Source organism: Ochlerotatus camptorhynchus, unplaced genomic scaffold (assembly GCF_037179485.1).
Source record: "Ochlerotatus camptorhynchus isolate MF236.1 unplaced genomic scaffold, CSIRO-AGI_Acam_v1.1 ptg000336l, whole genome shotgun sequence".
NCBI lineage: Eukaryota > Metazoa > Arthropoda > Insecta > Diptera > Culicidae > Ochlerotatus > Ochlerotatus camptorhynchus.
The window spans coordinates 2445716-3599148 of NW_027040824.1; the positions used below are offsets into that span (position 1 = coordinate 2445716).

General features: G+C 39.2%; 12 protein-coding genes and 2 pseudogenes across 16 annotated transcripts; 6 read left to right on the plus strand and 8 right to left on the minus strand.

Annotated features, from left to right (window-relative positions):
- Positions 1 to 44717: 44717 nt before the first annotated feature.
- Positions 44718 to 46264, minus strand: LOC135708870 (melanization protease 1-like). Its single transcript, XM_065231044.1, has 5 exons — positions 46103 to 46264; positions 45904 to 46049; positions 45564 to 45850; positions 45198 to 45490; positions 44718 to 45133 (listed from the first exon to the last, which is right to left on the minus strand). The coding sequence occupies exons 1-5, from the start codon at positions 46173 to 46175 to the stop codon at positions 44826 to 44828; spliced, it is 1107 nt and encodes a 368-aa protein (XP_065087116.1). The 5' UTR covers positions 46176 to 46264; the 3' UTR covers positions 44718 to 44825.
- Positions 46265 to 270885: 224621 nt separating this feature from the next.
- Positions 270886 to 280916, plus strand: LOC135708832 (histone H3.3A). Its single transcript, XM_065230978.1, has 3 exons — positions 270886 to 270995; positions 279427 to 279735; positions 279869 to 280916. Exons 2-3 carry the CDS (start codon positions 279454 to 279456, stop codon positions 279995 to 279997), a joined length of 411 nt encoding a protein of 136 aa, XP_065087050.1. The 5' UTR covers positions 270886 to 270995; positions 279427 to 279453; the 3' UTR covers positions 279998 to 280916.
- A 4791-nt stretch (positions 280917 to 285707) lies between these two features.
- On the plus strand, positions 285708 to 286848 carry Mt2 (methyltransferase 2). Its single transcript, XM_065231045.1, has 2 exons — positions 285708 to 285840; positions 285899 to 286848. The coding sequence occupies exons 1-2, from the start codon at positions 285732 to 285734 to the stop codon at positions 286831 to 286833; spliced, it is 1044 nt and encodes a 347-aa protein (XP_065087117.1). The 5' UTR covers positions 285708 to 285731; the 3' UTR covers positions 286834 to 286848.
- Positions 286849 to 288691: 1843 nt separating this feature from the next.
- On the minus strand, positions 288692 to 290422 carry cathD (cathepsin D). The gene is made up of 4 exons (XM_065230979.1): positions 290313 to 290422; positions 289883 to 290012; positions 289692 to 289815; positions 288692 to 289623 (listed from the first exon to the last, which is right to left on the minus strand). The coding sequence occupies exons 1-4, from the start codon at positions 290375 to 290377 to the stop codon at positions 288779 to 288781; spliced, it is 1164 nt and encodes a 387-aa protein (XP_065087051.1). The 5' UTR covers positions 290378 to 290422; the 3' UTR covers positions 288692 to 288778.
- Positions 290423 to 296150: 5728 nt separating this feature from the next.
- f (forked) lies at positions 296151 to 767001 on the minus strand. Of its 4 annotated transcripts, XM_065230982.1 has the most exons (15): positions 766129 to 767001; positions 711971 to 712333; positions 711229 to 711854; positions 489429 to 489611; positions 427720 to 427903; positions 411971 to 412438; positions 411658 to 411904; positions 399547 to 399848; positions 399139 to 399490; positions 379297 to 379713; positions 331626 to 331950; positions 313898 to 314186; positions 298048 to 298302; positions 297425 to 297630; positions 296151 to 297350 (listed from the first exon to the last, which is right to left on the minus strand). In XM_065230982.1, the coding sequence occupies exons 2-15, from the start codon at positions 712010 to 712012 to the stop codon at positions 296906 to 296908; spliced, it is 4341 nt and encodes a 1446-aa protein (XP_065087054.1). In that variant the 5' UTR covers positions 712013 to 712333; positions 766129 to 767001; the 3' UTR covers positions 296151 to 296905. The 4 variants fall into 4 exon arrangements, with proteins under 4 accessions (XP_065087054.1, XP_065087055.1, XP_065087053.1 ...); XM_065230983.1 differs by lacking the exons at positions 711229 to 711854; positions 711971 to 712333; positions 766129 to 767001 and adding an exon at positions 624859 to 625066; XM_065230981.1 differs by lacking the exons at positions 711229 to 711854; positions 711971 to 712333; positions 766129 to 767001 and adding an exon at positions 500673 to 501839 and having other exon boundaries at positions 297425 to 297621.
- LOC135708855 (rhodopsin kinase GRK7-like) lies at positions 310453 to 312654 on the plus strand (annotated as a pseudogene).
- Positions 451956 to 452504, minus strand: LOC135708856 (uncharacterized). Its single transcript, XM_065231033.1, has one exon. The coding sequence runs from the start codon at positions 452496 to 452498 to the stop codon at positions 451956 to 451958; it is 543 nt and encodes a 180-aa protein (XP_065087105.1). The 5' UTR covers positions 452499 to 452504.
- Positions 572813 to 593327, plus strand: LOC135708857 (uncharacterized; annotated as a pseudogene).
- Positions 767002 to 806297: 39296 nt separating the features above from the next.
- LOC135708873 (uncharacterized) lies at positions 806298 to 810137 on the minus strand. The gene has a single exon (XM_065231046.1). The coding sequence runs from the start codon at positions 810135 to 810137 to the stop codon at positions 806298 to 806300; it is 3840 nt and encodes a 1279-aa protein (XP_065087118.1).
- An 11981-nt stretch (positions 810138 to 822118) lies between these two features.
- Positions 822119 to 904237, minus strand: LOC135708848 (uncharacterized). The gene is made up of 4 exons (XM_065231026.1): positions 903845 to 904237; positions 823009 to 823185; positions 822635 to 822952; positions 822119 to 822572 (listed from the first exon to the last, which is right to left on the minus strand). The coding sequence occupies exons 2-4, from the start codon at positions 823045 to 823047 to the stop codon at positions 822123 to 822125; spliced, it is 807 nt and encodes a 268-aa protein (XP_065087098.1). The 5' UTR covers positions 823048 to 823185; positions 903845 to 904237; the 3' UTR covers positions 822119 to 822122.
- Positions 904238 to 949034: 44797 nt separating this feature from the next.
- LOC135708835 (uncharacterized) lies at positions 949035 to 983891 on the plus strand. Of its 2 annotated transcripts, none has more exons than XM_065230984.1 (6): positions 949035 to 950146; positions 965818 to 967659; positions 982655 to 982821; positions 982886 to 983382; positions 983446 to 983542; positions 983614 to 983891. In XM_065230984.1, exons 1-6 carry the CDS (start codon positions 949238 to 949240, stop codon positions 983804 to 983806), a joined length of 3705 nt encoding a protein of 1234 aa, XP_065087056.1. In that variant the 5' UTR covers positions 949035 to 949237; the 3' UTR covers positions 983807 to 983891. The 2 variants fall into 2 exon arrangements, with proteins under 2 accessions (XP_065087056.1, XP_065087057.1); XM_065230985.1 differs by having other exon boundaries at positions 949037 to 950116.
- A 7125-nt stretch (positions 983892 to 991016) lies between these two features.
- LOC135708863 (uncharacterized) lies at positions 991017 to 1004131 on the plus strand. The gene is made up of 3 exons (XM_065231037.1): positions 991017 to 991051; positions 1003303 to 1003489; positions 1003550 to 1004131. Exons 1-3 carry the CDS (start codon positions 991017 to 991019, stop codon positions 1004129 to 1004131), a joined length of 804 nt encoding a protein of 267 aa, XP_065087109.1.
- Positions 1004132 to 1008872: 4741 nt separating this feature from the next.
- Positions 1008873 to 1086944, minus strand: LOC135708864 (putative nuclease HARBI1). Its single transcript, XM_065231038.1, has 6 exons — positions 1086878 to 1086944; positions 1011497 to 1011611; positions 1011232 to 1011369; positions 1009408 to 1009705; positions 1009206 to 1009350; positions 1008873 to 1009138 (listed from the first exon to the last, which is right to left on the minus strand). The coding sequence occupies exons 1-6, from the start codon at positions 1086942 to 1086944 to the stop codon at positions 1008873 to 1008875; spliced, it is 1029 nt and encodes a 342-aa protein (XP_065087110.1).
- A 3293-nt stretch (positions 1086945 to 1090237) lies between these two features.
- LOC135708865 (uncharacterized) lies at positions 1090238 to 1090960 on the minus strand. Its single transcript, XM_065231039.1, has one exon. It carries the CDS (start codon positions 1090958 to 1090960, stop codon positions 1090238 to 1090240), a length of 723 nt encoding a protein of 240 aa, XP_065087111.1.
- Between the last annotated feature and the right edge of the window lie 62473 nt (positions 1090961 to 1153433).

Below are 1153433 nucleotides of genomic sequence, written 5' to 3' on the forward strand. Positions count from 1 at the left end.
CTTTTGAATTTCGTGAAAGTTAAGTTTTCACTACAAATTGGACGTCGGGGTGAATGCCGTGTATTGGCTGAAACCTGGGACGGATTTAAATGTCTTCTCAAGTATCTTACTGAGAAGAAGCACAAATTTTTTACTTACGACACCAAAACTGAACGTGTGTTCAAGGTTGTCATGAAAGGACTGCCCAGTGGTGAATCCCTGGATCAGATCAAAGATGAACTGGCAAAATTACTTGGAGTTGTGCCACTCCAAGTGATCAAAATGAAAATGAAATCCCGTCCTGGCGATTCGCGCAACGGGATTTCTAATGATTTTTATTTAGTTCACTTCAAATCTAGTGAACTAAACAACCTTAAGGCCTTAGAAAAAGCTAGCCTTATGCTCCATGTCCGAGTGAAGTGGGAACACTTCAGGAAGACTAGAGGAAATTTCCAAAACCTCACTCAGTGCCGTAAGTGCCAGGGATGGGGTCACGGAACTAAAAATTGCTACATGCCAGCTAAATGCATGAATTGTGGTGATTCCTCTCACGCAAAGGACGACTGTCCTGTGAAGGAAGATCCTAAGAAATTTAAATGTTGAAATTGTGGTGAAAACCACAAATCCAATTTTTGGGAATGTAAGACTCGCAAAGCGATCCTACAATCTCGTTCTAACCGATAGGTAAGAAACGCTCCACGTTTCCGACCAGGTACAAATTCCTCTGCTGTTAACAACGGTCAGCGAGGAACAAATTCTACATTCGTACCCGTAGGTACAAATATCACCCCTGCTTCAAATTTTTCATCTGTACCAACTCCCCTCGCTGCTAACAATGTTCAGCGAGTTAATGGAGCTACCTATGCTGCTATTGCAGCGGGTAGAAATCAAAATACTAACCAAAGTAATTCTAACGGAAATTTTGACAATTTTGAATTAGGAAGCATTACTGCCCCTAAAATGGAATTTTTACAGAAATCATTAATTCTGATATGCTTAAATCTAACTCCATGTTTGATGCTATTCAAACTGGAGTAAAATTTGCAAATAATATTGTCATGACTTTAAAATTCAGTAATGGATTTTAAAGCATTAAATATTGTAAATTGGAATGCTCGATCTCTTAAAGATAATGAAGACGAGCTATTTAACTTTTTGAGAGTTCATAACGTGCATATTGCCGTTATAACTGAAACGTTCCTTAAACCTGACCATAAGGTTAAGAAGGACTCAAATTATTTAATTTATAGAAATGATCGTCTTGATGGACCCTGTGGTGGCGTTGCCATCATTGTTCATAGACGAATCAAACATAAAATTCTTTCTTTATTTGAAATCAAAGTTTTTGAAACTTTGGGAGTTTCTGTTGAAACAAAATTTGGACAACTTACGTTTATAACTGCCTATTTGCCATTCCAATGCGTTGGCCAGCAAAAGAATTTTCTTAAGGGTGACCTCCAGAAACTTACCCGTCATAGGTCTAAATTCTTCATTATTGGTGATTTTAATGCAAAACACCGCTCATGGAATAATGCTCAAAGCAATTCCAATGGTAATATTCTGTTTGATGATTGTTCTGCAGGTTATTACACTATTCAATATCCAAACAGCCCAAAATGTTTATCTTTTGCAAGAAATCCCTCAACTATTGATTTGGTCTTAACTGATTCATGTCAACTTTGTAGCCAATTGGTTACCCATGCTGACTTCGGTTCTGATCACCTTCCAGTAACTTTTGAAATTTCCCAAGAAATAATTTCTAATCCCAACAGCTCTACTTTCAATTACTATAGAGCTGATTGGGAGCAATATCGAACATTTTTGGAATATAACTTCGATCCAAACATTCCTTTGCAAACCAAAGATGAAATTAATTATGCTCTTGAATCTCTGACTACTTCTATAGTTGAAGCAAGAGCTGCCTCAGTACCAAAATGCGAGTTTAAATTCGATTCAATTATAATAGACGACGATCTTCAGCTCTTGATCCGTCTTAAAAATGTCCGTAGGAGACAATATCAAAGAACACGCGATCCTGCCATGAAGGTTATATGGCGGGATTTGCAAAAACAAATTAAAAAGCGATTCTCTGCCCTGAGGAACAAAACTTTTGAAAATAATATTTCTAAATTAGACCCTAGTTCCAAACCCTTTTGGAAACTCACAAAAATTTTGAAAAAACCTCAAAAGCCTATTCTAGCGCTTAAAGAAGGTGGTAAAATTTTGATCACAAATTTGGAAAAAGCTCAGAAACTTGCTATGAAATTCGAGAGTTCCCATAATTTCAGTTTGGATCTTACTAGTCCTATTGAGAATCAGGTTGCTCGGGATTTTCTGAATATTTTCTCTCGGGAAAATATTTTTGATGATTCCTGGGGGACTGATTTGGACGAAGTAAGGTCTATAACTAAAAAGTTTCAAAATATGAAAGCTCCAGGTGATGATGGAATTTTCTATATCCTCATCAAAAAACTCCCAGAGAGTACCTTGTCTTTCTTGGTAAAATTATTTAACTGTTTCCATTTGGCATACTTTCCTGATAAATGGAAAAATGCAAAAGTTGTTCCAATTTTGAAGCCGGATAAAAATCCAGCTGAAGCTTCTAGCTCCCGCTCAATAAGTTTGCTTTCTTCAATGAGTAAACTTTTTGAAAAGATTATTTTGAATAGAATGATGCTTCACATCAATACGAACTCAATTTTTGCAGATGAGCAGTTTGGATTTCGCCATGGGCATTCAACTACTCATCAACTCTTAAGAGTTACCAATTTAATTCGTTCAAACAAATCGGAAGGCCACTCAACTGGAGTTGCTCTTCTAGACATAGAAAAAGCATTCGACAGTGTTTGGCATGAAGGTTTGATTGCTAAATTGAAAAGGTTTAATTTTCCACTTTATATTATGAAATTAGTTCAAAATTATTTAACTGACAGAACTCTGCAGGTAAATTATCAAAATTCCAAATCTAATCGACTACCTGTTAGAGCAGGAGTTCCTCAGGGTAGCATTCTTGGGCCTATATTGTATAACATTTTCACTTCGGACCTCCCTGATTTGCCTCAGGGTTGCCACAAATCTTTGTTCGCTGATGACACAGGCATTTCCGCTAAAGGAAGAAGTCTTCGTGTTATTTGCAGCAGACTGCAGAAAAGTTTAGATATTTTCCCAAGTAACAATCTAAATGCTTGGAAGATTTATTCTTATTTTATCATTGTTTTATCATAGCATCCTTTGCAGCCTGTGGTTGTATTACGATTTTGTGTGCTTGTCATAAAATCAGGCCGTCAAGTCGAATATAAAACTGTTTTATGACTACTAAATTAAAACTCAGACTTCATAGTTTTTATGGTAGCTGCAAGGTGGCTCTATATCACTGATTATAACAGCAGAATAAAACCAAAACAAAACATACAATTATGTTTTATGGCATACTTTGTATGACCGATTTAAAATTTGAAGCAGTCTTAGACCTTCATCAAAACCTCATTACAACCATCATCTTTATCAGAGGCCTAAGATTTACAGATAAGAAATATACTAAAACAATAACAAAAAATACTCTGAAAATTGTTACCAATAAAAAAAAAACAAATCTATTGAGATACATGAAATGGAAACCCCTTCAGTGTTTTTAAAGTGTATCTACAGTTATGGGCTCCCTCATTCAACATAAGGCACAGTGTGGTGAATGAGCTTATAAAAATATTGAATAAGCGGCTTTCCGATACACTTCCGACAGATCCACGAACCCTTCTTAAAACAACGCAGACAGTTTCATTAAATCCAGTTGAAGATGGCCAGTATTTGCATCACGGCTTCACACCTTGTATTGTAAAAGTTTTTAAAAGATCCAATAAGCATTTCTTAAATCTTGATTACAAGAGAAAATAAGAGGATCGCTTGTAATGTTGACTTTTTGACAGGTTGCCATGGTTTTTGTTTTGTTTTGATTCGCTGTACCGAATAAAACCTGCAAGCTATTATAGAGCTTAGATATAACTTAACGTTTTCAATTCGGACTACGAAATGCTAAGATACAACCATTAGGTTTATGTTATGCTATAGAATTCCAATCTAGGAGAATATGTTATATTGAGGTATTTTTAAGGAGTAGCAAGTTATAACGAAAAAAATGTCACCGTATGAACAAATTTAACACAGTATGAATAATTACGCTTTAATTGATAGGCGATAAAACACTTTCACACATCTATGTATAATTAAATAATAAATGACTGGTTATTGCTCAACAGTAGTAACAGTTTTGTACTAAATGGATAATCTTTTAATGACTCTTTAATGCATGGTGCAAATGCAGACAAATTAAAAATATCCCTATTTTTTAGTATTCATATGGCGCACTGAATTTATGCTCCTATTTGGTATAATAATCACCACAAATATTGCACGGCATGCTGTGAAGCATATACAGATTAGTTTAAAATTGTAATAAAGTCGTCTTATTTTCAATACACAATAATATCAGGTATTATTACCAACTGACAAGGATCATGATTCCACATCAAACATCGAAAGAATAAAACCACAATAAAATATTTCTCAATATTAACTATCATCCAAAAACCCCAACTTAAAACCTTCAAGGTTGTCAAAATGTTTTGCGTATCATGTTTTATCAACTTCTTCAGGAGCGATTTATGCGGTTGTAATATAGTTTTATGGTAGTCATCAAAAGGTTGTTAAAACTTTCTGACCTGGAGGAGGTTTTATGTTTGCATTTTTAACAACCACGTGTAGAGTGTGATAAAACTAACATAAAACCTTTGCTCCTAAGGTAGTTCGCATATCAAGTTATAATGAATGCATTAAAACTGGGCCAATTGGCTATGACATGGCTGTATAGTGGTTCTCAGGAGGTTGTTAAAGCAATGTGGTCGTCAGTGAAGGTTTTATAATTTGGTTGTATCAACTGCTATAGAACTTCAATAAAACAACAATTGTTGCTTGGGTTCTCTTCTTATTTACAAAAATGGAAGATTTCTCCCAACGCTTCCAAAACTCAACTTATAATATTTCCACACAAGCCTAGAGCTTCGTTTTTGAAACCTAGTAGTAGTCACATAGTCACTATGAACGGAGTTCCAATTTCCTGGTCAAACCAAGTGAAATATCTTGGATTAATACTTGACCAAAAATTAACTTTTAAAGATCACATTGAGGGCATTCAAGCCAAATGTAACAAATATATAAAATGTTTGTATCCTCTTATGAACAGGAAATCCAAACTTTGCCTGACGAATAAACTTCTAATATTTAAACAAGTTTTTAGACCGGCCATGCTTTACGCTATGCCAATATGGTCTAGTTGTTGCACTACCAGGAAAAAATCACTTCAAAGGATTCAGAACAAAGTTCTGAAAATGATTTTGAAGTTGCCTCCCTGGTACAGTACTACCGAGGTACATAGAATTTCGAATGTTGAGACTTTAGAACAAATGTCCAACAAAATAATGAATAATTTCAGGCAAAAATCGTTGCAATCCTCAATTGCAACGATTAATTCCCTTTATACTTAGATAAGATTTAGTTTTAGTTTTTAGTTTTAAGATATCAATTGTTATACTGACATGCAGGTATAAAAAAAACCTGTTTAAAATACTTAATTGCCAAGACATGAACAATGTAAAAACACTTAAATATATATTTAATAACAATTAAGGCTGGTACGTTACTGCAGTAACTGGAGCACCTAGGTTAAAAATGAAATGTAATTTATTTTGATATTGCAACCAATAAAGAGTTAAAAAAAAAAAAAAAAAAAAAAAAAAAAAAAAAAAAAAAAAAAAAAAAAACCATCTTAGTGCTCTTCGGTGGTAGTTTAGTGTGGGGCGTCCTGTCAATTTGATAGTTTTGTGTTAAATGTGATGTGAGTATTTTGTTTTAAATTGAGATGATGATGATGCTGGTCTCATCTCTTACCCCTACAAAGGTTTGAGCTGGACGAGTAATCATTAAGATAGTTAAATATAAACATTTCAAGCAGGGTTGTAAACAAAAACAAAACAAACAATTACAGATATAAATTCCCTGTTAAATATGCTATTTGGATCAACCAAAAACATTCACAGGTGTAACCAGCTATCAAGAGTCCAAGTATAATCCTCGACAATACTTCCATATACACACACTTAGAAATACCTAATTTTACACGTGACGGAATCCATCTTTGACATACAGGATGAGACGGAAACAAACATGTCATGTAAAATTAAGTGCTCCGAGACTGAAAAGTTCGGTACTCGACGAAAAGTACGTTTGATTGAGCTGAGTTTTGCGTCTATTACGACTCAATTTTATGTCAAAAATGACGCTCGTATATGTCAGTCTCAGAGAACATAAATTTACATGAATTTTTTTAAGTGTGCACGTGACCTGGGATTTACACGTATAAGCGTCCGCAGGCATATATACAGGAAAACCTGTATTCCGCGCGCAAGACTCAAACCATTGTAGACTACTCAAAGTTATTTGATCAAGATACATTATTTCTACAGTGAGCATTAGACTGAAACAAAATTTGAAATTTTCGCTCCACAGTGCTTAAACGGTTCCAAATCGGGTCCGGATTATCCTCCCAAAATTTGAACTCCTTTAGTAAGAACCTGACTTGACACAAACCATTTGAAGTTTATATGAAAATTACTATAGGGAAACCATAAGTTCGGTTCATATCTATCTCAAAATTTACTAGTTCACTCTACTTCAAAAAATTATAACTGAGCTTGTTGAAAATTTTCTCAGCTACAACTTTGTTGAAGACTATTTTTCGATCAAATGTAAGGAACAAAAATTATTAATGATTCAAGTCACTGGTGTCTTATGATTATGCTCAATAAACTGTTCAGCAGGCAACATTGGTGTTTATGGCGCGTAGAATAGAGGACAAAAATCATGGCTACCATGTCACACTGCAGATTACAGTGTTGCCCACAATACAGTTGCTTAATCTTGCCATAAGATTATCAATCTCTTAAACAATTAATAACTATTTTATTTGACGTTTGGCTGAAATACAATTCCCTGCAAAGTTGTAGCTGTTAAAAATGCCCATAAGAATAGCAATAGAACATAAAACAGCAAAAAGGGTTATCTTCCATTTAATTTCACTTAAATAAATTTGGAATCCATGACATCCGATAAGTAAGAAACGATATTTCAAGCGAGTTATTAACAAAAGAGAAAATTGACGAAGATAATCGATCATCGTGTTTACGCCCTTATGCATGCTCACTATCGATTTATCAATTCATATAGAAATGCTGGAAATGCCCAAAACGCTAAAAAATATGTCAATTTTGTATCGACCCCTTCCAATTTGAATGAAACATTCCTCACATGTTTGCTGCTTTCAATGATTGCATTTTTCTTTTAAATATGGTTTTTTTTCCGCACAGTTACTTTAAAAAAAGGCGTATTAAAAAAAAGTTATTATATATTTTTTTTAAATTCATAACATGAATACAGGGCTGTCATCTGATCACTCAATGTACGCAATGTACTGAATTTCTGAAATAAACAAAGTGGGAATCAAGCAAACACAAAGTTTGCTTGTCTTTCACCCTGCGCAAGTGTAAAGCAACGGAGAAGAGAAGATAGACACACACCCAGAAATAACGAAAGCTCAATGTGTAGAAATCGCTCCGATGGCTCCGACGCAAGGAGTGCCACTCAGTGTAGGGTTGCAAATGGTAAACCCAACAAAAAGACAAAATTCTTCTTCGTTATGCTCTTTGTTTAAGAATTAGTTGGATAGTGAACCCTATTGAAATTATTCAGCTAGAATAGATTTGTATCTTTTTCTCCAATGCAACACTTTCGTTGCTTATCAACCTTATCAGCTAGAGTAGGTAACGCAGATGAGCCAAAGGGCCTATTGAAATCGTGTTCCTTCGGTTCTCTACACACTCTCTCTGATACTGATCGTATAGATCTATAAGATAGCCAGAAATCAAACAAGTCAGTCAAAAATATAGCTTCAAATCGAACGCATCTACCGTGTTATTCTTTCAAAATAACAGGCGAGCAATAAAAAGTCAAGTGACCGTGTTCAAACCCCCCAGTTTCACCGCGTAGTGTTAGTCGCAAATCCGAACACTCTTCTTCATCTCCTATGCATGCAGTCGTGGTAAGCAGAGTCTACGAATAATTCAAAGAAGAAATTAGCGCTTGTTGTATTATATTCGCTCCCTGTGCCGCACGGAGTGTACCGCTCATTGTGTGGATCGCTTTCTCACAGATTAGTTGGAAAAGAGTGTGCGGAGTAAATGGGAGAACCACACACTCTTTGTTGAGTGTTGTGAGATGCATGCACAAGGTTGCTTTGCTAACGCTCTGAGGTTGTGGTGTACCTTTAAACTTCCATTTCCTACAGTCCTTTCTGCTTAACTTAAAACAACAATGTTTGGTCATCGTTTCCAAAACCTACTTCCAAGCACACAATGTGCTTACCAGTAAACTTACTTATTTCCTCATGCCACCACACCAGAAGCCCACAACTAGGTCATAAGAACGTAAGCTACGACGGTCACTCATGCTCACGTAAGAATGTATGACAGAGCATGTGTAGAGAGAAAAAGAGAATCGTACGATAAGCTAGGCGTAAGCATTCTCTTGAAGTGTAGCTGAAGTACTAGAATGTAAGATATAAAATATGAGTGGAATAAACAACTAGTGTGATTCTTGATCAATTCTTGTGTATAGTCGTCACGTCCGAAACTCCAACTAATGGCTAATGGGGGCTAGCATAAGGTACTTTCCAGCCCTGCATGAAAACTATTGATCTGATCCAAATGACATCTGAGAAGAAGTTGTAGGTAGTTAAATTATCTGTAAGTATACTTAGTACCCTGTGTACACTTAAATAAAAAAAAAACTTAGTAAATTAACATCACCTTCCCTAGGCCACACACAGAGTTGGGACCTATCACAATCGCGATCGTCAAACAGCTGATGGTAGTAACGCTTTGTACATTCCTATCAATGTGCTCGTCGAAGCTCTCTCCATGATCATCCATCTAGTTGACGAAAGAAGTAAAAAGCAACTGGTGAATGTCGTCTTCGGTTGTGATCCATCAACGATCTGGTCATTCCCGACAATCATGACACTCATCTGTGCTCGTTTTGAAGCAGTTGCTATTTTGCTTGCATATGTGAGTGTCTTGGTGAGTGAGCCTAACAGCTTCCGTTCAATGTTGCCTGCTTTGTTTGTAACTCACACAGTCGCGCCTGCCGAGCCGAACTTGGAATGCGTAAGCATTGTTTTCATTTTCTTCTGTCGTTTCGTATTTCGTATTTTTTCGGCAGAAGTCTTCACTGTTTTCGTTGTGCTTTTCATCATCAGCAGCACGTTTTGCTTGTGAGCAGTGACCATTACTGGTGATTGTTGTTTGCCATGGCTGTACCTCTCACTGCGTGACAAAACGTTCTGTCAGCGATAGTCGGCTGATGCGTAGACGAGTGTCATGATAAAAGGTATGGCAGACGGCATGACATTATACTACGTTCAGACTATAGCTGAAATCAATAACGTAATAACAATATCAAGAAAGTCTATATAACCAGCTATATTCTGAATTAATATAAGCTTAAAGGTGAGCCAAACAAATAAAAGAAAAGGCAGGTTTTATCTGCCATTCATCTTTACAAACCACACTTGTCAATGAAAGGAAGCAAACTTTCAACACGCTAAGAATCGTTGGGTAATCGATTTGCATATACGGTAAGATAAAATACTCAAAATTAAGTTTAAATAAATTCAATGTAGTTCAAATTCTCTCATCTTTTAAGAATAGATATACTATAATCTAATTAAAGTTCATTTTCTGTTAACCATATTTAAGCCCAAAACGTAATAATTTTCAGTATCGTATTTGTTTCAAAGTTATATTTTTGTAAATAGTGTTACATAAAATAACTAAAGAAAAAGATATCGAAACATTTTTCAATATACACTGAATTCTTTTTTTACACGGTTTTTTACACGGTTTTACGCGATTTACACGGTACGTTTTTAACGATTTCTCGACAACGATACAACCTATCGACTTGATTCCAATCACATTATCCGTTTCAAGCTATAGGTAATTGAATGGCATACTTTAAAAAAATCACAATTTTTGATGTAAATACAGAAATTTTTAAAATATGTCTATATGGACCATAGCATGCTATAATTACAAATGGCATCAAAATCCAATTTTTTTAAAAACATCAAAATCTCGTAGGTTTTTTACACCGTTTTTTTACACGGTACGTATCCCCCGTGTAAAAAAAGACCTGAGTGTAGTTCATGTTAATAAAACACGCTGAGATTTAAAATATAAAATAATTCAATTTTCAGTTAAACCTACTAAACCGTATTTTTTCCCGGCTGTGTACTTTTAACTTATATTTGGATAAAAGCGAAGACACATATCAAGAAGACTAGCAACTCTTCCATTTTATCGTACGACCGCTAAGAGACTGGTACAATTGCGCCATCTGTCGCTCAAAGGTAAATGCTTCGAACGAATTTGATAGTAAAGATTACATCCTCAGCAGGAAGGTTTGGGTATTTGCTTGTTTTTCTATGCGTTGCTTCCACCTTCGCTCAAGTGCAGCGCTACTGTATCTGTCACTTGGATTCTGGCAAAGTTGCCAGTCTTCTTGATAAGATGTCTTTGTTGTCATTTTTACGGGCTTCGTTCGTACCATTATTGCTAGATCGTTAGGTAATTTTCACTAAATGGATTATTGATTAGTATTAAAGCCTGTCCATGTTAAATTTTGGACACTAGGATAATGTCGGGAAAAAAAAGTCTTCAAATAATGCAACAAAGCCGATTATTTAATTCAGTCCTACAATACTGTGGACTCCCGGTAATCTGAACGACACTTCATGCATATTGACGGGGTTCATTTTAAAAATGGCAAAGCACCAGGATTGGATAACGTTATCGCAGAGCTGATTAAATATGTAAACTCAAATACAACCACCGAGTTCAAAGAAGTTCTTCAACGGGTATGGGATGACAATGAGCTGCCAGCTCATTGGAATTAGTATTAGTTCCAATACCAAAATCAGCATATCCTAAGGATGAAAATGACTACCGCAGAATTTGTTTGACTAGCGCAGGATATAAAATGTATGCTCTCTGGATACTAAAAGAACTAATTCGATGCACAGACCCAATCGGCCATCATCAGGCAGCATTCTTACACGGGCGATCAACAGTGGACCATCTTTTAGTTGTAAAACGAGTGTTAGAAGAAAAGTGGAATGCGTTCGACAAAATTTCCTTCAAAGATCTCACAAGGATCTTGCAACAGAAAGGAGCTTCAAAAGGGTTAATAGCCAGAATTTTTGAAAGCGTCCGGGAGGAAAGTTACGAAACGCTTTGGGATGGACAAAAATCTGCACATAAAGCAAGGATGTCTGTTGTCACCGTATTGTTTGACTTAATCATGGAAGAGGTTCTCAGAAAGACGGAAGCAGATTTACATGGTTTCTTCGTGTTGGATCAGGTACACAATATTCGATACCCCATCATTCTAGTGTACGCGGACGACATTTTGATTGTAGTAAAGATCAGCTGAACATAATCCTTCCGGTGCTGAGGAAACATCTTGAGGAGGTAAACCTGTCATTAAATCCCATGAGAACCAAAATCGTTGTTAGAGCACCTAGAGGAGAAGCACTAACATCGTTAGTTGTTGCTGGTTGTACTTACATGGTTTCAAAGGAACTCAGCTACCTAGGAGTGACCATAACTGAAAGAATAAATCGCCTCAAAACTATTAAAGCACGCTGTAAGAAAGCCATTAAATCCTCTAAGGCTGTTATTGCATTCACGAAAGACAACAGGCCAAGTGCGGAGATTGGCATCTTACTGTATGACACCATCACGGCGAATGAGAACAACCCAAATTTGAGTTTTGTCAACTCATAATCGCCAAAAGTGCAGGAACTCAGCGATGAGTAAATTTGCCTCATGTTTTTCCAGGTTTTTCCAGGATTTTTCAGGGAAAAATTCCCAAATTTGAGCAAAGTAAAGATTGGATTCACTTGGTCTATTGGTTCTACTCCGAGACTGAATAAAATTTTCGTCAATTTCCAATTTTCAAGATTTTTTAGGTTTTTCACAGGAAACCATGAGACAAATTTACTGGCGAGCTGTTGTACTATGGACGGAGAAAGGCCAAATGGGAATCATAATCTACGAGAAAAAAACCAAAAAAATCGAGCCCTTCAAATGAAATTTTGGAGCCATATTATCAGAATGGAGGACAATCATCTGCTGAAACTAGCTGCTAAATATAAAAAGCATTATAGAAAGATAGAACGACCATCATTCACTTGGTTCGATATAATTCGACAACATTTTGAACGATTTTGGGATCTAAGTTTAGAAGAATGGGAGGATCTGGCCAGAGACAGAGAGAAAGTGACAAACAAAATCGAGGAGATGTATGATATTAATGAGTCAGTTGATTCCGATGAGCAGTAAGATTCGACGATTGAGGCATAGAATTATAATACTCTATCTCTTTATTCTCTTATTAATAAATTTTATTTTGATAATGATGGTAATACTTGATAGATTGGCTCCATTTTTAATTAAAAGTTACGTTTGCTCTGAACCCATCGATTCAGTTATTTTAAACTCAGTTGAAGCAAAATAATGAACGGGTGTATCAAAGGAAAAAAAAACTTTACTATATTAAAAGGTAAGCATATCATTGATTGCATTTATATAAATTATTTATCTCATGTTTATACTGCTTTATATTGTTGAAAAGAGCATCCTTATATCCCCTACTAACACGTCACCATGTTGCATTTCAAAATAGCGCCAAAAATCGATTGCTGGCCCTACACGCCATTCCGCTTATAAAAATACCCATATTGTGAGGTAGTTGACAGAATTTCTTATTTTTCTGTAACCAGAAGCCACCATCTTGGATATCAAAATGGTGACATTCATGAATTTTCGGTGGCGTCAGACATCAATTTCCAGTTCCTAAACGTCACTCCGATTCCAAAAATACCAATATTGTAAGGTATTTGACTGAATTTCCCAGTTTTTCTGTAACCGGAAGCCACCATCTTGGATTTAAAAATGGCGCCAGATATGAATTTCCGGTCCCTACACGTCACTCCGATTAAAAAAAATACACATATTGTGGGGTATTTGGCAGAATTTCCATGTTTTTCTGTTACCGGAAGTCGGCATCTTGGATTTCAATATGGCGTCAGACAGAGATTTTCGGTTCCTTCACGTCTCTCCGATTCCAGCAATACCCATATTGAGGATATTTTACAGTATTTCCCAGTTTCTCAAAATCGCAAAAAAAAACTCGTTATTTGGAATTTACTTCGTAAAAAGAGGGACGTAAATTGAATACTGCGTAAAAAAGACTTCTTAAACGGAGGTTTCAGTGCATATGATTTTTTGTTAATTTTTAAACTTGAAATTTTCCATGAAGATATATTTTTCATAATATTTTTAATGAATGGATGGAATAAAAATATTGAAGTTGGTTATTTTTGTTTTTTTTTTTTTTCCTTTGGTTTGTTTTTTCCGTCGATCATGTTTTCCGTGCTGAGCACCAATGCTACCGACGTGCCAGGAAGGCAGCTCCTACACCTGGACCCTACCTATCGACCCATCAACTCATGAACCGGGGACCAACGGCTTTACTTCCCATCCGAAGGAAGGCGTGATCAGAGATGTTATGCCTCAGAACATCCCGGCGGCGCCGACTGGGATTGAACCCAGGCCTGTTGGGGTGAGAGGTAATCACGCTTACCACTACACCACCGGCGCCGTTGGTTATTTTTTGTTGTTTTAGTTTAAATATCTTTAATTATGATTGTTTACCCAAAATTACTTAAAATATTTTACCGTGTCATTGTTTGTGATTTGGTGAAAACGATCGAATACGTTTTTGTTTAGTATTTTGCGAAATTAAAAATGGATGAATTTTAGCTCAAATTTGAATGATTGACCATAATAAACAATTATGCAAAGTTTCACTCAAATCGGAGTAGGTCGAGTCTGAATTATTTTTTTGCCTGGAAATCATACACATGAGCATTTTTGGAAAAATTGACACAAGGATTGCACTTCAATAGCCTAAGAAATGGTTTAACGCAACTTCCTCAAGAATCGAGTATCACTGCATTGCCACACAACATTGGAATGCAAAAATCGATTAGGATTTAGAAAGCTGCAAATTGATAACTGTGAAATTGATCATAGAACACTGAAGCTGCGAAGATTCTGTTGAAACGTAATAGTCATTAACAAGATGAAAAATTAAACAACAATTGCTTCCTAATAGAATGCGGCAATGCTTTCTAACAATTTTCCATATGAATATCTGCTAGGTTTAACATGAGACATTTATATATCCGTTTCAAAGATACTCCAAAAGCTCCATCAAACAAGTGGAAAATAGCAATGTATTTCGTACCCATTTTCCACTGACTGCATTCTAAACCTACAAATCTGCACTCCATCCAGTGGAAAACGACGGCACTTTTTCGGTTGCTTAAATCACTATCTACTACGGTTGCACGTTGCTGGTCATCCGTTGGGCAGATTACTCGCGCGCTGTGCATGTTTCTTCCTCAATCCACTTTGGCCTGGTAATTAACTTATTTGTCATCCCACTCAGACCGAACAACTGCGCATAGATGAACGAAAATCGGTAGATCGACTTTCCGAAAATGAGATTTAGAGACAGAAGAGTTAATTCCAAAATTGGTACCAACTCGCTCGCATTCCCCTTCCCTGGCCACTTTCGGTGAAACCTGGAAACAGACAGAGGTTTAATGCCATTAGCTACCGCTTAAAAATAGTTTTACTGCATTCCGTTTTCAATTTAGTGACACAGCTAGACGACTGTACAATGGGAAGTATTTCACGTTGCAAATGGCTGGTTAAGAGGTATTTGGTGTACTTACCAAGGGGCGGAAAATTATCTCTTTGTTCCTTTAATTGAGTCTGATATGGTGAAGAAGACAACATATTTTGCTCTCCAAAACATTTAGTATAAAGCAGGTTCAAGTTGAACATCTAGAGACGAGCCTCTATACCTCGCACGCTGAAACTGTTTGGCATCTATCATATCACTAGATAGATTTTTTTATGTTTACCTTAATTTTTATATGTTTGAATGATGTCTTTTAAATTGTATAATTATTGAGTGCTGATTTTCTTTTCCGTGAGCTTCTTTCTCGCCTGCAGCATCAAACCACCTTTTGATGCTGCAGGCGATTGCAATTGCCCCACCATTAATATATAAGATTTTTATTTCCACATTTTCAAAGTTATGATGAAAATATCTAGATTTCTTGATTTGAAGGTAAAATTGAAACCCTTTTATTGCGTCAATTCCTTTGAAATGGTGCCTGAAAACTGCACCACAAAGGTGGATGAAGGGACAAACTTCAATGAAATTTGTTGGTCACAAAATTGCACCACATTGGCGAATACAAAAAATTTCTGGTGTTTTTTCAATGTTGTTCATGGAGGGTTAAAAGAAAAGGGTTAATTTAAAGTTAAAAAAAATTCACCTTCGTGATGGTAAATCGAAGAAAAAGCTTTTTATTGAATATTTCTGGTGTAACAATATCATCAAGGTGGTGCGTGGAGGGACTAATCAAAATGAATAACTCTGGTTCTAAAATTGAATCGCGCTAAAAATTTGGAGGTGCACATTTAACTGAAAATTTCTGGTGGAAAGTTCGCAACACTGTGGTGAATGAAAAAGCAAGGTTTATTAATTTTTCTGGTGCATAATTTGCATCGTTCTGATGAATGCAAGCTTCATTGAAAATTTATGGTGGAAAATTTGCACCATTCTGCATGAAGAGGCAAAGCCTGAAAATTGAACCACAAAGGTGCATGGTAAAATAAACTTCACTGAAAATTTTTGGTGCCCCGTTCTGGTGAATGGAGGAGCATGCTCTATTGAAAATTTCTGGTGCGAAATTTGCATAGCTTTGATAAATGAAATGAACAGAAAATTTCTGGTGGAAAACTTGCACTAGCCTGGTAAATGAAGGCACAAGCTTTATTTAAAATTACGCCAAATTTAAAATTTCTGGTGGAAAATCTACACCGTTCTGGTGAACGGATGGGCAAGCTTTTCGGAAAATTTTTGGCCTGAAATTTGCTGAATAGAGAAACAAATTTTAATACTAATTTCAGGTGTAAAATTTGCACCATTCTGATGATTGAAGGAAAGCTGCTTTACTGAAAATTAATGATAAAAAATATGAAAATAGGGACAAGCTTTATTTGAAAATGTCTGGTGGAAAATGGAAAAAAAGAAATCGGCACATTAACGGTGGAAAATTTGCATCGTTCTGGTCAGTTCAAATTTTCTGGTGTAAAATTTTCTGGGGGCAAGTTTGTATTGAAAATTTCTGGTGTATGATTTGCAACATTCTGCTGCATGGCGGGGCAAGTTGAATTGAAAATTCCTGATCTAAAAATTGCACAGTTTGGTGTATGGATGGGCAACCTTTATTGAACATTTCTGATAAAAAAAACTACAACGTTTTGGTGAATGGAAAGACAAATTAAACTTGATTTCCAAGAAGAACGTAAAGGGTATTGAATTCTGAGGGCAGTTTCAAAAGAAAAGATTTCTGTTGAGGATTTCTTGAAAATTCTGCGAATAATTTCTAGTGAATCCTGCAGATAATTCCAAGATAATTTCGAAAAGAATACCGAGAGAATCAAATTTTGAATGAAATTCCAAAAGGATGTTGAGGAAAATTTCAAGGGAATTCCGAGGATAATTTCAAGCTAATTCTGGGAAGAATTTCTGGAGAATACAGAGGAAATTCTTCTGAAATATTAGTGGAATTTCAGTTCCAAAGTGTTCTGAGAAAAAAAAATCTAAAATATTCCGAGAAGAACCTCAAGGATATTGAATTCTTAGGACAGTTCCAAAATATTTCTGGCGAGAATTCTAAGAAAATTCTACGGATAATCTCTAATGCATCCTGCGGATAGTTCCAAAATAATTTCGAAAAGAATACCGAAAAAATCAAATTTTGAGTGAAATTCTAAAGGGGTTTTAACAAAATTTCAAGCGAATTCCGAGGATAATTTCTAGCTCATTTCAGGAAAAAAAATCTGAAACTCTAAAGGAATTTGAGTTCCAAGGTGTTCTGAAAAAAAAAAATCATGAAGAGATCTAAGCATGATTCCAGTGGACTTCTGAGAAGAATATCAAATAGTTCTTAGGAGAGTTCTAAAAAAATCCGCGAAGAACCTCAAGGATATTGAATTCTGAGGACAGTTCCAAAGGATTTCATTTTTCTCTAAACTTGATATTTAAGCGTAATTATTTATAATTTTGAAAACATATTTTCTTATGTAAAAGTGTCAAATTGATTCAAGCATATATCGGATAGTGTAGACTTCGTTAAGCAGATTTGTTTACCCCATTTTTGGGGATAGAAACAATTATAAATATAAAAACAAAATTTGAATTTATTCGTTTAGCTTCCTAGTAGTAATCGGTTTCGGCTTCGGTGTTACAGCTGCCAGACTAGACACCGGAAAAGGGCTCAAGATAGCCCACAACTGCGTAATACCGTTCCATATGCCGAGGAAATTCTGGATCCTCTCATGCCGTGGTCCAGCCTCAAGATCTTCTAGCTTTGGATCGGACCAAGCTAGCGACATTCGCATCATGTCGATCAGATTATCTTTCAGAGATGTCTAGCGTGCAAAATGTGGACGAGCATGTTTGTACCGTTTATGACGCCTTTTTCCTGACTGTTTGTCAATGAAGTTCAATGTGTAAGACTGCAAAGAAGTTTGCACTTATTGTTAGCTGATGATATATACAAAAATGAATAATAAAACGAATAACTGACCAATGTCTCAATGATCTCTGGAAAGTGATTCTATTTGTGAATTCAAGGATGTATTCGCTCCTCCATCGGATACTCCCAACGGATCTGATGTTCCATTTGACGCATTTCGCGCCAAATCGAATCGAGGCTGGTAACACTCTCTCAGATTTCAATGAAGTTTTCTGGATGTGTAGACTTTGACTAAATAAGCATACTAAGTTTTCCCAAAATTTATCTAGACTAACATTTGAGAAGGGCCAAAAAAAATTTGCCGATTTTTTTCAAAAAAATATTATGGAAAAATGACAACTCCTACAAAAATGTGTTGTATGGATGACTTTTATGAAATTGTCCACTATTGATATTGTCTACTATTGAGGCAAAATCCGATAATTCTATACAACTTAGCATTCTTAGCAAAAATTATCCATAAAGAATTAGGCATAAATAATGTTTATATAGAGATCTTCTTTCGTATCAACAACGATTTGGGAAGTCAACCTATCGCATCATGATTCTATGTGCCCTTCTGTTATTTATACCTAAACCATTAACATTATATACCTACCACTTCATTCTACCTATGAATACTATAAAACTAAGGTTGATTTCATACAAGCAGCAGTCAATCTGATATCGAAAGTTGTGAAGACAGTAAAGTAAGTTTTAGTAAAATAATTATCATGGGCCAAAGTAGTAAATTAAGGCTCAAAGGATTGAAATGCTGTGCAAATATAAATAATCCGAGATGCAACCGAAATAAGCTACGGGCCATATCGTCAACGATGGTAGGAAAAATACATTCTATGGGATATAACCACAAAATTGATGAAACGATGAGCATTTTTGAGTCATGCCGTAGCGTGATATCTCATAGTAGAAGCCCAGTTATGAAAAAACGCCGATCGGTTATAAATTAAGTAAATATTCAACTGTCAACTAGTTGGCAGCAACATAGTGATAATCCAGGTCCATCAACGAGTGGCCATCAATCCGTAGATGAGCTATATAAGAACAGTCATCCTGATGATTCTATAAACTTTTAACTACAACCTCCTAATTGCACTATTTTTTTTTCTTCTTCTTCTTTCCCTCAGATACGGTACCATCGGTTCCATCATTGGAGTCAGTTCCATCAGCAGATGATCTGCAACGCCCATACAATGTTGAGAAGTTTTATGGCTTTGTGAAAACGTTGAATTTATCTTCAATTTCATCAAGGAACATGAGGTGCATGGATTATCGTTCAAAAAAATCTCTAGAAATTACACACGCAGTGCGAAAAAATATACAGGGTGTTTGGTTCCGGGTTTTATATATTTTCAGGGTAGATAAGGCTCCAAAAGTTATGAAAAAATCCCCAAAAAAATGAGAATTTGCAGGTGATTGCAGTGTAGTTACCAATTTTCCAAGTCATAGACTTCAGATAACTACACTGCAATCACCTGCAATGCTCATTTCTGTTTGCAAACTTTGTAAACATATCAAACAGAAATGAATAAATAGTGTATTACTGAATTATAAGTGGGGATGGGTGGCATTCACTAGCCCGAGAATACCCTCCACATGCTAGCCTCTTCACCAACCATACATCAGTACACACTTATCGAGTCAGTAATTTTTACCGAGTTTATGAATTGCGGAACTATTCGGTAAAATTTAAAAAATTCAAAGTTGAGAAAATGTTTTACGAAAATTTACAGACTAACATCTGTTAACCTCGTGTAATGATGAAAAATAAAAAAAAAAACGATTTTATCCAATCTTTACGAATAACAGTCATTTGAATTTTAACCGAGTCAGTAATCCAAAAATCCAGTAAAAATACTAACTCCTATAAAAAAATCTAAGTGTGCATTCAGAAGCAGCGGAGCTCCACACTCCTCCATCGAAACAGCACCGCAGCTGAGCTGCGAGTGCTATGAAATAAAAAGGACATCGACTTATTACCACTACCTACTTCTCTCCCTTCCGCTCTCAGAATTCGACGATTCGGTGTCTCTCGTTGTGTTTTCTGCTGAGACTGAGCAATATTCGATACCACGAAACATCTCCGCAGTAATGTTTTCTTTCCGCGCAGGAGATGTGCGGTAATCAAAAGTTAAGAATGTAGCTAAACATTTACAATAACATTCTACCAAATTTTCATGTGCGTAGTCCACTGCAACAGCCGAACGAATAGGGTGACTATAGCGCATTTTAAGAAAACGTCACAAGTTTTAATGGCTGTTTTAAATCAATAATTACGAAGAAACCATAAAGCCTACAAGGTTACTACCAAAGGCACAAATCTAGGGAACTGCATGGAAAATGTTTTGTAGAACAACTAAATAAACAGAAATGAAAATTTTCAACTTAAAAACACTAAAATGTATGAAATTTCACCAGTTTTTTTTTTGGTACTTTCAACATACTTTTCAATTTTAATGTATGATAATTAACTTGAATCAAGTTCTTTTTCAGAGAGCACTGATAGCTTAGACTTTAATCTTTCATTTGATATGTTGAAATCAGAAAACTACATTAAGATTTAAAAAAATATAGCTAACCAAAGTTGGCAATACAAAAAAAAACATAAAATGTTGAATAACTCACTTAGCAGTCATTTCCGACCCTATGTTTCATGGGGATTTTTTCATAAGTTTAGGAGCCCTATCTACCCTGAAAATATGTAAAACCTGGAACCAAACATCCTGTATTTGGCCTAGATACAGCAGACATTAGCAAAGTAGAGGCATACGAAGAAATGATTGTGCAGCCAAAGGAAAAGTTCAATTCCCCTACAGCTGACAGAAAAGATCAGATAACAGTATTATCAGCATTGCCAAAGTCTTGGTCCGTAAATACAGTCGTAGCAGAATTCAACGCACCAACGTACATGGTGAGGCAGGTGAAGAGCCTTGTTAATGAGCAGGGTATTCGAAGCACGCCCAACAAAGAAGTGGGCATGGGATCAACGATGATACAAAAAATTATATAACTGGGCAGTTGAACAAACAGATAAAAACATCACAAAACTCCGTTTCGAGTACATATTCACTGAATAGTACATCAAAATGTCAGAAGAACTCGAAGAACTATATAATAGCACAAAGACAATATCTGGCACACAGAAATTCCACAGTTTTGTGCCTATAGCTGGTGGCAGAGTACCGGCAAAAAGGTATTCTAATTCAGAAGATAATATGTAACCTATATATTCTAATTCAGTCGGTAAATGCTGGGTAATACGCAATACAGATCCCATTGAGATCACTAGCCTCTTCCCAGAAACTCCTGTCCCTACCTCCCCGTGGTACCGGCCGGGAACTGTGAGCAACCTTAGGGAAGATCGGGTAACCCGGTGGGAACTTTGGTCATAAACTGACAGGGAGGTGGGGGGCTCACAACAGCGTCTGTTCCCCATGTTAGGGGCGGCTGATCTACGTCCGAGTGCCAGTGAAGGACTCTGAGCACAACTGTGCACCCTGGTCCTCCGGAAAGTTGGGGGGTTGGTGTCAGGCCCTGCGAGCCAGCCATAAAAAAAGCATTGCAGCTGAAAATCAGCAACAGAGGAATACGAACCGAGACCAACGGCAACGACCCCAGCGACGAAATAGGACTTGCGATTGGAAACTCGGCACGTGGAACTGTCGATATTTCAATTTTATCGGGAGCAACCGAATACTCGCCAATCTACTGAAGGACCGTGGATTCGGCATCGTAGCGCTGCAGGAGGTGTGTTGGACACGATCAATGGTGCGAACGTTTAGAGGTAATCATACCATCTACCAGAGTTGCGGCAACACACGTGAGCTGGGCACATATTTCATCGTGAAGGGCGAAATGCAGAAGCGCGTGATCGGTTGATGGCCGATCGACGAAAGAATGGGCCAATTCTTCAACTTGAGCATAATCAACGTGCACAGCCCTCACTCCGGAAGCACTAATGATGACAAGGACGCATTTTACGCGCAGCTCGACCGCGAGTACGATCACTACCCAAGCCACGACGTCAAGATCATCATAGGAGACCTAAACGCTCAGGTAGGCCAGGAGAAGGAATTCAGACCGACGATTGGAAAGTTCAGCGACCACCAGCTCATCGATTTCGCCGCCTCCAAGAACAAAACCATACGTAGCACCTTCTTCCAACACAGCCTCCCCTATCGTTACACCTGGAGATCACCACAGCAGACGGAATCGCAAATCGACCACGTTCTGATTCATGGACGGCACTTCTTCGACATTATCGACGTCAGAACCTATCGTGGCGCTAACATCGACTCTGACCACTACCTGGTGATGGTCAAACTGCGTCCAAAACTTTCCGTCATCAACAATGTACGGTACCGACGCCCGCCACGGTACAACCTAGAGTGACTGAAGTCACTGGATGTCGCCTTAGCATACGCGCAGAATCTCGAGGCAGCGTTGCCAGAGGAGGGCGAGCTCGATGTGCCCCCTCTAGAGGACTGCTGGAGTACAGTAAAAGCAGCCATCACCGACGCAGCCGAGAGCACCATCGGGTACATGGAAAGAAGTCGACGGAATGAATGGTTTGACGATGAGTGCATAGCAATTTTGGAGGAGAAGAACGCAGTGCGGGCGGTAATGCTGCAGCATGGAACCCGACAGAACGTGGAACGGTATAAACAGAAGCGGAAACAGCAGACCCGCATCTTTCGGAAGAAAAAACGCCGCCTGGAAGAAGCGGAGTGCGAGGAAATGGAACTGCTGTGCCGTTCCCAAGAAACACGGAAGTTCTACCAGAAGCTCAACGCATCCCGCAACGGCTTCGTGCCGCGAGCCGAAATGTCCAAGGATAAGGACGGGAGCCTCTTGACGGACGGACGAAAGGTGGAAGCAGCACTTCGATGCGCACCTGGATGGTGAGGACAACGTAGGCACGGGAGACCAGTGCAATGGAGAAAAGACTACGTCATTGCAGCAGAGGACGGAACTGACCCAACTCCCACGCTGAGGGAAGCTAAGGATGCCATTCAGCAGCTCAAAGGATGGTAAGGATGGTATCGCAGCCGAACTCATCAAGATGGGCCCAGAAAAGTTGGCCACATTCCTGCACCGGATGATAGTCAGGATCTGGGAAACAGAACAGCTACCGGAGGAGTGGAAGGAGGGGGTAATCTGCCCGATTCACAAGAAAGGCAACCATTTGGAATGTGAGAACTCCAGAGCGATCACCATTTTGAATGCCGCCTACAAAGTGCTATCCCAGATCATCTTCCGTCGTCTATCACCTAAAATGACCGAGTTCGTGGGAAGTTATCAAGCCGGCTTCATCGACGGCTGATCGACAACGGACCAGATCTTCACCGTACGGCAAATCCTCCAGAAATGCCGTGAATACCAGGTCCCAACGCATCATTTGTTCATCGACTTTAAGGCGGCATACGACAGTATCGACCGCACAGAGCTTTGGAAAATCATGGACGAGAACGGCTTTCCTGGGAAGCTGGTCAGACTGATCAAAGCAACGATGGACGGTGTGCAAAACTGCGTAAGGGTTTCGGGTGAACTATCCAGTTCATTCGAATCTCACCGGGGACTGCGACAAGGTGACGGACTCTCATGCCTACTCTTCAACATCGCTCTAGAAGGTGTAATGCGAGGAGCCGGGCTCAACAGCCGGGGTACGATTTTCACGAAATCCGGTCAATTTGTGTGCTTTGCGGACGACATGGACATTATCGCAAGAACATTTGGAACGGTGGCAGAACTATACACCTGCCTGAAACACGAAGCAGCAAAGGTCGGACTGGTGGTGAGTGCGTCAAAAACAAAGTACATACTAGTAGGCGGAACCAAACATGACAGGATTCGTCTAGGAAGTAATGTCACGATAGACGGGGATACTTTCGAGGTAGTGGAGGAATTCGTTTACCTTGGATCCTTAATGACGGCTGACAACAATTTGAGTCGTGAAATACGAAGGCGCATCATCAGTGGAAGTCGTACCTACTATGGGCTCCAGAAGAAACTACGGTCAAAAAAGATTCACCCCCGCACCAAATGTACCATGATGTTTATGTTGTGCTTGTTCTCCAAGCGATCTGCAATTTCACGAGGTTTTTCTATTATTTGCGGATGTCCAGGAACATGTTTCTAAGCTGCCACATGAATCAACCACTCTACAGCATTTAATCGTGAATGGAAGAAGGCTGGGCCCACACAAGGATCAGAATTTTTCAAACACAAAGGGCATGCATGAGTATCTCGGTTCTGTACTATGGTATTAGTAAAATGCAAAATGAACTACTTTCGGAGGTCTACGCTATCCAATATATGCTCCAAACGATTTGTTGGACTTTTTCACATTAGATATGATGTGTTCTATGCCTGAAATCTAGCAGCCAGTCTTTAATAGTGTTAATAAGTTAAACCTCATCAAAGGGACTCCTCCAGACCACGAATGAAAAATCACCGCTTAGTATCTTACATACACAATAACCGAATCACAGTTTGGAAATAATTCAATTATATAATGTATAATCAAATTGCATTCTTTTCCCAGGCTGTAATTTTTTTAGATGAGCTCAAGCCTGCTCTCAATTTTGTGTTATTTGAACCGCCTCCGAATCGGCAATGCAGAGACATTTTGTCTTGGTCCCAATCTCAAGTAGCTTTTGCTCTATTGAACAGCCGTCTGGATATCTTCCTCAATTTTGCCAGCTCGTCGTTCCACCAAGGAACATCCCTACGGATGATATATGTTGGATAGGGCAGCTAGCATGATATGATGATATCATTTTATTGATGACCGTATCAGATGCACTTTCTAGTTGCATGCGCGTCCTAATCTGTTTCTTCATTAATCGAATTGTTTTTCAATAAATGGAAACGATAGCGGTCCCAGTTAGTTTTTCTTGGGTTTCTATAGTTTTCTGAAATGTCTGGTCCAGCTTTATAATCAAACCTGATATGTTTGTGGTCTGACAACGATTCTTCATCAGAAACATGCCATTCCACAATATTTTCTGTTAAAAAGATGATGTCACTGCAGATCGTGGGATCGAGAACCTCTTGTCGAATAACATTTATAAATGTTGGAAAATTTCCTCTATTACATATGTCAATTTCGCTAGACGATATGTTATTCAGGAGATCCTCACCTCTTTTGTTAATATCAGTACTACTCCATATTGTGTGATGGGCATTTGAATCACACCCTATTATAAATTGGATCTGTTTTTTTTTTCAGTAGTTGACAAACTGCACAACCGAAGAAGGAGGGACTTCATCAACGTCTCCTGGAAAACAAGCTAAAGCAATGTATACCTCCGTTTTAACTCGGGTCGTAGGTTTGGACTGACTCCCGTCATACAATAATCTGCAATGATGTGAAGAGCAACCCAGTACCCTACCATTATTTACCCAGGGCTCCTGGATCAGACCCACGTCCAATTTTTCTTTGGTAAATCTTCTGCTGAGTACTGCCCTTCGCATGATGAGGATTCACTTGAATACATTTTATTAGACTCAGCAGCAGCAGTCTTTAATACTGTTAATAAGTTAAAGCTTATCAGTGGGATTCCCCCAGACCACGAATGAAAAATCACCGCTTAGTATCTTACATAAAGCCTTAACAATATCCGAATCACAGTTTGGAAATAATTCAATGGTATTCTTTTCAATTCTTTTCCCAGGCTGTCATGCTCTTAGACGAGCTCAAGCCTGCTCTCAATTTAGTGTTATTTGAACCCACCGCCTCCGACTCGGCAATGCAGTGCCTTAACTAACCCGGTTATATGAGTCCCATTATTAGTTTAAATACACTTTTAAACTGATAAAAAACTAGCAAAAAATTCGTCCCCTCACAAAAGGATCTACTTAATCCCCTTTTCCAAACTGACGACTACCCACTTGGTTCTTTCAAAATATTTTCAAAACAATCAAATTAATCCAGTTTGAATCTCTTGTCTCTCACAGGCTTAGCCTGCATTTAGACCGGATTTCGATAATTACAAATGCAAATATTTAATCCGTTCACTTTCAGGGCAATTTCTTAGTAAACTCCTACTTTTCGGGTTCTGTTATTTGTCACTTGAACCGAATTGCTGGCAGTGGCTACCCGCAGCGTTTGGGGTGACACCGAAGAAAAGGATGAATGCAGCAAATTTTCCTGCCTGGATTGGTTCAAGTGAAAGAGCTGGGAAGGATATTTATGCTTCGAATAAAAAGTACTCCGCCTTCGAGAAAACGAATGCTCATTTGAATCCCTATTCTTCTGGCAATTTTCATTTGCACTGTTCCTTTTCAATTTATAATTGTGTTAACCCTATCCTATTCTGAAGGAACACAGTAGGAAGCAGTGTGATCGTATTTCAATCAACCGAGAGCGTTTTACAGTGCCACCTTTGCTAAATCCTCTATCCTATATATTTAGTGAACTGCTTAAATTCCAAAGGATGGTGACATGCACTTTGTTAATTAGCCCATCCTGGGGATAACTTTGGTATCATTATAATCTCTGGATTTGGCTGTAGTAAAACGAACGAGTTGAACCCAAGCAAATTTGCATGTGCCATAGCAAACATTAACCGAGCGACCAAAGAAAGGGACCGATAGGGATTAACTCTTTTCAATTTCGGTCACCCGGAGGTAAGCGTGTTATAAAATCAAGGGCTTAAAGCCGGACACCCGGGTGTAAAGTGAGACTTAATAGAAAGAACAAATATTGTCACTCTGCATAGCTTTGGGCTACTTTAGCATTTAGTGTATACATTTCTGCCGCCAGTGCTTTGGTTTTTCGCCAGGTCGTCCTTTTGACAGGGTGCTGCCATTGTAAAAACTGACCAAACAGCGGGATACCGACATGAAGAATGGGCAGGAACGTACTTACGGCTTCACAACGAGGTCAGCTTGTGTCACAGAATAATGGAAAATTCGTAAAATGGTTGGTGTGATGTTTTATTGCAGAAAAGTTCCAAATGAATTCGATTACATCTTCAAATCTTAATTTACAGAATCTAGTAGAAAGTTAAACAAATATATTTCTGAACATCAGGGAAATATATCTTGCCTAGGCAATCAGCGGATAAGCTCAGCATCGATGTTAGAGAAAAAGAATGCTCTCACTTAGGTCGTAAATTTCCGATCCAACCGAAACACGCTAATGAACTGTCGTGTTCGTTGGTTCATGTTTGGTTTTTCTGAAATGGCGATACGTTCAGTATATCCTCAGACCTCAGATCTGAAGTGAAGTAACACACACGTTCGCCAGTAGCAATTGGTGGAAAAGTTAACCTGATTGAATGTCGTTTCATTTAATCTCTCATCTACTGGAAAGGTATGGAGCACTAGTCGTCGGTGCTGGCCGGTCACGCAGTGAAAGAATTGTACTGCATCAGCAGTACCTATCCGGTTCGTTTCATGTAGACGCGAGATGTACACTTTTGCAGACGACTATGTTCATCCAGACGACAGACCAACCATCAGAGAAGGAGCCAGTGAGCAGCCATTTGTTACTCAATTGCCTTTGATTCGAAAACGAATGTGTCTCGGATTTCAGAAAAGTGGTGGATGCACTTCAGATTGCGATGGATCCGCACTGACCGTGTAGATCCGTTCGCGGGACTTACGATTAGATTTATCGACGCACGTTCAAGGATGGTTAACGACTGATTGTTTACTAGAGTTATTTAGCACCTAGGATCATGGTGTTCGCTGACTGACGTGAAAGATTCGCACAGAAAATATGTTCACAAGAACGTGTGTAAAAAGGCACAGTGTCGGGTTTGTTCTTTGTCAGAAGTTGTGTACTACATTTGATTTTACGACACTCAATGCCACTCACATGCCACATCTCGAGTAATTGATGTTGCGTAAGGCTGCATTTCGAGATGGAGAATTATTGGATGAACGTGACCACTGATTCGTTGCATACGGTGGAAATAATGTTCCAATGATGCACAGAGGAGTAACTAGGACAAAAAGCTGGCCAAAGCTATTGACTAACCTTTTGAGTGATATTATGCATTGATGCAAAGGTTTTGAGTCAAATTGGAACAAACACAAACAAACTAAATTTTGGACCAACATTTTTCAAATTTGCTCTAAAATTATGGAAAGCATAAAGTTTTCAGGCTCGCGAATGCCGGTCTGGCCTAGCCCGAATGAGCACTAATGTGTCCATAATATCATGAAATGTAATTCACCCATAGATTATTTGATTGACAACTTTAACAATATTGTCAAATAATGCTTTAATTATTCCGAAAAACTTCCAAATGATATTTTCGTGAACACTTTGATGACCTGGATCTCCAAAACCTCATGAAATAATAAACCTGATTACATTTAAAGTGATTTCTTCAAATAAGGAGCCTAGATGTTGTATCAGTATGATCAAAACGATATACATATCTCAACAAAGACACATAAGCATGCAAAATGAGACAGTAAAAGTTTTTCATGTTATCTTGGTTCTACAGGTTCAACAAACTACTATACGATGTCCCAAAGTAGTATACAATTTCCTGATCAAATTTTTGATCCAGCAGAGTTTCGTTAAGCCCAATATCATTCTATACACAATAGCATTCTAAGCCCAATAGTATTCTATACCTATATAACGGTGTTAACAAAATTTATTCCATTCTCCAAATTATCCAAAAAGCTTCGTGGAGTCCCATATGCGCGATATGTATCTTTAATGAAAAAATATTAGGGGCTATCGAAGTATCCTCGGGATTGGGTCTTGATGTTCTACTGTGTCAACAAAGTTTTGTAAGATGTTCAGATTTATCATACAAATCCATGAAGCTCTGTGGGACGGCAGTTTGCATTGAGAATCGTTCGAAAACGGTTGTGTGATTTGCTCCGCTGGGGGCTTTTAATTTATTTATTTTTTAGCCCGGGCTGTCTTTGTGCTTGTGTGTACACACTAGAGTGTTTCAAAATAGGTCATATCTGGGATTTCAAACGCTACCCTCTGGAATGGTAGTTTTGGGGGTCAGAAACACCCTGCCAAAATTTTAAGTCATTTGGTTCACGGGAACCCCTCGCTCAAACGGCTTGAAGTTTGTATGGGGGAAAATCGACAAAATGTATGAGGGAGCGAGCCACTTTCACATTCGCGGCTCTAGGTGGCGCTGTAGTGTACAAAATGTAGCACCTTTGGAGTATTGGAAATATCTTGGCTGAAGACCGTATCTGAATCCGAGTTACCCCCGAAAAGTTATTAGCGTTTCAAACGAACACCACCTGCTTTACTTCTGGGGAGGGCCTAACGCGCTTGTGCAGTTTTTATTTTTACGAACAGGTATACGAATAGCAATGTTTGCATAGTTATAACTTTTTTGTTTAACCATGAAATTGGTTGAAATTTTCACAGTGAGTAGAAAAAAGTTCGAAATTATGGTCTACTAAAAATTGGAACAGATTGGCCAAGTGGTTCCGGTTTTATTCCGGGTTTCCGAGAGGTCATCGGGGGAGAAAAGGTACCAGTCGTCTACAACAAGGTGGTGCTGAAAATCCACAGCAACAGGCATCTATGGGTAGTGCTGATTAATATTTTAACAAAATCAGCCCATAACCTGGTTCTAAATACTGAGCGTCCACCGGAAGGCCTTCCGATGACCTGGATCAACCTTAATCTGGATTATTATGTATTTTGATCAAAGTAGGCCTTGATTATTCTCTGCAACTATATGAAATGTAGTAAATTAATGATTTTAGATATATAAGCGTTTCAATGGCTCCAAGTGGTCACCAGATGATCCGCCGGAAGATCCGAAACATCCGTAAAATTTAATGCTACATAAATTCGATCAAAGTAGGCCTTGATTTTTCTCTGCAACAATGAGAAATGTTGTAAAATGGTGATTTTTTATATGTTAGCTGTTCAATGGCTCCGAGTTATCACCAGATGGTCCGCTGGTAGATACGGAACATCCGTAAAATTGATTGCTGTGTAATTTTGATCAAAGTAGGCCTTGATTTTCCTCCGCAATTATATGGAATACAGTAAAATGGTGATTTCTGAAATATTAGCTGGTCATTGGCTCCAAATGGTCACCAGATGACCCACCGAAAGATCTGGAACATCCGTAAAATTGGTTGCCAAGTAATATTCATCAAAGTATGCCTTGATTTTTCATTGCAACTGTATATAATGTAGTAAAATTATGATTTTGTATATATTAGCTGTTCACTGGCTCCAAGTGGCTCGCCGAAAGATCCGGAACATCCGTAAAATGTATTGCTGCGTAAATTTGATTAAAGTAGGCCTTGATTTTGCTCTGCAACTACGTGAAATGTAGTAAAATTGTGATTTTTGTTATATTAGCGGTTCAATTGTTCCGGGGCCTCCCTTAGCTCAGTCGGTAAAGGCGCAGCTACAAAGCAAGACTATGCTGGAGGTGGCTGGGTTCGATTCCCGGTCTGGTCTAGGAATTTTTCGGATTGGAAAATTTCTCGACTTCCCTGGGCATAGAAGTATGATTGGACTTGCCACACAATTATACCAATGCAAAAATGGTACAGGCATCGAAAGCTCTCAATTAATAACTGTGGAAGTGCATTTAGAACACTAAGTTGAGAGCACGCAATAAGTTAATATGCAATATGCAATAAGCTTGAAATGCGAAGAAGAAGAAGAAGATCAATTGTTCCGAGTTGCCACGACATAACCTGCTGGAAGATCCGGAGAATCTGATAAATTTATTGCTGTGTAAATTTGATCAAAGTAGGCCTTGATTTTACTCTGCAACTATGTGGAGTGTAGTAAAATGGTGATTTTAGATACATTAGCTGTTCAATGGCTCTGAGTAGTCACCAGATGGTCCATGAGAAGATCCGGAACATCCGTAAAATTGATTTATGTGTAAATTTTATCAAAGCAGGCCTTGCTTGTTCTCTGCAACTAAATGGAATGTTGGGAAAATGGTGATTTTTTTATATATTCGCTGATCATTGGCTTCGAGTTATCACCAGGTGGTCCAGAAAATACGGAAAATCCGTAAAATTTATCGCTGCGTAAATTTGATCAAAGCAGGCCTTGATTTTGCTCTGCAACTATGTGAAATGAAGTAAAATGATAATCATAGATACACTAGCTGTTCAATGGCTCTGAGTAGACACCAGATGGTCCGTCATAAGATCTGGAACATTCGTAAAATTGATTTCTGTGTAAATTTGAACGAAGTAGGCCTTGATTTTTCTCGCGCCACATAACTCCAATCGAGGGATTGATTGGGTTTTTAAAGAAGCAACCTTAGATTTGGAGGTTAACAGTTGCACCTTGACGTTTCCATCCTTGTCCTGGCTTCGAATGTAGAGACATCCACCGTATGCCCTCTGCGACGCATCCAAAAAGCAATGGATCTTCACTTGTACAGCTTGAGGGAGGATTACGCAACGCGTTACCCTGACCTCATTGAGAATCGGTAGTTGCACGTAAAATTTTCTCCAGGACTCACCCACCGTTGAAGGCAATGACTGATCCCAATCTAGTCTCTTGCTGTTTTCATCCTTCAGTGTCCATAGTAGCTGCATGAAGATCTTTGCAGCTGTAATAGTAGCACCTATGAAGCCCAATGGATCGAACAGTGTAGCGATGATCGAGAGAACTTGACGTTTTGTGAAAACAGCTTCGGAATCATTTGATTGAATTCAAACTAAAAGCGGAAAACGTCGGAGTTTGGAAGCCAAGTCAACCCTAATGCCTTGACTGAAGGATCTGGGTTCAACCTTATACCCTCGGCAGTACGAATCGCAAGATTGCCGTCGGGTATTCCATGAAAGACCTCTGCACAATTGAATGCCCATTTTCTGAGCTGGAAACCACCGCTGCTCGTCATCTTGTCCAACTGAATCTGCAGCTCCTTGGCTTCTTCAACGCTGTCACAACCCGTGATCACGTCGTCCATGTATGTGTCTTCCGTAATCGCCTTGACTGCTAACGGATATCGTACTCCTTCATCCATTGCCAATTGGTTGAGTGTGCGAGTTGCGAGGAACGGAGCTGGTTTCGTTCCGTAAGTGACGGTGTTGAGCTCGTAAATGGCCAACTCCTCTGATGGTGAACGCCGCCAGAAGATGGATTGGAGTGGCCGATCCACAGAGAGAACGAATATCTGACGGAACATTATTTCCACGTCAGCAACAAGCATTATCTGCTTCGTACAGCAACGCAGGATGATGGATCGAAGGTCCTGCTGGATTACTGGCCCTACCAGTAATGCGTCGTTCAACGACAGTCCCGTAGATGTTTTGCATGAAGCGTCGAACACCACGCGGACCTTGGTGGTGGTGCTGGCCTCCTTCAACACCGGATGATGCGGAAGAAAGCAACGTTTGATCGAACCTTGATCCCCTTCGACCATCCGCATGTGCCCTAATTGCACGTACTCCTCCATAAATGCAACATACTGTTCCCGAAGATTAGCGTCCTTGGATAGTCTACGCTCGGTACTTTGAAAACGTCGGAATGCGATCTCCATAGACTCGCCCAACCTTGGTATGACGTTTTCGTCCTTGGGAAGGGAAACAGTATAGCGGCCGTCGACTTCACGCTGCACCGTACTCGCATACATTGATTCACAGCAGGTTTGATCAGAGGAATAAATGTTGGTCGATTCTATGTCCTGTATAGTCCAAAACCGGACAAGTAGTTCCTCCAAGCGATCCGTAATTGCCACATTGGCGTTGCATTGCAAACTGTGACTGTTATCGGCGAATCCTCCACTAACTACCCAACCAAAAACAGAATCTTTGAGTTCTGGTAGTCGCTCTCCTAACAAAATCTTCCTACCAGAATCGAAGAAGTTGAAGAATGCCTCTATCCCCAGGACGAGATCCACTCCTGTTGATACCCAGAATGACGGATCAGCAAGCTCGATTCATTCTGGGAGTGTCCATCTTCTGGTGTTTATTGTTGTGGTCGGTAGATTCACAGTGACCTTCGGCAGCTCTAAGAAGCTCATCTTGCGTGAGAAATCCGAAATGCGGGACCGTATTTCAGCCGACATCTGATGTTTGACTTTGGTAGCTGCCTGACCAATACCCAGAACCGAAATATCTACCCTTTGACGCGTGACCTTCAAGCGTTGACTAAGACGCTCGGAGATGAAATTGCATTCTGAGCCAGAATCCAGGAGAGCGCGAACAGGAATGCAATTGCCATCGTGTGCAAGCGAAAACTTCGACGAACATTGATGGGCTGCGCCTGCTACCAAGCTGTCAATAGCTGCCATGCTAGATACTTGCTGAGAAGCGGAACCAACAGCTGTTTGTGATGAGGAAGAGGATGAAGCTTCCAATGCTTCCTTGGATACGGTGCTGCTCTTGGTTGATCTCGTATTGGAGTTTCCTTCCGGCTTAAAGCAGACCAACGTATGATGTCGACCCTTGCAATGTCGACATGAATACTTCGACTGACAGTTCTTTGCTTGATGTCCCTGTCGAAAGCAGTTCCTGCACAACGAATGCGATCGAAGTAACAAATCCCTATCTGTCACCGACATTCGTTGGAATGAACCACACTGGAATAATGGATGGTTTCCAGAGCAGGCCACACAATGTCCTCCAAACGTCTGAGCCGTGTTGAAACTAGTCCTCACTGCAGTTGGTTTCTGCCTTGCAGGAAGTTGCGGATGGGATTGTTTGGATATCTCTATTGTCTTGGGGAGTAAGGACTCCAAGATGCGAACCCGTCGTTGAAGGAACTCCAAAAGTTCCTTGAGAGTGTCTTGTTCCTTAGTGGAAGAGGACTCTTCCCAACCTCGACGTGTGGATGGATCAAGACGAGACGTCAGAAGATTAACCAACAGGAGGTCCTTATAATCAATCAGCTGTACCACTTGGTCCAAAGTTTGCACAATTTTTTCGAACCCAGCTAGTAGATTGTGCAAATCGTTGGCAGACTCCTTGGATAAGGTTGGCAACTTGAGGAGGGATTGAATTTGGCGTTTCTTCAGCTGCTTACTGTTGTTATACCGCTTCAACAGCAAATCCCATGCAACTTGATAATTACCCGCAGTAATTGGCAACGAATCGATCAAAATTCTTGGTTCCCCTTGCAAGCAACCTCTCAGGTAATGCAGTTTCTCTAGTCTGGAAGATCGGTCTTCCAGTGGATCAAGGAAGTGAACAAATCCCGGAAACTTAACCATTCATCGATCTCGCCATTGAAAGTTTGTAGTTTAATCTGCGGAAGACGGACGTGATCGAGTGAAGTTGACGCGGATGATTCGCTACCACGAATAGATTGACTTAACGAAGTATGTTCCTGCCTCTCCCTAGCGTGATCAGTTAAAATAGACTTAGCAAGATAATAACAATCGCTAAACTCCTGTCTGTGCATCTCGAATTAATCATTTTCATCGTCGAAGTCGTCTTGTGATTTGATTTCGACGAGCGTAGCACCATATCTCTCCCAAAACTCGTCGATTTTCTCCAACCGTAGCGTGATCTGAGTAGCAGTCAAAGTTTAAGAACACAACGTAGGATAACTATTTTCGTGGTAAGCGCCTACAGGGCTATTTATGAAGGGTTAAAAGAAGGCTGTAAATTTAAGGTTGAAAAAATTCACCTTTGTGGTGGTAAATCGAAGAAAAAGCTGTTTATTGAATTTTTCTGGTGTAAAATTATCATCAAGGTCGAGGGGCTAATCAAAATTAATAACTCTGGTGGAAAAATGGATCACGCTAAAAATTTGGAGGTGCACATTTAATTTAAAATTTCTGGGGAAAAGTTTGCAACTCTGTGGTGAATGTAGAAGCAAGGTTTATTTATTTTTCTGGTGGATAATTTGCATCGTTCTGATGAATGCAAGCTTCATTGAAAATTTATGGTGGAAAATCTTCACCATTCTGGTGCATGATTGAATTGCCACCAGAAAATTGCACCACAAAGGTACATGGTGAAATAAACTTCACTGGCAATTTTTGGTGCACCGTTTTGGTGAATGGAGGACCATGCTGTATTGAAAAAAATGCATCGCTCTGATAAATGAAATGAACAGAACGTTTCTGGTGGAAAACTTCCACTGGTCTGGTAAATGAGGGTACAAGCTTTATTTAAATTAAGCTTTATTGAAAATTTCTGGTGGAAAATCTGCACCGTTCTGGTGAATGAATGGGCAAGCTTTTCGGAAAAATGTTGGTCTTAAATTTGCATGCTTCTGCTGAATAGAGAAACAAATTTTAATAATAATTTCTGGTGTAAAATTTGCACCATTCTGATGAGTGGTGGGAAGCTGCTTTACTGAAAATTTATGATGAAAAATCCGAAAAAAAAGGGGCAAGCTTTATTTGGTGGAAAACCTGCAACATTCTGATGATAGGAGAAGCCAGCTACACACTACAAAAAAGTCATGTAAATTTCAGTGCCTTGAGACCGACACATGCAAGCGGCCCTTTTGACATAAGAATCAGCTGAAAAGGACGAGAAATAAATTCAATCAAACGCACTTTTCGTCGAGTTGCATATGTTTCAGTTTCAGGACACTTAATTTTACATGCCATGTTTGTTTACGTTTCATGATTTACGTCAAAGCTGAATTACGTCTCGTGTAAAAATAATAATTTCTTAGTGTGTATATTGAAAATGTCTGATAGAAAAAGGAAAATCTGCCCGAATCAGAAGGTTGGAGAAGCAATTTTTATTGAACATTAACGCTGGAAAATTTACACCATTCTGGTCAATTGAAATTTTCTGGCTTAAAATTAACATTTAAATTTAATAATTGTAAATTTCTGGTGTTAGATTTGCAACAATCTGCTGCATGGAGGGGCAAGCTAAATTGAAAATTCCTGATGTATGCACAGTTCTGGTGAATGTAGAGGCAAGCTTTATTCAACATTTCTGGTTTTTGGTGAATGGACGGACAATTTAAACTTTACTTCCGAGAAGAACCTCAAGGGTATTGAATTCTGAGGACTGTTCCAAAAGAAAAGATTTCTGAGGATGATTCCATGATTATTCTGCGAATAATTTCTAGTGAATCCTGCAGATAGTTCCAAGGTAATTTCGAAAAGAATACCGAGATAATCAAATTTATAGTGAAATTCCAAAGGGATTTCAAGCAAAATTTTATGCGAATTCCAAGGATAATTTCTAGCTCATTTTGGGAAAAATTTCTGAAACTCTAAGTATAATTCCAGTGGACTTCTGAAATGAATTTCAAAAGAAGACTTAGGAGAGTTCTAAAGAATCCGAAAAGAACCTCAAGGATATTGAATTCTGATGATAGTTCCAAAAGATTTCTGGAGAGTATTCCAAAATTCTGCAAATAATTTCTGGTGAATCCTTCAGATAGTTTCAAGATAATTTCGAAAAGAATTCCGAGAAAATCAAATTTTGAGTGAAATTCCGATGATAATTTCTAGCTCATTCCGGGAAAAATTTCTGAAACTCTAAAAGAATTTCATTTCCAAGGTGTTCTGAGAAAAAATCATGAAGAGTTCTTAGTATAATTCCAGTGGACTTCTGAAATGAATTTCAAAAGAGCTCTTAGGAGAGTTTTAAAAAAATCCAAGAAGAACCTCAAGGATATTGAATTCTGAGGACAGTTTCAAAGGATATATAGGGAGTATTCCAAGAAAATTCTGTGGATAATTTTTAGTGAATCCTGCAGATGGTTCCAAGATAGTTCCGAAAAGAATACCGAGAAAATTAAATTTTGAGTGAAATTCCAAAGGGATTTGGTGGAAAATTTCTAGGGAGTACCGATAATTTCTTCTAATTTTCCGGAAATAATTCCTGGATAATACTGAGGAAATTCTTCTGAAACTCTAAGGGAATTTCGGTTCCAAGGTTTTCTAAGTAAAAGTCAAGAACAGTTCTAAAAATAATTTCAGAGGACTTCTGAGCAGAATTTTAATAGAGCTCATAGAGTTCTAAAAATTTCGAAAAGACCCTCAAGGAATTCTGAGGATGGACTTTTTTGCAACTGTAAAAAAATTAAAGACAGTTATTAGTTTGCCATTGAACCTTGGTCTATTGTTGTCTTACTAAGAATTCGTCTAAGAATCTTCTCTGAAAATTTCAAGTCATTTGTTACCGAGGTTAAAAAGTCACAGCTGTTTATGTGCGTTGCAATAAATTCGGGATTGTCCTTTGTATCATCTTTAAAACATGTTGAATATTCGGCATCATTTCGTGTCACCCCGACTGGCGGTACTTTGGGACAGGGTTGACATGCTAAATCCTTCGCACAAGTCGCAATTCCGTTAACAATCCTGTGCTCGCGTGTCAAAATAGTTTTTTGCACTTTTTCTAATCGTTACATATTTTTTAAACCTTTTTAATGATCTTGGCATTTAGGTCAAAAGTTGAAAAAAATAGACCTACAATTTTCGCTGTAAATGACCAAGTTCAACGTACTCGCAACGGTAATAGTAAAGTGTAACTACAACAGCATATAAGGGCTTACAAAACCTTGAAACAGTCAAAAATAACTGTAACGATGCCTTCAAAATATACAACAACGTTTTGCACAAAATTTCAGAGAGGTAACTGATTAAAAGATGACACCAGTACCTTGAAGAATATATTTTCTTTGGTTCATATTTTTAACCTGTAAAGAAGAGCATGACGCAAAATATTATTACAACGCTTCCTACAGGGTTCAGAAATTGGAAGAAAGTGACCGAGTTGATGGGCAATCGCAGTGATACCCATGTTGGTAGTATGGAAGCGTGGAAAAATTTCAAAACCAGGAAGGGTATCCACGAAGAACTGGACCACCAAAAAAAAGCCAGTACACAAGTAACCGTATTCAAAATGACATGATTACGTTGTTGCACAATGTAGTGTTGCAGAACATTGCGAAAACCTTACGAGGAAAACCAGTGGCAATAATTGTAGATGAGACGAGTGATTGTGGCCACCACGAGCAGTTGGTGATTGTCATTAGGTATATTTATAATGATGGGATTAAATTGCCCATTCCTTTGGCTGTCTGAAAGCAGTTTGCATTGAAGAAGATGAACCACTACCGGAGCAAAAAATAAACAAAGTTAACTAAATTGAACAGTAGGGAAACAGTGGTGGGTGAACAGCACCATCCATCACGCACTTTGGAGTAAAGGGTGTCCACGATGAAATTGCCACACACAAAATTGATTGGCAAAATTCGAGTTTTCATCCGATTGCCATCAAATTTTCAGGGATTGAGAAATAACTATTAAACTCATTTTACCATTTTACTCGTATTTTATTTACAGTCCATACGCAAATGCCCGCACCTTGGCCTTAACCCCGGCCATAAGATTCTGCACAACCTGTGAATCAACCGTTTTTTGCATGTAAACCCATACTTTCTTCAGTTCCTCGACTGTCTTCACTACCTTAGGTCGTTTAAAAAGGTGCTGCTTCATAATCGCCCAGTACTTCTCGATGGGGCGGAGCTCCGGAGTGTTGGGAGGGTTGAACATTTTCGGCACGAAATTGACCTTATTGTCCGCATACCACTTCAGCACGTCCTTGGAGTAGTGGCATGAGGCCAAATCCGGCCAGAAGATTGTTGGGACGTTGTGGGCCTTCAGGAGAGGAAGCATCCGCTTCTGGAGGCACTCTTTTATGTACACCTGTCCGTTCATCGTGTCCTGGGTCACGAAAGGTGCACTCCGCTTCCCGCACGTGCAGATGGCTTGCCAAACCAGGAATTTCTTCGCAAATTTGGACATCTTCTGAGTGCGGACATGCTCCGGAACGCTGAACTTATCCTTGGCCGTGAAAAACAGGTTGCCAGGGATCTGTTTGAAGCCGGCCTTCACATATGTTTCGTCGTCCATGATGCAGCATTCAACTTTCGTCAGCATGTTGAGGTACAACTTCCTGGCACGGGTTTTGGCGGACTTGTTCTGCTTCTCGTCGCGATTAGGGGCCTTTTGTACCTTGAACGTTCGAAGCCCAGCCTTAGTTTTGGCCTTCTGGACAAAACTTCGGCTTAGGTGCAGCTTCTTAGCCACATCCCTAACGGAGGCGTTCGGATTTCGGTTGAAGGCCCCAACTACGCGGTTGTGATTTTTGGTGTTGTACGGAATACTTTTTCCTTCACTTCTGGGCTTCCGATCGGTGGTCAACCGTTCCTCGAACCGCTTAATCACTCGCGACACCGTGGAATTCGCGATTCCCAACGTTTTAGCGATGGAACGATGCGAGAGATCCTTGTTCTCGTGATGAATGCGCAAGATTTTATCACGCACGAGCTGTTCTTTCGACTCCATTTCCGCGAGTTTTGATCACAGGACTTTAAAACTTACAGGATGTAAATAATGCACTATGAACTAAATCCACCCAAATTTTCATTAAATTCTACCCAACGGTTAAAAAGTTAGAGCAATTTCATAGTGTGGCAATTTCACCGTGGACACCCTTTACTCCCCATCCCCAGATTAAATGCACCATAGAAAAAAAAAATTGCCCCTCCTTAACAAGATTCCTGTGCACGCTCGTTGGATCCCGTTTCATGAGTTGATAGGTCGATAGGTAGCGTCCAAGTGTGGGAACTGCCTCCCTGGCGTCGATAGCATTGGTGCTCAACACGGAAAACAAGATCGAGGGAAAACAAATCAAAGAAAAAAAATATTGATCTTATACATTACTGACGGTAGTCACGGAGGGTCGTGTTTGATTATGTGGTTTGGTGATTTTGATGCGGTGAATTGACGCATAATCAGGGCGGTTCAGTGAAATGTAAAGGAGAAAACAGTCGTTTTAAAATGCAATAGAGTTTCAGTCGAGATATCTTAAAATATGTGCAATATTTGTACGTTGGTAGCTCAAAATAAAATAAAATGTGAAAGTTCTATGGATTTGGTTCCCGTCTTACGTAATTACCAAATTGAAACAACGAACGTCGCGTAAAACTCACGTAAAAATATTTTATGAAGGCATAAGCACTTTTTCGAAGTTTTTTTGCCTTCAGGTTTAAATGATAATCGGTTGTAGAGGCTTATTTTTGTGTAAAAGGCACCGTAGTCGAGCTTGAGTTTGAATAAATCCCAAGTCCTATCATATTATGGAGACTTACAGTAACATCGCTTTTTTATCGTGTGTTTTGTGAAACTTAACATCGTCATCAACGTCACCGTTGGGCGGGTTTTGAATGGTTGCAATAAAATTGCGATCGTAGCTTGTATGATGTGATATGAGGGGCTTGATGGCCTCTCAAGCAACACACATGTTCTATAGCAGCTATATAACCTTTATATGACTAGTTTTGGTTGTAAAGCAGTTTACTTAACATAATTCTATGAATCTCGGGCTTAGAGCGATCATATTTGCTTACTGAGTAGAACATCACGAGTTTAATCTCAAGGCCCTCCACATTCAATAGTCGTTAATCGCTTTATTTGTTGTTGTGAATACATTGGAATAACATCAAATCGATCATTGGTGTGTTGTAATAAAAGGAGCTCGTTTGCCTAGTGGCAAACGTTTTTGCTTACTGAGCAAAATATCGTGGGTTCAATCCCAAGCTCTTTCGCGTTACATATATGATCGGTAGGACATCAATTCAGCTTACCGTTCACCAAAACGAACCCTGCTGCTATCCCAACCCTCTTACCAAATTTCCCAGTGATTCCTCGTGGAATTGCAAAGATGTTTTCGGCTTTCATCAAAGCGAGTGTCACGTCAACATATTCGTACTTATTCCTTTCTTGATTGTATTGCCTAGGTTTAGATCACTAGTTTTTACACATTGAGGATGATTGCTAGTTTCAAGCGTCGTCTATTGGTTCTCTGTGTAATTACAGCTGATCTGAAAAAAAAATAGAGTAGCAACCGTGGGTGAGGCTATTCGTTCCATTAGGCCGGTAAAGCACTTCTCGTATTTTCTCTTGAAAATACGAGAACTGCTTAGTGCTTTATCCGTGTGTTCTTCGCATTGCTCAATTTTGGGCAATGAGAAGGCGGATTCACTTGCGAAGGTGGGCGCTATGGAAGGCGACATTTATGATCGACAGATCGCCTATAGTGAATTTTTCTCTATTTATCGTCAGCAGTCGATCGTTAGCTGGCAACATCAATGGAGTGAAGGGAGCTTGGGACGATGGCTACATTCAATTATCCCTAAGGTGTCGAAGTTTGCATGGTTCAAAGGGTTGGACTTGGGTCGAGACTTCATACGCGTGATGTCTCGTCTCATGTCCAATCACTATTGTCTAAACGCTCACTTGTTCCGTGTGGGGTTGGGAGACAGCAATCTCTGTGAATGTGGACAAGGTTACCAGGACGCTGATCACATCCTTTGGTCTTGTGCGGAGTATCGTGGAGTCTGATCACATTTTTATGATTCCCTTCAGGCTCGAGGTAGACAACCTAATGTTCCAGTTCGGGATATTTTGGCTAGACGCGATCTGGAGTTTATGAAACTCATATATGTATACTTTAAGGATATTAACCTTAGATTAACCTTGTGTTTAGTTTGTATTTTGTACGTGTGGGGTTTTTTTTTCAATGTTTGTTTTCAAGATGAATAGAAATAATTTCATGCTTCAGGATTAATTAAATAGTTGTATCGTAAACCACATTTCAAACCTCCTTCTTTCCTTTTCCCATCCAAAAAATTGTAAATCTCCACTAACCTCGAGACAACCGCGAGTACTCGGTCCAGTTCCTTGAACTTTAAATTTAAGACAGTAATAATGTATAACGCAAAAGATAACTCGGCTCTGTAAAGCTTATTCGCTTGAGCCTGTACAAATAAAGTAATTGTAAAAAAAAAACCGTGGGTGGTTAATAGAGTGATGCAAAATTTGAAATTTTCGCTCCACAATACTTAAACGATTCCAAATCGGATCCTGACTAACCCATCCTGAACCCATTTGGTGGGAAACTGAGGTGGCACAAACCATTTGAAGTTTTTATGGGAATTACTATGCTAAAACTAAGATTTTGGCTCGTGTCTATCTAATAATTCCCCATATCGATCTGTTTCAAAAGCTTTCAACTGTACTTGTAGGAAATTTTCCCAGCTACAACTTTGCTCAAGACCACTTTTTTTATTAAATGCAAGGATCGAAAGTTATCAATGGTTCAATCCGCTGATGTCTTATGATCATGCTCAATCAACTGCTCAGCAGGCAACATTGGTGTTTCAGGGGCGTTGAATAGGACACAAAAATCATGGCTACTATTTCACACTGCAAAATACAGTGTTGCCTACAGAGCAGCTGGTTGATCTTGTCATAAGTTTACCAATCTCTTAAATAATTAATAACTTTTTACTGTCTCGTTGTAACTTTGGGAGGATAATCAGAACCCGATTTGAAACCATTTAAGCACTGTGGAGCGAAAAAGTCAAATTTTGCATCAGTCTAGTGGTCAATCATATGCTCATTCTCATGCTAAAATCCATGAAACTCTGTGGGAACTAATCAAATCAATTACGTTAAGAAATGTACAACAATTAGAACTTTCGGGGTGGGAACGCAGCCCATAATTCCATCCTGTCTTCTACTGCTGCTGTATGCACCTGCCTTTTCGCTCTGCTTCGTCTGCTTGTATTCCGTCGGCCCCGTTGGGGATGCACCGTAGATGAGTAGATTCGTGCGACCACGACCACTACTATCTCGCTTCGCTGGCCATACACCCAGCTTTCCGGGCAACTGGTGAGTCTCCTTCTGATCTTCGTCCGAATGGCGGACGATTTCGTGTTCATGCACGCATGGGAAACATCTTCGACTTCTGCTGTCATGGAACCGTGAGCTGAATAGGTGAGTCAGTCGGTGTGTTGCTACCCGGCTCTCGTCCAAATGAAGAGTCTACCTGCTCCAATCATGTGTGCTTCCGTAAGGCTGGCATCGCTATCGTCACGACTGAAACGCTGGGGCCCTGGGGCCAATTGGGATAAGGTCCAGGCTCGCTCAACAACAAAGCACTGTACCTACTTCTTGTGAAGGCCTTCCTTGCTTGAATTTATTTCGGTCCGCTTTGACTGCTCCCCGCCGCACGACGTTTGTGGATTGCTTTCGGTTTGCGAGCGTCTACAGAAAAGGTGATGTAAGTCACTTTGCTGAATTCGATAATGTGCTGGCTACTAACCTTGCTGTTAGATGTGAGGTGGCTTTATGGATTGGCATAATAAATCTGTACATCATACCTGAGACGGGACTTGACAATCGGGTAGCGATTTCGAGCCAATTTTCTGTCAAATCCGAGCCAGTTGCTGATTGGTCGATTTGACAGTAGCAATCGTGGAATGTTGACGTCAATGGCGTTGTTAATTGTTTATATTTGTGAAACTAAAGTTGGAAAATAGGGTCCACGGTGTGCTTTAAGCGATGGATATTCTTGTTTGTTTATGGTTGTTTTTATTGTGTTAAGCAGAAATGATGTACAAGGTGCTAAACGGCAGTAGAAACTCCGAATCAAATTCATATTAAAAAAAAATCAATCTGCAATCCTGGCATCATTTTTCAACTCCGTCAAACACCATGCACTAATTTTCGACGGGCATTCATCAAAAACATTGAGAAGAGTGAGAAACTGGATTGTCAAGTCCCGTCCCGGCATCATACAAGACTTTTTTGAGTCTGTAGAACATAAAGATCTAGCGGAACCGGTGGTGAAGTGGTAAGCATGATTACCTCTGACCCCAGCATGCCTGGGTTCAATCCCAGTCGGCGCTGCCGGGATGTTCTGAGGCATAAAATCTCTAATCGCGCCTTCCTTCGGAAGTGAAGTAAAGCCGTTGGTCCCCGGTTCATGAGTTGATGGGTCAAAAGGTAGGGTCCAGCTCCTTTAACTTTAAATATAAGACATAAATAATGTATAACGAAAATGATAACTCGGCTCTGTAAAGTTTATTCGATTGAGCCTGTACAAATAAAGTAATCAATAAAAAAAAAAATTCTGGCAGCCATACCAGTGAGTCACCCTAACCTCAACCTACCAGTGCAACAGCTCTGAAAACGTTCACAAATTTCAAAATATTACTTAAGTTAATTACCTTGAAAGTAATTATTGCTAGATATCAATTTTTTTAAGTTGGTGCACAGGCTAAAAATGAGGTAACACAACTCCATTTGCTTCTGAAGCTTTTTGCTTTCGAACTTCGATTACTTAAAAAATCTACTTAGGTTTAGTCAAACTCAAGTTTTCTCTAGCAATGCTTCATTCAAGCCCCAAGGAATGTTTCATGCATCCTCAAAAATACATCCCTACCATGCCTTAGAAAATTTTCAACTTTATCAGACGACACCAAACAAACAAATGATAATAAAACAGCAAAAAAGGTTATCTTCCATTTAATTCCACTTAATTAATTTTGGTATCCATGACAGATACGTATTTCGACTACAATGTGCAGTCTTCATCAGTGTCATTCTCACTAAAGAACTTATCAAAATCTAACCCCCTTAAGTACTCATCCCCTAGGTAAAAAAAGTCAAGATCATATTTGAAATTCTTACTAATTTATTATGGCTAAAATTCATAAGTGTTTCTTATGGAATTCTTACGTTCTTTTGCCTGCGTGTAAGCTTCGTAAATTTTCATAGCTTTTCCTAGAAAGTCGACCAACCTTCTAAAAGTCCATAACATAGAATTATCTACCTTCATAGAAATCCGCATTGCAATGTGGAATAACAGCGGTGCCGGTGGTGTAGTGGTAAGCGTGATTACCTCTCACCCCAGCAGGCCTGGGTTCAATCCCAGTCGGCGCCGCCGAGATGTTGTGAGGTATAACAACTCTGATCACGCCTTCCTTCGGAAGGGAAGTAAAGCCGTTGGTCTCCGGTTCATGAGTTGATGGGTCGATAGGTAGGGTCCAGATGTGGGAGCTGCCTTCCTGGCGTCGGTAGCATTGGTGCTCAACACGGAAAACAAATCAAGGAAAAAAAAGTTGGAATTATGGTTGTTGTGTTTTTTGAAGGCTCACTCTTTTTGATCATTCGCGACACTCACAATTAACCTTCAATAAGTGAACTATCTTTTTCTTTTCTGTTAAAATATAAACTAACAAAATATGTCTAGCGAAGATCACTTCTCAAAAAAATCCCCGATGATGTCAATGGACGATATTCTCCAATATCCAATCCATGTAGAAGGTAATCCTAGTGTACACCGCTGGCAGTAATGTTCTTCCACATGGTGGCCCAAAGCTCACGACTCCAATGAGATAGTAATTTCCATTCAGCTGAATTTGCAGGGGACCTCCCGAATCTCCACCGCAGGTATCACGAATGCTATCCGTTGCAGATCTTGCACAAATGTGCATTCCATTCAGCACTACATTAAAATCACTTAAATCTTCTGCACATTCCATTAGGCTTATTATTATTAATTTTGCATACATCTTGAGTTGGCTTCTCGACGCTGCAATAATAGTTTGTCTCCTTTATTAACTCAATTGAAATTCATAGACCGTAAAATAACTTACCCATTTCAGTTTGTCCCCAACCAACCACGCTTACATTTTTATCGCTAAAAGAATTTTGCCTTAGCTCCGCCGATGAAGGCAAACATATTGGCAAAATATGGGTCGTATAGTTATCTGGAAGAGCTTCCGTCAACCTAAGCAATGCAATGTCATTTCTCTGGTTTCCGTATCTGGGATGAATAATTATTTTGCTGATGGTCGCGTTCACTACATCAGGATTGCAATCTTGGTCGTCATCTTCTTCGCAATCTGGGTTATTTCCAAGATCCCATTCACCAAGTCGAATTGTCAGTCTAAGTGCAGATAGGAAAATCTAAATTAGATCCGTACCCGTGTGTACTTACCTGAAATAAACAGCTCACTCACTCTTTTACTGTTACGTTTGCAACGCAATGAGCTGCCGTAATCACATATTTTGTGTTGATCAAAGACCCTCCGCATAGAATGCCTTGTTTTTTCCCTTGATTGTACTCTAAGGCTACTGTCCAACGGAACTGTTCCTTTTCGGTTTCTTCTCCGCCGATGATCCGCTGTGCAGCATTGTCAAGTCCACAATCCGTTTCATCTGGTAGAGTAGGCGGTGGTTCTACGATACTTTCGGTAGTTGTACTATCTTTCGCTGAGTTGCCTTCAACAGGTTTTTCACAACAGACCTAAAAATGGTATAAAATCCATAAATGAATTCGCCAATTAAAGAAAGCCTCACCTTTAGTGGTGCACAAATGTGAGCATGAAGGTAAAGATGTTCTGCTTTTGAAACTGCGGTACCATAAGCAATCTTTCGAAGCTCTGGACAACTATCTATGTGTACGCATCTCCCCTGTTGTGCCTTTCCAGTAAGACAGGCGTTATCTAAAAGAACGTTTTGCTCAACTTTATCATGCAATATTGTTTCAATTAGCTACCTGGTTCTGTGGATAATGCCATCCTTACTATCCCAATTGAGAACAAAAACAACCAACATTCAATCAAACTCATTGCTCATTTGAGTGACGATTTCAATATTAAACAAAACCAGCTACGCACGGAAAGCCTTGACCGATGATTAAACGAAAATCAAAGCGTCCGGTTAAATGCACGAGATAAAGCAAACTGACGCGATGACTTTGTCTGTCGTGGATTTCTGACGGTGATGCTGTGTTAGTCTGAGTGTTATTTATAGAGACAACCTTATAATATGGATTTGGTTACATTGGTTGATTCATGCTTCTTTGCTTTTATACGATTTTTCATGAATGAAGATTATAGCATCCATTTAAAAATTCGATCATCGTGCAGAAGTCCGGAAGTTGGAAGCATGAGCATGAGCATGATTGACCGCCCGCGGTTACTACTCCTTTATTGCCAGATCAGCTCTAATTACACAGAGAACTGACAGATGATGCAAGAGACTAACACACATCCTCAGTGTGAAAAACTGCTGATCTCAAACTTTATAATGAGCAATTCCAGCGCCAACCGCGTCCGAGTGCGGATCAATTAAGGTATGGGTAGGAATATGTTGACATGATACTCGCGTTGATGGAAGTCAAAAAGTACTCTGCACTACTTTGCAGGCGGGTAAGGGAACACCTTCTAATATTTCAGATTTATAAAACTGAGTTTTTACAGAAGTTCAGGGATGTCAAGAAAAATTCGTAGAAGTTAAGATATCGTCATTTGATTTCAGAGATGTTCGTAAAAGTTCAAGGAACTGCTGGATACTTTCTGGAAGTGCAGCTGAAATATGCAGCAGTGCAGAAAATTTTGTAAAAGCTCAGCGAACTTTGTCAATGTTCAAATAACTTCGCAAAACCTTAAAAATCTTCTTAGAAGTGCAGAATATTTTATAGAACTTCATAAAATTTCGTCGTATCGGGAAAGAAAACATGATTTATCATGTTTGCAAAATTGCAAGCATCAGAAGATTTGCTGCTATCTGCGTGGTTCGATTTTTTCTCCCGGACCAGAAATTTGTGGCATCGCTAGTGAAAATTTTAATTTCAGTTTATTTACGCGGTGATGAGAACGGCGCTCATCTATTGTTAGGGTTTTGCAATGTGCATTGCTGTTGTGCACGGAGTGACTTGAAAAAGAAAAGCAAAGAAAAGTGATAGGTTGTTGTGTGGTTGGAGTCGCTGGAGGAGGAATTGTTTAGGGATGACTAGAGAAAAATATGCGTGAAAGCATCGGGAATGCGCTCCCGGGTGAAGTGATTTGGTGAGTACGTTCCAGTTGAAGATTGTTGCAAGTGTATTTGTGGTGATGCAAATTATGATTTAGATAACGAATGGCTTCAAACATTTTGTGTATCCAAATAAAACATATTACATACTATATACGCACAGGGCATCGTCTGCTGACTATTGCCGTGGGTATATCGTGGGAGTCCCAGGTACCCGATTCAAGCTTTAGTTGGCGGCGGTGGCTCTTCTTGACCTTCTACCCCCTGAGTAGTTAGTGTGAATAAGGGCGTCTATGTGATGTTTTGCAGTACCTGTTGTGGACATCTAGTGCATCCTGTTCCCTTAACTTGTTGAGGACACCCTGTCTTGCTTCAAAAGTTACCCTTTTTGAAGTACTAGTTTTCACAACATAAAGGGCACCATTACGGAGTATGAGATTTGATCAAATTATTTGCAGCTCTACTTGTCCAACGCCCCCGGCTGGGTAAGGGATAGAGGAAGACACACACACACACACACAACTTCATAAAATTTCGTCGTATTTCAAATAACTTTGTAGAACTTCTTTAAACTTTGTAGAAATTTTACAATCTTAAGAAAAATTTAGAAAACTTGGAGAAATTCAAGAAACTTCGTTGAAGTTGAGAGATTTTTTTATAAAATCTATAAATGTAAAAGGAACTCGGTGATCCTTGTAAAGCTGCAGAGAGCTTCGCAGAAATTAAGGAAGCTTTGTAACAATTCGTGAAAAGTTCGTAGAAGTGGGATCTTCGTACATGTTTGGCTAACTTAGTAGGGAATAGACTGGCCCACACAAATAAAAGTTCTAATTTCCCACGGGCCAACCCCTAGTTTTGTGCCATTATGTGAGAAAACTATTCTCTAAAAATTTCAGCTCATTCGGATGTAATAAGAGCTGGTGATTTTAGTTTAAATTCTGTATGGGGAATTTGGATAAAATACACGAAAAAATGACTCTCCTACACTCTATCGATCATAAAAAAGTTTCCTTATTATCGATTTGATTCAGATTTTCAAAACTTGAAGTTCAAACAATGAGTAACAACTTTGCTGAAGATTGCATCATGAATCAAGTTAGTTTTACTGAGATATTCACTTTTGATTATATATAAGCATTTTGTATATGAAAATTTAAACCAAATACACTGAAACCTCCGTTTACGAAATCTTTTTTTACGCAGTATTCAATTTACGTCCCCCTTTTTGTAAAGTAAATCCCAAATAACGAGGTTTTTTTTAAGAAGTAAATCCCAAATAACGAGTTTCCTTTTTACGAAGTAAATTCCAAAGAACGAGTTTTTTTATGATTTTGGGAAACTGGGATATACTGTGAAGTACCACACTATATGGGTCTTGTTGGAATCGGAGTGACGTGTAGGGACTAGAAATACTCAGAGGGAGAGATAGGCGGAGAGAATGTTTTAAACCAAATGAACTGTCAAAATCTGAGTCAATCGAACATTCCCATTAGAATTTTTCCGAGGATTTCTTATTCTTACTCGATTAAATTTGAGAGTATTGCAATCGAACAGAAATTCAATCACCTTTATGTTTCGTGTGCTTCTCAAATACAACTAGTTTTTTGAATCAAAAACAATATTCTAACTCTATTGATTAATTTATATTAGTTGGTTAACTAATAGCACGAAGAAATGTGCAAAATATTACGATGCACGTAAATCGAATCAAAAGTAAAAGTCATGTGAAATGTTAGCTTCTAGCAAGGATTGCAAGATAATTTAGGTACAAATCCCTGCTGCCGAATTGTATTTTGTTTTCTCCGTCCATCTCTTCCTCCGAGTATTTCTAGTAGGGACTGGAAATCGATGTGTGACGCCATTTTGAAATCCAAGATGGCGGCTTCCGGTTACAGAAAAACTTGGAAATTCTGCCAAATACCCCCACAATATGGGTATGTTTGGAAACGGAGTGACGTTTAGGGACCGGAAATCTATGTCTGTCACCATTTTGAAATCCAAGATGGCGGCTTCCGGTTACAAAAAACTTGGACATTCTGCCAAATACCCCACAATATGGGTATTTTTGGAGTCAGGGTGATGTGCAGGGACCAGAAATCGATATCTGACGCCTTTTCAAAATCCAATATGGTAGCTCCCGGCACATAAAAACTTGGAAATTCTGTCATATACCCCACAATATAAGTATTTTTGGAATCGGAGTGACGTGTAGGGACTGGAAATCAATGTCTGACGCCATTTTGAAATCCAAGATGGTGACTTCCGGTTACATAAAAACTTGGAAATTCTACCAAATACCCCACAATAGGGGTATTTTTGGAATCTGAGTGACGTTTAGGGACCGGAAATCGATGTCTGACGCCATTTCGAAATCCAAGATGGCGGCTTTCGGTTACAGAAAAATTGGCAAATACCACCACGTCACCCCGATTCTTAAGATACCCATATTGTAGGTTATTAACCATTATTTTTATGTTTTATTATAACCGGAAGTCGCCACATTGAATTTTAAAATGGCGTCAGACATAGGTTTTGAGTCCTAATAAGTCACCCCGATTCCAAAAACCCATATTATGGGGTATTTGACAGTATTTTCCAGTGTTTCTGTAACCGGATGTCACCATCTTGGATTTCGAAATGGCGTCAGACATGGATTCCCGCGCTCGAATTTTGGAGAATTTTTTTGTGAGAGACTTGTATCTTGTATTGAGCCTTCAAAATTCTAAGCAATCATCTCTGAAGATGCCATATGTTTGATTCTCTTTCGACTCACCGTTTTTGGGTACCCATCAATCAATAAATACCCATGTAATTCCTAGGAAATCGAGACGATGGTTTTTAAACATTATTTAACTTCCGAAAGTTATTATTCGTTTTTTAACTTACTGAAGTTTCATCCAACATTCCCTGGAATTTTTTTTTTCTACCTTATCTTGGAAGCTTCTTCAGCCTTCGCTCGAATGATTCTTTCATCTTCTCCCACCAGTTTTTTCAGCTTTCCCAGAACTTCAAGTATGCTATCAGATTTTTATTGCGGATCCACACTAGCTGCAGGCACATTTAAAAAGTTCTGTAACTTCAGAAAAGTCCAGACTTTTGTGTAATTTTCGATAAATTAAAGACAGTTTCATTAACTTCTGTTAAAATTCGTAAACCATGGCATTTCAAAAAAGTCCAGCGGACTCCAGTGAACTTAAGGAAACATCATAAATATTTTGGAAACTTCAGGGAAATTAAATGGTTTTCAGGAACTTTAGTGAAGCTCAGAGAACATTGTAAAGGAGTTCCGAGAAACTCATGCAATTTCCGAAAACTTCAGCAATGTCCTGAGCAAGGTTGCAAAGACTCATTTCAGCTAAAACAATGTTTTTCTAAATTATGAAATAATTAGATGCCATGATCAAATTTTGAATTGGTAGGATACAAGAAGAGGTTGCAAAGAATGTGTTTGACATATTAAACCTGTTTATTTCACTTCATGAGAGTCACAATCAGCGATTTTTCACAAACTCACTCACTCACTCACTCACTCACTCAGCGATCAGCAAATCGCTGATTGTGACTCATAGAAAGCAAAATTTACAGGTTTTATGTTTCCAACGCATACTTTGTAACCTCTTCTTGTAAGTTACAAGTAAAACATACCATCATACCATCTTTTGGTTTAATTATTCCGAAAAACATTATTTTAGCTGAAATGAGTCTTTGCAACCTTGGTCCTGAGGGGTTCATGCAAATTTAGGAAACGTAAGGGAAGTTACATGAACATTAGAACATTGTTCTATGCTTTGTCAATAACTTTAAAAAATTTAAAAAATCGGGAAATCAGAGAACTTCAATGCTTATGTTACAATAAATTCAAGAAAATTGTTAAAGCACTTAAGAGATTTCATAATCTTCAAGAAAGTCCAGAGACTTTCAAAGATGATTAGAGATATTCCGGTAGTCTTATTATAATCAGGGAAGTTCCGAGCACTTCGAGGATGACCAGAGAACTCCTAAACAGCCCCTAATTTCAGGAAATTTATAAGAATTTTAAGGAATTTCGAGGAATTATGGAATATTCCAAAATGAGCTTCAGGAATGTTCTGAAAACTTCAGGGTAAATGCGGAGTCTTCAGGGATGTTTTATGAATATCAGGAAAATTTTCTGGATCATTAGAACATCCCCCAGGAATCTTTTTCTTCCGGAATCTGGCTTCCGACTTTCTTCCAATCTACCTAAGGAAGTTTCTGCCAGCGTCTCCAGGAATTTTTTTTTCGTCTTCTTCTGGAAGTTTGACCATAAGGCAAAGGTTTGTTTTTTGGTCGACTTCTATTAAGATGAACTAGCCTTCGGCTAAAAATCTCTTAAATAAAGAAATAAAAAAAAACTTTTGGATGGTTTTTCCGAGCTTCTTCTGGCTTCCCTGGAAATGGCTACTTCTGAAAAACTCATCCTCGAACTTCATCCAGGAGAGCTTCTATCGTCTTTCTCTTGATGTTTTTTCGGCTTCGCTCAGAAGCTTATTCAAACATTTCCCAGAGTTTTCTTCCGAAATTTTTCGATCATTGTACCAAAGCTAAAATGTTGCTTTGATTAACGGCTTTCTCAATCTTAAAACACTGCAACGACTTGTTACGTTTCTCCTTACCGGCCTTATAGAAACGGCTCTAACACTACCACACACTCGCTTTTCAGGGCAAATCTAGAGGAAACAATCGAGAAATTGGCACTTACCCGTACGTGAAGAACCTTACAATCATTTAGTAGGACTTCTTCTTCAAATTTACGAATGCCGAATATTGAGGTACATGCAAATTTATTATGCAACTACTACATTTACGGAGATGTTATATTTTAAACAAAACAAAAGAACGTGTGCGCATTTAAACAATGTTCGTTGGCTAGCTTTGGTGCGGCCGTCGTCGGGTGGACGCCTTTGCAGGTTCCTGACTGACTGTCGATCCGTAGGGAAACGTCGATCGTACCGGGGTGGATGAGAGAAATCTTGACACGTACCTTTACGAGCGATACCCCGATCGCTGCCGAGATGATGGAGAGTGAGCAGATGGATATCGCTGTCGTGGTGATGAAGAGCCACACGCTGATCGCCGCCGTGGTAGTGGGAGACACTGCCTCGATCGCCGTTGAGATGGTGGGGAGCGATCTGCCGATCGCCGTCGGGGTGCAATACACCTATCACTCGCCAACACGTGTTAACACCAATGCCTTCGGAATGGTGCGGTTGTCTGGGTTTCTTTACCTCTCGCCGGGATGACTGTCCAACGAGGTAGATTCATCCACGTGGGGATGGTTTGGGTACGGGATGGCGGGACCGTATGGTAACGGACGGTCTTGACTGGCTCGAACGGGAACACTAGATTTGTCCGTGTATCTTTTTGTGCACTTTTTGGAGTGGGTTTTCCGGGGGGAAATTCTATACTGTAATTTTATATCGGGCATACGACGACCGACCAACCTCTAACTACACCAGACCTGGGCTTCCGGTCGAGTCGGCGCGCTTTTCGGTCACTAAGGACACCACTCACTAAATAATTTCCCCTCAAACTATTCACACGAAGTGAAATAAATCAGATACACTGTACTTAATTGGATATAAAACGCCCGATAGTAACTTTTTCTGCTTTTCAGACTTCGTTCGAGAAACCGCGATCACCGTAAACTAGTGTTTTCTATCCTTGTCTTCACTACTAGTCCCGATCCGCATGTCCACATGCCTTATATACCTCCTTCGCTCTCGAACTTCTCCAGCATCTCACTCACTCAATCTCTCCAAATCTTGCAAATAGCCCATTTCCTTTTTCCGACAGATTCAGCAGACGCCAAGTTTGGAGGATCCCCATCGACAGTCTCTCGCCGATTCAGCTGATTCCGTAGCTCACTGATGTCGACGGTTAATATTTCCTCACTACTTTTGGGTTAATTTATTTTGAGAATGGTTCCGACGCCACTTTTGTTAGTAACTCTATCTAGAATGTGTAACCGAAATTAATAGTAAATATTTAAATGGGGCATCCACCGCCCTCTTTTATAAACAAAACTATTAATTTAGTTTGGGGTGTTAGTATGGGTTGATTTTCTTATTGATAGTGACATGCTACACTTTACACATTAAATAATAATTTGATATCACTATCACTATTCAGGGTATGCACTATATATATATTTGAACCACTCTCACGTCCATGGACGGTAACCTAACCATTACCCGAGCCTGGGACCCAAAGATTCCACGATCTGCTACATGGTTAGCATTGGAAACGTATCTCATACTCGGTCGGCGACAACACTCGCCTGTGTTTGGTAAACGACCATGGGTATCCATTTATTTGAAAGAAAAGTTGGAGGCAACAAAAAAATAATGTTTATTATTATTTTTGGGCTCATCACGTACCGATTGGAACCCGTTGGTTACAGACTACGATGTAATCTGCTCGACATTTCGGCCAAGAGTTGTGGCCTTTTTCAAGTGAAAATATTATTTGTCGTTATTGTCAATAGTTTAGTCGTTGTTGTGGCTGATTTTCCATATTTTGGTTTCATTTAATGATATTTAATTGAAAAAACTACTTTCTCACAATTTTGATCACCACTTGAGGACAACGATAATTTAAAAAAAAAATTAAAAAAAACTAACTGTTTTAAGATTGAGAAAGCCGTTAAACAATGCAATTCCCCTCAAGTCGCAGTCGTCATCATGGTTAAGATTTTCGTTTTCAGAAACGGAAGGAAGGCGTGATCAGAGATGTTATGCCTCAGAACATCCCGGCGGCGCCGACTGGGATTGAAACCAGGCCTGCTGGGATGAGAGGTAATCACGATTACCACTACACCACCGGCGCCGTTACGGTTGCTACTCTGTTATTACCAGATCAGCTGCAATTACACAGAGAACCAACAGATGATGTTTGGGACTAACATTCATCCTCAATGTGTAAAAACTAAAGATCTAATATTTAGCAATACCAGCGCCGGCCGTGTCCGAATGCAGGTCCAATAGGGAATGGGAAGGAATGTGTTGACGTGATACTCGCTGTGAAGGAAACCGAGAAATCCTCTGCGCTTCCACGAGAAGTCACTGGGATGTTGGATGTGGGGAAAGGTTTGCAGCAGCAAAGATCGTTTTTGGTAAACTATAAAATTAATTAAATAGTAAATACCGATAAATACGGATTTTTTTAATACCTTTGATACTAATAAGCTTTAAAACAATCTGGCAACAATGCTCTACCATAGAGGTAATTCTAAGACCAGAAGGTCCCGAAGAAAAGTGCTCAACTTTTTGGCTCAGCTCTGGTACTCTCTTCGGTCCCAAGCTAATCGATTCACCCCTCGAAACATAGGAAAATCCACTAACCCCTCATTTTATCTGTCAAACTTTCATAGCGAATCAAAACAAACATTGTGTAGTACTAGAATTTTGACTAGAATGGGTTACGTTAATCGTTTGCTTGGGACCAATCGGCTAGTCAAGTAGTGAACCAATTTAAAATCGTTAGTTTCCTCCGGTTGGCTCTACTGTTTAACCCGAGAATTATGTTTCTTCTCTAGTTTCGATTTACAGCGTAAGACATACTGGAGTAGACCCAATTCAATTGCTTAGAAAATGAACACAGATTTGTTACACACAGATGGCAGCACTTGACTGCCAAATGCAAGGTGCGTTGAAAGGAGTAGCTCTATGTTAGTGCAAATGGGTATATGAAACCAACGGTTACAACTTCGTGAACAACTTTTTGAAGCAGAATAGGAGCCGTATTGAAAAAAAAATCGTAGCACTGTTAAACAGCTTTACCAAACTTATCACTTTTAATTGATGTTCCTGATCGATTAGCAGCATGTGGCCATGAAAGGCCCAGATGTTAATGGTACTTCGTGAACAACTTTTCAAGCACTGATCACTTTTAAGGATGTTTCAGATCTTCTGATAACTTTTTGAAGCACATCAAATTTCTGATAAAACCTCGAGGTTATAAAATGAGTTTAATTAAATGGTATTTTTAAGCATGTTCTGGACAAGTTTCCAGACCTTCTAGGGGACCATCCTGTGACCATAAGCGGTTCGAATGCTGATTACACTTCGTAAAGAACTTTTCAAACACAAAAGTAACTGTTTTGAAAAAAAAATCGTAGAGTTGTAAACGAGTTTATCAAATTGAACACTTGATCTTCCGAGGGATCCTAATATGACCATTAGACTAATGCAAAATTTGAAAATTTCGCTCCACAGTGCTCAAACGGTTTCAAATCAGGTCCTGATTAGCCTCCCAAAATTTAAACTCATTTGGTAAGAAACTGACTTGGCACAAACTATTTAAAGTTTATATGGAAATTACTATGGGAAAACCAAACTTTGTGTTCATTGTCTTATACCCATTTTCCATATTAATTTTTCAAAAATTTCTATAACTATGCTGAATATCGTTTTTCAGCCAAATGTCAAATAAATTGTTATTAATTGTTTAAGAGATTGATAATCTTATGGCAAGATTAAGCTGAGAAAATTTGCTACAATCACTGTTATAATTTTTAAAGCATAGTGATGTGATGAATTGGTAGATAAATATGAACAAAAACATAAGTTTTTCCATAGTAATTCCCATATAAACTTGAAATGGTTTGTGCCAAGGCAGTTTCTTACTAAAGTAGTTCAGATTTTGGAAGGCTAAGAAGGACCTAATTTGGAACCGTTTAAGCACTGTGGAGCGAAAATTTCAAATTTTGCATCAGTCTAATGACCATGGAAGGTCCAAATGGTGATTGCATTTCGTAAATAACTTTTTGAAGCACTGCAGGTTAATTTCTGATAAAATCTTGAAGCCATAAAATGAGCTTAATTAAATGGTAATTTTTACGGATGTTCTGAACAAGTTTCAAGATCTTCTGGGGGACCATCATGTGGCCATGGGTGGTTCAAATGCTGATTGCACTTCGTAAACAACTTTTCAAACACAATAGGAAACATTTCGAAAAAAAAAAATCGTAGAGTTGTTAAACAAGTTTATCAAATTGTAAACTCACACACCACTGCGTCCTAGCAAGAAGTACGGTCGACCTGTTACGCGCTCCGTTAATTTGGAAGTTTTCTCGCTATTATCTGACGTAAATAATCATTTTTCTCGCTTAGTGATTCCTGGCATAATTCCCGATAAATTTATCAAAAAGTGAGTTTTTTTTCTGAGAAGAAAGTGTGTTTTCGGCATAATCGAAAATTGTTTTTGCGATTGGCAATTCGCCAATCATTTTGCGCACCATCGGTGCGTGGTCACGCATACCTGTGCACACGGAACATCGTCATCGAGTGTTAGCATCTGCCTCCCCATTCAAACCGCTCATCCATCATCGTGTGTGCAGCTGAGTGCCGAGCTTCATACAAGCACACATCAACGAAGACCGCCCGCACACGCGGATCGAAGATCATCAAAGCTGCGCGTCGCTCCGCTGCTGCTGTGTAAACGCTCGGTGATAGTAGTATAGGATTATCAGATAAGTTTTTGTTCTTGTTTCTTTCTTTCTCCCATCTATTGAATTTTAAGTTTGTGTTTCTTTTTTTTTTTTTTTTCCTTTGATTTATTTTCCGTCGATCTTGTTTTCCGTGCTGAGCACCAATGCTACCGACGCCAGAGAGGCAGCTCCTACACCTGGACCCTACCTATCGACCCATCAACTCATGAACCGGGGACCAACGGCTTTACTTCCCTTCCGAAGGAAGGCGTGATCAGAGATGTTATGCCTCAGAACATCCCGGCGGCGCCGACTGGGATTGAACCCAGGCCTGCTGGGGTGAGAGGTAATCACGCTTACCACTACACCACCGGCGCCGCTGGAGTTTGTGTTTCTGTGTTAGTATTTTTTTTTTTTTCGTGTATTGTGTCCGAGTAATTTTGATTATCGTTGCAGTGGAAGAGCATTTTTCGCTCCCACTAGTACGGCAAAATGGACATTTTGTCGGAAGACGAAATGGACGTTTTGTCGGAAGATGACACCACTTTGCCACGCGATAGCAAGAAGGGTCGAAAACGTCTGTCATCCCAGAAATCAGATGATGCCATCCCTGCTTCGTCATCTCAGTCTGGTAATGGACAGGGACAGATAAGCCCCCGATCGCGAGCCTACCCAGAAGACTCGACTGGCCCATGGGTTGTTTACTTTCAGCCCAAAAAGAAACCTTTGAATGTAATGCAAATTACTAATGATCTGACGAAGCGGTTCTCGGCCGTGACCGAAATCTCGAAGGTGAGGTACAATAAACTTCGCGTTGTCGTCTCTAACCTGAAACAAGCTAACGAGATTGCTGCCTCCCAGCTCTTTACACTCGAGTATAGAGTGTACATCCCAGCTCGTAATGTGGAGATCGAAGATGTGGTCACCGAAGCGAGTCTGACCCCCGAGATCTTGGCGAAGCAAGCGGTTGGCCGTTTCAAGAACCCCCTGCTTCCCACGGTTGAGATACTGGAAGTCCAGAAGCTGAACTCAGTATCTTTCAGCGAGGGTAAAAAGAGCTTTACCCCCACAGACTAGTTTCAGGTGACCTTTTCTGGTTCAGCCCTTCCTCACTACATCGAGTTGGGAAAACTTCGGCTACCTGTGCGTTTGTTTGTTCCTCGGGTCATGAATTGCCAAAACTGCAAACAGTTGGGACATACGGCCTCTCACTGTAGCAGCAAGGCACGCTGTTCCAAATGCGGGGAAAAGCACGAGGATGGCGCCTGCACAGTCACTGCACCAAAATGCGTGTACTGTAAGGGAACTCCTCATGGTCTCTCATCGTGCCCGGCGTACAAACAACGCGGGGAGAAACTAGAACGCTCTCTTAAGGAGCGTTCCAGGCAGTCTTTTGCAGCAATGCTAAAGACAGCCACACCATCAACCAACGACAAAAATCCCTTTGCTGTTTTGTCTGATGACGAGTCTGACTCTGACTTGGCTGAGGAGGGAGTTTCTTTCAGTTTTCCGGAAGGTTCTGCACGGAAACGAAAACGCATCCGTTCGCGGAAAGTTGCAGATAAGGAACCCCAAATCAGCTTGCCCAAATCAAGGAGTGATGGAAAAAAGGAAGTTTCAACTCCTCCTGGTTTCCGCAGAACTGACTATAACCAGAACTTTCCATCTCTCCCGGGGACATCAAAAACCCCTGATGGCCCATTTTTAAGAACAGAAGCCCCTTCTTCATCCGGGTTGTCCTCATTTGATAAAATTGTGGACGATATTCTCAAGTACCTCAATATTTCTGATCCTCTCAAAAGCATTGTTCTGGCAATGCTTCCTTCTGTGAAGACCCTCTTGAAGCAATTGACATTGAAGTGGCCCCTCATTGCAGCAATCATTTCCTTCGATGGATAATTTTCCAAACGAGGTCGGGGATTTGATCACTGTTCTACAGTGGAATTGTCGAAGTCTCATTCCTAAATTAGATTCTTTTATGTTTTTAGTTCACAATAATGATTGTGATGCATTTGCTGTTTGTGAAACTTGGCTCTCTTCAGATATCGATCTTCCATTTTATGATTTTAACATTATTCGACTGGATCGTGAGGATTCGCGTGGAGGAGGAGTACTTTTGGGGATCAAAAAGTGCCATTCCTTCTATAGAGTGAATTTTCCACAATTTCCAGGTATTGAAGTTGTCGCATGTCAGGCTATTATTAAAGGTAAGAGCCTTTGTATTGCTTCTGTTTATATTCCTCCTAGAGCCGTTGTTAATCGAAAACAACTTTCAGATATCTGTTCGGTACTTCCTGTTCCACGGTTGATTATGGGAGATTTTAATTCCCACGGTACAGGCTGGGGGGAACTGTATGATGACAACCGTTCTACTTTGATATATGACCTCTGCGACAGCTTTAATATGACAATTCTTAACAATGGAGAAGTAACACGTTTGGCTGGCCCATCCTCGAATGGAAGTAGATTAGACCTCACACTTTGCTCTAACTCATTATCGTTGGATTGCACGTGGAATGTGATCCAGGATCCCCACGGTAGTGATCACTTGCCGATCAAAGTTTCAGTTGCCAGTGGGTTCAATCCGTCGGAACCCGTTAACGTCACGTACGATCTTACCCGTAATATCGATTGGACAAAGTTCAAGAATGTGATAGAAGATGCCCTTACGTCGGTAGAAGGGCTTCAACCGTTGGAGGAATATAACTTCCTCTCCAATCTGATCTTGGACAGCGCGCTTCGAGCTCAAACTCGGCCGGTTCCAGGAACGTCTTTCCGTAGGAAACCTCCTTCCCCTTGGTGGGACCAGCAATGCACTGAGGTTTATCGTAAAAAGTCCGACGCGTTTAAGCTTTTCCGGAAACGTGGAACACCCGTACATTTCGAAGCGTACTCGGCTCTTGAACGCGAACTCAAGAGCCTCATCAAAGCCAAGAAACGCGGATACTGGCGGCAATTCGTGGACGGATTATCGCGCGAAACGTCGATGAATACGCTTTGGAATGCGGCGCGAAGGATGCGTAACCGGTCTTCACACAACGAGAGTGAGGAGTACTCGGATAGTTGGATTCTCAAGTTCGCGCGAAAAGTATGTCCTGATTCTGTGCCGGCACAGATGATTCCTCGTGAAACGACGAATTCGGTAGACGAGATCAGCCAGCATTTTTCAATGCTGGAGCTCTCACTCGCGCTCCTTTCGTGTGGCAATTCGGCTCCGGGGGCTGATAGAATCAAGTTCAACTTGTTGAAGAACCTCCCAGACGTCGCTAAGAGGCGCATGTTGAACTTGTTTTGTCAGTTCCTGGAGCTCAATATTGTTCCGGATGATTGGAGGCAAGTGAGAGTTATAGCCTTTAAAAAGCCTGGAAAACCCGCTTCAGATCATAACTCGTATCGTCCCATCGCGATGTTATCGTGCATTCGAAAATTGTTGGAGAAAATGATCCTTTTTCGCTTGGACAAATGGGTTGAGACGAACCACCTACTCTCAGATACTCAATTTGGATTCCGTAGGGGCAAGGGAACGAACGACTGTCTCGCGTTGCTGTCCACTGAAATTCAGTTGGCTTTTGCTAATAAAGAGCAAATGGCTTCTGTCTTCTTGGATATTAAGGGGGCTTTTGATTCAGTATCGGTTGAAGTCCTTTCAGACAAACTCCACGCTTGTGGCCTTTCTCCATTAATTAATAACTTTTTGTACAATTTGCTGTCAGAGAAACATATGAGCTTTTCTCATGGAAACTCTACAGCTTCACGATTTAGCTACATGGGCCTCCCCCAGGGCTCATGTTTAAGCCCCCTTCTGTATAATTTCTACGTCAGAAAAATTGACAATTGTCTAAGGGACAACTGCACGTTGAGACAACTTGCAGTTGACGGAGTAGTGTCTATGACAGGACCCAGAGAGGCCAACCTGCAAGGACCCTTACAGGATACCTTAGACAATTTGTCTACTTGGGCTATCCAGCTAGGTATCGAATTCTCCACGGAGAAAACTGAGTTGGTCGTTTTTTCTAGGAAGCATAGCCCAGCACAACCGAAGCTTCAACTTTTGGGTAAGCCGATCACTCATTCCATGTCTTTCAAATATCTTAAGGTCTGGTTCGATTCCAAATGCACCTGGAGATCCCACATTGAGTATCTGAAGCGGAAATGCCAACAAAGGATCAATTTTCTCCGAACAATTACCGGAACGTGGTAGGGAGCCCATCCGCAAGATCTTCTAACGTTGTACCGGACAACGATTTTATCGGTTTTAGAGTACGGTAGTTTTTGTTTCCAGTCGGCGGCTAAAACGCACATCATCAAACTGGAACGGATCCAGTATCGCTGTCTTCGTATCGCGTTAGGATGCATGCACTCAACTCATACGATGAGTCTCGAAGTGTTAGCGGGCATGTTGCCACTCTCTGATCGGTTTTCGGAATTATCCCTCAGGCTCCTCACCCGTTGTGAAATTATGAACCCACTGCAAACTTTGAGAAGCTTCTTGAGCTAAACCCTCAAACTCGTTTTATGTCATTGTACTACGTGTACATAACACAGGATGTCGGCCCTTCGCAGCATAATCCCTATCGTGTTTGCTTCTCCGACTTCGACAGTTCTGTTCATTTTGATTTATCAATGACGCAAGAGATTCGCGGAATCCCAGAGCATCATCGTTCCATGATTGCTCCGTCAATTTTCGCTGCAAAGTTTGGCCAAGTTGATTCCGCAAGATCGTTCTTCACAGATGGATCACTAATAGAGTCGTCCGCTGGTTTTGGTATTTTTAACGAATTTCATAGCGCCTCTCGAATGCTTCAAGCTCCTTGTTCCGTATATGTTGCTGAGCTGGCGGCAATACATTATACGCTAGAAACGATCGCCTCACTTGCACCAGATCATTATTTTATTTTTACGGATAGTCTCAGTTCTGTCGAGGCTATTCGCTCCATGAGGCCGGTAAAGCACTCCTCGTATTTTCTCATGAAAATACGAGAGCTTCTAAGTGCTTTATCTTTAAGATCTTTTGTCATCACCTTTGCATGGGTCCCATCTCATTGCTCGATTGCGGGCAATGAGAAGGCGGACTCGCTTGCAAAGGTGGGCGCTGTGGAAGGCGATATTTACGATCGACAAATCGCCTACGACAAATTTTTCTTCATTTATCGTCAACAGTCACTCGTCAGCTGGCAAAATAAATGGAGTGAAGGGAGTTTGGGACGATGGTTATATTCAATCATCCCTAAGGTGTCGAAGTGTCCTTGGTTTAAGGGGTTGGATGTGGGTCGAGACTTCATTCGTATGATGTCTCGCCTCATGTCCAATCACTACTCGTTAAACGCTCACTTGTTCCGTATTGAGCTGGGGGACAATAATCTCTGTGAATGTGGACAAGGTTACCAGGACGCAGATCACATTATTTGGTCATGTGCTGAGCACCGTGGAGTCAGATCCGAGTTGTACGATTCCCTTCGGGCTCGAGGTAGACAACCTAATGTTCCAGTTCGGGATATTTTGGCTAGACGCGATCTGGAGTTTATGCAACTCATATATGTTTTCTTGAAGAATATTAACCATAGATTGTAAGTTTGATTAACCTTGTGTTTAGTTTGTGTTTTGTATGTGTGTGTGTATTTTTTTTTGTAGATTTGTTTCTGTAATAATTGTATAATTACAGAGTTGATATAACGTCGATAGGATTAAGTATATGTTTTAGAAATAGTGACATTTTTGAATCATAAATCATATTCCAAATCTCCTTTTCCTTCTCCCGATCCAAACAATTGTCATCCACTAACCTCGAGAAGACCGCGAGTAATCGGTTCCAATCCTTTAATTTTAGATTTAAGACATTTATAATGTATAAAGAAAATGATAACTTGGCTCTGTAAAGTTTATTCGATTGAGCCTGTACAAATAAAGTAATTAACAAAAAAAAAAAAAAAAAAAATTGTAAACTTTTACGAATGTTCCGGATCTTCAGGAGGACCGACATGTGGCCATGGGAGGTCCAAATACTGGTTGCATATAATTTGAATCACAGTATTAAACTAATGAAAAAAAAATCGCGGAACATTAGAATGAGTTTCATGAATTAACCACCTTTACGGATGATCCCGATCTTCCTCACGACCAGTCTATCGCTCCCATATGGTCCAATAATGTTCGACAGTATCATATTGACCTAGCCATAGTTCAACGGCCAACTTTAGTGTTCACCCTGTGAGTAATTTAATTTCATAAATTACCATAATTACCAAATGGCATCCAGACGCCTGGAATGGCAAAATGGAGCATTTATCTTGTCACTCATGCAGGTAGATTGAGAATCTAAATAAAAATTATCATTTAATAGCAACAACAATCCTGCGATTGCAGCCCTTTTTTAAATATCGTCACCAAGAACCACCAGCACTGCTCGGCTACTCACTACTCTCGCTCATCCCTTCAGAAACTCTAGGCTAGAGTAGGTTCAGTATGAGTGGTTAGAGTCATCTTCGGGGAAATTGTTTCGATGATTTTTTTCCGACGATCTTCTCTATCAGTTTGGCAAGATTAGGCTTATGATTATACTTTGAAAAGATTTGAAATTTAAATTAATATAATCAAGGATAGATTCTTCATGGGGTGCATCGTATTGCATTGCAACTGAGTTATGGTAGATAAAACGAATGTAAGAGATAGTTGTAAAAATCGCAAGAAATCATCAGAACTGATGGTAATTTTTATGAATGTAACTGTTTGCAGTAGCACCACGCTTTTAAATATCTTGCCCTTTTTTTACGACAAAGACGAAAATGTGTAATGAAAAGTTATTGCCTGGCAGAATGCTCATAAGCGCTCGCATAATCAATTACAATCAAATTTGGCTCATTTGCAATATCAACTTGTATCAACCGTTTTACTACCTCGCGAATCTATTACCGCCATACAGCTCCGATAGGTTGAATGTTTATTAACATTTCCCAGAAATAACTCCTTTGTTTGTTCTAGAATCCAAATGCCATAAAAACGGGCAAGTACCTACTATTCCTCCACCCTTGTGTTGTCTTCCAACATCATCAAATCAAGAAAAACAACAGATTCGTAGTGCAATAAAACCGCTCAACCTCGCTCGGAGGAGATATTCCCCGAAAATATTGCACGCGTTTACAGCACCACAACCACCCGCTTTCTGAGCCCAGCGAATCGGTATACCTCTTTGAAGCTAGTTCCCAAATTTGAGACCACATTTTACCAGCAATGTTGCATTTCTTTTGCCGCCCGAATCAATAACCATTTGCTGAGGTCGGCTTTTTGTTATGCATTTATGGCGGCTGCCGTCGGAACTACTGGTGCAATAAAAGTCCTTTTCCATGCGATGTTTGCCGAAAGATGAGATGTTTGCTATGAGATTTTGACCAACCAACCAATGGATGTCGGCTTGGACGAATTTTATTGGAAAGTGAGAAAAGAAAACGATTCAATATAAATAGTGTTTGATTGTTTACATCGGAAGTCAACGGGTTTCGACTTTCACGACATTTGAACATTCACATTTGTAAATCTTAATCTGAACTGATCTCTTCCTTGGGAAAGTAAAACTATGGCAAAACTATGAAATTATGAATCTTTGAAGAAAAAAATATTGCCTTCCAAGAATCGCATTCAATGTGAACCAAAAATGAATTTTGTACCGGTTTACTTTTATTGCATGCAATTTACTGTTACAGAAAAATCTAAATCGGAGCAAAAACGCCGTAGAAGACAGTTACGAAAGACTGACCCAATGAGATCTATAATTGTTCAACCTTTCACTTTACTCAAGCGGATGTGAGAAAAAAATATATAGGTTCTGAGAGAGGACAGGGTTGATTGTGCCTTTCTTTATTGAGTGAACTGTTAACCTAATTTTCTGCTCACTCTTTGAACAGCAACAGTTACAGTTACAGTTGTAAATTATCGGGTTGCTTAAGCTGTTTGGTCTATATTAGTTTCTTAGAAGAAGAAACAATTCAGCTTGATTGTTTTGAAAATTGCTGCCTTTTGCACTTGTGTGAGGTCATTCCTGTAGATAATTATGATTAGGAAATACAGTGATCCCTCTTTGAAATTTACATTAAGATGACAAAAATCTTCAGTAACTGACTACGTAGGACTACTAGATTGTTTTTTTTTTTTTGCTTAATAATTTAATTAATAATTACAAAATTATTTATTCATACATTTTATTCTTAAACAAACAAACATTCCATTCGAAGTTTTGAAATTAGGGATTCCTTTGCCATTCAAAATTAGCTTCCAAACATGTCCACCAATGTTCTGGTGCCTCCTGAATAATGTTTATTTACAGTAAACGGAGGGAAAATTCAACTATTTAAAATGCATTTGTAGCGAACACCCCTCGTCGATGAGCACACCTCCAAATCAACCGTGCGGTACCAACTTAATGGTCGACAGTTGATAGAAGCAGTGATGCCATAATCCTCACTCAAATGATTTTGTTTCGCTCTCAAGGGCTCCCAATATCACGCATGATATTGGAATAAAATATCAAGCATGATATTGTTTTTACAAGCTCCTTTGATATTGCGAGACTATTCAGAACATGTAAAATTCCAGCCACGAGTTGACTTACCACAAAAATGATTCCTTTGTACATCGTATTCTTAGAAAGAGAAAGCATAGTTTGCTATCTTTCTTTACGCTTCACAGATGGCAGACACGAAGTTACTGCTGCCAGCAGTGATGGAAGTTTCGTTTCGTGTTCGGATGTACAGCAAAAATCTTGAAGCAAAACTCAACACAGTTTGGTGAGAATTGTAGCCGGAGAGTTTTGTTAGCATGATATCATAGCAACCGTATCACAGCTTGTAATATCATCTGCTGTTGTTTGCGTGTCGAATTTTTGGTCTACGATTCTCAAATGAGATTATGCACATTGGTGAGATTAGATCTTTTGATATTTTCACAACAGTGGATAGAAGTAGATCATGGGAAAAACAAAGGGAAACATTATAAAAGCCATCGAGACCACCGAACTGATGTGATATGTTATCAAAAAAATGCTTTCTAATTGTAATTCTAATGTAATTTTTTTATTCTACTCAAGCAGTGAGTTCAAAAATCAATTATTCTCTATGTGTGCTAATTTACATGCAATTTATGATTCTAGAAGTTGTTATTATAGCTTAAGCTGATTGCGCTGTGAATCGCCTTCGCTTGGCTAATCATTAATAGTTGGAAACACACGGTTTTATTGTAAACACACGGTGAATTTGTTAGCTAAGAGTTAATTATTCGAATAATTTATAAGTTGATTAAATTCAGGATTTCCAGAGTCTGGTGGAAATAGATTTTATTCCGGGTTGAAACAAAACGGCAGTAAATTACAAAACGAGCGTCAAACACATTGAAAGTTAAAGATTGTATACTAAATTACATTAATTTTCAGGAAACTTTAACGCAATACATTTTCAATTCATTCAAAATTTCCGAGCAGACCTTTCTATTCGTTGTATAAGCAACAGTTTTGAAGTTTCGTTTTCACTCGGATCAAGGGTATCTATAGCGATGCCACGTCGACCGCAAGCACTCAAAGAAGACAGTCTGGAACAGAGTTGTTCTCTATGTGGATTGCCGGATTCTAGCCAGTCAGCTGCGAAGAGTACCAACGGTAGTTTCACTTCTTCTGCGCTGGTGTGAGTGACGCCACATAACATATCAAGAACAACATGTGAAAAGGGCATGCAAGCTTTTTGTAAACAAACCTTCTTATGCCCTTATTATGTGGAACTTCATGCAAAATAGCTGATTAAAAGTTGACCCCTTTTTGTGTTGTCTCATTGGTATAACTGGCATCGTTGGACATCGATGTGTCAAAAGAAAAACACTCAGCGTTCATAACGACCAATGTCGAAAACGTAAACAATGGCTTATTTCGTAAATTTCTCGTAGTTCAAAGTCAATCAATGTAAGCCACCAATTCTATCGGATTGGAGGATAGGAGGACTCTCGCTCTATACAATCATCGTGATGGTTTTCTTGAGTGAGTTTTCATTCTCGAGAAACTCGCCGAAAAAGTAATTATCTACGTTTGCGGAATTGGCCCTTATGCTGGGTTTAGACTAGGCAAGTCAAATGATCAACTCAGTTGAATTCAATTGACTTGAAAAGTTGAGCCTGGTTCAAATTTTTTCAATTCAAGTGAGTTGATCAAGTCAGTTGAATGGCATGGTTTACACGGTCAATTCGCGTTCAAGTCAGTTGAATTCAACTGACTTGATCAATTGACTTGCCCTGTCTAAATTCAGCTATATGAAAGAAAAGCAGATATACGGTTGCATGCTCAGTTCTCGTCTCTTTTGTTCCTCCGCTGTTTAAAGGGTTGACGGAGTTTGCTGTTTACAGCTCATTTGATAATACGGCCATTCTTTTTTCGACTAGCTCTACAGGGGGTTTTCCAAAGGATATTTTCACCAGTATTTGAACGTCGATCAGAAATCAATCAAAAGCGTTGTAGCGAGAATAAAAATTTGTTTTCGGCACGTGTTTATTTTTCTAAAAATATTGGGAAAAATTATCCAAAAACCAAGAAAATCCGTTTTTTCCTTAGATTCCTGGGAAAATTTCCGTTTCAAAATATATTTTTTATATCATCATGAAAAAAAAATCGACCTTCAGCAAAACCTGAAAGTCGATATTTTGTGGTTTTTTGAGTCCAACTTTGTGCCATTATAACTTCTAAAAAATGTTTTTGCACGTGAATTTCCTTTAAAAAACTAGAAAAAAATGCAATTGTTTTAAATTTTTGATATATTTTCCAATATTTTAAGAGTAAGCAAAACGTAATTCCCCTTAAACAGTAATTTACCTATTAACAGATGCAATATTTCTACGTCTCTTCGACCTGGTTGAATTGTATTGGATTGATTACGGATATTATGTTAATGTAATGCAAACAATTCGAAGATTTTGCTGCTGCCCTCTGAACTTCAAAATGTATGCACTTAACTCCAAATTTACACAGTCGTATTTTTCCTTATATGACATATAATAAAAACAAAAAATTGATGCAATTAGTTCAAAAAAAATGTCCAAAGAAAAAATAGTACATACATTTTTATTCTAAGTTTACCACAGAGAAAAAAACATGAAAAAAAAATAATCCGCGCAAATTTAGAGTTAGAAGAAATGAACGCGTGGAGTTTCCCCACTTTTTTGGCCATAATTACAGAAAAACAATACGTTTTGGTATCAAAATTGGACTGTAAATAGTTGGGTGGCAGGTCATCGTATAAAAAAATTGCAAATAATGTCTTCTTCTTTAATGCAAACGTTAATATTTTGCTGTGTGCAGCAAGGTGATGAATTTGTTAAAGCTAGCTATATTATTATAAATAAAGAACGTAATTGGTTAGGGGAATACTAAGACATGAGTTCAGGAGTATTAAGAAGACATTATAAACCATGTTAGAATTATTTTAATAAAATTGACTTGATTGCCTTACTCATTTTACAACTGGTATAATCAATTTGACAGATTGATGTCCTTCTATACCACTTGAAATCACTGAAATGTTGTTAATTTTTGATGATCGAGTTCCACATATGTTATGTGGTGACGCCCTTGCTGATTACGATTGGAGCTGTCAGAGATGCCTTAGCGCCAGATTCCCTGCTCCAGTATCAACTGCGTTAATCTCGCTGCCACCAGTACATATACCAGCCGTTGAATCTGGAACGCAGCCACCAGTGCCACCTCCAGTCTCGCTTCCACCAGGAGGACCAAGTATGTCCTATGAAGTTCCCGTTTGTAAATGCCCCACAAGTCAAGCACTGTAATAGTGCGTACGATCCTAGGTATACTTATGGTCAGTCACGTGTACTTTCCGCAGACTGAACCAATCATGAGAACTGCTCCGTCCGTGCCAACCTCACCATTCAGCACACTCAACCAGTCAGCATCAGTAGTTCCCGGATTTTCCACGAGTGCATATTGTACGGTCTCCTCCCGATCCGGTTTTTCCAAACTCACAGTACCATTCTTCTCCGGTTCAAAACCTGCGAAGGTCTAGCAGACCACTTCAGACTGGTATCAGTTCCCAGTTTCAACCTTCACCTGTACAATTTCAGGATTTCGTAATGGAGATAATCTGCAAGCAACTGGATTCGAGAACGAATCAGCTTCACTCAACAGAAATCAAATTGCTGCTCGCCAAGCCGTATCTAAGGACCTCACGGAGTAGAACGGTGATCCGGAAAAGTGGCCGTTATTTATTGCTACATTCGACAGAACAACACATATTTGTGTCTAAAATCCGGAAGAAAATATGATGCGGTCACATTAATGACTCAAAGGCATGGCACTCGAAGCAGTGAGGTGTCAGCTGTTACACCCGAGGAACCTAGAAAACGTCTTGGCAACTCTCAAAATGTTGTTTGGTCGTCCGGAGATTATATTTCATTCCCTCATACATAAGATTCAGATCCTGCCAGCACCGAAAGCTGAGAAACTTGACACACCGGTCGACTTCGCAATTGCCGTGAGGAACATGATAGCGACAGTACAAAACTGTGATTTGGAAGAGCATCTCTGCAACATCTCTCTTCTACAAAGTTTTGTGGATCGCTTACCACCCATGATCCACCTCAACTGGGCAAGTCACCGCCAAGTTAAAGTGGAAAAACTGGCTGCACAATTTACCGGAGGCCGAATCCGTGCAGATTCCGCGGTGTTACCACATATCTTCTTCGCGTGGCAGTTAACGTACAGTAGAGTTGCATACGTTCGTGGATGCCAATGAAGTCGGGTACGCTGCAGAGTGTTATTTTCGGTTTATTGAAGGCGATGTAATCTCTTGTGCGTTAGTTGGATCAAAAAGTAGGGTTGCACCAACCAAGTTCATATCAATTCCCTGTCTCGAACTCCAGGCGGCGGTGATTGGCACCAGTTTAGAAAGGTGCGTTGAGCAAGGCCATTCGATCAAGTTTGACCGGCGAATTTTTTGGACAGGCGCCCGTGATGTACTATGTTGGTTTAAGTTGGATCACCGGAAATACTCCCAGTTTGCTGCCTTTTCAACCTTCACGTGTACAAAAGGAATGTTTTACCGCATTTCGACATCAGCTGCCGCTGGTTTGCGGGACTACTTTCCTTTCCTATCGATGCCAAGATCAGAGTGGTCGCAAGCATCGATTAACGAAGTAACAGTGGAAGAACTCCGTCCGCGATTGCTGCACCATCACGCCCAGATAGTGGGAGATATTCTACGTCCGAAAAACTATTCCCACTGGAGCCACCTACAACGGCTAACGGCCTTAGTGCAGCGGTTTCCCGTTAACATCAAAAGGAAACTTATTGGTGATAAACTTCTTCGAGCGTCGCTGACTAGCGATGAGCTAATAGCGGCTGAGAACTACCTGTATAAGCGCGCTCAATGGCAATGTTACTTGGATGAAATGACGACATTATCAGTTCAGCAGTCTGCAGGTACGCCGTCTGTTCCGTAAACCAGTTATTTGTTTAAGGTCAGCCCCTTTATCGATGATGCAGGTGTGATGCGTATACATAGTCGAATCGACGTTTGCGATTTTGTGGACGAGAAAACGCAATTTCCGATTGTTCTACCACGTCGCCATCTGCTAACTAAACTAGTGCTCCAGGACATCCATGAAACGAATCACCTTCAGTGCAACGAAACCATCGTCAATGAGGCTCAAAGGAAATTCAACATTCCAAGGCTATGAACAGAGTGCGACAGAGTCCGTCGAGAATTTCAACGTTGTAAAATCCGTCGAGCTAAACCTTAACCTCCCATTATGGCGAATCTCTCGAAAGAACGACTAACACCCTTTGTTCGCCTCTTCTCATATGTAATAATGTTGCGGAAATCCTGGAAAACGTCACAGATTCTTGTCAAGTATTTTTAGAATTGCTGGTTTTTTTTTAAATACTCCTGTAATCACCCACCGGGCAAGATAGTTCAACCCTGTAAAACCAATTGTTGTTGGCAGCACTGTTATCGTTGTCGATCTCAATTTCCCTAGAAACTGCTGGCAAAAGGCAGAGTAGTCGCAGTCAAGACTTCAAAAGACGGTCAGGTACGTTCAGCAACGGTTCAGACCGCATCCGGGATCTATGAGAGACCAGCGGTGGAATTGGCGGTGCTGGACATCGGGTAAATATCAGTATGCTGGACCAGGGTCCAGCTACAGGGAAGCTGTTGCGAACACCCCTCTTCGATGAGCACACCTCCAAATCAACCATGCGGTAGCAACTGAATGGTCGACAGTTGACAGAAGCAGATCATGGGAAAAACAAAGGGTAACATTATAAAAGCCATCGACACCACCGAACTGATGTGATAAAATATGCTTTCTAAATGTATTAGCTAAATTATCGTGTTTATTGACATAAGACCCTAAATTTGATTGCTTAAAAAAAACCTAAATTTGTTTGTCTACCTTAGCAATGAGTTGAAAAATTTATTATTCTCTCATTGAAGTGCTAATTTACATGCCCGCTAAACTGAATCTCATTTGAGTTTGTCCTTTATCTATGTTCAAACAAAAATCTATCAAATAGCGAACGCTGTAATTCAATACATTTAACGTCAATTATATTGTTTCATATTTACATATTCTTGTAAGCTTGAACTGATCTATCCTCTTTACACAAGGCATAGGGCTGTTCTTAAATTTACAAACATTATGGTACCATTTTTATAAATCTTTGTCCGGCTTTGTTTCGCTGATGTATGCCATGAAAGTTGCAAACCTACGTAACAAGCCATTACGTTACATTCGTGTAGTTTTCATTTCATAAGTAACGATGGCAGTCTCAAAACAGTAGGTGAAATAATAGTTGAAGACAAAAGCAAAGTTCCAGTTGGGACGTAAAAACTATGAATAATAAGAAGAGGTTATCGAAATTTCGATTTAAAGAATTATTTTTTTTAAGGCACCTCTACTTCCCTGGTGACAGAATTCCGAACTAAACTGTGCATCATCTAATAAGTCTTGTGCATCTAAACAACTCTGTCAAAGGTAACAAGTCAGTTCGTACACTGGTGAAGAATTTTTCAACTAAACTGGCCTCCATAAAATATAAATTATAAATAATAAATATGATCAACTTTGTCAAATGCAGTAACGATCTATCTAGTTGAGCATTCAAGTTAAAGCTAGTAATTATAAGTTAAATCGTATACTCACCAGGCCTGGTGTAGAACTGAGCTGTCCACTATACAATAGGTCATGTTCACAGCAATCTTCTATCTAGCCAAAATGTCGACTTAAGCAAGCCATTAGTAGCAACTAGTGGCACTAGTGATTAGTGATTTTCTTACAAGTGAGATACGATAGGTCTTGTCATTCAGAACTGAAGGCAGCAAGCTTCTATCGAGTCGTACTGTCAAGTTAAAGTAAGCAATAAGATGTAAAATTACTAGCAACACATGATTAGTGTTTTCTGACCTAAACTGTCCGTCATCCAATAGGTCTTATTCATCAGAACAACTTTGCCCAAGACCGATACTTTCTATCTAGTCGAAGTCACAACTTAAAACAATCATAATTGAAATTGTATACTAGCAATAAGAAGTTAAAAAGTATACTAGTGTGATGTTCACCATGCAATGAGTCTCTTTCACTTAAAAAACTTTCCCAAAGACAGAAACCTTCTCTGTAGTCAAGATGTCAAGTTAAGCAAATAATATAACGGGTGAAAACTAAAAAAAAAATGAGAATAGCTTAAACTCTCTCATACTAAACCACAAATGTTCACAAAAAAGTGACAGCTTATGGAAATCATTGTTCCCTGCGAGGGGGACGACTCTATCTACGATGCAGAAAAGGTTGTTTTTTGCTGTGGCTAGCTGCGCGCACGCTGAGTAGATAGAAAGAAGATTGATGACGATTCTGAAGATTTCCTACAAAAAGATGATGCGCGATGCAAGTAGATGCGAGAAATGAAAGAAGATTTTTAAAAGATTGATTCGCTAGTGTGAGATTTGTTGAGCATCTAGACTTGAGATTTAGATGTGTCGCCCCCCTCGGTTCCCTGGAGATAATTTTTTATTTTGTTTTTACATGCTCGTTTGAGTTCGAAATGGCATCAGAACAAGAAGCACTTCGTGAGCGCATTGGGAAGTTCTTCAAAACATACAAAAACCGTGGGAAAAAGTTTACGGAGGACAGTTTGGAAAAGGGGTAGTGAAAAACCAGCCAAAATAATGAACAAAAACAGGACTTCGATCGCTACAGAATACGTTCAACAACAAAGATTCGATAAGTCAGCGGGACGCCGCGAAAATCAACCTCACATCTGTAAAACGTTGAATAGGATAGGATACACTGATCAACAAAATTTCGAAGATGAAAACCCAATGCCGTTGGATGACAAGAAATTACTCAGGAAAATGTCTCATTTTGGATGATAAAAGTTACTTTCCTCTCTCAAAATCTCACATTCTCTGACGCCGGTGGTGTAGTGGTAAGCGGGACTGCTGTATCTCCCCAATGGCTCTGGGTTCAATGTCTGCCGAGGTCGGTGGGATTTTTCTGAGGCATAAAAATCTCTGATTACGTCTTCCTTCGGAAGGGTAGCAATGCCGTTAGTCCCGGTCCATGTGCCGTCAATAGATGGCAATCGATGTCCATCGGTGATTGACACAAGATTGCGGAGCAGAGACCGCCGTTAAATAAAGGAATGAATGAAAATCTCACATTCCTGGAAATGATCGATATTATTCAGATAATAGTTGTACAACATATCCTTTGGTGTTCGAGAAACCATGAACGAGTCAGGTCAACGGTGGTTTGGCAGTGGCGCATAGAAGTGGCGTGTGATCGAATATTTCTACACTAATCTCATATGAAAAGGGTACCCTAAGCTTTTGTTTTGTAATTGTTTCAGCGATATTGATTGATTTAAGTAAATTTTTCTTCCAAAATACCGTGAAGTTCTTCTGACTTCTCCCAGAAGCGCGTTCCAACTTCATCTGGAAAATATTTCAGACTTTCCCTTGATAGTTTTTCAGATATTTATTGAAAGATTATTCTGTCGTCCCTTGAAAGTTGTCTGACCTTCCCCACAAATTTCTATCGGCTTTTAAACGATATTTTTTTGTCGACCTACACCGGAAACCAGATTGCAATTTTTAAAACAAAAATTTAAACAAGAAAAATAATTTGAATGTATAGCCCTAGATGCAACTTTTACCCTATCGATTTAATGCTATTGGTTTGAGAATGCGTTGAAAGCATAGCTCTGATAGCAGCAATTCAAACAACATCATCCATTTCAGTGCCATCCCTCCTTGGATGCATTCACGGAAGTGCAATACCGTTTCCTGTGTGTGTTTATGGCTGGGCTTCTATCGTCAATATCGGCCGAGATTTCCCACAGACGCTTGCCCTTAGGGAAAATATGCCAAAGTATCAAGTCGTATTCGGGCAGTCAGTGACAATATGTCGCAATCCTAAAACGAAACGAAACAAAAAACCGACATACACCAAGAGCTTTTCCGATGATCTTTATTCGTCGCATCGCTTCTAGAGCACTCTTCATCATTTCCACATGATTAATTCACACACTTCCATTATTCTACCTATGGTTGCTCTCTTCTGGTCTGCGACAACTGCTGCTGCTGCTAAACAACCCCAGTCAAAACCGGAGGCAGGCCATAAGGGCCTCCGGATAACAAATCTGTCTTTTTCCCGGCTTTTCTCTGCCATTTGTTTTTGCTCCCCTTTCCCCCGTGCGTATTTGGCATTAGAATAGCGGGATCCTTGCTCTTCCAGTAGTCTGAGCTAAAACCGAGGTTTTTTTTTTCGGGATGCAATATTTTTTCTCTACCTTCCAGAACCCGCACTCTGCAATAAAGCGAGATTCCGTTGAGCTGCAAGTATCACCAGGATACGGAATGGATGATTGGGCTAGGGAAAAAAAAGGTATGCCACCAACCTAGAAGGAGGTGAAAAAGGCGTCCTCTTCTATAGCTTCACTTGAATACCTACAATGTGGGATAAGTTTTGGCCTTCGAGTGACCAACGGTCGGCAATCGGATGGGGAATAGATGGCATATCGCAAGAGAATCGGGTTGAATGATAGCACTAATTCCGGAGATCTTCTACATGATTGACAATCGAAACTATGGTGTTTATCCGTTGTTAGTTTGGTTTGGAGTGGTGGAAGTCTTTCCTAGCAAAAACTATCGTACGGGTAACATCAAAATGTACCTCGTAGCTTGGGTAGATCACCTTTTCGTGGTACTTTATGGGATGTAAGATCCACTACTGATAACTAGTATTGACTACTTCAAACTAGGGGAACAGATTTTTTTAGTAATCCAAGGCACACATCTTAGTCCTTGTTACTTTTTATGCCTTGTCGATAGTGAAATACTCGGCTTTGTTCACCGATGATGATCTTGAAACAAAGAAAAATGAGTTAGTTAGTCTTCATCTACGTGATTCCTGATCTTCTATTCGTTGTTTCCTAGGTTGAAGTGATTAAGACTAGGGTTCTGATGCATGGTCATTATCGGTGTCATTTCTTAATTTTCATTGCTAAGAAATCCAATTTTGACTGACAAAGGGACGAGCCTTTGGAGAGTGTTTCAACACTCCGAAAGGTATAAATAGCGGGACCTTTCAATTAGAGTCGAATCCGTGCGATAAATACAAGAATGACAACTGTAAAAAAATCGAATACTTCATCATTTCTCAATAGTGATGAAGTAATACAACATGCACTAATCTAAGGACACAGGATATACTACAATAAATCAAATTACTGGTCGCAGCGGTGTAAGGTCCCATACTGAGGAAAAAAAATTCAAAATGTACCCGCTTTCAATTGACAGTTTAGAAATCAAGAAATATTTTAGTTGAGGTCAGGAGTACCTTTTGGTATTACCAAATAAAGAAAGTAAAGCTGTTTCTGTCTCCTTGAAGCTTGAGAATCTAAACAAACCATAGCAGGTCTTTCGAAACAATAGACCATCTGATGCATATCTGCAAGATGCCTACTCAAGCGTCAATTTTGGATGTATAACGCAGACCATGGTTTAGACCAAGAGTGCTTTAAAACTTCGATAAAACTAGAGTAAACTTTTTATCCAATCTAAAATTTCAAAATTAGGATGATCTTCGATTAGGATTGGATCTAGCAACTTCAAGTACATAACCCACTTTGCCTACTACTTTATAAATTTTGTGCTAGTAATCTAGTTTGAGGAGTGTCATGCAGGATATCGATCTGAGTGGTTGCATTATTATAATAGTCCCAGACCCCGCCACATATCGTTGAATTATTAATTTTGCATTTTTTTTTTGTCTCGAGTTATTGGTGTAGTGCTACCGTAAAACGGCGTAAGTTGATGATTGGGGTGAAATTGATCACTGCACACTTAGAAATTATCGCTGACTTTGGTAATTTTAACCGGAACCTGAACAGCTGAACCGTTCGGTAAAATTAATGCAATTCAATCCAATTGCTTTTCAGCTACTTTGAAACTAAATCTCCACTAAAATGACAAGATTTGATCATTTAAGCAAGGTTGAACATGTTTTGAAATTATTTTCAAATTAAATAGCCTTTAAAATGAAGGTCAAAGTTTTACCGAACGTTCAGCTGTTCTGATTTCGGTAAAATTTACCGAACACGAAAACAAAATCTTAGTGAGTTCATCAGTAAATTTTCGTTTCTCAACAACTCAACTGAAGAAAATTTTTTTTTTTCAAAATAAGTTGTAATTGAACGTTTTTATCCAGCAATGAATTTGAATCATGGTTGCACCTAAAAATGCATCATGGTTGGACCCATTATATAAAGTACCATTTGTAAGCTTGGGAAGCCCACAGGGCCGAGTTATGTAAACCATTCGACTCAGTTTGACGACATCGGAAAATTTCTAGGTATCCGTGTCTGTATATTTGTGTATTTTTATGTGTGTGTAACACATGTAACGAAATAATCATGAAGACATGTTTTTTGGCAACCACTCAACCAAATTGGAAGCAACAGCCGTCAAATGAAAGGTATATATTATGGTCCCATTTTTTTGGAATCATTCAACCGGTTCCGAGAATATGACCGGAACATGCTCCGGTTTACATGGGCCATGACGTTAATTCTGACCTCAAACTAATAAACACACCTGGCCTTGTTTTTGACGTAGAACAACGTCTTTGTCGACTATACTGGGATGTGTGGTGAAATAGTGTTAGGTTTTGAACGCTTGTAACTTTGTCATTCAAAGATTAAATTAAAATCCAAATACACCAATCAATTGGATATTACATAAAAAATCTAATGAAATAAAAAATGTACAAATGATAATTTTATCTCTGTTTTTATGAAATAAACGTTTTTCCCAAACCCAGTCGCCATAATCGAGTACCACTTTTTTTTTCTTGATTTGTTTTCCGTCGATCTTGTTTTCCGTTCTGAGCACCAATGCTACCGACTCCAGGGAGGCAGCTCCCACACCTGGACCCTACCTTTCGACCCATCAACTCATGAACCGGGGACCAACGGCTTTACTTCCCTTCCGAAGGAAGGCGTGATCAGAGATATTATGCCTCAGAACATCCCGGCGGCGCCGACTGGGATTGAACCCAGGCCTACTGGGGTGAGAGGTAATCACGCTTACCACAGCGCTGCAATCGAAACTATGGTGTTTATTCGTTGTTAGTTTGGTTTAGACTGGTCTACGTTAATTTTTTACCCGTTTACTAACACTGCTCAGGGAGCCAAAACATTGGAATTTGAGGAAAAAAAATCCTTCACCATATTTTGTTGATGATTGACAGACTGTAAAACATATCTCTATACATGCAATTAGATCAACATCCGAAGGCCATCCTTTTTTTTTACATATTTTGCACAAAAGATACTTTCTGCCACGCCACATTCATAAGAAAACGGCGGAACATCCAGTCATTGGCGGGGCTTAGGAAGTATTTCTTGTGCAGAATATGTAAAGAAGGAGGGCCGTCGGATGTTAACCTAAATGCATATAGCGTGCATCATAGAGAAAAAAAAACTCTATCTACTGTTTCCAATTAGCGCATTTTCTCAAGAGCAGGGTTGACACATTTACAGATTATTCTGTATTTTACGGATTTTCTGGATCATTTCAGGACCAAGAATCTGTATATACAGGTTTTACAGATTTTTCTAAATTCCAAATAAATTTCCTCATTATTTTGATATATTAGTTAGATTTTCAACAAACACACATTTTTCATGTCCATATGCTTTTTTTTTTATTATTATTATATTCACTGTGTGTTGTTGGGTCATTCGTGACTTGTCCGGGGGTGAGATTTGAACTCGTGACTTTGGCGTGAGAGGTATGGATGTTAACCACTACGCCGGGGTTGCCCCCATGTCCATATGTTATTTTCATAGAAAAAACACGGCATACATTTAGACGCAGTGCAAAAATGACATAAATAGGTCCAACCAAAAACCATTACCGTACACCGGGGCAAATTGCAACGGTAGATGTATCTCTTAGCGAAAGTCAATAATCACTGAGATTATTTCTAATATAGTAGTTTGCGGTAGTACACCATGCCTCTCAAAGATAATTACAGTGAATATTCACTTCCGCTACATTAGAGATGAACTAGCCTAAGGCTAAAAATCTCTTTAATAAAGAATTAAAAAAAAAACTTCCGCTACACGTACCGTTTCAACTTGCCCCGGTGTACCTTAATTATGATGTTTAATATCAAAACATTGAACAGGTGGAGAACCTGTATACGAGCTTTTGCTCTGACTTTAAAATTCAATAACTAAATACCGCTAGTTTCCAATTAATATTGTACTAATCACCTACTTATTGGAAATTTTGAAACGTTTGAATTCAGAAAAGTATTCTATTTTGCATCATTCAACGAACTTGCTGTAATGATGATGGTGCATGATAACTTTAAGTTAGGGCTGTCCTCCAAATTGGAGAACAAAGAGGTGCTTAAACCCCGTATGATCGTTAAACCCCTTCCTCCCCTATTTCGCTGACCAAAATTTTGTGTAATGTTGAAAGTACCGTCTTCTGATTTATTTATTTATTTATTTAAATTCTGTCAGTACTTAACCATCAAATACATTAAATTTAAAAATATCATGTGTAATATGAACGCTGGTCCAATCGGATTATGCTAACATGAATTGTCACGAGTTTTAAACCAAAACCGAAAAGTTTAAATGCTTGAAAAAATTAATATGAAGTATAATAGTCAAAAATGCATGACAGACATCAATTTTGCATTGTTCTACGTCATACGGCAGTCGTGTCTAGGACACAACTCTTTAATTTTTTTTTCTTGATTTGTGTTCCGTCGATCTTGTTTTCCGTGCTGAGCACCAATGCTACCGACACCCAGTGCTGCAAAATATCAATATCAACCTACAAAATGCTGAATTTCACTAGCCACCTGATGTCAATATCAGTTCAAACAGTTACAATATCCATATCAGTCGCCTCAATGTCAGTACGCAAATGACATTGACATCGTGAAGCGACCACTGATATACAAAGATCTGCCGCAAATGTTTCTTATATACGCCAGCTAATCGAGTACCGATCTTCATAAAACTCATCAGTATTAAAACAATACAACGGTTACAAAAAAAAATTGATTTATTCAGATAAAATTAAGATTTTCAACTTTTGCTTAGTGATATTCATATGGCTAATAATATCATAGCCGTTCCGCCTGATATCATACTAATGTCAGTGTCGGAGGTGAAATTCAGTGCTAGACCAATATCTTACATCAATTGACATTGTTGACATCACGCAGCACTGGCGACGCCATGGAGGCAGTTCCCACACCTGGACCCTACCTATCGACCCATCAACTCATGAACCGGGAACCAACGGCTTTACTTAGGAAGGCATGATCAGAGATGTTATGCCTCAGAACATCCCGGCGGTGCCGACTGGGATTGAGCCCAGGCCTGCTGGGGTGAGAGGTAATCACGCTTCAATGCTCTCCATTTTGTGACTATGGTCAAAAACCATCATATGATACCTTAAATCATATGATATTTCATCTATTTCCTCTATGTATGCCTTATGTTTAAGAAAGTTGTGACGAGGAAAGTAATCAAAAAATCATTTTTTTTATGTTTGTTCCTAGCTAACTGCTAACGAGACGAGATAACATCCACAGATAAAAATCCTGAATTTTAATTGTTATGTAAACATTCATTCACGTAAACTTGTATTTCATTTCATGCAACCGAGCAACTTGTAAACAATGTTGTTGATAAAGATGGGCTTTTGTAGACAATATTTGCTACATTGCATGAAATATCTCAGAACTTTACATGGTTTATAATGTAAACTTATATGACATGTGACGCTCCATTTATTTGCATCATATTGAACAGAAATTTACACTACTTTTTCGAATTGTGTCGATTCAAATCTGCTGCGCGCGAAGGAAATTGTAAACAAACCGAAGCACACCTGGCGACCAATGCAGGAAACAGCTAGGTCCAACCATGATACATCTACCGTTGCAATTTGCCCCGGTGTACGGTAATGGTTTTTGGTTGGACCTATTTATGTCATTTTCGCACTGCGTCTAAATGTATGCCGTGTTTTTTCTTTGAAAATAACATATGGACATGGGGGCAACCCTGGCGTAGTGGTTAACATCCATACCTCTCACGCCAAAGTCACGAGTTCAAATCTCACCCCCGGACAAGTCACGAATGACCCAACAACACACAGTGAATATAATAATAATAAAAAAAAAGCATATGGACATGAAAAATGTATAATATATATCAAAATAATGAGGAAATTTATTTGGAATTTAGAAAAATCTGTAAAATCTGTATATACAGATTCTTGGTCCTGAAATGATCCAGAAAATCCGTAAAATACAGAATAATCTGTAAATGTGTCAACCCTGCTCTTGAGAAAATGCGCTAATTGGAAACAGTAGATAGAGTTTTTTTTCTCTATGATGCACGGTATATGCATTTAGGTTAACATCCGACGGCCCTCCTTCTTTACATATTCTGCACAAGAAATACTTCCTAAGCCCCGCCCCTGACTGGATGTTCCGCCGTTTCTTATGAATGTGGCGTGGCAGAAAGTATCTTTTGTGCAAAATATGTAAAAAAAGGATGGAAACTTACGATTTTAAATTGGCTCACTGCTTGACTAGCCTATTGGTCCCAAGCAAATCGATTAACGTACCATATTCTAGTTGAAATTCTAGTACTACACTATGTTTGTTTTGATTCGCTATGAAAGTTTGACAGATAAAATAAGAGGTTCGTGGATTTTCTAATGTTTCGAGGGGTGCATCAATTAGCTAGGGACCGAAGATAGTACCAGAGCTGAGCCAAAAAGTTGAGCACGTTTCTTCGGGACCTACTAGTCTTACTCAAGTAACACATAAAACATCTTTTTGAAAAATAATTAGAACGGCTTGTTCTATAAATGTATTATAAGTGATGTAGAAAACATCCCACGTTATATATGAGGTTTATAGATGTTTTCTTCATACTTCCTAGATTCAACATTTTCCAAAATAGTTTTATTTTGCTTTTATCTTTAAATGTTATTTAAACGTGCATCTTACTGTTTTAATACCACTATAAAACTTGTCGTATACAAAATCAATCTTAGTTGAATTTATAAAGTTCTTGAAGAGGTTCTGATCTTTCCAGATTGACGTAAACATTGACGGTGCCATTGAGCCGGACTGTCTCTTCACGCAGTGATTGACAGTTTCTTATAAGGTATTAGGTCATTTGTTATAAAGAAAGTTGAAAACACTTTTTTATTACATCTCATTAATTAATACCACACAGCAAAAAAATAATTTTGATATCACATCAAAGTGGATGCACTACAATCATGTCGAAAATTTCATGTAATTTTTATGACCACATAAATAAACAAATGCAGTAAAAGCAGCGTAATGTCAGTTCATGCATTGTATTAATGATAATTTTGTCCTTTTTAGCAAGTAATATTACACCATATTTTCGACATGATTGTAGTGCATCCACTTTGACGTGATATCAAAATTATTTTTTTGCTGTGCACTGAAAATGTGCAGGTTGTCTTATAAGGAGTTGAAAATACTTTAAAATAACATTCTGTCAATTAGATGTACGCTTTGCTGCTAACAAAACATCTTTATGACGGATCGAAAGCGTGTTGAACGCGGAAATAATTTTCATGCCATTGGCAAGAACATGATAGATACTTATAACAAACCTCTCATCAACCGGAATTTGTCTAGTTAGGAAGTAATAAGTCTACCACGCCAAGGACCTGTGATGGAATTCCATGCTCAGTTTTTTTTGTTTTTTTTTTTTTGTCGCTGGTATTTATGATGTTTCCAAAACATGTTATAAGACCAGTATTTAGTTGTATAAGCTCCGCGTCTTGCGCTTTTTAGGTTATATAAATGTATTAAATGACGTATTTTAAAGTATTATTGATTCTTTACGTAAGTCATTAATAAGTATTTTCAACTTCTTTATGACAAGCCGTGTTGCTTGGGTAGAGTTATCTCTATGATGATACTGCGTAGGTTCAGCCATGACACAAATATTAAATAGGACTTTTGTCAATGAATCAAACTTTTAGGTAAAATTAATGCATTAATAGTCTGCTAACATGAAGTATACAAGTTCAAGTAGTACTATATTGTGCTACTGAAGTCCTAGAATTGCATCACAAATGCATCAAATTAAGTTATCAATTCAGACAACAACGTAAACCTCTCTATCAATCTGATTCGAACACCAGCGAAGGGTGTACGACGTATGAACAGTGAAAATCCTAATTAAAAGCTTAGTCTGTCTGGGTGGCAGAACTCCGCATTAGAGGCACTACACTTCAATCGGTCAAATCCAAAAACTCATACAAAATGAAGAGAAGTGTCGCGTCCCATCCTCGTGGAGGCTCGTGCCGTGTTGTCAAGACCACACCGACATGCCATGCAAACTGGAGTCCGGACGGAAGTTGCATACCAACCGCGGCTGGCAGAAGACAGCCAAAGCAGTGCAGTGCAAAGCGAATTAAAATGTGGTCAACGATAGCGCTGGATTACAGAAACTCAACTGTCCGCAAATTTTAATCCAATTTGCAGATAGAAACCGCAGTCTAGTTTTTCGTGATTTGTTCCTCGCACCCTATTCCGAGCGGTGGCGGTGGTTTAGTCTACGTGGGGTTTCCAATGAAATAAAAACTGAAGAAGAACAGCAGCAACATTGTTTGCTAATTTAACCTTTGATTATCGAAAGACATTTTTAGTACCCATTCCATGATGACAGCGCACGGTTGCAGTCTATATGTGGTGCATGAAGCTCCAGTATTTCCTTTAGAGACAGTGGTATTCAGTGCGGACATTCCCAATTTCTCGTTTTAAAGATTATATTCAAGCAATTATTACAAAATTTAGCGTTCCTTTAAATGTTATTAAGAATATCTAAACATCAAAAAATATCGATCGATTGGTCACATCATGTTCTCTACTCACTTGTCTCAACATAATCGTCCACAGACTAGATACAACAAACGGCAACCAAATAAAAAAATAGTCCCAAACGATTTCAAAGCTGCCGCTTTCTGCACCACTGCCTATCGTTTCAGGACAGGTGACCAGACCGAAACTGAGCATCGTCCAAATCATCCAGAATGGATGAGTTGATTGCCATATTTTGGAGAAATATGCGGGATGCCTCACACCCGTTTTGCCAGAAACATAGGTTCCAAATTGCGCTTTGCGACGTCTATAGCTCCACCACCGACCGAGGATGTATTTTTCTGCAGACATCTACCGCAGGAGATTTGGGACTTGGTTACCGCATACCACCATGTGACCAACCGTGATTGGGTAACCGAAAAACTAACAGCGTCAATATTCAATAGACCATTTTTTCCTCTCTCATCAGAATACCACGAACAACTGATCGGCCGCGTGTTTGATTGTGCACACTCCTGAAACGATCCGTCGCGTTGTTTGCTTGGGGTGTTCTTTGGAAGTGGGTAGCAGATATGTACCGTAGGTCGGTAGGTATCTACCGTGAATTGTGGGGGCCCCTTTGATGAAGTGTACCTTTTTGTGTGCTTTTTTCTTGTTTGGGTGCCTCCGAGAGCATTGGTCAATTGGCGACACCCGAGGGTTGTGGAATAAAACGTTTTGGGACAACAACGTCGATAGAACTTTTGCCATCAACAGAGGAGGACTTTGCCGGGTGGAGCAACTGTGTCATCATCATTTCGAGTCCAGTTCTATGTGCGTGCGTGTGTGTATGTGCACTGGCTGTAGGAGCATGTCAATATCCGATTATCTGCAAGCCCGGCACAGTTGTTTACCGGATGGCCGAGTTGCGAGTTTGGATCCTGAATGAGATGCTAAGCCAGTGAATGTTATTATTATTAGTTCTTTGGAAATTATAAAAAAAAATCATGCACTTACAGTCATTTTTAACTCCTTCAGCAGTAACCCAACATCACTGTTATAGTCAAATATTTGGTTGTTTTAAACGGATATCTGATGTTTTTATCAAGTTGAAAATCATATTGGATCCTCTTTCGTATGGTTTAGCTGGTCATATCATATGGTGGTGCGTACGATTATTAATTAATTTAAAACTCATTGATTTGTACTTTCATATTTTTTCTAAGGTTTCAATTATAAAAATATCTAGTGGAATTCTCCATAGTCGAATAATAAATTGCATTGCTAAAAAAGCAATGCCACGGATACACTTGTACGACAAATTTGATTTTCTAGACTGTCAAAATTCATTCCTACTCTGTCTTGTTAAATTTCACGTTTAATTGAAATTTTTAAATGAGCATTCACCAAATGCAACACAGCCCAAGAAGCTATCCACACCTCGATTTCATGCAAATACAAAACATTGATTGGATTTCTTTTCAGTATATTTGCGGTTGCTGTAACGATTCTGGTGACAACTCACTGCTAATGGATCTTTCGCGTTGCCTTGGACTTCGACCCAGTTATTGTTAGAATTTAGAAAAAGTACTCCTGCACGAATTCCATAAATTTGGGTACACATTTTATGTACATGAAATTATGCACCTATATCTGCAAACCATTGTAAAGAAACAAAAATCGTTCACTTAAATTGAGAAAAGGAAAGTGTACATAAGGATGTGCCAACTAATCAACGCCCTACTCCCAACTGCTCTTTCAATCTGTATTGAGGTCCCCAACAACCATTCCAAATATGAACGAATTTGGTTACGATCTGGATTTGCAGGAGAATTTTAAATTATGTATAGGAAAATGCATAGGAATGGAAAAAACTGTTTGCTTGCTTAATGATAATTAAAAATTGCTCAGTTTTCACCAATCCTGGGACTAAAATTGAAAAAAAAAACTATTCAGATCAAATGTGTCAAAGACGGCAACTCAATTTTGTGCAAAAAAGATATTTTTTTTAAACTTTAGGCCATGTTTTTTCCATAAACTTGATTCGATTATTTTGTTTGTCAACGTCGACAAAGTTTTTGTAGCCCCAATGCTCGTTTTAAAAAACAAACAACCTTTTGAAATTAACAAACAAAACAGTTAATAAACTGAATAACCGACCAATCTTCTCCCAGCTGACCCTAATCTTGATCTGACATGTATCGATTATAAAAATTTACCTCAACGCATGTTGTCTTCAAAACTAAATCTTTTCTAATTCTTATCTACGGCTAACATTGCTGGTCGTGGACTTTTGGTGGTGACTTGGAGTAGTGGAGTGCCTATTTTTTGAATGATCGTTGTTTTAATATACTATTTTCTACACATTTTTAATTCAAATCCGAAAGGTTTTCACCCAAAAGTGAACACAGGATCTCGTAGTCTGAGATTGAATCTTCTAAGTGCCTTTCTTGAATAGTTGAAATCAACTTGTTCCGTTTTGCTTTAAAGTACGTTCCCAGAGACTCTGCTGCAACTCCGGTAGCTTTTTTAAAATGAAAACTTAGCAATTGTCGCCGTCTGAGAACGGGAACTCCATCAAGTGTCGTCTTTAGGGTTCCTTGATCAAATCGGAAGCGAACGTACACACCAAAAAATTCTGAATTTTACTGGCGATGTAAACATCCATGCATGCAAACATTCATATATGTAAACTTCCTTTTTACGTAAACTAGCAGCTTGCAAGAAATATTGCAAACAAAAGTGGACAGTTGCATGCAATATTGCATGACATGTCTCATAACTTTACACGATCTATAATCTAAATTTGATATATGACGCACCATTTATGTGCATCATAATAACGGAAATTTACACTACTTTTTTAGCTGTGTAGTATTGTGATTGTTCCAAAAACTCTACAGTTAACATACTGGGCTCGTCCCGCATTAGATTAGACATGAGCTCCTTCGCACATTCCTTCGATGAATGCTCCCAATACTCTTCCAATGTTCCGGCTCTCACGTTCCGATTTATTTTCGCTTCAGAAGTAGATGGTACTCACACATCAGGATCTTGATGGTACTCATACATTCATGTATGTGCTTCTGTTAATCATTGCATGCTTCCATACAACGATACTCTGACCGTTCCCGTAACCGTCATCATCGACAAAATTCAAACATGGGAACTTCCCTATGATTTGTTTACCTACTTCTTCTATAACGCACGCACTGATACGAGTATCAATCAACCTAAGCTGATCGACAACTGCATTGGACTTTGACAGCTGAATTGAGCGCGGAACAACCAGAGCCGGATTATTTTCACGAAAACTTTGAACGTCGAATAAACGTTTAAGCAAACCATCACTAATGTTTGCCCAGTTCACTTTGAAAGATCGAAATTTCATTCCAGTAGACGCATGCTTCTTCGTGTTCTTTTGTAATGCCGGATCCTCGGATGTAGAGAAGTGTTCTCCTGTTGTTCTTCAGATCCGTTGTGCTGTTGCTCGCAGAGTAGATTTTCTTCTGTGTTCTCTTGCTGAACTTCAGTAGGCTTGATTTCGATTTCATCAATCGAGTCCTCAGCGTAGGACATATTTTCGTCAAGATGGGAAGTCGGAACATCTTCTGACTGGTAGGTTTGATCTTCATAAGCCATGTTTGTCACTGTTCCTGCACTCAGTAAAGGTGTTTCTTAAGCATCTGCTAAAGCTGGTATTACAGTAACGGTATTGTGCAAATGGTTTGCTACTCGATGAATAAAAGAGTCAGCAGCGGACTGCTGCTGCAGAGGAACCGAATTGATAATGGTGACAGGAAATCCTGGAAGGAATACAATAAAATAACAAATATCAACAAATTAAAAATTATTTTTATGATAATGCATATCACTTGCTGCAGCATGTTATATATACCTGTATAATGATAGAATTATATTTTTTTGTTTCAGTTCAAGTCATCATACACTGATTAGAACATAATCTCATTCCATCTACCGAAAGCCATTCGATAGTTGGGGACCCACTTGGGATGGTTTTGAAGATGTTCACCTGTAGTTTTGCATGCAAAACAGTCAATAGATTGTATCCAAGTATCAATAATGAATAATTAATTATTTTTAACATTTACTGAAATCTAGTGGGGACAGATCTCAAGTAGGAAACACAAATCAGCAATGTTTTCACAGCCTTCACAACTGATCAACAAAACTTAAAAAAAGACTGCAATAAGGCTGTCCACGAGACAGTTAGCGATCAGCTGACTTTTTTGTTTACCAAGAACTTTTGACAGATCACAGTAGAACTGGCAGTTTAATCTCATATACATTTCTGCTTTGACTATGTTTACATTCAGCACCATTAACACCAGATCAATCACACACTCTAGATTTCTAGATGTCAGTTTCACTGAGAAACGTCTCTTGGATCACCTTATATATATTGAATAAGGTAAACCCAGCAGCTTCTTCGAAGTATAGATACTCATGAAATAGATGTGGGGATGTCAGCAGAAGTACATTGTATCCAAACAGACTGCCAAATGATATGGAAATAGTCTGCAAGTGAGGATAACAATAACAAACCAACATTTTTTGCTGGAACGAAAGAAACTTCGCTCTTGAAAATAAGATTACGCAAGTTTATTACGTTACGATTACGTTATAAATGTCAGAAAATTTGGTACAATTTGAAATTTTTCGAAAACTTACAAAGAAACATAACATTTACACAAACATGTGAAAAGGTCCAATAAGCCAAATGTAAACAATGACTTTAAACGCCGATTTTTCGCAGTCTCATGTAGGCGAAATGAATTTGGCAACCTCTTTTGCACAGTAAAACAAAGCTACTTAAATTTACCCAATTACGTAGTTGCTCGATTTTCACTGCTTCACTTCTAAAAACTAATTCGAGACTCATTACACAAAAATCAAATGGTCACAACTTTAAAGTTCGCCATTTTTAACTTAGGAAATATTGATATATATATCAGACCCATTTACCCAAAATCTGGGGCGATTCCACTCATCGGTGCAAAACCACTTTACTCATTTTTTGAGTAAACCTCAAACTGAGTCTGCACATTGTAGACGAAATTGACGCGTATCGGTCAAGGACAAATCAAGTGGAATTAAGGTATTCCAAGACGCCCACATTTATCAGTATTACATGATTATGATCAAAACAATTGATCAATATTTTTACACTTTCTACAGTTTCCAACCAAACGGGACTCGAACCGGTTGGCAAGAAAAATTACCATCGCCTATGTGACACGCGTGTCCACCACGATGCACCCCAGCGCAGATGCATCCTGTGCAAGCGGACATTCATATAATTGTACCCCAGCGTCCGCTGCTAGCAAGCGCGAGATTCCTGCACTGGGACTGAGAAAAATCGATTCGAAAAAAATTTCAATTAATATTGAGGCAAATATTTTGTGGTATCTATAAAAAATTTCTCTGACAGATTGCCAATAAATGTACAATCGCGTGAGTGCTCGGTTCGTCGTTAGCTTGATGAGTGCCCGCTGGTGGTGGCAGATTTGCGAAACCGTAGATTGCAACCGCTATTCCGAGAACCATTCATGTGCATGTCCCGTCCAACTGCCGACGGTCAGAAAGAATCGATTGTCGCCCTATTTGCCTTATTCGCTGTGTTCCCTCGCAAACCGACAGGAATGTTCACTTCACTCATTCCCAGGGTGCATTATATTGCAAGATGAACGGAAGTGGGTGGCGGTCGATGCTGCACGTCCTGTCGTGTGACGGGAGGCTTCATTTTGGTCCATTTATATTTTTCAATTTTCTGCATGCTTGTTAATTAAATTTTTCCCTCCATCGCTGAGGTTTCTTTTGTGTACGGTGTTTTTTTTTTGCCTGTGAACAGTTCCTCCTGTATAGAGTAAAAAGAAGAGGGCAATTTACACCAAAGGTTCCACCACGATGAACACGACATAAAGCCGAATTGGCAAGCCTTGGTGAGCTTGTCAATTACGGAACTAATCGAATAATATTGCATCACGATATTTTTCATTTAAGATGACTTCAGTGGTCCAGTTGTCCTAAGAAAGGAGGACTTAGCAAAATTGAAATGTCAAAATCTGCTCGGTTCATTATTCGATTCGTTATGGTCTGACCGGGATTCTTCAATAGAAACAATTGGCATCCTAATGTTGAGTGATTTTTTTACATAAATGACTTCAGGTTGAAAATTGAAACCTGCACTTTAACAACAATTTCTGGCTTTGATGGCTAAAAGCAAGCAGAAACCAAGACTTTGTCATTCTTTTCAATTCTACCTTACTCATGGAAGAACAATGCAAAACAATTCTCTTTCATGCATCATTATGACTTTTTGCAGGGTTCTGAAGATTAAAGATTCCTTGAGGTACAACAGATATTCATAGAACAAAAAAAAAGACATGCTATGGTAAGATCTAAATGAATCAGGATAAAATGTTAAATCAAAGCTGCACGCAAACCGCATGGCATAAATTTCATACACGAAAAACAAATGGCATGAACATAAAATGAAGCGATGGATTTCTTACATCAAATGTAATGAAAGTTCTTAAAATGGACTGTAGCGTTTAAGTAGATTTTTCCAAAGTGAATATTTTCTTATAAAACCTTCATCTTGCCAAGTGAATTTGGAGAACAAACTTTATTCGAAAATTTAGCAATCCTGCTCCGACCACCACTTTTCGCTTTGAGAAAACATAGGCATGCGGCTTATCAATACACGCTAATTTTTCAAACGCGAGTATGATGGAGTACCAGAAATCCCTCCTGGACGTAATCTGGTCACTGTGGCTAGCATTCAGCTCTTCCAAAATCTGGTTCCGAGGAACAGTAGTTGGTATTGAAATTTTACATTGTACCACATGGCAACACTACTACTGGATTGTACTAGAATTTTCACCAAATGTACTAGAATGTTTTGGTTCTATCTCTTTCACTCTACTCAAAACTGAAATGCATAAAAAATGACAACACGATACACTCTTTGCACACTGTCAAAGATCATTGCACACAAAATCAACTTTGTTCAAATCAAATCAAAACAAAAATACTTGCCCATCTGGTGGCTGATGGCTCAAGCTTCTAAGAAAATTCTTTCACATTATTTAAATTGATTTCTTCACCAGTTTGTCGTCTGTCACTTCGTTTGTGAGTGTCTGGTTTCAAATTCATGTTTGGAGCATGTCGGCTTTCAGTTTCTACCAAAAATCCATTTAGTTGTTGCTTGAATAATATTTAGTGTGCATATGTCGGAGCTGTTCTTTTAAAAGTTAGATCCCTCAGTTTGAAATTCAATTCCCTGGTAAGGGTGAATCATGTTGCTAGATTACAAAAAGTCTTTTCAAACGATCACTCTAATGGTCTCGGTACTCTTAAAAAGGATAACGGGAGTTTTACTTCTTATGTTGAAATGTTGCAAAAACGAGAAACAACATGCAGTAAGGACCATGAAGGGCTGTCCACAAGGAAGGGCTCTTTCCCGTTTGCTGTGGTCACTGGTAGCCGATGAACTACTATTACATCTTGAAGCGCAAGGATTTGAAATAATTGGTTTTGCCGATGACATAGTAATCATTATTCGTGGGAAATATGAACACGTTATCAGAGATAGGCTACATTATGCTCTTAATTTCACTATGGCATGGTGTAAAGATGAGGGGTTGTCCATAAACCCTCATAAGACTACTATTATACCATTTACACATAAAAGGAAAATAAAAATACCAGATTTGCACTTTCTCAAAAGGTTAAGTATTTGGGAGTAATTCTTGATAGCAAACTCAATTGGAACTTGCATTTGAATAAAATAATTAGTAAGGCTACAAATGCCCTATGGATAAGCAAAAAAACATTTGGTAATAAACGGGGACTGCATCCTAAAATTATCGATTGGATCTATAAGGCTATAATAAGACCCAGAATAACATATGCATCATTAGTTTGGTGACCAAAAACAAAAGTTAAATATGCTAAAAAAAACTCGAAAAGTTGCAAAGACTTGCTACAATTTCCATCACAGGAGCAATTCGTAGCACGCCCTCTAAAGCGCTAGATACAATGTAAAATCTTCTTCTCTTACATATATTTGTGCAGTTAGAAGCCGAAAGAAACACACTAAGGTTAAAAAGAACAAAACAGTTTTTTTAAGGGGACCTTAGGGGTCATCTCAGTATTTTGAAGGAATTTAAAATTAATTCTTTATTAACTCATGAAGACTGGATGAATAGACAGTATAACTTTGAAAGAGTATTCAACGTCACTGAACCTAGTCGCACTGAATGGGAATCAGGGGGACCTAATATTCAACCAGGATCAGAAATTTTCTACACTGATGGCTCCAAATTAAACAACAGAGTTTGCGCTGGGGTAACGGGTCAGTTAAGCTGCCCTAAAACATTGAGGTCAGTTACATGTTCTTCTAAACTGGTTTGGGAATGCATTCAATTACTACAGCAGGTGGCTACAAATAGTAAGATTAACATATTTTGGGTACCTGGGCACTGTGAGGTTGAAGGTAATGAAAAGTCAGATTTATTAGCAAGATTGGGATCATCAAAACCATTCCTAGGTCCAAAACCATTTTTCGGGGCCTCAGAATGTACCCTCAAAATGGAACTAAAAAACTGGGAAAAATCGATGGAAGATAAAATTTGGCAAAACACTAAAACAGCTCGAAAGTCCAAAAGATTTAAAGGGTGTCCACGATGAAATTGCCACACTATGAAATTGCTCTAACTTTTTAACCGTTGGGTAGAATTTAATGAAAATTTGGGTGGATTTAGTTCATAGTGCATTATTTACATCCTGCAAGTTTTAAAGTCCTGTGATCAAAACTCGCGGAAATGGAGTCGAAAGAACAGCTCGTGCGTGATAAAATCTTGCGCATTCATCACGAGAACAAGGATCTCTCGCATCGTTCCATCGCTAAAAAACGTTGGGAATCGCGAATTCCACGGTGTCGCGAGTGATTAAGCGGTTCGAGGAACGGTTGACCACCGATCGGAAGCCCAGAAGTGAAGGAAAAAGTATTCCGTACAACACCAAAAATCACAACCGCGTAGTTGGGGCCTTCAACCGAAATCCGAACGCCTCCGTTAGGGATGTGGCTAAGAAGCTGCACCTAAGCCGAAGTTTTGTCCAGAAGGCCAAAACTAAGGCTGGGCTTCGAACGTTCAAGGTACAAAAGGCCCCTAATCGCGACGAGAAGCAGAACAAGTCCGCCAAAACCCGTGCCAGGAAGTTGTACCTCAACATGCTGACGAAAGTTGAATGCTGCATCATGGACGACGAAACATATGTGAAGGCCGACTTCAAACAGATCCCCGGCAACCTGTTTTTCACGGCCAAGGATAAGTTCAGCGTTCCGGAGCATGTCCGCACTCAGAAGATGTCCAAATTTGCGAAGAAATTCCTGGTTTGGCAAGCCATCTGCACGTGCGGGAAGCGGAGTGCACCTTTCGTGACCCAGGACACGATGAACGGACAGGTGTACATAAAAGAGTGCCTTCAGAAGCGGCTGCTTCCTCTCTTCAAGGCCCACAACGTCCCAACAATCTTCTGGCCGGATTTGGCCTAATGCCACTACTCCAAGGACGTGCTGAAGTGGTATGCGGACAATAAGGTCAATTTCGTGCCGAAAATGTTCAACCCTCCCAACACTCCGGAGCTCCGCCCCATCGAGAAGTACTGGGCGATTATGAAGCAGCACCTTCTTAAACGACCTAAGGTAGTGAAGACAGTCGAGGAACTGAAGAAAGTATGGGTTTACATGCAAAAAACGGTTGATTCACAGGTTGTGCAGAATCTTATGGCCGGGGTTAAGGCCAAGGTGCGGGCATTTGCGTATGGACTGTAAATAAAATACGAGTAAAATGGTAAAATGAAGTTTAATAGTTATTTCTCAATCCCTGAAAATTTGATGGCAATCGGATGAAAACTCGAATTTTGCGAATCAATTTTGTGTGTGGCAATTTCATCGTGGACACCCTTTATATCACCTAACAAAGGAGGAACTAAAAGACTTCTTAGTCTCTCCAAAAAAGATCTATGTACTATTAGCGGCCTAGTTACGGGCCACTGTTCAAGTAAATATTATTTAAAACAGCTAGGCATATTGGAAGATGGATTCTGCAACCTAGAGAGTGAAAATTCGGAACATTTACTATGTAACTGTGCAGTACTTTTTCATAGAAGGAAAACATTTTTCGATAAGGGTTTAATGCAGCCCTCAGATGTATGGATGACTTCTCCCAGTAAGGTAATAAAGTTCATTCGCTCTATAATACCTTACTGGGACAACGCCTATAGTCAGCTAGTGGAAATCACTCAAACAAATAGTGATACAACACCCTGATGTGGCATACATTAAACCGGGGCCCGCCACAATAGATCAAATAACTGGTCGCAGTGGAAAAATGTACCCAACAAAGGAAAAAAAAGGCAAACCATCCATGAACTAATTATTATTATTTTTTATCAAAAGTGTAGCCAGGACATGAAATAGAGAATAGCTCAAATTTACCGATGTCTCGGAGTCCTGAATATTTCTTTCAAATACTGAATATTGAATTTGTTTTAAATTTTGTCTTTTGATAAGTTATTAGTTCGGGTCTTCGGAGGACGTTTAAAAAAATAATTTAAAATTACGAACTTACTCGACTGAAGGTTTGAACTAGAATGATTTATTATTCCAAAGCAAAAAGTTACAACGTGGTATCTACTAAAAAGTTTTATGAAAAACGCAAAGTACGCGAATTATTTGTTATATACTATCCATGTTTTGTCTTCTGCTGCTAACCGTCTCGTTGTCGCTGATGGATGATGGTCGCCTCGTGTAAAGGATGGGGAATACTAATATACAGAAATCAAGCTGAACATTGCATTAGGTCCTAAGGAACACTGACAGATTCTCTTCGTCGACTTTCTCTTTGCATCCCCACGGTCATGTAAAGACATTCCCAGGTATTTTCAGCACATAAATCGATAAAAGAAGCTTTTATTTAGCACACAATACGACAAACACATCAAGAAACGGTTCTGTGAATAAGTTATAAATGAAAGAAAAAGACGACGAGGAGAATCGATCAATGTTACTAAGGACCTAAGTTCAGCTTGAAATATGGTTATGCTGTTGGGATGCAGTTCTGCTATTGTTGTTGTTGTTGGTGTTGGTGCTGGAGTGTCTTATTCTTGCTGATATCGACTGGAGTTCCTGTCAATGGTGTCGTTACTGTTGCTCGGATTTGTTTAATTGCATTTAGGTTTGGGTTCTGGTATGTTTTCAGGAAAGTGCTGTACTTAACCGATGTACTCTACAAAATTACCTTTTAATTAATTAAATTAAAAAAAAATCTTTAGCATTCTTTAGAAATACCTTAAATTTTTCTTTAGCATTTCCTTGAAATTATTCTGTATTCCCACACCTCAAAATGGTGTCAAGATTGTCTTAAATGAATTATTTCAAAAATACCGTGAACCTCCGGTAATCTGACCGTTTTTAATCTAAACACTTTTCAATTCCACTAATCTGCATGCCATGCAAAAGAAAAATTGCTCAAACGTCATGAAGCACATGGAATAGAAGAGTAAAGTGGACTTGAACGATGCGAAACAGAACGCAGAATCAAAATAAATCGTCAAATAAGGTTACCAGTTACACGTTGTTCTGGTGCTCTTACATGGGGCTACTCTAGGTCCTGCCTGGGTATTGCGGGATCACTCAATATGCATGTAAACTGGGGGCCTGTGTGATCGGGAGCCATACATTGAGAAGCCACAAATGTAGTTAATCTTCTAATCTACAGTCATGTATTGTCATTTCATAGTAATTAACCATACTATTCCTTAACACATTATTAATTGTAAGCTCAATGAATGATGAAAGCTTAAAAACTAGCACCGTTTTGATTTGCAATAAAACAAACCTTGCCGAAACATGTATGTGAACAAACTTTATAAGAGATATGGGAGTTTGGACACTCCTGGATCAGAGCTATTGATTGAAATCAACTGAGGAAGGGGCAAAACAAAATTATGCTTGATAAAAAATTTCATTGGCTTGCAAATTACAATCGTTAAAGTCCGCAGTACGCAGAGTTTACTAGAAGTTTAAAGCTTTTTCGACGTAGGACTACGTCTTTGTGGACTATACTGGGGTGCAAATCCAAAAATTGTGTAACGAAATAGTATTAGGTTTTAAACGCTTATAACATGGCCATTTATTGATGGATTCAAATTCATTTCACACCCTTTGATTCAGAATTGTTGTAAGATTTGTTTGGCATAAAGATTAAAGTAATGTATAATTTTAGGCTGCAATCAACCAATCACGTGCTCGCTTGCTATGACTATCGAGAAAGCCGAAAGAGACGACCGGTTGCGAGGTTATAAAAGAGCTCATCTGTACGTTTAATATATTTAAGGGAACAGTTAGGATTTCTCCATTAGAAGATTTTAAAATATGAAATGTTCCCTAAAATTTATGAATTGAATTAGAGTAAACGCACCGGAATTGGCCATGTTCCTATTTTGGTCACCTTTTGACGATATTTTACGTTGTTTTCAATTTGTTGGTACAAATCATATTCATCGGTATACATAAACATTTCGACCACAAAATGCACAAATATTGTAATCGAATCGGTTTTCTGAGGTGTGGCCAAAATTGGAACCTATGGAGTTGTTTAGAAATGCTATATGACATGAAGTTTTAGTGTGATCGTTTATTAGCTAGATAATGGTCTTAGAAGAGGGTAGGTAGATAATTCCGTTAGAGTACGGCAGTATGAAAATTTAATAGAAGTTGAAAATGAGCGAAGTGCCATTAATGTGACAGTGCAAGTCAAACGCACACTCTTTGCCTAACACATGGCAACTAGTGGCTTTAGGTAGTGATTAAACGTCGCTATAACTATTCCACGGTCGCAGACAGTATTTGAGCAAAATCAAGCGCTTTGAAGACATACTTCAAATCTCCGCGTACACCGTACGGTTTAGGAAAAAAGTGTGTGATTGACTTGCACTGTCGCATTAATGGCCCTTCGCTCATTTTCAACTTCTATTCAATTTTCATACTGCCGCACTCTAACACAATTATCTACCTACCCTCTTCTAAGCTAATAAATTATCTCTAGCTAATAAATTATCACACTAAAGCTTCAATGTTAGATAGCATTTCCAACTAACTCTGAAAATCGCAAACTTTGCGTATGAAGTAACATAAAAACACTTTGATTAGAAAGTAACCTATGGCCAATTTTGGTGCACTTCCTCTAATAATTTTTTTTTTAACTGTGTCAATAAACAAGATTTTTTTTTTATTATAGTCACTTTAACGCTCTTGGATCATTCGTGACTTGTTCGGGGGTGAGGTTTGAACTCGTGACTTTGGCGTGAGAGGTATGGATGCTAACCACTACGCCGGGGTCGTCCCCAATAAACAAGATGAAATGTTCCATACAAATCACCGAAGTTTATGGAACATTTCACCTTCTTTATTGGCACATTTTATAATTTTTTTAAAGGAATTTTAGTTATTTCTAGGAAACATTTCATTACTTTTTAGTGACATTTTATCTTTAAAATTGCTCATTTCTCTTTTATGAAGAATATCTTAAACTCTACCGGTGCAATTTTGTTTATTTATCGTGCCACCACATTTTTTAATAGCAACAATAAGTGTAGTTTAATCTGTTGGGCAGTGAAAATATTATTTAAATTACTTGTAAAATTATGTTGTGTGCCACGATTGATTGATTGCAACTCGAGCCCAAGTGTAATTGTTAACAGGATAAGTTGGAGAACAGGTTGCAAAAGCTGTTCGTTCTCGTAAAATTTTCGACTGCCATGGCGTACTGAAAGGAAGAAATTGCTTTCCTATAGTAGCTATGGTGGTGAAATCGCCCTAATTCCAGCCTAATCTAGAATTTTTCCTCTATGCCCTGTGCATGCAGCGTCCGTTGACGGTGTTTAGGTAGCAATGGAATGTGACGAGTGTAAGTCGGTGGTAGTGGCGATCTTCTGTTAACCTGTAGTGATAAGTGCTCTCGTGTGTTCCACATGAGATGCACTACACTTACTAGGAGTACGACAAAGGTTGTCACGGACAATGTTAATCTTCTATACAAGTGTGACGATTGTGTGTCTAGTTGTGACGAGCCACGAGATCGAATCAGGCTAGAAATATTAAGGAAGAAGTGAACAGAATATCTCCTATTTTGGCCTCGACCACAGACATGCGAGACCTGATTGCTGCTCTAATTGATAACGCGTTGAAGACCGGTATGGAAGCTATCCGCATCAATGTAAATGGTACCCTAAATGAGGCCGTTGGCGGACTTGAAAAATTATTAAATGAGAGATTGGAAAATATGACTAGTTCCTTTGCGAGAATTATTGTGGACAAGAATTTAGCTGCAATGAAAAATATCAGTGGATCTGGGCTGGTTCCTTCTGAATCGTGTCAAATCCCCGATGGTAATAGTAGTAGTCATGACGAAGAGATTTCTACCGATGACGTAGTTTCGTAGATGCTTTGAAAAACGGACAAGGGGACGGCAAAAGTATGGATAGGAATAAAAATAAAGTTTAGTTAGTTTCCTTTACTATCGAGACTTTCAGCCGTGGGCGAAATAAAAATGAAATTGAAAATGATAAAAGTAAGATTGAAAGTAAAAAACCGAACAACCGTAAGGCTCGCCCGGTAATTGTGATAAGAACTCGAAATACTCGCAACTTTTTGAAAACTAAACTGGATCCAAAAACACACAAAATCAGTAATTGTAGAAACGGGCAAGATGGTTTGGTGTACAAAAAACTATATGATCAATAAAGATCAGCCTTCATTTCAATAAATAGCAACCAAGTTCCAGTAGTAATGTGAGTAAATTAGAGATTTTGTATTTGAATATTGCCGGATTACCTACAAGCTAGGAAGCATTACGTCCGATTGTAAAAGCAAATCGTCCACTTTTGGTTTTATTAGCAGAAACACATATTGTAGAAATATAAACTTTTGATCAGTATAGCATTCCGGGATATGAAGCTGCTGCTTTTTTGTGACATTCAAGGTACTCTGGCTGTGTTGCTATTTATGTCAAAGAATCAGTTCAATTCAATCTTTTCCACAACAAAGTTATTGATGGCAATTGGTTCTTAGGCATTACAGTTGAACGTGGCATGAAATTAGATAATTAAAGTGTAGTATAAGTATACAAGCGATCAAGAGTTAATGAACAATCAACAAAGTATCCTATAACACTAATTTTCAACAATATTAGGAATGCTCACGGACCCCCAACATTTGCCAGAAAACTTACTACTAACACAAGGTATCTTCCAAATAAGCTTCAAAATTGCATTTTTTTTTTCATCAAATTTTAAATTCAGTCTTCTATTTCCGTAATACGCTCGCGAGGCTCAAATCTTTGTAGACTGTTTTTTTTTTTTAAATCTACTACTATTAAATCAAATATTAAAAATTCATCATCACCATCGTGGTGAAAAGAAATAGTTTTTGCTGTGTTGCAATAATTATTAAAAAGTCGTTATGACAGCTATCCATATAAAATAATCCGTTAGAGCTAACTTCGTCAAGATACATAATTTGTCAATTCATAAAAAAATCACTGGATAACTGTACAAAAGACAGTTTTCACGTGTGAAATGCAGTGTCTTTTAAATTCTGTTAGTGTTGCTGAACGTTTGATATGTCTAGGCATCGAATTGAAAACATTTATTCCTTTAAAATATAATGAATTTTTTTAGGGACAAGTCAAGAAATGTGGTGTTCTTATTTGAACCGCGTTTCTAGCATTATATCTATGAAAGTCACTTCCTCTTTCAATTCGATCACACAAATATCGAGGCAGCAAACCGTTAACTACTTTAAAAATGAACACCATAGTCAAATATACAATTCTTTGCTTCATCGACAACCATTGTAAGGCATCTAGCGTCAAAGTTGAGGAAGTGAATCTATTACATCTCAAAATCAAACGTCAAACGTCAATCATCATCATCATCAATTACAACAGAGACGTTCTCATTTAATTGATTATGTGAAATTACCATAAATTTAGTTTTACTTGTATTCAATTTCAACTGCTTACACTTCAGCCATCTACTTAGAGAACGCAAATCTTCATTCAAGTGTAAAATGGCATCATCAAAATCCTTAGCTGCAATGAATAAAACAGTCATTAATATACATAATAAATATTAGGGGCCCTAATATACTTCCCTGGGGCACTCCAAGGTTATTCCCCACGGGACTGGAATCAGAATCATTAGAAACAGTCCATTGAGTTCGGGCTGACAAATTGCTTTTAAACCATTTATATGCAATACTCGTAATTCCAAAGCGCTTGATTGATCTTAACAATAAGGGCATAGAAATTGTTTCAAAAGCGCGTTTTAGATCCAAAAAAACAGAAACAATAGTATCTTTACACTCCAAGTTATTTTTCCACTTCGCTAATACCAAATTCAACGCGGTTTCACAAGACTGAATTTTGCTCAACTGATTGGTACACGTACACGTAGTGGTGTGCGTAGCCCCCCCCCCCCCCTATCTTATCTAAGGGGCTACCCCCTATGGCCTCCACATGCCAAATTTGGTTCCATTTGCTTGATTAGTTCTCGAGTTATGCAGAAATTTCTGTTTCATTTGCATGGTTTTGCAGCTCGATTTTGTTTGCAAACATGGTTAAATTGTTTATATTCAACTATCTTAAAGATCTCGTCCAGCTTAAACCTTTGTAGAGGTAAGAAGTGGAACCATCATCATCATCATGGACTAGACATTTGTGCATACGATTACGCTTACGATGCATACAATAGTCAAAATCTGGGAATAAATTTCACTCTAACTGCACGTGCCGTTAATCAAAAATTTACAAAGTATACTTGATAAATCAAAACAGAAATCTCTGCACACGAACATTTATTTTGTGATATCAAAAATGCACTTGGCTCTGTTTGTTAAATCAAACAAACCCGAGCAAAGAAGAAAAACGAGGAACATTTCAATAGTCAAATATAGAAATGCATATGAAATATTGAAGAGCACACAGCTTTTCCGTCAATTTTTAGAGTTGCTATGTTTGAAGTGGTGTCCAGACAAATCACAGGGACCAAATGGGGGCTGCGCTGGTGGTAGCCATCCCCAGAACTTTCCTTTTTGACGTGCTAAATTTGGAAACATTATCCGGTCAGTGCTGCTACACGCATACTGTTTTCCTGTCAGCTTGCAGAGAACCAAAAAAAAAAAAGAGAACGATGGAGGTTGAACAAAAAAAAATCAACAACACACAGACGGATCACAAAGGGATACCGAAAAGTTCAGTTTTCCACCACCGTCGATCCTCTGAGTTTGATGCGCTTGTCTCCACACACAACAACGCGCTTTACTCGTTTTTCCTCGTTCAACGCTACAACACGCGTTTTATCTTCCTCGAACCGGCATTCCAACGCGTGTACATAAAAAATATGAAATAATGTTATATTTGAATAAAAAAAAGCTCATCAAAAATTTGGTAAGCCATAATAAAATATTTGAACCATCGCTATCCATTCATTTTTCAATTTCCCTCCTCGTGCCGTCGGCATGGAGGCTCACTCCGCCGCCACAAAACGATGGGGAATAACGCAACTTTTCACTCCCAAAGCCACCCACCCGACCGACCAACGACCGACCGACCGACGGGAAGCCAACCATACCAGGAAGACAGAGTGCGGTGTTTCCAATTGCGAGAGAGCGGCTTCTGGTGATGCACCAAAATTGCATTTTTATTTTGCACCATCTCCGGTATGCTTACTTTCGGCCCCTCTACTGATGTTCCACCGCCAACAACAACCCAGCTCAACATACATTATGCATTATCCACCGAATACAACGGCAAGGCGGCCCCGAGTAGGTAGGCACAGGCACTGCAATGCTATATGGTGGATGTGTATAAATATGCGGATAAACATCCGCATCTGCCACCGATTGTGTGTATTTTCGTTCACGCGGATTGTACGAGTTGATGCCTCATCGCTTGACTCGGCGAGGATTGCTGGGGCTTTCGGTTGTTATTGTTCTTGAAAGCAGCGTGCGAAAGTGGAGCAATGAGGTATGCCACGGGCATCAGCAATTTTGGTTAGTCATTCTGGTGTTGCGTGCAGTCTAGTGATTAGTTGTTTATTAGGGGGTTGGATGTGATTTTTTTGGTTTTGAAACTATGCCATGAATTGAATTATGAAGCATCTATAGCTTCAAATGTAAAGCTGAAGTTGTAGGCTATGATTGTGTTTCGGGAAAATAGTCCTAATCAATCTTAATTTTTAACTTACTGTTGATTTGGCCACTATCACAGTTAATAATTGAGAATCTTCTATGCTATAAAATGCATGATGTCGACGCTATTAGCAATAGAGGTTCAAATACGATAGCCACTCTTGAAGGAGAGAAGGAGGAGTAGATGGATAAGCAAAAATGGTCACCACTAGGCCACCGAGAACCTTACATCGCAACAAACCATTATCAACGACGATGGTTCAAAGCCGGTGAAGTGAAGCTATTCAAATGGAATTATGTCCTAGGCAGAACTTGAGTATTTTTTTTTGTGTACCCGCATAGAGTATTCGTCATATATTTTTTTCCTCTATTCGGGACCTAACACCACTGCGACCAGTAATTGGATCTATTGTAGTATATCCCGTGTCCTTAGTTTAGTGCATGGCGTATTACTCCATCACTATTGAGAAATGATGAAGTATTCGATTTTTTTACAGTTGTCATTCTCGCATTTATCGCAAGGATCCAACTCTAATTGAAAGGTCCCGCTCTTTATACCCTTCGGAGTGTTGAAACACCCTCCAAAGGTGCGCCCCTCTGTCAGTCAAATTTGGATTTTTTAGCAACAAAATTAAGGAATGACACCGGTAATGACCATGCCTTCAGAACCCTAGTCTTAACCACTGCAAACTAGGGAACAACGAATGGAAGATTAGGAATCACATAGATGAAGACAACTAACTCATTTTTTCCTTGTTTAAAGATCATTTTCGGTGAACAAAGCCGAGTCTTGTCACTATCAAAAAGGCATAATTAGTAACAAGGACTAAGATGTGTTCCTTGGATTACTGGAAAGTCCTGTTCCCTTAGTTTGAAGTAGTCAGGACTTGGAATCGGTGGTAGATCTTACATCCCATTACGTACCACTAAAAGGTGATCTACCTACGTTACGGGGCTCGTCATATATTACGGAGAAACCTTTTTTTCCGAGATTTTTTCCTCGGTGTTCTGATCGAGTTCTACACTACCGATTATCTACGTTCACCTTTACCAAAAAAATCTATTTAACACAGGATCATCTGCTTAGTAAGTAAAAATGGTTACCACTAGGCCACCGAGCTCCTTACCTAACAACATATCATTACGAACAAAGATTTTTCAAGCTCGGTGACATGAAGCTATTGAAATGGTTTCGATTTGATACACTCTGTGATTATTCTTAGGAACAGATAAACGAAGGCAATGTGACAGTAAAAAATTGCTCATTAAGTTCGGCTTACATTTTTTTTTAAACTTACTTTTGTGCTGGTTGAGTCAGTTGCTAGAAAAAATGATCATCAGCATATTGTGAATAGAATTCAGCAGTTTTTTCTTATAAAAACCAGTAGCTAATGACCATGCTAATGACCATTTTCTTCTAGCAGAACTAGTGAACCAGCAAATTTGTAAACCATACCCTAATTAAATATCATGTAAATTTAGGAGCTCTGAGCGTCTCTTTTGACGGTATATTAAACACAACAGACGCATAAATGAGTTTACAAACATACTTTTCGTCAAGCAGCAAATTGTTTAGCCTCGGAGCACAGTTCAACAAAATGGATCCTGCCACGTCATATAGAATACAAACTTTGCACACCAAACGCCACTCAAGGGAGCTCATTTTGCAATTGACATTTCAACGCACGAACACTTAAGTGAGCTACTCGTTTATGCAAACCTCATCCCGCCCACCATGACATCCGTCAGTAAACATACCTCTGCGTCACAGCTCCACGATTGTCTCACGAAAGATGTTTTTGTTTGTGGGCAGTGGGAATTACATCTTGATTTACTTTACAAATGAGGTAAGGATGAGACCTACACACTTAGATTTTTTGCCGGCTCGGCATTTATTTTTACTGAGATCTCAGCAAAATTTATGTTTGTTAGCCGAGATCTCGGCAAAATTCCCGTTTGTCAACTGAATCTCGGCAAACTTTTCACTGAGATCCAGCAAAATAGATTGCCGAGCTGCTTGGTGGTGCCCATCTCATCAAAAAAAATCTAAGTATTTACACTACGTTATTTGTGATTTTACTAAAACTTAATCACTCTAAAAAGCTTTCGTTTCACCGCTTGTAGAGTGAGAGGGATACAACGTAAACTTTTTACTTTTTCCTTTACTGCAAAACATACTTACATACCACACCATTCAGGCTGATGCCTGCTTGCCTTTAGCTGTACATAGAAGTTGTTTCCATTCTACTCGATCCATGACTGCATGTTGCCAGCCACAGTATATGCAAAGATTCCGTAGGTCATGATCCATCCGGTCGATTCACTTTTCCCACTGTGTGCCTCTTCGTCGTGATCTAATCGGGACCTTTTCCAGAATAATTTTCACCATTTTTTCATGGGTGGTTCTGCAGATGGTGTGATTTCCCAGTTCTTTCTGCATCTCATGTTCGGATTTCCATCTGCACTCCACCGTGGATGATACGCAATACCTTCCGTTCAAAAACACCAAAGACACGCAGGTCCTTCACGAGAGGACCGTGAAGTCTCGTGACCGAGAGGACTACCAATTTTATCAGCGTTTTGTAGATATTCAACTTCATTTGGTGGCGAACTATATTCGACGTGCAATCATCTCCAATGAGACCAAATTCACGAACTCATCGACCACCTTAATTTCTTTTTTTTTCCTTGATTTTTTCCGTCGATCTTGTTTTCCGTGCTGAGCACCAATGCTACCGACGCCAGGAAGGTAGCTTCCACACCTGGACCCTACCTATCGACCCATCAACTCATGAACCGGGGACCAACGGCTTTACTTCCCATCCGAAGGAAGGCGTGATCAAAGATGTTATTGCCTCAGAACATCCCGGCGGCGCCGACTGGGATTGAACCCAGGCCTGCTGGGGTGAGAGGTATTCACGCTTACCACTACACCACCGGCACCGCTTAACCACCTTAATTTCATCGCTGGAAATTCGAACCCGTGGTGGGAGGCTAACCCAAGTAACACATGTTCATGGAATTATGATGAGTAAACTTCTTTACAACCAAAAACATACAAAGGTTATATAAACTGTTATATAACTTGTGTGTTATTTGGGAACATTCACCTTTCTTGAACCTCGTCCTCTCAAATATTTGTCTTCGATGTATCTTCAAGTCCGCATGTCTTCAGGATTAATAATAATAAACGTTTCCACCAGCGTCTCAGATGACCATGCCATGATGTTGATTTCATCGGCAAAGCCAAGAAGCTGGACGGACTTCCTGAAGATCGTACTACTCGTGTCTATTCCCGCTTTTCAAAGACATGGTCTGGCTGCAAAAAATCAGCTCTATCTCGGGATTGGTTTGACGTAAGGAAATAGTTAAGCAGTCAAATTGAAGCTCTGTTGTTGCACTTTCATAAAAAAAACACGATTTATTCAGCTTGGCTGTTGACTGATTGGAGTGATTGACCGGGATTGGTGAGGAAAGTGCAGCCAAGCAAAAATGAAAATGATTACGAAGAAAAGATAATCATACCTTGACCGGCTGTTAGAGATTATTTTCTTTGCATTCGTTTTGTCTCGAGCTATTGATGCACTGGCACTTGATAACAAATGTATGTTATCGACTTTTTTCCCTGTATGACCTCGATTGTACGAGACCTATTGTTCGGTTGGTGTGATGAGCCAGAGTTGCCCGAGTGTGGTAAATATTTGTAAAATATCAAATAAATACCAAAATAACACAACTTTCTTTAAGATTTTAGACTATATCAACCTTAAGGGGGGAAATACAAGTAAAAAAAAATTGTTTTTATCGATTTTTTATATTTTACTTTAAAAATTTAAAAAAAAAATGCTACGTGCACGAGGAAGAAGTGATCTATGGCCCCGGTATCGCCGACTAACCGTAAATTCCAGAAATCATGTTTTCACACAACCCAAAACTTTAAACGCGTTTTTCTCGAAACGGTGTTTTCCAAATTGGCGGGAAAGATTACTCAAAAAGTTCTCATCCAAATGACTTGAAACCAGGTGCATCTTAAAGGAAATAGATTTTTACTCATGATACTCACTGATATCTTGAAAAATATGACAATAAATAATGTTCAGGTCTGCCTAAAGTGGAAAAGAACAGTGAAAAATCAACTTTTTCATTCAGATATTTTTTTTTTTCTAAATTTTTAAACCGTTTTTTTTTTTAGGTTTTAGAGGTTTACATAGAACAAAAATCTTTTCTGAATTAGGTCCAATTGAGAAAAGAAAGTTTTGTCCATTTTTCAGGTCTCTAGAACGCCCGCCAATTACCAATCCCCACAGGAGGCGACCTCCTTCCGATGTGACCCCAAGAAGCCACAGATGTCACACACCAATGAAAAAAATCTCAAACGTAGAGGAAGATTTAAGCAATTCAATGCAAAAACCCCGAACGTTTGCGTTGTTTCATTTGCTCACAAAAAAAAATTCCGAAAATCGTCGAGTTTTGACGTGCTACTTGTATTTCCCCCCTTAAAGAGTTAATGTCTTTGGTCATTCGTGACTTATCCGGGGGGTGAGATTTGAACTCGTGACTTTAGCGTCAGAGGTATGGATTTTAACCACTTCGCCGAGGTCGCGCCCAGCGTCAGTTATTATAATAATATCTCAATTATTTTTGATATTGAACCTTTATTGACAGGCTCATCAATACCGCATTTAGGATGCCAGTTATGCAGTTATGGTACCTAAATATTGTATTCATAAGTTATTTTCTCCAGCTCGGAAAAAGTCCCAGTTCCCTGATGCTAGTCATCATACCTAAATTAGGTATACATAACTTTTCTCCTGCTCGTGATTCAGTTTGGTGCCTAGCTCTCCTCGCTGAAGAGTGTATGGTGCCATATTTTTCACTCGGGCCTTTTAATTCGGGACCGTCGATCATTGAATGGAACATCCGATTCCGCTCAAGAAAACAGTGCGTATTCTGAGGGTAGTTCTGGAGTGCACCCTGAGCTTCAACCAGCACTCCAGGACAGTGAAAGAAACCTCTGTCAGGACAATCTCCCGCCCGCACTGCCCCTGAAACTGAGAGATCCACCTTTGTGTCATCCGGACTGTTATCGACAGTCAGCTTTTCTACAGCCTCGAAATTATCAATTTAGCCACCAAAAAGCTCAACCACATCCTCGCTTCTGTAAACAATACCTACGTACGCCTCTTATCCAGCTTACTCCCCCCAGCTCCACGCCTGCAGACGAAACATGTGTGGAAATCCGAACCCTCCCTTCCGCTATCGATCTTCTGCAGCCATTGCTACGAAAGCCACTGCCCTAACCACTAAGACATCCGGGAACGATATGGTATTTTTCCTCAACGAGGGGAACAGAGCCCTCCACACTGCAGCCAACGTTGACCTCCCCCGGTTGCCAGAGTCAACTAGCAGGAAGAGAAGAGTTGAGAGTATTCCAAGCCGAGATAACTCCCCAAGTAACATTTCCAGTGGTGGCGGGGGGACACCCCTCACCATCCCAATCCAAAGGGGGAGTTTGGTAAAGAGAGATGATAAAACTGATTTGTACCTTCCTAAAAGTTGTCTAGCTCGCTTTCTACTTCTATATGCAATTTTCACACTGCCGTACTCTAAACGGAACTATCAATTCTATACTTTCATCTCCTCATCTATCGTATAAAAATTACCACTTTAGTCTGTTATTTGAAATTAGCATCTTCAACTAAAACATTTCTGGTTTTATGAGGGTTCTGTAGACCATGATTTAGACTTGTAGAAAGCTATAAAATCGCGTTAAAACTTGAAATGTTGCTTGGGTTTGCAGCGTTTAGGCGTTCTGTTACAGACCGTCTCAGGTTGGTTTATCCGGGGTGTGTTCATCGCTATACGGAGCGATCGTGGTTGCAGGCTGAGGATGGACTCGAAATGGCAGGACCGAACATTGCAACAAGTTAAAGTTCGGGAATTTCCCTTATTAGAGATTTGTATCGATTTTCTCCTTTAGTTTACTTAAATCTTTGGTTTTATAGTTGGGTTGGTTCCGATTCTACACATTTTAGTTTCATTTGTATACACTGTGATCTTGACATTTTTATCTAGAGGACGAGTACTTAAGAGGTTAGCTTTTGAAAAGTTCTTTACTGGGAATGACACTGATGACGAATGCACATTGTAGTCAAAATACGTATCTATCATGGATACCAAAATTAATTAAGTGGAATTTAATGGAAGATAACCTTTTTGCTGTTAAATTTAAAGCATTCCACTAACAACCCAATTTCATAACTTCATCATAATAACCAATCACGGGTTCAAATCCAGGAAATCGCTCTTTATTTTTTATGTTTGGATGGAATATTTATGCACTGCATAAATATAAGATTTATGATTAATTTGAGCCACTGATTATTTCATATTTACGTACATTGATTTTTGTTCCTAAAAAAAAATTGTGCGGATTGCTTCAAGTGGGTTACGACGGACCTTTTTAAGAAACTTTCAAGTTGCTAAGAAGTTCCGCAGGGAACTTTAAAGATACTTCAAAGTTGCTAAGAAGTTTCGCTGGGAACTTGTTCGGTTCTTTGTTGTGGCCATGTTTCCAGCCTTCGGTTCGCTATAAAGATTTTTTGTAGAAGCAGTAGAAGCGTCAACATGTTTTTTTAAAGTATTTTCAACTTTTTCAAAACAACCTGCACGCAAAAAAAAAACATATATTCGTGATCAAAGAATCATGATTTTGTGAACTGCTAGATCATCTGAATTCATGCCTTTGTTCCCGTAAACGTGATCACCTAATTCGGAGAATATTATCCCATATCCCTCAACATAGTTCACGCATTCATGAATATAGTTCAGTTCAACCAAAAAAATTGTAAATCATGACTTCGTGAACCATGAACTCATTTCGATCTTGCTACCGTGAACTTGGATCATGAACAGAGCTACAGCTGTGATTTTCAGTCATTGTTTGTGACCAGGTACGAGTTTATTTATATCTGCTAGATATGAACTGTTCCAGCGGTAGCGGTACAACCTACATTTCGTCTAGTTTCGGAGTGGACAGCGGAGCTGGCTCTAGTACAGGTGACTTGGTCGCTAGCTGGTTTGAAGAGTTATCTGTATGATTTCCCCCACGACTGACTTCGTCCTACAATATGGTGCATCCGCTTCTTCTTCTGTATCGATAACAACTTTAGCAGGTTCGTCGTCGTATTTTAGCAGTAGCCCTTTTTGGTGGTGCCTGTGTGTTATGCACATTTATATAACTTTTAATTAAACCTACAATGGTTGACATGGAGGATGATGAAATCGGGGATGAATGAAGAAACCATTTACAGAGCTCTACAAAACGTGGGATGTTTTCTGCAATACTTATATTATAATATAAATACAGCAATAATTTCAAATAATTTTTTTAAAAAGATGTTCCACTTGTTACTTGGGATGGAAGCCTGGCAGCTAAAATGGTTCCAGTCGCAGACCATTTTTCTGAAGACGATCAAGGAAACCGTACGACCTAGGGTGTACACCCACAAGTACATGGACCAGTGGATCATTTCAAGAGTCCGGACCGGCCACGTGAGGATTTCCTGCAATTTTGGTGGGACACCTTTCCACGAGGTTTGTCCAATTTGTAGCATCCCCGTGATGCGTGTCTTCCCGGAGATCCGAAGGCTACGCGAACCAAACGGACTCCCGGAGAACGTAAGGAATCTATTTGATAACAACTCGCGAACCCCCTAGCGCAGAGCGCAGCGATATCTTTCCTGAAGGATGCTCACCTGTGCAACCAAATCTAACTCTCTGAACGTTGGCCATGCTGATCGTATTCTCTTCACCTTTCTATTTGTTTCTGCCGTGGGGGTATCTCTCAATTAAGTTTTAATTAATCTTAATTAAGTCAATTTTTCCTTTACGAAAGTACACCATGAATAAAAATCGTGAAATTGTGAACATTGTTCCGCAAACTAAACGTAACGGCTGCGCTAAGTTTCAATGGGTACAAGCAAAGGAAACGTGAACTCTGTTCTGAAAATCATGATCTTGTTCTGTTAAACGTGAATAAAGTTCATGAGTTATGCTTAATATCGTGAACCTATTCTCGAAAATGGAAACATGGTTAATGAACTGTAAAACATCAACATTAAAATAATGTTCAATGTTTTGATTGCATTGTACAGCATGGAAGTGGAAGGAAACTGAAAACGATGGAAGACTTGGCTGGAACAACCGGACAATGCTGGTTTCACCCATACCCCAAATTGGCAACAAGCGGTTGGTGGACACACTTTCAGCTCATCAATTATGTGGATCTTGGGTCACCATGAACGCAGCTACCACCACCTTCATGATCATCATAACAAGCAACCAGCACTGATCACATCCCCACCGATGCTATTTCTAGAATCCTAACTAGCGGAAAACATACCCACCGCCTCTGACGCAATCTTCAAAGTTTTCTCCACAACTAGTGCCGCTTTCACGCCGCTTTTTCGCTTTGGAACAGGACGTTCACTGGTTCACCCTTTCCTTCGAGGTTTTCGGCCAGGGTGATGAACTCCACCACCATTCGGCGTGATTTTTTGTTCACGAATATCGGAACGGTTTTTTTTTTTGTGTGAGTAGGTTATGTTAATGTCAAATTGAAACCTCATTTTGAGACAGGCCCCAAGCCTGACCTTCTGCTATCAAACGTCACGAAATAAATCACGATAATAAAGAGAGAAGACAAAACAAACATTGGTGCTTTGCGTACCTGGAGATAAATATACTATAGATCGACTCCAATGTGGTCCACAGCCTCTTGTCCAATAACTTCTCTCCCTACATCCTCACGGTGCCGGGTGGGGTACGATTAATCATTGGAAATATCTGGTAGCCAACGCCGGTGGTATGCTATATGTATGTATGAATAGGGACTTCTCTCCCCAGAGGGCGCAGTTTATCTGAGAGTCTTTTCTCCACATTAGGTGCGGCTCAAATCAGCTTCTGTTCCTCATACTTCGGGCTGGATAATCATCGTGCTTGAGCCAGCGTGGGATTCCAAACAGAGCTGTGCACCTCCGTCCTCCGGCGAGACAGGGGGTTTCGGGAGGCCCCACAAACTGCCCTGAAATACAATCGTTGCAAATAATACAGTGATGGTTTCTATTTCAATCGCAGATCTTTTCAGATTGACATAATGTTTATTATTGTTGTGAGTGTCTACGTGGGGGAGGGAGTTTTCTAAAACCTCTTAAAATCGATCTAAGTAGTTAATGAACTGCCCCTATGGTATACGCTAAAGAAGCCCTACACTAACAATTGCAGTAGCATTAAAATACCACTAACAAGTTCCGTTTGGGACATATGTAGCCATGAATAAGAAGAAGAATTGTAAATGAGAAATAACATGGACAAGTAATGCTCAAATAAATTCATACCTGCACCTCTATTCCATACTAGGAGTCTTGCTCTCATGACAAACTTCATTCCTTCCAACTCACTTCATTCATTTATTCGCGTTTCTTCCTTGCATCATTTATAGAGGTTTATTATTATCATTGTTATGAAATGAAAAATGACGGTTTGTGGAATGTGATCAAGTGTCAAATTATGGGAAATATTTTCAATAAGCTATTTGTGCAATACCCCTCTCTGCCTTTGCCACTCTGGTGCTGGGGATGATGGTGGAAATTTTGGCGGTGCTTTATGGCGAAATAATGCAGTTGTTCTGCCTGCATTGGCGTTGGTAGCCAGAAAGCGGTGAAAATGATGATGATGATGATGCCTCGACACCTGGCGCGCGTTTTTGTAGTCATATTTTTTCACGCCTCAGCCACCAATTTGGCCACCAGGAAAAAATAAACCAAAAAGCGAATAAAATGTATTCGCCATTATGGTCTTTCCGATTGGGACGACGCACCAACTGCCTTCTCCACGGCTTCCAAAAAGCCAGAATATGCTTGGGTGTTTTTATCACAACCGAATTGATGTGACATTTAAATTAGTGCTTCGACACGTATGATTAATGGCATCCAACAGGAAGCGGCCAAATAAACATGTCAATTGCATTTTTTTTTGTTCAGTCTCGTCCTTCGGTACCGCCCCGGATAGCTTGTATTGAATTTATTGTATAATCTTATTGAAGAAAACATTTCCCCTTCTCTATCATGTCCCGACCACAACGAGTCTGAAAACATTTCCCACGGTAGATAGCACGCAAAAATCAATACGGTTTTTTCCTTAAAGCACTTGTTTTCAAATATTTAGAAGGCAATCGGTTGTCCATGAATGATTTCCAGTAACAAGATGAAAAGTGAGTTACATTGTACATAATCGAATCTATCTTCTATTGTTGGATTTTTCTTTGCTGGGTTCGTCTTTGGTGCTGCATTGCTCGGAATTGTGAGAATGCAAAAAATAGAAAGTCTGCTGCGAAGATATACGTCGCCTAGCACAAAGCCACCTGCAGCCGCAGGGACGATCGGTGGATTGAAATAGATAATAGCAGATCGGTAGGTACGTGGGAATGAACGTGTGCAATGTTGATTCTGTGGTTTTATTTCACTTCTCTTTGCTGGATAGACGGAGAAGAAAGTGTGATTAGTGTTTCCATTCCCGGGAACGATTTTGAGATTCACTATTCCCGCGAACACCATTTTCGTTTCCCGGGATTATGGAATTTACCGGGAAATTTAAATTTATTCATAAACTGCATTTGATTCAGTTTAACTTCTGTAAATCAATCATTAGCGTGAGATGTTGTTTGAATAGAATATTGACGGTGGTAACAGAAAAATATTTAAGAATAGCAACAAAAGTGCTCGTCTGTGTTCCTATAGGACAAACGCACCAATAGTGGAGGTACGTTAGTGCAATGTGTTCCTATAGTGGAGTCTTCACAAGCCACTATAGGAACACATTGCACTAACATACCTCCACGCCCCGCTACGTAGGTAGATCACCTTTTCGTGGTACGTTACGGGATGTACGATCTACCACCGATTCCTAGTCCTGACTACTTCAAACTAAGGGAACAGGATTTTTCAGTAATCATTTTCTTTATATATTGTTTATTGTCTGTGCTGGTACGTACGGACAATTATTAGCTTATCCTATGCAATCTTATCCAGTCTTTAGTGATATTAAAATCAAATTGTTCACAGACAGAACTAAAAGCTTTATGGCAGGAACTTTACGGGCTATTGAACCCATAACCTGTTCTGTGTCCGGGAATGACGATGAGAGTGGGATACCGTAGTTGTCAATGAGACGCTGAGTGTAACTTGCACGTGTCTTGAAAATGCAAGGGATCGTTCCCTGGGAGGTTGCGAAGTGCGAAGCGTATGAATAATCTTTGATCTCGCTCGATGCGGATGACCTGGTGGAACACGTGGTAAGGTACGCTAACTGGAACAGCATATTCCAGAATACTGCGAACCAGAGCACAAAATAGCGATTTAACGCGTACACATCAGTTAGGTGAGTGGTATTGCGGAGAATGAACCCCAGTACCGAGAAGGCTTTGGTTGTTACTGCAGAGATATGCTCTTTAAATCGAAGTTTTGAGTCCATTATCACACCCAAGTCCCGAATGCTCTGTGCACGTAGCCATGGGGGGGGGCTATGGGGCTGAAGCCCCCCCCCCCCCCCCAATTATTATAATCATGTGAAAAAAATCTGACCCAAGATAATAGATATCTGTTACCTGTACTGTACAGGTGATAGATATCCATTACCTGGGTAAGGTTTTTTTTTATTTTTCATATTATATTAAAATAATTCATGGACGAGGCTTCAGACCTATAGCCCCCTCTAAAATGAGACTCGGGCTGTACCTATATAGTGTGCATGAACAATTTATGTTTGCAGCGATTCTGTTAAAGATCATGGGACCATCGAGTTTTTATGATAGATCAGCCTCGTTTCACTTCCGTAGGAACTAGGGTGTAGACCCAATTTGTAGCCATCTAAACATAATCCGCACTGTACCCCTCTTTTTTAAGCAGGATTTCATAGAAAATAGAATGTTTCTACAACAAATGACTTCTTAATTTATTTACCTTTCCATATGTACCATTGGATTTAATTAAGAGTCACACATTTTTTTTATTTAGATTTAACTATTTAATTGTTCAAAATTCAAAATAAATTACTTTTCGTTTTAACCCAGGTACTCAAGCCACCTTATCTGCTGTAATTTTTATGATATAAATCTAAGTGATTTTACATTGTTCCTGCCTTAGAAATTCAGTATTTTAAACAGGTCTTCTAAACCTGCATGTCAGTATAACAATTCACATCAAAACTAAAAACTAAAACTATATCTTATCTATGTATAAAGGTAATTAATCGTTGCAATTGAAGATTGCAACGATTTTCCCTAAAATTATTAATTATTTTGTTGGACATTTCTAGATAGAGCTGGAATTAGGGCATAACATCTTTTGCAAACAATGGCTTCTCTCGATGATTTTTCGAAAGACATGGCTCTTCCTGGCAAATCAACGTTACCATCGAATAAGGGAAGACTTCCCCTACCCGATGGATAAGTTGATTTGTGTAGGGGTGTCTTGAGTTGCTAGAAATCGACGAGAGAATTCATTGTTTACAAAAGCTGTTACGCCCTAATTCCAGCTCTATCTAGATTTGTTCTAAAGTCTCAACATTCGAAATTCTATGTACTTCGGTAGTACTGTACCAGGGAGGCAATTTCAAAATCATCTTCAGAACTTTGTTCTTAATCCTTTGAAGTTCTTTTTTCCTGGTAGTGCAAGATCTAGACCATATCGGCACAGTATAAAGCAGGACCGGTCTAAAAACTTATTTAAATATTAGAAGTTTATTCTTTAGGCAAAGTATGCATTTTCTGTTTATAAAAGGATACAAACATCTTATATATTTATTACATCAATGTGATCTTTCAACACAACCACTTTCAATAGGATTACAATCTAAATATGTGGACCTCATATCGGCTCTTAATTATGCGAACAGTATAATACAGGTTTTTAAGGAGAGACGAGCTGACGCTGAAGCAAAATTTGCTGAAGTTTTTAATGCAACCTCAAAGCTGCATATGTCTGTTTTCGAATGCGCAGTTACGACTACATCCACGTGCATCCAAGCAAACAATACGTGCAAATCAATCAGTAGAAACACCAGAGGAATACTATCGAAGAGCAGTTTTCATTCCATGACTCGATGGATTGATCCAAAACATGATGGGACGTTTCACAAAAAATGATGACATCCTTCCGGTGTTCCAAATATTGTTGCCTGGTTTTAGAGATATTGGAGAGTCATCCCAACTTGACAAACTTAACTGCTATCTCTGTGATTTCACCAGCGTGGTTGCCAGAGTTGCGACCTATCACAATCACGATCGCCAAACAGTTGATGGTAGTAACGCTTTGTACATTCGTATCAATGTGCTCGTCGAAGCTGACCATCCATCAAGTTGACGAAAGAAGTAAAAAGCAACTGGTGAATGTCGTCTTCTGTTGTGATCCATCACCGATCTGGTCATTCCCGACAATCACGACACCTATCTGTGCTCGTTTTGAAGCAGTTGCTGCTTTGCTTGCTTATTTGAGTGTGTTGGTGAGTGAGCCCAACAGCTTCCGTTTCATGTTGCCTGCTTTGTTTGTAACTCACACAGTCGCACCTGCCGAGACGAACTTGGAATGCGTAGGCATTGTTTTCATTTTCTTCTGTCGCTTCGCTTAATCTCATCATCGTACTGCAGAATTCTTCACTGTTTTCGTGGTGCTTTTCATGATCAGCAGCGAGTGTAACGTTTTGCTTGTGAGCAGCGACCATTACTGGTGATTGTTGTTTGTCGTAGCTCTAACTCTCAGAGCGTGACAAAACGATCTGTCAGCGATAGTCGGTTGATGCGAAGACGAGTGTCTTGATATTTTGCATCACTGGCTGGTTGCGAGCTCTGGTGCCGGACATCCATAAATATTAACAAGAATTTTGAGGCATTTAGGCTGCTTGATAAATGTGACTCGACGTATTTTCCAACAATCAATGTTTTGTTAAAGATTTTGTTGACACTACCGGTCACTACAGCCAGTGTGGAAAGATCTTTCTCCACACTGAAACTAATGGGAAACCAGCGACTTTCGGGCTTGGCTATAATATCAATTAACTGCTAAAGAGTAAAGCTAGAAGATTACTTTTGTAATAACCAGGTATAATGTCCAGGATATGGCTCTACGTTGTGTTTAATTTGTTGCTCAGATTTTTGGACAGCAGTTTGGAGATCGGCAACTGATTCAAATGTAGTAAAAGAATACATTTCTCATTCACTATTTATTACCTCTTTCAGGCAGCACCCTGATCGGAAGTCAAATTCAAACTTAATCTAATTGCATTAAATATTTGCACTTATATAGCTAACTGGAACAATACAAAATATCACAGAATAACGATCAATTCAAAAACAAAACAAAAATACAGTGATGCTAAAACAAAAACTTAAAAACATACAGAATGATGAAGGCAACAATATTCGCTGTTCGTGTTTCGTGTGGATCACATTGCTACCACTGCATCGAGGGATGTTTTTTATTTACCGCCTTCATAAATTTAAATGAATTAGGATCCGGTGCCAGTGATTTTACGATTCAAAATCTTAAAATAATTATGTTTTAAAAAATATGTAACAATTTTTTGTCTTTCTTAACAGAATGCAAATCTTGATCATCATTACCAACAGAAAACAATTAAAACTATAAATATTTTCTTGAATTTCATACATTTGTTTAACTTTTCTCATAACTGCGTATTAAAGAGTTTGAAAAATTATTATTTTACATTCTGATGGTTCATTAAAAATTCCGATCAAAGATTAAAACGAATTAACAAAAAAAAAAAAAAAAAAAATATGACACATGATTTTGAACGATTTTGGTTAAGGTAAAAAAAACAGTGTATCAATCGATGTTCAGTTAGGCGCACATTTTATAAATCATTGAAGTTTTTATGTCATAAAATTAGCTCCCCCCGAAACCAAATGCTGGCTACGGGCCTGGACTCTGTACCCTTTCCAGCGTAGTAGTGTCGATATGGTAGTGGTGAATGATCGTCGACCAGCTTGGGCTAAACGTAATAACTTTGCAACACCATTGCAGCACCTCGTCGATATCGGTCTGCAGCGCAATATAGTCTAGTAAAAATGCGATAATTATGTATATTTTTAAGTCATCAGCATACAGCAATTTACCAGAAGCGATTCGAAGGCACAAGTCGTTGATGAACAGGACAAATATCAGAGGTCCCAGCACACTACCCTGTGGAACACCAGATGGTATGCTAAAGGTTCTGGAGCGTGAATAATTCACCTGTACAAACGCTTCCCGGCCCGTTAGGTAAGGAATTAACCAGTCCGTCACCCAATCTGGGAAACCCATATGTTTTAGCTTCACAGTCTCATAAACAGGTGGGACAGTGTCAAACGCTTTAGAAAAGTTAATTTATATAGAGTCCACCTGGTTTCGATTTTCGAACTGCCCACGTTGGTGAAGCACATCAAGTTGGTTGTCATGGACCGGTGAGGTATGAATCCTATGTTCTCTAGTTTGAAGTGGTTAAGACTAGGGTTCTGATGAATCGTCATAATCGGTGTAATTGCATAATTTTGTTGCTAAGAAATCCAATTTTGACTGACAAAGGGACGCGCCTTTGGAGGGTGCTCTCACTCTTCGAAGGGTATAATTAGCGGGATCTTTCAATTAGAATTGATTTTTTGCGATGATGGCAAGAATGACAACTGTATCAAAACCGAATAATTCATTATTTGTCAATAGTGATGGAGTAATACGACATGCACGAAAATGACGACACGAGATATACTACAATAGATCCAATTACTGGTCGCAGTGGTGTTATGTCCCGAACAGAAGAAGAAAAACGTACCTCCATTATTGGTGCGTTTACCATTACATAACTGTGCATTGTTATACGACTTATGGCTATCTGGAATAACCGTTCATACCTAACGACGGTGTCTCTGACACATAGGACATAATTTGACACAGGAACATAATTTTGAAAGCCTTCAAATTTTTCGATGATTTTTGATAATTAATTTGAATGTTTTCCAATCACGTCTTATTAGTCTTATGGAACGGACACAAACACAATCAAAATAGAACCAACTTTACTTTCATTTGATCTAGAAATGAACTTTACGGAACATACTTACTTACCTTACACAGTTCGAAAAAGTAGTTTAAATTTCTGTTTAATATGATGCACATAAGTGGAGCGAGATTGTTATCCGGCATTTTTAAAACGTGTCCCGCCCATCGTACTCGTCTAGCTTTCGCAACTTTCTGGATACAGGGTTTGCCATAGAGTTGCGCCAGCTCGTGGTTCATCCTTCGCCTCCATACACCGTTCTCACATACCCCGCCAAAGATGGTCCCTAAGCACTCGTCGTTCGAACACACCCAGTGCTTGCAGGTCCTCCTCGAGCATCGTCCACGTCTCGTGCCCGTAGAGAACTACCGGTCTTATCAGCGTCTTGTAGATGGTACATGTTGTACGTAGGTGCAGTTGACCCGTCCTCAGGGTCTTGTGGAGTCCGTAGTAAGCACGACTTCCGGCATTAATACGCCGACAAATTTCTCTGCTGCAGTTGTTATCCGACGTCACCAATGATCCGAAGTACACAAATTCCTCCACCACCTCGAACTCATCTCCGTCGATTGTCACGCTTCTGCCTATGCGAGCCTTATCCCGCTCGGTTCCTCCAGCTTATACATACTTTGTCTTCGACGTATTCACCTTTAATCCAACCTTCTCTGTTTCACGTTTCAGTCTGGTGTACTACTCCGCCACGGCCTGAAACGTTCTTCCTACGATGTCCACGTCGTCAGAGAAGCAGATGGACTTATTGAAGATCGTGCCCCGCATGTTAAAGCCCGCACGTTTCATAACACCTTCTACACATATAAAAATTCTGAATTTTAATTGTGATGTGAACATTCATTCACGTAGACTTGTATTTCATTTCATGCAACCGAGCAACTTGCAAAGAATGTTGTTTACAAAGATGTGCTTTTGTATACAATATTTGCTACATTGCATGAAATGTGTCAGAACTTTACATGATATATAATGTAAACGTATATGATATGTGACGCTCCATTTATGTGCATCATATTGAACAGAAATTTACTCTACTTTTTCGAACTGTGTAGCGCAGTGTTGAACAGGAGGCAGGAAAGACCATCGCCTTGTCGAAGTCCTTTGCGAGTTTCAAACGAGTCCTATAACGCACCCGATATCTTCACGCAGCCCTGTATACCATCCATCGTAGCCCTGATCAGTCTTCCCGGGAAAACCGTTCTCGTCCATAATCTTCCATAGCTCTTCACGGTCAATAGTATCATAAGCGGCCTTGAAATCGATGCATAGGTGGTGCATAGGGACTTGATATTCACGACACTTTTGGAGGATCTACCGCAACGTAAAGATTTGGTCCGTTGTCGATCGTCCGTCCACAAAACCGGCTTGATAACTTCCCAAACATCTGCTTCCTAGCGGCGATAAACGGCGAAAGATGATCTGGGAAAGCACTTTGTAAGCCGCGTTAAGAATAGTGATCGCTCGATAGTTCTCACATTCTAGTTTGTCGCCTTTTTTATATACTGGGCATATTACTCCGGTAGCTGTTCTGTATCCCAGATCCTGATTATCAGTCGGTGCAGACAAGTGTCCAACTTATCCGGGCCTATTTTGATAAGTTCCGCTCCGATACCATCTTTCCCAGCTGCTTTGTTGTCTTAAGCTGCCGGCATGTCTCCCTCATCCGCTGTACCGACGAAGCCATTCCTCCTGCCGCCTTGCTCTTCCGCCTTTGCGTCGTTCAGATGTTCATCGTAGCGCTGCTTCCACCTTTCAATCACCTCACGTTCGTCCGTTAAGATACCCCCTTCCGTATCCCGGCACATTTCGACTAGCGGCACAAAGCCTTGGCGGCATGCGTTGAGTTTCTTGTAGAACTAGCGTGTTTCTTGAGAACGATACAGCTGCTCGATTTCTACGCACTCCAGCTCTTCCAGGCGGCGCTTCTTATCCCGGAAAAGATGGGTTTGCTGTCTTCGCTTCTGTTTATATCGCTCCACATTATGGCGGGTTCCTTGCTGCAGCATTGCCGCCCGCTCTTCTCGGCCAAAACCGTCTGACACTCTTCGTCGAACCAATCGTTCCGTCGATTCCGCTCGACGAATCCAACGGCGCCTTTAGCAGCACTGTTAATGGCTGCTTTCACGTTGCTCCAGCAGTCCTCAAGGGGGGCTTCGGTGAGCTCTCCCTCATCCGGCAACGCTGCGTCGAGGCATTGCACGTACTCACTGAGTTCCCTAGTAGCACGTTTGCTACATATCGGTTGTAGAAACTTCTTTACGACTTATTTCAGTCATAAACAAGTTGCTGCAACTTTTCTTAACGGAAGTGTGCTAGTCAGGTTGCAACTTTGGGTAGCTTCAGTCGCTCCAGATTGTATCGTGGCGGGCGTCGGTACCGAATGTTGTTGGCAACGGAAAGTTTTTGGCGCACCTTGGTCCGAATCGATGACGTCGATAATGTCGATCAAAACGTAGTCGATTTGCGATTCTGTCTGCTGCGGTGATGTCCAGGTGTACCGATTAGCAATGGGTGATCTAGGATCGAAACACAAAAGATTGGTTCTTTTGGTTCGATTAATCAATTTTTTGAATCGATCTCAAACACGACAAAAATCGACTGGATCGGTCCTTTTCATTCGATTTTTATATCGATCCAAAAAAAATCAGTGCATTTTCATTTGCAATTCAATATTGATTTTTTTGTCTTCACCTTTGCACATCACTTGCCTTGAACATAAATTCTGCAAACAACCAGTGTGACAGTTCAGTAGACAAGAACGAGAATTGCATGGCTCAATTAGCTTTTTGGGATCCCTCTCAGATGAGTTTTGGGATATCTGAATTAAGTACTTTCCGTACTTACCTGCTTTTACACTCCGACCATCTAATCGTTTTGTTTCATATGTTAATTTCTCGTTTTTTAAATCGTTCATTTAATACCAATAAAACGAACATTATAACCTATTAAATCAAAATCACTCCCCTAATCAAGTATCCTGAGCAAAAACTCCCACATGTCAAATGAAATCAAAATAGTAATTTACTATATTCTCATCACGTAGGTATGTTACACTCACAACTTTTACTGCGTACGTACTACACAATTTATTTCTAAATGATATCAATCATCACAATAAATTACTATTATAAGTGAAATGTCAAAACAAGATAGCTTACGTAACAAAATATCGACTTTAGATTGAACTTGGCGTTAATCTTCACCAACTTTCTTATGATCCGTTATATTTGAAACATTTTTGCGCCATTTTGAAAAATGAATCGATCAAAAAGATCGATTCAAAATGATTGATTAAATCGGTGAATCGATTATTTAAAAAAAAAAAATGATTAGCTTAGATCGATTCTTGCCTCAAGATCGCCCAATGCTAGTACCGATATGGGAGGCTATTTATTCTGGAAGTAAGTACTACGGCCATGTTCTTAGAGGCGGCGAAATCGATAAGTCTAAGGCCGTTGGTGTTCGTTAGCTGGTGAGCGGTGAACTTTCCTATAACCGGTCAGAATTCCTCCTTCTGGCCGACCTGAGCGTTAAGATCTCCGATGACGATTTTTACGTCATGGCTTGGGCAGCTGTCGTATTCCCGTTCCAGCTGCGCGTAAAAAGCTTCTTTATCGTCATCGTCACTTGCTAAGTGAGGGCTGTGTACGTTGATTATGCTGACATTGAAGAAACGGCCTTTGATCCTCAACTTGCACATTCTGCTATAGATTAGCTACCACCCAATCACGCGCTTCTGCATTTTGCCCATCATGATGAAAGCTGTACCCAGCGCATGTGCATTGCTGCAGCTCTGGTAGATGGTATAACCATCCCTATACGTATGTACCGACGATCCCTTCCAGCAAACCTCCTGCAGCGCTACGATGGTGAATTTTCGGACCCTCAATAAATTGGAAAGAATGCGGGTACTTTCCAAGAAATTGAGAAACTTGCAGTTCCATGTTCCGAGTTTCCAATCATTAGTCCGTTTCCGTTGCTTGGGTCTATGCCGATTGTTCCGGTCCGTATTTACCGTATGCGTGATAATGTTTGCACCATTGAGCAATGTCAAAATTAAAAAAAAAAATCTCAAAAATTTCGTTTTCGAGTTTTTTTTATTTATTCAAAGGGGGGATGTTTCTCAGAGTCTTAAACTATGTTAATCATCGATCGAGTTTCCACTTGCTGCCTCCACACGCTTCCGGAATACACAGCAGGTTCTAATAATGTAGTCTCGATCCATTTCTCTCTAGGTACGGGACAATGTTTGTCTGAGGCTTGCTGTACTCGGGTGGCGTTTATAACAGACCTTGGCCTTGGTAATCCAGAGGATTAAGATCGGGGCTGAATGGCAGCCACAAATCCTTCGCCCTGAACGGAAGATGTTCCTGCAACCACTTCTGAGTGCGGTTCGAGGTGTGGCACGGAGCCCCATCTTGTTGAAATACAACATTTGGCTTCGGACCGTACTGTTCTTTGATCCACGGAAGAACATACTTACTTAAAATCCCGATGTAGACCTCCGTGTTGACCTTGTCGCCTTCTGGAATGAACACCGGGTCCATTTTTATGCCATCGGAAGCCACCAATCCAAACACCATAACGCTAGCAGGATGCTTGGTCAGATACACGTTCTTGTGCTCGTCGGCCACGTCTTTTACCGGAAGAGAACTAATATACCGGTCGGTTCTGGAATTTGATACCGGATCGACGGTAAACATGCTCTCGTCGGTGAACAGGATTACCGGATTTTTTCGTTTAAGGAAGTTCAAAATTTTCTTGCATCGTTCGACTTGTAGCTCCCGGATGCGGTTGGTAATCAAGTGAGTTTTTTTCCGTGCCCTCGACTTCGCCCCGCCGTGCCGTAAAGTCACTGATGCCGTGTTCCTTTGCCATTTTCCTTATTGAACGCACTGGATTCACCAGAATCTTTCTTTTGATAGCAGCGATAATCCTCGGAACCCGAGCTGACCTCGGACTACCTGTGGCTTCCTTCGCGGATAGTTGTCCTTTCTTTTCTCGGTCTAAAATCCTTTTGACGGTCCACCGGGACAGTCTCACGGCGATTGAAATGTCTTTTTGCGACATTTGCGCGTGGGACAAATCACGAATACGCTGCCACTTTGTCATGGTGCAACTGTCAAACTAAGTAAATCATTTTCTTTTATACACAGCCTACTACGGTATGAGCTATAGGTTACGTGCATGCAAAGAAAACCAAGGCATTGTATGCACAGGTGAAACGGGAACCTTATTTGTACGATGGTGCAAACATTATCACGCATACGGTGTATTGCTTGCTTCCTGTACTTTTGTTTTTTTACGGTTGGCTTGTAGGGTCTGCACCAACCTTCATTATCTCGCCGGGGGACCATCGTGCACAGCACTGTTTAGAGTCCCACGCTGGCACCAGGACGTTGATCAGCCACTCCTAACATGGAGAACAGACGCTGTTTTGTGCCGAACCTCTATGGTGAACAGACGCTCGAAGACTGCACTCTCCGGAGAGAGGAGTCCCCCCCTTCCCTGTCAGCATACGACCAAGGTCCCACCGGTTACTCCTATGGTTACTCGTACCCCAGCCGGCACCGCGGGGAGGTAGTACTGGACAAGAGGCTAAGGACCGCTAGTGGGGTCTATTTAATACCTGCAGATACGCAAAGTATCAATGGTACACATTGTCCAGCCGTTTACCAGCCTTTACGGAAGATGCTTTTCGAAACTCAGAATGATGTTTCAAAATGAACAAAAGCTAATCTCACCGAACAAATTTTACAATAATGTTTTTGAACTGCAACAAACTCACCTTGATCGATGTCCAATGGTGTGAACCCACACATTTTTAACCCAAACTGCGCCACCGCACTCACATGATCCAGAAATGGCAGAAAACGAACTGGAACCCCCCCTACGTATACAAAATGTATACATTCTGCATAAAGAAAACTAATGTCATGGAGAACAGATCCAGCATCATAGCTATAATCATTAACATATGGAATGAACCCAATAAGTATTGCAAGTTTTATCAAGGTTTCGAAGCAAATGTTGAGAAATCTCCTAATATATTTCTTTCAAATCAATCTTACTGCGACTTGAAGTGAAAATAAACTCAAATTTTAGTGAAAATCACTCAACCGGCATGTTTGCACAGTGGGATGAATGGTTGGAAACTTTTAATTTATTTTTGCATGAACTTCGGTGGCCGGGTGCTGTCAGTTCATTGTTTGTGTTTGCCTTAGTAGTTCTCCTACAGTTAAAGTGATTTCTCGTTCATTTTAATACTAAAAAAGCAGCTGGATGCTTGGTGGATTGAAGGCAAGTGTTTTTTTAAATTATTCTTTAATGTGCATTCTCCAAAATTTATTATGCTGTATCGATCCGTACAGGTTCTAATCAAAGAGCTCTGAGAATACCTGAAAGATAACATTGTTAGTTGGCTGAACAACCAGACAGGATCGATATTGGCCGAATTGATGGATGGCACAACTACTTCTCAATGTTCAATGTTGTATGGTTCCGTTGGCCGTTTTGATGTGCAGCATCAACTTGGCTGCATCTTTGAAGATCAACTGGAATCATTTGGACGAGACGGTCAACGTAGGTCAGTCAACGGGATGCTAATTTTGATCTTCAAAGATGCATCCAAGTTAAATATGCACATCAAAATGGCCAACGGAACCATACAACATTGAACATTGAGCAGTAGTGGTGCCATCCTTCCGCGATTTAGGATCTTGTTGCAAAATGTAGAGTTTTCTGAACTATGCCAAGAAGAGGGAGTGGTCTACCGGTACTGGAATTCTAAATTCTAATTGATTGGTTTTTGTATAAGTTTAGGTATAAATGTAATAAATTATATTTTCGTTTCCACAATTTCGTTTGTTCTTAAATTTTAGACAGGAAAACTATTTCTTTGCTAATATTCTGACCTCTGTTCACCTTCACCTATTTCGTTCTATAATCAAATAGGTTAGTTTCACCCATCGAAAATACGCAAATTTGAGTTTCTCCAGTTGGGTGAAAGTAACTTAAAATTGAGTATATATTTTTAGCTGAGTAGACCTATGTTTCATTCAAGGACCACTCCCAAATCTTCGAACCATTTGAATGAAATCTTTTACCATCAATGCATGGTTGCGCTACAATAGTGAATAATCGATTGATTTCTGTCTGTATTTGATGATTCCAGATACAAAAGCAAACGCTCACTCATTGTTCATCCGACCAATCACGATTTCTAAATATAGAATTCTAGCTTCCATTGAACAAAATGATAAAAAAGGAAACATGAAGTCCATCGCTTAGAAAAGCTAAAGTTCACAAAAGCGGACATAGAAAAGCTCCAATCACTTCTATTGGTAGGTATGTACCCTCAGCTTTGACGCCCAAAGACTACACACGGTGATTGTCCAAATTGAGGTGATGGCCGCCGGAACTCGCACTGTGATAACGATGATTTTTGCGGCACCAAAAACCCACACTCACTGATAACGTTGATGACCACCATCCATCGCAGTGGCAGATGCAGCTTACCTACCTACTACCCATACAAACGATTGCAAACCGACCAGTGTGTAGTGACAACCAGTACTGTGTACTGTCCGGGGCTGTGTATAATAGTGCACAATCAAATATTCCATCAGAATCCAGGCATCCACCAGTTTGGTCCGTGGTTGGTTGGAAGATCGTTTTGCGTTTTTTTTTGCGCTTCTCTACAGAGTTATTGTTTTTGTCGCAAAGTGCCGGAACGTTTCAAATCGATTGATCGCTATCATTTGCACTGCAATACTAGAATAGCATTGATATCCATCAGAAAAGAATCTAGATAAGCAGCAGGAAATCTCATCCAGGAATATGTTCCCAATAAATCTGTTTGTTGTGAAAATCCTCGTAGATGGGTTAATCTCCTCAAAGATGCTGACTGTCCAATAGTTTTGACCATTATTCATCATCACGCAAACGGTTACTGTGACTTTTAGTGCTCCACAGACGAACGATTCCGTTCGGGCATTTTGATTGTGTAGAGGGCGTTAATGTCACTATCCACCAGAACGGCGACCAAAAATATCCACCAAGCATTCCACTCAGAGATTTCCAATCCTTCTGTCCATATGTTTTCTTCGATTTTTGACGCGGAAGCTACATCAAACTTGAGTGAATTGTTTTACTACCGTACCAAAACGGCACAGGTCCTGACCGACGATTGGTTCCGAGAGAATGTTAGACCATTCAGTTTTTGCGTCCAAACAGGAAAAGGTTTTTTTCACCAAAGGAAAACTGCTTTCCGCGTGCAACCATCATTGTTTGGATTTCTGGAGGCTACGAAAATGTTTTCGAAGCTATGCTTTTTTTTCGGAGAAAACTACACGAAGTTATGCACTGACCGAGGAATGGTGGGTGGAAATTTTTGTAAGCAATGTGTGTTTTTTTATGTCAGCCAGAGAGCACAAGAAATGAATGATGACAAACCATAAATAAACCATGCAGTTTAGCTTTGCTGCATGCCTGGATGTTTGTTTTGTTGCAATGATGAGGGGCTCATCGAAGTACAGTTATAATACAGGTGGCAATATAATTTACTTTTTTAATTATATATTTTTTCAAGGCTCTAAGCTAAAATCTTGCCTAAGGCCAAGAGGAAGTTTAATATAGTTTAAAGCATCCAATGCACAGTGGGCCAAGATGGAAATTTTGCCAAACAAAATACAAACGGTTTTAACTTTAGTTTACGTCTTTTTAAAATGAACTAATGGAGTGTTTTTAAATTAGTTCATGTTAAAATTGCACGATGTTAAATTTATTCCAAAAATATTTTTTTAAATTTAAAACCACAAGCGTACATTTTTTCTACTGTGTCCGTCTTACCGGCATTCCCCAACAGGATTTAAACTTATGTCACGACATAAATATCATATCAATTATGTAAAATTGTACGTGGAATAATCATTAATCCATAGAGATTATTAGAAAAATACTGAAAATACAAACATACGTTATAGCAAATATTACAGTAATTTAAACTGAGGTCTTCTTCAATGCTAATCATACTGTTTTATTCGATTCGAAACATAAATCATGTTAAATATGTGTGTAGGTACATATTGCTTTTAATGCCTTGGAAAGGTATTTTAATGATTGGTGACAGCTATTCAAGCTTATCTGTGCTCTATTCTTCAGTTGAGAGAATTCGGAGCTCGGCGTTAGTTCATTGCACTGGATGATTGGATGTATTTAGTCGATTTTTGATGCACACTTAGAAATAACTAATTTTACACGTGACGGAATCCATCTTTGACATAAAAGATGAGACGTAAACAAACATGTCATGTAATATTACGTACCCCGAGACTGAAAAGTTCGTTTGATTGAGCTATATTTCGCGTCTGTTATGACTCTAATTTATGTCAAAATTGACGCTCGTATATGTCGCTCTAAGAGCACCTAAATTTACCTTAATTTTCTAAGTGTATGTACATTGCCAATTTCCAATTGTCGGGTTCAGCGCTGCTACTCAAAGCTGAGACGAATGATGGGACGAATGATGGGACGCCTCATGGAGGTTCTCCTTGTCTTCAGAACAGCTTCACAGCTGGAAATAACAGGGAAGTAGAACTAGATACAATGAGATGCAGCTCTCGCAGGACTTCTTCTGTCTTAATGAACTCGCTGACAAACTAGAAATCGTCTCCTGGGCCTGGTTTTGACCAGATCAGCAACCGATTGTAGATAAAAAAAAAACTCCACGGAAAAACAGGCGTCACGTTCGATCACACTGCACATGATCAACCTCAAGCATGGATTCACGGAAACAAAGTACAGGCTGACAAAAAACGATAAAAAGAACGATCTCACCAAGTCTGCAGCAAGACGCTATGGCACTTTTCAGCGTAGCAATCCCAATTGTAGATGTTCCACTTTTAGACAGGAACCAACATATACCATTCCGGTTCATCAGTCTGAAATTCCCCGAGTAATGTTCTCCTTTGATAGGTTCAGAGATCCGCCACACCTCCATCATAATATCGGGAAGTCACGAGTTCGTTTGAGGCTCCACTTTGGTTTCAAAGCCACTTGTAAAAATACACGCTGCCCGAGGCTCAGAAGCAGCCATTGCAGTACAGCCCTTATGAAGACGCACCACAAAGGAAATGTGGAACAGTCTAGACAAAAATCACAGCAGATCCATCCAATTTGAGTATCACTGCTCAGACTTCATGGTTCAAATTCACACTTCACAAACTTTAGGTCTCTATTTGCTTGACTTCTAGTTGTAGAGCCAAAGTCTTGATATCCTAAAAAAAAATCACGCGAGCAGCACCCAACCAAACACTAAGAAAAATTTATGTAAATTTAGGTGCTCTGAGACTGACATATACGAGCGTCAATTTTGACATAAAATTAAGTCATAATTGACGCAAAATTCAACTCAATCAAACGTACTTTCGAACTTTTCAGTATCGGAGCACTTAATTTTACATGACATGTTTGTTTACGTCTCATCCTTTATGTCAAATATGGATTCCGTCACGTGTAAGATTAGGTATTTCAAAGTGTGTAGAGAAAAAATAGGAACAGCAAAAATAAACGTCGGGGAACCTAAAATTGCAGTTTTTCACCAAAACATGCCTTTCGACGTCTATATCTTAATGGTTTTTCATCCTTCGCTATAGGCTATTTGCAGTCTTGAAATGGACCATTGCCCATAAAGGGTGTCCACGATGAAATTGCCACACACAAAATTGATTCGCAAAATTCGAGTTTTCATCCGATTGCCATCAAATTTTCAGGGATTGAGAAATAACTATTAAACTTCATTTTACCATTTTACTCGTATTTTATTTACAGTCCATACGCAAATGCCCACACCTTGGCCTTAACCCCGGCCATATAATTCTGCACAACCTGTGAATCAACCGTTTTTTTGCATGTAAACCCATACTTTCTTCAGTTCCTCGACTGTCTTCACTACCTTAGGTCGTTTAAGAAGGTGCTGCTTCATAATCGCCCAGTACTTCTCGATGGGGCGGAGCTCCGGAGTGTTGGGAGGGTTGAACATTTTCGGCACTAAATTGACCTTATTGTCCGCATACCACTTCAGCACGTCCTTGGAGTAGTGGCATGAGGCCAAATCCGGCCAGAAGATTGTTGGGACGTTGTGGGCCTTCAGGAGAGGAAGCAGCCGCTTCTGGAGGCACTCTTTTATGTACACCTGTCCGTTCATCGTGTCCTGGGTCACGAAAGGTGCACTCCGCTTCCCGCACGTGCAGATGGCTTACCAAACCAGGAATTTCTTCGCAAATTTGGACATCTTCTGAGTGAGGACATGCTCCGGAACGCTGAACTTATCCTTGGCCGTGAAAAACAGGTTGCCGGGGATCTGTTTGAAGTCGGCCTTCACATATGTTTTGTCGTCCATGATGCAGCATTCAACTTTCGTCAGCATGTTGAGGTACAACTTCCTGGCACGGGTTTTGGCGGACTTGTTCTGCTTCTCGTCGCGATTAGGGGCCTTTTGTACCTTGAACGTTCGAAGCCCAGCCTTAGTTTTGGCATCCTGGACAAAACTTCGGCTTAGGTGCAGCTTCTTAGCCACATCCCTAACGGAGGCGTTCGGATTTCGGTTGAAGGCCCCAACTACGCGGTTGTGATTTTTGGTGTTGTACGGAATACTTTTTCCTTCACTTCTGGGCTTCCGATCGGTGGTCAACCGTTCCTCGAACCGCTTAATCACTCGCGACACCGTGGAATTCGCGATTCCCAACGTTTTAGCGATGGAACGATGCGAGAGATCCTTGTTCTCGTGATCAATGCGCAAGATTTTATCACGCACGAGCTGTTCTTTCGACTCCATTTCTGCGAGTTTTGATCACAGGACTTTAAAACTTGCAGGATGTGAATAATGCACTATGAACTAAATCCACCCAAATTTTCATTAAATTCTACCCAACGGTTAAAAAGTTAGAGCAATTTCATAGTGTGGCAATTTCATCGTGGACACCCTTTATTCGTCTTTCACCGGCATGCTCTTGGGGAAATCTGTGGTAGGGGACAATTGCAGTTGCCATTGCATTGATAGGTTTTTATTCATTATAAAAATTGTAACACTATATCTATGTGTAGTATTGTAAGTAAATTTGTTCTCAAACAGAACTGTTCCTATGATAATCCGAAGAATTTGACAGCCCCTTGGCACTAGCTTCATTTTTTTTTTTCGACCTTTCAATCCTGGAATGCGAAAACTCGCCCCCTCCAAATCCGACACATCACTCATTCTATCAGTTCCTGTTTGTGTAGCTAAAAATTCAAACGCTTGCTACTGTTACCAGTTCCACTGCTAGCTGGTGAGTGTATGCATATAAAAATGTCAGCCAATTTTTTATTTATATTCATTATTAACCATATGTGACAAATGTATGCATGTATGGTTCTAGCTATTTCGGTGTTCTGCTTCCGATTGCCAGCAACAACACAGTATGCTCGCAGAGAGTAACTATATGATTGTAGTCCGTTTGGAATGGACTTGCAGCGGAAACTTTGCTTTGCTAAACTGGACCGGTGTCCGCGAACGCTAAAATAAAATGCTGAAATATTTATGATTGAACGTAGGGCAGCGACTGCCAACCCACTGTTCCCTACAGAGGTTTATTTTTTTTCCAGTCGCACATTAAATTGGCATGACCTCATTTTTTCCACTTCTTCTCTTCGACCAGATTTGTCAACGGGAACACAGAAAAAAAATATGTTCGCAAGCAGTACATCGGTTAGATTCGTCAAATGTCATTCCCGTATTCTAAACTATAGACTTCATAAAACATTCACGAATGGTGTTTGATCCTATGCAAGCGCCGACTAGCCCTACACCAGCAACATATACGCATACATATAGCTAAATATGCATAGAATTCAAAGTGGACTGAGCTGCCGAATAATGACAGGCGTTTGCACAAATGTGTCTGAACTGACGGAAGCTGATTTGTCTTCCTTCCTAACTATTTTTGTGTGAAGTGGATTGAGAGGGATTAGCATATGCTCCAGAAAACTGAGAAATCATGCTAACCATTATGAAAACAAACGGCTCTGTCTCGTGCTCTTGAGTAGCGCTGTTGAAGCACAGGATTTAGGAAGATTAAGGCTTTCTCAGAAAACACCTCCGATTTACGTGGAAGAAAAAGGAAGTGATCTTGTATGGAGACACTTGTAGATTGTTTTCTTGAGTAAAGTGGGATAAGGCAATTGGGATTTCTTCAGATGTGATGAAACGTGTCTAATTACTTTGTTTGATTGCAGTATGGCTTGCATAACTGAATTTTCTGAAAATCAAGGTGGCTTAGTTGAATTGACAATATTCAAACGCAGAACGGGGACAGTTTATCAAATGGTAGCTTTTCCCTACAAATAGGGTTTATTATTCATCGAGCTGAAGCATGATTCGTTAAGAAAATAAATGTCGCGATCAAACATGCGAGGTTGGCACTTGACCGATTAGTTTTTTGTTGTGTTGTTAGGTGTGTACTTAACATGATCATGATAGCCGTGGTTGAAGACTGACGGTAGTCACGGCGAGTCGTGGTGGGTTTGGTGGTTTTGACGACGAAATATGAAAGAGAAAACAGTCGTTTTAAAACGCAATAGAGTTCGGTCGAGATAGCTTAAAAGATGTGCAATATGTGTACACTGGTAAAATCGGCAAGCGTGAAGAAAGGGGTAAAAATGAGAAAGTTTTATGGATTCTGTTCCCATCTTACGTAAAGACCAAATCGAAACAACGAACGTTGCGTAAAAGTAGAATTTAATGAAACATAAACAAACACTTTTCCGTAGCTTTTTTGACTCTACACACTTAGAAATAACTAATTTTACACGTGATGGAATCCATCTTTGATATAAACGATGAGACGTAAACAAACATGTCATGTAATATTAAGTGCTCCGAGACTGAAAAATTCGTTGCTCGATGAAAAGTACGTTTGATTGAGCTGAATTTCGCGTCTGTTATGACTCAAATTTATGTCAAAATTGACGCTCGTATATGTCAGTCTCAGAGCACATAAATTTACATGATTTTTTCTAAGTGTGTAGGTTTAAAAAATCATCGGTAGTAGTGGCTTATCCTAGTGTAAAGGGCACCACCGTGGAGTTTGAGTTTGAATAAACCACAGGTTTCTTATATATTACTATTATATATTTAATGATAAATATTTAAAACAGGATCAAAACTCAACTGGACGAAGCAACGTAACATCATTTTCTCTGGTGTATGTTTAACGTTTATATGACGAACATGTGGCTTGGTACGTGGTACATCTTTACTACGATGGAAGTGATTCGTATATTTTTTTTTCTTTCTTTTCCGGCTTTATTCTAAATCTATTGATCTAGACTGAATACTTTCAGCCCATCGATAGTGGAATAGCGTAGGATCCACATTCTAAAGATTCCCTATTTTCTGCTTTTTTACAGGGTGGAGTTGTTGTTTGAACCATTTAGTTTATCAATTTAATTTATCTGTATAACAATTATTCACAATCATTCTTACAGGTTAATTCAAGAATAGTTTGATAATGATAAATCTTCCTAATATTCACATTTCAGTTATGACTCGATCCTGTCAGCCTCTCCGCGCATCAGACTGTTATTTTTCAGTAACTTCACATAATTGTGATTTCATATCTTTCTCCTTCAAGATGGATGTTTAAGATACACATACTTTGCTAGCTGACAAAATGGGGTCATTGCTGTATCATTATTCTCTTTTTTCAGCCTTCATTCAGACAGGATCTATTGACTTAAATTATTTAAGTTTTCTTCCAGCTCTTCGATAACGGAACATCATTAGATTTATACTGTAATGATTCACTCTTACAGCTTTCACCCTGGTGTTGTATGTTTGATTTGGTTTTCAGCTCTTTGGTGTTGCAATCTCGGGCGGTCAATTTTGCTCATGCTCATGCTCAAAGTTTATTTTCAACTTTTCGAAGAACGAAGGAACGTCTTCAGATTTATATTATAATGATCCACCATTTTGTTTAGGCTTCAGGCAAATCCAAGTATAATGTATGATAACACTGATTCATTTAAAACCATGGTTGTATCAAGGTGAATCCTGATCCAACGAACCCAACTTACTAACAAAATCTCCTTTGCTGTGTTTATTGTTGGGGTGCAGAGGTAAACACGGCCCACAAACAACAAAGGTCCCTCTAATATTCGTTCCCTACTCCCACGCGATTGCAAGGACGTGGCCGGCGCCGTTATTGATCTACAAAATATGGAGTCACTGAAACTTGTACAATGAGAATGGATGGTCACTCCCAGCCCCATTCAGTTGATTCATTGCACAATTTCACTGAAGTTCTTTACATTAAAATGAGCCTCATTTTGTAAAAACAATGATTAGGGTGGTCCGTATTTTAACCTAAATCAGAAAGCTAATCGAAAAAAGTTTGAGAACCGCTGAGTTAGGGTGTCCCTTAAAAATTCAGTTTTTTGTTCTAACGGTTTTGTTTCAAATGTTACTAATAAGTGATCTTCAGTTGAGTTATCGGCAATGTTACGACACACATGTTTTTTGAATAATATATTTGGGAATAATTTCAAATTCTAAAATTATGGATAATTTTAACCAACGATTTTTTTTATTTGAGTTTTAAATAATGATGACTTTTAGAAAAAAGTTATAACTTACATTTATGCAGAAAATTTTAAGTTGCTATGTTAATACGTTTCTTAGATACATATAATTTTAAAATTATGTATAGGTATTTTTAAAGAAAATTTACTCCTTTAAAAAAATGTTCTCACAGTTCAACCTAAAGTATTGCGTTTTTAGAAGCCGTATCATTAATAAAACTATCTATCCAACTCCAGTCCGCATCGTGCTTGTTTGCCGTACAGATCTCTTTGCTTTTTGCTAAAGGAAGTATAACTGCTACCTAAAGCTAACAAATTTAAACAGCACTTTTCAGTACTCAACCTGTAAAATTTCTAACTTGTCTGACTCTCATTCCTCTTCGATCCTTGTTTGGACCCTACCCGAGATAATCCTGCTTGGCCATCGAATTGGAAAATTACTCTTCGGTCCATCGGATTCTTACAGTAATCTGCTTGAAAATCGTTTTGAGGAAACGTTTTACTGTCGCCATGGTGCCTAAACGCAAAGAAAAGGGCAATCTCTTGATCCCCCTTCTGATGAAATTTATTTGAGCAATCATATTGATATGCTCACGGATGATGAGAATGATCCATCATCCAGGCAAAATTACACTAAACTTCCCCAGCTTAATGCCAAGAAGGAAAAGGTTTCCCCTATTGTGATTACCTTTTTCCAATTTTCATGCTCTTTGCACGGAAGTTTTCGTTAAACTCAAGTTTTCACTTCAAATTTACCGTCGGGGTAAATGTATTGGCTGAAACCTTTGACGGATTCAACCGTCTTCTAAAGTACCTTTCAAAGAATCCCTGGATCAGATTAAAGATGAATTGAAAACAAAATAAATTGAGTTGAGCCACTCAAAGTAATCTAAATGAAAATGAAAACCCATTCTAGTGATTCGCGCAATGCGATTTCTAATGATTTTTATTTGGTTCACTTCAAGTCTAGTGAATTAAACAAACTTAAGGCCTTATAAAAAGCTAGCTTATGTCCAAGTAAAGTGGGAACACTTCATGAAGACTGGGGAAATTTCGAAAACCTCACCCAATGCCGTAAGTGCCAAGGATGGGGTCACGGAACAAAAAATTGCAACATGCCAGCTAAATGCATGAATTGTGAAGATTCCTCTTACGACTGTCCAGTGAAGGAAGAACCTAAGAGATCAAATTGGGGTGAAAGCCACAAATCGAATTTTTGGGACTGTAAGACTCGCAAAGCGATCCTACAATCTCGTTCTAAGCGACAGGCGAACAAATTCTTTATTCGGAACCGTAGGTACAAATAGCTCCCCTGATTCAAATTTTTCATCTATTCCTGATGCAAACCAAGTTCAGCAAGTAAATGCTATGCTACAATTCTGCTATTGCAGCAGGTTGAAATCTAAATCAAAATTCTAGCCAACAAAATTCTAACGGAAGTTTTGATGATTTTGACTTAGGAAGCATTGCTGCTCCTAAAATGGAATTTTTACAGAAATAATTCATCAAAACGATTACTGCTATGCTAAAAACTAACTCCGTGGTGCTGGAAACGAACCAGCGTTCGACTGAAAGTCTCCTGTATAATGATAAAGAACTAACTAGCTCCATGGTTGATGCTATTCAAACTGGAGTTAAATTTGCCAACAATATCGTAATGACTTTGAAATTCAGAAATGGATTTTAAATAAGTAAATATTTAGAACTGGAATACTCGATCTATTAAAGATAATGAAGACGAGATATTTAACTTTTTGAGAGTTCATAACGTACATATCGCCGTTATAACTGAAACGTTCTTTTAACCTGACCATAAGGTTAAAAGGGACGCAAATTATTTCATTTATCGAAATGGTCGTCTTGATGAAGCCTGTGGTGGCGTTGTCATCATTGTTCACGAATCAAACATCAAATTCTTTCTTCATTTGAAACCAAAGTTTTCGAAACTTTGGGAGTTTCTGCTGAAACAAAATTTGAACAACTTACTACAGAAACTTACCCGTCAGAGGTCTAAATTCTTCATTATTGGTGATAAGAACGCAAAACACTGCTCATGGAATAATGCTCAACGAAATTCCAATGGTTATATTCTGTTTGATGATTGTTCTGCAGGTTATTAAACTATTCAATATTCAAATAGTTCAACTTGCTTTTCTTCAGAAAGAAATTCCTCAACTATTAATTTGGTCATAACTGATTCATGTCAACGTTGTAGTCAATTGGTTACCCATGCTGACTTCGGTTCTGATCACCTTCCAGTAACTTTTGAAACATCCCAAGAAATAATGTCTAATCGCATCAGCTTGAAAGTAGAGCTTACCATAGAGCTGATTGGGAGCAATATTCGAACATTCCAAACATTCCTTTGCAAACCAATGATGAAATTAATTATGCTCTTGAATCTCTGACTAATTCTATAGTTGAAGCAAGAGCTGTCTAAGAACCAAAATGCGAGGTAAAATTTGATTCAATTATAATAGACGCCGATCTTCAGCTTTTGTTCGGTCTGAAAAATTTCCTTAGGAGACAATATCTAAGAACACGCAATCCTGCCAAGAAAGTTATCTGCCCTGACGATCAATACTTTTGAAAATAATGTTTCGAATCTAGACCCAAATTCTAAGCCCTTCTGGAAGCTCACAAAGTTTTTGATCACAAATTCGGAAATAGCTCCGAAACTTGCTTAACAATTTGAGAGTTAAATAATTTCAGTTTGGGTCTTACTAGTCCTATTGAGAATCAGGTTATTCGGGATTATCAGAATATTTTACGTTTTATGAAATACTACAAGGCTGCTATAAAACAACATTCATAAAACTCTGGTCAAGACGGCTTTGCCTTTATTACATCCACCAAAACCTCATTAAGACAAGAATCTGTCTAGTTGGCATACCCCGAAGAAGGTTTTGAAGGGAATATTTTCGAGGCACTTCAAGATTGATTTGGTGCAAAAAGGTTATACGACAAAGTATTGAAAACCATTTGAAATCCTTATCAAACTACAATAAAAGTTATTTGATATCAATACTTGTGCCATTTGCCTTTGACGCTTGCTAACCGCACTGAAAGGAAAGCATCAATCAAGACGAAAAGGGATGCATAAATATCATCAGATATTGCCAAATTCATTGTTCATGAATTTTTCAAAAATCTTTTTAAATTTCCTCATCTAATAATAAAGAATTACCAAAATTGTCAAAGCAGTTCTCATTTTGTGGTATATTTTTAGATGATAGATTAAATGTAATGTGAAATGTGCTTCGAAAGATCAAACAAAATAAGTCCGCCTTCGGAAATCGTTGATTTTACTTATTATTTTTAACTTGGGAAACAATGTTTAGTTATGTTTATGTTTTATATCAAGCATTGCATCCAGCCGAGATAATTTAATGATTTTCGGAATCTCTATTAGTGCTCATTGATGAATACATGAGATTAAAGTTATTTTCATGGAAAAACATCTTGAAAAACGAAGGGAATAGAAAAAAACAAATGTAATAATAACAATATGGCGGTGGCATAAAAATTGCTTTTCCATAGGCCAATTGTGAAAAAGCTATTACAAAACGTTTTAATTTGGATTTAATGAAGATAATTTGCAGACTGAAGTGTATTTATCTGAGGCCATTTTGCTTGATCCTATTCCGTTTAGTTTTATGACGGCATTAATGGTGCCTGGAAAAAGTTAAACGTCAAAATTTGTTTACATTTCGATAGTTTTGATGCGCGATCATTGCACCGAGCTTCTACTCCTGCGTTGGATCAACAAGTTGCGTGGCATCCTCGATAAGGGCGATCATCCATTTGAAGCAGTTAATCAGGAAGTTTATCTGCATATCTTGGAAAAGGTGGAAGCTCAATGTTCCCAAAAAGTTTCCCTTCTCCCGGATGATCCGAGGAAGTTAATGTGCGCTTGCTTGGATTTTTGGAACAGTTGACCCTTTCACCGAATGAAGCTACTGCTATGGTCTGGAAGGCAGTCAGTTTCCAGTTTGGCACTGATACATGTTATTCGAATCATCATCGAAACGCGATTTCTGGAGAAGGTTGGTCTGTGTTTATTCAGATCGCGTCGCAAACGCCATTGACAATATTTTGGGTATTCCCATCAATTTTAAGCGTCTAATTTGACGGCTTCCAGTGCTTCGTGAACCACATTCACTCTTCTCCGTCAACTGTTCTGTCATTGTTGACAGGTTCATTCAGAGCTGCTAGTATTATTATTAGACTATCCTTTGTCATTTCCTTGTGAAACTTCGTTTAAAAGCTCCAATCGATCTATTTTTTCTCTGTCTCTAGGCGGATCCATGTTTTTAGTTTAATTTGTAAACAGTAGGGAGTTTTGTGATACACTTTATTGACACCAAAAAACAGCAATATATACTTTTTATTCCCGTTTGAAACCAAACGGTTTTATAATTGCTTTTATTATGATAAAATACCTTTATGGAGTATTTTGTCGTGGCATCCATAAAAAAATATCGAGCAGGTTTATGATTGACTAACTGAACAGTTTTATACAGGGATAGAGTGCTGATTTAAATTTATTTTTAAAACAAGACCCGTTTTGACTATATCGTCAGACTTTAAAAGGTTTTGAAAACAGCAAAATGCTAAAATACTGAACAAGCATGTGTTGCACTTTTAAATGTTGTATTCAAACTACAATAAATCAGTGTGAAAGCCAAAAGTCTGCTAAATTGTTACTTGGGTGAGGGACTGGTTTGGACGAAGTAAGATCTATAACTAAAAAGTTTCAAAATATGAAAGCTCCAGGTGATGATGGAATTTTCTACATCCTCATAAAAAAAACTCCTAAAGAGTACCTTGTCTTTCTTGGCAAAACTATTTAACAGATGTTTCCATTTGGCATACTTTCCTGATAAATGGAAAAATGCAAAAGTTGTTCCAATTTTATAAGCCGAATAAAAATGTATTTGAACCTTCTAGATACCGTCCAACAAGTTTGCTTTCTTCAATAAATAAACTTTTTGAAAAGACAATTTTGAATAGAATAATGTTTCACACCAAAACAAACTCAATTTTTGCCGATGAGCAGTTTGGATTTCGCCATGGACATTCAACTACTCATCAACTCTTAAGAGTTACCAATTTAATTCATTCAAACAAATCTGAAGGCTGTTCAACTGGAGTTGCTCTTTTAGACATAGAACAAGCATTCGACAGTGTTTGGCATGAAGGTTTGATTGCTAAATTGTAAAAGTTTAATTTTCCACTCTATAGTATGAAATTAGTTCAAAATTATTTAACTGACAGAACTCTGCAGGTAAATTATCAAAATTCCAAATCAGATCGACTACCTGTTAGAGCAGGAGTTCCTCAGGGTAGCATTCTTGGTCCTATATTGTATAACATTTTCACTTCGGACATCCCTGATTTGCCTCAGGGTTGCCACAAATCTTTGTTCGTCGATGACACAGGCATTTCAGCTAAAGGAAGAAGTCTTTGTGTTATTTGCAGTAGACTACAGAAAAGTTTAGATATTTCTCTTCTTAATTACAAAGATGGAAGAGTTCTCAAAACTCAACTTATAATATTTCCAAATAAGTCTAGAGCTTCCTTTTTGAAACCTAGTAGTAGTCACATAGTCACTATGAACGGAGTTCCAATTTCCTGGTCAAACCAAGTGAAATATCTTGAATTAGTACTTGGCCAAAAATTAACTTTTAAAGATCACATTGAGGGCATTCAAGCAAAATGTAACAAATAGGGGAAATGGCTCTAATGTTGCCCTGTGAATCTAAGATTGGGCCCGTCGTTCAAAATCTGCTATTTATCAATTTTATCTAGATGAACACGTCAATGCACAGTGGTCCAGAATGCAGATTTAGGTGGAATGATATGTTTTGAGCCTGAAATTGAAGTTTTAGACTAAAAGTATCTTCTACAAAGTTGTTTCTTATGGTTAGGCCCTCATTTTTTTGACAATGAATTCTAGGGTGGTTCTTATTATCATTAAAATAAAAAATCTTACTTTTTTGTTTGAATAAATTAAGGTATACATTTCTGGGCAAAGTTATAGCTGAGCTAATTTCAAGCAACTTTTTTGGAAACAATTTTTTTGTATCGCTTAAATTGGCCGGTTTAGAGTTGTTTTGCTCTAGTTTTCTTTTTTAAAATTTCTCAGCAAAGATGTCTTCAAATAACTTTTAGATCATTAGAAAGCGCAAATTTTTGCTACACAAAGCTTGTCAATATCTTTCGCCGATCAAGAGATATTGACGTATTTATACTAAAAATATGCGCTTTTCAAATGTTAATATTTCTGGTTGGGGCAAACAAAACAAAAGTTTTTTATGGCATTTGAAAGGGCGTATGTTATTCGCAATAAAATGAAAAAAATTGAGGCATGTTATTTTTTAAACTCGTATAAAATCAATTTGAATTTATTCATATTTTTTACTATATTTAAAACATTTGTCTTAAAGAGTTTTAAAAGTCTCTAGAAGATGACTTTCATGAGAAATTTCAAATAAAACAGCCAATTTAAGAGATACAAAAAAGTTGTTTCCAATAAAGTTGCTTGAAATTAGCTTAGCTATAACTTTGCCGAGAAATGTAATTTATTCAAACAATAAAGCTAGACTTGTTATTTTAATGATAATAATAACCACCCTAGAATTCATTGCCCTAAAACTGAGGGCCTAACTATAAGGAACAACTTTGTAAAAGAGACTTTTAGTCTAAAGTTTCAATTTCAGACTCAAAACATATCATTCCACCCAAATCTGCATTCTGGACCACTGTGCAATGGGACGGTACTAATAGATATTATTGGTCGCCATTGAAAATTTAGTTGTTTGTTGAATTTATGTATGGGCTCAAATTAGGGACATTTAGGCTAACATTACATCCATTTCCCCTATATAAAATGTTTGTATCCTCTCATAAACATGAAATCCAAACTTCTTCAGGTGAATAAACTTCTAATAGTCAAACAAGTATTTAGACCGGCCAAGCTTTACGCATTGGCGTTGCTAATCGGGGTGCCAAGGGGGCCAGACCCCTCCAGAATTATCTAGTTACCTTCTCCAGAATTACGGTGTTTTTATTTTTGACTCAGCGGTATTTTGTCAAACTTATTAAGTTCGATGTTACTGTTGAACAGCGTTTAATAAAATTTGACCAAAATCAACGATTTTTTTTTTAAATCCTTTATTTTGACTACGTCTCGTATGTTCTGAACTAGAAGAAGCAATTTGTGGATTTTTTCTTTAACTTCTGGGAACTTTTTAATACTTCAAGGACATCTTAAAACACCAGGGAACATTGTAGAAATTGAGGAAACTTAATCAAAATTCTGGGAACTTCATAGATCTTCAGAAAAATTCGTAGACACAAGGAACTTGGAAAAGTTCTGAAAACTGCCTAGAAGTGGAAAATTTATTTAAGTTTGAGGAGCTTCGTAGAAGTTAAGGGAACATTACTTTGTTCATTACTGAGGCTCCAACTATATAATTTCAGGGTTCTTTTTTGAAGCCTCATGGACTTGGAATTTCGCGAAACATCAACGAGAAACGTAGAAGTGTAGCAAACTTTATAGAAGTTTTTCGAATTTCGTAACATTTTGAGGAGCTGCTTAGAACTACATATAAGTGTAAGGAATGTTGAAAAAGTTTAAGGAATATTATAGAAGATCTAAAAATCGTTCAATACACTGCTAAGATCTTCAGTAATCCTCGCTTCAGTTGAGGGAACTTCGTTGCAGCTTGTCAGAGATCTTATTTCCATGAACGTATTGGAAGGTTTTGGGAACTTCGTTAAATTTCAAGGAACTTTCCATATGTTCAATTCGGGGAACGTTTTTAAAATTTAAAGGAGTTTTATAGATGTTTAGGAAACGTTGCATAAGTTACAGGATATTCTTTCAGACATCCTTGATAGGCAGCAGGAAGTGTTCAACAGATTTCCATATTTTTATTTCCTAGATTTGTTTTCCGTCGATCTTGTTTTCCGTGCTGAACATCAATGCTACCGACGCCAGGGAGGCAGCTCCCACACCTGGACCCTACCTATCGACTCATCAACTCATGAACTTCCCTTCCGAAGGAAGGCATGATCAGAGATGTTATGCCTCAGAACATCCCGGTGGTACCGACTGGGATTGAACCCAGGCCTGCTGGGGTGAGAGGTTATCACACTTACTGGCGTTAAAAGATCTCCATATAGACGAAGATATTAGTAAAGTTCTCTGATTATGTTTCCAAGACTTCAGGTTGATCAAGTTCTAAGGATCTCGAACTGTTTATAAATTAAATGTTCTTTCAAGACTGTAGGTTGTTCAGGAAGTATTAATAAGTTTTCCAGTTTTCCAGTAGTTAAATCTGATGGAATCTTGTATGATGAATCTATATTTTATGGACATGTTTGTACATTTTCCATAGGGAATACCCGTGCTTTGGTGATTAAGCTATATTGTCAAGAATTGGCACACCAGCAGCTGAATTCCAGGCATATTATTATTGTTTAACTTTATTAAAGCCTCATTGCCTTGGGCTGGTTCGCCTCCATAGATTCCAGGCATAAATTTCAACGAAGCAATTGACATTTCTGCATGTACCTTATACATATTTCTTTATTTTCGATGAAATTTATGCCCAGAATTCAGCTGCAGGAAAGTTTGAATGCATCAGTACTTTTGTAAAAAAATAATTCAACTATGATCTAGTTACAAACAGGGACACAATCATTCAAGATGCGAGTTCATTCCTTTCGATTAGAATTAATGTTAAATCTTGATTTTATATATTACTCCGCATGTTAGTTAGTCCGATGCATTGAATAAAAATTGTTCTGAATAAATGCTTTATCACTCTCATTTCATTTCAAATATCAGAATCATGACAAATCTCAATTTGATTTTTCATAATTGTTACCTGATGTTAAGATTTTTTTTAGCTGTTTAAATCATAATTTTTTCTTACTTCCTTATCTCGAAGAATTTTCCTCTCGAAAAATGCTGTAGTCTCAGAATCTACGTAAATTTACCAAGATCTTGAATACGAATTTTGAAGCCCAGGAGATTAAAAGCTTGTCTTAGCCTATGATATCATTCCTTTTTTTAATCCCTAAAATTTATTTTGAACAAAATTTCGTCGAATTTTTTTAGGCATATTTATTTTGTGGAGTTTATTTATTTATTAATTTATTTGATAAGGCTTAAACGAATTAACTTTACAGAGCCGTGAATTCTTGATCACAATACAATAGGTACATCTTAAAACTATAGTCAAAAGGTACAACACAATAAACACTTTATCTTCCGCTATCCAAAAAGCCTCCTCCCGCTTCCAGTGGTTTCATTATTTGGCAGTTACGCCATCGTGGGGCAAAGCGCTTCCCTTGCAGCAATGGACGCAAAACGTGGTCAACACTCACACACTCATCACGAAACGGTTGCTTTCCAAAGTCGACGACGCATCGACCGAAAGAACTGCTGATGAAGAACAATGAGGACGACCACGTAATGGTTGCTGCCGATAAAACAGACGATCGCGTGGCACACATCGAGAGTGGCCTGCTTTTGTCGACAACCGAGTGAACATTCCAAATTCTCATTTCATTTGTTTTTAATATTCATGTACTAGATTTTTTTATTAAATAACTGTCTATGAAGGATCTTGCAATTTTATCTTAGTTTTAGATTTATGACAATTGATACAATTTCTTAAACTTTTATTTACATTTATATTCGAAGAATTTATACTTACAATCTGTATCAAAGATAAATATCCTTTAAGTAATAAAATCTTGCAAATATATGGGTTTGGGATCTCAAAACTATTTATGTTCTAACAAAGTCAAAGTCAAAATGTTAAGAATTGTGCATGGACATTTTTCTTGAACATTTTCCTAAGTCCTAAATGAATGAAATTTATTCTGTGTTCACTTTACTTTGTTTCAAATTCAAACTCCAAAAGTTAATTTTGGTTCCTATGTCTGAGATTTAACTTACGATAAAATATTCAAAATCTTAAAAAAAAAACGCTACTTACAAAATTCATGAAATTACCTAACTCTGAACTTTTTCTTAAGTTTAAGATGCTTACATTTATGACATCCTATGAGATTTCATTACAAAAAGCATGAAAAAGGGATAGTTGCTTGTTCAAAATCAGTAAGCTCCCTCAGTCAAGCTCCCAATCGTTGTTATGAAATAAATATAATCAAACTTATTGTTTTACCATTATACTAATAGTAAGCCTAAATTTCATAATATTGTTCATCAAAAAAATGTACCCAAAAACAATTTTCCTTGACGCAATGTGATTGAATAACATCTTCGCGAGTTTTTGTTTAACCGTAGTTGTAACAATTTATTCCTTTTATACTTAGATAAGATTAAGTTTTAAGATGTCAATTGATATACTGACATGCAGGTTAAGAATACTAAATTGCAAAGGCAGGAACAATATAAAAACACTTAGATATATATCATAACAATTAAGGTTGTTAAGTCACTGTAGTAGCTGAAGGAACTAGATTAAAATTAAATGTAATTAAATTTGAATTTGGAGCAAATAAAACAATTCATCGCATATAAGTCGAAAATTTTCATTCTATTTTTTTCTTGATTTGTTTTCCGTCGATCTTGTTTTCCGTGCTGAGCATCAATGCTACCGACGCCTGGGAGGCAGCTCCCACACCTGGACCCTACCTATTGACCCATCAACTCATGAACCGGGGAACAACGGCTTTACTTCCCTTCCCAAGGAAGGCGTGATCAGAGATGTTATCCCTCAGAATATCCCGGTGGCGCCGACTGGGATTGAACCCAGGCCTGCTGGGGTGATAGGTAATCCCACTTACGACTACACCACCGGCGCCGCTTAAAAGCGCGCAATAACAACCAATAACACCGATAATGACCATGCATCAGAAAGCTAGTCTTAACCAGAGACGCGCGAAGACTGAAGCCAAAAGTTCCAATCGAACCGTCAAACGCGGTTCCAATCGAGCAATGTAAATAAACACGTGCGCTTCACGAAGAAAAGCGTGAAAAGTATTGAGATTGGGGTTGAATTTAATTGTTGAAGTTGGTCTTTATTAAGGATATTTTCAGCCAGACGCTGGTTAACTGTTGAGATTTAAATAATTATAATTAAGTTTACGTATTAAAAGTGAAATTGGACAGGGAATATTATTGTTATTCACCAGCGGACTTCTCGTTATGTTCTCACGAAATATTTGCTCCAGCATAACGAAATACATCTACACAGGCTCTGTAACAAAGATCAAGGCGTTTCCGGTGTAATTTTTCAAGATAGTAAAATTTGTGAAAAATTTCAAAAGAGATTTCACTCACACAGGTAGCAACAATCACATATTGAATAATTTTGTGCAACGCTCTCTATAGAATAAACCCTCTAATGTGGTATATTTGGTTTCACTCAGAGTTGTCAAAAATTTAGTCTTCAAATACTTCCATGGAAAATCGATACTACCGTTACGGTTAAAAGTATTCATTTTACTGAAGCAGACGAAGTCGCTCAAATTAAAAGTCACTTGAAGTAAACACGAAACTGCGTGTTGCCAAAACTTGCAGAAAAAGAAATTAGCTGGCAGTGCAACCAGATTTACTTATATGCTCTTCGCGCGTCTCTTATTTAACATCGTATCTGGTCTTAACCACTTAAAACTAAGCAAAGCAAATAAAATATTACGAATCACTTAGATGAAAAATAACTACCTAACTATTTTTTCCTTGTTTCAAGATCATCCTCGGTGGACAAATCCGAGTCTTGTCACTATCAAACAGGCATAAAAAGTAAAAAGGACTAAGGATGTGTTCCTTTGATTACAAAAACAATTATGTTCCCCTAGTTTGAAGTAGTTCGGACTAGGCTTCGGTGGTAGATCTTAATGCCACGAAGAAGTAATCTACCAGGAGCTACTGGGCATGACGAATATATCATTGCTCGAAGATGTTTTGCTGTTTTTTCATAACTGTAGAATAACAGCACGCATCACTTTAATTGAGCTACCACAAATTGTTTTATTAAGTAAATGTTAGCTCATTCTATAAATAACATTTTATTTTGATGATGAAACCTTAACAATAATACTTTGAAGATTCTATTCGAATATCATGGTTCTAGAAAAAAGATGATTGGTAACAAAAAAGATTTGAATACAGAAGAGAAAGAAACCCAGACTTTGTCTCGTCACTTTATTGTTTAGGTCCTACCTGATTCCGTGCGAATAGACTGATTGCCGGAATAAAACCAAGATGCAAATTTTCCCAATTGTGCCAACCCATAAAGTACGGGTTCTACATCCATCCGTTGCTTATTTTTCCCGTTTGCCAAACAGTAAATGCAACAGTTTGCATACAACATATTCTGCAACCCAGTGGCACAAAGCAGTACTCAGCAATCACGGTAACGATTTTGCACAGTAAACCGTTCATTTTGGCAAACTCTCGTATCTATTTTCGCAAAATTGCGTACCTTTCGTTTATAACTCTACCAATCCGCTCTTACCTTTACCAATCGAATCCCATCATATAACTTATTCTCTGGTGCTGTTTTATCACCCTGCATCAAAAAAGGGCAAAACTTGCCCACATCCCATCAACATCGAAAGGGAAACTTTCCAAAGTTTACAACTTTATTGCAAAGGATTTTTTCTTGCTACCTTCCAATTCTTTACCGGTTCATCATCCTTTCTAGATTTGAGGTTAGGTAATATTACTTTACAGCCATCCAGGGAGGATGTTTCTGCCTTGATTTGTCCTTTTTACCTTGCGGCCATAAAAAGTGGTAGAAAGTGTGGAATCGGTTTTTAACTGGAAGTAAAAATCATCGAAAATATTTGCTTATCATAAAAATCAACCCGGATGGCATAACATCTAATTGCTTGTGATGGTAATTTACCTTGGCATGGCTCTGAAGCATTTTCATCAATTTTTCAACTATTTTTAGGTAGCCGTTGAATCAGAAAATCAGATTTGTGATCCAATTTCAGGCCTCCAATCGCTGAGAGCTGATTTCCCACTTCCCTGAAATCTATTATCCATCAGCGCTGCTCGGTCTGTCTGCTGTGAATGAGACACTAAGGGCGATTTGTTTGAAGATTGCATTGAACCGACCTCCGGTTGAACGGAATGTGGTAGGTGTACGGTTACGACAGATGATGGTGAGGATAGAGAAAAAAAAATCAGAGCTCAATTTCACACTATCCTAATGAGTTTTGCTTGGGATACACCGGTTCAACACCTAGATTGGATAGTCGTGATAGGAGCTACTAGTTTTTTTTCTGTGCTCATTGGCAGGGATGAAATCGTACTGTAATGTTGTGATAGCTACACGAGTATTGACAATGATATTGATCGGCATGCAAGATGAATGGCTGCTCTCAGAGAACACAACAACTTGAAAATATTTGATCAAATGCATTAATTTCAAATTCAGTGATAAGGAGGAGATAACTGTTGGCATTTTTATTGGAGGAATGCGTTTATTTTCCCGTAAATAGTAACACCAAGAATATTATAAAATATAACAGTTTTAACTATTTATGGATACAAAAAAAAATTGATTTGTGTAAATTGCATATGATAATTTTCACAAAACTTTACCAAAACTAACTGAATCAATCTAGGATTTAGATTTATGTTATTTTATCTGTTTTGTATATCAAAGATTAGCATTTTCAATAGGAAAATTATAATTAAACGCTTCGATAGAAATTTAATGATCATTTTTATAGATGAAGCAACTTGAAGAAGCAAGCCATGCCAAATAGTTTATAATTAATAAACCATCCTTACGACCAAGCAGACGTGTTTCCCTGACTCTATCAGGTTACACGAGAAAAAAATCCGATTCAATTTTCATGAATAAAAAATCATGAAATGAAAAAGCTTGCAATCCCATGAAATCATAACAATGATTCATGATTGACATGGATGGAAATTCATGATTTCATAATGCAGCGGAATCATGGCCGCTATACACACTTAGAAATTATCACCGACTTCGGTAATTTTTACCGAAATCTGAACAGCTGAACTTTTCGGTAAAATTTATGCAATTCAATTCAATTGCTTTTCAGCTACTTTGAAACTAAATCTCCACTAAAATGACAAGATTTGATCATTTAAACAAGGTTGAAAATGTTTTGATATTATTTTCAAATTCAATAGCCTTTAAAATGAAGGTCAAAGTTTTACCGAACGTTCAGCTGTTCTGATTTCGGTAAAATTTACCGAAAACGAAACCAAAATCTTAGTGTGTACAAGCATTAAACATGTACTGATAGTCTAGTGGCCAAAGTATGCGTTTAATTATCGTAAGGTTCTTGGTTCGAATCCAGTCAGATGCTTTTTTTACATGTATGCTTTAAAAGCTAAAAGTTAAATTCATGAATTTAGGTCCTGATTTTAACTGAGATGATTTATGCTTTCAGGAATCTTGGGTGCGTTAGGCAAACATGGCTCATGATATCACTGTCGTGCTCGCGACGCTTACTCACCATCGTTGCAGAAACACGTCCGTTATTTTCAAACATAACCAACTGAATGATCTAGGATTGGGCGATCTTGGATCGATCTTTGGAAGATCGATCTTTTTCATCCCGATTTCCGATTTTTCTGATCGATTCTTTGTCCACGAAAAGATCGAAAAAAATCGATCTCTTCTTTCGATCTTTTACATCTGTTAGAGCACCACCCTAACAAGAAAATACTCGTGCTGATTTAGCATATAATTGAATTTCCGTCCTCTGTATCACACTACACATTCGATCATTATATACAGCAACACAGATTAGATAAGCTTATCACTGCTTTCGGCTATCGAAGCAGTGATCGATCGGAAAGGCCTTTTGCTAATCCGTTTTCACATATTGATTCTCCCAGCAGAGATCAGATCTCTGTGCTGGACCGACAGAGTCAGTCGAAATATACACCTCAATCCAAACGTACCTACATACACGTCGTCCGCTTCTATCTTACGATAACCGGGAGAGTGTAATAAATCTTGATTCGTATCGTTTTTGAACTGCGCGTTTTTTCCTATTGCTAACGGAAAGAAGTAGTTTTCGATTGCCACCGATTCTCGCGCCTTTGTCGACCCCGCTTAAACAACATCTTCAAAAAACAATATGTGTTAAATTTTTTAATTGTATTTATATCGAAAACATGATTTACTCTCACCCCAGACTGCGAGGTGAATTTAAGGAACATAACGTCAACATCAGCATCGCTTCCTACAATGGCGTCACTATTTGCGTTTCCGATATTTATGAATACTGCAACATTTGAAGGTTTTCGCTACCTCCCTCCTGTACTCATTGCTATTTACCGCCACGACAACATTAAATGTTAATTAAATTTCAATGAAATAAAAAACAATTTAAAAAATTTCTTGGAGTACCAACGTAAACAAGCGTATACATAGTCCGAAAGTGAGGATAACAGTAACAAATTAACATTTTTGGCTAGAGCGAAAGTGAGGATTGCAAACTAAGCACTTGAAAATGGGATTACGCATGTGTGCGAGTTATAAACGCGAGAAAGGTCAATTGAAATAAAAACCATAAGATCGATCTACCAAAGATTTCCAGTAGTCTTTTCTGTTCGAGCAAGTGCTCGACTCTCGATTTCGAACTAAGATCTGTGCGATATGTTTGAATATTCTGCATTGGAAGAGTTGCACACTTGTCTCATTTTATTCATATAATTCTGATATACACTCTAACCACTACAATCATGAATATTATTCATGGTGTATTTTCATAACATGAAAAACGCTATGTTCATGAACTCATGAGTCTTTTTTTCTCATTTCGGAATTGGATTTGTTCCCGTGTATGGGCCCAGGCGTTATCAAGTCTGCATTGGAAGATCGTGAGAGTAAAAAAACATTTTTTTGACGGAATTTGGTAGAATCTAAGAACTGAAAATGGAGAAAATCGGCGTTAAGAAATTGAACGATTCAAATTACTCGGACTGGAAGTTTGAAGTGGAGTTATTGCTGGTTAGAGAGCAGCTTTGGAAGTTTGTCGATCCCGGAGTATGGCCAGCGGCACAAGCACAAACCGAAAGGGTTTTAGGCAACGCAGCGGTGTTAACAGATTGGGGCTAAGGTGACGAGCGAGCGAGAGCTACGATTGGGCTTCTTGTAGAACCAACTTAGTACTGTTTGATCAAGAAAATGAAGTCTGCGAAGGAAGCTTGGGAATCCATCCAGTGGGTCCACGAGAAAAAAGGACGAACAAGTAAGACGACGATCCTGAAAAAGGTGATGCATATGGAGTATGTTGATGGTGAAGATATTGAAGTAGACACACTAAGAAAAATTTATGTGAATTTAGGTGCTCTGAGACTGACATATACGAGCGTCAATTTTGACATAAAATTGATTCAATGAATCAGTGATGGAAATCAAGCGAGCATGATCCGATTTCCAGTTTGTCGTGAACTGTACAGATCGTGATCTGTACAAACTACGACCAACGATTAGTCCTCTTCCACCTTGAAAATACGTTATTGCGTAGGCAACTCACAGATTGCAAATAGGGGAATTTACGTATTCTCGTCAATCTAAGCAGCGTCCGAACTTCTATTAGCGATTTCTCAGCGTCACACACATACATGACAGGTTTGTTTGTTAACATTTATCTGCTGCTTGCTGTGCTACCATTCCAATCGACAGAATTGATCAAAACGGGTTGAACATGTTTTTACAACGCTCCAAACTTCTCAAGTGAGAGTGACTATTGTCGGCAGTCTCTTTTTCTTCGGCACCCTTTCCATTTGAAATGCGTGTTAACCAGCTGTTCTATTATCGGCAACTCGAAATCAGCCGTATTTTGTAGTATGTATATTTCATTTAAAGAAAAATATGGTATAACAGGAATTCACAGTCGTAAAAATGTAATCAGATTGAAACTGAAAAGGTAAGGAATCGGCTTAATACATTCAGCGAAGAGTTTTGATGGGAAAATACAGTGAAATAAACGTTCCGATTTCGGTTGCCGAAAACAGTCAATGGGTGCCGAAGCCATAATTTACCCTACATTGTTAGACTGAGTCAAGCTCAGAGAAGTGAGTTACCCTTTTCGCTCATTACATCCACAAACCGCAACATGTGCTTATTTTACGAGACGAGAGTGAGTGTCTCTCTGTGAGTAGCATTCTTTGGCAGTTTGGGGTTACAGAGCAATAGCGAATTTGCTTATTCCCAGGTTGGTACCAGTTCCAACCCAGTGCAAACCCGAACTTTTTTTCAGCGCGAAAGTCGACCCGTGTCAGGTTATACACCCATATTCTTGTTTTCGTTCGAATTGTATTTTCCACACAGCAATGTCCAATAGTTGGGACGAGGCCGGCCGTAATTTATCACTTATTCTCAGATAGATTTTAGACCCAGAATCAGTGATGGAAAAGTTCGCGAAAACTCGCTATGAGTCACGAACTTTTCCCTTGGTGAACTTCATGAAATATCGCGAACTTTTCCAACACTGCCCAGAAGCAATGATTGGATGAAAAATTAAATTGGTTGAAAAATACTGTTATCGTCTTGCTCTCTTGAGATCTTGGTAACTCACTGTTCGAAATGCTCTCTGCGTATTAGTGTTAAGAGTCAGAGTTCATCGTTAGCTTATGATGATGCCAAAAAATCTTGTAGCAGGTGTGTGCGTATTCATTAATCGCTAGAAGCGATTTTTTGACATCACTGTTTGTACGCGATGAACGCTTCCAATAGGAAAACGAACGACGTCATCGAATGGCGCATCCTGATTGGCTGACGCAGCCGATGAAAGAGTATAAAAGTAAACAACATTGCATTTCATGTTTCATTCTGTATCCTGCATTTAACCATTGAAGAGGAAGCAGCGAATAAATAAGGGTAGAATTGAGAGCAGTGTCTCATTCTTTTCGTCCGAGAACGGAGATTTCCCGAGCATTCGTGCTTCGTCCAGTTCCTGTTCGTTCATCCACTGGTTGCATGTGGTGATCGATTCATTTTCCATAAGTTCCACTTAGTGAACACTTTTAAAAGAGTTGAACTTTCCTGTTCCCTGCTCATCGGAGCCTTGTGTTCGGCAGTTGCCGTGGTCCTTCGAGAGAGAGAGAGATTTACTTCGCTGGTGGCTGTAGTGGTTACAGCTGGCAGCTCAACGACTGATGGCTGAAGAGTTTTTTTTTTTCTTTGGTTTGTTTTTTCCGTCGATCTTGTTTTCCGTGCTGAGCACCAGTGCTACCGACGTGCCAGGAAGGCAGCTCCCACACCTGGACCCTACCTATCGACCCATCACATCAACTCATGAACCGGGGACCAACGGCTTTACTTCCCATCCGAAGGAAGGCGTGATCAGAGATCTTATGCCTCAGAACATCCCGGCGGCGCCGACTGGTATTGAACCCAGGCCTGCTGGGGTGAGAGGTAATCACGCTTACCACTACACCACCGGCGCCGTTCGGCTGAAGAGTTATCAGCGACCCATCGTTCCTACGCTGTCCGCTGTGGTGTGCGCAGCCAACGGTACATCGTCCCTTCGCTGGTAGCTGTGGTGTGCACAGCTGTCAGTGGCTCATCGTCCCACTACTGGTGGCTGTGAGGTGCACAGCTGTCGGTGGCTTGATCACGAGTTGTGTCGTGGTCCTTCGTTCGAGAGAGGCAGCCCGTCGCTGGTGGCTGTAGCGTGTACAGCCAACGGTGACTCTACGATCCATACGCTGGTGGCTGTGAAGTGCATAGCTGTCGGTGGCTCGATCACAAGGTAGGTTTTCGTCTGTTCTGTTGTGGTAAGGGCAATGATCTACCCCAAGAGAAATTGAGTACATAACACTGTTCATAACAGACGTGAAATTTAGCTCAATCAAACGTACTTTCGAACATTTCAGTCTCGGAGCACTTAATTTTACATGACATGTTTGTTTACGTCTCATCCTTTATGTTAAAGATGGATTCCGTCACGTGTAAGATTGGGTATTTATAAGTGTGTATGTCAGCCGGATGGAAAATTTGTTTGAGAAACTCGCGATCGCTGGTCAAGAGCTCGACAAGGATCTACCGGTGAATTTGATGCTCAGTAGTCCGGACGACGATTTGACCATGGAATTTGTTCGCGGCAAACTTGTGGATGAAGTAGCTCGGCGGAAATCCATGGGATGTTCGGAAGCAGCGCTTAGGATAGAGTATCATAAAAAAAAACAATTCTCTGTCACTTCTGTCAGAAGCCCGGACATAAGCAGCTAGATTGTCATCAGTGGATTAAGCATCAGAAAATCAAAGCGGTTAGTCTAAGTTCAACAAGATAAATGTATGTGTATGTATGTAAGGTAGCCACCATCCCTTCAAAGATCTTGTTTTGTATCCAACTCCACTTAATAGCAAGATCAATTTGAGCTACCGATCTGAATTCACAATATCGCTGTATCGATATTGTGAATTCAGATCGTCGATTATTCTTAAGTTCAACAATATAATTCGTATCAAAAGGCTAAAATTGGGGATGAAGGAAGTTCGGAATTTGCATTTGCGGCAAAGGCTGGTGATTGGTTCCCTTCGCAGTGGATAGTCAGGAGCTTCTTCCCATATGTGCAATGAGGAATCCAAGTTCGAGAAGATTAACCCGAGTGTCATTGTGGGAGTTACGTTTGCAAACGGTAAGAAGATTTTTTCGAAAGGAGTTGGAACGTGTAGACTAGAAACTACGGATGAAGATGGACGAACTCGAGTTTTAAAGTTGAGTGATGCATTGCTCATGCTGGATCTGGAGGTAAATTTGTTGTCTGAAATTAAGCTTACTGGAAAAGGTGCCAAGGTTGTGTGTGAGAAGAATTAATGCATCATCGAGAAAGAAGGACAAGTGGCTGCAACTGCGACACTGAGAACTGGATTATACTACGTCAAAAGTACTCAAAAAACTGTTCAGGCGATGCAGGTTAAACAATCTCCTGACTGCAATCACGAATGGCATCGGAAGCTAGGACATCGTGACAACGAAGCGATCCAAAAGCTGGAGAAATTAACTTTGGCCAGTGGAATTTGTATACGAGATTGTGGCGTGAAACACATTGTTTGCGACAGTTGTACTGAAGGCAAGATGAAAAGATGAAATCGAAGCGAAAGTCGAAAGCTGTTATGGATTTGGTGCACAGTGATATTTGCGGTTCGATGAATACGCACAAATCAGAAGCAGTGAATTTCTTCAAGCAGTTCGTTCACTACGCGGAGACAAGATTTGGGAAGAAACCAAAAATCATATATAGGGGAGATGGATGTAATGTCGGCATAAATGCCCCTAATTTGGGCCCATACATAAAATCAGCATTAGTACCATTAGTACCGTTCCAATGACGCGTTCATCTAGATAAAATGGATAAATAGCAGATTTTTACCGATGGGCCCAATGTTAGATCCAACATTAGAGCCATTTCCCCTAGATACTCTACAACAAAACGGAATAGCTGAACGCAAGAACCGTTCGTTGGTGGAAATGGCGCGGTGTATAGTGTTGGATCCAAACTACAAATTTTGGGCGGAAGCAGTTAACACGGATATTTGGGACGCCTGCACGTGCGTGCCAAAGGAGAAACGGCAAAGCTGCATCCAAGGTGGTAAAGATGTTGTTCGTTGGTTATTCTTCAAATCATAAAGGTTATTGAAGGATTGGACCAAGAACGCACAAACTGATGGTCAGCCGAGACGTCAAATTCGTTCCTGGTTCGAGCTTGAGCTTGCTTGAGCTTGATTGACCGCCCACGGTTGCTACTCTGTTACTGCCAGATCAGCTGTAATTACACAGAGAACCAATAGACGATGCTAGGGACTAGCAATCATCCTCAATGTGTAAAAACTCGTGATCTTAAATTAGGCAATACCAGCGCCGGCCGCGCCCGAACACAGGTCAAGAAAGGAATGGGAAGGATTGTGTTGACATGACACTCGCTTTGATGGAAGCCGAGAACACCTCTGCACTTCCACGAGGAATCACTGGGATGTTGGATAAGAGGGTTGGGTTTGCAGCAGGGTTCGTTTTGGTAAAAGATAAGCTGAATTGATGTCCTAACGATCATATAACGCGAAGGAGCTCGGGACTAAACCCACGGTCTTCTGCTCAGTAAGCAAAAACGTTTGCCACTAGGCAGACGAGCTCCTTTTTAATCACCGAGTTGCTGTTATTACCATGTAGTCATATTAACAAATAAAACGATTGACGAATCTTGAATGTGGATGGGCCTGAGATTAGACTCATGATGTTCTGCTCAGTAAGCAAAAACGGTTGCTCTAAGGCCACCGAGCCCCTCATATCACATAATACCGTTGCTCAAATTTGTGTATCCATTCAAACCCGGAACCAACGACAACAACGAGTTTCGCAAAATACACGATACACAAGCGATTTTACCATAAATTTTTTTGATATGTAAGGATCTGGGACCGCGTTTTTCTGCTCAGTAAGCAGGCCACTGAAACCGACGATCTTTGAAATACGAAAACTAAAAACTACGAAAAAGTACTAGGCCTTCATTAAGTTTCACTTTCACGCGACGTTCAATGACAGGGTCCTATCCAGGATTACATCTGAAAAATCCAAATCTGGCCAACGCCCACCCTAAACCTAAACCTGTTCTAATCCACCTGAAATGACTAACGAATGGAAGACTTTGACTACCCAGCCATGCAATAGTCTCATTCCGTGCCTTATGGCAACTTGATGATTCTATTGCGCTCATCTTTTGGCACCACCCAGGGGAGACTTGGTCCTGTACCCAATGCTTAACTTATCTCCATTCCACTCAGCTACTCGCAATTTCTTGTGATATAGTGGGCGGAATTTTATTATATGAGACAATTCAATGCAGACGTCTTTCCAAATTTGGCAGATCGACAGGTAATCGGTGAGTTACCACGATAGTTGCTATTCAACAACTCGACAACGTCCCATCGTCAACGCCTACTATGAGAATTTCCCATTGCAGACGCCAACGAAATGATGTCATCGAGCTATCGATCAACTACCCTGGTTATCGCCTGGTACCTTATAGCACGATGCTAGGAGGCGAACCGGAAGAATTGATGAGCTACCTCTCCCCCACATCAAATTCGTTCCTGGTTCGAATCGAAAAAAAACGAAAGCTTGATCGAATACCCTCTGCGAAAGATTCAAGCTACGATCCATGGGGAATGTGTTCCGGAAGACTAGGACGAAACCATCGACTCTTGCAGTGAATCGGAGGACAATTTTTAGAAGCTACAAGTAGCAGATTGCAGATGGATGTTGATGACATTATTGTAGGTGAAGAATACAATGATCTAGAGGAGGCGGTCGCAGTTGAAGGATACGGTATCAGACGGTCGATGTGAGAGAATAAGGGTCTTCCACCTTTGCTAATGGAGAAAATGCTACAGTTGCTACTATCGAGAGTGATCCACGATGTGTTGCACAAGCAATGAAGTGCCCGTACTGGAATGAATGGAAAGCTGCAAAGGACGAGGAAATTAAGTCACTGCAGGACAATAAAACTTGGCTGCTGACGAATTTGCCTGCCGACAAGCGCAATCGGATGCAAGTGGATTTACAAGAGGAAAGAAAATGAAAAAGGTGAGGTTGTGCGTTTTAAGGATCGATTGGTAGCACAAGGTTTTGCGCAGAAGTATGGAAGTGATTATGACGAGCTTTTTGCTCCAGTGGCCAAGCAAGTGACACTTAGGACCCTCTTGACGGTTGCTGGAATGTGGAATCTGCTCGTGAAACACATTGATGTGAAGACAGCCTACCTTTACAGTGAATTTTTATGAAAAATCCTCCCGGAATCGAGACCAACGATGGAAAAGTGTGCTATTTGAAGAAAAGTCTGTACGGACTCAAGCAGTCGGCAAGGATGTGGAACAGGAAGGAGATCGGATTTAACCCCTCAGACATGTGTCACGAGAATGGATAATAAAGTTTTATCCTCATCTATCTCGTTGCTGCATCAAGTCAGGAGGAATATGACAATATTTACTCGCATCTGGAGAAGAATTTCATGTTGATAATCCTGAACATTTTCTGGGTATGCAAGTGACTAGACATGGCTATACATTGAATCAAAGAATGAACATCAAGAAACTTACAATTCGTTTCCAAATGGAGGATGCCCGAACATCAAAAGTGCCGATGGAGCCTGGTTTTTACAGCAGAAGGAGGAGAGTGAAGAGCTGGAATCCAAGGATAATTTCCAAAGTTTGGTTAGAGGTCTGCTGTATCTCGCAGTCAAGACTCCACCAGACATTGCCATTTGTGCTTCCATTTTTGGCAGAAAAGTAAGTCATCCCACTGCAGCTGACTGGATAGAAGCAAAACGGGCTTTACGTTATCTTATCAGTACCAGTGATCTGAAGCTGCATTCGGAAGGAAGTAACGAAGAACTGATTGGTTTCGCAGATGAAAATTGCGTAGCATATTCCAGTACCGAGGCCGTGTACATGTTATTGGCTGAGTGCTGCCAGAAACTACTTTGGCTACAGAAACTACTAAAGGACTGTGGTTTGAAGCAACATCTCTCAATTACCGTACAAGAAGACAACCAAAGTTCAAACAGGTATGGTATGGTATTCAACGGCGGTATGACAGTATGCTAAAAAGGGCAGATCATGAAACACAAATTAGTCACAACACTGCAACATGAAAAAAGCACCAGATTTCGAAACCGTTGTTTTACTATCACGCGTCCGATCACGTCCGATAATTTACGACACAAAAAAACGACAGTAAATTGCAATTGAAAATTGCGACGAAACAACAGTAAACAGTGATTTGGGATGTGTTGCCACATGAGATTTTTTATCTTTTTTTATGATTTTCGGCCGTGGGCTGGTTCATCACTTTTTGTGTGGATCGTATAGGATCTTCTTTGAGCATCTCTGCTGAGAAACCTGCTGATTGACACCTGGAGCCTTGTAGAATTGTATGAGCCAGGTAGCTCCATATATATACTGAATTCAAGCTAATAGATCCACTAGTGCAACTTCGCATTTTTCAGGGGTCAATTGTCTGATACCGGAAAACATACATTAACAAAACTGCTTCCCCATGTTTGCAAACAAGGTGATGCAAATTTAATGCCTGTGGCACGTAGCAGCTCTAATAAACAAATATCATAAGCGAACAAACCCAAATAATCGAACTTTTCCACAAATGGTTTGTATGATACCCCAAATACGTCATTAAGAAAAATAACCATAACAAATTTATTATGTAGTGCAAGTGTCTATGATTTGTGGACGCTGGATCATATCACCTGGGGCCAAGAAGTTAACGCGAGTAATGTGTCACACGCTTGACGGATCATGCATTTTAAGAGATAAAAATATAAAAAAAAGATTTATCGAAACATGTGCTTCGTATTAAAATACAAAATGGAGCTCTGGAGAATATGATCAGCACATCCTAAAAACTAATCGGATATTGCTCAACTTGTCGACACATATAAATGCTAAACATGAACAAACGCACTACTTGAAATTTTGAAGTCATCCCTGAATCAAAACATTGACTGGTCTAAAAGGAAAAAAAAGACAATCCTGTGCGATGATCCGAGCAGCCCCGTGAACTCTATTCAGAGATCAGCATCCGTACGGGGCATCCGCAGAAACACACATCCACACACGATATACGCTTGCAGCATCCGCCAGAGTCAGAGCAAGTTTACCATTTCCCCCTTCTCAACTGCATCAGTCCTCGCATAAACGAATACTCCTTTTGCTAGTGTTTTCCGGTGACGACGTGTCGAAAAAAAGCGTGAGTGTGAATGAATGATAAATGTTGGGATATTGTATGATGTATGTAAATGTCTGGTTTAATTTATTTTCTGCGTACATCATGTTCACTGCTGCACTCGGGGCCCATCGTCGTTGACCGCCGCTGCTGCTGCTGTTGTATGTGTCCCCCATGCCATAGCCGTTATCATGACCGCGTCATCGTGTGGACGCCAGATTCAAGCTAGGAGAACCTACAACTTGTGGGAGCCTATTGAAACGCATCCCGTCACTCTTTCATCTCCCGATCTGCGGCCACATACTGCACATGATGGCGGTGACCATTCTCGGTGTCAGTGTGGCGAAAAACCTCGACGTCAGATTTTTCACACCACCAGACTACGGATGGATTGCTAGAGGCAGGAAGTTTTTATTTGGTAGTGATGGGAAAAGTTGGTTAGTGGGCATAATCCCCTACGGTACAGTGCAAGAATGTTGATTTCTGAATGGAGCTGGGATTGCGCAAAGCGTGCAATTTGGTTTCAGAATAACAGCGCTTAGTTAGTTAGCTTCAATTCTTATGTTTTTGTTCTTCATATTGCAGTAATTGTAATTTTTCAGTTCATATACCGTTTCTTCCGCTAAGTTGGCGTAGCTAGGGACTAACCCCCAGGTCTATACACCTAGCTTCCTTCGTTGGACTTGTCGACTCGTGTGATACTCTAGACTCACATGAGTGGTCTATTCCGGGTCCTCCCCTGGATAGGTGCAAATGTCCATCCAGGTTCTAGTACATTAACTTATCTCTGTGCATGGTTGGAGAATAGACTGGCCCACATTTATAGGGGAGAAATTATTGATCATTGTTTTCAACGGGCCAACCCTCCGATTTGTGCCATTAGGTGAGAAAACCACTTTTTGAAAATTTCAGCTCATTCGGATGCTACACGAGCTGGCGCTTTTGGTTTAAAGTGTATATAGGGATTTGGGTTGAAATGTATGGAGAAATAATATTCCTTCACTTTTTCGTGTATAGCACTGGTTTAGCAAACTCGATTATGCTCAGAGTTTCAGCACATGTAGCTCAAACTATAAGAAATCATCATACTAAAAATGTGGACGTCAATATATCGTGTTTTTTATAATTACTTTATTTGTACAGGCTCAATCGAATAAACTTTACAGAGCCGAGTTATCCTTTGCGTTATACATTATTACTGTCTTAAATTTAAAGTTAAAGGAACTGGACCGAGTACTGGCGGTTGTCTCGAGGTTAGTGGAGATTTACAATTTTTTGGATGGGAAAAGGGAAGAAGGAGGTTTGAAATGTGGTTTACGATACAACTATTTAATTAATCCTAAAGCATGAAATCATTTCTATTCATCTTGAAAACAAGCATTGAAACCCCCCCCCCCCCACGTACAAAATACAAACTAAACACAAGGTTAATCAAACTTACAATCTAAGGTTAATATCCTTAAAGTAAACATATATGAGTTTCATAAACTCCAGATCGCGTCTAGCCAAAATGTCCTGAACTGGAACATTAGGTTGTCTACCTTGAGCCCGAAGGGAATCATAAAAATGTCATCTGACTCCACGATACTCCGCACAAGACCAAAGGATGTGATCAGCGTCCTGGTAACCTTGTCCACATTCACAGAGATTGCTGTCTCCCAACCCCACACGGAACAAGTGAGCGTATAGACAATAGTGATTGGACATGAGACGAGACATCACGTGTATGAAGTCTCGACTCAAGTCCAACCCTTTGAACCATGCAAACATTGACACCTTAGGGATAATTGAATGTAGCCATCGTCCCAAGAATATATCGTATAGCAGTGATGCAGAGAAGGACAACGATCTCACAAATAGACACGACAATTGGACAGAAGAGTGAAGAAACAGCGAAAGTTGGTGAGATCGTTTTAAATTATTGCTCATATTTATACAAACATTGTTATACTTTTTTTTTTTTTTTCCTTTATTAGAGAGATTTTTAGCCTAAGGCTAGTTCATCTCTTACATTGTTATACTAAATACGCGCAAGAATTAAAAAAAAGGTTTTTTTCAATCTGGAATTGTGAATACATTTACATGCATCCAATTGATATATCGATGTGTTCATGCGGGGCTTAATGTATATGAAAGCAACCTCAGAATGTACGTATATGAACAGGCATGTACAGTAGAGCTATCACCTTCCATTGCCAGGGCTAAAACTGTTTGCATGTTACGTATAAATATAAAAATAGGTGCAAACAATTTTCTTCCATAAAAGCACTGCCGGCCAGTAGGAAATGGATTATAGACACACACAAACACTCACACATTTCCAAAACTTGGTTTGACACATAAAACTTGTCAATTTCGCTTGCAGAGTGTCAAAATCAGCGATTTTATGATTCGTGAGCGCGAAGCGAGTCGAAGCAACCCTGGGTGCAAATAAGAAAGAAAGAATCCAAATTTTATAAAAAAAATGATGATCTACCAATTTGAACTACAGGGTGATTCAGAATAACTGTCACCGATTTCACAAATATTCAATTCTCAATGGGTAAAATGGGTATATGTTCAAGTATTTTTGTTTTTAATGTGTACAAATATCAGCTTGTATTGATAGTAGGCTTTGAAATTTCATTCGTTTGTGATTTCAAGCAGCCGTTGACGTCATCATGAAGCATGGCATCAATCTGTAAAAAAATCGTGTGTTATCTTTTAGAAACTGAAATCTCTTCGAAAGAATGTGACATTTATTTTTGCATCATTATAGAGGTACAAAGGAACCATGCTTGGAAAATCCGTTCAATGTCAGAGCTTAAACGCATCACCAGGACTCAAAAAGTGCTGGAACTAAAGCATGCGTGCCAGCTGTGGTTAATTTGCATGACAAATGTGGCTGGTAATTAAGGTAAAGGGATAGAGATCTGAAATAAACTATGCTTAGTTGAAGGTTATATATGTAGAATATCTGGAATATAATGATATCAAAAATTCATGCAAGCGTTCAATCGTTATGACCATTTCTAAAAGGGACAGCTATTCCGAATCACCCTGTACATATACCAGCAAGTCAGTCAGTGTGACTGGGAGTATCCTATGGCTTACCTTCCCTACTAATATAATTCCTAAATTCCAAACACATTTATGAGGGGTCGTAGAGTTCTCTGGATCTCTCTTAAGTAAATGTTGAACTAACATACCTTTCCTACACTAATAAAAATTCAATGTTTATTGCCTTCTAGTCTTTTTCCATATTGAGCTGCGAAACAGTTCAATAGCCATTCTTATAGAAAATTTTCTCAGCTACAACTTTGCCCAAGATTGTTTCTATGTAAAACGAGACAGGAAAAAGGTATTAATTATTTAAGAGATTGGTAAACTTATGACATGATCAAGCAGCTGCTCTGTAAGCAACACTGTATTTTGCAGTGTGACATAGTAGCCATGATTTTTGTGTCCTATTCAACGCCCCAGAAACACCAATGTTGCCTGCTGAGCAGTTGATTGAGCATGATCATAAAACATCAGCGCATTGAACCATTGATAACTTTCGATCCTTGCATTTAATCAAAAAGTGGTCTACAGCAAAGTTCTAGCTGGGAAAATTTCTTACTAGTACAGTTGAATGCTTTTGAAGCAGGCTAATACAGTGAATTATCCGATAGACATGAACAAAAATATTGGTTTTACCATAGTAATTTCCATACAAATTTCAAATGGTTTGTGCCATCTCAGTTTCTCACCAAATGGGTTCAAATTTCGAGAGGTTAGTCAGCATCACTCTAATGTCCGCCAGCAAATCAAACTATCATTGAAATCGATAAATACAAATCACCTACTTTGTTGCAAATCACTTGATAACATTTGTTTCAAAGTTTCTAGAATTCAATAGGAGGATATATGAGCGGAGAGGGATCAAACAATTTATTAGTTTCCATTTGATTGCCGTAGCAAGCAGAACCTAAATTGAAAATCATGTCACCAAAAACCAAGCTCAAGTCGGATCTCATCACCGGTATTGCGAGGAAGCATTTGCCCAGAAACCGTTTGCCGTCGGAGTTGGTACTTTCGATTCAAGCATGAAACCCAACAACTTTCAATCGGAAAAAGGATTCAAGTTGTGGCTGCTAATGCTAATGCTAATGCTAATGCTAATGCTAATGCTAATGCTAATGCTAATGCTAATGCTAATGCTAATGCTAATGCTAATGCTAATGCTAATGCTAATGCTAATGCTAATGCTAATGCTAATGCTAATGCTAATGCTAATGCTAATGCTAATGCTAATGCTAATGCTAATGCTAATGCTAATGCTAATGCTAATGCTAATGCTAATGCTAATGCTAATGCTAATGCTAATGCTAATGCTAATGCTAATGCTAATGCTAATGCTAATGCTAATGCTAATGCTAATGCTAATGCTAATGCTAATGCTAATGCTAATGCTAATGCTAATGCTAATGCTAATGCTAATGCTAATGCTAATGCTAATGCTAATGCTAATGCTAATGCTAATGCTAATGCTAATGCTAATGCTAATGCTAATGCTAATGCTAATGCTAATGCTAATGCTAATGCTAATGCTAATGCTAATGCTAATGCTAATGCTAATGCTAATGCTAATGCTAATGCTAATGCTAATGCTAATGCTAATGCTAATGCTAATGCTAATGCTAATGCTAATGCTAATGCTAATGCTAATGCTAATGCTAATGCTAATGCTAATGCTAATGCTAATGCTAATGCTAATGCTAATGCTAATGCTAATGCTAATGCTAATGCTAATGCTAATGCTAATGCTAATGCTAATGCTAATGCTAATGCTAATGCTAATGCTAATGCTAATGCTAATGCTAATGCTAATGCTAATGCTAATGCTAATGCTAATGCTAATGCTAATGCTAATGCTAATGCTAATGCTAATGCTAATGCTAATGCTAATGCTAATGCTAATGCTAATGCTAATGCTAATGCTAATGCTAATGCTAATGCTAATGCTAATGCTAATGCTAATGCTAATGCTAATGCTAATGCTAATGCTAATGCTAATGCTAATGCTAATGCTAATGCTAATGCTAATGCTAATGCTAATGCTAATGCTAATGCTAATGCTAATGCTAATGCTAATGCTAATGCTAATGCTAATGCTAATGCTAATGCTAATGCTAATGCTAATGCTAATGCTAATGCTAATGCTAATGCTAATGCTAATGCTAATGCTAATGCTAATGCTAATGCTAATGCTAATGCTAATGCTAATGCTAATGCTAATGCTAATGCTAATGCTAATGCTAATGCTAATGCTAATGCTAATGCTAATGCTAATGCCAATGTAGCTCAAACTATAAGAAATAACTTTGCTGGATAAGCGGCGCCAGTGGTGTAGTGGTAAGCGTGATTACCTCTCAACCCAGCAGGCCTGAGTAGCCTGAGTTCTGAGACATTTCATGCAATGTAGCAAAAACCCATTATTGTAAACAACATTGTTTACAAGTTGCTCGGTTGCGTGAAATGAAATACAAGTTTACGTGAATAAATATTTACATCACTTTTAAAATTCAGAATTTTTATCTGTGTAACACGGGCTGGCGCTTTTGGTTCAATGTTTATATTAGGGATGTGGTTGAAATTTTCGTATGCAAAATTGCCATGCATTCAAAAGCAAATATCTCAATAAAACTAACTGGATTGGCATTTCCAGTCGATGGTGTGTTATAATGCAGTTCTTCTTTACCCAACTATTGTGTTGCTCCTCTCGTCATGACCAACGTGATCATCTCAGAGAGAAAGCAGTAGGGTGGTTGTTGCGTGCTGTACCATAATCAGCATTGTTGACGGCTACTCCCGCGTTGAGTTGTTACATTCGAGACGAGAGGAGCAACACAATAGTTGGGTAAAGAAGAACTGCATTAAAAACACACCATCGACTGGAAATGCTCTCGCAACGTGGGGCTTTAGGTAGTGATGAAAACGTCGCTAGAACTATTCCACAGCCGCAGTCAGTTTATGAGCAAAAAGAGGGACGCACATTTTTGCCTGTGGACTTGGAGACATACTCAAGTCCCCGCGTACATCGTACGGGCTAGGCAAAAATGTGCGTCTATCTTGAAAACTGTCGCTTTAATGGCCCTTCGCTCATTTTCAACTTCTATTCAATTTTCATACTGCCGTACTCTAACGGAACTATCCACCTACCCTCTTCTAAAAGATCATTCTCTAGCTAATAAATCATCACACTAAAGCTTCATGTTAGCATTTCCAACCAACTCTATATAAAAAAGTTGTTACTCATTGATTGAACTACAGGTTTTGAATATCTGAATCAAGTCGAGAATAAGCTAACTTTTGTATAATGTAGTGTAGTGTTGCCATTTTTTCATATATTTTCTCCAAATTCCTCATACAAAATTCAAACTAAAAGCGCCAGCTCATCTTATGACCAAATGAGTTCAAACTTTCAGAGAATTATTTTCTCACCTAAAGTAACAAATCTAGGGGTGGGCCCGTGGAAAATTTGAACTTTTGTTTTTGTGGGCCAGTCAACTGGAGAACCATTAAAACGGGGAATTGATAATTGATTTTCGTTTCTCAACTATCCTTTTTATATGATATTGTTATAAGATAATTTGTCTAATAAAGGGTGATACGGTCAAAATTTGGTCAATATCAACTTGACGTATATCTTTCAATTTTGCATTTAAAAAACCTGAACACCCCTCATTTTGAAGGTGTGTGTGTGTAGAATGTTGCTCCTATTTTGATTTTGGAATTCACTCTTCAGTTGTCAAAATGCCGTCCAAGCAAGAAGAGCAGCGTATCAAAATTTTGCTCGCGCATCGCGAAAATCCGAGCTACTCGCACGCAAAGTTGGCAAAATCGCTAAAAGTTGCCAAATCAACCGTTACAAATGTAATTAAAGTGTTTGGGGAACGTGTGTCGACAGCCAGGAAGTCTGGATCGGGGGGAAATCGAAAACCGGAAGCCGCTGAGACGACAAAGAGAGTTGCCGGTAGTTTCAAGCGAAACCCTAACCTCTCTCTCCGAGATGCCGCAAATAAGCTGGGTGTATCGTCTACAACCGTGCATCGAGCCAAAAAACGAACCGGACTATCGACTTACAAGAAGGTAGTGACTCCAAATCGCGATGATAAACAAAATACGACGGCCAAAGCGCGATCCCGGAGGCTGTACACGACGATGCTGACGAAGTTTGACTGCGTGGTAATGGACGACGAAACCAACGTCAAAGCCGACTACATGCAGCTTCCGGGACAGGAGTTTTATACGGCAAAAGGAAAGGGAAAGGTAGCAGATGTTTTCAAGCACATCAAACTGTCAAAGTTCGCAAAGAAATATCTGGTTTGGCAAGCCATCTGTACCTGTGGCTTGAAAAGCAGCATTTTCATAGCTTCCGGGACTGTCAACCAAGAAATTTACGTGAAAGAGTGTTTGAATAAACGTCTGCTGCCTTTCCTGAAGAAACACGGTTGTTCCGTACTGTTTTGGCCGGATTTGGCATCTTGCCATTACGGTAAAAAGGCCATGGTGTGGTACGCCGCCAACAACGTGCAGGTGGTTCCCAAGGACAAGAACCCTCCCAACACGCCAGAGCTCCGCCCAATTGAGAAATACTGGGCTATTGTCAAGCGGAACCTAAAGAAGACCAAAAAAACTGCTAAGGGCGAGCAGCAGTTCAAGGCAAACTGGCTTTCTGCGGCGAAGAAGGTGGACAAGGTGGCTGTACAAAATCTGATGGCAGGGGTCAAGCGTAAGGCCCGGCAATTCGGATTTGGAAAAGCGGAAGCCTAACTGAATATTTTTCTTGAATTTTATACTAATTGAACTTGAAAAAGAAATTTAATTTGATTTTTTAAATAAACGATTTCACCGATTTACACGCGTTTTCCCTTGACCAAATTTTGACTGTATCACCCTTTATTTCATTAAGTAGCTTATAATAAAAGTTTTAAATTTTTTTCACATGGGTGAAAACGCAAGGTGTTACCAAGCGAAAATCTTTTCACAATTTTCCTAAGGATGCTGCATTGCCCGAACTACATGACATTTTACTCTCACGTGGAGTCCAAGCACTTGCAACGAAAAAGTTATGCTCTAACCACAGGTTTTTCGGATTTCTGGAAGAAAGGATGCAGGGTAAGCAGTGTTTAAACTTACCAGAACTTGTTTCATAAAAAATAAAATTTGAAAAAAATTAATTGCTGTAAAAAATATTTAGAATATACTGCAAAAAAAGCTATTAATGTTACCCCTTTTTACGGTACATTTAATCTCATTTATACAAATTTTAGTAAAAAAATGAAAAAAAATGTTCATATGCACTATATTGGTCATACAAATACTGCTACCCCCCGGGCTATGCATTTTCGAAACAAAGAAAAGAAAGTGAACTCTCCGCAGAATCGTTTCATTTCGAGCAATATCGTTTTCGTGTAAGTCATTGTGTTTCTTGTCATCAAGTCACGATGAACATTCCTCCTTTCAAACATGACTTTTTTTTCCTTTAGTTTGTTTTTTCCGTCAATCTTGTTTTCCGTACTGAGCACCAATGCTACCGACGTGCCAGGAAGGCAGCTCCCACACCTGGACCCTACCTATCGACCCATCAACTCATGAACCGGGGACCAACGGCTTTACTTCCCATCCGAAGGAAGGCGTGATCAGAGATGTTATGCCTCAGAACATCCCGGCGGCGCCGACTGGGATTGAACCCAGGCCTGCTGGGGTGAGAGGTAATCACGCTTACCACTACACCACCGGCACCGTTAAACATGATTGACTATCGCTTGTTTCGTTCGTCAGGTGCTTCAGTTCATTTCATTTGAAGCAAAGACTTGTTTCAATTTACATAATGAATGACTCGAAAACTGCTTTCTTCGGTTTTTCTACTTTTACTTCAATTCGGATTGTCACGCATCGCGTCGTCAAACATCAAAATATAGTATCCGCACAATATCGGGTGCCGATAGGGATGGAAGCCGGTTTATATGTAACGGTTGTTCAATAAAAAAAATCAGTCATAGAGCTAGTGAAAAAAAAATTCAACGAATTCAGTATTTTTTTTTAAACATAATGTTTATTCTTCAAAAAACGTCAATGAATATTGGAGAAGGAGCCCTGTTAAGCCGTACGACGCAACTTAGTCGTGATGCTCTCACAAGAGCGCTGGACGGCACTGAAATCATTCTTATTTTTTTATTGAACACCCGTTAGTAATAATTGTGAAGTATCCTGCTATTTGTCACTTGTGTTTTTCATTAAATTATTCAACTTCACTTGTTGATGGTTTATGTTAGATTGATTTTATTGTTCATATTTAACTTAGCCTAAACTGGAGGTAATTTTTATTTTATTTTATATATCACCGTCTTCAACTAGTCGTACAGACTGAACTATTTTCTTATAAACTAAAGATTGCTTCTAATCCTATTTCTAAAAACATTTTTGGTCAAATTAAAATCAAATTCGTCACAAACAACATTGAACGAGCGAAGGCACGAATCGAACGGGTTGTTGTATCCGTAGTTTGTTCTGTGGTATGGAACTGCTAATAAAGGTGAGTTCCGAAACCGTCGGGGCATTTCAGTGTTCACTCGGCTGTCGACAAAAGCAGGCCACTCTCGATGTGTGCTACGCGATCGTCTGTTTTCTCGGCAGCAACCATTGTGTGGTCCTCCTCATTGTTCTTCATCAGCAGTTCTTTCGGTCGATGCGTCGTCAACTTTGGAAAGCAACCGTTTCGTGATGAGTGTGTGAGTGCTGACCACGTTTTGCGTCCATTGCTGCAATGGACGCGCTCTGACCCTCGTTGGCGTACAACAATTTGCCATACAATGAAACCACTGGAAGCGGCTCCAGTTCTGATGGAGGGGGCTTTTTGGATAGCGGAAGATAAAGTGTTTATTGTGTTGTACCTTTTGACTATAGTTTTAAGATGTATTGTATAGTGACCAAGAATCCTCGGCTCTGTAAAGTTAATTCGGTTGAGCCTTATCAAATAAATTAATAAACAAAAAAAAAAAAAGAAACCGTCGGGGAGGAATGTTTAGTGGCATCTGTGCGAGAAGTTCAGGACAATCAATAAATCCTCCGATGACATCAAAAATAAATAATCGCTGCATCGTAACTCGTCTGGTAGATAGTGGCTCCAATCCTATGAGCTTACATCGGTCAGAATAGGGAGGAAGATTAGACGGATCGTTTCAGGGAAGCTGTCTCAATGCAAAACGTACGAACCTTTTCTGTACCCGTTCAATGGTAAGAACATGAACTACATAGTAAGGGGCCCAAACTGGAGCAGCGTACTCCAGAATGCTACGAACCAACGAACAGTAGAGAGTTTTTAACGCGTAAATGTCGGTGAACTCGGACGCATGGCGACGGATGAATCCCAGCACAGAAAAAGCTTTGGCAGTCATAATTCCCACGTGTTCGTTGAACCTTAGTTTCGTATCGATGGTAACACCGAGGTCGCAGATGGACGAAACTCGTTCTAATTCCGCCGTTTCCATCCTGTATTGATGCAGAATGGGGCTATTGCAGCGACTGAAGGAAATAATTTTGCATTTCTTGTTGTTAACTCGCATGCCGTTATCGCTACACCATATCATCATTATGTATTTGCTAGCCAATCAGCGATCGATACATAGATCGACCAAGAGAGGGAGAGAAATGATAAAGAGAGAAACCGCGCTGCGGCTTTCCCACGTTAACATGTCGCATGGTGACAACGCCGCTTGGAAACAGACGTAGTGCATTGGCATTGGCAAATTGATTATGCAGTACCTCGACACTTATTGTAGGGTCGATGACTGGCGACAGCTAGGGAATTTCGACTCAGCAGTGGCGCAACAAATACGATCTGCTGGAAATGAACAGAATTCGATGACGTCTGTTATGCAGATGCCACATAATATATTATTTTATGTTAAACGAAAATTAAATTAACGAGATCGTTTTGGAGTCCAAGATGGCGGCCATCGGGGTCAGGAAAGTTCTCAAATACCCTACATTATGGGTATTTTCGGAACGAGGACGACGTGAAGGTGTCAAAAATCGATATCCGACGCCATTTTGAAATCCAAAATGTGATCGGGAACAACGCGTAGATGTCAAAAATCGATATCCGACTCTATGCTGGAATCCAATATGGCGGCCATCAGGATTCAGAAAGTGTCAAATACCCTACAATATGGGTATTTTCGGAACGGAAACGACGCGTAGATGCTGAAAATCGATATTCGATGCAATTTGCAGGCCATTTTAAACTTCTTCTGAAATCGGAAGCCATCTTGAAAATACATTTCAAGATGGCGTTGGACATTGATTTCTGGCTTCTAGATGTCACCCCGATTCCAAAAAAACCAAATTGATCGGTATTTGACAGTATTTCACAGTTTCTCTTTGCCAAAGCCGCCATCTTGGATTTAAAAACGGCGTAACATCAATTTCATTTATTCTGAAAATAAACATATTGTAGGATATTTGCCACTTTTCTGCAAATCAGAAGTCGCTGACTTGGATTACAAAATGGCGTCGGATATCGATTTCCGGTCTCTAAACGCCATCCCGATTCCAAAAATACCTAAGTTGATGGGTATTTGACAATATTTCCCATATGTTCTGAAATCTTAAGCCGCCATCTTGGATTTCTAACTGTATTTCAACTTTTTATTAAGTCAAAAACCGCCATCTTCGATTTCAAAATGGCGTCGGATATCGTTCTCTAGACATCATCTCGATTCCAAAAATAATTCTATTGATTTGACAGTATTTCTTATTAAACTGGAAGCCGCCATTTTGAATTTCAAAACGGTGTTGCATATCAATTTTCGATTAAAAAAATACCCATATTGATGGGTAAACAAACCACCTGACAATGATAAATTTGACATCCACGTGCACAGATCTATGCGCATACGTTTAAATGAACAATCAACAAAAGTCATAAAACTGCGTGAATTTGGATGGAACAGCTTCGCTTCAATGCAAAAGTAAGTTCATTTGACAAAGAAAGAAGAAATGAACACGAGTCCAGCCAAAACAAACAGCATGGAAACTGATCGAAAGTGGTTCTGTTGATGTTGACGGGGATCTGCTCGAAGAGACGACAGAATGGGTTTCAATTGAAAGTTATGGTTTACAGCTTCATCGTCACTTGTGGGGCCCCTGCTACTCACATTTCGTTGGCTCAACGGCAAGCGGTTTATCCGCCTCCTACATATCACTAATTTAAAAACCGTATTCCAATAACTCTAAATGAGATGCACGCTCTATACTCCAAGATTCAAATTCTATCAAATTCACCGTTATTTTAAACCTACCCATTGAGAATATTGATACATGATCACAAAATGGATGGAGCACGGACGTTCTATTTAACCTTCCTAATGCATTAGGAAAAAGTTACACATTGTGCATTAGGGTCAAAAAAGACCCAAATTGCAACTCACTCCCAAAAATCCATTTTTGAACCGATTCTTGATCTAGTGGCCTCAAAATAAAGCTGAAGGATCCTAAAATGGCATCCTTTCCATGATTTTTCCAATTTGGCCATTTAGGCTACCTGGCACCGGTTCCGATAGGGCTCAAAAAGGACATTTCCAAAAACTCATGTACTGGTACCGTCCGACGGCTCAAAATTTATGATTTTTCATCCAAAAGTAAAAAGAAATCATATCATGGACCAAAAGGTGAATATGGCCACATCCAGATACCCAGAACCGGTTCCGGTAGGGCTCAAAAAGGACATTTCCTAAATCACATGTACTGGTATCGTCCGACGGCTCAAAAATTATGATTTTTCATCCAGAAGTAAATAAACATCATGTCATGGACCAAAAGGTGAATATGGCCACATCCGGATACCCAGAATCGGTTCTGGCAGGGCCCCAATAAGGACAATTCCAAAACCTCATGTACTGGTACCGTCCGACGGCTCAAAATTTATGATTTTTCATCCAGAAGTAAATAGACATCATGTCATGGACCAACAGGTGAATATGGCCACATCCGGATACCCAAAATCGGTTCCGGCAGGGCCCTAAAAAGGAAAATTCCAAAACCTCATGTACTGGTACCGTCCGACGGCTCAAAATTTATGATTTTTCACCCAGAAGTAAATAGACATCATGTCATGGACCAAAAGGTGAATATGGCCACATCCGGATACCCAGAACCGGTTCCGGTAGGGCTCAAAGAGGACTTTTCCTAAACCTCGTGTACTGGTATCGTGCGACAGTTTAAAATTTATGATGTTTCATCCAGAAGTAAATAGACATCATGCCATGGACCGAAAGGTGGATCTGGCCACATCTGGATACCCAGAACCGGTTCCGGTAGGGCCCCAAAAAGGACAATTTCAAAACCTCATGTACTGGTACCGTCCGACGGCTCAAAATTTATGATTTTTCATCCAGAAGTAAATAAACATCATGTCATGGACCAAAAGGTGAATATGGCCACATCCGGATACCCAGAATCGGTTCTGGCAGGGCCCCAATAAGGACAATTCCAAAACCTCATGTACTGGTACCGTCCGACGGCTCAAAATTTATGATTTTTCATCCAGAAGTAAATAGACATCATGTCATGGACCAAAAGGTGAATATCGCCACATCCGGATACCCAGAACTGGTTCCGGTAGGGCTCAAAAAGGACATTTCCTAAATCACATGTACTGATATCGTCCGACGGCTCAAAATTTATGATTTTTCATCCAGAAGTAAATAGACATCATGCTTTGGACCAACAGGTGAATATGGCCACATCCGGATACCCAAAACCGGTTCCAGCAGGGCCCCAAAAAGGACAATTCCAAAACCTCATGTACTGGTACCGTCCGACGGCTCAAAATTTATGATTTTTCATCCAGAAGTAAATCGACATCATGTCATGGACCAAAAGGGGAATATGGTCACATCCAGATACCCAGAACCGGTTCCGGTAGAGCTCAAAAAGGACATTTCCTAAATCGCATGTACTGGTATCGTCCGACGGCTCAAAATTTATGATTTTTCATCCAGAAGTAAATAGACATCATGTGGCCAAAAGGTGAATATTGCTACATCCGGATACCAAAAACCGGTTCCGGCAGGGCCCCAAAAAGGACAATTCCTAAATCACATGTACTGGTATCGTCCGACGGCTCAAAATTTATGATGTTTCATCCAGAAGTTAATAGACATCATGTCATGGCCCAAAAGGTGAATATGGCCACACCCGGATACCCAGAACCGGTTCTGGTAGGGCTCAAAGAGGACTTTTCCTAATCCTCATTTACTGGTATCGTCCGACAGTTCAAAATTTATGATGTTTCATCCAGAAGTAAATATACATCATTTCATGGACCAAAAGGTGAATATGGCCACATCCGTATACCCAAAACCGGTTCCGGTAGGGCTCAAAAAGGAAAATTCAAAAACCTCATGTACTGGTACCGTCCGACGGCTCAAAATTTATGATTTTTCATCCAGAAGTATATAGACATCATACCATAGACCAAAAGGTGAATCTGGCAACATTCGGATACCCAGAACCGGTTCCGGTAGGGCTCAAAGAGGACTTTTCCTAAACCTCATTTTATTTGAAAAATAACACCTCACGTATGACATCCGCTTGGCCAATTGCCAAGTGGCATCGAAATCAAACATTAATTATTTGAAAAATTTATCGAAATTGATGAATCAATTTTTTTTATAAAAGCCAATTGGCTTATTGGGCAAGCAAACAACCCAATTAATCATTGGCACGGCTTACTACCATATCACCCAATGCATTTTATGGCTGTAGATAATCGGTAGTCACATATGAACTCAAATAACTTCTAATTTCATCAGAAAATGGGGAGAAACGGGTGAAATCGGGCACTTTCGGTAGTCTCTGCAAGACAAAACTAGCAGTATTCGTTTTCCCCAATTTTTGTACATTAGAACAGGATCTCACACCCTTTGAAACCAGCGATATGAAATAAGTGTGACTCTGGGTCAGTGTTTGCCCATTGTGCGCTGCCTCGTACTTTTGCTCCACTATAAGTAACTCTAGCATCCTACTGACTTATCATAAGTCTGATACTCCTAATACCATTTTCAATAAAAACACAACCATGTTCTGTGTACGCCTTCACTACTGAAATTATCTTATTGTTCACCTTCAAATTTGGTACAAATGTTATAATTTATCATCCCGAAACAAACTGTTACCTTTTCTTCGTAGACATGACCAATTTTTGTGAATGAAAAAAAAAAATAAATAAAAACAAGTGAGAAAAATAAAATGATTTTGATTTAACTTCACCTTGCAGGAACACTCTGGACATAATTTGTATAACTAAAACACATTTTATAACTTATTCTTATACGTTCCGATACGAGGCTTTTTTTTCTATATTATAGAGACTTTTAGCTATTTGTTGGTTCGTCTCTTAGGCCTCAAGCTGTAATGAGCAGGCTTTGTCTCAGTGGGTAATGTCAAGAAGAATCCTGGAAAACGAGAGTCAATCCGAAACACATTCTCTTTATTTCTACGAGACTTGTTTTTCTTTTATTTCAGGTAAATTTCATCATGAATGAAGATTTTGATTTTGGTTCATCAGATGACGAAATAGTTGATTCTGAACCTGAAAATGATTCAATTGAAAAATTTTCGGATTCTGATGACGAATTATCCATAAGTGATGAAGAAGATTCCTCGTGGACGTCTAAAGACGGAACTCGATGGGAACAAAATATTGTGAAGCCGGATTCCAAAGTTGGACGGAAGCGGTCTTATGAGATTTTGCGAACTCGCCCAGGAGTAACGAGCTATGCAACTGCTCATGTGAACAATGAAGTTCAAGCTTTTAAAGCTTCTTTCGATGATAGTCTCATCACTCTCGTCATCAGCCACGCCAACGAAAAGGGTTTTGAAAAATGTAGAGAAAATTGAAAAATCATAGATGCGGTGGAGTTCGATGCTTTTCTGGGTTTGCTTATATTGTCATCTATTTTCAAGTCAAACAAGGAGCCAGTTGAGACATTATGGCACGAGATGCTTTGACGACCGATCTTCCGGGCAACAATGTCAGCTCGCAGATTCAAAGACATTTTCGCTATGATCCGAACTGATGACAAAGCTGAACGATCTCGCGAGAAGAAAACCGCTATCAGAGAATTTTGGGATCTATGGAATGGTCAACAAGCGCTACTCTTCACACCGCATGAGAATATTACTATCGACGAGCAGCTTGTTTCATTGCCGTCGGACGGTACCAATACATGAGGTTTTGGAATGGTCCTTTTTGAGCCCTACCGGAACCGGTTCTGGGTATCCGGATGTAGCCATATTCACCTTTTTGTCCATGACATGATGTCTATTTACTTCTGGATGAAAAATCATAAATTTTGAGCCGTCGGACGGTACCAGTACATGAGGTTTTGAAATTGTCCTTTTTGGGGCCCTGCCGGAACCGGTTCTGGGTATCCGAATGTTGCCAGATCCACCTTTTGGTCCATGGCATGATGTCTATTTACTTCTGGATGAAACATCATAAATTTTGAACTGTCGGACGATACCAGTACATGAGGTTTAGGAAAAGTCCTCTTTGAGCCCTATCGGAACTGGTTCTGGGTATCCGGATGTAGCCATATTCACCTTTTGGTCCATGACATGATGTCTATTTACTTCTGGATGAAAAATCATAAATTTTGAGCCGTCGGACGATACCAGTACATGTGATTTAGGAATTGTCCTTTTTGGGGCCCTGCCGGAACCGGTTCTGGGTATCCAGATGTGGCCAGATCCACCTTTTGGTCCATGGCATGATGTCTATTTACTTCTGGATGAAACATCATAAATTTTGAACTGTCGGACGATACCAGTACATGAGGTTTAGGAAAAGTCCTCTTTGAGCCCTACCGGAACTGGTTCTGGGTATCTGGATGTAGCCATATTCACCTTTTGGTCCATGACATGATGTCTATTTACTTCTGGATGAAACATCATAAATTTTGAACTGTCGGACGATACCAGTACATGAGGTATAGGAAAAGTCCTCTTTGAGCCCTGCCGGAACTGGTTCTGGGTATCCGGATGTAGCCATATTCACCTTTTGGTCCATGACATGATGTCTATTTAATTCTGGATGAAAAATCATAAATTTTGAGCCGTCGGACGGTACCAGTACATGAGGTTTTGGAATTGTCCTTTTTGGGGCCCTGCCGGAACCGGTTCTGGGTATCTGAATGTTGCTAGATTCACCTTTTGGTTCATGGTATGATGTCTAGTTGCTTCTGGATGAAAAATCATAAATTTTGAGCCTTCGGACGGTACCAGTACATGAGGTTTTTGAATTGTCCCTACCGGAACTGGTTCTGGGTATCCGGATGTAGCCATATTCACCTTTTGGTCCATGACATGATGTCTATTTACTTCTGGATGAAAAATCATAAATTTTAAGCTGTCGGACGATACCAGTACATGTGATTTAGGAATTGTCCTTTTTGGGGCCCTGCCGGAACCGGTTCTGGGTATCCAGATGTGGCCAGATCCACCTTTTGGTCCATGGCATGATGTCGATTTACTTCTGGATGAAACATCATAAATTTTAAACTGTCGCACGATACCAGTACATGAGGTTTAGGAAAAGTCCTCTTTGAGCCCTACCTGAACCGATTCTGGGTATCCGGATGTGACCATATTCACCTTTTGGTCCATGACATGATGTCTATTTACTTCTGGATGAAAAATCATAAATTTTGAGCCGTCGGACGGTACCAGTACATGAGGTTTTGGAATTGTCCTTTTTGGGGCCCTGCCGGAACCGGTTCTGGGTATCCGAATGTTGCCAGATTCACCTTTTGGTTCATGGTATGATGTCTAGTTGCTTCTGGATGAAAAATCATAAATTTTGAGCCGTCGGACGGTACCAGTACATGAGGTGTTTGGAAATGTCCTTTTGTGCACTATCGGAACCGGTGCCAGGTAGCCTAAATGGCCAAATTGGAGAAATCCTGGAAAGGATGCCATTCTATAACCCTTTATCTTTCATTCGAGGCCAATAAATCAAGAATCGGTTCAAAAATGGGTTTTTGGGAGTGAATTTCAGTCTGGGTCTTTTTTGACCCTAATGCACAATGTGTCACTTTTTTTGTAGCGTCGCTCCTAGAGGTCGCTAAGAGCATCTTTTGACATCAAAATGTTTGTTTCCGAAAATTAGGGAAAGTCAGGAAATTTCAGGTCTCTATCATATTTCGTTACAAAATTACAGCTTTTTTAAAGTGACGCCGGGTCAAAAAAGACCCTAATGCACTAGGAAGGTTAAGGTACACCGGAGCAATTTGAAACGCGTGGGAAAATTGAAACGGTAGGTGTATCTCTTAGCGGAAGTGAATAATCGCTGAGATTATTTCTAATCTAGTAGTTTGCGGTAGTACACAATGCCTCTCACAAATAATTACAGTGAATATTCACTTCCACTAAGAGATACACGTGCCGTTTCAACTTACCTGCGCTTTTCAACTTACCCCGGTGTACCTTATTAGAGTATTAAACACTTATATAAAAAAAAATCACAGATTTGGCCAACTGTTTTCAATTTATTTCAATATCCTCTCTCAAAATCTGCAAATAAATTGTTCAAGTTTAGTAGTTGTAGAACTACATAAAAACTAACAACGGAACGACACACTCCTTCACTTAGCACACCCACCAGCAAAAAATGTACATTTTGATGATTCTAAAATATCGAAAAAAAATAAATATTAGTTCCAAAAAAATCAGTTTTTTTTCCTGTGATTTTTAAGACAATTTAACTGTAAAACATGTTGTCTCCATCTTAATGGTAAAAAGTTGGATTTAAAGCAGGCCTTATTATTTTGTTTTGAAAACATTTTTTTTTCTTCAAATAATGAAAAAGAAAGAAAAGCCTTTACAGAAAATTATCTTAGAACTACGGGAAAAATCAAATTTTCTTTAATTTTTGATTAACGCATTAACTGCAACCTCAGGAGTATTGCCAATCTGAACTACTGAATGATAGTTCCTGTCAGCTGATGATACATTGATCGAAGTATCGACTTGTACATGCTCTTCCCCAGCGGTTCCTCCGCATTCTAAAAAACCGAATCCCAGTGATCCTAGATTAGATGTAAAAGTATCACATTCCAAATCCTCAAGTTAAAACATAAGTGCAAATGCAAACTTGTAACCAACTCACGTTGATCAGGCTATCAGACAGTGGACATGTTCGCTCTGCTCCTAGTTCCCTTTTTTTCAAATTTACTCATTACTCAGTTAGTATTGAAACATCATAATGAAACATATTGTGATGGAACACGAGTGTGAGTTTTGCTAAAGCATTAAATATTTTTTAGTTTAGTTGAGTATGCTTTAATCAATCAATACGCGGAACTACACAATAAATTACATTCTATCGACCATTGAAGTGTCACTATTTCAAATATATACATAAATAATTCAAATAAATCTCATCTGAAAACTAAATACATCATATACATAATCTAAGACCCGGTCTCATAGGGATCCAATTTCTTAAACAATAGAGAAAACATTTATACTGATTGATTGCTAAAAGTAGAAAGTATACTCAAAAAAGATAAATATCGAGTTACAAAAATTCAGCATTTACTTCTTTAACTTCAGCGCAACTCAATCGAATTCGAAAAGAAGTGATGTCCAATCATGTCCAGTTTATGTTTCTCAAAATTGGCAGGTGCTGATTGCACATTCCCTTTGTAGTTCAAAGTTCCTAAAATGCCACATTACTTCACCACATGTGTCTCGTTACATTGACCACGATGGTTAGCCGAATTCGAATCCCGCTGTTTCCAGATTTTGCACATTCCCTTCACATACGTTGTAAAGCGATCTTTTTCGAACGCATGCAGCTCTTTTCCATGTAACAATACATCGGTCCAAATTTGACAAAGGAACCTTAAAACCAAATGGAATTACCATAAATATTGCTTTGTTCGAGAAAGAGAATTCAATTCGGAATCAATTCCGAACATCTAGAACAGAAGGTGTCGGTCCATGCATAGAAGCCATAATCGTTCCCAATTGATAATTTTCCGAAAGAGGAGAGAAATCAGTCGGCATGTCGTTCTGGAGTGATTAGAATTCCAGCAAATTCATACATGCTGTTCACGTTCGTCGGGGGCCACCTTTGTCTAGCTTCTCCGACAGTCAAAAAGGAAATCGCCTCATGTTGCGCCGAGCGACATTTACGTGATGTTCCGTCTGCCCTTTGGACTTCTTTTTTCTTCGGTTCTTGGCCATCATCGTTGCTGTTGTTTACAGTCAGTGTGAGCGATCCCAACCGAAAGTGTCGTCAGTTGGGTTAGGATTGTGGAAATCTTATGTCGGCACTGATTACGCAAGAAGACAACGGAGCCCCTGTCTGGAGATGCATGTGTGGTGAGGCTGCATTCTGATACCGAGAAAAATCGGAAAGATATCAGTGCAGAGCAAATCTTTCTGTGCGCTTGCCTTCTCTGTTGCTAGAACAATATACTTCACATTAACTTTGGAAATGTCTGGTAAATTGGTCGGGCGTGTGTTTTTTTTTATCTTCTGTCTCTACTGACCCAGGAGCAGAAGGTTCACACAGTAGGTTGCCTTTTTATGTAATAAGGAGTCAATATGGGATGTGGACCAACAGTAAGCATAAAAAAACTGCGGCAGATTGGTTAGCAAGGAACTCAAACAGTCGTAATGATCTAGCACTGATGAAGATTTCATGGAATATTAAGACACAAAGTGAGGCTTCCGATGAATGGAACAATTATGCCAAAAGGGTGCGCTAACCTACTCTTGAGATAGTAAGTTGATACTTGTTGGGATAATTATTTTCCTCTATCACAATATCAACTTCAACTTTTCTGTTGAAGTCGAGCAGCTTCGCACCATTCTCCAAGGCGGATCATCAAATGTGCCACAAGTGTTGGTTTGATTACTAAAATGAGCTCTGATGTAAATGGCAAGTTTTGCTATAATAAACACTCCTCATGGTTATTCGAGAAATTCACATCACTTAGGGTAAATGTCAGCTAAACTTACTTTCACTGTATTTTCCCATAAAAAAAACTTCGCTGAATGTATTAAAACGATTCCTTAGTCTTTCAGCTTCAATCTGGTTTCCCATTATGTCATATTTTTCTTTACATGAAATATTTGCACTACAAAATGCGGCTGATTTCAAGTTGCCGATAATAGAACATCCGGTTAACACGCAGTGTCAAAGAAAAAGAGGCTGCCGACAATATTCACACTTACCGGAGAAGTTTGAAGCGTTGTAAAAACGTTTTCAAACAGTTTTGGACAATTCTGTCGATTGGATAGAGAAGCAAGAAGCAGATAAATATAAACTAAGAAACACGTCATACACGCTTAGTTCAGTTCACCCATAAATAGGTAGTTGATTCACCCATATTTGGGTTTCTGATACAATACCTACAATATGGGTAAATAATACTGACAAAAATCGCTGAAATTTACTTACATTGTGAGTAAAGCGACTTAACCCAAACATGGGTAATTAAACTTTACCCATATTTGGATGAAAAACTTAACATTGTCAAAACCGTCAACTTTCGTAATCAAAATGCCGTAATTCGTAAGTAGCTTGGTGGAAATTCTACATTATTTGGAGAAGGAGGAGAAAGCTGGAGGAAACAAGCTTACCTCGCCGTGTCATCATCCAGCGTTTTCATTGGTGGCTGGTTAGTAATTTTTCGAAAGTAATAGTAATTCAATGTTTTTTTTTTTCAATTTTCCCTTCTAGGTTCTGTGCTGCTTCGTAAGACCCCCTTTGATAGGTAAGTATTTTGCATGATAGTTGATTGACCGATATTCACATTATTTTTTCCACTCACTGGAACTATTTGGCTGACTTTTAAAAGTTCCGAAACGGTCAAAAACTGCACTTTTGCGGCGAATAGTCTCGGTACCTTTGGCGTACTTATTCCTTGCTTTGTGAGGTACCGAGACGATTCGACGCAAAACCGCAATTATATGATCGTTTCCGCTTTTATAAAATCTTTGAAATAGTCCAGTTTGGTGGTACATGTTTAATATTTGCTACAAATAAAATACAATTTAAACAAAGCATTTTGATTTTTTATTTAATCCGTTAAAATTTCAGAAGAAAAAATGAAAATATTCACCCAAATATGAGTTAAATTCACCCAAAATCAATAATCCATAAATAGGTAAAAATTACCTACATTATTCGTAAGGTGCATGTACTCATATATGGGTAAATCAACTTTACCCATAAAATGGGTATGTGCACTTTTTCGCGATTATGGGTGTTCTTCACCCATATTTGGGTGAACTGAACTAAGCGTGTATAGGGGAAATGGCTCTAATGTTGGCCTATGAATCTAAGATTGGGCCCATCGCTAAAAATATGCTATTGATCAATTTTATCTAGGTTAACGCGTCATTGGGACGGTACTAATGGATATTTTTGGTTGCTATTGAAAATTCAGTCGATTGCTATGGGCCAAATTAGGGGCATTTAGGCCGACATTACATCCATTTCCCCTATGTGCGTGACGCGGACGCTGCATAGATTGACGAGAATACGTAAATTCCCGTACGTAGGAAATCAATTTGGCAAAGCATTTGTGACCAACATACCAACGTATGAAACAGGTCAAAATCTGTCCAAATCCACACGTAAACTTTTTTTTTTGGCACTGTTTATGGCAAAATAGTGAACTTTTCATGAAAATTAACGGCAAATAACTCACCAACACTAGGCGACCGTGCGTTCCAGCCTACCTGTGATTACCAACGTTGACCTCAGTCGGCCTAAAATTTTCAATCGTTTGCCTCTCTTTCTCCCATCGCTTCATCAGTCTTTCTTTCAAGCTTCGGTGAAGCGAACGAATGAAAGAGCGCTCGACTTTGATAGTTTCATCTCCTTAATGAAACACATCAACCAAGGTTTCATTACGTAAGGAAAATGGATGTAATGTCGGCCTAAATGCCTCTAATTTGGGCCCATACATAAGTTCAGCAATCGACTAAATTTTCAATAGCGACCAAAAATATCCATTAGTACCGTCCCAACGACGCGTTCATCTAGATAAAATTGATAAATAGCAGTCCAATCTTAGATCCATAGGCCAACATTACATCCATTTCCTCTATATGACAGAAAACTGAAAATATATATTCAAAGCATTTCTCACATGAGAACACTTGAAGATTACACGTACACATTGTAGTTTCATTTTTATACATGTGATCTTGACATTTTTACCTAGGGGATGAGTATTTAAGGGGGTTAGGTTTTTGATAAGTCTTTAGTGAGAATGACACTGATGAACACTGCACATTGTAGTCGAAATACGTATATGTCATGGATAACAAAATTATTTAAGTGGAATTAAATGGAAATAACCCTTTTTTGCTGTTTTATTTTAACTATGTGTTTTTAACCACATTAAATCTAAGACACTTTAAAATATAGCTGTATTTCTTGGAAATGAATGGTAGTGAATAAAATCGAAGACTACATTTCAAGAAGAGATACAACACCCCCATTTTCTCAAACGGCTGCTATGAGACAGGCAAAATCGCGTCATCTGCCACTCAAAGGTAAATGCTCCGACCGAATTGGATAGCAAAAGTTCCATCATCAGAAGAAAGGTTTGTGTATTTGCTCATTTTTCTAAACGTTGCTTCCACCTTCTCTCGAGCGCAGCGCTACTGTGCCTGTTGCTTGGATTCAGGCAAAGTTGCCAGTCTTCTTGATCTTGTTTGCGAAATTTTGCTTTTTGTGCCGTCCTTACCCAAGATTTTTCCACGTATAGAAATGCAAAAAACAAACTGCTTTGCTCAATACTTTTCAAACCGTCATGCTAACATCAGTAATAATCACAAGAAGATGGTGAAGTCTTCTTATTATTGCTTTGTTTTCCACTGAATCCTACCGCAAGTAATTTGACCTGAATTTGTTGAAAACTAATAAATTATCGTACAATCCAAAAACTTGGTGTGAAAAAATGTTTTGTCGGGACGTGAGTTTCAGCGTCGTCCCAACGATGGCTTTATCTTTTGTTTCTGGCACCTTATACGAATCGTTACCAAAAAGGAAAAGGTACATGTGCAATGCAATTGCATTTCAAGCGTTTCCTACGATGTCCTCAAAGATCAAGAGAAATCCGAAACAAGAGATAGGACAGAATTGAATTGGTTGCTCATTTTTTTTTAGGATGCAGCCTGCTGTCGGAAGGTTATTCTCCATCTTGTGTTGTCAAGTGGCAGAGAAGTGGTATACGCGTGGAAGGTAATAAAACTGTTTGAGACAACGACAACTTTATCGAAGAAATCGTCTGGTTGGTTTTGTGTAACCTTAAAGTCGCCATCAAACGGTAGTAAATACGGCAATAAATCTTGAACCAATCTAAAAATTATACGAAACATTATGGAATATAACACCCTAATGAAAATAAATTTTCCATCAAATCTTTCAAAATGTGTAAGATTCTGCTGTATTATTTTATAGAAAACTGCAAGGATACATTTGTAAAAGTTAATATAAAAAAGTTACTACATTCTTCAATATGCCCCTTCAATCATATCCCAAACATTTTATTTACTGAATTATATGAATATGAATATGAAATTTATAAATGTTTGCCTTTTCAATCAATCATTTTTTATTCATAAATGAATTGACGTACCTTGCAACAATAGCAACAATGCCCTCGTATTAAAAAAGGCATTTACGAGACCTTCACCAATTGAAAGAGGGTTTTTTTTTCTCGATATATTGAGACTACAACTGAAATGATTCATCGGGAATGGTTTTTGTTTTAATTTTATTCTAACAAATACACCGTGAATATATTCAGCGATCCTTTGGTTAAGGTAAACACTTTATCAACACAGCAAAAAAATAATTTTAATATAACATCCAAGAGGACGCATCTCAATCACGTTGAAAATCTCATGTAAATTTGTATGGCAACAAAAATAAACAAATGCAGTAAAAGCAGCGTAAAGTCAGTTCATGCACTGTATTAATGATAATGTTGTCCTTCTTGGCAAGTAATATTACCCCATATTTTTGACACGATTGAAGTGCATCCACTTTGATGTGATATCAAAATATTTTTTTTGCTGTGAATGAGTTAAATTCGTGGAAACATCCCTGTTATTGTCCATTGTTCGCTCTACAGTAATGAACCGATTTTGTCAGCCCCCTTTTTTATTTCTAATGTTTTACTATATCCATGCGCTTTTTCAGTTATTGTACGAAATTATTTGAAATTACACAGCAAACAATTAATTTTATTATCACATCAAAGTGGATGCACTTCAATCGTGTTAAAAATATGGTGTAATATTACTAGCCAAAAAGGACAAAATTATCGTAAATACAGTGCATGAACTGACATTACGTTGCTTTTACTGCATTTGTTTATTTTTGTGGCCATAAAAATTACATGAGATTTGCGACATGAATGAAGTGCATCCTCTTGGATGTAATATTAACATTAATTTTTTGCTGTTTATAGAAATATAAATATCGGGTCATCACTTTACATGACTTTCCATATCTCATGTAGAAAAACCTTCATCTTCTTGGCTGTGTTTATATCAGGGTATTTTACCACATACATTAAATATGGCAATTCAACTGCGTTGTTGTCTCATTTCATATTTTTAGGAGACATGTCATCTTTTAGAAGTTTCTTTTAGACGCTTGCCCGTTACTCTGTTCCTCTAACTAAAAAACTACAAGGGGCTGAATCAATAGCGGTGCAGCTTCTTCCTCCTTCTATGGATGCTAATGTGAGATGCAGCTCACTGCTTGCAGGCAGCCTTTGGTTGTAAACTGGAGAACACCACCACTCACCATGCGGTGATTGAATAAACACCGTTTGGTGAGACCGGTTGGAATTCAACTTTGAAATGCGTGTTAGGGAAATCGCTTTTCGCAGGCAATCGGTTATAATTTAAAGTATCATAGCAACAGTTACACTTTCGTGCAATTTTCAATAGTGACATTTTTAACAGATGCGTAGAAAAAAATCCTATCGATTGGCATATTAAGAATTAAAGTCCATCATCTCTGGATCAAAATCAAAACATCGCACCCCCAATGTTGCCTTGAAGTACATTGTATGTTAGATTTAAACATATCGAGATAGAGCTGGAATAAGGCGTAACAGCTTTTGTAAACAATGACTGCTCTCGATGATGTTTAGGAATTCAAAGCACGCCTACGCATACCGTCGGGTAGGCGAAGTCTTACCCTACCTGATGGTGATGTGGATTTGCGTGGGCGAGCCTTGACTTTCAAGATATCATCGAAAAAAGTCATTGTTTACTAAAACTGTTACGCCCTAATTCCAGCTCTATCTTGATATGGGAACTGACATCCGATTGATGACCTTGGCAAATGTCAAAAAAATACTTTTTTACAAATTTATGGTGGTCCTGAAAAGAACCGTTTTATCGTGATGGTTGAGTAATGCTGAGCTATTAGGGTGTTAAACACAGATGAGGCTGGTGAGCTGTATGTTGTTTGGAATGAGGCATGAATCGTGCTTGATAGATGGCCCACAGCGACTCACTGATTCCGATAAATAGCGGTGCAGCTTCTTCCTCTTTCTATGGATGCTCATGTAGACTGCAGCACGCTGCTTACAGGCAGCCTTTCGTTGCGTACTGGAAAACACCACCACTCACCACGCGGTAATCGAATAAACACCGTTTGGTGAGACCGGATGGAATTCAACTTTGAAATCCGTGTTAGGAAAATAGCTTTTCGCAGGCAATCGGGGATAATTTTTAATTATAAAATCAACAGTTGCACATTCATGCATAGTGAAATTTTGAAAAATGATTAATTTTAAATTTAACAGGTGTGTAGAAATATATCTGATCGATTGGTGATAAATTTATTGAAATTGGTCCAGGGACAGTTGAGCTATTAACGTTCAAAATCTTTCATAATTTTGTTACATGTTTCATTTTTGGTTTTCACAAAGTGTACCTCCCCCCCTCCATATAGAAATCACAGACGTAGTCCTACATAAAAAAAACACGGGCAGGACAGTAAATCAACGCGTCAAGAAAAATATGAAATGTTCCCTAAAATATATGACATGTGCCACTACAAAATCTGAAATGGACTAAAACAAATTAAATGTATCAATAAAAAAAGGGGAAATGTTCCATAAACTTATAACCGTTCGCGAAATTGCTTGAGGTATCAACATCACAGGCTCGAACGAAATCAACCAAATTTAGTACTCCGACTTACCCATCTACCGAACGAAGCGGAAACCAAAAAGAAAGGAATGCCTTCTCCTCTTGAGTGTAACGAATGAAAACGGAAACGTAACGTACACTCAAAGATAAATTAAATCAAAAAAGCTTAAAAAGTATGCAGATTCCCGCTTCACCTTTTTGAGTCCGAGCCATGATTACTTCGGCAGTAGTCATGCATGATTAAATTCGTAATAATCTTTCCAATATTAAATTTTAATCTTTTTTAATACTGATATAGAATCAAGAAAGAATAAAATTTCATCAAAAATTATTCTAATAGAATAAAAAAAGATTAAAATTTATTCAAAAGAGATAATCTTCAATCTAATTAAACTGGGAATAATATCAGATGCTTATTTTTTAGAAAGAGAGTATTAATTTTTCATCATTCGATATGATTAAACTGAGTTTAATGTCAAATTGATTCAATTTCAAGCAAAATGGGAATTGTTTAATTTATCAGTGTAGTGTGAGAGGATTTTATTTAGGGAGTAGCATTCAAAACGTATAGGAATTCATATTTTTAAACTAGTCTTTTCTATATTTAACAAAATTGTAACCAGCCAGCCTAACGAGTTTCCCGGGTATTAAGTGAGGTGGCTTATGCGCCACTTTTTTCGGAGACCACCTACCTGTTGACGGTTTGCCCGGGCGTTGAGATCCTCAGGGAAGGCTGGAATTACTTCCGAAAATAGGAAGGGAAACAAGTTGACTAACGCGAAGTCTCGGCAACGGCCTAATTGCGAATACGGCCTGAAAGCCGCGAAAAGGACCACATTCACGGAAAAATAGACGAGCTTAGATGAGAGCAGAAATTAAACCGATTTCTCATCACAGGGAGACCTGGCCGACCAAACGTCCGACCGTTCAAAACTCGGTAGCGATCTTGGTTGATATCGGGTAACCTCCCCAGTAAAATGAACAAAATGGAAATTACGACACTAATAACATGCAAACCTTTCAGTAACATTCTTTAACGATACTAATTCATATAGGCATATCTATCGGTGAAATTTTAGCTTCTCCCACATTTATTCCTCCTGCATATCTTCTAGCGACAACGACATTTGTTTCAACAGTTTAATTCGACAGTGAGAGAAGAGAGCACGCATTACCTGCTAATGAAGGTACACTCTCACACACTCTTTCTCGCCACGCACTATTTAGCACTCTACTATCTAACGCTTACACTCAACTAGAAAAAGTAAAGACTTAGTAAAAATTTACTGAAAGGCACTGCATGTTAAACGGTTTTCACCTTCACAATCACATCACTGCGCGAGGCTAATTACTGGATCACTCCTGCCTCTTCCACAAGCCAGAACGAAGTGATCGAACCAAGTCGCAATATCCTCAGATTGGGCGGGAGTATCAAATAATCTTCACTTCCAGATTTAAGTAGTTTCCCGAGAGAAACGAAGAAGTTTCTAAGTTCGATTTATTTTCACGAAACGTGCCAGGATAAATGGAAGTGGGGTTTCATTTATCGAACAAATTTGCCATAGCCCATCCTCATTCCCCTTCCATATCCGAAGTGAAACCAATGTTCGGCCGGGTCAAGAAAACGTGAATACGTTTTTGCTCACGGCAAGAAAAAAATACTCAAAATTAAGTTTAAAAAAACTCAACGTTGGGTTCTATCATTTGAGGTCTGCCGTTGAGTGAATCAGAAAATCGGCGTTGGTTAAAATTTACTCAACTATTGAGTAATAATAAATAAACTCAAATATAAGTTTATTTTCATTGAGGTTGCTCTTATGCGCCTTTAATCATTTCAGTTTTACAAGCGTTGATAGACGAGTGGTCAACACACGGGCCCCGTAATCTCAACGTCCATGGTTCGGTTCCAGTCTGCTCCGTTTTATTATTTTTTTGTCAACTTGGTCAACGATCAGGATTACTCAAAATTGAGTTTTCTTCTTTAACTTAATTTTACCTAGCCCCACGAAAGCCACGTGATGAGTGAAAGGAACTCAATTTTGGGTACTTTTTTCTTACCGTGATGGGGCAACGGTCAAGAGTTCGCGCGCAGTTTTTGCAAATCTGTAAAAGCTGTTCTCTTTAAGCGGCGAATTACATTTGCGCTATAGGCTTTAGGTAGGGAACTCATTTATACATTCTAGATGTACGTCGTACTCATGAACCGATTGAACGGAGTGAATTCTTATAACGTGTTTTCATTATTAGGCGGGTCTATAAAAGTTTATTTAATAGTAATTAATTATTTTTCAAGAAATGTAGCTACACTGAAACCTCCGTTTACGAAGTCTTTCTTACGCAGTATTAAATTTACGTCCCTCTTTGTACGAAGCAAATCCCGAATAACGAGTTTTCGTTTTACGAATTAAATTCCAAATAACGATTTTTTTTTTGCGATTTTGGGAATCTGGGAAGAATTTTGGAATTCCCCACAATATGGGTATCTTTGGAAACGAAGTGACGTGTAGGTACCGGAAATATACGTCTGACTCCATTTTGAAATCCAAGATGGCGGCATCCGGTTTATTAAAAACTGGAAAATACTGTCAATACCCCACAATATGAGTATTTTTGGAATCAGGGTGACATGTAGGAACTGAAAAGCTATGTCTGACCCCATTTTGATATCCAAGATGGCGGCATCGGGGTACAGAAAACCAAAAATACCCATATTCTGGGGTATTGATGGTATTTCCAGTTTTTCATGAACCGGATACCGCCATATTGGATTTCAAAATGGCGTCAGGCATGGATTTCCGGTTCGTACACGTAGCCCTGATTCCAAAAATGCCCATATTGTGGGTTATTTGACATTATTTTCCACGTTTTCTGAAACCGGATGCCGCCATCTTGGATTTCAAAATGTCGTCAAACATCGATTTCCGAACTCAACACGTCTCTCCGATTCCAAAAATACCAATATTGTGGGGTATTTGACAACATTTTCAAAAACCTCTTTTTACGAAGTAAATCCCAAATAACGAGTTTGCTTTTTACGCTCTAATTCGATTTACGAACCCCCGGTTTGGTTCGTAAATGTAGGTTCCAGTGTATAACAATTAACGTCATACATTCTCGTTACAACTTTCACCTAGGGACTAGTGTATGTGTGAGTGTGTTTACAGGAAAGGTATCCATGGCCATGATACAAACTCCAACATACCAGCGCAGGTTTTTTGATGCGAAGCGATGCAATGAGAGATGCGATGAGAGATGTGATGAGGGATGCGATGATGGTGGCTGTCGACCTTCCGATGATCTGAGGCGATGGCGGCGATCTCGGAATGACACCGATCTAGCTGCGGAAATGGTGTGCAGTGACGAAGGGTGACCTGTGTGCGGTATGGCCAAAGGAGGTAGGGAGGGAGGTGCGGCTGGACGGAAGGCTTCCGATTTTCTTTTGAAAGAGCTGAGCATCGACGGAGTCGAGCATTTTTCGGGAGATTTGGTCCGCAGAGGAGAGAGACCAACGTAGCGTACTATGATTCCGCTATGACCACCCGAGACGAAATGGATAACATCTGAACCGAAGTACGCAATTGGCTTCGTACTTCTGCGATTCCAGCTTTCGACGGAAATAACTAGCGACTTCACTACTTTCCGTTTGGCTACCTTCAAAAGGTGGGCCTTTGCAAGGCACACGGGTCTTTTCCAAATCCAACGGACCACGAGAAACCCAACGGTCTGGCGATGATGGATGCCCGCCGTAGTGGTTAGCATCCATAATACCTCTCACGACAAAGTCACGAGTTCAAACCTCACCCCTGGACAAGTCACGAATGACCCAAGAGCGATAAAGTGACTATAATAAAAAAAAAACTTTTTTGTACCAATTCACTAATCAAACTTAATTGAACAAACTTCGCGTATACGAATTTTACGGACATCCGTCCACTATACAAAAAAAGAAATGAACGTTTTAAGCATCACTATTTAAAATAAACTCACTCACTACTTTTACCTTCTATCGTGAAACTTTAACGAAAAAACTTTAACTCAAACGTTACTTGAGAACGTAAGTAAACTCACACACTAATGATCTCCAGCCGATTCACTTAGCGAAATGGACGAGTCAGAGTACCTTCTGCGAAGAAGAAAGTTACTAACGACATTCTTCTTTAGATATTAAAGTCATCTTTTTAAAACGATTCCTTTATTCAAAAATTGCGCCAAACTAATCGAATGGCGTAGTTTATCATGTCGCCCTCAGAAAGCATGCTCAATAAAAGAAACGAAGCGCTTTTTATAGCAAAATGTAGCTAAAGTTCTAACCAAGACAACTAACCATAAGTAAAGCGGAACCTCGACAGAGCATTTTATGGTACGCTCGAAAAATTTCACAACTGAACGTATTTTAAATGCAAAATGATTTTGTAGTAGTATGTAGTAGCGCCGGACACTCCCACCCGGCTGAGTTGGTCCGGCGTGCACTCCATCATCGACATTTTCGTCAGCACCGACCCATAAGGAGCTAAGTTCGGACCAATATCCGGTGGTGGCCAAAGTGGGCTCATCCGTCAACGAATTCCAAGCTTCGCGACGCAACTATCATCATGTCAGCTGGGATCAGTTCCAACACTGTGTCGACTCCACTGTCGACTACGATGTCCTTCCGGAGACGCCCGAAGACGTTGACCGGTGTCTGCATTCCATCGAGGAGGCGATATCCCGGGCCAGGGAACAACACGTGCCAGTAGCCAGACAGGTGAGCAATACTCTGAACCTTGACAGATCTACCAAAGACCTTATAAGACTCCGTAGCACGATCCGAAGGCAGTACCTACGCTCTGGTCTGCTTGTCCTTAAGACCCACTGTAATCGCCTAACAAAAACCATCCACGCTAAAATGGTGGACCTCAGAAATCAGGACTATGCTAACAGGATCCGCTCTCTCCCAGATTGTGCAAAGCCCTTTTGGAAACTAACCAAAAATCTTAAAAATAAGCCAAGGCACATTCCACCACTGACCCTACTTGATCGTTACGACGACCCAGTGCACTATGGGCAAAAATGGGTCCAAAATTACCCAAAATTCAATATCTCAACAGCACGCTAAATTCCGGCCATGAAAAATAACTTTTCCGAAGGGAAATTGTTCGGGGAATCGATTGCACGTGGTCCCATAGACCGGAGAGCCTTGCAGGTATGTGTTTTGGACCATTTTACCCCATTTCCCCCTACTTTTTGGAGGAAATGTATTTTTACAGCTCTATTTTTCGTAAAACATAAGCACTTTATGCATGGTTTGAGAATACTATGTCTTTAAACAACAGTTCATGAGATATTAGGGGAATACGGGGTACACTGTATAAAGGAGTAAGGGGTCAATGTGAAAATACAATCAATGTTTTTTAATACAAAATCAATTCTTTTAAATATCAAATTTTTTTCTGAAAAAAAAATTTAATTAACTTTCATTTGGTATTTTGAGTTCCGTCATCAGCCAAACAGTTCAAAAGTAATAATTTTTTGAAAAAAATCGATTTTTTTTTTGCCGCCCTTATATTAAATAGTCACCCTAATGACAAAATACAACATATGGGTCTAATATGTTGCGATAAGGAACAAAACTACCAATTTTTTACAAAATTCTGAGAACCACTATATCGTTTTGCTGTATACAGACAAAAAAAGTGAAAACTCTTTTAAAACAGATAGCAGTAAATTAAAACTTATTTAAACCCAATTAACCTTAAAATTTCGAAAAACAAATCTTATTGTTGCATGCAACCTTTGGGGTCATTCAAACAATCGCATCGTTCAACATTTATATGAATTAAAATAAATTTAGCGAGGGTTCACTTTCATCCCTTACTCCCTTATAAAGTGTACCCCGTATTCCCCTAATATCTCATGAACTGTTGTTTAAAGACATAGTATTCTAAAACCATGCATAAAGTGCTTATGTTTTACGAAAAATAAAGCTGTGAAAAAACATTTCCTCCAAAAAGTAGGTGAAAATGGGGTAAAATGGTCCAAAACACATACCTACAAGGCTCTCCGGTCTATGGGTCAGCTAAAGTCATACCCATCCGGAAACCTGGGAAGGATCCGTCCTCTCCTTCAAGTTATAGACCAACCATCCTTCTCTCAGGGTTATCAAAACTGTTCGAAAGAGCAGTCTACCACCGGCTCCTAGCATCTGCCGAAGAAAACAACTTGTTACTCGAGGAACAGTTTGGTTTTCGGAAAGGTCGTTCGACCGTCCACCAGCTGACTCGAGTGACAAACATTCTCAAACGGAACAAGTCTGTTTCGAAAACATCTGCCATGGCGTTGTTGGACGTTGAAAAAGCGTTCGACAATGTCTGGCATAATGGCCTGGTGTTCAAATTGCAGCACTACGGTCTTCCAATCTTCCTAGTGAAGACAATTAACAACTATCTATCGAACCTGACGTTCCGAGTCTCTCTGAATGGTATCACATCGGATGCTTTCAACATAAGTACTGGGGTTCCACAAGGAAGCATCCTTGGCCCCATTCTATTCAACCTGTTCACCTCCGATATGCCGGCTCTCCCTGATGGTGGATCGTTGTTTCTGTTCGCAGATGATACATCCATCGTCTGCAAGGGTAGGGTCTTCGAAGCTCTGACTGCCAAACTTCAGAGAGGCCTGGACGTCCTGTCTGAATATTTCAACAGCTGTTAGATCCGTATCAACGCGGCAAAGACCCAGGTCATCATCTTTCCACACTCTAAATCTCCCAGAATTGTTCCGTCAGAGAATAACAGGATCTGCCTGAACGGCACAGTGGTGGAATTGTCCAAAGAGGTCGTGTACCTCGGACTAACACTAGACAGCAAGCTTCTTTTCAGGGAGCACGTTGACAAAAACAAAACCAAGTGTAACATCTTGATAAGATCAATGTATCCACTCATCAACAGGAGGTCTACTCTATCCCTGGAAAATAAGCTTGCTGTCTACAAACAAATCATCCTTTCCGTAATAGAATACGGTATGCCAATCTGGAAGAGTTGCGCCAAAGGCCATCACCTTAAACTCCAACGGATCCAGAACAAGATCCTTAGGATGGTCCTAAACAGTCCCCCGTGGACTACAAATTCTGAGATCCACCTCTTAGTTGGAATTCAGACATTAGAAGAACGGAGACTCCGTCGGAGAGTATTCATCCTGGAAAGGTGCAGAGACGCCTGTCTGAGATCAAATCATCAGATCATACGTGATCTAGCATGTTAGGTTAAGTTATACTCGTAGTTAGGTAGGTTTTCACTTTTTCATTTCAAACAAAACACACCTCCAAAGGGGTATTCTGTAAACTAGTTGAAAAACGCAAATATTAAATTAGAATATCAAATAAAACAAAGATGAAGAGCCAGGTAGGCTAATCAATTAAAATGTTAAATCAATGTACCACATAATTGTAAGCAAATCTTATATCCCCGATTGGGTGTACGTCCATGGAAGTTGCATTATCCGCTTTACAAGGCTATCGAACATTCACGAATAAAACATCAACAACAACAAATTCTTGCACATCGGTAAGTTCATGCACATAGGCCAATGAAAACCGTAAAATCACATTATAAAACGTAACCTTCCGATAAAAAACTTTTTCAATTAAGACTAATTTTCCAGCCAGACAGTTTAATACCCGGTAAGCGTAGGGCTTGGCATAATGCAGGTGGGTAGTGGAGCATTCCAGAGCGAGAAAAAAAATATCACATCATTACCGACCCACAACGTGGCGGATAAACAGCACCTCGCTAGTGCATCCGAAGTGCTTGATTCGGTCCTCCTGGCTTCTGGTTTATCGGACATTTCGGTTCATAATAAGCTACCATAATGAAAAATCCTCCTACGTCTGGTTGATGATTGGAACACATTGGGGAGATAAAAAAAAATCAACGCCATTCCTCATACCTTCATCGGTTGACACAAAGGAAGGGGGATAACCTGCCAGCTTCCGACACAGATAATGTAGGATTGAATTTTGAATGGCCACACAAATAACCGATACACAACAAACATTACCGTAGAGTTTCTTTCCGTCATTGGGTATCGCTATTTGTTCGCACTTGACTAACAAGGGGATGTTCAAATGCGGTCAAAACGATTCCTAATTCTGATAAGTCTCTTTTAGAGGAAAATCGTAAGACTTTCAGTCAGCTTAAACACGACTGAATACATGACCGATGAGATCAACTCAAAATTGAGTAGTATTTGGCCCAATGCAATAAGTGGGGTTATTCAGTGGACGAGTAAAATTGTCCACAATTTTCCTCAAAAACCGGGTCGAATATCAGAAATATCGATAGTAAGTTTACTTAGTTTACGAGTACACTCATAGACAGAGTAAGATTTTCTCTATTTTCCTAATTTTGAGAAAATTCTCGGAAAAGTTTTACTCACTCAGGGGACTTAGGGGACGGGCCATGCGTGGCAGTTAATTTTAGCATTGGACAACGTAGTGGACCGATCTCCTGAGTAACTAGCACCGATACGAGGTGGAGCCTTCTGACTCAGTTCGAACAATTATTGTTTCTTCTCAAAACCACACATTTTTACAGAAAGAGTTATAGGGTAGAGAACTACTTCGGCCTAATCACCCATTTTGGGCCTATCGAGCAGAAAACTTCAAATAAATCCATTATTTCAGAGTTAACAAGTCAATTATGCGTTTGGTACGATACTTTAGTTAATAAGCTACGGAACGAAATCAATGAGAACGCGTGATATGAAGGTTTGCACCCATAATTCCCAAAAACAAAAGAAGTGCTCCGACCTAATCAATTTTTATCTTCATCCGATAGGCCGAAGTGAATTCATTGGCGTTTCAATGCGTTAGGCCGAGTTTATAATCCGTAGGCCGAGTTTGGCGTCAAGAAGCAGTGTTAGACTTTTGACAATATCTCAACGATTGGTTGCTCTTTATCGGAAAGGTAAATAAATTTGGAAGCCATCAGTAATAATAACATTCCGTTTGGTGCTAAACTACGCTAAATTAAGAAAGACTAAGTGCGGGTTGTGCTTAATAGGCCGAAAATGGGGTAGTTAACCCTACTGCTGGGATAGTATTGACCGATTTTCAGTGAAAAAGAAATCATTCATGAGCTTTGTCGTTCATTTTTATCCTGGAAATTGTTGTAAAATACTACAATTAAATAAATAAAGTTTTATTACGATATTTTTTACCCGTTTGAGTACCACTTCCCAGAGAGCCAAACAATTCAAATTTGAGAGAGATAATTCTCTCTCACGAGCAGTGTTCAGAAAAACTCAAAAACTCAAATCTCATGCATGAGTATTTTGATGATACACAGCAAAAAAATAATTTTGATATCACGTCAAAGTGGATGCACTACAATCAGGTCGAAAATATGGTGTAATATTACTTGCTAAAAAGGACAAAATTATCATTAATACAATGCATGAACTGACATTACGCTGCTTTTACTGCATTTGTTTATTTATGTGGTCATAAAAATTACATGAAATTTTCGACATGATTGTAGTGCATCCACTTTGATGTGATATCAAAATAATTTTTTTGCTGTGTATTAAATGATTTACCTCTCACAGCTACAAAATAGTGTAGCTGACCAGTGTTTCCATATTGTTCAGGGTAATCTCCTTTAAGTTCATTCAATGTTTAGAAAGAGTTAGTTCAAAGTTTAAGTAGTTCATGGAAAATGATTTAAAATTGCTTTCTAAAGAGTTAACCTATTTGAAAGATTTTGAATTCATGAACCTTGGTTTTTTAAAGTGGTTTGTATTATTTCTTCAAGCTAAAAAATTCAAAAATTCTAGTCCCAGTTGTAAAAAAACCCAATAGTTTCTTAAACCATTATGTGTACGTACACACCAAATTATAGTTTTGGTGTTCGTAAATTTTTTTACGGTTTTGATCTGTAAAATTTAATTTCTACTGAGTGATTTGTAAAATTGCTTAAATTTTCTTCTGACTTTCAAATAAATACAAATTTTCGGTAATTCCTATGAGAATATTACTGAAAATTTGCATTTATTTTACCGATGTACATTGTAAGCCATGAAATGTCATTTAATCTCAACTGTCCAGTAAAAGTTTTACCGACTGTCAGTGAAAAATTTATAAATACTGATGAAAAATGTAAAAAAATACAGGAGTTCAGTAATTATTACTGAACGCTTCAGTAAAAATCATGCCTGTCAAATCTTTGCCATTTTTGCATGTTAAGCGGTGTTTGGATTTCAGTGACAAATCCTTACAGAATATGGTGGACATTACCAGCACATCACGAATGGTAAATACTCTTTATTGATTAACAAAACTTTATAATGCATGCTCAAGAATTCCACTTATGACTTTTGTTACAGATTTTTTGAGGACACTGGCCATCATTCGCTTAAAGAATTCTAGTCCGAGGAGTAAAACGACAGTCCAACGCGGTCAAGGAAAACCCTCTTCATGATGTTATGGAATGGTATCAGTTAACATATTTTTTGTATTTATATAATTGCCGCAAAGATATTTTCTTTAAACAAAATTTATTTTGACAGGATGGCGGCCTGCCCCCATCCAAAGATGTCCCTATTTTACAATTTAATAGCGACATCTATGCAGACAACTGCGATGGCTACATCGTTTTCAAGAATTGGAGCAAGTGTATAAACGGTGATTAGGAATAATGCTTCCGGGTGTTAATTGAGTCGTATCCGGTGCTCAATGTTAGTTGTCGCCCGCCACAGTATTTTTCCACTTTGATGGGTATCGGAACACTGAAAACGACCGGTGACAGGATAGACAGATTGACGAGTAATAAAAATCAATCAAATTGCATTTAATAAAAGATATAAACAACAATTTATATTCTGCATGGTTTTTTAACGGACCAATTCCCTACATTTCACTGTATTTCAGTAAAAACTACCGAAAAAACTGTAATTTTTGGCAGTTTATGACGTTTATATTTTTACAATTTTTTATGTTAATTTTACCGAACTTCGGTATTGAGTAATGAGCTAGTCGGTATTTTTTGACAGTTGAGTGTACATTGCAAGTCTGCCGATCGTTCAGTAAACCAAACTTTTACCGAACTGATTACCGAATGTTCAGCTGTTTGAAAGTCAGTAAAATGTTTACCGACAACTGTAAAAAAAAATTGGTGTGTACTATGTAAAATATGAGGAATTTCGTCCCATTAATACAAATAGGGAACTTGACAATTTGCGATTTTGAGTTGGTTATACCTAAATATTCTTCTTGTCAATCTCTTCTTCTTCTTCTTCTTCTCATTACAAGCTTATTGCTTATCGCATATTAGCTTATTGCGTGCTCTCGACTTAGTGCTCTAGTTGCACTTCCACAGTTATTAATTGAGAGCTTTCGGTGCCTGTACCATTTTTGCATTAATATAATTATGTGGCAAGTACAATCATACTCTATGCTCAGGGAAGTCGAGAAATTTTCCAACCCGAAAAATTCCTAGACCGGAACGGGAATCGAACCCAGCCACCTCCAGCATGGTCTTGCTTGTAGCTGCACCTTTACCGACTGAGCTAAGGGAGGCCCCCTCTTGTCAATCTCTATAACTTATCAAAAGGTCGTAAAATTACGGTAACAAGTAGGTATCTCATTTTGGAACAACAATATTATGTGCTAAAACTAAGTTACTCGATATAATCTATTTTGTTTCTAAGCGATTTGACCACCAAACCTGCCTCAATCGAGTTGTCGAAAGGAAAGTGACGAATCTAAATTTGTCTTCACCCATACCACATTGTAAGTTCTATCGAGGTTTTAAGCCTACAGAACCCTCAAAAAATCAAATATGTTACTTGGTCAATTTGAACCTAAAGCCTAAGTTTCTGACAAAATGTTATGCTTCCGGCTTAAAACTTCGACTCCATTGATTTCAACTCAGTAGGGTAGAGAACTACTTCGGCCTAATCGCCCATTTTGGATCTATCGAGCAGAAAACTTCAAATAAATCCATGATTTCACAGTTAACAAATCAATTATGCGTTTGGTACGATACTTTGGTTAATAAGCTGTCGAACGAAGTCAATGAGAACGCGTGATATGAAGGTTTGCACTCATTATTTGCAAAAACAAAAGAAGCGAATCAATTTTTATCTTCATCCTATAGGCCGAAATGAATTCATTGGCGTTTCAATGGCGTTTCAATGCGTTAGGCCGAGTTTGGCGTAAAGAAGCAGTGTTACACTTTTGACAATATCTCAACGATTGGTTGCTCTTTATCAAACCTTACGGTACATACGGAAAGGTAAATAAATTTGGAAGCCATCAGTAATAATAAAATTCCGTGTGGTGCTAAACTGCGCTAGATTAAGAAAGACTAAGTGCGGGTTGTGCTAAATAGGCCGTAAATGGGGTAGTTAACCCTACTTGATCTCAGAACAAACCGTAACAGAAAGTTTTAGGGTTTTTGTGCTACAACTACACTCAAATCCATGTGAATTACACTTAGCTTTCCTGTGATCACATAGCAGCAAATCCCACCACAAAATCACATGAATATTATGAGGCCGATGAAATTAATATGAAAAATCATATAAAATTAATTTGATCGCATAAGTGTTATATGAAATTTAAATGAATTCCATTAATTTTGATTATGGTGAAAATCATGTGCGTTTCCAATGCATTGCAATATTGCAATGTTAGCTACATGTAAACTATTTTCAGTGTAGGTAACTAGATGGTTTTTATTTAAAATTCAATATTTGCTTCGTTATACTGCCGGTAATCGCAAGTCAGTTCCATTTGCATTTTTATCAATTTTGAGTTAGCATCATTATTCAGTTTATCTTTCTATGTATTTTTCAAATTGTTCCACAGCGAAAAGTAACCGCAAATCAGTCCCATTAGAAAAACATATGTTAGACAACACATCGCACCATGAGATTTGTCTCAAGACAGATTTTGTCCACTTTCCCTAGGGTATCTGGAACATGTTCGGTTGTGGCCAATATTTATTTATTTGTTTATTTATTTATTTATTTATTTATTTCGTCAAGCAAAGTAGACTACATTCAATGGTTACAATGTTTTACTTACATACTATGCATTATTTCTATAATGTTTTAGTTGGGTTTTAATTTCTTCTTTTTACATAGTGATTCTAATGACTTCACAGTGTAGATTATACTGTCGCATCATGCGATTGAAGGGGCCATTTTTTGCGTAATTTGTTCTGTGTGATTTTTCTGAGAATAATTTTCGTGTTCTTAGATGCCGACAGGGTGTATAGAGGTTTAATTGTAAAAGTATTTCTGATGGTTCTATGCGATGTGAAATAATGTGATTGATGAAGAAAAGCATTGCAAATTCGCGGCGTTCTTTGAGTGTTTGTAAGTTGATGAACATACAGCGTGCTTCATATGATGGAAGAGGAAATGCGGTCCAATTCATACGATAGTTCATATAGTTCATACGATACTCAGGCTTTATATATGGCTTTGAATTCTCATGTGATTTGATGTATCGCTTGAAGGATTTTGATCTAAAAAAAATATAGGGTTGTGTCCTAGACACGACCGCAGTATGACGTAGATCTACGCAAAATTGATGTATATCATGTATTTTTGCATATAACACTTTATTTTAAATTTTTCAAGTATTTCAATGTTGGTTCAAGTATTTTTCCTGGAATGTAATAAATTATGAAAATTGAAATGTGGGGTCCTAAACAAGCCGTTATATATTTTGGAGTAGCACCCCAGTATACGCCATGCATGTTGTGAAACAATTGTCAAAAAATACGTTAATTTTCTTCAGTACCATTTATTTGCTTCAGATCCCGGCCGAGTGTCGTAACCCGAGCAAAGTCGGATATCAAAATACTATCAAAATGATATCTAATTTTGTTTTTAAAATCATGTTAACAACAAATTTTGATATGCTATTTTTTTTTCGGTGAATTCATATGTTGATATTGTTTTGATATTTCGAAAAATATTATTTAAAACAAAATTTGATATTTTATAAAAAAAAACGCATCCACACTTATAACTGATTCAGGTTTCTTTAAAAACATCACAAAGACAATTGTGATTCTTACAGTGTTGTTTTACAACATTTATTGATATTGATCTGCCTGTGAATTGAATTTACAAATCGATATAAAATTGATTGCGTCCAGTTCGTCTGTAATACTTATACTAATACATTGTCGAATATTGCAATTTAACTTTCGTAGACTTAGTCGGCTTTTAGCTCATGTTTAAATATATTGTCATAAATTTTATTAATTATCAGTTCTCTGCCAATAAAATAAATATCGTCATTGTCGGTTAAAATTTGTTCGATGCGAAGAAATTTATCATTCATAATAATATAAGAGTCATCGTAGACTAATTTTTTACACAATTCGTGTGTCATATCCCTATATTGAATATAATTCTACTAGAATTTGTCATGAAAACGAAACTCTAAACTTAAAAACTTCACATCGTCTATTTCTATGCTATTAGATCTAATAAACTTCAATCGTTCGTCTTAAAATGTTATTTGTCTATAATGACAAAAGCGATTCATATATATATACTTTCTTGTAATGTGTACCACTGGATGATTTCCAGTTCCAGCACAGTTTCCAGTTCTGTACTTTAATATGGCACCATTCACACTTTATTGACAACATTATTTGATTTTGAATCTTGATATCAACCAAAACATTTCAAAACATTCAGATTACTAAATTTGATATCATGTTTACCGAAATTACTAACATCAAAACGCATACATGGATTTGTTATCAAGAAAACATAATTTGTTATCTTTTTAATATCCTTCATATACCATTTAGATCTCATTTTTGTTATGATTACTGTTAACTCGACCACACGGTAGACAAAATATGTTATCACGAACGTTTATATCAAAATATCAAACATAGATTTCATTTTGTTTTCATTCTCTGCTCGGGAAACCAATCAACAGCCGCTAAATGAATGGTATTATGGTCACAAAGAGCTCATATTTTTTGGAATCGGTCAACCGGTTCCGGAAATATGACCGGAGTTTGCTACGGTTTATGTGAGGCATGAGGCTACAAATATAACTTATCATGTAACACCTCAAATCACTGTAGATTTAAAAAAAACTAGTTCAATGGTAGTCTTTTGGGGGTCCAGTGCCACATTGGCCATACCTGGCCATGTTTCGATCCCCCCGAAGAAGTGGCTTGTTTCTGAATATGGTCAAAAGCCATTTGAATCACATTAAAATTCAACAACCAGTTCAATGACAGTTATTATGAATAGCCAGGATCCAATCAATTTCCGGAAACTTCCAGGAAAGTAGCCAATTTTAGACTTGGATCAAAATCCATTATACGATGCCTCAAATCACATGAGAATTCATTTACTTCCTCTATGCTCTGTTTAAGAAAAGGAAAACAGAAAATCATGTTGCTGCGTGCGAAGGAAATTGTAAACACACCTGTCGGCCAATGCAGGAAACAACTAGGTCCAGTCATGATACAAATATAAATTGGGAGATTTGTCATATATTTAAACTTTTGAATAAAATTAATGCATGATAGCATGAAGTTTACATCTTTAAGTAGTATTATACTCCTCTTGTGGACGTTCTAAAGTGAGCCATGGAGATGAGAAAATTACTAAAAATTGAACAATTTTTGAAAACATAATTAAACCGAAGTTATGTCAATCATTAAAACAAATATTTTTCGTTATAGTTATAAGCTTTTAGCAGAAGTTTCTTAGACTTTCTTGAACTAAATTAGCGCCGGTAAAAATAAGTCCAACATAATTCATTTTTGAATAGGTCCAACAAAAATCCATTACTCTACCTTACGTGTCGAACGAATGTGGTTCCAAAGGTTGTTATAAATTTATTTGAATTTCCTTATTCGAATTGAAGCACCTTCTCCAGCGTCCCAATACTATCAATCAGTAGATGGTGACGCATTACTTCTGACTGCTTTCATGTTGGCTTGATAACACCGAACTTTCTCTGCAGTGGTCTTCGGTCGTTTCAGAGAATCGTCTGCCTGGCTGTAAAACATATCTGGTACCTATATATATGCAATTAGATTAACGTCCGAAGTTCATCCTTTTTTACATATACGTCCGAAGCGGTAATGAACAGAGGCACGACAGCAGCGCTGTTTTATATTTTTTCAGGTTCAAGCAGAACGATGTGGTGTTCGATTATGACGACTGGGTTTGTGAAAAACGTTCATTTCATGAAAACAGTGTACATTTTTCAAAAGTTGTTTTAAAGAAAATTGGAAAAGTATTTATTTCCGCTGATTTGTTAAGTAATATCCTATCGATTCGCGTATTTGGATTTTAATTTCATCTATAAATGACATAGTTACAAGCGTTCAGAACCGAACACTATTTCACCACACACATTTTTTGATTGGCACCACAGTATAGTCGACAAAGACGTAGTTTTACGTCACAAGGGTTTACCACTTCCCCGGGGATACCCGAAACGTATCCGCGTATCCGGGTATGACCAACATGGTGCTGGTCACTCATCATGACTCTTATTGATCTTATTTTTGAATTCTCATGTGAATTGATTTATCGCATGGTGGGTTTGGCACGTTTATGAAAAGCTCTGGTCTGATGAAGACCCATACTCACCGGAACATGTTCCGGCCATTGCTCTGGAACCAGCGGAACAAATCCAGAAACACTCAATAACGTTCTATGGGACAATGATATCTTTCTACTATTCAATAATGTGCTAAACTAATGCAGCATCGTCATGGAATTGTGACTGACTTGCGGTTATTTTTCTCATTGGCGTTAAATGTAATCGCAAGTCAATCTCACTCAGATTTTGGCCATGAAATAAAAATTTCACGATATTTTCCCAATATTTTTTGGTAAACATAGATACATTCTATCACATTGTTCGTTTATTTTTAAATTCCTCCAAAATAAGTGTCAAATCAGAAAACTTGTAAAATCTTTGAACACCGTTTTCTCATTTCCAGTTTTTTACAGATGGGATTGACTTGTGATTATGCGCAGTATACCACCTGCAAAATGTTAAATTTGACCCTACCCAAAAAAGGATCGTTATGTGATATCAATGAAGCGTAAAAATGCGCTAATTTTTTAGCTATTTTGAACCTTAGGTCATCGTCTGGAAATCATGTGAAATTTTCACACTTGTTTTCTCGAAACTTCAAATCGTGAGTTACCAAGTTGTAGCATTAAGGTGACAATGTAGAGGTGCATATTAGAAAAAGAGACTTTATTTACAATTTCCAATTAGTGTATAATTACTCAGAAGTTTTACCTGTTTTTGGATTGAATTTATTGTAATTTAACCCCATCTATTGTTTTTACTTTAAATAAAGGCTACATTCTTATGTTTGAAATACATTTATTCTTAACCGTCCATCAGAGCAAATAAACAATCCTCTTATGAATCCGGTGGTCCATTAAAGTTTAATGATGACTTCAACTAAAATCAACTAATTGATTTATTTTACGCATGAGTCATACTGAGCAGCTTTTAAGGGAAAAGTGTATCTAATAGAAAAAAATTGCTGAACTATAAATAAAAGGTCAAACATTTAGTTTCATCATGGCCAATCAGCTGCCACGGGAACCATAATAGGCCAATTAATACTTAATAACATTTAGGACCTATTTCACAATCTACCCCTGTCCCTTGTAAACAAATTTCATCTAGTAATTGCAACGAATATACTATGTAAATATATCTAACGCCGTTATTGAGAATCGTTTTTGACCAGTACACTATTTAAAAAAATGATGAAACATCCCTATCATAAAATCCACTTCAAGGGGTCACGTTTCCCGTGCTGCAGCAATGGTGATCGCTGCAACATTTGCAGAAACTCATCCCACCAGCATCCTCCTCCCAACTCTCTCCGCAAAAACCAGTGAATCGCTCAAACCAAAGCACCAGAACGCGAATTTTCATCGTTTATTCATCAGTTTTCCGGCATTTCAGCCGCACTCATACACAACTTCACATCCACCAATTGCACTCGTCAGCAACAACATTATTGAAAATTCACATATGTTTATTTCTTTTCATTTCCAACCCAATAATAATGATGATCTCCCGGAAAAAAATATACGAGCTGCAAACATACACACGGCTGGTTGAAGTCCATTTTATCCTGGCGTAACTGCGTGGGCTTGTATTCCCCATTCAGGAGCACACAAAAAATTAAATTATGTGCCCCGCATGATTTGCATGTACTTTTCGGTATCTCAAACACATGGACTTCCGTGAAACATCACGATGAAAAAAAAAAATACATCGCGCACAATGCGGATACATCCGTGGGCACAGGATTATTGGTGGCTACTAATGGCCCCTTTGGGGATGAGTTTCCGAAATCTGCGTTACCAAAAAAAAAAAGGAAGCGCTCAATTCGGGCAGTCGAAAAATGAACCGAAAATCACATGCATATAAATTGCTATGCGTACTGTATCTCCTACCCTATGTATGTATGCACATGAAATTGAAATGCGAGAGAAAGTTAAAAGCGAAAGCAAAATGGGCCGACACCGCGCTCGAGTGCATAAAGATTAATAAAACAAATTACGTAATATCCGCTTATAAAGTTCTGGACACAACTGGCCACCGTGGAAGGAGGTTTAAAAGCTTTTCGTGATCCCCACATCTGCTGACGTGGAAGGATGCTGGAAATTTAGGATATTTTGATTTGAGCTTAATATCAATCAGAGTTAAAAGTGCGTGGTGAGACGTGAACTTAAAAGGAGTATGCGAAATGTTATGGGAGATCATTATGAATGTCTTTTATTTGTCCTTATCTGTACAAATAAAGGACATCCAAGCTACAAACGATTTGTAATACAGGGTGTAAACTTTCTCTTACAGTGCCTCGATTAATTTACAGCTTATTAGTAGCTAGAACAATGTTTCTTAAGAGTGGACAAATCGATCTTTTAACATTATTTTGGTAGCAGTTTTAGAGGAATCTTATCATTGACAATCATGAATAATGTGTTCAACATGAAGACATCCACATGAAGTCTTGTACTATTTAGAATACAACTCACTAAATACAATACAATACAATACCTCAAGTTACCTTTTTAAAACAAGATCCATTAATGATTAAAAAAAAACTCAATCTACAGAGAAAAAAAATTTCAAATAAATTGTTCATTATGCTGGTCTGTCGGTAATAACTAAAAATATATATATTTGGAGACCCTATTTTTACGTACATCGAAATATTGGTCAACAAATATAAAAAAGTGAGAGGTTGTATCCAAAATACGCTCGTAGATTTGATGAATGATTACGTTCTTGGTATCAATATTCGGCGACTGTGTTAGGGAAACCACTTTTTCCCATCACGGAAACGCCTCGTTTTCTGATGACAAAATTACGCATTTTCGTGCACAAAACGATACAAAGTTTATATGGAATATACATGTGCAATTTATTTTTATGAAAGTTCTATAACATGCCTACATAATCACTAAATAACATTTATCTTACGTCAAATCAATCCCGAGAAACACCTGGTTTTATGTGTCCGAATTCTAAGTGTAGTAGTTTGTGTGCCAAATATTCAGGTTTATGGGTAAAAAGTGATCAGCGGGGGGTTTTACGGTACTGTAATCTGGGGGCAAATTTATCACCGGTGTGAAATTGATCCTTGGGTTTGTTTTTTTCCGTCGATCTTGTTTTCCGCGCTGAGCACCACACCGAAAATAGTTTTCATGTAGCTTCCATTGCAAACGCACATGATTTTCATCCATAATCAATATTAATGGAATTCATCTGAATTTCACATAACATTTATGCGATCAAATTAATTTTATATGATTTTTCATATAAATTTCATCGTCCTCATAATATTCATGTGATTTTGTGGTGGGATTTGCAGCTATGTGATCACAGGAAAGCTATGTGACATTCACATGGATTTCATCCATTAGATATGTGATAAATTTTTTGAGTGCAATGCTACCGACGTGCCAGGAAGGTAGCTCCCACACCTAGACCCTACCTATCGACCCATCAACTTATGAACCGGGGACCAACGGCTTTACTTCCCATCCGAAGGAAGGCGTGATTAGAGATATTATGCCTCAGAACATCCCGGCGGCGCCGACTGGGATTGAACCCAGGCCTACTGGGGTGAGAGGTAATCACGCTTACCACTACACCACCGGCGCCGTTGTGAAATTGATCGAAATGCATTGCGTTTTCAGCTACCCGTAGAAAATTTTCAGCAATAGATCCCAAGAAAATTCTTTTGAGAGTGGTTTAGCAAGAGACTCTATGAATTTTTCTCATTAAAAAAAGTACTTTTTACTGCATAAATTTCAATTTTATTTTACTGCCAGAACAATATCATACATTCATACATACATACTAGCTTACAATATCATGATTCAAACAAACGTTTGTAGGGGTGCAACGCATAATTCTAATTTATTTATTTTTTTAAATTAGCTACATCTAGCTAGGATATTTACAATAAAGTTTGTCTTCAATCTGCAGATCACCGGAACTGATGCAACTAAAACGGAAACCTAAAATACTTTAAATCTGAAATCTAAGCTTGTTTGCCAAACAAAGCATCAAATTTTCTAGCTCAATCTCACCATTCTACCGTCACCAAAACTGATACGATCACTTGCGTTATTACTTCTTGAATTTCCTACGGACGTTGACATGGTTGCCTTATCCCTGAACCGAATCGAATACGATTACGTTGAGCTTCTTAAAGACGGATGCTCTTTTCTATAGTTGTAAGAAGAAACTCGAAAAGGAAATAGAGAAAATATCCTTTCGATAGTGATCTAGAAATTTTATAAAAAACTAAACAAGAACTGTTGATACTTTCTTTCCCGACACAAGCAGCTTCAAATTAGACACTGTGTTTGTCACATTGCACTTCTCCTGTTTGCTTCCCATTTTGATTATTAAATGAATTGAATAAGTCCCAATCTGCATAAGCTCATTTGCATACATTTTCTCCTCAACTAGTTTTTCATGAGAACATAACCATTACCCGCGTGTCGGTTCGCTATGGTGCTTAGCAGTCGCCCCTACGTCACAAAGCAGCCAGCGAACAAATGAATCTGGTGGCCATATTCCGTCCGCTGGCTGCCGGTTCACCCCATATTGCCTTTGGTGGCTTGCCCGGTGCTAGTCTTGTTGCTGTTTGCTGGTTGTAGTCTTATTACGGGACGCACTTTATTTTAATTGTAATATTAAGTATCAAATCTCATTCTCCCGGTGTTTTCTCTCTTGCTTCGGTACGCTTTGAATACATCTCAAACGGGGATTATACCGCGCAGCCTGTTGCGGAAGACCTCCATCCGTGTGGCTATGGGTCACAATTCATTTGACTTGAAATTGTACCAGGGAAGCGCGTCTATCTGCCGCCGAGAGCTCGGAAACACGGAACGGAGGGTATTATTATTTAAATGTCCCAGGATTTAATGTCCACGCAGTCTTGCTTCCTGCAACCGTTCACGCGGATGTTTTTGCTTTCTAGACAATTGGGCCCGCGTCTCACTGCTTGATGCCATTTTCATTATGGGCAACAAGGCCATTGTTAACAAATATTGCGCTAACACTCTCTGTAGACAACTAACGCCCTCATTCCAATTAGAGGAGACATTTACAATGTTCCTTGGCTTTTTGTGTGTTGGCTGTTCATGGCTCAAGTCGATTGCTGTGGATTAAAATGGAAATTAAGTGAACTACTGTACGATTGCTAAATTCCTGTTTTCCCCACTTCTGGCACTAGGTGCTTCAAATCCAATCGACGTTCTCAATTGGAAAATTCCTATGCCAAAATTCATCAGAGATTATCCACTTGATTATGATGATAATTTTGACACGTTACATCCAACGAATGAAAATGAGCATTAAAACATAATTTTCTTCAAACCTACAAAACTTTTTTCCAATGTAGCCTTCGAATTGTGGAGCAAAAACATTGATCGACCGGACTGATTGCATATTTGATAGAACCAGGAATTTTGATTTTATCAAAAGCAAATTCTCATAATTCCTCAATTTGACGATCATATGCTATTATTATATCTGATATCACTGTGAAAACAATCTAGAATTATTTTATAGTATACTAGCTTAAGAGCCCGGCTAAATGTGCATTGCGCTAATAAAGATATGCAGAAAATTATTTCTGTGTAGTTTACAGGATTTTTAAGTGCGTACTCATTTAATTCTTCTGCGCTTCATATGCTTCTTTTTTTTATTAATTTATTTGATAAGGCTCAACCAAATTAACTTTACAGAGGCGAGGATTCTTGTTTACTATACAATTCATCTTAAAACTATAGTCGAAAGGTACAACACAAACATTTTATCTTCCGCTATACAATAAGCCTCCTTCACCAGAACGGGAGCAGCTTCCAGTGGTTTCATTGTATTGCAGATTCGCCAACGGGGAGCAGAGCGCTTCAATTGCAACAATCGACCCAAAACGTGGTCAGCACTCACTCATTCATCACGAAACGGTTGCTTTCCAAAGTTGACGACGCATCGACTGAAAGAACTGCTGATGAAGAACAATGAGGAGGACCACACAATGGTTGCTACCGAGAAAACAGACGATCGCGTAACACACATTGAGAGTGGTCTGCTTCTGTCGTCAGCCAGTCACTTTTTTTACGCTTCTTGTTGCGATTGTTTTGCCGGTTTTCAACTTAGTGTTCTCATTCCTCGTTCTGCTAGCGAATGAGCAACATCAGGGTCTGTTGTCTCGTCACAAGGCATAGCTTTGAAAGTGTTTTTTTCACCGCGAAACGTTATTTTCCGGAAAAAGTTTTTGTGCCTCAGGTGACTCGCGCATTTCTGGAGGAAGCAGCCGATCCTGGCGAAGCCTACGGTCGGACTGTCCACCTTTAAAACCCGCTTCGACGATATCGAAATTCGGCATACGGCAAAACACACGGACGGTGTGTACAACTGGAAACAATAACCAGCAGAAGCAGTGAGCCACCGCACGGACGGTGTGTACGACCGGCATCTATTGTGGCAGAGCAGCAACAATATAAGCAGTAGAAACGGTAAGGGCAAATAGTAGCACGTATCTGTTTTTTTGTATACCCATTCCTCTGACTGTTTGCTTGTGAATCGTCTGTCTCTCCCCCAGTAAACGATTCCACATAGGGTGGTTCCTAAATCAAAAAAAGTAAAAATAAAATTAATTACTTGCTAACGAAAGTTTTAAATTTCGTATGGATGATGCACAGGGGGGCGTCAAGCCTCCCAATGATAAAGTTAGAAAGCGTCATTACCAGGCGTTTTCTGCTTCGCCTTGGGTTGTCTACTTTCGGCAGAAAGAGAAAGCCCTAAACTTCTTAGGGATTAAAAGAACGTTGACGCGTCGTTTTCCGGGGACCGAATTTCATCAGGTCAATCGGAACAAACTGCGTATAACTGCACTCACATATAAAGTCGCAAATGACATTGCTGACGACGAGGGTTATAATGAAGAGTATTACGTCTACATCCCATCTCGAGATGTGGAGATAGACGGCGTGGTCTCTGCAGTGAGCCTGACGTGTGATGACGTCATGGAAGGTATGGGGCGCCTTCAAAATGCTGCAACATCTACCGTGGACGTTCTGGGTTGCAGGATATTGTATTCAGCGACCACGGTAGATGGTCAAAAGACTTATTCCCCTTCAGGCTCACTACAGGTGTCTTTCGCTGGATCGGTTCTCCCAAAGTTTTTAGAAATTGAAAATGTTTTTTTCCCGGTGCGACTTTTTGTACCAAGGGTATATAATTGTACCAACTGCAAAAAGTTGGGACACACAGCTGCTTTTTGTGACAACAAGCCCCGTTGTGGCAAATGTAGCCAAAACCACATGGAGGGTGCTTGCCAACAGGAAGCAACTAAATGTGCTTACTGTGGCAAAGAACCTCTTCATGCTTTGCAGGACTGCCCCGCGTACAAGAAGCGTACCAATAATGTGAAGCGTTCAATAAAAGAACGCTCCAAGCTGACGTTTGCAGAAATGGTTAAGTTGCAAAATGGAACCTCTGCTTCGTTGGCATCAGCCGCTCAAAATGAAAACACTTTTGAGATTTTGTCTTCCGATGAACTGGACTCTGACATAGCAGATGAGAGTGAGTCTCCGGAGGTACACGCCCCTGGTAAAAGGAAGCCGACTAGCTCCCCGGGAGTGCGCCGGAAAAAAAATAAAACCACTCTCAAAAGCATGCAAAAATCTGAAGGTAGCGGGGATTCATTGAAAAAGCCGAACAAATCGGTAATTGCTGCTCCATCTGATCCTTGCTGCAGCTTTTCCACCCCGCCGCTACCTAATAAAGATAATCGTAAGAGATTACCAAAAGTAAACACCACGTCTACTCGCAATTCAAAGAAAACTCTCCCGTCCAAGCGAGGAAAGATTAAATTTAAGGACATTGTGGATAACTTTTTGAATGCCCTCGGCTTTCTCGACGAATCGCCACTTCGAGGGCTTATTGACCTGCTTGTTCCTATAGTCGGAAACTACTTCAAGCAATTGACTGCATCATGGCCCCTCATTGGTGAATTCATATCTTTCGATGGATAATTCGTCGAGTGAGGATCAAGATATGATCACTTTATTACAATGGAACTGTCGTAGTTTAATACCTAAATTAGACTCGTTCAAGTATTTGATTCACAATTCTGATTGTGATATATTTGCACTCTGTGAAACTTGGCTTTCTTCTGAAGATGAACTAAACTTCCACGATTTTAACATTATCCGCCTGGACCGAGATGATTCATATGGTGGCGTACTTTTGGGGATCAAAAAGTGCTACTCCTTCTATAAAATCTCAATCCCAATAATTTCAGGCATTGAAATTGTCGCTTGCCAAATAAATGTGAAGAACAAAGATCTTTGCATAGCTTCTGTATATGTCCCTCCAAGGACTTCCATAAACCGCCGTCAGCTTTGGAGTTCAGTTAATATCCTTCCATCTCCAGTTCTAATACTGGGCGATATGAACTCACACGGTAGTGGTTGGGGCGAATCATACGATGACAATAGAGCGGGTATTTTCTATGATTTGTGCGACGATTTCAACTTGACTATCTTGAACACTGGTGAAGCAACACGTATAGCAAACCCTCCTGCTCGAGAGAGCCGTCTTGATATTTCTTTGTGCTCTAACTCACTATCATTAGATTGTCTGTGGAAGGTTATCAATGATCCCCATGGTAGTGATCACTTGCCAATTATTATTTCAATCAAAAGTGGTCTTCTAAAAACAGATCAGTCAATTCAAGTTCCTTTTGACCTCACGAGGAACATTGATTGGCAAAAATTTGTATCGGCGGTAACTCTTGGTATTGATTCTACCGATCCTCTACCACCACTGGAAGAGTATCGTTTCTTTACCGAGCTAATCTACAAAAGCGCATTAGAAGCTCAGAAACGACGTGTTCCAAGTGCATCCCTCAAAAGAAGACCCGCCACCCCTGGCTGGGATGACGAATGCACAAAGTTGTATCTTGAGAAATCCAATGCCTTTAAAGATTATCGTAGACATGAAAGATCTGAGCTTTTTGAAAAGTATCTAAAACTTGAAAAAAAGCTTAAAAACTTACTAAAAGCAAAGAAACAAAACTACTGGCGTACTTTTATCGAGGGACTTTCTAGAGAAACCTCGATGACAACGCTTTGGAAAAAGGCTCGCTATATGCGAAACCGCTCATCTTCCAATGAGAGTGAAGAATACTCCTCCCAATGGATATTCGACTTCGCTAAAAAGGTTTGTCCAGATTCTGTTCCAGCACAACCAACTTTACGGGATACAGTCCGAAGTAACGGTTCTCTGGATGAACCATTCACAATACTGGAATTTTCAATGGCACTTCTTTCATCGAATAACTCTGCTCCGGGAAGCGATATGATCAAATTCGACCTTCTAAAAAACCTCCCCGATATCGCTAAAAGACGATTACTTAACCTATATAATTCATTTATGGAATTCAATATAGTTCCACCAGCATGGAGACAGGTTAAAGTAATAGCTATTCAAAAGCCTAGGAAACCAGCGTCTGATCACAATTCTTACCGTCCGATCTCTATGTTATCATGCCTGAGGAAATTATTAGAAAAAATGATCCTATTAAGACTTGACCATTGGGTTGAATCAAACAATCTACTTTCAAATACGCAATTTGGTTTCCGGAAGAGTAAAGGAACAAACGATTGTCTAGCGATGCTTTCATCTGATATTCAACTGGCCTTTGCGCACAAGGAGCAATTGGCTTCAGTCTTTTTGGATGTTAAGGGCGCATTTGATTCGGTTTCCATAGACATACTGTCAGACAATTTGCACAGTAGTGGATTACCCGGTATTTTGAATAATTTCTTGTATAATTTGCTGTCAGAAAAACAAATGACCTTCAAACTAGGTCAACTGACAATTTCTAGAATCAGCTACATGGGCTTACCCCAAGGTTCATGTTTAAGTCCCTTGCTTTATAATTTCTATGTCAAAGATATTGATAACTACTTAGATAATCTATGCACGCTTAGACAGCTTGCAGACGATGCCGTGGTTTCCACGAGAGGTCCACGTGCAGAAATCTTGCAAAGACCATTGCAAAATTCCCTAAATAATCTGTCTCTCTGGGCAAGAAATTTAGGGATCGAGTTTTCACCGCAAAAAACTGAATTGGTAGTGTTTACAAGGAAGCGGTTTCCAGCCCAACTGCGTCTAAATCTTTTGGGCATAGACATTACCCAATCTTTAACCTTCAAATACCTTGGAGTCTGGTTTGATTCAAAATGCACTTGGGGTACCCACATTACGTATTTGAAACAAAAGTGTCAACAAAGGATCAACTTTCTACGATCAATTTCCGGGACATGGTGGGGTGCTCACCCGGAAGACCTAATTAAACTATATAAAACGACTATTCTTTCAGTTCTTGAGTATGGCTCTTTTTGCTTCCTCTCGGCAAGAAAAACCCACCTAATTAAAATGGAACGCATTCAATATCGTTGTTTACGTATTGCCCTTGGCTGTATGCATTCAACACACAATATGAGCCTAGAGGTACTAGCGGGCGTAAAACCCCTGCAGAACCGTTTCTGGGAGCTCTCATTAAGAATATTGATTAAATGTAGTGTCAGTAACAACCTTGTGATTGAAAACTTCGAAGAAATGCTCGAATTGAGCATCCAGTCTAGATTCGTGCGAATCTATCTTAATTATATGTCATCGGATATTAGCCTTCCTTGCTATAACCCCTCTCGTGTATGCTTTACTAACTACAGTTCCCCCATTGGCTATGATCTCTCCATGAAACAGGCTATTCAAGGAGTTCCAGATCAACTTCGACCTATCTCAATTCCCCGCATTTTTGCTGAAAAGTACCAACAAGTCAATTGCAATAGAAGATTTTTCACTGATGGATCACGCATTGATGGATCCACTGGCTTCGGCGTCTTCAATGAATACTCAACCGCCTTTCGGAAACTTCAGGAACCTTGTTCCGTTTATGTTGCTGAGCTAGCAGCAATCAACTTCGCATTGGGGATGATTTCCGATATGCCCATAGACCATTACTTCATCTTCTCGGATAGTCTCAGTTCGATTGAGGCTATTCGGTCCATGAAACAAGGTAGGCACTCATCTTATTTCCTTTCAAAGGTAAGGGAACAGATGAGTTTGCTGGTCGAAAGATCATATATGATTACCTTTGTATGGGTCCCCTCACATTGCTCAATCCCAGGCAATGAGAAGGCAGACTCTCTCGCAAAGGTGGGCGCACAACAAGGCGAGATTTATGATAGAAGAATTTCACATGATGAATTTTTCCCATTAGTACGTCAGAGTTCTCTTTTAAGTTGGCAAAACGATTGGACAAATAATTCTCTTGGGCGGTGGTTACATTCCATTATTCCAAATGTTTCTTCGAGAGCGTGGTTCAAGGGTCTGGATATAAGTCGGGGATTCATTCGAGTGATGTCAAGACTTATGTCCAACCACTACTCGCTAGACGCACATCTCTATAGAATAAACCTCGTTGACAGCAATATATGTAGGTGCAGAACCGGTTATGATGACATCGATCACGCAGTTTGGTATTGCCCGGGTAATGACGCCTCCAGAGCACGACTATTGGATACCCTAGTGGCCCGAGGTAGACAACCCTTCCGTGAAGTAAGAGATGTATTGGGAACACGTGATCTTCCCTACATGCAAGCGATCTACGAATTCCTTTGTTTGTCTGATGTTAGAGTTTGATGTGACTATCCCCTCCTTTCCAAACAATTTCCCGCCATTGTGTCCCAGTCTTATTATCCTCCTGTTCCTGTGCTACTTGCCCCTGCCCAGCCAGGATTTGGTCAACCGTCCGAGAGTAGTATCTGAAGGAGGCTTCAGAAACCAGTTTCCTACCTAGATCCTTCCAATTGAAATTGTTACCTATTAACCTCGAGCCCGCCACGAGTAATTGGTACCCAATACTAACCTAGAAATACTGCTATTTAAAATGTAAATCAAACATTACTGATTTTGGCTCCGCAAAGTGTCACACACGACTGAGCCTAGTAAATAAACGAACTAGTTAAAAAAAAAAAAAAAAACTTAGTGTTCTAATGCACTTCCACAGTGATTAATCGAGATCTTTTTATGCATGAAACTGTAAAGCGTATTTTTAAGTACAATTGATAACAATTTTGACATGCTTCCATTTTGGCAACACAACAATTTGAAAAAATTGAACTTGAACTTGTCAATATTCGTAGGTGATTAAGGTTAGATTTCGCGTAGTGATCTATATGACATTTGACTATTTGCAGATGAGCGAAGTTTCAGTCCTGGGTGCCAAATTTGTTCAGTTGATATTTTTATCAGGGACAGTGAGGCAAGTTCTAACTGTGAGATCATCATCGATATTTATACGGTTATTGTTGAGAATTGACCATTTCCTCGGGGGTATCGGAACATTTTTTCAATACTATTTAACAATTGGCCACTTCCCGGGAACATATCTGAGAGGGTTAATCTGTCCGCGGACTGTCAATAAGGCCATTACCGGCCAAGTTTTGTAATATCATGAAGTTTGATAAGTCGCATGACGGGTTTTGGTTCTTGTTGATAATTTGACACTTCCCCGGGGGCATCGGAACTTTTCCGAAATGCCCAATGTGAATCATCATTAAAAGCCGCCATTATTGGTACAATTACATAATTTTAGTGAGTTAATATTATGTCCACCATGTAAATAATTATAACAGAACAGTATAGCTGAATGCTGACCCAGAGTGACCCTAACGGAAACCGGAAAAACTTCGGAGCCATGTATTGATCATAATTTTCCCTGACGGATTCAAAAACTTGAATAGATTCCCGACAATATGCAACTTGTTGTGCAGAAAATGATTGAGAATTATATTTTAAGAGCTAGAAATCTATGCAAATGTAGACGTCAGCCATGCAAAGGTTAAGCAGCTGCGTTGACAAAAATCTAGATCCCGCTCTAATGCAATTTTGGTATCTACTGAAAATAATGACCATATTCCTTGCCTTATCTTCAAGTTTTATGACTATTCTTATGCCAATCTTTTTTTTTCAAGTTATTGATTATTATTATATTTTAAAGGTTGTGCTTCATACGAAGTGCCCTAGTGTTTCGTCTATTGCAAGACCAGATTTTGTATATTTATCTCAAACCACCATAGACCATTGACTTCCGCAACACCGTCAAGTGTAAGTAAGAATTTGCGTGAAAGTGTATGGGTTGGTTGTTTGTGTAGGTGCACGCTTAGACCGAATCATTCTGAGGACTCGAGAGTGTGAGGCTCGAGCCTCGTTTATTTGCTGAAAGCGAAAACAGAGAGAGTAGATATTACAAGAGGAATAAAAAGAAAGCGATGTGACCTTCCCTTTCTTTTTAGGGATCATCCATAAATGATTTAGCATTTGAGGAGGGAGAGCCGCTATTAGTTGTTGTGATCGGCTATGTTAAATACGCTACGAGGTGGGACGGGGGGTTTAAAATTCGTCAATAATATGCTACGTCATTTATGGATGGCATTAGCATACAGTGACAGAGTACGTGGCACGGCGGTTAGAGCTGGATTCACATAGAACAGTATAGAATGGAATGCGAGAATTGGACTCTCGACTCTCCAAGTGTTGGTTGGAGCTCTTGGTTAGAGTGTAGATACGATGGTATGTACTTGGAGTTGCTTACTTTGTACGCTGACGTTTGAGCGTTCAGAGAAGTGTTTTAGGTTTGGAGAACTATGTTGGTGTTGGTGCGTTAGGGTCTCAGTTGCACAGTGCTGTCGTGATTTTGTAAACCATCATTTTTCAAACTTTTATTCTCATTTCTGTTACCTACTTCTAATTTCATGATCATTTAAATTAATTGTTGGTTGGTTTTATAATTACTTTTCCTTTTGTTCCTTATTCATACTTCTATTAAATAATATTTTGAAACCTAGACCCGGTTCTGCGCACAACTGTGTTAGCACTCAAAACCATAGGTCTATTTTGAACCGTTCAGGAAAGTCGACATTATATTGGTGGTGCACAGCTACGCGAGAGGGCAGCAAGTAGCAGGAATTCGTCATCAAATGTATTCTGCTGTTCTATAAACAGGTCTGAGTCATGAAATCTTATTATTTTATGTACTGAATTAAAAAAAAAACAAGTGGTGCAAATGATGATACATTTATTAAATCCACTTTTTCATTTAGGTTTTCAACCAGGCTGCATGTATATTTTCCCATAATTTTCATTGTTACAGGTATTTCATTTTCTGTAAATAATACAAACAAATGGATCATGGTGGTAAAAAACGATCCTTAAATGCTTGCTGTAAAACGAATTGGTTAGATCTTAGTCAAGTGATTAAAGCTTTCAATTGTGTTATCAAATTAAGTTCTGAATCAATCCCAAATTTTCTTAGTAATTTTCGAAGGCAAATCAATATGTGAACAAAGAAAGCCCTTGAGAGCTGGGCTGAACGCTGCTTTATTTGGAACTTCAGTTATTCCCTGACGATGATAGGATTGCATTTTCAAGTAAACTTAGTTGAACTAACTCGTTTGTGATCATCAATCTAATTATAAGCCAAGCATGCGTTGTTACATGATACCCAAATTATTAAAAAAAAGCTGTAGTTTTATCCGTCTTAATTGCAAAATTATCCGATAATACTTCTTTAGTGAATATTAATCCAGCATGTCGCCATCTATTTCTATTTATTCTAATTGTTAATAAACCACAATAAAATTTTGTAGACATATAGAGTTCAGAAGAACAGCAGAATCTATTGGATACCAGTATTACAAAAACAATGTGGAACCCATCGATTTATATCATTATAGTTTATTTTCAGGTTTTTGTTTATGCAACATCAATGGACGTTTACCATTATGATTTTCTATTTTAAGCTTACCTCATACATACATTATTCTGTCAGGAATATAAGGTTAATGGATGTAACGTCGGCCTAAATGCCCCTAATTTGGGCTCATACATAAATTCAGCAATCGACTAAGTTTTCTATTGCGACCAGGAATATCCATTGGGACCGTCCCAATGACGCGTTCATGTAGATAAAATTGATAAATAGCAGATTTTTTACTATGGGCCCAATCTTGGATCCATAGGCGAACATTAGAGCCATTTCCATATTTGTATTTTGTAATATTGAAATATTCGTTTCTCATAACACAGTTCAGTTTCGAATGCCTATGGATACGGTTGTGTTTTAAGTTTGTTCTCTGTTTTGTGCGTGCGTTCGCATTCATGTTGGTTCACTCGCAACTATTTCTGAAAAAAAAAAAAAAAATTAAGTGTGTTCGATCGAAAGTGTACCAAAAGTGCTCCTAAACGTGTTTCGCAGTTGGATGTGAAGAAATTCGTGCATTCCCGGTTTATTGTGGAAATTCCGTATCACAAAATTGCCCATCGATTCCTTTTTTTGCCGTCACCGGGTGCGAGTTTGAACACGGTCCAGTTGGCAAATTAGCAAGGCCAAGTGCAGATAATGTGTCCGTCGCGAGTTTTGGTGGTGATTCGGTGGTCGACGTTACCGTGAATCAGTAGTTTACGGCTTACAAAAGTGATCGGAGCTGGCGTCGCGAGTGATTGGTGATGGAAGTGGATGCAGTCCTTTTTTCCTCTGCTGAGATCCCTCTAGAGTGTATTTCGTTGTTGATGGGGTTTGCTCTGCTGTGTGATAACAGAAAGGCGAGAGTGCTGTTTTTAACACCGCTTGAAGAAGTAGCAGCAGCATATCTATTGGAGCTCTTCGAAATCATCGTGATGTCATGGATTCCTTTGCAACATATCGGGTGAGATCTTTCCTTTATTTTTCTAGTAATCCCATTTTATTGTTAGTCATGTTAATTATGCATCACACTTTACACTTTACATTTACATCCTTACATTATTAGTAATTAGAGATAAAAATATATATTTGCTTAATATAACCTTGAAATTTCAGTGTTACATCCACTTGATATTGTGAGCTGAGGAAACATAGAGCTGCATCTTATCAGAATATCAACTATTTTATCTACATAAATTTATATTCATTATTTCATATTTAATGTTTTGATATATTTCATATCTCCACTACATATATTTTCATTATATAAATAAATACTGGGTTGGGAGGGAGCATCAGGGTATCATTTGACCTGGGACTGGACGATGGAGTGGTATGACAACCGGAGTCTAGGAGGGAATAAACACTATCATTTTCTTTATCCTACCGATTCGATTGTGGCGGTGTGAATTCTACTTCAACAGTTCCAGTGAGATTGACGCGCCCTTCTTTACAAACCATCCTGTAGGAAGCTTAATAAGTATTGCGAATTGTGTTATTCGATTTGTTGGATCGTATCGTTGGAAGGAGATTCTTAAATTCCCGTGGATTTCGTGTAAGTGTCTCTGCTTACGGGTCCGCACCTCCGTTTTTGGCCCTTCATACAGCGATATTGTGAATTCAGATCGGTAGCTCAAATTGATCTTGCTATTAAGTGGAGCTGCATACAAGACAAGATCTTTGAAGGGATGGTGGCTACCTTACATACATTCTTATGCCAATCTTTTTTTTTTTGCGGATCTCAAGAATTCGATTGCAAAAAACGCCATCATCGGGCATAAATCGGGCCTGACACATTGAATTGACATTATAGTATACATTACAATCATCCAATATTTTACGCTTGGCCGTCCCTACGCTCCTCTTACTAAAAAAAACCTGGATGTATCAACCTTTGGTGAGATCTTACTGATTTAAATTTAATTTATGAATGATATGTTGGTCTGCGGAGACGAACCAGCGTTCGGCTGAAAGTTTCCTCAATAAAGATAACTAACTAACTAACTATGTTGGTCTGATGCCAAAATTTTCATGCGATACATTTTGGATCATGGAAGATTTTACCCACTCGGAAAATGTGGAAATATCTCTAATGTTGGCCTATGGATCTAAGATTGGGCCCATTGCTAAAAATCTACTATTAATCAATTTTATCTAGATGAACGCGTCATTGGGACGGCACCTATTGAAAATTTAGTCAATTGCTGCATTTATGTATGTGCCCAAATTAGGGGCACTTAGGCCGACATTACATCCATTTCCCCTACCTACTTGGATTGTGTAGCGATTTGATGTGATTCTAGTCTACGTCTGATATTGATCACTTTTCCGGTGGTACCAGCACATGTGTGGCTACCAAGCATGGGAAAATTATTACATTCGCGCGAGCACCACAGAAACAAAATAGCCATCCTCATACACTTAATCACGGCCTCCCTGTTCGGTAATTTATTTTTCAGTTTTCGAACTGTAAATCACAAAAATTACTGAGCATTCAGCTATTCTCAATAAAATTATTGATGATCAGTGGCAGTCTTAGCGACAAACTACTGAATGCGATAATAGTAAGTACCGTAATCTGGGGGCAAATTGATAACCGGGGTGGAATTAATCATCAGCGGCGTCGGCGGTGTAGGGTAAGCGTGATTATCTTTTACCCCAGCAAGCCTGGGTTCAATCCCAGTCGGCGCCGCCGAGATGTTCTGAGGCATAACATCTCTGATCACGCCTTTTTTCGGAAGGGAAGCAAAGCCGTTGGTCCCCGGTTCATGAGTTGATGGGTCTATAGGTAGGGTCCAGGTGTGGGAGTTGCCTCCCTGGCGTCGATAGCATTGGTACTAAGCACGGAAAACATGATCGACGGAATATAAATCAAGGAAGAAAAAAAGAAATTGATCATTATGCGTTGCACTTTTAATTGTCACGTATAATATTTGCGGTGATAGCTATCAAGCGAAATCTTAAAACTTTATCAGCAAGAGACTCCAATGATTGGCTTGATGTGTTTTTCAAAACAAATAATTTTTTTCCATAAATTTAAATTTTATAGAGGTGACGTTAAGTAGCATACAATATTAACATCCAATGAAACGGTTATAGGACTGCAACGATTGATGTAATTACCATTTAAGTAGCATTTTTTATATAATAATGAACAGTAGATTGTTTCAAAGATCAAGAAATCCATGGTTTTTCGCAAAATTTCCAACCGGCCATGTCGTCAACCATGAGGAAGCGTTGTGCGCTCAAGCTGAACTGTAGGTAAGGATTAGTTTAAAAAGCAAATTACCGTCTCTAAACAAATTACTTGATGTATCCGGAATAAATTGGCAAGAAGTACCGTAATGGCCCGAAATCCGGTAATGTATGAACATGAACATGAGCATGATTGAGCGCCCGTGGATGCAACTCCGTTATTGCCAGATTAGCTGTAATTACACAGAGAACCAATAGACGTTGCTTGGAACTAGAATATGCGGACGTGATACTCGCTTTCAGGGCTCTACAATTTCGAAGCTCTAAAATGAACTCGTGTTTTGTTTCTCTCATACATACGTGTTCGACGCTTCATTTCTATAACGCCTAGCTAGACTATCAGCAAGAAACGAAAATAAAAAAGAAGGACGCTTAGAAGGAAAGGCTGGCTGTGGAACTTCTCGTCGTTGCTTTGCTCATAGCTTTCAATGTAACTAACGTCGATTTTCTAGTTAAACGAACTTCATTATGGCTTTCAATCCCCTTTCACAACCCAAGCAACACACTTCCATCGAAATGAGTTGCGGCAACTTGATTGTGACTGGAATAAGTTGCACGAAAGTAACCACAATTCTTCAGTGATAAGTGTGCTGCTAGGGAAACACTCTATCACCGCTCTTTCAATTTGTTTAAAATGCGTTAGGTCCCGTTTTCGATCATTTTTTTTAGATAAATATATGGATGGAAGATAAATTAGAAATATGACGTGTAATCTTCAAGTGTTTTGACGTGAGAAATGCTTTAAATGTGTTATTTCATTTTCCGTCATATACGTCATGAAACCTCTGTTGATGTGTTTCATGAAAGAGAAAACTATCAAACTCGAGCGTTCTTTCGCTCATCCATTTCGACGAAGCTTGAAAGGAAGACCAATGGAGCGACGGGAGAAAGAGAGACAAGCGATTGAACATTTGTTTGTGCACGCCGACTGAGGTTCTAGAATGCTGCGAAGCTGTTCGACTTTAACAGAAAAAGAAAGCCAGCAGTCTCTTCGTCGCATCTATTTGGTCGATTGAAGCTGATATTGTGACGCCCTGCTCGCTTTAATGAAAGCCGAGAACACTTCTGCACTTCAACGAGAAATCACTGGGATGATGGATAAAGAGTTGAGATTGTAGTCGTCTTGGTAAACGATTTGCTGATGTGATGTTCTAACGATTAAATAGCGCGAAGGAGCGTGGGATTGAACAAACGGTCTTCTGCTCAGTTAGCAAAATCGGTCGCACCTAGGCCACCAAGCTCCTTATATCACAAACAATTACGATCCAGTTTCCGTTCAACTTGTTGAAATCCCGGCGGTGACCTCACCAACGACGACGACAACAACTGCTCTGGAGAAAGAGAAGCAATTGATATGGATTTCCGATCAACATGTCTTTCCTAAAACTCAAATATTACTTCTTTTACGTACCCGGCCCTCCAAACGAATTGCTTTGCGCTTTACATCATATTATGAAAGAAAGCCGATTTAAAGTATAACTCTAATAATGTGAAGAAGCTTGGGATTGAACCCATGATTTTCTGCTCAGCGATCAAAATTGGTCGCCACAAGACCACCGATCCCCTTATTTCACAAAACAATTACGACCAAGTTCTTGTTAAACCTTGACTTTAAATGATCCTAATTTTTTGTATTTGTGTGGTTTACATGTATTACTTATCAAGTGACACAGATGCGTCTTTTCAACTTAAGTTCTTGTTGAACTGCCTGTTAGTATGATAAAAACTTCACTTGAGAAGGATTGGTTAAAGATTCCGATCAATACGTCTTTCCTAAAATTCGTATATTATTTCTTTCGCGTTCTTTTTTACTCTATAATATGAAGGAGTTTGTGATTGAACCCAAAAAATTCTGCTCAATAAGCAAAATCGGTCGCCACCAGGCTACTAAGCTCCTCACAAAAAACTACGATCAAGTTCCCGTTGAACTTGCTGTTACTAGATTTCGGTCCCGGCGGCGACATCACAGACGACGACAACAACTGCTCTTGAGAAGGATTTGATATAGATTTTCAATCATTACGTCTTAAACAAGCTAGCCGAGCTCGAGACATTATTTGGAACATATTGAATTAAATTTAAACAAATAACTGGAAAGGATCTTATCAGAATGATCTGTAATTATCCGGCCTCCTAATGTTTCATAAACTTAAAATCAATCACTCTTCCATGTTCATAGATACATAGATACATACATATTGAAAAAAAAGTTAACTTTATCGCGTTGTTATTTCTATATAAAAAAAATACTGAACCAAGATCGGCTGGATTAAAAAATCGCAATCTAAGCCTTTATTAAGGAGATAAACGCGATTAAAAATTTCAAACCCCTAAACACTTCTCAAACCGTGATTTAGGCTTTAATTAATGAGATAAACGCGATTAAAGATGTCAAACCCTCATTTAAGGAGATAAACGCGGTTAAACTTTATTTTTGTATAGAAAACACGGCTCGAGAAAATGCAGATTTTCCATCATCGAAGGGTTAGGTTAGGTTTTCTTTATTAGCGAGACTTTCATCCAGAGGCTGGTTCATCTCTTATCATCGAAGGGCTGCAAATAAATTTTAAATGATAAAGTCAACCTGAACAAAGGCTAAAAAATAAGTGTTGAACATAAACTAAACTAAACATAATTTAATTCAATAGATCTAGGCTGATCTAAGACTGAAATAGTGAATCATTTTAATATAAATCCAAAGATTTTCCATCATCGAAGGGCTGAACCAATATAGCAATAATCCCAGCCTGAACGAATTCAATTGTTAAACGTCCAGACGCATAAGAATTCAAAAACAATATCTTTCAATGGTGGAAAAATTGCTAATGATCATAATGCAAATATATAAGAAAATGGCGACAAGTCAAAATTTTAACAATCGGTTATCTGTTAAAGTCATAGAAAAAACCATTCCAATATAGCAGACAACCTGCCAAATTGATGAAAAGTTGCCTTTTTACCCAACTTAACCTATATATAAGTATCAGACACGTTCCGAGAACCACGGGTACACTACAGGTAAGGGATAAGCGGTATGAAAATGCGAAATTAGGGTAATATACCCAAGCAATATTTTCAATTTAAACATGGCTTTGAAGAGGTTTATAAGACTTCAAATGGATTTGGAGACCATAATAAAACCGTAAATTTTGCTTAAGATAACGAAGTTTTGACATTAAGCCTATAAAAGCACTCCAATTTGGATTTTTTCAGCTTATTTATTGTTAGCTTATTTACTTTTTTTCTCCTCTGTTCAGGACATAAAACTACTGCGACCAGTAATATGATCTATTGTAGTATATTCCGTGTGCTTAATTTAGTGCATGTCGTATTACTTCATCACTATTGAGAAATGATGAAGTATTCGGTTTTGATTCAGTTGTCATTCTTGCCTTCATCGCAAGGAATCGATTCTAATTTTACGCTATTTATACCCTTCGGAGTGTTGAAACACCCTCCAAAGGCGCGCCCCTTTGTCAGTCAAAATTCGATTCCTTAGCAACAAAATTAAAGAATGACACCGATAGTGACCATGCATCAGAACCCTAGTCTTAACCACTTCAAACTAGGGAACAACGAATAGAAGATAAGGAATCACATAGATGAAGACTAACTAACTCATTTTTTCCTTGTTTCAAGATCATCCTGGGTCCAGGCAACCCGAGGACTTATCACTATCAACAAGTCATAAAAAGTAACCAGGACTAAGATGTGTTCCTTTGATTACTGAAAAATCCTGTTCCCCTTGTTTGAAGTAGTCAATACTAGGAATCGGTGGTAGATCTTACATCCCGTAACGTACCACGAAAAGGTGATCTACCCACGTTACGGGGCAGTTATTTACTTTAGAATTATCCGTAATCATAAATTTACCCGAGTAGCACACTTCCGTTAAGAAAAGTTGCAGCAACTTGTTTATGACTGAAATAAGTCGTAAAGAAGTTTCTACAAACGATATGTGACAAGCGTGCTACTAGGGTAGTATTGCCCCATTTTTTACGTTTTTTACAAGAGAGGCAGCTCAGAAATATCTTACAAAATCATGAAGAATACAGAACATGTTAGTGTTGGATGTTACTAAGGCCGTGATGGAACAGAAAAATCATTTGAAAAATATTACGTAGTACATGGTCCCTTACTACAGCTGCAAAACCCTTTACGTTTTGGTTGAATGCAACATATATTCAATTGTGCCGTTCTAGTTTACTGAGATTTGACGTGTTGATGCTGAATCCTATTTGGAATTAATGGAAAAATTAACAGGTTGCTTACACGCAAACCAAAAATCTATTACAATGAATGTTAGTTCCGTTTCCTATCATCCTCTGTTCATGAACATCGCAACGAATGTACGAAATTGACCATGCAGGCGATGTAATGGTTTTTTGTATTTTTATTTCGTGTTCTATCTACGCTTTCGACTATACCAGTAAGCTTGTAGAACGACGCACAATGTAGAACATTGTAGAACGACGCACACGCTTGCCTCGAATCTCTCCAGCAGAAAAAGCATAAGAAAGTCGAGTATGCGAGAAAATGAGCGCTTCATGTTTGCTTTTAGGCTATCCATATTCAGAAGCAGGGATTCATCATCAGAGGATGTTAGTGGAGACCGCATGAACCGAGGAACACCGTTGGTACTTGAGCGGGTCGGTTTTCATCTCTTTTTGCCAGTGGTGGCGGGGGGGACACACCCCTCACCGTCCCTCTCCAAAGGGGGAGTTTGGTAAAGAGAGATGAAAAAACCGATTTGTACCTTCCTTAAAAGTTGTCCTAGCTCGCTATTCTAATATCTATATGCAATCTTTACACTGCCGTACTCTAACGGAACTATCAACTCTATGCTTTCATCTACTCCATCTATCGTATAAAAAATTACCACTACAGCCTGTTATTTGAAATTAGCATCTTCAACTATGTTCTGTAGTTTGTTTTGTGTGAGTTGCAGCATTATTTAAATTAAGGGTATTATTAGGGTCTAACTAACTGCCTCTTTCGCTTGAGCCCACTCTAGAACCTACATTTCGTATTTAGATCTATAAGCGAACTGCTGGTCTGAGTTCCTCAGTCAGTCAAACATCACGTAATGTTGTGAACAACTTCAATGACAGTTATCCATCAGTGCTCTCATCTTATTTACAACAATCCAATGCCTACGAATGTGTGCCGAAGGTTTACCAAAGGTGTGCCGAAGGTTTACCGAAGGTGTGTCGAAGGTTTACCGAAGGTATGCCGATGGATGTGCCCAAGTTGTGCCGAATCTACTTTCGGCAAAATGTGCTGAGTGACTTACCCCTTGCCAGATTATGAAATTATCCTATACATACCATGTAACACTCAAAATAATTTGAGAACAAACTGCATCATGTGGCAAGATCGATACCAATATATACCAGACATTCCCCAAGGAATGGAGCAAAAAATCCGATAGTATGGCAGTTATATCGAGGCAGTTATATCGAGTGCTCACAAACTACGAAAAAATCATGTAAATTTCCATGTCCCGAGACCGACACATGCAAGCGGCCCAAATGACATAAGAATCAGTTGAAAGAAACGATAAAATCAATACAATCAACTGTACTTTTCGTCGAGTTGCGTATTTTTCGGTTTGGAAACACCTAATTTTACATGACATGTTTGTTTACGTTCCATAATTTACGTCAAAGATGGATTACGTCTCGTGTAAAAATAGTTATTTCTAAGAGTGCAGGACCACTTTGGCCAACCCTGGGTGGGTTCCAAATTCCTCAGGAAATATCAAATATCAAAGAAATTCAAAACTAAAATCGATGTTGGTCGTATTATTTAATAAATATCTTTACAAAGATCGACTATTCATTCATTCATCAAAACAACCTTAGATACAATTCCAATGCTGTTCCTAAGAGATACGATGGTGATTTCGGTATGTCAAATGGCGTTGTCAAAAACATGCCATAATCACCAATAACATATTTGTGTTTCATTTATGTTACCTTAATAAAACTCAAGTTGAAAATGCAATATTTTTACGATGACCTAACTGATACACCGATGCACACCGCCGCCGACGGCGGAAAAAGTCAAAGGCGTCACGCCGAGGCTAAAACTGCTTCTACGCCGCCGCCGCCACCGATTAAATGGCTGGCGCACAGGTCTAGTCTGAATGCTAGTTTGTGTAAACACATTATGTGCAATTTCGATCTTTTCGATAACGTACAAATCTCACGTGAATAAAAGTTGATCTTCCGCACACGTCAAAAAATAGATCTCGCGCGGTCGATATTATATTCCACATTCACTCAATCAAAAGCGTTTCTAATGACATTCTATACATTTTTCATCACATCATCCATTTTGTTGTACTTACACGCACAAAAGATAGCACTCCACGCAAAGTCAAGGTCATGCAGAAATGAACCAAATGCTGCAAATCTATACACTGCAAGAATAACCTTGATTACTATTGTTATAAAACAAAAGTATCACACTGGCAGGCACAATAGTCCGTACCCGAAGGGCACGCAATACAAAGAGCGAAGTTAAAATGCAATCAAAAGTACTTAAAGTAATTAATGCGTTTTGAAGTAATACTGACGGTAGTTAAAATTATCTATCCGTAATTAATGTAATTAAAAGTTTTTAAAATGTTAATAATGTACTTTAATTATGAAATTTCGACTGTAATTAATGGAGTTAAAAAGTAGTTGATGTTCTACATTGTGTAATTCCGGAGTGATTTGAGATTTGGGCGTAATTCTATTTGTAAACAAACAAGTCAATCGCCGATTTCTCGTGAATAAAAGCTCAATCTTATAATCAAGCTATACCAAATGATAGAGAAATCATACCTCTACCTTATAGTGTTATTAGTTTTCAAAATTGAGCTTTTATTCCCGAGAAATCGGCGATTGACGTGTTCGTTTACAAATACAATTACGCCCAAATCTCAAATCACTCCGGAATTAATGTAATTAAAGCTGTAGTTAATGGAATTAATTTAATTACAGCCGTTGCCTGCGTTGGAGTTAAAGGTTATTGCGTGCCCCTAGTCTGTACCAAGGCCTTCGTCATTATATGCGCCTCCCGCATACACCGCATATATACATAGCACAATCAATCAACCTCACTGCACAATAGATAAAGAAAATCGTGTGCGGATGGAAGGAGAAATTTAAAAACACGTCTACGCTGATCAACTACCGATCAAAGAATCCAAAGGCCCGAAATCCGGTAATGTAGTCCTTAAATCCGGACATTTTCAAAAGTTTATTATCACTGCCTAGTATGCTTAAAATAGTTGAAATAGCACATAATTTTCATTGCGGATTTTTAGTATAGTTCTTAATCAGTTACACATATGTATTATGATGCGAAGTAGGTAGACATAATATTTAATAAAATAGGGGAAATGTATGTAATGTTGGCCTAAGTGTCCCTAATTTGAGCCCATACATAAATTCAGCAATCGATTAAATTTTCAATAGCGCCCAAAAATATCCATTAGTACCGTCCCAATGACGCGTTCATCTAGATACAATTGATAAATAGCAGATTTTAAGCGATAGGCCCAATCTTAGATCCATAGGCCAACATTAGAGCCATTTCCCCTCCCTTAATTTTGTCCTATATTCATTAATGCATCTGCAGAATGAAAATCCTGAATTTAGTTGGTGGGCACCATCAATTTGATACAAGGTTAATAACTTTTATAGGATTTCAGTGGTAACAATCACGAAAAAAAATAGGGTTCGAAAAATACTGATACTTACCACTCTACTACGCGACTTGCGTGCACAAACCACTTCCAGCATGTAACAATTTTGAGGCGTATTAACAGCGTGACCACTAGTTTGGTTTCCATTTCTTACCCCTACTTAGGGCGGCATCTTTTGTATTTTCAATCATTCTATAAAGCATACGACGACGTTCCACCACACCGTCATCTTCGTTTTGTCAAGCCATCATTGTAATGCAAATTTGTTGCCGGTTTCATCGCTGTTGTTATTGAGAATGCGATTTCTGTTTTCTAGGGTTCTTGCTTGCGGCGCGGCTATAGCCTATTGTACTGATGCTTGCTCAAAGGATGAAGTTTTATGTGAGTGTTCCTATTAATAAAAGAGAAATATTATTCTTTGTCGCGAATCAAGCCATCAAATTTATTCAAGAAAACCAGACCTACGGTGTACCAGTCCTTTGTGCGGTCCAAGCATGTGTGTGTATTCGATTCAAAGGTCTACAATTATGCCATTCTGATGTACTTATTAAAGCTTATTGCATTGGTTTACACTGTGGGCATTTTTCGTTTCAATTGATACCGTATCATTAATTTTAAAATGCGAAAATACCGAAACACAGTTTTTATCATTTCCGTTTCTATCTTATTCTGCTAGTACAAAAAAAAATCTAAATTCAAATCCAGGAAGCAACGATAAGCTCATAATGTAATACGTTTACCCTCCATTATGTAGGGATTAACTTTTATCAAACACATCGGATCTTCTGGCCATTGATATGTGATATTTATTAGCTCACTATTACAGGGATCAAAACTTGCAAGGATACTCCTCGATTTTTGTTTGCGTCCCACGCCATTCATTCATGCAAAAGGTGGCTTCCTCGAACCGACATGCGAGACGACTGCAAGGGGATAGGTTAGTTACAGCTTTTTATACGTAATTTTTATCCTGGTCCTGATCGGTAAAATGATATATTTCCACTTTTCACTAATTCTTTTATTCTACCGATGGCATGACTACCGTTTTTTTTTGTCGTTTGCCTTCCATACAGGGTAGGCAAAAGCTATAGTTTTTTTTAGCAAAAAAGGCTACACACAAAAAGTGCAGAGAGGAAGCAAAATCATCCCAATAAACCTGGGTGAACCACTCTCTCTTACGCCGATCAATGGTGAAGTGAGTGGAAAAAGGTTGCCCACCGTTCGGCATAGCATTAAAAAAAAAGTACCAGGCAATGTGAGATTTTGTTTGGTTCCAGGCTCTTGTTGATATCGTTTTGCAAAATAAATACCCAACATTACGAGGGCTCTTTCACGCCCAACGTTCTCTGTGTGATTTTTCTGTGTATTACTTTTTCTGTCCTTCAAGCGTGCTCTGCTGTTACATGTGCTCGTCCTCAACCTCAACGCCAAACAGGAATTTTAGATTTCAAAGGATTGATAACAAATGAGTAGCTTGTGTGCTTCGATCCGGTTTGCGGGAAAGGTTGGTAATTCATCTGGAAATTTGAATTTTACATAGAACGGCTGTGATATTCAGATCGCTGCAACGCGTTGTATGATTGGGATAAGGGTTGTTTTAAATTATCCAGCATGTGTTACAAAACTTGTACAATATCCTAAATACATACCATTTCCTACTAACACAAATCAAGCTGAACATTGCATTAGGTCCTAATAATTGATCGATTCTATTCGTCGACTTTCTCTTTCGTTAATAACTTGAGCACATAACCGTTTCTTGTTACACAGCAAAAAATAACTTTAATATTACATCAAAGTGGATGCACTTCAATTTTTTCGAAAATACCTCAACCTCATGTGTTACGTCACAGCACTGTCTCGCGAAGTAGAAGAGAGGCGGCAAGTTGACGCGGTGTATGTTGACTTTGCGAAAGCCTTCGACACTGTACCGCACATTCTAGCCGTGGAAAAACTGAAGCACATAGGTTTTCCAGATTGGATTACAGAGTGGATACATTCGTACAAGTATACGAATACGGATTGTATTGCGATCGTACTGCATATGTTGCGGTCAACTCGACTCGATCCCGCACTTTCAAAATCACGTCTGGTGTACCCCAAGGAAGCGTTCTGGGACCATTAATATTCAACATTTTTATAAATGACCTGTGTCTGCTGCTTTCCTCGTTTAAGCTTTCATTAGTTGAAGACCTAAAAATGTATCGTGTCATAGCTTCTCTTCCGGATTGTATTGCCCTACAAGATGATATTGGTACTATACTGGTATGGTGTGGCGATAATGGCATGCGGGTCAATAACATGAAGTGCAAAGTTATTACCTTCGGTCGCAGCAATAACCCCATTCTTCATCAATACAGAATGGAAACTGCATCATTGGAACGTGTGTCGTCCATATGTGACCTTGGCGTTACCATCGATTCGAGGCTCAGATTCAACGAACACGTGAGCGTTACCACTTCCAAAGCTTTTTCTGTGCTGGGATTCATCCGTCGCCACGCTTCCGAGTTCACCGACATCCACACTTTAAAAACTCTCTATTGCTCGTTGGTTCGTAGCATTCTGGAGTACGCTGCTCCGATTTGGTCCCCTTATTATGTAGCTCATGTTCTCACGATTGAACGGGTGCAGAAAAGGTTCTTACGGTTTGCACTGAGACAACTTCCTTGGAACGATCCGACCAATCTTCCTCCTTATTCTGACCGATGCAAGCTCATAGGATTGGAACCACTATCTGTCAGACGAGTAACGATGCAGTGGCTATTTATTTTCGATGTCATTGGAGGATCTATAGATTGCCCTGAACTTCTCACACAGATCCCGCTCAACATTCCTCCTCGACGGTTTCGGAGCTCAGCTTTAATAGCAGTCCCATACCACAGAATAAACTACGGCTACAACAACCCTTTCGATTCGTGTCTTCGCTTGTTCAATGTTGTCTGTGACGAATTCGATTTTAACTTGACTAAAAACGTTTTTAGAAATAGGATTAGTAGTAATTTATAGTTTATAAGTAAAATTAGTTCAGCCTGTACGACTAGTCGAAGACGGTGATAAATAAATAAATAAATAAATAAATATTATTTCCCAAAAAGGACAAAATTATCTTTAATACAGTTCATGAACTGACATTACCCTACTTTTACAGCATTTGTTTATACATACACATACACATAAACACATAAGAGATATTCTACATGATTGAAGTGCATCCTCTTTGATGTAATATTAAATTTTATTTTTGCTGTGTGTGTTTGTCGTATTAGATGCTAGATAAAAGCTTCTTTTACTGATATGTGTGCTGAAAATACCAGGGAATGTCTTTACATAGTCGTGGGGATACATAGAGAAAGTCGACGAAGAGAATCTGTCAATGTTACTTAGAACCTAATGCAATGTTCAGCTCCCGTGACATCTATGAAGGTAGTATGGGTTCCCTGCACGTAGTGTTACCATTTGGTATCCTAAAGGAGGACATGTCCTTCTTTTTCAATAATTTGCATTTTTTCCAGTAACATATCCATAAAATTGTTTTCAAAGAGCGTTGTTTGCAGAGCTTTTTTTTTAAATTATGGCGCAACTTCAACTTATCTAGCAAATGCCATTCGATGGTGGTACTAAGAGTATACTGCAGCTGTCAACTATAGTCGCTATTTTTATGGTCTGGCGGATAGAATTTCGATCTATCAAACCAATTCAATATATTGTAGACCAACAATTGAAAAGGTGCTACCAACTTTTTAAACAAAAAGTTAATTTTTTTTTTCACGGGAATCGAAAAAAAAATACCAGCATCATAGGATAGGGGAAACATTTTCCAACCCAAAGATGTTGTCAGTTTGCGTAGGCGAGCCTTGAGTCACGAGAAAAGGGTTTCCGAAGTTTTGTTCGCAATAGCTGATGTGCTCTTTTCTGTTGTTGATCGTGATTTGCTCGATTAGTTCCGCTATTTGACAACTCAATCGGTTCCCGAGATGCTTTCCGCCAGACTATGAATTTAGCGACTATAATGTCAACTCCTCTTCTGTGAGGTGGAACACGGTGTTGTGCTGAACAATCCAGGGTTGTTTCTGTCCGTCTGGGGCCTCCCTTAGCTCAATCGGTAAACGTGCAGCTATAAAGCAAGACCATGCTGGAGGTGACTGGGCTCGATTCCCTGTCCGGTCTAGGAATTTTTCGGGTTGGAAAATTTCTCGACTTCCCTGGGCATAGAAGTATGATTGATATGAGATTGCCACACAATTATACCAATGCAAAAATGGTACAGGCATCGAAAGCTCTCAATTAATAACTGTGGAAGTGCATCTAGAACACTATGTTGAGAGCACGCAATAAGCAAATAGGCAATATGCAATAAGCTTTAAATGCGAAGAAGAAGAAGAAGAAGTTCTGTCGATCAACACTAATTAGATGAACTCGCGACCGGTTAATTAATTAACGACACTTTATTTGAGTGAACATGCAAACTATTTAATTACTAGCACTATATATATTCAATATAACTTAAATTACAACACGAATTAAAATTCCGCCGTGGGTCTCCACGCGTGCGATTTGGTGACCAGGTTGAGGTGGACTGGTTGCAGCTTCCGAAGATCACCGTAGATAGTCCGGTGCTTCGTTGATGCGATGATTTCCTCCGTCGATATCTGAGAGTGGGTGATATTCTCACCGCTCTTATCACTAGTCATCCTTATCACTCCTACAGCAATCGATGACGACGATGGTGATTATGACGATGATGATGGCTTCGCTGTCTCCAGAGTGAATGTTCCTGCGTGTGCTGAGAGAGAACTGATAGGATCGCAGGGCTAGATCGACGTATCGCTATGTGGTTCTTGTGCTGGTTTGGTGCTAGTCGTGTGGAGATGCCATGGTTGTAGTCGGATGGGTCACACTCCTCGACATTCTCACCAACCCAAGCTTTTCGACCGGTCTTTTTAAATAACCTGTGGCAGTTTTTAGGGTCACAACTCTGACCACACCGTCCTTACCTGGGTGGACTTCACAAATTCTTCCCATTCTCCATTTCGTGGGGGGTTGGTTATCGTCCTTTATGACTACCAACTTGCCTACATCGATTGGAAATGCTGGCTGCCACCGTTTAGCCCGAGCTTGAAGCTGGCAGAGGTATTCCCTGCGCCATCTCTTCCAAAAGTCTTGTAGTCTCCTTTACGTTAGTTGTAGGGAATCCAGACGGTTAACCGGCAGCTCTGCTAAACTGGGCAAGCAGGACCAAGTCAGCGGCCAAAAGTGGATCATGGCGTGACCATGACCAACACAATGAGGAATAAGACTTGGAAAATTATGCATGTAAACCCCCTCTCCCCTTAACAACAACCTCTCCACCTCCCTCCTCCGCGGCTACTGGTGTATCGCCAATCACCCTCAGCAAGTGGTATTTAGTTGAGCGGACGGCTGCCTCCCACAAACCTCTGAAATGAGGATCGCTCGGCGGAATAAAATGCCTCTGAATACCATCCTTGGCGCATTCCTTGGATACAGTGTCATTATGGTCGTGGCTCTTCAACAGTTTTAGCAATTTTTGCAATTCGTTTCGAGCGCCAACGAAATTAGTGCCGTTGTCTGAGTAAATATCTGTACAAAGACCTCTCCGGGACACGAATCGTCGTAAAGCCTGAAGGAATCGGTCAGTTGACAAATCTGACACGAGTTCCAAATGGCATTTGTGCAGAGGCATATGAATATAGCAACATATGCTTTAACTGCGGTGCGTCGAGGACCAGGCCGTAGATAAACTGGACCAAAGTAATCAACGCCAGTTGAAGAAAAAGGACGGGAGACGGTGACTCGTGCAGCTGGTAAATCACCCATTAATTGTTGAACGGTCAATGTTTTTGAGCGAACGCATTTCTGGCACTTAAGAACGATGTTCCTGACGACGCTTCTTCCACCCAACGGCCAAAATCGAAGTCAAATTACGCTTAACATCAGTTGAGGTCCCGCATGAAATAGACGCTCGTGGTAGTATTGCAGCAATAACCGGGTGAAAGGATGTCATGCTGGAAGAACGACGGGATGTTTAGTTTGTTCCGATTCCATAGAATGCTTCAGTCGTCCACCTAGCTTGAACAGTTGATCCTCGGAAAGAAACGGGTTAAACCAACGTAATGGTGAAACCCTCGGGACCATGCTTTCCTTTGTGAGATCCTCCAACTCCTTGCCGAAGACTTCCTTCAGCACTAGACGAACTAATGTATTTTCCGACTCCGTCAGCTCGGCGGTGGAAAGGAAAGCTGTGTTACTCCGTTGGGAGGACGGTGTTCGAAGTAGCTTCATCAAACGAAGCCAGTATGCGGTGCGACGAACGAGATCGGGGTAAGACGAAAATTTACTGATGTACTCATGGTTTAACTCTGCAAGTGTGGAAACGCATCCTGCGATAACCGCTCAACTTTTTTCCACGATCCATTTTTTTTTCTGAATTTTTACTTAAATTTGACATTTCGAAAATAAATTACAATGTTCGGAAATCTCTATGTTGTTGATCGTGCGATCTTCGAGAAGGTGTTTGTGAAAATTAATTCCAGGTCTGCCAGAAATAAGTCTGGCACAATAACAGGTTTATTTGAAAATTTTCTATCTGTCAAAGTAAAGTTAAAATTCATCAAATGGAACACAACTACACAATTTGAATCCAACATGCGTTCGATTTTGACGTTCGTTGGTTCTATGGGATTTTAGATATGCCAATTAACTATTAACTATTCAAATCGACGTATCTGATTTTGCAAACAATCACCTCAATCGAAGATTTGTGGCAACAACACCAGCTAGCAGGGGAAAGATTCCCCTACCTGATGATCGTGTTTGTTTGCGTGGTTGAGTTAGCAGTTAAGACAAATCGTCGATTGAAGATTTGAAAAATTGCTTACAAATACGTAAGCAGATACGCCGATTTGAAAGGTTACGCTTGATTTGTTTAGGCCGCTGCCTTACTGAGAGCAAACAGGCACGCCAAGCGAGACATCGAATGTAATGAGTAATATGAATAATAGGAATGCTTTTGTATAGAACACTAAGCACGCCTCTTCGCCCCCACTATGGCAGCGCCCTTAGAGTCATATACTGAATCAATGGTAACGTTAACAGGTTGCTTAGATGTTCTATGTTGGTTTCAATCAGCGAAGACATGTATCCTGATTTTTGTACATGATAAAAGAACTTTGGGAAGGGTTTAAGGCTGTAACGCTGTAGTTTTCATGCAAATCCGCTAGACGAGATCATTTCCAAGTATCAAAAATGAATCATGAAGGCTAGTTTGATGTATTTTTCAGAATTATAACGAGAAGATGAATTGAATTGGTAACAACTACAAGTTATGAACAATCTCAATTGAACCTTTGCAAATTATGAATTTTGCGGTAGCGCACATATTATTTAAAAGTTTGATGAAAACTTATTGTCCTCCTTTAATGTTAAGAAAAGGAACAATTCTCCTCCTTAATCTCCAAACCTCAAATGAAATGTCCTCCTTTTCAAGTTTTTGATATGGTAACCCTACCTGCACCTTCTTAAGACAAATTTTCCTGCCTATCCCGTGCGATTGTAAGGATGTGGCCAGGTGTATAATGCGATGCTTGTTTTGCAAATTTCGTTGTGTGGGAAAAACCACCAATCCCAAATGTTTTTTTACGGCAAGACACGACATTTTATGCAAAATGTATTGGTCGTCCATTAGTACAATGTTCACGATTTGTACAATCGCATATGCTATGCTATTATTGTATACCATTTTATTACAGGCACCAGTCAGTTCCAATATACTAAATTTGAAATATTTAATTCATCCCGTAAGTCAAAGGTTATATGTAATCACTTTTGCATTTATTGGTATTTGAGAACATTCGTCAGTGGCGATCTGATGGTACCCCATTATTATATCCTTTCTATGCCATGATTTAAGCCCGTTTTTTTTATCTCCATTGTACAAAATCCAATTACAAGCAATATTACGACTGACTGCGGAAATGAAAAGGCAGAAGTTAGAGGAAATAAAATTATCACCATGCATGTAAGCTTTCTATCTCTCTGACCGGTTGTCTCCAACCCCACACAACTTTCTCGTGTGGCCAGCAGCTGTGATAATGGTGTTATGAATGTAAAATAAGCTTCGCCCCTCTGGACTTCTCATATGTAAGCACGGGACAAAAAGAGTTTTTTTTTTCTATCATTTTCTAACGAGCAGCATCCAGGTTGAACGACAGAACTCCTCGCTCGATGAAGCCACTGTTGGATACTGGAGGATCAGGCTAACCAGACTTTGCTGGTCGACCGGAAGTGGGAATCCGGCCAGGGAAAAATGGTTTTAGCATTATTCAAATGGTGGGCAAAAGAGCGGCGGATGGCACCACGCTGGACGCTGGAAAATCATTACGTGTTATATGAATTCCGAGCATGCCTTAGCCTCGGGGGCGTTCCGGACCATTCTCTTTAGCGGACCACATCCCTACCGCATACACACGGTTATACGGCAGTGGCTGCGGTGTTGGTCGACGTAGAGGTTCTTCTATCCGTGGTCGTCACTTTCCCTCGTTCAGGAGGTAGGTCGGCAACAACGACGCAAAAGAGATAGGCCAGATGTAATATTACGTTGTAGGACAATTTGTCTGCCTCGGATCAACAAGTCTGTGCGATTCTCCAGTGCAACGGAAAACTTCCAAGATGAACATTCTTTCTGTGGGGTGGCACATTTGGCACGTTGTTTTCTGTGATGAGCTGTATTCCATGATAAATTAATGATGGTCCAAGGAATTCAAGGAGCAGTTTGAAAACACTGTGGTATGGTTTGTCACTTGCCTTGTACTAATTCTCGAATTTTTACTAGTATTACACAGAAAAAAAATAAATTTTAATATTACATCCAAGACGATGCACTTCAATCATGTCATTTTTATGGCCACAAAAATAAACAAATGCATTAAAAGCAGTGTAATGTCAGTTCATGCACTGTGTTAATGATAATGCTGTCCTTTTGGCTAGTAATATTACACCATAGTTTTGACACGATTTAAGTGCATCTACTTTGATGTGATATTATTATTTTTTTTTTACTGTACAGTATAAGACACTGAGTATTCAATACGAAGAAATACGCGTATCTGTCAAGAACAAGCAATTATGGTAGTGTAATTAAATGGAAATTACTAATTCTTCTCTCTTTCTTTATACAGGTATTCCACTTTAGACGCCCACATTCATCAGGATTTGTTTATATTGTCGAACAAAGTATGAGCAATACACAAGAGTACCTAAGGTTTTTCATAGGTTTGCTTCGAGAAAAATGATACTAAGTAGAATTTTAAGGATAAAATTCAGTCAAACCTTGTATCATCTTCTTCGTCTTCTTTCCTTTATTTAACTTCGGTCTCTGTTCCGCAATCTAGTGCCAATCACCGACGGACATCGATTGCCATCAATTGACGGCCATCGAGTGTGCAAGGAAGGCAGCTTCCACACCTGCGTAGGATATCGCACCCATTCAACCACACATGGGCCGGGACCAACGGCTTCACTTCCCTTCTAGAAGACTTGGCTTGAGATTTTTATGCCTCAGAAAAATCCCACCGACCTCGGGTGGGATTGAACCCAAACCCACTGGGGTGAGAAAGCAGTCACGCTTACCATGACACCACCGGCGCTGACCTCGTATCATCACTTTCCGTTTACAAATGCTCAATTCTCATCAGCCAGAAGCTGTGCTGATTTGAAAACAAACTTAATTCGATACTCTATTATCTATAGCGTACACACCACATACATTATGATCAGTGCCGTCACGTCCACATGTGCAACCTGTGCATGGCACAGGTGTAAATAATTACAAAAATGCGTTTAGATTTTTATAGATTTTATGGTCACAAGTGATCATGAATACACTGTCAGTCGCGCACGGAACCCCTTTGGATACGGTTGTGTTTGTTCTCTGTTTTGTGCGTGCGTCCGCTTTCATAGTTTTCGGCTGCATTTGCGGGTTTAGCGCTGGCACTCTGCCTCCCTGACGGTTATACGAGTGTGATTGGTGGTTTTCTCGCTTTCTGGGAAGTTTTAGAATCGAGAAAGAAAACGTGATGCATCATGTTTGCAAGCATCAGAAGATTTGGCGCTTGCTGCGTTGTTTGATTTTTTTTTCTCTCGGACCAGATATTTGTGGCATCGCGAGTGATAATGTGTCATTTCAGTTTATGTACGCGCTGCAAGGTGCGTGAAAGAGCTTGGCACGATCGGTGTTGATGTTGGTTCACTTGCAACTATTTTTGCAAAAAATAAAAAAAAATAAGTTTTTTCGAAATAAATTTATATTGAAAGTGTACCAAAAGTGCTTCTGAACGTGTTTCGCAGTTGGATGGTGAAATTCGCGGTTGTTTTCAGTGAAAATTCCGTATCACAAATTTTCTCACCGAGTTCCCTTTTTTTGCCGTTCGACGACATCGGGAATGCGCTCCGGGATACATTGATTTGGTGAGTACGTTCCAGTTGAGGATTGTTCTTGTACATTTCTCGATTGCATTTTCGAGGGGACGTGTCTGCTTTTGTGGGCAGTGCGTTTGATGGTCGGTTTGGTAGTATCCTTTTAAATATAATGTCTCATGTCCAAATAACCTCGATTTTCGGTCTATTGATTCAATACTTCAGTATTATATTTTCAAAACATACAATTATGCATTATGTCATTTCATGGCACATAAAAAAAGTGTGTGTATAAAACCCAATAATCTAGGTTATTTGTATTTTGTAAAACATCTTTATTTTTTATTATATTTTTCATTCTACTACATATTTTATATACATTATTACATGATTATATATAAATTCATAATGTAAATTACAGTAAATACTGGGAGGGGAGGGAGCATCAGGGCATCATTGAAGTTGTAACTGGACAATGGAGTGGAGTGCCAACCGGAGTCTAGGAGGGAATGTGTACTGTCATTTTAGATAGTTACATTCAAGGTTGCAAAGACTCATTTCAGCTGAAATAATGTTTTTCGGAATAATAAAACCAAAAGATGGTATGATGGCATGTTTTACTTGTAACTTACAAGAAGAGGTTACAAAGTATGCGTTGGAAACATAAAACCTGTAAATTTTGCTTTCTATGAGTCACAATCAGCGATTTGCTGATCGCTGAGTGAGTGAGTGAGTGAGTGAGTGAGTTTGTGAAAAATCGCTGATTGTGACTCTCATGAAGTGAAATAAACAGGTTTAATATGTCCAACACATTCTTTGCAACCTCTTCTTGTATCCTACCAATTCAAAATTTGATCATGGCATCTAATTATTTCATAATTAAGAAAAACATTGTTTTAGCTGAAATGAGTCTTTGCAACCTTGGTTACATTTCACTCCAACAGTTGCAATGAATTTGACGCGCTCTTCTTTAACAAACCATCCCGTGGAAAGCTTAACGTGTATTGCGAATTTCGTTATTCATTTTGTTGGATCATATTGTTGGAAGGAGATTCTCTTATTCCCGCGGGTTTCGCGTAAGTGCCTCTGCTTACGGACCCGTCCAACCCTTTTTGGCCCTTCATACAGCAGTATGTTGAATTCAGAATGATGACGGAATTTGATCTTGCTGTTGAGTGGAGCCGCATGCAGGGCAAGACCCAAGCTAGGATGGTGGCTACTTACATACATACATACACAAGTGATCATGAATACACTGTAGCGTTCCCAAGCGACGCAGGCAAGCGTCGAAGATGGCAGCGACTTGATGATGTAGAATGGTTAATCACCTCCTCCCAGCAATGGCCACGATCCACAATAGCCAGACACAATGTCCTTTCTTCTCCACACAACAGAGTAACACTCGCCTAAGTGCACACACTTAGAAAAATTAATGTAAATTTATGTGCTCTGAGACTGACATAAACGAGCGTCAATTTTGACATAAAATTGAGTCATAATAGAAGTGAAATTCAGCTCAATCAAACGTACTTCCGAACTTTTCAGTCTCGGAGCACTTAATTGTACATGATAAGTTTGTTTACGTCTCATTCTTTATGTCAAAGATGGATTCCGTCACGTGTAAGATTAGGTATTTCTAAGTGTGCACTGTCAAGCGCAATATTCTTGTCCCTCACAAAATACACGCACTTATTAATTACACACTAGCAGCAATAGTCATTATCTTCACCCAGTTCACCATCGTAGCAACAATCAATACAAAACTAACGATTTTAAATTGGCTCACCACTTTAGTAGCCTATTGGTCCCAAGCAAACGATTAACGTACCCTATTCTAGTCGAAATTCTAGTACTACGCAATGTTTGTTTGGATTCGCTATGAAAGTTTGACAGATAAAATGAGGGGTTATTGGTTTTTCCTATGTTTCGAGGGGTGAATCGATTAGCTTGGGACCGAAGAGAGTACCAGCAACAATCAATACGAAACTAACGATTTTAAATTGGCTCACCACTTTAGTAGCCTATTGGTCCCAAGCAAACGATTAACGTACCCTATTCTAGTTGAAATTCTATTACTACACTATGTTTGTTTTGATTCGCTATGAAAGTTTGACAGATAACATCAGGGGTGTGTGGATTCATGCAGAACATGCAGGGGTGAGTGAAATAGCTTGGGACTGCTTGGGACTGTTGTTCTGGTACTGAGTGAGCCAAAAATAATAATGATTTTCTTCAGGACCCAGTGGTCTTAGAGTTACCTCTATGGTACCAGAGCTGAGCCAAAAAGTTGAGCACGTTATTTCGAGACCTTCTAGTCTTAGAGTTACCTCTATGATCGTAGCGCGACCGATATCAATGATCGAATTATCACACTAAGGTTGCCGAATAGCACCCGTCTTGGTACTGTGTCCACGCGAAGCACACACAGCAGGATAGTGCTGATTGAATTTAATTAATTCCCACACTGAGGTTTACCGGACGTGGTACAAACCTTGTCGCACTATGGCACTTGTTTTTCGCCAATGTAATGGCAGCCCCGTTGACCCGCGTTTCCGGTCAGATTGGTCTCTTCCACACACCACCACGAGGCGCACTTCTCGGTCCAAATTGCCTTCGATCCGGCTCGAAGGACCAAATGATGGCGATACTCGCCTTGCCGTACTCGAAGGTCTTTCTTCACTAGCCAAGTGAACTAGCACCGAAAAATGCACTCTTTATAAGTGTTTCACCAATCACACAAAATTTGTCCAAGTCCCTTTTACGGGAGGACTTAGTTGTTCTAATGCGCCAATTCAGTCATCGAAGGACCAAAGAAAAATGAGACATAAAAACCGGCCGTACTGTGCTCTTCAACGTGTATATTGTTACTGGGTTATTTACAAATTGGGCAGATCCCTTATCTACCTATCCAAATGATGACCATCGACTATCGTCGTTAAAATATAGATTCTCTCCCTCAATGTGCTCACAAATTCAATTAAAACTACAATCCATGTCATTTGAAACTGTTGCTATCTACAAATTCAAAATTTTAATGTATTAACTCTAACAATCGGTAATTTTCAAATCAGCTTGAGTAACTGAAGTGAAAGAATCAAAATTAGAATAAAAATGGTCACTCAAAGTTCTACTGTGCTGGGAAATACGCGTTTATTCACTTTCGAATGGTCTTAAATTAAAGAAACCAGCTAATTTCTTCAGATGACTCGAATTGCTAGTACCATGCCAATTAATGTTAAAATCACCCGCAAGTACATTTAATTTACCAGAATCTAAAAACATCTCGAGCCAGTTTGGCGTCCAGATTTAATTTACGCTCCTTATTAGCTTTTAAACAATTAACGCATTTCAATACAGTTGACGTACACTTAGATGAGTTATGTTGTTTGCTGCATCTAGAGCATCGTTCGAAATTTGTGTAATCCATGCTCTTGAGCCCAAATTCTCCACATCTGAAGCAAGGTTGCAAATACTTATTTCAGCTAAAATAATGTTTTTCGGAATAATAAAACCAAAAGATGGTATGATGGTATGTTTTACTTGTAACACACAAGAAGAGGTTACAAAGTATGCGTTTGAAACATAAAACCTGTAAATTTTGCTTTCTATGAGTCACAATCAGCGATTTTCTGATCGCTGAGTGAGTGAGTGAGTGAGTGAGTGAGCGAGTGTGTGAAAAATCGCTGATTGTGACTCTCATGAAGTGAAATAAACAGGTTTAATATGTCAAACACATTCTTTGCAACCTCTTCTTGTATCCTACCAATTCAAAGTATGATCATGGCATCTAATTATTTCATAATTAAAAAAAAATGTTGTTTTAGCTGAAATGAGTATTTGCAACCTTGATCTGAAGCATCGCAAAAAGTTAATCGCGAGAACTATCGAGCACCGACCAAACCCTAAATTTACTACTGAGTCTCTTTGTCAGTTTCAATCACAACATTTAATTCGTTGTAAGTGAAGCGAGGATTTTCATACATAATTATAAGTTTGACGTCATGCTTCGAGTTTGTAAACCCGTCGGATACGGTTCACTTTTAAGTTTGCTCTCTGTTTTGTGCGTGCGTTCGCTTTGATTGTTTTCGGTTGCATTTGACTGATTAGCGCTGGCACTCTGCCTCCCGGACGGTTATGCGTGTGTGATTGTGGTGGTTTTCACGCTTTCTGGGAAGTTTTCAAATCTAGAAGGAAACGTGATTCATCGTGTTTGCAAGAATCAGAAGAGATGTCGCTATCTGCATACTTGCTTTATTTTCTTCGCGTGTGCTCCCGGACCAAAAATATGTGGCATAGTGAAGCGATCGATGCCTGAGTCGGAGGTGTTGGATTTTCTAATCGTTCTATGATGGTGTTGATGATCAGATGTACTCCAAGCACTAAAGGGTCTGCGCATTCTGCTGTGAATCCTGCGGTTTGCTTCCAATACAGTAATGCAGGCGAAAGAGTGATGAATGGTCTTAATGCTTCGGTGTGAAAACAAAACGCATGCTGGAGAGTAATGGCAAATATGATGCATGAATCAGCTTCGTCAACATGGAAAGACAGGCTTTTAGATTTTGTTTACATTTTCACATTACCTTTACTTTATATTGCCGAATATATTCCATTTCCTACTAACACAAATGTTCCGTCCCGTGACATTTATGAAGGTAGTATGGGTCCCCTGCACCTTCTTAAGTAGATGTTGGACTAATTTTCCTTTCTATCCCTTGCGATTCTGCGAAATATATTGGTTGACCGGTATACAGCCCTCCACGATTTGTGCAATCGCTTATTCTATGCTATGCTATGCTATGCTACAAGTGATCATGAATACACTATTTTATAGTATGGTTCAATTAAATCTTCGACCTTGGTTTGCTTGGTCTGCTTAATCCCTAATGCATTGAAGTATGTCGATATCACTACCATGACAAAACTCGTTAAATAGTGCACCTAAAAGCGACCTTTTTTGGGTGGCGGGTGGTAAGTTTATGAATGGTCAAATGCCTGATGTAAGCCAAGCAGACCATCTATCACCTCTTGAAACATACCACAAATTTTCCACAATACATGGCGATTTGCACCACTAGTTAGTTGTAATTGAAACTTTCGGCAGTCACGCGTCAACCGGGAGCAACACGGAAACAGCAGTCTGGTGCGCTTTGGACGTGTATCATACTTACAGGCCGGTTTGAATGTGTGAGTTTAAATTAGAATAACATTTGTGATGTATGGGTGCCTAAAGCGTGCATTTCTTGCTGTGCACTTGGATATCTGATAGAGCAGTTCACGGTCCCTAACCTCACTTTTTGGTTCGCACATTTTGTCTATGAGTCAAAGAGATCGCAACACATGGGAGCCAAAAAAAACCACCCAAAACTGTCAAAATTTACGGATGAGAGAAGAGTACAGCAAATCTTCGTACACTGACCTATTGCAGGCAAAGAGAATAAAGGAGAAAGAGAGCGCAAAAGCTCGCTCTCACTCTCTTGTCAGTTGTAAATCTCTCAATTACCGATGGTTGCGCTGGTGCGCCTGTCAAAACTTATGAGCTTCCCCTGGTTCATTCTGATAGTGTGGTTCTGAACAATAAAGAGTTGATTAATTCAAGTTTGTATAGTGTATGCCCCTCTTAACAGTGAAGCTATTATCGTAGCGATCGAATAGTTACATTGTACGTAACTCATAAGCGTATGTGTAAAAAGCAAGCACTTGAATAAACGATGCGAGCAGGGTCTCGCTCTCTTAGTGCATAGTCTGCAGGACAAACAACAAGTGTTTCTGTATATCGTATTCATCCTGGAAACCAAATTAACAATACCTTGTTAGACCGTTTTAGAATCTTCGTTATCATACATAAAAGTTTGCTACCCAGGAGACCTCATGAATTTTCTCTAGATTTTGACACTGTTTTGTATCAAAAAATGTTTTCGGAAGTTTTTGACGGATATTATTTATTACACTTCAGTCGAAAGAATTGCCTTCCTCCTACTTCGATTAGCGCGAAAAGAACCATTCAAGTTTTGTTTACAAAAGATGATAGGCCCTTTAAATGTTACGTTAGGTAATGATTAATATAGTTATTGAGAATATGTCCCTCGAATTCATGGAGCAATAAAAAAAAACTAATATGTGGTGGTAAACTATAACGAACAAAGTTTGGTGCACAGGTAAACATATGAGGCGCGCGAAGCCTCTGATAATGATGGTGGAACAAATTGGATATCTTAAGCATGCCCTTTAGTTAGAGAAAGAGAGCATGATTCAAATTTAACCGCGTAAAAGTATGTTCCACTAGTTTAGAATCTTTGACACTGAAATCACAATTTAGATTTTATTCAGGGATCTCATTGGCTCATGGTATCCATATGCAGTCCGATGGAATCTTGGTTGGAGAAAGAATGATTACCACAACATCCTTTGAGGAACACGGAAGTTTAATTGTTGCCCTTTAAAAGTTTCGCTACAAATAAGGCTTGTTGCGTTTTTCTTCAGTGTTCCAATAGCATGCATCAGTCTGCATAAGGTGGTAAATTCATTGGATCGCGCCACGGCAGGCTGCGCAAAGCCAACCTCAAAAATCTTTTCTGAATACGTTTATTCGGAGATTCTACACTAGCTCATATGGAGACCAGACCACAGATGCATTCTCAAGTATGGGCCGAACTAAAAAGCAATATAGTGCCTTCAAGCAGTGAGGGTCTTTGAAATCTCGTGCAATCTTCGAAATAAAAAAATCTGAAACTGGACTGTCCCAAAAATACAAAAAGTGTGATATAAGTGCACGGTTCTGTCAAATCGTTTTGATGTCTTCGAAGCACTTATTGCTTGCATCATAAGGAATAAGTGCACCCAAGACACCAAGACGATTAGACGTAGTTTTATCACACTTTTTAATAAGTGAAAACGCGCTTATTAGTCCATTTTGGTGTGAAACGTGCAATATCACCTGCAAAAAGATTAATGTCGCTAAATCGTAAAACTCGTCGAAAGTCTTTAATATACGTAATAAATAAAAGGGGCCCTAATACAGTTCACTGGGGCATTCCAAGGTTATTTCGCACGGGACTAGAAATAGAATCATTCAAAACAGTTCGTTGAGTTCTGTCAAATAAGTAGCTTTCAAACCATTTATATGCAGTAGGTACACGTAATTTGAAAGCGCGTTTCAGATCCAAAAAACAGCAACAATCGTATCTTTAATAAAGATTCTTAATGCTCCAAGTTGTCTTTCCACTTTGCAAACACCAAATTCAACACAGGTTCACAATAATGACCTTTCCAATATCCTGATTGTCCTGGTATCAACAAACAGTTACTATACAAATCCTCCAACAGCTGACCTTTAACAACAATGTTCTTTAATGTGTGCAACATGTTGATGGGACAACACTGTTCGGCCATAGAGGTAACTCTAAGACTAGTAGGTCCCGAAGAAACGTGCTCAACTTTTTGGCTCAGCTCTGGTGCTATCTTCGGTCCCAAGCTAATCGATTCACCCCTCGAAACATAGGAAAATCCACTAACCCCTCATTTTATCTCCCAAACTTTCATAGCGAATCAAAACAAATATTGTGTATACTAGAATTTTGACTAGAATGGGGTGCGTTAATCGATTTGCTTGGGACCAATAGGCTAGTCAAGTAGTGAGCCAATTTTTAAATTGTTAGTTTTGTATTGATTGTTGCTTCAACTTTAATCGTTCCAACAACCTTTTGAATAGGAACCACTAAGGATTCCTTGCAAATTTGATGCACTTGTGAAAAGCTTAAAATCGGCAACTACTATTGGAAAAGCTACGTCAAAACGACGTACAGGAGGCGCTGAGGTGTTTGTGATGATCATTCGCCAAAAGCTGTCAAACCGGGAAGAAATTTGCTAACAAACACAAAAGTTTTACGATTTTTTGTTAAATTTAAATGCATTAACTTGGTAAACTGCTTTATTCGCGTAGGAAATGTAGTGGGCTTCAACATGGTATGTATTTCTCCCCGTTTATATATGTGTTTGATGGTAAAAATATTATTTTTATTTCAGCTCAAATCGTCTCATATGGATGACCCGCATAATTGTGTTGTTCCGGGATGCAAAAACCGTAGTGGACCCGGATCTTCGACGCTGTTCTTTACCGTTCCAGCAAAAAATAATAAAGTGTTCAATAAGTGGTGCAATTTCATCGTCCTCAGCGGAGAACAGAAGGAGAAAATTTGCAAAAATCACTTCCGGGATAGTGATTTTATTACATGTAAGTTGTACCAGAGATTAACCGAATGTTGTTTTTTATCATGATGCTGTTTATATTGTAGATACGCGCCGCAAAGTAATCGACACTGCAGCCCCGTCACGGAATTTACCCGATTCACCGCCGTTCATCAAACAGAACGGTTATTGCTGCATTTCATCATGCCACAGTAAAGTGCTAAAAACCCTTCTGCCGTTTCCCTCTCGGAAAAATCTGCGTCCGCTTCATCAATGGAAAAAAGCTCTTCAAATGACGAAAGGTGATAGCACCGCTGGATTGAGAATTTGTCCTAAGCATTTTGAGCTAGATGATTTCGTCACAGGCAAGAACGCGTGAAGAAGCGTTTATTTATTCCATCGCTAATCAATATTATCTTTCAGTTAAATCATTTTATCTGAGGCCGCACGCTATACCCAGCCTTCATGTGAAGCGTCTGGTCAAATATCCTCGACGGCACGTTCGTGAAGTGCAAGATGTTCCCGGGCACCTGAGAGAGCATTCCTATTTCGAGAACTGGTTTAAACCTAGAAGTAATCGCATCTGTTCTGTCTTTGGATGTAGATTGCGAGCAGGAAATAATGTCCATCTGCATAGTTTTCCTAAGGACAAGGACAGGTACAAAGAATGGGAAAAAGTATTACGAAGTGGAAAAACACCGTCGTCAAATGCAAAAGTGTGCAGTAAGCATTTTGCTATATACGATTACGTTGCAGGTAAGTAAAATGTTTATACTTTTTATAGAAACGAGGACTAACTTTGTACTTCTTTAATCCATTACGTCAATTAAGATACTATAGCTAAAAGGAGTACATTTAAAAGACAGCGGTTCTGTTAATGGATTGCAAGCGAATTATTTTTTTTAATGTAAAAATACTAACATGACATCGACTAAATTCTTTAAAATACAAACTTGATGTATTCGTAGCTGGATCCCGATAGGAATCTAAATGAACATTGTAAAGGTTTTAAGGGGCTGTCCATAAGCGACATGAACAGTGAAAGTTATAAGATTGCAATACGCATTAGTGCAAAATTCCACTTAGAGCCTATGTCTGCACTTAACTCTTTCCCGCTCATGGTTACACTGATGCACCACGTCTTTTTTTAACATTTTATGCAAACCCTAATAAAATAAACGAATGATAACCCAAATGATTGAACTATTCCACAAATGGTTTGGATGATACCCGGAACACGTCGTTAAACAAAATAACCATAACAATTTTATAAGGGACGGCTTTATGAAAGTTCAACGGATTTTTGTGAAACTATCGTCACATGATATCAAGGGCAAATTTTCATTACGTCGAAAGTAACAAAGGTAAACAAAGTTGAGCTATCAGCCTATCAGTGTCAATCGATGCTCCTGCTATTTCTCTATATACTGTCCGAATATATGATCACATCCCATTTTTAAATTTATTTACCAGTCGAATTGCTCGACTGCGAATCACTTTCTCATCATCATCATGCATCAGTCTTATGCACATACAAGATTATTTTTCTTATAAGTTCAAATAGAGTGATTTTATGTTCTGTAATGTTCAATACGTCACTTATTATTCAACTTTGCATTGTAGATCATGTTACTGAATAATTTCAAATATCCATGTCAAATATTGTTGACGGTTTTAGAAATTATGGCTCATTATGGTATAACTGAAAATCTAATTATGACTAAAATCGAATATGTCATCAAGAAGTAACTTAAAGTGATATTGTTATTCTTCTGAGTGGTTTAAGATGAATGTTATTTCAACATATCTAACATTTCTCCAAATTTGTGGTGAGTTTGAAATTAAATTATCGATAATGTATTTGTAATCTGATTTTGTATTGAATCATTGAATCATAAAAAAATGCCAGTTCCGGAAGGTAACATTGTTTGTTCAAGGTCTCGATTTATTTGTCTGAATCATACAATTTTGATGTTTTTTTAATGTTCCAGATATAACCCCCCTTATAGTGTTTTCCATGTCATATAACTTAGGATCTTCAACATTTTTCTTTGTCTCGAAATGAATATCTACTCAATTATTCTTCCTTTAAAACATTTCTTTTTAAGAAACCAAACAATTTCTCTCTTTTTTCATGTTCATAGTCTTATTTTTATTCTTGGTCCTTCATCTCGTAAATTTAGGCTTACAAGGCTTACAATATCAAAAGTTTTCTGTAATCTGCATTAGAAATGGAACCAAACCTGAAATTTCATCAATTTTGGTGCACTGGAACTATTTTAAATAAGAATGATTACATTTGCAAAAATCAACTTATTAGCGCCCCTCGGTGTCACTTTGTTTGGGAGCGAGCTGTCAGTTTGTCAGTTTAGTGTCAAACAGTGATGTTATTATTTTGCTTTAAATATTGATTTAAAAATCGTTATGAAAGTGTGTGGATTCGAAAAAAAATATCGCTGTGCTCAGAAAACGAAGTTCTTTCAGATGATATATAAAAACTGATATATTTTTCAAAATTAAAGAACCCAATTCCGTTGGACTATTTCTCATAATTCGCTTGAGTAGAAACTGATCTAGCCTGAAAATCGTCATCTCAACATTTCCTCAGAGTGCGTGTATCTCACTAGCAACTTTACAATTGACTAACGCAGCAAATGCCTTTGGGAAGTTCATGTCGAAAGCTCATGTGTTCGTTTTTTTTCAGGATCCAAAAGCTTGAAGAAAACTGCAATCCCTTCGAAAAATTTACCGCAGCTCGCTGAATTAGATATCAGCATTAACAAATACACCGTACTCAGGAAATCTTTCCGAAAGAAAATATTGTCACTGCAACTAGAAGACGACGAAACTTCTTCTATCTTATCAGCAACATCCAGTAAAGGGGCTGTAGCGTCAATTGATGAGCTAAGCAGTTCGCTAAATCAAACTAAGATTTCTGATATGATTGATTGCTCTTCTAACCTTGCGGAAGCTGCAGACACGAATGCAAACAAGGATGAAAACAACAATGTTACCAGACAGTGCGCAACATGTGGGCAGGATAATGTACTGAAAACACACCACACGACTGTGGGTATCACTTATAGCTCGAATAGTAAAGATCCGATTTTATCGGATATGCTCCTCACAAATGAAGCGCTGAACACTTGGACTGGCATACCAACAAATGAACTATTGGAAGAAATTTGTTTGGCGGCCAAGAAACTGGAGGAATGGGTGTACCCACGGAAGTTTGCCATGAACTGTACAGATCGAGTCATACTAGTAATGGTTAAACTGAAACAAAATCTAAGTTTTGCAGCCATCGGAATATTATTTGGAATCCATGCAGCTACAGTAACCAATTATTTTTCGCATACCGTCCAGATCTTGAGCAGCGTTCTACAAACATTTGTGTATATGCCATCCAAAGAAGAAATTCGGAAGAATATTCCCCTATGCTTCAGAGGGTTCTCCAATGTTACGATTATCTTGGACTGTACAGAAGTTCCGTTGGGTACACTTAAATGTTTGAATTGCCGAATAGCAACTTATTCACAGTACAAAAGTAGAAGAACAGCTAAGTTCTTGATTGGAGTTACACCAGCAGGACTAATTTCGTACCGCAGCAAGGCTTATGCAGGAAAATCTTCAGATAAATATATTTTCAACGCGGAAAAGCTGATTGACCAACTTTATCCTCATATTGACGAAGTGATGGTGGACAAGGGTTTTATGATCGAAAATGAATTGTCTGCCAAAGGGATTAAACTGCATAGACCTCCATTTATGAAGAACAATCGACTATCACCTTCAGAGGCGTACTTGAACGAAGCCATAGCAAAAGCTCGAGTTCACGTAGAACGTATAATGCAACGAATCGAAACCTTTGCGATATTACAAGACACGTTCGATGTGTGTATGCTGGGTTACATCAACGATATAATGTCTATAATCTGTGGGATGGTCAATTTGACAAACCCGATCCTGCGTGACGATAAATTTTAAGCTATGCACACCAACGACTTTCTCATTCATCATAACAATAGTAGGCTGCAGAAGGAATACAACAACAATATAAGAGTATTTAAAAACAACAAAAATCGTAAGATATTTATATTTCAATAATTCAATGTTTTTTTTCTTATCCACAGGTATACTTTGATAGTATTGCGCATTTGTCACCAAATTGGACAAAAGTGTAACCGTTAACCTCAAATCGTTTTGTTGTCTTCGGTGCAGCAAGAAATAAGTGCTGCGAAAACAACAAAATGATTTGACTTAAGCGTGCACTTTTATTATACTCTTTGTATTTTTGGAGCTGATCAGTTTTAGCTGCAACCAACAAGTGCTACAGTGAATAACAATCGGACTCCAGATGTTAACCAAGATTCCATCCAAAATATTCTACGCTATGATGACTGAACTGCAATTAGTAACAACGCGGCAGAACGCGAAGGTATCGGACTTGAAATCAATTTCTCTGGATCAAATTAAAGGAGTAATCAAGGTGAGATCAACAATTTGGATTGCTAATCGATGTTTTGAATCGAATCTTCTTTCTAGAAATCACAATCAATCGTAAATCAAACCAACACTACGATATGTACTTGGCGCAGTACAAATCGATTTACTCCTCAGATGTCAACGCCACGTTTTGTTGATGGTCGTGGATGCTGGCGGTGAAAATCCTCAATAGTTGCAGATAATTGGTGGAACGTTGGGTGCTATATGCCCTGGAGAAAGCTCAATCAAAGGCGTACTATATGATTGCTTACAGTGCCATCTATCAACAAGGATGTGGAGAGGTTTAAAATGCATTCAACCAATGCATCTATAGTAGGTATCAAGGTAATGTCAGCTATTCACATTACGAATGTTTGTTCTGAATTAAATCTTTATTCTAGTAATTTAACGTGTCAATTGATCGCAAAGAGAGCCAGTACTCCGTGCAGATATCGGCGCTGTACAAATCAATTCTCTCCTTGCAAGACAACGTTGCTCTCTGTTCGTACTCACGGATGCAGACTTTCGGTGAGGATTCATGGTATTTGGTCCAGTGTATGACCAAGACATAGCCGATACGAACGCTGTAACGTTGGTCGGCTTCATCCTGATGGGATTTCAATTTGTCGAATAATCAGAGGCGGACTGAATCATTGCTGACTTTGTCATGTATCTACACCAATCGAAAAGCTACAGGACACTATGCTAGTATATCAGCCACGGAAATGAATTTTGAGTACAAGCCACAGTTCAATTACTAATCTACCGAAGATGAATATCGTATTTAAGATGTATTGTACAAATAAGTTGTTCAATAATTTTTAAACATTATTAATAGATTTTGAAACAAAAATTATATGCAAAAATCAAACAAATGTTTAGCGGTGGCTTTGTAGGTAAGTATGCGTAAATTAATAGTATAAGGAATAAAAATTTAAGCGTTTCGTTTTTTTTCACTTCAATAGGCCTGATGGAATCCCAATATATTTTGTTTGCACTGTGTGGGTTGTTTGGACAACATAGTATATGTTTTTTTTTTTTTTAAATTAATACATTTTATTTTGTTTCTTATTGAACATGAGCTTTCAATGTAACATAAATTCTCACTTGTCACTTGGTTTCAATTTACACGGACAAACACAAATCTTAAGTGCTGATTTGAGGTGTGTCGTGAGTAACCAAACTAGGCAACATACGTGTAAAATATAACCCCTTTAATACATTCACTACATTTTCAACGAATAATTTATCAAACTCAACTAAAATCAATAAAAAATCGTCTTCCAAGACAGAATATAGCACAAAATCACAACTTTGACAGTTTAGAACCCACATGTTTAATTGAACCTGACAGTAATATGAATGATTGTTGTTCAGCTTTAGTTGGCCAGTTGCTGGACAGCGTCTAACATATTTTTTAACGGTTGCGTTGTTCTCAATGTCTACTACTGTCCCTAATTCTCCTGCTACAGGGCATTTGATCTCAAGGATGACGTTGCCCAACGGGTCAACACCATCTGGTGATGCAGCAAACCAGTTTTCACCAGGCTTTACTACCAATCCACACTTTTTAATCAATGGATTACGCTTCCGCTTATAACATGCGTAGGCTTTTGGCTCATTATCCTTCCCATACTTAATGGCAGCAGTTTTAATACTCGACATGCTCCAATAGCGGCTGATTTTTCTGTCCCAGTTAGGTTCAGCGTTGAAAAGATACGTATATAATTGATAACACGAGCTGGCGGTGATCCGAATAGATCTCTGTATCCTCCAATAGTTGGTTGTCTGCTCTTGAGTATCTACTGCTATTTCTATGATTCGCTTCAAATCAGCCTCCACGTTTTCACAGTACCAGGTCTTCTCAACAACTGATTCAAATGGAGCTTCGGATATCAAAACATCCGAATATCCATTTAACAGAGATCTCAACTCATCTTTTGCACAGAATTCGTCTCCATTACCACGACATTGCACAGCTCGATTTGGATCTACTGAAGGAATGTTAAGATGCCTTCCCAACTGATGTTTACTGATGGCAGATTCTTTGGCCACTGTAAAAAGAAACAATATTGAACCCCATGAGCATATAATATTTTTTTTTCAGTTACCCTTTAAAATCCGGTGGAATGATTCCATCAGTATGTTATTTTCCATAGTCTTATCCGTAGGCATTATTTTCTTTGGGTGGTTCACACAGCAGAGGTCATCAGTCCGTTTTGCACCCCAAGGAGCTGTCCTTTCACTTTTTGTGATTCCCCATGCCTGAACTGTGTCGGTGCACGACAAATACGACGCGTTTCCCGATCTAAATATATTGAATATACTTTCAAATTATTGAGTTCTAGTAATTGCAGAAATGCAAAAATTACCGATTTAGCGTCAGCATAGACGCGATAATATGTTTGCAACGAGAAGTTCCTGCTTTGCAGGAGCAAATACACACCCACTTTGATACATCCGCTGATATGGTTAGACTCGTTTTGTGTGGAATTTGGCCAGGATGTGATGATTGCAGAACATAGCCACGGTAAGTTACAGCGCAATCTGCTTTTTCTGTATATCCTATACAGACAACGTGCCCTGCATCAAACACAGCGCAACCTTCACGAATTGGCCGGACACTATCTCCAACATAATCGAGAATATCAACTAACGTGATATTAACTCTAATATCGTCCCTACAGTCATCTGAAACTAATCCGGAAGTGAACTTTTGTAATTTGATAACAGCGCGTTTTCAAAACAATAAATTTATCACAAATTTGTATTATACCAACAAAGGAAATGCATCCATTTGCTTCAATCATGTTTTTCCTACCTGCATTTGCCATTTTTTACTTCAAATGAACTTTATTTAATTGAAAATAAATGATTTTGTAATTGCGTCCATTCACTCTCAAGAGGAATTCAAACGAACATCATCCATGTACTAGTTCATATTCCCACGCATAGAGTTCGCATGTGTTGTCATAGTTTTGCTGCAAGATGCCAATAAACCATCTGTTCGCGAGGTTCACGACCCCTTCAAAACATTGATTAATCAATGAAACACTGCCGACAAAATAATCATTAAATTTAAATGCAATTACTTGTTCTGACTGTTCTAATGTGCCATTAAAAATTATGGACCGTGATTTGAAATAACTAGGTTTCAATAGAGATTTAAAAATTTTCCATAACTCTTTGCTGTTGTTTTGATGCTGATCAATCTTCCTTTGAACATATTCACAACGAATTTTTTGTATCGATTGTGAATATTTATTACGTGCTATTGTGTACCTATTCAAATGATTATCACTATTAGAACAACAACACTTTTTGTGTTATTTGTCGCTCTTACGTTTAAGACTCAAAAGATCCAAATTGTAACAGTTGTTCAAATTTTTTATAGAAACAAACTTTTGCTGAACTAATTGATTGCTACACGTTTTTAAAGCGTTATTAAGAACAGCTGTAAATACTTCTAAATCCACGCTTCTCTCCAAAAGATTTGACACAGCCTGCTTCGAATATTTCCTCTAGCACTTTAATTTAACAAAGTCATCGGTATTATTGATATTAGCTAATTCATTAATCACTATAGTCTCATTATCGGTTATTTTCAAATCAATATCCGTAGCTGATCAAATATAATCAAAACTGGAATAAACGTGGTCATTAAAGTTCTGCTGTGCCTGGAAATACGCGTACATTCACCTACCGCTTGTCTTAAATTGAAAAAAATCGGCTAAATGCTTCAAATGTTTAGAATTAGAGTTATCACGCCTATTAAAATAAAAATCACTAGCAATTTAATTTACTAAAATCAACGGATGTCGCGAGCCAGTTCTCTAAAACTTAAAAAAACGCAGGTCACTAAAACTGGGAGAATGATACAACACCATAATTACCCATCTTCGTACTACACGGATAGCCTAAATTTATTACAATGCATGCTAGTTCCATTTCCTATCATCCTCTGTTCATGAACATCGCAGCGAATGTTAGAAGTTGACCTTGCAGACGATGCAATGATTTTTAACCTTTTTTATGCAGTGTTCTGGATATGCTTTCACCTATACAAGCAAGCATTTGCCTTGATTTTTATGAGCTCTCTTGTTTGTTTTTAGCCTATTCATATCCCGAAGCACAGGTCTGATGATCGCAACGTTCGTGATTCGAGTCTCCCAGTCGGCACTTTTCGACATGATAATTTCACTCACTAATAAACTCCACATTTTTCTTTCTCTATTTTCTTGCATTGGACTACAGCTCGGTATATCGCATCCTCGGTTTACGCGGTCTAACATCCTCTGATGATGAATCCCACATAATTTTAAGCAGATCTTACATCCCCCGGTTGAGTGTAGTTGCTTCAAAATCCGAGGTTGTACTTTCCTGACTATGTTTTCATGATTTTAGCACAGTAGCTTAAGATTTAAGAGCATCATAATTTTCAATCCGAATTCAATCCTTTAATCTATGAGTCGTAGTCAGAGTCATCGGCATAATTTCACCAACTCCGACTCCTTAGCCCGTGAAATTCCTTTCGAATTCAGCACCGATCATACAGTCCTGAATAGCCATTACATCTACTTTGCAGATGCTATAGGGTCATCATAAAATTGACCTAGGGGAAAGTCGGTAAAGACAGACACAGGAGAAAAGATGGATACAAGCTGCTTTGAATCAAAAATAAGCTTTATGGAATGAATTTAAAACAACAATTTTTTTTTATTTTTTTTTTTTTAGTTTATTTGATAAGGCTCAATTGAATTAACTCTACAGAGCCGAGGATTCTTGTTTAGTATACAATACAACTTAAAACTATAGTCAAAAGGTACAACACAATAAACACTTTATCTTCTGCTGTCCAATAAGTCTCCTCCATCAGAACGGGAGCAGCTTCCAGTGGTTTCATTGTATGGCAGTATCGCCAACGATGGACAGAGCGCTTCCATTGCGGCAATGGACGCAAAACGTGGTCAGCACTCACACACTCATCATGAAACGGTTGCTTTCCAAAGTCGAAGGCACATCGACCGAAAGAACTGCTGATGAAGAACAATATGAGGAGGACCACACAATGGTTGCTGCCGAGTAAACAGACGATTGCATGACACACATTGAGAGTGGCCTGTTTCTGTCGACATCCGAGTGAACACTGATACAACCTTTTAACATAAGCTAAATAAAGAGGTTTGTCCAAGTTAAAAGTTTTTATCGACTTTCCCCAATCCTAATAATAAATTAAAAATTATTCAAAATTATGGATGATTTTTTTGGACATCACAGCTTTGCTGCCTAAAAAATGATGAAATACATGCCCAGAATTCAGCATACTAGTAAATTGAGTTTGATGCGTCCCTACGAAATTAATTTAGATCACAGTATTAAAAAGTATTTCAGGATAAATCTCCACCTTATAAAGTATCAATATCGCATGAATTAGGCTTCAATAAATCCAACGGCAGATTAATCCGATTTAATACTAAATTACAAATGCCTTCACTACAACAATGCAGCTGCTGCACCCGGCGCTGTTTTCACTTCGTTAGATCCGGAAATAGCGTGGTTTATGCTGTTTCTTATGTGTTTCCAAATTGGAGATTATTTTATTCTTCCCTTTCCGCATTTGCACGCCTTCCCGATAGAAAGAAGACGGATTTCTATACGCTGATCGTGTCAACATTCGAAAACGTTACATTCCGGTTTGCCTCCAGGAAAAGGTTACATTTATTAAGACATTATTCGTTGGGCAACCATTCAACCTGGCGTTTTGTTTCCTTTATCCATTTTTGAAGGTGATATCGAGGAAGCGAAAATTGTTATAATAATCGTCTATAATAAATTCAAGAAACACATTATGGGTGAGCACACAAAACTTTACAGCTGAAGCCTTCCAAGCGTGTCGAGAAGGGTTTCTAATGAGGTATTACTAATTTGCTAATAATCAAGTGAATGGGTGAGTTTTTTTTTTCCTTTACCATCGAATGAAAGCGTAAGAAAATGATATCCCATAAGAAACAGCAAGGAATTATGAATGGTTTCACCCTTGGCTTTCCATTGAAAAGGTTTTGGTTTTGGCTGTAGGTTTTAAGGCGGTCCAGGAAAGAAATTGATATCTTAACCAAAAAGGGGTTAAACGAACAGTCGATTTTATGGTCAGCGCCATTTGAGGTGAAACCAGTTGTTCTGTCTTTCTGTGAGTGTTGCACCCTTTTGGCTCGCGAGAGTATCCGGTTTCTTTTAATAACAGATGTGGACAGTGCTTGCTACCCCAAAAAAAAAACAATGAAAAGGTTTAGCTCTGAGGAGAAGTTCTGGAAGAAAAGAAACCGGACATTGCCTATGTCCAATCTCATAAAATCGGAATAAATCATTTCAATATGATACACAAGAAAGCCGTTCGGGTCGTTTAGGAACCATTACCGCTTGAGTGCATCGATATAGGATGGAAAATGGTAGGAGGAGACGTGGCAGAAAATATTTGTCTAAATTGATCTAATCTGATTGCGGCTGGTGCAAATTTATAAAGATTAAGACAAGAAACGCATTGGTCCAAAGACTCAATGCTCTTGTGCGGTGTAGATATTTAAAACAAATCTTTATTTATGTAGGTAAGTTGTAAAACGGGGGGAAATTGATCACGACTGTGGTGTATTAGAAAACGCTTGCACAAAAAGACTAAAGGCCGGCGCACAATAGATACGTTTTCAGGTTTTTTGACAGTTAGCCCATGCATTATCTGTCAAAAAACCCGAAAACGCATCTATTGTGTGCCGGCCTTAAGGTTGTGAACCATTTGCCGAGATAAATTTAACTGAACTTGGAAACATTGACTTTACGTTTAATCCCGAAAGTTTAGAAATTACCCCAATTTGAGTAAGAACAAAGCAGTAGAAATCGTAAGTACCGTGAGACTTACAACTGCTAGTGGAGCTTGACCTGTAGCCCATTATTAGTTCTCCGAGATAGCATTTTGTTAGAGAAAACAAAGGTGATTGTTCTGTAGCGGTGGCACACAATAGCCAATTGTCCTTTTGATAAAACGTTTGGGGTGTGAAGACATTTTGGAAGGTTTCCAGTAAGTTCCACTAACGGTGGTAGCACGTACCGTTATCAGCACCCCTTGAGGACGTTTCGGATTTTGGTCAGCCCTCAACCGATCAAGCAACGATCATGCTATAAGCAGAAAGGTTGATTCTTTATTAAACGGAGTTATAACATAGAGGTAACTCTAAGACCACTGGGTCCCGAAGAAAATCATTATTATTTTTGGCTCACTCAGTACCAGAACAACGGTCCCAAGCAGTCCCAAGCTATTTCACTCACCCCTGCATGTTCTGCAAGAATCCACACACCCCTGATTTTATCTGTCAAACTTTCATAGCGAATCAAAACAAACATAGTGTAGTAATAGAATTTTGACTAGAATAGGGTACGTTAATCGTTTGCTTGGGACCAATAGGCTACTAAAGTGGTGAGCCAATTTAAAATCGTTAGTTTCGTATTGATTGTTGGTTGTAAGTCCCTTTCCCGAGGCAATTGGGTGTTTAACGGTATTGAGGTAAATACATATTCGTTATTTGCATTAAAAATGGAACCGAAATCCAAAATTTCATCAATTTTAGTACACTGGAACTATTTTAAATTAGCACGATTACATTAGCCAAAATCACCATCTTACTGCCCCTCGGTGGTACTTTGTATAGTCCTCTCCAGGCGGGTTTGTATTGGTGCGATTTGCGTGTGTTAGTGAGATGAAATTTTTTGTTACCTGTGAGATTTTTTTTTGCTGTAAGAACTGTCATTCTAAAGTAAAAATAAACAACAAAACGAAAACAAACCCTACGCTTGCATGGTAACAGTCAAATACCCTTTTATGAGTAAAAGTTAACCCATTTTTAATAAAAGTGGCTTTACTCATTAATGAGTAAATTATTTTAACAATAATGAGTTTCTGCTAACAGTAGCTAACAGTTAGTACTTAATTGGTATAATAAATCACTCATTAATTAGCAGTGTCACTTTTATTGACAATGGGTTCACTTTTACTTATAAATGGATGTTTGATTCTTACCGTGCACATGAGAGTATACGCTAGTATGTGTAAAATTAGATTATTAGTGTAGTGTTCGTGAGATCCTGCTTGGAGAACTCAATGGGAGCTAGTTGTCAACGAATAGATTAAGTGTCAGCGATCAAAAATTTAAATCTTGATTTAAAAATCGAGATGAATGTCTACGGGATCGATAAAAATATCTTTGTGCTCAGAAAACGAAGCTCTATCAGATGATGTATAAAAATTGGTATATTTTTCGAAATTAAACAACCCAATAGCGACATATATGACGGTGCGGGCTAGAAGGTAGCTAATTGACAAAGAAGAACTGGTGCAGGCTGGTTAGGAAATAAATAGGTCAGCAAAGGTCAAGCACTACCGGTGATACATTTAGAAGGTTCGGGTGAGTCCTCATTTTGTATACTTATTATAGGAAAAGTGAGGTTATAGATTTCCCTTTTGTTTTAACTGTGGGTTTCAACATGGCCTTCATAGGAATGGCTACCACTATTGAGCCTTACCGCAGGGGAATTTCCTTTGCGTAATGGATCGAACCCCACCCAACAAACAATTTGAGTTGATCAACAGCTGAATAAGCATTTTTTAGCTGAAAAAGCTTGTTTTTGCCTGAATAAGCTCTTATTCAACATTCAATGTTTGTTGGGCATTTTATTAATCTTGGGGGGGGGGGGGGCAGTAGTCTATAAAGAGTTAAAGCTACTTTACCCGAATACCAGTATTGCGAAAGTTAACTACAAGGACATGGTTGTCAAACTCAAGACAAGATTGGCCAAAACTGAATCTGAAATTATTTTTTTATTTTGGTTTACAATTAGTTTATCGTTATGTAACGAAAGATATAAAAATTACTCTTGCTGCTAGGAGGCCAACTTTTACATTGAAGGCAGAGGTTGCGTAGCGCTTGCGTAGGGTTTGATCCTTCAAAAGGTCGTCGTCCTGGCAAATTGCGTAGTCTGATATAAAAAAAGAATCTAAAAATCCGAAACTATAACCACAGACAAACAGACGTTACTCTTTGAAAAACTTGTTCTTGAAAACATAGTATCTCAAAACATATAACTTCAGTAACGACATCTCTCTGGCTTCTCGCGGAAAACAAGCTTGCTCGCTAACTCGTAAACAATATTGCATAAAAGTTCTATAGAATATATAGAAACGTCAAAGTGATCCGATGCCAGCGCTGCGGCGAGTAGTTCGCGAAACTGATAATATTCAAATCAACCGTTAAATGCATGAACGAAGACACACAATGAAGAGTTACGTCTGTTTGTCTGTGCTATAACATTGAAAATAGTGAACTTACCATTTGCAGGGCTGTTACAAGATTTTCTAAATTTGATCCGCGAAATCCGCGATTTCTCAAAAGAAATCCGCGACTTCAAATACTAATTCGCGACAAAAAAAACTGTTTCCATTGTCTCAAAATAGCATTTGTATACTACTACGTGGCATTTCAAGCTAATTGCTTATAGCATATTAGATTTTTGCCTAAGTGTTATTTGAATTACTTTCACATTTTAATTGAGAGCTTTCTATGCCTGTACCATCATATGCCCAAGGAAGTAGAGAAATTTTCCAAACCGAAAAATTAATAGACCGGACGGGAATAGAACTCAGTCGCCTCCAGCATGGACTTGCTTTGTAGCTGCGCCTTTACCGACTGAGATAAAGGAGTATCGGTTGTAACCTTTGAATTTAAAAAAAAGAATAACATTGTATCATCTTTAGTTATTTATGTATAGTATAAATTCTGAGTAATAAGGTGATCAAAGGGACGTTTCTCAGTGGAACTGACAGCTACAAATCAAGAGTGTGTAAGTGATCTGGTGTTAATGGTGCTAAACAGCAGTAATTCATATGAGAATAAACTGCCAGTTCTACTGTGATCTGTGATCTGTGATCTGTCAAAAGTTCTTGGTAAACAAAAAAGTCAGCTGATCGCAACTGTCTCGAGGACAGCCTTATAGTGAACATAATAAAACACCCTTACATTATAAGATTCTATTGAATAATACCGGCCTACATTTGATGAAACATTATAAAAAAAAATAATGCATTTTCATTTGAAATGCAAATTTTCTTGAAAATTAACCAGAGACGAATTTTGCTGTCCTAAATGTTGTAGTTAATTTGGCTCTAGTTTTCTCAAACATTGGTTCCATATTGTAGCTTAGGGTATTTCCGTTGATATCGCATATAGTTTTTATATAGTATGTGTAACATATTTTACAAACCTATTTAAAAGCAATTTTCGTATTTGTAACCTGTTTGAAAAAGTACTCATACCATCACTTATGAAATGTATTTCCGATATAGCCATCACAAATTCAATGTTGTATTCTTATTGCCTATAGGCATATATGTTGTTTTCTGATTATATACTCATTTCAAGAACTAAAATGTTGGAGTTTCACGCATTTTCTTCAACATTCATCGAGCATTATCAAAGTAACCCCAAATCAAAATACTGATGTTCGGTCACAAGTCTAAAAAAAATAGTGCAAATGCTTTAATTTCCGTTAAACAAATTACTAACGAATTAACTCTTGGATCCTCAGTACTTGTTTTAAAAATATAAAATTTGAAAAACATTCCTTGCCGTAAAAAATATTTAGAATATACTTTAAACAATTATCAATGTTACCCCGTTTTACGGTACTCCAAATCGTTCTGGGCCTCATAGCCTAGTCAGTAAAGGCACGGTATTACTAAGCCGGAGGCGGCGGGTTCGATTCCCGGTCCGGTCGAGGGAATCTTTCGGGCTGGAAATTTTCTCGACTTCCCTGGGAATACACACTTAGAAATTATTGCCGACTTCGGTAATTTTTACCAAAATCTGAACAGCTGAACTTTTCGGTAAAATTTATGCAATTCAATTCAATTGCTTTTCAGCTACTTTGAAACTAAATCTCCACTAAAATGACACGATTTGATCATTCAAACAAGGTTGAACATGTTTTTATATTATTTTCAAATTCAAAAGACTTTAAAATGAAGGTTAAAGTTTTACCGAACGTTCAGCTGTTCTGATTTCGGTAAAATTTACCGAACACGGAAACAAAATCTTAGTGTGTAGAGTATAATTGTGTTTGCCACACAATATACAAATTCATGCATTGGTATTGGCATCGAAAGCTCTCAATTAATAACTTTGAGGGTGCATTTAGAACACTAAGTTGAGAGCATGCAATAAGCTAATATGCACTAATCAATAAGCTTGAAATGCGAATAAGAAGAAGAAGAAATCGTTCTGGAGTTCAGATGATTTATTTAACTAGATCAACCATGACAGGGATGAAGTCTGTAGCATCAAAATATGTCCAAACAGATTCATAGTGTATATACCAGATATACCGTATACCAGATGATCTAGGTTCTCCAAATCGTCCTGCAATTCAGATGATTTGTTTTACTAGATCAACAAAGACTAGGATAATATCTGAAGTATCGAATATCGATTTGGAAATCCTAAAACATTTGGCATGATCCACATAGACACTGCAAATTTGTTTGAGCATATTTCGATACTACAGATATTGAATTAGTCTTGGGTGATCTAGTAGAAAAATAACCTGATCTACAGAATGATTTCAGAACCTATAACATCTTGTATACGTAGGTCGTATAGGTCGGGTACAATCCACATAGACACTTTGAATCTGTTTGGACATATTTCGATACTACAGACATTATTGCAGTCTTGGTTTATATAGTAGAACAAATCAACTGAACCCTAGGACGATTTGGAGAACCTAGAATATCCGGTATACATGGCAATTACTCGCTTATATACAATTCGTTTATGATTTGACAACGAAAAATGCTTTGTTCATATTGGAAAAAAAAGGAAAATGTCTCACATTGGACAGACCTCAAGGAATTTCCTTGTAAATCCGGTGTGACTTATGGAATTGAGATCATTTTTCGATTATTTACAGGGTGTTTGGTTTGAACCGGTAAAAAATGGAGAGCCAAATGAACAACAAAATTGATGACAGCAAAATAATCCGGGACGGAAAGGTTACAATGAATTCCACATTTTTTGTGACAGCACATCAGTCCCTTCGCGATTTTCGCAACATCATTTAATGTTTCCGCGATTTTCGCGACTGAAAGTTCAAATCCGCGACAAACCCGCGAAAATCGCGACATCCGCGCCTGTTGTAACAGCCCTGCATTTGGAATGTCATTTGCACTTGGATCACTTCGTAGATCCAGCAAATAATGACGGAATATCCATCGAAGAAAAGATGCTGAATGGGAAGAATCACCGAAGTTGCTACTTCTGAGCTGGATGTCATATTCACACCTTTAAGGCCCAAGCGCAATGACAGCGGAAGCGGAACGGCAGCGGCAGCGGAAAAGCCTGATCTGAATAAGCCAACTTGTCGGATTGAAAACTAGTTAGAACCAAATCGACTTTGGTTAGGCATCTTGAAGTCATTCACGCAGAAAAAACACTCAGGCGTAAATTAACAAAACATTTTGTTATTTTTTAATACGATATTTATGTTTGATTCAATTAATAAAAATGTTTTAAATAAATGCAGCACTCCATTTAAATCAAACTGATAAAATTTATTGAACAGCATGTGTCAAACTGCCAGTCTGTGTCGGCATGCATTTCATGAAGATCGTCACCACATCTTTTCAACTATGTTAATATTTCTAATTTATTTCATGTTATTTCTTTAAAAAGGGGGGAGGTAGCTCATCGATTCTTCCGGTTCGCCTCCTAGCATCGTGCTATAAGGTACCAGGCGATAACCAGGGTAGTTGATCGATAGCTCGATGACGTCATTTCGTTGGCGTCTGCTATGGGAAATTCTCATAGCAGGCGTTGACGATGGGACGTTGTCGAGTTGTTGAATAGCAACTATCGTGCTAACTCACCGATTACCTGTCGATCTGCCAAATTTGGAAAGACGTCTGCATTGAATTGTCTCATATAATAATATTCCGCCCACTATATCACACGAAATTGCGAGTAGTTGAGTGGAATGGAGATAAGTTAAGCATTGGGTACAGGACCAAGTCTCCCCTGGGTGGTGCCAGAAGATGAGCGCAATAGAATCATCAAGTTGCCATAAGGCACGGAATGAGACTATTGCATGGCTGGGTAGTCAAAGTCTTCCATTCGTTAGTCATTTCAGGTGGATTAGAACAGGTTTAGGTTTAGGGTGGGCGTTGGCCAGATTTGGATTTTTCAGATATAATCCTAAATAGGACCTAGATTATTTAATACACTAGTAACCTCAACTTCTGTCACAATGTTTCATTGTGACTAATCAACACTCAATGGGTAAAATATCAAATTTGCGGTAAATTTGAAAAAAAGGGAACTTGGAGTGTAGAGTGCACTGCCCACTGGACGATTCTGAAGCCTGACCAAGTGAGTGGGTTACGGGTTTATTTGATTGTACGTCATTTCCAAGTTATATATAGATACATTCATACCATTGGCATTTTGTATTTGAGATAAGAAAGAGACAGGATGCGGAGGGCCCGCTTAGGGGGAGCGTAACCCATGTTATGGCTTCCATTTATTAAATAGTTCAGATAGGCTGGAAATTATAGGTTCATGGTGAGAAAATGTACCATATGGTGCCCGTTCACTGATCAAAATTAGATTCAAATCGTCAGGCCCTGCCCTGGAATAAGGGAATTGACGATGATTTGTCAAGTTTCATTTTGCATTTGCATATAATTGTAAGTTTAGGTTTGCTTTTGTAATTGTAAGATAGATAGTTTGCCTCAATTGAAACATTGAGTTAAACATGACGAATCATACCTCTAAAATAGTAGTAGTTACAGTGCCGCATTATCTAGCTTTTGTTTTGTTTGTTTACATATAACTAATACTAATACCTCCTTGTTTTCTCTCTAATTTGTCTACTATGTCCCACCATCACGATGAGAGATGAGTTACCGTACATGGTACACGCTCATATACACTCCCAAAATAGTATGCCGCAAGTAAGTATATCACAGAGGCAACTAAAGATCCAGAAACAAAAACCGAAAACGCTGAACGGCAGATTGGTTTACAGTGGTCGACCAGGGTGTGTGCTGATAAATTACAAAATTACAATTAGGGTAGATGTACCAGTTATGGCTGTGCGTTCCTGTTGTGGTGTGTTCCAATCATTGCCTATGGAAATCCTATATGCCATGATTGGAACACATCATAGTAGGAGCGTATAGCCATGACTGGTACATCTACCCTACATCATTATTCCATACATCAGCTTGAATTACGTTGATCGATATTACATTTTTTTTGCTGTGCACTACACCACCGGAGCCAGCAAAGTTCAACAATCCATCGTTGCTTATGCCTTTGTTGTCGTTTGGAACCAGTTTTGCGAGGTAGGTGACGATTGTGCGTATTTCTCGCGTAAATTTTGAAAAGGGCCTAGCCTGAACAATACGTAAAGAGCAAATTGAAACATTGTACGTCGCGTGAATGTGGAACTTAATGAAGGCCTAAGTACTTTTTCGTAGTTTTTAGTTTTCGGATTTGAAAGATCGTCGGTTACAGTGGCCTACTTACTGAGCAGAAAAACGCGGTCCCAGGTCCTTACATATCAAAGAGATTTATAGTAAAATCGCTTGTGTATCGTGTATTTTGCGAAACTCGTTGTTGTCGTTGGTTCCGGGTTTGAATGGATACAAAAATTAGAGCAACGGTATTATGTGATATGAGGGGCTCGGTGGCCTTAGAGCAACCGTTTTTGCTTACTGAGCAGAACATCATGAGTCTAATCTCAGGCCCATCCACAATCAAGATTCGTCAATCGTTTTATTTGTTAATATGACTACATGGTAATAACAGCAACTCGGTGATTAAAAAGGTGCTCGTCTGCCTAGTGGCAAACGTTTTTGCTTACTGAGCAGAAGACCGTGGGTTTAGTCCCAAGCTCCTTCGCGTTATATGATCGTTAGGACATCAATTCAGCTTATCGTTTACCAAAACGAACCCTGCTGCAAACCCAACCCTCTTATCCAACATCCCAGTGATTCCTCGTGGAAGTGCAGAGGTGTTCTCGGCTTCCATCAAAGCGAGTGTCATGTCAACACAATCCTTCCCATTCCTTTCTTGACCTGTGTTCGGGCGCGGCCGGCGCTGGTATTGCCTAATTCAAGATCACCAGTTTTTACACATTGAGGATGATTGCTAGTCCCAAGCATCGTCTATTGGTTCTCTGTGTAATTACAGCTGATCTGGCAATAACAGAGTAGCAACCGTGGGCGGTCAATCAAGCTCAAGCTCAAGCTCAAGCTTTATTCCATGTTATTTCTTTAAAAAGAAGATCCAAGAGTTTGTTTCGTCAATTCCAAGCATACCGATAACTACTAAGCCTCAATCAATGGCAAATGTGTTTCAACCAGGAGAACCAGGTAGGTGGAAGGCGAAACTTTCAAAATAAGCATTTACGAATCTTCTATTATTTCACATTTCCAGATGCGGATAGCAACAAGCCGAGTTGTAGCAATCCAAATGCTGACGCCACGTCCTCCTATTCAGCAAGAGAACCTTCAAAAGTAAAGTAACATCATCGAAATTTAGGACAAGCCCAACTTCCATCAAGCAATCGGAGCTAAGACAAACAACGGCTATCGATGCCGATTAAAATTCCTCCACCGTTGAATATGTGTCCATCCAGATGAATTCCCAACTAACATTTTCAGCTTTGTAAGCCAATTTTTCCAGCGTTGTGCTGTAAAGTAGCTGAAAAGAAGCTGCAGATACAGCTACAAGCAAAATAGTTTTGGAGAGCGTTTACTCAACTTTCTCACAACCATTATTCAATTTGTCAGTCGCACTGAATAACATCAGCCAATAAAAGCTAATGTCACTTCTATACACACACTAATCAACTTTCAACTTGTAGCTGCAAAACAAAGCTAACAAAGTGAATATATTACTCATTTGATGGCTTCTACACAACCAACAACTCTTGCTGAATAACATAAACATCAAAAGTGCTTTTTCAACAACTAAACAACCTGTACTCAGCTTATAAACTGTAAAAAAATGGATTAAATGGAAGATAACCTTTTTTGCTGTTTTATTTAGCATTCCGCTAACAACCCAATTTCATTACTTCATTATGATGGCTACCAAGCCTTTGGGAATTTTCCTTATTAGATAGTTGTATAGATTTTTCTCCTTTAGCTTACTTAAATCTTTGGTTTTTATTAGTTAGGTAGGTTCCGATTCAACACATTGTAGTTTCATTTTTATACCTATGATCTTGACTTTTTTTTACCTAGGGGATGAGTACTTAAGGGGGTTAGATTTTGATAAGATCTTTAGTGGGAATGACACTGATGAAGACTGCACATTGTAGTCGAAATACGTATCTGTCATGGATACCAAAATTAATTAAGTGGAATTAAATGGAAGATAACCTTTTTTGCTGTTTTATTTAGCATTCCGCTAACAACCCAATTTCATTACTTCATTATAAACTGTGTTAGAGCAACTTCGGAAGCATTTTCACAGTCAACTACGTTTATTTTTAGACCTGCACACTTAGAAATTATCGCCGACTTCGGTTATTTTTACCGAAATCTGAACAGCTGAACTATTCGGTAAAATTTATGCAATTCAATTCAATTGCTTTTCAGCTACTTTGAAACAAAATATCCACTAAAATGATAAGATTTGATCATTTAAACAAGGTTGAACATGTTTTGAAATTCTTATCAAGTTCAATAGCCTGTCAAATGAAGTTCAAAGTTTCACCGAACGTTCAGCTGTTCTGATTTCGGTAAAATTTACCGAACACGAAAACAAAATCTTAGTGTGTGTGCAGTTTTACAGCTTTTACTCTGCTCTTTTATAACTAGTCGAGAAAAGTGATTCGTGTGCACTATTATAAAGCCTCTACTCAGCGATTTTGTTGTAGAAGGGAATGTTGATTTGTTTACACAAGTTCAAAGTGTTGGCGTAGCACAGTTGGTAGTGTCAAGGTTTGCCAATGAGGTCGTCTCGAGTTCGATTCCAGGTTCCGGTACAGGGTAAATAATTTGGCGATGATTTGTAACTAATTTCGATTAATTTGATTCACAGCAAAATAAACTCAATAAATTCCTTCATAAAAAAGCGTAAACAGTATTTAACCCGGCTTCAAGAGAAAGCTGTGTAGTGATTATTGGATAACCGGGAAAAGGTGGAATAAGCGCCTTTCAAGTTCACACACAACTAAACAGCAGGATAACAGCTGTATAGAAGCGTTAATGGATATGCAATAAGAGCTTCTCCCGACCGTTCCAACAGCCATAAGTAGCTGACTAAGTTCGCCAGATTTGCTTGTATAGAGGTTGAGTAAAGGTTTCCTCATATCGTATAACGTTTGAATACAGCTTGATAGTACGTTCAGACTATAGCTGATATCATGTAATATAGGCTATCTTGCAATGAGCACTCATACATAGGATTTCCAGTGAAAACTAGATGTATGAGTGCTCATTGCAAGACAGCCTATATTACATGATATAAGCCATAGTCTGTACGGGGTATGAGGCTGTATAAATGAAATGAGTAAAGCGTTTACATTGTGAAAATTGTTAGTTGGGTTATCCCCTATCAGGTAGTGGCCCTCACTATTCCTCCAAAATATGGCTCCACCAAACTTCCAGGAGCAAAATCATCCAATTTCCAACCACAACGTCTGGCTCAGTAGATTTAAGAGAACCATCTCTTGTTGAACCATCATCGTCACCATCAGCCACCATCGCTGCACTTACAGCAGTTGCACTCGCTTCCAGCAACACAAAAATTCAACATTAACACCAACAACATCAGAATCAACACCAGAATGGCTCTGGCTCTGGTGAATATGACGAATATGCCAACTTAATTAAGCGTACGTGACAAACAGTGCCTGCTCAATTGTCTCAATCGAACAAAGACTTCTCGTACTTCTTACTACTTTACATATTATTTGCAATATTTTTTCAATAAAGACAACCTGGGCATTGAAAATAAAAACGATTCTTAAATAATTAAAATGATGTTTCAAGACAACAAAAAACGTACATTGCTTAAAAAAATGCTTCAATTTGATCCAAGCAAACATTCTGTTTGAATCAATAATAACCGATGATCAATTCAATAAATTTTGTATAATTATTTCAACTCAATGTTTTTGTTGAATTACTCTGTCAATTTTATTGATCCATATTATATTCAAAATTTTGTTTAAAGTGAAACGAACTTTATTTGATTCACCTAGGTTTTTTTCTGCGTGTTTGTGACAACTGTCAAACTTTCCGTTTCCGTTCTGCTTCCGCCCATATTGCGTTTGGGCCTTAACGGAAAAGGCGGCAAATGAGATTTCAGTGCAGCCAGTAAAAACATCGATGAATGGGTATTTTTGACAGTTGTACAACTTTTGTTTTAAAACTATGCACTTTTAAAATCACGGGTCAAAAGTGAAACAAAAACGTTCAATTTGAAAAATTAACTTTTATTTCGAATATTTTCGTTGTTGAAACCGCGGTTGAAACAAGGAAATTAAGGACAATTTCAATTGAAACCTAGTAGTAGTCACATAGTCACTATGAACGGAGTTCCAATTGCCTGGTCAAACCAAGTGAAATATCTTGGATTAATACTTGACCAAAAATTAACTTTTATAGATCACATTGAGGGCATTCAAGCTAAATGTAACAAATATATTAAATGTTTGTATCCTCTTATAAACAGGAAATCCAAACTTTGCCTGACGAATAAACTTCTAATATTTAAACAAGTTTTTAGACCGACCATGCTTTACGCTGTGCCAATATGGTCTTGTTGTTGCACTACCAGGAAAAAAGCACTTCAAAGGATTCAGAACAAAGTTCTGAAAATGATTTTGAAGTTGCCTCCCTGGTACAGTACTACCGAAGTACATAGAATTTCGAATGTTGAGACTTTAGAACAAATGTCCAACAAAATAATTAATAATTTCAGGCAAAAATCGTTGCAATCCTCAATTGCAACGATTAATTCCCTTTATACTTAGATAAGATTTAGTTTTAGTTTTTAGTTTTAAGATATCAATTGTTATACTGACATGCAAGTTAAAAACCCTGTTTAAAATACTGAATTGCCAAGACATGAACAATGTAAAAACACTTAGATATATATCATAACAATTAAGGCTGGTACGTTACTGCAGTAACTGGAGCACCTAGGGTAAAATGAAATGTAATTTATTTTGAATTTGGAACAAATAAAGAGTTAAAAAAAAAAAAAAAAAGGACAATTTCAATTTAAAAATGCATTATTTTTATTGATACAATTTTTGTTGTTTGTGTGTACATACTCAAAATTGGGTAAAATAAACGTGGTTGCTTTTACCTAATAGGCTAATAGTGCACTAAGAGCTTTTTTTTATTATTTTAGGTACTTTTTCTTACCGTTACCGTGACGCGGTCAGAGGTATGGAAAAATTTCTAAAAACTGTAGGAACCCAACGCTGAGTACCAGCAGTTTTAAGAAATTTCTCCATACAACTGAGTAGAAGTGACTCTCACTCTGAGTTATTCTCAGTGGCCGTGTACGTTTTTGTGCTTTTGAGTAAAAACCACTCCATTTTGGCTGATTTCATTGATCGTGAACACTTACTTTATAGTCGTTATTGAGTATTTTGCGGTTACCGTGTAAACATCTCTGATATCTCGACCAATAATTGAAAAGTGCCGATCAGGTTGTTTAAACACAATTTCGTTATTTATTTCCTTGCCTTTATTAGGCCACTACACAATTTAATAGCATCAACGTGTAGGGAAAAGTGTTCTCTATCCGATGATGCTGTTGGTTTGCTTGAGCAGCCGACTTTTTGCGATGAAAGGGTGTACAAAGTTTTGCTTACAAACGCTGATAGACCTTTTTCAATTATTGGTGACGATATGACCCTCCGATTTCTTCCTGTACTGTGCTTTTCGAATATCACATTTTCGAAAGCTCTCGAAAGCTCATGAATGTTCGAAGACATGCCACACACACAAGTCAACACTTTCACATGCTCTGCCTGACTGGGTGAGAAAAGCGCGCGCTTGGTGTGCTGTATGCGAGGGAGTAAGATAGCAAGAATAACATTGCATATTCACTTCTATTGGAGTAAAAGAGCACGCCCTTTCTTCGATATGATTCAAATGCGATCGATTTTCCGTCTGCTGACGCTTTCAAAGTACAATTCCCAACAGAAAGCTCCGTTTCGTCATTAAGTAAAGTGAACGCTTTGGGAGAAGAAGTGTAAATTTCATCCGGATTACTAATTTGCAGAAAGGTAAGTTTTGAGTGATTTTTAGTGATTAAAATGTCGATTTGGATGTTAGTGATTTGATAGTGTAATTTGTAGTTGAAGTTTGAAGAAATGAGTGTTGGCAGAAAATATTCAATTGAAGCTGGAGTTTGAGGGGCACAAACCCAGGAAGAATTTGGACTAAGCTAGCATTTCTATGTTGGCTCCAAATCGGCTCCTCTTCAGTACTTCGCTACGACGCCATTTTGTTGCATTGTTTTCAATATTTTCTTGCTCTTTGGTGATCATTCTTGACTTTAGAATTTCTCATGCGTTGAAATGGGCTAAGTGATAGAAACTGTAAACAAGAGTGCGATTTAATTAAGCTCTTCCGATTAGTGATGCATTTTGATAAGAAGATAGGAATTTCCCACTCAGGAGCAAACGGAATAATGAAAATTGGGGCGAAGGCCGAGCCACACGATAGACACCGAAAGACCCCCTCGTTACTTTTTTTTTCTCGTTCCTTGTGATTGCTTTTACGGCCGTATGATGGTGGTAGTGGTGGTCGCGCGGCATGACTAGTAGACGACTTTGTCATCCCAACCCCAATGCTTCTCACCAGGTCAGTGGACTTGCGTGAAGTGGGAAGAAGATGGGAGTTTATTCGGCGGGAAAATGATTTTTGTTTTTATTATTTTTCCCATTTGGTGGCTGCTGGATCAGGTTATGTTTGCACTTGTGCCATAGAGGTTATTGATTTTTTTATGTCTTCAGCGCATGTCATAAGATGTGTTTATCTGGATAATGTACAGGAAGGGTAAATAATTCTATGCTGCTGGACGCATGTACCGATGGTAGAATATGGAATCTAGACAAGCAACATATGTTATGTTGGGGAATATTTACTCTTTCTGATCGTAATGTTTACCTAATTTGTTTTTGATTCAGTTCCAACCTGGATCGGGTATCAATATTGGGTCTGGGTGTTTAAAGCCTACCTTAGGTCGAGGGTAGTACTGGGTTGGAATTGAGGCCACATGTAACCCAAATGAAACATTTTCATACAAGCGTTCATACGAAAATCATTTCGTTTCGACTTCCCCAATGAGGCCTCTGGCTTTCAAGCCGAATGAAAAACAAACCTCGCGTAACTTTTCAATGGGTTCTAGGGCGGTTCAAATATAAAATCCTTAAGTTTTTCGATATTTTTAAACCCCTCATCCAGTGTGGCATTTTTCTCATACCTATTCAGGGTGTCCATCCTACCGGGAAATCTGGGATAAAACTAGACCTGTGCGCCGATCAAAATATTTTCGGCGGCGGCGTGATATGTTATTTTCTGCCGGCGGCGGCGGCGTGGCGGCGTCACGCCATTTGCTTTCGGCGGCGGCGGCGTGGCGGCGTGGGTCGGCGTGAGTTTATTCCAACTAATTTAGAAAAAAAAAATACTTTCCAAACCAATCGCACATGGACAAAAAATGCTACCCATATTTGATTTCAGATTACTGAAAATCTCTAAAACGTAAGTCACTCATAGTTTGAGTAAATTTTCCGACACTTTCATGGGGAAAACTTCTCGGATATGGGAAAAATTAAGAAAATTGTACACAGGTTAGAAGTGTACTAGAAGACAGATTAAAACCACAATCAGTTTTCCTCATATTCGAGAAGTTTTCCTCGGAAAAGCGTCGGAAAATTTACTCAATCTATGAGTGACCTAAGATTTCGCGAATTTGAGTAACCTGAACTCTCATGCTTCGTTAGTGTGGTGGCCAAAATCAAAAGAGGCTACTGCACAGAGGAAGCTAGCAAAACTTCAACGTCTAACATGCATTGCAATAATGGGTGCGGTGCGTAGCACCCCATCAAAAGCATTAGAAGCAATCCTCAATCTGCTGCCCTTGCATGAACATGTGCAACTAGAAGTGGAAAGAAGGGCTCTAAGGCTCAAAAGATCTAAAAAGGTAATGTCAGTTCATCTTGTTGGTCATCCAAGCATCTTACAATACTTCCAAAGAGGACCAGTGATGAGTATGAATGGAGACTGGGAAACCAGAGGACAACTATGAAATTCCCTTCAACGTATGTGAAACGGCACGTTTGGATTGGGAAATTGGTGGTCCTAACGTTCGTCAAGGCTCAATCATATTTTTCACAGATGGCTCAAAAATTGGAATACGAACAGATGCAGGAATCTTTGACCCCGGGACAAATATTTCAGTTGCGATGGGACATTTTCCAAAGGTGTTTCAAGCGAACCATACTGTGGAATATCATACCGTACGGTAAAAATGGAACTCAAATGCTGGGAAGAGCAAAGGGTGATGGCCAATTGCACATGCACAAACTGCAACCAGTCGAAAAGATTTATAACTCCTAATATAACATACACCAAAAAGCTCATAGAGCTCAATAAAAGAGCTCTTTGTATATACACTAGCCTAGTAACTGGGCACTGTCCTAGTAGATATCACATTAAGAACATTGGTCGGGTTCAGAGTGATATCTGTCGTTTCTGTAATTTGGAACGTGAAACCTCGGAACATCTGTTCTGCAGTTGTGGTGCATTACATAAGCGTAGATCCAAATTTCTTGGAAATATTGGCTTACAACCTAGTGATATTTAGTCTGCAAATCATAGAAATGTAGTTGATTTTATAAACCATATTATACCGGACTGGGAAAAGATGTGTCCAGGCAATTAGCTGTCTACTCGTTAAATAGTGGTCGATTTGCATGATACAAACAACAAATACGGGTACCACAAAAGTTCAAATAATGCACGGAGTGGTTTTTACTTCAATCCCCAACAAAAAAAAAATAAATAACTGAACTCAAATATGAGTAACTCTTACTCTATTTTGAGTCGTTATCATTGGCCGTGCATGCGGAATTTGTTTAGGAAAGTATGTCAAGTGCTGATTGGTGAAGTCGTATTGCAAAGTGTTACAACCCTTCTATTAAGTATAAGAAAAGTACGTTATGTATGGGTGGATGGTATTTAAAAGCAATCTGTTGCATTACGTAACATTTTAATGGGCCCTAGGAATTCTTTCATTTATTGAGCATTACACGTTTTTAATATGTTAATAGCGATAAATGATATGCTTATACTACTCTGATACATATTTGAATGTACACGCATTGTAGTCATACAACTTTTGGTTTATGTATTTGAAGCACAACTTGGACCTGTAAGAGATTAAAAAAAAGTTCAAATATCAACGTGTTGTTAGTAATATAGGGTGCACGATTAGAAAAAAAAAAACGATAACGTAACTTTGTTTACAGCAAATACGATTTTTATTTCGTTTTCATGTTCTCTATAGTATTCTCTTACAGTTAAACGTAGCTTCAGTCCAACAATTTTGGATACTTTTTCCCAGTTTTTCACAAACTTTGTAACGGAATCCGCTGCCTTTACATGTGTCCGCAAATATGCTTTGGTCAGGACCCAAAAAGTTTCGATTGGCCTGGCTTGGGGACAGTTTGGTGGATTCATCTCCTTGGGTACGAATTGGACTTTGTTGGCTTTATACCAGGCTATCGTGTCCTTGGAGTAATGAACCGACGCCAAATCTTGCCAAAACTGTACTGAGGCGTCGTGTTTGCGGATCATGGGTAACAGACGCTTGTTTGAACATTCACGCACTTAAACATCGGTTGTCATTGTCTCCGTTGTCACAAACGGTTTTGAAAGCATACCACACTCACAAATGGCTTGCCCATAGCATTTTTTCCGTTTTTTTTCGGAAAAAATCGACTTATCCGCGTCGTCAACACTTCGGCCATCACGAACGGTGTAGTATTATTATTATTTAACTTTATTAAGGAGGCTTTCAGCCTTGGGCTGGTTCGCCTCCAAAACGGTGTAGTACTGATCACTAGGAAGAGTTTTGTAATCAAATTTAACGTATGATTCTACGTCCATAATCTCGAACACCGATTTTCCGCACAGCAACTGGTCGTATAAACCTTTTTAACGTTTAATAGTCTTTCTCTATCTAGCATACATGGATGAATGAACGGTTTGTTTTCCCACTAATCTGTTTCCCTCTTGCTCGTACTCGTTCGATTTAAATGGTGTAGTAGTGTGCGCCAATTAAACGTCAAAAAGCTCTATAACTTCCGAGCAGGGTGATTATCAGATTTATCAGTAGTCCTATCGATTTTCGATATGACTACCGATTCACAGACAAAAGGTTAAAAACTACCGATTTTTCACTTTTCCTACCGAGAATCACAGATTTTTGGTAATCTTGAAAAATATTCATATTTATTTCGACGCGTTTAAAGCAGAAGAACTGAAAGACAGTTACACCCCCCCCCCCCCCTCCGCTCACAAAGGTTTCAAGTATCGGGAAAGCCTTCTTAAGACGGCCTACCGATAACTACCGATAAAAGTTTTGAGAAGCTACCGATAATGAAAAAAACAATCAGCCCTCGGTTTGACGAATGCGGCTTGTTTTTAGTTGCTTCATCACTATACTTCCGAATCGCGTTTCGAACGGCTCCGATGTTTACACCTTCCAATTTCACTAATTTACTCAGAGAAATGTTGGAGATTGGGCTGAAAGTCTCCATAATAATGATATTTAAAAGAAAATGGGTATAGTACACCATTTGTGCACGATCTGTTTGCGCTTTTCCAGAGAAATGCTTCGCATTGTCACGGAAATGTAAAGAACTGCAACTTGCGATACACGAAACTGTTGGTCGAAATGTAAACAATGATTCAGCGTGATAATCAGTTGTTTAAACGGCATCTGAAACAAGCAGGGGTGTTCGAAAGTCGTGCTTAGACATTCTGGGGCACCCTATATTCACTTATTCATCTTTATGTAAATCCGACCTGAATGATTCATTATTGTGTGCTAGATCGAGAAAGTGCGAACAAACGTCAAAAACCTAAATGATAATCGCTGCACTACACGCTAATTTCAACGCGTTCAAGATGCATTTTACCTAAAAGGTGCTTCGAATTTTTCATCGGCGTGACATAAATTTATTCGGCGGCGTGGAAGATTTTACTTCGGCGGCGCGCCGGCTTATTTTCATCGGCGGCGGCGGCGTATGAAAATCGTCGGCGGCGGCGGCGTGGCGCGGCGGCGCACAGGTCTAGATAAAACCAGGAAAACCCAAATCGCACCGTGAATGATCATAAATACTCATCCCAAGTAACAATTTTGGGTTTATCATAGTCTTGTGGGCCATAATTTGGTTTTGAAGACACATTTAAACCATTGTAAAACTTGCAATGTTACTTGGAATCAATCAATTTTGGGCAAATGGTGGTATTGTTATTTCTACCACGGTAGCTTAACTAGTATTTTTTTTTAGAATCTCTTGGACATTTTGGAAAACTAAACGATATAAAGGGGTTCACGAAGGTTTATGTGGTTTAACCATTCTATCATTAAGTTGAATCTTCGTATACCTTGTTGAGTCTGCATAACTTCAAGATCAGATATTCGGGATGGTTTGGATAATTCAACAATGCTATTTTTAATCATAATTTATAATTTTAAGTGATGTACAAAATGCTCAAAAATTCGGAGTGGGCAAGGAACAAGATTTCGATTAAACTATAAAATATCGTCAGGACAATTTCGAGAATGATAAATATTTTGCTAAGACATCTTTGTATTCCATTTATTATTAATTGTTATAGTTTTAAAATTTTCAACCATATTGCCAATAAACGACGTGCTTAAGAAAGTGATTTACGATATGATCAACAATTTTCGAAGTATGTAATAGACTTCGGAAATTTCGAATTATAAATGTGCCTAATTAGTTGGTCATTTTTCCCTCCCCTTGGCTAGTTTTTAACCTGGACGTTGGTGGGCGGGCCTAATCTTATGCTTCATAGTGGAGCGTTGAAGACGGTTGGTTTAGGTCCGGCATCGTTGGCTCATGTCGTGACAGAATAGCGTCATGAGCATGCGATGAGGATTACTGAGCTTCCCCTCTCTAGTGAACCCTACACGATTGCTTTTATTGACAATAATCGTATTGTCAATACATGCTATATTGACGTCAATATATCGAGATTGACAATATTTCTGAATTCACATAATCAATATTATTGTCAATAATTCCCCTTCGCGTCAATATATTGATGCGTGTGGGGTTTGCTTCTGATGAACCATTGCATAAAGTGGACCCTACACGATTGCTTTTATTTACAATAATCGTATTGTCAATACATTCAATATTGACGTCAATACATCGGTATTGACAATATTTCTTCACTCACATCATCAATATTACAGTCAATAATTCCCCTTCGCGTCAATATATTGATACGTGTGGGGTTCGCTTAAGAGAACCAAAGTTCTAGCCTGAAGTGATAGTATCACACTTGTTACTCCTTTATTTGAAAGCCGCGTTGTAGTACGCTTACGTATAGGCACTGACGTTGGGTGCGATACTGGTGGGTTTTGCCGCAAATCACTCTTATTTTATTTATTTTTACGCAGATAGATTTATTTGGGTTTGCAAGGGAATTATACTATTGAAATATTTCAGAAAGTGCCCAACGGTGCTCCTTCTATTTGCGTGACAAGCTTTCATTGTTGTTTTCATTGAAGCATTACTCAGGGAACAATGTTAAACACCACCATGGTATTGTAACTAATCTTATATATGCTTCATTTTGGTCCACTGTGGCGTGCTTCTATTGTGGCATATCCATACGTAATTTTGTGGGACGATATAGTGGAAACGTGTGAGCATAGTTGGAGCGTATACCTTATATAATTTAAAAATCAGCTAGGAAACTAATTTCAAAGTGAAGCATTTTAGTCACTTGAAGGTGTCACCTGGGTCGATCTAAGATATAATAAATATAGATCAAAGTCAAAGTCAAAATTACTTGAAACACGTTAAATTTTAGATTACATAGCAGTTTAGGTACTTGATAAAGCCTCCCTAATAAAGATAAATAATAATAATAATATTTAATAAAGCATGAGTTATGATTGATTAGGTAAATTAGAGATTTATTAAATTAGACTAATGAAATATCATAATCATCAAACGAACTTAAATAAGAAAATTTAGACAGCCTAATAACATTAAGCAGATTAACAAAAGAGTTAGGATGCGGGGGGTCCGCTTAGGGAGGCAACTAGCCTTTTCATATATTGTCTATTTATTTTGATGGTTGCTTTAAAATATCAATTTGGTATATATGTGAAAGGATGAATCAGTGGGAGATGGATTTTCGGTTTCATTACATTTTGCAACACAAATCTAGTACTATGTGTCATTTCCTTAAAACCCCCCAATAACCGGCCTCTTCAATCCCTTCCTTTTCCCATGGCGTTCAAGTGGTCCGCATAGACTATTCAGCCATTACCCTTCCTTTATCCTCGGCTTTGGATTGACTTGCGCTCCCATTGCCCCACCAAACGCTGCAAAATAAAAATGAAAATAAATGTGCCTAATTAGTTGGTCATTTTCAACCAACCCGTCAATTTCCGGCAAGCGCTTCCAATAATTTGATATTACGTACACGCAAAATTCAGCATATTTGTAACAGTAGTTCTGTGTCAAAATTTCAGCTCAATTGATCATAACAAAACAGTTGCAACATGCCAAAGATGGCTAGTTTGTATGAAAATCGGTCTATTGTGCTAATTTAAAGGCCACCACTGTAGATAGCAACATAAGCAATAATAGCTCTACTTCTACTAAATATGTTATTCGAAAATGGTTCTAATTTTGTGAACATCAACATTTTTCGGTTTTCTGCGCACGGAAAATAGGACACTCAAACAATGAGTAATTTTTTAATCAAATATAAGTAAATGTCACTAATATATGAGTGACATTTACTCATATTTGAGTTAAAATTTACTAATTCTACGAGTGAGCTACGTTTTTGCGAATTTCAGGGAGTGGAACCCAAATAAGCAGATAGATTTGCCGTGCATACAAGATAAAACGTAGTTACTTTTTTTTATTAGCCACATTTGTTGCGAAAATCAACCATGTTGGTAATCCATTGTTCACAAAAGCAGTTTCGCCCTGTTGAAATGTTGAAGGATTTTAATTTATTTTCAAAGCGTCAAATTTAAGTTAAAAAATCATACGAACAGCCTTAGCTTATGGACAATTCTTAACGAGTGAATGTTCCAATCATAGACAATAAGACATAACTCTCGGGGATCAGTAGTGCAGTCAATAATTTCCATTTAATTCCACTACATAACTTGCTTATCCTACGATACGCGTAGTTCGTCTACAATGTGCAGACTTCTCCAGTGTCTTGTACTAAAAGTCGAGTAGTAGAAGACACTAAAGAAGTCTGCTCGTTTTAGACGAAATAAGCGTATCGGTCAAGGATTACCAATTGAGGTAGCGGAATGAAAAGCAAATGACTAATCCTTCTCTCTTTATGCAAGTAGTATTCCACTATGGCCGCAAACATTCATCAGGACTTACCCAATTTTTTCAATCATTTCAGCTCTAAACCACACCCTATCGAACAACTATGGCTCGTACTAAGCAGACCGCTCGTAAGTCCACTGGAGGCAAGGCTCCGCGTAAGCAGTTGGCCACCAAGGCCGCCCGTAAGAGCGCCCCGTCGACCGGTGGTGTCAAGAAGCCCCATCGTTATCGCCCAGGTACTGTGGCTCTGCGAGAAATTCGTCGGTACCAGAAGTCCACTGAACTTCTCATCCGCAAGTTGCCCTTCCAGCGGTTGGTGCGTGAAATTGCACAGGATTTCAAGACCGATCTCCGTTTCCAATCGGCTGCCATCGGTGCTCTCCAGGTAAGCTTCCAAAGATTTTCCATTGATGGGTTTGTTCGTCTTTATTGCTGAGACATTCAGTCATCTGCTGGTTCGTCTCCCACCGTAAATAATGACTATCTAAAACGCCATGCTTTATCCATTATCCTCGCAGGAAGCCAGTGAGGCCTACCTAGTAGGTCTGTTCGAAGACACCAACTTGTGCGCGATCCACGCTAAGCGTGTCACAATTATGCCTAAGGATATTCAGCTGGCCCGCCGTATCCGAGGCGAACGTGCTTAAGCAGCAGGCATCTTTTGCTACTACTACTATAATTACTATAATGATCAACATCTCCCCCCTCCTTTGATATATGGTAATGATAATTCTGTATTTAAGGTTCAGAGCCACGAAATCACATCCATTGCATTATTCAAACCAACAACGGACAAATCTTTCACATTTAATTTAAATTTCGAAGAATCCGGATGGATGAGAACAGCAATGTTTACAAAGAGTACATTTTTTAAAGATTATTTTGCGTTTTTGTTTTATTATTTGTTTGATCTTAACCTCGTAAAAAGAGAAATTTAACGAAATGAAACTGATTATAGAATTAGTTCATGCATAAATGTGAAAGTAATAAAATCTTAAAAGGAACATCCACATAGCAGCTGGTAAGCAGTTTCGATACTCTGATGAATGCTCCACTAGACTAAAAATGAAACTGGAGTGTTTGTGCTTACGATGTGCTATCTGAATGTTCCTTTTGTAAAAAAAAAACTTAGGAGTATAAGGTAGTGTTTAAGGTACTGTGTGAAGAAACAAAACGCAATCAACGTTTTTTGGACTCTTCTGATCATTCGACTCAAACTCGTTTGAACCCGAAACTCGAAAGGCATAATTTTCGAAAATCAGCTCATGAACTGGAAAATTTAATTATGTACATCTTACTTCATGAAATGAATGCAAATACAAAAGAAAATAACTGAATATGCAATTTATTTTTTATTTAAATAGAAGGTTACTAAAACCGATGGGTGTGTACTCGTAGAAATTATCGTTTTTTTTTCTCCCATACGCGTATAATCAAAATAGTTTTTATTTAACCAAAATTATGCAACAGTTGCAATTAACACAAACCCACTTATTCTACGGAGGAAATTTGCAATTTGTCTTGAATGGAAGGTATTACAGAAGTTCAATAAATCAAACATCTAAATTAATACGCTATACTGAATTATGATGACATCCCTCCGGTATATGGGAGCTTGCCATTCTTAAGGACCTTGCCGAACGTGGGAGAGCTTAATCTCATGCTGTAGATCTGATTGAGATTTCGAAATTGAACGAAGACGTTTCCCTGATGAAAAAAAGATCTGAAAAGGGGAGTTTGGCGTCTCTCTCTTCTTCGCGAGTAAATTTGATGTCCTTGTGAACGTGTTGCGTATGGCCTCCAAATTTTTTGATAAATCTTCCCTTTTGACAATGCTAAAAATGTCATCCACGTACCTATACCAACACTTGGGCAACACATTCCTATCCTCCAGAGTATTTTCTAGGTTAGGTTGAACAATTCAAATAAAAATGGAGAAAGTGGATCACCGACAAACCGACATGAAACTGAAACTTAACTTTCACTCGAAAATCAATAACGGCCGATTCAATTGTGCAGCAATCCCCTCTGTCAATACCATAGATAAAAATAACTTTTCCAGAATAGATGTCGGTAGTGTGCTTTGAGCAGAAATTTCGTGGTAATTTCTATGGTCATTCATGTCGCTTTGTCGGTGAGTGGATTGCCCATTCTTCGATACATACACACTAAATCACGGTTTCCATGTTCGGTAATTTTTTTTACAGTTCTCGAACTGTAAATCACAAAAATTACCGAACATTCAGCTATTCTCAATAAAACTACTGATGGCCAGTATACTGTAGTAGCTATAGCTATTGCGACAAACTACTGAATACGGTAATAGCAAGCACTGAATTTACCGTAAAATTACAGCTTTACTGAAACTCAGTTAAATAGAGCACCGAGTTTTCAGTATTGAACGAAATTCCAAAATTGCTGATCACACCAGCAAATCAAATTACTTGCGCCATCTTCCTTCGTTCTACCTCGCTCACTTGACAACGGAAATATCCGCGTGAAAACAGCAAACCATTGTGAAAATAAATGAAACATCTGGAAGTCGATGCAGAAGTGCAGAAACTACCACAAGATTGGGCAGTTTCTACACTTCTGCATCGACTTCCAGATGTTTCATTTTGAAGCAAAACCATTCAATACAATTGCCTCATATAGAGCTCCAGACTTAGGCACGCAATCCAGCACACCGAGAGAGCCGCAATCCGGTCGAATCATCAGGAAGCGCTGACCGCTCAACCAGAACTAGTTCAGAGTCACTGCTACTCCGCCACTGTTAACCTCAGTTCCAGAATAAAAATCGTTCAAAATGCATCCAAAACTAATCATTAAGCAGTTAATTATTTTATTTATAAATTTACTGACTTATTTATCAAAATACCTACTGAAATAAAAATACTGATGAACTCGGTATAAAATGTAAACAAATAAATTACTGAAAAAGACAGCAATTATTTAACTGACTAAAACGGTAATTTCTGACATTTCAGACATTCTGCGATTTACGGACCCGCATAATCGTAAACAATAAAGGGATGATTCACAGTATCATTATGTACCATAAATAAGTATATATGTACATGACAGAACTTTGTTTTTCCAAGAATCCTCACGTTGCTTCTAAAAGGCTGATGGTTTCCTTTACTGGTAAACTCGGAAAAAGTTCTGTTACATTCTTTTTTTTTGCTTTATTATAGAGACTTTCAGCCTTTAGCTGGTTCGGAGAGGGAAAATAAATAAATTACATAGTGTTTGTTACAGAGTTTAAGAATCTCCAGGATCTCAGAGTTCTGTGTCGATTGTCCCTGCGCTTTGGTCAGATAGCGTATAGGACGTCGTTGTGCCAATTTGGTCGTGGCACATTTCGAGTATGATAGAGTGATTGCAGTTTGCTCAAAAGTGTCTGAGTAAAATGCAAGTAGGTATTTTCGATGATTACCCGTAGTTGTTACAGTGAAGATATACACCCATATTCTCGTTTATGTCTGGACGTGTTTGTCTTGCAGAAACATTTTTATTTGATTTTGTGTGGTGGATGGGTTTCGGGCGTGGACGGGCATATGGGTGATAATATTAAGTTAACGTTGAAAAATTGAGAAATGTTTCGCTTCAGTTTGAGAAGCACTTCACTTCGCAACCGATGAACCATTCTGACGGCCCACATTACCGTGCAAGCGCCGTGTGTTGGCAGGGTCCAATATTGGACAGTTTGATGTTTTTAAAGTACCATCATTTAAAACTGCATTTTGAGCTATACATTCTTAGATGTTTCTTAGAAGATTATCACGTTGGTGTACGCTGATTCAAAAAGGAAATGGTATTAACATTGAGCTGTCCATAGTTGGGCGTTGTTGAACATGTGGTACTTGCACAACATTTCATGTGAGTACCAAAGTAATTATATAAACACAAAATACCTTTTAATGTATGTTCAGAGTGAGAAAATGTCACTGAGATATGGTTAGTTGGGTATTCACATGCCTATTACTACACACAAACAGACGTATCTCTTCATTGTGTATCTTCGTTCACGCATTTAACGGTTGATTTGAATATTATCAGTTCCGCGAACTGCTCGCCGCAGCGCTGGCATCGGATCACTTTGACGTTTCTAAACATTCTGTAGAACGAGTTAGCGAGCAAGCTTGTTTTCCGCGAGAAGCCAGAGAGATGTCGTTACTGAGGTCCTATGTTTTGAGATACAATGTTTTCAAGAAAACTTTTTCAAAGATTTACGTCTGTTTGTCTGTGCTATGAATTTAAAAAACTAATCCTGGTTGTATATCTTTTTCGTTTGCATGTAACACTGTTTGATATTACTAACCGCACCGAGCCTTCATTCCGGGTGATGAGCGAACCTGAAGAAGAAGAAGATGACCCCTGCTCGGAACGAGTGTATTGTTGATGGACCTGGTCTACGATTCAAGATTGGTTTCTGTAATGATAAGTATCACGATCTTCATCGAAATGTAAGTATTATTGACAATAATCATAACAATCAACTCGTATATACAATGAAACACATATATAAAAAGGAAGGAACGGTCCAACAGGGGGCACCCGATTGAAGCGATTTCGACGGGGAGAGTGGGAATGCCAACTCCCTGTTGATAACATTTCGTGGATAAAGGGCGGACTTTTCTCCCCACTCATTGGGGCATCTTCCTCTTTGGGGGCTTGTCTTTTTGACCAATTGACTGATCAAGTTGCTGGAAGGAGATTCTTTATTGTTCCGTAGATGCGTATAGGCGACTTTGCCTATCGATCTACCCAATTCGGTTTTGGCCCTTGATACAGCGACATGTTGAGGACAATCAGAGGTTATTAAGCTTGATCAAGACAAACAGAGAAGAGAGCCCACTATGGCCCACTGCTGTCGGACTTATTTTCCGTGCTACAATGGGTGGTAAACCATTATCATCATCACTCAGAGTTCTGTGTTGATTGTTGTAACAGTAAGGAAGGTGAACGAAGTTGTGGTTAATTTCCGAGAGTGAGTCAATATCCGTAGTTTGCCGGGTTGTCGTCGTTGTTCTTCCGTTTGTCATGTCATTTAGAGAGCTGGTGTTGTCCAAGTGCCTTCGTTCGTCCGTTGTCGTGTCATTGTTCGTTGCGGTAGTTAAGGTAGTCGGGAAGTGATCTTTCCCTGTCTGGGTCATTGGATAATGCGTCTCTGATGCTGAGACCGATACCGTGTTGTTCTCGGAGGTTTTGATGTGCAGGGCAATTTATGATGAGATGATAAACTGACATTTTGGTTGAGCACCCCACACATTGTCCCATGCCAAAACAAATGCTTGAAGTTGATTTGCGAATTCCTGTGTGCTGTTAACTGGTCTTAGGCATATTTTGAAATATCTTTACTAGCCAAGCTTATGAGTTGGGGATCCTTCAGCCGAGATAATCTCCCTCATTTCGTTTCGTGGTTTGTGAATCTTTGGTAAACCTTTGATCCTAGGTAGAATAGGGTTTGAAACTTTCAATTGATTCGTAGTGTTGTTCTTCTTTCCTTTATTTAACGTCGGTCTCTGTTACGCAATCTAGTGCCAATCACCGACGGACATCGATTGCCATCCATTTACGGCAAATGAATGTGCAGGAAGGCAGCTTCCACACCTGCGTAGGATATCGCACCCATTCAACACACATGGGCGGGAGCAACGGCTTTACTTCCCTTCCGAAGGAAGACGTGACCAGAGATTTTTATGCCTCAGAAAAATCCCACCGACCTCGGCTGGGATTGTACCCAGACCCATTGTGGTGAGAAATCAGTCACGCTTACAAGTACACAAATCTTGATATCCGATCCAGGTTGAACTGAGTAAAAAAAAAACGCTATTAGAGATTTATGATAGTTCAACTCCTCCTCCCTCTCGGCACATATCCCTGATGATGACTTTCGATGATGAAGATTTTAAAATTTTGTTGGATTAGTAATCCAAAAAATAACGTAAACGCAATTACACAGCTAAAAAAGTTGTTGAATATTACATCGAAACTGCTGCAGCCAGGTCAATCCATCGGTTGTGTAATATCACATTGTACGATGTACATCGATTTTGCGAACAAAATTACATCCATTGATGTAATATTGTATATGCTTTTTGCTATTACATCATTATTTCATACATCAGCTTGAATTACGTTGATCGATATTACATTTTTTTTGCTGTGTAGTGACGTCACATTTGCTTGTATCGTACACTGGTTTCACTCACACAACTTAACCGACTGCTTCACCTCGGTAATCTAGTTCATTGACTTTCGACCACATTGACAGATCTCAACACGAGTATGCATGCGCTGCTTGTATGTTTATAAACAAAGTGATAACGGAACCAACATTTAAAAATAATTTTAGTTTCGCTTTGAAAAGTGTTTAAAATGAACCTCAACGAAGTCGTTGACGATAACCACCAGCATGCACCGGATCCGGAATATCGGGTTTTGGAACTTTTCAGTGGAATAGGAGGCATGCATTTTGCTATCGATCGTAAGTATTATTCTATTTTAAATAAAAACAATCAGATTTTCAACGCAATGTTTTGTAGGTTCTGGAAAACCCTATAAAGTGGTGGCAGCAATAGATATCAATCCGGTAGCCAATACAATCTACAACCATAACTTTGGTTCAGATAAGGCTAAAAACAGTAACATTCTTAGCTTGACTCCGGAACGCATTGAAAAGCTTGACGTAAACGTTATCCTCATGTCACCACCGTGTCAGCCTTTCTCTCGCAACGGCAGCTTCAAAGACGTTGACGACCGAAGAGCTGACCCATTCGTGCATCTGTGTGACCTTTTGGACAAGATTCCATCCGTACAATTCGTCTTACTGGAGAATGTGAAAGGATTCGAACGTTCTCAGGCATGTGAACTGTACAAAACACGACTCTCCGCTGCTGGATTCTTCTACAAAGAATACATCCTTTCTCCACACGATTTTGGCATTCCAAATACTCGTCACCGGTACTACTGTATAGCTAAACGAAACGAATTTAGCAATCCCACCAACGAACTTGTTACTAGTCCAAACTTGAAACACATTCAGTCAGCCAGAACAATCGGCGATCTTGTGGAACCAGAATCCGACAAACTAAGTCGGTATCTGCTAAAAGACGACATACTAAGAAAGAGATTAGCAATAATGGATATTTGCACACCAGATTCCATCAATTCGATGTGCTTTACGAAGGCATACACGCGCTACGCTGAAGGAACTGGTTCAGTGTATAGCCCTCTTCTAAGAACTGAATTTGATGCCATTTATAGGGAAGTTGAAAGTACAGACGACCCAGATAAGCAGATAATGTTGATGAGAAAGCTGAATGTACGATACTTTACTCCAACCGAAGTTGCCAGATTGATGTCGTTTCCTGAAGATTTCGATTTTCCTCCGCAAACAACCGATAAACAGTGCTATCAAGTTCTTGGTAACAGTATCAATGTGTTAGTTGTAAGTTCATTGTTCGACGAGCTGTATTAGATAAAGCGGTCGTTGTAAATGCTGTACATAAATGTATTGTATTGTTTTTCTATTACATCACCATTTGCTAGTAAACCCCTCTTCCTGAGGATGTATTTGCATCATATCACTTCCAAAGCAGGGTAAATCAGTGGGGAAGCTAACCGCCCGAAAAAATACTTTTTGATTTTTCTAAAGTATTGAAAAAAGATCGAAACTCCGGAGAACTTTGAGATTAGGGCTTAATTGCTCTTGTAAACAAACACGATAATCGCCAATTAAAGCTCAATCTAAAAAATTAACGGCCCAAACAGGTAGAGAAATGACTCCTCTATCATTTTCTATGGTTTGTTTGCGAGATTGAGTTTCAATTTACGAGAAATCGGCGATAGGCCGGAAATCTAAAAAACATTTAATAAACAGTTATTTCCTATTTTTCTAAAAAAAAACCCTGTGAAACCGGGTAAAAAACCGGAACCACTTGGACAATCTGTTCCAATTCTTAGTAGACCATAATTTCGGACATTTTTCTACTCACTATGAAAATTTCAGTCAGTTTTCAGGTGAAGCAAAAAAGTTACACCCATGCAAACATATATATTCGTATGCCTGTTCGTAAAAATAAAAAACTACAAGGGTTGTACGCAATGGTGGCGTAGGACTACGTGGTCTTATAAGATAAATTTTATTTATTAACTGCAGCAGCAGCTTGTGTTTTGTGTAGGAATTTGTAGAATTTGAGCGAGGTTGTCTCTGTTTATACTCTTTAGTATGACGCGATTGACATAGATGGCCCACAGTGACTCACGAAGAGCTACTCCCCTTTATTCTGCGCCGCGAGTGAGGTGAGGTGACTCGCTGTCACTAGTGAGGTGACACAAGTCACCGCGAGTGAGGTGACTTTCCGTACAAATCAAATGGAGAGTCACCTCACTAGTGACAGCGAGTCACCTAACCTCACTCGCGGCGCAGAATAAGGGGGACTGATTCCGATCAATAGCTGTGCGGCTTCTTCCTCCTTCTATAGATGGTCATGTAGGCTACAGCTCGCTGCTTGCAGGTATCCTTTCGTTGTGTGCTGGAGAATACCGCCACTCACCACGAGGTGATTGAATAAACACTTCAACTTTGAAATCTGTCTTAGGGAAATCGCTTTTCGCAGGCAATCAGTGATAATTTTAATCGTCAAAGCGACAGTTGCACATGCGTAGAAATATATCTAATCGATTGGTGATAAAATTATTGAAATTGGTCCAGGGGCAGCTGAGTTATTAACGTTCAAAATCTTTCATAATTTTGTTACATGTTCCATTTTCGGTGTTCACAAAGTGTACCCCCATATAGAAATCACAGACGTAATCCTACGTCAAAAAATCGCTTTAGGCCCTCCCCAAAAATGATGCAGGTGGTGTTGATTTGAAACGTTAATGTACACGAGATACACAGCGCTAGCTAGAGCCGCGAATTTGAAAGTGGCTCGCTCCCCCTACATTCTGCCAATTTTCCCCGTACAAACTTCAAGCCCTTTGAGCGAGGAGTTCCCGGGAACCAAATGACTTCAAATTTTGGCAGGGTGTTTCTGACCCCACAAACTACCAAAGGGGTAGCGTTTGAAAATCCAGGCTTTGACTTTCATCATATAAACACTGAAACACTCTAGTGACCAAACATGTAGCAAAATACGCTACCAGAAAGTAGCACACATTTGAAAATCGTATTAGCTGACGAGGTTATGTTGCCTAAAATGGGAAGGCACTGTACAGAGATTGGTCTTTTAGTGATGTTGATTAAAAAGAAACACAGTTTAGTTTTATTAATTCTTTATTCTCTTCAAATTTGCGCCAACCCTATCTTGAAAAAAAAATCTAATGCATTTGTGACACAAACTTGTCTTCAGCATAGCCTTGAAACATTGACTTCGGAACTAAGAAATTAAAGCAATCTTACCAATTCAATTGAAGTAAGTCTAGATAGCAGTGGCAAACCCAACACGATCGTTGCCCATATCAAATTCAGTGTAATACTTGCCAATGAAAACGTCTCCCAAAATCCATAGTGGGCCATTCGGTGGTGGAATATCGATCCCCATGAATCCAGACAAGCAAATGGTCTTACCCATCTGCGCTATACGAAGAATGTAGTCAGCACCTTCCAGTTCGAATGTCTTGCCTCCCAGAACAAACGAAATCTTTGGCAGTTTGGGAATCAGTGAGCAGTCTACCATGTACTCGCCATTGATAATAGGTGTACCGCCGATAGCCTTATTGATAGCAGTAACCTCCGAAACGGGACCAGCAATCAAACTAGTACCGGTATCAGCAATCGCTTCGCATCCATTGTTGCAGAATTCGTTATCTCCAACCTTCACCGAATCCATTTTGAATTGCCAGTATGCTTTACGATCGACTGGAAGGTACGTGAAGTCCCCGGTATATTTGTTTGAGTCTGAACCTCCGAAGATGATTTCACCTCCTTCAGCAGCGCTAGGATCACGGTTCAAGTAGAAGGAGAAGACTGGAGCGTCCACAAGTCCCTGGTTGAACATGTTGTAGAATACTGGAACGACTCCATCAACCGAAATCGAACTATAGCCCAATCCAAGGATTCCGTCAAACTTAGCAGCAACGAATACCAATCCAGGTTCATTGATGGCTTCGGCAAAAGTTTGTTTAGCAATAGAAACGCCACCAAGTCCAACAGTATCGGTTGATAGATAACCGGACAAGCTTCCTGAACCGTATTGAATATGGAAGGCAGTACCGTTCTTCTCAAATGTCGATGATTTCTTGGCATTATACTTGTTGTGCATCACTGCAAAAATGAAAGCAAACAGTAAACATTATTGTTATGAATGTACCAGACGATAACGGTTGACTCACGGCAAGCAATGTTGGTGAACGAACACTCCTTCGAGGGCACCCAAAGGTTAGATGAGCCCGTATCGAACACTACTTTGAAGCTCTGTGGCGGTGTTCCGATGGTGATAGCACCGAAGTACTGAGCCTGTGGATCATTGGTATAAAAATTAAAAATGATGCCTAGGCATATTTCCTTTCTATTTATAACTTACGTCCAGGTAGTTCGAAAGTGGTTCAGGAACCGGGCCAGATACAGCATTATATTTGAGACGCAATTGTTTGATCTCGGTGTCTACATTTCGAAAATGCTGACGCGCACTTTCGATTTTATGCAGCTGAACCCTAAATGTACAGAAAAGTAGATCAAAGAGATGGAAATGACAATTTATCAATTGAATCTGTGATTATGGCAAATCTACCGAGATAAAGATATGAAGAAAGCTCGCGTAGCATTTGAAAAGGGCCTATACATTTTTGTAAACAAAACTGGGAGAATATCCCCTACCCGGTGGTGTTGGTGATGCTTTAAGCTATGAATCATCAACACTTTGTCGCTTTTATAATCGCATTGGTAGCACTGTACTTTTTTAATACTATTTGGTATGACATGTATGTTAATCAGATTAAAATATGAAAACTTACCTAAGCAAGTCTGCTTGGGCTAGAACGACCAGGCAGACCAGGGCAATTATTGATTTAATTAGCATCTCGTCGGTCAGAGAGCAGTGATTCCGAATTGCAATCGCCAAACGCTAGTGAACAGAGAAACGTAAAATAATAAATACACTTAACAACTTTCAATGGAAAATGGACATTATCACTTCTCATACCAATACAACACACGTATAGCAGAAGAAAAAAACGATAAACATATATATATTTCGACAGTAATGCCTTCATTACAAACAAAATTAAACTAAGTACCTACACATACAGATCGAAAGGATAATCGTAGAAAATGTACCTGTTATTGAAGGGATCCTAGATTCTAGGAGAGCAGCAAAAAAAGGATCGATCCACTTGCTACGAACACTAGCCGCAGAATATTCTGAAAAAGAAACATGTACAAAGACGATGAGTCGGATTTTCCGAATTTGCTTGTTTTGGACTGTCAGCTATAGTGGATACACGCTATTTCAAAACTACCCATATTTGGGTACAATCCACCCAGATCGGTCAAAACTGAACCTACCCAAAAATGGGTAAACTGTGTTGGGAGTGACAAGTTGACAAATGAACAACGTCGATCGCAGATCACAGTTTACCCATTTTTGGTAGGTTCAGTTTTGACCCAGATTGGTGGATTCTAGTTTTGAAATAGCGTGTATACACTCAAAAAATATTCAAATCAGTACAGTATAAAAGCTATAGCTAAATCGCAACCCTCCCGACCGACACATATCACGGCGAATGAGAACGACTCAAATTTGAGTTTAGTTCACTCATAATCGCCAAAAGTGCAGGAACTCAGCGATGAGTTAATTTGCCTCATGTTTTCCCCGGATTTTCCAGGGAAAAATTCCCGAATTTGAGAAAAGTAAAGATTGGATTCACTCAGTCTATTGGTACTACTCCGAGACTGAATAAAATTTTCGTCAATTTCCTCATTTTCCGGCAGATTTTTGAGGTTTTCCACAGGAAACCATGAGACAAATTTTACTCATTGCTGAGTTCCTGCACTTTTGGCGATTATGAGTTAAACTCAAATTTGGGTTATTCTCATTCGCCGTGTAGCTAGGTATAAAGAGAGAGAATACGAACTTAGTATAAAAATCGATTATGCATCCAATGTATAATGTGCAAGTATGCGAATGATGTTTAATGGGGCTCTATTTGGCAAATCTATTATTGCTGTACTTTCGACTTTCTTGGATTTGTTATTGAAATGTAAGCAATTGTTAAATGCTCATCAGTTTTATTTTTAACATAAGTTACATAAAATTAAATTACAAATAAATTACATCATCTAAATTGAAAACCGCTTGACGCTTTCCGCCGTATTAACTCCAGCACCAACTTTTGCTAATCGACGAGGTTCTCATACTGCGTCCGTCCACTGAAAAGTCAAAAATCACTATCATACATAATCCTCCTGTCGGTAACCTGGATTTGATACGCACACTGCAGTTCTGCTACCATCGATGCCCTAAAGTACAACACCCTGAACCTCCAGCAGCTGCATGCTATCATCTTGCATCTGGGACGATTGATGAAGTTGAAACCAATGACTGGAGGGATTACTTCTTCAAAATCGAAGCTGGTGAATGGTTGATGATAAAAGGTTTAAAAGGCTTATATTTTTACGATCCAGAGTTCTTTGAGCTGCAACCGGCCGTTCGAGACACGATCATATAGTCCAGCGTTCACTTTTTTATGTACCATAAAGGGGTCCGTTGCTTGCTTAGTTCAGATGGTCCGAGTTCACTTACACAAAATCATCAACAAAACGATCACCGGGCGTGAGAATTTCTTGAAGCAAATCATCCAAACGTCCATCACGTTGTTGGAGATGTGTTCGGCTAGGCACACGGTGTATCGTCCTTCTCAAAGTGACCGATGTTCTGTATCAAGAATCAGAATGCGTTCTACTACAGTAAGCAGACGTCCTTGATGATGTCTTTAACATCTTCTACCCTGAAAATGGGAAGTTGGAGAGGGGAGAATAATTTCATTCGTGTGATGAGCATGATGGAAGCATTTAATTCGCTACAACTTCAAAACTGCAAGCAGTTATTCACCCATAGGTATTCTCGTTAAGGAATACCACAGGACGTGCCATGAACGAAGTTATGCATATGTTAAATTTAACATTTATATTTACTTACCTGCAATCATTCACGCGAACCACCAGTGCACCATTTGCACCATACTTCTGGACAACCTCTATTGCATCTGGGAAGTAATCTTTGCAATTGTTCCTTGTGCTTATCACCAGACAGTACCAGCCCGGTTCAGTTCAAATGCTTGAACAAATGCATATTGAACAGGTTCGTCGAATGAAAATTGTTTCGCATGAAATCTGCAGTAATTGGATTGTGGTTCTGGAAGAAGGACATCGAACTGGTTTCGAACCAATAGTCAAGCATATCTGTAACAAGTCATAGCTATAAATTTTCGATGTTATCGATGCGAATTCACAACAAAACCGGAGTACTTTTTCAGCTCACATCCCGCTTTTCACTTATGGTTTTTCGGAACTTACATCAGTAAATAAGATGTTGATATTCTGTTGTTAAATATTTGAACTCTTGTCAAAGACTAAATCAGCGGTATACACCCCTTATCAAATTTCTCGCTGTTATTCGGACTTAGTATAATTTTAAAATAAATTTTAATCAAATCAATGTATAAACATTGTTAATACATAAAATGAATAAATTTTAAACTTTCTTTGTTTACTTATATTTTTTAGTGTAGAGTTCTCTACCACACGGGTTTCACCAAAGATATCTAATTAACAAGATATCCCACTAATCAATTCCTCATACAAGGCATATAATTACCACCCGTATGTGATCGCAGTGCCATCTGTTGAGTGCACATTGAAACTGTTGTTCACCACCTGGGCTCAATAACTGACAGATGTCAGCATGATAGATGTCAATGCGAACGTTGATGATCAGCCGAGGAAAGAGGACGATATCATCCTCGAAGTCATCATCATTATATTGCGATAGCAAGATTCTTACTTCTTTGTGATTGTTCCGATTTTCAATCATTACCACTTTATACGCAACAGAAATACTTGATAAAACAATCACACATCCAAGCGCGCATCATGATGTGCTTGTTTTGCTTTCGAGCGAAAGAGTTTCCAATATACCACCGGTATCAGTAAGATGCAAATCTCTAATACTAATTGATGATTTGCGGAGCTGGTGCTCAAAAGAATCTTAATAAGCATAGAAGTAAACATGGGAAAAGCATTCACTCGCTCTAAAGAATTATTCCAACACCCCAGTCACTGGAAATGCAACGTATCGAAATCATTGCTAAGCGTAATAAAATATGCCGTCTTCTTTGGCCAACGCAGCACGCATTCTATTCAAAAATTACATTGGAATAATCATAACTTTCCTATTTTATAACGTAGGAAGTATTTGTCAACACCGGTGAAAGCAAACGCAAACGGAAGTAGCCGAAGCTGAATGAAGACGACGAGTGATGACACCGCTTGATAAGCGCTGTACCGTCCGCTCAGTTGAGTGGGTTCCTACATGTATAGATGTTGGTGTGCGTGTTTTCTTCCAACGCTGCAGTTCAACGTTGTCTCGTCACAAACCGTTTGGCGCTGTTATCTATCTCTAAAAAATCCAAAGAGTGAAGGGGGTCTGGTTTCACATATAGCTGAATACACGTACTCAACATCAAAACAACAAAACATATTATGGTACCGCTGACAACGTTGCAGATGTTCGGTACGCAGCAAACTTAAGCGATATGACAGCCATATCCACCCCAGCAGGCCTGGGTTTAATCCCAGTCGGTGCTGCCGGGATGTGATGTTCTGAGGCATAACATCTCTGATCACGCCTCCTTCGGAAGGGAAGTAAAGCCGGTGGTCCCCGGTTCATGAGTTAATGGGTCGATAGGTAGGTCATAATACATAAAAAAAATCCATTATCCTGATTTTTTTTTCAAGAAAAGGTTTCAAGACTTGGTTTTCTCAATCTTGAATCTTTTCTAACTTGAAATTATTCTTAAGTATTTTTAAGTGTGTCTTCAAACAGTTTTCTTGTTAGTTAATATTTACGATGTTTCATAATACTTTTTACTAAAGAGCCTGAATTTATAAAGAGACGACATCTTATCCATTTGACAAGTCTTCTGTTCGATTGGAATGACTTTTCCTACGACTTTGACAGACAATTGATTGTTCCAATTTTGACATGTCGCCTCTTTATAAATTTAGGCTCTTTACTTTTTACCAGCCGTATCCCGACCAACCATTTCGTTAATTTTCTTTAATTTTCTATACATCGATCTTCAAATCCATTCATAAGAAAATCGATAGCGATCGTCACCATTTCATGAATAATTGTAAAGATGCTAAAAGTTTATTAGTGAATCGTTTATAAAGATCTTTCTCAAAATATTGCTACCAATCGTTACCAATGTTAAAATATCGTTTGTGTTGCCAGATCAAAATATCGATTCCTGTTGTAAAATCAAAATATCGATACACAACTGCTGATTTTATTTGTGATTTTTTATCTGCATAATTTCTAGTTTCGATCCCATGCCATCTGGGGTGTACTGATTTCGTTGTTGGTTCCTAATCCTCGGGTCCACGGCTGCTGTTGATGAGCTTATCAACGACAGGCAAACACACATGTGGTGTGGTGTGTTAAAATTTCTGTAAATCTTTCATACATGAATTCAATATTTGTCATAATCATCAACCAGTCAGCCATGTAGGTGTAATAGAGGTCAAAAAGGTATCAATTTTCCTCATTGGGTTCCAAATACCGAGAATCCCACCACGCATGCTATCACGGGTTATTAAATATATAGACGTAAACTTGAAGAACTACAATGGTAAACATTTCCTGCGTCGCGGCCATCGGTCTTCTCGTTCATTTACCGGCAGATTGCTTCTCGGATTGCTTCTTCCGATGAAATGCCGAATATGTCGATAAATAATATAAACATTGCCATCTGTCACCTGGTGTGTTTCGAACTCTCTTTAACCAGCGATGCAAATCGATAACAAGGAGATTATAAATGTGCATCGATGGCAATCTTTGTTGTGCTTTGTCAAAGTTCAAAGTTACGATGATATCAGTATTTAAATATTTATTGATGAATATTTGTAACGAATACTAAAGTCCATGTGACATAAATCTTTATTTCTGTGTAAAGAACTTTGAAGAAGTTTCACGAACGGTTGGTCGGGATCTTAAATAAAAGCGAAGACAACATATCAAGAAGACTGGCAATTTTGATATGTTGTCTTCGATAAAAGGCAAAAAATTTAGGATAGCAATTATAAATGCAATGTATGCTTTTCTCTTGCTGTGTTGCGCGTTACACCAAAAGGAGGGGGTATTGGTAAATGTGTTGTGTTTGATTACATGGGGAAGGGGTGTAAATCCTCGTGTAAAACTGCCATTTTTTGCGTTACATAATTTGTGAACAGACCCTTATGCTTAGGCTGCCTCTGCGTCACACGAAATATGGAGCATACGGTGCGATTTGCGGAGAGTGTTCAACAGAGTTTCCACGCTCTTCGACGTTCATCTCACGCGTGAGAAGGGTATCTTGCCTTTTTCACCGGCAGGTGTAATCGATCATAAGATTAATGTATTTTGGTTGGTTGTTATGACAATGTTTAAATATTTTTTAATTTATTTTTTATTTGTATACGATCATTGTATTATTGGGACTACAACCAACCTGTTGATGTAAACATAACAACAATAGACAATAAACGGGTGCACTATGGCATATATTCGGATGTAAGAAAAAAAAACCCTGACCTAATTTGATAAACGTTTATTATAACTATTCAACGAAAATGAAATTTATGCCTATGCAGCTCTAAAATGGAATGTCGTTTTCTTCCCGTTACAATTTTATACGATGAATATTGCGTAGGTTGTGTGTGTGTGTAATACAAATTTTCTGCTAAATGATATCTCGATTCGTGAATATGGTGTACCTGCTTGTCCAAAAATAGTATCTATTGGTCGCTCAGACTGCAGATGTTAACAGATTTTTGGGGTGATTATACAAGCAATATTGAAACTAAAGAAACATATTAACGAGACAATTTGCATTGGCAGTTTTTCTTCTTCTTGATTTCTTAGTAAGTAGATCTAAATTTGTTAGTTTTGTTTAAGAGATTGATAAGAATAATCACATTACAGTTTCTTGTTTTTTTTTTCGAGGAGTTATACATTTCACAATTTTATACTTTCAGTGTTTCGTATATCAACATCTTCTCATTGTTCCTTTCTTTCGTCGCTACTTGGATTAAACAGTAACCTTACAATAATATTGCAACGAAATCTTTGATTTATGTTCACATATTAAGCCCGCCTGTTCATGTAGGTTTGTTTGATAAGCAGTATTCTAGTAATTAAATAGTGTCTTCGAAAGATAAAATTAGGTGATATCCGCAACTTTTTTTTTTTAACTGTATTAAGCTAAAATATATTATGTATTTATAGTGTATTGATAAACCTTTATACAACAAGCTACTACTAGGTGTTAGCAAAGTTTAGAAGTCAAGATTAGCCAATCAAGCTAAGGCGACTATTGGTTTTCCTTAGATGTGCTCGCCAGGGGATAATCTGTTCACTCTCATCGTCGTCATCGTTACCATTTTGGTTCGAGCTATGGTGATAGTAATCATTTTTGTTGTTGATATTCTCCATGGAGCTACGCGTGCTGTGATGATTGCTTCCGCTTCCGTTGATGTTAGTGCTGCTGCTATTGTTGCTATGGTTATTGTTTCCATTGGCATGGTGACCATTGCTATTTTCATTCTGGTGATTACTATTTCCGTTTTGTTGATTTTTATGGTTATTCTCTTTGTTGAAACGAGACCCGACGGAGTCTTCATGTTGTGAAGTGTAGCTTATGTTATCGATTGACATGGCTCGTTGGGACATGCGTGAGCGCCACGTGTCCGTGCGTCGTTGATTTTCCTCCACCCGAGGAGTGTAGATCGAGGATCTGTGAAATTTGAGAGAAGCATTAATTGACAATTACAGATGCTTTGACCCTGATTCAATATGATTTCCACATACTTGAGTTTACTTTCGGCCTCTTCCTTACGGGCCATCAGGTCACGTTTCCACTTGGGTATCGCTGAGAGGCGGCGATCTTCGGCCTCTCGGGCCAGCCTATCGTCAAAGTCTTTCTTCGCCTTTTCAGCTGCTTTTTTGGCAAGCATTTGGCGTTTCCAATCCGGAATAAGATTGCCCTGATGGTCACGGTCCGGTACCTGTAATAACTTATCAGTTGAATGATAAGCACAAAACGGGGCAGAAGGCAAGAGGGGCAACGTGGAAGAAAGAGAAAAATTGTTGCAAATGGTGAATGAAAGCTGCTTTGGTGCATGAAATGTGAATAATATTTATTGTGATTAAGAGTTTCATCCGGTATTTTGGGTATGGACAGTATTTTGTATGAAAATCAAATTGCAGCTATTTTCTAAGATCAGGTCTATTTTTTCATTTTATCATAAACAAGAAACAAAAATTTTGATTAATCAGGATATCTGACAACGCTGGTTTACGGGTCGGTTTTGATTTTGATTTTAATACAGAAATATGTACTGTCAATACCGAAAATACCGAATGTAACTCTTAGTTGTGGTGAACATCGTAGGACATGAGAATGTGGTGCATAATTGATTATAAACCACTACCTGGTCCACGTAATTTGCGGCGGTGAATTGTCGTGCAACTTCGGAATATACCTCCGTGGCCTGTTTGTCCTCCATCTTGGCTCGTTCGACTTTCATCTTTTTCACACCGGCGATATCTTTCGACATCTTCAGTTCGGCAATTAGGTCTGTCTTTTGCGAGAGGAACTGTTCATTGGTTGACGAAAGACACTGCATGCTCATGCTGCGTGTGGGTGCCGAAAACGTCTTGGACAGCATTTTGTCTGTTCGTCGAAGCTGCGGATAAGAGAAATAAAGATGTGATTATATTTGTTATGTCGTCTTCTTTCGAAATTTTGGGAATTGATTAGGGTGTTAACTTGTCAATTCCTATGGCCTGGTTTATTACAGAATCTATAATTTAACATTGACGATACAGGGGGCGACCCCGGCGTAGTGGTTAGCCAAAGTCACGAGTTCAAATCTCACCCCCGGACAAGTCACGAATGACCCAAGAGCGTTAAAATCACTATAATAAAAAAAAATGACAGTACAGAAAAAAAACTGATTTTGTCCTCCAATAGTGAGATCGGTCCCGTCTTACTAATTTAAATTGCATAACAAAAGTATAATTCCGCATACAGCAAGAGAATTCAGAAAAATGTTGAAGAATGCCTAGGTGGTCTGGTTATTCAATATCGAAAAAGGGACTGTCCACAAACTACACAGACGGGGGGTTTGAGCGATTCCCTAAAACAATGCAGAGCCGCAAATAAGCATACACAGCAAAAAAAGTTGTTGAATATTACATCGAAACTGCTGCAACCAGGTCAATCCATCGGTTGTGTAATATCACATTGTACGATGTACATCGATTTTGCGAACAAAATTACATCCATTGATGTAATATTGTATCTGCTTTTTGCTATTACATCATTATTTCATACATCAGCTTGAATTACGTTGATCGATATTACATTTTTTTTTGCTGTGTATAGAGGAAATGGATGTAATGTTGGCCTAAATGCCCCTAATTTGGGTCCATACATAAAATATCCATTAGTACCGTCCCAATGACGCGTTCATCTAGATAAAATTGATTTTTAGCGATGGGCCCTAGCTTAGATCCATACACACTTAGTAATTAATACCGACTTCGGTAATTTTTACCAAACTTTCAATAGCGTTTTAACGTTCGGTAAAACATTGACCGTCATTTCCAAAGCTTTTTCACTAAATTTGAATTTCAACACACTGTCAGCCTTGTTTAAATAAACGAGTCTTGCCATTGTGGTGAAGTTTCCCTTGTTTTGAAGCCTTAAAACCTATGAATTGCCATAGGACGAGGATATTTTTTTTATGATGAAGACCATAGTATTATTATTATTATTCGGTGTTTATTTTTATAATTGATGTGTTTTTCTGTCCTTTTTATATTGTTCCTTGTATTTTGAAAAGATATGGGGTTTTTACGCCTATTTGCGCAAATATTTGCCAAATAGGCTTTTCCCCATCAATCTTCATTTAGACAACAAAAGTTCGATGAAGAAAATAATAAATAAATAAATAAATAAATAAAAACAGTTCAGCTGTTGAAAGTACGGTCAAAATTACCGAAGTCGGTGATAATCTCTAAGTGTGTAGGCCAACATTGGAGCCATTTCCCCTATATTGAATAAATGCTGTATTACAGCGTATAATGCTGAATAATCCGGGTTGTCAAATTGTGTGCTGTAAAAAGCTCATAGAGATCGATTTCGCCGTTTACTTTGATCTGATTAATTTACTTATTAAAAGATTTATAAACGTCTTCTCGATTCAATACCAGAAGTTTGATCTAATAAAAAACGGAATAAGTGTAATTTGTATACATTGCCACTTGAATTCGAATGTTTTTAATTGATTTAATGGCATGCTTTATTAAACGTCTAATAAATTCAAAGTGTTTTATGTAACCTCATACGTGAAGTTTACGATTTTCAGAGTTGGTTGGAAATGCTATATAACATGAAGCTTTTGTGTGATAATTTATTAGCTAGAGAGAAGGGCCTGAAGAAAGTAGGTAGATAGCTCCGCTAGAGTACGGCAGTATGAAAATTGAATAGAAGTTGAGCCCTTCGCTCATTTTCAACTTCTATTCAATTTTCGTACTGCCGTACTCCAGCGGAGCTATCTACCTACTTTCTTCAGACCCTCCTCTCTAGCTAATAAATTATCACACTAAAGCTTCATGTTACATATAGCATTTCCTACCAACTCCGTCTAAAAAATATTTTCTAGCTCCACAATAAGATTTGTTTGCATTGCTTTACAATATTGCTGAATAAAGGTGAATACTGTCAGCATAATGGCTCTTACACAACTATGCGTTCATGTTTTAATCGCATGCTTTGTAAATGCTTTATAAACGACGAATTAGATTCATTATTCCACAAAACTGGTTCAGCTTAACAACAAGTCAAAATCCCCGTTGACGAATTGTTCTCTTGATACAATAATTGTTCTGTTCCCCTTTCGATTGAGGAAATGCAGCAAGTTGGGAATCTCCTTGTTTACATCCATTTATAGAGATTTTCACGCCTGGTTGTATTGGTGCGCCGTGTGAAACTGTGGTAGTGAACATCCGAGGAAAATACATAACAAACCGCTGTCAAACTCATTTTGACAAATCGAATTACATACGTTTTGAGGTTAGCCCGAGGAAAATAATAAACAACTTTACACGGCGATAGACCTCCGTTAGTGTGTGTGCGTTAAACATCACTAATCTCTATAGACCCCACACGCCTGTGTGCATATCGAGGCCCAAGACAGCTGGAAATTTCTCCTCATTACATCACCATAAGTATTCCCCTAGCACTAATGCTTTATCACTATCCGGAACATCTGATGAGAGGTCGTACCCGAGGCCGTACCATAGAGGTAACTCTAAGACCAAAAGGTTCCGAAGAAACGAGCTCAACATTTTGGCTCAGCTCTGATACTATCTTCGATCCCAAGCTTATCGATGCACCCCTCGAAACATAGGCAAATCCACGAACCCCTCATTTTATCTGTCAAATGTTCATAGCGAATCAAAACAAATATAGTGTAGTACTGGAATTTATACTAGAATGGGGTACGTTAATCGATTTGCTTGGGACCAATAGGCTAGTCAAGTAGTGAGCCAATTTAAAATCGTTAGTTTCGTATTGATTGTCGCCGTCGTCGTCGATTGATCTTCGACCCTGGGTGAACTCTGAGCTTCATGCCTCGAACAAAAAACTCATCAGGAACCTCTAAAAGTGCACGTGTCGTCAAATCAACCTCTCGCTTTAGTTTACTCCCCCGCAGTCTCGGGGAGTTTTTATTTACTTCTTCCATATTCCTGCCGCCACTCACTGCGAGGGCTGCCTAAACTCGCAAGGTAAGAGTATTTTAAATCCTCTAGTGAATTTGAAGAGTTTCATCAAGCCTGGTGTATATCGAGGCCCAAGACAGCTGGAAATTTCTCCTCATTACATCACCGTAAGTATTCCTCTAGCACATAGCTGATGAACATAGAATTTTCCTCCGCTATGCAATATGTAGCGATAATCTGAGTGAGATCCGCGTCCAGCGATTTCACAAAATTCGCAATTGTGTTGTGGTTGTGTCGACAACTACGAGCGAGCTGGAATTGATACAATTAAATTTCATAAAAAATCCAGTAATCCACCCTAAGAATAAATAAAATTGTTCCTAGGTTAGGGCTTTAAACCATAATTGATTTTTATTTATTTAATGCAAACAGAGTCGAAAAGATCATGTACATCATATGTAATTGTAATGACAACATAATTTGAGGTCTTCAAGTTATATTGAGGATTGGGTCTTGATAATTCATTAGAAAACCCTTTGAATTTGAGTGATCTGTCTTGACAAAAATATGCCATACACGATGTAATAAGTTCTCACATTGCTCTATAAACTCGAATGGTCCGTTGGAACGTCTTACAAGACTTCGATGAGGCTGTAGAGCAGGATTACAGGATTACAGGATTCCCCCGAATAGCGCAGTGGGTGCTACCGTCATCCACATGTCTCGGCTGTTCTCCATTCGCTTGAGCTGATGTTATGTAAGTGACTACCCTTATAAACGAGCACCATACACGAACGATACCACAAATCGTGCCACCGTGCCACACATTGTTGAGATGATAACCCGAATAGTTTGTTAGGCACTCCTTATGGTTATCGTTCATGCGGGTAGGGCAAACCATAAACTTGTCATCTACAGAAAATTTGCACATTTAGTTGGAAAACAACCGAGAAATTACGGTGAGTGGATGGCACAACCCACCTGCTATTCAGGGGATTCCTGTATATTCAAGAAAAAGTCTCATATTTTTTAAATGTGTTCTTAATGATGTCTTAATTCTAAAAAATATGATGACATAATACAATCGATACAACGTGACGGCTTCAGTGTGGCTGTAAAGCTTCTTGATATGAAATTGAGGCACTTGTGAGCACCTAACATATTTTTCGAATACAGGTCCATGAAGCTACATGGATTTGTATAATAAATCAGGATATCATACTAGACCTCATTTATCGTATATCTACGCTTCAGGATAATTTGGAGGGTTTAAAATACTTTGTCATTACAACCATTAATACTACATGCTATGAATGCAAACAATAAATTAGCCGGAACATGATAAAATTTCTCGTTGAGTCTATAGAATCTCACAATCTGAACTCCATGATGATTTGGAAAATGTTAGATATTTAATTAACACATCTATATGGCTCACATGATTAAATGACGTCCCATGTAGCTCCATGCATTCAAGTAAAAAGTCAGGACATCGTACAAGACTTTGGTTGAGCCTGTTGAACTTAAAGTCCATGTTCATGCTGGTTTAAAATGCGTGTTCAGTAACAGCCCCCTGCAGTTAACCTCCAGAATCTATCCAAGATCCACATTACATCAGATATAAACGGGATTCCACCAGGCTACTAAAAAAATCTGGACTTAAACATTAACACATTAAGCAAAACCTTAAATCACATGTGAAACCGGGTCGTTTCCATGGTAGTTACATTGACAGCCTAGGACCACATTGGCCACCCCTGTACACGTTAAAAATTTTCCCGGGAAATGGCCAGAGTCTCAAACCAAACCCCATCATGTGACATATCGAATTACAGGGAACTTCAAAACTAAATCATATTGTTTGTTCAATATCTTCACAAAGATCGAGCATTCATCCAAAGAAGCTTAGAACCTATGTCTTTGTCGGCGTGGTCTATAATATGTCACAATCATCAATAATATTTTTGTTTCATTTATGTGACCTTACTTAAATTCAAGTTGAAAATGCGATATTTGTACGGCCACCAAAGTGATACGCCGATGCACGCCGTCGCCGTCGACCAATGTCAGCGAGCCTAGAACCCTCCCAACACGCCAGAGCTCCGCCCAATTGAGAAATACTGGGCTATTGTCAAGCGGAACCTAAAGAAGACCGAAAAAAAAACTGCTAAGGGCGAGCAGCAGTTCAAGGCAAACTGGCTTTCTGCTGCGAAGAAGGTGGACAAGGTGGCTGTACAAAATCTGATGGCAGGGGTCAAGCGTAAGGCCCGGCAATTCGGATTTGGAAAAGCGGAAGCCTAACTGAATATTTTTCCTGAATTTTATACTAATTGAACTTGAAAAAGAAATTTAATTTGATTTTTTAAATAAACGATTTCACCGATTTACACGCGTTTTCCCTTGACCAAATTTTGACCGTATCACCCTTTACGCCAGCGCAGCTGATGAAATGACCGGCGCACAGGTCTAGTTCTGACAATATCTGGGTACAAATATCCGATTTCTTTACGTCTTTCAAACCATTATGGGGCATTTCATGATTTATAGTTGCAAAACTTCTTTAAAATTGGCATTAGGTATGCGAAATTTTACCCCATTGCTGAATCGAAGTTTTGCCTTGCAATGAGGCAAAAGTTCGTTTTGAACGCTCCTTTGAAAAAAAATCGTTCTAGCTACGAATGAACTGAAAATTCGTCAAAGCTTCGTAACACAAAGTTGTTAACCTTAAATTTGCGATCATATGTGGGAAATTAGCTTGATTCCAAATGCTTGGAGTTTTGAGGTATTTTAATTTTCAACTAAGGTAGAACTTTTGCCCCACCTAACTCTACTTTTTGACTCCTGCATGAATTACATTTCTACGAATCAGAACGGTTTCTACCCCAAAAGATCAACATCTACAACTATCGTCCAGATTTGCATCGTTTTGCATACGCAACATTGTTGCTGGTGCTCAGATAGACACTGATTTGAAATCAGCTTTCGATAGAGTTGACCACGGAATACTATTTGAACGTCTGGGGGAGAATTGGTGACTCTGCGGATCTTGTTAGCTGGTTTGTATCATACCTCATGGATCGTAACTTCACCGTTTATATCGGATTTGAATCTTCGAAACAGTTTTCAAACTTATCTGGCGTGCCACAATCATCAACGAGCTCGTACTGCCATCTGGCTGCCGTGTGTTTTACGCTGATGACGTCAAAATATACATGATCATTAAAGGTATCAAGAACTGCTATGCTCTACAACTGCTGTCGAATCTTTTTGCTGATTGGTGCACCCAGAACATGCTGACGTTGAACATCCATAAATGCAACATTATATCGTTTCATCGCAAGCTCAACCCGGTTACGTACGATTATTCAATTAATGGTCAATGGCTTGAGCGTGTTCTTCGAGATCTTGGCGTCATCCTGGATTCAGCGCTGACATTCCGATCGCACTACAGGGGTTAGTGGATTTTTCTATATTTCAAGGGGTGAATCGATTAGCTTGGGACCGAAGAGAGTACCAGAGCTGAGCCAAAAAGTTGAGCACGTTATTTCGGGACCTTCTAGTCTTAGAGTTACCTCTATGGTACAACCATAGAGGTAACTCTAAGACCAGAAGGTCTCGAAGAAACGAGCTCAAGTTTTTGGCAAGGCTCTGGTACACAGATAAAATTTCAAAGATTGTTTTTATGTGTCTCACACATAAATTTTCGCAATGTGATCAACAAATGATATCTATGTGTCGGACACATACTTAATATGTGTACACATAAAAGCCATGTGTAACCACACATACTATTCATTTGACTCATAAATTTCATGTGTGCTTTTGGGTGAATTCTGTTTATGTGTGGTCACATGAAAATCATGTGGAATTTCACATATAAATTCGTCAATAAAAATGTGTAGAATTTTATTAGTGTACTATCTTCGGTCCCAAGCTAATCGATTCACCCCTCGAAACATAGGCAAATCCACGAACCCCTCATTTTATCAGTCAAACTTTCATAGGGAATCAAAACAAACATAGTGTACTACTGTAATTTATACTAGAATGGGGTACGTTAATCTATTTGCTTGGGACCAATAGGCTAGTCAAGTAGTGAGCCAATTTAAAATCGTTAGGTTCCACCGGTTCCTACCACGATAATATATGTAGAGCCAACCGACAGCTGGGATTTATGTTCAAAATATCCTGCGAATTTTGGTTCCCAAATCAGTTCATTTTAAAATATTCTGCCGGGAAAAATTTGAATTATTAAATTTTATCATAATTTTCCATACATATAATAGGTTGTGGCTCTGAAGAACAGAATATTTCAAAACCAACCAATTTAGGAATGTTAGCAGCCAAACTAACATTTGGTGAAGAAAAATTGCATTAACATGAAAGGTGATCAATCTGCCACATCGAACACGCCGTGTGGTGCCCATACTAATCAACTTGGACTGCTAGGATCAATGCAATTCACAGAAATTTTGTGAGATATGCCCTACGAAACCTCCCGTGGCGAGATCCGTTGAACCACAAACGAAGTGACAGACGGAGTGGCTCGAAAACTTTGGTGACGAACCTGCTATTTATTGCAATTTTTCAGTTCCACATGGCAACACTACTACTGGATTGTACTAGCATTTTCACCAAATGTACTAGAATGTTTTGGTTCTATCTCTTTCACTCTACTCAAAACATAATGCATACAAATGCATAAAAAATAACAAAATGATACACTCTTTGCACACTGTCAAAGATCATTGCACACAAAATTAATTTTGTTCAAATCAAAACAAAAATACTAGCCCAGCTGGTGGCTGATGGCACAAACTTCTAAGAAAATTTCATAACAGCGAACCACATTATTTTATTTGATTTCTTCACCAGTTCGTCTGTCACTTCGTTTGTGGTTGGACCCGAGGGTGGCGACTCTATCTACGATGAAGGAAACTTTGTTTTTTGCTGTGGTTAGCTGCGCGCATGCTGAGTAGATAGTAAGAAGATTTATGACGATTCTGAAGACTTTAGACTGAAGAAGATTTAGAAGTGTCGTCCCCCTCGGTTGGACCTACCACAATATGGTGATCGATGCAGATTATTGGGACAGCAGATGCTTGAGCAGAGATGGAATGATGCCCAAATGGTGTTTGTTGCTAATAGTACGTTCAGACTACAGAGTTATAACATGTTATAGCGCTATCTTGATGGTGGTTTCTGTGTTGCAATTATTTGACAACCGTTATAACATGTTATAACTCTCCAGTCTGGACAGCGTTTAAAACTCTCACAGGAGAAATTGACGCACCGGTCCGGTAGATCGCACTCATTTTCCATGCTGTATGGAGTTGTCCAAAAATGAGTAAACTGGTTTTGCTCCGATGAGTGGAATCTACCCAGATTCTGGTTAAATGGTTCTGACATCATTTTTTCCTAAGTTCAAAATGGCGTACTTTGAAGTTGTGAACAGGCAATTTTTGCGCAGTGAGTTTAAAATTAGTTTTTGGAAGTGAAGCAGTTACGTAATGACCTGGATGACGAAAGCTATCAGCAGTTAATTGGTAAGGTATCCAACTCTAACAAATAGTTCTTTGGTATCAATAAATACAGAATAATCATCATGTTTTTTTAAATATTCTTCCGAGAGGGACGACTCTATCAACGACGCAGAAAAGATTGTGTTTTGCTGTGGCTAGCTGCACGTACTCTGAGTAGATAGAAGGAAGATTTTTCCTGTACAAAACAATTATGTATTTATGGAATTCATTCGTTTCTACCGAAATGGGTAAGGTTTACTCAGTTGACAAATGTCATAATCTGAGTAACCGTTACCCACTTTCCTCCATAGGCACGTTTACTCAAATTTGAGTAAAATCATGTTACTCATTTTTGAGTAACTTCCCTTTTGGCTGAGTCGAAAATCACTCATCGACTCAAAAATGAGTACACACTTAGATTTTTTTGCCGAGATGGGCACCACCGAGCAGCTCGGCATTTTATTTTGCTGGAAATTCAGCAAAAAATATGTTTGTTAGCTGAGATCTCGGCAAAATTCCAGTTTGTTAGCTGAATCTCGGCAAGTTTTTCACTGAGATCCAGCAAAATAAAATGCCGAGCTGCTCGGTGGTGCCCATCTCGGCGAAAAAATCTAAGTGTGTAGCATCGAAATAGCGTGTATGTCAACTTAACCTTTACGCCCCTGAACGATTGCTTCGCCAACGACTCTTTTTGCTCCTCGAGACCGAGAACTCCTTGTACCTGTTCGCTTCATGTCGGCTAGGTTTGACGAAGTATACATCATGTTCGATTTAAACTATACTATTGCAATATTTAAGCGTAGACTGACTGAATTGCATAGGGCCTCCCGTACACACCTACATTTTTTCGCCGAGATTCCAACAGCCGAGTAGTTCTGCAATTTATTTTTCTGAGATTCAGTAAAACAATTGCCGAGACTCAGCAAGCAAATATGATTTTGCTGAGATATCAGCTAACAAACAGATATTTTGCAGAGATATCAGCAAAAGTAAATGCCGAGGTAATCGGCTGTTGAAGATTTTACCGAGCTAGATTAAGTGTGTAGCTCAGTCAGTGAAGGCGCACTGACAAAGCATGCTGAAGGTGGCTGGGTTTGATTCTCGGTGCGGTTTAGGAATTTTTCGGGTTGGAAAATTTCTTGACTTCCCTGGGCATAGAGTATGATTGAACTTGCCACACAATTATACTAATGCAAAAATGAAACAGGCATCGAAAGCTCTCAATTAATAACTGAGGAAGTGCATCTAAAGCTACGATCAGACTAGCCGCATTCTCTGTACAATCCAGCACAGTTTATCTGGCTTCTAATGTAATCGGTTAACAGTTGTCTGCAAACAGTCAAAATATCTGTGACTGTCGAACTGTGTACAGTCAAACTGTAGTCAGAAGGCATTTGGTTGAGTGATCACAAGTTATGTGAAAATGAACGATTGCGGTGAAGCAGTGCTCCAAAATCTGCCAAGCGTAATCGTTTAACGGTGACCCATATGTGGTCGAATGTGGAAACTTTACATTGCATTACCGGCATTGTATCACTCAAATTGGAATTAAATTCTTTAAAATTGAATCTCTCTTCCGTTCACTGTCAACAATCAAGCTATCAAACTCGTAGATTGTCTTCCAATGTGATCACGACCTACAGAGTTTTCTCTGTCCACACAATGTAATCAGCACAGTGAAATGCTTAATTTAATTTTTAAGAGAATGAATGCAAAAATATTGTCTGTCGACAGTCAAATTTGAATGTGACAATCACTTCACTGTACACGGTAAGAAAAAAGTACCCTAAAGTAAGTTCTTTTCACCCATCTCGACACTATAGTGCAGGAACCCAAAAGTAAGTAAAGCGGTTCACATTAGTTTTCATTTACTTGTAAGCAATTCGTATGGAATTTCTAGTCGCTTTCTACCCAATAGTAAGTTAGTTGTACCCAAAAGTAGGTAAACATGGTTCCCGCACCCCTGTTGGGTGGTTTTGCTCCTCCGATTTTGACAATTTTAGAAGCAGAATAGGAGACAAACAATTTAAAAGTAGATGAAAGTGAACTGGTCATTGGGTACTTTTTTCTCACCGTGACGGTAGTGTGATCACGTTGCCAGATAAAATTTGTCTGGCAACGTGATCACACTACCATCACCATCATGTTCAACAGTCAAATATTGCCAAGTCGGTGGCAGACAAACTGACTAGTCTGATCGTAGCAAGCAATAAGCTAATATGCGATAAGCAATAAGCTTAAAATGCGAAGAAGAAGAAGAAGAAGAAATACTGAATTGCATTGATGGATCGAGCGACATTCGTTATTGTGGTAGGTGATAAATATTCCATTGCTCTTAAATAGTAAGGATTATGCTATCTGTATTTATTTTCTTTTGTTTTTTTTCGTTTCACCACGACGAGGATTGCTGGTGGATGTCCGATCGAGCTGATCGAATGATAAGTTTTGATGCTTTGACTACAGTTGATATTCATTGCCATATTTACTTTATGTTATGTTCACGGATGTGCTATTTTGTTATGTTTGCTTTATATTGTGAAAAAATATGGGGTTTTTACGCCATTTAAGTCACATTCATTAAGCCGACGAAAAAGTCAAATGAATAATGATAATAGGTACATTAATAAGCTTGAGAACAATCTGGTAACGCTGCCGCATTGTTCCTTTCATAAAGCATTTTGCAAGGGGTGGTCACTCTACGCACTTATTTTGCGCCAACATTTTTCTCAGTGTGCCTCAAGTGTGCCGCGCTGTACCGAGAGAGCCAGTCATCGGACTAACTTTGTTTGTGAATAACTGTATGTTTGGTAATCCGGTATTTTGCGAGAGAGGCGTCACATCTAAATCTCAATTAGGGTTTTTGATCTAATTCCGTCCTACTAAGCACAACCCGTGCTTTACGTCTCTTTTCTGAACCAATTTAAACGAAAAATAGAATATTTCTATCAAAACAAACTTCTAAATTTATTCACCTTTCCATACGTACCGTTATATTTGATAATGAGCCACAAATTGTTGAGATATTGTTTAAAATCTAATACTGCTTCTTGATTCTAAATTCGTTATACGAGTTTCAATTCCGTCCTAACGCATTGAAACGCCATTAGATTTTCTTCGTCCTACGGATAAACGTAGAAAAAGGGGGTTCACTAGGTGCGCTTCTTTTGTTTTGAGAACAATGAGCGTAAATATTCATACAATGCGATCTACCAGGTTTCATGTTGTAGCTAATGAACTAACGCATCGGAACAAACCTATTATTGATTTGTGCACGGTGAAATCATTGATATTATTGATCTTTTCTGATCGATAGAACGGAAATGGGCGATTACGACGAAGTAGCGCTCTACCCTATCACACTAGGTAATCAATCTACGAAAATTCTTCTTTCATTTCTCGCATCTAGTTGCATCGCGCATCATCTTTTTGCAGTAAATCTTTAGAATCGTCAATCTTCCTTCTATCTACTCAGCGTGCGCGCAGCTAGCCACACCAAAACAAAATCTTTCCTGCATCGTAGGTAGAGTCGTCCCCCTAGGAATTTTGGCAGTTCAAATGTTTTGTTTTGACATGTCAAGTCATACAATGGTCACGTTAACGCCAGATCAACAGAAACGACATTCGGCCGTTGGGATGCTTCAGATTCCGTGTGGACCACGTAGGTCGATCTATTCGGATGAGAAGTACGTCGGAGAAGCGATTCACTACGATGGCGATGTGATCGACATACTGTACACCATTTCGAATCAGACGCATCCCTGAGGGAGGAAGGTTTACTGCATCTGGGTAAGCCGGGATTCGGATTCATGAAGGTAAGCATCAGAATCTGACGTTGACGTTCAAAAGCGTGACCAGTGCGGTGGACAATTCGCTTAGGCAGGCCATCAAGAATACAGCTGCTGCGCAGTACTCGGATCGCAGTTCCGTCTTTCGTATGTAACAGTGAGATGAAGATTTCATCCACGGAGAGTATAGCAAGTGAAGCTGAGCTACCGAAACTCGGATAGGTTGCTGATGATGAACTGATGAAGTGTATCTGTTGACGCACGTGAAGCATCCGAACATTGTCAACATGTTTAATTGGTTCGAGAACGACAAGTTCTTCCTGGTTGTGATGGAAATCCACGGGTCCGGGATAGATCTGTTGGAGTTTATGGATAGTGACCCGTGATGACGAAGAAGCTGGGTTGTTGGGTCTCTCGATAGATTGCTAATGCGGTTGCTTTCCTGCACTCGTTGATATTTTTGAATCGAGAAATCAAAGACGAGAACGTTATCATCGATCACAATTTACACATCAAGCTGATTGACTTCGGATCGGCGACGGGAAGGGCAACTTTTTTCTACCTTCTATGGTAAGACCGAATATTGCAGTCCGGAAGTGTTGGTAGGCAACCGCTACTCCGGACAGGAACTGGAAATGTGGGCTCTCGGTGTGACATTTTACGTGTTGATGTTCTGCCGGAACCCATTCGTAGACGTTGTGGAAGTCCTGCAATCCGAACTGGTCATTTAACTGAAATCAACGAAGAATTTGAGTACGTGTTGCTTTCGCTGTTGGAAAAGAATCCCATAACCCGAATCACCATCCAGGAGCTACTGGAGTTACAAATCATCGCAGTTCAATTTTTTCCAAAATCGTATCCTGCGATCCGTACGAAAACAATATATAGAAGTGCTACGTAGAAGCGAACATCTGGTCCATCCAGACGGGACTGTCTACGTCGCCGCACGGCCTTTCGATGGTGGATAATGTCGATGGTGAAGATGACGATGAGCAGTCCACATGGATGGTTCGTTCATGGATCTCGACGAGATGCTGGACGATGATATTTTTCTAGATTGGTCTCTTCGGCAGAGAGATGAATATTCTTTCTACCGGTCTCACTAGTCTGCATCTGAGGGTACCGAACAGAACGTGCATCATTCTGGTCGATAGCGATCGGATTGGCCAACAATCAACAACAGGAGCATTATTACTACTGGAAGCCAATTCTAGATAGGGTTGGATAGGGCGTAACAGCTTTTGTAAACAATGACTTCTCTCGATGATTTTTAGAAAATCAAGGCTCGCCCAAGAGTTCCCTTACCCGATGGTTATGTTCGTTTGCATGGGCGTGCCTTGAAATCCTAGAAATCATGGAGAGAAGTAATTGTTTACAAAAGCTGTTACACCCTAATCCCAGCTTTATCTAGAATTGTGATACAGAAGATAGTGAGATACTGCTGATGGTGTTGGATGGTGCTGCTGACGATAAGGATGAGGATGCTGGTGGTGGTGGTGCTGCTGACGACCGGAAGGAAGACATCAGCACGATACGTTCAGTAGCAGCAGTTGCGTTGGTGGCGCCGCCAGCCCATACAATTCGCCGAGCAAAAGTACCCGTCAGAGGCGGCAGCAGCAACAACAGCGACCAAAGTGTGTTTGGGAAACGAATCACCCGGTCGTCGTCGTGATGTCGGCATCTTCCGTTGCTCCGGTTGTGGACCACGGCAGAGTGAGTTGAAGACTCCGGCGAACTTATCTGTTGCGTACACGATGATATCATTGGTTTGCATGGGCGGCTTTCGGTTTGTGAGGAAAGGGCTCACAACGTTTTATTTACAAAAGCTGCTAGGCCCTTTTCATTGTTGATCGAGAAATGTAAGTTTTCAAAGTGATATATACCTATAATCATAGGGGAAATGGCTCTAACATTGGCCTATGGATCTAAGATTGGGCCCATCGTTAAAAATTTGCTATTTATCAATTTTATCTAGATGAACGCATCATTGGGACCGTACTAATGGATATTTTTGGTCGCTATTGAAAAATTAGTCGATTGCTACAGGGCCTATAGGAGAAGAGCAACCTTATCTTCCAGCAGACGATCTGGACAGCAATTTCAACATTTAAAAAAAAAAACTACATATGCCAGCAACACTGACTGGGTGTGTCCTATGGCTTACCTTCCCTACTAACATAATTCCTAAATTCCCGAGAGTTCTCTGCATCTCTCTTAAGTAAATGTTGGACTAACATACCTTTCCTATCCCTACCAGTTGTAAGGACGTGGCCAGGACAATCCTTAACTGTTGGAGCGGGATATGTCTTTATCTGGGAGATAGTAATGATTTCCTACTTACTATCTGTCCAGTAATAGATATCCGTCTTGCTCTTAATAGTTTTGAATTCGTACCATCTACGATATTGTACAACTTGTTCGATGCTAATGCTAATGCTATTGAAAAATTAGTCGATTGCTGAATTTATGCATGGGCCCAAATTAGGGTCATTTGGGCCGACATTACATCCATTTCTCCTACTTTTCATTTGATTGCATCGTCGTTTTCCCTAGTCTATTAGTATAACCACAAACAAACAGACAGGTCCCATCACATACACATACTGATCGTTCATTGATTTTACGGTAGTTTAAATTTATTTGTTTTATTTTTGATGCTTGACTCGGCTGCAAACCGAATCAAATATCGCGAAAAATAATTGAATATATTATAGGGACAGTTGATAACCGGAATAACCTACTAGCCAAAATCGAGTTCTGTACGTTGAACCACAGAGAAGTTGGTTTTTTGCGAGTAAAATCGGTTGTCTCTAGTGGGTTATTTAGAGTTTCAACTGTGCCGATAATATTTTATAAAATATTTTGCTCCTCACAACTTATGTAAGTCTGGTTATCGTCACCTGACGTTTCGGTTTATTAGGATTCATTTTTTCGGACTGTATTATTAGTGTTGTATTGCCAGTTGTGTTGTAAACACTAATTATCAAGTAAAAATGGTCCTTAATACTTATGACAGATATACCAATTAGTATCGTTATACCCCTTTAATTCAGTACGTCGAATGCGGTTCTAGATTAAAGGAGTACAATGCACAGAGAGCATACGATGTTTGCGATCCATGCCTTAACAGAGAAACCAATATCTAGCCTCAAAACAAGTTTGTCCCAGTTGATAGGACCGTGTAACGGGTATAAATCATGATAGAGGGATAATAGTTCATACTGCATCAAGAACCAAAGACTTACCTGCACACTGTTCAAGTCTTGAATCGAAATAGCCGACAGTGGCTGTTGTTGCTTTCGTATCGTCCCCTGCGGTGGGGGTGGCGGTGGAATGCTGCCGTTGCTGCTTTTGTTCGTTCCGGTCTGACTGCCGTCTTTATTGGTGTTGGAATTATTTTTGTTGATAGTGCCGCCGTTGAGTGGGAAAAGCATCGGCGGCGCGGGTGGAGGTGGAGGTGGCTTTGGCGGTTCCGGTCCCGACTGTACCGTGATGGTTGCGTTCAATGGCATATAGTCTTCGGTGTCGGAAGATCTGGATCGGCCACGGGTTGGAGAAATCAGGATCAGGCAAACGCAAACGCGGTCGCACGCGTGGATCACGAGGCGAAGAGAAAAAGAAAAAAAGTGGAGATGTGTAATTAAAATCTTTGGAAATGCATTTACAGCCACAGAAAGCGAAATGAGGGAGAGAGGGAAAAGTAGAATCGAAAAAAGCGCAATATAAATATTTATAAATTATCACGGTCCAGATAGCAACATATTATTGGTTGGTGGAGCGGCGGCGGCTGTTTTTATAAGAGAAGCTAGTTATTTTCCTACATGTGCGTGTTCGGAAGAGTTATGCGTATGAACATTGAGAAGGAGAGCCCGTAAAAACATTTTGGTTTCTAAAACAGAAAGACCAGGAGAAAAGTAAACAACAGGAGGCAAAAGATAAATGCTAGTTCAAGACTGTACAGTGCCCGGCAATGGATTAAACACTCTCAGTAATAGCGAGATATTTTTTTGTTTTATTACTTAGATTTAGAGTCAAACATTAGATGACAACTACTTTATGTTTTAACCCCCGGGGCAAGATGACTTTTTGGCGTTAAAAATACCTTTTTAACCTCTTTTCGGAGATCTTTCAAAGAACATGTCTCAATGTCTGAACTAGAAATACTATATGATAAATCCATGAAAATATATTGAAAATATATTCAAAATTAGCAAAAAGTCATCTTGCCCCAGGGGTGTATCTAACCCCATATTACCCTACATGTTAATTTCAATGCTTATTATTTAAAATTGTTTAATTTCTTTCAAACGACAGTAAAATGATGCTACGTCAAGAGTGGAAAATTCTTCATTTTAATGAATTATTTTAGTATTAAATATTCAATATCCTCAATAACGATTTCAAATTTTGAGAATTAAAACGTTCATAACATTTAATCATTATAGGTTTCAAGATGTAATACTGTAGTATCCTAACTAGCGCAGCACCGAATACTCGTAGGCCATAGTATTTGACCGAATATTGAGTCTTAAGTTTGACATGATAAATGTCACCCAAAGATTTTGCTGGCCACTTGTTGGCTGAGAAAAGGTCGATTATCATCAAATATGTATATGTAAACACTGAATACCCAACTAACAATTACATGTTGAAGAAACGGCTTTAATGATTTCATATCACGGCATGCTGAATAATACTGGTACTATTTTCAATAAAGACTTCTGTTCAGGCTTTGTTCACACAAATCTGGAGAATTTAATCAACCACAGCATTTAACTGCTTGGTGTTGTGTAAGGTATAGTCGCTATATTTATAGTCTGGCAGATAGAATTTCGATCCATCAAAAAGCGGAACCAATTCCATCAAAAAAGCGGACCAACAATTGATAAGGTACTATCATCTTTTATAAACACAACGTTGATTATTCTTAACTCACTAATCGAACGCAAATTACCAGCATCACCGGATAGGGGAAACTTGTCCCAACCCAAAGATGGTGTTAGTTTGCGTAGGCCAGCCTTGAGTCACGAGAAAAGGGTTTCCGAAGTTTTGCTCGCAATAGCTGATGTACTCTTTTCTGTAGCTGGTCGTGATTTGCTATTTGACAGCTCAATTGGTTCCCGAAATTTTAGCCGCCAGACTATGAATATAGCAACTATAGTGTAAGGTATATCGAGATATATTAATTCGACTACACCACAATGTAACAAAGCTTATTCGATCAAATTTTACATTACTTAACGTATACATTGTTTACTTAAACGGTGATGCTTGATTCTTATGTGAAGTAGCAGTTAATGTGATACTGTACTTCATTTATCAAACTACCTACAAATTAATCTGGAATTAAGAGGTGGAGCAGGTTTTTTCTTTAATGATTGTGTTCTTTTTGTTAAAATGACGAAGAAGAACACGCACACACTGATAATGTATATTAGTAGATTTATCTTTGTCGGTGCACGGGAATCGAATAGCGTATACACCAAAATTTAGATTCTAGGTCCAGCAAAATTAATTGCTGAACTGGTTCCAGCAAAACCAAAATTTCACCGACCATCCAGCAATATGAAATAATTTGCTGGATACTCAGTAAATTGTATTCAATCTGTCAAATGAAACGTCAGTGCTTGAAAACTCAAATTCTCCCATAGAATGGTTGATTGCTGACTACAATATTTGCAGTAAATTTGCTACATTCTAGCATTATTTTTCTCATGAAAATGATGTTTTCTGATTCACCAACAAGTAAGTGTAACATTTTTAACGTTTAACCAAATAAAATATTTTTTTTTCACTTATCTTGCAGCTCGAAACAAAATCGCAACATGACTGGATCAGGGATGCGTTTACATATTTTATAGAAACTACTAACAGAATTGGTGTATCAAATACTTACATGATACCAAACATAACTAGCTTAGAATAAATAAAGATATTTTGAATGATTGTACTGCCGTTCTACGCATAACTGTCCCATGTTCTATGCAATCCTTATGCACCGTGGGACTCTTATGCGTATAACGGCAGTGTAGCACACCTTGAATTCCAAACCATAAAAAAATCATCCTTCCCGCTGTAAAATAATTGCTCCTCCTAATTCTGCTGGTTTTTCAGCAATATGCTGTCACTTTATTGACAGGCCATTTTACTGGTCATCCAGCGAAATTATTTTGCTGGACGGATTGCTGAACTTCCAGCTCGGCAAAATCCAGCAAAATTTTGCTGGTTTACGGCAACAAAAATTGGGTGTGTACCAACCGCTTGCCTTGCCATCTGAGCTAACCTAGCATATTGGCACAGAACAGAAGGGGAACTGAAAACAAATCGGTGAATCAAAAAGTGGTTCGTTTTTCTGCTCAACAAGCGATGTGTTGTGTTAGCGTTCCACACGGGCTTTCTATGTGCACTCCCACTATCATAGCATGCTTCCTATCTTAACTGCAGCAAGAAGATGCCTTCTACCGCTAGGTGCGCTAGTGTTCATAAATGATAAGTGGAGCCACTTTCTGATCCGAAATTCCACTCCTGTGCTTCTTTCCTTCTACTGCTGTCAGTTCTGAGTCGAGATGCTGAGTCACTTGGTTGGAAGAATTTACACTCGTTCGGCAATCTGTTTGTAGGTGAGGATGGCTATTTTGATTCTGTGGTGCTCGCGCGAGTGAATGAATTTTCCCATGCTTGATTACACGTGTTCAGTTTGTTACTAGATCAAGCATCAGCTATCGAATCAGAATGACAGTCAACGTTTATAAAGCATTTAATAAGAAAATTACTCAGATTAAAGCAAATAGTGGAATAAAAGCGCATCTATCGATCACAATAGGCTTTTATCTGCACATAATTTGACAGCAATTAAACAAAGCTCGGAAGTCTGACTTCTGACATTCGAACCTACATCTAACCTTACTTTCGACTTTTACGGGATGACTGTGTTGTTATTGTTAGAACTTTCGACAGTTCTTTAGCAATGCCACCCGTCGGAAATCAATTTATCAGCGGCATACACATAATTTTTATCCAAATGCACAATAGCACTATTATGTTCAGCGCTAGTCCGAACAATACGGAAAACGCGTGAAGCAAGTGGGGGAAGAGGTTAAAAAAGTAAGAAAAGTATCGATTGGCGTATTAAGAATTAAAATCCATCATCTCTGGATCAAAATCAGACCACTTTCATACCATGACGGACATTGGTTTTTGAAATTTCCCCCCCACTGTTGCCTTAAAAATACATGGTATGTTAGATTTATACTTATGGGAACTAATATCTGATTGATTACCTTGACAAGTCTCGCATCACTTTTCAAATAGACCAATATACATTGATCGATTCTCTTCATCGACTCTCTCTTTCGTTGATAACTTGGCTGCATTTAAATGTTGGGCTAATTTTTCTTCATAGTCTATTAAAAGAAACTATTACTAAGCGTATTAGACGATAATAACAGCTGAACATGTTTTTGAAGCCGAGTTATTTACGAAAGAGAGAGAGTCGATGAAGAGAATTGATCAATGCAGATTGTTCTTTTTGAAATGTAACGCGAGAAGTGTCCAGAAAATACTCTTTAATAAATTTATGGTGGTCCTGAAAATGACTGTTTTGTCGTGATGGTTGAGTAATGCTGAGCTATTAAGGTGTTCAACACAGATAAGGCAGGCGAGCTGTATGTTATATGGAATAGTGACGCGCTTGGCATAGATGGCCAACAACGGCTCATGACGAGCAACTGAAAACCGATCAGTAGCGGTGCAACTTCTTCCTCATTCTTCGGCGAATGGACCGCTCAGTGGGCTGCAGCTCGCGCTTGCGGGCAGCCTTTTGTCGTGTACTGGAGAGCAATCTACAACGCCATGCGCCGAAAGCAATGCTGTTGCTGCTGATGATGACCACTGGACACCACCAGTCACCACGTTCGGTGAGACCGGATTCGATTTTTAAATCTGTGTTAGGGAAAGCGTTTTTCGCAGTCAATCGGTAATAATTTTCATTATTATTGCAACATTCATGCAATTTTCAATAGTGATCTTTTGAAAATTGATAAAAAAGTTCATTTTAGCAGATTCGTAGATGAAATTCCAATCGATTGGCTTGTTTAGAATGCATATCCATCCGCTATTGACAGAGTTATAAGTGGTCAAAACCTGACCACTTTTCGTAACGCGGTTGATTTTGGTTTTTTTAAATTACACCCCCAATATGTTGCCGAAAGATGTAATCCTACGTCAAAAATTCGAAAAAGTTGTGGACTTCACAGTCCGATGATCTAGACTCGGAGGACCAAAGCTGGTGCTTCATTCAACGTAAACAAACGTTAAATGTTTGTCTACGTTCGAGGAATCACCATCTTTGGACTCCCTTCTTCTTTTAGAGTATCTTTTCACATAGCTGGTCACCCTAAAATGCTACGTCATATATGATCTTTCCTCACAAGTTTGTCAATATCTACTTAAAGAAATTACGCAATTAACTTTTTTTTTTAACTTCGCATCCAAGATGCCAAAGATGACAAAAATTACTGGGTTCAAGATAGAATTCCATTTAGTCAAAAGAAAATAGTCTAGGATCTTTAACTTGTTCCTTAGTTCCAATTTTGTTATTTATAAATTTGTCAGAAGTCATTATAAATTTGTTAGGTCCAGCATGTTTGGGATCTCGAAATTGTGAGTCCAACATCACGACAAATGTCTTGAAATTTTTGTTTCTAAATTCATTATTCTAAATTTCTTCTAAAATCGAGATTGAAAGAAGTATTCAAGAGCATGGGCATTTTAAGCAATAATATTTTTCTAAGTCTCTGGTCTTTAATTTATTCTGAAGTCCCATATCCAAATTCCATAAAATCTTTAATATATTTTCAAGTCCGGAATTCTTGAGTTAAATTTGCTGACAATTTTTCTACAAATTTTTGTGTGTGAGTCTTTGTTATTTGTCTAAGGGTGAATTCTTAAAGACTGTTTTTTTCTTCGGGTAGCCCAAAATCTTGAGCCATTCGTGTTGGAGCCAGGGCTTTAGAATCGGAATCGTAGTCAAAGCCCAAGAGATTTTCATGGACTAAGGAGTTGGCGTAATTATGCCAACTCCGACTCCGACTGCTAGATCAAAAGATTGAATTCAGATTGAATATAATGATATTAAAAAATCTTCAATTTATTGGCACGAGCAAAGGTTATTTATTCTACTGAAAATTATTGTCCCTTGATGATGCGCGTAGATGTTATTCTTTTTCATAACTGATGAATACACAATGTCAGATCTACGAGCATTATCATTGGAAAATTCACTCCAAAAGCTCTCACAACGGGATATTAAGTGAAGGTGCTTTCTGGTAGAGTCCTTTTAATTATAACACTTCGCAATTTCAAGAGCACAAATCTCAAGATTTACGAGGTTTATAAATCTGTAAATGTCAGACATTGCTTGCTTCTATGCAGCAAACAGCAATGTGGTTAACTTTTGGAGTCTGGGGTATATCATAACCATTAAATTAAAATATATCATTTAAACGTATAACTGAGAACACTTTGACAAAAATTTTCATATATTATAAAAACGTCGTTATCAAGAACATCCCGACAAATCCAGATTTTCTATTCTACAGCAGCCAGATTTTTCTAAAAATCCCTTGGCAATCTTGTGTAATATCATCATCATCATCTTCTTCTTCTAGTCGTCGGACTTGTCAAACTTTCACTGTTAAATGGCACAGCGTATGCACTATAACCACCGGTTGGAAACTAACGATTTTAAATTGGTTTACTACTTGACTAGCCTATTGGTCCCAAGCAAATCGATCAACGTGCCCCATTCTAGTCAACATTCTAGTACTACACTATGTTTGTTTTGATTCGTTATGAAAGTTTGACAGATAAAATGAGGGGTTCATGGATTTTCCTATGTTTCGAGGGGTGCATCGATTAGCTTGGGACCGAAGATAGTACTTCCATAGAGGTAACTCTAAGACCACTGGGTCCCGAAGAAAATCATTATTATTTTTGGCTCACTCAGTACCAGAACAACGGTCCCAAGCAGTCCCAAGCTATTTCACTCACCCCTGCATGTTCTGCATGAATCCACACACCCCTGATGTTATCTGTCAAACTTTCATAGCGAATCAAAACAAACATAGTGTAGTAATAGAATTTCAACTAGAATAGGGTACGTTAATCGTTTGCTTGGGACCAATAGGCTACTAAAGTGGTGAGCCAATTTAAAATCGTTAGTTTCGTATTGATTGTTGGTACTTCTATGCTATAACGCCAGTTTATTTTTATCACATGTTCGTCCTTATTTTATCGTGGGAACTTTTTGTTTATTTTTTTATCTGTTTTCGTGCCTATTCGTCATTTATTAGTGCATTTTTTTAGATGTGTTACTTAATTTCTTTTATCAATTTAACTATGTTTTTCAGAGTGTTTTTTTTTTTTTTCGAGTCAAAAGCATTTTGCATCGTAAAATATTTGTTCAGATCATATTTCTCTCCTTCCGCTAGTTATTTCACTCAAGTTGTTATCTGAAGGAGTGCGGTAAAAATCGATAGAACTGTTTCAAACACATCGTCGGTACTTGAGCGTGTCGGTGATCATCTCTTTTTGCCAGTGGTAACAGGGGAGGGGGGGGGGTTGGAACACCCCTCTCCAACGGGGGAGTTTGGTAAAGAGAGATGATCAAACCGATTTGTACCTTCATTCATAAATGTTATTCTTGCTCGCTTTCTACTCTCTATATAATCAATTTCACACTGCCGTACTCTAACGGAACTATCAAATCTAGAAGTACTCAGAGGGAGAGATAGGCGGAGAAAACAAAATACAATTCTACAGCAGGGATTTGTTCCTAAATTATCTTGCAACCCTTGCTAGAAGCTAGCATTTCAAATGACTTGTATTTTTGATTCGATTAAGGTGCAAAATAATAATTGATTGCATCGCAATATTTTGCACATTTCTTGGTGCCATTCGTTAACCGGCGAAGATCAATTAATCAATAGAGTTAGAATATTGTTTTTGATTCCAAAAACTAGTTGAATTTGCGAAGCACACAAAACATAAAGGTGATTGAATTTCTGTTCGATTGCAATACTCTCAAATTTATTCTAGTAAGAATAAGAAAAATTCTAATTGGAATGTTCGATTGGCTCAGATTATGACAGTTCATTTGGCTCAAAACATTCTCTCCGTTCATCTCTCCCTCTGAGTATTTCTAATCAACTCTATGCTTTCATCTCCTCATCTATCGTATAAAAATTACCACTCTAGTCTGTTATTTTAAATTAGCATCTTCAACTATAAATAAGTTATTTCTCCTGCTCGGGAAAGGTTTGCTACCGAATTTTGCGAATTACTATAGGAAATTTAAAAATTTCCGCAAGCATCTTTGGTTCAAGTTGTCCAAATGCTGTCACAATTAATTAATAAATATGTGGTTGCTTTAATTATAATCAAGAAGCACATTTTTGTTGTAACGAAATTAGTGCAGTAAAAAAAAACAGTTCACAAGTTGACCTATTTTACCATTTTTACTTTTATATCTCTCTATAGTTGTTACCTGGGACTGCGGACTGAATCGATTTAATTTTGCAAGCTTTACAAATTTTCTCAAGTAGCAAATACAAAGCTTCAGTTGAATCCCGCCAAAAACTCTGAACTAAGAGTACTAGAGTCCCCATGACTCCATCAAAAATGTTGTTTATATTCTTGTTTTGCCGGTTATTAAATTGCAACTCAGCTGAGCTAAGCTATCTTCACTGAGCCTTTTGGTTTCTGCTGTTGAGGCTATGTAAAATGTAATGCGTTTGGAGACAGTATGATTAATTTCTATGAGATGACAATACTTGATGTAGAAGAAGTATTTCTGTAAAAATCGCGTCATTGAAAATAACATTTACCAGCCCTGGTTTAACACAAAATATGTCTTTTCTTGATTCTGATCAAGCTATGTTCTCAATCGTGTATATTGCAACGAACCAGGCAAGCAATATATCATTATCCTTCTACTACTCCGGTATAGAGTCGGTGTATGATGAGTCACGCCTAGAGAAAAACAGTTTAACTCGCATCACGGTTTTCGAAAGATTCCCTTTTTTTCACATGGCAACAGAGGACTTCTACATCAACGTCAAATGACTTCTAGCCATAAATAAAAATAGCGGCTGTAGTAAATCATTATATCAGTGATTTTGTCAAATTATCTTAACAAAAAATAGTAGAAATTCTCATTACTGGTCATTACTAAACGTATCCCATGACAAGTTAATGCTCACTGCGTATTTATGCGATCATTTCTTCGATTATATTTTATATTTTTATATAGGGAAAAGTACTTAATTTTGAGTAGTTTTTCATCTCCGTGCAATGAGCAAGCACTCATGAGAACATGGGGTTTGACATTAACATTTCTCACTGATTTAGATGAAATTAAGCAAGCAACAGTATGTAATCAGTAGAGTGAATATGTGTCTAAAATTTTCTTGATACAAGAAAAAATATTATCAATAAATGAGCTAGTAATTGCGATGTTCACAACACTGTCATGTTCTGTCATGACAAACAAATCAGTGAGATGTTGAAGAAAATCTCTATCACCGTTTTCTCATCCAATGATTGTTACAGAAGTATTTTTGCAGAAATCGCGTGAGATTTTTCAATGAAAATAACATTTACCAGCCCTGGTTATGTCTTTTCTCGATTCTGATCAAGCTATGTCCTCAACCGTGTATATTGCAACAAACCAGGCATTCAATATATCATTATCCTTCTACTACTCCGGAGTAGTAGCAAGACTTGTGTCTTTATCATTGGTTACTTTATGTGTTTGGATTCGCCGGTAGCTTCTGAAAGTTCAGGTCCCGTTTGACAGTTCACATTGGCTCCCAGAAGACAAGCATATGGAGTGAGTCCGCGGTGCCCGTTTGTCATTATCAGAACAGTTTATTAAGCTAAAACGATGAGCAGTTCCACGCCAAATGACGAATCGACTAAACTCGACCATCTCCGATTTGCAAGAAACTTTGCATAATTGTTTATTATGTGCAATAATTTGCTGCAAAACTTTGGACATTTTGATTCTTGTAAATATTTTCAAAATGACGTCTAGGACAAAGTTGTAGAGTTAAATTTAGTGATTATGGGAAAAAAATATAAGGAGCATTATTATTATGTAGTTTTGAGTAAATTAAAACAAAAATAAATAAAAATTCTCAAATATTTCAAAATGTTCTTGTTGAAAATTTGAATTTGAAAATTGACAAAAATCGAAGAGCAAGAACTTGGATTTTTTTATATAGGGAATTTACGTGTTCTCGTCTATCTAAACAGCATACACGCCTTTTTAGCATGACGTATTTGTATGTATATGCTGCTTGCTTCTCTATCCATTCCTACCGACAGAATTGTTCAAAGCTGTTTTAAATCGTTTTTACAGCACTCTAAACTTCTCAGGTGAGTGTCAGCAGCCTCTTTTTCTTGGGCAACCATGCTCGGCATGCACAGTTGTACACACCAACTGCTCATTTGTTAATAACTGTTCACTCAGTTTTGAAATTTATTTTTCTTTAAATTAATAGATAGATTAGGATCACAGCTTACTATGTATATGCAAAGAGTAGGTAAATCTTAACATTTGAATCAATACCAATGAATACGTATCTATAACAAGTTTAAACTATATTCTATCTTCTGCTGCAAAAAGAACTATGTTTCTTCAACTGTGTGTAAAGTTATTAGCAAATGAGCAGTTTGTGACCAAAACTGTGTATGCCAAGCATGTTGGCAACCTTTCCATTTGAACTGTGTGTTAACCAGCTGTTGTATTTTCGGCAACTCTAAATCAGTTTTGTAGTGTACGTATTTCCTGTAATGAAAATATGACATAACATGATTTGCTCAGTCGTAAACTTAAAATTTTCTAAATCACAAATCTTTGGCATCATATTGCGACATCGCATTAGAAATTGGAACCGCATGCTTTCAAAAATTAAACTGCAGTGTCATTGCTGTATGTTTTGTGGCAGCTAAGATTTTGACTCTCGAAGAATCACTTCATAATTAAATGTATTAGAAATAAGACGTTTTACTTTTTCAGTAGTTAAACTATTATCAAATGTGTTTGACCCACGATGGACTCTAATCAACAATCAATTATTGACCTAATTGATACTTCAATTTGATCAGTGAATAACAGACACATGTCCAAAGTTTGTTGAAATATTTCACTGAAAACCAAGTTTTAAAAAACGTGTCTCTTTATATGTGTCCGGTTGTTGTCGGGTACACACGTTTTAAATTCAGACTTCACGAAAGAGCTTGCATTACATTTTATTATAGGGGAAATGACGGCTTCGGCATGACAGACTATTTTCGGCAACCCAAATTGAAACACTATTTTCACTGGATTTTCTTACGAAAACACTTCGCTGAATGCATGCAAACGATTCTTTATACTTTCAGCTTCAATTCGACTATATTTTTACCACTGAGAAAAAGCAATCTAGCAGGGTTTTCTTGAAATGAAACACACGCACTACAAATTGTAGCTGATTTCGAGTTGCCGATAATAGAACAGCAGATTTACATGCAGTTCAAATGGAACGGTTGCCGAAGAAAAACTGGTTGCCGACAATACTCGCTCTCACTAGAGAAGATTGGAGCTTTGTAAAAGCGTTTCAAAACAGTTTTTGACAATTCTTCCGACTGAAATTGTTAGAGCAGCTGGCAGCAAAAGATTGTAAACAAACCAATACTGCATATGTGTGCGTTCCATAGAGAAAAGGCTGTAGAAAGAAGGTCGCTGCTTAGGTTGCCGAGAATACGTAAGAGACTGCTTTCTCAACCCAATGGGTCTGGGTTCAATCCCAGCCGAGGTCGGTAGGATTTTTCTGAGGCTTCAAAATCTCTGGTCACGTCTTGCTTCGGAAGGGAAGTAAAACCGTTGGTCCCGGCCCATGTGTTTTGAATGGATGCGATTTATTACGCAAGTGTGGAAGCTGCCTTCCTGCACATTAGATTGCCGTCAATGGATAGCAATCGATGTCCGTCGGTGATTGGCACTAGATTGCGGAACAGAGACCGACGTTAAATAAAGAAATGAAGAATTCAGTGGCTTCGAGTGGTAACAGCCGGTGAGGATATATTGGATGTCACCGTCCTTCCCCATCCTTTCTGAATTTTATTAACTGCTGCAGTTATCATTCCCTGGTTGTTTGCCTCAACTCATCAACCAAGTGTCATTCGATAGTTGGAACAGTTTTGAAGCTGTCAAACTGTAGTAGTTCAAGCCAAACTGCAAACAATGAAACATCAAGACATAATCTTCTGATGAATTATTAATTTTTAGTTGGGATATTAGCTAATTAGATAAACATCACCGAGCGAATCTGGCTGAATTTGTGGTAGGGGACATATCATTTGACGTTTGGGTTGTGTCGTTTGACGTGTAAACGTTCAAATTTGATCGTTTACACGTCAAACGACGCAAGCCAAACTTCAAATCTTATGTTCCCTACCAGAAACTCAGCCAGATTGTGGCGGCTATAAGCGCTCGTTAAATGCTAGATTACATTTGTACACTCAACAAATTAGACGCATGACATTCATACGATCAGAACTATGAACCTCGTGAAAATCGTATAAAATTATTAATCTTGCATTTGCCAAGGAATACATGGTTTTTATATGCTAGTCACCATCATTTAACAAGTGTCAACAAGTTGTCATGTGTGTTAGGTGCGTTACTCCGGATTATAATCAGAAGATTTTCTTATAACTAACTTTTATATGATAATCCTATGAAATTTGAAAGAATATCTGGTGGTAAAAATCCATACGATGTCCAATTAATTTCTGTCGATTTATTGGCTCAGTGTATCAAGATAGAATGCAGATGATGCAAGAAATCGACCCTATAATTTGATGTCCTTTTCATTTATTTTGCGTGAAAGAACACAACCATGTCAAACCCTATTCACCACTAGATCACTATCACGAATAAGCATTAGTAATGCAAAATTTGAAATTTTTGCTCCATAATACTTAAACGATTCCAAATCGGATCCTGACTAACCTCTCAAAATTTGAACCCATTTTGTGAGAAACTGAGATGGCACAAACCATTTGAAGTTTGTATGGGAATTACTATGGTAAAACTAAGATTTGAGTTCATGTCTATCTGATAATTCACCATATCGGTCTGCTTCAAAGCTTTCAACTTTACTTGTAGGAAACTTTTCCAGCTACAACTTTGCTGAAGACCGTTTTTTGATTAAATGCAAGGATCGAAAGTTATCAATGGTTCAATTCGCTGATGTCTTATGATCATGCTCAATCAACTGCTCAGCAGGCATCATTGGTGTTTCTGGGGCGTTGAATAGGACACAAAAATCATGGCTACTATGTCACACTGCAAAATACAGTGTTGCCTACAGAGCAGCTGCTTGATCATGTCATAAGTTTACCAATCTCTTAAATAATTAATAACTTTTTCCTGTCTCGTTTTACATAGAAACGATCTTCAGCAAAGTTGTAGCTGAGAAAATTTTCTATGAGAATGGCTATCAAACTGTTTCGCAGCTTAATATGGAAAAAGACTAGAAGGCAATGAACAAAAAGTTGAGATTTCCTATAGTAATTTACATTAAACTTCAAATGACTTGTGCGAAGTCTGTTTCTAACCAAATGAGTTGTAACTTTGGGAGGCTAATCAGGACCCGATTTGAAACCATTTAAGCACTGTGGAGCGAAAAGTTCAAATTTTGCATCAGTCTAATAAGCATCCCAATATCAATGAACATCGCTACTTCGTTCTTAACTGACACAACTTATTAGTAGCTTCAAAAACTCTCCTTTTATTATACGCAACTGTGGGCAGTTGTAATGATGAACAACTTCAGCTCACTTTGGTGAATCGGATCTTTTGAACAGATCGTCAATGGATTGCACATTTTTAGCCACTCTTTGTTCTTTGACTATATGTTTTTTAGTATTACTTCTACGTGAAGTCAACGATTTACATAGTTGAAGATGCTAATTTCAAATAACAGACTGTAGTGGTAATTTTTATACGATATATGGAGTAGATGAAAGCATAGAGTTGATAGTTCCGTTAGAGTACGGCAGTGTGAAGATTGTATATAGATATTAGACAAGCGAGCTAGGACAACTTTTTAAGGAAGGTACAAATCGGTTTTTCATCTCTCTTTACCAAACTCCCCCTTTGGAGAGGGATGGTGATGGTGTGTGGTGTTCCCCCCCCCCGCCACCACTAGTCAAAGTACATAACTCTGGATGGGAGCATACCATCAATTACTGTCAATGGTCGAAAGGTACAGTAGCAGCACCTACCCCACCCGTGTCCCCTCGAGATCGTCAAGTCGACGATGACAGGAGCACATATCGTGGTAGGGGTAAACAATAGTTGCAATTTCCAAACCTACGACTGGATGCCTTCCTTCAAATAACAACTGAAGTGCGGTAAAAAATCGGTAGAACTGTTTCAAACACACAGTTGGTACATGAGCGGGTCGGTCTTCATCTCTTTTTGCCAGTGGTGGCGGGGGGGGGGACACCCCTCACCATCCCTCTCCAAAGGGGGAGTTTGGTAAAGAGAGATGAAAAAACCGATTTGTACCTTCCTTAAAAGTTGTCCTAGTTCGCTATTCTAATATCTATATACAATCTTCACACTGCCGTACTCTAACGGAACTATCAACTCTATGCTTTCATCTACTCCATATATCGTATAAAAATTACCACTACAGTCTGTTATTTGAAATTAGCATCTTCAACACTCTTTGTTGTTATGATTTTCATTGAACGAGAATAACCTCTCACTCTCATTTCACCGCGGAGACGAACCAGCCCAGGGCTGAAAGTCTCCTTAATAAAGATATAAAAAAAAACTCATGTAAGCCAACAGCCCCAAATAACACATAGAATTATGTTAAGTAAACAGCTATACGACCAAAACCAGCCAAACAAATGTTATATAAACTGTTATATAACATGTGTACTGCTTAGGGCGGTGAACGCTTTTTAGAAATATCTAAAGAAAATACACATCTTTCATTGTTGGGTACAAACGATATGGAAAGGGAATGTTTTGAATGGTGTGGCGCTTTCTTCTGATATTTTTGACAATGGATGGGTGCTATTTAACTGCATTTCCCGGGCGCTTAATAAGTTTTCAACTGTTTTACTTATTAGGTTATATCGTGCATTTTGGGGAGAATCTAGCAAAATGGACCATTTTTGAGGTCTGCATAGCATGAGTGGCATTCGATTCGCCTAATATTTGTTCAATATATAGATGCTATTAGAGTCCATTTACCAGGCACCAAATAAGACGTGGATTGTTTTATTATGTTCTTCTATGTATTTTGGGGAGGATTGGGCAAAATGGACAATTTTTTTAGGTCTACACAATATGAAATGTGTGGCATTCAATTCCGATTGTTTTTTTTACAATGAATGGATGCTATTTGAGTTTATTTTCTGAACGCCAAATAAGTTTTCAAACGCTTTAATAGCTTATAGGGGAATGTACGTATTCTCGGCAACCTAAGCAGCGACCTTCTTTCTACAGCCTTTTTCTCTAAGGAACGCACACATATGCAGTATTGGTTTGTTTACAATCTTTTGCTGCCAGCTGCTCTAACAATTTCAGTCGAAATAATTGTCAAAAACTGTTTTGAAACGCTTTTACAAAGCTCCAATCTTCTCTAGTGAGAGCGAGTATTGTCGGCAACCAGTTTTTCTTCGGCAACCGTTCCATTTGAACTGCATGTAAATCTGCTGTTCTATTATCGGCAACTTGAAATCAGCTACAATTTGTAGTGTGTGTGTGTTGCATTTCAAGAAAACCTTGCTAGATTGCTTTTTCTCAGTGGTAAAAATATAGTCAAATTGAAGCTGAAAGCATAATGAATCGTTTGCATGCATTCAGCGAAGTGTTTTCGAAAGAAAATCCAGTGAAAATAGTGTTTCATTTTGTGTTGCCGAAAATAGTCTATCATGCCGAAGCCGTCATTTCCCCTATCATTTGGGAAGAATCGAACAAAATCTACCATTTTTTTAGGTCTGCACCGTATGAAATAGGTGACATTTGATTCTTCTAATAATTTGAAAATATATAGGTACTATTTGAGTTCATTTTTCGGACGCAAAAGCCATGTATTTTTGGGAGAATCGGCCAAAATTTACCTCTTCCTGATACCTGCACAAGATGGAACCATCACCAATCGATTCCTTGTATTTTTTTACATTGGTATTGGTATCTTTTATGCCTTCAAACTAGCGTAATCTAATTAGGTACGATTATGAGCTCGTTTTTTCCCACTGTGCAACGTCTGATACTGGAAATTGCTAAAACTAGGTATCATAAATCCGGCATTTCTGAAAAAAAAAATTTCTATCCGCCTGGAATTTTTTTGATGAGCTTCTTCTTTCTATTCTGAAAACATTTTAAATTAAAATGGGATACTTTTTTGCCGTTGGGTATTTGAGAGTAAAAAAACGACATTGGAATGCTAGGACCTTTTCCGGTAGGTTTTAAACTATGTTCTCTATAAAATCGTGGGTGGGACAAAGCATTGACTGTCCCACCCAGGTATTTTTGTACGTAGGACATATCCAACCTATCCCACTTGCTCCTCGCGCTCCTGCTTGAATGAGATGGTCAAATGCCAATGCAAATGTTTTGAACTATTGACAATATTGGTTGCAGTTGTGAGGTGAGTTTAACTATCAAAATTTCTTCTGCGAACTTTTGATGATAATCAAATGATTTATTCAGAAGAATGTAGAATAAATCCAAGCTCGCATTTAAATACTATAAAAAGTTTGCTCATCTCATTTGTGTCAAAATGACTTAAGCAACTACGGTGGACTCTCCCGAACTCGTTGGAAATCCAGAAATTTCCAAAATTAGGCTCCCTAACTCGATGGGTCTTTCAATATCGAGTTAGGACGAGTTGACTGTATATACTTTTAAAAACAAACAAATGGTGTCATGCATGATGATTATGATGATCTGTTAGATGAGTTCTGCTCCTACCACAAACGATCCAGCTGACAGGTCTTAACTTACGGCTCCATGGATAATTTGATCACATACAATCTGGACCCGGCGAACGCTTCGTATATTTCCTTCCAATGGGACATATACGACCTATATAGGTCCTTCAACATCTGAATCCACACACAACTGTGTGACGCTGTCCCCTCCCAAACTAGTTTTTTTTTTCCTCTGCGCGTTCACTTATTTCTGTCGGGTACTGTAAGCACGCGATTCCACATGGATGCACGGAAGGAGATATTGTGGTGCAGGGAATTATGGTTGAAATTGTAATAAAAGCATTTAATAAAAGCTATAATTGAACCAATGCCAACCGAGCAGACACTCACACCATGGTAAATTCACTGGGCTTTTCTCGTTTCACTCTTCGCTCTCCCCCTCTCTCTCTCCCAAGTCGGCGGGGGTCTCAATAAATATGCTGGCTAATTTCACTTTATTGTCGGAGGCAATTTCCCCGAAACGACAAGGAAAAGGCAGATAGAGGCGGACACATTTGCACTACGCCGGACACTCGTACACGCTCGAGAAGAGAGGCACACTCAGTCACAATTTTCACGATTGAAATCACTCGAAAGCATGGCTCTTTGTCTTCGCTTTTGATAGACCATTCGTTCAATCGGGGGAAAAAGTTCAATCTGGTAACCGAAATTTCCGATGAAAGTTGAATTTTTTTTACACATGCAGTTTGCGGTCACCAGCACTGCGCCATCGCACGGTTCCAGTTTCATCAACTGGAAGAAGTAGAAGGTAATGTCACTTCTTCACTCTTTACAATCCTTTGGATGATGTAGAATTAGCACACTATAGAACCCACACGATTCATTTATACACTCTAAACCGCGCGCACCGTTGAACCGAAAGCAAGGACGGAACTAGAACTAGGACGATAACGCGTAGGTACTACTAACCTCTGGGAACCGGCATTGGACTTTTTATCGCTGATGCTCTTGAGATATTCGGACGGTTTGATCAGGTGGTTGGAATTGTCAGTGGATCCGTTCGGGAAGGCCGGCGGAACGAATGGCAGTACGAGTTGTTTATTCACCAGATTCGGACCGTGACTGGACGACGACAGAGCGGAGTTCGAGCGCGACTGATAGAGCTGTTGCTGGCCGTAGTACTGATCGTCGACTACTGCCTTGGCTGAGACGCTGGTCGGACTCGCGAGGGTGCTGCCGTTTCCGTTACTGCTGTTGCCATTGCTGCCAGTGATGAGTTTGGCTTTCTTGTTCGCTGTTGCGAATAGACGGACGAAAAAGAAAAAAAGGAAAAAAATTAAAGAAAAATTGAGTTAGTCTCGTTGCAAACAACTAATAATAAGAAGAAAAAGAACGGCAAGAAAGAAGTAGGTAAAATGTTATAGATTGCACGAAACTTTTAACTCGGTTTCGTGCACCGATCCCCCGGTCGAGGAAGTCGAAGTTGTGTGTTGAAGCGCGGCTGGGGTCTTATCGCAAACTTATCTCAACATCACAACAACAGAGATAGTTTGCGAGCGGGTGGTCGGTACGTAACCTGATGCTTAATTTGGAAAACCATTTCATTTGCGACATTTTTTTTTGTCTACGGTTGAGATGACCTAGGAATTTGCTCGCTGTTTGGCGAACTAAAATTGCAATCGTCTTCTCGGTGCTGGTCCTAGATCATTCGAGAGCAATCGGGCGTGAACCATGCAACACGTTGGAGCGGATGAGTTTCATGTTTGAATGCATTTTGTTTTATAATAAATAGTGGAAGTGCATGCAATAACTGAATGGGTTTTCATTGCGTGATTTTTACGTTTGATTTACTTTTGGGATGCTGTATATAACACTGTAACTGGACGTTTCAATATGAAGTATGTACGTTACAACAATTTGTATAATGAGTTCGTTCAATTTATAAAAATTGTGTATATTATGCAACAATTTTGTTATGCTATCTAACATTATAAACAATTTAATAGTTAAATAACATATCATTAAGTTCTCTACACAGGACTTAGGAGATCCCGTTGCTTCATATTTTCAGAACATTATACCATTCACTGCTGGACATCACAATAAACCCCCAGTTCTACTAACATTGTTGCAAAATAGAGGAGGGTTTTTTTTAACTCTACCTATCGACCCATCAACTCAGGAACCGGGGACCAACGGCTTTACTTCACATCGACTGATACTGAGTGGTTGCGGTACAAGCACATATCGTCGATAATAGACGATTGTTGTGTATCAGAGAACGCTTGCGCAAAAAGACTAGGGTGGGAAACGGATTCGAAACTCAAATGTCATTAGCCAAATACATCCGTAGACCATAGGTCCACCGTTGAATAATTGGCAATGCACCCGTGTACTGAATGGGAATTGTGGGTTCAAATCCCACCGGTGCCCTTAGATTTTTTCGCAAATTTTCTCACACACACGTCTCTTACCGATGATATGTGCTAACCTCTCAGAATGTTCAAGCTTTCTCATAAACAATTAAATTGACTACAAAGTCGCTAAACCGTAAATCAAAGTATTAGTTGAGTTCGTTTGTGATGAAAGAAACATTGGGGAAAAGCATTTCTTCCTCAAAATTTAAAAGCGCTGGTGTTAACAAGCTGTTGTTACTAATAGCCAATTCGTTTATTATTCAGTTCCAACGTGGATCGGGTAGCAAGATTGGGTCTGCTTGTTTTCTGCCAAACGTCAGTTTGTTCATTTTTTTTTTAAATCCAGTTCAGGGTGAGGTTCGCACTGACAAAAAATTAGGTTCGGCACTGAGTTGGAACTGGTTCCAACCCCTATAATAAACGAATTCGCTATAAGGCTTCCATTTGGTGAATTTTCACATAAATTCGACACTTCGAAAATAAATTAAAATTTCCAAAATCCCCTCTGTTGTTGATTGTCTGATTTTCAAAAAGGTGTTTGTAAAAATTGATTCCCTGTCGGTCAAAAATAAGACTGGTGCAATAGCAGGTTTATTTGAAAATTTTCCATCGGTCACATTTAAGTGAAAATTCACCAAATGGATTACAGCCTAAATATCTCACGACCACACATATCACGAACTGTCAAGTCAAGTGATAGCAAGCCGAACAATGCATTAGCTCCTAAGTAACATTGATAGATTATCTATGTAGATTTTTTCTTTACATACCCACGGCCATGCATAGGCACTTCTAGCTATTTTCAACACACAGTTTGATAAAAGAAGCTATTATCTAGCATCTAATACGGTAAACCCGGCAAGAAACGGTTTTGTAGCTAAGTTATTAACGAAGGAGAAAGTCGACGGAGAGAGTCAATCAATGTTACTTCGGACCCAATACATTGTTAGGCTTGATAGTTTTCCGAAGGGCCTACATGGCAAATAAATCTAACTCATATTTGAAACCCTTTCACACAAATTCGCAAAAACGTAGGTCACTAATAGAAAGAGTAAAATTTAAATCAAATATCACTCATATAACGTCACTCATATATGAGTCCATGTTACTCAATTGTGAGTGGCATTTACTCATATTTGATAAAAATTTATGCATTCTGTAAATAACCTACGGTTTTGCGAATCTGAGTGAACGGTACTCAAATATGAATTAGTTTCATTTGCCGTGAAGTTTGTTTTGACGGCAGGATTGACTGCACGCTATTTATAAACAACCCAAAAATGAGTAGGGTTTACTAATTGAGCAAACAAAGTTGGACCTGAGAAGATGACAAATGAACAACATCGTTCGGAATCAGGTCGATGTTTTCCAATTCATCATCTTGTTAGTCCTAACTTTGTTTACTCAATTTGAAGTACCCTAATTTTTACGGATATGAGTAGATCCTAATCAAATTTGGGTTGTTTAGAAATAGCGTGCGTACTAAATCGATCCGTCCTTTCACGCAAAAATTAACATTTTGTCTACGGGATTCTTCAGTGGAGGATAAGAAACGATCCACTATGTTTCACGAAATTCGACATTTGTGCGATATTGATTTATTAGGCTAGCATGTTAAAAAAGGTAAGTCCTTTTAATTCATGAAATAATTAGATTTTTTGATGACCACCGCAGTGTGGATTTTCGTTAGTGCAATAATACAGCAAGATCATGGCGCCTAAAAATCGAAAAATATGAAAATTTTAATTAAACGTTTTCTTTGAAATGAGCAATAAATGTTCGAAATTTGTCCCAAAACCAGGCAATTCATTTACGGATTACAATTTCACAGCAGATGTGGTATTAGTTTTTCATTACTATTGTGTACCCGTAAAAAAAGAATCGTAGAGGTAGTTCAATTAAGGGGGTATTCCCGATCTTTTTTTTCAAAAAATCAAATTTTTTTTTTCACGTTTTTTTGTACTTTAGACTATATACTTTCATCCCCCAAGCCGTTTTCCGATCAGCGAATTCGGTGTCCAGGCATAGCTGACTAATGGTAAGAACCCCCAAAATGGTTTTAACTTAAGTCAAAACTTTAAACGCGTTTTTCTCGAAACCACATTTTTTTTTATCGGGCGAAGATTTTTCTCAGAAACTATAAGAGATATTGACTTGAATCTTTGCGCATTTTGTTCCTTATTAAATTTTTTGGAGCTTCTCCCACTTTCAACCAAAAATATTAACATTTAACATTGTTTGAAGCACCTTAAAGCTGCAAAAAAGCGGGCTAAAAATCGCCTGTTTTTTTCATATGGCTGCCATTTTGTTAATTTGCAAGATTTTTTGCTGCCAACGGGAGAAGCTCCAGAGAATCTTATGCAGATTATTAATTTCATCACGAAATCTGTTTCAGAGGAAGCCGTTCCAGAGAAAAGTCTTCGCCCGTCCAGGCGTTTGCGGCGAACAGGGGTCTGTTTGCCGCCATTTTGTAACGTCAATAATGTCTTTTTTTATGTCGAAAAAAAATTATTTGTAAACTTTAATGTTCAATAAACAAGAATCCCAGAGAGTTAGGCGCATTACTATTCATTTTCCTTGAAAAAAAAATTAATTGAAAAACAGGCCGAAAAAAGGCAAAAGATTGGGAACACCCCCTTAAATGTTTTGTAACCATACAATAGAGTTTACAGTATTTATAATTGATCATACTCTCCACAACGATAAAATTACAATATAATTTATTGTTTCTACAATAGAATCTATGGTAAATGGAAAAATATACAATATAACTTGAGCCATTTACCATTAAATGTATTGTTGTTCTATTGTTGAAAACTCTTACTATATGGGACGTATTGTACATCTACTGTAATAACAATATGTTGAAATTTCGTGTACTATGTACGCACAATTAGATCGATTGTTGGCAACAGAATTGCTTGTAATGCTATTTTATTTTATAGTAATTGTATGGTTGTTTTTTCCGTTTATTATTGAATGAATGAGTTATTTGCTTGATAGGCCAAAGTGAGGTGCTAGGCTGACATTACATTCCGTAACCATATACAACCTATTTCGAATTTCTCTTCAATTATATGTCTTCAATTAATGAAAGAAGGTCTAAGTCAGGAAGTTGGCAGTTTTTACTCCTTTTTAGGATAAATTTAGAAGTAAAGCTCTCATTTTCACAGTCCTTGGATCGAAATAAAGTTTGTGCTTTTTCATGTTTGATCCCAGCGATATGGTTTTCTGGTCAAAAACTTAAAAAAAAATCAGGCTCCCTGGGTAGAATATTTCCAAATGAAAGGTAAAAAATTATATTTTAAAATGGCGAAGGATTCAGTGATGCTTATTTTTTTGTAATAATATTGAACTACCAACCACACTGTGAACCGTTTTGATCTAAGTAATTTTTAAATATTTTTTAACAAGGCCAATACAAAGTATCAATTTCGGATCTATTCGAACCTGTTTCATCAAAATCGGTGATGAACAGGCTAAAAATGGAACAAATATCAAATTCATTAGTTTGAAAAGGTTAAGTATGCAAAGTTTAAAAACACAAAATCAATCTTAACGGAAAACTTTCTAAAGAAAATTTACGAGTTAAAACCTTGATTTCTTTGTCATCATGGAAAAAAGGTGGGCTAAAAAATCACAAAAATAGACCTTTCGTTTAAAAAAAAGAACTTAGAAATAACTTGAAATTTTAAACAGTGCTTCCAGCCAAACGCAAAAATCATCATAAAAATTCAAGTAATATTAGAATCCGCAATCATAGTTTATTATACAACGCTAGCTCATAGTGATTGGTACTGGAATGTTTTGGCAGTTGTCTATTTTGAAAGTACTACTCTGAATGTTCGTGCAGTTTTAAAAAAGTTCAACCAGATGGAAAAAGAGAAAAGAAAATTGATCGTGCACACCAGCGTCGAAAATCTAAATGGTCAGGTCTACAAATACATTGCTGAATCGAACTTTTGCCCCATCGGTTCCTAAAAAATTGTTCTACATACGAAGGAATTGAAAATTCATCACAGCTCTGTTAGAGCCTTACAACTTGAATTAGGGATTCTGTGCATGGAGTTAGTTTGATTCCGAATGCTTGGAGTTTTGAGATATTTAATTTTTTTCAACTAAGGTCGAACTTCTACCCCGCCTTATTATATTGTGCTATTACTGAAACTCTCTAGTGGCTACTCAGTCTAATACAATGAAGCATTGATATGGCATGTTACGGACCCTATTGCGATTAAGATTAATATATTTCTGTATTTTCTGAAAGGTAGTATCTTTTTTTTCCTTGATTTATTTTCCGTCGATCTTGTTTTCCGTACTGAGTACCAATGCTACCGACGCCAGGGAAGCAGCTCCCACAAGTGGATCATACCTATCGACCCATCAACTCACAGACCGGGGACCAACGACAGTATCTTAGCCAAGGTTGTTAATCGATAACCGTCGATAACGTCTGCGTTAACGTCTGTAATGGAAATTTGCATTGCAGGCGTTATCGACGGTTATCAATAAACTGCTCTGACCTTAACCATCCAGTTTTAATATAATATACAATAATGATGGTTGTTTGTACGTTAAATAGATCAATGATTCACTTTCACTGAACGCGTTCATTTCAATGTTCCAGAAATTTATATCGTTCGAAATATATGTAATCATTAAATTAGATAATTTTGACCGCTAATTTTTATGAAGCTCTTCCTATGAGCACTGCCTCCTATTTCTGCATCACCGATTGTAGCATTTTGCAATCAGCTGGGTGGAACGTGCCTACAGATCCGATTCAAAAAAACAACTACCAACCACATCCCTCCTCACCAATACCATTATTCATCATCGACCTCGTGCTCCATTCGCGAAAATCGGAAATCAGAACGGAATAACTGGTTCTATCATTCATAAAATAAAAAAATATATAGATATTTTACATCAATTCAGTGCACGCTGAATAATTTCTCCAGTTCCGATTTCAATTCCAATTTGCATTGCCTAGCGCCTCGCCCCTGCGTCTGGTGGTCGTAAATTGGTGTGCCTTCTCCACCACTTTGATTAATTATACGACCAGCTTCATCACATCCGTAGCCTCTCACTGCGTCTCACTCTTCGACACCATTCCACCGTGCGTTTGACTCCATTTCTTCGGGGGAAAATTCCATCAGATTGAAAGAGGCTGGAAATGGAGCCACACTACAGAATAGTAAACGATTATCTGCAATAATGCATAAAGATGCAATTTCTAAGCGAGCATTGAATTTCTGCCTAAGTTTCCCATTGCATTATTCTGATACAAGTTAGTTAGCTTTTACTCTCTACAATATGTAAATATGTCTAGACAAGCTGTTCTCTTCGTGTTCAATGAAACTAATCAAACAGCATGATAAATTATCCATTTTAAATTGATTAATTCATAAGAAATGAAACAGTTGAAATGAAATCTAAGTTGATTACGATTTCCACGTTGCAATCAAAGCATTTCACCAAAAAGTGCTATTCGCATATAACCGAACAAAAATGGCCATTCACAACAAAAGACGAGCTTCATCATCAGTGCGTACTAATTCCAGAGTCGGTGGTAAGTGATGCAATCTACCCAAATAAGCATCGTGCGGCCAATTCACCCAGGTATGTTAATTTCCTTTTCTCTATTTGGGTTTATGCCATTTGCGGATGTAAAGCACACGTGTGCCTTTGGGTAGCAAAAGTTTACTTTATCGATCGCCCAGTAAAAATTTCTTTCTCAAAGTGCGTATTCACTGAAATGTGCCCAAAACCATCGCTGACGTCATCCTCGGAAATGCATCAGTGCTTCGAGGTTTTTTTTATTTCTTCCTTTCGCTGATGGTACCTACGTGACGTTACCGATCGAACATGCGAGATCATATGCGGTTTCACATAAGCCACTGAACCACTGAACGGCATAATTTGCATCCGCCGGCTCGGTCTCTTTGACGACATCTTTGTGATAATAGTAGGATTTACGTAACAGTCGGTTTAATCACCCTTTTTTTGACGAATACGATTCAATGATTTCATCATGGGTAATTTTTTGTTTTTTAGACATATTAGTACGGGAACGGGCTCTAATGTTAGTCTTTAAATCTAGAGATTTGACCCATTGCACAGTTGTTTAAAAAGGGATTCATTCATGCATTCATTGGAAAAGATGTATCTTAGCTAATTTCAAGCAACGTTGTGTGAAGAAACTTGAACTAACCAATTTAGAGTAATTTTCCTCAATTATGTTAGGGTGTCTCTAAAAAAAAACAGTTCTATTGGTCTATTTTCATTTAAATTTGATTTTTTTCGGCAAAGTTGTCTTCAGATAACTTTTAGAACTTTTCAAGAAATTGTTTTCTAACTTCAATCAAATCAATTAAGATTTGTTGTTTTTATAAAAGTATACTTTCTTGATAAAAAGAGATACCGCCGATATTTTTATAGCAGAATATGCATCTTACGATGTTTCAACAGTCTATTGAAGATGAGAAATTAGCATTTAAAAATTGCGAGGAAAAAAACCTTTGTTTTAATATTTAGACGTTTTCGTGAAGTTTACGCGATTAAAAATAGTACTTTTGGTACTTGCCAACAATTTTTCCCCCTTGATTCGATCTCCGTTGATCTTGTTTTCTGTATTGAGTACAAATGCTACCGACACCAGGGAGGCAGCTCCCACACCTGGACCCTACATATCGACCCTTCAACTCATGTAACTTGATATTTCAGCGCATGAACAAATTCTGTCGGATGGTCTTAAGGACAATAGCGCTGTTGATATGCACCGACATCTTTAGACGTAACTTCCTGGTGTCTTTGGGTACGTTTTTGAGCAGATAAATGGCCTTCCTTTGGTAAAATTAAGCTTCCGGTGGTTTTCCAGAATACCCGTTACAACCGTAAAAGTGGTGCTAGAGCTACAAATTTATTTTTAAAACGTCATATTAGAACGAATTCAGAACTTTAACCTAAACATGAACCTTGGAGGCCTAGGTCCCTCCGGAAGATCCGGAACAACTGTGAAAGTGGTCAATTCATTAAACTGGTCCTAGAACTCAACGGTTTTTTTCGAAGCCATTCACAAACGTCTAATTAGAATGAACTAATAGTTTTGACCGGATTATGAGCCGGCAACGTGGTGACCCTCCGGATGATTCGGAACGTAAGTGAATTCAATACATGAAACTGTTCCTAGGCGTCGTTTTAGAATTAATTCAGAGTTGTGACTAGAATATATATCGTGGGGGCCACAGATTGACCCTCCAGAAAAGCGGTCTGTTCACAAACTCACCAAAAGGTTCGGACAACCTTAAAAGTAGCCAATTCATTAAACTAGTCCTAGAGTTCGGCAGTATTGTTCGAAACCACTAACAGAAGTCTTATTAAAATTAATTAAGAGTTGTGGCTGGAATATGGAATCCCATATGCGACGTGTATTCTTATAGCACGGTTTGACCGCGGTATAGGAATCTTGTGGTACCCGTATTATAGGAATCTGGCATTATCGAATCGGCACTATAGGAATCTTTGTCGCTATAGGAGTCGGAGTCGGACGCATTTTTGAGCATGAAAAGTCAGAATCGGAGTCGAAGAAAAAGTACCGACTCCGACTGTTTAAAAAAAATAATTTGAAACCAAGTTTGGTCCACATGCAGCTTTTTGACTCACGACCGATTCGGTTGAGACCCAGCTATACTGATAATTTTGATCTAATCAGCCTACGCATACGATTAAAACGTGATGCTTGCAAAGTTCTTATTTTTTAATTTCAAGTTTAACGTTGGCATAATATAAAATTATTAATATTGTGTCCCATTTGAGTCGGAGTCGATCGATTTTCATCTGACTCGACATACCCTTATTATTAAGTCGACGATGACAGGAGCACATACCGTGGTAGAGGTAACAATAGCTGCAATATCCAAACCTACGACTGGATGCCTTCCTTCAAATAACAACTTGAGTGGGGTAAAAATCGATAGAACTGTTTCAAACACATCGTTGGTACATGAGCGAGTTGGCGATCATCACTTTTTGCCAGTGGTGGCGGGGAGGAATACCCCTCACCATCCCTCTCCGACAAGGAAGTTTAGTAAAGAGAGAGATGATCAAACCGATTTGTCCCTTCCTAAAGTTGTCCTTGCTCGCATGCTACTCTCTGTATGCAATTTTCACACTGCCGTACTCTAACGGACCTATCAACTCTATACTTTCATCTCCTCATCTATCGTATACAAATTACCACTTAAGCCTGTTGTTTGAAATAAGCATCTTCAACTATGGAAAAACTTGTTTGTACGCTACAATCGATTATAAGAACTGCCATTACATTTGTTGTAGAAAAATGCAAATGCCGTACGGAATCAACGTTTACAATCTGATATTCAAGCCATTTGCTTGGCAGGATGATAGAGGCATTTTTTATGATTGGTTCCGGGGATATTCCTATCTGTTCCATATATTTTGCACGTGACAGGTACGTCTCACCACTAGAAGAATTAATTTGCATTTTTTATAAGGAAGCATAATGTTTGAAACATCATTTTGGCTTGATATCATTTTTAATTGGGTTCTTCTGAAATTCCGTCAATCGTCCACAAACAGACTTGGAAAAAAGGTCGGAGGACAATATACTGAATAAAGCAAGTAGACAAACCAAATTATGACACAATTGTAGTAATTCAATTAAAATGCTCAAAAGTTATGAATCGCTCTTTAAGGTGAAACTTTATGCTTTTTCTTTGATACCGAATCCACACCCGTTCAAACCATACCCAAATTTGAAATGCACCAATAGCATTGCAAATTAGAAAAATGGGAAGTATTGAAATTTTGAACATATTCGTAAACACAATATTATTGTATAACTGCTGCCAGGCATGGAAAATCATTTGCATTCATTTCATACATTCATTTACATTCATTTGCCTCTAAATTTTTTCGTCAAAAGCATTCCGCAAAATGATGTATAGAGTTTTTGTAGGTTTTGTTATTAACTACAACTTTTGGTCATAACTCAAATCTGTATCTCTTATGCATCACGAACTAGAGCGGGCAGAACTTGTTACTGTTTTTCAGTGAATGTAAAATACATTCACTGAAAAATAGAAGTGGCTTCTGTTCGCTCTGGTTCGTTATGCATAAGAGATACGAATTTTAATTGTTTACAAAAGTTTTAGCTAATAACAAAACCTACAAAAGTTCTATAAATAATTTTGCATTTCATTTGTTTGCTGAGATTCAGCTAAGCATTATCCAACACTCAGCAATCAAATGTCACATTTGCTGAGATCTCAGTGAAATTTATTTTTGCCGAGCTCGGGAGTAAAGTGTGTAGGGTAATCCAAACAGGAAAACATAGAACTCCTGCCGAAGTACAGAGAAGTTCTACCGAAGTTCAGGGAAGTCTTGCCAAAGTTCAAGGAACTCCAGCTGAAGTTCATCAAAGTCCTGCCGAAGTTCAGAGAAATTCTGCTGAAGTTCAGGCAAGTTCTGCCGAAGTTCATGGAATTATCTAATTATCTTTAAAAATACCAAGATATAACAGAATACCTTCATCAAAAAGGCTGAAATTTTAACAGAATATCATGAATACTTGTGTAGCAACTTGTGGAAATCGAGGTTCAAGTGAGCGTTTAGACAATAGTGACAAAAGCCAGTTGATTGCTTAGGAAAACGAAATCTAATGCTTGGAATTGCGTTACAAAAAAAAATGGTTTGCATTGAAATAATGCATTTTACAGGTATGTTGTCTTCGAAGGAAATGTTGCTATCAATATTTTGAAACGATCTACGGGATCTTTCATACGAAATACTTGTGTAATTGATGAGCAAAGTTAGCGACCACTATGATTGTGGCCCTAAAATTGAACTTAGAAAATGGTTTTCAGAAAATTTAAACAATAAATCAATCTTGTAAAAAGATAGCAGATAGCAGGTTTAGTTCTTTAATTTAGCACTGAAGAGTTTTTTCGATTGAGCGCTGCGTTATTTTGTGAAAAATCGATCCACTTTCACCTTAAGTTGTCCTGAGCTAGTTCTGTTCCAGTTGAAGTATACAATTCTTAAACAGGAAGCTTTTTAAAGAATGATTTAAATTTAACGAATGCTACTTCATTTTAAAAATTAAAAGCAAAATTCGTTCAAAGAGATTTCGAATGCAAAGAGATTTCGTAGACACACATCTTAGAAATTCAACGATTGTTAATTTTTTAAATGCACGCTAAACATGCCTTTGATGAATTTTATATTTGAGTTGACTACTTTTTGCTTTACGTGTTCATATATGACTACGTCTCATGATTTAATGTATAAAATCGCAGATCATGGATAGTAACATACATTCTTCAGCAGATATAGGTCAGTTTCATGAAATGACCACTTTTATGGATGTTCCCGAGGACCACTCCATAAATCCAATATTTCATTCTTATATCTTTACAAAAAGTGTTTTGAAAATAGCAGGGCTCTAAAATCGGTTTCATGAATTGACCACATTTACGTGCCAGATTTTCCGGAGCATACCAGGGTCTATGCTAAAAGGTCATTCGTATTTCATACACAGCAAAAAAATAATTTTGATATCACATCAAGGTGGATGCACTTTAATCGTGTCAAAAATATGGAGTAATATTACTTGCCAAAAAGGAGAAAATTATCATCATACAGTGCATGAATTGACATTTTGCTGCTTTTACTGCAATTGTTTATTTTTGTGACCATAAAATTACATGACATTTTCGACATGATTGAAGTGCATCCTCTTGGATGTAATATTTTTTTTGCTGTGTAGTTTCATAGTATATTCGAAAAAATCACAGAATTCTAGGATCAGTTTCATAGATTGACCACTTTTAGGTTGATTCAGATTTTCCATAAACCAGAATCGTTCCAGAGTTTATGATTAGGTTGCAATATAAATGTCGTTCATTGCATTTCCGTGGCACTCATCTATCAGTTTCTGAAAAGACTGTTATTCCGGATTGCTGTCCCACAGTCTTGAGAATCACCCTGAGGCTCACCTGGTTCATATTCTGGTCACAACGGCGAATTAATTCAAATTCATATTTCGAAAACCCTGCGAGCTCTGAGGTCAGTCTCGTGAATTGAGATTTTTTACTAATGTTCCAGGTTTTCTGAATCTAAACTATAGAAATCTTTCCATTTATGCGGTGAGTGAGTGATGCCGTCTACCCACCACTATTTTTCGGCTGTCCTTCACCCAATTGAGCTGATTTTCTGTAGATAACTGGTTGACACTAATCACATACAAAAAAATGAAGGACAGCCGAGAAACAGCGGAACCAGTATCGCTGGTAGATCACCTTTTTGTGATGCGCTACTATGCTAAGATCTACTACCGAATTCTGATCCTGACAACTTCATACTAGTGGAACAGGATTTCTCAGTAATCAAAGGAACATATTTCAGTCCTTGTTACTATTTATGTCCTGTTAATAGTGACAAGACTCGAGTACCCGTTATGAATTTTTATGTTGTATATTTCAAATCAAAAATATTATGTATGTGCATAGTGTATGTACATATAATCCTTTTTAGCTTTGTCCTTCTCGTTTTCTTTTCTGTCTTCTCTTTTCAGAAAGCGAGTAATATCACTATAACCAGAAACCATAAAAGGTTAGGACAAGAGTTAGTGCTCATGTCCCAACCGTTAGATGAAAATGGAGCATCACTTATCCTTTCTAGCCTAGATGCTTCCAACAACAAAATAATCATATAATTACCAAAAAAAGAGGTTCAATGTTTTCTGAATAATCTGGCCCCGCAGAGTAGGCCTAGCCGTTTTGGCATGTGTGACGCATCTTCGATGTAAAGCATATATCAAATGGACAAGAAATATGATGGAGATATATCCATCATTTTCCAAGAGGCTTTCAATAACGGGCTGTGTTGGTGTTAGGTTAGATTAGATTAGATTAGATTAGATTATATTAGATTAGATTAGATTAGATTAGATTAGATTAGAATGACAGCCGAATAACAGACACGACGGTACCACCCACCGCACGAATGAAGCGATTACTATAGTCCAGTAACGAATGATCCGTAGAATCCAAACAGAGTCCACATTGTCATGATCAGTGTTCGGAAAATCGCACATCTCACGCTTAAGATTATTATTAGAAAACATTGAAGTGCATTAAAGATCCATGAAGGTACATTCTAAAACACGTATCAAATTTGAAATTCGCGAAGATTTCCCACTGGATACATTGAAGTGCCTACGAGTTATGCTTTGCGAAATTCATCTGCACAAAAATCACCGATAAGTTTGAAGGTTCAAAAATGCATTGCTTTATATTTTATTTTATTCATTTTCGGACATTGCCAGGTAGATGGGTAGCATAACACCCGAAACCAGTCGACAGAAAGGTTATTTTTAATCTGTTTTAACGTTTTTGGAATGATAAGTGTTGTGTCTTGCCTCACGTCGCGTTCTGTGAGTATTATTCATTGTTATTATTGTTGTAAAGTCTGGAACGCGCAAAAATTGGTCCACTTCAACTTGGTGTATTTTTGTTAAAAATGCATTTAAAAAACCTGAAATGCTGCATTTGGAAGTTGAGTGTATATACAATGGTTGCTATGATGAGTTTTCACCGTTTGCTCTCCAGTTTTCAAAATGACGTACAAGCAAGAGGAGCAGCGTGTCGAAATTTTGCTCGCGCAGCAAGAAAATCCGACGTTCTCACACGCCAAGTTGGCAAAATTGCTGGATGTGGCCAAATTGACCGTGACAAACGTTTTAAAAGTGTTCGGGGAGCGTCTGTCGACCGCCAGGAAGCCTGGAAGCGGCGGCAATCGTAGTCCAGACGTGGCAGCGACGACGAAGAAGGTGTCGGTGAAACATAAGCGGAATCCTATTCTCTCCATCCGGGACGTCGCTGGCAAGCTAAATGTCTCCCATACTACTGTGCAGTGGGCCAAGAAACGAGCCGGGTTATCAACGTATAAGAAGGTGTAGGTGGTGAACCGAGATTACAAACAAAACACGTCGGCAAAGCAGCGGTCCCGAAAGCTGTTTACAAATCTGCTCACAAAGTTCGACTGTGTCGTCATGGACGACGAAATTTATGTGAAGGTGGATTTCAAGCAGCTTCCGGGACAGGAGTTTTATACCGCAGGAAAAAGGAAGGTGGCTGAAATTTTCAAAACCATCAAACTATCGAAGTTCTGTAAAAATATCTCGACTGGCAGGCCATATGCACGTGTGGTCTAAAACGTGGCATTTTCATTACTACGGGAACCATTTATCAAGAGATCTACGTCCAGAAGTGCCTGGAAAAGCGGCTGCTACCATTCCTAAAGCAACATAATAGACCTGTGCTGTTCTGGCCGGACTTGGCGAGCTGCCACTATGGGAAAAAGGCAATCGAGTGGTACGATGCGAACAACGTGGTTGTGGTACCCAAAGACCACAACCCTCCCAACAGCCCAGAACTCCGCCCTATCGAACGGAATTGGGCCTTGATCAAACGGAATCTCAAAAAAAAAAAACTAATAAATCCATGGAAAACGAGCAGTAGTTTAAATCTAACTGGCGTTCGGCGGCGAATAAGGTCGATGAGACCACTGTGCAAATTTAATGCAAGGGGTTAACCGGAAGGCACGGCAGTTCAGATTTGGCAAACCAAAAGAATAAACGAACATTTTTTGTCCTTTAAATATTTGAATTGAACTTCCAAAAGAAAAATAATAAGATTTTTGTGATATGAATTTTGACTGAAAGAAACGATTTTTTTGTCGACCAATTTTTGCGCGTTCCAGTCTTTATTTGTATCAGTGGATGGACAACTAACAAAACATGCATAAACATGCCAAAAATTGAAGTTTGAGTGGTTTTCATGTGTTTTAAGCTGGAATTATTTTTTTGTGAGGAAAATGCATGATAATCTCAAGCGTGAGCCAGATTCGCATGCGAGTTTATTCTCTTGAGAGGGCTCAATAGATGAGATTTGAGAATGGTTTTCCTAACAATGGTTGTGAATAATTCTATCAACTGCTGTTGACAGACTCATGTTCGTCAGTTTGAAATCCTTTTAAGAATCAATTCATGTAATTCTTCCTGGCTTTTGACGCTAGTGTTTCGTCAGTTCCCGATTTATTGTTCTTTTAAGCACTTCCACAGTTATTGATTGATAGCTTTCGGAGGAAGCAAATCGCACCGGGAATCAAAACCACCGCTTTCGACTTGGCAATTCCGTGAGTTAACTGAGTCAGGCTTGCTCAATAGACTGATGCAAAATTTGACTTTTTCGCTCCACAATGCTTAAATGGTTTCAAATCGGGTCCTGATTAGCCTCCCAAAGTTACAACTGATTTGGTTAGAAACAGACTTCGCACAAGCCATTTGAAGTTTACATGTAAATTACTATGGGAAATCTCAACTTTTTGTTCATTGCCTTCTAGTCTTTTTCCATATTGAGCTGCGAAACAGTTCGATAACCATTATTAAAGAAAAATTTCTCAGCTACAACTTTGCTGAAGATCGTTTCTTTGTAAAACGAGACAGGAAAAAGTTATTAATTATTTAAGAGATTGGTAAACTTATGACATGATCAAGCAGCTGCTCTGTAGGCAACACTGTATTTTGCAGTGTGACATAGTAGCCATGATTTTTGTGTCCTATTCAACGCCCCAGAAACAGCAATGTTGCCTGCTGAGCAGTTGATTGAGCATGATGGTAAGACATCAGCGCATTGAACCATTGATAACTTCCGATCCTTGCATTTAATCAAAAAGTGGTCTTGGGCAAAGTTGTAGCTGGGAAAATTTCCTACAAGTACAGTTGAAAGTTTTTGAAGCAGACCAATATGGTGAATTATTAGATAGACATGAACAAAAATCTTGGTTTTACCATAGTAATTCCCATACAAACTTCAAATGGTTTGTGCCATCTCAGTTTCTCACCAAAGGGGTTCAAATTTTGAGAGGTTAGTCAGGATCCGATTTGGAATCGTTTAAGTATTGTGGAGCGAAAAAGTCAAATTTTGCATCAGTCTATTGCTCAATGACTGAAAATGAATATCCAGCTGCATTTGGTTTATTTCTTAATAATCATGGAATTAAATTTATATAACTGACGAAAATTGGGCTAGCATGGAATAATTGTAGAGATTCAGAGGCCACGTTAGGCTGGAGGGGTACACATTAGGCAGGCCTGAACTAAGCTATCTGAGGCCCCAGAATCCATTAATGGTGTTCCTACTATTGGAAACTTATAGTCATAATAGCCACTTTAACACATTTTAGGTCATTTGTGACTTGTCCGGGGATGAAATTTTAACTCTTGACCTTTAGCGTGAGAAGCATGAATGGAACTTTAACATAAGGATTTTTAAACCAGATCAGATCTTAATGCTCCATTTTATGGATAACCACATATTCCTTTCTATGGAGTGTCGAGTGGTTCTGCATGATTCCACGTTAATCTTCTCTCATAAGTTCTATGATAAAAAATTCCTGAGGCCCATCGTTGTGAAATAAAAATAAAAATTAACAATTTAAATCTTTTCTGCAAATGAATATGCAATGGTAGCGTGAAACTTTTGATAATTGATGCAATCAGCCAATGTTTTAGGTATTGTTACCTAATATGATTGTATTTTATGAGGTAAATCAAAAAAATCATCTCACGATGCATTTCAAACTAAAGCATCTCGAACAACAATCACCAAAATCATATCCTCCACACAACGACATCTATATTTACTCCGCAAGCAATCAAAAACGCTCCGCTCCTATTCAATCAAAACCACTTTTCTTTCTTTTCGATTGATAGTCTCTTTCGATTTAGCCGACAAATCTCAATGAGGAGGTACTTTAGCAAAAGATGAATTTAGATTTGTTGGCTCGTGTTCGACTTCCTGATGAAGCAGAAACAAAACCGGAATAATGAACACCCTCCCGGTTTCCGTTCCGATAAAAGAAATGACGCTCTGTTTTTCGAGTGTATGCCGAATAGATTTAGGTTGAGCTGGCAGTGCTCGAATGTTCAAACACTATGATTTGATTCAAAGGTTGCAGTTTTGATCATTTTCTGTTTCCGAAAATCTCCGCCCCAATTGCTCAAGAAGGTGGTTTGAATTGAGCACTAAAAGCAGTGCTTTTCGCTTCGACACCTTCCAAAATGGCAATTGACATACACACATGCGCAACTGGACGACGACCGATAAATTGAAAAATTTCCTTTGGCCGTGGAGGTTAGATAACAGTCCGAAAACGAAAAGTAATTTTTCATCGCAGACATTGACTTCGATTTGAAACCGCATCACACGTATGTTCACATCGCAAAGAGCATCCATCATGTGTGAGAGAAGATGATTAATTGCAAGATTCGTTACACCAAGTTTTTTTTTCTCTAAACGGAGAGGGAGGTCTTTCTAGCGCTTTCAGAGAGCACAAGTTCAAAATCAAGAAATCTAATTACCATCATCCCCGTCAGCGCAAGGGATGGTGGAAAAGTATTATGTGATTATAAATTGATAACTCGCAGGTAATTATGAAACCAGTTTGAAGTGTGTGTGAGAGAGAGAGGGCATAATTGTTGGAACCATTGGCTGTGATAGGTCGTTTACATTTGGGTTCGTATGCTGAGGAGTAGTGGAGCCGGCACAGGTATTGGCTATGTGATATCATCTTAATAACCGTTATCGAGATTAAGTCGCATATCACCAAAAGCATTTGCTACAGGGAAAGATAATAATAATATGATTGATGATGTTAAAATTTAAATTTAATGCATTTTTGATCACATCGTTAGAAACCAGAGTAAATTAGTAAACGATCAAAGTCAGTTGCTCAAGCAATCTCATGGGGCAACGAGATATTTTACAATGTCGTGGCAAAACAATCAGCTGGCTCTGAATATGAATCATGTCACCAAAAACTTTAAAATAAACACTCTTCCAGCTATTCTAGCTTCTACACGTGGGATACCAGAGGAAGAACATGACTGATCTAAATGCGATGGTTTCTTGTAGTTCTCCTTCTTTTATTTTACGCTTTTTACGCCTCTGTAGCGAGCGTTTTGCCGGCTCTCCACTTAGGGTTCTAGATGCAATTTCATAGTCATTAATTGATAGCTTTCTATGCCAACCAATGCATGTGTTTGTATATTGTGCGACAAGCACAATAATACTCAATGCCCAGGGAAGTCAAGAAAATTTCCAACCCGAAAGATTTCCCCGACCAGACAAGGAATCAAACCCGACGCCTCACGCTTGGTAATACCGTACCTTTACTATCTAAGCTACCTGAGGCCCATAGTTAACAGTAGTGAGCCAGTCGATTAAGTAGCTTGAATCGTTAAGCCAGTTGATCGACGTTAGAAGAATTACGCCGCTAGCGATGAAATTTTCTCAGCAGCCAAAACCACTGTGAAGGTTCGTTTCGCTGTCACCGTTTAGAAATGTCTCCAATTTTTAAGAAAACCACCAAACCATAATCATATTAATTTGCACGCATTTCACCGCCGAAAGGAAAAAGAGAAACTTTTATTTTCACCAAATTTTCCCCCTGCCGAAGCGGCTACCCTTGCAACGTATTCCAGTCAAATTCGTCGAAAAATTGTGCAATACCTCATTTGCTAGTTGTTGTTTGTCTTCTTTCGGAGCAGGGTTTTTTGGGTTGTGCTCCGTCTCTTCCTCAACGCCCGTTGCCGTCCTACCGGGTTTAATCGAAATCGAGATTATGAGTAGATTTTTGAATGGGTTTATGGCAGTTGGAACGAGTGGCGAGGAAAAAGCACAGCTGTTTGCTGCACCGATGACTAGTAATGTTGTTGTTTTACCACAGCGCTTCGCGAGCAGAGTATCTAGCCCAATACATGAAGCTCTCGTAGCCTCAAGTTGAATTGAAGCCATTTGAAGAAATAAAACAGCGCGCGCATATAATTGCTCCGAATCAGAAGGAGGAAAAATGAGTGGAAAAAAAACCTAACGGCTTATTCAAGAGTGGCTGTAAAATCGCTCGTGCAAGTGCTTCGACATATTTTCCCCCCAATCGGCCTGACGGTCGGTGCCGATGCGCGAATATTTTCGAGCGCTCGAGACCTCTCGGAAACGCTTTCATTCAATCGATGACTATCGCGTTGTCTACGGTGATTATCTTAGAAGGAAATAAATGGATACCGCCATTGGTTGGCGAGCAGCCAATTATAAATGACATTTTAATTGAGCGGGGAAGCATATAGGTTGCTTAGAGTTTCGTCAAATTTGTCAACACTTTTACTTTTTTGCTAACAAGTTGGAGTGGAAACCACATTGGTGACGCAACTAAGCTTTGGATTCACATTGAACGCCGTTTTCAAGTTTAAGCTGTTCGAAATTATGCTTTAGCTTCGAAAGGAAAAACCACCTGAAATTGAGAGTCTTAAGTTTTTAAATTGGCCTAAGCTTATTATGGTAGATAGGATGGATGAAGCCTCAGTTAGTAAACGCAAGGCGGCGGGTGCGAGGAAATCTTTCGGGTTGCACATTTTCTTGACTTCCCTGGACGTAGAGTATCATTGTGTAATTCATGCATTGGCATAGGAAGCTCTCAATTAATAACTGTGGAAGTGCATCTAGAACACTAAAAACAGCCAAAACAAGTAAAATAGTCGCTACAGAAGCGTAAAAGCCTAGAAGAAGAAGTTATTATCGAGGATCTTGGTTACTATTGAAAGTTTTGTGTGCCAAGTTTTCTGAAATTACCAAAGTATGATTATCAAATCTCACGTAACATTTGAAAAGGGCCTATCCTCGATTGGATGATCGATTCTCGTCATCGACTTTCTCTTTGGTTTACCACGGCTACATAAACGAATTTATCGCTAACCTCTTAGCATAGTTCGACAGAAGATGGTGTTAGCTTGCGTCTGAAACAACTTACTGAATGGGAAATTTATTTGCAGTCGGGTTATTCGCCAAAGAGAAAATCGATGAAGATAATCGATCAACAATGATAGGCCCTTTTCTCGTGTTGCACGAGAAAGGTTGTTCCTTCAATATGGCTCAATTCACTTAACGAAGCCATATTTTTTTCTCTGAAAATAGCTATAAATTAAGGCCAAAATTACGTCAATGTTTAAACACTTTCGAAAATTTTAAAACATCATTTGACGTATTTCAACCGTTACCGTTTTGAGCAGCATGTATTTAACTGTTTAAAAAAAAAAACATAGAAAACCTAGGTTTTTGTTCTAGTTACTCCTCTGTGCAGTGCTCATATTGAAACAGTTTCTATCCATACCTTGCTATTCGGGAGGTTGTTAGGACCACTCAGAGTTGGAAAATTCATTCTCAAATCTCATTCATTGAACTCTACTGAGATAATAAACTCGCATGCGAATCTACAAATCAATACTTCATAACATATGGGTCATATTCCAGCTCAAATGGGTACAGAATTTAAAAAAGTTGTGGTCAATGTCACCGATTTGAGCCAAACTTGGCCAAAACGCTTATTTTGGCATTCTGAGCTTTCAGCTTTCAGAAGAGATTACTCCACAACCAAATAAGCTATTCGTGATATTAGAACGTCAATTTAAAGTTTTTTTTTAATGTAGATTCTTAAAGATACACCCACATTTTGTTTTTGTTATAGTAACTACAGTTAATAGACTGACTATCGGGAGATATCAACATTGTCAAAAAATAGCCTATTTTCACCATGGGCGGGATTTTTCATTTCTTCATATTTTGGGTTCAAATGTTCACCACACTTTGGAAGACTGAAAGTGCAAATGATTTGGACAAATAGTTTTTGAGATATGACCAGATGAGTGAGTGGTAGTTTTGAGCTTTAATGGTGAAAAATCACCTTCGTTATTTCTGTCTTTTGGCATATCTATCTATTTACTTTACTAGGGTAACTGATGATGGTTGGACCTATTTAGGCCAGTTTCAAACGACGTCAATATTCATATCGTATTTTTTTTTATGAATTCAACATATTATTATGAAAAATGCGTGATTAGGGGAAAGATCTACCTTTCTTGTTTCTAATAATAACATAAAAAGTTAAATATTATGAACAAATGATTTTATAAAACGTTTTTATTCAGCAAAGAATTATGATGTTGGTTGGACCTATACTGATCTTGGTTGGACCTAAAAAATGATGATGGTTGGACATATTTTTGCAAATGCTAGTTTAGCCCATATTTGTTAAAAAACTTTGTTTAGAGCTTATTGGTATCATAAAAAAACTCTTTTTATACAGTTTTTATGAATTTGCTATTTAAAAAAATCAAGAAATTTGAGTTTAACTTCGTTTTTAAAAAAAGTTCACTTTCCACGCCTTAGCTATTCATCAGGGCTCATTTTCTCGGGAATCATTGACCCGATTTGGAATTTTTTTAACGTCAAACTATAGTTATTGTGGTCCCATTGTAAGTTATTGAATATTTTTGGAATCGGTCAACTGGTTCCAGAGATATGGCCGGAACAAGTTCCAGGGTATATGGAACATGAACCTAATTTTGACATGGAAGCAATAAAACCTATCATGCGACACTTCATATTACTTCCAAATTCGATAACAAGATCAATAACAAAATTGAGTGCCTTGGACCACATTGGCCACTTCCGGGCCTGTTCTGGGTGCCCCCGGGGAATTTAGGGGCTTAAAATGACAGAATATCAGAACTTAATTTCGGTTTTATAGTTTTTTTTTCTACTAGGAGTTTTTTTTTTTCGGAAATAAGTTCAATTTTTAGTTTGTTAACATTTTATTTCAAGTTAATTCACACACAGAAGGTGTATATGAAATGCTTAATGTAAATTCATATTAATAGATTCTTTCGGCGCTTCCGTGGTAGTTCGGAAATCGGTGGTTACCCTTTCAACCAACATGACGATGGAATTCCTCATTTAAATTTACGCCCAACTAGTGACGCAAGGTCTTTAGTAGCATCCAAGATCTTTTTGGCCGTCTTGGGACTGCCAGAAGCAGCGCACATACAAACCCAATTCGCTAGCTGGTTCTCCAAATCAACACTCAACACTATTTCCCTTTCATATTTCTTGCCGTGGCTTTCCTTAATTTTTGCGTCGTTTTCGGAATATTGTACCTTTTCTGTGCCTGATACGCGGTAAGTAATTTATTTCTTACTAAAAAAAGCCTCTTGAAGATTTTCGACCGTATAACTCTTTTCTTTAGCCATTTTTTCAATCGAAGAAACTGATCACTCGGAAAAAACGAAATCGAATTTCAAATCAGCTGCGCATGAAGGATGTAGACAAACCGAAGCGCACCTAGCGGCCGTCTTAGGAAACACATAGGTCCAACCATCATCATGCGTAGGTCCAACCATGATCATATTTATCTATTCGAATTTCGTCAATTATTCAAACATTTTAGTGAAACCAATGGATAAATGGCGTACTAACGTGTTGTTTACACCTTAACACTCCGAATACGATGCCTCCGAAAAACGTGTAACGGCAAGTTTGCAATGGCACAACTTAGCCATTTCTTAATGAATTTCAAAAATTGTGGTACCTTTAGAATTCCTAGGGTTTCTAGATGATTTTGATTGCAAAAAACTTGAAAATAAAGTCGTCTACTTTTTTAAAAAGCGAAAAGAGTTGTTACACGTTTTTTTGAAAGGTGTGTTTGTAGGGTTTTGCAAGTGGCGCAAGATCTGTAATTTAGATTAATGGGTACAAATGTTCACAATTAACCAGAACACAGTCATGGTTCCTATATATGGATCCTGGAGACAACGGAACGGTCCTCGAAAAATCCGGAACATCCGTAAAAATGGTTAATCCATGATCCTGATCCTAGAGCTCTGCGGTTTTTTTTTAAAACATTACACCCACTTTTACGGATGTTCCGGATCTTCCGGAGGACGGTCCCATGGCCATCCAGGTACATTTTATGTCACGATCCCAAATATTTGTTTATATCTGTAGACTTGCTAGCGTGATCTCACGTTGGCATCTTATTGCATGCACGCAGACAAAGCCCTTGCGCGCGGCGTCGTACAGCAAGTATCTGGGATACTGGAACGCTGGTGGCGCTGCTCAGCATCAATATATGATTTCGATACCTGAGACCTCCTACAAACGATAGGTTTACAGGCTGGGAGTTGCGAGTTGCAGAGAGGTGTACATTTCAATCCTCTCAGACTACCCTTGCTTGGAGGTTGCGCGCCCCCCACGGCCCACGAAGTGTGTTGTGTGCTGGTGGTGGCGGCGGCGCGCGAGTGCGGTGCGGTGGTTATCATCCGGCCGCGCGCTCATCATCATCATGGTGGTGAGCGCGCGCGTCCGTCAAGACGTGTGTGTGTTGTGTATGAGAAGAGAAGTCCCCATCATGGCCTTGGTTATAGGCCTTGGTGTGTGGACTTCTCTTTTCTGCATTAAGTCCCCTGGCGCCTAAAAGTATGCAATCAATAGTCAATAGTCAAACACTCAGGCGAGGCGAGAGAAGTCCCCATCAAGTTTGCCTTGGTTTGGTTTGGGTGGACTTCTCCTTTTTTGTCTTGTAACAATTCCTTTGCACACAAGAAGGTACGTGCGTACACTCACTACATCAAGCAAGGCCACAGGGGGAAGACAGGTAGGGTCCTTGGGTTTTGGGTGGACTTGTCTTTTTTTTTTCTTGTAACAATTCCTTTGCACACAAGAAGGTACGTGCGTACACTCACTACATCAAGCAAGTCCACAGGGGGAAGACAGGTACCCAGTCAGTCCGTAGGGTGAGCCATGGCGCAAGACCCGGGGTAGAGTGTACAGTCAGTCAGTCAGTAAGGCTCGTCGGCCAAACTGCTTCCTCTCGCCGGATTGCCGGGGCTACTTTTGGACCAAAAAGTACCTATAGGGAGGGTAGTATGAGCTGAGCTTCGAGTGGAAAAGCCGTACACGACGAATAGAGCTCTGCTTGCTTACTTACCCGGTCGCGGTCGTCGTCGCGCTGAGAGAAAAAGAAAGAGGGAGCAGGAGGAAGAAAGAGAGTGCTGCGTGCGCGATGGCCAATCACGGAGTAGCAACCATTGATTTGTGGAGTCAGTCTAAGCCGTCTAAGCATGTCTGATGCAGAGAAGCAACCTACTGATTTAATTTTCAGATCTGTATGACAAGGTTGCAAATACTCATTTCAGCTAAAAAAATGTTTTTTTTTTAAATTATGAAATATATTGGATAATCCAAAGCTATGTTGATCATTATAACATTAAATTTTGAATAACAAATGATAAGACAATCTTATTAAAATGTCGTAATAATACCTCTGACCAAGGAAAAATGATTTATATAATTTTCATAAAAGTTTACGATACAAATACTAATGAGGAAAGGAATTCCGCATTTCCTTTTCCTCTCCTTCCTCTTCTTCTCATTTCAGAAAGCGAGTAATGGCGCTATAACCATATGCCATATAAGGCTAGGACAAGAGTTAGTGCTCAGGTCCCAACCGCTAGAAGAAAATGGTAGCGAGCAAGGGCGCTATAACCTAGGCGAATACAGCATTCCCTCCGTATAGGCTACGTCCGCACACCGCTCTCTGTTGTCCTTCGACTGAGGTCGGCTGGATCAATTGAGGGATGGCAGTGGGTTGGCGGTGCCGTCCACGCTTGTACGGAGGGAGGACTGTACGCTCGAACACAAGGGGTAAATACCTGTGTTCCATCCCAGGAGATGGGACAACCAAGGAGTGTACATTAACTTTCTTAGCTCTGTCACTCTCAACGATTTATATAGCCTATTTTCAAATCCTGCATACGGAGCGGTTGGTACGGTATGTCTAACAATTAATTATTCAGAATGTTCAGAAAAAGCGATTAAGTCGCAATAGATATATGATATATTTATGATTAGAATCAACCATTTTAACACAACTCAAGATCTCAAACTTGTTAATAGCGTGAAATAGGTTAATTGCCTCTATTCGTATTCGCATGAGGGAATAATTTTGAGCTGAATCCAATATACCACAACAATTTGGTCAACATTTCCAGGATTGTTAATCGATAACCGCTCGATAACGTCTTAGTTAACGTCTGCAATAAAATTCACCATTGCAGACGTCAGCGCGGACATATTATCGACGGTGAACAATTAGCAACCCTGAAAATTTCCTACTTAAAACTCTAAGTAATATTTTATATTTTTCTCAAGCATAGTTCCCCTCCGGTTGAAAAAAACCAATCTAAACTAACTGATTTTTTAAATACTTTTATCCACTTTCGCTTCTTACCCCACTGAGAAAAGTTGTACGGAATGAATTGTTGACAGTCGATGATGGACAACACACAACCATAGTTATAGTTCGTTAGGATTTGTGGAAATTTACTTCTTGGCACACATATTATTCCTTAACAATTATGACCGCTAGCCAGAAGGCCAAACCGGACGTTTCCCAATGCAATGTGATACCTCGAACGGAACCGAAATAATGCTACCTCAGAAAAAGCGTGCTGGTACACATCTTCCCAAGTTAAACCCTGCATCGACATCAAGCTTCCATAGTTGCAATTGAAAAAAAAAAAAAATAAAAATAAACCGTTGCAAATTCGGTTTGCCTTTATTAGAAATGTACTCTACCACATTGCAAGACAGTAGGTACCTACATATGTACCGCTGTAAAGCCACTGGAAAAGAAGAGAGAGTCAATCACTAACGTGATTAGTGCCTAAACGAAATAGCGGTTGAATATGCATCACTAGAGCATGGATGGAGCACTGCCACACCAGCCAACAGCAGCAACATTGAATGGTTAAAAGATTTTATCACGATCATAAGCGAGCAAGGAACATCTCCCGGAGCTTAGGAACCAGGGTATAGTGAGCCGCAACGCAAGGGAAGGGTGCACCAATTTGCTGAAGGTAGGTACCTGCTTGGGCCGGGCGGTACTCAATTTAGCGGCCATTACTCTTTCTCCCAGATGTGGTTTCATCGGTAGGTGGAGGAGTGGGGTGCAACCGTGGCTGATGTACATATCATGGAATAGGGAAACATGTTTTCCACTTATTTGCGATCTGAGACGTGATGATAAGAAAAAGTGAAAAGCAAAAGAAGAAGAAAACTGGATTGAGTTCACTTCCCTTGTCGACTTTCCCGAGCTGACGCGATCTACAGCGGAAGTCGACTGTTTGTAAACACAGAAGCGACGTGATGATGTGGGATGATGATGCATGAGGCTTAATTGTGTAATTACACATGAGCTTTTTTTTTGTGTTACATGTACGTATGCAAAAACATGAATAAAATGGTATGGAAAAACTGTGACTTAGCCAACTTGAAGTTAGTCATTATGGACATGTCGAACTGTCATCATTGAATTACGATTTAATAGTGAATCAAATGGAAAAACTTAATTTAAGCTTGAACTTTAAGTTAGTCTAAATTAGCGATGCTGGTGAACTAGATCTTAGCGCAAATTGGTGATCATAATCACACCTAAATAATTAAAAAAAAACGCAACACACACCTGTACAGCCGTCAGACTCAGTCGTGGAAATGATGAAGGCTATAATTATTGCAGTTTTTTTTTTTGTTAATCGACACCAAACTGAAATTGAAATATAAGTCGATTTTCAACAACATTTTTTCAATGCTCAAATGGTTCACAGAAGGCTCTTATTGACGTCAGGCGACTTTTCTGCAAAAACTGGAAATACCACGATCGATAACTGTCAGAAAAAATACATATGCCAGAAAAAAGAAACATGAAGACATGATAGGTGTTGATTGTAATTGATGGTTGTAGACCGGCTCATCAGCTGTGATTACATGTTACAATGATTTTGGCAAAGATTTTTCATTTGCTCATTTTCCTCCCTGCGTAGGTTTTTTTTTTAGAGAATGTTCGTGTCGAGCTTTTTTTAAGTTTTCATTAACATTTTTATGGTGCAAGGTCAAGTGATCTACATGAATCCTGCGTTTGGGGTACGTATTAATTTAATTGGTAAAATTATGTCCACCAACGCAAACCAACAAAATGAACAAGAAGGGGAAATTCTCCTCTACTAGATTGTGTTCTAGGTTTGCGAATGTAGGTTTCGGTTCGCGACAAAATGGCTTTACAATGTTTGTTTAAAAAATAGAGTTGAGGCCTTTTCAATTCAGGGGAAACATGTCAGAGAAGACAACCAAGTCCAAAGGTCGAAACGTCGAACATAAAACATAGCAGCGTATTGATCCATCGTGTGACTGACAAGTCGTCAATTAAAATATTATTGCATTTGGGTTAAAAGCCAATCGTCGATTTTATGAATGAATCACAAGTGATACAGATTTGAGCTACGGACAACATTTGTAGCTAACATCAAAATCAACAAAAGCTTCATATATTATTTTACGGAATTCTGTTGATGAAAAAAGTTAGAGACAACTTAATGTAATTGAACGCACCAATTGAATTCAAATGATTTTTCATGTGCACTTGCAGCACATGTGCACAATCTTCTCGTAGCTCCACACTCACATTGCTGTCCAAAAACGAAAAGAATCAAACTCAACAGCTCCAGTGGCTACGAGCACGCTTGGCATACACAGTTTGGCTCACGAACTGCTCATTTGCTAATAACTTTGCACACAGTTGACAAAACATAGTTCTGTTTGAAGCAGTTGATAGAATAGAGTTTAAGCTTGTAATAGATACGTAAAAAACGTAGATTTTAATTCTAGTAATAAACTGTATTTGTTTTTGCGTTGCAAAAATGAAGTGAGAAATGCTCGCTGCACATCTCGGACTTTAAGTATAAAAATTCATTGGTGTTGATTCAAATGTTGAGATTTACATACTCTTTGCATGTCTATAGTAAATTATAATCCAAATCTATCAATTACTTCAAAGAAAAATAAATTTCAACAACTGAGTGAAAAGTTATTAACAAATGAGCAGTTGGTGTGTACAACTGTGCATACCAAGCATGGCTACGAGAGAGTCACGATTTGAAATCGATCACGGCAGTCTGAATATGATGCAATTTGTCTTCACGAGACCACAAAAGCGTACGGGCAGAGTTAGATAGGGTAGGGTTTACGGGTTTTGAATTCTGTCGAAGTAATTTGGTAACAGTTCTAAAAAGTAGTGTTATTTTCTGTTAAATAAGATGCACATAAATGTAGTGTTAATATCACAAACATTAACAATTTACAAATCTTGTAAAGTTATTCTACATGTCATGATATATTTCAAATATTATAAACAAACGTCCATCTTGCCAACACACTTGTTAGCAATATTTCTTTAAAGTGTATAGCTTTGTGAGAAATAAAATTCATGTTAACTCGCGTCTCTCGAAGATATTTTGTGGACAATTACACTAAAGATACTTAAACAGGAAGCTTGAATAGCCTGTAGTTAGGCAAATGTTCGGGGCTGCAGAGTAAAAGCTTGAGTCACGTCTCAAATGTTTGTAAGAATTCTTAAAAGTCTGATAGCGTTTATCAGCTTTAAATAAATATAATGAATATTTGAAACCTATGAAATCTGAATATTTGGGACCTCCCTTAGCTCAGTCGGTAAAGGCGCAGCTACAAAGCAAGACCATGCTGGAGGTGGCTGGGTTTGATTCCCGGTCCGGTCTAGGAATTTTTCGGGTTGGAAATTTCTCGACTTCCCTGGGCATAGAGTATGATTGTACTTGCCACACAAAAATGGTACAGGCATCGAAAGCTCTCAATTAATAACTGTGGAAGTGCATCAAGAACACTAAGTTGAGAGCACGCAATAAGCTAATATGCCATACGCAATAAACTTGAAATGCGAGGAAGAAGAAGAAGAAGAATATTTGAAAGATGCGACTGATGTATATTTAGAAGGGACTGTCTTGGGGATTTTCAACTCTTTCAGTCTTCCAAAAGCAGCAAAAACGTTGTATTGCCTCAACTCTCCGACGTTTTGGTGATATATTTCATCATCTCCAGGGATTTATATAATCATAACAATACAACGCTGTTGCTGCTTTTGGAAGATTGAAAGAGCTTAAAATTCCCAAGACAGTCCCTTAAATAAATATAAATAGAGCAAAATGCGCCAAAAAAAAAATTGCACTTCAACTGTAGTGGAAAATCGCGTAGATTTCGTTGTAGCATATCATATCGCATGCGGATTCAATAACAAAACCAAAGCCATCTCGCCATGCTTTCCTTATATAAAAAAAGTTTTTTTAAATTTCTTTAGTTTAGTTCTATTTGTCTAAATACTGTCAAAATTAATTTTGTTGTAAATTTGACAATATGTTTATTTCGGTAGCCTCAGCTTGTCAAGCATCAATTTCATTAGAAAAACATCAAGTTTTGACAATCGACCGCGTTACGAAATGTGGTTAAGATTTGACCACTTGTAGCTCTGCCAATAGAGGAGGAATTTTCAATCTTAACAAGCCGATCGATTGTAAATTTTTCTACGAATCTATATACATTTTCAAAATGTCGCTTTTAAAAATAATACAAATATTCAACTGTTTCAATGGTAATCAAAACTATCACCGATTGCCTGCAAAAAGCGCTTTCCCTAACACAGATTTCAAAATCAAATTCCATCCGGTCTCGCCGAACGGTGTTTATTCAATCACCGCGTGTGGTGAGTGGTGGTGTCCGGTCGTCATCAATAGCAGCAACAGCACATTTTTGTACTTTTTTGCACTTTGTACATTTTTCTCCAGTACACAACGAAAGCAGCTAGCTATCAAGGCTGCCCTCAAGAGCCCTCGATTCACCGAAGACGGAGGAAGAAGCCACACCGCTACTGATCGGATTCAGTTGCTTGTTGTGAGTTACTATGGGCTATCTATGCCAAGTGCGTCACCCTAGTTCCAAACAACAAACATACAGCTCGCCTGCCTCATCCGTGTTGACCGCCCTAATAGCTCAGCATTATGCAACCATCACGACAAAAGCACAATAAGTTATGGTTCTTTAAGAGTTAATTTTCATTGAACGTTTGCTCGCCTTGCTGCCAGCCACATCACTTCCAAAGCTCTTTGATAATGTACCCAGCAACCAAACGTTTGTGGTCAAATGCGGAACAGTATTGAACTGGTACATAAAAATTCTGGCAATGGCCGAATCCAAATGACCTTGTCAATTAACCAGAAATACTTCGAATTAAGGTAGGGTTTTCTCCAGGACGCTAGAAAAAAGAAAAAATCGTTGTTGATGGTTGATCGCAAATATCTCGCGATTGGAAAATTTTAGCAAAAAATTTCTCCAATCAATTGTCGTTTTTTTACTAGCTGAATCTGCCCGGCCCTGCTTGGTATTCAATATTAGCTTGAGTTTATGCGCCAATTCAAAAAAGCATGCTATCCCGCCCCAAAAACCCCTGCATACAAATTTTCACGCCGAGTGGTTCCGACCCTTGCTAATAAGGGTCAGACAGACAGACAGAAATTAATTCCCATGTAGGCGAATTGGCTCTAATATTGGCCTATGGATCTAAAATTGGGCCCATCGCTACACACTTAGAATTTTTTCAGGAGTCATCGATTTTATCTAGATGAATGCGTCATTGGGACGGTACTAATCGATATTTTTGGGTACTATTGAAAATAAAGTCGATTGCTGAATTTATGCATGGGCCCAAATTAGGGACATTTAGGCCGACATTACATCTATTTCCCCCTATATTGATTGAATAAACCCAAAATTCTGTGCATTTTGTGCACGAAAATGTGTAATTTTGTCTTCCGAAAACGAGGTGTTTCCGTGATGGGAAAAAGTGGCTTCCCTAACACAGTCGCCGAATATTGATACCGAGCACTGAGCATGTCAGACGGTACATATATAAACTACTTTTCGTAATCCTACATCAAAAATTCATTCGCTGCCAGACTATTGAGCAGTTCAGTCGATTTGAATTCTCTCTAGTTTCGTTCGTTCGTTCGCAAGTCGAATTAGCTCCGCGCTGTGTAGTGACGCTCTCGCTGACCCAGCCATGGGTAAGAAATCGCGCGGTAACGCGAGTGCCGGTTTACCGGGAAAACAGACTCTCCCAGGAGACGGCGCGACCACCGAGCCAGCCCAGAAGAAGCAGAAGAAAACCCCATTGCCCATCCCGACAGGCGTTGCGGACCCGCAGCCGGGGCCTCCCGGAACTAAACGACCCAGACCTGAAGACAGCAGCGCCACCGTATCAGCAGCAAAAAAGCTGCTGAGCAACAATCCGTTCTCCGCCCTGCAGAACGGAGTCCAGCCGCAGTCGGACCCTGAGACGGTGCCGAAAAAAGTTAAGTTGCCACCCTTCTATGTGAAGGGCTTCCCTCCCGGGCTATGGGAGCAGCTGGATTTCTACATTAAGCAGGGCCTTCGCTGCACCATTCAACGGTGCACGGAAGGCTACAAACTGATGGTCCCGGCCGAAAAACACTTCAACGCAGTTCAGGCCCTCTTGGACAGAATGAAGCTGGAGTACTTCTCCCACGACATCGAGGCCACCAAGCCGCTGAAAGTGGTGCTGCGCGGGCTCCACGACATGGACACCACCACCTTAATGGACGAGATTAAGGCGAACGGCCTCAAGCCGGTCGAAGTCCACAAGATGACCCGCAGCAAGGCCATCAAGTATCGTGACCAGCTCTACCTGGTCCATCTGGAGAAGAACTCCACAACCGTGAAGGATCTCCAGACGACACGCACACTGTTCCACATCGTAGTGAAGTGGGAGCGGTATAAACCCACCCACCGTGGCGTCACTCAGTGCTCGAACTGCCTATTGTTCGGGCACGGCACCAGGAATTGCCGCATGGCCAGCCGCTGCATCAAATGCGGCAAAAACCACAAGATCGACAACTGCGACAGCATCGAGGAAGCCACTCCCACATGCGCCAACTGCGGTGCCGCCCACAAGGCCACGAGTAAGGCCTGTCCGAAGCGGGCCGAATACGCCGAGATCCGGAAGAAGGCCTCGTCCAACAGCCAGCCCGGTCGCAAGAAGGTTCCAGAAAACAACGCGCAGAACTTTCCTCCGTTATCACCGGTCCAATCACGGCCAATTCCAGTGTTGCCGCCGCTCCCGCTCAACCAACAGTTGGCTGCCACTGCAGTACCCGGTCAAGCCTCCGGGCCATCGACGGATCCCCCTGCTCCGGGATTGGCCGGTACAACCGGTGAAGCTACAGACGATTCTCCGCTGTCAACGGATGAGATCTTCACACTGTTGGCCCAGGCCATCATCATCAAGCGCACCTGCGCAACAAGAACACAACAGCTCCAAGCTATCATCTCCTTCGTCGCTAATTATGGACCGTGAACCCATAAAGATCGCCAACTGGAACGCTCGCTCCGTAGGGGCGAAAAACATTGAGCTTGCAGACTTCCTCCGCAAGCACGACATCGACGTGGGCCTTCTCACCGAGACCCACCTCAAGACCGGTGACAGCTTCTGGCTGCCCGACCACAGCATTGTCCGGCTTGATCGCACCAGCTCCAGGGGGGGCGGTGTCGCGGTCATCATCAAGAAAGGCATCAAGTACTGCACCCTACCCCACTACCGCACTTCCAACATCGAGGCCGTCGGCGTTGAGGTGGAAACATCGACCGGAAACGTCCGGTTCATCGTTGTCTACTGCCCCCGGCAATGTACCGTTAGCAATGGTACAGCACAGCAGTTCAAGAACGACCTTGCCATCATAACCCACACCAATGCCCGCTTTGTAATCGGAGGGGACCTGAACGCCCGGCACGAGGCCTGGCGGAACTACCAGCAGAACCAGAACGGCCGCCTGCTATTCGACCATTCCCAGCATGGTCTCTATTCCGTCTGGTTTCCGGACGAACCAACCTTCACATCACCGACGGGCAACCCATCGACGCTGGACCTGTTCTTGGCAAACACCAGATTAGCCAAGCCGGTTGCCGTCAACGACCTGAGTTCGGACCACCAACCGGTGCTGACCGAGCTGGGCTACAACGTGGCCCCTGCACCGTGCCAGCGGAAGGACTACCATCGAGTCAACTGGGTCCAGTTTCGACGCGTGGTCGACCGCCACATCGACGACAACCCACCGCTCGACACAGTGGAGGACATCGACCGGGCCCTGGAGGGTCTCCATCAAGCCATATCCGTGGCTGACGAAGAGTGCGTTCGACGAGTTCCTGTGAGGGGTAAGTTTCAAGCAATTGATTCCCACACCAAACTTTTGATTCGGCTCAGAAATGTTCGTAGACGCCAGTTTCAGCGGACTGGGGATCTGCAGCGTAAATACGAAATGGTCGATCTGAATCGGCAGATCGCTTCCAGAATGGTCTCAATCCGGAACGAGAGTTTCGGGCGGCTCGTTCAGAACCTGGACGACCGTTCCAGACCATTCTGGAAGGTTGCCAAGGTGCTGAAGTCTCACCCCAAGCCCATTCCACCACTTAGAGTCAATGACGAACGGCTTATCACCAACGAAGAGAAGGCCAATGCAATTGGGGAGCACATTGCCCAGTCGCATTTGCTTGGCTCTACAATCCCAAGTCCACTCGAGAACCAGGTTGTGCAGTGCGTCCAGACGTTAGATGCCTCCCCTTGTGCCGTCCCTCCAGAAGAACGGATTACAGAGGAACAAATTTGCTCAGCGCTGAAACACAGTACGAACATGAAGGCTCCCGGGTTTGACGGAATATTCAACCTAGCGTTGAAAAATCTCAGCCCGAGGGTGCACTCGCTGCTAGCTGCCACCTTCAACAGATGCTTGGAGCTGCACTACTTTCCAAGCATCTGGAAGGTGGCAAAAATCATCCCGATCCGCAAACCTGAGAAAGACCCTTCACTACCGTCAAGCTACAGACCGATTAGCCTGCTCTCAGCGCTGAGCAAGCTGTTCGAAAAATTGATCCTCAGCCGACTAAACAAGTTTGTGGAGGAACATGACATTCTTCTTCCGGAACAGTTCGGGTTCCGCAAGGGGCATTCCACCAATCATCAGCTAGTGCGGGTGATCAATAACATCCGAAGTAACAAAGCTGTATCCAAGTCCACAGCCATGGCCTTGTTAGACGTCGAAAAGGCGTTTGACAATGTCTGGCACGACGGACTTATATACAAGCTTTGTAACTCCAACTTTCCACCATACCTTGTGAAAATCACCCGTAACTATCTCCAGCAAAGGTCGTTCAGGGTGTCGTTGAATAGTTCCCTTTCGGGACAATTTCCGATCCCAGCAGGTGTTCCGCAAGGGAGTCTGCTGGGACCACTGCTTTACAGCATCTACACGTCGGACATCCCTCCTCTAGGAGACGGTTGCGTGTTCTTTCTGTTTGCAGATGACACCGCGATAGCCGTCAAGGGTAGGATGCCTCGTGAAATTACGAACAAGCTCCAAAGATGCCTTGACACCTTTACTGATTATGCCACCACGTGGAAAATCAAAATCAACGCCTCGAAAACCCAAGCGATCATGTTCCTTCACAGACAATCATTAAAACTTAAACCGTCTCCCTCCTGTACCGTAATAATGGATGGTACAAGGGTCGAGTGGTCCACTGATGTTAATTATCTCGGGATGTTGTTCGATGAGAAGCTCCTGTTCCGCTCGCACATAGAGAAAACCCTAGTTAAGTGCTCCGCCTTGGTTAGGTGTTTGTATCCGCTCATTTGCCGCAGATCCCGCCTCTCAAGGCAAAACAAACTGGCTGTTTACAAACAGATCATAGCCCCCGCGATCTTCTATGCCGCCCCGGTGTGGGAATCGTGCGCTCAGACCCACAGGAACAAAATCCAGGTTGCACAGAATAGAGTGTTGAGGATGATCCTAGATCGTCCATTCGACACAAGAATAGCAGACCTCCATCAAGAGGCAGAAATTCCCAAAGTAGATTCCAAAATTGATGATATGACAACTAAATTTATTCAAAAATGCAATCTTTCTGAACATGCATTAATAAGCAATTTGTACATAGTAGGTTAAGTGTATATAGTAGAGTAGGTTAGTTTTAAGCTGTCAATAGTAGTATTAAGTAGTTTCTCTTCTTTCCTACATCAAATCTACGGTCGTGTCTTTGACACAACCCATGGGGACCCCATCCCGGCCAACCACCTATATTTGCACCGTAGCTCATTTTTTGATTTTGGCATTTTTGGACAATCTGACACTTTTGGGCATATTGATAGCGGTAAAACTGACGAAGGTACGACAAAACAAAACAGCTTACTTTTTCACAGTTGCATCGCAGTGCTGAATGCTAGAAAGAGTAGTCTTTTGCAGTCATTCTAACCCCTTTATTCAAAACATTGATGTGAGCTATGACGAAATTATTGATTGCTGCCCCCGTGATACGACATCCTACTTTTATTATGGTAACCACATATTCAAATTTGCATTTGAACCAAAGCTAAAGCGATATTAGAATTATAAAATTTTAGAATCTTCCATGATAATTCATAAATATTTCCATTAAATTTTAAAAGCTTTTAGAGCACCCCTAAATTTTCTTCTTGTTCTTCTTCTTCTTCTTCTTCTTCTTCTTCTTCTTCTTCTTCTTCTTCTTCTTCTTCTTCTTCTTCTTCTTTTTCTTCTTATTTTTTTTCTTTGATTTTTTTTTCCGTCGATCTTGTTTTTCGTGCTGAGCACCAATGCTACCGACGCCAGGAAGGCAGCTCCCACACCTGGACCCTACCTATCGACCCATCAACTCATGAACCGGGGACCAACGGCTTTACTTCCCTTCCGAAGGAAGACGTGATCTGTTATGCCTCAGAGCATCCCGGCGGCGCCGACTGGGATTGAACCCAGGCCTGCTGGGGTGAGAGGTAATCACGCTTACCACTACACCACCGGTGCCGCTCTTCTTCTTCTTAGATTTTCAAGCTAATTGCTAATCGGGTATTAGCTTATTGAGTGCTCTCAACTCAGTATTCTAGATGCACTTCCACAGTTATTAATTGAGAGCTATTCAAGGCAGAGCTGAATTGGGGCTTAACAGCCCTTGTAAACAGGGGCTTCATAGCCTAGTCAGTAAAGGATGGTATTACCAAGCCGGAGGCGGCGGGTTCGATTCCCGGTTCGATCAAGGGAATCTTTCGGGTTGTAAATTTTCTCATACAAATTCATACATTGGTATTGGCATGGAAAGCTCTAAATTAATAACTGTGGAAGTGCATTTAGAACACTATGTTGAGATCATACAATAAACTAATATGCGCTATGCAATAAGCTTGAAATGCTAATAAGAAGAAGAAAGCCTTTGTAAACAATGACTTCTCGCGTTTATTTCTAGGAATTCAAGGCACGCCTACACAAACAAACATATCCATCGAGTAGGGGAAGTCTTCCTCTACTCGATGGTGATGTAGATTAGCCAGGTAGAGCCCTAATTCCAGCTCTATCTAATATTTCTCTCGAGATATTTTACATCCCAAAAAATGCCTAGACCGAACCGGGAATCGAACCCAGTCACCAACTGAGCCAAGGCAGGTACAAAAAAACTTTCATCAACCTTTACTATTTTTTGTAAAGGTTCATTTTTGGTGTTATGAACCAAACTGGAGGGCCATGTTAACCATTTTTTTCCATAATAATGCACCCATTTAATTTTAAGCCGGTATAACGTATTGTTTGTCAGCAAAATCAAGATCTCTAGCGTGCGAAGAACCGAGGAGGGGTCAAGAGGGGCAAACTCAGTCTAGCATACTCTTGGACTGGTTAAAGTCGTGTGTTTCCATTTAAGGTGTCCCAAAGCCCAAAAACAGCTCTCAAATGAACAAAATTAATGTCCGTGTCAGTTTGAGAGTTGTTTATCACCCCTTTTGTGCAGTAATCAAGTCAAAACAATCTTGTGATATTACACTAAATCGTTTCTGAGATCGGGGACAGTGTTACAGATCTGTTTTGCTCCAGTTTCCCTGGCATTGGCAAATTATGCTGATATTATGAAGAATTTCATGATATCATATGCCTATCATTAATTAACTTAAGTATTTTTTTTACGAAAAATCGACCCTGTACCGATTGCAGTAGGTTCAGTTACCAGCTTTTATACCTTAATATGTAACTGTTTGCTGAGTATTTGAACATTTCAATGAAACGCACATGGTTGCAATGAATTAAACTCGATGTATGGAAATCGATTGGGACGAAAAACGATATGAAATGTTCGTTTTGTCTTAAAAGGGCCTTTCCCGATGAATTCAATCTATAAAACCTGGCGTAATCGATTTCATAGTCATTTCTACGTGTTGTTTTTCAACCGCACCTGTTTAAATTTGGGGCATCATGACTATCAACGTTTCAAGAAAATGTTCAAATATTCTACAAACAGTAACATTTACAAATTGGGCAACAAGACTTCTGTCTCCTGAAATTGATTCCACCTACTGATTTCTAGGCAGTTGCACAGTGGATCCAGGATGGGAATTTTGAAAAAAAGTAGTCCTTGATTTGTTTTCCGTCGATCTTGTTTCCCGTGCTGAGCACTATCGACGCCAGGGAGGCAGCTCTCACACCTGGACCCTACCTATCGACACATCAACTTATGAACCGGGGACCAACGGCTTTACTTCCCTTCCGAAGGAAGACGTATCAGAGATGTTATGCCTCTGAACATTCCGGCGGCGCCGACTGGGATTGAACCCAGGCCTGCTGGGGTGAGAGAGCTTACCACTACACCACCGGTGCCACTAAGAAAGTAGTCCTAGTACTTTTGTTTTAGGTTTAAGACGTTTGATGTCTTCGGTGAAGTTTTTGTACTTAGATTTTTTTTGTAGCAAATAAAAAGACCTCAGCCATTTATCAGTTATCGATGTCCTCAATGACCTTAATTTGCCATTGATCAACACTCATTTGCAGCAAGATCTTTTACCTCAACCCAACAAGCTCAAATAGGGAAAATGGATGTAATGTCGGCCTAAATGCCCCTAATTTGGGCCCATACATAAATTCAGCATACAACTAAATTTTCAATACCAACCAAAAATATCCATTAGTACCGTCCCAATGACGCGTTCATCTAGATAAAATTGATAAATAGCAGATTTTTAGCGATTGGTCCAATCTTAGATCCATAGGCCAACATAAGAGCCATTTCTCCTATATTGGAAGACCTCAAATCCGGCCCTGCTGATAGCGTCCTAAAATTAAATGATAGAACAGCCCTGTAAACGATTAAATGGCCTTAAACATGCTCAAATACCCATAAATCATTTAGAAATGCCAACATATTGAAAAAAGTAAGATTTATTTTTTCGCAAATTTTCAATCATTTGAAATTTATTTCTCCAGCAAAAAATTAAAACCAATAAGTTTTTAGTGTAGCTCAATTCTGATAAAGGATATTGAAACATGACCATGTCGTCAGGTCACAACCTATAGATTGAGGAACGCTGAATCAGGGTACCTATCGCAATGTACACTGGGCCAGACTGGTATTTTTGCCGGACAATAATCTTTTGACATCATGCTAATTCATGAATTTAGTTTTTATATGGAATGTTTAATTTATTCTATAGTGCAGTTCCAGTAGACTTTCTTTTTGTATCTTTATTAAGGAGACTTTAAGCCCTGAGCTGGTTCGTCTCCGGTCCAGTAGACTTTTGTTCAACCTCTACTCTCTAGATGGATAATACGGTACGGATAATGACGCCGCCATAGAGCGACTTTTGAATACTCTCGAGGCCCTATATTCCTATCAACTATCATATGACATGTGTGATTTCGTTCTAATTCCTCAATTTGGTGTAAATTAAACCATTTCTGATCAGAAATGTTATTACTAGGACATCGTTGCTTGCTATTTTCAGAATTCACACAAGCACAACATCAGCAGCTCTTATTATGAGAAAAACTAAAATACATACATTCGTGACGGTCTTCGGCGACAGTGTCGTATGACAGAGCCTGTCATATGACATTTTAGTTTGGTACTGTAATTTGATAGCTTGTTTTGCTAGGGTCGGAAGCAAAGGCAGTCGATTATCACTGAAAATATGTCGACTACGGTGACCACTTACAAGACTGTTCCTATCAGAGACGTGTTGGGAACCCGCGATCTCTGCTATATGCAGTCTATTTATGTGTTTCTGCAAATGTCTAGTATAAGAATTTATTTCCCTTGTCTTGCGTTTCTCTGTACTAGTTTCTGTTTGTCTTGTCCCCACGTATCGATGAGTGTCATCGTCGCCTACTGGTCACCATAACCGGTCGAACTCCAAACGAATCTAGAACCACACTACCGTTCATACTGGCGACAACGTTCTGATGAGACAACTAAACCCCACCCTCAAGCTCCTCCCCTAATCCTATTATTCGACAATGTACCCCTCTAATCTCGGGTAAGCCGCGAGCATTCGGCCCAACTCCTACTAGACATAGAAATAAGATAATTTTGATACAAACAATGAACAATGAATTATCGGCTCCTTAAAGCTACCGCGATTGAGCCTTCTAAATAAACGAACTAGAACAAACAAAATAGTGCAGTTCCAATAAAGATAGCGAAAAAAACATGAATTTTTGGATCGATCTCCGCCGATTTGTATGAAACTTCGCGTAATTGTTTGTTATGGATAATGATTCAATTCCTTGCCCTTTGGTTCAGTGAGGGATAAGGCGCGTTCTGCTAGGTTGGTCGAGGCAAATTTCGTGTATGAGTAAGTGATGACACTGGAAATTGTTACGTGGAATTCACTTTAAAAGAGCCTGAATGAAATGTGGTTCTCGCGAAGATCACTTGAAGATACGATTTGACGGGACATTGATACTAGTTGTATACACACTTAGAAAAAATCATGTAAATTTAGATGCTCTGAGAGTGACATATACACACTTAATCTTATATTTTTATCTCGGTAAAATAGATTGCTGAACTTAATCGGTAAAATACGATTTTTGCTGATTTCTCGTTAGAAATCATGTTTTTCACTGAATATCAGTATATACATTTAACGAGTTTTGGTTATATGAAAGCATTTACTGAAGTTCGGTAATGGTTTACCATGAATTTCGTTAAAATCTTGCTTCACCGACTTCGGTAATAAAAAGTGACGAACCTCGGCAATTGAAAGAGTAAGTATCTGTCAGTTGTGCACATTCATTGTCAGCTATTTTGTCAAAGAGTTAGTCGTCAGTTGCTTTGCTAAAAGTGTTGAGTGTGATTCAATGAAGTGTAAAACGGAGGAAATATTGCGGCAAATCGATGGTAGAGGAGAAACTTTAAGTCAAAAACTGCGTCAACTATTCTGTAAGTACTAAACCATTATTTGTTTTCAGATTTACAGATTTATAGAGATAGGAGATGGTTTACGCTGCTTTTCCTGCAAACAACTAGTTCTGGGACACGCTGATGGGTGAGTGGAAGAGTGAGAAAGAATGTGTCATTGCGCGAATAACTTGAATAAAGACTTGATCGCAGAATTTTCACTTATTTGGAATTATTATTATTATCATTATTATTATTATTATTATTATTATTATTGCAAATCTGAATAATCCAATTAATTTGAGTTGAAATTTCGACGATAGTCAGCAAAAGCTAAATCTTTTCATGAACGGTTTGCCGAAGGATTGGTAAAAGATTTATTCTTATTTTGAGGTATTTCGGTAAAATAAAAGCTGAACGCTCGGCATACAAGTACCGATGTTCTCGGTAAAATTTGACAGTTGAATAAAACTGAGAATTACCAAGCGTTCGGTATTCTATACTTTTACCGAGATCTTTAACGAAATTTCGGCTGTTGGATTCTCGGCAATTTATTTTGCCGGCCTCGGTGAAATAAACTAAGTGTGTACGAGCGTCAATTTTGACATAAATTTGAGTCATAGCAGACGCGAAATATAGCTCAATCAAACGTACTTTTTGTCAAGCAACGAACTTTTCAGTCTCGGAGCACTTAATTTTACACGAAATGATTGTTTACTTCTCATCTATTATGTCAAAGACGGATTCCGTCACGTGTAAAATTAGTTATTTCTAAGTGTGTAGAACATAAATAAATGTTTCCAGAAACTAGTTAAGATAGCATATTAAAATATATGTTAATTGATAGTCAACACATTTAGTATAGCATTTATAAACTTTATATCGTGTTAAATTTAAATGTTCCCTCGTTTCACATCCGTTGAACCATTCTGAACGGCCATCCCGTTGTGATTATACCACAGCATTACTGATAATGTAAACATCTATATCTTTTCTTGTACTATGGAGTCAACAAATTAAAAAGACAGAAAACTGCAAAATGGAGCACATGCGATACGACAATGGAGTGATGCTCATTAAGAAAATACCCGTTGCGAGATCTAGCGCACATTAAATTAACGCTAGATTTGGCATAAATTTACGCGATATTTCGTGTAAATTTAAGAGAAGTATCGCATAAATTAGCTATATGGTATGCAAGCTTGTAAACGATTTCGCTGTTTAGTATAGTATAGTATAGCTCAAAATTAAACGAAGGTACGCAACTAGGAACTCAATATCATCATACAAGGATAATGGACGACGAAATATTGAACACATCAGAAATAATATGGAATACTAGTAGCGACTAGCAATCCAATACGTTCGATTGGTTAGATGACAACTGAAAATATACCTCTTTTTATGTTCCAGACGAATATTGTCTTCTGAGCACAAACGCAACTTATGTACTTGTTTTGTTTTTTATTCCTCTAAATAAACATGTATAAGTGCAGGTTCGTATGCATGCAAGTCTAAAAATCTATACTAATACTTAGACATAAATATAAGTCTGCAACTGTTTCCTGTGCATAGCTTCAAATGCGTAGAAGAAGAACATGACAGTTACGTTCATGAGCAGGCATGGAAAATCATTTGCATTGATTTCGTGCATTCATTTACATTCATTTGCCTCTAACTTTTTTCTTCAACAGCATTCCGCAAAATGATGTGCAGAACTTTTGTAGGTTTTGTTGTTAACTACAACTTTTGGCAACAAGTTAAATCCGTATCTCTTATGCATGACGAACCAGAGCGAACAGAAGCCACTACTGTTTTTCAGTGAATGTATTTTACATTCACTGAAAAACAGTAACAAGTCCTGCCCTGTTCGTGATGCATAAGAGATACAGATTTGAGTTATGATCAAAAGTTGTAGCTAATAATAAAACCTATAAAAGCACTGCACATCATTTTGCGGAATGCTGTTGAAGAAAAAAGTTAGAGGCAAATGAACGTAAATGAATGTATGAAATGAATGCAAGTGATTTTCCATAAATTATGAACAGAAGTGAATAAATGAGCTAGTTATGATTTCATATAATAAGAATTCTCATTTCATTTTCCACCAGAGAAGCTTAAAACTTCAACTCACTCATCTGGTGATATATCAAAAACCTGCCCTTGGAAACACATCAAGAAGAAGAGTTTTCCAAAGAGTGGTGAAAATTTGAGCCCAAAATATTAAGAAATAAAAAATCCCGCCCATGGTGAAAAATATGCCATTTTTTGACAATTTGGATACCTACCGGTAATCAGCCCGTAGTTACTGCAACAAAAACAAAATGTGGGTACATGTATAATAATCCACATAAAAAAAACCTTCAAATTGACGTTCTAAGATCACGAATAGCTTATTTGGTTGTGAAGTAATCTCTTCTGAAAGTTGAAATTTTTAAAAATCTCGAAAATCCAGGATTGTAGCCACTTTAGAGCAAACTCAAAAAAGGCGTTTGTTCAGAATGCCAAAATAAGCATTTTTAACCAAGTTTTGCTTAAACTGGTGGCATCGCCCACAACTTTTTAAATTCTGTACTCACTGCAGTTGGAATGACCCATTTTTGATTTTTTTTTTTCTTGAAAATATTGTTGCACGGAAGCGGCATTTCTGATCGAAATGACGTCTGAGACAAAGTTTTAGGGAAAAAGTAATGTATTTCTGGGAAAAACAAACAATAAATGTTTTTTTTTTTTTTAAATTTAATTAATGTAAAACTCATAAAAGGATATGGAAAATGCAAACTTTTGGAATGTTCAAAATCATGGACACTAGTAAACTAACAAAAATTGCATAACAAGAACTTTTGGTAACATTTTAGAACATTTTGTTGGTTCGAATTTTTGTTTATTTTTTTCCCAGAAAATGATTTTAAATATTTCAAACATTGTTTTTCAAGTATGGAGCACATGAAAAAACGTTTTAACAAAAATCTCAAAAAATCGACCAAGACTTCTTCTTCTTCCAAGATTTTTATAAATTTTTAAGAGTCTACATGTTTGTATTTTTATGAGGTTTAAAAATAAAACAAAATCAGTTTAAGGTTAAAAGGTTTTTAGCATTTCTTCTGAATGTTAACTAAAAATATTTTTTTGTTTATTGCTCCTAGAAAAACATTTTGCTTCTTTATAACTTTGTCTCGGACGCCATTTCGATCAGAAGTGCCTTTTCCAAGCAATTTTAAAATTTTACAGATCCAAAATGGCCGTGAAGCATAACAAACAATTATGCAAAGTTTAATGCATGTTTAATGTTAATTCAAAGAAAATGCTGAGGAGGAGTTCTAAAAAAAATATATGAAAAATCTAAGAAATCAACATTTCAAGATTATATTGAGATGAAGTTCTCCGAAGTTCAGAGATGAATTCCAAGGGATAATGAAGCTGCTCGAAAGAAATCCTCAAACAAGATTCATGAGTCTCTTTTACGAGTACATGACGCTTGGCCCTTCTTCATTCAATTCCAATCGTGTTTGCCTCCAAGACTTTTAAAGTTCCTCTGTAAATTTTGATCTGACCATGTTGTAAGAAATCCATGGAATACCAGTTCTCCATCGGTCGATGGTTGTTCCCTTATTTTTTGCAAACAAGTACCACCATGTCAGTAACAATACCATGCTCCGTACACGTTGCAGAACTAGCTGCTATATTTTACGCAGTAGAGCTAATTGGCTCACTACCATCTGACCATTATTTCATTTTTACAGATAGTCTCAGCACCTTGGAGGCTATTCGTTCAATGAGGCCGATGAAGCACTCCTCGTGTTTCCTGCCTGAAATACGATCTAAACTGAGTGCTTTATCTAACTGCTCCTATACTATCACCTTAGTAGAAAGCGGACTCGCTAGCTAAGCTGGGCGCTATGGAAGGCGATATTTTTGAGCGACAAATCGCCTTCAACGAATTTTTCTCCATTGCTCGTCAGCAAGTCCTCATCAGTTGGCAACAAAAATGGAATGATGGTTACATTCTATTCTCCCTCAGGTGTCGATCATGCCGTGGTTCAAAGAGTTGAACATGAGCCGTGACTTTATACGTGTCATGTCAAGGCTCATGCCCAATCACTGCTCGTTAGATTCGCATTTATTTCGAATCGGGCTTGCAGGCAGCAATTTATTGTGTTGCTAGATCCGAGTTATCCGCATCTCTCAGTGGCCGAGAAAAACAACCTTTGCGGCCCGTTAGAGACATCTTGGCTAGCCGAGATCTCGAGTATTTAAATTTAATTTATGTGTTTTTAAAACGGATCGATCTGAGGATTTAGTAGTTAGTGTTATCTTGTGTTCTCCCAAGTTGTTAGCTCCCCATCGGTGTACCCCCATGTTTGTCTTTTTCATCAGTACGTCGCTTAGTTCGAGATCAAGAGCAAATTGCTCTCCAAACTCTGTGTTCTCGATCCCTTCCCTGACATCCAATTGTTACAATTTGTTACCTCTAACCTCGACATAGCCGCATGTAATCGGCCCCCGCTTTACTAACGTAAGTTTTAAGTAAGTTTGTTATCCAAACATTGAATATCGGCTCCGCAAAGCTACAGCAAATGAGCGTGGAAAAATAAACGCATTATAAAATAAAAGGAATTTGAAAGGCTTTCTATAGAGAAGAAATGAAATTTGGAATAGAATTCTGACGAAAATTCAATTGGAACCATAGGGAGAATAGCAGGTGAATTGCAAAAGAATTTAGATGAGAGTTCAAAAAGTATTGTAGACACGATTAAAAGGCTGTTCTGAGTATAATTTCAAAGAAGTACTGAGAAAGATTCAGAAAATAAACACACAAAAATTGTGAATAGATTTACATAGCAATCGTATAGGATAATTCAATAACAAAATTGAAGTAGAATTTAAAAGAAATTCTTACAGAAAGTTGGCAGAAAGTTCAGAAGAGAATTATCCTTAGGGATATCTGTTTTACCGGTTCGGTGGTCACTCTGTGATAGTACAAGCATAAGTTTTCTGATTAATTTTTTTTTTTTTCCTTTGGTTTGTTTTTTACGTCGATCTTGTTTTCCGTGCTGAGCACCAATGCTACCAACGTGCCAGGAAGGCAGCTCCCACACCTGGACCCTACCTATCGACCCATCAACTCATGAACCGGGGACCAACGACTTTACTTCCCCCATCCGAAGGAAGGCGTGATCAGAGATGTTATGCCTCAGAACATCCCGGCGGCGCCGACTGGGATTGAACCCAGGCCTGCTGGGGTGAGAGGAAATCACGCTTACCACTACACCACCGGCGCCGTTGAAGTTTTCTGATTAAGTCATTGAAAGCAGCACGCACGAGTCCATTCCGTATAGCATTTTAAATTTAGATAAACTTCTCAGAATATACTATTTACCGAAAGTAAAGCGTTTCGGCGGTATCTCTAACAATAACGCTGTTCGCCGTATCGACCACTGTGAGCTGGTGGTTGAGTGGTTGGGGGGGCTTTCCATTAACCACGCAGACAGTTTTAGGGTGTGGAGAAAGGACGGAGCAAATGCATAGAATCTGCGAAAGCGCTTTCGCCTAGCGGAGCTGGGTTAAAATCCTACTTCACTCATTTTTGAATGCGAGGGTGGTTTCTGATATTAAATCTATTTGGTTATTGATTTTTTTTTTCAAAATATCTTACAACAACAGGTGAGCAACATTGGAGAACAAATGTTTCACGCGAAATCAATACATACTACACCGAATCTCGCACAGCAATAAGTTTTACTGAGATCTCAGCAAAACATATTCCGAGACTCAGCAACCAAACGTCACTTTTTCTGAGATCTTGGCAAAATATATTTACCAGGAATTCGGCTGTGTAAATCTTGGCAAAAATTTACGAGAATCGGCAAATATAATTAAGTGTGTAAACTAGAAGATCAAATGTAGTAAAAGTATGTACAAATTGAAGACAAACCAACGATTCCTGAGATATGCGCTACGAAGAAATTTCTCTTCATTTTTATTTTTAGCTATATGACCTTAAGAATTAAGAACTCACTTTTAATTTGAAGTTAGTCAATCATTGGGGCTACATTGAGTCTGTTGATGTTGACAAATAAATAAATGATAAATAACTATTCCACGTCTTCTCCTTTCTTTACCTTTCCATTTATCTTAGAGTCATGATTCCATTCTAAACTTATCGTGTTGCACATTCCGCTAATCAATTTCACGGCAACTGGAAACGCAGTCTGAGATCATACAAATGCACATCCGAAATGCTCAGCAGGCCTCCAAATAATGACATTCGATCAATCAAAAAATCCCCATGCTCAAATTTTCCCAGGCATCCAAATCAAAATTCAAGTGAAAACCCAGTCAGTAGTCATACCTGTAGATAACGATAGCAGTCGAAAAAAAAAAACAATAATTTGATGGCATCTCAAGCATTTGCAAACAACATCTTGCAACACCGCACCATCTTGCCCACCTGTCGAGCAGCGAGTAATGGATTCACTTGATCGATTTGCATTCGCTGTTGATTTAAAACATTTGCTGCAGTCAGGCAGTAGGTACCTAGATAGTTCGGATTGGTTCCAGCAGTGTCCAGCGGGTTAGTTGTTTTGTTTTAGTCTACACTTAACAACGGAGGGAGGCCTCAGTGCGCATCATAATCAAGTCATTTATGGATGCAGGCTTTCCGCACCTTGCAGCTACCGTTCACAATGTACCGTGAGCCGTCGCCATTACTTCCACGGCCGTAAGGAAAGATTTAAATTTCACTTAAATTGCACTCTTCTTGCGCTCGCGGATAACACTTGCTTTTAATGAGCTTTCGCGAGACGTAGCGGTCTACACACGGTCTGCACAGCCATACAGGCTTTATCCTTTCACTTTCTCCGTGCCTGATCTGTTTGTGGCTTGTTTTTTCAGGCGGTTTTTCTTCACTTGGACCGAGCAATACTAAACACAACAATCTCACATTCAAATGACTCCCGAAGCCGACGAACGAAAGGTTCCTCGCGGTGTCTTTCCTGATTTGAAGCAAGGATTGTTTTTCACACCTTCACTTAATTTTTCATTCGCACGCTCGCTTCAACACACGCTTTTCACACTTTCCCCTTTTTGTTAACGCCCTAGAAGCTCACGAAAACTGCGTCAACGAAGAGAGTTCGACGATCGGACACTTACCTGAAATGATGGACATGCTTCGATTGTGGTTTCCACGGATTAGATCCGATGGCTTCAGGGTGGCCTCCTCGACCACTTCTAGACCGGAGTCAGAATCAGGACCTTCGCCGTTCTGCTGCATTTGCTGCTGCTGCGGTACTTGATTGTAGTAGTCATGCTGGGCGTTCTGCTGTTGACCCGAGGTGCCATTGGAGGCACCCGTGGTGTTGAAAATCATCGCGTTTTGTTGCGAACCGACGCCGCCGTTGTTCATATGCTTGTGGAGATAGAAATTATTACCGTTCGTCATCGAGCCGGACTTGGTCTGACTGCCGGGCCCGTAGTGAGTCGGCTGGGACGACGACGACGACGACGACGACGAAGACGCCGACGGTGCCTTCAACGGTGGTGGCAACGGTGGCGGTGGGGGTCCCATTTCTGCAACCGCACGATCGTACGAGAGAGTCATCGCGATGAAAACGAAAATTGAGAGAAGAAAAAGAAAACGGAAAATGAAAATGAGAGTAACAGATGCAAAAAAGATTTTCACTTGGTGCGCAAAACAAAAAAATATAACAAGTTGTTTGTAAATTATCCATCTCTTTTCGGATGGCGGATCGGATTGAAATATTTCGCTTCCTCTCATCCTCCTCAACAAAAAGGTACGAGAGATACCAGTGGTAGACCATGTTCACACCTTCATAGGAAAGGCACAGGTGTAGACAGGGCAACTAACTTAAGAGGTAATTGATTATTTAATGTATAGAAATGGGAGTCAAAAAATTCTCATTGTTCTCAAAACCTAGGTACAATATGGTATAATTCAGGTTGGATTAACATTTATCGGTGAGTTTGCTAGCTAAATCAACCTTTTACAGGACTGTATTGGATTAATTTCGCAAAATTTGTTTATATAACTGTAGTAATTCGAAGAGAAAATTGATGATTCTGAACGCTAGATTGGTTAGAGGTTCTTAAATCCAATTGTTGTTGTTGTACACATTCGATTTCTCTAGGGATCATACAATAATTAGGTAATTGAGATTTTCAAACCCTTCCTCCGTCTATTGTAAGAAGGAATATTTAATACAAGTCCCCCTCCCCTCTTAATAAATGGCCCGTATATGTTTTGTTCATGCTTACGGAAGATATTTCTGAAACCCCCTCCCTCCCATAGATTTTTTGACGTAGGACTACGTCTGTGATTTCTATATGGGGATACACTTTGTGAAAACCAAAAATGGAACATGTAGCAAAATTATGAAAGATTTTGAATGTTAATAACTCAGCTGCCCCTGGACCGATTTCAAGAATTTTATCACCAATCGATCAGAAATATTTCTACGCATGTTAAATTTAAGACTCACCATTCAAAATTGTACGAATATGCAACCAACCGGTGGAAAATAACAATTTTAAATTGGCTCACTATTTGACTAGCCTATTGGTCTCAAGTAAATCGAATAACGTACCCCATTCTAGTCGAAATTCTAGCACTATACTATGTTTGTTTTGATTCGCTTTGAAAATTTGGCAGATAAAATTAGGGGTTCGTGGATTTTCCTATGTTTCGAGGGGTGCATCGATTAGCTTGGGACCGAAGAGAGTACCAGAGCTGAGCCAAAAAGTTGAGCACGCTTCTTCGGGACCTTCAAGTCTTAGATTAACCTCTATGATACAACTGTTGCTTTGATAATTAAAATGATCACTGATTGCCTGCGAAAAGCGATTTCCCTAACACAGATTTCACAGTTGAATTTCATCCGGTCTCACCAAACGGTGTTTATGCAATCACCGCGTGGTGAGGGGTGGTGTTCTCCAATACACAACGAAAGGCTGTCTGCTAGCAGCGAGCTGCAGCCCACATTAGCATCCATAGAAGGAGGATGAAGCCGCATCGCTATTGATCGGGATCAGTTGCTCTTCGAGAGTTGCTGTGGGTCATCTATGTCAATCGTTTATACTAAAGAGTATAAACAGAGAGAACCCTGCTCAAATTCCTATTCCTACACATAACATAAGCTCCTGCTGCAGTTAACAAATAAGATTTATTATATAAGACCACGTATTCCTACGTCACCATTGCGTACAACCCCATAGGGCTGTCCCTTGTAGTTTTTCTTTATTTTAGTGAATTTTAGCCATTGTCTAGTTCTTTACTTTGCAGGAAAAATATCAGAGGTATAAGGCCTGTCATGGGAAAAAAACATAGTTGGAATTTACAGAGTTTTGGTTAGACTACATTTAAAATTTAGGAAACACAGAAGAACAAAGTAGACCATTGACGTTAAGTTAATTTATTTACTAATCCGAACAAGGCAGAGCTCCACCGTCGAAGGCGGTGCCGTCCAGTAGAGATGCCCCGACGGCCGAAAGGAAGGAATCAAACATTGAAAAATAATCCAGCGTCCTTCAGCAAGGAGATCAGGGTAGCCAGGTTCGAAGGTTCGTGGCCCAGTATGTCGCCGATATTCCCCGAAAGGCCGTAGTGTTGCCGCACGAGCTCATACTTTGGATACACGCAGAGGATATGCTCGACGGTGGCTGGAATATTACAGACGACGCAGGTCTTGCGGAAAACTCCTCCACCGAAATCGTGTGAGAGCCGGGTGTGACCTGTGCGAAGTCTGGAATGACTCGTTTCAGGTTCCCAGGGTCCTTCCATGGACGCGTGCTCTCCTTGATTTTCCTTAGAAGCGGTCCTTGGTTTGCCAACCATTCTTCTTGCCACCTAGCCTGCATGGAAGTTTCGACCCATCGCTTGATGTCCGGAAGGGGAACTTCATCGGTGTACCTGGCACCGGATGGTCCCGCCCCGGCCAGTTTGTCAGCGTTGGAGTTACCAGTCATTGCCACAATTCCCTGGAACCCCAGCAAATACTGCGTTCGGTGGGAAGGGGGGTGGCGGAGGTGTGCATTTCTGATGATCCTCTTAATCCACGGATGAGTGGGCATGTTGGATCGGTGAGCAGAAATTACGCTGTGTGAATCAGTGAGGATTAGGACTGGTCGGTCGGATGGTGTGATTGCTGCTTCGAAAATCGCCGCTGCCTCTGCAGAAAAAAAAAAAACAGAGCACTGTGGTGGTAGGCTCAAGCTCGTTGGCGAGATCTTTCCCGCAATGCCTATCCCAACTCCGTTGTGCGATTTTGACCCGTCCGTAAAACGGTGCGTATGCCTGGGGTACCCGGAGTTTAGCATCTCCACGACGGAAGGCCTGAGCGCCGCCGAGTTGTCTCCTGCCCTAAACCGGTCCTTAATTCGGCTTTCGATGATTGACGGTCTCGATTGCCAACTTTTTCCTCCCAGCCAGGTGCTCTTGGCTATTGGGGGGAGGTCGGTATTGGCTCCCTCGCCGGTCTACAATATTTTGACTAGAGACTTAGACAGACTTAGAAAAACATACATTTTTGCAAACTTTTGGATAAACATCAATCCATTTAAAATATGCAAAATTAGTTCCCTACCCGACCAAAGTCGGATATCAGAATACTATCAAAATCATTATGTTTTGATGTGCTATTTTTTAATTTCGTTTGAATTCATATTTTAATATTATTTGATGTTTCTATAAAATATAATTCAAAACAAAATTTGGTATTTTATGAATAGAACATTCACATTTATCCCTGAAATCTATTTTTTGCATTTTTTTTTCTATCGAGTCAATCGGGATGCTTGCTTTTTTTTATGAACATCACAAAGAAAATTATAATTTTTACAGTTATGTTTTACAATTTTTTTGATATTAATATACATACGAATGTAATTCACAAATCGATATAACTGATAGATATCGATAGAACTGATTGAAATATAGGTTTGTTTTTATTTTGAATAGATGAAAACTTATTAATAACATTTTTCGATTTTGAATCTTGATATCAACCGATAGATTTCAAAACATTCAGATTACTAAATTTGTTATCATGATATCAAAATAATAACTAATTAAGTTAATTTTTTTGTTTTCATACCATAGGTATAATAACATATTGATAACCTATTTTGTTTATTATTAACGAAATTACTAATATAAAAACCCATACACTACCGATCATAAGTTTAAGGACTCCCCCAAAAAACCATGCAAATATGTTTTGTTCAATGATCTCTCACGTTCAATTTTCGATCTCCAAAGGTTATTTAAATTGTATGAATGGTACAGCATAAGTGTTCTACTACTACTTTTATTTCAAAATTTGGCCAACCCAATTCTAAGAAAATCAATCACAATTCTTCAGAGTAAATTTTGAAAAATATTTTAACTTTGGGTAAACTTTTAGCACACAAAATTTTAAAATTATATTAAACAATTTGCCTAAGTTCCATTCAAAACCTTTAAAATGATCTAAAGAGAACGAAAATTAGACGCAACATGACAGAGATATGCACCTAACAAATTTGTTATGTTTTTTTGGGGTGTCCTTAAACTTATGATCGGGAGTGTACATGGATTTGTTATCAAGAAAACATGATTTGTTCTTTAAGAGTTATGATGGGAACTTACAATCAATTACTGTCATTGGTCGAAAGATACAGTAGCAGCACCTACCCTACCAGTGTCCCCTCGAGATCGTCAAGTCGACGATGACTGGAGCACATACCGTGGTAGAGGTAACAATAGCTTCAATTTCCAAACCTACCACTGGATGCCTTCCTTCAGATAACAGCTTGAGTGCGGTAAAAATCGGTAGAACTGTTTCAAACACATCTTTGGTACTTGAACGTGCCGGTGATCATCTCTTTTTGCCAGTGGTGGCGGGGGAATACCCCTCACCATCCCTCTCCAAAGGGGGGAGTTTGGTAAAGAGAGATGATCAAACCGATTTGTAACTTCATTCATAAAAATTGTCCTTGCTCGCTTTCTACTCTCTATACAAACAATTTCACACTGCCGTACTCTAACGGAACTATCAACTCTATACTTTCATCTCCTCATCTATTGTATAAAAATTACCACTCTAGTCTGTTATTTGAAATTAGCATCTTCAACTACATGATTTATTGTCTTTTAAATATCCTTTATATACCATTTAGATCTATGATTACTGTTAACTCGACCACACGGTAGGCAAAATATCAAATTTTGTTTTAATGTTGTTTTAATTTTCTGCTCGGGTAACGTTTCTCCTTCGAATGATATGCAAACATTTAGAATTTCAGCAAGAATTTTTAGACATAGTTATAGTAAGCCAGTTTCAGCGAGAATTGGTCACAATACATTTTGAAATCATCTGCCTATAATGATTGGCAGAAATTTATGCCACGATAATGGCCATTTTACATTAGTGATGGTTCAAAATGCTGATTAACTATAATTGGTGTAAACTAGAGAGTTTCTAGTATAAGAGAATAGCGGATTCAAAACAAACTGTCTTGGCAACCTTAGCCTAGGTGTTTTCTAGTAACACTGCCAATGCAATCCAGATAGGCGCTACTCGACTGGATCTGGCTTTGTCAGTTCGTTTCTCTCAAAACCAGCCAGTCCGCTCCTCTCTTATACTAGACCCTCTCTAGTGTAAACGGGACATTTTTTTGACATAAATTGATGAGTCAACATTAATCAACTGTGAAAAACTGTTTACATCGTGCTGATAACTTTTATTGTGAGCGACAAGCTTACAAACATTAAACTAACATAAACTTGACACTAAACAGTTGTTGTTACTTGTTTGCGACTTATGTCAGTCGCAATCAAGTTGCAGCATTTTATTGTGATGGAAGTGTGCTGTTTGGGTGGTTTTTTTATGTTTAAACATATGCTAGTTCACTAGTTCAACCAGCTCAACCGACTAGTAGTACAAATTTCAGTTGATCCTGAAATCTCATGCTTGTAGATGCTGACGCCCTGTTTACATTATACTGACTACTTTTCAATACACTAGCGCTAGCAAATCAGCACAGATGTAAACACCACATTAACAGTGGTGCTGGTACATCACTATTTTAGTACATTTTCAGCACACTAGCACCAGCTAGTGTGCTGAAAATGTACTAAAATAGTGATCAGCACCAGGGTTGTTCATGCCCGGTTTGCATACGTGCTGGTTCTGCACTGCTGCCAGCTCAAGCAACCAGCACGAATTTACGTTGCTCCTGAATCGACATGCACAGTTCGAAAAAGTAGTGTAAATTTCTGTTCAATATGATGCACATAAATGTAGCGTCACATATCATATACGTTTACATTATATATCATGTAAAGTTCTGACACATTTCATGCAATGTAGCAAATATTGTATACAAAAGCCCATCTTTGTGAACAACATTGTTTGCAAGTTGCTCGGTTGCGTGAAATGAAATACAAGTCTACGTGAATGAATGTTTACATCACAATTAAAATTCAGAATTTTTATCTGTGTGGTTAAAGATGCTGACACCTGATTACATTGTGCGGACCACTTTTTTAGTTCAGTTTAGTACACGCAAACCAAAAATCTATTACAATGAATGTTAGTTCCGTTTCCTATCATCCTCTGTTCATGAACATCGCAACGAATGTTAGAGATTGACCATGCAAGCGATGTAATGGCTTTTTGTCTTTTTTTATTTCATGTTCTATCTACGCTTTCGACTATACCAGTAAGCTTGTAAAACGACGCACATTGTAGAACATTGTATAACGACGCAAACACTTGCCTCGAATCTCTCCAGCAGAAAAAGCATACGAAGTCGAGTATGCGAGAAAATGAGCGCTTTATGTTTGATTTTAGGCTACATATATTCAGGAGCATGGAGAGAGCAGTGGAGAAAGCACAGGTCTGATAATCGCAACGTTCGTGGTTCGAGTCCAGTCGGCGATCTGTTTCCTATTTTTTTTTCGACATAACTAATTTCACTCACTAATACACTCTACATTTTTCGGTCTCCAATTTTCTTGCATTGGACCGCAGCCAGGTATATCGAATCCTCGGTTCATGCGGTCGCCACTAACATCCTCTGATGATGAATCCCACATAATTGTAAGCGAATCTTACATCCCCCGGTTGGGTGTACGAGCCGGATCAACCGTATAGCGAACCCTACCAGCGGACAAGTTGATTCGCGGTCAGTGTGATAGTCGACGACTGAACTTTCGTGGCACGTTCCCGTAACGTTGATGTCTGGCGCTGCAAGTGAATAACTGTCCGGGCAGCATATATTACTGTTTGCGAAAGATCGAAAGTTAATTAGCTTCGATCTCGTTAGTGTTGTTGGAATGTATTCGGCAGCAACTCATCTGCAGCTTTGCGTCCATCAGGCGAGATAGGCACGCCGGCTAGGCTTGGGTTTGCATTGTACTACAGCGGACAATAGGACGTTGGACAAAGGCATCAAGACGGCACGCCACGAAGCTTTGTGAGTACCCTAGTGTTTGAATTGAAATCGCATCGAGAATGCTGATAGTGCCGACAGGGTTCGTTTTGCGTTCATCCCGGTTGAGTTGTTGGTTGGTAGCTAGGTGCTCTGGTCCTCATTTTGGTTGGTGGTGAGCGTAGGTGAGGAGTTGAGTTGATCGAAACACGGCACCTATCGAAGCTTAGTGGAAAATGTCACCACGCTTGAGGATTTATATTGAATTGTCACCATGACTAATTTTAAACACATCGTGACAAACTTCTTAGCGAAAGAAACATCTTGAGGAATGGAAGCAACACGCGTAATGTATTTTGTTGTATGTAATTTCCAGGCAAATCAATTGCAAATTGAAATGTGCGTTGATACCCAAGCAGGAGAAAATAACTTAATAATATCAAATTCAGGTATGCTAACAGCATAACTGGCAACCTAAATATGGAATTGACAAGCCTGACATAATCCGAGCACGAAGATTTTAGGTAATAACATTTAAATTAGTTAGTGGATTGGTATTAGAACCTATTAGATTATCAAATTATGGTATGGGTTTGGGCTGTTGGTAATGATATTGATACTCTGTAGCACTGGCTAGAGCCACCTGATGTAAGCAAATAAATGCAAAAATAGGTATAAAAATTTCAATCTCAAATTGGTTAATGTGATTCTTAAAACACATTTGTTCAAAATTTACCAGTGCCTACAAGCAAACCAATGCCGAATAGCAGGAGGAAAATTTACAAGCTCAATTGTTGTTTGATATGATCGGTAGGCGGTGGCGGAGTGGCTGTTGTTATTGTATGAGTAAAACTTTGATAAAGAATAAAAAAGGACATGAAGTTTATTTCATGTGGAGAAGGGTAAAGTAAAAAGTTTATGTTGTGTCCTTCTCACTCTACAAGCAGTGAAACGAAAGCTTATTAGAGTGATTCAGTGTTAGTGAAATCACAAATAATGCAATGTATGCAGTGCGGTTTAGGAGTTAGGCTGTAAAGAGGAGCTTTCTGACGAGTGTCAAATTGGTGCTGGCCAAGTCGCAGCAGGTTTTCCTCGGCACGTTGACTTTGCTAGTATCTGTATGGTACCCAGTAGACTGATGCCAAATTTGACTTTTTCGCTCCACAGTGCTTAAATGGTTTCAAATCGTGTCCTGATTAGCCTCCCAAAGTTACAACTCATTTGGTTAGAAACAGACTTCGCACAAGCCATTTGAAGTTTACATGTAAATTACTATGGGAAATCTCAACTTTTTGTTTTTTTTTTGCCTTCTAGTCTTTTTCCATATTAAGCTGCGAAACAGTTCGATAGCCATTATTATAGAAAATTTTCTCAGCTACAACTTTGCTCAGGGTCGTTTCTGTGTAAAACGAGACAGGAAAAAGTTATTTATTATTTAAGAGATAGCTAAACTTATGACATGATCAAGCAGCTGCTCTGTAAGCAACTCTGTATTTTGCAGTGTGACATAGTAGCCATGATTTTTGTGTCCTATTCAATATTGTTGCCTGCTGAGCAGTTGATTGAGCATGATCATAAGACATCAGCGCATTGAACCATTGATAACTTTCGATCCTTGCATTTAATCAGAAAGTGGTCCGGAGCAAAGTTGTAACTGGGAAAATTTCCTACAAGTACATTTGAAAGTTTTTGAAGCAGATCGATATGGTGAATTATCAGATAGACATGAACAAAAATCTTGGTTTTACCATAGTAATTCCCATACAAACTTCAAATGGTTGGTGCCATCTCAGTTTCTCACCAAATAGGTTCAAATTTTGAGAGGTTAGTCAGAATCCGATTTGGAATCGTTTAAGTACTGTGGAGCGAAAATTTTAAATTTTGCATCACTCTAGTACCCAGTCTTATAAGCGGTCACAGTAGTTGACACATTTTCTATGATAATCGACTGCCTTTGCCTCCGACACTTGCAAAACAAGCTATCATAGTACAGTAACATGTCAATTGTCAGTGATAATGTAGTCAGTGACGAACATGTGCAGTTTTTCTTATCACCAAAATTTGAAAGGAAGCTCGCAGTTTCTTTTGATTTCTTTGTTGCTGCTGTAATTTTTAGTAGAATTAAAAATTTTGTAATTTACTACAACTATATAAATGACAATTAGTGCCTGTGTTTCGAATGAACCTTTTAATGCTAATCCAGGATCAAATAGTAATGTGTGCATGGAAGATTGCAAACAGTAGCTGATGTTATTTTAAGAATTATCTATGAGCAACAGGAGGTGAACCATACCCAAGTTGGGGATTGGGAGAGACCATCAGGGCACCCAATTGAAGTGATTTGGATGGGGAGAATGAAATTGTCAACTCCCTGTTGTTAACATTTCGTGGATAAAAGGCAGGCTCTTCTCCACTTTCTTTGGGGTATTCTTCTGTTAGACGGCTTGTATTTTGAAAAATTAGGCTGCTAAAAGGAGATTATTTACTTTCCCGTGGAGGCGTATAGGTGACTTTGCCTATCGATCCACTCCACTCGTTTTTGGCCCTTCATACAGTGACATGTTGAGGACAATCAGAAGTTATTAAGCTTGATCAATTCAAACAGTAAGGAAAGCGCACTGTTATTGGACTTAGTTTCCGTGCTATAATGAGTGTTAGACAGTTAGCATCATCATCATAAAATTATATAAAAGAAAGATTTTTTTATTATTATAGTCACTTTCACGCTCTAGAGTCATTCGTGACTTGTCCGGGGGTCAGATTTGAACTCGTGAATTTAGCGTGAGAGGTATGGATGCAAACCATTACGCCGAGGTCGCCGCCGAGAAAGAAACTTGTCATTGGTATGTGGATGATTCATGTTTTGTTTTCAAAATACTAAAGCTCGTTTGGTTGCTACAATACAACTGTTGCAAGTTTAGGGCAAATAGAAAAATTCGGCATAGCTTATCAAAACATCTGGGTAGGTTATTCGGTCCAACAATTATGTGATTAGCCAATGAAAGTTACCCCTGAGCATTCAATTGAATATATGTAATGCCTTAACCGAGTCAAATCTTTGTAAAACCTTTCTTGTCCATACAGAAATCGAGCCAAACCCGATAGCTACTTTAATTTTCTCTTCCTCTCTCTCGGAATGATCATCAAGCCACCATTTCTTTCCAACCTTTTGCAGCTGCATTCGGAACAATCAACGATCATTTTTGGGTGCATCAATTCGGATTCCGATGCCGGTGCGAAACCAAGCACGATATCATCAATTAAGACAATCATGTGGCACAAAAAGATTGTAATAAGATGATCATCGCGTCTTGTTTATGGGCTTTCTCACGGAGAGATGCTTTTTTTTTGCTAATGGGCTTAAACCAAACTTGAAGACTCGTAAGATTTTCGATGCAGTTTTTTTTTCTGAAAATTTGCGCTGATGGGGACTTGCAGTGTGTCAAAAATATATCATATTGCGTTGTTTCTTTTTTGGAATACCGAAAAATCAGCTGAAAACCGGCTATACATTTCGCACAAGTGCCATAATAGCCATCTTTTTGTTATTGCATGGAGTGTATTGCAAAAATTGTTTTATATAATACAATCAACTCTTCCTAACACGATATGGCTAGATAGACGGACTTGTAAGATAATTTTTTGTTTATTTTGGGCCCTAACAGGTTTATGTATAAAAATAAACTAGGAAGTACGTCGTTTAATGAGTGAGCTAGTTTTTAATAAAATTCTACCTAAAATTTCTATCTTTTATCTTCTGTGGATTAATGTTTTTTGCTTGTTACACGACAATTCAGGCTGGAAAGAGTGCGCAATGCTCATATATTATCTCAAGGACAGGGATAATAATCCAGTTTAGACAAATTTAATCATTCAGATAAAAAAGTATACGAGCTATCCATCCAAGTATATAACTCAATTGAATCATCGGGCAACATTCCAACATCGAACCAGCGAGTATCATAAACAATCCATATCTGTTGATCCAAATTACGTTTGGATGCATCTCGTACGATCCCAAAGAAAACAGCTCTAACATTCGGTAAGTAGTCACTAATGAATTACATTTCATTCGTTTGTCTATACCCCATCCGATCGTTCAAGTGTTATTGTTTGCTATTGTTGAACAAAACCAAAATAAGTGCGCCCAAAAAAAGTTCCTCCTTACTCACCCAAGATTTATATATAATAGCACAATAACTACGCCAGATTATGTGATCCAAAACAACCCGGGGCTCAATGAGAGTCACCTGGGGTCTCTACACAGCAGGAGCATTGGTGGCTTGATTTAACTTTGCATCGGAGTTTTACTCCCTTCTATAAAATTTAATAATCTATTACGATGCCATCCATCGAGACATCAGCGTCAGGTTGGTCTGCAAGAGTTGAAAAGTTGCTGATTGGGTTTTATTGTTTCACTTGTGCGGCCTCGCACCATTGATAGTTTGTGCACTTATGCCAGTATCGTCGTGGTTGGTTTGTATGTGAGTCGAGCGTCGATCTGTGATGTTGCTTGGGAACCAATGTTGAAGTTTGAATTTGTGGGTCACTGATTGATGGCTGACCAATGGCAATCTTTTTGATCCAGATATGTTCGGAAAACGCTATTATGGCGTAGTTTTCTGATTTGAACAACCTTTTATTACTCAACCCATTGAGGCTCTTCGTTGCAGCTGGGATGATATAGGGAGCAATTCTTATTTGTATAGAGCTGCCAATAGAGTAGGTAAGTTATAGCAGTAGTTTCTTCATACGTAGTATGAGACTACTATAAAGATTTGAAATGCATTAGTACTCGCATTCATTTATCGAATGGGGCGCAAAAATACTACAAAGGAAACAATTTCGAGCTCCTGAAGTCCACCTCCTTGATAATGTGTTTACAATGTTTATCTGAATCAAAAGGTTGTTATGCTTATTTGAAAAAGGGTTCTTTTCTTTTATTACGTTGAAATTACTTTGCGCTAGATGAAGAGCCTTGAATGGTGATTAATACACGGAGAGATACTGTTGTATGCGGCTGGAGTTTTAGTCGGTACTATTTTTTGGATTTTTCAAATCTAGTTTTTGGTAACAAAGATACCACTTGTGGTCAATATTCTTACTACTGAAAATCAGGCAGCTAGGAATTGCGCAAAGGAATACCAGCTCCATCCGCAAACAACGGTACCGCGACGACTGTATACTTTAATGGTCGTTTGCTATTCGATTTTGTTTTCATAAAATTCTTTAGCAATTAGGTTAGTTCATCACGGATTCCTTCTAGATGATAATCGATCAATTTTTTGTTCATCATACTCTGCTAACATTGGATCTTCGAGCACTTTCTTCTCCATTGTCGTCATCGCTTTCTTCGTTGTCGAGATATGATGATGCCATCACTTCTTACACCTGCTCCTGCTGCAAGACATATTCGTCTTGCTGACGCATTAATTCTAGCTCCATATTTCTTTTCATTTGAGTCACTGCATCTCTCGTGAAGCTCATCCCCACACCCCTCACGGCAGGTCTAGATACACTCTTTGTCACGCCACTCACCGTGGTCGTTTCTCACTCTCTGGATTCAACATCGATCCCAGGTTAGAGAGTTATGAGTTAGGGGCCTATTTTGTATTACGTTTTTACATCGGACCTCCCCGATTTGCCTCAGGGTTGCCACACATCTTTATTAGCCGATGACACAGGCATTTCCGCTAAAGGCAGAAGTCTTTGTGTTGTTAGCAGCAACCTAGTAGTATTCACATAGCTACTATAACAATTGGAATATCTTGGATTAGTACTTGACCTAAAATTAACTTTTAAAGATATCTTTGAGGGCATTCAAGCCAAATTTAACAAATATATCAAATGTTTGTATCCTCTTAAAAACAGGAAACCCAAACTTTACCTGAAGAATAAACTTCTAATATTCAAACAAGTTTTAGACCGGCCATGCTTTACGCTGTGCCAATATGGTCTAGTTGTTGGACTACCAGGAAAAAAGCACTTCAAAGGATTCAGCACAAAGCTCTGAAAATTATTTTGAAGTTGCCTCCCTTGTACAGTACTACCAACCGGTGGCAACTATCAATTTTAAATAAGCTCACTACTTGACTAGCCTATTGGTCCCAAGCAAATCGATTAACGTACCCCATTTTAGTCAAAATTCTAGCACTGCACTATGTTTTGATTCGCTATGAAAGTTTGGGATAAAATGGGACCGAAGAGAGTACCAGAGCTGAGCCAAAAAGTTGAGCATGTTTCTTCGGGACCTTCTGGTTTTAGAGTTACCTCTATGGTACTACATTCTGGACCTTCTGATCTTAAAGTTACCTCTTTGGTACTGCCATAGAGGTGGCTCTAAGACTAGAAGGTCTTGAAGAAACGTGTTCAACTTTTTGGCTCAGCTCTGGTATTATCTTCGGTCCCAAGCTAATCGATGCACCCCTCGAAACATAGGAAAATCCATGAACCCTTCATTTAATCTGTCAAACTTTCATAGCGAAGCAAAACAAAAATAGTATAGTACTAGAATTTCGACTTTAATGGGGCACGCTAATTGATTTGCTAGTCAATAGTCAAGTAGTGAAACAATTTTAAATCGTTAGTTTCCATCGGTTGGTACTAATGAGGTACATAGAATTTCGAATGTTGAGAGTTTAGATCAATTGTCCATCAACATAATCAGTAATTTCAGGCAAAATCGTTGCAATCCCCAATTAAAACGATTAATTTTCTTTATGTTTAGATAAGATTTAGTTTTAGTTTTTAGTTTTAAGATGCCAATTGGTTATATTGACATGCAGGTATAGAAAACCTTCCCACCTGAATTGCAAAAGCAGAAACAATGTAAAAACACTTAGATATATATATTAAAAATTAAGGCTGGTAAGTGTAGTAGCTGGAGCCAGGGTTCTTCATTGAACTCTCCGCAGAATCGCTTCCTTTCGAGCAATATCATTTTCGTCTAAGTCAATGTATTTCTTGTTATCAAGTCACGATGAGCATTCCTCCTTTCAAACATTACTTGGCTATGGCTTGTTTCGTTCGTCAAGATCATCAGTTCATTTCATCTGAAGCAAAGACTTGCATCAATTGACGCAATGAATGACTCGAAAACTGCTTCACTTGTTTTTTTTTCCACTTTCGCTTCAATCCGGGGCTTATTCAATTGTCACGTGTCGCGTCGTCTGGCATCAAAGTATAGTGTCCGGATAGCATCCGCACAATATCATTTGCCGATAGAGATGGCATCCAGATTATATGTAGTAATAATTACATTAAACGAAAATTAAATTAACGAGCCCATTCTAAAGTCCAAGATGGTGGCCATCGGGCTCAGGAAAAGACTCAGATTCCCTACAATATGGGTATTTTCGGAACGGGGACGACGCGTAGATGCAGAAAATAGATATTCGACGAACATTTCGGAAACCAAGATGAAGGCCATCGGGCTTCAGAATAGTGTCAAATACCTTAAGATATGGGTATTTTCAGAGCGGGGGAGGATGATACAATCAATATCCGACGCCATTTTGAAATCCAACATGGTGGCCATTGGTTTGAGGAAAAAAATGTCAAATATCCTGAGATATGGGTATTTTCGGACCGGTAACAACGCGTTGATGCCGAAATTCGGTAACCAACGCCATTTTGGAATCCAATATGACGGCCATCGGGTTTCAAAAAAGTGTCCAATGTCCTACAATATTGGTACTTTCGGAACGAGGATGACGCGTAGATACTGAAAATCAATATCCGACGCCATTTGTAGGGTTTTTGACACTGAATTCGGAAGCCGGCGCATATCTATCTATGGCTTTTAGATGTCACCTCGATCCCAAAAATACCCACATTGATCGGTGTTTGACAGTATTTCCCACTTTTTTTTTCTGAAATCGGAAGGATTTCAAAATGGCGTCAAATATCGATTTTTATTCTCTAGACGTCATCACAATTCTAAAAATATCCATATTGATGGGTATTTGACAGTATTTCCAATAATTTTTTAAGCTGGAAGCCACCATCTTCGATTTCAAAATGACGTTGCATATCTATTTCCAATCTGAGGCACAAAATCTCTGATCACGCTTTCCTTCGGAAGGGAAGTAAAGCCGTTGGTGCCCGGTTCATGAGTTGATGGGTCGATAGGTAGGGTCCAGGTGTGGAAGCTGCCTCCCTGGCGTCGGTAGAATTGGTGCTCAGCACGGAAAACAAGATCGACGGAAAACAAATCAAGGAAAAAAAAAATGTGTTATTTGAGGGCAGCGAGGGTAAATGCAATGGAAACATCAATAAGAGTCTACGGGAAACCGAAAGTTCTGATTCGTTTGCTTACAACCATCTGCTCTCCACTGCTCTTTCGGTGTGTATTGAGGTCCCCACAAGCAAAACACATTTCTCTTACATCCAATGTAAGGTTGCATTTATTAAATCCTCTGCATATGTTACATACAACAAATGTAATGGTAGTTCTTGCAATGAAGAAAGAATTTTGTGAATTCAGACGCGGATCCCACTCAAATGATCGCTACATATCGCATAGCGGAGGGAGAATTTATGTTCATCAAGTTTAAATCCTAAGTTCAATAGTGAGAGTGTACGACCTCTGATAGCTATCGAGCGTGTGGTTCGGGAGAAAATCGGCCTCGATATGCATACAGGTGTGCGGGATCCATACATGGATGTAAAAAAGGAGATTCCAAACTCACTACTATTCTATCAAGGGAACACAAATGTGTGTTTCCTTTGTAAGACGGAGGGGCATCGGGTGAATTCTTGCCCCAAACGGGTGGATCGAAAGCAGTCAGTACAGCAACGCAAGTAAGAAGAAATACAACCACGAAATGAGTATCAGCCCGTGCGCTGGCTGGTGTATGCATCGCCAAACGAGGAAGAGGTTCAGGTCTTGGAAGAAGAGATGGTGGTGATGGATGTGACGTCCCAGGACGCTGAGATGAACAGTGGAGAGGAAGCAAGCGCTGCTGAAAATAGCAGCCTCCTATTTTCAAGAGCATACATTATGTATTACTACTACACATACCGAGAAGGAGCGAATAAAGGACGAACAGGAGGCCAAGCGGTGGGTGCTGCTGAAAGAAAAACAATTGGAAGAAGTAAGGGAGTTGCGGGCTCGGATGGAAGCGGAAGCTAAACTCAATTTGGTCAAAATTAAGCTATTTTTCAATTTTTGTCAAGCAAATGAATAGTTTGGTTCCGTTCGATGTGCTTACAAAATTTAAAATTCTCCCGAAAATCTAAATCCTAACCAAATTCATTTAAATTTAGCACAGTTGCTGGGGATCTCAATACAGATCGAAAGAGCAGTGAGGAGCACGGGTTGTGATCCACCATACACACCTTACCGTTTGCCAAAACGAATCTTGCTGTAAGCTCACCCCTTTTATCCAACAACCCAGTGATTTCTCGTGGAAGTGCAAAGGATTTACCGGCTTCCAACAAAGTGAGTATTACGTCAACACATAAATATTTTGACCTGCATCCGGATGCGGACGGTGCTGGAATGGTCATTGATCATGACGGAGTAGCAACCCCAATAGCATTGTTGTGGTTATTTTGCCTAACTACATGTTCCGGTTATCATCCAAACCATTTGTGAAATAGTTCAATTATTTGGGTTACCATTCGTTTATGGTATTTTTATTAGGGAACCGCGGTCAATCACGCTCATACTCATGCTCAGAATCATGTAGAATCATTTGAAAAATAGCAAGGATTGCAATTTTTAAAGCTTCTGTGACTGTTCAAAGTCCATAACCCAAGTAACATAGCAAGTTTTATCGAGATTTTAAAGCATGCTACAAGTCTAAATCATGGTCTACAGAACTCTCATAAAACCAAAATTGTTACTTGGGAAGTGCATATTTTTCTACTTTTACTAGGTTTGTTACGCTACTATTCAAGCGTTTTGCCGGCTTTCAACTTAAAGTTCTTGATTTACTTCTTCAGTTGAGAGCTTTCTATTCCAACAAATGCATGAATTTGTATACTGTTTAGGTAGGACATGGCTTATCGACACAAATACCTCAGTTGGACAGTCTTCTAGTAGAAAATCGATGACAACAAATCAAGCAGACTGGTAACTTTACTACAATCTAAGCGACAGATACAATACCACTGCACTCGAGGAAAGGTGGAAGCAACGAATAACAAATGAGCAAAGAAACAAACCTCTCTTCTGAGGATGGAACCTTTGCTATCTAATTCGATCGGAGCATTTACCTTTGAGCGGCAGATAACGCGATTGTGCCTGTCTCATAGCGTTCGTATGAGAAAATGGGAGAGTTTGTAGTCTTCTTGGTATATTTTCTTCGAGAAAATAGAACTTTCGTTATATTTATGGCTAAACTTTAAATATTCCTTGGGTTAACTCTAAAGGATCTCAAGTGTTAATATCCTTGTGATATAAATCTCCAAAGGTCTTATGGGACATGCCTAGTGGCCTTAATTATGAGCTTTGGAAACGTTAAGGATCTTATGGATTAACTTCAGCCTCATAACTTCGATAAACATAACTTAATTGGTTTTATATAATAATATTTTATAGTTCAGTTTCAGTAGTTTGGAGTTAACCCTTAAATGTAAGTAGGATTATTGATCAATATTGATTACTTACGATACATGAATGAGTGAGTGACTATTGATTAAATTCAGAGAGGGTCTCTTCATAAACTACGCATACAGTTTTTGAGAAATTTTAGATTCCTCTTCCCCTGCGTTCAACATTTTTGAAAATTTGAGAATTTCCAAAAATATGTATGGACCGTAGAAACCCTGGAGCTGTGGTTAACTCGAGTGCTAGTTTGATTAGAAAAAAGTTAGTAAGTTAAACATCTTGGCTACATTTTAGACAATTAAATTGCGTCATCTCTAATATGTCTACGATTAGCAAATAATCAAAATTGATAAAATTGGACATTCACAAACATGCAAGTAAGTGACTTGAAAGCACCTTGGATCTTATTCCGTGAGAACAGTTAGCCAGGTGTGAGGAAACAACTAGCAAATTTGACCAAGATACACAAACTCAAAACTGATATATTTTGAAGAGTATGAACTGTTGGAAAAGAGATGGTTGCATAAACGACTAGGTATCTGCCCTGTACTATTCGATGTTTTGGCGTAAATGAGACATACATGACCAAATTCTATTTGTTATCTGACGAATTGGCTATTTGGTGCATTGAATAATATCAGATAGATTACATATGGAAAGTAGGAATGAATTTAAATGTTTCTACGATGTTTGGCCACGTTATTATCTGTTTATGGTACATCCGATGACATCTGACCACATTTACATCGATTCTGGGGATCCCAGAATCCAGTTCTATACGTCATCGTAATACTCGAGGCAAATGAATCATGTCAAATCATATCAGTATAATAAATGAGGTCAATTAAGCCTGTTTGAGATGATTCCTTTGTCATTAGTCCACATTGGCACCGATTCCCGTTGCTTCGGAAACCGATTTCGTGAATCTGGGAATACGGTACGGTTGGCTATATCATATTACCACATTTGCATCGGTTCCAGGGGTTCCAGAATCTGGTTCTATAGGCCTCGTAATATTCGTGGCAAAATAACCAGGGTAATAATGATAATCAATTTAGAAAATAACCATGTTGCATGTCAAATCATGTCAAACTGATAAGGTAAGATCATTGAAATCAGTTTATGGTGTATCCGATGACATATGACCATATTGGCATCGGTTCCTGGGGTTCCGGAATCTGTTACTTCAGGCCATAGTAAAATTGAACTGAAATAATAATGGAGCAAGTCAAATTATGCAAGCACGAATGCGATACAGAAAATGCACAAATCCTGGTATACAGTACTCGGTAGGGTTTTTTTTTTAATTTTTTTTTTTGGGTCGGAATCTGGTTCTATAGGTCATAGTAATATTCGAGGTAAAATAATCATGCTTCATGTCAAATCATGAAATAAATGGGCAATGAAAACTATTTGGTGAGGTCATTGAAAGTATACCATTTTAAATCCGTTCCGGAATCATGAAATACAGGTTGCATCATGATAGATTTTGATGTGAATGAAAGGTATGGACTGCTTCTTCGAGGACACAAAAAAAAAACGATGTAGCCGATGGGTTCAAGGTACTCAATATGACTCAAGATATCATAGTTCCAAAGTTCTTTTGATGTCAACATCAAAATCACAGAATTCTGAAGCTCTGCTTTTGACATCGCCTTTGAGTTACACTGTGCTAGATTAAGAAATACTAGGTGCGGGTTGTGCTTAATAGGCCGGAAATGGGGTAGTTAACCCTATCTAGCATTGAGTAGTGTTTCGATGTTCCACTTTGCTAACTGAGGAACGGTCTATGACCAAATTACTTCCAATGTAACAACATCTAACATTGGAGCAGACAACTACAACCCTTAAGTTTTCGAGTAAGTGAAATCGAAGACGTTCATGCTGAAGCTCGCGCAGAAAGCTTGGGTTTAAAAATATTTCATTTAAAGTGGAGAGCTCAAAATTCGATCAACGATCCGCCACGGAAAAAGCTTAGTTGTGATCGCGAAAGCACTCCTCGATGAACTTACCTTTATTTTCGTTTCCTTTCATCGACCCACTACGCTTCACCTGCTTACCGCCGATGGCATTGGCCTTACCGTTACCATTCACCACAGCGCCTCCATTCGGGAGAGAGTGGCGCTGAGCAAGTTTCGTTCGCTCGTGTGTATCTTCTGGTGAGCAAACACTTTCGTAAGCGTTATCATTTCGCGATGATGCTAGGCTTAACTCGTGGTTCGACTGATGATGGCTGGCATTTTTGTTAGCTTTGCTAAGGTTCGTCGTTTTGTAGTTCTTCGGAACATCGTATCGATGTTTGGTCTGCTGTTCGTACAGATTGTTTCGTTTGTTGATTAACATTTGTTCCTTGTTGCTTACGGTCTGAAAATATATTTTAGACATAAGTTATAGTCAACGTCTTAAGTAAATTAAACAACCTGATTAGTAAGCTGCATGATGATGTCGTTGCTACGGTTTGAGCTTGCACTGGCCGATCGACTGTGTGAACCGCTGTCCCGAGATCGGCTTCGGCCAGCACCAGCTCGCGTCTTTGTTCCATAGCGAGCCTCCTCTCGGACCAGATAGATGTCCTCGTAGTCGTGGTCATGCGTGGATTTGGAGTTGGATCGTTTTAGTTCGGGAGGCTTTCGTTCGACACCGGAATTGGAAGAAGACACGGATAGGTCTTCATCTGAACCACTTGCTGCCCCACTGCTGCTGGAGTGGACTTCGACTTGAACTGAAAGTATGAAAGACATGTTTTGTTGAATGCTTGAATTATATGTATAATAACATTCATTGATCATTGTAATACAATAATCATAAAATCAAACAACATGCTTGGCTTTATAAAATGATTCAGCTGTCATTTTCTGGACCCATATACAATTATAAAAAAGTACTGTACAATTCTTATGTGAGGTCAATGCTGGAATATTGCAGCATAGTTTGTTCACCTTTGTTAATGAACAATTAGAATCAGTATAAAAACTATTCTTATTATTTGCTCTTCATAAATTAGGTTGGATAAGATTAACACTTCCATCTTTTAAAGCTCTCTAATAAAAGAAAAAAAAAATCTTTTGAAGCAAGCTGCATACCCGAGCAAAGCGGAAGATCAAATTGAAATCAAAATTTGCTGTTTATGATGTAACTTATTTTGAATACTCCAGTTGATCTCATTCTGGTTGACTTAACGGTTAACACAGCAAAAATGAGAGCAAAATTTTACACTGTTGAAGCAAACGGAAAACTAATCCTGCTTTCAATGAAATCAATTTGATTACTGATTTTGCATTCGTAATGTTTGACTAAATACGGGCCTGAAGTAAATGGTTACCATTCATGTTTCTCAAGCTGAAAGACTTGGGCTCCAATCTCACCCCGGGAAAGTCACGAATGACCTAAAATGTGTCAAACAAATCAAATGAACAATAATCATTAGTTCAACGACAGATGAATTTGAATTAAATTTTAAACAAGACGTAAACAGCAATTTAGTTAAGCAAGTTAAGTTGCTTTCATTTAAAAAGTCTTGACTGCATAATGAAAGCACAATATGATATCAGACTTATGTCGTAACATTTGAAATCAAAATGAGTTTTCATTATGATAGGAACTGCACACTTTAATATCAATTTGCTTTCATTTTGTTAACCGACTTTGCTCGGGTACTCATCAACATTGAAACATTAAAAATGCGTCGTAATTTTTAAATGGTTTCATTTGTAAACTATATCGTTTCACATCAAATTGACTCAGTAGAACTCGTATCAAAATTACAGTTTTGCATACCTTCTTGGAAACTGTGAAATCGAAATATATTTATAACAACCCACCATTGTACAAATTATGGCTGCATATAATAAGAATGTTGACTTTACAATGTTTTTAAGCTTTTTTAGCGAGATTTTTAGCTCGTTGGCTAGTTCATCTCGTAGACTTTACAATGACAAAAACCAAATTAAATCAGAATTTTAATTACAGTCGTACACGTGCAAATAATGCATTATGCGTAATTTATTGAAAGCAATATTTAAATAAATAAATAAATATATAAATAAAAATAAGGTTACCGGTTGTTATAACCGCTGGAACCATAATTCGATCAATTCCACGATTTTTATACTTTTAGAATTTCATGATCTAGAAAAAAATAAGCCACACTACCGCACTAGCGTTTTTAACACCCAGCGTCATTTCATTATTTAAATCCTACACGCTAACCCTCAAGTACCCATTAATGAGTAAAAAAGTACGCATTTCGAAGAAAAGTGGCTTAATTCATGAAATGAGTAAAATCAACTTTACTCAAAAATCATTATAGGGCTCATGATCATCAATCATAAATACGTCAAAATTCAATTTAAAATGGATTAGGTTACTTTATTAAAGAGACTGGCTCGTCTCTGGAGATTCAATTTAAAATCATCAAACAAAACTCAACTTCTAATTATCAAACATATCGATTTCTTCATTCATAATAAAAAATTGTTTATTTAGTGGATGATGAAAATGTAACCAACAAACAAATTTCAGTCTGCATTGTCAGCTTTATATGATTCAAGGCACATAACACTCAATCGGTTAACCGATTATCTTGTTCTATGTTTCATAGTTTTGACGCTAACAATATCAACAAAATCTTTAATTTTTTTTTTAGTTGTGACAACGATGTGGTGCTACAGGTGCACCTTGCTCAGCCTTATACGCAACGTATCTTGTAAGTTGCTCGGCCAGGGAAGATTCTGTATCCTAGAAGTGCAATAAAAAGTTTAAAAAATATATTTGACGATTTATACTCCCAAGCTCCGCTTGTTTCTGCGTTTTTAAAAATGGCGTCACTTCGCACTGAATCAGTTAGGAATAATTTTTACTCATTTTTATTGCAGAACATGTTTTAAAAAAAGGGGAAAAAGTACACATTTTTCAATATTACGAAAATAATCATTTTTTGACATTTTAGAACCAGTTCAAAAAATGTGTACAAGATACTCACTTAATAAACACAATCGTTTTTTTCTGAAGTATAGCCAAAATAGGAACTTATGGCCAATAGTGGTGCACTTACCCTATACGTTTTATATGAAATTAAAGGAAGAAATAATACATTCTTCACAAGCATGCTTATTAATGGACAAGACAAGATTCAATCCTACACGGCCATTGAATCTCACACATATTTGAGTTACGTTCGTTCGCACAAACGTAGGTCACTCAAAGTCTGAGGAAAATTTTACTCAAATATGAATAACATTTACTCATATTTGAGTTAAAATTTACTCATTCTATGAGTGACCTACGTTTTTGCAAATTTGTGTGAACGCAACTCAAACTAGATTAAGGGTTCCTTTCCTTTACATTAATCAATTAATGTTTCTATTTTTTTTTTCTTCGCTAGAAATCGAGACGACATTGCCTCGCCCCCTTTCCGGAGAATCCCGTTCGGACTTTTTTTCTTTTGCTTTGTTTTTATCATACCGCCCCGTTACTGCTGCACATGACGCAAAATGCAGCATTCGAAACATGCAGGCGAAAATTATACGTTCATGTGTGTTCATTGCTTTTAGCTCAGTCTCCTTACAGCGTTGCGCACGTTCGAAAACGGTTTTTTGTAGATGATGCATGCGTTTGCTTCAAGTATGAGAAAAATGTTTCCTCGCCAGATGGTTTGAATTCACGAGATAAATTCTGATGCTATCGTTAATGGCATGCTATACACGGTCCCAGACATATACAGGATTGTGAGAAATACAATTTGAATTTGAAAAGTGTTAATTATACATGGTTACATGCATTAAACTTCCGTCAACCAGGATAGTAAAAGTGAAAGCTGGTGACCGAGCGGACAAAATATTTTATTAATAATTGTTATTCCTTTGGCTGGTCAGCTTGGTCACCAGCTTTTACCAAGGGCCCAAGACAGAGGCTAGGCACAAATACGCTAGGTATAGCCACGTAAGACATAATTACCGATAGTCGTTTTATTTCGCATTATTCAGAATCTTCGTAAGGTTTTCCCCTTTCTCCAAGTATCGATCGAATTGGGAAAACCCGTAGCCAGAATGGTTCTCGCCGATACTCATTCAAGTTCTCAAAGACAAACGAAAAGCACGGAAGAAAAAGCGCCGGAATGGTACTCCGGAGAACATTGCTTCTTACAAACAACTACTGGGAACGTTCAAAGAGTTACACAGAGAAGCGTATCAAGAATACATAACTGGGAGAATGGGATTCAAGAAAATCCGAAATCTGTTTGGAAGTTCGTGAATAGCAGACGTAAAAACATCGGAATTCCGGAAGTGATAAAATATGGAAACAAGACTTCTACCAATGGACAGGATTCCGCTGAACTTTTTGCGGAGTACTTCAAGGGTGTTTATCGGAACGATCATTCAAATGCAATCAACTCTCCAGTCAACGAAACCGCTGATTCGTTAATGTTATATCGTGAATAAATTTTTTTTCCTTGATTTGTTTTCCGTCGATCTTGTTTTCCGTGCTGAGCACCAATGCTACCGACGCCAGGGAGGCAGCTCTCACACCTGGACCCTACCTATCGATCCATCAACTCATGAACCGGGGACCAACGGCTTTACTTCCCTTTCGAAGGAAGGCGATTGAACCCAGGCCTGCTGGGGTAAGAGGTAATCAAGCTTACCACTACACCACCGACACCGCTGTCGTGAATAAGTCAGACAAGGTTTGTCGGATCTAGACTCAGGAAAGTCAGCAGGACCAGACAGATTTTCAAATAAGTTTTTGAAGGAATTCAAGGATGAGCTCGTCGAACCCCTGTCTATCTTTTTCAATTCATCGCATTGGTCTGGTTATTTCACGCCTCTATGGAAAATCCCGCACATAACTCTAACGTTCTGATGCTGAGAACTAATGGGGTGTATCAATTCAGTACACGATGCCAAAACTGTTCGAGCGCCTTGTCTACCTCCATATCAATGAGAGAATTTACGAGCGTGTTTCAACAACACAGCATGGGTTCTTCAATGGAAAGTCAGTCGTCACGGACCTGTGTGAATTCAGTTCCTTGGTCACGGATTACATATCCTAAGGGTACCAACTCGACTGTGTATATACGGACACGAGCAAGGCCTTTGATGTGGTAGGTATAGATAGTATAATGCGTGCTGTATCTGATTTCGGTATCAATGGAATGTTGTTTGAATGGATAAATACATATCTACAAGCCAGGATACAGTATGTCAGGGTGCTCAACAATACATCCAGCTCCTTTGGCGTCCATTCAGAAGTTCCGCAAGGAAGCCATCTGGGTCCATTTCTTTTTGTCATGGTTATGAATAAACTGCCCGCATTCATTACTAAGACAATAGTAGTCATCTACGCAGATGATGTAAAAAATTTCCTTAAGGTGAAAGTCACCAATGACTGCCAGCTGCTTCAACAGGCTTTGCACAACTTCGAAATATTGGTCGTTGAAAACGGACTTTGTGCGCCGTTATGACGTACACTAGAAGAGTACAACCGATAATGTTTGACTACAGGTTGGGACATTCGTCATTACATCGGGTAGAGAATGTTCGGGACTTGGGTGTGACGATGGATTAATCCTTACATTTAATGATCACGTCAACATAGTTGATAAGGAAGCGCTGCAACTCTGCTCTCACTCGACGTTCTGCCGAGAGTTCACTGATCGTTATGCCTAACTATCCTCATTAGCCTCGCTAGGTACAAACTCGAATTTGCGAGCGTGGTATGGCGAACACAGTATGCGATGCAAATTCATAGGCTAGAGGGAATTCAGGAAACATTTCCAGAAATTTGCCTTGAGAAACCTTGGATGGAGTTGAGAACACCAATACCTTTGCTGTCTGGTGTACCTCGACACAGTCAGTACGAGACACAAGACCGCCGACATAATATTCTTCTGCAGCATACTGAGCGGACGGACAAGGAGTCCGTTCCTCTACGATTGTGTACGATCCTCCGTTGAGGTCAAGAAACTACACGCAGCACGAGCTTACAAGCACGTGATAGACATGAAGAACATTAGGTATAAACAGGGTGGCCACTTGGCTCAAAGACTTCTCACTGAAATGGTTTGGGGGGGTCAGAAGCACCCTTCTTAAATATGAAGCCATTTGGTTCATGGGAAGGGGTTATTTAAAATCCTTAAAGTTTGTATAAGAAAAACCCCGAAAGTATATATATGGGAAAACTAGACACCTCGGCGCTTTTTGAAATCATGAAGTTTAATAGGTTCTTCAGGCCGGTGCCGGTGGTATAGTAGTAAGCGTGACTGCTTTCTCACTCCAATGGGTCTGGGTTCAATCCCAGCCGAGGTCGGTGGGATTTTTCTGAGGCATAAAAATCTCTGGTCACGTCTTCCTTCGGAAGGGAAGTAAAGCCGTTGGTGTTGAATGGGTGCGATATCCTACGCAGGTGTGGAAGCTGCCTTCTTGCATATTCGATTACCGTCAATGGATGGCAATCGATGTCCGTCGGTGATTGGCACTCGATTGCGGAACAGTGACCAACGTTAAATAAACGAATGAAGAAGGTGAATAGGTTCTTCAAAATGCCCTGGAGTTAAGATATTGAAATTCTATAGACTCAATGTGGTTTGATACGCACGGTTCGGATATATTCAACACATCATCAGAACTTTGTAACGCTTCATGTTAACATGCGCATGATATAATGGTAACAATAAGATATTTAATGCTCTCTAAACTATTCTGGAGCTAAGATCTTGAAATTGTACAGGTTCAATGAATTCTTGAACAATGTCCTGAAAATTATGTGCCATAAAACTCAAAAAAGCTTCTTGACAACATGCACATTTCAGAATGGTACCATTAAGATTTCATTCGTCTTCAAAATATTCTGTAGATAAAATCATGAAGATCTAAAGGCTTAATGAAGTATTGAACAATGTCTTGAAAATCTTTATGAGAGAGTATTTTAACGACATTCACATCATCAACTTATATATTTTAAGCTCTCCAAGCTATTGTGGAGACAAGATCTTGAAGTTTTTCAGGCTAAATGAAGTCTTGAACAATGTATATAACCATTATGAATCAATGAAGCTCAAGAGAGCCTCTTTAAAGATATGCACATCAAGGAATGGTATCAATAAGATTTTTAATACTTTCCAAACTATTCTGGAGTTTTAATCTAGAAGTTCTAGAAGTTCAATGAAAGTCTTGAATAATGTCCTGAACATCTTTATGAGTCCATGAAGATTACGAGAGACTTCGGCGAATGGATTTAGTTTCAGTGCATACCTGCGTCAGAGTAAAAGCTTATAGCGTGTTTATAGCATGGATTGGATAAACTCATATCTACTTAACTTGCTTAATTGGGTAAAGTGTTCACACCTCCATGATTTATTGGAATTCGAGAGTGTGCTGCCAGGCTATAGGCACTGAAAGATTTCGCATGCAAGGACTTTTTACTTAGTGCAGGAATTTAAAAGTTGTTGTTGGAAAAACTGTTTGAATTGAATTTTGTTTCTAGTGAAGAATTTAATAATTTTCAAAAATTATATTTTTGAGAAAAATCACTTAAATTTTTCATGTATTATTGGTGTTGGAAGAAATGCATTATATTTTTTTCAAGTTTCCCGTTCAAAGCATTGATTGATCAGCCGGTGTCGGAGCGAGGCCGGATAGTGGTTGATCTTAAGATGTTGGTCTATTATGCTGTTCAGCAATGACGGTGATAGGTTTGAACTGAGTTTCCGAATCCGACGAACGAAATTGATGGTCATGTTCATCTTTATGTGTAACGGGTGGCTGTAGAGGAAATCCTCTTGCTGAGCCGATGCCTTAAGCAATTTGATTATATGATGTCGTGATAAAACTGTTGAATGTTTTATATAGGTGAAATAGTTTGTGTGGGTGGCTATTGGACACAGACGAAAAAACGTGATGAATTCTAAACGTTAAAACGTTAGTTTTACGATAGATAACAAAGGAAATATGTCATTTACAAATGTTAATTGTTCAACATGGGGTAAATACATATAACTTTTCATGTTTCTATTTGAAAGGGCTATAATCAATATAACATAGATCATTTTTTTTTATAATTGGGTGTATTTTTTTTTATGAAAAGAAAACAGCATTTTTTTTGCGACACATGTGTACTACACATTTTTTTTAAATTTCTCGAAGATGCCTTTCATAAGAAAATTTAAATATAAAAATGTTTTTTAGGAGCACCCTAAGTAAATTCTAAAAGAATACTCTAAAATGTGAACGTCAAAAAAAGAAAAAAAAAACAATTCTTGGAATTTCATCAAAATAACTTAATTGGTTAGTGTAACTCTTTATTTTCAAAAATAATAAAGTTGATTCCAGAGTTGCTTCCACTCACTTGCTATGAAAGCAGATTTTCTGAATTTTGAAATAATTAGATGTTATAATGATATTTTGTACATGTGGGATATAAAAAGGGGTTGAAAGGCAAGTGTTTAACACATAAAAACCTGTCAGTTTCGCTTCCAAAGTGTTACAATCAGCGATTTTATTATTCGTAAGCGTTCACTCAGAGTGAGCGCTCGCGAGTCGTAAAATTGCTTATTGTGACTATCTGAAAGCGAATTTGACTGGTTTTATACACCAAACTCTTGCCTTTCAACCTCTTCTTGCATCTAACAAGTACAAAATATCAAAATAAATAACATCTAATGATTTCAAAATTCAGAAAATCATTTTTATAGGAAGTTAGTGGAAGCAAGCCTGGTTGGTTCATGAGAATCAACTTATTTGAGAACCATCTCTACACAAACCAAAAGAAAATACTTTTTAAGCTTAACAACTTCACCAAAGACGTCTTAATATTGAAACAGCAGTTCTAGCATATTTTGTGTACATTTGTCGTTAGGGTGGCTACCTAAAATCTATCTGTAACTTTATAATTTTAATTATATAAGGAAAATCATTTTCAAGAGACTGGTAGGTAGGAATATGTTGACGTGATATCCGCTATGTTGGAAGCCGAGAAATCCTTTGCACTTCCACGAAAAATCACTGGGATTTTGGATAAAAGAGTTGGGCTTGCAGTAGGATTCGTTTTGGTAAACGATATGCTGAATTGATATCCTAACGATCTTATAACGCGAAGGAGCTTGAAATTAAATCCAAGGTGTTCTGCTCAGTAAGCAAACACGTCTGCCACTAGGCAAACGAGCTCTTTGTATTGCAACAGTAATTAACAAGGCTTGAATGTGGAGCGGCCTGATAATAAACTCATGATGTTCTTCTCAGTAAGCAAAAGTGGTCGCTCTAAGGCCACCAAGCCCCTCATATCACATAATACCATCTATGATCGAGTTGTTGTCGTAACCATACAAATAACAAGATCCGAGTACCCGCGCGACCTTGTGCATAACATAATTTAATAAAACATCAAAATAGTATAATGAGAGAGAGAAGGATTAGTATTTTCCATTTAATTCCACTACTTTATTTGCTAATCCTTGACAGATACGCGTATTTCGTCTACAATGTGCAGACTTCTTCAGTGTCTTGTACTAATACTCGACTGAAGAAAAACATCGCATTTACCGAATATATATTAACATAGGTACATTTTCACTTAGAAACTACACACCAAAAAATTCTGAATTTTACTGGCGATGTAAACATCCATGCATGCAAACATTCATACATGTGAACTTCCTTTTCACGTAAACTAGCAGCTTGCAAGAAATGTTGCAAACAAAAGTGGACGAATATTGCATGACATGTCTCATAAATTTACACGATCTATAATCTAAAATTGTATGATATATGATGCTCCATTTATGTGCATCATAGTAACGGAAATTTACACTACTTTTTTTTAGCTGTGTAGGTAAACTTAAATTTAATTTTCTATAGGAACAGGTACTCCGCTGCTTACTCGTTGATGTGTCCTAGGTAGTAACTTGAAAAGCCATGTGTGTCCGTTTCCCCCTTCTTGTGTGAACTTTTCATGGCCAACTTGGAGACAATCCTGAAGGAGAAAGGACTATTACCAAACCGTTGGTGGAGGTTTGTTGACGATATCTTCAGCGTAGTTAAACGGGAAGCCCTTCCACAAATTTTAGATGAGATCAACAGAATTCACAAGGATATCAAATTCACTCACGAGGTAGAAAAAGACGGGAAACTCGCATTTCTCGATCTTCTAGTCATCAGGGAATCGTCATCATCTTCCTCGCTTGAATACGAAATTTACAGGAAACGAACAAGCACCAAAAGAGTTAACCCCTATACTTCCAACCATATGTTCCAGCAGAGAATGGCCGCCTTCAACCACATGATTCATCGAATGCAGACTCTTCCACTCAGCGATACAGGAAAGGTTAAGGAATTACAGTACATCTTCGAAACAGCAAGACTCAACGGATACAAGGAGACCACAATCCAGGCAATCATCGATAAAAAAGCGAGAATTCAACAAAGGAGATTATTTACAACCCTCACCGCAGCACCTGAATTATTGAAACGAGTGTCCGTTCCATTTGATCAAGATATTACTTGTAAGCTAAGACCACAGTTAAAACAATTCGGATTAGATTTAGTTTTCACCAGTAGACATAACAAGTTGAAATCATTGTTAGGATCCACTAAAGAGCCAGTTAATGTTTTAGGTAAAGCAGGTGTATATAAAATAAGCTGTAATCATTGTAACAAAGTATATGTAGGACAAACCAAGAGAACTTTAGCAACTAGATTCAAAGAACATATAGAACATATTTAAGGCCAAAAAGCAAGAGGAAAAAGGCCTAACATATGATTTCAAATCAAAGGTTGCAGAACACATCTTCACAGCCCATGTAACATTATTGGTTTTAAGAGAGTTCTGAAGACCATGATTTAGACTTGTAGCATGCTTTAAAACCTCGATAAAACTTGCAATGTTACTTGGGAGAGGACCACCAACTATCGACGGAGGACATCACGATTTTACGAACCGTATCTACACCATGGAAATTGGATGTTGCAGAAAGCCTCGAGATCAACAAACAACGTAATTTAACTTTACTCAACAGGGATCAAGAAAACGGACACACATGGCTTTTCAAGTTACTACCTAGGACACATCAACGAGTAAGCAGCGGAGTACCTGTTCCTATAGAAAATTAAATTTAAGTTTACCTAGTTTCTAAGTGAAAATGTGCCTTTGTTAATATATATTCGGTAAATGCGATGTTTTTCTTCAGTCGAGTATTAGTACAAGACACTGAAGAAGTCTGCACATTGTAGACGAAATACACGTATCTGTCAATGATAAGCAAATAAAGTTGTGGAATTAAATGGAAAATACTAATCCTTCTCTCTCTCTCATTATACAGGTATTCCACTAAGACGCCCACATTCATCAGGATCAAAATAGTACACTTAAAGTATCATAAGTGACTGAACAAATCACTAACAACTTTTCCAAACACAACGCAGCTAGCTGTGCGCCAAACCTTCATCCAAACACAACTAATTAAAATTACAAGAGTTTTAAGCAATTTTTTAGCTTTATAAACGACATTACTAATTCTTCTAATCATTATTCTAACTTAACCGAACAAAAGATCATGCACGGTCGAGGTTATATCGCTGGGCAGCAAATAGATTGTTTTTAACTGAAAAAAAAACTCACGAAATCCTACCATGATCCATGACGCATGTTTTTAGTATTTCATAAAAGAGTAATTTCCAATTATATATACTTTATTCAGTCAAATTGATTTTATGTGAGTTTATAAAATAACACATCGCTAATGCTTTCGTATCATTTACTTCAAGCTGTGTCCTTTCAAATCTTATCATTTGTGTGTATTTCCCCATGCTAAGTAATTTACATTTGAAAATGGCGTTTTTTTTTTTAATAAAAGTTACTTTATTCGGAAAAGCTGTGTATTTTAACAAGTCCTAAAAGTTTATTCGACTTATACAATTTACTACTACATTGGTCAGGTACACGCTATTTAAATTCAGAAAAATTTGCACCAACATGGGAACGTTCAGAAACAGCTTTGCTAAAGAACTTGTGTATTTATTTTCAAAAAAGTTAGTTTTCGAAAATCACTAAATTACGAAAACTTCACTAAAATCACCAACCGTCTAAATATCACAGCAAGAGCTCTAAGACTACTATTACTACTAAATTCACATTATAGAGTATTTTCACAGAATTGAAAAAAAAAATGACAATGAATAATTCAAAAAATGCTCATGGAAGCGCCAATAATATGTTTGTCATGGAAAGGCTTCATAAGTTTCACATTTTCTTTCGGCTCTTTGGTATTTTGTTGAAATACATATGATTTATAAATGTTTGTAATTCATCATTCAGTTTTTCAATTAGAAGGTCACAACTGTACGGAACATTGGACATATTTGTTGTCTATTGCAACTTTGGAATTTATTGATGCAATCCGACAGTTGATTTTTATTAGATTGACAAAATTATTCACTTTTATGAAAAATGTAAATAATTTATATGCCGTTTATATTTTCACCAAACATCAAAACTAAGCCTGTTCGTACACAATTTTCGTGCAATTTAATATCACTCACCTGTCATTGCTCTGGAGTTGACGTTCCGTTCGTCCTTGGTGCTGCTGAGGTCGGAATCGAACAAGTCCTTCACCCGATTGTAGATCACCTCCTGTGGATCGTGCAGGAAGAAGGATTCACCCGACACGCTACCACTGGGGCTCGGAGGCGTGGTCGAGCCGTGTCGCATCGGATTGATATAGACGCCGTCATTCGGTGGCACTGTTCCATAGTAACTGTCCGGAGACTGACGAGTGTACAAACCGTCCTAAAATTGAAAGTTTTTGCTGATAAAACCAAACTGAACCACTTTGAACGCAACACAATTTTTCACCTTGGTTTGCCTAATCGTTGGCGGATGTAGGTAGAATGGTTCCGAGTCTGAACTACCCGAGGACGACTTGGACATCATCGTATTATGGTTTGATGACGATTTGTTCTTATTGTAGTGATGGTGGCTACTTGAGTGCTTCTTCGATATCCGTTTCTGCTGCTGAGGCGTAACCGCTAGCTGTTGTTGCGATCCGTAAACATCCGAATGTCGTTGGGATTGTTTAAGTTGTTTCGATTCGACGTAGTCAGGTTCACGGTTTCCGTGCTGTACCAAAGCATTCAAGCACTCGACCTGTTGATTCTCTGCAGCGTCATTGATTGGACTTTTACCGTACTTGTCCAGAGACAGTTTGGCTCCGTGGCTCAGAAGCCACCGAACTGCGGTCAGATGCCCGCGGGAGGCAGCAAAGTGAAGTGGAGTAGCACCATCGCCGTCACGTAAATTTGGATCGACACCTTGATCTTCAACCTGCACGAGTAAATTGAAAAGAGGCCCGATATTAAATCAAAACTGTATTCAGCGCGATATTGACCAGCAGCGGCGAGTGTGGAAAAGCGTGTCTAATCCCGAGGTAAAACCTGCTGCAACTGAATCAAGACCTAATTTTCCGCAAGTTGCAGCAGCTCTCTTCGGGACCTAAGCTGCAGTAACCGTCGGAGAAGCATACGGACGGGAGCGAATGTGGAAGATAATGATCAAAAGAGAGCAGCGAAAGCGGACGGTGCATGTCGATTACGTCATGATAAACAAATTTCTTCTTGCTGGGATTGGAAAACTCTCTCAACAGCGACGTAGTGGATGGATGATATGATTGATCCCTTCCAAGCAGATTTTGATCATGCATTTGAAGAACTTTTCTTTTTGCTCATATTCATACAAAAAATACCTCTATAAGGCGTCATAGAAGTATCTCAATGAGCTTGTACAAGTAGGGTAGAATGGTGCAAAACGCACCATTTAAGCAAAATCGTCTGGCGTATGGAAGCTAAAATCAAGGAGAAAGTAATAGTGTATGGTTCATTACCATGTTTTCTACGATGATTTTTCATGATTTTTAAGGTATTTTATAAATCGGTTTTAAAAGGATAGTGGGGCAAAACGCTTGATTCATGGTGCAATATGCACCACAACATTGGGGCAAGACGCACGACAGCAGTGATTCATGAAGTAAAACTTCTAAAAAATATACGAAAGGTGAATTCGTTCCATTCTTTTGCGAAATATGCTGTCAAAACCTTAATTTGCAGTCGATGATTTTAACAACTGTGTCATTTTTGCACAAAATGCAATTTGTAAAAGGAATCAGTAGGTTAACATATGATTTGATCAGGAAACTTCCAGTTGAAAACAATCACAATCCGTTACCCGGAAAATGCATCTGAGGAAAAGTTATCGTTGTTATTCTGTAAGTGGGCATTTCACCCCAGGGGTGCATTATGGGATGTTCTCCCTTACCTGATGGTTGAACATTCCTCCCCTCTTTTCAAAACATTGAGCACACCTGTGTATTGTTCAAGTAGACATGCGCAAGTCCGAAGAACATTAACGAATGAATGAATCAGATCGTGGGCATACTAATCTCTCTATGCTAGCCAAAGAAGAGCCTGTTTTTGCTGTATCTTTGCAAATCGGCAGGAACTAGTGCAGAAGCTGAGACGATAAAGTGCTATCCGCTGTACAGTTAGCACTAAATTGCATTCACAGAAACAAATCAGCACAAGCATAGGTTTTGTGTAGCTATCGGAAAGTGGTGTAGTAAACATTGCTGACTGTTGTTATTCCGATCTTTCTGGCTCACATCGAAGCGGAGTAGAATCTACCCATCACGATGGATGGTGGGCTCACATTGGAGAACGGTACACTTTGTACCACCGAGCAGCCAGCCAACCAACTGACCAGCCGACCAGCTAACCTACAACAACAAAAACAATCCCAGAGCAACGGAGAGCCCAATCGGTTAAAAGTGTACGCATGTGCGGTGTTTGCGGTCCAGCTCTTCTTTTATCGTTTCAAAACAAGAAATAAATTATGTGCGGCTGGTAATTGCGATAAATACCATGCATATACGAGAAATTTTGCAATATACGAGAATGTTAACGATGAATGGGTAACATACGGCAATTTTCTGTTTGAAGAATCCATAGTGAAAATCATGATGGATGTCTGGTTGGAAATGTTTTGATTATTTGAATTTGAGCAATTGAGAGAGTTAGAGAGGAAAATACTATAGATGGTAAATGAGTTCCTTCGGTCTGCAAGTGTGAATAGGAATGACGTTCCTTCTCCCACGAGGCTGTTTCACGAGAACAATAGGTCTGTTCCCGTACTTGCTTTTTTGCCTTTTCGGTAGGTTGAGATATGAAAATCATATGCTGCAGAAAGTACGGAAACATATTTTTAAAATTTGCTGTACAGAATCTTACAGTAGATCTGGAATCATTGTGTTTGTTTAGCGAGAAAGGAAATATAATCATGGATATATTCGATTCAATATTTCGTGCACGAGCGCAGAAAACTTGGTATCTAAGAATCACTTTGCTAAGAATAATAATAATAAAACCTAAAGGCATCATACAGTACTAGCAGTGATTTTTTCGTCGCTCAAAAAGAGTTCAAGAAGTTGTAACTTTTTTTGTAGGGCATAGATCTAGTTTTCAGAATACTAAGCACATCTTTTACTTAACCTCTCTTTTTCAAACGGATTTTTATAAAAAAAAAGTGTTTCTGCTCCAAATGACTGCTGGGAATATCTTTTGTATTTTTTTTATAAAAAAAAATCAAAAGCCTCCAAAGGGATACATACGTTGGTCCACCCAACCAAAGATTTTTTATCGCTCTCATATATCATGACTAAGTGCTTCTAATCTTTGGGGGATCAAGTCTCCCCTAACTGAGTTTTCAACTCCAAGTAAAACGTTGTTCAAAATAAACACCATGATTATAATTGGTTCTACTTATTCACAGCTTTGAGATGAGACAATTTCATTCGTTTTGGATAAATATCCAAAAAGTTATTTAGAATTTTCATGCCTGACCAAAAAAAGTCTAAGGGAGTGCAAAAAATACTCCTCTGAAACATATGTATATACATTCCACAATCTTACGCAAATAACCCCATAACATTACCTTCCGTCTAGATGAAACTTTGTGGAAACTTATCTGAGAAAAAACTGCTCTGGATTTCGAGAAAACAGAGTGAATTAAGTGTGTTCAGTGTCTCCTACCATTTTATAAAGAATCTCAAAATGTTTACATGAATTTAGATGATAACTGTTCTTTGCGAGCAACGTTCCGAGCGCTTCGCCCATTTTAGGGTCGCAATATGAGTCCTACCCTGGGAGGGAGAAGCAGATAGCACACACGGAATTCATTGTATACTTGCTCTTCTTGTCATGAAAAATTGTGCCGTTGAAATCAAATCAAAACAGGCGTAGCGTGTTTTGCTTTGATCGTGTAGTGATTGTTTGAGATTGTTCAGTGTGCAGTGAGAAACTGTATTTTTCCGTTTGGTATTTTACTATGCCACTAGATCTTTTGACAAAACCTTGGCTAATGGTATCTTTCAATATTGATTTGTGTGTATGTTGAATGAATTAAAAAGAAACGGTGTCCCATTGAATAAAATAGCTGGAAACGACAGTTTGTCACAAATTACTTTACGCAAGATTTCAATACCGCCTTGTGCATTATTGTTCAACTGTACGAAAAGCATCATAAAATTGCTTGGCTACAAATGACAGTTCGTGACAGCAGCTGTCTGGCTGCATTCGACGTTCCATTTTTCTCTCTTCGCGACGCTCCCTCAGGTCCTACCGAGAGGACTATTCGCAATGTGGTGAAAAAGTTCTAGGAAACTGGTTCGGTGAACGCTCAACCACCACCCATACGTCAACGGAACGCAAGGTCTGCCGAGAATATCGCCACTATATGCGTCCAGGAGAACCCATGGCAGTCGATTCCGCGCCGCGCACAAGAACTGGGTCACTCGTAGGCTTCCACGTGGCGAATTCTGCGTCGAGACTTGGGTCTGCACCCATGCAAGATCCTATTTACCCAAGAGCTCAAGCTTAACGTTCATAGACAGCGCCGTGTGTTCGCTGAGTGGGTTTTGGAGCAGTTGGAAACAGACTACGAGGACCATTTATGGATGAACGGGTATGTGAACTAGCATTGGGCGATCTTGAAGCAAGAATCGATCTTAGTGAATCGATTTTTTTTTTAAAATAATCAATTCTCCTATTTAATCAATCATTTGGAATCGATCTTTTAAAATTGATCTTTTGAATCGATTCTTTTTTTCAAAACGGCACAAATTTTTTTTTACAAAATAACGGATCATAGAAAAGTTGGTGCAGATTATCGCCAAGTTCAGTCTAAAGATGATATAACGTTACATAAGCTATCCTTTTATGACACTTCAAGCTGAAAATTGCATTAGGTCCTAAGTCACATTGATCGATTCTTTTCATTGACTTTCTCTTTCGTTAATAACTTGGGTATAGAACCTTTTCTTGCCATGTTTGTCATATTACAAGATGGATAATAGCCTTTTTCAACGATCTGTGAGCTGAAAATAGCTGGGAATGTCTTAACATGGCCATGAGGATGCAAAGAGAAAGTTGCCAAAGAGAATCTGTCAATTTTACCTAGGACATAATGCAATGTTCAGCTTGATTTCACTTATAATAGTAATTTAGTGTGATGATTGATATCATTTAGAAATAAATTGTGTTGTACGTACGCAGAGTTGTGAGTGCAACATACATACATGATGAAAATATAGTAAATGGCTATTTTGATTACATTTCACATGTGGAAGTTTTTGCTCAGGATAATTGATTAGGTGAGTGATTTAACAGGTTATAATATTCATTTTATTGGTCATATTACGTGCTAGTTTTTGTATATAGTCTGTTAAAAGAAAGTATTATTAAGTGTATTGGGTAATAAGAACAGCTGACCATGTTATTGGAACCGAGTTATTAACTAAAGAGAGAGTCGATGAAGAGAATCGATCAATGTAGATTGGTCTATTTGAAAGGTGACGCAGGAATTGTCAAATTTGGGACAAGACCAATCCACACGAGGTCCACCAAGTGGCAATGCATCCCCAGAAAGTAACAGTTTGGTGTGCATTTTAGGCCCGAGGCGTCATCGTCCGTACTTCTTCAAAAACGACGCTGGCGAGGTCATCATCGCCAACGGATAGCGCTATAGGTCGATGATTACCGACATCTTCTGACGAAAGGTGGACGATATGGATGAACAAGACGGTGTAACGTACCACACAGCGCACGAAACAATATTCTGCATGAGCGATTTCCGGGCATGGTTGTTTCGCGCGGAGGCGATGTCAACTGGCCACCAAGATCGTGTGATTTAACTACGCTAGACTTATTCTTGTGGGGTTATGTTAAGTCGCAGGTCTATGCCAATAAGCCACAAACCACCGATGCCCTCAAAGCCAACATTACTCAAGCCATCCCACCCAAGCGACGCCGAGGTGGCCATTTCAACGATGTCATATTCCATACACAGGCCTTTCAATCGGAAAATAAATCTTGTCAATGTCACACAGTTTGTTTTATTCAACTTTAAAGATAGTAAGCGCTTAATGGAAAACCCTTTAGAATGCTCGTTGAAACAATCTCCAACACTCTTGGTCTGTAAGATTTTTCTCAGATCTCTGTCCGAACTGCCTTTAACTCTTTATCTGTACCTTGGGATCAATTTGACCCTAAATTCAAATTGCTGTATCTTAACGAAATTGCAATGGATATCTGATATTTAAAATGATTTGCAAAATAAATTGAGTGCACTTTTTGTTCGAATTATAAGACTATTTTGAAGGCGTGGGGGGGGGGGGGGGAGGGGGAGGATTAGTCATTGTAAAAATATACACATGACGCGGCTTATTTTGATGTTAGAGATGTTTATATATCAAGATCTCAACTATATAGGATGTTGCTTCCTTCTGCAAAGATATTTAAGAATAAAAGATCTTCAAAACTATAAAGAGTTTATGACATAATTTTCTCACTAGATGGGGCTTAAACGAAAAGCAAAGTTATCTTAAGGAACAGAAGAATTCTGTTCATAATTCACTCACCAGGCATTGCTAGTATGACATTGATTTTTCACTGTTTGCCCTAACTTAACATCTAGACTAGATAGAAGGTTCCCGTCTTTGGCAAAGTTGTTCAGATGAACTTAATCTTTTTGATGGTAAGGAGTTCAGTTCAGAACTAATTCACCAGGTGGTGCTAGTGTGACAATAATTTTACATTGTTAGCCACATATGGACGAGATATAAGGTTTCCGTCTTCAGCAAAGTTGTTCAGATGAACAAGACCTATAATAAAATAAAGAGTTCAGCACATAACTCACTCACCACTTACTCGTGTAATATTCATTTTGAATTAAGCTAAAAAGCTTAACATCTTGAAAAGGTAGAAGGCTTCCGTCTTGGGCAAAGTTGTTCATTTTCTATTGCAAACAGTATAGCTCAGAATTTACTAATCAGGTCGCACTGTTGCTTTACGTTGCTTCGAGTTTCTTCGTTTCACTTGACATCTCGCCTACACGGAACCAAAAAATTACCCAAAATTAAGTTCTTTTCACTCATCTCCCATGTTCCGTTCAATAAGCTAATTTTCAGTAAACCGCTTACAATATTGCTCCGTGAGCAGGATGTGATCCCTCCCGAAATTGCAGTGTAAGGGCTGCACCCGAGTGTTTCGTGTTTTGCTGTGTTGATTGCGCAAACCACTTGCTATATGTGCACATCCCAGTCCCGTTGGTCATCGTCCAGGAGGGATCTTACGCAGGTGAGCAGCGTGCGATTGGTCCGCTCAGCAGCGTTGCACATCGGTGTGTAAAAAGCGGTCCTCATGTGGATTACGTTGTATCTTTTGAGCAAAGTTTGAAATACCAGTGCGAGAAATTGCGATCCAGAGTCCGCAACTATGATCCTTGGCGTTGAAAACCGAAGAAACACGTATTGCTCCCAAAAATCAGACATCTTTTGGACTGAACGAAATGGTTCCGTGATGACGAATTTAGTTATCCAATCAACAATCACTAGGAGTACCGTATTCCCCTTTTTCGATCGTGTGAGAGGACCTACCCAATCGATTGATATCAGCTCCCATAATAACTGAGCAGGTTTGGGGTTTCCTAGTGTGGGTGTCAGCGTTGTATTGGGTGCTTTGCTGGCTTTGCATACGTCACAGGCTTGTACATATTTGCGGATGTCCGTTGCCAGTTGGGGCCAGTAGAAGTCTCGTTGAATGCGATGAAGTGTGCGATCGCACCCGAGGTGAGTTGCTGTAGGAATATCATGATATCGGTGTATGAGTTCCTGACGTAGATACGTAGGGATAACCTTCTTCCAACGATGACATTTGCCTCCTGTTTCGACCTTCATGAAGCAGTTTTTATATAGATTTTCTCCGATGATCCTGATGTCTGGAAAACTATCCGAATCCGATAGAACCTCCTCCATCAGCTTGTCGAACCACGGATGTGGAATCTGGAATGACATTTGAACTTCCTTTGCGATACTTTATATCGAAAGAGTACGCATTTATGCGAAGAAACCATCTAGCTAGTAGTGGTGTGGGATTTTTCATCGTCTTCAGGTAGGTTAAGCTTGAGTGATCGCAGAACATTGTGAAATGTTAGAGATGAACTAGCCTAAGGCTAAAAATCTCTTAAATAAAGAATTAAAAAAAAAAAAAACATTGTGAAATGCGTGCCTTCGAGGTATCCTCGGAATTTCTCGATAGACCGGATCACCGCAAGACACTCTCTCTGTGTCACTGATGAGAGTTTATGTGAGAAATAGGAATTTACTTTCTCGCCTCCCTCGTAGTGCTGCGTTAGCATTCCTCCTATGGCAACGTCACTTGCATCACAGGCAACTGCAAATGGCTTGGAATAGTTTGGAGTTGCCAATACTGGTGCCGAAATGAGGTGTGATTTGAGTGACTGGAAAGCTTTCTCACATTCCTCTGTCCATAAGAATTTTGTTTTTGCTTTCGTTAGTTCCGTTAGCGGGACGGCTGTTTGCGAAAAGTCTGAGCGTGTACATTTGACTACGGCAAAAATAATTACTTACTCGTGAGTATTTTCTACCAAAAATTAAGTTCAATTTACTCAAATTTGAGAATATCTCAGATACTCACTAGTAGCTTATTGAACGATAGTCATGAGAAAGTCGAATCTCTCGTTCCGTTGTTGACAACAACAAAAAGTGAGAGTGGAAGCAAAACTCAAAATAACCCTAAATTACGTAAAAAGAACTTAAATTTAGGGTATTTTTTTTCTCTGTGGTATAAGGTTTCTTTTTTTCAGCAAATTTTTTAATATGAGCCAAAACAATTAATCATAGAGATTGCTAGAGCTCAACTTTATTATAAATTTTTGCTTTTATTTAACATTTTAACTAATAAGAATATCGCTCTCTTCAGCAATCTTGATCAGAAAAATATAATCCATTAGTTCCCAACTCTGTTCAGAAAATTCCTGGCATTCACATTTAGAAAGAAATGCGCAATTCAATTTAAGCTGTTGTTTATTTAAAATAATTTCTCAAAAATAAGAAACGGTTTATATCAGTCACTTTTGTTCATCATAGGTCTTGTCCATCTGAACAACTTTACCGAAAACGGGAACCTTCTATATTCAAGATGTTAAGTTAGGGCAAACAATCAAAGTGAATGTCTCACTAGCGCTGCCTGGTGAGTGAATTATGAACAAGATTATTTACCTTAGGATAGGTCTTGTCCATTTGAACAACTTTGCTGAAGACAAGAACCATCCATATGAGCAGGATTTGTAGATAGCATTATGTAAGGTGTATTTAAGATGGCGCAACTTGATCATATGCGTTTTAGTGCCATCTAGTGAGTAAATTCTGTCATATAGAGGAAATGGATGTAATGTCGGCTCAAATGCCCCTAAATTGGGCCCATACATAAATTCAGCAATCGACTACATTTTCAATAGCGACCAAAAATATCCATTTGTACCGTTCATCTAGAGAAAATTGATAAATGGCATATTTTTAGCGATGGGCCCAATCTTAGATCCATAGGCCAACATAAGAGCCATTTCCTTTACTATCCATATTTTTGGAGTTTGTATTCCTGAATATTTTTGCACAAGGAAGCAATATCCTATGTGGTTGGGATCTCGTGATATAAAGGTCTCTAATACCCCGTACAGACTATGACTTATATCACGTAATATAGGCTGTCTTGCAATGATCACTCATACATAGGATTTGCAGTGAAAACTAGATGTATGAGTGCTCATTGCACGACAGCCTATATAACATGATATAAGCCATAGTCTGTACAGGGTATAACATCAAAATATACCTCTATGAGAGATCCACCACCATAAATAGACTCAGATAGTTTAAACTGGAAGTACTTTAAATTTATTTTACAATACATTTGAATTTAAAATCCGTTAAACCTTCGTTGAGATTTGGCAATTTGAATTTTTAGTCAAATTGACCCCAAGGTACAGACAGCGTAATCCACATTAGTTTAGTTTAAAAATCACGCAAAAGTTTGACGTAAAATCACAATATGCGAGCTTTACGTTGATTACAACCTTTTATAATGAGAGTAAAAGAGCCTCTTTAATAAATAAATCTAATCTAATTAGAGAAAATACCATTTTTAAATGCCAGTAAGCTATTAAATGATGACAAACATTACACTCTAAAATAAAAATGTGATGAACAAAATTAACTCAATTTGTATAATGGACTGAAATATGATCAGGTTTGGTTGGTCTAAATAAGTGAAGCAAAAATAAAAAGGTATAACTTAGAATCGGAAAGATATTTTTGATTGATTCAATTCAGTTCAATTCAATCATCTTATTATCAGAGCGTACAATTATTGAGTGCTTAGGCTGAGTGTGGAGACACTGCACTATTCAATCCATTGTTCTATGCAGACCGTTTGTACCAAACGGTAAAGGACGAGACAATGAAAGAGCCAACAAAACATTCAGTCACTCACGAACAAGCGACTCACACCGCTTGCCTTCGCTCACACAGCATGTAATTGAGGCATTTTTTTTATAGAAAATGTACGCTAAGTTTTTTAAAACAAGTAGGGTATACGTCCCTAACCTCGGTCTAATATGCAGCCATCGATTACGTTTTTAATCATAACTCATCAATGAATTTACCTGCAAACGATATTCTACTGCTAAATGGTATGCTTAGATATGCTTATCATGTCGTTTGCTATCAGAAACCACGAAAAGTTGAAAAACTTACTTTTTTTAAGACAATAACTCACGAGGGAAATGTATGTAATATGGGTCTATTGTCCCCAAATTGGGTCTATTTATGGATGCAACTTCGTCCTATCTTGTTTGATCCTCAAAAAAACGCTCTTGGTAACGTTTTCTGATGTATTTTTTTTTATCACTATCACTGTTAACTTAATGCTCTTCATTCCTCAAAACATTTCTTAGAGAAAATTTTACGAAAACTACATTAAATCACTCAATTTAAAAATTAAAAATTAAAAATTTCGCTTATCGTCTTTTGACCGCAGAATATCTAAATCAGAACATTGTGATGTTCATTATACAGGTTTGGCAGAAAAAATCTCCCTTCCTGTTCGTTCCTTATCATCCAAATGCAAAACAACATTGTTGACGTTACTCTTATTGCTATATGCTGTCAAATGAATTTCATGGGCCATAGTTAGGAACATAGAAAAGAAATGTGTCCCTAAAGTTGGGTCCATGTTTTACTTGTGAAAACGTTGTTAAACAATTAAAATAAACATAAAATATTCAAACAGCAACTGTAAGTTTTACGTCTAGTGTGTATTATCAGGTAATTCCAATCAATAAATGCCATAATCAGGCCATTTGATGATCGTCAGTCAACCTTCCCATCTTAACCTTATAAGTCATGGCGGCTAAAAACTCCGAACATTGTGATATTCTCAACCAGTTTTATTACTTACGAGAGCTGAAAATGTATTGAAATGTTGTGATATAAATTGATTTGTGTGTGGTACACATTTATCAACCATCAGTGATCAATATTTTCCTTATTTTTTGTGTAATATTCCTTAATTAATTATTTATTTGCGTGATAGGCCGAATGAAAGGACTAGACCCACATTACATACCGTAACCCTATTAGATACCATCACGGAAGAATAAACGTGCTGACTGAGCTAATGACTGAGTGTTCGGTTGTCAGTGACTCTTTTACCTCTCAATTATTCAGACTCTCACGGGGCAGTGAATGATGAGACAGATGGCAGTTCATAATGATATGCAAATGACTCATTGAATCTGACTGTTCTAAATCAGCGCGACATTAATCATATGTCAAATTGTAACTTATAACTTGGTTATACCATAGAGGTAACTCTAAGACCAGAAGCTTCCGAAGAAACGTGCTCAACTTTTTGGCTCAGCTCTGGTACTATCTTCGGTCCCAAGCTATTCGATGCACCCTTCGAAATATAGGAAAATCCACGAGCCTCCCATTGTATCTGTCAAACTTTCATAGCGAATCAAAACAAACATAGTGTGGTACTAGAATTTTTACTGGAATGGGGTACGTTATTCGATTTGTTTGGGACCGTTAGGATCGTTAGTTACCACTGGTTATACTATTGGGATACTACTCATTTTTGAGTGTTTTAAAACATTGAAATCAAAAACTGCATCAGTTTGGACCAGCCCTTCTTCATTGTATGCGCCCCTTGCATATACCGCACAATAGCGCACAATCAATCAACATCACTGCACAATAGATGAAGAAAACGCAGGAGAAACTTAAAAACACGTCTGCACTGGTCGACTACCGATCCGGTTCCTTCAATATAAACCTTTGTTAGATAGTCATTCTTAAAAATGGATTTCGAAGCTTTGCCCTTTCAACCTGTTGTGTCTCTCGACCTTTTGTCTTTTGACTTTTTGTCATAGATTCTGTATTAGTAATAAACCTGAATATTTTTAACCAGCATGTTCTATGCACAAACAAATACCTCAAACTCTAAATGGTTTGCTATTGTTTGTATTAAGTTTATAGTAGGAGGCAGGCCTGAACATACTCAATCCAGTTAAAATACTACTTTTCAAAATTATGAAACTATGAGATATTATAATAATAATGTGTATATGTGACGAGGTAAAATGTATGTATGACACATAAAACCTGTTAATTTCACTTCCAGAGTGTCACAATTAGCAATTAGCTACACAGCAAAAAATAAATTTTAATATTACATCCAAGAGGATGCACTTCAATCATGTCGAAAATCTCATGTAATTTTTATGGCCACAAAAATAAACATATGTAGTAAAAGCAGCATTACGTCAGTTCATGCACAGTATTTATGATAATTTTGTCCTTTTTGGCAAAAATATTACACCATATTTTTGACAAGATTGAAGTGCTATACATCAAAATAATTGTTTTACTGTGTACAACGAATAGTACTTACTCATGACGATTACTCATTACAGTTAAAATAGCTAATTGTGACCCTCTGAATACAAAATTGACTGCTTTTTAGTGTCATTCACAAACTTTACCTTCTCTTCATGCATCTCACATATACAAATTATTGTTATAATATCTCATAGTTTCATAATTTCGAAAAGTAGTATTTTAGCTGTAATGAATATGTTCAGGAGGTACTAGAAGCACACAGTACTAGAAACCACATTTGATTGTATTCATCACAATCACTCTCGATTACTTCATTCACCAACAAGCTCATGAAATACGGGAGTAAATGTCAGTGAAAATGTGTGGATTGGACATATGTTATTTTTATGAAAATTCAAACTCAAATCAATTTGAAAATGTATTGTGCGTAAACCTATGAATATCTTTGTATAACTTTTTATCTGGAAATGCTTTGCTTGCTCCTAAATTTGGATTTCACTACCACTGAAACTGTGTCATCTATTGCAATATGCCTCACTGAATCTTGTCCTAAAAATTGTGCTCGAAAAAAATGCAACACTTTCTTTTGTGCATAACTTTTTAATGCATGGGTAAAAATTGAAGAAATTTTGAGTAAAACTATTTTAGAGTGTAATGTTTACATCTACAAAATCGTCACAATCTGTAAAGTGGTTATCGAGATGGCTTCCAAGCAAAATGTGCTTCGACAAAAAATTATGTGAGCGGTCGTGGAAAATCCAGGCCAGTCCCACAGGTGGATCGAGAAATAGTTTGGAATCGGTAATTCGACCGGGTCCCGTGTGATAAAATCGTTCAAGAAGACCCAGACGGACCCAGCAGCGGAAGAAAAGCGAAGACGACCGACCCCATGAACGCAAGGAAGGTGAGGGATTACTTCAAGCGCAATCCGAACCTTTCGATTCGGGACGTGGCCAAGAAGGTCAATTCTTCCGCCTGGTACGTCCAGCATATAATAAAGTTAGAAAGGCGCCTAACCGAACCTATAAACAGAATGTGGTTTCCAAATCCCGCGCGAGGAAGCTGTACCGCGAGTGGTAGGTGCAGCCGAAATGCATCGTAATGGACGACGAGACGTGCATTAAAGCGGACGCCAAGCAGATCCCCGGCCGGGAGTTTTTCGTCGGAAAGCCCTGCCTGGATGTTCCGGAGAAGTTCCGGAAGAGGAAGGTCGTCAAGGCGATCTGTGGGTGCGGCAAATTCAACTAGCCGTACATAACGACCGGCACCATCAACGGCCAAATATATAAAGAAGAATGCCTCCAAAAGCGCCTGTTGTCCTTCCTCTGCTCTCACCAAGGTGACACTCTGTTTTCCCCGGATCTGGCATCGTTCCATTACGCGAAACCGGTGATGTAGTGGTACGAACCAACGATATTATTTTTTTGTGCTTAAAGAGGCAAATCCGTCAAAATCGCCAGAACTTCGCCAAATAGAAAAATTCTGCACAGAAAAATTTTTGCACATTCAAGCATGAAAACTTCCTTCTCACGTAAACTAGCAACTTGCAAGAAATGTTGCTGACAAAGATGGACATTTGCATACAATATATGGAATATTTCATGACATGTCTCATAAATTTACACGATTTATGATGTCACCTTGTATGATATATGACGTTCAATTTATGTGCATCTTAGTAAAGGAAATTTACACTACTTTTTTTAGCTGTGTGGGAGATTATGAAGGGCTAGCTCCGGAAAACAGGAAAGGTCTTCAAAAACGACAAGGATTTGAAGAAAGAATGGATGAAAGTGTGTAAGAAAGATGGCGCAAGTGTTGCACAGGATTTGATGGGTAGCGTTAAGCCCAAGGTGCAGGCATTTAGCCTAGGAGAAGAGGTTGAATAAGCCAACTTTTCAAAAACATAGCTAATATGTGATCATTTTTGTCTGTTGATTTTTTTTTCAAGTACAGTCTTTATTGCATGTATCGTTGATTTATTAGTATTAAAATGTGATTAAAAATGCTAATTTTCAATCCTGCGGTGAAGTTGATTGAGTTGGTTGCAGTGTAATGTTAGCATTTGTAGATACTTAATTTTGGTTCGTTGAAAAATAATCAAGTGAGAAGAATTCTGCAGAAAAAAATGTCTTCTTAGGTACAAAAAGTTTTGTCTGGTTGCAAAATTAGCTAAAAGATAATTAATATCAGTTTTTCATATAAACCAGAAATCTGTTTTAAGATTCAGATTCAGCAGCCCAAAATTAGGCAAAATAAGTAGTTTTGCCGAATACATTCCGAAATATCTAAGGGGCCTTCCTTAGCTCAGTAGGTAAAGGCGCAGCTACCAAGCAAGACCGTGCTCGGGGGGTGGCTGGGTTCGATTCCCGGTCCGGTTTAGGAATTTTCGGGTTGGAAATTTCTTGACTTCCCTGGGCATAGATATTGTACTTGTCACACAATTATACTAATGCGAAAATGAAACAGGCTTCGAAAGCTCTCAATTAATAACTGTGGAAGTGCGTCTACACATTTAATTTTTTCTAGCGAACTCGGCTATGCAAATCTCGGCAAAAAAAAGTTTCACTGAGATCTCAGCAAAAGTGACATTTGATTGCTGAGTCTCGGGTTTTGCTTAGTTGAATCTCAGCAAACAAATGAAATGTTCGCTGAGATCTCAGTAAAACTTTTGTTGCCGAGATTTGCACAGCCGAGCTCGGTAGAAAAAACTAAGTGTGTAGAACAGTAAGCTGAGAGCATACCATAAGCTAATATGCGATAAGCAATAAGCTTGACATACGAATAAGTAGAAGAAGAAGATACTGAAATATTAAAAAAGTTATTTAAAAACCATTTTACGATTTTTTTTCTTCGATAATAGAAAATTCAATGACGCAACGGTTTGATCAACTTTACTCCGTTTTACGCTAACTGTAAAAAAATCGATGAAAAAAAAAATAGTCTCATTGCTCCCTTTTACAGGCAGGCATACCACCCTTCCATCAAGTTGTATTACTCGTCGTATACCTTTAGCTTCAGAAACCACGATCTTGCTGATAAATGCACATTTCAAACGATTGAAGTGGAACTAAAAAATGCAACCTGTTATCGTCAATGATGGTTCAACATAGGGAACGATAAAAAAAAATGTCACCAACTACCAAGTTGGTCACCATATCCACTGCCGGATCAATGCTGGGAAGCAACATACCGCCAATTATTCGTTTCATCGGTTGTTGAAACAGGTTCCAACCACACTTCTTGATCAACACTACCGGTCAATAATATATACCCAAGCTAAATCAATTTTAATTACCATCCATTTCAAACAGTCCAGACATCCCATCTGGGAGGCCGCATGGATCGGAGCCATGCCATCGCGGGCACGAACATACAGTGATCCACCGGCTTCCAGGACTAGAAATTTCAGCACCTCAAGATGTCCTTCCTGAGCCGCTAAGTAGACCGGAGTTACGTCGTTGTCCATCTGGGTGTTGGCGCTGAAAATAAAAGCAGAAATTTGAGATTAGATTTATCGTGTCTTATGAGAAAGTCGATGGAAACAGAGTTTTCAATAAACCAGACTGTTGAAAAGTGAAAACCCATTTGAATGGGGTTCACCATCATAAATCATGTTCTAAACAAGACCTTGAATCGCATGTGCTTGTATACCCTGAGCGAAATCGGGAGAAAAATAGGTTACGGAGTCAAGACTGTGCTACCTGGTCCAACTGGATTCTTGACTTGTCTTTAGACGCCTCTATGGATGGGTATACAAAAACACATTCTCTTTCGCTAAGCGTGCTGAAAAAGTGGCACAACGGATGGGATGATGAATACTGTACCATTGAGCCTGAAGTGCAACAGAGCTGTGGGGAGTACCTCTTCTTTACGGGGGCAATGAATATATGGGCCTGGATGGTGCAAAAGTTGTTTTGTTTGTTACACTAGCCTGTACCAGGGTGTTACCTCGGATAGGTTTGCTGCTCAAGAGACCGACTAAAGTAGTTAATGGTGGACTGTTGAAGAGGATTGAAATGAGTTTAAATCTATCGTATGAGTGGTCGTATAAGTGATGGAAAAGTATAGAAAGTATGGTTTTGAAAACATCCTCAACGTATGCATTAAAAAATATTACTAACACAATTCAACGAAAATTTATGGGCGTGAAGGTTTTGTTTATTTAAGTAACATTTCATACATGTTTTATCAGAACATAAAAATTGATTACTTTTTAAAAAGGCATTTTCACACAAAAAAAAACTTAAAAACGTAGAACCTACAAAATTGTGTTCAAGGAATTATAGAAAAGTGTCTGCAATACAATTTAAAAAAAAAACATGAAAATATAAATATTTACAAACTAAGATCAAACTACTATGAAAATAAAAATCATTTGAGTCAAAATCCGGACGTTAGATTTGGTTTCCTTGGAACGAAATTTGGAACGCAGTGGTATTATGCACACCAATTTGATTGCCAATTAGAAAATGTTAAAATTTCCTCTCTACATTATAAAATTAGTTCAAAAATATTTAATTGACACAACTCTGCTGGTAAATTATCATAATTGTAAATCGGATCTACTCCTTGTCAGAGCTGGAGTTCCTCAGGATAGCATTCTTGGGCCGATTTTTTTTTTGAGTACCTTCCACTCTCCCCACGCAGAATTAAGCAAAAAACACAGCTGAGCATAACATGAATGATTATGAGTGCAGTCGTGTGGATGATTCCTCACTTATTATTTTTTCCATGCTGAGCCTTTTAGGATTGAATTCTGCTGAGTGAATGAATGAGAATTTTGCAGAAAGAATCACTTTTTATTTTCTTTAAACATACATTGACACATTTAAAGTGCTATTAATATGGAGGAAACTTCACGTAAACAGCGTAAAACTGTCACTTTCAAGCCGCAACTGACTTTGGTTTTTGAAATTGCATCCCCAATTTTGCTTTCAAAAACATGGTATGTTAGATTTAAACATATCTAGATAGAGCTGGAATTAGGCGTAACAACTTTTGTAAACAATGACTTCCCTTGATGATTTTCAGGTATTCAAGGCACGCCATTGCCCCACATTACCGTCGGTTATATTGTTACGCCCTAATTCCAGGTCTATCTTGATATGGGAACTGACCGTTTGATGACCTTGAAATATGTTCAAAATATGCTCTTTTACAAATTTATGGTGGTCCTGAAAAGGACCGTTTTGTTGTGATGGTTGTGTAATGCTGAGCTAGTAGGGTGTTAAACACAGATGAGGCTGGTGAGCTGCAAGTTGTTTGGAATGAGGATGACGCGCTTGGTATAGATGGCCCACAGCGACTCACGAAGAGCTACTGCTTCTGATCAATAGCGGTGCGGCTTCTTCCTCATTCTATGAATTCTCATGTGGGCTACAGCTCGCTGCTTGCAGGCAGTCTTTCGTTGTGTACTGGAGAACAATGTTCAACGCCACGTGCCGAAACCCCTGCTGCTGCTGATGCCGACGACCGGACACCCCAACACACGGTGATTGGAACTGAAACCGATCAGTGGTTGAGAGAACACCACCACACACCACGCGGTGATTGAATAAACACCGTGTGGTGAGACCGGTTGGAATTCAATTTTGAAATCTGTGTTAGAGAAATCGCTTTTCGCAGGCAATCGGTGATAATTTTAACTATCATAGCAACAGTGCAATTGATGCAATTTTCAATAGTGACTTCTGAAAATGATTAAATCTTAAATTTATCAGACGCGTAGAAATATTTGTGATCGATTGGTGATAAAATTATTGAAATTGATCATGGGGCAGCTGAGTTATTAACATTCAAAATCTTTCATAATTTTGTTACTTGTTCCATTTTCGGTTTTCACAAAGTGTACCCACATATAGAAATCACAGACGGAGTCCTACGTCATAAAGAAATTAAATATGAGAAAGATTAAATTAATAGTTCTGGTATTTGAGATCGTAAATAACACTTAATGTTAGATTTAAATGATGAACGATATGTTTGCATCTGTATATCTCTGGGTAGGTTGTTATATTTGGCTGGACCTATATAAGTTAACCGTTTGTTACCAAAGTTTGAATACGCACGTTATCGAGGGAGATGAGTAATTTACCTGGGGTTGTGCAATCGTGGCGTCACATTTATACTTAAATTATGGATACTTGCTGAATTATGTTGCACATTCTGAATTAAGAGCAATGTTTGTTCTTCACACATGCCTTGTATAGGCAATACTTTATGTGGGAAATCTGTGTACAACCGAACAGATGGAAACAGGAAAGGTAGATTATATATTATTTTAATTCATCGATTTTTTTAATACTTGCAGTCTTTTAAGTAGTAGAACATAAGCAGAACTTTTTGAGGAATGAAACAACTAACCCGTTTCAAAATTCCACACACAGATAAAGCTTTTCCCGCTAGTTCCTTAATATGCAGATCCCAAGACAAGGTACAATCTAGATGGATACCTAAATATTTAAATGACTCTACTTGCTCTATGACGTTAACACCCATTACAAAACTTAGAACAATTGGAAGGATTATGAATATTCCTGGAGAATGTGTAAGTCTTCATTCATGCTTGAAATAATCGCTTTTGGATCGACATTCGGATAAAATAAGGCTGTGTCAACTGCAAACAACCTCGGAGTACCAGCAAGGCGAGTTTTTCTAATATCGTTAATGTAAATGAAAAATAGGAAGGGCCCAATATTGCTCCCTTGGAGAACTCCTGTATTTATTTGTCTCAGGGAACTTAATTCTCCGTCATACGAAACAAATTGAGTTCTGCCTTTTGAGTAGCTTTGAACTATATCATTTGCAGCTCTTCTGATTCCACAACGATCTAACGTACGTAGTAAAATGTCGTGATTCAGAGTGTTGAATGACTTTTTTTAAAATCTAAGAATAAAGCTCCCACATATCTCTTGGAACCTGTTTCCTCCAGTATATGACCAACAAGTTCAGTTATAGCGACGGTAGTGCTGCTTCTGTTGCAAAATCCATATTGCATACTATAAAGTGCTCTAAGATTGTCTAAGAAACGAACTGTGTGATTTATCAATAATGTTTCGAATATTTTGTTGGAAACTGAGAGGGTCGATAAAGGTTGATAATTATCAGGTTTTGTTGAATCTCCTGAGTTGAATATTGGGATAACGTTCGCAGTTTTAAAGCAGTCTGGCTAGATACCTCTTTGAATCATTAGATTGAAATACGTGAAAGCGAAACAACATTTTTTAAATTATCTTTGCTGGGATATGATTAGGGCCAGGACTTTTATTAGTTTTTAATTCATTGATTAGCAGGACAACTTCATTTGCGGATGCGGGTTGTAGAAAAAATGAATTTGCAATCGGTTCTATGTATTGTAATGGGTTTGAATCCGTCAGAGTGATGTTTTCTGCTAATTTTGAACAAACTGTTGAAAAGTGTTCGTTAAATGCTTCGCAGATTAACTTACTATCAGTTATACAATTGTCATTTATTACCAGTTTTTTATTGTTCTGAGATTTGATGTATTGTGTTGATATTTTGCCATAATTTTGAGTGTGACGTATTGTTCAACAGACTTTCAAAGTAAGTTTTTTTGCTTGTATATTAGCTAATAGTTCCGCACAACGAGTGTTGTTAGCATCACGACGAGATTTTTTTTAAATAATTGTTTTTAATTTTAATTAATGTCCACAAATCAAGGCTCATCGACGAGCATTGTGTACATTTAACGTTTACATATTTTGTAATAATTTTGATGCAATCATTCAATATTGCGTTGTAGTTTGATAACATATTCTTCAAGCATGTGTTTACATCTTGTACAGGTCCAACGCCATCAATGTATCTTTTGAATTATTTGTTATTTTCCTTGATTTGTTTTCCGTCGATCTTGTTTTCCGTGCTGAGCACCAATGCTACCGACGCCAAGGAGGCTACTCCCACACCTGAACCCTACCTATCGACCCATCAACTCATGAACCGGGGGAGATGTTAAGCCTCAGAACATCCCGGCGACGCCGACTGTGATTGAACCCAGGCCTGCTGGGGTGAGAGGTAATCACGCTTACCACTACACTACTGGCTCGCTAGATCTGTTGAACTCGATTTGTAATATATCGTGGCTAATTACTTTTTTTGATAACTTTACCAAAAATCTAAAATCATGCAATGATCACTTAAATCGCTAAAAATTGTGTGATTTCTAAGGCGATTAGCATCGGCCATTTTACATATGGGCATGGCTTTTTGCAATCATATTCTATTTCTCGTCACGGTACGTACGTAGTCGAGTTTTGATATTCTGCACGAAAGTCTTGCTCACATGCAACTTGTTAGCCACATCTCGAACTGAGGCATTCGGTTTCCGTTTAAAGGCCCCAACCACGCGTTTGTGATCGCTCTCGTTGACTTGACGGCTTTTTTTTTCTTCACTTCCGATCAAGAGTCAGACGTTCTTCGAACCGTTTTATGATACCAGACACCGTGGAATTTGCGATTCCCAACTTTTTTTTTCCGATGGCACGATGCGACAGATCTTTATTCTCAAAGTAAGGGAGAACAGCCCATAATGCACCCCTGGGGTAAAATGCCCACTTATAGAAAAACAGCGATAAATTTTCCTCATATGCATTTTCCGAGTAACGGATTGTGTTTATTTTCAACTGGAGGTTTCACAAATAATTCTTGATCATAAAATCATATATTGACCTACTGATTTCTTTAAAAAATAGCATTTTGTGCAAAATATGACACAGTTGTTAAAATCGTTGACTACAAATTAAGCTTTTAACAGCAATTGAACGAATTTACTGGTCGTATATTTTTTAGATGTTTTACTTCATGAATCACAGTTCAACACTCTATTGAGACCCTATTTCTGATGTAACATAAAGGAATAATTATTTGAAATACCTCATCCCTTTGCATTATCTACTTGCAGGGGTTATGGCTTGTCTATCATACGGTGCATTTTACCCCAATGTTGTGGTGCGTCTTGGCCCAATGTTGTGGTGCATATTGCACCATGAATCAGGCGTTTTGCCCCACTATCATTTTGGAACCAATTTATAAAATATCTTTAAATCATGAAAATTCATCGCTTTGTAGTTCGAAATCACTCGATCTTCGTAGAAGACATGGTAATGAACCATACACCATTACTTTCTTCTTGATTTTAGCTTCCATACGCCAGCAATTGACGATTTTGCTTAACCGGTGCCTTTTGCACCATCCTACCCTACTCGTGCAAAACTTTTTTCCGCACGCACTGTTCTTTCAACGCCATTTTGAAAACTTTTACGCACCTGATGGAATCAACTCACTGGAGCAATTTGAATGTGTGTTGATTTTAAGGTGATACTCTAAGGAAGCCTTAGCGTGAAACTGCTAAAGCACAAATGTCAGCCTCCACAAAACATACAGCTCTGTAATTGCTACTCTCTGTTTGTTGTAGCGCAGCAACCAATGAGTAGCAATTACAGACCTGTATGTTTTGTGGAAGCTGACATTTGTGCTTTAGCAGTTTCACGCTAAGGCTTCCTTAGAGTATCACCTTAAACGCTACACCCTTTAATTCGACATTAATGTGATGGATGCCATTACTACAGACATTTTCAGCGATTTTATATTCAATGGTATCTCTAATATACATTACTAAGTCACCAAATGAGCTATCTCTACTTTAAAATATACTGTTATAACTTTTTATCTTATATAGCTCAGTATTTCTGGTTTTAATCCAGGTTTCTCCAAAGATAACTTAATCAATCGGGACCAGGAAGTCATGAAATGTATGCAAGCCGGCTACCCCGAACATTCCACTGTGAAACTCGTAATTGTTTCGGACATACCCTTGCATTCGGATATACCTAACATTATCACTTCAGACCTTCTTGATTTGCCTCAGGGTTTACACTAATCTTTGTTCGCCGATGACACAAGCATTTCCGCTAAAGGAAGAAAACTTTGTGTTATTTACAGCAGATTGCAAAAAAGTTTAGATATTTTCTCTTGTTATTTTCAAACTGGAATATTTCTCCCAACGCTTGCAAAACTCAAATTATAATGCACCTTGAATATGGAATCACCAAATTATGCATATTTATTTATATTTTTACATAGTTGAAGATGCTAATTAAAAAAAAAACGGACGGTAATTTTTATACGATATATGAGAAGATGAAAGTATAGAGTTGATAGTTCCGTTAAAGTACGACATTATGAAAATTGTATATAGATAGTTGAAAGAGAGCAAGGACAACTTTTTAGGAAGGTACAAATCGGATTGTGCCAGTGGTGCCTGGGGGAATACCCCTCACCATCCATCTCCAACAGGGGAGTGTGGCAAAGAGAGATGATCAAACCGATTTATACCTTCTTAAAAGTTGTCCTTGCTCGCTTTCTTCTCTCTATATATAATTTTCAAACTGCCGTACTTTAACAGAACTATCAACTCTATACTTTCATCTCTTCATATACATATCGTATAAAATTACCACTTTAGTCTGTTTTTTAAATTAGCTTATTCAATTATTTAAATCGTTGATTTCACGCAGAGGTACTGCAAAACATATAGTCGAAGTATATATTTACACATAATTTTAATATAAAACTCAAGAAATAGTGACGAATTTGTAATATTGGAAGTCCCTCATTGAAAAAGTTGTTTGCCTTTATGATCATCATACGACCCATCCACCATGGCATACGAGCGAATTTCGTCGACTGAAATCCAGAAAGAGAGCCGCTCTTAGGAAATTCACCAAGCACTGCACACAATCCCTTCAACGTCACTTTGTCAGGACCAATCACGAATACAAACGAGTTGGGAAACGGTGCTTTCATCAGTATCGACATGGATTTCAGAGAAAGCTTAAGTCACATCCCAAGCTGTTTTGGAAGTTTGTCAATGAACAACGTCATGAAGCTGGTCTGCCGTCGTCTATGATACATAATCGTAACGTGGCCTCATCTTCGCAAGATATCTGTCAGCAGTTCTCTGAAAAATTGGCTAAAGTGTCGTCACGAACGAGAGACTGAGTGACGACCATGCCCAACTGGCTGCCAGTTACGTACCACTCTCTGGCCAAACCATGAGCAGAATTGACATCAATCCCGAGATGTTTTCCAGGACTTCGCCGTACAATCCGGGTCCTGACGGAATTCCATCCGCATTTGGACAGTTTGCTGTCCCCGCTGCTGCACGTTTTTCAACGGTCCGTGAACGTCGGCGTTTTCCCATCCTGTTGGAAGCTAGTGCACATGTTTTCAATACACAAGAAGGGTAACAAACCGAACGTTGGCAACTACCGTGGCATCACTTCGCTTAGCGCTGTTACTAAATTGTTCGAACTCGTTGTTTTGGAACCGTTACTCGCTCACTGCAAGCCAAATATTAGTATCGATTATTACTGACTTATTTGTTGCCTTCGATAAATTGAATCACCGCATATCAATCGCAAAACTAGACAGGCTTGGTATCCACGGCTGCCTTTTGCAATGGTTTCAGTCGTACCTCACCGATCGCTATCTTACTGTTGTCATTGGTGATCCCGAGTCCCTTATGATCGCTGCTACGTCCGGCATACCCCAGGGTATTCACTGATTTTCCTAATTTACTTCAACGACGTGAATCTGGTAATTTAGGGACCACGATTATCTTACGCTCTTAAACTCTTAATTCGAATTCATTCAATTGAAGACTGTTGCTTCCTTCAACGTCAGCTGAATTATTTTGTTGATTGGTGTATTCTGAATCCTATGTTAGCCTGTCCAAATGCTCGGTTATCTCTTTTTCATGCAAGAAAATGAATATTATGTTCAAGTATGTTTTGTCAGGCACTGCAATTGAGCTAGCTATGAGCGTTAGCTATATTAAGGACCTAAGTTTGATTCTGGATACACAACTCTCTTCCAAGCAGCACATCTCGTATGCCGTCGACAAAGCTTCCAGAATTCTAGAGTTTATCTTCAGGATTTCCATAGACTTCACGGATATCTACTGCCTTACATCGTTGTACTGCTCCTTGTCATGCTCCATATTAGAATACTGCTCGGTTGGAGTCCCTGTCGGTCCAAAGAGATACAGCAAGGGCATTCCTAATTGTGGATAATTAGCAAGGACGCACCGATTGCCCTGTTCTCCTTGAGCAAATTGACATCAATGTTCAACCCCGAGCCCTACGGAATAATTCGATGCTGCGCCTGCCCATACAGCGAACTACTTATGGCATGTTCGGCGCAATCGGTGGTTTACAGAGACTCTTCAATAGGGTCTCCGCACTGTTTGACTTTGACCTGTTGATGTTTAGTCATAAATAAATAAATAGAATGTGGATGTACTTACACAAAAAGTTGCCCTTAATTGATCAAAACACTGAAAAATATGACAACAACATTTCAAAGGAATTTGGTTCTAAATATTTGGCTTACATATATAATAAATATAGTAATTGATTTTTTTATTTCTGCTATTAGATAACTATGAACTATGAACGATAAAAAAACTAATACATTTTTTGGATTGATTATTAATCATCAATTTTTAGAATTATATTTATTTATGTTCAAGTTATGCATGGTAATTTTTTGTGTAAATATATTGACATCACTAACAGTTGAAGGGAACAGTTTGGGACCGACGACTTTCGGGTCACAATAAATTGTTTGGTGGTAAGGCAAGTTGGAGGTTAACACACTGAAAAATTGTAAATATTTATCTTTCGTGTCGTCTAGGATTTCCCTGGTGCTCGAATGTCAAATAAATGTCTGTCTCCGCTTTGTATAGTGTTTGAGTGACGTTTATTATTCATTTCGTAGTTTAAGTGTGTACAATTAACTGTACATTTAAAAGATGGCACATGAAATGCCCACCGCAGACGGGGACCGTGGCTAGACCAGTTACCAGAGGCTTAGTTGGAGGTCCTTCTGACTTCTAAATAAAAAAAAACAGTATATTGTAGACCTCCTGGTTGGTATTCCGTATATCAACATATTTGTTTTGATTTTTGCTGAAACTAAATTCTAAACCTACGTAAAACTTACGAACTGGATATTAATTGTAAGGTAAATATTACTTAAAAAAAAAAAAAACACGTCTAAAATACTATTACGGTTAGAAAATTCAGTGCACCTAAAACTAAAACGTAAGTTCTTGCCGCGATAATCTCATGTTGACAAGTAACGTACGAAAAGAAAAATCATGCGAGCCAGTGGTGCAAAATAAAAATACAGCGAAAATGGTGAAAAGTGGTCGAGCGGACAGGAGTAAAAACAATAGTATTTCGCCAAGTCTGTGGCTGTCCGACTCATTGGTGCAAGCTCGCATGAATGACCACGAATAAGTTGTGCGCGCGTTTGGTACCACTCCCCGGACTCGGAACTATGGCCTTCGTTATATCTGGCCGTACCGACAAAGTGTTGTGATTCCCTAGTCAATTGTGGGAACAGTGCTGAAGCGAAGAAACTCCAGAAGAAGAAGAAGAAGAAGAAGAAGAAGAAGAAGAAGAAGAAGAAGAAGAAGAAGAAGAAGAAGAAGAAGAAGAAGAAGAAGAAGAAGAAGAAGCAGAAGAAGAAGAAGAAGAAGAAGAAGAAGAAGAAGAAGAAGAAGAAGAAGAAGAAGAAGAAGAAGAAGAAGAAGAAGAAGAAGAAGAAGAAGAAGAAGAAGAAGAAGAAGAAGAAGAAGAAATCGATGTGTTCCGGAGATTCAACGGTAGCAGTCAATTCCGATGTCCCAACATGTCGACCATCAAACGGCCGCAACGGTGAGCTCAAGAAATTGGTAAAATAAACGTAAAGGTTAGCCTAAAAGAAGAATCCCAGATTTCCTAATTATCTGGGTTTTATGTAATAAAAAAATGTCTGGACGTCCAAACCTTAACTGTATATGTGTTCAAATTAAGTTTTGTTAAGAAAATCTTGTTTTCCGCCATCTCATTGTAAATTCCGCATTCCCACCAAACATCGGGTTGAAAGTCTGTCCCATTGTAATTTCTCCTGGAGATCGATTATACGACCCTGAATGGCAAGGTATCAATCAAATAAATAACTATCAAGTTAGCTATGTTAAAGATGTCAAACAATTCATTATCTCTCAAATCTCCCAAATCTTCCAAATCTCTGAATTGTCATTGAAATTGTGTAATACTTTGTAAACTATAAGACACTAGTTTGTTCAAAAGTCCAGAATATTTTATAAAAATTGATTGATAAACAAAAGAAATTCAACGGTTTTAGTTACGGTTCAATTTTTTAGCTGGTTCTATTGTTCTGATCCTAACTGTATTCCCACATAAACCCTGATTTTGTTTTTTTGAAATCTGGTAATAGGGCATTTTGGACATAGCTCATAATCGATAAGAAACACCACACCGGTGCAAAATCAAACTTTTTTACTTTAGCGTTCTTGGACATAATTGTTCATCAAAATATATATATATATACAGTCATTCCATAGCAAAACCATATAGTATAGTATATATAGTATAAAGTAGTTTTGTATATAGTAGTTTTGTTCCTCATCGCAAAATATTAGACGCGTATTTTTGACGTAGAGCTACGTCTTTGTCGACTATACTGGGGTGCAAATCAAAAAATATGTTTGGTAAAATAGTGTTAGGTTTTGAACACTTGTAACTATGGCATTTATAGATGAAATTAAAATCCAAATACGCCAATCGATAGAATATTACTTGAAGAATCTGCTGAAATAAATACTTTTCAAATCAAAAAACTTTTGAAAAATGCGCAAGTGATAATTTTATCACTGTTTTTATGAACTAAACGTTTTACCCAAACCCAGTCATCATAAACGAATACCACTTGGTTGCACATAATTCTGCTTGAATCTGAAAAGATATAAAACAGTGCTGCTTTCCTGCCTCTGCTCATTATCGCTTCGGACGGCGTGGCACTAGGTCCTGCAACAAGCAGGCTAAAGGTGGATCACGGCGTGACCATGACCACCACAATGAGGAATTAGGCTTGGAAAATTATGTTTGTAATACTCCTACCACCCTTAACAACAACCTCTCTCTCTCCCCCCCCCCCCCCCCTTAACAACAACCTGAAAAAGACATGGACTTTGACGATCACTTTTTTCCGGGAAATAAATTTTAAGCAAACTACAATTATAAGTAAAAGCAAAATCCAAAATTTTAAACACAATTGCTTAAGAGGAAACATACATCCGACGATATTATGTTGGTAAATTACCAACAGCTGACTGTAAAACAGATCTGGTACATCTATATATGCAATTAGATTGACATTCAAAGTTCATCCTTTTTTCGATATTCTGCACAAAAGATACGTTCTGCCTCGCCCCATTCATAATAATAACTATAATAGTCAAAAATGCATGACAAACATTAATTTTGCGTGGTTCTACGTCATACTGCGGTTGTGTATAGGCCACAACCCTTTTTTTTTTGTTATTAGGGTGGTTCTAAAAATCATTTTTTGTAAAAAATTACTTTTTTTTCAGAAATTCATAACTTTTGACGAATTTAAAGATCAAAGCATCCTATGAAAGTTAGTTAAACATAATTTTTAGAAAATTTAAATGATATAAACAAATTGGGATTTTGTATTGAAGCATTGTTTTTGTATTATATGGTTTTTATGATTTGTAGTAAGAGGGCGCAATACGTTTTTATTTTCTTCCTTGAAAATTTAGGTACTTTTAAACAACATAAAAAAAATCAGCTATGTGTTTTAGTTTTTAAAGTTATCAACTTTTGTGTTTTCGCTCAATACTCCTATGCGATTTCAATTTATGTTGTTTGTTTATAACTGTTTATTATACCAGTAATCATTTACAAGCAATCTCTGATATGTACAACCAAAATAAGCAAAGCTAATTATCCCGGTAATCGTTCGCGTTACAATGTAAATCTAATGAAACACACTCAATTTGCTTTTTGTCAAAGGAATCTAAATGGAAGCAAACTTCTCTATAAGTACCCTTATCTGCAGAAATAAATTGATCAACGATTTACCTCTCAAGTTAGCTAGCACAAAACATCATCAATAGCTAGGTAAATCCAGTCGTGAGTGCTTCCTTCGAACGACTTTCGTATTTATTAGCCATCAATCTGTCACTGTCAATACTTTGACTGCCACTGAATGCTTCTGTGAAAAAACTGCACTGGTAATTATGCTCCCAAAGCGTCCATTTTTGTTGCGATGCTATCGCTGATTGTATGCCATAGATGGCGTGCCCCGCGATAGCCTTCTCTTGCACAATGCACAAATCCCGCATACGCGCATGTGACGATGAAAGCATGTGATAGTAGGTACCAGGCAGCATCATTACCCAGCGGCAGCAACCTATCGAGGAAATCCAGTAAAAACAAGTTTTTCGCTTACTTTACCTCCAGCAGCCACTATTTTGATGCCCAGCGACCGGACCTGGATATGTAACGATCGTGGTGGCAGGGAAAAAATGGGAGCTAATGCTGACAAGCAGATTGAGCTGTGCTTTCTCATTGAAAGGAAAAACATGCATTGCGTCGGTGGTTGGTTGGTGGATTTAGAACCGGGATCTTTTGCGCCTTTTACGGATACTGACCTTGCGGGCACGCGCACCCAGCCAGCAGAGCGGCCCAGTTTAGTTTTTCATTTGAAACGGTCAGATTAAATGTGTATTGCCTACACGATGGCTATCAGGGAAGCAGTGCATGCATATTTTTATGTTGTCCGTACACGGTGTTGGGTTTTGTATCGAAAGTGATCCACGGTGCGCCAACTCCGTGGAAATAGGTCGACTAGTTTTCTAGCTGGACGGCTGCCGGGATAAGTGAAATTTAAATAACGGCATTTCGACTCTTTAGGCGAAAAATGGTAATAAGCGTTCCTTTTTACTTGCAGAATTCGATGACTGAAGACAGTCTAATTTGTATTTGAATACACCTATGCTTGCGAAGGTAGCTCACTTTCGAAGCTGAAAATTAAGCATCTACGTTCAATCCAAATCAGGTTGAGGGACGTGATTACTTTCTAATCGTTTTGATTAATACCTTTTTATGGAACAGTTTCTCTGAGCGAGTTTTTTATAGCATATCATATACAATGTGAGAACTCCAAATATAGCACTTGACAATGATTTTGTAACACATCCACATTATAATCATTTTTTTTCTTAATTCGTCAATTGCGCAATAAACCGCATAGTCATAATTTTCAATTTCCCCCAAAACATAATTTCCTTCTCAAAATAGCAACCAAATTACGGAACGGACAAACGCTTATGTCAGACTTGTCAGATCTGTGTGTGGCGATCCTATTATTATGAAATACGTTTCTTTGGCCCATTATATCCGCCCAATCATTTTTGGTCGGAAAAACTACCTACTGCATGAACGCCCAAGTTTACACTTTTTGATGTATGGCCACTCTCGAGGTTGGTACTAGACAAATCGATTGAGAAACCGATCAGCGTGAAATAGGTACGTTTTAATTCACCATCACCTTCGGAAAGTCACACAACCTCAATGCACTGGCATGTACGGCTCGGTTCGGTGCTCTTGTTTTCCCTCCGAGTGAGTTTGAATGCAGTTGTAAAATTGTAGAGAAAAGGAAAACTGTCACGCTAGTTAAGCAAACCGAATATTAGAGCGCATTCAACTGTCTCTTCTGATGCCAAGAGCAGTCGAAACACAAACGCCAATTATCGTTATTAAATGGTGGGTTGTGTTTTCTCCTAATATCGTCACCCACTGCAGCCAGTGCAAAGCACGGACGACTCCACGAGCAAGTCAGTACCTCGTGTACATTGGCTGTCAATATAATTATAAGCTCCACATAACTTTTACTACAGAGATGCGGCTGCTAACCGCATAATGAAACGGGGTAATTGGATTCTCGAATGAAAGAAAAACATTGCAGTTCGATGATGGTTAGGTTTGGTGAAATCTGTGTTTCACGAAGGTACCTGAATTGTATGACCATGTTTTCGTAAATCTTCAGGATGCTTGTATCCAGAATGCCATCTAATCCATAATCTCGGAGGCTTCTTAAAAAATCACTCGACGGTCTCCAGCTTGATGGCCTTCACCAACATTCTTGTAGTGGCACGACCTCACTGTCACAAAACTGAGAAGCCTTGGCCTCTAACCGTGGATCATTCACTAGTTGAAGGCATATTTATCATCTAGGAGGGTCTTCGTTAAGGTCCGATGTGTGCAATATTCCACAATGAAGTCATGTAGCATCTGTTTTATTTATTAACGACGTGTGTTGTCGTGGTCATTAGTTCCTGTAAGCTGTTATATGTAGATGATTTGAAAAAAATACGTGGTCGATTCGATTTCTTTTAAATCCGTGTTGGGTATATTCATCACTGCGACCCCGTTTTAACCCTTTAACGCCCGAATTATTTCACATTCATGTGAATTATCCTAGAGCATTTTGCTTTAGTCTAAGAATTGTTTTAACAAAATTTAAATTTAAATATTTATAAAACACGGACGCTTGGGAGGGGAGGATGGCAAGAATTGGTGATTGTCTGGTAGGTGCTTAAAATGAATCTTATTCAGAGAGTGAGTCACAAACGATAAGTCAAAATAACGTTCCAGAAATTGGTAAAGTATCTCAATTTCTTCATCAACACAAGGATGTTCCGGATCTTTCTGTGGGCTATTACGTGGTCCCCTGGGTCCATATTCGAGTCATAATTCAGATGTTTCAGATCTTCTGGTGGACCATACCGTGGGCTCAGGAGCCATATTCAGGTCACACCTACGAGTTCATTCTGATAAGACGTCTATGAGTGGTTTCGAAAAAACTGCGGATCTCTAGGATCAGTTTCATTGATTTACCACTTTTAAGGATGTTTCAGATCTTCCGGTGGACCATTACGTGGTCCTCAGGGTTCATATTCCGGTCACAAATCTTAACTTATTCTGATAAGACGTCTATGAGTGGTTTCGAAAAAACTGCGGAGTTCTAGGATCAGTTTTATGAATTTACCAATGATCGCGCACGGATAGGACCCGATTTTTACGGTGTGTAACAAAAGGAAATATTGAAACGAGAACGATTATTTGACCGTCCTGCCATGGCGGAGGTATGAGAACTATAAACGTTTATTTATTGTAGCATAACAAGACAACTACAAAACAAGCAATGACAATGATACGGGAACAAGTGGTGACATCTATGGGTAGGTACAGTAGCTACTTTATGTTAAGGGTAGAGGCAGTAATAGTCGCCTGCACGGACAACCACTTATATGGATGTTTCAGATCTTCCAATGTACCATTACGTGGTCCCCAGGGTTCATATTCCAGTCCCAACTCTTAACTCATTCTGATAAGACGTCTATGCGTGGTTTCCAAAAAACACACGGAGCACTACGATCAGTTTCGTGAATTGGGGTTTCGAAAAAAAATACGGAGCTATCAGATCTGTTTCATGAGTTGACTACTTTTACGGATGTTCCGGGTCTTCCGGAGGACCAGACTTATGAATTTCCAGATGCAAAATTTTACCAAAAGGTGGTCATCTATCTTTTCGGAAGACACCAGGAAGTTATCTCTTTAAATTACCCTACAATAAGAGTTTGTCCCCAATTAGCTCTAATCCCATTTGGTACGTGTATTCGTTTAACGGCGGTTCCCATAGTGCAGTCCCTATTAACCGTATTATAGGAATATTGACTGTATTTTGATTTTGTCGAAGTCTCATTAGTTTTGTTTGTTTTTTGTCGATCTTGTTTTCCGTGCTGAGCACCAATGCTACCGACACCAGGGAGGCAGCTCCCACACCTGGACCCTACATATCGACCCATCAACTGATGAACCGGGGACCAACGGCTTTACTTCGGCGTGATCAGAGATGTTATGTCTCAGAACATCCCGGTGGCGCCGACTGGGATTAAAACCAGGCCTGCTGGGGTGTGAGGCAATCACGCTTACCACTACACCACCGGCACTGCTGAAATCCCATCATTTTCGTGTAAACGTTTTGCCAATGAAAAAAAAAAATCAAATGCACTAGACTTGCTGTATTCCCATCCTGGACCACGGTATATTTGAACGACCTCTAGACCTTCATCAATCTTCATCATCTTTTTCACAGGCTAATTTTTTGGGGTTACCAATCAAACTGGGAGGGGACGGCTTCGGCGTAGTGGTTAATATTCATACCTCTCACGCCAAAGCTACGAATTTCATCCTCAGACCAGTGTCTTAAAGCGGCTATAATAATAAAAAAAACATCAAACTGGAGGGTGACCTTAATGATTGCAAATAATGTCTGGTTGAAAGTAAATTTGGACGCAGCTTTCAACATAAAACCGCGCCACTAGTAGTTGGAGCCAGAAGCATGAATTGAATTATTTAAATTGCCCTGGTGTATAACTTTGAAACGCGTGGATAAATTTTGATGAAATTTTCACCAGTTATTCGTCTAAGTATAATAAACAAACTGTAAAAAGATTCTGACTGTGGCAACTAGGGACCCGGTGGTACATTGAAACGTTTGTTTGCATTTCTTTTAAACCAGACTTAATTTTTTAAGTGCCCTGAACTACATTGGACACACCGGGACATGTCCCGGCTACCCTTGGAGAAGTGGATACAATCTGACATCAAAGTACCTATGTCTCCACTAAGCTTACTTAGCACATCATATAACATGAGAGTTCAAAACCAAGATCATTGACTTTAATATTTAGCTCCTGTAGCCAGATTATAGAGCGGTTCCAGACGAATTCGCAAATCCATTAGTATTTTTTGATAGGACTGAAAATTTTCAGAAACGTTCCTCATTACCAAACATGCCATTTTGCATCTTCATATCACCATTTTATATCGAGTCTTAGTTTTGAAAAGGGCCTATAGAAAAAAAGGTAAAGCTAATGTTCAGAAAACTGTTACTCGAAAACAAAGTGTCCAATCCGGTTTGCACCTTTGGCAATGTTGTAGGGAACATCTGGAATTATTTAAACAAAAATTAACTTTACAAAAAAAATCCACAGTTTTTTTAATTTCAAATGAAAACTTAAAAATCGTTTTACTCATAAACGAATATTTTGTTTTTAGAGGACGATGAATGCCATTGCATAATAGGCCAAGATGGAGAAATGAAGACAGTTACGATTTTTGAAAAAAAAAACTTATTTTCAACATTTATCAAAAAATATCCAAAACTTCAATTATTTTCAAACTGTGCATCGAAATAAATTTGGTAAAGAATAAACAAAATTGAAATTTAAGACAAGCCCCATTAGAGGACCACTAGGGCTAACATCTTGAACATTTATCCTTGCATGAAAAAATAATAATATTGAAGTTAGTCCACGCGTAGCTATTTATTTTTTATTTTTGCTCGAATTTATCAGATTGAATTTGAATGGCATTTGTGGATGTGAACCGTATTAACCCACGGTAACATTTTGCACAGAATTTGAATCGATTTCCAGTCTTCCACGAAGTTGTTCTGCATAGTTTTCTCAATCAAAGTCAAATTTTGGTTTGGTCAAATTGAGAAATTTAAAAAAAAATCGTGGGTATTCAAGTCTACTTTTAGGAATTGACCAATTTCCCAGCGATTCCGGATATCCAAAGGACCTTTTTCTGGCCACCCGGTAGCAGAATTGATATGGAGATGGCATATATCTTCTATGCTTATGATTGTGTGCAATTTAGAAATAAAAATCGTGGATCTCTAGGTCTACTTTAAGGAACTGACCATTTTTCAAGTGATTTTGGATATTCAGAGAATCGTTTTGTGGTCACCCGGTATCAGAATCGATGTCCCTCTATGTTCATGATTTAATGCAATTTAGAGAAAATCGCGGATCTACAGGTCCACTTTCGTGAGGGGGAGAGGTAGCTCATGGGGGAGAGGTAGCTCATCGATTCTTCCGGTTCGCCTCCTAGCATCGTGCTATAAGGTACCAGGCGATAACCAGGGTAGTTGATCGATTGCTCGATGACGTCATTTCGTTGACGTCTGCCATGGGAAATTCTCATAGCAGGCGTTGACGATGGGACGTTGTCGAGTTGTTGAATAGCAACTATCGTGGTAACTCACCGATTACCTGTCGATCTGCCAAATTTGGAAAGACGTCTGCATTGAATTGTCTCATATAATAATATTCCGCCCACTATATCACGAGAAATTGCGAGTAGCTGAGTGGAATGGAGATAAGTTAAGCATTGGGTACAGGACCAAGTCTCCCCTGGGTGGTGCCAAAAGATGAGCGCAATAGAATCATCAAGTTGCCATAAGGCACGGAATGAGACTATTGCATGGCTGGGTAGTCAAAGTCTTCCATTCGTTAGTCATTTCAGGTGGATTAGAACAGGTTTAGATTTAGGGTGGGCGTTGGCCAGATTTGGATTTTTCAGATGTAATCCTGGATAGGACCCTGTCATTGAACGTCGCGTGAAAGTGGAACTTAATGAAGGCCTAAGTACTTTTTCGTAGTTTTTAGTTTTCGGATTTGAAAGATCGTCGGTTACAGTGGCCTGCTTACTGAACAGAAAAACGCGGTCCCAGGTTCTTACATATCAAAGAGATTTATGGCAAAATCGCTTGTGTATCGTGTATTTTGCGAAACTCGTTGTTGTCGTTGGTTCCGGGTTTGAATGGGTACACACATTTGAGCAACGGTATTATGTGATATGAGGGACTCGGTGGCCTTAGAGAAACCGTTTTTGCTTACTGAGCAGAACATCATGAGTCTAATCTCAGGCCCATCCACATTCAAGATTCGTCAATCGTTTTATTTGTTAATATGACTACATGGTAATAACAGTAACTCGGTGATTAAAAAGGTGCTCGTCTGCCTAGTGGCAAACGTTTTTGCTTACTGAGCAGAAGACCGTGGGCTTAGCCCCAAGCTCCTTCGCGTTATATGATCGTTAGGACATCAATTCAGCTTATCGTTTACCAAAACGAACCCTGCTGCAAACCCAACCCTCTTATCCAACATCCCAGTGATTCCTCGTGGAAGTGCAGAGGTGTTCTCGGTTTCCATCAAAGCGAGTGTCATGTCAACATAATCCTTCCCATTCCTTTCTTGACCTGTGTTCGGGCGCGGCCGGCGCTGGTATTGCCTAATTTTTTTTTTTTTTGTTTATTAATTTATTTGATAAGGCTCAACCGAATTAACTTTACAGAGCCGAGGATTCTTGGTCACTATACAATACATCTTAAAACTATAGTCAAAAGGTACAACACAATAAACACTTTATCTTCCGCTATCCAAAAAGCCTCCTCCATCAGAACTGGAGCCGCTTCCAGTGGTTTCATTGTATGGCAAATTGTTGTACGCCAACGAGGGTCAGAGCGCGTCCATTTCAGCAATGGACGCAAAACGTGGTCAGCACTCACACATTCATCACGAAACGGTTGCTTTCCAAAGTCGACGACGCATCGACCGAAAGAACTGCTGATGAAGAACAATGAGGAGGACCACACAATGGTTGCTGCCGAGAAAACAGACGATCGCGTAGCACACATCGAGAGTGGCCTGCTTTTGTCGACAGCCGAGTGAACACTCGACTGTTGCCTAATTTAAGATCACCAGTTTTTACACATTGCTTATCTGTGTAATTACAGCTGATCTGGCAGTAGCAGAGTAGCAACCGTGGGCGGTCAATCAAGCTCAAGCTCAAGCTCAAGCTCTACAGGTCTACTTTCATGAATTGACCATTTTCCATGTGATTCCGGATATCTAGAGGACCGTTTTTTGGCCACTCGGTAGCAGAATCGATATGGTGATAGAAAAAAAAAAATCGCGAATCTATAGGTCTTCTTTGAGGAATTGACCATTTTCTCGGTAAATCAAAATTCCCGTAGAGCCACCTCTGACGGGTTTTCTCGTTCCAACTAGGCAACCCCAAGTTCAGTCGTTCCCCTATCTGTTCCGTTCGATAGTAGATGGACATACCTTTCAAATAGCCACTTAATCTTAAAATTTGGTAACCACATTTCCGAGAACCCGTCATGTCAACATGAATCGATACGCATTTTGCTCGGGACTCTTCCGGGAATCTCCGTTCCGGTAGGCCAACCACAGTTCCAATCGGATTTCTTCCTGTTCCAAAGGAGATAGCGATAAAAAATAACGATTGATCAGTGCATCTTGAGTAGGAAAAAATAACTTATTAATACCAAATTCAGGTATGAAAAGAAAATAACTGGTAACCTAAATATGATATTAGTGAGGCTGACTTAAGAGGTAAAATGCCAAAAATATTACCTCAAAAATATTATACGAATAACGAACTAATAAAAAATTTAGTTATTACAATATAACAAACGGATAACAAACGCTTTTAATGATGCCAGAATACCATAGTTTGTTATTTTGAAGGTCTTCTAATACCAATTCAATAACTCTCCTAGGTGTTATTGTATACAAACTGATAGATCATATTTTGTTATTTTGGTATTCATTTGATATTTTACAAAATATTTCGATAACTGAATAATATCAAAACAAAGTTTTATACCACAAGTATACCAATATCTTAAGATTTTCATTTGTAATCGATTAGGTATCGGTTCCTGCTCGATATTGTGGAGAACCAGCCATTCAACCATGAATCGACACGCTAATTGCAGTTAATCGCTTAAACATATAAGCAAGTTTATGATCCATATCTTATCTCAATTGTCTCCATGATACGAGAAGAGGTCTTTAGAAATTTTCTCACCCTTAGAAGTTCTTTTCTGGCTGTTTCCGAACTCAACGCCAGAGGCAGAAATTCACCCTGCTCCCTTACATCTTACATATGAATCACTTGTCTTTAATCCCATTATATTGTTTCCCCTTGAGCACATGTTGAGACCCAGATCCACTAGAAAATTATTCCGGATAAAACGCATAACCAAACGCTAACTCTCGGCCAGATTCGTCCGTTTGGGATTCGTAAAAACTGCACTTTCACCACCAAAATTCTGTAAGTTAATTTCATCTCAATTGCAATAGCAGCAACATCACTTTACCAAAACTTCAGTAAAAGCTAATTTTTCGAGCTAATTAATGGGATTACAATGAAGACCTTCTTCTTCTTCTTCTTCTTCGTATTTGAAGCTTATTGTTTATTGCATAATAGCTTAATGTGACTCTCAGCTTATTGTTCTAGATGTAATTCTACAGTTATTATTAGAGAGCTTTCGAAGCTCTAACATTTTTACATTAGTATATTTGTGTGATAAGTACAATCATACTCTATGCCTAGGGAAATCGAGAAATTTTCCAACCCAAAAAAATCCTAGATCGGGCCGAGCTCTTGCTTGCTGCGCCTTTATCGACTGAGCTAAGGGCTCTACAATGAAGACCTAGACTACTCAATATAACCACTATATGCTATCAATGCAATGCTTGTCTACGTATATTTGAAATTTTATTCAATCATATAAGTGCTACTCTAAGCAATAAAAACATTTAATTTTCCTAAATTCTCATTTAGTTGATTATCTGAGTTAATCAGACTGTTAAGAATACAATAAGGAACAAGAACTACAAGTATTCAAGGTATTCAGAAAAAATCATCATTTTTATCTTTATTGGACACAGCTGGATCGAGCAGATGCACCGATGTACTCGAAGGTAACATTTTTTTCAGACGCAATTAGGCGTAACATTTATAAAGATAAAATTTCTGATCGATGTGATCAAGGGAAGTAAAACCGTTGGTCATGAGTTGATGGGTCGATAGGTAGGGTCCAGGTATGGGAGTAGTCTCCCTGGCTTGGCGTCGGTAGCATTGGTACTCAGTACGAAAAACAAGATCGACGGAAAACAAATAAAAGAAAAAAAAGACTAGAAATTTCTAGCTTCTACGGGAGCGGATTTTAATCATCCCTCAGGATCTCAGTTTGAATCAGGAATATGGCAACTGTGTGGGAGCTGCCCAGAATCATTTCAAAATAAAAATTGCCCAACTTGCAAAAATGCAACATCAAGCATTGAGCAACCACAAGTTCGCAGATCTATTTAAAACTTAAAATGAACAAACATCCTAAAACTACAGTAATTTATTTGGTTGTAGCTAGAGAACTCAGTGACAATTATTAATATTTTCTGTCATTAAGGAATATTTCCTTGAATTTGTATTAGAATCCTTGATTTTCCTGGTCCAAAAAAGCATTCCCCAATATTCCCTAATTTTCCGTGTAGTAGAAACCCTGATGGAGACAGGAACTTGTCTCCGGGAGGTGGATTAATCAGAGTATTTCAAGGAAAACTTTGGTCCACTACAGAGCAGAGAACAACTTTGGCATATGCGCCTATTTTCGTCAAATCGAGCAGAAACTTCAAATCTATCAACGATTCCGACGTGAACGTGCCAATCTATAAGAACGCATAATATGAATATTTACATCGATTCTTCTCAACGTAAAAGAAGTGCAACGCAAAAGAAGTGCTGCAAAATCTCGACAATACACGGTGATATTGACAATTCTGCTTTGGTCACTCATTTGAGCTAACAGTCAATTGACAATGACAATGCTGTCAGTGACGAACACGTGCAGATTATTTTATTAATTGAATTTGTAACGAAATTAAGTGACTTGAGCAAAACAATTATGTGTAGCCGTTAAAGTGAACAAGCATCTACGCCCTGAACTGATTGGATGATAATAAAGTGAATCAAAATGCATGAAATTACACTTTTTGTTACTAGTTGAATCTTTTTCATTGACGAAAAATAATGAGGCTTTGACGAAGATTTCAAGTCTGTCAGTGACTATGTGAAAAACAGTTTTAATATCGCGCGTAAGTCTGTCAATGACAAATCTCAGCACTGCCGCGAAACCGTTTTATCTGTCTTCATCCGTATGCCGAAGTGAATGCAATGACGTTTCAATATGTTTGTACGGAATTGAAACTCGTATGACGGAATTGGAATCAAGAAGCACTGTTAGATTTTTTTTAAAATAATAATGTATAATGTATGAAAAGTAGCACTGCATTCCATCGTGGATAACGCTTCACCAGTGGAGCGTTTTCTATCATAAATTGCAACGTAAAAGCATGTGCATTACAAAATTTTGATTGTTTTTCGCTTATGTTTGTTTTTTTTTTAAAAGACATTTTTATATAGGAAAAAAAAAAAGAATGAATTTTGTATTGAATCGCATAAATTTGAAACACGTCAAAGGTATGGCCTCGTTTTATCTCCGTCGAATGGAATTACAAAAATTAGGTGGCATTGAGTGAAATGATGTTAATTATCACCTCTATTTGCAATGATATCATTCGATATTTTTGCAGGGTACTTTGCTTTGTGATTTTCAATTATCGAAATATTGTATGGTAACAGACAACGGTTAACGTCTCATTACGATAGAATCGCGTGATATAATATATCTTGGACTTGTCTAGAGACCATTGTTATGAGTCAAACCACGAAGTGCAATTCTCAAGGAACAGAAGAAAAAGTAATAATATATACACATGGTTAAATATGCGCTTGCATTAATTGAAATCAATGACGGTGATGGAAAGAATGTTTTCCAAAGAGAACACGCCTCAAATGTTATGCATACTCCATGCTGCATTAATTGGATTTGAACAATATCCTATGCCTACCTTATAATGCTCATATCGGTTTTCTGTTCTCCATTCACTTCACTTTTCAACACCTCCACCGGGCAGTAGCCGTCGATCTCGTCCGGATCATCATCCATCGCCGGTGCTTGTTTGCCATTCTCCGAGCTCAATTTCAGCTTCTCCGAACAGTGGCTTCGCAGACTACCCCCGGAAGCAAAGGTACCGTTGCTTACTCCCACTTTGGTTCCCATTGTTACCACCGATTGTTGGTGCTGCTGTTTTCCATTGTTTAACTTTTCACACTTGCTATACGTTACACTTGAACTTACACCACCACCAGCAGCGCTGCCCTCGCCAATAATCTTCATTGCAACTCCCACGACACTTCCGGGACATGGGCTCCCAATCGAGCTGGGACTGAAGCTGCCACTGCTGCTGGTACCAACCGGAGTGGAAGTTTTTCCCTCGCGGACTTCGTTGCGAAGATATTCAAACTCCTCGTACGAATCCGAATCACTTTTACCCTTGTCAAACATGTCTTCGAGCTGTTTATTTTTCTTTTTTCGACGTGATAGCATACTCAGTAAACTATTAATTATTGCTATTTTGCTGATTCTCTTCAGTAATGAAAGCAGCTGATACTCGCGTAATGTTTTCCTCAATCTGTATTTCTTCTTAATTTTGAATCACTGATCACTTGCCTAAGCTGGGAAACGCATCGTTCGTGGATTTGAATCTGTTTGCGAATTAAAAAAAACACAGAAATTGAGACCAGATTCGATCTGCGGCTTCATTATGGCAAACGGAGTGCGCTGAACAGCTGACGGCAGCAGAGTGAGCCCTATCCGGTGCGAAATCTCCAAGCCTAATGACATTCCATCGAGGATCGAAATGTGCATGTTACATATGAAAGAATCTGCTAGGTGATGCTCGTCACCTGATGCATTAAATTCGTACCCGAATGGGACACACAGAGGCACGAAGAAATTAAACTGGCATAAGGAGAAAGTTTTAAACCCCAGCCTAGGGTAATTAGAGCTAGCAAGCATCGAAGCAGATTACAATTATTGCTATTATTATTTTGAGAGTGTTGTTTCAGGGGCGCTTTAAAATTTACTGCTAAATTTCAACGTTTTTCTACTCTTGTTTTTGCGTAAAGCGCCCTAGGCTTGCCATAATTAATTAGAGAAGGTAAGTAGAAGATGAGCTGCGGTCGCAATTCCACAGGCATACGATTTAATGTGGTATGCATTTCGAAATCTGGCAGCTTGCCGTTGAAGAGCATGCTGTATGACAGTTAATGTCTTGAATCAGTGGATTACTGAATTGAATGAAGTGTGAAAGGTGCTGACAGATTTCGCATATAGCGTGGGGTTTATTGTTGAGTAATTTTGCGTAACGGTTAAATGATCGTTTTAGTTGAACTGCGGTATGTAATCTATATGCAATAAGCAAACAAATAAAGTCATCACAGTAGTTATATTCAATAAAAAGGCAAATTATGTCCGCATTATGAATTTGAAATATTTTGCACAACATGATTAATGAAATATAATGTAAAATAAAATCAAATTACATTTACAAGATCAGCCAATTTAATCTATGTTACTTGAGCACCTACTTTCTACTCATTTTCGCACGATTGGTACATTTATCAAAAAGGTTTCGCTTGTACACGCAAAAAACGATATTTTCATGCACTGCTGGTGACATAGTAAAAATAAGTCAGCCATCTGATTGTGGTAAGAGTGTAAAGAATCAGTGTTTCTACATGAGAGAGAGATATTAGAAGCTGGTAAGATATGTTGGCTATGGGTAGAGTACAATGAAGCTACAATCATTTAACCCAATCAATGGCCCCGTAACGTGGGTAGATCACCTTTTCTTGGTACGTTACGGGATGTAAGATCTACCACCGATTCCTAGCCTTGACTACTTCAAACTAGGAGAACATGATTTTTCAATAATCAAAGGAATACATCTTAGTCCTTGATAGTGATAAGTCCTCGGGTTGCCTTGAAACAAGGTAAACATGAGTTAGTTAGTCTTCACATATGTGATTCCTAATATTCTATTCGTTGTTCCCTAGTTTCAAGTGGTTAAGACTAGGGTTCTGATACATGGTCATTATCGGTGTCATCGCTTATTTTTGTTACTAAGGAATCCAATTTTGACTGACAACGGGGCACGCCTTTTGAGGGTGTTCCAACACTCCGAAGGGTATAAATAGCGGAACCTTTCAATTAGAATCGATTCCTTGCGATGAAGGCAAGAATGACAACTGTATCAAAACCGAATACTTCACAATTTCTCAATAGTGATGGAGTAATACAATATGAAATAAACTAAGGACACGGCCGGGATATACTACAATAGATCAAATTACTGGTCGCAGTGGTGTTATGTTTCGAGCAGAGTAAAAAAAAACCAATCAATGAGGGTAACAAGCGAACACATACAGGAATCCGCCGAATAATGCAGTGAATGGTGCAGTCTAAAGTCTGCGTACAAGAGTCACGTCAATAGAAAAGCAGTATAACTCGCATCACAGTTTTCGAAAGAATCCGTTCCCTTTCTCTTGGCAACAGAGGACTTCTGCATCAACTTCAAATGACTTCTGGGGTGAAAAGAAAAAAATAGCGGCTTTAGTAAATCATTATCAGGGATTTTGTCGAATTATCATTATCAGGGATTTTGTCGAATTATATCAACAAATATTACAAATCCTCATTACCAAACATATCCCATGACAATTTAGAGCTCACTGCATCATTTCTTCGATTATATTTTATATTTCATTGCAATACCTTTCGTGGAGCTGCACGATAGGTAGCCGGTTTGACAGTCCAATAGGTAGACTTGGCTTCACTCTTGGCGTGACTCATTATACACTTCTAGTGTCGTCCACCTACAGCTAATTTTATATGTGATTAGGGTAAACCACAAACTTCATCAGAAAATCAGCTCCATTGGTTGCAAGACAGCCGAGAAATTGTGGTGGGTAGACGGCACCACCCAACGCGCTATTCGGGTAACAGCGTATCTTTTGCAATAAAATATTCAGTCATTTAACTAAATTAGTTTCTTGCCCATCTCACCTTCGAAAAGCATTGTCGAGCCTGAATTTAGTGTACAAAAAAATAACAAATGTTGTTATATTTTTTGTTTACGTACTTTTATTGAATTTGTACTTCGCTTTCGACAGCATGATACAGACTACACTGTATCTAACAAATTTAATATAGGAGAAATGGACGTAATGTCGGCCTAAATGCCCCTAAATCGATTAAATTTTCAAAAGCGACCCAAAATATCCATCCCAATGACGCGTTCATCTAGATAAAATAGACAAATAGCAGATTTTTAGCGATTGGCCCAATCTTAGATCCATAGGCCAACATTAGAGCCATTTCCCCTATTCCTTGAAATAGATAAGATATCTGCTTCATTATGGTAGTTTAATTTTAAATCATTTGCATCATCTAACATGATTGCAATGCAGGTCTTACTCGGTTATCCGCAATTGACAACAAATAACAGCATTATCAATCAAATCAGCATTATATCTTTTGTCTGAAGGTGGTATTACCATAGAAGTAACTTTAAGACCAGAAGGTACCGAAGAAACTGTCGGATTTCCCAGATTTCTCCATCTTTTCAATCTGTAAATTGATGCACACAACTGAACTGAACTGTTCTTGTTCACGTCTGTCTCAAAACTGATCAAATTATCCTCTCTCAGCTCTCAATTTCCATGGAAGCTTTCCCGTTTGCGATGCTTTAGCTACATGTTTCTCTCAGAGACGTACTCTAGCGCTTTTGAGAGATTAGTGCTTTCGCTTTATTTCTCCTTTTCACTCTCACACTCTCGCGTTTCTGAGAGCTAAGTGCTTTTGTTTTATTTATTTTATTCACATTCTGTTTGAGGTAGCAGGCTACTAGGCTACACACGTTTATTATTATCACATGCATTATTATATTTGAATACACTAGAACTATTATTACTTTTAATTTATTATCAACATATATTATCTACAGAAACCTGCTCAACTTTTTGGCTCAGCTCTGGTACTCTCTTCGGTCCCAAGCCAATCGATGCACCCCTCGAAACATAGGAAAATCCACGAACAAACAAAGTGTAGTACTAGAATTTCGACCAGAATGGGATACGTTAATCGATTTGCTTTGGAGCCAATAGTCAAGTAGTGAGACAATTTAAAATTGTTAGTTTCCACCGGTTGGCATTACCTACTAGCCTATTGGTCCCAAGCAAATCCAGTAACTTACCCCATTCTAGTCAAAATTCTAGTACTACACTATGTTTGTTTTGATTCGCTATGACAGATAAAATGAGGGGTTCGTGGATTTTCCTATGTTTCGACGGGTGCATCGATTAGCTTGGGACCGAAGAGAGTACTAGAGCTGAGCCAAAAAGTTGAGCACGTTTCTTCCGGACCTTCTAGTCTTAGAGTAACCTCTATGCTAGTAGTACGCTTGTCACATATCAATTGTAGAAACTTATATACGACTTATTTCAGTCATAAACAAGTTGCTATAACTTATTGTGATGAAACTGTGCTACTCGGGCGATTAGCTTGGGATCGAAGAGAGTACCAGAGTTGAGCCAAAAAGTTGAGGACGTTTCTTCGGGACCTTCTAGTCTTAGAGTTACCTCTATGGTATTACTTTGCGCGATTGATTATTATTCCTTAGCAAGAGTTCAAATTGTTATGCATCTACAACATGCCCTAGTAGCACGCTTGTCACAAATCGGTTGTAGCAACTTCTATACAACTTATATCAGTCATAAACAAGTTGCTGCAACTTATTGTGATGGAAATGTGCTACTCGGGTGAGCAAATGAAAGTTTGCATCGTTGTATATGAAAACATTAAAATATAACGAAGATTTTATTCACGATTTCATGCTTTAACCAATTAATTTCTAAATAATTCGGAAACGACAGGCTGTGGAGCTTTGGTGTCTAGAGAAGAGAAGCTCATTTTTTAAGATAAACAACTTTTCTTAAGACATGAAGTTTCTACAATATCACAGTTAAAAGTTAGATCGTTGGGAGCCGAGTTTCGAATCCCTTCGGATACGGTGGTGTTTTAATTTTGCTCTCGGTTTTGTGCGTGCGTTCATTACGTTGTTTTCGGCTGCTTTTGCCTGATTAGCGTTGGCATTCTGCCTTCCGGACGGTTACGTGAGTGATTGGTGGTTTTCTCGCTTTCTGGGAAGTCTTAGAATCGAGAAAGAAAACGTGATCCATCATGTTTGCAAGCATCATTGTTTGTTTTTTCTTCACTTGTGCTCCCGGAATAGAAATTTGAGGCATCGTGAGTGATAGTTTTTAATTTCAGTTTTGAATAGTTTTGTGTCAGCGAGTGCAAATTAATCTCCACGACTATCGACCGTCCTCAGAATTGCCCCCCCCCCCCCCAAGGGCATCAGTGTTTTTCTCACACATGGCTGGAGAAAATTGGATCATTCGGGGGAGACGGTTCTTTTTTGTTTGTTTAATTTTATTTTAAACAGGATTGGAATTTCAATTTAGGAGCTCGGCTAGCTTGGAGGCTGCCGCTTTGCTTACTGAGTATAAGATCGTGGGTTTACTCCCAAGCTCTTCGAGAACAAAACAATTACTATGTATGGTCGCATCGCCTGCTTAAGCGAATCTTGACCCATCTCCTACCAAACTATCCAGCTCCGTAGAAACTATGGGGGCGTCGGAGAGTCGCTGGCCTCCCGTTAAGTAGATGCTACATCAGCAATATCCTTGCTATCCCGTAACGGAGAAGATGGGCGTGGCCGGCAATGGTAATTGTCATGCTTTTCCTTTTCTGAACTTTGATTGGAGAACTATTCATTCCCAAATAGTTTTCCTTAAGCAATCAGAATAAGAACGTCAAAAGTTGATACATGACAGTTGCCAGTATGCAATCTACGAATTATTTCATTACACACGCAACGCACGCAACGTAATGCAACGCAAATCAGAGTTAAAGATTAGATCGTGGTGGCATCTTTGCCAACCATCTGTTTACACCAATAGATAGTTTTAGTTATAACTGAGAAACTTCTTCCGTGTACCAACCCTCGTAAATGTTTCGTTTACGAGATTTACTCCCTTGCAAACTAACAACACAATCTTGTTGGGGTAGTATTAGCCTTTCAGATGATGGTGTTTGTTTGCGTGCGAATGCTAAAAGTTTCGGTAAATTGACGTTTAAATCTTTGTTTACAATCTAAATACGTTCCTTTGAAATTGTAGCCGAGTTATAATAGCGATATATAAGCGATTCAGTAGGTTTGGGTGAAAAATAATTATGTTTTTTTATTACTTCATGCATGAAGTCAACGATCTACATAGTTGTAAATGCTTAACGTCAATATCAGGCTTAAAGTGGACATGTTATACGATAGATGAGGATATGAAAGTATAGAATTGGTATTACCGTTATAGTAAGGCAGTGTAGAAATTGTATATAGAAAGTAGAAAGTGAACAAAGAACAAATGTTGAGGAAGCTACAAATCGGGTCGAACATCCCCTTTATCAAACTCGTCACGAAATTCAATTGAATGTCCATCTGCATCCCTTTGGAATACAGCACTAAACTAACTTGGAAGTCCCTTAGTTTTAACTTGATGCTTTATCCTCAACTACCTTAGAATTCTCCTTAGTATTTATTTGAAATTCTCATCACAATTCCTTGCAAAGTCTGTTCCAGTTAGTATTTGGTCGCTTCTTTTTAATTACTGTAGCGCCTCTAGTTATCGTAGCAATAAACTATGGACAGCGTTTTGATCCAGGAGGATTGTTTATTTAGTAGTGAAAATTTCATCAGGATTCATATGCTTGTTCAAAACCCAAGTAACAATCCAAATGTTAATTGGTTTTATTCATGTTTTATGGTGGTTTTATCAAAGCATGGCTGAGTCTATGTGGTTTTATCATTGCTTTTTTCAAGTTAACTTAGTCTCATATCATTGATATTTCTGAAGAGTGCTTCAAGAATACTTGTAGAAGCCTCCATAAAACTCCATCTTTTGTATGTGTGATTGACCTTATGAACAGTTTTAAGAGACACTTCAACTCCCTATCAAGCCTTCTTTTTAAGCTTTCATAAAACTTGAGAACGGTTTTGAAAAAGTTTTATGGCATTCTTCTATAAATTTAATGTATTTTGAGAATGCTGGCATAAAACTTTCTTAAAACAAAAAGGTTGTAACCGAGAGTAAAAACTCTTGAGAAAGACTTTCCTAAAATACATAAACAAACTGTCAAAACTAATGGACGCCAACAGGTGGAAAAAAAATGAAAAATAGTGGATCTTACAAACGGAAATTGAGTAAAAACCTATCCAATATATTAACATGCCTTCATCTCAGCAAGCATCGATTTCAAAACAAGACGAACAGGTGCGAATAGGTAAACAAATACACAAGGAAACAAAGCCGGAGAACAATCCTTCCGATTCTCAAATGACAAACTCGATGACGAGCTATTTTCTAGTCTACTGCAATTTACATACCAAAAGGTTCTAGGGGGTATAAGAAATATTCCAAATTAAATTATTCATTGCAAATCACTTTACTTCTCAATACTTTATAAAACATTTAATTACATCGCGATGTTTTCATTGTACCGTTCTACATAAGTTGTGTTGTTTAGAATAATTAATAAAATCAAGATGGAGTTGGAATTAGCAACAACAATTGATTATAAGATCTTTTCATTTGAACGTTAACATTTGCAATGTTTGTGATAGAAGCACTGAACTTATGGCGATCTTACATAAAACTTATCTGTCTTGAATATCAATCACTAATTGTATTCAAGCCCAACTGATCTTATTCAAGAAAACAACAAGGTTAATTGAACTTATCACGCTCCTCCATAGTTCTGTGCAAGAAAGATTAGTCTTAACAGAATCTTGTTAGGGATTTATTTCAAACCATTGAAAATAATGGCGATTGCTTTTGACATTCTCGGAATGTAGCCATTGACACATAAATGACAATAATAATCATTCGATTTCAGTTATGTCAACTGATTATTACCGTTCCAAATAAGGTTCTGGATTTGACAAAGGAATCTGTAAAATCCCTTTCAAAATCATAAAAAATCTGCGTGTTTCAAATTTATCACTTTGCCAATAAAATTATTATTTTTAAATAAATCAATATTTAAGCAATATCGTCGAGGCGCGTTAGATTTTTCGAACTTTTGTATTGCGACGACGGTAAAATAAATATAGCATGGAAAACCGCTGAACTACAAGCTTGAAAATGATCGTCTTTGTTAATATGTCCATGACCAATTTTTATTCACATCGTTATAGGTAAAGGAATACCAAATAATCGAAGAATTTATAACTCGAACAGATTTTCCATCAAGAAACAAGCTACCTATCTAGCAAAAACTGGAACCTGTGAAACAAACTTATCACGTACTGGAAGCACTCTTGAAGAGAAAAACATAACACAATGACAACTTGTCTTAGTTTTATCAGAGGTTTAAAGAGATCTTGAATGCCAATATAAGCATGTATCGATAGGAATGTCAAGTTTTAAGCGAACCTTAAAAACTAGTCTTGAGAACCTTCTTTAGTATGAGCCTCCTTCGTCTTATGATGCGAGTTTGTTTTAGAGTAGCTTTGTAGAATAATTAGTTTTATGTTCAGTTTTATAGAACTTGTCTTGAATACTTCTTCAAGTGTACCATAAAATTCATTTTGTTACTTGGGAAGTTATCGAAGATGGAACGTGACGGACGTGAACAAATTCTGCACACTCACGTGCAAAATCAAACGTGGTCAGAAGGAATGATTGCAAAGGCTCTAAAATTTCCAAAATCGACTGTAAATACCATATACACTAACGCTGTATCGTGCAAAATTAAACAAACGTAGAAGTTGAACAGATGACCGAAAGCTACGAACCATAAGGGCAGTTCAAAAGAATCCTGGGATCTCCGGTCGTGATTTGGCGAAAAGGTTCAGTGTGGCACACTGTACAGTTCGGAGAAGGTTTACGGTTGTATCATGCCAGCAAACATTCCAACAGGACGCTGAAACAAACCTGGTTGCCAAAAACCGTGCAAGGAAGCTGTACGAGCAAGCTCTGACCAAGTATAACGGATGTATTTTGATGGACGGTGAAACTTACGTAAAAATGGACTTTGGACAAATCTCGGGCCAAAAATTTTACTTTGCTAAACGTAAGGGAGTTTCTCCAGATAAATTCAAATTTGTCTTTGCAGATAAATTCGCTCGCAAGTTGATGATTTGGCAAGGCATCTGCAGTTGCGGGTAGAAAACAAAGGTTTTTATCACTGGAGCTACTATGAATGGACAAATTTTCAAGAAGGAGTGTCTCCAGAACATAATTTTGCCGTTCATTCAAGCACACGAAGGTCCCGCAAAGTTCTGGCCTGACTTAGCCAGCTGCCATTACAGCCACGATGTCATAGAATGGTATAATCAGAATAATGTAGATTTTATTGAGAAAAGTATCCATCCACCAAATTGTCCAGATTTTCGTCCCATTGAAAATTTTTGGGAAATTATCAAGCACAAATTGAAGAAATGTGGCAAAACAATCAAAAAACCATCTGATTTGGAGAAGTGGTGGAAAAGGATGGTAGATGAGGTTGACAGTACTACTGTGCAAGGCATGATGAGAGGTATTACGCGAAAAGTTCAAAAATTCTTCCGAAAAGCTGACGAATAATTTTTGCTGTATTTTTCCCTTGAAGTTAAATAAAAATCCTACAAAATGATAACTTTTGCGTTTATGTATTTTATTTCCCCTTGGAAATAAACCTATTTATGACCTATTTTTTGCGGCACCCATTCGGAGGAGGTCCCCTTTGATAGCGAATAGCTACTTTTCTCATTTTCATCAAAAATGTTCAAATGATTTTGAGAATTTACAGCACTGACGGTAAGTTCCAACTCAGATTAATCCTGATGAATGTGGGCGTCTTAGTGGAATACCTGTATAATGAGAGAGAGAGAGAAGGATTAGTATTTTCCATTTAATTCCACTACTTTATTTGCTTATCCTTGACAGATACGCGTATTTCGTCTACAATGTGCAGACTTCTTCAGTGTCTTGTACTAATACTCGACTGAAGAAAAACATCGCATTTACCGAATATATATTAACACAGGTACATTTTCACTTAGTTTACCTAGTTTCTAAGTGAAAATGTACCTGTGTTAATATATATTCGGTAAATGCGATGTTTTTCTTCAGTCGAGTATTAGTACAAGACCTGGGATCTGCACATTGTAGACGAAATACGCGTATCTGACTAAGCAAATAAAGTAGTGGAATTAAATGGAAAATACTTATCCTTCTCTCTCTCATTAAACTCAGATTACTTTTCAATACTGGCCTTGATTGGAGGAACTGTAAAATGTTTGTTTCACCAGGTGAAAAAATCAGGAAAATTTCTGCGATACCGCACACGTGCTTAGCTCTAGATTTGGCGTGAATTCACACTATATTCAATGTAAATTTAAGTGCAATATCGCAGCAGTATTGAGTACAAGCTTGTAAACAATTTCGTTGTTTATGCCAACTCTAGCAAAATTTGAACCGAGAGGCGATTTTAAGCGATGGTTAAAATTCCTAATTTTTCCCTGCACCTTTTGAAAAATTCTTGTAAATTTCTGCGAGATATAGCGCACAAAAAAAAATAACGCTAGATTTGGCAAAATTTTCGCGATATTTCGTGTAAATTTAAGCGCAATATCGCATAAATCAACAATATTGTATGCAAGCTTGTAAACGATTTCGCTTTTTATGCCAAGTATAGCTCAAAATAAAACGAAGGGAGATTTTACGCGATAGTTAAAATTCAGATTTTTTTCTGTGTGTGATGATCGTTTTAATGAACACCGACATCGACATTACACACTTTAACAGAGATCCTGAGTTCGGTAAAAAAAAATTACCGTCTTAGATCGGTTATGCTAAAAATTTCAGATGTTTCGGTATTTACTCGCTTTATTGCTGAAAACTGTAAACGAAATGACCGAATTTCGGTAATTTCATTTTAATTTAACGAAAACGGTAAACATTTTTATCGGCAGGTCTGTAAATCAGCTTCATCACTGACTTCAGTGAAATATTTTACTGAAGTTTCGGTAAACAAAGCGTTCCATTACTGAGAACATTTAGAATTTGTTTAACTGTATTACTAGTTACCCGAGCAAAGTCAATTAACAAAATGAAAGCAAATCGATTTTAAATTTGCAGTTTCTATCACAATGAAAACTAATTTTGATTTTAATTGTCGCGAAATAGAGGAAATGCAGGTAATGTCGGCCTATTTAAGTATCCCTAATTTGGGCCCATACATGAATTCAGCAATTGACTAAATTTTCAATAGCATCCAAAAATATCCATTAAATAGTAACGTCCCAATAATGCGTTCATCTAGATAAAATTGATAAATAGTAGATTTTCAGCGATGGGCCCAATCTTAGATCCATAGGCCAACATTAGAGACATTTCCCCTAAGTCTGATTACATATTGTGCTTTCAGCTTTTTGAACGAAAGCAGCTTAACTTCAAGTTCTGCTGATAACATCTTGTTGAAAATTGAACTAATGATTATCGTTTAATTTTTTTTGTTGAATACATTTCAGGTCATTCGTGTCTACTCTGGGTCGAGATTTGAACTCAAGTCTTTCAGTGTGGGAAGCATGAATGCTAACCATTTACACCAGGTCCGTATTCTGTTAATTATTATGAATGCAAAATCAGTAATCAAATTGATTTAATTGAAAGCAGGATTAGTTTCTGTTTAGTTCAACAGTGTAACATTTTGCTCTCATTTTTGCAGTGTTAACTGTTAAGTTAAACAAAAGCGAGTATTCAAAATAAGTTACATCATAACAGCAAATTTTGATTTCAATTTGATCTCCAGCTTTAATTGGGTACACCGTTTGAAAAACTCATGTAAATTTCTGCGAGATATAGCGCACATAAAATTAACGCTAGATTTCACGTAAATTTACGCGATGTTTCAAGTAAATTTAAGCGCAATATCGCGTAAATGATCAATATTGTATGCAAGCTTGTAAAAGAATTCGTTGTTTATGCCAACTATAGCTCAAACTAAACGAAGGGAGATTTTACGCGATAGTTAAAATTCAGATTTTTTTCTGTGAGGCGCTCGATAGCGTTACGCACTTGTGCACTATGGGAAGGTCCCATACAAACATGTGGAAACAATATGTCTGTCATAAAAACTGATAGTTTGATACCCTAGATATATATTTGGGCATATTTTAACACTTAACTCTTCAGTAAGAGCGATAACCCATGAACACCCAGTGATCTAATTACATAACAGCATTTGTTTTGCATTTATCATTTCTTAACAGAAATTAGGAACGTCAATTATGTTTTCAATATCACTAGAATGATCCTTGGAATATCCTTAACATCTTGTTTTCAAATAGTGTGAGAATAATCCTTGGGCTACTCCTGGAAAAATCGCACATTGATTAGAGACCATTGGGCGTTAACGGGTTAAACTTTGCGTACCCAAGTTTTTTCATCTAAACAATGGGTATTTCTCCCATTCAATCATTTCTGGACCGATTTGGATCGAACAACTTCCAATTGATCAGAATTTGATTCCAGTTTTGATATCTGAAATTATTTTATAGATGGACTAGATTTGCAATCTATCAAGATGGTATACATGTTAAAACATTAAAATTTTAAATTAGGCGTTCTCACAATAGCGCAAGTTAGCGAAACCACCTATTAAAGCTACGCCTATGTACGCCTACATATATTATAGGACCTAACAGGAACTCTAAGAATTATTTTGTGAAAAAAAAATTCTCAATTGATTTGTTATCTGGGTGAGTAATTCCAACCTCACTATCGGAATACTGAGGAGTCAACCAATAAAATGGTGTACTGCAACTTTTATTTGGAACTGAATGCGATACGGAAAGTGATAGTTAAAAAATACGCTTATCATCTACGATTTTTAAATTCAACTTTGATAACTTGTTTCTTCTGCTAAATATCAAATCAGGCAATCTTGAGGTTATCTTAGCTAGAGTATCTGCTATGATATGTTATGCTATGACAGATTTTGAATTCTGAAAGATTATTGGGATTCAAAATCTGTGTACTGTTCAACAGCTTAACAAATTGAGCCATTCAAACTAACGGAATTATACGGTATCACGACATTCATGATCGGGATTTCATCAGAGGATAATTTCGGTTGGAGTTTATCCCCATAAATGTGGTGTAAAATATGCCGTTCTCTGCAGGGTTGCTTCCACTCACTTGCTATAAACAAATGGTTTTCGGAATTATAAATTCATTAGAAGTTATTATGATATTTTGTTCTTGTTACTTAAAAGAAGATGTTGTAAAGTATGTGTTTGATACATGTCCTCATGTCAGTTTCGCTTTCAGAGTGTATCAGCGATTTTATGATTCGTGAGCGTTCACTCAGAGTGAGCGCTCGTGCGTCGTAAAATCGTTGATTGTGACTATCTGAAAGCGAATTTGATTGATTTTATTTATCAAACACTTGGCTTTCAACCTATTATTGTATCTAACAAGTACAACATATCATCATAACATCTAATGATTCTAAAATTCGAAAAATATTTGTTTTATAGCAAGTGAGTAAAAGCAAGCCTGGTTCTCTGGAACTATTACTTTTTCAAGCTCATGCATTTTGAAAACAAATTTCTGGTTCAAGCTCACACTCTGTCAAAGCCAACTTTAAAATAACGGGTGGCAACTAAAATTTTGGAATTTTTTCGAGGCCTCTATGCTCAACAACAAACGAGCTCAGAGAGAAATAAGAGTGTGTATGTGTTAGCTCTCTCTCTCCTCTTTCTGCTAGTATTTTCTGTTTTGTTTATGCTTGCTCAGTTTTGCTCAAAATGCCGTCGAAACAAGATGTATTTCGCGAGCGCAAACTGCACAGAAATCTCGGCAAAAAGTATACGGTACAACATTTTAAAAGCGAAAATGTTGCGGCTTCGACTGTTTACCATATCCTAAGATCCCCAACAACTGCTCGCAAGCAAGGTAGTGGAAGACCAGCCAAAATTAGGGACGCAAAAATTTCCGAGAAAGGCATTTCTAAGCCATGGTTCAAGCCCTCTGGTTTGGCAATCAATCAATATGTGTACCAGAACGAATGTTTGAAGACAATTTTGATCCCGTTTCTACAAAAGCATCATGCTGATGGACAATACGTGTTTTGGCCAGATAAAGCGTCATCGCATTACGCCAAAAAAACACAATCGTTCCTGAATACCCATTCGATCCCATTTGTACCCAAAAACCACAACCCGACAAATCTGCCTCAGTGTCGCCCAATCGAAGATTTCTTCGGGGTTTTGAGCTCCTTGGTGTACAAAAATAACTGGAGAGACACGAACAGCAAACAGTTGATTGGTATAATCAAGAGCTGCATTCGCAAAGTTGACATGAAGGCCGTACAACGCTCCTGTTCCGACATCAAAAGGAAGCTTCGCCGAACATCCGATTACGGACCGTTTTCAAATGTTCACTAATTTTTTTTCAACAATGGACAATGTATCTTTAATTTCAATAAATCAGATCTTCTTCAAGTATGTTTGTCTTTTTTTTTGATAGCTTGAGAAAGAAATTCTAAAATTTTAGTTGCCACCCGTTATCTTGGTAATACTTAAAAAAAAGCTAATTTAAAATTTATGTAAATTTTAAATTTAAATTATTTAAAAAAAACTAGTGAAATTTTCGACATGATTGATAGAAATCAATACTAATACTGAATCAAAGCAGACAGCAAATCCTCAATAACCTTAAAAATCAGGCATTTCAAAACCAGTTAGGAATTTCAACGCCATTTATGCGGTTCATTGGCTATTTTGGCGTTTTCAAGGTAGGTTTTGCAAGTTCTATCATTAAATTGACGTCTACGACGATTCTGGCAAAACATGGTGATTGGCAGCTTAGCCCTTATTCGGTAGCTGCACCGAAAAATCCCATAGCTGTGCGTGAAATTTCATGGCCGCCATGTATTGTCAAAACGAATCAAAGGGATAATGTGTCATTGTTGTAATACTTTCAGGCCGTTATGATTGGAATGGTTTTCTGGCCGTTACGATATGTTCTGATGCCCGAATTCAGGCCAGCCGTCGCAGTGTCAGATGTGTCAGTGTTTTATATTATTTTGTTTGAATTTTAAAATAACATCTAGATTGGGTTTGACGAGAATGAGCACTCGATCTTGATCGGAGATTATGATACAATTCTTCTGAGGTGGTCATTTAAGGTGAATAACTTCTTTACCATTTTTTTCTACGGATGCTTAATTTTGCATCACAGTTGCAACCCCGTTACTGCCGATAAAGAATGGCATGCAAAGCAACTCGATGATAAGTGATCAGCTATAATGCTAGGCACTGGAAGGCCTTATGGCGACCGATTTTGCTTTCTGATCAGAAGCTGATGGGATGAGCGGCACATTATAGATTCATTTTTCGTATCGTTTGCATTCCTAACATGATCATATTACACGCTTAATATGGACCACGTATATGGAGTACACGTAGCTTATTTAATTTGCCATAATTGGTTCCAACATGGAATATTTTATAATCCTGACCGCCTATATATGTTACTAAGACTTCATTAACGTGTTTCCCAATGACAATTGAATCACTCCAGATCACCCTGATGAATATGATTTGAATCAACAATCTTAATTGAACTCGAGACCTCAAACTTGTAAACAACGTTAAATATCGTCAACACAAAATAGAGCATACAAGGTTTGGGCGGAATATAATTTTTTTTTCGGTACTACTTTTTTTCATGGATTTGCTGTATTTGAATTCATTGAAGTGGATAAATTACAGCGATCTTAAGCTTAATAATTTATTAAGATTCCGAAAAACTACTTTGATGCTGAGGCAGACCGGTGGAAGGGGCATTCATACCTCCCTGATTCCTGTTGGCTACGTCAATGCAGTGGTGGAAAATAAGTTTGTGGGATTTCTCAATGTATGTCGCAATTCGCAATCCATGAAACCTTGTCCGCCGTTATGTTATATTTTTCTGCGTGCCCCCTGATGAACCTGGCAAAACTAAAGGGGTTCGCAAGCTGGCCACAATTTTGATAAATGGATCGTATGGAAATCTTCAACCGTTAATCAGTATGTTCTCGAAGATTAACGAAATTAAAATGCCCGATAATTTCTACGAATTACGCTAGGCATCCACCTGGAATTGTATAAACTAGTGATTTGAAACCATAATTCTTAGATTTTCGCAGGGTAAAATGGATGTCTTATGAATGTGACCTTTTCTTGTCTTGTGAATCTGATCCGGAATAAACTCGTCGGGTCTTCTTTGGAAGTCCGCTGAAATAGCATATTCAAAGTCCTATGACAAAGTTCAGCTGCATTCCTCTGTAAGATAAAACGGCTAGCTATTATTAGTGTTCACGAAGAATTTTAGAACTTTGGGGTATGATACGTGCTACTGACATATTAATGTATTATCATGATCTGTAATCGGTCCAAATTCAAATGTGTGAAGAGAAGCATTGTGTTTAATGAGTCCCCATGTTTTTGTAGGACAACACATTATCAAATTAAGCTGTTTTAAAGACAGGTTGAAATAACCAAGCATAAATTACCGCAAGAGCTGCGTGTGTTCCACATGTGTCGAAAGACGAAATTTAATATTTAGCTCAACTCAAATTTATGCAGCATTTGAAACGGTGTGCTCCGAAAGCACTTTTTGCAATCTTCCAAACTACAAAATTATGTCTTGATCACCGCGATTATTTTGAAAGCACCCATGCCTTGCCCTTATTGCCGTGAAGTAAGTTTTCTATCATCGATCATTAATAATAATTCGCACCTCATTATTGGTCTACGTTGTCGAACGCGTTTGAAAAAAAAAACCTGTGCTGGCTTTTTTTTCAAGTTTTGCACAAACGGTCTATGCTTAGCTATGTATTTATGCATGTATCATCATCATGCTCGTCCAGGGTGATAAATAGGAAAAAGTTTTCCAGCTTATAACTCATCGTCCAAAAATACTGACTTGATGCCCTGCTTGTTTGGAGTACGCATCCGATATGTGAGTGTTAATTGTGATTATCGACGATTGCAATCGCTAACCGTGCGCCACTAAACGTTGCCTTCGAACCACGTTTGTGAGTGAGTGTGCAACGATTATTGTTACGTGTTACGAAAAATGGCGTAGGGTAGCCCAACGGTGCCTCATGTGGAGACGTCGTCGATCATTGCCGCCGCTGCATACGTTCTGCTCCGTGACGTGGTTTGATTGGACGACGTGCACCCAAGTAGACTGTTGCAGAAACAGGATTGGCAAAAGTGTTGCGTTTGCTCACTGCATTGGGTTCGGCCCGGGTCGGTTGCCAATACCGGCAATAATTTTTAATTACGCCAAGCCTTGCCACTTGTGGTGCACCAAATGATGACTGTTATTGTTTTCCGTTTGAAACAATGCGCCCAAAACAGGCGTTTGTCGAATGGGAGCTTCCTAGACGAGCGATGGCACAATGAAATCAGCTATGCTAGACGGCTCGTCTAGCTATGGAAAGTGCGTCCATGGGTTGCTTAACAATGTAGTTGGGCTTAGATGCAGCTTGTAAGGGTTGTTATGCGAAGATCTTTTTTTTTTGTTGTACCCATACACGACCGTTGAGGGATAGGGGAAACGGAGCACTGGTAATCGACATTGCACATGTTCGTGTGTGCATTCCAGCGTAAGCGTAGACAATGGAAGGTCCTTTTAAATGTGAAGCCAGTGTTTGTCTTCCCATTGTAAACTTTCACTGTTGCTTGATGTGTTGAATACTGGCATGTACAAGTCACATTTAACTGGTTTCATTTACATTCCTTTTGAAGTTGAAAAATCAATTAACGAAAATGTTTAATGCTTGTCAATAACAGGGTTGTGCGATAATTGCCCGTAAGTCACTTGCCAGAAAAACATTCGCCAGAGATAATTTGTCAGGATTGAAAATTCACCAAAAATCCATTTTCCAGAATGCAGTTTTGATCAGAAAATCATTTCCCGAATTGACCCATTTTAAGCAGTATGAGAGATTATTGAGCTTGCCATTAGGTTTGTTAGGTTGTACATTACGTACCTCTGAAGTGTATGTTTTAACCTTTCTTTTTTGTTAAATTTATGTTCAGGTTTGTGCTGTGCACTAGACTCACACGCACGCCAAAAGTGAAGTAGAATCTACTTAACAAATAATGGAATCGATTAAAAATCGTCAGAGTAAATATGCATTACAACCCTATAGCTGATCAGCAATAAGTATGGGGATAGAATTAATCGTTTCAAATTATCTTTTGTGTTCAGATAGTTAAAAATTTATGGGTATTGTTATTTACAACCGATAAATTTACTTCTGGCTGGAAGTAATTTGAAGATCAGTGATGCTGGTAAATTTAGAACTGTTTGCCCACTTAGAATAATTCTTGATGTCTTTGAGTACATGAATAAAAATAATGTTTATTTTCAAGAAACACCACCGTGGAAAGTCACCAGAAAGACTGTTGAAGGTGCATCAGAAGACGCATGTCGCGCCAACAAGTGGTAGGCAGCACCCTTTCAGATTGAAAACAGAAAAACTACTATGCAAAAGGCCGTTCAACAACTACGAATTTGCTCGAATTCATTAATTACTCCTTGAATGCAATGGATAACGGAAACCATGTAGAAGTTTTGTAAACAGATTTCAGCAAAGCGTTTGATCGAATTGACATACCCACGCTTCTCTTTAAACTTAAAAATGGGAATTCATTCCACACTCCTCAAATGACTGGAATCATATTTAACTAATAGCCATCAGATAGTAAAATACAAAGCAAAGACATCAAATCCCATTGATGTCACTTCGGGGGTTCCTCAAGGCTCCCATTTAGGACCACTTTTATTTATTCTACTCGTCAATGACATCTCTTACATGATTAAGAAATTGTAAGTTTTAATCTATGCTGACGAAATTAAACTTTTTTTAGAAATAAAAAAAAAGCCGAAGACATTAACACATTCTAAAAGGAAATACAGATATTCAATACTTGGTGTCACAAAAGCTTGCTACAATTAAATGTAAAAAATGTAACTCTGTTACCTTTAGTAGAAAACGAAATATACCCGATATAAGCATTACTTTAGGAAACCAGAAAGTAGATGTGTGATAGAGTCAGGGATCTAGGTGTTATCTTAGACTCAAAGCTTACTTTCTTCGATCATTATAACACAATTATTAACAGAGCTAACAACATGGTTGGTTTCATAAAACGTTTCTGCTACAATTTTCATGATCCGTATACGATAAAAACATTGTATATTGCTTATGTAAGGTCGATATTAGAATATTGCAGCATAGTTTTTCAATCACACACGAAGAAAGTTTCAAAAACAGTTTCTATTGTATGCACTCTGCAAGTTAGGTTGTACTGTATTTCCTCTGCCATCTTACACAGCTATGCATCGAGCTCATACATATCCAAACATTAAAAGAGCGTCGTGAATTTTCTATGATTTCATTCGTAAACGATATCGAATCACATCGCAATGATTCAATATTTAGAGCTATTGTCATCCTTAAATTTATAAACACCATCAAGGCATCTACGAAATAGAAATATATTGGCTACAAACCGCCATCGTACAAATTATGCCAAATCTGGTCCCTTGAACCAAATGATAGACACATACTATAAGCACTGCGATAACATTGACTTTACAATGACAAAAACAAAATTAAATCAACATTTCAGGCAACAATTGTAAAACGGTCTACACTGATTGACGATAAATAAAATAAATAATTTGTCAAAATAGCTTGAAACTGGAAAAATGGCTTCGGAAACATCAAGATAGCTTTAAAATCGTAAAAAAATAATCTAATATTGAAAACTTCAAATCATGAAATTGACTAGACTCTAAAACACACGGAAAATACGCTAAAAAAGCCCTAAAAACACCAAAACGCTAGAGACACATTTTTCGTCAAATTGACAACTGACAATGAAAATTTCAATCCTTTAAATTTGTCGAACCTCCAAGACCGAGCCACCACTTCTCTCAGGTCAAGCAGCTAGCCCCGCTGTCAACATGAGAACGTAGTGGTAAAAAAAAGTCATCAAAACTCTCTCTCACTACGATACTTGTAGGCACCCAAAAGAACATGTGGTGGTTGAGTGTGTTGCGAGAATGATGAATCACATCTCGCTTACTAGGGGAGTTGGACCGTCTCTATCACATCATTGCTTCGTAAGATTGATGAGGGGAGCAACAACTCTACGGTAGCATAGTGGTAGAGCGCCCGTCTACCGTACTGGGAGGTGTGGGTTCGATGCACACCTGTAGGCAATGGATTTTTTCACCAATTTCGCCACATATCTCACCACCCAAATACATGTTCTTGCCTTCTAGTATCTTTTCATAAAGTAAAACAATAGTTTGACTCAACCTTAGTCATTTACCCTTGCAATCAAACTGTTAATACATTTAAGAGCTCCACCAACACCTCGTGATAACCGCTATAAGATTGTCTTAAAGCTAGCTAAGTTTTTTTTTTTTTTTTTTAATTCTTTATTTAAGAGATTTTTAGCCTTAGGCTAGTTCATCTCTAAGCTAGCTAAGTGGACACCTCTTGATAAGGTTAAAGCATCCTTGATAATAACTATAAAGCTATTTTAAAAGACTGCGGCAGTGGTTGTTTACAATTTTTAAAAGTTGAAATTGAGTACTTATCACAGTTTTAAAATGGATGTTTCATATCCAACTAGTTTTATTGCGGCTGCTTATAAATCAGCATTGAGATTGATGGTTGATTTTAATGAGAGCAATTCAAATTGGCTTTATCAGACCCGAATAAACCCAAAAAGGGACTATAATACAAATAAAAAAGGGACTATAAAACAACAATAAACTTCTCTTCTTCTTCTTCGCATTTCAAGCTTATTGCATATCGCATATTAGCTTATTGCGTGCTCTCAACTTAGTGTTCTAGATGCACTTCCACAGTTATTAATTGAGAGCTTTCGATGCCTGTACCATTTCTGCATTAGTATAATTGTGTGGCAAGTACAATCATACTCTATGCCCAGGGAAGTTGAGAAATTTTCCAACCCGAAAAATTCCTAGACCGGACCGGGAATCGAACCCAGCCACCTCCAGCATGGTCTTGTTTTGTAGCTGCGCCTTTACCGACTGAGCTAAGGGAGGCCCCACAATACAACAACAATAAAACCTTTCATAAATCTATATAGCATTAGCATCAGTTGGTTTTATAATGTGATTGATTGGGGTTTTGTAGATAGCTTATAGTACTTTATATGACATACTTGTTATTACAATGTGTTTGACCGTCATAAAACCATTGAAAATTGTTGTGGCAGCAATAAAACCTTTATAAAATTTAGTAAAACCAAGTAGCTCTAGATTTGTTACTTGGACAATCTTATGACTTGCAAATTTCAGGAGAGGGGTTTGGTAAAGAGAGATGATAAAACCGATTTGTACCTTCCTAAAGATGTCCTAGCTCGCTTTCTACTCTCTATATGCAATTTTCACACTGCCGTACTCTAAACGGAACTATCAATTCTATACTTTCATCTCCTCATCTATCGTAGAAAAATTACCACCTTAGTCTGTTATTTGAAATTAGCATCTTCAACTATGTAAATCGTTCACTTCACGCAGAAGTAATACTAAACATATAGTCAAACTACGTTGAATGCTAGAAGGCTGGTTTGGTGAGCGGCTGGGAAAAACAAATTGATTTTTTTTTATTAATAACGTTGTGTAATATTATTCAATTTGGACATCAGGCTAAACAACTATGACGATGGTAAGAGACTTAATAAAAATATTCTTATTGAATACATATGCAGTTAATAATAATAACTGCATCAATTATTAATCGTCGTAAAACTGTAAACATTCATTACTAACGACATCTATGTGAAGTCGCCAACGAGTGATGTTGGTGAAAAAGCAACTTGACAACCTTCTGTCTTTTGATGAACTAACCCATCTGGCATTCCCGATTAATGTAGGCGTCTATAGTGGAATACCTGTATAATGAAAGAGCTAAGGATTAGTAACATCCATTTAATACCACTACCTTAATTGCTTATCCATGTCCAATGCGCGTATTTCGTTTACAATGTGCAGACTTTTTAAGTGTTCTCGACTCGAGTATTAGTACAAAACAATGTAGAAGCCTGCACATCGTATACTAAATACGCGTATCTGTCAAGGAAAAGCAATTAAGATAGTGGAATTAAATGAAAATAACCAATCGTTCTTTCTTACTTTATACATCTGGCATATCCACTTAAGTATCTCAAAAATGGTCTGACTAGTTTATAGATTAACATGAGAATTTTGCTGATAACAAAACAGTCTTCAGACCAAGAGCAGGTCGTTGCCATTTAATTTGACTTTATGAAATATGTGGTAAAGTGACCTTCTTGCTCATATCATTAAAAGTGTCGAAAACTGGGACGATTTAGGCTGATTTCTCCTAAATAGCAATTTTGCTGATGGACTATGACTGTGTGACTTCATCATGTTAATATCTTACATTACAGAATCTTCAAATGGCTGTCATTATTTGACTTTCACTGTCAATTTAAATTTTGAAGAGTACATATCTTGGTCACTATTCTTGAGCAGGAACAAATATCTCATTACCTTAAATTGGTATATATGTGCATGTCATAAGAGGTAAAATACCAAAGGATAATTATATGAGGTGGTTATTTTGGTATGCGGGAGTGGTTGAAAATTTTGTGACAAATAATGCTTTAGGTATAAGAAGAGACAAACAATGCTTTAGGTCACAGGAGAGAGAGGAGTACATTTTTGCTAATGCTATGTCCCAAGCAGGAACCGATAGCTCATCGATAACAAATGAATATCTTAATGTGGTATGATACCAGATTTTGGTATGCTTGTGGTATAAGTTATCGAAATATTTTGTAAAATATCAAATGAATACCAAAATAACAAAATGTGATCTTTCAGTTTTTAGACAATAACACCTAAAAAAGTTATTGAATTGGTACTAGAAGACCTTCAAAATAACAAACCATGGTATTCTGGCATTTTAAAAAGCGTCTGTTATCCGTATGTTATTGTAATTACTAAACTATTTATTAGTTGGTTATTCGTAGAATATTTTTTAGGTATTATTTTTGGTTTTTTACCTCTTATGTCAGCCTCACTAATACCATATTTAGGTTGCCGGTTATGCTATTTTCATACCTGATTTTGGTATTAATAAGTTATATTTTCCTGCTCGGGTTTATGCAATGAACTATCCATATTGATCATCAAATTCACTAACTAGGAATGAAAAACAATACAAAAATTTCGTCGGCCCATTTCAACGACATTAAATTATCTGATAATGGAAACTGTGAGAAGATAATTTTTAAAACTCAAGTATTGGCTTTCGATAGATTCCAAACCAAATTTATTAAAAATTAGCTCATCGTGAGAGAACATCATTCATCCTTAACTGTGATAAGAGCTCTTTCGGAACTGACACAATAGCTTCCCAATTTGCTTATTAACAAACACCTATTCGTGCCATAAAGCCCGAGTCCGCAACTCTAACCATTTAGGCTCACTCTGGTTGCGTCTCTTTCTCTCCGGATGCCTTCAAAGAACCCGATCAAAAACAGTACCATCCATATATACACAAACAACACACATACACAATATTCTCTTTTCCTGCTCAGCTTGTGCACCACATACAGTTTTGTTGCTTTTTCATCAAATCAGGGAATCTCCACTTTTTTTTACGATGCGCTGCTCAGTCGTTTTTTTCGGCCAAAACTGTCAAAAACTGTAAATCAGCACCGTTTTCTTCTGTTCCTTTAAAAACAGTTCTTCGCTGGAGCGCCACTTTGTTGACTTCGATCGTCTAGTTGCTTCTCTTCGTTGCCACTCTTCTTTAGCCTTCTTCGCTTAGCATACCGCGACTGGCCGCGATTGTAATAATTTATGTATTCACTTTTGATTTTCTACACTTTCAATGCTAGATCTACTCTGCGATAGAACACACACTGCACCGAGATTCTGCAACGAATCGGAACACAGACACCGGAGAAAGGATGCTTGCTGCAAGACTAATAGCCACTGAATAAGCACTCTGCCGAGTTCCAACCGAGTCAATCCCGTAGACTGTGGAGCTAGAAATCTGCACTGCAGCATGGACAAGTTTTTCCTGATCCAGTGCCGTAACGATAATTCTTGTCAGTGTGCCAAGCAGGTTTCCTTGCACATGCAACTAGATAAGTGGCATAGAGCATGGAGAAAAATCGAATGTAGGTGAAGTGCCAGTACGATCTATAAATTGCAGCGGCTGCGTCGGCCTTACTTTCCTCGAAAGATGCGTCGTTGTCGGTTCGATCTGCGCTACTTTTTGCCAATCAGGTTTGTCTTCTTTCACTAACGTTGTGTTACACATCTCGGATCGTTAACAGTGACACTCAGCTTGAAGGTCGGGATCCACTTCCCAGTGACGATCGGTGGCGGTTTCCTTATGGGAGAGCAAACTCCCTTTCGCGGCGAATACGACTCAAATCGGGACAGCAAAACATTGTTTCCAAATTCGGTACATCTTCACGGCGCGAGCATAACCTTCGTACTAAAGCCCGCCACTCCATTACGGTAGGTTAGTTTTGGGGTGGTGGTAAATAACCGTGAGGAGCCGAATGGTTTCCACCGCTGAACGTATATATCTACGTTGTGCCCGAGAACTGTATAGCGTGAGAGGCAAGGCATGGAAAAATGCGCAAAATATGCTCACACCATCGATCGGAATGACTCTGGCCCGGGGGTCTTAGGAAGCTCAGCAAACAAAACAAAAACGCGAGTTTTTTTTTATTATTATCATAGCTTTTGTTTTGCACTTTCTTCGCATCTAGTTGCGCTTCTTGATGAGTGGTTGGGAAGGGGAATCCAGTGGTTGATGGCTGAAAGGTATTGTTACCTGGTGGCTTGTAGTTGAGAGGTTGGAACCACGAAACCAGATGATTGAAAAGTGTTAATAACGGATAGGGGAAATGGCTCTAATGTTGGCCTATGGATCTAAAGATTGGGCCGATCGATAACAAAATTCCTGTTCTTCACTGTTTCTTTGAACAATGCGTCATCTGGACAATACAAAATATGATGTTGTGTTGCTAGTGAAAAGTTGTCTAATGCTTTCCTTCGAAATTTATGCTAAGAAAACTAGCCCTATAACTCAAAAGTATGTTAATCATGTCATAATTATGATAGAGTTGCTTCCGAAACTTAATACAGACACCTTTGACATCCACAGCAGGGAAGCTCACCGCTAGTGCTGCGAGCTGTCAACAACGTCAATTGATATTAGATATTGCTCAAGCACTGAGTATCACTTACGACACTGATATTCGTAGCAATCATGATATCGAGCGGTACGGCTTTGATATATGAACCCATATGAATATCACTGAGGAAAAGTTGAAAATATTACTTTTATCTCAACAAATGAAGTGTATTGTATAACCATTGCATTGTTTCAATAGTTCGGATGAGTTTTCTAAAAATCAGTAATCTATTAGCTGGCGTAAATGGGTAGGTCACATTAAGATGTCAATGTCAGTTGCATACTGACATTGAGGCGAGTGACATTGATATTGAAACTATGTGAGCTGATACTGATATCAAGTGGCTAGTGGAAATCATCATGTTGTAGGTACTTATATTGATATGTTGCAGCACTGCTAACCTCCCGGGAAAAAAAATACGTTATAAGTTGGTGAGCCAGTAATGGAGGTACTAAGACAATTTGTTTATTAAAAATAAATATACGATAAGTATATGATTTTTATTCGTGAATCTAAAGAATTCAATCTCTATTTTGCTTGAAAAATATTACATTGAGATTAAAAGGTATACGTTTTTCTAAAACTCGTCCTCCATTAATAGGAACACTGTTCCAGTTGTTATGGTAGTTCCTAACTTTGGTTCCAATAATAGTGGAACACATTGGTTTCTTATGGATTCTACTATTATAGGAATCTTAAGAAAAATTAATTGTTTTCCGTCATTTTGGGCTAATTTCTAGCTTCAAGTATGCAAATTTACTTTATTTTAGGAGAGTTACTTGAGAAAATTATATATCTGGTAATCCACCTTTGTTCTGGTATAAATCCTATACCGTTACTATATGTACACCACTCTTACTGGAACGCCTACCCTATGGGAAAAACATATCAAAAATATAAAAAAAAAACAGATTTTGACAAACAGCAAAAGATGATGTTTCGATTTGGATTAGAATCCAATTTTTTTCATGATGAGGCAAACAAATATTTTTACACCTCAAATACTAAATTGAGAGCACGCAATAAGCTAATATGCGATAAGCAATAAGCTTGTTAAACGATGAAGAAGAAGACCCAAAAAAATGCTGAAATGAACGCAGCACTGCATTAGCGCGATAAATTTTGCTATGTGAACAGAAGATCATCGACTGAATGCCAGGAGGCTGCTTCACATTGAGTGTTAGGGTCAAATAGCTTACTCGATGGGGTTTTTTCTTACTGTGCAGAAGATCAGGTTCAATCTCAAGCTGCTTATTATTAAAGAGTTGTTAATGTTACTATGCAATCAAAATCACAACACTGCACTGATACACTGCTTTTCCCACTAACACAAAAACCATCAAACGGAGTGAAGTTGTTCATTAAAAAATTAAGTTGATCACTACACCGATAAATTTTCGATTCTCAACAATCATTTTTCTAGATATTTTTTTTAGTATTTCATTAAGTAGTTTAAAATTGTACGTTTGCATTTTTCCACCTAACAAAGGATGAACTATATAACTATAATTGTTCAATTTTGTGGAAGTGATAAAATATGCATCTTTTAACTGTTCCCAGTTAAAAGAATTAACATTTATTCTGGTGCCATGTTCGCTGAAATAACTTATTTTACTAAATTTGAGGTTGCTTAATCTGCATCTGAAATTATATTTTGGTGAAGAACGATGTAGAATCATAAAAATTATTTTATGTGAAAATCTTTGTTAATTGTTTACATTGCGTATTTTTTACAGATTGTTTCGTAAACCATAACTTTAATTCAAATCTAAACACTAGATTCTTCTTCAGCAAACACACATTAAGAATGAATGTTATGTTCTGAATATTGCATTGTATAACAAAATTTATAACTACATTCGTACATTAGAAAAACAGGCAATTATAGGCAATAATTCATATGTTTGCAAAATTCGGTCATTTAGGGTATTATTTTTTTCAAAATGGCGTCTTTATCTTTTTATAATAAATTGTAGCACGAAAACGTCACTTCTGATCACAAGAAAGGTGATAAGACTTATATTGAAAACTATCGTGGAATCACATCGCTGTGTGCTAGTTCGAAGGTATTCGAGATTATTGTAAATGATGCTTTGTTTGCCAGCTGCCACCGCTACATTACCATTGAACAACACGGATTCTTCCCAAAACGATCTTTCTCAACGAATCTAGTTCAATTCCTCTCCACATGCCTGCGTAGCATGGATTCTGGTGCCCAATCGACGCTGTTTATACGGATCATAAAGCCGCGTTCGATCGTGTTGACCATGAGATACTACTAGTTATACTGAAAAAAAAAATGGGATGTCTCCTGCTTTGTCACTTGGATCAGTTCGTACCTATCCGAACAATCTCCGGAGTACCCCAAAGAAGCAATCTGGGGTCATAGCTATTCGTACTATTCATCAATGAAATCGAACTTACAAGCTGCAGAGGATGGAAAACTGCTTTGAAATGTGGTGTTTTCGTAATTTCATGACGGTTAGGTTAGGAAATGCAGTATCATTTCGTTCCATCCAAAGATCAAACCATTTGTTTTTGACTACCCTATCGCAGAACAGCCTCTATAACGAGTAACTCAAATACGAGACTTGGGTGTTATGCTTGATAGTGCTCTTACATTTCGAGTACACTATAGCGATGTAATATCTAAAGCGCATAGGCAGCTTGGATTCATATTCAAAATTTCTGCAGAGTTCTGGGATCCCCTCTGCCTACGATCCGTGTATTGCTCGCTGGCACGATCAATTTTGGAGTCAAGTGTGGTTGCCTGGTGCCCGTATCATGCCACTTGGATTGCTGATCGAATCAGTACAGAAAAAAAAAATCTTCGCACTCTCCCGTGGAATGATTCTTCCAACATAGCACTCTAAGAGGAACGTTGCCACCTTCTCGGACTAGAGACGCTAGAACGACGGCGCTCCATCGCTCAAGCGGTTTATTTTTTGCGTGCTTCCTACAAGTCTTGTTATTTTTCCTCCTATTTAAGTTTTGCACTGTTCCGATGGATATTCCCAGCCATTTGGCAATCTTACGTACACAGTTAGATTCTTCAGACAACAAAAGCTTAGCAAATTTCTTCTCTATCTGTAGGTTTGCAGCACCGCTTCTGGTTCTGGATCTTGTCAAATCTTCAACGGTATGGTGCTCTCCAAATTTTCTGATGATTTGATACACAGCAGATTTCGCTCTTTTCACAATTTTCGCAATATTTCTACAAGATGTATTGAGCAGTATTTTTGAATAATGAAAACTAGGGTTTCTTCGTCAATTCGTCCCATGTTCTAAAATCAAACCATTTAGGCAAAAAAAATATTTATGTTTTGTCAACAAACCTTTGTACACGGTGAAAAGAAATTCATCAAATTGGGGTAGAACGTTAGCTTTCGATAGTCACATGTACATATATGTCCGTTTTATAAAATGACCAGTCACCTACACCGTACCGTGCCAACCAGAAAGTGATTTGAAGGAACGAAATGGAAGGTCCTGCATCGGTAGACTTGGTGTTATTGATAATTGGAATGGCACTGGATTACACGATCATCTGAGTTAAAGTCAACGATGTCCGAATAGCACGCACCGCAGAACCTTTCAGATCATGTCACTATTTTGCTGCACCTATTAAGGTTTCATTTAGCTTAGACCGTACCATCACCGCTTCTGTTATAGAATTTATATGCATGCTCGAGCACATGAGGCACATTAGAAAATTATATCTGAAAATTTGTAACGTAATGGTTACAAAGTACAAGTGAAAGTGCCAAGCAGATAAAAATATTCCACCTGTTGAGTTAACATATCGTAGCATTCTGATACAAACTATTCAAAATACGTAACATCTCCCTTAGCTCAGTCGGTAAAGGCGCAGCTACAAAGCAAGACCATGCTGGAGGTGGCTGGGTTCGATTCCCGGTCCGGTCTAGGAATTTTTTGGGTTGGAAATTTTCTCGACTTCCCTGGGCATAGAAGTATGATTGGACTTGCCACACAATTATACCAATGCAAAAATGGTACAGACATCAAAAGCTCTCAATTAATAACTTTGGAAGTGCATCACTAAGTTGAGAGCACGCAATATGCAATAAGCTTGAAATGCGAAGAAGAAGAAGAAAAAGAAGTAGAGGTCTTCCCCTATCATTTGCGACCTCATTGAAAATAATCGGTCAGGGAGTCTAGAGCAACTTATTTTCGAAGTTTTTTTTCCTTAAGATCATTGGCTCTAGAATGCAGTTTGCAGCATCTACACATCTATCGACTTAAATTAGATAGGTATAGGGCTAGGAAAGAGAAGGTTAGTCATTGAAACAGGGAAGATAGGTTTACTTTTCCTCCTGAAATATTACAATAAGGCTGTCTACGAGATAGTTGCGATCAGCTGACTTTTTTGTTTACCAAAAACTTTTGACCGATCACAGTAGAACTGGCATCACAGTGGGACGAATAAAAAAAAAGTGGGACATGGCTATTTGTGACGAAACTATTGAGTAAAGACTTTTGTTGTCTTTTGGAATGTTTCTTTATTTTTTAAGTACTTTATTTAAGTAGTGAAAATTTTTGGTTAAGGAGGGTATACACTCAGATAAAAAAATTTACTTTTTTATGTCTTGTTAAATTTGATGAACACCTATGGAAACATTGAATATGAAGTCTTTTAAAGAAACTTTGTCAATAGTTTAAACTTTCTATCTTTAAAGTGGACGAAGTTATAGGGTGAAAATGAACTACAAACGGTAGTACCACCTTAAAAAATGTTTTTTTACCATAACTTTTTTCTTTGATTTTTTCCGTTTTTTAAATATTCTACAAAGTTGTGCTTATAAAATGCACATTTTTGCAGTAAATCGCTATCTCTTTGTTGAAAGGATCTACGCCAGTTTTTACAATTTTTCTACACTATCTTTAAGGGGGTATACTTTGCAGGTTAGCAGGTATTAGTAGCTAATGACAACGTCATTTCATTCAGCAACTTATACCCTACTGTTTTATATACAATTCATAGGGGGATCCAAGGGGATGCTTAATAAATTTTCAAAAAATGTACCTCAATGTTTTGTTACGTTTTGCTGTTTTCATGAAGATTTTCCTGTCTGAGATCAGCAACCCGTCTTCTCTTGCTGGCGAACAATCAGTTCATCGAAAGCTTTCTTTGTCTGAATATCTCGAGTAACCAATAAATTAGGAAGAAAATCAGGACATACTTTGTGTTTTATGCCTTAGGTTGTTGCTTTTGCGGGCAGACGCGTTGGTCGCCGGTAAGAGCTAGTAAGGGCTGTCAGCCGAATCAAGAGGTATTCGAAACAAAATTGATAAGAAATGTCCACTCAAATCGATTTAATTCAGTTGAACAAATAAGAGATGAACTAGCCCCAGGCTAAAAATCTCTATAATAAAGACTAAAAAAAAAAAAATAAAAAAAAAAAAAAAGTTGAACAAATTTCAAAACTACAATATACGTGCCAGATTTGGAAATAATATTTTTAGAATCTGGAAGTGTGTTTATGATACCATTATTCATTTGATAAAGGTAGAGTGACCAGGTGGGGCTTATTGTAAGTGAAAGTGACCTCGGAGTGGTCGTGAATTACCTTCTAACTCCCGGACTAAACCTGCTTTAATTTAAGGGTAATAAAAAGCAGTTTTTTTTTCCATAATAACACTGCCAGACAGTGGGGATTAAGTTGTACACACACACGCATACTTTGTGTTTTATGCCTTAAGAACACTAATTTGCAAAAACTAACCGAAAAATCGATTTGCCAAAGTAAACCACGTTATCTATCGGACATTGACGAAAGTTTGGAAACATCACACCGAGGTCACACCATTTGGTGCATAAGAATGTCGTAGACAAAAAATGCACATTATAGGCCGCGCTATAGGCAATTTTGTTTACACCCCTGAGCGGGAAGCGAATGGCAGGATACATGCACTGGTGCCATCTACCCGGTTTATGTTTAATTCAATCTTGTTTTACCGTTTTAATTGGAACGTTTATGCTCCGAAAATGGTCCTGTTAGTTATATTTGATAAGTTTTTTAAAATTATTCACCGATACATACTCATTCCACTCATTTGCTTGTTTAAATCAGAGTTGATAATAGAAGAGTTACGCAGAGTGAAGCTTGCAACACTGATGCCGATATGGGCATTTTTTTTTCATTTCGGCAACCTGATTGATTACACCTCGGATGACTTCACCTGGGCTGTAAAAGTTTCCTCTATTGTCCAGATTTGTGCAAACAATACTTCCCACGCAACAGAGTCAGTTTGTCTACTATGCTCGATAGGTAGACGGTTCGACAGTTCGATAGGTAGAATTTGGTTTCCGTCTGCGTAACTCTTCTATTATCAACTCTGGTTTAGATTAACTTATGTTCATTGTTAGAGACAATACATCTGGCAACGCTTGTTCAATGATTAGTTTACGTTCGCTAGCAATGAAGTGCAGTCGAAGTTATTTTATTGGTGTTTCACCAAGAGAGTTGAAAAGCAGTTATTACTAATGTATTTTATTTAAATTACGTGAAATTGTAAATTGCTACAAGTAAGTTAATGTAGTAAAAGTGTTTTACCCAAGAAATCTTCGATGTAAAATCAGAAAACACTTGCTTTGAATTTTCGCATGGCTAATGTGCATTGGCGTAGCTAATAGGGGTGCCAGGCCCCCTCCAGAATTATCTAAGCCCCCTCCAGAATTATCTAGACCCCCTCCTGATAAATTGTATAGCTCCGCCAATGCTAATGAGTGAATGTATGTGTATAGTAATGATGATGATTGATGCCTATTTCAAACAGAAGACGAATTTCAATTGAGTGATGGTATGTTACCTTCCCTCTGGAATAGAAACGGTTTGTGCAAACGCAAATTAAATGTCGGTCATAGTAACCAAGCATTTCGCTTACCTCATCTTCCAGAACTTCGAGCTCTGCAGCCTTAATATTAATCGTAGCACATGAGATGAGGCACAAGTGATGAGGCACACGTGATGAGGCACAAGTGATGAGGCACAAGTGATGAGGCACAAGTGATGAGGCACAAGTGATGAGGCACAAGTGATGAGGCACAAGTGATGAGGCACAAGTGATGAGGCACAAGTGATGAGGCACAAGTGATGAGGCACAAGTGATGAGGCACAAGTGATGAGGCAAAAGTGATGAGGCACTTGAGATCAGCGTGAGCCTCGAGCCTGCCAAGATTTTCGAGTGTTGCAGTGTTTGTTTTTTGCGTGTCTCTTTCTCGTTCGGCGCATGTTGTTTTCGTTTTGTTAACCCTTTGCCTGTATATTGGGATCAATATCACCACAGGCATTTTTTTAAAATCTTGATTATTCACCCGAACGATTTTTTCTCTGACATTTTTGCATGCTAAAGTCTTTTTGATATGCCTGCCTCTTAGTTGAGACATATTTTCGATTATTTAATACTCGTTTTGAAAGATTTTCGCAATGAACTTAGCTTTATTTTAGAGTTACATACAAAGGGTTAAGAGCACCGACGAACCGACGTGACAGCTCACACAATCTACTTTCAAATTCGTGCCCAACATGCCATATTTAAAATACGTTAAACACTACCGACATCTACTCATCCGATCCCGTCATACCATGAGCAAGGACACGAAGGTTTGCGTCTCACCTCGTTTGACAGATCTGATCGCCCGTTTGAAAGTTCGAATCGCTCGTTTGACAATTCGAATTGTGGACAAACGAAATTCTCCTATGGCATGTCGGTTCGTCGGTGTTAAGAGTCTCGGTAGCACATTTTTGTACACACGAGGAAAATGTAACTCTGAGTGAGATCTATACATATTTGCAGTTTTGTTTCGTCTTACGCACATACTAAGATTAGTTTACAGATACAGATATCTGAGAAAAATTCACAGATATTTGTGAAAAATTACAGGAAATCTGCGAAACTGTTTGCCGAACGTTCAGCTGTTGAGATTTCGGTAAAATTTTACAGATTTCTGTAAAAATTTCTAAGTGTGCAGATTACTGTTTTATGAATAGTTTCACAGAATTTTGAAAGCGAGAGTTTTCCATATTTAGTTAAGAGTAAGAAACGTTATCCCACCAGAGAGCGACTTTTGAAAACCCTCGAAGCCCAAGGAAGACAACCCTATGTTCCTATAAGAGACGTGTTGGCAACCCGTGATATCTGCTTTATGTAGTGGATTTATGTGTTTCTGCAAATGTCTATATGTATGTATGTATGTAAGGTAGCCACCATCCCTTCAAGACTTGTCTTGTATGCAGCTCCACTCAATAGCAAGATCAATTTGAGCTACCGATCTGAATTCACTATATCGCTGTATGAAGGGCCAAAAACGGAAGGGCGGACCCGTAAGCAGAGACACTTACGCGAAATCCGCGGGAATTTAAGAATCTCCTTCCAACGATACGCTCCAACAAATCGAATAACACAATTCGCAATACTTATTAAGCTTCCTACTGGATGGTTTGTTAAGAAGGGCGCGTCAATCGCCCTGAAACTGTTGAAGTAGAATTCACACCACCACAATCGAATCGGTAGGATAAAGAAAATGATAGTGTTTATTCCCTCCTAGACTCCGGCTGTCAATCATACCATCGTCCAGTTTCAGTTTGAATGATACCCTGATGCTCCCTCCCAACCCAGTATTTATTTATATAATGAAAATATATGCAATGGATGTGTTTCTGCAAATGTCTAGTATAAAAAATGAATTCCTTTGTCTTTTGTTTCTCTTTATTAGTTTTTGTATGTCTTGTCCATCCGTCTAGTCCATCGCATCGTCGCCATAGCCAGTCGAACTCCAGACGAAGCTAGAATCGCACTACCGTTCATACTGGCGACAACACTCTAATGAGACAACAAAACCCCACCCAAGCTCCTCCCCTGATCCTATCCTTCAATAATGTATAATGTATATGTATAGCAATAAGTTAATTTTGTTACAACCAATGAACAATGAATTATCGGCTCCGTAAAGCTAAAGCGATTGAGCCTTACAAATAAACGAACTCGATAAAAAAGAACATTATCAGAAAACGATCCTCTTGGCAATATCTGCCTTCACAATAATTCTTCGTATTCGCGGTACTCCTAGATACCCTAAGAACTTTTGGAAACTCCCAAAACTTTGGAATACCCTGGGGTTATTGAAACCTTCTAGGACCTTTTTGTTGCGAGTACATTTCCTAGAGCTTCTCGCAGCAGAACTCTAGAACCCCTTCAACATCTGAAACTGTCGGGACGTAGGGAATTTGAAACTTTAAAAACATTGTGCAACGTCGTACCATTTTGGAGTTAGGACCAACAACCCAATAGTCGTTCACGTGTAAATTTTCATGACTGAAAATCGTTTTTCCTGTTTTTCTTTGCAATTTTTCTCCACCATGAAAATTGTTGAGAAAATCCTTATCCAGATTCTTCTTCTTCTTCTGCTTTTGCTTCTTCTTCTTCTTCTTCTTCTTCTTCTTCTTCTTCTTCTTCTTCTTCTTCTTCTTCTTCTTCTTCTTCTTCTTCTTCTTCTTCTTCTCATTTCAAGCTTATTACATATTGCATATTAGCTTATTACGTGCTCTCAACTTAGTGTTCTAGATGCACTTACACAGGTATTAATTGAGAGCTTTAGATGCCTATACCATTTTTGCATTAGTATAATTGTGTGGTAAGTACAATCAGAGAAGTCGAAACATTCCTAGACCGGACCGTTAATCAAACCCACCCACCTCCAGCCTTGTAGCTGCGCCTTTACCGACTGAGCTAAGAGAGGCCGTGCATTTATATTTTGAATGAATTACTGAGATAATTTCCTTTTCAAAAATAAACTATAAATCTTTGGTTTAGGATACGCAAACATGTCGGATGATAAAAATTAAAAAAAATGCCCTAAATGTCTAGTGCTAATGCCCTCTATTATTCGGCTAAACATCCGGGTTTGGTTAATCTGATACTGGTCACTCATTATGATGACATACGATCTATTTTGTACTCTTGTCTTACCGGATGTATTTGACGATATAATTGGCCTATAATTTCGAACTATTTCACCCATTATCTCACTTTTCAGCAGATGCATTATTTATGTGTTATATTAAGAGTACTCAAAATTAAAAATATTTGTACTTTTGAGCAAATTATCAAAAAATCAAAGCTGTACGAAAATCAACATGTGCAGCTGAAAACAGCCTGCTGTTCGCTGTGAGTCATTCAAACAGTTTAGATCAACTCTCATCACCAGCCAAATACTGAACGGTGAATTACTCTGAATATTTCTTTCGACTTATGATCTCCTCGCAACACAATGTTTTCGTTCGCTTCTGTTGAGAAACAAACACCATTCCTCAATAAAAGCCCCCAAGAAAAGCTCACCTTACTTACTGTTAAAGCGAAAGCTTCACTTAAATGATTAACCTTTTCTCAGCATCTACCTCTCCCATACTATGTTCGGATCATAAGACGTATCCAACTTCTCGATCGGCGCCTCCTAACGGTAGTCGTCTAGTTTCGGTTCATCATCGGAGGAAAGCAAATCAAAATTTCATTATTTTAGCACTATTATTCCCTTCAAATGCCTATGATAATAGCATCGTTCGAATCGAAATATTATCTTCCGATAATTCGATTAACGCCATTACCAGAACTGGTGGAAGCCAGTAACAATGAGACTTAGCTGGTAGTGCTATAAAATTGGTATAATCTAATCGAATAGCTACAGTGTTAATAATTGCTTAACATCGAACAAATCCGCTTGCTTGCACATCCAGGAACTGAAGCGGGCGGAATGATATAATTATCTACCAACTACTTATGCGAACGAATGGCACTGCACGTATGGAAAACCCATCGAAGCCTTTATTAGTTAGTGAGCAACTGTGCGTGCATCTCTCGCTGCTTTAGGAAAGAAGCTCCGATCAATCTTTTACTTCCTGACTTCCGTCCTTCCACTGCACTGCTGGTTAGTCAGGTAAAACCTATGAAAAACCTATCGCTTGCATGTGCAGTGCATGCACTTTTCATTTCATTTGCCAACCATAGGACCGTTAATGCAAGTAGCGGTGAAGGAGCTGTTGTTGGCTTACTGATCATTATATTAATTGGCCATAGTGTGTTGTATTTATTGTTTATGTGCTGCACGCATGGCTCGTGGTACTGGGTGGGCACAAAGGTATCATGAACTTTTCCGACGGCATGGAATCGCCTTTATTGACGTTCCTTGTAACTGGTGCAACCAACAATTAAACGGCACAAAGAAAGCTTTTTTAATTGAAAGACCGTGGCTGGGACCCCCTCCTTGAAGAAGCGAAAGCTATTTGATATTATAAAACTTAAAACTGACCATAGAATCGTTTGGAATTGTACTGAATCCGTGATACGTATTAAGATGTATCAAAAGTTCTAACAAACCATACATAACCCTCAAGCTGATCCTACTTCTCAAATCCAATTGCCACAAGGTTTCCAATTTCCTTTCGCCCTCAAATGGTAATCAATTTTCCAACAACTCCAATTTGGGTTATGGTACCACCACCAACAACAACAACAGCTCATGGTGAGCTGCAATCAACGCACCAGGGCAGTTTTCAATCAACGATCTGCTCAGATATTAATCTCTTGCATAATGACCTCGATGTTAATCTTTTTGTCGCACATAAACCTTTGGCTCATGGTGTCGATATGTATCTACTGATTGACCGAGTTACTTGATTATCTGAGGCCAACGGTTAGCAATCTAAAAGCAAAATCAATCAATTCAGTGCAGATTTTCAACTCAGGGACATCAATTAAAGCGGAGATGCAAAATTCGGCTCCAGGTGAAATCAATAGTTTTCTGCCTTTTGAGTTACATGTTTGTTTTTCTAACATGATTCAGGTCGATCAACTTCAACACATTGAAGACTGCGGGTAAAACCAGAAAAAAAAATACTACATATACGTATCATGAGATGTTTGTTGATTTTTCCCAAATGATTGGGGTTTGTTGCTTTTCGGTGAAATTATCTAGGTAATTATAGTGCGTTTCGTGTATGCGGCGATTCAAGGTTCCCACCTCGTGTAACTAACATCGATAGCGAAATCAATCTCAAACTTACCTGATGTCGGGCGCCGCTTCCACCAGAAGTCGCACACAGTCGAGGCAACCACGGGCGGCCGCGTAGTGGAGCGCCAGGGCTCCACCCGCCGGCCGTTCCATCGGTGGCATCATCTGTGCATGGGACGAGTCCAGATGTGACAGGTATCTGGACTCGTTATACCCGGAGCACCCCACTGTCACCCTGCAAAAGAGAGAAGAAACGTGTATGTTAGTTAGGATCATTGGGAACATAAACATTTGAAGCGGCGAGGATTTATCCAATTATGTGCACTTTCTAACAAATGTGAGATTAACCCATGCGTATTTAATGCTTCCATTCCGTCATTTCTTGTCCGATTCAGATGAAACAACTTTCAATTGATCAGAAATTTATTTAGGGGGTTGTTTAAATATAAAAACTGCGTGGAGAAAACATTATTTTTTAAACCGTTTTGAACTGATGACATTTTCAAAATGTAACCAAAATTACTCACAACTTTTGAAAAGTCTTAAACAATAAGCAATTCCCGATAAATTGCTATCTAAAGCTTGGGTACGCAAAGGTTAAATTATTAGTGAGGATTGCTCTTTTTTGTTTTACGGTCTGACATCGTCACAGAATGAATGAGACTAAATTGTATACCTTTCTAAAGCACAGCAGGCCTAACTTTTACTTCTAATAGAAAGATAGGTAGAAATAAGTGTATCCTTGAAGACTAGCTGCGTGTAATTTTGTGAGAATATTCTGTTGAGACCATGATTAAGGCTTGTAGAATGCTTTAAAACCTCCATAAAACTTGCAATGTTACTTGGGCGTAGTCACGTGTTGTCTGCAGTCAATATTTTATTTTATGTTTTCCAGTAATTATCGAAAATAATAGCTATTCAATACTACATAATTCAGCCATATATAGAAGTATAAAAAAAGTAGTAAAATGTTTCCATTTTATTTTAAACAGGATTACCGCTTTTGCTTACTGAGTAGAAAACCGTGGGATTATTCCCAAGCTCCTTCAAAACAAAACAATTACTATGGTCACATCGCTTGCTTTAGCGGATCCTGACCCATCTCTTACCCAACTATCCAACTCCGTAGCATCTATGGGGGCATCTGTGAGTCGCTGGCCTTCCGTTAAGTACATGTTACATCAACAATATCCTTTATTTCCCCGTAACGGAGAACATGGGCCTGGCCTGCAATGGTAATGGTCATCCTTTTCCTATTCTGAATTCTGATTGGAGAGCTATTCATTCCCAAATAGTTTTCTTTAAGCAATTAGAATAACAAAGTTAAAGAAGATACATGACAGTTGCCAGTATGCAACCTACGAATTACTCCGTTACAAATGCAACGCAACGCAACACCAGGCCTAACTTTTACTTTTTCTTGGCTAGCAGAACTGTTGTCGTAAAATTTGAGCTTAATAGTCGCTTTTTTTCATTTGGCATGACATATATGGATACATACAATATCAAAATGGCGCAAACGTTATCAAAATCGTGGCGTCAAGAAACATTCGACCATTTATTTTCGTACATTATACCATTACCAAAAGTATAATGAGTGACATATCTAAATCTATATAGGGGAAATGGATGTAATGTCGGCCTAAATGCCCCTAATTTGGGCCCATACATAAACTCCGCAATCGACTAAATTTTCAATATCCATTTGCACCGTCCCAATGACGCGTTCATCTAGATAAAATTGATAAATATCACATTTTTAGCGATGGGCCCAATCTTAGATCCATAGATCAACATTAGAGCCATTTCCCATATATATTCATAATCGTCAACTGGAACAAGGTGATATGACCGGGTGTTTGCCATAGAGAATTTAATTTTTCTTGATCATATGGATTTTTCAGGCAATCTCAAATTCTCTTAAAGACCGGAACGCGCAAAAATTGGTCGACAAAAAATCGTTTCTTTCAGTCAAAATTCATACCACAAAAATCTTCTTATTTTAAGCCAACGCAATGTTGACTTTATTTCTGACATGGACAATGAAAGCATTTTACTTCCAGTCGTTGGGGAAAATGAAACACTCCATTTCATTTTTGACAAAATTGCAAATTTAGGACTTAATCAAATTAACCATGTGAAAATCAACAAAATTGTTATTTAGACCTTTTATTAACAAATACTTATGAAGATTTCTGTGTGACTGAATCGTTAAGTCCCATATGGAGAAATGAAATGTTTCACACAGCAATAGAATATTCTTTATTCGTTCACATAAATGAAAGAAACCAACGACTGCGAATTTGATGAAATCTTTGATTACAATTCAGCAAATTATGATAACATTAGAAATAGATTGAACATTGTCGATTGACAAGCAATATTAAGAACTGCAGGAAATGTTGAATGTGCAGTTGACGTATTCTACAATGTGTTGATTGAAATAATACTTGAAGAAGTGCCAACTAAAAGAAGAAGACGTCAGAGTCATGCAAAACATCCGGTTTGGTACAACAGGGAACTGTAAAATTTAAAAAATCAAAAGCAAAAAGCGCATAAATTTTATAAAAAATATAATAGTGAAGAAACTTTGGCATACTATTTAGACATTTGCGATCAGTTAAATTTAGCCGTGAATATGGCATTTGAGGAGTACAATTTAAAAACTGAACTTGAAATAAAATCTTGTCCTAGGAACTGCTTCAATTATGTGAAAACCAAATTAAAATCTGATAATTTTCCATCAAAGATGCATTTGGACGATAGGGTAGGTGAGAACTCGGATGATATATGCAATTTGTTTGCAAATTTCTTCCAAGAAATCTATACTACGTTTTCAGAAAAGGACCGTGACCGTGAATATTTTGAATCTTATCCAGAATTTTCAAGTGACATCAGCGTAAGTCAAATCAAGGTTCATGATATCTTAAAGGGTTTAAACAATTTAGATGCATCTAAAGGTCCTGGCCCTGACGGTGTTCCGCCAGTTTTTATGAAAGCTTTAGCAACTGAACTTACTGCTCCATTATTTTGGATTTTCAATATGTCACTGGAATCCGGAAACTTCCCTAAAATATGGAAAAACTCGTTTTTAGTGCCTATCTTTAAATCGGGCAAAAAATCCGACATACGTAATTATCGTGGTATAGCTATAATCTCTTGCATTCCGAAACTTTTCGAGGCGATTGTGAATGAAAAACTCTTTCTTCAAATTAAAAACAGAATAACTACTATGCAACATGGCTTCTTTAAAGGCCGTTCAACAACTACGAATTTGCTCGAATTAGTTAATTATTCCTTGAATGCAATGGATAACGGAAACCATGTAGAAGTGTTGTATACAGATTTCAGCAAAGCGTTTGATCGAATTGACATACCCATGCTTCTTTTTAAACTTCAAAAAATGGGAATTCATTACGCACTCCTCAAGTGGCTTGAATCATATTTAACTGACCGCCATTAAATAGTAAAATACAAAGGAAAGACATCAAATCCCGTTGATGTTACTTCTGGAGTTCCTCAAGGCTCCCATTTAGGACCGCTTTTATTTATTCTCTTCGTCAATGACATATATTTCATTATTAAGAAATTGAAAGTTTTAATCTATGCTGACGACATTAAACTTTTTTTGCAAATAAAAGATGCCAAAGACATCATCACATTCAAAGAGGAAATACAGATATTCCATACTTGGTGCCAAAAAAGCCTGCTACAATTAAATATAAAAAATGTAACTCAATTACCATTAGTAGAAAACGAACCCTACCCGATATAACAATCACTTTAGGAAACAATATCGTAGAAAAGTGTGATAGAGTCAGGGATCTAGGTGTTATTTTGGACTCAAAACTTACTTTCACCGATCATTATAACACAATTATTAACAGAGCTAACAACATGCTTGGTTTCATAAAACGTTTCTGCTACAATTTTCACGATCCGTATACGATGAAACATTGTACATTGCTTATGTAAGGTCGATATTAGAATATTGCAGCATAGTTTGGTCTCCTTTTTCAATCACACACGAAGAAAGAATAGAGTCCGTTCAAAAGCAGTTTCTATTGTATGCACTCCGCAAGTTAGGTTGAACTGTATTTCCTCTGCCATCTTACACAGCTCGGTGTATGCTCATAAATATCCAAACATTAAAAGAGCGTCGTAAATTTGCTATGATTTCTTTCGTAAACGATATCGTATCACATCGCATTGATTCTATAGAACTATTGTCATCCTTAAATTTATATACACCATAGGCATTTACGAAATAGAAATATATTTGCTACAAATCGTCATCGTACGAATTATGCCAAATTTGGACCCTTGAACCAAATGATGGATACATATAATAAGCACTGCGATAACATTGACTTTACAATGACAAAAACCAAATTAAAGCAATATTTTAATTCCTCGCATAACGTCAGCTAGAAGTAATGTTTTAACTTGTTCTCAAGACATATTATAAAAAAATATAAACAAAGACAAAATTGTAAACATAGCTCTTAAGACAACAATTGTAAAACGGTCTACACTGATTGACGACAAATAAATAAATAAATTTTGGTAGTTCAATTCATATAAAGGGTGATACGGTCAAAATTTGGTCAAGGGAAAACGCGTGTAAATCGGTGAAATCGTTTATTTAAAAAATCAAATTAAATTTCTTTTTCAAGTTCAATTAGTATAAAATTCAGGAAAAATATTCAGTTAGGCTTCCGCTTTTCCAAATCCGAATTGCCGGGCCTTACGCTTGACCCCTGCCATCAGATTTTGTACAGCCACCTTGTCCACCTTCTTCGCCGCAGAAAGCCAGTTTGCCTTGAACTGCTGCTCGCCCTTAGCAGTTTTTTTGGTCTTCTTTAGGTTCCGCTTGACAATAGCCCAGTATTTCTCAATTGGGCGGAGCTCTGGCGTGTTGGGAGGGTTCTTGTCCTTGGGAACCACCTGCACGTTGTTGGCGGCGTACCACTCCATGGCCTTTTTACCGTAATGGCAAGATGCCAAATCCGGCCAAAACAGTACGGAACAACCGTGTTTCTTCAGGAAAGGCAGCAGACGTTTATTCAAACACTCTTTCACGTAAATTTCTTGGTTGACAGTCCCGGAAGCTATGAAAATGCTGCTTTTCAAGCCACAGGTACAGATGGCTTGCCAAACCAGATATTTCTTTGCGAACTTTGACAGTTTCATGTGCTTGAAAACATCTGCTACCTTTCCCCTTCCTTTTGCCGTATAAAACTCCTGTCCCGGAAGCTGCTTGTAGTCGGCTTTGACGTAGGTTTCGTCGTCCATTACCACGCAGTCAAACTTCGTCAGCATCGTCGTGTACAGCCTCCGGGATCGCGCTTTGGCCGTCGTATTTTGTTTATCATCGCGATTTGGAGTCACTACCTTCTTGTAAGTCGATAGTCCGGCTCGTTTTTTGGCTCGATGCACGGTTGTAGACGATACACCCAGCTTATTTGCGGCATCTCGGAGAGAGAGGTTAGGGTTTCGCTTGAAACTACCGGCAACTCTCTTTGTCGTCTCAGCGGCTTCCGGTTTTCGATTTCCCCCCGATCCAGACTTCCTGGCTGTCGACAAACGTTCCCCAAACACTTTAATTACATTTGTAACGGTTGATTTGGCAACTTTTAGCGATTTTGCCAACTTTGCGTGCGAGTAGCTCGGATTTTCGCGATGCGCGAGCAAAATTTTGATACGCTGCTCTTCTTGCTTGGACGGCATTTTGACAACTGAAGAGTGAATTCCAAAATCAAAATAGGAGCAACATTGTACACGCACACACCTTCAAAATGAGGGGTGTTCAGGTTTTTTAAATGCAAAATTGAAAGAAATACGTCAAGTTGATATTGACCAAATTTTGACCGTATCACCCTTTATCTAAAGGAAAAAATGTTCGTTTATTATTTTGGTCTGCCAAATCCGAACTGCCGTGCCTTCCGCTTAACCCCTTCCATTAATTTTTGCACAGTGGTCTCATCGACCTTATTCGCCGCCGAACGCCAGTTAGATTTAAACTGCTACTCGTTTTCCATGGATTTATTAGTTTTTTTGAGATTCCGTTTGACCAAGGCCCATTACCGTTCGATAGGGCGAAGTTCTGGGCTGTTGGGAGGGTTGTGGTCTTTGGGTACCACAACCGAGTTGTTCGCATCGTACCACTCGATTGCCTTTTTCCCATAGTGGCAGCTCGCCAAGTACGGCCAGAACAGCACAGGTCTATTATGTTGCTTTAGGAATGATAGCAGCCAGTCCTGACCGTAGATCTCTTGATTGATGGTTACCGTAGTAATGAAAATGCCGCTTTTGAAGCCACACGTATTTTTTCGGGAACAATTTTAGAACTTATTGTTAAAGGCCAGCTGTTAGAGTATTTAAATAGTAATAGTTTGGTGATACCAGAACAATCAGGATATCGGGAAGGTCATTCTTGTGAAACTGCGTTGAATTTGGTATTATCGAAGTGAAAAATCAACTTGAAGTGTAAATATACGATTATTGCTATTTTTTCCTTGATGCTAAACGCACTTTTGAAACAATTTCTAGGCCCTTATTGTTAAGATAAATCAAGCGCTTTGGAACTACGAGTACTGCATATAAATGGTTTGAATGCTATTTGTCTGACAGAACTCAACGGACTGTTTTTAATGATTCTGTTTCCAGAACCATGGGGAATAACCTAGGAGTGTCCCAGGAAAGTGTATTAGGGCCCCTGTTATTTATTATGTATATTAATGACTTGCGACGTGTTTTACGATTTTGCGACATAAATGTTTTTGCAGATGATACTGTGTTAGTGGTTGCAGCTAAGGATTTACAAGTTGCCGTCTCTCACTTGAATGAAGATTTGCAGTATCTAAGTAGATGGTTGAAGTGCAAGAAGTTAAAATTGAATAAAAATAAAACTTAATTTATGGTAATCTCGCGGAATCGATTAAATGAGAACATCTCTGTTGTAATTGATGATGAGACTATTTATCGCGTTCGGGAGATTAAATATCTTGGCGTGATTATTGATGACAAACTTAAGTGCAACTCTCACATTGACAATGTCATCAAGAAAATTGCCAAGAAGTATAGAATTCTATGTCGACTGAAAAACGATTTAACTCTTGCCAGTAAAATACAGCTATACAATTCAATCATCTCTCCTCGACTAGATTTTTGCTTTTCGATTTTATTTCTGGCCAATGCAACACAAATATCGAGATTACAGCGCTTCCAGAATAAAATAATGCGTTTGATATTAATATGTAAAAGATTCACTTCCTCAACTTTGACACCTTACAATGGTTGTCGGTGAAGCAAAGAATTGTATATTTGACTATGGTGTTCATTTTTAAAGTAGTTAACGGTTTGCTGCTTCGATATTTGTGTGATCGAATTGAAAGAGGAAGTGACTTTCATAAATATAATACTAGAAACGCGGTTGAAATAAGAACACCACATTTCTTGACTAGTGCTTCACAAAAATCATTATATTTTAAAGGAATAAATGTTTTCAATTCGATGCCTAGATATATAAAATGTTCAGCAACACTTACAGAATTTAAAAGACACTGCATTTCACACGTTAAAACTGTCTTTTGAACAGTTATCTAGTGATTTTTTTATGAATTGACAAATTATGTATCTTGACGAAGTTATCTCTAACGGATTATTTTATAGGGATAGCTGTCATAACGACTTTTTAATAATTATTGTAGCACTACAAAAACTATTTTTGTTATGATGGATTTTTAATATTTGATTTAATAGTAGTAGATTAATAAAAAAAAATCTACAAAGGTTTGAGCCTCGTTCGCGTATTACGGATATAGAGGCCTGAATTTAACATAGGATAAAAAAAAAAAAATGCAATTTTGAAGCTTATTTGGAAGATACCTTGAGTTAATAGTAAGTATTCTGGCAAATGTCGGGGGTTCGTAAGCATTCCTGACATTGCTGAAAATTATGAAAGCATCAGACTGCGGGGTTGCTAGTGTAATAGGATGCTTTGTTGATTGTTCATTACCTCTTGATCGCTTGCAATATTTATGAATAATTTAGGTGGACAAAAAGGCAAAGAGGTGGACGCCTGAGCTTTTCCACATTTATATCGTTGTGAAGCAACTGTAAACTCTAGAGGGAATTGATATCTGTAGCTGTAACCAGTTCGATTTTGTTTGCTAACCTGGTTAAAATGTCATATTTAATTATCTTAAAGATAAATCGTCCAGCTCAAACCTTTGTAGGGGTAAAAGGTGGGACCATCATCATCATCCTCATCATTGGTTGGTCAACTTTTAGTAACATGTTACAAAACACATACACATTTTTAGTAACATGGTACAAAACGCGGTTGCACTCTGCTGCACCAAAGTTTCAAGAAACATAATGTTTTATGAAACTCTTATTCAACAGACATAAGTTAGATTTGTTACTCAAGTGTTTCATACAACATCATACCAAGCTGAGTGTAACATGTTTGCTCCTCCCATTTGATGCATGATTTGAGAGGTCATCCAAGTAGTATATTGAAACTATTGAGTTTCATTATTAAGACCTAAAGTAAATCAAGTAAGAAACTTGAAAAAGTTTCGTATCAAGATAAATTTATTGTATCCTTTAAGGGATCTCTGGGCAACTTAAATAAATAAAAAAAATTGACCATGTTTTCTGTGTTGCTTGAATCCTTACATAGGGGGTGGTATGCTAAATGGAGGATTATAATACAATCCGAGAATAACTCCAGGAAAACTTCAAAGGAACTCGGTAAAGAATATCAGGAGAGTTCCCCAAACATTTTGAGGAGGAATCAAAGGATATTGTGAGGAGAACTGTACATTAATTCTTAGGAAACATTCAATGAGAGTAGGGAATGATTGAGCTTCATTGAAATTAATTCAATGAAAATTACGAGAATTATTGCAAAGGGTTTCTTATTGCCAAGAATTTAATGGTAATTCCGAGGAAAATTTAAAGAAAATTTGATTTGGAGACTAGTTTCATCGTTTTGAGGAATATTTCAAGGGAATTCGGAGATCTTTTCCAAAGATTTTCCGATTATATTTTTAGAGAATTCTTTGTGTTTATAGTTTTAATCTCTTCAGAAGTAAATTGTGCATTGATGGCTATGAGGACCCAATGGAGAACAAAAATTAGACGCAAAATGACTGAGATATGAACAATTTACGTGTTTTTTTTGTGTGACCATAAACTTATGATCGGGAGTGTAGAAATTGACATTGTCCCAGCCGAGTTGATCTATTGCATCGAATAATATGAACTTCGTATGATTGGAAGATTCTATAACAAACTCCTATTGGTATTTGATGCGTATAGACTCTTTGCATTTGTTTTGACATGTTCGTTGCTAAGGACATCGTGCCCTGGTTGATCTTGTTGATAAAATTTCCTAAACTCTTGAATGACTAAGACTGTTCATGATATTGGATCAAGAAGGATGAAATTAAATTTTATGAAAAAGTTTCATGTGTTTTTTTTTTTTTTTTTTTTTTTTTAATTATAGTCACTTTAACGCTCTTGGGTCATTCGTGACTTGTCCGGGGTGAGATTTGAACTCGTGACTTTGGCGTGAGAGGTATGAATGCTAACCACTACGCCGGGGTCGCCCCCCAATGATCATTCAGTGACAGTGACGTAACCAGCATTTCTGTATGGTGGAGTTTGAAAAAATGACGTAATTAAAAAAATATATATATATATTTTATATTCAAGCACAAGAGACATCCTGGCAATCAATTTCAACGAATATCACCAAATGCTGTAGAAGCTATTTAGATTGATTACACATAATTTCCGGAAAAATTATTAATTTAACATTCCCGGGAAATTAACTCTGTGAAGAACTATCAATAACATAAAAGACATTTAAAATGGATGCTGATGAAAACTTTTTGGGGAGAGGAAGCGGACAATATCCCAACATCTAAGACGGAATATATCTTCGGTGCACGTTGGAAGAAACGTTCACAAAAAGATTAGAGAAACTTCCAGAAGAAGTCGGCAGACATTTCTCGGGGCATGTCAGCAGGACCTCGCGGTGAACTCAGAAAGAGATTTCAGGATAAATCGTCAGAATTGGCCAATGTCAGTCGGAAGAAACTTCCAAATCAAGTCTAGAAAACCCAGAATTAACTTCCAGCAGAAGTTGCAGGACTCATTTTAGTGGAAGTCGTAAAAAACTCCCCAAAAAAACTAAAATAAATTTCCAGGAGTGGCCTTAATATTCTTTTAAGGGAATATAGAAAATAAACTAACAGGATAAGTTGGAGAATCATCCAGAGGAGGTTAAAAAAAAATTCATATGGATATCAGAAGAATCTATCAAAGGAAATCAGAAGAACTTTCCTTGTAGGAACAGGTAGAAGAAACTCCTGATAAGTCTGGTTAAGTCGGATGACACTTCCTGTAGTAGTTGGGTTTAACATCTGAAACAAGTTGACTTCCAGAGAAAACTTTTGGGAGGAATTCAATGGGTCTTCCAGGGTGAATCAAAATATTAAAATAAAATTGTTAAATTTACTTCAGGAAATTAAGTTGTCGGAAGTTCATTTCTTTCGGCAGAAATCATTCCATGGGGTGCTTGTTATAATGAATTAAATTCTGAAAATTGGAATTCCAAAATCTCCGGGATTTAATTAAATAAATCTTCCCTCTATTTTGATACTTCTAAAAAAAAAATCATCGAGGATCTTGAACACAAAAACATTCCAACGATATTTTTCATGCAATAGTATTGAACAAAAAGTGGTCCATAGCAAAAATCGCTAAAATCGACTTTCATTCTGTCCAAATGTAAAAGTGGAAAAATTGACCCACAGTTTGTATGAAAAGATAATCTTATAACTAATGAATACCTAATTATGAACTGATACCAAAATTTGGTTTAACCAGCAGATAAAATACCAAAGTATAATACCAAAACATTACATTTAAAATACTTTGTAAATAACAAAAGTTGATATTTTGATACCAAAAGAATACCTGTGTGGTATTGTTTTGGTATTGCATAATCATAATTTGGTATAGGAATAGTATTGTGGGAACATTTTTTTGGTATTACTTTTTGGTATTTTAAGAGGTCAGGCCCATTCCGATTAAAGAAATCGAGATATTCGTTCCTGCTCGGGAGGCTACCTAGAGCAGTGACGGACGTTATTTTGTTTTCTCGAAATATAAAGCAACGGGCGCTTACTGTTCGGTAGGCGTTATACCTGTCCGTCTCGCGTCACGCTTTAAATCGCTACCAGCCCACTGCAATGCGCCCGATGGGTATGCAACCTACCTTTTGCTTCTACATTTCCTACACATTTGTACTATCATCTTATCACTTTCGATCTGTTTCGGTGCGAATGGCGTTATGCGTTTGGTTGGGTTAAGCTTTTTAACGGCGTTCATATTTTTGCAGAAAACATGCTTTTCGATCTCTTTCAGCCCGGCCGAGGTTGCATCTTCGCCGGTGCTGGTGGCTCCCGAACCGGGTGGCTCCACCGTCTTTGCTTGCTTTTGCCTGTCGGAGGCGGCTTTGGCTTCTTCTTTGGCAATCTTTTCCTTAAAGTTTTCATTATGTCGCTGACTAAAGTAACCCAAGTGACGGGATTTATGTTCCTGCACGGCAATCACCGCCAGGCGGGTTATGTGACTTTGTACAATTTTTCCTCCAACGGCGGTGGATGTGGGTTTGATTTCAAATCGTCGTGGCTGGATCTTTGGCGGGAGCACTTCGTAGTTCTTTTGACGCATCTCGATCGAAAGCATAATTTTTATGCGTTTGACTCGTTTGGAATATTTAAGGTTCTCTTTGAGATGCTTTTTTACTTGTTTGGATTCGATTTTGTGCAGACGGTCGAGAATTTTCTTATCTTTTCTGCCAGACCATCGTTTGGTTGAATGAAAGGAGGCTTGAGTTAGTATGTTCTGATTTGGATTCGACCTACGCCACGGAACAAGATCAAAATTTGGGCTGGAATCTCCGCTCCATGGATAGTTGTTTGTTTCCGAATCCGAGTATCGAAGGATCCAATCACCGTTGAGCACGTCTTTCGATTTTGGAATAATATCCAACGTTTTTACCCTAGGAAACCTTACACGGTGATTGCGAACGCTAATCGCATCATAGTTGGACTCGATCTCTTTCACCAGTCTGCTGCAGTCATAAATGCTTTGAATTTCATTAATTCGCAGCGAGGACAGAATGGAACCGTCACGCACGAACGACGACCCAACCGGTGGTTGCTCGTTGAAGCAATTCTGGAACAAGGTTTTCACAAACTGAAAATAGTTTTGCATTTTTGTCCTACGACAATTCCCAGCTATCCAAAATCTTCAGCATTTTGATCGGTAGTACCAAGGCTTCATTTTGATTCTTTTTCACTCGTACAGGTAACATTGTTTGAACACCAAAACACAAACGCAACCGATTGAGGAGTTATCGAATTTCTCCCACCTCCTTCCTGGCACCCGGAAAATTTTCACCATCTAACTTATTTTTTCTTTTTATTTTTTGCGTCGGCCAATTATTCAAACCAACCACTCATAACCAATTACCATGCCCTCACACGAAAAAAAACAGAGCCCTATTCGCGGCTGGTACGATTTCCGCTCCACACGTGACGCCTGGTTATTTGGATGGATCACGAAAGCCCTTGCCGAAACTACCGAATTTGAAATATCGCGCGCACACGCTGTCCAATTGGACAATAGTCCCATTCGTAGACCGGCTCGGGTTCGTTGTCTATGGCGAGAAAGTAAACAACGTACTAACTGCGAACAGAAATTTGTTGAGCGGCAAACCCGAACATCAAGCAAGCCAGCCATAGGCACTGACTGCGGTAGACTTGTACCTAACAACAACACATGCACACGTCGTGCTCGTCCACGGACGCAAAAATACACAAAACATCGACGACCGCGACGGCGTCGAACGCGAGCCTACAAGTCAGTCGTCAGTCGGTGGCATGGGTCCACAAAACGCACTCAGCAACAATGCAGAACAACTGGAGCCATGTGGCTCGCGAGCATGGCACGTCTTTGTTTGCGTGCAGCGATGGCTGTTTGGAAGTTGGAAAAGCCGAGAGGAAAAATGCCGAAGCACAAGTCAGACATCAACGATGGTGCGAGGGTGGCTCATTGTGTTGGTTTTTCGAGAGGAGGCTACCAATAATGGACCAATTGAGTGATTCACATACAAGTGCGACGTTATCAAAGGTTTGTAACGGCGTAAGGTCACTTTGAGGTCCCTGTGCAAACATACATACATGTGCCCAAATGGGCATTTTTTACTCAGAGTTATATTTCACAAATTAGAATAATTTGTTAAGACGATTACAAGTTGTATACACAAAACCAGAGTAAGTTAGCGTCTCTTCTGATTACCGCAAATAGAGATTAGTAGACGTAGAAAAACTCTATACTTTAATAATTCTCGATTACTTTTTCAAAGGGACGTAATTGATTTTGTAAACAAAGATTCAAACGCCAATATGTCGAATCTCTTAGCACTCCCGAGCAAACTAACACCACTTTCAGTAAGGCTAATGTTTCTCCTTCAAGATGGTGATATTAGTTTTCGTGGAAGTGCTAACCCCAATAAGGAAAAATACAATATCAGAACGAAAACCCAAATGATAGAACTATTCACCAAGTTGTTTGGATAGTACCCTGAAAACGTAGTTAAGTAAAATAACCATACAAATTCGATTAGGAAGAGTTTCGACGAATTGCCGTTTGAATCTTTATTTACAAAAGCAGATAGGCCCTTTTGAAAAAGTAACCGAGAATAACACAACAATTAACATAAATTTTAAGAACCACATGTATGCTTATTTGGCTTTACTACATCTCCACAGAGTCCTTACGCCAGCTCTCAACTTACCTTTCTTTGAGCATTGCTACAGTTGTTAATTGAGAGCTTTCTAAGCCTGTACCATTTTTGTATTAGTATTATTGTGTGGCAAGTACAATCATACTCTATGGAACCCAGTGGCCTCCACATGGCTGTTCAATCTCACTCATAAGAGGTCCCTACACGATTGCTTATATTGTCTGTCAATACATTCTATATTGCCGTCAATACATCGATTTTGACAATAATTCTGTATCCACATCATCGGTATTATTATCAATAATTCCCCTTCGCGTCAATATACTGATAAGTGTGGGGTTTGCAGAGAGAAATTTCTAAACTCTTAAGTCACTCAGAGCAGAGTAACCTACGTTTTTAAAAATTTCACTTTCATGTGAGTAGAAGTTACTCTCTCTCTGAGTGAGATTGAACGGTCATGCAGCATGGTCTTGGTTTATAACTGTTTAGCTGTGCCTTTGCTATTGAAGGAGCTAAGAGAGGTCCGTTTCGCGTGTATATGTTTCAAAAGTGTTTGTTGGAAAAAATCACCTGTTTTTATCCTGCACTCAAAATAATCGACACGTTGAAACTACGTGAAAAATAACGTAAGCTCTCTATTTTTCCACTCACTCGTCACTCTTCAGTTTTACGTGACTCACGTGGAATGTATGTGATACCCCTTGAATATCGAAGGGATTTCCGATTAAGCACACATACTTAATCAATTCAATTCACGTGATTTTCACATACACTGTTTCTATGTGTGTTTCACGTAAACCTTATGTGATTTCCACATCTGAAAAAAAGAGTTCTGCATTCTGAGTGGTGCAAAGTATGGCGGCATCCTGATGTGCATATGTCCGTTTTTTTGTACAATAATTGCAAGATGTTAGTATAAATCTTGATTATTTCTAATGATTATCAAACATACATTGGCTGATTTATTGTTCAATAGAAAGACGGCAAGCGATCTGGCAGTGAAAAGAAAATTCGTTCTATTCCATTGCTCGTATCACCAGGCTTATTTGGGATCCATATCGGATATCAATAAAACATTTCTGTTGTTGTGTTTTTTTGGACTATGTGCATTAATAAATAAAGAAATATTATTAGATTTCTATGCAGAATTGATTTTATCTTATAAGAAAATCTTTTGTAAACAACTTTAAAAAATGTGATACTGAAATCCACCAGTGAATGCCATCGACAAATTCATGTAACTTCTACGTGATAATCCAGTGACGTTTGGGCTCAATAAAATGAGTGCCACTACATGACAATCACGTAGCTCTTACGTGAAAAGTATGATGGAAAATATCTACGCATGTTTTCACGTAGCACTGACGTGAACATTATTTTGAGTGTGCCTCATAATAACTTAGACTAGAAAGGAAATATTTATTTTTATTTTTTTATTCAGGCCTGGAGGGACAAGTGCCACATGCCATAAAATTCACTCCGCTTTTTCGAAGATAAACAAAGAGTGCCTGTTTGCAGGTATCTACGTCTCATTGCACGCAATGGCCAAACAGCGCCCCAAGGGAAGTGATCAACATCACTCAACAAATCAAACCTCATTGACTGTCAATACCTAGCTCATTCGTGACAATATTGAGTTTCCATGACTACGTTGGTCATATTCGAACTGGAAACTGATTTATGTAAATGATAAAATCAAAACGCAACACATCAAATCGTGTAAATAAGCTTCCAACAGCTCAAGGGGTATAGAGAAACGAACTTGCATGGACCTCGGATTTTTGTGTTTAGGAAACACAAGATGCAGAAGGTTTGAAAATATTACATAGGGGTCATTCCAGCACAAGTGGGTACAGAATTTAAAAAAGTTAGGGTTTTGAGCCAAACTTGGTCGAAACGCTTATTTTGGCATTCTGAACAAACGTCTTTTTTTATTATTTTACTCAAAAGTTCCTCGATCCTTCTCGGCTACAACCCTGAATTTTCGAGATTTTTAAAAATGTCATTTCTCAGAAGAGATTACTCCACAATCAAATAAGCTATTCGTGATCTTAGAACGTCAATTTAAAGGTATTTTAATGTAAGTTCTCATAGGTGTACCAACATTTTGTTTTTATTATAGTAACTACAGTAAACAAACTGATTACCAGCAGGTATCAAAATTGTCAAAAAATGGCCTATTTTCACCATGGGCGGGATTTTTTATTTCTTAATATTTTGGGCTCAAATTCTCACCACACTTTGGAAAACTCTTCTATTAGATGTGCTTTTAAGGACAAATGATTTGGACATATAGTTTTCGAGATATGACCAGATGATTGAGTGATAGTTTAATATTTTTCTTGAATTCCTTCACGCTGATGGCACAATAATATTTTTATGTTATTTTCACATGTTCTGGGCAGGATTCTCATTACATGAAATCATAACTTGCTCATCCCGTCCCACAGCTGTCTACAGCAGCAGTCGATTTTTTATTTCGTTGTGAACCACACGATAGCCTGTTTTCGAGACTCGCTATTATATAGTTGCTCTTTGTTCGTTGCTAGCAGTTCGGTGCCTTTTGTTGCTACGGTGCAAGATGTGTGAAGTAAAAAACACCATCAAGTTTAGCTTCAGCCATTGTGATGCCAAACCAAACATCGGAGAGATAGTAAATTTCGCCAAAGCACTCGACGCGGATCCGGCTGAAATGGAAGCTGTTTATCGCATTGGTGAGGAAAGGGGAGTCTTCATGAAGTTCAAATCAGAGGAAGCGATGCTCCATGCTCTGACATTCAATTCGGAGGATTTAATCTTCCATTATGCGAATGGAACGACGGCAAAGGTACGCATGTCGCATGCTGGTGAATTCATTCAGTATGTGCGTGTGTATGACTTGCCACCAGAGGTACCCGACAACGAGCTGGATAAAGTGCTGGGGAAATATGGGAAAATTAAACGCATCATCCGGGAGAAATTTCCAACTGATCTGTGTTTTGAGGTATATACAGGGATACGCGGTGTATATATGGATGTGAAGAAGGAAATCCCCACGTCATTACATTTCTTCAATCGCAAAGGAAATATTTTTTATGATGGCAACAAAGACAAATGTTTTCTGTGCAAGGCGGACGGACACCGGAAGCTTTCCTGTCCCAAGCGGAAGGCTCGGAAGGAACCGGAGAAGCAACTGAAGGAAAAAGGAAAGCAAAGCGAAAGAAAACAAAACAGCAGCAGTACGTATGCTGGTGTAGTGGTGGAAGGTGCGTCGTTTGTCATTAGCGATCAGGAAACGGATACGGGGTTGGAGATGTTGAATGCAGATAACGAAATGGACGTGACTACCCCGACGACCGACGAGAGTAGCGGAGAGCATGCAACGGGAAACGATGTCCAGAAACAGCAGCAGCGATCACGATTCGGGTTCAATGAAAATGAGGAACAAATTCGGGAAAGAAAGAAGTTGCGTGCACGGGAGAAGATCGCTCTGTCGCCGCTTCGATCGCCACCCAGAAAAATCATATGATAAAATATATTTGTACATATTTTTTTTGTATTTTGAGTACCATAATTGGTATTCTATGTTACTCGGCTCCGCTAAGTTATTTTTATAACATTTGAGCCTGCCAAATAAACGAAATGAAAAAAAAAATAACTTGCTCATTTATTTACTTCTGCCCATAATTTAATTGTAGACCTAAAAGTGAAAAATACGTTCCTATAGGATACAGCCAAAACGTTGTGCTTTAGAAATGCGATGAAATCAGATAGATTACTAAACGGCGCCGGTGGTGTAGTGGTACGCGTGATTACCTCTCACCCCAGCAGGCCTGGGTTCAATCCCAGTCGGCGCCGCCGGGATGTTCTGAGGCATTACATCTCTGATCACGCCTTCTTTCGGATGGGAAGTAAAGCCGTTGGTCCCCGGTTCATGAGTTGATGGGTCGATAGGTAGGGTCCAGGTGTGGGAGCTGCCATCCTTGCACGTCTGTAGCATTGGTGCTCAGCACGGAAAACAAGATCGACGGAAAAATCAAACCAAAGATAGATTACTGGAATGAACCATAGGCAAAAATAAAAAAAAAGGAGTTTGTTCAACTAGAAGCAGAACACATTAAATAAAGAGTCTGTCGATGCAGCATTCGACCATCATGTAAACCGACGTTTCCAAAATGAGCGCGGCGGCAATGAGCTGTCAACCAGGGATGCCAAATATACAGACATGTCTGTATTTATGGGGGAGTTGACCACTCCGCAAAAAATAATTACGTTTTGATTTTTTTTTGTCGATTTTGCTGAAGGTCCAATTTTTTTTCGTGAAGAGATAGAAAAAATATTTTTGCATGAAATTTTTGACCAAAATCTAAGAAAGAGACTGATTTTCTTGGATTTTTGATAATTTTTCCCAATATTTTTAGAAAAATAAGAACGTGCCTAAAATATTTTTTTATTTCCGGGCCGGTAAATTTCCCCTTATGCAGACATTTGATCATGCATACAGACAACTCTATCGATTGGAATGGAGCAGCAAGCAGCAGACAAATGTAAATAAACTAACACTGCATATGTGTGCGTTACGTCGGGAAATATATCATTTAGAATTGTTTTTTTTTTTTGTAATTTAAAGCCCTTTTTTAACATTTGTATTCTTCTTTTGGCTATATATTGAATATAAAAATGCCCACTCAATGGCGGTTGTCGATCAAACGATTTTTATCTCGACTTTTGTTAAATACTGCTGAAGTATACTTGAAGTAAAAAATCTCTTATTTTTTATTATTATCTGATTTGCACTTTTAAATAAAAGATATCCAAATTTATATCAATGAAGTGAGATCCTTTTCTTTTAGTTCAACAACATACATGAAACAACAAGTGATTAAAAAACATTCGGAAGCAAGCAACAACTTGAACGAAATGATGCATCTCTCTGTCTCTTTAGAAGATCAAACAGAAACAGCTCATTACGTGCTCAAGTCTTGTTGTAGGCATCATCCAAATTAATTATAATTATTGAAATCTTATCGAATAATAAGCATTTCGCGAATACGCCTCATTCAAAAAGAGCGCTTGGCTCGTTTGGACGCCCACATGAAGTGAAACGAAAACCTGTTTTGTGATGCAAAAAAGAAGTTGCACCATCAGTGGATGATCCCATGGTTGACGAGCGGTGGAGACATCTACTGCCATAGTGATTGTATTTGGTGAGCTTGTTCCAGTTAAACACAATCCGTTTGATTCCTGGCGGGATAACTTCGAACGCGCGTGATCTAATTTGTGGTTTTAGTTAAAGCATAAGAAAAGCGATACTATCGGTAAGGTGTGCACTCGAATGCAAAAACAAAGTTGAGTCTTGTGGGTGAAAAGACATTACGATTTATCCCAGGCTACTATTGTAGAAAATATTAGCTGGTAGATCTTGGGCGGAGCGCATGATCCAGTTTGGGATTCATGAACGATTGCTTTCGAGAATGTAATTACATTTAAATAGCATGTTTGACAAGGGCTTAAACAATCGTCACGTCGGTTATAGCTTGTAAATTGAAACATTGAATGTCACGTGAAAGTGGAACTTAATGAAGGCCTAAGTGCTTTTTCGCAGCTTGTAGTTTTCGGATTTGCAAGATCGTCAATTCCAGTAGCTTGTTTGGTGAGCAAAAAAACGCGGAGCCACGTCCTTTCATATTAAAGAGATTTATGGTCAAATTACTTGTTTATCGTGTATTTTACGAAGCATGTCGTCGTCGTCGGTGCCGGATTTGAATCAATCCTCTACCAAGAAAGAGGATTGCTGAAGCCGCCAGCATTGATGGTGTCAGCACTGTAGCCTATAGTTTTTATGTTTTGTTTATACGTGTTTTAACAACACGTTTGCGCTAAAATGTATGAATTATCGTTCATAAAATGTGAATTTTTCATGATTATCATGCCTAATTTAAAAAATAGTACAATAAACATTTGTTTCCTAAATGTAAGAATGTGTTGAACATATACTCGTTATTATATTGCAGCGCAACAAATCGAACCAAAGAGCTAAAAACTGTTTGTGGATGACGTTTGAATAGTAACAACAACTTGATTAACGGTATGATGTGATATGAAGGGCTCGGTGGCCTTAGAGCGACCTTTTTTGCTTGCTGAGCAGAACATCATGAGTCTAATCTTAAGTCCATCCACATTCAATATTCGTCAATCGTTTTACCTTTGTTTATATGCCTACATGGTAATAACAACAACTCGATTATTAAAAAGGAGCTCGTTTGCCTAGTGGCAAACGATTTTGCTTACTGAGAAGAAGACTGTGGGTTCAATCCCAAGCTCCTTCGTATTATATGATCGTTAGGACACCAATTCAGCTTATCGTTTACCAAAACGAACCATGCTGCAAACCCGACCCTCACAGTGAAGAAAGAAAAAAAACTCCAGGAGATCTTCGTAAAATAATTCCATAATTAAATTATGAGGAGATATGTAAAGAATTTGTGAGAAGCGCAAATTAATTCTAAGGAGACTTTCAATGACATGATTGAAAAGGAAATCTGAAATTAATTCAATGAAATTTCTGATGATGTTTTCAAAGGGCTTCTTACTGAGGCGAATTTCAAGGTAATTGCGAGGAAAGTTCAAACAAAATTGAATTTGGGAGATAGTTCCATATTCATTTTGCAGAATATTTCAAAAAAATTATGAGAAGTATTCTAAGTATATTCCTGACATTTTTTTGAATAATTCAGAGAAGCGTTCCAAGTGAATTTCTAGAATAATTCCATGAGAGTTTCGTGAGAATACAAAGCGAATACTGATGAGAACTCCAAGTGTACATGAGAAATCTCCGTTAAATATGGAATGTGCTACTTTTAGGTCTTCAAAACTACACGAAAGTTCCAAAATTTTCCGTATGTTAATGAAACTGCCTTGAAATTCTTTTTTTTTTTTTGAAAAACTAGCCTGATGCTCAGAATACTTCTCATCAAATTTTTGAACTTCCCTGAACTTTTTCGGACTTCCTAAAGTTTCCTCAATTGTTTTAGTGATCATGGATCTACTCTAAAGTTAGGGGGAATCTCTGGCAACTCTGTTCGCTTATTGTGCAAGTTTAGTATCATCGGCTCTCAAATTTTTCGGAAATTCACTATAAAAGTGCCTCCTATATTTGTGAGTGATTAGTGCAAACATCAAGAAAGTGCTAAGGATTAAAACTTTGTACGTGAGTAGACAGAGTTTTGCAAAATATCTACTTAAATAAGTAGTTTTTATTCACTCCCAGTGGCTCATCGGGAGAAACAATACATGTGTGTAGTGTGTGGAATAAATAAAGCCCATCTTGCATACAAGTTATGCTAACCTTTATGCAAAAAGTGAGGTTAGGTGAACAATAACAAATCACAACATTGATTTATAGTGATAAAAATTGAGTGGTGAATACAATAAAAGTCCCACAAGTGAAGTTATTTATAGTTTTTGTCAGGCTGTCGCTTTCGACACGGTCAACTTTGTGTAGATTAATCCCACCACTTGTTACCGTTCAATAAACAACCCACAGCTGGACGGCTTTTGACATCGCTTTGTAATTTTACTGTCTGGTTCACTTCCATTGACCATCGAGTGTGCCGGGGTATCGAACAAGTGAAAACAAAACACTCACAATATCGGTAGCGTGTATGCGCCACACACAAGGCAAAAAATGCAAACGATGGGGGAGAGTGGGGACAAACGACTCTTGCGGGAAAATAAATAAATAAATTGGTTTTATATTTTCTTGTTTTGTTTTGTGTGTCAAGATTATTTTATAAATATTAATTACTATTTTATTGAAAAAATTTAAACAACATTTCAATTATTATGGCTAAATCTATATGAATTGCTTCCTTGAAAAACAAAAATTTGTTTTTAAGGCTTAGCATCGTAAACTTGTTTTCTTTTTCTTTTTTTTTGTGTTCTTAGCAACAGTATGAGTGGATTAGAGATGGAAAATAATAGAGAAGGCGAAGTAGAGGAATTGCGACTTCAAAGCAAATCCATCGAGGATGTTCTTTCGTGTTCTTCGTCCATCCTAAACACTGATAATGATGGTACTGGTAAGGATGATGACTACGATGATGACGACGACTACGAAGATGGCATCAATGTAACCCTATTGTCATCCCCACCATCAACAATACTCTCCAAGAAACCGGAGGAGACGTTCAATGCCTCTTTTCATAAGAAAGAGGGAACAAAAGGGAAAAAACTAAGTGGAGCTGGTCAAAAACGTTACAAAAAACTGTTGGAAAGTGGGCATAGTCGAGCAGAAGCTTTCAGTTTGGCTAAAAACCCACTTACACCATCAGATCCATACAAACGACCGCGAAACTCGGACCTGAATGGGTCAAATACAAGTGGCAATCCAACACCCGCTAAAATTGCTCGGCAGAACTGGGGTACTCGTAAACCTCCAGTCAAGAATAGTTCGGTTCAAAACCGTATTGATGCGTTTCGATCAGAACACTCAGAACCTTCTAGAGGTAAAGAGGGTAAAGTCAACCCATCCTACAGCGATGTTGCGAAGTATGTGAAGCTGGGTGTGCTCCCAAAAGGATACCCGAATATGGAGCTTACAACAACTCAATTAATTGCTACGCAAAAAGCAATTTTAGCTAAAGTAGCAGGTCAACGAAAAGCACCATTGAAACCAAAATTTGGCGATTGTGTTTTCAAATCGGGCTATTTAGTCATAGTCTGTAAAAATAAAGAAACTGCAGACTGGCTAAAAAGCATTATTTCTACAGTAACTCCCTGGTCAGGAGCAGAGCTGTTAGCAGTGGATGAAAAGGAAATCCCGCGTCCTGAAATACTCATTGGTTTCTTCCCTTGGAGTTCAGAGGACAAAAATGAAGAAATTCTGACTCTCCTAGAAAGTCAAAACGATGGGTTGGCTGTTGATGCATGGAGGATACTGCAGCGCAACGTAAAAAACCAACATGTTGAACTAGTTTTCACTGTCGACGGAGGATCCTTGAACTCCATCAAAAACAGTAAATTCATCCTTGATTTCAAGTTTGGAAATGCCAACATAAGGAAAAAGTTCCAGAAGAGAAATCTACATGATGGTAGTGAAAGACCAGGGCAAAGGGATGATGGTGAATCTCAAAAGACCCACGTAGGCACTGGCGATGACAAGATGATCGTAGATCAAATTGACGAAATCCCAGGACCAAGTGGTGTCGAGAGCAAAAAAACAAACCGTAATGCTCCTGGCTACACTACAAATACAGTCGGTGACAAAAGAAAAGAAAAGAATACACCACAAAAACAAGGATTGAAGCCAGGATACAAAATTACTAGGATCCAAGCAGAAAACAATCCAAATAAGGGGAACCGCAAAACCAATGTTGGGGAAGAACTAAATCCCTATGCGAGCGGTGAACAACAACAACTTCAACAACAATAAAATCAAATTTGTTCAAGTGAACCTTCACCATGCAAAGGGAGCAACTGCTGTACTTTGTAAAAGGTTCACAGAGAGAAAACTGGACATTGCCCTTATCCAGGAGCCATGGACAAATAAAAGTAGGATATTAGGAGTTCCTACAAAATCTTGTAAGTTAATTTACGATGAAGGGCAATTAGCTCCAAGAGCTGCAATTTTAGTAAATGGAAGAGTAAATTTAGTTCCTATTACAGAATTTATAAAAAGAGACATTGTTGCGGTCCTGATGGAGGTTCCAACAACTCACGGGAAAACGGAAATATATATTGCTTCAGCATACTTTCCAGGAGACCTGGGAGATGTACCTCCACCAGAAGTAGCGGCGTTTGTTTCATACTGCAAGAAACAAAATAAGGCATTTATAATTGGATGTGATGCAAATGCTCATCACACAATATGGGCTAGCACGGACATCAATACCAGAGGTGAGTACCTTTTAGATTATATTTCCAACAATGATATAGATATATGTAACAGAGGAGATGCTCCAACATTTATAAATGCAATTAGACAAGAAGTTCTTGATCTGACTTTGTGTAGTCCAATAATCTCAGACAAAATCAAAAATTGGCATGTGTCAGACGAAATATCTTTGTCTGATCACAAGCAAATATTATTTGAATATGAGGCTGGTCAACAGCTCACACAAACTTTTAGAGATCCTAGGAAAACAGACTGGGAGCTATATAATTCAGAGCTAATGGCAGGAAGAGACACGATAGCAATTAACTTAAACACTTGTGAAGAACTTGAGAATAGTTCTAAACAACTTTCAAATTTGATCCAACATGCCTTTTATGAGAGTTGCATCGAAAAGGAACGCTCTACAAACAGGGATGTACCTTGGTGGAACAACAGGCTACAGAAACTTCGTAAAAAAGCCCGGAAGCTTTTCAATAGGGCTAAACGAACACAACAGTGGGAACAATATAAGGAATCCCTCACCGCCTATAATAAGGAAATACGGAGATCAAAGAGGATACACTGGAGGCATACATGTGAGAACATTGAAAATACTCCAGCAACTGCTAGGTTGCAGAAAATACTCGCTAAAGATCATTCCAATGGTCTGGGCACTTTGAAAAAAGAGGATGGCTCTTTTACTACTTCTACAAATGAAACGTTAGAGTTGATGATGAGAACGCATTTTCCATGTTCTATTATTAATTCAAACGAAGACCAAAACGTGACGACAACAGCAATTGGTATCGATGAAACCAGGACGGATATTCATGAAATATTGAATGAAACGACTGAGTTAGACAGAACAAGAGCTGATGCTTGCACTTTGGCCAACAAAATCTTTACTGAAAGAAAAGTTGAATGGGCGATTGACTCCTTTGAACCTTTCAAGTCACCAGGTAGGGATGGAATTTTTCCTGTACTACTACAGAAGGGAAAAGCGGTTGTAATGCCTATTCTAACAAAGATATTTCGAACAAGCTTAATATTAAGCTATATACCGGCAGTGTGGCGACAAGTGCGGGTTATTTTTATTCCCAAGGCTAATAAAAAGGATAAAACTTCACCAAAATCCTTCAGGCCAATAAGTTTATCGTCTATTTTGCTAAAAATAATGGAAAAAATAATAGATGAACACATAAAGTCATCATATTTAGCCACAAATCCTCTGAGCAAATATCAATTTGCATACCAGGAAGGTAAGTCATCAGTAACAGCACTCCATACGGTTGTTACAAAACTAGAAAGTTCTTTTGAAGCAAAAGAAATTTCACTTGCTGCATTCCTTGACATTGAAGGTGCATTCGATAATTCATCTCACGATTCAATGACTACAGCTATGATGAAACATGGTTTCGATCAAAGCATTGTAAATTGGATCAATGAAATGTTATCAAAAAGAGAAATATCAGCAAACCTTGGAAGCTCACTAATCAGTGTAAGAGCAACCAAAGGATGCCCGCAAGGAGGCGTGTTATCACCTCTATTGTGGTCTTTAATAGTTGATGATCTTCTCAAAAATTTAATAGCCAATGGCTTCGAAATAATTGGCTTCGCAGATGATATAGTCATAATTGTACGTGGCAAATATGATTGTATTATCGCTAACAGAATGCAAATTGCTTTAAATTTTGTCTCATCGTGGTGTGATAGGGAAGGATTAAACATAAATCCTTCTAAAACTACTATCGTGCCATTTACCCGAAGGAAGAAATTTTCATTAGACAACATAAGATTGAAAGGCACACTTTTGGAACTTTCTAATGCTGTCAAATATCTTGGAGTAATCCTTGATAGTAAACTTAATTGGAATATGCACCTAGAGCAGGCAATAAACAAAGCTACTAATGCTCTATGGATATGCAAAAGAACATTCGGTAAACAGTGGGGACTGAAACCGAAAATGATCCATTGGATTTACTCGGCAATTGTGAAACCCAGGATTACTTATGGTGCATTGGTCTGGTGGCCAAAAACAAAAGAGAGTGTTGTTCAGAGAAAGTTAGAAAAACTCCAAAGGTTAGCAACTCTCTCAATAACAGGTGCAATGAGAAGTACACCATCGAAGGCCTTGGATGCTTTGCTTTATATGCTACCATTGCATCAATTTGTACAATTAGAAGCCGAAAAGTGTGCTCTAAGGATTACAAGGTCAGTGAAACTCTTTGAAGGAGACCTTAGAGGACATCTTACGATTCTAAAAACTGTTAGTATCAACTCTCTAGTAAGGAACAACGAAGACTGGATGGAGAAAAGATACAACTTCAATCGACTTTTTCGAGTAGTTGACCCTGGGCGTAATTCATGGCAATTTGGTGGCCCGGTTCTTCGTCCAGGATCGATTGTTTTTTATACAGATGGTTCAAGATTGAACAATCAAGTGGGAGCAGGAGTAACTGGCCCAGGGATAGAAATATCGGTTCCTATGGGCAGATGGCCAACTGTGTTCCAAGCTGAAATCCAAGCAATTTTAGAGTGTTCCGTTATATGTTTGCGTAGAAACTTTAAGAGTTCAAATATATGCGTCATGTCCGACAGTCAAGCTGCTCTAAATGCTTTAAAGTCGGCGACATGTACATCAAAACTTGTCTGGGAGTGTGTTCAATCACTTCAAAAATTGTCTTGTCATAATCAAGTCAACTTATATTGGGTTCCTGGTCATTGCGGGATTGAGGGAAATGAAAGAGCTGATGCACTAGCAAGACTCGGATCTTCTCATAAGTTCATCGGGCCAGAGCCCTTTTGTGGCTTATCGGCTGCATCTCTTAGAATGGAGCTAAAAGCGTGGGAATCTTCAAAAGTGGAGGAAAACTGGAAGAACACTTCCATTGCTAGGCAGTCGAAGCGATTTATTAATCCAAACATTTCTGTGACCCACAAAATCCTGGAACTTTCTAAGAAAGATCTTAGTATATATGCAGGTCTTATAACAGGTCATTGTCCGAGCCGTTATCACTTGAAGCTGATTGGAAAACTTCAAGATGATGTGTGTCGCTTCTGTGGCATAGAAAAGGAAGACTCGGAACATTTGCTATGCCACTGTCCGGCAATTTTCAATAAAAGGCGTAAGTTCTTCGACAAGGGGCTGATAGAACCCTTTGACATTTGGAGAACAACTCCCAGTACGGCAGTGCACTTTATTCGAAGTATAATGCCGTGCTGGGATAATGCTATTAGTCAAACGATGGCGATCACTCCTAATAATAGTGATACGGCATCTTGATATAGCTAAAGAAAAAAAAATGGGGAATATATCACAATAGATCAGAAAAATGGTCGCAGTGATGAAAATACCCGACAAGGAAAAAAAAAAAAAAAGAGGGCCTAGCGTAATTGTTAACATCCATACCTCTGATGCCAAAGTCACGAGTTAAAATCTTACCTCCGTACAAGCCACGAATGACCCAAGAGCGTTAAAGTGACTATAATAGTAAAAAATACTCCTCTAAAATTTTAACAATTGCAAAAGTTCTCAAAACTTCTTTAAAATTAATGTAATTTTTCAAATGTTAATGGAATTGCTCTAAGGTTTTCTGTTATTTCCTGAGCTCTCGAAACATATCTAAAGCTCTTATGAAGCTTGTTGTACTGCCCTACATTTAATGTAACTATCCTAAAAAAGTTTAAGCTTCCGTGAACTTATAATTTTCTTAACATCTCTGAAGCTCGGAAAATCTGGGACCTTCATTCAACAGAGCATTAAACAAAATGCAGCTAGGAAAATGTTCATCGAACATAGATACAGCCATTTAAAAACGCAAGTTTAGAAAGGTTGGGCAGGCCTGGTCTAGACTTTGCTGAAATTATTATAACTGCCCTGAAGATTTCTGAATTTCTTTAAAGTTCTCTAGACTGCCCTGAGTTTTTTTATAACAACTCGCAATTTTACTGAAATTAATTGAATTGTCTTGAAGTTTCCACAACTTTCCTAAAATTTTATAAACTTTATAAACGCTCACGGAACTTTGCCTTAAATCACTAATTTTCCCTGAACTTATTTGGACATCCCATAATAATTTCTCATAATTTCTTGACGCTTCTGAAGTTTTCGGTACCATCATATAGTTTTCTGAATATCACATAATTTCAGGAAAATCCATGCAAAGCTACTGAAGTTAATGGAATTCATATATGAGCAAAAATATCGACCATTTTGAATATCACAGAAAAGTTCATTTTTTTTAAATCATTGTTTCCTTTTTTAGTGGCGCCGGTGGTGTAGTGGTAAGCGAGATTACCTCTCACACTAGCAGGCCTGGGATAAAATCCCAGTTGGTGCCGCCGGGAAGTTCGGAGGCATAACATCTCTGATCACGCCTCTCTTTGGAAGGGAAGTAAAGCCGTTGGTCCCCGGTTCATGAGTTGATGGGTCGATAGGTAGGGTCCAGGTGTGGGAGTTGCCTCCCTGGCGTCGGTAGAATTGGTGCTCAGCACGAAATAGAAGATAGCATAGCATAGCATAGCATAGCATAACATAAACCAGGTTGCACAATGTCGTAGGTGGTACGAGCTCCAAACTGATGTTATGGAGGAGACCCACCTTCATCCGTTGCTGTTAGATAGTAATTTGTGATTAATTACTACCTCTTAAATAAAGGATGTGTCTCCCTCTAACAGACCAGAGCTGTCCTTGCCACGTCCTTGCATCTGGTGGGGATGGGAGAGGAATGTTAGTCCGACACTTACTTGAGAGATGCAGAGAACTCTACGACCCCTCATAAGTGTCACGGGAAGGGTGGAATTTCGTTAGTAGGGAGGGAAGCCATAGGATACGCCCTGCCGGCGTTGCTGGCAATTATATAAAGTATTTAATATATAAAACCTGTAAATCATTTATCCGTTTACCGTTGTTGCTGCCCATTACCTACACCCATTATTCTAAACAGTCTTTACAGAATTAACAGAAACAGAATTAGTAAAATTTGGTACTGAAACATTTTTTTATACTTTCAGAATCGATTTCTGCGTACAATTTTACAAAAAATTAATTGCAATATTTAAGAAAATTAAAAGTTTGCCTAAAAGCTATTATTGTATAATTGTTGTTAATTTTTTCCGTGTTGAGTATATTCATTACTGCGACCAAAACTTTGATCTATTGTGATATTCCCCGATTTTTAATTGCTTTATCAGTTATGTCCTATCACTATTTTGTGAAGCAACGGACATAGACTGACCAAAAGCATTTTCCCAGCCTGGTATTAAATTTCGAATGAAATGTACTACTTGACTGCATAGCAAATATTAAAGGGTTCTGCCAGCCCCTTAGCCAGGAAAATACGCCTTTTTTTGAAGATTGCTGCACAAGAGCATAGCAGATGTTCAGAGCCTTCCTTTTCTATGCCACAAAATCGACACATATCCTCTTGAAGTTTTCCTATTAACTTCAAATGATATTTACATGGACAATGTCCTGTTATCAAACCAGTAGAGACACTGAGATCTTTCTTTGATAATTCAAGCTAGTCATCGTCTACACTTTCTTTTTTTTTACGATTTCTTGATCTCCATTTTAAGAGAACAAACAGAAACTCCACAAAATGGTTCTGGCCCTATGAATTGCTGAGATGATCCTAGCCTGGCTAACGTGTCGGCTTTTTCATTCCCTTCAATTCCACAGTGGCCAGGAACCCAATATAGGTTTACTTGGTTTTGATAGGCCAATTTCTGAAGTGATATTGCACATTCCCATACGAGTTTTGTTGCTTGACTATCACACATAATGCAGATATTCGAATGTTTATAATTTCTGCGCAAGCATATTGTAGAGCATTCAAGAATTGCTTGAATTTCTGCTTGGAACACGGTTCGCCTGTAACCCAGATGTTGAGGTTTCTATCTCTGGACCAGTTACCGCTGCTCCCACACGATTGTTCAATCTTGAACCGTCTGTATAAAAAAAAAAAACAGTTGAACATGGTCTGATGTTTGGTCCCCCACTTTCCCAAACATTACAATCAAATTTTGCTGCATTGTATAAACGATCGAAATTATATTTTTTCTCCATCCAGTCTTCATTTTTTAATACGAGAGAATAAATATCAAACATTTTTAAAATATTTTGTTCGTTGAACCCTTAAAGCACTCCTTTCAGCTTCTAATTGGATAAATTGATGCAACGGAAGCAGATAAAGTTAGAGCATCTAATGCCATACTCGGTGTGCTGTTCATCGCACCAGTTATTGAGAGAGTAGCTAGTCTTTGCAGTCTCCCCAGCTTCTTCTGGGCCGATTTTACATTAGTTTTCGGCCACCAAACCAATGATGATTTTAGGCTGCATCTCCTACCAAAAGTTTTCTTACTTATCCAAGAGCATTTATTGCCTTATTAACATCCTGCTCTATATGCGAATTCCAGTTAAGTTTACTGTCAAGAATGACTCCCAGATACTTGACCGTTCGTGAAAGTTCTAAAGAAGTTTCTATAAATTTTAAGTTATTTATAGAAAATTTTCATTTCCGTGTGAACGGTACAATAGTGGTCTTAGAAGGGTTTATATTCAACCCTTCTTTATTAGTGCACCACGATGAAACATAATTTAAATGCGTTTGGATTATATTTGAAATGACATTATCAAATTTTCCTCTTAATATTATGACTATGTCATCTGCAAAGCCAATTATTTCAAAGCCCTTTAATTTATTAGTTTCCACCGTGAAAATTTCAAAGGAGATCGCATTTTTCCTATGCATTTTAATGAAAAAAATGAAAAAAATATTGAAGAGTGTATATTTTTTGTTATTTAAGTTTTAATCATTGTTTTGAATTTTTTACACCCAAAATTACTTGAATTTTTTTCCGTGTATATTTTTTCTGAAATGCAATTATTATCTCTTGCAACTTTGTTTCGGACGTCATTTCGGATGGAAGTGAATTTTTCTAATTATGATTTGTTGAAATGTATGGAATAAGTCATTTTGAAGTGTGAATGATTGACCACAACAAACAAATATGCAAAGTTTCATGGACATCGGAGAAGGTCGAGTCTAAAATGTTTTGTTGGTTTTCTATTTGGTCTGCAAATTTTCGTTGATTGATGAATGATTGTAGGACAAAAAAAAAAACAACAACAAAATCACTCTAAAATTGCGTTTATATCATTTTGGCTTTAGGTTCTTCATGTACTTGTATGATGAATATCAATACTTTTCTGTCCGCAATCAAAGCAGAAGGCACTCCGTCACTGGCGATAGCTCGAAAAACAACCATCAAAAGTCAACCTATACTGTGTGCATAATTACCGGAGAGTGTGCTCCCTCAATCGTTACGATTGGTGGATGTGTTGAATTAGTCATGATCATATGAGCCCCACGCCGTCATTCGTGTTCATTCATTCATCCGCTTATTCGTCCGTTTGATGTCGCTTTATCCATCTGTTTGTTTTTTAGAGTACAATTCTCCACAAAGAACTACAGCAGGTGACTTGACAAGGGAAATTTTTTGGAACGGTTCATACGGAACTGGCGAGAATTGTGTTTATTTTATAGGGCTAGTGTTGTATCTTAGTTTTAGTAAAATTACAATCCCTTCACCCTACTTTTTACGTCTTTACTTCAGGGCCACAGTTCTTCTTCGTGCGAACCAACTCCAGAGAATCAAACACCTGTTTTGCATGGAAAACAATAGTAATTGCACTGAGCCAATTGAATAGCACTCCACATGTGCTCAGGCGGGGCGTCCTATAAACGCAATACATACTTTGTAGTTGTTGTCTGTTTTGTTTTCGCTCTCCCGATAGTAGGTAAGTTGTTATGAGGATATTGACCTTCGATTGACTGCCACTGGCTGGTGGCTCGCATGCTTCCGGTGTGAGCAATTCCCACCCGCATTGCATTACATACACTCATCGCAAAAAAAAGTCACGCCATCGCCCGTGGGAAGAGAACGGTTCTTGGTGTTCAACAGGCATGCTTAACTTTCATGTGAAACTACACCGACTGCAGGTGCTAATCAAAGCGCATAATGATTCAATCTGATCTCATACCAATTCGACACGTTCTAACGGATCATAATTGCTGTGACCTATTTACTCGGGGAGAGATTTACTGAATTTGAAGCGAGACCTGATTGCATTAAATTTAGCTCTATAAGCAAACTTGAAAGAAGGCTAAATGGCATTGCATTGACGAGGACCCCGAAAGAACTCAAGCGGCTAATTCTATCGCTTAATGAAGAACTTCCTCTACCACTTAATGAAGTGATCTACACGCGCGCGCCCGCGCTATTGCAGACGCTTTAATTGCCGAATGGAATGGGAGCTTCAAGAAAAAGTAATTAAAAGAACAAATGTGACGGGCTTACGACGTCACACATCGAAGGGTGTGAAACAAAACAGAAAAGAATAAGGTTAAACATTTCACCTTATGTTTTATTGTGAGTTGAAAAGGGTGAAAAAAATAAACGAGCAATTGAATGAAGGTCTGCATTGTTTTCCGGTTCTTCAGGACAGGTTGACTTTAGGATGGAAGCAATCATGCGGAAATTTTGCCAAACTTTTGCATCGTCTCTTTTGGTCTTGTTTTTTTTTTTTTACATAGCGTTACGAGCGTTTTGTTGGCCTTATTGAAGGTGTGATCGCTTCCAATGCTTTCAAAACACACCTCATAATGTTCTCACATAAAAATAGAACTTTCTTTTTGAACCCCCACTTAACTAGAAGTGTGCTCCTATTTCCTGGTCAAGTCAAGTCTTACACTTGAGCACAAGTTAACATTTAAAGATGACATTGAGGACAGCTTTGCCAAATGTTGTCTCCTTCTTCTTTTTCTTCTTTTTCTTTTTCTTCTTCGTCTTCTTCTTCTTCTTCTTCTTCTTCTTCTTCTTCGTCTTCTTCTTCTTCTTCTTCTTCTTCTTCTTCTTCTTCTTCTTCTTCTTCTTCTTCTTCTTCTTCTTCTTCTTCTTCTTCTTCTTCTTCTTCTTCTTCTTCTTCTTCTTCTCGGCTTTGACGTTCTTACACGAGCTTTTACCAGCAAACTTAGAAATACCTATCTTACACGTGACGGAATCCATCTTTGACATAAAGGATGAGACGTAAACAAACATGTCATGTAAAATTAAGTGCTCGGAGCCTGAAAAGTTCAAAAGTACGTTTGATTCAGCGTTATGACTCAATTTTATGTCGAAATTGACGCTCGTATATGTCAGTCTCAGAGGACCTAAATTTACATTACAGTGTTAGATTTTAAACAATATCTCTACAATTTGTGACTCTTTATCAAATCCAACGGTACGGACGGAAAGGTGAATAAATTTAAAAGTCTTTTTGGGAGAAATTTTCCATTTTTTGTTCAACCCCGTTAAAAAAAAAGGAGGTAAAACGTGGATTGTGCTTAGTAGGACGGAAATTAGATCAAAAACCCTATCTTCTTATAAACAGAAAAAGCAATTAGAAGATGGGCCATTGTTGTAAATAAAGGAGGGGGGAGGGGGCTGCCCGTCCAACCTGGATCTGGCACACCCCAGAGAAATTACGAAATAAATATTAGAGCAATAATTTTGCATTGCATGGATGAATTGCGTCCATATTTTCAGAAATAAACTCTGCAACGACTTTGAATTTCTTAATAAATTTGACTTTTTACACAAACGTCTTATATAATGATTTATTTTGAAAATATTTGTGACTTTAAAAAAAAATCAGAAAACTTTATTGAAATCACATTGAAAATCCACGGATATCTATAAAACTTACACGAAGTTTTCTTTACTTGTACCAAGTTTATTTAATTCAATTCTATGAACTCCAATAATGCTCCCTGACCTTCTTCCCAATCCATTGCACTTATACCTAAGTTTCTATGAAATTCCCTAAGTTTGTGGACAGGTTTGCGAATTGCTGGAAAGTTGCGTCCACTTCTACGAAGTTTTCTGCACTGATACGATTTGTTTATAGCTTACACTACAACTACAACTAAATTTTTACCAAGATTGCTGTACTTGTAAATAATTCCTATGTCTCATTCACAGTTTCCGGAAATTTGACCAAGATCTCAGAACATCATGTTTGTTGGCGAAGGCGTTACAAGAGTCAATACTCCCGTTGCTAGTTCCCACAGGGACACGTGAACCATTCGGTAACAGGCGATAGGTTGACAGAATGGTTAGAAGTTTAGTGTTGATAAAAGGAATGTCAGCGAGGATGAATCGCAAAACTGATCTATTGAATGCAGAAGAAAAAAAAACTTGCTATTCATCAGTACGAACAGTTTGATTTGAGAATATATGTGGTAGTTTGAATGCATCTTGGAGGACATAAAGGTGCTAGAATAGTGACAATTTCCATCAAAACTTCACGTTGTTGATAATGGCACGAAGTGGAAGGGAGTTCGTGATTTGCATCCATCCAATCGATGGTTTGCAGGTCCAGAATTTATCTACAAACCTGAAGACCGGTGTCCGCAGCAGAAGGAGATATCTGAAGAATTGCGTGCAGTTCACGTCTATAGGGAAATCGTTGACACGAGCTTCATCGATTGCAGTTGATTCTCGAAATGGGACCGCCTATTACGTGCTACTACGTACGTCTACCGTTTTGTGGGAAGATGTCGTGGATTCGAGGGTGAAATGAGAGTACCGGCTGTCAATTTGGACCAAGATGACTTCAAGCAAGCAAGCTGTTAATTCTTGAAATTAATTTATTTTTATTGAAACTTGTTAATGTTACTGTGCGAGGATGAATTAGCATGAAACATAGTTCATTGGATTGATTATAACTGGAATTGTATTGAGTAATAATTCTATAGTAACGTTGAAAGCTTCCGGTATTTTGAGGTATCATTGTATTTGTATAGTATTGGGTATTAAATCAAGAATTATTTAGAATAAAGAACTCACTAGTAAACCAAAACTCTACCTAACAATGTCTATAAGAAAGAAGGTCTCATCAGTAATTCACTGAATCCTCGTAAAGTCGGTCGAAGTAAAAAGTAAAAAGTTTAAGTAGCACAAGCGTTATGGCGAATAGCGCAAGCGGAAGAATTGAACATGAGACTACTACTTTGAAGAAAAATTCAGACAGGAATAAGGGCTGTTCTTTAAGGAAAGTAGAAACCTGTTTCTCAAAGGAAAATATTTATTTTCGAACAAATTCATAAGTTTACTTTATATAAATGAAAATCAACATACAAATGACCGATTTCACGTGATTTTGAATGTTCACTTCTCATTTCTGAAGAACGCTCGGATTTTTCTCTTGATACCGTCCATTAGATTCTGCACAACTTTCTCTTCTTAACTTTTCGTTGTGCTGCAGACCAAATTTTCTTGAAGCAGTTAACAGAGCTTGCTTCTCGTTCATCTTTATTAAGATTCCGTTGACTATTGCGCTCAGTATCTCTCGATAGGACGCAGTTCAGGGCAGCTTGGAGGATTTTGGAATTTTTCAGTAAAATCGACTTTTTCCTTCTTGAGCATCTCTAACGTAGCAGAAACATAGTGAGCAGATGCCAGATCCGGTAGATGGGTAGAAGCCATCTTTTGATGCATTCTTTTCTGTAATTTTCACCATTGATTGTGCCCGTTGTGAAATACGAAGAACAAGCCACAGGAGCAAATGGCTTCTACACCAAAACCTTTTTTCCCAATTTTTCGGTTCGGATGTATCACAAATCATCAGGCACATCTGTCCTCTGCTCAGCGTTGAAAAATTTCGGCTCGGGATCCAATTTGACGTACGTCTCGTCGTCTATCAAAATGCACCAGGCTTTTGAAGGAGAACGTCATACAAGTTCCATGACCGTATTTTCGAAGAAACTTTCTGTGAATCAATCCTTTTGGGTGATTTTTGCTTCTTGTAGGTTCAGATATTGTTACGTTTTTTGATATTCAGTTCCGACGCTAATGTCCAATTTTTTGGTAATTTCACGAATGAAACACGGTTTATGCGATTTCAAAAGGTGTACTACTGCAAGTTACTTTTTCTGGTACGATGCCCTCTTTTTGCGCCCAGATTTCAGTAAATCTTCAAGAGAACACGTTTCTTCAAACTTCTTAACAATCTTGAACACTGTAGATTTACTGCACTGCACGCTTTTTGCCAATTCTCGAAACGACAACTTTTCGGAAAACCATTTGTGCAAAATTAATCTGTGCTGATCCGACCCATCGTTCGAAATTTCTCACTTAATTTTTATTTTTCAGATGTGTTGCCAAAATAAACAATGTTTTTACACACTGAGCGAAAACTCAAAATGTTTCGTTACGGTTTAACCCTAAACCTTTGATAAAAAGGTGCCCACTTTCTTTAATGAACAGTCCTCAGTGATGCTTTGAGAAGACTAGTCCCATACGAAAGCTTTCTCTGTTTATCGACGAATGCGATCGTATAGGTGCCTCACCATACGCTACGTACAACGCGAAGTATCCAGGGATCTTGCCGAAGAATCATCGTTTCACTGAGCTACTCATCGATTGGTACCACAGGACATACGGTCATCGAAACGGAGAGACCGTTGTCAATGAGATCAGGCAGAAGTATTGTTCGGGAGTGAACCCAACAATTCAACCCTGGATTCTGTTGGTCACTCAAAGTAAATCACAACACACCCCCCCCCCCTTCCTTTCACTCACCTCACCCACTTTATCATCATCACGAACTCTACACTGTGGACTATGGCTACAGTACAGTGTGAGAGTATGGAGGCAATAGAGAGGGAATGTTGGCGAAGGCGTTACAAGCGTCTATTCTCCCGTTGCTTGTTCCCACAGGAATTTAGGAGAAAAACAAATGTGCGATTCATCAGTGCGAACAGTTCAATATAATTTCCTAATTGATTTGAGAATATATGTGGTAGTTTTAATTCTGTTACTTACATTTTTTGTTTAAAATTCTTAAAAGTTTCAGTGAGTTAATTGTATTACATTACTTAGAAGTATTTAGTAGATATGCCAAATATTACATCGATTTATAACCAAAATTTTTTTTAATTGGGTTAAAGCTTATTACTATACGCAAGTAACTTTTAAATTAAAATCCAATAGCTAATTGAAAATAGACTCACCAATAGGAATACCAGGAAACACGGCAGAAGAAGTTTTCCAGAAGTAGAGAACTGTACTGAGGTCACTGGAATTGTAAGATCCACTTAAATTTAACAGCGCTATCCTAAAGAATAAATTGGAATTGCGAAAAGAACAGTGAGTGTTCTATTTTGTTCGTGACAACAATGTTGACTTTCTAAAATATTCCCATCTACAAAATTCCTTCAATTCCTTGCTCATCAAAGAAGTTTTGCAAAGTTTCTCGATTTCCTATTCAATTCGCTCAAATTGTATAAAGTTTGCTGAACTACTATAAGTTCACTGCCCTTCTATGAAGTTTCCTGAACTTTTAAGATTTTCGTTTATTTTCTGTTCCCTGAAGTTCTATAAAAATATTGATATCCTTTTAAAATTCTTAAACAATTATAATGTAATTTTTTAAAGACGTGCGAAAGACTAAAGAAGGTCCCAGAATTTTGATAGAGTTTCCTGCAATAAAACAAAGTTTCATTAACTTCATTGAAATTTACCAAACTTGTACATGTTCGCTACTTTTACGAAGATTAAAAAAAATATCGATGCTCCCCGAATTTATATTAGATCCCAAGAATTTCTATTATATCACTTGAACATCTCAAAAACCACTTAAGTTTAAAGAAACTCAATGAAGGAAAAGAAAAATGCCAAAACTTTAACGAGCTTCCCCAAATTTCTACAATTTTCTATAAAGATTGACTAACATTCCTTTCCCATCTCCACCAGATGCAAGGACGTGGCAAGGACAGCTCTGGTCTAATAGAGGGAGACTCATCCTGTATCTAAGAGGTAGTGGTTAACCACAAATTACTATCTAACAGCAACGGATGAAGGTAGGTCTCCTTCTTAACAACAGTTTGGAGCTCGTACCACCTACGACATTGTGCAACCTGCTTTATACTATGCTATTTCTATAAATATTGATGAAGTTCTACTACATAATTTGCATTTCTACGGGGTTCACTGAAGTTTAACTACCCACTTAGAAATAACTAATTTTACACGTGACGGAATCCATCTTTGGCATAAAATATGAGACGTAAACAAACATGTCATGTAATATTAAGTGCTCCGAGACTGAAAAGTTCATTGCTCGACGAAAAGTACGTTTGATTAAGCTTTATTTAGCGTCTGTTATGACTCAAATTTATGTCAAAATTGACGCTCGTATATGTCACTCTCAGAGCACTTAAATTTACATGAATTTTTCCAAGTGTGTTAGTACACTGTATTTGTATGAAATTTGCTGAGTTTTTACACTCCTATAACTCATATGTTGAACTTCTAGAAAATCTTCAGAACTTCTACACAGTTCATGTTGTTGTAAAAAGCTTTCAACGTGGTATGAAATTTCTTGAAGTTAAATAACATTCCCTAAACTTTTAAAAAGTTTTCCAACAATGAACGAAGTTCTCTGAAAACGATCTCTTAAGTCATAGTTTCTACGAATTTTAAATGATTTCTAAGACGGTCCCTGAACTTCTGCAAAAACTCAGTTTAATAAATTTGAAAAAGTGTACCTCTTCGCCAAACGTAATTTTAAAATGTAGAAGAGAAGATTTTTTTCAGTGCTCACTCGGCTGTCGACAGGGGAAAACCACTCCAAATGTGTGTCACGCGATCGTCTGTTTACTTGGCAGCAACCATTGTGTGGCCCTCCTCATTGCCCTTCATCAGCAGTTCTTTCTGTCCATGCGTTATCGACTTTGGAAAGCAACCGTTTTGTGATGAATGTGTGAGTGCTGACCACGTTTTGCGTCTACTGCTACAATGGAAGCGCTCTGACCTCTGTTGGCGAATCTGCCATACAATGAAACCACTGGAAGTGGCTCCCGTTCTGGTGGAGGAGGCTTATTAGATAGCGGAAGATAAAATACTTATTGTGTTGTACCTTTTGACTATAGTTTTAAGATGTATTGTATAGTGAACAAAAATCCTCGGTTCTGTAAAGTTCATTCGGTTGAACCTTATCAAAAAATTAATAAACAAAATAAAGAGAAGAATTCTGTTAACTTTGAGTTGTTTTTTTTTTCCGTACTGAGCAGCGTTTCCGATTTAACGATATTTGTACCGATTATCGAACTTGATACCGGTATACAGAAAAGGTTCATCAGAACACCGATTTTAGAGATGTTATACCGATTAATTCCGATTTTTGTAATAATAAAAATGATTATTGTTTGCTGTTATCTTTTATGTAACCAACAAAGTCTATCAGAATCTTCATATTTTTTTTATTTTCTCAAGTTCCCTTGGAAGTTTCTTTCAACTAACCTTGGAGTTTCTTCCCCTCACCCAGGAAATTATTTTCCGATTCCTCCCGGAAAGTTATTTTCACTTCGGAAGCTTCTTCTGGCTTCGCTTGAAAGGTTCTTCCGACTTCTCCCGCCAGTTTTTCTCGACATCCTCCGGAATATTGTGTGCTACCTTTCCCCAGAAGATTCTTCCGATTTCCACCGGAATTTTTTTTCGGCATCCCACAGAAAACTCTTTCTTCCGCATTTTTCCCCAACTTCTCCTATAAGTTTCTTATGACTGTCCCAAAAAGTCTCTGGCTTCCGATTTTCCCGATGTTCTTTAGAAGTTTCTTCCAAACCACATCAGGAAGTTTTTTCTGTCTTCTCCAGAAAGTTCCTTTAAACTTCTGCCAGAAGTATGTATCGAATCCTTTCTGATCAACTATTATATTTCAACTATATGCCAACTATTGCTCAAAATTTTATGCGACAGTTAAATTAAGAACTTGTTTCATTGTAGCAATGACAACGGCTTGCATACTGGATCTCCTATTCCCAGGGTATAAATTCCTAGTATTTAGCATACAAGGAAGTTCATATGGGGAAAGATTCAATGCAGCAGGTCAAAGCACCGTACTACTAACGCAAATTCCAAAATAGACCGAAAAGTAAAAGAAATTCACGGAATCTACACGGAGCTGCTTGTTAGATTTTTGCACATCTCCGCATCAATGCTACCAAAGCCAGGGCAGCTCCTGACCTATCGATTCATCAACTCAAGAACCGGGGACCAACGGTTTTCTTCCCTTCTGAATCGGAGATTTTATGCCTCTGAAAATCTCGGCGGCGCCGACTGGGATTGAACACAGGCCCTTTGGGTGAGAGGCAATCACGCTTATCACTATACCACCGGCGCTGCTCAAACTTCGCGGATTGTTGTTCATCATCACCTGTGCTGATTGCAATTTCGAAGAAAGTAATTTTCACATCCTCTGAGAACAACTTGCACTAAATATTTAATTATTTAGAAACAATGATTTTACCAGTCATGTTGAAAACTCAAAGCTTTAGAAATTAACACAATGTTGGCGACGTGCATGATGCAATATTCCCTTATTTTAGCCGTAATCAATAATAGTATTTAAATAAATCAAAACCTTTTCTTGATTAGTTTGTTGATTTAAATTAAATTTCAGCACAATTCCACAAATTGTATAACGAGTCCGCAGTACAAGCACCTCACGATTTTTATGCAACCTAACCAAGCTTGAAAGTGTTAAGCCATTTCCGTGCGTGTATAATTACGTACCCTTAGAGGTATTTTGTAATCGTCGTCGCTTGTCACGAGTCGCCGACATGCCGTCAGGAGACACTTTTCTGTGCGCTTTTTCGTTTCGCTACGGTGCAACTTGCTAAGTACCCCTCTGCAGTACCCTACTCATACCTAGTTGTTTCCGCTTTCCACAGCGACCTTCAGAAGTAGGTACAATAGAAACGCACCACAGACAGTCATAAATGATGACCTCGGTTGAGTACTTTGATTTTATTGATTGGCCTTTGGTTTGAACTTCAATTGATCCCTCGTCCCAATGGAATACTTCCGACGGATTTCTTCGGAAAAACTAACCATCCTCGGAAAGTGAAGGGCTTCTCCAAAGCCATGAAGGCTCTTCAACCCAACAACGTCCAATCTAATAACCGCGTCATGGAACCACGACGCATATGACCAACGCCGCTAGGTGGTCTGCTTTTCGCGAGCCTCCATCCGCATCATCATTGCAGGGCTCCATTATAGACTGCTCATAATTAGTCCCGCCATCACCACCGCCGCTTGTTTCTTGATGATCATTATGATCCACGCCACGGTTGTGATATGCCTATAGATCGGGTGACTTGCGTATCAGTTTACAGTAGTGGCGCTAATGGCCATCATTTGCAGGCTCGAACTGAAAGGGAAAACCATACGAATGTGATTTGTGTTTCATAATCACTAAATAAAAATCAAAACGAGTGCACACTTGCTATGCTAAAGGGAAGCACTATGCCTATGTTCCTTTCTCCACCTCGTGGAACCCCGAGGGCGTTTGATGTTTTGGACACGTTTTGCGGTTTACCGGCCGTAGAGTAATTAAATGCTGCAGTGTAACATTGCAGCCGGTAAGTGTAATCCATTGGCTATCTTTGTGAAACATATACAAGAAATATACTACAATGAACAAAATGAGACTGTATCATTGTAGGATCAGAGAGTATTTTTTGTTTGACTCGTGTAATTGACGGTGATTGTGATAGGTCTTGTAATCGAACTTAATGCTCAATTGTAATTTGATAAGCTACTGGAATCCAGAGACATCACTCAAATATGATAAAGCTCATTTCCAGTGCCTATCTTTCAATCTGGTAAACAATATGACGAGCGTTATGATCGTGAAATAGCCATTATCTTCAACATTCCTCAACATTTCGGGGCCATCATCAATATAATTATACAACATGTCTTTAAAGGGCGTTTTACCGCTACAAATTTACTTGAGTTTATTGACTATTCAGTTAATGCAATGGGTGATGAATGATAAACACCATAGAAGCTCATTATGTAGGCTTTAGCAAGGAATTTGGGTTGTATTGACATACCAATGCTTCTCTTTATAATTCAAACATTAGGAAATGATCGAGGACTTCTAAATGAATCATTTAGACAGGCCAATATGGGAGATATTTTTGCCATTTTTTCAACGATTTGTGCCATTAGCTGAGAAAACCACTCTTTGAAAATTTCAGCTCATTCGGATGCAATACGATCTGACACTTTTGGTTTAAAGTTTATATGGAGATTTTAATTTAAATGTATGGAGAAATTACATTCTTTTACTCTTTTGTGCATAGAACTGGTTCAGTAAACTCGATAAACCTCAGAATTTCAGAACATGTAGCTTAAATGTTAGTATTGTGGAAATATTTCTTCTTGAATCTATATGTGCATTTTTTCATATATTGTAACAAAATACAGGCAGTATTGTGCCACATATCAACTAGTTTACCACTAAAAATTAAAAGTTCATATTTTCCATGGGTCCACATTCAGACTGTAGGTGCTATAACCACTCTCTCAATGTTTAAGATGTTTTTGATGTAACACGGGCTATTGCTTTTGATTTAATGTTTATATTGTGGATTAGGTTGAAATTTTCATACACAAAATGCGTATACACATTCAAAAGCAAATATGTCATTAAAACTAACTCTAGTGATGTTGCAGTTTTCAGCAAAGTGCAAGTGGGGGTGGTTCGTTATGGTGGAACAAAAGTCCCAGGATCTGTCTCTGATACGATGTCCTATTGGGCTGTAATCCAGCGCATGCTTGCAGATTTCTATACCACCCCTTCGTAGTGTGTGTTGCCAACCCACCTTCAATTAAAGGGTGTCCCACATCAAATTGCATCACGGAAAAAAAAACGCTGTAGAAAATTACCCATTGGGTATTTTTTCTTGAAAATTTGAGAAGTAGTTTAAAGTGTATTTTTACACTTTATTTTTATCGTTGTCAGTTTTTCGAACGTTGGAAAAAATGACGTCACCCGAAAAGCAACTTTGCAAATTGATTTTGCCTAAGCACCTGGAAAATCCTCAACTCTCTCATCGGGTCATCGAAAAACAACTCGGAATCGTGCAGTCAACGGTGAGTTGTGTGATTAAACGTTACTACGAAACTCTGAGCATCGAACGAAAGAAGAAATGCGGTCAGAATGGATGTTCTATTAGTGATCAGGATCACAACCGTGTCATGAAAGCTTTTAAGCGGAATCCCAATGTTTCGGTCAGGGATGTGACCAAAAAGTTGAATCTGTCCAAGTCGTCGTTCAGAGAGCCAAGGACCGGGAGAGAAGGCTCCAAATCGTCACGAACGGCAAGCCTCATTGTCTCATCATGGATGATGAGACTAACGCAAGGCGGACTTCCAGCACCTTCTAGGGCTACTGTTCTTCACCGGCCAGCACAAGTTTGATGTTTCGGAGGAAGAAAGGAAGCAGAAACTTTCAAAGCTTGCCAATAAATACGTGATTTGGCAAGCGATCTGCTCATGTGGCAAACGGAGTGCGCCGATCGGGAGTACCGGGACTGTAAACGGGGAGATCTACCTCAAGGAGTGTATACAGAAGCGTCTGCTTCCTCTGTTGAAGCAACCCGAGGGCCCTACGATCTTCTGGTCGGATGTAGATTCAAATGTTGTCCTGGAGTGGTAGGAAGCTTACGGGGCCACTTTCGTACCCAAGGACATGAACCCCCCCAACACACCGGAACTAAGGCCCATTGAAAAATACTGGGCTATTATGAAGCAGGCACTAGGAGATCAAATCTGAGGAAGACATGAAGAAAAAGTGGGTTTCTGTACAGAAGAAGCTGCAGCCAGATGTCAACTAGGTAATTTTCTACAGTGTTTTTTCCGTGATGCAATTTGATGTGGGACACCCTTTACAGTCAAAGATATCGACGATTGACCTCTGAATTCGAGATCCAGTTGGGAGGCTACCAGACAAGCTTTTGGGTGTTTTCCACTGATACGCATCATCATTGGCGTAGCTAGAAAATTTATCTGGAGAAGGCCTAAACTACGGTTAAATAAAAAAAAACTCACGAAGATGCTATTCAATCAAATTGCGTCAAGGCAACTTGAATTTAGGTACATTGGTTTTTACGCTGCTATTATTTTAATGGTGAAACAATAAATTTATTATATTTATTTCATAACAACGGCTGGGACCTCGATTGGGAGCCTTAAAAGCTTACTGATTTTGAACAAGCAATGATCTTTTGTTCATGCTTTTTGTAATGAAATCACATAGCGTCTGGATGTCATAATTCCATGAATTTTGTAACGAGCTTTTTTATTTTGTTAAATCTCAGACATAGGAACAACAATTAAATTATAATTGGAAACATGGTAATGTGCACACAGAATAAAGTTTATAAATTTAGGACTTAGGGAAATGTGCAATATGTTCATGCCGAATTCTTAACATTCTGAGTGTTAGAACAAAAATAGTTTTGAGATCCCAAAACCATATGTTTTCAAGATTTTACAACTAATATAATAATTATCTCTTATACAGTTTGTAAGTATAATTTCTTTTAACACAAATGTAGTCTTGAAAGAACATTGCATTTTTAAACAGTTGGAGATCCTCAGAACTGAATCAACTGATCAACCTGAAGTCTTGGAAAAAATCCAGAGAACTTGACTAATATCTTCGTTTATATGGAGATCTTTTTAATATTTTCTGCTGTCTAGGAAGGATGTCACAAAGAATATCCTATAACTTATGTAACGTTTGCTGAACATCTACAAAACTTTACAAAGTTTTACAAAATTTCCTCAACCTCTACGAAGTTCCCTGAATTTCTTCCATGTTCCATATTGTTCAATCTCTCTTAATTCTTCGAAGATCTCTGAACATCTTTGCACTTCTGGAAAGACACCTATCATCTACAAATATTCTTGAACATCTGGAAAGTTCCTTGAAATGTAACGAAGTTCCCAAAACCTCCAAGAAGTTCATGGAGCTTTGTTGAAGTAAGATTACTGACAAACTGCAACGAAACTCCCTTAACTGAAGCGTGGATCCCTGAAGTTATCAGTTGTTTATTTGAACTATTTTTAGATCTTCTGCAAAATTCCCTGTACTTTTTTTTAAATTCCTTACACATGCAGTTTAACGCAGCACCTCAAAATGCTACGAAATTCACAAAACTTCTAAAAAAATTGCTGCACTTCTACGCTTCTCGTTGATTTTCTGTGAAGTTCCACGAACGAAATTTGTTGAATTTGTACGTAATTTCCGCTTCAAAAAAGTGCCCTGAAATTATATAGAGGTTCCCGATCAAAAATGAACTTCTCTGAAATAAAATAATGTTCCACTTCTACGCAGTTTTCGGAACTTATCCAAGTTCCTTGTTTCTACTAATTTTAGGATCAGTTTCATGAATTGACCACTTTAAGGATGTTTCGGATCAACCGGCGAACACTCCCGTGGTCCACAGAGTACATATTCCGGTCTTAAATCTGAGTTCATTCTGATAAGACGTCTACCAGTGGTTTTTCCTTATTGAAGAGTTGTATAGATTCTTCTCCATTGATTTACTTAAATCTTTAGTTAGGTAGGTTCCGTTTAATTTTTTACCTGTGATTTTGACTTTTTTTTATCTAGGGGATGAGTACTTAAGGGGGTTATATTTTGATTAGTTCTTTAGTGGGAATGACACTGGTGAAGACTGCACATTGAAGTCGAAATACGTATCGGTCATGGATACCAACATTAATAAAATAGAATTAAATGGAACTAATGGAAGACACGTTTTTTGCAGTTTTATTTAAACTTGCATGTTGACAGTTCAATATCGACTGCAGCTCAAGTATTACATAGGATAGGCATATACCTTACGGTTAGTGACATATACCCTATTTTGTTTTAGAAGTATTTAGTACACATAATTACTGTTCAGTTTATAAAACGAGCATCAAAAATTGTCTTTAGCTTTTGAATGTTTCATTGTATTCGTATTGTTTCTTCGGGAAATTGAGAAATGCTTGAATTAAACGCATAGCTTCAGAATAAAAAATCAAAGTAAGGGTTTGAAAAAAAAAATTTGCAAAATACCATAAAACCAATATTTCGATCTTCCATCTTAGAGCTAACCACGAATGTACGCAGATCGATGAGACCCACATTGCAAGCAGCTCTTTCTACTTCATCTGTATTGACGACTTATTCCGAAGAAAAAAAAATCTGAAGTGGCGGGAAAAAAGATCACAAGATTTGAGTGACTCCGAATCGCCCAGAAATACGGATGATGGAATATTCGATGATTTTTGCTTGGAGTTCACAAAGCTCCAAAAACTCTCGGAATGTCTACGTAAATTGGTCGAGAAACGTAGGACATACGACTTGTATAGGGTCGAATTAAGCTTAAGATAGGCATTGTAAGCGCGGTGAAAGTTGCCTTTCGTTTCAGAGGTTCGATGCCGACGAAGTTTACGTTGTTTCAGTTTTATTGCATTTCAAAAGCCGCAGGATTTTTTTTTTTAACTTTATTAGAAAGCCGCAGGAGAAGAGAACTTCAAATAGAATATATAGGCGGTTATTGTCTTGAAGTGGTATCGGTGAGGCAGTTTCGAATTATGTTGAATAATTGTGCTGCCATATCGTTAATGTTATTTATTGCCAGAGTACTGTTCCAATCACAGTTTAACAGGAATCGTTGAGCATGACGAAATCGATAACACCTACGTCAAAGCACGATCCGCTTACCGCGAATACAGACAGAGACACTGACTTGTTCCAGATTACAGCCATTACTAGTCTTAATCTCAACGGATTTTTAAACGCTGTAAACGGCAATAAGGACTCATCTAAAATTTGCTTTGTGACTATTACGAGCACTGCGATCGCAACGAAATACATCAGTCCCAAAAAGTTGCAGCAAGTTGATGCTGTCATGAAGACCCGTTTCTAAATTTCTACTAAGTTTCCTTAATTTCTACGACGCTTTCTGTACTTCTTAGATTCTGGTATTGATTAAATATCGATATAATATAATTTTGCTTATTTTAGTCCAGAATATTGCTTATTTTAGTCCAGAATATAAAAAAGTCATTCACTCGGCTGTCGACAGAAGCAGACCACTCTTGATGTGTGTCACGCGGTCGTCTGTTTACTCGACAGCAACCATTGTTATTCATTGTTATTCATCAATGTTCTTTCGGTCGATGCGTCGTCGATTTTGGAAAGCAACCGTTTCTTGATGAGTGTGTGAGTGCTGACCGCGTTTTGCGTCCATTGTTGCATTGGAAGTGCTCTGCCACTCTGCCCTCCGTTGGCAATACTGCCATACAATGAAACCACTGGGAGCGGCTGATGGAGCAGGCTTTTTGGATAGTGGAAGATAAAGTGTTTATTGTGCTGTACCATTTGGCTATAGTTTTAGGATGTTTTGTGTGAACAAAAACTCTCGGCTCTGTAAAGTTAATTCGATTTAGTATTATCAAATAAATTAATAAACAATAACAACAACATTGTCATCTGTATTGCTTTGGCTGTAGAAATTCAATTGTTATCCGATGTTGATGAAACTGATTGCAAATGAAAGCTATGGGGTAAAGCTCTACTCTGTCATACTTGCCTATTTCCGTTTATCGAGTAGAAGAATATTTGCACCCATTGTCCTCAAAAACAAATGAGTCTCTCTTAGAGAATCACTTTTCCTACACAGAAAAAAATATCTGAATTTTATCTGTCGCGTAACATCTCCTCTCGTTTAATTTTGAGGCATGAATATCGAAATTGCTTACAAGTTTGTATACAATATTGCTAGTTTATGTGATACTGTGCTTAAATTCACATGAAATATCGTGTAAAATTACGCCAAAGCTAGCGTTAATAACGTGCGCGATATATAATTATGGGTTTCTTTTCATTTCACTGTTTAAAAAAAAAACTTTTCATCACTGTTTCACTAATTTTGTAATTAATTACACTTAAATCAAAACACAAAGTATAACTTCACAATACGTATGTCTTTTCACTATGTCTACCTAAACTGGACTGACGGATTAATTTAGTAAAATGAATGGTGCCCAGCGATCGATGGTCAATTAGCTGCTACATTAGGAGTCCACGTCCGTTCCCATTCGTTCTTTCATCGTCGTTGATAGCGATGCAGTTGTTCTGCTGGGTCAGGAGAACTGCGTCCGGCATATTATATTTTTGGGTCAGGAGAACCGCGTCCGTTCCAACGGCTTTACTTCTCTTCCGAAGGAAGGGGCGTAATCAGAAATTTTTTTATGCCTCAGAAAATCCCGGTGGCTCCAACTGGGATTGAACCCACGCCTTTTGGGTGAGAGGCAATCACGCTTACCACTACACCACCGGCGCCACTATAATTTGTTTTTTTTTTATATTTTTACTTGAAAATTTAGTTTTTTTTTTTTCAAGTTATCAAGTTTTGTGTTTTCGCTCAATACTCCTAAGCAACTAGACTACCATGCGTCTCCATTGATTTATAGCGACTTCAACATGGTCGCATTATCTATACTTATATCAATTTCTGATCCTAGACTACCAAACGAAATCATTTTTGAAAAAAAAAAATCGTTTTTTTTTGGACCACTGCAACCACTTTGATGTGATATTAAAATTAATTTTTTGCTATGTTCATCTACTTTCATTTGCTTTGGTGTGGGCTGGATTGGATCATTTGAGTAGCTACCTTAAGACGGTTCCAAACAAACAAAAAATGATTTTTTTAACGAACTTTAGTGGTCTCAGCAACCTAAATAGCATGGTATGGATATAAATTAATTTACTCTAATGGTTCCCTTATGTGGGGGTTAGTGCCATTCTGTAATTGTGTTTTGGTAATCATGCTAAAACGCTGCATATTGATGGTTTTGATGTCTTTTTGGTATTACAACATCTGCATTCAATATTGGTGGGCCATTTCTCATAGTGGGTCGCAACCAACAAAACTTGGAGAACCGCTGTCATGAACCAAATATTTTCAAATCATTTCCTTTTTTAAGGGAATTTCAGGTCCATATCATTACAAATAACAAATCCGATCGATTGAAAATGTAGAACCTTTTACAAAATATGTACCTTTAATGTAGTTTCAATAGCAAAAAATAAATTTTGATGAAGTCTCCGATTCTGCACTACACATTTTGTAAAATAGTATGTCAAGAACACAGAGAATTTGTTCAGTTGTGAAGTAATCTCTATTTATTGATATTAGTTCAAACAATCTCAAAAATCCAGAGCGAGCCAATCAGTTTAGAGAAAAACACAAAAAAGCTATTTCTCAGAATATCAAAATATGTATTTTGGCAAAGTTTTGTTGAAATATGTGACATTGACCTCAATTTCCAGAAATGACGTTAACACTTGTGCTAGAATGACTCATTCACAATACTTTTGTTGACAGCCGTGAAATCAAAAGCTATCAAAGAAGTAACTGTTTTAATTTTCGAAAAATTATGGTAATGCAAATGTATCCCGTAACGTGGGTAGATCACCTATTCGTGGTACGTTATGGGATGTAAGATCTACCACCGATTCCTAGTCCTGACTACTTCAAACTATGAGAACAGGATTTTTCTGTAATCAAAGGAACACAACTTAGTCCTTGTTACTTTTTATGCCTTGTTGATAGTGATAAGACTCGGCTTTGTCCACCGAGGATGATCTTGAAACAAGGAAAAAATGAGTTAGTTAGTCTTCATCTATGTGATTCCTAATCTTCTTTTCATTGTTCCCTAGTTTCAAGTGGTTAAGACTAGGGTTCTGATGCAAGGTCATTATGGGTGTCATAGCTAGTTTTTGTTGCTAAGGAATCGAATTTTGACTGACAAAGGGGCGCGCCTTCGGAGGGTGTTCAACTCCGAAGGGTATACATAGTGGGACATTTCAATTAGAAGCGGATCCTTGCGATAAATGCAAGAATGGCAACTGTGAAGAAATCGAATACTTCATCATTTTTCAATGGTGATGGAGTAATACGACATGCACTAAACTAAGGACACGGTTTATACTACAATAGATCAAATTACTGGTCGCAGTGGTGTTAGGTCCCGAACAGAGGAAGAAAAGGGAGTTCAATTTTAAAAATTACATAATACGGCGTTAAGAATCATTTCGTGTAATATTAAGGTACACAAATTTAATGAAATTCACGTATACATGTTTGTTACAACTTGCGTACCCTAAACGCAGTTCGATAGAGAGACAGCTAATGTAGCGATTTGTCGTTAATTACCAGTACAAGCAGTTTATTTCATTTGTGTTTAAAGGTATAGCTGATCTAATCGGGAATCGAACCCGATCCTCCCAACATTGTATGTTTTGCCAACCGTATTGCTTTGCTTGCTCTGCTATCGGGGGCTCCATTTTTTGCATACATGAAATTAACAAATTATCTTTCCGAAGCACACTACAATAAATAACGATCATATTTGCATTTCCATGTAACCATCTACCATAACAAGCTTTCCACAATAGACAGCAATCATCGAATCAAAATTATTGGATTAATTACAGTCCTTTCCTTTTCCAACCAGCCATCTATCCACCATTCAACCAACCCAGTCAAGGCCGCGTGTGACTGCCCCAAACGCGCAGTCATATGGAGTTAATGATCGCCGTCACCAATATACTGCGATTTGATTTTCGTTTTTTGTTTTGTCATGGTAATTTGACAAACATGCATGCAAACGTAGCCATTATGCCCGAAAAAAAAAGTTCCCTAAAACAAAACAGCGCGCTTCGAAAAACGAGTCAGTTTCCTTCCTCCCCGGTCCGGTGGCAGCTTTCCAAATTGAAGGTCGATCCGGCAGTTGCGCTTTGATTTTTCCATTCGAGAGAACCCGCGCAAATGGCATAGCTTGGAGACAAGTTCAACGCTATTGCGCCGTGAGGAAGGGTTGTAAAACAGAATAGTGTCAATGTTCCTGATGTGTGGCGGTCGTTGGATTGTGTCATGGTAGAAACTCCTCATGAGGGGAGTACCTATGTTCGATTCGGTTCATCGGTCAGTTCGACAACGTCCGCTTCGTAATTGATGTAATACCGTGAATCAGCGGCCTTTTGAAAGGGATAGTGAAGATGGTTGTCATAGGTACGTACGCTGGATGAATCTGTTCATTATCACGGTGACTTTTCATCTGATTGGAGTTTGAAACTATCGGAGCGAACCAAATTACAGGCTGATCAAGTACGCGATGACAATAATGGTTGATGTGCCTGCGGAAGCCAGCTATTGAAGTGATTTTATATTTTGTCGGTTGGTAGATGGTATGGTACATACAGGCTTTGGTGGAATACGTGACTAATATGTAATTTGGTTTGACCCATGACTCTGTGCTAGACAACAAAATATAGCTAAATGTAATTACAATTGGGGCCTCCCTTAGCTCAGTCGGTAAAGGCGCAGCTACAAAGCATGCTGGAGGTGGCTGGGTTCGATTCCTGGTTTGGTCTAGGAATTTTTCGGGTTGGAAAATTTCTCGACTTCCCTGGGCATAGAAGTATTATTTGGACTTGCCACACAATTATACCAATGCAAAAATGGTACAGGCATCGAAAGCTCTCAATTAATAACTGTGGAAGTGCATCTAGAACACTAAGTTGAGAGCACGCAATAAGCTAATATGCGATATGCAATAAGCTTGAAATTCGAAGAAGAAGAAGAATTACACAAATAGCTTTACAGTAGAACACAAAATTCTACAGTGGTTGAGATGTTAAACGGAGATGGTACGGAGATCGGGAAGTTGACATATTTAAAAATAGGACTGCATAACATTTTCTTCAGCTGATTCTATAAGATCTGCAGCTGCAGAGCCATATAGTATGATTTGGGCTGCTACAAGATTTATAAATGCGAAATTGGATAGGCTGACGTAAAATTTCAGTTGGGTATAATAGCCATAACAAAATTAATCATATTGAAGACTCTAGACCTACCCAGGTATCAATTTAGGTTTATTTTATTTATTCGTCAATCAATCAAATAGTACATATTGACATTAGGACTTATGTTCTATGACTTCGCAGGGTTCTGAAATATATTTTTAATTCTGTTGAGGTCATATTTAAGTCAATCATTTCACAATGATGATTATAAACAGTCATCATCTGTTTTACCGGTCCAAATTTAGCGTAATTGGTACGATGGCGCTATATGGCGAACAAGTGTCGTAATTTTCGGGAAGGTGCATGCAAATTTAACTTGACAATATATCAGCTGTGTCAATGCGTTGCGAAATCATACTGTTTAATAAAGAAATCTTTGCGTAATCCCGACGTCCTTTCAATGTTTGAATGATAATGAACAAGCAACGTGTTTCATATGACGGGAGAGGAATTGCCGTACAACCTAACTTACGTAGTGCATATAATAAAAACTGCTTTTGGATTGACTCTATCCGTTCATCACGCTTTTTCATATAAGGTGACCAAACAATGCTACAATATTCTAATATTGACCTCACATAAGCAACGTAAAGTGATTTTATTGTATAAGGATCTCTAAAGTGGAGACCGAAACGTTTTATATTATATTCCTAAATCGATTTAAAATAATTTGAAATTTCCAATACCATCTATATAATGAATGTTTTTTTTCTAGGGGAATGACACATCTAAATCTCAATCCGTAAAAGCTCAAAAATCTCACGCTAGAGAATAAATTTTCAAACTTTTTTTTTCGTTCAAGCATGTAAAAATCCAGGAGGTTTAAGTTAGTTTATAATAATACGGCCAAGTTGTCTGAAATTCTGCCACCCACCACACGAGCACACGGCAGCACACGACCCACCGGTGAGTTGCGACTCATAGATTGAGAAACGCTGCTTTATACAATAAAATTACCTAAAATCCGTTATAACTTTTGAATACCTAAGCTACTATATTACTCAATCACTACTTTACATTGAACATTATGTTATGAAATCTATTACTAAATTGCACCCAATTTAGTCAGTCTAGTGTTTGTACTGTCTTTATGGGTTTTTCCAGGCCTTTCTGAATATACATTTTGCTCTGGTTTGTGCTTCTATGTTAAAATGGATTATTTTCAGAGCGATCTATTTTTTGATATATTTAAGAGCCACCCTAAGGTTTCGATTTTGTCTTCAGCAACGATACAGAAAAGATGCCATTAATATTTTCAACTTTACATGATAATTGAAATAAAAAAAAATACATATCAGTTTTTTTTTAGAACCACCCTAAAAACAAAGATGTTTTAAAGAAAAATTTAAATGCAAATGAGGATACAGGAGAACCGCATAACTTTAAAAATATGTTGATTACGATTTTAAACAACACATTTTATTACGACCGGTTTTTATATGTGCACTAGGCGATAGTTTTCTCATGAATTATGTAAAAATAAATAATCAATTTTAACAGAGATTACCTGCTGGAAGGGTCAACATTAAATATATGCACTAAAACATAAATCATTCTGGCATTATCAGTTCGAAAAACACAATTTTCCAGGCGCCAAAAAAAGTCTTCGGCCCGTTAAAACAACGATTAGCGATTATTCATATGTAAACACACCTGAATCCATCAAATAAATTAAAGATATTTTCATATTGGGATAATCAATAATTAGTGCAGAAAACATAACATTATCAACGCAACATCATGGAAAGAACTCGGGTGGACCATTTCTTCCCCGGATCAAGTATCTCCATCCTCCCCTTAATTATGCATTGGTGTTCGCTCTCCCCTCTCAGAGCAAGACGTACTTAATGGATCGCCCTTATAGATAAATCAAAAAAAAATATTTGATCGCTTGCCAAGATTTTAAAATTGTAACATGTGATTTCTCCAACAAACGATTCAAGTAGCAACCATAGCCAAACTTTTACTAAACTACATTTTCAAAACAATTTATTTCAAACGGAATATTTGATCACCAGATCATCGTTTGAAGTCACCCAGTTGAATAACAAAACGATGTGCTGCTGCTTCTCCGCCTACAACAGTTACCTTTAAGTTAGATGTAACATACGTAGTCTTGAGCAAAATGTACCCAACACTAACGATGTTTCGTGAATAACTTTCCACGCCATAGAGCCGAAACAGCTCTAAATGAATACGCCTAATGGGTAGGCAACCGATCGTACATTATGAGGTTGGCTTTATGGTGCTTCAAGATCGACGTACAGTAGCGAATTATGGGGTGGTGTTACGTACGTTATGACTATAGTATGAAGTACCGTGCGTCCCCATGCCTAATGATATACGCACGAAGAAGCAGAGTGCTAAGAAGGAGCAGAGTAGGTAATTGATTGTACAGTAATCCCTCCATTTGTGCGGTGGGTGGTACTTCCCTTCAACCAATTGTGCAGATTTTTTGTAGATAACTAGTTTATGGTTGACACTAATCACATTTAAAATTTCAGCGTAGTTGGTTACAGCCGAGAAGCAGCGGTGGGTGGACGGTACCACTCACCGCATAAATGGAAGATTTACGTTATTTCTGACTGTTCATAAGCTACGCAGACCATTTTTGAGAGGTTTTCAACCCCCTTCTCTCTGTATAAACTCGACTATTGAACAATTTTTTGAAATTTGCATGGACCGTAAACACTCGACTTCAGAATTTCATATACAGGAATCCCCCGAAGAGTACAGTGGGTTCAAACAGGAGCCTTAAAATGACGGGAAAAGTACTTTCTTTCAAATGGTGAAGGTTTCGGGAATGCCGTTTTTTTGTATTAATGTTATTCTAACAGACACCGTACCTCAGAAGAAAGTGGGTGATCCCGTCCACTCACCGCTTTTTGTCGGTTGTCTCCTAATTAATTAAGCGGATTTGCGGTAGGTGACTAGTCCATGGTTGGCACTAATCACATAAAAAAAAAATTAGCTCACCTGGTTAAAAGACTGTTGAGAAATAGCGATGGGTGCGTGGACGGCATCACCCAGTTTGGTCTTCTGAGACACGGTGTCGGGCAGAGTATTTTCATTAATTAAAAAAACTCGGCATTCCTGAAACCTTCACTATTTCCAAGAGGGTACTTTTTCCGTCATTTTAAAACTACTTATGAAATATTTAAGGTTTCTGGAATGTCGATATCAAACAAATACACCGTGAGGGTTTTTTGGAATCAACAAATGGGTGAAGGTTTCGAATGTGTAGTAAGTAGGGTAGAACGGTGCAAAACGCACCATTTAAGCAAAATCGTCAATTGCTTGCTTATGGAAGCTATCATCAAGGAGAAAATGATTGATTATGGTTCATCATAATGTTTTTTTTTCGAAGACCGAGTGATTTCGAACTCCAAAGCGGTGATTTTTCATTATTTTAAAGGCATTTTTTTAAAATCAATTCAAAAATCGCCTGATTCGTGATACATGCAATATGTACCACAACATTGGGATAAAATGCACCGCTTGATAAAGACAAATCATAGCCGGTATGTGCATAATACAAAGGCATTTCAAATGATTATTGCTTTATTTTACGTCAGAGATAAGGTTTCAATACAGTGTTAAACTGTTATTCATAAAGTAGAGCATCTAAAAAATATATGAAAAGTTAATTTGTTCCATTGTTTTTTTGCGATGTATGCTGTTAAAACAATGACTGTAGTCGATGAGTTCAACAACTGTGTCATGTTTAGCACAAAATTCAATTTATTTTAAAGAATCAGTATGTCAATATATTAATTAATGATCAGGAACAATTTGTGAAACCATCCAATGAAAACAAGCACAATCCGTTTCCCGGAAATAGCATCTTAGGAAAAATTATCGATGTTTTTCTACAAATGGACATTTTACTTTCAATCAAAGTGTGTTGTTTGTTGCTTCATACGTGAAGTTTAAGATTTTCAGTATTGGGAGGAAATGATAGAATAATATCAACACGAAGCTTTAGTGAGATAATTCATAAGCTACAGAGTTCTGAAGTGTATAGATTGATAGTTCCGCTAGAGTAAGGCAGTGTAACAATTGAACTGAAGTTGAAATTGAGCGAAGGGCTATTAATGCTCAGAAAAAAATAAATTTTAATATTACATCCAAGAGGATGCACATCAATCATGTTCGAAAATCTCATTTAATTTTTATGGGCACAAAAATAAACTAATGCAGTAAAAGCAGCGTAATGTCAGTTCATGCACCGATGATAAATTTGTCCTTTTTGGCATATAATATTACACCATATTCACCATAATCAAACGTGCACTCCTTTACCTAACTCATACATTGATGGATGAGGGAATTTACGGTACGCCCTCAAATCCACAGGCGAAAGCGTCCGCGTTTGACTTACTCATATACTGTCTGTCACTCAATCTTCATGTTGATATTAAAGGGTGATACGGTCAAAATTTGGTCAATATCAACTTGACGTATTTCTTTCAATTTGCATTTAAAAAACCTGAACACCCCTCATTTTGAAGGTGTGTGTGTGTAGAATGTTGCTCCTATTTTGATTTTGGAATTCACTCTTCAGTTGTCAAAATGCCGTCCAAGCAAGAAGAGCAGCGTATCAAAATTTTGCTCGCGCATCGCGAAAATCCGAGCTACTCGCACGCAAAGTTGGCAAAATCGCTAAAAGTTGCCAAATCAACCGTTACAAATGTAATTAAAGTGTTTGGGGAACGTTTGTCGACAGCCAGGAAGTCTGGATCGGGGGGAAATCGAAAACCGGAAGCCGCTGAGACGACAAAGAGAGTTGCCGGTAGTTTCAAGCGAAACCCTAACCTCTCTCTCCGAGATGCCGCAAATAAGCTGGGTGTATCGTCTACAACCGTGCATCGAGCCAAAAAACGAGCCGGACTATCGACTTACAAGAAGGTAGTGACTCCAAATCGCGATGATAAACAAAATACGACGGCCAAAGCGCGAACCCGGAGGCTGTACACGACGATGCTGACGAAGTTTGACTGCGTGGTAATGGACGACGAAACCTACGTCAAAGCCGACTACAAGCAGCTTCCGGGACAGGAGTTTTATACGGCAAAAGGAAGGGGAAAGGTAGCAGATGTTTTCAAGCACATGAAACTGTCAAAGTTCGCAAAGAAAAGAAATATCTGGTTTGGCAAGCCATCTGTACCTGTGGCTTGAAAAGCAGCATTTTCATAGCTTCCGGGACTGTCAACCAAGAAATTTACGTGAAAGAGTGTTTGAATAAACGTCTGCTGCCTTTCCTGAAGAAACACGGTTGTTCCGTACTGTTTTGGCCGGATTTGGCATCTTGCCATTACGGTAAAAAGGCCATGGAGTGGTACGCCGCCAACAACGTGCAGGTGGTTCCCAAGGACAAGAACCCTCCCAACACGCCAGAGCTCCGCCCAATTGAGAAATACTGGGCTATTGTCAAGCGGAACCTAAAGAAGACCAAAAAAACTGCTAAGGGCGAGCAGCAGTTCAAGGCAAACTGGCTTTCTGCGGCGAAGAAGGTGGACAAGGTGGCTGTACAAAATCTGATGGCAGGGGTCAAGCGTAAGGCCCGGCAATTCGGATTTGGAAAAGCGGAAGCCTAACTGAATATTTTTCCTGAATTGTATACTAATTGAACTTAAAAAAGAAATTTAATTTGATTTTTTAAATAAACGATTTCACCGATTTACACGCGTTTTCCCTTGACCAAATTTTGACCGTATCACCCTTTAGTATAGCATTTCCTCCCAACTTTGAAACTCATGTATGAAGTAACAACACACTTTGATTGAATGTCAAAAATGCAAGGAAGTAAACGTCAACAATGCTGATGATGGTACAGCACCCTACTGCTTCTCTCTGAGACTACGGTCAGGACAAGACAAGCAAAACAATAGTTGGGTTTAGGGATTAGGTAGTGATAAACGACGCTAGAACTATTCCAAAGCCACGACCGTATATGACCAAGTCAAAAGCGGACATACCGCAAATACCCTTATCCATCAATGTATGAGTTAGGTTAAGGAGTGTGCGTTTGATAAGTATTGTCGCATTAATGGCCCTTCGCTCAATTTCACAGAAAAAATCTGAATTTTAACTATCGCGTAAAATCTCCCTTCGTTTAATTTTGAGCTATACTTGGCATAAACAGCGAAATCGTTTACAAGCTTGCATTGTTAATTTATGCTATATTGCGCTTAAATTTACATGAAATATCGCGTAAATTTATGCCAAATCTAGCGTTAATTTTATGTGCGCTATATCTCGCTGAAATTTACTTGAATTTTTCAAACGGTGTAGCGGAACTATCAATCTATCCACTTCAGAACTCTCCAACTAATAAATGATCGCACTAAAGCTTCATGGTCATATTGGTATAGCATTACCTCCAAACTCTGAGGATTTTAGTCCAGGGTTGCATTATGGGCTGTTCTCTCCTACCTTAAAATTGATTTGTGTTGAATCTACGTGTCGCACTGTAGTAAATTTCAAGCTGTGTAAACTTCTGATTCTAATTTTTAGGTTCGTCGTCTTACATACCACAGCCAATACTTTCCACCAAAGAACGCGTTACCCACACGCGTTTTTTTTTCTTCTTATACTGGATCGACATGCATTCCGTATAATGAAAAGCGAACGAAGATTTCATCCTAATGACTTATTCGGCCTAATGACATTTGTCTTCATGGCGTTCGACGTAATGTCTTTCTCGTACACCTACGGTTGCCAAAAAGCTTTAATAAGGCATGGAAAATCATTCATATTTATTTGGTGCATTAATTTACATTAATTTTCCTCTAACTTGTTTCATCATCAGAATTGTGTAAAATATTGTATGAACCTTTTGGAAGGTTTTTATATTTGCTTTTGTGAATAACTCAAATCCGTATCCCTTATGCTTGTTGAATCAGAGTGAATATTTAGAACCCACCATCAGGCATAGCAAATTATTTCCATTAATTTCATGCATTCCTTTGCATTCGTCTGTCTTTAACTTTTTTCATCAACATTATTCCGTAAAATAGTATATAAACTTATATAGGTTTTGATATTAACTACAATTGTTGTCAACAACTCAAATCTATATCTTTTATTAATGATGAACCAAAGGAAACAGAACCCACCATTATTTTTCAGTGATTGTAAATTACATTCACTGAAAAATCATAACAAGTTCTTCCCGCTCTAGTTTGTCATGCATAAGATGTACAGATTTAAATTGGTTGATGAGTATTTTAGTAGAATAATTGTATACCTCTTCTAGACATAGACTTGAAGAAAAAGCACTGCTTCTATTCATTATAAACGTGTATAGGTAGTGTGCAAATATGTGTGTTGTGTTTTCAGGTATGTTATTTGTCGTTAGGAATATTATATAGGTAGTCGGTAGTACATAGTGCGGAAGCAATGCTCCCTAATAAAGAAAACTTAACTTAACTTAGTATATAGTACAGGTACGCGCGTTTTGTTTTTTGATGTACGTAATTTATCGTTTGGGCTAGTTGACTCCGTGTTGCAGGTAATAGTCTAAAATGCCAGGAATATCCTTTTCCATTGTTCTTATTCAGTAAATTTGCTTGTCTTTGTTTGTACATTTCTAAACTTTCAGCCAGGTCAAGTTTTCAAGGGCTTACAATATGTCGTACAATTGTTATGTCCTCCTTTGTCAATTGATGTGTGTCAGTAAATTCGTGTTTAGCCACTTTGGGTTTGAAGTGGTAATGAATACCTTTTTCCGTGTCTTTAGTAGCTTTTGTCACTTCTGCTAAATGTTGTTTAAATCTTGTTGGTAAAGTTCTTTTTGTCTGCCCTATGTATATATTGTCACACTGGGAGCAGGATGTTTTGTTAACTTGTTCCCAAATCGTTAACTGGGTCTTTAGTGTTTCCTAATCTCGTTTTTAGTTGATTGTTTCTGCTGGTGAAAACAATGTCAATGCCAAATTTTCTCAGTTTATTTCGTAATGGTCTGGTTAAATTATGGTCGTAATCTACAGACACTCGTCGTAGGTTATCAGTTATTGGTGTTAATGTAGTCAATGATCTTTTGTATTCGTTGTTTCTGTTTTTTTTCAATTATAGCCGGGATGGTTTTTCTTGGGTATCCGTTTAGTCTAGCTGTCTCAAATATATAGCCTAACTCGTTTTTCTATCCTGTTACACTAAGGGGTAAAGTCTCTAGTCTATGGATCATATGGTGAAAAGCAACCGCTTTATGTTCGTTAGGATGGTTGGAAGTGTTTGGTATAACTCATATCGTATTTGTACAGATTTAAGCTGTGCACAAAAGTTTTAGCTACTATCAAAATCTACAAAAGCTTCATTCATAATTTTACGGAATTCTGATGATGGATAAAGTTAGAAGCAAATGACTGTAAATGAACTCTCGAAATGAATGTAAATGATTTGCCATGCCTGCCCACCATTGTTTTTTTTCAGTGAATGTTAATTTAATTCTCTGAAAAACAATAACAAGTTTTTCCCGCTCTAGTTCGTCATGCGTTAGAGATACAGATTTGAGTTATTGTAACTTATATTAAAACCTACAAAAGCTTCTAACATAATTCTACGAAATTCTGTTGATGAAAATAGTTAGAGGCAAATTAATGTAAATGAATGCACGAGATGAATGAAAATTATTTTCCATTGCTGGCTATAAAGGATGATACGGTCAAAATTTGGTCAAGGGAAAACGCGTGTAAATCGGTGAAATCGTTTATTTAAAAAATCAAATTAAATTTCTTTTTCAAGTTCAATTAGTATAAAATTCAGGAAAAATATTCAGTTAGGCTTCCACTTTTCCAAATCCGAATTGCCGGGCCTTACGCTTGACCCCTGCCATCAGATTTTGTACAGCCACCTTGTCCACCTTCTTCGCCGCAGAAAGCCAGTTTGCCTTGAACTGCTGCTCGCCCTTAGCAGTTTTTTTGGTCTTCTTTAGGTTCCGCTTGACAATAGCCCAGTATTTCTCAATTGGGCGGAGCTCTGGCGTGTTGGGAGGGTTCTTGTCCTTGGGAACCACCTGCACGTTGTTGGCGGCGTACCACTCCATGGCCTTTTTACCGTAATGGCAAGATGCCAAATCCGGCCAAAACAGTACGGAACAACCGTGTTTCTTCAGGAAAGGCAGCAGACGTTTATTCAAACACTCTTTCACGTAAATTTCTTGGTTGACAGTCCCGGAAGCTATGAAAATGCTGCTTTTCAAGCCACAGGTACAGATGGCTTGCCAAACCAGATATTTCTTTGCGAACTTTGACAGTTTCATGTGCTTGAAAACATCTACTACCTTTCCCCTTCCTTTTGCCGTATAAAACTCCTGTCCCGGAAGCTGCTTGTTGTCGGCTTTGACGTAGGTTTCGTCGTCCATTACCACGCAGTCAAACTTCGTCAGCATCGTCGTGTACAGCCTCCAGGATCGCGCTTTGGCCGTCGTATTTTGTTTATCATCGCGATTTGGAGTCACTACCTTCTTGTAAGTCGATAGTCCGGCTCGTTTTTTGGCTCGATGCACGGTTGTAGACGATACACCCAGCTTATTTGCGGCATCTCGGAGAGAGAGAGGTTAGGGTTTCGCTTGAAACTACCGGCAACTCTCTTTGTCGTCTCAGCGGCTTCCGGTTTTCGATTTCCCCCCGATCCAGACTTCCTGGCTGTCGACAAACGTTCCCCAAACACTTTAATTACATTTGTAACGGTTGATTTGGCAACTTTTAGCGATTTTGCCAACTTTGCGTGCGAGTAGCTCGGATTTTCGCGATGCGCGAGCAAAATTTTGATACGCTGCTCTTCTTGCTTGGACGGCATTTTGACAACTGAAGAGTGAATTCCAAAATCAAAATAGGAGCAACATTTTACACACACACACCTTCAAAATGAGGGGTGTTCCGGTTTTTTAAATGCAAAATTGAAAGAAATACGTCAAGTTGATATTGACCAAATTTTGACCGTATCACCCTTTAATCCCACTTGAAAAACACATTTCGAGCTATTGCCTCTTTGACAATGTAAGTTTTATCAAAATTTTAAAGTATTCTACGAGTTTCAATCATGGTCTACAGAACCCTCATAAAACCCAAATTGTTACATGATAATTGAATTTCATTCCAGCCGACATTTGGTAAAGGAGCTTTGACAAAAAAAGAATAAATTTTGCAATAATTTTTTTGTTTTTAATTCCCCTGTAATATTAATGAGCTTCATTTAATATTCTCGTCACTATTTCAGGTCCACCCAGAACTTGCCTGTATTGAGTAAATAATGTAGAACTTACCAAGTGGGGTGAAAAGTAACCTCCTTGACCGCCAGAATGCGCTGCTACTGCAAAAAAGGTTATGGTGCCTTGTATTCCGTTCATATTTAGGCAGACATGCCAAATTTCAGTGCGATACTGTCTTTAGTTTTGTTTTGACAGCTCATTGTTGTTGACGTGTTTGGCATCATGTTTGAGTATGGATAAAAACGATTTTCGTTCTCTCATAAAAGATTATTTTTTTGAAAGGCAAAACGGCGAAGGAAACAAAAGAAAAGTTGAATAAATATTATGGGGCTAATGCTCCGTTAGATTACACCGTCAAATATTGGTTTTGAGAGTTTCGTGGTGGCCGCAACTCCACTATCGATCAAGTCCGCAGCGGCAGGTACTCAGATGCGGTTACAGAGGACAATGTCAAAAAAATACATGAAATGGTGTTGGCTGATCGGAAAGAGAAGGTGCGTGAACTAGCAGATACCACAAAGATTAGTACTGAGCGCACATGCCATATTTTGGGCGAGATTCTGCATATGAAAAAGTAATCCTGCCGCTGGGTGCCACGCAAGCTCACTCCTGACCAAAAACACGAACGCGAGAGCACTTCGAAAGAGTGTTTAGACTTGCTGATGCGGAATCGGGCGGACTTTTAGCGTCGATTGGTAACTGTTGATGAAACTTGGATCCACTATTACACCCCAGAGAACAGAATGAGTGCCCGTCAATGGACTGAAGCCTGCACGAGTGCTCCGAAGCGGCCGAGGGAGACTCGATGGGTCGGAAAGGTTTTCTGGGATTGTCATGGCATACTCTTCGTGGACTACCTCTAAAAAGGAAAAACCATCAACAGTGAGTATTACTGTGCATTATTGGAACGATTGAACGTCGAAATCGCTGCTAAACGTCCTCACATGAAGCGATTTTTTTTTTTGCAAGACAATGCGCCGGCGCACACAAGCATCGCAACCACGGCTAAAATCAATGACTTACGCCTCCAATTGCTTCGGCATTCACCGTATTCGCCCTCAAACTATTATCTCTTCCCAATCCTCAAAAGATGGCTCATCAACAAAAAATTCAACTCACGTGAGGAAATCATCGACCCCGCGGAGGAGCAGACCTTCCGGAAAATTACTTTTCGGACGGGATCATGAAGTTGAAAAATCGCTGGAATAAGTGTATCGAGCTTAAAGGGGACTATATTGAATGAAATAAAAAAATCATTCCCAAGCAGGGTTACTTTTTACCCCACGTAGTAATATAGTGTAGTTTGAGGTTGATGCTAGGTAAATATGAAATAAAGCTATTAAATATTACACGAGAAAGGCACTTGTCACCGGTAGGTAGATAAGTCATAGTTTTTGTAATCATTTTAATAAATGTGACGGTCACGTTGATTAGAAAGACCAGCTGTGGCATAACACGCTTCTTCTTCTATCGGCTTAGAACATCCTCTACTGAAGCAGCTGCAGACACCGTTTTCCTTTTGATTGCCCAATGACTTATTTTTTAAATTAAATCCTATCGAAATTCCTGTATCATCATTAAAAAAAAGTCAAGACCAATGCTTTCTTTTCATTTCTATTATCCCGCATTTTTTGATTTTTTTTCCATTGCGGCACTAACTGTCTACATAAAAACAAACGCGAAAATTCCTTCGATTCCAAAATGCGTTCAAGCGCATCATCTTGTAGCTGCTTTTTTGGCGGGGAACAAAACCATGATTGCCTACCCACCAGTGTTTGATTTGCGAAATGTAGTAATAGAAGAAAAGCAAGAAAATCCCCAGTTACATAATTTATGTACTCTCTCTGTATGGGTGTGTGTCTGTCTGTCTGCCTGGCTGGAAAAGTCCGCCGATGTGAATCTTCAACCGTTGGCGTTGCTTCTGTCGGTCATTGAGCAGATAGAAATGTGGCGAAAATTGAATTTATCATTGCCGCCAGGTGACGGGACTTGTACGTTTTCGGCGCAAGACGATCGAGAGGTATTTTTTTGGAAGTTCAGATGCTGTTGCCTTGCTAGTTGCTTCGATCTGTGAGACTGATTTGGTATTATTGTGTCTGTCGGCGATACGCAGCAACAAAGCAAGATAGCTGTTGTGTAACGGAATTAAGCGCTTCTGTGGGTAGGATTTTAACTGTGTTTGATGGTGTTTAAGAGGGAAGGGGAACCTTTAAAAACTGATTGCCGAACGTTGTACCAGGAAAACTAAGCGAGCGGAAAATTATTGACCTGTAGCGACACAACTTGGGAAATTGTGTCTGGTTGAGGATTGGCTGAAGCGTTTATGCAACATTCATTGATGTGCAATTTCTTCGGATCGCTTGATGTTGATCGTTCAATCGTACTAAATTAACAATCAATAAAAAATAAACGGCTAATCCAGCTTTTGTTTACAGTTGGCAGAAATCATGCAAAAGTATGCCGAATAGACGGGTAAGTTATGGTTTACGTATTCTATGATGTCAGTTGAACGCTTCGGTAATAGGTGTATGGACAGTGATAGGCATTCAATTGTGTATGAATTAAGTAAGAATGAAGACAGGATGAGTACGCATGTAATATTTTTGGTTTTACGAGGGTTCTGTAGACCATAAGATAGACTTGTAGATTGCTTTAAAACTTTAATAAAATTTGAAATGCTGCTTTGGTTACTTAATTTGGTGGAACGGGTAGAAAATTTAAAAAAAAAATGTTTTGACTAACATTCTGTGAAATTTCAAATTTTTTTTCTTAATCCACGTAATCTTTAAACGTGTATGCTAAACATGTTAATTTTAGGCATATAATTTAGTTAAAACTTAGAAAATATTTTTAAATCAATTTCCAACAATCGGCATTGTGTTTATTCTTCATCTCATTATTCTTATTTTTTCTCCTTTAAGACTATTACGATTTACATAGAACTTAGTGTGATTTGATCACTTCCACAGTTATTGATTGATGACCTTTTAGGCATGAAACTTTGAAACAAATTAGACACAATCATTTGTTTGTAGCTTTTTAGCGTGTTGGTTAAAAATGCTAGAATTTTGCCTGTAACTAGCTAACAGTGAAATGTTGACAGAGTTTCATCACAATCGTTCAAGTGGTAACAGTGATGGCGTCGGAACAGAAGCGCAGGCAAATTTGTGTACTCACTTCGAAAATCCGCGTCACATGCATGAATTGGAAACACAGATGCCGGGACAGGAGTTTCACGTCGCCAAATCCAGGTTGGCCGTTCCTGAGACCGTCCGGAAGAAGAAGCTGTCAAAATTTACAAAAAAACCCTATGCCTTCCTTCCTGAAGTCTCACGGAGGTCAGACGTTGTTTTGGTCCGATTTGGCATCTTGCCATTAAGCCCGACCAATCTTAGACTGGTACAAAAACAACAATGCCGGACACGCCGGAGCTTCACCCAATCGAGAAATATTGAGCTATCATGAAAGCAAAACTTCACAAAACCCCGAAGGTGTTGGAAAATGAACTGGATTTGAAGAAAGAGTGGTTGAAACTGCCGAAACAAGTTGGCTCCACCATTGCCCAAAATTTAATGAGCACTGTCAAGGTAGAGATACGGGTACATATTTGGATATACTTAATTTCCTGAAAGGTTGCAGTGAATCGGACACAACAGAATTTTTGGCGACCATTTTTGTGTGTCTAATTTTTTAGGAATACAGTCTTTACTACTTTGTACTCATACTGAATGTGGGCGTCTTAGTGGAAGGTCCGCTTTGAGAAGCGTTGAAGAACGTTTGTGTGTTTTTGCTCCGCTGCGTACTTTTATTTTTTTAGAGCTCGGGCTATCTTTGTGCTGGCGTGTAGTTTTTCGGTGCTTGCATTTAAATAGTTTTGTGTTCCGGGCGCGATAATTTGATTTATAATGGTTTGTGCTTAGGTGCCTGGTGTGCTCTCGCTGTTCTTTGTTGCCGGTGTGACTCGACCGCACTGATCTATTATTAGGCTTTTGCGCTGTGCATTGCTTTTGTGCACAGAGTGACTTGAAAAATAAAAGTGATATTCAGTTATAGTAGAATCCAAGAGAAATTTATGCGTCACTAGTGGTGGGAAATAGTACCAGTCGATGGTGATAAATTTATGACAGCAGGTTCAAATTCCAGAGTTTGAATGATAAATTATTGAAAAAAAAAGTTCAAATAGTGAGATACGATTATTTTTATGAATGATACATGTAGTAAATTTGTCGAATAATGCAATATTATGTAAATTTTCATTGCACTGTGATTGAAAGTTAATGAAAATGCGTTTTTTGATGCACCGATATTATTTAGGTTATGTTGTGTATGACTACAGATTTCCATCCCGAAATTGACGTCCATGTCTGCTGGATATACTGGATTATGTTGGGACTCCATGCGACCTATACGGGAAGGACTAGCGGTTTTAGAGACCGAGCATATTGTGTGCCTGGGCTACACCAGTAGAATGGGTTTGTGCTGCAAAATTCCCATCCCGGGGAGCGGCCACTTGAAATTAATCTCAAATTACCCCACGACAAAAAACTTTGCAACTTATTTTATACTTATTCGCTCTGTTCCTGTAAACAGTGGTAACCTTTCTCCACTAAGCGAATTTGTTGCTCCCCGACTTCGAAACCCGAAAAAGTTGAAATTTGTTCTCGTTGCATCCCGGGATAATGCAACGATCTTGCAACAGCAATGAAAATGTTAAGCGGTGGAGCTTAACGTTTAAAAAAATCAACTATTTTCCTGATTGCAACCAGTGATATCATTGAAGTCATTTGCCATTTTGAAGAAGGCTTCTTTTCCTACAATTTTACAAGCTTTTTGATCACTAAAAACGTACAAAACAAGGCAAATATCCAATTTAAAAAGCGAAAATTCTTATATGAGTCACGTTTGACAGATGTTCTACATTTTTATCACCGCTATGACAATAGCGCCACGGGTGGCCGGTGGTTGGAATGGATCAATGAATTGTGCGGTTGAAATCGCTGGAGGAGGAACTGTTTTAAAAAGGATTAGATAAAAATAAGCATCGGGAATGCCCTCCAAGATATATTGATTTGGGGAGTACGTTCCAGTTAAAGTTTGTTTTTGTATAATGCGTTTATTTTTCCTGGCTCATTTTCTGTAGCTTTGCAGAGCCGATTGTTCTTATACATTTCTCGATTGCATTTTCGAGGGGACGTGTCTGCATTTATGGGCAGTGCGTTTGATATATGATGGTCTCTTCGGGGGAGTAATCGAGATTTATTTTCATCGTTCCCATTTGTCAGAGGAATGACTTCGATCGCATGAAGCATGTTCCTTGAGTCTACGAATAATCCACCATGATTTTTTATTTCATGTTGAAGCATGATTCGTTAAGAAAATAAAGGTCGCAATCGAACATGCAAGCTTGGCACTTGACCGATTAGTGTTTGTTGTGTTGTTAGGTGCATCTTTAACATGATCATGAGGGCCGTGGTTGAAGACTGGTGGTAGTCTCGGCGGGTCGTGTTTGATTGTGGGGTTTGGTGGTTTTAACGACGAAATATGAAGGAGAAAACAGTTGTTTTAAAACGCAATAGAGTCGAGGTAACTTAAAACATATGCAATATGTGTACGCTGGTAAAATCGGCAAGCGTGAAGAAAAGGGCAGGGTAGCCCAAAAATGTGAAAGTTTTATGGATTCTGTTCCCGTCTTACGTAAGGACCAAATCGAAAAAAAAAACGATCGTCGCGTAAAAGTAAAATTGAATTAAGGCATAAGCGCTGTTGAGTATAAAACTTCGGAAAGGGTGTATTTGTGCCCAAGCCTCGTTACATTACTGAGTTGATCTATTCAGGCCTATATTGAAAAAAATCGTGAAGGTGCCGGACAAAGGTGTTATATCCTAGACAAATGATAAGTTACAAATTTGCTGTTGTCGTCGTCGTAGGCGCCGTCGTATTCGCAGTCGTAGTCGCCGTAGGTAGTAAGGGCAAGAGGGGCATAGTGAACAGGTGGGACATAGTGAGCATCCCGTGCACTAGCTTGGACTTCCAGCCGTTCGGAACAAATTGGTCAGTGGTAGGATCAATATCATAATGATATTGGACCTACTACCAGTTGATTTGTTTCATGCAGCTAGAGATCCAGAGCCAAAGTATAACCATTAGCCGCTGAAACAATATGATATATCGCGTATCTCTGTTGTTCATTACATACCAAGGGAAAACTTAATCATTTTTTGTCGTGGAGTTTTGTGGTTGTGAGATGCTCGATAACCCTGGAGGGATCGGTTTTGCTTAATGAGCAGAATATCATGGGTTTAATCCCAAGCTCTCTCACAACAGAATAAACCACCATCGTTTGGTTTCGAGAGCATAAAGCGCAGTTAATAACCAAAAGTTGCTGCTTTCAGAGATGTCGCTTCATTTGAATAACTTTTCGTTGAGTCGGTCGTAGATTATAGTAATGTAAGGGGTACGGTGGCCTAACAGCGACCGTTTTGCTTACTGAGCAGAAAATCGTGGGTTAAAACCCAAGCCTCTCTACATTACTGAGTTGATAGGGTCGCGTCAGTTGCTTAACAGGTTTTAAAAGATCGCATCACTTTCCAATGTGAATCCAGATCTAATGGGAAGGGTCCCACTAACAAAAACGTCCTTTCCGCGACAACCGTGGAGATGCAGAGGTATACTGGATTTCAAGCAGCTCCCAGGTCAAGAGTTTACACGGCTACCGCAAAAGGAAAGGTTGGCACATACTTAATCTAGTAAAATCTCCAACACCCGATTACCTCGGCATTTACTTTTGCTGATATATCTGCAAAATATCTGTTTGGCAGCTGATATCTCAGCAAAATGATATTTGTTAGCTGAATATCGGCAAAATAAATTGCAAAACTACTCGGCTGTTGGAATTTCAGCGAAAAAAAATTAAGTGTGCAGGCAATTTGCACCTGTGGCCTGAAAATCGAATTTTTAGTGACAACTGGCATTGTCAATAAAAATATTTATACAAATAAACTTTTGCAAAAACGATTGTTGCCTTTTTTTGAAGAAATACAGCTGTTTTGGCCAGACCTCGCTTCCTATCACTACGGGCAAATGGCTCAGGATGGTTATACCACCAAAAACGTGCATGTCGTACCTAAAGATAAAAACCCTCCAAACTCGCCGGAGCTGCACCTAATTGAAAAATATTAGGCAATCGTTAACTGGAACCTCAAGAAAACTCAGAAAACAGAAGAAAATTAGAAACAGTTCAAAACAAATTGACGTTCAGCATCAAATAATCTTATGCAAGGTAAAAGTGTGGAAAATTGGAAGCCTAAATAAATAATGTTATTTTATCTTGTAGTCATTGAACTTCAAAAAGAAATAAAGTTTGATCATTTATACAATAACATAAACAGTGTGCACTTCATCATGACTGACCAATTTTTGACCGTTCCACTCTTTATGCAGAGAATGCAATAAATCCAATTTGATTTGCGTGTACGTACCGTTAGATTTGATAAAGAGTAACAAATTGTTGAGATGTTATTCAAAATCTACCACAACTTCTTTATTCCAATTACGTCATACGAGTTTCAATGCCCACCGCACACATTGAAAAGTAATTGGGTTCACGTCGGCATACGGATGAATGCTGAACATTGATTCGCTAGAAACGTTTATTTTGTTTTTGAGATTAACGGTTGTATTATGCATTCTCATACACTTTGTTTTGTAGTTTTTAAACTAAACTATCGAACCAAAAGTGTGATTGATTCGTTCGCGTGGAAATCATTTATATATTTGATGTTTTTGCTCGATGTAACAGCAATAAGCGCTTATTGCAAAGTAGTTATTGACGTAGAAATACGTCTGTGATTTCTATATGGAGGTACACTTTGTGAAAACCAAAAATGGACCATGTAACAAAATTATGAAAGATTTTGAACGTTAATAACTCAACTGCCCCTGGACCAAATTCAATATTTTTTTCACTAATCGATCAGAAATATTTCTACGCATCAAATTTAAGAATTTATCATTTATCAAAATGACACTACTGAAAATTGCGTGAATGTGCAACTCTTGCTATGATAATTAAAATTATCACCGATTGCCTGCAAAAAGCGATTTCCCTAACACAGATTTCAAAGTTGAATTCCATCCGGTCTCACCGAACGGTGTTTATTCTCCAGTACACAACGAAAGACTGCCTGCAAGCAGCGAGCTGCAGCCCACATGAGCATGCATAGAAGGAGAAAGAAGCCGCACCGCTACTGATCGGAATCAGTAGCTCTTCGTGAGTTGCTGTGGGCCATCTTTGTCAAGCGCGTCATACTAAAGAGTATAAACAGAGAGAACCCCTCTAAAATTCCTATTCCTACACAAAATACCAGCTCCTACTGCAGTTAACAAAAAAAGATTTATTACATAAGACCACGTAGTCCATTGCTTACAACCCCATAGGGCTGTCCCTTGTAGTTGTTTTATTTTAGTCACTTTAACGCTTTTGGGTCATTCGTTACTTGTCCGGGGGTGAGGTTTGAACTCGTGACTTTGGTCAGAGAGGTATGGACACTAACAACTACGCGGAGGTCGCCCCCACCGAATTAGTTCTCTACCCTATGCCATAATATGATCGTTAGTGACAGTGACAAATTTTTATTAGTTAATACGAATCACATTGAAGGAGACATGTACATTTGCCTTCGGGACTTTTCAGTGAAGTGTAAAGGTAAAGAAACTATCCGCTATGTCCGAAACTGACATTTTATTATGGGATTTTCCTACATGAGTGAACAGTTGCAGACTCGTTGTCAAGGCAAATTGTTTCACCAATACATGTATATCTAACATGACGTTTTATAACTGTCATTTTTGACTTCCATCGTCGATTTCTCACAATCGATCATTCAATCAAGCAAAAGAATATCAACATCGGATAGATGAAACAATCTCCTATCTATTGGTAATAGTGATGATGATTGAATTGTCAATTTCGAGGTATACCTGCATAAAGTCACCATATAAATTTCGTAGGCTATAATTAAAACCACGTCTCAAAATGACGTCCCTAATGTTTGGCCCATAGTTTAAAAGTGCAAATTGCATTAAATCTTTTGAATTAGCGATACAAGTGAAAACTGTGGTATTGATTTATTTGGCTTGCATGTTACAAAAAAAATTAGTCCTTTAAATTCATGAAATTATCAGGTTTTTTAAAGACCACCGCAGTATGGATTTTTGTTAGTGCAATGGCGCCTAGAAATTGATAAATATGACAATTCCACTCTTCTTTGTCTTTAAAAAAGAGCAATAAATGTACCAAATTTGTCCCAAAATAGGCAATTCTTGAACGGATTACAATTTCACAGCAAATTTGGTATTAGTTTTAATTATTATTCTGTATTTTGCTGAATTAATTAGTCATTTGCTTGATAGGCCGAAGTTAGGGGGTAGGCTGTCATTACGTTCCGCTACTCAAATATGAATAAACCTAGGTTAAGAACTCTAATAAATTATAAAATGATTTAAAACTAAAGCTTTCCCCGTAATGTTAATTTTGGTTGGCTAGATTTTTCACATTTTGGTACCAAATTTACTTCAGGTTGGACTGCCTGGGAAAACAGTCTCCGCACTCACGGGTCAGGATCGGTGGAGGAAATCTGAAATGGAAAGTTCCTCCAGTGATGATAAATGTGAGTGAGGTTGTTGTGTTTCGGTAGGACGACGATTATCACCAACGGCCTTAAGCGACGTTTGAAGTGTCCTCTGTCTGTGAGGATCTCAATCCTTCGTGAGATTTCAGTCGGCTGAACTAAATTTCAGCCTCTTCCATACAGGGTGAGGAATAATTATCCGTTTTTAATGATTTAGTCGAAAGTTTATTGCTTGCGTATTGAATGACAAAATATTTATGGGAAATGTAGGTACACCAACATAATTTATGACATTCCCAACATTTTCTCAAAATGTGCTCCATTACACGTACACAAGCCGTCAACCTCTTAGGGAAATTATCGACGATGAACGTTAGTTCCTCCACAGATATTGCATCTTATACTTTTGTCAAACTTGCTTTCAGATGATCTAAAGATATGTGTGACTTAGTACAAGCTCTGAACTCAAGAATAGACCAGACGGAATAGTCAATTGGATTTAAATCAGGAGAGTTTGTCAAATATCTACGAAAAAGTTTGCTACAAAGCTCCAGCGTCTTTTTCGCTCCATGCGATGATGCCCAATCCTGTTGAAATGTCCAATCGTTGTTACCGAAATGCGTACGTGCCCAAGGTGGAACTGTGTCCGTCAGCAGCTTTTGGTAGACTATTTGGATGATTTTGACGCCTTTTTCGATACATATTAAGGGAGTTTTACCGGAAGCCGTAGCTCCCGCCCAAACCATCGCCGAAGCTGGATGATGTGATTTGGCAACATTCGTACGGTTAGAAGAACCCTTTGGCAATAGCTGGCGATCGTTTTGGTTGTTGGGGTATTGCTCAACAGTGAAAATCTTCTCATCGTTGAATAAAATCGTGCGATGCCGTCCATTGCCGAAATCCTTGGATAAAATAATAAAATAAAATAATATAAATAAAATCTTGGATTTTTGGTACCGATTCCTTTTCATCCTGTCATTTAGGTAATGGTTCTTCAAAAATTTATAAGAATGCAATCCTAAATCCTTGCGTAGAATAGTTCGTACTGACTTTGGGTCGATTTTCAATGATTCCTCCAATTTTCGGATAGACCGTCTAGTTAGAATCTCGATTAATCCTAAGAAGTATGTTCCGGTTCTGAGGGGTCCTCGCACTTCTTTTTCTGTTTCTTCTTGAACGGTCCTCCAAATTTCCGAATTCATGGTACCATTTTATAGCATTGCGAACTGTTTGCGAAGGCATTTGCAATGTTTTTGCAATTCATGCCGGACGAATTCCTTGTTTATAAAGCTTAATTACCCGAGGGGCACGCAATACAAAGAACCGGTGCGTTGAAGTTAAAATGCAATCAAAAGTACTTAAAGTAATTAATGCGTTTTGAAGTAGTACTGACGGTAATTAAAATTATCTATTCGTAATTAATGTATCAAAAATGTAATTAATGTACTTTAATTACAAAATTTCAACTGTAATTGATGGAGTTGAAAAGTAGTTAATGTTCTACATTGTGTAATTAATGAAATTAATAACGTTCTAGAAACAGGAGACGTATTTAGTGGTGGAAATCTCGCAGTTTGTGAGTCATGCGTTACATTTTCTGAAAAGCAATTATTGTGATATTTGTTGTTGGTTTTTGAAAAATAGTTTACTTCACCACTGGCTATATATTTTTAGATTTATTGGTACATGCCAAAATTAATCAATGAAACACCTTACTGAAAAATGCTGAAGAAAGCAATTTCGCAGATAGTCAAGATATTGCATTCTTTATTTTTCGATTTATATTATTGAAAGGCTTTGGATACCGCGTATTGGCAAAATTTTGAACCAATATACTCGTAGTTCGATAGGTAGTGGCTATCTGAATAACTTGTCATAAAACAACAATTTCCCTGCTGGTCATGATCTTGAGGTTTAACACACTTTCAAATTTCACATGCATGCTAGCGCCACTTAGAAGCAGAACTGTTTTTTCTCTGTTCGGGACCTAACACCACTGCGATCAGTAATTTGATCTATTGTAGTATATCCCGTGTACTTAGTTTAGTGCATGTCGTATTACTTCATCACTATTGAGAAATGATGAAGTATTCGATTTTTTTACAGTTGTAATTCTTGCATTTATCGCAAGGATCCGACTCTAATTGAAAGGTCCCGCTATTTATACCATTCGGAGTGTTGAAATACCCTCCAAAGGCGCAAGGAAAGGACTAAGATGTGTTCCTTGGATTACTGAAAAATCCTGTTCCCCTAGTTTGAAGTAGTCAGGACTAGGAATTGGTGGCAGATCTTACATCCCGTAACGTACCACGAAAAGGTGATCTACCCATGTTATGGGCAGAACTTATCTCCTTACCATTTGAATGGGTTTGACTATCTGAACAATTTTGCTGAGGACAGCAACTTCCCAGATAGTCAAGATTTTGAAATGAGCAGTTGCAGGCCAAATTGCGAAAAAATAAACAAACTTTAGACGCATCTTCGGAATATTGTTCGTTATGGATTACAAACCAAGTTCAAGCCGGATTCCGTCATTTTGATTCTCATCTAATTTTCCAGAATGGCATATTTGATATTGTTTATAAATCATAGCACGAAAATGGCTCATCTAATCAAAATGACTTCTGAGGCAAATTTGTAAAAAACTGGATTGTATTTTCAGAAAAAAACACATTTTAGACACAAAGTGATTGAAAAAAAAAACTATTTAAAATTTCAATATCAAAAAGGTACATTTTAAAGATTTTTAATCTTCTGTCTATTTAAAAGAATATTTGAAATTTTCTGAAATAAACCTAATGGGCACTTTAAAATTGACTTGAATCGTATATTGCAACAAATTACAGGCAGCTAAAAATAAAAGTTCATATTTTCCACAGGCCAACATCCAGGCTCGTGTCTTTTGGTGCGAGAACTACTATCTGAATGTTTCAGCTCTTTTTGACGTTACACGGAGTGCGCTTTTGGTTTAATGTTCATATAGGAGATTTGGTTGAAATTTTCTTATACAAAATGCTCATATACACTCAAAAGCGAATATATCAATAAAACTAACTTGATTCATGATGCAATCGTCAGCAAAATTGTTACTCATTAACCGAACTACACACTTATAAATACCTAATCTTACACGTGACGGAATCCATCTTTGACATAAAGGATGAGACGTAAACAAACAATGTTATGTAAAAGTGCTCCGAGACTGAAAAGCTTGGTACTTGACGAAAAATGTGTTTGATTGAGCTGAATTTCACGTCTATTATGTCTGAATTTTATGTCATAATTGACGCTCGTACATGTCAGTCTCAGAGCACCTAAATTAACTAATTTTTCTAAGTGTGTACAAGTTTTGAAAATCTGAATCAAATCGAGAATAAGGGATCTTTTTAAAATCGTGTCATGTTTTCATGTATTTTATCCAAATTCCCCATACAAAATTCAAACTAAAAGCGCCAGCTCATCATACAACCAAATGAGCTTACACTTTCTGAGAATGCTTTTCTCACCTAAAAGCACAAATCTAGTGTCGAGCATTGAGATGCAGTTTGCAGACTTGATACTCTAAGAGTTGATGTTGCCACAATGGTGAAAAAGAAAGAGGTGCGGTATACGAGGAGCTAGACTCCGAGAAGTGTTTGATAATGTCTTAAATTCCAGACTGGTATTTGAACGCAATTTTCACAGCAGAAAAATTATTTTAATATCATATCAAAGAGGATGCACTTCAATCGTGTCAAAAATATGAGGTAATATTACTTGCCAAAAAGGACAAAATTATCATTAATACAGTACATGAACTGGCATTACGCTGCTTCTACTGCATTTATTTATTTTTGTGGCTTGGATGTAATATTAAAATCTATTTTTTGCTGTCTTCATTGATGTCTCAATGACCAATTGACTCTACTCTATCCCAGAGTCGCAAATGTGCAACAAATATAAAACTAAAACCTTAATGAAACCCCATCAACTTCTCAAACAAAGCCCAACTCAAATGTATCCCCAATTTAATTGTCACTGAAACACAATCATTCTCCAACGCTCAACCTCACCATCAAACGACATATCTTATCATCACAGCAAAGACCTCATATCTTAAAGCTTCGAAATCGAGGTCTTTCCCAACCAGCAATTCTCCATGCTCCAGATCCCAAATGTGCAAACGATAATACCGTCGAATTATCAACCAACTACCGAAAACAACCAACCCCAAAACCAATTGCCCGTGTGTGAATGTATTTTAACGCTGGTGATTTCCACCTTCTCTCTATCTGTCTCGAGGTGATATGGGTACATACATTGGTAGGCTTGGCACATTTTCCCTTGAGCCGTCTCACTTTATGGGCTCACTTGATGAACCATGGAGAGGTTTTATTTAGACGAGACCGAGAGTACACTTTAAGTGCAGCTTCCAAAATAACTCCACATATCAAAAATTTCACGATATAATAAAGCGTCTGAGATAGAGGATATATATATATATTCAGAGAAAGGGTGGTACAGCCGTCCGTCGACGCCGGTTAGCCGGCAGACTTGTGGTGGTAAAAATCTACACTCGTAGGAATAATATCCGTCACGGCATACACTCACGAAGAAACCTGGGTGTAATGAATTTTTGGGAGAAAGTTTTTTTTTCGCTAGGCATTTGCTCTTGGTTATGTTGTTTTGGTTTGTTTTCCTCCATTCATGTGGTGTCTATATCAATTAAATAGTCTCATTTTAATGACCCAGGCGCAGGTTTCGCTTCTGGCTAATGAATAAGTGTCTTGGACTTTTTTTTCTGCGGGGTGAGCTACGTATATGGTTCTTTTTTATAGCATGTTGCATTCATCTTAAGGTTTGAGAAGTATGTTAATGATATCTTCGGGTGGACAGATCGAGTATCTATTGGATATTATAATAGAGTCAATTTTGGTCAAGGTCGGTAAAGCCGAATAATAAATGAAAAAGTTATGTAAATATCGATGCAACGAGTTCCATGTTTCGGTTTCGGAACAGTTAATTTTACATGGTTTGTGTGTTTATATTCCTTGATTTACATCAAATATGATTTACATTGCACAGAGAGGAAAGATAGCAGAAAAATGCTCTATGATTTTTGTTTATTATTCAAAGATCATAACGGTGTGGTATCATTTCAAATTGGGCTGATTTTGCATCGTGCATAATCGCTCGAAATACTTGTTGTAGTTTTCTTGCCTCTGCTTGCCGTTGACATATTTGTATCTGTTTGTAACAAATCTGCATTGATCAAAAGGGTATTGAAGTATTTATTCCATATTATATCCGTTGATTCTGCTAAATTAAGGATTCGTTCAAGTTCCTCCATTTAAATGTTTATTCGATTATTTTACAAAATATCATGGTAAGAAATTCTGTCATATTATGTGATGAAATCTATTGAGCATTAGTGACACATATGTATGGAAGCTTTAAGTGGAAAAGTTGGCTGCGATTATTTATGATTTTTCGAGATCTTGTAACTTAAAAAGATTGACTCAAAATAGATCGATCTTAGTTGTAGATGCTCACCGTCAAATATCAGGCATATCATATCAGTGGACATTTTATACGATATGGAGATGAAAGTATAGAATTGGAGATCGAAGTAGGCCGTGCTGCGAAAATGACGTGTTTTTGTTTTGCTGCGTCGTTTTCGTTCTAGTGAAAATGTTATAATTTACAATTTAATTTTTTTAAAGTGTTAATTTGAAAGTACAGAAGTGGTGCCGACTGTTCTTACCTACGCGTAGTTACGCTCAGCTAAGTTTATTTTCCTTTTCGTTCTTCTGACCTCGATAGGAAATATCCATCTGATTCAAGACGATCATTTCAAAACTTACTAAATAGGCGTCAATCAAGTATTGCACTACTGCTTGATTGAAAGTTTCAGTACATTATCAATTGTGTATATTTGCATCGATAATGTATTGGAGTGGGGCTTATCATGTGTAAAAGTGGCTTCGGAATGCTTGCGTTCTTGAAATGGGCTATTGTAGCTGCGGTAGAGCTGTCACCTTCTAACTCCCGGGTTCAAGCTTCTTGCATTCATAAGAAATGATTGCAGGCAGATTTTATCCATAATGCCACTGCCAGAGACCAAGGGCGAATCTTCAATCCAATCTACGATTCCACATACCATTAATAAAATTTTACACATTAGAATCTCCTATCGATCAGAATGAATTGTGCATATGTTTAGGATCAACAAACATTTTCAGGCGCAAAGGAGCAACAGGATCGAGCTGATAACGTTTCTTAATTCCAAAATCTGAAGACTGTTTTGAATAATATGTTTAGGTAATGGGCAGCAACAACGGACAGATAAACTACTTATAGCTTCTTTTTATTAAATGCTTGATATAACGATTGCCACCAACGCCGGCTGGGCGTATCCTATGACTTATCCTCCCTACTAACAAAAACTCACCCTTCCCGTGACACTTATGAGGGATCATAGAGTTCTCTGCATCTCTTTGAAGTAAGTTTCGGACTAACATTCCTAACATTCCTGTTGGAGGGAGACACATCCTTTATCTAAGAGGTAGTAATTTATCACAAATAACTATCTAAGAATTGATAGTTCCGTTAGAGTACGGCAGTGTGAAAATTGTATATACAAAGTAGAAAGCGAGCAAAGGACCGTTTTGAGGTACGAATCGGGTCGAACATCCCCTTAATCAAACTCATCCGTTGATGAGGGATGGTGAGAGGTGCTCCCCCCATTAACATTTTAATATCGTAAACCATCGGGCAAAAATGACCATCAAACATACATTTTCAAGTAGCGTACTAATGAGAATGATTTGCGAACGACACTTTTGGACCATTGTGAAATGTGATTCCATGCCAAGGATGCCGTTTGCCCAGATTTCTTTACCAATTTCAGGCAGCGGACGGCCCCGGCGTGGTAGTTAACAGCCGTACCGCTCATGCTAAAGTCACGAGTTCAAATCTCATCTTAGATCACGAATGACCCAAGAGTGGTTAAGTGACTAGGGTAGGTTTATCAGTTAGGGCTATACTTTCCTATGATGGTGTGTTTCAATTGGAATAGTCGAAAAAATCAAGAATCACCAGCATTCACTATGAAATGAATTTTTCATCCATAGTGAACTTTGATGAATTTTAGTGATTTTTTCAGCCCTGCATGAAACTATAAATCGATCGGCTTCCCGGGTTGTGATAGGTTAATATATATATGACGAACTTCAACCCCACAACTTCATAATCATAGCATTGCAGGAGCTATGCTGGACATGGCAAAAGGTATGGAAAAGCGGGAATCGAGCGGTCACGTTCTACCAGAGCGGTGGCAACACCAATGAGCTGGGAACCGGCTTTGTACTGCTGGGTAAGATGTGCCAATGCGTAATTGAATGGCAGCCGACCAACGCAAGGATTTGCAAGCTGAGGCTTAAGTGCCATTTCTTCAACTACAGCATCAACAACATGTACTGCCCACACGAAGGGAGACCCGACGACGGGAAAGAAGCATTTTACGACGGCTGTTTGCGGCGAGACATCAACATCGTCTTCGGCGACATGAACGCTCAGGTAGGACGGGAAGCAATGTACAGACTGGCAATCGGGCAAACAGCATGCATTCCGTATCGAACGGCCAACGATGCGTGAACTTTGCAGCCTTCCATGGTATGGTAATCCGAAGTATCTTTTTTCCCCCGCAAAGATATCCACAAAGCCACCAGAGAAAACCTAACCTATCAAGTTCTAATCGACGGTAAATTCTTCATCGACATTATCAACGTCCGCAAGTATCGCAGTGCGAACATAGTTTCGGACCAGTTGCAGTATGCATGCGCTCAAAATTCTCAACGATGCATAACACCCGTCGAAGCCGAATGCCGCGACCCAACATTGAGTACTTACGGGACACTGGACTACCTGAGCGGGAAGCTGCACTACCCACGGAAGAGCAGCTTGGTGCAGCTTCTCTTGAAGATGGCTGGAGGAACATCCGTTCCGCCATAGGTAGTACTGCTGTAGCGGCAATAGGTACTGCGATCCCGAACCGAAGAAATGACTGGTTTGACGGCGAATACACGGCGAATAGACGGCGAAGAGAGCGTGCTGCTCTCGAGAATACTGCAACACCTCACGAGATTGAATGTGGAGCGATAGAGACAAGGACGGAACAGACAGACAAGTCCTTCGGTTTTTCGATGGAAGAAGCGCCACTAGGAAGACCGAGAGCGCTAGAAAGTTCTACGTGAAGCTAAATAATTAGAGAAAAAGCCTAGTTCCGCTAGCCGATATGTGCAAGGAATTGGACGGTAACCTTCTCACGAACGAGTGTGAGGTGGTTGAGAAGTAGAAGCAGTACTGGTGAGCGCCGCCAACAAGGTACTCTCCCAAATTCTTTGCCGCTGCCTGTCACCATTTGCAAGAGAGTTCGTGGAGCAATACCAGGCGGGATTCATGCATGCTCGCGCTATCACGGACCAAATTTCGTGATTCGGTATCATTTGTTCATCGATTTCAAACCGGCATACGACACAATCGATCGAGATCAGCTATGGCAGATTATGCACGGGTACGGATTTCCGGATAAACTGACGCGATTGGTCAAGGCGACGATGGATCAAGTTATGTGAGTTGTTCTAGTATCGGGAACACTCTCGAGTCCCTTTGAATCTCGAAGGGGGTTACACATCGCGTCAGAAGATGTGATAAAAAGAGCTGGAATAGATACAAGTGGCACGATATTGAGGAAATCCATCCAGCTTCTTGGCTTTGCCGATGACATCGTCATCATGGCACGAAACTTTGAGCCGATGGCAGAAACGTACATCAGGCTGAAGCTAGGCGGATTGGACTTGCCATCAAAGCATCGAGACGAAATACATGAGAGAAAGAGGTTCTAGGGAAGACAATGATATCAGATTGACGATGACGAAATCGAGGTGGGCGACGAGCTCGTATATTTGGGCTCAGTGGTGACCGCCAAAAATGATACCAGCAGAAAAATTCAAAGACGCATTATGGCAGGGAATCATGCCTACTTTGGACTCCGGAGGATGCTCTGGTCTAATACAATTCGCTGCCGCCGCACGAAGTTGACTGTCTACAAAACGCTGATTAAACCGGTGGTTTCCTCTACAGCCACGAGACCTGGACTATGCACGTGGAGGACCAGCGTGTCCTTGGTGTTTTCGAACGGAAGGTGTTGGAGGCGAATGAACAACGAATTGCACCAGCTGCTGGGAGAACCATCCATCGTCCACATTGCAAAAATTAGGCGACTACGGTGAGCTGGGCACATTGTTAGTATCCCAGACGATTACCCAGTGAAAATAGTTCTCGAAAGCTTGAAGAAGAGTCGCACAGCGAGCACGGTGAATCGACCAAGTAGAAGGCGACCTGCGGACCCTTCGCAGACTTCGACGTGTGGCCATGGTATGACTGGTAAGGTACGTAATGTTATGAACGTATAGCCATAACTGGTTTTTGGGAATGCGTTGTGTGCTGTTTGATTTGTATACGATCTGAAGCCAAGTGCACACATTTCCAAAGTCTCAGAAAACCCTAAATACGATTTTTATGTCTTCTGTCTTTATGGTGAATTATTAAGAGAATCCTGGCTTTATAAGTAATTTTGATAATAACTCTAGGGGAGGTCTGAGATAAATTTACCGGTAGTTCTGAAAATTACATGACGATTGTGAAAAGGACTGCAGGTCCAATTCTAATGAGTATTTCAAATAAGCTTTTAGAAGAATTCAGGGAAGAGAATTTCAAGGGAGTAACGCAACACAGTAACGCGCAATACGAGAAAAGGACCTATCATTGTTGATCGATTCTCTTCATCGATTTTCTCTTTCGCAAATGAATTTACAATTGAATGTGTGTTTTAAGGGGCAAGCTAACATCATCTTCTGTCAAACTGTGCTGCGAGCTTAGCGAGAAATTAGTTTATGTTGCCGTGGTAAACCAAAGCAAAAGTTGATGAAGACAATAGATCAACGAGGATAGGCCCTTTTCAAATGTTACGCGAGAGTTGTGAGCAGAGTCCCAAAAAAAGTCCGAGATGAATTCCCACGGCATAGAATTATGATTATATTCTGGGAAGAATTCCAAAGACAGTATGGAGATAATTTCAAGTGAATTCTTGAAAGAGTTCCACGCAAGGCACACACTTAGAAATAACTACCTTCACACGAGACGTAATCCATATTGGACGTGAATCATAGAACGTAAACAAACATTTCATGTAAAATTAAGTGTCCTCAAACCGAAAAATAAGCAACGAGACGAAGAGAACGTTTGATTGAATTGATCTTCACGTTTTTTTTCAACTGATTCTTATGTCAAAAGGCCCGCTTAAATGTGTCGGTCTCAGGGAACAGAAATTTACATGACTTTTTAGTAGTGTACAGTCAAACCTACTGATTTGCGACTCACCTACCGATTCATAGACTAATTTATCACCGAGGTTTAGTAATAGAAGAAATTGGTACAATTAACAAACCTTAAGATTTTTAAGGAATTCATAAACCAGCTCCTATAAAAATGTTGATTTTGGACATATTCAATCAAACACACCTCCCACTCCCTGCTACGCTGGGTCTGGAACAACAACATTAATTTATAAAAATCATTATCGCTGAAACACCCACCGAACGAAATTTCAGATGCTCATCTATAATTTGAGGCTAGTTTCAAAATTTTATATCGGGGGTTGTTCGCATATGCGAGCAGAGACACCTATACGTCAGTGGGCATCATCGATCATCAATCTCGCCATCAAACTACCACTCCCCGTTCATCGATTATGGGATCGACCGTGCAGCAGAACTGTGCGTTTATTGACGTTTGTGCAGTTCCGACTGTTCCTTCTCTTTCTTCCGTTAACTGACAGCTATATAAGGAACCGCCGCAGCATAAATAAACCTCTTTGGTTGTTCTACCATCATATAGACGGAGCCCTTATCATCAGTGCCGAGTGGCTGAGACGACAAAAATTGGACAGTGAGAATTTCATAAAGTACAAAGTGAAATTGAAATAAATTTAAGTAAAGTTAATTAGTTTAAAGTTAATTAGTTTAAAGTTAATGAAAATAAATTGAACTGTGAATTAAGAAGAAATAAGTGAAGATCCTCCGAAATAATTATCTCAATCCGCTGTGGTTATCGACATTGGTCCTTCGAGCCGGATTAGCGTGAACTCCGCTTGTCCGCCAGCCCGGAATCTTCATTGGACCCGCTGTATCGACGCCAGTCACGTGTCAAGGAGGTTAGCTGTTCTAGAACATTCATACAAGGCATTCGAATTGCCTTTACAAGGTAATTACCTTTCCAAATCCAATACCCCTGCTCTTTTGAGCTACGCGGTCTTCCGCTTTGCAGATCCGTTCTCTTCTTCATTTTCGCCATCGTTACGTCTACGATGTCTACGGAACGACGAATTAAAGGCCTCAAGACGCGCCTGAAGAGCCTGCTGACGTCATTCAACCTGATCAAAATGTTCGTGGACGAATACAACGAAGAAACGGATGCCTGTCAAGTCCCGGTGCGTTTGGAGCACCTGGTGAAGCTCTGGAAGGAGGTTAACGCGGTGCAAGTGGATCTGGAAACGGTGGATGAGGCCGCTGTAGACCAGTACCTGAAAGTCCGTACTGATTTTGAGTCAACCTACTACCGTGTGAAGGGGTTCTTACTTTCGGTCAATAAATCACCTGCTTTGGTACAGTCACCTAGCCCTCGTTCAAATGCGCAACCGACGTGAAGCTACCTGTTTTCTCTGGTCAACTCGATAGCTGGTTGAACTTCCACGACCTATTTGTCTCACTCGTCCACTCGTCGCACGAACTATCCAATATACAAAAATTCTATTACTTGCGGTCTTCCTTATCCGGAGATGCCCTCAAGCTTATACAAACCATCACGATCAGCGCTGACAATTACCAGGTCGCCTGGAAGTTGTTGACAGAACATTATCAGAACTCTGCAAGACTGAAACAGTCGTACGTAGATTCGCTCTTTGAATTTCCCTCGCTGAAAAGGGAATCAGCGACGGAGTTACACTCACTCGTTGAGAAGTTCGAAGCAAATGTGAGAGTACTGAAACAGTTGGGAGAAAGGACCGAATTCTGGGACATACTTCTGATACGAATGCTCAGCATAAGGCTCGACAACACCACTCGACGTGATTGGGAAGAATTCTCATCGACGAAGAATCAGATCACCTTCACCGACCTAACGGCTTTCATTCAACGAAGAGTCACGGTTCTACAGTCGATCAACAAGACAACTGAACCTCCTCCATCAACTTACACAAAGAAGCCTGTTCAGCGTCCCGTCACCAGCCATGGAGCCAGCCAGCAGAACTATCGCAAGTGTCTCGTCTGTTCCGATCATCATCCTTTGTATCAATGCGCAGTTTTCTCGAAAATGTCGGTAGAAGATAAGGAAAAAGATGTCCGTCGCCACCAACTATGCCGCAATTGTTTACGAAAGGGCCACCAAGCGCGTGACTGCCCCTCCTCCAGTACTTGCCGCAAGTGTAGAAATCGCCACCATACTCAACTCTGCCCCACCGAAGCTCCAGTCGCTGTGAACTCCAGGACTGCCGACGCCGCTCAACCGAAAGTTTCTTCTATCCCTGTATGCGAAGAACAACCGAGAAGCTCTGCCTCAGCCGTTACTGAACCCGTAAGCTGTTCGTCTTCTACATTGAAGGAGAAAAGCGTCCTGCTCGCAACTGCCGTGGTCGTCCTTGTCGACGACAATGGAACCAACCACGTCGCCAGAGCACTCCTCGATTCGGGAAGTGAGTGCTGCTTTATGACTGAATCTCTCGCCCAGCAGATGAAGGCCAAACGCACCAAGATCCACGTTCCGATTGCTGGTATCGGACAATCCTCAACGTATGCTCGTCACAAACTCCAATCTACTATTCGTTCACGCACCTGTGATTATTCTACCGCTGTGGAATTCTTGATCCTCCCGAAGGTTACAGTAAACCTGCCGTCAGCATCTGTAGACACCTCTTCCTGGGAAATCCCCCCGGGAATTCAGCTTGCAGACCCGTCGTTCTACGATAAAAGACCCGTCCAACTCGTATTGGGGGCAGAAATCTTCTTTGACCTCTTCAAAGTGTCCGGTCGGATTGAGCTTGGTGAGTCTCTACCGAATCTGGTCAATTCTGTCCTAGGCTGGGTTGTATCTGGAAAGACAACCGATACCCGTTCGACAAATCCCGTCATCGCTAACGTCGCAACAGTCACCGATCTTCATCGCTTAATGGAAAGATTTTGGACCATCGAAGAAGATAACGCCAGTACCTGCTACTCTGTGGAAGAATCTGCATGCGAAGAGCACTTTCGTCGGACAGTCTCTAGAACTCCCGAAGGTCGCTATGTCGTATCTCTACCAATAAAGGAAGATGTTCTCTCCAATCTCGGTGACAATCGTCGCACAGCTATTCGTCGCTTTCGTCTACTACAAGGTCAGCTCGCTAAGAACGACGAACTAGGCAACCAGTACCGAGCGTTCATGGACGAGTACTTTCAGCTAGGCCATATGGAGCTAGTACCAGACTACCAATCGCAACATCCTTCCTACCATTTGCCTCATCATGCCGTAATACGAGCAGACAGTACGACCACTAAGGTACGCGTGGTTTTCGACGCGTCTTGTCGCACATCGAATGGGCCATCCTTAAACGACGCACTCATGGTCGGACCCATAGTGCAAGAAGAACTAAGGTCGATAACAATGCGATCCAGAATCCGCCCTATTCTGCTCAACGCTGACGTGAAACAGATGTATCGACAGATCTTAACAGACCAACGTAGCAACAACCTACAGCACATCGTATGGAGCCCATCGCCTGATTCCCCTCTGCAGACATATGAATTAAAAACCGTTACTTACGGTACCGCCAGCGCACCATTTCTTGCCACACGCGTGCTCCAGCAACTGGCGGACGACGAGCAGCACGATTTTCCAGAAGCTGCCGGTATTCTTCGAAAAGATTTCTACGTGGACGATTTATTTTCCGGAGCGGACACAGTACAAGAAGCTATCACACTACGAAAGCAGTTGGAATCTCTTCTCGGCAGGGGAGGATTCGAACTGCGGAAATGGGCCTCAAACGAAGAAGCCGTTCTAGAAGATGTTCCGCAAGACAACCGTGCCCTAAAGACGTCCGTGGATCTAGACCGTGATCAGTGCATTAAAAGTCTAGGATTGTACTGGGAACCAACGACCGACCATCTCCGATACAAGATTGATTCACCAACGACCGATAACACCCCACTCACCAAACGCATTGCTCTTTCCCAAATAGCTCGCCTTTTTGACCCACTTGGCCTGGTGGGACCCGTCATCACAACAGCGAAGCTGTTTATGCAAGCTTTGTGGACTCTAAAGACCAACGATGGACTGATTTGGGGTTGGGATCAAGAACTCCCAACGCCCATCAAGGAACGATGGCTCGACTACATGGCTCAACTACCGCTACTGAACGCACTCCGCATCGAACGTTTCATTCTCTGCCCAAAACCTTCTTCTATTCAGCTGCACTTTTTCTCTGATGCATCGGAGAATGCATATGGAGCCTGTTGCTACATCCGATCCTCCAACTCCACCGGCGAAACCAAAACTGCACTGTTAACCGCAAAATCGAAAGTTGCTCCGTTAAAGCAACAGAGTATTCCTCGTCTCGAGCTCTGCGGAGCTCTCCTTGCTGCTCAGCTTTACGAGAAAGTGGCTGCATCGTTGAAACTCGCAACCGATACGTACTTCTGGGTGGATTCAACTATAGTTATCTGTTGGCTCAATTCTACACCATCGACATGGACTACCTTCGTTGCAAACCGCGTCTCGAAGATTCAACTTGCGACACAAAATTGTAGTTGGAATCACGTAGCGGGGCAGCAGAATCCAGCCGACCACATCTCTCGAGGATTACCAGCAGAAGATCTCCTACACGACGCACTTTGGTGGAAGGGACCTCAATGGTTGGCACTCGACAAAGAATGTTGGCCAATCCAGCAACCAATCAACACAGCAGACCATAAAAGCATCCCAGACACACGAAAGTTATGCGCAACAGCTGTTCCAGTCACCGACAATCCATCATTTATCGATCTGTTTGTCACCAAATTCTCCAACTACAACAAATTGCTACGAGTGACTGCTTACTGCCGTCGATTTCTGCAGCACTGTCAACGAAAATCGAGACCAACTACTACTACCATCACCGTCGAAGAAAAACAGCAAGCAGAAGTACAACTGATTCGCCTTGTGCAACAACAAACTTTCGCCGCCGAATGGAAAAATCTTCAGCAGTCCCAACCTGTATCAGCAAAATCTCGCATCCGTTGGTTTTACCCCTTTCTATCGACCGATCAGCTGATCCGCATCGGAGGCAGATTGAAACACGCACAACAACCTTATGACACCAAGCACCAGATTTTACTACCGTCCTCTCATCCCCTATCGACTTTGCTCATTCGCCATCTCCACGAAATCAACTTACACGCCGCACCGCAACTGCTGCTCAATGTTCTCCGACTGCGGTATTGGGTCACGGGGGCCAGAAGCCTTGCCAGAATGATCGTCCAACACTGCGTGATTTGCGTCAAAGCTCGCCCTAAGCTCGTTCAACAATTTATGGCCGAACTTCCCGTCGAACGAATCACCGCTACCCGGCCATTCACCATAACAGGAATCGATTATTGGGGCCCAATTTTGCTAAAACCACTCCATCGTCGAGCAGCACCAGGCAAGGCATACGTCGCGGTCTTTGTATGTTTCTCTACGAAGGCTGTCCATCTAGAGCTTGTGGGAGACCTAAGCACCACCAAATTCATCCAGGCCCTTCGGCGCTTCGTCGCACGTCGTGGGCTGTGTGCCGAAATCTTCAGCGACAACGGGAGAAATTTTGTAGGTGCCAACAACGAACTACAGCATCTTGTCCGAAGCAATGAGCATCACCGATCAATCACCGAAGAATGCGCCAACAACGGGATACGATGGCGTTTTAATCCTCCCAAAGCCTCACACTTTGGAGGTTTGTGGGAGGCAGCTATTCAGTCCGCTCAAAAACACTTCGTTCGAGCTGCGGGAACAATGAAATTGGGTATGGAAGACATGCAAACTCTGCTAGCACAGATCGAGTGTTGCCTTAACTCGAGACCGTTAGTACCTCTCAGCGATGATCCCACCGACTTCGAGCCCCTCAGTCCAGGACATCTCCTCACTGGATCGTCTCTGAAGGCCGTTCCAGATACTGATGTCACCACCATTCCATTCAATCGCCTGAGACACTTCCAACAGCTTCAGAAACTACTGCAACAATTTTGGCAGCGATGGCATATCGAGTATCTCTGCACTCTTCAAAGTCGCTCCAAATGGATAAATCCTCCAGTACACATCCAAACGGGCCAGCTTGTGCTTCTGAAGGAGGACAACGTAGCACCTATCCAGTGGCCTACTGCTCGGATCGTCGATTTGCATCCAGGGAAGGACGGCATTACTCGCGTCGTCACATTGAAAACACCAACAGGACAGTATACTCGACCGGTTTCGAAAATCGCCATTCTGCCAATTCCTCCTTCTGATATCCAGCGAACAACATCAAATGAAGCAGAAATCCATCCACAAACGTTTCCAACGAAGAGCACCTGAAATAAACAATTACAAGACAAGGGACAACAATCAATGCAAAACACCACCGCCAACGCAAGCATCAATTGACGTTTCTCATCACAACATCGAGTTGATCGACAATCGACGTGGGGACAGCATCATCATCTTGTACATCGATTAAACAGTCAGAATGCGATCTTCGAAGGGGCCAGTATGTTCGCATATGCGAGCAGAGACACCTATACGTCAGTGGGCATCATCGATCATCAATCTCGCCATCAAACTACCACTCCCCGTTCATCGATTATGGGATCGACCGTGCAGCAGAACTGTGCGTTTATTGACGTTTGTGCAGTTCCGACTGTTCCTTCTCTTTCTTCCGTTAACTGACAGCTATATAAGGAACCGCCGCAGCATAAATAAACCTCTTTGGTTGTTCTACCATCATATAGACGGAGCCCTTATCATCAGTGCCGAGTGGTTGAGACGACAAAAATTGGACAGTGAGAATTTCATAAAGTACAAAGTGAAATTGAAATAAATTTAAGTAAAGTTAATTAGTTTAAAGTTAATTAGTTTAAAGTTAATGAAAATAAATTGAACTGTGAATTAAGAAGAAATAAGTGAAGATCCTCCGAAATAATTATCTCAATCCGCTGTGGTTATCGACAGGGGTCTTTTTCAAAAACATTTTTGGGCTTAAATGAACCCAAAAATTTATTTTTGGACGTGATTTACACTAAAAAAAATCGAAAAAATTAAAAACTGATCTAGACCTCCCTATATAACATTTCGATACTAGTCTCATATGAAAGGGGCGAGCCTAAGATTTCGTTTGGTAGGTGTTTCGACTATACTGTTTTTTTTAATAATAAGATTTTCTTTCAGAGACACCGTGAAGAGAAGATGGCCTATCGATATCTGCCGGTAAAGATTTTTGATCACTCTTGTTGGATGAAAATTCCCGGATAATTCAAAGGGTATTGAATTCTACAAATAATTCCTTTTCCGAATACTGAGGAAAGTTTCATGTGGATTCTGAGAGGGCATTTCGTTATATGAATTTCTTGAGAATTTGAATGGAAATTCAATTTGAAATCTGTAGGGAATCCCATGGAAATATTTAGATGAGAAGCACAGGATATTTTTTGCAGAATATTAAGGAATTTCTACGATTCATTACAATTGGAATGATATTAAAACAACAACAAAATCAGCAGACTTGTTAAACATTCGAAGGGAATCTTCGGGATAATTCAAAGTTTATTTTTTAGGACTTCTGACAAGAAGTCTCAAAGGGATAATTTTCTAAGAAAATGCTTGAGTTCCGACATTTCTGACATAGAAACTAGTGGTAATGAGGTAGCCATTCAGCTGTATAACCTCAAAGCCACCTTGAACGGTTTCATGCAAGCCGAGATCGAGACGTCGAATAAAGTGCCACCGAGGCTTATCTTATGGATAGATTCGAGCTCGAGACGTCGTATTTTCATATCAAGGGATTCCTGCTCGCCGTGAATTAATTGTCAGTTATGTCGGATATTTTGATCAACGGTTGAACTTCCATGAACATGAGCTGATGAGCATCGAGAAAAGGCTTTACATTCGCTTGTTACTTTCTGGGAATGCTTTGTGACTGCCAGAATCCTGTACAACCCAAAATGCACCGCAGGGCAAAACGCCCGATGCTATTTTTCATAGCGTTCGCGTTTTTAGTTCATAAATTTGACAAGCCACAGAGCTAGTTTACTACTTCAATTAGCTTTTTGGCACAAAAAAAAAACAGAATTAAGAGTGGATGTAAGCCCAAATCGGGCGTTTTGCCTGGAGTGCATTTGTCCCCTGTTTTACCCTACGTCTAACGCAGTCATTATTCGAATGAGTAAGGGTTATATGGCTGAGGATCTCCGTAGTCGAGCATTTGCCGCAAATAAAAGGTCACCATCATATTCAGCTTTGCCAAGGTTCCTCTGCATGAAAGTCATCGCCTCGTCTCAATCGAAGGATAATTTAGGGCAACAGTATACCGAAAAACCATCAGCTTCTGTGTCAGCTGCACTTTCGCTGGACGTGGACAAATACAAAGTGTACTTCTTTCCTCAAAATTTGTTCAAAAATCATCACCAATCGATTCAGCAGAGTTTTTCCTTCAAGATGAGTTATAATATGTTACCCAGCCGAGATATTGAATTTAGTTGTGCTTTGGCTTATTATTGCCCACTGTGAACTGTAGTAATCGATGGATTACCAAGGTGCAGCAATCAGTTGAGTTGTGTGATCGAAACCCCTGTACGATACAAGCAATTAGTGAGGTCACTAATTGCGTTTACATTGATATTTTGATTTACTAAATTTCACGATCTGCTTTACCTCTCTCTGTACCTCATTGATCGTAGTCGCCGGTAACGGAACGGAACACGCTGCTAGAGCTATCTGCTAGACTTCCGCAATGAGTGTTGCTTCGCTACCGAATCCTTTTCGCAATTCGTCAAAGCCCAGTGTAAACATACCCAACTTTCCATCAACGAAATAGCCACGAAATAGTTAGTCTTCAAATTTCTTTTGAAGATCTGCTTGTCTGTCTGTGAATACTCAATCATCGTTGAGGTTCTCGTGCTGCTGATGGTCTCAATCGATTTACCCTCAGCCATTTTCGAGGCATATTCTTGACTAGTCTCGCATCTGATGGACCAGCCTCAGACTGAAATTCATGTTTATAAGGTGTTTAAAAAACAACAACCAGCACATCCTGCGTTCTGCCAAACTTGTCCAATCGATCTTATTTTAGATGCCCCAGTTTTCATTGAGCTTTTCAACGATTTTGGTGGAATAGAACTCGATCCTGGTTTGAAAACTGTGTTGAAAATATCGGTACCATCGCTGCTACAGTAATCAATTTTAACATGAAGAAATTCTGGTCCATCGTAGAAGATCGCTTTGCTACTCTGTGGAGGAAACTGCGTGTGAAGCGAGGTGTGAACTATCGGCACTATCGTCGAATCGTGTTTCGAACTTCCGAAGGTTGCTGCGCCGTCTCTCCGCCAGTGGAGGAAGATATTCAGGTCAACCTACTCGTCACTTTGGTTTTTTGCCATGTGATATATTTCTCAGAACGATGAGCTTTGTCCACAATACTGATAGTTCATGGGATAGAATCTACAGCAATAGATCACATCGCTTGTAACATTTTTAGTTTTTTTTTTAAATTATTTACTATCGGGCCTTATTACGGGTGTCACTTCACGGTGAAAACAAAGTGAAGTGACCAGTTGTCACTCACGGTGAAGTGATTGCCGTGTAAATCAAATGGGAATCACTTCACCGTGAGTGATAATTTGTCATAATTTGTCACAGACGACCCAGCGGCGGGCTGGAAGTGGAAGAAAATCAAAGACAGCTGACCTTGTGAAGGCCCGGAAGGTGTTGGATTATTTCAAGCGTAATCCTTTCGATTCGCGACGCGGCTCTGAAGGCAAAGTGTTCCACCTGGTTCGTTCAGCAAACCATGAAACGAACTGGGCTTCGTGTATTCAAGATCCGGAAGGCACCGAACCAGCGTGATCAACAAAACACGGTGGCCAAATCCCGCGCAAGGAAGCTGTATCGAGAGTGGTTAACGAAACCGATGTGTGTGGTTATGGATGACGAAACCTACATCAAGGCAGACGCAAAGCAGATACCGGGGCTGGAGTTCTACGTTGCCAAATTACGGTTTGATGTTCCGGAAGACATAAGGAAGAAGAAAGTGGACAAATTCGCCAAAAAAACCGCCAACCCCCCAAATTCACCAGAGATTCGTCCGGTGGAAAGATTTTGGGCCATAATGAAGGCCAAAGTTCGAAAATCGTCCAAGGTGTTTAAGAACGAGCTGGAGTTGAAGAAAGAATGGATGAAAGTGACCAAAAAGGTCGGCTCCACCATTGCACAAAATGTAATGAGGGGTCTTAAGGGAAAGGTGCGGGCTTTCAGCGATGGAAAGGAAATTGAATAAAGTAATTATGCCGAAACATAAGCCATATGTATTAGTTCATTCCCTGAAAGTTTCAAAAAAATCCGACTTAAAATAAATTTTTTGGCGAACACTTTTGTCTGGTGCATTTTTTTCGAGTACAGGCCTTATGGAAAAATAATGAGGTATTCGTTTTCGATGCAGATAAATCATACATATTTGCTTTTTTCACAAGAAGCCTCATTCAATAGTGAAGTTTCGCAATATTCGAAGCGTTCTAGGACCTTTCCCAAGACGCGACCTCTCATCAATCAAAATAGATCTTACATGAATCCTCATTAAATTGTGATGTTCCGCATCATTTGAAAAACTCTAGGATCTTATCAAGTATGCACCTTCTCGCCATCAAAATAGGTCTTCTTAATGAGAAAAATATGCGATGATACTGATATTTGACCATGCATCGGAACCCTGGTCCGAACCTTTTATTGATCCAATCTCAATCCGAGGTTCATAACCGTCCACAAAAAGAGCTTCAAGCCAGAGTTCGATGTGGTAGATCTTACATCCCGTAACTTACCATGTTATGGGGCACTATGCTTTATGCTATTCCCTATTGATTTTAAATTAAATAGTCTGCTGCCATTTGAGCAACTAAGTAGAATCAAATTAAAAATGATATTAGTGAAATTCATAAATTCCTCATTGTTATTAACGAGAAAAAATTATCATACTTTCAACTTAATTATATTTTCAAGGGTGGCGATAATTTTTCAAAACATGGTTTCGTACGACACTGTCACAACTAAAAATAAAAATGTTCGAAATTTTCACTATGTTTTTGATTTTTGACTTAGATGTTATGCCTTAACTCCTTTGTTTTGCCAATAAAACACTAGAGAATTGTTTAAGATCTTGAAGAAAATGATATCAGAATGCGGAAGAATTATTTAAAAAAAAAATCAGAACAGTAAACTTCGCAATAGTTCAAGGCACATATAGGAAATCTTTCAAATCATTCTAATGGTCAGAAACCATGCCCCGTATTCTGATTAGCTACAGGAAATGGATCTGAATTTATAAATTTCTGTCTAAACTTCTGTCATTTTTTTTCCATTGAATCATCATCATTTTTTAGACATAAAGAATACAAAATTTGTTCAAAGTCACGGCGGGCGGATTTTTTGCATCAGCAAAAAAAAAACATGAAAATTATATTGTAATCTAAATCGTCAAATCACAAGCAACCTTCAACCGGCAGCTGCAACTTTCTTCTTTTGTCGTGTGAAATTTGAAGCTTCAACACAATAGAGCACGTTTGCCGCTTTTGGATGAAGCTCCCGTGTCTATCGATGTGCCTGTCCGTTGCCATGGCGGCAAAGCCACTCATCTTCATCATCATCATCATCACCATCACGTGCTTGCTGACGTTTAGTGTAAATTATGTTTTGCCAAATCATCACTTAACCTATCTCTCTGGCTGTTGCTTTTTGCTTTTCCCATCACCGGTCTTCACTGGGCTTTCAACTTCAAATGTCTACCAACTGGCAGCAACGATTGCATCCCATAAAATAATTATGGAGCATGTGGTTTAGTGGAGGGGAACTTACTCTTGAAGAGAAAGGATTCCCCGATGTAGACGAAAGACGAAGGCACACCTGTGCAAAGCAAAGAGTTCACCACTGACCCATTTGCTTGGTGAGACTTCATTTATCAACACAATTGACCTTGAAGTATTCAAATGATGGGCGGTTCTTCGAGAACCATATGGAATTCCGTTTAACAACTCCGAATCGGGTAATTAGGTTGATTGATCCGTCGATTGTACGTTGTATGCGTTGGATAATAACAAAATCAGACTCACGTTCATTGGAAAAAAGCGTATAATAGTTCAGCGAGTGGTAAACATACCTGAAAAGAGAATAAGAGAAAAACATCGTTAATTAGTGTTGATTAGGTAGATAAAATACCGAAAATCTGTAATGCAGCAGTTATTCTAATCATATTTCATTGTCTGCAGAAATATACAAATTGATGTTAACATTTCCAGAGATCTTGATGAAAATCTTTCGGTCTTCGTCCGTCGTTGCGAGAAAAATGCAAACCAGCCATTCATTCACAGCCTTCCCCGATAAGCGAGATAAGCCGGACAGCTCAATCAGCGAGCAGCGGACCTCGTCCAAAACCGTTCATTGCACTGAAAGCAACTGTGTAATCGAACTGAATCAGGTAGGGAAGGCATGGAAAAACATTATCTTTCGCAGATTTGACCATCACACGACCATGGTTTTGCAACAGAAGGCAGCTTAAGCTTGTAGGTACTACCTTGTTTCGCTCTTGGATGTGGTTTTATTTGTTACGGTTGTGCTGATTCTGATTACTCGTGCACAGTTTTCCGTCGAGGGGAAGCAAAATTGAAATCAGCTTCAGAGAACAGAAAAGTTTGCCATCCGAGAAGAGGGAAAAAACTTACAAACCTTACCGTTGTTCGATCGGTTGTTATTTCTTATCGTAAGATGTGTAAAAGAAACACGGTTGCAAAATTTGCGAAACATAACTGCATTGCGCAAAAAATCAGAGATTATGTTTTGTGTATGACGTAAAGTTGGCATTGACCATATTTCATACAAGTTTTACCAGTGAGCACTGTGCACAGTGAGCATAGTAGCCTGGATTGAATAGCCCTATTCTTCGTACCAACTGCACCAATGTTGCCTGCTCACTCTGGGTTTTGATAAAGATCGTAGCGCACTACCCATGCATCCGAGAGGAGGTGTCTTCGGCAAAATTTTTCAGGTGTATAAGGGCTATCTTTTGACATAATTAGTTAAGTTCCATGTCACCGTGATAGCGGAAATGCTTCACCAAACCCGAGCGTCTGTTCACCATAGAGCTGCAGCTCAAAACGGCGTCTCTTCTCCATGTTAGGAGTGGCTGATCACCGTCCTAGTGTCAGCGTGGGACTCTAAACTGAGATGTGCACGATAATTCTCTGGCGAGACAGGGGGTTGGGGCAGGCCCAACAAGTTGCCCTGAAAAAAAAATATAAAGTTGCAAATACCGAAGAAAGAAAGTCAGATCGGAACAATCGGCGGAACATGGTTCTGTGGCCATGGATCGAGTAGAGTGGAGACGGCTTTTTTGGACAGCAGAGGACATCAAGGCCTTAGCCTAATTGGTAAGGCAAGTAAGTCAAGATCACGCCGTTCAGATGGCGCAATACATTTTTTATTGAAAATGTTGTTTGTTTGATGATGGTGATGGTCCCACCTCTTACCCCTACAAATGTTTGAGCTGGAAGATTTATCTTTAAGATAATTTAATATTACATTCTAACCAGATTATCAAACAAAAACGAATTGGTTAAAGTTACAGATATAAAATCTCTTGAATTTACAGTTGCTTTACAGCGATATAAATGTAAAAAAATCTTATACATCCACCTCTTAGTTTGCCTTTTTGTCCACCTAAAAAATGTATACCCCCGACTTTCAATCTACTAGGAAACTTATTTCTAACTCCAGATACCTTCCAAATAAGCTTCATATTTGCATTTTGCAGTCCTCTAGTATATCCGTAATACGTGCGCGAGGCTTAAACCTTTGTAGACTACTCAAAATTATTTTTTATAAACTACTGAACAAATATAATCAAAATTGGAATAAACGAGGTCAATTCAAGTTCTACTGTGCCTGGAAATAGGCGTATATTCATCTACCGTTTGTTTTAAATCGAAAAAAAAAAACAGTTAAAGGCTTCAAATGATTCGAATTATAATTATCACGCCAATTAATATTAAAATCACCAGTATATTTAATTTACTAGAATCAAGGAATATCTTGCACCAGTTCTCTAAAACTTCATCAAAACGCTGGCCACTAGAACTGGGATAATGATACAAAACACCATAATTACCTATCTTCATGCCACGCACAACTGTAATGCCCAAGAACCAGTTATCACCAATAACTTCGTTGATAATAGCAACACTGCCAGTGTGTCTAGAACACGATAAACAAGCAGCAACAATATATCCCGTAATACTTCTTCAATTTTTACAATATCAGTTTCAGCTAACTAAAAGTAGTCATTGTTCCTCATCAATCTGACCGTACGTAGTTTGTTGACAACTCCGTAATATTAAAAAAAATCGGATTGATTCACATTCCTGGAACTTGGGTGCTATTTATTGAAACGCTAGCTGTTAATGTTGGATAATTAACCCCCCCCCCCCTCCCACAAACAGTTTACGTACTTAATGAATTGAAAAAAAAACTATTGAGCACCGAGCCTACATTTTCCTTTTTCGCTCATATTATGTGAAACAAACATTTATACGTATCTACATCGACTTCAGTTACCCAACACTAAGCTTGTTATAAGTGAAGCGTGGATTTTCAAACATGTTGACAACTTTTACATCTTTTATTGCGATGTCTTGATTTCGACGTTTTTGGTAGTCAATGAAGACGTCGGAGGAATACTGATCACTTATGTTCACTATTTTCAATCTTGGCACCGAAGTGAAAACAGCAGCACTATTGTTTTCACCCAGTTTGCTTTCAATACAATTTTTCGCATCATTTAAATTAGCTCCTGTTGCAAATTCAACAATAATGGAGCCATCTTTAGCCTTCCTAAAATTATTGATTTTGTGTGTTTTTGGATCCAACTGTGTTTTCAAAAACTTACGAGTGTCTTCGCAAGCTTGATTGGACTCTTTCGGATTAATCACAATGACCGGACGAATCTGACTATTAATTGATTTGTTACTGATACTGATTTTATTACTTGTACTAGCTCGACTACATTTGTTTACAACATCCACAAAACTCGCATTATCTTCAAAATCATCATCGTCATTATCATTATTTTGGAATTTACGTTTTTTTTGCGCCTGGTATTTTGGTCCGATTCCGACTGAATCGTCCAAACTAATTTTTCAAGAAGATCTTTTTTATGTTCATTTCCTTCCCGCTTTTTAAGGTAATTCTTCTAAGTGTTCAAAAATGGCTGTCATGATGGCTGATAAGCTATATCACTTCAAGTTTTCTAGATCATAAATATCGCAAACGAGGAGTTCTAGTTTCATTGTTGTGTGTTTTACGGGAGCTGATATTTGCGCACTTGAAATTTCGAGGTTATAGTAAGGTCAATCAAAGATAAGGATTCCACCAAGGGGTATTCAACTCTGCACACCCTAATCTGTGTCGCAAGTTTTAGCTGTGCCGATAGCTATGCCAAGCACTGTACCAAGCGCTGTGCCGAACGTGCCAAAGTAGGCGTGAAGTGTACCACTCAAGGTGTCAATATCCCATGAGTTTGGCAACCCTGAAGTTATAATGACTTTTGTGATTGTATTTACATTTTCAATTTGAACGTAAGTGAAGCGGGCAGTAAAAGAGCAACTGGAAGCCATCTAACTAATACGGTATTGATGCAAATTCGACCCGTCCAAAAGAAACGTGTGCAGAAACGAAGGTATAACGGTGGACGAAATTTCCTCCAGCGAAAGTTCAATCCCACCCTATAAACAACATCCTCGAACCAATTCATCTAACCGACTCAGAAGTACGTGACCCAAGACAATAACCTGTCATTTATAATGATGTCTCCTGCCACCACCCAATTACACAAGATCACGCTCGTATGCAGTGGTAGTGCCTTCCGCAATGTACTGCACCCAACCGGGGAATGTAAGATTCGCTTACAATTATGTGGGATTCATCCTCATAGGATGTTAGTGGAGACCGCATGAACCGAGGATGCGATATACCTAGCTGCGGTCCAATGCAAGAAAAAGCAAACACGAAGCGCTAATTTCCTCTCATACTCGACTTCGTATGCTTTTTCTGCTAGAGAGATTCGAGGCAAGTGTGTGCGTCGTTTTACAATGTTATAAATAAAAAGCTTACTGGTAGTCGAAAGCGTAGATGGAAAACGAAATAAAAAAGACAAAAACCATTAAATCGCCTGCAAGGTCAACTTCTAACATTCGCTGCGATTTTCATGAACAGAGGATGATAGGAAATCGAACTAACATTCATTGTAATAAATTTTTGGTTTGCGTGTACCAACGAAAACCAATGGTCAATGTATCACCGATGAAAACCATCAAATAGGGGAAATGTATGTAATGTCGGCCTGAATGCCCCTAATTAGGGCCCATACATAAATTTAGCAATCGACTAAATTTTCAATAGCGTCCAAAAATATCCATTAGTACTGTCTCAATGACGCATTCATCTGGATAAAATGGATAAATAGCTTGATAAAATGATTTTTAGCAATGGGCCCAATCTTAGATCCAAAGGCCAACATTAGAGCCATTTCCCCTATCGCCCACTCCAGATCAGTCATACTTCGGATATGGTTTGTGATCTAGATAAGCTTCGCATCTGCAGTTCTACCTTGACCCTGTGGTTGTTGTTGCTCATGAGCACACCCATGGGTTCTTGCCGACCAGCAAGTTGCTTAGTGTCGTCATGCGGGAACCACTGATTCTACCGAAACCCTTTCTACCGCGACTTTAATTTATGATATTGAGTACTGGCTTTACAAGGAAGGAAGGAAAGAAGGATAAATCTCTTAAAATTGTTAAAATAATTTTTTAATGAAATTTTAGAACAAGCTGCGTTTACTGTGCAAAAAATAATAAGATCATGAAAGCTCCAAAGAACTGCTTATGTTAAAAAGGTTGGCTACCAATTACATACTAAAAAGCTTATCTCTAAGAGAATAATGAATACATCGACCATATAAAATTTCAGTTTTAAACAGTATAGAATTGACCAAAAATTCCCATATTAATAATGTCAAAAAAACCAAATCAGGTTATCGGGTTTTGGCTATCAAAACAAACAGACAGCATGCTTACAGTATAAATCTGAAAACTGACAGCATATTGTATTCAAATGCGTGGTAATATTTTTCAATCCGGCATTTTCCGGATTAACAGGGTCCAGAATTTCAAGTCGTCCAGCTGTCGAGTGTCGGATAAGCAGGGGAATAGTATAGTAAATTTCAGCTATTGGAAATCTCTTTTCAAGTTTTCGACCAAACAGCATTCGGCCAAACGACCCATTCGGCCAATCGGCATTGGGCCAAATGGAATTCGGCCAAACGGAATTCAGTTAAATTACCGGACACCGTTTGTCTTACGGGCCAATGCTACCTTGTTTCAACTTGTTTGTAAACTCTTCCGAGGACGTCAAAATGTCACAGCCTAATGAAAATGAGATATTCTAAAAATTTGGTCAATTCCACGAAAAAACCGTTTTTATAAGTTTTTACGTTTGAAAAGTGCAATGATAAAGTTTTAAAAAAATCTAGGAAATGTTTACTTGAATGATATCTCGAGAAATACCTAGAATACCTTTTTCATTCGATGATTATATGGCGCAATTTGCCAAATAATGAAAAAATCATGGATACCGTAATGCACCAAGATCCGGACACTTTTAAAAGTTAATGATCAAAGCCTACCATGCTCAAATCAGCACGTAAAGTTAATTAAAAATAAAATGTCCGGATTAACCGACGGCCCAGTATTTGGTGCATTACAGTACTTGTGTGTACCATAAAAGGGGCAAAAACGGGCAGCTCAATTTCTGCTAACATGTTCCTCAATGCTTTCTAATTGTTATTCTGAAAAGAACTAGACCAAGGCTTTTTTGATACACGATGTAGAAAATAACTGAAAATGTCATCAAAAAACCAGATTTGATACGTTTGATACGATGTTGTCTCTTCTTGATATTCCAAAATTATCAGGCTAGTCTTAGGACGAGGTGAACATAGTAATTCTATGTTAACTTCAAACTTCAAACACCCGGTGATAAGGATCTACATTAGAATAGACTGAGTGGGGTGGAGCAAAATTGATCGATGATCAAGCTCTCGTGAGATTCATCCTCAAATAATAAACAAAACAAAATGTCTAGCTGATTTAGATTTATTCTGACAAGCAGCAGTATTTGACTAATATTGTCAATATATGTTTTGGGTTTTTACGGCAAAAAAAAAAAAACTAAAAGGGACAGCCCTATGGGGTTGTACGCAATGGTGACGTAGGACTACGTGGTCTTATATAATAAATCTTATTTGTTAACTGCAGCAGGAGATTGTGTTTTGCGTAGGAATAGGAATTTGAGCGGGGTTCTCTCTGGTTATACTCTTTAGTATGACGTGCTTGAAATAGATGGCCCACAGCGACTCACGAAGAGCTACTGATTCCGATCAATAGCAGTGCGGCTTCTTCCTCCTTCTATGGATGCTCATGTGGGCTGCAGCTCGCTGCTTGCAGGCAGCCTTTCGTTGTGTACTGGAGAACACCACCACTCACCATGCGGTGATTAAATAAACTCCGTTTGGTGAGACCGGCTGGAATACAACTTTGAAATCTGTATTAGGGAAATCGCTTTTCGCAGGCAATCGGTGATAATTTTACTTATCATTGCAACAGTTCCACATTCGTGCAATTTTTAATAGTGACATTTTGAAAAATGATAAAGTCTTATATTTAGATGCGTAGGAATATTTCTGATCGATTGGTGATAAAATTATTGAAATTGGTACAGGGGAAGCTGAGTTATTAACGTTCAAAATCTTTCATAATTTTGTTACATGTTCCATGTTCGGTTTTCACAAAGTGTACCACCATATAGAAATCACAGATGTAGTCCTACGTCAAAAAAAATTAAAGGGTTGTGTCTTAGACATGACCGCAGTATGACGTAGAACTACGCAAAATTGAGGTATGTCATGTATTTTTGACTATTATATTTTATCTTAAATTTTTCAAGTATTTCAATGTTTCGATTATGATTCAATGTTGGTTCAATTATTTTTCCTGGAATGTAATATGTTATGAATATTTAAACAAGCCGTTATTTAATTTTGGAGTAGCACCCCAGTATAGTCCATGCATGTTGTGAGATAAAACCATAAAAAAATTACCAAAAAATACGTTAATTTTTTTCAGTAGCTCCACCATTAGTTTTAAATTAGGTCTCTGTAGCAGAGAAGATTGAAGGTTGCATTTTATGATAACACAACAGGCAGTCATCAGAAGAATCAGAAGACGGTACTTTCAATATTGAACAAAATGTTGGTTCATATGTCAGCGTTTATATGTTTTGGATAGATAATTCCCACGTTTCGAACTAGTTGCACCCAGTCTCCATCGACCCCATCGCGGGTTGTCAAGCAGTGATCCCCCTCTAGGGGTGTTTTCATCTGTGCTTATTTGCTAGCGCTAGATTACTAGCCAACTAGCACATGCTGGTAGACTCTAATGCCCTGCTTACATTATGCTGGCTACTTTTTTACACAGTACTAGTAAATCCGCATAGATGTAAACACCACATTAACTGCTGACTTGCTTCTGCTTGCTTCAGGACCCAATGCCACGCCATCCGAAGCGGTAATGAGCAGAAGCACGACAGCAGCGCTGTTTTACATCTTTTCAGGTTCAAACAGAACGATGTGCAGCCAAATAGTACTCGATTATGATGACTGGGTTTGGGGAATACGTTTATTTCAGAAAACAGAGATAAAATTATCATTTGCGAATTTTTCAAAAGTGTTCAAAATTTGAAAACTATTTGTTTCAGCAGATTCGTAAAGTAATATCCTATCGATGGGCGTATTTGGATTTTAATTTCATTTATGAACGACAAAGTTATAAACGTTCAAAACCTAACACTATTTCACCATACATATTTTTTGATTTGCACCCCAGTATAGTCGACAAAGACGTAGTTCTACGTCAAAATAATGTTCATACAACGGAAAGCTCATCCCGGGAAAGCTACGAGTATTCGGCCCAACTCCTACTAAACATAGAAATTAGTGAATTTTTTTACAAACAATGAACAATGAATTATCGTCTCCGTAAATCTAACGTAACTGAGTCTTCCAAATAAACGAACTAGATAAAAAAAATCAATACATGAGCTTGTATTTGTAAATTTAACAACACTGTCACGTTCGTCATGTCAAAGAAATTGATTAAATTTCAAAGAAAATTTCTATTATCGTTTTCTCATCCGGTGATAGTGACTTAAGAACCTCTACTAAAATCGAGAGATCATTCATTGAAATGGACAACTAGACATGGTCAAAACATTGAGTTTTATGTTGCACTGGATTTAAAATCCTCAAAATGAACGTTTTGACTCACTTGAACTTTTACCCCACCTTGCTTAAGTATTGATGCGGACATTTGTCAGAGGACCACACACAACAATTCTTATTTCAATTCACTCTATTAGCTGGTACACCCGAATCAAGGCGGATAATCAAAGGTGCCGCAGAAGGAAGCACTGTTAGTTTGTTTACTAAAATGAACTCTAACGATTGTATATGGCAAGTTTTGATATAATCAATCCTCCTCGTGTTTATTCGCGAAGTTCTCTTCTCTTCGTTTGTGACCAGCATACACCTTCCGGTCGTATGAAACAGGTCCAAATCTGTCCAAATCCTATTTTTTTTGTTTGGCACCGTTTATGGCAAAACACTGAACTTTTCATGAAAATTAACGGCAAATAACTCACCAACACTAGCGGACCGTGAGTTCCAGCTCACCTACAGTCGACTTTGCCAACCGCGCTTCTCCGGTGTCGGTCCACTGTAATTAGTTTTTTGTTTGTAATCGAGTTTGTAATAACAGGGGTTTATTCTTAGCTTTCTATCCCTAAATTTGTGTTGTGTGCATTTCTCCCCTTGAAAATGGAGCCAGAACTTACTGGTTCGTTTATCGATGCTTCGAGAGACTATATATACACGGGGTCAGATGGAAAGTTTTTCCCATATGTTGCACCTTCGGTTTATGATTTACCTTAGGAGCAATGAGAAGTCCATCATGTTCCAGTCGCATGCAGGGCGTACTTAACTGTTTTGTCCGGTCTGCGCGCCAGATTCAGAACACTTCAGAAAACGCTTCCACGGTGAACAACTCATCCGTGCTGACACGTGTATTCCAATCCTTATTACGAGCTGTACTCAAATGTGGACAGAATCATTGCTACAGAAAACACGCAACTGTGTGCTGCGTACAAAACCGTGGCCAGACGAAAGGTACCCAAATCGTTCAAAATAAAGCTATTGATGAATCTGTTCCCGGCGGCTCACCGGCTGCCAAACAAGAAGTACACTAGCACAGCCCAAGTAACAATTTTGGTTTTATAAGGGTTCTGTAGACCATGATTTAGACTTGTAGCATGCTTTAAAACCTCCATAAAACTTGCAATGTTACTTGGGAGGGGATCTCTACGAAAGCATGAACGAAAAATACTTCGAGATTTGTGTCAAGTACATGGACTTGTCGGAAGCCGGAGGTAGTCAGCTGCTGAACTTCGATATCCTGATCGACCGAACGCCGATCGGAGAGAGACAAGTCAGTCAAAAGACTGTTCCTTTCCGCGCAATGAAATCCAACAATGAACCTATGGTGATCAATCTCACAAGCATTCGGACAAAGAGCTCTGTGCTGTGAACGATTCTGACGATGAGCGAGCATCGATTGTCTCAGGTGGGATGAATCGGCGTACGAATTGGTCAAGTGGATCTGTAAGTAATCCCTAATACATTTCGTATGGTTATTTTGCTTAACGATGTGTTCAGGGTATCATCCAAACCATTTATATAATAGTTCTACCATTTGGGTTATCGTTCCGTTATGATATTTTTTTTATTAGGGATATTACCATTGCTAGCATGTTTCAAGTGTCATCTGGAGAGGTTACCGGAGATCATTCCATAGTGCCATCGTCTCAGTCTGAATCATCGCAATTGACGGAACTGCCCAGCTCGGTGAACATAAGCTCTCAATCTGTTGCTCAATCGGTAGCAGCTGAAATTACGATCGGCGACTGTTCTGAGTGGACAGCCATATATTTCCAGCAATCGCGTGCTATCCACCGACAGTCACCGAAGGCGGACGATCACCAACAAGCGGGCCCAAGCAATGTCAAGCGCCGACGAGTACGTCCGCGAGGACATTTATGACGTGTGAATCCGACTCCTCAGGAGGTTCTAGAAAACCCCATTGGCCGTCTGCCGCGACTCGACGGTGGTTAAGTTCGTTCCTGTGTTCTACACATTCTTAAATATTTATATTTGTACAAGGGGCTATTCTAACATTAATGAGAAAACGTAGAATAATCAGAAACCCGCCTTGCACCCGACTGCTGAATCGGATGTAGTACTTTTACCACGCCAACAAGAATAGACCTAACGGTCTAACGGTGCCATACGTGGTAACGATTGAACGTACAGCAGCTAAATCTGCCCTGCATTCTATTTCCCCCATTTTTTCACTGATTATACTAGAGATCATTTAACTACCAGCTGTATCTTGATGTAGAACACCTTTACCTTTGCATTATATGCAAAGCAAAAAATCTATGGCCCTGTCCATATACCACGTGGACATTAGGGGAGAGGGATGGTAAATGTCCACGCTCCATGCAAATTTTCAAAAAAAAAAAATACGAATGATTGTCCACGGAGGGCACGGGCGGGGGAGGGGGGACGTGCTAATAAGTCTAAAAAACTGTCCACGTGATATGTGGACAGCCCCTATTATTAGTTTTGCTCCACTAGACTCACTCAAGTGTTGGTGCCGATACGTAAGATTCATTTGTATTAACTTTTCTTATGCTCTGCTTGACCACAAGATAGCCGGAGGGTTTTCTATGTACATTATTTTAAAGATAATTGATAGTTTTTGCTTCAACTCACTATTCGTAATTGTGCTGAAGTTGTTAGGCTCATCTTCGTACGTAAGGGTGAGTTGCTGTTTTCCAGAAGGATATCGTGACGGAATGGAATTTTCTAGCGTGCGGTGGTGGTGGCTCTTTAATGAGAAGAAAACAATGTACTTTCACGTCATTCGAATATGATGTGGATGCATTGAATGTATTCCTGGAAGAGAAACTCACGGGCAAACCACATGCAGCTATTGACCGTTAATTATTCCAAGGAAAAAAGATGAAAAATTGAAATTGACAACCGCAAAACAAGCAAAGAAATAATCATCTTATTATGGAAGTGCTTTTGCTTTCGTTGAAGGAACACGTCACTATCATTTCACAGTCGTTGAACATGACCGAATTTTAACATATGCGTATCACCCCGGTCTTAAAACACAAATCTTGTTAAGGAAAATCTGGGTCAACTTTACAAATGCTAGGGTACGGGGAAACTGATAATGATGCGGTAGGCACCTTTTACTTTCTTAAGGTGGATTCGCATCCATAACAGTTCACGATCTGATTGTTTTGGAGATGCCAGTGGTGGGCCAGGATGCATATCTCAGTAGATTATAGTCAGTAGATTTGAAGCAGGGTCCGTCAGTATTATAAAATCAGTAATGTGAAAGGCAAGAAAAACTGTCCCATTACATCTGTGTTTATCAACATTCCGTGACGTAACCAAATTGTGTCGATTCCAAACAAAGATCATGTTTCTTCATCCATTAACTACCCCTGTGATGATTATACCAGTATCTAATCGCTACAAGAGTTTTCACCCTAAACGGACATCCCACCGGGTTTCGATTGGTGCAAAATCAAGTATTTTCTCATTCCAATCAATTGACGTTAAAATTATGAACAAGCCCCTAGGTAACGCTAAATGCCACTTGTAGCAATCCTGCTGATAACTCATACCGCTAATCATAGCCATGCATAAAATCATAATCATCGTCATGGTACAAAACAAGCCGATCGTCATCTGTCGTATATTACTCGAGGTAAAAAAAGGAAGCTCAAACCTGATCGGACTGAAATTACCATACTTGAATTGAATTGCTCTTGGTTCACGTTTAATCATCGATTTTTCTCTACAAAAAGTGAAAACGCAACTCGAGGCGTTCCAAGTTTACGTGCTGTGCGGTGGGGTGCGATGCGACAGCGGACAGGTTTAAACGTTTTGGATAGGTCTTTGGACTGACTTGGGGGCATCTGACATCACACGTCAAGCTAGCCATTCGTCAGCAGTCACCTTCTTCGAGAAGAGGGAAAACTCATCGCATTGCACCTAGGAACTTGGGTGACTTGCCAGCCGTCGTCGCCATCATCGGCGGTTGTTATGGGCTAATATTGATCGACTTGAGTGAGAGTTTCACTTGGCCAATTTCCTTTGCGAACCTAAACATCAAAGTACATAGCCGTGGCCACTTCACAAGGATTTGGCGTCTGGGTGACGAGTCGCCTTGCTCGTTACCTCAAGAGGGCTCGGCAAAGTCTTCAATGAAAATGAAAGTAAAGAATTGTTTTGGTTGCTCTGTCATGTGATGCTCGAAAAACACGTAAAAGGAATCAGTGGCGTGAGAAGGTTTATTTTGTTTCGAAGGGGCAGAGACGATTGTCTCGTTTTTAATATGTTTTGGGAATAAACAATAAACTTCTTCTTCTTCGCATTTCAGGCTTATTGCTCATCACATATTAGTTTATTGCAGGCTCAAAACTTAGTGTTCTAGAAGCACCTTTACAGTTATTAATTGAGAGCTTTCGATCCTTGTACCATTTTTGCATTAGTATAATTGTGTGGCAAGCATGTACAATCATACTCTATGCCCAGGGAAGTCGAGAAATTTTCCAACTCGGAAAATTCCTAGACCGGACCGGGAATCGTACCCAGCCACCTCCAGTATTGCACCTGCACCTTTACCGACTGAGCTAAAGGAGGCCCCAAAAACTTAAAGCAAACTGAAATTGATGCCATAAGCATACAATACTGATACCTTTCGGAAACAATCAGGGGTGAGATCAAACCCTCCTTAGAGCACCAGCACCAATGCGTTGCTAAAGCTATTTTAGCAACCTCCACCATAACGCAGTAACCGTACTGGGGGTTGCTTTTCAAGTGCGGGAAATAACAGTCTGCCTCTCGGTGAACAGCGGGTTGACAAATACAGCAGCGCGATAGCAACCGGCCCAAGCGTTGCTATCTATGAAATGTTGGTTTGGTTTTTAATTTGAACATTTTGATATATGAATAAATTTGGGGAAAAATGTGTGGAAAATTAGTAAAAAAGGATCTAGATTTTTTAAATCAACTTGTTGTTATACTACATGAATAAATTTGGATTTAAAACCAGTAGGTGCACTCTGGTGGCCATGGAACGGTCCTTCAATAGATCCGGAACATCCGAAAAGGGGGCCAATTCGTAGAAAAGATCCAAGAGCTCCGTATTTTTAAAATCTCTTATTTTGATGCTGGATTAATTAATTTGGATCTGGGACCAGCATGCAAACTCTCCTGGCCACAATTCGGTCTTTCAGGAGGTCTGGACCATGCGTAAAAGTGATAAAAAAGATTCAAGAACTTCACGATTCACTTATTCTGAAGCGAGGGGGCGACTCTATCTAAGATGCAGGAAATGTTTTGCTTTTCTGTTGTGAGATGCACTCGCGCTGAATAGATAGAAACATGATTGATTATGATTTTTAGGATTTCCTGCAAAAAAGTGGAGAGCGATGCGAGTAGATGGGCTTAGAAGCAAGAGATGAAAAAGATTTTCCGTAGATTGATTGGCTAGTGTGAGATTTTTCGACCATTTAAAATCTAGATTTAGATGTGAAACGGTTGGTTTTGTTTTCGCTGGCGCTGATTTCATCTGTTTTTCGCATTTTTTTTTAATTGTATCAAATCAAACAAATATTAGTTTTTTTTCGTGTGGATAAGTGTAAATTAAGATCTATCACGTCTTAAGAAGTTTTTTTTAGTGATATTGTAATTAACGTGAACAATCTGGAACAAGAATTTGTTTCGAATAGCTGTGTGTCGCGTCGGTCGGTTTTTCATTTCGTTTGTTTTTGGTGCTTTGCCTCCCTCCCAAGAAGAGATTTACCGGGTATTTTTTTTTCTTTTCTTGGTGCTGGCGTTCTGCCTTCCGGAGGATGCACGCGAATGAGGTGTCAAGCAAAAATTCGGTGCAAATGGAAAACTTCAAATGTGATTCAAAATGTCGTGTTGGGTTGTAAAAACCACGCGGAAGATTTTTTCGATTACCGCGAGTGAACAAACCGGTCCTTTTTCGGAGGCAGAATTTGGTGAGATCCATCTGATTTATAATCAATCATAAATGCATATTTCCATATATTACTAAATACGCGCCAGATTTCGAAACATCACATTTCGAAATCTGGAAGTGTGTTTGCAGTACCATTATTCATATGATAATGGTAGTGTTTACACGCGGGGCTTATTGTATGTGAGAGTAACCTCGGAATGGACGTGAATTACCAGGCATTCTGAAATGGGTTGCTGGATCTGCAGTAGAGCTGTCGCTTTCTAACTCCCGGACTAAACTTGCTTTAAATTATTACATCAAGGATTGTTGTAAGCAAATTTCTTCCATAGTACCACTGCCGGCCAGTGGGGGTTAGATTGAATACACATACACAGACACATACACATCACATGAACTTAAGTTTACTTTAATTGATTATAATTCAAATTGAAAAGACATAGAGGTTTTGGGCCTACGGGAGAAGAGGTAGTACAATTATTTTCACTCCCGCGAGTTTTCCTCTCAATCAATAGAAGAAAAAAAAGATAAAACACAACATATTTCCTTCCTTTTAATTAGCTACGGGTGTGACAACGATGGCGAGTTCACTATGTTATATTTTCATTTTATTTTATTTCAGCAACCTTATCTTTCAGCAGATGATCCGGACAGCAATTTCAACATTAATAAAAAAAAACTACATATGCCAGCAACACTGACTGGGTGTATCCTATGGCTTACCTTCCCTACTAACATAATTCCTAAATTCCCGAGACATTTATGAGGGGTCGTAGAGTTCTCTGCATCTCTCTTAAGTAAATGTTGGACTAACATACCTTTCCTATCCCTACCAGTTGTAAGGACGTGGCCAGGACAATCCTTAACTGTTGGAGCGGGATGTTTCTTTATCTGGGAGATAGTATTTATTTTCTACTTACTATCTGTCCAGTTACAGAAATCCGTCTTGCTCTTAATAGTTTTGAATTCGTACCACCTACGATATTGTGCAACTTGTTCGATGCTAATGCTAATGCTAATGCTAAATGGACAATTGTCTACGCAGGGGGAGGTGAAGGGGGTTCCCCAAGTCACAAAGTTGAAAAATTGAGGAGTGCCCATTTATATAACCTTTGTATGATTGGTTTTGGTTGTATAGCAGTTTAATCAACATAATTCTATGAATTTGTGTTACTTGGGACGTTTTTCGGCAACATATTGGGGGTGCAAGTTCAAAAATCTAAATCAACCGCGTTACGAAAGTGGTTTTGACCACTTATAATTATGTCAATAGCTGACCACTTATAATTATGTCAATAGCACTTTTAATTAAGTCAATAACTGAGTTGCAATGGTGATCAAAATTATCACCGATTGCCTACAAAAAGCGCTTTCCTTATCACAGATTTCGAAATCGGATTCCGTCTGGTCTCGGTGAACGTTGCTTATTCAATCACCAATCATCAACGCTTTCGGCGCGTGGCGTTGAACATTGTTCTCCAGTACACAACGAAAGGCTGCCCGCAAGCAGCGAGCTGCACCCCACATGAGCGTTCATTCACCGAAGAAGGAGAAAGAAGCCGCACCACTTCTGATCGGATTTAGTAGCTCTTCGTGAGTCGCTGTGGGCCATCTATGCCAAGCGCGTATTTGTATTTGTATTTGAACCTACATCACCCTCGTTCCAAACAACATACAGCTCGCCACCCTCATCTGTGTTGAACACCCTAATAGTTCAGCATTACTCAACCATCACGACAAAACGGCCCTTTTCGGGACCAACATAAATTTGTTAAAGAGTATTTTCTGGACATTTGTCGAGGTCATCAATCGGATGTCAGTTCCCATAAGTTTAAACCTAATAAACCATGTATTTTAAGGCGACATTGGGGGTGCAATTTGAAAAACCAAAGTCGGTCGTGGCATGAATGTGGACTGATTTTGATTCTGAGATAGGTTGTAGGTGGGTGGTGATAATATGGTGAGATCCGTTATAGGGGGTGGGTGTTTTCTAAAAATGACATTTTCCGCGTTACGTAATATTTAAGCGGGACCCAAGGAGGAAATAACCCAAGTAACAATTTTGGTTTTATGAGGGTTCTGTAGACCATGATTTAGACTTGTAGAATGCTATAAAACCGCGATAAAACCTGCAATGTTACTTGGGAATATTGTAGTCTCACTGAACATTTGGTCAACAATTGTTCGGTACGAGTTAGAAGGTTCAACCTCCTACCGTTGGAAATAATACTGATGCTAGTTCCTTAGCTTCAGTACGACGTCTTTCTTAAATTAAAGCTCTTCCCACACCTAACCGATATCTTCCGATCGACTGTCAACAAATGAGAGAGCGAGAAAATAGCCAGTCGGGATGATATCGGTTAGGTGCGGATTGTGCTTAATGCAAAAAAAGCTCGTTGAAGAGGTGAGTCTCCTTCCAACGCAACGCTGTTTGTCAAGGTGATCCAGTCATCACGTCGTTCGTGGCGAGAAAGCCCACCTGCGATTATGTTCTGCACGACGGTAGAGAGAAAGAGGGAAAGATTCCAGCTTTCATCACTGACTTGCTCCTGCTTGTTGCTGGTACCACTTACCACGCCGTCCAAAGCGAAAATGAACGGAGGCACGACAGCAGCGCTGCTTTATAACTTTTCAAGTTCAAGCAGAACGATGTGCAACCAAGTGGTGCTCGATTATGACGACTGGGTTTGGGGAAAACGTTTATTTCATGAAAACAGTGATAAAATTATAACTTTTTATTTAAACATTAAAAAAAATGAATAAGGACTACGTCTGTGATTTCTATACGGGGGTATACTTTGTGAAAACCAAAACTGGAACATGTAACGAAATTATGAAAGATTTTTAATATTAATAACTCAGCTGCCCCTGGACCAATTACAATAATTGTAACACCAGTCGATCAGAAATATTTCTACGCATCAATAACAATGCTTCCGACTGATGATTCTCAACAAGAAACTATTGAAAAAGGTAATGTCAAGCATTTTCCAATGTACAAATAAATAGTGAGCGCTGCTGTCTAACCTCAAGTCATTTTCGTTTCGGATGGCGTGGTGAGCAGGCAGCAGAAGCAGCAATAGCAGCAGTAGGAAGGGGTGGCAGGTTAGGCAGTCCACTCTTCTATCAAACAAGCAACAATGACTGGTCGTGGCAAAGGAGGAAAAGGTCTTGGTAAAGAAGGTGCCAAGCGTCATCGCAAGGTTCTTTAACCGTGATAACGAGTTGTGCTGAAGGTGTTCCTGGAAAATGAGATCCGTGATGCTGCCACCTACACTGAACGCACCAAGCGTAAGCGGTCATGGATGCCGTCTACGCTTTGAAGCAACAGACGCACTCTGTACGGTTTTAGAGGTTAAATCATCACCAAGCTTATTACAGTAAAGAGTTGGAATATAATTTATCTGTGCCTGTTTGTCCATATTCAGATCACACGCTCCCAAAGACCACACAAAATGCTCTCCAGAGTTGTAATCTTGTAACCAAACTTGGAAGCATGGGTGCACTTGATTTTGATCGACTTTCTGTTTCGTTAAAAACTCGTTCATTGCCCTTTGCTTTCAAGGTATTGACATTGGCAAAATACGCAAAAGGAGAGTGTCGCTACTTGATAGCAAACTACTCATGATGGGAGCAGTCTGTGTGTTAAACAAGCTAAGATCTTCATGACGAACTTCCTCGTCTGTGCCAAGCGTGCCTGTGCTTGCTTTCTGCAGGATCAAGTGCTACGCCGTCCGAAGCGGTAATGAGCAGAGGCATGACAGCAGCGCTGTTTTATATTTTTTCAGGTTCGATTATGACGACTGGGTTAGGAAAAATCGTTGTTTTCATGAAAACAGAGATAACATTATCATTTGAACATTTTTCAAATATTGTTTGTGGAAAATTGAAAAAAAAAAATATTTATTTCAACAGATTTGTAATGTGATATCCTATCGATTGTCGTATTTGGATTTTATTTTCATCTATAAATGACAAAGTTACAAGCGTTCAAAACCTAACACTATTTCACCACACATATTTTTTGATTTACACCCCAATATAGCCGACAAACAAGTAGTTCTACGTCAAAAATAGAAATATTTGCACATCTGTATTTCCTCCTCAGACATGCTTGTATGTACACATTCAGGTATGGCTACAATTTCCGCTTGAAACACTGCACTATGGGCAAAAATGGGTCCAAAATTACCCAAAATTCAATATCTCAACAGCACGCTGAATTCCGGCCATGAAAAACGCATCGTTCAACATTTTTATGAATTATCTTAAATTTAGCGAGGGTTCACTTTTACCCCTTACTCCCCTATAAAGTGTACCCCGTATTCCCCTAATATCTCATGAACTGTTGTTTAAAGACATAGTATTCTAAAACCATGCATAAAGTGCTTATGTTTTACGAAAAATAGAGCTGTAAAAAAATATTTCCTCCAAAAAGTAGGGCAAATGGGGTAAAATGGTCCAAAACACATACCTACAAGGCTCTCCGGTTCATGGGATCACGTGCAATCGATTCCCCGGACGATTTCCCTTCGGAAAAGTCGTTTTTCATGGCCGGAATTCAGCGTGCTGTTGAGATATTGAATTTTGGGAAATTTTGGACCCATTTTTGCCCCTAATGCAATGTTGGATAATGTCCCATCGCAACTGAAATATTTGTCCCGGGGCCAAAGATTCGTATTGCAATTTTTGAGCCATATGTGAAACATATGATTGAGCCTGGACGAACGTTAGGACCACCAGTTTCCTAATCCGAACGTGCCGTTTCACATACGTTGAAGGGATTTCCATAGTTGTCCTCTGGTTTCATTCAGTCTCCATTCATACTCATCACTGGGCCTCTTTGTAAGTATTGTAAGATGCTTAGATGACCAACAAGACTTTTTTTTAGATCTCTTGAGCCTTAGATTGCATCAAATTATAGTCTAGGATATAACGAAGACGTCTGCAGAACATTAGGAATGGTTTATTAAAAAGTTGTATACAGCACCGCCCTAGTGACAGAGCACCGAACTACATTTATGTCACCAAATGATGGCCAATGTACTAACGATCAACTTTGCTAAAAACACCAAACGTCAATAATGTACTCTTCTCTAACCACAGTGCCAGGTCTGCACACACCCGGTCGTATGGCCAGTTGTTGTTGTAGCAGATCTAGGGAAAATGTGGAAGATACGGTAGAAGCAAAATTACTGCACATCCTCTTGAAGCTAAGCAACATGCGTGTGTGTGTGTCTGTGGCATGATATGCGAGACTCTGCGTTGCGATTGTATAAGAAAGCTAACTGCAGGAAATGGGCATTTCTGCACGGGGAAAATATTTTGATGGTTGTATTCGGCCAATGAGAGTAACTTAGTAACTGAGTCGAATTCAACTCAAAATTGCAAAAAGTTTGATTACTCAGTGAGTGACTAAAAGCTTCCACATTTATCCGGGAAAAAACTGCTTAATATGAGGAAAACCAACCAAAATGTAACTCAGTCCGGAAGTATACTAATATACTCGATTTTCCTCATATTCAAGAAGATTTTCTGTAAAAACGAAGAACATTTTTCTCATTCACCGCACTCAACCACACTTTTTTGCCATTTTGAATCAAATTCGACTCAATTTTGGGTTACTCTCATTGGTCGCGTAGGGGCAGGTTGCCGACCAGTGAGCAATTTTGAGCAGCATTATTTTCCAATAACTTTAACAATGCCGTTAATTGAGTTATTTGATGATTGATTTTTTTTTCCGGATGCCATATGAACGAAATCAATTGCACTGGGCAGAAACCGGCTCCCTGCGTAGCGAAATGAAAGTGAATTGATTTTGAATCGATGGGAAATTAAAGGGTTTATTGTTTTAAGTGCTAGTTTAGGGTGTTTTGCTTTTCAGGTGAATGAAAACCCAGGTAATTGTAGATAATAAGGGTTTTACTAGGTTGCTGGTGAAATTGGTATTGCAATTGAAAATAAAAAATGGCATTCATAACAGTCATGATCAACGTTGAAAGTGAGTACTATGCCATTACACACCAATTTTGGTAAAAAAGGTCAATTAAATTGTGCATTAGCTAATTTTCAGTTGGGTCAGTGTCCAACTGGATATGACAAATGATAAATGGTATCGTACTTCTTCTTCAAGCAGATCGAGAATCGAACCCACCACCCTTGGAATGGTGAACCGTGCCGTTACTCACCTAGTTAAGCGAGGCCCCCTTGATTAATGATCATTGCAAGCAAATTGGAGTGTTCAATTTTCCTACATGCTCTTCAAATACGGACATCTCCACTGAGTCATGTTCGCACCAATAATGATAGTTGCAGCTTGCAACATTCCTGTGAGTAATAAAAATGTTTCCAGTTTTGTAGATTTCTCTTTCCGTCCGGCTTGGAAGCAGTTTGAATCGCCCGGCTCTGGCTGTTGTTGTGGTGCAGAAGCTTCATCATCAACATAAAATTATTGTGTGTGGGGACTGCGTCACAAATTTTCCTTTCTCTAAGCCACTAAGATGAGATGAATCGAGATTTGCACAAACCACAACTGGTTCGCTAGGTTATGGCTAGCCAGCACTAGTTTTTTATTCCACCAATCATGTGGAAAGAAATCACTTACACTTTCTGACCAATAAAATGGAAACATAGACAGCGTAATAAAAAAAAAAATCGGGAAGTTGATCCATCGAACTATAGGGTGTCCCAGAATGTCTAAGCACGATTTAAAAAAACGATAACGTAACTCTGGTCAGGGCCCAAACAGTTTCGATTGGCCTGAAACTTTGGTGGATTCATCTCCTTGGGTACGAATTGGACCTTGATGGCTTTATATCAGGCTACCGTGTCCTTGGAGTAATGAACCGACGCCAAATCCGACCAAAACAGTACTGAGGCGTCGTGTTTGCGGATCATGGGTAACAGACGCTTGTTTAAACACTCTAGCGCGTATACATCGGTTGTCATTGTATCGGTTTGGAAAACATACCACACTCACAAATGGCTTGCCAAACTACACACACATAGAAATTACTAATTTTACACCAGACGTAATTCAGCTTTGACGTAAATCATGGAACGTAAACAAACAAACATGGTAAAATTAAGTGTCCTGAAACTGAAACACATGCAACTCGACGAAAAGCGCGTTTGATTGAATTAATTTTCTCGCCCTTTTCAACTGATTTTTATGTCAAAAGGGCCGCTAGCATGTGTCGGTCTCAGGGCACTGAAATTTACATGTCTTTTTCGTAGTGTGTAGCCTTTTTCCCCGATTTTTCGGAAGAAATCGATTAATCCGCGTCGTCAACACTTCTGCCATCATGAACAGTACAGTACTGATCACCAGGTAGAGTTTTGTAATCAAATTTAACGTATGATTTATCGTATCACGCATACCGATTTTGCGCCCAGCAATTGGTCTTATAACTTCCGAGCCCTCAGTTTGACGGATGCAGCTTGTTCTTCATTCCGTTTTAGCTTCTTTTGCTTCTTATACGTCTTTAGACCCATTCTTGCCTTGGCCCGCTGAACGTTACTCTTCGAGGATCTCACTTTTTTAGCCACGTCTCGAACCGAAGCACTTTTCTTGCGAATGAAAGCTGGCAAAATTTTCCGGTCCAGATTTCAGTCAACAGGGTTCGGTTTACGTCTAGATTTGTGCTTGTCCTGGAAAGTTTCTTAATCACCAAGCTTTCGAATCGCGTTTCGAACGGCTCCGATGCTTACACCTTCCAATTTCGCTAATTGACTCACATAAATGTTGGGGATAGTACACCATTTGTGTACGATCTGTTTGCGCTTTTCCGGATAAATGCTTCGCATTTTCACGGAAACGTAAAAAATCAACACTTGCGATACACGAAACTGTTGGTCGAAATGTAAACAATGATTCAGTGTGATAATCAGCTGTTTAAACGTCATCTGAAACAAGCAGGGGTGTTCCAAAGTTGTGCTTAGACATTCTGGGACACTCTATAGTTTAGCAAGCATGGAAGATGCTATTATACATGTATTTTTGAGCGGCGCCGGGGGTGTAGTGGTAAGCGTGATTACCTCTCACCCCAGCAGGCCTGGGTTCAATCCCAGTCAGCACCGCCGGGATGTTCTGAGGCATAACATCTCTGATCACGCCTTCCTTTGAAGGGAAGTAAAGCCGTTGGTTCCCGTTTCATGAGTTGATGGGTCGAAAGGAGAGTCCAGGTGTGGGAGTTGCCTCCCTGGCGTCGGTAGCATTAATGCTCAGCACGGAATTCGACGGAAAGCAAATCAAGGAAAAAATGCTCATTCCAACATTCAATTCTCTTAAGGAAGATGCAAATCGGACGTAGCATCTCAGGGTAAACAGTCATGTGGGAAAAAAGCTACAAAGAGGAGGGGTCCAAAGTTGGTGCTTCATCAAACGTAACATGGCTGTTCGCCGTTAAATGCTACGTAATTTATGCTTCTTCCCTTACAGTAGCAACGATTGAAGCTGGTTTTATACAATATCATTATTTTTAAATAAAATCAATCATACACGAGCTGTGCCTGGAACAACTGGAAGGCATAAGATGTTCATATCTGTAAATAGAGCTACCAGTTCTTAACGGTTGGTTACTAAAGGTACTTCACTGGATAGCAACATAGGCCTTTCCTGTTGTAAATGAACGTCCTATCAAGCTTAGACTGCACGAAAAGCCTTGTATGTTTGATACGTCCGAGATTTACATAGCAAATTGTCCTGAACATGTACAGTACTGGGCATAAGTATATAACATCTGCTGCCTTGTAAAACATGTAATAAATATTTTTTCCGTATTTGGCAGTGCTTCCCAATTTTTTCTAAAATTTTAAACCGCCATCTTGGATTTCAATATGGCGCTGGATATCGATTTTTGGTCTCTAGAGGTCATCCCGATTGCGAAAGTATGCATATTGAAGGGTATTTGGCAGTATTTACCACTTTTTCTGAAACCGGAAGCCATCATCTTGGATTCCAAAATGGCGTCGGACATCGATTTTCGGAAGCTTCCAGTCGTGTCCGTTCCAACAACACCCATCACTAGAAATCACTTAGATACTTGCAAACACGAAGTTCAGCGTCAAGAATCAAGCTACTTCGAGTCAGAGGTGAAATCCCGTCAAATCAACACAATTCCAGTTGTTTCAATCTTGTTATGTCTCGTATGCAAAGTGACATGCATTTACTAGAAAACGACCAGCGGCAGTTTTGTCGCGACAGAATGAAAGAATTAAGAAAGATATCACAAATTCAGGCAAACTAGCGCCGCGTAGTGAGAAAATTCCGAACTTCTGTCTTGATCCACTGAGCTGATAAAGTCTTGATCCACTGAACAACTTCGCCAAAGAAAGCAACTTCCTAGATGGCAAGGATTTCAAGATATCACACAAACAAGGATATCACAAATTCATGTACACTAGCACCGCTGAGTGAGAAAATTCCGAACTTATGTCCTCAACCCTCAGATCTTGATCCACTGAACAACTTCGCCGAAAAAAGCAACTTCCTAGATGGCAAGGATTTCAAAATATCACACAAACAATGATTTCACAGATTCATGTACACTAGCGCCGCGTAGTAAGAAAATTCCGATCCTCTGTCTACCAATGATAAGGTCTTGATCCACTGAGCAACTTAGCCGAAGAAAGTAATTCAATAAGGTCTTGATCCACTGGAAAACTTCCCCAAGAAAGCAACTTCCTAGATGGCAAGGATTTAAAGATATCACACAAACAAGCTTATCACAAATGCATTACACTAGCGCCGCGTTGTGAGAAAATTCCGTACTTCTTTCTACCAATGATAAGGTCTTGATCCACTGAAAAACTTCACCCAAAAAAGCAACTTCCTAGATGGCAAGGATTTCAAGATATCACACAAACAAGGATATCACAAATTCATGTACACTAGCGCCGCGTAGTGAGAAAATCCTTAACTTCTGTCCACCAACAATAAGGTCTTGATCCACTAGATGACAATGATTTCAAGATATCACGAAAACAAGGGCATTAAGTTCTTGATCCACTGAACAACTTTGCCCAAGATAGTAACCTATATGTCCAGGATCGCGAGATATTCCATGTTGGTCCCTATTAAGTCAAATTCCATATACTACGTATACTCCATTTATGCGAATTCGATTTACGCGGTACGTATTACTCGCGCTCTTCGGGGAGAGAGTGTATGTTGCACTGCAAATGACGCAGCAGTCCGCCCGTTTAGGATCCCTTGCTTTTAAGAATTTGCAAACACCTAAGGCATTGTGCTTTTTCCGCGTCAGAGGGAAGTTTTTTTTTTTAAATCGTCAAATACCGCCCTTATCTGTAGCTGATTCGTGAAATTTTAAATTAATAGCAAGAATTGTATTAATTCATATTTTGCTCGCCACTTTTGTGTCTCAGCTGCAGCAAAACACTGTAGTCAAAAGTCTGTATGAGTTTCAAAAAATATGTCTGTATTTATCTGTACACTAGAAAAAATCTCCGCATTGCTGATTGCGTATTTTCCACATGTATTTTTGCTATAAAATTGCTCGTCACACACTAAACTGAATAAATAAACATTTTTGTACTTAAAAGAGTGCGTTTCTGTGTTTTTTTTTTAATTTTTATTCCTAGAACAAAAAATACGAAGTCAAAACTTAAGAAGCATTTTGCTGTTGAAAATCACGAGATTTAAAAAAAAAATATCCCATTCAAGGTCCATGTACCGAACAATCGGAATGAACTGAAAACTTAAAAAAGTAACAAATGAAAAAATATCGAACATACACACCAAATTTGAGATTTAGATTTCGGTAAAATGCATTGCTGGAACATGGATGCTTTACTGAAAGACAGCAAACGATATTTTTACCGAAAAATACAGCTAACATAAACGGTTTGCTGGACACACAGTAATTAACAGTCAAACTTTTAGCGTCACAGTCACAAGTACGGACGAAACCACCGTCTACATCGGAGGAGGAGGAAATAACTAAAATTATGTTGGTAAATACACTGGTTATATCTAATAAAATATATATGGCAAAGAGCCTGGTGATCATGTTGGTGATTCTATATTATTTGTGTATTTGTATCAACAATCTTCTTGAGAAGCTACGTGCTCCTAGTAAGAAAAATATCGATTTACTGAGTCGATTCAGCAAAATGCTGGTAAATGACAGAATTTTTGATTGCTCAAAAAATCAGTAAAAATGAAATCTGAAATCTTTACTGATTTTCAGTAAAATGTTGTCATTTTGACAGAAGTTGGAATTGCTGCAAGATACAGCAGCATTATTTTGCTGGAATAATAAGTTAATAAGTACCATGAAATCATGTAAAAATGTGTTCAGTAAAAATGCACATGCAGCTTTTCCGATGATATATGGTACAATTACACTTCAAAATGGCGCAAAGCGGTGCATACTAAGGAGCATTTTCAAATGCTTAATGTACAGTTTTCTCTATTTTAGGGAGCGTACTTTAAATATTTACTGAGCATTTTAAGATTTTTAACGTATTTTGATCAATCATTTAAGGAGCAATCCGATCTATTTTAAGGAGATTTTTTTTACATATTAAGGATAATTTCATCTGTTTTATTGAGCAAAAGTAGGGCTGCCTTTATAATGGTTGATTCATACACAACTAGTTTTATTGCGGCTACTTATAAATCAACATTGGTATTTGTTGGCGGGTTTTATGAGAGTCATTTTAATTGACTTTATCGGACACTATAAAGCAATCATAAAACTTTGCATAAATCAAAATTGCATTAGCATCAGATATATTATGTATTATATTTTTATAGTTAGCTTATAGTATTTTGTATTATTTACTATTTATGAAAATGTGTATAACCATCATACAACTATTGGAAATTGTTGTTGCTGCAATAAAATCTTTATAAAATTCAAATAAAACCAAGCACCTCTATATTTGTTATTTGGGATCAGCCATTCTTGACATGCACAATTGAACACACCAACTGCTCAATTGTTAATAACTTTTAACACAGTGGTGGAAATCCGTTTTTCTTTAAAGTAATTGATATATTAGGATCATAATTTACTATGAACATGCACAGAGTAGGTAAATTTTACAATTTGAATCAACACAAATACATTTTTATACTTAAAGTCCGAGATGTGCAGCGAGCTTTTCTCACTTCACACACTTAGAAAAAATCATGTAAATTTAGGTGCTCTGAGACTGGCATATACGAGCGTCAATTTTGACATAAAATTGAGTCATAACAGACGTGAAACTGAACTCAATCAAACGTAGTTTTCGTCGAGTAACGAACTTTTCAGTCTCGGAGCACTTAATTTTACATGGAATATTTGTTTACGTCTGATCCTTTATGTCAAAAATGGATTCCGTCACGTGTAAAATTAGTTATTTCTAAGTGTGCATGTTTACAACGCAATAACAAATACAGCTTATTAACTCCATTCTATCTACTGCTTCAAAAAGAACTATGTTTCGTCAACTGTGTGCAAAGTTATTAGCAAATGAGCATTTCATTTGAAGTTTATATGGAAACTACTATGGGAAACCATAATTTCGCTTCATATATACCTCAAAATTCACCACTTCACTCTGTTTTAGAAAATGATAGCTGCGCTTGTTGAAAATTTTCTCAGATACGACTTTTTTCAATACCACTTTTCGATCAAATGTAAGGAACAAAAGTTATTAATGATACAAGACAGTGATGTCTTATGATTATGCTCCATCAACTGTTCAGCAGGCAACATTGGTGTTTCTGGCGAGAAGAATAGAGGACAAAAATTATGGCTACTATGTCACACTGTAGAATACAGTGTTGCCCACAATACAGTTGCATAATCATGCCATAAGATTATCAATCTCTTAAATAATTAATAATTATTTAGTACAAGTCCCCGGCAAGGTGTCAGATAACCTTAGTTTCACGTTCCTACTTGCAAATAGTAGATGTCGCCACACGACGTAAACAAAGAAATTGTCCTTCATTGCCGCAACAGTATTTCTCTATGGAAAACCAATTTTGATTTTTCACCAGACAAGAATGCCATATGAAAAGAGCTTATTTATAATTGTCGTGGGGAAATGAAATAAATCCATACAAATTTAATTTACTTTGGTTTCTTCAGTTATTTTTTGATCTTGAATTTGATCCTTCAGATCATTGCTTGGAGCATAGTTGTGCAATGAAGGCTTGTCCTGAGCCCGTAAAATAAAAATGATTACTTTCCCGTATTCATCTTATTGGTGAACTGCTGAAATTGAAAATAAGTCAAATAGCATGATGTATTACATAGTTAGCTTAATGCATTTAAGGCCTTCGAAAGACTCACAAAGTTCACCACTGTACTTTTTTAAGCTAGTACCTCAAATAGTACATTTTGCAGTACTAGCTGCCTATACAGTATTTCACAGCGACATCACGGTCTCTAATGGAGCATTTTTTTACATTGGTTACTTTGATTTGTAAGGACTTGACAGTCAGATTATCAAATTTGTCGGATTAGCGGGGAGATACTGTAATAAGAACGCTCTTACTCGCTGCAAAACCATTATTTTTTTTGTTCATCATCGATGATAACAGAAAAAGTATCAAAATCACCGATAGTATCCTCGCTAAATTCTCATTTGTTTCCATTAATTCGATGACAATCACATATTTTCTTTTTTCAAATCATATGTTTAAACTTTTGGTTCTATTCTGCTCAAAGACACGCGAGACTACAAAAAAAAAAAGTTTCATAAACTGATTATGAATTGAAAACCCAAAACGACATTTCTCGCTGACATCACTGGACTTCCTATGTCACTAAGGGGCTGTTCATTAACTACGTAGACGTATTTTTAGGATTCTTGACCCCCGTCCCCCTGCATAGACAATTGTCCATACAAAAAAATTTAAATTTGTATGAGCCGTGGATAATTGTCAACTCACCCCCCCCCCCCCCCCCCGGCTTCTAAACCATCTACGTAGTTTATGAACAGTCGCTAATGTTAATTTTGACGTCAGACGCGCGTTCCGGTTTGGTGGGCGCGCGACAATGATGAGCTTGGATTTTGTTTATTGTACATTATTTCCCCATTCGCCCTATTCAGATAATCCTTCTGAATCTTTTGAATTTGACAGAACCACCAGCACCAAATTGTCGGGGTACACTGGCAATATACTGGAGTTGTCTAGCTGCTCCCGGGTTGATTTAGTATGACGCTTGGCTGATATTCGATCTTCTGCAAAGTTCAAGCTGAGAAAATTTCACATAAGAATAGTAATAGAACACGGTAAAAGTATAATATGGAAAAAGGCTAGAAGGTTTCTCATCAAATGAGTTTAAACTTTCGGAGGCTAATCAGGACCCGATTTGGAACCGTTTGAGCGCTGTGGAGCGAACATTTCAAGTTTTGCATCAGTCTACTGTGTATGCCAAGCATGGGATCAGCTCTGCCACAAATCAGGATGATTGGCAAATAAGTAAATCACAAATCCAGTGCGAAGAACATTCCATTTATTAGATATTCACTAGTCAACACGGGGCGTAGTGGTTGGCATACATGTCTCTCATGCTAAAGATCACAACTTCAAATCTCAATTATTAAAGGCACGAATGTGCTAAAGTATTGTAGACTGTTTAAAAACATTGTTTTCTATCCGAAAACTACTTCCAACCCAGTGTAAAATCAAACTATATGTCAGTATGACCCTCAAAATGAGGTAGATTTTGCTGACGTTTGTCAGAAAATTGGATCAAAAACAAATTCGGTATATGTGTCAAGTAAGGGCATAATTAAGTGAAGAGGGATTTTTTTTACAGACACGATTATTATCAATCCGTTTCTCCTACATTTTCCAAAACTATCCAGTTATAAGGTATCTCAATACAAATCGAAGTAGCAGTGTGGAACAGGTGTATGTAATCCGCTTTGCAAACTTGACCCTACCTTAAAGGTACCCTCTCACTTTCAATAGCATACTTAATATTTAATCAGAATTTTATGACTTCCAGAAAATAAAAGAAAATGCTATGTAGGGGAAATGGCTCTAATGTAGGCCTATGGATCTAAGATTTGGCTCATCGCTAAAAATCTGTCTTTTATCGAGATGAAAGCGTCATTGAGACGGTACTTATGGATATTTTTGGTCACTATTGAACATTTAGGCCGCCATTGCATCCATTTCCCCTATTTAGTCAAAATGTTCTACTATAGCTCTTAAAGTGAGGTCTTCAATTGTAACTCGATTTGCTATTGTAGCACAATTTTAATGCCTTAATGAATATGAATGATATGCCTATCGGCATACCTACTAATAAGTGATAACATACTAACTAGTTGTTGATGATGCGCGCACAAATTCCAATAGCATTCCGGTAGTAATTCTACTTACAATGCAGGCACCGTTTCGGTTAGTTTAATTTTGAAACCAATAGTCCTATCATCGATACTTAATATTCAATACCGCTCGACCGTTCCGAAAGTTGAATATAGTCACTCCCAATCGCGAGGTGTTACCTGAGCATAAATAATATCCGCCAGTTTAGGGCAATACAATGGTTTCGTTTTGTATATCTGCCGCGAATCGAAACTTTCAATTAGGCGCGTCCACTCTCACACGGTTGAGCCATAAATGGCTATTAGAAACTGATAATTATCATTTTATTTAGCCGAGTTGACCACCAGCAGTCGTTTCCATAAGGCCGCCGTACACACGCACCCTGCGACTAGCCGTGGAAACAAGTTTCAATCGAACGATTTCGACAGTGTTTCCTTCCGATACCCACATTAAAAGGTGCACAAACACGATTTTCCCTAGCGCGGAGTGTGTGCTGTCATGCTGCAATTTCGTGCCTTTAGGAGCGAATGGTACGAAACGGATGCAAATCAGTTCACAATTTCCTCCATCGCCGCATGTCGTTGCCCTCGTGACGATTTTTTATGATCCGTCTAATCCGTCAAAACACCACCAGCGGATGACAAGTTTCGCTGTTTATTGCAACCATCATAGGAAGATTAGAATTGAAAATCAATAATAGATGTTCGGTGGATGATTCTGCTATGCCGTAACGTAATAGGAAGACAGGAAAGCCCTGCGGAAAATGAAAGTGAAAACTACCCTAACCGGGTACAGGTTGAAACATCTTGGACCACACGTTGAGGTTCCTCCGATGCGATGGTGGTGTGGTCACAGACAGTCTATTTATTATGCATGAACGTCTTGTCACATGCATTAAGTCATCGTGGCATCGCAATTAGTATCGTTACAAGACAAGATAATTCATGCGCTAGGTCGAGGATCGTTCGTGTTCGTTGTGGTCATGCAGATAGGACTTGCTTTCCAGCTGTTAGCAGTAAGCGACGAACCTTCTTTTTTAGTTCAGCAGCATGGCTAGCCTTAGCACATTCGATCATCATCGTTGAACAGTTGCGCTAGCTGAGAGAGGAGAAATTTTTACCGCCCGAAGCGTAAAAAGTAAAAACCAGACAGACGAAATGATTCGCTAAGCGGTGGGTTTGGAATGGATTCAAAAGCCGGTGAGATAGTCTTTTCTTTATCGTCGCATCTTTTTCCGCCAAGCCTTCGTTTTGCTTCTGCAACAAAGTACAGTTTCGGCTGGTGGATGACAATTTGCCTCGGGGAATGGATTAGCAGGTGTATTTGAATACAAGTGATGGGCTTGGAGGCTGTTATTTGTAGTATACCATTACACATAAAAACCTGATAACTGAACATTTGCAAACCCCGTTTCACAGATAAAAGAAGCGAAGCCGTAGACGCTGGTGGATGGAAGTAATTTCGGTTTCATTCAAATATCCAAAAGATTTATGCAAAGATTTATTTTATATGGAACGTACCTACCGCAAAAGGCCGTAATTCAGCGCTAAATAAAAATAGTGTAACAATCGGGGAATCAAATCTTTTGAATTAAACTCCACAGGAATCCAACCAGAAGCAGAACAGCTATTCAATATGGGAGAGTGGACAAACCTCAAGTAGCATTTCAAGCATTCTACAAGCAATTTTTACTTGGGACCTGATCCCGTATTTTAATTTTGGATACATCTCTGAGCGAAAAAAATATTATGCTATTCTTGTACAGGCTCTTAGAGGAATATCTTTTGTTCCTTTACAATTACTCTAAAAACTCCAAAATGATATACCATTTCTCAAAAGTTCGTTCTTTTAAATATATCTTAAAAAGTAAAAGGCAGAAAAAACTTGATCTCTTTTTGATGACATGCATTTGTGCCAGTTATTTATGCCAGATATTTTTAAATAATCTCGAGCCTCTGACATAATATATACATTCCTAAAAGTACGATTTTTCTAAAATTTGCCAAAAAACGCAGATTTAAAAAATTGAGGGTTACTTGATCCCTTTTTTATTATGTGCATTTTATCATCAAGTTTTACACACATTCCGAGATGGAACATTCAGGGGCTTCAAGTATCCCCAAACAGAGTTTTATTTTTATTTACACTCATATCTCAAGATTAAGTGTGTCTTATCCTTGGGGGATCAAGTCTTTCCTAACAGAGTTTTCAACTTCAAATTAAAACTGAACAGAAGACCTAAATAACAACCGAAATTCCATGATTATAATTGATTCTGCCCCGTAACGTGGGTAGATCACCTTTTCGTGGTACGTTACGGGATGTAAGATCTACCACCAATTCCTTGTCCTGACTACTTCATACTTGGGGAACAGGATTTTTTCAGTAATCAAAGGAACACATCTAAGCCCTTCTTAATTTGTATGCCTTGTTGATAATGACAAGACTCGGCTTGAAACAAGGAAAAAAATAGTTAGTTAGTCTTCATCTTTGTGATTCCTAATCTTCTATTCGTTGTTCTCTATTTTGTTGCTGATGAATCCAATTCTGACTGACAAAGGGGCACGCCTTTGGAGGGTGCTCTCACTCTTCGAAGGGTATAAATAGCGAGACCTTTCAATTAGAATCGATTCCATGCGATGAAGGCAAGAATGACAACTGTATAAAAAACGGAATACTTAATTATTTCTCAATAGTGATGGAGTAATAGGATTTGCACTAAACTAAGGACACGGAATATACTACAATAGATCAAATTACTTGTCGCAGTGGTGCTATGTCCCGAACAGAGGAAAAAAATGATGCATTAGATGCTTTGAGATGGGACATTTTATACGTTTTGATTGAATATCCAAAAAGTTATAAAAAATTTTCTTGCTGTACACTTAGAAAAATTCTTGTCAAGTTAGGTGTTCTTGGAATTTTGTCATTAAAATAAGTCTTAATTTAACATGACATGTTTGTTTACGTATCAACTTTTATGTCAAAGATGGGTTCCATCACGTGTAAAATTGGTTATTTCTAAGCATGTTTTCAAATGCTCATTCCAGCTAAAATACTATATAATTATTTCCCATTTCATTTTTTTTTTATTTTAGTTGAAATGAGCATTTGCAAGCTTATTTCTAAGTGTTTGTAAGATTAATATAATCTTACAGAGTGAAATCATAGGAACCGCTCTTAGAAATATAAACGATTCACAAACTGAAACAAATCTCAATATATCATTACCTTTTTTCTAGACGAAACTTTGTGATTACTTGCTCAAAAAAAACCCTTTAAGATTTCAAGAAAACAGGGGGGTATCAAGTGCCCCCAGGGATCAAGTGTGTTCAGTTTCACCTATACTTGTAAGTCATGCGTTCCCAAGTGTAGATTCTTCTTCTCAGTGAAACTGGGATTTAGGAGGAGTTGTTTTACATTTTTTAAGCAACCAGGCTTAACTGATACAAGGAGGATACAATTCAACTGATTATCGATACAAAGACGAGAATTCTACATGTAGGAGCAGTTCCAGAACAAACACCTAACAAAATTAATGTTTTACTCGACCTTCTCCAATTTGCATGAAACTTTGTATCAGGCTTGTAATTCCTCATTACAGCTAAAATGTTATTATTCGGAATTATGAAACTATGACACACACTTAGTTTTTTTCTTCCGAATTCGGCTGTGCAAAACTCGGCAAAAATAAGTTTCACTGAGATCTCATCAAAATTGATATTTTGCTGAGTCTAGGATAATGCTTAGCTGGATCTCGGCAAAAAAATGAAATTCTCGGCGAGCTCGGTAGAAAAAACTAAGTTGTAGGGTTACGGTATGTAATGTGGGTCTAGTCCTTTCATTCGGCCTATCACGCAAATAAATAATTAATTAAGGAATATTACACAAAAAATAAGGAAAATATTGATCACTGATGATTGATAAATGTGTACCACACACAAATCAATTTATATCACAACATTTCAATACATTTTCAGCTCTCGTAAGTAATAAAACTGGTTGAGAATATCACTCTGTTCGGAGTTTTTAGCCGCCATGACTTCTAAGGTTAAGATGGGAAGGTTGCACTGACGATCATCAAATGGCCTGATTATGGCATTTATTGAATGGAATTACCTGATAATACACACTAGACGTAAAACTCACAGTTACTGTTTGAATATTTTATGTTTATTTTAATTGTTTAACAACGTTTTCACAAGTAAATCATGGACCCAACTTTAGGGACACATTTCTTTTCTATGTTCCTAACTTTGGCCCATGAAATTCATTTGACAGCATATAGCAATAAGAGTAACGTCAACAATGTGGTTTGCATTTGGATGATAAGGAACGAACAGGAAGGGAGATTTTTTCTGCCAAATCTGTATAATGAACATCACAATGTTTTGATTTAGATATTCTGCGGTCGAAAGACGATAAGCGAAATTTTTAATTTTTAATTTTTAACTTGAGTGATTTAATGTAGTTTTCGTAAAATTTTCTCTAAGAAATGTTTTGAGGAATGAAGAGTATTAAGTTAACAGTGATAGTGATAAAAAAAAATACATAAGAAAACGTTACCAAGAGCGTTTTTTTTGAGAATCAAACAGGATAGGACGAAGTTGCATCCATAAATAGACCCAATTTGGGGACAATAGACCGATATTACATACATTTCCCTGGTGAGTTTTTGTCTTAAAAAAAAGTAAGTTTTTCAACTTTTTGCGGTTCCTGATAGCAAACGACATGATAAGCATATCTAAGCATACCATTTAGCAGTAGAATATCGTTTGCAGGTAAATTAATTGATGAGTTATGATTAAAAACGTAATCTATGGCTGCATATTAGACCGAGGTTAGGGACGTATACCCTATATTATAACGATATTTTGTATTTGTAACATGCAGAAAGAGCTGGTAAAGTTTGTGTATGATATTCTATAGAACTATCACTCACTGCAGCAAGACAACTGTCGGTAGACTGTGAACTATACTCGCAGTTCCACTTGATCAAGTTTAATATCCTCTAATTGTATAAAGAGAGAGAGAAAGATTAGTAATTTCCATTTAATTCCACTACCTTATTTGCTTAACTTTGACAGATACGCGTATTTCGTCTACAATGTACAGACTTCTTCAGTGTCTTGTACTAATACTCGACTGAAGTCGAAGTGAAGTGAGTCGAGTATTAGTACAAGACGCTGAAGAAGTCTGCACATTGTAGACGAAATACGCGTATCTGTCAAAATTAAGCAAATAAGGTAGTGGAATTAAATGGAAATTACTAATCTTTCTCTCTCTTTCTTTATACAGGTATTCCACTAAGACGCCCACATTCATCAGGATTGTATTGTACTCAACATGCCATTGTATTTTGGCCAAAAACGATTCGGTGAATCCGTGGGTAACATCGCCCATGTGCAACCACGGGATAAATGAGAATCTTCTTCCAACAACAGGATCATACAACCGGTCGAAAAACAGGCCATCCAACAGGAGGATGACCCAATGAGTGAGAAGAAGAGCACGCCCTCTTTTCACGAAATGTTAAAGACAGGGAGTTGGAATTTCCACTCTCTCCATCCAGTTCGCTCCAATCGGGTGTTCAAAAGTTCAGAGAAAAATAATGGAAAGATCTCACACGATATGTTTGCAACAGAATCCATGACATCACGATGATTTAGAAGAGTTCCCATAGATATGCGGCCGCTACTTCTTCAACCGGTGTTAAAAACAGCACTTCGTTCCTCACACAGCATTAACCACGAAACACACTCTAGCTGCACCGACTAGAGGGACCTCAGCAGAGAAAAAAAAGTACTACGTCCATTTTCCATCACCAATCATTCGCGACACAACGGTTATTTCACAAATCAGATTATAAAGTTTGAAACGCGCAAAAATTGGTCAAATTCAAATTGGTGTATTTCTGTTAAAAATGCATAAAAAACCTGAAATGCTGCATTTGGAAGTTGAGTGTATATACAATGGTTGCTATGATGAGTTTTCACCGTTTGCTCTCCAGTTTTCAAAATGACGTCCAATCAAGAGGAGCAGCGTGTCAAAATTTTGCTCGCGCAGCAAGAGAATCCGACGTTCTCACACGCCAAGTTGGCAAAATTGCTGGATGTGGCCAAATCGACCGTGACAAACGTTTTAAAAGTGTTCGAGGATCCTGGAAGCGGCGGCAATCGTAATCCGGACGTGGCAGCAACGACGAAGAAGGTGGCGGTGAAATATAAGCGGAATCTTAACCTCTCCATCCGGGACGTCACTGGCAAGCTCAATGTCTCCCATACTACTGTGCAAAGGGTCAAGAAACGAGGAGTTGTTGACGTTTAAGAAGGTGAAGGTGGCGAACCGAGATTACAAACAAAACACGTCGGCAAAGCAGCGGTCCCGGAAGCTGTATACGAATCTGCTCACAAAGTTCGACTGCATCGTCATGGATGACGAAACTTATGTAAAGGCGGATTTCAAGCAGCTCCCGGGAATTTCATACCGCATACGGGAACCATCAATCAAGAGATCTATTTCCAGTGCCTAGAAAAGCGGCTGCTACCATTCCTAAAGCAACATAATAGACCTGTGCTGTTCTGGCCGGACTTGGCGAGCTGCCACTATGGGAAAAAGGCAATCGAGTGGTACGATGCGAACAACGTGGTTGTGGTACCCAAAGACCACAACCCTCCCAACAGCCCAGAACTCCGCCCTATCGAACGGTATTGGGCCTTGGCCAAACGGAATCTAAAAAAAACTAATAAATCCATGGAAAACGAGCAGCAGTTTAAATCTAACTAGCGATCGGCGGCGAATAAGGTCAATGAGACCACTGACTGTGCAAAATTTAATGGAAGGGGTTAAGCGGTAGGCACGGCAGTTTGGATTTGGCAAACCAAAAGAATAAGCGAACATTTTATCCTTTAAATATACGAATTGAACTACCAAAAAAAAAATAAGAAGATTGTTGTGATATGAATTTTGACTGAAAGAAAAGATTTTTTGTCGACCAATTGTTGTGCGTTCCAGTCTTTACTCACGATCCTGACATATATAACACATCATCCAAGCTTTGGAAAGTTTAATGATAACATGCTCATCTTAACAATACAACATTTAATGATCTACGAACTATTCTAGGATCGTGAAGTTCTACAGGCTCAATGTAGTTTTGAACAATGTCCGATAAATCTGTTTGAGTCCGTCAAGTTCAAGAGAGCCTCTTGATAACATGCACATCATGAATTGGTATTAAAAAGATTTTTAAAACTTTTCAAAGTTTTCTGGAGCTAAGATCTTGAAGTTATACAGACTCAATGAAAATCTTGAACAATGTCCTGAAAATATGTATGAGTCCATGGAGCTCAAGAGACCCTCTTGACAACATGTACATCATCGAATGGTATCAATAAGATATTTAATACTTTCCAAACCTTTCTGAAGTTATGATTTTGAAGTTCTACTGATTCAGTTAATTATTAAACAATGTTTTAGTCGGCCGAGTATAAAAGGGTCGAATATTCGACGTATTAAAGCATGGCCAATTTGATTTGGGTCTATTTCGGATTAGAATTAACGGATTTGAAAACGGTTTTCACTCAAGTGCATACTTTTACCTTCAGTTTCCTCTTCATAATTGCCCAGTACTTTTCAATGGGTTTGAACTGGGAACAATTGGGTGGATTGAGGGTTTTCGGAACAAACTGAACTCAGTTGTCATTGTTACATTGTTGTACTTCCCGGCTGTAGTGACAACTCGCAAGATCTGGCCAAAATGTCACCATCAATTCGCTTCTGGAGACATAAGGTTTTGTAAACCTCCGAGTTCATCATTCTCTCAGTGACGAAAACCTTTGTCTTCAGGCCAAGCCGCAGCTGCAAATTTCCTTTCCAGATCATATATTTGCGTGCCAATTTATCCGCAGCAACAAATTTGATTCTGCTAGGGAAACCTCCTCGAGCCTTCGCCTTGAAAAATGTTGGTCCTGGAAGCTGTCCGAAGTCAGTCTTTACATAGGATTCAGCTTCCATAAGTATGCACCCACCGGACTTGGTCAGCAGGTTGTCATACAGCTTTCGGGCACGGGTTCTAGTTACGGTATTCTGCTAGAGTGATCGATTTGGTTGCCTACTGGCGCGGTATGCCTGTACGCCTTTGCGGTAACGAATTCGCTGCACTGTACTACGGACGCACCTCACGAACTTTTCATGGAGTTGACGGTTGGCAGGTCCACTCCGGCGTCGTTTACTTTGAGTCTTCTAATTCATCGTCAAGGTTTCCCTGTACGTTTTGAGCATGCGTCATACGGTGTTTCTAGGAAAATTCAACTCTTTAGCCAGCTTGGACGCGGACCACGATGGAATTTCCAGGTAACTGTGCATGAATTTTTTTTCTACGCTCCTCTTGCATGGTAACTTCAAAACAAGAGCGTACTAACTGAAAAAATACACTTTTATTGAAGTAATGAAATTAGGTTGTTAGCGGAATGCTTGGATAAAACAGCAAACAAGGTATTTCCTTTTAATTCTTCTTTATTAATTTTGGTATCCATGACAGATACGTATTAAGACTAAAATGTGCAGTCTTCATCAGTGTCATTTCCACTAAAAACTTATCAAAACCAAGTACTCATCCCTTAGGTAAAAATGTCAAGATCACAGGTTATTGTTGTCAAAAGCTTCCGAAAACGTACACTAGGAGCGCTTCAACTTCAATACCATTACCGTACGCTCGCACCATACGTTTAACTCCACTCATTAGGTTCTATACAACATCTGGCTGCAGCTTCTTCTGTACGGAAACCCATTTTTTCTTCATTTATTCCTCAGATTTAATCTCCTTGGGATGCTTCCGTAGTGCCTGGTTCATAATAGTATTTTTCGATGGGCCTTAGTACCAGTGCGCTGGGGGGTTCATGTACTTGGGTACGAAAGTAACCCCGTTGGCTTCGTACCACTCCGGGACATTTGAATAGTGGCACGAAGCTAGATCCGGCCAGAAGATCGTAGGGCCCTCGTGCTACTTCAACAGAGGAAGCAGACGCTTCTGTAGACACTCCTTGGGGTAGATCTCCCCGTTTACAATCCCGGTAGTCACGAACCGCGCACTCCGTTTGCCACATGAGCAGATCGCTTGCCAAATCACGTATTTATGGGCAAACTTTAAAAGTTTCTTCTGGGCGGTTTGCCGGAAGTTTGCCTTGACGTAAGTCTCATCATCCATGATGAGACAATGAGGCTTCGTCAGCATCTGGGTGTACAGTTTCCGGGCCTGTGACTTTTCCGCCGTATTTTGCCGTTCGTCACGATTTGGAGCCTTCTGCACTTTGTACGTAAGCAGTCCCTCCCGGTCCTTGGCTCTCTGAACGAAAGACTTGGACATATTCAACTTTTTGGCCACATCCCTGATCGAAGCATTGGAATTCCGCTTAAACGCTTTCACGACACGCTTGTGATCCTGATCACTAATAGAACATCCATGTTGACCCCATTTCTCCTTCCGTTCGATGCTCAGAGTTTCGTAGTACCGTTTAATCACACAACTCACCGTTGACTGCACGATTCCGAGTTGTTTTCCGATGTCCCGATGAGAGATTTGAGGATTTTCCTGGTGCTTGCTCAAAATCAATTCGCGACGTTGCTTTTCGGGTGACGCCATTTTTTCCAGCTTTCGAAACAACTGACAGCGATAAAAATACAGTGTAAACAATACACTCTAAACTACTTCTACCAAAATTTTCAAGAGTAAATACCCAATGGGTAATTTTCTACAGCGTTTTTTTCCGTGATGCAATTTAATGTGGGATGCCCTTTAATAAGCAAAAAAGTTTGTTCCATTACTAAGTGGGCCATGATTTACTAACAAAAATGACCCCCTTTCACACCGTTCAGGTGACCATAAGTTCGGTTGCGCAATTAATCGCAGCCACAACCTTATTTAGGCATCCTAAGGATATTAGGGTTAGGGTTTTCCCGAATGTAAATTGTGATAATTTTTTTGTGTAAAAAATAAGGCCCAATTTTTTTTTTATCAGTCAATGTTTTATACTTTTAGACTGCCAAGGGCGCATTAAATCCTCACTACACCTCTGCTCTCAACTGAACAACTGAAGATGGGATAGAGGACCATGCATTAAGTACGTCACGTAAAATTGAGAGAAAACCTATTCCTAATGCAATGCCAGTCACACATTTGTAAACCCCCCTCTTCCCCTACAGCGTGACGTACTTTCATAACAGATGTTATAACGCAAAGAGTACACTCCGGAGATTTTGGAAATTATAAATTGTTATGCTCTCATTCCCACTCTAAGGAATGGAAATTTGTTTTATATTAACAATAAAAGAACAAACTATGCCAAAAATGGACCTTTAAGAATAATGATGTCTTGCTATAACGCATATTGCGAAACAATTGATGTAATAATGAATATAAGTACACTTAAAAAAGTTTCTTTTTGAGATTAGCCAAACATTGATAAATAAGATATAAATGTTAAGCATTCATTGTAACTGAAATGGTCTAAGATTGGTTGGCGACAAATTAATAAATAATGGTGAAAATGGTCAACATGACGAGATAGTACATAAAATAGTTTGGTTAATCTCTAAGAGATCATCCATAAATGACGTAGCATATTGTTGACAAATTGTATGTCTCCCCTTCGACTCATTCGTAGCGTATTTTGCTACACCTAATACACCAACACCTTCCGTATGCTTAAAAACTCAAGAGTAGCTCCCACAAAACATACAATAATGAAACTGGAACTCCACGTTTGCTGGAACACAACTAACAGGGAGTTCCCATTTCATTACGGTATGTTTTGAGGGAACTGGCATGTGAGTTCTTGAAGATTCAAGTACCGGCTTCTTTTCTTTCCTTATTAATAATTTGTGAAAAAAATAATGGTAAAGTTTTTAGAGAATATACTGAGATGTAAAGCACACATGATGAGCAGGATACGTGTTAACGAGAAATTGGAGCATATTACCCTAGCAGCACACTTGACACTCAACCATTGCACCCAAGTAACAATTTTGGTTTTATGAGGGTTCTGTAGACCATGATTTGGACTTGTAGAATGCTGTAAAACCTCTATAATGCTTGCAGTGTTACTTGGGCAACTTATTCCAGTCACAAACAAGTTGCAGCAACTTATTTCGATGGAAGTGTACTGCTTGAGTGCCCATTATACTACGGGTACAAGGTACACACAATTCTCGGCTGATGACGTATTAGCTATCAAAATTAAAAAAACGGTACCCCGGGGAAAATTTAAACGGTTTTTTCAAAGTTGAACTTTGAGGCTATGTGGAAATCATAAAGTAACATGAACTGGATGTTTTAGCACCAAATTTTCTGTAATCATGACAAAATACTAAACTATAGTTTAGATCCAAAAAAAAACCTTATTTTTTATGAGGATACAACTTTGGTGTGTGTGTTGTTTCATCTTGCTCCATACAGTGGGGTAAATTGAAACAAACACATATTACTTCAGTTTCACGACGAAAATTTTCATCTATTTTCTTCTAAAAATGTAGATGCGTATATTAAATCACCGTTCGTGGAGTTTATTAACCAATTCATTTCCCATCAGAAATATAAGTATCCTCCGATGATCGCTTTGGGTAGTTCATTCCATGCATAAATATAACCATGAAATGATAATGGCATTACCGTAAAACGGGGTATCTTTGATAATGAGGGTAGCTATAATAATAGAATGTGACTAACTGGACACTTTGATTCCATTTTGTAGCTTAAAGTATAGATTGAATCATATCATTAGAGTTTTTATGTAGTAAGGTACACCGGGGCAAGTTGAAACGAGGGGGAAATTGAAACGGTACGTGTATCTCTTAGCGGACGTGAATTATCACTGTAATTATTTTCAAAGGTATTGTGTAGTGTATTGTGATTAGAAATGATTTCAGTGAGCAGCTTCAAAGGTCTATGAAGGTTGATTCAAACATTTAGAATCTTTTTATATTAAGTAGTGTTTAACATCTATTTCCAAATTCTAGTGGAAATCTTAACTAATCATGTAAGATCCCCCCCCCCCATTCCCCCAGCCTACCACACTGCTATCCACTGGATGTTAATTATTGTCAAATTGTTGAATGTAAAGCACTTTCCACTTTCTAAACCCATCGGGCTCCCTCTCCGGCCAATTAGTCTGGTCTTACTGATAGTCACCACACCGACCGACCGCTCGGAGGGACTCAACAACGCATCGATTCAACACATCACACCGATATAATACACCCCAAAAACTTACCGATTTAATTAACCTGCTGGGAGAAAAAAGTACTCCGCCTTTGGGTCCGCGCTGATCGGCGATTCAGGGACCCCTAGCAGTGCAGTCTCCGGCTGGGCTGTTGTGTATGTCGTTCCGGTCTACTTAAAGCAGTGTGAGGCGAAATGGGCCAATGGGATGCGTTTTCTCGTGTGAGTGCGTCAGTGTGGGTGTGTGCGTGTGTAATATGAACGTTGTGTCAGAGGAGTAGGTACTGCTCGTCGAAGATAGACCCAAACGCACACTCTATGAACACTGACCCTCTTCTAAAATGCACTCTGTTTGGATCACCTATCACACAAATTTGGGAAAATTGCAAAACTTTTTCTGCCAATCGGAAGGTGATTTCTCTTGTTGCGGTCACTAGCTTAATATTTATTATTTTTGACTTAACATTTGCGCAGAGACTCCTCTTCACGCTTCACTTTTTCATGAAATTTTCTCGTCGCTGACTATGTGTGGTATCAATTCCGGTTGTTCGCCTCTCTCTACCAACTGAAATTAAATTTTGTGTGATTTTCACCAAACTTCTTTGTTTTCCTTTTTGTTTTGCTTTGGTTAAATATACTTTTCAACTTTTGAACACTTGACGGTTTGTTGCTTCACTTGTTTCTTTATGGTTTCGGGTATTTTTCTCTTCTCTTCTATATTTTGATGCGATTCCCACTCTGACCGGTAGAGCCTCGTTATTTTTGCGATTCACTAATCCTATTTTTGGTTTGTATCCGTATACTGGCGACTGCCGTTACAAACCATTGCTTAAGCACTGCAAAGCACGAACAAAAACGGCGCTGAAGAAGCAGCTCTTGAAAGGGTCGTTCTCACGTTGACTAGCCCAATTATTTTCCATTCACAACCGGTGCCACTTAGGGTTTCACTTTTCCTGTCATGCAACCTGCATTGGCCGCCCTCACATGGGCGTCACACTGTTTCGAATCACTAGTCAAAACACTATAGGTCACGCTATTGGTTTGTTGAAAAAATCAGAACTTTATCCACAGCACGCGCATCTAAGCGGACCTGTCCGATAAAACTCACATGAAGCAGCGTAAAAAGCTAACTGTTAATCAAAATCGATTAAAACCTCACCGAAACGCCGAAACTCCACCGTACTGCGTTGAAGAGAAAGAGGTAGCAGCAACAACAGAAAAAGTTAAAACTCATAAGCCAACTTTCTTCTTGCCATTACTGATAATCTTATTGAACCTCTGCTGCGCAAGTCCACTACACTATACACTTCACACGACGTGATCGACGGTTGGAGTCTCGGTGTGCTCGGCACAAGAGCGAAAAATACAAACCGAAATTGGGCTCAGAGCATTGCGTGAGGGGCCAAACCCCTTGGAGCCCAAGCTTTGCGCAAGAAGAAACAACACACCAGGGAAAAAGCTAACGAAAACAAAAGCATTCAGACCGTAACCGCTGCAGCGAACAACGTAAAAAATACACACACTTTGGTTCACGGTATCGAAGCACCGCGAACCAGCGATTTGGAATGGATTTCTGAACGGAGCCGCGCGGCGCGATCTTCAGCGAGAGCTTCGACGGTACCGAGGTGCTGACTAAACGAATGCCAAAACGCGATTGTTCGCATGTGCACGGTCACTGCCATGCGATGCTGCTACCTGTTTCTCCGCGGTGGATCGGACGTCGTCTTTGGCGTCGTCGCCGCGTGGTTCATGTTCTGCCATTGGCAGAGCAGATTTCACTCTCTCCGCGCTCTCGAAGAAAATCCATAGAGGAGAAGAAAACCATTCCGGCGAGATTGGCTAGCCGGAAGATGCGATCGCTGACGGATGATGGCAGGTTGGTGGCGCGCAATCTTTAGCGCAGGCTTTCTCTCGGAGAGTGCACGTGCGAATGTTACACGGTGGTTGCGAACATTTTGAACTGGATAGAATCGATCAAGGAAATTTTTTGGGAGAGTGAGGATTGGGCGATCTTGGATCGATATTTTTGATCTCGGTTTTCGATTTTTAGGATGGATTCTTTATTAATTAGAAAATCGTACAAAAACGATCTTCGAAGAAGCAAACGAAGTAATTGTTGTGCATCGAATAACTGATTTCCTTTCACCGCAAACTTAAATTTAATGAACATACCCCCAAAATTAGCATCAGCATAGTCGCTCCTAATTTTGCCTATATATGGCCTCTATTATTATTATGCATTATGACAGATAGGTTGACAACAGGGTTACGTTCAATTATTTCGCATAAAAAGATGAATTTTATCATAAAGTTCTATCCAGTTAAAATCCGGCATCACTTATTGTGTTGCAGCGGCACAGAAAGTGACCGCTGCAAGAATTATTTTACAGCGGTTTATTTACCTAGGCGCCCACTTTCTGTGGTTAAATTTCACGGTGTTTCGTGCAGTGAGTCAAAAATTATTGCAGATGGAAGCCGAGAGGAGAGAAAAAATTCTGCACACCCACGTTGATAATCCAACGTGGTCTACAATAAAAATCGCAAAAACGTTGAAAATCGCCAAATCAACCGTGTATGATGTGCTCAAACGTTACAGGGAGCAAAATAGCGTGGATCGAGTGCCTCAAGGTAAGCGTCGTAGTGGAACATATGACCGCAAGCTGAACCAGAAGGTGTTGAGAACCGTCAGAGCAAACCCTGGACTATCAGATAATGAAATCGCACAAAAATACGCTGCTGCTCGCAGTACCGTTCGAAGAATTCGTTTGCGAGCAGGATATCGTTCTTATCGAGCCAGCAAGCAACCAAACAGAACGTAGAAGCAAAGTTTCGTCACCAAAACTTTTACCAGCAGGTTTTGACGAAGTACCAAGGATGCCTGCTCATCGACGATGAAACCTACGTCAAAATGGATTTCGGACAGCTTCCTGGCCAAAAATTCTACATAACGACGGCACGACGAGATGTTCCTGCGAAGTTTAGGTTTGCTTTTATGCACAAATTTGCCAAAAAACTGATGATTTGGCAAGGAATATACAGCTGCGGAGCATATACCAAAGTGTTCGTGACGAATAAAACGATGGACTCGAAGCTGTACAAGGAAGAATGCCTCAAAAACCACGTACTACCTTTCATTAAAGCCCATAAAGGTCCCGTGAAGTTTTGACCAGATTTGGCGAGTTGCCACTACAACCGGGAAGTCATCCAGTGGTACCGCGATAATAACGTAGATTTCATCGATAAAAACATAAATCCACCCAACTGGCCTCAGTTCCGGCCCATCGAGAGATTTTGGGCAATAATGAAGCTTAAGCAAGCTTAAGAAAAGTAGAAAAACGTCTCGGGACGTGATTCAGATGACCAAAATGTGGAACAAATGTGCCAAGGAAGTTGACTCCGGAGGTGTGCAGCGTTTGATGGGAGGAATGAAGAAGAAAATGCAAATTTTCATTAGAAACGAAGAGAAATGATTTATATTGGTATTTTTTTTCCTAAAAGTACAGTGAATTACCTTTGTTTTGATGTATTAACCTTATTTGTACGTCAATCCGTTACCGAGATACATATGATTTTATTATTCCGGATTCTACATAAAGGGTGTCCACGATGAAATTGCCACACTATGAAATTGCTCTAACTTTTTGACCGTTGGGTAGAATTTAATAAAAATTTAGATGGATTTAGTTCATAGTACATTATTTACATCCTGCAAGTTTTAAAGTCCTGTGATCAAAACTCGCGGAAATGGAGTCGAAAGAACAGCTCGTGCGTGATAAAATCTTGCGCATTCATCACGAGAACAAGGATCTCTCGCATCGTTCCATCGCTAAAACGTTGGAAATCGCGAATTCCACGGTGTCGCGAGTGATTAAGCGGTTCGAGGAACGGTTGACCACCGATCGGAAGCCCAGAAGTGAAGGAAAAAGTATTCCGTACTACACCAAAAATCACAACCGCGTAGTTGGGGCCTTCAACCGAAATCCGAACGCCTCCGTTAGGGATGTGGCTAAGAAGCTGCACCTAAGCCGAAGTTTTGTCAAGAAGGCCAAAACTAAGGCTAGGCTTCGAACGTTCAAGGTACAAAAGGCCCCTAATCGCGACGAGAAGCAGAACAACTCCGCCAAAACCCGTGCCAGGAAGTTGTACCTCAACATGCTGACGAAAGTTGAATGCTGCATCATGGACGACGAAACATATGTGAAGGCCGACTTCAAACAGATCCCCGGCAACCTGTTTTTCACGGCCAAGGATAAGTTCAGCGTTCCGGAGCATGTCCGCACTCAGAAGATGTCCAAATTTGCGAAGAAATTCCTGGTTTGGCAAGCCATCTGCACGTGCGGGAAGCGGAGTGCACCTTTCGTGACCCAGGACACGATGAACGGACAGGTGTACATAAAAGAGTGCCTCCAGAAGCGGCTGCTTCCTCTCCTGAAGGCCCACAACTTCCCAACAATCTTCTGGCCGGATTTGGCCTCATGCCACTACTCCAAGGACGTGCTGAAGTGGTATACGGACAATAAGGTCAATTTCGTGGCGAAAATGTTCAACCCTCCCAACACTCCGGAGCTCCGCCCCATCGAGAAGTACTGGGCGATTATGAAGCAGCACCTTCTCAAACGACCTAAGGTAGTGAAGACAGTCGAGGAACTGAAGAAAGTATGGGTTTACATGCAAAAAACGGTTGATTCACAGGTTGTGCAGAATCTTATGGCCGGGGTTAAGGCCAAGGTGCGGGCATTTGCGTATGGACTGTAAATAAAATACGAGTAAATGGTAAAATGAAGTTTAATAGTTATTTCTCAATCCCTGAAAATTTGATGGCAATCGGATGAAAACTCGAATTTTGCGAATCAATTTTGTGTGTGGCAATTTCATCGTGGACACCCTTTAGACATAGCTTTAATAAAAATGTTAATTGTAGCTTTATATGCTTCGGAGATAAGGATAACAGGAAGTAGTGCTTTGATCTTCCCAAAAATTGGAGGTCCTAAAAGTTAGACTAAAATAAAGATCTCTTCCAAATTTGGACCAAATCGGAACAGGTCAACTTCACTTGCTTCGGGCACTTGGCGCGAAATGACCCATATGTATTTCCTATCTTTGAGACTTTATATATGTGACACTTGCTTGTTTCACCAAAACTAGCTGGGATAAAATTATTGTGTGCCCTATAAACCGTATTTGTTTGGCAAAAAAGTAAGAGGTTGTATCCAAGACACGACCGTAGATTTGGTGTAGGACTACGTGCTCGGTATCTGTACTCGACGACTGTGTTAGGGAAACTAATTTTCCCATCACGGAAACTCCTCGTTTTCTGATGACAAAATTATGTTTGCTCGTGTACCTTGACCTATTGAAAATTAATAAAGTGTTAATTTTAACATATTCGTAGAAAAATTTCGAATCGATTGCCTTGTTTAGAATTAAAATCCATCCGCAATTGATCCTACGTCAAAAAAGTAATAATTTTACATCATTCCAACGTGAAACTGGAAATTAAATGTAAAAAAGATAATAATAATTTTGACAGTATTTCGTTTTAATCTATAGTAAAGATTGTACTCGAAAAAATGCAACACTTTCTTTTGCGTATAACATTTTATTGCTTAGGTAAAAATTGATGAAATTTTCATAGAACTAGTTAAGAGTGTAATGTTTACATGTGCAAAATCTCGTTACAATCTATCAAGTGGTTATCGAGATGGCTTCCAAGCAAGAAGTGCTTCGACAAACAATTATGGCAGGTGGATCGCGAAACAGTTTGGAATTGACATGTCGACCGTGTCCCGTGTGGTGCAAACGTTCAAGGAGACCCAGACGACCCAGTGGCGAACTGACAGCGGAAGAAAAGCGAAGACGACAGACTCCGTGAACGCAAGGAAGGTGAGGGATTACTTCAAGTGCAATCCGAACCTTTCGATTCGGTATGTGACCAAGAAGGTCAATTCTTACGTCTGGATCGTCCAGCAGACAATGAGGCAGTCCGGCTTTCATGTCTTCAAGGTAAGGAAGGTGCCTAACCGAACCGATACGTCGGGCCAAATCCCGCACCAGCAAGCTGTACCGCCAGTGGTTGGTGTAGCCAAAATGCATCGTAATCTAGGATGTTCCGAGGAAGTTCGGGAAGAAGAAGGTCGAAAAATATGCCAAGAAGTACTAACAAAGTTAATCTGCATGGCGAATGAGGTGAAGTGACTCGAGTCACTCGTGTCACCCGATTCCAGCTGGCGAGTGAGGTGAGAAAAGTCACTTGGAATGAACCCGATGAATTCTCACCTTATTGTCACAGTCGTACTGAAGTGACGATTTTAAGTGACAAGAGTCGTAACCTCCGCTGCAGTCGACTGGATGGAAACCGTTGGAGTAAGCGATGGTTGCGGTTTTCGGTAATTTATTACTTCTAAATTTGTTTCAATCAACTTTTTGATTGTTTCCAGCCAATAATTTCTTCTCCGCAATAAGGGTATTTTTGGAGTTGGGGTGACGTGTAGGGACCGGATATCGATATCTGAGGCCATTTTAAAATTCAATATGGCGGCTTCCGGTTAGAAAAAATCTTGGAAATTCTGCCAAATACCCCAAAAAACTGGTATTTTTGGAGTCGGGGTGACGTGTAGGGACAGAAAATCGATATCTGAGGCCATTTTGAAATTCAAGATGGGCCTTCCGGTTGGAGAAAATCTTGAAAATTCCGCCAAAAAGCCCTCAATATGGGTATTTTTGGAATTGGGGTGACCGTAGGGCCAATGTTCGAGCGTGGGCTCTAACTGCCGGCCACCGGAGGTTTTTCTACCCGTTGTTTCAAACAACGGAGCCACAACGAAATTTCACTGCAGTAGCAGCTGATCTTCACAGTGCTATCTCTAAATGCACTATAACCACTTTCCCGACTTTATGGATTCGGACACACGTATTTACGAAACAGTCCGTAGGATAACTCACGCACTAGGACCGACGGAACTTCCCGGTTTGGTCACAAACCCTGGATCGTTTCAGATGTGAACGAGGAAATTATTTTTAGATTGTCCTGCACTCACTTGATTACCCTTAGACGATCGAGCGGACAAAGAAAACACGGGATAGATACCAAACGCTCCTGCTGTATATTTGCATGGTAGGGACCGGAAAACCATGTTTGACGCCATTTTGAATTCAATATGGCGGCCTTCGGTTAGAGAAAAAAATTGAAATTCTGCCAAAAAGCCCTCAATATGGGTATATTTAAAATCAGGGTGACATGTAGGGCCCTGAAACCCTTGTATGACACCATTTTGAATTCAATATGGCAGCTTCCGGCTAGAAAAAAACTGAGAAATACTGCCAAATTACCCACAATATTAGTATTGTTGGAATCAAGGTGAAGTGTTGTATCGGAAATTGATGTCTAAAGCGTTTTTAAAATTCAAGATGGCGGCTTCCGGTTGAAGAAAAACTTTGAAATCCTGTCAAATACCCCTCAATATGGGCATTTTTGGAGTCGGGGTGACGTGTAGGGACCAAAAAACCACGTCTGGCGTCTTTCTGAAATTTAATATGGCGGCTTCCGGTTAGAGAAAAACTGGGAAATACTGTGAAATTACCCACAATATTGGTATTTCTGGAATTTTGGTGACGTGTTGTACCGAAAATAAATGTCTGACGCTTCTTTGAAATTTAAGATGGTGGCTTCCGGTTGGAGAAAAACTTGTAAATTCTGTTAAATACCCCTCAATAAGGGTATTTTTGGAATCCAGGTGACGTGTAGGGACCGGAAAACCATGTCTTCCGGTTGGTGAAAAACTTGACTTAATATAACTTGAGTCCGGAAATCTATATCTGACGCCTTTTTGGAATCCAAATGGCGGTTTCCAGATAGAGACAAATATAAAAATACTGTCAAATATCCCTCAATATGGGTATTTTTGGAATTGTGTTGATGTGTAGAGACCGGAAATTCATGTCGGACGCTTTGTTGAAATCCACGATGGTGGGTTCTGGTAGAAGAAAAACTTGGAAACACTGTCAAATACACCACAATATGGGTATGTTTGGAATCGAGGTGATGTGTAGAGCCCGGAAAGCAATGTCTGAGGCCTTTTTGAAATCCAATATGGTGGCTTCCGAATACAGAAAAAATAGAAAAAAAAATACGGATGGGTTTTCCGTTCTTACACGTCACTCCGATTCCAAAAATACCCATATTAACCCCTCAATTGGACAGAATTTCCAAGTCTTTCTCGAACACAAAGCCAATTCAAAATGTCTCTACACATCACGACAATTGCAAAAAATACCCATATTTAGGGGTATTTGAAAGTATTTTTTTATTTTTCTGTAACTGGAAGCCACCATCTTGAATTTCAAAAAAGGCGTGAGACATCGATTTCCATTTGACAGAGTATCCCAGTTTTTATTTAACCAGAAGCCGCTTGGATAACAAAATTGCACCGGGCTTGGATTTCCGGTCGATATACGTCACCCCGTTTCCAAAAATACCCATAGTAAGGGGTATTTGACAGAATTTCAAAATTTTTCTCCAACCGGAAGCCGCCATATTGAATTTAAAAACAGCCTTAGACATCGATGTTCGGTCCCTACACGTCACCAAGATTCCAAAAATACCCATATTGTGGCTAATTTGGCAGTATATCTCAGTTTTTTCTCTAACTGAAAGCCACCATATTGAATTCAAAATGGTGTCAGACATGGGTTTCAAGTCTCTACACGTTACCATGATTCCAAAAATACCCATATTGAGAGGAATTTGACAGAATTTCTTCAAAGAGAGAGACCACGCTTACCACTACACCACCGGCGCCGCTAATGATCATTTTTGTCTGTTGCATTTTTTTTTTCGATTACAGTCTGTATGAGGAGACGCAATCCATCAGTTGGGCTCAGCCGGTTTATGTCATGAGCCAAATGTGAAATGTTGTTCGTGGACTAAATTAGGTTCTTGTTTCAAATTATTTTTTCATAAAAGTCGGATTTGGAGTAGGAGTCGGTACTTTTTCTTTATCTCCGACTACGACTCCGACTCCTTATGCTTAAAAATATGTTCGACTCTGACTGTAGTAAATGATCCACATTTTTGCTAAAATTCTTGTTATTTTCAAAATGGCTCCTTGAAATGGAAACGGCATTTCTGGTTGAAATGACGTCAGAGACAAGAGAAAAAATGTCTTTCTGGGAATAATAAACGAAACATATTTTTATTTACTTTAAGACCAATAAACAAAAAAAAACAAAAAATTAAAAAATCCAAATGAGAGAATTTACGTATTCTCGTCAATACAAGCAGCGTTCGCGCTTCTACTGGCATTTACTCAGCGTCACGCACACATATGACATGTTTCTCTACCTACATGTATCTGCTGCTTGCTTCTCTATCCATTCCAATCGACAGAATTGTCCAAAACTGTTTGAAAACGTTTTTACAACGCTCAAAACTTCTCAGGTGAGAGTGACTATTGTCGGCAGCCTCTTTTTCTTCGGCAGCCTGCGTATTAACCAGCTGTTTTCCTTATCGGAAAAACAAAATCAGCCGCATTTTGTAGTGCACATATTTCATTTTTACTCAGTCGTAAAACTGAAACCAGATTGATGCTGACAGATTAAATAATCGTGTGAATACATTGACTGAAGTGTTTTAATAGCAAAATATTTTTAGAAAAATAAAAACGTACCGAAAATATTTTTTTATTTTCGGGCCGGTGAGCTTCCCCTTAACGTTTAAATTTTACCTTTTAAACAGTCAATGTTTACCGAAACCGACATTTACCCTATCTCGACTTTTTAAGTTTTTTTTTTCAAACTGAAATCCTTTGGAATGTTTAAAACCAAATCTGAAAACAAAAAAAAAATTGATAAATTTTTTTACTTTTTTTTTAAATTGAATATGTCTCAACTATTGTTTTCTGGGCAGTGATGGCTTACTCATTAGCAAATTGATATTTTCCGCTCTCATACGCTTTCAATAGCATGCGTGATATTAGAACATAATAGGGGTATTCACAAAGCGCATCGTAAACGTATACACCGTCGTAAATGCGTAAACGTTCATCACACTTCAATGGACCCTGATATTTTTACGACAGTGTATATGTTAACGATGCGCCTAGTGAATACCCCTAATTTCGTGATGAATGTGTGAGTGCTGCAACGTTTTGCGTCCATTGTTGCAATGGAAGTGCTCTGCTCCCCGTTGGCGAATCTGCAATACAATGAAACCACTGGAAGCTGCTCCCGTTCTGGTGGAGGAGGTTTATTGTAAAGCGGAAGATAAAATGTTTGTGTTGTACCTTTCGACTATAGATTTAAGATGAATTGTATAGTAAACAAGAATCATCGCCTCTGTAAAGTTAATTTGGTTGAGCCTTATCAAATAAATTAATAATCATAATAAAAAAAAAAGTTAAATCGACTCAAAAATGATTCCGTTGCACCTCGTTTTCAGAGAAAGAGAAGGTATAATAATGCCTATCTCTTTTTCTCTTCGAAGCGACTGAATACGAAGCGACTGCTGCCAGCCGTTATCGATGTTTCGGTTGCGTTCAGGTGTAAAGCAAAAATCATGATACTCAATCTCACCACAGTTTGGTGAGATTTGCAGCTGGTGAGTTTTGATAGCTTGATATACTGAACAGCGTAAATTTCCGTTCTTATTATTTTTCCAACATCCCGGCTTCTCGCACAAACTACGGCGCTAATGAGCCGTTAACTAGCATGTGCAAGATTTACATCAAATGTTATAAATGCTTTGATTTTAATATCTCCCGTGTTAGGCTTAAGAATCTGTTTTATAATGTACTTTTAACTTCCTGACGGTTTCTGTTTTCTGTATTTAAATTAAGTTAATTATGCTATCATTAATATCTTTTTATAAGTTTAGGACTTAGTTCAAGCAAATGTATCTGTAGGATTTCAAGTTATCTGTTGGTACTGAAATGATGAGGTTTTGCTATACCCTTCAAATAAATAAATAAATAAATCTCCTCGCTGGAAATCCAAGGCAAAGCAGCGATATCATGGCTTGCAATATCAACCACAGTTGTTTGCATTTTGATTTTTGTCTACAAAAAACAAGCGTGATCTTGTTGCTTGGTGAGATTTGATATTTCGATTTCCCAACACTGTTTCAGAGTATGAATTACAAGAAAAAACGTTTAACAAAAAGTTAAAAAAGAAATAACCAATTTTAGTTCTGGTTTTCCGATTGTTGTCAATTTTTAAGTGACCATAATCTAAAGTATTTTTAAAGTTTTCATTTCTCAAGAGCATTTTATGAAAAATAAATAAAAAAAAAACGGCAAGGACATTGTGAGTTAATTAGCATTTCAAAGTTTTTTTTTAATTTTAACTATAAATTGCCAGAAACATTTTTTTTTTATATTTATGCCCAAGAAAACATAATTTGTCTCTACAACTTTGTCTCAGCCGTCATTTCGATCAGAAATCCATTTACCGTGCAACAATTTTTTGAAACAACCTAAAGGGCGCCATTTTGAAAATGTTACAAAATCTTAAATGACTGAATTTTAGCAAAAATGTGAATCATTGCCTCTGACTAACAATTATGCAAAGTTTCATGCAAATTGGAGAAGGGCAAGTTTTTTTTCGATTCGTCATTTGGTGTGGAACTACTCTTTATTTAAACTGAAGAACCCTATAATACGTCTATCAAGTATCACGAACTTCCTCTAACACTGATCACTATATATTAGGGTGGGTCAACGTTATATGAAAAACGCAAACTTTACCTCATCAAGCGCGAACAACCCTTTTTTGGCTTCATTTGGGGTCCCAAACAACTGTGCAAAATTTAGGGAAGATTGGTTGTAACCCGACTTGTTTGAGATGCTACGGCAAAGGTAGGAGGTGTATCATTAAATGCCATGCTACTCAAAGGACCGGACATGTTGGTCCCCTGCCGGCGGTGTTCTGTGGATTCCTGGAGCGCCCGGTGGCAGTTAACGGAGATTTAAGGCAAATTTTTCATCAGTTCAAGATTCGACTACAAGATGTACACAGTCAGAGATTCCGCTTCCGTAAGGATCCGCCTCGGCCTGTTAAGACGTTCGTGATGGACTTTGGAAGTTTTGGTGTTACGTGCTCTCCGTGTCAAGCGCAGTTTATTAAGAACCTGAACGCGAAAGAGCACGCATCAGATTATCCTCAGGCAGTGAATGCAATCTTGAAGAAGACGACTATTTAGATAGCTTCGACACGGAACAGAAAGTAATCAAGGTTGCACTTGAGGTGAAGGAGCTGCTTGCCTGTGGTGCATTCGAGATTCGGAATTGGCACTCGAACTCATCTACACTTTTGGAACGGGTCGGGGAACCAAAACAGCAGCAATCTGAAGTGATAACCATCGACACGGAGAACCACGCGGAGTGAATTATTGACCTTCTTTGGCTACCTGAACAGGATATTCAGGCTTTCGCTACTGATGTGCAGCTTATTACGATGCGTCATGAGTGTTTTCGATTCACAAGGTATTTTGTCGCATATTACGATCCAGGGACGAATAATTTTCCAAGACACGTGGCGCAGCCAAATCAACTGGGTCGAAGAGGTGGCGGAAGCAATTCAAACACGCTGGCGCTCACGCTTTTCCAAAGGGTAGGCCATATCCGACTTTCGACTACTTTCCAAGATTCTCTGCCGATGATGTAGGTTCTGTGTAGTTACACGTTTTCACGGATGCGAGTGAGGAAGCATACACTACCACCGTTTTTTTCCGAACTGTCATACATTACAAGGTGTACTGCACATTAGTGATGGCTAAAGCGAAAGTGGCACCACTGCACAGTGGTCCAGAATGCAGATTTAGATGGAAGGATAAGTTTTGAGCCTGAAATTGAAATTTTAGTCAAAAAGTGCATTCTACAAAGTTGTTCCTTATAGCTAGGCTCTTATTTTTATGACAATTGATTCTAGGGTAGATCTTATTATCATTGGAATCAAAAATTTAACTTTTTTGTTTGAAAAAAAAATAAGGTATACATTCTTTGGGCTCATTTCAAGCAATTTTGTCAAGTGAAACTTTTTTGTATCTCATGAATTGACAAACTTCGAGCAATGTTCTTGAATTGAGTTAGGGTATCTCTAAAAAAAAACAGTTTTTTATCAAGTTTTCCTATTTCAAATTTCTCATCAAAGGTGTCTTAAAATAACTTTTAGATCTTAAGAATGCACAAATTTTGCTGCACAGAGCTTGTTGATATCTTTCGCCAGTCAAGAGTTATTGAAGTTTTTGTACTAAAAATATGCCCTTTCAAATGTCAATATCTCTGGTTGGGGCAAACAAAAACAAAATTTACGGCATTTGCAAGTGCGTATGTTATTCTCAATAATATGAAATAATAGAGGTATGTTATTTTTTTAACTAGTATAAAATCAATTTGAATTTATTCATATGTTTAATTGGGTATATTTTTTATTAGAAGAGATACATTAGATAGACATTCGTCTTGAAAAGCTTTAAAAGTCTCTAGAAGATGAAATACATAAGACATTTGAAATAAAAAAGTTCGTGCTAACAAATTATATTTTTTCAGGAACACCCTAAGTCAACTCCGAAAAATTACTCTAATACGAGAACGTTAAGCGATAGAAATAAATTATCTTCGACAAAGTTGTTTAATTTATCTCAGCTATACTGCCCATAAAAGCATAACTGTCCCATATGAATAGGAAATCAAGCAAAGATGGGACAATTATGCGAGTATCGGCAGTATAACTTTGCCAAAAAATGTGTACCTTAATTTTTCAAGCAAAAAAGTTTTGGCATAGAAAAGACTTTTAATCCCTTGCACACCGATCCACCATGTGATGGCTGAATGGATCTTTACGCAAAACGCACAGCTACTTGGAGTGCAGGAGCAGGTTCCTTTGTCTGGAATATACAATATGGACAATAAGAACTACCAATTAGAAATAATTTCAATTTCAGGCTCAAAACTTACTCTTCCAGCTAAATCTGCTTTCTGGACCACTGTGCACTGAAGGTAGTATCGATAACTCGTCTGGAGCCTATGGGTGCGTTATTGGGAGTAAGGTTGGCAAAGACAGTTGGAGAGTACCACACGTTCCCCGTCCAACGTCGTATCTTCTGGACGGATTCAGAGGCAACGTTTTGTTGGATCCAGTCACCCCATCACCGATACCGACAATTCGTGGCCTTCAGAGTGTGAGAGATCCTGGACAAGACGGAAGCAGCAGAGTGATCGGCCGCCGTAGATCCACGAAGCAGCTGCCAATCACCGGTTGCTTGTCGAATGAAGAACTACATAAAGTGGAGACCAGTCTCTGGGTTATAACACAGGCGACATCCTATCCGAACGAAATAGCGGTGCTGAGACAGGGAATCCAAAGAAGCATTTCGAGAAGACAAGCTCGATTACAAGCTGTCTCCTTTCTTGGACCATCTGGGTGTAATGCGAGTTGATAATAGCATCGGAGCAGTCCCTTACGCCACGCATAACTTCAAGTTCGCTATCCATCTGTTGACCACGGTATCACCGCAAGTATCTACACGCCATCCTGGAGACCGTGCACAGAGAAGTTCGCCAGCGTTTTAATGTTTCCAGCCTGCCTGCATTAGTTCTTCGAATAGAAAAAGAATGTCAAGCGTGCAAAATCACCATGGCGGCACCAACTACACCAAGGATGGCTGCTCGGCTTGCAGCCACAGTTCACCCGATATCCTATGTTGGGTTGGATTACCGTATGCGTGATAATGTTTGCACCATCGTACAAATAAGGTTCCCGTTTCACCTGTGCATATAATGCCTTGGAAGTCGTCCACTTGGAAGTCGTCCACTCGCTATCTACGGAGTCTTGTAAGACGTCGGTTCGTAGGACTGTCGAGATTCATTCCGATAATGGAACCAACTTTCTGCGAGCCAGCCGTGAACTACGAGGGGAGATTTAAGCCACAGGGAAACAACTACAAGAGACGTTCACGAACTCGGCTACTGGGAACGTCTCGTATGATCGGTCGAAGGTAGCCCATACGAACTGAACTATGACTAGACAACTCGTGGACCAGTTCTGAGGGCGATGGGTCATGGAATACTTTCCAAACGAACCAAGTGGTTTAGTGAAGCGGAAGCGGTGGTAATAGTAAACGAGAACCAGCGCAACGGGTAGACCAGAGGACGTGTCCTGTCGATTATAAACACATCATAACACATTTTTATTCTGACTTACAGCAATGGTATGTGTGTTTGTGGGTATGATGGGCCGGCCGGCTGCTGCTGCGGAAGAGCGTGGTGGGACGTCGTAGATTTGCGAACGGTTGTTGGTCATGTGGGCCTCCCTTAGCTCAGTCGGTAAAGGCGTAGCTACAAAGCAAGACCATGCTGGAGGTGGCTGGGTTCGATTCCCGGTTCGGTCTAGGCATTTTTCGGGTTGGAAAATTTTTCGACTTCCCTGGGCATAGAAGTATGATTGGACTTGCCACACAATTATACCAATGCAAAAATGGTACAGGCATCGAAAGCTCTTAATTAACAACTGTGGAAGTGCATCTAGAACACTAAGTTGAGAGCACGCAATAAGCTAATATGCGATATGCAATAAGCTTGAAATGCGAAGAAGAAGAAAGAAGAATGTTGGTCATGCGGACCGAAAAGCACCTGATCGGCTACGTTCGTTGATCTGCTGGCTGGATACGACGGCGTCAGTACCCCTGGCCTAACCTCTGCGGACGGAGGGCACGTGGGCTGTGGGTCTATCCGTGAACGTGCGATCACAATGGACCTTTCGCTGGTCGAGGTTTGGGTTTGGCTACGCACCTCGCACGGGACTTTTATTCCAGGTCAGGCCTTAGCTAACCGGTAACGGAACGACTTCAACCGGAATACAATGGGTCCTGGTTGGGTGAGGGAAATATCAAAGGGGGCAGGTGTTACCATAGAGCACTACTGGTTATGGGTTCCGAGGTCCATAATCGTTTTATGGGTGATTAGGCCTACCTGGTTCAACTTTCTCCAATTTAACAATATAAATTGAGATTATAGTCACTTTTCCACTTCACTATGCACAACTGGTCTAGTTTCGAGATGTTTCTCATTTGAGGTGTTACTTGGAAAAGAACATTTCATCACTAATAGGACCACCAGTAGCCTCTCCCTTTCAGATATACCATTTTTCATCGTAGTCCATTGTCTCCTCTGTGGTAATGCATTTAGCTCTGCATCAGCTTTTCCCAAGGGTATCGGTTTTCATGTAGTGTAGTGTAACAAATTGTGTAAACAATAAACACTTAGCAACAATAAAAATTTTACAATTGAACTACTTTTTGACTGACAAACAAGGGATATTATGTCCCAACGGTAACAACAAGAGTGTGTGTTACAAGACTTATCCTGTTTTTAGTATCTCCATTTCAGCTGAAGCAGTGATCTTGTAGTTTTGTGGTGAGTTTCAATAACAAATTAAAAAATGGGAAAACATCCTATACGACTGTTATCAGGTTTCCAATTTATCCGGAGATCAAACCCATCATTGATGGTGGAATCGGCTACTTGAGTTTCGCATAATGAGAGCCAAACAGCAACAACAATAGCCATTGCGGTTAGATGTATATTAATTGTGGTAGCGCGCACGGGAAAGCTCGTTTGTTTCGATTGCGGAAATCACGCATAATCACTCGACTATGCAGGAGGTATTAACTGCAATCGGAAGCTCCCATTGAGCGCCTGCGGCATCAGAGGGGAGAAATTGCGTATGATTTTCTTAAATCGCTTAAAAATTTGCTTAATTTATGACGGTTAATATGATTAAATGAGCACCAGAGCCACCGGCTGGTGCGGAAGATTGCAACAAGGAAAATGTTTCCACCCTCCAAGGTTTCATGGTGTGAAAATTGGTACGGCACGTAGAGGTGGGTAAAATGTAACCAACTGACAAAAAATGGCTCCTCATTGAACACATGTTATTTGCATATTTATGCGTAGCTTTTCACACCTTGTCATAATTTCATGTCGTTGGAAGAGGGCAGTAAGAGGAAATTCCAAACAAAACACTATCACTAGTATTATATGTGCATAATTTACAGGGAATCATAGTACATGTCGGAATCAATTATCCGCAGTTGACTTTTTCACTTCCAACGCCGACCATTCAATGATACAAAGTACTATCACCATCTTCCACCACCAGAAGACAATCTCCAATCTATTGGTAATGGAAATTTGAATGGTTGTTTGCGAGAAATCAACGTTGGAAGTAAGGAGGATCGACTGCGGATAACCGAGTCCGGCCTATATTGCCTTCGATGCTGCACTCTTCAGAATATGATTATTTACTTGTGTTTTAATGCTGGCTCAGATTGAATGATTTTCATTATTTGACACAACAATGATGTATGAATCAAGACATATTTATAATTGTGACCTAATCACATAACATAAACCCTACATAAAACAAATGCAAATAGCTCATTACCTTCATAGATGTCATGTATAGACATCAGTAGTAGTAGTAATAAATTGTGCCCGATTAGAAAACTCAATTCGGTATCATAAATAATAAGGTAGATTTTAAATCGAAATACACCATCAAAAGAGGCGATCTGCCCACGTTATGCGATTCGAACTGTGTTCACGAAAAACTACTGACGTAACAAAGTGGCATAGTTTTCAAAGTACAATTAAAATCGTTATCAACAGCAAAGCACAACCACTCACCTTCCATTTGAAACATCTCTCATATCTTAACCCCAACTAAAGTACTGCCAAACCATTCAAGTGTTTAATACCAAATGAAAGAAAAGTCGAACCAGATGGGAAATCCATTCACCTTGGATCATTTTTAGGAACAGATGCTCTCGGCTGTACAATGGATGGACAATGAACTTTTCTACCAACCGTATTCGATTTAGCGGTAGTACAGGTACGTCACAAGACGTTAAAAAATATCGTTTGATGGTCACAACGAAACAGATAATAACAAAAACTAGAAACAATTACACGTTCCACACAAACAAGAAACACTGAGACGAAATATGATATTAAAAAAAAAAACTTGAACAATTTCATAATTCGATGCGAGAAACAACAAAAATGATAAACGGTCGATGAAACACAAACATAACGGTGAGAAAATGAGTTCGATACCGAGGAAGCAACATTCGCGGGAAAATCGCAGTGCTGCAGCAGAGCATCGAGAAAGATGAAAAAAGAAATCTTTTAGATTCACTTTCCTTAGACCTGGGGAGGCTGTGGGCCTCCATACGAATGCGTTCACACAGCTGGTCTTCTTTTTGTTGCTTAACTTGGGCATCGATAGACGAAAACAAAAGCAAGTAAGTAATGATTCCTCCCTACCAGGTAATGACCGCTTGCTCGCGGATGCTGCCGGTGTGGTGCCACCGAACGAGATTGAACCGCATCCAAGCCAACGCAACGCATTGCCTGTCGAAAGGGAAAAGACGGGCAGCCATGATTGGGTTTTGGCGGAGAGTGGTTCTTCGAACGTGCAGGTGGGTGCAGTGTAACAATTTAATTGATTGGCGATCGAACTTGGTTTTTCCTTTCAATGTCAGAAAACATCCGCTTTTTAACAGCTAGTCGTAGGTAGACGTTGTATTCGATAACAAGAGCGTGTACAACAATGGGAGCTGGTTGTTTAGAGAACGGTTCATTTTGGACTGACCTTAACCAATTATTGGCGCGTGCTTGGTAGTCGGATTCTAGCGTGATGTGAGTGAGCTTTAGAAAAACATGTTCCGTTGAAATGGGGGGTGGGGGGAACCTCCTCTATCAACAACCATGTTGTTCGTGGGTTGGATCTACACCCAACAATTGAACATCGTTTTTGTGATAATACAGATTCACACACTAGCACTTTACAGTGTTTGTTCTAAACTAGTTGTTCTTTGAGTCCTTCCTTAGTTGTTAATTGATAGCTTTCAATGCATTTACCGTTGTGTACTCATTTATTGTAAGACAAACACAACGAAGCCTTTTTTTTATATTTTTTGATTTGTTTTCCGTCGATCTTGTTTTCCGTGCTGAGCACCAATGCTACCGACGCCAGAGAGGCAGCTCCCACACTTGGACCTTATCTGTCGACCCATCAACTCATAGATTTATTTCCCTTGGAGTGAGATGCAATCATGCACAGCTAAAAAAAAGTAGTGTAAATTTCCGTTACTATGATGCACATAAATGGAGCGTCATAAATCATACAAATTTACATTATATATCGTGTAAATTTATGAGACTTGTCATGCAATATTCCATATATTGTATGCAACTTTCCACCTTTGTTTGCAACATTTCTTGCAAGCTGCTAGTTTACGTGAAAAGGAAGTTTACATGCATGAATGTTTGCATGCATGGATGTTTACATCACCAGTAAAATTCAGATTTTTTTAGTGTGTGGTTACCACTACACAACGATGCGCTTCGTCCAGGAAAATCACAAATTTTTCTTTTATCACTCGATGCTCGCACCAGTCGAGGAGGGAGGGGATATAACAAATAAACAAAAAAAAACATTCAAAATTCGTTTAACATCACATCTTAACCGTATATTTCAAACGTTTACATTACTTCGCTTTAGTCTTATACTTCTTTGAAGCCGTGATTTTTGACACTAATGCATAACAGGAGCCACAAATGTTTGCTTTATTTTGTGTAACAATCGGGTTATCAACAAGACATTTCATGCATGAGTTTTGGCATCCTTTCAAGGAAGAACATTGGTAATAATGTAAATCAATAGAATCAAAGCAACTGATTTTTGGGTTTTGATAAATTCCGGATAAATCATCATGCGGAATACCACAAACGTAATAATTTTTTTTTTAAACTTTCTGTTTTTGATAGTTCCTCCTTATTCAAATATAACATGGCAGAACAGGAAACCCAAATTGATATGAAAATACCTACTTTGATAATTTAAAAACTGGGTGTGCTTCAATAAATCTAACTAGACGTATGGATTCAGGAACGCCTTGTTCAACAAAATCCAAGCGAAATATTCAAAGGAAGTAGCCAAAATCCATCTTGGCTGAACATAAAAACCAAATTTTAACAGAAAAAAAACCCGTATGGATCTACCGGGCAGATGAATAGAACCTTTGTTACATTGTTTTTGATATTATCCATAGATAAACGAGGCCTTAGTGGATATTTTTATTTTTATTGGTCTATGTTTCTGCACTGCTTAATTGAACAGGAATTGCTAGTTTGAATTGGAGTCCAAATCATAATTCAATCAATTGATTTATGTTTCCTAACATGACAATAATTTTGAGATATAATTGTGGCTTATCTATGTGAAGCTGATATAAGATTTACGTAGTGCAAAGTGTATATAAATCACTTTCTTCTTCTTAATCTGCTTTATTGTGCTCTGCATACTTTAAGCACAGTTATTATTTACAATCTTATTATATTGCAACAATATTTGAAACGTAAACCAATAAAGTTTAATAATCAATCAGCCCAATTTTCCAGTATTATCATTAACACACGTAAATCGTGCGAAAAAGTAAACTTTGGATCATTTCAAATCATAGAATGTACCAATTTCTACTGTGTATCGTATTCTGACATCCTTGACAACAGTTCGGAAGAGGGGTAGTTAAAAACCAGCCAAAATAATGAACGAAAAAGGTTTTCGATCGCTACACAATACGTTCAACAACAAATATTCGATAAGTCAGTTGGATGCCGCAAAAAAATTAAAGTGCACGCACCCCTACCCCACGTTGAAAAGGATAGGAATAGTTTGTCAAAAGAAATCAAGAGTTACTTTCCTCTCTCAAAATCTCACATTCCTGGAAATGATCAGTATTATTCAAATAATAGTTGTACAACATCTCCAAATGTGAAGAGATGAACTAGCCTCAGGCTAAAAATCTCTAAAATAAAGAAAAAAAAAAAAAAAAATCTCCAAATGTAAGATTCAAGTTCAAACACTGGTTTGAACAGAAAGCCATATAAAGAGGAATTTTTAAGCCATGGTTCAAGCCTAGCGGTTTGGCTATCAACCAAGAAGTGTACCAAAAGCAATGTTTGAAGAAAATATTGATTCCATTTCTTCAAAAATATCACGCAGACGGAAACTACGTGTTCTCGCGTAAAAGTAGTTATTTCTAAACGTGTAGCCCAATTGAAGTTTTTTTTTTTTTGTATGAGTTCGTTGCAGTGATGCCACACATATAGATTTATCTGTAATCATACAGATTTATTCAATATTTTGATACAGATAACTGAATATATAAGGGTATTACATTATTTTTTATGTTTATTAATTACGATAAATAATCATTTTTTTCCTTTAAGCAACTTGAATTCAATCCGAGCATCAAACGCAAATTTCTTTTTCACTAAATAAATATTATTATTTTAGCCTCGAATAAACTTGGAACCTTTCGAATGTACTTATGATGTTCAGATGATCTGATTTCTCGTTGTAAGTGATATTAGTTTCCCTTTCTTTTTGTTTAATTAACCATGTCACATGGTTACAGATATGAAGGTTAATTAAACATATGTTTTGTCAAATCTGTACACAAGCCATTTTAGAAAACCCACAAAGTGGTTGATTACAGTTTGTGAGTCGAAGAGTCAACTTGATATTTTTATATTTGAAAAGCGTAATTACAGAGATAAAGATTGTTGCATGAAATTCGACTAAACTTCTAGCAAAAGTTCTGTGTTATGTCCAATGTCCAGATAAAGGTTTTCGTAATCCCAGACTTAAAAAAACAATTTCTTTGAAATTCGGAAAGTTAATTCATTAGGGAAATTTTCTGCCGGCTACAGATTTGTCTCTCATAATTGGTTTTGTATTTTAAGACTGTAGAAGAGCTACAAAACACATCAAGACTTAGTATTTCAAGATTTTTGAAATAGAAAAATTCTTTAGATAGCAAACTTTAACCATTTTTCATGATTCTAAACATAGAACAAACAACAAACTCCTTCTGAACTATGATTTTGCTCAACGGCAATTTACGTAACTCCGCACTGAGACCATAATACGGAAATTTTACAGATTTTGGCAGCCAGATACAGATTATAAAGATTTTTTGCGATGAAAATACTCGCGCAACGCGAGAAAAGGGCCTATCATTTTTGATCGATTCTCTTCATCGATTTTCTCTTTCGCGAAAAACCCGACTGCAAATAAATTTCCCATTCAGTGTGTTGATTCAGGCACAAGCTAATATCATCTTCTTCTGTCGAACTGTCCTGCGAGCTTAGCGAGAAATTCGTTTATGTTGCCGTGGTAAACCAAAAAGAAAGTCGATGGAGAAAATCGATCAACGAGAACAGGCCATTTTCGAATGTTACCCGAGAATACAGATTTTAATTCGAAAAAAAAGTGGAATCACTGCCTAAGGCAGCTACGATTCCAGATTTCTTTCACGATGTTCCAGTTCATTCTTTTGTAAGAATGAGGGTGATGCATAGACCAAAATTTTAATCGCTAGTTACACTATCCTCCTTGTGAATATATTGACATGTGTAACGTCCGCTTTAGATGTTTATATGTTTCAAGAGCAAATTTTCATTAAGTCGAATGTAACAAAGGTAAACAAAGTCGAGCTATCAGTGTCAATCGATGCTCCTGCTATTACATTATATACTGTCCGAATATAGGATCACATACCATTTTTAAAGTTATTTACCAGTCTAATTGCTTTTTGACGTAATCACCTTCCGATCAAAATAGTTTTCGATGTTACTTAAGTCACCCGATTTCTATGAAGATGCCGTTTGCCTTAAGGCCATCGTTCGGACATTTTGAGCCGTTAGTCTGTGATTTGGGTGGTTTTCCAGGAAACGTCCCGAAAATCCTGTGAAGGAAAGCGAATATCGGGAAACAAATTCCGTCCGATTGTAGCCAAGGATTTTGTTTTCCTAGTGGGGTAAAATTTGGGTGGAAAAGTGCATTCAACTTCAAGTGGTGTGCTTTTTCCGGGAAAGTGGCATTTCCACCCAAAGAGAATATGCACGTGAGTGTATATGTGCGCGCAAGGAAATGCAATCTTGCGCCTATGTTTTCCCGGGAATTTCCCAAGAAAGTATACCATATTTTTATACCAGGACATTCTGCAGACTATGCACAACATGATGGTATACATAAACATATGATTTTCGAAAATTTGTAGCATGGTTTTTCAATTTCCAAACCATGCGCCAAACATTCTCGCTGTAAATTCGTCACGGACATAGTAAAGAAGCAATAAGCAATTACGCATTTGTTTTACCACGTTGCCACATTTTCTTGTTCGTAGGTCCACGAGTCCTTTTTCGCTAGTTCGCTCATCATATCAAATTGATCAGGAATTCTTCCGAATGTCAAAAATTATATTGAAGACCTACGACGGATCCGAAATTGAAATTGAGATCTCCATATATTCTTTCATCATATCAAACTGAACAGGAGTTCTTCAAAATCTTATCTTATCTATCGAAGACCTACGACTTATCGGGAATTGAAATCGAATCCTGCATATTCCCTCATCACATCAAATTGATCATTAATTCTTCCGAATAATCAGAAATTATATATAAAACGTATGACTTATCGGAAATTGAAAATGAGTTCTCCATATATTCCACCAACACATCAAATTGATCATAAATCCTTCTGTAGACATTCGGGCAGTTAGAATATATTTCATAATACAAGGATGGTCAAAAATTCTTCCAAACTATCAGAAATTATATGGAAACCCTTCGATTGATTGTAAATTGAAATCAAATTCTCCATTAATTCCTTGATCATATCATATTGGAATTATCAGGAACTATTCCGAATAATAAGAAATTATATCGGAAAATGAAATCGAGATCTCCATATGTTCCCTCATCACATAAAATTGATCAGGACTTCTTCCAAATTATCAGAATTAATATCGAACACGTATGACTAATAGGAAATTGAAATTGAGTTCTCCATATATTCCATCAACATATCAAATTAATCAGAAATCCTTCTGAAGAACTTCGGGCAGTTCGAATGTATTTCAAAATACAAGGATGATCAGGAATTATTTCGAAATTTCACCGAATTATCAGAAGTTATATGGAAACCCTATGACTGATTGGAAATTGAAATCGATTTCACCATAATGTGTACCCTATGTACCATATCAAAGTGTTCAGAAATTCTTCCGGATTATCAGAAATTATATTGAAGGTCTTCGACTAATAGAACAATTGCAACCAAGTTTCCATATATATCTCAATCAAATCAGGTTGATCAGGAATTCGTTCGAATTATCAGAAATTATAAAAAAAAACTTCCTGATCAGAAGTTAAAATCGAGTTGTCCTTATGCCCTTACCATATTAAATTGATCAGGAATTCTTTCGTGTGACCAAAAATTGTATCGAATACCTACGAATGGTGGGTAATTGAAATCGAGTTTTATCAGGACATCTTCCAAATTATCAGAAATTATATCGAAGACCTACGACTGATCGGAAATTGAAATCGAATGATCCATATACACCCTAGCAAAGTGATAATGAATTCTTCCGAATTATCAGATATCATATTCAGGGCCTTCGACTTATAGAAGAATTGCCATCGATTTTTCCATATAGGTATATCTTTATCATATCAGGTTGATCGGCTATACTTCCGAATTATCAGAAATTATATCGAACACATACGGCTAATTGGAAATTAAATTTGAGTTCCCCAAATATTCCCTCATCATATCAGATTTATAAGGAATTCTTCCGAATCAGCAGAAATTATAAAAAAGACCAATTACTGATCGGAAATTGAATTCGAGGTCTTTGAATATTTCCTCATCATATCAAAGTGATCAGGAATTCTTCCGGATTATCAGAAATTATATTGAAGGTCTTCGACTAATAGAACAATTGCAACCAAGTTTCCATATATATCTCAATCAAATCAGGTTGATCAGGAATTCTTTCGAATTATCAGAAATTATTTAAAAAAAGACTATTTCTGACCAGATATTGAAATCGAGTTCTCCTTATTCCATGACCATATCAAATTGACAAGGAATTCTTCCGAATTATCATACATTATATCGAAGGCTTACGACTGATCGGAAATCCAAATCGAGTTTTCCATATATTCCTTCATCATATCAAAGTGATCAGGAATTCTTCCGAATTATCATATATTATACCGAAGGCCTTCGATTAAAAGAAGAATTGAAATCGAGCTCTCCATATATATCCTTTTTCCATCAAATTGAATAGAAATTGTCAGTTGGTCAGTAAGAATGTATTTACAAAATGTAATAATGATCAGGAATCATATAGAAGACTTTCAAATAATCAAAAATTTGTTTTAAACCCTTTGAATACTATCCAACAATGTCAGTTTGATAAATAATTCATTCGAATTATCATAAATGATACGAAGACCTACGATCGGAGATTGAAATCGAGCTCTCCATATATTCCCTGGTCATATCAGAGTGATCGGGAGTCCTTCTTATTATCTTTGGTCTGTAAGAATGTATTTTCAAAATTTAGTATTGATCAGGAGCCATGTAGACGATCTTCAAATGATCTTGAAATAAAACCATTTGAATATTCTTACATCATATGAGATTGGTTAGGAATTCTTCCGAATTATAAGAAATTATTTCGAGGACTTCCAACTTATAGAAAAATTTATATTGTGTTCTCCATATATTCGCTTCTCATATCAAGTCATCTTCCGAAGATCTTCGGTCAGTTAGAATGTATTTTCAAAATATAAAGATGGTTAGTCGAAGTCTTTCAAATGATCTTAAATTGAAATTCAATCTTTTGAATATTATCGTCCCATATGAGGTTGATCAGTAATTCCTCCAATTTATCAGAATTTATATCGAAGACTTACGACTTACAGGAAATTGAAATCGATTTTCCATATATTCGCTCATCATATCAAAGTGATCAGTAATTATTATGATGATCGTCGGTCAGATAGAATGTAGCAAAACTTCGAATATTCAAAGGATTTTATTTCAATTTCTGACCGTTTACAGATCTTCGACATGATTCCTGTTCAACGCTATGGTATGAAAATACGTTCTTATTGACTGAAGATCTTCAGAAGAATTGCTGATATATTTGTTATAAAAGGGGCGCTGGTGGTGTAGTGGTAAGCGTGATTCCCAAAAGGCCTGGGTTCAATCCAAGTCGGCACCACCGGGGTTTTCTGAGGAATAGAATTTCTTATCACACCGTTAAACCGTTGGTCCCCAGTCCATGAGTTGATGGGCTCAGGTGTGGAAACTATCTCCCTGGTGCCGGTAGCATTGGTACTCAGTACGCAAAAGAAAATCGACGGAAACAAACCAAGGATTTTTTTATATGATAAAGAAATATATGGAGAACTCGATTTCAATTTTTTTATAAGTCCAAGGTCTTCGATATAATTTTTGATAGTTCGAAAGTATTCCTAATCAACCTCATATGATGAGAGAATATTCAATGGAATTATTTTTAATGTTTAATCATGTGATTCTTATATTTTGAAATGCATTCTTACTGACCGAAGATCTTCATAAGAATTTTTAATAATTTCGATTTGATAAGGAAATATTATATCAATTTATCAATTTATTAATTTAGTTAGTCGTTAATCAAAAGCGTAGATTACATTATAATATCATTACTTATGATCTATGATTTCGCAGTGCTTGGAATTATTTTTCATTTTTAGCGGTGACATATTTAGGACTATCATTTCACAGTTTTCATTATATATAGATATCATCTGACTTATCGGTCCATATTTCGCTTAGCTAGTGCGGTGGCGATGTACCGCGAACAAATGGATATTACGCAATTTTCGAAACGGTGCATAAAAATTAAGTCTTGATAATAAATAACCTGAGTCAATGCGTTGCGAAGCTATATTGTTTACAAAAAAGACCAAGAGACGATGCTCTTTCAATACCTGAATGTTGATTAACAAGCAACATGCTTCATAAGATGGGAGAAGAAATGCTGTCCATCCCAATTAACTCATATAATAAAAACTACTTTTGGATTGACTCTATTCGTTCAATTGTGTAATTGTTTTAGTGTGTAAAGTGGAAACCAAAACGCGTTATAAAATAAAATTGCTTTATAAAATAAATATGAATTGCCTGCTCTAAGAATTATTGTGTTATAATGATCCACAATTGCTTATTTAGAATCTAGAAAAACACGTAAATCTTTTATTTTATATATTATTTATTTTATCAAACAAACTTTTACAACACCACGTCTAAAAAAACATGTACTTCATCAGCATGAATAAGCAGTTTGAGCTTTTTCAAAATAAGAGAGATATCGTTAACGTACAAAATGAAAAGAAGAGGTTCGAAGTGCGAGCCCTGAGGAACTCTTGACAGGACTTGAAATGAATTAGATTTTTTTCTCGCAGTATCTTACAATTTTCTGACGGTCCGTTCCCAAGTATCACTTGCAAAATCGTTCTTGACAAATAAAACAAATCCCAGCTGTGAATAAGTTCTATATTAATTGCTTGCAAAACGTCTTGTTTTATACCCGTTGTATTGTTTTTGTGAAGTATTCAACCTTTCTGACATGCTGTTTATCTTGAAGTTATAATTCGGTATTGAATGTCTCAATTATCGGTTTACAACATATTTATAAAAAAACTTGGTGAAAACTTGCTAGCCTTATAAACAACATCTTTTCGTATGTCAGTTTTAGAAACGTGAGCAAATATGAATACATCTTAAATATAACGCACGTCTCTTGCCGATGATATGTGCTAACCTCTCAGTATCTTCTAACTGTCGCATATAACACATAAAAATTGACTTTCAGTCGCGCTAACCTAAATTAAATATAACTTATTTAAAATATGAAAGTAATAAGTTATATTTCAGTGGTACACATGACTAGCAATTTTCATCAAATACCATCAGTTATAAATGTGTTATAAACAGGTAATTAAGAGTTGCAATACCGAATTATAACTTCATTATATGATACAAGTAATGTTCTTGTTTTTCGAATACATTTCATTCATGTTTTATCATCCCAAGTATGGTGTGTAGAAGAGAAACGTAAGATAACTAAAAATAAGTTAACATTCTATTTTTTCCCAAAAAAAAAAGATGTTTGCAAAAATTGGGAATTTTATGAAGAATATGGTGTACAATTCTATTAACATATCAAGCTTTTTCTAAAGAGCCCATGAGTTTTTTGAAAGTAGAATGTAAAGATTCTCCAAAAAATTGCATCTGCATTGGGAGTATGAGATCTCATTTTATGCCCTTTTTTCACACAATTAAATACCCCAGAATAATAACTTTTGTTAGTTGATGATGGAAACATAAAAAAAAATTCATTCGTTGGAAGGATGAAATTTATTTGCAACATGCCCAAATTAGTAGGTTGCGTTTTAATTATAATTAAGTTGCGCTAGCCAATTATATTTACCATAACATATGTGTTTTATATAGACATCACCTCTTGCGCTTTTATCGTGTGACTAGACAAAGTAAAAAATCTTGAAAGCGATTCTGCTGATTTTTACTTGATTTATTCGGTTTAGTCCTAAGAAAACATTTTTTTTTTAAATAAACTGCAATGTCTCATTTACACCAATGACTGCGAGCAGAATGCTCTCATTTTCTGAATCAGAAATGAATGAAATCAGCATGCGTTGATTGAAAATGCCATAGATATGAATTTTAATTTCAGGAGGAAATTAAGATACTATTTATTCGGCTATTTGGAAGAATATTTCAATAGAAATATTACAATCATAATCTGTGGCGAATATAAAAGTTTCACCTGCTATATTTGTTGTCACCCACACACGCTCAAATTCTTTAGATTAAGATTGGATAATGACTTCCTAATTATTTTTTTTATGAAATTGCGATGCACTATTCATGTGATTGAAATTCTTACAATAAACCAGAATTACAATAAAAAGTGTTTCGGAGAAAAAATTTCTGATCAGCCGTAAGGCTTCTATATAATTTCTGATGATTCGAAAGAATTTTACATGATGGGAGAATTTGGAATAATTCCTGATCATTCTTATATGGTGGGATACTATTCAAACGATGTAGATTCAATTTTTGGTCATTTGAAGGTCTCGACATTATTCCTGAGATCCTTATATTTTGAAATACATTCTAACTGAAAAGATCTTCAGATGAATTTATGATCAATTTGACATGATAAGAAAATATACGGAGAACTCGATACCAATTTCTGATCAGCCGTAAAGCTTCCAACTAACTTCTGATAATTCGGAAGAATTTCGAAATATTTCCTGACTATCGTTGTATTTTGAAATACATTCTAACTGCCCGAAGATCTTCAGAAGGATTTCTGATCAATTTGATATGTTGATGGAATATATGGAGAACTCAATTTCAATTTCCCGTCAGTCGTAGGTCTTCGATGTAATTTCTTATAATTCGGGAGAATTCCTGATCAATTGATGTGATGATGGAATATATGGAGAACTCGATTTCAATTTCCAATCAGTGGCAATTTCTGATAATTCGTAAACAATTCTGATCAATATGATATGATGAGGGAATTAATGGAGAATGCGATTTCAATTTCCAATCAGTCGTAGGGATTCCATATAACCTCTGATAATTTGAAAGAATTTCAAAATAATTCCTGACCATCCTTGTATTTTTAAAATCAGTCTAACTTCCCGAATGTCTTCAGAAGGATTTCTGATCAATTTGATATATTGATGGAATCTATGGAGAACTCAATTTCAATTTCCGATTAGTCATACGTGTTAGGTATAATTTCTGATAATTCGAAAGAATTCCTGATCAATTTGATGTGATGAATGTACGGAGAATTGATTTCAAATTCCGATCAGTCGTAGATTTTTGATTTAATTTCTGATAATTCGGAAGAATTCCTGATCACTTTGATATGATGAGGAAATATTCAAAGACCTCGAATTCAATTTCCGATCAGTAATTGGTCTTTTTTTATAATTTCTGCTGATTCGGAAGAATTCCTTATAAATCTGATATGATGAGGGAATATTTGGGGAACTCAATTTTAATTTCCAATTAGCCGTATGTGTTCGATATAATTTCTGATATTTCGGAAGTACAGCCGATCAACCTGATATGATAAAGATATACCTATATGGAAAAATCGATGACAATTCTTCTATAAGTCGAAGGCCCTGAATATGATTTCTGATAATTCGGAAGAATTCATTATCACTTTGCTAGGGTGTATATGGATCATTCGATTTCAATGTCCGATCAGTCGTAGGTCTTCGATATAATTTCTGATAATTTGGAAGATGTCCTGATAAAACTCGATTTCAATTACCCACCATTCGTAGGTATTCGATACAATTTTTGGTCACACGAAAGAATTCCTGATCAATTTAATATGGTAAGGGCATAAGGACAACTCGATTTTAACTTCTGATCAGGAAGTTTTTTTTTATAATTTCTGATAATTCGAACGAATTCCTGATCAACCTGATTTGATTGAGATATATATGGAAACTTGGTTGCAATTGTTCTATTAGTCGAAGACCTTCAATATAATTTCTGATAATCCGGAAGAATTCCTGATCACTTTGATATGATGAGGAAATATTCAAAGACCTCGAATTCAATTTCCGATCAGTAATTGGTCTTTTTTATAATTTCTGCTGATTCGGAAGAATTCCTTATAAATCTGATATGATGAGGGAATATTTGGGGAACTCAAATTTAATTTCCAATTAGCCGTATGTGTTCGATATAATTTCTGATAATTCGGAAGTATAGCCGATCAACCTGATATGATAAAGATATACCTATATGGAAAAATCGATGGCAATTCTTCTATAAGTCGAAGGCCCTGAATATGATATCTGATAATTCGGAAGAATTCATTATCACTTTGCTAGGGTGTATATGGATCATTCGATTTCAATTTCCGATCAGTCGTAGGTCTTCGATATAATTTCTGATAATTTGGAAGATGTCCTGATAAAACTCGATTTCAATTACCCACCATTCGTAGGTATTCGATACAATTTTTGGTCACACGAAAGAATTCCTGATCAATTTAATATGGTAAGGGCATAAGGACAACTCGATTTTAACTTCTGATCAGGAAGTTTTTTTTTATAATTTCTGATAATTCGAACGAATTCCTGATCAACCTGATTTGATTGAGATATATATGGAAACTTGGTTGCAATTGTTCTATTAGTCGAAGACCTTCAATATAATTTCTGATAATCCGGAAGAATTTCTGAACACTTTGATATGGTACATAGGGTACACATTATGGTGAAATCGATTTCAATTTCCAATCAGTCATAGGGTTTCCATATAACTTCTGATAATTCGGTGAAATTTCGAAATAATTCCTGATCATCCTTGTATTTTGAAATACATTCGAACTGCCCGAAGTTCTTCAGAAGGATTTCTGATTAATTTGATATGTTGATGGAATATATGGAGAACTCAATTTCAATTTCCTATTAGTCATACGTGTTCGATATTAATTCTGATAATTTGGAAGAAGTCCTGATCAATTTTATGTGATGAGGGAACATATGGAGATCTCGATTTCATTTTCCGATATAATTTCTTATTATTCGGAATAATTCCTGATAATTCCAATATGATATGATCAAGGAATTAATGGAGAATTTGATTTCAATTTACAATCAATCGAAGGGTTTCCATATAATTTCTGATAGTTTGGAAGAATTTTTGACCATCCTTGTATTATGAAATATATTCTAACTGCCCGAATGTCTACAGAAGGATTTATGATCAATTTGATGTGTTGGTGGAATATATGGAGAACTCATTTTCAATTTCCGATAAGTCATACGTTTTATATATAATTTCTGATTATTCGGAAGAATTAATGATCAATTTGATGTGATGAGGGAATATGCAGGATTCGATTTCAATTCCCGATAAGTCGTAGGTCTTCGATAGATAAGATAAGATTTTGAAGAACTCCTGTTCAGTTTGATATGATGAAAGAATATATGGAGATCTCAATTTCAATTTCGGATCCGTCGTAGGTCTTCGATATAATTTTTGACATTCGGAAGAATTCCTGATCAATTTGATATGATGAGCGAACTAGCGAAAAAGGACTCGTGGACCTACGAACAAGAAAATGTGGCAACGTGGTAAAACAAATGCGTAATTGCTTATTGTTTCTTTACTATGTCCGTGACGAATTTACAGCGAGAATGTTTGGCGCATGGTTTGGAAATTGAAAAACCATGCTACAAATTTTCGAAAATCATATGTTTATGTATACCATCATTTTGTGCATAGTCTGCAGAATGTCCTGGTATAAAAATATGGTATACTTTCTTGGGAAATTCCCGGGAAAACATAGGCGCAAGATTGCATTTCCTTGCGCGCACATATACACTCACGTGCATATTCTCTTTGGGTGGAAATGCCACTTTCCCGGAAAAAGCACACCACTTGAAGTTGAATGCACTTTTCCACCCAAATTTTACCCCACTAGGAAAACAAAATCCTTGGCTACAATCGGACGGAATTTGTTTCCCGATATTCGCTTTCCTTCACAGGATTTTCGGGACGTTTCCTGGAAAACCACCCAAATCACAGACAAACGGCTCAAAATGTCCGAACGATGGCCTTAAGTAACAGCACTGAGAAACCCGTGAAAAGTGTACTTTCGTCGTTTCGCTTTCTCATTATTAAAGTGAATAAATCGAACTGTTTGTTGCTAAGATGATTTCGGTGGTCCTAAAATGATGAATGGGCTGCACGTAAGGAGACGTAATTGATAATTCTCCCGAATATCCTGGTAAATACACTTTGACTTAAGTAACAATAGGGGCCACCAAACGACGTATAATAACTTTTGACTCAAAAACCAGTATTTCTTAGCATGAAAGCTAGCGATTTGCATTTGTATGATTAAAACCCGGCTAAATATGTTAAACATTGCTATCACTATGAGATTATTGTGTTGGAATAGGAATAACTTTTCGGTCATCAAAACAAAACTTTATTTTTCTCGGATCGGTGCGAATGTTACTTACGACATAATGAAAATTTGCTCTTGGTTTAGATGTATGGGCAGAAACAGCGCAGGGTGCAAGTTATTTCTAAACAACCCAAATTTGAGTAAGATCTACTCATATTCACCAAAATTGGATAAACAAAGTTGGGACTGACAAGATGACGAATGAACACCTGAATCCGAATGTTAACTTGTTATCTTGTCAGCTACAATCTTGTGTGCTCATTTTTTTTCCTTTGATTTGTTTTCCGTCGATCTTGTTTTCCGTGCTGAGCACCAATGCTACCGACGCCAGGGAGGCAGCTCCCACACCTGGACCCTATCTATCGACTCATCAGCTCAGAAAAAAATCCGGAATATAATAACAGTGACGATTGGATTTTCTCGGTCTATTGGTACTACTACTTTTTTTTCCTTTGATTTGTTTTAGGTCGATCTTGTTTTCCGTGCTGAGCACCAATGCTACCGACGCCAGAGAGGCAGCTCCCACACCTGGACCCTACCTATCGACCCATCAACTCATGAACCGGGGACCAACGGCTTTACTTCCCTTCCGAAGTAATCGTGATCAGAGATGTTATGCCTCAGAGCATCCCGGCGACGCCGACTGGGATTGAGCCCAGGCCTGCTGGGGTGAGAGGTAATCACGCTTACCACTACACCACCAGCGCCGCTAGGTACTACTACTAGACTGAGTAAAATTTTCGTAAATTTTTCTCATTTTCCAGCAGTTCATTGAGGTTTTAATACATAGGGATAATTTACTCATCACTGAGTTACTGCACTTTTTGCGATTAAGAATAAACTGAATTATAATTTGGGTTGATATCATCGGCCGTGCACAAATTTAAAGGGACCAAATTCAACTGGTCTTATTATGATACATTGTACACATGAAAACTCTTGGCATCCGCACAATATAAATACGTACGATTTCTTCTTCAGAGGATAACGCCCAAACTAAACATTAATCCTTCCGCTGACTTAAAAAAAAAAAACGGGGTTATATAACACGCACGTATCAACCGTATTGATCGGATAAGCCATCTCGGATAAGCTTTCCTAGATGAAACGCGTCCACAAACGCACATACAGACATCAGCAAATTTCATCTTGCTGGGTCGTTTTTTCATATTCAATTTGATTCTACGACGACGTAATCAAACTGTCGAGCAAGATCGAGCCGAGTTCTATCAATTGGAAATGTTTTACACAGGTGAGATAGCTTGTGTGGATGGCTCTTGGTCACAGACGGTAAGTGAAATCCGATGTTATACCTATCTTACCGTAGTAACAAAGGTAATACGTAATTTTGTCAATTTAAACCTTAATTTAGCAAGGTCCATTCTATAAAGCGCAAGCATAACGTTGATACCGTACATCCAACTTAGCAAAAAAGGAAACCCAAATTTCTAAAAATATGCTGCTCGTATTACAAACCCGGTTCAACAACCTTCACGTATGGATTCAGCAAGGTCTTTTTCTTCTTCTTCTTCTTCTTCTTCTTCTTCTTCTTCTTCTTCTTCTTCTTCTTCTTCTTCTTCTTCTTCTTCGCATTTCAAGCTTATTGCATATCGCATATTAGCTTATTGCCTGCTCTCAACTTAGTGTTCTAGTTGCACTTCCACAGTTATTAATTGAGAGCTTTCGATGCCTGTACCATTTTTGCATTGGTATAATTGTGTGGCAAGTCCAATCATACTTTTATGCCCAGGGAAGTCGAGAAATTTTCCAACCCGAAAAATGCCTAGACCGGACCGGGAATTGAACCCAGCCACCTCCAGCAAGGTCTTGCTTTGTAGCTGCGCCTTTACCGACTGAGCTAAGGGAGGCCCCTTCAGCAAGGTCCATTCCATAAAATACAAGCTTATCTTTCAAATATATGAGCCGAAATGCAATTTGGCAGAACCGAAAAACCAAATTTCTATGAAAATACGCAGTCCTATAAAATCCATGCCTATTTTTCAACAGGGCTAAGCAGAATATCATAATTTCTATGTAAATATTTTTTTTTTTTAGAATTCAAACCCAGTTTCCTGAAAAAATATGCATATTTCAAAAAATGTACCATGACGTATACATTCTGCAAGTTTCTTTTCTATAAAATCTAAGCCTATTTTTTCAAAGGACGGAGCCAAAAACCAACTGGGCTGAACAAGAAACCCGAACTTCCATCAGAATACGTATTTTTGTGAATTTAAACTCGGTTTTCACAAAAAATAAAAATTCATCCCTAACGTATGTATTCAGTAAGGTCCATTCTATAAAATCCAAGTAAATTTGTTAAAGATCGGAGCCGAAATTCAACTTAACACCTCTCACCCCAGCAGGCCTGGTTCAATCCCAGTCGGCGCTGCCGGGATGTTCTGAGGCATGAGTTGATGAGTCGATAGGTAGGGTCCAGGTGTAGGATCTGCCTCCCTGGCGTAGGTAGCATGGGTGCTCAGCACAGAAAACAAATCAAGGGAAAAAAAAGAAAAATAAAGATGAGTACATCAGCATTAACCAGTCTACTGTCGGTTCGGAAGATCCTGCTCCAAGTGGTTGAAATCAAGCCAACCAGAATGCCGATATATGTAAGTTGCTAAATGTTACCCGTGGATCAGCCGAACCAGAACGCACTGTCTGCACGCAAAAAAAAAACCGTTCCGGTATTCGTGAACAACAAATCACGAAAGCATGAACTGCTAGTTCGTTTGGATTCAAGACTTAGTTCCCGTAAACGTGATCGAGTAAGTAACATTTTCATGAAATAAATCCCAAATCCATGAACTTAAGTCACGCCTGTTCAGCGCGACCATCGATTTCATAACGCTACAGAAAACACAAAATAAAAGCATGATTTCGTGATCCATGAACCCATAAGTGTGATTTTCGTTCCTGAAATCGTGAACTTGGATCACATGCAATGCTGCAGCTATCATTTTCAGCTGTTGTTGATTTTATCCTTATAGAATGCTCGGATCCGTCGAGAATCGTGTCTCGATTAATAGTGAGTGCGCTGAGCCGTATCATCAGAATGGTGGTCCGGCACAATGGCAGTTCTTTCTCCCGCCGCTCCGATGGAAGTCGAAGGTGGTGTTGATTTTTGAGCTGAAAACTCGGCTGAAAGTGTGTTCATTCCATCTGCCGGACAGATACCTGCGGCAAGTTTGGGATGCGAGTTAAACCTGCATCAAGGCTTCCGTTGTTTTCATTCCACTTCCTCACTCCATTTAAAATATTGGTAATCATAATGAAGTTGACATTTTACAGTCCATGAACCATGTTCCCGTTTTCGAGAACAAGGTTCACGATATCAATCACAACGCATGAACATAAATCACGTTTGCCAAAACTAGATCATGATTTTTCGAACATAGTTCACGATTCTATGACTTTTGTTGCCTTTGCAGGCGTAACGTTTATTTTGTGGGACAATGTTTACGATTTCATGATTTTTATTCATGGTGTACTTTCGTAAACGAAAAATTTACTTGTTCCGAAAATCGTGGCTGGAGGTTGACGAATTTCGGAACGGATTTTTTCCCGTGTGTTGCCTCATGGATGCCCCAAAGCCTCTCATGCCAGTCACGCTTGCCCGTTCCTGTCTTTGTAGTCGTTCTGGCCCTGTGGTTGAGAATGGTGGCGGGCTCTTTAAAGCGCTCAGTTCAGGCAAGTTACCGAACGATCGCATCAATTCTCCGCCTGATTTCTTTATGAGCTTTAGCACCACACATCGCATTCCCAATCACATTACCAATTCTGGATGTCACGAACGTAGCCTTCAATACTCATGTAATGACGTCGCAATGCCTGTTGTTCAAGATGTTTTGCCTGTCAATGCTTTCGCTGCTCACCATCCAGAACCGGGACGCACCAATTTTAGCTGAATGGAAGCCCCTAATCCTTTCATCACAGTCGAGTCCAACCTGCCAGCGACCTTCAGCCATCCCGGCCCTGTGTTTAATTTTGGAGAAGGGGTTTTCCAAGCTGCTTGAGCAGGCAAGTACAATCAAGTTTTGAACACTATCCGCACCGATAACCTTCATTAGCGTAGTACCATCACATCCAATGCAACACAGTTTCCGACACCAATACTCTCGGAACGCACAGTATTTTGGAAGCCTCCAAGCCCTCTTTCACAGTCGTGACCATCCAGCCTGCGTTTAACAGCCATCTGGGTCCTGTGATAGGTTATGGTGAGGGGGTATTCCAGCTTGTGCAATAAGGCAATTCATCTATCGGTAGTCAGCCCTCGCCATTAGCCGAACACCGTACTTCTGCGCTTCAATCTGGATAACCTGGCGAACTGCTGATTTATTATCAAAACGTTCGAGGGTTACGTACGAAGATTGATGATTTTTTCTGGCTGCCCTATAGCGCAACTATGATCCAGTGTTGCTAACCGAAACGTGGCTTGACGATCGAATCAATTCATCGAAACTTTTCAGCAGCTTATTCACAGTATTTTGCAATGGTCACAACCGTTTAAACAGCACTAAATCTCGTGGAGGTGGTGTTCTCATAACTAGCTGTTGCAAAACGCTTAAATTGCTGTCTTGACTCTACACCGATTACTGCTTCGCTTGAGCAAATGTGGGTTAAGATCAAAACTGCGTGCAGAACAGTTAGCGGGGGCGTTATTTACTTACCAACGGACCGCAAATATGGCTTAAACTGCATTGAAAACCATGTCAACTCAATTGGCGCAGTACTATCTCGATTGGAGAACAATGACTTGCCTCTGCTACTCAGTGATTACAATCAATCTGGCTTGATTTGGTATACTGACACGAATAATCAGCTGCCAACTGCTGATGTTCTTCATTCAAGTATATCTGCATCATGTAGCACTCTACTTGATGGTTTTAACTTACATGGCCTAGCGCAGCTGAACACCATTTTAAATAGGAATGCTCGACTGCTTGACCTTGTACTGGCGAACGGGCTCCGGGAGAAGCCATGCTCGGTATCTGAAACCACAGAACCTTTGATAAGTCTTGATGCCATCCCGCATTGGAAACATCCATCATCCTTCATGCTCCCATCAGTGTTTAACCCACCGAAGATATGCTAGGTCTAGATTTCCACAAGGGCCTCCCTTAGCTCAGTCGGTAAAGGCGCAGCTACAAAGCAAAACCATGCTGATGCCGATTCCTGGTTCGGTCTAGGAATTTTTCGGGTTGGAAAATTTCTCGACTTCCCTGGGCAATAGAGTATGATTGCACTTGCCACACAATTATACTAATGCAGGAATGGTACAGGCATCGAAAGCTCTCAATTAATAACTGTAGAAGTGCATCTAGAACACTAAGTTGAGAGCAGGCAATAAGCTAATATGCGATATGCAATATGCTTGAAATGCGAAGAGAAGAAGAAGAAAAGAAGAAGATTTCCGGAAAGAAACTTTCTTACACTGAGTCAAGCGCTTGAACAAGTTGTTTCTCAAATGCTTGAGTAACTACCAAGCGTCGATGAGGCTGTCGAAAATTTCATTGGGATTGTCAACCGCCTTATCACTAATTGTGTACCACTACGAAGACCTCCTTTACAACCCGCATGGTCATATGCTCGACTCCATCACCTCAAACGACTGAGATCAGCAGCCCTTCGAAAATACTGTCAAACATGCAACTCTTTAACAAACTGACGGTTTTCTCAAGCTAGCAACAACAATCTGAAGTACAATCGGCTTCTCTATAAACGTTATACCAGGTGAATGCAGCACAACCTTCACATCAACCCCAAACAGTTTTGGTCGTTTGTCAACACTAAGAGACACGAAGTTGGCCTTCCTATGGAAATCTCTCTTGGAATGAAGAATGACTCCATTCGAGAAATATAATCTTCTGACGGAACATTTCAGGCACGATTTCAACGACACAACTGCCTCAGCGGATCAAGTGAACGAGGCTACCAGAGACACGCCTAGTGATGTGTTGATGTGTTTCATTTCGACATCTTCGAGATATCCGAGGAGCTAGTCGAGTATGCCATTAACAAGATAAAACATTCGACTGCCGCTGATCCTGATGGGATTCCCGCTTGTACCCTGAAGAAATGTTAATGTGTTAATGACGCCTTATTTTCAAGTTGTTGTTGCTATATTTCTCCGGACCAGCATAAGTTCTACCCTGAGAGATCCGTCTCTACAAATCTAGCGCCATTCGTATCCTCTTGTCTTCGGAATATGGTTTGCTTTCGCGAGAGTGACGTTTATTGGATCCGTTTCTTTGCACGGGTGTGTTTTTTGTAACCAGCGGTGTGTAAGTGTGCTTGTGATTTTCATTGCCTACCGGGAGGCTGGTTCACCGTGTTCGGATGTCACGCTTTCGGTGTGTAATTCTATCTATAGAGTTTGAACACGGTCCGGTTGGTTAATGAGCCGGGGAAAGTGCTGATAATGTGTCCGCCGCGAGTTTTGGTGGTGATTCGGTGGCCGACGTTGCCGTGAATCAGCGAGTTTATGGCTTGCAAAAGTGCTCGTCTGCTGGTCTCTCGCCAGGGTTGGAGATTTTGAGCAAGCTGATGGATGCCTCGCTGGATATGCCCAAGACTGGAAGGGTGGTAGCTGGTGGCCGTGAATGGATCCTGGGGAAAGCACTAGACGCGAGCCTCCTCCCTGATGACCATGACAATTCAAGAAAATTTGTTTTCGTTGAAGGAAGTATTACAACAAATTACATATTTTTGCAAACCGTGGCAAATAGCAGACATGAAGCTCAAATGGAGGTGCCGGACAAAGGTATATCCTAGACAAATGGTAAGCTACAAATTTGCTGTTGTCGTCGTCGTAGGCGCCGTTGTATTCGCTGTAGTAGTCGCTGTCGTAATCGCCGTCGTAGCTCCGTAGGCAGTATCGTTAGTATATTTAAAATTAACCATCAGCAGAGTTGCGATCTATCACAATCACCATAATCAGACAGCTGATGGTAGTAACGCTTTGTACATTCCTATCAATGTGCTCGTCGAAGCTCTCTCCATGATCATCCATCAAGTTGACGAAAGAAGTAAAAAGCAACTGGTGAATGTCGTCTTTTGTTGTGATCCATCACCGATCTGGTCATTCCTGACAATCACGACACTCATCTGTGCTCGTTTTGAAGCAGTTGCTGCTTTGCTTACTTATGTGAGTGAGCCCAACAGCTTCCGTTTAATGTTGCCTGCTTTGTTTAAAACACTCGCGCCTGCCGAGACGAAATTGTTTTCATTTTCTTCTGTCGTTTCGCTTTTTCTCATGATCGTACTGCAGAAGTCTGCACTGTTTTCGTTGTGCTTTTCATTATCAGCAGCGAGTTTAACGTTTTGCTTGTGAGCAGCGACCATTACTGGTGATTGTTGTTTGCCATGGCTCTAACTCTCACTGCGTGACAAAACGATTTGTCAGCGATAGTCGGTTGATGCGAAGACGAGTGTCACGTGAGTGTCACGTAAGTGTCGTGATATTTTGCATCACTGACCATCAGCCGCTGAAACTATATGAATTATCGCGTATTTTTGTTGTTCATTACATACCAAGCGAAATTCGAGAACGTAATTTCATTTGAATAGCTTGTTTAATCAGGGCTTAAACAATCGTCACGTCGGTCATAGCTTGTTATGATTGCCTGAACAATGCGTAAAGAGCAACTCTAAACATTGAACGTAGCGTGAACATGGAACTTAATGAGGGCCTAAGTAGGGTAGTTGTTCCAGTAATAGTGGTGTACCTATATTTGTGGTATGTGAGTTGTGCCTGAATAGTGAGAGAAACCCGGATAAGATTATGTTTCATCGGTAGCTCTACTAAAATAAAGCAGATTTGCATATTTAAAACTAAAAATTTTCCCAAAATTGCGAAAAACAATTAATTTTCCTTAAGATTTTGACTCCTTTGCACCGGTAGTGTGCCTATAATAGTGGAATCGTCCGCAAGGAAGCAAAAAGCACACAAGGCGTATAAAAAGTTTAAAACGTCACAAAATTTAGAAAAATACGTTGAAATTTGCGGAGCACTTGAGGCAGAAATATCGTCAGCATATGAGAATTACAATTCAAGAGTAGAGAAAAATATAAAATCAGATCCCAAAACGTTCTTTAACTTCGCGAACGAAAAAATGAAGTCATGTACATTCCCATCACGCATGCAGTTTGAAGAGTGTGATAGCACTGATAGTGAGGATATTTGTAACCTATTTGCTCGTTTTTTCCAAAACACATATAAGAAATCCAGTAATGCTCTCGATTTGAACTATTTTTCTTACCTACATGAAGGGGAAAATGACGTATCAGTTAAAAATATCACTGTTAAAGAAATTTTTATGACTTTTGAAAGTCTCGATGCTGGCAAAGGACCTGGTCCTGATGAAATACCTCCATTTTTATTGAAAAAATAGCAACAAGTTTTGTTAAACCATTGTTTTGGCTTTACAATTTATCTCTCAAAACAGGTGATTTTCCAAAAATTTGGAAGAAATCATTTTTAGTTCCAATATTTAAATCTGGCAAACGGTCAGATATTAAAAACTATAGAGGTATTGCAATTATGTCATGCATTCCTAAAATGTTTGAAGCAATTGTTAACCAGAAAATATTTAACCAGGTTAAGCATCGCATTTCAAATAATCAACATGGTTTTTTTAAAGGTCGGTCAACGTCTACTAATCTGTTGGAATTTGTAAACTTTTCTATTGAAGCAATGGATAGAGGTAATACGGTTGAAACCTTATACACTGACTTTAGTAAGGCCTTTGACAGAGTAGACATTCCCTTACTTCTTTTTAAATTAAAACGTTTAGGTATGACAAGTACACTTTTAAAATGGATTGGATCATACTTGACAGAAAGAACACAGATGGTCCGCTTTAAAGGAAAAATATCTTCGCCAGTTAATGTTACCTCGGGAGTTCCACAGGGATCTCATTTAGGTCCTTTATTATTTATTTTATTTGTGGATGACGTGAAGTTTGTGTTAAATCGTTTAAATGTGCTCATATATGCTGACGATATGAAACTGTACATGGAAATCTTTGACAATTCTGATTTGCTACATTTTAAAAATGAAATTGATGTTTTCTACAACTGGTGCGTTAAAAGTCTGCTGGATATTAATGTTAAAAAATGCAATATTATATCATATTCCAGAAAAAACACTACTCTAGATTTTACATGTACTCTAGGAAACCAGCTGGTTGTAAGGTGCGATAAAATTAGGGACTTAGGAGTAATTCTTGACTCGAAGTTGACATTTGTAGATCATGTGAATACCACAATTCACAAAGCAAATAATATGTTGGGATTCATAAAAAGATTTAGTTATCATTTTAAAGACCCATATACCATCAAAACACTTTATATAGCTTACGTGAGATCAATTCTCGAATACTGCAGTGTGGTTTGGGCTCCATACCATGAAACTTATATAAATCGTATGGAATCAGTTCAAAAACAGTTTTTGTTATTTGCTCTTAGGAAACTAGGCTGGACCTCTTTTCCCCTTCCTTCTTATGAGTCCCGTTGCATGTTGATAAACATTGAAACACTTTAGAAACGAAGAGAAATTTCCATGATTTCCTTTGTCAATGATATTATCTCACAACGCGTAAATTCAGAAAAAATATTAGCAAGATTAAATTTTTACGTACCATCACGCATGTTAAGAACTCGAAATGTATTTCAACTGTCACCTCACAGAACGAATTATGGTAAAAATGGACCAATTAATAGAATGATGAGAGTGTATAATAATTATTGTGAGCATATAGATCTAACGATGTCTAAAGATACAGTAAGGAGAACACTAACTGCTAGGATTTCATCTCGTTAAGTTTAAAACAATTTTTATTTTTTAGATATTTGTATATGCAGTTTACATTTGCTGACAATTTCAAATAAAACGTATGTTTTAAAATAGCATGTAAGGCAACAGCACTATTGTAAAACGGTCTACACTGATTGACGACAAATAAATAAATAAATCCATAAGAAAGCAATGCGTTCCACTATTATAGGAACCAAAGTTAGCAACTTCCACTACTACTGGAACAGTGTTCCTATTAATGGGGGACAAGTTTTCGGAAAATATATTCAATTTAATTACGATGTAATATTTTTCAAGCAAAATAGAAATTGAAAGCTATAGATTGACATCTAAAAATTGTGTGTACATCGTTTATTTATTGTTCAATAAATAAATTGTCTAAGCTCCTCCACCTATGGCTCGCCCACCCTACTCTTTCGTAGCTTTTAGCTTGCTTACTGAGCAGAAAAACGCGGTCCCAGGTCCTTTCATATTAAAAATGTATGGTTTATCGTGTATTTTGCAAAACTTTCCGTTGTCGTCGGTGCCAGGTTTGAATAGTTATAACAACTTGAGTAACGGTATAATTTGATATGAGGGGCTCGGTGACCTAAGAGCAACCGTTTTTGCTTACTGAGCAGAACATCATGAGTCTAATCATAAGCCCATCCACATTCAAGATTCTTCAATCGTTTTATTTGTTAACATGACTACATGGTAATAACAGCAACTCGATGATTAAAAAGAAGCTCATCTGCCTAGTGGCAAACGTTTTTGCTTACTGAGCAGAATACCGTGAGTTCAATCCCAAGCTCCTTCGCGTTATTTGATCGTTAGGACATCAATTCAGCTTATCGTTTACCAAAACGAACCCAGCTGCAAACCCAACCCTATTACTCAATATCCCAGTGATTCCTCGTGCAAGTGGACGTCAACACATTCCTATGCCTTCCTTTCTTGACCTGTTTACGGGCGCGGCTAGCGCTGCTATTGCCTAGTTTGAGATCACCAGTTTTTACACATTGGGGTTGATTGCTAGTCCCAAGCATGGTCTATTGGTTCTCTGTGTAATTACAGCTGGTCTGGTAATATAAAAGTAGCAACCGTGGGCGGTAAATCATGCGCATACTCTACTGCTGTCAGTTCTGAGTCGACCTGCAGAGTCACTTGATGGATGAATTTACATACACTCATTCAGCAATCTGTTTGTAGGTGAGGATGACTATTTTGATTCTGTGATGCTCGCGCGAGTGAATGAATTTTTCCATGCTTGCTTACGGGTCCGTTACACCATTTTTGACCCTTCATACAGGAGTATGATGAGCATGATAAAAAAAATCAAATCTTGATCAAGTAATGCAGTACGAACAGTCCATTGCTATGTGCAGATGCCTTGCTACAATAGGTGGTAGTCTATCATCATCATCATCAACGCAAGTGTATAACATTTCCCAAAGTAAATGTTACGCTAGAAGTGATTTTCAATTCCTCAGATTCATGTGAATAGGTATTACTTAAGCCCAATAGGTATGTCCATTGAAGATGGAATACGCGTTGGTGGATATACATTTTATCTTAGTGTAATTAAATTGCTAAGACGTGCTCGTTTGGGCTCTTAATGAAATAGAATCACATTTTTTAGTCACACTGAAATAGTGATGATATGCAAACAGATTAGTTCAGCATTAATCAACAGTGATAAAGCAATACGACTGAACTGTCTTACTTATTCAAACTTATGAAACTTGTTCGGCCATGTAACGGAAAAATTTGAATTTTAATGGCCTTATTTGTGTTTTTTTCAAATTATTATGTCGAAACTAGACTATATTTTGATCCAAACTAAAACAAAACACTGGATAGAAAAACCAATATTATTCGTAAGCATTACGTATTTTGAACATGGAAACTTTGATTTACCACAGAGCTGCAATAAATCAAAAGCATCCAATTATTTTGCGTAAATCAGAGCGTCTCAAATCAATTCGATTTGCATTCATTTTCTACTTACTTAAGCTAAACCTCCCTCATAGCAGATGTTACTTCAACTACTAAATATCCGAAGCCCCAAAATAGATGACTCCATCAAAAATAAAATGCAAAAAAAAAAAAAAAAAAACTTAACGAACATAGAAATAAACCACTTCGTCTAACCCGGAGGAGGAAAACAATTAATGAGTACGATCAGAGACCATTGCAACGTTGAAGATGAAAGTGCGCATTTTCTTAACTATCACTTGTATTGTTATTCAAATCGTCGACCAACGACGGGGTAGAAACGGAAAGCACAATTCCAAACTACCAAACCGGCACAAAGTAAGTGAAAATCAAAAGTGCTCTTAATCTGACGATTCACCACTAGTGAACCTAGTGTGCTTCATCTTTCCTGGTATCGTGCTCATAACTCACCAATAGTGGTGCCATTACGAGAGCGCACATCTTCCTTAGTGCAAGCTTATAGCTCAGTAGCACACAACAATTAGAGACAATATTTTAGTGAAGTAAAAAAAAAAATGAAGAAGACGACTCTAACTGTTAGATAGCAACCACCTTCAAGCAATAGCCAAAAATAAGGCTTCAATTTCGCATCAATTATCTTCCGCTGATAGTGAAATGCTGCTTTGAAGTGTGATGATGCGTAATTGTTGTGCTTTTGCCACTGAAGATGATACCCTCGTTATTCGAAAGCATTACTTTCGACAAAGCGACGATAAATTCTCATCGTTGGTAAAAACAGGAAAATTATACATATTTTCCGCCGACGATGGTTTCGTAACAGCAATTATCGCCATTATATTCGACCCAATCTTGATTGGAAAAATGAACGGAGCATAATCTAATAACATTTTGATGCTGCTCATGGAAAAAATACGAAAAATATACACAACATGCTTCATTTGAGCATATTCAAAGGGGTGCTTAAAAATATGCAAAAGTCTATATCGGCCATGCGGATAACGGTGTCACCACTCATATAAGCATATTGTGTATGCCGCGGAATGAGGGTTCGGTTCCCGCTCCAGTCTAGTGTTAATAATTCAGTCGGTGTAACCGCTTGTGTCAACTGTTTAACAGTAACATTTTGAAAGAGTAGTGCTGTAACATCACAATTAATTAAAAAGCAGATTATAATTTAAAATAAAACCGTGATCAATTTTAAATTCCAAAATCATCTGAAAAATAAAATTAATTCGACACAGTTTAATTATGCAACACAGATCCGTCAAGCGTCTCTAAGTGTTAGAAAATATGAATTATGGCCAAGTATCAATTACAGCTAATTAAAAACAAAGGAAACTCATCATTCGTAACTGTCACAGTGCTCGGATCATCTTCTCCCCAAATACAATATTTATCAGTCACTCTAGCCTTGCCCCACTTTTTCCGCCCACGCAGAGCCGTTTTAAATTGCACCAATTTTCAAATTGTTATTTTTCGTTTTCTTTTTAGTCCACTGAACGCTCGCTTTTCGATTCGGAAGCAAATTTACCTACAACGACGGGCCCCCCTCGAAATAGAAAAAAACATGAGAGGGGGACACCGCATGTAGCCTTCTCATGGCCACCCATCACCGCTGCCGTCTCCCCTAGGCGGTAGATGAGCCAACGGCCGGCGCTCGCAGATTTCCACCCTTCGATTTCGTGCCAGAGTGTACTTTTCCAATCTTGACGAAATTAAGTGCAGGCACCTGTCTGCGCCAGCGCCAGCGCTAGATTTTGACACCATTTTTCGTAATTAGGTTGGTTGGTGGTTTTGGCGTTTAGGGGAGAATGGTATACAACGCACCCCCTGGGCAGAACGCACCAGCTGACTTTCATTTGTGTTTTTCATGGCTTTTACGTAACTTTTTTGTTGTCTTATAAAGCAGCACTTCTAGCGTAGCATCTGAACTCAAAATCCTGCATGATAAATCCTAGAATTGGATTAAAAATTCCAAGAAAAACTCAAAATGAAATGAAAAAGTGCGTCTTACCCTGGGGGTGCGTTATGTACTGTTCTCCCCTACATCTATTGGTGTTTCTCTTTTTCGCGCTCACTTTGTTGCAAGCTATAGCTTTTCGCAGTTCGCAATGCGTACCGCAGATCAGTGCGGACAAATGGTAGGTTTGTTTTTCTTGGCGAAGCTTTGCTCATGTGTGCACACGATGTCTTGGGCACAGGCAACTCATGATGGCTTTGTAAATTTGATTTTGTTTCTTTCGTCTGCTCCATGTATCGAGATGGACTGCTCTGGCCATGTCGAGAGATAAACGATTTCACACATTTTTCTTCCTTTGGGTAGTAGTAGCTGGTGATGCTCGGAATCACAGTGGGTAAAGTATTCGGAAAAAGTAGTGAACATTCAGCACAACAATACAATTTTTGTAACAACTTTATTTGTGCAGGCTCAATCGAATAAACTTTACAGAGCCGAGTTGTCATTTTCGTTATACATTATTACAGTGTTATATTTAAAGTTAAAGGAACTAGACCGAATACTCGCGGTTGTCTCGAGGTTAGTGGAGATTTACAATATTTTGGATGGGAAAAGGGAGAAGCAGATTTGAAATGTGATCTATGATACAAATATTTAATTGATCCTAACACGTGAACTTATTTCTATTCATGAGAAAATGCGTGGAGTGCTTTACCGGCCTCATGGAGCGAATTGTATCGACAGAACTTCACTGGCGTGCACAGGATGGGGCAATTGCCCCTCATTTAATAAATAAGATTTTTATTTCCACATTTACAAAATTATGATATAAAATAACTTGATTTCTTGATAACTTGATTTGAAGGAAAAATAACTTCATTTCATACAATAAGAGCACTAAAACCTTTTATTGCATGAAGGGACAAACTTCAATGAATTTTTTTGGTAAAAAAATTGCACCACAGTGGTGCATACAAAAAAAATCTACCGTAATTTTTTTTTAATGTTGTTCATGGAGGGTTTAAAGAAGAGGATAAATTCAAGTTTGAAAAAACTCACCTTCGTGATGGTAGATCGAAGAAAAAGCTTTATATTGAATATTTCTGGTGTAAAAATATCATTAAGGTGGTGCATGGAGGGACTAATCAAAATGAAAATTGGAAAAGTTGAATCACGCTAAAAATTTGGAGGTGCACATTTAACTGAAAATGTCTGGTGGAAAGTTCGCTACACTGTGGTGAATGTAGAAGCAAGGTTTATTCATTTTTCTGGAGCATAATTTGCACCGTTCTGATGAATGCAAGTTTCATTGAAAATTTATGGTGGAAAATTTGCAGCATTCTGGTGCATGAAGAGCCAAAGCCTGAAAATTGCATCACAAAGGTGCATTGTGAAACAAACTTTACTGACAATTTTTGATGCATCGTTCTGGTGAATGGAGGAGCATGATTTATTGAAAATTTCTGGTGCAAAATTGAAATGAACGGAAAATTTCTGGAGAAAAACTTGCACTGGTTTGGCAAATGAAGGCACAAGCTTTATTTAAAATTAAGCTATATTGAAAAATTCTGGTGGAAAATCTGCACCATTCTGGTGAACGGATGAGCAAGCTTTTTGGAAACATTTTGGTCTTAAATTTGCATCCTTGTGCTGAATAGAGAAACAATAATAAAATAATTTGGAGGGAAGCTGCTGGTGGCTGAAAATTTATGATGAAAAATCTAAAAATAGGGGCAAGCTTTATTTGATGGAAAACCTGCAACATTCTGATGATTGGAAAAGCAAGCTATATTGAAAATGTCTGGTGGAAAAAAATGGAAAAAGGAAATCTGCACCAATCCGAAGATTGGAGAAGCAATTTTTATTGAACATTAACGGTGGTAAATTTGCATCGTTCTGATCAATTGAAATTTTCTGGTCGCAAGTTTGTATTGAAAATTTCTGATGTAAGATTTGCAACAATCTGCTGCATGATGTGAAAATTGCACAGTTCTGGTGAATGGAGGTGCAAGCTTTATTGAACATTTATGGTAGAAAAACTACAACGATTTGGTGAATGTGCGGACAACTTAAACTTGATTTCCGAGAAGAACCTCAAGGGTATTGAATTCTGAGGACAGTTCTAAAAGAAAAGATTTCTGGGGATGATTCCATGAAAATTCTGCGAACAATTTCTAGTGAATCCTGCAGATAGTTCCAAGATAATTTCGAAAAGAATACCGAGAGAATAAAATTTTGAATGAAATTCCAAAGGGATGTTGAGAAAAATTTCTTTGGAGTTCCGAGGATAATTTCAAGCTCATTCTGGGAAGACTTTCTGGAGAATACAGAGGAATTCTTATGAAACTTTAGGTGAATTTTAGTTCCAAGGTGAAAAAAAAAAAGTTCTAAAATATTCCAAGAAGAATCTCAAGGATATTGAATTCTTATGACAGTTCCAAAATATTTCTGGGGAGAATTCAAAGAAAATTCTGCAGATAATTTTTAGTGCATTTTGCAGTTAGCTCCAAGACAATTTCGATAAGAATACCGAGAACATCCAATTTTGAGTGTAATTTCTAAGGGATTTTAAGCAAAATTTCAATCGAATTCCGAGGATAATTTCTAGCTCATTCAATTCCAATGTGTTCTGAGAAAAAATCATGAAGAGTTCTAAATATAATTCCAGTGGAATTCTGAGAAGAATTTCAAAAGAGCTCTTCCCAAGTAACACACAATACATCTTTCTGAAAAAGAATTAGAACGACTTGTTGTATTAATGTATTATAAGTGATGCATAAAACATCCCATGTTTTATATGAGGTTTAAAGATGTTTTCTTCATACTTCAACATTTTCCAAAATAGTTTTCTTTTGCTTTTAACTTTAAATGTTATTTAAACGTGCATCTTACTGTTTTAAAACCACTGTAAAACTTGTCGTATGCAAAATAAATCTTAGTTGAATTTATAAAGCTCTTGAAGAGATTCTGCACTTTCCAGAATGACGTGGACATTGACGGCGCCATTGAGCCGGACTGACACTTCACGCAGTCATTGACAGTTTATTATGAGGTTTTCGGAGGTTTGTTATAAAGAAAATATAAAACACCCTTTTATGACATCTCATAAATTAATGCAACTGAAAAGGTACAGGATTTGTTATAAGAAGTTGAAAATACATTTAAATAACACTCTGGCAATTGAATGTATGCATTGCTGCTTACAAAACTTCTTTATGACGGATCGAAGCAGGCGTGTTGCACAAGAATATAATTGTCATGCCATTGGCAAGAACATGATAGATACATATTAATAACCTTTTATCACATTTTTATTACATATTTATTACACAGTGATGGTAATCAATATCAGAAATCTTTGGTTCTTTCCCATTTCAAGACTTTATAAATCCTGCTGAATTATAATAAACTCCAATGTACTGCACAAGTGAAAACATGTTTATGAAATCAAATGAAGTAAATATCACCTCGCACAGACCTCAATAATTGTCCATTTTGAATGATTTTCCAAAAAAATTACTACACGCAAACCAAAAATGTATTACATTAAATAGTTGCATTTCACATCATCCTCCGCAGCAAATACCGCAGCGAATAATTTTTATAATTTTCATGTCATGTTTCATTTATGCTTGTGATTACCTCTCACCCCAGCAGGCCTGGGTTCAATCCCTGTCGGCACCGCTGAGATTTTCTGAGGCATAACATCTCTGATCACGCCTTCTGAAGGGAAGAAAATCCGTTGGTCTCCGGTTCATACATTGATGGGTCGATAGGTAGGATCCAGGTGTGCGAGCTGCCTCCCTGGCGTCGGTAGTATTGGTGCTCAGCACGGAAAACAAGATCGACGGCAAACAAATTAAGGGAAAAACCAAGCTGTTTGTTTATAACATTGTAGAACGAAGCACACACTTGTTTCGATTCTCTCCAATTTCCGTTCAGCAGAGAAAAAAAAACATACGAAATCAACTAATCGTACACTATGAACGCATGTTATTCGCTTTTAGCCTATCTTTGTTTCGAAGCATGGAGAGAGCAGTGGATAAAGCACAGGTCTGATAATCGCAACATTCGTGATTTGAGTCCAGTAGGCATTAATTTCTCTCACTTATACACTCCAGAAATTTTGGTCTCCGAATTTCTTGCATTGAAACGCAGCTCGGTATATCTCATCCTCCGATCATGTGGTCTCCACTAACATCCTGCTATGATGAATCCCACATAACTTTATGCAAATCTTGCTTCTCCCGATAGACTCATTGCAAAGACAACAAATCAAGAAGACTGGCAACTCTTCCATTTTTTCATACGAACGCTATGAGAAAGGTACAATTGCGTCATCTGCCGCTCAAAGGTAATTGCTTCGATCGAATTTCCCAACAAACAATTCAAAGTCACAAATAAGCATAAATATTGAATAAATGCTGTATAACAGTGTACAATGCTGAATAAAACAGGATGTCGAATTATGTGCTGAAAAAGCTCATTGAGATCGATAGATGCACATTTATTCCACTGTTTGCTCTGATCTGATTAATTTACTTATTAAAAGCTGCAAAAGTGTTAAATGTCTTCCCAATTCAACGCCAGAAGTTTGATCTAATAACAAACTGAAAAAGTGTAATTTGTACATACAGTGACACTTTTATTCGTCTGTTTTCAATTGATTTAATAACATGCTTTATTAGACGTCTAATAAATGTTTTCCAGCTTCTTTATTAGATTTCATTGCATTACTTAACAATATTGCTGAATAAAGGTGAATACAGTCAGCATAATAGCTATTATACCACTATGCGTCCATGTTGTAATCACATGATTTGTAAATGCTTTATAAACGACGTATTAGATACTTTATAGGACAACACTGATTCAGTTTGACAACAAGCCGAAATCAGTAGAGTAGTGGTTACCGTTTCCGCTTTTCAATTAGAAGGTCGTGAGTTCAATCCCAAGCTCAACCCTTTTTTTATTTGTGTTCTACATCTAATTAATTTAAATAGTTATCATCGATCACATGACTCACGATAATGAATGCATTTATCTAGTTTAAAAAATAACCGAGCATTCCTTTCTTGGGATTGAAATGGTGAAGAGGTACCATTGTCTCATGTTAAACAACGATGAATGAATTAATCATTCCCACAAGGCCTTGATGGAGCTAGGGTTGCGATCGGGAGTGCTGATAGGTATTTACTTTCAAGCGAGCTTTTATTGATTATTAAGTTGCCCATATGATGATTTCTAGGATAGCTCAGATGACAAGGCAAACGGCTGGTGATCGGAAGGTACATGGTTCGAATCCCATACAACGACATGTATAAGTATTTAATAAATTTACTAATATCTGTGTGGTGCGCGAGCCACGTCAGAAATAATGAATACAATTACACTTAAGAAACACACACCCTTCTCTGTCCCCGTCCCTCTTATTTTCGGATTAATTTTCCCAAAGTTGAATAATCGTTTAATAAATGTATAATAATGTATAATTAAGCGTTACTTCACATGAGAATCAAGCGTATACAGATGCTAACTGTTTTAAGGAAATAGTGATGTCTAATAAACGCTGCATAATCAAAAAATGTATCCTATGAACTCTGTTACAACTCATATAAGTCGAATAAAAGCTTCTCGACATACCTTATACAACACCAGTAGTTCAATGTTGTGGTTGAATAAATTCTCCAGATTTGTGTGAACAAAGCCTGAACAGAAGTTATTATTAAAAATAGTACAAGTACTATTAAGCATGCAGTTGAATAAAACGGCCCAGAAGTCGTTTCTTCAATAGACGATTGTTTGTTGGGTTGATAGCAAAGAGTACATCCTCAGAAGGGAGGTTTGTGTATTTGCTCATATTTCTATGCGTTGCTTCCTCCTTTGCTCGAGCGCAGCGCTACTGAGCAATTCTCTACAGATTGACAATTTTTTTTAATTTTTTTTTTAATTTGTCGGCTCTGATTTTGATGAAAATTTGCACAGTTGTTCTTTTTTAGTAAAGATGCCAATTTGTGTCATCAGTTCTTTAAATTGAATCACGAAAACTTTTCTTACAGGGCCTGTGTAAAAATAATACTAATGAGTTTAAAAATATATATTGCTGAAACGGTTTGTTGGATTGATTTGATGTCTTCAGCAAAGTTGTAGATATTATTTTTGTAATAATGTTAAAAATATACACTGTTTCAATGAAAAAAATTATATTTGTTATTAAAAAAGTTAATTTATCAAAAAGAACATTTTAAAAAAAAATCGTTTTAAGCCTCATTGCAGCTCATAATGTTTGCTACAAACTGGCTAAGTTTGGTGATAGTAAACTCAAAAACAAAAAAAGTTTTGAAAAAAACCGTGTATATTTTTCAAGAATCGCATTTTAATTTTGCACAACTTTCCCCAAGACACAATAGCAATCAAGCAAGCCGTTCTTGCGATAAAGGTATGTTTATTTCATTAGTGTTTTTCTGCACAGGCCCTATTGAAAAATTAGGATTCATTACATCTGATACCATGAAAAGGTATCGTTACTAACAAAACTAAAAAATTAATTTGATGAATATTGAGCTAGAACTAAATAAAAGTGATATGATGCAGCAATTCCATTTCATTTATTCATTGTCTTCAATTTTGCATAGTTGAATCAGTGATCTTAACGGTAATAAGTCAAATACTCAACACTGTAGTAGTGAACACCAAAAACATCTGTCTGTACCTAATGTAGAAATTGTACCTATCGATCTGATACTTAAATGAGTTTGAATGGTTAAAACAAGCAGGTGATCACAAAGATTGCTTTTTACCGCATACATCTTAAAAAGTTATCATAGGGAATAAGTGTAACACCATTTGGTCAAAAGGTAAGCATAACCTTCAGTTGTATTTCAATGAAATTATTTTTAAAGATTATTATTTTTAATTTTGTTTAATACAGGAAGCAACATGAGTGAACGAGCATGTTTTATCAGGTGCATTCGGCCGTTCGAGGAAGTCAAGTGCTCGAAAGAGCTGAGGAATATTACGAATATTACCATCCAGAAATTAAAATCGATTGAATATTCTGAAGCATCAGGATTGAATACTGGTTTTCGCATTTGCACGTCCTGCCGTCTTCGTGTTGATAAACAAGCTCTTTCATCTCAAACGAGGAACAGTATGTTGCCGGAAGCTCAAAGATGCCAACTACAGTGATAATACCTGTCGTACCGAGCTATGAAAGCCTTACAACTGTACCACCAATGACATCAGTTACTTCAGTTCAATCGTACCAAGAATTCACTCAACCAGTCAACATCGAGATATTCAACCGAGGCATTGCAGGAATCCAGGCATCACCGATAGACGTGGGAAAACCCAACTACATCCACTACCCCGAAAAGAAGCACCGTGAAATCAACGAAGGTATTAGAAAGAATCTTTTCAACTTCGAGCCTGAGGCTGACGAAGTGAATGAACTCAAAGAAGTTTTAGAAAACATGAAGGACAAGTTTTCCAATGCATCCACTGCAAGAAGTGAAACATTATTAATTTTATCGTTATTGCCTTATTCATGGTCAACACAAAAAGTTATGGATCAATTTAATGCTAGTAGATATATTGCAACAGAGGCTAAGTTGATAAAGGAAGGTCATTCGTCAAAAACCGCAAAATATGGCACAGCCTTAAGTGATGAAACTAAATTGGCAGTCATAATTTTTTTTGAAGATGATGATATAAGCCGGGCAATGCCTGGTCAAAAAGATTATGTGTCTGTGCAGAAAGAAGGAAAACGACAAGCCATTCAAAAAAGATTACTAATGATGACTTTGAAAGAAGCTTATAAACGATTCAATGAAATTCACTGCAATGTAAAAATTGGATTCTCTTCATTTACAAAACTCCGTCCTAAGCAATGTAAACTTTTAACCAGCTCTGGAACCCACAATGTTTGCGTGTGCACAACGGATGAAAACATCAATCTAATTTTACACAGTTTGAAAAAAACTTAACCATTTAAATGATGTAAAAACGTTCACTGACAGCCTACTTTGTGAAAACAAGGCAACATATTGCTATCAACGGTGTTGTGAAGATTGTCCAGACTCTTCCGCATTAGAAAACACAGTGGGCTACCACGGATAGATGTGATTTAGAAACTATTGTAAAGCCTGCAGACGAGTTTGTTTCATTTTTCTGCTTGAAATTGACAAGTTTGATACCACATGATTTTATAAAAACACAGCAATCTAATTTTTTGAAAACTACACGAAATAATTTGCAAGCAGGTGAATTTTCAGTTACTTGCGATTTTTCCGAAAACTACAGCTTTGTGTTACAGGATGAAGTTCAGTCTCATCACTGGAATGTCCAACAAGCTACCATTCATCCATTTGTTATATATTTTAGAGAAAATATGCAAGTTAAACATTTAAGTTTTATTATAATTTCTGAAGAGTTAAGGCATGACTCAGTGGCTGTTAACTTATTTATTTTTAAAATCATAAGTTTTCTACACATTAACAAGATTTATTGTATGTCCGATCGAGCCGCGTCACAGTACAAGAACCAGAAAAATTTTGCTAGCCTTTGTAAATTTAAATCAAAGTATGGAATTGAAGCCGAATGGCATTTCTTTGCAACATCACATGGGAAAGGTCCTTGTGACTCTATTGAAGGTACAATAAAACGCATGGCTACTAGAGCAAGCTTGGCCAAAGAACGTGAACATCCAATAAAAAAATGCAAGAGAGCTTTATAATTGGGCAAATAATCGAATAGAAGAATTTAGTTTTGCCACAACAGAGGAATACGAAAGTATGACTTCACACCTCAACGAGCAATATAATAATGCAAAAATAATTCAAGGAACTCAAAAGCTTCATTCTATTATCCCTGTTTCAGAAAATAAAATTAAAGCTAAACGTTACTCAAACTGTAATGATAATGATGCCAAAATATTCGATGTATTTAAGAAGAGATGTAAAAAAAATAGAAAGTAAGTGTATTACAATGAAAATAAATTATGTACATCTGTCCATAAGGTTTCCGAATAAAAAAAAGTAAAAAAGAGCAGAAAAACGTATTTTGTGGATTTAAGTTGAGATTTTAAAATAAAAAAGTAGTCGGGATTCGCTATTACAAATTGTAATAGCGAACACCGACTACTTTTCCGATAGGGCCTGTGTAGAAAAGCGCTTATAAAATAAATATTTTAATACATTGCAAAAACGGCTTGCTTGATTGCTATGGTGTCTTCGGGAAAGTTGTGAAAAATTAAAATTGGCGAATTGACGTACCGTTTCGACCCGTTTTGCCTTCGAGACTTTTCAGTGTTAAAAAAAAAACTCATCCGCTATATTTCTCAAAACGCTCGAAACTGACATTTAATTGTGGGATTTTCCTACAGGAGTAAAGAGTTGCGGACTTGTCGTCTACCCAAATGGTTTCACCAAGGCAAACATACTTTTGAACATAAAAACCAATAAATGATCCATAAAATATTGGAAAACGTTCCATAAAAAACATCCAAATGATCCATAAAACTTCGGAGAAAATCCTTGAAAAAGTGTGAATGAACCATAAAAAATATCAATATGATCCATATTTAATGTAAAATTTAGCAACACAATTGTAAAAATGTACCGCTAAATTTCTAAGCAATGAGCATTGAAATTGTACGAATTACCCATAAACATATTGCAATTGATCCATAATACATTCAGCAGTGAACCTTAAACTAAAGAAAGTGATCCATAGAAAATCATGTTTGCGCACCTAAAAATATAGCCATGTTCGGATTAATGAAAGCAACTTCCTCAGAGCAGTCTCGTTTTGGACAGCTTGAAGCTGAAATAAGTTTTATTAAACTAATTTAAAATCTAAACCAATCTTAATGCTTATAATAAAACCTATTTAAGCTTCAAGCTGTCCAAAACGAGACTGCTCTGAGGAAGTTGCTTTCATTAATCCGAACATTCTTGAAGAACAACATCGGATATAACCTCAAAATGTCAGAGGGATCAACACCACCGTTGAGCGAAGAACAGAACAGCGATATAAACTGTGCGCTTTGTGAAGGCCATGACCACGTAGATGATGTGATGTCTGCAATGTCTGGACCCATTATAGTTGTGCTGGTAAGACAACAGCTGGGTAAATCATGTATATAGCGTTTAGGAACAAATTGTAGGTTACCAGATTTTAGGATCAAATTGTAGTATCTAGATTAAGCAAATAAAGGGTTATTAAATTCAATATTTGCACGAATTCCACCTCCAACTAACCTACTTCAGTAGCTACATAGAGGTAACTCTAAGACCAGAAGGTCCCGAAGAAATGTCCTCAACTTTTTGGCTAAGCTCTGGTACTATCTTCGGTCCCAAGCTTATCGTTACACCCCTATAAAACACGAACCCCTCATTTTACCTGTCAAACTTTCATAGCGAATCAAAACAAACATTGTGTAGTACTAGAATTTTGACTAGCATGGGGTACGTTAATCGATTTGCTTGGGACCAATAGGCAAGTCAAGTAGTGAGCCAATTTAAAATCGTTAGTTTCGTATTGATTTTTGGTAGCTAGCTCACTACAAATAACTATAATTTAATTAAACCATAGGTATATTAACAAATTTAGGCAATTAAAATAATTTAGCTGTAAAACGTTTTTTAGATGGTTTGGAATTGTATCTTCTTTTGCTCTTTTTTTCTCGTTCATACTCCGACCTATCTAAGGTTTGGTTCAACGGAACTGTGAGTTCACAGTTCCGTTGAACCAAACCTGACGTCTGTCATTTCTGACAGCGACCGTTACCGTAGCTCTCTGAATCTCCCACAGGGTTGTCACTGGGTTTGGCGGTACAGGGTTATCCCGATATTCCGAACAGCGATGATCCATAAATTAGACGTATATTATTCACGTTTTGGACACTGTATTATTAATTTTGATCCATAAACCATGAAAAATTGCTCCATTACTGCTTAACTACTTAGATTTACTGTCCTGCCGTGTTTTTAGGTAGATGTGCGAGAGATGGTCAAGCGTCTAGAATTAGCTTCCAAAAGAAGCTTCTATAATAATCTTCTTAAGAAAAAATGAAAAAGAAATGTTAATTTTATGGATCATACCTAGGGTAGATGTTCCAGTTGTTGGTAGACGTGCTAATTTTGGTGTGTTCTATTTATAGTCTATATCGAGGGGGGCGACACATCCAAATCTCAATTCTAGATGCTCAACAGATCTACCACTAGCGAATCAATCTTCGAAAAATATTCTTTCATTTCTCGCATCTACTTGCATCGCGCCTCATCTTTTTACAGGAAATCTTCAGAATCGTCATCAATCTTCTTTCTATCTACTCAGCGTGAGCGCAACTAGCCGAAACAAAACACAATTTTTCCTGCATCGTAGCTAGAGTCGCTCCCCTCGGTCTATAAACATATGTTTTTTAATTTGATCAAACCTTGGAAAATTGCTACATTACTGCGTAGCTACTCAGGTTTACTGTTCTACCCGTGTTTTTTTTTGTCAGAAGAGCAGAACGATGGGCGAGCGTCTAGAATAAGCTTGTTAGTTTCTAAATGAAGCTTCCATAGGAAGCTTTTTAAGAATATTATTGTACAATCTTCTTTTGGAAGCTAATTCTAGACGCTTGCCCGTCGCTTCGCACATCTACCTTAAATACACGGGCAGGACAGTAAATATAAGTAGATAAGCAGTGGAGCAATTTTTCAAGGTTTATGGATCAAAATTTAAAAAAAATAGTGTCCTAAACATGAATAATATACGTCTAATTTATGGATCATGCCTATATTTTTAAGTGTGCAAACTTGATTTTTTATGGATCACTTTCATTAGTTTAAGGTTCATTGCTGAATGTTTTATGGATCAATTGCAATATGTTTATGGGTCATTCGTACAATTCCAATGCTCATTATTTAGAAATTTAGTGGTACATTTTTACAATTGTGTTGCTAAATTTCACATAAAATATTGATAATATTGATATTTTTTATGGATCATCCACACTTTTTAAGGGATTTTCTCCGAAGTTTTATGGATCATTTGGATGTTTTTAATGGAACGGTTTTCAATATTTTATGGATCGTTTTATCAATTCTAAAGGTGCAAACTTAGGGCTGCCGTTTCACCAATACCAATATAAAGTCATCATATAAATTTCGTAGGCTCTAATAAAAAAAAAACACGTATCAAAATGACGTACCTAAAGTTCGGCCCATGGTTTAAGTGCAAATTTCGTTGAATCTTATTCATTAACAATACAAGTGAATACTGTGATGCTGATTTATTAGACTTCAATGTTACAAATAGGTAAGTCCTTTCATTCATGAAATTATCATGTTTTTTGCTGACCAGAGCAGTGTAGATTTTCGTTAGTGGAATAATACGGCAAGATCATGGCGGCTAGAAATCAAAAAATATATTAAAATTTCACTCTACTTTTTGTTCAGAAAAGAGCAATAAATGCACTAAATTTGTCCCAAAACCAGGCAATTCATTTACGGATTATAATTTTACAGCAGATGTGGTGTTAGTTTTTTCATAACTAGTATGTATTATGCTGAATAAATTAGTTATTTGCTTGATAGGACGAAGGCTTAACATTACATCCCGTAAAGACAATATCTGGCACATAGAAATTTCACAGTTGTGTGCCTATAACTTGAGCTTGAGCTTGATTGACCGCCCACGGTTGCTTCTCTGTTACTGCCAGATCAGCTGTAATTACACAAAGAACCAATAGACGATGCTTGGGACTAGCAATCATCCTCAATGTGTAAAAACTGGTGATCTTAAATTAGGCAATACCAGCGCCGGCCGCGCCCGAACACAGGTCAAGAAAGGAATGGGAAGGATTGTGTTGACATGACACTCGCTTTGATGGAAGCCGAGAACACCTCTGCACTTCCACGAGGAATCACTGGGATGTTGGATAAAAGGGTTGGGTTTGCAGCAGGGTTCGTTTTGGTAAACGATAAGCTGAATTGATGTCCTAACGATCATATAACGCGAAGGAGCTTGGGACTAAACCCACCGTCTTCTGCTCAGTAAGCAAAAACGTTTGCCACTAGGCAGACGAGCACCTTTTTAATCACCGAGTTGCTGTTATTACCATGTAGTCATATTAACAAATAAAACGATTGACGAATCTTGAATGTGGATGGGCCTGAGATTAGACTCATGATGTTCTGCGCAGTAAGCAAAAACGGTTGCTCTAAGGCCACCGAGCCCCTCATATCAAATTATACCATTGCTCAAATTTGTGTATCCATTCAAACCCGGAACCAACGACAACGAGTTTCGCAAAATACACTATACACAAGCGATTTTACCATAAATCTCTTTAATATGTAAGGACCTGGGACCGCGTTTTTCTGCTCAGTATGCAGGCCACTGTAACCGACGATCTTTCAAATCCGAAAACTAAAAACTACGAAAAAGTACTTAGGCCTTCATTAAGTTCCACTTTCACGCGACGTTCAATGACAGGGTCCTATCCAGGATTACATCTGAAAAATCCAAATCTGGCCAACGCCCACCCTAAACCTAAACCTGTTCTAATCCACCTGAAATGACTAACGAATGGAAGCCTTTGACTGCCCAGCCATGCAATAGTCTCATTCCGTGCCTTATGGCAACTTGATGATTCTATTGCGCTCATCTTTTGGCACCACCAAGGGGAGACTTGCTCCTGTACCCAATGCTTAACTTATCTCCATTCCACTCAGCTACTCGCAAGTTCTTGTGATATAGTGGGCGGAATATTATTATATGAGACAATTCAATGCAGACGTCTTTCCAAATTTGGCAGATCGACAGGTAATCGGTGAGTTACCACGATAGTTGCTATTCAACAACTCGACAACGTCCCATCGTCAACGTCTGCTATAAGAATTTCCCATTGCAGACGCCAACGAAATGACGTCATCGAGCTATCGACCAACTACCCTGGTTATCGCCTGGTACCTTATAGCACGATGCTAGGAGGTGAACCGGAAGAAGCTACCTCTCCCCCATTTCACAGTTTTGTGCCTATAACTGGTGAAAAAATAGCGGCAAAAAGGTATTCTAATTCAGAAGATGAACCATAAATATTTAACTTGATTGGAAAAAGGAAACAAATAGCAGATATGAAAATAGACTTAAAACATTGAAAATATATAAATAAATGATGCATGAAAAACCTTGTCTTTTTTCTCTCACATATTATCCGATTTTGCCTCAGTAGTAGACAACAGAATAAAGAATGATATTTTTTTTTTGACAAGGTCTACATTAGACTGAAGCAAAATTTGAAATTTGTGTTCAAACGGTTTCAAATCGGGTCCTGATTAGCCTCCGAAGGTTTAAACTCATTTGATAAGTAACTGATTTGGCACAAACCATTTGAAGTTTATATGGAAATTACTATGGGAAAACAAAACTGTTTGTTCATTGTTCATTGTTTTACATTTTGTACTGTTAACAAATTCTATTGTTGTTCTTATGGGGATTTTTATCAGCTACAATTTTGCAGAAAATAATTTTTCAGTCAAACGTCAAATTAAATAGTTATTAATTGTTTAAGAGATTGATAATCTTATGACAAGATTAAGCAACTGTATTGTGGGCAACACTGTATTCTGCAGTGTGACATATTAGCCATGATTTTTGTCCTCTATTCTACGCGCCATAAACACCAATGTAGCCTGCTTAACAGTTGAATGAGCATAATCATAAGACATCAGTGACTTGAATCATTATTAATTTTTGTTCCTTACATTTGACCGAAAAGTGGTCTTCAACCAAGTTGTAGCTGAGAAAATTTTCAACAAGCTCAGCTATTATTTTCTAAAGTAAAGTGAACTGGTGAATTTTGAGATTGATATGAACCGAAATTATGGTTTCTCCATAGTAATTCCCATATAAACTTCAAATGGCTTGTGCCAAGTCAGTTTCTCACTAAAAAAGTTCAAATTTTGGGAGGCTAATCAGGGCCCAATTTGGAACTATTTGAACACTGTGGAGCGAAAATTTCAAATTTTGCATCAGTCTAGTCTACATGTCCAAAAAGTTTTATTGAACTCTGAGAGGGTGCCGCCAATTCCGAATACGATTTCCGAATATGATATGAAATTCTCGATTAATCAAAGTGGACTTAAGTGCTGATTGACTGACAAAATTGTATCACAAATTGAGCTTCATTGGATTCTAAGATGATTTTGAGCTTCACTGGTTTAGTTTTGTGGGAAAATGGCAAATTTAAAAAAATCAGTTCAGACATGAAAAAGCTTTTGTGAGAAATTTTTTTTCCTTAAAAGTGCCCATCTCGCGATGTTTGGACGGTTGTTAGTAAACATAATTACCTATCTTGAGACAAAGTTTCATCCAAATCAAACATGGCCATTTTTTTTTAAATCGACTTCAAATTTTAAAGTTTAGTTTAGATACATTTTGGAAAAACTAAGTATATGCAAAGTGGCTTATTTAGTCAAGGTCCACACATCCAGAAAGTTTAATTGAAATCTGAGAGGGTGCTGCCAGCTCCGAATACGATTTGGTGCGAAATGCGTCTTTTACTCAGTTCTACACAAGATGATACCCTCTCCATTAGATTCCCCTGACATTTTTACAACCATTTAGATCATTCAGATTTCAGACAGATCATTTAAGATAGCTGCCAAACTCAAAAACCGTCAAAATGTAACCATATTAGGAAAATCTGGCAAAATAGGCAATTGCTGATGTCTGTGTAGGGTTGGACACACATGGAATAAGTGTTAAAACAAGTGTGATTAGTGTATGATAATTCAAAATTTCTCTGGTAAATCTGGCAAAATTGGCCACTCCTTGAAAGTTTCTTGTTTGCGTGAAAAGAAAAATAATTACACCAGTAATATTCGGAAATCGAAATCGCCAACATATCTCATTTGAAAATAAACATGTTGACCATATTATTGACAATTTGCCCACTATTTTTCCCCAACTGCAGCGACTAATGTCCATTTCTGAGCGATCCATGTTTCAACCGCACACATGGGTGAATCACGTAACTGCATTGATATCATCGTTGCTGCACTGTTCGGTAGTGTCAGTAATAATCATTCATGTCTTTTCACGAACCAACATTGCCATACTGTTGCACTTGGAATGTGTCAGCTAAAGAAAAGAAACATAGGTATTTCAACAAATTGCCATCTCGTGGGGTAGAAGAAAATTTCAACGCCAAATTCAGTAGGACATGGCTGGACAATGACCAAATTTTTCAGATTTTCCATTGGCTTGTGTTTTTTTTTCACTTGCATTGATATGGGTATAACTTGAACAGTGCACACGAATGTGTGTTGAAATTTCTCACTAGCCGTGGAGGCATCTCGCTCGTCCGAAGAAGCCAACGATCCATCGAAATTGCTTAAATGAATCCAATCGACAACACGCGCTATATATACGAGAGCAGCGAAAAATGGCTTATCATGATAATCAGCTATTAATCTGTGCGGTTTTGTCGTCGTCGTCGTTGTCGGTTGGCGAAACTTTGCCACAATCATAACAAACACGGCTTTCCAAAATGCTCCTTCCATCAGCCGTAAGCTCCAGGAATCTACATCTAATGCATTATAGATGGTTGCAATATACAGTGAAGGCGTGTTCGTGGGTTTTCGTTATTAGGATTTGTTGAGCTTTGCTAACGAGCTGACAATTGGAGCAAGCAGACGATTGTGGAGAGAAGCGCGATTAAGGATTAGATACGATATGAAATGGATATCTTGAAATGGAATTATGACCATCTTAAGCATTATGCTACATTTTTATTGGCTCTATACACCCATAGAAAATGTTTTGTAATTTAAGCTTGGGAAGTAATTATTATTTTAGCGTTGAATGTCAAAAGCCCTAATGCACCTTTCAAATGTGATAATGACCAACAGAGTTCAAGATTCCTATGGCTGAGCAATGCTTACAAAGTGCAGAAATTGATTTTCATTCACGCCTAACCTAAATCGAGATGGTTCGCTAATAGCAGTCGGCGATGGCACAATACCGCTGATGATAATAAAAACAATGGTTCTGCTTTTGAAGATTTACCCAATGTGGCAAACAGTCTAAGTGCACACATATTTTGGTTGTTTTGCGAAATGGTGCTGGGTTGATTTTTCCTAGCCCCGAAGTGCACGCACAGAGGCAGTAAGGTACAGTTTGCTTTTCTCATTGCTTACATTAACATAAACACGGCAGCTGTAAGCCAAAGGTAAATAATTGCTAGCCTGCACAGATCTATGGCAAACTTATGCAAAACGGTCGGCAGCTGCTGTCAGAGGAAGACAATTTGTAACTGTTTGAAATCCATCCACAATCAAAGCCAGTTGCGTCTGAGTAATATTGAGATTAGTGACATAAATCATTGCTATGATTTCCTCGATTTGCGACTGTGGTTCAAATTTAGAATAGTTTTGATTTGAAAACTCATTGATGTATTTATTGTTGGCTCAAGTCCTTCCGAGCACCGGTGCACAACTCGACACATTTAGATGTTTACGATTCATTAACTTGTAGAGTACATTGCTCGTCGTTTGTTGGCCGTTCAAGTCACTCATAAATTTGCAGTCTCCGCGTACCGTTTGGCCAGGCGTCGCGTCATCGTGCAAAGTGAAAACACCCGCTGCCCGATGCCTCCAAGAGAGACCGAAACGGAACCGCTCCATACAAACCAGTAGCACAACTTGTTCTGTTTTCGCTTTTCTCACCTACTATCTGAAGCACCCTCCGGCCAACAACAAACATAGTCCACCCTTCCGTCCTTCCTTCCTTGCTTCCTTCTTTCCGACTCTTTTCCAGTGCTAATGGCACGCGTGAGCCGATTTTCACCATCGTGAGTTTCCATCGCGTAAGAGGCTTTCATTACAGTGGACGAGAGGACGTCACCGCAATGTGAATAGTGGTATGATTTAGTTGTTGCATGTCACTTTTCCACTCGTACGGCTATTCTTCACAACTTGCAACAAATAAAAAGGCATTAACATCTACTCGCTCTGGTACCGGTTTATCACCATACATCAATGTAATTGTTGCACTTTTTAGTTTACGACAGTGGAACAGTCACGCCAAGCAGTAACTATTGGGGAGCTAGCAAGAGGACGGACGTTCAAAGGACTTGGCGCTTCGAGCGATTTTTTCCAGAGATGTGAAAGCGATTGACAACTTCTTTGTTTGGAATGACCAAGTTTCTCGAAGTTTTCCGAAGATTGACCATTAGTAGAGAGTTTATGTACCTACACTTTGTTACATCTTACACATCTCAGTGCAATAGTTACGAGCAGCTGGTTTGAATTTCTTTACATCATCATGAGTAGTTTTGTTTTATGTAAGCATCTGTTGCCATACCGATTTATCTGATTATCTGAATATTCAATGATGGAAAGAAATGAAATAAAGTAGCATTTAATTAATGACTTATTACTTCTCTTCGGGATGTTATGCCTGGTTCTGTCAGGATGAAAGGTCAAAGCAAAAATAGACGAATTATGGTTTTCCTTCTTTTCGGTTTAGGTATCTATATTAAACAGAACAAACGTTTACAATTTAATGTTAAAGCACTAGACGGAGATCTAAGGATGGTTTGTTCACACATCAATAGGGTATTTTTGGAATCGGGGTGACAGCTAAAGATCGAACATCGATATGCGACGTTATTTTAAAATACAAGATGGCGCTTCCGTTTTCAGAAAACGTGGGAAATACTTACCCATCAATATGGGTATTTTTTAATCGGGGTGATGTCTAGAGGCCGGAAATTTATATCCGACGCCACTTTGAAATACAAGATGGTGAATTTAAGAAAAAGTGGGAAATACTGACGCCGACCCATCAATATAAGTATTTTTGGAATCAATGTAACGTTTAGAGATCAAAACTCGATATGCGACGCCATTGAAAATTCAAGATGGTGGCTTCAGATTAAAAAAATAATGGTGGATGTACTGTGGAAATACTGATGCCGAAACATCAATATGTTTATTTTTTTTAATCGGGGTGACGTCTAGAGATTAGAAATAGATATCCGACATCATTTTGAAATCCAAGATGGTGACTTCCGGTTTATGACAATGAGGGAAATACTCAATCTGGTCTATACCAGGTTGGGAAATACTGTCAAATACCCATCAATATGGGTACTTTTGGAATCGGGATGACGTCTAGCGAATGAAAATCGATATTCGACACCAGTTTTTAATCCAAGGCCACCTTAGATTTCAAAATGAAATCAGACATCGATTTTCAGCACCTTAGCGTCGTCCCTGTTCCGAAAAAAAAACATGTTTTAGGGTATTTCAGATTTGAGCACGATGGCCACCATCTTGGCCTTCGGAATGGCCTCGTTAATTTAATTTTCACTTAATATAAAATAACTATTTATTACTTCATATAATCCAGAGGCCATCCCTAGAGAGTCGAGTTTCGAACGCCTTTGGATACGGTTGTGTTTTAAGTTTGTTCTTTGTTTTGTGCGTGCATTCGCTTTCATAGTTTTCGGCTGCATTTGCCGGATTAGCGCTGGCACTCTGCCTCCCGGACGGTTATACGTGTGTGAGTGGTGGTTTTCTCGCTCTCCGAGAAGTTTTAGAATCGAGAAAGAAAACATGATTCATCATGTTTGCAAGCAACAGAAGATTTGACGCTATCTGCGTTGTTTGATTTTTTCTCCCGGTCCATAAATTTGTGGTATCGCGAGCGATAATTTTAATTTTAGTTTATTTACGCGGTGATGATGTTGGTTCACTCGCAACTATTTTTGAAAAAAAATTAAGTGTTTTCGAACGAAAGTGTACCAAAAGTGCTTCTGAACGTGTTTCATAGTTGGGTGTGGTGAAATTCGTGCATTCCCGGTTGATTTTGGAAATCCGTATCACAAAATTGCCCACCGATTCCTTTTTTTTTGTCGTTCGACGACGACGGGTGTGCTTTCGCGAGAGTGACGTTTCTTTGATCCGTTTCTTTGCACGGGTGTGTTTTTTTTTGTAACTAGCGTAAGTGTGCCTGCGATTTGCATTGAGTGTCGGAGATTGTAAGTAATCTGAAGGATGCCTCGCTGGATACGCCCAAAACTGGACGGGCAGTAGCTGGTGGCCATGAACGGTTCCTGGGGAAAGTACTAGATGCGACCCTCTTCCCAGATGACCATGGCAATACAGGAAGTATTACAACAAAGGTAATTGCTATTAGATATTTTGCAAACAGTGACAGATAGCGTACATGAAGAACCAGTGGAGGTGCCGGGCAAAGGAGTTTATCCTAGACAAATGGTATGTTACAAATTCGCTGTTGTCGTTGTCGTAGGCGCTGTCGTAGTCGCTGTCGTAATCGCCGTCATAGTCGTAGGCAGTACCGTAAGTATATTTCAAATTAACCACCAACCGCTGAAAATATGAATCATCGCGTATTTCTGTTGTTCATTACATGCCAAGTGAAATTCGAGAACGTAATTTCATTTGAATAGCTTGTTTTACCAGGTCTTAAACAATCATCACGTCGGTCATAGCTTGTTATGATTGCCTGAACCATGCGTAAAGAGAAAATCGAAACATTTAACGTCGCGTGAAAGTGGATCTTAATGAAGCCCTCTTTCGTAGTTTTTAGTTTAAGGATTTCAAAGATCGTCGGTTGCAGTGGCTTGCTTACTGAGCAGAAAAACGCGGTCCCAGGTCCTTTCATATTAAAATGTATGGTAAGATTGCTTGTTTATCGTGTATTTTGTAAAACTTTTCGTTGTCGTCGGTACCGTGTTTGAATAGTTATAAAAACTTGAGTAACGCTCTAATGTGATATGAGGGGCTCAGTGACCTTAGAACAACCGGTTTTTCTTACTGAGCAGAACATCATGAGTCTAATCTCAAGCCCATCCACATTCAAGATTCGTCAATCGTTTTATTTTTTAACATGACTACATGGTAATAACAGCAACTCGATCATTAAAAAGGAACTCATCTGTCTAGTGGCAAACGTTTTTGTTTACTGAGCAGAAGACCGTGGGTTCAATTCCAAGCTCCTTTGCATTATATGATTTTTAGGACATCAATTCAGCTTATCGTTTACCAAAACGAACCCTGCTGCAAACCCAACCCTATTATTCAATATCCCAGTGATTCCTCGTGGAAGTGCAGAGGTGTTCTCGGCTTCCATCAAAACGAGTATCACGTCAACACATTCCTACCCCGTCTTTTCTTGACCTCTGTTCGGGCGCGGCCGGCGCTGGTATTGTCTAGTTTGAGATCACCAGTTTTTACACATTGAGGATGATTGCTAGTCCCAAGCATGGTCTATTGGTTCCCTGTGTTATTACAGCTGGGCTGGCAATAACAGAGTAGCAACCGTGGGCGGTCAATCATGCTCATGCTCATAATCCAAATGCCATCCCTATCGACAACTGATATTGTGTGGATACTATTCGGATACTATACGGGTACTATATTTTGATGCCTGACGACGCGACGCGGGACAAGTCGAATGAGTTCTTTGTTCCGAAAACGCCGAACCCTGATTCCCACTATCTGTAACTCCTGGTTTACGTAACTCATAACAGCAATTTAATCATCCACTGCTGTATAGGAGTTACTAAACAGTATCTCCACGCCAAATTGCGAATCTGTTGGACCAGTACTGGACCTCAGTCACATCTCGGAGAATCACCTTTCACTGTGGCAAAAATCACAAAACTTCGTGCAGCAGATATGGAATAAATGGTCCTCCCATCCCTGATCTCCATAACATCTCCGTTGACACAATAGTTCTCGTGAACGAGGACAATCTTCCACCGATTAAATGGAAACTAGATCGAGTAGTAGATGTTCACGCGGGTAATGCCCGTGTAGTGACCGTGAAAACGAAGGACTGTCTGCTCCGGAGAGCTATCTCAAAGATTCCCATTCGGGACAATCCCTGCTTGATTGTCCCGAATGGGAATCTTTGAGATAGTGCTAATGGAGATGGAGTTTCAACTCTCCTCGGAAGTGGACCTTGAAACTCCTTCGCTTCTGTGCTTGGGCGTGCTACCGTTCACGATTCGAACAAGCAATAAAAATCAAGATCGACCAAAGAAGGAAACAGGGAACAGCCCAGTTTTTCCTAGGTAAATTAAAATTGGTATGTGTCCTGCCGAAGCCAGGACTAGGAATTACTGCACGCTAAATTGCACCTTCAATACTTTCTGCATTTCTTGATATGATTACCGAGTATTGCCAACGAAATCGCTTGCGAGATTATGCTTAGTGACTCTTGTAATGTTCTGATTTTGATGGATGTTTCTCGTTCAGTATACATCTGCTATAAAAAAATAATGTATTGATTACAACTATTATGTGGTTGTCAAAGACTGTAACGCATGAAGAAGATATAAAAAATTAAAGTGGCCATAGCAAAGTCTCAAACTAAACACAAGTGCTTTTACAGTCTATATAAAGAAATATCTCTTTAAAGTTCTCTCATATTAAGTGATACCCCGTTGGTACCTCTCCCCTCGGTTGTTTGTCCCCCGCTGGATTTTACAACTCTATCATGGTGTAATCCCCGGGACGCACAACCCTAAGCACTTTGGAAGCCCCTTTTCTACCCGTCTCAGTTGAGAGCCGTCGAAGTCATCTCGGACCTGTGAACGGAGTCGGAGAAGGTGTCTTCCAGCCTGCTGTTCCAGGCAAGTACTTAAGCAGCGACAGTATTTCCATCCCTCATGCGCCTCTGGTTTTCAATGATCCAACGCTACAACTCCCTGCCAGAGAAAATTTGGACTCAGATGAACGTCTCAATATCTACTACAAGAACGTTAGAAGCTTACGCACTAAGATTGACGACTTCTTCCTTACCGCTCTGGATTCTTGCTACGATGTCATCGTCCTCAATGAGACATGGCTTAATGACCGCATTTTGTCAACGCAACTATTTGGCAGCTCGTACACTGTTTTTCGCAATCATTTAAACAGCACCAAATCCAGGGGTGGTGGCGTTCTTATCGCCGTGTCGTCACACTTGAGTTGCTGTTTAGATCCTACACCTGTCTGTGATACTCTTGAACAGTTGTGGATCAAGATTAAAACTCTCATCGGTAACGCTAGCATCGGGGTGTTCTACTTGCCACCAGATCGGAGAGCAAATGTAGCTGACATCAGTAACCACGTTAACTCTATTGGAGCAATTCTCTCGAATCTTGAAGTTTCGGATATCGCAATTCATTTTGTAAACTAAAATCAATCCAATCTGGTTTGGTCTGATTCACTGAATGATCTTCCGGTCATAGATGTTCAGCAATCGTATCTCTCTGCACCTAGTTTAATTTTGTTGGATGGGTTCAGTCTGCATGGTTTAACGCAAATTAATCCAGTTCCTAATCAAAATGGTCGTATTCTTGACTTTGTGTTAGCTACTGAAAATGTCGTACGTGAAAGTGCTGTTTCGAATGCTGTGGAACCATTAATCAACCTCGATCGGAATCATCCTGCTCTTGAGGTCACTGTTCAGCTATTGCTCCCTACAATATTCGAGGATATGGTTGATCTGCAAATCTTGGACTTTAACCGTGTTGATTACACAGTATTGTGTGAGGAAATCCGTGGTATTGAAAGGTGGGCTCTTGAAATGGCTGCCTGTGTGCACGATGCAGTGGTTTATTTCAACGGAAAGGTGAATCAAGCCATCATCAGCAGTGTTTCTCTTCGCCGACCTGCTCCAAAGCCGCCGTAGTCCAATTCGCGTTTACGTCGGCTGAAATGAATAAGATTACATGCTCTATGAAATTTCTGCCGTTCTCGTTGCCCTGTTTTAAAGCACATATTCACGCAAGTGAGTAACAGGTATCGACTGAACAACCGATTTCTTTACAAGCGATACGTCATTCGGATGCAGAACAGGCTTCGTAGGAACCCGAAGCGGTTTTGGTCTTTCCTTTGGATTGCCTGTGGAGATACGTCTCAAAAACATGTGCACTAGTGTGGGACATCTCTGCCCTGGGTGGGCGGAACCAGTCCGCCTGCCCCTGGTGGAGCTCTGTCTTATTCTGGACACAGCGAACTGTCAAGCAGCAACTCTAGTCAGACACAAGCCTACCACTTGTTTGATATCAGTGAGTTGGAAGACTTGAGCTGTCCCTCCGAGGACGTAACCACCAGCAGACACCCCGTTCCTGCTCTACCAGTACCCATCAACTTTATCCTCCAGTGGAACGTGTTTCCTGAACAACCTCGGCGACTTGGATATGCTTTGCCACAGCAATCCACCCTGGGTGATAGCTCTCCAAGAAGTTAACAAAGTAACGGTAGACCAGATGGATCGTTCGCTAGCCGGAAAATACGCCTGTATCCTCAAAAGAAGTAGCAATTTTCGCCACTCCGTAGCCATCTTTGTTCTAAGGAGCATACCTTTTAACGAGATTGATCTGGGAACTGATCTTCCAATAGTTGCTGTTCAATTGGAGAAGCCAGCAAACATTTCGATTGCCTGTGCATACCTGCCATGTGGGAGAACGTTGCTACAAAATCTGTCAAATCTGTCAAAAATCACCGGCGTTTTCAGCAAGCTACCCGAACCAAGGATGTTTGTCGGAGACCTCAATAGGCATCATCCAACTTGGGGCTGTTCTCGTCCGGATCCTAGAGGAAGCATCCTAATGGACCTAATCGATCAGGAAGACATGGCGGTGCTCAACCATGGAAACCCAACATTCTTCAACGGACGTCACGCCACGGCTATCGTCGTCTCTTCGATCAGCCGTTCCATAGCAGGAAAAGTCACGTGGTGCACCAATGCGGATTTGTACGGAAGTGATCACTACCCAATTCAAATGCAGCTTTCGTCAGCCACGCCCCAGAAGTCACTAAAAAGCCTCGCTGGCGGTATGACGAGGCTAACTGGGATGGGTATCAGGGGACAATTATGTCCCTGATCCTCGAACGCAATCCGTTAACCATCACGGATTTTTCTATGTTGGTATTAGATGCTGCATCAGCTACCATACCAAATACCAGTTGCCTACCTGGACGAAAATCCCTCCGTTGGTGGAGTGAAGACCCCAAAAAAGCCGTTAAAGCCCACCGGAAAGCTCTACGGAAACTCAGGCGAACCCCGAGAGATGACCCGAACAGGGAAGAGCTACTACCGTGCACTGCATATTCAATGCAGAAAAGAAGTGAGAAGTGCGAAGCTAAACTGTTGGTCTGGTTTCCTTAAAAGCATCAACGCCTCCCAGTCCTCTGCCGATCTCTGGAGCAGAGTTAATGTTCTCAGCGGTAAACGGCATTCAACGCCATTACATGTACAAGCTAACGGAGTTACCATCTCCGAACCGGCAGCCGTCGCCGAAGAACTCGAAGGGTATTTCGCAGAAATTTCGGCCATCTCCGGTTACGATAGCCACTTTCAGCGGTTGGCAAAACCTACCCGTGCATCAGTCGCTGAGTTCAGCATCCCGCCTGACATGGACAACCTCGAGATCAACGAGCTTTTTTCCTGGGAGGATCTCCAGTACGCACTAAGCCGCAGCAACGCCAAATCTGCGGCACCTGACAATCTCGGGTATCCACTTTTTAAAAAGCTGCCCCTCGAGGGCAAGTGTTGCATGCTTGAGATACTCAATCAACTCTGGGTCTCGGATACCTACCCGACGCTGTGGAAGGAGAGTCTCGTCGTGCCCATCCCGAAGGCAAACGAAAAAGACATGGACTCATCTAAGCTCCAGCCGATCACTCTCACATCCTGCATGGCCAAGGTATTCGAAAGGATGGTGAACCGTCGACTCAAGATGTCCCTTGAGACCAACAGCCTACTCGACCACCGACAACATGCCTTTCGACAAGGTTTCGGTACGTCCACGTACTTTGCCACTCTGGGGGACGTCCTTAAGGAAGCTTACGACCAGGAACACCACGTTGAAATCATCTCATTAGACATCTCCAAGGCCTTCAACCGAACGTGGACGCCAGCCGTCCTGGAAAAACTTAGAAATTGGGGCTTGAAGGGGCATATGTTGTATTCCATACGAAACTTCTTGACCGACCGGTCATTCCGTGTATTGGTGGGGAACACGCAGTCGAAAAGTTTCAGCGAGGAGACCGGAGTCCCTCAAGGCTCCGTTATCGCAGTCACAATGAACGGGGTATTTGACCGGCTACCTGGGCGCATTTACACATTTGTTTAAGCTGACGATGTGCTGATTGTGGCCACCGGTCCCACACAGATCCGAACCATACGGCAAGCGCAAGCAGCAGTCTCTGCCGTCGTCAAATGGACCGACTCGATGGGTTTCCAGCTGTCCGCCAGGAAGAGCATCCGATGTCACGTATGTCCGTCCCATCACAGAGTCAATAGCACCCCAATTACGATCCACGACCAAGCCATTCCAACCAGGAAAACAGTTCGCGTCCTCGGCGTACCGATCGACCGAACGTTCTCCTTCGACCAGCATTTCCAAAAGGTCAAAAAGGACTGCCGCAGTAGACTCAACCTAATTAAAACGATCTCTCGGCCTCACCGATCCAACAACCGCAATGTTCGGTTCTGGGTGGCGCGAGCTTTACGCTTGCTTAACGGAACGGAAATTACTTGTATCGCCTCCGAGAAGCTGGGATCACATCACAAACGAAGTGACAGACGGAGCGGCTCGAAAACTTTGGTGACTAACCTGCTATTTCAATTTTTCAGTGTACCACATGGCAACACCACTACTACTGGATTGTACCACATGGAAACACTACTACTGGATTGTATTAGCATTTTCACCAAATGTATTAGAATGTTTTGGTTCTATCTCTTTCACTCTACTCAAAACTGAAATGCATAAAAAAAATTACAAAATGATACACTCTTTGCACACTGTCAAATAATCATTGTACACAAAATCAATTTTGTTCAAATCAAAACAAAAAAACTAACCCATCTGGTGGATGATGGCACAAGCTTCCAAGAAAATTCTATTACAGTGAACCACATTATTTTAATGGATTTCTTCGCCAGTTAGTCGTCTGTCTCTTCGTTTGTGGATCACATTGCGCATCTCGAAACGAAAAACTTTTTCATATAAGCGCTTGTACATAAAGTGTTTCGTTTCGAGATGCGCAATTTGGCCCCTGATTAGAACCCTAGCACCGGTCTACAACAGCTAGATCCGCATCATAGCTGGTCTCCTGCCATCCACTCCAGCATACGCCGCATGCATCGAAGCGGGTCTTCTTCCTTTCCGGTTCTGCTTAAACGGAGATATTGCTACAAAAGCCGCCGCCTTTTCCGCCAAGACCTCCGGAAACAATATGATCTTTCTCTTCGACTAGGGGAACAGAGTCCTCCGCACGGCCGCCGACATCGACCTCCCCCCAGTGGCCAAAGTCAATTGGCATGGAGAGAAAAGTTGGCACTCTTCACGAATCCAATTGGACAATCGGATCAAGAACCGCTTCAAAGCAGGGAATGATTTTGCGCAGATCAGTCGCCGAGTTACTTGGGTCCAACTATGCCGACCACGTACATCGGTATACCGACGGCTTCCGATCGATAAACGGAGTAGGTATCGGGATTTTTGGAGACGGTATAGCTGAAAGCAGCAGTCTTCCTCCACAATGCCCGGTTTTCTCGGTCGAGGCTGCAGCGATCTTCCGTGCCGCTACGACGCCAGCCAACAAACCGATACTCATCTTAACCGACTCACACAGCGTCTTTCAAGCGATCACCTCGGACGCACCAAAACACCCATGGATTCAGGCGATTATCAAATACGCCCCACCGAACACCGTGTACACATGGATTCCCGGACACTGCGGAGTGCCAGGTAACGAGTCTGCTGATCACCTTTCCGGAGCCGGGACATCAGGTCCCAGACCCACTGACAAGGTACCCATACAGGACGTCAGACGGTGGATCATGCGGACCATTCGAACGGCATGGGAGGCCGAGTGGTTCCGCAACTGAACTGCCTTCATCCGCAAAGTCAAAGGGTCAACTGAAGCATGGAGCGAACTGGACAACCTGAGGGATCGTGATTTCGCGGCTTCGGACCGGGCACACCAAACTCTACAATAGCTATGGTGGCGTGCCATTCCGCAGAAGCTGCATCATCTGCGGGGTACCCTACACCGTCGAACACATCCTGTGCAACTGCCCGGATTTTCAAAATCTTCGGGAGTCGCTCTGCCTAACTTCCAGCATCAGGGATCTGCTCGGGAATGATACTCCGGCCGCGGCAGCACTAGTAACCTTCTTAAAAGAAGCCAAAATCTACCACTTGGTATAGCTGAAATTTCTTTCGGCCGTCGGGACATCTCAGCTGGATGGATTTCCCCTATTGAACCCATGCCAGCTGAGCTCTGTTTTGTTTGGATTATTCGTTTATTGCTTGTTTTGAATCATGTTGTTTTCTGTTGTTCCTTTGTTTCACTATTTTATATATTTTTATTTTTTTTTTCCATATAAGTTAAAGCCACATCTTGCTGGACCTTATTAATGAATCATTACAAACTGGACATGTGCCACAAATTTGGAAGGAATCCTTAGTGGTCCCTATTCAAAAAGTTGCTGGAACGATTAAAGCCGAAGAGTTTCGTCCCATCAACATGTTGCACACATTAGAGAAAATTTTAGAACTTGTTGTTAAAGGCCAGCTGTTGGAGTATTTAAATAGTAATAGTTTGTTGATACCAGAACAATCGGGATATCGGGAAGGTCATTCTTGTGAAACCGCGTTGAATTTGGTATTAGCGAAGTGGAAAAATAACTTGGAGTGTAAAGATACGATTGTTGCTGTTTTTTTGGATCTTAAACGCGCTTTTGAAACAATTTCTAGGCCCTTATTGTTAAGATCAATCAAGCGCTTTGGAATTACGAGTACTGCATATAAATGGTTTGAAAGCTATTTGTCTGACAGAACTCAACGGACTGTTTTTAATGATTCTGTTTCCAGTCCCGTGGGGAATAACCTTGGAGTGCCCCAGGGAAGTGTATTAGGGCCCCTGTTATTTATTATGTATATTAATGACTTGCGACGTGTTTTACGATTTTGCGACATTAATCTTTTTGCAGATGATACTGTGTTATTCATTGCAGCTAAGGATTTAGATGATGCCGTTTTACACTTGAATGAAGATTTGCGTTCTCTAAGTAGATGGTTGAAGTATAAGCAGTTAAAATTGAATACAAGTAAAACTAAATTTATGGTAATTTCGCGAAATCGAGTAAATGAGAACGTCTCTGTTGTAATTGATGATGAGACTATTGATCGCGTTCGGGAGATTAAATATCTTGGCGTGATTATTGATGACACACTTAAGTTCAACTCTCACATTGACAATGTCATCAAGAAAATTGCCAAGAAGTATGGAATTCTATGTCGACTGAAAAACGATTTAACTATTGCCAGTAAAATACAGCTATACAAATCAATCATCTCTCCTCATCTTGACTTTTGCCCTTCCATTTTATTTCTGGCCAATGCAACACAAATATCGAGATTACAGCGCTTGCAGAATAAAATAATGCGTTTGATTTTGAGATGTAATAGATTCACTTCCTCAACTTTGATGTTAGACGCCTTACAATGGTTGTCGGTGAAGCAAAGAATTGTATATTTGACTATGGTGTTCATTTTTAAAGTAGTTAACGGTTTGCTGCCTCGATATTTGTGTGATCGAATTGAAAGAGGAAGTGACTTTCATAGATATAATACTAGAAACGCGGTTGAAATAAGAACACCACATTTCTTGACTTGTGCTTCACAAAATTCATTATATTATAAAGGAATAAATGTTTTCAATTCGATGCCTAGACATATCAAACGTTTAGCAACACTTACAGAATTTAAAAGACACTGCATTTCACACGTTAAAACTGTCTTTTGAACAGTTATCCAGTGATTTTTTTATGAATTGACAAATTATGTATCTTGACGAAGTTATCTCTAACGGATTATTTTATATGGATAGCTGTCATAACGACTTTTTAATAATTATTGTAGCACTGCAAAAACTATTTCTGTTCGCCACGAGGGTGATGATGGATTTTTAATATATGATTTTATAGTAGATTAATTTAAAAAAAAAAAAGTAGTCTACAAAGGTTTGAGCCTCGCGCGCGTATTACGGATATAGAGGACTGAATTTAACATTTGATAAAAAAAAATGCAATTTTGAAGCTTATTTGGAAGATACTTTGAGTTAGTAGTAAGTTTTCTGGCAAATGTTGGGGGTTCGTGAGCATTCCTGACATTGCTGAAAATTATGATAGCATCAAATTGCGGGGTTACTAGTGTAATAGGATGCTTTGTTGATTGTTCATTAACTCTTGATTGCTTGTAATACTTATGAATATTTTAGGTGGACAAAAAGGCGAACTAAGAGGTGGACGCCTGAGCTTTTCCACATTTATATCGCTGTGAAGCAACTGTAAACTTTAGAGGGAATCTATATCTGTAACTGAAACCAGTTCGATTTTGTTTGCCAACCTGGTTAAAATGTCATATTCAATTATCTTAAAGATAAATCGTCCAGCTCAAACCTTTGTAGGGGTAAGAGGTGGGACCATCATCATCTAAAGAGCCAGCAACCAAAGTTATTTAAAAAAATGTTAATATACCATGTAGTCAGAAGTTACTCACTCTGAGGCCTCTCCTTTCTCCGGAGATGAACTAGCCATAGGCTAAAAATCTCTTTAATAAAGATTAAAAAAAAATGTGTACTAGTACGCTACAAGGAAAATGCTATCTTTTCGCGGAACACTTCAAGGCTGCTTTCAATAACTCAATGGCATCGGACTCGCAAATAGTTGCTGATCTCGATGGTAGTCCAAGGGATGCAATTGAATTCAGTACCTTCGAAATCTCAACGCGTCATGTTGAAGCAGCCATAGACAAATTGAAACCTTCATACTTGTTTATTGAAAAGATGTGCAGATGCTCTTGTCTACCCATTGACTGTTTTATTCAATGCTTCCTTAGAGCAACCTAAATTCCCCACTTGTTTCCTGTCCACAAGAAAGGTGATAAGGCTGATATTGAAAACTATCGTGGAATCACATCGCTGTGTGCTAGTTCGAAGGTGTTCGAGATCATTGTAAATGACGCTTTGTTTTCCAACTGCCAACGCTACATTTCCATTGAACAACACGGATTCTTCCCAAAACGGTCTTTCTCGACGAATCTAGTTCAATTTCTCTCCACATGCCTGCGTAGCATGGATTCTAGTGCCCAAGTCGACGTTGTTTATACGAATCTTAAAGCCGCGTTCGATCGTGTTGGCCATGGGATACTACTAGCTAGACTGAAAAAAAAATGGCATTTCTCCTGCTTTTGTCACTTGGTTCGGATCGAACCTAACTAGTCGCACGCTGTGTATAAAAATTGGATCCAAACAATCTGAGACATTTTCCAACTCCTTTGGAGTACCCCAAGGAAGCAACGTCCTGAATGAACTATCTCCACGTCCTCAAGGTGGTTTGTTTAAAAGGACGTTAATAAATGGAAGCCAAGGAAGCAATCTGGGGCCATTGGTATTCGTACTATTCGTCAATGAAATCGAACTTATGCTGCCACCTGGATGCCGAATGTTTTACGCGGACGATGTCAAGATCTACATGATAATTATGAGTCTACTAGATTGTTTCGAGCTGCAGATGATGGTAAACTGCTTTGAAATGTGTTGTTCTCGTAATTTCATGACGGTAAGGTTTAGAAATGCAGTATCATTTCGTTCCATCGAAAGATCAAACCTTTTGTTTTTGACTACGCTATCGCAGAACAGCCTCTACAACGAGTAACTCAAATGCGAGACTTGGGTGTTATGCTAGATATTGCTCTTACATTTCCAGTACACTATAGCTATGTAATCACTAAAGCGAATAGGCAGCTTGGATTCATATTCAAAATTTCTGCAGAGTTCCGGGATCCACTCTGCCTACGATCCCTGTATTTCTCGCTGGTACGATCAATTTTGCCAGTTGAAATCAGTGCAGAAAAAAATCGTGCGATACGCACTTCACACTCTCGCGTGGAATGATCTTTCCAACTTACCACCCTATGAGGAACGTTACCATCTTCTCGGACTAGAGGCGCTAGAACGACGACGCTTCATCACTTAAGCGGGGTTTGTGGCGGAAATGCTGCAAGGAGAAACTGATGCCCCGAATATCCTGATCTAAATTAATTTGTACGCACCAGAGAGGAGGTTCGCGAAATGTTCAATATGGACAACATGACTCCATTAGATTTATATGTAGTGCTTTTAACGATGTTTTGGAATTGTTTGACTTCAACTTGACCATAATAACCTTTCAACAACGACTCTCTTTAAGGCGATAGCTTTTTGTAATACTCTAATTTAGAAAGTTTCTTATTTTTTGTAATGTTCTAGTCTTGTGTATAAATTTAACTGTTCATTAAGACCACAAACGAATCAGAAGAATGATACCGGAAATGGAACGAAGCGCCCAGCAAGAAACGAATCCTGGTGTAAGACAGGCGATTCTCGAAGACATAGCATTTCTGAAGGACCAGAAAGATGGCCAACGACGCGTAGGTTCCATTGCTGGCATCGATGGGGTTCTTGCTACCAAAATGCAGAAGAAGGTGGCAACAGTGAAGCGTAAAGAAGAGAGGCAAAAGCTCCTGGCAGAACGTCGAAGAAAAGGTGAAAATAAGTTGACAACTGGTAATATTCAGTTTCTTTGCTTGATTACAGTGCAGTAAATTTATTTCATTATAGCCGACTTCGTAGAACTCGACCTATCCGATGATGAACCTGACGATGCAGACAAGCGTGTGGAGCATCGCTCACGACGAGGAATTCAAAATGTTGTAACCCCAGAATTATCCCAGGCTCTTGGTGCAGCAAAAGTCAGCACAGATTCTGCCACAGTTATTCTGGCAGCAGCTGCAAAATCGTTTGGGGTTGATCTAGGGAATACTAACATCAACCGTTCCACTATGCATCGATTGCGTGAGAAATACCGGTCTGAACCGTCCTTGAAATTGATGGAGAATTTCAGTCCCGATGAAATCCTTACAGTTCACTGGGACGGTAAAGTGGTGAGTTCTTTGATAGGGAAGAAACTGGTCGATCGCCAAGCAGTACTTGTGACAGGAAAAAGCACGACACAGCTTCTTGGCGTTTCATTTGTTGAAAGAGGGACAGTAAAAGCCATCGGAGAAGCTGTTGTGGAATTGATTAAAGCTTGGAACTTAACTGATCGAATTAAAGCTATGTCCTTTGACACCACCAGTGTCAATAAAGGTATTTATGATATATTTTTAACTTTATTTCCACACTAGGTCAGTTGCTTAAGTCGCTACTTTCCTTTTTTGCTACTTAATGATTTTCAAACACGGTTACTAATTAAAGGCTGGAAGAACGGTGCAGCTTCGTGGATAGAGCGCCAACTTGAAGCGAACCTTCTATGGCTACCCTGTAGGGACCATATTTTAGAGCTAGCCCTAGAAAGTGTCTTCCATACCATCATGGGGCCGACAAGCGGACCCGACATTATTATATTCAAACAATTTCAAAGCCACTGGAAGTCAATAGATAAGGAAAAATACGAAGTTCCACTGACATCCGAATTACCAATTTTTTGAGAAATCGCATAACTCAAATTGCAAGTTTCACGGAACACAACATCATTGTGAGTATTTTATCTAAACTCATATGATAAGAAAATGTTATTATTTTAATGATATTTCGTAGCTTGGACAGCCGAGGGATGATTCCCGTGAGCTTCTGGAACTTACAATCATTTTTTTGGACAAAGTTCCTCCAAGAGGATTTTATTTCCGTGCACCGGGACCTGTGCAAACTGCGCGCTGGATGGCACGTTTTTTTTTTTTTTTTTTCCTTTATTAGAGAGATTTTTAGCCATAGGCTAGTTCATCTCTTACTGGATGGCACGGGCTATCTACAGTCTAAAGATGTATCTCTTCAGGGCGCAGTTTCATCTCCACAAAGACCCGGCCGGATTGCTTGTAGTATGCGCTTTCATAGTTGGAGTGTATGTGGAAGTGTGGTTTCGCTGCATCTGCTCCTCGCCTCGATCTCAAGTTTATAGCGGATCTTAAGGAGTTCGAAAGTTTCAATCCAGATGCTGCTGGTGCTGCGCAAAGAAAATTTTCAGGCCATTTCTGGTATCTAAGTGAAGAACTAATTGATCTCTCTGTGTTTGACACTGGCTTATCTTCCGAAGACGAGAGAAGCTTGTCCAATCCATTCGAACAAGGCAATTCAATGATGATCCGACAAAGAAACGGAATATTCTTCTCACTGAGTTGAGTACAATTTCGCTGGACCAGCTGGCAACTACCAATACTGTGAAATTTTTAAGAGTATTGGGGATTGATATCAGCTTCTTCGATGAACCAGTAAGTGAATGGAGTACTAATAAGGAATACCAAAAAGGAGAGGAAATCGTTACTCGGCTTCAAGTGGTAAACGACCACGCAGAGAGAGCAATCAAATTGATGCAGGATTATAACAGAAATGTGACAAAAAAAAAGAAAAAGACTTCCAGAATCTGCTGTTAAATGTGGAAGATTTGCGGAAGAAACTTCCAAATAAACAAAAGACAACACTACAAAACTTTGTTAATAAGTAAAATTAATTAATTGGATTGTCTTCATTACTTTGCTTTAATCCACTTTTGAAATAACGACTTTATTGAACCAAAACATATCGCTTAAAAACTACACAAAAATAATTATTATGCATATACACTATGTTTTGAAAAAGTTGCTTACACCAAATGAGATCAATCTGACGTTCCATGATCTGTTTGAGGAATACCCACAAACGATGTATTTTTACCTATAACGCATACACTACGGAAGCGTGCTTGCCGTGGCATGGGGGGTCTCGTACACTACCATTCATTTAGAGCCGATGAGCGACCTCAAAACGTTAACGTACGAAATTCAAATTTTTATATGATTGTTTTCTAACCAAAACGAACATTTTAAAAGGTTTAATTTACAAATTGGTCGAATTTCAGAAAATAAGGGACGGCCTAGCGGACGTTGACAAGATATAAAAAAAAAAATATTTTTTACTAATTCTATGATATATGAAAATACTTTTGTACCAATACATTAAACCTACAAAATTATCTTTTGAAGGTTCTGTACGAAAGAAATGATTTTTGTGTGGAATTCTTCGTAATGTTCGAAGGCGATTTTTAAGAATACGATTTTTTTTTATTAACTATTGATTGATAATGAAGGTCACGTCGTGATGGAAGTTAGCTCAAACCGCTGGTGGGGTGCTTACCGGATGTGCACGAACGCAGACTTCTCAAAGTGACAGCTCATAACGAGAAAATTTGAGGGGTGCTCCATTTCTGGGAGTAGGCCAGTGTGCACAATGTTGCAGCTCTGGAAAATGTTGTCTATCCACTACATACTGTTGTGACTACCACTACAGTTCTTTTTTTTTTTTTTTGTTAATTACTTTATTTGTACAGGCTCATTCGAATAAACTTTACAGAGCCAAGTTATCATTTTCTTTATACATTATAAATGTCTTAAATCTAAAATTAAAGGATTGGAACCGATTACTCGCGGTCTTCTCGAGGTTAGTGGATGACAATTGTTTGGATCGGGAGAGGGAAAAGGAGATTTGGAATATGATTTATGATTAAAAAATTTCACTATTTCTAAAACAAATACTTAATCCTATCGACGTTATATCAACTCTGTAATTATACAATTATAACAGAAACAAATCTACAAAAAAAAATACACACACACATACAAAACACAAACTAAACACAAGGTTAATCAAACTTACAATCTATGGTTAATATTCTTCAAGAAAACATATATGAGTTGCATAAACTCCAGATCGCGTCTAGCCAAAATATCCCGAACTGGAACATTAGGTTGTCTACCTCGAGCCCGAAGGGAATCGTACAACTCGGATCTGACTCAACGGTGCTGAGCACATGACCAAATAATGTGATCTGCGTCCTGGTAACCTTGTCCACATTCACAGAGATTACTGTCCCCCAGCTCAACACGGAACAAGTGAGCGTTTAAAGAGTAGTGATTGGACATGAGGCGAGACATCATACGAATGAAGTCTCGACCCACATCCAACCCCTTGAACCAAGGACACTTCGACACCTTAGGGATGATTGAATATAACCATCGTCCCAAACTCCCTTCACTCCATTTATTTTGCCAGCTGGCGAGGGACTGTTGACGATAAATGAAGAAAAATTCGTCGTAGGCGATTTGTCGATCGTAAATATCGCCTTCCATAGCGCCCACCTTTGCAAGCGAGTCCGCCTTCTCATTGCCCGGAATCGAGCAATGAGATGGGACCCATGCAAAGGTGATGACAAAAGATCTTAAAGATAAAGCACTTAGAAGCTCTCGTATTTTCATGAGAAAATACGAGGAGTGCTTTACCGGCCTCATGGAGCGAATAGCCTCGACAGAACTGAGACTATCCGTAAAAATAAAATAATGATCTGGTGCAAGTGAGGCGATCGTTTCTAGCGTACAATGTATTGCCGCCAGCTCAGCAACATATACGGAACAAGGAGCTTGAAGCATTCGAGAGGCGCTATGAAATTCGTTATAAATACCAAAACCAGCGGACGCCTCTATTAGTGATCCATCTGTGAAGAACGACCTTGCGGAATCAACTTGGCCAAACTTTGCAGCGAAAATTGACGGAGCAATCATGGAACGATGATGCTCTGGGATTCCGCGAATCTCTTGCGTCATTGATAAATCAAAATGAACAGAACTGTCGAAGTCGGAGAAGCAAACACGATAGGGATTATGCTGCCAAGGGCTGACATCCTGTGTTATGTACACGTAGTACAATGACATAAAACGAGTTTGAGGGTTTAGCTCAAGAAGCTTCTCAAAGTTTGCAATCACCAGTGGGTTCATAATTTCACAACGGGTGAGGAGCCTGAGGGATAATTCCGAAAACCGATCAGAGAGTGGCAACATGCCCGCTAACACTTCGAGACTCATCGTATGAGTCGAGTGCATGCATCCTAACGCGATACGAAGACAGCGATACTGGATCCGTTCCAGTTTGATGATGTGCGTTTTAGCCGCCGACTGGAAGCAAAAACTACCGTACTCTAAAACCGATAAAATCGTTGTCCGGTACAACGTTAGAAGATCTTGCGGCTGGGCTCCCCACCACGTTCCGGTAATTGTTCGGAGAAAATTGATCCTTTGTTGGCATTTCCGCTTCAGATACTCAATGTGGGATCTCCAGGTGCATTTTGAATCGAACCAGACTCCAAGATATTTGAAGGACATAGAATGAGTGATCGGTTTACCCAAAAGTTGAAGCTTTGGTTGTGCTGGGCTATGCTTCCTAGAAAAAACGACCAACTCAGTTTTCTCCGTGGAGAATTCGATACCTAGCTGGATAGCCCAAGTAGACAAATTGTCTAAGGTATCCTGTAAGGGTCCTTGCAGGTCGGCCTCTCTGGGTCCTGTCATAGACACTACTCCGTCATCTGCAAGTTGTCTCAACGTGCAGTTGTCCCTTAGACAATTGTCAATTTCTCTGACGTAGAAATTATACAGAAGGGGGCTTAAACATGAGCCCTACCACTACAGTTCTTGTAAGTACTTAAAACGTAAGAAATTCTTCGTCACATTTTTTTATATATGAGTAACTCAAAATTGAGTGGAATTTGTCTAAAAGTTGCAAAAAGTGGGATTAATCAGGGAATGAGTTAAATTTTCCTCGATTTTCCAGGGAAAATTTCTTGACTTTGAGGATAAAGGAGAGATATTTCACTAAGTCTATTAGGGACTTGCAAGTCGCTAAACCGTAAATCAAAAAGTAATTGATGATACTCATCACTACGGCCCGGTGGTCGAAGGTGAGGCCGGCAGCTCAACTGTTGCATTTCATACTGTACTGGAAATACTTCAGCATGTAAGGATGCCCAACAAAAATGAGCTGAGTTTGTTCACATCGACTGATACTGAGTGGTTGCGGTACAAGAACATATCGTCGATAATAGACGATTGTTGTGTATTAGAGAACGCTGGCGCAAAAAGGCCAGGGTGTAGACCATATAGGTCCACCGTTGCAATGCACCCGTGTACTGAATGGGAATTGTGGGTTCGAATCACACCGGTGCCCTTAGATTTGTTCGCAAATTTTCTCACACACACGTCTCTTGCCGATGATATATGCTTACCTCCGGAGAACTTCGAGAAGAGGGCGTAATTGCTTTTGTAAACAATCACTTCATTTGACGATTTCTTGCGAATTAAAGCTCAATTTCAAAAACCAACAACACAAACAGGAAGATGAATCATCTATCATTTAATTCATTTGGTATAGTTTTTTCACGAGATTGTTCTTTTATTCGCGAGAAAACAGTGATTGATATGTTTGTTTATGAAAGCAATTACTCCCAAATCTCAAAGTTCTCCGGACCTCTCAGTATGTTCAAACTTTCTCACAAACAATTAAATGTTCTGCAAGTCGCTAAACCGTAAGCAGTGCGCAAAACAGTCAGGTTCTTTGATTCATTTTGATATGAATATGAACTGCCATTTGCCTCATCATTCACTGCTTCGTGAGAGTCTGAATGATTGAGAGGTAAACGAGTCACTGACAGCCGAGCACTCAGTCAGTAGCTCTGTCAACCCGTTTATTCTGAAGTGATGGTACTCAACATTTGTTTTGAAGGACTGAGCGTACATTTTCTATGGCAAAATGACTCAATTACATGCTGTGTGAGCGAAGGCAAGCGGTGTGCGTCGCCTGCTCGTGAGTGACTGAATGTTTTTGTTGGCTCTTTCATTGCGTCGTCCTTTACCGTTTGGTACAAACGGTCTGCACTGAGAAATGGATTGAATAGTGCAGTGCTTTCACATTCAGCCTAGGCAGTCAATAATTTTACGCTCTGACCGTAAGTCTTTTAGTATACTTCTAGACTGAGTAAAACTGTATCTCATTTTCAAGTAGTTTTCCCAGGAAAAGTAAGAACAATTTTAAACATTCACTGAGTACCCTTTTTTTGAAATTTTTAAATGTATTTGACTCAGTTATTGACAGTGATGTCATGGTAGTTAGCACGGATGATCCTCCAGAGGGTAATGAGTTATTGAAAATTTGCATTAATTTGCATTACTTCTAAAAAAGAGTACAACCGGTAATTGTTAGTGGGTACACGGTTCCAAATTTATCATAACACTGGTTACCGAGTTACCCTCATCGGCAGTGTAAGTATGCCTTGAAAACATAACCATTTTATTGATTACTCTTAATTTTTGCAATAACGGCACAATAGTTGAATATAAGTGATAGGGAAATTGATGTAATGTCGACCTAAATGCCCCTAATTTGGGCCCATACATAAATTCAGCAAACGACTAAATTTTCAATAGTGACAAAAATATCCATTAGTACTGTCCCAATGACGCGTTCATCTAGATGAAATGGATAAATAGTAGATTTTTAGCGATGGGCCCAATATTATAGGCTAACATTAAAGCCATTTCCGCTATGCAATTCGAGAAAATATTTACTCAGTCGATGAGAAACCTTTGTTGTAGCGAAAGTGTGTAAACATAATTCAAATTTGAAGAAACTCTACGACCGTGCTGAAAACTGAAGCAAAATTTGTTACCCGTGTTTCAATGCATTCAGCAAAGCTCTACTCGTTTGAAATCAGAATGAAAAGCTTTCATGTTCAAAACTTCAAGCTTCACCCCACACTGCACTGAACGTAAAACAAGTCATCGCCACCACCTTAAAAAGCTTCACATTTTGCGAAGCTTTCGTCTACTTACCCATGCTTTGGCAAACACACGCAGCCAGTGTCAATTTCGCCTACCGTACTGCCATCGCCGCTACACTTCGAGCCGCAGCCAGATTTCTCGCAGTTATTGCAGTTGCTAAAACTGAACGAAGAGGTACAAAGCGTACAAAATGAATCCAACTGCGATACCAGCCCACCGGCAAAGCACTCTTCCAAGCTGTAGTGGTTCATGATAATTCCATCGTCATCGTCTTCATCGTCCTCCTCAGCCGATCCGCCTTCGCCCAACAGTCGTCGGCAGTGTTCATCATTGCTGTGCTGCGAAATAGACTTCAACAGGTGGTAATGATCACCGTCGCCGGAGTAGTGCGAGCAGCTCGTCATCGTCAGCGTGTCGCGATCATCCGAGGAAAATTCAAAACTAGCACTTTCCACGCCCCAATCACGGAACGATTTGCTCCGTTTGCCCTCCAGCAGTGGGTTCGTCTTGAACAGGTTGGTATAGTTCGACGGTGAGAACCGAACATTGTCTAGCTTGTTGACCATCGACATGTTCTCGTTGAAGTGAATTATGTTGACGTCGTTGTACTTTTTCATAAAATCCGCCGAGTAGCCAGCCGACATGTCTTTGAGGGACTTTTTCGACTTGGGGCTCACCTGAAATAAGAATAATATAAAGAAGAATAAACAGTTTTACTAAAACTTAAATTTGCAAATTTTAAGAATCATAGCCGCCTTATAATTTCAACTGTACAACAGAAATTTTCATTTACCTTGATCAGATCCAGGAGGCACATTTTTATATCGTCGAACATTGCTGTTTCTTTGGTGATGGTGAAGCTTCATGAAATATGAACTGCGATCAACTGGGATAAGTAATCTATGACGAGACGAAATGTGCACTTATTTCAGAGCCACAGATGAAGCAATTTGTCACATTTCACAGTTTTCGTTGCCGCTGATGCTGCCACTTCTGCCGGTTGTTCCAAGTTCCGATGTGATTCGCTCTCTCACGCCCGACAGCTGACATTGCTATTATTGTTGATGTCGATGATGTTGTTGTTGGCTGTAAGGGCGTTATTCCACTTACTTCTCGCAGATCGAGGCATTACGAAGGTGTTTTCAAGTTCTTTCACCTATAAAGAGCGGGAAGAAAGAAAAACATAAAAGAAATTTAAATTTTCTTTTCCTTTATTCATTAATTCGTTTAAGTTTAATGAAAGGCATACGCGACCGTAATGAGGCAGGAGGCGAAGTTCGTGATCGTTAATTTGGAAGGTTTATTGGTAAACGGATCGTCAAAAGTTTGGATACAAAAGTAGTACCAGCCGGATGGAGCAGTCGGAAATAAGTCGAACGATTTCTGGCGTGGACCATACAGTAATAAATAAGAATAGCTTTCTGTACTTGAATTATATAATTGAAAGAAGCATGAAATTACTTAAGGTGGAATTAACTTTGGTGTATTTTCAAAAATTTGAAATTCAGGTTTTTCTGACGCATCAATTCAGATTGCGTAAAGCAGTCGTCATCTGGTCTAAAATGACAAGAGAAATTTCATGACTGGTTTTGCAATCTGAAATTAGTGTCCTGGAAAAAAACTGGTTATGACATTTTCGAATGATTTCAGTGTATTGGGCCCTTTAAGTGCGTTTTTAACTGGAATGCCACGTGTATTTAGAAAAAAATATTCAGTGAGATGGACGAAATGACTTCACATTTATTAAGCACTACTTTTCAAATTTGCTTGTGGGTGAATCTGATCAATAGTTCAGATTTATAAAACTGAGTCTTTACAGAAGATCAGCAGACGTGGGCACATGAAGCGCTAACCGCTAAATCATACTTTCAGAAATGATTCATTTTTCAAACGGTTATAATTTCAGATTGAAACGGATTTTTGTGAACGAGTAACTATGATAGCAGGCTGTTCAACAGTGGTAATGATGTTTCATGTTCAGGTTTGTGTTTTTAATAACCCCAAGTGTAATTTTGCGGTTACCGGATCAGCGGATTCACGTTTTAACCATTAAATCACCCCTGATGAATGTGGGCGTCTTAGTGGAATACGTGTATAAAGAGAGAAATAAGAATTAGTACTTTCCATTTAATGTCACTACCTTAATTGATCCTTGACAGATACGCGTATTTCGTCTACAATATGCAGACTTCTTCAGTGTCTTGTACTAGTACTCAACTGAAGAAAACATCTCATGTTACCGAATATATATTAACCCAGGTATCTTTTCACTTAGAAGCTAGGTAAACTTAAATTTAATTTCCTGTAGGAGCAGGTACTCCGCTGCTTACTCGTTGATGTATCCTAGGTACTAACTTGAGCATCTAGAGCAGGCAATACACAAAGCTACTTATGCTCTATGGATATGCAAAAGAACATTCGGTAAACAGTGGGGACTGAAACCGAAAATGATCCATTGGATTTACTCGGCAATTGTGAAACCCAGGATTACTTATGGTGTATTGGTCTGGTGGCCAAAAACAAAAGAGAGTGTTGCTCAGAGAAAGTTAGAAAAACTCTCTCAATAACAGGTGCAATGAGAAGTACACCATCGAAGGCATTGGATGCTTTGCTTTATATGCTACCATTGCATCAATTTGTACAATTAGAAGCCGAAAAGTGTGCTCTAAGGATTAAAAGGTCAGTGAAACTCTTTGAATGAGACCTTAGAGGACATCTTAGGATTCTAAAAACTATTAGTATCAACTCTCTAGCAAGGAACAACGAAGACTGGATGGAGAAAAGATATAATTTCAATCGACTTTTTCAAGTAGTTTACCCTGAGCGTAATTCATGGCAATTTGGTGGCCCGGTTCTTCATCCAGGATCGATTGTTTTTTATACAGATGGTTCAACATTGAACAATCAAGTGGGAGCAGGAGTAACTGGCCCAGGGATAGACATATTGGTTCCTATGGGCAGATGGCCGACTGTGTTCCAAGCTGAAATCCAAGCAATTTTAGAGTGTTCCATTATATGTTTTCGTAGAAACAATAAGAGTTCAAATATATGCGTCATGTCCGACAGTCAAGCTGCTCTAAATGCTTTAAAGTCGGCGACATGTACATCAAAACTTGTCTGGGAGTGTGTTCAATCACTTCAAAAATTGTCTTGTCAACTTATATTGGGTTCCTGGTCATTGCGGGATTGAGGGAAATGAAAGAGCTGATGCATTAACAAGACTCGGATCTTCTCATAAGTTCATCGGGCCAGAGCCCTTTTGTGGCTTATCGGCTGCATCTCTTAAAATGGAGCTAAAAGCGTGGGAATCTTCAAAAGTGGAGGAAAACTGGAAGAACACTTCTATTGCTAGGCAGTCGAAGCGATTCATTAATCCAAACATTTCTGTGACCCACAAAATCCTGGAACTTTCTAAGAAAGATCTTAGTACAGGGTGCCCATTCAAATTTCTTTTATCAATTTCCGGTTTTTTCCCGGTTATTAAAAAACAAAACTCTACCTTAAACAAAAAAGACGTTCAAAAATAACCCTTTAGAGATAATGATGAAATTTTGTCAGCAGAATTTCTCTACAATATGCAGGGCTGGTAGTGGGTATTTTATACAATAGTATTGACTACAATAACGAAAAAAATTGAAAAATAGTGACTCTAAAATAGTGACATTTATTGATCGGAAAGATATTAAAGATATGGAAAAATCTCAATCTTCAAAAGAGTTGTAAGATTCTGGTCTACATTTTAGAGATATTGGACGTTTTTTTTAATGCTGGTACTTAGTAATTCGTGATCTTCAATTCAAACAAAACAAGAAAGCATAGTATAATTTACTATATGTTAGAATGTAAGTTCACAGTTCGAGAAAAATTTAATGTTTCTAAAGTATAGAAGAGATATCATGATTTTAAACATAGAATTTACCTAAAATCTGGGATTGGAAATTTGTTGATTCCGGACTTGTAGAATATACAATTTGATGGGCTTGGAAAAGATCTTCTGAAAAAAGAAGATTCTACTAAATGATTTTTCGATGTTTGCCGATACTAAAGCTTCCGGCCTTCAAAGATTTATCGAAATTCAGCACTTTGAAAAAAATCTCTTGCGCTTGGAAAGTTTTCAAGACCATTTTTCAACATCTAAGGCTTGGAAAACTTTCAAGATGACGAAGAGATATCGGAACCAAACTTTATTTTTTTCGAAACTTTTTTTCGGTTTTTTTTTTCCAGTTGTCTAACCTACTTTTCTCAGTTTAATTGAAACAATTAAATATGGTAAAATACCCCAAGTCCCATCACAATACAATTATACAACCCAAATCCTTACTTTAAGCATAGATTATTATTTCGCTTAACTGTTGACCCTAAAGAATGAATGCAGTATGTAATATGTAGTAAGGTCAAAATATGTTATTCTCAATTGGGGATTGGAATTGAGAAGAGAAATGCAAGGAAATTCCAATGATGATTTTTTAAATAATCTTAACAGAATCTTAACAGGATTCCAAGAGGATAATTTGAGAATGCTTAGCAAAATTTCAAAGAAAGTATTTTTTTATTTATAGTAATTTTTACACTCTCGGATCATTCGTGCTTTATCAGGGTGAGATTTAAACTCATGATTTTGGATTGACAGGTATGAATTCAGATCTTTTTGTTTTACAGACTAACCTCGGTATTCAAAGGTTTCATAACCTTGGTATCAGGTTAGCACAAAGTGCAGAAATTAATGTTTAATTTATCTCTAGACCGATCATCTCATGACTTCTATTTCGTTGATTGTGTCCGGTGTCAAACATTTCCATGTCAAGCATGATCAGAGGAGTTTGAGCTGGCATGAATCTGCTAATCTATCTATCTTCGTAACAGAATATGCCTTTATACTAGAACTACTTCACCCGGAAAACTGTAGCAAAAGAATTCAAGCAATGGCACCATATGCATTCCAATGACTTCCATATTCTTTCCTTTATTTAACATCGGTCTCTGTTCTGTGGGGCCTCATAGCCTAGTCAGTAAAGGCACGGTATTACCAAGCCGGAGGCGGCGGGTTCGATTCCCGGTCCGGTCGAGGGAATCTTTCGGGTTGGAAATTTTCTCGACTTCCCTGGGCATAGAGTATCATTGTGCTTGCCACACAATATACAAATTCATGCATTGGTATTGGCATCGAAAGCTCTCAATTAATAACTGTGGAAGTGCATTTAGAACACTAAGTTGAGAGCACGCAATTAGCTAATATGCGCTAAGCAATAAGCTTGAAATGCGAATAAGAAGAAGAAGAAGAAGAAGAAGAAGTCTGTTCCGCAATCTAGTGTCAATCACCGACGGACATCGATTGCCATCCCCATTGACGGCAATCGGGAAGGAAGGCAGCTTCCACACCTGTGTAGGATATCGCACCCATTCAACACACATGGGCCGGGACCAACGGCTTTACTTCCCTTCCGAAGGAAGACGTGACCAGAGATTTTTATGCCTCAGAAAAATCCCACCAACCTCGGCTGGGATTGAACCCAGACACATCGAGGTGTTAGAAAGCAGTCACGCTTACCACTACACCACTACACCACGGCGCCCGGCAATGACTTCCATATGAAATTCTATAAATTTAGCTATCATAGTAGGAACAACGACAAAGCACCGCTTGATCCGGGCGCGAACAGATTGCGAGTGAGAGAAAAGATAAATAAGAAAGTTGTAAGCAAGATAATATAATGGTGTGTGTGTGTGTGCTATAAAGTTGATTGATTCCAAGTAACATTACAAGTTTAAAGGTTTAAAGGATTCTTCAAGTCCAAATTATGGCCTACAAGACTAATATTAAATCAAAATTGTTACTTGGGATGAGTATATATGATCTTTCCCGGTGCAATTTGGGTTTTCCCGCATTTTTCCCGGTAAATCCGAATTCCCGGTTTTTTCCCGGATTTCTCGATTTTCCCGGTTGGATGGACACCATGTAAGTATATATGCAAGTCTTATACCAAGTCATTGTCCGAGCCGTTATCACTTGAAGCTGATTGGAAAACTTCAAGATGATGTATGTCGCTTCTGTGGCATAGAAAAGGAAGACTCGGAACATTTGCTATGCCACTGTCCAGAAATTTTCAATAAAGGCGTAAGTTCTTCGACAAGGGGCTGATAGAACCCTTTGACATTTGGAGAACAACTCCCAGTACGGCAGTCCCGTGCTGGGATAATGCTATTAGTCAAACGATGGTGATCACTCCTAATAATAGTGATACGGCATCTTGATATAGCTAAAGAAAAAAAAAAATAGGAAATATATCACAATAGATCAGAAAAATGGTCGCAGTGATGAAAATACCCGACAAGGAAAAAAAAACGAGAAGAGCTTTTAAGCCATTAAAAAAAAGCATTAAGTTAAGAAAGTCAAATAAGTAAAAATTGAGACTGAAAGTGTGTGTCCGTTTTATAACTTGAACAGCCTTTAATGAAACGGAGAAAAGGTCAATTTCCAAAAAGACTGCAGACGTCTCTTAGCATTCAGTGAAAGCCGGAAATAATTAAATAACTTAATGGATGAAATAATAAATAAGCCAACACTATTAGTTTGTCAACTGTCTACAGTTGTTTGCTCCCACATAATTTGCATTTAAATTATCCTGACAAAATCGTATGCAAAATCGACCCCTTGTTACTTTCAATTTCAACTTTTCCTTTTGCATTTCCTCCAGTTGATTCGCTGTTATTTTTTTTTCCTCAATCATCATCAGGTATTGATATCGATCCTCGCTTGGATGGCAGCGACACAGTCAGCATCGGTTAAATTAGCAGCTACAATTCACAGCGCAGTTTAAGCATGGTTGTTTGGCTTACACTGCACAGTCATGTTTCAACAACAGGATATGCGTTCGGATGTAAGTTTTTGTCTGTTGTTATAGATCTTTTAAACAGCCACGATACAACACAGCACGTCGCGCTCAATAAACACCTAGGTGCTTATATTGGCGTACAATTATTTGATTTTGCACTGCTTACACACTTGCCCAATAATTATCCTGTTTAACTCAAGCTGGCTCGCGGAAAAGTATTGCACTTGTGGTGTAAAATAAGGCATTTTACGTTTAAATTAAGTATAATAAGTTTAGAGAAAATATCACGTTATTTATTAATAATTTAATAGAAGACATTCTAAATGTATATATGCACTATAAAGAAGATGCAATGCTCAAAGGATATAATGTGTATACACATTTCGAAAAAGTAGTGTAAATTTCTGTTCAATATGATGCACATAAATGGAGCGTCACATATCATATAAGTTTACATTATAAATCATGTAAAGTTCTGAGACATTTCATGCAATGTAGCAAATATTGTATATAAAAGCCCATCTTTGTAAACAACATTGTTTACAAGTTGCTCGGTTGTGTGAAATGAAATACAAGTTTACGTGGATCAATGTATACATCACTATTAAAATTCAGATTTTTTTAAATATATGTTCAAGTATTTTTGTTTTAAAGTGTGTAAAAATATCATCTTGTATTGAGAGTTGGATTTGAAATTTAATTCGTTTGCGATTTCAAGCAGCCATGGACGTGATAATGAAGAATGTCAAAATCTGTATAAAATCGTGTTTTATCTTAAAAAAACAGTAATCTCTTCGAAAAGAATGAAACATTTATTTTTCTGAAGTAATGAAATTGGGTTGTTAGCGGAATGCTTTAATAAAACAGCAAAAAAAGGTTATCTTCCATTTAATTCCACTTAATTAATTTTGGTATCCATGACAGATACGTATTTCGACTACAATGTGCAGTCTTCATCAGTGTCATTCCCACTAAAGAACTTATCAAAATCTAACCCCCTTAAGTACTCATCCCCTAGGTATAAAAGTCAAGATCACAGGTATATAAATGAAACTACAATGTGTTGAATCGGAACCTACCTAACTAATTAAAACCAAAGATTTAAGTAAGCTAAAGGAGAAAAATCTATTCAACTCTCTAATAAGGAAAATCCCAAAGGCTTGGTAGCCATCATAATGAAGTAATGAAATTGGGTTGTTAGCGGAATGCTTTAATAAAACAGCAAAAAAAGGTTATCTTCCATTTAATTCCACTTAATTAATTTTGGTATCCATGACAGATACGTATTTCGACTACAATGTGCAGTCTTCATCAGTGTCATTCCCACTAAAGAACTTATCAAAATCTAACCCCCTTAAGTACTCATCCCCTAGGTATAAAAGTCAAGATCACAGGTATATAAATGAAACTACAATGTGTTGAATCGGAACCTACCTAACTAATTAAAACCAAAGATTTAAGTAAGCTAAAGGAGAAAAATCTATTCAACTCTCTAATAAGGAAAATCCCAAAGGCTTGGTAGCCATCATAATGAAGTAATGAAATTGGGTTGTTAGCGGAATGCTTTAATAAAACAGCAAAAAAAGGTTATCTTCCATTATCTACCCAAAGGCTTGGTAGCCATCATATGATCATTATGATGGCTACCAAGCCTTTGGGATTTTCCTTATTAGAGAGTTGAATAGATTTTTCTCCTTTAGCTTACTTAAATCTTTGGGTTTTAATTAGTTAGGTAGGTTCCGATTCAACACATTGTAGTTTCATTTATATACCTGTGATCTTGACTTTTATACCTAGGGGATGAGTACTTAAGGGGGTTAGATTTTGATAAGTTCTTTAGTGGGAATGACACTGATGAAGACTGCACATTGTAGTCGAAATACGTATCTGTCATGGATACCAAAATTAATTAAGTGGAATTAAATGGAAGATAACCTTTTTTTGCTGTTTTATTAAAGCATTCCGCTAACAAGAGAGTTGAATAGATTTTTCTCCTTTAGCTTACTTAAATCTTTGGTTTTAATTAGTTAGGTAGGTTCCGATTCAACACATTGTAGTTTCATTTATATACCTGTGATCTTGACTTTTATACCTAGGGGATGAGTACTTAAGGGGGTTAGATTTTGATAAGTTCTTTAGTGGGAATGACACTGATGAAGACTGCACATTGTAGTCGAAATACGTATCTGTCATGGATACCAAAATTAATTAAGTGGAATTAAATGGAAGATAACCTTTTTTTTGCTGTTTTATTAAAGCATTCCGCTAACAACCCAATTTCATTACTTCATTATGATGGCTACCAAGCCTTTGGGATTTTCCTTATTAGAGAGTTGAATAGATTTTTCTCCTTTAGCTTACTTAAATCTTTGGTTTTAATTAGTTAGGTAGGTTCCGATTCAACACATTGTAGTTTCATTTATATACCTGTGATCTTGACTTTTATACCTAGGGGATGAGTACTTAAGGGGGTTAGATTTTGATAAGTTCTTTAGTGGGAATGACACTGATGAAGACTGCACATTGTAGTCGAAATACGTATCTGTCATGGATACCAAAATTAATTAAGTGGAATTAAATGGAAGATAACCTTTTTTTGCTGTTTTATTAAAGCATTCCGCTAACAACCCAATTTCATTACTTCATTATGATGGCTACCAAGCCTTTGGGATTTTCCTTATTAGAGAGTTGAATAGATTTTTCTCCTTTAGCTTACTTAAATCTTTGGTTTTAATTAGTTAGGTAGGTTCCGATTCAACACATTGTAGTTTCATTTATATACCTGTGATCTTGACTTTTATACCTAGGGATGAGTACTTAAGGGGGTTAGATTTTGATAAGTTCTTTAGTGGGAATGACACTGATGAAGACTGCACATTGTAGTCGAAATACGTATCTGTCATGGATACCAAAATTAATTAAGTGGAATTAAATGGAAGATAACCTTTTTTTGCTGTTTTATTAAAGCATTCCGCTAACAACCCAATTTCATTACTTCATTATGATGGCTACCAAGCCTTTGGGATTTTCCTTATTAGAGAGTTGAATAGATTTTTCTCCTTTAGCTTACTTAAATCTTTGGTTTTAATTAGTTAGGTAGGTTCCGATTCAACACATTGTAGTTTCATTTATATACCTGTGATCTTGACTTTTATACCTAGGGGATGAGTACTTAAGGGGGTTAGATTTTGATAAGTTCTTTAGTGGGAATGACACTGATGAAGACTGCACATTGTAGTCGAAATACGTATCTGTCATGGATACCAAAATTAATTAAGTGGAATTAAATGGAAGATAACCTTTTTTTGCTGTTTTATTAAAGCATTCCGCTAACAACCCAATTTCATTACTTCATTATGATGGCTACCAAGCCTTTGGGATTTTCCTTATTAGAGAGTTGAATAGATTTTTCTCCTTTAGCTTACTTAAATCTTTGGTTTTAATTAGTTAGGTAGGTTCCGATTCAACACATTGTAGTTTCATTTATATACCTGTGATCTTGACTTTTATACCTAGGGGATGAGTACTTAAGGGGGTTAGATTTTGATAAGTTCTTTAGTGGGAATGACACTGATGAAGACTGCACATTGTAGTCGAAATACGTATCTGTCATGGATACCAAAATTAATTAAGTGGAATTAAATGGAAGATAACCTTTTTTTGCTGTTTTATTAAAGCATTCCGCTAACAACCCAATTTCATTACTTCATTATGATGGCTACCAAGCCTTTGGGATTTTCCTTATTAGAGAGTTGAATAGATTTTTCTCCTTTAGCTTACTTAAATCTTTGGTTTTAATTAGTTAGGTAGGTTCCGATTCAACACATTGTAGTTTCATTTATATACCTGTGATCTTGACTTTTATACCTAGGGGATGAGTACTTAAGGGGGTTAGATTTTGATAAGTTCTTTAGTGGGAATGACACTGATGAAGACTGCACATTGTAGTCGAAATACGTATCTGTCATGGATACCAAAATTAATTAAGTGGAATTAAATGGAAGATAACCTTTTTTTGCTGTTTTATTAAAGCATTCCGCTAACAACCCAATTTCATTACTTCATTATGATGGCTACCAAGCCTTTGGGATTTTCCTTATTAGAGAGTTGAATAGATTTTTCTCCTTTAGCTTACTTAAATCTTTGGTTTTAATTAGTTAGGTAGGTTCCGATTCAACACATTGTAGTTTCATTTATATACCTGTGATCTTGACTTTTATACCTAGGGGATGAGTACTTAAGGGGGTTAGATTTTGATAAGTTCTTTAGTGGGAATGACACTGATGAAGACTGCACATTGTAGTCGAAATACGTATCTGTCATGGATACCAAAATTAATTAAGTGGAATTAAATGGAAGATAACCTTTTTTTGCTGTTTTATTAAAGCATTCCGCTAACAACCCAATTTCATTACTTCATTATGATGGCTACCAAGCCTTTGGGATTTTCCTTATTAGAGAGTTGAATAGATTTTTCTCCTTTAGCTTACTTAAATCTTTGGTTTTAATTAGTTAGGTAGGTTCCGATTCAACACATTGTAGTTTCATTTATATACCTGTGATCTTGACTTTTATACCTAGGGGATGAGTACTTAAGGGGGTTAGATTTTGATAAGTTCTTTAGTGGGAATGACACTGATGAAGACTGCACATTGTAGTCGAAATACGTATCTGTCATGGATACCAAAATTAATTAAGTGGAATTAAATGGAAGATAACCTTTTTTTGCTGTTTTATTAAAGCATTCCGCTAACAACCCAATTTCATTACTTCATTATGATGGCTACCAAGCCTTTGGGATTTTCCTTATTAGAGAGTTGAATAGATTTTTCTCCTTTAGCTTACTTAAATCTTTGGTTTTAATTAGTTAGGTAGGTTCCGATTCAACACATTGTAGTTTCATTTATATACCTGTGATCTTGACTTTTATACCTAGGGGATGAGTACTTAAGGGGGTTAGATTTTGATAAGTTCTTTAGTGGGAATGACACTGATGAAGACTGCACATTGTAGTCGAAATACGTATCTGTCATGGATACCAAAATTAATTAAGTGGAATTAAATGGAAGATAACCTTTTTTTGCTGTTTTATTAAAGCATTCCGCTAACAACCCAATTTCATTACTTCATTATGATGGCTACCAAGCCTTTGGGATTTTCCTTATTAGAGAGTTGAATAGATTTTTCTCCTTTAGCTTACTTAAATCTTTGGTTTTAATTAGTTAGGTAGGTTCCGATTCAACACATTGTAGTTTCATTTATATACCTGTGATCTTGACTTTTATACCTAGGGGATGAGTACTTAAGGGGGTTAGATTTTGATAAGTTCTTTAGTGGGAATGACACTGATGAAGACTGCACATTGTAGTCGAAATACGTATCTGTCATGGATACCAAAATTAATTAAGTGGAATTAAATGGAAGATAACCTTTTTTTGCTGTTTTATTAAAGCATTCCGCTAACAACCCAATTTCATTACTTCATTATGATGGCTACCAAGCCTTTGGGATTTTCCTTATTAGAGAGTTGAATAGATTTTTCTCCTTTAGCTTACTTAAATCTTTGGTTTTAATTAGTTAGGTAGGTTCCGATTCAACACATTGTAGTTTCATTTATATACCTGTGATCTTGACTTTTATACCTAGGGGATGAGTACTTAAGGGGGTTAGATTTTGATAAGTTCTTTAGTGGGAATGACACTGATGAAGACTGCACATTGTAGTCGAAATACGTATCTGTCATGGATACCAAAATTAATTAAGTGGAATTAAATGGAAGATAACCTTTTTTTGCTGTTTTATTAAAGCATTCCGCTAACAACCCAATTTCATTACTTCATTATGATGGCTACCAAGCCTTTGGGATTTTCCTTATTAGAGAGTTGAATAGATTTTTCTCCTTTAGCTTACTTAAATCTTTGGTTTTAATTAGTTAGGTAGGTTCCGATTCAACACATTGTAGTTTCATTTATATACCTGTGATCTTGACTTTTATACCTAGGGGATGAGTACTTAAGGGGGTTAGATTTTGATAAGTTCTTTAGTGGGAATGACACTGATGAAGACTGCACATTGTAGTCGAAATACGTATCTGTCATGGATACCAAAATTAATTAAGTGGAATTAAATGGAAGATAACCTTTTTTTGCTGTTTTATTTATTTTTCGCATAATAAACTATGCTTGGAAAATCCGTTCAATATCAGAACGCATCGTCAGGACTACGAAAGTGCTGTAACTAAAACATACGTGCTAGCTGTGGTGCCTTTTTTTGACAAATTTATCTGGTAATTAACAGTAAATGGAGAGAAATTTGAATTAAAGTATGCGTAGGGCGAACACGAAATTATTGCAACAGTTACTTTATATTTATTACTACTAGGCGGAAATTAACCAAACTTGGCATAGTTTCTCTTTGAAGTGCATTCCTTTAAATTTTGTTATTGTCTGTTTCGATGCGGCTAAGAGGGAAGTGAGTCAAGTGAAGACGCGAGAAAAAATGCTGTACGCTCACATGGAAAATTCTGAGCTGTCCCATCGTGTTTTAGGAAAAAAAAACTGCATATCAATCATTCAATCGTATCAAGAGTTTTAAACAGATTCAAGGACCAGTTGAGATTGGATCACAAGCACGGAGCAGGAAGGAAACCGGGAGCAGCATATAGAAAGGCGTAGGGAAAGGTGAAAGGTAATTTCACCCGAAATCCCAACATTTCAACAAGTGATGTTGCCAAATAGATCGGTGTTTCGCAAAGTTACGCGCAGAAGCTGGCAAAGGCAAAAGCTGGATTACATGCATTCAAGGTTCAAAACTTCCAAAACCGCGATGAACGCCAGCAAACTGTTGCCAAAATCCACGCAAAGAAGCGTGGAGAAATTTTGACCAGATACAGTTGCTGTAAGATTGATAATGAAACATACGTCAAAGCTGACTTCCAACAAATACCTGGACAGGAGTTTCACACCAGAAAAGATAAGTTCCAAGTGACTGATCGGCCTCCCTTAGCTCAGTCGGTAAAGGCGCAGCTACAAATCAAGACCATAACGGCGCCGGTGGTGTAGTGGTAAGCGTGATTACCTCTCCCCCCAGCAGGCCTGGGTTCAATCCCAGTCGGCGCCGCCGGGATGTTCTGAGGCATAACATCTTTGATCACGCCTTCCTTCGGATGGGAAGTAAAGCCGTTGGTCCCCGGTTCATGAGTTGATGAGTCGATAGGTAGGGTCCAGGTGTGGGAGCTGCCTTCCTGGCACGTCGGTAGTATTGGTGCTCAGCACGGAAAACAAGATTGACGGAAAAAAACAAACCAAGGAAAAAAAATCAAGACCATGCTGGAGGTGGCTGGATTCGATTCCTGGTCTAGTCTAGGAATTTTTTGGGTGAGAAGATTTCTCGCGCATATAGGGTATAATTGTACTTGCCACACAATTATACTAATGCAAAAATGATATAGACATCGAAAGCTCTCAATTAATAACTGTGGAAGTGCATCTAAAACACTAAGTTGAGAGCACGCAATAAGCTAATATACGATATGCTTGAAATGTGAAGAAGAAGAAGAAGAAGAAGAAGTGAATGATCGTTTAAAGAAAAAGAAAATGTCGAAATTTGCATCAAAATACCATATTTGGCAGGTTATCTACACCCACATTGATTCAAGAGGACATCTAGATCTCAACTTGAGGACATTTTGTAGACCTTAAGATATTACATGACTTCAAAAACATCTTGAAGCTATCAATTCATACCCATAATATCATAAATCAAGACAAAAATGCATAAAAAGCACGAAAATATTTTTGGCCACCTTCTTGTATGGAGATTCCCCACTGTGCAAGGTTCGACTGGGATTGAACCCAGGCTCTTTGAAGTTAGAGGCAGTGACACTTTTCACTACACCATCGGCGTCGCTATGGTACAGGCTTAGAAAGCTTAATTAACTTACAAAAGATGGTCTTTGTCACTTACAAGTGGATGCATCATACAAAAGAAAATAACCACTTGCATGAGGGTGATAAGGAAGAAGCCAGCGCGCCGCATATCATCGCACCATTTATGCGTAGGAACATGAATAATTCGAAAAAAAACTGAGCTGCCGTTTAAAGTAACAAGACCAAAACAGTCCAAAACCGACAGCTACTTTTAAGACAAAACAGAGTGGAAAGAAAATCGTTTGAGTGGAAAACCGACTAGGAAATTAATTAAACTCGAACATTGTTTTTTTTTTCTACGCAGCCTATGTCCGCCATAGTGCACATATCTGTTTAGTAATGATTTGCGTACTTGCTTTCTTTAATCGTTTGGTCGATGTTGTTTTAAGATGGTATTTGTTTTTTTACGTGAATTTGCTTCAGTGATATTTTATATATTGCTACTGTAGCAAAATGTTGCTTTAGCGAAAATAATGACTCATGCGTAAAGAAGAAAATATTCAAAATTTCCAAATATCGCTGACATACTACGAATGCCTTCTTGACATTTAATTTTAAAACATGACTCTGATGGGTTGCTGTTCTGGCCTATGATCAAACTGTCTAGATGATAGAAAGTTTCACAACTATCTGATGAATGTCACACTTCTTCTGTTGTTTTGGGACGGGCCCGACACGCTATAGGTCACGAGTTCAAATCTCATCCCGGACAAGTCACGAGTGACCTAACGTTTGTATTGTGTTAATGTGTTGAAGTGAAAAAAAAATTAAAGGTTGTGTCCTAAACACGACCGCAGTATGACGTAGAACCAAACAAAATTGATGTTTTTCATGCATTTTTGACTATTATACTTTATCTTACAATTTTCAAGTATTTCAATGTTTCGGTTATGGTTCACTCAAAACAATTAAAACATTTTTCTTGACAAATATATTAATATTTGTCAGAACAGAAGTACACATGAAATTTATACGCAAATGAATAGTATGTGTGGTCACGCATGGTTTTTACATGTACATATATTAAGTATGTGGCCAACACATAGATATTGATTTGTTGATCACGTTGCAACAATTAATGTGTGGAACACATAAAAACTCCAGAACAAGATCCTTAGGATGATTCTAAACAGTCCTCCACGGACCCGAAATTCTGAGGTTCACCGCCTGGCTGGCCTTCAGCCTCTCGAAGAGCGACGAACGGTCTCCTTGGAAAGGTTCAGAGACACCTGTCTGAGATCAGATCTTCAGATCATACGTGATCTGGCACGTTAGTTAAGTTAGACTCGTAGTTAGGTAGGTTATCAAATTTTTCAATTAAAACAAAACACACCCCCCAAGGGGTATTCTGTTAACTAGATGAAATACGCAAATACTAAATTAGAATATGCAATGAACAAAGATGAAAAGCCAAATAGGCTAATCAATAATCAACAGAAATAAACGAAATTTTACTACTACAACTTTTACAGTCAGTGGTGTGTAATTCACCAACATAATATCATCGAATATGTCTTTCAAGCAATTTTTTTTTCAAATTTGAAAGTTTTGGTGCGGGAAGAAATTAAGGGAAAACTTATGTTTTTACTAATAACTGTAATTTGTTTAAAATCTATTTCCCGGAAAAAAAGTGATCGTCAAAGTCCATGTCTTTTTCGGGTTATTGTTGAGGGGGGGGGGGGGGGAGTTGTTGTGAAAGGTGAGGAGGTTTACAAACATGGCTTTTCCTCATTGTGTCGCATTCCTCATTTCACGCCGTGATCCACCTTTAGCCACTGACTTGGTCCTGCTTGCCGTCCGAGGCGACAATGAGTAAAAGCAGTTTTTTTAGTTTAAATGATCTTTATTTTAGTTTAACTTGGACGATTACCATATAAATTTTTACTAAGTGATTTAATTGCTTTCTTCATCTTTAGGTATGGGCAAAATTCAAAATTTGTTTTACAGAATTAGTCCTAGACTTAGTATACGGTCGACCACCTTGGTGGGATTGGTTTGTTTTGTTTTTAGAATTTGAAGAGAAACTACTTAATACTACTATTTACAGCTTAAAACTAACCTACTCTACTATATACACTTAACCTACTATGTACAAATTGCTTATTAATGCATGTTCAGAAAGATTGCATTTTTGAATAAATTTAGTTTTCATATCATCAATTTTGGAATCTACTTTGGGAATTTCTGCCTCTTGATGGAGGTCTGCTATTCTTGTGTCGAATGGACGATCTAGGATCATCCTCAACACTCTATTCTGTGCAACCTGGATTTTGTTCCTGTGGGTCTGAGCGCACGATTCCCACACCGGGGCGGCATAGAAGATCGCGGGGGCTATGATCTGTTTGTAAACAGCCAGTTTGTTTTGCCTTGAGAGGCGGGATCTGCGGCAAATGAGCGGATACAAACACCTAACCAAGGCGGAGCACTTAACTAGGGTTTTCTCTATGTGCGAGCGGAACAGGAGCTTCTCATCGAACAACATCCCGAGATAAGTAACATCAGTGGACCACTCGACCCTTGTACCATCCATTATTACGGTACAGGAGGGAGACGGTTTAAGTTTTGGTGATTGTCTGTGGAGGAACATGATCGCTTGGGTTTTCGAGGCGTTGATTTTGATTTTCCACGTGGTGGCATAATCAGTAAAGGTGTCAAGGCATCGTTGGAGCTTGTTCGTAATTTCACGAGGCATCCTACCCTTGACGGCTATCGCGGTGTCATCTGCAAACAGAAAGAACACGCAACCGTCTCCTAGAGGAGGGATGTCCGACATGTAGATGCTGTAAAGCAGTGGTCCCAGCAGACTCCCTTGCGGAACACCTGCTGGGATCGGAAATTGTCCCGAAAGGGAACTATTCAACGACACCCTGAACGACCTTTGCTGTAGATAGTTACGGGTGATTTTCACAAGGTATGGTGGAAAGTTGGAGTTACAAAGCTTGTATATAAGTCCGTCGTGCCAGACATTGTCAAACGCCTTTTCGACGTCTAACAAGGCCATGGCTGTGGACTTGGATACAGCTTTGTTACTTCGGATGTTATTCATCACCCGCACTAGCTGATGATTGGTGGAATGCCCCTTGCGGAACCCGAACTGTTCCGGAAGAAGAATGTCATGTTCCTCCACAAACTTGTTTAGTCGGCTGAAGAGCGATCGGTCTGTAGCTTGACGGTAGTGAAGGGTCTTTCCCAGGTTTGCGGATCGGGATGATTTTTGCCACCTTCCAGATGCTTGGAAAGTAGTGCAGCTCCAAGCATCTGTTGAGGATGGCAGCCAGCAGCGAGTGCACCCTCGCGCTGAGATTTTTCAACTCTAGGTTGAATATTCCGTCAAACCCGGGAGCCTTCATGTTCGTACTGTGTTTCAGCGCTGAGCAAATTTGTTCCTCTGTAATCCGTTCTTCTGGAGGGACGGCACAAGGGGAGGCATCTAACGTCTGGACGCACTGCACAACCTGGTTCTCGAGTGGACTTGGGATTGTAGAGCCAAGCAAATGCGACTGGGCAATGTGCTCCCCAATTGCATTGGCCTTCTCTTCGTTGGTGATAAGCCGTTCGTCATTGACTCTAAGTGGTGGAATGGGCTTGGGGTGAGACTTCAGCACCTTGGCAACCTTCCAGAATGGTCTGGAACGGTCGTCCAGGTTCTGAACGAGCCGCCCGAAACTCTCGTTCCGGATTGAGACCATTCTGGAAGCGATCTGCCGATTCAGATCGACCATTTCGTATTTACGCTGCTGATCCCCAGTCCGCTGAAACTGGCGTCTACGAACATTTCTGAGCCGAATCAAAAGTTTGGTGTGGGAATCAATTGCTTGAAACTTACCCCTCACAGGAACTCGTCGAACGCACTCTTCGTCAGCCACGGATATGGCTTGATGGAGACCCTCCAGGGCCCGGTCGATGTCCTCCACTGTGTCGAGCGGTGGGTTGTCGTCGATGTGGCGGTCGACCACGCGTCGAAACTGGACCCAGTTGACTCGATGGTAGTCCTTCCGCTGGCACGGTGCAGGGGCCACGTTGTAGCCCAGCTCGGTCAGCACCGGTTGGTGGTCCGAACTCAGGTCGTTGACGGCAACCGGCTTGGCTAATCTGGTGTTTGCCAAGAACAGGTCCAGCGTCGATGGGTTGCCCGTCGGTGATGTGAAGGTTGGTTCGTCCGGAAACCAGACGGAATAGAGACCATGCTGGGAATGGTCGAATAGCAGGCGGCCGTTCTGGTTCTGCTGGTAGTTCCGCCAGGCCTCGTGCCGGGCGTTCAGGTCCCCTCCGATTACAAAGCGGGCATTGGTGTGGGTTATGATGGCAAGGTCGTTCTTGAACTGCTGTGCTGTACCATTGCTAACGGTACATTGCCGGGGGCAGTAGACAACGATGAACCGGACGTTTCCGGTCGATGTTTCCACCTCAACGCCGACGGCCTCGATGATGGAAGTGCGGTAGTGGGGTAGGGTGCAGTACTTGATGCCTTTCTTGATGATGACCGCGACACCGCCCCCCCCTGGAGCTGGTGCGATCAAGCCGGACAATGCTGTGGTCGGGCAGCCAGAAGCTGTCACCGGTCTTGAGGTGGGTCTCGGTGAGAAGGCCCACGTCGATGTCGTGCTTGCGGAGGAAGTCTGCAAGCTCAATGTTTTTCGCCCCTACGGAGCGAGCGTTCCAGTTGGCGATCTTTATGGGTTCACGGTCCATAATTAGCGACGAAGGAGATGATAGCTTGGAGCTGTTGTGTTCTTGTTGCGCAGGTGCGCTTGATGATGATGGCCTGGGCCAACAGTGTGACGATCTCATCCGTTGACAGCGGAGAATCGTCTGTAGCTTCACCGGTTGTACCGGCCAATCCCGGAGCAGGGGGAACCGTCGATGGCCCGGAGGCTTGACCGGGTACTGCAGCGGCAGCCAAATGTTGGTTGAGCGGGAGCGGCGGCAACACTGGAATTGGCCGTGATTGGACCGGTGATAACGGAGGAAAGTTCTGCGCGTTGTTTTCTGGAACCTTCTTGCGACCGGGCTGGCTGTTGGACGAGGCCTTCTTCCGGATCTCGGCGTATTCGGCCCGCTTCGGACATGCCTTACTCGTGGCCTTGTGGGCGGCACCGCAGTTGGCGCATGTGGGAGTGGCTTCCTCGATGCTGTCGCAGTTGTCGATCTTGTGGTTTTTGCCGCATTTGATGCAGCGGCTGGCCATGCGGCAATTCCTGGTGCCGTGCCCGAACAATAGGCAGTTCGAGCACTGAGTGACGCCACGGTGGGTGGGTTTATACCGCTCCCACTTCACTACGATGTGGAACAGTGTGCGTGTCGTCTGGAGATCCTTCACGGTTGTGGAGTTCTTCTCCAGATGAACCAGGTAGAGCTGGTCACGATACTTGATGGCCTTGCTGCGGGTCATCTTGTGGACTTCGACCGGCTTGAGGCCGTTCGCCTTAATCTCGTCCATTAAGGTGGTGGTGCCCATGTCGTGGAGCCCGCGCAGCACCACTTTCAGCGGCTTGGTGGCCTCGATGTCGTGGGAGAAGTACTCCAGCTTCATTCTGTCCAAGAGGGCCTGAACTGCGTTGAAGTGTTTTTCGGCCGGGACCATCAGTTTGTAGCCTTCCGTGCACCGTTGAATGGTGCAGCGAAGGCCCTGCTTAATGTAGAAATCCAGCTGCTCCCATAGCCCGGGAGGGAAGCCCTTCACATAGAAGGGTGGCAACTTAACTTTTTTCGGCACCGTCTCAGGGTCCGACTGCGGCTGGGCTCCGTTCTGCAGGGCGGAGAACGGATTGTTGCTCAGCAGCTTTTTTGCTGCTGATACGGTGGTGCTGCTGTCTTCAGGTCTGGGTCGTTTAGTTCCGGGAGGCCCCGGCTGCGGATCCGCAACGCCTGTCGGGATGGGCAATGGGGTTTTCTTCTGCTTCTTCTGGGCTGGCTCGGTGGTCGCGCCGTCTCCTGGGAGAGTCTGTTTTCCCGGTAAACCGGCACTCGCGTTACCGCGCGATTTCTTACCCATGGCTGGGTCAGCGAGAGCGTCACTACACAACGCGGAGCTAATTCGACTTGCGAACGAACGAACGAAACTAGAGAGAATTCAAATCGACTGAACTGCTCAACAGTCTGGCAGCGAATGAGCAATATATGATGAGTAAAAGCACGACAGCAGCGCTGTTTTATATCTTTTCATGTTCAAGCAGAACGATGTGCAACCGAACCTGACAGGATTTCCCGTCGTTTTTTCTATGAATGGGCGGAGCAGAAAGTTTCTTTTGTGCAGAATATGTAAAATAGGATGGACTTTGGATGTTAATATAATTGCATAAATAGAGGTACCAGATATGTTTTACAGTCAGTTGTTGGTTATCCATGGAGTGTATTTATTTATTTATTTATTTATTTATTTATTTATTTCGTCAACCTACGTAGACTAGTACAACTAATACAGTTTTGTTTTCTTAAATATATATTTATATAAAAAAAAGTAGTGTCAGCTTTCTTGTCTTTTCTTTTATGAGTTGTTATTTCTTATGGAATAAAAATATCGCTTTAGTTTATGCCGAGACATTGTAAAATCAATGGTTTCGCAGTGTTTATTGTAAGAGGCCATCATGCGGTTTAATGGCCCATATTTTGCATAATTTGTGCGATGATGTTTTATGGCAAATACATTTCGATTTCGGAGTTGCCGAGTAGGTGCATGGAAATTTAATTTTGATAAAAGTTCTGTTGAGTCAATTCGCTGTGAAACGATATCATTTACAAATGAAACCATTGCATATTCACGACGCTCTTTTAATGTTTGTATGTTTATAAGCATGCAGCGTGCTTCATATGATGGAAGAGGAAATGAAGTCCAACCTAATTTACGAAGAGCGTATAATAGAAATTGTTTTTGTACTGATTCTAATCTTTCTTCGTGCGTGATTGAAAATGGAGACCATACATGTATGTATCCTGTTAAGCAATTGTTTTTTGAAAATGTTGGCTCTGCATGTAAAAAATTAATTGTTTAAATTTGCTTAAAATTTATTTCCCGGAAAAAAATTATCGTCAAAGTCCATGTATTTTTCGGGTTATTGTTAAAGGGGGAGGGGAGAGGTGGTTAACGGGGAGGGGGTTTTACATGCACGTTTTTTCAAGTGTCATTCCTCATTGTGGTGGACACGCCGTGATCCACCTTTAGCCGCTGACTTAGTCTTACTTGCTGCAGAACCTAGTGCCACGCCGTCTGAAGCGGGAATAAGCAGAGGCAGGAGAGCAGCGCTAATTTATATATTTTCATGTTCAAGCAGAATGATGTGTAACCAAGTGGTATTCGTTTATGACGACTGGGTTTGGGAAAAAGGCTTATTTCATGAAAACAGTGATATAATTATGATTTGTGCATTTTCAATAGTTTAATTACAAAAAAAAATTGTAAAAATATTTATGTCAGCAGGTTTGTAATGTAATATCCTGTCGATTGGCGTATTTGGATTTTAATTTTATTTATAAATGGCAAAGTTACAAGCGTTCAAAACCTAACACTCCTTCACCACACATATTTTTTGATTTGCACCCCAGTATAGTCGACAAAGACGTAGTTCTACGTCAAAAAACAAAAATACAAGAAAAAATGTCTCCTGTTTTGTAAAACAAAATTGGTGTTGAATTTTCGAGTGTTATGCTAAATAGTAAAGATTTTAATCAAGCATTGCAGCTGGAAACAGTCAAAACAATGAAGCTACCTATCATATCAATTTTCATAGCTTAAACAGAAGCAACAATTCCTTAACAATTAGCTATCTGAACTAACGGCACCGATGGTGTAGTGGTAAGCGTGATTACCTCTCACCCCAGCAGGCCTGGTTTCAATCCCAGTCGGCGCCGCCGGGATGTTCTGAGGCATAACATCTCTGATCACGCCTTCCTTCGGATGGGAAGTAAAGCCGTTGGTCCCCGGTTCATGAGTTGATGGGTCGATAGGTAGGGTCCAGGTGTGGGAGCTGCCTTCCTGGCACGTCGGTAGCATTGGTGCTCAGCACGGAAAACAAGATCGACGGAAAAAACAAACCAAAGGAAAAAAAAAAAAATTAGCTATCTGAACTAGACCTGTGCGCCGCCGCCCACAATTTTCATACGCCGCCGCCGCCGATGAAATTGAGCTGGCGCGCCGCCGCAGTAAAATTGTTCGCGCCGCCTAATAAATGTATGTTACGCCGATGAAAATTCCGTAACATCTTTTCGGTCAAATGCATCTTGAACGCGTTGAAATTAGATCTTGCGTGCACGCTCGTTCGTGTCTACTAAAAATTGAGTGAAAACCCACCCAATTTAATTGAAACCAGATCTACTCTAAATTGAGTAACATAGCCAGAACTGAATTTGGACTAAAACGGCTAGGTAATTGTTGATGAGTTATTTCTACTCATTCCCATACATTCAAAATAGCAGCAAAGATGCTCAAAGCTGACTCTATGCTATCCGCTCAAATGTTCCATCAACTATTCTGTAATATCTGGGACATCGCGACTTTTCCGGCCGACTGGATGCAGGGCGTCTTAGTGAAGGTCTCAAAGAAGGGGGATCTGACTGTGTGCGACAATTGGTGAGGCATCATGTTACTGTGTATTGTTCTCAAACTTCAGTGCAAAGTTATCCTGAATCGGATACAGGATTCTGTGACGGAAGATCTTGTGCGGACCATATTGTCACGCTCCGCATCATCCTGGAGCAGGTCAATGAATTCCAAGAGTCCCTTTATTTGGTATTAATTGACTACGAAAAAGCTTTCGACCGACTCAATCACGAGAATCTGTGGGGCGCCCTGAGATGCAAGGGAGTCCCGGATAAAATCGTCAACCTCATCGAAGCGCAGTATCAGGCTTTCACGTGCAGAGTTCTGCATAACAGAGCCTTGTCTGACCCTATCTCTGGTGTGAGACAAGGATGTATACTATCACCGCTACTGTTCCTCATCGTAATCGACGAGATCATAGTGGGTGCAGTTGACCGTGTACCGAATCGTGGGCTGTTTTGGCAGCCTATCATCATGGAGCATCTCAACGACTTCGATTTGGCCGATGATGTTGCAATGGCGCTTTGATATGCAGAGTAAGCTCAATGACCTAGGCGAACGCTCCTCTGCGGCGGGTCTCATCATCAAAGTCAACAAGACCAAATCGCTGGATGTCAACACGGGCAACCCTTATAACTTTACGGTAGCGGGGCAACCAGTGCACAGTGGTGCCAACCCAACTAACAATTTTCGCAATGTAAACGCTTTACTCATTTAATTTATACAGCCTCAAGCTGTATTCAAATGTTATACGATATGAGGAAACATTTACTCAACCTCTATATTTAATGACTTCAAAGACTTGATGTCTATTCCGTTTTTTTCAAACGCTTCAAGTTTTATGGTGAAACGAAACATTTTACTTCGAATACATATACGCGCCTTCTGAAAATTAACAAATTGATGTCACTACTCTGTAGTGTTAAATTAAAAAAAAAGTAATTTTCGCAAAATCAATTTAATTCATTCTATTAGAAAAAATACAGCTGTAATAAGTATTTCATATTTTTATGTTAATATGGTGTGAAACATGAATAAATTGAAAAAAAAAACTTATTATATTTATTTCCGGAGGATTGCATATGGCTGTCAGTGTTACCAACAGCATACTGATTACATTGCGGGTCAGAATTTTCAGTACAATAATATTTCTCTCTAGATGTGGGTGTGTTTGTGTCGGTGATTAATTTTTGGTTTCATTCGATTCCGATCGGTTAGACTTTAGCATGAAGATGAGTTCTTAAAACTCAAAATTATGGTCAAAACAAATTTAATCATCAACGGGATGGTCAGTGCTCACCCTACATAATGTGCCCAGGTGCTTTTTCGGCACTCTAATGTGAAGTTCTCACTATTGTGAGACGATTACCGAAAAGATGTTCTGACAGGCTGGTAGAAGCCGCACCGTCGTTATATCAGTGGGTGCCCAAAAAACACCTACCAGCACCCTATTTCATTAATAGTCCAACCCTAAGCCACAAACCTAAATTCTAATCAACACATCAAATTTAAAATAAATACTTTCTTAGCAATAACTAAGGGCTAAAGTGCTTGTGTAGCTTTTCTCTTAAACCAATTCAGCTTTTTTTTTATTCAGTACCAATATTTCATTTTAATTTTCATTTTGAGCTGATTGGAAGCATATTAAACGCAAAACTGCTGAAAAACCAGGGAAGTGGCATCTCTCTGTCTACTAATAACAATAGGGAGCATAACCGCGAACCTACCCTTGGGCCTAGCTTTGATTGATTCGTTTTCACTTTTTTATGCTGCCTACGAAAATATGTTGGCGTACCAGTCCCATGTGAAAATCTAATTTGAAGAAATATTTTGTGGACCTAGGGTGGGTGAGCCAGTACTCCTACCCTATACATACGGATTCCGAAGAACTCGTATGACTGCCAGCAATATGAAACAACAATTCAATTCCAAATAAAGATACCAGCTACCTGCTGTGTAGCATCAACTTCCGGTTAGTACAAAAATGCATGATTTTTTACCCTTTGATCAATCATAATATTACAGGTGCACACACTATCCAATAATTAGTGTAACTTCAAACCTCCTGGATTCAAACTACTAGTTTATACCGCTCTGGCTGACCGAATATAGTAGCTTTACATAGACTAAATTTATCATTTTTGATCAGACTGAGTGACACCAGCTGTGGACGTGTAAATCCGTCGATTACACAAACCGTAAGATTTCAAGCCATCACTCACTCATGTTGAAAAAATAGCTTGTGCTTATAATGCAAAGCCTTGAATCGAAATTCCTATAAAGTACAAATCAAAGCCTTCACTTGAACAACATTATACCATAAGCAAATAGAGTCGACTTCTTTGAGTTCTTTAATATCCTGCACCTATAACAAATCAAAACGCTCTCACATAATCATTGTCCAGTGCATAATTCTTAATTGATTTATTATTTCAATGTTTGGAATATTTATGTTCATAAATTTTCCAACATTAACATTTCTCATCATAGCAACATAAATTTGGCCAGTAGTGTACGTTTCATCCAGATATAATCCTACTCACTGAACTGTTGCAAAAATGTTAAATAGTACGTTACAACAATGTAGCTATTTTTCAAGACATCATGAAAAGTTAACAACAAGTAATTTTTACGTTACAGATGAGTGGAAATTAAAATTAAATATTCTCATTAAACTGCAACAACACCGCAACGGTTTGTTAACATATCTGCACCATTGGATATTATCGATGATATCCATGTTCCAGTAATGTTGAAAATAAGTAGCAAATGCGTAGTTTGAACAATCATATGAATTAGTTGAGTATGCGCGTGCTTTAAACGTCACTTGTCAGTAGTAATGCAGCATCGAGTTGTAGCGGCATCGTTTTGGCATTAGGAGCCAATAGTTCTGGTATCAGCTCAAAATCGGCATCAAAATTTGCAACAGCTCCAGCAACAATCGATCCAACGTCGTCTCAAGATTCTCACCGTTCTTTTTGGCGCTTTGGAACACCCTCTCAACTGACCATGGCCACGCCAGCCGCTGTTGGTGGAAAAATTGTCGGAGCCGCTGTAACATCACCTCCGCCGGCGTTCAATTTTTCCGCTGATTAGGATGCTGCTAGCGGGGGACCTACCGCATTTCTGCTGCTGATCTTATAGCTGCAATGGGGAATCTCTTAGGAATGCCCAACGGAACCGCTGGTATTTTGCATAGGAACTGGAGGGGGTGAAACTGTGTCACTGAGACCCGGATTGAAAAGATTCTTTATTATTGGGGCTCAAATAAATTTCGACTTTGCTTCTGTGGCCATCGTTTTTGTCTAAGTTCGCATTGTCGTTAGTCACCATCGTCCTCCATCGTCCGTAATCCTATCGTCCTCGTCGTGTTTTACAACATCACAATTATATGAAATATTTGAAAACTTATAGATTCATAACGCTTAATTGGAACAAGATTGCAAATAGGTTCATCAACACATCTTGGTTCGTAAACTTTTTAGTAACATCTCTAAACAGTTACTCAATAGATACAAAATACATATCATTCACACTATGTTGCACCAAAGTATCAAGAAACATAATGTTTTAAGGAACTTTTATGCAACAAATACAACGATACAACAAATACAACAAATACAATGATATTTCAAAAATCTTTGCATAACATGCCAAGCATGTACAAATATTGTAGAAAAAGTTACAGATACAAAATTGATTTTAACGATGTCTCCACAAAAACAACCTTTATATCCCAGCAGTTATAAGAACTAGAAAATTATAGTCTTCAGCAAAGTTGTTCACAGTAATGTTCTCTACAGCTTTGCCCAGCACAATTATTTCGTATCTCATCATAATAAAAAAAAATAAATCTTGCATCTCACTTTAAGGTAGATTAATCTTTAATTTTCTTTTACCATAAGAAGGAGTGTTGTAACTCGAGAAACTTCTCAGAAGACACCTAGTGCCTTTAATCAACCATTTCAGCGTAAATAAAAAAGCGCATGTTTTGATACCCTTGGCACCACTGTTCGACTGGAGAAGGTCGAAAGTTTCCAATATATTGGCAGCCAAATAGCGTCGGACGGCGGGACCAAGCGCGACATAGGTGCACAAATCAAAAAGGCTAGGGCTTCCTTTGCGAGTTTACGAAACGTATGGAGATCAAACCAGATAAATCACCGCATCAAAATCCGATGTTTCAACTCGAACGTGAAATCTGTGTGTGTTGTTATACGCCAGCGAGACGTGGTGTGTATCAGCGGAGAACACTCAGAAGCTACATGTCTGCATTAAAGGGGTAGTCCACTCTGGAAATTTCAAAAAATCTTTTTTTTTTTTCTTAAAAATACTTTGGAATGTCTACTTTGACATAGACTTGACCGCAAGTCCGCAAGTGACATCGTTCCAAAGTTATAGGCCGATTAGTGGATTCGTGTCCAGACGCTCCAAGCGCGCTCAGGTGAGCGCTCGGAGTACCCGCCCGTTACCGGCGAAACGGCGTGTCTTAGTAGTTCCAACTGCTGCTGCGATTATCTCTAAACGATGTTTTCAAAATTAGCGGGCGCTGTATTTTAGAAACGGCTCATTCAATTTAAACGGTGATTGAATTTTCGAGTTAAGTACCTTTTTTTATAGTCTTGTACGTAGCCGATTTTCAAAAGAATCAAAAATGGATTTTTGGTGCGAGCTTTTATCTCCAATTTTAGGGTACAAAAACGGACTGTTTTTTTTTCAATATGTCGCCAAATTTTTATTTTTCAACCAAATCAAAAACGACTACGTACAAGACTGGGTCATCTATCAGAGAATAACCACAAAAAAATCGTTGTTCCAGCTCCAGTGGTGTGACCACCAGACGTCCCGCCCCGCGACGACTCAGACGGGAAGTCTCCTGGGGAACCTGGTGCAGCGGCTACAGGAGACATCCAATCGCGCCAAAAAAATCTCGATTAAAGAGGACATTTCAATTGACAAAACCATGCATTCCTTTTTTTAATTGATCGTTATTTACCCTCAAAAAAACTCCTATTCCTATGAAAATGACCTATTTTCCATGGCGCCAGAGTGGACTACCCCCTTAACCGATGTCTGCGGTATATAATTCGTGCCTGGTGGCCTCACAACTGACAACTCACCCGAATGTCTTGTTCTATCCTCGATGTCATCTGAAGCCGATAGCAACAGAAATTCGAGATCGAAAGTGGAGGTGGGTCGGCCACACCCTTCGACGGGGCGGAAACGAAATCTGAAGGCAAGCGCAGCAGAGGCAGACTCAAGAACTCATGGCGGCGGAGTTGAGTTGATAGGAATCTGACCTGGGCCCAGGTCAAGACAAAAGCGAACAGCCGCCCAGGCCGGAAGTCTTTCGCGTTGGCCCTTTGCACATCCGGTGGTGTACATGACCCTTAAGTAAGTATCCTTGGTTGGCAGCCTTGGTTCCCAAGGTATTGTGTGTGCCCACCACCAGCACGCCAAGATAACGAGTTTTTAACATAGCTGAGCTGACCGTATCTGCACATCGGTCAGGCATCCACTCTAACAATGTGGATAAAACAATCTTCATTCATGACAATTACAGCATTTGCAAAAATAGAGTTTTGCAGTAAGCAGTGGCTACTACGTAATGCAACAGATTGTTTTTATAAACTATCCACCCCTACATAACGTACTTTTCTAATACTTAATAATAGGGTTGTAACACTTTGCCATATGACTCCACCCCCTGCAATTTTAACAAGCACTTGACATACCTTTCTAAACCAATTCCGCTTGCACGGCCAATGAAAACGCTCAAAATTGAGTAAGAGTTACTCATATTTGAGTTCAGGTTACTCAAATTCGCGAAAACGTAGGTCACTCATATAATGAGTAAATTTTTCGACGCTTTTCCGAGGAAAACTTCTCGAAGACGAGGAAAACTTATTGTGGTTTTAGTATGCCTACTTGCAACCGGTGGAAACTAACGATTTTAAATTGGCTCACTACTTGACTAACCTATTGATCCCAAGTAAATCTATAAGCGTACTCCATTTCAGTCTAAATTCTAGTACTACACTATGTTTGTTTTGATTCGCTTTCAAAATCATTAAAAATAAACTCACGCCGACCAACGCCGCCACGTCGCCGCCGTCGGCAGAAAACAACACATCACGCCGCCGCCGAAAATATATTGATCGGCACACAGGTCTAATCTGAATATATGGGTAGGTACATGATTTTCGTTATTTTAAAATGCCATTGACGTTGATTTGGAACTAGCATAATGTCGTCCTATATATATTCTATAGCTTGGATCTGAGAAAAACACTATTATTGTTTAGAATCATTTCTGCTTATTGGAGGTATTATACAGTACAATTAATTAATGCATTCCATAAAACAATATCTTGAAGTGAAAACTACAAAAACTGCTACAGTGGCGCCAGTCTCTCACCCCAGCAGGCGTGGGTTCAATCCCAGTCGGCGCCGTCGGGATGTTCTGAGGCATAACATCTCTGATCACGCCTTCCTTAGGAAGGGAAGTAAAGCCGTATCATTCGAAGTATTGCGGATGTTTTCGTTCAGTGTAGCTGTCAGTGAAAGGCATTCAGTTGGGCAGCCTGTCAGTGTTACCAGATATACCGATTTATCGGTATTTATACCGATTTTCGAACTAATAACTATAAATTAGGGGCATTTAGGCCGACATTACATCCATTTCCCCTATCGTGTAAATATATGCCAAATCTAGCGTTAATTTTATGTGCGCTATAATTCACAGAAATTCACATGAATTTTTCAAATGGTGTATCATTCATTTCGTAGAAAAAACTCACAGTTCGCCGATCTTTAGGAGTAGTTTCACAACTTCAGAGAAATTCGTAAATCTTCAGATAATTTTTTAAAACTTCAGCGAAGTTCAAATATTTTCAGATAATTTGTAGAGCTTTGGGGAATTTTAAACAATTTATGATAAATCTGCTGAACTTTATGGAAATCCAAGGATCCACAAAGAAATTTACAGAACTTTAGAGAAGTTCGGAGATCTACTGAGAAATTTATTGAACTTCAGGGCAGTTCGTAGATCTTTAGAGCAGAAAACTTTGCAGAATTTTAAATACATTTTAGGAACTTCAGAAAAGTTCTGAGGGTAAATCGCAAATCGGCTGAAAAATCTGCAGATGTTTACATAAACTATCAGAATTTTATTGCGGTTCCTAGGATTGTAAGAGAAATTTACAGAATTTCAGGTAAGTTCGCTGATCTTTAGAGATATTTGCACGACTTCAGAAAAATAAGTAAAGATTCAGAAAACTTCCGGAAAGCTAAAAAATTTCTAGATAATCTTTTAATTCTTTAGGAAATTATGTAGATGTTCTGAGATATTTGCAAATATTCACTGAATTACGAAAATCTACAGAGAAAATTACAGAACTTTCAAGAAGTTTGTAGATTATTAGAAAATTTGTGAATATTAGAGATAATTGTTGATTGTTAAGGATCTTAAATCATCAGGGATTCAGGAACTTTGTAGATTTTTAGAAAAATTTGCAGAACTTCTGAAGAACACACAGAACTTCAAAGAAATCTGTACAACTACCGAGAAATTTGCAGATCTTCAGGAAAGTTTGTTGATCTTTAAGTATATATTACCGAAGAACAGAAACAAAACTTCAGGGACGTCCGAAAGGTCTTCAAAGAAATATGCAGAATTGAGTACTTAACAGAAATTTTCCCCACTAGCTTGTCGAAAGTTTGTATCGACATCCTGGCTTCCCTTCATATCGCAGCTCTTGAAGGACAAAGATGAGCCAGATCCCGGCCGGTGTTCCTCCTGAGTAACCATTTCCTACTCCACAAAGTTCACTTTCTCCTTCTTATTTTATTAAAAATAATAAAAGCAAATACGCCTGAAGAAGCTAGAGCAATTTTCCGGTAATTAATGATGGAAGTAAAGGGTGATACGGTCAAAATTTGGTCAAGGGAAAACGCGTGTAAATCGGTGAAATCGTTTATTTAAAAAATCAAATTAAATTTCTTTTTCAAGTTCAATTAGTATAAAAGTCAGGAAAAATATTCAGTTAGGCTTCCGCTTTTCCAAATCCGAATTGCCGGGCCTTACGCTTGACCCCTGCCATCAGATTTTGTACAGCCACCTTGTCCACCTTCTTCGCCGCAGAAAGCCAGTTTGCCTTGAACTGCTGCTCGCCCTTAGCAGTTTTTTTGGTCTTCTTTAGGTTCCGCTTGACAATAGCCCAGTATTTCTCAATTGGGTGGAGCTCTGGCGTGTTGGGAGGGTTCTTGTCCTTGGGAACCACCTGCACGTTGTTGGCGGCGTACCACTCCATGGCCTTTTTACCGTAATGGCAAGATGCCAAATCCGGCCAAAACAGTACGGAACAACCGTGTTTCTTCAGGAAAGGCAGCAGACGTTTATTCAAACACTCTTTCACGTAAATTTCTTGGTTGACAGTCCCGGAAGCTATGAAAATGCTGCTTTTCAAGCCACAGGTACAGATGGCTTGCCAAACCAGATATTTCTTTGCGAACTTTGACAGTTTCATGTGCTTGAAAACATCTGCTACCTTTCCCCTTCCTTTTGCCGTATAAAACTCCTGTCCTGGAAGCTGCTTGTAGTCGGCTTTGACGTAGGTTTCGTCGTCCATTACCACGCAGTCAAACTTCGTCAGCATCGTCGTGTACAGCCTCCGGGATCGCGCTTTGGCCGTCGTATTGTGTTTATCATCGCGATTTGGAGTCACTACCTTCTTGTAAGTCGATAGTCCGGCTCGTTTTTTGGCTCGATGCACGGTTGTAGACGATACACCCAGCTTATTTGCGGCATCTCGGAGAGAGAGGTTAGGGTTTCGCTTAAAACTACCGGCAACTCTCTTTGTCGTCTCAGCGGCTTCCGGTTTTCGATTTCCCCCCGATCCAGACTTCCTGGCTGTCGACAAACGTTCCCCAAACACTTTAATTACATTTGTAACGGTTGATTTGGCAACTTTTAGCGATTTTGCCAACTTTGCGTGCGAGTAGCTCGGATTTTCGCGATGCGCGAGCAAAATTTTGATACGCTGCTCTTCTTGCTTGGACGGCATTTTGACAACTGAAGAGTGGATTCCAAAATCAAAATAGGAGCAACATTCTACACACACACACCTTCAAAATGAGGGGTGTTCAGGTTTTTTAAATGCAAAATTGAAAGAAATACGTCAAGTTGATATTGACCAAATTTTGACCGTATCACCCTTTATTTACTTTTGATTCCGGATACAGTTTTGTTTTGAAATCTAAATTGACAGTTCTTTCGACATGTGCAAGCAGTGTGAACACCAGCAAACAGGGGGTTCGACAAAGTGTGTCGAAAGTAAATTCGAGCAGATTTTCCATTATGGCGGCGGTCAAAATCTGACCAAGAAATCAGATAGTCTAAACGGAACTTAAGCCTTAGGCGGCGGCATCGATTCCCAGTTCGGTAGAGGGAGTCATTCGGGTTGGAATTTTCTCGACTTCCCTCCCCCAATTTGGAACGGGCAACAATGAATTATATCTCAAGCATCAGGCATAATTCTCAAGGCATAATCGAGTCCGGTTATGTACGCCAATTATTGAAAAAACAATTGGTAAAACAGTACTATGAAACACTGCCTTTACTGACAGTAAATTGTATGAAGGAATAATTGTGAGTTAATTACAATAGCGTAGACAGGTTCAATACACAATTATGAAAAGCTAGTCACGTAATCTTTGGACCAAATTCATAAGATAGCTGTCATCTAAAACGAAGAGGGTCGTGCATGAACTGGAAATACTCAGAAAACATTTTTTTTTTTAATTATCTACCACCAATATGAAAAGAAATATCCTAAGTCGAATATCTATATGTTCCCTATTCTATCTAATATTTTTATAATTTCAAACACCCTCTAAATGCGTACGTAATTATTGGATGTACCATAATTGTCCTTCTTTTGATCCCGGAATTCAGTTCAATACCAAAAAGCTTAGCATTGAACATAACTCTTTACAGTTATAGCTAGGCAGCGATGACGTAGTCGCTTTTAGTGACAACATACTGCAGTTTACTACATTTGCAATACGTGATTAAATATTGATATGCATCCATAAATACTCGCAAAGGTCGAAAAACCTGTCACCAACAGTTTGCATAAGCATGCGTTCATTTCATTAGCCATATCCGCCTGATTTGATGCTTGAGTCGAGAAAATAGACCATTCTCATTGATATGTAAATTATGGTTATAACGTTGATGGGGTGTTCGATCTGCGTGAACTGGGCGAAGCATAGAAATCGTTACTTCATACAAATATAACACCGTGGTTTTAACCTTTGGTCAAGAGAAAGAACACTAGAAAACAAAGAAAATATTTTCTTAAAAACAGCATTTAATAACATTTTTACAGTTTGTTGGATCATAATTTGAATAGGTGCTCTACATTTGTATGACGTGACTCAAAATTTGAACCTTTTGTTCAATCGCCTCATGCAGTGTTCTTTCATCCTATTAGCAGAGATAGTCTGAATTGTTCGAGCTAATGCTCTTTGCAAAGCCCAATCAAACGGAAACGACCCCAGTGCTGCACCCAAAATTAAATGTTTATGGTCCAAACTGTGTCTGAACTGCTTGGCGGTGCTTAACCTTTATTTTAAATTGCGCAAATCGAAAGTGTGTGTGTGTGTGTGTGTGTGAGTTTGTGGGGAAGCGCGGAAACGGGCTCGATCGTTTTGGATCTCATAGCTCCCTCAATGTGTTGGATGTTGTCTGCATATCTTCTCCCATTAACCAATTATATTCCACCTTTAGGCAAATACGCACAACAATGAGTACAAAAAAGCAGAGAAAACAATCATTACTGCTCGTTTATTTATTATCGCACCTCCAGGCGAGTTGATGTGCCGATTGCGGTAATCTAGACGCGTTCGGTTTGGCGGTGCTTTTCGGGAAGTAAAGAAAAGGTGAGAATGTTGAAAGTGTGAGCTGAAATTATTTCATTTAGTTGCCAACACGTGGTCTTAATGAGGATTTGCCTCAACATTTTGTAGAAAGAGAAAAGTTTGCTCCAATTTTAAAATGATTCTTGTTAATGGCAATTTTCTTGGCAATTATATAGAATCTCACGGCTATGCGCCTCTATGACTATGTCATCGATCTTTTGCACTTGAAAGTAAATTGAAAACATATTGCCTTGGTGATATGAAGTAATCAACATAGTATTATGCGGCTTCAACAAATTATGGGAATCATGAAAGGTTGATATTTATCTCAATGATTTTTTTTTTCTGAGGAAGCAGCGGAAAAGAAAACATACGCCGAAAGGTTTATTTTATTTAATGTTTGTTTAGACACGCAATCATGCCACTGTTTTCCCACGACCACCAGTGTACCTTTGGGGTACTTCAACACAACCTTTTACTCATAACAGTACTCATCGTAGGTTGAAAAAGATATAATGCATGGGTTTATTCGCAAAGAGGTTGAATTAAATGCGTCATGAAGGAAAGTTTAAGATTTCAACGTACGCAACTATTTCTTCATCTGGTAAGTGCTAGGTACCTAACTCTACGCCGTCAAATGAGTTTGAAACGGAGAAATAAAAATTGTTGGGATCGACTAGCAGACTCTAATGTGGGGTTTGTTACTTGGGTGCTTCTTCGCTGTATGAATGATACATAAACTGGAATGAGCTGATCAGTTTGAAGTTTGACATTTGAATATTAGTTAAAAGTGGTTTTGTAACCATGTAGTTCGTTTCCGTTTTATGTCTAACTACATAATGAGCAATAGGGTGGGTCAAATTTGTAAGGCTTATCACAATCCTCTGTTCCCCGCTGATCTTTCGATCTGTATTGAGGTTTACAAAAACTGTGCTAAATTTGAACAATCTTGTTTTGCGGGAGGGCCTTAAATTTGGTATATGAAAATATATTCAGTTGCTTGTAAAAAAAATTCAAAGATTTCTAAATTATTACCAAATTTGCGACATTGATTGGGAAAACGATACACAACAATATAAAGAGAGAGAGAAAGATGAGTAATTTCCATTTAATTCCACTACCTTATTTGCTTATCCTTGACAGATACGCGTATTTCGTCTACAATGTGCAGACTTATTCAGTGTCTTGTACTAACACTCGACAAGACACTGAAGAAGTCTGCACATTGTAGACGAAATACGCGTATCTGTCAAGGATAAGCAAATAAGGTAGTGGAATTAAATAGAATTACTAATCTTTCTCTCTCTCTCTCTCTCTCTCTCTCTCTCTCTCTCTTTATACACTAAAAAAACTCACATTCATCAGGATATAGAACAACTTTGTCGAAGACCGCAAGGCCTAGTGCTCCGCACATACCTACAAGATTGTATATTGTACGTCTGTAGGTATGCACGGTGCTCTTGGTCTAGCATAGAATAGCATAGCATTAGCCAGGTTGCACAATATCGTAGCTCCAAACTGTTGTTAAGAAGGAGACCCACCCACCCAGTCCAACACTTACATAAAAGAGATGCAGAGAACTCTACGACCCCTCATAAGTGTCATGGGAAGGGTGGATTTTTGTTAGTAGGGAGGGTAAGCCATAGGATACGCCCAGCCGGCGTTGCTGGCAATCGTTAAATCAAGCATTTAATAAATAGAAGCTGTCCGTTGTTGCTACCCATTACCTAAACATATCATTCAAAACAGTCTTCAGATTTTGGAATTAAGAAACGTTATCAGCTCGATCCTGTTGCTCCTTGGCGAAAATATTGGTTGATCCTAAACATATGCACAATTCATTCTGATCGATAGGAGGTTCTCATGTGTAAAAGGTTATTAATAGTATGTGGAATCGTAGATTAGAATGATGATTCGCCCTTGGCCTAACTCCCACTGTCTGGCAGTGGCGTTATGGATAAAATCTGCCTGCAATCATTTCTAATGGATGTAAGAAGCTTGAACCCGGGAGTTAGAAGGTGACAGCTCTACCGCAGCTACAATAGCCCATTTCAAGAACGCATGCATTCCGATGCCACTTTCACACATGATAAGCCCCGCTCCAATACATTATCGATGCAAATATACACCATTGATAATGTACTGAAACTTTCAATCATGCAGTAGTGCAATGTTTTGAATTAGATGGATATTTCCTATCGATGACAGAGGAACAAAAAGGTAAATAAACTTAGCTGAGCGTAACTACGCGTAAGTTAGAACAGTCGGCACCACATGCAACGGATAAGAATTTGAAAATTTTCACTTAATGCACTTTTCAACATCACTTTTGTACTTTCAAATTAACACTTTTTAAAATGAAATTGTAAATTTATAACATTTTCTCTAGAACGAAAACGCTGCAGCAAAACAAAAACACGTCATTTTTGCAGCGCGGCCTACTTCGATCTCCAAGCACGGTGCTCTTGGTCTAGTAAAAATTTAGTAACTTTTTGCACAGAAGTTGAATTAATTTTTGATCTCTTACAAAGTTGTTCTGCATAGTTTTCCCAATCTAAGGACCTAGATTGGTAAAAATTGAGTAATTTTTGAATTTTTGAAAAGCAACTGAACAGTTTTGCTCTAGTTCCCATACATTTAAAGGGCGAACACGACATTATTGCAACACTTTTAATTTGCTCTAAAATTTCACGTATTTATCAGATAAAAATTTGTAGGGTGGTTCTATACATGTATTTAGTTCAGTATACAAATATTGGATCAATTTTATGGGATTGTCCATCCGCATATAATTTGCATCCTTTACTTTATCCTTAGTCTTTTCGAGTTTCCGCTTCATCATGACCCAATAGGTTTCGATTGGGTGTAGTTCTGGATAGTTCGATGGATGCATGTCCTTGGGGACAAAATGCACCAAAGAAGCCTCATATCACTCCAGCACGCTTTTAGAATAGTGATATGAAGTTAAGTCTAGCCAAAACAATGGTTTTTCATTTTAGTAAATTTCACCATTGGTTTGATGGTGCTCTTTGGGACGGTGTAGATAGCCTGCCAAATAAGGTATTTTGATGCAAATTTCGAAATTTTCATTTTCTTGAAACGATCATCCACTTTCAATGTATCTTTTCTGGTGTAAAACTCCTGTCCTAGTATTTGTTGGAAGTCAGCTTTGACGTATGTTTTATCATACATCACACAGAAACTGTATCTGGTCAATATTTCCGTGTAGAGCTTCCTTGCGCGGGTTTTTGCAACAATTTGCTGGCGTTCATCGTGGTTTGGCATGTTTTGAACCTTGAATGTATGTAATGCAGCTCTTTCCTTGACCTTCTGCACGTAACTTTGCGAAACACAGACCTTTTTTTGGCAACATCACGTGTTGAAATGTTGAGTTTTCGGGTGAAATTACCCTTCAACTTTCCCTCCGCCTTCCTACATGCTGCTCCCGGTTTCCTTCCTACTCCGTGCTTGTAATTCAATGTCAATCGGTCCTTGAACCTGTTTATAACTGTTGATACAGTTTAATAATTGATATACAGTATTTTTCATAAAGCACGAGGGGACAGCTCCGGATTTTCCATGTGATCGTACACAATTTCTTCACGCGTCTTCACTTAACTCACTCCCACCTTAGCCGCATCGAAACAGCCAATAACGCAATTTACAAGATGTAAACAATACACTTCAAGGAGAAATTATGCAAAGATTGATTAATTTCCACCTAGTAGAAATGAAGATACTGCCAGTTGTAAGTGTTGCAATAATTTTGTGTTCACCCTAAAGGCTAGATTAGGATAGGTTACTTTTTTGAAGAAAGTTTCAGCCATTATCTGTGGTTCGCAGCGGTCAAAAAATCACTTCTCGCGATCAATGAACACGCACACACCTGCTTGAAGATTTTTTGGCATCATCATAAGCTAACAATGAACTCTGACTTCTAACACTAATACGCAGGAGCATTTCGAACAGTGAGTTACCAAGATCTCAAGAGAGCAAGACGATAACAAAATCATTGCTGTGTGCAGTCACGGTACATTACTTATACTACACAACGCTTGTTATGAGTGCACGCTTCAAACTAAAGATCTCAATGCGTACAGCTGAGTACAAGAAGTTGTTCGGATTATGTACAACTGATGAACAACCGTGATTAGATCATGATCATTGCCATAATGATCATGATTTTTTTTTTGCTTTTTCAGTCTGTGAATTATGAAAGACCGGAAAGACGCATGTATTCGCGTTGACGGCATTGGTCCTTTCGGTGGAGTGAAAAAGAAAGGAACAGTTCACCGTGTTGACAGAACTATCAGGTGAGGTGCAAGGAAACTAGTCGAATCTTTCATTCTCATCGCCTTTTAATACAGCAACAGACGTTACGTCACGTCTGTTGCTGCATTCGAAACCAAGAGAACGAAAGAGTCGACTTGTTTGCATCCTCCTCACCTATAGAAACCGCACATCGCTCCGTTTCAGCCTTCGTGTTAAAAGTTAGGGTAGCATGGTTCAAAACGCACCCCTGGGGTAAAATGGCCCTGCGCTGTTTTTCATAGCTTTCCGATTGTCAATTCGTTGATTTAACAATCAGCATTGCTAGTTCAGTGCTTGGACTAACATTCTAGCACTAGCAATCTCCAGAATTAGTAATGGGAAAGCAACGAAAACCCGCACGGGGCCATTTTACCCCGGGGGTGCATTATGGACTGTTCTCAACTACCGATGGTCAGCCCCTATCTGCTGATGATTGCTTATAGCGAATTTGTTTATTTATACCGTTCCAACCTGGATTGGGTATCATGTTAGGATCGGCTTGTTTCCTAGCAAACGTCAGTTTGATCCGAGGGGGGCGACACATCTAAATCTCAATTCTAGATGCTCAACATATCTCACACTAGCGAATCAATCTTCGAAAAATTTCTTTCATTTCTCACATCTACTTGCATCGCACATCATCTTTTTGCAAGAAATCTTCAGAATCGTCATCAATCTTCTTTCCATCTACTCAGCGCACGCGCAGCTAACCACAGCAAAATACAATTTTTCCTACATCGTAGATAGAGTCGCCCCCCTCGGTTTGATCGAATGTTTTTATAACCTGGCACGGGTTGACTTTCACGCTGACAAAAAGTTAGGGTTTGCACGGGGTTGGAACTGGTTCCAACCTGGGAATAAACAAATTTGCTATTGCTCTGTAACCTCAAACTGCCAAAGAATGCAACTCACAGAGCGACACTCACTCTCGTCTCGTGAAATAAGCACATGTTGCGATTTGTGGATAATATGAGCGAAAAAGGTAACTCACTTCTCTGAGCTTGACTCAGTCTAACAATGTATTTGTTATCTGTGAGTTGCCTATGCAATAACGTATAACCCTGAAAATGGTGGAAGAGAACTAATTGTTGGTCGTAGTTTGTACATATCACGATCTGTACAGTTTACGACAAACTGGAAATCGAATCCTGCTCGCTTGATTTCCATCACTGGGGGTTCGTCTCTATCCTAAAAGGTGTATTCGATAAAAATGGCACACCGAAAATCTTCTGTAACTTTTGAACCGTATGAGTAGAAAACCTGAAAATTTGAGTAAATCTTATTCATAGTGTATTGTTAACATCAGTCAAGTTTCATAGTTACTCATACAGTAGTTCCAGTGATTTCGTCGAAACAAGAAATTGTCCATGCAATAATTTTGTGCGCTTACAATCAAAATCCAGTAGCGTCCCTCCGATGGATCGCTAAAAAGCTTGGAATTGCTAATACAACTGTGTCTCGTAAGATAAAAACCTTCAAGGGAAGTCTGAGCGCCCGAAAGAAGGAAGGGAGTGGTCGTAAAAGTGGTCCAATGGACAGTAAAATGGCCAAGAAAGTGGCGCAACAGTTCAAGAACCGTCCAAACATGTCAATTCGAGATGTTACTAAAAAGTTCAAGGTGTCAGTCGGTTTTGTGCAGAAACCCAAGAAGCGTGCTTGGTTACATGTTTAAAAATTTCATAAAGCCCCAAACTGGGATGATAAGCAAAACATCACTGCGAAAACCCGCGCCCGGAATCTTTACACGAAGTTGCTCACCAAATCGTGTTGCATCGTGATGGATGACGAAACTTACGTCAATGCCGACGTCCGTCAACTTCCTGGTCAAGAATATTTCGTTGTGACGAAGTGACAGCAAAATTAATTGTCTAACTGTAAAATTTGCTGCAACGGATCAGCAACGTGGGCCTTTGGAGTTTGAGAGAAAGTATAAAAATCATTGCCCCTCCGTGCTCCTCCCCCTGTATCTCCCAGCTTCGACAGCGCTTTCACATTTTATTCAGCCATACCACCGTGGGTACTGCAAATAGGTGACCCTTCTCAAAAAAGTTCTAAATCTAGCTAATAGTTAATAATGTTGGTAAAATCATCAATCAAACGATAGTCATGCGCTCTCAATATCAGGCGAGATATTGGAGCAGTGTATCCAAGCTTGATATTAATTTTACAAGCTCCATTGATATTGCGAGTCTATTCACAACATGCAAGAATCAAGCTAGTACAAATGCACACTTTCTTAGAAAGAGAAAGTATAGTTTGCTATCTCTCTTCTCACGTGTGAGTTCTTTTTACCTAATTTTGAGTTGAGCCTCTCACTTGCACTCGTTATTTTTGTCAAAAAGGAACGAGAGATTCGATCCAACGATATATTTCAGCCCAATAAGTTACTTTTGAGTAAATTGCATATTCTCAAATTAACGCGAATTAAACTTACTTTTGGGTCAAATATACTGAAGCCGGCTCCGGTGGTGTAGTGGTAAGCGTGACTGCTTTCTAACACCCCAATGGGTCTGGGTTCAATCCCCAGCCGAGGTCGGTGGGATTTTTCTGAGGCATAAAAATCTCTGGTCACGCCTTCCTTCGGAAGGGAAGTAAGCCGTTGGTCCCGACCATGTGTGTTGAGTGGGTGCAATATCCTACGCAGGTGTGGAAGCTGCCTTCCTGCACATTCGGTTGCCGTCAATGGATGGAATACGATGTCCGTCGGTGATTGGCACTAGATTGCGGAACAGAGACCGACGTTAAATAAAGGAAAAAAAAAATATACTTAAGATTAAGTATATTTTTCCTTGTGTTAAATGAAAACTACTATATGCGATTTACCCAAATTTAGGTTATTAGGCTGAGCCCGGGAATTGAGGGGAAAGTACTTAATTTTGGGTAGTGTTTCATCTCCGTGTACTATTCACCGATGGCAGACACAAAGCTACTACTGCCAGCAGTGACGGTAGTTTCGGGTCGCGTTCGAATGTAAATCGAAAATCATGAAACTTGAATTCATCACGGTTTGGTTCGAATTGTAGCTGGTGAGTTTTGTTAGCTTGATATTCGTAGCTACAATATCACGGCTTGTAATTTCATCCGCAGTTGAATGCTTGTTTATATTCGTCTAAGAAAATCAAGCGTGATCTTGAGAATTGGATATATTTGATTTTTTTTTTTAAATATTTTCTCAACACTGCTTGCTATAATGAATCCTTCTTTGATATTTTAAGAAAGTTTTATCCAAAACCATAGTTTCACAACCGTTTTTGAGCATCAGGTACATAGGCGTAGACAAAGCGGGGCCCTGATTTAGCAACATTAAAGCGTTTGGTCAAAAGGCGTTCGCCTATTGGAATTCCTCCATAGTTAACAAAAATTTCGAACCCCCCCTTGTTCGAAACCTGGTACGCCCTAGATGGAGTATAAATAAAAACATAAATTGCCAGTATGATACCACATCTTCATTACATTTCTGTTCCTATCATCTCAGACCGTCTATTAGCATTGATCAGCCTGCAACAAGCCAACATAATCATCATCTGTTAACCCTCTCTAAATTATCATTTCACAAAGTACGAATGATTCCCATCACAACACGAAAACAGTAATTTCAATTTTAGCCCGAATTAACATAAACCCATTGAGCAATTATCTAAGTCTTTCATTTTACTCTCAGCGCAGCGCAAAAGGTTTCGTTTAATCTCCTCGGATTCAAAACGAACCCAACCAAACCGAAGGCGGCTACAATAATAACAACAAACGTCAGCAGGCATTAGCTACATCAATCATCCAATTTCCGATCACCGAGTTTTCTTGTTTATGCTTCAATTTTATGCCTTAATACACTTAGGCCAGAATTCATACTCCAATTAATTCCAATGATCGGCTGTAAACCATGGAGCGGCGATTGGCAGGTGGCCTGGAATTGGCAACGGGCGGCAACTGGGAAGGCACAACACGAAAACCCAAGCCGTGAATCAATGTGGGCCGGATGGAACTGTATGGTTCGTAGTTGTAGTATGTAGGCACTCCACAATTACTGCTTGTCAAATCGTAGGTACCAACTGGCTGGGCTGTCTGGGCTTTACCGCTATTGCTATTGTAGTTGAGGTGGGTGGAAGGCGGTTTTCAAGAGATCGGAAAATCTTTCCAAGTTCAATGTGTTTCTGTTTTATTTTTTCAACTGCTCCGAGGGAAATGATTTTGAGTAAAAGTGAGAATGGTTTTGCGGTTAAGTGAAATTGTTTGCGGTTTTGATCGGATTAGTGCGGTAGCTCAAGTAAAATCCGGACCAACTTTATTTCGCTAAATCTAAATTTAAGCTATATTTTGGATTCGTACATTGTAGACAGGTTTTCTTTTGCGCAACTAGCGACAGTTAGTTTCTGTAAACATCGAGGCATGCTTCTACGAGTGGCTTATTTCACAGCATACAATAATTTTAACGGTTAGTAAACGGCAGTACAACAGCCCAGCAGTCACATGATTTATAGCTGTCGTCAGCACACATTTGTGTTTATTTAGACTGCTGATGGCAAACCCAACCCATTTTGTTTTCCTGTGCAAAACGGAACAGTTGAAGATTGTTATCACTACTGTGATGATTATGCTGGGGTGAAATAATGGGCTTTTATTCCAGCGAAGAGTTTATGCTTTTTTTCAAATGCTCATGTATCTCTGCAGTTGGTACACATGTTTCATGAAATGTGCTCTAAACACCAACCAAGAAGAACATTGAGAGAATCAAAACAAAATAAAATAAGAACATCAGCAGCAAGCACTTTCATAGAACAAACATGCTTAAGGTTCGATACCATGAGCACAGACAAACAGACGTAACCCTTCATTGTGTATCTTCGTTCATGCATTTAACGGTTGATTTGAATATTATCAGTTCCGCGAACTACTCGCCGCAGCGCTGGCATCAGATCACTTTGATGTTTCTATACATTCTATAGAACTGTTATGCAATATTGTTTACGAGTTAGCGAGCAAGCTTGTTTTCCGCGAGAAGCCAGAGAGATGTCGTTACTGAGGTTATATGTTTTGAGATACTATGTTTTCAAGAACAAGTTTTTCAAAGAGTTACGTCTGTGTGTCTGTGCCATGAGTGTTAGGGTAGAACGCTTTCAAGGTGAATGTTTATTTCTCATTTCAGTCGTTCATATATGGTATACTAGTCAACAATATAGTCGTGTAAGTCATGAGAATCAGAATTCTATCGCACTCTAATCAAAATCGATAAGCTGGTATTTAAGTTATTTTGTGATGATTTATGAAGAGTGCATTGGAGTTACTACACGGGGTTATTATGTATAAGAATAAGATTACATAAAAATATATATATTTTACTTAAATCTTATCAACACTATTCATAGGGTAGCGTAAAGGTTGAGTAAAAAAAGCCGTAGAGGTTTGCTTACATACCGGTTGAAATGGAATGAACTGTCTGCAGTTTGACTCTAGAAGGAATCTATTATCTAAACCAAGCCATGGTCAGTATTCATATTTGATTTAAATAGTTCTGAAATAACTACATATATTATTTATGATACACGCAAACCAAAAATTCATTACAATGAATGTTAGTTCCACTTCCTATCATCCTCTGTTCATGAACATCGCAACGAATGTTATAAGTTGACCTTGCAGACGATGCAATGATTTTTAATCTTTTTTTATTTTTGGACCGCAGCTCGGTATATCGCATCCTCCGTACATGCGGTCTCCACTAACATCCTCCGATGATGAATCCCTCATAATTGTAAGCGAATCTTACATCCCCCGGTTGGGTGTACCAACTGCAATGTAGGTATTTTGGGTTACTTATTCAATGGCAATTAATTCATGAAAAACAATGAAAGAATGTCACGCAATCGAAAAGAGCACTTTTTAGTCGTTTTCCCTAAAGTATTTTGGAAAGAGCTACCTACATGTACATTATTAAGTGGAACTACACAGTTCAGACAAATAGTGTAAATTTATGTCAGTGTGATGCACATAAATGGAGCGGCATATATTATAAATCACGTAAATTTGAGACATGTCATGATATATTCCTTAAATTGTATGCAACCGTCCATCTTTGTAAGCAAAATTTCTTGCAAGGGACCATTCAATAATTACGTAAGCATTTAGGGGGGAGAGGAGGGTTGTCAAATTTCTTACGATACCAAAAATGGTGGGGTTGTGTACAAGACACGACCGCAGGGTTGACGTAGACTACGTTAAGCTGTGTAGTGAAATTCTCGCATTTTTTCTAGATATTGATTTAAAATACAGTAGAAGTAACCTATGATTTCGGTCCTATGTACATATTTTGGATTTCCTACTTAGTAAAACTTGGTTAAATTCAGGACCTCATAAAAATGCGAATACATATTCTATTTCATTTGGTTCCTAAATTACAATCAGATATGAGTAAGGCTTTCTTCAGGTGATTCATTGAAGCGTCCAACAATGACCGTCATGACTGATATTCCCTATCACTTCAAGATTTCTAGGACATAAATCTTCGACGGTTGTGACATCACTCATGAAATTGAAACTCCTTGTGTTTGGACTGCAACAAACGTGAAGTTCCAGTTTCTTTGTTATAAGATTTGTGAGAGCTGATACCTGTACTCTTGAAATTTTTTTGTCGTAATGAGATTTCCTCAGCGATTCAACTTCAAAACGCTAAAAATAAATGCACACACAAAAACGGATTGCACAATTTTGCATCAATGTTATGCAACATTTCATAGTTGATCGAGATGATATCAATTAGCCATAAATCCCTCCAATAAGTTCTCGGTACATCTTTTATCTACCGATTGAACAAATAAAAAAATACTAAGGCTGTGTTCCATTTGGAAAATTTTCACTTAGATTTGACACTTCGAAAATAAATTAAGATGTTCGAAAATCCCTCTGTTGTACATCAGCCGATTATCGAGAAAGCATCTGTCAAATTGATTCCTTGTCTGTCAGAAATAAGTCTGCTGGAATAGCAGGTTTATGTGAAAATTTTCCATCCGTCAAATTTAAGTAAAAATTCACCAGATGGAACACAGCCTTAATAACTTGAGCACAGGATCGTTTCTTGTTGTGTTTGTCGTATTTAGCTCAAACCGATGCCACGTTGATGGAGTTTTTTGCACGTCTACTATACGTGGTGTTGAATCTCTAGCATCTATTTTGGGACCCGACCAAGTTATATTCTTGAGTCAAGATGATAAAGCGAAAGTTCCGATAGGTCTCACTGTAGCGAATAAACAAGCGCTGCTCATGATGCACTTGGAATATCGAGTTAAACTGCCAGATCACGATTGGGCTATAGCGCCTAAGCATAAATTAACTCCATCGGTATATAGTACCATGGTTGTTAAAGAGCAGGGTCTTGGTTCACCTGATGCAATCTCCTATTCAGGACCAACGTATATTGCAGTTAAAAGCCAAAAACACTCAGCATCAAATGCTAACACGCATTCCAAAGATTTCAATACACTTCTTGAGATGGACGTTTTTAAACAGCATGTCAAGAATAGTGCTGGTTTGGTGAAACCTGTTGTGGTTGTTTCAGTGGACGGAGGACCGGACGAGAATCCCAGGTGGGTTTGTTCAATATTTAATATGTTGATGAAAATATTGAAGTGATCTTTTCAATTATAAGTATCCAAAGGTGATTCTTTTCGCTATTAAACATTTCCTAGACCACGATCTTGATGCGATGTTTGTGGTGACGAATGCTCCCGGTAGAAGTGCGTTTAATCGAGTTGAACGACGGATGGCCCCTTTGAGCGCTCAGTTGGCTGGGTTAATTCTACCAAGTGACGCATACGGAACCCACCTTAACGGAAAGGGTGTGACTCAAGACGCTGATCTTGAGTTGAAAAACTTCAAAGCTGCAGGAGACGTTCTTTCAAGTGTATGGAGCTCTTTAGTTATTGATGGTTATGAGGTCGTCGCGGAATACAAGGAAGGAAATAGTGAACCAGCCTTGCCATCACAACCTGATCCACAATGGTAAAGTGTACATTAGACTGATGCAAAATTTGAAATTTTTGCTCCACAGTACTCAAACGGTTCCAAATTGGGCCCTGATTAGGCTCTTAAAATTTGAACTCATTTAGTGAGAAACTGACTTGGCACAAACCATTAGAAGTTTATATGAGAATTACTATGGAGAAACCATAATTTCGGTTCTAATCTATCTCAAAATTCACCAGTTCACTCTATTTAAGAAAATAATAGCTGAGCTTATTGAAAATTTTCTCAGCTACAACTTTGTTGAAGACAAATGTAAGGAACAAAAGTTATTAATGATTCAAGTCACTGATGTCTTATGATTATGCTCAATCAACTGTTCAGCAGGCAACATTGGTGTTTAGGCGTGTAGAATAGAGGACAAAAATCATGGCTACTATGTCACACTGCAGAATACAGTGTTGCACATAATACAGTTGTTTAATCTTGCCATAAGATTATCAATCTCTTAAACAATTAATAACTATTTAATTTGATGTTTGGCTGAAAAACTATGTTCAGTAAAGTTGTAGCTGTTAAAAATTCCCATAAGAATAGCAATAGAATTTGTTAACAGTACAATATGTAAAAAGGCTAGAAGACAATGAACAAAAAGTTTTGTTTTCCCATAGTAATTTCCAAATAAACTTAAAATGGTTTGTGCCAAGTCAGTTTCTTATCAAATGAGTTTAAACTTTCGGAGGCTAATCAGGGCCCGATTTGAAACCGTTTGAACATTGTGGAGCGAAATTTTCAAATTTTGCATCAGTCTAGTGTACATGTCCGCAAATCACAATATGCTCTACAAATTGTTAAGTGCATTGACCCATCGTGCTGCAAACCGATGCGTAGTAATATCTTGAATATCCTCCCTAAACGATTCCTGCCTCCACCATGTCCGTTACGACAAACATCTGATGGCCTAAAAGTTCCTGATTTGAACGAAGTTAAGAAGACGGATCTTTTCTTACCACTATTTCAGAATATATCTCTAGATATTCCTCGCCCTATGCCTCCTCAAACGGACATGATGCCTTAAGATATGTTTTGTCGATCCATCACAGCTGAACTACCTGGACGAATCTTTGCGACATGTGGGTTGTATTATGCGTCTAAGAAAAGTATGGATATTCATTCAAAGGCACTCCATGGCAAAGTTCGTAAAACGAAAAATACGAAGGAACGATTAACTCGAATTAAAGGCAGACGAGGAAATGAAGTATTGTGCTTGCTTCAGGACGAGAAAACTGGAGCTCAAGACGTGGAGTGGATTGATGTTAACGATATTGATGGGGGAGCGACATCTGAGATTACCGAATTTCCTGAAGGATTAGGCGATGCTGAAATTCATCCAGCACGCGTGTTTGCGAAGAATGAATTTACTGACGAGTAATAATCATTTTGTTTTTGATTGGTTTTAACCTGATACTGTTTAGTTTTAACCTGTTGATCTGTGAAGTTCTTTTTGCCTTTTAAATGGTTGTTTAAATAAAAAAAAGTGTTGTTTTGATCACCAAAAAAGCCGATTCTTTCGAAATACCGATATAAGAAAAAAACAAAGTTGGTAAGATCTTACAGGGGGGGAGGGGTGGTATTGAAAAATCTTACAATGTCTTACAAGGGGGGGAGGTGGGGTCTGAAATATTGGAAATCATGCTTACGTAAATATTGAATGGCCCCCAAGTTACTAGTTTACGTTAAAAGGAAGTTTACATGCATGGATGTTTACACCGTCCATAACATTCAGATTTTTTTTCTGTGTAGTATCGTCCAATTTAAGCGTGAACTATTGTGGCAAAACCCACCATAATGTGTGATCCTATCACTGCGACACTCTCTTGGTCTCTCATGCTGGCCTACAGCATGAGATTAAGCTCTCCCACCTTCGGTAAGGTGCTTAAGAAGTTAAACCTATTCGCCCCCACTGACGACACGTTGTTACAAGTCGCCGCCACCGATGATACCGCCGCCGAAATAATTTTTAATAAGCTGACGATGTAAAGGTTTTATTATGCTTCTAAATTTTACCAAAAAGTATTTACTGCTAACTGCACCATATTGGAAAATAAAGCAAGCATGTTAAACTTTAAGACCCATAAGAAATCAGAAACAATATATTTCATTGGTGGAAAATGTGCCAAGGACCAAAATGGAATTAATTGAAGAGGCTCATGTTTCCAAGTAAGTTCAATCGAGCAGACGAGAGCTGTCAAATGCAAATTCAGTCTTTTTAGCTATTAAAGACACATTCCGGAAACCAGGGGTATAGAGGAAATGGCTCTAATATTGGCCTATGGATCTAAGATTAGGCCCATCGCTGATCTGATATTTATCAATTTTATCTAGATCTGATATTTATAAATTTCATCTAGATGAACGCGTCACTGGGACGGTACTAATGGATATTTTTGGTCGATATTGAAAATTTAGTCGATTGCTGAATTTATGTATGGGCTGACATTAGGGGCATTTGGGCCGACATTACATCCATTTCCCCTAAAGACTGCAACGCGCAAAAATTGGTCGACAAAAAATCGTTTCTTTCAGTCAAAATTCATACCTCAAATCATATCATATATTTAAAGGAAAAAATGTTTGTTCATTCTTTTGGTTTGCCAAATCCTAACTGCCGTGCCTTCCGTTTAACCTCTAACACTAAATTTTGCACAGTGGTCTCATCGACCTTATTCGCCGCCGAACGCCAGTTAGATTAAAACTGCTGCTCGTTTGCCATGGATTCATTAGTTTTTTTGAGATTCCGTTTGACCAAGGCCCAATACCGTACGATAGGGCGGAGCTCTTGACTGTTGGGAGGGTTGTGGTCTTTGGGTACCACAACCACGTTGTTTGCATCGTACCACTAGATTGCCTTTTTCCCATAATGGCAGCTCGCCAAGTCCGGCCAGAATAGCACAGGTCTATTATGTTGCTTTAGGAATGGCAGCAGCCGCTTTTCCAGGCACCCTAGGATTTTTTTTTTTCCTTTGGTTTGTTTTTTCCGTCGATCTTGTTTTCCGTGCTGAGCACCAATGCTGCCGACGTGCCAGGAAAGCAGCTCCCACACCTGGACCCTACCTATCGACCCATCAACTCATGAACCGGGGACCAACGGCTTTACTTCCCATCCGAAGGAAGGCGTTATCAGAGATGTTATGCCTCAGAACATCCCGGCGGTGCCGACTGGGATTGAACCCAGGCCTGCTGGGGTGAGAAGAGGTAATCACGCTTACCACTACACCACCGGCGCCGTTGGGCACTCTGGGATGTAGATCTCTTTTTAGACCACACCTGCATATGGTCTACCTAACGAGATATTTTTTCGGGAACTTCGATAGTTTAATGGTTTTGAAAATTTCAGCCACCTTCCCTTTTCCTGATGCGGAATAAAACTCCTGTCCCGGAAGCTGCTTGAAATCCGCCTTCACATAAGTTTAGTCGTCCATGACGACACAGTCGAACTTTGTGAGCAGATTCGTATACAGCTTTCGGGACCGCTGCTTTGCCGACGTGTTATGTTTGTAATCTCGGTTCGCCACCTTCACCTTCTTAAACGTCAACAACCCGGCTCGTTTCTTGGCCCACTGCACAGTAGTATATGGGAGACATTGAGCTTCCCAACGACGTCCCGGACGGAGAGGTTAGGATTCCGCTTATATTTCACCGCCACCTTCTTCGTCGTTGCTGCCACGTCCGAATTACGATTGCCGCCGCTTCCAGGCTTCTTGGCGGTCGACAGACGCTTTTTGAACACTTTTAAAACGTTTGTCACGGTCGATTTGGCCACATCCAGCAATTTTGCCAACTTGGCTTGCTGCACGAGCAAAATTTTGACACGCTACTCCTCTTGCTTGGACGTCATTTTAAAAACTGGAGAGCAAACGGTGAAAACTCATCATAGCAACCATTGTATATACACTCAACTTCCAAATGCAGCATTTCAGGTTTTTTAACGAATTTTTAATAGAAATACACCAATTTGAAGTTGACCAATTTTTGCGCGTTCCAGACTTAAGCTGAAGCGTCGACGGTCGGAATTGGGGCTACGATCATCCACAAGTACCCCGATGGTAAGATGAAGGTTGCATGCTTCACGGGCACTTACTTCAGCCGGACGCTGGGCCCTCATTCTACTTTCCTACTACTTTTCGATTGAATATGTCGCAACGGACAAGTTTGGTAATGCTGATGTTCTGTCATGTCTTTTTGACCAGCATGTCAAACCCGAAGAAGATTTCATCGTGACGTGCACTACCCTGGAGGAAGACCTGAGATCCGTAGCCAACAGTACGGTTAGCCGTCTACCCCTAAGTTTCCGTACGGTGGAGCGAGCAATAACAAGTTCGGATACCGTGCTTCGAAAAGTGTACCGCTTTGTCGGAGAACAAGGATTGGGATAAACATACTACGCTACTACGACCGTCAAGAATCACTATCAACAGTCAAAGGCTGCATCATGTTCAGCTAAAAATTGTTTATCCCAGCACTGTACAGGAAGCGGTGCTAGAATCAACTCCACAAAGGAGTACAGCGGATGAAACCGATCGCGAGGAGTTTTGTATATTGGCCTGGTCTCAATGAGGAAATTGTCAGCTACGTTAGCGCCTGAGGCGGTTGTTTATATGCAGCAAAAGCAGCACCATAACTATGGCCAAAAACTACAGTTCCCTGGTAGAGAGTTCACGTCGATTACGGTGGTGGGAGTGAGGGTTAGTTCTATCTGGCCATCGTGGATGCATAAAGTAATTGGCCGGAGATTTTCCCTACCAAGCCCATTACCGCTAGAGCCACCATCAACCTGCTTCGTAGCGTGTTCGTCAACAAGAGAATGCCAAAGGTCGTTGTGTCGGATAATGGTAGACAATTTACTGAGTACCTATTGAGTTCAAAGAATTCTGCATCGAAAACGGAATTCAGAACTTGACAACATTCGCAATCAAACCCAAATGCACCAAATGGCAGATCACCAGCAGAGCTGATGTATGGATCTATCTCCTCGAGGAGGGGAACAGAATCCTCCGTACAGCAGCCAATACCGACCTCCCCCAAATAGCCAAGAGCGACTGGCTGGAAGGAAAAAGTGGACAATCGAGACCGTTAAACATCGAAAGCCGAATTAAGGGCCAGTTTAGGGCAGGAGACAACTCGGCGGCGCTGAGACATTCCGTCGCGAAGATGCTAAACTCCGGGTATCCCAGGCATACGCACCGTTTTACGGACGGGTCCAAATCGCACAACGGATTAGGGATAGGCATTGCGGGAAAACTCTCGCCAACGAGCTTGAGCCTACCACCACAATGCTCTGTTTTTTTCTGCAAAAGCAGCGGCGATTTTCGAAGCAGCAATCACACCGGTCGGAGTCCTAATCCTCACTGATTTACATAGCGTAATTTCTGCTCTCCGGTTGTTACATATTCGAGATTTTACCGACGAAATGCGCCAACAATCATCGAAATTACCCTATACTTCGAGATCAATAAAAACTAGATCACCAATCATCAACTCTTCTTGTCGCACTATGTCACTAAAGCAACCGATAGGAAATGTTATAAGCTTCGGACATTAAAATTTTAAGGACTCCAGAAAGGCACGTTCCAGACCATCGAACAAGAGGTCAAATTCGTCAAAAGTGCGACGACTCACTTCTTCAACTACACTTCTTCGATCGAGACGTAGACGCTAAACCTGCAAATTGGTCCATCTTCGTATGTACCTTTGAGACCTGAACCAACAATAAGTCAAAGCCGCCAAGTGTGACAGTCAGTGCTTGAAAGTGCCCTTCGAAGGCTGTGACGTGCAAGTTGAGAAAGAAAGAGAGAGCGTCAATACGGTAGGACGGATTCTAGCCGTGCGACAAACGTCGCGTAACAGTGCGACGTCGGCTGTTCGAGCTACATTGCTAATTGAATCTTTCCTTAATGAAATTGAATTCACTTTGCATTTAGTCCATCGGATGCTAGTGCACCTTTCAATTTGTGAGTGGCTAGCCGGCCTGAGTAAAAGTTTGAGCGAGAGCAGTGTGGTACTACACTTTGAACCACTGTTCTCTTCCGCAATATCGATGCCTATAATTAGCACGGTAAATTGGCTATGTTTGCCGATATCTTAACGACATTAGGTCAAGATCCAACAATTATCCAGTCTTAATCGGAGATTGTTACACGGTCCAACATGCCCACTCATCCGTGGATTCAGGAGATCATCAGACATGCCCCCCAACACAGAATTCGCTTGGGTTCCGTGCATTGTAGTATCACTGGCAAGGGTTGATGCATATATTATGTCACGCTTTAGAGGGGGGAGGGGGTCTAAGATTTTGTGACAAGCAATGCATGGGCCCCAACTCTGACGCTGACAGACTAGCCGGGCGGGACCATCTGGTGCCAGGTACACCGATGAAGTTCACTCTTCCGGACATCAAGCGATGTGTCGAAACTTCCAGGCAGGCTAGGTGGCAAGAAGAATGGTTGGCAAACCAAGCACCGCTATGGAAAATCAAGGAGACCACGCGTCCTTGGAAGGACCTTGGGAGCCTGAAGGAGCAACGAGTCATCTTCAGGCTTCGCACAGGTCACACCCGGCTCTCACACGATTTCGGCGCAGGAGTTTTCCGCAAGACCTGCGTCGTCTGTAATATTCCAGCCACCGTCGAGCATATCCTCTGCGTGTGTCCAAAGCACGTGCTCGTGCGGCAACACTACGGCCTTTCGGAGAATATCGGCGACATACTGGGCGACGAACCTTCGATCCTGGCTACCCTAATCTCCTTCCTGAAGAACGCTGGATTGTTTTTCAATGTTTGATTCCTTTCTTTTGGCCGTCGGGGCATCTCTACTGGACGAGGACACCGCCTTCCACGGTGGAGCTCTGCCGTGTTCAGATTAGTCAATTAGTTAACTCAATGTCAATGGTCTAGTTTGTTCTTCTGTGTTTCCCAAATTTTCAATGTCGGCCAACCAAAACTCTGTAAATTCCAACTGTGTTTTTTTTTTTCTAAAGGCAGGCCTTATACCTCTGATATTTTTCCTGCAAAGTGAAGAACTAGTCAATGGCTAAAATGCAACTAACATCATCATCAACGACTGCATCGATCGGTTTCCAGTCAGCAGTCGAGACTTCGTCGGTGATTCAAGGCCCTCATCGATCTTTTCGTGTCAGAAGGCTGCCGCAGTGGTTTAGCTCCTACCAAAGGATTTAAGGAGGGAGATGTTTAAGTCAACTGGCCACTCTACCGGGAACAACCACTGGGGTCTCTGCTGGCAATTGCGGTTCCACGTCAACCGTCCGGTCGTGCCCCTAGACACAGACTCTACTACTAGACTAGATAATTGGGGGCTGTTCATAAACTACGTAGACAGATTTTTTGGGATTCTTGACCCCCCTCCCCCTGCGTAGACAATTGTCCATACAAAAAATTTAAAGCTTGTACGGGCCGTGGATAATTTTCAACTCCCCCCCCCTAAATTGTCTACGTAGTTTATGAACAGCCCCTTGTTAGTTTGTATTGTTTAACACATTTTCGATCATTCGTGACATGTCCGGGGTGAGATTTGAACTCAAATCTTTCAGCGTGAGAAGCATGAATGCTAACCATTTACCCCACACACTACGAAAATGTCGTGTAAATTTCGGTTCCCTGAGACCGACACATGTAAGCGGCCCTTTTTACATAAGAATCAGTTTTAAGAAACGAGAAAATCAATTCAATCAAACGTACTCTTCGTCGAGCTGTTTATGTTGCGGTTTGAGAACACTTAATTTTACATGAAATGTTTGTTTACGTTCCATGATTTACGTCCAATATAGACTGCGTCTCATGTAAAATTAGTTATTTCTAAGTGTGCAGACCCCTTACCACTTGAATATTATGAATGCGTTTGGCTGAGCAGTGTAAAATGTAACTCAAATTTTTACTGTGTTAACCGTTAATCCTCACAAAACGAGATCAAAAAGAGGTACATCATAACAGCAAATTTTGATTTCAATTTGGTCTCCAGCTTTGCTCGGGAACCTAACCATTGTGAGAAACAGCATTATTTTCATGAATTTTGCATTTCTGGATTGCATTAAGGGCAGTAAAGGGGGAGGGGGTTGGTGAATGTCCACGGAAGGGTCTAGAACCTCTCAAAACTGTTCACGTGAAATGTGGACGCTCCTTACATATATTCATCGTTAATTCGAATTTCAATTAATTAAATTCCCAGACACTATGCACTGAAACAGTTTCATAATAAGAAACATGTGCTATAGCAGGTCTGACTTTCTTCAGCGTTCCATTTATTGGCAGCTGTAAACATGGATAAACCAGTTTTGCCAAAATAAATCGATTTGTTGGTCAAAACCACATCGAATCACACCGATGCCAATAAAGCAACACAATCAAATTTTAAAATAAGACCACCACACTGAACACGAATACCCCACAGCTTACCAGTCTTTTGTCACACCTAATTTGTTTTCGATTTTGATTTCCCCGGCCGGTGCACTGTTGGTCTGTTGGTTAGATCGATGGTTAGAATCCACAAAAAGCTGATCAATCTCCGCTCGGCATCCGCGAACTTATTCCAGGGGTTGTGATCGATTTTCTCCGGATACCACTACAATGTAAGCACGTCTTGCAGATTTTCTTATTATTTCCTTTCACACACTCAGCAGAGAAAGAACAAACTTTCGTCACACTTGATTTTCGGTAATTTTCTACGATTCTGCTGGTATTATTTTCCAAGGCATAACAGTATCACAATAATGGGAAAATGCCCAAATCGTTTACACTGCACATCAACCAGGCCAGTCAGTAGCCCTAATGTGGCTATGAATGGATCTTCTTTCCAACCCGCAGGTATATATTTCTTTGGATTCAATGAACTTTTCTTCACTATCACACACTGGAAAACATTAGGCACATTCCATCACTCTTCCATATCGTCACGCAATCACACGAATAAAAGTCGTGAAAATGATAAAGGAATTCCTCTGATGAATCATTCACCCACACACGATCCCCAACGATGCTATGATAGTAGCAATAATAACAACACCACTGAAGACGCTGTAGCACCGAAAGTTCACATCCGTCACGTAATTAAACAATTGATGTCGAGAGAAACAAAAACTACTCGAAACACAGATCATGATCCTAATCGCGTGTGATCGAGATGAGCGCAAAAGGTGGAAAAAATATACAAAAAATCTCACTTCCGAAGCGATTATAGCTCTTATTTAGACGCAGAACCGACAGAACTTGAAAATGGAAAAGAAAACAATGCACGCGAAAAGAACCGGCACCGCGGGCACGGAGAAATGGCCAAGAGCTCGAACGAGACGAGGACGCGATGTTGACGATCGCGCGAGACGGAACACAATAGCCGCGCGTGGCGGTGCAGTTGTAAACAAAAGCGAAGTCTGACTGATTCGAATGCAACTCTCCTCGCTCGCGCCGTCGGTCGTCGTGCTCTTTCTCTTCTGGATTCCGGTTGGCAGCTCAAGACCTTTAGCAACCAAGTAGAAAGCTTCGTGCTTCGTGTTCATTTTGCCTTACAAACAGTGGAAATGAACAGAGCAGAGCAGAGCTTTTGATGATGAATTTGTTAAGCTTATAAGAGATCTGAAGGAAGTATCGAAGTAGGGTTAACTACCCCATTTCCGGCCTATTAAGCACAACCCGTACTTAGTCTTTCTTAATCTAGCGCAGTTTAGCACCAAACGGAATGTTATTATTACTGATGGCTTCCAAATTTATTTACCTTTCCGTACGTACCGTAAGATTTGATAAAGAGAAACCAATCGTTGAGATATTGTCAAAAGTCTAACACTGCTTCTTGACGGCAAACTCGGCCTACGGATTCTAAACTCGGCCTAACGCATTGAAACGCCATTGAATTCACTTCGGCCTATAGGATGAAGATAAAAATTGATTCGGTCGGAGCGCTTCTTTCGTTTTTGGGAATAATTGTTGCAAACCTTCATATCACGCGTTCTCATCGACTTCGTTCGGAAGCTTATTAACTAAAGTATCGTACCAAATGCATAATTGACTTGTTGACTCTGAAATTATGGATTTATTTGAGGTTTTCTGCTCGATAGGCCCAAAATGGGCGCTTAGGCCGAAGTAGTTCTCTACCCTACATTGTCGGTAGCTGCGGAGTCACCTTGCAATATTGGAAATGTCCCGGCCCATGTGTGCTGAATGGGAGCGATACCTTACGCAGGTGTGGAAGCTGCACATTCGATTGCCGCCAATGGATGGCAATCGATGTCCGTCGGTGATTGGAACTAGATTGCGGAACAGAGAACGACGTTAAATAAAGGAAAGAAGAAGAAGAAGAATATTGGAAATTGATATGAATGGCTCACTGATATGAATGCCTGAGAAACATAATGATAAATGAAAAATTGATTTTCATAAGTTTACTACCATGGGGGAACAAAATCGGTACAAGGAACGAAATTCGAACACCACATACAAAAAGTAGACGTTTGGTTTGAGATGTACGGATTTCGATTCATTTCTTAGTTGTACGGATTTCGGTCCCGGACGGTATCAATGCTGTATGCGTCGTCTATTATTGTACACGAAACGAAAATCAATTATTTTATTCATGTGTTTCACTTATACATTTTTGCCAAAACATCAGCCTTATACATTCCATAAGACAAACCACATAGGTCCTATTTGAATGCATAGAAGGTATGTGTGACCGCTTATACATTTCATTTGACACATGATCTTCATTAACTTTTTGCAAGGCGTCTGTTTATTAGTTGACTTATACATTTTATGAATAATCAGCTATAGAAATTTGCCCAAAAGTATAAGGAGATTTCTATCCGTGTATATTGTATTTTCAAATGATTTGCTGAAGTGTCATGAGTAAGTTCCGTGAATAAACCAATTTAAATCATCTTTCCAAGGCAATTGATTTTACTGAAGAGGTTGTGACCGATTACCGAACACTCTTTCATAAAAGTTAAAGCCTTAGTTTTCTCCCTTTGTTGTTAGACTGAATGAAGAAGGTAACTAGAGACTAGTTATTCGATGTGATGCTGTTTCGAGTTTCACTGCAACGTTCACACTATTTTGAGGCGTTGTTCGTGATCTGCGGAAAAAATGTTTTGTAGATTTGCGATCATTGTTGGTTTAGTTTCTAATCCACATCTATGTTGTTTTATGTGTAGAAGAAGATGGGATAAAATAGGCAGCTTTAAATGTTGGATCAATTTCACTTATTTTCTTATTCGGCATTTCAAATTCAAAATCGGCTTTAGTTATTGGGCTCAGTTGCCTTTAAAATAACGTTTGCAAAATAAAATAGTCCAGAAATAAGTTTTAAATAGTTTTTCAAAAGAGTACAGAGAAAAATAGCTTGACAGCTTAAAACGAAATTACGACTTCAAAATTGCTAGAACAAAACGAAATTTTGCATTTAAAACAATCATGCATAGGGTTTTTGATCTAATTTCCGTCCTACTAAGGACATCCCGCACTTTACCACGCTTTTTGGAAAGGGTTTGAACAAAACATGGAATGTTTTCATCAAAGATAACTTCTAAATTTATCCACCTTTCCATACGTACCGTTGGATTTGATAAAGAGTCAAACAATGTTGAGATATTATTAAAAATCTAACACTGCTTCTTGCTTCTAAATTCGTCCTACGCGTTTCAATTCCGTCCAAACGCATTGAAACGCCATTAGATTTTCTTCGTCCTACGGATAAACGGAGAAAAAGGGGATGCGCTAGGAGCGCTTCTTTCGTTTTGAGAACAATGAGCGTAAATATGCATACAATGCGCTCTAATAGGATTTATGTTGTAGCTAATGAACTAACACATCGGAACAAACGTATTATTGTTTTTTGCATTGTGAAATCATTGATATTATTGATGATTTCTGCTCGATAGAACGGAAATGGGCGATTACGACGAAGTAGCGCTCTTCCCTATCAATCAATCACAATCAGATTTTACTTATTTATTTATTTATTTATTTATTTATTCGTCAATCAATCAAATCGTAGACTACATATTAATATCAGGACTTATATTCTATGACTTCGCAAGGTTCTGAAATAAATTTTTAATTCTGTTGAGGGCATATTTAAGTCAATCATTTCACAATGATGATTATAATCAATCATCACCTGATTTACCAGTCCAAATTTAGCGTAATTGGTCCGATGGTGATCTACTGCGAACAAGTGTCGATTACGTAATTGTCATAACTTTCATATAAAGTGACACAACAACGCTACAATATTCTAATATTGACCTCACTTAAGCAACGTAAAGTGATTTTATTGTATAAGGATCTTTAAAGTGGAGACCGAAACGTTCTATAAAATTAATCATATTGCCTGATCTATGTATTATTGTGTTATAATGGTCCACAAATGTCAAATTAAACTCTAGAATAACACCTAAATCTATTACATTTTCAGATTTTTGAACATTTTCATTACCTACACAGCAAAAAAATAATTTTGATATCACGCCAAAGTGGATGCACTACAATCATGTCGAAAATATGGTGTAATATTACTTGCTAAAAAGGATAAAATTATCATTAATACAATGCATGAACTGACATTACGCTGCTTTTACTGCATTTGTTTATTTATGTGGTCATAAAAATTATATGAAATTTTCGACTTGATTGTAGTGCATCCACTTTGATGTGATATCAAAATTATTTTTTTGCTGTGTAATGTAATACGAAGATTTTGTTTGTTTAGTTTTCTACTGTTCGTCATAAGATTACATTTTTTAATATTTAGTTTCAATAATCTTTTATTACACCATCTGTAAAAAACATGTATTTCATTCCGAAACACATACATATCGTTATATAAGTACTCTGATATATATAGATTTTTTTTAAATAAGAGAGACGCCATTAATGTACACAATTTGAACTCGTTTGGTTTGGAAACTGATTTTGCAACAACTATTTGAAGTTTATGTTACAACTAATATGGGAAAATCAAACTTTTGTTCATATTTAATTAACAATACATGGAAAGCTTTTAACTACAGTCATACCTCGATATAAAGCAACCTCGATATAACGTAACTCGATATAACGTAACTTCCACCTCGATATAACGTAACTTTATTTTAAGTATAAAAATTTAAAAATATCAACTCACAATCGATTATTAACGTTACAAATCCATTTTAAATTATTTTCTACATATCAGGCATAACATTTGATAACGGCACAAAAGCATTTGTAAACAAATTTTCTAAGTTTAGGGGGCGACCCGGCGTAGTGGTTAACATCCATACCTCTCACGCCAAAGTCACGAGTTCAAATCTCACCCCCGGACAAGTCACGAATGATCCAAGAGTGTTAAAGTGACTATAATAAAAAAAAATCTAAGGCCCTTTCTACGCGAACCAAAGTACGCCCACGCAAACCAACAACATCATCGGATAGGGGCAGCTATCACCTTTCCGAAAGTGGTATTGGTTTGCAAAGGCGTACTTTGGTTCGCGTGTAAAGTCCCTTAGAAAGTTTGTTTACAAATGCTTTTGTGCCGTTATCAAATGTTATGCCTGATATTATTATTAAATTTTTCATATAACGCTGGGTTGAATAAACATCATTTTTATCCGAGAGAGAGAGGAGCCAGCTCAATGACGGATGGTTTGTTTTCTTTGTATTCTTTTTTTTCTCCCCTACCCAATCGTGTTGTTGGTTTGCAAAGGCAAGCCTGGGTCCGCACGAAAAAAGTTGTTTTCAAAAGGATGATAGCCCCATTTCTAATGTTTCGCATAGTTTGCAGTGACAGTTCATGACTGGATCTCGTTGACGTTTGCGTGATCGATAGCAAAGCTGTCTCCTCTCTCTCAGATTTTTATTATTTCAGTAATCGCTTTTTCAAAACTACCCCCAAATTTGGGTAGAATCTACCGTGATTAGTCAAAACTGAACCTACCCAAAAATGGGTAAGCTGTGTTGGGAATGACAAGTTGACAAATGGACAACAGTGGCATGAATCCGACCGACGTAGTTCATTTGTTAACTTGTCACTCCCAACACAGTTTACCCATTTTTGGGTAGGTTCAGTTTTGACCGATCAGGGTGAATTGTACCCAAATTTGGGTAGTTTTCAAATAGCGTGTATGTATTTCATGTTTTCAGCAGCACTGTATTTATTTAGAATTTGTAAATCTTCAAAAAATTCTGCACACACTGTTCTATCTGACATTTTGTATATTGCTGCGGATACGTACCAGGAGGAAAAGTCTTCGAAAATAAAATAAAAATGACTCGTTCACCGTGCATAAAAGTGCAAAAGAAAAAACGTGCGTGTTTATTGTTAACCGAAAAGGTAAAGATAATACAAGAGCTTGAAAATGGAGTGCCTGTAAGGGATATCATGAAGAAGCACAGAATTGGGTTTACTTCTACCATTTACAGCATAAAATATGCCAAGAACAAAATTCTCACGAAATTCGAGGAACAGCAAGGAACTCTTGGTAAGACACACAATACATGGTATATATGTACATAGATTAAATCCAAGTCGAACTACACCATTTACAGTTAACCGCCAGCGCTTCAAACAAGCTCAACACCCAAAGGTGGATGAAGCTCTATACATTTGGTTTCTCCAGAAACGACAACTGCATGTTCCGGTAAGTCAAGAGATGCTTCAAATGCAGGGAAAGAAGTTTTTCAACCAAATGGTTGGAGAAGGAGACTTCGGAAGCCGCGGTTACATTGCAAAGTTCATAAAAAGATACGGTATTCACCTGCTGAAACTAAGTGAGGAAAAATTATCCAGTAATGTGGCAGTTATTGATCAATACACAGCCAATTTCGCAGCAGAAATGCGGAATAAAAATCTGTATCCGTGTCAGATTTTCAATGCTGACGAAAGTGAGTTGTTTTTTGAAAGCACCCCACCAAAAACTTACGTTGACAAAGATGCAAAATCTGCACCCGGGCGCAAAGTCATCAAGGAAAGGGTTACATTCATGCCATGCAGTAATATGGATGGTACGGTAAAGCTTCCTCTGATGATAATTGGGAAATCGCAAAATCCACGCGCGTTAAAGAACATTCAAGATCTACCAGCATATTACAGAGCATCCAAGAATGCATGGATGACAAGAACTCTGTACAAAGAATGGTTTTTCGACCAGTTTGTCACATAAGTCTCTGAGTTTCTGAAAGCATCTGGATATCCGATTACAGCTGCTCTTATATTGGATAAGAGCATTTTAATGCAGATGAGCTGAAAACCGAAGATGGATCGATTTTTACTGTATTTTTGCCACCCAACACCACTGCAATCGTACAACCCATGGATCAAAATATTATCCAGATGATAAAGACACGTTACAGAAATCAAATGATGCGAGAAATTCAGGCTCGTGGAGAAGATTTCGGCGAATGTGTGAAGAAGATTAACAGCAAGGATGCCATCTTTTGGGTTGCTCATGCATGGGAGCAAGTTCCTGCAAAAGCGATTCACAAATCATGCTCTACAATCCTCGAGAAATTGAGGATAAGGATGATGTACCACTATCTTTTGTTAGACAACAATTGCTGGATATTGCGGAGAAAATCACATTGTCAGAGGTTATTGACGAGGAAGATGCTGAATACGCAACGTTGGAAGATGATGAAATCATCGCAAGCGTCATGAACCCTAGTCAAGATGTGGACAATTTCTATGCCGGAGACGATTCAACGCAACCAACGCTGGATGGTACTTTACAATCTATGACTTGTGACGAGAGTGAATACAACTCAATCGTATCCGATGAGGCAGCATTAAACGGTTTTGATGTGGTCATCAGATACGCAGAGGATAATGGTTGGCCACTAAATAGCCAGTTTACATTGCGTGAGATGCGTTCAAAAGTTGTTGACAAATTGATGAATACACAAAATTGAGAAATTACTCTTTTTGCTCAAGGAAAACCATGAACACTTGTTGATCAAATAAATAATTCTAAAATTTCAAATTCGATACTTAATTTCCTCAATTTATAGTTTCTTGACGAAGGACTATGTCTTTCTTTATTATACTGGGGTGTTTTCAAACGCATATTTCTCCTAAGCATTATTGTAAAATATGTCATGCAATTTGCCATTCGCCGGAGGCTTAATCCAGCAGTTTTGTGGCATATAGTACGAATAGTGAAAATAGTTAAACAACTAAGAAATTTTATCTAAAATTTTTAGCATCAAAATTTCCCGTTATCACGCCCAACGCTCGTAGCACCCAGTGGAAACTAAAGATTTTAAATTGACTCACTACTTGACTAGCCTATTGGTCTCAAGCAAACGATTAACGTACCCCATTCTATTCAAAATTCTAGTACTAGTACACTATGTTTGTTTCGATTTGCTATGAAAATTTGACAGACAACATGAAGGGTTTGTGGAATTTCCTATGTTTCGAGGGGTGAATCGATTAGCTTGGGACCGAAGATAGTACCTGAGCTGAGGCAAAAAGTTGAGCACGTTTCTTCGGGACCTTGTGGTCGTAGAGCTACCTCTATGCTCGTAGGTAGTTAAACAAGGACCGAAACATTTCTGACATTACGTTTATTTCCATTGATTATGCTTTTGACGTATGTATATGTATTTCTTTATTATATTGGGGATCACATTACGAAATACGAAATGGGCAAATGGGATGCAACGAAAAGTTTATAAATGGAGAAATAAACCAATACATACTGGGAAATATTTCATTCGACGGAGAAAACATCTTGCAATTTTGACGTAGGACAACGCATGTGATTTCTATATGGGGTACACTTTGTGTAAAAACCCAAAATGGAACAAGTAACAAAATTTTGAAAGATTTTGAACAGTTATAACTCTGTCCATATCGGATGGATTTTAATTCTAAACAAGCCAATCGATTGGAAAGTCAACCACAAATCTGTTAAAATGAACACTTTATCAATTGTAAATCGGTCACAATTGAAAATTGCACGAATGTGCAACTGTTGCTATCATAATATAAATTATCACCGATTGCCTGCGAAAAGCGCTTTCCCTAAAACAGATTTAAAAATTGATTTCACTCCGGTCTTGCCAAACGGTGTTTATCCAATCACTGCGTGTGGTGAGTGGTGGTGTTCGTTCGTCATCAGCAGCAGCAGCAGCAGCAGTGCTTTCGGCGCTTGTCGTTCTCCAGTACATGATGAAAGCCTGCCCGCATGCAACTAGCTGCATGCTCTTTATTCAGCCCTCGATTCTACGAAGAAAGAGGACAAAGCCACACCGCTACTGATCGGATTCTATATCTATGCCAAGTGCATCGCTCTCGTTCCAAACAACATACAACTCGAAAGCTTTATCTGTATTGAACACCCTAATAGTAGCTCAGCATTACTCAACCACTACGACAAAACGTTCCTTTTCAGGACCACCATAAATTTTTTAAAGAGTATTTTTCTGGACATTTCTCAAGGTCATTAATCGGATATCAGTTCTCATAAGTTTCAATCTAACATACCATATATTTTTAAGACAACATTGGGGGTCTAATTACAAAAAAACCAAAGTTGGTCGCGGCATGAAAGTGGTTTGATTTTGATCCAGAGATAATGGATTTTAAATCTATAGGAAATTTTTCTACAAATGTGAATAAGACCACAGACAAACAGACGTAACTCTTCATTGTGTATCTTCGTTCATGCATTTAACGGTTGATTTGAATATTATCAGTTCCGCGAACTACTCGCCGCAGCGCTGGCATCGGATCACTTTGACGTTTCTATATATTCTATAGAACTTTTATGCAATATTGTTTACGAGTTAGCGATCAAGCTTGTTTTCTGCGAGAAGCCAGATAGATGTCGCTACTGAGGTTATATGTTTTAAGATACTATGTTTTCATGAACAAGTTTTTCAAAGAGTTACGTCTGTTTGTCTGTGATAAGACTATCAATTTACAACAGGTCACTATTGAAAATTGCACGAATGTGCAACCGTTGCGAAGGCGATCAAAATTATCACAGATTGCCTGCAAAAAGCGCTTTCCTTAATACAGATTTAAAAATCGAATTCCCTCCTGTCTCGCCGAACGGTGTTTACTCAATCACCGTGCGTGGTGAATGGTGGTGTCCGATCGTCATCAGCAGCAGCAGTGCTTTCGGCGCGTGGCGTTTTCCAGTACATAATGAAAGGCTGCCCGCAAGCAGCTAGCTATCAAAGCTGCCCACAAGAGCCCTGGATTCACCGAAGAAAGAGGAAGAAGCCGCACCGCTACTGATCGGATTCAGTTGCGCGTCGAGAGCCGCTGTGCGCCATCTATGCCAAGTGCGTTTTTTTTTATCTAGTTCGTTTATTTGGAAGGCTCAATCGCGTTAGCTTTACGGAGCCGATAATTCATTGTTCACTGTGTGTTACAATATTCACTTAATTCTATGTCTAGTAGGAGTTGGGCCGATTACTCGCGGCTTACTCGAGGTTAGAAGGGTACATTTTCAAAGGATAGGATCAGGGGAGGAGCTTGGGGTAGGGTTTCGTTGTCTCATCAGAGCGTTGTCGCCAGTATGAACGGTAGTGCTGTTCTAGCTTCGTCCGGAGTTGGACCGGCTATGGTGGGTGACCAGTGGGCGACGTTGTGACTCATCGAGACGGGGGGACAAGACAAACAAAAACTAATAAAGAGAGACAAAAGACAAAAGGAATTAAATTCTTATACTAGACATTTGAAGAAAAACATTAACGGACTGCATATAGCAGAGATCACGGGTTGCCAACACGTCTCTGATAGGAACATAGGGTTGTCTTCCTTGGGCCTTAATGCCAAGTGCGTTAATCTCCTTCCAAACAACATACAGCTCCTCAGCTTCATCAGTGTTGAACACCCCAATAGTAGCTCAGCATTACTCAATCATCACGACAAAACGGTTCTTTTCTGGACCACCATAAATTTGTAAAAAAGCTCCTTCTGCAGTTAACAAATAACATTTTTCATAAAAGACCACGTAGTCCTACGTCACCATTGCGTACAACCCCATTGGGCTGTCCCTTGTACTTTTTTGATGTATGTATAGTGCAAATAGTGAAAATAGAGCAATTGAACAATTAAGAAATTTAACAAATAAAATATGAATATGTCGCGTACTAATTAGAATCGTGAACTGATGGGATGAATCTATATTCTCTCGCACGGACATTACAAACTAACACTTCTTCCTTGTGTGGCACGTTTCATTAGGCACCTAGATTCGCCTCAATGCACTAACAATGCATGAATTTGTATATTGTGTGGCAAGCACAATGATTCTCTATGCCCAGGGAAGTCGAGAAAATTTTCAACCAGGAAGATTCCCTCGACCGGACCGGGAATCGAACTCACCGCCTCTGGCTTGGTAATACCGTGCCTTTACTGACTAGTCTATGAGACCCCGGTAGAAAACTCATCGGTAATATTAAAACAATGCAGCGGTTGTACTAAAAAGTTGATTTGCTTTTTTTCCTTCATTTGTTTTCCGTCGATCTTGTTTTCCTTACTGAATACCAGTGCTACCGACGCCAGGGAGCCAGCTCCCACACCTGGAACTTACCCTATTGACCCATCAACTCATGGACCGGAGACCAACGGCTTTACTTCCCTTCCGAAGGAAGGCGTGATCAGAGATTTTATGCCTCAGAAATACCCCACAGGCACCAACTGGGATTGAAGCTTTTGGGGTGAGAGGCAATCACGTTTACCACCAAACCACCGGTGCCGCAGTTCATTCACTGTTGGTATCGATTCCATTTTCACACAAACGGCACCATTTGAAATATTTAAAGAGTTTTAAGGATATAGATTTTAAAGAACTAAAAGAACTTAGCACAAAAACAAGTGTACTGACCAATCGCGGTCCTACATCAACCTTCCGTTCGTGCCCCTAGGCACAGACTCTAGTACTTTTTTTTTTTTTTCAAATCTTTCATGTTAGCTTTGGGAACTTATCTAATAAAATGAGGGAAAATTATAAAAGAAAGGTTTTGTAAACCTCTTAGATGACTAGAAAAAAAATTGGGTCATCTTTGGGTTACAATAAATAATTCTCGATTTAAATTTTTTATTTTTTTTTGCTTCGATATAACGTAACTAGATATAACGTAAGGTTGCTTTATATCGAGGTATGACTGTATACAACTTTGAAATCTTGTAGATATTTTTTTTAAATCGAAGTATCGAAAATCAGTAATCATGAGCAAAAGCTAGTACTAAGAAACAATTTAGAGGGGTAGCGGATAATAGTGATTTTGATCGGAATGGAAGTTAAAGTTGGATAGATCTTAACTTCGATAAAATATAATTCGCTAATTGAAAGTAATAGTTTCCAAGCCCCATACACTATTTTGTTATGAAACAAAATCGTTTGTTTGATTTATGACTACATTCCTTTGTTTTTTGGTACTGATTTTATTTCAATATCGAATAATTCAAAAAATTTATATGAATTTTTCGAGTATATACAAAAAGTACGAAAAATTCGTATACTAAAAAAATACGTGCATTGTACGAACATAATACAGAAAGCAACCAAAATTAAAAAAAATAAAAATAAATTGTAAATCTGGATGTGGTTGCAACACTCCACTATAAAGCATGAAATTAAGCCCGCCCATCAACAGCAAGGTGCAAAACTAGCCAAGGGGAGGGGATTTTTCAAAACCACTCATTGGCGTCTTATCAGAATGAATTTGGAGTTATCACCAGAAAATTGACCCTGAGACCAGTGCACAATGGTACCAAAGCCGTATTTAGGAAGACAATAATATTAGCGCCCAAACCATCAGTTTTAGGTATAGGGTTTTGGATCTAATTTCCGTACTACTAAGCACAACCCGCGCTTTACCTTCCTTTTTTAACGGGTTTGAACAAAAAATGGAATACTTATGTCAAAGATGACTTCTAAATTTATTCACCGTTCCATACATACCATTGGATTTTATAAACAGTCACAAATTGTTGAGATATTGTTTAAAATCTAATACTGCTTTCTGATTCTAAATTCGTTCTATGAGTTTCAATTCCGTCCTAACGCATTGAAACACAATTAGATTTTCTTCGTCCTACGGATAAACGTAGAAAAAGGGGATTAGCTAGGAGCGCTTCTTTTGTTTTGAGAACAATGAGCGTAGATATTCATATAATGCACTCTAACAGGATTTATGTTGTAGCTAATGAACTAACGCATCGGAATAAACTTATTATTGATTTGTGCACTGTGAAACCATTGATATTATTGATATTTTCTGATCGATAGAACGGAAATGGGCGATTACGACGAAGTAGCGCTCTACCCTATGGTGTCTTCGGGAAAGTTTCTTCGTATTTTTTGGCCGATATATTTATGTAAGGTAAATAAGGGTGGTCTATAAAATTGGTGAATTGAAAATACAAACTTTTTTATTATTTGAGATAGACCAATGCAGTGTTCTAAGTAACAATCAATTTGCTGCAGACATCAAATTTCTATCTCTTATGGCTCGAGAATTATAAATATTTTAAACAACCAGGTAAGGGTGGCCCGTAAAAAATTGGCTAAATATCTTTTCATATGTTTATTTCTCGTAAAAACTTTGTTCTTGATACTATTAGAACTATTTATGATGCATAGTTTTACTCCAGCGGCTAAGTTGTTATCTTCTTTATTTAAAAAGTTATGGCTAGTTTTTTTTTTTGAAAAATATTACTTTTTTTTTAATTTAATTACATACTTTAAACAAAAACCGCTCTCACAGTTTTTTTCACCAAAAATTAAGTAAAACACAATCTTTGAATAGAATCAAAAGTTTGAAAATCGGTTTGCTCCATTTAGAGATATTGACAGTTGAGAAGAACAATGTTTTCGAAGAAGGAGGAGGAGGAGGAGGAGGAGGAGGAGGAGGAGGAGGAGGAGGAGGAGGAGGAGGAGGAGGAGGAGGAGGAGGAGGAGGAGGAGGAGGAGGAGGAGGAGGAGGAGGAGGAGGAGGAGGAGGAGGAGGAGGAGGAGGAGGAGGAGGAGGAGGAGGAGGAGGAGGAGGAGGAGGAGGAGGAGGAGGAGGAGGAGGAGGAGGAGGAGGAGGAGGAGGAGGAGGAGGAGGAGGAGGAGGAGGAGGAGGAGGAGGAGGAGGAGGAGGAGGAGGAGGAGGAGGAATCGCCATTTATGGCTGGACATCAATTAACGTCGACGCCATCGGAGGGATCACCATCGTTGCAGTGCATCATTTGTGTGCCGAGTCGTCCTGGTCCATCACAGGTAAATTAACAAGATAAGTCCGCTTTCGCAGTGCGAAAATTAAATTGTTTCTTTTTATTTGCAGCTAATCACATCTAAGCTAATTCCATCGATTGTAATCGTCAGGAAGAGGAGGAGGAGCAGTGCGTGCATATTGTTTCCTGAGTCGTCCTGGTCTTCATCACAGGTAAGTGACACGTCATGTACTTTTGTGGGGCATCCATTTGCGTCACTGTGTTCCGGAGAATTCTATGATTTAAGTCGTCGTCGCCGCCACCTCCGCTTCCATAATGAAGACATAACTTAACATTCTTTCTGGAAGCGTATTAAGTGACAGCGGTGGCGATTCAGCCCCCCACAGCCCACCCTTTCTCAACCCATCGAAGCCTTATTCCTAACTTTAACCCTCCGTTACTCGTGCTGTTGTACTTGGTACAACACATGAGTTTTCCATTGCCATTTTGTTACTGAGTAATCAATCGATCTGGAACCAACGAGTATTCCTTAAAAAAATTATTTTGAACTAAGCAAGCTAAACTTTGATTAAAGTTAACCCCGAAAAATGCGGATAATAGAGAAAACGTAAATGGAAACCGCATAAACGGTATGCATAATACGTAGGGTTTGACTTAATTGGTTACAACATGGAATATTTTGAGATCCTGACCAGATAGCAAGTTACTGTCGTCGACAAAGTTGTTCAAGAGGTCAAAGCCTATTTTTTGGTGAACAATAGTTCAGAATTTTCTCACTACGCGGTGCTAGTATACATGAGAGATTCTCGCATATAAAATATCTCTAGATCCTGACCAGATAGAAAGTTACTGTCTTGGGCAAAGTTGTTCTAGATATCATAACCTTTACGCTGGTGGACAGTAGTTCAGAATTTTTTCATTACGTAGCGCTAGTAAACATGTGACATTCTCACATGTGACATATATCTAGATCCTGACCAGATAGAAAGTTACTGTCTTCGACAAAGTTGTTCAGGAGGTCAAAGCCTGTGTAATGGTGCACAATAATTCAGAATTTTCTCACTAAGCGGCGCTAGTATACACGTGAAATTCTCATAAAAAATATCTTAAAATCCTGGCCAGATAGAAAGTTACTGTCTTCGGCAACGTCGTTCACGAGGTCAATGCCTTTTCGGTGGTGGACAGTAGTTCAGAGTTTTCTCACTTCGTGGCGCTACTAATAGTATACATGATAAATTATCGCATATAAAATATCTCTAGATCCTGACAAGCTAGAAAGCAAGGTTGTTCAGGAAGTCAAGATCTTTTCGTTGGTGGACTAGTTCAGAATTTTCTCACTACGCGGTACCAGTATATACGTGCAATTCTCGCATATATAATAGCTCGAGTTCTTGACCAGCTAGAAAGTTACTGTCTTCGGCAAACTTATGCAGGGGGTCAAGACTTTTCGGATAGTAGATAGTAGTTCAGAATTTTCTCACCACATGGCGTTAGTATACATGTATACTCGCAAATGCTATATTTCGAGATCCTGACCAGATAGAAAGTTATTGTATTCGACAAAGTTATTCAGCAGGTCAAAGCCTATTGCTTGTGCAAATTAGTTCTGAATTTTCTCACTAATTGGCGCTAGTATACACGTTACATTCTCTCATATAAAATATTTCGAGATCCTGACCAGATATAAAGTTACCGTCTTAGGCAAAGTTGTTCAGGGGATCAAGACTGGTGGACAGTAATCCAGAATTTTTCACCTCATGGCGCTAGTTATGCACGTGCAATTCTCGCATATGATATATCTCAAGACCTGCTAAAAAGTTACTGTCATCGACAAAGTTTTTCAGGTGATCAAACCTGGTAAACAGTACATAAAAAAAATCAATCTGAAATCTCGACATCCAGGACACTTTTCCTGTCTTGGCTGTCTTTGGTAAGATTATGTATTCATTTTAACTCTTATTTATCACATTATTCTAGCTGTTCAAGTCTTAATTTACTTTAACGCATTTTTGAATATTCTGGCATAACATTTGAAAAGGGGCTTTAAAACATTTGAAAGCGGATTGTAAAACAAACTATAGGACTTTTACGTTCGAACCGAAGTACGCCCACGCAAACCAATAGCACTATCAGAAAGGGGCGAATTTCTCCTGCCCGATGGTGCTGTTGGTTTGCATGGCGTATTTCAGTTCGCGCGTAAAGGCCTACCAACTTTGTTTACAAAAGTTTATAGGCCCATTTTAAATGTTACGCAAAAATTTAAAAGCATTTTTTTTTTCGACGTATTTATTTATTTTCTCTTTCTTTTGCTATTTTTCATAAAATGACGCGAGCTTTTTGTAATCTAAAATGATCCGTCGAAAAAACTGCTTTTGAATTTTGAAGAAATATGTCAAAATAAATTGAACCTTAATAGTTATCGTGTAATTTATGCTAGATCGGTAGCAACATAATCTATGGTGTATTGCATATTTTCTTTTTCTTTTCATTTTTTCTAGATCGAGGTGATTTAACCGTTTTTTATGTACATGCGGAGAACACCGTTCTCACAAACGGCTGCATAGACATAGTTATGGCAGTTCAACAACTGCTAACTATTTATTATGTGTATTTTTTCCAATATCATTTTATTGCATTTTAGTGCCATCTGGCGCTGTACGTATAAATACGTGATATTTTAGTGCTGACAATAAAGAACCACATTTTCAAACTACTTATTTATATTTTCTTTAAAAAAATTCGAATTCGCTTGCCCAAATCCATTATTTATTTGCATGACTGCTTTTTTACGTTCTTTTGGAATACGTCCGTTTGGATTACGTCTGTTTGAATTACGTTGGTTTGCTTTACGTTGAATAACCGTACGTTCATTTTATAACACCTTGAGAAATTTCCGGTTGCGTCTTTTTTTTTTGTATCATAAAAGAGATGTAATATGGCACATTCTTTTCAACTTGGTTGAAGTGCATCCATTAAGATGTGATATTAATTTTTATTTTTTACTGTGCAGCTTACAAAATCAACCACATTTGTTTGCTTGTTGATTTTTGTCCACGAAAATCAAGCGTGATTTTGGTCATTGGTGCGATTTGATTTTTTGATATTTCCTCAACACTGCCTGCCATCATGTAATGCGAGAGCCTAAGATGCTTCACCATATCCAAAAATACGTTCCTTTCTACTTAATTTTATTTATCAAATCCATACAGACCGTAATACTTCTATTTTCAGTATTTAAGCCTTCAGTGAGCTGCATAAGTAGCAGCACAATCTCTGTTGGGGCAAATAAAATTAATTAATTTTTAACCGGTTTTTTTTAATACCCACCAACCAGCATGGTTAAAATAACATTCACTCAACGAACAACGATTCTCTCTGATGATGACTTGAACGAAATCATACGCGAGGAACCGTTAGGTGGGTTGGTACCAGCGTTTTCACATCACCTCATTAAAGTGTGACACATTTAAATTTTCGTCTCCTGGTTCGCTTTGGGTTCTTCACCCGTCGTCAATCTGCATGAAAGCAAACAAACACTAAGTACATTCAAAGAGAACATAGCAAAACGCAGTGAAATATGAAAATATTGTTTTATATAGCCACCATCTATATAAAAAGACAAACATGATGAATGACTGATGGCTCCGAATTAGGTTTCTCGTAAAACGATCTGCTAGGGGAAGCAAGCCCATATATAGTGGCCCTATGTATAGTTAACTACCCGAAAACGTGGGACAAACATTTTAACGAGCTGCGAAGTTAATACTTATAAAAACCCTAATCGCATGACATTCGGAAGCTCACAGCATGACAGATCTGTAACACCTCGCCATCCTGTTGAAGCGTTTTCGGCATCATTGTGATGGAAAAATGTAAACTGTTCCTATTCACAACATACCTAAACTATACGGTAGTATCGCATTGGTAAAATGTGAGATTTCCGACATCCAATGAATGACTTGAAACGCCGACGGCCAAAATGCTTGAAGCAGGGGTTGGTCAGTTATATCAGAAGAAGAGAAACTACGATCCAGCAATTTAATCTCATAACAGGAAACAGTCAAATTTGTCTTAGACGCTGTCCATAAACTGGGTCGAGCTTGTGTTGCCGGGGCAGGTTCTGTTGTTATGTTTTGATCTGATGTATAAAAATGCTTCATCACCTGTGCACGAGGTTACCGGATCTGCATCACGTGGTGCTGTTTGAATGTTTGAAGCAATTAGGAAAGGCTATGGCGTTTGCACCGTGCGGTGCCGAACAATAATTGTTTGTTCCATCTGAGGTGCAATTGTTGCCGATTGAAAGATGAATAAATGCTGACAAAAGCATACTCAAACCATTGTTTACAATGCTTAAGTGTGTTCGCCTTCTTCACTGAATGAGGAACATTGTTTGGTAGGATGAAAGACGAAAAGGTTTGCTGTTGACAGACAGCTTTCAACCTGTGGCAAGCATGAACGGATTTACATATGCTAAGAGAGTGTCTTTTTGAGATGGGCATCACAAAACTTCCAGTTCAGTGGGTGAGTCAAACGATATACTTTCATTCCAGTTTATTTTTTTTCTTTTGAAGATGAAACGACTCCGAAAGTGATAATAACTGTTTTTGCTAAATTTGCGTTCGGTGGTTTGATTTTGTTGTCATTATCAGGAATGGGATTAGAATTATGAAATGGTCTTCCTTTGAATAAGACCAACTAAATTGGTAAGACCTGGTATAGGGCCCTTAGCACGAATTTTTCACAGTGAAAGTTGGAATTTAGTATTTTCTGGTATATGGACAATTGAGAATAATTTAAGACCTCTGTGCGAGAAAAAGCATTGAAGACATTAAAAATTATTAGCTTGACAATTTGATCAAGGTTCTCGGTTTTGTTTAATTTGAAAATTGTACTGTTTGAAAAAATGAATATGTCGGTGTGCCATTTAGACATTCCGTCAAAGACAAAAAAGTTAGACCTCTATCTAAGAAATATCAATAATCATTCCAAACATAGTTCAGAGTTTAAGATCAGTTATTTGGAGTGCTCAATATTCTGGGACTTTGTAACCGTTCGCGAAGAATGCTCGAGGTTCAAGTGAAACTCGGTGGCTTAAGCGCCACTCCCTTTACGAGAGACCACCGGTCGTGTTTTCTTTGCCCGACTTAGAGACTGATCCTCAGAGGACCACCCGAACGGTATGATTAAAAACCTTACCTCAATGAAATTCAAAACTTTAACGGAAAAATAATCTTTATAGAAAGTACACCTTTATCCGATCCATTTAACATCAGGGAAACCCACAATCTCAAAGAAGTCCACAACTTATAGTCCCAATTTTCATTAGACCTAACGAACTAAGCTAAGCCGAATGTGTCTGATGCGAATCCAAGACGAGCCCAAGAACTCAATGGCGAGCGAGTCAGCTAAAAAACCGTGACAGAAAAATAAGTAACTCAACAAAAAAACTTCAAATTTCAATCTATATTCACATTCATTCGGGTTGGACAAGCAAACTATTCATGGCCATGAAAAGAATGTACGGACATACCTGTGCAGGTTTTTTCGATGCGATGCGATGCGATGCGATGCGATGCGATGCGATGCGATGCGATGCGATGCGATGCGATTCGATGCGATGCGATGCGATGCGATGCGATGCGATGCGATGTGATGCGATGATGGCGACGGATGAATCGGTGATGGCGACGGATGGAGCGGTAATGGCGGCCGGTGACCTTACCAAGGTCCTGGCGATGGCGACTGTCGACCTTCCGACGACCTGTGATGATGGCGGCGGTCTCGGAATGGTGCCGATCAAGCTGCGGAAATGACGTGCAGCGACGAAAAGTGACCGTGTGCGGTATGGCCGAAATTATAGGTGCGGAGGTAGTGGCGGCTGGACGGAAGGCTTCCGATTTGCTTTCTAGAGAGCTGAGCATCGACGGGGTCGAGCATTTCCAGGGAGATTCGCTCCGCGGAAGAGAGAGACCAACGTACCGTCACACGGCTTCGCGTATTATGTTTCCGCTATGACCGCCCGAGATGAAATGTAATCTTCTCCTCTTTGGTTAAAATCCGAACCGAGGTACGCAATTGGCTTCGTACTTCTGCGGTCCGAGCTCTCGAATATCACGGTCCCCGGGGTTGTTACGTAATGGGGACTATACCAACGGCTTTTGGTGACCCTTGGGGAAAATTTCGCTTAACAAAACTAGTGACTTCACGACACTCCGTGTATCTACCTACAAGAGGCGGGCCTTTTCAATGCACCTGGTTCTTGTCCAAATCCAACGGACGGAAATGGTGGCCAAGTTGACGCCACGACAAACCAGACGGTCCGGCGATGATGGAAGCCGAACTCGTCGAAAATTCCAGCCCGTACAAAAAAGCTTGTTGAACGAGCTGTCCAACGCGAAATCACAAAATTACTCATCTAATATTTAAATTTGCAAAATTAATTAACAATTACCTCTTTGTATTTAGACACACTATCTACAGAGTGGTTTGAAACGCGAAATAAAGGATGATACGGTCAAAATTTGGTCAAGGGAAAACGCGTGTAAATCGGTGAAATCGTTTATTTAAAAAATCAAATTAAATTTCTTTTTCAAGTTCAATTAGTATAAAATTCAGGAAAAATATTCAGTTAGGCTTCCGCTTTTCCAAATCCGAATTGCCGGGCCTTACGCTTGACCCCTGCCATCAGATTTTGTACAGCCGGCTTGTCCACCTTCTTCGCCGCAGAAAGCCAGTTTGCCTTGAATTGCTGCTCGCCCTTAGCAGTTTTTTGGTCTTCTTTAGGTTCCGCTTGACAATAGCCCAGTATTTCTCAATTGGCTGTAGCTCTGGCGTGTTGGGAGGGTTCTTGTCCTTGCGAACCACCTGCACGTTGTTGGCGGCGTACCACTCCATGGCCTTTTTACCGTAATGACAAGATGCCAAATCCGGCCAAAACAGTACGGAACAACCGTGTTTCTTCAGGAAAGGCAGCAGACGTTTATTCAAACACTCTTTCACGTAAATTTCTTGGTTGACAGTCCCGGAAGCTATGAAAATGCTGCTTTTCAAGCCACAGGTACAGATGGCTTGCCAAACCGAACTTTGACAGTTTCATGTGCTTGAAAACATCTGCTACCTTTCCCCTTCCTTTTGCCGTATAAAACTCCTGTCCCGGAAGCTGCTTGTAGTCGGCTTTGACGTAGGTTTCGTCGTCCATTACCATGCAGTCAAACTTCGTCAGCATCGTAGTGTACAGCCTCCGGGATCGCGCTTTGGCCGTCGTATTTTGTTTATCATCGCGATTTGGAGTCACTACCTTCTTGTAAGTCGATAGTCCGACTCGTTTTTTGGCTCGATGCACGGTTGTAGACGATACACCCAGCTTATTTGCGGCATCTCGGAGAGAGAGGTTAGGGTTTCGCTTGAAACTACCGGCAACTCTCTTTGTCGTCTCAGCGGCTTCCGGTTTTCGATTTCCCCCCGATCCAGACTTCCTGGCTGTCGACAAACGTTCCCCAAACACTTTAATTACATTTGTAACGGTTGATTTGGCAACTTTTAGCGATTTTGCCAACTTTGCGTGCGAGTAGCTCGGATTTTCGCGATGCGCGAGCAAAATTTTGATACGCTGCTCTTCTTGCTTGGATGGCATTTTGACAACTGAAGAGTGAATTCCAAAATCAAAATAGGAGCAACATTCTACACACACACACCTTCAAAATGAGGGGTGTTCAGGTTTTTTAAATGCAAAATTGAAAGAAATACGTCAAGTTGATATTGACCAAATTTTGACCGTATCACCCTTTACTTGCTACCGGCAAGAAAAATCTAAATGCACAAAAAGAGCTATCGAATTAATTAACTGACTCGAACACTTCTTTTAAATCAATCACCTTTATCTTTTTGATCGAATTTCACTGTGTTCACACTTGACTGACGAACTTAAAAACTGCGACAAACACCACTGCTTTCCAGCCGATTTGTTAGCGAAATGGCAGAGACTAGAATTTCTTTTTCCGAAGAAACCACAGAATTTCTTAAAGATAAAAGGATCGGATATGGCATGAAAAATCAATGTTCGGCTTGACCATTTTACTCAGGTGTTCATTTGAATCCTATCTTCCCAATCTATAAACAAAAGATACATCTGCTAGCTTGCTATTAAAGCTTCATATCTACAAGCTCAGTTTTATCTTGCCATAAAAATCCCGACAAATGTACGTATCACGAAGCTTTTTGCTACATGGCATTGGAAACGAATCACTTTTTTTGCATTGAAATTCTTAATTAATTACAAGATTCAAATACTAACCATAGTTATTCCAAACTAAACTAAAAATTGAAATGAAATAAACGCACGACATTACAACTTTAATAAGATTTAGGCGTTAAACACATTTTAAGATCTCATATTTAAAGGAATCTCCGATCATATTTTTAGCTCATCCTTTTATTTTGACGTAGAACTACGTCTTTGTCGACTATACTGGGGTGCAAATCAAAAAAATTGTGCTGAAATAGTGTTTTGAACGCTTGTAACTTTGTCGTTTATAGATGAAAATAAAATCCAAATACGATAGGATATTTTATTACAAATCTGCTGAAATAAATATTTTTTTCAATTATCCTAAAAAAAAACATTTTAAAAATGTACAAATGATAATTTTATCTCTGTTTTCATGAAATAAACGATTTTCCCTAAACCAGTCGTCATAATCGAGAACCATTTGGTTGTACACCGTTCTGCTTGAACCTAAAAAGATATGTCTCTGCTCATTACCGCTTCGGACGGCGCGGCACTTTGCCCTGTAACAAGCAGGACCAAGTCAGCGGCTAAAGGTGGACGACGTGATCACTTTTCACAATTAGGAATGAGCCTTGGGTCCCGTTTCACTAAACCGGTGATAATTGGCAAATCAAAGTTGGCACTCGTGGAGAATAGACGAACTATGAAACTGATGATGGTTTTAAAAATTTTCCACGGAGAGCTATACGAGTGCAATCTTAAAATGCTTTTATTTTAAAAATGGAGCATTGTATTTAAATCTGGTTGTTGCTACAGTTGTAGAGAAGCTGAAATCTATGCATACACCTAAAAATCTGAAAAGAAATTATTTTTTGTATATTATATATCTATTGAGTAGTCCTTAAGTTTCCTACTAACGTAGCACTAACCAGATTTAAATAAAATGCTCCATTTACAAAAAAAAAGCCATTTTAAAATTGAACTCGTATACCTCACCGTGTAAAATTTTGAAACCATCATCACTTTCATAGCTCATCTATTCTCCACGAGTGCCAACTTTGATTTGCCAATAGACTTCTCTGCCATCGTTAGTATTAGCACAAACGAAGTGACAGACGGAGTGTACCACATGGCAATACCACTACTACTGGAATGTACCACATGGCAACACTGCTACCAACAATCAATACGAAACTAACGATTTTAAATTGGCTCACCACTTTAGTAGCCTATTGGTCCCAAGCAAACGATTACCGGACCCTATTCTAGTCGAAATTCTAGTACTACGCAATGTTTGTTTTGATTCGCTATGAAAGTTTGACAGATAAAATGAGGGGTTATTGGTTTTTCCTATGTTTCGAGGGGTGAATCGATTAGCTTGGGACCGAAGAGAGTACCAGAGCTGAGCCAAAAAGTTGAGCACGTTATTTCGGAACCTTCTAGTCTTAGAGTTACCTCTACTACTGGATTGAACTAGCATTTTCACCAAATGTACTAGAATGTTTTGGTTCTATCTCTTTCACTCTACTCAAAACTGAAATGCATAAAAAAATGACAAAATGATACACTCTTTGCACACTGTCAAAGAATCATTGTACACAAAATCAACTTTGTGCAAAACCAAAACAAAAATACTATCCCATCTGGTGGATGATGGCACAAGCTTCTAAGAAAATTCTATTACAGCGAACCACATTATTTTAATTGATTTCTTCGCCAGTTAGTCGTCTGTCACTTCGTTTGTGGTATTAGTGAACAGTTTCCTTACACGGTAACCGCAAAATACTCAATAATGACTACAAAGTAGGCATTTTCGAGGGAGACTGGGACTACCCATTAAATGAGTAAAAATATTACCCATTTATGAGTATTTGTTATTCAAAAATGAATACTTACTACTTGTTTTTGTAGTTGTAATTACTCATAAATGGGTACAATTTTACTCATTTAATGGGTAGTCCCAGTTTCCCTCGACAATGCTTACTTTGTAGTCATTATTGGGTATTTTGCGGTTACCGTGTAATGCATGCATTTTACTGGTAGAAAATAAAAAAATAAAACAGACCGCTGCCAAGTCGTACACTTTGTCAGCTGATTTTGTGGTTGAAAATAATAAACAAATCGATTTTACATGGCTACACTAGATAGGTTGTATTAGTGAGATCTTGCGTCGAGAAGTCAGTGAGAAAATAATGAGAGATAAAGGGAGAGTGGAAAAAAAACGGAAGAGCGAAATAAAGGTAAACCTTATTGGCAAATCAAAGTTGGCACTAGTGGAGAATAGAAGAACTATGAGAGTGATGATGGTTTCAAAATTTTCGACGGAAAGGTATATGAGTGCAATGTTAAAATGCTTTTATATTGCAAATGGATCATTTTATTTAAATCTGCTTGATGCTACGTTAGGAGAAAACTTTGGGACTACTCAATAGACATATAATATAGTAAAAATAATTTCTTTTCAGATTTTTAGGTGTGTAAATCGATTTCAGCTTTTCTACCACTGTAGCAGCACAAACGAAGTGACAGACGGAGTGGCTCGAAATTTGATATGACGCACTTACATTTGAAATTTTCGAGTGTACCTCACGGCAACACTATCTACGCATACGTACTAGCTTAAAGTAGTTGATGATATTGATTGTACCCACCTGTTATCTCTTTTTCTCTAACGAAAATTGAAAGGGAGAGCCTGTTGTCAGACAGCATGACATTATGTTGCTTTCGTTGTTATCTGGGCCAACATTATCAGGGGTGAATACTTCGGGTTAACATTTGCTTATAAGTAAACGATGTTGAGCAGTCAATGACTCGCGCTTATTGGCGGCAATTGTTGCTACACAGAAAAACAAAACTACCCACCGCTTGGGTTTTTTAAACTCAAATTTGAGTTATTTGACCTCTGCCCGTTTCATTTCCTCTCGCTATTTGTTGTCAAAAATAAAACGAAAGATTCGACAAAACCGTCTAGTTCCGTACGAGAAGCCAAAATTGAGTAATATGCGATATACCCAAATTTGAGTTAATTGAACTTAATTTTGGGTAGAAAAAATTGAAAATAACTTAGCGATGGGTAATTTTTTTTTGCCGTCCTTAAATGCAAACTACTTTGAGCCGGTTTACCCAAATTTGGCTTATCGTACGGAACATGGGAGATGAGTGAAAAGAACTTAATTTTGGGTTGTTTTGAATTTCTGTGTACAGATTTCATCAGTCCGTGCTTCTAACCAAAGCCAAAGTCATCCGCGACCGAGAAGACATCGACGATTATTTCAAAAGAAAAATAGTTAGTTTTGAAATTTAAATTTCTTTTGTTTTATTTGGTTTTCCTTCTACTAATTATTTATTTTAGTCGACACACTGTTCTTTCCGTCGCGTAGTTCTATTTTAATGCTACTGTAATGTAATCCATCAGGGCTATCGAGCAGCTAAATGTGTTCCAACATGTCGCTCCAGTTGATGATACTGAAGTCATCCAGAGGACGGCGCGTGGTGGCGTGACACTTTAGCAACTCCGTATAATCGCATTTGGAAACGCCTTTTCCGGATCCCGTAAAATAGGCCTATCCAAGCGACAATTCTTGGCATCGATGCGAATTATGTATTTTAGGTAAACCACACAGCTTCTTCTTCATCGCTTCCCTTCTGGCATAAAGGGAGGATCTCATGGATCAGCATTGAGTCATAAGCAGGTCTTTGTGGGGAATGGTATTTGATGCCTTATGGGGAAATTTATTCGATCGCTTCGAAAGTTATTCATGGCACCTGGGAAACCTTGAGTCAATAAAACGCTTGGTACGGTATTTTATTTAAAAAGATATTGAAACAAGTAAATAAGTATGTGTGATATTAATGTTTATACCCGCTATTCTCAAAAACAAAAGCGTTCTGGTGGAATCCATTTTTTTCTTTATTCGATAGGCCAAAGTGCAGCACCATTGAATATAAATGCGTTCAGAAGCAGTGTTAGATTTTAAAAATATCTCAACAATTTGCTAATATTTTGCCAATCTACCGCTACGAATGAAAAGTCAAATAAATTTAAAAGTGATCTTCGATACAAACATATTTGTTAAAACACTTTCGTAAAAGAAAGGTTAAGAGTGGGTTGCGCTTAGTATAACGGAAATGTGATATTTAACACTTGAATAAATTATATTTTAATATTTGCTGGGAAATCCATTCCAAAAAATGTGAAAATATGATCATCTACTTAGAAATGTCCAGACTTCCCGCATATGTCGAACATTTTCAAAATGGCTGAAAGTTATATGTTTAACTCTCCGAGCCCCACACCTATATCATACTTTTCACTATTTGTGTAATATCTTCGGTAAATTTTATTGTATTTTTTATGTTGTTATCTTGTTGGAAAGGGTATATTTATGTTAAGTTTTGATAGTTTGATTGAGCATAGCACAATTTTTTTTGGTTTTTCAGTTTTTGTCGAGTCGGTAGACATGTCGTTTCAGCAAGTTGAAGTAGATCGGTTTCTCAATGTGATTGGTGAGGCGGAAGGAAACAAGTTAGCTCTTTCACTATCACGACGTTCTTATGTATAATCTAGTGTGACGTAACGTTGGACCATGCGTAACAACACCGTGAGAACGAAAGAGTCGACTACATTCCTTCTGCCGCACCTATAGTAACGCACACGGTTCCCGCGCTGACTGTTCCTTACTTTCTCACTCTAATCAAAATTTCCTTCGATGAGTGAGAAAACAGCACCCCGTCAACGCGAGCAAGAACTCGTGTTGCCAGATCATTGCACACAAAAGCAACTTGAATTAATTCAAAACGAAAATACTAGCTAACCTGGCGGTGAGGGGCGGAAGGTGGACTAAAATTCTATTACAGATAACCACATTATTTTAATTAAATTCTTCGGAGTAAGTCGTCTGTCACTTTATTTGTGGTAGCAGCAACCAGATTTAAATAAAATGCTCCATTTGCAAAATAAAAGCATTCTAGGATTGCACTCGTATACCTCACCGTGTAAAATTTTGAAACCATCATCACTTTCATAGTTCTTCTATTCTCCACGAGTGCCAACTTTGATTTGCCAATTGGATCTCGTGGATAATAGAAGAACTATGAAAGTTTTTTTTTTCTTGATTTGTTTTTCGTCGATCTTGTTTTCCGTGCTGAGCACCAATGCTACCGACGCCAGTGTACCTCAATGAGGTACAGAGAGAGGTGTCGTGACCTGACCGAGGTTTCCAGCCTCAGCCATGTCTGAACAAACAGCATCCCGTTAATCAGGTACAACACCTTCACAAATCAGTGATGCTGCTTCGCTTCCATTACTGCTGCTGCTGATGTCCTTCGCTGCCAAAGTTAGTTACAAGAATGTCGTCAACGAGCTTACATAGCTCATATTTATACCCTCCAAATTTTCTCCTCTTTATCCAGCACTGCTTGCTTTGCCAGTTATTCCCCTCACATCTATCATGCTTCACGCTAATTTAGTTCAACTTAAATGGAGTGTATCATTACTTGACACAACTCTCAAGTTTTTATATATTTATTTTAATATTATATTTCACACCAACTATATCCACCACATTCTTCCCCTCCTGTACTCTAGAGTAAATTTGCAAACTTATTTTGTTTTTGCTAACTTATACAACCAAAACAGTATTCAAGCATATTGTTTTTATTAATTATTATTATAAAATTCCTCATATCTACATTAACTACAACAATGACATCAATTTCAACTTTTACCATTATCTTCAGTACTATCATCATCATTAATTTCAATACTATCATAAATTTCCAAAACGCAATAAACATCAACATAAAACGAACTACAGCATAGAGATAAAGTTGAACATAACCGTGTTCATGAAAATTTACAATCACTTCAAACTTGCAATAATTAACATATTGCACATTGCCTGCAAATGCAACTTAACGGTTAACTTATTACTGTCATCATCAGTATTATTTTCCCTTGGACAACTGACAACTTCCAGAATTAGCTACATGGGCCTGCCCCAAGGCTCATGTCTCAGCCCTCTTCTTTATAACTTTTACGTCAAAGATATCGACAACTGTTTGGCAGAACAATGCACGCTAAGACAACTTGCAGATGACGGTGTGGTTTCCGTAAGAGGTCCACATGCCGTGGACTTGCAAGGACCATTGCAAAATTCCTTAGATAACTTGTCTTCTTGGGCTATGAATCTAGGGATCGAATTCTCGCCGCAGAAAACTGAACTGGTAGTGTTTACTCGAAAGCGGTACCCAGCCCAAATGCATCTTAATCTTTTGGGCAGAAACATTACTCAATCATTGTCTTTCAAGTACCTTGGGGTCTGGTTTGATTCAAAGTGCACTTGGAATGCCCATATTACGTATTTGAAGCAAAAATGTCAGCAGAGGATCAACTTTCTCCGTTCAATTTGCGGCACATGGTGGGGTGCTCATCCGGGAGACCTCATAACGCTTTATAAAACAACTATTCTCTCTGTTCTAGAGTACGGCTCTTTCTGCTTTCTCTCGGCAAGAAAAAGTCACCTAATAAAATTGGAACGAATTCAATATCGTTGTCTGCGTATTGCTCTAGGCTGTATGCACTCAACGCATAACATGAGTCTCGAGGTTCTGGCAGGAGTAACACCCCTCCAGAACCGTTTCTGGGAGCTCTCTCTCAGAATACTAATCAAATGCGGAGTGCCGAACACACTTATAATTGCTAATTTTGAAGAAATTCTTGGGTTGAACACACAATCTCGATTTATGAGAATCTACCACCACTACATATCATCAGATATGTGTCTTCCTTGTTATACTCCAGACCGTGTTCACTTCACCAATCGCAGTTCCTCAATTGAATATGATCTGACCATGAAACAAGCAACTCATGGGATTCCCGATCAACTTCGACCTATTATTATCCCACGTATTTTTACTGAAAAGTACCAACAAGTCAATTGCATGAAAAGATATTTTACAGACGGGTCCCGTCTCAATGGATCTACTGGCTTCGGTGTCTTCAATGAAAACTCTAGCGCCTTCCGCAAACTTCAGGAACCTTGTTCCGTTTTTGTTGCTGAGCTGGCAGCAATCAACTTCGCATTGGGGATGATTTCCAATATGCCCACAGACCATTACTTCATCTTCTCGGATAGTCTCAGTTCGATTGAGGCTATTCGGTCGATGAAACAAGGTAGGCACTCATCTTATTTCCTTTCAAAGGTAAGGGAGCAGATGTGTGTGCTGGTCGAAAGATCATATATGATTACCTTTGTATGGGTCCCCTCACATTGCTCAATCCCAGGCAATGAGAAGGCGGACTCTCTCGCAAAGGTGGGCGCGCAGGAAGGCGAATTGTATGACAGGCAAATTTCACACGATGAATTTTACCATTTAGTGCGTCAGAGTACCTTTTCGAGTTGGCAAACCGATTGGGACACTGGAAATCTTGGACGGTGGTTACATTCAATTATTCCTAATGTTTCTTCGAGAGCGTGGTTTAAAGGCTTGGGCTTAAGTCGTGACTTCATTCGCGTGATGAGTAGACTTATGTCCAACCACTACTCGCTAGATGCTCATCTCAATAGAATAAACCTCGTGGACAGCAACATCTGTCGGTGTGGAAACGGTTACGATGACATCGAACACGCAGTTTGGCAATGTACGGATAATGACGCCGCCAGAGAGCGACTTTTGAATACCCTCTAGGCCCAAGGAAGACAACCCTATGTTCCTATCAGAGACGTGTTGGCAACCCGTGATCTCTGCTATATGCAGTCCGTTTATGTTTTTCTTCAAATGTCTAGTATAAGAATTTAATTCCTTTTGTCTTTTGTCTCTCTTTATTAGTTTTTGTTTGTTTTGTCCCCGCGTCTCGATGAGTCTCATCGTCGCCCACTGGTCACCCACCATAGCCGGTCGAACTCCGGACGAAGGTAGAACAGCACTACCGTTCATACTGGCGACAACGCTCTGATGAGACAACGAAACCCTACCCCAAGCTCCTCCCCTGATCCTATCCTTCGAAAATGTACCCTTCTAACCTCGAGTAAGCCGCGAGTAATCGGCCCAACTCCTACTAGACATAGAATTAAGTGAATTTTGTTACACACAGTGAACAATGAATTATCGGCTCCGTAAAGCTAACGCGATTGAGCCTCCCAAATAAACGAACTAGATAAAAAAAAATCATCAGTATTACTATCGTTAAAAAAATGGCATGTCGTAAACATAAGAGTGTTTATCATTAACTTTAGTTTCATCATCAACTTCAAAATTATCATTAACTTTATCATTGCTGTCATCTACAACACAAACATCAGCGTCAACATATGCATGAATTTCAACATTCACATAAATTCAATCATGATAATTAACTTTAACATTGCATCTATTTCAAATGCGTAATCAATTTAAACAGTATCTTTAATATCATCATTACATGTAATATAATAGTCAGTTTGTATATCCCATTAAGTTTAACGTTCCTATCACCTTCTATTACGCCATCAATCTCAACATCATCATACAGCCCAATTCGTCCAAATCATTATCATTGCCAATCGACTTCAACGTTGACTCTGACCTAAAATTACATCCTCTCGTCATAAGTTAAATAAAAAAGATGTTCAATCGAATCTTTAACATTTGCAGAGAATCTCCAGTAAAATACTTTAAATTTGTCAATGCACACTGTGTTAATTTTTTTAATATACAGCACACTGGAACTTTGACAGCTGTAGAAGAACTCTGTGATAGCGGATGGAATTTTTTTTTTTCATATGATTCACAATGCTAATATGCCCTTCAATATAACTTCGTTTGCATTAACCAGGTCAATCAATTCATCAACCACAATTCAATTTTCACAATTACAACTATCATTACCGTCATCTTCAATATTGCCAACATCTTTTAAATCTTTATCAAATTCAATGTTACCATTCATTCCTATATTGTTTAACTTCAACAACACTATCATTTTCAATACTATATTTTTTTTAAATTTATATCCGTATATTTGAACATACATTTCAATTGCCACATCCTCACCAACTTTAACATTGCAATAAACTTATATAAAACCACCAACTTCAACATCATTTTACAAATCACTAACCCCTCATCCGTTCTCATTTGTTTTGTTTTCGACATTTAGCTCAATCGATTCCACAACTTTATCGGATATCAGCTACAGTAGCTTCGAGTTTTAGTTAGTCAAAAATGTCACTTCATGACCGCTCATCATCACGTTTGAGTTGTGTATTGACAACTGAACCCTCACGCTCAATTCTATCATTCACTATTATCATAAAGGGTAACTCTAAGACGAGAAGGTTCCGAAGAAACGTGCTCAACTTTTTTGCCTTAGCTCTGGTATTCTCTTCGCCCAAGTAACATTGCAAGCTTTATAGAGGTTCTATAGCATTCTATAAGTCTGCACGATTGTTTACAGAACACTCATAAAGCCAAAATTGTTGCTTGTTAGTTTCCATCGGTTGCTATTATTCCCTCATTCTATTTTTATTAACCTAATCATCATTATGGCTACCATCTTTAACATTGAAATTAACTTCAACTTTAGAATGACCACATCAACAAAGCCGTCAACTTTAACCTCGACAACATATTAAAAAAAATCGCTATCTTTACTTCAACGTTGCCAAAACTCCAACATTAGAACCATTTTCAATTAATCAGTCGACTTTAAAATATATCTCTACTTTCATCGTTAATTTCAATATCAAAAAACTTAAATTTTGCCATCAAAATAATGATCACTTTCATTGTCGATATTAGCTTCAACTCTGCACTTTAACATTTTCATAAACTTCATCTCCATTTTTTTACATTAACTGTAAAATTGTCTTCAATTTTAACGTAGCTATCACAATCATTATCATCAACATTGTCATGATCACACTTCATCATCAACATTGCCATCAACATTCTATGTTCCGATGTAACGGCCTACTTCCATCAGGATGCCTACCGGACTTTCACTGCGCTAATTATGAGAAATTTGTTTTTATTTTCACCTCCCAATTCTTCCAATCAGGGAAAATTTATTGTTCATGTTTGATTTGCTATCGTCCACCGGCCTACTCCACTGCTTATGATATCAGGGAGCCTACCGAAGACATCATCTCCTCTACATAAAGAGGGTTAGTTTCTTTTTTTTATAAATCTCCCGGCTTACTCCACTGTCCTTCCGTCAGGGAGCCTACCGGGAACATTTTCATTATCAATCTATTTTTTTAATCTCCCGGCCTACTCCACTGCCCTTTCGTCAGGGAGCCTACCGGGGAGATTTTCATTATTATCAATCTATTTTTTTTTAGTCTGCCGGCCTACTCGACTGCCCATTCTGTCAGAGAGCCTACCGGAGACGTTTTCCAATCCACCGCCCTTCCGACGCGATTTTTTCTTTACTCGGTCTTATCTCCCGGCCTACTCCTTAGGAGCCTACCGGGAAACATTTCTACTACTCCGCCCTTCCGTCGGAGAGTAGTTTTTATTCCACTATACTTACTTTTTCACTAAATTGTAGCTAGCACCTAGCAATCTACCAACTGCGCCATTGTCGTGACCTGACCGAGGTTTCCAGCCTCAGCCATGTCTGAACAAACAGCATCCCGTTAATCAGGTACAACACCTTCACAAATCAGTGATGCTGCTTCGCTTCCATTACTGCTGCTGCTGATGTCCTTCGCTGCCAAAGTTAGTTACAAGAATATCGTCAACGAGCTTACATAGCTCATATTTATACCCTCCAAATTTTCTCCTCTTTATCCAGCACTGCTTGCTTTGCCAGTTATTCCCCTCACATCTATCATGCTTCACGCTAATTTAGTTCAACTTAAATGGAGTGTATCATTACTTGACACAACTCTCAAGTTTTTATATATTTATTTTAATATTATATTTCACACCAACTATATCCACCACAAGAGGTAAAGCAGATCGTGAAATATAGTTGAATTAGTAATCCAAAAAAACAACGGAAACGCAATTAGTGACGTCACTAATTGCTTGTATCGTACAGGGGTTTTACTCACACAACTAAACCGACTGCTTCACCTCGGTAATCCACCTCATTGAGTGTACCTATGCTCTGAGTGTACCTACGTACAGCTACGTACCACTCTTTTTTTTAGATGTGGAGATCATATAAGCTTTATCTGAAACGTACATAGACACAGTGTTATGTAAAAATCGCGTACATTGCGTTGATTATGTACAGGGTGCGTGACGAATTTTTGCAGTAAATTTCAAATAGTAATTTCTCATGCTTGTGCATCATGATTTAGATATATTTGGCAGCACTGGAGAGCTTCTACTGTTAGGTGTAAGATTTAAACAAACAATGTTGAGTAAACGTAAAGATGTCGAAACAAGAGAGCAATCTGTCAGCCGTTGTCGTTTGTTGCGCGCCGGAGTATGCATGAAAGAAATAATTTGGTCGGTAAATGTGTCTGAAAGAACAGTGTATAATATTAAAAAAGGCTTGAGAAAGTGATGAGACGGAGCACCTGCTCATACTGCTAATAAAGCACAGAAATGGCTTACGGAAAATATTTCGTAAATTTGGGAGGAAGAAATTTGGCCCCCAAGCAGTCCCGATATCAATCCGTTGGATTATTTTGTATAGGGCGTCGTCCAACGGGATAACAATAGAACCCCTCACACCACACTTAAGTCGCTAAAAGCTAAAATCAAGGCAGTGATGACATCTATAGATCGAAACATTTTAAAACGTGCATACTGCAGTTTCCGGAAGCGTCTAACTACAGTCGTCGAAAGGGAAGGCAATTTTTTGAATAAATTTACTTACAACTTCCATATGTTGCGAAAGAAAATAAATCGCACAAAATTCATTGCTCGAATAACTAACTGGTGTATTTTTTCTCAAATATGCCATTTACTGCAAAAATTCGTCACGCACCCTGTAGATGTGTTAAAAAGGAGCTCTCTGTGAAATTCAAGGAACATCACATACATTCTACTTGAGCCACGTAAAACTGAGATGAGAGGTTCAACGTGTAGATTATTTTGAGTGTAAACTATCGTCCCAAACGTAAGATTGATTCATTCACGTCGAAATAATGTATATATTTAATGGTGCCGGTGTTTTTTTTTTCTTTTGTTTGTTTTTTCCGTCGATCTTGTTTTCCGTGCTGAGCACCAATGCTACCGACGTGCCAGGAAGGCAGCTCCCACACCTGGACCCTACCTATCGACCCATCAACTCATGAACCGGGGACCAACGGCTTTACTTCCCATCCGAAGGAAGGCGTGATCAGAGATGTTATGCCTCAGAACAACCCGGCGGCGCCGACTGGGATTGAACCCAGGCCTGCTGGGGTGAGAGGTTATCACGCTTACCACTACACCACCGGCGGTTGATGCCTATGTCGAAATACACTTAATTCTGTTTTTACGCGATTTTCATTTTTTTTTCGATTTTACCCGATGCTTTGTTAAAACAACTTGATTTTTTTTTTATTTAACGTGATTCTTTTAAATAAGTTACATTACATTTGGGTCCAATATGAGATCAAACGATCAAAAAGGTGAAAAATATCGCGTGAAAAAAAAAATTGAATGTATTGCTTATGTCTATCACATGTGTAAAGCGACCCTACACGATTGCTTTTATAGATGATAATCGTATTGTCATTACATTCTATAGAGATTTTCACGTCCGGTTGTATTGGTGCGATATGTAAGAGCGTGTTAGTGAATATCCGAGGAAAATACATAAGGGGCTGTTCATAAGCTACGTAGACAGTTTAGGGGGGGGGGGGGGGGTTGACAAGTATCCACGGCCCATACAAATTTTAAAATTTTTGTATGGACAATTGTCTACGCAGGGGGAGGGGGGGGGTCAAGAATCCCAAAAAACTGTCTACGTAGTTTATGAACAGCCCCTAACAAATCGATGTCAAACTCATTTTGACAGATTTACTTTCATACATTTTTCAGGTTAGCCAGAGGAAAATAATAAACAACTTTACACGGCGTTGCCCCCGCTAGTGTGCGTCCGTTAAACGTCACTAATCTCTATATTGACGTCAATACATAGATATTGACATTTTTTCTGTATTCACATCATCAATTGACAATAATAATTCCCCTTCGCGTCCATATATGTATTGATACATGTGAGGTTCACTTATCGTAGGCCCATTTGAACCTTACACGGCATTCAACTCCAATTTGATTTCCGTTCACTGATGTATGCAATGGTGCCAGTGGGCCTACCGCCTGTTGTATTCAGCGATCATTCAGCAGATCGAAGTACTTATGCTCGTGTAAAACCGGTTGCATACTTGCATGAGGAATTCACACACTTAAAATTTTTCACTTAGAGTCTATTAAGAACGCACAGAATATTGTCCCAATTACAAAATACTGATTTTTAGCTGAATATCACATAGCATACGAAATTCTATATGAGCAATCATATAGACTTCATTGGACACATTACGTTCATGTGATTTAGTGGTGTAAATTCCCTGAAAGTTATGTGAAATTTACATGGATATCTTCCACTGGTTATGTGATTTATTTTATGAGTGCAGTCTACCAAGCTACAAATATAGTTTCAAGTAGGGTTGGTTCACAAATATACCTCATAGGGTAGAGCGCTACTTCGTCGTAATAGCCCATTTTCGTTCTATCGATCAAAAAAATCAATAATATCAATGATTTCACCGTGCACAAATCAATAATAGGTTTGTTCCGATACGTTACTTCATTAGCTAACATAAATCCTATTACAGCGCATTGTATAAATATTTACGCTGATTGTCCTAAAAACAAAAGAAGCTCTCCCAGCCAATTTCCTTTTTCTACGTTTATCGGTACGACAAAGAAAATCTAATGGCGTTTCAATGCGTTTGGACGGAATAGGAACTCGTAGGACGAATTTAGAATCAAGAAGTAGTATTAGATTTTAAACAATATCTCAATAATGTGTGACTCTTTATCAAATCCAACGGTACGTATGGAAAATTGAATAAATTTAGAAGTCTGTTTTGACAGAAATATTCCACTTATTGATTAAACTCGTTCAGAAAAGAGACTAAAATTAGATCAAAAACCCTATGCTAAATGAGAATGCACGAACACATCTTCTTCTTCTTATTCGCATTTCAAGCTTAATGCTTACTGCATATTAGCTTATTGCGTGCTCTCAACTTAGTATTTTACTAAATGCACTCCCACAGTTATTAATTGACAGCTTTCGATGCCAATACCACTGCATGAATTTGTATATTGTCTGGTAGGCTCTCTATGTCCAGGGAAGTCGAGAAAATTTTCAACCCGAAAGATTCCCTCGACCGGCTTGGTAATACCGTGCTTTTACTGACTAGGCTATGAGGCCCCGACATGTACAAACCCATGTGTATAACAATTTGGAGGTTTTCACGTATGCGATGCATAACAAATTATTTGGGATCGGTATAGGATGCAGTTAAGGGAATCAAGGTATTTTCCGTCGATCTGGTTTTCCGTGCTCAGCAAGAATGCTAACGACGACAGAGAGGCAGCTCCCAAACCTGAACCCTACCTATCGACCCATCAACTCATGAACCGGGGACCAATGGCTTTACTTCCCATCTGAAGGAAGGTGCGATCAGAGATGTTATGTCTCAGTTTAAAAAAAAAACATGACAAATCAATAATCAATGAACTCTTTATATAAATTCGTTAACAATGTTATAAACATTGCACTGATTATTATCATTGTATTACACTCACTATTAAGCTGTTTATATTAATATATCGAATCATTTATATTTATAGGTAAGGGAACCCTTTAAAGGAACTTAGTTCCACTGGGAACATCCCAACATTATTAACTTTGTTTGTTTTACAGATAGTTCATCACACCCCTCCAAATTATTAGCATATGTTACTTGTTCTTCTAATTTTTAATTAAAAACATAACGAGGAGTTCATTACCAGGGGGCTCTTGATGAGAGCTCTTCGGTGTGGGAGTGAGTTGGTGGGCCCTAAAAAGACGTTTTGGTTATGGTAGTGTCGGGCACAAAAAGTTTCAGTGCCCCAATCGAAATGACAGGGAGGCTGCTCCACCGAAGAAAACGGCGCATAAAGTTTAGACTAGGCAAGTCAAATGATTCAACTTTTTCAACTTATTTAAATTCAAGTGAGTTGATCAAGTCAGTTGAATGGCATGGTTTAAACGTTCAATTCGCGTTGAATTTAACTGACTTGATCAGTTGACTTGCCCTGTCTAAACCCAGCTTAAGGCAAACGTCGGTACGAAGACGGTTTCTTTCGTTGAGGCGGATGCTCTTGAGAATGTCGCGTTTGATTCTAGTGCCGATTCGAAGTGGTTCTTAGACAGTGCATTGCAGTGGTGCTCCGAGCCGAAAGCATTGAAAAGTTGGATAAGCCGGTAGTGATCCAAACAGCTAAAAGCAGTACCAATTTGCTTGCTCGGTACAAAGGTCGTGTTGTTGGTCAGGCTCTAGTTTGTGGGGAGAAGATCCAAATTATCATGGAGGATGTTTTGTTTACACCGGAGCTGTTACTAAATATTTTGTCGCTCAGACGGCTTGAGACAACAGGAAGGAAAGTTGTGCGAGAAAGGAAAAATGAAATAGCGTGTGGAAAAGAGGCTGGCTAGCATCGCTGGTGTAGTGGTAAGCCTGACAGCTTCTCACCCCAATGGGTCTGGGTTCAATCCCAGTCGATGTCGGTTGAATTTTCTGAGCCATATAAAACTCTGGTCTTGTTTTCCTTCGGAAGGGAAGTAAGGCCGGTGGTCCTGGTCCATGTGCGTTAATGGGTGCATTATACTACGCAGATGTGGAAGCTGCCTTCCTGCACATTAGACTGATGCAAAATTTGAAATTTTCGCTCCACAGTGCCTAAACGGTTCAAAATTGGGTCCTGCTTAGCCTCCCAACATTTGAACTACTTTAGTAAGAGACTGACTTGGCACAAACCATTTCAAGTTTACATGGGAATTACTATGGGAAAACTTATGTTTTTGTTCATATCTATCTAACAATTCACCACATCACTATGCTTTTAAAAATGAAAGCAGTAATTATAGCAAATTTTCTCAGGCACAACTTTGTTGAAAACCACTTTTCAATCAAATGTAAGGAACAAAAGTGATTAATGATTCAAGTCACTGATGTCTTATGATTATGCTCATTTAACTGTTCAGCAGGCAACATTGGTGTTTCTGGTGCGAAGAATAGAGCACAAATATCATGGCTACTATGTCACACTGCAGAATACAGTGTTGCCCACAGAACAGCTGCTTAATCATGCCATAAGATTATCAATCTTTTAAACAATTAATAACAATTTAATTTGACATTTGGCTGAAAAACAATATTCCGAAAAGTAGGAGCTTAGAAAATTTCCCGTAAGAATAGTTATAGAAATTTTCAAAAAGCAATATGGAAAATGGGTAGAAGACAATGAACAAAAAGTTTGGTTTTCACATAGTAATTTCCATACAAACTTCAAATAATTTGTGCCAAGTCAGTTTCATATCAAATGAGTTTAAATTTTGGGAGGCTAATAATCGTTTGAGCACAGTGGAGCGAAAATTTCAAATTTTGCATCAGTCTACTGCACATTCAATTGTCGTCAATGGATGGCTTCTGATGTCAGTCGGTTTGGACTAGAACAGAGATCGACGTTAAATAAATGAATTTAGAAGAAGATTATCAGAGACTGCTTTAGAATCTGACAAAGTTGTCTATCTTCATGCTACGATAATTTCGTTTGGATCGAGGTGTTGACCTAGTCGCTGATGTCGTGACTGGACCGAGGTTTCCAGCCTCGGTCACGGTTTCACGAATCTACTGCTCCCTTGGTTGCTTATGACATAGTTAAGTACACAAAAAAATTAAGATCGGGACTGTTTGTTTTGATTTTGTCAGGAAAATTTCCGGCTGGGACCACGGGAGTGAACGTAGAACGATAAAAGGAATACAGTTGTCCAATAATATATTATTCCGAATTTGGTTTTTGATTAAGTTTCAACCTGGATCATTCAAATTCGATCTGAATTCGTTCCAACTAGAGTCTAAGAGTCACGCCGAGAGTGAATCCAAGTCTACATATTGAACTGTCAAACCGGCCACCTATCGTGCAAAGTAAACAAATTCGAAAGCTCCACAAAAGGTATTGCCATAAAATATAAAATACAATCGAAGAAATAATCATAAACACGCAGTGAGCTTTGAATTGTCATCGGATATGTTTGGTATTGATCAGTAATGAGAATTTGTAATATTTTTAGTTAAGATAATTCGCCAAAATCACTTGTATAATGATGTACTACATCCGCTAACTTGCTTACTCGCCAGAAGATTTGAAGTTGATGCAGAAGTCCTCTTTTAACAAGTTTCGAAAACCGTTATGCGAGTTCCATTGTGTTTCTCTTATACATAGACTCTAGTTCCAACGTAGTTTCTGTATCATGCATGTGTTTAGTGGTTATGACAAGTAGGCATGTGACACATGCCTACTTGTCATGACCACTAAAGAACAATAATTGATAGAGCTGGAATTAGGGCGTAAAAACTTTTGTAAACAATGCATTCTCTCGATAACTTCTCGAAACTCAAGGCACGCCCACGTAAACCATCATAACCAACGGTAAGGGGAAGTCTTCCTCTACCAGATGGTGACGTTGATTTGAGTGAGCGAGCCTTGGTTTTCTAGAGATCATCGAGAGAAGTCATTGTTTACAAAAGCTTTTACGCCCTAATTCCAGCTCTATCTAGAATTCTATACTTTTTGTTAGCACGCGAAAAAAAAAAAAAGATATTTAAGGCATTTTAAATCGTCTTCTGTGCAAAAATTACATAAACAATGCCTGGAAAAAAAAGTTTAAAGATTTGACAAAATGTTACAATTTAACGATTTTTCTCAATTTTGATGTGCCCAAAGTAAGTGAAGGCCCTGGCATAGTAATTGACATGGATACCTCTCACGTCAAAGTTACGAGTTCAAATCTCATCCCGGACAAGACACGAATGACCCTAAAGTGTTTAAGTGACTATAATAAAAAAAGATTTGTTAAATGTTTTCAATATTTCTAAATTATGCAGTTTTCATAAGCTTTTTTATTAACCCAACAAAGCTTCATCAACAAATTCCTATATTTCAATTACTTGTCTGTTTTATAATACATCATATTACATCATATCATCAGTTCAATAAATATTGATCAGTAAAATTTCCAGCTTTCAGGAAAATCTTCTCTGGTGTTGAAGCAGTCCCCAGAGGTATCCAATCGTCGGGTAATCCAGCATCCCTACGGGCCGACCGTAAGGCGTTGCGCAGAGCAAACAACACCACAACCGACAAAACTAGCGGTGGCTCACTGGTCGTCTTCGCTCTTAGTACTCCACACGGATTGGAACTTCCCTTGAGGAAGTTGATCCGAAAGTCAACTGGAATATCATTTGCTCCGAAAATCTTGTAGTTCCAAGTGCGATTTGTCAATAGCTGGCCATTAGTATCATTGTAGATTAACTCTTCAGCCAAATAATATCCTAAGCCCATAGTTATTGCTCCCTCAATCTGACCCAGGTCGATGCCGGGACTCATGCTTTCGCCAGTGTCTTGCTGCACATCCATCCGCCGAATCAGAATGTTCCCGGTAAGAATGTCGATTTCCACTTCAGTACAGCATAAACTCCACAAGTAGTACGGTTTTACGTCCGTTGCTTTGAACATAAAATTCACAGTAAGGTCAACGCTATCTGCAGAGCATAACTGTATCAGTTGTAGCCAAGTAGCTTGTGGAAATTTCTCCCGAATAGGTTTCATTCTTTCTAGCAAAGTCTTACAAGCTTCACTTGAGGCATAGCATACCGACTCACTAGAGACGCTACCGCCAGAAGGATCAACATTCGCCGAAGTCCAGCTGGTGGAAGGTTTCACGCACACCATTTCCAGCGAAATTCCCAGGGTGGAAGCAATTACTTGAGCCACCTTGGTATTGACTCCTTGACCCATTTCAATCCCTCCATGGGTCACCACCACTGTACCATCGCCTTGATAGATTGATACAAGAGCGTTAAATATGCCATGGTAAGTATGGAGATATTTTTCCGGAATCCAAGCAATGCCTCGCTTCTTCCAGCGATTGTTAGCGTTGAACAAGTCGACTGATCGTTTGCGGGATTCGTATTCAACGCTTTTTAGAAAGTCTGGTATGAGTGAACGCATCCTACTATCCTTAGGCATGTTTGCAAATCGAACTTCCAACGGATCTTTGCCCGTAGCATGAGCAATATTTTCGATGATCGTTTCAACGGTAGCGATGGACTCAGTGGTGCCCGGTGCCCGGCACCACGTATTTTTGGGTACATCGGTCTTCACCATCTTTCCAATAATCTTCCACGCTTTACTCTCGTAGCAATTTGGAAAGAACAGTATAAATGTGTTTGCGATAGGTTCGTTAAACGATATACCAGAGTCATGGGCAAAGTAATTGGAAAGTTTAATAATTCTTCCGTTTTGGTCAACGTGGACTTGGTAATCACTGATGCAACCGTATCGCTTTCCAGTGATTTCCATGTTTGCCTCCATGGTCAGAGGGAAGCGAACTGGACGATTCGTTAGATGTGCAGCTAGAGCTGCACCGCATGCTGTCAGTCCAGATCGAGAAACTTTAGAACCGAAACTTCCACCCAACCTTCTAACGTAGATGTCAACGTGGTTTTGAGGAATCTTCAACATTTGCGCAATCGCGACTTGGTTTACACCCATCCATTGAGTTGCAGGATACACCTCCATTCCGTTCTCTTTCGGTACACAAATGCAGGTTTGATTTTCCAAGGGGAAATGTGCTTGACCTGCCAGCTCCACTCTTCCTTTGATATACTGCGTATCCCGAATATCAGCGGTACTGAACTCTTCTCCGACCATTTCAGCAGTCTCACTACATCGATGTCCTTCTGAAGCATTATTTATAGCTTCTTCCAATGTTGGGTAAATCTCTCGATCAAGCAATTGTTCGTATCTTATTTCAACCCACTTAACTGCATTATTTGCTATCTCAAACGTTTCTGCAACGATTATCCCTACTGGTTGTCCATAAAACCGTACTTCACCGCTGCAGAGAATTTCTTCTACTTCGGGAAATCCCAAAACTTGTGGGGTGAAGCTATTCGCCCCAGGAATATCACTGGCCGTGAAGAATCCAACCACCCCAGACATCTTCAGAGCTTCCGATGGATCAATCCGGGCTATTTTGGAATTGAGTACAGTAGCCCCAACGAAAGCAGCAAACAGTTCACCGGGGAATGGTGGGATGTCGTTGATGTACTCGGCTTCACCGGAACACTGAGCTATGCCTTCTAGTTTTGGGACATCCTTCGTGAGCGGCCAATATTTTTCGTACGTATCGAAGGAATGCTGGCCGGAAGAAAGCGGGCGCTCCAGCAGTATTTGACCGGATTTGTATTGTGGTTTAATTTGGGTCTGAGGGGCAATGTTCAGTACAAATTTGTAGAATAAGGAAATCGCAAGGTTCTTCCTGTATTCGGCAGATGCTTCAGGAAGTACCCAATCTGGTTTCAACTCACATTTCAAAGTTTCTATGGCAGCTTGCAGTGTGTCATTGTTGAATAGATTTTTGCCTTCCAAGAAACGTTCTGTTTGCTCAGCATGAACGAATGTCGGGCTAATGTTTCCAAAACAGATTTGTGCAGATTTGATGATACTTTTTGTGTTGTCGAATAGCAGCAAAAATGCAGCATTCGTGTATGCTTTAGCGTTCTGTGCCCGTGCCATGATCTTGTACGATTTAAAAACGTAAACATGGGGATCCAAAGCAGGTAAGGTGACTGATCTTATTATTTTGTTCTGAGCGTTGGACATTACGAATTCTTCAGGACTTACAGTGACTGCTTGATTTGCTGGGTCAACTACTGATAACTCTGCACGGACAGTCTCCAAGAGAAGAAAGATATCAGAAGGAAAGTCATGGTGTTGATTTTTCAAACTCAAGTTCCCTGCAATGCTTGCAACATTTCGAACTAATGGGTTTGCTACTAAGTCAACGTGCTCTGCCAATTCCTTGCAGTAGCTGAATAATGGATTCATAGCAGCAGCTTCTTGTAAAATTTGCATGAACTTCGAAAGGGAAATATTCCCTCCCACCGAAACGGTGGTGTCATTCAGGGAGACTTCGTGTAGCTCCTCCACCGAGTTGCAATCTATAAACACCTGTAGATTCTCACATCTTCGATACACTCCATGAGCCGTATCCCCACACACTAGCATATACGGTCGCTCTCCAATCTGATTCAGAATATGCAGGACTTCTTGCAATCTGTAAACCTTGTGCCACTCTTTTCCGTCTTCAAACAAAATCTTGATCTGTTTTTTCTCATCTTTTATCCTACACTTTCCAGCACAAGTTCTCCCACTACCAGGACAAATCTTCACAAAGTCTTCAATATCTGCACACACTTCTTCCGTTTGCGTTGCCATGGATTTGAATGCATCCAATATCGGCCTATACCCGGTACAACGGCATAGATTACCACCGAGTGCATTCTCCACATCTTCCACTGAAACCTTCCCTCCCTTCGACTTCATCAGACTGTACATCGTCATCACCATTCCGGGAGAGCACATTCCACACTGAGACCCATTGTACTGAGCCAGTCGCTCCTGCAGCGGGTGGTATCCGTCTTTCCTGTTTCCAATTCCTTCGATCGTTGTAATTTCCAGTCCATGGCACGCAAATAACAAAAACAGGCACGAGTTAACTGCGATCGAGACCTTCTCTCCGGTGATGGGATCACGGCGTTCGACGTATACAGTACAAGCTCCACAGCCACCTTCCAAGCACATGAATTTCGTTCCACGGAGTAGGACATTGTTACGGATGAACGTGTTCAAAGATGTGTCTACTGGGCAGGTCTTGGAGTTGATGGTGTAAGGTTTTCCGTTAATGGTAAAGGTAACTCGATCCAAGACTTCGGCGCAGACTGATTCGCCCCATAAATAGTGATTCAATGTCGAAAGCATGGCGTGAACTAATCTTGGCAACGGTTCAATCGTTATATTTTATATTTTTTTTTCATATGATGTTGTGGCAGAGTAGAGACAGGTTAATGAAAATATAAAAATATTTATGTTTGGCGAACGTGAAATGCACGCAAACATTCTGTCATATGTGGTCAGTTTAACTTACGGTAAATTGAAGCTTACAATGAGAGGAACAGGTACGAGTGTCGCAGTTCTCTGTGCTCTACAGAACTAGTGTACCGTCAACTCTACAAGACTCGATATTCCATAATGTAATTTTTGACGTAGGGCTACGTCTGTAATTTCTAAAGTGGGGGTCACATTAAAAAAAAATCAAAATTCAGACATGGGACGAAAAATCCCAAACACGGACGCAACGATTGAGCGCAAATAGAACACTCGACACATTGCGCATGCTCACATGAGGTTGCATCCAGTTGCTATCTTTTTTGATTAAAAAGTTAATGGAGATTTTCTTCGAAAAAACTGTTCTTCTCAATTGTCATTATCTCTAAATGGAGCAAACCGATTTTCAAACGTTTGATTTCATTTCAAAGATGGTGTTTTAATTAATTTTTAGGAAAAAAACTGTGAGAGCGTTCTTTGTTTAAAGAATTTAATTTAATTTAAAATAAAGTCATAGTTTTCAATAAAAACTAGCCACAACTTTTTAAAGGGTGATACGGTCAAAATTTGGTCAATATCAACTTGACGTATTTCTTTCAATTTTGCATTTAAAAAACCTGAACACCCCTCATTTTGAAGGTGTGTGTGTGTAGAATGTTGCTCCTATTTTAATTTTGGAATTCACTCTTCATTTGTCAAAATGCCGTCCAAGCAAGAAGAGCAGCGTATCAAAATTTTGCTCGCGCATCGCGAAAATCCGAGCTACTCGCACGCAAAGTTGGCAAAATCGCTAAAAGTTGCCAAATCAACCGTTACAAATGTAATTAAAGTGTTTGGGGAACGTTTGTCGACAGCCAGGAAGTCTGGATCGGGGGGAAATCGAAAACCGGAAGCCGCTGAGACGACAAAGAGAGTTGCCGGTAGTTTCAAGCGAAACCCTAACCTCTCTCTCCGAGATGCCGCAAATAAGCTGGGTGTATCGTCTACAACCGTGCATCGAGCCAAAAAACGAGCTGGACTATCGACTTACAAGAAGTTAGTGACTCCAAATCGCGATGATAAACAAAATACGACGGCCAAAGCGCGATCCCGGAGGCTGTACACGACGATGCTGACGAAGTTTGACTGCGTGGTAATGGACGACGAAACCTACGTCAAAGCCGACTACAAGCAGCTTTCGGGACAGGAGTTTTATACGGCAAAAGGAAGGGGAAAGGTAGCAGATGTTTTCAAGCACATGAAACTGTCAAAGTTCGCAAAGAAATATCTGGTTTGCAAGCCATCTGTACCTGTGGCTTGAAAAGCAGCATTTTCATAGCTTCCGGGACTGTCAACCAAGAAATTTACGTGAAAGAGTGTTTGAATAAACGTCTGCTGCCTTTCCTGAAGAAACACGGTTGTTCCGTACTGTTTTGGCCGGATTTGGCATCTTGCCATTACGGTAAAAAGGCCATGGAGTGGTACGCCGCCAACAACGTGCAGGTGGTTCCCAAGGACAAGAACCCTCCCAACACGCCAGAGCTCCGCCCAATTGAGAAATACTGGGCTATTGTCAAGCGGAACCTAAAAAAGACCAAAAAAAACTGCTAAGGGCGAGCAGCAGTTCTAGGCAAACTGGCTTTCTGCGGCGAAGAAGGTGGACAAGGTGGCTGTACAAAATCTGATGGCAGGGGTCAAGCGTAAGGCCCGGCAATTCGGATTTGGAAAAGCGGAAGCCTAACTGAATATTTTACCTTATACTAATTGAACTTGAAAAAGAAATTTAATTTGATTTTTTAAATAAACGATTTCACCGATTTACACGCGTTTTCCCTTGACCAAATTTTGACCGTATCACCCTTTAAATAAAGGCGATAACAACTTGGACACAAGGTTCAATGTATGTATGTATGTATGTATGTATGTATGCCAATCACAACTCCGAATTCATATTTATAATTATTTTTTTTTTCATAGTGCGTTTATTTTTCCAGGCTCATTTGCCCTAGCTTTGCGGAGCCGATATTCAATGTTTAGGTTACAAAATTTCTTAAAACTTACGTTAGTAAAGCGGGGGCCGATTACTCGCGGCTATCTCGAGGTTAGGGGTGACAAATTGTAACAAATGGATGGCAGGGTAGGGATTGAGAACACAAGGTTTGGAGAGCAATGTGCTCTTGATCTTGAACTAAGCGACCAACTGATGCAAAAGACAAACATGGGGGTACACCGATGGGCATCTAACAACTTGGGGGAACACAAGATGAGACTAACTACTAAATCCTCAGATCTATCCGTTTTAAAAACACATAAATTAAATTGCAATAGTCGAGATCTCGGCTCGCCAAGATGTCTCTAACGGGCCGCATAGGTTGTTTTCCTCGGGCCCTGAGGGATGCGGATAACTCGGATCTAGCAACACAATGGAGGGTGCATGACCAAAGCACGTGGTCGATATCGTGATAGCCACTACCACAAGCGCACAAATTGCTGTCTGCGAGCCCGATTCGGAAGAAATGCTAGTCTAACGAGTAGTGATAAAGACATGAGCCTTGACATGACACGTATAAAGTCACGGCTCATGTCCAATCCTTTGAACCATGGCTTGTTCGACACCTGTGGGAGAATAGAATGTAACCTTCTTCCCAGATCACTCTCATTCCATTTTTGTTGCCAGTTGGTGAGGACGTGCTGAAGGGTAATTGAAAAAAATTCCGCAAAGGCGATTTGTCGCCCACCTTAGCTAGTGAGTCCGCTTTCTCATTACCCGGAATTGAGCAATGAGATGGGACATAAACTAAGGTGATAGTATAGGAGCAGTTAGATAAAGTACTCAATTTAGCTCGGATTTCGGTCAGGAAATACGAGGAGTGCTTCATCGGCCTCATTGATCGAATAGCCTCCAACGAGCTAAGGCTATCAGTAAAAATAAAATAGTGATGAGATGGTAGTGAGGCAATTTGCTCTACTGCGTAAAATATGGCTGCTAGTTCCGCAACATATACGGAACAGGGTTTTTGCAGTTGATATGAGGCGCTATGAAATTCGTTGAATACTCCAAATCCAGTGGAAGCGTTTATAGTTGACCCATCTGTGAAAAAAACTCTTATTGTTACTAACATGGTGGTACTTGTTTGCAAAAATTAAGGGAACAACCATCAACCGATGGTGATCTGGTATTCCACGGATTTCTTGCAACATGGTCAGATCAAAATTTACAGAGGAACTATAAAAGTCTTGGAGGCAAACACGAGAGGAATTGAATGAAGAAGGGCCAATCTCCAGCGTCATGTACTCGTAATAGAGACTCATGAATCTTGTTTGAGGATTTCTGTCGAGCAGCTTCTCAAAGTTTTCTATTACCAATGGGTTCATTACTTCACAACGGATAAGAAACCAGAAGGACAGTTCCGCGAAACGATCTGTCAGTGGGAGAACACCCGCGAGCACTTCGAGGCTCATCGTATGCGTCGAGTGCATACAGCCAAGCGCGATTCGGAGGCAACGGTATTGAACCCGTTGCAGCTTCAGGATATGTGTTTTCGCCGCGGATTGAAAACAGAAGCTACCGTACTCTAGGACCGACAAGATGGTTGTTCGATACAACCTGATCAGATCTTCCGGGTGTGCTCCCCACCAAGTTCCGGTAATTGTACGAAGAAAATTGATTCTTTGTTGGCATTTTTGTTTCACATACGCAATATGTTTTCCCCATGTGCTTTTGGAATCGAACCAGACACCTAAATACTTGAAAGATATACTTTGAGTGGTTGTTCTACCCTTTAGTTGAAGCTGTAACTGTGCAGGATGATGCTTCCTAGAAAAAACAACCAACTCAGTTTTCTCCGGAGAGAATTCGATACCCAGCTTCATAGCCCAAGTAGACAAATTGTCTAAGGTATCTTGCAATGGTCCTTGCAGGTCCGGTGCACTTGGCCCTATAACGGACACAACCCCGTCATCTGCAAGCTGCCTTAGCGAGCAATTTTCATCAAGACAACCATCAATGTCTTTTACATAAAAATTATAAAGAAGGGGGCTTAAACATGAGCCCTGGGGGAGACCTATGTAACTAATTAGTGAAGTTGTCGAGTTTCCATGAGAAAAGCTCATATATTTCTCAGACAACAAGTTGCTCAAATAGTTGTTCATAATTGGTGAAAGCCCACTACCGTGGAGTTTATCCGAAAGGATATCGATACAAACAGAATCAAAAGCCCCCTTAATGTCCAAGAAAACTGAACCCATTTGCTGTTTTTGCGCATAGGCCAGTTGAATTTCAGTTGAAAGCAACGCAAGACAGTCGCTCGTTCCTTTGCCTCTCCGAAATCCAAATTGCGTATCTGAAAGTAAACCATTCGACTCGACCCATTTGTCTAGACGAAAAAGAATCATTTGCTCCAACAATTTCCGTATACATGACAGCATCGCGATGGGACGGTACGAGTTATAATCCGACGCGGGTTTACCGGGTTTTCGAATGGCGATAACTCTCACTTGCCTCCAGTCATCCGGAACAATGTTGTGCTCCAGAAATTGATTGAATAAGCTTAACAAGCGTCTCTTCGTGACGTCTGGGAGATTTTTGAGCAAGTTGAACTTGATTCTATCCATTCCTGGAGCTGAGTTGTTACATGAAAGGAGAGCAAGTGAGAATTCCACCATCGAAAAGGGGAATCTTTTTCGTTATTACCCGACGGACGATCACGAACGTTGGTATGGACCGGTACCGAATCCGGGCAAATTTTCCGCGCGAAGCTGAAAATCCATCTGTCCGAGTACTCCTTGTCTTCATTAATCGGTGATGACGCGTTTCGCATTCTCCTGCCGACATTGCCGACGAGTGTTCTCATGGAAGTCTCTCGCGACAAACCATCGACCGCTCGAAATCCCCGACCTTACCGTGTTTGCGGAAGCGTTTAAACGCGGTGTACTTCTCGCTGTTCGCGTCGGTGCAATCCTTATCCCACCACGGGGTGGGAGGTCGCTTGCGGACGGAAACACCCGGAACACGTTTCGTCTGTGCTCGCAGCGCACAATCGATGATGACACGCGCGAGAAAGGAGTACTCGTCCAGCGGAGGAAGTACGTCAACCGATTGACTGGCATTAAGAACCGCGGTCGCGAATTTTCGCCAGTCAATGTTTTTCGTAAGATCGTACGCGATGTCGACCGAACGAGTAGAAGATTAACTATTGGCAATAGACATTTTGATTTGCAAATGGTCACTACCGTAGGGATTTTGGATTACTTTCCACGAGTAATCCAACGATAGTGAACTCGAGCAAAGTGAGAGGTCTAATCTGCTTATTTTAGCTGGAGGTTTGGCTACTCGTGTTGCTTCCCTGGTGTTCAGAATTGTCATTTTGAAGAAGTCGCACATGTCGTATATCAAGGTTGAGCGGTTGTCGTCGTACAGTTCCCCCCAGCCTGTACCGTGAGAGTTAAAATCTCCCAAGATCAACCGTGGCTCCGGCATAGCCGTGCAGATATCCGCGAAACTTTGACGAGAGATCGCGGTTTTCGGTGGATGATATATTGAGACAATACTGAGGCATTTGCCTCGAATATTAACCTGACATGCACCTACTTCAATGCCTGACACCGAAGGCAGATCGATACTGTAGAAGGAATGGAGCTTGTTGATCCCCAGAAGCACCTCTCCATACGAATCTGCGCGATCAAGGCGAATAATGTTGAAATCGTGGAAAGCAAGATCGTTGTCTGAAGAGAGCCATGTTTCACAAAGGGCAAATGCATCAGAAAGTGAGTTGTTAACTAAAAATTTAAATGTGTCAAGTTTTGGCATAAGACTTCTAGAGTTCCACTGAAGAACAGAGATCATATCCCCGACCTCATTCGGAGAATTATCATTCGAAGGATATTTTCGATGCAAGGAAGGACCACCTAGAAGCTAGTTGCTTCAAAACGAGTTCTCACCATTGGCAGCACTAAATTAATAATGCTCCTCGTTGAGTCAGAGATATTGAATATACTGAAGAAGCTATCCACAATATAAGAAAACGTGAACATGGGGGCATGTTCTTGCTGATTATTCAACTGATTTTCTGGCCGAAAAACTGGGACATGGATGATCCTGGAAGTGACGGAAAGTTCTTGTCATAATTTCAAGGTTTAAAACCCGGTGGAATGGGTTTCGGTGAATTTCCGTTACCTCTTGATTTTTCCAAGGTGCAAGCGTGGTCCGTACGAGTGGCCTTACGAGGCTTTTCGGTGTTGTGTTTTTTTTGCTCGTTTTCTCGTATTGCCTTTAAAAACAAACGGACTACCCTCACCGACCTCTGAGTCAGAGTCTAGACCATCAACTGGCAAAATGGAGAACGTGTTAATGCTTTTTGGTGTGGTCTGAGAAGATGGAGCGGTATTCTTCAAGAGTTCTGCTATAGTTCTCTTGGAGCGAGCTTGCAGAGACCGCTTAATTTTGTCTCCCTGCTGTTTATACCTCGGGCAGTTAGTCAGGGTATGCAGGCTCTCCTTGCAGTACACGCATTTTGGTGGAGCACCGCAAGGGCTCTCTTGATGTTGCTCGCCACACTGATCGCAGCGTGGTTTGTTCGAGCAGTAGTCCGATTTGTGACCAAGTTGTTTACATTTCGAGCAGTTCATTACCTGAGGTACAAACAGGCGTACAGGCAGCCGAACCTTGCCAATAGCGACGTCGTGAGGTAACGCTGAACCCGAAAAGGTCACACGAAACGAGTTTGACAAGGAATAAGTTTTTTTGGAGCCTACTACGGATACTGACTGCATTTGAAGGCAGTCCAATATCTTCACCTTCGGTAGAGCACGGCTTTTAAAGATTCCAAAGGTATCGGGACCTATGAAATCATCACTAGTCAAACTCGCTTCAGTGACCACTCCTTCAATTTCTATCTCACTACTGGGTATGTAGACTCGGTATTCCAATGAAAAAAGCTCGCACGCAACAATTTGGTTAGCCTGCTTCCGGTCATCAACGGTAACACACAGTTTTCTTGGTGTTACCTTGAAAATAACGGTAACGGCCGAAAATGTGTTGTTAGATCCTTAGAGATCCTTGTTTTTGTTTGGGCCGGAAAAAAACAACCCATGGGCCCAGGGTGCCTTCCATTCATTTTGACTAAAAAAATGTTTTATGAAATTATGGAATAATAAGATCATCATAATTTTGTATATGTAAGTAATAAAAAAAGATTGTAAAGTTTGTGTTTCACACATCAAACCTGCAAAGTTAGCTTTGACAGAGTCACAATGAACGTTTTTCTGATCTCCTCTTCGCGAGCGAAGAGTGGGTGAGATAAATTACAAAATCGCTTATTGCGACTCTCATGTAGCAAAATTGGCAGGTATTTTGTGTCAAACACAAACTTAACAATCTTTTCTTGTTATTCACATAATCAAAATATTTTCATAATATCTTATCATTCCATAATTTCTTAAAACATTTTTTTAGTCAAAATGAATGGAAGGCACCCTGCATGGGCCTTTCGAGGCTTCTGGGTAAGCAGAGGTTTTCGGGGGCAATGGTGTGAGGGGTGCAGGTGGACGAGGAGGAGATGGTGGGGGAGAGGGTTGTGGGCGATACCTTTTCTTGGGATATGCTCCAGTATTTTTGCTGGAGAGCGAGTCAACTGGAACGTCAAGGGTTTCCATTTCCACAACTTCCTCGAGACTTTCGTGTGAGGTGGAATTAAGAGTTTCGTCGTCTGAGATGGAAAGCGACCATCCCCCGCCTTTATCATTTTCATCCATTGCGGTTAAATATCGCCGCAATGGTGTTTTTGGTAAATATGATATTTATAAGATGTCAATGAGTGGATTTGAAAAAAAAAAATTAAAGGCTTGTGTCCTAGACGACCTACGACCGCAGTATGAAGTAGAACTACGTCAAATTGATGTATGTCATGCATGTTTGACTATTATTTCAATGTTACGGTTATGGTTCAAAACTCGCGACAATTCATGTAAGCATAATCATACCACAGTTCGTCTTACGCATGAGATAATGTATTTAAATTTAATGTAATGGTTAAGAATTGACAGAATTTTCCCTTCCTAACTACATTGGGTTAGGGGTATGAAGATCATACGGGGTTTAAGCACCTCTTTGTTCTCCAATTTGAATGACAACCCTAACATAAAATTATCATGCATCATCATTATGTACTTTACAGCCTTCATAGAATGATGCAAACTAGAATACTGTGACTTTTCTCAAATCAAACGTTTGGTTTCCAATTAGTAGGAGCTAAGTACTACGTTAATTGAAAATTAGGGGGATTCAGTTACTGAATTTCAAAGTCAGAGCAAAAGCTCGTATACAGGTTCTCCACCTGTTCATTGTTTTGATAGTAAGCATCATAGTTAAGGTACATCGGGGCAAGTTGAAACGGTCCGTGTATCTCAGTTAATATTCACTGTAATTATTTTTGAGAGGCATTGTGTACTACCGCAAACTGCTATATTAGAAATAATTTCAGTATTTATTCACTTCCGCTAAGCGATACATCTACCGTTTCAACTTCCACACGTGCGTGATGCCCGGTCTCGTGCACGGTTTATGCATTTATGTTAACATCTGACGTCGCTCCTTCTTTACATCTTCTGCGCAAAAGATACATCCGAAGTCTCTCCTTTTCTACATATTCTGCACAAAAAATACTTACTAAGCCCCGCCCCTGACAGGATTTCCCGCCGTTTTTTTTGTGAATGAGGCGGGGCAGAAAGTATCTTTTGTGCAGAATTTGTATAAAAGGATGGACTTTGGATGTGTATGGAGGTACCAGTTTGCATGAGGTTTGCATGAATTACTTTTCCACATTTCGTATTAGGGGTTGTTCATTAACTACTTAGACAGTCCAGCTTTCTGCAGGACCCAGTGCCACACCGTCCGAAGCGGTAATGAGCAGAGGCACGACAGCACACGCTCGCCTGATTTTACTCTAAAGTGAGTAACTTTGACTCAGTTTCGTATTTGTATGCTAAATGTCAAAAACTGAGTAACATTAATTTAACAAAGTGAGTAACATTTACTCTAATTAAATAAATATGGATCTTTACTGTTTTGAGTAAGATCAAATGTAATAAACGTCCGGAAATTTTGAAGTCCTGGGCTGAAAGCAAATTCCCCGAGAAATTCCCACAAAGTGTTCAAAGAGTGAAAGTTTCAGCGTCCTGTGAAACTTTTCTGGACTAGTGTGAGAAGCAGTTGGTGTGTTTCCGGAGATAAACTTTATTTCAGCCCAAATTTACACAGGTTACGATTTCTGAACTTCTGCAACAACTTTTGTTTGTGAACTTCAGAATCCCAAGCTCGATCCAAAGGAAAGTTCACTATGAGAGAATTGCAAGTAAGCTTTATGAGAAATATATTCAAAAAGAATTTAATTTTCAGAAAAAAAATGCTGAGAAACTGATCCGTAAGTTGTGCCAGAAAGCCGCTTAGTCCATTTTGAGATGATCAATGTGTTACATCCATGGTTACATCCCGGAATGGAAATAGCACCTGGAAATGATAACATGCTAGCTGCAGTGGCCCTCGGTAGAATCGCTTAATAAGCAGAATTATTATCAATTTGTTGATTAAAGTTTATAAAATTTGTTTTTTTTTTAAATAATTCTGTTGTGATAAAATAAATCGTTTTTATTATGCTGCAAAAAAGTTTCGATCAAATAACTTCCTGTCAAAATATAATATTTACAAAACTGAATAACCTTTACTCAGTTGTGCTAATTTTGCGAAAACCGAAACTGAGTAAGTGCTACTTAGATTTTGACAAATTCATACGATACTCAAAAGTGAGTAAACATGGGGTTACCCAATTTAGAGTAGTTCCACTTTTACCGAAAGTGAGTGGAATTTTACTCACTTTAGAGTAAATTTGAACAAGCGTGCAGCACTGTTTTATATATTTCCACACCCAACCGGTGGATGTAAGATTCGCTTACAATTATGTGGGATTCATCATCAGAGGATGTTAGTGGAGACAGCATTAACCGAGGATGCGATATACCTACCTAGCTGCGGTCCAATGCAAGAAAATTGGAGACCGAAAAATGTGAGGTAAATTAGTTATGTCGAAAAAAATTGGATACAGACTGCCGGGCTGGACTCAAACCACGAACGTTGTGATTATCAGACCTGTGCTTTCTCCACTGCTCTCTCCATGCTTCTGAATATGGATAGCCTAAAAGCAAATATGAAGCGCTCATTTTCTCGCATACTCAACTTCGTATGATTTTTCTGCTGGAGAGATTGGCAAGTGTGTGCGTCGTTCTACAAGCTTACTGGTATAGTCGAAAGCGTAGATAGATCACAAAATAAAAAAGACAAAAAAAAAACATTACATCGCCTGCACGGTCTTCCAGATCTTCTAGTGGACCATCCCGTGTCCTCAGTGTCCATATCCCGGACACAATCCCGAATCCATTCTGAAGAGGTATTTATGAATGGTTACATAAAAAAAAAACGATCATCACGAAGATAATTTAATGAAGTGGTCCGAATCTTCTAGAGTCTAAACCCAGCTTTAGACTAGGCAAGTCACTTGACCAACTCAGTTGAATTCAATTGGCTTGAAAAGTTGAGCCTGGTTCAACTTTTTTTCAATTCAAGTGTGTTGATCAAGTCACGTGCCTTACTCGTTCAATTCGCGTTCAAGTCAGTTGATTTCAACTGACTTCATCAATTAACTTGCCCTGTCTAAACCCAGCTTAACACAAATATTGTCAGAGCTGCAGCGAAAGTGGAAAGAGGAGCAACGATCTAGAAACACCGGTCTTGGGGCCTCACGGGGGCGGTGTTGGGCAGAGTCAATGTTATAATAAGAGTCCCGCCAAGAGTGAAGCCAGAAGTACCAACCGAACTGTCAAGTGGGGCACCAAACACGCAAAGTAAATAAACATTATTGTTCCCATAGCCAGTAAACTACTCGTATGGCATTCATTACTGACATTATTTTAGTAATTTTAGGTGAAAAACATTACTTCAGTTTATTTAGTACATTGCGGTATTTATAACTTATACCAAGCACTTGTTGGAACGTTTCACAGGTTCTATAATTTTTTTGTCTCCTATAAACTCCGTAATCGACATGAAATGTTTAACTTCTGAGTGAAAGTCATCCGATGCGTCCGATGATAACGCAAAAAATCTGGTTGCCGTTTACTCGGACGGAAAATAAATCACAAACAGTTCTGATTGTTCGCAGCATTTTTTTATGACGGAGCTCTTATTATATGGTGTTGGGGAGTCTGGGTGTTGCTTTGAAGAGTCATGGCGAATAAGAAATTTTGGTGGGTTACAACCCCAATTACGGGGCATCTGCAGTATTGTTGCTTTGACCTCGCGCACAAATAACGTAGCGCATGGAGGGGGGAGGGGGGTTTAATGGTAAATGTTACGTTACAGAATAAACAAAAAAACCGGGGGTTTGAGTGAGATAGCGATATCTAATTTTTGGGGGGAGTCTTGCCAAGCATTACTTATTGTGACATAGAGTACACACTTAGAAATACTTAATCTTACACGTGACCGAATCCATATTTGACATAAAGGATGAGACGTAAACAAACATGTAATGTAAAATTAAGTGCTCCGAAACTGAAAAGTTCAAAATTACGTTTGATTGAGCTGAATTTTGCGTCTATTGTGACTTAATTTTATGTCAAAACTGACGTATATGTCAGTCTAAGAGCACCTAAGTATACATTAATTTTTTTAAGTGTGTAGGTAATTTGTGTATAGCACCTTTTGAGCAATTGCTCTATGGCTTTTGAAAGTTTCCCCGTATCATCGGTAAAACAAATCTCATTCCACACTTGAGGTCCGGGAGGAATGTAAGCCTATTCAATGAATGAAACGTAAAACACAAATCATCTTTATTGTACTTTAATTGGAATTTTCTGCGATTTTTTCAGCTGCAATTTGTCCAACCCAATCGAGGCCAGTTGGACAATGTTTGCCGAGCAAAACTCGAGCAAATTACGCCGCGCCTGAATTTGCACGTACGTTTGTTCCGATTCGACACCCCTCAGAATGCGTTGTGCAACTTCATGTTCGGTCAAATTTAAGTTGAGTGTCAGTTTTGGCTGCTGCAGTTGTTTTTGTTGTTGATAGTTGCTGAAAACTGTGGTGAACCGAATGTTTTCTGGTCCCCTTATACTGTGATTGGGTAACGAAGCCGTCTGTGAACGGAAAATGCTTTGTACGAGATCATCATAGTCTGGTTGGCTGTCTATGGCTGCCTTGGCATTACTGGGGGTGTGTTTGATTGAAACAATCCTTCCTCTCTCTTGTTGTAGCATACAAGGGACGAAACACGTGAGAAGCTGAAAAAGAGTTCGAATTCATATTGTTTATTGTTAGGGTCCAATTCAATGAACAAACTTACGTTGACAAATCCTAAAATATCGTTTGAAGTTTGGCTGACGAAATGGGTGGTCTCCTGATCAGTACTATGCAAGCCAGTACCACTCTCTTGATGGATCACCAGTTCAATCGTTCCAAATTGTTTTTCTAATTTCTCTGCCAGGTCACAAACTTGCTTTCTGTTGGTGAGATTACAATCAAATAAGCTTATCGACTCATGCTGCCGACGAGTTGCATCCTTTTGTTCATCGTAAGAGGAAAGTAACGCCACTTGACATTTGTGCGTCTCGATCAGCTGTTCGCACAGGGCTTGCGATAGTGGTGAGGATCCATTGGTGATCTAGGAAAAGGAGTTATTTTTTTTATGTAAATCGAAATCTTGGGATTGATAAATACCAAAACGTTTCGTTTATATAGAACCGATTGGCTGGACATTCTCTTGAAGAATAATGAACCAATTATAAATGCTATTGCGATTCCTATTCCATAAAGTTCCGCTCAAAGCCTTGGAGATGCGATTCTTACGTCAAGGAGGGCATTTTTTTTGCAGATGAAGCTGATGGCATACCTTTCCTGTGAAATAGATGAAATAAATTGCTGTGAGTGATGAAGTACTGATGCTCATAAGGTTATTGTGTTGATGCTGTAAAATGTCATTATCCGGAAACTTTTAAAATCTGGTATTCAATACCTATCATGCTCAAAATACTACATACATGTTATCATGGCCTTATAGTGTCTTTTGGAATCAACGCACACATTTATGATGTTGCGAAATAGATGAAATAATTTATTTAAAATTAAATGTCCGGGTCTAACGAACCGTCTGGGTATTCGAGGCATTACGGTATTCTGAAGCTAAAGTGATTTCAAGTACCAACCGTGTACACTCAGAAAATATTCAAATCTATACTTACATAATACTTCAATAAACGAAACAATACGAACTTAGTATGAAAATGGTTTATACAGTGCAATGTTTAAAGTCGCGATAATGATAGGATGTATACAAGCTGTTTATTGGTGAGTATGCGTTTTTTTTAATTCTGAAAACTGATTTAACTGAATTTGAAAAAGTTAACAAAGTCTTCTCAAATACTGGAGATACATGGCCCACACAGATAACATACACGGTTAGAAAAAAGTACCCAAAATTAAGTTCTTTTCACTCATCTCGGCACTATAGTGCAGGAACCCAAAAGTAGGTAAAGCGGGTCAAAGTAAATTTCATTTACTTGTGTGCAATTCGTATGGAATTTTCCACTGGCTTTTTAACCAAAAGTAAGTTAGTTGTACCCAACAGTAGGTAAATATGATTAAACTCAACGTTGGGTTCCCACACTTTACTACCCCTGTTGAGTGGTTTTGTTCCTCCGTTTTTGACAACATTAGAAGGAGGAAAGGAGACAAACTAGTCAAAAGTAGGTAAAAGTGAACTTTCCGTTGGGTACTTTTTTCTTACCGTGTACATCTTATTGATTCTCGTAATCCACCTGGTTTCATTGTTGTCATCTTGTCTAATCCTTTTAATTTAAAGGGTGATACGGTCAAAATTTGGTCAAGGGAAAACGCGTGTAAATCGGTGAAATCGTTTATTTAAAAAATCAAATTAAATTTCTTTTTTCAAGTTCAATTAGTATAAAATTCAGGAAAAATATTCAGTTAGGCTTCCGCTTTTCCAAATCCGAATTGCCGAGCCTTACGCTTGACCCCTGCCATCAGATTTTGTACACCTTGTCCACCTTCTTCGCCGCAGAAAGCCAGTTTGCCTTGAACTGCTGCTCGCCCTTAGCAGTTTTTTTGGTCTTCTTTAGGTTCCGCTTGACAATAGCCCAGTATTTCTCAATTGGGCGGAGCTCTGGCGTGTTGGGAGGGTTCTTGTCCTTGGGAACCACCTGCACGTTGTTGGCGGCGTACCACTCCATGGCCTTTTTACCGTAATGGCAAGATGCCAAATCCGGCCAAAACAGTACGGAACAACCGTGTTTCTTCAGGAAAGGCAGCAGACGTTTATTCAAACACTCTTTCACGTAAATTTCTTGGTTGACAGTCCCGGAAGCTATGAAAATGCTGATTTTCAAGCCACAGGTACAGATGGCTTGCCAAACCAGATATTTCTTTGCGAACTTTGACAGTTTCATGTGCTTGAAAACATCTGCTACCTTTCCCCTTCCTTTTGCCGTATAAAACTCCTGTCCCGGAAGCTGCTTGTAGTCGGCTTTGACGTAGGTTTCGTCGTCCATTACCACGCAGTCAAACTTCGTCAGCATCGTGGTGTACAGCCTCCGGGATCGCGCTTTGGCCGTCGTATTTTGTTTATCATCGCGATTTGGAGTCACTACCTTCTTGTAAGTCGATAGTCCGGCTCGTTTTTTGGCTCGATGCACGGTTGTAGACGATGCACGGTTGTAGACGATACACCCAGCTTATTTGCGGCATCTCGGAGAGAGAGGTTAGGGTTTCGCTTGAAACTACCGGCAACTCTCTTTGTCGTCTCAGCGGCTTCCGGTTTTCGATTTCCCCCCGATCCAGACTTCCTGGCTGTCGACAAACGTTCCCCAAACACTTTAATTACATTTGTAACGGTTGATTTGGCAACTTTTAGCGATTTTGCCAACTTTGCGTGCGAGTAGCTCGGATTTTCGCGATGCGCGAGCAAAATTTTGATACGCTGCTCTTCTTGCTTGGACGGCATTTTGACAACTGAAGAGTGAATTCCAAAATCAAAATAGGAGCAACATTCTACACACACACACCTTCAAAATGAGGGGTGTTCAGGTTTTTTAAATGCAAAATTGAAAGAAATACGTCAAGTTGATATTGACCAAATTTTGACCGTATCACCCTTTAAATGCAAAAATTTGTTCGTTATTTGCCATCGGGAAGGCTTTCAGTTGTAGCTCCTCGAACACAATTAATTATATGATTTGAGTAGTAGCTATACTGAAGATCCGAGAGATGTCGCCCCTTCAGTGGTAGGAAAATCATTTTTGCAGTATGGAGAATATCAGAAAATCCACGATTTGTGACTAAACATGCTTTCACAGAAGGAAACAAATAAACGAGTGTTTACCTTATCACCATAATATTGTACTCGTGCAATTTTCGTGCATCTCAAACTGCTCATAAAGACGATAATGAATAAAAACTGAAAATTTTCATGCATTTCCAAATGGTTTCCTACCATTCCTATACATTCGAAAGTGACTGGCCCTCTGGATGTGAATGATGTCAAAAACAACAAAACATGATTAATTCAGCGGGGCTGATTATCATAGAAGTGCAGACTGTACTCGGAAATTGTGACATACAGAAATGGTCGCCAAAAATTAATTTCAAGTCAGATTTCCTTAAAACTTTCCGGAAATAAACTGAAACATTATAGTTACGTTTCTATTTCATTGCTTTATTGGATCTCCGCTCTATAACCGAATGCCCGCACCATGTCCTTGACACCAATCAAAGGGTTTTGAGCAATGGTGGGGCCGACTTCTTTTGATACTTCTACCCACTGTTTCTTCAAAACCAGCTCATTCTCCAGCAACTTAAGTATTTTACGAAGTCTGGCCCATCATGACGCCCAAATCTTCTCAATCGTACGAAGTTCTGGCGAGTTCGGTGGGTTGATGTCTTTTGGTACAAAAACAACACTGTTGTCTCTGTACCAGTCTAGCACCGGCCGCGCGTAGTGGCAGGATGCTAAATCCAGCCAAAACAGCGTCTCCCCTACATGAGACCGCAGAAAGGGTAAGAAGCGTGGCACTCGTCCCGGTTGATTTTCCCGTTGATGGTACCCGTCGTAATGTACGGCTGTCTCATCTTGCCACACCCACAGATGGCCTGCCAAACCAAGAACTTGTTGGCGAATTTGTCCACCTTTTTCTTTCCTACCTCCTCAGGAACGGCCGACCGTGATGTGGCTATGGAAATATGCCGTAGGTCGGACCGAAGAATGAAATGAACTTGTTTCATCGACGGTCAAGAATAGAATGAAAATTTTATTGAAATCAATTAAACACGCTCTTAGCAAGTAATTCATGGCTTCCTGTAGTCTTCAGTCGCTCCATTTTCAACACTCCTCCTCGACGGTTGTACTCCAACTGCCTCGTGGAATCTCTCCAATTTCATGTTGGCTAATGGTTTCGTCAACATATCCGCCACCATGCTATCGGTTGGGCAAGATTGCACCGAGATCTTGCCCTCCTCCTTCATCTGGCGGACGAAATGATATTTCGCGTCGATGTGCTTTGATCGGTTGTTGATTTTTCTTGATTCCAATTGCTTGATGCACGACTGGTTGTCTTCGTGCATTTGGATCGGTTTCGTCATGACAACGGAGAAATCTTGCAACAGCTGAACTTTTTGCAACACTCAGCGAGTGCCACGAACTCAGCTTCTGTGCTGCTCAAAGCAACACATGTCTGCTTCCGGGATGCCCAGTGGATTGGACCACCACCAAACATTACCAGAAATCCAGGATTCGACTTCCAGGTTTTCACATCGCCGGCCCAGTCAGCGTCGACGTAAACCTCCATGACAGCTCCTCCTGATCCAAATACAAGTTCGTGGTCGTTGGTGAACTTGAGGTATCGATGTATCCGTTACGCTTCCGTCCAATCCGCTTGTGATGGGCAGCTCACCGATCTTCCAAGAATCGAGTGTTTACCACACCAAACCACCAACCAAACTTGAGTACTGGTAATTGGTCGGCAGTCGCTCGTTCTCCTCCTTTTGTTGCAGGTGGCCAGGTTCCAAAGGAAACTTCGATGACTTTGCGTCAGTCAACCCAAAACGCTCCAACATCTTCTGGATGTAAGTCCGCTGGTTGAGAGAAAACTCCTTCTCGTTGCGTCGCACTTGGATGTCCAGGAAATGGTGAATGTCTCCCAACGATGTTGCCGTAAAGCTTCGGTTAAGGGCTGCGATGAACTCGTTGTACTCCTCTTCGGTGTGGCAAGCGATGACCATATCGTCCACGTAGATGATTAAATACGTGAATTGCTTGCCTCGACGTCGCACGTACAAACATGGATCATTTGCTGACTGTTCTTGTGACAGTTTCTTGTTCCAAACATGTTCCGCTTGTTTGAGGCCGTACAAGTTTTTCTGCAACAGACATACCGCATCCACACCACCAGCTTCGTAACCTGGCGATTGTCGCATGAAAAGCGTTTCGTCCAGATCGCCGTAGAAATAGGCGGTCTTGACGTCCGAATGTTTCACCAGCATGTTCCGTTCACTGGCAATCGTCAGCAGTGTCCTAAATGTTACCTGCCGCACCACTGGGGCGAACACTTCGTCAAAGTCCGTTCCATACTTCTGGGAAAAACCTTGCTTAACCAGACGCGCCTTGTACCGCACAATGTTGCCGTCCTCATCGAGTTTGCGCTTGAATATCCATTTACTGCCTACTGCTTTGTGGTCTGCGGGCAGTTTCGCTAGCTTCCAGGTACCATGTTTCTTCAACGATTTGATCTCTGCAGTATCGCTTTCGTATCCGTTGCCCTCATCGATGCCGTAGCATGTTGAGTCATAGGACGAGGTATCTGACTCACACTCCTCCTGAACCGACTCGTCATCATCGGATTCTTCTTCATCTTCTGAAGTTTCCTGCGATACTTCAGACTCGTATTCCACAATACTCGGTGACGTTGAACCCTCGATTTCGATATCATCCTCCATTTCAACGAATCGAACATCACGGCTGATTACGACCTTGTTCGTTGCTTTATCGATGAACCGGACCGCCTTGTGACACTCGGAATAACCGAAGAATGTTAACTTCTCCGCCTTCGGTGCCAGCTTGCTTCGCTTCTCAGCAGGAACGTGAACGAAAGCAGTGCAACCAAAAATATGCAATCCGGTTTCTTCCCAAACCAATGCTCGCAAGATGTTTTCTCGATGGACCGTGATGGAAGTCTATTCTGCAGGTGCACGGTCGTGTTGACCACTTCCGCCCAGAACTGGTAACCCATCTTTGCGTCGATCAGCATGCACCTAGCCATTTCGACTATCGACCGGTTTTTCCTTTCCGCGACTCCGTTTTGCTCCGGTGCATATCCCGCCGTATACTGGGGCGCTATTCCATTCTCTCTGTAGAATCGTCCCAAACGCTTCGATTTGTATTCGCCTCCCTGGTCCGAAACCGTTGGATTTCTTCCGAATCGATTGTGCACCATACGTAATCGTCTATTATTTCCACAGCTTCCGACTTTCGCTTGAGGAAATACACCATGGTGTATCGACTGAAATCGTCGATCATCGTAAGGAAATATTGTGCACCGCTAAGCGATAGCGTGTTCATTGGACCGCACATATCCATGTGCACTATATCCAGGATCCTTGCTGATTGTCGATCGAGTTTTCTTGGGAACGGTAGTCGAGTTAGCTTGTCTTCGACACAGCACTCACATGTCTTGAACACTTCACACATGTGGATGGTCACGCCCGTCGCCAAATTCTCACGCACAGCTCGCTGAATTGCTCCGGGATCACGATGACCTAACTTCCGATGCCAATGGTGGACGCAGTCCTTTTTGTGATGTGACGCATTCATACCGCGCTCTTCCGAAAACTTCAACTGGTACAGTCCGCCAATTTTCTTCGCAAAGGCTGGATCACGCAACCACGGCAACCAGAGAAAACAACCTCTGCTCCCTTGGCAAACAATTTTCCAACAGAAATCAGGCCAGCGTGATGGAAATCCCCGAGCTTGGCTTCAGCTCATCGAAAAACGGACGGTTGCAGCAAATGTGGTACGTTGCTCCAGAATCGACGATCCACACCTTCGATTTATTTTCGGTCGTAGTAGCCATAAACGCAAACGGGGTCGCCTTTGTAATCACAAACGAAGTGACAGACGACTAACTGGCGAAGAAATCAATTAAAATAATGTGGTTCGCTGTAATAGAATTTTCTTAGAAGCTTGTGCCATCATCCACCAGATGGGATACTATTTTTGTTTTGATTTTGCACAAAGTGGATTTTGTGTACAATGATTCTTTGACAGTGTGCAAAGAGTATATCATTTTGTCATTTTTTTATGCATTTCAGTTTTGAGTAGAGTGAAAGAGATAGAACCAAAACATTCTAGTACATTTGGTGAAAATGCTAGTTCAATCCAGTAGTAGTGTTGCCATGTGGTACACTCCAGTAATAGTGGTGTTGCCATGTGGTACACTGAAAAATTGCAATAGCAGGTTAGTCACCAAAGTTTTCAACCCGCTCCGTCTGTCACTTCGTTTGTGTTTATAATCTTTGCTTTTGAACCTTGACTTTTCTTCGGCTTCGAATTGCTGCTTGCTCTTCCGTCACCAGCTCTTAGCGCTGGGCATTCTCGCTTCATGTGTTCGGGTTTATGACAGTTGTGGCTTGCAACCTTCTTGTCGCCACCAGCACGCATAATGGACTCCCTACGATGACATTTTTCAGCACGCTTCTGGCCGGCGCCGGTGGTGTAGTGGTAAGCGTGACTGCTTTCTAACACCCCAATGGGTCTGGGTTCAATCCCAGCCGAGGTCGGTGGGATTTTTCTGAGGCATAAAAATCTCTGGTCACGTCTTCCTTCGGAAGGGAAGTAAAGCTGTTGGTCGCAGCCCATGTGTCTTTGAATGGGTGCGATATCCTACGCAGGTGTGGAAGCTGCCTTCCGTCAATGGATGGCAATCGATGTCCGTCGGTGATTGGCACTAGATTGCGGAACAGAGACCGACGTTAAATAAAAGAATGAAGCACGCTTCTGTGCTTCATCCAGCAATTTACGTTTCACCAGTTCCATGGTGCGCTCCTCGTCGGAACGGCTTTCCAACGCAGTAGTGAGGGTATCGAAAGAGTTAGGCATACTCTTCAATATCATCGCCACTTTCAGGCTGGATTCGAGATCCTGACCCGCGTTCACGAGGCTCCCGTCCCCGTCGCCGTTGTACTCAGCATTGCACAGCTTTTTCACGTACGAGACACGAGTGGACACCGTCGTCTTCTGCTGATGCTTCTTCAACTCGTTCCAGGTCTCCATGGCGGTCTTGCAGTTCCGGATCAGCGGTTGCTGACTGTCGTCTACGAGCAAAACGATCTCCTTCTTTCCACGCGTTCGTTAGAGGTTCAGGGGTGGCCTTCGTAACGTGCTTCCAGAGATTTTCTCTTACCACCTTGAATTGCCAACATTCGTATCCGCCACTCTTCAGCTTTTCCAGACCGAACTTGCTTCCGTCCATACCGGGAACGAGAAAAAATCTTGATTATACGGTAAAAAAAAAACTTTCGCTTGAATAGCTTCTTGAATTTTTTTCACAAAGGCCCATAATCTATGGGAATATGCCGTAGGTCGGACCGAAGAATGAAATGAACTTGTTTCATCGTCGGTCAAGAACAGAATGAAAATTTTATTGAATCCAATTAAACACACTCTTAGCAACTAATTCATGGCTTGCTGGAGTCTTCAGTCGCTTCATCTTCAACAGTGGCAACGTGAAACTCCTGCCCCGGCAACTGCTTTGTGTCCACCTTGATGTAAGTCTCGTCGTCCATCACGACGCACCTTCGTTTCGTCAGCCACTCCCGGTACAGCTTGCTGGCGGGGGTTTTGGCCACCGTATTTTGTTTGTCGTCCCGGTTCGGTGCCTTCCGGACGTGGATGCCGGCACGTGTCATTGTGTTTTGGACAAACCAGATGGAATCATCCGCTTTCTTCGTCGCATCGCTGATCGAAAGATTTGGCCTATGCTTGAACAGACTCATGCGTTCCTGGCCTTCACCGGGCTGCCCGCCGATGAGTTGACGGTAACCTTTAATGACTTCACCACCCAGAAAATCGTCGAATGATGGATTCCCAGGTGTTTCCCGATCCATATGCCGGACAAAGTTGGATTAACCACGACGGCACACAAGATTTGGTGGATCTGCCCTTGCTTCGATGCCATCTCGATAACCACTTGACAGATTGTGATGAAATTCTGCCAGTGTAAACATTACACTCTTACACACTTAAACAGAGACCCTGAGTTCGGTAAATAAAATTACCGTCTTAGATCGGTAATCCTAAAAATTACAGATGTTTCGGTATTTTCTCGCTATATTGCTGAAAACTGTAAATAAAATTACCGAATTTCGGTGATTTCATTGCAATTCAACGAAAACGGTAAAAAAAATTACCGGCAGATCTGTAAATCAGCTTAATCACTGACTTCGGTAAAATATTTTACTGAAGTTTCGGTAAACAAAGCGTTCCATTACCGAATTCGGTAGCTTTCACAGCGAGAAACGTCAAATCCGCCGTAATGTGTTTTCGACCTTTAAAAAAAAGTGTGTAAGTGGAAACTGTTATGAAAAACAAAAAGTGAAATGATGGAGGCTTTTATGGACCAGCTGCAACGCATAAAGATGAGCAAATCGTAGATATTTTCCGTAAGTAATGGTATTTCGTTATCTAAATAAACACCCATTGTTACAGATGGCCGATGTTGTTGCTTGTTTTTTCTGTCGGTCGCAAGTACCAGGCTATGTTACCGGACTGCACCGACATATTAACCATATAAGAAGAGAAATTTTATACCGGCAGCAATTTTCAACATTAATACATTGACCACAACTGGAGCCAAATATTTGCATGGATTGCAGTGACCGCCAGCGCTATGAGTAAGTTTTGGGTTTTTAGATTTGCGAAAAGCATATCCGTAAGAATAAAATAAAATAAAGGATAAGGAAAAAATATTTAATTCAATTGATAAAACCAAGAAAATACCTTGAAACAATATTTAGCGAATTACAGTTGAGTCGGTAACCTTTTGAAAAACTACAGATCTTTCGGTAAATTTAATTTTCCATATCGACTCCAAAATTACAGTTCTCCGGTAAAGTCGATTACAAATCATGCTTATTTTTTCGGTAAACGTTACCGATCGTTCGGTAAATTTGACAGCTAATTTTTCTGATTCAGTTTACAGATTTTTCGGTAAGGTTCTCGATTACCGAAAACATTACCGACCGTTCAGCTGTTGAGAATTCGGTAAATGAATTACCGAAGTCGGTAATTTTTTCTAAGTGTGTAGACTTTTCGTATCATATGTTTATCTGTATAGCAAACATCAACGATTACTATTTTGCTAGATTATGATATCATTGACCTGTGATTTTATACAACCAACCATAGGAGGTATCCATATTCCTAACGTACCGTAAGCGATAAATGGGATTAACTAGAGTCGAGAGAGATACGCTAATTGTTATTTTTTAAAGACTATCAGCAAAGCCTACTCATGATGAGATTTTAAATCTGAAAAGCGTCAAGCATGATAGTAGTATAATAATAAATCAATAAAATCAAAATCCCTAAATTTTTATGTCAGTGATTGACGGATGATGATTAATATAATTATAGTAGTATATGTATACCTACGTCATAACATGGCTAAATGACGACAAAAATAACGGCATTCAAGTTGATCCAAATACTTGATATACTTGATTACCACCATTATGCACACACTGTTTGGCAGCACATTCCATGGGTCCATGGGCGATGCTGTAGCAGCTCAAGTTATTCACAGCCTGTTCATTGCTCCAGTTTCCGCCCAAACCGGTGGGGCTTGGATCTGGTGAGCAAAACTTGTTGTGACTCAGTGCACAGTTCAAATTTCAAGCAATAACATAATCAACATTGAAGACCTTGACTTACATTCCACCCTTCCGTCCGTTCTCACTTGTTCATTCAATCATTCATCCGTCCGAGATGTAGGAGGATACAATCTACCGGTGTACCGGCGTTTGCCAACCGTGTTGTATAAAAGTGTTTAAGGAAATTGTAATTATACATATTTTATTCGATTTCATAAAGAATTTCAACCGGTGATCAGTCACATTTCAAATACATTTCACAGACTCTAACTATGCTGAATTTTCTGAATCCACTAAAAGCAGTTTACATTTTCGGCTGCATCGCACACGTTGATATTCGGATTGAATTTCGTTCCCAGAGGACACTGATACTCGTGAGCGATATCTTTAACGCAGATGAAGTACCGGGTGCAATCGGTCGGATGCGCAATAAAGGCCGGGGCCGCCGGATTGAAATCATCGGGACACTGCACAATTTGTAAGTTGCGACCCTTTCCGGACTGAATGCAAGTATTCGTTTTGGAATCATATGTCAATTCATTGGAACACTTTTTGAAAACTGTCACTCCATTCGGGCAGGCTATGTACAGCGTTGTTGAGCTGGGGAGTGGAACTTTAAGTGTTCTTTCCATTGAGCACGGTAAACTAGCGTGTGTGGAAGCTAATCCAAGTAAGATAAGCGGCAGCAGATATTCTAGATTAGGGTGAAAAATAGTGATTAACTGGATCACATTTTTGTGATTACTCATAACTACTTACTCATCATTACTGTTTGTTTGTATACGGAATTTAGGGAACCAGTTAGACTTCTGCGAAACGACTGATGGAACATTTTTGCTTTTCATAATATTTATACAAGACTAGATGGTGTCAATTTTACTACTACTCGTATGTCTAAGATAACGATAAACGATAAAATTATAGATATGAAATCAATGAGGTTCAAGCCAGCTTTTTGGTTAAAGATAAGTAATCACCCGGAATACCTAAACGGAAAATGCAAGATTCTTATACAGTTTTGTTCAAAATACAGGGGTACTGGTAGTTCATATTCAATCCAAAAAAGGGTGATAGAGGATCTCGAACCATGCACAAAATTGTGCTACACTGTACCTTAATTCCTGTTTATAACGGAGATATCCAAGTTTTAATAGTTTTGTTCCAGTACTTGCTTTTCCTATTGTTGTTGAAAAAGTCGATTGAATTCATGTCGATGTTATCCATTTGTCAACTTGTCAATCCGAACATAGTTTACCCATTTACCCATCACTATAAATAAACTCCAACATTCGATTCACTTTTAAATATAGCTGATTCCTCGGCTGATTCATAACGTCATTGACTTCATTCTCATTTTTTAGGCTCGTCTGATGTGCGTGTAGGCTCGTGTATACTTAGCAGCAAATGAATTGACAAACACATCTAATTTTCATGAAAAATCCTTCCGTACCAATCGCCATCGACTTCTTTCTACTGCAGCATCGAAAAAGTAGATGCCATCGAACAGTAAGAAACGGTAGGAAACGGAATCCTGCAAATCTACACTGAACAAGAAAATCATATGTAAATAGTGTTGAAGCGTTGAAGCTAAACGACATTTTGGCTGTGTCGCCCCCCTCGGCAGAAACATTTGATTTCCAGAAGTAGTTCCTGCAGCTTTTCTGCAAGAAGTTCCGATGAACTTTGGAAAGTCCCAGACATTACAGAGATGTTCCGAAAACTGGAAAAAAATCATGATCTACAGGGAAGTTACATAAATTCCTGGATGATTCCCGGGACATTAGGCAAGTTCCAAAAACTTAAGGGAAATCCAGAGAAGCTCAGGGAAGTTAAGAGATTTTGAAGAACGAAGTGAGGAAATAAGCCCAACATAAAAAAAGTAAAGGGTTGTGTCCTAGACACGACCGCAGTATGACGTAGAACCACACAAAATTGATGTTTTTCATGCATTTTTGACTATTATACTTTATCTTAAAATTTTCAAGTATTTCAATGTTTCGGTTATGGTTGACTCAAAACAATTTACACATTTTTCTTGACAAATCTAGATAAACATTTCAAAAGGTCCTATCTGCATTGATCGATTCTCTTCATCGACTTTTGTTGATCACGTTGCAAAAACTCATGTGTGGGACACATAAAAACAATATTTGAAATTTTGTTAGTGTTCAATGTTGGTTCAAGTATTTTTCCTGGAATGTAATAAATAATGAAAGTTCAAATGTATGGTCCTAAACAAGCCGTTACATATTTTGGTGTAGACACTGCACAGTGGTACAGAATGCAGATTTAGGTGGAATGATATGTTTTGAGCCTGAAATTGAAACTTTAGACTAAAAGTCTCTTCTACAAAGTTGTTCCTTATAGTTAGGCCCTCATTTTTATGATAATGAATTCTAGGGTGGTTCCTATTATCATTAAAATCAAAAATCTAACTTTTTTGTTTGAATAAATTAAGGTATACATTTTTCGGCAAAGTTATAGCTGAGCTAATTTCAAGCAACTTTGTTGAAAATAACTTTTTTGTATCTCCTAAATTGGCCGATTTAGAGCTATTTTCTTGAATTGAGTTAGGGTGGCTCTTAAAAAAACAGTTTTTTTTGCTCTATTTTTCTTATTTCGAATTTCTCAGCAAAGGTGTCTTGAGATAACTTTTAGATCTTAAGAAGGCGCAAATTTTTGCTGCACAAAGCTTGTCAATATCTTTCGCCGATCAAGAGTTATTGACGTTTTGCACTTTTCAAATGTTAATATCTCTGTTTGGGGCAAACAAAAAAAAAATGGAGGTATGTTATTTTTTAAACTCGTATAAAATCAATTTGAATTTATTCATATTTTTTATTATATTTGAGTATATCTTTTTTATTAGAAGAGATACAGGCAACAAATTCAGGTATAAAACATTCGTCTTAAAGAGTTTTAAAAGTCTCTAGATGATAACTTTCATGAGAATTTTCAAATAAAAAAGTTATTGCTAAAAAACTATTTTTTTTCCAGGAACACCCTAAGTCAACTCCGAAAAATTACTCTAAAATGAGAACGTTAAGAGATAGAAAAAAATTTTCTTCGACAAAGTTGCTTGCAAGTAACTTAACTACAACTTTTTTCAACAACACATGTTTATATTTTGTAAAACAAAAAAGTTAGTTTTAAAAATTCCCTGGTCCTCAACCCTGACGTTTGCAAACACCAAAAGAAGGAAATTTTCAAGAACAAAAACTTCTTCGAAGACACTAAATGTCTAAATATTGAAACAAATGTACTAGCACATTTTATATAAATTTGTCATTAGAGTGGTCCTATGAAATCCATCTTTTGCCAATAACTTTTTTATTTGAAATTTATCATGAAAGGCATCTTCTAGAGACTTTTAAAACTTTTTAAGACGAATGTTTTATAGCCGGATTTGTTGCCTGTATATCTTCTAATAAAAAAGATATAGGGGAATTTACGTATTCTCGTCAATCTAAGCAGCGTCTGCACTTCTACTAGCATTTTCTCAGCGTCACGCATATATATGATGTGTCTGTTTGTTTACATTCATGTGCTGCTTGCTTCTCTATCCATTCCAATCGACAGAATTTTTCAAAACGTTTTGAAAGCGTTTTTACAACGCTCCAAACTTCTCAGGTGAGTGTGACTATTGTCAGCAGTCTCTTTTTCTTCGGCAACCTTCCCATTAGAACTGCGTGTTAACCAGCTGTTCTATTATCGGCAACTCGAAATCAACCTCATTTTGTAGTGCGTATGCTTTATTTGAAGAAAAATGTAGCATTACTGGATTGCTCGATCGTTCAAATATAATCAGATTGAAGCTGAAAGGCTAAACAATCGTTTGGACACATTCAGGGAAGTTTGTTGATGGGAAAACATAGTGAAATTAACATTTAAATTTTGGTTGCCGAAAACAGTCAATGCGTGCCGAAGCCAACATTTACCCTACTCAAATATAGTAAAAAATATGAATAAATTCAAATTGATTTTATACGAGTTTAAAAAAATAACATACCTCAAATTTTTTCATATTATTGAGAATAACATACGCCCTTTCAAATGCTTCAAAAAAACTTTTTTTTTTGTTTGCCCCAAACAGAGATATTAACATTTGAAAAGTGTATATTTTTAGTATAAAAACGTCAATAACTCTTGATCGGCGAAAGATATTGACAAGCTTTGTGCAGCAAAAATTTGCGCATTCTTAAGATCTAATCAGATCAGATCAGATCACTTTTGCTGAGAAATTCGAAATAAGAAAAATAGAGCAAAAAAACTGTTTTTTTAAGAGCCACCCTAACTCAATTCAAGAAAATAGCTCTAAATCGGCCAATTTAAGAGATACAAAAAATTTATTTTGAACAAAGTTGCTTGAAATTAGCTCAGCTATAACTTTGCCGAAGAATGTATACCTTAATTTATTCAAACAAAAAAGTTAGTTTTTTGATTTTAATGATAATAGGAACCACCCTAGAATTCATTGTCATAAAAATGAGGGCCTAACTATAAGGAACAACTTTGTAGAAGAGACTTTTAGTCTAAAGTTCCAATTTCAGGCTCAAAACATATCATTCCACCTAAATCTGCATTCTGGACCACTGTGCACTGGTAACTATTTGAATTTCCATTATATGCAATTAAGTTTTAAAATCAACTCTTTTAATTTTATTTGTGGCCCTTAAAAGGGCCGTTTGATGTTGTGGTTCCGAAAGAATTATCATAAACAAAAGAATTATTTTCATCTATAAATGACAAAGTTACAAGCTTTCAAAACCTAACACTACTTCACCACACATATTTTTTGACTTGCACGCCAGTATAGTCGACAAAGACGTAGTTCTACGTCAAAATTATCCCACATTGAAGGCGTTTTCACAATGTTTACGTGGTGATAGTCTAGAATTGCGATACATTGGGATTGGGATAAGATGGAGCAACCATGTGGAAGGAAACCTACGAAGCATTTCGCAGTAACATATGATAATTCGTTTCTTGAAGTGTTCCACTTCAAATTGCATTACGGAAAGAAGTAGTTTAGAGTGTATCGTTTACACTGTATTTTTATCGCTGTCAGATTTTCAATAGTTTTAAAAAATGGCGTCACCCGAATAGCAACGTCACGAATTGATTTTGCGCAAGCATCTGGAAAATGCTCAACTCTCTCATCGGGACATCGGAAAACAACTCGGATTTCTGCAGTCAACGGTGAGTCGTGTGATAAAACGTTACTTCTAAACTCTGAGCATCGAACGGAAGGAGAAATGCGGTCAGAATGGATGTTCCATTAGTGATCAGGATGACAAGCGTGTCGTGAAAGCGTTTAAGCGGAATCTCAATGCTTTGGTCAGGGATGTGGCCAAAAAGTTGAATATATCCAAGTCTTTCGTTCAGAAGGCCAAGCACCTGAAGGGACTGCATACGTACAAAGTGCAGAAGGCTCCAAATCGTGACCAACGACAAAATACGGTGAGAAAGTCACGGGCTCGGAAACTGTACACCCGGATGCTGACGAAGCCTCATTGTCTCATCATGGATGATGAGACTTACGTCAAGGCGGACTTCCGGCAGCTTCCGGGGCTACTGTTCTTCACCGCCCAGCACAAGTTTGATGTTCCGGAGGAAGTAAGGAAGCAGAAACTTTCAAAGTTTTCCAAGAAATGCATGATTTGGAGTGCGCCGTTCGTTACTACCGGGACTGTAAACGGAGAGATCTACCTCAAGGAGTGTCTACAGAAGCGTCTGCTTCCTCTGTTGAAGCAACACGAGGGCCCTACGATCTTCTGGCTGGATCTAGCTTCGTGCCACTATTAAAATGTTGAGGAAGGAATAGGAAGCCAACGGGGTCACTTTTGTATCCAAGGACATGAACCCCCCCCCCCCCCCCCCCCACACCAGAACTAAGGCCCGTCGAAAAATACTGGGCTATTATGAAGCAAGCACTATGGAAGCATACCAAGGATGTCAAATCTGAGGAAGACATGAAGAAAAAGTTTCCGTACAGAAGAAGCTGCAGCCAGATGTTGTACAGAACCTAATGAGTTGAGTTAAGCGTAAGGTGCGAGCGTACGGTTATGGTATTGAAGTTGAATGAAATAAATATGCCAAAAGCTTACTAATGGGTTATATTCTATTGTGTGAAAGTTTCAAAAAGTTCGGTCAACTAAGTAATTTTCTACAGCGTTTTTTTCCGTGATGAAATTTGATGTGGGACACCCTTTACGGACCATTCACGTTGGTGAAGATTGCGATCAGCATTGAACTGTTTGCTATAATGTTTACGTTCGGTGAATTTTTTAACTGAAGATGAGTTGTACAAACTAGTTATCAACATATTAGCTGAACCCAAGAGGTCAAGGATTTATAGCATTATATATGTCCAAATCATGGGCACTTACAAGGCTGTGATAAAACCAAAATTTCTATTTGAGAAATCGGTTTTTTTCCAAATGTGTAAATAATCCTCAGAATATTTATTTCAATGATGACCACCAACTGCTCAAGATGTAGTGCCGCCGGTGGTGTAGTGGTAAGCGTTATTGTCTCTCACCCCAGCAGGCCTTTGTTCAATCCCAGTCGGCGCCGCCGGGATGTTCTGAGGCATAACATCTCTGATCACGCCTTCCTTCGGATGGGAAGTAAAGCCGTTGGTCCCCGGTTCATGAGTTGATGGGTCGATAGGTAGGGTCCAGGTGTGTGGGAGCTACTTTCCTGGCGTTGGTAGCATTGGTGCTCAGCACGGAAAACAAGATCGACGGAACAAAATCAAGGAAAAAACAACTGCTCAAGATAGATTAAAATGAGTGAAAAACAAATTGTGGAATGCTATTAACCAGACTTAATTGATTTCTGGTTAAGAATATTGATGTAAATTGATATCAACACTTCTATTTACAATTTCTCAATTATTAGAAGCCGTAAACAGATGTAGTTTATTAGCAGCTTGAAAATTTTTTAAGGAAAATTGATTGCTGCAAGTACCTATTTTTATTTCGTGTGTGACAAAATTTAAAAAATGGAATTCAAGTTATAGGGGGTCTCGAAATAAAAAATAGACCAGGGGTCTCAAGGTAGAGGTGTGCGCCGCTGACACAATTTTATCGGTACGCCGATTGTTCAGAAATCATCAAGCCGGCGGTCTACGATTTCCCACGCCGACGGTAATTTTTTTTTTACAGTGGTGGTCCTCTATATCTGTAATATGCGCGCATAGCTCGAACAGTTGTCTACTCAAAATTGGTTTGTTTTCATTAAAATACTACTCAAGTTAAAAAAAAAAAACTTCAAAGCCATCATCACAATAGGGGCGAACATGAAAATTCTATAGAGTGCTACACAAACTTCTTAAAAGTTCTATAGACTTCTCGGAAGTTCTGTGGTCTTTTCGGAAGCAAACAAAATTTCGTTAAGGCAGGGAAATCGCTCGTATGTTCTACGTATTCATTCGTTGTTTTCTTGTTATGTAGCCAGTTTAGTAAGAGAATTATAGTGTGTTAGTGTTATAACTTTATCGTTGGAAGGAATAAATCATGTCAAACAAATTTAAGGTTCAATTTACTTTGATGGATTTTTTAAAAATTAAAAAGCAGTTTTTTTCGACGCATTATTTTAGATAGCAAAAAGCTCGCGTCATTTTGTGTAAAATATCAAAAGGAATCGACTAGTGCGAGCTTTTTACAATCTGAAATAATACGTCAGAAAAAAACTGGTTTTGAAATTTTCCAAAAAGCATCAAAGTAAATTGAACTTTAAAGAGACAGACTCGACTCGAACCGTTTACGTTTGTCAGACCTGTGCTTTATCCTCCGCTTTATCTTTGCTGCCGAAAATGGTGAGGCTAAATACAAACAAGAAGTGCTCATAGACAGGCATCGAAAATCATTTACATTCATTTCATGCATTCATTTACATTCATTTGCCTCTAACTTTTTTCATCAACAGAATCCCGCAAAATGATGTATGGAATTTTTGTAGGTTTTGTTATTAGCTACAACTTTTTCCAACAATTCAAATCCGTATCTCTTATTCATGACGAACCAGAGCGAATAGAAGCCACTACTGTTTTTAAGTGAATGTATTTTACATTCACTGAAAAACAGTAATAAGTTCTGCCCGTTCTAATTCGTGATGCATAAGAGATACAGACTTAAGTTACAGGCAAAATTTGCAGCCAATTATAACAAAACCTACAAAAGTTCCATACATCATTTTGCGGGATACTGTTGATGAAAAAAGTTAGAGGCAAATGAATGTAAATGAATGCATGAAATGAATGTAAATGATTTTCCATGCCTGCTCATAGAATAGAACGATAACTTGATTTCGTTTAAGCTGGGTTTACACAGGACAAGTCAATTGATCAAGTCAGTTGAATTCAACTGACTTGAACACGAATTGAACGTGTAAACGATGCCATTCAACTGACTTGATCAACTCACTTGAATTGAAAAAAGTTGAACCAGGCTCAACTTTTCAAGCCAATTGAATTCAACTGAGTTGATCATTTGACTTGCCTAATCGAAACCCAGCTTTACTTTTTCTGCGGCTTGCTTGTATTGGTAAAAACGAAAATATTTCAAGTTAAAAAGCATGCTATCTCCAACATCACAACATCAACACAGGGAAGACAAGAAGAGCAGTTGTTGGCTGGATAGTACGAAGTTGAACTCGTATATTATACGAATAAAGCGTAATAGGGGAGAGGACTACTTCAGCCTAATCGCCCATTCTGGGCCTATCGAGCAGAAAACATCAAATATATCTATGATTGTACGTATGTTTAGTTCAAAAGCTACCAAACGCAATCAGTAAGAAAACGTGATATAATTGTGTATACTCATTATTCTCGAAAACTAAAGAAGCACTCCGATAGAATCCAATGACATTTATATAAGGTCCGGGCCAACAGGCAGCTAGCTGGTGTTAGAAGCAAACATATTGTAAACATTGCTGAGCACTCAAGTGACGACGTCACTCTACCATAACATTCCATACTGCGAACAGTGAGATTTACGTCACTGCCAACAGCTGTTTCGTATAAAAAGATAAACATTGCAATGAAATACGAACACCACTAAACATTTGCACATTTCACTAACAACAATAAGCCTGTTGACCCGGACCTTATATAAATGACATTGGATAGAATCAACTTTTTTCTCTTTTCGATAGGCCGAAATGCAGCGCCATTGAATTTCAATGTCTGAGGCCAAATTTCGTACCCTTAGGCTGAGTTTACTGTCAAGAAGGGGTGTTACATTTTCAACAATATCTCAACAATTTGTTACTCTTCATGAAATCTAGTAATACCTATGGAAAGGTGAATATATTTATGAGCTACCCATAGTGGAAACATTCAATAAAAATTCCGTTTGAAAAAGAGGGATTAAGTGCGGAATGCGCTTAATAGGCTCTAAACCCTATTCTTTTTTCTCTAGATGACAGGCATAACGAATGTTTCCAATTAGTTCAAGGAACTTTTCTCTTTTTTTATTCCAAATTGTCGAGTTTTCGAGAAAATTACAACTTAGCCATTTTTAACCAAACCTGTGCATTTTGGAAGTGAACAAATGTTTAAAATAGCATTGATGTTAAAATGTTGTGAGTTTAATCGAATTAGACTCATTTCAATTTGCTCATGTTAGTAGATCTAACAAATTAAAACAATTAAACAAATTAAACTGTGGGATGTAAATCTTTATATTGACCGTGCATATTCGTTGTTCAATTTGTACAAAAAATTCTAATGTGTGTGTATACAATCCATCGCCCACTGAACCTGCAGTGTTTTTATGGAAGAAACCTGTCTGCATCTATCCTGTATCATAGGTGCAAACATTTTTAGCCCTGGAGATGGAAGGTGACAGCTCTATTGTACATACAGTGACCCATTTCAAAAATGCCTGTTACTACACGTACATTCTGAGGTCTCCTTCATATACAATAAGCCCCGCACGAACACATCGATGGATCAATTGGATACATGTAATGCATTCACACTTCCAGAATAAAAAAAAAAACTTTTTTTTTTTGATCTGGCGTGTATTTAGTTGTAACAATTTGAAATTTATGTGAATAACACATTTAAATGTCAGTAAACTTAGCTGATCTGTTCAACGGCCAACCAAAAAGGCGGATCTCCATCGCATCTTGTATCCGACGGCTTTTTCCCCTTTTTCAAATCAATATATCCGGGAGCACATTCCCGATGCTTACTTTTCTCTCGCAAACCCGTCGTCGTCGAACGGCAAAAAAAAAGGGAACTCGGTGAGCAATTTTGTAATACGTAATTTTCACTGAAAACAACCGCTAATTCACGAATTTCACCACACCCAACCGCGAAACACGTTCAGAAGCACTTTTGGTACACTTTCAATATCAATTTCGAAAATACTTAATTTTTTTTCAAAAATTGTTGCAAGTGAATTAATATCAACACCGATCGTGTGGAGCTCTTTCACGCACCTTGCAGCGCGGAAATAAACATAAATTAAACATTATCACTCGCGATACCACTAATTTCTAATCCGGGAGAAAAAAATCAAACAACGCAGAGCTACATCTCTTCTGATGCTTGCAAACAAACATGATGAATCATGTTTTCTAACCGTCCGGGAGGCAGAGTGCCAGCGCTAGTCCGGCAAATGCAGCCGAAAACGATGAAAGCTTTTTTTTAAAACTTTATTATAGAGATTTTTAGCCATAGAAACGATGAAAGCGAATGCACGCACAAAACAGAGAACAAACTTAAAACACAACCGTATCCAAAGGCGTTCGAAACTGCACTCAATTTGCACAAAAAATTCTAATGGGCGCAAAAAAATGCCACGCCGATTCACGCCCCCGCCGCCGCCGCCTATAAGTGCGATTAGCGTGACGCCACCGCCGCCGAGCATTACCCCACCCGCCACCGCCGACCTTTTTTTAAATGGGCGCACATCTCTACTCCAAGGTTGGTTAAGACCGATATGCGGTAAAAGAGGTGAGGAGAAAGGAAACTAGTGGACTCTTTCGTTCTCGCGTCGTCTTATGCAGCAACAGACGTGACGTCACGTCTGCTGTTGCATAAGAACACCGTCAGAATGAAAGAGTCCACTAGTTTCCTTTCTCCTCACCTCTTATACCCCACATCGGGTTAAGACGGCCCTTGTTCCGAGAGTCCCAATAAAAAGACGGTAAGTTCAGAGAATAAAAAAAAAAAACAGGAACACCACAGAATATTAATGAAAATTAGGAAAATCGTGACATCTTAAGGGAAGTTCCGATGACATCTAGTATATTTTGACAACATATAAACACATATGGTAAGGTAAATAAGACCAAAAATCCTACATAATATACACATTAAAATTTGACCATCGAACTAAGATAAGGATGTAAAAATGAAATAAGGATGACAACCACTGCTGTAGATGATCAAAAAATAGCCAAGGATCCACCGAAAACTTGATCATAGAAATGAAAGAATCTTATCAGTTTTCCCACCGTTGCTAGTTTCAGTACCTTCAGTAATAAAACACAGCAGATGCAAACTGCCATACCTACAATAATGCACTAGATTAAATGCAGGGCCTTTCGATAAATACAATGTCTCCGTTTACCAAACCATTGATTAACCCTACTGACCATCACGAAGAGGACCTCGTTCACCTGTATCTAGCAATCCGCAACAACAACAACAACAAAAAAAACATCAATTACGCCAATCGACATCGACCAGTTCAGGACAAAAGAAGTCAAAGACTGTTTTCGTTTAGTTACACCAACCCGATCGTTCAACTCAGTCCTCTGGAGAGAGTCACGTTTGCTTGGCCGATCGATGGACGGTGAATTCGAATAAACTGCACCGTCATGATTGGAGATGTGCAGCTCAGAATTTTATATTTATTGCAACTATTACTCGGAGTTCATCTTGTCTTGATCGGTTCGCTAACCTACATTTGAGCTAGCACCCAGGCGGTGCCGATGAATGGGCAGGCAGTCGACCTCTTGTGCTCTTTTGCAAATGCAATTTGTTACCCGCAGGGATGGCGATAGGTACCTGCCTATTGCATTGTAATTTCTTCAAGTGAACTCTGATAGACGTCCTACATGGCGACAAGCTTGAGAGGTGAAAATAATATACATGCACTTTCATCACCGCGCACCGTTTGCAGATGCCAACAGTGTCAGTGGTAGGCGTAGTGTTTCTGTAATTTATTATGCAGCTTGATCGTTTGCTTGAGGGTGACGGGGATACTAATGTTGCTTTAAACTTCAAATGGGAGTTAATGTAATATTGCTGCAGTGGTGACACACAAAGGATCAAACACAACTATGTTTACTTTAGGTCATATATAAAGCAGCAATGTTTCAGAATGCTTTAGCTATAAATTGTAGTTGCATACTTCCCTTGGTTTTTTGTTCGCACCCAAATCGAAGACCTTCCATTCGCTTGACTTTATTGACGCGTTGTAAATTAAAAAAAAAAAAAAAAAATCTGCCTTCACGTTTAACCGCGACATTGGCATTGGATTGCAATGAAAGTTGGAAAAGTACCAACACAACTGAACTTCTCACCTTCCTTATCTAGAGTGGATGACGCTTACCTTGCCGCAGGGAGCAGCGAAAGTTGTCCAGACGAAAATGAATCAGGAGATTGTTGCGATTTGGAAGGTAAACCTAGAAGGCCAATTTCAGGTTGCTAAATTTAGTTTAATTGCAAAGACATTTAAAACAAAACAACTGAACTTATTTTGGGCGATTGTATACTGTAAGTAACGAGTGTGAGATCCATCGGCAGCAATACAGGCAAATTGGTTCAGTTTGAAGTGAGCGATTCAAAATTGGATCGATCAGGAGACCTAATTACACAGCAGATGGAAACCGGGTTTTTTTTTTTTATTATTATAGTCATTTTAACACTCTTGGGTTATTCGTGCCTTGTCTGGAGGTGAGATTTGAACTCGTGACTTTGGCGTAAGAGGCATGGATGTTAACCACTACACCGGGGTCACCCCCTGGTGGAAACCGGTAAGATTCTGGCATATAAAGCAAAATCTTCAGTATAGTGGGCAAAGTTTTGAGATTTTTCGGAATTTATTTGTCACAGGAATTTTCATAAGCTCTTTAAGGAAGGAAGTATGGGAAACGCATAATGTTCTAATATGTCAACATTAGAGAACAATTATTAATTATGTTACTTCAAAGATTGAACAATTATTGACTGTTTCTCATACATGTTTCCATATAAACATAAAAAAAGTCCTTAAAACCAAATCTATGCAAGCACTGTTCATAAGCACATTTTTTACCATGTAAATTTAATACTAGTTGGAAATGTTCCCATATCAAGTTGAATGTGCAACTTCTCTCGGATATTTGAGATCATTTATCATAATACATTTGACTCAAATTATAAGTACAAACACTTAGACAAGTGTCGGACCTTTTCCAAGCTAGTATTTGCTGCAAAGCAGACACATTTATCGTACATAACTACATAAAATTACTGTACAATGCAGAGACATCTCGAGATTAGGATATAATGAGTGAAATTTAAATTGTAATTCGCGTTCACTGTAACAAAGTTTCAAACAACGTTCAAAATGTTTTATCGCTTCAGTCCTAAAGCAAAGCATTTACTTGACTCTAGGGTTGGTTTCTCATTCGATTACTGTGCGGCAGCATATGAGTTTGTTACAGATACGGTATGACAACTAATTTCCACTTTCTATAGCAAGTGAAAAGTCGGGTATAACAGGTACCTACTTTACTGACCACATGTTGCAATGCTTAGAGCTGCACATATGAGCACGTGCGTATATTACGTCATACATCGGAACGTTTCCAACGGTATCATAACATCTAGCTCGTTATGGTGGGTTGGTGAGGGAGGCTCGTACTCTAATGCATCAAGTGTAGATCAACTTTTTCACCAAGCTGTGGAGTGATTTTATCAGATAATTTGAAATGAAGTTAACTACCACGAGGGGGTACAATTAAGAAATGGAATGCAGATACGTCGTGTGCATGTTGGGAAATGTAAAACTTCTTGGATTAATGTGAGTTGAGTTGTGTTTTGAAACGCTTGATAAAAAATAAGATCTTCAACTTAAAAGCATTACAAAGGCGTAATACCATATGTTGAGGAACATGCTTCAATTAGACAATTTAGAGATGATTTTCAACATAAAGTTATCGTTATCGCGTTAATCAAGGCCGTTAGAGTTGTATTAGTAGTATGTTCTTTCCGCAGCTAGTACCAATTAATAAACGAGCTGCTTCATCCGATTTCTGAAACTTCAAATGACTCTACAAAAATTCGAACGTGAGTTGCTCAATTACTATAGAGCGAAATATCGGATCGGTCTATAAACGATCCGATGTGGAAACAATGATTATGCAAGAATGGAAAGTCTGATTCACCTGAATTTTTTTCAGATGTTTTTTTATGCGATAAGATTGTTAAATAGAATGATAATCAGAAGTTTCTTAAACGCTATAAAATGTCTATGCACGGAGCCCATTTCCGTTGGCTGCGACAAAAACAATGAAAACTGTTTTTCCGTCTACTCCTTTGCTTCTTTGCTTTGATTGATGTGAAAACATTTAATTTTCCTAAATGATTTCAGAAATGGGATTTGAATTCGAGTGATGTTCAGGGGCAACTAATAGTGCATGCGGTATAATGTACATTTCAGACATTTTTATCCATCAAGTGCCACGGTATTGTTTTAGTCAAATCTTGACACAGAGGACTGATATACTAGTGGCGCAAACGTCTTGAAGGTGGATTTTTTTCCTTTTACGAAACTCATTGTAATAATTTAAATGATTTTCAATTTTGGATCTTGTTGCACTATTCTCTTCGTAACTAAATTTCTGGAATGTTTGTAGAAAACAATGTTGGTCTTATTCTGCATCAAATATGCACTTTGTGAAAACCGAAAATGGAACATGAAACAAAATTATGAAAGATTTTGAACATTAATAACTCAGCTGCCCCTGGATCAATTTCAATAATTTTATCACCAATCGATCATAAATATGTCTACGCAATGCTTTTAACTGATGATTTTCAACAAGAAACTATTGCAAAAGTGGTAATGTCAAGCATTATCCAAAGTACAAATAAAAAATGATGATTTTTTCACTGTTTTCATGAAATAAACGTTGTTCCCCAACGCAGTCGTCATAATCGAGCACCAGTTGGTTGCACATCATTCTGCTTTAACCTGAAAAGATATAAAACAACGCTGCTGTCTAGCCTCAACTCTTTTTTTTTTTAACTCTTTATTTGTTCCAAATTCAAAATAAATTACATTTCATTTTAACCTAGGTGCTCCAGTTACTGCAGTAACGTACCAGCCTTAATTGTTATGATATATATCTAAGTGTTTTTACATTGTTCATGTCTTGGCAATTCAGTATTTTAAACAGGTTTTTTAACCTGCATGTCAGTATAACAATTGATATCTTAAAACTAAAAACTAAAACTAAATCTTATCTAAGTATAAAGGGAATTAATCGTTGCAATTGAGGATTGCAACGATTTTTGCCTGAAATTATTAATTATTTTGTCGGACACTTGTGCTAAAGTCTCAACATTCGAAATTCTATGTACTTCGGTTGTACTGTACCAGGGAGGCAACTTCAAAATCATTTTCAGAACTTTGTTCTGAATCCTTTGAAGTGCTTTTTTCCTGGTAGTGCAACAACTTGACCATATTGACACAGCGTAAAGCATGGCCGGTCTAAAAACTTGTTTAAATATTAGAAGTTTATTCGTCAGGCAAAGTTTGGATTTCCTGTTTATAAGAGGATACAACCATTTTATATATTTGTTACATTTGGCTTGAATGCCCTCAATGTGATCTTTAAAAGTTAATTTTTGGTCAAGTATTAATCCAAGATATTTCACTTGGTTTGACCAGGAAATTGGAACTCCGTTCATAGTGACTATGTGACTACTACTAGGTTTCAAAAACGAAGCTCTAGGCTTATGTGGAAATATTATAAGTTGAGTTTTGGAAGCGTTGGGAGAAATCTTCCATTTTTGTAAATAAGAAGAGAAAATATCTAAACTTTTCTGCAGTCTGCTGCAAATAACACGAAGACTTCTTCCTTTAACGGAAATGCCTGTGTCATCAGCGAACAAAGATTTGTGGCAACCCTGAGGCAAATCAGGGAGGTCCGAAGTGAAAATGTTATACAATATAGGCCCAAGAATGCTACCCTGAGGAACTCCTGCCCTAACAGGTAGTCGATTAGATTTGGAATTTTGATAATTTACTTGAAGAGTTCTGTCAGTTAAATAATTTTGAACTAATTTCATAATATAAAGTGGAAAATTAAACTTTTTCAATTTAGCAATCAAACCTTCATGCCAAATACTGTCGAATGCTTTTTCTTTGTCTAGAAGAACAACTCCAGTTGAGTGGCCTTTAGATTCAACGAATTAAATTGGTAACTCTTAAGAGTTGATGAGTAGTTGAATGCCCATGGCGAAATCCAAACTGCTCATCTGCAAAAATTGAGTTTGTATTGATGTGAAGCATCATTCTATTCAAAATTATCTTTTCAAAAAGTTTACTTATTGAAGCAAACTTATTGGACGGTAGCTAGAAGCTTCAGCTGGATTTTTATCCGGCTTCAAAATTGGAACAACTTTTGCTTTTTTCCATTTATCAGGAAAGTATGCCAAATGGAAACATCTGTTAAATAATTTTACCAAGAAAGACAAGGTACTCTCTGGGAGTTTTTTGATGAGGATATAGAAAATTCCATCATCACCTGGAGCTTTCATATTTTGAAAAATTTTAGTTATAGACCTTACTTCGTCCAAATCAGTCCCCCAGGAATCATCAAAAATATTTTCCCGAGAGAAAATATTCAGAAAATCCCGAGCAACCTGATTCTCAATAGGACTAGTAAGACGCAAACTGAAATTATGGGAACTCTCGAATTGCTTAGCAAGTTTCTGAGCTTTTTCCAAATTTGTGATCAAAATTTTACCACCTTCTTTAAGCGCTGGAATAGGCTTTTGAGGTTTTTTCAAAGTTTTTGTGAGTTTCCAAAAGGGTTTGGAACTCGGGTCTAATTTAGAAATATTATTTCAAAAGTTTTGTTCCTCAGGACAGAGAATCGCTTTTTAATTTTTTTTTGCAAATCCCGCCAGATAACTTTCATGGCAGGATCGCGTGTTCTTTGATATTGTCTCCTACGGACATTTTTAAGACGGATCAAGAGCTGAAGATCATCGTCTATTATAATTGAATCGAATTTAACCTCGCATTTTGGTACTGAGGCAGCTCTTGCTTCAACTATAGAAGTAGTCAGAGATTCAAGAGCATAATTAATTTCATCTTTGGTTTGCAAAGGAATGTTTGGATCGAAGTTATATTCCATAAATGTTCGATACTGCTCCCAATCAGCTCTATGGTAATTGAAAGTAGAGCTGTTGAGATTAAAAATTATTTCTTGGGATATTTCAAAAGTTACTGGAAGGTGATCAGAACCGAAGTCAGCATGGGTAACCAATTGGCTACAAAGTTGACATGAATCAGTTAAGACCAAATCAATAGTGGAGGGATTTCTTGCAGAAGAAAAGCATGTTGGGCTGTTTGGATATTGAATAGTGTAATAACCTGCAGAACAATCATCAAACAGAATATTACCATTGGAATTGAATTTAGACCTATGACGGGTAAGTTTCTGGAGGTCACCCTTGAGAAAATTCTTTTGCTGGCCTACGCATTGGAATGGCAAATAGGCAGCTATAAACGTAAATTGTCCAAATTTTGTATCAACAGAAACTCCCAAAGTTTCCAAAACTTTAGTATCAAATGAAGAAAGAATTTTATGTTTGATTCGTCTATGAATAATGATGGCAACGCCACCACAGGGTCCATCAAGACGATCATTTCTATAAATCAAGTAATTTGCGTCCTTCTTAACCTTATGGGCAGGTTTAAGGAACGTTTCAGTTATAACGACAATATGCACGTTATGAACTCTCAAAAAGTTAAATAGCTCGTCTTCATTATCTTTAAGAGATCGAGCATTCCAATTTACAATATTTAATGCTTTAAAATCCATTACTGAATTTTAAAGTCATGACAATATTATTAGCTAATTTTACTCCAGTTTGAATAGCATCAAAAATGGAGTTAGATTTAAGCATATCAGAAATCATGTCAATTAATGATTTCTGTAAAAATTCCATTTTAGGAGCAGTAATGCTTCCTAAGTCAAAATTGTCAAAATTTCCGTTAGAACGTTGGTTAGTATTTTGATTTCTACCCGCTGCAATAGCAGCATAGGTAGCTCCATTAACTCGCTGAACATTGTTAGCAGCGAGGGGAGTAGGTACAGATGAAACATTTGAAGCAGGAGTGATATTTGTACCTACGGGTACGAATGTAGAATTTGTTCCTCGCTGACCGTTGTTAACAGCAGAGGAATTTGTACCTGGTCGGAAACGTGGAGCGTTTCCTACCTGTCGGTTAGAACGAGATTGTAGGATCGCTTTGCGAGTCTTACATTCCCAAAAATTGGATTTGTGGTTTTCACCACAATTTGAACATTTAAATTTCTTAGGATCTTCCTTCACAGGACAGTCGTCCTTTGCGTGAGAGGAATCACCACAATTCATGCATTTAGCTGGCATGTAGCAATTTTTAGTTCCGTGACCCCATCCCTGGCACTTACGGCACTGAGTGAGGTTTTGGAAATTTCCTCCAGTCTTCCTGAAGTGTTCCCACTTCACTCGGACATGGAGCATAAGGCTAGCTTTTTCTAAGGCCTTAAGGTTGTTTAGTTCACTAGACTTGAAGTGAACTAAATAAAAATCATTAGAAATCCCGTTGCGCGAATCGCCAGGACGGGATTTCAATTTCATTTTGATTACTTGGAGCGGCACAACTCCAAGTAATTTTGCCAGTTCATCTTTGATCTGATCCAGAGATTCACCACTGGGCAGTCCTTTCATGACAACCTTGAACACACGTTCAGTTTTGGTGTCGTAAGTAAAAAAATTGTGCTTCTTCTCAGTAAGATACTTGAGAAGACATTTAAATCCGTCCAAGGTTTCAGCCAATACACGGCATTCACCCCGACGTCCAAGTGAAAACTTAACTTTCACGAAATTCAAAAGTTCCATGCGAAGAGCATGGAAATCGGTAGTGGTTATTACAATAGGGGGAATCTTTTCCTTCTTGGCATTAAGCCGGGAAAGTTTACTAGAATTTTTCTTGGATGATGGATCATTCTCATCATCCGTGAGCAAATCAAATTGATTACTCAAATTAATTTCTTCAGAAGGGGGGTCAAGAGTTTGCCCTTTTCTTTTGCGTTTAGGCGCCATGGCGGCAGTAAATTTTTTATCCAAATCGACTTCCAAGCAGATTACTATAAGAATCTATAGGATCGAAGAGGAATTTTCCAAATCGATATCCAAGAAGGATTACCTCGGGTAGGGTCCAAACAAGGATCGAAGAGGAATAAGAGGAGTTTAACAAGGTAGAAAATTTTTACAGGTTGAGCACTGAAAAGTGCGATTATGCGATTATCCAAATCGACTTCCAAGCAGATTACTACAAGAATCTGAAGGATCGAAGAGGAATTTTCCAAATCGATATCCAAGAAGGATTACCTCGGGTAGGGTCCAAACAAGGATCGAAGAGGAATAAGAGGAGTTGAACAAGGTAGAAATTTTTTACAGGTTGAGCACTGAAAAGTGCTGTTTAAATTTGTTGTAGCTTTAGGTAGTAGTAACACTTCCTTAAGCAAAAAGCAAATAGATCCGCACGGCAAGAGAGCACGATGCGGACTCGGCCTACCAGTAAGTTAATTTTACTTAACGCTGGCTTATTTGGGACTGATTGACAAATTATGTATTGACAAATTATGTATCTTCACAAAGTTGTCTCTAACGGATTATTTTAAATGGCTCGCTGTCATATCGACTTTTCAATAATTATTGTAGCACTTTAGAAACTATTTCTGTTCGGCACGATGGAGATGATGGATTTTTAATATTTGATGTAATAGTAGTAGATTCAAAAAAAGTAGTCTACAAAGCCTCGCGCGCGTATAACGGTGATAGAATACTGCATTTAAAATTTAATAAAAAAAAATTTAATTTTGAAGCTTATTTGGAAGATACCTAGAGTAAGTAGTAAGTTTTCTGCCAAATATCGGGGGTTCGTGAGCATTCCTGATATTTTTGAAAATTATGATAGCATCTGATTGCGGGGTTGCTAGTGTAATGGGATGCTTTGTTGATTGTTAATTAACTCTTGATCGCTTGCAATACTTATGAGGTTGACAAAAAGGCGAACTAAAACGTGGACGCCTGAGCTTTTCCATATTTATATCGCTGTGAAGCAACTGTAAACTCTAGAGGAAATTTATATCTGTAGCTGTAACCAGTTTGATTTTGTTAGTTATCCTGGTTAAAATGTCATATTTAATTATCTTAAAGATAAATCGTTCAAGATAACTCTGCAACTCTTTACTCTCGTAGGAAAAATGTCACTCTTTGCGTTAAAGGACGGGTCGAAACGGTACACACGCTATTTCTAAACAGATACCTAGAGGAAAGGTCGGCTTCGGCAGCACCTTACCTATTATCGTCAGGGGGTAAACAAAGTTCTAGAGCACTCAAATTTGGACAAAAGATGCTCTGAAACACAAAATATCCACATGCCGAAATTGAGCTCTTAAGGACATTGTTTACCCCCTGACGATAATAGTTTAAGGTATTGCTGAAGCCAACATTTTCCCTACCATAAACTAACGACGACCGGAAGGGTAAAACCATTATGCATAATATTTTGCATGATTCTACAAACACGCTGTAAAGTACATAATGATGATACATGCTATTTTTTTTTATTAAGGTTGTCCTCCAAATTGGAGAACAGAGATGATTAAATCACCCCACATGATCGTTATACCTTCCACACCTACTTTGCTGACATATGTATGAACCAAAATTTTGACCAATATTGAAAGTACCGTCTTTTGGTAAGGAAAACACAACTTTAGAGGCCATTTTTTTTTTTAATAATTTCCATGAAACAATACTCCAGAAATCAAAAAGTTAGTGCTTTTAATAATAAGTTCAACTGCTAGAAGGGCAATATATAACAAATGATGGCGTCTGTCAAAATCAGGGTTGTTAACTGGGCCTCATATAACCTTGTCGGTTAAGGAACGGTATTACCAACTACTGGATACTTATGATTTTAAATTGGCTCACTACTTGACTAGCCTATTGGTCCCAAGCAAATCGATTAACGTTCCCATTTCCGAGGAACTTCGAGATTAGGGCGTAATTGCTTTTGTAAATAAAAACTTTATTTGACGATTTCTCGCGAATTAAAGCTCAATCTAAAAAACTAACAACACAAACAGGTAGATGAATGGTTCCTCTATCAAATGGTATAGTTTGTTCACTAGATTGTTTTTTTTTTTATTCGCGAGAAATTAGCGATTGACATGTTTGTTTACACAAGCAATTATGCTCAAATCTCAAAGTTCTCCGGAATTATAGTCAAAATTCTAGTACTACATCATGTTTGTTTTGATTTGCTATGAAAGTTTGACAGATAAAATGAGGTTTTCGTGGATTCTCCTACACCGTAAGAAAAAAGTACCCAACGGCCAGTTCAGTTTTACCTACTTTTGACTAGTTTGTCTCCTTTTCTCCTTCTAATGTTGTCAAAAACGGAGGAGCAAAACCACCCAACAGGGGTAGTAAAGTGTGGGAACCCAACGTTGAGTATAATCATATTTACCTACTGTTGGGTACAACTAACTTACTTTTGGTTAAAGAGCCAGTGGAAAATTCCATATGAACTGCACACAAGTAAATGAAAATTACTTTGACCCGCTTTACCTAATTTTGGGTTCCTGCACTATAGTGCCGAGATGAGTGAAAAGAACTTAATTTTGGGTACTTTTTTTCTAACCGAGTATGTTTTGAGGGCTGCATCGATTATCTTGGAACCGAAGAGAGTACCAGAGCAGAACCAAAAAGTTGAGCACGTTCTGGTCTTAGAATTACCTCTATGGTATTACCAAGCCAGAGGCGGCTAGTTCGATTCTTGCAGGGTGTCGACTGCCTGGAAAATAAGGGAAATCCACTTTAGTAGTGGAAAATCAGCGAATCTTAGGGAATTTCTTTAAAAATCAAAGAAAAAATAGTAAATCCTCTCTGAAAAGTAATGCTGATCTCGCTAGTCTCATACAACTTCATTACTCGATGTAGTCTTAGGGTGTTTGTAAATTAATAAAATCTTCAGTAGAATTGTGAGCTTGTGAGTGCTTTAATTAATTATTTCAATTGCTTAAACAAACAACATAGTTTTCTCCAGCTGCACATGAATTGTATACAAATTAAAGATGTACTACTGTAAGAACTGTCAAAATCCTATGAATTTACACGCTAGTGTTCGTGAGATTCTGCTTGGCGAACTGAATTTTGATGATTTTAGGCCGTCCCTGTGTTGAAGTGGGATCCAGACATTAATTTACATGAGTAGAGCTTGACATTGTTGTTTGTTGCAAAATTCATGCAAATTCATGGATTAGCGCTTTTCTGGGTGGTGCTGTGTTTAGTTCGGTCCAACAAAAATTAAACCACTGAAAATGGGGTAGAGCGTCTTTGTGTAAACGCAAGAATGGCAAAAAATTAAGAGTTATATTTCTGAATACTTGGAGTTATAGTTCCTCATAATGTGCTTAAGAGGCCGATTCGGAGATTCGGACATTAAGCTATCCAAATAACATTTAGAATTATGATCCTGCTGGATGGACGAACTTTTGATTGCTTGAAGTAGCAGATTATGGTTAAATATTTAACTCAGGGTCACATGTACCAAACTTTCTAATTTTGTGAAAGCACAACTCTGAATATCAAATTTTTGATTATACTGACGAACTTAGTAATAATCTGACTAATAATGCGCCAAAGCCCTGTATTAGTCGTATGTTGCCTATATATAACAAAAGCAATCCAAATTAGCGGGTTATTGATTACCTCCTAAGTAACAATTTGGGTTTTATGAGGGTATTGTAGACCTTAATTTAGACTTTAGTGCTTTAAAAGCTCAATAAAACTTACAATGTTACTTGAGCTGGGATGTGCAATACGTAACAAAGAAAAAAAAACACGAGGCAATAATTTTGCATCGATCTGTTTTACACACAGATCGATGCAAAATTATTGCCTCACACAAGCTTTATTTGTGTAAAACGAAAACAATCATTTTGCAATTGATCCTCAAAATCATCCACACCAAGATGAAGACAAATATTAATAATATCAACAACACAGGCAGTGGCGCCGATGATGTAGTGGTAAGCGTGATTGCCTCTCACCCCAGCAGGCCTGGGTTCAATCCTAGTCGGCGCCGCCAGGATTTCTGAGGCATAACATCTTTGATCACGTCTTCCTTCGAAACGGAAGTAAAGCCGTTGGTCCCGGGTTCATGAGTTGATGGGTCGATAGGTAGGGTCCAGGTATGGGAGCTGCCTCCCTGGCTGGCGTTGGTAGCATTGGTGCTCAGCACGGAAAACAAGATCGACGTTACTCAAATGTTGCCTTGATCAAGAGAATCTTTTTATGTCAACATTCAAATTCATGCAGATAGATGGTCTATCTGTTAAGGTTGTCTTCATTTTTAGCAAAGTTGAGTGTAGAAAGAATGGTGTTTATCAGCACTGATTGTTAGAATGTTATTTCAAAGGGATATTATGTTCTAGAAGTATTACTTACTCACACATAATTATATTTATAAGGTATATAAATATTCGAATTTCGTCAAAAAATTACAAAGTTACAGCTTTTTGATTTTTATATTCATATTTCGAATATAAGATATTTTATGCCAAACATAAAAATGCCAGAATGTTGTTTTAGTTTGGAATATTTTGTTCTAAAAGCGTTTAGTATTTATTTACTAGATTTGAGCTTGATCATAAAACAAAAAGCTATTCAAATAAAACAATCGAGTTATACCTGTAAGAATTGTCCACGTTTTATTCAACCAAAACACTTTATAACATAAGAAGCCTGAGCAGTTCCACCATAGAGGTAACTCTAAGACCACTGGGTCCCGAAGAAAATCATTATTATTTTTGGCTCACTCAGTACCAGAACAACGGTCCCAAGCAGTCCCAAGCTATTTCACTCACCCCTGCATGTTCTGCATGAATCCACACACCCCTGATGTTATCTGTCAAACTTTCATAGCGAATCAAAACAAACATAGTGTAGTAATAGAATTTCAACTAGAATAGGGTACGTTAATCGTTTGCTTGGGACCAATAGGCTACTAAAGTGGTGAGCCAATTTAAAATCGTTAGTTTCGTATTGATTGTTAGTTCCACGCCAAATTATGAATCGATTTTATGTTTACCTCTCCGAATTCCATAAAACTTCGTATAATTGTTAACTAGGGGTAATTAAGCAAGTTTGTGCTGGAATCCGGCCAGTTTGAATCACGCTTAATTTTTCAAAATGACCTTTTTTATACATTTGAATGAATAATAGCAAAGAAAAACGGCTCATCTAATCAAAATGACGTCTGAGATAAAAGTGGAGTGCCTTCTTAGAAAAAGTACAAAGGATTAAAAAATCACAAATTACATTTTTAAGATTTTTAAACTAACACACACATCGTAAATGCTGTTCGGTATTTCTTTTTACTGGGCTTGAACAGTAAATGGAAATTCTGTTTCATGCTGTGGAATTACTGACATTCAGTAAATATTAGCTGAATATCAGTAACATTCTAGGGGCATCCCACTCTTAGCTTTAGATTTCTATCGATGTACTGGGAATATTTATGAATACTTAAGAAATATCTAGCGATAGTTTGTTTGCTCGGTTGCTATAGACTATAGACACATTGCATTTGTTTATTCATCTGACGTATGGATTCAAATCCTATTTGAATACGATATTAACATTTATTTTATTGTTACCGAACGATAACAGTTTTTTTGTTGCGTATAGTTGTGAGACGATAGGGAATGAAACAGTGTTCAGTTTGCTCAGAAATTAAACGGTGGCCAGGGTAGTCGACAGTCAGTCATCTATGCGTTTCGTGACGGGTGGTGCTTGGACTACCACAATAACGCATAACGAAAGGGAGTTGGTGGTAGATGAGCTAGGATTAAGAGGAGAGAAGGTCAGTGAGTCTGAAGCTGTGGAACAAAGTGCATCTGGTCAAGTTTGGTTGGGGTTCAGAGACGTGAGTCTAACAACGTGCACACGCCACCGGAAACTTGTGCCTTTCGGAGTTCGACATTTCAACCTCTGGGACAGTTAACGTCCGTGGTCTCCCGGGCTCGGGGATCTATACGTAAGTTTACATTACCACCGCCGATGGACACGAAGATAGGTAGCTTGACATCGACAGGGACTGGTTTCTATATTGCGGTGGCCTTTTGAAACCTCCATCGTTCGTGGCCTCCCACGTGTAGAGCACCCTACATTCAGCCATCATCCCAGCCACCGGCACCCTTTAGTACCGGTAATCTGCCACCGATAGCGGTCATAGGGTCTTCGGCGCTATCTGTGTACTCCCACGTGTCAGCACATTGGATCAATAAAACCATTAAATTAATGCCTATATGGGACCCTTTTTGCCAGGCGTTTCATAATTCCGAAAATTCCGGAGCAAAAAAGGCCTTTGGTGCCCTTATGGGATGGCGTAGAATCAACCGGGGTTAAACAGTTGTGGGTTTCAATATTAACAACATTACCTGCACGCCACTTGCCATATCCAGCGTGATTCGTTGATCCAGTCCCAGGAGGAAACCATACTGATGGCCATTGTAACCTTTTGACTATTGCTCGCAAATGACTATCGTATTATAAGTATAGTTTTCACCAAGGTTTTCACCCACTAGGATCTTGATCTTGATGACTACGGAAATTTAAGCTGATGGAAGCTGAATCGGAAGTTATGAGGGTTTTAAAACCATCCACATCATACCTGTGGCATCCGGAGAGCCGAGTCTCATAGCTTCCTTAGGTGGTATGAATGGTGGAATGGTCGCAGAAATGAACAACATTTCAACGGACTTCACCTCATACGATGCCTTTCTACTTGAAGCACATAAAAGTCTCCTATTTGGACAAGTTCAAAACTAAAAGTCCGTTCAGAACAAAATTGCATCATTCAATGCACGTAATATTTTTCTTACATACGCTTACTTTGAACATTCCCAAATGGATGTTAGTGTCCTACAGGTCGATTGAAGAAAATCTATCGAGAAACCTATTATTTTACCCTAAAGGAACCGATAGAGTTGGAACCATTGAGTTAGGGAGCATGCATTAAGTACTTCTAGCGAAAATGAGAGAAAATTGACCCCCCCCCTTCTCATTCGTCACGTTGTTCCTATATCTAATGCTAGCTTGTCACACACTTGTAAACCTCCCTCTCCCTTAAGACCGTGACGCGTGGATGCTCCCTTAGAGGATTGAACTAGGTAGCTTCTAGTGGCTAGTTATATTGATTTTGCGTCAAAGATTATAATGAGGAGATTTTGGATCTTACTCTTAAAAAAACATATTGTTATTTTTTTAATTATTGCAAACTGTAGATTCGATGGTGCGGTAAAGTATGATTAATCTGAGAAATGTTTAGTAGTCTTGAGAATAAACAAAATAAAAAATATTCACTGAGTTCAAGAAAAACATACAGTCTTCCACAAATATGGAACACTTTTATAAAATAAATACACTGGACTGACTGTACCGTTCTTAAGTGTTCTTTAACTGTTGGGGACTGCACATATTTAAAGTTCCATTGTTCCACAACCGTTTTCTAGCATTCTGATGTTGGAGAAAACGGATCAGAAAGACTTGCTGCACTTCATTTTCATATTTTGGATCACTTAAAAACATACATTTAGTTACATAATTTCGTAGGCAGATTGTAATACGTATCCTTTAGAATGAATCCACACTAAATTTCAAATAAACTCATTTTTTACTTTAAAAAATGATCAGATCACGCGACAACAAAATACACCAAACATAGCACTAGTAACCGGTCAAACAACAAACGTTTCTACGATGGAAATAAAACCTAGGTTTAAAATACTTAAAAATACTTAGGAATACTTACGAGATAATTAAACATATTCAATAAATATCGGAACAAAAGTTTAGAGTGGGATGCCCCTAGGTAATATTTATAACAAAATGCCGTACACAAATTATAAATTTGCTGAGAAAGCCGTATAGTACTGAATTTCCTCTATTGTAAAATCAGTAAAAAATATTTACTGCACCAAAAGTAATCATTGGTTTATTACAATTCGTTCACCAAAGCCGTCATTTCAGCTAGAGTGATAATCTGAAGTTCAATGCATTCTAGCGTCAGTACAAATGGATATTAGCATAGAGCAGCTGAGTAAGATCATGAAACAATATTTTTATTTTTTACTAGATCGACTTTTCGATAGCAATGCATAACCATCAGACTCGAATACTTAACGTGCAATATAAATTATGCAAAGATGCATGCCGGGTATGCCGTTGTACCATGAACGATGATCACTATTCCTATACAAACAAACCTCGGAATTCTCCTATTTTCGATGCAAATCAATGTCTGGTTTAATGCTTATTATCGCAATAATTTGTTTAATCGTTATACCAAAGACCAACATGCATAACTCTTCACATAGTGTTAATCGTTAATCGTTCGTTTAACGGTTGGTTTGAATTTTTGTTAGTTGGTAGTGTAGGCACCGGCTATGCGCAGTAGTCATCTGCTATGAAATTTGACGTTTTAACACTACCACTGTCTGTAAAACGCAGTGCCCTCCAAAGTGTGATCAACAGATGGCGATAGTGTTTTATGAACGATGTATCACAATTGGTAATAGTCGCAGAGTTATGTCTGTTTGTCTGTGGTTATACCTAATACGGTTCTTATAAATGTTTGAGAATTTTTGCCAAGAATAACTTTATTCGATAAGATTCTCTCATAGAAAACCATACGTTGGCTTTTTTATTGAGAATACGAATACTTGGACAAAACAGGTAAAAAATGCAGTTTACGCATATCGAGCAAGTTGAATTATTTTTATTGAGAAGTTTTTGAATTGAAAACCAAATAAGGATTATAGGAAGGAATCTCGATTCAAAGTTTTGAGAGCTATACAAAATCTAAGGTTTTTATGTAAAAACCGTGAAAAATCCCAACTTGCACTAATCTTCGCAAGATGAAACAAGTTCCATTCGAATCCTGAGATTTTTTCCTGTAAGAAATAAGGTTGATATACTGCAAATTCTAATCCTTGATGGTTATCTGGGTATGTTTTATCATGATTGCTTGAATGCTTTTGCTTCATTTATTCATCAAAAAACAAATGTCCGAGCAGCTAAATCAATTTATATCGTAGTAAACTCCTTAAAATTTCTTAAAATTAATGTGCTGAAAATTAAACAACGACATCACGAGCTTTACTCATCCTTTCCCTTTTCACCAAGAGTTACCTAACTGTTCAACGCAATGCGTACTTCTAGTTTATGTTTCTCTTAGATGCCAGAGACAAAGCAAATTCACAGTTTCATAATTTGCAATATTGCCACAAAATCGAGCACGCTTCACATTCACATTATTTTTTTTCACCATGGGTCCAGTAGAGGTTTGCTCATTAGCGGGAATTTCCAATTTTACGTATCTCAGCAAGTGATCTCAACAAACACAACGGAGCGCCAATGTCAAGTCGGTAAATATTTACTGGTTTACACATTTGTCTTTCCTAAGAAAGCCATCAACGGCAACATCAGGTGCCGGTAGCTTCAACGCGAATCAGCTGTTTCACGCACCCTAAATTGACCTTGAAATTGTTCTATAGACGGCTAAATGCACCAAGAAACTCCTTGACAGGGGTTAATTACACCTATCAAACTGAATTTGCTACTTGAGAGTAGAGTGTAGACGTTCCAATCGAATGCATCTGGTTTATTATAGCGGTACCACATCGGATGATGTGTTAATTTTCCAGTAGTGTCCACTAAGCAATTACAACATATGTATGTGCATACGCCGTTGGTCTACTTGAAAAGTTGGGGTAATGACCCTACGGGTACATAGAAGCGTACGAATTGATGAAATAAATAAATGTTCACTATATGTACGTTCATTCCATTAGTAAAGTAAAATGAGAAACTACTTGCAACAGAGATCTGATCAAGATCGATTTGGGCACTTCATTGCAGTGATGACTGCAAGTAAAAAATAAACAAAACCTGCCACTTCTGATCCCGTGGATTTTGGCAATGAAACCAGCCGTCTAACCTAAATCGACAAAATTAGACGATTAATCAACTTTACGGCCAGCAACCTTCGTTTGCTGTTCATAACGAAGAAAGCGAGCCTTGATGATGTTATGTAGTTGTAGCAAAAATTAAGTGAATGCAATTGTCAGATTTTAAATCGGTTTCTATCTTAGGAGTAGTATGAAAAAAATCCAAGTTAGTCATTTAATGCGTGTACTGAGGTTTAAGTCGCACAGCATACATGCAGCGCAACCGTTCATCAAATATTAGGCTCTGACAAAATAAGTTACATTTCATATTACACTGCCGCTATTTGCATAACAGTCTCATGTAGATAGGAAATCCACAAGACATAGGACTGCGAATAGTGGCAGTATAGGCGACACCGTTTTTCATTCAAAGCGGTTCTCACTCATTGCAACAATTACAATGTTTTGCATCTAGCATCTAAACAATCGTACCGGAAAATATATCCAACATGCAACTTATTCATGATAACGTGCTGCTTATTTCCATACCCATAATCCCAGCAGATGCGATGTTGGTCTTAATCGAAGCAAAACTCAACTTTGTTCAACGGAGTGGAGTGACTTGCTGCTACTGTGCATCAGCATCACGATTGAATTAGCAGCAACCGTTGAGAGCAAAAGAACAGAGCCGGCAGCGAGTATTGTTTTGGTCATAGCTCCACGTGTGTTTGCTATTCTAGACTAAACACGGACCGCGCAGGTACGTCAAGCGCTCGCGTAAATATTTAATGTTACAACTTCCCTTCGCGGAATCACGGAACTGTTTTCCATGTGCAAAAGGTGTCTTTAAATGATATCTGCTGCATCATGCAAAAATCGTATCCGTTTTCGGATGAATGAGGAAGCCAAGGTTGTAGTTTAGGTTTGCATATGATGAAGTGAAACGTAACAGGCTGGTCTGACGGTAGAGAGTACACATGTCTTGTTTGTGTGTTTTTTTTTTCATGAAGGAACATAAAACGTCATTACAGCTCAGGAAATTGAGCAAATTAGGTCATCTCATAAACATTGAACCCACATGATTCGACTAATTAAGCAAAAATGTGATGATCTAGACTAAATGATGTTGACGATAATTGTATGCACGGTCACAACAGTTGTCTCGACCCGTGAAAACATGATCGCTTAAGATTTGAGAGGGAAAACTTAATATTGGGTATGTGGTATCTTCGAGAAAGCTTCTTGGAATTCAAAGATCTGTCCTTTGGCGTTTTCTGGTTACTCAATAGGAGGAACTATTGAGCAAAATCCATTTAGAAAGATCCCGCCTTTGGAAGGGTGTTTTATTTGAATAGGGCCTTTCTAATGGTGGGTATTTCCGTTCAGAATTTGCTCACTAGGAGGCACTACCCAGCAAAATATTGTTTTGATTTTTATACTAATCCTGACCATATGGTAAGCTTTCAGCTTTAGGGCCTATTTAGCAAAGTTCTTCAGTTTAGTTAGACATTTAAAATAGTATATAGCTTAGGTAAATGCAAAATGTATCGCTGGGTGCCGCTAGCAAGCAAAATATTGTTTTGTCTAATTTTTAATGGTTCAGATAATATAAGAAGTTCCGGTTTTCGGCATAGTTGACCACTAGGGCAACTAAGGCGCTTATGAGGAAATTATTGATTTGTCTCATTTCTTATGATCCTGACCGGTCGCAGCTTTTCTTGGAAAACAATTTCGCAGAAAGACGTGTATTCCGGAATGATGCATTGCATTGATTTTTTACTCGGAATTATACAATTTCACGGAAAATAATGTTGGAATTGATACGGTTTATTAAAAAAAAACCCGTAAGTTTGATTTCTCTACTACTGACTGCTTAGTGCCGCTCTAATAAGCGCTACGCTGTTCTTTTGAATTACTATGCAAGTATTATGGATTCAATATTAAAAAACTGATTATTAATGCAGATATCTGTGCTTTCATTCTAATTGAAAAAACATTTAACTAACAACAAATCTTTAGACTTTATGTAGAGAAGAATAGTACGATAATATGTGATTGATATTGATATCAGATTGATATTGATAGCTCAGTCGATAAAAGCACAGCTAAAAAGCAAGATCATCCCAACAAACAATTTGTGCTGATTAAAGCTGAATAAGCAATTTTTTAGCTGAAGAAACATATTTTTGCCTGAATAAGCTCTTATTCTACTACCAATGTTTGTTGGAATGCTCATTCGGTCTAGGAATTTTTCGGGTTGGAAAATTTCTCGACTTCCCTGGGTATGATTGTACTTGTCATACAATTATACTAATGCAAAAATGGTACAGGCATCGAAAGCTCCCAATTAATAAATGTGGAAGTGCTTCTAGAACACTCAGTAGAGAGCACGCAATAAGCTTATATGCGAAAAGCAATAAGCTTGAAATGCGAAGAAGAAGAAGAAGAAATATGTGGAATATTGTGGCTTCAGCACTAAATAAATTAAAGTTCGGAAGTCTGACTTCCGAACCTTCTTCCAACCTTACTCCAACCTTTACGGAAATCATGATTATAAATGTGTTGTTGTTATTGCTGGAATATCAATTCAACAGAGACAAACCAAATATTATAAATTAACAATATGGTCCACTCTTCTATTATCCCCAAAGCCACTGTAAATTGAGTGCTTAGCAGTTGATAGCTCAATATCAACAAGGCTATCGAAAACAACTTACAGTTGAGTAAAATTTTACTTAGAATTGAAAAAGCCTACACACTACGAAAAAGTCATGTAAATTTCGGTTCCCTGAGACCGACACATGTAAGCGGTCCTTTTGACATAAGAATCAGTTGAAAGAAACGAGAATATCAATTCAATCAAACGTTCTCTTCGTCGAGTTGCTTATGTTTCGGTTTGAGAACACTTAATTTTACATGAAATGTTTGTTTACGTTCTATGAGTTTCGTCCAATATGGATTGTGTATCGTGTAAAAGTAGTTATTTCTAAGTGGATAGAAAAAGATAATCCTACTCAATTGAGAGTTGAATTTATGGACCATGTACCGCCAACATCTGTAGGTCTGTTCCCGTATTTGTTTTTTTGCTTTTTCTGTAGTTTGCTGAAGCTGTCCGTAAGTTGCTGTAATAACATCAATTGGTACAGCAAGTCCGAGAACATGTTTTTGCATTTTGTAATACAGAAACCTGGAGTGTTTTTTGAATAGGTCATATGTAACAAACGTACACAAATTCACATTTTAATGATACCAGACACTACTACTAGTGTAAAAGGATGCTTTGTTGATTGTTCATTAACTCTTGATCGCTTGTAATACTTATGAATATTTTAGGTGGACAAAAAGGCGAACTAAGAGGTGCTTTTCACATTTATCGCTGTGAGGCAACTGTAAACTCTAGAGAGAATTTATATCTGTAACTGTAACTAGATCGATTTAGTTTGCTAACCTGGTTAAAATGTTATATTTAATCATCTTATCGTTCAGCTCAAACCTTTGTAGGGGTAAAGACCGGCGCACAATGCATACGTTTTAGGGTTTTTTTGGCAGATAATGCATGAGCTAACTGTCAAAAAACCTGAAAACGTATCCATTATGCGCCGGCCTTAGGAAGTGGGACCATCATCATCATTTACTCTGCTTACTCTCCGTAAAGGCAAAATTTGGGTCCGCTATCTCAATCCTGTTTCATTTACCCATAAAAAAAAACTATTTGTCGTATGTGCCATTCGATCCAAACATAGCTCAGTGATACATACGACACATTACTTATAGTGTAAATCGTCGTGACTGTGTGAAACTTTTTACAGAAGCGTAAAAACTGTACATACGACCTGTTTTTTATCCTAATGAAAGATGAAATTTTGCAAATCTTCAATGGAAAATTGTTGTGGGAGGTCTATCAAATCATAGCCACGCTTTCCGTGAGATATTACTAATTATAATAAAATATTAAACCGGTAAAATGCTCACGGCCAAATGTAACACCACGGCATGCAAAAGGTTGTATTGTATTGATTGGCTTAACAAAGTTTTTTTTAGCAGAAACGCTATAAATACTTTACTCAGTCAAAAGCTGCACTCCTAAGGTGTTAGTTTATGGGAATTTTGAAAGAATTATCAATCTCTTTGAAAATAGAAACAATTTTCGGTTCACCAAAACAAAGCACCTCGTTTCTCTAATTGACAAAAATGTAACATGTGACCCAATAAAAAGGCCTCCATAATATTACAGAAAATTAAGTACGGAAACAGACCTAATTTATATGTTAACTCTAGACTAACATGTGAAATGGGTAGAATTCCAAAATCACCTTTCGAGAAAAACCACTTCCGATTTTGATTTCCAAACAAATAATCACATTTAACGACTTCCTATTTCCTGGATGATTTTATTAGCTTGTCCTATAGTTAAAAGTTTAATCTAACATCATGCATAACTAAAAACTTAAAAAAGTATTTCTTGTAAAATTGAGAAGACCTTATAATTTCATATATGTTGTTTTTTGCCCCCAGATCATCAACGCTTTGAACTGCCAACACTGGTGATACGCCGTGGAAATACATCCTCGGAAATTTTAGTTTGCACGCAATTTCAAAACTACCCAAATTTGGGAAGAATCCACCCAGATCGATCAAAACTGAACCTACCCAAAAATGGGTAAACTATGTTGGGAGTGACAAGCTGACAAATGGAAAACATCGACATGAATCCGATCGACTCGGTTAGTTTTGAAATAGCGTGCGTAGTTCCGCTTTTTTTGCTCTTCCTTTTGTTCGTTGTTTATACGTGATATATCAATCGGATGCATTTCAAATAAATCGGGCGTGACTAGATACTACAGAAGCAGTACGATTTGCAAATTAAAACATTATAATTCATAAATTTGGTGCAAGGAGAAACAACCAGATGCATCATAGAGTTGATCATTGGAAAAACGCCATGTAAATGGAAACATTTTTGATGATTTGAAATTATATTTTCTTCTACTGTTTCGTGTTTATTGACTATTTTGTAAACTGTTCTCCATATAGGGGAATTTACGTATTCTCGGCAACCTAAGCAGCGACCTTCTTTCTTTAGCCTTTTTCTCTAAGGAACGCACACATATGCAGTATTGGTTTGTTTACAATCTTTTGCTGCCAGCTGCTCTAACAATTTCAGTCGAAAGAATTGTCAAAAACTGTCTTGAAACGCTTTTACAAAGCTCCAATCTTCTCTAGTGAGAGCGAGTATTGTCGGCAACCAGTTTTTCTTCGGCAACCGTTCCATTTGAACTGCATGTAAATCTGCTGTTCTATTATCGGCAACTCGAAATCAGCTACAATTTGTAGTGCGTGTGTTTCATTTCAAGAAAACCCTGCTAGATTGCTTTTTCTCAGTGGTAAAAATATAGTCAAATTGAAGCTGAAAGCATAAAGAATCGTTTGCATCCATTCAGCGAAGTGTTTTCGTAAGAAAATCCAGTGAAAATAGTGTTTCAATTTGTGTTGCCGAAAATAGTCTGTCATGCCGAAGCCGTCATTTCCCCTATGTGACAAAATATAATTTGTTTACATTTTGGCTTTTCCGCCCTTGACAAATGTTAGTCTAGAACTCATCATCTAAACCCCAGCTTCTTAATCTATGGGTCGCGCACCACCGTGGGAATTTTGTCTTTTTCAAGTCGATTCAATGTCAATATGTTTTTAAGTTTCAGGTAATCATCAGGTAATCACACATACACAGAGGTGCGAGAAGTGGATGGGACAGGTGGGACATGTCCTACGCACAAAAAGAAACCCGCGTGGAACAGTGAAAGCTTTGTCCCACCCAACGATTTTATAGAGAACATTTTTTAAAAACCTGAATTAATGCTCCAATGTTGAAATCTGACCCTTCTTACTAATAGAAATTCTGACTAACGTGCTCATACGATGAGAAAAGATAGATGAACTGTAATTTAAGGTAACGCATAATGGATTTTGGTCTGTAGCTAGAAACTGGGGCAGGGGTCCCCGGAACATGGCCGGATGTGGGCAGTATAGTCCTGTGATTTGATTATTACAACCATCGAACTGGTTTTTGAATTATTATGTCATTTGATGGGTTTTATTTATTTCAGGCCGCATTTAGTTTCATGGCACTGACAAACTATAAAATGTTGTGGCCATACATCTCCGAAACCAGTTCACCAGTTCAAAAATATTCAAAAAGTGCTATAAAACCATTGTATCTTGTCACACCCACGTCATTGAAGATGGACGCACCTCTGCACATACATCATCATATTATATACCATATACACCATCTGTATTCAAAACTGATGGGATGGGAGCTTTTTAAATTTCAAACAAAGGAAGATTAAGAAACGCTGGTCTCAACTATATAGATCGTTTTATGTATTGATTTAATTTTTAGAAAAAAATGATGTCGATCGTTTTGCACAGTATCAGGATGTTCCAACTGAAAAGAAGGCCCTTCCAGTATTTATTTCATCCGGATTACTGCTACAAACAGATAAACAGGTTTTTAAGAACAGTAAATTTCAGCTAAGTCATATTTCGGTTTACTAAATTTGAGGGAAGTGGATGCCTGGACAAAATTCAGCCGCAACCCGACCCTCAGCAAGAGTAGGGTTAAATACCCCATTTCCGGCCTATGAAGCACAACCCGCCCATAATTTTTTTTAAATCTAGCGCAGTTTAGCACCAAACGGAATGTTATTATTACTGATGGCTTCCAAATTTATTTACCTTTCCGTATGTACCGTAATATTTGATAAAGAGAAACCAATCGTTGAGATATTGTCAAAAGTCTAATACTGCTTCTTGACGCCAAACGCGACCTACGGATTCTAAACTCGGCCTAACGCATTGAAACGCCATTGAAACGCCAATGAATTCACAGCAAAAAATAAATTTTAATATATCATCCAAGAGGATGCACTTCAATCATGTCGAAAATCTCATGTAATTTTTATGGCCACACAAATAAACAAATGCAGTAAAAGCAACGTAATGTCAGCACATGCACTGTATTAATGATAATTTTCCCCTTTTTGGCAAGTAATATTACACCATATTTTCGACACGATTGAAGTGCATCCACTTTGATGTGATATTAAAATTAATTTTTTGCTGTTTTCACTTCGGCCTATCGGATGAAGATAAAAATTGATTCAGTCGGAGCGCTTCTTTTGTTTTTGGGAATAATGGGTGCAAACCTTCATATCATGCGTTCTCATTGACTTCGTTCCGTAGCTTATTAACTAAAGTATCGTACCAAGTTTTCTGCTCGATAGGCCCAAAATGGGCGATTAGGCCGAAGTAGTTCTCTACCCTAGTCTCCTTTGTTCTTTGCACGCAACTTTCTCGTTTTTTTGTTTTGACATATCAGTTCCAACATTTCAAAGGGACGTAATTGCTTTTGTAAACAATGACTTCAAAATTACAATGCCAGCTGGTAGAAGAAAGTTTCTTCTACCTGCTGGTGTCATTATTTTTCATGAGTGAGCTTTTATTCGCGAGATATCGACGGCTAAAGTCATTGTTTACAAATGCAATTACGCCCCTTTGATATGTTGGCACTCATATGATGGAGAAAGCTAGTAACTAGAGCAACGTCTGAAAAGAACCTATTTGCCAAATGTAAACAATGACATACATTTCCCGTGATTCCTCATTCTGGAAAACCGACACCAGCATATGAGAGAAAGTTTGCTCTATCAGTTGATAGGTGTGAAATGATTGTGTAAAAGTAGTTATTTCTAAGTGTGTGTAGAGGTCAGAAATAGATGATTGATGCCATTTTAGAATCACAAAAAAAAACCGAATATTGCCATCATGGATTTTAAAATCATCATCATCCTTTTCCGGCCTCTATATGTACTGAGTTATTGCATTATAAGCACTCAGTTTTACAAAAAGTGTATACGCTGAACCATTTAAAAGGGTGTATTTGATAAAAATGGCACACACACACACAATTACTCACCAAAATTAAACCGATTATCGCATTTTCTTGAAATTTTCAGGGAATGAAAAACTACGAATGAGTTATGATTTACAACATTTGTTTTATTCAATTTCTATTAAATGGTGTCTCCGGTCCCAAATACCAACACCTTCCTTTTCACTCCACCCATCAAATTTTGTACAATCGATTTTCCCAGTGTTTTTGTTGTTTTTACCCAAATTTTCTACTGTTTTAATAGTTTTGGGATGTTTGCGAAGTTTCGTCTTCATAGTTGTCCAGAATTTTTCAATTGGGCGAAGTTCCGGTGAATTTGATGGGATCATATCTTTTGGCACAAAATTGACTCCGTTGACTCATAGCACGTTTCGCAGGCAGGCGCAGTGGCAGGATGCTAGATCAGGCCAAAAAAGAGTTGATCCTTTGTGCTTCCTTATGAATGGCAAGAGACGCTTCTTAAGGCACTCTTCCGTGTAAATCGCATCGTTGATTGTTCCGGAAGTGATGAAGGGAGCACTTATTTCATCTCATCCGCAAATCGCCTGCCAGATCAGGAACTTCTTTGCAAATTTCGATAATTTCTTCTTTTGAACATCCTCTGGAACATCGAACTTAGATTTGGCAACGAAATATTCTTGCCCAGGAAATTGAAGGAAGTCGGCCTTGACGTAAGTTTCGTCATCCATCACGATGCAACACGATTCGGCAAGCAACTTCGAGTAAAGTTTCCGGGTTTTCGCAGTGATGTTTTGATTTTCATTCATGCTGTTCCTTCCTTCGGGCACTCAGACGCTCCCAGGGGTTCTTATCTTACACGACACACTTGTATTTTCACGGACAATTTTTTGTGTCGTCGACATGAATGGAACTACTGTATGAATAACTATGAAACTTGACGGATGTTAACAATACACTATGAATAAGATTTACTCAAATTTTCAAGTTTTTACTCACACTGTTCAAAACTTAAATAAGATTTTCGGTGACCATTTTTATCGAATCCATCCTTTATATGAACTTATTCTGTTGGGCATTTGAAAGTTTTTCTAAAACCGACGACTAACATCTTGAATTCCAAAATGGTGTCGGACATCGATTTCCGGTAGATTCAGTCGTCCCCGTTTCAAAAATACCCAACATGTAGTTAAACAGGAAGCTTACTTGTACACTAGCACCGCGTAGTGAGAAAGTGTCTATCTATCCGCTCACATGCGCCAACTTAGGGGGTGGAAGGGTTGTGGGCGAGGCACTTCTGGCTCCCCAATAATTTTTAGATTCCCATATAAACTCAGTGGTGCAACCATGGCTTCAACAACATCACTTTTTACGTGTAGTTACATGTGAACCTGAAAACATCAAAGTTCCTAAACCCCCTCCCCCCATAACCACAACTATGCATCAGATAAGCCTACAATAAAATTCTTGAACACAGATGGTTTGTATTTCAAGACACAGCTTATACATCTAGTAAACATGCAAACCAACCGAAAGGCATTGGACACCAGAATAACTTTCCAGAAGACTGCAACTTTTTTTTCCTTGATTTGTTTTCCATCGATCTTGTTTACCTTGCTGAGCCAATGCTACCGACGCCAGGGAGGCAGCTCCCACACCTGGACTCTACCTATCGATCCATCAACTCATGAACCGGGGACCAACGGCTTTACTTCCCTTCCAAAGGAAGGCGTGATCAGAGATGTTATGCCTCAGAACATCCCGGCGGCGCCGACTGGGATTGAACCCAGGCCTGCTGGGGTGAGAGATAATCACGCTTACCACTATACCACCGGCGCTGCTTTTAAAGACTGCAACTTGTAGTTAATCAATATCTCACAAAAATCTTATGCATTTCATGTACGCTAGCGTCTCGTAGTTGAAGAATTCTTAACTAATCTGTCCCCCGTACGAAAGGTCTTGGCCTCTAGAACATCTTTACCGAAGACGCCAACTTTTAAGCTAAAATCTCGAGACACTGCAGCTAAACTACAGAAAATTTACATGCACACTATCGCCACGTAGTGAGGAAAATTGGAACTACTATGCCCAACATGCCCAAGCAACACACATGTTCTATAACAGTTTATATAACCTTTGTAGGACTGGTTTTAGGTATATAGCAGTTTACTCAACATAATTCTATGAATTTGTGTTGCTTGGGTGCAGAAGGTCTTGACCTACTGAATAACTTTCCCCGAGATAGTTACCTTCTATATGGCCAGGATCATGAGATATTTCCATTGGCGTAGGTGGAAAATTTATCTTAAGGGGGCCTATGACGGGCCTGTTGCATTTTTTTTTTGCTAAGCGTCTCAAATTTAAGAAAATTCTCAGAGTTTGGTAATTCCATGAATTTTGTAACTAGCTTTTTTTAGTTTTTCCGTGTTTGTAATTAATGTATTAAAAAAATACACACAAAAAGCATGGATTTTTTATGTGTTCAGCTATTGAAACTATCCTGCAGCTGAATTCCAGACATAAATTTCATCGAAGAGAAAGAAATTTATAAGTTTATGCCCGGAATTCAGCTGCTGGAGTGCTAACTATTGACAATATAGCTAAATCACCAAGGCATGGGTCTTCTCTACAGATAATGTACAAACATGTCCATAAAATCTAGATTCATCATTCAACATTCCAATTAGCTAGAAAATTTTGAATACTTCCTGGACAACCTGCAATTTTGAAACAGTTGGAGGTCCTCAGAACTTGATCAACCTGAAGTCTTGGAAATAAATCCAGAGAACTTTACTTATATCTTTGTTTATATGGAGAGCTTTTGAATATTTCCTGCTGTCTAGGACGGATGTGTGAAAGAATATCCTGTAACTTATGCAACGTTTCCTGAACATCTACAAAACTCCATTAAGTTCCTCAACTTCTACGAAATTTCATCAACTCCTACGAAATTCCCTGAATTTATTCCAAATGCCATATTTTTTTTCCATCTACCTTAATTCTGCAAAAATCTCTGAACAGCTTTGCACTTCTGAAAAGACACCTATCATCTACAAATATTCTTGAATATCTAGAAAGTTCCTTGAAATTTAACGAAGTTCCCAAAACCTCCTTGAAGTTCATGGTGCTTTTTTGAAGTAATATCTCTAACAATCTGAATCATGAATTCCTTAAGTTCTTAGAAGTTTATTGAATTATTGAAAAAATTGAAGTTTATTTATTAAATAATATCATTAACCAAATTCCCTGAAATTTTTCAAAATTTCTTACATAAATGTGGAGTTTAACGCAGCTACTCAAATGGCAAAACTTCTACAAAGTTTGCTGCACTTCTATGTTTCGCGTTGATTTTCCACGAAGTTCCACGAACGAAATTTCTTGAATTTGTACGTAACTTCCTCAAATATTCCAAGGCTTCATAAGGCTTCAAAAAAGTGCCCTGATATTACATAAAGGTTCTCGATCAATAATGAGCTTCCCTGAAATAAAATAATGTTCCCTTTACTTATACGAAGTTCCTAGAAATTGAATAAATTTTTCACTTCTACGCAGTTTTCAGAACTTTTCCATGTTCCTTGTTTCTACGATTTATTCATAAGATGTATGAAGTTCCCAGAATGTCTGCTAAGTTTCCTCATTTTCTACGATGTTCCCTGAATTTCTAAGAAGTCTTTGAAGTTTTACAAAGTCTCCAGAAGTTAAAGAAAAATCCTTGGGCCCATGGCCAATTGGTAGAGCCTGAAGGCGCCTTATTATGCCATCGATTAAATACCGATATAATATAATTTCCAGAACATAAGAAAAGTAGTCAACATATAGGACGTTAAAAAACTTTGTTTGTGCTGTTAAATAGTAACATCGAACTTGGCAAGCTTGATAAAATACCGGTGCGTAAAAAAACGTCAACCATTGGGGGGGGGTTTACCAAAAATTAAATTGGTCATAACATGTTTAAATTACCAAATTTTTTTTTTTTTATTTTCTAGTTGAACCTTGCATTCTGATGCTGTTTATGGAAAAACAAAAAATGATAAAAATAGTCTATGTACCACTTTCAGTCGCAATGGTTCATATTCATCTGTCAATTTACCCTAATACTAATCGTAATTTTTTAGCATTTCTATCTTTCTCGATATGCTGTAAAGCTGATGATTTTGTAATTGTCATAGCAACAACTAATGTTGGAAAAATATCAAAAAATTAAATCTAACCAAAGACTAAGATCACACTTGATTTTAGAAGGCTAAAATCCACAATCAAACAACTGCAGTTGATATTGCAAACTGTTTTATCGCGGCACGGAATATCAAGCAAACACAACTCACCAGCTGCAAATCTCACCAAACTGTGGTGAGATTGAGTTTCACGATTTTTGCTTTACACCCGAACGCAACCCAAAGATCTATAACGGCTGGCAGCAACCGCTTTGTGTCTGCCATGGGTGAAGAGAAAAATGAGATAGCATTATTATACCTTCTCTTTCCTAGAAAACGAGGTGCTACGGAATCATTTTTGCGTCGATTCAACTCTCAGCTTCAAATTTACACGTTGTGAATAGTCTCGCAGTCGCAATATCAAAGGAGCTTGTAAAATCAATATCAAGCATGATATTTTGCACCAATATCACGCGTGATATTGAGAGCGTATGAGAGCGGAAAAATATAAATTTTGTAATGGTTATGCCATTACTGACAACAAAATATTAATTTTTTCAGCATTTCCACATGTGCCGTATGCGTGATAATGTTTGCACCATTCATGAAGGGGATAAAGTGAATACGGAGGTATATATCGGCATTCTTAGTAAGTATGTCCTTCCGTAGATTACTGAGCTATATGAACCGGTGCCAAATGTTGTATTTTAGCAAGGCGGGGCACCATGCTACACCTCGAACCGTACGCAGAATTGGCTGACGGAACATCAGCCTTTCTGGTAGAAATATATGTGACCGCCATTCAGCTCAGATCTTAACCCCTTGGGTTATTCAGTGTGGCGCGTCATGAAGGCCAAGGCCTGTGCCAAGCGCCACTCCAGTGCAGCAAGCCTCAAAAAACATAGACCGTGCCTGGAGAAATATGGATCCGGACTATATTATTAAAATCTTTCGAGCATTTCGGAGGTGTGTTGAGGCCGTAATTGCAGCAAATGGAAATTCTATCGATGATTGACATAGGTTTAAGTTCTTACAAACATAACCTTTTTGAATAATTTTTTTTTTCCACTTCGAAAATTTTCCGCTTTTTTTTTTGCTTTTGCAGTGTTTAATGGTGCAAACATTATCACGCATACTGTAGAAGAAAAGTTAGAGGGATAGAAGTGATTTTTGGAACTATTTTATTGTAGTTCCTACACAAATTTCATACACAGCAAAAAATAATTTTAATATCACATCAAAGTGGATGCACTTCATTCGTGTCAAAAATATGGTGTAATGTTATTTAGAGCATTCAAGATCAAGATCATTGTTATTTTCTGTTTTTGCTTGTATGTTTACATTTGACAGCTCCCGTGACAAGTAGGATATTCTGGAATGCAAATAGAAAATTGTAAGTTTAGAGTGAATGCTACAATACACCCATTATTAAATAGTTAAGCCATTAAACAATCAACAGGCCGTCTTACACCCCACTGCATACCTTACCACCGACGAACCAACGTAACAGGTTATAGAAGCTACTTTCAAAATCTTGCCCAAGACGCCATATTTAAAATACGTTAAACACTACCACCATCTACTCATCCGATCTCGACATATCATGAGCAAGGACACGAACATACGTTATATTTATATTGGTTGGACAGATCAAATCACTCATTTGACAGATCGAATTGCGGACAAACGAAATGCTCCAGTGTCATGTCGGATCGTCGGTGGCCTTACCTTGAATACTCCTACAGCCCCTCCTATAGTCAAAAATGTGAAAGTGCATCGTTCCCCCATACATTTTGACAATTTTGCCCACACAAACAAGCACAGAGGCCCCTCAACTCTTCCCACTGTCCATGAATAAACTGCTATTCTGCCATCCATGTTAAATCGCCAAAAACAGCATAACTTGGTACGTATGTTCACCCGGTGATAAAAGATTAATGAAAACTGATGTGGTGGAATGCCAAATCGAAATGGTTAATATGCCATATAAATGTAAACTTGGGAATCATTATTTTTTGTGCAGGTGGAGTGTTTGAAATTCCAGACTAGATTGTTTTCCATACATCGCACTCACCGCACCATTTTCGGGAAAGCAATATAATTATAAGCACAGCTAGAATCAACGAACGACCAACGCTGACGCACGTTGCTGAGATGCCAGAATGGATCGTAAAAATCGAGGAGATATATGGTTCATTCACTCAGTGGAACAACGGAACTGTAAAGTTAAAAAATAAGCAATAAACATTGGTAGAATTAGATCTCTTTGAAGAATTATATGGTCGATAATAATAAATGGCCAATTCTAGATAATTTGCCGGTTCTGATCCACACCTTCTCTTGGTCTAACTACAAACCAGAGCTTGCAAATGAAGCTATAAAAAATCGGACGAGTAATAGCTCCGTCTTCCCTATTGCAGATTTTATTGATACCTACAATTAGTTTCCTGTAATTACGATAATTTATTTTATTGGGAAGGATGAATTAATTGTATTAGCCATGCGACTTTCAAACTTTGCAGAGAATACTCAGCTGCTCGAGCTTGAACCCTGACCACCATCAAAGTTGCACTTGTGACATCACGAAACAAAAAAAAAATGTTGAGAAAGCTCTCGCGCTCGCGCTGCACCGAAGCGCAACAATTACCTTTTGTTTCGATTTGTTTACATTTTTATTGCTGTCTACATATCATTCATAAACAGTTTCACACAGCACCGTGAAAATCCCCAGCTACTTGAACCTTTTCCGCAACCATTGCACTTGAAGCCGAGACTCAACATGTGTAACCGTATACACGTTAAAGCAAACGAAAAATGAACCGCATCTTGTTTCCTTTGATTGTACAATTTTGCATACGTTGACACTGGGACGGCGTTTGCTGACCAGCAGTGACAACTTCCAGTTCAAACAATCTTGCCTGTTATCATAGGCCTATTGTAGTTGTTCCATTTATCCGTGGTAATTGCATTCTATATTTTCATACTGCACACCCTTACATAATCTGTGTCAAGTTTGTGACCATCATTGGATCGTAACACGGGGCTCATGTGATCCAACCCATTATCTATGTCTATCAACAGGCACACATAGTGATATTGCGTGCTCATACATGCTCAGTCTGATCGGCAGTAAGCAATGAGGGATACGTTAGGCCATCGTCCGTCCGAATGATCCAAAGCCAGCGGTAAACGATTTATGAATAATGATAAAACGATTAGAAGCAGTTTTATGCATGAGATCTGTTCAGCCCACAACACACAGGTTAGCTCAAACTGGAGAACTTGTTGACGGTACGAAAAATCGTTTCAATATTTTTGTTTTCAATTAATGCTAAATTGTATAAAGACTTAATTCAATAATCACAAGACGAGGCGACGACAAAAGTATTAATCAAATTTGCAAATATTTACGATCTATGAGTTGAAGCACGAACCAATTTTAACACCTCCGCTTACCTCATCATCCGAAAAAGAAAACGCTGTTAACATCTTGGTTCGGAAAACAGTCGCCAGGTTGATCTGTAAATTTTGCTGCGGAACATTAAGTGAAGTTAGTTGTTTCAATGTTTGACTGTTTTCTTTGCGGTCCATGCTTTTTAATGGACTTAATTGAAATTCCGAGGTAGAGGGTGATACGGTCAAAATTTGGTCAATATCAACTTGACGTATTTCTTTCAATTTTGCATTTAAAAAACCTGAACACCCCTCATTTTGAAGGTGTGTGTGTGTAGAATGTTGCTCCTATTTTGATTTTGGAATTCACTCTTCAGTTGTCAAAATGCCGTCCAAGCAAGAAGAGCAGCGTATCAAAATTTTGCTCGCGCATCGCGAAAATCCGAGCTACTCGCACGCAAAGTTGGCAAAATCGCTAAAAGTTGCCAAATCAACCGTTACAAATGTAATTAAAGTGTTTGGGGAACGTTTGTCGACAGCCAGGAAGTCTGGATCGGGGGGAAATCGAATACCGGAAGCCGCTGAGACGACATAGAGAGTTGCCGGTAGTTTCAAGCGAAACCCTAACCTCTCTCTCCGAGATGCCGCAAATAAGCTGGGTGTATCGTCTACAACCGTGCATCGAGCCAAAAAACGAGCCGGACTCTCGACTTACAAGAAGGTAGTGACTCCAAATCGCGATGATAAACAAAATACGACGGCCAAAGCGTGATCCCGGAGGCTGTACACGACGATGCTGACGAAGTTTGACTGCGTGGTAATGGACGACGAAACCTACGTCAAAGCCGACTACAAGCAGCTTCCGGGACAGGAGTTTTATACGGCAAAAGGAAGGGGAAAGGTAGCAGATGTTTTCAAGCACATGAAACTGTCAAAGTTCGCAAAGAAATATCTGGTTTGGCAAGCCATCTGTACCTGTGGCTTGAAAAGCAGCATTTTCATAGCTTCCGGGACTGTCAACCAAGAAATTTACGTGAAAGAGTGTTTGAATAAACGTCTGCTGCCTTTCCTGAAGAAACACGATTGTTCCGTACTGTTTTGGCCGGATTTGGCATCTTGCCATTACGGTAAAAAGGCCATGGAGTGGTACGCCGCCAACAACGTGCAGGTGGTTCCCAAGGACAAGAACCCTCCCAACACGCCAGAGCTCCGCCCAATTGAGAAATACTGGGCTATTGTCAAGCGGAACCTAAAGAAGACCAAAAAAAATGCTAAGGGCGAGCAGCAGTTCAAGGCAAACTGGCTTTCTGCGGCGAAGAAGGTGGACAAGGTGGCTGTACAAAATCTGATGGCAGGGGTCAAGCGTAAGGCCCGGCAATTCGGATTTGGAAAAGCGGAAGCCTAACTGAATATTTTTCCTGAATTTTATACTAATTGAACTTGAAAAAGAAATTTAATTTGATTTTTTAAATGAACGATTTCACCGATTTACACGCGTTTTCCCTTGACCAAATTTTGACCGTATCACCCTTTAACGCTAAACGTTGGGCATCATTGCAGTGGAACCATGCACTGCCAATACATTCTTTGCACTTTGGTGACCATTACGATCTAGGTTGAAGATGTACTTAACATTACCAAAGACAATGGGGTCAAGCAGCGTATTGGTAACATTGAGCAGCACAACTTTCTAGGACATTACATTGTTTGACTTTCTTAGATGCTGTGGGAGGGGAAGAGGACACGACGGTTTTATGAGTCAAAAATATGCTCTACAGCAATTTTCTTGTAACTTACAGCTACACAAATCATTATAGCATCTGATGATTCCAAATATCCGAACACAATTTTTTTTTTATAAAGAAGTGAATCGAAAATGTCACCAGTTCACTCCTGGTCATGGGCAGTCATTAACTGCTAAGCACTAAACCAATTGAAAACCAATAAATTGCACTGATGCGTGCACCATTAATATACGCTCAATAAATGCAATAAAGCATCAGGAATAAATGTATTAAGGTTCAATTTACTTTGATGCTTTTTGGAAAATTTCAAAAGCAGTTTTTTCCGACGCATTATTGCAGATTGCAAAAACCTCACACTATTCGATTCCTTTTGATATTTTACACAAAATGAGGTGAGCTTTTTGCAATCTAAAATAATGCGTCGAAAAAAACTGCTTTTGAATTTTTTAAAAATGTATCAAAGTAGAATGAATCTTAAACATTTTTCTGGACCACATTCTATGACTCATACTGTCTTTAATTTCATGCTGGGTGTGTGTCTTCTCATTTCCCTGAATTTTCCAAAACTTTAACGGACGTTTCCAATAAGACAGCTTTTTCTTAAATGCATTAAAATCATGTGTTTTTTTTTTGTAAAACAATAACAACGGTAATTAACGTAATAGTATTTAAGACATGACAATCAGTTTTAACGGAAGAGCTTTATATTCAAATTCATTAAATGTTGAAGTTTAACATTTACTTAATTTTAGTAAGCCGAAGATCTCAAAATATTCAATGTCCTGAAGTTTTGTATTTCAAGTACAAGTTCAAGATATTGATATTGTAATTTTACTGATGATCTGAGGAATGAAATGACATGCTAAGAATCTTAGTCACGCTTAATAAAGAAGCTGAAAGAACATAAAGGAAGTTCATAAAACATAATGTGCACAGCTAAAAAAAAGTAGTGTAAATTTCCGTTGCTATGATGCACATAAATGGAGCGTCATAAATCATACAAATTAACATTATAAATCGTGTAAATTTATGAGACATGTCATGCAATATTCCATATATTGTATGCAAATTTCCACCTTTGTTTGCAACATTTCTTGCAAGCTGCTAGCTTACGTGAAAAGGAAGTTTGCATCACCAGTAAAATTCAGATTTTTTTAGTGTGTGGATAATCTCAGGCGTCCACCTCTTAGTTCGCCTTTTTGTACACCTAAAATATTCATAAGTATTACAAGCGATCAAGAGTTAATGAACAATCAACAAAGCATCCTATTACACTAGCAACCCTGCAATCTAATGCTATCATCATTTTCAGCAATCTCAGGAATGATCACGAACCCCCGTCATTTGCCAAAAAACTTAGTACTTACGTAAGGTATCTTCCAAATATGCTTCAAAATTGCATTTTTTTTTAACGTAGGATTACGTCTTTTGGCACCATATTGGGGGTGCAATTTCAGAAAACCAAAATCGACCGCATTACGAAAAGAGGTCAGGTTTTGACCATATATAACTCTGTCAATAGCAGATGGATTTTAATTCTAAACAAGCCAAACTGTAACGAATGTTTTAAGCTCTTTGCAAACAGCAGCTTAAGCGCCACTCTCCGAATCGAGAGACTGCTGACGCTGATCAAGAGGCCCGGCTGGAGGCTCTCTTCAGGGCGGGTCAATAATGCTCAAACACCGATCCCAATTGACGTTTACGAGGGCCGATTGAATTTGCTTCAATACTACTAAAAACCACATGAAATTTGAAGATAACGAAATGAAAACTATTCAGCAAATAAAAGAAAACTAGTCTATTAAACCCTGTCACCCAAAGTGAAGGCATCAACTCTCCAAATCGAAAAATGAGCTACTAAGCTTTAGAGAAAGTTCGACGACTTTAAAGTGCACTATATTGTTGGGGATTTCAATCTTCTCTTAAAGCTAGGGTGACGTCACAACTATGTACAGGGAGTTCTTCGAGCTCATAAAAAAAACAGACGTTCTGACCTTGATTCGGTGGATCCAGAAGGGCGATGACTTACGGGGTTTCCCACGGCGGACGTCAGCAGGCAGGCCACACAAACATGCAGTGGCTCGGAAAAGCAAATCGGACGAACTGTATCCAACACGTGTTCGAGCAGTGGAAACGTAATACCCGAGGCGCACGCCGAGTCGGACGAGGTATCGCTATCCAGGACACACACCGAGTCGAACCGTTTGGCTGATGTCGACGACAGGCACTCGAACCGACCGAACGGGAAGCTTTCCGATTGTCACAGTTCCAACGACAGCTACTACTGGCGCCACAAGCTATCAAGGTGGTTGACGGATGCCTCGAACGATCAATCGTGGAGAGCTTTGATCGGGCGTCGTTGGGTGGTTGTCGGATCGGTCTCACTCCGGTGAGAAAAGCTTTCGTCCCAGGGTCGAAAAGCGGGTATGCACTACGGATGCGCAATCCTGTGCGAGGTTCGGACCAGCTCACAGGCTTCCAAGCCCCAAACACGCACCCACGTCGAACAGTGGGTTAAATCTGTTCAACATGCGTCAAAATTTAATTAGTGCGCCGTATTCACTTGATTTTTCTTACTTTTGAAATCTTACCCGATTTATGTCGTAGCGGAATTCACAATTAGATTAATCGCTAATACTGAATTAACCTATGACCCTGTTACACAAAATTAACTTTTTGGCTAACAATTCGGAAACTCATTTCACAAATTTACCTTCAGGTACAATCAATTCTCACACAGCGATTAACAATTTTGTTATCCTTTTAAAGGAATTCTACTAGCTTTAACGTTTTGAACTTGATTCACTGGCTTATTACCGTTCACAATTTAATGTTCTGCCAAATCGGGATTTTAGGCGCACTTGCTCAAGTAACGACTTATCGAGATGACGGTCTCCACTTTAATAAAATTCAAAACCCAAACCAGAAATTCTCTCCCTCAAACAAAGCCGATGGCCTTGGAGGCTGAATAATTGGCATTCCATATGCTATTGTTAAAGACCGACAATTTGGGCTACCTAAATCATCCGTGTGAGGAAATCGTGTATTTAATATTTATTTTTCTAGATTCCTCCTTTAGCCTATCTTTTGGTCAAATTCAAATAGCCCCCGAGAACGTTATGAGATCTGAGTGGAACTCACCAAATAATTCACGCGCGAGCTTTTCATCACTCTCTCAACCTGCCGAGAGATGGCGAAAGTTGCTGCAGAAAAAGGTTAAAACTTTTTTAACGAACGAGAAGCTTCATAGCTAATTAAGGGCGGTATTCACCTGTGGTTACATTCTCGCCGATGCATGAAAAATAAAAATTTTGAAATTTAAATTAAATTTCAAAATTTTTATACAAAATTTAAAACAAAAATATTTTATATGATCTTTAATGTTGCAAGACTAACTATAATTAAGAAAGATTTTCGAAGATTGTTTTCTTTAAATAAATACTTGATGTTTTAATTCTAATTCAAATATATTATCGCTACAAAGATTTTGTTCTGTGTCTTTGGAAAAATACTATTGAACGTGATTCATCTATAATTCTGTAAATGGAAACTTTTATACCAACGTTTCGATATTTTCCAAAACCATTTGTATTTGATCTACGACTAATTCCAATTAACTCCAAAAACATTTGGAAACCGATTCTTAATCTAATCCGACCAATCACCAAATAACTCCAAAAATGTTTGGAAAGGTTTTTTTTTTTTCTTACTATTGCAAACCTCAGAAATATCTGAGAGCTCAACAAAAGGTTTTGAAATTAAACAAAACATTCCAACATGTTCGATCTAATAGAACAACCTTCTTAACGATACCAATCCAACATATTAATTTACTTACACAAATACATGCTCAATGTTATTTCAGAATCCCTATTCAAACGAACGCTTGCACTTAGAAGCGTTTGTGCTTTTTAAAACTTTTCCAGTAACGGGTAATCAATTTAACGAATCGAATTATCCGTCAAAACAAAGGAAAACATCGCACTGTCAATCAACTGTCATTAAGTTATTGACGAGTGCACGGATGGATTTTAGTTCACTCACTCGACAAAAAGTGACACAACAGCGGGGCCCTGTTTACTAAAAATGAACACATATGTGTTCATTTTTAGTAAACAGGGCCCCGCTGTTGTGTCACTTTTTGTCGAGTGAGTGAACTCAAATCCATCCGTGCACTCGTCAATAGCTGAAATCAAAACAGAAATGGAAAACTACTAGAGAACAAGCTACTGAATGGAGATAAATGTTTATGGATTATCGGCAAAAACTGTGGAAAAAAAACTGGTTTTTAATCAAAGATGGTGTACTACAAGCAAATGAAGATCTGGAGAAGTGTACGATGCAAAAACTACTGCTCTACTGTAGAAAGGTATGGAGAAAACAGTGCTTTTTCCGACAGACAATACCGATTGTTTTGTTTTGGAAATTAAAAGTAATGCGACAGAAAAGAAAGCGGTTTACTAGGAGATCGTAGCAATTTCACCTGTTTCCGACGCTCTACTAGTTCCGTTGAAGTAAAGGACTCAAAGAGTGTTTTCAGGATTGTAAGAATCCATCGTCAGAGCTCTGAAATACTCATTCATAGCCTATTCGTTCATCAGCGGCTGTGATGGTGTTGTGTTGCTCGACGAGTTGTTTCGCTCGGAGCTCAATGACCTTTCATCCGCTGACTGAGGTCAACGACTGAGGAAACCAGAGGACATCTCAAGCCGCGACGAAGCCGTTGCACCACGTAGTGTATTTGTTTAGGCAAGCCAGTTGTGTATGCACTTTCCGGCGAAGTGCAGTCATAGCTGAAGTTTTTAGGATCTTTTGAGGAACGATCCATGGAATGTCCCTGGAATCCTACGACCCTGCAGGTCTTCCAAAGTGTATGTGTTGGTTCCAATCTTTTCGAGAACGCGTGCTTTCGAGAATTTGTTTCCGAATTTACCAACAAATTTGCGGGCTTTGTCGGACAGATGGATATTCTTTTTGTATACAACGTCTCCCTCCTGAAATTGGTGCCGGACATTTGCACGCAAATTGTATGGGGTAGAGTACCTTTGATAGGCTTTATGGATGTTTTCCCGAACAATCTCGTACAGCTTTTTCGTCTCTTCACTCATTTTCTGCGAATCCATTTGCTCTCCGGGAGTTAGATATCGAAGGTGGTCGTACTCTTGACCGTTACTAATCATATTTCGGCCGAAGTTGATGAAGTACGGAGAATAGCCGGTGCTGTCATGCACACTGGTACGGATGGCCATGGCTATAGAATTTATCGACTCATCCCAGTCCCGATGGTTTAGCTTTTTATTCATAGTGCAACGTATCGCGGTGACTATAACGCGGTTCACACGTTCAACTGGGTTGGGACTAGGATGGTACACCGCGAGGCTCCAATGATTGACTCCGTATTTATCCAACAGCTTTCGAAATAACTCAGACTTAAAGACCTGGGCATTATCTGAAATACAGACCGAAGGGGCACCAAAAAGGGTGAACACCATTGTTTCGAGAAATGTACATACAGCCGGGGCTGTGGCATTTTTCATGCATTGTGCAAGCACGAACTTGGAGAAAAAGTCGCACACAACGAAGAGCCATACATTGCCTTTCTTTGATCTCGGATAAGGGCCCAAAAAATCTATGGATATCATTTCCCATGGTCTCGCGCATTCCTTTGGTTTCCCACAAATCGGTCGAGTATTCAGGTTAGGAATTTTCGATTCTCTGCACACCTCACAAGCCAGACAAAACCTTTTGACGTCGCTACTCATCTTCGGCCAATACCACCGTTCGCGGATCTTGGCAAGAGTTTTCAGATACCCGAGATGAGCTTCTCGATGAACCTCTTCCAAAATTTTCGTGCGATCACATTTCGGGACCAACAGTTTCCACCGAAAACTTGCATCTTCTGGAATTGTTGAATTGGAAATGTATTTGAATATATTCCCATTCACAATTTTGAAGTCCTTATACCGGTCTGGTGAGTTTTCGATCTGTCTTTTAAGATCGGCGATGTAGGGGTCGGGCAAAGCGGTATCTACCATAGTCACGCAACGGGAAAGAGCATCGGCTGGCACATTTTCTGATCCTTTTTTGTATTGCAGAGTTATATCGTACTTGGATAACTTCAACGCCCACCGAGCGATCCTGGGTGATTTAGATTCGATGGACATGGTTTGAAGAAATGTCAAACTCATGGCATCTGTCCTCACAACAAAGTGACTTCCTTCTACGAAGTGTTTGAAATGCTCGATGGCCAGAAGCACCGCCAAACATTCCCGTTCGGTAGCGCTGTACCGCTTCTGGGTGCTGGATAATTTTTTTGAAAAATACGCTATCGGACGTCGTTCACCGTCGTGTTCTTGGGTAAGTACCGCACCGATAGCCAAATCTGAAGAATCAGTTTCGATAATGAACATTGATTCAAAATTTGGGTTTGCTAGAACCGGGGCAGATACAAGGGCATTCTTCAGTTGTTCGAAGGCTTGGTTGGCTTCCTAGGTCCACACGAATTTCTTGCGTTTTCCTTTCAGCAGATCAGAAATGGGCGTTGCAATATCGGAGTAGTTCTTGATGAACTTCTGATAGAAGGCTCCTAAACCCAAAAGTCGTCGTACATCTTTAACCGATTTTGGCTGTTCATAATCTAAAATCGGCTGAATCTTAGACACGTCCATGGCCAGGCCTTCTTCAGACAAGACATAGCCAAGATATCGAATCTTTCGCTGACAAAACTTTGATTTTTGCAGGTTAATCGTAAGGCCTGCCTCTCGCAACCGCTCAGCTACGATTTTGATTAGTTGACAATGGTGGACGAATGAGAGAGACGTGATGATGATGTCATCTAGGTACACGTAGATGAATGGTTCTAAATCGTGTCCCAATACCTGGGACATCAATCTCGCCATAGTTGCCGGAGCGTTTGTAAGCCCAAATGGCATGACCGCAAACCTGAATAAACCCTTATTCGTCCGGAACGCAGTCTTGTCTTTTGCGGTTTCCGTTAGGCTAACCTGGTAGTACGATTCCGAGAGGTCGATTACCGAAAAGTACCGAGATTTCTGGATTCTCTGAAGAATACCAATCATGTTGGGAAATGGAAAGTCGTCCCTTTTGGTACAGGAATTCAATCTTCGAGAATCGAGACAGATCCTCCATTTGCCGTTTGCTTTTTTAATAGGCAGGAGAGGGTTCAAGAACTCTATCGGCCCAGAACATTCCTCAATCACTCCTAGGCTCCGCATTCTCTCTACTTCCTCGTCGATCACTTTTTCAACGATCGGTGACCAACGGTACATAGGCAGTCGACGGGGACGTGAGCCAGGTAGCAACTCAATGGAATGCTCCAAGATTTTTGTACGACCCAAACATCCTTCGGCGGTAGCTGGAAGTTCTTGAACAGCTTCAAAGAGCTTTTGTCGCTGATCTTCGGATAGGTGATGTTCAGTGTCAATGTCTGCTGCATTTTGGATAGTCGTCGACGGAATTTCTATGGTGGGCATTTCAAGACTCTCATCAGTTTCCTTTTGGTTGGCTGGTCGATCGTGGTCTGTGACAGGTATTATCTGGAAGCAAATCGTGTGGTCATCATTTGAGTAGAAGTCTTCTGCGAGCATCAGAGGTAGATCGGACTCTCCCGATGGCTGAGGGTCCAGGCTCACAGAGTTTATAGATTTGGTTGATTCAGGTACCATCAATTTAAAATTGAAGGTGTTCAAAAAGTCTACCCCCAGGATTAATAGTTTAGTAACCTCTGGAACAATTATGGTGGGTACAATGCAGGTCTTAAACCCATAGGTGTAAGGGATGTTCACATACCCTACACACGTGTACTCAGTATTATCTGCAGTTTTTATCCGAAGGTTGCAATTCTTGATTCGTAAACCCAACTTTTCAATCAGGTCCACTGAGTTAATTATGGACACTCCAGCTCCTGTGTCCGCCAAACCTTCAATTTCCTCGCCTAAGATTTTTACTTTTAAGTGTGGGCATCGTCTAAAGCAGGTATTTATGTTGTAAATTTGGGAAAAATATTCAAACGAACTGTTGGGAACATCCCTTTCAGTGTCTTCAGGAGACCTGTTCCCTTGGACCCCTGGTTCTACTCGTTTTTTGACTCCTCGGATGAAGAATCACGGGGTTTCAAATTATGGTTCTCCGGACATCTGTTCGCCGTAGTATCTGGATTCCCGCAAATGTGGCAGAAAATACTTTTCCTCTGATTACAGTCCCTCCACATGTGTCCGTTTTTGCGGCAGTTCCAGCATAACGGCGGTTTGCGTTCGTTGTCTGGATTCCCCTTGGCGGTTTGACTGTTGGCCGCTCCTTTTTTGAAATGTCTCGCCTGAAGAGCTAGAAGACAAGTTTCTTCCTTGTCATCATGTTCCTTATCAGACTCCTCATCACCCAAAAATGCATTTACAACAGCTGGCTTCTGACCCGAACGAGGGGTATACAAATTGGCTTCTAAAGCATCGAACCGGTAACACAATTGAGCTAGATGCTCAATGGATTCTACTGGTTCCAAAGCCAACCGTCGTTTATATGCGATTTTCATATTTTCAACGATTATATCAAACTTCTCCTCGTTCGTCATTTTCCGGTTCATCCTCTGCGACATGGCTTCCAGATCCGTCAAGTAGGCACTGAACAACTCGTTCGGCTTCTGTTTCCGATTTCTCATTTCCTCCCTGATGAATCGGTCACGGTTCGGGTTGTCATAACGCATCTTGAGGTACGTAAGAAGTGTTTCCCAGGAGTTCAACTGACCTTCATATGCAGTGAACCACACATACGCATCCTCTTTGAAGAGAAGATGGGCATGCATGCGAAGTTCCTCGGGAGTAACTTGATAAGACCGGCTCAAAATTTCAATCTGTCGTAGAAAATCCACAACCGGGACCGGATTAGTATCGCCAGAGAACTTTGGCCACTTCTCGATTATGTTGCACGTCTGGTGTGGTAATCTCGGACGGGACGAAAAATTCGACATCCCGCCGAAAGGGATACTCTCAGGGTTAGGATTTAGGTTAGGGTTATGAATGCGGGGAACTTCATCTCCTCGGTTCCAAGTCCGCGGTACCCTTGTTGACGTTGGTCCAACGGAAAAGATTCCCGTACCTGAGCTCCTATTGTTACATCTTGCTTCACTCGAGGGCGGAATGTCTCTAGGCAGCTGCAACGGCGGGTCCAGGTTGGCAGTCTGATGTCGTCCATCCCGAAGTTGTCCGTTTGCGTTCGAACTCCGTGACACTTCACGGTCGCTGAGCTCAACCCTGTTGAGTCGTTCAATCAGATTGTCAACGACCGGTTGAGTTATCCCTTCACTACGAGAACCTTGATTTAGAACTTGGTTGACGTAAACCCTGACGTACTCTTCGATCTCCGATATATGAACAAATTCACTCCTATCCAACTTTTCCTTTACAGGTAATGTCACCGGTTTTCCTACTTTCCATACCGGTCCTGTATCCTCACGGCGCTTTATACCCATCCAATTACTCGGTACATTGCTTTGCAACAACGGAGTTTCCCATAAACCTTCTTCGTCACGAGGTGTGAACGGATTCCTCAACACAGGCGAAGCTACTTGTCGCCCTCCGAAAGTTCCATGCTTGGAATGGGAAAACCTTCTTCCTGGTTCGACTTCATTCAACATTCCAGGCATCGTTTGTCTTCGTGGATTACCAGTAGGATTGCTTCGAACTCTCTGCTGAAATGGAGATGCGCTGAACACACCAGCCAGAGGCGGTTTTGGAATCGCTCCAGTAGCAGTTCCGTGTTCCACTGGGTTTTTCGGCGTCCCTTGATGACGTGAGACTTGGTTCACATCCTCAATGAAACTGATCAAGTCTGCCTCCTCACGAGGACTGTCAACATTCGTCGCACGGGCTTCATCTTGGAGTCCTTTCAATAACTCCGATTCACCTTCGTTGCCAGGACCTGCTGACGTCAGATTTTTAATAGCACACACCCGTATGACCGAAACCTGCTCAGCCGCTGCTTGAAGATTCACGTCGAAATACTTCTTGACCATCCGCGCGATAACATCGAGTAAGGCTTCTTGGTGACTACGTTGCTCTTCTGTTTCAGGAAGATAACGCCGCACTCTTTTATGGTAATGCACCAATCTCGAATAGCACTTCAGTTCATCGGTCTCTAATTGACTCTCAATTTCTTTCAGCTTTTGTGGCACAACTTCACAATCAGCTGCCAATGAATAGGATGACATAGCTACAACATTGCTATCTTCAGGCTGACGCAATGCTATTCGTAGCGCACGAAAACGTGCCTCAATTGGTCCATCAAGATCATAGCCACGAATGGCTAATTCATAATTTACTTCATCTTCCTCCAAATCTGTCGCAAATATACGATAGGATTCCATCGTAAATTAAAGAAGTATTCAACAATATTCAATTCAACGTGTTTAAGTAAAAAAAAAGTAATGAAAAGGGAAAATAATTAAACTATACTAATAAAATAAAGCAAAACTGAAGAATATGGGAAAAGAAAAAAAAACAAAAAAAAATATTACCTAGACACAGAACAAAATGTAAATTAAAACTAAAAATAATGATATTATATTCAATTCAAATTCTAATAGATACAGTTCCGACAAAACAAATTCAAATCCAACTTCGAAACTCAATCCCAATATTCAAAGTAATTTTTCTAAATTTCCAATATTATCTCTCGTGCCCCACGTTGGGCGCCAAAATGTAACGAATGTTTTAAGCTCTTTGCAAACAGCAGCTTAAGCGCCACTCTCCGAATCGAGAGACTGCTGACGCTGATCAAGAGGCCCGGCTGGAGGCTCTCTTCAGGGCGGGTCAATAATGCTCAAACACCGATCCCAATTGACGTTTACGAGGGCCGATTGAATTTGCTTCAATACTACTAAAAACCACATGAAATTTGAAGATAACGAAATGAAAACTATTCAGCAAATAAAAGAAAACTAGTCTATTAAACCCTGTCACCCAAAGTGAAGGCATCAACTCTCCAAATCGAAAAATGAGCTACTAAGCTTTAGAGAAAGTTCGATGACTTTAAAGTGCACTATATTGTTGGGGATTTCAATCTTCTCTTAAAGCTAGGGTGACGTCACAACTATGTACAGGGAGTTCTTCGAGCTCATAAAAAAAACAGACGTTCTGACCTTGATTCGGTGGATCCAGAAGGGCGATGACTTACGGGGTTTCCCACGGCGGACGTCAGCAGGCAGGCCACACAAACATGCAGTGGCTCGGAAAAGCAAATCGGACGAACTGTATCCAACACGTGTTCGAGCAGTGGAAACGTAATACCCGAGGCGCACGCCGAGTTGGACGAGGTATCGCTATCCAGGACACACACCGAGTCGAACCGTTTGGCTGATGTCGACGACAGGCACTCGAACCGACCGAACGGGAAGCTTTCCGATTGTCACAGTTCCAACGACAGCTACTACTGGCGCCACAAGCTATCAAGGTGGTTGACGGATGCCTCGAACGATCAATCGTGGAGAGCTTTGATCGGGCGTCGTTGGGTGGTTGTCGGATCGGTCTCACTCCGGTGAGAAAAGCTTTCGTCCCAGGGTCGAAAAGCGGGTATGCACTACGGATGCGCAATCCTGTGCGAGGTTCGGACCAGCTCACAGGCTTCCAAGCCCCAAACACGCACCCACGTCGAACAGTGGGTTAAATCTGTTCAACATGCGTCAAAATTTAATTAGTGCGCCGTATTCACTTGATTTTTCTTACTTTTGAAATCTTACCCGATTTATGTCGTAGCGGAATTCACAATTAGATTAATCGCTAATACTGAATTAACCTATGACCCTGTTACACAAAATTAACTTTTTGGCTAACAATTCGGAAACTCATTTCACAAATTTACCTTCAGGTACAATCAATTCTCACACAGCGATTAACAATTTTGTTATCCTTTTAAAGGAATTCTACTAGCTTTAACGTTTTGAACTTGATTCACTGGCTTATTACCGTTCACAATTTAATGTTCTGCCAAATCGGGATTTTAGGCGCACTTGCTCAAGTAACGACTTATCGAGATGACGGTCTCCACTTTAATAAAATTCAAAACCCAAACCAGAAATTCTCTCCCTCAAACAAAGCCGATGGCCTTGGAGGCTGAATAATTGGCATTCCATATGCTATTGTTAAAGACCGACAATTTGGGCTACCTAAATCATCCGTGTGAGGAAATCGTGTATTTAATATTTATTTTTCTAGATTCCTCCTTTAGCCCATCTTTTGGTCAAATTCAAATAGCCCCCGAGAACGTTATGAGATCTGAGTGGAACTCACCAAATAATTCACGCGCGAGCTTTTCATCACTCTCTCAACCTGCCGAGAGATGGCGAAAGTTGCTGCAGAAAAAGGTTAAAACTTTTTTAACGAACGAGAAGCTTCATAGCTAATTAAGGGCGGTATTCACCTGTGGTTACAAAACGATTGGAAATTCATCTATCAATCTGCTAAAATGAACACTTTATTAATTTTCAATAGGTCACTATTGAAAAATACACAAATGTCCAACTATTGCAATATAAAAAATATCACCGATTGCCTGCAAACAGCGCATTCCCTAACACAGATTTAAAAATCGAATTCGATCCTGTCTCACTAACCGTTGCTCATTCAATCACCGTGTGTGGTGATGTTCGGTCGTCGGTGTCAGCAGCAGCAGCATCAGCAGCACCAGGGCTTTCAGCGTGTGGCGTTGAACATTGTTCTCCAGTACACAACGAAACCCTAATAAAAAATAACCATAAATTAACGATAACCCAAATACTAGAACTATTCCACAAATGGTTTGGATGATACCCGGTACACGTCGTTAAGAAAAATAACCATAACAATTTTATTAGGGAAGGCAGCCTGCAAGCAGCGAGGTGCAGAGCCCACATGAGCATCCATAGAAGGAGGTAGAGAAGAAGCCGCACCGCTATGGATCGAAAACAGTTTCTTCGTGAGTCGCTGTGGGTCATCTATGCCAAGCGCGTCACCCTCATTCCAAACAACATACAGCTCGCCAGCCTCATTCGTGTTGAACACCCTAATAGCTCAGCGTTACTCTACCATCACGACAAAACGGTCCTTTTCAGGACCACCATATAAATGATAATGAGTATTTTTTAGACACTTTCAAGCGGAACATTGCATTAGGTCCTAAGTAACATTGATCGATTCTCTTCGTTGACTTTCTCTTTCGTTAATAACTTGAGCGCATAACCGTTTCTGAGGGACCTCATAGCCTAGTCAGTAAAGGCACGGTATTACCAAGCCGTTACCAAGTATTACAAACTTGTAGAAAGTCTTATGATATTTAGCGATGTCCCGAGTACATCAAGGACAATCAACTTCTTTCACAAAAATCCCAGTAAATAAAGGAAATTTACAGAATGATCCGTAAACTTCATAAGCATCAGAGAGTTATGAATAGAGAAACATAGATAGCTTCAGAGATGATCAGAAAAATTTAGGGCCGTCTAGAAAACCTAAAGGAAATTCAGAAATCTTTTGGACAATTTAATAACATCAATCCTATTGGAAACGCTTTGAATTAGTGTCTATAATTTAAGGACAGTTCCATGTACTTCTGGAAAATCTCGGTAGCTTCAGTAAAATCTTTGATTTCTTTTGCGAGACAGAAGGGGGTTTTATGAAGGCCAAGTCTCAAGTGCACAGACTTCACTCCAGAAGGTGAGGGAACCTCCCAAGTAGCACACATATGCCACACAAAATGCAGCTACTTGAATGTGACTAAAATTAGTCCTATATCAGTTACCTCAACCGGTTTGTGACAAATGTGCTTCTAGGGCTGGTTAACGATGTGAGAAGTTCGTTGAAAATCTTAGATCAATATTAATTATTTGGTGTTGATTCCAGAAAAATTGAGGGTACTTATAAAAGTTTAAGAATTTTTAGGGAAGTAAAGACATTTCAGACACATTTCAAAAGCCTCAAAGAAGTCTAGCGATCTTCAGAAAAACTTCGAGAACTTCATAGAAGTCCATGGCACTTTAAGGAAGATCCTAGAGCTAAACGAATGTTTCATGGTTTTTAGGAATATTCGGGAATATTTCAAAGAAGTTTTGTAGGCTTCAAAAATTCTGGAACTCCAGGAAAGTTTTATGAATTTAATAAAATTAGCGGAAAATTTTGAGAACTTCCCAAATTTTCAGAGAAGTCTTTAAATTTCCGTAGAACTTCATAGGTGTTCTGATTTTTTTTTTGAGTTCTTCATATGCAGCCATTCTATAGCAAAACAATATAGTGGTTCTCAGAATTTCGTAAAAAATATGTAGTTTTGTTCCTTATCGCAAAATATTAGATCCGTATTTTTTTGTCAATAAGGTGACCAAGGGTGGATAAAATATCGTTTATTTTAAATGACATTTTTCAAAAAAAAAAATCATAACTTTTGAAAAACTGAGCCGATATCAAAGATAAAAATATAAAATGAAAGGTAATTAAAAAGTATTACTAGGAAACATATAGCAATAATGAAAAAAAAACTGAGATTTTATTTATAAAAACATTGATTTAATTTGATTTTTATGTTTTTCATGGTTTGTAGATAGGGGCCACTCTATGTTTATATATTTTCCTCGAGACATAGGGCTGTTTTACACATTATATCACAAAATCAGCGATGTGTTTTTTTCATGCAATGGGTTTTTTCGCTCAATATGTACTCCTATGTGACTAGACTACCATGGGTCTCCATCGATTTATAGGGACTGTAATATGGTCACGAAAAAAAAATCGATTTTTTGACCACCCTAACATGTGAGTTTCTAGTCTAGGATCAGAAATCTAAATAAGTAAAAAATGTAACCATGTTACATTCGATATGTATCAATGGATACGCAGGGTAATCTAATCGTATTAGAGTAATGAGCAAAATTTCTAAACATGATAATTTCAAAAAAATGTAACTCAAAAAAGAAGAAAAATACATCGTTGATTTTTTCTGAAAAGTATTTTTAATAACCTTGTCCAAAAAATGATTTTTTGAACCACCCTATCATGGAAATGGGCTCTGTGGAGCAAAATTAAAAATTTAAAATTTGTTGAAATATTATTCATCTTTTTGATACATATAAGTAGCATTTTCTCCATAGAATACGTTAAAAACCGCAAAAGATATCCCTAGAAAACGGAAGCAGAAAAGAAGAATTATTGGATGAATCTATTGTTGAACAAGTTTCCACAAACAAAATTTAGTGTGTTGAAATTAAAAAAAAAACTCAAATGTCGAGGAAAATAAAACAATCCTTTCTCCTATTATATACGGTAATAAGTGCTCCACCAAAGCGTTGAATGACAATCATTTAAAATATATACAAGAATTTATGGATGTTCCTGAAAGAGTTAATTATCGTTTTCCCCGATTTATGATTCATCTTCTGAAAACCAACATTTATATCGATACGCCATTTTCATTTCAACGCACTGAAAATTAGAATGACGAAACCTAGTTTGGACCACGAAACAAAAACATTTTATGGAAGAAAGGATGGCCCAACTGATGCGTAAACAGATATAACTGGTGCGACATCTACAATTTCTGTTAGATTTCGCAAACTTACACCACCATCATTAAGAGCGAAATTTGCCCGACCTGAAGGTGAGGTCAGTATAAGAAGGCAGAGACGAGAAAAGGTTGCCTCTCACGCAGAAGGTCGCAAGTTCAAATCATATATCGGGACAAGTCATGAATTACCTAAAATGTGCTAAAGTGAATTCAAGAACAAAATAAAGAGCTAGCAGTTTCGACAAATTGAAGATAGAAGTTGATAATTTGGAAATGTACTTGCAGTAGACGGGGTGAGACCATCACCCTAAGCAATAAATTTTGTAGCTCAAAATAAGTAATAAATTTCACATTGCATATGAATAAGCGTTCATTTATTTATGGACAAATATTTTAAAATTCTTTTACAAGCGGGGTAAGAACAACCACCAACGGGATAAGACCTATTTTCCAATCTAAACAGATTAAAAGAATCGTCATTATAATTAAAGCTACAAGAACGTTTCGTAAGTTGAGCAGCTATAGAATGGTAAAAACATGTTGATGATCTTTTCTGTATTGAAAAATTGCAAGAATCTTGTGGATTTTATATAGAACTGACTGTGATCCGTCTTACCCCACTGGCCGTTCTTACCCCGCCTTCCTTTAAGTTTGATTTTCGGTCTGGTTCGGTCTTGTCACGGTAGTCGACACATTTTCTGTGATAATTAACTGCCTTTACCTACGACACTTGAAAAACAAGCTATGATAGTACAGTACCAAATTAAAATGTCATATGACAGACTCTGTCATACGACACTGTCGCCGAAGACCATCACGAATGTATGTATTTTAGTTTTTTCTCATAATAAGAGCTGCTGATGTTGTGCTAGTGTGAATTCTGAAAATAGCATGCAATGATTTCCTAGTGATAACGTTTCTGATTAGAAATGGTTTAATTAACACCAAATTGATGAATTAGAACAAAATCACGCATGTCATATTATAGTTATTTGAAAATTATTTTTTTTGCTCGAATGTTATTCTACCGTTTGTGTTGTGTAAGGGAGACGACGTTAGAGCATGAGTGTACGAATACAAACGGACTGTCACGAGTGTAGTAAAAAAACGTCAACCTTTTCAACCCCTGGTCTGGTTTATGAATTTTACACGTTGAAAAGTTTCTCGACTTCCTTGGACATAGAGTGTAATTAAATTACATGCCATACAATTTTACTAATTCAAAAAGGTTCTGTCGTTGTTCGCTCTCAACTGAGGAAGTGGTCAAAGAACACTCAGTTGAGGGCCGACGAAAAAGAAGAGAAAAAAGTGCATGTGTCAACATTTATTATTGATATTCCCACAATCAAATTTCTACAAGCAACAACCGCTAATCTCCACGAAGTCCCGCCATGCATTCTCCAAAATCGAATTGAATACCTTAAAACAAAGTCAGCGCACATCCTAATGCCTATCCGAAGCAGTAGGCGCTGCGCCGGACTGCGTACAATCATTCCAAACCACCGCCACGACCAAGTTCTCATCCCAGCTCCGTTATCAAAATCATACGGAAGTCCCGCCTTGGTCTCGTTCACATTTCCGCCTGTCTGGGCTCTATCCGTTCATTAGTCGGAAAGTCAATAGCCAACCAAAATAATACCATCCGACCTCACCTCTAACTGGATGCCAAACAAGGCATTATTCACATGCAAACAGAAATCAGTTCAATGACTTCTTGGCACAGCTGCGGCACACGGATGCACAGTGAGGAAAAAGTTGACACCAAATAAGTGTGTAGAATGATCACTCCTTGATATTCGTAAACCAACGGTAAACAAAAAAAAAAAAAAGTGACGCAATTCCAACAAAGGGTTAGTCATTCTACTAAATCATTTCGACTTCAATAAACTACCAAAAATTGCCATTCAGGTAAAAACAGTAATAAGTGAACATTATTAATTGGCGCATTGGGCATTTATTGCGTTTTTTTGCTCAAAACAATGATGTTGTAAAAATAATCAAGCAAAACCAAAGAGTTGGAGAGGTTTTAAGTGAATGATAGAAGCTAAATGGAGAAATTGACGTTTGTATTTGATCAAAGCTCAAAACGAAGATCATTTCTTGGGAGCCGTGTGAACAACTCAATAGATCGTTTCACCAAGCGTTACTATGCAAACAATTTCTAAGTTCTAAGTGATCAGAAACAATACTAATGAGTGAGCGAAAAAATGCTGGCAAATTAAATGTGATGGTTTTTAGTGAGTCCAACCGAATAGAGTTGTTAACGATTTGATTGATTAATTACGATCAATATGAGTCAACGGAATGTTGATTTTCACGTAATCATGGTGTCGTGGCAGTTAAGATAATTTACTCAACTACTTCTGCAATACCGATGGATTAAAATAAGGTAACTTCCATAACATAGGTTCCGCGTGACATCAGCCCTAAATTTTGTGATTGGGTAGGACTGAGAACAATTGGATGGGTTGATGTGTTTGATTACTTTGTTGCTTTGGTACGACCGTAGAGCCAACCGGGTTATGGTGACTGCTTTTTTTTTTCCTTGATTTGTTTTCCGTCGATCTTGTTTTCCGTGCTGAGCACCAATGCTACCGACGCCAGGGAGGCAGCTCCCATACCTGGACCCTACATAAACTCACGGGACCACCGGCTTTACTTCCCTTGCCATTCGTGATCAGAGATGTTACGCCTCAAAACATCCCGGCGGCGCCGACTGGGATTGAAGCCAGGTTTGCTGGGGTGAGAGGTAATCACACTTACCACTACACCACCGGTAGTGACCGCTGGCAAAGATCTTTACGAGATTGATAAAACGGCAGAATACCCTGAAAAATCATAATTTTTCGAGCTAATTGGTCCACACTAAAATCTGGGGACAATCTCCTTGGTCGTGGTCACCCCATGAAATTGTAACAATGATTCATGATTTCGGAATGAAAATTCATGATTTCATAATGCAGAGAAATCAAGACCGCTAAAAGCGTTACACGTACTTGGCAAACCGTGTTCATAAGCCGCACTACATAGGTATCTCTTATACGCCTTTTTCCTTCCATCTTATACAAGTACTGATAGTCTAGTGGTCAAAGTAAGGGTTTAGTGATCTCAAGGCTCTTGGTTCGAATCCAGTCTGATGCTTTATTTTATTCTTTTTAAATTTTTTGGTTAAAAGTTAAAGCCATGAATTAAGGCTCATGATTTCAACTCGGATGATTCATGATTTTGGAAATGTTTGCTGCGTTACGGAAAAGTTGCTCATGATATCATGAATGTTATTCATGGTGTATTTTCATAACAGGAAAATACGCTGTGTTCATAAAATCATGAGTAATTTTTTTTTTTTCATTTCGGAGATCGGATTTTTTCCCGTGTATTAACTGTCTATGAAGTTTATGAACAGCCCCTTATTGTATATCAGCAGTGCTGTGGTTGTGGGTAGTCACGGGTAGTCGACGACTACTTAGCTGCAAACCGACAAAATGTTTACAAAATAGGTAAAATACATCAATCCAATAAGAGCAAAATCTCACCGCAAATGTTAAATATTAAAAATACATTGCACCCCTCGAACACTTGCGCTCCCAATTAACAAGTGTGACGAAAAGTTTAAAAAATACTAAATTTGAAGCAACTAGCGTCTGATCAGTTAAATTTGAATATCAGTAAATTTGAAATGACAAGCGCCCCTGGTAGACAAGTTCAGAGAAAAATGATCAAAATCGTAAGATTTGAAATGTGAAACATTTAAAAAGGATATATTTGAAATGACTGGCGCCCCTGGTAAGTATGTTTAAAATGATTAAAATCGGTCAATTTAATGTAGATAGTAGGAAAAAGAAAAAAAAAGAAGTTAAATCTTAAAAACAATACAAAATTTTAAATAGCTAGCGTTTCTGGTAGACAAGTTGCGTTAAAAGTTGAATAAAAATGTTAAATTTCAAGTGGCTTGCGCCCCCGGTAGACAAGTTTGGTTGAAAATTAGAAATAGCTAGTGCTTATTCAATTCCTTACTAGAAAACAACATTATACCGCCTGAATGGAGACAGGTCAAAGTAATAGCCATTCGAAAACCTGGCAAACCAGCGTCTGACCATAACTCGTCCGATTGCGATGCTTTCGTGCATTAGGAAATTGTTGGAGAAAATGATCCTTCGGAGACTCGATTAGTGGGTCGAAACAAATAACTTGGTATCAAATAAACAGTTTGGGTTCCGCAAGAGCAAAGGAACAAACGATTGTCTAGCGCTGCTTTCCGCAGATATTCAACTGGCCTTTACGCACAAAGAGCAATTGGCTTCAGTATTCTTGGACATTAAGGGGGCTTTTGATTCAGTTTCCATTGAAATCCTGTCAGACAATCTGCACAGATATGGACTTTCTGGAATTTTAAATAATTTCTTGTACAATTTGTTGTCAGACAAGTAAATGAACTTTTCCTTTGGACAACTGACAACTTCCATAATTAGCTAAATGGGCCTCCCCCAAGGCTCATGTCTCAGCCCTCTTCTTTATAACTTTTATGTCAAAGATATCGACAGCTGTTTGGCAGAACCATGCACGCTAAGACAACTTGCAGGTGACGGTGTGGTTTCCGTAAGAGGTCCACATACCGTGGACTTGCAAGGACCATTGCAAAGTTCCTTATATAACTTGTCGTCTAGGGGCTAGGAATCTAGGCATCGAATTCTCGCCGCAGAAAACTGAACTGGTAGTGTTTATTCGAAAGCGGTACCCAGCGCAAATGCATCTTAATCTTTTGGGCAGAAACATTACTCAATCATTGTCTTTCAAGTACCTTGGGGTCTGGTTTGATTCAAAGTGCACTTGGAATACCCATATGATTTACTAGATCAATAAAGACTAGGATAATATCTGTAGTATTGAAATATCGATTTGGAAATCCTAGAACATTTGGCATACACGGAAAAAGGTTGGCATGATCCACATAGACACTGCAAATTTGTTTGGGCATATTTCGATACTACAGATATTGAATTAGTCTTCAGTGATCTAGTAGAAAAATAATCTGATCTCCATAATGATTTCAGAACCTATAACATTTACGTAGCAAAAGGTCAGGTACAATTCACATAGACATTTTGAATCTATTTGGACATATTTCGATACTACAGACATTATTGAAGTCTTAGTTGATATAGTAGAACAAATCAACTGAACTCAAGGACGATTTGGAGAACCTAGAATATCCGGTATACATGGCAATTGCTCGCATATATACGATTCGTTTATGATTTAACAACGAAAAATGCTATGTTAGTATTGGAAAAAAAAGGAAAATGTTTCACAATGGACAGACCTGTGACTTATGGAATTGAGATCATTTGGATTGATGACAGCAAAATATGGAATTGATGACAGCAAAATAATCCGGGACGGAAAGGTAACAATGAATTCCACAATTTTTGAGACAGCACATTAGTCTTTTCGCTATTTTCACGACATCATTTAATGTTTCCGAGATTTTCGCGACTGAAAGTTCAAATCCGCGAAAAATCCGCGAAAATCGCGAAATCTGCGAAAATCGCGAAAATCGCGAAATCCGCGAAATTTACAAAATCCGCGCCTGTTGTAACAGCCCTGCATTAGAAAGTACTGAATCAGCCCAGAAAGTTTATTATCATTTTCGCAAGAACGGAATCACTTCGAAAATAATTGAATCAGTTAGGAATGCACTTAACCACTTCAGGAACGTTCGGAATCACTTCGGAACTACTGAATCGCTTCAGAATGTTCATTATCACTTCGGAAAGCAATGAATCATTTAAAAAAAGTACTGAATCTCTTCAGAAACATTCAGAATCACTCCTGAAAGTATTGAATCACTTCAGAAATGTTTGGAATCACTCCGAAAAGTACTGAATCACTTCAGAAAGAATTAAATCACTTTTGAACAGTTGAAATCAATTCTGAAAGTAATGAATCACTGTAGTATAGAAAGTAATGAATTACGTTTCCAAAATCAAGATCTGTCTATACTGACGTTACATTACATAAGGAAAGTTTTGAATCACTTTGGAAAAGTTGAGAATCACTTCAGAAAGTACTGAATAACTTGATAAAAGATTGAGATCACTTTGGAAAAAAAAAACTGGACCATTTAAGAAAAGCTTAGTGCGTACAGAATCACTTCGAACAGTACTGAACTTTATAAGAGCTTTAAATCACTTCGAAAAAGAAAATGGAAATAGTTAATCCGTGTATTCAGCACATAACATATTTAATAACTTCAGAAAAGCTTGAGCTCAGTAGGGAAAATGTTGAATCGCTCAAAGTTAGACTCACTTCCGAAAGTGTTAAATTTTCTTGACTAATTCAACACTTCCGGTAGTAATGTCACTAGTTCTTGAGAACGTCTTAAACAAGAACCTGATGTAAACGCTATAAACCTGACACTGAAACAATATTGCTTATTAAGGTTTCCAAAGGTAACATCAATTCTAACAGCACAAACATCTCTGGTTCTTATTTCAATGATTTGCGTAGCGACGATTCCGTTATTGACACGCACACATACTCGAGGAGTTTGGCATTCCACTTTTGCTAAAAGTAGCAAAGGTTGGGTTCACGAGGATTCTTAGATAAAAGTTTCCTTTACGAAAGTAAGGTTTCTTGTACGAGTACCACATGGGATGTGCCATTTAGCATTATTCGAGGACGGACGCATCGTTATTTTAGGAAGATTTATATTTTAAGGGCGCTGGTCAATATTGGGAGCGACTACTTAGCTAAAATTTTAGGAACACATCAGTAGACATCCCTTTAACCTGGTCAAAACATGCGTGTACAGTTTTCATGCACGTGCTTCTGCACGTCGGTCTCTGTTCCGCAATCTAGTGCCAATCACCGACGGACATCGATTGCCATCCCTTGACGGCAATCGAATGTGCAAGGAAGGCAGCTTTCACACCTGCGTAGGATATCGCACCCATTCAACACACATGAGCTGGGACCAACGGCTTTACTTCCCTTCCGAAGGAAGACGTGACCAGAGATTTTTATGCCTCAGAAAAATCCCACCGACCTCGGCTGGGATTGAACCCAGACCCATTGGGGTGTTAGAAAGCAGTCACGCTTACCACTACACCACCGGCGCCGGCAGTGCTTCTGCGAGCTGCACCGGAGTTGTACTGAAAATGAAAACTGGAAGGATTCCGTTAATGGACAAGATTAACGGAATCCTTCCACTGCCTGCCTGAAAAAAATTGTATTGTTTTGTTCCTTAACGCACAACGCAAGACCCGTATTTTTTATTTGGTCATTAGGGCGACCATTTCCAGGCTAAAAAAAAACGTTTTTTTTTTTCAAAATTCCTTTTTTCATAAGTTTTGAACCAGTGGGTCGATTTCAAAGATCAAAATATCAAATGAAAAGTAACTAAAATAATGATTAAAAAAATTTGAGATTTCGTATTGAAAAGCATTGATTATATTTGTTTTTTTTTATGGTTTTCATGGTTTGTATATGGATGCCGCAACATGTTTTTTATATTTTTCTTTCAAAATTTAGGCTTTTTTACAGAATATATCACAAACGCACCAATGTTTTTTTTTTTTTCGTTATTGAGTTATATATTTTTAAGTTATCAAGTTTTGGGATTTTGCTCTATACTCTTGTATGTCTAGACTACCATGCGTCCCCATCGATTTATAGCGACTGAAAAATGATCCTGATGCGAGGTGGATGGCTAAAACAATTTATTCGTTGAAAATGTTACTAAAGACACGAATTTGCGATACCTGAAACAACCAAAAATCAACTGGCTCGATTTAATGTAATAATTGTGAAAGTATACGGTATAAGCGGTTCAGAAAAAAAGACACAAATAAGGTGCTCATATATGATAACATTTAGCCGGCTTTGAAACCATGCTAGGATGTTGTTTTCATAATCAAGTATTTATTATTATAGTCAAATTGTTTGTCAGAGTCGGAATTTTTAGATTTTAGTTAATAGAACTGATTGTGAAACGAATGATAAGGGATTGACGAATGAAGTTAAGTTTGGCCATAGTTATCAATACACTATTTCAAGAAATATAAACTTGATGCATTAAAATTGTCAAATTAATACCTTTCCGTGGACAATTTATGTGATGATATTGCTGGAGATGAGCCAGCCTGCTGAAAGTCTCCTTAATAAAGATTAAAAAAAAAAAAGATTTTTGAGACCTAATTAGGATATTCGAGATACCGATTCAAAGCTGTATTGACATCGAAGTAGGTATCCATTCTGTGTTCCATTTCTCGATCATAAGCAGTCATTTGGACAATCATAAATAATTGAGCTTAAACAAATAATCACATCTTAACTATCCAGCTCAAATTATCATAGAACAGTAAGTTATACTTTACAGCAGCGTGGTTTTCTATCGTCTTATTCCGGCACAGCTCACCCACAACACAGTGATCACGTTCTGATAAACAGTTTCCCAATGGCTGAAGTCTGTAATTGACCTCCTCACCTGATCACGCCGGAAGAATCAATCAACCACAGTCACTTATTATTGTTTCATGATTGCTTGTAACCCACCAGATTGAGTCAGAACAACAAAAAAAAAAACACCACACCGAGGAAGTAGGCACGCAACGGAGCTATTGAATTACCTATCAATATGCAATCACCACCTCTCAATTCACATAATGCACCAGAGCCGGTCGAATAGAAGCCAGGAAACAGCTGTTCAAGCACTAACCAAACAGAAGCATGCGGCATGAACAAAAACAAAACAATTTCTTCTTCTCAAAATGAGATGATAATTATTTGCACCAATTTTCCGTAGATTGTCATTGCTGCTGAATGGATGGACTTCTACTTCGAGGACAGCAAAAATGCACCAATGTAACGATTCTACGGCCGGTAGTACTTCACTCTTTACACGACAACAACTGAATGTTTAATTATTTCGGCCGGTTCATCTGTTAACGAGTCTTCAACTGCCACACGAATCATATGTACACCTCCGAAAGACGAAAGACGCGGCGATCCATGCTGGTGAGCTTGCCAACTCCGAATGATGCTATCTGGTGCTTCGGACTGCTTTCATCGCAGTCAACGCAACTGGTTCGAGTAACTCACTACCACACGTGCTGGTCGGAACCAGTTGCGGGTATCTCACCCACCGATGGAGTTTGTTTTTGTTCATTCGGTTGAAAAATACCAGCCATGAACACGCTACAGGTAGGGGGCGAGCACGTGTTTAGAGCTGAGCGTTGTCTCGCTCACCCACCACCATCGACGGCCGTGGTAAGCTTGGCTTGAATGCAAATTCCTGCATGCCGTTCAACCGGCATTTTGGTATGCAGGATTTGGGGATGGTTCATTACCTTTGATTGCATAGTTAAAGAGCTGCAAAGGATAAGAATAATTATCAGGTTCTATGGGCGGGCAAAAAGCTGTGATAGATATGATCTGGTGTAAATGAGGCATGAGGTATTTATGAACTGAACGCACTTGATTGTGTGGCACCTTGCATGCAAGTTATTTAGTCGAATAAGCAAGTTTCATGCTGTATGTGTCAGCGTCACATATTGCATGCAAAGTTCTTGGCCGATCTTACGCGAAAACCAGCATATGTATGCAGTATGTGACGCTGGCACATCAGGGTTGTTAATCGTTAACGTCAGCGTTAACGTTTTCAATGGGAATTTGCATTGAAGCCGATAAGGAATGTCAACGTCATTAACAAACGTGCAAAGCAAATTTCTCTTACATCCAATGTTAGGTTGGATTTATCATATGGATATGGATCTGCATATGTTTCATACAACAAATCAGTGCCAACATTTTAAAAGGGCAAAACTGACAATTGTAAACAAACTGAGTTTTTTTTTTATTTAACTAGACAGCTAATGCTCTAATGAAATACATATTTTCCTCAAATTATATAAATATAATGTTTGTCATCAAGGATTTAATATAAACAAAAAAGCATAATTGAATTTATGTGGGATGTCATAGTGAGCTTTGCTTGGCCCCTTGTTTTCTTTGTAAACAAAAAGGAAAAACTGATAGCTAGGTTTGCAGTAGGCTGTAAAGCCCGCATGCAGTTGTATGAAATGTATGGAAAAGTATACAGGTATACCTTGACGTAACTGTCACTTTTGGCTACCATCGCTGATTTTTCGTAAACGATTATTCAAACAAGCAAAGTAATATCCCCATCGGACAGATGTGATAATTTGTATGATTTAATTGTTACTAGCGAGATATTGACAATGGAAGTCAAAAGTGACAATTACGTTATATCGAGAAATACCTGTACCTACAATGTGCGACGTCAGCTGTTAAAGAATATGTTAACATTGTCTGCTTCTGTTAAAAACCAGTTCATGAATAATGATAACACTGCTCGACCAACGGCAAAGTATTACTGAAATATAAGATTACATCCCAATTTTCAATATTCTTTTCTTTTGTACACACTAAGATTATTTCACCGAAATCTGTGAAATTTTACCGAAATCTCTCTCGGTTAACAGTGCGGTGATTTTTCACAGATATTCGGTGAAAAATTACAGGAAATCTGTTAAAAATCACCGAACTGTTTACCGAAACTTGAGCTGTTGAGATTTCGGTAAAATTTCACAGATTTCGGTGAAATAATCTTAGTGTGTAACTTTGTCCCAGGTTCTGCATTCGAGAAGACTTTTAACGCAATCGTATTATCTTACGCCTGTAAACGGTAGGGTTCGCGATTGCAAGCCACATTCGGTGACACAGATAAAAAACGACCTAAACGATTAAGATCCAATAACAACAGTTGCTTGTGAATCGAAGCAGCAGAAGGGCGCAATTAACAATCCAATTTCAACAAGGCGCTTATCAAAATTTACAAAAAGTACAGGCAAAACTTGTTTTAATGCTCTTTAGAGATACACTGCACTGTGCAAGTATGAGGCCTACATTGCTTAATAATGTAGAATAATTAATAGTTTCACTTAAGAACCTTTGACAGTGTTTTTATCAGTTCGCCATCGCATCATTGTCAGTATTGCCCTTTTGAAATGTTGGTGCCGAAATGTAAGTTCTTGCAATTGACTGCAGTGTACAAGCAATTTTTATTCAGAATACATATTTGGCTATAAAACTCTCACGAGATGTTTTTCTAGACGTAATGCATTTGAGAAAACGAACTTTGTTCTAAAAATAAGCCTTTATAAAAATTACAAAATTATTGTCAAAACCTTTCGGCGACCACATTACAGAATCTGTTCATATCACGAAACATTGTGATATTTGCATACTTGTCATGCAAACCTTTAATAGAATCTTTCATTTCCCCGTTGGATCCCAAGCAACACTGCAAGTTTTATCGAGGTTTTAAAGCATTCTACAAGTCCACATCATGGTCTACAGATTACAGAACCGTCATAAAACCAAAATTGTTACTTGGGGTGTGTCTTAAGTTTATATATATGAAGTAAAATATAATTAAATTATTTCAAAAAATAAATCCTGATATTTGCAAACCAAACAAAGACCTAAACATTAACGTTTTGTTTTTGATTTGATTACATAATTATTCGGTAGCGATGCGATAGTACTGAAACAAATTTCAGATATTATTTCTTGACAAGCTGATCTATATAATTTGTTTGGAATCAAGATCATAATTGTGTAAGACTGAGATATTTTTTCTACCCGAGATAGGGTAGAGCGCTACTTCGTCGTAATCGCCCATTTCCGTTCTATCGATCAGAAAAGATCAATAATATCAATGATTTCACCGTGCACAAATCAATAATGCGTTAGTTCATTAGCTACAACATGAATCCTCTCATAAAACTCGTGGTTAAAAGTGACGTTTCGAAAGTTATTTCTTATGTTCGAAAATCCCTGTGCTGTCGATCACCCGGTTTTCGAGCAGAACTCAGCCACGGTTGTCAAAATTAACTTCTTGTCTGTCAGAAATAACCACGCTCGGATAGCAGGGTTAATCGATAACTTTCCATCTGTCAAATAATCCACCAAATGGTTCAGAGCCTAAAAAAGCTGTCCCGAGCTTGTTCGATCACGCGAAGGTTCACTTATCACGCCGAACGGTTTGGGTGGTGCGCCGTTACCCTGCCGGGACTGCTGGAGCGGGTGCCTTTTTCTCGGCTCTATCAAAAACTGTTCAAGATGCTAAGACAGTTACTCAACTAAATCAAGAGACTGTTACAATAGTATACTGATACTACAAGATACTGTTAGAATTTGATAGACTGAAAAGAAGTGCCTTTAGCATCAGGTTTTTGAACTTTGATTTTGGACTGAGGACTGAAATTCAAACTAAATTAGAGATTCTGGTCTCAACACTTATCTAAGTTTAAACCTGATGAAAGTACTGGCTGGAAGGAATTCGGATCTTGACAGATCGACAAACGTCTGAAGATTAACGAAACAATTTGATTTATTAAACTTTAAATGATATTTATTTCTTGTATTTGTGTGGTCATCATGTTTGAATTCTCAAGTTTTTTTTTATATCTTTATTAAGGAGACTTTCAGCCGTTGGCTGGCTCGTCTCCGAAGAATTCTCAAGTGACACAGACGTCTTTTCATCTTTAGTTCATTTGATTTTTTTCATAATTATCATTTAAGCTCCTAGACCTATCTGGCCTGTTTAGAGCATTCCTACCTTGGTAAGATTGGTTTGTAATTGAAAAAAAATCTACTTATAACTACTTTTTACAACTACAACTAACCTACAACTACTTTATACATCTATCCATCTATACACAAATCTATATTAATAAAAATGAATTTCTGTCTGTCTGTCTCTCTGTCTGACCCTTATAGACTCGGAAACTACTGAGCCGATAGGTGTGAAAATTTGTAGGCAGGGGTTTTAGGGGCAGGGAAAGGTTCTTATGATGGTTCGAGACCCCTCCCCCTCTGTAAGGGGGGCTCCCATACAAATGAAACAGAAATTCCTGCATAACTCGAGAACTAATCAAGCAAATGGAACCAAATTTTGCATGTGGAGGTCATAGGAGGTAGCCACTTAGATAAGAGGAGGGGGGGGGGGGGCTACGTACAATATAGCATGCTTTTTTTTAATTGGCGCATAAACTCAAACTAATATTGAATCCCGAGCATGGCCGGGCACACTCAGCTAGTTTCTTATAAAAGAATGTTCTGTTGTGTTGCATTTCTAGTCTTAATTTCAGAAATTTTGAAATCTAATTTAGGGACGTTTGCCTCAAGGTGGAGATCGCAAACTCCTTGTGTCGAAGGGACGATCAAGGTAGTATTCTATTCTGAGCGACCTGGATGTTGTTCCTATGAGTCTGTGCACATGATTCCCACACCGGAGCTGCGTAGAGGATCGCAGGTGCTATGATTTGTTTGTAGACAGCCAGTTTGTTCATCCTTGAGAGGCGGGATCTGCGTGTCTGAAAGACAACCATTCAACGATGCCTTAAACAACCTTTGTTGCAGTTAGCTACGGGTGATTTTAACAAGATGCAAAGAAAAGTTGAAGTTACAAAGCTTGTTTACAAGCCCATCGTGCCAGATATTGTCAAACGCTTTCACAACGTCTAGCAAGGCCATGGCTGTGGACTTGGATACAGCTTTGTTGCTTCGGATGCTATTCATCACCCGTACTAGCTGGTGATTGGTGGAGTGCCCCTTTCTGAACCCAAACTGTTCCGGTAGGAGAATGTTGTTTTCCTCGACAAACTCGAGCAAACGGTTGAGAATGAGCTTTTCGAACAATTTGCTCAGCGCTGAAAGAAGGCTGATTGGTCTGTAGCTTGAAGACAAAGTTGGACCCTTACCGGGTTTGTGGATTGGAATAATGTTTGCTACCTTCCATATTCTTGGAAAGTAGTGCAGCTATTGAAGATAGCGGTCAAAAGAGACTGTACTTTCATGCTGAGTCTCTTCAAGATTAAGTTGAATATGCAGTTGTGGTGCATTTCAGCGCTGAGCACATCTGTTGTACTGTAATCTTATCGGCCGCAGGCACGACACAAGGGGAGGCATTGAACGCATTGTGCAACTTGATCTTCGAGTAGACTTTGGATATTGCCAATTCCGAGAAAAATTAGCGTTTGGCGTCATATTTGACAACCGCCACTGACAGCTGCTTTGGGAATTTCGAGCACTGAACCAAAATCTTTCCTTGAAGACCTTGTTTGCATGACAACGCATAAAATATTATAAAACAAACAAGATAGATGGAAATTCGCAAGATAAAGTATAGAAAACTAAAGCTATTTTAATTGAAAAGTAACTCATATTCATCTGTGAGAGGTGGAACGGGTTTGGGATGAGTTTTCAAGATCTTGGCTACCTTCCAAAATGGTCTAGAGCAGCCGTCCAGATTCTGCACAACACACCCGAATCTTTCATTTCGCAGTGAGTTCATTCTGGGAGCAATCTGCCTGTTCAATACTGGTGACATCGCTCTGATTAGACAACGAAACCCTACCCCCAAGCTCCACCCCTTTTCTTATCCTTCGACAATGTACCCCTCTAACCTCGGGTAGGCCGCGAGTATTCGGCCCAACTCCTACTAGACAAGGAATTAAGTGAATTTTGTTACAAACAAAGAACAATGAATTATCGGCTCCGTAAAGCTAACGCGATTGAGCCTTACAAATAAACAAACTATAAAAAAAATCTGCCTGTTCAGATCGGCCATTCCACGTTTTTTGCCCAGATCTCCCAGTCCTCTAAAACTTGCGTCTACGAAAATATCTCAACCGAATCAGAATGTGGAGATCTTAGTCCAGCATAATCACCGGAGTTTTTTTTTGAGGGGGAGCAGGTGCCTTTGCTAAGGAGCCCTAGGAGTCGGGAAATCCTCCGTCCTGAAAACTAGAGCATTTTCATTTCTCCGTTCTGGTTGGTTGTTGGTTGATGCCTGCTTTCGGATGCGTTTAAAGACCTCGCGTTTAGAGCACTGTCTGTCGGAACCTTGATGAGCACCACCACAGTTGGCGCATTTAAACGCCACGGCTCTGTAGGGATTATAGTAGTCAATAATGATTAATTTGGAAAAACGGTACGCTCCATCCGCAGGGCGATTGGAGGTGGTGTATTCTTGACCGCAGTTGCTGCAGCTTATAGTTGCGGGTACCGTGTCCAAAGTTGAGGCACCGCTGGCACTGTGTTACGTCATGATGGCTCCCAGCGTACGATGATGGAATAGATCGAGCGGATGGCTTCATTGTCCCCTTCTGAAAGTAAACCAGGAAAAAACAATACGAGTAGGTTTTCACGCTTTATTCTCTCCATTTTTCTCCAATTCTCTCCGGAAGACAGCTCTTGGGGCCAGCTTGTACCGGTCCTTGATTTCTTCTTCGATTGCTTTGGGGTCGATGCTGGGTAGGCCCCTCATTAAAGGGTGTACCGTTTAAAATCCGCACTCACAATATTCATTCCCAAAATTCGAGTTTTTATCCGATTATCACCAAATTTTCAGGGGGTTAAAAGGAAACAATTAAAATTAGTTTTGGCATCATTAATTTAATTTATTTCGCCTTTATATCCAAATACGCGAACCTTGGCCTTAACCACAGCCATAAGGTTCTTCACGACCTCAGAATCGACAGATTTTTGCATATTAACCCATGCTTTTCTTCATTTCTTCTACATTCTTCACCACTTTAGGTCATTTTAGAAGGTGCTCCTTCATAATGGCCCAGTATTTTTCTGTTGGGCGCAGTTCCGGAGTGTTGGGGGGTTCAGATCTTTCGGCACGAAATCGACATCATTCGCCAAATACCACTCTAGCACGTCCTCCGTGTTGTGGCATGATGCCAAATCCGGTCAGAAGATCGTCGGACCGTCGTGAGCCTTCAGGAGAGGGAGAATACGCTTTTGGAGACACTCTTCCAAATACACCTGTCCATTCATGGTGGTTGCGGTAACGGAAGGTGTACTCCGCTTTCTGCAAGTACAAATCGCTTGCCAAATTAGGAACTTTTTGGCGAACTTCGACATCTTCTGTGTCCGAAGGTTCTCGGGAACATCACACTTATCCTTGGCTGTCACATACAGGTTTCCTGGAATCTGGTTGAAGTCCGCCTTCACGTATGTCTCGTCATCCATTACCAGCAGTGTGGTTTCTTTAACTTCTGGTCATACAAATTCCGGGCACGGCTTTTTACAACCGTGTTATGTTTCACGGTTTGGGGACTTCGGAACCTAAACGTACGTAGTCCGGATCGAGTTTTGGTATTCTGCACGAAAGTCTTGCTCACATGCAACTTTTTAGCCACCTCTTGAACATTATCGTTGACCTGACGGCTTTTTCTCCCGGATCTTCGCTTCCGATCAACAGTCAGACGTTCTTCGAGCCATTTTATGATACCAGACACCGTGGAATTCGCGATTCTCAACTTTTTTTTCCGATGGCACGATGCGACAGATCCTTATTCTCAAAGTACTCGTGCAAAAGTTTTTCGCGCACGCACTGTTATTTCGTCACCATTTTGAAAACACAATACACATTAAACTATGTCTACGCAAATATTCAATTAATTTTACCCAACGGATTAAGCCAAGTGTTTTGCCTTGGTTAGGTGTCTGTATCCGCTGAGTTGCCGCAGATCCTGCCTCTCAAGGGTGAACAAACTGGCTGTCTATAAACAAATCGTAGCACGTCTGCGATCCTCTACGCAGCTTCGGTGTGGGACTCATGTGCACAGACTCACAGGAACAAAATCCAGGTCACTCAGAACAGAGAGCTTAGGATGATCCTTGATCATCCCTTTGACACAAGAATTTTAGACCTGCACCAAGAGGCGATTGTTCCAAAATTAGATTTAAAAATTTATGACATTAAGACTAGGTTTTTACAGAAATGCAATACATCAGAACATGCTTTGATAAGCAATTTGTATATAGTAGGTTAGGTGTAGATAGTAGTTGTAGGTTAGTTGTAGTTGTAAATAGTAGTTTTAAGTAGTCTCCTTTTTCAAATTTATAACAAAGCAATCCCACCAAGGTGGTCATTCTCTAAACAGGTCGGATAGAACTAGGAACTATAATTTATAATAATTGAAATTTCAAAAGACCTAAAGTTGAAAAGACGTATCTATGTCACTTGATAAGGTATACATGTAAACCACACAAATTCAAGAAATATAGATCATTTTAAGTCAAAAAAAGAGAACATTAAAATTAAAAATATGTAGAGGAGGGAAACAAATAGGTGTGAACAGTGTCCTTCTCCCGCTCCACCTCATAAACAATAAGAGTCGAAGAACTTTAAGCCTTTTTAAAGGCTCAACGTTTTTGCAACGGTTGCTGCTAGCCAAGCGCGGCTAGTCAAATCCAACCATGTCGTGGCTTTTCGAGTGAAGCCAAGCCTAGGTGTGCGGGCCAGCTGCCCACTTGGGAAGGAACGCGAGGGTTCCTGCTCCCAACCGGCTCGGTCCCAAAAGGAACGCGAGTACCGTCCACCGACCAGTGCAGTACAGTCCACCGTAGCTCAATCAATTTCGTAACACTATATTTTTGATTTGCACCCCAGTATGGTCCACAAAGACGTAGTCCGACGTCAAAAATACCGCATAAAAGGCGTTTTCACATTTTGGGGATAAGATGGAGCAACCAGGTCCTCGGAGAATTTCACAATAATATATTGGTAATCCGTTTCTTGCAGCTCTTGAATCACGAACCATTCACGTTTGTGAAGATTGTGATCTGCATTGAACTGTTTTCTGTAATGTTTACGTTCGGTGAATTTTTGTTTTTTTTTTTGTAAATCAAAAAGTGGAAATCAGAAGAAAATGAGTTGTATAAGCTAATTACTGACATATGGCCTGAACCCAAGTAGTATTGCAAGTTTTAACAAATTCCCAAGTATAAGGTTTAGTTTATTCAGATAAATTGTGTTTGAAAATAAATTAATAAATTTATATAACCATTCTATCTTTTCAATCGAACCTGATGAATTAAACATTAATTGTTAAAAATCATTTTTTTTTCGATAAATTGTTTAATGACTTCCTAAAACGGATCAAATTCCTCCGTTAACCTATGTTGTAGGTAGTCATTATTTTTTTTCCATATGATAGTCGTATTAAGGCCATGAAACTTTGCTCAAGATATTTATTTATTTATTTATTTATTATAATCTTAATTCATCTGACTTTTGGTTGTCTTAATGAATAATCTAAGTTTAAAAGGATGCTTAGTCAATCTATACATTCAGGACATTCTTCTGATAAAAACAGTTAACGGTACATTAAAATCGAAGCAAGCATAAGCATCATTAAACGCATTAGCCACGGCGCGGATAGGCTCATTCATCCCATACTGTCGGTTACGAGTCGCAAGATGAACGAAGTTACGTTGTCTCATTACTCTCTCAGGTGCGTAGAAGTAGAGCTGCCGAAGTAGTTGTGGGGAGTCAATTTCACCGATAATAATCTTAGCGGCAAAGACAGCTTGAGCATTACGTCGTCTTGTTTCCAGGGTATCAATCCCAAGCAGGCGGCAGCGGTCCCCGTATGAAGGCAAGTTAGATGCATCACGCCAGGGTAGATGACGTAGCGCGTAACGAACAAACTTCCTTTGTACACTCTCAAACCTTGCAATCCAGCAGGCCTGATAAGGGCACCAAACGACAGCACTGAACTCCAAAATAGAGCGGACCAATGAACAATACAATGCCCGCAGGCACAGCGGGTCACGAAAGTCTTCGGAGATTTTGAATATAAAACCAAGCTGTCTGTTGGCTTTGTTCAGGACGTCATTGTAATGGGGCTTGAACGTAAATGCACAGTCAAGAGTAACTCCTAAGTCTCTGACTTGACTAACTCTCTCCAAAATCTGGCCGGAGATGGAATAATCAAATCTGATCGGTTTCTTCTTACGGTAGAAGGATATCACATTGCACTTATTGATGCTAAGCGTCAAGTAGTTATGGGAGCACCAGCTTTGCATATGATCCACAATCTGTTGCAAATCCTCACAATCAGCGATGCTATTGATGATCATGTACATTTTAACGTCGTCGGCGTAGAATAGTCGGCATCCAGGTGGCAGTAGACGAGAAAGCTCATTGATAAACAACGAAAACAAAAGCGGTCCCAGATTACTTCCTTGTGGAACACCGGAGATGTTCGTGAATACTTCAGATTGCGAGGCGCCAATCTTAACGCAGAGCGAGCGGTCTGTGAGATAAGACGTGAACCATGAAATCATGGAGTCAGAAACGCCAAGTTTTTCAAATTTGCCCAGTAATATGCAGTGGTCAACTCGATCAAATGCAGCCTTCAGATCAGTGTAAACGGCGTCGACTTGTCCACCAGAATCCATGGTCCGAACGCAAAGTGACACGAATTCAGTCAAGTTTGTCGTAACTGACCGCTTTGGATAGAATCCATGCTGAGCCGTGGAAATGTAGTTTTTGCAGGAACTGAAAAGTGCCTCGTTGATGATAATCTCGAACACTTTGGAACAGCAGCATAACGATGTGATCCCTCTGTAGTTCTGGACATTCCTTTTGTCACCTTTTTTGTGCACTGGGAACATGTACGAAAATTTCCATGCCTCAGGAAATTTGCACTCCTGCAAAGACAAGTTGAACAACTTTGCCAAGGGAGTGAGTAGCGATTCAGAGCACAGCTTTAGGACGGACGAGGGAATCCCATCCGGACCAACAGCATACGAGAGTTTCAACCTTTGAATAGCCAATTCAACAGTATGCTCATCGATTTGGAATGAACGAAAATCAAACGCATCTCTTGGAGTATCGCGGGTTGCTATTCCAACTTGGTTAGGTGATGCCGACATATCATTAAAAGAACTCATGAAATGTTGAGCGAAGAGACGACACTTTTCTGTTTCAGAGCTGGCGGATTGTTCACCGAGATGAACTGATAAAGGCAAACCGACTTCGTTCTTTTTTGAGTTAACAAACGACCAGAAACGCTTTGGGTTCCTGCGAAGGGATGGCTGTGTACGGAGCACATATCGGCGGTACAAGTATCGGTTGTATTTCCTATAATTATTACTGCTACGGTTGAACTCTTGCTTCGTGATGTATGAACGATTTCGGCAGTATCTTCGTAACGCTTTGGCCCTGTACCGTTTCAATCGACGCAGGTGACCATTAGACCATGCGGGCTTCGGCGCAGGTCGTGAAAGAGGAACAAATTCAGCCATGATATCGCAAATAGTTTGCCTGAAGTAATTGACGGCATCGTCAACACAGTCAGCTAATTCTATTGGTCGCCAGTCGACCCTGGAGATATCAGCGCTAAGTTCAGCATAATCAGCTCGTCTAAAATCGAAGGTACGAGAATCGTCGGTGCGCGCCTCAAAAACGACCTGCGGCGGAAGTTGCATCATTACATCCAGAGCAGGGTGGTCAGGATCTAGTGTGGTCAGAGGTTCAACAGCCTCCGAAACAACACATGCTGGAGTTGCAGCTTCGTTCGACAGAACAAGGTCTAGGAAGCGAGCATTTCTGTTCGATATACCATTGAGCTGCGTGAGGCTATGCAGAGAGAAGCCATCGATAAGCGCCGAGCTTGCAGACATCAAAGCAGTTTGAGGCTCAACTTGCATAGACCCATCGTCTGAGTTCCTCCATTGGAGAGCAGGCTGGTTGTAATCTCCAAGCAGTAGAGCAAAATCATTGAATCCCAAGTTAGCAACAATGGCACCGATGGAATCCACGTGGTCTTGTATGCTGCTGCTATCGTTACGACGATCCGGTGGTAGGTATATTACGCCCACGCTGACAACTCGGCTCGGCATAGTCACTCTAACCCACAGTTGCTCCAAACCATCGCTGACGGGTGAAGGGTCGATATAGCTGTTCCAACGGGTAGAAACCGCAATCAAAACACCACCTCCGCGGGTCTTCGCACTATTAGAGCCATTTCTATCAGTGCGATATACAGCAAAGGTGTCCCCGAATAGTTGTGCACTGTATATACGGTCGTCGAGCCAGGTCTCGGTCAGCACTATGACGTCATATTCGCACTCGCTTGCGACAAGAAAGAAGGAATCCACCTTGGTTCGTAGTCCTCGCACGTTTTGGTAGTAGAACCGCATACCATTAACTGCTTCTTCATTGCCAACTAGAGCAGACTCGATGACAGGAGAGAGAGCCAAGGTGGGAGATGGAACGTTGCAACTAGGGCCGCTGGAATTGGAAGACACTTCAGGAAGAGGAAATTCCACATTCGCATGGTACTTGCCTGAAGAAGCAGGCTGGAAGACCCTCTCTCTACATCCAACCACGGGTCCGGGACGACTATGATGAGCGCTGGCAGCGATAGGCAGGACCGGGCTGGAGAGATCGAGGGCTTCCACAGTGCTTTCCATGATGCGTCCCGGTTCGGTGTTTGTTGAGTCAGCAGCTTCGGTGTCTGGAGTCAGTGGGAGACTGGAGTCACGAGAGGTGGGGAAACGCTGCAACGCAAAACGATTGAGTGCTGGTATACGAGAAGCAGAATGACAATACTCGCCTGTGATGGGAACCCGAGGGTTCCCACCGTCCACGGAAAAACGTCCGAATTCTATACCGTTGGTGACTCGGGATCTGCGTCTAAATCGCTTTCCTCGTCCGCATTCGACTTCTTCCGGTTTTTTGGCTCGTCGATGAACTCCCTGAACAGCAAACCAGATGGCCAAGTCGTGGCAAGCAGAGATTGCTGCTTTAAGGAAGGATCTAGTCCAATCTTGAAGGATATGAACGACATATTTTTGATATCCATTCCTCTCGGCACTAGACGAACAACATCGCAAGAGTTAGTCACATTCAGGCATCGCGCGACGATTTTTCGAACGTCGTCCGTTGTGACTAACGGCTGAAAGCCAGACAAATAGAGCCAAAACTTTGGGGGAGCTGGAGTGGGTGTAAGTGATGCAACCGAAAGCCCACTGAGGTCGATCGCATTCGTTCCACGATCAGTTTTAGCAGTGATAACTTGTTTCTGACCGCGATTGGCACCCAACCTAGGCCAGGAAGATGGGTTACGGACAGACAGCGGACGGGTCGACTGGTTCTGAGCCGCTGCAATACTATCCACCTTTTGACTCAGACTTTCTACCAACGTTGATAACTGCTGAACCTGGTCTGGCAGACTGTGCGACGACGGCTCGTGCGATTTCAATTTGTCGTCTATGTAGGACCGCACGCTTTTACCATTCAGCTCATCTCGGCAGACGGGGCAAACAAACATCGCCTTTCCCTGTGCGAACAGATCTTTGTTGGCTCTGCCGCTGAAGCCACAACATTGCTGGCTAATGTGGTAGAACGTTTCACAGAAGCCACACTGCACTGGCTCGAGATCGTTGATGTCCGATTTGCATTGTCCACATTGTTTGCGCTCCATCTCTTTCTGGTAGTGGATGGTACAGAAACCAGCGGCAATAAGGAGATCAAATACACTGCACTATTGTTGGTACACAAAGCACGATATCTGTCTTCGCTTGAGAAAAAGCAATCCACTGCGACGAAAAGTATTTTCGACAAATAACCACGTCAGAATTTAACGGATCAATAGTGGTGATAGATTTTTAACTATCGAGTGTTTTGCTGCACAATGCGGACATAAATACACGTTAAAACATACGAAAAACGGATAAATTTTGACTGACGAAAGTACAACACTAGTGCTAATGGCCGTCACAACAATGGGACGTTATGGAAGATATCTAAATAGGATGCAATGCTAGAGCATTATTTATTAATTCTTGCTAGATTTCATGGTAATGTATTGGTCCACAGTATTATTAATGTATTAAAAATAAATATAGAAAAAAAGTTATAAATTAAAAACTTAATATATGGGCATTACCATGAAAACCACTCTATCACGGAGAACAAATTCGTTAAGTTAAGATAACAATCCTAATAGTTACGTTCACATGGAAAAAAATGTTGTTTGAAAGAAATCTATAGTTATTCCAACATTAAGTTGACCGTCAACTCAATCATATCTACCTAATAGATTCAACTGTTCATCTTATACTCAATTCGACTATAACTTTGATCAATTATAACAACCGTCGAATGTAATTTAGTTATATAATTTGGTTTCAAGTGATCATCATAAATCCACATACTTTTAACTTGTGATGCGTAGAGCGATAAGATAGCTGGCTCTCACGCAGATGAACATGGTTCAAATCTTAGTTGAATGTTCTTGTTCATCTTTTTTATGATTTTCAAGGGTGTTTTTGAGATCGATAAGGAAGCAAAAAAAAACTTCCTTAATATGTCGATAATGAAGAGCAGTTCGTTTAATAAACATTGTAAAACTTTGCTTCCCTACCAATAGTTTTCTTGAATCAACTAAAACATGGTTGTATTTTGAAGTTTGACGTTTGTTCATCTACTGAAAAATATAGTTGAGCCAACCGAGGAGCCAACTATGGACTATAGTTTTTGCCCTCTATATATAGTCAAATCAACTATATTTAGTTTCAGGTTATCTCTAAAACAATTGAACAATATAGTTATTTTGGCCGGAAAAATAATTGCGTCTGCTATAATTTGTTCTCCGTGTATAGCTTTAGAGCTACTCGATATTTCATCTTTAGCAAAGTTTCATATTTTAAAAAGTTCTACAACTTTGACGAAGATACTAGGTGCCAAGGAAACAAAAGTTATTTTTTTTTAAATTTTGCAATGGTTAACTTATAGGCAATATTTATGTAAATAATTCTGTTTAAAATTGCTTTTGAAAAAATCTTTGGTTTCATTATCATTTTTCATTTTCATTTTGAAGCGTTTGGTCGGGCAATGAGAGCGCAAGTCAATCCAAAGCCGAGGATAAAGGAAGGATAGTGGCTGAATAGTCTATATGGACCACTTGAACGCCATGGGAAAAGGAAGGGATTGAAGAGGTTGGTTATTGGGGAGTTTTGAGGAAATGACACATAGTACGAGATTTATGCAGCAAAATGTAAAGAAAGCGAAAATCCATCTCCCATTGATTCATCCTTTCACATACATACCAAATTGATATTTTAAAGCAATCATCAAAATAAACAGACAATATATGAAAAAGGCTAGTTGCCTCCCTAAGCGGACCCCCAGCATCCTAACTCTTTTGTTAATCTCACAAGTTAAAAGTATGTGGATTTATGATGATCACTTGAAATCAAATTATATAACTTAATTACATTTGACGGTTGTTATAATTGATCAAAGCAATAGTCGAATTGAGTATAAGATGAACAGTTGAATCTATTAGGTAGATATGATTGAGTTGACGGTCAAAGTAATGTTGGAATAACTATAGGTTTCTTTCAAACAACAAAATTTTTCCATGTGAAAGTAACTATTAGGATTGTTATCTTAACTTAACGAATTTGTTCTCCGTGCAATTAAAGCTTTTCACGCAAGTAGAATATTTCAATAGTAAACCCAAATAAATCTATCTGTGTAAAAATAAATAAAATAAGAGTGACTTGCGGAAAAACCCACCAGTATCGCACCCAACGTCAGTGCCTATACGCGAAGACATCACATCAAGAAGACTGGCAACTCTTCCATTTTCTCATACGAACGCTATGAGACAGGTACAATCGCGTCATCTGCTGCTCAAAGGTAAATGCTTCGAACGAATTTGATAGCAAAGATTACATCCTCAGAAGAAAGGTTTGTGTATTTGCTCATTTTTCTATGCGTTCCTTCCACCTTCCCTCAAGCGCAGCGCTATTGTATCTGTTGCATGGATTCTGGTAAAGTTGCCAGTCTTCTTGATTGGTTGTCTGCACTATACGTAAGCGTACTAAAGGGTGTCCACGATGAAATTGCCAGACTATGAAATTGCTCTAACTTTTTAACCGTTGGGTAGAATTTAATGAAAATTTGGGTGGATTTAGTTCATAGTGCATTATTTACATCCTGCAAGTTTTAAAGTCCTGTGATCAAAACTCGCGGAAAAGGAGTCGAAAGAACAGCTCGTGCGTGATAAAATCTTGCGCATTCATCACGAGAACAAGGATCTCTCGCATCGTTCCATCGCTAAAACGTTGGGAATCGCGAATTCCACGGTGTCGCGAGTGATTAAGCGGTTCGAGGAACGGTTGACCACCGATCGGAAGCCCAGAAGTGAAGGAAAAAGTATTCCGTACAACACCAAAAATCACAACCGCGTAGTTGGGGCCTTCAACCGAAATCCGAACGCCTCCGTTAGGGATGTGGCTAAGAAGCTGCACCTAAGCCGAAGTTTTGTCCAGAAGGCCAAAACTAAGGCTGGGCTTTGAACGTTCAAGGTACAAAAAGCCCCTAATCGCGACGAGAAGCAGAACAAGTCCGCCAAAACCCGTGCCAGGAAGTTGTACCTCAACATGCTGACGAAAGTTGAATGCTGCATCATGGACGACGAAACATATGTGAAGGCCGACTTCAAACAGATCCCCGGCAACCTGTTTTTCACGGCCAAGGATAAGTTCAGCGTTCCGGAGCATGTCCGCACTCAGAAGATGTCCAAATTTGCGAAGAAATTCCTGGTTTGGCAAGCCATCTGCACGTGCGGGAAGCGGAGTGCACCTTTCGTGACCCAGAACACGATGAACGGACAGGTGTACATAAAAGAGTGCCTCCAGAAGCGGTTGCTTCCTCTCCTGAAGGCCCACAACGTCCCAACAATCTTCTGGCCGGATTTGGCCTCATGCCACTACTCCAAGGACGTGCTGAAGTGGTATGCGGACAATAAGGTCAATTTCGTGCCGAAAATGTTCAACCCTCCCAACACTCCGGAGCTCCGCCCCATCGAGAAGTACTGGGCGATTATGAAGCAGCACCTTCTTAAACGACCTAAGGTAGTGAAGACAGTCGAGGAACTGAAGAAAGTATGGGTTTACATGCAAAAAACGGTTGATTCACAGGTTGTGCAGAATCTTATGGCCGGGGTTAAGGCCAAGGTGCGGGCATTTGCGTATGGACTGTAAATAAAATACGAGTAAAATGGTAAAATGAAGTTTAATAGTTATTTCTCAATCCCTGAAAATTTGATGGCAATCGGATGAAAACTCGAATTTTGCGAATCAATTTTGTGTGTGGCAATTTCATCGTGGACACCCTTTACGACGCGGCTCTCAAAAAAAGGAGTAACAAGTGTGATAATAGCACTTAAGGCAAGAACTTTGGTTCTCTCATGCAATGGTTCATCAGAGAGGGGACGCTCAGTAATCCTCATCTCATGCTCATGACGCTATTCTGCCACGGCATGAGCCAACGATGCCGGACCTAAACCAACCGTCTCCAACGCTCCACTATGAAGCAGAAGATTAGGCCCGCCCACCAACGTCCAGGTTAAAAACTAGCCAAGGGGAGGGAGTTTTTGAAAAAGTCTTTGGTTTAGACACAAATCAATTAAGTTCGTTATACTGCCATCTAAGACTAGTGTGCACTGGCGCAGTAATCGTAGTATTTAGGCGATTGAGAAAATGCTTCGCCAAACCCGAGCGTCTGTTCATCATGTGCATATGATGTGCTTATCCCCGATGACGTACTAAGTAACTGACTAACCGACTAACCTTCCTTTTGAATTGCAACTGAGTAAAATTACCGAGAGAGGAAATGAAAGGGCAGCACAATTCTACTCAGCCACTTAATAGAAATTAAATAGTGTACCTGAGTGAAGACTGTCGTTTTGTTATTGTATCATTTTCACAACAATCAACATCGTTCGTCTGATCCAAGCTACGTTCATCTTATATTTGTTTGCGAGTTATCTTTTCAAGTGTAGGACCATACCCATATCAGCGTTATCAATTAGAGAAGGATTCCTACCTCCATCATCATCACATCACCATGGTAGAGGTACGATAAGACATTCGCCCGCCACCGAAGCGCATCGTATCTACCGCGTGCTGGTGTAGTTGTTATTGCCTCACTCTACTTCTGTCCTTATTGATTAGCTAGTATCGTGTCCCGCAGATTTTCATCGCGACCAGTACCGTCCGACCATTTTGACGTGAAGTTGTTATCTCAGAACCATTTTTGTTGATTATTTTTCAATGCATGGCGAAAAAAAATATTCACCAGCTGCAGATCAGTTTACTTCGCGGAATGGTGCTACGTTGATGGTAGGATTATTTTCTGTGTCGATTCCGGTTACTAATTCGTATAAACTGGTGAATGGGTGGGCTTGTGCTTTGTTGATTCAGTTCGTATAAAACGCAAGTTTTCATTGAGAAATTGTAATGGATGAACACGGAAAAGTGGAGGAGATGCCACGCAGTCCGGATATTGCTTCCAAAGAGAGTGAGGTAAGTGATTACTAAATAAATAAGTGGGAAAAGTTAGGCCTAGCCATTTTGATTATGTTTTGACCATAAATAGCAGCAAACAAAAACATACGAAAAGTTCAAAACTTGGTTTATGACTGAGTCTCTACCGGGCAGTCCGCATTTGATAACAAACACCTCGGCTAGCATGATTGTGGATTTAGGCACATGTCTGATATTGTGAATTTGTCGTTTCTTTTTTTTTGCGATCTTATCGAACAGGGCTCGGACGTCACGATAATGTTCCAAAAGTATAGCGTGGTAAAGCAAGAGGGGGAAAATTTAAATTACCAGACCTGTTTTTTCTGTCATAGTACCTGACGCAGCAGTAAGACGCGAGCGTCGCGAGTGATAACAAGACGCAACGTGAAGTGATTCATATGCTAACAATAGAAATCTGTGGTGCGTAAACTACCTCGCTACTATCTGTGTGTGTGTGTACAATCCAATGCCACTAGCCGACAGTGCTTTTATGGAAGAAAATTGTGTGCACCTATTCTTATACATAGATGCAAACATTTTTAGCCCTGGAGATCGAAGGTGATATCTCTACTGTACATCCAACGACCCATTTCTAGAATACCTGTTCATACACGTAAAGGCTGACTAAAAGTAAATTGGTACGCACAAAAAGACCTGTAATTCGTGATTCAATAAGTTTAAAAAGTCCATTAATGGTGGATTTACAGTACCTTCTTTAAAATTTCAAAATTACAGCATTAGATGGTTACATTTATCCAGTTCGAACGAAATCTCCAACCATTCCTCTTGGTGGAGCCCATCAGCGCCCGCACAGTGGAAACGGACACGCATTTCTTCCATTTTGCTCACATTTGCTGGATGTTCTTGACTGCCCCGCCGCTTCGTCGAAGTCGCTGCTTTGAAATTGCCCAGTATTTTTCGATTGGTTGAAATTCCGGGCAATTCGGAAGATTCATTAGCTTGGGGACAAAATCGATTTTGTTGGCAGCATACCACTCCAGAACCACCTTGGAGTGGTGGCAGCTGGCCAAACCGGGGCAAAAGATGACTTTGCCCCTACGCTTGCGGATGAACGGCAATACACTCTTTTTCAGACATTATTCGATGTAAACTTGGGATGCTATCGCTGAGGATGTGACGAATGGTTCCGTTTTCAGGCCACAATTGCAAATCGCTTGCCAAATCATGACCTTCTTCGCCAACTTGTCGGTAAACACGAACTTGAATCTTCCCGGCACATCCCCACGTCCAGTCGCGATGTAAAACTTTTGACCGGGAAGCTGCTTAAAATTGAGTTTGACGTATGGTTCGTCATCGATCAAAGTACAGCCCTTTTGTTTCGTCAAAACACGGTCGTACAAGAGCCTTGCACGCTTTTTGGCCACGGAATTTTGCTTCATGTGCCGGTTTGGATGTCTACTGGCTTTGTACGACTGGTATCCTTCCCTGGCAAGGATGTTCCGCACCGTTTGAAAGTTGACGGTGTAGCTTCTGGCGACATCTAGGATCGAAAGACCGGGGTTGGCTTTAACGCACCTCAACGCCTTGCTGCGCAGCTGACAGTTTTTTCGTAGGTCCGCTGATTCCTTTCCACACTCAGGGTTTCCTTGTAGGTTTTGAGTACTCGACAAACTGATGTTTTCGGCATCTTCAGCACTTAAGCCGCTTGGAACCGGACAATTCCGGATTTTCCAGGTGTTTGTGCACAATATTTTTCCTTCTTTCGAGTTCCATTTGACGTTATTTCTGAACGTGATCGACTACTTAGATCAAACTTGCACCAGTTGTTCTCTATAGAAGTGTAAATAAACCACTGTCAAAGATTTTCGATTCCCAACACTAGAGGCGTGCTAGCGGTGCGCAAGGAGCGCACCAATTTACTTTGAGTCTGCCTCTACGTTCTGAGGTCGCCTTCATATACAATAAGCCCGGCATGAATACATCAATATATCAATTGGATACATGCGTTCACACTTCCAGAATAAAATAAACTATTTTTTTAAATTGTGGTGCGTATTAAGTAGGGGAAATGGCTCTAATGTTGGCCTATGGATCTAAGATTGGGCCCATCGCTAAAAATCTGCTATTTATCAATTTTATCTAGATGAACGCGTCGTTGGGACGGTACTAATTGATATTTTTGGCGCTATTGAAAATTTAGTCATTTTTTGAATTTATGAATGGGCCCAAATTAGGAGTATTTAGGCCGACATTACATTCATTTCCCCTATATGCATTTTTTGTATAAATATGAGCAATAAAAAAACATGCCTATTTGTGAACTCGTTTTCTTTCTTTGCATCGCTGCTAGTTTCAAAAAGTCTCCCATGTTATTGATGATGTGTTGCACAACATTTAGACGTCGATTATCTTTGTATAGTAACCTTGAGTTCCTAGTTGCGTCTTAAAAAACCGTAACACCGGAGCGGAAAATAGACATAAATCATCTCCTAACGAGCATCATTCCATTGCACAGTGGTCCAGAATGCAGATTTAGGTGGAATGATATGTTTTGAGCCTGATATTGAAACTTTATACTAAAAGTCTCTTGTACAAAGTTGTTCCTCATAGTTAGGCCCTCATTTTTATGACAATGAATTCTAGGGTGGTTCTTATTATCATTAAAATCAAAAATCTAACTTTTTTGTTTGAAGAAATTAAGGTATACATTCCTGGGCAAAGTTATAGCTGAAGATATCAAAATTTAAAAAGGGCATATTTTTAGAAGAAAAACGTCAATAACTCTTGATCGGCGAAAGATATCGACAAGCTTTGTAGGGCAAAAACTTGCGCCTTCTAAAGATTTAAAAGTTATTTGTAGACACCTCTGCTTAGAAATTTTAAATAAGAAAGCTAGAGCAAAACAACTGTTTTTTAGAGACACCCTAACTCAATTCATAAAAATAGCTCTTAATCGGTCAATTTCAGAGATACAAAAAAGTAATACAAATTTGTTTGAAATTAGCTCAGCTATAACTTTACTGAAGATTAGATACCTTCATTTCTTCAAACAAAAAAGTTAGATTTTTTATTTTAGTGACAATAAGACCACCCTAGACATTGTCATAAAAATGAGGTCCTAACTATAAGGAACAACTTTGTAGAAGAGACTTTTAGTCTAAAGTTTCAATTTCAGACTCAAAACATATCATTCCACCTAAATCTGCATTCTGGACCATTGTGCAATGTCGTATCGCATGTGCTCCATTTTGCTTATCTCCTTTCACTTTTACTTTGCTGACTCCAATGTACCGGTATAGATATACGGTCAGGAATCCTTATTGCCTGATCCTTTTTGCCAGGCTATCCACGACTAAGGATATCCACATCTTATGAGATTTTCACTAATAGGGACTGTGGTGGATTATCTCATTTGTTTTAATATATAAAGCTATACTGCCTTGTGCAAAATTGTTGTACAAACCTGTGTCATTCGATTCAGTTTTAATTGGGAACTACGCCGCTAGAGGCGCTTAACTTTCGTAGTACTTATGACGGGCACTATAATGTATGGAATTTATACATAGAATATCTCGTGATCCTGGCCATATAGAAAGCTGCTGTCTTGAGCAAAGTTGTTCAGGTGACCAACTCCTTTCGGATCGTGACCATATTAGTTCAGAGTTCTCTCACTACGTGGCGCTATTGTGCACATGTTCTTCCTGTATATCCTGTACCTCGAGATCGTGGCCATATAGAAGGTTACTGTCTTCAGCAAAGTTGTTCAGATGATCACGATCTTCCGGATGGTGTTCATATTAGTTCAGAACTCTCTCACTACGTGCGCTGGTATGTATGCGAACTTCCTGGACATTCTATGCCCCGAAAGCCTCCCCATATAGGATTTTGCTGTGCAATGTGAATATTTCCGAAACAGGGGCCGTGTAGAGTTGAAGAAATACAGTCAAATACATTACAATATTGGTATTTTCGGAACAAAAACGACGTGTAGATGTCAACATTCGATAATTGCCGCTATTTTTATATCCAAGATGGCGGCCATCTAAATTATAAAAAAAACTGTCAAATACCCTACAATATCAGTGTTTCCGGAACGGGAACGCCGTTAGAAGATGAAATTGGACGCCATTTTGGAATTTAAGATGGCGGCCATAGGTTTTGGACAAAGCGGTCAAATACCCAAAATATGATTATTTTCGGAACGAGTATGACTTGAAGATATCAAAATTTGTTGTCCGCTGCAGTTTTGAAATTCAACATGATATCCATCGGTTTTTGGAACAAAAAACTGTTAAATACGCTTCTTCTTCTTCTTCTTCGCATTTCAAGCTTATTGCATATCGCATATTAGCTTATTGTGTGCTCTCAACTTAGTGTTCTAGATGCACTTCCACAGTTATTAATTGAGAGCTTTCGATGCCTGTACCATTTTTGCATTGGTATAATTGTGTGGCAAGTCCAATCATACTTCTATGCCCAGGGAAGTAGAGAAATTTGGTGCTGGTGGTTCTGTCAAACTCACAAGTTTCAGAAGGGTTATCTGAATAGGGCGAATGCGGAAATGATGTACAATAAATAAAATCCAAGCATAAGATTCATCTCTTTGTCGCGCACCCACCAAGCCGGAACCGCGCGTCCAACGTCAAAATTAACATTAGTGACATAGGAAGTCCAGTGATGCCAACGAGAAATGTCGTTTTGATTTTCAGTCGTATGCACAATTCATAATCAGTTTATGCAGCTTTTTTTTGTAGTCTCGTGTGTCTTTGAGCAGAACAGAATCAAAAGTTTCAACATTTGATTTGTAAAACGAAAATATGTGTTTGTCATCGAATTAATCGTAACAAATGAGAATTGAGCAACGATAGCGAGAATGGTTTTGCAGCGAGTAAGAGCGTACTTATTACAGTATCCCCCGCTAATCCGACAAATTGGATAATCTGACTGTCAAGTCCATACAAATCAATGTTACCAATTTATAAAAAAAACTCCATAAGAGATCGTAATGTTGGATTAAGGAAGCCTGCAAAATGTACAATTTAGGTACTAGCTTAAAAGAGTACAGTGGCAAGAGGTGCTCAACTCTACACACCTTAATTCATGCCGAGTGATTGAGCGTGCCAAGAGCTGTGCCAAGCACTGTGCTGAACGTAAAGGTCAACCAAAGTGTCAATATTCAATGAGTTTGGCAACCCTGAAAGCTATGACTTTTGAGATTGTGATGTAAACATCTCAATTTCTCTGATCATGGCAAACATTCACCTTCATTCTCTTTAGAGCGTTAGCAGGTCTGTAGATGGAAGCGGAACTGGGATTGATGGCAATATTGGCTTGAACGTATAACGTAACCCATCCACAAGTTTCTGGCTCGATGTCTCTTTGAACTGTTGATGGACAGGTCTACAGAAAAAAAAATGAGAAATTTGATCGATTATTTTCTGTCTATTAAATTCTCCCCCAGAACCTCAACGGGCGAGAATTCAATCAAACTTGGAACAACATCGTCGAACCAGTTATAAAGCATCTGATCGACACAGAAGTGAGTATCCTCGAAGATATCACTCAAACCTATGGTATCGGTGATTATTTTCGGCCACCGAAGACTTCAGTAGAAGCGCCTGTAGGTCTGTATAGAACTAGATAAGTTTCCCCTCAATCCATTCAGCTCCACACAGATGATAATTGTTAGCGATTCGTGATTCAAGAGCTTACACACTTAAAATTTTTCGCTGAGATTCCAACAGCCGAGTAGTTCTGCAATTTATTTTGCTGAGATTCAGTAAAACAATTGCCAAGACTAAGCTAACAAATATCATCATGCTGAGATATCAGTTAACAAACAGATGTTTTGCAGATATATCAGCAAAAGTAAATGCCGAGGTAAACGGCTGTTGGATATTTTACCGAGCTAGATTAAGTGTGTATATATTTGGGATTAATACGTATTGACATCCCCCAGCTGATTGCAGGGCCATCTCAGAAGATCCTCGGCAAACCCGGAATTATAATCTGGCAGCCTTACCTATGATAAGTTTTTGTTCTTATTTATTGTTCATTCCCCATAACAAAATTGTTAATGTAGCTCAGCTCTCACAGAAGATCCTTCATTGTACGCTTCGAAATTGGATACCCATGACGGTACAAAATGTTTAGATCAAAAATAAGAAACGTATTTTGAAATGCAGGCGTGAATGGGAGCAGCGTTGGAAAAGTTCGCGAGTCATATTGATATTTGGTGATGTTTTCCAATACTCAATGTGAGGATTCATCGAGCTTTACACACCAAAAAATTCTGAATGTTACTGGCGATGTAAACATTCATGCATGTAAACATTCATACATGTAAACTTACTTTTCACTAGAAACACTGGAATAAGAGACCAGCGGAGAAAAAAAACATGAATTTGGCAACAAGATAAACATCAAAGTAATCCTGGCATCACTTGCATTTGTAACTGCTTGCGAGTGACTTCGCCAATGCACCGACGATCGAGTACATGAGTGATTGTTAAACGATTTCAATGCTCCTCCCTAATTGAAACAAACCATTTGTAAACATTTCAGATTGGAACCGCTTTTGACAGTTCGATTGGAATCATAACAGTGTCTCCGCTGGTCTCTTATTCTAGTGTTTCTACTTTTCACGTAAACTAGCAGCTTGCAAGAAATGTTGCAAACAAAAGTGGACAGTTGCATACAATATATGGAATATTGCATGGCATGTCTCATAAATTTACACGATCTATAATCTAAACTTCTATGATATATGACGCTCCATTTATGTGCATCATAGTAACGGAAATTTACACTACTTTTTTTTAGCTGTGTAGATGCTCAATGCCAACCGTTCCAAACTTAATTCCGATATTCGGAGGATGCATGGAATTCTTCTTTTTGTACGAATAACCGTATAGAGTAGGTGTTCCACCATCCCCGTTATATAGTTGGGTTCAATTTGCTTGATATAGATGAAATTGTTTGTGTAGCCTTCCAAATTTACCATCAAAGACAACTGTCGGGCATGTTTCAATCGAAAACGAATCGTCACAAGAGGTAACCCGTTTCAGCCATCTTGACTGCTGTATCGACAAGACGCTCTCAACCGCCCATGGTGTGGATGAATGAACCTATGGGATTTTTGGTGTGATTCCGAAGAGACGAGCTTAGTTTTGATAGGTTTGAAGAAATTCACGATTCACGGAATACTTGTAGAATTTTTCGAACGGTCCTCAAAACCGGAGGGTATCCGTTTGTCGTTTTTAAACTCTTGATTGAATCGATGTTTAACCAGTATGATAACAAATTCTCTGACTAGCTTAGTTTTTGAACAAACAAAGTATTCAGCCGAGTAGTAAACCTTAGCAACGATTGGCGAAACGTGAACACTCAACAGTGATGCAGTTTTATTTTATATTATTTGTGTCCTAATTGTCAAAGTGTGCCTTAACGTGCCGAACAGTGTGCCATGCTGTGTATCGGCACTTAGGGCAGATTTGATTAAAGGGCGAACACGAAATTATTGCGACACATTCAACAGGGCATAACTTTTTTACCATTGGGTAAAAATCAACCAAATTTTGCACACTTTCTCATTGATGTGTATTGTGTACATGCTGTCAAACTCGAAGTCGTGTTTTTCGATTCAACGAAAATGGAGGTGAACCAACGCGAGTTGAGAGAACAAATTCTTTCCAAACACCTGGAATTTCCTGACCTGTCGCACCGGCAGTTGGGAAAAATGTTGAACATTCACCATTCAACCGTCTCCAGAGTGTTGAAGCGTTTCCAGGAGCGGTTGACGTTGGACCACGGCAAAGGAGCTGGAAGAAAACCGGGACCGGAGAACAAAAAGACGGAAAGGTGAAGCGGATGATTAAAGCAAATCCCAACGTCTCAAGCCGTGATTTGGCTAAAAAGATCGGCATGTCGCAGAGCTACGTCCAGAATGCAAAGAAGAGAGCTGGACTACATACATACAAGGTACAGAACTTCCCAGACCGCGATGAGCGGCAACAATCGACGCCTAAAACTCGGGCACGGAAGCTCGACGAGAAGATGCTGACAAAATATGGCTGCTGTATGATGGACGACAAAACGTATATAAAAGCCGATTTTAAACAAATTCCGGGGTTGGAGTTTTTGACCGGCAAGAGCAAGTTCGATGTGGACGACAAATTTAAGAAGAAGAAAATGTCGAAGTTCACCTCCAAATATCTCATTTGGCAGGCCATCTGCTCTTGCGGACTGAGGAGTGAGCCTTTCGTGAAAAAAGGGCACAGTAAATGGCGAGATCTACAAATCTGAGTGCCTCGAGAAGCGCCTTTTGCCGTTCTTGCAGCAGCACGACGAAGCTCTGCTATTTTGGCCAGATTTGGCATCATGCCACTATTCTAAAAGTGTCCTGGAGTGGTATGAGGCCAATTCTGTCCATTTTGTTCCAAAGGACATGAATCCGCCAAACTGTCCGGAGCTGCGCCCGGTGGAGCAGTACTGGGCAATAATGAAGCGGGAACTTCGGAAGAGCAAGAAGACAGTCAAAGACGAGAAGGACATGTTAAGAAAATGGAAAAAAAAACTGAGAAACTGGTACCGGATGACACTGTAAAGACTTTGATGGAGGGCATCAAGCGAAAATGCGTTCAATTTTACACTCAAGGCTCCATCGATTAACTTTTCTTTTGATTTTTGAAGTAAATATATAAACTACCCTAAAATTTTGGTTTGATTCTAAACATTATAAGAAAATTGGCATGACATTTTCGGTGTCGCAATAATTTCGTGTTCGCCCTTTACCCCTTGTACAGTGGTGAACTTTGTGCGTCTTTTGAAGACCTTAAATGCATTTAAGCTAAATATGTAATATATCATGCAATCTGACTAATGTTTAATTTCAGCTGTTTACTTCATTTACCCCGTAAGAGAAACACGGGAAAGTTAACATTTTTTTTTACTCTACGGACCCAGGACAAGCCTTCATTACACAACTATGCTCAAAGCAATAATCTGAAGGATAATCAAATTAAAAAAATAAATGAAGAAACCAAATTCTGATTACTGTCATTCGATGTTATTAGAAGATGAATTTTCGGTTCAATTTGTATGGATTTATTTCATTTCACCACGAAAATCAAAAAATTAGCTCTTTGCATATGGCATTCTTGTCTGTTGTTTGACATCCACACATGGTGAAACAAAAAGTTGGTTTTCCATAGAGAAATACCGTTGCGGCGGTGAACGACAGTCCCTTTTGTTTACGCCGTGTGGCGACATCTACTATTTGCAAGTGGGTACGTGAAACTAAGCTTACCTGTCACCTTGCCGGGAACTTGCAGCTCCCACACCTGGACCTTATCTATCGACCCATCAAACTCATGGATCGGGGGACCAACGGCTTTACTTACCATCCGAAGGAGGTCGTGATCAGAGATTTTATGCCTCAGAAAATCCCGAAGGCGCCGACTGGGATCGAACCCAGGCCTTTTGGAGTGATAGGCAATCACGTTTACCACTAAACCATCGGTGCCGCTACAATATTAGCTGTTTCTGATTGTTATAGCCGGAAATAGCAAATTTTGGTTCGTTTCGTATCTTCTAGACAAAAATAGGTCAAAGCTAAATTTATGATTACGGACTATTTTGATGTAAATTATGCAAAAATGTCAATTTATAGGTCCTTACCGAACCACATGTTTACAAATAGGTGAACAAATCTAGTTTAAATAGAAATGCCAAAATTTCGTTTTGTTTCGCTGTTGTAGGGTTTTCAGATGTAGATGCCCCCAACAAGGTGTTTAATGACAGTTAACCATCCATCGATGTGCCATACCACTTTATGTCGAGATTGAGTCATATAAACGGTGTTTGAGTCATATAATCGGTCTGTCTAGTAGGCAATCCTAATTCTATATCTTAATATCTCGATGGTCCTTTCAATACCTCGATATGGACAGATGTGATTGTAAACTTCGATAGTGTCCAGTGGGAATTTCTTGAAAAAAATTACTTCACGTTAAACCAAGCATTTTTGCATCTTTTTTTTTCCTTTATTTTACGTCGGTCTCTGTTCCGCAATCTAGTGCCAATTACCGACGGACATCAATTGCCATCCATTGACGGCAATCGAATGTGCATGGAAGGCAGCTCCCACACCTGCGTAGAATATCGCACCCATTCATCAACACACATGGGCCGGGACCAACGACTTTACTTCCCTTTCGAAGGAAGACGTGACCAGAGATTTTTATGCCTCAGAAGAATCCCACCGACCTCAGCTGGGATTGAACCCAGACCCATTGGGGTGAGAGAGTAGTCATGCTTACCACTACACCACCGGCGCCGGCTATTTTTTTTGCCTCTATTAAAACAATAATTCCACAGCTCATACTGCCAACAACAACTCACATCTCTACTGAGATCCCCTCGGCCGATGAATGACCGCCCGAATAAAGACGCATATTGTAATACACCATTCAACTGGCTTGTTGAACTGTTTCGTCAGTCAAATGACGGGAGCGCATTTAATTAAAAGCCGAGGCGATCTTGATGGCTTCCTTCGCTCTCGACGCACTACTCTGGTTCATATTAATTTATTAGCGCGCTTGTTCTCCGGAAAAGTTGCAGAGAAAAGTCACATGAAGTCATCGCGCTCCCCATACATCCATGGATACTCAACGGTAGGCGAATGAGCAGTTATACATACTCCTATCAGCTCGTAATCCGTATCTTAAATGTTGACTACCGCTTCATTGGGATGCTCAACAATCGCGCCAAGCTCGGCTTGCACAGTAGTTCCATGGAATAATGAACACCCGCATTCTACGATCGAGTAAGATGTTGCATTCTGGCTAATGGCATGTACATATAGTAAGAACCATTTGTACGCGTGCTCCCCAAACACACTTGTTCGGTCAGAATTAAGAAGAGACGACGGAATCCCTTCACGCGTTGCGCTTTTTCTGGTGTAGTGTATCAATCATGCAGCATGCTGTCGGTGTTGGCTGCCAGTCTGCGACTCAGTTTAGTACATTCTGCCGGAGAGCAGAATACCACACAAATTGAAAAAGTAAATTTATTAAATGCTCTTGATTGGTCACTATGGCTGGCGAGACATGCAAGACGATGTTGACGATCGGGAGAGATGGGTCACGCCTGTCAGTCGAAGTCGGGCAATTTGCGAGTGAAGATGGACCGGGATCGTCGACTACCAGACAGTACGGGTTGATCAAAGGTTGGAAAACAATGTTGATGTGTGAGCTAAGTGAGGATTTGAAAATCGTGGGCTCAGTTATATTTCCTAAAATATGTCGGTTTCTTGTTCCGGGAAGAATGTTTTGGGATGTAAAAGTGTTTGGAGAAGATTGTGAATACTCGTGTGTGATGCTTTTATGAAGAAAGTGCGTAATGGGTCTAATGTATTATAATTTATAGAAGGTGTATACGTGTTCGGATTGATTTTTGATCGTTAGGCTCAACTTTGGAGTATAAGTCATCTGCTCAAGTAACGGCTGATATAATACTTGGAAGTCCTATTTTAACCTTATATTGCAAAAAGTCTATTATCTGCCTTGGCGTCAGTGGGCGGTCAAACTTGATACACATCCAACTCCAAAACAATTTTATGGAAATTTTATGCTTCGACTGTATGCTAATTTCCGAGTTAAATTAAGTTACGGGTTTGAAACCGAGAATGGAATTGATTGAATAGTTCTGCTGTCCAGTTGTGATTATTTATGACATCAAGTAAGAAATTGACAACCCACGCCAGCTTCTGTTCAAAACTTAGCAAATCTGTTAAATATAACTACTAGTTACTATATCATTGTGCAAGATGCAGTGTTGTTCTGAAAGCAGTTAATTTATCATATCAGAAAGTTATCGGCTTCTAAATCAATTAATAACTAATTAATTTGCTGCACCCGATTAAATTAATAACGATTTTGCTGCATCCCGCTCAATCGATTCAGGTCCTGATGATTCTCCTAAAATTTGAGCTCATTTGCAGGGCTGTTACAACAGGCGCGGAATTCTTTTTCTTTTTTCTTTTTTTATCAGTCAGACATTGCTTCAATAAAATGCTAATAGTGTTTCAGTATCAACTCGGATCGTCTTTCGGTCTTTGACAAAGTTGTTGAGCTTATAATTTGATATAAGAAAATTGGTAAAGTTTTGGACGTTTGGAGCGCCACCTACCGAGCAATCATTAAAAATTGTCTTTTATTGTAAAAAATCATGTCATGAAAGTCATGACAGTCATCTTGTAGAGACTTTTAGAGCTCTGACGCACGTTTTATATCATAAAATGAGGTCTGTATCTCTTCCAATAAAAAGATGTACCCCATTATAATAAAAAAATATGAATAAATTCAAATTGATTTTATACGCGTTTTAAAAATAACACACCTTTTATTTTTTCATATAATTGAGAATAACATACGCCCTTTCAAATAAACTATTTTTGTTTGCCCCAACCAGAGATATTCACATTTGATAACGGCATTTTTTTAGTAGAAACACGTTAATAACTCTTGATCGGTGAATGAAATTGACAAGCTTTGTGCAGCAAAAATTTGCGCCTTTTAATCGGTCAATTTAAGAGATAAAAAAGTTGCTTGAAATTAGCGCAGGTAAAACTTTGCTGAATAATGTACACACTAAGATTTTTTTACAGGAGTCAGTATTTTTTTACTGGGTTTTTGAATTGCTGAAAAAGTCGGTAAAAATTCAAATGACCGTTATCCATAAGGAATCAATGAAAACGACCAACTTTATTTTCTATCATTAAATGAGGTTAACAGAACCAAGTATGCACAAGTTCAGAACAAATTTTCTCATTAATAAATTTTCCACAGATTTTTAAACTTTTACCGAACAGTTCCGCAATTCAAAAACTCAGTAAAACCGTACTGACTCGATTAGTGTGTATACTTTAATTTATTGAAACAAAAAACTTAGATTTATTATTTTTGTGTTAATAAGAACCACACTAGAATTAATTGTCATCAAAATGAGGGCCTAACTATAAGGAACAACTTTGTAGAAGAGACTTTAAGTCTAAAGTTTAAATTTCAGACTCAAAACATATCCTTCCACCTAAATCTGCATTCGGAACCACTGTGCACTGTAGCACCTCCCAGCTGTAGTGGCAGCTAGCCAAATCTGGTCAGAGGTTGAAAGTATGATCCCAAAATGGACGATTTTTGACACAAATGTGAATGATTTCCTTTAACAATCAATAATGCTAAATTTAATCGGAGAAGGTCTATTCAAAAATTCATTTTCATTGCTAGTTGGCCTGGAGCGGCTCAAAGTTCCTCAAACATGCAAAAAATTCCCATTTCTACAAAGTTTTCCATTATGTTTATAAAGCTTCCTGAAATTCTACGAAAATCTCCGAAATTTGATTGAATTAACAGAAATTCTTCGAAGTCATTTGAACATCTTCAAAGTCCCTGACGAGGTTCAATGAAGTTAAAGAAAAACATCTGCATTGTTACGAAGCTCCCTGCATTTTTGCACAATTCGCTTAACTTCTTTGCAGCAGGGTTGCTTGCATTCAGTTTGCTATGATTTTTTTCTCGGAATTGTGAAAAAGTTAGATGTTATAATTTTATGTTGAACTTGTAAAGTGTTAATTTTATACGGTAGATGAGGAGATCGAAGCATAGAGTTGATAGTTCTGTTAGAGCACGGCAGTGTAAAAATTGTATATAGAGCAAAGAATGCGAGCAAGGTCAATTTTGAGGAAGGCAAAAATCGGATTGAACATCTCCTTTACCTTGAGTGACATCGGTGGTGTTGTGGTAAGCGTGATTATCTCTCACCCCAGCAAGCCTGGGTTCACACCCAGTCAGCGCCGCCGGGATGTTCTGAGGCATAACATCTATGATCACGCCTTCCTTCGGAAGCGAAGTAAAACCGTTGGTCCCCGGTTGATGAGTTGATGGGTCGATATGTAGGGTGCAGGTGTGGGAGCTGCCTTCCTGGCGTTGGTAGTATTGGTGCTCAACACGGAAAACAAGATCGACGAAAAACAAATCAAGGAAAATAAAATTCCTCTACCAAACTCCCCTGTTAAGTTGACGATGAACGTCAATAGTGAAAGTGAAAGTGATGCAATAGTATTAGTATCTCTGACTACTTCTATAGTTGAAGCAAGAGCTACCTAAGTACCAAAATGCAAGATTAAATTCATGTAATGAAAAACACGCGACCCTGTAATGAAAGCTGGTGGGATTTCCAAAAACAAAATATAAAGTCTCGACAATTATATAATCGAAAATTATAAATAATGTCCCGACATTAAACCCGAGTTCCAACCCCTTTTGGTAACTCACAAACATTTAAAAAAAAAACTCAGAAGCCTTTTCTAGCGCTTAAAGAAGGTGGTAAAATTTGGTCACAAATTCGTAAGAAGCTCAGAAACTTGCTTAACAATTCGAGAGTTCCCATAATTTCAGTTTGGGTCTTACTAGTCCTATTGAGAATTAGGTTGCTCGGGATTATCTGAATACTTTCTCGCGGCAAATATTTTTAATGCTTCCTGGGGGACTGATTTGGGTGAAGTAAGATCTATAGCTAAAAAGTTTCATAATATGAATGCTCCAGATGACGATGGAATTTTCTATATCCTCATAAAAAAAACTCCCAGAGAGTACCTTGGTAATATTATTTGACAGATGTTTCCATTTGGCATATTTTCCTGATAAATGGAAATATGCGAAAGTTGTTCCAATTTTGAAGCCAGATAAAAATCCAGCTGAAGCTTATAGCTACCGTCCAATAAGTTTGTTTTCTTCAATAAGTAAAGTTTTTGAACAAATAATTTTAAATAGAATGATGCTTCACATCAAAACGAACTCAATTGTTTCAGATGAGCAGTTTGGGCATTCAATTACTCATCAACTCTTAAGGGTTACCAATTTAATTCGTTCAAACAAATCTGAAGGCTGCTCAACTGAAGTATTTTTTTTTCCTTGGATTTGTTTTCCGTCGATCTTGTTTTCCGTGCTGAGCACCAATGCTACCGACGCCAGGAAGGCAGCTCCCACACCTGGACCCTACATATCGACCCATCAACTCATGAACCGGGGACCAACGGCTTTACTTCCCTTCCGAAGGAAGGCGTGATCAGAGATGTTATGCCTCAGAACATCCCGGCGGCGCCGACTGGGATTGAACCCAGGCCTGCTGGGGTGAGAGGTAATCACGCTTACCACTACACCACCGGTGCCGCTCTCAACTGAAGTAGCTCTTCTAGATATTAGAAAAGCATTCAAAGTGTTTGTCATGAAGAATTGTTTGCCAAATTCAAATAGTTTAATTTTGCACTTCTAATTATGACATTATTTCAAAATAATTTATCTGAAAAATAGTAAGAAGGTAAATATATGTTTTCATTTTCCGTTATAAACGTCATGAAACCTCGGTTGATATGTTTTGTGAACGACAAAACTATCAAAGTCGTGCGCTCTTTCACTCGTCCGCTTCCCCGAAGCTTGAAAGAAAGGCGAATGAAGTGACGGGAGAATGAGATACAAACGATTATAGATTTTTTTGTTGACGCTGGCTGAGGTGCTACAATTCTACGAAGCTGTTCGATTTCAATAGAAAAAGAAAGCTAGTAGTCTCTCGTCGCATCGTTTTTGTCAATTGAAGTTGTAAAACCGTGCTACTAACATCGAACAACTAGGGTAGAGCGCTGCTTCGTCGTAATCGCCCATCCCGTTCTATCGATCAGAAAAGATCAATAGTATCAATGATTTCACCGTGCACAAACAAAGGCTTGTTACGATGCGTTAGTTCATTAGCTACATTATCAATCCTATTAGAGCGCATTGTATGAATATTTACGCTCATTGTTCTCAAAACAAAAGAAGCGCTCCTAGCTTTTTCTACACTCAAAAGATATTTAAAACTAAATAGATTAAAAGCTATGCTAAATCACAACTCTTCCGACCGACGCATAGATCCGTTTATAGAGAGAGAATACGAACTTAGTATAAAAATTGTTTATGCACGAGAAAGTATAAAAAGCGAGTATGTGAATGATGTATTAAAGAGATTTATCAGCCAAAATGTAGGGGCCTCATAGCCTAGTCAGTAAAGGCACGGTATTACCAAGCCGGAGGCGGTGGGTTCGATTCCCGGTCCGGTCGAGGGAATCTTTCGGGTTGGAAATTTTCTCGACTTCCCTGGGCATAGAGTATCATTGTGCCTTGCCACACAATATACAAATTCATGCATTGGTATTGGCATCGAAAGCTCTCAATTAATAACTGTGGAAGTGCATTTAGAACACTAAGCTGAGAGCACGCAATAAGCTAATATGCGCTAAGCAATAAGCTTGAAATTCGAACAAGAAGAAAGATCAGCCAAAATGTATTTTCGATTGTTGTTATTGTTGTTTCTTGTCAAATTCACTTTTAAAATTGCAAATCTATGAACATCAACGAATAATGTATTAATTAAATTTGATAATTACATAAGTTTATATTAAATCCTTAAACATTTTGATTCGATTTCCTCGACCTTCAACTGAAAACCGCTGGATTTGCTTTTCCTGGAGAATTTGTATAAGTGATTGGATCTGCTGAGCTCGCACCAGCTCCTAGTCAGACTTATATGTCCGAAGTGGACGTTTTAGCACGTAGCAATCACTTTGTAGCGTTAATTATGATCCACGCCGTCGAATAAAAAAATGTCTTAACTTACGTCTGAACCGCTTCCTTTTCTCGGCCGTTTCGTTTTGTAGGTAATTTTCAGCTAAGATTTAGTCAGCGAAACAGCGGACATTGAATCGTCAACGGCCCTCTTAATGAGTCAATACCATATATGAAAAATTTCCGTTCTCTCCAACGGTCGAACATTTGATAAGAGACTCGATATTCCTCCATTTTTTCCAACTCGATCTCATTCTTGGTTTTCTTCGTCTAAAGTTTAAATTTGTTTCTTGTTTCCTTACGAGCTAGCAACGTTTACGACAACGAACTAGCAACTGATTTTAATAACTATAGTGCACTGATAGTTTTTCACGCGTGAAGTGTTTACTAACAAACTATGATAAAACCTAGTAAATAAATTCAATCTTCTATAGATTACTTTTAAATCTAAGCGCTGTATATATGGAATAAATCCGAAAAATGATTATATTTTATTCTATTACAGAATAATAATAATTTTGAGTGAACGTTTATCCGTAGGACGAAGAAAATCTAATGGCGTTTCAATGCATTAAGACGGAATTGAAACCTCTAGAACGAATTTAGAATCAAGAAGCGGTACTATATTTTAAACAATATCTCAACAATTTGTGATTCTTTATCAAATCCAATGGTACGTGTGGAAAGGTGAATAAATTTCGAAATCATCTTCTATAGAAATTTTCCATTTCTATAAATTTCAAACCCGTTCAAAAAAGAGAGGTAAAAATAAGAGTTGTACTTAGTAGGTCGGAAATTAGATCAAAACACTACCTAGCTAGTTTTTTTTAATACTTACGATGGTGAAGAACTGGTTAGAGCGCTAAAGCAACAAGTGGATTATGGGTTCATGTCTTAGGTGCGAAGAACCCCGTGAAGATAATCTCTTGTGAATCGAATTCCGAACAGCTCGCAACGATCATGGCTTGGTAGGATGGATTTTACTAGCTTGTGAATCCCTCTCATTTATGGCCTATTTTCGAACAAAGATTGGTCAAAAAATATATCAGGGAGGACCTCGAAGAACATCCAATTTTTCTAGTAATCAAAGCCGTTAAACCATCCAGTTTTCGCTCTGAGACCAACGTATGAGCAGAACCAGGCCAAATTGCGAATAAACCACGAATTTCAGACTCGACCAATACCGATTTTCAGTAAACTTTGCATAATTCTAGCTTAAAGCTTTACAAGTCTTGAACCTGTAAAACCCCACAAAGCTACTTGATAAACACATTGACACATTGTGCGTCGTTCAGATCCAACACATAACTGATCATGAATCATAGAAGCGTTACCAAGACTTCTTGAAATCAATTAATTCAAATGGAATGAAACTGGACGACCACTTGTCGTAGGCCTGGTCGAGTAATTCTTAGAAGCGCCCCAGAGGTTACGTACAGTTAATTGAAACAATTAGTGTCACGTTTGAAGATCGAGCGCTTATCTAGATTCTGAGTTCATAAAGCAGCGCTCGGTCGATCCGACGGGAGGAAAAGAGAAAGAGAAAGAGAGATGGAGACACGGCGTGAATCAATTCCATTGTATGATGGAAGCTGCCACGAATATTGGGGATGGTGGTTAATCGAATGGGTTGGGAATGGCTAGTGTACGTGAAATGGATTTCATTGGACGATGTAATTGCGCGACAGATAATTGGTTTCGAAATTCAAACATTTCTTGTTCCGTTCAAACATGTTCAAATGTAATTGAACAAGCGTTGTACATACTTTCTAACTCGGTTCACTGAGAAAACAAAGCACCGTCATTTCAGTTTCGCACTTGCACAACAAACCAACAAACGTTAAACGGCCAGTTCCTCCCATTTCCTTATCCGCAACTGCGCGTCTCGTGTCACAGCGCATTAACGGTCTCAATCGCTTTGGCTCCGGCCCTCTAATTACTCGATGTTGGCAGAATCGTAGGCATTTTCCGACGGAAAGAGTCAAATGAATGAATGAATGAATGAAATTCCTGACATTTCTACATCACGGCTTTAGTGGATGCCAAGTGGATGTTTTGCAGAATGTACTTCAAACGTAAGTCAATTGTATACTCTAAGTTTCATTCATATCGTGCTCTCAGACAGGTTAGTGGTGCTGTGCGGTAACTTAGGATATGAATGGGACCTGTTGTACGTTTAAAATCTCATTCGCGCATCTCATGAACATGAATCTTTTTTCTCGCGAGTTGCCTCTTCGAGTGTAACTTGATCAAAACATTTATTAAATAGGGTAGAGTTGGCATTGTATGATTGGACCGAATAATCGTTGAAAAAGATTTAGCATACTTCAAAAATAGCAAAAGCAATAAAATGAAAACGCTTATTTGCTAACCGACTTCGACGTAACGATCGGCCACAAATCACGTAAACATCGACCCTACCCTAAATAAGCGGCAAACCCAAACAATCCACAAAAGAACTATGTTCGAACGAAACGTAACTTTGTGAGTCATGCATGTCTTCTGCTTTTAAAATGAGTTGAACGGAGAAGTGCAAAATGTGCGCGATGATATCAAAGCGTGGATGGAAAATAAAAAAACAGAAAACGGGGCTTTCACTCTCAGCTCCGAAGCAGCGGCAGCAACGTTAAAGCCGAACAGACTGCATCCATTTCTGCAACATCAAGAGCATCGTTCCAAGCAACTGTTATTGGGAGTCGGCACTCAACGCAACACAATCGGTGGAAAGTGAAAACAATAATTTCCCATGGTAGTTAGATGCTTTAATCTTCTTACAGAAGGCGCACACTGGAGCAGTGGATTTTTTTTTATGTTCATGCTTTTGTTTTGTTTTCGTTTCATATTTCAGTTGTTCAGCTATAAAAATTCGTATGAGATTTTCCCTCCTCGAAACCAAGGGGGGTCATTGTTTTCGTCTATTTAATCGGGTGTCTCCTTTTTTGTGTTACCACCTGCGAAATTAAATTGGAAAGGCCAATTACTGCTGTTTTAATTTATTACTTTGGAAAACAGTTGAATTTATGTGTGACATACCGTTGAAGTAGTGTATTTCACGTGAGGTGTACCAGACATGACAGTGGAGCTCCATTGGATTTAAATCACCCACAAAATTAAATTTCAGTTAATTTTAGGTCTGTTCCCGCACCTGCATTTTTGTTTTGAATAATTCATAGTTCCTATGACCATTCCAGAGATCCGAAATTATTTTTACAAGTCTCTTAAAATACCAAGGGACCAACTGTATTGATATTTGACTTCAAATGCCGCTGATTTCTGGGTGAGGATATTTACCTAATGTGGGGATCAATATTTGTATGGAGAATAGGTCTTCAGGCGGAAAACTCGTCCAACCTAACTTTCTAGGAGCAAACAACAAGAACTGATTTTGAACAGACTCAATACGGTTTACATGAATATCATGATATGAAGTCCAAACTACAAATATGCTAAGTACAGTGCTTTGATTGTGTAAGGATCATTAAAGTGCATACTAAATTGTTTGATAATCCCGAGCATGTTATTTGCTTTATAGATACTGCTATTGTAGTGATCAGCAAATAATAACTAAGAATCGAAAACAACACCTAGGTCTGATAACAACTTTTGAACTGGTTTCTGTGGTGAGCGATACAGAATTGCATTTTTTTACATTAAGTTCAAACAAATTTGTCTCACACCAGATGTTTTTACATTTTTACATCAATTTCATGTTGCAATGAAAAGTTTCATGTAGTCTGCATAAATTGAAGCATGAAGGAATTTCAAAATGTGTTCTATATCGTTGACAAATAAAATAAACAGTAATGGAGCAAGATGTTAACCTTGTGGCACACATGAAGTGACATTAACTATGGTAGACAAATTTCCTCCAATATTTACTCTTTGCCTTCTCTGTGAGAAATATGACTCTACCTATTTCAGAAGCCTGGGGTTGAAGCCCAACTTGGATAACTTAAAAAGCAAGAGTGGTATGTCAACTCTATCAAATGCTTTACTGAAGTCAGCATATAACGTTTGAACATAGTTTCCTTTATCCATTAAGTTTGAAGAAAAAGTTACAAAATGTGTCTAGTGTGTTTTTTCCTTTGGTCGGGACCTAACACCACTGTGACCAGTAATTTGATCTAAATAGAAGGGAAGATCGGTTTTGTCCACCGATGATGATATTGAAACAAGGGAAAAATGAGTTAGTTAGTCTTCATCTGTGTGATTCCTAATCTTCTATTCGTTGTTCCATAGTTTGAAATTAACAAGACTAGGGTTCTGTTGCATGGTCATTATCGGTGTCATTTTTTAATTCTGTTGCTAAAGAATCCAACTGACAAAGGAGCGCGCCTTTGGAGGATGTTCCAACACTCCGAAAGGTATAAATAGCGGGACCTTGATATTGATATTTTTCCTGAATTTTATACTAATTTAACTTGAAAAAGAAATTTAATTTGATTTTTTAAATAAACGATTTCACCGATTTACACGCGTTTTCCCTTGACCAAATTTTGACCGTATCACCCTTTAGAATCAATTCCTTGCGATGAAGGCAAGAATGACAACTGTATCAAAACCGAATAGTTCATCATTTCTCAATAGTGATGGAGTAATACGACATGCACTAAATTAAGGATACGGAATATACTACAATATTGTAGTATATCCCGTATCCTTAGTTTAGTGCATGTCGTATTACTCCATCACTATTGAGAAATGATGAACTATTCGGTTTTGATACAGTTGTCATTCTTGCCTTCATCGCAAGGAATTGATTCTAATCGAAAGGTCCCGCTATTTATACCTTTCGGAGTGTTGGAACATCCTCCAAAGGCGCGCTCCTTTGTCAGTTGGATTCTTTAGCAACAGAATTAAACAATGACACCGATAATGACCATGCAACAGAACCCTAGTCTTATTAATTTCAAACTATGGAACAACGAATAGAAGATTAGGAATCACACAGATGAAGACTAACTAACTCATTTTTCCCTTGTTTCAATATCATCATCGGTGGACAAAACCGATCTTCCCTGAACAAAGCCATGTTGTTTACTAGTAATGAAATATTCGCCGATCCACAACAGAGAATGGCATTACCCTCGCGGAAGTTTAGCTCCAATCATCTTCAAGATCCGCAGCCTAGAGTCCACGTTCAATTGTTTTGACTATCTTGCAATGGAGTTTGAAGGACAGCGACCGTATCACTGCAGCCTGTAGATCTCGATATAGAGGACGGTCCTTATTCATCCGTATCACCACCAAAATATCGTCCGCATAGAAAAGTACGGTGACACTTAGACGGCACCACTCTGAAAATCGGCTGCATCACAATAATGGATAACGTGACGGACTACACTGACCCTTGGGGGACTCCGTTCTCCAATGGCATTTAACCTGATAAATGTTCTTCCACGTTCACCCGGAAAGACTTGTCGGCGTGGACGCTATTCAGCACGTTGAACATGCGCCCGCCGATACCGTCAAGTGGTGTTGTACGCTTTCGACAGATCAAGCAATGCTATCAAGCAGTGTTTATCCCGATTTGGCAATGACCTATCCAACTCCGACAAGTATTTATCGATGCCTCTCCCAGCTCTTAAAGCGAGCTGCCTCTTGTCCAGTTGTCCATTTGACCCCAACTCAGTCGTCACGATACGTTCGAACACCTTTGAGACACACTGTTGGTCAACGCCGGAAAGCAGCAGGTCCAGATTCAGAACAGTTTGGCTACGGAATCGGCACTATTATTCCGGTTCGCCATACTCTGTTTTTGACGGATACAGGCAGACATCAAATCATCCGATCCCGTTCCGCTCTTTCCTTCGCTGTTTGAAACCATTTTTTTTTTCTTGATTTGTTTTCCGTCGATCTTGTTTTCCGAGCTGAACCATCAATGCTACCGACGCCAGGGAGGCAGCTCCCACACTTGGGCCCTACTTATCGACCCATCAACTCATGAACCGGGGAACAACGGCTTTACTTCCCTTCCGAAGGAAGGCGTGTGATCATAGATGTTATGCCTCAGAACATTCCGGTGGCGCCGACTGGGATTGAACCCAGGCCAACTGGGGTGAGAGGTAATCACGCTTACCGCTACACCACCGGCGCCGCTGTTTGAAACAGTTGAGGATAGCTTGAGGTCGCCGATCTCTCACAGTAGTGCTTGGCCAGTTCTTCTGCTGTTTCTTGTGCCTTATCCGTGTAGCCATCGGGTCGTTTAATAACCGCCTTGCTGTATTGTCGTTTGCATCTCAGGGTGTTCATCGTCCACCACATTTCTGCCGTTGTGCTGCTAGGTGATATTTTTTCCGACAAAGTCCTCCCACGAATGTTCCTTAGCTTCCTTCACTGCCTTCGTAGCCGGTGCCTTCGCTTCCTTCAACTGCTTCAAAACATCCGCTGTGTCCGATCCTGCTGTTTTGCTGCGCTTCAGTACTCTCAAAAGTTTTCGATGCCACTTAATCGTCGTTTTCAAGGTACCGATTTGGGACAAACTCGTCGTGAGGTGCCGTGACCAGGATCAGGTTTCCTCCCAGAAATCCTGCCATCGCACTACGGAAACTAACGCTACATTCGCCATCATCCCGAGATATTGTGATCAGATCGGCATTCAAGTGATCGCCATTCTTCTCGGATCCACTTGTGCTTCACCCCGTAAAAGTTCGTGCTTGGATTTATTAAATACAAGGCCTAGTACCCTTATTTAGGCACACGGTACGTAGTATTCCAAATTGTGCTGGAGTTCCAGCTGGTGCTTTTAGATTTTTTTTCCAATTTTATTCCGACTCCGCGATACCGCATTAACCACCCGCCTGTCCGGGTACACGCCCAGCTGATGAGCTAATCCGTCCAGGAAGTGACCACCAACAGTTCCAGTAAAGTTCCAACCGCCAAGAAATAAAGATCATTTTTCAAATTAAATAAAGTGTTGGTGAGCTTGAGTGCCTACTCCGCCGATTTTGCCGTTCCGTTTTTGGAGACTAGTGTCCGTGTGTGATCCCGAAATACCCCGCCGGAAAACCACGATCCTGCCCTAACATATTGGAACGATGTCCAATCCTCTTGGTCGTAGAACCATCTCCTCCGCTTCGTTGTGACTTGTGAGCATTCAGGTGAAGAGATGCTGATTGGAATGTGGCCACTGCTGTGGGTATCCAGAAGTGTTCGCCAGATAAATCTGGGAGCTAGCATCTCCGAACAGATCGAGAGATCTATGGCAGAAGATGAACCGATTGCTGGATCCACCCGTGTGTACGATCCGTCATTCAGGATTATCAGCTGTTCCGTCAGTGTTACAATGGCGCTGATAATCGTGCAAACAAGTTTTGGATCCGAACTGCAATAGCTTGGAGGCCACAGTCGATTTCGATGCGTTCGAAGGGTATCGCGGATTGCACCCACTCCATGTTGCTAATTGCTAGTTTCATGGAGCGCGGTGCGCGATAAAGCGGTTGTCCACTGTAGTCTCCTACAAAACTATTGCGGATGGTTCGTACTGGCTGATGAGCAGCTTGAACTCGCTTATATTGGCGCGTAAGTAACGTATGTTCCACTGCAATGCAAAACGTGTCGTAGGCGATGATGATGATCTGTGTGTTCGCACAGGCTGGATTCCAGGAGGAGACAAAGGCTGCAACACACTCGACTGGTCCTACTCTCTTCTCCCCGGAGATCCACTCCCATCCTTGGGATTCTCGTGCATATGTGTGTGTGAGAGCGGAATGAGCAGATTTGGTTTTGGCAGCGCTCTTTTTGAAAATCCGAGATTTTCTCTAATGCGTTATCTCCGAGATTAACATTGAGCAAAGCTAAGAGCTTAGCAAAATCGAGGATAACTCGAGATTGACGTACTATCCTCGATGGAGCTTGCCGCTATCACCCAAGTAGCCAAAAGTTCCGCATTCAACGATTAAAATCACTTCCAAGTTCCATAAAGTTCAAATAAAGTTCCGATAGAACTTTCAAGTTCCATCAAGTTCGAATAAAGCCCCGACAGAACTTTCAAGTTCCATAAAGTTCAAATAAAGTTCCGACAGAACTTTCAAGTTCCATAAAGTACAAATAAAGTTCCGACAGAACTTTCAAGCCACATGAAACAATCCGCACAAGTCTTTATAAGTAACAAAATTTAATGTACGTTAATATGAAATGATCAGTGGTCCGAATAAATCATAATTCTTATGTTTATGCAATATTCTATTAAAACATAAAAAAAATAAAAAGTAATTTCCTGGATTCGAACCCGTGTATTCGGGGGCATGCGATCTACAATTGCTAACCACTGCGCCACAAGTGTGATGGAATACCTTGCGGGCAAACACCAATTTAAAATTCATCAAGGTGTTGTGTTTTGTATTCAAGTCAGTCAGCTGGCACTGAAAACTCCAACCGTAGGCGGGCAACAGCTCTCTTTTATATATCTCAGATGACGTAGCGGTTCGTGCTGGGGCTCTCATGCAGAAAGACTGAGTTTAATTCTTCAAACAGCTCCAACTCTACTATTAATGCTGATTAATCAATACACATTAATACCTGCCTTTAGAAATAACTTTCATCAAATTGCGAAATTAATATAGAATTGGTGCAGAGGACAAAATCCTTTTTTATAATTTATTTTCTAAAAGTTCTGTTCAAGTTCAGCCAGAGGCTGCTTACAATGCTCTTCAATTAGGGTACCGGAACTTTCAAGTTCTTATAACGACTTAAAAGTGAGGCTGCTTAGAATTCTATAGACCACCTTCAACCAAGCCACAAATAGCCTTTAATCAGAACTTTTGGTTACTTGGGCAGTGTCCTAAAATAAAGAATAAACTTTGGATTGCCACGCCATGTTTTTTTTTACTATTTATGAATACACAGCAAATAAATTTCAAAAATGGCAACCAAGAGGATGCACTTCAATCATGTTGAAATTCTCTTGTTATTTTATGACCACAAAAAAAAATTAAGTAAAAGCAGTGTAATGTCAGTTAATGCTCTGTATTAATGATAATTTTGTCATTTTTACCATATTTTCGACACGATTGAAGTCCATCCACTTTGATATGATATTAAAAATAATTTGTTGCTGTGTACATTGAACTACATATTCATAAATGCAGTCCAAAGAATGTAGGAAAAATGGGGGTAAAATATCATAGTGCGCAAAATGAATTCCCTTCTATCTCTGAAGCTAGTTGATATGATGGCGAAAAATTGCTACCATAAGTTCAACTGAAAATCTACCATATGGAATGGAAGCAAAAAGATTTTAAAAGAAAGTAGGGCTAACTACCCACTTCCGGCCTATTAAGCACATAGTCTTTCTTAGTTTAGCACAGTTTAGCACCAAACGGAATGTTATTATTACTGATAGCTTCCAAATTTATTTACCGTTCCGTACGTACCGTAAGATTTGATAAAGAGGAACCAATCATTGAGATATTGTCAAAAGTCTAACATTGCTTCTAGACGCCAAACTCGGCCTACGGATTCTAAACTCGGCCTAACGCATTGAAACTTCATTGAAACGCCAATTAATTCACTTCGGCCTATCGGATGAAGATAGAAATTGATTCGGTCGGAGCACTTCTTTTATTTTTGGGAATTATGGGTGCAAACCTTAATATCACGTAGCTTATTAACTAAAGTTTCGTACCAAAAGCATAATTGACTAGTTAAATCTGAAATCATGAATTTATTTGAAGTTTTCTGCCTGATAGGCCCAAAATGGGCGATTAGGCCGAAGTAGTTCTCTGCCCTAATTTGAAGTTGATAAAATTGATGAACAATTTTGGCACAAAACCATGCAGCAATAGTAATTTCTAAAAATAGTTGGTATGTCTCATGCTATTTGCTTATTAGAAAAATAGTTATTTCCAATGTTACAATTTGTTACTTCAATAAAATTTCCGTCATTATTTTGGGAAATATTGTTACTGTCAAAGGCAGACTTTAATTTGCAACTTACCTATAGTATAATCAAATTAGTCATCGATTACCTTATCAGCAAATCAGTATAAAAAGTCAATTTGCATATAAACTCGTAAGCAGCTCACTATACCCATACAAGCCATAATTCTCGCGAAGATCACAACAACACATAGGCCATGTGCCCATCTTTACACCCGGGAGCAACAAGTGCGTGAACAATGTGTGTCTTATCCCATGCATGCTGGCAGGAACGACTGAGCAAAAGAGAATCGAATCAAAAACATTCTTATGATGTCAAGAAATTCCAACAACTCGACTCATCCGACAACGACAGTCGGACCTATTCAAAGCGACGAACAAAACAGCAATAATAAATCTGCGGCCCTACATCTGCTGCCCGCTTCCGCCGGTTCCGTTTCTCATCTACCACCACTCGCGATCCCGACGATGACGACGACGTCATTGTTCGCTGCGTCTCGATCGTATAGTACTGAGCCAGTCATGGAAGTAGGGGTAGGGCAATTATCATCGCCACCGTCGTCGTTGCCAGAGCAAAACAAATACCAGCACAATGCAGATGATGATGATGATGATGTTGACGGAGGCAGTGGCACTAAGTGGCAGCAGCAGCCTGGTAGTCTGTCTGATGACATTGGCCACGGCAGTAGTGTAGTGCCATTTCTCGGGGGTGGTAATCGTGACCAAAAACAATCACCAATTGCGACGTTGGATAACGATGGATCGTGGAGTGCTAATATCTACGAGAATGTCGTCAATGGAAGTTTGAAGCAACAGCTATCCTTCGGTGGCTACGGGAAGCTCAGAAAGTGTGAGGAGAATATTTACGAAAATATTTGCGAAGACTGTGGTCGGTTGTATAGTGCTGAGAAATGTTCGTTTTGTGCCGTTGAGGACGAAGAAGACGTTGAGCGGACAAAGAAGGTCAATAAGTACAGTGCCAAGTTCCAGGAATTTCTCGGGAATTTCCGGATCAGGCCCGTCAGGTTTGGCGGCAGTGCCGGTGTGGGATCCACCTTTCAAAGTAAACGGAAATTGTGCAAAAGTGACATAGTGCACAATGTGGACGGTTTCGAACATGTGTTTCGTACGAATAAATCATTCGACCTTGGCGCGATCTGTCGTATGCGCGATGACGTCCGCTCGCAGGTGAGCGCCGATGAGGAGACTGCAAATCCGGTAAATATGAATCATTCCCACTGCGTTTGGTTGATCTGATGCTTGACGGATGGAGGACTGTGGCAATTGTTATAATAAATGGTTGAAAACCGTAGCTATTAATTTAAAGTTGTATTACAATATATTTCAGAGATACTTCTATATTTGACCATTCCCAACTAACAATTTTCGCAATTTAAACGCTTTACTCTTTTCAAGGAAACCTTTACTCAACCTCTATACAAGCAAATCTGGCTAAATTAGTCACTGTTGGGACAAGCTCTGATTGCATATCTATTTACGCTTCTATTAAGCTGTTATCCTGCTGGTTAGTTGTGTGTGAACTTGAAAGGCGCTTACTCAATCTTTACCCGATTATCCAATAATCACTACACAGCTTTTTCTTGACGCCCGGTTAAATATTGTTTTCGTTTTTTTTTTTGTTGTTGGAGGAATTTATCAAGCTTATTTTACTGCGAATCAAATTAATCGAAATTAGTTATAAGCACACCACCAAATTATTTACGCTGTATCGGAACCTGGAATCGAACTCGAGATGACCGCATTGGCGAACCTTGATGCTACCAAATTCGCTACGCTAACATTTTGAACTGACGGAAACAAATTTACATGCCCTTCTTCAACAAGATTGCTGAGTAGAGGCTTTATAATAGTGTACATGAATCACTTTTCTCGACTGGTTAATTCTGCTTTGTAAAGGAGCAGAGTGAAAGCTGTAAAACTACACAAATCTAAAAATAAACCATGTTGACTGTAAAATAACTTTCAAAGTAGCGCTAAAACAGTTTACTAGTTTAGTACAGGTTGTTTAGTTTTTGAAAAAGCACTATTGATGTTTATGTTATTCAGCAATAGTGGTTGGTTGTGTAGAAGCCATCAAATGAGTAATTTATTCGCTTTTTAGCTTTGTTTTGAAGCTTAAAGCTGAAAGTTGATTAATATTTGCATAGAAGTGACATTAGCGTTTATTGGGTGATGTTATTCAATGCGACTGACAAATTGAATAATGGTTGTAAACAAGTAGAGTAAACGCTCTCCAAAACAATTTTGCTATCTTCTACTTGTTGCTGTATCTGCAGCTTTGTTTTAGCTACTTTACAGCACAACGCTGGAAAAGTTGGCTTATAAAGCTGAAAATGTTAGTTGGGTTATCTCTCATTTTGAAACAGCTAAAGATTCCATGAATCTGGACATACCTAAAAACAAAATATCAATACATTCACACTTAGAAAAATTCATGTATATTTAGGTGTTCTGAGACTGACACATACACTGCACCGTCGGGTTAACCTCACTTTTTGACGTCTGGCAGTGGTTTGTTTAGATGGACTTAGAAAAAAGAAATTAAAAAAAAATATTAAATGTTGTTTCCTGTATTGGCCGTCAGGTGTGCTAAGGTTTGTTTACAATTTCCTTCGCACGCAGGAACATGATTTTCGGTTTACTTTCCTAGTCACAACTTTTTTTAACAGAGCATAGAGGTAGTAGATGAATTCCCATGTGGTTTGAGGCAATGCAGAATAGATTTTGATACAAGTCTAAAACTAACTACTTCTCTAGGGATTTCCGGAAATTGAATGGATCCTGGCTATTCCAAATTTATTTTGTTCCAAATTCAAAATAAATTACATTTCATTTTAACCTAGGTGCTCCAGTTACTACAGTAACTTACAAGCCTTAATTGTTATGATATATATATATCTAAGTGTTTTTATATTGTTCCTGTCTTGGCAATTCAGTATTTTAAACAGGTTTTTTTTTAAACCTGCATGTCAGTATAACAATTGATATCTTAAAACTAAAAACTAAAACTAAATCTTATCTAAGTATAAAGAGAATTGATCGTTGCAATTGAGGATTGCCACGATTTTTGCCTGAAATTATTAATTATTTTGTTGGACATTTGTTCTAAAGTCTCAACATTCGAAATTCTATGTACCTCGGTAGTACTGTACCAGGGAGGCAACTTCAAAATCATTTTCAGAACTTTGTTCTGAATCTTTTGAAGTGCTTTTTTCCTGGTAGTGCAACAACAAGACCATATTGGCACAGCGTAAAGCATGGCCGGTCTAAAAACTTGTTTAAATATTAGAAGTTTATTCGTCAGGCAAAGTTTGGATTTCCTGTTTATAAGAGGATACAAACATTTAATATATTTGTTACATTTAGCTTGAATGCCCTCAATGTGATCTTTAAAAGTTAATTTTTGGTCAAGTATTAATCCAAGATATTTCACTTGGTTTGACCAGGAAATTGGAACTCCGTTCATAGTGACTATGTGACTACTACTAGGTTTCAAAAACGAAGCTCTAAGCTTATGTGGAAATATTATAAGTTGAGTTTTGGAAGCGGTGGGAGAAATCTTCCATTGTTGTAAATAAGAAGAGAAAATATGCCTGTGTCATCAGCGAACAAAGATTTGTGGCAACCCTGAGGCAAATCAGGAAGGTGCGAAGTGAAAATGTTATACAATATAGGCCCAAGAATGCTCCCCTGAGGAACTACTGCTCTAACAGATAGTCGATCAGATTTGGAATTTTGATGATTTACCAGCAGAGTTCTGTCAGTTAAATGATTTTGAGCTAATTTCATAATATAGAATTGAAAGTTTAACTTTTTCAATTTAGCAATCAAACCTTAATGCCAAACACTGTCGAATGCTTTTTTCTTTGTCTAGAAGAGCAACTCCAGTTGAGTGGCCTTCATATTTGTTTGAACGAATTAAATTGGTAACTCTTAAGAGTTGATGAATAGTGAATGCCCATGGCGAAATCCAAACTGCAAAAATTGAGTTCGTATTGATGTGAAGCATCATTCTATTTAAAATTATCTTTTCAAAAAGTTTACTAATTGAAGAAAGCAAACTTATTGGACGGTAGCTAGAAGCTTCAGCTGGAGTTTTATCCGGCTTCAAAATTGATACAACTTTTGCATTTTTCCATTTATCAGGAAAGTATGCCAAATGGAAACATCTGTTAAATAATTTTACCAAGAAAGACAAGGTACTCTCTGAGAGTTTTTTTTTATGAGGATAGTAATTTTGCCAGTTCATCTTTGATCTGATCCAGGGATTCACCACTGGGCAGTCCTTTCATGACAACCTTGAACACACGTTCAGTTTTGGTGTCGTAAGTAAAAAATTTGTGCTTGTTCTCAGTAAGATTCTTGAGAAGACATTTAAATCCGTCCAAGGTTTCAGCCAATACACGGCATTTACCCCGACGTCCAATTTGTAGTGAAAACTTAACTTTTACGAAATTCAAAAGTTCCATGCGAAGAGCATGGAAATCGGAAGTGGTTATCACAATAGGGGGAATCTTTTCCTTCTTGGCATTAAGCCGGGAAAGTATACTAGAATTTTTCTTCGATGATGGATCATTCTCATCATCCGTGAGCAAATCAAATTGATTACTCAAATTAATTTCATCAGAAGGGGGATCAAGAGGTTGCCCCTTTCTTTTGCGTTTAGGCGCCATGGCGGCAGTAGATTTTTATCCAAATCGACTTCCAAGCAGATTAAATAAGAATCTGAAGGATCGAAGAGGAATTTTCCAAAACGATATCCAAGAAGGATTACCTCGGGTAGGGTCCAAACAAGGATCGAAGAGGAATAAGAGTTGAACAAGGTAGAAAATTTTAACAGGTTGAGCACTGAAAGGTGCTGTTTAAATTTGTTGTAGCTTTAGGTAGTAGTAACACTTCCTTGAGCAAAAAGCAAATAGATCCGCACGGCAAGAGAGCACGATGCGGACTGCCTGGCTATTCCTAATAATTGCCATCGAACTGGTTGTTGAACTTTAATGTGATTCAATGATTTTTGACCATATGTGGCCAATGTGGCACTGGGCCCCTCAAATGACTGGAATGTGATTTGAGGTGTCACATGATAAGTTTTATTCGTTGGGGGTCGCAATTAGCCTCATGCCTCATATAAACCGCAGCATGTTCCGGTTATATTTCCAGAACCGGTTGACCGATTCCAAAAAATATGTGCTCTATGTAACCAAAATACCATTCGCTTAGCAGTTGTTGATTGGTTTATGGCACTTGGCCCTTAAGCATAAAAATGGTACTTTATGTAATAAGTCCATCTATTATTCAAGTTCATTGTTGAATAAAAACGTTCAATAAAATCCTATTATGAGAAAAGTATTATTCGAAACTAGAAAAGTAGACTTTTTCACCAAACACACATTTTTCATGTCCATATGTTATATTCATAGAAAAAAAACGGCATACATTTAGACGCAGTGTAAAAATGACATAAATAGGTCCAACCAAAATTTGTTACTCTATACCGGGGAAGTTGCCATACATACGTGCATTAAAAACTTCCTGTAATAACAGTAAGATTGTTCTAAGTAAATTTGACAACATTTGACAAACCTCTATCCATAATTTTTAATATTACATCCAAGAGGATGCACTTCAATCATGTCGAAAATCTCATGTATTTTTATGGCCTCAAAAATAAACAAATGCAGTAAAAGCAGCGTAATGTCAGTTCATGCACTGTATTAATGATAATGTTGTCCTTTTTGGCAATTAATGTTAAACCAAATTTTCGGCACGTTTGAAGTGCATCCACTTTGATGTAATATTAAAATATTTTTTTACTGTGTGGTTCAGCAAACTCGATTAAGCTCAGAATTTCAGCACACGTAGCTTAAACTATGAGGAACAACTCCAGGCTCGTGTTTTTTTGGTGCGATAACCACTATCTGAATGTTTCAGCTCTTTTTGTCGTTACATGGGCTGACGCTTTTGGTTTAGTGTTTATACAGGAGATATGGTTGAAATTTTCATATACACAGAGCTCGAATACACTCAAAAGCAAATATCTCAATCAAACCAAAGAGTTTAGAGGTGTCGTTTGTTCATGGTTTTCATGAAAATTCCCCATTCAAAATCCAATCTAAAAGCGCTAGCTCATCCTACAACCAAATTAGCTGAAACTTTAAGTGAATGGTTTTCTTAAATAAAAGCCCCAAATCTAGAGGTTGACCCGTGGAAAATTAGAACTTTTATTTTGTGGGCTAGTGATAATGTGTCGCATCCGTGGGACCGCAGGATGGGCAACAGATGCTTCTGGAGGCACTCGGTGCGGTAAATTTTGCTGTTGATGGTACAAATTGTGTTGTACGGTTTACTCAGTTTACCGCATTGGCATATGGCCTGCCAGAGCAAGTATTTTTTGGCGAATTTGTCCACTTTCTTCTTCCTTATGTCGGAGCATCAAACCATGATTTGGCAACGTAGAACTCCAGCCCCGGTATCTGCTTTGCGTCTGCCTTGATGTAGGTTTTGTCATCCATAACCACACACATCGGTTTCGTTAATCACTCTCGATACAGCTTCCTTGCGCGGGATTTGGCCACCGTGTTTTGTTGATCACGCCAGTTCGGTGCCTTCTGGACCTTGAATACACGAAGCCCAGCTCGTTTCATGGTTTGCTGAACACTTTGCCTTCAGATCCGCGTCGCGAATCGAAAGGTTCGGATTACGCTTGAAATAATCCAACACCTTCCGGGCCTTCACAGGGTCAGCTGTCTTCGATTTTCTTCCACTTCCAGCCCGCCGCTCGGTCGTCTGGGACTCTTTAAATGATTTTACCACCCGAGACACAGTTGTATGGGTGATTCCCAGTTGCCTTCCGATCCATCTCATGGTCGCAGTCGGATTTTCCATGACGGCGCGCAAAATTCTCCGGCGATTTTCTTCTTGTTTCGATGACATCTCAATAACCACTGAACCGATTGTTATGAAACTTTGCACATGTAAACAATTCACTCCAAACTAGTTATACCCAGATTATCATCAATTTTCACCCACGGATAAAAAAGTTACACTCGGATAAAATTGTACATTTTTTTTCTAGTAATGCACTTTGCGCACACAAACTTCTTGAGCAATAAGTAAACATATAAGTGTAGTTATACTTTCTGAGACACCCTATATTATGTCGATAAGACACTACTAGGTCATTCTACATTCCATGATCCAGCATGAAAACAGGTGATGGTTTTGAACACATCTTCCACCGTAGACAAATCTATTTTAATAAATTTATGGTAAGAAATACTCTGTTATTTTCAGCATGTTAAATAATATTGAACCCATACAATTAGAAAAAAAAAAAATAATTGAGTTTCCACTGTTTTCGACTAAAGTAAAAGTATTGGAGGACTGCGAGGAAAAAAGGAAAAGAAAGTTACATAACAACAAACTGACAATACTATTTGAATTACACAACACAGCAAAGAGAACAGAAATCACACAGCTCAGTTTACACAGCTGTGGTTCAATCAATCTCAGAAGAACAATTGACACTTCTCAACAAGGGGTTTGGATATGCGATCTCCTCAAAACCTGAGGCCGTCGTTGACATGAAGACTGCAATCACTCACACACTTCCTATTCAATTAAACGAGACTGCCAGGAACATTATTTCAGAAACAATACAAAACGGAAAGGGACATTCACTTAGTAGAACCGAAAAAGAGGAAATTTGAATTCTCAAAAAACTAAAAGCAAAGCCGGTATTCTATACAAAAGCGGACAAAGGTAATGCAGTAGTGATTTTGGACAAAGAGGACTATGACAATCGGATGACGGAAACAATTACTAATGGCCCATACATACAGTTGAGGATTGACTCCCTCCCATCTATAGTTAAACATGTGGATAAAACGTTGAAAGAGTGCAAGGCGTTTATTGGCAATACTACGAATCAATTGGAAGTTTCTAACCCTATTCTACCTAGGATCAAAGGTTTACCAAAGATTCACAAACCAGGAAACGAAATGAGGGAGATTATCTCGGCTGAAGGATCATGGTCATCCCCCACTCATAAATATGCCTAAACCCTTTTCCACTCGCTCAGTTAACAGCACACAGGAATTCGTAAATCAACTTCAGGCATCAGGAGAGATTCGGGAAGATGAAGTCATGGTTTCATTTGATGTCACAGTACTTTTTCCCGAGTGTACCAGTAAAGGAACCCATCAGCCTTTTAGAGGACTGGCTTCTGAAGTAACGTGAGGATTCTACTTGGAAAAACAAAGTTCGGTCATATCTCAAGCTTACTCGTCTTTGTATGGAGGAAAATTATTTCATTTTCAGGGAAATTTTTATAAACAAACTAAAGGCGCTCCTATGGGCAATCCGCTTTCTCCATTTTTATGTGAACAGTTCATGGCTAGCCTAGAAAATACTCTGGAGGATAGGAATTTGTTGCCCAAGTTTTGGTATAGGTACGTGGATGACATTTTTAGCATTGTCAAAAGGGAAGATTTAGCAAAAACTTTGGAGGCCATAATCAACGTTTACAAGGACCATGTTCATGCCACCAAGATTTTGATAGTAACATGGTATAAATGGATTACTATGTTACTATCAAAATCTTGGTGGCATGAACACTAATCTTGCTGACTATTCGTTTGCGTGCTCAGATGAGGCATACGACATATAAGCTTTTACGGAAACCTGGCTCAACTGCAACACACTATCCACACAGATTTTTGGACGTGTATATACTGTTTTCCGTTCTAACCGCACAAACCTGACAAGTTCCAACTACAAATGTCGGCTATTGCAACCACCCAACTGCACTTCTGTCGAACAGGTATGGGTGGAACTTTTCGTCCCTGGCTTCATATTATTCATCTGTGTCATTTACGTACCTCCTGACCGTGTCACCGATGCAACTTTGATGTGAAACATTGTGAATCATTGGTTTGGATTACCTCACGCATGTCTTTGGCAGATAAGATCCTCATCCTGGGTGATTTTAACATGCGTTCTGTGAACTGGATTCAAAGTTCATCAGATTACCTGCATACCGACCTTGCGCACTCATCGATGAACCTAGTTCAAAATCAACTCATCAACTCATCAACTCATGATTATAGTACAGCGGGACTCATCCAGCTCAACTCTGTCTGTAACTCCAACCATCGCTTGCTTGATCTCTGTTTTGTTAGCCAAGATCTCAATCACGATACTACTGTTTCTGAAGCTCCAACCCCTCTTGTTGAGGAATGCCGCCATCATCCGCCTCTTCAATTGTTTATAAAGGAATGTGTTCCTTATGAATTCATCCCCTCACCGAAGCCACTCGTTATACATTCAGAAAAACTGACTTGAATCTATTTTTATCCTCTATCGGTTGGGAGAACATGTTGCATGATTTGAGCGTCGAAACAACAGTTTAAGTCTTCACTTTCGTCGTAGCTTACGCCATAGATCAGTTCACCCCCATAAAAGTGTGTAAAAATCCTGTGTACCCACCCTGGTCCAACAACCTTCGGCTCTCAAGATCGGCTCTTAAAAAACTGTCCAGGAATCGACTACCTTCAACCATGAAGCTCGGCCATAAAGAAGCTTCTTCTCTTCCGGCCATAACTGACCTTTTCAAAGAACAATTCTCAGCAGTATTTACTGACGAATCATTTGACCTACATCTGGTGACTGATGCTGCAGCTAATGTACCTCTCCGCTCTGCCATTGGTCCTCATCCACGGATATCACATAATACTGTTGAATCAGCTTGCGCTCGGTTGAAATGCTCACCAAACCCCGGTCCGGACGGCATACCATCTATCATCTTGAAGAAGTGTAGTTCTGCTCTCTCGCATCCTCTAGCTATTATTTTCAACCGCTCGCTCTCATCCGGATCTTTTCCTAAAACATGGAAGATATCATTCGTTTTTCCCGTGTACAAAAAAGTAAAGGTTGTGTCCTAGACACGACCGCAGTATGACGTAGAACCACACAAAATTGATGTTTTTCATGCATTTTTGACTATTATACTTTATCTTAAAATTTTCAAGTATTTCAATGTTTCGGTTATGGTTGACTCAAAACAATTTACACATTTTTCTTGACAAATATCCATGTGAAATTCCACATGATTTTCATTTGACCACACATAAACAGAATCCACTCTTCACACATGAAATTTACACGCAAATGAATAGTATGTGTGGTCACGCATGGTTTTTATATGTACATATATTAAGTATGTGGCCGACACATATGATGACTGGGTTTGGGAAAAAGGCTTATTTCATGAAATCAGTGATAAAATTATCATTTGTACATTTTCAAAAGTTTAATTACAGAAAAATTGGAAAAATATTTATTTCAACAGGTTCGTAATGTAATATCCTATCGATTGGCGTATTTGAATTTTAATTTCATCTATAAATGACAAAGTTACAAGCGTTCAAAACCTAACACTCCTTCACCACACATATTTTTTGACTTGCACCCCAGTATAGTCCACAAAGACGTAGTTCTACGTGAAAAGGCGATAAACGAGAGGCTTAAAACTACAGAGGAATCGCTGCACTATGTGCTACTTCTAAACTATTTGAGCTGATTGTCCTCGACTTCCTCAAGCATCATTGTCTCAACTACTTTTCCGCGACACAACATGGGTTCATGCCGAAGAGATCCACCTGCACCCATCTGGTTCCATACACGTCCTTTATCATCAAGACAATAGAAGCTCACAAGCAGGTCGATGCCATTTATACTGATTTTTCAGCTGCTTTCGATAAAATCAACCATGAAATCTTGATCGCAAAGCTTGAACGTCTTGGTTTATCTGGTTCGTTGCTAGATTCGCTAAACTCTTATCTGGTTGGTTGTTCAATGTCGGTCAAAATTGGTAATACTATATCAGAACCATTCCATGTCACATCTGGTGTTCCACTTACTTACCTTACCAATCAGACTAAGGCCTTGTTGTCCTCTGCTGTCCGAAGAAGTCGTCTCCACTCTACTCGATCCATGGCCACACTTCGTCAACCTCGTAGTCTGCGCCTCTTCTTCTTGTTCCTGTTGGATCGCTTTCTAGAACCATTTTCACTGGGTCGTCGTGCGGCATTCTTACGACGTGCCCAGCCCACCGTAGTCGCCCAATTTTTGCAATGTGGACGATGGATGGTTCTCCCAGCAGCTGGTGCATTTCGTGGTTCATTCGCCTCCTCCACGTTCCGTCATCCATCTGCACTCCACCGTAGATGGTACGCAACACCTTCCGTTCGAAAACACCAAGGGCGCGTTGGTCCTCCACGAGCATAGTCCAGGTCTAGTGGCCGTAGAGCACCACCGGTCTAATCAGCGTCTTGTAGACAGTCAACTTCGTGCGGCGGCGAATTTTATTCGACCGGAGCGTCCTCCGGAGTCCAAAGTAGGCACGATTCCCTGCCATAATGCGTCTTTGAATTTCTCTGCTGGTATCATTTTCGGCGGTCACCAGTGAGCCCAAATACACGAACTCATCGACCACCTCGATTTCGTCACCGTCAATCTGAACTCGGGGTGGGAGGCTAACATTGTCTTCCCTAGAACCTCTTCCTTTCATGTATTTTGTCTTTGATGCGTTGATGGCAAGTCCAATCTGCCTAGCTTCAGCCTTCAGTCTGATGTACGTTTCCGCCATCGTCTCAAAGTTCCGTGCCATGATGTCAATGTCATCGGCGAAGCCAAGAAGCTGGATGGACTTCCTGAAGATCGTGCCACTCGTGTCTATCCCAGCTCTTCTGATCACACCTTCTAACGCGATGTTGAATAGCAGACACGAAAGTCCATCACCTTGCCGTAACCCCCTTCGAGATACAAAGGGACTCGAGAGTGTCCCCGATACTCGAACAACGCACATCACTCGATCCATCGTTGCCTTGACCAATCACGTCAGATTATCCGGAAATCCGTACTCGTGCATAATCTGCCATAGCTGATCTCGATCGATTGTGTCGTATGCGGATTTGAAATCGATGAACAAATGATGTGTGGGCACGTTGTATTCGCGGCATTTCTGCAGAACCTGCCGAATCGTGAAAATTTGGTCCGTGGTAGCGCGGGCACCCATGAATTCCGCCTGGTATTGCCCCACGAACTCTCTTGCAAATGGTGACAGACGGCGGCATAGAATTTGAGCCATCTTCAAGAGAAGCTGCGCCAAGCTGCTCTTCCGTGGGTAGTGCAACTTCCAGCTGCTGCGCGTAGTTCTGGGCAACTCCAGCGTCCCGTAGTTGCTCAATGTTGGGTCGCGGGGTTCGACTTTGACGGGTGTTATGAACCGTCGAGAGTTTTGAGCGCATGCATACTGCAACTATGTTCGCATGCATACTGCAATCTATGTTCGCACTGCGGTACGTGCGGACGTTGATAATGTCGGAGAAGAATTTCCCGTCGATTAGAACGTGATCGATTTGGTTTTCTGTGTGTTGGTCAGGTGATCTCCAGGTGGCTTTGTGGATATCCTTGCGGGGGAAAAAGGTACTTCGAACTACCATACGCCGAGAGGCTGCAAAGTTCACGCATCGTTGCCCGTTGCGTTGTCGTTCGATACGACATGCAAGCTGTTTGGCCCGATTGCCGGTCTATACATTGCCTCCCGTCCTACCTGAGCGTTTATGTCGCCGATGACGATTTTGACGTCCCGTTGCGAACAGCCGTCGTACACCTGCTCCAGCTGCGCATAGAACGCTTCTTTCTCGTCGTCGGGTCTCCCTTCGTGTGGGCAGTGCACGTTGATGATGCTGTAGTTGAAGAAACGGCCCTTAATCCTCAACTTGCACATCCTCGCGTTGATCGGCTGCCAATCAATCACGCGTTGGCGCATCTTACCCAGCACTACAAAGCCGGTTCCCAGCTCGTTGGTGGTGCCACAGCTCTGGTAGAGAAAGTAGCCGCTCGATGCCCGCTTTTCCATACCTTTTGTCCCGTCCAGCAAAGTTCCTGCAGTGCTACGACTTCGAAGTTGCGTGGTTGAAGTTCGTCATAGATTAACCTATCGCAGCCCGGAAAGCCGAGCGATTTGCAGTTCCATGTTCCGAGTTTCCAATCGTAGTCCTTATTTCGTCGTGTAGGTCTGTGCCGATTGTTCCGATTCGTATTTCTTTCTTCAGTATTTGCAACTTTATGTTTTTTTTCCAAGGCGGCTTGTTGGGCCTGCCCCAACCCCCTGTCTCGCCGAGGGACCATCGTGCACAGCTCTGTTTAGAGTCCCACACTGGCACTAGGACGGTGATCAGCCGCTCCTAATATGGAGAACAGACACCGTTTTGAGCCGCACCTCCATGGTGAACAGACGCTCGGGTTTTGTGAAGCATTTCCTCTATCACCGTACTATGGTTACCACGCCAGTGTTCGCGTCGCACCTCTTCACTTTGCTATTGCCGGACTGGCAACATTGCCCAGGCTACGCCACCCAGCTGTGTCCATGTTTTAGCTGGTAGTCTTTTGTTATCATATGACTCGGGGAGGCGTGAAGTAGGAACTTGTGAGGACCAGGGCTAGGTATTCCGCTCCTTCCAGGTTGTCAACTCACCATTTTGTAACCCAAAATCTGGTGTTCCATAGGGCAGTCATATTGGACCATTCTTATTCTTGCTGTACCTGAATGACGTCAACCTAGTGCTCAAATGTTTTAAGCTCTCGTATGCCGATGACTTCAAACTCTATTATGTAATAACCTGTGAAGAAGATGCACATTTCCTTCAGAAAGAACTCAACCTTTTTTCCAAATGGTTCGCAACTAATCGTATGAGCTTGAATGCCAACAAATGCTCAGTAATTTCCTTTGGACGTAAACGTTCTGTCATTTCATTTGATTACACCATTGCCGGAATATCTCTAAAGAGAGACTCTACTGTTAAGGATTTGGGTGTTCTCTTAGATTCGAAACTTACTTTTAAAGATCATGTAGGATATATATATATAACCTCCAAAGTTTCTAAATGCCTGGGCTTTATTTTTCGAGTTGCAAAAGAATTCTCGGATATTCACTATTTGAAGACCCTGTATTGTTCTTTATTTCGCTCTACATTGGAGTATGCAGTTGTGGTTTGGGCTCCTTACTATCAGAACAGCGTACAGCAAGTAGAATCTATCCAACATAAGTTTATTCGCTTTGCTCTTTGCCTTGGAATGATCCATTTAATCTCCCTAGATATGAAGATCGTTGTAAATTAATTGACCTTGACCTTCTGGAGGTTCGTAGGAATGTCACTAAGGCTTGTTTCATATCTGATGTTGTTCAATCTCACATAGATTGTCCTACAGTGTTACGTGAGTTGAATTTTGATATTCGTCGCCGTACTCTCCGTTGTCATCAATTTATGCGTATATCGACATTTCGTACTAATTATGGCTATAATGAGCCTTTTAGTCTTAAGTTAATAATGTATCATTTGGGATGTACTGTTCTGTTGATGCGAAAAGATGAGGAGGTTTTATGCCCATTTGAGAAAAAAAAAGCTTTTATAAGCTCCACTCAAATGGGCTTTTCCCTGCTCCCAATAAAGAAGAAGAAAGAAAGGACATCAAATTTACCTACGAAGAAGAGAGAGACGGCAAACTCCCCTTCTTAGATCTTCTCATCATCGTTCAATTTCGAAATCTATAGGAAACCAACAAACACAAAGAGAGTAATACCAGCCGGTGGATACTAACGATTTTAAATTGGCTCACTACTTGACTAGCTTATTGGGCCCAAGCAAATCGATTAACGTACCCCATTCTAGTCGAAATTCTAGTACTACACTATGTTTGTTTTGATTTTCTATGAAAGTTTGACAGATAAAATGAGGGGTTCTTGGATTTTCCTATGTTTCGAGCTGTGCATCGATTAGCTTGGGACCGAAGAGAGTACCAGAGCTGAGCCGAAAAGTTGAGCACGTTTCTTCGGGACCTGCTAGTCTTAGAGTTACCTCTATGGTAATACCAAGCACTTCAAACCATTCCCATCAACACAAAATGGCCGCTTTTCATCACATGGTTCACAAGATGCGAACTCTTTTTCTTAGCGATACAGGCAAATCAAAGGAAATAGCTCACATTTTGAAATCGCTAGACTTAATGGGTATCAAGAATTCAAGCAGTTATCGATAATAGAACAAGGGATCATTTTAGGCGTATTTAGACAACTCTTACACCAGTAACTGAGGGTTTAAAACGTGTAGCTGTGAATTTTGATAAAAACATTACCAAACAATAGCGAAGTTTAGAAGTTTCGGCCTAGATTTAGTATTCAGCAGCAGGACAAATCAGCAGAAGTCACTGTTAGGATCAACAAAAGATTCAATAAATGGGTTAGGGAAAGCTGAAGTCTACAAAATCTCTTGTCCAGATTGCAATAAAATCTACATTGGTCAGACGAAAAGGACTTTGGAAACAAGGTTTAAGGAACACATCGCAGAGGTAAGAAATGCTAACAAAGAGATGGATAAAGGACTTCATTATGAATGTAAATCAAAGGTTGCATAACATATCGTTAAAAAGGGAAACAATTTGACAAAAGATAACATTAATATCCTGCGGAGTGTATCTTTGCCTTGGAATTAGACGTAGCTGAAAGTTTAGAAATATTTAAACATAATCCATCAACATTGCTTAATAGAGATCAAGGAAACGGATACTCGAGGCATGCTAAAGATGCTACCTAAAACCACACATCGTAGCATGCCTCTACTTTTTGGAGACTGAATTTAGGTACCTGGTGGGAAATAAACCCACCCACTCAAAGCTCTTCATAAAGAGATTCCGTTAAGAGGTTTGACAAATTTAAAGGATTAAAAAAAAACTATTTTTACACGAGACGTACTCCATCTTTGACTTAAACAATGGAACGTAAACAAACATGTTAAATGTTAAATTTAGTGTTCCGAAACCGAAACATACGCAACTCGATTAAAAGTTTATTAGATCCGGATCTGAGGCTTTATGGCAAAGTTACAGCTAAATCTTTTGTTAACTGTCAACGTCAACGCAATTCAAACAGATCTAATGTGTGTGACCCTTAATGTCATAAGAGCCGCTTGCATGTGTCAGTTTGACTCAGGGCACCACAATTTACATGACTTCTTCGTAGTGTGTATGTTCCAGTAGGTCAATTTTTTTTAAAAAGCCGAACAAGTTACAATGGGAACATTGAAAACACTTTTACCACATGTACCTACACACTTCGAAAAAGTCATGTAAATGTCGGTGCCCTGAGACCGACACATGCAAGTGGCCCTTATGACATAACAATAAGTTGAAAGAGACGAGAAAATCAAATTGATCAAACGCACTTTTTGTCGAGTTGCGCTTTGTTTCGGTTTCAGGACATTTAATTTTGCAGTTTGTTTGTGTTCCACGATTTACATAAAAAGGAATTACGTCACGTGGAAAAATTAAAGCTTTTGGGTCTGAAGCTCTACGTTATTCTACTCTATGTTAAATTGGTCAATCAATCGACATAATTCTAAACAAGTTTCCGTATTTGGTAAAAATGCATGCTTCATATCAACTTTGGCTCCGATTTCTAAAAGCTTCATATTCGTGGTAGATTTCGCTTCCAGTAACAATTTGAGTTTTCTGAGGGTTCCCGTGAACCACCAAAGCTTCAATAAAACTTTCAATATTACTTCCAAGTAACCCAAGGGTTGTCAAGCACTGCATTCAAAAAACACACATATAATTGATTATTCTCAGATATTGTTTTGGATCAACATCCACAACACCCACCCCATTATTACCGGGTACCTCCCAACGAAAAGCATATATCAGATCAACCAAACCAAACAAGTGGTCGAGTTTTCCATGCCGGTTGTAATCAGCGTTATTTAATAATCCATATTCCTCCTTTTTTCCATCGAACAAAACAAAAAAAAAAGCGATCAGTCGATCGCGTGTTGCACAAAAGTGACGACCAGCTGACGTTGGCTGGGGTGGTAAAACACATTACCCAGTCATCCGCCAGTACATTGGCAGTAGCGACAGCAGCAGCAACGGCCACAGAAATTCCGCCAGCAACGGAAGAGAAAGCCACACCGTCGTTGAAAGTGAGAAGAAGTGTCAGTGAAAATTTGATCGATTTTTCCGAATCAAGGAAAAGTGAAACCATTTATGAGAACTTGAGCCCTTCCAGTGCGGCGTCGGCGGTCGTTGATCGAAAGCGACTAGTACGAGGGCTCGTCGGTGGTGGCGCCAGCGGTGATGTGATTCCCGTGAAAGAGTGGATGATGTCATTGTTGGTACAGACTGAAGATTACGATGCCGGTGAAGTGACCTATCATGTGAAAAGCATTCCATCCGTTACGTTTAACGATATTAGTGCCGATTGTGGGAACGGTTGGAAGTTTCGAGGGAAGAGTTATTGTGCGAGTGATTTGAGTTATAAAGTTGAAGAGATTCGGCAAAATGTTATAAATAATCAGAAACGGGAGAAGGTAGAAGAAGACCAAACTGAAACGTTGGATCCCGTAGTGATAAGTTTCTGCAATTCTGAGTTTGAAAACAGCAAAGAAGATGAACGATCTGATGGAACGCTGACTCCGGGCAGTGCAGGGGAGGGGGACAAATCCGAATTTGTGTCTGGTCTGTTGAATATTTTCGAAGCAGTGCTAAATCGGGAAAAGGAAGGCCCACGTCAAAACAGCGTTGCTGCTACAAATGGCCATGCAAATGACGTGATAAGACCATATCGCGCACAGGTAAACGAGCTAGATAGCGACTCGAACACACGGTTATCGCACAACAAACAACATCGTAGCTCCAAACTCAGCAGAAAGCACATACTGATGCAAAAATATTTACTGGATGTTAGTTTGTGTCGAGTGGTGATAACATACGAACGTCGGCTAAAGGCATTCTTACTAGTTGCCACCGTCGGTGAAGTAGTGCGTAAGCAAAAGCTGCTGTTGAACAAGCGTAAAACGTATCTTAACATAATGACGAACGAGTTCCACAATTCCGCAAGCGCCTTGCAAGAATCCGTCGAAATTGATAGCTATTTCCAATTCCTAGAGAATAACAAAGCTATGATTAATCTTGTGGCGCTAAAGCGACGGCGCCGGCGGAGAGGTGAGTTCATAAGCCCCGAACTACAGAGCAACTCATCCAACGAGATCAGCTGCAGTAGTTCTACCAGTGGAGTGCACTCCGATTGTGGAACATCACTGGATGAGAATATTTACCAGCAAATATGGACTTGCAAAACCGAAGGCACGGAACCGGTCTACGAATCTCCTCAAGAAAACATTTACGAATCTATTCGGTTAGAACCCGCGCGAGACGAGAACGAGTGGGAAGTTGTCGATGACTTTGCCTTCTCCAAGAGCAATCGCCGCACGTTGGGTCAGAAACCTCCTCCGGTCCCGAATCGAAACATTCGTCACCCTTTAGACCGATACAAAAATGTGTGCATAATGTACAGTCCAGCTGAACCAAAGATCAATAGAATAGTGTACAATTATCGCCGTGATTACATTTTCGACTACCGCAAATGCGATGAATCAGTGGATTCTAGTGTGTCATCATTCGTTGATGACGACGAAGAGTTGGAATTCTGTGAAAGTTGTGCAGAATCAGAAGACTATGAAGAAGATGGTAGCAGTATCAATTCAACGTCTCGTGGTAATCCGCGCAAGAATAGTTGCTACTCGATTCCAGACTGCGTGCAGTATTGGAAGTTCATGCTTCTGAACGTAAACTACAATGATGACGAGGAGGACGTGGTGAGTGGGAAATTTCGAAATTGTGATAAGCATAATCCCTATTATTGTTGTAGCTAATACGCATGTCAAGCTAATTAGTGTTATGCCCTGAGGAATTCCACAGTAAATGATAACAACAGTACCTAGTGCTAGTGGTAGGCGCCCTTCACTGCAGCGATTTACGTTTAGTTGCATCGATTAGTGATTCAGTTTCTAGTAGAGTAAGCTTAACATGTGCACTCCATGCAATCGTACGGGTAGCAATTTAAAATTACCGCGATCTGCTGGTGTCGATGCATAAGCACATGGCCAAGGTGCAACGTCGACGGTGATCGTTAATTACATCACTCGATAGGGTGCAGTTGATAGTCAGTGCTTGTGATCGTGTTGTAAACGTTGATTAGTTTGTCTGAGTGAGCAAAAAATATAATAGAAATTGAGTTACATGTTAACATACATACGATTAGTTTGCTTGCAATTACTTATTGGCTTATTTGGCATGCACAGCTTGACTAGAAAAGTTGTCTATTTGCTACTGACGTTTTGCTCAGTTGATAAAACTTGGTTTTCATTGAAGCAAATAATATAGTAAGATCGGAACTCACTGTGATCACGCAAAAAATGGATTAATCTCAAAATTTTAAATCATGGCAAGGATCGATAAATTTTTACTTCATTTTCATTGTGAATTGTTACTCATCAATGCAAACAACGTTAAAGCTTAGCCTCAGGCGTAGCCAGAGGTGGACAGTGGTAACTACCCCCAGCCCCTAGCTCAGCTCAGGGCTCAGAGCCTGGCATGTCGTATCGGTATTGTAGCCAGCATTCAAAGTAGAACACGCATGCGTTGTCAGGCTGTGCCCACAGTATGAGCCCTGGCTTTTTTTCCACTGTTCGGGACATAACACTAATACCAACAATCAATACGAAACTAACGATTTTAAATTGGCTCACTACTTGACTAGCCTATTGGTCCCAAGCAAACGATTAACGTACCATTTCTAGTCAAAATTCTAGTACTACACAATGTTTGTTTTGATTCGCTATAAAAGTTTAACAGATAAAATGAGGGGTTAGTGGATTTCCCTATGTTTCGAGGGGTTAATCGATTAGCTTGGGACCGAAGATAGTACCAGAGCTGAGGCAAAAAGTTGAGTACGTGTCTTCGGGACCTACTAGTCTTAGAGTTACCTCTATGCTACTACTGCGACCAGTAATTTGCTCTACTGTAGTACATCCCGTGTCTTTATTTTAGTGCATGTCGTATTTAGGATTGGGCGATCTTGTATCGATCTTTGGAAGATCGATCTTTTTCATCCCGATTTCCGATTTTTTGGATCGATTATTGTCCACGAAAAGATCGAAAAAATCGATCTCTTCTTTCGATTTTTTTGATCTTCAAAAATAAGTGTTAAATATTTTTACTCTCACCCCAGACTGCGTGATAAATTTATCGAACATAACATCAACATCAGCATCGCTCCCTACAATGACGTCACTATTTGCGTTTCCGATATTTACGAATACAGCAACATTTGAAGGATTTCTCTAGCTCTCTCCTCCCAACTAACAATTTAAGCTGCAGCTCAGCTTATACAGGCAAAAATTAGCTGCATAAGGCAAATTTTGGCAGTATAAGCTAATCTGCAGCTAAAATTGTTTGTTGGGCTGTGCTCATTGCTCCTTACCGTCACGACCACATTTAATTGAATATTATAAAAGAAAGAATTTCTTGGGGTACCAACGTAAACAAGCGTATAGTCAATTCTATATGCAAGAGTATTGATGGTCCGAAAGTGAGGATAATAATAACAAACCAACATTTTTGTCTAGAGTGAAAGTGAGGATAGCAAACTAAGCACTTGAAAATGGGATTACACAAGTTTGTGAATTCTTTGGTGCAAGCAAAGGAAATATTAGCTTATTGGACCAAACCCAGGTAATAATGACTTCCGGAAATCTCACGCGTACACAAATGCGACAGCGAGCTGTGAGACGGAGCGTCGCATGACTCTCAAATCCATGGTGTGCTACACTGCCGTTCTACGCATATCTGTCCCATGTTACTTTTGGACGTTCTTCACGGTTTGTTCATAAAACAGTACTTTTTTAGCTAGACTTTGGAATGAAAATAGAAAAACATATAATTTGTTCTGGGTTTGTATAAAAACAATATCAAGCCTAATTGTCCCATGTTGAAATTCTACGCATAATTGTCCCACAAAGATTTTCTTGACTGAATCTATCATTAACGAATCGATTTGTGTACACAAATTATTGAAACAGGATTTATATAATCAAAAGAAACGGTATGAACCATTTTAGGAAGTGGAAATTTTATTTTATGTTGATAAATATTAGGAAAAACGGGATTTCATATTAAAACACCAGTTTCTAATTTCAAACACTGCATTATTAGACACTTACGTAGACAATCGCCACCCCCACACTCCCCCTATTATGTCTACGTGTTGCATGAAAAGCCCCTTTTATAATATGATAATACGCAGCATAAAGGTCAACTCTGTACGGAAGAAATTTGCATGTGCATGTCAACTCATCCAAAGTATTTCTTGAAATCATCATGTCAGCCGCCATAAATCTATGGTTGGACTCAACATGATTAAGCACAATCTCCTTTAGGCCTACGTTCATTTTGCTAAGAAGTAGAACAAGATGTCAAGAAGTTTATGTTCTAAATTGTGCATTCATCATTAGTTTCTTGCAATGCCCATACTTTTAATAGTTTTATAGAAGTAGCAATGTCAACAAATTAATGTTGGTATTATTTTATTGATGGAAAGCTATACAAACTATCCAGGATCTTCCAAAACTTCGCGGAGAACGCAAGCACGCTCATGCCAGCACAAGAGTAAAGACGTCAAACGCATCGTGGCCATCAAAGCAACACTGAAAGTAACAGTCTCTAGTGGGACTAACATGCGTAGAATATCTTACTTCATTGCAAATTTCTAGGCATAACAGTCCCATTAAATATTGTTTGTATAAAAATAGGCTTAACTGATTGAAGGTAATTTCTGTAGTTTTCACTAAAACATATTGATTCTGTTGAAATGTGAACAATGCGGTAACTTATTTTAACGTATATTTCTTCCAATGAGCAGAAATGATTCGAAACATTATTCGCGATTTTCTCAGAAGCATCTTTTGACACATGGGACTGATATGCGTAGAACGGCAGTACATTAATTGCACAAAAGAGAGACCAGAACGATGCGCGCGACAAGCTACACGCTCTCAACAAATTCAAGCGTTTCAATGTTGTTTTGTCTCATCGCATTGCTCTCTTAATGCTACGCATGTATTCAATCACATGCGACTGTTTCATTGAAACATCTCAATGCGCTCTATCAGGGCGCCATCGCTGTGCGCTGTTTCGCATGCCTTGACTCTCGCGGTCCCATCATATGTGATGTTGTCGGGTGACGAGAGAAGGGACTGCAAGGGTTTGTTCACAGAATAATTGTGTGCCCTTTTCACAAGTGGCTTTTGAAATGGGGTGAAGTTTTTAGATGGTTCCAGAAATATCTTCTAGTATAGATTCAAGCTGACTCGATATACTGGAATCACCGTAAGATCACCACTCATGCTCCTGGAAAGAGGCAATTGCTTGCCGAAAGGATGCTAAAGGAAGGTAAAGGAAGACTTCGTGAGCGGTGGATGGCAACCTTACGGTAGTTGGGATACCGTTAGCGTGTTAGCACCCCAAATAATACCGGAATATCTGTGGAACTATGTGTCCTTCAACAAGTCCTTATGCGGAAATCTTCTAAAATACATTTTTTGGAAGTCTCTAAAGCTTTCAGCCTATTTGGTGGAAAAAAAAACATGCTAATGCAAATGCGCAGCACCAAATTATACTCAAAATCCCTCAGAATACTCAGACCAGACCAGCTAAAAATAAAAATAGATGATTTTGAATGTAAAACAGCACTACATTTTACTATACAAGATAATATAGTCGGCGTTAAGTCAGAAGGGACTAAGTAGCAAAGTAAAAACAGAAAATGAGTTAATGATATCATAAGATCAAGAATTCCCTCAGTTACATTTCACTTCTTCAGCCAGATTTGAAAAATTAGAGTAGCAAGAGAAAACGGTCAAATGATTTTTCCCATTACATAAGACACAATATAGAACAGCCAACTTTAAATTCGTTTTTCTCGAAATCAAAAAAAAAAAAAATGCCACAGTTCGGTCTGACTTGACCGATCATATCAACACGCTAGTAATCATAGAACTCTGAAGATTAATATTTGTATTTTGTCTGGCTTGAGTGAACAATATTTTAAGGGATTATTTTCAACGCAGAAGTGTACTTTGCTGCAACAACGTTGGTGGTGACTTCTCATTACATACACACAAGTCTACACTTAAAAATTAACCAAGTTTAACATGTTGTAAATGTGTTCTGTTATGATCAATTGAGCTGAAATTTTGACACAAAACTTGCTTTTCCACTGGCCTTTGTCCGATCAGCTATGTACAAATTTTATTTTTATTGTCACCTTACAGCAGGTGCTTCAAAAAAATTCGATATTTCTTTCACGTGAAATTCAATATATTTCTCGCGTCACTTTTAAAATAGACCAATGTAACAAATGAAAACAAATCGAGTTAAGCTATACAAACTATTACTCTTCTATCATTGTATGTGATACAAAAACATCCATCCAAATTTACTTTCATTCATTTGAGATAATCATTATCCAATTAAAAAAAAAAAAAAAAAATCAAAAATTGTCCGATGTACAGTTTGAAATGATGGGTATATGATTGTTACTTCGGCGGGGCCAATCTAAAGTTAGGTACTATACTCTGAAATCTGTGAAAGGGAATCTAGTATCATGTAGACAAAACGTCAAATGTAACACTCATTGATTATGTCAGTGAGAAAAATCGTCCAATGTAATATGTCCGATGTACAACTTGACTTGTCAAAACGTCCTATGTGGTTTTTTTCTATGTTGTAGCATGAAACTCAAAGTAAAATTGTGATTTTACCGTTTCTTCGTTCTTATACACTGACTACATTAAAAATAGTATTGCAAAACGTATTGTTTTTAGCATAAGCATTATTGACCGCCCACGGTTGCTACTCTGTTATTACCAGATCAGCTGCAATTACACAGAGAACCAACAGATGATGTTTGGGACTAACATTCATCCTCAATGTGTAAAAACTGAAGATCTAATATTTAGCAATACCAGCGCCGGCCGTGTCCGAATGCAGGTCCAATAGGGAATGGGAAGGAATGTGTTGACGTGATACTCGCTGTGAGTATTGCAAAACGTATTGTTTTTAAACAGTTAAAATAATAATCTGTCAAACTTCAACTTCGATTCTCTTAAAATGGTGGATATGTTACATTGGTCTATTTGAAAAGTGACGCGAGATTTGTAGTTTTGCGTCAAAATTTCAGCTCAATTGATCATTACAACATGGGAACTTGGGTTGTTTGTATGAAAACGACCTTTGTCCGATCAATTTTGCATCACAGTGTACGTAGGTACGAAATGCTGGATTAAGGTTAATGTAATAAATTTAGGAAAAGGTTGTGTCATATCTGTATTACGGATTGTTGCTAAGCTTCTTGCTTCAGGAATTGTATTGCATACCTGTCAAGCAACAACACTTACTACGGCAGCAACTGGATTCTTGATGCACATGATAGTTCATATCAGCCACCATGATGCTGAATTGAAACAATCAATTTGCAACGACAGATTTCTTAATAGTCCTAGTGTTAGTACCGTGGACCCTCGGTGAAATTAAAAAAGAAGTATATTAACGAGCAAATAAACAACAACTTGATTGTACATTTCGCTTAGCAAAGCCACACCTCTTCCTTAGTTCGTTATGAATGGGCTATTTTTCAAGTTAATCCTTTAATCAACGAAAGTTGCCGCTAGGAAAACTTTTTTGGTCATAATATGGGAAATACCCATATTACAGAACTTGAATTCAATTCAAGGCTATGAATTTTTACAATTTATGTTGTTACTGAAGATCAATAGGTCCACGAAAAGATCGAAAAAATCGATCTCTTCTTTCGATCTTTTGGATCTTAAAAAAAAAACAGTTGCTAAACTTTTTTAAGTGTATTTACATTGAAAAAAAAAGGATTTACATCGCTCCCTACAAGGATGTCACTATTTGCATTTCCGATATTTACGAATACATCAACATTTGAAGGTTTGGGCTACCTCCTTCCTGTGCTCATTGAACATTACCGTCACGAAAACATTTAATTGAATGTTATAAAGGAAATAATTTCTTAGGCTACCAACGTAAACAAGCGTATTAAAATAAAAATCAAAAGATCGATCTACCAAAGATCGATTCTTTGGTACCAATTTAATCAGTGGATCAATTCTAGAGCCAAATATAAGATCAATCCATCAAGATCGATCTTTCTCTGAAGATCGACCAATCCTTGTCCGTCATAAGAATACCGTCAACGAGCTTAGGTACCTCATATTTATACCTCTAGCTGTATCAATATTTCCGAACCAGATTCCGTTCACATACGGTCTATCACGCTTCACGCTCACTCGATTCTACTCATTTGTATTCCACACTAACTCTATCTACTACATTCTTCCCCTTTCCTACTCTCCTTTATTGAGGAACGGGGGTAATTTATCAACCCTCTCGGGACATTTTATCAACCCTCTCGAGGAAATATTTTCTACGTTCTCTAAGGAATTTCTTCTACCTTCTCAGAGGAATGTCTTCTACCCTCTCGGAGGAATTTCTTCTACCCTCTCGGGGGAATTTCTTCTACCTTCTCGGAGCAATATCTTCTACCTTCTCGGAGGAGTTTCTTCTACCTTGTCGGGGAAATTTCTTCTACCTTTTCGGAGGAATTTCTTCTACCTTCTCGGAGGAATTTCTTCTACATTTTCGGAAGAATTTCTTCTACCTTCTCGGAGGAATTTCTTCTACCTTTTCGGAAGAATTTCTTCTACCTTTTCGGAGGAATTTCTTCTATCTTCTCGGAGGAACTTATTCTATCCTCTCTGAGAAATTTATCATTTTATCAACCCTCTCGAGGGAATTTCTTCTACCTTCTCGGAGGAATTTCTTCTACCTTCTCGGAGGAATGTCTTCTACCCTCTTGGTGGAATTTCTTCTACCCTCTCGGGGGAATTTCTTCTACCTTCTCGGAGGAATTTCTTCTACCTTCTCGGAAGAATTTCTTCTATCTTCTTGGAGGAACTTCTTCTACCCTCTCGGAGAAATTTATCATTTTATCAACCCTCTCGAGGGAATTTCTTCTACCTTCTCGGAGGAATGTCTTCTCCCTCTCGGTGGAATTTCTTCTACCCTTTCGGGGGAATTTCTTCTACCTTCTCGGAGGAATTTCTTCTATCTTCTTGGAGAAATTTATCATTTTATCAACCCTCTCGAGGGAATTTCTTCTACCTTCTCGGAGGAATGTCTTCTCCCTCTCGGTGGAATTTCTTCTACCGTTTCGGGGGAATTCTATCGATTTTCTCAAGTCGCCATCTGACGTAAGAATTTCTCTAAAAACATGTTCCGATGTAATGAAGGAGGGTCCGGGGTACTCAATATGACTACCAGTTATCATGTTTTAAAAGTTCTTTTGGTCATCCACATCACAGAGCTCTTCCTTTGACATATCGAGTTATAGAATCAAAAAAAAAAAAACACTACATGGATCATCGACTTGTAGAAATGTCGACTCATGGAGAGTACGATACATCGGAAAATAAAAGGACCGCAGAATTCATGGAGTTCTGGAATATCGAGTTGTGGAGAAATGAGTGTGAGTCCAAAATCATCATAATTTTCACAACTATAAAAGTTTGCAAATTATAAACGCCCTTGAATCTTAAAATTATATCTAAAAGTAAAACAAAAGTGTAATGGAATTCAAACCCCTTCAAATGTTTCAATAAATTGTAGTCCTAAATTAATTCAATTTTCTAAAGAATTAAACTTAAAAAATTGCTAAAATGCCAATACATTAAAGTGTTTTAGTGTTGTATGAGAAAAAAAAATCAATGTCTGGAATTTCAAACGCTACCCCCTGGAATGGTAGTTTGGGGGGTCAGAAACACCCTGCCAAAATTTGAAGTAATTTGGATCACGAAAACCCCTAGCTCCCAGAATTAAAAAAAAAAAATTAAAATTTGAGAAAAATATCCATATTGTAGAACCTGAATGTTTAAAATTTATGAATGTTTAAAATTTATTTTGTTACTGAAGATAAATCGGCTCAGGGTTTATTAAGATCAATGAGTGAAATAAAATGTTGAGGAATGTTAGCATAGTAACAGTGTTGGCAAAATCAGAAATCAATTGATATTTTTCCGCTCTCATGCGCTCGCAATATCACGCGTGATATTGGAACAAAATATCATGCTTGATATTGATTTTACAAGCTCCTTTGATATTGCGAGACTATTCACAATGTGCAAAAATCAAGCTGAGAGTTGACTCGACACAAAAATGATTCCATTGCACATCGTTTTTTAGAAAGAGAAAGCATAGTTTGCTATCCCTTTTTACTCTTCACCGATGGCAGACACGAAGGGACTGCTGCAAGCCGTTATGGAAATTATGGTTGCATTTTTGAGTAAAGCAAAAATCATTAAACTCAATCTCACCACAGTTTGGTGAGATTTGCAGTTGGTGAGTTTTGTTAGCTTGATACTCCGAGCTGCGATATCACAGCTTGCAAAAACAACCGCAGTAGTTTGCTTGTTGATTTTTGTCTACGAAAATCAAGCGTGATCTTGGGCGTTGGTGAGATTTGATTTTTTGATATTTTCCCAACACTGCATAGTAAAATGTAGTATATTTTTTTTTAAATTTTTAGAAGAAGAAGTGATGAAATTTCCTGAGAATTCTAGGCTTTTCCAGCAAAATTAAAATTCCCTATGGATTTCAGGTTTTTTAATTTTATCAGGTAGTAGGTAGATGTCGTTACTGGACCGAGGTTTCCAGCCTCAGTCACGGTTCCACGAATCTGCTGTTCCATCTGTTGGTCCACTAGTGCCGCTATCCCTTCTGCTGGTGGTCCTTTGCTGGTCGTCCGCTCTCTCCACAGTCCATCATAAAAAGCCGTCAACGAGTTAGTTAGTTAGTTTAGTTTAAATGATCTTTATTTCAGTTTAACTTGGATGATTACCATATAAATTTTACTAAGTTATTTAATTGCTTTCTTCATCTTTAGGTATGGGCAAAATTCAAAATTTGTTTTACAGAATTAGTCCTAGACTTAGTACACGGTCGACCACCTTGGTGGGATTGGTTTGTTTTGTTTGTAGAATTTGAAGAGAAACTAGACTTGGAGACATACTTCAAGTCTCCGCGTACATCGTACGGGTTAGGCAAAAGATGTGCGTCTATCTTCAAAAAACTATGGCATTAATGGCCCTTCGCTCATTTTCAACTTCTATTCAATTTTCATACTGCCGTGCTCTAACGGAACTATCCACCTACCCTCTTCTAAAGATCATTCTCTAGGTAATAAATCATCACACTAAAGCTTCATGTTAGCAATTCCAACCAACTTTACTTAATACTACTATTTACAGCTTAAAACTAACCTACTCTACTATATACACTTAACCTACTATGTGCAAATTGCTTATTAAAGCATGTTCAGAAAGATTACATTTTTGGATAAATTTGGTTGTCATATCATCAATTTTGGATTCTACTTTGGGAATTTCTGCCTCTTGATGGAGGTCTGCTATTCTTGTGTCGAATGGACGATCTAGGATCATCCTCAACACTCTATTCTGTGCAACCTGGATTTTGTTCCTGTGGGTCTGAGCGCACGATTCCCACACCAGGGCGGCATAGAAGATCGCGGGGGCTTTGATCTGTTTGTAGACAGTCAGTTTGTTTTGCCTTGAGAGGCGGGATCTGCGGCAAATGAGCAAACACCTAACCAAGGCGGAGCACTTAACTAGGGTTTTCTCTATGTGCGAGCGGAACAGGAGCTTCTCATCGAACAACATCTCGAGATAAGTAACATCAGTGGACCACTCGACCCTTGTACCATCCATTATTACGGTACAGGAGGGAGACGGTTTAAGTTTTGGTGATTGTCTGTGAAGGAACATTGATTTTGATTTTCCACGTGGTGGCATAATCAGTAAAGGTCACAGCAAAAAATAAATTTTAATATTACATCCAAGAGGATGCACTTCAATCAGGTCGAAAATCTCATGTAATGTTTATGGCCACAAAACTAAACAAATGCATTAAAAGCAGCGTATTGTCAGTTCATGCACTGTATTAATGATAATTTTGTCCTTTTTAGCAAGTGATCTTACACCATATTTTCGACACGAATGAAGTGCATCCACTTTGATGTGATATTAAAATTAATTTTTTGCTGTGGTGTCAAGGCATCGTTGGAGCTTGTTCGTAATTTCACGAGGCATCCTACCCTTGACGGCTATCGCGGTGTCATCTGCGAACAGGAAGAACACCCGGGGGGGGGGGGAGGGGCGACCCCGGCGTAGTGTTTAACATCCATACCTCTCACGCCAAAGTCACGAGTTCAAATCTCACCCCCGGACAAGTCACGAATGACCCAAGAGTGTTAAAGTGACTATAATAAAAAAAAAAAAAAAGAACACGCAACCGTCTCCTAGAGGAGGGATGTCCGACGTGTAGATGCTGTAAAGCAGTGGTCCCAGCAGACTCCCTTGCGGAACACCTGCTGGGATCGGAAATTGTCCCGAAAGGGAACTATTCAACGACACCCTGAACGACCTTTGCTGGAGATAGTTACGGGTGATTTTCACAAGGTATGGTGGAAAGTTGGAGTTACAAAGCTTGTATATAAGTCCGTCGTGCCAGACATTGTCAAACGCCTTTTCGACGTCTAACAAGGCCATGGCTGTGGACTTGGATACAGCTATGTTACTTCGGATGTTATTCATCACCCGCACTAGCTGTAGATTGGTGGAATGCCCCTTACGGAACCCGAACTGTTCCGGAAGAAGAATGACATGTTCCTCCACAAACTTGTTCAGTCGGCTGAGGATCAATTTTTCGAACAGCTTGCTCAGCGCTGAGAGCAGGCTAATCGGTCTGTAGCTTGACGGTAGTGAAGGGTCTTTCCCAGGTTTGCGGATCGGGATGATTTTTGCCACCTTCCAGATGCTTGGAAAGTAGTGCAGCTCCAAGCAACTGTTGAGGATGGCAGCCAGCAGCGAGTGGACCCTCGGATTTTTCAACGCTAGGTTGAATATTCCGTCAAACCCGGGAGCCTTCATGTTTTTACTATATTTCAGCGCTGAGCAAATTTGTTCCTCTGTAATCCGTTCTTCTGGAGGGACGGCACAAGGGGAGGTATCTAACGTCTGGACGCACTGCACAACCTGGTTCTCGAGTGGACTTGGGATTGTAGAGCCAAGCAAATGCGATTGGGCAATGTGCTCCCCAATTGCATTGGCCTTCTCTTCGTTGGTGATAAGCCGTTCGTCATTGACTCTAAGTGGTGGAATGGGCTTGGGGTGAGACTTCAGCACCTTGGCAACCTTCCAGAATGGTCTGGAACGGTCGTCCAGGTTCTGAACGAGCCGCCCGAAACTCTCGTTCCGGATTGAGACCATTCTGGAAGCGATCTGCCGATTCAGATCGACCATTTCGTATTTACGCTGCAGATCCCCAGTCCGCTGAAACTGGCGTCTACGAACATTTCTGAGCCGAATCAAAAGTTTGCTTGAAACTTAACCCTAACAGAAACTCGTCGATATGGCTTGATGGAGACCCTCCAGGGCCCGGTAGCCGTCAACGAGCTTAGGTACCTCATATTTATACCTCTAGCTGTATCAAAATTTCCGAACCAATCAGATTCCATTTACATACGGCCTATCACGCTTCACACTCACTCGATTCTACTCATTTATATGCCACACTAACTATATCTACTACAGTAGACACCCTGAATTTCTCTAGGATGTCTTCTTCTTCTTCTTCTTCTTCTTCTTCTTCTTCTTCTTCTTCTTCTTCTTCTTCTTCTTCTTCTTCTTCTTCTTCTTCTTCTTCTTTTCCTTCTTCTTATTCTTCTTCTTCTTCTTCTTCCTGACATGAGAGGGAATCATTGTTGGCGAAGTCCAAAAGGGATTAATCTTATTTATCCTCCCATCCCCCCTCGATTTGCTGCTTATCCTTTTTTTTCAAACCAGCAAATTTTCTTCGCAAGAGTTTATAATTTTCCAGAATTTGGCATAGTGACTATTCAGCCAAATGATAATGAATGACCATTCGGCCTAGTGATGATTCGGCCTGGCCGAATAACTCAGCATGTACCCTGAGCATTCAATATAACCTGTTTGATATATCTCATGATAGTTCGTGATATAAATTAAAGCTACGGACCATTTCCCCAAAACAGTAGGAACATAGAGGTCTATTTTGAAGAAGGTAGTTGGAGAGGGATGGTTAGGTGTATCCCCCACCACCACTGGCAAAAGGAATGATCGCCGATTTGCTCACGTGCCTTCGATGTGCAGAAACAGTTCTATCGATTTTTTAACACTCAAGTCGCAATCTGACGTATGAATCTATCTAGAAAAATGTTCTGATGTATTGGAGATGGGTCCGGGGTACTCAATATGACACCCACGTTATCATGTTTTAAAAGTTTCTTTGGTTTTAACATCAACATCACAAAGTTCAGAAGCTCTTCCTTTAACATATCGAGAAATAGAATCAAAAAAATTCTACACGGCAAAAAATTCTGAATTTAAATTGTGATGTAAATATATATTCACGTAAAATTGTGTTTCATTTCAAGTAAACGAGCAACTTGTAAGCAATGTTGTTTACAATGATGGGCTTTTGTATACAATATTTGCAACATTTTATGAAAAGTCCCAGAACTTAACACGGTTTATTATGTAAAGTTATATGATATAGACGCTCCTTTTATGTGCATCATATTGAACAGAAATTTACACTACCTTTTCGAACTGTGTACGTGGATCATCGATCAAAGGCGGCATTGACTTGTAGAAATATCGACTTATGGAGAGTACGATACATGGGAAAATGATGGGACCGAGTTCTAGAATATCGAGTTGTGGAGAAATGGTTGTGAGTCCAAAATCATCATAATTTTCACAACTATAAATGTTTGCAAATTATAAACTCCCTTGAATCCTAAAATTATAGTGGAAATGGCTCTAATGTTGGCCTATGGATCTAAGATTGGGCTCATCGCTAAAAACCTGCTATTCATCAATTTTATCTAGATGAACACGTCATTGGGGCGGTACTAATGGATATTTTTGGTCACTATTGAAAATTTAGTCTATTGAAGGGGCATTTAGGCCGACATTACATTCATTTCCTCTATCTTAAAGTCCAAAATATTGCAAAAAAAATGTTATGGAATTCAAATCCCTTCAAATATTTCAGTACCATTATTCAAGAAATTTTAGTCCTAATAATAATATTCAATAAAATTGTCTAAAGAATTAAATTTTAAGAATTACTAAAATTCCAGTACATTAAAGTGTTTCAGCGTTTTATGAAAAAATCAGAGTCTAAAATTTCAAACGCTACCCCCTGGAATGGTAGTTTGAGAGGTTTGAAACACCCTGCCAAAATGTTAAGTAATTTGCATCACGGGAACCTCTCGCTCAAAGGGCTTAATTTTTGTAAGGGAAAAATTGACAAAATGTATGGGGGAACGATCCATTTTCAAATCGTGGCTCTAGATGGCACTGTAGATGGTTGATTTTCTTCGTGTACAAAATGTAGTACCTTTGAAGTATTGGGAACACCTTAGCTGAAAAGCGGCTGTGAATCCGAGTTAACCCCGAAAAGTTATTAACGTTTCAAATGAACACCACCTGCCTTACTTCTGGGGAGGGCCTAACGTCCTTTGTGCGGCTTTTATTTTTACGAACAGGCATACGAAAAGTAATGTTTGCATAGGTATATTTTTTTTCACTATGGTATTGGCTGAAATTTTCACAGTGAGTATAAATTATAATCTACTGAAAATTTGAATAGATTGGCCAAGTATAATTATTTTTAAATCGTAGTCAATTTTTTTTAATTATCTTTAAAATTCACTTGCTATCCTTCTCATGATCTCCATACAATTTTTAACTGATTCACCTAGGACTTTTCCATGAAATTCTTTTCACAACCATGGAATTATTCCAATAATTACCTAGGAATTCAATTCAGACCTTCCTTTCATCTACCCTAAAATGACTGAGGCATAACATCTCTGATCACGCCTTCCTTCGGAAGGGAAGCAAAATTGTTGGTCCTCGGTTCATGAGTAGATGGGTCGATAGGTAGGGTCCAGGTGTGGAAGCCGCCTGCCTGGTGTCGCTTGGTAGAATCATTATTTTTTTATTCATATACGTTCAAAAAAGAGAGTTAAAGTGCGGATTGTCCTTTGTAGAACAAAAATTCGATCTAAAACCATATCAAAGGAGCTTGTAAAATGTGGGGTTTGTGGACGTGCGGTTAGTGACGTCACCAGTCGTTCAGGCAATTGTGATGCTACGAAGTGAGGGTTTGATTCCCGCTCCAGTCGGTGGAACTTTTCGCAACCCGGAAATTTCCCTAATGGTCTACTGGGTGTTGTGTGTTGCCCGCTGTCTAATGTTAAGTGTTCAGTTTGTGCAACCTCTGGTTGTGAAGACGATGTCAATTGTCTTTAAAGAAATCAATATCAAGCATGGATGAATAAATAAAGGACGTTAATGCATTTTGTCTTGGGCTTGTTTTATTTTTAAGACTTTGATTTACAAAAGGTTTGAAAACGAGCTTATCCTCAAACGACCGTTGTGAGACTGTATCGTTGTATTCGTTAAAAACTATCCTTAGTTTGAATGTATGATCGACACATTTACTAACCACTACTTCTCTACTTAATAAATTAACTATATTTGCAGTTTATATGAGGTTGATTTTGATTTGGAATTAATTAACAATCTTGCATACTATTATAAATCCACTTTCCGTTCCTTTCAGATAATGACCGAAAAAACTCTGACAGTCATTGCAGAGAACATTGAAAAAGTAGCGCCATCAACTGAGCATCAGCAATCTAGTCCAAAAATCATCCATCACCCACCTTCGTCACCTGGCACCGGACTTTTGCCACATAGTCCCACATTTTCCGGCCCAACAGCTAAAAAGTAAGCTACCATTCCTACCCGATCCACAGTAATCATCTTCATTATCTTTCCTCATTATTCTCAGCAGACCACAACTTCCCGTTACCGATAGCTGCGTTGGAACCTACACTTCGAAAAGTGCTGAAAACCTACCGGATGTGGTCGTGCATCAGGAGAAGGAAAAATCCCCGAATCCCAAACGGGAACGACTACGGGATAAGATGAAAGCCGTCCTCAACCCCTCCCGGAATTCCGACGACGGATTGGTATTCGGAGTCGAGCTGGATCAGGTGGAACGGGACGACAAACTTCAGGTGCCACGATTCGTCGTGGAGTGTGTGGAAATCCTCAAACAGCAGGAATACATGGAAACCAGTGGCTTGTATCGAGCGTCGGGGAACAAAAATTCCATCGAAAACATCAAGAAGAAGCTGAACGAGAGACGGTCTCCGAAAAAGTACGACTTTCTCAAAAAACAGGACGTTCATTCGCTGACCGGTTCGTTGAAGCTCTTCTTTCGGGAGCTTAAATTTCCACTGATACCGAAGGATGTGTACGAGTCGTGTGTTCAGAAAACCAAAGGTAGAGCGAAATTGAAAATTTTTCAAAGGAACAGTTGATATTTTTTTTGTTTTATCTTTTCAGATCAATCCGAAACCATTGAACAAATAAAATTAAGTATAGAAAAGATGGAACTTATCAATAGGAACACACTAAGGTACCTCATTCGTCACTTGAAATGGTAAGATCTGAGGATATCCTGGTTAATTTGGTAAGAGGTTGATTTCTAATTTATAACATTTTCAATTTCAGCGTCCATCAACATAGTGATGTGAACATGATGAACTCTTCCAATCTGGCCATCGTCTGGGGCGCGTGCCTGTTTGCCTCTACGCTGGGCCTGATGGAGAGCTACGAGAACAATGACTTAGGAAAAATCAATACGCTTGTGAAGCAACTTATCGATCATTACGATAAGATTTTCTACGGTGATAAAACGGATTAGTTAAAAGACACCAAGTTCTTATGCGTACGTTTAGGATTACTGAATGCACTGTTAATAATTTAAATTTGTTACAAAAAAAGAACAATGAACTCGATAGCATTACTTACGGAACAAACAATGCTGTGAATGAAGAAGAAGAATATCACGCCCTAATACTTTGATAACTAAATAAAAAGTAGTAAGCAAAGGTTTCCTAGGTTTTCCAAAACAAATCTACTGGAATATGACGAAAATCGTGGAAAATTTTATTCAGGCTATGAGCATTTAATAATTAATTGATATCGACTTTCTTCACTGAAAACAAATGTTACTCAGAGAGTGAGTTACTTTTACCCATTCGTATTGATCCATTTCTTAAAGCGTATGTTACTCATGCACTGAATGGCCTACGATAAAAAAAATATACGAATGAGTAAAAGTGACTCGCAACTGAGTAAAAGTGACTCACTCTCTGAGTTAGTTTCATGTTCACTGTTCCAATTCGAGCATGTTTTTGAAGAAAATCGAAGAAAATTGTCCTCTATATAATTTTTATGAGTGATCTGCATTTTTGAGAATTTGTGTAAACAGAACTCATAAAATGAGTAAGATTAATTGGTCATGTTACTAGGATGCTTAATTGGATGAAAAGAGTTAGATTTCTTATTAGCCACCCTCCAGTTTGATTTATAACCCCAAAATATGAGCCTATGCTAAAAATGATACAGATTGATGATGATTTAAGGGTTGAGCAAATAGTTTAACGTTTATATGGAGATTTTGGCGAATAACTATGGGGCTGTTATTCTAGACCGCCCCCCTCCCCCTGCGTAGACAATTGCCCATACAAAAAATAAAAATAAAATTTGTATAGGCCGTGGATAGTTGTCAACTACCCCCCCCCCCCCTAAACTGTCTACGTAGTTTATGAACCAATGGGAAATTATTGAATTTCACTTGCATCTCTAGCTTTGGTTCTAGTTATCCAAACGTTGGGATTGACATGACAACTACCAACTAGCCGTGTTGCGACATAATTTCTCGGAGTTCTTTCAGCAATAAACCACTCAGCGTTGAGTGTGTATCAGCTGAAAGAACTCCTAAATAATCTGTCGCAACATTCTTGAAAAATTCAACCTCCGTTTATGGTTTTTATCTAGCCACAACAGAGTTCTTTTAATTAATAATTTTGTCCAGCTACTGAATTCTTTTTCCATCAGATGTCACTGCTGTTGTTGGTGTGACATCTATCAGAAAGTAGACATAATCTGTTTTCCGTTAATTGTTCACAGAGGACAGTGCAGTGCAAAACATGTCTATTACCTCTATATATGCATTCAGATTAACATCCGAAGTTCCTCCTTTCTCACACATTATGCACACAAAATAGCTCACCCCTCACAGGATTTCCCGCCGTTTTCTATGAATGGGGTGTGGCAAAAGAATCTTTTGCGCAGAATTTGTAAAAAAGGAGAGACTTCGGATGTTAATCAAAATGCATATATATAGAGGTACCAGACATGTTTTGCAATGTCAGGTAGTCTGTGAGAGGGAAAGCACAAATAGAGTGTCATCAAAATACATGGCATGTTGAGAGCAAATTATCTTTCTCAAATTAGAATTTTTGGCTTTCGGGGGACTGGTAGTAAAGCAGGTAAAACTTTATGGGGAAAAATCATTTTGTCGCATGTTTAAAAATAATGTCTTGAGCTTGAGCTTGAGCTTGATTGACCGCCCACGGTTGCTACTCTGTTACTGCTAGATCAGCTGTAATTACACAGAGAACCAATAGACGATGCTTGGGACTAGCAATCATCCTTAATGTGTAAAAACTGGTGATCTTAAATTAGGCAATACCAGCGCCGGCCGCGCCCGAACACAGGTCAAGAAAGGAATAGGAAGGATTGTGTTGACATGACAATCGCTTTGATGAAAGCCGAGAACACCACTGCACTTCCACGAGGAATCACTGGGATGTTGGATAAGAGGGTTGGGTTGCAGCAGGGTTCGTTTTGGTAAACGATAAGCTGAATTGATGTCCTAACGATCATATAACGCGAAGGAGCTTGGGACTAAGCCCACGGTCTTCTGCTCAGTAAGCAAAAACGTTTGCCACTAGGCAGACGAGCACCTTTTTAATCACCGAGTTTCTGTTATTACCATGTAGTCATATTAACAAATAAAACGATTGACGAATCTTGAATGTGGATGGGCCTGAGATTAGACTCATGATGTTCTGTTCAGTAAACAAAAACGGTTGCTCTAAGGCCACCGAGCCCCTCATATCACATAATACCGTTGTTCAAATTTGTGTATCCATTCAAATCCGGAACCAACGACAACAACGAGTTTCGCAAAATACACGATACACAAGCGATTTTACCATAAATCTCTTTGATATGTAAGGACCTGGGACAGCTCAGTAAGCAGGCCACTGTAACCGACGATCTTTCAAATCCGAAAACTAAAAACTACGAAAAAGTACTTAGGCCTTCATTAAGTTCCACTTTCACGCGACGTTCAATGACAGGGTCTTATCCAGGATTACATCTGAAAAATCCAAATCTGGCCAACGCCCACCTAAACCTGTTCTAATCCACCTGAAATGAATAACGAATGGAAGACTTTGCCATGCAATAGTCTCATTCCGTGCCTTATGGCAACTTGATGATTCTATTGCGCTCATCTTCTGGCACCACCCAGGGGAAACTTGGTCCTGTACCCAATGCTTAACTTATCTCCATTCCACTCAGCTACTCGCAATTTCTTGTGATATAGTGAGCGGAATATTATTATATGAGACAATTCAATGCAAACGTCTTTCCAAATTTGGCAGATCTACAGGTAATCGGTGAGTTACCACGATAGTTGCTATTCAACAACTCGACAACGTCCCATCGTCAACGCCTGCTATGAGAATTTCCCATTGCAGACGCCAACAAAATAACGTCATCGAGCTATCGATCAACTGCCCTGTTTATCGCCTGGTACCTTATAGCACGATGCTAGGAGGCGAACCGGAAGAATCGATGAGCTACCTCTCCCCCTGTCGCTTGTTTGTTGTCTTGGAAAAACTGAACGACAAACTCTCTGACTAATTTCTTTAGGTTGTCGTCAGTGCTGCAAAATCTCGACAGTACACGGTGATATTGACAATTCTGCTTTGGTCACTCATTGCAGCCAGCAGTCATAGTCAAGGCAAACCATGTCAATTGTCAAAGACAATGCTGTCAGTGACGAACATGTGCAGATTTATTTATTAGCTAACTTTGTATCGAAATTAAATGACTTGAGCAAAACAATTACATGGATCAATTTTAGTGAATAAGTATCTACGTCCTGAGCTACTTGGATAACAATAATGTGACACAGAATGTACTAAATTACACTTTTTGTTACCAGGTGAATCTTTGTCTAAGAAAATTTTGTTGAATCTTTGACAAAAAAAAGGAATGAGATTTTGACGAAGGTTTTTTTGAGGATCAAGTCTGTCAGTGACTATGTAACGAACAATTTAGTCAATATCGCGCGAAAGTCTGTCAGTGACAATGACAAATCTCAGCACTGGTTGTCGTTCACTCTTTTGACCTGAATATGCACCGAAAGATAATTATTACCGTTTCTCTCAATTTCGATATAGGGATTTTCATCACTTACTACCAGAGGACAGTGCCATCTCTGTGGAAAATGGCAGGACGATATGATTAACTATAAATCTAGCCTCATAAATTCAAATTATTTCACTGTAATTCTACGATCCATAAATCCGAAGTTTCTTAAACAACACTATCATTACTAATCAAAGCAGTTTTGTTAACATTCTCTTTAATCTCGTATCCGCTTCCTCCTCTTGTGCTTCCCGTATCGACCGTTTGGTGTAACGCGGCGCATTAGCTACCATTACTGGTAACCGTTACAAGGGGCTGGTGCGGTGAACATCCTCTCCCGCGTGTCACCATAGCCTCCGGTTTGGCGAGACCAGAATCCTCCACGTCCATCACAGCCAGTTTTGCCACAGGTCTCTTCAGAATCCCTCCTGATGTTAGTACTTCTGCCCGGCGAATCACTCCACCCTTACCAGGGTCAACTGAACTACTCGTCCTCTCATTCAACGGTTCCTTACGTTCTTGTCTACCACGAATATTAAATCACTTTCCCGAAACCACTTTGTTCGCCGAGTGATGGTCGGCAGGTACTCCACTATCCAGCGTCACAAGAAGTTATCGAGAGTATGCTGCACCATGTGTCAGCTATTCCGCAAGGCCTGTCCATCGTCCGTCGGATTTTTCTTTGGCTCACGCACTCCGTTGGAGCTCAGCAGCAAAAAATGATTTGGGCTCAAAGATTCGCAATTGGCTGTTTCCAAGAGAATGAAGGTAAGCGGATGCGAGTTGACCATACTCTCTGTGGACTACTGGAATCGATCCTAGAGCAGATTTTACAGCCCGAACCATCCTTTCCCAGCAACCGCCCACGTGCGGGCCGCCACTGAGTTTCCGTATTGGTGAACGTGCTGCTCAGCTTGATGTTGATCTTCTGGACTTCGTCCACAAGTTCCCGACTCACTCCAACGAAATTAGTTCCGTTGTCGGTGTAGATTTCACGGGGGGAGCCACGCCACGCAATGAATCGTCTTATTGTCTTTTTACAGGAATCCATGGGTATTTATGGCGCCAACCTCGAGATAAGTAGACCGAACGGTGAGACGTACGTGCCGTACCACCGGTAGTGGTCCCATTTTCGGGTTGACGGGCGTCGCTTTTGTAAACGTGACACCACATGCCGCGTTTCCTGATTAGTCGTTGCTGAACCCTCGATTTCAGAGCACGGAACTGTTGACGTGTACCTCGTTGACTACCGTTTCGTCATTTGCGTGTACGTTTTTCCGATGTTAATGGTCCAACAGCAAATCCGTAATGCGATGGTTCCTGGGTAGAATAATAGGAAACTCCGGAGTGATTTGTGATTTTGGCGTAATTGCATTTGTAAACAAACACGTCAATCGCTGATTTAACGCGAATAATAACTCAATCTCGTTAACTAACTATGCCAAATGATAGAGGAATAATGTCTCTACATGATGTTGTTATTATTTTTTTTTAATCGAGCCTTTATTCGTAAGACATCTTAAATTGAAGTGTTTGCTTACAAATGCAATGACGCCTAAATCTCAAATCACTCCGGAACTTTGCGTCGTAGGACAATATCTGCGCCGCTGCAGCGCGACTTCCCACCCGCAGCACTCGTTGTTGGCGAACGGTGTCAGTTTCGCAATCCCGCTTGATGAATGCACTTGCTTTCCGAACGCACTTTGGTCATCCCGCTTCTGCTTCAAAATTGTCACTTCCTCAGGAAACGCTTCGGATTGTGCCACCTGCCACAATATTCGTTCTGACATCTGCAGTTTTTGCTGGTCATTACCACCGTGTCAGCTCGTTCCGTGCTTAGGGTACGCAGATTGTCAATAAAGTCTAAAATGAATGCCATATAATGCAGTTGTCGTTCATACTTTGAAAACCTCTCAGCATCCACCATTCGTTGCCCGACCGAATTATTGCAAACGACCGCGGCTCGAAGTTCTTTCTCGCTTTCATCAACATTCTCTTATTCGGAATCAATCAACCATTCTGCTTTGCATTCGTACAAAAAATCCTTTCCCTGAAACCATCGGCTCTCTATGTTGCAAGAAGGGCCTTTTCCCCACTTGGTTGCTTCGTCTGCTACGTTGACCTTGGTTGAAATCCATCTCCACTCGTCGACACACGATAAACTAAGTATTTCGTCGATTCTGAAGGCCAAAAACTGGTGATATCTACGCACTTTGGATTTTATCCATGAACTGGGCGTTTTTTAAACTTCAGCATGTGATTCCGTTTTATCGTTATCCGCAAACGAGCTTCTACCAACGCTGCCATCAATTCCAATCGTGCTTTCGAAAGTGCTCGGAGAGGCGCAACTTTGATTTTCGATGCAACTAGTGCGACTCTGATATGTCCTTTGTCCACTATGCGAAATTATCCTACAGCAGTGAGTACTGCCATCTTCGAAAACATGTAGTTCCAGGGATTTGTAGCTGTCAGTATCGTACCCTGGAAATAGCAACGTAGAATGCGTAATCCATCAATTTCCTTGAGTACTGCAAGCCACTCCTTCAAACGCTTTGCGATCTCTTCCACCTTGCCATCAGAACCAGTGTCTGTCCGCCAAACGTCCTGTATCAGGATCTTTCCATGGACTACGAACGGAACCACTTAACCCAATGGATCATACATACTCATGACGACTCGTAGCATTTCTCTCTTCGTGGAAATTGTGGGAGCTTCCACCAGGTTTTGAACTCTCTCGCAAAATTGTATCGAGAATGCGAAGACATCTCCCTCTTGCAACCACGCCATTCCTAGCACGCGCTCGTATCCAACCTTTTTATTCTGTTAAGTTCTCTCAACTGCTCCAGCACATTTTTGTCACTCGACATCCAATTACGGATATGAAAACCCGCACGCATGTGCACTTCGATCACTTCCTTGGCCATCTCGAACGCTTCTTCCGCTAAATCGAAACTTTCCACGTAGTCATCGACATAGTGTCGCTTTGTAATGGCCGGTGCTCCTCTCGGTAGTTCCCATTCTTGGTCCGATGCGTTCAGGTTCTTGATGTACTGTGAGTGTGCTGGAGAGCTGGCCGCTCCGAATATTGCCACATCCGAAACTATGATGCTCATTGGTTGCTCGGGCGAATCTCTGTATGGAAACAGAAAAGCACTGCGGTCCTTGACATCTGCTGATACTGCAACTTGAAGTTCCCGGTACGGGAACAGTACGGACAATAACGGTGCCAGGAGATCCGGACCAATTCAAAACCATTGAGTTTAGCGATATGCTTTCAACGTTCGATGCAGTATCTCAGATAACTGTGACTTACCCAGACTTGTTTTCATTTACTACTACTCCGATGGGAAGGGACCAGGTACGCCGAATATCAATGTATGTAGCCTTTGGACTTGAACTCTGCTATTCGACAACGGACACTGTCGTACAGATCCGGATTTCGAGCTAAGCGTTTTTCAAGGCACTTAAAATGACGCTCCGCCATTGGTCTGCTGTCTGGAAACTCAATGTTGTCGTTCTTCCAAAGCAATCCTGTCTCGTACTTCCCACTACTGGTACGCTGCGTAGTTTCTTTCAGGATCTTGTACGGCCGTTGCTATTCTACCCCTTTCACGGCCGGTACCATGGCTACGCCCTCGTCCTCAAAAAAGTATCTGACGTAATCGTATAGATCTACATGTAATGATCCTGCGCACATATGTAGTTGTCTATGTGGCATTAGACTGATGCAAAATTTGAAATTTTCGCTCCACAGTGCTCAAACGGTTCCAAATTGGGCCCTGATTAGCATCCCAAAATTTAAACTCATTTAGTTAGAAACTGACTTGGCACAAACCATTTGAAGTTTATATGGGAATTACTATGGAGAAACCATAATTTCGGTTCATATCTATCTCAATATTCACCAGTTCACTCTACTTTAGAAAATGATAGCTCAGCTTGCTGCAAATTTTCTCAGCAACAACTTTGTTCAAAACCACTTTTCGATCAAATACAAGGAACAAAAATTATTAATGATTCAAGTCACTGATGTCTTATGATTATGCTCAATCAACTGTTCAGCAGGCAATATTGGTGTTTATGGCGCGTAGAATAGAGGACAAAAATCATGGCTACTATGTCACACTGCAGAATACAGTGTTGCCCATAATACAGTTGCTTAATCTTGCCATAAATTTTCAATCTCTTAAACAATTAATAACTATTTAATTTGGCGTTTGGCTGAAAAATGATTTTCTGCAAAGTTGTAGCTGATAAAAATTCCCATACGAATAGCAATGGAATTTGTTAACAGTAGAATATGTAAAAAAGAGTAGACGACAATGAACAAAAAGTTTTGTTTTCCCATAGTAATTTCCTTATAAACTTTAAATGGTTTGTGCCAAGTCAGTTTCTTATCAAATGAGTTTAAACTTTCGGAGGCTAATCGGGACCCGATTTTAAACCGTTTGATCACTGGGGAGCGAAAATTTCAAATTTTGCATCAGTGTAATGTGGCATACCTGTTTTTGGCATGCGTAAGCTTCCATATACGGCCCAACCAATCCTAGTTCTGGTCGCGATCGGCTCATCCGACTTTCCTTCTCGAAGTTTCAGCGTGGCAAGCAGATGGGAATAACTGAGTCCTATAAGCATTCCTGCTACAGCTGATTCGAAGCTCTTCACCGGGAGTTTGCTTGGGTTAGGAAACCTTGACGAGAACTCCTCGAAGCCCAACGTTTGTTGAGAAAGTCCTAAGTTGTCCACCGTGTACACCTCCGATACCTTGAACCGTTTGTTTCCGTCAGCTTCGTTGTTGTTGTGATGAAATTGGTGTTGTTTTCTGGTACATATTCGACTATCAATTTACCCTATTTTTTTCGAAAATTAAAAGGTCGATGTTTTGTGGTTTTTTATGTCCAACAAAAAATGTTTTTGCACGTTAATTTTCTTTAAAAAAATTGAAAAAAAAAATTGTTAAGATTTTTTATATGATATTTCCAAAATTTTCATATTTTTTTTTTTTTTTTGAGCGGTGAATTTCCCCTTAAGATATCTAACACTTTTTTTTTAAATGGAGCACCCTAGTGTGGACTGAGTAAGGTTTTCACGAGTTTCCATCTATTTTGAGTGCCATCTGCTCAAATTTGGGTTAATTTCATCGGCCGTGTACTTTTCTCACTTGCACGTAACATGCCCAGACCATCAAATCACGGCTGCTGAGATTTACTCAGTGCGAGAGCTACTTTTACACAGTTGATTCAGAAATTTCAAAAACCACGGTTGCTCACACGGAGAAAAAATACTACCCCTTCTCACTTGCACTTTTACTGTTGTCAAAAAAGGAACGAGAGATTCAACCCAACGATATAGTTCAGCCCAATAAGTTGATTTTGGGTAAATTCTCAAACTTACTTGAATTAAATTAAATTTTGGGTAGAATATACTTAAAAGTAGGTAATTTTCTTGCTGGTGTTAAATGGAATCAACTATATGAATTTAGTCAAATTTGGGTTATTGGGCTGAACCCGGTAATTGAGGGCAAAGTACTTAATTTTGGGTAGTTTTTCATCTGCGTGCAATGATGGGTAAACGACGGCACACGCAAATGCTGAACTCACTTTCCCCTGCTCTTATTCCTCCTTTTCTTAGAGATTCAAATAAATAGCAACGATCGGGAGCCAAAACAAATCCGACAATTTTGGGAGAGTGAGTGAATTTAAGTTTGGATTCGTGCAGTGATCTATTAAAAAAATGATAAAATTGATGAAATTTAAGATTTTGGATCCATTTTTAAAGTCGATTATGAATATTTATTTACCTCAATGTATTTAAACAACCCAATTGGATTCTTTAGGAGTATTGAGCTTATTATATATTCGTAATTTGCTTTAAAAATGAAACCAAACTCAGAAATTTCTTCAATTTTTTTGCACTGGAACTAGCTTAAATAAGTACGATTACATCAGCAAAAATAACCATCTTAGTGCCTCTCGGTGAATGGAGGATCTTTCTATGGGAGCGTGCTGTTAATGTGTTAATTCTATGGGATCGAATAAAAAAAAAATCATTGTGCTTAGAAACGAAGCTCTTTCCGATTATGTTTAAAAACCGATATATGAACCCCCTTTTGACGTAGAACTACGTCTTTGTCGACTATACTGGGGTGCAAGTCAAAAAATATGTGTGGTGAAGTGTTAGGTTTTGAACGCTTGTAACTTTGTCATTTATAGATGAAATTAAAATCCAAATACGCCAATCGATAGGATATTACATTACGAACCTGTTGAAATAAATATTTTTCCAATTTTTCTGTAATTAAACTTTTGAAAATGTACAAATGATAATTTTATCACTGATTTCATGAAATAAGCCTTTTTTCCCAAACCCAGTCATCATAAACGAATACCACTTGGTTGCACATCATTCTGCTTGAACCTGAAAAGATATAAATCAGCGCTGCTCTCATGCCACTGCTCATTAACGCTTCGGACGGCGTGGCGCTTGGTCCTGCAGCAAGCAGGACCAAATCAGCGGCTTAAGGTGGATCACGGCGTGACCACAATGAGGAAAAGCAAAAATGTAAACCCTCCGCCCTTCACAACAATCTCTCGCCCCCCCCCCCCTCAACAACCTCTCGCCCCTTTAACAACCTCTCCTACCCCCCCCCCACCATCAAACCTCTCCTACCCTTCTCTCCACCTACAAACCCTTCCTACCCCCCCCCCCCTCAAATACCTCTCCTAACCCCCCCCCCCTCAAATACCTCTCATAACCCCCCCTCCCTCAAATACCTCTCCTAACCCCCCCCCCACCAACAAAAAATAACCCGAAAGTGAGACAGACTTTGACGATCCCTTTTTTCCGGGAAATAAATTTTAAACATACCACAATCATTATTAAAACCAAGTTTGACCAAATTTGAACAAAAAATTGCTTTGAAGACATGTTTGATGACATTCAGTTGGTGAATTACACACAACTGACGGTAAAACATATCTGGTGCCAAAGTCCATCCTATTTTACATATTCTGCACAAAAGAAACTTTCTGCTCCGCCCCATTCATAAAAAAAACTGCGGGAAATCCTATCAGGTTCTGAACCGGAAAAGATATAAAACAGCGCTGCTGTCATGCTTTTGCTCATTGTCGCTTCGAACGGCGTGGCGCTTGGTCCTGCAATAAGCTGGACCAAATCAGCGGCATAAGGTGGATCACGGCGTGACCACAATGAGGAAAAGCAAAAATGTAAACCCCCTCCGCCCTTCACAACAATCTCTCGCCCCCCCCCCCCCTCAACAACCTCTCGCCCCTTTTAACAACCTCTCCTACCCCCCCCCCACCATCAAACCTCTCCTACCCTTCTCTCCACCATTAAACCCTTCCTACCCCCCCCCTCAAATACCTCTCTAAACCCCCCCCCCCCCTCAAATACCTCTCCTAAACCCCTCCCCCCCCCCCTCAACAACCTCTCGCCCCTTTTAACAACCTCTCCTACCCCCCCCCCCACCATCAAACCTCTCCTACCCTTCTCTCCACCATTAAACCCTTCCTACCCCCCCCCCTCTCAAATACCTCTCTAAACCCCCCCCCCTCAAATACCTCTCCTAAACCCCTCCCCCCCTTAAAAAACATCTCCTAAACCCCTCCCCCCCCTCAAATACCTCTCCTACCCCCCCGCCCCATAACAAAAAATAACCCGAAACCGAGACAGACTTTGACGATCCCTTTTTTCCGGGAAATAAATTTTAAACATACCATCCTAGAAGGGACGAATATCAACATCACCCAACGGTTCTTTCGGAACCACAACATCAAACGGCCCTTTTAAGGGCCACAAATAAAATTAAAAGAGTTGATTTTAAAACTTAATTGCATATAATGGAAATTCAAATAGTTACCAGTGTCAATATATAACGGCTTGTTTAGGACCATACATTTGAACTTTCATAATTTATTACATTCCAGGAAAAATACTTGAACCAACATTGAACACTAACAAAATTTCAAATATTGTTTTTATGTGTCCCACACATGAGTTGTTGCAACGTGATCAACAAATCAATATCTATGTGTCGGCCACATACTTAATATATGTATGTACATATAAAAACCATGCGTGACCACACATACTATTCATTTGCGTGTAAATTTCATGTGTACTTCTGAGTGGATTCTGTTTATGTGTGGTCAAATGAAAATCATGTGGAATTTCACATGGATATTTGTCAAGAAAAATGTGTAAATTGTTTTGAGTCAACCATAACCGAAACATTGAAATACTTGAAAATTTTAAGGTAAAGTATAATAGTCAAAAATGCATGAAAAACATCAATTTTGTCATACTGCGGTCGTGTCTAGGACACAACCCTTTACTTTTTTCCAATAACGATTAAGTTTTAATCAACTGGTTAGTGTACAACGATCCTGTAAAGGTATAACTTTGGTTGAACATATTGCACGCAACATGGCGTGCAACTAACCGCTGCAATACTGGTCTAGATGAAAATTAACTTTAAAATCAGCAACCGTTGTCCACGTTGCCTGTCCTGGTTTTCACATGCAACAAGTACATATAGCTATATATGTATTGGCTGTAGCCATTAAGAATAAATCAGAGAGAGAGCCACTTCTCCTAAGAGGAATGGAGAAATTCTAAAAACTGCAGGAACTCAGCAGTTTTGCCTGTGGCTAAAAATCTCCGAAATAAACACAGCAAACAATAAATTATACCATAAATTATATATTACCAAGAGGATGCACAAATTCCAAGATCGATCGCACTAGGTAGGATCCCGAAACTCATCAGAGATCTTAAAGATGAATCCGAGTTGCCTGTTAGCTTTGGCTATGATATCCGTGTAATGTAGCTTAAATGTCAAAGCAGAATCAAGTGTAATTCCTAGGTCACGAAAGTGATGATATTGCATTTTTGAACACTCAAGGTGAGAAAATTCCTAGAGCACCACTCTTCGAAACTATCGATCAGGTGCTGCAACCGTAGGCAGTCAGTGAAGCATCACAAACCAACCACGTACATATTGACATCGTCTGCATAGAATGACCGGCAGCCAGTTGGAAGTATCAAACCGATTTCGTTAAGGGGGTATTCCCAATCTTTTGCCTTTTTTTGGCCTGTTTTTCAATTAATTTTTTTTCAAGGAAAATGAATAGTAATGCGCCTAACTCTTTGGGATTCTTGTTTATTGAACATAAAAGTTTACAAATAAAATTTTTTCGACCTAAAAAAAGACATTATTGACGTCACAAAATAACGGCAAACAGACCCCTGTTCGCCGCAAACGCCTGGACGGGCGAAGACTTTTCTCTGGAACGGCTTCATCTGAAACAGATTTCGTGATGAAATTATAAACTGCATAAGATTCTCTGGAGCTTCTCCCGTTGGCAGCAAAAAATCTTGCAAATTAACAAAATGGCGGCCATATGAAAAAACAGGCGATTTTTAGCCCGCTTTTTTGCAGCTTTAAGGTGCTTCAAACAATGTTAAATGTTAATATTTTTGGCTGAAAGTGGGAGAAGCTCCAAAGAATTTAATAAGGAACAAAATGAGCAAAGATTCAAGTCAATATCTCTTATAGTTTCTGAGAAAAATCTTCGCCCGATAAAAAAAATGTGGTTTCGAGAAAAACGCGTTTAAAGTTTTGCCTTTAGTTAAAACCATTTGGGGGTTCTTACCATTAGTCAGCTATGCCTGGACACCGAATTCGCTGATCGGAAAACGGCTTGGGGGGATGAAAGTATATAGTCTAAAGTACAAAAAAACGTAAAAAAAAAAAATTTGATTTTTTGAAAAAAAAGATCGGGAATACCCCCTTAATGAATATGGAGATTAGCAGCGGTCCCAAATTGCTGCCTTGAGTTGTTTGAAAAATATTCCGATTGATCATATCCGATTTTCACACAAAGCTCTCGATTGGTAAGATACGATTCAAACAAAGAGTGAGTCCATGAGAAACACCAAGCTTCTCGAGTTTGGTAATTAGAATGGCATGATCAACCCGGTCGAAAGCAGCCTTGAGATCCGTGTATACGACGTCCACCTGTGCCCCTGCCTCCATATTCCGTAGGCATAGGGAAATGAAAGGAGCGAGGTTTGTTGAGACCGAACGTTTGGGGTGGAGACCATGTTGGTCAGGAGAAATGTAGTTTCTACAGCGGGCAAATAAAGCGTCGTTGATGATTATCTGGAATACTTTCGAGCAGGCACAAAGTGAAGTAATTCCTCGGTAATTCTCCACATTTTGATTGTCTCCTTTCTTGAAAATCGGGAACATGAACGAAGATTTCCAACGAGAGGGAAATACACCTTGTTGTAACGAAATATTGAACAGCTTTGAAAGCGGAGAGGAAAGCTCTGTTGAGCATTTTTTGAGTATGGACTATGGAATGCCGTCAGGCCCATCAGCGTTCGAGAATTTCAGCTTCTGGATGGCAGAGTCGACGAGGTCCAATGTGACCGTGAAAATATCAAAGCTTAACGCGTCACTGGGAGTATCTCTGATCTCTTCAGCAACTTGGCTTAACGATGCCGTTGAATCGTTGAAAACACTCTTGAAATGCTCAGCCAGGAGTTTACATTTCTCTAAAGAAGTGTTGGCTCTTTTATCGCTTAGATGAATCTCAACCGGTAGCCCATCCTCTTTCCTTTTTGTCTTCACAAACGTCCAGAATAGCTTAGGATTACGCCGGAGATTGGTCTGCATACGGTTTGAGTACTTCTTGTAAAGAAAACGGTTGTACATTCGGTAGCAATTACTTGCTAACGAAAATAATCGCTTGGTGAATGGATTACGGGACTGGCTGTATTTTCGAAGAGCCTTCGATCTCACACGCTTCAAGTGTTGTAATAGAGCATTGGACCATGCAGGTTTTGGAGCAGGTCTCCTCAGAGGCACACAATCCATTATTAATCGGCTAACAACTTCGTCGAAATAGTTAACGGCTTCATCAATGGACGAACACAAGTCAAGCGACTGCCAATCTACCTGGGCCAGTGAGTGATTCCATGCGACGTAGTCAGTTAGGCAACAGTTCAGTCGTTTGGAAACCGCACCGTGATTTGGCACTGTTCATCCGGCTACGGTCATTACGAAAAACTGAGAACCTACTGCCAAATAATTGTGTTGAGTGAATTCGATCATCTAGCCAGGTATCGGTAAGAACTATTGCATCGTAGTTGGACTCAACAGCAGTCAAGAATAAGTCGTCAAGAATAAGTCATCAATTTTAGTTCGCAAGCCACGAACATTTTGATAATACACCACAAGTCCATCGGATAACATAGGTTGGCAATCGGAAAGGCAAGGTTCAGTCGGTGGTGAAGAAGACGTTGCGCTGAAACGTGGAGGCTAATCAGGCGAGTAATTGGTTTCAATAAACGCATACTTGCCTGAAATCGAAGGTTGGAATACCCCTTCACCGTTCTCAACCACAGGGCCAGAACGACTACGATGGCAGGAATCAGTACACACGACTGCGTTGAGAGGCTTAGGGGCTTCCATGGGGCGGTAGGCATTGCGTTCTGGGCTGACAGTTTCAGAAACGTGGCAGCTACAATTCGGTGCAGTATGTTCAGAATCGGTGTTATAAAGGAAGCCGTCATCGGTGGACTGCAGACCGTGATGTTCAGGATTGAAATAAGCAACATTGGAAATGCAAGACGTGCTGTAACTTGAAGGCATATCAGTTATACTGCAAAATGGACCTCCCGCCGACTTCTGCAATTCCACGGCAACCAGTTATCGTTCCAAGACTCGATCGCTTGCACCTGGATTGACCTGGTCGTGAATCGGTCAGATTTCTTTACCGAAAACCTCACCTTGCTTCTGTTGCTCTGTAGGATTTTGTATTAAAAAACATTGATTGTTTTTTCACTCTTACCCCTTACTCCCCTATAAAGTGTACCCCGTATTCCCTTAATATCTCATGAACTGTTGTTTAAAGACATAGTATTCTAAAACCATGCATAAAGTGCTTGTGTTTTACAAAAAATAGAGCTGTGAAAAAACATTTCCTCCAAAAAGTAGGGGAAAATGGGGTAAAATGGTCCAAAACACATACCTACAAGGCTCTCCGGTCTATGGGACCACGTGTAATCGATTCCCCGAACGATTTCCCTTCGGAAAAGTCGTTTTTCATGGCCGGAATTCAGCGTGCTGTTGAGATATTGAATTTTGGGTAATTTTGGACCCATTTATGCCCATAGTGCACCGTGGGGCGCTAAGATGGTGATTTTTGCTAATGTAATCACACTTATTTAAACTAGTTCCAGTGCTCCAAAATTGATGAGGTTTCGGTTCCATTTGTAATGCAGATTACGAATATGCTATGCAATCACTTCAATACCCATAAAGAACTCAATTCCCGGAGCGTTCTCTGCAGAATGCCCTTTGATTTATGCTCATTGATGTAATGTCAATGAAATGTGTGTCGTGGAAAAGTTACTATAGTATATATGTATATATGTCACTACGTCCTGTTGAGGGGCGATAACTAGTTGTACACGGAGATGAAAAACTACCCAAAATTAAGTACTTTTAACGAGTTCAAGTGAGAGGCTCATCTCAAAATTAAGTAGAAAGAACTCAAATTTTGGGTACTATTTTTTTTTCGTGTAGGTCGAAAATAAGCAAAATAAGTGAATTTTCCTTACATTTAACCCTAGATTTATATTCAGTTTAAGTCGACAGAACTATTTGATCATTAAAATTTCCGCTCCGAGGGGTGAAACAAATCTAGATCAGCTAGTTTATTGTTCTCATTTCAGCTCTAATGAGAAATAGATTTGAGTTACCTTCCATCGTCAATCAATTTCATGACCTTCTCTCGAGCCGCAACAGAAAAAAGGATTCGACTGTTATTAATTATAAAGCCAAAAAGTCATTTTCAACAGTGAGCGGATTCATCTTCCAGCAGAATGGCATTAGTGCCAAATATGCTGCAAATCGAGCCATTAATCACAAAAACCGAACAAACCACCACCGACCGGCTTTTGCTTCGGTTGTCAGAAATATCTATCTAATTCTGGCGCTAGATATCCTTTGCCTAGACGCTCATCGACGTCGTCGAGGACAACGAACGGCAGCGAGGTGGCGATGGGACGGGTGTGAATTGCAACCCGGAGCTGGTGAAAGGGATAACAATGGTTTCTTCCGTGTGCCTGGGTGTCGTGATCTTACCGAACAAAGAATGACGGTGTATCGTAGGTATCATATTTCGACGTGGATGATTCCTAGTCTTGCGGGGGAATTGTGAGAAATGCTCCTAATGATATCGGTTTGATTTGAAGAATATGGCAAGCGTATAATGGTGGAGACATTCATATTTCAATAGATAGAAATTAGGGAGATTTATTTCTTTTAAGGTGCTGCTTAATTGACGTTTGCCACGATATGAATATACATTAATCACTGGTTCAATTGCAAACAGACAAAGGGTTTTCTTCCGATACCGAGAAATAAAATCAACGGAAGCTTACGGATATATTCTTTCATAATCGTGTTAGAAAGATGCGGTCTTCAAAAGCGATTTTTTAATAATTCTGTAATCTACTTGTCTCCTATTGAAAGCAGTACAACAAACTAGACCAATTTTCGACATTATGAGCATAAGCAGTAACATCACTCTTCTTCCAATCTCGGCTGAACGAACCGGAAGCCACCCGAAAGTGATGTTTATTCAAACGGATGAGAAATCTCATTTATTTTCATCACAATCAATTTTGATCCTTTTCACTTCCTACGGACCTTTCTCCACTTTCCACAAGTCAAAAATACATCACTACACCCACTGGGAAAGCTATTAAAAATTACTCTTTCCCCCCACACATGGATCTACTGAAAAATCCGCTGTGTTGACTTGATTCGTGTTTTCACGTTTGTACCTACCTTCCTTCTAGGGTGTTCGTTTGCTCGTAGGACCTCTCTCCTCTCGACGTCTGATGCCAACCAGCCGGTTTGCGTTCGGCAAATATGATTGCTTAATTTATATGTAAATTTTTATTACTGCGCTAGGTTTATTTTTGCAGCCCTGGGTATTATCCTGTAATTCATCATCGTGCGTCAGCTTCGCCAAGCTGTACCGGAAGCGCGATGAAAAAAAAAAGGTACGTACACATACGCTCGATGTGTCCTGCCGTCGTCTCACTGATGTGCGTCGTTTTGAAAGTTTAAATTTTTAAATAACATCCGAGTAGAATTTCAAACAGCAATTTTAGTGCTCCCCCGTCAACTACGATGGGGAAGTTTTGCGAGCTCGTCGTTAAATATTTGCGAAGTCAAATCATCAGCTCAATATTTGTGTGAGTATGTTTTTTTGTTATTGTTAAGGATAATAGTTTGAATTATTACTGAGCCAAATAAGTTCCAGCAACCTTTTTCTTATTTGCGTTAGGATTCGCTATTTCTATTTCCATTTTATATTGAATAAAATGAAGCAAACAGTGTTGCACTTTAAACTCTGAGATCACGTGTCTGCCATTTTTGATGGTTCATTGAAAAACCAGTGCTTAAACCTAATTATATCGAATATGGTAAAGATGAATCCACAGAAAAATCCAACTGAATTTTTTTCTAATTATCACCTCTATTCATGTTTTCGTACGAACCGGATTCGTTCGAAAGGAAGGCAATTTCGTATTCCCGTTTTCGTTCGAAGCAATTCTAACTTTCGAACATCGTTCGTTCGAACGTTTTTGTGCTATTCCCATTTTCGTACGAATGCGTTTTTTGTCCGCTTGTCAAACGTCACTCCAAACTTGCGAATCTCGAGACAGCCGGTGGATAAAAACAAATGTACAACACAATTTTTGGTGAATTGGTTGTTTGGTTATAATAATTTTACATAAAATTTCGTGAATCTAAAGATCTCATATGGAAATTGATAGAAAAAATCATGAAATAAAAATATACACCTCTATTCTTGTTTTCGTCGAATAAGAAACGTTCGAAAGTTTCCCCCATTCGTATTCCTGTTTTCGTTCGAACCATTTCTAACCATTCGAAGTTTCGAACATCGTTCGTTCGATCAAATTGTGGGATTCCCATTTTCGTTCGAATGAGTTTGTTTTGTTGATTTTCCATTCGTCACTCGATACTTGCGGATCGCGCACGAATCCATTGTTTAGTTCTGTGAACCAACGCAAGTCGCAATTTCCCAGCGATTTTCAATTTCGGAACGATGTAAGTATGAAATTTGTGTTTAATTAGTTGGAAATTCCGTATTCTGTTTTTTTTTTCCATAGCAAAGTGTATCGGAGTCGGGCCAGAGTGTGGGGCCTTTTTGATTAATTCGTTCATTTAGCTATGCGTGGATTACAAGCCAATTTAAAGTACCGTAAAACGGGGTAACATTGATAGTTTTTGAAAGTATATGCTAAATTTTTTTTTCACGGCAAGAATGTTTTTCAAATTTTACTTTTTTAAACAAGTACTGAGGTTCCTGGAGTCCATTCGTTAGTAATGTGTTTAACAAAAATTATTACATTTGCTCTATTTTTTTTAGTGTTGTGGCCGAATATCAGTATTTTGATATGGGGTTACGTTGATAATGCTCGATGAATATAGAAAAATATGCGGGAATCTCAAACAATTTAGTTCAAGAAATATAAAACATTGAACGAGTATGTAATCAGAAAACATTAAAAGCAATAAGAAGATAACATTGATTTGTGATAGCTATATTGGAAATACATTTCATAAGTGATTGCTTGAGTGAACTTTTTCAATCAGGCAAAAAACAAGAAAAGTTTTTAACATGTTTACAAATTATTATCAAAGATATCCCGTTTTACGGTAGTTGCATATCATGTTAGTACACCCTTTTTGCGTTTTGCAACGAATTGTGTGATTACATAGTTACAAAGTGATGCTTGACAACTGTGATATCAACTATAGATTTGTTTTTCTTTTAGGGCGAAAAGACCGAAAAGCAAAAGCACCATCAAAAATCAGTATTCCACTATGGTGGATCTTCTGGAAGACCATCCGGATATAGCCAGAGGCTTCAGTAGATCTGATACAGGAGCATTCTGGAAAAATCTAGCTGAAGATTTAAACAGCCTTGGGGGTCCTGAAAAAGATCCTGCTGCATGGAAGAAGGTAAAGGAAATAATTAAAAAAAATATCAATCATATCTTAATTTTCATGTTAACATTTTAGGTCTGGTTTGACTGGAAGTCAAACTTGAAGCGGAAGTTGGCTCACAATCGAAGAGAGCAGCAAGCTACAGGGGGCGGCCCCAACAAGATAGTAGAATTGACCTCGCTTGAAGAAAGGGTTGTCGCTCTGACTGGGCTCACCGCAGCCGTAGATGGCATAGAGGATTCTATTGCGTTTGGGGCTCCTGCTGCGGCGGACGAAAATAACAGTGGCGTAGCCAATGGTTCATTTGTGGGCCATGATCCCGTCGACGAATTATCAGAAGTTGAACTTCAACAAGAGCCCATCCGCCGAAGACAACCTGGTCAGCGGAGTTTGAGATTGCTGGAAACGCAAGTTGAACAGCAGCAAAATTTCCACCAAGATTTGTTGGGAGTTTTGAAAATTCAAGCGAAAAAGCTCGACGATATGGCTCACTACAACAAGCAAATTTCTAAGCGGATGACGGAAATCCAAGCAGCTCAAGCCCAACAACTTCAGGAACAACGGCGACACAACCTGGAAATGGAAAAAATCCATCTAGAAAAATTGAAAACCAAAAAAGAAATTCTTGCATTGAAACTTCAGCACATGCAAATTTAATATCAATTAATCTTTTGTAAGATGTCAGAATGATATAAATGTATTTCCTATCAATGAAATACAAAATGATAGAAAGCATTTCAGGAATTTTGGATTGCGTCAAGTCTTAACCAAATTGCCGCTAATTTTATAACTATTTCGAACTGCTTTAAATTCAAACCTTCCTCCCCTTAAATGTTTACGTAATAATTGAAGAGCCCCATACTTGGAAGTCACCAATCAGGTCTAAAGCACTCAATATTGCCAACATTGGTCTTGTTCTCGAATATTAAAGTAATTTGAACGATCCCAAAACCCTGCAATTGCGCTCAATAAGACCACATCTTCGTTTAGTTCGTGTCCAATTCCAGTCAGTGACTGCCAAGATACGTGACCTTATTCATTTCGTTTCTTACTAGGGTCATGTGATGGCCCCGGAACAGATTCCGTAAGCCCTGGGAGAGGTGGTCAATTTTCACTTCAAAAGAAAATCATCGAGCTGCATATCGTTGTTTTTAGAAATATATGGGAATCAGAATATTTCTTGGATCACATAGTGGCCCCGGAACAGGTTCTGAAATCCCTGGGAGAGGTGGTCTATTTTCCGCTTTATATATAAATTAATCTCTTCAACAATACGCTGTTTTAAGAAAACTGTGGAATACTTTAGTGAAATAGAACTGAAGATGTATGAAGTTCTACGGCTCAGTGATCCTTCAATAGTTATTGAACTTGTCGAAAGTTCTGTAGATTTGTCTTGGAAACTCGGTGGACCTAACGAAGGATCTATGAACTTGTCGGAATTATTGTAAATTTGTTGGATGTTCTATAAGCTGTTGGAAGATTCATTAAATTTATGGAGGTTATACACTTAAAGCTTGGAGTAAGTTTTACTCATGAATTTATCGAAATATTTTTCGGTCTGTATTATCGTGATTTTTAACCGTAATCTAGTTTGTAGCAGCTTTATCAAAAGATCTGTGAATTTATCGAAAGTTTTGTAAGACTGTCGGAAGCTATTTTGATTTTTCAAAAGTTCTGTTAACTTGTCGTTTTCTTTCTGAAGTTTCGCTTGTCGGAAGTTTGACAGTTAAAATTTGTAGACTAAAGAGACTGAATTTGGTAAAGAGGCGACATCTTATCCATTTGACAGGTCTTCTGCTCGATTGGAATAACTTTTCCTATGACTGACAGAAAATCGATTGTTCCAATTTTGACATGTCGTCTCTTTATAAATTCAGCCTCTTTATTGTAGACGTGTCAAAATTTCGGTAAACATATCGGAAATTCTGGGATTGCCGAAAGTTATATCACGGACATACAGACATAACACATTGAATATTTCTCACTGAAAAACATCGTCGCTAAAACATAACCGCCATCTGTTGAGTACACTGTGGTGGGTAGTACGCTGAACAGATGGCGGTAGTGTGAAAACGTCAAACGCAAGGAAATTAACTATGCGCACCACAGGTGGCGGTACTTCCAACTAAGATACTTTCAAATTGACCGATAAATGCTTGTTCGATGAACAAGTTGCGAGTGTTATGTCTATTTGTCTGTGGTTATATGTAGTTCTAGGAACTTATTTTAATTTTTGGTAACTTTGGAGAAGTTTGTGAACTGCTCTGAAGTATTTGGAATAATTGACTAGAATTTCAATCTGAAAACTTTTTGATTTTCTGGGAAACTCTCTACTCCTGCTTTTGAATGCTCATGTTCTTTACAGGAGCATTCTTCAATGGCGTAGCATTTTTTTATTATTTTAAGACCCGCTTTGTAGCGCATTACCCCATACTTAATACATGGAATGTCATGTTGACAAACCCTCGTCCCCCCAAGTTCTTCGTCATTGAAGTACACTGGGGTCTTTTTTTTCGCTGTTTTATTTTTCGCAATTTTCTATGCTCGGATTTTAAATTCCTGCGGTTTATTTTCGGATGGATTTTTTTTTCTGCTGTTCATGTCTGATTTTATTAAAGAAAATCGTCTGCTTAAAAAATGAACCACAGTGTATCGTCTTAATGTTTTCGAAACTTCTCTGAAATTTTGGGACGCAAAAAATAATTCTAGTTCAATAACACCTAAGATCCTGGTCACTTAGACAGGTGATGACTTGAGCAAAGTTGATCAGATACTCAAGGACTGCTGGATGGTGGAATAAAAAATTCGGAATTCTCTCACCAGGTGGCGCTAGTGGGAATTCTAATTCGATGAGTTTTGTACTGCAATATCTCAAGATCCTGCTGATTTAGACGAATGATTTCTTGGGAAAAGTTTATCAGCAGTTCAAGGACTATTTATTGGCGGACGGTTCGGAATTCTCCCGCTAGGTGGTGCTAGTGAGCATTGAAAGCCAATATGTTTTGTGCTACTGTATCTCAATATTATGATTATTGAGACGAATAGTTTCTTTGGCAAATTTGATCAGGAGGACAAGGACTGTTGGATGGTGGAATTCTCTCGCTAGGTGGCGCTAGTGAGCATTCCAATAGTTTTATGTCAAGATCCTGATGATAAAGAAGAATGACAAGGGCTGTAAGATGGTGGACAGAACAATTCGGTATTTTTCCGCTAGGTGGAGCTAGTAACCATTTAAAGCTTACATGTTTTGTACTGCTGTTTCTCAAGATTCAGAGTATTTAGATGAATGATATCTTTGGCAAAGTTTATCAGGTAGCCAAGGGCTCTTGAATGGTTTACAGTACAATTCGGAATTGCGGAAATACCGCAAGGCTCCTCTTCCTAGTGTGGAGTTAGGTAAAAAGTGTGCGTTTGATGAATACTGTCGCATTAATGGCCCTTCACTCAATTTTCAACTTCTGTTCAATTTTCACACTGCCGTACTCTAACGGAACTATCAATCATCCTCTTCATTACTTTGTCTACCTAATAAATTGTCGCACTATAGCCTCACGTAGCAGCATAGCATTTCCTCCCAACTCTAACAATATTTTATTTGTCTGCTCTTCCTCTATCTGGAAAATTTCAAAATGTTATGTTAAAAATCCCACCAGCCTTGACCTCCAGATCAAGTTTGCCAAAGACATCATCCGTCTAAATAATCAGGATGTTTAGATACAGCACTACAAAACATTTTTGGTTCACATGCTCACTAGCGCTGCCTAGTGGGAGAATTATGAATTGTTCTGTCCACCATACATCAGTCCCTGATCTCCTGATCAACTTTGCGGAAGGCATAACTCATCTAATTAATCAGAATCTCGATAAACATTAGTACAAAACATATTTACTTTGAATGCTCACTAGCACCGCCTAGTGGAAAGATTCCGAAATGTACTATCCATCATCCAACTGTCCTTGGCCATCTGATCAACTTTGCCGCAGGCATCACTCGTCTATACTATCAAAAAAAATGCAACATACCTTGGGGGATCAACTGTACTGAATAAACCATTCGTCTATATTATCAGAATCATGAGTTATAGCAGCACGAAACATACTGACTTTGAATGAATGCTCACTAGCGCCATCTAGCGGGAGAATTCTGATTCGCCCTTTCCACCATTTAAGTGTCCTTGGCCACTTGATAAACTTTGTTCAAGACATCATCTGTCTAAATAATCTGGATCTTGAGATACAGCAGTAAAAACTATACAGACTTTGAATGCTCACTAGCGCCACAGAGAACAGACATTGAGGCTCGAACAAAATTTATGTAAAAACTAGTGTAAAGATTCCTATTCGACTTAAGCGCCACCAACGCCGACTTCCCCACTTAAAACCCTTCTTTGACAGCATGATGGCACTGACGTTGCACAAATTACACTAGACACTAAGTGCTTGTAGCGCCGAGTGGCAATTTTCAACAGAAAATTTATCGACAGTAGCGCCAAATTGGTCGAAAGTGGAAAATTTATGGACGAAATCAGGAGATGCTAGCGCCACGTAGCTGCGATGTTCCCACTTATCTTTACACAAGTTTCTGACGGAGCTTGGACGTCTGTTCTCTGTGCTAGCGCCGACCTCCTGTTCAACTTTGCTGAAGAAATAATTCGCCTATATCATCACGATCTTGAGATACAGCAGCACAAAACATATTGACTTTGAATGAATGCTCACTAGCGTCGCCTAGCCTAAGAAATCTGAATTGTTCTGTCTACCATCAAATGGTCCTTGACCTCTTGTTCAAGTTTGCCAAAGAAATCATTCGTCTAAATTATCAGATACAGCTGTACAAAGCATACTGACTTTGATTGCTCACTAGCGCCGCCTGGCAGGAGAATTCCGAATTGTTATTTCCATCAATCAATAGTGCTTGACCCGAGGCTTGACCACCTGACAAACTTTTCTGAAGATATCACCCATCTAAATAATCATAAAATATTCGGATTTTACCTGAACCTTTGTAAAGTAATATATTATTTGAAAATCTATACAATTCTCTTCTCTAAACTTCTCAGAAATGCTGTGAAACTTCACAAAAAAATTTTAACTTCTGTAAAGTTCTGAGAATTAAAAATAAACTAAGTTTTGAGAACTGCTCTGAAATTTTGGGAAATGATTTTCAAATTCTGATGATCTTTGAACTTCTCTGAAATTCCAAAAACTTCTATAAACTTCTGTGAAGTTCTTATAATTAATTTAAGATCTTTCTATGAACTTCTTTGATAATGTTGGTTCAAAAATAGATCGTAGCTAAAGATTCTATGAATCTAATTTGGTATATTTCTGTTGTTTTAAAATCTGTCACAATTTTAGAAGTATTTCGATTAGAGCAAAATTTCAAAAGAAGAAAACTTTATTGCAAATCATCATTCAAATATGTCAAACAAAGATTGTGCAATGCACAACACACATTTATAATCTTCGATGATTTCGATGGCGAATAGTGCAATTGCCGGGCACCTAGTATGCATCGGAAACGATTTTTCAGTACTCCGATGGTCCGTTCAATTATGCCCCTCCCTACACTATGCAACCTATTGAAGTTGCTTTCAGGACTTCCATCCTCCGGTGCTCGGTGTGGAGTTATCAACCATGGCTCAGATGGGTAACCTGCATCGCCTAAAATAAGATTTAGAACATAATCCGATCCCTAAGTATCCCATTTATTTTAACGACCAAGCATTACCTAAGATTTTAATGTTTGTGTCGCCATTTCTATGCAGCTGCTGCATGTATCTTCGAGCCGAGCTTAACCCCCACACATGCGAATCATGATTGGATCCTTGATATCCGGCATCTACGAAACGAATTCGTTGTGTGTCGTCACACATCTATAAAAATACATATTGTAAGCATACAGGAACATAAATATTACAAAGGTTACTTACGATCATAACATTCAAGCTATAAAATCCTTTCCGGTTGTAAAAAAGGTTGCGGTTTACATTCGGAGGAATAATTTTTATATGTGTTCCATCAACACACATGATCACGCCAGGGATACCAGATTTCTCATAGAAAAATCGTTTTGCTCGACGCATTTCTTCATTTGACATGCGTATGTTTATCCACTGAGGACACATTTTCCTCTCGAAAACAGTAAGAATTTCTGAAAGGATCTTTGAAAACGTTGGCTGAGCTACTGCGACATCAAAGTCTTTTCCGGTTCCATGCTGATAGCTGCCCGAAAAAAAAATTACAGTGAAATTTTCAGTGGAAACAATGCTCTAACATTAATATTTATTGTCGACAATAAAAATGATTGTTATAATGTTGTACTCTTCCGAAAACGGCAAAACTGCTACCTAGATGTACAATGAATGTACATAATAAAATGTTGTTACAATGATTTTTATCGTATTTTTCATTTATTTTATTGTTAACATGATTCGATCATGAACAATAATGAACAACTCTATTACAATAAAAATTGTTGTTACCAAGGTTGCAAATACTCATTTCAGCTAAAATAATGTTTTTCGGAATAATAAAACCAAAATATGGTATGATGGCATGTTTAACTTGTAACTTACAAGAAGAGGTTACAAAGTATGCGTTTGAAACATAAAACCTGTAAATTTTGCTTTCTATGAGTCACAATCAGCGATTTTCTTATCGCTGAGTGAGTGAGTGAGTGAGTGAGTGAGTTTGTGAAAAATCGCTGATTGTGACTCTCATGAAGTGAAATAAACAGGTTTAATATGTCAAACACATTCTTTGCAACCTCTTCTTGTATCCTACCAATTCAAAATTTGATCATGGCATCTAATTATTTCATAATTTAGAAAAACATTGTTTAAGCTGAAATGAGTATTTGCAACCTTGGTTGTTACATTAAATATTGGTGTATTTTCATTGTGGGTTACTTCACGAACAATAAAAATAAATCTGATTGAAGCATGCCGACTATGAGAGGGTCAGCAACACTGCCAATGTAATTAAGATAGGCGCTGCTCGTATGGCTCTGGCTTTGACAGTTCGTTTGGCTCAAAACCAGGCAGTCCGCGTCCGCTCATATCTTATCCTAGACCCAAAGCTTAATGGAGACCTTGTCCGTGCAGTCAATAATCATACAATAATAATAAAAAATTCCACCACTTGAAGATGTCAGGAAGGAACTCTCAGGTGGAAGCATATTTCATGGGTGATTCTCTCCAGTCGAATGCATTAACTTATCAACGACGCTCAACCACCAAGGAGACGTGACCTAGGGATATCGAGCGCAGGGGAGTTGGCCTGCATTTCTCACAAGTTCCGGATTGAATCTCTATCCATAACCAGTAAAAAAAGGACCACCCGTAACAGACATATACCACCCCCTTCCCTTCCCGGGGCAAAGTTTTATTTTTTCGATTTATTTTTAAAGTCGATAAAGTAGATCTGTCAAGCCAACACATACACTCTAAAGTACACTGTTATTTTTTTTAATAAATAAATTCGCCAACCAACAGTAAAATAACAATAATATATAATGTTATTGAAAAAAAATTATATGGGAAAATCACGAAAATTTCATTGTTAAGATACTTAACAACCCCCCTTTTTTATTGTAAATTTTCCATTTACCATGAAATTTATTGTTTTGTACAACATAAATCAAGGTAAATTTATTGTAGACGTAACAATATAAATCATTGTTAAGACAATAATTTTCGTCTTATTGTTACATTGTTTTTTAATGTATTTTTGTTGTTATTTTTTTTCGGGTGCCTTCGGCAAAGAAACGAAGACAAGCTGCGAGTTTCTCCTTCACGGAAAGGGCTCCTTGCCTTTGAGGGGGAAATTCGTCAGTAATTTCGCCAAGGATGTACAGAAATGCTTCCTTGTTCAACCGGAAGTTTTTGATGAATCTAAAACAAAATTACAAGCATTAGGACACAGTTGTTGTTGTGTAAGTGGCTATGTTGTAATCTGTTGTAGCACAGTGAGAAGATGTAAGCAGTTATATAAGTACACAAGTGTTATTTTATTACTTACTCTGCATCCGGTAGCTCCATAATATCGGTAGTATTACGCAAATTAGACCGATGCCTTCTCAAAGAACGCAGCTCTTCCTGCTCTGCAAAGACAGCCAACATTACAGTATCCATTGCTAAAAACAAGAAAATGATGTTAAAAATCATAGAACCCTTCGATTTAAACGCATATTTACCTGATAATCTAATTCGTTTTCTCAACTTTTTCAACAACAATTCATCTTGTACACATCGAACGCTGTTTATTATTAGTTGTTTTGACAGTTTTGGCTGTTCCGAATTGCTTCGAACACTTGTGTTGATGTGGCAACACTTTTTCGCATACGAATCGCATTCGAATACATTCGAACGAAAACAAGAATACCCTTTTCGAATTCGTTCGAATCGGTTCGCTCGTACGAATGTCGGATACGGCCGTAAACAAGAATAGAGGTGATAATTTAGAATCAAAAATTTTAAAACTTGAAGTCTGAGATATATGAAAACAAAAAGTTACAGAAGTAAAAAAAAAAAATCAATTTGACATCTAGAATATGTAATGTAAAATTCAAATTAGGCAATAAAAATCAAAATGAGCACTAAACTAGAAAAAATTCACACTGTTTTTAATTGTTTAAATGCTAAACCAGGCAAACTTGAATGTTTGAGAACGAATTCGCAAATCTGTTTATTTTTGTATTTTTTGATTTGGTTGAAAATTTTCAGAAACGTTCCTTATAACCGACAATGCCATTTTGCAGCTTAATATCGCCTTATTTTTGAAAAGGGCATATAGAAAAATATCAAGCTTATCTTCAGAAAATTTTTACTCGGAAGCTGTTTGTCCGATCCGTTTGGTGTCTTGGGCAATATTGCAGGTAATAGATGAGACTTCTTAAAAATATATGCACTCTTAAATCAAATTACCCAACCTTCCCTTTAAATTTCAAATAAAATCTTAAAAACAATTTTCCTCAAAAAAGGATTTTTTTGTAAATTTTTTTTATTTGTTGATATGTTTAAGGGGACGAAAAATGCCATCTATTGCACTTTAGGTCAATTTGGAGAAATGATGGACAAAAAAGAACTGATTTCTACAAAAACTCAAGTTTTTGGAAAAATATCCAAAATATGGTCAAATTACTGTTTCGATTTTATAAAATGAAAGTACACAAAATTTACAATAAAATAGCACAAAAGATTTTTTTTCTAAGTCACACCGTTTTCGAGATGTAGCAGTTTGAAATTAGATATTTTTAATATGTTGGTAGTTTTTCAATGAATTTCGCCCTTCTCCAGTTCCAAAAATATTTTTTCCGAAAGATCAGAAAATTTTACAATGAAAACCGACAAACCGACATGAATGACCATAGCAAAAACAATAAATTTCTGTCCAAATCACACTACTGACATCAGGCTCCGTGTTCGCGGGAAATATTTTAGCTAAGACATTAACCCGCATGCAGAAGTTATGAATTGGTTCGTGTCTGATCTATTATGGACAAATCATTTTTATCTAGATCAAAAAATCCTATGGTTTTGACAGTTCAGATCACCACACATATAAATCGGTCGTTACGATTTTCGGGCATAAGTCAGAATTAAGTGTCATGTCGGTTTGTCGATGATGAAAATGCTTTCATCGATATGATCTAAATTATCCGGAATGTGTATGTTTTAAAACAATTTATTTTCTTGCAAATACATATTTCGCTCGCTAGCATATGCAAAGAACTTATAATTGCGATTTTTCGAGAATGATTGAATTTATTTTTACTTTATTAGATTGATATAGTTGTAATAGAAATCCATACTTTAATTCTTAGCAATATCAATAATTTTCTTTTCATTATAACAGTTTGGAAAGTGTCTGACTTCTACACTGGAGTCGCTTTTTACGCGGTTTTTTTTTACACGGTTTTTTTTACGCGGTTTTTTTTTTACGCGGATTTCGGAATTTACGCGGTTTTTTTTTACGCGGATTCCGGAATTTACGCGGTTTTTTTTTACGCGGATTTTGGTTTTTTTTACGCGGATTTCAGAATTTACGCGGTATATCGCTTTTTACGCGTTTTTTCTTACACGGTCTTTTTTTACTCGGTTTTTTTTACGCGGATTTCGGAATTTACGCGGTTTTTTTTTACGCGGATTCCGGAATTTACGCGGTTTTTTTTACGCGGTTTTTTTTTACGCGGGACGTATCACCCGCGTAAAAAGCGACTCCAGTGTATTTGTCTTTCAGAAATAAGAATAAATGAGTTGTATTTTTGAGTTCCTTGAATGGTTATAGCTCTTGAGTATTGTTCGTTGAGCTCATGCTTATGAGTTTCATATTCTTCAGTAATTGTATAACAAAAGAAAATTTGAGTCAGCTGATCCTCGTTTCGCTTCTGAGCCCAATCGTATAGTTCCCTTGAATTTTTTATCGGATGTTGACGTTTTCTCGCTAGACTAGCTCTGGTAGCCATACGTTTCTAATCTTTACTAATTACTACATACCTCAAATGATAAATTGTTTCTTCATGTTTAAAATAAACGATAAATGGATGAATAATTGCTTGCTGATTATTCCAGTGATGACTTTGTACTTCATCTTGTAATACAAATGTGTAGTTTTCTGAAAAATCAAATATTACTACAAATTAACCTTCCTGTAAATTTGGTTTTGTGTTCTGACCTTCACCCCCCTCTAAAATCAGCAACACAAAGGCTTTCGGTGAAATGGCATTTGGCCAAATTTTCCATAGTAATTTTTTTTTCGCCCCTCCCTAGCTCGAAACCTGGCTACGCCCTTGTGTGCAAATTACACTTATTCAGTTTGTTATTAGATCAAACTTCTGGTTCTGAACCAGGAAGACAGTCAACGTTTATAAAGCTTTTAATAAGTAAATTAATCATATCAGAGTAAACGGCGGAATAAAGGCGCATCTATCGATCTCAATGAGCTTTCTTCAGCACATAATTCGACATCCTGTTTTATTCAGCATTGTACACTGTTATACAGCATTTATTCAATGTGTATGCTTATTTGTGACTTTGAATTGTTTGTTGGGAATCCACTGTCTAACCTCGAAGTAATAGTGGAGTATACACCTTTATCGTTTAAAAGTTGTTTAGATTGTGTTGCCATATACCTAGTTGTGTTGGCCAAAAACTACCAACATTTTAAAAATATCTACTTTTAAACCGCTACATCTCGAAAATGGTGTGACTTAGAAAAAAATTTACTTGAGTGCTATTTTTTTATAAATTTAGTGTACTTTCAGCATGAGCATGAGCATGATTGACTGCCCATGGTTGCTACTATGTTATTGCCAGACCAGCTGTAATTACACAGAGAACCAATAGACGATGCTTGGGACTAGCAATCATCCTCAATGTGTAAATTGTGGTGATTTCAAACTAGGCAATACCAGCGCCGGCCGCGCCCGAACACAGGTCAAGAAAGGAAGGGGTAGGAATGTGTTGACGTGACACTCGCTTTGATGGAAGCCTAGAACACCTCTGCACTTCCACGAGGAATAACTGGGATATTGGGTAATAGGGTTGGGATAGCAGCAGGGTTCGTTTTGGTAAACGGTAAGCTAAATTGATGTCCTAACAATCATATAACGCGAGGGAGCTTGGGATTGAACCCACGGTCTTCTGCTCAGTAAGCAAAAACGTTTGCCACTAGACAGACGAGCTCCTTTTTAATCATCGAGTTGCTGTTATTACCATGTAGTCATGTTAACAAATAAAACGATTGACGAATCTTGAATGTGGATGGGCTTGAGATTAGGCTCATGATGTTCTGCTCAGTAAGCAAAACCGGTTGCTCTAAGGCCACCGAGCCCCTCATATCACGTTATAGCGTTACTCAAGTTTTTATAACTATTCAAATCCGGCACCGACGACAACGAAAAGTTTTACAAAATACACGATGAACAAGTGATTTTACCGAAGGGGGCGACACATCTAAATCTCAATTCTAGATTGTAATTGTAATTGTAATTGTTCAGTGTATAGGCTGTGCCAACCGCTAAGTTGGCTTATCTAGGGACTAACCCCCTAGTCTATACACTAGAGTGATGCAAATTTTGAAATTTTCGCTCCACAATACTTAAACGATTCCAAATCGGATCCTGACTAACCTCTCAAAATTTGAACCCATTTGGTGAGAAACTGAGATCGCACAAACCATTTGAAGTTTGTATGGGAATTACTATGGTTAAACCAAGATTTTTGTTCATGTCTATCTAATAATTCACCATATCGGTCTGCTTCAAAAGTATTCATTTATTCTTGTAGGAAATTTTCCCAGCTACAACTTTGCTCAAGATCACTTTTTGATTAAATGCAAGGATCGAAAGTAATCAATGGTTCAATGCGCTGATGTCTTATGATCATGCTCAATCAACTGCTCAGCAGGCAACATTGGTGTTTCTGGGGCGTTGAATAGGACACAAAAATCATGGCTACTATGTCACACTGCAAAATACAGTGTTGCCTACAGAGCAGCTGCTTGATCATGTCATAAGTTTACCAATCTCTTAAATAATTAATAACTTTTCCTGTCTCATTTTACATAGAAACAATTTTCAGCAAAGTTGTAGCTGAGAAAATTTTCTATAAGAATGGCTATCGAACTGTTTCGCAGCTCAATATGGAAAAAGACTAGAAGGCACTGAACAAAAAGTTGAGATTTCCCATAGTAATTTACATGCAAACTTTAAATGGCTTGTGCGAAGTCTGTTTCTAACCAAATGAGTTGTAACTTTGGGAGGCTAATCAGGACCCAATTTGAAACCATTTAAGCACTGTGGAGCGAAAAAGTCAAATTTTGCATCAGTCTACTATACACCTACTGTCCTTCCCGTTGCACTCGTCAGCTCGTGCGATACTCTAGACACACATGGGTGGTCGTATCCGGGTCTTTCCCTGGGTAGGCTCGTGTCCGTCTATGTTCTGGTACATTAACTTATATCTATGCATGGTAATTATACTTCAATATTAGGTGTGTGCTGCGATGGAGTAGTAATTGAAGGAAATGAGGTTCTCATGTGGCTTATAGGTAATTATAAAATAGGTATTTCATGCAAGCACACACCTTTACAATTCTTATCCTACTTACCAGTTCCGTCCAGTATAAATTGGCTGTTTCCAAATGGCCTAATCCTTTCTGACTGCTTACTCTCTTACGTTTTCTCACTTTTTTTTTCCTTCTTCCTATTGAAAATCTGACCGTGTTCCCATTTGTTCTCAGGTGGGTAATATTGGTACATGAGGGGAAGAAAGAAATAGAACAAGTTAAGTGTGAGTTGCATGCGTTGGTTAGTCGTTTGGGTCATGGTGTTGTGTTCCCTATTTTATTTGCCTCTATTCAGCTCTCAGGTCGCCCCCTCCCCCCAAACTATTGTGGATGAGAAAAAGAACCCATATTTGGTAACCTCTCGCGAGCTGCAATGCATAAGATATGAATAACAAACAAATCTAGAATGGGGCTTAAACATATAACATTTGTAAGACTGAACATGATTAGTATAGTATGAATAATGAGAATTGTATGAAGAAAAGACGATCCCAATAGGAAGTTCTCTAGCAATAAAACTATTACTCTGTGCTAATATGAGTTATTTCAAAATGGGCATCCATACTCAGAAACTATACCCGACCTCAACAAACTGTACCGAAATCAGAACAGCTAAACTACTCGGTAAGATTTTGGCATTTCTATTTAATTGTTTTAAGCTATCTTACAGAGACCAGACGTCAAAGTTCGGTCAGAAACTTGTGTAAAGTTAAGTGGAAACGTTGCCGTTACGTAGCGCTAGCATCTCCTGATTTCATCCATAAATTTATCACTTTCGACCAATTTGGCGCTAGTATCGATAAATTATTGTGGTAGATAGAGTTGGTGTGGAATAATAATAATAAAATAAATAAATAAAAACTTGAGAGGTGAGTTAAGTAATGAAATACTGAATTTGAGTTAAACTAAATTAGCGTGAAAGAAGTGAGATGCGATCAAAATCTCATGCTTAGTGAGGGGAAATTCTGACACAGCAAGCAGTGCTGGGTAAACGAGAGGAAAATACGGAGGGTATAAATACGAGCTACCCCTTTTATCTGCAATATTGCCCAAGACACCAAACTGATCGGGCAAACAGTTTTCGAGTAAACATTTTCTGAAGATATGCTTGATATTTTTCTATATGCCCTTTTCAAAAATAAAGCTGGATTCAAATTGGCGATATGAAGATGCAAAATGGCACTGTCGGTCATAACGATCGTTTCTGCAAATTTTTTCAACCAAATCAAATATACAAAAATAAACCGATTTGCGAATTCGTAAGGAATTGCTGGTTTGTAGAATTGAAAACAAACTGATCTTAAACAAAATTTTAACAATGTTATTGTTTTGTTGACATCGTTTGATAGTTCACTTGACCGAAAAATGTAAAGTTCGTGCGCGGTCTATGCTTCGAATTGCTAAGAAATGTCAAAGTGCATCTGGTACCACTAACACCGTTTATTTTCGAAAAAGCTTACGTTCGAACGGGTTCGTACGAAAACCAGAATGCCGTTTCCGAACTCGTTCGAATCGAGTCGTTCGTGCGAATGAACGATTTGTACGAAAATGGGAATAGAGGTGTATGTTAAAAATATTCTGTGAAACGGTCAAAGTCCTGGGACTTCTAAAAAAACAATTTTTCGTCACCATTTCTGGCACAATATTTCAGAGACCTACCCAACTAACATTTTCAGCTTTATAGGCCAACTTTTCCAGCGTTGTGCTGTAAAGTAGCTGAAGCAAAGCTGTAGATACAGCTACAAGCAGAAGCTAGCAAAACAGTTTTGGAGGACATTTACTCAAATTTTTCACAGCCATTATTCAATTTGTCAGTTGCACTGAATAACATCACCCAATAAACGCTAATGTCACTTCTATGCAAATATTAATGAACTTTCAACTTTTAGCTTCAAAACAAAGCTAATAAAGCGAATATAGGGGAAATGGCCCTAATGTTTGCCAATGGATCTAAGATTGGGCTCATCGCTAAAAATCTGCTATTTATCAATTTTATCTTGATGAACGTGTCATTGGGACGGTACTAATGGATATTTTTGGTCGCTATTGATAATTTAGTCGATAAGTGAATTTATGTTTGCGTCCAAATTAGGGGCATTTAGCGACCGTCTTGAGCTTGAGCGACCGTCCGTCTCACCTCTAATGGTTCGATTCCCAGGAGACGGCAACGCTCCTCGTACGGTGGCAAGTTTGTTGGGTCACGCCAGTTGAGCCAACGAAGATCATATCTCACAAACTTGCGTTGAAGGGATTCAATTCTAGTGAGCCAGCTAGCTAGCATGAAAAGGACTCCAATAAGGATCGCACAAGCGAGCAGTAGAGTGACCTGAGGCATAGCGGGTCACAGAACTCGTCGTCAATTTTGAAAACAAAGCCCAATTATCGATTAGGTCTGGAGATGATGTCTTTGTAGTGGATTCTGAAATTGAGTCTGCAGTCCAAGGTAACGCCGAGATCCTTTATGTGCTCTACACGAGCAAGACAGCGTCCGTAGAGAACTAGTCAAACATGATTGGTTCGATTTTTCGGTGATAGGAAATAATGTTACAGTTTTCGATGCTTAGACTCATCAAATATCTTGAGCACCAGTCAGCAAAAATACCTAACATAATTCGGGGGATCCTAACAGTCCGAGAGACTTTAAATAGTTTTGTAGATTTTCGTATCGTCTGCATAGAAAACGCGGCGTCCTGATGGTATCAGAAAGGTGACGTCGTTTGAAAAGATCATAAACAGTAGCCGTCCTAGGTTACTGCCTTGCGGAACTCCTGAGTTGTTTGAGAAAACATCCGATTCCGACGCGCCAATCTTAACCCGTACATAGCGATTCACCAAGTAAGATCTGAACCAATCCACAGCCGTTGACGAGACGCCAAGTATCTCCAGCTTGGCAAGCAAGATATTATGGTCCACCGTGTGAAATGCAGCTTTTAGATCCATATACGCAGCATCGACTTGCCATCCTGAATCCATGCATCGCAAACAGTTAGAAGTAAACTGCATCAGGTTCGTGGACATGGAGCGCTTCGGCTCAAAGCCGTGTTGTTCTGTATCGATATAATTTTTGCAACATCCGAACAGAACAGCATTTATGATAATCTCGAACAGTTTTGAGTAGGCACACAGGGAGGTGATTCCACGATAATTTGCGGTATTCCGTTTATCTCCTTTTTTGTAGACTGGGAACAGATAAGAAAGTTTCCAGCGTCACGGGAACTTACATTGCTTTTCCTAGAGATTGAATAGCCTCGCAAGTGTTTAGAACTGATGTCGGAATTCCGTCAGGTCCGGCGGCGAACGAGAGCTTCAGTTTGCGTGTTGCGGCTATCACCATGACTTCTGAAATGCGCAGAATATCGAAACTAAACACATCAAGTGGCATCCCAACAGTAGCATCCAGCACTTGTGTCGGCGAAGCGGAGAAATCGTGGAACACTTGCTTGAAATGACGAGCAAACAAGTCGCCTTTTTCTCTTTCGCTATTAGTCGATTCATTCCCGAGAAACATGGAAGAAGGCAACCCGGATTCCTTCCGATTGGAGTTGACAAACGACCAAAAACTTTTCGGATTCGTGCGAAGGTTCGCTTCCGTGCGTCTCACGTGTCGATTATAGAGAAAACGATTGTAATTTCGATAACTACTCTCTAAACCTGGCTTCAAGAGAAAGCTGTGTAGTGATTATTGGATAATCGGATAAGGGTTGAATAAGCGCCTTTCAAGTTCACACACAACTAAACAGCAGGATAACAGCTGTATAAAGCAAAAATAGATATGCAATAAGAGCTTGTCCCAATCGTCACAACAGCCATAAGTAGCTCACTAAGTTCGCCAGATTTACTTGTCTAGAGGTTCCTCATATCTATAACATTTGAATACAGCTTGAGGCTGTATAAATGAAATGAGTAAAGCGTTTACATTGCAAAAAATGTTAGTTGGGTAATGTCTTTCTCTCAAAGTTTTTAATTGTTCGATAAAAAGGATCGAGAATTCCACCTGACAGATGTGTTGCATTCCCCTGATTCGCTATAATTAAATTTGGAGAACATTCTACACACTTGGAAATAACTAATTTTACACGTGACCGAATCCATCTTTCACGTTAAAGATGAGACGTAGCATGTCAGGTAATATTAAGACAGTATTCACTCGGCTGTCGATAGAAGCAGACTACTCTCAATGTGTGTCACGCGATCGTCGGCAGCAACCATTGTGTGCTCCTCTTCATTGCTTGTAACGTTCTCCGTTAGGTTGTATTATATTTTTCTATTATTTCGAGCATCTCTTTTGTTCAGAACTTTTTCCAATTCAAGAACATCAAACATCCCTTTTCGATTCTAAAAATCCAATCCATCGCATACTATAATGTTATAGGGGAAACGCTCCTATAGTTACAGTACGTTAGAAGCGTTAGGTTCCTATAGTTGTGTACGGAGTCTCCATACACAACTATAGGAACCTAACGCTTCTAACGTACCGCAACTATAGGAGCGTTTACCCTAGCAGTTTCAAAATTTGAATATAATTGCCGTTTCCAATGCAATAGGCCTTTTTTAGCTCATGGTTGAATCAATAGATGGCCAATAGGTTAACTTGTCCAACATAATTCAATGAATCGTGGTTTGTGTCAAACATGATGATTCGAAGAATTTGAGGGGTCGAGAGCGCTTTAAAATTAATTTCTCGTGCACTTTAAGAGCTCTGCTAGAGAGCAGAAGTAAGCTTAGTGGTGTTTCTCTTCGGTTTTATTCTAATTAAAGTTTTTTTGGCGCGTTAAAATCACAACGGCGAATACTCACCCTTGTGCATTGTACGTTTATTACAAAAGCGAGCGTTCATCGGACGTTTTTATACGGGCTAGAAACCCGTAGGCAATTCCTTGGCCATTTACCTGGCTTCTGTACACGTGGTGTATATCCGGTGCGACTGCTCTGTGGCCCGCCAGTTTCTGGCAGTCAAACGGGGCGAAAGGGTTTTCCGTCGGCTGCCTTGCGATTCCTGACGGGGTGGTTCCATTCCGTTCCATAGTGGTTGCGTAACGGAATCAGAGTACGTGAAGGCCACTAGGAGCACGTTGGATACCTCGAACGGATGATCTGGTAGAGTACCAACACCCACCGACAACCTCCCCCGCACCTTTAGTTCAGCCGTTGTTCTCGTGAGCATCCACCGTCGACGCTACATCCCTGCTACGTCGCTACACCGTTAAATCATCGCACAGCATACGTGCACCCCCCACTTGCCGCACTGTCAGCTGCCAGCACATCAACAAAACCCTGCGCAGGTATGTTTCATTCATGGCCATGAATACTCAATACAACACACACACACTCACACTCACAAGAGTTAATAAAAGAAGGACAATATTGACCAATGCACGGAATGAACTGCATGAACAAATTTGACGTTTGAGCGGTGCCGTGTTTACTAAAAATGAACACATGAATAATACTCGCGTAACAGTTTAAAATGGCCTATCAATTTATGTACACAAAACTTGTTAGGCATTTTTCCCGCGAACCGAAGTATGCCCATGCAAACCAACAACACCATCGGGTAGGGTAAATTCTCCCCTTCCCGATAGTGGTCTGGTTTGCGTGAAAAGGGCCTAAGAGCAACCGTAACGGTACGCTGCTAAACTTATTTTAGCAGCCCTCATCATAGCGCAGTTACCGTATCGGGGGTTGCCATACGAGTAACTAAAATAGCAGTCGGCTTCTCGGTGAAGAGCGCGTTACCAAATTTAGCAGCGCGATAGCAGCGCGGGAGAAAGGTTGCTATTCGTAGAAATGTCAAAATGCTCACTACCGGTACGGACTACGGCGAGTAAATTGATAATCGCGATAGCAGCGACCGGTGTGGAGAAGAGTGACTAAACTAAAATGAGAGCGCTGTGCGCTGTTAAAATAGTCGCGCAAATGACAACGACCGTTACGGTTGCTCTAACAAGTTGTTTATAAATGTTGATAGGACCTTTTCTAAAGTTACGCGAGCATTGCATCATGTGTTTATTTTTAGTAAACACGGTACCGCTCATAAGTCAATTTTTTTCGTAAGTTCATTCCGTGCATTGGTCAATACATAAAATGAATTCAACATAGTGGTAAATCAGTCCACCGGGTGACTTCTGCGTTACGTTCCGCTTTGCGTTCGTTTTCGGTTGCAATCATTTTTAGTTCACTTTCATTGCGTTTGAATTCACCTCGAAACCGTTCGGAAAACCCTAGAGATTTGCTTTCCTGGAACAATAGCTAAACTTTAGAAAAACACGACCAGTGGTCACTCGTTATCGAGAGTGGCGCATAAGGCACTGTGTTTCCAGGAGTCCTGATAGAGGACGTTCTACGACGGTTACATGCTCTTCATCAGCAGTTCTTTCAGTCAATGCGTCGTCGAATTTGGAAAGCAACCGTTTCGTGATGAGTGCGTGAGTGCTGACCACGTTTTGCGTCCATTGCTGCAATGGAAGCACTCTGACTCCCGTTGGCGAATCTGCCATACAATGAAACCTCTGGAGGCGGCTCCCGTTATGGTGGAGGAGGCTTACACTCTTAAAAATAACTACTTTTACACCAGACGTAATCTATATTGGATGTAAATCATGTAACGTAAACAAACATTTCATGTAAAATTAAGTATTCTCAAACCGAAACATAAGCAACTCGACGAAGATAACGTTTGATTGAATTGATTTTCTCATTTCTTTCAAATGATTCTTATGTCAAAAGGGCCGCTTACATGTGTCGGTCTCAGGAAACCGAAATTTACATGACTTTTTCGTAGTGTATATGATGATGATGGTCCCACCTCTTACCCCTACAAAGGTTTGAGCTGGACGATGTATCTTTAAGATAATTAAATATGACATTTTAAGCAGGTTAGCAAACAAATTCGAACTGGTTACAGTTACAGATATAAATTCCCTCTAGAGTTTACAATTGCTTAACAGCGATTTAAATGTGGAAAAGCTCAGGCGTCAACCTCTTAGTTCGCCTTTTTGTTCACCTAAAATATTCATAAGTATAACAAGCAATCAAGAGTTAATGAGCAATCAACAAAGCATCCTATAACACTAGCAACCCCACAATCGAATGCTATCATAATTTTCAGCAATGTCAGGAATACTCACGAACCCCCAACATTTGCCATAAAACTTACTACTAACTCAAGGTATCTTCCAAATAAGCTTTAAAATTGCATTTTTTTTTATCAAAATTTAAAATCAGTCCTCTATATTCGTAATACGCACGCGAGACTCAAACCTTTGTATACTACTTTTTTATATTAATCTACTTCTATTAAACCAAATATTAAAAATCCATCATCACCATCGTTGGAGTTTCTCATATTTGTACATAGTAATTAAAATGATTTGAATTCAAATCTCTTGACCCAAACGACCCGTTCCAAATGACACAGATTGTTTCATTGACTTGTCTAAATGGCTAACCAGCCGAAGAGCGAGAGAATTGAGCATGACCGATAGGTAGCCGATGGTCGAGATGTTTTTAAGACAGGTGGGCAGGAACTCACGGTCTCCCAGTGTTGGTGAGTTCTTTGCCGTTAATGTTCACGAAAAGTGCACTATTTTGTCCATACAGAAATTCAAAACAAAAATTTTTATCTGCGAATTTGGACAGTTTTTGACCTGTTTCATACGACCGGAAGGTGTATGCTGGTCACAAATGCCGTGCCAAACTGATTTCCTACGCAATTAATCAATCTTTGATGTGAATTTCGCTAATAAACACGAGGAGCACTTCTTATAGCAAAACTTGCCATAACAAAATGGGCGGTTCATTTCAGTAAACAAACTAACACTTCTTCCGACTGTGTCACCTCTCTTACTCGCCTAGGCCGATGGTCATCACTCGAATTCGTGTAAATAGCCATAAAACCAACAACATGAGATATACCGAACCAGTATCACAATACAAGCTGAAGTAAGCAGAAGCCCACCGTGTCTACGCCAGTTTTTTTTTTTCTATGGTCGTTCGATGACTCCAAAATTGGTCTAAGTGTTGAGAACAACGATCAACTTTAACTTTCGGCGCGTGTGGTGATCATTTTTATTACAGTGAAAACTGCTAAGTTCCTCTGCAAAACAGGACTTAGAGGATTATCTGTGTTTGGTGGTTGGTTTTCGCGAGTTATAGTTTTCGGTGCTGATCAAGGGCCAGCGAAGTAAGTCCTTCGACTAACGGCACGGCCAGTATCGCCATCAACCATCTTGGCGAACAGAAATAGTTTTTGCAGTGCTACAATAATTAAAGTTTGTTAAAAAGTCGTTATGACAGCTATCCATATAAAATAATCCGTTAAAGATAACTTCGTCAAGATACATAATTTGTCAATTAATAAAAAAAAAATCACAAGATAACTGTTCAAAAGACAGTTTAACTTGTGAAATGCAGCGTCTTTTAAATTCTCTAATTGGGTGAAAACTTCAAATCTACATCTACTGTTAACTGGCTGTTTTATTTCGTCAGGTTCATCGACCAATTCAATTGATTGATTAATCAATCAAACACTGCGTACCAAATAATCATAAAACTTAGATGCAATTACTTGTTCTGACTGTTCTAATGTGCTATTAAAAGTTATGGACTGCGGTTTGATATTATTAGGTTTTAAAATAGATTTAAAAATTATCCATAACTCTTTGCTGTTGTTTTGATGCTGATCAATCTTCCTTTGAACATATTCACAACGAGTTTTCTTTATCGATTGTGAAAACTTATTATTGTGTACCTACTCCAATGATTGTCTTTATTTGATCTACAAAACTTTTTGTACCATTTGTTCCTTTTCCGTTGAAGACGCAAAAGATCCAAATTGTACCAGCTGTTCGAGTTCTTCAAAGAAACAAACTTTTGCTCAACTAGTTGATTGGTACACGTTTTCAAAGCGTTATTAAGAACAGCTGTAGATTAATCTAAGCTACCGGCCGCGAATGGAAAATCAACGCTCCTCTCAATAAGATTCGAATACTTCCTCCAGCACTTCAATTTTACAAAATTATCGTTATCGTTAACATGGTCTAAGACATTAATCACTAAGGTCTCATGATCGGCTATTTTCAAATCAGTATCCGTAACTGAACAAATGGAATCAAAATTGGAATAAACGTGGTCAATTAAAGTTCTACTGTGCCTGGAAATACGCGTATATTCATTTACCATTTGCTTTAAATTGAAAAACTCATCTTAACGCTTCAAATGATTCGAATTATGGTTATCACGCTTATTAACATTAAAATCACCAGCCAATATATTTAATTTACTAGAATAAAGGAATAGCCAGTTCTCTAAAACTTCAACAAAACACTGGTCACTAGAACTGGGAGAATGATAGAAAAAACCATAATTCATGCCACGTACAACTGTAATGCCCAAGAACCAGTTGCCATCAAAAACTTCGTCATATTATCAGACTAGTTTTATGTTTTTAAAAATAATGAGGTAAAATAGAAACGTGGAGCTGCAAGACAATATGAAGCAATCAAAATCATAATGGCCTAACTGCGATGATCGATTCTCTTAATCTATTTCCTACAGTTAAGTGAACCAATTTTCCGAAATTGTTCATGTACTGTGCACTAAAAGCTAGCGAGAAAGCAACATTGACAAACGCACGAAAAAATGTTAAATCTGCGGAATTATTAGCAACAGAGAAAACAGATGAAAAGAATCGAACATCACAGTTAGGTCCTTATAATTCTGAACGCTAGACATATTTTATCCTCATACAATAGCTACCTTTCTGGTGAAATATGTCTTCTTAACATATGATCCCACAGATTGACACCCCAGGGGTGCAAATGAAAGTGATAAAGATAGATATTATTCAATATTCGAAGAAATGAACACACATTTACATTCGCTCACCGTCTCCGTGTCTATTTTTCTTTTTGTTTCTTTCTCGTCCCATTTCCATGTAGGTTTTGATACACCCGCATTCGATTTGTTCAATACTGACCAGAAAGAAACAGCAAACCAAAGTGATGCCCGATAATCGATATCAATTTGTTTTTACCCGGCAAGAACGGATGGTGGACATAAATATTGCATACATATAAATTCGATTTCAACACTCCCGATTGCCCCTTTCTCTTTACCCTTACCGTATGGTTTCATCATAGACAATCAGACAGATTGACAGATTGCATATTTAGCGCTGTAAAACATCGTCACTAAAACACTACCTCCATCTAAACGGCAAATGCAAGCACTGCAAACGAACCTTCCTCAGAAAGTGAGTCACTTTTACTCATTCGTTTGGTGAAATTGCTAAAAACGTAGGTTTCTCATGCGCTGAGTGACCTATGCACACAAATGAGTAAAAGTGACTCACTCTCAGAATTAGTTTTGTTTTCGGTGAGTGATTTGAATATGCCAGCCACCGGCGCCGGAACTTCCAACTAAGACTAATTTTAATTGACCACTAAATACGTGTTCGATAAAAGCATGTATGTTTTATGTCTGTTTGTCTATGGTTTCATTTTCAATCTCTCGACGATTCTTTCTCTTACGTGGTACTGCCCTTCACTCGTCTTCAGCTGCTGTACTTCCCACCGGAGACGTCACAAATCGCCAATGGCCAGTTTGGTATTGAATTTAAGTGTGGGTTGGACTGAACGGTTTTGTATTTATTTTTCAAGCTTTTATCCTTGACACTTGCATGCCCTTATTGAAGGAAGAATGTTCTTATGCTGCCAGAACGAATAAAAATATCAGATAAACGAAACCAGCGAGTCATTTATAAAACCGCTAAACTTAATAAAACCTCAAGCTTTCACAATGGTGACAATCTGCTTTCTCTGCGGTTAATCCTATCCCAAGTCTAGCTCCGCAGCGGAACAATAGCGGATTTCTCGAATGGCACTAGAATATAGATGGCGAAAAAGAGACCGAACAGCAGCAGATGAGTGTCACGCGTGGGATCAGAATTAAGATAATTCCATCAATCAACTATAAGACTGTGTCGCCCCACGTTTGAATTAGAAAGCAATTCTCTCGGCTGCTTATGCATCCTATTTTTCATCTGCTCCCAGGCGGTTGACGAACCAGATGGAAGTAGGAATAAGCTGGAGCTTCGGCGGGGAAAGCGAGATGAATTATAGCCAGGCTCCACTCATGGAAACATTAATCACCCCACATCTCGTCGGTGGCAAGTGGAGAGATGAGGAAACAAATAGACAGAAATTCGGAAGAGGTTACAGCTTCACACCAGCCTTGAAGAATGTATAGCCGGATAGAGCTCGATGAGGTCCTTTCTTCAGTGTAGAGGAATTTAGTTTTCTTTCATTTCTCGCATATTTGTGTCACAATCAGAAATCTTATGTATCCAAGAGAATATGCAGAACGGTGTTTGAATGAGCAGATTTCCTAGAATACTACGATGGGGATTTTGATGAGGATAGTTCCAAAAGAATTCTAACGATTGTTTCAAGCGAATTCTAAGGATAATATAAATAGAATTCTTGTGAACCAGCCCCTGGCTGAAAGCCTTGTAAAAAAAATAATAAAAAGGGGGAATTCTGAGAAGTGAATTCAAAATGATTCTCTAATTTTTTTATCTGAACGGCAGTAAGTAAACGCCATTTTTACTAAGATCTCGGTATAATATTATACCACTCGTAACCCAATCTCTCCTTTCTATACGTAGATTCAGGAGTTCCTATACGGAGAACCAAAACTACTAAACGGTTGAATTCTTTAAAGTTACTTTTGAGTTGATGCCTTACTTGCTCTCTTGTTGTTGTCGAAAACGAAAATAAGCTAAACAACCCAAAACTGAATTCTATTCACTCAACTCGACAGTTCCGTGCGCCACAAACCTTTCTTCTGAGGATGTAATATTTGCTATCAAATTCGTTCATGAGCATGCATGAGCATGAGCATGATTGACCGCCCACGGTTGCTACTCTGTTATTGTCAGACCAGCTGTAATTACACAGAGAACCAATAGACGATGCTTGGGACTAGCAATCATCCTCAATGGGGATCTCAAACTAGGCAATACCAGCGCCGGCCACGCCCGAACACAGGTCAAGAAAGGAAGGGATTGATGGAAGCCGAGAACACCTCTACACTTCCAAGAGGAATCACTGGGATATTGGGTAATAGGGTTGGGTTTGCAGCAGAGTTTGTTTTGGTAAACGATAAGCTGAATTGATGTCCTAACAACCATATAACGCGAAGAAGCTTGGGATTGAACCCACGGTCTTCTGCTCAGTAAGCAAAAACGTTTGCCACTAGGCAGACGAGCTCCTTTTTAATCATCGAGTTGCCGTTATTACCATGTAGTCATGTTAACAAATAAAACGATTGACGAATCTTGAATGTGGATGTGCTTGAGATTAGACTCATGATGTTCTGCTCACTAAGCAAAACCGGTTGTTCTAAGGCCACCGAGCCCCTCATATCACATTATAGCGTTACTCAAGTTTTTATAACTATTCAAACCCGGCACCGACGTCAACGCAAAGTTTTTTCAAAATTCACGATAAACAAGCGATCCATACGTATCCATACATTTTTAATATGAAAGGACCTAGGACCGCGTTTTTCTGCTCAGTAATTAAGCCACTGCAACCGACGATCTTTGAAATCCTTAAACTAAAAGCTACGAAAGAGGGCTTCATTAAGATCCACTTTCACGCGACGTTAAATGATTCGATTTTCTCTTTACGCATGGTTCAGGCAATCATAACAAGCTATGACCGACGTGACGATGGTTTAAGACCTGGTTAAACAAGCTATTCAAATGAAATTACGTTCTCGAATTTCACTTGGCATGCAGTGATTTCCAAAATCAACCGGGAATGCACGAATTTCACCACACCCAACTACGAAACACACTCAGAAGCACTTTTGGTACACTTTCGTTCGAAAACACCTAATTTTTTTTCAAAAATAGTTGCGAGTGAACCAACATCATCACCGCGTAAATAAGCTAAAATTAAAATTATCGCTCGCGATGCCACAAATTTCTGGACCGGGAGAAAAAATCATGCAGCCGAAAACTATGAAAGCGAATGCACGAACAAAACAGAGAACAAACTTAAAACACAACCGTATCCAAAGGCGTTCGAAACTCCACTGTAATATTTGCTATCAAATTCGTTCAAAGCATTTCGACAGTGAGCATGCATAAGGGCCTAAACGCGATGATCGATTCTCTTCGTCGATTTTCTCTTTTGTTAATAACTCGCTAGATTTAACGTTTCTCGGTGCGTTTGCTGTTGCTTTTGATAACCAATACAACCTTTTACTACTCCACATTGAACAAATTCTAGAAAATTGTTTCGCTTAGCTGTAGCAATGCAAAGAGAAAATCGATGAAGAGAATCGATCATCGCGTATTCGCCCTTATGCATGCTCACTAGACTGCCAATGAATGTATGGGAAACGTCGAGATTTGGTGTTATCTCGAAATTTTTTTTTTTTTTTCAAAAATCGACTTTCTGGACTTAGAATTTTTTCGTGAGTTCTATATGGAATATTGAAGATTGATGAGTCGGCTTCTAAAACTGTTCACAATTGTCTCAAACCTGCTTATATATCGAATTAAACCACCATTAAGGATCTAATACGAAATAGTTCACTAGGGTGGTCCAATTATTCTTCATTAGGGTGGTGAAAAAATCAAAATAGGTATGTAAAAACCATTACTTTTTACCAAACGCATGTATCTGAAAATATCATCATGTTTTTTTTTTTTTTTTTCCTTTGGTTTGTTTTTTCCGTTGATCTTGTTTTCCGTGCTGAGCACCAATGCTACCGACGTGCCAGGAAGGCAGCTCCCACACCTGGACCCTACCTATCGACCCATCAACTCATGAACCGGGGACCAACGGCTTTACTTCCCATCCGAAGGAAGGCGTGATCAGAGATGTTATGCCTCAGAACATCCCGGCGGCGCCGACTGGGATTGAACCCAGGCCTGCTGGGGTGAGAGGTAATCACGCTTACCACTACACCACCGGCGCCGTTCTTAAATATCATCATGTTGTGTTTTGGAATTTTTAAGAATCCAAACTTCATAACATTTGATGATAGGGTAGAGTACTACTTCGGCCTAATCGCCCATTTTGGGCCTATCGAGCAGAAGACTTCAAATAAATCCATGATTTCAGAGTAAACCAGTCAATTATGCGTTTGGTACGATAGTTAAGATAATAAGCTACCGAACGGAGTCAATGAGAACGCGTGATACGAAGGTTTGCACCCATTATTCCCTAAAAAAAAGAAGCGCTTCGACCGAAACAATTTTTTATCTTCTTCCGATAGGCCGAAGTGAATTCAATGGCGTTTCAATGCCTTAGGCCGAGTTTAGAATCCGTAGGCCGAGTTTGGCGTCAAGAAGCAGTGTTAGACTTTTGACAATATCTCAACGATTGGTTTCTCTTTATCAAATCTTACGGAAAGTTAAATAAATTTGGAAGCCATCAGTAATAATAACATTCCGTTTGGTGCTAATCTGCGCTAAATTAAGAAAGACTAAGTGCGAGTTGTGCTTAATAGGCCGGAAATGGGGTAGTTAACCCTATTACTTTTTAGTATCTGAGACCACGTAAAATAGAAGCATAGACAGACATAAATCGTAGAATAATTCCGAAAATTGTACAGGACAACCGTTAGTGCTGTTTAGTTTACAGTACAATCTGACGAAAGTACAATGACTTTTTAACATATCCACCTAATACGGGACAACCCTTTATATGTGTTTGTTTTAAATTCCTACCCTATAGAGGTGCCAAAACAGTACCCGCATAAAGCATATCATAAAGTTTATCTGGCTTCCTTTTGGGTATTAATTAAAAAACACACACTAACAGTGTTCTCATACAGGCAAGCAACGGTCTCAAGTACTTATTTCTACGTAAACTTTTTTACCTTGGCTTTTTCTACCTATGCTTTAGTATAAAAACCCGAATTTATCCACCTATGGTGTGATCAGACCCTTCTTACTTTTTCAAGTTTATTTATTTTATTGTCATTATCAGTGACCAAACCCCCACCCCCGTGTCATCCAGTGACGCTACGCCACTGCCTGGGGGTACCCGGAATATATCCGGGTGTAGTCTTATCATCGTATTTTAATGTGATTTAATGGGTTTTAATTCAATTCATATTCAAGCAACTTCCCCGGGGTACCCGGAACATGTCCAAGTGTGTCCAATGTGGTCTGGAACACTTAACACGACTTGCATTGATCTTATTTTTGAATTCTGTAGTAATTTGATGTGTCGCATGATGGTTTTGATACGTTTTCCGTTAAATCCAGCATGAAGGCCCATATTCATCGGATCTTATTCCAGCCATATCTCCTAAACCGGTTCACTGATTCCAAAACCGTTCAATAGCGTTCAATGGGACCCCAAGACCTATAATTTGGCGCCAAGTTTGTCCAAATCGGTTGAGCGGTTGCTGAGAAACGAGAGCGCATTCATTTCGTAACATACACACACACATACACACACACACACACACACACACACACACACACACACACACACACACACACACACACACACACACACACACACACACACACACACACACACACACACACACACACACACACACACACACACACGCGCACACGCACACACACACACACACACACACACACACACACACACACACACACACACACACACACACACACACACACACACACAAATAACAGACGGCGTCCAGTCTACTGGTGGAACGAGGCACTTAGTACTCTCCGCGCTAGTTGTCTCAGAGCCAGAAGACGTGTTCAGAGAGCAAGAACGGAAGCAGACAGAGAGGAACGAAGAGAAGTGTTTCGAGCGGCCAGGGCCGCTTTTAAACGAGTGATTAAGCAGAGCAAGTCGAACTGTTTTAAGGAGCTGTGTCAAGACGCTGATGCCAACCCCTGGGGCGACGCATACCGAGTCGTGATGGCGAAGATCAGAGGTCCAACGATGCCCGCTGAAATGTGCCCAGAGAAGCTGAAAGTCATCGTGGAAGGACTTTTCCCGAAGCACGACCCAACAACCTGGCCACCTACACCGTACGGAGAAAGAGAGGGAGATAACGTCGAAATCACCAACGAGGAGCTCGTAGTAGTGGCGAAAGGATTGAAGGTGAAGAAAGCTCCCGGTCCGGATGGAATCCCCAACGTAGCGTTGAAAGCGGCGATCCAGTCATCCCCGGACATGTTCAGGATGGTGCTGCAGAAATGCCTGAACGAGGGTCACTTCCCTGACAGGTGGAAGATACAGAAGCTAGTGTTGCTGCCGAAACCAGGAAAACCGCCGGGGGATCCAGCATCATACAGGCCTATATGCCTGCTGGATACACTCGGAAAACTCTTGGAGAGGATCATCCTAAACAGGCTGACGAAATACACGGAGAGTGAGCACGGATTGTCGGAGAGGCAGTTCGGATTCCGGAAAGGGAGATCGACGGTGGATGCAATTCGGACAGTGGTCGAGAGAGCTGAAAAGGCGTCCAAACAGAAGCGGAGAGGGGATCGATATTGCGCCGTCATAACGATCGACGTCAAGAATGCGTTCAACAGCGCCAGCTGGGAGGCCATCGCCGAAGCACTGCATAGAATGAGGGTCCCTGACTACCTGTGCAGGATCCTGAGGAGTTATTTCCAGAACCGGGTTCTGGTCTACGAGACAGACATGGGACAGAGATCGATTAGGATCACAGCGGGAGTTCCACAAGGCTCCATCCTTGGTCCAACGCTCTGGAACGGGATGTACAACGGCGTGCTAACGCTGAAACTGCCCAAAGGAGTTGAGATCGTTGGCTTTGCGGACGACGTCGTCTTGACGGTAACAGGCGAGACGCTGGAAGAGGTGGAAGTGTTGTCAACCGAGGCAATCGACATGATTGGTAACTGGATGAAAGGAGCGAAGCTGCAAATAGCCCACCACAAAACGGAAGTGTTATTGGTCAGTAACTGTAAAGCGGTACAGCGGGCGGAAATCACCGTCGGGGAGCACACCATAGCCTCGAAGCGTGTGTTAAAATACCTGGGAGTGATGATCGATGACCGGCTAAACTTCAACAGCCACGTCGAATATGCCTGTGAGAAGGCTTCGAAGGCCATCAACGCGATAGCTAGAATCATGCCGAACAACGCTGGTCCCAGCAGTAGCAAGAGGCGTCTTCTGGCCAGCGTGTCATCATCGATACTGAGATATGGAGGTCCAGCCTGGGTTCCAGCGCTGGAAACGAAGCAGAACCAAAGGAAACTGAGCAGTACGTTCCGGCTCATGGCCATGCGAGTCGTGAGTGCGTACAGAACCATCTCGTCGGAAGCAGTATGCGTTATCACCGGTATGATCCCTATCGGCATCACCCTGGCGGAGGACAGTGAGTGCTACAGGCAGAGAGAAGCCGGAAGAGTACGGAAAGTTGTGAGAGTGGAGTCATTGGCTAAGTGGCAACAGGAGTGGAACACGACGGAGAACGGTAGATGGACACATAGACTAATACCGATTCTTTCGACCTGGGTGAACAGAAAACACGGAGAAGTCAATTTCCACCTAACGCAGTTCCTGTCTGGCCACGGCTGCTTCAGGAAATACCTGCATCGGTTCGGACACGCAGCGTCACCCCTCTGTCCGGAGTGTGGCAACGTCGATGAAACGCCGGAGCATGTGGTCTTTGACTGTCCAAGGTTCGAGGCAGTGCGAACGGAGATGCCCGTCCTTAACGTGGAGAATGTCGTCGATGAAATGTGTCGAGAGGAGGACTCCTGGAATGCCGTCAGCAGGGCAGTCACACAGATTATGTCAGAGCTGCAGCGTAAATGGAGAGAAGAGCAGCGATCTAGCAACGCCAGCTAGCGCTGAGAGTACGACAAGTGCATGAGCACAGCCACCCCCCGAAGTAGTCGCTTCACAGTGGTCCCGGGGGGATCCAGGCAGAGGAGAGAGTAAGGAATGGGTTTTAGTGGAGCTGCACTAGGCAACTAGTGGATACCACACCGTGCCACCTTCACTACAGGCCAGGCTTCTTGAAGCTTTCCTAAACCTTACTATAAAAAAAAAAAAAAAAAAAAACACACACACACACACACACACACACACACACACACACACACACATAGGCTACAAATGGTGAATTGACAACCTGGGAAGAGCGTTTTTCCTATCTCTGGTCCTCACAAGTTCCTACCTCACACCTCCCCGTGGTGTAGCCTGGGCAATGTTGTCCTTCTGACAATAGCAAAGTGAGGGGGTGCGACGCGAACACTGGCGCGGTAACCATAACACGGCGATCGAGGAAATGCTTCGTCAACCCGCAGGAGTGCCAACCGGCACATTAGGATCGACGCCAGTAAGATCCTTATTATGGCATACTGGATACGGCATGGAACTATGGACACGACACGGTACAATGGATTGGATACCACGCTACAGGGCTGACAGTCGTGCTATTCTGCTCCCTAAGTAAAGAAGGGTGACACCTTCTTGAAATGGCGAGTGGGCTAATAGTGCGGCTGCCCCCGTCCCGGTAAAACCTTGACAGGCCTCCGGATACGTTCAAAACTCATCACCAATTGGTGATTGGTGATTAGTAGACTCAGATGTAACATTCCTGACTTACGCCGATCTGGCTCTGAACACGGCCCCCATGAAGGACCGTGTCAACCCTAGCATGGCCTCCCTGCTTGCATAGATAACCATGGGATCACGATAGGCGACTACATACAACGAGTGGAGATAGCGGCCCGGAGGGGGGACCCAACAGAATGGAGAAAAACGGAGAAAAAAACAAAAAAGAAGAAAATGAGAAAACCCAAAAAAATATGAAGGACGACGGCAAGACGCCAGAAATTGAAAACGGAGGAGCGAACGTGTTCGCAAGGAGCGGGATATTGCAGAGATCACCAGTGTTGAACCTGGAGGCAACAGCGAGTTCCAACAGCAGCAGTAAGCCCCAAGGTGAGCAGCAAGGACACCAAGGAGAGCTAGGTCTTATGCTAAGCCAGGTGTTCACACCGAAATCCAGCAGTAGCACACCCCAAGAAGGATTGCAGCTTGGGAAGACCAAATTGATGGCGGTCAGGAGGAGGATCAATGAACTCCATGACTTCATCAAGGATAAGAGCAACGTCCACAAGGCAATAAAGGAAATGGTGACGGGCATCAAATCCGCCATTATTGCTGCCGAACGTGAACAGGATGCGCTGAGGACGAGGTCCGTAACTACCGAAAGGGCACTGATCGAGGCCAAGGAGAAAGCAGCAGCTGAAATACAGGAGACGCCAAAGGGACCTCGAAATCCACGCTCGGAGAAGAGGAAAAGGGAAACTCCAGGAGAGGAAGAGGAGTTGAAAAAAGTCAAGAACGACAAAGAAGACAACAAGGAGGAAGGCTGGCGTACCGTCGAGAAGCCAAAGGAGAAGTGGAAAAAACGGAAGGAAAAAGACATGAAGAAGAAAGCTGAACAGAAGAAGGTGATACCCAGGACTCGTCGGGAGCGAAGTAAGGGCGATGCTCTGATCGTCGAAGCTAAGGACAAAACGTCGTATGCAGCACTCCTCCGGAAGGTACGAGAGGATCCGGAGTTGAAGCAACTAGGAGAGAACGTGGTGAAAACCAGGCGAACCCAGAAAGGCGAGATCCTCTTTGAGCTGAAGAAGGATCCTGCTATCAAGAGCTCAGCCTTCAAGGAGCTCGTCGAAAAGTCTCTTGGCGAAAGGGCGAGCGTAAGAGCTCTATCCCAGGAGACAGTGGTCGAGTGCAGGGACCTGGACGAGATCACCACAGAAGAGGAGCTAAGAAGTGCGTTGAGAGTGCACTGCGATCTGGGAGATGTCCCGATGTCAATCCGCATGAGGAAGGCGTACGGCGGCATGCAAACGGCGGTTATACGGCTTTCGACAGCTGCAGCGAATAAGCTGTTGGAGACGGGCAAGGTCAAGGTTGGCTGGTCATTGTGCTCGCTGAAAGCCACTCCTCGGGTTACCAAGCAATTGGAGCGATGCTTCAAGTGCATGGGATTCGGTCACCAGGCGAGGAACTGCATTGGCCCTGACAGATCTGATCTGTGCAGGAAATGCGGAGAGAAAGGCCATATTGCAAGAGGCTGCACGAAGCATCCGAGGTGTATGCTCTGCAAAAAAGAGGACGGTAACGATCATACGACGGGAGGCTTCAAATGCCTAGCATACAAAAAGGCGATGGCAGGCCAACAGTAATGGAGGTAACCCAAATAAACCTCAATCATTGCGACATTGCTCAGCAACTGTTGTGGCAGTCGACAACAGAAACAAAGTGCGACGTTGCAATCATTGCGGAACCGTATCGAGTCCCTCCCGATAACGGTAACTGGGTTGCGGATAGAGCTGGGATGGCAGCTATACAAGTTATGGGCAGATACCCCATTCAAGAAGTGGTTGCGAGCTCATACGAAGGCTTCGTCATCGCCAAAATCAACGGAATCTTCATGTGTAGTTGTTACGCACCCCCCAGATGGACGATTGAGAAGTTCTACAAGATGCTTGATGGACTTACCGAAGAGCTGGTCGGACGACGACCGGTAGTCATCGGAGGAGACTTCAATGCTTGGGCAGTGGAGTGGGGAAGCAGGTGTTCCAATGCAAGAGGGCACAGTCTGCTGGAAGCTCTGGCAAAACTGGAAGTTATGCTGGCCAATAAAGGCACCAGCAGCACTTTTCGCAGAGATGGCCGAGAATCCATTATCGACGTTACTTTCTGCAGTCCGTCGCTGATGGCAAACATGGATTGGAGAGTGTGCGAAGGATATACCCATAGCGACCATCAGGCGATACGATATGGCATCGGTCAACGGAATACTGTGGCAGTACGGAGGACGAGAACTTGTGACCGAAAGTGGAAGACGAAAGCTTTCGACAAGGATTTGTTCGTTGAGGCACTTCGTGTGGACGGGAGTCCCGTAGATCTAAATGCGGACGAGCTGACAGAAACGTTAGTGAGAGCATGTGACACGACCATGCCGAGGAAACTGGAGCCAAATAACAGACGGCGTCCAGTCTACTGGTGGAACGAGGCACTTAGTACTCTCCGCGCTAGTTGTCTCAGAGCCAGAAGACGTGTTCAGAGAGCAAGAACGGAAGCAGACAGAGAGGAACGAAGAGAAGTGTTTCGAGCGGCCAGGGCCGCTTTTAAACGAGTGATTAAGCAGAGCAAGTCGAACTGTTTTAAGGAGCTGTGTCAAGACGCTGATGCCAACCCCTGGGGCGACGCATACCGAGTCGTGATGGCGAAGATCAGAGGTCCAACGATGCCCGCTGAAATGTGCCCAGAGAAGCTGAAAGTCATCGTGGAAGGACTTTTCCCGAAGCACGACCCAACAACCTGGCCACCTACACCGTACGGAGAAAGAGAGGGAGATAACGTCGAAATCACCAACGAGGAGCTCGTAGTAGTGGCGAAAGGATTGAAGGTGAAGAAAGCTCCCGGTCCGGATGGAATCCCCAACGTAGCGTTGAAAGCGGCGATCCAGTCATCCCCGGACATGTTCAGGATGGTGCTGCAGAAATGCCTGAACGAGGGTCACTTCCCTGACAGGTGGAAGATACAGAAGCTAGTGTTGCTGCCGAAACCAGGAAAACCGCCGGGGGATCCAGCATCATACAGGCCTATATGCCTGCTGGATACACTCGGAAAACTCTTGGAGAGGATCATCCTAAACAGGCTGACGAAATACACGGAGAGTGAGCACGGATTGTCGGAGAGGCAGTTCGGATTCCGGAAAGGGAGATCGACGGTGGATGCAATTCGGACAGTGGTCGAGAGAGCTGAAAAGGCGTCCAAACAGAAGCGGAGAGGGGATCGATATTGCGCCGTCATAACGATCGACGTCAAGAATGCGTTCAACAGCGCCAGCTGGGAGGCCATCGCCGAAGCACTGCATAGAATGAGGGTCCCTGACTACCTGTGCAGGATCCTGAGGAGTTATTTCCAGAACCGGGTTCTGGTCTACGAGACAGACATGGGACAGAGATCGATTAGGATCACAGCGGGAGTTCCACAAGGCTCCATCCTTGGTCCAACGCTCTGGAACGGGATGTACAACGGCGTGCTAACGCTGAAACTGCCCAAAGGAGTTGAGATCGTTGGCTTTGCGGACGACGTCGTCTTGACGGTAACAGGCGAGACGCTGGAAGAGGTGGAAGTGTTGTCAACCGAGGCAATCGACATGATTGGTAACTGGATGAAAGGAGCGAAGCTGCAAATAGCCCACCACAAAACGGAAGTGTTATTGGTCAGTAACTGTAAAGCGGTACAGCGGGCGGAAATCACCGTCGGGGAGCACACCATAGCCTCGAAGCGTGTGTTAAAATACCTGGGAGTGATGATCGATGACCGGCTAAACTTCAACAGCCACGTCGAATATGCCTGTGAGAAGGCTTCGAAGGCCATCAACGCGATAGCTAGAATCATGCCGAACAACGCTGGTCCCAGCAGTAGCAAGAGGCGTCTTCTGGCCAGCGTGTCATCATCGATACTGAGATATGGAGGTCCAGCCTGGGTTCCAGCGCTGGAAACGAAGCAGAACCAAAGGAAACTGAGCAGTACGTTCCGGCTTATGGCCATGCGAGTCATGAGTGCGTACAGAACCATCTCGTCGGAAGCAGTATGCGTTATCGCCGGTATGATCCCTATCGGCATCACCCTGGCGGAGGACAGTGAGTGCTACAGGCAGAGAGAAGCCGGAAGAGTACGGAAAGTTGTGAGAGTGGAGTCATTGGCTAAGTGGCAACAGGAGTGGAACACGACGGAGAACGGTAGATGGACACATAGACTAATACCGATTCTTTCGACCTGGGTGAACAGAAAACACGGAGAAGTCAATTTCCACCTAACGCAGTTCCTGTCTGGCCACGGCTGCTTCAGGAAATACCTGCATCGGTTCGGACACGCAGCGTCACCCCTCTGTCCGGAGTGTGGCAACGTCGATGAAACGCCGGAGCATGTGGTCTTTGACTGTCCAAGGTTCGAGGCAGTGCGAACGGAGATGCCCGTCCTTAACGTGGAGAATGTCGTCGATGAAATGTGTCGAGAGGAGGACTCTTGGAATGCCGTCAGCAGGGCAGTCACACAGATTATGTCAGAGCTGCAGCGTAAATGGAGAGAAGAGCAGCGATCTAGCAACGCCAGCTAGCGCTGAGAGTACGACAAGTGCATGAGCACAGCCACCCCCCGAAGTAGTCGCTTCACAGTGGTCCCGGGGGGATCCAGGCAGAGGAGAGAGTAAGGAATGGGTTTTAGTGGAGCTGCACTAGGCAACTAGTGGATACCACACCGTGCCACCTTCACTACAGGCCAGGCTTCTTGAAGCTTTCCTAAACCTTACTATAAAAAAAAAAAAAAAAAAAAAAAAAAATAAAAAAACACACACACACACACACACACACACACACACACACACACACACACACACACACACACACACACACATAAATGGCTCACAAATTGGAGAGACGATCAGCGAACTGGAAGCGCCAATTAGCTGAGGTAAAGTGAGGTGCGTAATGCACGGCCCCCTCCGAAGTAATAAGACAAGTGGTTCCGGGGGAAAAGGGCAAGGCGTCTAAGGAGGTTTTAGTGCGGTAAGAATCCCACACACCGTGTCACCGCGACTGTGCGCCCAGTCGTCAAGCGGTGGCACGATGGCCTTTTTGAAGGTTTCCTCCTTGCAAAAAAAAAAAAAAAAAACACACACACACACACACACACACACACACACACACACAATCTCGTCGAGCTGAGTCGAATGGTATATGATGGTTTTGATACGTTTTCCGTTAAATCCAGCGTGAAGGTCCTTTGGTTTGTTTTTTTTTCGTCGATCTTGTTTTCCGTGCTGAGCACCAATGCTACCGACGTGCCAGGAAGGCAGCTCCCACACCTGGACCCTACCTATCGACCCATCAACTCATGAACCGGGGACCAACGGCTTTACTTCCCATCCGAAGGAAGGCGTGATCAGAGATGTTATGCCTCAGAATATCCCGGCGGCGGCGGCGTGAAGGTCCATATTCACCGGATCTTATTTCGGCCATATCTCCGGAACCGGTTCACCGATTCCAAAACCGTTCAATGGGACCACAAGACCTATCATTTGGCGTCGAGTTTGTCCAAATCGGTTGAGCGGTTGCTGAGAAACATGAGCGCATTCATTTCGTTACATACACACACACATACACACATACACACACATACACACATACACACACACACACACACACAGACATGTTCCGATCTCGTCGAGCTGAGTCGAATGGTATATGACACTCGGCCCTCCGGGCCTCGGATCGATAGTCGGTTTTTCAAGTGATATCTAAGAAGGGTAAAAAAGGTGCGTGTCAGTACCTGGACAAATTGTTTAAGAGGCAGCTTATAGGCCTCCCTTGTAGACACCACATACATGAACTGCTACTTGGCAAAGCTTTTAAAATTCTGAAATTTGAAACGTCAAAATCTCCAAATGTTGAGATTTTTAAGGAATTCCAATCAAAATTGCACATTTTAGAAAAGACTTCATACCATTCAGGTATGGATGATGATTTTTTTTTAAATAGCTATTTCGGAAATAGAAAGATTGGCGTTATTGGAGTTTTATAAAAAAAAACAAATTAGAGAGCAATACCACCGTGGTGATTACCGAGAGGTTCTACAACTTGGCATTTCATATTTGGGTGGAAAAATCGATGAAAAATTACAAATAAGAGCTTCTGGTGCGTTCCACAATGCAAGGTGGATGGCCAAAATTATTTATTCTTTGAAAATGTTTATTCTTCGGCATGAATTTGCTTTACCAAATAAAACTAAAAATCAACTAGCTCGATTTTGTGTGTTCATTGTAAAAATTTATTTGAAAAGTTGGTTTCTTTCTCCGTGTGCTGCGATGGCACCCAACAACGATCTGAACCTGTTAAAAATATTGAAGGAATATGAAACTGTTGATGAAGACGTTGCGAAAGCAGTACATAGAGGAATTTTAACTCACTTGCAATATTTGGACAACAGCCTTATCGGACTATGTCTGTTCGACAAAAATGTAGACCTCCCGGTTAAGAAAAAGGTCATCGAAGCCTTACTTCTATCAGGTAAATGTTTTAATTGATACATTTGCATTTAATTTTCTAATGATTTTTTTTACAGATACTCATGAAAACATTACAGCCCGATCCATTGTTGAATCCAACGATATTTCAACGATTGAACTACACTCGTTTGTACAAGGCAGCAGTGGTATTGAAAACTTATTCAAAGCTCTCCAAATTCCAAAGTCGTTGCTGAATGTCGATATGGAGCAGTGGAGTAGTTCCATCGAGTTTAAAAATGCCAAAAGACGGGTTCAATGTTTGGAAGTAGTTAATGATAATGCAAAGCGTGGTATAGCATTGATTTTTTTTTTTTTTTCCTTTGATTTATTTTCCGTCGATCTTGTTTTCCGTGCTGAGCACCAATGCTACCGACGCCAGAGAGGCAGCTCCTACACCTGGACCCTACCTATCGACCCATCAACTCATGAACCGGGGACCAACGGCTTTACTTCCCTTCCGAAGGAAGGCGTGATCAGAGATGTTATGCCTCAGAACATCCCGGCGGCGCCGACTGGGATTGAACCCAGGCCTGCTGGGGTGAGAGGTAATCACGCTTACCACTACACCACCGGCGCCGCTGTATAGCATTGATTAAAACATATAATTCAAAACTATCAACGGATGATGATCAAGTGCATTTTACAATTAGTTGAAGATCATCGAAAAAATTATAAGAGTACCAGGAAATCTGATTTGGTGTAGCTAATAAGGAAATATATGGCAAAGTATAAAACAAGTATTTTTTCATCTTTTCAGGTAAATGTTCCTCTTGTGTAAAACTCATGATTCCCAAAAAAAAAACAGATTAACGCAATTCAAGATATTTTTACAATTGATTTTAGGAATTTCTGATGAAAAGTTGTGGTTTTTCATATATTTTTGAATTTTTGGACCACCCTAATGAAGAATATTGGACCACCCTAGTGAATTATTTCGTATCAGATCCTAAATGGTGGTTTAATTCGATATATAAGCAGGTTGGAGACAATTGTGAACAGTTTTAGAAGCTGACTCATCAATCTTCTATATTCCATATAGAACTCATGAAAAAAATTCTCCCAGAAAGTCGATTTTTGAAAAAAAAATAAATAAATTTCGAGATAATCTCGACGTTTCTGCATTTTTAAGACATTTGGCATAAAAAAAAAAATTTGATTTCTGAAATTTCATGTACCCCCCCCCCCCCCTTGGGAGATTTTCGAGAGTGAAAAAAGTCAAACTTTGACGCGTTTGTGCCACCCCTAAATCATGTCCGATTGAGCTCAAATTTTGCATAGGGTCATTTTTCGAGGCAATAAACATTTTGTATATGGTTTGTTAGCGAAGTTAAAAATTACCATTTTCGCTGGCAGTCTAATGCTCACTGTCGATTTACCTTTGAGCGGCAGATGACGCGATTGTATCTGTCTCCAGTGTTGGAAAAATCATTTTCAAAAAAAGTTCTATCACAGCTCATTGCAGAGATAAATCCCAAAGGAACTTCTCACAAAAAGTTCGCGAACGAGAGATGATAAAAAGTTCATGAAAGCGTAGAGCGAGAGAAATTTTCATTTCGTATCGCGAAAGATCTCTCGTCTCTCCATCTCACATCATTTCACACGTACTCGTGATTCGAACCAACCAAATATCCCCTCAGCTTTGTTCTTTTTTTTTCAGCGAGTAAAGGTAGGCGATGATCACGCGAGAGTGTCTGTTTGTTTTCTTCTCGTTCTCCGATATTTTTCGCATCCTTCACATTAAATACCATTTCCAGAGAACTTTGAGATTTGGGCGTAATTGCTTTTGTAAACAAACACGTCATTCAGCGATTTCTCACGAATCAAAGCACAATCTAGCGAACTATACTATACCAAATGAATCATTCCTCTACCTGTCTGTGTTGTTAGTTTTTTAGATTGAACTTTAATTCACGAGAAATCGGCGAATTAAGTGTGTGTTTACAAAAGAAATTACGCCCTAATCTCAAAGTTTTCCGGATTTATTTATAGTTTTAGTTCTCAATGCAACCAGCTAATAGTAGATACTTGTAACTATTCACCAAGAGTCTAATCTTTGCTGACCAAATCATCATTTGTGGCTGTACTCTTCGACAAGAAGAACTATGCTATTAGTGCGAAGTACAGTTAGACCACTGAGATTGGCGCTTAGAAATGTTTAGTGTTAGCTAGCAAGCATTCTGTTGATTAGTCTTACTGCATTGAGAACATGCTTATTAGGGTGGTTCAAAATATCGGCTTTGCTTCACTAATTTCAATCGATTTTTAATCAGGTCCAGATAATTCTCCCAAAATTTGAGCTTATTGGGTTGTGATCTCATTCTGCAATGGCCATCTAAAATTTATAAAGGTATTACTATGGGAAAAGTGATTATTTTGTTCACCTCGTCTTTAAATTTCGCCATAATGATCTACCAATAAATTTGCCTTGTGTACTCATAGGAAATTTTCTCAGCTACATTTTTTTTCTAAAGACCACTTTTTAATTTAACGTTGAGGAAATTAGTTATTAATTGATTTCTAATCTGATAACTTTCTGATTTGATCACTCGACTGCATTAGGTAGAGGACAGCAATGTAACCCAGTAGCTCGCCCGGTAGCTTGAATTTCCACACAACCTTGAATGAAAATATTAAATTTGCTGGTCACTGGTGCCATAAAGCTACTGTACCTTTTTTCATGGATCTCAAACTGCAAAAAAAATCTATTAAACATCGATTCTAAAAAAATAGTTTACTTGATCATTTTTATTCAGCAGGTGTATTCACTTGGGAATCTATCACTTCGCAAGTTGAAAGTATTTTGAGATTGTCTGTTAATTTCAAGTCTTGCAATACTTGTGGATGGAAAATTTAGATCGTTCTCAATCTGTCACTATATCAAAAGCTCAAGGTACATGGTACTTTGATTAATTTTGTGTTCATTTCCAGCCAACTGGTAATAATTTTTTGTTTTCTTTTTTTTCTGCCTATATTTTTTACAGTTTTAATGGACATTGAATAACCTGTTTAAATTTTTTATCATCCTAAATTGCACACTAAAAAGATGTTTTTGTCAGATCCTTGGTCAGCAAATAAAGCGTTTTGAAGTTCAGCAGTGCAGCAGTCCCGCATACCTTATGGTTTTACATAGGGAGGGTCTAGACCCTTTCTAGTTTTACATTGTTTTACAGGATTCCCAGTCATGGGAGAGGACAGTAATAGCCAGTGCTGTAAATTTTCATATCATTCGATTGAAGATGAACCACTACAACCATTCAATCAATTCTGTGTAAACGAATTCTCACATGACCATAATTTGAAGAGCCCCTTTCTCATTCGAAGCTCATTGTCACTGTCAATTGAGTCACTCAGTATCGTTTGATATACGACAGTGGAGTATGGAAGAAATCCATGAAAATGGTCGCGAACAGACAAGTCGACCCGATGTCGGATCAATGTAAGGCTTATTTAAGGTCGATGTCGACCCAATGTCGTGTTAATGTCGGGTCAATTTTGGGTTTATGTCGGGTCAACATCGGGTTGGGGTTTGATAGAAGTCAGGTTGGTGTCGGGTTGGCTTAGCTTTTTCGCCGGAATGTCGACCAGAGCTCCGTTTGTGTGTAGGTTACACTCAATCGAATGATATATAGCGTTTCTCAAATGAGAATGATCCATGCAAATGACTAAGCAACTGATATCACCCATTCGGAGGAGGTCCCCTTTGATAGTGAATAGCTACTTTTCTCATTTTCATCAAAAATGTTCAAATGATTTTGAGAATTTACAGCACTGGTAATAGCACAGTGAAAAAGTTCACCACCACCTATATTCCCAACCATCCCCTTGCATATAATTATTGCATAAGAGCTTACAGGAACGATATTACGAACACTAGTGATGAGAGGAGCCATGCATTAACTGTATTTCGTGAAAATGAGGATACATTAGGCGCTCCTCCTTCCGCAACCCCCTATCCTGAGGAACGGTTTTAATATAAAAATTGCTAGTCACAAAATCTTCCACTACCCTCCCCGTTCCTCGTTAATGTCGCGTTGACACTTGTGCTGATTCATTCATTTTTTTGCCAGAAACCAATGCACCAATCAATCAGTTGCACAAAACTGTTCACATCATCCTGATAACGGCTACTTTAAACAACAGGCGCCAGTAGACAGCCAGGTACCAGACTTATCAGTCTTTAGAGATTGTATTGATTTACTCGGGATAGCTTTCTGTCTATAATCTTTCCCTTGTGAAATGTGCAGTGCAATTTTCAAGAACGAATGTGGTGTAAAGAGATAGAGAGAGAAAATGATTTGATATTTTTCGTACCTCACGTTGGTGATTCGAGTTAAAAAAGTTCGCGATATCTCATTCTCTCATCCCAGAAAGTTCGCTCAGGAAATATTGGAGTGTGAAACTAGTGAGGGAAAGTTCCCAAGAGAAAACGTATCGCAAGCGAAAATGATATTTTGGTGAGAATTCCATCACTGTACTGTCTCATAGCGTTCGTATGAGAAAATGGAAGAGTTGCCAGTCTTCTTGATTTGTTGTCTTCGGTTTTATACAGTACTAAACGCACCGCATGGATAGTTTTTCCCTGCTGGCTGATATGCCACCATGTTATTGAAACCCAATGACATTTATATAAGGTCTGGGCCAACAGACAGCTTGCTGATGTTAGAAGCAAAAATGTTGTTGTAAACATTGCTGAACATCTGCGAACAGATAGAAATACGTAAATGTCAACATACTGAGAACAGATAGAAATACGTCACTGAAAACAGCTGTTTCGGGTTAAAAGATAAACATTGCAATAAAATACGAACACCACTAAACATTTGCACATTTCACTAACACCAATAATCCCTTTGGCCCATACATTATATAAATGTCATTGATTGAACACAATATCTGAAAAGTCAAAATATAAGTGTGAGCTGCAAAACTGGCGTAACTGGATTGTCTTATTTTTTGACTTCGTTGGAGAAAATCAGAAAATAATGCTTTATGAGTTCTAAGTTTATATTTCACTAAAATGTAAGTAAAAATATTAAGGATATCTAAAATATCAGTCACGTCTTTTTTGAAATTCTGGGTCGAATCTTCCATTTGTTTACAAATTATGAGCTGTCAGTGGGGCCCACAATTCGCGGGCCCGCAGCGATGTTTGCTCTTGTCAAGGAAGATAGGATTGCCACCTAGCTGGTTTTTCCATACTTCTATGTTGTATGTTCTCTCGGGTTCAAGGATCAAACATAGCCGAGTTGCCATATTTCTATGTCCCGTAACGTGGGTAGATCACCTTTTCGTGGTACGTTAAGGGATGTAAGATCTGCCACCGATTCCTAGTCCTGACTACTTCAAACTAGGGGAATAGGAACACATCTTAGTCCTTGTTACTTTTTATGCCTTGTTGATAGTGACAAGACTCGGCTTTGTCTACCGAAGATGATCTTGAAACAAGGAAAAAATGAGTTAGTTGTCTTCATCTATGTGATTCCTAATCTTCTATTCGTTGTTCCCTAGTTTGAAGTGGTTAAGACTAGGGTTCTGATGCATGGTCATTATCGGTGTCATTCCTTAATGTTGTTGCTTAGGAATCCAATTTTGACTGAAAAAGGGGGGCGCCTTTGGAGGGTGTTTCAACACTCCGAAGGGTATAAATAGCGGAACTTTTCAATCAGAGTCAGATCCTTGCGAGAATAACAATTGTTAAAAAAAAATCGAATGCTTCATCATTTCTCAATAGTGATCGAGTTATACGACATGCACTAAACTAAGGACACGGGATATACTACAATAGATCAAATTACTGGTCGCAGTGATGTTAGGTCCCGAACAGAGGAAACAAATGCCCAGGGAAGTCGAGAAATATACCAACCCGAAAAATTCCTAGAAATCCTAATATTGTTTGAGATAATTATAAAATATTTTCCGTTGAATTTTGCGATCATCTTTATCATATTCTAGATAATTGGGTGTGAACACTAGTTTTTCAATGAACCATCAATAATGGCGGACATGTAACCTCAGATCTTCTTTTTGACCTCCGTCTAGTTCCCGCAAGCTGTAGTTGTTGGCCCACCCTATTAGGCCAGCGCGAACACCTTCAACCCATACACTGTGGTGGTGACAGCATCACGCGTAGTACAGCGAAGTGACAGGTAATTGTCACGTCTGGTGAGTACAGTTGAGAGAACAAAAGGAAAAAGATGTAAACACGATGGTTTCATGCCAAGAAGCATGCTAATTTCTACAGAGTGTTAATCTTAATTAATAAGTGTATTTATATTACTTAAAGCTAGTGTATAAACCTAAACTAGTGTAAAGTAACTACGATCAAATTGGTAAGGAGTTATATATAAGTTCAAACTTATAACTAAAAGATATCAACTATTTACAGTCCTGAAGCTAACCTTATACCTTTGTCATCACTACGTCTGAGCTACACCCGATGTACTGAAGTAGCTACCAGAATCGGTAAGAGTAATTTCTCTGAAAGCTCCTAGAGATGAAGACGATGAATTTATATGAGGAAAACCAAAAAAACTATTAGCTAAAACTATTTATATGATTACCAGGCCTTACTGCTAAAACTATCAGCTGCTCTATTGTTTGGATTGAGGTTGAAATTAACAAAGGGAACTAAACGTAAGTAACCTAAAATTACATTAAACTTACAACAAGTTCGTACCATTGCCTAAGCTAATATGCAAGCTAGAGCAAAATGATACCTTAACGCTAACATACAACTAAAACTATTATACCAATGGAATCTAATGAAGATTATGTATTCTACCTACTACTTAGGAAAATTATATTCTCGCTATATCAACAATTGGATTCTATTTATTCATTTGTATCCGGGCGGGAATAATAACTTTGGACACGTCCCGTTGAATTAAATTCAACAGTAGTTCTTATTGTTCGTCTTCGGATATGCAAGACTGGCCTAGACCTAGTTGTCTGTCTGTGATGTTTATTTAAACAAAAATGTAGCAGAACTTCACCGCTAAACCATTTTCCAAACCAAACGCACCCAACGTCCAAATGAGATTGAGTAAAGCGCTTTTCATTCGTCATCCCACCCTCGTACTCACACATACGCACACACACAGCCACGTTCGAGAGTGGAGGCGCTTATAACCAAAAGTATGGCGGATGCATATTCCTCTCAAGTGTATGGCGGTATGAGCTAGAGGAAATGAGCTTCATATGACAACTAATCAATCTTTTGTTCGTTCATTTGAATTTGTGCTCACTTCCTGATTGGATAAATTGAGGGACGTTCGGCTTGGAACAGGGTGATGATGCAGAACATTGAGAGACTGGATTGGATATAGAGTATCATTTCCTCGAGAAGCTCCTTCACTGGATGATGCCAACCAACGGCGACGACGACGACGACGACGACATGGTAACGCGTGAAGAGAGCCATTCATGCAAAAAGCGGAATAAGAAAATGCGACGTCGTCGCTTTTTCGTCTCCAGACTGTCGATTCAGTTGCAGCATCAGATAAGGGCGCATCGTAGCACCGTGATTCTCCCCAGTTCAACGGAAGGAAGCGATGGAATCAATCAAGGGTGGATCGCTAACAAAATTAAAAATAAATTCGATTACAACGTACAAGCTTTCAGGATGTAAGCCTTACAGTTAATAACTTCACTCGCAGCATTTCCGTAAATGCTTGAAATTCAACAAGGCATAACATGAAACTGATATTGAACTACATTTCAACAAGTAAACTAAAGCGATTTTTCAACAGAGCGTATAACAAGTTGCATTAACTCAGTTGGTTGACAATTTTAATTATGAATTAAAAAAGTTGCAAAATGCGGAAAAAGGAAGTTGTGCGAGATTGTCGCTCTTAAATTCGCTAATTTTACAACCGGTACGTGTGGATTGTCGGTTTCATAGCTCGTAGTTTGCAGTCGTGCATAACAATCTCGTTACGGAAGCCGGTGCAATTGCTCTCGGGAGAGCATTATCCGTGACGGGTTTATATTCGGGTTGGTGTGGGACGGTACTATTTCGGTTGGAATTGTGAAGTTAAAGTCGTACGACGTGAAGTTATACTGGAGCATTTTCTTTTATAATCAGACTGCTATTTTTTGGCAGTCAGTGCGGAAATGTGTCATTTTTCGATACTGTTTGGAACAACATACTGGCCTACTTTTCGTAACTAAAATACCAGTGTCGAAAAGTTCTTATTTTCAGCACTCTTTTTCACCAATAGAAAAAATAAAATGCCCCCTAAAAAATCAATAACATGATTTTACACGACTGAAAAACTTTTCAAGTGACCTATTTTAGGTTGTTAGTCGAGTCGAGTGCACCATGAAATCACGTTTGGAATTGTTCTAACCCCCCAAAATTTAAATTTATAACTTCGATTTTATTACAATCATACTATCATGAGTAACTCAGCCATTTTTCAACCGATTCTTGATTTTAATACGGTTTAGCTTTTGAAATAAAGACGCAATTATGTGTGATTGTACTGAAATTCGGTTGAGATTTTTCTAATTAAATATGATTTGCATACAAACAAATAGCATTTTTCTAAATCTAGACGCCAATCGGACGACCAAAACACAACCCTCTCCATTATACCACTAGTTGTCTATGTAATCCTGAGGCTTTGTTAAAAACTTGAACCGAATCAGTCAACATTTACCTTCTTGAAGCTATTTTCTACGAGTTAAAGTGTATAATATGGGGTGACTGGTAATTCGTATCTGCTATGGTCAGAGCCAATCTGGAGAATGACAGTGATCTTGCCGTGGTGAAACTCGTCCCGAAAGGCAAGGAGTTGGATTCCATTTCTTTCGTGTCCTTCAAAATTGGGCTCAACCCCTCGCTTAAAGGAATAGCACTGGATTCATCAACATGGCCTGACGGATTTCTGTTTCGGGAATTTGAGGTATACGGATCTCAAAAATTCCGGGATCCACTGAAAGTAAAAAAGCCAGTAACACCGCTGCTCCCACCAGAAGCTTTGTCATCCCGAATCACGTCGGTTATGGATTTGAGTGAAACTCTTCCAGCCCGGGACGCATCAGCCTAAGCCATTTAGAAGCCTCTTATCCCCCCACCACAGTCGTGTATTTCCCGCCAGCGCTCAGCAGTCATCCCGGACCTGTGTTTGGGTATGGAAACGGGGTCTTCCAGTCCATCGCTACAGGCACGTACAGTTTCCCGCCGCACGAAGTTGACTATCTACAAGACGCTGATTAGACCGATGGTCCTCTACGGCCACGAGACCTAGACTATGCTCGTGGTTTTTTCGAACGGAAGGTGTTGCGTACTATCTACGGTGGAGTGCAGATGGATGAAAGAACGTGGAGGAGGCGTTTGAACCACGAATTGCACCAGCTGCTGGGAGAACCATCCATCGTCCACATTGGGCCACGCAAAAATTGGGCGACTACAGTGGGCTGGGCACGTCGTAAGAACGCCACACTACGACCCAGTGAAAATGGTTTTCGAAAGCGACCCAACAGGAACAAGAAGAAGAGTCACACAGCGGGAAAGGTGGATCGACCATGTAGAAGGCGACCTACGGACCCTTCGCAGACTACGAGGCTGGCGAAGTGTGGCCATGGATCGAGTAGATTGGAGACGACTTCTCCGGACAGCAGAGGACAACAATCCCTTAGCCTTAGACTTGTTTCGCACACAATTCAGCATTGAACGACTCACCACTCAGAATTGTATTGCTGTGTCTAGTAACTTCTCTCCAGCCATCCATTTTCTATCACCAGTGAAATGGTTATTTCAGCCACGAGGCAGCTAAAAACTTCAACGGGGCCCGGTCCAGATGGCGTACCGTCGTTAGTCCTCAAACGCTGCCTGATTGCTCTCGCGACACTTTTAGCCCAAGTATTCAATCTCTCCATGATTTCGGGCGTTTTTGCAGTTGGCTGGAAAGAGTCTTTCGAGTTCCCAATCCACAAGAAAGGCTACAACAGGACTGTTTCAAACTACCGTGGATTAGCTTCATTAAGAGCTGCCTCCAAACTTTTTGAGTTGATTATACTCGAAAAATTGAATCAAAGTTTTGCACTCTGTATCTCGACGGATCAGCATGGCTTCATGCCTAAGCGTTCCACGACGACCAATTTAGTTACGTTCACTTCGTTCATCATTTGTAAAGTAGAACTTGCCCATCAAGTAGATGCCATCTACACTGACACTGACCTCTCCGCAGTATTTGACAAAATCAACCATGACATTGCGTTGGCTAAATACGACAGGGTTGGTGTTCACGATGGCCTGCTTACTTGGCTCTACTCCTACCTGACTGGTCGAAACATGTCTGTCAAGATTCGAGACTATGTTTCTTCATCCTTCCTTCATCTTGGGCCATTTCTGTTTCTGCTGTACACATAGAAACAAATTCTGAATATTAACTATCGCGTTAAATCTCCCTTCAGCGGCGGCGGTGGTGTAGTGGTAAGCGTGATTACCTCTCACCCCAGCAGGCCTGGGTTCAATCCCAGTCGGCGCCGCCGGGATGTTCTGAAGCATAACATCTCTGATCACGCCTTGGTGCTCAGCACGGAAAACAAGATCGACGAAAAACAAACCAAAGGAAAAAAAAAATCTCCCTTCGTTTAATTTTGAGCTATACTTGACATAAACAGTGAAATCGTTTACGAGCTTGCATACAATATTGCTAATTTAAGGGATATTTCGCTTAAATTTACACAAAATATCGCGTAAATTTTTGCCAAATCTAGCGTTAATTTTATGTGCGCTAAATCTCGCAGAAATTTACATGAATTTTTCAAACGGTGCATGACTACACCCTGACGGGCATAGCTTTGAAACGTGAATCGACTATCAAGGATCTGGGAATACTGATCGACTCTAAGCTCAGCTTCAAGGATCATGTTGCTTACGCAGTATCCAAAGCTTCTCCACAACATGGGTTCATATTCACTTAAAAGCATGATACTGTTCGTTGGTGCGACCTATTCTAGAATATTCGACGGTCGTGTGGTTTCCATACTACCAAAATGAAACCATGCATATTGAAGCTATTCAACGGAAGTTCATCCGGTATGCTTTAAGGCATTTCGGATGACCCTACAAATGTGCCTAGCTACGAAAGCCGGTGTATGCTCATCAACTTAGAGCTTTTGGATGCGAGACGTAACGTAGCATTGGCGAGCTTCGTCTGTGATCTCATTCAGAGAAACATTGACTGTTCTACACTGGTGAATAGTATCGACGTCAATACCCGCCGCCGTAATATACAATCGCATACGATTTCCTGAACAACCGCCTCACCAACTACGGATGGAATGAGCCCATGCGAAGGATATGTCACGTCTTGAATAGATGCTACAATGTATTTGACTTCAATGTTTCCCGTTTTAGAAATAAGAGCAATTTCAAGAGTATTTTATGATTATTTGTTTAGAATAAGTATACTGTAATTGGGGTAAAGATTTTACATGTTGACCATAAAATATATAAAAATTACAAAAATCACCATTTAACTACATTTCAAATAGTTGCAAGGAAAAATCAAAGCCTACTTTGATCAAATTTACGCAGCAATAATTTTTTATTGATTTTCCAGATCTTCCGCTGGGCAATGACCAGCTAATATATCAAAACACAATTTTACTATATTTCGTAAAGTTCCAAAGAAAAATCAAGGAATACTTTGATCAAAATTGCAGAGCAATCAGTTTTGCGGATGTTCTGCACACTTAGTTTTTTCTACCAAGCTCGGCTGTGCAAATCTCGGGAAAAAAGAAGTGTCTCTGAGATCTCAGCAAAAGTGACATTTGATTGCTGAGTCTCGGTTAATGCTTAGCTGAATCTCAGCAAACAAATGAAATGTTTGCTAAGATCTCAGTAAAACTTCTTTTGCCGAGATTTGCACAGCCTAGAAAAAACTAAGTGTGTGGATCGTCCGGTGGACCATTTGGTCACCATTCGGAGCCAATGACCAGCTATTATTTAAAAAAATCACCATTTTACTACATTCCATATATTATCAGAACGAATCAAGGCCTACTTTGATCAAATTTGGAATTTGTACTGTCGCATTAATGGCCCTTCGCTCATTTTCAACTTCTATTCAATTTTTATACTGCCGTACTCTAACGGAACTATCTACTTACCCTCTTCTAGGACCATTCTCTAGCTAATAAATTATCACACTAAAGCTTCATGTTAGATATCATTTTCAACCAACTCTGAAAAGCCTAAACTTCGCGTATGAAGTATCATAAAATCACTGTGAAGGCAACAAATAAAGAGTTAAACAAAATAAAAAAGGCGTACTTTGATCAAATTCACACATCAATCTATTTTACAGATGTTCGGGACCTTCCGGCGGACCATTTGGTGACTATTCGGAGTTAATTACACTGTGCAACAAATCTGAGCTTTTTTTTTCTAGGATCGACCATATTTGACTGTAAAAGTAAAAGTCTGTCTGAGTAAAAGTCCTGAACATACCTATACCACAGACAAACAGACGTAACTCTTTGAAAAACTTGTTCTTGAAAACATAGTATCTCAAAACTTATAACCTCAGTAACGACATCTTTCTGGCTTCTCGCGGAAAACAAGCTTGCTCGCTAACTCGTAAACAATATTGCATAAAAGTTCTATAGAATGTATAGAAACGTCAAAGTGATCCGATGCCAGCGCTGTGGCGAGTAGTTCGTGGAACTGATAATATTCAAATCAACCGTTAAATGCATGTACGAAGATACACAATGAAGAGTTGCGTCTGTTTGTCTGTGCCTATACCCTAACACGCCCTAATTTTTTGGTACCACCCTCTTTATAAATTTTGGTATGTTTTCCCGATGTCGCTTGTATACTGCCTAACTAAAGCATGTTATGAAATTGCCGTCCGTGCATTTTTGGAGCAGTCCAGTTTCAGATGCAATCAGCAATAATGAACTCCTGTGAAAATTTAACTCATCTCACAATTTCTCTTCATAATTTTTTAATAATGGTCTGAGAGGAACCTGATGATGATTTATCATACGAGGGGTTTCATCAAATTTTGCTCAGTAAACCTGGAAGTACGTTCATCAATTACATACATGATGCACTTTCCACTTCAGTTAACCCTATCGCATAACCATCGTATATGGTTAATTATCCTGTGATGGAATATTAATTAACTTTCCACGGTAGATTACAGATCCTTACGGAAGTACATGTAATTAATTGAGCACCGTGATTTTCCGGATGGTTCTACGTAGAAAATTCATTAAATAATGGAATGCTCATGCGACTAAATTAGGTCACGTTAATCCAATAATGATGTTATTTAAATTTTTTCCCATGAACACGTCGCTTGTGCGTCATCTGTGATGATGACAGTTATAGAGAATAAAATTTAGGTTATGGAATTAACTAAACCTTGCTTTTAATTTTTATTTTATAAACATATCGTGATGACGAAAGTAGATCATTGTTCATCCCATACCTGAGTCCATGAGTTGTGATTTGAAACATTTTCCAACAGCATTCCAATCTTATACCATCCTGACTTTTGCCCACACATGAAATAATAGTAGGACGAAGTGTAGCCCCAGTTAACTTGGGTACGAGAATGGGAATAAAAGTCATTTCACCTGACTGGGTTGGCTGCCTTTTGCTGTATTTCCACATGAAAATCTACGGTGAAATTTCGAGAAGCTCATCAACACCCGACCTAACAAACTGGAGTAGGAATGGAGACACGACAGAAGTCCTTCTAGAATTATATTTTGGGAACGCACCGCACCGTAAAGGGGGGTTGCATCGCTTTCCTCATCAATGATTACTTTCACCAGTCCCTGATAGCGTAACAGCGCCATTTTACGGCAACAGCAAACGGAAGCAGCAAAGGAAATGAACGGAACCGTTTCTCCCTACATTAAAGTCAAGGCAAAGAAAGGATTTCGGGTCTGGGTCAAGTGAGAGCATCCTAAAAATATATACAAAACGTCCCCGTGAAAAGAAAGGAAGAAAGGCAACGACATCGGTTGGCGCTTCCCGGAAACGATTATAGTATTTTGTACAGATGGTAAGCAATATACACGGAGCGGACAAGAATTGTGACTTTCCCTTAAAGTGTGTGGTTTCTTTCTATTCCACCGAAGAAGGGTTTTCCGGGATCAATGGCAGTAGATCTTGGATACTTATTGCTTAAAGTAATGGAATGTGACGACAATGAATGGTTTTTAGCGAAAGTGAATTCGATTGAGGGGAAAAGTGGTTTGTTGAACTAAATTAAGCCATTGAAATTTGGGTATAACAGATTGATAAAATCAAGGATTAAGAAAATTGGAACCGAAATGATGCCCATTGTTGGCTAGATAAAATGAGGAAGTCACTGAATTTCGAACATCACTGTAAACAATTCGGATTGCATTAGTTATTATAATTTTGTAAGATGCTATATGGCAAAACATGTTTTATCTATTTTACTTTGTTATTTTGTGTTGTATGAAGATATGTATAAATTGTGTGTGCTTTGATTTTGTTTATGTTATCGGACAGATTTGGGCCGAAATTTCTCAGAATGCTATGAAATATAGCTCAAAGGTGTAGTTTATGATCATTGAAGTAGCATTATCTTGTTGGACATTTTCTTATTTTTCACTGGTTCAATCTCAGTCGGCGCCGCCGAGATGTTCTGAGGCATAACATCTCTGTAAAGCCGTTGGTCCCCGGTTCATGAATTGCTGGATCGATAGGTAGGGTCCAGGTGTGGGTGCTGCCTCCCTGGCGTCGGTAGCATTGGTGCTCAGCACGGAAAACAAGATCGACGGAAAACAAATCAAAGGAAGAAGAAAAAAGATCAGAGTGGTGTCTTCAACCATTTTAGAGATACGGATTTTTTAAATATTGGAAATTCAGAAAGTTAGCTTTTTCTTCATTATTAACGAGACTTTCAGCCTTGACGAATATTGGAGACTACTGAAATTAATAACTCATTTGAAATTTTCACCATTGAAAGTGTTTCTTTTAAATAGATAGACAAAATTTCATCACTCAGAAAATAGTTTTTACCTGCTTTTCTTTGCGATTTTCCCCCATCTTAAAAATTTTCGTGGGAGACATTTTCCAGATTTAATTTTATATGGATTTCTGAAATAATTTCCTTACCATTTTACTATTAAATCATTTGTTCCACAATGCTTGGTTCATTAGTCATGAATTTTCATGATGATTCGTGATGTCTTCAACTAAAGCTTTTCGGGAAAATTTGCCACCCCAATTTTTTGAATTTTGGTTCCATTCATAAAATGGTCATATATCGTCAAATCGCCTGTTTTATCGTGTGTTTTTCGAAACTTGTCGGCGTCGTCTGTACCGGGTTTGAATGGTTGCAACCACTCGACTATCGGTATGATGTGATATGGGGGGCTCGGTGGCATTAGAGCAACCGTTTTGTGTACTGAGAAGAACATCACACCCAACTGGGGGATTTTAGATTCGCTTACAATTATGTGGGATTCATCAACAGAGGGCCGTCACGAATGAACTTAATTCTCCTCTACCAGGGGAACAGTTTAAAGAGACGTTAATATATTTAACCATCATCAGAGGATGTTAGAGGAGACCGCTGGATGCGATATACCTAGCTGCGGTCCAATGCAAGAAAATTGGAGACAGAAAAATGTGGAGTGTATTGGTGAGTGAAATTAATTATGTCGAAAAAACTAGGAAAAAAGTTGCCAACTGGACTCGACCCAAGAACGTTGCAATTATTAGACCTATGCTTTTTCCACTGCTCTGCTTCTGAATATGGATAGCGTAAAAGCAAACACGAAGCGCCCATTTCCTCTCATACTCGACCCATGCCGTTTTTTAAATGCGTTTGGGCACGGCTGGTGCTGGTATCACCAGTTTTTTCACACTGAGGATTAATTGTAGTCCGATGCATCGTCTATTGGTTATCTGTGTAATTACAGCTGATCTGACAATTGCCGGCGCCGGTGGTGTAGTGGTAAACGTGACTGCTTTCTAACACCCCGATGGGTCTGGGTTCAATCCCAGTCGAGGTCGGTGTGATTTTTCTGAGGTATAAAAATCTCTGGTCACGTCTTCCTTCGGAAGGGAAGTAAAGCCGTTGGTCCCGGCCCATGTGTGTTGAATGGGTGCGATATCCTACGCAGGTGTGGAAGCTGCCTTCCTGCACATTCGATTGCCGTCAATGGATGGCAATCGATGTCCGTCGGTGATAGGCACTAGATTGCGGAACAGAGACCGACGTTAAATAAAGGAAAGAAGAAGAAGCTGATCTGACAATAACAGAGTAGCTACCGTCAGCGGTCATTTATGCTTATGCTCATAGTCATATAATCATAAAATCTACCGAGTCAGGGTTGCTTCCACTCACTTGCTATAAAACATTGTTTTTCGGAATTATGAAATCATTAGGACCGAAAGTGGTAATTAGTACTAGTTATTTACAAGAAAAGTTTGTAAACAAGGTGTTTGCTACATAAAACCTGCCATTATTTCTTTCAGTGCGTCACAATGAGCGATTTTACGATTCGTGAGCGCTCACTCTGAGTGAACGCTCACGAGTCATAAATTCGCTAATTGTGACGCACTGAAAGTGAAATCAACAGGTTTTATGATTCGAATACATATATTCGAACGTCTTCTTGTATCTGACCAGTACAAAATATCATTATAGCATCCAATGATTCCTTAAATTCGAAAAACATCTTTGGAAGTGGAAGTGAGTGGAAGTAACCCTGCTGTGGGTTAAACTTCATAGCATTCTGAGAACCTTCGGCAAATTTCGGCCTAAATGCCCCTAATTTGGGCCCATACGTAAATTCAGCAATCGACTAAATTTTCAACAGCGACCAATAATATCCATTAGTACCGTCCCAATGACGCGTTCATCTAGATAAAATTGATAAATAGCATATTTTTAGCAATGGGCCCATTTTTAGATCCATAGGCCAACACTAGAGCGCTCTAACACGTTATTAAGAATACACCACAAAAACAAGGATTGAAGATTGCATATAGATATTAGAATAGCGAGCTAGAACAACTTTTAAGGAAGGTACAAATCGGTTTTTTCATCTCTCTTTACCAAACTCCCCCTTTGGAGAGGGATGGTGAGGGGTGTCCCCCCCCCCCCCCGCCACCACTGGCAAAAAGAGATGAAAACCGACCCGCTCAAGTACCAACTGTGTTCGAGATCGTCAAGTCGACGATGACAGGAGCACATATCGTGGTAGGGGTAAACAATAGTTGCAATTTCCAAACCTACGACTGGATGCCTTCCTTCAAATAACAACTGAAGTGCGGTAAAAATCGGTAGAACTGTTTCAAACACACAGTTGGTACTTGAGCGGGTCGGTTTTCATCTCTTTTTGCCAGTGGTGGCGGGGGGGGGGGACACCCCTCACCATCCCTCTCCAAAGGGGGAGTTTGGTAAAGAGAGATGAAAAAAACCGATTTGTACCTTCCTTAAAAGTTGTTCTAGCTCGCTATTCTAATATCTATATGCAATCTTCACACTGCCGTACTCTAACGGAACTATCAACTCTATGCTTTCATCTACTCCATCTATCGTATAAAAATTACCACTACAGTCTGTTATTTGAAATTAGCATCTTCAACTATGTAAATCGTTGACTTCACGTAGAAGTAATACTGAAACATATAGTCAAAGGATTGAAGCCAGGATACAAAATTACTAGGATCCAAGCAGAAAACAATCCAAATAAGGGGAACCGCAAAACCAATGTTGGGGAAGAACTAAATCCCCATGCGAGCAGTGAACAACAACAACTTCAACAACAATAAAATCAAATTTGTTCAAGTGAACCTTCACCATGCAAAGGGAGCAACTGCTGTACTTTGTAAAAGGATCACAGAGAGAAAACTGGACATTGCCCTTATCCAGTAGCCATGGACACATAAAAGTAGGATATTAGGAGTTCCTACAAAATCTTGTAAGTTAATTTACGATGAAGGGCAATTAGCTCCAAGAGCTGCAATTTTAGTAAATGGAAGAGTAAATTTAGTTCCTATTACAGAATTTATAAAAAGAGACATTGTTGCGGTCCTGATGGAGGTTCCAACAACTTACGGGAAAACGGAAATATATATTGCTTCAGCATACTTTCCAGGAGACCTGGGAGATGTACCTCCACCAGAAGTAGCGGCGTTTGTGTCATACTGCAAGAAACAAAATAAGGCATTTATAATTGGATGTGATGCAAATGCTCATCACACAGTATGGGCTAGCACGGACATCAATACCAGAGGTGAGTACCTTTTAGATTATATTTCGAACAATGATATAGATATATGTAACAGAGGAGATGCTCCAACATTTATAAATGCAATTAGACAAGAAGTTCTTGATTTGACTTTGTGTAGTCCAATAATCTCAGACAAAATCAAAAATTGGCATGTGTCAGACGAAATATCTTTGTCTGATCACAAACAAATATTATTTGAATATGAGGCTGGTCAACAGCTCACACAAACTTTTAGAGATCCTAGGAAAACAGACTGGGAGCTATATAATTCAGAGCTAGTGGCAGGAAGAGACACGATAGCAATTAACTTAAACACTTGTGAAGAACTTGAGAATAGTTCTAAACAACTTTCAAATTTGATCCAACATGCCTTTTATGAGAGTTGCATCGAAAAGGAACGCTCTACAAACAGGGATGTACCTTGGTGGAACAACAGGCTACAGAAACTTCGTAAAAAAGCCCGGAAGCTTTTCAATAGGGCTAAACGAACACAACAGTGGGAACAATATAAGGAATCCCTCACCGCCTATAATAAGGAAATACGGAGATCAAAGAGGATACACTGGAGGCATACATGTGAGAACATTGAAAATACTCCAGCAGAAAATACTCATAGTTGAAGATGCTAATTTCAAATAACAGACTGTAGTGGTCATTTTTATACGATAGATGGAGTAGATGAAAGCATAGAGTTGATAGTTCCGTTAGAGTACGGCAGTGTGAAGATTGTATATAGATATTAGAATAGCGAACTAGGACAACTTTTAAGGAAGGTACAAATCGGTTTTTTCATCTCTCTTTACCAAACTCCCCCTTTGGAGAGGGATGGTGAGGGGTGACCCCCCCCCCCCCCCGCCACCAGTGGCAAAAAGAGATGAAAACCGACCCGTTCAAGTACCAACTGTGTGTTTGAAACAGTTCTACCGATTTTTTACCGCACTTCAATTGTTATTTGAAGGAAGGCATCCAGTCGTAGGTTTGGAAATTGCAACTATTGTTTACCCCTACCACGATATGGCTCCTGTCATCGTCGACTTGACGATCTCGAGGGGACACGGGTGGGGTAGGTGTTGCTACTGTACCTTTCGACCATTGACAGTAATTGATGGTATGCTCCCATCCAGAGTTATGTACTTTGACTATATGGTTTTAGTATTACTTCTACGTGAAGTCAACGATTTACATAGTTGAAGATGCTAATATCAAATAACAGACTGTAGTGGTAATTTTTAAACGATAGATGGAGTAGATGAAAGCATAGAGTTGATAGTTCCGTTAAAGTACGGCAGTGTGAAGATTGTATATAGATATTAGAATAGCGAACTAGGACAACTTTTAAGGAAGGTACAAATCGGTTTTTTCATCTCTCTTTACCAAACTCCCCCTTTGGAGAGGGATGGTGAGGGGTGTCCCCTCCCCCCGCCACCACTGGCAAAAAGAGATGAAAACCGACCCGCTCAAGTATCAACTGTGTTCGAGATCGTCAAGTCGACGATGACAGGAGCACATATCGTGGTAGGGGTAAACAATAGTTGCAATTTCCAAACCTACGACTGGATGCCTTCCTTCAAATAACAACTGAAGTACGGTAAAAATCGGTAGAACTGTTTCAAACACACAGTTGGTACTTGAACGGGTCGGTTTTCATCTCTTTTTGCCAGTGGTGGCGGGGGGGGGGGGACACCCCTCACCATCCCTCTCCAAAAGGGGAGTTTGGTAAAGAGAGATGAAAAAACCGATTTGTACCTTCCTTAAAAGTTGTCCTAGTTCGCTATTCTAATATCTATATACAATCTTCACACTGCCGTACTCTAACGGAACTATCAACTCTATGCTTTCATCTACTCCATCTATCGTATAAAAATTACCACTACAGTCTGTTATTTGAAATTAGCATCTTCAACTATGTAAATCGTTGACTTCACGTAGAAGTAATACTAAAAACATATAGTCAAAGAAAATACTCGCTAAAGATCATTCCAATGGTCTGGTCACTTTGAAAAAAGAGGATGGCTCTTTTACTACTTCTACAAATGAAACGTTAGAGTTGATGATGAGAACGCATTTTCCATGTTCTATTATTAATTCAAACGAAGACCAAAACGTGACGACAACAGGAATTGGTATCAATGAAACCAGGACGGATATTCATGAAATATTGAATGAAACGACTGAGTTAGACAGAACAAAAGCTGATGCTGGCACTTTGGCCAACAAAATCTTTACTGAAAGAAAAGTTGAATGGGCGATTGACTCCTTTGAACCTTTCAAGTCACCAGGTAGGGATGGAATTTTTCCTGTACTACTACAGAAGGAAAAAGCGGTTGTAATGCCTATTCTAACAAAGATATTTCGAGCAAGCTTAATATTAAGCTATATACCGGCAGTGTGGCGACAAGTGCGGGTTATTTTTATTCCCAAGGCTAATAAAACGGATAAAACTTCACCAAAATCCTTCAGGCCAATAAGCTTATCGTCTATTTTGCTAAAAATAATGGAAGAAATAATAGATGAACACATAAAGTCATCATATTTAGTCACAAATCCTCTGAGCAAATATCAATTTGCATACCAGGAAGGTAAGTCATCAGTAACAGCACTCCATATGGTTGTTACAAAACTAGAAAGATCTTTTGAAGCAATAGAAATTGCTGCATTCCTTGACATTGAAGGTGCATTCGATAATTCATCTCACGATTCAATGACTACAGCTATGATGAAACATGGTTTCGATCAAAGCATTGTAAATTGAATCAATGAAATGTTATCAAAAAGAGAAATATCAGCAAACCTTGGAAGCTCACTCATCATTGTAAGAGCAACCAAAGGATGCCCGCAAGGAGGCGTGTTATCACCTCTATTGTGGTCTTTAATAGTTGATGATCTTCTCAAAAATTTAATAGCCCATGGCTTCGAAATAATTGGCTTCGCAGATGATATAGTCATAATTGTACGTGGCAAATATGATTGTATTATCGCTAACAGAATGCAAATTGCTTTAAATTTTGTCTCATCGTGGTGTGATAGGGAAGGATTAAACATAAATCCTTCTACAACTACTATCGTGCCATTTACCCGAAGGAAGAAATTTTCATTAGACAACATAAGATTGAAAGGCACACTATTGGAACTTTCTAATGCTGTCAAATATCTTGGAGTAATCCTCGATAGTAAACTTAATTGGAATATGCACCTAGAGCAGGCAATAAACAAAGCTACTAATGCTCTATGGATATGCAAAAGAACATTCGGTAAACAGTGGGGACTGAAACCGAAAATGATCCATTGGATTTACTCGGCAATTGTGAAACCTAGGATTACTTATGGTGCATTGGTCTGGTGGCCAAAAACAAAAGAGAGTGTTGTTCAGAGAAAGTTAGAAAAACTCCAAAGGTTAGCAACTCTCTCAATAACAGGTGCAATGAGAAGTACACCATCGAAGGCATTGGATGCTTTGCTTTATATGCTACCATTGCATCAATTTGTACAATTATAAGCCGAAAAGTGTGCTCTAAGGATTACAAGGTCAGTGAAACTCTTTGAAGGAGACCTTAGAGGACATCTTAGGATTCTAAAAACTGTTAGTATCAACTCTCTAGTAAGGAACAACGAAGACTGGATGGAGAAAAGATACAACTTCAATCGACTTTTTCGAGTAGTTGACCCTGGGCGTAATTCATGGCAATTTGGTGGCCCGGTTCTTCGTCCAGGATCGATTGTTTTTTATACAGATGGTTCAAGATTGAACAATCAAGTGGGAGCAGGAGTAACTGGCCCAGGGATAGAAATATCGGTTCCTATGGGCAGATGGCCAACTGTGTTCCAAGCTGAAATCCAAGCAATTTTAGAGTGTTCCGTTATATGTTTGCGTAGAAACTATAAGAGTTCAAATATATGCGTCATGTCCGACAGTCAAGCTGCTCTAAATGCTTTAAAGTCGGCGACATGTACATCAAAACTTGTCTGGAAGTGTGTTCAATCACTTCAAAAATTGTCTTGTCATAATCAAGTCAACTTATATTGGGTTCCTGGTCATTGCGGGATTGAGGGAAATGAAAGAGCTGATGCACTAGCAAGACTCGGATCTTCTCATAAGTTCATCGGGCCAGAGCCCTTTTGTGGCTTATCGGCTGCATCTCTTAGAATGGAGCTAAAAGCGTGGGAATCTTCAAAAGTAGAGAAAAACTGGAAGAACACTTCCATTGCTAGGCAGTCGGAGCGATTTATTAATCCAAACATTTCTGTGACCCACAAAATCCTGGAACTTTCTATGAAAGATCTTAGTATATATGCAGGTCTTATAACAGGTCATTGTCCGAGCCGTTATCACTTGAAGCTGATTGGAAAACTTCAAGATGATGTATGTCGCTTCTGTGGCATAGAAAAGGAAGACTCGGAACATTTGCTATGCCACTGTCCGGCAATTTTCAATAAAAGGCGTAAGTTCTTCGACAAGGGGCTGATAGAACCCTTTGACATTTGGAGAACAACTCCCAGTACGGCAGTGCACTTTATTCGAAGTATAATGCCGTGCTGGGATAATGCTATTAGTCAAACGATGGCGATCACTCCTAATAATAGTGATACGGCATCTTGATATAGCTAAACAAAAAAAATGGGGAATATATCACAATAGATCAGAAAAATGGTCGCAGTGATGAAAATACCCGACAAGGAAAAAAAAACACGTTATAACTCTGTAGTCTGAACGTACTATGTATTACAAAAGTTTTCTCTGACATTTGAGGGCGGACAGGCAATAATCATTTTGTTTATTTTAAAAATCAGTATAAATCGGTATAACATCTCGTAAATCGGTATTCAGAAGCATTTAATCTGTACATCGGTATCAAGTTCTAAAATCGGTATAAATTTCGATAAATCTGTATATCTGGTAACGCTGCTACCGACGCCAGCAAGGAAGCTCCCACACCTGGACCCTAACTATCGACCTATCAATTTATTGATCGGGGACCAACCAGCGATTTTATGCCTCAGAAAATCCAAACGGCGCCGACTGGGATTGAATTCAAACCCTTTGGAGTGAGATAATTAAGCATAGCGGTTAGCTATGCATCAGGGCTGGATCGCTCTTCTAAGATTTTTCATTACTTTTTAATATAGAATGCTCACGTTAAACCCAATTGATTTTTCAGTTAACCCATCTGCCCACAAAGCATGCGTGAGGAACTAATTCACCGTACCTGTCTTTTACATCATGGCTACAGCAATGCATTAACCACTTCATTCGAGCAGTTAAAATGACGTTTACTACCACTCGAACTTTGAAATAAAACTTTATTTTGAGATTTTTTCTTCTAGAACCACGAGAAAAGTAACCTTCATTTGTGCGTTTCATATAAAAATAGAAATTAGTTGGTCCAGTTATATGAAATCGCTGGTAGAAAGTCACACCAAAACTGCTTAACAAAGTGATCAATTTTACCGCTTAAGCAGATTGCATCCTGCTCTGAACCGAAACCGATAATGTGTTATCATGCCGATAATTCAGCGAATATAAAAACCGAAGGATAACGTCTAGGGCTCCTCCTTTTTATTATACCGACCAGCAGATGAGCATCAAGCGAAGAATAGTAGAAGTTGTTAGGTAAAGAAGTGTGCATTTAACTAGTGCTGCCGTATTAATGGCCCTTCGCTCATTTTCAATTTCTATTCAATTTTCATACTGCCGTACTCTAGCGGAAACTTTCAACCTACCCTCTTCAAACCTTTCTCTAGCTAATAATTTATCACACTAAAACTTCATGTTCGATAGCATTTCCAACCAACTCTGAAAATCGGAAATTTCACAAACTACGAAGAAACATAAAAACACTTTGAATCAAATTTTAGAAAAAAAAAATCATATTTTGGATCTCACTTCTAGGGCGATCAATCATTGATCTGTCAGTTTTAAAAGAAGGGGCTTTTATATCCAAAAATCTTTGCCCAAGACACCAGTTATCAAAAATGCAAGATTCCCGAGTTAATGACTTTTCACTGTCTTTTCACAGTTCTGGACCAATTGAGGATTTCAGCGATTTTTGCCTGAAAGTATCCATTATATTGATGTAAATTTGTTCTAAAGTCTCAACATTTGAAATTTCATGTACCTCGGTAGTACTTTACCAGGGAGGAAGCTTCAAAATTATCTTCAGAACCTTGTTCTGAATCCTGTGAAGTGTTTTTTCCCCTGGTAGTGCACAACTAGATCATATTGGCACAAAATAACACATTGAAGTGCTTTTTGATCTATTGGCATCAAAAGAAAGAAAAACGTTCCTAGAAGCCATATCAGATACCTGGCACCGGTTCCGACAGGGCAAAAATGGACACTTCCAAAATCTCATGTACTGGTGCCGTCTGACGGCTCAAAATTTATGATTTTTCATCTTGAAGTAAATTTACATAATCTTCAAGTTTTACACTGGTCATCCGGAGACAACAGAACGGTTTGTGGCTTTTGATAATCTGGAACGGGCGTTGGAAATTACCAATTTTTTTTGAACGTTAGAAACCGATCGCGTGACAAGTAAAATATTTCATAATTTTGTTTGAATAATAGAGCCCATATTATTAAGTTGTTTGTCGACGAGCAGCTCCCACCCTACCTATCGACCCATCAATTCATGAACCGGGGACCAACGGCTTTACTTCTCTTTTGAAGGCGTGATCATAGATGTTATGCCTCAGAACATCCCAGCGGTGCCGATTCGGATTGAACCCAAAACTGCTGGGGTGAGAGATAATCACGATTACCACTACACCACCGGCGCCGCTCACTTCCATAAGTTGCTAAAAGCTTGTTTTGACTGCAAAATGTTCTTTTCCGAAAGTTTGAAAAAATGAGGAAATTTCAGGTCTCTATCATATTTTGTACAAAGCTGCAGCTTTTTTTAAGTGACACCGGGTCAGAAAAGAAGCTGCACTAGGATGGTATATATTAGAAGTTTATTCTTCAGTCCGCATCGTGCTCTCTTGCCTGCGGATCTATTTGCTTTTTGCTGAAGGAAGTGTTACTACTACCTAAAGCTACAACAAATTTAAACAGCACTTTTCAGTGCTCAACCTGTAAAAATTTTCTACCTTGTTCAACTCCTCTTATTCCTCTTCGATCCTTGTTTGGACCCTACCCGAGGTAATCCTTCTTGGATATCGATTTGGAAAATTCCTCTTCGATCCTTCAGATTCTTATAGTAATCTGCTTGGAAGTCGATTTGGATAATCGCATAATCGCACTTTTCAGTGCTCAACCTGTAAAAATTTTCTACCTTGTTCAACTCCTCTTATTCCTCTTCGATCCTTGTTTGGACCCTACCCGAGGTAATCCTTCTTGGATATCGATTTGGAAAATTCCTCTTCGATCCTTCAGATTCTTATAGTAATCTGCTTGGAAGTCGATTTGGATAAAAAATTTACTGCCGCCATGGCGCCTAAACGCAAAAGAAAGGGGCAAACTCTTGACCCCCCTTCTGAAGAAATTAATTTGAGTAATCAATTTGATTTGCTCACGGATGATGAGAATGATCCAACATCCAAGAAAAATTCTAGTAAACTTTCCCGGCTTAATGCCAAGAAGGAAAAGATTCCCCCTATTGTGATAACCACTTCCGATTTCCATGCTCTTCGCATGGAACTTTTGAATTTCGTGAAAGTTAAGTTTTCACTACCAATTGGACGTCGGGGTGAATGCCGTGTATTGGCTGAAACCTTGGACGGCTTTAAATGTCTTCTCAAGTATCTTACTGAGAAGAAGCACAATTTTTTTACTTACGACACCAAAACTGAACGTGTGTTCAAGGTTGTCATGAAAGGATTGCCCAGTGGTGAATCCCTGGATCAGATCAAAGATGAACTGGCAAAATTACTTGGAGTTGTGCCACTCCAAGTAATCAAAATGAAAATGAAATCCCGTCCTGGCGATTCGCGCAACGGGATTTCTAATGATTTTTATTTAGTTCACTTCAAGTCTAGTGAACTAAACAACCTTAAGGCCTTAGAAAAAGCTAGCCTTATGCTCCATGTCCGAGTGAAGTGGGAACACTTCAGGAAGACTGGAGGAAATTTCCAAAACCTCACTCAGTGCCGTAAGTGCCAGGGATGGGGTCACGGAACTAAAAATTGCTACATGCCAGCTAAATGCATGAATTGTGGTGATTCCTCTCACGCAAAGGACGACTGCCCTGTGAAGGAAGATCCTAAGAAATTTAAATGTTCAAATTGTGGTGAAAACCACAAATCCAATTTTTGGGAATGTAAGACTCGCAAAGCGATCCTACAATCTCGTTCTAACCGACAGGTAGGAAACGCTCCACGTTTCCGACCAGGTACAAATTCCTCTGCTGTTAACAACGGTCAGCTAGGAACAAATTCTACATTCGTACCCGTAGGTACAAATATCACCCCTGCTTCAAATTTTTCATCTGTACCTACTCCCCTCGCTGCTAACAATGTTCAGCGAGTTAATGGAGCTACCTATGCTGCTATTGCAGCGGGTAGAAATCAAAATACTAACCAACGTTCTAACGGAAATTTTGACAATTTTGACTTAGGAAGCATTACTGCTCCTAAAATGGAATTTTTACAGAATTCATTAATTGACATGATTTCTGATATGCTTAAATCTAACTCCATGTTTGATGCTATTCAAACTGGAGTAAAATTTGCTAATAATATTGTCATGACTTTAAAATTCAGTAATGGATTTTAAAGCATTAAACATTTTAAATTGGAATGCTCGATCTCTTAAAGATAATGAAGACGAGCTATTTAATTTTTTGAGAGTTCATAACGTGCATATTGCCGTTATAACTGAAACGTTCCTTAAACCTGGCCATAAGGTTAAGAAGGACTCAAATTATTTAATTTATAGGAATGATCGTCTTGATGGACCCTGTGGTGGCGTTGCCATCATTATTCATAGACGAATCAAACACAAAATACTTTCTTCATTTGAAACCAAAGTTTTTGAAACTTTGGGAGTTTCTGTTGAAACAAAATTTGGACAACTTACGTTTATAGCTGCCTATTTGCCATTCCAATGCGTAGGCCAGCAAAAGAATTTTCTCAAGGGTGACCTTCAGAAACTTACCCGTCATAGGTCTAAATTCTTCATTATTGGTGATTTTAATGCAAAACACCGCTCATGGAATAATGCTCAAAGCAATTCCAATGGTAATATTCTGTTTGATGATTGTTCTGCAGGTTATTACACTATTCAATATCCAAGCAGCCCAACATGCTTTTCTTCTGCAAGAAATCCCTCAACTATTGATTTGGTCTTAACTGATTCATGTCATCTTTGTAGCCAATGGGTTACCCATGCTGACTTCGGTTCTGATCACCTTCCAGTAACTTTTGAAATATCCCAAGAAATAATTTGTAATCCCAACAGCTCTACTTTCAATTACCATAGAGCTGATTGGGAGCAGTATCGAACATTTATGGAATATAACTTCGATCCAAACATTCCTTTGCAAACCAAAGATGAAATTAATTATGCTCTTGAATCTCTGACTACTTCTATAGTTGAAGCAAGAGCTGCCTCAGTACCAAAATGCGAGGTTAAATTCGATTCAATTATAATAGACGATGATCTTCAGCTCTTGATCCGTCTTAAAAATGTCCGTAGGAGACAATTTCAAAGAACACGCGATTCTGCCATGAAAGTTATCTGGCGGGATTTGCAAAAACAAATTAAAAAGCGATTCTCTGCCCTGAGGAACAAAACTTTTGGAAATAATGTTTCTAAATTAGACCCGAGTTCCAAACCCTTTTGGAAACTCACAAAAATTTTGAAAAAACCTCAAAAACCAATTCCAGCGCTTAAAGAAGGTGGTAACATTTTGATCACAAATTTGGAAAAAGCTCAGAAACTTGCTAAGCAATTCGAGAGTTCCCATAATTTCAGTTTGGGTCTTACTAGTCCTATTGAGAATCAGGTTGCTCGGGATTTTCTGAATATTTTCTCTCGGGAAAATATTTTTGATGATTCCTGGGGGACTGATTTGGACGAAGTAAGGTCTATAACTAAAAATTTTCAAAATATGAAAGCTCCAGGTGATGATGGAATTTTCTATATCCTCATCAAAAAACTCCCAGAGAGTACCTTGTCTTTCCTGGTAAAATTATTTAACAGATGTTTCCATTTGGCATACTTTCCTGATAAATGGAAAAATGCAAAAGTTGTTCCAATTGTGAAGCCTGATAAAAATCCAGCTGAAGCTTCTAGCTACCGTCCAATAAGTTTGCTTTCTTCAATAAGTAAACTTTTTGAAAAAATAATTTTGAATAGAATGATGCTTCACATCAATACGAACTCAATTTTTGCAGATGAGCAGTTTGGATTTCGCCATGGGCATTCAACTACTCATCAACTCTTGAGAGTTACTAATTTAATTCGTTCAAACAAATCTGAAGGCCACTCAACTGGAGTTGCTCTTCTAGACATAGAAAAAGCATTCGACAGTGTTTGGCATGAAGGTTTGATTGCTAAATTGAAAAAGTTTAATTTTCCACTTTACATTATGAAATTAGTTCAAAATTATTTAACTGACAGAACTCTGCAGGTAAATTATCAAAATTCCAAATCTAATCGACTACCTGTTAGAGCAGGAGTTCCTCAGGGTAGCATTCTTGGGCCTATATTGTATAACATTTTCACTTCGGACCTCCCTGATTTGCCTCAGGGTTGCCACAAATCTTTGTTCGCTGATGACACAGGCATTTCCGCTAAAGGAAGAAGTCTTCGTGTTATTTGCAGCAGACTTCAGAAAAGTTTAGATATTTTCTCTTCTTATTTACAAAAATGGAAGATTTCTCCCAACGCTTCCAAAACTCAACTTATAATATTTCCACATAAGCCCAGGGCTTCCTTTTTGAAACCTAGTAGTAGTCACATAGTCACTATGAACGGAGTTCCAATTTCCTGGTCAAACCAAGTGAAATATCTTGGATTAATACTTGACCATAAATTAACTTTTAAAGATCACATTGAGGGCATTCAAGCCAAATGTAACAAATATATTGAATGTTTGTATCCTATTATAAACAGGAAATCCAAACTTTGCCTGACGAATAAACTTCTAATATTTAAACAAGTTTTTAGACCGGCCATGCTTTACGCTGTGCCAATATGGTCTAGTTGTTGCACTACCAGGAAAAAAGCACTTCAAAGGATTCAGAACAAAATTCTGAAGATGATTTTGAAGTTGCCTCCCTGGTACAGTACTACCGAAGTACATAGAATTTCGAATGTTGAGACTTTAGCACAAATGTCCAACAAAATAATTAATAATTTCCGGCAAAAATCGTTACAATCCTCAATTGCAACGATTAATTCCCTTTATACTTAGATAAGATTTAGTTTTAGTTATTTAGTTTTAAGCTATCAATTGTTATACTGACATGCAGGTTTAAAAAACCTGTTTAAAATACTGAATTGCCAAGACATGAACAATGTAAAAACACTTAGATATATATCATAACAATTAAGGCTGGTAAGTTACTGTAGTAACTGGAGCACCTAGGTTAAAAATGAAATGTAATTTATTTTGAATTTGGAACAAATAAAGAGTTAAAAAAAAAAAGAAGTTTATTCTTCAGGCAAAGTTTGGATTTCCTGTTTATAAGAGGATACAAACATTTTGTGTACATATTTGATAAATTTGGCTTGAATGCCCTCAATTTGATCTTTAAAAGTAAGAGTTGGTCTAGTACTTATCCAACATATTTCACTTGACTTCACCAAGAAATTGGAACTCCATTCATAGTGACTATGTGACTACTACTAGGTTTCAAAAAGGAAGCTCTAGGCTTATGTGGAAATATTATAAGCTGAGCTATGGAAGCGTTGAAAGAAATCTTCCATTTTTGTAAATAAGAAGAGAAACTAAGGACTGAAATCTGGGCGCAAAAAGAGGGAATCGGACCAGAAAAAGGCAGCAATATGCCTTTTAAAATCGCTTAAACCGTGTTCCGTTCGTGAAATTGCCCAAAATTGGACATTAGCGTCGGTACTGTGCAGAATATAAAAACGTAACAATATCAGATCCTACAAGAAGCAAAAAGTACCCAAAAGGACGGATTAACAGAAAGCTTCTTCGAAAATACGGTTACTGAACTTGTATGACGTTCTCCTTCAAAAGCCGAACCGGTGCATTTTGATGGACGACGAGACGTAGGTACGTCAAATTGGATACCATTACATTTCCCGGGCCGCAATTTTTCAACGCTGAGCAGAGGACAGATGTGCCTGATGATGTGCAATGCATCCGAACCGGAAAATTTGGAAAAAACGTTTTGATGTGGCAAGCCATTTGCTCCTGTGGCTTAAAGAGTTCATCGTATTTCACAACGGGCACAATCAATGGTAAAAATTACAGAAAAGAATGCATAAAAAATGACTTCTACCCATCTACCGAAAGCTATATAAAGTGTTTTGATGGTATATGGGTCTTTAAAATGATAACTAAATCTTTTTATGAATCCCAACATATTATTTGCTTTGTGAATTGTGGTATTCACATGATCTACAAATGTCAACTTCGAGTCAAGAATTACTCCTAAGTTCCTAAGTGCTACCTGTGACAGTGTTCTCAACAGATGGCGATAATGTTTTAGTTAAGATGGTTTACAGTGGAAACTATTCAATGTGCTATGTCCGTTTGTCTGTGATCGAACTATCGCCTAATTTTTTTTTCAACAATCAAATGAAGGCAAGATTAAATGAACTATGGACGCCACCGGCGGAGGTTTTATCAACTAACATATATTTAAATTGAACGTTAAATGCGTGTTCGATGTACAAGATGCGAGTGTTATGTCTGTTTGTCTATGGTTCGATGAAGATTTGCAGGTTTTCAAAAGATATTGTTTTCGTTCTTAGTGACCTTCATGGCCTATAAAATGCTCAATTTATTTTTCAGAGTGATAATTTTATACGTTTCTTGCTCATTTCTTATTTTTTGTTGAGCGTTTTTAAAATTTTCCCTGGGACGTTCATTGTGCTTTTTGTGTCTTTTTTTACCTTTATATTGCTCAAATGGCATTTTCTAGTGCTCTTTTGTGACGTATATATTGCTCAAACAGCTGTTCTTAGTGCTCTTTTGATTTTGTTTAATGGTACCTTTTTCAATGAGACCCACATTCGTTAATCTTCTTTATCGACATCGACTTTGTTAGCCAAGACACAGTATCACTACTTATCGCTGTCTTGAAAATACCATATGGAAATTGATCGGGGTTATTGGCTCATAAACTTTCAATTTAAAGGAATATTTCCTGAATATCATTGGAATTTTGTTTTATTTTATATTGCGCAGTGTTCGTTTTTAATTGCTCATTTTTACTTTCCTGCATGAATTATTTTCTTTTCTTTAAGAACGATTCATATCTTACGATGGCTCATCCTCATGTTCAAGCATACATTTATCTCCTAGTTCCTGGAACTTTTACAGTTTTTAAAAGATATTTTCATTTTTTTCTTGGGGAAATAATCACGATTTTACAGCATAATTGGATTAAAACAGTGATAACTGTGCGCTTTGTGTGGGACATTTTAGATTTATTTATTGCTGTTATTCAATATGACATTGCTCATTTTGCCACTTTTATGGGAAAATATCTTCAACTGCAGGTGACGAAAGTGAGTTATTTTGTGCTCAAATTTCCTAATTTAGTGGAGATTCATCCTTATTTAATTGAGCGTATTGTATTTACTATTGCCCTTTTTGCCATTTTTACCGCTCACATTCAAATTATTAAAAGAAGCTTTTTATTTGTTCATTGCCTTTTTCTTCATTTCTATTGCAACTTGTTTTTTGTTTATTGGTGCACCCCTGTAGTATTTAGTGGCCAATTTGAAACTTTTTATTGCTCATTTCGCTTTTTTTATTGATGATTAATTGTGCTGCCCTTACTAAAGTCAGTGTATAAGGTTTCAACCATATTACCTCTATCCATTGCTTCAATAGAAAAGTTTAAAAATTCCAAAAGATTAGTAGACGTTGACCGACCTTAAAAAAAACCATGTTGATTATTTGAAATGTGATGCTTAACCTGGTTAAACGGCATCTAAAGAAAGATGGAAGAGAAACAAGCTCTTTTGACTGCTTCAAGAAAATTTGGTGAGCAGCACAACGAAAAGTTCTGAGGCAATACATCTCTGATCACGCCTTCCTTCGGTCGTTGATCCCCGGTTCATGAGTTGATGGGTTGATAGGTAGGGTCCAGGTATGGAAGCTGCCTTTCTGGCGTCGGTTGCATTGGTGCTTAGCACGAAAAACAAGATCAACGGAAAACAAATCAAGGAAAAAAAAAGCGAAAAGTTAAGAAGAAAGTTGTGCATTATCTAATGGGCGGTATTAAGAGAAAAGTCCTTCAGAAATTAAAAGTAAACATTCAAACTAACGTGAAATCGGTCATATGTATGTTGATTTTCATTAATGTAAAGTTAACTTATGCATTTGTTCGAAAATAAATATTTTTCTTTGAGAAACAGGAGTCTATTTCATTAATGAAGAGTCCTGCAGTCTGCAGCAAATAATACTAAGACTTCTTTTTTAATCCTCAGGCAAATCAGGGAGGTCCGAAGTGAAAATTTTACACAATATAGGCCCAAGAATGTTAACCTGTAAAGCTCCTGCTCTAACAAGTAGTCGATCAGATTTGGAATTTACCTGTAGAGTTCTGTAAGTTAAATAATTTTGAACTAATTTCATAAAATAGACTTTCATCTCCTCCATCTATCGTATAAAAATTACCACTTTAGTGTGTTATTTGAAATTAGCATCTTCAACTAAAGCTCTTAAGAGTTGATGAGTAGCGAGAGAAAATATGCAGATAATCCTGAACAACCTGATTCTCAATAGGACTAGTAAGACCCAAACTAAAAGTATGGGAATTATCTAATTGCTACGCAAGTTTCTGATCTTTTTCCGATTTGTGATCATAATTTTACCACCTTTTTAAGCGCTGGAATAGGCTTTTGAGAATTTAAAAACACGTTTGTGAGCTTCCAAAAGGGTTTGCAACTCGGGCCTAATTGCGAAACATGATTTAAAAAATTTTGGTTCCTCAGGGCAGAGAATCGCTTTTTAATTTGTTTTTGAAAATAAATCTCACGGCAGGATCGAGTGTTCTTTGATTTAGCCGCCTACAAACATTTTTTCAGACGGAACAAGAGCTGAAGATCATCGTCTATTATGACTGAATGGAATTTAACCTCGCATTTTTAAACTGAGGCAGCTGTTGTTTCAACTATAGAAGTTGTAAGAGATTTAAGAGCATAATTAACTCGTCTTTGGTTTGTAAAGGTATATTTGGATAGAAGCTATGTTTCATAAATGTTCGATATTGCTCCCAATCAGCTCTACGGTAATTCAAAGTAGAGCTGTTGGGATTAGAAATTAGTTCTTGGGCTATTTCAAAAGTTACTGCAAGGTGATCAGAACTGAAGTCAGCATGGGTAACCAGTTGGCTACAAAGTTGACATGAATCACATAAATCATTGAAACACATCAATAGTTGAAGGATTTCTTGACAAAGAAAAGCATGTTGGGTTGTTTGGATATTGAATAGTGTGACAATATTTATCAAACAGAATATTACTATTGGAATCGCTTTGAGCATGATTCCATGAGCAGTGTTTGGCATTAAAATCACAAATTAAGAAGAATTTTGACGGGTAAGTTTCTGAAGGTCAACCTTGAGAAAATTCTTTTGCTGACCTACGCATTGGAATGGCAAATAGGTAGGTATAAAAGTAAGTTGACATAATTTTGATTCGACAGAAACTCAAAAGGTTTCAAATGAATAAAGAAATTGATGTTTGATACGTCTATGAACAATCATGGCAACACCACCACCGACTCCATCAAGACGATCATTTCGATAAATGAAATAATGTGCGTCCTTTTTAACCTTATGGTCAAATTTTAGGAACGTTTCAGTTATAACGACTGTACGTAGCACTTTATAAACTCTCAAAAATTTGAATAGCTGGTCTTCATTATCTTTTAGAGATCGAGCATTCCAATTCAAAATATTTAATAATTAATGAATTTCCAGGAATTGTAGTAATCATGCCATAGTTAGTGGCATTTTTCTAAATACTCTATCAATCTTGAACAGGGTTTGAGTGTTTACTATTCTCTAAGCTTTTTGCGTTTGTGAATTAAAAACTGTGAAAGTGCATCTAGAACACTAAAATGAGAGCACGCAATAAGTTAATATGCGATAAGCAATAAACTTGAAATGCGATGAATAAGAAGAAGATATCCCCGGTTACAGTGAATTGATTCCATTATTGGCATTAACTTCGGCGATCGCTTAGAAAAAATTACCTTACTTTGTGTACACATTTCTAGGCTGGACAGGTTTTGGTCCGGCACGGAACAAATTAAAAAAGCCTCAATGTACTTTTTTCTTCTTCTTCCAAATTAGTTCAAACGGCTGACACAACTGCCTAAGTGCAATCAAAAACCGATTTAGCTCCTTGCAGCGTCAAGTCCCTTTTCCGACTCCAAAACGCCACCCATCCGTCAAGAAGTGCCGGAGCACTAGCACTTTGTGTTTCATACGTTGAAGTGAGAAAGTCTTAACAAAATGCATCCCCCCACTTTGTGTCTCTTGGTGCAGTTGTTTTCCCAAGTCCTTTCATTTTTTTTTCTCGTGCCCAACTGGTCTGACCGAACTGACACTCGAATGGTGGCGCACAGCAGTGACGAGACGGAAATCATTTATTATAAAAACAGAATATTTATTGTTCCCGGGGTTTTACACTACCCTCAGTAAGAATATTCCAAACAGAAGGATGCCACATCAGTAAAGACGGTCTTTTGAGATTGCAGCGAACGACACCCAGAAGACGAGACGAAAAAGAAGCATAAGGATGGGCAGCACAGTTTTTGCGGCTCACTTGCTATTGTAGGATTGTTTTTCCAGGGACTGCTGCATTTGTTTTCCAAGCATAACTTTGAATGTCCCAAAAAGGAGGGACGGGGGACGCTGGCTGGTAAGCACAGTATAGTTGGGACTGAAACAGCAGCCGGGGAAAAATGCTCTTCTCACAGCGTGTAAGACAAGTCGACGCGACGGGTGGAAAATGGAAATTTTCGGGGTGCAAATTCCAGGATGGGTAAATTTGTTGGCCGGCTAAGCTGTCCTGACGGCGCCTTGAGGGATAAATGAACATGACAAGCTAAATTGATGGAAAACATACCGGAGGCGTTTGTACAGTTTTTTGGGCTCCTGGCCTGGCGAGAATGCGGCGTCAGATGCTGTGATTAAAGGGAAAAATTTGATGCCAGGGTGAGAATAAGATGAATCGATCTATCCACAGAGATGAGTTTTGGCTTTTCACTGTGGGAAAAAGAAAGGTTGAGATTTGTTTCACAGGTTGCTTGTAGTGGGCTGGGCGATGGAAGTCTTTAAGACCGAGCTCGTGGAGTGCGTTTGATGCTGGAGAATGGAAGGATGGAGGACTGTAGTGTTGTACCAAGATCAAAGAGATTTTTATCATTATCAGAGCAAACTTCGGTGAATAGTGTGCGTTAAATTATGTATGTGATTCACGCAATGAGATGGAACGTTTTAGAGACCAGCAGATAAGATTCAAAGGATGGGTGAGATTGAAATTTTGATTTGAGATTGTTTTAATCTGAATTTAGAAATGAAAAGCTCATTTAGAGTTATTATTCACCTGAATGCAGAAAAGCGTTTATTATTCAGAAAAAAATGCTTTGTCGAGAATTCTTTTGAATCCTTAGCGATGTAATCTTTGTTTAACGGTTGATTAATAAGAACATATTTTTAAATTCCGATTATGAAAAAAATAAAATCTGATAAACGATCCTGAAAACCAGTTCCAACCATTTTATACGCTTCTGTAGGGAGCTTTTTGCTGGTATTCAACTTACTGTTCTAGATTTACTTCCACACTTATTAATTGAGAGCATTCTATGCTAACCAAGCATGCAATTGTATATTGTGTGGCAAGCACAATAATAGCTCTATGTCCAGGGAAGTCTAAAAAATTTCCAACCCGAAAAATTTCCTCGACTGTGCCGGGAATTGTACCTGCCGCCTCCGGCTTGAAAACTAACGATTTTAAATTGGCTCACTACTTGAATAGCTTATTGGTCCCAAGTACATCTATAAGCGTACCCCATTCTAGTCAAAATTCTAGTACTACACTATGTTTGTTTTGATTCGATATGGAAGTTTGGCAGATAAAATGAGGGGTTATTGGTTTTTCCTATGTTTCGAGGGGTGCATCGATTAGCTTGGGACCAACAATAGTAACAGAGCTGAGCCAAAAAGTTGAGCACGTTTTTTCGGGACCTTCTGGTCTTAGGGTGGTCTCTATTGTAATACCTTGTATTTACCGACTAAACTATCTGAGGCGATGTTAACCCAAATCGGACTATCAATCTTGTTCTGAATATGCCAAATATATCCCAGTCCAGTTTTTTTTCAGTGATAGGGCTTAGATCTAATGTTGGGCCTACAAACACAAACCACCCTTTACCTCTATTTTTCGTTTGGATGTTTTTCACAAAATAGAATGCTTCCAGTGCACACTGAAAGAGAAGGCTGTGCGTGTGATAGAAAGTGACGTTTGTTTTTTTCCGTGGAGTTTTTTTTTATCTATAATCGGTTGCTGATCTGGCCAAAACCAGGCTCAAGAGACAATTTCTAGTTCCTCATTCAGCGTTGAACCTGACTATTGGCCACTGCACATCAGAAATCGACTACATACAGCCGAACATTTGTTTATCTCAAATCGACGGAAGACATTCGGCACAACTACCATAAACTGGACTAGTTCATGTTCATGTTCGTCAAGCTTCGTCTACAATTTGGACTTCAACACATGTCAAGCAGCCTTCAGGTTCAATTGACTAAACTTGGTGAGTTCGTTTCATTTTGTAAATTTTTATCTTTTCTTACCAGTAACGTTGGGAGATCACCTTTTTGTGGTGCGTTACTGGTATAAGAACTACCACCGAACCCTAGTCGTGACAACTTCAAGCTAGGGAATCAGGATTTTCCAGTTATCAAAGGATCACATTTTAGTCCTTGTTACTAAAAAGTTACATGACTTGATAATAGTGACAAGACTCGGGTAGTGACCACCGCCGTTATGCATTTCTATATTGTATATTTCAAATCAAAAATATTGTTTATATTCATAGATTTCACAAAGCGAGTATTGGCGTTATAGCCATAAGTAAGGAATCAAAAATATCTCCAAATGATAAAATGACAAGCGATCAACGAACCGAATGATAATGCTTTGTCAGAAGTGGAAAGCAATAATGATGTAATCTTCTTCCTTTTTTCATGACAAGCAAACAGTGTGACACAGCTCACTCAGGGCGGTAGAAGGAATCGAGCAAATTGTTGGCAAGCTGCTTCACGAAGTAAAGCCGAAGATGATACACGTGTGTAAATGGGAATTTTTTTGTTATGTCTTTTCTCGATTCAGATCACGATATGTCCTTATCTGTGTATATTGCAACAAAGCAGGCAAGCAATATATCATTGTCCTTCTACCACTTCGATCGAGCTATGTTACAGAGCGAGTTTGTCATGGTAGTCGTTGCAACCGTTTTGTCTGTATCGTTGGTTGCTTTATGTGTTTGGATTCACTGGCCATAAGTCATAAAAGGCTGGGAAAAGAGCTAGTGCTCATGCCCCAATCGTCAGAACAAAGTAGAGCATCACTTAACCTTTCTAGCTTTGATGCTTCCAAAGACCAACCAATCATATAAATACCAAAATCGGAACGTACGGTGTACGAGATGTCCACGTATTCATCCATTAAATCTTCAAATTAAACAGGCCTGATGTTTTCTGAATCATCTTGCCCCTTAAATGCTGCACAGTAGGCCTGGCCGTTTTGATATGTGTGACGCATCTTCGATGTGAAACATATATCAAACAGACAAGAAACATGATGTAGGAATATTTATATCATTTTGCAGGATGCTTTTAAGAACTGGCTGTGTTGGTGTTAGATTAGATTAGATTAGAAATAGAATGCTTCCAGTGCACACTGGGCCAGGAACCGAAATTAGCTAGACAAAACCTATAGCGTATTGGATTTGCATTATAATGAATTGATTTATTTGGCAAAGTTTCTCGGTTTAACATGCACGTTCGTCTGGTCATGGAAATTAGTTCAAATTTCCTCCGCACAGATGGTGCTGTGATACTAACTTTCTTATTTCGCATTATAGAGATTTGCTGTCTGGGATAAAGTTGTAGAAAATAAAATAATATATAAAAATGCCGAAATACTCAAAGTTCAAAATTTTCAAATAATAAAGATATAGTGATTGTTGTAAAATTTAGCTGTAATTTACGTTTTTGGTACTATTTGCCATACAAATGACAAATCCTTCATTTTTAACACCGGGTATCTTATAAGTCGGATAATTTGCAAGTTTTAAGGAAGAGTTGCCAATGTTTTTGGTCGATACAAGTGAAATATTAGCCAAAATAGCGAAAATTACCATGATTTTCATAATACGGTTCTTGAAAAGTAGCAAGTAGGGGAATTTACGTATTCTCGGCAACCTAAGCAGCGACCTTCTTTCTATAGCCTTTTTCTCTATGGAACGCACACATATGCAGTATTGGTTTGTTTACAATCTTTTGCTGCCAGCTGCTCTAACAATTTCAGTCGAAAGAATTGTCAAAAACTGTTTTGAAACACTTTTACAAAGCTCCAATCTTCTCTAGTGAGAGCGAGTATTGTCGGCAACCAGTTTTTCTTCGGCAACCGTTCCATTTGAACTGCATGTAAATCTGCTGTTCTATTATCGGCAACTCGAAATCAGCTACAATTTGTAGTGCGTGTGTTTCATTTCAAGAAAACCCTGCTAGATTGCTTTTTCTCAGTGGTAAAAATATAGTCAAATTGAAGATGAAAGCATAAAGAATCGTTTGCATGCATTCAGCGAAGCGTTTTCGTAAGATAATCCAGTGAAAATAGTGTTTCAATTTGGGTTGCCGAAAATAGTCTGTCATGCCGAAGCCGTCATTTCCCCTATTAGCAAAAAGTCATTTACTTTCTGAAATGTACCATTTATCATCAATCAAAGGTGAAAGTTTGCCGGACATATAATTTTATATATTTGAGATATCTGAGTTCATAGACTGCAATGTTTAATCAATCGATCAATTTTGATGGTCAAGTTTTGAACCCACCACAGCATGTTTTTGGCGCTAGTGTATATGGATGATCAAATGTACAATACTGTGGTAGCCACAGCATAGTTCTGTCAAAACCTCAGTATTTTCATTGATCCATAAGCGTTCGCCAATGCACGGCTCGCTGGCTGCATGCGATGGAAACGATGGAATATGTCTCTTAAGCTTCGCTAGCTGCACGTTGGCGAACGCTGTACTAATGTATGCACAAAGCTCCTTCATGTATATTCTAGAACATGTGTGCGTGTGACAAATGTTGATGAGATATCTAGATTCATAGTTATTGGTTTGAGGAAACTGTTTCTGTATTGTCATCACTGGGTCAGAGTTCAGCAAAAGTCGATGGAATACGTCCTCGATGTTTGGATGTTTGCAAGATGACTGAATTGTCGGGAATGGTGCTCCCGATATTTTCTGATGGATGTGTTTCGCCGCTGTTGCGCCTCTTCAGATAATAAACCAATCGGAATATCACAATGGCTTATGATTGTCGGTCCATGCACCAAGATCCTGTGGCAAATGTCAATTGAATAAACATTGTAATATATGAATTCATATGAATATGAAATCTCAAATATATAAAATTATATGTCCGGCAAACTTTCACCTTTGATTGATGATAAATGGTACATTTCAGAAAGTAAATGACTTTTTGCTAATACTTGCTACTTTTTTACTATTTTGGCTAATATTTCACTTGTATCGACCAAAAATATTTACAACTCTTCCTTAAAACTTGCAAATTATCTGATTTAAAAGATACCCTTAACGCCGGAAGAAGGATTTGTATGGAAAATAGTACAAAAAACGTAAGTTACAGCTAAATTTTACTATATTATTATTATTATTATTTTTAAGTTCTTTATTAAGGAGATTTTTAGCCTATGGCTAGTTCATCTCCGGATCATTTTATAATATAAACTATATCTTTGTTATTTGAAAACATAGAACTTTGAGTCTTCGGGCATTTTTATATATTATTTTAAGTTCTACAACTTTGTCCAAGACAGCAAACCTCTATTATGCGAAATAAGATAGTTAGTATCGCAGCACCATCTATGCGGAGAAAATTTGAACTAATTTTCATGACCAGATGAACGTGCATGTTAAACCGAGAAACTTTGCCAAAGACCCAATGCGCTAGAGGTTTTGTCTTGCTAATTTCGGTTCCTGGCCCAGAGTGAGATTACTTAAAAATGTATCCACCTTTTCGTACGTATCGTAAGATTTGATGAAAATACAAATTTATTCGGTCGGAGTGCTACTTTGTTTTTTGAGGATAATGGGTGCAAACATTCATATCAAGTTAGTTCACTTGAACTAAAGTATCGCACCAAACGCAGAATTGACTTGTTAACGCCGAAATCATGGATTTATTTGACGTTTTATACTCGATAGGCCCAAACTGGGCGATTAGGCCTCAATAGTTCTCTACCCTGTATGAACCAAATACCAGTAATATGCGTAGAACTGTGTAATTCTTGGAATCCATAAATTTCACCAAAAATTAGGCCGAATAACATTCACATCGTCAACGCTTTGCGTCATAGCCGAGCCTAAAATTACTTTTCCTCTTAAACCATTGACCGACTATTATCATCTAATGGATAGGACCAGTCAATAAACTTTCGCACTTGCGCCAATATAGTACACTAAACTGTCTCGTAAATAACATCGAACGCTTTTATCTTCGTTACATTCGAAGGCAAAGTGTAGGCGCGACGCAATGCCGAACCAAAACGATCCATTCATCCCGAGGGTTCCTATGCCTTCGTTCCTTACATCCTTCTTGCTCCAGCATCAGCAACCCAAAACATAACGACAGACGCCAACCTTCGCCAACGGCAGGGGTAGGGGCAGGGGCTAGAAAGTTTTATCGTTTAGTCGGAATAAAAGGGTCAATTAGAGGGATAAAGCTACACGGAGCTCGAGAAAAGTTGAATGAAAAGGCTACTGCGCGTCTTGCCAGTCATAAATAGCAAGTCTGATCCAGGAAGAAGAACCAAGGGATGGAAGCAAGCAATCCGAAAAAGCCACAACCACCATCCAACCACGTAATAGAAAAAGGAGACAGGCTCTTATCTTGGTCGATAGTTAAAGAATTTATTTCATAAGAAGACACTTCATCCGACCGTTCCAGATAGTACCAACCGATGACGCACACCACCGTTCGCTTCGTCGTCCTCCTACATACATGTGGGATAAAACCGCAAGACTGACCATTTATGAGTTGAAGAGATTACAACATTTACCGAATTGGTTTTGGGTTGGCTGCAGAAGGCAAAATAAAAGGGTTGTGTTGACCGAGACAACGAGTTTTAGATATACGTATATGGCAGCAGACAGACTTTAATGTACGCTAGAATGTTGATATAAGTACGGGAGGGTTGAGATACTTGATCTGGAGGCAGACATGGTCCACCTAGGTTATTTCCATGACTGAATCAGGACAAAATTTAAGCGTGATATGAAAATTCAACCTGTTCGAATACTCCGTGTCGTCGTTGACTGACGATGTCGTGTTTCGCATTCTTCTTCTTCTTCTTCTTCTTCTTCTTCTTCTTCTTCGCATCTACAGCTTATTCTTATCACATATTAGCTTCCCAACAACCAATTGCCTATTAAATAAACGACTTCTTGACGATTTTATTCAACTTCATGCTTAATAGCACTTGTACTATCTTTCCTTTTTTTTATTATGGTCACTTTAACACTCTTAGTCATTCTTGATTTGTCCGGGGTGAGTTTTGAACTCGTGACTTTGGCGTGAGAGGTATGGAGGTTAACTACTACGCCAGGATCGCATCCATTGTACTATTTTTAATAATAACTTCTGTTCAGGCTTTGTTCACACAAATCTGGAGAATTTATTCAACCACAAACATCGAAATATTTGGTGTGAATAAGGTATGTCGAGAAGCTTTTATTCGACTAACAAGAGTTGTAACAGAGCTTTATTCGATCAATTGTTTGATTATTCAGCGTTTATTGGACATCATTACTTCCTTAAACAGCGATGGTATTAAAGGTGTATATAATACACGCTTTATTTTTATGTGAAATAATGTTTAATTAGACACTATTATACATTTATTAAACGATTATTCAACTACGGGATAATTAATCCGAAAATAAGAACGGCACGCAGGGTTGTTCTCGTTAGTGATTGTTGTGTAATTATTACTGTCGAAGCACGCACCCACCGCACAGAAAATTTATTACATACATACATACACACATATGTGTTCATTATATGGGATTCTAACCATGACCTTCTGATCACCAGCCGCTTGCCTTGCCATCTGAGCTATCCTAGAATACATCATATGAGCAGCTAAATAAGCAATAAAAGCTTGAATCTGAATACCTTTCAGCACTCTTTGCCGTACACTGAGGCAAATAGACTCAAGAATTTCATAAGGCTCGACTTATGAACGACACATATGAATTTCATCAGTACGACTTATGAAAGATTTTGCGTCTAACATGTGGTAGCTCTTATATGTCTTTAGCCATTCCATTTGCCCAAACGTTGACAGACGAGCGGTCCAGACACAGGACCCGTAATCTCAACGTCTATGGATCGGTTCCAGTCTGCTCCGTTTAATTATTTTTTTTGTCGACATAATTTTCCATAAGGCAAATCTATGAAATTCATATCGATTTCTTGTGGCTAAAATTCATAAGTGGTTCTTATGGAATTCTGACGGTATTTTACCTCGGTGTAACTCTAACTCATACAAGGAGATGTGAGAATGATTAATTCATTCATAGTTGTTTTACATGAGACCAATGTAACCTCTCCATCTCTCTAATTTCGATGGAAAAGATGCTGGGCTATTCTTTTAGATAGATCGATGAATTGGTTGTCGTGAGTGATTACGATCTATGATTACGATTTAAATTAATTAGGCGTAGAAAAAAAGGGTTGATGTTGGGATTGAACTCGCGACCTTCTACTTGAAAAGCGGAAACGGTAACCACTATGCTACCAATTTTGTTTTGTTGTTAGTCTGAAACAGTGTTGTGGAATAATGAATGAATACGCCGTTTGTAAAGCATTTACAAAGCATGCCATTAAAACATGGCATTATGCTGACTGTATTCATCTTTATTCAGCAATATAGTTAAGCAATGCAATGGAATCTAATAATGGAGCTAGAAAACAAAATTTAGACGTATAATAAAGCAACAGTCGAATTAAAGCATCAATTTATGTGCAAATTACACTTATTCAGTATGTTATTAGATAAAACTTCTGGTGTTGAATCAGGAAGACAGTCATCGTTTGTAAAGCGTTTAATAAGTATTTTAATCAAATCAGAGCAAACAGCGCTATAAAGGCGCATGTATCGATCTCAATGAGGTTTTTTTCAGCACATAATTTGACAACCCGTTTTTATCAGCACTGTACACTGTTATAAAGCATTTTTTCAATATATATGCTTATTTGTGACTCTGAATTGTTTGTTGGGTTATTGCGTGCTCTCAACTTAGTGTTCTAGATGCAGTACACAGGTATTAATTGAGAGCTTTCGATGCCTGCCAATCATACTCTATGCCCAGAGAAGTCGAGAAATTTTCCAACCCGGAAAACTCCCAGACCGGACCGGGAATCAAACCCAGATACATCCAGCCTAACCTAACGCTTCTAACGTACCGCAACTATATGAGCGTTTACCCTATAAAAGGTTTCGAATAGTAAAGAATCGTGGTAGGTGTTCGCTTTCGTTCGGAGTCTTGTAGCAAAACTCTTTTTTTTTTGTAGTAGGTGTTGCTCAAGCTGCAATTTTCATTAGGTTAGTTTTAGGAACAATAGTTTTAATTCAAATCCACTTACATTTTAGTCCCCGCTAAATTTGAAGCGAACAAATATTATATTTAGAAGTAGGCTTAGTAAAATACTGTATTTCAAATAATTAAGTTAATTTTAAGCTAAATATAAATAGAGAAAAATCTTACAAAACAAAACAAATCGTGGAATTTCATTCACTCTTCACGAAATGAAAACTTCTTTTATTTAATCACCTAATCAGCCTGTCATCGCTACGTCTTCATGACATGACATGGCCGTCATCTACACGTCCCTGCAGTGGGTCATCTTCAAGACGTTGGTCATCGCAATGGCAAGGAGCTTGCGTGTAACATCCTCCTCCTCATGACACCACAGTTTCTGCTATGGCGTCATCTTCCGGTTCCATATCCTCAGCTTGCCGCACGGTCCTATCCTTTTCAGGAAACGTACACACTACCCGACCTCTCAGCCACCTATTTCTGACCTTCTCATCCGCTATGACTACCAACTCACCCTCTTTGATGGGTCGCACATTTTGGAACCACTTGGTCCTCCAGATACTCGGTGATCCACTTTTGCCAGATCCTGTCCAATGTGTGCTGCATCTTGTCCCAACTGCTCCTCAATAACTCTCCTTTGCTTACAGGCTGTTTTATCGGTTGCTGTACCCCCCTGTTGAACTTAACAGTAGGAAGTGTGTCGTGATTGATCTGGTGAGGGTGAATGGAAAACCTCAGACATTCTGAACCAGCTCTCAGAATAAGCGCACACAAAACTGAACTTCACATTTCCGACGTTTATTACATATGGACACACGTAGGGTTAACCTATTTAGGCTTTGCTCTTACTGACTAGCCTGGATTTTTCCTCTACCTGTATACCGTTTACTTTCTACTAATAGGTGCACCTAATAAAAAAATGAGTTTAGCTTGCTCGCTGCTCAGCCCTTCTGCGAAGACTCCGGCACTCACCTGATCGCTTTCGTCTCTGGATCACCACACCCTTGCAGCTATGGACACCGGGCTCGTCCACGCACATCTAACCGTTCCGAATCCTCGAAACCAACGGATAGCGATGCACACATGCAACGGGTGATCATGCAACCCCAGTGGTCTCAAAAGTTCCTCGGTCAGGGCTTCTGCCGACGTCCTCACGTGCACGTGGCTTCTGCTACCCATTACTTGGCCGAATGCCACTCCCACGTCGGTTCGCGAAAATCCCGCTTCGGCCTTCCCTCAATCCACTACTTCGTCCTCTACGAATTCGATCTCCACGCAAAAGGTTCTACAAAGGCCCCTTCTGGGGCCTTTCGTTCTCAAATGCTAACGCCGATCTGATGATTGACTAGTCTAGCCGATTCGTCTGGGTCTGATCTTCGCTATTTCCAATCAAATTTCCCTTCACCTTTCGAGATGCCTTGTTTTCCTTTCGCTGATAATATTTATCACTGGTCTGGCGATTAAGTGGCCCAGTCAATCCGTCTGCGCTGGATGATTTGAGGCACACACACTGGCACTGAACTGCAACGCATGCGGTTTTTTGTACGACCGTTCGACAAAACGCGACTGAACTGCAACACCGTAAGCTAATGACTCCTCGATGCGAACTTGTTCTTCCCCAACAGCGGAAACGTCAGAGAAAACGCTGAGCAACGGCCGTATTGGCAATGTAATTTGTTATTTGGTCTCTTTTGCAAGCTATAATTATGCGTACGTTAATGTAATCCTACTAATTTTCCTAACCAATCATGATTTTCCGAGTTTATGCTCACGATATAAATTAAACGTAACAAGTGATTTGGGTTTGTCGCTTTCTGGTCTGACGTCTGCAGCGAAACGAAGGTCAAAGGCCGAGAGTTGATCATTTTTTTCAGCTTACGTTCCGTGAGAACCATGCCTAAAGCTGCCTTGATGGACCGAACCATCCTTTCCCAGCAGTCTATCATGTGGAGTTCTGAGGGTGGGTTAACCTCCACTGCGTATAGGTATCCGTGAAGTTACTGCTCAACTTCGCATTGATTACTCTGCTGTGATAGCTTCGCAATTTTTCTCAAACGCTCCAGTGGCTTTCCTTCGTTCTCGGATTCTCTTCTACGTTTCATCGTTGGCATCTCATCAGGATATGCGTCCGACTGTACCAGCATCCACAAAGTGCACTCCGTCTTTTGCAATTCCTCTCGGCTTAATTATTTCGCTGTAGCTCGAACACTACCCTTGGACGCTTGACGTAGGTTGCCCAGGAATAGATGAACATACGCAACGCATCGCTGGGGGCTGACAATGAAATACGGACAGCTGAAAGCTGGTCGAAGTTCTTCGTTTGTATCTTCCACATTTTCTTCCAACCACTCCCCGGCTTTGTCGTACAGGAATGCAGGTCCGCGATACCAGCGGCTTTCGATTTCGGTTGATGGGCCTTCCCCCACTTTGTTGCTTCGTCAGCGACGTTGGTTTTCGTTCCGTTCCAGTTCCATTCATCCACCTTAGACAAACTGAGGATTTCGTTGACTCTAAAGACGCCAAATTGGCGGTAGCGACGTGAATCCGACTTGATCCAAGAAATCACTGTTGTAGAATCACCCCAGAAAAAGGTGCGAGTTATCTTCACGGAATGATGATCTACGATTGTTTGCCTCAGACGAGCTCCTATTAAAGTCACCATTAACTCTAGTGGCAGCATTGAAAGTGATTGCAGGGGTGCTACTTTGGTCTTCGATGAATCAAAAGTACATCGAACTTCTCCCCACACGCCGATTCGGATGTATGCGAGCGCGGCAAAGGCCTGTTCGTTCGCATCGACGAAGATGTGGAGTTGGAGCGACTTGTAGCCGGACTGTATCCTGGAAAATAGCAACGACAGATCTTCACCTTGGTCATCTTCCGTAGAACTATCAACCACTGATTCCAGCGGCAGAATATATCAGATGACACCTGCTCCACGTATCTTGAACCAGAACTTCACCGTGGTGCTGCATGCTGCAATAAAACCAAGGGGATCGTAGAAACTCATCACAACGCTCAGTAGATCCCGTCTGCGGCGCCGGTGGTGTAGTGGTAAGCGTGATTGCCTCTAACTCCAAAAGGCCTGGGTTCAATGGGTTCAGTGAAATGCCCTCGACTTCAGCCACTGCATGTCAGATGAGACGAACTTTGCCGGGTTTGTTTGGATTCACCACGATAGTACCACGTACGTCGTAGGTCGAAGCCATTCAACTCGTCCTCGGTCGCCTCGTGCACAATTTAGACAGGAATTCTGCTATATGCTGGCGTACAGTATCGTGCAATCCCAACAAACATTGAAAGCTGAATAAGAGCTTGTTAATGTAAAATTTAGCTTCTTCAGCAATTTTTTAGCTAAGTTAACTTTTAATCAGTTTAAATTGTTTGTCGGAATGCTTCGGTAGCCATTTCTCCAGACATCTTAAACGCTTTTCTGCCATAGGCCAGCTGGACGGTAGCTCGATATAGTCGTGTTTCCACAACAACTCTTTCGAACTTTCCGCTCTCAGTCCTTGCTATAGTCTCTTTCAATATCTTCCGACACCTTCACTCGTATAGGTCAGTCTTATAGCACCTAGGTTTACATCAATTTTTCTAAGTGTGTACTTTAATCCCCCTTTGAATAATTTTCAGCTGAATTTGTTTCGATCCGTTACAGTTTTGTATCGTCAATAGTTCGCATACGCCTGTGTAAACGGCTAAGTATACTAAAAAACACTTTTTCCCAAAAAACCCACGATGAAATATTTTTAAACCGTAACATATTTAATTGTTAGGATCAAACTTCAAACTGCTACAAACTTCCTGTGATGAAAAAACTGAGGTACATGAAAGTTGCAAAAAAGTGCCTTCATACATAGCGTGGTCGCCTCAGTTTCTGGTTCTCACTTCACATAGTGAACGCTTGATTACTGGTATCCGTAGTGTATCACCCGAAGTCACCACCTCAGCTTGTCGCACGGTTCCATACTTTCCAGGAAACGTACGCACTACCCGACCTCTCAACCACCTGACCTTCTCATCCGCTATGACTACCAACTCACCCTTTTTGACCGATCGCACATTTTGGAACCACTTGGTCCTCCTTGTTATCGTCGCCAGATATTTGATGATCCACAAGGGGAAGTTTTTTTGTCTTTATTATAGAGATTTTTAGCCATATGCCATATATCATCTCTCAAGATGGTAAAAAAAGAAAAGAGAAGAGAAAAAAAAATTGGATTCTCAGAAGGAGATTCCCAATCTTAGCTGTGGTATATTTATCTAGCTAGATGAAAAGATGTAGAAAACTGCTAAAAGGGCCAAAAAACTGGAAATACAAACAAGGAACACTCAGATATTGTTGTAAAAGTTCGCCTCCTTTAGGAAGGTGATGAGGGCGGCTGCTGCCGGCGACTCGTCGCCCAACAGGTTCCGAATGATGCTTGACTCCAAGCCGAAGGCAGCCCAAAGGTCCTTCAGCTCCGCGCAGTTCACGAGGATGTGCTCTACGGTGGCTGGCACTCCGCAGGTTTCACAGATCCTCCGGAACGGTGTTCCTCCGAAGTTGTGGGAGACTCTGCTGTGCCCGGTGCACAGCCTTGACACCACTCGTTGTTCTCTTAGGTTTGGTCGATCCTTCCATGTTCCGGTGGTCGCCTTGATCTTCCGAAGGTGGTATGTCCTGTTGTTCCTCCACTCGGTGTCCCAGGCTCTCCGAACCGTCCGCTTGATCCACTTTTTGACATCTTGGAGCGATACAGTGCCGGTGAACCTGGGTCTAGTGTGGCCTGAGCCGGCGAGGTGGTCAGCTGTTACGTTCCCTTGGACCCCGCAGTGACCGGGTACCCACATGGATACAGTGTTGGACGGCGCATGCTTTACCGTCCCTTGGATCCACGGATGCTTCCGTGTTGTTAGGGCCAATATCACGCTGTGTGAGTCAGTTACGACTAATATAGGCCGATTGACCGGTAACTTAACCACGTAGAGAATGGCCACTGCCTCAGCTGAGAACACTAAGCATTGGGTTGGAAGCGATAAGCTCACAAGCAGACCATCTCCGGACACCCCCATTCCCACTCCGCTCCTGGAGAGAGAGCCGTCGGTGTACCTAACTTCATAACTTTGTTAGTGCGCCCCGAGAGTTTCGACAACTGTCCGGTGTAAAGCCAGCGAGTTGTCTCCTGGCCTGAAGCGGTCCTTGATTTGGCTGTCAATTTTGATATTGTGCGATTTCCAACTTTTGTCTCCGTGCCAGTGGACCCTGGTCTCTGGAGGGAGATATACGTCGGCGGCCGTGCGGAGGAGTCGGTTCGCCTCGTCGAGGAGAACGATCCTGTTGTTTCCCTTTTAGCGAGAAAGGCAGTGGCTTTGGCAGCAGTAGCTGCAGTGAAAACGAGCCGAAAAGGTAGGATACCGGCTTCAACGCATGCAGCGTCCTCCGGGGTAGAGGGCAGAAGACCGGAGACTGTTCGAACGTAGCCGTTGTACACCGGTTCCAGAATCTGGACGGCTTTCCCGGCGGCAAGGCATGTAATCTCTGCACCGTACAGTAGGCGACTGTCGATGATGGAAGCAGATTTCGCGAATGTTGGATCGGTGGGGGCGGGAGATGGTCTAAATCAGGTTGGACCGACTATGACAGTTCTTCTTTACTTGTTGGAAGTGCGGCTCAAAGGATAAATTCCGACCGAGGAGCACTCCCAAGACCCTCACGGTGTTTTTGGTCGGTATTGCTTGCTGTTTAATCATGATGGGCTGTCCGTTGTTGCGATTCCTGGTGGTACATATATGGTAGCGCACGCTCTTGCCGGTGGAAAGCTGGAAGCCAACAGAGTCAGCCATCTGACCACCGAGGAGACTGCCGCTTGCGCCTCTTGTAGAGGACAGGGTGGACCCACCGTTACAATGAGGACGTCATTCAAGGCGAAGGAGTTTTCCTACGGAAAGACGTTCGTGGAGCCGGCTTAGTTTTAGCTTGAAGTGCGCTGTCCTCCAATGGTGGAAGCCCTCCTACTGACGATACGGTTTTCATTTATCGCGGCCTTTAACTTTGCCCAATCGATATTACGAGTAAGATCGTACGCGACGTTAACGGGTTCCGACGGACTGAACCCACTGGCAACTGAATCTTTGATCGGCAAGTGATCACTACCGGGGGGATCTTGGGTCACATTTCACGTGCAGTTCAACGATAATGAATTATAGCAAAGGGTGAGCTCTAATCTACTTCCATTCGAGGATGGGCGAGCCAAACGTGTTACTTCTTCATTGTTAAGAATTGTCAGCCTGTACCGTGGGAATTAAAATCTCCCATAATCAACCGTGGAGTAGGAAGAACTGAACAGACACCTGAAAGTTGTTTTCGATTAACCGAAACTCGGGGAGGAATATACATAGAAGCAATACAAAGGCTCTTGGCTTTAATAACTAGCAGTTCAGGTTATCCTGATTTTTTTTTGTTCTCGAATACCGTACATTTATGTGATTGTCCATAAATAAGTTGCGATTTTTCAATTTCCTTCAAATTCCCATTCCTACCCTTTTTCTAAAATTTCTGTCAGGTAAATGATGAGAAAGACTGTACGAAGGTGAAGCACACATCTCCCATCTGTAGGGAAACCTGACCCATAACTGATAACTGATACATGACACCTTTCGACTGGAAAACACAGTGCTTGACAAACTTGGTGATCGAATCGCCCTATTAGTAGCACTTAATATCGCTGTTCTAAACTGAGTACCTATTTAGGCTTGAAAAAAAAAAAAATATCTGTTTTGTTTGTATCCGTAATTTTTCGACTATTAGATGTGTTATAAAGTTTGACAGAATGGATGTTTGGGATACTCGGCTCAAAATAGCCCAATTGTGGTGCACGAAATAAAAGATGTGCCCATTCTTTGCTAAATTAAATACGGTGCGCATATAATTTTATGCTTACGTGACCGATACGCTGTATCGAGGCACCACGCCACGGCAAGTGCACTGCAGTTCAATCGATCGCAGAGTATAAAGTTCTATACGCGAAGTACTGATTATTTTGTCACGCTGACTTCAGCATAAGTCACTCCAGAAGTCTCCCCATTGGATCCCGTGCAAATGCACAATGTAGCGCCACCTATTTAAGGCCAACGGAATTGATTAATAAAGCAGTTGTGTTCGGAAGTCTATTCAGTACAAGTAATTATAGCCTCTACGCTCTTATTAGGGATCCCTCTGGGTAGTCCCTGTTTGATACCGTTTAGGTTCCCTATCTAACTGTCCATTTGGAAGACAGTCTTTCTCTCTGGAGACTGTTTAAAATGACAGTCTAGTCAGTCCGCCGGAAGTCCACCGCCGTCAATCCCGATATGTATATAAACAGACTTTCTACCACACAATTTCAAGTTACGTATGGAGACGAAATATGCTCAAAATACCGCCTGCAATTTTTCGTCGGCATAATCCTATCCTGGTTGGCTAATTATTGTTATTGTATGTCCCTTGAGAAATACTATCAAGATTTCTTGTGATATCTATTACCGAAAATTTTCTTTCAAAACGCAACGCATTTTGATCAATTTCGCCCTGGTGATTACGGCGCTAGAAATGCTCTAAATACAAAACAAATCTTGAACATCAAAATTGATTTATTGTGTAACTCATCAAATCAGATGAGCATCCAATAATCCAAACCATGGTTTGCATTTAAATGTGTGAGAAGAGTCAAGTATCACTTTATATGGATAAAATCAGATTTGTTTCAAATAAAAATATATTGCTGCGATACACTTTCGTCCTTTTTGGGAATTTTCGACTGCCTCCCACTCGCATTAAACTAAGCTTCAAAGCCGTGATCTAAAATCGAACTTCAAAATAGCGAACATGAATTTTTATTATAACTTTATAGCGAAACAAAAAATGCCAACACATCTACTCTGAATACAAAACAACGAAAATTGTAGCTGCTGATCTTCCAGCGTGAAACTATCGGGTCCGAAAACCAATTTCTCCGGAAAAATATAAGACAATCACGATTTTCTTCCTCCAATGATTTGGCAATCGTTTTCCGCACGAAGAAACTGTAACCCATAGGAATCCATACATTTCTTCTTCTTTTTTTATATCCTAAAATAGCGATGTCATCCACCACAACCACGAATCGTTGAGCAAGCTGACTTGAATTGAAATTTAGTGGTTCTGCGGTATAATTTTGGCTCATTGGCCAAGTGTAGAAGATTGTTCTTTCCCTTATCCCAACTGGTTGTCTCTGCCACTGTCGTGGCAAATTCTGAATGCACGGTATACAGACATCCATTTCCACTCCCGCAGAACCAGCGACAGCAACGACCGACGACGACGAGAATAAATTGATCAATTTGACTCAATTTTATTTCGCAGTTTTCATAAAAATTACAGCTATAAATCGTTTCTATGGCATGTTTTTTTTAAGTATTTTACTTCACTTTATCTATCGTGACTATGTTCCACTTGGCGTCAAATCTCCAGTAGAACAAGAGAAATATTTTTCGATTGAGGGTACATAGGACTCAGCTAGCAGCTAACGAGGTTCGAAAAAATGTTCAATTGGATTGAAGTATTTTAGACCTCAAGGCTACCAATAATAAAATAATGGCACTTCATCCTTACAAGAATGCTGCAGCTCTCATACTGGCACCAAGTTGAGCTGCGATAATCGCCCACAATTTAATTGAATTAGTAATGTTTAGAACCAGTAGAGCGCACACTCTGCTCACATCGCATATGAGCAAGACGTTGTTCTTTGCAGGGATGCTGATTTATCTTCTCTCTCTTTACATGGTTCAGTTCAACGAGGAAGATGCCTTCTAAGAGTAATGAATTTTCCGAACCTAAAGATGCAACTTTTGTTTAGAGAACACGCTTGACTGGAGTTTCGCTTATGTATAAGAAGACTAAATTTATTGAAAATGCTGATGAATTAGATCTTGAGTTGCATGAAATTATTACTATTTAGGGCATGAAATTGAAAACTATATCAGAAACTGCAATTGTTATCAAAATGTAGATATAATGATGGGCTTCTATTTGCCAAACGATCAAATTACTGCAGCTCATGTATACCATAGCTCGTGTTAGTACAATCGTTATCCCTTCCGGAAATTGACACTCGTTGAAGATCGATTGCCGGAAATATTGGCTTCCTCTTTTAGGGATCTCCCATATATGACATAGCATATTTCTGATAAATTTTTACCCCCCCCCCCCCCATCGTATCGTATTTATTAGTTATAGATAAATGGCCGGTCACAACTTCTGAAACCCCCTTCAATTGCAACGTCATTTATGCATGTTCCTCTATCATTCTTCCAGCTCCTCTCGTCCTTCTATATCAGAACCTGTTGAAAAGAGATCCTGAATCGCTCCTTGTGGCGTTGTGGCTTGCAACTATCGCTCCGTAATAATTGAAAAGTGACATTAAATCGTCGTACATCCCTTCATTCCATTGCATCCAAAGGACACTCCCCATAAACTCGATCACATTCCCCATCCCTAGCAATTGGTCGAAGGTTGTAATTTCTGTATCCACAGCTCCATTCCTCCTTTTCACTGTATTATCTTTATTATTTTTTCATCATTATTCAAGTTGTTCCTTCTTGTACCTCCAACCACACAATCTTCGTCCCGTGGGACGAACAACAAAAAATATCCAGTTTATAATACTTTTCACTCTTTCCTTTTATTGCTAGTTATTGTCCTCACGCCCTCTTCCGGGGATTGGCCCAGCTGCTTGGCAGTCAGTTATTGGCAGGAACATAAAACCGATAGCGCGGGATACTATTATACCTACCGACATACACAAGCCCAAGCCGAGAGCCGAGCGTAATCAGGATAAAGTCATTTTGAATCTTCCGAAGTAGACTGGGCAACGGAGGACAAGACGATGACAAAGACAACGGAACGGACGGTGTGGAGGATACCATCCGGATGTTGATGGGCAAATAAAAACAAACGATACTCGAGCTGCTGCCTGTGTAGATGAAAAACGGTAGCAGCATAAACCATATCAGTCAGCAAAGTGGCAAGCACAGCGCGGCAAGTAACAGTCCCCTTGGGAGGCTTCCGGATGGGTGGTTGTTATGGAACAGTGCTGGCAGAAAAAGAACATTTACCTACATAATTCAGATGGAACAGCGATATCATTCTAGGTTTTGGTTTCATGGACATTTATTTGATAACATATTTAAAATATCGGGACATAGACAAGATATTCTACTTCTAATTTTGATCATATCAATAAGTTCATTAAGAATTGTTGATCTTTCGGAAAAAAATATTCTTAGAACTGGAGAACCGCGAAATACATTTGAAAAGTGACATCAACATTTAAAAAAAAATAACACTCAAACCTCTACATCCCGAAAACAGTGACACTAAGAAATATTTATATTAAAAAATATTGTATGCAAGTGCTTAGGGGAAAAGTTAGCTTCGGCAATACCTTAACCTATTATCGTCAGGGGGGTAAACAACGTCCTTGAGAGCTCAATTTTGGTAGGTGACTACATTCACGAATTGAGGATATGTACCGAACACGGACATGGACTAATCACCCAACCTGATGACTTCTGAGCCCGAAACGGCCCTGCAATGATAACTATCGTACCGCAAGACGTATCCAACGAACCAAATCATCATTCCATGTAAAACCAATGGAAGGCGAGCATAGTCAGTAAGGTAAAACTAAAGTATATGTCCTGCGAAGCTAGGTATCATTAAGAAACTACATCACTCCTAATTACCGGTTTTCTGATGTCGACCTGCAAGCACTACATCTGCAACCAGCGAGTTCCATCCCACGGAATCGAGGTTGATGGAATCGAAGGCCATCCAATGGGCTCATAGTGGGCGGATCACGGAGGGCTCATAAGTCAGGCTACGAACCACCAAGGAAGGATCAAGTTCAAGGACATAAACCAAGATTTTCACCTATTATCTGAATTCCGTCGATAGGCAAGGAATAGGATTCCAGACAGTGCAAGATAGCTAAACATTATCATCTCGATAGCTAACGGAACAGAGAGTGGAGAGTAGTACGATACCGTCATCAGTGGCAGATGTAGGTCTTCGAAGTGAGTTGTCAAATACACCGATTCATGTGTGCTCTAGATTTTACATGTACTCTAGGAAACCAACTGGTTGTAAGGTGCGATAAAATTAGGGACTTAGGAGTAATTCTTGACTCGAAGTTGACATTTGTAGATCATGTGAATACCACAATTCACAAAGCAAATAATATGTTGGGATTCATAAAAAGATTTAGTTATCATTTTAAAGACCCATATACCATCAAAACGCTTTATATAGCTTACGTGAGATCAATTCTCAAATATTGCAGTGTGGTTTGGGCTCCATACCATGAAACATATATAAATCGTATAGAATCAGTTCAAAAAGAGTTTTTGTTATTTGCTCTTAGGAAACTAGGCTGGACCTCTTTTCCCCTTCCTTCTTATGAGTCCCGTTGCATGTTGATGAACATTGAAACACTTAAGAAACGAAGAGAATTTTCCATGATTTCCTTTGTTAATGATATTATCTCACAACGCGTAAATTCAGAAAAAAAATATTAGCAAGCTTAAATTTTTACGTACCATCACGCATGTTAGGAACTCGAAATGTATTTCAACTGTCACCTCACAGAACGAATTATGGTAAGCGTATAGATCTAACTATGCCTAAAGATACAGTAAGGAGAACACTAACTGCTAGGATTTCATCTCGTTAAGTTAAAACAAAATTTTAATTTTTAAGATATTTGTATATGTAGTCTACACTTACTGACAATTTCAAATAAAATGTATGTTTTAAAATAGCATGTTAGGCAACAGCACTTTTGTAAAACGGTCTACACTGATTGACGATAAATAAATAAATAAATAAATAAATAAATAAATAAATAAAGTCAGCACGTTGAACCAAGGATGAGAAAGGAGATAATTACGATAATCAATTCATTTCAGGGTGGGTGAGTAATACATTTTCCACATAAGACATATTAACACTACAGATAAAAATTCTGAATTTTAATAGTGATGTAAACATTCATTCACGTAAACTTGTATTTCATTTCACACAACTTGTAAACAATGTTGTTTACAAATATGGGCTTTTGTATACAATATTTGCTACATTGCATGAAATGTGTCAGAACTTTACATGATATATAATGTAAACTAATATGTTATGTGACGCTCCATTTATGTGCATCATATTGGACAGAAATTTACACTACGTTTTCGAACTGTGCAGGCATACAGCTCATCCAAATGTAGTGGAGTGGTACTTGCAGCCATTTCTTCTTTAGTTAAAGCAGTGGGTTGGATCGAAACCCCAACACGAGTAATTAATTTCCTACCGGTTATAGGGGAAATAACTCTAATGTTGGCCTATGGATCAAACATTGAACCCATCTTTAAAAATCAACTAACGGGTGTTCAATAAAAAAAAATTCAGTAATATAGCTAGTAAAAAAAAAATTCTTTTTTCAACGAATTAAGTATTTTTTATTAAAAACATAATGTTTATTCTTAAAAAAAACCGAATTAATCCACCTATGGTGTGATCAGACCCTTCTTACTTATTCAAGTTTATTTATTTTATTGTCATTATCAGTGACCAAGCCCCCCACCCCCGTGTCATCCAGTGACGCTACGCCACTGCCTGGGGGTACCCGGAATATATCCGGGTGTAGTCTATTTGGTGAGGCTACCAATCACCTTATCATCGTATTTTAATGTGATTTAATGGGTTTTAATTCAATTCATATTCAAGCAACTTCCCCGGGGTACCCGGAACATGTCCAAGTGTGTCCAATGTGGTCTGGAACACTTAACATGACTTGCATTGATCTTATTTTTGAATTCTGTAGTAATTTGATGTGTCCCATGATGGTTTTGATACGTTTTTAGTTAAATCCAGCGTGAAGGTCCATATTCACCGGATCTTATTCCGGCCATATATCCGAAACCGGTTCACCGATTCCCAAAACAGTTCAATAGCGTTCAATGGGACCCCAAGACCTATCATTTGGCGCCGAGTTTGTCCAAATCGGTTGAGCGGTTGCTGAGAAACGTGAATAAGCGTATAAGAACAATCTTCAACAAGAACGAACTCACCTAACCAATATATCCGGAAGAGGATTAGCGATGCTTGCACGCATATTTTTCTCTAGTTATGTTTAAACAATTCCTCCTTCAACGTTTCCAGCCACAGAAACTAAATATCACTTTTCTTTTTCAAATCACTCTGTGCACAAAATTAATGCACATAGCCAAAACCTAACAATAGATCAGCGCGGTCGAGTCACACCGGCAACAAAGGGAAGCGAGAACGAACCAGGCACCTAAGCAACAGGGGGAAACCATCAGCATAAACCATTCCAAATCAAACCCGCGAACAACTAATCAAATGCGAGCCCTGAAAAACTCCACGCCAGCACAAAGACAGCCCGAACTCACCTTATGTGTATTCGACGTTATGTCCATTCGAATTTCTGTACCCCTTCTCATCATTTGACCTTATGTTACTCACCTTACCAATCAGGCTAAGGCCTTGTTGTCCTCTGCTGTCCGAAAAACTCGTCTCCACTCTACTCGATCCATGGCCACACTTTGCCAGCCTCGTAGTCTGCGATGGGTCCGCAGGTCGCCTTTTACTTGGTCGATCCACCTTGCCCGCTGCGTGCCTCTTCTTCTTGTTCCTGTTGGGTCACTTTCTAGAACCATTTTCACTGGGTCGTCGTGCGGCATTATTACGACGTACCCAGCCCACCGTAGTCGCCCATTTTTTGCAATGTGGACGATGGATGGTTCTCCCAGCAGCTTGTGCAATTCGTGTTTCATTCGCCTCCTCCACGTTCCGTTATCCATCTGCACTCTACCGTAGATGGTACGCAACACCTTCCATTCGAAAACACCAAGGGCACGTTGGTCCTCTACGAGCATAGTCCAGGTCTTGTGGCTGTAGAGGACCACCGGTCTAGTCAGCGTCTTGTAGACAGTCAACTTCGTGCGGCGGCGCATTTTATTCGACCGGAGCGTCCTCCGGAGTCCAAAGTAGGCACGATTCCCTGCCATAATGCGTCTTCGAATTTCTCTGCTGGTCACCAGTGAGCCCAAATACACGAACTCATCGATCACCTCGATTTCGGCACCGTCAATCTGAACACGGGGTGGGAGACTAACATTGTCTTCCCTAGAACCTCTTCCTTTCATGTATTTTGTCTTTGATGCGTTGATGGCAAGTCCAATCTGCATAGCTTCAGCCTTCAGCCTGATGTAAGTTTTCGCTATCGTCTCAAAGTTCCGTGCCATGATGTCGATGTCATTGGCGAAGCCAAGAAGCTGGATAGACTTCCTGAAGATCGTGCCACTCGTGTCTATCTCTGCTCTTCTGATCACACCTTCTAACGCGATGTTGAATAGCAGACACGAAAGTCCATCACCTTGCCGTAGCCCCCTAGAGATTCAAAGGAACTCGAGAGTGTCCCCGATACTCGAACAACGCACATCACTCGATCCATCCACGCCTTGACCAATCGCGTCAGTTTATTTGGAAATCCGTACTCGTGCATAATCTGCCATAGCTGATCTCGATCGATTGTGTCGTATGTGGATTTGAAATCTATGAACAAATGATGCGTGGGCATGTTGTATTCGTAGAACCTGCTGAATCGCGAAAATTTGGTCCGTGGTAGCGCGGGCACCCATGACTCCCGCCTGGTATTGCCCCACGAACTCTATTGCAAATGGTGACAGGTGGCGGCATACAATTTGGGAGAGTACCTTGTAGGCGGCGCTCAGCAGTGTGATTGCGTGGTAGTTGCAGCAATCCAATTTGTCGCCCTTTTGTAGATTGGGAATACGACACCTTCCATCCACTCCTCCGGTAATATCTCCTCCTCCCAAATCTTGGCAATTACCCAGTGCAGCGCTCTAGCCAGTGCTTCACCACCGTATTTTAATAGCTCACTTGGTAGTTGATCTACACCAGTTGCTTTGTAGTTCTTCAGCCGACCGATCTCCTCTTCAACTTCTTGAAGATCAGAGGCCGGTAGCCTGTCGTCTTCTGCACGTGCTCCAAGGTCTGTTGCCGTGCCAGCTTCGTTTTCTGCTGCATCACCGTTGAGGTGCTCGACATAGTACTGCTTCCACCTCTCAATCAGCTCACACTCGTTCGTGAGAAGGTTAACGTCCAACCCAACTAACATTTTCAGCTTTATAAGCCAACTTTTCCAGCATTGTGCTGTAAAATAGCTGAAACAAAGCTGGAGGTACAGCTACAAGCAGAAGCTAGCAAAATAGTTTTGAAGAGCGTTTACTCAACATTCTCACAACCATTATTCAATTTATCAGTCGCACTGAATAACATCAGCCAATGAACGCTAATGTCACTTCTATACACATACTAATCAACTTTCAACTTGTAGCTGCAAAACAAAGCTAACAAAGTGAATATATTACTCATTTCATGGCTTCTACGCAACCAACTACTCTTGCTGAATAACATAAACATCAAAAGTGCTTTTTCAGCAACTAAACAACCTGTACTCAGCTAATAAACTGTGTTAGTGCTACTTTGGAAGCATTTTTACAGACAACTAGGTTTATTTATAGACTTGTGCAGCTTTTACTCTGCTCTTTTACAAAACTGAAGTAACTAGTCGAGAAAAGTGATTCATGTGCACTATTTTAAAGCCTCTACTCAACGGTATTATTGTAGAAAGTCATGTATATTTGTTTACGTCAGTTCAAAGTGTTGGCGTAGCGAAATTAGTACTGTCAAAGTTTGCCAATACGGTCGTCTCGTGCTCGATTCCAGGTTCCGGTGCAGGGTAAATAATTTGGTGGTGTGCTTATAACTAATTTCGAATAATTTGATTCGCACAGCAAAATAAACTCAATCAATTCCTCCAACAAAAAAAGCGTGAATAATAAAAAGGTTGAATAAGCGCCTTTCAAGTTCACACACAACTAAATAAACAGCAAGATAACAGCTGTATAGAAACGTTAATGGATATGCAATAAGAGCTTGTCACAACTCTCCCAACAGCCATAATTAGCTGACTAAGTTCGCCAGATTTGCTTGCAGAGGTGTTGAGTAAAGGTTTCCTCATATCGTATAACATTTAAATACAGCTTGAAGCTGTATAAATGAAATAAGGAAAGCGTTTACATTGCGAAAATTGTTAGTTGGGAAGTCCTTGCACATATTGTGACCTTATGTCCTCCTTCTTATTCACTCGACCTTGTACTTTGTACCTTCGACCTTTTGTCCATCCCAAACCACACACATGCTATATAACAGTTTATACAACCTTTGTATGCCTGGTTTTGGTTTTATAACGGTTTACTAAACCTAATGCTATGATTTTGTGTTACTTCGGATTCGACATTTTGTCTTTCGACCTTTTGTCTTTCGACCTTTCGTCTTTCGACCTTTTGTCTTTCGACCTTTTCAAGCATGGTCATAAAATAAAAAAAAAAAACATTAAAAATCATCTATCTAAAGTGAACCCTACACGATTGCTTTTATTGACAATAATCGTATTGTCAATACATGCTATATTGACGTCAATATATCGAGATTGACAATATTTCTGAATTCACATCATCAATATTATTGTCAATAATTCCCCTTCGCGTCAATATATTGATGCGTGTGGGGTTTGCTTAATAGTCAGTTACTCCTGCCGGCGAAAAACAGAAGAAAACTTTCGACGAAGCGCATCACGGGAGAGATGAAAGTCGAAACAGATGCAAATCTGTTGAGTGTTCTCTGCAGTCCGCAAATCGCACCGTATAATTTGCGACGTAGAGGCAGTCTTAGCATAAGGTTATTACGAAGCGGTCGGGGTTGAACATTCAGGTCAATTTGCCTCAGGATAGCCTCGCAATCTGTCCTTCCTTGCAGGATATTGGCCACGGTTAGGGCTCTGCTTGTTTCTCTTCTAGTCCGGAGAAGTTCTAGGTCGATAAGCTGACAACGGCTTTCGTAACTGGGTAATCGAAACGGATCATTCCAAGGCAATCCTCGCAACGCAAAACGAAGAAAGCGACGTTGAACAGATTCAATTATCTCGGCACCGTTGTTGTAGTTTGGGTTCCAAATCACTAAACAATACTCAAGTGTCGATCGAACAAGCGAACAATAGAGAGATTTTAGACAGTAGATATCAGTGAAGTTTTTAGCTATCCTAAAAATAAACCCTATTTTATTATTATTATTATTATTATAGTCACTTTAACGCTCTTGGGTTATTCATGACTTGTCCGGGGGTGAGACTTGAACTCGTGGCTTTGGCGTGAGAGGTATGGATGCAAACCACTACACCGGGGTCGACCCCGGACCCTAAAGTTCTTGACATCTTATCAACAACATATGCAGCACATTCTTGAATGAAAGCTGCGAATCCAAGATCACACCCAAGTCTTTCACCTGATTCACGCGTTCGATTTTCGAGCCAAGCAGGTCATAGCTAAATATTATAGGTTGTTGTTTTCGTGAGAACGTAATAGCGGAGCATTTGGCTGGGTTCACTACCATTTTGTTTAACCTGCACCAACTAGCAAATACATTCAGCTGACGTTGAGGAAAGTGACAGTCAGCAATGGAGCAGATTCGTAGGAAGATTTTGAGGTCATCTGCATATGATAACCGAGGAGCTTCGATGACCAGATGCAAGTCGTTAAGTACAGTATAAAAATAAACGGTTCCATGTGGCTTCCCTGCGGTATACCTGATGTGGCGAAGAAGCTAGCTGATCTGCAATCTCCTATGGCAATCTTTAGTTGCCCACCGGTAAGATATGATCGAAACCAACTCAGAAGATTACCGCATACACCGAGCCTGCCGAGTTTAGCAATCGCAAAAGCATGGTTCAACTTGTCGAATGCTGCGGATAGGTTTGAATATAAATAACGTCCATTTGAACCCGATCCGACATGCTTTCGGTTATATACGATGTGAGACACAGTAGATTGGTGGTTGTAGAGCGGCCGACAGTAAACCCATGTTGATCAGCACTCAAATACTGCTTGCAATGGAACAGCAAGGGTTCCATAATCACTAGCTCGAATAGCTTCGAAACGGCACTTAACGATGAAATTCCTCGATAGTTGTCCACAGCTCGTTTCCTTCCTTTTTTGTGGACGGGAAACATGTGCGCAAATTTCCAGCAAGATGGAAATATGCCACTGGAGAGAGACATTTGGAACAGGAATTAACTGAATTAACAAGCTAGCAATATGTCTCTTCAAAAATACAGATGGAACTCCATCAGGTCCAGGATTGAAGAATGACTTGAGCAGAGTCACGGCCTTAGAAATCATCTCAGTATTAACATCAATTGCACCCAGCGTTTGATCATTTACTGGAACGTTCCTGACAGCCAAGTTAATATGGTCGCCAGTTAGTATCTCATTAATGAATACACTGGCAAACTTTTCGGAAAAAAGGTGGCATATATCCTGAACAGTGGCAGCAACTTCTCCGTTGAATTCCATAGACGATGGGAGGCCGGATTCCCTGCGTTGCTCGTTCACGTAGTTTCAAAAGGATTTCGGGTGTAGCTTAAGATTGCGTTAGATGCCTCGTTGGAAGCTTGAAAAGCATTCACGACTGACTCGCTGGTACATGTGATTCAGCCTCACATAATGTAGTTTCAGAGGAAGCGTGCGATGCTTCGTAAATCTTCTCAATGCTGCTCTCTTGATTGACTTCAACCTACGTAGCTCTCTCGTCTGCCAGGGAGGATGAGACACTTTGTGGAGAGTTCTTTTCGGGACGTGTCTGTCAATGACATGTGTCAAGACATGTGAAAGGTTTGCGCTGCAGCCTCAACGTCTTCTGGATCAAGGATGTTCTCCCATACCATACTAGACAATACATCTATGATGGTTACGGTGGTCAGCTTTTTCGGGACCTCCCTTAGCTCAGTCGGTAAAGGCACAGCTACAAAGCAAGACCATGCTGGAGGTGGCTGGGTTCGATTCCCGGTCCAGTCTAGGAATTTTTCGGGTTGGAAAATTTCTCGACTTCCCTGGGCATAGAAGTATGATTGGACTTGCCACACAATTATACTAATGCAAAAATGGTACAGGCATCGAAAGCTCTCATCTGGTAGTGCATCTAGAACACTAAGTTGAGAGCACACAATAAGCTAATATGCCATACGCAATAAGCTTGAAATGCGAGGAAGAAGAAGAAGAAGTTGGTCAGCTTTACGGAAGTTACAAGAAACCGTAGCAGGATAGTCGTTGAAATCACACACGAGTTTGTCCTCAACAGTGACAATTAGAGGAGGGTGATGTGGAACTAGCTTAGTTAGTACACAAGGAGCCGAGGAAATTAATGGAGCCCTATCCTGTGTGCTCACGAAACAGAGGTCCAAACAACGATCATTTTCGTTAACTACATGATTAATTTGAGAAATCGTCGCTGCGAGAAGGCTAATAGCTCCTGCGTGAAATGTAGAGCTATCAGGATCTGGGTACAGGAATCCGTTATGGATGGACTCCACGAAACGCCTGGCAGATTGAAGTCACCAAAAATGAATATCTCATCAACTGGAGTGACACTCTCGATAACTGTGAAAACTGACCGACAGTGAGTATCGATGAGTTCATTGTCGCGGACTCGATCAGGTGGAATGTTCAGAGCGCATAGAAATAGTGTGCGATCACCCAGATTGATGGCTGTCCAAAGATGCTCCACAAAGTTCCATGAATCGGTCTCAATGGCCTTTGCCTGCAACCCGCCACGGACAGCTACAAGGACACCTCCACCACCTGTTGTTAGGATTCCGATCTCAACGAAAGACCTCGTAGTCAGGACCGAAGACTTGACTGGAAAGCGTTCGATAATCGAGCCACGTTTCGCACAGGACATTTATCTCGTAGCAAAAATCCGATACAGCTAGGCGGTACTCTTCAACATCAGAATTCATTCCACCTGTGTTTTGGTAGAATATCACGACGTCCTGCTTGCGACAAGGAATCGAACGACTGCTCTCCCTGGAAATCCCAGGTACATCAGGCAATAACTATCCATCATCAAGTCTCATTGAATACTCGCCATAGTGAGTGGCTTGGAAGACAATGATGAACAAAGGCTGCTGATGGCAGGACTGAGACGGATGGATTGGGGGCTTCCATGGGGCTTTTTACGGCGTGTTCCAGGTTTCCAGGGTTGGGAGTTACAGAGGCATCATAACAATGACTAACATAGTCAGAATTGCTGAATATTTGATCGGCATCAGGCAGTGAATATTCAATATATTGATTGTACTTGCTTGTAGAAGCAAGGTGGACGACTCCTGATTCATATCCAGCCACAGGTCCAGGACGACTATGCTGAACGCTGGCAGGAATCGGCACGACTGGGTTGGAGGAACCAAGAGCTTCCAAAGAGCGGTCTATTGTGCGTCCCGGACATGAATTAGGATTGTTCGAACAGTAAAGCGGAGGTTGTGAATGAGCAGTATCAGAAGTGCTTCTCAACTGGAAATAGCCGGCAGATGCTTGAGGCGTTGCACTAGGACACGGAAGCTGATCAGGAAAATTACTGTAACTAATGTTTACATACTTGCCTCAAAAAGATGGTTGGGAAACCCCACCACCGAACTCGACCGCAGGTCCAGAACGACCTTGATTCACAACGCGGCATCCAATTTTGAATCAGCATACTGGGTCTAGTCCGGAGATGGGAGTTGAGAACTCGGAAGGTCCCGGAACAGGAGAGATCGAGAAGACTGGCGTGTTCAAACGAGGCATCCACATGTTTTTTGAACCGTCTTCTAATTCACGGAACAAAATTCCTATCCGATGTAAGAGCGACTTCACGTAGTTTGGGAGCCAATCCGACTTTGTACGATATGTAACTCATACGGCTGATGTCGGATCCTTTTTTAACTAGTGGCACAACCTTAATCGGATCATCGAACTTTACAAAACCTTTGACCAGCTTCTCGATTGATTCCGATTTCACGCTAGGATGTATACGAGAAAGGTACAGCCAAAACAGCTCAGTGGGTTCAGGGAGTAAGGACCTCGGTAAAGACATTGTCAATTGTTACTGCTTTAGTACCACCAACAAGTGGTTTGCTGGTGAGCGAGCCTTCATCGCGGCGCCGTTTTAATGGCGGTTGACGCATAAGATCGCCGGAACTCAAGTGTGTTGGAGTTGTCAATGCGATTCGTTTCGACAGCTGAGCGATATTCTGTCCTTGCTTAGTCATTTCCTCCTTAAGCTCAGCGTGTGAAATTTCCTGTTTCTCGGTGATAGAATTAATCGCACTACCAAACGACGAAACAACAGTTTTGAGCCGGGCACATTTCTAGGCTTCGCGCACTCGTTGCACATCCAAAACAAGTTCGGGCTAGTGTGGACAATGTTCGGAAAAGCCTTGTTCAACTTTGTGCCGCCGCATTTCAGGTGAATCATCCTGTAGCAAAAAGCCATGCAGGAGACGGATTCTTCATCGCCTTTAACTGGTTTAGCGCATTGGTCACAAGCGGACGTCATGCTGACTCAGTTTCCAAATCTGATTTAGAAACAGCGGTGGAGATGCTCTAATACGCAAGGAGGAGTTGGATTCTGCAGAGCGTCTGATATCGACAATAACAGTAAACACTACAAGATGACCGATTAGATAACTTTTTCACTGTTTTCACAACACGGAATATGTTCCAAATAGACGATTATCACAACGAACTACACTTTCCACTAACAACCGGTAAAATTTTGCAAGTCTACAGAACGGGAAAAACAAAGAACGATAGCCCGTCACCCGTGTGATAAAAAATTGTCAAATTGAATAGCGCAAAATCACGACGATGTAAATAACAACTACGATTGTCAACGATTCTAAGATCACAAATCGACAGTGAGCATGCATAAGGGCGTATACGCGATGATCGATCTTCTCTGTGCATTGTTACAGCTAAGCGAAACAAATTTCTATGCAGAGTTGTAACAGGTTGTATTGGCTATCAAAAGCAATAGCAAACGCACCAAAAAACATAAATTCTAGCGAGTTATTAATAAAAGAGAAAATTGACTAAGAGAATCGATCATCGCGTTTACGCCCTTATGCATGCTTACTGTCGAAATAGCTTATTTGGTCGTGGAGTAATCTCTTCTGAAAGTTTTTAAAAATCTCGGAAAATTCAGGGTTGTAACCCAGAAGGATCTAGGTGCAAAGGCCTCAAAATCCAATATCAATCTGAGTAAGAAATTAACCAGTAATAGACCCCCATACGGTAGGAGCAAATACACAACTTAACAGCAGCAGTGACAATGTCGCACACTTCCAGGGTCAGTTGTTTATAAACAGTTGCTACCGCGTCGTCAGCGATGCGCGCTGGCTTAACTAGGTGCTTCGAGAAAGGTCAAAATAAACATTGGTGAGTAAGCATCCTACATAGCCGTTCCTACCGCGAGGAGCATTAATTCTTGTTAAAAAAACAGACACCGACTTTCCAAGAGAAAAACTATCTGTCTCGCTTTATATGTACATACTGGAGAAAAACTATTGTGTAGAGTTTAAGTAACAAATTCATGTATAAAAGGTTTCGAATAATAAAGAATCGGGGCAGTTGTTCTGATGAGTTTATTATCCGAGGTTTGCTAGGTGCGGACGAGCACAGTTCCAACCTTAGGATAACTGATTCATCAAAGAGCTTTTTCCATACAGTAGAAATGGAATTGCACTGTCTTTCATTTTACGGAGAAAGAAAGACCACGCGAGTTGTTGCTCTACGTTGGGCACTTCAACACGGGAGTGAAACATGGATGCGCAACGGAGTATGGGCGCTTCACTAGGTACTTTAGAGTAAAATCAAAAAAGGCATTTTTTTCAGAATGCCAAAATAAGCGTTTCGGCCAAGTTTGACTCAAATCGGTGACATCGACCACAGCTTTTTTAAATTCTGTACTCACTTGAGCTGGAATGACCCATATAAAATTACATAGAAATTCAAAACTAAGGTTAATGTTGGTCATATTGTTTGTTCAATATCTTCACAAAGTTCGAGCATCCAAACAACCTTATAAATAATTTCGATAATGTTCCAAAAAGGTACGATGGTGTGTCGGTGGCAAATTTCACATATCTTTTTCTATAACATGTCACAAATGCCAATGTAATATCGTTGTTTAATTTATGTTGAATTCAAGTTGAAAATCCAATATTTTTACGGCCACCAAAGTGATAAACCGAGGCACAGCTTATCCGCCACCACCGATGAACTGACCGGTGCACAGGTCTAGGCTTAATCACGTGCCCCAATTTGGGACTTCCAAATTGATTTTTTTTTCTGCGATGCTTAAATGTGCTATCGTCCAGAGTTGTATAAAACAAGTTTAAACAGTTAGAATATAAATTTAATAAATTAAAAGATCTTTTTGTTTGCTTAATATACAACTATTTGGATAAATCGTGTTGTCTGTCAACACTTGATATCGTTGGAAGAATCTGATACACCGGAATTGATTGTAGTCTTCCATCGTAGTCCATCAAGAAACGAATGCAAGGTACTGCAGAAAAAAAAAGAGATACATCCTTATATCAGGAAAAACTGACAACAGGAAAAAGCATAACATCAGAAACAATATTATAATTTATGAAAGAGCTGGGTTGGTTGTGCCCGTTTCTACCGGGTGCTCGCTCGTCATCTCACTAACAAGGCTCTAGTGTCGATCATAAATTGTCTCTCTGGTTAGCCTCGTTACAAGTGGGAGGATTATTGATAAGGTGTAAATTGAATTCCAGCCTTGACTTGGTTGTTGCTTTACCGTTTTTTACTATTCTTTTCAGGGATATTTTTTCCTGCATTAACCAAGGAGTTTCTCTTTGTAAAACGGTAGGTAACCATCAGAGGATCAAACACTTTTCCACAATGGCTAACATCATCTAATTAGGTTTGAATGCATGGGTAACGGCATGAATGAAGTGCCTCTCGTAGACCCACTCCAGTAACGCCTAGAACAAGCCCAATTAAATCTTAGGCAATGATCAAAGTGAGCAGCCTTGCTGGGAAGCTAATTTGTAGGGCTTTATTATTCCCATACTGTGATACGCTGCTTGGTAATTAGAGGCCATAACCGTAAAGTGCATCGCAAGAGAGAAAGAACTTCGCGTTCGGTTGGTGGGACATTAATTTTCTTTACTAATACTTTTGTTAACGAGTTTTAAACTTCAATTTACTGTAATACAGAATATCACTGCAATGTCGCTTAAAACATCACTTGGTTTGCATGAATGACATACACTGAACTATGAGAATTGACAAAACAAAAACACGAAAACGTACAAATTTTATACAATCCATCAAAATCGCATGCTTGAGGAATTTTCAAATAAATGGTTCGAAGATAGTAATATACATTAGCTGCCCCAGTGCGTTTGAGATTAATATAAATCATTTCAAAACAAACCAAATTAAAGATCGTCTGAACAAAGAGCCATTAGCATAAAAATTAGAATATTTATTACTGCTCTCCAAAACCTCTCCTGGCGAACGCAGAGTCATGTAAAATAACGGAATGTCAAATCGGTAAAAAAAAAGAGAATCCCCGAGCCAGTACTAAACGACCAAAGCATAAATTAATAAACATTCAAAACCTGCCACGGGACGGCAGCGATTCCCCGTGTATTCCGCGCATGGCGTCGTCAGTGCGGTGAAGCCTCATCTTGGCCGACAATAATCATATTTCGTTAAATATTATTAATTTACCACACAGCAAATAACAATAGCGTTGCCGCTGTCAGTTCGACGATCTGATGCCTTCCACTGCACAGTGGGAAATTTAAAGAAAAAAGTCACTATCTCAAAATGCCGCTGGATATGATGGGATAATTACACATGCAGATCACGGAACGAATCATTTTCGGGTAGTTCGAGGCGAAAATAAGTGTTTTTAACCTTATGTTTAAGGGCCATTGAAACCCAAATTACCCGTATTTTGAAACCACTTCCGTTCGATTCCTCAGGGTTGACAAAATTTACATTTACTATGAAAAATGTATCAGGCACTAAAAACCCGTATTTTCACCCCAAACTACTCGAAAAGGATTCGTGCACCTAGGCATTCAATTTCTCATAACAAATAACATCATATCCAGAGGCATTTTGAGATGTTAAATCAAATGACTTTTAGTGAAAAAAAAAATCCCACTGTACACTGACTGAGAGAACGCCGAACGGAGATCTCGATTTCATTATGCGGAGGCTCGGGTCACACTTGATGATTGTGAGTGTATCTTTTTTTTTTCGTTCCCCGTCGTTGTATTCCTCCGTATTAACCTATTCACAGGTCTTTCTCACCTCGTGGAGCCGCAAAGACCGGAATTCATCATCGTTTCTCCCACGCGCAGGGGCTCGTGTGGAAACTCTGGGATCGACGGTTTTTTTCCCTTCACAAATATATCACACTAATCAAAGGGAAAAATGCCGACTGTCGACAGGGTCTTGGCTGAACAAAATTCAGTATCGGATTTGTTCAGTGGCGTGCATTGGCAAGTATATGAATCGAAATTTAGGATATGTAATCGATAAGTCCAGCGGAACATCAATAGGACAGGCGATTTGTGTGTATTTTATTTTTTAGAGATTTGTTATTTTGATTTGAAATGACCGTAGCAGCCATAGTATAATTGTGTGGCAAGTACAATCATACTCTATGCCCAGGGAAGTCGAGACGTATTTCAAAAAATCCTAGATCGGACCAGGAATCGAACCTATTCACCTCCAGCATGGTCTTACTTTGTAGCTGCACATTTACCGACTGAGCTAAGGGCAGGGATGCCAGATAATTTTTTCAAAATTCTGTATGAGTGTCAAACAATATGTCTGTATTTGTCTGTATTCTAGAAAAATCACTGCATTGCAGATTTCATATTTCCCACATGTATTTTGGCTATAAAATTACTCGCTACACACTAAACTAAACAAATACGCATTTTTAAACTTAAGTGCGTTTTTGCGGTTTTTAATATTTGTATTCCTAGCACAAAAAATACGAAGTCAAAACTTAAAAAGCATTTTGCTATTTAAAATCACGCGATTAAAAAAAAATAAAATCCCGTTCAAGGTCCATGTACCGAACCATGGGAATTAAGTGACAACGTAAAAAAGAAACATAGGCATGTGGGAAGGCTAGAAGAAGGGAAAATCTATTAATTCAAATAAACATAACTGAGAAATGATCAGAACTTACCGAACAGATTTTATAATTTAGTCTTCTCATACATGTTGCTTGAAAATAGTCGAAAAGCTGTTTTTATGATTTCAGTCGTGCCCTTTTCTGTTTCAATGGCTTTTCCATATTCCTTGGACGCTAGGATTCCCTGCATCATACACAGCAAAAAAATAATTTTGATATCACGTCAAAGTGGATGCACTACAATCATGTCGAAAATATGGTGTAATATTACTTGCTAAAAAGGAAAAAATTATCATTAATACAATGCATGAACTGACATTACGCTGCTTTTACTGCATTTGTTTATTTATGTGGTCATAAAAATTACATGAAATTTTCGACATGATTGTAGTGCATCCACTTTGATGTGATATCAAAATTATTTTTTTGCTGTGTAGCTGCATCCATCCTGTTACACAGTTTAGTTTTGTTTAGGGTGATCGACGAAAACATCCTTTCTACTGCCGCTGATGAGTGTGGCAATGCAAGTAGGGTTGGCACAATTCGTCTGAGATAAGGAAAAGCGATTTCGCCATTAACCCGTTTGGTGGCCAGTACCACTCCCCAAAATTCAACACCATCATAAATAGTATCCATTGGCAAATCCATGTTTCTCATCTCGCGGAATTCGTTGTCTACCATTTGCATTTCGAATTCGTTGATAACATTTGGGAACATGTGCGGGTGCGTTTTATTTTTGAGATTTTTGGGTCAATGCACTACCTCAAAATCCTGGCAATGGTTTACGAGAATCATATCATCCACACGGGAAAAAATCCGATCTCCGAAATGAGAAAAATGACTCATGATTTCATGAACACAGCGTATTTTCATGTTATGAAAATACACCATGAATAATATTCATGATATCATGTGCAACTTTTGCGTAACACAGCAAACATTCCCAAAATCATGAATCATCCGAGTTGAAATCATGAGCTAAATTCATGGGTTTAACTTTTAACCAAAAAATGCAAAAAAAAAAAAAAAAAAAATGAAGCATCAGACTGGATTCGAACCAAGAACTTTGAGATCATTAGACTCATACTTTGACCACTAGACTATTAGTACTTGAAAAGACAAAAGGCGTATAACAGATCCTATGTAGTGTGGTTTATGAACACGGTTTGCCAAGTACGTGTAACGCTTGTAGCGGTCTTGATTTCACTGCATTATGAAATCATGAGTTTTCATGACGAAATCATGAATCACAATTTCATGGGATGGCAAGTTTTTTTCATTTCATGATTTTTTATTCATGAAAATGGAATCGGATTTGTTTTCGTGCATATTGATACGTTTCCCGATTTGATTTACAAGCGTTATGTAGAAGTTCATCGCCATTGTTCTGAAGTGATGAACATCCTCAAGCTTGATGCTATTGGTTGACAAAACATCATCCAAATGTTTTGGTACGCCAGTACCCATATAAACCTTTTCCACAGTAGTTTCTGGGTTGCAAAATCAACGAACCCAGGTCTTCAAGCTTCGCAATGTAGTCTCATGAAATTATCGAGGATTTCCTTGAGCAAACGAACTAGCTCAGAATTGGGTCGGAATATTTAAGGCGCTTCCTATTGGAACAAGCGGTTTAGTTTGTTAACTTTTGGTAGAACAAATTCCAAAAACCTCAAGCAAAGCTCCGTCATGGGGTTCTCCAAGATACCGCTGATTTCTTTCATCTTCTCGGCATCAAGTCCACATTTGAATTAGTATAATTTAAGTATACTCTGAGAGCAGGAAGTCTTTCTAGTATCCGTTTCACCACCTGCTCTAATGACAACCAGCGTGCGGCAGCCGGGTGGAGCAATTTTCAAGTCCATAATTGCAGCTTCAAGCAAATTTCGAAAATAATTTTGTTTATTTTATGTTAAATTTCAGGAACTAATTGGTAAAAATCTGTACAAAATCTGTATTAAGTTTCAAATATCTGTATAATATCTGTAGTCTGTATTGGGTCTGTACGAAACTTCAAATATCTGTATAAATACTGACATATCTGTATATCTGGCACCGCTGGCTAAGGGAGGCCCTTTGAAACTTTATTACCTATAAACATTGATTTTTGACAGCTAATTTCGTGAAGGGGTCATATATCAACCCGTGGGATCGAATCGGTTAAAGTTTCTCTGCCCTGAAACAATTTGTTTCTTATGTATTAGAATCTTTAAAGCAAACATATGAAAAACAGATTTGCAATTGCATTAAAATTTCATATTTTTATTTTTTTAAATAAAAATATGGATAACTTTTTTTCCCATGTATAATTTTTCTTCAAACCTTATTTTATTTTCTACAATTTTAATAGTTAAAATACTTTTTTGTAGCAATCGGTTTAAAAGGAATGTTTCACTCACTTTGCGTTCTAGCATCCAGTAAGATCGATTTTTTTACGCTCGGTTATTTTGGAAGTAGGGTAGAGAACTACTCCGGCCTAATCGTCCATGTTGGGCCTTTCGAACAAAACACTTCAAATAAATCCATTAATTCTAAGTTATCAAGTCAATTATGCGTTTGGTACGATACTTTAGTTAATAAGCTACATAACGAAGTAAATGAGAACGCGTGATATCAAGGTTTGTACCCATTATTCCAAAAAACAAAAGAAGCGCTCCGACCTAATCAATTTTTTTTATCTTTATCCGATAAGACGAAGTGAATTCATTGATGTTTCAATGGCGTTTCAATGCGTTAGGCCGAGTTTAAAATCCGTAGGCAGAGTTTGGCGTCAAGAAGCAGTGTTAGACTTTTGACAATATCTCAGCGATTGGTTTTTCTTTATCAAATCTTACGGTACGTACGGAAAGGTAAATAAATTTGGAAGCCATCAGTAATAATAACATTCCGTTTGGTGCTAAACTGCGCTAGATTAACAAAGACTAAGTTCGGGTTGTGCTTAATAGGCCGGAAATGAGGTAGTTAACCCATTTTTTTTTTCTATTTGCTTGGTGTTCATAATCAGGGTTTTCTCACTTAGTAATTCTTGGCATAGTTCCGGACTAGTTAATTATTTAAGTGAGTTTTTTTAGAAGGAAGTGTAGTTTTCGACATTATCGAAAGATAGAATTAATCTTTTTCGATTGGTAATTGACGAACCAATTTGCGCATCATCCGTGCGTGGTCACGCATACCTGCTCAAACATCATCTTCACCGAGTGTGAGCACCGTTCATCCTTCATCGTGCGCCTGTGTGTGTTGAGTACCGAGCCTCGATCAAGTTCACCACACCGAGATGGGAAATGACAGGTGGGCAGGAACTCACGGTCTCCCAGTGTTGGTTAGTTCCTTGCCGTTAATGTTCACGAAAAGTTCACTATTTTGCCATACAGAAATTCAAAACGAAAATTTGTATCTGCGGATTTGGACAGTTTTTGACCTGTTTCATACGACCATACGAGAAGGTGTATGCTGGTCACAAATGCCGTGCCAAACTGATTTCCTACGCAATTAATCAATCTTTGATGTGAATTTCGCTAATAAACACGAGGAGCATTTCTTATAGCAAAACTTGCCATAACAAAATGGGCGGTTCATTTGAGTAAACAAACTAACACTTCTTCCGACTGTGTCACCTCTCTTACTCGCCTAGCACCACACCGAAGGCTTCCTTGACATCAGTGTAAACGCCTACACATATATTGCTCGTGGGTAGTAGTATAGGATTATCAGATAAACTTTTGTTTTCGTTTCTTTCCCTCCTACATCAGTTATGTTTTCATTTTATGTTTCTGTGTTCTGTGTATTGTTTCTGTGTGCATTTGATAATTGCTTAGTGGTGAGCGAGTAGTACGACAAAATGGATGTTTTGTCAGAAGACGTTGCCTCAGTCTGCCAGGCTAAGAAAAGATCACAGTCCTTTCCGAATGACTCGACTGGCCCATGGGTTGTCTACTTTCAGCCCAAAAACAAACTTTTGAATGTAAAGCTGGGTTTAGACAGGGCAAGTCAATTGATCAAGTCAGTTGAATTCAATTGACTTGAACGCGAAGTGAACGTATAAACCATGCCATTCAACTGACTTGATCAACTAACTTGAATTTAAAAAAGTTGAACCAGGCTCAACTTTTCAAGCCAATTGAATTCAACTGAGTTGATCATTTGACTTGCCTAGTCTAAACCCTGCTTAATGCAAATTACTAATGATCTGAGGAAGCGATACTCGGCCGTGGCCGAAATCACGAAGGTTAGGCACAATAAACTTCGTGTGTCCGTCTCTAACCTGAAGCAGGCTAACGAGATTGCTGCCTCCCAGCTCTTCACACTCGAGTATAGAGTTTACATCCCAGATCGTGATGTGGAGATCGAAGGTGTGGTCACCGAAGCTAGTCTGACCCCCGAGATCTTGAAGAAGCAGGCGGTTGGCCGTTTCAAGAACCCTTCGCTTCCCCCCGGTGAAGATACTGGATGTCCAAAAACTGAACTCAGTAGCTGTCAGCGAGGGTAAAAAAAGGTTTTACTCCCACAGACTCGTTTCGTGTGACCTTTCCTGGTTCAGCCCTTCCTCAATACATCGAACTGGGAAAACTTCGACTACCTGTGCGTTTGTTCGTTCTCCGCGTCATGAACTGCTAAAACTGTAAGCAGTTAAGACCAGGGCCCCACAAAGTCACTTTCCATCGAAAATCGTCAAGTGGCGGTGAAGCTGTCAACCATCACTTTCAATTGAAAGTCATTCTTTTTTTTTCGAGCAACATCAACAGAACCACTTTCGATCGGTTTTCATGCTGTTTGTTGTGGCTTGACTCGTGTTTAGTTCTTCTTTCATTCTCAAATGAACTTACTTTTGCATTGAAACGAAGCTGCTCGATCCAAACTCGCGCAGTTTTTATGACTTTTGTTGATTGTTCACTCGGTTTATTGAAGCGTGTGCCCATAGATCTGTGCACGTGGTTGTAAATTTTAACATTGTTGGGTGGTTCGTTTACCCATCAATATGGGTATTTTTTAATCGAAGTGACGTTTAGAGATCGAAAATTTATATGCGACGCCATTTACGGCTTCCAGTTTAAGAAAAAGTCTGTCAAATACTTGTCAATAAAGGTATTTTTTTAATCGAGATGATGTCTAGAGAATGAAAATCGATATCCGACGCGATTTTGAAATCAAATATGGCAGCTTCCGATTTACGAAAAAGTGGAAATGCAGTCAAATACACATCAATATTGGTATTATTGTAATTGGTATGAAGTCTACAGATCGAAAATTGATATGCGATGCCAATTCTAAATCCAAGATGGCGGCTTCCGATTTCAGAACAAGTGGGAAATATTGTCAAATACCCATCAATATAGGTATTTTTGGAATCGTGATGGCGTCTAGAGGCCGGAAATCGATATCCGACGCCATTTTTAAATCCTATATGGCGGCTTCCTATTTCAGAAAAAAATGGGAAATGCTTATGCCGTCCCATCAATATGGGTATTTTTGGAATCGGGGTGACGTCTGGAGATTGAAAATCAATATCCGACGCCATTTTGAAATCCATGATGGTGGCTTCCGGTTTAAGAAAAAGTTGTAAATTCTATCAAATACTCATAAAAACGGTTTTTTAGAATTAGAGTAACGTGTATAAGCCGGAAATCGATATCCGACGCCGAAAATTGATGTCACGCCGACTTTAAACCCAAGCGGCTTTGGTTTAGAAAAAAACTGTGAAATACTGTCCAATACCGATCAATGTGGGTTTTTTGGAATCGGGCTGACATCTACACACTTAATATCAAAATCTGTCCTCGGTGAAATATATTGCCATAACAGTTCAGTAAACTGAACATTTGCCGAAGTTTTGTTAAACACATAATAGTTCACTGAAATTCGTATCTGGTTTTAGCCAAATTTCGGTAAAAACAATCATTTACAAAGCTTCGTCAATTGCAATCACTGATCTAATCGGAAAAATTTCAAACTGCCGAAATCAGCAAAATAATATAACGAACTATACGGTATTCACATTTTGTTTAGCCGAAAATACTTAAAATATCAGTCAACAAAGACGGACACATAAATAACTGTCAGGATAAAATAGGTTATGTGCGCATGAAAATTTAAAAGTAGTAGCGTCGTAGTTCAGAAATATCAGTCAGGATGATTGAACGGGTGCCCCGAGATGAATCTTCCTCGACGGAAGAAGCAGCACCAACAATCAGAGATCAGATTTCCGATTACGAGTAGTACGAAGAGGATGAAGACGACGATCGCACGACCTTCTACGGAACGCTAGATCTGAAGCAATCAGTTTCTAAAATTCACAGTGGCTGTGGTGCATTGCTGCAATTCACCGAACCGTGCATTCCCCGGTACCTGCCCAGTAGCTGTTTATGAATAAATCCAAGCAGCAGCTAATGACCACCATCTGCGAGGTGCCAAAGATGCCAGATTACATCAAGAATATGAAGTCACTCAACGTCCTGTTGTTGGTTGGTACCATTTTCTAGACTTCTGTTTAATAAAAAAAATGTTATTAATTCCTCTTGTAATCCCTTTCAGGTGGATCTCCTCGATCTCCCGTGCTCCATCTGGCCGGGTCTGTCGAAAATTCTTGGACCCAAACGATCGATAATCGTCGAGGCGAACAAAGTCGACCTTCTTCTAAGGGACTGCCCCGGCTATCTGAACAACACTCGCAACAACTTTCCTGGATGCTGGCTTCACCAGAAATAACATCAAACACGTATCGCTCATCTCGGTCACCACCAGTTACGGAGTAGAACAGCTGATCACTAAAATCCACAACTCTGGGGAACACGTGGTGACATCTATCTGGTCGGATGCATCAACGTTGGCAAGAGCTCCCTGTTCAACGCCCTTGTCCGGTCCGATCTGCACAAAGTCAAAGCAACTGATCGGATCCAACGAGCCACGGCTTGCCCTTTGCTCGAAACGAGTTCAGTTCGAACCGAAGAGGAAAAACTACAGAAGCACCAAGCCAGAAGCACCGGATCACCCGAATTTGCCACTCTCATTGGTCACGTTGGTCAAACCTTCGCGGACGATGCACGGTATGTTCTGATTATTTATGGCTAGATTGACAGTGTTTTATTTTTCGTGGAATAAAAAAAAAACAATGTTATGAAATTGTATCCTACTATTTTTATTTCCCTTTAAAATCGCAACCGTAATCAAGCAAACAAATAAAAAAAAAAAATGAAAAATAGCCAGGATTCACACAAAAAAAAAAACCGATAAACGGTAAACAATTTTTCCGAAGGATTGGCAAAATTTGACAGTTGTGGTAAGTTGTGCTTTGCCGATCCAACGGTAATTGAATGTTTTACCGAGATGTTTGCCAAAGGCTCGGCTGTTGGATTCTCGGCACTTTTTTTTGCCGGACTCGGCGAAAAAATCTAAGTGTGTAGAAGCCAGAAATAGATGTGCGACGCCATCTTGGAATTCAAGATGGTAGCTTCCAACTTCAGAAGAAGTGTTGAATAGCCCACAAATGGCATCATTTATCGATTTTCAGCATATACGCGTGGTCTCCGTTCCGAAAATACCCAGATCTTAGGGTATTTGAAACTTTTTGTGAAACCCGATGATCGCCATATTGGATTTTAATATGGCATCGAATTTCGATTTTCGGCATCTACACGTTGTCCCCATTCCGAAAATACACAAATTGTAGGGTATTTGACACTTTCTGAACCCGGTAAGAGATAAACAAGCCATATGGCTAAAAATCTCTATAATAAAGAAAAAAAAAATTTCTGAACCCTGATTGCCACCATATTGGATTCCATAGTGGTATCTGATATCGATTTTCGGCATCTACGCGTTGTCTCTGTTCTAAAAATAACCATATTGTAGGGTATTTGACACCTTTTCGGAAACCCTATGGCCGCCAATGTGGATTCCAAAATAACGTCGAATATCGATTTTCCGCACCTTCGTGTCGTCCTCGTTCCGAAAATACCCATATTGTGGGGGTTTTTGAGACTTTCCCTGACCTCGATGGCCGCCATCTTGGAGTCCAGAATGGCCTCGTTAATTTAATTTTCGTTTAATATAAAATAATATATTTTTACTACATATAATCTGGATGCCATCCATATCGGAAACCAATATTGTGCGGATACTATCCGGATACTATATTTTCATGCCTGCGTCGTCAGGTCGTGACAAGTCGAATGGGCACCGAATTGAAGTGAAAGTGGAAAAAAACGAAGGAAGCAGTTTTCGAGTCATTCATTGCGTCAATTGAAATAATTTTTTGCTTCAAATGAAATGAACTGAAGCACTCGACGAATGAAACAAGTGATAGTCCAGTCATGTTTGAAAAGAGGAATGTTCATCGTGACATCGACGGCCTCCCACTGTGGCAGCAAGGCACGCTGTTCCAAATGCGGGGAGAAGCATGAGGATGGCGCCTGTGCAGCTACTGCACTAAAATGCGTGTACTGCATAGGATCTCCTCCTCATGGTCTCTCGTCGTGCCCGGTGTAAAAACAACACAGGGAAAAACTAGAACGCTCTCTTAAAGAACATTCCAGGCGGTCCTTTGCAGAAATGCAAATCGCTTCATTCTTTTGTCGGATGACGAGTCTGACTCTGACTTGGCTGAGGAGGGAATTCCTTCCAGCTTTCCGGAAATTTCTTTACGGGAACGAAGACGCATCCGTTCACGGATAGTCGGTGATCAGGAACCTCAAATCAGCTTGACCACATGAAGGAGTGGTGGAAAAACGAAGTTTCAGCTCCTCCTAGTTTCCGAAGAACTGACTATACCCAGGATTTTCCACCACTCCCGGGGACATCCAAAACCCCTGAAGCCCCTTCTTTATCTGTATTGTTCTAATTTGATGACATTGTGGACGGTATCCTTAAGTACCTCGATATTTCTGATCCTCTCAAAAGCATTTTTCTTGCAATCCTTCCTACTGTGAAGACCCTCTTGAAGCAATTGACATTGAATTGGCCCCTCCTTGCTGCATTTCATTCGATTGGTAATTTTCCAAACGAATGTTGAAGCCTTATTCCTAAAATTCACAGTAATGATTGTGATGCATTTGCTCTTTGTGAAACTTGGCTCTCTTCAGATATTGATCTTCCTTTTCATGATTTTAACATTATTAGACTGGATCGTTAGGATTCACGTGAAGGAGGGGTACTTTTGGGGATCAAAAAGTGCCATTCCTTCTATAGAGTTAATCTTCCATAATTTACAGGTATTGAAGTTGTCCCATGTCAGGCTATTGTTAAAGACAAGAGCATTTGTATTGCTTCTGTGTATATTCCTCCCCGAGTTTCGGTTAATCGAAAACAACTTTCAGATATCTGTTCAGTGCTTCCTACTCCACGGTTGATTATGGGAGATTTTAATTCCAACGATACATGTTGGGGGGAACTGTATGATGACAACCGTTCTACTATGATATATGACCTCTGTGACAACTTCAATATGACAATTCTTAACAATGGAGAAGTAACACGTTTGGCTGGACCATCCTCGAATGGAAGCAGATTAGACCTCACACTTTGCTCTAATTCATTATCGTTGGATTGCACGAGGACTGTAATCCAGGATCGCCACGGTAGTGATCACTTGCCGATCAAAATTTAGATTGCCAGTGGGTTCAGTCCGTCGGAACCCGTTAACGTCGCGTACGATAAAACCCGTAATATCGATTGGACAAAGTTCAAGACTGTCATTGATGAAGCCCTAACGTCGGTAGAAGGGCTTCCACCGTTGGAGGAATATAACTTCCTATCCAATCTGGTCTTGGACAGCGCACTTCAAGCTCAAACTCGGCCGGTTCCAGGACAGAGGTTTATCGTGAAAAGACCGACGTGTTTAAGCTTTTTCGGAAACGTGGAACACCCGAGCATTTAGAAGCATACAGGGCTCTTGAACGCATACTCAAGAGCTTTATCAAAACCAAGAAACGCGGATACTGAAGGCAATTCGTTGACGGATTATCGCGTGAAACGTCGATGAAAACGCTTTGGATCGCGGCGCGAAGGAGCGAGGAGTACGCGGATCGTTGGATTCTCAAGCTACGCGCGGTCCTGCTGGAGCTCTCACTCACGCTCCTTTCATGTCGCAATTCGGCTAAGGGGACTGTTAGGATCAAGTTCAACTTGTTGAAGAACCTCTCAGAAGTCGCTAAGAGGCGCATGTTGAACTATTTTGTCAGTTCCTGGAGCTCAACATTGTTCCTGATGATTGGAGGTGAGTGAGAGTTATAGCCATTAAAAAGCCTGGAAAACCCGCGTCAGATCACAACTCGTATCGTCCCATCGCGATGTTATCGTGCATTCGAAAATTGTTGGAGAAAATAATCCTTTTTCGCCTGGACAAATGGGTTGAGATGAACCACCTACTCTCAGATACTCAATTTGGTTTCCGTAGGGGCAAGGGAACGAATGACTGTCTCGCGATGCTTTCCACAGAAATTCAGTTGGGTTTTGCTAAAAAAAAAAAGGCAAATGACTTCTGTGTTCTTGGATATCAAGGGGGCTTTTGATTCAGTATCGGTTGAAGTTCTTTCAGAAAACTTCCATGCTAGTGGCCTTTCTTCATTAATTAATAACTTTTTGTACCATTTGCTGTCAGAGCAACATATGACCCTTAAAGGATAACTAGGACAATTTGTCTACTTGGGTTATCCATCTAAGTATCGAATTCTGTAGTTGGTCGTTTTTTTTTCTAGGAAGCATAGCCCTGTACAACCGAAGCTTCATCTTTTGGGTAAGCCGATCACTCATTCTATGTCTTTCAAATATCTTGGGGTCTTGTTCGATCCCAAATGCACCTGGAGATCCCACATTGAGTATCTGAGACGAAAATGCCAACAAAGGATCAATTTTCTCCGAACAATTACCGGAACGTGGTGGGGAGCTCATCCGCAAGATCTTCTAACGTTGTACCGAACAACGATTTTATCGGTTTTAGAATACGTAGTTTTTGATTCCAGTCGGTAGCTAAAACACATATCATCAAACTGGAACGGATCCAGTATCGTTGTCTTCGTATCGAGTTAGGATGCATGCACTCGACTCATACGATGAGTCTTGAAGTGTTGGCGAGCATGTTGGCATGTCGGTTTTCGGAATTGTCCCTCAAGATCTTCACCCGTTGTGAGGTTATGAACTCACTGGTAATCGAAAACTTTGAGAAACTTCTTGAGCTTAACCCTCAAACTCGTTTTATGTCATTGTACTACGTGTACATAACACAGGATGTCAGCCCTTCACAGCATAATCCTCCTCGTGTATGCTTCTCCGACCTCGGCAATTCAGTAAGTTTTGATTTGTCTATGAAGCAAGAGATTCGCGGAATCCCAGAACATCGTCGTTCCATGATTGCTCCGTCGATTTATGTACTGCAAAGTTTGGCCAAGTTGATTCCGCAAGATCGTTCTTCACATATGGATCACTAATAGAGGCGTCCGCTGGTGTTGGTACTTATAACGAATTTCATAGCGCCTCTCGAATGCTTCATACTCCTTGTTCCGTATATGCTGCTGAACTGGCGGCAATACATTATACGCTAGAAACTATCGCCTCACTTGCACCAGATCACTATTTTATTTTTCCGGATAGTCTCAGCTCTGTCGAGGCTATTCGCTCCATGAAAATATGAGAGCTTCTAAATGCTTTACCTTTAAGATCTTTTATCATCACTATTGCATGGGTCCCATCTCATTGCTTGATTCCGGGCAATGAGATGGCGGACTCATTCGCTAAGGTGGGCGCTATGGAAGGCGATATTTACGAGCGTCAAATCGCCTGCAATGAATTTTTCTTCATTTATCGTCAAAAGTCGCTTACCAGCTGGCAAAATAAATGAAGTGAAGAGAGTTTGGGACGATGGCTATACTCGATCACCCAAAGAGCCCTTGGATCAAGGGATTGGAGGTAGGTCGAGACTTCATACGTCTGATGTCTCGCCTCATGTCCAATCACTATTCGTTATACGCTCACTTGTTCCGTGTTGGGCTGGGCATCGTGGAGTCAAATCTGAGCTGTACGATTCCCTTCGAGCTCGAGGTAGACAACCTAATGACCCAGTATTTTGTCTAAATGCGATCTGGAGTTTATGTTTGATTAACCTTTTGTTTAGTTTATATTTTGTACGTGTAGGTTTTTTTTTAAAAGGATTAATTAAATATTTGTATCGTAAACCACATTTCAATCCCTTTCTCCCTTTTCCCATCCAAAAATTGTAAATCTCCAATAACCTCGAGACAACCGCGAGTATTCGGGCCAGTAATGTACGTTAATAATGTATAACGAAAATGATAACTCGGCTCTGTAAAGTTTATTCGATTGAGCCTGTACAAATAAAGTAGTTAATAATAAAAACAGGAATGTTTCCTTAAAAAATACATACTTATTAACACATACGCACATTTGAAAGATTGGTCTTGGTCGATATTGTCTCTGGACCTGTGGAAAATACATGATCACTCCAGCCATAACGAAGACATGGTAAATATTTCACCTAAACCGAAGAGGTTCATCAATGCTGTGTCGTTTACTCGTTTGCTGTAGTATTGCTCATTTGCCTCCTATGATAACTGACGAATTTCATGTGGATAAAGCAACAAACATTGTTTCTTCGCTTCAATAACACAAACCAGAGAATCTTGCGTGTCGTCCAAATCTAATTGGCATGAGCTATCAATGAATGATCTAGTAGGGGAAATGGATGTAATGTCGGCCTAAATGCCCCTAATTTGGGCTTTTTAATAAATTCATCAATCGACTAAATTTTCAATAGCGACCAAAATATCCAGTAGTATCGTCCCAATGACGCGTTCATCTAGGTGAAATTGATAAATAGCAGATTTTTAGCGATGGGCCCAATCTTAGATCTATAGGCCAACATTAGAGCCATTTTCCCTATCTAGTATCATTTATTTTAACGATGCATGAGGCTTTCTGGAAGGTGATTTAAATAATCTAATTGGCCAAATCAAAAAATAATATGAAAAATATTTATTTTCAACTAAACTCTTTAACTCTTCTACACAGAACTGATTTTTTTCTTCAAAAGTAGCGATATCTTTGTAGCTTACCATTACCCAGCTATTTGGCATTCGACAATAACGCAAACGCGATACAAATCATGCAGCTTTTGTAGATATTTTTCACGTGCTCAAAGAGCCGAACAAACCCATTCCGTTTCAATATGCGTACTAGACTGATGCAAAATTTGGCTAATCAGTACCCAATATGGAACCGTTTGAGCAGCGTGGAGCGAAAATTTCATATTTTGCATCAGTCTAATGCGTACTCTCTCAAGGAAGTACATTTCACAAGCATATTTCTGTAGCTGCTGCTGCTGCTACACCTCAGCATTGCTCATAATTCCTCCTTCTTTGTCCACGATGGGCCTTTTTCATCAGCGACATCCATCATAGCCGTGTGGTGTGGAGCAACCTTTTTCGTTTGAATCGGCCCACTACATGTCTTCCTTGTACCGTGTGTCAGTGAGTGATGTCTTGCATACAGAGCAGAGACCCAAACGATTTCTATGGCTTTTGTCATAATAGAAAAAAAGAGAACAATAACGAAAAATTCTTTAATTCCTATAATTTATTTCAATTATACACCTCATATTTTCGGCTGCTTCCTCTCGACGGGAACTGACCGACCGGTGTTCTTGTTATGGTAGATCCTCCTCTCCCGCGGGGGTTCTCCTTTGCAGCCGCAGAATCTTACCTCTGACGGTGCGTTGGATCGAAAAGCCAGAATCCGAACAAGGGAACCAGCCGAGGAGAAGTTTGCGTTGAATTTCAACGAGTAGAAAATTATAGGGTCGACTTAATGTGGCCCACGGTAATTGAAAATTTGGTGTGTAGCCAAACCACTAGTATTTTTTTAGACGTGTTGCTTTTCCGCTAGCAGTGAGTCGGATTCAAGCGAGTGGCTCGATATAATCTCGCAAGGCGGATACGATTATTTATAGTTTGTGGTAGTTTTACAAGTTATAAATTATCGGGATCGTTTAAACTGTGTTTAGACAACAAAGAGCGATTTCAGTCGGCGTGAAAGTCTTTGTTCAGATCCGTTGCTCAAGGTGATATCAAATATGAATTAAATTAAATCGCAATCCATAGGGTTGGTGAATCAATTGGGACACTAATTAAAAACATTCCTCAGTGGGTGCAATCGCTGTGCATAATTCCTTCTATTAGGAAACAATTCGATATGTTCCATTTATGGCTAGATGCCATCGCCGGAAACAATATATTGTCGCTATAATTGAAAACTAGAAAAACCAGTAGTCTCGTTCTATACGATATACATCCCAAGGAACACAAATTCATAGAATTATGTTGAGTACACTGCTTTACAACCAAAACCAGTTGTACGCGCCGGAGCCCAGTGAGTTCAGTACCACCCGTATAGGTACTCGAACGACATAAACTCGAGAGAATGTCAGAGGCAGAAAAAACTCCCACCATATCTATACGCTATCTGGCTCACCCAAAACAATACACAGTGACAGAACAAACACGTTAAAAGTTGAATTGCTTATGCTAAGTTTAGATTTTTTATTATATTTAATACATTAAAATCGTAAGTAAAATTAATTAAAATGAAATCTACTGTAAATTAAAACCTACATTCTACAGCACAACACAAAACACTGAAGAATCTTTGTTACAATCGACGGAAAACAGACAAAGGAAACAAAAACTGTAAGTTAACCTAAAAACTAATAATTACTTATTACTAAATAAAAACTTTTGTAGCTTGAAGCTTACTCCGATAAAAACGAGTTTGTCTGGAAGAGACTTCCGAACGTCCGACCCGTAACAAATCTTCAAGAGTTTTATTTCAATCAATCGATTGAACCCTGGAGAAGACTCCCGGCGCACAGACGGATGTCAATAAAGCACCAATGGATCCGATTTGTACCTTTTGCGAGCATGCAGATCAAGTCGATTCGATGCTCAGATGTAACAGGTGTAGTAGTTTTGCCCATCATTCTTGTGCTGGTGATCGTGAAAACACGCTGGGAGAAAATAGCCCATATTACTGCCAGTTGTGTGTCCATAGGCATCCGCCAGCTGCTTTGTCCATAGCCTCATGCGCTACTACCTCGGCTAGTGTACGCGAAGCGGAACTGCAGCTAGATATGCAAATGCTGGCGGAGGAAAAAAGGCTTCAGGAGATGTTGCTGGCGGAACAGGAGAAGAAGGACAAGGAGTTACAGCAAAAAGCGCTGCAAATGGAGAAGGAAAGGAGTGACAAGGCCATCTCCAACAAGATTCAGTTGGAAAAGGTATATATAGCCCGTAAATATGATTTACTTCGTGCTCAATTGGAAAGCGACGATGGTGCAAGCGTGAAGAGTCGACGAAGTAGCCACAAAAGCGTTGATAAGGTGCGCATCTGGATGGCTAACCAGCCAGTAATGACCCTGAGTGCCAAATCTGGGAAACTCAACCCCACAGGATTCACGTCACAGGAAGATGGTTCAACATCCCAGGAGCAAGCGCCAGTAAGACAACACCGGACTACAAGTGAACCACCAAGCCCCAGTAGAGCACCTGCAAGTAGTGCAAACGTACCACTCGTCCAGCCCAGCGTCTCATCAGATCAATCGCCAGGTAACATCATGGATTTGATTTCACCCATTTCCGCGAGCCAGCAGGCTCCAGCAGCGAGTATCGCGGTATAATTTCCAACGAGCCAATCGACTCCAATCAGTTGGTCAACAGGTGGTGCAAAACAGCCAAGAAGTCTACCCATCAGCATCGATATGATTCCTGAGGATCATCAAGAAAATGGTCCACCATCGCGCCAGGCTGGCCGCACCAGCGCAAACAACGTATTGGAGGTCGAACCAAGTATGTATATAAGTTCGGGTTCGGCTCCGGTAAGTACAGCAAGTAGCTTAAGTAGGGTTGAGGCTTATGGAAACCTAGGTAGGAGTGTGCAAAATTTACCTCTCTCATACTCACATCCCAACCCAGAGACACAAATAAACTCAATTAGCTCCTTGTATGTACCTTAGACCTATCCAAGCAGAGGACAGGCAGTGTCAAATCCGTTTAGGAGTGGAAACAATTACATTTCTGTCACCTCAGCTCCCCATCCCAACATCCCAGTGGCACCATCACACTGTCGTCCTCCAGTGTGTCGAGCTACCAGGGCCCAATATTCTCGTTCCCAATAGCGGGTTCCTTAGCTCCTCCTTTACCACTCGCGTCGAACACGCAACATACCATAAGTCATACGATACTTCAACATCGGAGACACGCGATACATGTTCATGCTACTAGTGTTCCGGAGTGGTCTACTGTAACAAACAACTGTGGTGTTTCTTATTCAGTCCCAGTGGATTCCGGTACCAGTTCTGGTGGACCAGCAGAGCGTATCTTCCTCCCATGGCGTGCAACAGTTTCAACAACGTTCCTGTTCCAGAGATTAACTCCAGAGTTGAACCTCAATACAGTTCATCACAAATTCCTGCATCGATCGGTTCGGTACCAGTCTATCATTATCCTGTGGAAAATCAAGCAGCCAACCAACCAACCGCTCAGCAACTTGCAGCACGGCACGTCGTTCCTAAAGATCTTCCATACTTCTCGGGAAACCCTTCGGAATGGCCGCTATTCTGGAGCAGTTACGAAACGTCAACACGAATCTGTGGGTACAGTGGAGCGGAGAACCTTATGCGCCTTCAGCGCTGCCTAAAAGGTGAGGCCAGGAAAACAGTCAAATGTTCCGGAAATAATCCGTACCTTGGGCATCTTATACGGACGACCAGAAGCTATCATTGGAACGTTGCTAGCTGAAGTACGATCAACTCCGGCTCCAAGATCAGAGAAACTGGAGAGCGCTATCAATTTCGGACTAGTGGTACGGAATCTCTGCGCCCACCTATTATCTACTGGACAAGTGCTGCACTTCGCCAATCCAATGCTACTCCACGAGTTGGTGGAGAAGCTTCCTGCTAATATTAAATTAGACTGGGCATTGTACACGCAAAGAGTGGAGCATGTCGATTTGCAGACTTTTTCCAGTTACATGAATGTAATCGTCGACGCAGCGAGTAGGGTGGCGCCAGTAATGGAAAAACACGAAAAACCTAAGGGAAAAGCTACCGTAAATGCCCACTCGTCGGGAAGCTATGCTGGGAAGAGTCACACGGAAAAGGAATTTACGACTGTCAACGCAGAGAGTGTCAAGTCAGCTGTCGCGGTTAGTGACCGCCCATGTATTGTCTGTAAAGTAAGCCGACACAAACCAAAGGATTGTGCTTCGTTTAAATCCAAATCACTATTGAGTCGTTGGAGAACTGCGCAGGAGCTGAATCTTTGCAAGAGATATCTCTATCCGCATGGAAAATGGCCTTGCAAGGCATCGCTATGTGGCGCCGATGGATGTTTACAGCGTCTTCATAAGCTCCTGCATCCTGGAAACCCAAACCAAGAACGTGAAACCAGTTCATCTTCGAGCGCTGTGACAGGAGTAGTTACTGTTCATCAGCATTCTCATCACAAGGTGCTGTTCAGAATTATCCCAGTTGTTTTACACGCCAACGGGAAATCCGTTCAAACCTTCGCCTTCCTCGATGGCGGATCGGACTCAACGCTGGTGGAGAAGTCGTTAATCGAGCAACTTGGAGTACAGGGACCAGCCTCACCATTGTGTATGCAGTGGACGAATGGAGTAAAAAGAACGGAAGAAGATTCTCAGCGAGTGCAGTTCAATATTCTGGAGCAGGGCAATTCAAACAGTTCCAGTTGAGAGGGGTCCAAACCGTGGAAAGTTTAGGATTACCTCGGCAGTCGGTACAGTTCAAGGAGTTGGAGAGCAGCTATTTCTACCTGCGAGGACTTCCTATTATGAGTTACAGTGACGCTGTGCCCGGTATTCTAATAGGATTGGATAATACAAAAATGAAGAATACGCTAAAGATGCGCGAGGGCAAGGCCAATGAGCCAGTCGCCGCTAAAACAAGGCTCGGATGGGTTTTATACGGGCAGGCAGGAGTTACGAATCAAGGGTCAACTCATCGGATTCTCCATGTATGCACAAGTCACCACGACGATGATCTCCATGAGCTGGTTAAGCAGTTCTTTTCGATAGAAAGTGTAGGAGTTTCAGCATCCAATCCTATGGAGTCAGCAGATGATCGACGAGCACGAGAAATACTTGAAGCCACAACGGTTCGCACGCCTTCCGGGAGGTTTCAAACAGGATTATTGTGGAAGTATGACGAAATTAATCTTCCAAACAGTAGGCCGATGGCAGAACGGAGGCTCAATTGCCTAGAGCGCCGTCTGTTGAAATCACCAGAGCTATACGACAAGCTGAGACAACAGATAGCGGAATATCTAGGAAAGGACTATGCTCACCTAGCAACCGAGCAGGAATTAGCAGAATCGGACCCAAAACGCACGTGGTATTTACCGTTGGGAGTAGTCGTGAATCCGAAGAAACCTAATAAGTTACGTGTGGTATGGGATGCAGCAGCCGTTGTAAAAGGAATTTCGCTCAAGTCAGTTTTACTGAAAGGGCCGGACTTATTGACACCGCTTCTAGCTGTACTTAGTTGTTATTGGCAAAAGCAAATAGCAGTCAATGCTGATGTTATGGAAATGTTCCATCAAATGTTGATCAGACCCGAGGACCGGCAAGTGCTGAGATTTCTTTTCCGGAATAACCCAGGAGATCCAATCCAAGTATTCGTGATGGACGTAGCTATATTTGGAACATCCTGTTCTCCCTGCTCCGCGCAGTTCGTAAAGAACATCAACGCCGAGGAGTATTCGGCAGAGTTTCCGAGGGCAGCGAAGGCGATACAAGAAAACCACTACGTCGACGACTATTTAGACAGCGTTGACACTGTAGGCGAAGCAATTCAGCTGGCATTAGACGAATTAGAGAAAGTGGTACATGAACGAGCAGGGTTCGTAATACGCCATTGGATGTCAAACTCTCCTGAGGTTTTGAGAACAATCGGCGAACAAAATACTCAATCGGTGAAGCAATTTGTCATGGATAAGGGCAGCAACCAGGAGCGCATTTTGGGAATGGTTTGGTTACCTCAGGAGGACATGTTCTCATACACAACGACTTTCCGGAGTGATCTGGAGCGCCTCTTCGATAGTTCTGTCATACCTATCAAACGCCAAGTGCTTAGTTTGGTAATGAGCGCCTTCGACCCACTAGGGCTGGTCGCATCTTTTGTTATCGAAGGCAAGGTCATCCTACAAGAGATATGGAGGAAATCCGTTGGCTGGGACGATAATATTCCAGCTGAACTGCTACCACGATGGCATCAATGGTTGGGTGTACTACGGACACTGGATCAAGTGAAAATTCCTCGATGTTACTTTCCGGGATACGGTGAGAAAGCGTACGAATCACTTGAACTCCACATCTTCGTGGACGCTAGTGAAAGCGCTTACGCGACCGCTGCATACTTCAGAGTTGTCGACAACGGGGAGGTTCGTTGCTGCTTAGTTCGTGCAAAAACCAAAGTGGCTCCGGTGAAACTTCTTTCTATACCTCGGTTAGAGCTACAGACAGCTACGATCGGGACACGTTTGATGAAGGCTATAATCGCTGACCACACGGTTCAAATCAAACGTACGATTCTGTGGAGTGACTCAAAAACTGTGATCGCTTGGCTACTTGGCTAATGATTGTTTAGAGTTTTCCTAATTTTAGGCTAATTTCAAAATGTATTATCGAGGGGTCTAGAATAAAAAAAAATACCTGTATTTACGTATGCACGGACATCAAGACTAACTCAGAGAGTGAGGCACTTTTGCGCAGTTGAATGAAGAAATTTATAAAACCGTACACTCCCGATCATAAGTCATTTGAAAGATTTTGAATGGAAATACGAAGAGAAAAATTGCTCAATATCATTTTCAAATTTTGTATATCAAAGGTTCACCCAAAGTTACATTATTTTTAAAAATTTACTTTGAAGAGTCATAATTAATTTTCTCAGACTTTAAAAAAAATTAAATTAAAAGTTGTAGCAGAACCCTTATGCTACACACTTAGAAAAAATCATGTAAATTTAGGTGCTCTGAGAGTGACATATACGAGCGTCAATTTTGTCAAAAATTTGAGTCATAACAGACGCGCAATATAGCTCAATCAAACGTACATTTCGTCGAGCAACGAACTTTTCAGTCTCGGAGCACTTAATTTTACATGACATGTTTGTTTACGTCTCATCTTTTATGTCAAAGACGGATTCTGTCACGTGTAAAATTAGTTATTTCTAAGTGTGCATACCATTCATACCATTCAAATAACCTAAGGAGATCAAAAATTGGACTAATATGAGAGAGCTTTGAACAAAACACATTTCATTGTTCACCATCCGGAAGAACTTTGCCGCATGTACAATTTTGACGATGACAGTTACTTTCTGGCCTCAAGCTATAGCATATACAAATATTTTACATGCACACTAGCATCGCATACCGATAATATTCTGAACTATTTACTGTTCATCAGCAAAAAAGCTTTGATCTCCTAAACAACTTTGCCGAAGATAGTAATTTTCTAGCTGTTCGGGATCTCAAACTGTAGCATATACGAGGATTACACGTGTATACTAGCGCAGCACAGTGAGAAAATTCTGAACAACTGTTCACCAGCCAAAAGACCTTGATCTCCTGAACAACTTTGCCGAAGACAGTAACTTTCTATTTGGTCAGGATCTCGAGATATATCACTGGCGAAAATTTCACATTTCACTAGCGCTACGTAGTGAGAAAATTGTGAACAACTTTTCACAAGCAAAAATTTTGTGATATCCTGAACAACTTTGCCGACGACAGTACTGTTCTATCTGGTCAAGAACTTGATATATTTTATATGCGAGCATTTCACATGTATACTAGCACCATGAAGTGAGAAAATTCTGAACGACTGTCCACCAGCCAAAAGACCTCGACCCCCTAAACAACTTTGTCGCAGCTGATCAAGATCTCGAGATATACTATATGCGAGAAGTGTACATGTGTAAAATTCTGGTGGTGAGAAAATTCTTAACTACTGTTTACCAGCCAAAAAGTCTTGACCCTCTAAACAACTTTGCCGAAGACAGCAACTATCTAGCTGATCAAGATCTCGAGCTATTGAATATGCGAGAAAGGCACGTATATACTAGTGCTGCATGTGAGAAAATTCTGAACTATTGTCACCCAACAAAAAGATCTTGACTTCCTGAAAAACTTTGCCCAGAACATTTACTTTCTATCTGGTCAGGATCCAGAGATATTTTATGTGCAAGAGTTTTGCATGTATAGTAGCACCGCAAAGTGAGAAAACTCTGAACTACTGTACACCTGCGAAAAAACCTTGACCTCCTGAATAACTATGCCGAAGAAAGTACCTTTCTATCTGGTTGAGAACTCGAGATATTTTATGTGAGAATTACACGTGTATACTAGCGTCACGTAGGGAGCAAATTCTGAACTATTGAGCACCAAGCTTTGACCTCCTGAAAAACTTTGTGAAAGACAGTAACTTTCTATCTCGTCAGGATCTCGAGATATATCACATGCGAGAATTTCACATGTATACTAGCGCTACGTAGTGAGAAAATTCTTAACTACTGTCCAGCGGCAAGGCTATGATCTCCTGAACAACTTTGTCGGAGACAGTAACGTTCTATCTGGTCAGGATCTCGATATATTCCATGTTGTAATCAATTAAGTCAAATCAAACGTAGTATGGTCACAGTTTACGCGGTTTTCATTTACATTTTCCCTATTATCCGCATTTTTTAGGTGTTTACTGTAATCAAAGTTTAGCTTGTTTAGATCAAAACAAGTTTTTTGAGGAATACTCGTTGGTTTCAGAGCGATTGGTAACTCAGCAACAAAACACATGTGTGTTGTACAAAGTACAACAGCGCGAGTAACGGAGGGTTAAGTAGTAATTTAACTTCGTTAAATGCTCAAAAAGCGTTCTAAAAACCAAAAATTTGCGGAAAATAGCTAGAGAAGAGATGAAGGCGCAAAGCGCAGGTAAAACCTTAACGAAACACAAATTGTGCGTCTGAGCAGGAAATGTCCTCAATTAGACTCATTACTATGTGATTCGTTTGTAGGTCACAATTTTAAATTAGTAGTGAATTTTTTGTGTCAATTAAATTGGGATTTATGGCTGAAAAGGATTTAAAGTCTATATTGGCAAATCAAAGTTGGCACTCGTGGAGAATAGAAGAACTATGAGAGTGATGATGGTTTCAAAATTTTACACGGTGAGGTATACGAGTGCAATCTTAAAAAGCTTTTATTTTGCAAATGGAACATTTTATTTAAATCTGGTTGATGCTATGTTAGTAGAAAACTTAAGGACTACTCAATAGACAACTAATACAGAAAAATTAATTTCTTTTCAGATTTTTAGGTGTACACATAGATTTGAGCTTTTCTACCACTGTAGCAGCAACCAGATTTAAATAAAATGTTCCATTTGCAAAATAAAAGCATTTTAAGATTGCATTCGTATACTTCCCCGTGAAAAATTTTGAAACCATCATCACTGTTATAGTTCTTCTATTCTCCACGAGTGCCAACTTTGATTTGCCAATCCACATTAATCCAGACACCTTCAAATCACTGTAACTTTTGAAATATTGCACGTAGGAGTGAAAAATTTCGCTGAGGTATAGCTGGGAGTCATTGATGAAAAATACTATGATTGGTGTTTACATTCCATGTTTAGTGTTCAAGATGATGACGAATGAAATACACGTGCGCGAGCAGATTTTGTAAGGAAGTAATGCAAATCCTGACTTGACAATAGGGAAACTTGCAGAAAAATTGATTTACCTAAATCCACCATTCACGGTGTGCTCATTTTTGGAACGTGCTGATCCTGCCATGGACCGAAAGGTGAAGAGGATATTGAAGAAAAACTCGACTCTCTGTTCGACTCTCTGCAACGACAAACAGAATTTTACAGAAAAATCACGGGCTCGATGTTTGTACCGTGAATATTTGACGAAGTTTTCATGCGTTGTTATGGACGATGAAACTTATGTCCTGGAGGATTTCAAGCAGCTTGCAGGGCTGGTTTTCTATTGTGCTATTGGCGTTGACGGCACCGTCGAAAAATTTGCTGTTCCAGCAAATATAGACAGTTTCTTATGGGAATTTTCGATGGAGTGAAAAGAACGTACAAAGTCCGCCATGTTTCACGCACAGTCTGACGTTTGCTTATGGATTTTCTCATAGGAGTAAAGAGCTAAAGAGTAGCCGTCAACGCCAATGGTCAAAAATGCTACAGATGAGCATTTCAGGACGAAGAAGGCATCGAAAGTTCTCAAAAAAAATATATCTTATTTGGCAAGCAATTTGAACGTGTGGCCGAAAGAGTCAATCTTTTGTCATTACAGACACAATCAACAAGGAGATTCACCATAAAGAGTGCCTGCAGAAGCGATAGCTACCCTTCATCAAAAGCCACAAAGAAAACTCTTTGTTCTTGCCCGATTTGGCATCATGCCATTATGCTAAAACTGTGATGGAATGGTACGAAGCAAATCAAGTGAACTGCAAATCCACCAAATTATCCAGAACTGCGTCCAATCGAGAGATATTGGGCTCTGATGAAGCGGAAGCTTTCTGGAAAGAAACAAGGAATCAAAGATATCAAACACTTCCAACAAATTTGGACAAAAACGGCCACTACGGTATCTGAGGAGTCTGTAAAACTCTAATCGATGGAGTTAAGCGTAAAGTTCGAAAATTTTATGCAACTACCAAATAACTATGTTTTGACTTCGTCAATTTTTAAGTGATATCCAATGAATCTGAAATAAACAACTACAATTGAAATATAATGCGAAATTTGTGATTAACTTAAGTGATGTGTCCAGATTATTGTGAATACTGACCTTATTTGTTTGATAGGCCGAATTGAAAGGTTAGGCCTTGTTTACATCCCCTATGGGGTGTTTACATATATGAGCTCAACCAGCTCAACCGACTAGCACGAATATCAGTTGCTCCTGAAATCTCATGCTGGTAGACGCGAAGCCCTGTTTACATTATGCTGATTACTTTTTAGTATGCAGTTCTTTAGCACACAGATGTAAACACCCCATCAACCCTATGATGTTGTGTCGCCGTTGAGTTAGAAGAGTATTTTAAATTCGTTTATTTAACCATGTTCTCGACAATTATATTGCTTTTTTCTTCACCGTGTTATTCAAATTGGAGCAGGGTACCCGGGTACCCTTTGGAGCCCATAACGGTTAAAAATCAGCTTCACATATGAGCCTCGCTGAATGAGATACATATATTCCTACTCAACAAACACTGTTTTACAAATGACACCATCGACCCACCCGATACATAAAAAAAAGAGACACACCCATCCATGGCCAATCATATTCGTGGCTATGATGAACTGGACATTTGTCGCATAATGAAGGCAATCCAATTTGGCGCCAGCTTCTATCGGTAGCACCGCATTACATGGTGTCAGCAGAAAATCGTTTGTTTCACACCAATTTCATCCTGTCGCACTTATTCGGTTGCTGCCATCAGTGAAAGTGGACTCGTTAACATGTTCAGTGTACACTTACTGCACGATAAATATCCTGCTCAGAGCAGAACTCTCCGTTTCTAAGCTGTCAGTTATGCCCCTGGGGACAACCGTGTTGCAAGGGCCCATCTCTGTGACGAGCAAAAGTACAACGGTCAATTTTCGGTCCCCCTGCAGATGCTCTTTCCCAGTTGATATCTAAATGGCACACTCACCTTTCGTTCGTGCCGTTGTTGTTGTCGTCATCATTGTCTTTTGTGATGGAACAAAGTATCTCATTTTTTCCTATGATATGCCGCAAGGTTTTTGGTAGAACAAAGAAGCACTGGAAGAAAAATAATTCTATCCAAGTTATGATCTTTATGGTGATGATACGGACCGTCCTGGGGCGAAAGGTTCTAAATTTAAGAGCAAAACCGTCCACCCTTGATACTGCGTCGCTCTGGCTTTTGTGAAATACCATTTTGCTCTGATCACCCGAAGAATAACCGATCCAAGTGGAAAACTAATTATTTGAGCTTCACCTGAGGATGTATTTTTTTTTTTTGGTTCATGGCTGTTACTCGAGTTGAGAGGCTAATGATGAGGACATAGAGATAAACCATCAAGCAGTACCCGACCAATAGGAGCAATGTCCACAACCGGTAAGATGAGCCAATGTTATACTGGTTATTATAGTACAAGTGAATAAGTTTTTGACCCAAAGAGGTTCCCTAATTGGCCCATTTTTATTTTAAATTTTTATCATCTTTTACAGGGTTAGAAGATAGATTTTGCCATATATCTACGCAAATAAAGCCATAATAATTTATTGCAAATTTGAGTAGACCCTAGGGACAACATTAGACACCCTAGGAACATTAGTGCTATATCTGCTTAACTAACCTAATGAAAGACAGTTTCCTTCATACGATAAGTTTAGAATGTGAATCAAAGGTTATTAAATCGAAGTCAGAATATTGTTTTATAATTTGATGAGAACGATAGTATTAAGCATTACGAAGACGTACAGGGGATTTCTCATAAAAATACGGCAAGGTTCTCTCTCACTAATGTATCCTGCACACACCTGTATAGTTGACTACATTTACGGGTATCTAAATCTAAATACATCCCTGGAAAAATGAGTATTGGTGAGAGGGGTTAATAATTGAGAAAAGTATTACTCGACAGTTGAGCATAAACCATTACGGAAGTTGGATATCGGATTGGACATTCTAGATAGGATGAAAATGATTAGTGGAAGACTCTAATCTGCGTGCATAGGGCCAACGTACGATTCGAGCAGGAAAAAAAAAATAACGCTCTGGGATAGCATCCAATTGAGTTGACGTCTTTAGTGAAATTTCTTGGGTAATCAGGACCACAATTCGGTGGTTAAAAATAGTTCATGTTTTGGACAAAAAGATGACGCAGTGATACGAACTTTTTTTATTTCACAAGATAGAGGTTTGCTGTCTTGGGCAAAGTTGTAGAACGTAGTATTTTATGAAATGTGTTCTAAGCCGTAAAAGCTGTACATCTTCAAACAACTGAGATGTACGAAAATTTTCCTGAAATTCACGTTTTTAGTATTTTAGTTTGTGCAATCGTTCAAAAGAATACATTTATCATTTGTCCTCGCTCGGTACTGATCAACCCAATCTTTTCCAGATCAATGCAATTATTTTTAGTGTACTGAAAAATATATATCGCATAAAAATATTTGAAAAAACTACAGGATTTTCTGAATGATGACTACACCACCGGTGCCGCTAAAATAATAGCATTCATCTGGAAAAGATCAGTACCAAGCGAGGCAAAATGATAAAAGTATTGATGTGAACGTTTGTTCAAAATATAATAGCTTGAAGATATACAGCTTCTATTTTTTGAGAAATTTTTCATAAAATTGTACGTTATACAACTTTGACGAAGACAGCAAACGTCTATCTTGTGCAGAGATGTCAGTTAATCAAAATACGACTCTAGCGTACGTATATTTTGCCTCCTCTGAATATGTATGCATTGTAGCTTATATGCTTATTGCGAGCTTTTGAGGTGAAAAATATAATCACTCTCTCTAGAGAAATGAATTTAATGTGCTCTCGAGTTCACTCACCCGAAAGCTCTCAAAGCTTTACCTCTCGAGGGATCTCACTGCAAAGCACACTCTTCAGAGCATAGGTTTGAACGCTGTTAAAGCATTATTTTACTACAAGCATATAAAGCCTATGACCGGAAAGCGTCACGACACTATCGTCACGTGGAACGCTTGCTCTGTACGAGCAAAAAATATTGAACTTGCCGATTTCGTTCACAAGCACAACATCGACGTGGGGCTCCTTACTGAGACTCACCTTAAGTCCGGCGACAGCTTCTGGTTGCCTGACCACGCCATCATCCGACTTGATCGTTCGTCACTCTTCCCCACATCCGTACCTCTATCATCGAAGCTCTCAGCGTGGAGGTGGAATCGCCAACCGAAATCGTCCGGTTAATCTTTGTGTACTGCCCTCGACAGTGTACCAGTGTAGCAACGCATTAGGAGCCAAATTTAAAAATGATCTGACCGCCATCAGTCGCACTAGCTCTCGATTCGTCATTGGAGGCGATTTGAATGCCCGTCACGAGGCTTGGCGGAACTACCAGCGGAACCCGAACGGTCGTTTGCTGTTTGATCACTCACAGCATGGGCTGTACACAGTGGAGTTTCCAAATGAACCAACCTTCATCTCTCCGGCGGGAAACCCTTCCACGCTGGACTTCTTCCTGACGAACATCTCCAAACCGGTGGCACACAACGACCTTAGCTCAGACAACCAACCGGTGGTGACAGCAGTCGGCATCAAAGTGGCGGCTGCTCCAAGTCGCTAACGAAAGGACTACCACCACGTAAACTGGGTTCAGTTCGGATGTGTGGTGGACAGAAACATCGACGAAAATCCGCCGCTTGACACCGTAGATGACACTTTCTCACTGATGTGTATTGTGTCACTCTTTCACTTTCTCATTGATGTGTATTGTGTACATGCTGTCAAACTCGAAGTCGTGTTTTTCGATTCAACGAAAATGGAGGTGAACCAACGCGAGTTGAGAGAACAAATTCTTTCCAAACACCTGGAATTTCCTGACCTGTCGCACCGGCAGTTGGGAAAAATGTTGAACATTCACCATTCAACCGTCTCCAGAGTGTTGAAGCGGTTCCAGGAGCGGTTGACGTTGGACCACGGCAAAGGAGCTGGAAGAAAACCGGGACCGGAGAACAAAAAGACGGAGGGAAAGGTGAAGCGGATGATTAAAGCAAATCCCAACGTCTCAAGCCGTGATTTGGCTAAAAAGATCGGCATGTCGCAGAGCTACGTCCAGAATGCATACATACAAGGTACAGAACTTCCCAAACCGCGATGAGCGGCAACAATCGACGGCTAAAACTCGGGCACGGAAGCTCTACGAGAAGATGCTGACAAAATATGGCTGCTGTGTGATGGACGACGAAACGTATATAAAAGCCGATTTTAAGCAAATTCCGGGGTTGGAGTTTTTCACCGGCAAGAGCAAGTTCGATGTGGACGACAAATTTAAGAAGAAGAAAATGTCGAAGTTCGCCTCCAAATATCTCATTTGGCAGGCCATCTGCTCTTGCGGACTGAGGAGTGAGCCTTTCGTGACAAAGGGCACAGTAAATGGCGAGATCTACAAATCTGAGTGCCTCGAGAAGCGCCTTTTGCCGTTCTTGCAGCAGCACGACGAAGCTCCGCTAGTTTGGCGACATTTTAGGCATCATGCCACTATTCTAAAAGTGTCCTGGAGTGGTATGAGGCCAATTCTGTCCATTTTGTTCCAAAGGACATGAATCCGCCAAACTGTCCGGAGCTGCGCCCGGTGGAGCAGTACTGGGCAATAATGAAGCGGGAACTTCGGAAGAGCAAGAAGACAGTCAAAGACGAGAAGGACATGTTAAGAAAATGAAAAAAAAACTGAGAAACTGGTACCGGATGACACTGTAAAGACTTTGATGGAGGGCATCAAGCGAAAATGCGTTTAATTTTACACTCAAGGCTCCATCGATTAACTTTTCTTTTGATTTTTGAAGTAAATATATGTATAAAACTACCCTAAAATTTTGGTTTGATTCTAAACATTATAAGAAAATTGGCATGACATTTTCAGTGTCGCAATAATTTCGTGTTCGCCCTTTATTCTCCTACCGGAAGAGTTTGGTTTCAGAAAGGGGCATTCCACAACGCACCAGCTAGTACGGGTGATGAAAAACATCCGAAGTAACAGGGCTGTATCCAAGTCCACAGCCATGGCCTTGTTAGATGTCGAAAAGGCGTTTGACAATGTATGGCACGACGGACTTATACTCAAGCTTTGCAACTTCAACTTTCCTTTACATCTGATAAAAATCACCCGTAGCTACCTTCAGCAAAGGTCATTCAAGGTATCGTTAAATGGTTGTCTTTCTGAAACGTTCTCCATCCCAGCAGGTGTCCCACAAGGTAGTCTGTTGGGCCCCTTGCTTTGCAGCTTATACACTTCCGATGTACCCGATCTTGGTAACGGGTGCGTGTTCTTCCTGTTCGCAGATGATACTGCAATTTCCGTCAAAGGAAGATTGCCTCGTAAAATCACCAACAATCTTCAACGAAGCCTTGACACCTTTGTTGACTAGGCGAAAACGTGGAAAATCAAAATCAATGCCGCCAAAACCCACACGCAAAAAAAAAACCGTTCCGGTATTCGTGAACAACAAATCACGAAAGCATGGACTGCTAGTTCGTTTGAATTCATAACTTAGTTCCCGTAAACGTGATCGAGTAAAAAACATTTTCATGAAATAAATCCCAAATCCATGAACTTAAGTCACGCCTGTTCAGCGCGACCATCGATTTCATAACCCTACAGAAAACACAAAATAAAATCATGATTTCGTGATCCATGAACCCATAAGTGTGATTTTCTTTCCTGAAATCGTCAACTTGGAACACATACAATTGCGCAGCTGTCATTTTCAGTTGTTGTTGATTTTATCCTTATAGAGTGCTCGGATCCGTCGGGAATAGTGTATGTATTATTATTGAATGAGCTGAGCCGTATCATCAGAATGGTGGTCCGGCACCTAGGCGAGTAAGAGAGGTGACACAGTCGGAAGAAGTGTTAGTTTGTTTACTAAAATGAACCGCCCATTTTGTTATGGCAAGTTTTGCTATAAGAAATGCTCCTCGTGTTTATTAGCGAAATTCACATCAAAGATTGATTAATTGCGTAGGAAATCAGTATGGCACGGCATTTGTGACCAGCATACACCTTCCGGTCGTATGAAACAGGTCAAAAACTGGGAGACCGTGAGTTCCTGCCCACCTGCCATTTCCCATCTCGGTCCGGCACATTGGCAGTGGCTGGTACATGTCATCATCGCGCTGTGCATAGTGAAAGATTTACATCCTGTAAGGCTGCTCGGTTTTGCCTTAACCTGGACCCAGGTCGAGATGGGAAATGGCAGGTGGGCAGGAACTCACGGTCTCCCAGTGTTGGTGAGTTCTTTGCCGTTAATGTTCACGAAAAGTTCACTATTTTGCCATACAGAAATTCAAAACAAAAATTGTTATCTGCGGATTTGGACAGTTTTTGACCTGTTTCATACGACCGGAAGGTGTATGCTGGTCACAAATGCCGTGCCATACTGATTTCCTACGCAATTAATCAATCTTTGATGTGAATTTCGCTAATAAACACGAGGAGCATTTTTTATAGCAAAACTTGCCATAACAAAATGGGCGGTTCATTTTAGTAAACAAACTAACACTTCTTCCGACTGTGTCACCTCTCTTACTCGCCTAGGACCCAGGTCAGATTCCTGACGTTTTGACGATATTGAACGAACTAAACTCAAAATTGAGCTAATCTTACTGGCCGTGTCCAAAGTACTCAGTTTTACAAAAGTGTATGCTTTAAACCCGAGGTAGCCTGTATTTCAATCAAATTTTTCAATATTAACTGATATTATCTTATCTTATCTTATCTTATCTGTATCTTTTTATCTAGTTCGTATATTTGGAAGGCCCAATCGCATTAGCTTTACGGAGCCGATAATTAATTTATCATTGTTTTTAACAACATTATCTTATTTCTATGTCTAGTAGGAGATGGCCCGAATTCTCGCGGCTTACCAGAAGTTAGAGGGGTACATTCTCGAAGGATATAATCAAGAGAGGCGCTTGGGCGTTGGGTTTCATTGTCTCATCAGAGCGTTGTCGCCAGTATAAACGGTAGTGCGGTTCAACATTCGTCTGGAGTTCGACCAGCTATGGCGACCAGTGAACGACGATGAGACTCATCGAAACAGGGTAACAAAACAATCAAAAACTAATAAAGAAAGACAAAAGGCTCATTTTACAGGTGCATGCGTGCAGAATAATGTCTGTATTTTGATTTTGACATTTGATTTTCAGTTTTCAAAATGGCGTCGAAACTAGAGGAGCAACGCATCAGAATTTTGAACGTGCATCGCGAAAATCCGCACTACTCGCCCGCAATGCAGACTTCAAATAGTTTCCTGGGCAGGAGTTTTATACGGCAACCGAAAGAAGGAAGGTGGCCCGTAACGTGAGTAGATCACCTTTTCGTGGTACGTTACGGGATGTAAGATCTACCACCGATTCCTAGTCCTGACAACTTCAAACTAGGGGAACAGGATTTTTAAGTTATCAAAGGAACACATCTTAGACCTTGTTACTTTTTATGCCTTGTTGATAGTGACAAAACTCGGCTTTGCCCACCGAGTATAATCTTGAAACAAGGAAAAATGAGTTAGTTAGTCTTCATCTATGTGATTTCTAATCTTCTATTCGTTGTTCCCTAGTTTGAAGTGGTTAAGACTAGAGTTCTGATGCATGGACATTAAGGCCCATGCATTAATTATATCACGCTAAATCGTGAAGTTTTTCCAATACCTAATGCATCGCTTGTCATAAAATCTTAGACCCACCCCCCCCCCCCCCCCCCTAGAGCGTGACATAATATATGCATCAACCCTTATCGGTGTCATTCCTTAATTTTGTTTATAAGGAATCCAATTTTGACTGACAAAGGAGCGTGCCTTTGGAGAGTGTTTCAACACTCCGAAGGGTATAAATAGCGGGATTAGAGTCGGATCCTTGCGATAAATGCAAGAATGACAACTGTAAAAAATCGAATACTTCATAATTTCTCAAAAGTGATGGAGTAATATGACATTCGCACTGTGTGTTAGGTCCCGAGCAGAGGAAAAACAATAAGAAAGGTGGCAAACATTTTCAAGCATATGAAACTGTCGAAGTTCGCTTAGAAATATCTGGTTTGGCAGGCTATTGAAATTTATTGAAAAATGACATTTTCGGGACCGTCAACCAGGAAATTTACGTGAACGAAAGTCTGGAAAAAAAAAAAGTCAGCTGCCTTTCCTGAAGCAACACGATTGATCCGTGCTGTTTTGGCCGGATTTGGCATCCTGCCATTACGAAAAAAAAGCCATGGAGTGGTATGCAAAGGGTATGGTAACAACGTGCAGGTGGTGCCCAAGGAGAAGAACCCTCCCAACACGCTAGAGCTCCGCCCAATCGAAAAACCATGGTCCATTGGCAAGCGCAACTTGAATAAGACCCAAAAAAAAAACTATTAGAAGCGAGAAGCAGTTTAAGACGTTCTGGGGCGAACAAAGTGGACGAGGTGGCTGTACAGAATCTGATGACAGGAGTTAAACGAAAGGCCTGAAAATTCGGATTCGGTCAACCGGAAGCTTAGGTGAATATTTTTTTCCATAATTTATACTACTTGAACTTCAAAAAGAAGCATAATTTGATTTTTTAATAAAAAATATAATCAATGTTCCGCATTTTTGGTTGACCAAATTTTGATCGTAACACCCTTATAGCAGAAATTGCGGGTTCCCAACACGTCTCTGGTAGGGACATAGAGTTGTCTACCTTGGGCCTCGAGGGTATTCAAGAGCGGCTCTCTGGTAGCGTCATTATCAATACATTGCCAAACTGCGTAATCGATTCAAGTTTTTTTTTTCTAAAACCGAGGGCTATCATTTTAGAGGCAGTCCTCTCCGTTCCAAAAATAACCAAAATGTAGGTTTACAGGAAGCTCACATATACACTAGCACTGCAAAGTGAAAAAAAAATCTGAAACTGTCGATCTACCCCGCTCATAGGTGCCAGCTTAGTGGATGGAAGGGTGATAGGCCTTCCCAATATTTTAAGATTCTTATGTAAACTCAGTGGCACCAACAATGAGCTTGAACAATGAGGGGAGGGAGGATTGGCGCAAAATATATTTTTACGTGTAGTTTACATGATAATATTAGAGGTACGACAGCGCCTCAACCCCCTCTCCCCATATGTTGGCAGCTATGCATCCGATAGGCCTTGTTAACCACAATAGAATTGTCGAACACAGATGGGTTGAGAGTTGGGGGTTAAACATGAAAAACTAGCACCGCGTAGTGAGAAAACTCCGAATTTTTATGTCTACCATCCGAAAAGGATTGGATACCAGAATAACTTAGCGCTAGTGCCTCGTAGTGGATGAATTCTGAACTAACCTTGTCCAACATCCGGAAGATCATGACCAACATTCCCGAAGAGAATAACCTTCTATATGGCCAGAATCACGAGATATTCCACTTTGGAACCAATGAAGTCCAATTATATATGACTGCCAATGAATGTATGGGAAAAATTTGACCATCAAATTTCACTAATAAACCATATACAAAATGTTTATTACCTCGAAAAATGACCCTATGCAAAATTTGAGCTCAATCGGACATGATTTAGGGGTGGCGCAAACGCGTCAAAGTTTGACTTTTTTCACTCTCGAAAATCAACAACAAATTTTTTTTTGTCGAGATGACACTAAATCTCGACATTTCATGCATTTTAGACATTTGGCATCAAAAAAAAAAAAATTGATTTCCGAAATTTCATATACCATGGAGATTTTCGAGAGTGAAAAAATCAAACTTTGACGTTTGCGCCACCCCTAAATCATGTCCGATTGAGCTCAAATTTTGCATAGGGTTATTTTTCGAGGCAATAAACATTTTGTACAAGGTTTGTTAGCGAAATTAAAAATTACCATTTTCGCTGACAGTCTAATGACCATGTACCACTTTGTCTCGCAACGAAATGACCATTGTGATATGTACCAAAAATTAAATTGTTGTTTAAATTGCCAAATGTATATATTTTTTAGTGGAACCTTGCTTTTTGATGCCGTTTATGCAAAAAATCAAAAATAATAAAAATGGCTTATGTACCTTGGCTCGAAACATTTTAATTGTAAGCTTGGTTTTCATTCTCCGACACTCTTATATTAGAGCGACCTCAGAAAGTGAACCTAAATGACAAGCCATTTCGTTCTTAAATGGATAGCTGAACATTTTAATTTAAAATAAAAACGATGTCTTTAAACTTTGGAGCTTGTATAGCATTATAGCGAAGACTAGAAATCAAGAAGATTGGCAACTGTTCCCTTCTCCCATACAAATGTCAAACGTCACTGATAACAGCGCCTCTGTCAATAAAAGGTGGAACTTTGAAGCACAAGTGTTAATGAGACTGCTAATAAACAGTGACTGTGTGTGTGACCTAATGTCACCGAAACGAATAATCATAACACGGTACTCGTTGTTGTTTTGTTTTGCTCTACAAAATTTCACGGCAATTTGTATCCTAATCCAAGCAAGCTGATAGTTTTCCAACTCCATACCGAAAAACTTGCCATGATGGATCAAGTAGAGGATTGAAACTCAGATCGATACCTAGTGAAAGTAACTTTTACTTGTGAACGAGGAACTGAAATATTGTTTATTTTGCCTGATGGAAGCAATCAATTTTGAGGAATTGGAAGAACCTTTGAGTGAACTACCGTCATTCGGAAGCTGCTGAAAATTGAAGGATTCAAAAAGAAGAAAGATCCGGTACCTACATCACGATCCATCGGAAGGCGTAGCAGGATCTAATTTTGCAGAAAATGAATGGTTGAAGAACTACAATCCCAAACGGTACGTATTGATAAAGATTATATTTCCATTTTAGATGTTGTCAGAACATGAAACCACCGGATAATGATTCTTTGTATGCTTTAACAATTCTTGGAATCGGCCGACCCCTTCCAGAGAATGATACCAACAGTGTCGAATTGGCCAGTGACATTCAAATGGTCAGCGAGTACTGTGCCAAGTTGCCGAGCGTCACAACTTAACTCCCCCGTTGTAGCCAGGTGCCAAAGCCGTGCGCAACGGGCATGCGTTTTACTAATGTACCATACGACTGCCCATAAATGCATCACTGAAGAGCTTAGGAAAAGTGGAAGATAATTCAGAGATAGGAAATTAAAGATCGAGCCATCATTGTAAATGGCATCATTGCTATAGTTTTAATTTTCAAAACAAATTTGTTTACGCTTCTCTTCAATTTCAGCAGAAATTTTACTCGTTTCAGCGTAAAGCAAAGAAAGAAACGTTTCACTTTTAACGACAATCATAACAGAACCAATAATTTACAGCTATTTATTTCTACCTTTGTGTATGAATGCACTCGTGAATTAACACACACCATCATACAGAGGTTCCACTTTTGCTCAGAAGTGGCGTTGCGGTTACTGTAGCCTGAATTTTTGGCAGAGATGTCAGTCTTCTTGATTGGTTGTCTTCGATTATAGGCAAATGCTTCCTGATTAAACAAAACGTATCATTCCGAAAAGCTTTCTGTTTTGGTTATGCCGATACAAACAAAATGCTCAAACACAATTTAACACACCCAGCCATTATTTCTTCCTCTTTATGTTTCAAATTAGTAACAGTTGTGATTCTGTGTGAATCAACTAGTGTTTTATAGCTCCTTCCATTGCTATCTTTCGATCTAGTTCTGTCTGAGTCAACATTCCTTTCCAGACCAAAGGTCTTCCTCTTTCCCCACTCCTGTCGTGATCAGCTTCCGAAGCACATCAAAGCGCGTCATCATCGCCGTCATCATCATCCTCATCACGCACCTGTGTGTTCTGTTCAGGGTTCACGTTCACGTTCGCATTAGTTGGCCTCGCTCTTCGAGTCGACATGTAAAACTATAAAGCAAAAAGAAATCAAAACATCAACGACCTGAAACCCCGGCGTGATACACATCTTTTCGACGATGGATGGTTCCCGCCCGAGCAGGCTGGTAATGCAGACAGAGACTTCCAGGAGCTGCCAGTCGGCATCCCGACCGCAGAACACAAGAAGGAGTAACAGGTTATTTAATTTGCTTTTGATTCGTTTCAATAGTCGTTATTTGCTTTTACCTCCCGGATGCCATCGTTGAGAAGAATCACACCAAATCTAAGCTCGAGATTTCAGCTGGTAGATCTTCTTCTTCTTCTTCTTGATTGTTAACGTTTGACGTAAATGGAGAAGGCATTGATTTTCGTTATTGACCATTTTTCGTTATCTATTTCCAATTTGAGGATTATTATTTGCGTTTAAAGATCAGTTTTCATGCATTTTTAAAATCTGATTTCGCTCTAATTCATCTGTTGCTGTTCTCATTAATTTCAATTAACTCAATGGCAAAGTTTCGCGTTTTTCCTCTTCAAAAAGAATCAGTTTGCTTCCCAATAGCATCATATGATGTTGAATTAAACGAATCTCAACCGTTTGGACTCGCTTACAGAAGATTCGTTCCGGAGGAGAATTCCATTTGTTTATACGATCGCTTTTTTTATCGTGTAGAATGCTTGAAACAGAACCTGGCCCTGATCGTGAACGGCAGTAGCAATAGCAGCTTAGACCTTTCAAGATTAAATCGATCGCACAAAAACAAGCAAAACTTACGTCGGAATTAATTTGAGGAGAATCGATTACGATCGGACGTTTCGGCCTTCCCGGTTTGTTCCAGAGAATGCCACCTTCCATCCGTCGTCGTTGATGCTCGAAATGCCTACCGAATCGAATGGGAGGGAAAACTGCGTTTTGTCTGACAAAATGATGGTTCGGTTTTTTACCCTTTTGCTTTCATCGACATGGTATTTGGTTTTGTGCAGGTCCTACCAGGTACAAAGCACTTACCCACCGACAAATGGTGCCTCTTTAATGGAGGTCGTTTGAGCTGAATAAAAAAGTGGCGCGAGATCAAACGGAAGTCATTAACTTGTTGAACGTAAACATGCCGATTAATTGTTCCGATAGGAGTTAAAACAGGTCATCAATTCTAGATTTAATGGAAGTCACTGGCAGGAGTGACGTCCACGTCGCATTCGGCGAATTGAATCGGTTTGCAAATGGAAATATTCGACTGAGATTTGTTTTACCATGGAGCGTAGGTACCGTAATTGTTTGAAACGGCATAAAAGTGCCAGAGAAAAAAAAATAAGCAGTTACATACAGGCCACCTCATCGTCGGTGCTTTGAAATGAGCTCGAGTTCAATGTTTGCTTTTTTAGGAAACGTGCTTAACGCATCATTTTCATGTCGTCTGCCTAGTGGTCTCCAACGTATACCGCATCGAGGGCCATGATCAGTCAGATGGGCAAAGATGAGCAAAGGAAAAGGTGAGATACCACACCCCTAATGATCTTCCACGATTCTCGACTCCTGGTTGCACTGTTCATCGTTCCTACCACTTCATATGGTTCATCGTTTCTCCCACTTCATGTGGTCCGGCTCCAAACTAGCTGCAAGAATTCACACCATCTATGAGCTCATCGCTGCCACATCATTGAACAGCTTGTCCATCATTCAGGTTCCGGTTACACTCTTCACATATTGTTAAAGTACCATGCTGGCCGGTTCAAAAACTACCTTAAATTCTGGTAGAAATGGAACATTCCAACCGCTATCCATAGTTATGTATCCATGCTCTCCGGCTCCAAACGAGCTGCAAGAATTCGCAACATCCATGGCCTCGTCACTGTCACCATCTATGAACAGCTTGGGTTCTGGCTGCACTCATCGGTTTTCTACGGCTCTATATGGTACTGGGTCCATGCTCTTTGGCTCTTAAACTAGCTACACATTCTGGTAGAAAGGTCACATATTTTGTCAGGTAACGAATACTGGTATATGTCTGGCTGAAGTCAGAGATACTACGCCCCTAATGAACTTCCACGTTTTAAACTGCTTCACATGGTTCTGATACTCTTTCGGTACTATAGATCTGCTCAGACACAATTTTAACTGCCCGAGTGTTAACTGACGACTCCAGGTACAGTGTCTTGAAATGGGGATCAAGGAGCGTTGCAATAGCAAATGTATCCACCAGCTCAATGTCTTTGAACCTCTCGTCAAACTGCAGTGTACTGCGCACTAGCGTGCACAGGAATCTTGTTAAGGAAGGACAATTTTTTTTTCTATGGTGCATTTAATTTTGGGATGGGGAGTAGATTGATGCAAAATTTGAAATTTTCGCTCCACAGTGCTTAAACGGTTCCAAATTGGGTCCTTCTTTGCCTCCACAAATTTGAACTACTTTAGTATGAAACTGAAATGGCACAAACTATCTCGGTATTCTTTTCAAAATTATCTTGGAATTATCTGCAGGATTCACTAGAAATTATTCGCAGAATTTTCATTAAATCATCCTCAGAAATCTTTTTTTCAACTGTCCTCAGAATTCAATACCCTTGAGGTTCTTCTCGGATGTCAAGCTTAAGTTGTCCGTCCATTCACCAAAACGTTCTAGATAATCTACCAGAAATTTTCAATAAAGCTTCCCCCTCCATTCACCAGAACTGTGCAATTTTTACATCAGAAATTTTCAATTCAGCTTGCCCCTCCATGCAGTAGATTGTTGCAAATCTTACACCAGAAATTTTCAATACAATCTTGCCCCTAGGTAATTTTACACCAGAAAATTTCAATTGACCAGAACGATGCAAATTTTCCACCGTTAATGTTCAATAAACATTGCTTCTCCAATGTTCTGATTCGTGCAGATTTCTTTTTTCCATTTTCTATCAGACATTTTCAATATAGATTGCTTCTCCTATCATCAGAATGTTGCAGGTTTTCCACCAAATGAAGCTTGCCCCTATTTCCAGATTTTTCATCATAAATGTTTAGTAAAGCACCCAAGTAACCAACAAGCCTGTTAATCGCCCTTTTTGGTATATAAGGCTGCTATACGACTGATATAAAGTTCGGAAAACCTTTATTTACCTTATATCGCAAAAAGGGCGATTATCGGGTAGCTAGCGGGCTTGGTGGTTACTTGGGCAGCTTCCCTCCAATAATCAAAATGGTGCAAGGATTTTACACCAGAAATTGTTATTAAAATTTTTTCTCTATTCAGCAGAAGGATCCAAATTTAAAAACAAAATTTGTCTGAAAAGCTAGCTCATTCGTTTACCAGAACGGTCCACCAGAAATTTTTAACATAGCTTAATTTTAAATAAAGCTTGTGCCTTTATTTACCAGACCAGTGCGAGTTTTCGACCAGAAATTTTCTGTTCAGAGCGATGCAAATTTTCATTTATCAGAGCGATGCAAATTTTGCACCAGAAATTTTCAATAAAGCATGCTCCTCCATTCACCAGAACGGTGCACCAAAAATTGTCAGTGAAGTTCATGCCTCATGGTGCAAATTTTCCACCATAAATTTTCAATGAAGCTTGCATTCATCAGAACGATGCAAATTATGCATCAGAAAAATCCTTGCTTGTACATTCACCACAGTGTTGCGAACTTTCCACCAGAAATTTTCAGTTAAATTTGCACCTCCAAATTTTTAGCGTGATTCAATTTTTCCACCAGTGTTATTTATTTTCATCAGTCCCTCAATGCACCACCTTGATGATATTTTTACACCAGAACTATTAAATAAAAAACTTTTTCTTCGATTAACCACCGTGAAAGTGAATTTTCTCTACCTTAAATTTACCCTCTTCTTTTAACTCTCCATGAACAACCTAGAAAAAAAAAATTACACCAGAAATTGTTTGTATACACCTCTGTGGTACAATTTTTAGGCACCATCTCAAAGGAATTTATGCAATAAAAGATTTTCAGTGCCCTCATATTATGAAATGAAGTAATTTTACCTTCAAATCAAATTATCAAGAAATCAATTTATTTTATATCATAATTTTGTGAATGTGGAAATACACCCTGTGCACGCCAGGGGCACTGCGCGAGCAAGAGGGAAACAAATTGGTGGGAAAACAAACCGTCCGTTCATCCATGTGTGCTGGATATAGAAAGACAATTAAATCTCGATGAACATTTCAATAGGTCCTATCTGCTTTGATCGATTCTCTTCATCGACTTTCTCTTTTGATAACCAAGCCTACGCAAACATATTCCGTGCTCTTTTTGCCACACAGTTTGATAGCAGAAGTTATTGTCTTGCGCTTAGAGCTTTGCACACAGCAAGGAATGCTTTTGAAATTGAGTTAAAGAAAGAGATAGTCGATGAAGAGAATCGATCAATGCAGATAGGACCTTTTGAAATGTTTATATAGAAACGTCAAAAAGGTCTATAATCATATCTGGAGCCCCAAACTTTCTCTTTCTCGTTCTTGTCTACTGAACTGTCACAGTGGTTGTTTGCCAGAATCCATGTTCAAGGCAAGTCATGTGAAAAGGTGAAAGCAAAAAAAATCAATATTATATGGCAGATGCAAATGCACTGAAATTTTCTTTTTGGATCCAAACAAAAAACGAATGGAAAGGATTGATCCAGTCGATTTTGTCGTGTTTTGGGATAGATTCATAAAATCGATTAATCGAACCAAAAGAATCGATCTTTTGTGTTTAGATCCAAGATCGCTCAGTGCTAAATCCGCCACCCAGATGCAGCGTTGCCAGTATTCCAGATTAATCTGGATTTTATAGATTTTCAGTCGTTAGCGTTAGCGTTAGCGTTAGCGTTGTTATGATATACTTCGTAGATTGGATACTAGCGACACTCACGTCTCTTCTGAAATTCTCAGTTAGACTACTTTCAGGGATAATGCTGGGGAGTAAACATTGGTTCCAATCTAAACAAGAGTAACAGAAGCATGACTGTCGCTATTCCCGGCCACGCCCATCTTTGCAATAACTAGGGATAGGGAAGGAAATGTTGATGTAGTACTTACTTAACGAGAGGCCACCGACTTAGCGACACCCTCATAAGTGCTACGGAGTTGGAGGGTTGGGTAGGGTATTCGGTTAGGATTCACCTCAAGTTGGCGATGCAACCAAAAATATGTATTGTTTATTTGTTGTTTATTTAATCTTTCGATAGCCGGCTATCGAAAGAACACATTAATTTTGTTTAGTGATAATGAATTTTAAGAGTCATGACTGAGAGCTTGGGATTAAACCCATGATTTTCTGCTCAGTAAGCAAAAACGATCCCTCCAGGGTCATCGAGCATCTCAGAACCATAACGCTTCGCGACAATATAGGACTACGTTTTCGCTTGATATGCAAATAGTTTCCGAGGTTAATGTTCAATATCAAATATTAAATGATGGTGGCGATTTTTTATTTATTTACTATTTATCCCTCCAGGGTCATCGAGCATCTCATAATCCACAGCGCTTCGCGTCAAAGTACGAATATATGGATGAACTATCTATTATTGAATAACTATTATTTACGATAATTACATGAAATAAATAAAATATAAACTACAAACAAAACGTGACTGCTAAAATCTCAAAAAGATATTCTCACAAATATATTTCACTCCATGTTAGACACAAGAAGAGGCCAAAAAGCAAGCGTCCGACACACAAAACCCGTCAAATCCACTTTCAGTCACAATCAACGATTCTATGAATCACGAGCGCTCACGAATCATGAAACTGCTGACTGTGACACTCTGAAAGCGAAATTGA

Excerpts from the sequence above, each read along its gene's own strand:
- LOC135708870 (XM_065231044.1), bottom strand. The coding sequence starts at position 46,175 with ATGAGTTTGATTGAATGTTGGTTGTTTTTGTTCTCAATTGGGATAGTA. Across the intron at positions 46,050-46,102 it reads GGCATTATCCACAGAACCAG|ATAACGCCTGTCTTACTGGA; the intron begins GTAGCTAATTGA and ends ACGTTCTTTTAG. Across the intron at positions 45,134-45,197 it reads TTGGGGACAAACTGAAATGG|CGTCGAGAAGCCAACTCAAG; the intron begins GTAAGTTATTTT and ends CTATTATTGCAG.
- LOC135708832 (XM_065230978.1), top strand. The coding sequence starts at position 279,454 with ATGGCTCGTACTAAGCAGACCGCTCGTAAGTCCACTGGAGGCAAGGCT. Across the intron at positions 279,736-279,868 it reads CTGCCATCGGTGCTCTCCAG|GAAGCCAGTGAGGCCTACCT; the intron begins GTAAGCTTCCAA and ends TTATCCTCGCAG.
- Mt2 (XM_065231045.1), top strand. The coding sequence starts at position 285,732 with ATGAACCTCAACGAAGTCGTTGACGATAACCACCAGCATGCACCGGAT. Across the intron at positions 285,841-285,898 it reads CATGCATTTTGCTATCGATC|GTTCTGGAAAACCCTATAAA; the intron begins GTAAGTATTATT and ends AATGTTTTGTAG.
- cathD (XM_065230979.1), bottom strand. The coding sequence starts at position 290,377 with ATGCTAATTAAATCAATAATTGCCCTGGTCTGCCTGGTCGTTCTAGCC. Across the intron at positions 290,013-290,312 it reads GCCCAAGCAGACTTGCTTAG|GGTTCAGCTGCATAAAATCG; the intron begins GTAAGTTTTCAT and ends CTGTACATTTAG. Across the intron at positions 289,816-289,882 it reads CACTTTCGAACTACCTGGAC|GCTCAGTACTTCGGTGCTAT; the intron begins GTAAGTTATAAA and ends AATGATCCACAG.
- LOC135708856 (XM_065231033.1), bottom strand. The coding sequence starts at position 452,498 with ATGCTATCACGTCGAAAAAAGAAAAATAAACAGCTCGAAGACATGTTT.
- f (XM_065230980.1), bottom strand. The coding sequence starts at position 501,676 with ATGCAAAACTATTTTCAGTTTGTGAAAACCTTGTTCCAGAATTGCTTC. Across the intron at positions 489,612-500,672 it reads AGGAAATGTAGAAGCAAAAG|GGTGACAGTGGGGTGCTCCG; the intron begins GTAGGTTGCATA and ends TCTCTTTTGCAG. Across the intron at positions 297,351-297,424 it reads GAGGCCGAAAGTAAACTCAA|ATCCTCGATCTACACTCCTC; the intron begins GTATGTGGAAAT and ends CAAATTTCACAG.
- LOC135708873 (XM_065231046.1), bottom strand. The coding sequence starts at position 810,137 with ATGCTTTCGACATTGAATCACTATTTATGGGGCGAATCAGTCTGCGCC.
- LOC135708848 (XM_065231026.1), bottom strand. The coding sequence starts at position 823,047 with ATGTCCAGCCAATCGGTTCTATATAAACGAAACGTTTTG. Across the intron at positions 822,953-823,008 it reads TATATAAACGAAACGTTTTG|ATCACCAATGGATCCTCACC; the intron begins GTATTTATCAAT and ends TCCTTTTCCTAG. Across the intron at positions 822,573-822,634 it reads ATATTTTAGGATTTGTCAAC|CTTCTCACGTGTTTCGTCCC; the intron begins GTAAGTTTGTTC and ends ACTCTTTTTCAG.
- LOC135708835 (XM_065230984.1), top strand. The coding sequence starts at position 949,238 with ATGATGTCAAGAAATTCCAACAACTCGACTCATCCGACAACGACAGTC. Across the intron at positions 967,660-982,654 it reads ATGATGACGAGGAGGACGTG|ATAATGACCGAAAAAACTCT; the intron begins GTGAGTGGGAAA and ends CGTTCCTTTCAG. Across the intron at positions 983,543-983,613 it reads CTCATTCGTCACTTGAAATG|CGTCCATCAACATAGTGATG; the intron begins GTAAGATCTGAG and ends TTTCAATTTCAG.
- LOC135708863 (XM_065231037.1), top strand. The coding sequence starts at position 991,017 with ATGGCTACGCCCTCGTCCTCAAAAAAGTATCTGAC. Across the intron at positions 991,052-1,003,302 it reads TCCTCAAAAAAGTATCTGAC|GGCGAAAAGACCGAAAAGCA; the intron begins GTAATCGTATAG and ends TTTTTCTTTTAG. Across the intron at positions 1,003,490-1,003,549 it reads ATCCTGCTGCATGGAAGAAG|GTCTGGTTTGACTGGAAGTC; the intron begins GTAAAGGAAATA and ends TTAACATTTTAG.
- LOC135708864 (XM_065231038.1), bottom strand. The coding sequence starts at position 1,086,944 with ATGTGCGTGGACGAGCCCGGTGTCCATAGCTGCAAGGGTGTGGTGATC. Across the intron at positions 1,011,370-1,011,496 it reads ATGGAGCTACCGGATGCAGA|ATTCATCAAAAACTTCCGGT; the intron begins GTAAGTAATAAA and ends ATTTTGTTTTAG. Across the intron at positions 1,009,351-1,009,407 it reads ATAGCTTGAATGTTATGATC|ATGTGTGACGACACACAACG; the intron begins GTAAGTAACCTT and ends GTATTTTTATAG.
- LOC135708865 (XM_065231039.1), bottom strand. The coding sequence starts at position 1,090,960 with ATGGGGGTGTCCGGAGATGGTCTGCTTGTGAGCTTATCGCTTCCAACC.